This window comes from Heterocephalus glaber, unplaced genomic scaffold, assembly GCF_053883595.1.
Source record: "Heterocephalus glaber isolate CG9 unplaced genomic scaffold, H.glaber_assembly_v1.0 deba00001547, whole genome shotgun sequence".
NCBI classification, from domain to species: domain Eukaryota; kingdom Metazoa; phylum Chordata; class Mammalia; order Rodentia; family Bathyergidae; genus Heterocephalus; species Heterocephalus glaber.
Genome location: NW_028258340.1, coordinates 11927364 through 13080796, shown reverse-complemented (window position 1 = coordinate 13080796; position 1153433 = coordinate 11927364). Strand labels below are relative to the sequence as shown.

At 34.9% G+C, this 1153433-nt stretch overlaps 4 protein-coding genes and 6 pseudogenes across 20 annotated transcripts; 6 read left to right on the top strand and 4 right to left on the bottom strand.

Moving 5' to 3' along the window:
• Positions 1–99700: 99700 nt before the first annotated feature.
• Positions 99701–100006, bottom strand: Mageb16 (MAGE family member B16). Its single transcript, XM_087189915.1, has one exon. The coding sequence runs from the start codon at positions 100004–100006 to the stop codon at positions 99701–99703; it is 306 nt and encodes a 101-aa protein (XP_087046041.1).
• A 93852-nt stretch (positions 100007–193858) lies between these two features.
• Cfap47 (cilia and flagella associated protein 47) lies at positions 193859–706068 on the top strand. 17 transcript variants are annotated; one of them, XR_015442441.1, is made up of 65 exons: positions 193859–194139; positions 196774–196925; positions 206184–206299; positions 208248–208386; positions 209778–210006; positions 210453–210613; positions 212345–212472; positions 215426–215661; positions 228166–228355; positions 229057–229270; positions 232542–232694; positions 234816–235005; positions 235104–235200; positions 243971–244187; positions 244491–244732; positions 254638–254768; positions 257864–257986; positions 259364–259495; positions 263108–263185; positions 266037–266181; positions 275900–275994; positions 286351–286492; positions 288996–289090; positions 296448–296607; positions 299050–299245; positions 303390–303602; positions 321997–322097; positions 328076–328307; positions 341607–341819; positions 345877–345958; positions 346750–346878; positions 350834–351026; positions 365301–365398; positions 365653–365769; positions 368015–368149; positions 371859–371974; positions 385058–385208; positions 386700–386788; positions 395495–395572; positions 401738–401808; positions 403408–403553; positions 408726–408837; positions 409453–409679; positions 412670–412844; positions 432811–433007; positions 434488–434631; positions 435384–435557; positions 451399–451510; positions 489135–489266; positions 492481–492578; positions 516169–516344; positions 525197–525304; positions 532565–532676; positions 536010–536114; positions 540404–540560; positions 553069–553167; positions 584018–584177; positions 585690–585784; positions 594320–594475; positions 612663–612834; positions 627121–627282; positions 676200–676368; positions 682502–682595; positions 685717–685759; positions 688506–706068. XR_015442441.1 is itself a non-coding variant. In XM_087189875.1 (65 exons), exons 1-64 carry the CDS (start codon positions 193954–193956, stop codon positions 685727–685729), a joined length of 9264 nt encoding a protein of 3087 aa, XP_087046001.1. In that variant the 5' UTR covers positions 193859–193953; the 3' UTR covers positions 685730–685759; positions 688506–706068. The 17 variants fall into 17 exon arrangements, 14 of the variants coding, with proteins under 14 accessions (XP_087046001.1, XP_087046007.1, XP_087046006.1 ...); XM_087189875.1 differs by having other exon boundaries at positions 682498–682595; XM_087189881.1 differs by lacking the exon at positions 685717–685759.
• Positions 446895–451392, top strand: LOC147824349 (nucleoporin p54 pseudogene; annotated as a pseudogene).
• On the top strand, positions 621550–623533 carry LOC106009836 (aspartate--tRNA ligase, cytoplasmic pseudogene; annotated as a pseudogene).
• LOC106009824 (omega-amidase NIT2 pseudogene) lies at positions 648480–649212 on the bottom strand (annotated as a pseudogene).
• Positions 667434–669819, bottom strand: LOC101710932 (ras-specific guanine nucleotide-releasing factor RalGPS2 pseudogene; annotated as a pseudogene).
• A 256456-nt stretch (positions 706069–962524) lies between the features above and the next one.
• Positions 962525–962990, top strand: LOC101714862 (histone H2A-Bbd type 1). Its single transcript, XM_004850086.3, has one exon. It carries the CDS (start codon positions 962579–962581, stop codon positions 962930–962932), a length of 354 nt encoding a protein of 117 aa, XP_004850143.1. The 5' UTR covers positions 962525–962578; the 3' UTR covers positions 962933–962990.
• A 2692-nt stretch (positions 962991–965682) lies between these two features.
• Positions 965683–966292, top strand: LOC101714509 (histone H2A-Bbd type 1-like). The gene has a single exon (XM_004850085.3). It carries the CDS (start codon positions 965855–965857, stop codon positions 966284–966286), a length of 432 nt encoding a protein of 143 aa, XP_004850142.1. The 5' UTR covers positions 965683–965854; the 3' UTR covers positions 966287–966292.
• A 28419-nt stretch (positions 966293–994711) lies between these two features.
• On the bottom strand, positions 994712–994957 carry LOC147824348 (cytochrome c oxidase subunit 7B2, mitochondrial-like; annotated as a pseudogene).
• Positions 994958–1104171: 109214 nt separating this feature from the next.
• Positions 1104172–1107717, top strand: LOC101713825 (cofilin-2 pseudogene; annotated as a pseudogene).
• Positions 1107718–1153433: the final 45716 nt, after the last annotated feature.

The window sequence follows — 1153433 nt, the reverse complement described above, 5'->3', positions numbered from 1 at the left end:
ACTCATAATGACATTTGTAGTATCCAGAAACATCTTTTACATAAAAGAAAATAGATGTAATTTTGAAATAACATTACAGAGATATTAAAATACAATTGAGGAAGAGTTACACTGTTTTCAAGAAATTTTTAACTATGCTTGATTCATTAAAAATAAACACAGATTGGAAGACTGAGACAAGAGGATTATAAGTTAGAGCCCAGCTTTGGCAAGCGACTTAGCAAGATCCTTTGTCCAAAAAGTTTTAGAAGGATTGGGGATATAGCTCAGTACAAAAGTCCTGGGTTGAATCCCCCATAAAGCAAAAATTAATAAATAAAAATATAAATAAATATATACATGAATACCTACATATTTCAAAAATTTGAGAATTTTATTCTTGGATAAAAAATGAACCATTTGTCATCACTAGATACTGAGAGATGCTTAAGTGTGATACCATCCAAAAATATTTATCCAGGATTAAACTGATAAACTCATTGAAAGAAAATTCTAGTAATTTTAACTAAGTAGTTTTAACACAGTAGTTTTAATTAAAATTCACAAAGATATTAGAAAATATATTGAATAATTGAAATTAGTTCAAAATGGCGTAAATAGATTCTCATTTTCATAATAGAAGTTTAAAATGATTTACTAAATTTATATTGCTCTGAAATATTGTTCAGAAACTGTGTTAACTAAGTGATCTGAAAATATAATCCAGATGCAAGAATAATCTAAGGCATGAGAATTTTAAAATAGAGTCCCATAATACTAACTTTCTTTATTTAATAGGAGATTGAAGTCATCCATGCTGTGGAAGTATAGATGTTACAAAAGTACATTTTTAAAATGCAGATATTAGAACTATATCTCACCTGTGGAGCAGTGCCATTTATTGAATACTAATTTGTGTTAGAAATCAACGGATTCTTGTCATAGAACCCTTAGTAGAAGTTATCTGGGGATGTAGCTCAGTGGTGCACTGCCTGCCTCACAAGCACAAGGTCCTGAGTTCAATCCCCGGTACCAAAAAAAAAAATGTTAGCCAAATGATGTTGTCTTGCTAACTCAAATACTAAAAAATCTGGACTAATAAAAGATTAATACAGTATATTTGGAAATTAAGTTGTACAGAAAGGAAATTAAAACTGTTAGCATAAGAATAATTTATTTGCATTGAATTATAACAACTATATCCATGATTATTATTTTTATGTGGCTACAAAAGACATTATTCTTAGACAATCTCTTGAAGGATGTAGTGTTACAGTTTTCAAACAGAATCAAATGCTTGGCATGAAGGTGACAATTTCTGAGTGTGCTGCTTGAAAAAAGATGTGCTGACCCTGTGAATTTATATTTACAGGAGATAAAGCAAATGTGTACAGTCAATCCCTCATGAAGCTACAAAATGCAACATATTGCTATTTCATCTTCTGATTCTGCTGCCCCACCTTGTACTTTTCAGTTTGGGGCACTGGTTCAATACTTCTTAGCCCTATGAACTGATGACTATCTTAGCTACTTGGAAAGGACATCCCAGAAGACCTCAAATAACACCCTCCTCGCAAAAAACAAAAAACAAAAAACAAAAAACAGTGTGCACTTTACCTGATGGGCAATTGAAGAAAACAGTCATAAGGAATGACATGCTAAGATGTCTTAGTTTCATCTCTGTCATTTACTAATTACCAAGACAAATTTTAACATGAAAATATCTAGTGGACACCACCATAACCAAATGACCAAACTCACCTTTACTAATAAGTAGACACTCTGCCCTGCCATACTTTCAGTAAGATTGAATAAGAATTATACAGCAGCCCATATGAATTGTTCCTGAAAGAAATGTTGAAACATGATCCAGTTACGGGAGGACAATTAGAGAAATCTGACAACTTAGCCTCAGCTTTTAAAAATGATCAATGCTGTGAAGGATCAAACAGGGCTGGAAGGCTATCCTCGAATAAAGGAGACTAAATTTGGTCCCAATTCAAACACTGAAATTTTAGGACTTTATAATGTCTCATCATTGTTACCTTTACTTTTTCTGACGATAGAATTGTTATATTGGGTAATATATGATTTTTATTAGAAAATACAGGCTGAATATTTATGGGTACATGTTTATGTGTGTGTCTGTGTGTGTGTGTGTGTGTAAATTAAGAAATAAATCAGAAATACAAATGAGAAGAAGGAAAGAGAGGAAAGGAGAAAATAAATGTGGTAAAATGTTAATTGTTCCAAGTATGTGTGTGGGTGTTTATTATACTTGTCTTTCAACTAACTATTCAGTGTACTTGGAATATTTTAAAGTGTAGATTTGGATAGAGGGTGAAGAAATATAAATAAAGATTATTTGGAGGGCTGGAGCAGGAAAAGGGAAAAAATAAACAGTGTGTCTTCCTATGTATTATGGCATTTAATGTTTTATTTGTTACAGATATATATATATATACATATATATCAAAGGTTTTTATAAAAATATCATATCTAACGTAGCATGAAATAGAAATTGGCCATAATTTCTTCTCTGCTAGCACATTTTACAGTCATACATAGGATTCAAAAATATCTTTTTTCTGGACCAAACTTCAAACTTGCCAACTTTGTAGGAATTTATCACGTTTCATGGAAGTACTTTGCAAAATCAATCTTCTAAGTGTTGGTTATTCTTTTCTTTGGGAAGTATGGAAATCAAATGTGTTTATTCTTGGGAACAAACAGATAAATATAGCTTTTAGAAAATTTTAATATTTAAATTATTTCCCCTATGAACATATGCAGTTGCACATCTTAGAAAATCCAGAAATGGTAAAAATGTTATTTGATGACATCATTGAAAAGAAAAATGCAAAAGAGTTAGTCTTACATTCATCATTGTCTATATGACTTTGTATGTATTTCCTAAATGTGAGTGTTTGTACAGAAGAACCATTTCCATACAGTGGGTAATAACAGGAGTTTTTTTTTCAAGCAGGTTGAACTTGAACCTGGACCCATTATTTGATAATTGTATGACTAAACAATTATTGACTTACTGGACCACTTGTAACATAAGCAAAATCTGAGAAAGATGATAATATATACCTTCTCTAAGCATGGTAATACATATCTGTAATCCCAGGCCTCAGGTGACTGAGTCAGGAGGATCACAAGTTTGGGCTGAGCCTGGGCTATATAGTGTGTTCAGGAATGATTTGGACTACATAGCAAGATCCTCTCTCAAAACAATAGTAAATAACAATAATAATAATAATAATAATAACCCTTTAAGACTGTTCAGAGATTTTACAGAAGGGAGATAATGCATGCCAGGTACTCAATACAGGTACTGCACAGGCATAAACAATATGACTCATTATCATCACTTCCAACATCTACAACACATAATTCTTCCTATTTTCACCAGGATTTTCTTTCCTGATTTATGCCTGAGGGATTCTTTCCAAATCATAAAGCCCAGAAGACAGTTATTTAAAGCCAAGAATGGAACTTTAAGGTATAGTGTTAGAGTGCCTTTTCATTTCATTGTCACTCTAGCAATGAATACATTTAGATCAATTATTTATAACTACCTGTTTCTGTCCTATGAAAATCCATAAATATTATCATTGTTTTTCAACAAAGTACCATAAATTACAATATTTTTCAGGAAATATTTTTATTAAAATAACTTAGACACTTCAGACTTTAATGTTCACTACAATTAATAATATAGATTTAATATATAAAATATGTAATTATAACATAACATATAAAATAAGTATATATTACTTTTTATATAAATTGATTTTATTTTAAATTAAAATAGTTTTATCATTACCACCTGCAAAATCTTTTTATGTTTAAATGCATTTTAATATTACCAATATATAAAGTACCCATAATGCTGTGTTGTATGTCTTGTGAAATTTCTGTTTCTTGTGTTCCATAGAAGATTGTGATCAAGTAAATTTTGTATATGTTGGCTATTCTTCACATTGAGGGACCTCTGACATTAAATGCTATCTTTATTAACAAATGGTTTTGTGAAAATAATGTTAGCACATATTTATTCTTATTTGACACAGGGAATAAGTGTTTTTAATAAGAGGGGGGATTTGTAGACTTTTGCTATGTTACAAACTTTTGATAGTGCTTCATTCATTTGGTAGCTGTCATGGGTAGTTGCTTGTGGGTTGTCTGTAAGCTGACCTATGCATGAGGACTCATGGATATATGTTTTATTTAAATGTTCCTAGATTGAAAAGGCGGAAGTGAGGGAAGTTGGGGAGAAACTTCATTACTTGAAATAAAGATGACATTTCAGTCAGTGTCTTAGCCTGAGCCTGGCCATATGGGATTCTTTTTTTTTTTTTTTTTGGTACCGGGGATCGAACTCAGGTCCTTGCGCTTGCAAGGCAGGTGACGGAACCACTGGGCTAAATCCCCAGCCCTAATATGGGATTCTTTATAGCTGAAATTTTACTGGAGTTTGTATTCTGTTTTGGACAAGGAGGCTTGGATTTCAAACTTCCACACCACCGGGCATTGGCTGTGGGCCTGCCCAAGAGGACTTAAACTGTCAGGCACTTCAGGCTCGAGCAGCTACAATAGTACAATTGAAGTTTTTTGAAGAAGGTTAGAAGTACCCACTTAGAACTAAGCACATAGAAAGAAGGTGAGGAATGGCAGCTGAATCCAAGTGCTAGAATTGTTTTCTTTCTTTCTTTCTTTCTTTCTTCAATTTTCTCCTGGAATCATTATATTTTTTTCACTCTCTAATAATAATGGTGATTATGTTATGAATCAAATATTTATTTAATGTAAAAATAGTTAATAGAATTTTTGATTGAATATTACATTTAGCATAAATATAAAATAATCAGAAATCATCTCCAATGTCAATGAATTTTCAATTTCATTTATAATGAGAATAGCTCATAAAATAATCACATGTGCTAGTTCTCTATTGGTACCATACCAAATTGGCATTAACTCAGTGACTCAAGATGACACTAGTTCATTTTGTGACAGTCTTATAAGTCAAAAATCCAGCATGTGATTGTTCACATTTCTTCTCAGGTCAAATAATCAGCCTAAAATTCCTATTTGAGACATAGATCCTTTCCCAAATATAATGACTGTTTGCTGAATTTGCACCCTTGTAGTTGTAGAACTGAAACTTCATTTTCTTGCTGTCTCTTAGGCAGGGATGGCACTTATCTCTGAAAGATATCATACTCAAAGTCTACCTTAAGAGATAGTATTTTATTCTTTCTTACTTGAGATAAACAGAGTTATTTCTGAATTGTGCACATCCAAAAAAACTCTTACCTGCATGTATCAAGTCTACTCAGATAATTTACATATTCTAAGGTAAACCAATTTGAAACTTTAATGATACCTGTAAATTTCTTCCAGGTAGGACATAGCTGCAAAGTGCCAAAATTTTAAAGGAGCATCTTTTGAAATTTTCCTGTCAAAGCACACAGATACCAGTCAAAACTGAACAATAGAAAAAGATGTATTTGTTTAAAATAAAGAGTATAGAAGGATTTTTTTGAATAGAATCAATTAAAATTTTTCAGTATGTAGATTTTGCACCAAATTTCAAAAATTTTCAAATATTAAAAATAAACAAATGATGTATTTTACAAAGAATAAATATTTGTAGGTCCATTAAAGAAATAACAATTCAGTGTTATGGGATATAAGTGTAAGTTTGATATCTCTGATAACTCCTTATATTTGAGCTAGGACATTTTTGTAATTCTGTTATAGGTTAGTTAATTTATTTAAGAAATTGGTGAGATTCCTTTAGTCTTCTAAGTGATAAAATGAGTTTACATCACTTTCTTTTTGTAATAGGTCTGCTGACTTTTCTCCTCTTTTTTCTTGCAAACATATACCAATGTGTGCACATAAATATAGGCCCATGTTTATCCATCTGCTCACACACACTTACACTATCTGGAAGACAAAAGATATTTTTAGCCTATCAATTATGCAGCCTTAGCAAGTCATACAGTTGCAGAATAACTCAGCGAACCAATTTAATAAACCTTGCCACTTTAATAAACACTACAGCTCTGCTCAGATACAACACCTGCAAACTAGTGGTCGGTAATCTAGAATTAGGAAGATAGATTGTGTTTCTGTAAAGAAAAAGAGGAAAGATAGGCAACAAAGGAGTGTTTCAGAGGAGTAATGTGAACACAATATGAAATGATTCATAATGCAGTATCAATGTCTGAAATATTTGAAAGTTGAGTCATGTCCATTCAGTCATGCAGAATATATAAGCTATTGTTCATATTAGTGTGAGGAATGGAAAAGAATCTGCCTCCAAATTAAGGATAAACAAATGACAGCAGAACCAACCATCAATTAATTACAGAAGGATAATGAGATTGATAAAACCTCAGTAGATTGTTTCATTCAAATAATTATGATGGAGAGAAATCTGACTAATACATTCTGTTTCCTTGTGTAAATTAGTTAATAGACTAATTATTGTAAAATTCAATAGAATGGCAATAGTTAGAGAAGATTAGAGAATTGTAGTGAATAACACATCTAAAACAATGCTGCTAGAATTCTCTAAAGACAGAAGAAAGACTTGGCATTGGTTTGCTAGAAAGATCCTAGGGAATAAGTGACTGAAAGAAAAAATGATTTACATTAACTTTCGGTTTCTGTGATCAATGAAATTAATTATACTTTTTTAACCAGATATTATTATCATTACAGTATTCTGACAAATAGTCTCAGGCCAGCCTCAGACTTGGGATTCTCCTGCCTTAGCCTCTTGGGTGCTGAGATTACCACACCTGGCTTACACACAATTATATTTACTGAAATATAATTTAAGTTCTTATATACTATAGCTTCCTAAAAAATCTAATGTAAAGGTAAAGTAAGGTTGAGGAAATTTTTTGACATTGAAAGTAAGCATATGTGTGTGTGTGTGTGTGTGTGTGTGCATGTGTGTGTGGTGTATTAGATAGATAGGCAATACATAGACAAAAAGACAGATGGATACAGAGACAGATAGTCACACATGAAAAAGAGAACAGGGAGCTAGGAGCTAGGTTCATAGCATGTTTCTCACTGGTAGAGCACTTGCTTAGCATGCACAAATCCCTAGGTTTAGTTCCCAGCTGGAGAGAGAGAGAGAGAGAGAGAGAGAGAGAGAGAGAGAGAAATTTGTGATATGCATGTGTCTGTGTATAGGTGTGCATTAACAATAGTTATGAGTCTACTGTCTTTTTGAACCTCTGTTCCAGTACTTAATGACTTAATAGCTATGATACATATAGGACAATTTTTAGTGTTTCTGTATTTCTATATATAAAAATGATTCATGTAATTGTATAATGGGATTAAATATGACAAATCTACATAAAATGGATGTTCTTTGTATTTGATATCTAGAAGATATTAAATAATAGGTAATATGTACATGTAATGTGTTGTGTTTATTATGTGTATATCCACAGACAAATAAATGGACAAAAAATAAAATTTACAGTAGGTCATATTTTATCTTTTAAAATGATTTCAATATGCTTAAATATTTACAAATCAATTGAAATTTTACACTCAGCTTATTATGCCTCAGGCATACAACGTACACACAGATATTCATATATAAACCTGTAAGGTTTTATTCAGGAAGTTAACACTATAAACATCCTTAAATTTGGGAAGAATTAATAGATTCACAATATTGAATCATGTATTCATAAATATGTATTTTTCCAGTTAGGTCTTCATTGATTTCTCTAAATAATAGCTATGTGTATTTTCTTTTTTTTCATTAAGTTTATTGGTGCATTTTAGGTATACAATACAGTTACATTCATCATTGGGATCTTGTACCTTTCCATGATGTATCTTGGTTCTTATTTTCTCCCCATTCCCCTGTGCTCCCTTCACCCCCTCCACCCTTCCCTATTTACAAAGACTTTGTTTCTATTTTTTTTCCTTTTCTCATATTTTTTCTTTTCCCTTCTTTTCTTTCCCCTACCCCTCCCACTTCCCCTATTCCTTTAGAAGTTTGATTCCTACTTCACAATATCAATTATACATTTTGATCCTTATTCATGCTTTTAGTTTTTCACAACAGAGAAACTATTCAGTATTTACACATGTATGTCCTATTTATTTCACTTAAGAGTATGGCCTTAATGTGCATCCACTTAGCTATAAATGTCTCTAGTTTCTCATTCTTTATGGATAAGTAGTACTCCATTTTATTAAAAAAAATCACTTCTTCTTTATCCAGTCTCCAGTTGATGGGCAATTGGGCTGTTTCCAAGTTTTAGCTATTACAAACTCTGCCACTGTAAATATGGGTAAGCATGTATCACCATGGTATGATTCTTTTAATTCTTTGGGAAGACACACAGCAGAGGAATAGCTGAGTCAAATGAGACTTCTAATCCTAGTTCTTTGAGGTATCTCCATATTGATTTCCACAGTGGTTGCACCAGTCTGCACTTCCACCAAAAAAGAAGAAGGGTTCCCTTTTCCTCACAATCCTGCCTGCATTTGTCATTGCTTGATTTCTTGATAGCAGCCATTCTTTCTGGGATGAGGTGGAATCTCAGAGTTGTTTTCATCTGCATCTCTCGAATGACCAGTGATGTTGAACATTTTTTCTTAAGTTTATTTGCTGCTTTACTTCCTTGTCTGAGAAATGTCTGTTCATTTCAGATGCCCATTTTTGAATTAGGTCTTTATAGTTGGGAGTCTGATTTTTTGAGTTCTTTATAAATTCCGGATAGAAGACCTTTGTCTGAGGAACAGCTGGTAAAAAATGTTTCCCACATTGTAGGTTGTCTATTATCTGTGTTGACGGTTTCTCTTGCAGTGCAGAAGCTTTTTAAAAAGAAGGGATCCCAATTGCCGATTCTTTGTGCTAGTTCCCATACTACTGAATATTTGTTCATGAAGTCTTTTCCTATGCCAAAGTCTTTGAGAGTTCTACCTAAATTATCTTCCAGCAAGTTTAGTGTTTCTGCTTTAATATTTAGATTTTTATTCCATTTGGATTTCATTTTAGTGCATGGTGAAAGATAGGGGTCGGGTTTTAATCTTTGGAAAGTTGAAATCCAGTTTTTCCAACACCATTTATTAAAGAGGCTATCTTTCCTCCTGTGAGGATGGTTGGCTCCTTTGTCAAAGAAGAACTAGCTGAGTATGTCTGGAGTTGTTTCTGCATCTTAAAATCTATTCTACTGATCCTTGGATCTCTTTCTTTGCCAGTACCATGCTGTTTTTATCACAGTGGTTTTGTGGTATAGTTTCAAGTCGGGGATTGTGTTATCCTCTGCCATGTCTCTGTTGCCTAGAATTTCTTTTGCTATTCTAGGTCTCTTCTGGTTCCAAATGAATTTTTGGATTCTTTTCTCTAGTTCTGTGAAATATACTATTGGGATTTCAATTGGGATTGCATTGAATCTGTATGGCAGTTTTGGAAATATGGCCATTTTCACTATATTGATTCTCCCTAATCAGGAACAAGTGAAGTCTTTCCATTTTCTGATATCCTCTTTGGCCTCTTTTTTCAGAGTTTTGTAGTTCTCAATCTAGAGGTTTTTGCTTCCTTCATTACATTGATTCCGAATATTTCATTTCTTGGTGTGCTATTGTGAAAGGGATTGTTTCCTTAATTTTTCTCTCAATGAGTCTGTTATTTCTGTACAAGAAGGCTACTGATTTTTGGGTGTTGACCTTGTATCCAGCTACTCTACTGAATCTGTCAATTAACTCTAGAAGTCTTTTGGCACAGCTTTTTTCGGTTCCCATGTAGAGTAACATATCATCAGCAAATAATGACAGTTTAACTTCTTCCTTTCCTCTCTTTTTTTTATTTCCTTCTCTTGTCTAACTGCCATGGCTAATGTTTCCAAATCTATATGGAACAGCAAGGGTGATATTGGACATCCTTGTCTTGTTCCTGATTTTATATTGAAGGTTTTCAGTTTTTGACCATTTAGGATGACTTTGGCTGTTGGTTTTTCATAGATAGGCTTTATCAAGTTGAGATAAAGACCGTCTAGTCCAATTTTCTGTAAGGTTTTTTTATCATGAATGGATGTTGAATTTCATTGAGTGCTTTTTCTGCATCTAGTGAGAAGATCATGTGGTTTTTGTCCTTGACTCTGTTAGTATAGTGTATTACATTTATTGATTTATGTATGTTAAACAATCCTTGCATTCCTGGGATAAATCCAGCTTGGTCAGGGTGTATGATCTTCTTGATGACCCTCTGTATTCTGTTTGCCAACATCTTATTGAGGATTTTTGCATCTGTGTTCATTAGGCAGATTGGCCTGTAATTCTCTTTTTTAGTTGGGTCTTTTCCTGGTTTTGGAATCAAAGTAACACTTGCTTCCAGGAATGAATTTGGAAATATTGCTTTCCTTCCAATTTCGTTGAAGAGTTTAAAGAGTAATGGAAATAGTTCTTCTCCAAATGTCTTGTAGAATTCAGCAGTGAACCCATCAGGACCTTGACTTTTCTTTGTTGGTAAATTTTTAATTATGGTTTTAATTTCACTGATTGTAATTGGGGTGTTTAGAATTTTTATATCTTCTTCATTTAACTTTGGTAATTTGTATGTATCTAGAAATCTGTCCATTCTTCTGCATTTTCCATTTTATTAGAATACAGGTTCTCGAAGTAGGTATTGATGATCCTCTGGATTTCTTCTGGATCTGTTGTGACTTCACCTTCTTCATTACTAATTGCATTGATCTGAGCCTTTTCTTGGTTAAGTATTTACCAATTTTACTTAATCTTTTGAAAACCAACTCTTTGATTCATTGATTTTTTTGTGTCATTCTCTTAGTCTCCATTGCATTGATTTCTTCTCTGACCTTTGTAATTTCCCCCTTTGTATGAGCTTTGGGTTTGTCATGCTCTTCTTTTTCTAGGATCATAAGATTCAGCATTAGGTTGTTTATTTGAGCTCCCTCTGTTTTCCTAGTGTGGGCATTCACTGCTATGAATTTCTGTCATAGAATTGCTTTCATTGTGTCCCATCGATTCCTGTATTTTCTACTGGCATTACCATTTAATAGTAAAACCTGTCTAATTTCTTCTTTAATTTCCTCTGTGACCCATTGGTTTTTGTATTTTCTTCAAAGTTGTTGTCTTACTCATTTTCCTGTCACTGGGAAAAAATACCAGACACTTCCAAATTGAAGAAGGAGAGGTTTATTTTGGCACACTCTTTCAGTCCATGGTCCGCTGGCTTAAGGGTAGAAAGAGAGTGGCAGAGAAAAAGTGTGAAGGAAAAGGCACTCAAACTATGGCAGCCGAGAAGCATAGAGAGAAGGGAAGAGCCATGGAGCTAGCTACAGCCTTCCAAGGTGTGCACCCAGTGAACTGCCTCTAACCAGGCCCCCTTTCCTATGAGCAAGTCAACTATGAACTCATCAGTGGTCTGATCCACTGATGAACATAGCATCCTCATGAGTCAAGCACCTTCCAAACGTGGGAGGCTTTGGGGAGTTATTTCAGATCTACACCATTGCAAATGTTTTTCTTCAAAAATTAAATTTACCGTTTTTTAGGTTTCATGGGTCAAACCCATTGCCATTCACATGCTAGGAAAGTGCATTACCACTATTCTCTGTGCCCATCCCTAAATAATATTTACTTTCAAGTACCGAAGTTTTGTTTTAGTAATTTACATGTTACATTTGATTTAATTTCATTGTCATACTGATTGTTGCCACAGAAGCATAGCACATTTTTGCATATTAATCTTACATCCAACATTCTTTATAAATACTTCTAGAGATTTAATAGTTTAGTATTAGCAGATTTTATTCATATAAATTTCCAATCATCTATAAATGATGTTTTATTTTCTATTTTTCTCTCTTTTCCCTTAGATTCTTTTATTGGTACATTTTAGGTATACTATAAATTTACATTTATCTTTGGGTACTTGTACCTTTACATGATATATCTTGATTCTTATTTTTGCCCATTTCCTGTTCTCCCTTCACTCCCTCCACCTTTCCTTATTTACAAAGACTTTGTTTCCATATTTTCCTTTTCTCATAATTTTTCCATTCCCTTCTTTATTTTCCCCCACCCCTCCCACTTCCCCTACCCCTTTGGACATTTTTTCCCTACTTCTCATTATCATTTATTCATTTTAATCATTATTTACACTTTCAGTTTCTCACACCAGAGAAACTATTTGGTATTTACATATGAGTATCCTATTTATTTCATTTAAGAGTATGTCCTCAATATGCATCCATTTAGCTATACATGTCTCTAGTTTCTCATTCTTTATGGGTGAGTAGTACTCCATTTTATGAAAAAACCCACATCTTCTTTGTCCAGTTTCCAGTTTATGGGCACTTGAGCTGTTTCCAAACTTTTGCTATTACAAACTGAGCCACTATAAATATGGGTCCACATATATTGCTGTGGTATGATTCTTTTGGGAAGGTACCCAGCAGGGGAATAGCTGGGTCAAATAGGACCTATAGTCCTAGTTGTCTGAGGTCCAAACTGGTTTCCACAGTGGTTGCACCAGGCTGCACCCCCACCAACAATGGAGAAGGATTCCTTGCTCCCCCAAACCACATTTTTTTCATATGTTTATTTGCTGCTTTTACTTATTTGTCTGAGAAATGTCTGTTCATTTCAGATGCCCATTTTTGAATTGAGTCTTTAAATTTGGGGGAGTCGGACTTTTTAAGTTCTCTGTGTATTATAGATAGTATTCCTTTGTCTGAGGAACTGCTGGTAAAAATTCTTTCCCACATTGTAGGCTGTCTCTTAGCTCTGTTGGCATTTTCTCTTGGAGTCCAGAAGATTTTTAATAAGATGAGATTCCACTTGTTGATTCTTTGTGCTAGTTCCCATTCAACTGATGATTTGTTCGTAAAGTATTTTCTTATGCCAGTGTCTTCAAGAATTCTACCTAACTTATCTTCCAGCAATTTAGTATTTCTGTTTTAATATTTAGATATTCAATCCACTTTGATCTTAGTTTAGTACATAGTGATAGATATGGGTCTAGTTTTAATCTTTGGCAAGTTGAAATCCAGTTTTTCCAACACCATTTATTAAAGAGTTTATCTTTCCTCCAGTGAGGATGGTTACCTCCTTTGTCAAAGATGAGCTAGATGAGTATGTCTGGAGTTGTTTCTGCATCTTCTAATCTATTCTACTGATCCTCAGATCTCTTTCTTTGGCAGTACCATACTGTTTTCATCACAGTGGATTGTGGTATAGTGATACTCCCTGTCATGTCTCTGTGGCCTAGAATTGCTTTTGCAATTCTAGATGTCTTCTGGTTCCAAATGAAGTTTTGGATTTTTTTTCTCTAGTTCTGTGAAATGTATTGGTGGAAATTCAATTGGCATTGCATTAAATATATATAGCAGTTTTGGAAGTATGTCCATTTTCACTAAATTGGTTCTTGCTACTTAGGAGGGAGAGATGTCTTTCCATTTTCTGATATCCTCTTTGATCTCTTTTTTCAGAGTGCTGTAGTTTTCAGTGTAGAGGTCTTTTGCTTCCTTCATTAGTTTGATTCCTAGATATTTTGTTTTTTTGGATGCTATTGTGAAAGGAATTTGTTCCCTAATTTCTCTCTCAGTGAGTCTGTTGTTTGTATACAAGAAGGCTATTGTTTTTTGAGTGTTGCCCTTGTAGCCAGCTACTTGACTGAATCTGTCAATTAAGTCTAGAAGTCTTTTGGCAGAGTTTTTTGTGTTTTCTATGTAGAGTATCATATCGTCAGCAAATAATGACAGTTTAACTTCTTCTTTTCTTATCTTTTCTCCTTTTATTTCCTTCTCTTGTCTAACTGCTGTAGCTAATGTTTCCAGAACTATATTGAATAGGAGTGGTGACAGTGGACATCCTTGTCTTGTTTCTGATTTTAGCATGAAGGTTTTCAGTTTTTGACCATTTAGTATGATGTTGGCTATTGGTTTTTCATATATAGCCTTAATCAGGTTGAGATAAAGACCTTCTATTCCAATTTTCTGTAGGGTTTTTATCAAGAGTGGGTTTTGAATTTTGTTGAATGCTTTTGCTGCCTCTATTGAGATGATCATATGGTTTTTGTCCTTGACTCTGTTAATATGGTGTATTACATTGATTGATTTTTTTATGTTCAAACATCCTTGCATCCCTGGGATAAATCTGACTTGGTCAGGTGTATGATCTTCTTGATGACCCTTTGTATTCTGTTTCCCAGAATCTTGTTGAGGATATTTCCATCTATGTTCATTTGGGAGATTGGCCTGTAGTTCTCTTTTTGGTTGGGACTTTCCCTGGTTTTGGAATCAAAGTAACACTTTCTTCCAGGAATGAATTTGGAAGTATAACTTTCCTTTCAATTTCATTGAAGAGTTTAAAGAGTAATGGCAATAGTTCTTCTCTAAATGTCTTGTAGAATTCAGCAATGAAGTCATCAGGACCTTGGCTTTTCTTTGTTGGTAAATTTTTAATTACGTCTTCAATTTCACTTATTGTAATTAGGGTGTTTAGAATTTTTATATCTTCTTCATTTAACTTTGGCAATTTGTGTGTATCTAGGAATCTGTCCATTTCTTCTGTGTTTTCCATTTTATTAGAGTACAGTTTCTCGAAGTAGGTACTGATGATCCTCTGGATTTCTGCTGGATCTATTGTGACTTTACCTTTTTCATTCTTAATTGCAAGTATTTGTGCCTTTTCTTTCATTTTTTTTGATAAGGTTGGCAAAGGGTTTATTAATCTTATTTATTTTTTGAAAAACCAACTCTTTGATTCATTGATCTTTTGGATTTGTTCTCTTAGTCTCCATTGCAATGATTTCTTCTTTTAAAATTAATTTTATTGGTACGTTTTATTGGTACATTTTAGGTATACAATTCGTTTACATTTATCATTGGGTGTTTGTATTTGTACATGATGTATCTTGGTTCTTATTTTTTTTCCCCAGTACCTGTGCGCCCTTCACCACCTCCGTCCTTACCTATTTACATAGATTTCATTTCCATTTTTTTTTCTTTTCTCATAGTTTTTCCTTTCTCTCTTTTCCTTTCCCCTTCCCCTCCCTTCACTCCTTCGTCTTTGGACCTTTTTTCCTATTTCAAATTATCAATTATTCATTTTAACCCTTGTTTTCACTATCAGTTTCTCACACTAGTGAAACTATTGAGTATTTACACATGTGTCCTATTTATTTCACATAAGAGTATAGCCTCAATATGCATCAACTTACGTATAAATGACTCTAGTTTTTCATTCTTTACGGCTGAGCAGTACTCCATTTTATTAAAAAACCACATTTTCTTTATCCAGTTAACAGTTGATGGGCACTTGGGCTGCTTCCAAGATTTAGCTATTACAAACTGTGCTGCTATAAACATAGGTGCACACATATCACTGTGGTATGATTCTTTTAATTCTTTTGGGAAGATACTCAGCAGGGGAATAGCTAGGTCATATGGGACCTCTAGTCCTACTACTTTGAGGTATCTCTATACTGACTTCCACAGTGATTGCACCAGTCTGCACTCCCACCAGCAAGGGAGAAGGGTTCCTTTCTCCTCACAACCCCACCAGCATTTGTTATTTGTTGATTTCTTGCTAGCAGCCATTCTTTCTGGGGTGAGGTGGAATCTCAGAGTTTTTTTCATCTGCATCTCTCGAATGATGAGTGATGTTGAACATTTTTTCATATATTTGTTTGCTGCTTTTACTTCTTTGTCTTAGGAATGTTGGTTCATTTCAGATGCCCATTTCTGAATTGGGTCTTTGAATTTGGGGGGTCTGATTTTTTTCAATTCTTTATATATTCTAGATAGTAGTCCTTTGTCTGAGGTACAGCTGCTAAAAATTTTTTCCTATATTGTAGGTTGTCTGTTAGCTCTATTGGTGGTTTCTTTTTCAGTGCAGAAGCTTTTAATAAGATGAGATCCCAGTTGCTGATTCTTTCTGCTAGTTCCCATGCTGCTGAGGTTTTGTTCATGAAGTCTTTTCCTATGCCAATATCTTCAAGAGTTCTACCTAACTTATCTTCCAGCAAGTTTAGTGTTTCTGTCTTAATATTTATGTCTTTAATCCACTTTGATCTTAGCTTAGTGCATGGTGATAGGTATGGGTCTAGTTTTAATCTTTAACATGCTGAGATCCAGTTTTTCCAAAACCATTTATTAAATAAGCTATCTTTCCTCCAATGATTGTGGTTGGCTCCTTTGTCAAAGATGAGGTGGCTGAGCATGTCTGGAGTTGTTTCTGGATCTTCTAATTGATTCCACTGATCCTCAGGTCTGTTCCTTTGCCAGTACCATGCTGATTTTATCACGGTAGCTTTGTAGTATAGTTTCAAGTTGGGGACTGTGATACCCCCAGCCATGTCTCTGTTGCTTAGAACTGCTTTGGCTATTCTAGGTCTCTTATGGTTCCAAATGAATTTTTGGATTGTTTTCTCTAGTTCTGTGAAGTATATTATTGGAATTTCAATTGGCATTGCATTGAATCTATATAGTAGTTTTGGAAGTATGGCCATTTTCACTATATTGGTTCTTCCTACCCAGGAGCAAGGGATGTCTTTCCATTTTCTTGTATCCTCTTCAATCTCTTTTTTCAGAGTGCTGTAGTTTTCAGTGTAGAGATCTTTTGCTTCCTTTGTCAGATTGATTCTGAGATATTTCATTTTTGGGGGTGCTATTGTAAAAGGAATTGTTTCCTTAATTTCTCTCTCAGTGTGTCCGTTATTTGTGTACAAGAAGGCTATTGTTTTTTGAGTGTTGACCTTGTATCCAGATACTCTACTGAATCTGTCAATTAAGTCTAGAAGTCTTCTGACGGAGATTTTTGGGTCTTCTAGCAGAGTTTTTTGGGTCTTCTATGTAAAGTATCATATCGTCAGCAAATAATGACACTTTAACTTCTTCCTTTCCTACCTTTATTCCCTTTATTCCTTTCTCTTTTCTAATTGCTGTGGCTAATGTTTCCAAAACTATATTGAACAGGAGTGGTGATAGTGGGCATCCTTGTCTTTTTCCTTATTTTAGCATGAAAGTTTTCAGTTTTTGACCAATTAGTATGATGTTGGCTGTTGCTTTTTCATAGATAGCCCTAATCAGGTTAAGATAAAGACCTTCTGTTCCAATTTTCTGTAGGGTTTTTATCATGAATAGGTGCTGGATTTTGTCAGATGCTTTTGCTGCATCTATTGAGATGATCATATGGTTTTTGTCCTTGACTCTGTTAATATGGTGTATTACATTGATTGATTTACGAATGTTGAACCATCCTTGCATCCCTGAGATAAATTTGACTTGGTCAGGGAGTATGATCTTATTGATGACCCTCTGTATTCTATTTGCCAGTATCTTGTTGAGGATTTTTGCATCTATGTTCATTAGGGAGATTGACCTGTAGTTCTCTTTTTGGGGTGGGTCTTTCCCTGGTTTTGGAATCAAAGTAACACTTGCTTCCAAGAATGAATTTGGAAGTATTGCTTCCCTTTCAATTTCCTTGATGAGTTTAAAAGAGTAATGGTGTTAGTTCTTCTTTAAATGTCTTGTAAAATTCAGCAGTGTAGCCATCCAGACCTTGGCTTTTCTTTGTTGGTAAATATTTTATTACATTTTCAATTTCACTCATTGTCATTCAGGTGTTTAGAATTTCTATATCTTCTTCATTTAACTTTGGCAATTTGTATGTATCTAGGAATCTGCCCATTTCTTCTGTGTTTTCCATTTTATTGGAGTATAGGTTCTCGAAGTAGGTATTGATGATCCTTTGGATTTCTGTTGGATCTGTTGTGACTTCACCTTTTTCATTCTTAATTGCATGTATTTTGTCTTTTCTTTCCTTTTTTAATAAGGTTGGCTAAAGGTTTATCGATTTTATTTATTCTTTCAAAAAACCACCTCTTTGATTCATTGATTTTTTTGTATTGCTCTCTTAGTCTCCATTGCATTGATTTCTGCCCTTATCTTTATAATTTCCTCTCTTGTAAGAGCTTTGGATTCGTTGTGCTCTTCTTTTTCTAGGAGCTTGAGGTTCTGCATTAGGTTATTTATCTGAGTTTTCTCTGCTTTCCTAATATGGGCATTCACTGCTATGAATTTCCCACATAGAACTGCTTTCATTGTTTCCCATAGATTCCTATATGTTGTACTGGCATTTTCATTTACTTGTAGAAACTGTTTAATTTCTTCTTTATTTACCTCTATGACCCCTTGGTTGTTCAAGAGGGTGTTATTCAGTTTGCATGTGTTTGTTGGGGTTTTGTGGTTTCTTATGTTATTGATCTCCAATTTTATTGCACTATGGTCTGATAATATACAGGGGGTAACTTCTATTCTTTTAATTTACTTAGACATGTCCTATGAGCTAGCATAAGGTCTATTCTGGAGAATAACCCATGTGCAGCTGAAAAGAATGTGCATTCCGATTTTGTGGTGTGGAACACTCTGTAAACATCTATTAAGTTAATTTGTTCAATACCTTGGTTCAATCCTAGAATTTCCTTGTTAACTTTTTGTCTAGATGATCTGTCTATTTGTGATAGGGGGTTATTGAGGTCCTCCACTACAATTGTGTTAGTGTTTATTTGGTTTTTCATGTCTATTAATATATGTTTTGTAGAGTTGGGGGCATTTGTATTTGGTGCATATATATTTAGGATTGTCATCTCTTCCTCTTGGATTGTTTCCTTCACAAGGATGTAGTGACCAACTTTGTCTCTCTTAATTAGTTTTGGTTTGAAATCTACTTTGTCTGCAAATAAGATTGCTACCCCTGCTTTCTTCTGGGTCACTGTGGCATGGAGAACTGTTTTCCATCCTTTTACATGCACTCTATGAGTTTCTTTTTGAGTTAGGTGTGTTTCTTGTATACAGCATATTGTTGCGTTTTCCTTTTTAATCTATTCTGCCAGTCTATTTCTTCTCATTGGTGAATTGAGGCCATTAACTTTGAGGGCTATAATTGACAGATATTGATTTATCCTTGTCATGCTGTTTTACTTTTGTTGGCTCTTTTATTTCTTTTTTTTCCCTCCTTTCCCATTAGTGTCTTACCTTGCCTGGTGGCTTCCCTCTGTTGGGCCTCATGGAGTTGTGGCCTTCATTGTTTTTTTCTAGGATATTGTTTAGAATTGCTTGTAGTGCTGGTTTGGTGTTCATGAAATTTCTCAGGTGTTGTTTGTCGTGGAAGTATCCAATTTCCCCATTGATTTTGAAAGATAATTTTGCAGGATACAACAGTCTAGGTTGAAATTATTTTCTTTTAGGGCTTGAAATACTTCACTCCAGTCTCTCCTTGATTTGAGGGTTTGTGTTGAGAAGTCTGCTGTGATTCTGATGGACTTTTCTTTGTAGGTGATTTGTTTCTTTTCTCTAACTGCTTGTAGGATTTTGTTTTTCTGTTGGGTTTCTGGGATCTTGACTATTATATGTCTAGATGTAGATTTTTTTTTGATCATGGCTAGTTGGAGTTCTACATGCCTCAATTATCTGTATGTCCAATTCTCTACCTCTGTCTGGGAAGTTTTCCACTATTACTTCTGTGAACAGTTTTTTTTTTATGTCAATTGTGCTTTCTCCTGTTTTTTCATGGACTCCTATCAGTCTTATGTTATTCTTCTTTGCATCGTCTAGCAGTTTTTGGATTGATTTCTCGTGGTCCCTTACTATTTTTAAGAAATCTCTATTTTCATGGTCTCTAACCACGATTCTGTCTTCTATATCTGATATTCAATCTTCAGATTCCCTTAGTCGGCTGCAGATACTTTCAGTGGAGTTTTTGATCTCCTGAATATCTGTTTGAATCTGTTTCATGGATTCCATTTCTTTCTTATGCTGGGTATTCATGGCTTCCAGCATGTTTCTGTGCTCATCTATTTTTTATCTCTTTCTGTTCTAGATCCTCTAATCATGTCTTTCACTCTGCTCACCATCTCTGTGGATATCTGGGAGATTATTTCTGCTTTGAATTTTTCTAGAGCCTCATGTATCTACTTTGTTACTTCCTGTGCTATCAGCTCAGGGTATCCAGGTGGTTGGTTATGGGACTTTTCCATCTCATTTCCCCCAGGATTTAGCCTTGGTGGGGTACATGTCTGAGTTTGTGCCTTGCTTAAATGTCTTCTCATTTTTGTTTTTGGTACTGTCCTTGGTTTAACTCCTGGGTTGATAGTTTAAAATTGCTTATTGTAGGTATCTTTGTTGCTTGTAATTAGAACCCTTATGGAATGATTGCTTCTCAGAGGCGTCTTCCAGATATAGCTGGTCTTTCAGTTTTGAATCTCTAATGACTCTAAGGCTATCTCATTTTCCTTATATTAAGAAGGTTCATTGACTAGATCAATAACAACACCTTAGCCCAAGTGATACAATCAACAACACCACTGCATCAAGTACATCTTTGAAAAATGACATTTTGTGGTAGTTATTAATCTATCACCTTTAGCTGTGTGAATTAAATCAAGATTGAGGGCCAACCCAACATATAGTGAATAAACTCTTCAATAAAACAACTTTACCCTTTGGGATGGAGAGTTAGAAGGGGTTGGGGATGGAGGGACAGATGGGAAGAAGGATAGGGGAAGGCTAGCATTGTGGCCAGAGGACACAAGTGAGAAGGAAAAAGAGAATAATATGAAAATAAATAAGAACTACAAATGAGGACCAAAACAGGGGCAAAAAAGGAAGATGAGCAATGTGGGAGAGCAAGAGAGTGAGTGTAAGAGAGAAAGGAAAGAGAAAAGAAAGAAGAAAAGAAAAGAAAAAAGGAGAGAAAACAAATATTTGCAAAGAGTAGGAAAAAAATTAAAGATAAGAGGAGCAAAAGAAAAGAAAAGAGGAAAAAAACAAAATAATACTGATTTTGGGATTAAAAAAAAATGAAGATGTAGGGCGTCTTTCAGGGTATGTCTCTTCTGTCACAATAGACAACGTGGGTAGCAGTGTGCAGATATATGTCAATGAGTCTCAGCAGACTAGTCACAGACCCATGAGATTCAGGATGTCCCAAGTTGAGCTCGCTGTCCTCTTGTAGGGTTGAACTCTGCAGAGTCGTATTGGAGCTTCCAGCTGCACTTCCCCTGAAGATAGACCTGGTCCTGATGGGAGATGAAGATGACTCCAACTTGCCTAGTACCGTGGTCTGGTGGTCTGGTGTCCTCTGCGTCTTTGTAGTGTGGCACCAGGTGGCTGTACAGAGAAGAGGCCAGAGGAGTATGGTGGGGGCTTCCAGTGGATTGCTGCCAGGGCACAGGCTGATTCGGCATGTTCTGCGCAACTCACAACCTCGGTAGTATGTCCCCAGACCTGCCTGTCTGTAGTGGGCTGATTCAGCATGTTCCATGCAACTTGCGACCTTGTAGGGTGTCCGCAGACCTGCCTGTCTGCAGCGGGCTGATTTGGCGTGTTCTGCGAGACTCCTAGCTGTTGGTTTTTCATAGATGGCTTTTATCAGTTTGAGGTAGAGATTGTCTATTACAATTTTTGTGGGGGTTTTATCATAAATGCATGTTGGATTTTACCAAAAGCTTTTTCTGCATCTATTGAGATAATCATATGGTTTTTGTCCTTGGCTCAATTGATATAGTATATTACTTTGATTGATCTGTGTATGTTGAACCATCCCTGCATTCCTGGGAGAATCCAACTGGGTCAAGTTGTATGAACTTCTTGATGATTTTCTGCATTCTATTTGCCAGTATCTTATTAAGAATTTTTGCATCTATGTTCATTAGTGAGATTGGCCTATAGTTCTCTTTTCTGGTTGTATCTTTCTATACTTTGAGGATCAAGGTGATGCTTCCTTCCAGGAATGAATTTGAGAGTATTGCTTCTCTTTCAATTTCACTGAAGAATTTAAACAGTAGTGGCAGTAGTTCCTCGCTAATTGTCTTGTAGAATTCAGCAGTGAAGCCATCAGGACCTGTGGTTGTCTTAGTTGGAAATTTGTAAATTCCTTTTTCAATTTCCTTGATTGATATTGGGTCATTTAGAATTTTTAGGTCATCTTCATTCAACTTTGGAAATTCACACTTACCTGGGAATCAGTCCATTTCTTCTGTGTTTTCCATCTTATTGGCATATAGCTTCTCAAAGTAGGTATTGATAATCCACTGGATTTCTCCTGGGTCCATTGTAATTTCACCTTTTTTATTACTAATTGTATGGATTTGACCCTTTTCATTCCTTTTTTTGATAATGTTGACTAAAGGTTTGTCAATTTTGTTGATTCTTTTGAAGAACCAACTCTTGGCTTCATTGATTTTTTTGTATCATTCTCTTAGCCTCCGTTGCACTGATTTCTGCCCTGATCTTTATAATTTCCTCCCTTGCATGAGCTTTGGGTTTGTCCTGGTCTTCTTTTTCTAGAAGCTTGTGGTTAAGCATCAGGTTGTGTAATTGAGCTCACTCTATTTCCTAATATGTGTATTCAGTGCTATGAATTTCCCTCGTAAGACTGCTTTCATTGTGTCCCATAAATTCCAATATGTTGTATTGTCATTGTCATTTAATTGAAGGAACTGTCAGATTTCTTCTTTAATTTCCTCTCTGTGACCCATTGGTTATTCAGAAGTGTGTTGTTCAGTTTCTATGTGTTTATGAAGTTCTTGCGGTTTCTTTTGCTATTGATCTCCAATTTTATCACTCTATGTTCTGATAATATACAGGGGATAACTTCAATTCCTTTGCACTCACTCAAACATGTTCTATGAGCAAGTATGTGGTCTATTTTGAAGAACGACCTGTGTGAAGCTAAAAAGAATGTGTATTCTGATTTTGTGGAGAGGAATGCTCTTTAAACATCTGTTGAGTTCATTTCTTCAAGAGTTTGATTGTGTTCTAATATTTCATTTTTCATTTTTTGTCTAGTTGATCTATTTGTGGCAATGAGGTATTGAAGTTGCCCACTACTATTGTATTAGTGCTTTTTTCATTTTTCAAGTCTGTTATTATGTGTTTTATATAGTTGCATGCACTAGTGTTTGGTGCTTATCTATTAATGATTGCCATCTCTTCCTCCTGGATTGTTCCCTTTATAATGATGTAGTGTCTTTTTTTGTCTCTCTTAATCTGTGTTGGTTTGAAATCCACTTGATTTGCAAAGAGGATAGCTACTTCTGCTTTTTTTTGGAGGTTCATTTTGCATACAGTATTGTGTTTCACCCTTTAACTTTCAGTCTATGAGTTTCTTTTTGAATAAAGTGTGTTTCTTGTATGCAGCGTATTGTTGGATCTTGCTTTTTGACCCATTCTGCCAGTCTATTTATTTTGATTGGTGAATTGAGACCATTAACTTTGATGGTTCTAACTGATACATATTGACTTATCATTGTCATGACTTTTTCTTTTTGTTGGATTCTCCCCCTTTGCATTTAATTTCTTGTCGCACTCTCCAGATTCATTCTGCTCTGCTTCCTGGGGTTGTGATCCTCATTATCTTTTCCTAGGATATTTTCTAAAAATTTTTTGAGTGCTGGTTTGGTATTCACAAAGAGTAAAATTCTAACCACCAGAGAGAACTGCAAAACCGTTAATGATATTGCATCAGCACTTCTTAATAGTGAAAATGAAAGAAGAGAAGAGGAGAAGGAAAGTCAAGCTGAGCAAATGTCATCAGGTGACTTGTCCTTAATCCAGACGAATAGAATGACTCTTTTTTTTTTTTAGAATGACTCTTTCAATGATTGACAAGTGTCCTTACTGTCATGAATAAACTTTTAAAGGTCAATGTAATTAATAAACAGGAGCATGATATTTTAAAACAAAAACACACAAATAACTTTACAATCAATAGAGCTGATTGATACCATTTTAGTTAAAGGAAATGCTTCAGCCAACATCTTCAAAAAGTGCCTAAAAGAAATTGACTCTACATTATATGAGAACTTATTTGTGTAAAAGAATATGAAGTATATTCCAACAGAAGATATTGCAGGTCTGTCACTGAAAGAACAATTGAGAAGGTTCTAAGAAGAAAGAACGTGTAAAGTGCACATGGGCAAAGAAGTTTCTATTGTATTCATTCCTTTTGGTCATGTGTTAGTATGCCAGGAATGCTCCCCTTCTTTCAGAAAGTGTCCAATTTGCAGGGATATAATCAAGGGTACAGCTCATACATTTCTTTCATAAAACAAAATATGTTAATACTGGCCTGTATAGAAAAGTCTTTAAACTACTGTTGAAAATTAGAAAGTAACTGAAACAGAAAGGAGTTATTGGTTCTTCACCTATTAACATTCATGTTCTATTCTGCTTTGGTATTAATAATCTTTTTTCAAATAAGATAGTATCATATATTTAACTTAATGTTTAGTTGCAAGGGAAGTTTTGTTTAATGAGCTAAATTATTATGTATACGTGAATATAGGATGAGTTCAACATAGTGTGCTCGTAAACTAAAATCACAGTGGATTAAAGATCTAAATATTAAAACAGAAACACTAAACTTGCTGGAAGATACATTAGGTAGAACTCTCAAAGACACTGAGATAGGAAAAGACTTTATGAACAAATCCTCAGTAGCAAAGGAACTAGCACAAAGAATCAACAACTGGGATCACATCTTATTAAAAAGCTTCTGCACTGCAAGTGAAACCACCAACAGAGCTAAGAGATAACTTACAATGTGGGAAAAAATTTTCACCAGCTGTTCCTCAGACAAAGGTCTACTATCTGGAATATATAAAGAACTCAAAAAAATCAGACCTTCCAAATATAAAGACCCAATTAAAAAATGGGCATCTGAAATGAACAGACATTTCTCAAAGAAGTAAAAGCAGCAAATAAATATATGAAAAAATGTTCAATGTCATTGGTCTTTGGAGAGATGCAAATGAAAACAACACTGAGATTCCCCCTCACCTGCAAAAGAATGGCTGTTATCATGAAATCAACCAATAACAAATTCTGGCTGGGTTGTGGGGAAATAGGAACCCTAAATCAATATGGAGATAGCTCAAAAAACTAAGATTGGAGGTCCCATTTGACCCAGCTATTCCTCTGTTGGGTATCTTTCCAAAAGAATTAAAAGAATCATACCCCAGTGATATATACCATGTTTATGGTGGCATAGTTTGTAATAGCTAAAACTTGGAAAGAGCCCAATTGCCCATCAACTGGAGACTGGATAAAGAAGATGTGGTTTTTGTATAAAATGGAGTTCTACTAAGTCATAAAGAATGAGAAACTAGGGCTGGGGATTTAGCTCAGTGGTTTCGCTGCCTGCGGCACAAGCGCAAGGACCCGAGTTTGATCCCCAGTACCAAAAAAAAAAAAAAAAGAATGAGAAACTAGAGACACTTATAGATGCACATTGAGGCCATACTCTTAAGTGAAATAAGTAGGACACACATGTGTAAATACTGAATAGTTTCTCTGGTTTGAAAAACTGAAAGTGTAAATAAGGTTCAAAATATATAATTGATAATATGAAATAGGAAGAAAACGTCTAAAAGAGCAGAGGATGTTGGAAGGGTAGGGGAAAGGAAAGAAGGGAAAAGAAAAAATATGAGAAAAGGAAAAAATGAAAACAGTCTTTGTAAATAGGGAAGGTTGGAGAGGTTGAAGGAAGGGCAGGGGAATGGGGAAAAAATAAGAACCAAGATACACCATGTAAAGGTACAAGAACCCAATGATGAATGTAACCATATTGTATACCTAAAATGTATCAATAAACTTAATGAAAGAAACATAGTGTGCTTGTTTGGATCATTTCAGAAATTATTAGATTTCATATTCTTTTATTTTTTTGGCTTGTTTGTTTTCTATTTTTTGAGGCAGGGTCTCCCTTTGTTGTCCAGGCTGACCCTGAACTCACTATGTAGCCCAGGCTGGCCTTGAACTTGCAACAATTCTCCTCCTTCGGCCTCCTGAGTGCTGGGATTATAGGCTGGCGTCACCATGCCCAGTTTAGATTTGGTATTCTTAATGAAAGCTGTGAGTACTAAATAACAGTGTAGTTTAAAGTACAGTACTAGAAACCAGTAAGTAGCTCTGGAATTTGTCAGAGTTGCGGTGCCAAATTTTTTTTTTGGTCCTTTTATTGGGTTTTTTTTGGTTTTTCTTTTCTTTTCTTTTTTTTTTTTTTTTGGTACCGGGGATCGAACTCGGGTCCTTGTGCTTGGAAGGCAGGCGGCGAAACCACTGACCTAAATCCCCCGCCCTTTTTGGTCCTTTTAACTTATGTTGTAAAGTAAGTACTTATCCTGTTACTGGTAAACAAGATTTCCCCTAATTTGTGAGAAATTTCATAATGAAGTGTGTTAAAAGGGAAAAAATAAATGAGAGAGAGAAAGAGAGATGATGTTGAGAAAGCAACATAGAAAACTTATGTGTCAATGTTAATAGGTGAGCAGTGCAGGACGTATGGTTATTGCTCTAATTTTTAAAAATTCTTAAGTTAAAAAACTTTAAAGTATAGAATTGGTTGGGGCTAAAACAAATATCTTAATACCAAGTATTGGATGTGCCTGAATGGCAAAGAGTAAAAGTTGGTACAGTTGATAGAGATCTTGTTTTTACACGCTATAACTTGTTTAAATTTACCCTTAAATATTATTACCTTTCCTGTGATAATTGTATCTGAAGCACTGTCACACAGGAATTGGCCAAGATTTCTTCTGTACCATCACATTTTATAGTGTTCCTTGAAGTTCAAGGGTAACATTTTATTGTGCAAAACAATAAACATTCCAGCTCTATAGCATTTATTATATGCTCCATATAAATGTTTGGTCAAGACAATTTTGTATATGTCAGATATTATTTACTCTAGGGACCATCTGAAATCAAATATGTATCTTGCTGAGAACCTAGGAGAATAAAAACCAAGATTTTTATTTAAATAATTTTCTAATAAAAATAAAAATTGCACGCTATGGAACAACTAGAAATTATCAAATTTATTTTAATACTATAATTAAGATTGTAGTGAAAAGGGGTATGTGTTTAAATTCATTACTGTAAACATGGATTTATTGTTTCTTTTTTTTTTGGTATTAAATTCTTTTATTGTTACATTGTAGGTATACAACACAATTACATTTCTCATTGGGAATTGTACCTTTATATAACGCATCTTGCTTCTTATTTTTTCCCCATTCCTAGCCCTCCTTTCACGCCCTCCACCCTTCCCTATTTACAAAGACTTTATTTCCATTTTTTCCATTTCTCATCATTTTTTCCTTTCCCTTCTTTCCTTTCCCCTGTGCCTCCCACTACCCCTACCCCTTTGGACCTTTTATTCCTATTTTACATTATAGATTATTCATTCTAATCATTGGTACATTTTAGGTATACAATATAATGACATTCATCATTGGAAATTTGCACCTTTACACAGTCTCTCTTGGTTCTTGTTTTTCACCCTTGCCCAGCCCTCCCTTCAACCCCTCCAGCCCTCCCTATTTACAAAAATTTTGTTCCTATTTTTCCATTTTCTCATATTAATCCCATTCCCTTCTATCCTTTCCCTTAGCCCTCCCACTTCCTTCCCCTTTGCCCCTTTTCTTCCTATTTCACATGACCTATTATACATTTAGTCCTTATTTACACTTTCAGTTTCTCACACCAGAGATAAATTTGAGCAAGAGTTAAATGTCTGAAATCTAACCATTCACATGAAGTGATCTAAGAGTGTATTGTGGTTTCAGTCAATGTGAACTTGACCTTACCTAGTCCCTCCAGTTGTTTGTGTGGATGCTTTTTCCTAATCATGTGGCTAATTTTTTCAGGACTTGATATTACAATACAGCCCAAAAACAATGGCCACATATAATGTCTAAGACTATTGGGATGATTTAGGGAAGTAAAATCATGCATGTTAGATGCTCAGCACAGGCCTGGCATGAATACTACAAGCCCATTGAGATCACTTTCATCAACATCTGCACAAATCATCCCTCTTTTTGCAAGAATGTTCATCCTGATTTATGTCCAATGAAAGTATTCTCAAGCATTATTGCCTGAAGGTTGGTAATTAAATTCCAGAACAAAATTGAAATCGAACGTGTCAGAGTGATTTTCATTTCACTTTCACTTTAATATTGAGTATTTTTATAATAATGCCGTACCACTAAATATTCTTTCAGTTTAGATTGGGATAGGGAAGCTAGTAATATTATCATTGCTTCTTGAGCAAGGTGCAAACAAGGTATCATAATTTTTCTAGAAAATATTTTATTAAAATATATAGAATATTGCTATTTCTAATTGTAAGCACTTTTACTCTTTTAACATATCTCAATATTGATTCTGATATATGTATTGCCTGTATATGTTATATTATGTTATAAAACTAATAAGATTTCTGTATTATGTGCTCCAGAAAAAAACATAGAACTATCAGTTTTGCATGTCAATCATTCTTTTCTTAGAGGCATATAAAATTAAATATGTTCACCTTCAAGGAGATGATTTTGTAAAGATAGTGTATTATGTTTATTCCTTTCTGAATCTTTGAATATAATAAAATTTTATTTTTCACTGTTATTTTCATTAATTTCTTAACCTTTTATAAATGACTGAATTGATAGTGCATGTTTTGTTTGTTTATTTTTTATTTGTCTTGAGTAGAATTTCCACAAGCCAACCTTCAAGTGAAGATTGATAGATATGTGACATATAATGAAAATGCTGGCACAAAAAAAAAATACAAGTAAAGGAGTAGGGGAATGTGTTGGTCTGTTTTGTCCTGCCACAAGAAATACTCAAGACTGGTCATTTATAAAAAACAGATGTTCATTTCTCAGTTCTGAAGTCTGGGAAGTTGAAGATCAAGACACTGACATCAAGTAAAGGCTTCTCTCTGCTTTGAAATGGAGAAATAGGAAGAAAGGGGGCAAAGGGGAAGGAAGTGGGAGGGGTAGGGGAAAGGAAAGAAGGGAATGGAATTAATATGAGAAAATGGAAAAATAGGAACAAAATCTTTGTAAATAGGGAGGAATGGAGGGGTTGAAGGGAGGGCTGGGCAAGGGTGAAAAATAAGAACCAAGAGAGATTATGTAAAGGTGCAAATTTCCAATGATGAATGTCATTATATTGTATACCTAAAATGTACCAATGATTAGAATGAATAATCGATAATGCAAAATAGGAAGAAAAGGTCCAAAGGGGTAGGGGTAGTGGGAAGGCCAGGGGAAAGGAAAGAAGGGAAAGGAAAAATGATGAGAAATGGAAAAAATGGAAATGAAGTCTTTGTAAATAGGGAAGGGTGAAGGGGGTGAAGGGAGGGCTAGGAATGGGGAAAAAATAAGAACCAAGATGCATCATGTAAAGGTACAAGTTCCCAATGAGAAATGTAATTGTGTTGTATACTTAAAATGTACCGATAAAAGAATTTAAGAAAAATAAAAAAAGAAATGGTACCTTGAACAGAGTATCCTCCAGAAACGAGAAACACTTCTTCACATGGAAGAAGGGGAAGGACAAACAAAATGGGGCAAATTCACTCTTTTAAGTACTTTTAAGAACCTAAACCCATTCACAAATGTGGAGCTCTCATGGTAAATCACCTCTGCTTTGTTTGTTGTTTGTTGTCTTGGTTGTACTAGGGTTTAAACTCAGGGCCTTCTCATTGAACTATATTCACAGCCCTTTTTTAATATTTGGAGACAGTGTGTTATGGCCTATGTCTAGATATCCCCCAGAGCCTCACAGGGTCATAGGTGGGGCTTTTCAGGAGTCGCTGGATCTAGGGTGTCTGAGGCTCAGATTAAGGGTGCCCCAAGTAGGTGTGGGTGGCACCAGTCAATAGGATTACAGCCTGGATAGAATATAAAGGGAAAAGGACACTGCTCCTGCTTCTGCTGCTGCTTTGGCTGCTACTGCTTGCTGCCTTCTGCCTGCCATGCCATGAACTATTTCTCCTCTGTGATGCCCCTCTGCCATGCCTCCCTGACTTAGAGCCAGCCGTCTGTGGACTCAAAACTGTATAAACTATGAGCCAAAAGAAACCTTTCCTTCTTTAACTATGGGTGTTGAGTATTTTGTCTCAGCAACTAGAAAAAAGTAGCCAAGACACAGGCTCTCACTATGTTGCTAAATAAACCAGGCTGGATTTGAACTTGTGATCCTCCTGCCTTAGCCTCCCAGAGTGCTGGGATTGCAGACATGTGTCACTACTCCTAGCCTAATCACTTTTTAATACTATCACATAGATAATATCTGGATTTTAGAGCAAACGTATTCAAACTATAGCAAGGAAATAGATTCAATTATTCCAGATAAGTGTGAGTTTTAAGTCAAAATTTCAGCATTAGCCTGATCCTTCCTGTGATATTTGCTGGAACTGAAGAGATTTTCTTTTTCTTCCCCCCGCCCCTTTCTTTTTTGAAGCAGGAGAGCTGGGATTTGAAATTCCCACAGGTATTGGTTATGGGCTTGCCTCGGGAACATAAACTCCAGGTTTCTCTGATTTTAAATAGCTTCAGTAGCCCAAGGGTAATTCTCCAAGGAAGTTTATAGGCTTTCTACTATGTCTACCCAGAGGATGGGAGCACAGTGCAAGTACATAGTATCACAAGGAAGAAGGCGGATAAGGGAAGAGCATTCACAGGATTTGCTAGAGCTATCTTTCTTTTTGTTTTTTTCTTTCTTTCTGCCTCATACTCGAATCACTGCTAAAATGAAAGTAATAATTTTGATTCTAGGATATCAATGATGGCGATGTCTATGAATAAAACATTGCATATAAAAGAGACAATTAGTAGTTAAATGTAGGTTGTAAGCTAGAATTTTTGATCAATCATTGTTTTTCATAAATATAGGATTGGTGAAATGATAATTTTTGTTTAGATGTTTTCAGTTTCATTTGTAAATAAAAAGCATATAAAATAATCACATATATGTACTAATTTTATATTGTTTCCATAGCAATTGAAGGCAAACTAAATTATTTTCAAGAATATCCACTTATAATTTTATAGTTCCTATGTCAAAGTCTCTTTATAAAGCATGACTGAGACCTCTGCTCAGGTTCCACAGGCTGGAGTTAGATGCCAGAAGGGCTTTAATGGTCTTCTGAATCTTGTGTTCTTTTCTAAACTTAATGCACTGGAACTCAAAAGAAGTTTCTTAGTCCATCATTAAACAGCTACTACAAGGCATCAGATTGCAGAATCATTTAAAGTACCTTTAATAAATGTATCATTCCTCTGATCAATTAAAGGGGTCTCTCAATTAGTGAATGATATAATTCAGAACTGACAAAAGAGGGAAAAGAGGCCACAAAGGAATCAAAGGCATACTAAAAAAGGTTATATGAATAGAATCAGGATAATTTTGTCATAGAAACATCAATATCTCCTAAAAAAATGTGAAAGTTGAATGATGCTTCAGTCAACAGAGAAAATGAGGAATATAATAAACTCCAAAGAAGTATGAGGAATATAATAGAACATATCCCCAAATAATGGCAAGGATAAAATCACCAATTAATTTGAGAAGGGCAACAAAACTACTAACACCTCAGAGAATTGTTTCCTCCAAATAATTATGGTGAGAAGTCAAATATGGATTTATATGTCCTAATATAAATTAGTTAATACAATAATTCTTATAAAATTTAGTGGACTGATGGTAGCTGGAGTGGACATGAGGGAAATAATGAATCAGGAGCTAAGATGAAGTATTAAAATCAAATATTTGGTTGTTAAAAAGGAGAAAAAGGTCCCCCAAAATAATTGGCTATTTTGTTCTGTTACAATAAGTTCCTGTTACTGTGATCCATCAGTTTAATTACATTATTATAACAAAGTCATATATCTTAAAATGCAAATTTAAATGTTCTTGGATTGTGGTTCCCTGAAAAAATATTTGAAGGAAAGTTAAAGCCAGAGTGATTTAATTTTGTTGACACTAAAAGAAAAATTATAATTGGATGTTATACATGAAAAGGAGAGTAGGATTTTTGTGATGAAATAGAAAACTGCTATCATCCAGATACTGCGATAACCAAGGACAGGAATAACAAGTTTTCAATTTCAGAGTTAATTCTGCAGTAAGTTATGTTCATTACCACTCAGTACTTTGAGGACACTTAATTACAATGTGTAGAATGAGTTTGATGAGTACATTTCATTATGTACAAATCGTCCCCATCTCCATCCTGATGATCCTCAAGAATGAAAATGTTTTTATAAAGCACAGTGGACTGACCGGTCATGTTTATTGTTTGAAGGATGGCTTAGCATACTTAAATCATCAAGGACTAGGGAATGGGGAGTAGGCGATGGAAAAACAAACTAGGTCAAACATGCAAGTAGTTTGAATTATTTTATAAGTACAAAGTGTAATATGTTCCCTGAGCAATGTACTAGCACATATTATTATAGGCAGCTAAGTTAGATAGCAATTAATACACAGTCAGAGAGTGATTGGGCCTCAAAGAAGGTAGTAGAAAAGACAGAGACATCAGAATTGTGGCTAGAGGCAAATTTGAAGAGAGGCAGGCCTCAGGATGCAGATGCAATAGCGAGGCCTACAAGATAAACAACAATTTGAGATTATACTGTAATCAGCACCACCTGGTCCTGTGGGGCCAGCTAGGCATCAGGCGCAAAGGTGAGTGACCAGAATATCCAGACCCATACTCCTTTCCCTTCCCCAAAATCCCCTTGTTCTTTCCTTGTACCCTTGCTATGTGACTTGTTTGCCTCTAGCATTGATATTAGCTAAGTGATATACTTATAACCCTGCAAGTTCATTGTAGTTTGATCCATGTTGTACCCACGTTGTATATACACATTGCTGTATGAATTACCCATGACAAAAGGCCTTGGTGGCCATCCATTTGGGACCCCTCCTGCAGATCCAGGAGCCATTCACCTTGTCCTTATTTCCAATAAAGCTCTCTTAACTTCTTCTTTTGGTTCATGACTTCAGTCCCCGATGTTGTGATACCACAAATCCAGCACATTTGACATGGAACAGGTTAGGAGTTGTATTTTTTTATCAAAATATTGATATAGACTTATTCTATTTGGATGATATTTATAATATACCCCACATAGTTTATATCCAAATCAAGTACATCTAATTTAGCTAGAATAAAGTTCATGTTGTCACTATGGTCATTCTAAAGTTTAAAAAATCCTGGCGTTAATTTTCTGGTTTAAATATAGTATATACTTCTTCCCTCTGACTCAAAACACATGTACTGTCATTCTCATATTAGGAAATTATCATTTTGCCTATCCTCCATTCTATATACTCCCTCGATTCCAACTTCATTATTTGCTAAGTTCATTCAATTATCAATCAATTTACCGTCTCTCTCTACAACTGAGATCCACTGTTTCATAGTATTGCTTTATAATTTCTGGCCAAACTCCACCCAGGGATCCACAGAAATGTAGACCTAATCACAGCTGTCAAGTGTGAGTTAAAATATTACCTCAGGCAGATTGTCAAAATCTTTGTTTTAAGGGTTGATTAGATTGTCTTTGCACTTTTAACCAGTTTTCTGTAATTGTCACTCATGGTTTTTTAACCTTTACTGGTGTTATAAAACTTATTTTATTTTGTTCTGCCTTAATCTCAAAGGATGACTTATTCTCAAATTTTAAGAAGAAATAGAGCAGATGAGGCAGGAATACCCTGAACTTCCAAAAGTCAAATCAGAGTTGGAACCAATGATTTTTCCTTGGGCTTTTGTCACAAAGAAGGGAATTAAATTCTCTCTTGCTTTAAGGCCATTACTTCCCCACAATGGAATGAATCCCATTACCAAGGAGCCTTACTTCAAATATCTTTGCTTACTCTTATCACAAATTTGGCACCTGTCTTAGCTGCTATGGAGAAGTGTCCAGGTATGATAGCAGGGAGGAAAGGGAGACTATCCTTCTAGGGAAAACGTTCATTCCCCTAAATGGAAAAGGATGGATGTAAGCCATTCGTGTCAGGTTTAGTTTTCTCACATTTATAGGTCAGACAAATCGCTCCACTTCCTGAGAAACAGGAGAGCAACAAAGAAAACTAAGCAGAGGTAGAGCATTTTAGTTCCTTTCAACATAAAGTTAATGTCAAGCAAGGAAGAAACACGTCTCTATTATACTTATTAAAACAGTTCATGAAGCAGTTAATTTTGTTATCTCTGAGTTCTTTGTCTTCCAAAATTGAAGAATAAATTTGAGTACAAAGGAGGAATTAGGAGAGTGTATATTAAAAATAAGAAGAAGAAAAAAGCTCTTGGTGAGTACCTCACCAAAGGTCTTTTGAATAGAAGTCCAACATGCTTCATTTGTCTCACTTTATATAGACAGGTAGAGCACAGGGGCTTGTTTCAAAGAGATGAATTAAAAAATGTTTACAAATCTATGTCAGATCTATGTCAGAAAGTAATGAGTTGTTAAACCTGTTAGCACATCATGGATAAAAGTATTCTTAATGGAGGGAAATTTTCTTATCTGTCTAGTCTCCTCTCAAATTTTTATCATTTGTTCTTGTGTTTACCTTCATATCTCTAGTCTTCGCTTAGCTAATTGAATTAGTTCTTAACCTAGGTGGGATATTTTATACATTGTTAAAGATAACTAACTGTTTACTTAACTGGTTGCTGGCTTAACTCTTTCTTCTGACATTATCTTAGACTTCTCTAAATGCCTACTTATGATAACTAAACTGAGTTACTACAAAACAGCGTAACAGTAACTTGGTTTCTGAGTAGCATTTCACACTGTGGTTATTCTCTCTCTCTTCAAACTCACTTAGGGCTTCCACATATTATATTCTACTGGGTCTCCTCTAACATTTTGGACTGTTCATTCTAGGCAACCTTGGGATCCATTTCTTCCATCTACCCTTCCAAATTATTTTTGTCAATTTGATTTGTACTTGGCACCGCTTTTCTTCTCCTTTCTGTAGCTTCAATATAATTTATGGCTCATATTCCAGAGCAGAAATTTCTCTAGACTCAGTACTCTATACTCAATGGTTTTCTGGATATCTTTCACTAGATTCCCATTGGTACCACCTTCACCATGACCTTCCACCATGATTTTTCTATCTTAGAGTTGGCCTACCATTGACTGAAATTTCTGAAGCCATGAGTCAAAATAAACCCTTTCTTCTTTAAGTTCTGTATGTCAGGTATTTTGTCCCAGCAGTGGGAAAGTAGACTAATACAAATGCATAGACTGAATTATGCATTACCAGGGAAACATATATTGTCAATATAGTTTCATAGGAGAGAGGATTTTAAGTAGAATAGTGTATTATGAGTGCAAAGATATTGGTTCTAAAATAATTATAGACTAACCCTGTTGATCAGACAAGAAATATATACAACCCATAGAATAAAGGACAAATTTATAAATTATGTGTTGATTAATAGCCTAGTATCCAGAATATATTGAGAACACTTACAATTCATCAAAAACAACCAAAAATACAAATTAAAAAGGACAAAAGACCTTAACGGACATTTCACCCTAAAAGATATACAAATTGCCAAATAGCATATGAAAAGATGATCAGTAATATCTGTCAACGGGAATGAGCAGATAATCAAACCACAAAGTGATGCCACTTCACACATTAGAATGGCTATAATTATTTTTTAGATCACAAATATTGGTGAGGCTGTAGAGAGAATGTAACTTTCATACATTGATAAAGGAAATATAAAATAATACAATGCTCTATAAATTTTGCCATTTCCTCAAAAGGAAAACCATAGAATTACCACATGACTGAACAATTCTACTGATAGCTATACACCCAAGAGAACTGAAAAAAGGAGTTGAAAGGATTCAATTGATTAGTAGATAAACTATACTCATACAGTGGAATATTATTTGATCATAAAAATGAATGGAATACAGAAGCATGAATCAGTCTTGAAAATATACTAAGTAAAAGAGTGCAGAACACAAAGGGGCACACACTTTATGATTTTATTTATATGAAATTTTCATAAAAGGCAAATCCATGAGTACAGAATATAGATTACTCATTACCAGTAGCTGGGGGAGAGGAAATGGGAAATGAATGTTTAATGAGTGTGGGTTGTCTTTTTTTTTATACCAGGAATTGAACTCAAGCCCTTGCACTTTCCAGGCAGGTGCTGCATCAGGCCCGGTTGTCTTTTTTGAGTGACGGAAATATCCTTGAATATGACAGAAATGATAGTTGTACAACACTTTTAGTGTGCTGAAAGCTACTGAATTGTACACTTTGAAATGATTGAAATGGTGAGTCTTATGCAAATTTTATCTCAGTAAAATATCAAAAAGATCAAAGAACAATATCATACCTCTTATGCATATTCTTTATTTGGAAATACCATAAAGATAAGTGTCAAATAAGTTGACATTACTTGACAAGATATTGGATCAGCAAAGTATTTGTAATGAAGAAGTTTTGGATTACAATTTGACATTTTCTATGCTTTACTAAGCCTTAGGACCTTCCAGGAATTCAGACAGAAAAATTTGAAAGGTGGCATCACTATATTGAACTTATGATTTGTCATTCTGAAAATATATAGACAGGGTAGATGATACAGAATAATATTAAGAGAGATTAGCTGTTAAAATGACTGATGTTTAAAATGTAGATTTTATATGAAAGAACTAACAGGTATAAAATTAGAAAGACTATTACTTTTACTAGAGCCATTGACAGTATGCACGTACACATAAAATCTGACTCTGCTTACAAATTTTGATTCACTATAGATATTTTATAATAACCACATATAATGAGAGAGATTTCCTGGTCACTTTCTCATTGCTGAGACACAATACCTGACACTTATAACTTAAAGGAGGAGAAACTTATTTTGACTCATAGTTACTGCCCAAGGTTGGCTGGCTACCAGGTAGAAAATGGCAAGACAGATTGGCATAACAGAGGAAAAGCTGCTCACGTCATGGTAGTCAGGAAGCAGAATGAGAACGGACAAACCAGAAAGGGAGATACACCCTCTAAGTCACGCCTTTAGTGACCTTCCCCCTCACACCAGACCCTACCTCAGACCAGACCAAGTCAGGTATATCACTCTCATGATTCAATCATCTTCCAAAAATCCCACCTATTAGTGCACCACATCTTTAGGGCATAGTCTCCATTCAAGTCATAACAAGATACATTTGTAGTTTCCTAGCTATAGATTGAGACCACAAAATTTTCTGACTAATGATTTATATTGTAGGAAACCTCAGTCTCTTCCTCTCTTCTCTCCTCTCCTCTCCTCTCCTCTCCTCTCCTCTTCTCTCACTCTATCTCTCATTCACTAAATGCTTTATTTTGACAGGGATCATAAGGTATATGTTGTGTAAAATATAGCCAGAATGGTTGCAACTACATTTTATAACCTCAATATATGGGATATTAAAATAAGTTTAGCAGGGCGTGGTGGTGCACATTTGTAATTACAGCACTCGAGAGACTGAGGCATGAGATTTGCAATGAGTTTGAGGTCAGCATGGATTACATAGTGAGTTCAAAACCAGCCTGGACCACGCAGTGAAACCTTGTCTTAAAATGAATGAATGAGTGAATGAATGAATAAGTTGTATGTTCATGTGCTTTTGAAATATTTCAGGTATGTTGCCCAATTGTGAGTAGGAGACACCATGAATTGCACAGTAACATTACAAAATGAAATAATGACATAGTTCAGAAGTTGTGATAATCATTGGACATTTCAAAGCATTATGGAATGGTATTAAAATTCATTCTGCATGAACACTTTTCTTTGACCAAAATCAAAATACAATTCCAATGACATAAGTAAAAATCTCAAAATCATATCTGTGGTCAACATCAACTAATTCTATTTTTCATTCTACAATACAACCAAAGAGAAGTTTTAGAAAACTAATTGATGGCTATTTAGTGTGCAAATGAATGAACATTTTAAAATGTGATATCAGTGTATTCCCTGCAGTCCAGCTTCAAAAATTAAAATTATGACATACCTTCATAAAAATAGAATGGCTTCTGCTATATGTCTGTTTTACTTAGTACTTACTGATATGAAAATGATTGCATTTTACCTAATATATACTCCATATATCTCAGGCATATGGAGTGCTGATTAAACTGCATTCCTAGGATCTATCCAGGATGGCTTAATTCAAACCTTCTGGTATTATTATGAGTTAATATCTTTTTAAACAAATTTACAACTGGATTCTTGGAAACATCAAAGCTTGAGAACCACTTCCTGCCCCCAGATTTAGAAACTTTATTTCTCTCTTCAAATACCTGCTCCTCCAGTACCCTGTCAGCAACTAATATTCCTCGTATCTTTGCTGCTGATAATCTCCTTTAGTTTCAGCTCATATTCCAAATTTCATGATAGCAGGAGAAATTGTGATATTTTTCTTAGAATAATTGTGGGAGAAGAGGATTAAATTTTTCTTTGAAGTAAATGTGCTTATTAGTCTCATTATTTAATGAACTAAGGTCACACTGTGCTATAAAATAAAAGTGGATGCATGAAGGCACTACTTGAATTCTCTAAAGGTTGAAGGAGACAAAAGACTAAAAAGGAGGTATCATTTTCAGCTGTTTTGAAAGCTGGAAAATTATTTTTACTGGAAGCTTCTGGGGTTAGATCTGTATGCCAAGATACAATTGATTAGAAGGTCACAAGTGTGTGTTAAGAAATATCCATCTAAACAAACCTACTGCTGCTACTATACTATTTTCTCATCAGCTCTCATTTGCCTTATATACAGGTAGAGCGGTTTTAGCTGTGCTTCGGGTTTGGTGGGCTAAATTATGCTCTCAAACCTTGTGTCCCCATGTCATCTAATTTTCCTTTCCTTCTTCTCTTTCTCTTTCGAAGCCTTTCATTTTCCTTTTTTGAAGTAAAAGTGTTTATTATCCATCCTTCAAGCATGTTTTAGTTAGTCTTCTATTTAAATATAACAAAATGTTTTCTGTGAGGAATTAAAGTAGGCCTCCCAAGATTTACAAAAATGAGTAAGCATGTTCAAGTTCCCAAACGTTTCCAAAGGAAAAATTTGTCCATTGGATGAAATGTCTTAGTCATAAGACTTCTTTGGACTTTACTAAGAGGACAAGTTATGAAACAATCACTGTTGGGGAAATTTCCTTTCCTAGGTACAGATGATTTCTGGGAGTCAGGAGTGACTTATTTAGAGGGGGGGTTGCTTTTTTCTGAGTGTGGTGAAAATTGAAGAAACATTTTCTTTTTTCTTTTCTTTTTTTCTTTTTTCTTTCTTTTTTTTTTTTTTTTTTGGTACCGGGGATCGAACTCTGGTCCTTGCACTTGCGAGGCAGGCGGAGGCACCACTGAGCTAAGTCCCTAGCCCTCATTTTCTTTTTGGGTTTTTTTTTTTTTTTTTTGTACCGGGGATCGAACTCTGGTCCTTGTGCTTGCGGGGCGGGCAGCGGCACCACTGAGCTAAATCCCCAGCCCCCTGATTTTCTTTTGATATGTACTCAAATGGATAAGTTTTAAAAAAATGCTTGCCAATACTTGTTGTTATACACTCATCCATCTGTTGTCATTAGCTCATTGCATTGCATATGCTTAAAACCTTTTTAGCATTAATCCTATGGTTAGCAGTTTTTACCCCTTGGTATCATCTGTAGTAGATTTTGCTTATGATGAAGTGTTTTCTGTGAGATTCCTTTGGACTTTTTGCTTCAATTGCTACATTAGATTGCTAATGAAAGTCATCCTGCAATCACCTGGTAGTACTGAAAGCAACAAACTGAACATTTTGTAATGATAAGTGGAATTTCTGATAGGAGTAAGTGCTTTCATTTTTACTACACTGTTAGCAAAATCTGGCAATTGGGGCATTGTGAACTTTCTGTTTAAAGAATTGCTTTTCTACAAAATAAAGCGTTAACATTTACCTTATGCTGTTTTAACACTTCAGAAGATATAATTGTAATTCTTATGAATGAAAACTATTATAGTTATGAAATTTTCTTCAATGGAGTGGAGACTTAAGTGTATCTGGTAAGATTTATGTTTTATTTTTATGTACCTGAATCTCTGAATGAAATTTAAAGTGTGTATTTTATAGTAGTTAACATAACAATATTCACTAAATGTTTGGGACATTGTAACAGCCTTTTAATAATTTTACGTATTTTAAAAACTAATTTGGTGTTGAAGTTTTAAATTTGGAGACTAGCATCATCCAAAAGTGTCTACTTTTCAATTTCATTGAAGCAGAAAGTAATGACTACAAAGAAGCTTGCAATCCTTTTAGAGGTGATTAATTTTTCCTTTAAAGTTCAGTGTTAAATATTTATCTTTGATGTTGTAAGATAGGAAAGCACATGGACAATAGAAATAGGGTACATTATATTTACACTATTTTATTTCAGGAATGTGACTGTCATTAAAAAGATGGATGGTGTGATTAGTGTGAATCTCAGCAGTAAATTCACCAAAGTGCCAAAAAGACAAAGTGAATGTGACAACAGAAAGGGAAACAGTCTCCAGTTGTGTAGAGGCATTGTAATCAGACTTGATGAACAAGACAATAACAATTTGTCCCAGAAGATGAAAGCTATAGAAATAGACCAAATTCTAGACCTAGTCTCTCGCCTACATTGATACTTACTTGCAATTATGAAGTAGAATATATTGAAGATTCTATTCGAACTGATTCTATCTGCTTGAATCATTAATATGTGTGAACAATAGCAAGTAATTGCATTCATACTAACACTTTAATGTGAATGTTATAAAAATTATCTGCATTACTTACTGAGATAATTGGTTAACATTATTATATATTGACAAAAATTATAATTTGCATTTTAACTACTTTTCTGTGAACATAATTTGGGAAGGAATAATAGCGTAATTTTATTTATTCATTTTATCAGTCCACGTTTGTGATACATAATGAATACATTCATTGTGGGGACTTAAGGAGTGTGCATATCACATCTTAATTCTTTTTGCTTCCCCTTTCACTACTTTCCCTCCATTTCTAGATGCCCTTTTCATCTGCAATATGACTGCCTTCCTGTTTCCTATTATCTATCTTATATTTTGCTCTTTAAATTGTTTCTATTTTGCATTTTGCATATAAGGGAATCCATTTGATATTTAAGTTTGTGTGTCTGATTTGTTTCTCTTAACATTATGGTCTCAAGGTATATCCATTGTTCTATAAATGACTCAAATTTATCTTTTTTTATGGCAGAGTCGCACTTCATTGTGTATATGTACCTCATTTTTTAAATCTATTTATCTGTTACTGGACTTATAGACTGATTCTGAGACTTGGTTATTATGAGTTGTGCCACAAAGAACATGGGGGTATGTATGTATCACTGCAATATGATGTCTTTCACACTTTTGAAAAGATATCTAAAGGCAAATACCTAGGTCAAGTGGAATTTCTAGTTTTAATTTTTTTGAAGAATCTCCATACTGATTTCCATAGTGGTTGTAATAATTTACATTCCTACCATCTATGGAGAAAGGTTCCTATTTTCCTTGCAGTCTCACCAGTATTTATTTTATTTCATTTTGTTGTTGTTTGTTTGTGAGTTCTTGAGGATGGCCAATCTTTCTGGAGTAAGATGGAAACTCAGTGTTCTTTTAATTTGCATTTCTCTGATGGCCAAATATGTTGAACAATTTTCATGTACTTTTTGGTCATTTTTATTTATTCTTCTGAAGAGTGTTCATTTCAATTGCTAATTTTGATTTGTTCTTTTTTGGTCTATATCAGTGGTGGCAAACCTATAGCAAGCATATTTTTGTGTTTTTCTTTCAACAGAAAAGTATGTGGTTTTTTTCTAAACTAAAACCTCAGTATTCAGGTTTAATTGCAGTGTTGGCACTTTGCGATACATAAGTGGGTTTTTAGTTGCAGTTTGGGGATTCGGTCTCCAAAAAGTTCACCATCACTGGTTTAGATATTAGTCCTCTGTCTGAGGAGTAACTGGAAACACCTGCTCATCCTGTAGGTTGTCTCTTCACTCCATAATAATATAATTTTAATATACTCAGATTTTGAAGGAGAATGCTTTATAACTTTGTTTGAGGTCTCAAAGGCTCAAAACCAAACAAATGTGCCATATACTTTACACAATGTTGGAACTTGTGAGTGGGGGGAGACTGTTTCTTTAGAAAGTGTTATTAGTATACTAGTGCTTGTATTCAATACCCAGAGGGAGGCCATATGGTGCATCTACCTCACCTTAAACCAAGAGAGAAGGGTTTGAAGGGAGAGAGAAGGGAACTCTACATTTGACATCCTTCAGGTCTGGGAACCATTTAAGCAATGGCTAGAATATCGAAGAGACTATAGGAAATGGAGATAAGGAGGGCTATTTTGTGAGTCAATAGCATTCCACCATTGGTACAGAAAGCAATCTGAGTATTTTTCAGGTACAGGAAGGAAGCGGAGAAGCTAGTATGGTTCTGATTTGTACCACTCTTAAGGGAATTAATTGAAAAAGCTATGGATGCCTAACAGAAAGTCTATACAGGGCAGGCTGTGAAAAGTTAATGGCCCATGGATTGAAGTTCTAAGATAGCAATGGGACAGCATTGGTCGCATATTGAAAATTATACTGGAACTATTTAGTGGGTATATCTGAGGAATCTACAAAACCTCCATCTGAAAACAGATTTAGGTCCTAAAAGTAGACATTCTGGATAATCTGGTGATTATCTCTTGATCATTCAAGCAAAAGGTTTTTCCTTTGTTCTTGTAATTTTTTCCTTGTTCTTGTGATACTGGAGAGCCAGAGGCACTCTAGTAAGGGAGGGGTAAGGTGTAAGTTGGAATAAAAGTGTAGTGAAATATAAAGGGCACTTTCAGGTAAATTGAGGATTTAGGGTTCAGGGAAGACCTAGCTGAAGGAGGAAAAATATCTTCATTGATTAAATGTTGATACTGGAGTGGATATTTAATTATTGAATTATTGAACTGTGATTTTTCAAGAAGTGAAAGTGTTGAAGGACATTTCAGAATTTATGACTCACCAAAATCTTTGGGGAATTTCTGAGGTTTCATCCAAGTACAGAGAAAGAACTGCTATCCAGATTTAGGTTTGAAGAGATAATGAGGGAGAAATGTTTTTTATTGTATTCTAATGACTACAGCCCATGAAACATGTTGATGAGACTAGGAAGATGAAGAAAGACTAGTAATGACATCACTGACAAATGTTGCCTACATCATTTTAGCCTGTGATAAGTTCTGATCATTTCTTTATTTTCTACTTTTTTAATTATAAAGGAATAATTATATGTAATAAAACATTATTGCAAATAGCAGCACTGGTCATTATGTTGTAAGCAACTCTCCTAGATATTAATAGGGGGTTAAGAGGGCATAATTTTTACTTTGGAAATAATAGTGATATAATTCAATTTCATCAATTTTATTTAGGATCTGTTGTGTGCCCAGTATATAGATACTCAATATAGAAGATGTATATAGAAATGTATAGATTTTAGGTTTGATCAGTAATTTTTAAAAGAATGATGTCAAAATCAAATTTATACATGTGGCTACATGAATGTATATATATATATGTGGCTGTATGTCCTCAAAGTGATAATGATAAAATATTTTTTAAAACTTATTTAAAAGTTAATATATTTAAAATAGTTTAAACGTTAATAACTAAGCCATAAATAATTGAAAGTAGAAATAAAATGATAATTATGCACAAATTATATGCATATCCATCTGTAAAACACAGAAAAATTAAGCGACAACCCACTGAAACTCAGACAACTAAGTTGTCTTGCCATTTATTAAAAAACTAGTGAAAAATCCATAGGTCTTCTATATAACAGCAATAAATGGACAGCTTAGTAAAAATTACCACCTCAGGAGCATAAATGTATAAAAATGACAAGATAAAGCTTAATAAGAAATGGAAAAATGGCATATGAATAACAAACAAAAATTACTTTTATTTTTTCCACATTTATTTTATGTTTAAAGAAAATTTTAGTACATATGCGCAATACATGATGTTTATATTCATCTTAGGGAGTGGGTATATGTAACTAACATATCTTGACTCTTTTCATTTCCCTTCTCCACCCTCCTCTAGAACTCCTTTCCTCATTTATATTATTATTCTTTATTATTATTGTTATTATATATTGTTGCTATTATTTATATTATTATTGTTCATGTTTGTGACACATAATGATTATATTCATTGTGGGCAGTTGGTGCATATGTATGATACATATTAAATCTTTTTATGTCCCTTCCTCTCCTTATCCCCTCACTCTCGGTCTCATGTTTCCCCTTCCCGTTTGCAAAAGATCTAGCACTCTGTTTCTTTTTGTCAGTGTCTTATTTTGATTTTTTTTTATATTTTCCCCCATTAAGTTTATTGGTACATTTTAGGTAAAAAAAATACAGTTACATTCATTATTGGGATCCTGTACCTTTACATGAGCATCTTGGTTCTTTTTTTTTCCCCTTCCCCTGTCCTCCCTTCACCCCCTCCACCCTTCCCTATTTGCAAAGACTTTGTTTCCATTTTTTTCCTTTTCTCATATTTTTTCTTTTCCCTTTTTTCCTTTACCCTACACCTCCCACTTCCCCTGCACCTTTAGACCTTTTCTTCCTGTCACACAATATCAAGTATACATTTTTTAAATTACAATATCAAGATCTAGGAGACATTGTCACAGATTTTACAGAATTTAAAAGGATATAGAAAGCATATTTCAAAAATCTGTTTTGAAATAAATTTGACAACTTCTAAGAAGTACCTTGGAAGACAAATTAATGAAACTAACTCTGGAGGAAATATAAAATTTGAATAGCACCTATTAAAGAAAGTATATTCCTAGCTTGAAAACCTACCTATATGACAACAGCAGGCTCATATACATTTTAACTGATAAATTATATCAAACAATTAAAGCAGAAAAAAGAAGGAACACTTCTCCCCTCATTTTAGGAAATCAACATTGTGCTAATCCTAAAACTGAATAAAGATAATAGAAGAAAAAAGTATGAATATAGATAGAAATTTGTTTAACCAAACAAACTATTAGAAGTCAGATCTGGCAGTACGTAGAAAGTGGTTTTGTTATAGGGATGGCAGTGTTGGTTCAGCATTGGAAGATCCACCCCCAAAAGTCATCATTTTAACAGAGGAAAGGAAAAAGCCATATGATCCTGTCACTAGTTGGAGAAAAAGTATTGGACTAAATTCTACAGCTGTTCATGGTAAAAGCTATCAGGAGACTAGAAGTAGAACAGAACCTTCTCAACAGATTAAAGACATGTACTCCATACTTGCAGCGAGAATGCCTTATATGAATGGAGAAGATACAATGCTTTCTCCCTAAGGTGGGGAACAAGGGCAGATATGGTTACTCTTTATCTGTCCATTAAACTTTGAAACATAGGCCCCATCAAAATAGTCTGGCAATAAAATGACACAATTAGGATAGGATTGGCAAGGTAGAAGCAAAATCTTTATATGTAGATGAAATGATCATCTCCAGAGAAAATACTAAGAAATCTCTAGGAGCCCCTAGAACTTGTACTTGAATTTAGCAGGATTAGAAAACACAAGGTATATATAAAAATTCAGGTCTGTGTATACTTGCTATAAATGAAGAATTGGATATTGAAATTTAAAAGTTATGTAGGAGTACAAAGGACCTAGAAAAGTTAAAAAAAGAAAACAGTGTTGGAAGACATTTAGTATCTAATTTTAAGACTTCTTCTAAAGTTACAGTAATCAAGGCAGTGTTGGTGTAAGGAAAGACATATAGATCATTTGAATAAAGCAGAGAATCTAGAATTAGAACCACACATATATGGTCCACTGAATTTTGAAAGATTATTTAACATCAGCATTTTATAGAATATAAACTCAATTCAAGAGCTGAGGAAGAGACAGTGTTTTCAGAAAACGCCACTAGAACACCTGGTATCCATATATAAAAAATTAACCTCAACCATTTATTTCCATACATGAAAATAACTTGAAGGGAATCTATGAACATAAATATGAAAGCCTAAAAGTATAAAACTTTAAGAAGAAATTATAAGGGAAAATGTTTATGGATTCAGGGTAGGCAAGAACTACCTAGGATACAAAAGACATGATGTATAAAAGAAAAAAATTGATAAATGAGATTCCATCAAAATTTAGAACTTTAAATGACATCATTAAAATGAAAAGTAGTCCTTAAACAGACCATATTTACAATGCATATAACCTATGACCAGAATATATAAAGAACTCTTACAGCTCATTAATAGACAACCCAATTAAAAAGTAGACATAAGATGATAAATAGCCAGTAAAGCACAAGGAAAGGTGTGCAACTCTAGAATCAGAAAAATACTAATCAGTACAATAACAAGATTGAATTATACACTCATTAGGGAGATGAAGTTAAAAGTTTTAAAAGCCTTGTCATGACTTTTTCTTTTTGTTGGATTCTCCCCCTTTGCATTTAATTTGTCACTCCCAGTGGATTCATTCTGCTGGGTTTACTGGGGTTGTGATCTTCATTGTCTTTTCCTGGGGTATTGTCTAAAATTTTTTGGAGTGCCAGTTTGATATTCATGAAGTTCCTGAGGTGCTCTTTATCATGAAAGTATCTTATTTCTCCATCAATTTTGAAAGATAGTTTTGCAGGGTACATCAATCTGGGTTGGAGGCTGTTTTCCTTTAGGGCTTGAAATACATCACTCCAAGCTCTTCTTGCCTTGACGGTTTGTGTTGAGAAGTCTGCTGTGATTCTGACGGGCTTTCCTTTGTACGTGATTTGTTTCTTTTCTCTCACTGCTTGTAGAACTTTGTTCTTCTGTTGGGTTTCTGTAATCATAACTATTATATGCCTGTGTGCAGATTTTTTTTGATCAAGGCTATTTGGAGTCCTATATGCCTCACTTATCTGTATGTCAAGTTCTTTTCCTCTCCTTGGGAAGTTTTCTGCCATCACTTTTGTGAACAGTTTTTTATGTCATCTGCACTCTCTCCTCTTTCTTCCTTGACTCCAATCAGTCTTACGTTATTCTTCTTTGCATTGTCTAGCAGCTGCTAGATTGATTTCTCATGTTCCTTTACAATTTTAAAGTAACTTTTCTTTTCCTGATCACTAATTGCAATCTTTTTTTCTATATCTGAAATTCTATCCTCACATTGGTTCATTTTGCTGTGCAGACTTTCTATGGAGTTTTTAGTCTCCTGGAAATCTGTTTGCATCTGTTTTATGGATTCCATTTGTTTCCTATTTGGGGATTCTATCATGTTCCTCAGATCCTCTATTTTTTTATCTGTGTCTTCTCTAGATTTATTAATCATGTCTTGCACCATGAGCAAAATTTTTGCTGTTATCTGAGTAATTATTTCTGATTTCATTTTTCTCAGATCCTCTTTTGTTGCCAGTTCAGAGAGTCCAGGTAGTTGAGTATCAGATTGTTCCATCTTGTTTCCCTTTGGGGTTTCTGTAGGTGATCCAGAAGTCTGGTTTTGAGGCTTGTTTACATGTCTTCCCATTTCCATGGGGCAGGGGTGCTTCCGGCGCCCTTGTAGCTCACCTTCTCTGCCCTAGGAACTTGGGATGGTGGCGGGGGAGCTTCCTTCCGGGTTCTGGGCAAAAGGGCATAGTTTCAATCCAACTGCTTCAAGCTGAGAAGGGTCAATGTAGGGAAGACTGCAGTTAGGGGCTCTCTACAGGGAGCTCATTTAATATGCCTTAAATAAAAATCATGTTGTAATTTTGCAATTATAAACTCTCATAAAGTCAATCTAGTGGATTTTGGTAAAAAATATCTAGCACATTTGTTGTTGATTTTATCTATATGATCACTTGGAGTTTGGCAGGCAAAGTTGTAGGATCTTGTAGCAAAGGTTCTCTCATGTCCTGGGTTGTTTGTAGGCCTTGAAGGGCCAGGGCCAGAATATGGGCTGTCTTCTTAGCCCAGTGACCTTCCTAGATCTGGTCTCTAAATTTCTCTTTTCAGTTCTTTCCAATCTGAATGCAAGCCCTCTTTTATTTATATTTTTAATAACTCAAATGGGGAGACTATATGATATTTAAGCTTGTGTGTCCGATTTATTTCACTTAACATTGCTTTCTAGGTATATCCATTTACCTACTAATGTCTCAAATTTATTTTTCTTTATAGCCGAGTAGTATTCCATAGTGTAGAGATTCCACATTTTCTTTACTGATTCATCTGTTTATGGACATATAGGCTGCTTCCATGTGTTAGCTATTATGAATTTTGCTGCTATAAATATTGGTATGCATGTATCACTGTAAAATGATGTTTTTAGCTCTTTGGGGAAGATACATAGAAGGGGGGTAGCTTGGTCAAATGAAATTTCTAATTTTACTTTTTTGATAAATTTCCATACTGATTTTCCTAATCATTGTACTAGTTTACATTCCCACCAACAATGTAGAAGAGTTCTTTATTCAGCACAGCAATCCCAGAGTTTGTTATTTGACTTCTTGTTGGTTGCGGTTCTTTCTGTAGTAAGATGACATCGTAGTGCTTTTTAATTTGCATTGCTGTAATGGCTGGAAATGTTGAACATTTTTTCACACTTTTAATTGACTTGTTTTTTCTCTAGAGAAATGTCTGTTCATTTCCCTTGACCATTTTTAATTGGCTGTTTTATTATGGGGGGTTAATTTTGAGGGGAATCTTAATATATTCTAGATATGAGCTCTGTGTGAGAAATAGATGGCAAAATTTTTTCCTGTTCTGTAGGTTGTCTCTTCACTCTGTTATTGCTTCCTTTGCTGTCCAGAAGCTTTTTAATTTGATATAAGCCCATTTGTTTAGTCTTGCTATTATTTTTTGTGCAATTAGAATTTGGTTCAGAATATCCTTGCCTAGACTCGTGACTTCAAGAGTTCACCTATTTTATCTTTCAGTAGGAAAATGATAGTTAACTCTGAATAATGTCATTATATATAATACAACTTAAACTCATAATGCTCCAGCCTTTTATTAGTCACTTTCATGTTGCTGGGGCAAAATTCCTGGCCATCATAGTTTAAGAAGGAGAGATTTGTTGTGGTTCATATTTTCAGTGGGTTCATTCTATTGTCACTGACTCCAAGGCATGGAGGGGCATGGCAGAGGAAAGCTGCTCAATCCATGGCAGCTGGGAAACAGACAGAGAGGAAAGAGCTGGGAAGAACTCCCTCTAAGCAGGCCCTAACTGCTGACAGCACATTCATCTATGAGCTCTTCAGTGGGTTAATCCACTGTTGAGTATAATTCCCCCATAATCTAATCACCTTCCAAAATCCCCACCTTGAAAACATGAAACTTTTGGGAGGACATTTCAGATCTAAATTCTAACAACCCTGAAATAACAAATTTTCTAAAAATAAGAGCAGTTTCCTAATGGTAAAGTCTCATTGCTTCTAACATCTATTGCAAACAGGAAAAGTGAGAATGTGGCAGAGAGTCTACCACTATATTCCATAATTTTATAAAATTTATCTTTCAATTCTTATGTATTCTTGTATCTATGGTAAATGAGTTTGTGAAATTGTGGATTCCTTAAGTCAAAGACAGGCATGAGGCACCCCCTACATATTTTCACAATTTTTACTTTTGTCAGATTGCTTAGAAAAGTCCTTTAGTTCTTTGATGGAAAGGAAAAGCAGAAGTATTTCCAAAGGACAAGTAACAGTTATTCTATAGCTCTATAGAAAGAAAGCATGTCTACATAAGACAGAAACATCATTAGATTAAACAAAACACATTCAATTATGTTTCATCATTTAATATAGTTGGATCTAATTCTGATCGAGCATTCTACAATCCATGATTAATAACAATAATAACCAGCATTTATTTCTATCAGTAAAGAACTAAACATTTTACCTACATTTTAAAAAATTAAATTAAATTTATTGGTACATTTCAGGTGTACATTATGATCACATTCATCATTGGGAATTTGTACCTGTAAAGAACGATAAACTAGAGACATTTTAGCTAAAATTGTAGCTAAATCAATGCATATTGAGGCCATACTCTTAAGTAAAATAAATGGGACACACATGTGTAAATACCGAATTGTCTCTCTGGTGTGAGAAACTGAAAGTGTGTAAATGAGGAACTATATTTGTTTCACACAATAAAAAGCATGATTAAATGTCATCATGATTATTATTAAACCGATGAAGAAACTGAAGCATGTAAAATTTAAGTTACTTTCTTAGAAATATATATTTAATAAAAGGTAAATCTAGGATTTAAATTCAGTCACTTTGACTCTAAAGCCCATAATATCTGCTACTGTAGGTTGGTTTGTAGTGATACTAGAGTTTTTAACTTATATCTCTGAAGCCATCACAATCTCCCTTTCTAATAATCTGAGAGATATCTCATTTTCTCCATTATTTTATGCCATTAAAATTAGTTATGAAGAATGAAGATCAATTTGATATTTCATTGCTTACATCTAGTTTGCTTTTTATTGTCCAGGACTCTTTCATAGTTTTAAATTAGCTGAGGGAGTCAATATTCAAATACTCAAATATTTGTATAAATTTAGTATAGAATTGTTTTTGGAATCCATACGGCATTGGTGGTTGAAACTAAAAAAGAGAGTCTGTAAAATTCTAAAATCATGCCTCTTAGATAGTTTGAACTTTCCAATCTCATCGTTTCCTTGTCAATCTCTGTTGCATTCACGTTCTTATTAAGTTTGTGGAAATATCGTTTCATTTTTTGGATTACATTTTTTTCCATATCAAGTAATCTGTATGTCATTTTTATGGCATGTAATTTATTTCTATATTTGAGTACCTTTATAATTACTGTCTACTCACTTCTGGCTCTTGCTCTTCATCTTCTACCTGTGTTCATTCTTTTGTGTCTTTTTGTTTTAAAATGTATGGATAACAGTTGTAGGACTTCTTTTTCTCTTGTTCATGATTGTATATTTCTGTTTAGAACTTTTGTGCATATGGTATGGTTGTCCTTCCCTTGACTTCTGCTCCATTGGATTTGCCTGGTAAGTATTTGTTTTAAAATCTATGATGCAGTTTTATGGTTGATATATGTGACCTTGTTCACTTTTTTAGTGTAAAGACTTTCAACTCATCTGCATTTTATTTATTATGTGGACAAGGATTTATTTCCTTTAAATGCGATATTCCAATTCCATAGGGTTTCTTGAAGTCTCAGGAATTACATCCCATTAATTGGGCGAGCTCTGTAGCTTTTGCTTGCAAGGGAAGTAATCTTTGTCATTTACTTCTTTCATTTCATCAGTTTGCTGGCATCCATTTCTACTATTCAGTCTGTTATAAAGGGAAAGCCAAGGTTATTTTCTTCTTCACAGATTTGGAGAATACTAATTAGAATTTCTAAGAAACTTAAAAATCTGTAAGTTGTCTTGAATGAATTTTTAGATGGTAAAGAGTAAGGAACCCTACCATACATTTTTCTTCACCCCTCTCCTTCCCTCCCTTCCCCTCTCCTCCCCTCCCTCTGCTCTGTTCTCACCTACTCCCCCTCACTGTCTTTGCCAAAATCTTTTGTTGGTTTGCTTTAATTTCTTGTTTCTGATTTTATAATTTTTCTTGTTTGATTGGTAATGTTGAATATTTTTGGGTTTTGTCAAGACATTATTCAATTACTTTTTTGTTTGCTTGCATGTTTATTTGTACATCTCATTAGGTATGGAGGAAGGTGAGTTTGCAACATTACTGCATATTACAAACTGCTGCTCAGAACATCCTTCACTATTGGATTATTGAAGCTTTCATTTATCACTTCTTCTAGATTGTAGTCTAGCAGGAGTAGAAAATTTAGCTATAAACACCTTAAAATGAAAATCTAGTTTCTGAAAAGTAACTTCCTAAGGTGAGATAGAGAGTATTCAGGTTTGAGTTCTCTAATTACAAAAATGTCTTCAATCTGATCTCCAGGATAGGACATAGTTTGGGAATCCTTAATAGTCTCATAGTCATTGTAGATTTTGACAGCTCTACCTGCGCACTTGGTATTGCTTTACATCATCTTTACCAAAATTTCCTATAATGCTACATGCTTTCAGGTCATGACACCACTGCTGCTCTTTCTTGCTTTATGATAAATTGTTTTATTATTCTGTTCCATTTGTTTTTTTGCATCCTGCATTTTAGGACCATGATGTATCTTTATTGTGGAACATACTTTCTACTTTAATTTCTTATTCTTTTCTATTTGTTCTCACTGCAATCATTTGAGTTTCATTTCAGAAATTTTATTTATAAACTTACTTATTTGGCTATTTCTTCCCTCAAAATATTGCTTATTAACTTCATAATGATACTTTTTAGTCATATATTGTTTCCTTAAGCTTATATTCTTCATTTTTAACTGCACTGTGGTTATATTTCTCATATTTTATCTAGCACTAAATTGAATGTGTATTTTTACTCAGCTGTTAGGTATTCCAACATACTGGTAGGAATTTTTTTTCATTGGATTATGTTTACCATCAGGCTAGAATTTTTTTTTCCTTTTCAAACAATTATTTACTTAAGAGTTGCGTTGAAAACACTGAATCAGCCCATGCCCTGGCAGCAATCCACTGGACCCCCCCACACTCCTTTGGCCTCTTCTCTGTACAGTCACCTGGTTCCACACTACAAATACACAGAGGACACCGGACCACCAGACCGCTGTACTGGAGTTAATCAAGTTATCAGCATTTAAAGAATTCCTGCCCAGAGGTAGGGGCTTCTGAACTGCAATCCCACTGATCCTGGTCCAGAGGAAGGGGCTTCCGGCCCACCAACCATCCCACTGCTCCTGGCCCAGAGAAAGGGGCTTTCAGGCCACCATCCCTACTGCTGCTCCCAGCCCCTGACCCACCTCTCCCAGCTCAGAGGAGGTGAGCCATGCAGGTGCCACCAGCACCCCTCAGCCCCCACAGTTGAAATGAGAAAACACGTAAATAAGTCTCAAAACCAGACTTCCAGATCACCTACAGCAAGCACAAAGGGAAATGAGATGGAACACTCTGATACTCAACCACCTGGACCCACTGAACGGGTAACAAAAGGGGATCTGGAAAAAATGAAATCAGAAATAATTTCTCAGATAACAGGAGAAATTGTGCTCCTAGTGCAAGACATGATTAATAAATCTAGAGAGGAGCTGAGGAACATGACGGAATCCCAACATAGGAAACAAATGGAATCCATAAAACAGATGCAAATAGATTTCCAGGAGATGAAAAACTCCATTGAAAGTCTACACAGCAGAATGAGCAAATCTGAGGACAGAATTTCAGATATAGAAGATATGATAGCAATTAATGACCAGGAAAAGAAAAATTGTTTCAAAATTATGAGGGAACATGAGAAATCAATCCGGCAGCTGCTAAGATGATGCAAAGAAGAATAACATAAGACTGATTGGAGTCAGTGAAGAAACAGGAGAGAGTGGAGATGACATAAAAAAAATCTTCACAGAAGTAATGGCAGAAAACTTCCCAAGCAGAGGAAAAGAGGTTGACATACAGATAAGTGAGGCATATAGGACTCCAAATAGACTTGATCAAAGAAATCTACACATAGGCAGATAATTGTTAAGATTCCAGAAACTCAACAGAAGAACAAAGTTTTCCAAGCAGTTAGAGAAAAGAAACAAATTACATACAAAGGAAAGCCCATCAGAATCACAGCAGACTTCTCAACACAAACCATCAAGGCAAGAAGAGCATGGAGTGACATATTCCAAGCCCTAAAAGAGAACAGCCTCCAACCCAGATTGATGTACCCTGAAAAACTCTCTTTCAAACTTGATGGAGAAATAAGATACTTTCATGACAAAGAGCACCTTAGGAACTTCCTGAATACCAAACCACCACTCCAAAGAATTTTACACAATGTCCTAGGAACAGACATTGAGGATCACAACCCCAGGAAGCAAAGCAGAATGAACCCATCTGACATGACAAGAAATTAAATGTAGAGGGGGAGAAATCAACAAAAAGAAAAAGTCATGGCAATGACAAGTCAATACGTTTCAGTTATAACCATCAATGTTAATGGTCTCAATTCACCAATGAAAAGAAACAGACTGGCAGAATGGGTCAAGAAGCAAAATACAACAATATGCTGTATACAAGAAACACACTTAATTCAAAATGAAACTCATAGACTAAAAGCTAACGGGTGGAAAACAATACTCCATGCCACAGGAACCCCCCAAAAAGCAGGACTAGCTATCCTCTTTGCAGATCAAGTAGACTTTGAACCAACACTGATTAAGAGAGACAAAGGACACTACATCCTTGTAAAGGGAACAATCCAAGAGGAAGAGATGACAATCATAAATATTCATGCACCAAACACTAATGTGCCCAACTATATAAAACAAATTCTAACAGACATGAAAAGTCATATATGCACTAGTACAATTGTAGTGGGGACCTCAACACTGCACTGTCACAAATAGATAGATTAACTAGACAAAATATAGGTAATGAAATACTAGAACTCAATAGAAATCTTGAACAAATGAACTTAACAGATGTTTACAGAGTCTTCCACACCACAAAATCAGAATACACATTCTTCTCAGCTGCACATGGGTCATTCTCAAAAATAGACCACATACTCACACATAGAACACATTTAAGTAAGTGTAAAGGAATTGAAGTTATCCCCTGTATATTATCAGACCATAGTGCAATGAAATTGGAGATCCATAGCAAAAGAAACTCAAAAAATTTCATAAACACGTGGAAATTGAACAACACACTTCTGAATAACCAATGGGTCACAGAGGAAAATAAAGAAGAAATCAGACAGTTCCTTCAATTCAATGACAATGACAATGACAATACAACATATCGGAATCTATGGGACACAATGAAAACAGTTTTACAAGGGAAATTCATAGCAGTGAATACACATATTAGGAAAACAGAACAAGCCCAATTCAACAACCTGATGCTGAACCTCAAGCTTCTAGAAAAAGAAGAGCAGGACAAACCCAGTGCTCATATAAGGGAGGAAAATATTAAGATCAGGGCAGAAATCAATGCAATGGAGACTAAGAGAATGATACAAAAAATCAATGAAGCCAAGAGTTAGTCCTTCGAAAGAATCAACAAAATTGACAAACCTTTAGCCAACCTTATCAGAAAAAGGAAAGAAAAGGCCCAAATCCATGCAATTAGGAATGAAGAGGATGAAATTACAGCAGACCCAGCAGAAATCCAGAGGATCATCAATACCTACTTCCAGAACCTATATGCCAATAAGATGGACAACACAGAAGAAATGGACAGATTCCTAGATACATATGAATTACCAAAGTTGAATGAAGAAGACCAAAATATTCTGAACAACCCAACATCAAGCAATGAAATTGAAAATGTAATTAAAAACTTATCAACTAAGAAAAGCCCGGACCCTGATGGCTTCACTGCTGAAATCTACAAGATATTTAGAGAGGAACTACTGCCACTACAGTTTAAACTCTTCAATGACATTGAAAGGGAAGCAATACTCCCAAATTCATTCCTGGAAGCAAGCATCATCTTGATCCTCAAAGCAGAGAAAAACCCAACCAAAAAGAAGAACTATTGGCCAATCTCACTAATGAGCATAGATGCAAAAATCCTTAATAAGATACTGGCAAATAGAATGCAGAAGATCATCAAGAAGATCATACACCCTGATCAAGTGGCATTCATCCCAGGGATGCAGGGATGGTTCAATATATGCAAATCAATCAAAGTAATACACTGTATCAATAGAGCCAAGGAAAAAAACCATATGATTATCTCCATAGATGCAGAAAAAGCATTTGACAAAATCCAACATGCATTTATGATAAAAACCCTACAAAAATTTGGAATAGATGGTCTCTACCTCAAACTGATAAGAGCCATCTATGAAAAACCAACAGCCAATATCATACTAAATGGTCAAAAACTGAAATCCTTCACACTAACATCAGGAACAAGACAAGGATGTCCACTATCACCACTCTTCTTCAATATAGTTTTGGAAACATTAGCCATGGCAATTAGACAAGAGAAAGAAATAAAAGGATTAAAGATAGGAAATGAAGAAGTCAAATTGTCATTATTTACAGATGACATGATACTCTATATAGAAGACCCCAAGAACTCCACCAAAAGTCTTCTAGACTTAATATCCAAATTCAGTCAAGTAGCTGGTTACAAGGTCAACACACAAAAATCAATAGCTTTCCTCTACACCAATGACAGACTCACTGAGACAGAAATAGGGCAAATAATTCCTTCCACAATAGCATCCAAAAAACTGAAATACCTAGGAATCATCCTAAAGAAAGAAATCAAAGACCTCTTCTCTGAAAACTATAGCACACTGAAAAGAGAGATTGAAGATGATATCAGAAAACTGACAGAGATCCCTTGCTTCTGGGTAAGAAGGATTAATATAGTGAAACTGGCCATCCTTCCAAAACTGCTATATAGATTGAATGCAATTCCAATTGAGATCCCAGCAGCATACTTCATGGACCTTGAGAAAATTGTTCAAAAAATCATTTGGAACAAGAAGAGACCCAGAACAGCAAAAGCAATTCTAGGTGACAGAGACATGGCAGGGGATATCACAATCCCGAACCTGCAACTCTACTACAAAGCTACTGTGATAAAAACAGCATGGTACTGGCAAAGAAACAGACCTGAGGACCAGTGGAACAGATTAGAAGATGCAGAAACAATGCCAGACACACTCAGCCATCGTATCTTCACTAAAGGAGCCAAACACCCTCACTGGAGGAAAGATAGCCTCTTTAATAAATGGTGCTGGAAAAATTGGGTTTCAACTTGCCAAAGATTAAAACTAGAACTATATCTCTCACCATGAGCTAAACTAAAATTGAAATGGATTAAAGATCTAAATATTAAAAATAAAAACGCTGAACCAGTTGGAACAGAGGTTAGGTAGAACCCTTGAAGACATCGGTGTAGGAAAAGATTTTATGAACAAAACCTCAGTTGCCGGTGAACTAGCACAAACAAGCAACAAGTGGGATCTCTTCTTATTAAAAGGCTTCTGCACAGCAAGAGAAAACATCAGCAGTGTGAAGAGACAACCCACAGTGTGGGAAAAAATCTTCACCTGCTCTTCCTCAGACAAAGGTCTACTATCTTGAATCTATAAAGAACTTAAAAAGAGCAGACCTCCCAAATTTAAAGACCCAATCCAAAAATGGGCATCTGAAATGAACAGACATTTCTCAGACAAAGAAGTAGAAATAGTAAATAAATACATGAAAAAATGTTCAACATCACTCATCATTCAAGAGATGCAGATGAAAAAAACCCTGAGATTCCACCTCACCCCAGAAAGAATGGCTTCTATCATGAAATCAACCAATAACAAATGCTGGCGGGGCTGTGGGGAAAGGGGAACCCTGCTCCACTGCTGGTGGGAGTGTAGACTGGTACAATCACTGTGAAAATCAGTATGGAGATACCTCAAAGAACAAGGACTGGAAGTCCCATTTGACCCTGCTATTCCACTGCTAGGGATCTTCCCCAAAGAATTAAAAGAATCATACCACAGTGATATATGTGCACCCATGTTCATAGCAGCACAGTTTGTAATAGCTGAAACTTGGAAACAGCCCAAATGCCCATCAACTGGAGACTGGATAAAGAAAATGTTTTTTTTTAATAAAATGGAGTACTACTCAGCCATAAAAAATGAGAAATTAGAAATATTTATAGCTAAGTGGATGCACATTGTGGCAATACTCCTAAGTGAAATAAATAGGACGCACGTATAAATACCAAATAGTTTTCTGGTGTGAGAAACTGAAAGTGTAAATAAGGACTAAAACGTTTAATAAGTAATGTGAAATAGGAAGAAAAGGGGCAAAGGGAAAGGAAGTGGGAGGGGGAGGGGAAAGGAAAGAAGGGAATGGAATTAATATGAGAAAATGGAAAAAAAGGACCAAAATCTTTGTAAATAGGGTGGAATGGAGGGGCTGAAGTGAGGGCTGCTCAAGGGTGAAAAATAAGAACCAAGAGAGATTATGTAAAGGTGCAAATTTCCAATGATGAATGTCATTATATTTTATACCTAAAATGTATCAATGATTAGAATGAATAATCGAAAATGCAAAATAAGAAGAAAAGGTCCAAAGGGTAGTGGTAGTGGGAGGGGCAGGGGAAAGGAAAGAAGGGAAAGGAAAAATGATGAGAAATGGAAAAAAATGGAAATAAAGCCTTTGTAAATAGGGAAGGGTGGAGGGGGTGAAGGGAGGGCTAGGAATGGGCAAAAAAAAGAACCAAGATGCATCATGTAAAGGTACAAGTTCCCAAAGAGAAATGTAAATGTGTTGTATACCTAAAATGTACCAATAAAGAATTTAAGAAAAAAAAGAAAAGGAACTTAAAAAGATCAGACCTCCCAAATTTAAAGACTGAATCCAAAAATGGGCATCTGAAATGAACAGACATTTCTCAGACAAGGGAGTAGAAATAGCAAATAAATACATGAAAAAATGTTCAACATCACTCATCATTCAAGAGATGCAGATGAAAAACACCCTGAGATTCCACCTCACCCCAGAAAGAATGGCTTCTATCATGAAATCAACCAATAACAAATGCTGGCAGGGCTGTGGGGAAAGAGGAACCCTGCTCCACTGCTGGTGGGAATGTAGACTGGTACAATCACTGTGAAAATCAGTATGGAGATACCTCAAAGAATGAGGACTGGAATTCCCATTTGACCCTGCTATTCCACTGCTGGGGATCTTCCCCAAAGAATTAAAAGAGTCATACCACAGTGATATATGTGCACCCATGTTCATAGCAGCACAGTTTGTGATAGCTAAAACTTGGAAACAGCCCAGATGCCCATCAACTGGAGACTGGATAAAGAAAATGTGGTTTTTTTATAAAATGGAGTACTACTCAGCCATAAAAATGAGAAATTGGAGACATTTATAGCTAAGTGGATGCACATTGAGGCGATACTCTTAAGTGAAATAAATAGGACGCACATGTATAAATACTGAATAGTTTCTCTGGTGTGAGAAACTGAAAGTGTAAATGGGGACTAAAATGTATGATAGGTCATGTGAAATAGGAAGAAAAGGGGCAAAGGGGAAGGAGGTGGGAGGGGTAGGGGAAAGGAAAGAAGGGAATGGGATTAATATGAGAAAATGGAAAAATAGGAACAAAATCTTTGTAAATGGGGAGGAGTGGAGGTGTTTAAGGGAGGGCTGGGCAAGGATGGAAGATGGGAACCAAGAGAGACTATGTAAAGTTGCAAATTTCCAATGATGAAAGTCATCATATTGTATACCTAAAATGTACCAGTGATTAGAATCAATAATCGATAATGTAAAATAGGAAGAAAAGGTCCAAAGGGGTAGGCTTAGTGAGAGGGGCAGGGGAAAGGAAAGAAGGGAAAGGAAAAATGATGAGAAATAGAAAAAATGGAAATAAAGTCTTTGTAAATAGGGAAGGGTGGAGGGCGTGAAGGGAGGGCTAGGAATGAGGAAAAAATAAGAACCAAGATGCATTATGTAAAGGTACAAGTTCCCAATGAGAAATGTAAATGTGTTCTATACCTACAATGTACCAATAAAAGAATTTATGAAAAAAAATTATTTACTTAATTGACCAGCTCATTATAGACGGTTATAGATATATAGTATGAATAATTTTTATTCTGCTTATGCTTAGATAGTAATACAGATGTATTAATTAATTTTGATCCTACACATAATGCATTTGTGATGTGTTTTCTTTTTCATGCTACTATAAAATTCTCTAGTAGCAAGGTGAAATGAGAGGGATAGTTCAGCTAAAATTGCATACAGTTCCTATTATAGCATTAGGACAATGTTTTTACTTCTGGAATTTGTATAATTGTCACAATTAGGATACTCTCCACCAAATTAGAAGTGTTCCTCACTACCATGAAGGAATAAAAAGAACATGATACCAAATTGTGAATCATTCCTTGAATTTATTTCATGACTTTGCAACTTTCCTTTTAGTCAGCGAGCTTCAATCTTATTTTAATTTCCTGTTGGATTGTGCATTTACTCTGTTTCTCTTGTTTTCCTCTGGCAGTATTTCTTCACTATTCTCAATGGAAACAGTAAAGATTAAGATACATACTCATTGACTTCATTTATGATTTGGAGTTTTTTTGTTATTTTTATTGAGGGGCAAGATCTCGCTATATACTCTAAGCTAGCCTCTAACTAACTGTGTAGGCCAGGCTCTTCTTGAACTTGTGATTATCCTGCCTCAGCCTCCCAAATGCTGAGATTACAGGTATGTAACACCAACCCTTGCTTGATTTGGAGATATTTTAAATTACTTATATGACTACTGGAGATGATGATGGGTTGAAAAAAGTTTAGGAGCTTGACAATAAAGAATGTTTCTACTCACACTCCATAACCCATATCTTTGGCTAATATTCTTTCTTTAATTTTTTCTCCTTTTCTCCTCATTTCCTAGTTTTTCTTAAGCTGCTATACTCTTTTTAAAATTTTCTTTTGATATTTAAAGAAGATTCAGTGATTTTGAGTTCCAGAATGTCTTATGTATAAGAGCTTCTATTAATGTTTTAAATATAAATACATTTTGTGTAATTGTAATATTAATTTTAATTATCTGAATGCTTTAGTGTAAAATTTCTGTGTGGCAAAAATTATAATTATTTCATGATTTATCTAAGAGTCTTCCTATAAAGACAATGAATGTAGCCTTTGGCACATAGGGAGAACAGAGGCTGTCAAGCAGGTTGAGGTTAATAGTGCAGTGAGAGAGGAATAAAGGGCAGAGAGCAAAGGTGAAATATTTTACCTGATTATTATTTCTGTGATTAGGCAATTCAAAATATTGACAAAATCCTTAAAAGTGGTTGACTGAAGTGGTCAAAGACCTTATGATTAAAAGTATAATCAGTGAATACATAACCTGTGTTACAGAACATCATTCTTGTAGATATTTTAATCACACACAATAATAGCAAGATAGGATAGAAAGACTATGACCCATGTGCCAAAGTCTTTTAAAAATTGTAGAGATTTCAAAAAGTATAAAGAAGTGATAAGATTGAGAACAAATAAAGGGGTGATATCAATTGTTCTAAAAATTGGTTGTCTATAGAATTACGTGCAATATTTTTAAAAGCAAAGATAGTCATGGCGATATTCAGGTTTTGGTTCAAATGGGTATTTACAAATTTTCAACAGTAATATAGATTATTCTGGTGTAAAATGTACTCTGACCACTTGATTTGAATTCTAAAGAAGAAGAAGGGAAATTAGTACTGGAAAGTGAAAAGAATGCTGAATCTACCTCCTGTCTTGACTAGTCTGTTCTCAAGTGAATTATAAGGGAAATCATGTCTTTGGCAGAGATCTGGGTTGCAGTTAAATCTAGTTGTTTAAGACATTTTCATTGGTTTCAATATAATGTGCCTCCTAGAAACATGACTTGTTGTAATTCAGAATCTTACCTTCAAAGTTTTCATTTCATTGTGTGTTTTTTGTTTCTCACCCTCCCTTAAGTAAGCACAATCATATCCGGAATGGAAGTAAGGTTGGATTGACCATTCTGAAAATATTATCTCAGGGTCAAACGTGAGAGCTCACTGAATTATGTTAAGGATTCATCATGACTCAGTGGGACCCCAGAAACACTGGGTGTGGCTTACTGTAATATTTTCATGTCTTTTTAAAGCCATATCATTTTCATGAATTGAAAATTTTATGCTATACAATCTTTTCATAAGGGCTTACCTTGCCTTCAGGCAGGTGTATTTATATTCCAAAAGGTGGGAATAAGAATCCATGAAATTTTCCATCTCTATATCCATAGAGCAAATATTTTCCTCCTCTTTTCAGAAAAGAAGACAACTGCCTCCTGCTCCTGTATAGAAGCAGAGAAAATAATTTTTTCTCCATTCTTTGTTTATTGCAATGATTATAAAATTTGTAAATATAAAACATTTGATCTGGCTTTTGTCATTACCCCCAAAATAAGAATCAGAGTGTGACAAGAAATCTGATCATTATTTGCTTTTTAAATAAAGGAAGATTGTGAGAATTTGAGTATTAAGGATGTATAACTTAATCATTTGAGTATTAAGGATAAAATTAATAAAAATTATTAAAAGTGCAACAGTGGATTTGACTCTCATTTTATAGATATGTACATACGACAAAACTATCCTAAATAGTATGTGCACCATTGACTGATTATGACAAAAACCTTTGCGAAATTGAATTATGTATGGGCATACAAGTGAATGCCTTTATAACATTCATTCTATAAACATTTTATGAGTATTCTTTATCACTTTATCGCTTTGAATTATTTCTGTGTTCATAAGTTTATAACATCTGAGTTGAAAATCAATCTTCTTGGAATATTGTTACAACATGGAAAGTGAAATATGACTACATATAAATCTACTACAAATCTCTGTAGAAGTTTCTATGTCCCACTGTTAATAATAAGAAAGTAGTAGTAGTGATAGGTCCAGATGTCATAAACCATAACCATGAAACTTGATTGCATTCTTAACATTACCCTTGCTCTATGAATGAGTTAAAGAAATAGAACACTGTTCATATGGATGTTTTATTGTTTTCTAATTCGGTAGAAAAATATTTTTTCTTTTAAGTTAAGTGTATTATGAAAATTTCAATAAAAGTAGCATATTTCATAACATTCTGGACTCCTAGTTATGATTCCATTTGTCCTTTCTCATCAAGTCACACATAGCATTCATTAAAAATATTTTGTATGTTTATGATTTTTGAGCTCTTTTTAACTTTTGGGGGAAATTAGTGATACAAAAATAGTTGCAGCCTTTGAAGTGTATTCAAACTATTTGGTAGACTTACAGAAGACAGTAGTATGGTGTAGGCCAAAAGAAAAAAGTAAAAAAAAAAAAAAACAACAAATGAAAATCCACTAGGTAAAAATGTAGAGAAAATATACAAGATTTGATAAATGTAGAAATTGGCAGTTACCTTAGCAGAGAGTTAATAAACTATCAGCCACATAAACCACCTTAATTTTGTATTAGCACAAAATTTCCAAGAATATAAAATGGTAGAGTTTTAAGAGGTCACTCTAAAATTTATTTCCCATGACAAATTAGTGATGTTTAACACTTGTCCACATCTCTACATTGTACAAGTCAGAAGTGCACTTGTTTAATAGATTTTTCTCCTTTATGTCGACCTTTGAAAGTGAAGAACTGGGCCGGGGATTTAGCTCAGTGGTTCTGCTGCCTGCCTTGCAAGTGCAAGGACCTGTGTTCAATCCCCGGTACCAAAAAGAAAATAAGTGAAGAACCACATGAATGAGTTGCTAGACCAATGTTACATCCTAGTGTTGAATCTTGCCAGCGAGAATACACAGCTATAACATATTCACAATTTCATGGAATGGCTTTAATTTTTAAAAATCATGGATTATTTTTTGTTTTTGACTCAGTATATGAAGTACATTTTATTCCTTTTTGTAAAAAGATGGAAACTAGGTAAACAAAGTTAATAAATATTCACAGAATTTGTACTATACACAGTATTTTGTATTGTACGGGGAGCTAAGGTAATATAATTTTGTGCTTTAAAAATGGGGAAATTTTTCTGTCATTCAGGGTACTTCATAAACATTTGGATGAGCAAAAGTCATTTTAAAAATAAGAACATTCAATTTATATAGCATATAAATTCATGCGACATATAAATTCAATTTATATGACATGAAATTAGGTGGTATAAAGTTATTTGGGTAATAACCACTTTTTCAACAAAATTTTCATTCAGCCAGTTTCAGTCTGCTAGGTTTGTTTTGGCCATGTGCATTGATAACTCCACAATGGCCCCTGAAGTCTTCATTTATAAAACTATTCATGGGACAGAATAAAAAGCATTTCTTCTTGTGCTTCTCCATTTCCCGAAGTCAAAGTGCTTCTATCAGGCCCATAACCGTTCCCCGTAGGTCCCATCTACCGTAATTGCATTGTGTATTTGTGACGGTCTCTGTGTTCGATAAAAATATTGGAACATTACAAAAAGTGGGATTCTTAGTAAAAAGATAGGGCTTGAGAAAGTAGTCAAGATAGTTTCTTCTAATATTACTATATGCCACTGAGTACTGCTAGTTACAACTGGAGTCACTGAAAGCTGTTGATAACATGCAGTCTTCATGTCAAATGTCTTCTTGTTACTGGTGAGGAAGCAGTCTAGTTCATCAAGCTGACTTAGAGAAGAGCATGTCACAAAACAACAGGATGTGAATATATGTTAATAGTTTCCTACTCCAGCATTTTTAATTATGAGGTTTTTTTCTGTATTTTTAAAATTCCACCCTCTGTATTTTGCTAGTCCATTAGCAAACATTATCTTTAGGAGAAAAATATCTATAAAATTAAATTCTTTATTAAATTTATGTATGGAGAGAAACGACTATGTTTTGAAATATATTTCACATTAAATTATTTAAACCATATATTTTGATATGTAGTTTTTATCTTTAAGAACTATGAAATTGTCATTATTTATTTTCTTTGAATTACATCATAAAGTTATAAGTAATCTTTTATTTGAAAAGTTTCATCTGATTGCATGCTGCATTTTCTTAGCTTTCAATTATATTTTCCTTTTAGATAAATGTATTTTCCCAATTACATAATATTTTCTTGTCGTCTTTTAAAATAAATTTAGTACAGTTACCTGTTTTATTTTAAGTTGTATTCACTTAGATGGAGTTCAAAATACTTTTAATATCACCAGACTTAAACCTCGTTTGTTCTCCCTTAATACTATCTCATTGGTTCATACTTGTAGGCTGCTCCACTAAAGGAGGACCAGCAAGACCATATTTTTCACTGTGAAGTTGAACTTCTTCTCTTATGGTTTAAAAGTAAATCTGAGATTCACACTGTGTAATATATTTATATATTTTCTTCTTGCCTCAAATAATCTCCCTATTTCTATTGTCCAATATTACCTCTTTTGGGTAAATGTGAGATAAAAGAATATTGAGGAGATTCTTTAGATTGGTTCTGTCCCTCCCAGTTTTCCTTGAATCATAGTCAGTTTTTTACTTATTAAATAGGTCACTTACTCCCTGCCCTCTCCCGCCTTTTGGTTAGTAATTCTTTCTTCCACTCCAGGTCCCTTCACTGGTATGATTTACTGGCTGTTAACAAAACAAGAGTGAATGTACCTGTAATTTATTCCAAAGAGCAGTTTATAAGGAAGTACCAATTAGTGGATTGTCAAAGAGGAAAATGTTACTCACCAGTAAATTCTGCCAAGTATTGGAGTCCAGTGTAATATTTCCACATGACACTTCTTTAGATCTGCTTAATTCACACCATTTATATCTCCAAGGCCAATCTTAGATTATTTTCAGTTGGTAGCTTGCCTATGTCATTAAGACATAATGGATATTTATTTCATAGACATGCAGAGAACTCTGTATATTGTCAATGAACTAGTTGGTGGTTTAACTGATGGTGATGTATATATCTTTGTATCCTTGCCTCACACTAATCCTAGTATTTATTTTCTATTAATAATTTACTCCACTCTCCCTACTCTTTCCATGGAGATCCTAGGTATGGTATAAGTGAATAGAAAGAAAGCTTCCTTTTTCTGATCCTGGGCATGTTTTTGGCTTGAATTTATATTGTGGCTATTTGTTGTCTCTACTATTTTTCCTTAGCAGTATTAGATTTTATCTCAAATGCATTTCAATTCCCATTTCTAATTTATCTTGCTTATTAGTGTTATTATTTTATATTGATTATTATAATATAGGTTTCCTGGGAAAAGTACTTGCTCCCCAAACACTACCTTCTGCTCTTTCTGAACTTTTATTCTTGTCATGGTAATCTTTCAATGGAGACAAATCCTGCATCCTGGCATCCAATTCTTCCACAATGTGGCGTCAGCACTCATTAGTCTTGTCCCACACTACTTATCTCCCTTTTCTTATTTATGACCCAAATTGTACTTCTTTTTAGTTTTGAATAAACGTATTCACTCATTTCCTTGCTTTACCCTACTTTCTTTTACTGATAGAATACAGTAATATCTCGGTTCATGAATGTCTCTGTTTGTGAACAATTCAGTTTATAAACAGAAGTGTTCAGCAAAATTTTGCTTCTGTTCATGAACTTTACATGGGGTTACAAACATGACCATGGCCATCTTCCCTGCACACAAACGAGGCCATCTTCCCCAGAATCATGGAATGAATTAAGTTTCTGAACCAAGCTACTACTGTATCAGTTTTCTACTGCCCCAGACACAAGACATTTAAAATTTTAACATTCTTCAAGGCCTGCTTCAAATTCCATTTCCTCCCTTGAATTTTTGTTTTAATACCTTGCCACATTTTACTTAATAACACAGTGAGTTTTCTACTTGTCATTGTTCTTTTACTGAATTACATGATTCTTTAAATCAGAGAACCTTTCTTAGTCACCTTTTTCATTATTTATAGTGTATAGTACTCTGACATTTGACTTTTATGGGGTCTTTGAGACTGTGAAGTCAGTGTTATTCTTAAAATACTCCAATTCATTTTTTTTTTTTTGGTACCGGGGATTGAATTCATATTTTAAGTTTTATAATTCTAGGTCTGTCAACACCTAGGCAAAGATTCTCTGATTTACCTCAATATATTATTTCTGTGTCAACATTTCTGTACCATTGACAATTAGTGTCATTTAAAAAAATAATACAATAATTATTGTACTATATTTTACAATTTTAATATAATTAGATTACTCTGTATATATGTCTTGTTTATATTTATTATTTTTAAAACCAGGTCGATGACATTTGTGACCCAAATCCAGTCTTGACGTTCATGCATTTTTCTGTATGTCTGAATGTTTCCATACAAACTTCACCGAGGGTAGTCCCATTTCATTGTGCTTTTGTACCACTGCACTGGCATAAATATTGATACTTTCTATCCCAAATATACAGGAAGTTGAACACATAAGAAGCATTAAGATAATTTTTCACTAGTCCAAATTCACTGAAAGTACCTATGTGTTACTATAGATGAAAGATCTAAAATTGAAAGAAACATTTTTCTCTTAAAAATGACTGCCACTTGCAACAAAATGACACTTCCTTCATTGTCATTCAAGAAATAAATGGATTTGGGGAAATAAAAAACTAAAATTAAGTACTTTTGAAAGTCCCATTCTTTGAGGCCACTGGGATCCATTTCATGTATGAGAGGCCTGAAACTGTAAATGGAAGCATGTGACCTGAATATTTTCAGCTTTCCTTTAGGGAACAATTTGCACATCTAGAGGAATTTTATTCCAATGGAGATATAGTAAGTGCAATAATGGAAATAGTTGTAACCAGGAACAACACTAACTTTTTTTATATATTCAAACTGCTAAATATATAGATATATACTATACAATTTATAATTCATGGAAGAAATTAAAAATATAATTTGAGTCTGGTAATAATTCCCTTTCTATATAAATATACCCATATTTTCAACTGTTCTTGAAATATCTTCTCAACGTACATTGACTTCAATTTTTTCCTAACCATTTGTTTCTTATCAATGCTTACATTTCTAACATAAATTTTAAATTGTTTATATAAGGCTATATCTTTTATCTTTAATGAAATTGTCAACTAGGTTACTAGATCTCTTCATGTTTCTTTCTCAAGACACTGTGGGTGGAAATAATCTCATTCTGCATAGTAGTTAATTCACCACTTTGATCAAATTCATGTGTATTATTTTTCCACAGGCTCTTTTGTGCACTCTTGCTCATATTTTGGGAGGAGCAAACAGTGCTACACTTTTGTTACAAGACTTATGAATATTTGTTTTGGACATTTTTGACTTATAGTTGTCACCTTCTTGGAAAATAATTGTGTAGCCTCCGTGAGGGTGTAAGTGATAGTTTATGTATTATAAATTATAAGTTGGAGAAAAATATTTTTGTCTCTAAAGTTAAGGGCTTAGATTAGGAGAAAGAGTTTGTGTTTTTTCACTGGCAAATATTGAGACATATATTTGTATTGATTTTTTAATTTTACTTAGAATAGATGTAATATTTTGTAGACAATTGTCTCATTGCAAAAGAGGAACACAGCTGCCATCATTTTCTGTTGAATATTTCTTCTCTCCTCATCCATTTCTCATTCTACTCTATGATTTAAACTGAAGTTTGATACAGCAGATGTGTTCATTGTCTTTGTGTCATAGATGTAATAAAAACAAGTGGTTTCATGAAGGTCTCACTTAGTTGGTTATGAGCGTTCCAGAAATATCAAACAACAGTTCAGGTTGAGGCTACTATGATTTCCAAAATTTCCTCCTTAAAAATGGAAGATAGCAACTTAAATAATGCTGCAGATAAACAGGAAAATTAAAATTCTCTTGTATTTTAAGGTATTCCAGACATAAAGAACTAATAAAAATTTCCCCAAATATAAATTATAAGTATTTTAATAGATTGAGATGCTCAAATCCATAGGAAACTAAAATCAGAAATGTTTTGGCATCAACATAGTAGGTTTTTGGATAATTACTAGAGTATTAATTGAATGTTGAAAGTAATTTTTCTCTTCTTTCTATACATCCTCATCATATGGCCCATTATGCACCCACCACATATGTTCAGCATTGTTTGCTGGTTGTATGAATAAAGGAAGGCATAAAGAAATTAAAATACCAGAAGACTACTTTCACAGTCTCAAAATTTGGAGCTTACCAGTTTGTAGCGTGTTCAGAATCCAAGGTAGGAACTCAATATTTTATAGCTGCTGCCTAAATTAGAGAATTCCCTTGACATTCTCTAATATTCTGTGATATGAAGAATATCATTATGGATCTCTCTTCCCCAGGGCCAAACACTGTCTTGGAGGTGGGGAAAGTCTGCAACATAACTCACTGTTATGTGTTCAGTACCAAACAAGAAATCCCATTCATTTGTACTGCAAAAGTTAGAATAGTTTGAAAATCTCGTCTCTTGAGGATATAGCTCCAAAACTAGAAGATTTTTTAAAATCACATCAGATTATACTAGCCTGAATTTGGAAATAATTTTGAGAATATATTTGATGCACCTAACAGTGATAAATCAAGATAAATTTCATTGTCAAAATGACCTTTTGCATGGGACACAATATTGTTATCAATAGGGTTCTAAAGTGAGGAATGGGCCTACCTGGATGTTGGAATACTACTTGCCAGGGGCACTCCAGGTAATTCTGGGCTGTCTGTTCCACTGGAAGTAGGGTACAGTCATTGGAAGAGGAATAAGTAAACAGTGGGCCAGCAGGTTAGACTACATTGTGGATAAGAGGTTACATTGGAGAAATAAAACAGGAGAGGGGTATGTAATGGATGAAATAGATGAAGCTGTACAAAAATATCAATTTCTGTGCAAAGTCAGTACTCAAGGAAACTATATTAAGAAAACAGGTAAATGAAAGCCATAATCCTCATATTATATTATATTTGATTCTCATTCACAACTTCTTTTCTTTACACCCAGTGTGTGGCATACCTAAGGTCTTTAAGGATTAGTAGTTATTACTGCAATTATTTTGTACTCTAATCTACCAGGCTCATCTATATGATTATTTCATCTGATGTGTCTCAGAAAATATGAAGTGTTATAGGACATGAAATACCAGATAAGCCAAAATATTGCTAAGTAAACTTTAGTAAATTTTTCTTCTCAGTGGTTATGTTTTGTACTAACATGGGTGGGAGTTTTCCATCAATGAAGGAAATAAAAAATTCTTAGAATTTCTGATAAGGAACAACTCTATGCCTCCATCAAAAATCACCCTTATTTTCATTAATTTTGTCTGGTCAAAAACATTAGCTTTTCTTACAGTATGTAATTCAAATTACACTGAAGATCATCTACTTAAAATATCCCTTAAAGGGACTGGCTTCTGTCTTTCCCAGCCCAGGATAATGCATACCAACCAAATGACTTCTAATTATCTGACCTCAAGAAAATACTACTGCTAAACCAACCATGTTGCTGTACTGTAATCCCAGCACTCTAGGAGGCTGAGGCAGGAGTATCTCAAGTTCTAGCATAGCCTGGGCAACTTAATGACTTAGCAAGACCTTGTCTCACAAGGCCCTGAGTTCGATCCCAGGTACCAAAAAAAAAAAAAAAGTACACAGCAGTGTGGACAGGGTGATGTAATGAGGTGTCACCTCTAACTGAAACCCTTCCCCATACATTTTCTTCAGCGAAAATAGTTTAGGGACTGAATCTGTGATTTTTTAGCTTGTGGAGTAAGTGGTCCTTCAGTTATCATTGATGATCTTTGCCTTGACTAACGGTGGGGCCTCAGGCCTTACACTATGATAATTTTACACCCTGTCTATAGGACGGTCACCTTTCTGTCTCTCCTTTGAATGAAATGTGAAAGGACAATGTCGATTCATCACCACTGGAGGTTCCCAGGACTAATTGCCAGAGTTAGATATTAGGGAGTTTCTTTTTTCTGCAGTGATCCTTGGTCCTCATTCATGGTCCTTACCAGGACTCTTGACAAGATCTAGACTATTTATCTGTTGAACTCATGTAACATAGGCACAAAAATCAAGAACAATTCTCATTGACTTTCTCTCCTAAGAAAGACTGTGGGCAACTAGTGCAGATGATTCCTGTCTAGGACTCCCTGCATTGTTACAGTTGTCATGGCTCTTTTGTCACTCATTGTCCTGGGGTGCATTTGTTTCAGTGCTGACTCTATACCAGTGATGGTGAACCTTTTAGAGATCAAGTGCCAAACTGCAACCCAAAACCCACTTATTTATTGCAAAGTACCAACACTGCAAATTAAATCTGAATACTGAGGTTTTAGTTTAGAAAAAACAACTGTACATTAACATATTTTGTCTTAAATAAAACATAATAACACGCATGCCATAGGTTCACCAGGACTTCTCTAGACCTTCATATGGACTCCTGGTACTTGGACACTGTAACCACTGCTTATCTCAACATGCTCTATTTGTAACAAGATCACTACCTCCCTAAGACTCCAACCATGAAGTACAGTGGCACCAAAATTCATGAACGCATTTATTTACAATTTGGTCTACAAACAGAGGTGTTTGGCAAAATTTTGTTTTTGTTTGCAAACTCTGCATTGGTTGACAAACATGACTGTGGCCATCTTTCCCACACAAACAAAAATGTGGCTGGCTATCTTTTCCAAAATTGTAGAACAAATTAAGTTCATGAACTGAGGTACCACTGTAGGTTGATGAGAATACTAACCATCCTTATCTTGAGCCTCTGAAGGAATGATTATGAGATTGGGGTTGATATGTGCTTTCATCCCATCAATACTCGGGAGAGTGGCCAATACTTTGGTCTGTCTAGGTCTGCACCCCAGGTCTTGACAAGGTGTGAGATGCTTTCTTTCAGCTGACCTGATATCCCCCCTCATACTAAATAATTGTGTGTCATTCTGATCATTCATGAGGATTTGAGTGGAATCACATGTAACTATTATTGTCTCAGTCTTCTCAAGTGTGATAGGAAGACAGCTCTGTTGAAATTCCTCCATTCTGGAGTGTGCATTCTTCTCATCTTTATTCAGGTCCTTTCCTTGAGTTATGAAATTTGAGACATTATATAATTTCTTCAAACCAAAACCTTTATTACCATACATTTATTGAGCAGGAAATGAGCAGATACCATGGGCTGACTGTCCTGCCCAAGGCTTCCCCAGCTGACTACAGGAGTAAATGTACAAGGAGTGCTAGAAAGCTAGGTGAGGACAAAGACTGAAGATATTACCCACCCAGGGGATAGGGGACCCAATCAAGTCCACTCTTGCCACTAGTCCATGGTATCTCAGGTAGAGATTCTCCTTTACCTTCCTGGGCTTTCCAGGAGGGGAGTGTTTTCCTATGCACCTCCCACATCTAATTTAGAGAGACAAAGGAGGAAGTAGCATTACTGGATCCTAGATTTTGGAGTCAAGACGACCTGGAACATGATAGTCTAATTTGATGGATGATGGAGTCAACAAGAAATGTAACTATTGAAGCAGAAGTCACTTGATGCTGAGAAGGGGGAAAATTCTAGGCATTCCTAACTCCCCACGATCTCTTCTCCTACTGGGTCTTCTTATTGGATTGAAGAATTTGACGTCAAAAATTGGAAAATCAAAGAAGAAAGAACAACACTCTGTGTAATAATAGACACAGAAGAGCAAGTTTAAAAATGGATCTGAGGAAAAGTTGGTCCAAGGCTGGCATATCACAATGACAAATTATGTGAGAAAAATAATTCACAAGTTGAAAGAACTTACTCATACAAATAGCCATATTTTATCAAACTATATCAGGTATACCTAGAAAAGACTCTCATCAAATCACATTTAATATGAAAACCCTTAAACATTTTCATTAACATTAACAAATAAAGAGGCAAGCTATCACCAGAGCTGCTCTGCATCTTAAATAGGTGTTAAGAGATATGGTCAAAAGATACAGTGATTGCTTAAATTTTTTTAAAAAATTATTACAGTAAAAGACACATTGCTATCAATCCCCCTCCAAATAATTCCCCTTATTTCAAACATACTTTTGATTTTTTCCTTTGATTCTTTCCTTTCTTTTTCATTCTTTTCCTTTGATTCTTTCCTTCCTCTTTCCGGAAGTCCTCTTTCATGAGTGTGTTTTGTTGCCCTATCTTGGGTGACAGGATCTCCTGAATGAATTCAATAAATTTATCTTTCATGCTCATTTTGGATTTGGGGAACAGCCAGATTTTGCATGGTGACAGATCTGGTGAGTAAGATGGATGAGGTCACATAGTAATGTTTTCACAAGTTTGTGTTTCCTTTGGATGGCACCCAGCAGAAGTATTTACCAGTGTTTTGATCATACCTGCTAAAGACACTGTGATGTCATTTTTCGATTTCTTACCATTTATGCAATGAATTATATTAGTTATACTCAGAATATTTACAATATATGTAAATGCTACTGAGTATACAAAGTTATCTTGAAACAGCCATGAAGAGGAAGAGAAAGTTAGATTTTTTTAGAAGAAATTCCAGGATACAGGAGCATTTTCGAGTGTTTGATTTAGGGTTTCATGAAAGAAAGATAGATACATTGAACTGCAGTGATACTGTTGAAATTTCTTTAGGACTTTGGGGAGGATATAACATTATAAAACCAATTAATGTAATTGGTCAACTGTAACAGCCATGGATTAGCCAATGTGTCTAAATATATAATTCAGAGTTCACTTAATTCAGCACATTGCCTAGAAAAGTGATGCAGAAAAGTGGAAAAAGTCAGGAAAACCAGTACTTAACAACTTATGAAAGTTTCTACCTCAACTAATCTAGAGTGATAAGTGAGGAAGTAGTATTACTGAATCCTAGAAGTTTGGGTTAACAGGCTCTAGAACACAGTAGTGTAATCCGATAGGAGCTAGAGTAAAGAGAAGATGAAGGAAAATGTTTCTTGGCACTTCTGTCCTCCTGAGAACTTCTTGGGTAGACTGTTTTGGCATCCAGAAGTTGGAAAATCAGGGAACTGAAAGTCAAGAACTACACAACAATGGAGAAGAACAAGGGTAAAAATGGATCTGAGGAAAAATAAGTCCACAGCTGTCATACCACAATGATTAAATGACAAAAATAATTCACACTTTGATAGGAGAATGTGGTTCATAGATAATCATCATTTATTTATAATAAAAATAAATTTTTGCATATTATCATAGATTCAGAATAGCTACAAAAATATGGTGTAAAATTATGTATCATATGGAAACCTTGAAATCTTTCACATTAAGATTGAGAAGTAAAGATGCAAGCTATAACCAATGTGAGTCTACATTTCAAAAAGATACTACATAACTTACTAAGGAGAAAAGGAAGCAATGAAAGAGATATGACCCAGAAAATAAGAAACAATAATAGTAAAATTAAGCATGAATAAGAAGACTGTAAATAAATAAATCTAAAGGAAAATTTTAGTGCAATAAAAGCAATTTTCAGGTTAAAAGTACAGTTTTTCACCAGCAACATACAGTATATGGAAAATATTAAAGAAAAGAGTAACTAAATAATTATTGTAGTAGAAAATTTAGACCTAATAATAAGTGTGAAAAATTATATGAAATCTATGGAAGAATGAAACAACTAATATGAGGAGAAATTACTAAGTATCTAACTAATTGGAGAAATATTATACATCTGTTGATAGAAGATACAATATTATAAACTTGATAGTTATCCCCAAATTAAGCCAATCAATGATTCTACTCTCTATAAGTAAATCCTCAAAGTTTGTGTGCAAATGTCTGCATACATGTTTATGTGTGGGAGACAAGCTGATTCTAAAATTTGAATTGACTTTCAAATGGGCATCAATAGCAAAGAAATACTTAGGGGCAAAAAGAAGGTATGTTATCCAGTGTTACTTAAGCTTTGTAACAGATAAAAGTTGTTCTGAAATTATAGGCATAGGCAAGTAGACAAAAAAAAGTGAACAGAGTGGTTCAAAAGAGATTGAATAAACAAGGTTTATTGATTGGTTAAAAATATGGCACTGCAAAGAGGGGGCAGTTGCCTTTTTTTAAATTAAGACATGGCACTAGAAATATTTAATGATCTTATTAGAATCAAACAAATTTTCCATCATAAGCAACATTGAAATCAATTACACATGGAATAAATCCTACTTTTAAATTGTTTATTCCAAAAAAGTTCACCCTTACATAACAGAAGAACTACAAAAATCATATATAGGTATCTGCGTACTGATTTCCACAGTGGCTAGAGGTCCCATTTGACCCAGCTATTCCCCTGCTGGGTATCTTCCCAAAAGAATTAAAAGAATCATACCACAGTGATATATGTGCACCCATGTTTATAGCGGCACAGTTTGTAATAGCTAAAGCTTGGAAACAGCCCAAGTGCCCATCAACTGGAAACTGGATAAAGAAGATGTGGTTTTTTGTTTTTTTTTTAACAAAATGGAGTACTACTCAGCCCTAAAGAATGAGAAACTAGAGACATATCTAGCTAAATGGGTGCATATTGAAGCCATACTCTTAATTGAAATAAATAGGACACACATGTGTAAATACTGAACCGTTTCTCTAGTGTGAGAAACTGAAAGTGTAAATAAGGATTAAAATGATTGAAATGAATAACTAATAATTTGAAATAGGAAAAGGTCCAAAGGTGTAGGGGTGCTGGGAGGGGAAGGGGAGAGGAAAGAAGGGAAATCAAAAATTATGAGAAAAGAAAAAAAATGGAAATGAAATCTATGTAAATAGGGGAAGGGTGGAGGGGGTGAAGGACACACAGGTAATGAGGAAAAAAATAAGGACCGAGATACATCATGTACAGGTACAAGCATCCAATGATAAATGTAAATGTATTGTATACCTGAAATGTAACAATAAAAGAATTTAAGGGGAAAAAATCATATATATCTCAATATCAATCAGCCAGAGAGCCAGCAACAGTGGCCCCCAAGGGAGCAATAGATTTGGAGGAGAATTATGAGTCTGGGGACAGCTATCAGGCCTGTAGCAGAAAAACTGGAGATGCTATGAGCAGGGATGAAGAAAACATGGCAGTTCCTTAACCCCCATTTTCAATGGATAGTTAGGCTCAATAACTTCTTGTACCTTCATGGTCAGAGTGTTATAACCAGGACTTAATATTAGCTTGGAAAAGTGCTATCTGGGCCAGTGATCTGATCATTCTGTCCCTCTCTCCATCATCCCACATGTCGACTTGTGTAGCTCTGTATCTTTACTAAATATAACCTTAATTTTTGGGTTCCAGAAAAGTGTAGCCATTGTATATTGTGCTATCTGCAGACACCCTAAGGAGAACCAAGAGGACATTGTTGACTTAGATGCAATATCACGCAAGGTTGACCCAATTAGGGAGAAAGTCCTATTTCCCTAACAAAATGAGTTTTTCTCTGGAGGCCGGAACTCTTTCCACTTTTATTCCCTAATTGAGGTGTCTTTCAGATTCTGTAGTTTAGCAGACAGCCTCTTTTGTAGAAGTTTGGATCATGGTGACTGCATGATACTCTGACCTCCACAATGTGTTCTCTGAATATAGTTATTTATGTCTCTTTCTGACAAAGAAAAAAACATCCATCCTATGCCAAGACCCTCAAAGTCTTAATCCACTAAAACACCAACTGTGAGTCTAATAATCAACATCAGATTAATGAGCATATGAAGCTTTTGAGAGTATATCGAGCAGAACAGAAACTGGCATGGAATATTTTTGGATATGTTACATGAAAGAGACAAATCATCTGCCTCAACACAATCAATATATAGGAGTGTAATAGGCACAGAAAAACAGCTATAGTCATTATTCTCTAAAAGAGAGAAAAATGGAATGTATAAAACAATGCTAGCCCACAGCTGTTGTGAAATTCTATTGAGTAAAGGTTGAGTTCCTGGATTAGATTTTAATTCGTTTGAATAATTTCACTGGGTATCAACTATGCTTTTTGTGTTCTTGGCTCTTTCACAGTCATCCTTTTTTCATTTTTAATGGAAGATAGTATGTGTTCAACAAATATACAAAAAAGTTATTTGGAAACTGTGATCAAACAAACTCAAAGGAAGAGCCCAAAAATCTACATTAAGTTAGCTAGTCAAAAGTTCCTCTTTATTTTAACCAGGATATTCATGAGTAAATGACAAACCCCATTTTGAATTTCTCACTTTAGTCTCTCTACAAGGGGCATCATCTAAGGGGTATGTTATATGATGAATACTCCAACAGATTTATTTTACCTTGTTCAAAAACAAACTTAATTCTCACTGAAGAGCATGCAGTTTCACCAATAACCAAATGACCCATGACATTTATAGACGACTATTGTCATCTAAGCACTCGCTTCCACACTACTTCTTTTGAATTGTCCCTCTAGTTTACCAGGACATTTAATCATCCACTTTCAATTACTCCTAGGCACAAATATCAGAGCCCCTCAAGCAATAACACAGTGTCTTCCATGGTGTAAATAATCAGTGCTTGGGAATAAAAGAATTAATGTGTATATGATGTAATTTATTTAGATTTAATTTTTCCTACATTGTTTCAAAGCCAGGAAATCTCAACTACATTTTTTTAATTTTACCAAAACATAATTAAATTTATTAGAAAACTAAGCATTAACTATATTTTAATTTATTCATGTCAATTTCCTCAGGCAAAAATTTTGCTGCCCTTTTTTATTATTCTGAAGAAACATGGATGGAAATACTACATTATCCTGTTACAGACTGAAAAGTATTATAGAATTTCCAATTTGTTACACAGACTAGTGACCTCCTATTATTAAGCGTGATACAGAGTAATAAACATATAGCCAAATCATTCATAAGCTCATATTTTGAAGCTATTAGAAGGAAAATAGGGCATACACCTATAATCAGAGCTCTATGATAGGCTGAGACAGAAGGATTACAAGTTTGAGTCTAATTTTGCCTAGTTAGTGATTTAGCAAGACCCTGTCTCAAAATAATAATAATAATAATAATAATAATAATAATAAATGATTGGGGATGTTTCTGAGTGAGAAGGCCTTGGGTTCAACCCTGAGTAGAGAAAAAAAAGAGAGAAAGAGAAGAGAGGAAGAAGGAAGAAAAATTGACTATATGAAGGGTAAAAGAAAGAGGAAAGAGAAAGAAAGGAAGAAAATCAGAGGGAAGAAAACCAGTAGAAGATATTCCAAATAAATCTCTTCTTTAGAAGCTCAATGCACAAGAACTCATAGTCAAGGTGGGTTTGAGGTGTGCTTAGAGTTTTCTGTCTTTTGCTATCCCATATAGGTGAACCAGTTGTGAAGGTGGATTGGGTCTCCAATGGTCTTGGAGAGTGTGAGGTGTCCTCAATGTCAGTAAGTCTGAGGAACACCTTAGAAAGGAGGAGAAAGAACGGGGTTCTTCTTTATTTCCAGTAGTACCCTGACAACCTTCCAGACCTTGTGTCTCACTTCTCCCAACTAGCCATAGTAGCCCATAGCGTCCAGAGGCAGACAGTGAGGTCACATCTATCCTTCATTTATGACTTTTCGAGTGTGATGTCCTCCTCAGATTTTGTTCATGACACTCTATATTTGAGATTATTTCTGAATAAAATCTATCTGTATAATAATTTCTGACTTAAGAATCTGAGAATTTGTGTAACCTTTATAAGAAATGAATCTGTTTTTCCAGCACAATGCTGAAGCTGCAGGATATGGCAGGGGCTCTAGAACAGGGGGTTGGATGTTGGGGACAAAACATGCTCATCAATTCCTTTCCTGTACCTGTAAAAATTAACCTCTGAAGATGATCTATCCCTAAAATTTTACTTACTGCATAAAAATCTTTTTTGTGACCACCTGACCTTTTGATATTGTCTGCTATGACAGTAGTCAGTGCGTTGAATTTTCTTTTTAGCACCACTCATAGAATGAATATTATGTGTACATATATGTATGTAATACCCACCAAGAATATTTAGGTGTATGTACATATGTACATGTATAAGTTTAAAGTTCTTGAACATATGTGTAGCTTTTGAATATGTAATTCACTCTGGTATTCTCTCTATGTATATCACTCTTAGTATTCTATTAAAATAATAACGAAATGTCAGTTTTTACTCATTAAGAGGCTTCAGGTAGATACTATATCTTCTATTCACACTGCTACTAGAAACCAAATTTTCATGTGCTTTCTTGGTATGGTTTCATTCATGCTGACTGGAACATACGGTTTGTGGTTTTTGCAATGAGACAACACAATTACCATTGAACTTAGGCTTTTTTGGAATTAGTACTAGGACTTCAAAAGGTTCTTTCAAACATATCTAGTCACTATGTTCAACTGTAGACTTTCTGTGTCTTATTTGTGTTACTGAGAAATAGAAAATAACATAAGACTTGAATACACGCTTACTAAATATAACCTCTGGATACCAAACGAGTAGATGAAAATGGTAAACAATACTATTGAATGTTTTGGTGGTGTATGCCTGCAATACACACTAAGGATGTTTGTTTTGGGGAATTATGATATGTATATAACATGATAATATCCCATACCTTCACCTGCCTACATTTACCTACCTACCTAGCCTCCCCACTCCCTCTGATCTCTTTCACAATTTCATAAAAGTCAATTATTTTGTTTCCTGCTTTTTTATTTTACTCTTTTATTAATATTTTAGGTTTATCATATAAGCAAAACCATGGGATATTTAACTTTCTGTGTTTTATTTTTGTTACTTAACATTATGTTCTCAAATCCATCAATTTTCCAGCAAAAGACATGGTCTCATTCTTCTTTATGAATAAATAATATTTTATTATGTATATATACAACATTTTTTTCATCCATTTTTCTGTTGATGGGTATCTAGTCTATTTCTTGAGCTTAGTGATTGTGAAGTGCATTGCGATAAAATAAATATGTATATATATATATCAGTATAGAATAATGTCTTTAACTCTTGGAAATATAACTAGAGGAAGTATAGCTGAGTCAAATACAATTTCTTTCATTAGATATTTGAGAACTTTCCATACTATTTTCTATAGTTTACAATACCACCAGCAGTTTAGAAACATTCCATTAAGAAAATGTGAATTAAACTATTATGGGTTGGCATTACATACTTATCAGAGTGGCTTCAAAAATTACTAGAAATACCATGTTCTAGTGAGTGTATGGAACAGATGGATCTGTCCTATATTGACTGTGTAAATAGCAAATGACCTGGGCCCTGTCTAAAAACACTTTGAAAGGTTTTAAGAGAATGAATCTATTTTTATTTTTCTTGGGTCCTTATTGAATGTTTTCCATGAAAAAAGAAAACTTCATGTTCACATCCACAATACTCCGTATGGCTATCCATAACAGCTTTATTTGTTAAGATCAAGTTCTGAAAGAAAACCAAATGTCCTTTTCTGAGTGAATGGTACACAAAATATTAGTTGTGAGTTGTGGTGCATATATGTAATTTTTGCTAGTCAAGAGGCTGGTGTAGGTGTATAATAAGTTCTAGGCCAGTCTTGGATACTTAGGAAGACTCTGTCAAAACAAAAAATAAAAGGGCTAGGTAGCAGCTTAGTGGTAGAACATCAGTGGGTTTGATCTTCAATACTACAAAGAAAAAAAAGTAGAAAAATGAAAAAAGAAAAATTCTGTAATCCATGGAACATAACTTATCATAATAGAAAGAACATACAAGTGGTACAGATGGCAATTTCAGCAAATCTCTAGTTCACTATGCTGAATGAAAATAAGGAAATCCTAAAATGTGAACTTTGACCTATTGTATTATTCCTGCTATGTAAAATTCTCTAAAAACAAAATTACATAAATATTTGAATATTTCCCACATTCTCCCTATTTTAATTTTAATGCATCTGAAACATTTTTTCCGTTGAGATATTTACATGCTTTAACAATTTACATTTAATTCTCAGTTCTACACTTTGTACTTCTGATGAAGATAGACTGATTTACCCAGCGGACTGAGAAAGCTAAATATCCTACATGTGGATTGGCAGACAATCTATACTAACTGATACAAAGGAGTACAGATTGCTTTCTTCTGCAGTTCCACCTTATAAACCCATGATTCCTATATTTGTATTGAATGGAAGAAAAACATGGTGAACTGGATATCCAAAACTTGGCCCTGAAATGGGAGCTATAACTTTGAGCCATGTATCAATGGCTAGGGCTAGTCATGTGGTTGTTTTTAACTACAAGAGCACTTCATATTTTAGTCTTCCCACAAGACTAGGAAAGAGAGGAATATGAAATGCAGAGGAGTGCTCCCAGTCTCCCTTGCAGTTACATACTAGGTGATCAAAAGATAAACTCTTAGAATTTTTATAGTACATTCATTCTCTCTCTTCATTTCTTGACTGAGTTTCAGAGGAGTGTAAATTTCTTTGAATTTCTCTAAACTTTTTAATGATCCTGCCATGTTGTGTGCATCTATTTTTTGATACTCGACTCCAAACATATGTCCATAATAGTTTTCTAAAGTTTGTACTATATTTTTAATATATATATCAATGTGTATATAAAATATGTAATAATATATTATATAATATATTGTATATTATATACACATTGATATATATTATATATGTGTGTGTGTATTTGATTGTGATGGGTATTGAACCCACTTAGCTATCTCTAGGCCCTTTTAATTTTAGTTTTTTAGATACAGGTTCTCACTAAGTCATATCACCCTGGGCTCAAACTTTGATCCTTCTACCTTAGACTCCCTGATTCCTGGAATCACAGACATGTGGCTACCATACCTTGCTGAGATTCAACCTCCTTGATTCAGTGCCGGGGTTAGTCTGGTTTTGGTTTCTACAACTGAATTCCTGAAAAAAATCAACTTGGAAGGGAAAAGTTTTATTTTGCTTCATGGTTTCAGAGATTTCAGTCCCTGATCAGCTGGCTCTACTTTTTTCAGGTCAAAACACTTTCCACTATCCCAGCAAGCAGCTTTGGGGGATTATTTTAAATCCAAAACACAACAATACCTCTCTGCAATTATCTATGCAATAATTTCTAAAATCTTAGAAGCATGAGAATTTTTTTCCTTCTTATTGATAAATGGTCAAAATCTGAATTTCTATTATCTTCCAATAGACTGAACATATCTGGGTACCTGCTATGCACATAGAAATGAGGAAAAAGAAACAGAATTTTTCTCTTAGGGCAGGTAGTGAGATAAGAGATGGTGGAAGGATGTTCAATTATTTCTATCTTTTGGAAACAAAGGATAGCAGGATTTCTCCTCATAGAAAGACTCCAGGAAATGTATAAAAACATTCTCATGATATTTGTTACACAGTTATTTCAGTGATCTTTGGCCCTATGTTCTTTGTCACTGATAAAACTGGCTTAATGAATTACTGCAGATTCATTAAACTCACCTTTTGACATTCATTTCATATCCGCCAAATTTTATACCTTGCAAATTGTATGATGAATTATAATGAAGATAAACTATTTAAATTTTTCTGTGAATGAAATGAGCACTGCCTCTCCAAGGCCATGTCAGATTGTGCTCACCTCCATGGATTTTAGATAACCAATCTCAAGAAATAGCCTTATTACCTGGAACCTCCTTGGCCATAACATGTATAAAATATTCAGGATATTAATTGTATTAAACTGCATAGGTAACTTCATTCACAGACCTGTGAAATCACTGGGTAATTTCCAACATAACATCTTATGAAAAATTCAATGCAGGTATCACTGTGACTTCAACATACTCTCTCCAAATCCAGCCCTAGATTTCACAAAGGATGTTATGGCAAATGAGACTATATTCACCAGCTTTCTGGAAAAATATTTTTAGGATGTGTTATAAACTTAACAATAGGATGGAGAAATCTAAAATAGACTGTAAACTTTAACTTCTACTAGGGACAGGATGTGTTGTCAGAGGAGCACCAGTATGAGGAATGAGACTGAGAGCGGGATGCAGCATTCACAGGTTATACGTATTGCAGGTCTGCAGGTCGGGATCCAGTATGGACAAGAGGGCTCAGTGGAAAAGGCCTAGGGGAGGGTGCTGTAATGCAGGGAGAACTGGGAGTAGACAAAATGCCACTTTGGAGGCACAGTCACTTCCCAGGAACCCTTGGGAAAGAAGAAAGCAGTACTCTAACTAAGTGAAGCCCAGATAAACCTGAAGTTGTGTCTGAATCACATTTCAATCTTCTTTCTTTAAACCTGCTTTAAGTTCACTGGTAAGAGCATGCTTCTTTTTATATACTTAGAGGGATTAAGGAGTAGTAAGAATAAAAATATGCCAAAGATTGAGATTGGATTCCATGTGGGAAGAGTGAAACAGTAATTTCTAAATGAACTCAATAAAGAGGTCTGGTTCCAGTTTTCATGTGTGAGATATGTGAAAGAGGAAACAATCAGAAGCTCTCTGAAACTTTGTATTCATTTGCTTTGATAAGTCTTATCTTCTTGGGCAATACCAGAGTGTGTGCAACATATAAAAAGCATGGGAAATTGCCTGGGATATACAGTATTATGTCTGTAATGAAGAGCAGTTATTACTTTGATTACTTGAATGCCATATCTTTACACTCATATCTGTGTAAATATAGGTTTTCTCAGAAAACAAAGTATTATAGGGCATGGACTCTCAAATCACATGAAATTGTTCCCTGTCAACTATAATTATATGTTTTCTCCTAGAGTTCAGTAATTCCAGCAATCGGGGCTGCTGAGAGGCAGATGGTAAGTTCCAGACTTGCCTGGGCATTGTTGACATTTAAGAAGACCCTGTGTCAAAAATAAAATTTTTCCATTAAGTTTATCGGTATATTTTAGGTATACAATACAGTTACATTCATCATTGGGATCTTGTACCTTTACATGATGTATCTTGGTTCTTATTTTTTCCCCATTCCCTGCCCTCCCTTCACCCCCTCCACCCTTCCCTATTTACAAAGACTTTGTTTCCATTTTTTCCTTTTTTCATATTCTTTTCCCTTCTTTCCTTTTCCCTACCCCTCCCACTTTCCACAAAAATAAAAATTTTAAAAGGTCTGGGAATGTTGCTGAATGTGAAGACCCTGGGTTCCACCCTCAGTACCAGAAAAAAAGTTCCCTTTCAATGAAATGAGGATTGCCTCTCACAGGACATGGCAATGTGTCCCCAAACCTGCTGAATTTTTAGTAACTAATCTTGAAGGAGTATGATCCTAATCCTCAAAACACTCCTTGGAGATAACATGCATAAGATATTCAGTTTGTACACTGTTCGACTGCATTCTAAAGGAGTGGGAAATGTTCCCCATTATTGTCATAGGCGAGAATCTGTCTTGCTTACAATCAAAAGTAGTATTAAAATTTGTCACATGATTTGCATTTAAAATTAGAGAAGCACATTTGGAGGGGCTAGTCCCTGTAACTATTACTTCAGCCTCATCTGACCCATTATCTAGCATAAACTAAAACTATCATCCACAGAAGAAGTGGATGTTTTCAGAATTTCTAAATGCTATGCTGGGACAAAAACACTTACCTGAGAAACTCATGTGGACTTCTCACTTCCTCCTACACCTATGTTATTTTTACTTCTCATTTGGTTATTAGAAGATCCTATCATTTTCCCCATAAGACTACTGCTCTCATGTTAAAATACTATAGCAAGCACCTGAGGGCAATTGAACCTGTCATCCCCAGGGCTAGTGCAGTGCTTTCTAATGATCAAGTGTCAAATTAAGATTCTGAGAATAAATGAACCAGTGAGGATGGAATCCAGCTTATTAAGATTTATTTCTCATACACTCTGGAAATAAGGAAATCCATGTGTGTGTGTGTATATATATATATATATATATATATATATATATATAATTTTACAGAACAAGAGACATAAAGCCATAACAAAGCCAACAACTAAGTATCTTTTAGATAATTTCTACTTCTCTCCACTGATGCTAAGTATATTAAGGCTGAGTCATTTCATATTTGCAAAGAAATGTCTTCAGAAATGTCAAGATACATTACTCAACACATAAAATAAAATTGATGATATTACATTTTGTTTTACAATACAGCAAAGGTTGTACTACTTAAAATTATAAATGGCATCATGTCTGAACATCTGAACACCATCGTTCGAATATTGAAAATATTGAAACCTATTAAACCTCTTTTAAATAAAGCAATATTTGAATAATAAAACTATCAAAAGTAAAAAATAAGTTTTCATGGTTACACATAAAGATCAGGAACTCAGGGATTGTATATTCTGATTTCCCTCCTGACACATTACAAGACCAGCATTGTTTGAACACAAAATTCTCTTGGGAAAGACTAAATACTCTCTTGGAACAATCAGTGAACAACTTACCTCTGACTTGACTATGTGTGGGAGAAACCACTGCCCATGTCACTGGAACATGCAGTGGGCCTGGACCTGGAAGCCTCCCTGAATGAAATTCTGGCTAGTACACTTCTCCTTCTAGCACAGCCTCTGTATACTTAGATAGGAAAGCAGTCAGATCAGTTCCATGAACCCTGGTCAAAGACTTCATGTTCATCTTGCTGTTTTCAGCATGGGCTCTTGGACCTGACAGGAATTCATATTGCACAGGACTACTGTTGGCCACCTGCCAGTACTGCAGGTACTTTTCCTTCACAAAGTCTTTCGTGATGAGCTCCCTGGAGTCCACAAAGAGGAAATTGTCTTCCTGGAACAGATCTTGACCACATTTAGTGCTTCCCAGACCCTCTCCTAAGTGGCATAGTTGCCCTTCATGAAGATCACATGCAGTACTGGTTAAATATATGAAGTTTCTCCTTCATCTAATCTAGAGGGATAAATGAGGAAGTATTGCTATGGAAGCATGGAAGTTGGAGTCAAGTGGACCCAGAACATCATAGTCTAATCTTACAGGAGCTAGAGACAAGCCAAGATATAGAAATTGAAGCAGAAGCCACTTGATGGAGAAAGAGAAAAATTCTAGGCAATCCCTTTCCTCTAGGAACTTATTTTCTACTGGTGCCTCTTGTTGTGTGGAATATGGGTCACCCAAAAGATGGAGAATCAGAGAACTATGAGTCAGAATTTGTATAGTAATGGAAAGAGAAGAGTAAGGGTGAACAGTATATCAGAGGATAAATAGGTCTGGGACTGTCATATCACAATGACAGATTGTAATAAAAATAATTCATAAAATTACAGAACAGTGTTCATGAAGATTATAATCACTTACTTGTGATAAGATATTTTCTCATACTAGGTTAAGTATATCAACAAAATCTCTGGAATAAAATAATACATCTTGTGTAAATCTTGATATCTCTTACATTAAGATCGAGAAATAAAGGTGCAAGCTCTTATCATAGACTACACTTTGAAAAGATACTACATAGCATGATAATAAAAAAGGAACTGATGTATAGATATAAATCAGAAAATAAACAATCCTATTAACTTTAAATAAGAACAGCTTGGAAATGTGCAAACTCTAAAGGGGCACTATTAATATGATAAGAGCAGTTTTAAAAGTTGTGAGGTTATTCCCAAATTGAAAAACCCAATCCAAAAATGGGCATCTGAAATGAACAGACATTTGTCAAAGAAGTACAAATAGCAAATAAACATATGAAAAATCGTTCAACATCACTGGTCATTCAAGAGATGCAAATGAAAACAAAGCTGAGAGTCCACCTCACCCCAGAAAGAATTTCTCCTATCATATCCAATAACAAATGGTGCCAGGGCTATGGGGAAAGAGGAACGCTGCTCCACTGCTGGTGGGAGTATAGACTGGTGGAACCACTGTGGAAATCAGTATGGAGATACTACAAAGAACTAGGACTGGAAGTCCCATTTTGCCCAGCTATTCCCCTCCTGGGTATCTTCCCCAAAGAATTAAAAGAATCATACCACAGTGATATATGTGCACCCATGTTCATAACAGCACAATTCGTGATAGCTAAAACTTGGAAACAATCCAATTACTCATCAACTGGAGACTGGATAAAGGAAATATGGTGTTTTAATAAAATGGAGTACTACTCAGCCATAAAGAATGAGAAACTAGAGACATTTATAGCTAAATGGATGCACATTGAGGCGATATTCTTAAGTGAAATAAATAGGACACACGTGTAAATACCTAATAGTTTCTCTAGTGTGAGAAACTGAAAGTGTAAATAAGGACTAAAAGGTATAATAGATAATGTGAAATAGGAAGGAAAGGTGCAAAGGGGAAGGGGAAGCGGGAGGGGTAGGGAAAAGGAAAGAAGGGAATGGAATTAATATGAGAAAATGGAAAAATGGAAACAAAGTCTTTGTAAATAGGGAGGGATGGAGAGGTTGAAGGGAGGGCAGGGAAAGGGGGAAAAATAAGAACCAAGAGAGATTATGTAAAGTTGCAAATTTCCAATGATGAATGTCATTATATTGTATACTTAAAATGTACCAATAAAATTAATTTAAAAAGTAAAAGTTGTGAGATCATGTATTAGTTCGATATATTAAACTAAACTTTATATTTTGTACATTAACAGGCAATATACAAATAAAAAATGAAAGTTATACCTTATAAATTATTATAATAGGAACCTTATGAGGAAAATAAACATTGTACATAATTATAAGAAATTTTGGAAGAACGAAATCACTAATATAAATTGAATTTACAGAATATTTAACAAATTAGTTTGTACATAGAGGAAACAACTATGAACATGCTAATTCTCCCCAAATTGAATCTATAAATGATTTTAGTTATGATTCCATCAGTGAATTTTCAAAGATATCTGTGAGGAGGCATTACGAGCTGATTCTTAAATTTGAATCGACTTGCAAGTGGCTGCCAGCAGAAAAAAACCCCATAAGAATAAAAGATAGATTTTCTATTCAGGATTACTAAAAAATTAGAGTAAATAAGAAATTGTGATTAAATTACAAAAACAGGCAATTAGACCAAAAAAATTGAACAGTGTTTCAAAACAGACCTAAGACACATGGCTTCCTATTTGCTATCCATATGCCTCTGCAGAAAATCAGGGTAATAGTGTTTTTACTAAGACATGGCAGAAGAATCATTCAATTGCCTTATTAAAACAAACTGTGACTGAACCTCTCTCCCACATTTAACACAGAGACCAATTCTAGGTGAATTAGAAACTTATTTTAAGTTGTTTACTCTGAAATTGTCTATACTTACATCACAAATTAGTATAGCACAAAAAAGTATTTTTTTAATCTATCAGTTTTTGAAAGCCAACAGCAGTTAGAAGAGTAATAGCTTTGGAGATAAAAATACTGAGAGAATCTGAACACATTTTTGAGGTCAGTAGCAGAAGGAATGGAGATGCAATGAGAAAGAGAAGAAAGACATGGCGATTCCTTAACCCTCACTTTCTCTGTATATCCAGCCTTAATAACTTCGTGGACCTTCACGGTCAGAGAGTGAGATCTGCACTGCCTTGGAAGAATGCTGTCTGAACCAGTGATCTGATCATCCCATCCTTCTTGACATACTTCCTTGTGTAGCTCTGCACCTCCAAGATACATAACCTGAACCGTGCTTTTCCAGAGAAGTGTCATCAGTGAATATTGGGCTAACTGAAGACACACTGAGGAGAACCTGTGACATTTTCAGATTGAAAGTAGGAGCTACTAACTCTGTGTAACCCCTTCAATTTTGCAGTGTGGTTTCCTCAGTCACCATTCACAGTGATCCTCATCTTTACTACATTCTTTTTGACTCAGGGCTTCCTAAAATTGCCCTCTCCACATTCCAGATCCCATCTTTTTACTCAATTATATCTGCAAGTTTTGCAGAGCTTGGTTTGATTCTCTTCCCCAGAGAAGCATAGGAATAGGTCTTGGAATATGAGAAAAAATACATGGTGATCTATTCCTTCTCTTCACCTTCGAGACTTAGCCTCTTATTGAATTTCTTTTTAAAAAAAAAAGTCTTCCTGTAAGGGAGATATCAAGTGTAATGACTTTGTGATACTCTCCTTGTTGGGGGGGTGGATATCTGACAGTGTATGTAGATGATTACATTTTCACTGAGTACTGTCTCTTTTAGTTTTCATATATATAACTTATTTGGCTAATCTCATCACTTGATAACATTTTACAGTCCAGTTTTGAAGAAGCAGGTTTGGCCTAGGTCCTTTTTTTTTGAAGCCTCTTCTTTTGTATATGTATTAGAGGAAGTTTCTTGTTAACTCAAGTAATAGCAAATATTTTTATTTACTTTGGATGAATTTAATTAAGATGCTGGGTTGATTTGCCCAATCATGAGTCTAACTGACCTCAAAATTAAATTGATCCACAGATATTTAGAGCATTATTATGGGATAGGTTTTCAGTTTATATTTGGCAGTTAAATGTTTTTAATTCTAATAAGGTATTTAGTCATTTATATTTGGTTTAACATTCTTCCAATTCACTTAGGTATTCAAATAAGTAGGTATGGTATTTATTCTAAAGCCATTTTATAGGCATTATCAGACATAAAGTAATGTAAACAACAGTAAAGTAAACCACACATACTTCATACTCTCCATACAGATCATTAGTAGTTACTAGTAAATTTGATCAGATTAGTATTTTCTTATGAACATGTTTATTCTTCAGCAAAACCATTCCAGAGGTGATACTTCAATACTTTATTAAGAGACTTGTAACATTTTCGTGGTAGTCAGTTTTTTGTTGTTGTGACAAAATACCTGAGATCAACAACTAAAAAGAAGGCATGTTTTATTTTGGCTCAGTGTTTCAGAGCTTTCAGTCCATGATCACTTTTTCCTATTGCTTTTGGCCTGTAGTGAGGCAGGAGATTAAGGCAAACTCATGCAGTAAAGGAAATTTGGTCACCTCAAGGCAGCTTGGAATTAAGAGAAGAGAAAAGGGAAACATGGTCCCAACAGCCACTTCAAAGGCACCCTTCCAAATACCCTAACTTCTTCCTCCAAGCTCCACCTCCTATGGAGTCCACTGCTCCTCGTTAACACATGAGCCTTTGGGACACTTGTGAAACATAGCATTTGGGTATCATCCTGTTTGGTGGTCTTGATAGTCTGACATTAATGACCACTAACTATTCTCCTTTGTGGGATGCAAAAATGTAATTTTCTTATTTTTCTCATTTTATTACCTGAAATTCTGCCATATGAAGAAAATTTTCCTTGTTTGTCATTTGTTTATCATGAGGTAATGTGATAACATAATTATAATGTTTTCCAATAATATGTCAAACACCTACAATCTGCATTTTATACAATGTTATTTAATATTAATTACATGGATTCTTTCATAATTGATAGTATATAAAATTATCTGTTACATATAGATTTTTTGAGAATTGGCTTTTGTGGGTTGATTCCACTGTCTTCTAACTCATATATTTTGAATTTACCTTATTCAATACTTTCCAATTTTTAGGCTTTCTTTTTGATTTTTTCTTTAGACCTTTGAAATATTTGGATATTTTAAATACATTCTTTTTTGTGCCACAAATATATCTCTGGTTTCTCTTGGTCGATTTCCCCAACATACACCTTGGAGGATGCTCTACACACCCTTAGAGTATTTACAATGCATTTAAATGCATCTGAATGTGCAAAATAATCTTGAAAAAACTATGATGCAGAAGAGAAAGATTTTTGTTGAGAAGTTTCAGTATCTAGGGATATTTTAGTATTTTTTATTTAAGTTTTCATAATGAAGGAGAGATACATATATTTAACTGTTGTGATATAATTGAATTTTCTTTAGTACTTCAGTAAGGATTTAGTATAAAAAATGCAGTTAGCATAATTGGCCAACAGTAACTGTTATGGATTTTCTAATGTGTCTAAATATATAATTCAGAGAGGACTTAGAGCAGTATATTAAGTAGACAAGTCATGCAGAAACCAACATGCAGGGAGTCAAGAGGACCATTATATAACAGGTTATGGAATTCCCTTTCCTATCTAATCTATAGTGAGAAACATGAAAATAGTGGTTTTAGATCCTAGAAATTGGGCTCTACCGCAACCAGAACATAGTCTTACCAAGTGGGAGCTAGAGTCAAGAGATGATGTAGAATTTGGAGCAGAAGCCACCTGATGCTTGGAGACAAATTCTAACCATTCTTACCCACCAAGGAACTTATTTTCATACCGATGCCTCTTGTTGATGGACTATTAGATATCTAGAAGTTATAGAACTAGGGAACTGAGAGTCAGACCAGTGTAGTTGTAGTGGCTTCTATCCAGATGTTGTTCCAAACAGCTGGGGGTTTTGAAAGATGATTGGGTCATGGGGGTGCTATAGAAAAATGTGGTGTTAGGAGGTAAGGCCTGGTCAGAAGAGGTGGGTTACTGGGAGTATGACTTGGAAGGAGCTATCTTCCTCCTCTGTTCCTAGCTTTGCTCTCTGTTTCCTGGCTATCAGGACATTCCAGCTACTTTCCATTATTGTTAAGAACAAAACATCAGAGTGTCCCAAGCAATAACACACTATCTTCCATAGAGCACGTCAGGTAATTTATTTTGATTTAATTTTTTTCTATATTCTCTCAAAGCTCGACCAATTCAAGTAGGTGTTTTTATTTTTCATACACATAGGTAAATTTATTATGGAATCTGAGAATTGACTATCTTTTCATATATCCTTGTCAATTTCCTGAACCAAAAATGTTTGGCACCGAGATTTGTCATTATTGGGAATAAAAAGATTTCAATGCCACATTATCCTGATACAGACTACCAAGAAATATAGAATTTTGTATTTGTTATACAAAATAAAAAACTCTTCCTATTAAGCATGACATAAAGAATTAAACCAATAACCAAATTAATCATAAATTGATATTATGAATCTATCAGAAGGAAAAATGTCTACATCTGTAATTCTAGCATTCTGGTAGCATGTGGCAAGAGGATTGCAAGTCTGAGCCCAGTCCCAGCTGTTAGCAACTCAATGAGAAACCCTGCCTCGCCGTACTAGGGATCGAACTCAGGACCTTGCACTTGCAAGGCCGGTGTGGTGCCACTGAGCTAAATCCTTGGCCCAGTGAGACCTTGTTTTCAAATTAAATAAATAAATAAATAAATAAATAAATGGAGTGGAGATGTAGCTCTGTACTGAGGCCCTGACTTCATTCCCAGCACAAGAAGAGAGAGAGAGAGAGAGAGAGAGAGAGAGAGAGAGAGAGAGAGAGAGAAGGAAGGGTAAGGGAGAATCTAAGAGCAATGAAAATATCTTTCTTAGAATCTGTTTGAACAAGTTTTCATTGCAAGCTGGGCCTGGGAAATGCTTGAAGTTTCCGCCCCTTTGGTCTGCTGACCCCTTCATTGGTTCTTGTGGATGAAACATACACCTGAAGCTGTAGAGATGGTGGAAGTGGCTCTCCAATGGCCAAGAAAAATGCTAGGTGTCTCCAAAGTAGCAAGTCTCAGGAATAACTTTGAAAAAAGGGAAAGAAGTAAGGATAGACCTCTCATTATTCTGAAAAATTAATCTGACAACCTTTCAGACTCTGAATCTTACTTCCCACATCTAGCCATAAGAGTCCATGCCTGCAAGGGCTGGCAGCAGGGGCATATCTATCCTCTTCACTTTGCTTACTTTTGGGGAAAAGGGTGTGAGATTCTTTCAGATTTCTTTTATGGCAATTTATATTTCGGATTCTATCTCTCTGATTACAGTCTGAGTGGGCAATAACGTCTCTTTTAATGTTTTGACATCTTTGCCTAATGTTTATAAAAAATAAATCAGAGTCGCAGCACAATGAGGAAGCTGCAACACAAGGAAGGGGGCCTAGGATAGGAGATGGGATGTTAGAGACAAAATTTGCTGATCAATTCCTTTCCATTACCTGCTAAAATTGACCTCCTGAAGATAATTTTTTTCTAAAGGTTTACTTACTGCAAGGAAAATCTGATAAATAAGACTGTGATCCCCGAGTTTTTGATATTATTTAGTGGCCAGTGTGGTGAGTTTTCTTTGTTTAAAAGTCATTTACATTATGAATATTATATGTATATGAATATATGTAATAAATACTAAATGCCTTAGTATAAATGATTCATTCTGGTATTGTTCTCATACAAATCTTATTACTCTACAAAAATAATAACAAAATGTCAGTATTCACCCAGTAAGAACCTTCATGTGGATCCCATAGTCTCTAGATTCAGGCTACCCCAAGCAATTGAATACTCATATACTTTCATATGTTTTCATTCATCAGCCATGATAACAGTGAAATTACCACTCATCCTAGATATTTTTAGAATTACTAAGAAAAATTTGAAAGGTTCTGTCTAAGATATCCTGCCACTGTGTTCAAATGTAGATCATTGACTTTCTCCACTCCCATGGCGTGACCCTGTGCTCTTCAATGAACAATGCTTAAAATCGGCTTTAGAAGTATGAAGGACACATCTCTATATGAGTACTAATCACAGTTAAAAATAAGACACTGATAAGACAAGAAAATTGCTATCAAGAAACTAAGAGAATCTATTTACAAATGACATATTAACACAGGGGATGTTTCTAACTAAAAAGGAACCCTAAAATTATCAATAAGAAGCAAAGAGGAAAGAGAAAACACCATAAGTCTTGGACCATACTTTCCAAATATGACATATGCATGCAAAAAAAAACAGATGAAAAAGTTAAACATCATTTTCTTTTAGTAGTATATTTTTGCAGTACATACTAGTTACATTCATTTTGCAGAATTAGCACATGTATGTAACATAATTTTCTGTTCTTTTCCCTGCTTACTTGCCCTCATCTATTCCCTTGACCTTTTCTGCAGCTCAGAAGAGCATGTCTTTTTGTCTCCTACCATCTCTCCTTTACTTTACTCTTTAATTTATTCATATTTTAGGTTTCTCCTATAAGTGATATCATGGGATATCTAACTTTTTGTGTCTGATTTGTTACTTAACATTAAATTCTCAAAATCTGTCCACTTTTTCTGTAGATAACATGATTTAATTGTTCTTTATGAAAGAATAGTATTCATGTATATCACATTTTGTTTATCAATTTTTCTATTGATGGGTATCTGGTCTGTTTATTGAGCTTAGTTATTAAACTGCTATAAAAATAAGCATGCATGTATCACAATAGATTGATGTCACTCTTTGGGGAATATAACCAGGAGAGATATAACTGGCACAAATGGAATTATCCTTGTTAGATTTTTTTCTTTTGTTGAGAACTCTCCTTACTTCTTTTCATGTTCTTTTAGTAATTTATAGTCCCACCAACAGTGTAAATGCATTCCTTTAAGAAAATGCAAATTAAGCCACTATGTGTGGACAATATACACCTTATTAAAATGGCTTCAACAATTACTAAATATACTAAGTTGAGTGCATAGAGCAGATGGATGGCTCATACATTAATTGTATAATTGCAAAATAATCCAAGCTCTGTCAAAAATAGTTTGAGAATTTTTAAGACAGTGAATGTACATGTTTTCTCACAGGTCTCTATTGGATATCTTCCAAAATAAGGGAAATATCGTGCTCAAACTTACACAAAACTGAGTATAGACGTTCATATCAGCTTTACGGGTAAAGGCTGAATCTTGGAAGGAAAACAAATGCCCTCATCTGAGTATACAGATAAAATAGCATTACTTAGATGTTTGTGGTGCATATCTGTCATCCCTGCTACTCAGGAGGCTGAAGTACGAGGATGGCAAGTTAAAGGCCAGACTGGGCAAATTGGAGAGACCCTGCATAAAAATAAACAATAAAATTAAAAATAAAATGGGCCACTAGTATCTCATTGGTAGAGCATTACTAAGTTTGATCCCCAGTACCACTAAGAGAAAAAAAGAGATAAAAAAGTTCTGTTTTTCATAAGACATACCAAGCCACAATAGAAAAGATCATGAAAGTGGTACAGGCAATAATTTCAGTCAATTTCCAGGTAAATTACACTAAGTGAAAAAAAAGTAAATCATAAAACTCAACTGTACCTAGTATCATATAACAAATGTGTAAAATTGTCTAAAGGAAAAATTATGTAAGTATTTGCTTGTTTTCTGGTGTCTTCTTATTTTAATTTTACTGCATCTGAAATGTTGACTTATTCTTTTGGAATGTTTAAAAGTTTTAATAATTTATACTTAAGTATGAGTCATACAACTTCTACTTCTAATGAAGATAGTCTGAACTTCCACTCCTGACTGAGGATATTAAATGTTACATGTGGATGGGCAGACATTCTCTGCTGACAGGCAACAAAACAGCCTGAATTACTTTCTTCTTGCAGGTCTAACTTATAAACACATGATCTCTATGAAAAGCACGGAAGGTGGTAAAGAGACTGTCGAGCACTTGGACTGGAAATGGGAGCTATTACTTTGAGTCACGTATCAATGACAGGGCTACTCATGTGTTTATTTATAACTACAGAGGCACTTTGTATTGTACTCTCTCCATAGACTCAGGAAGGAGAGGAAGACCAGCTATAAAAGACTATTTGCAATTTCCTTTGCACTTACATAGTAGGTATTCAATAGACAGAAACTATTTGATTTTTTTATAATAATCATCATCTTTATTTCCTGGCTGAGTTTCTAAGGAGGTCATATTTCCTTGAAATTTTCCAAACTTTTAAAAAAGATCCTAGCAATGCGTGTGTGTGTGTGTGTGTGTGTTTTATTTTGGACATTCTCTCCAAATATAGGCTCACATTAATTTTTGCAAAGGACCTTATATAGTCAGTATAAGGAATGAGATTTTGCCTTTTTCCCCCTTGGGATTGAATTCAGGGCCATTGCATTGAACTACCTATGGAAATTTTTTTTTCATTTTTATGTTCAGACAGGGTCTGCCTAAGTCACTACTTTGCCATGGGCTTGAACTTAGATCCTTCAACAGTAGCCTAATTGATTCTTCAGATTACAGGTATGTAGCACCACATTGGTTGACATTTTTACCTTTTTGATCCAATGATGTCTGTTTTAATAAAGTTTCTGTTTCTGTGACTAAATTCATGAAAAAATAAATATAAAGGAACATAGAGGAGGAGAGATTTATTTTGGCTCATATTTTCAGATTTTAGTGCATAGTCATCTGGCTCCATTGCTTTAGGGCTTGAGCAATTCTCACAATCAAATCAGTAGGACTTTGTGGGATATTTTAGTTGCAAAATATTACAGTACCTTTTTGCAATTGTCTATGCATTAATATCTGAAATCTTAATAGAATCCAAACTTTCTCCCTACTGCTATATGCTCAAAATCTGAATTTCTACTGTCTTCAAGATGAGAGAACATAGTTGAATACTTAGTGTGCCCCCAGGAATGAGGAAAAGCAAAAAATATGATTTTTCTCCTGTGCCAGGCAGTCAGATAAAGGCAGTGGAAAGATGATGAATTATTTCTATCTTTGCTAACCAAAAATAACATGTCTACCAATAAAACAGGTTTCACCTTCTAGGCGACTAGAGATTTTATTAAAATAATCATGATGTTTGTTGCACAAAGATTTCCAAGATTTTAGCCTTTCCTCCTTTATTGCTGTAAAGCAGCCTTAATTAATTTCCACAGAGATTCTTCCAATTCCCGTTTTGTTATTCTTTAAACCCCTCCAAATAATTTTTACTCTTACTTGTTTGCCAAACTACACAGAGGGTAAATTATTTAAATTTTTCTTTGAATTAAATGAGCACTGCATATCCAAGACTATGGCATATTACACTTATCCCAGTGGATTTTAGGTAACCAATTTCAGGAGATATTACTCCTTGAAACTCCTGGGAGATGACATGCATAAAATTCTGTTTATTCACCATGTTCAATTGCACCGGTAGGCTCATTTATAGATCTGTGTGATCAGTGACCAGTTTCTAATATAACATGTTAGTAAAATTCCACTGCAGATGTCATTGTGACTTCCAAATGGCGTCTCCAACTACAGGTTTAGCTCTCCCAATGGGTGTTATAGAAAATGCGACTAGATTTACCAGCTTCCTGGAAAAATATTTTAAAGACAAGGTAGAGGTTCCCAGGAAGGTGGTCAGGCCTTAGTTTCACTGGCAAATGTATCTTCTACTTGGAACAGGATGTGTTATCAGAGGAGTACCAGTCTGAGGAATGGGACTGACAAGGACTTGGAATGCTCTGTGCCAGGGCAAGGACAGGTGATTCTGCCTTGTTTGTTCCCATGAGAGCAGGGTGCAGCCCTCACAGGAGGACATACTGAAGGTCAGCAGGTCTGGATCCAGTATGGAGAAGAGGGCATCCTGGAGAAGACCAAGAGAAGGGTGCTGAAATACAGAGAGAAATGGGAGTAGACAAAATGCCAGCCCCTGAGGCATAGTCACTTCTCAAGTAACCGCAGGGTAAGGGGAAGCAGTACAGTGTCTAAATGAGGAAAGCAGATAAATCTGAGGTTGTATTCAGACTTGCTTTTAAAATCCTGTTTAAGTCCATTTCTATCAGGATTTTTATTTTCATGTCCTGAGAATGATTATCAACGTGTGAGAGTAGGAATAAGAAGAGAGACACAGGTTTAATTTGAGGTAGAAAGAATGAAACAGATTGAGCTCTAGATGAACCCATTAAAAACTGTAGTCCCAGTCTTCTTGTACCAGATATGTGAAAGAGGACACAATCTCAAGCTCTCTCATCTTGGCTATTTCCTTTAGTAATTGCTATCTTATAGGACAATTATAAGGTGTGCCAAGCATATGAAAAGCAAAGCAAAATTATTGGCATCGTTTTGGACTTTATGAGGAGTAGTTATTGGTTTATGTTGATCTCATATCTTTATTTTCTTATCTGTGTGCATTCTAACTATAGGCTCTCAGAAAACAAAGTGCTATGTGACATAGATTATCAGATCAGACAAAAATTTTCATTGGCAATTAAAACTATAATGTTTTTGCTCTCCGTGGTTAGTATTTACTGTAGGTGTTAGGTGCGTTTCTCAGTTGTATGATTCAAATGTAGAAATTCAAGCTCCTTTCTTCATTCATAGCTACCTTTCAATGTAAATCCTACATTCATTCATTTTATCCCAACAAAAATTTTAACCCGTATTTATTACTTATAAAATTACACTCAAGATAACGTGCTTAATTTTCCTTTGGATTTGGGGGTGGTGGTACAACCTTTTAATCTCATCTTTCTGGGAGGAGTTCTGGGTAACGTAGTAATTTAGTGAGATCCTGTGTCAAAAATAAAAAAATAAAAATAAAAAAGGGTTTATGATGAAGCTCAATGTGAAGGCCCTGAGTTCAAAGCCAAGTAGCATGGGGAAAATGTTGCTTTGATTGAAGTGAGCACTCCCTCTGCTAGGTCATGAGAAGGCATCTCGCTCTTCATTTGATTTTCAGTAATTACACTCAAGGGAGTTTCATCCACATTCCACAGAAACTCCTGGGATATGATATGCAGAAACATATTCAGTTTGTTTACTGTTCACCTACATTGAAGAAGAAAGGAGAATGCCTACAACTTCAGTCATAGTTGAAAATTTCTCTCTGGATTACTCATGGTCAACAGGTAATATTGAACAACAATTTTCCACTACAGGGTTTTGGGTTTAAAATAAGAGAAACACATTTTGAGAATCTAAGGCCTGCTCCCCATTCCTACAGCCCCATCTGACCCACTTCTGGCTTAAAATAATATTAACTTCCCCTGAGAACTTGGAGTTTTAAGAAGCTCCAAACACTATGCTTTAAGGAATATATTTTTCTGACAAACTGTTGTGGACTTCTACTCATACCTTCTTTTTACTTGTCCTTTGGATATCAGATCTATTATTACCTCTTTAAGGCTATTGCTCCCAACTTAAAACTCTACAGGCTGCTCTTCATTCCCACTGACCCTATAATCCCCAGTACTAGTGCACAGCTTTCCTTAGAACAGGTATGCAACTCAGGTTTGGAGAATGCTGATCCAAGCATTAAATGTAATTAATTAATATTTATGTCTCATAAACTCTAAAAAATAGCTACACAAAGCAGTGTATAAGTCATTTTGTTTTACAGAAAAAGAGACTAAAAGGCATAAAAGAGCTAACAACTGAATATATTTTACATAATTTCTACTGCATTCCATTGATGCCAGGTATAGTCAGGCTGAATTCTTTTGTATTCCAAAGAAATTTCTCTAGAAATTCAATGTTGTGTTGCTCCACATAAAAAAATATAACTAGTGGTTTTTAATTTGTTTCCATACAGCAAAGGTCACATTACTTAACCTCATATATGGTACTACCTGTGTGAACAGCATAGCTTGAATATTGGAGATATTGAACCTAATTACACTTTTTTCCCTTAAATACTTTTATTGGTACATTTTAGGTATACAATATGTTTACATTTATCATTGGGTGCTTGTACCTGTACATGATGTATCTTGGTTCTTATTTTTTTTCCCATTACCTGTGCGCCCTTCACCCCCTCCACCCTACCCTATTTACATAGGTTTCATTTCCATTTTTTTCTTTTCTCATAATTTTTCCTTTCCCTTCTTTCATGTCCCCTTCCCCTCCCACCACCCCTCCACCTTTGGACCTTTTCCTATTTCAAATTATCATTTATTCATTTTAATCATTTTAATCCTTATTTGCACTTTCAGTTTCTCAAACTAGAGAAACTATTCGGTATTTACACGTGTGTCCTATTTATTTCACTTAAGAGGATGGCCTCACTATGCATCCATTTAGCTATAAATGTCTCTAGTTTCTCATTCTATTTACACTTTTTAAAAATGAAAAAATATTTTTTTGAATAATACAACCTTTAAAACTAAAAGAATAAGTTGTCAGGTTACACATTAAAAACAGGAACACATCGATGATATATTCTGGTTTCCCTGCAGACCCACTGAGATACAAATTCTTTCAATACTAGCATTCTCTTGGAACAAAATGTGTACAGTCCACCTCTGACTTGTCTAGGTGTGGGAGAAACTGCTGCTTGTAGCACTGGAGCTTGCAATGGTCCTGGAACTGGAAGCCACTCTCAATGAAATTCTGGCATGTGCTGTCTTTTATTTCTCTAGTGGAATCTCCTTATATGGAGATGGGAAAAAACTCAGATTTCTCCTCTGAAACTTGAACTGAAGTTCTCCTCCAGAACATTCATCTTTCTGGGTTCAGCATGTGCTCTTAGGCCTCACAGTTCACATTGGATAGGATCACTGTTGGCCACCTACTGGTAGTCAAGGTACTTTTCCTTAAATTCTTCGGTGATGAGCTCCCTAGGTGCACCAAAGAGGAAGTAATCCTTTGCAGAATAAATCCCTATCAGATTCACTGCTTCCTGGACTTCCTCTTCAGTGGCACAGTTGCCTTTCATGAAGATCAGACCCAGGACAAGTATCAACATGCTGGTTTTGGGCATACTCTCTTCATCACTCCCAATCCCATCATAGGTGGGGCCCAGTTTGATGAAGACACCATAGCAGTGGCTTTTGGGATCGACTTCCTTCACATCAAAGCAAAAGAACATTTCCATGCACTCCGAGGCTCACAGAAGGTTCTCAGGCTTCATTCTCTTCTTTGGTAACTTTCAATATACCTGCCTTTCTTATTGGCTCTTTAATTTGATACTTGAACAGAATGAAACTCACCAAAAAAAAGCCTCTCTCTCCTCCAGAGCATTGATGAGCATATTCCCAAGGAATATTGCTGCAGTTTGTGAGGTACTTGAGATATCCTCATTTTCTTACCTACTGGAGTTCTCCCTAGATTTGTTTGAAGAACAACAGCAATTCTAAAGAGAGCCAGAAGCATTGAGTGCTCATAGACACAGGAGCCTACTTCAGGGTGTCATGCAGTAGAGGATGGCAAGAAGAGAGAAATTTCTTCACAGCCTCAGAGACATGTAAAATATCTAGGCCTTGGGTCTCATTGCACATCTGATGTTCTTCATCCTGTGTTTGTTCTGGATTTGCCAGTATTGAGATATAATGACTCCAGTGAATGGCAGTAGATAGGAGCATGTTTGGAGCATGGGCAATGAAGAATCACAGTCTAAGGGAGAAAGGAAGGATGTCATTATTCTCAGCATTTATATTCAACTATAGTGCCTCTGATGGAAGCTACAACTAGTAGAATTCACCTGAAAATAATGTTATAATGCCTCACAAGACTTCTATGATTCTGGTTTTTGTGCACCCCAGGACCAGAAGAAGGAAGTAACATTCCTCTTGAGTAGACTGCCAGCCACTCAACATGAGAATCCTCAGATATCATAAGAGATAGTTGTGGTTGAACTCTGTATAACCTACTTGTTCATTTGTGAGTAACACTATCTCATCACTGCACGATAAGAGATTTCATTAACTTGGCATCTGATAAGGTCGGAGCTACCTCCTCTGCTGTAATATCAAGCTGGTAACCTAAATCAAACCCACATATCCTCAGAAAGTAAAGAGGAAGTATGTTAGTGTTATCTACATCTTCTCTACCTGGAATTTCAGAGAGGTCACAACATATGATAAACTATGTAGCTGCCTTTACATGGTATGATGATCCCCTCAGTTCTTACTAAGGAGACCCAATTTGAATCCTGCCAAGAGCAAGGATTCTCCATTTTGTGAACCTACTTTTGTCCCCCTCTGACCATTGTGTGTACCTCCCCAAGACATTAGATGTACTGATGTGTCATCTCTAACTCAAAGCCTTTCCTTTATACTCTCATGGCTGACAATAGTGCAGGGATTGATTCTTTGCAGTTCCTACTCTTTAGGAATAGGTGGCCCTTCAGTTTTCATTTATACTTCCTTAGTTACTGGTGGGGTCTCAGGCCCTAACACTACATTAAGAAATTTCACATCTTCTATCTAGTAAAACAGGTCCTCTTTCTGTCTTGCCAGTGAATAAAAGAAAGACATTTAACACCTCCACTGGAACTTCCCTGGTATATTTACAAGGGGTATCTAGTACAGATCCCTTTGTTCTTGTATAGACCTTCCACTTCACTCAAGCTCCTTACCAGGACCATTGACAGGATCTAGACCAGTGATGGCAAATCTTTTAGAGACTGAATGCCCAAACTACAATCCAAAACCCATTTTTTTATCACAACGTGTCAATACTGCAAGTAAACCTGAATACTGAGGTTTCAATTTAGAAGAAACAGCTCTACATTAACCTCTTTGGTCTTAAAAGAAAAAAAACACAATAACACTCATGCCATAGGTTCACCACCACTGGTCTAGATCTTTTCATCTGCTAAGCTGCTGTGACATAGACACACAGACCAAGAAAAGTCCTGACTGAAACCTCCCCAGAAATAAAACTATGGGCAACTGTCCAGGTGACACCTGACTACACCTCTTTGGGTCGATGAAGTTGTCAGGGTATTTTAGTCCCCCTGTGTCTTGGGTTGGATTCTTTTTAGTCTTCAGTTCATGTTTTTTTGTACATTCTTGGCACTTCCAGGGCATGATATACACTGCATTCTCAACATGTAACATTCATACCAAGACCTCCTTAATTCTCTATTGCATGTAGTGAGTAGATGAAATTACAGACATCTGTGTCTGGAGCCTCCAAGGAAAGGAATATGGTTTCGGGGCTATTATATCAATTTAACGGGTGCTTAATATGTTTTTGTCTGTATTTACCCAAGTATGATAGCAAGACAAAGCTCTGTTGAGATTACTCTGCTCTGTGATGTGTGTTCCATCATTTTCACTCAGGGTTCTTACCTTGATCAAAGAAAATGTATAGAATATAATTCACTTCTTCAGATCAAAACTTGTATCAATCTACATTTACAGAGCAGGAAATGTGGAGATACCTCAGGCTGACAGCCTTGTTCAATGCTTCCTGCAGTTCAAAATACAACAAACCAGGGCAATGTTCAGACCACATTTTCTATAATGGCTCCTTGCCTGAACCCTCAGCCAATGTTTTTGCCTTGACTGCTGATTGACATAGTTATCACCTTCTGATAACTGCCCCCAGAACTAGGTGGGGGGTTCTATATTGTGATGTTTCTTACTTCTGTGGAGCTTGGTCCCCTCAGTGCTCATTTAATCTGACCTTAACACTTGGCAAGACCAGGGTCAATTTCTTGCAGCCTCTAAATTGGACCCACTTGCTTCTCATTTTGTATAGGATTAAGTCCCCCAAAATCTCCACACCCTAAGAGGAGGAAGTCAGGAAACATTCCATCCCCATCACCCTGCTTCTTAACTCCCACTGCTGGAGCAGGGCTTTGCTTATGGCTTTGCTCCTGGGTTCCTTACTGAGGATGTTGCTGGCTCTCAGAGTCCTCAAGATAACTTGTGGTGGGGCCTATGCTTTCTCCTCCTGCTGATTTGTGGTCGTGCCCCTCATACCAATGTCCTTATATCAGGATCCTGTAGAGTAACTGAGTAGATGCTTGAGCTGGAGAGCAGGATAAGAGCAAGAAATGATAGCTCTGTGTAACCCCTTTAATTTTACAGTTTCGGTTCTCAGTCCTCATGTATAGTGATCATCATCTCTGTTCCTTTCTCTTTGATTCGGGGTTTCTTAGAAAATGTCCCCTCTACCTGCTAGGTGCCACCTCTTGACTCATTTACTTACTACAAGCTTTGTAGAGCTTGGATTGATTCTCTTCCACAGGGTGGATATGAGATGTCAAATTACCCTGATTAGGCAGGCAAGGACCAAAGAAGGCTATGGAATACCAAGAAAACACATGTTGATCTCTTCTCTGATTTCACCAGCCAGACTTAGCCTTTATTGAACTTCTTTTTAAAAAATATTGTTTCCAATAATATACAGCTGCAATGCAATAATTTTGTGATACTCTGTTTATTTGTTTGGTTTTGGATATATGGCATAGAATATACAGATGATTACATTTTTACTGGATATTATTTCTTTTATTTTTCATATCTCTAATGTATTTGGCTATTCTCATTACTCCCTAATGTTTCTAGTCCAGTTTTGAAGAGTGAAGTTATCTCAATTTAGCTCTTCTTTTCATGAGGTCACTCATCTGTGTTTGCATCCAGGGAAAGTTACTTGTTACTTACAGTGGAATAATGATAAATTGTTTTGTTTGGTTTGGATGAGGTTAGCGAAGATGCTGATTTGATTCACCTAATTACTAGTGCAACTGACCAGTTTATTTACTTGATCCATGGATATTTGGAGAATTGAGATGGAGTAGGATTTCAGGGTGCATTTGCCAATTTAAATTTTTCTAAGTCTAATGGTCTGTTTAGTCATTTACATTTGGCTAAACATTGGTCTTATTCACTTGGGTGAACAACATTTAGGTATGATGTTTATGCTAAAATAATTTCTATATGAGATATCAGACATATAGTTATGTACAAAACAATACAATAAGCCCTGTCTACTTAACATTCAGTGTATCAGTCTTTAGTAGTTACTAGTAGACGCTTGATAAGATTAGTGTTTTCTTAGTAAAACATTTCTTCTTAGGCAAAACATTTCTAAGGTGATGGTTCAAACTTCTGTTAGAAGATGTGTAACATCTGTTGTGGTAGTCAGCTTTTGTGGCAAAATACCTGAGATCAACAACTTTGAAAAGACAATTAAGTGTTAGGCTTGGTCCTATTGCTTTTAGGCCTGCAGTAAGTCAATACATCAAGGTAAAAGCAAGTAGTAGAGGAAAGGTTTTCACCTCATAGACCTGGGAAATAAGAATAGAGAGAAAGGGAATGTGGTCCCTATATCCCCTTCAAAGGTACCTCTCTCAGTGACCTACCATTCCTCCACCAGACTCTAGCTCCTAAAAATTCCACTGCCCCTCAATAATACCAAAGGCTTTGATATATGAGCATTGCAGGGAGAATTCTATGTCATAGCATTTGGGTATCATTCCATTAGGTGATCTTTCTTTATGATAAAAAGTACTTTTTTTAATTGCAGTGCTGGGGATTGAAACCAGGGATTGCCTCACACATCTTAGCAAGTGCGCTACCTCCCCAGCCCCTAAAAAACTGCAGATGGACATAAAAGAACCGACTAGATGAAAAAACATGTTGATGAGAGGAATGTCAGAAAGATGGTAGTTGCTACCAACTCAACAGATATTACCAAAGTATAAATACAATAGTAGAAGAACATTAGGATGTTTTTTGTTTTTTTGGAAAAGGGAGACAACTTGACAAGATGTTATTTGAAATAGCAAATGGTTATGAGCTATGAACACCTTGAAAAAAAAAAAGGTAGGATAGCAATATTTGCTCTACCAGTAGCTAAAACATACTAGAAAAACACAGCAATTAAGTCAGCATAATATTGGTACAATGACACCAAGAAACAAATTCTAATTACTGCAAGTATATATGATGTACCCATGAGCAGTGATATTAGTTAATACACACATAACTGGTACTGTTGCTTCCTAGTATAGTTCTCAGAATTTATAGACTGTATTAAGTAATAAAACTACTTTTGGCTGCTTGGACCATGCTTGCTTGAATATAATTTCACCAGCATGTACCTCGTGTATAGATCCAAGAGTCACAAATGTTAGCCACATACATCCAGGGTTAACATGGTGACGGGGGAGAAAAATTTCACAGTGGTCACAGATAAGGGGGTCAGAAATTACTGGGATTTAAAAAAAAACTCTTTGATACATTTATAATAAAATATTTTTATAATCTACCAACACGTGTAAAATTATAAAATAATGAGAGGTGGTAATGTAGTCATTAGCTCACTGGTATAGCAGTTACTTAGCATGCACAACGTTCTGGGTTTGACTGCTTGCATTAGGTGATCTTGATAGTCAGATATTAATGCCCGTTAACTATTATTCATTGTGGGATGCAAAATAGTAATTCTCTCATTCTGTCATTTCTTCTTATTTTAAAAATTGAAACTGTACTCTAAGTAGAAAGCTATCCTTGCTGTCATTTGTTTATACTGAGGTACTGTAATAAAATAATTTTAGTGCTTTCCTATATTATAAATCCCTGTCCACCTGTATTTTATACAAGGTTATTTAACTAATGCTATTTTTGTTTCTTTCTTTCATTGATGATAATATATAAAAATATCTGTTACATAAACCTTTTCTGAGAATTGGGTTTTGTGAGTTGGTGCTACTGTCTTTTAACTCATTATTATTATTTTTTTTGGGGGGGTGCTAGGGATCGAACTTGGGTCCTTGCGCTTGCACAGCAATCAGCTAAACCACTGAGCTAAATCCCCAGCCCCTCATTACTTTTTAAAAATTTATATATTAATTGGTACATTTTAGGTATACAATACATTTACATTTATCATTGGGTGTTTGTACCTAAACATGATGTATCTTAGTTCTTATTTTTTTCCCCATTACCAGTGTGCCCTTCACCCCCACCACCCTTCCATATTTACATAGACTTTGTTTACATTTTTTTCTTTTCTCATAATTTTTCCTTTCCCTTCTTTCCTTTCCCCTTCCCCTCCCACCACCCCTCCACCTTTGGACCTTTTCCTATTTCAGATTATCAATTATTCGTTTTAATCATTTTCATCCTTATTTACACTTTCAGTTGCTCACACTAGAGATACTATTCGGTATTTATACAAGGCCATACTCTTAAGTGAAATAAATAACTCATCACTTTTGAATTTATCTTATTTGAAACTTTTCAGGTTTTTTTTTTTTTTTTTTGTACCAGGGATCGTACTCAGGACCTTGCACATGTGAGGCCAACATGGTGCCACTGAGCTAAATCCCCGGAGAAACTTTTCAATTTTTAACCTTAATGTTCCATTCTTTCTCTAGATATTTAAATCTTTGGATATTTCATATATGTTTCTTCTTAGAATAAACTCTTTAGGACATTAAATATATCTCTGTTGTCACTGTGTCTGTTTCTCACAACCCCTGTCCTTGAATATGTTCCACATACCCTTAGAATATTTACTATGTATGAAAATGCCACTCAGTGTCCAAAATTATCTTGAATAAAGCTATCAAGATAAAGAAAAAGGTGGATTTTTGTTTAAAAGAAGTTTCAGGATCCAGATGCATTTTAAAATTTTTGTTTTAGATATTTTTAGTGAAAGTGAGATGAATTATCTTCAGGAATTCAAGGAAGATTTACTATACAAAATCAGTTAATGCAACTGGTCAGTTATTAACAGTTGTAACAGCCACGGATTATACCATGTGTCTAAATATATAATCAGGAAGGTGTTTAGTAAGGCATATTGGCTAGACAAGTGATACAAAAACAAAAGAGTAGGAGTCAAGAGAATCAATATTTAGCAAGTTATTGAAATCTCCCCCATTTCTAAACTAGAGGACAGAAGAGGAAGTAGTATCACTTCAGCTTATATGCTGAGCTCCTTACAAACTAGAACATGGCAGTCTTATGATGGGAACTAGGGTCAAGAAAAAATTGTAGCCATTGAAGCAGATGTCACTTGATTCTGGGAAGGAAAAAAAAAATGTAGGCATTCCCATCCTCCTAGGATCTAACTCCTGTGGGTGCCTGTTGGTGGGTGGACCAATTTGCCTTTCAGAATATGGAGAGGCAGGGACCTAAAAACCAGGCCCTATATAGTAATCACAGAGAAGAGCAAGGCACAGTGCATCTGAGGACTAATAGGTCCAGAGCTGGCATACCACCATGTCAGATTAAGTGACAAAAATTACTCAAAAGTTGACAGAGGAACATAGCTCATTAAAATAATCATCACTCATTTATGATAAAAATGTATTTTCTCAAACTGTGTAAAACATAGCCACAAAAACTCTACAGTAAAACAATGTTATACAGAAAAATAAAAATATTTGTTCTTTTTTATTTTTTAATTAGTATAGTATGTGTTTGGAGTGCATGATTTTCACATTCATTTTAGGACGTGGGTACATGAAGTTATTGTTATGTCAGAAAAGAACTGTGGTGAAAGCAACAAAATAGCTAGCTGCAAGAAAAATTTAAAGTGGAAGTTTATTGTCTCCGGTGACTGTACACTTGGGTCATGAGTCCAGGAGTCAGCCCTGAATGGAGGAAGAAGCAGACTTTCATTAGAGAGGAGGAGCCATAGGGGGTGTCAATTAGCAGGGTATGGGTCCAGAGAGGGTGCCTGGGGGCCAGGGGTCTCCTTCCCAACAGACCCTTACTGGGAGGTACTGTTGCTTGGGCTATGTAGGTTGCTGGGGTCTGTGACTGGAGCTGTTGCTATGTCTTTAGGCAAGAAAGAAAAATGTGTAATTAGGCCTGGAGTGTAGACAGCATACAAAGCCCTTGGTGCAGTTTATTTAGAAGGAGCTTTTTGTCTCTTAGGGGAAGTAATGGTGAGTTTAGGCCTCAGACTTAACATATCTTGATACTTTTTTTTCCCTTTCCCCTCCCCACACACCTCCTTCCCTCTATCTTTAGATCCCCTTTCCTCTTTATCATTACCATTATTATTGTTTGTGTTGTTGTTTAATTAGTGTTTGCTACCAGGTTTGAAAAGATGTGTACTAATATTGAGGAACTAAGATGGAAGCAATCAATATAACTGGTTAACATTTTAAAAAGATAATATGTGGTCTTATTAAAAAGAAGGTGACTGGATAATTTTTAAATATTCAATATAGTAAAAGACACATTGCTGTTAATTCCCTTCAAAATACTTCCCCTAATCTTGAATTCACTTTTTGAAAAACTTTTGGAAGTCCTCTCAGTTGAGAGTGTGTATAGTTGCTCTGCCCTGGCTGCCTCAATGCCCTGGATTGATTCAAAAGTTTTACCTTTCATTGTTATTTTGACTTAGGGAAGAGCCAGAATTTGCATAATTCCTCACCTGATAAATAAGGAGGATAAGGACACAGAGTAATATGTTTATGAGTCTGTTTCCTTTGGATGGCATCAAAAGCAGAATTTATAGGATTTTTGATCACACCTTATGAAGACACTGTAGTGTCTTTTTGTCTGTTTCCCACAACTGATGGCATGGAGCATATTACGCATACTTATAGAATAGAAAGACAGATACATTTAATTGCTGTGATTCAATTTAATTTTCTTTAGGAATTTTCCAAGAATTTAACGTAGATATATTCAGTCAATATAATGGCTGATAATAGCAATCATGGATCATCTAATATGTTTAAATTTGTAATTTAGAGGGCATTTAATGAAGCACATTGCCTAGACAAGCGATGCAGAACCCAAAATGGAGGGAGTCAGAAGAACCAGTACATAACAAGCTATGGAGGTCTCTCTCATGTGGAACCTAAAATAACAAATTATGAATTAGCATTACTTGAGCCAGGAAGCTGGGGTCGACAGAATGCAGAAGACACTTATCAAATGAGAGTGGGAGTCAAGAGAAGATGTTGAAATTGAAGAAGGAGCTACTTGATGCTGAGGAGAAAAAAGTCTAGGCATCAGCATCCTCCAAGTCACTTATTTCCTACTGGTGCTTCTTGTTTGGTGGACTATTGGTACACAGAAGTTGGAGGACCAGAGAATTAAGAGAAAGATTGTATATAAATAATTTGGACAGAGAAGAGCAAGTACAAACAACAGAGGTGAGGAGAGATAGTTCCTGGGCTGCCATAACACAATGACTCAATAAGTGACAAAAATAATTCACTACAATTTAAAACAACACTACATAGTAATAAGAAAAAGAATTAATAAGAGATATAAATCAGAAAATGAGAAACAATACTAATAACATTAAACATGAATAGAGTGGAAATTAATAAAGGAAAACTGTTAAAGTAATAAAATCAATTTTAAATGTTGTGAAGTCGCATGTTCAACATATTGAAAGATGTTTTTGTATAGAAATAGAAAGTATACAGATAAAGATAAAGTAAACAAATAACTTATAAATTGCTGTAGCAGAAATCTTATGTCTAAAAATAAATAATATAAAAAGTGTAAGAAATTTCAAAAGAATTAAGTGACTAATATAAGAAGAAGCAAGATAAATCATAAACAGGTACAAATTCCCTATGATGCATGTTATCATTATGCACATCTAAAATGTACCAACAAATGTTTTGTTTCAAATAATATTGAGAGAAATTACAAATTAATTGGAGATTTATCATACTTTTGTGGACAGACAATATAAGCTTATAAACATGGGAATTTTCCCCAAATTGGAACCATAAATGATGTAATTCTTCCCCATGAGTAAATCCTCAAAAGTTTGTGTCTGAATGTCTGTGTACATTTCAATGTGAAGGAGAAACTTGACAAACTGATTCTTAAAATTGAACTGACTTGCAAAAAAACACATAGGAATAAAAAGAAGATGTGATATCCAGAATTACAAAGACTTTATAGTAAAAAAGAAGTTGTGCTGAAAGTATTGGCAATAAAATGAAATAAAATGAACTAAATTTTTCAGAACAGACTTAATACATATGGTTTCCTGATTCATTAAAAATATACTGCTGTAGAAAATTAGGGTGAGAACAGAGTTTTTACTGAGACATGACTCTAGGATCATTCTATGCCCTTATTAAATCAAAATGTGACTGAGCATAATGAAATAGAATAACATAAAAAGGCTTTTTATATTTATCAGTTCAGAGCGCCAATAACAGGGGCCAATTAAGGAGTAGTAGATTTGGAGGTAAATACTGAAAGAGTCTAGGGACAGTTATCAGGTCAGTAACAGGACTGAAGAGGCTATGAGTAGAGAAGAAGGAGGAGACAGGGCAGTTCCTTAACCCTATTTGATTGTGTAACTAGCCTCAATAATTTTTTGGACCTCAATTGTCAGAGAGTAGGATCTTGCAATTAGCACTGGTTTGGAAGAATGGTGTTTGGACTAATGATCTGATCATTCCATCCCTCTCTACACCAGGGCACATGCTGCCTTGTATAGCTCTGCCCCTCCAAGATACATAACCTGAACTGTGCTTTTCCAGAGAAGTGTAATCAATGACTATTGCACTAACTGCAAATATACTGAAGAGAACCAAGAAGACATTACATGCTTAAATGCAATGTCATGAAAGGTTATCAAGGTATGATAGAAAGTCCTTTGTATTACCTCAACAATATGAGTATTCCTTTGATAGTTAGGGAATTTGAAGGCTGTCCTCTCCATTTATGCACCCAAATTGAGGTGTCCTTCAGATTCTGCAGTTTAACAGCATTCCCCTTTTCTATGGTTTTGGATCATGGTGATTGCATGAAAGTTTCCACCACAATGTATTCTGAATATGGGGATCCATGTCTCCATCTTATTCCCCCTCAAAATTTTTTCTTTGACTAAGATCCTCAAAAGTCTTAATCCACTACAACACCAATAAAATTATAACAATCTACATCAGATTAATATGCAGAAGAGGTTTAGGGGAATATATTGGAAATTAAATCACTTGGGATGCAGTATCTTTTGATTTTATTTGAGGATATGTGAAATGAAGGAGAAAAACCATCTTACCCAACAACTCTATATATGAGAGTGTAATAGGCCCATGAATACAGTTATAATCATTCTTGTTTTAAAAAAAGGGAAGTATAACACAATTGCAGGTCCATAGAAGTTGTGAAATTCTGTGGTTGTTAAGTTTCTGGATTAGATTTTAATTCCTTTGAATGATTTCCTTTGGTATCAATTAAATTCTGTTTTGTTCGTTCTTCAGAGTCATAGTTATCCTTTATTTATGGAAGGTACCATGTCTTTAGAACTGTATATGAAAAAAGTCATTTCTGTATAAACTGTATCAAGTAAACTCAGACAAGGAAAGGCCCAAAACCACTAGTTGTAGTTGGCCTGTCAAAAGTTCCTCTTTATTTTATCCAGGATATTTAAATGTAAATGCTGAAACCCACTTTGTATTCTGTTTTAGTCTTCTAAAACGGAGATACCATTTAAGAGATCTGTCATTTGATGAATAGAATACTCCAAGAGCTTTCTCTCAAGTTCTTCATAAATAAACTTCAGTCGTACAGAGGAAAATGCAGTTTCCCAAATACCCAAATATGGTTGGAGATTTACAGCTGACTGTGCTTATCTGGACTCTTGCCTCCAAACTACTTTTCAACTGTCTCTCTAGTTCACCAGAACATCTCATCCACTTCCATTTTCTCCAAAGCACAAAAACCAGAGTGCTCCAATCAATAGCATAGTGTCTTCCACATGCAGATATCCAATATGTGAAGATAAATGAGCCCACATGTACGTCAGGTAATTTATTTAGATTTTTATTTTTCCTATATTTTTTCAAAGCTAGGCTTATTCAAATATAAAAATTTATTATACAAAACATTATTAAAATTATTAGGGAACCCCAAAATTGACTATCTTTTAATTTATTCATTTAAATTACTTGAGCCAAAATATTTGGGTGCTGATGTTTGTCATTATTCTGAAGAAACATGGATTCCAGTACCACAGCATCCTGTTATGAACTGCAGCACAACACAGAATTTTACATTTGTTATACACACCAGCAAATCTCCTACTTTTAAGTATGACACAAAGTAGTAAATATATAGCCAAATCATTCATAAACTTATTTTTTGAAGCATTCACAAGAAAAAACATAATGTACACCTGTAATTCCAACATTCTCATAGGATTCAATAAGAGGCTTTCAAGGCAGAGCCCAGTTCAGACAGGACAGCAGTTTAGCAAGGCCCTGTCTCAAACTAAAAAAATAATAAAAGGATACTGGGGATATTGCTCAGTGAAAAAGCAACAGGTTCACCTTTGTACTGCAAATAAAAGGAAGGGAGGAGGGAGGGATGAAGGGATGGAAGAAGGGAGAAAGTAAGGAAAGAAAAAAGATAGGAAGATTAAAAGTATCTGAAAGGAGAAAAAAAGGAGAAAAAAAGAGAATAAGAGGGGAATCAAACTGATAACAAACAAATGTCTTTCTGATTTCCACTATCACCACTCCTGTTCAATATAGTTTTGGAAACATTAGGCACAGCAATTAGACAAGAGAAAGAAATAAAAGGAATAAAGATAGGAAAGGAAGAAGTTAAACAGTAAATTTTTTCTGATGGCATGATACTCTACATAGGAGACCCAAACAACTCTGCTAAAAATCTTTTAGACTTAATTGACAGACTCAGTAGAGTAGATGGATACAAGGTCAACACTCAAAAATCAACAGCCTTCTTGTACACACGTAACAGACTCACTGAGAGTGAAACTGGGGAAATAATTCCTTTCACAATAGCATCCAAAAAAACGAAATATCTAGGAATCAATCTAACAAAGGAGATAAAAGGCATCTACACTGAAAACTACAGCACTTTGGAAAAAACTGTTCACAGAAGTAATAGTGGAAAACTTCCCAGACAGAGGTAGAGAATTGGACATACAGATAAGTGAGGCATATAGAACTCCAACTAGCCATGATAAAAAAAAATCTACATCTAGACATATAATACTCAAGAGCCCAGAAACCCAACAGTAAAACAAACTCCTACAAGCAGTTAGAGAAAAGAAACAAATCACCTACAAAGGAAAGCCCATCAAAATCACAGCCGACTTCTTAACACAAACCCTCAAATCAAGGAGAGCCTGGAATGAAGTATTTCAAGCCCTAAAAGAAAATAACTTCCAACCTAGACTGTTGTATCCTGCAAAATTGTCTTTCAAAAGTGAATGGAGAAATTAGATACTTCCGTGACAATTAACACCTGAGAAATTTCATGAACACCAAACCAGCACTACAAACAATTCTAAACAATATCCTAGAAAAAAACAATGAAGGTCACAACTCCATGACACCCAACAGAGGGAAGCAACCAGGAAAGGTAAGATACTAAAGGGAAAGGGGAAAAAATAAGAAATAAAAGAGCCAACAAAAGTAAAACATCATGACAAGGATGAATCAGTATCTATCAATCATAACTATCAATGTAAATAGCCTCAATTCACCAATCAAAAGAAGTAGACAGACAGAACAGATTAAGATGGAAAATCCAGCAATATTCTGTATACAAGAAACACACCTGACTCAAAAAGAAACTCATAGACTGAAAGTAAAAGGATGGAAAACAGTTCTCCATGCCACAGGAACCCAGAAGAAAGCAGGGGTAGCAATCTTATTTGTAGACAAAGTAGATTTCAAACCAAAACTAATTATGAGAGACAAAGATGGTCACTACATTCTTGTGAAGGGCACAAGCTAAGAGGAAGAGATGACAATCCTAAATATATATGCACCAAATATGAATGCCCCCAACTATAAAAAACAAATATTAATGGACATGAAAAAGCAAATAACCTAACTAATGCAATTGTAGTGGGGGACCTCACTACTCCACTATCACAAATAGACAGATCATCTAGACAAAAAGTTAACAATGAAATTCTAGAACTGAACCAAGTTATTGAACAAATGAACTTAATAGATGTTTACAGAATGTTCCACCCCACGAAATCAGAATACACATTCTTTTCAGCTGCACACAAGTCATTCCCCAAAATAGATCACATGCTAGCTCATAGGACATGTCTCAGTAAATGTAAAAGAATTGAAGTTACCCCCTGTATATTCTCAGACCATAGTGCAATAAAATTGGAGATCAATAACATAAGAAACTGCAAGACCCCCACAAACACATGGAAACTGAATAATACCCTCCTGAACAACCATTGGGTCAAAGAAGAAATTAAAGAAGAAATTAAACAGTTTCTACAAGTAAATGATAATGCCAGTACATCATACAGGAATCTATGGAACACAATGAGAGCAGTTCTCCATGGGAAATTCATAGCAGTGAATGCCTATATTAGGAAAACAGAGAAACTCAGATAAATAAGCTAATGCACAACCTCAAGCTCCTAGAAAAAGAAGAGCATAACAAATCCAAAGGTCATACAAGAGAGGAAATTATAAAGATCAGAGCAGAAATCAACGCAATAAAGACTAAGAGAACAATACAAAAGAAAATCAATGAATCAAAGAGTTGTTTTTTTGAAGGAATAAATAAAATCGGCAAACCTTTAGCCAACCTTATCAAAAAAAGAAAAGAAAAGAAAAGGCGCAAATCCATGCAATTAAGAATGAAAAAGTTTGGGGCCAGGGATTTAGCTCAGTGGTTTCGCCGCCTGCTGTGCAAGCGCAAGGACCCGAGTTTGATCCCTAGCACCAAAAATTAAAAAAAGAATGGAAAAGGTTAAGTCACAACAGATCCAACAGAAATCCAGAGGCTCATCATTACCTACTTCAAGAATCTGTACTCTAATATAATGGAAAACATATAAGAAATGGGCATATTCCCAGATGCATAGAAATGGCCAAAGTTAAATTAAGAAGATATAGAAATACTAAACACCCATTACAATGAGTAAAATTGAAAATGTAGTAAAAAATTTACCAACAAAGAACAGCCCAGATCCTGATGACTTCACTGCTGAATTCTACAAGACATTTAAAGAAGTATTGCCTTTACTCTTTTTTTTTTTCTTAAATTCTTTTATTGGTACATTTTAGGTATACAACACAATTACATTTCTCATTGGGAATTGTACCTTTACATGATGCATCTTGGTTCTTATTTTTTCCCCATTCCTAGCCCACCCTTCCCTATTTACAAAGACTTTATTTCCATTTTTTCCATTTCTCATCATTTTTCCTTTCCCTTCTGTCCTTTCCCCTGCCCCTCTCACTACCCCTACCCCTTTGGACCTTTTCTTCCTATTTTGCATTATCGATTATTCATTCTAATCATTGGTACATTTTAGATATACAATATAATGACATTCATCGTTGGAAATTTACACCTTTACATAATCTCTCTTGGTTCTTATTTTTCACCCTTGCCCAGGCCTCCCTTCAACCCCTCCATTCCTCCCTATTTAGAAAGATTTTGTTCCTATTTTTCCATTTTCTCCTATTAATTCCATTCCCTTAAGTGAATTAAATAGGACACACATGTATAAATACCGAATAGTTTCTCTGGTGTGAGAAACTGAAAGTGTAAATAAGCACTAAAATGTATAATAGGTAATGTGAAATAGGAAGAAAAGGGGCAAAGGGCAAGGAAGTGGGAGGGCTAGGGAAAGGATAGAAGGGAATGGGATTAATATGAGAAAATGGAAAAATAGGAACAAAATCTTTGTAAATAGGAAGGAATGGAGGGGTTGAAGGGAGGGCTGGGCAAGGGTGAAAAATAGGAACCAAGAGAGACTATGTAAAGGTGCAAATTTCCAATGATGAATGTCATTATATTGTATATCTAAAATGTACCAATGATTAGAATGAATAATAGATAATGTAAAATAGGAAGAAAAGGTGCAAAGGGTTAGTGGTAGTGGGAGGGGCAGGGGAAAGGACAGAAGGGAAAGGAAATATGATGAGAAATGGAAAAAATGGAAATAAAGTCTTTGTAAATAGGGAAGGGTGGAGGGGGTGAAGGGAGGGCTAGGAATGGGGAAAAAATAAGAACCAAGATGCATCATATAAAGGTACAATTCCCAATGAGAAATGTGATTGTGTTGTATACCTACAATGTACCAATAAAAGAATTTAACAAAAAAAAGAGTATCGCCTCAATGTGCATCCACTTAGGTATAAATGTCTCTAATTTCTCATTTTTTATGGCTGAGTAGTACTCCATTTTATTTTTTAAAAACCACATTTTCTTTATCCAGTCTCCAGTTGATGGGCATCTGGGCTTTTTCCAAGGTTTAGCTACCACAAACTGTGCTGCTATGAACATGGGTGCACATATATCACTGTGGTATGATTCTTTTAATTCTTTGGGGAAGATCCCCAGCAGTGGAATAGCGTGGTCAAATGAGACTTCCAGTCCTAGTTCTTTGAGGTATCTCCAAGCCTTTACTCTTTAAACTCATCAAGGAAATTGAAAGGGAAGCAAGGCTTCCAGATTCATTCCTGTAAGCAAGTGTTACTTTGATTCCAAAACCAGGGAAAGACCCAACCCAAAAAGAGAACTACAGGCCAATCTCCCTAATGAACATAGATGCAAAAATCCTGAACAAGATACTCACAAACAGAATACAGGGGATCATCAAGAAGATCATACACCCTGACCAAGTCAGATTTATCCCAGGGATGCAAGGATGGTTCAACATTAGCAAATCAATAAATGTAATACACTATATTAACAGAGTCAAGGACAAAAACCATATGATCATCTCAATAGATGCAGAAAAGGCATTCAATAAAATCCAACACCCATTCATGATGAAAACCCTACAGAAAATTGGAATAAAATGTCTTTATCTCAACCTGATTAAGGCTATCTATGAAAAACCAACAGCCAACATCATACTAAATGGTCAAAACCTGAAAACTTTCATGCTAAAATCAGGAACAAGACAAGGAATGTCAGCTATCACTACTGTTCAACATAGCTCTGGAAACATTAGCCACAGCAATTAGAAAAGAGGAAGAAATAAAAGGAATAAAGATAGGAAAGGAAGAAGTTAAACTGTCACTATCTGCTGACCATATGATACTTTACATAGAAGACCCGAAAAACTCTGCCAGAAGACATCTAGACTTAATTGACAGATTCAGTAGAGTAGCTGGATAAAAGGTCAAGCCTCAAAACACAATAGCCTTCTTGTACACAAATATCAGAGTCACTGAAAGAGAAATTAGGGAAACAATTCCTTTTACAGTAGCATCCAAAAAAATGAAATATCTAGGAATCATTCTAACAAAGGAAGCAAAAGACCTCTACACTGAAAACTACAGCACTCTGAAAAAAGAGATCGAAGAGGACACAAGAAAATGGAAAGACATCCCTGGATCCTGGGTAGGAAGAACCAATATAGTGAAAATGGCCGTACTTCCAAAACTACTATATAGATTCAATGCAATGCTGGTTGAAATTCCAACAATATACTTCAGGGAACTAGAGAAAACAATCCAAAAATTCATTTGGAACCAGAAGGGACCTAAAATAGCTAAAGCAATTCTAAGCAACAGAGACATGGCTGGAGGTATCACAATCCCCAACTTGAATCAATACTACAAACCTACTGTGTTAAAAACAGCATCATACTGGCAAAAGAACAGACCTGAGGATCAGTGGAATAGATTAGAAGATGCAGAAGAAACTCCAGACATACTCAGCCACCTCATCTTTGACAATGGAGTCAACTACCATCATTGGAGGAAAGATAGCCTATTTAATAAATGGTGTTGGAAAAACTGGATTTCAACCTGCCAAAGATTAAAACTAGACCCATACCTACCACCATGCACTGAACTAAGATCAAAGTGGATTAAAGATCTAAATATTAAAAGAGAAAAACTAGACTTGCTGGAAGATAAGTTAGGTAGAACTCTTGAAGTCATTGGCATAGGAAAAGACTTCATGAACAAAACTTCAGTAGCATGGGAACTAGCTCAAAGAATCAACAACTGGGATCTCATCTTATTAAAAAGCTTCTGTGCTGTAAAAGAAACCACCAACATAACTAACAACCTACAATATGGGAAAAAAAATTTAGCAGCTTTACCTCAGACAAAGGACTACGATCTAGAATATATAAAGAACTCAAAAAAATCAGACCCCCCAAATTCAAAGACCCAATTCAAAAACGGGCATCTGAAATGAACAGACATTTCTCAGAACAAGAAGTAAAGGCAGCAAATAAATATATGAAAAAATGTTCAACATCACTGGTCATTTGAGAGATGCAGATGAAAACAACACTAAGTTTCCACCTCACCCCAGAAAGAATGGCTGGAATCAAGAAATCAACAAATAACAAATGCTGGTGGAGTTGTGGGGAGAAAGGAACCCTTCTCCATTGCTGGTGGGAGTGCAGGCTGGTGCAACCACTGTGGAAATCAGTATGGAGATACCTCAAAGAACTAGGACTAGAGGTCCCATTTGACCCAGCTATTCTCCTGCTGGCTATCTTCCCAAAAGAATTATAAGAATCACATCACAGCGATATATGTGCACCTATGTTTATAGCAGCACAGTTTGTAATAGCTAAAGCTTGGAAGCTGACCAAGTGCCCATCAACTGGAAACGGATAAAAAAGATGTGGTTTTTTTTTTTATAAAATGGAGTACTACTCAACCATAAAGAATGAGAAACTAGAGTCATTTATAGCTAAATGGATGCATATCGAGGCCGTACTCTTCAATGAAATAAATAGGACACACATGTGTAAATACCGAATAGTTTGTCTAGTGTGAGAAAATGATAGTGTAAATAAGGGTTAAAATGATTAAAATGAATAATTGATAATTTGAAATAGGAAAAAAAGGTCCAACGATGAAGGGGTGAAGGGAAGGGAAGGGGAAAGGAAAGAAGGGAAAGGAAAAATTATGAGAAAAGAAAAAAAATGGAAGTGATGTCTATGTAAATAGGGAAGGGTGGAGGGGGTGAAGTGCGCACAGGTAATGGGGAAAAAATAAGAATCAAGATATATCATGTACAGGTACAAGCACCCAATGATAAATGTAAATGTATTGTATACCTAAAATGTACCAATAAAAGAACTTAAGAAAAAGAAATTAACCTGACAACCTTCCACACCCTTCTCACGTCTAGTCATAGAAGGCCCTGGAATCATAGGCCTGACAGCAGGAGCAAATCTATCCTCTTGATCCCCCTATCCTTTTGTGAGAGGGCATGAAATCCTTTCAAATTTCCTATATGGCAGTCTATATTTGGGATTCTTTCTCTCTAATTACAGTCTGGTTGGGCAAAAATATCTCTCTTATACTTTAACATCTTTGTCTAATGCTTATAAAAAAATGAGTCAGTCACAGCACAATGGGGATGCTACAACATGAGGCAGGGGCCCTTGGATAAGAGATGGGATGTTAGAGACAAAACTTGCTGATCAATTCCTTTCCTTTACATGCTAAAATTAACTTTTTGAAGATAATCTTTTTCTGAAGTTTTACTTATTTGATGGAAAATGCATTAAACAAGATTAGATGAGCCCCTGAATTTTTGATACTGTATTATCTAATATGGTAGTAGCTAGTGTGATGAGTTTTATTTCTGAGGGGAAGTAAGTAGAATTAACATATGCCATGTACAAGATTCTAATAATCTCAATGAATATAAGAATTGCATGTCATGGAAAGGAGCTAAGATTAATAACATCAACAGGAATGAAAATGGGGAAAGGGGATTGAAAGGAGGAGGGAGGGAGGTGGATGGGAATGGGAAAGAGATTAAAAAAGAAGAAAATAACTGTATTATGTACATGTACCTACTCCTTAAGATGAATGTGAACTTCATGTACTACAAAATACACTAAGGAAAATAAATATAAATAAATAATTCACAGTGTGAGTTTTACATGAACATATATGTATGCAATAAAATCAAGAATGTTATAGGGCCAGGGATTTAGCTCTGGCAAGTGCAAGGTCCTGAGTTTGATCCCTGCTACCAGAAAAAGAAAAATAAATAAAGTTACATGTTTCATATTTTCTTAAATTTTAAAGAAAAAATGTTTAGCCTTAGTATGTGTTATACACTCTGGTATTCTCTATTTCCAGACCTTTTTAAATATTCTATTAAAATAATACTGAAATGTCAGTTTTCACCCACTAAGATATTTAAGGTAGATCCTATAGCCTCTGTATTCATACTGTCTCAAGCAATCAAATTTTCCTGTGCTTTCTTGGTACCGCTTCACTTGTACTGGCTGATGCACATGGTTTGAAGTTTCTTCCATAAAACAACACTGTTCCCATAGAACCTACCCATTCTTGAAATTACTATGAAAACTTTAAAAGGTTTCTTCTATCATATCCTGTCATTGTGTTCAGCTGTAATCTACAGACTTTCTCTACCTGCTTGGCATGACACTGCTCCTTTGTGAGTAGTGCTAACATCTGATTTTAGAAACACAAAATGAAGCTTCCCTATATTAGAATTAATCACAATTAATAACCTTTGCTATGGGAAAGGCATTGATAAAAGAAGAAAATTGCAATCTGTGGACTGAGAGAAAATATTTGGAAATTGTAGATCTGAGGAGCAATTACTTTATGAATAAAAAGCACTCTAAATTCAACAGTAAGAAACAAAAAAGATACATACAAATTGGCATAAGACTTAAATGTATACTTTCCAAACATAACAACTGGGTGCTAAAAACACAGATGAATTTGTTAAACATTATTATTTTTTACTAGTGTATGTTTGCCTATACAGAATAACTATATTGGGGGGATTAGCACATTTATAAAGCACAGCATGGTGATTTTCTATCCCTTTACTTACCTACCTTCTCCCATCCTCTGGTCCCTTTCCCCATGTCAAAGCATTTTGCCTTTTTTTCCCCTGCCATCCCTCCTTTATTTTTTATTTATGTTTTAGATTTCTCATGTAAGAGTTTAACACTCTGTGTGTAATTTCTTTCACTTAATATTATGGTCCCAAGGCCTATCCATTGTTTTTTGTAACCGACATGATTTCATTCTTCTTTATGAATGAATAATATTCCATTGTGTATATATGACACACTTTCTTTACCCATTTTTTATTTGAGGGGTATCCAGTCTGTTTCCTGAGCTCAGCTTTTGTGAATTCACTGCCAAAAATTAAAGTATACATGTATCACTGTAGTATGATGCCTTTAAAACAGTTGGGAATATAATCAGGAGAGGGATACATGAGTTAAATGGAATTTTTCTTGTTAGTGTTTTGAGAGCACTGCATACTGTTTGAACTGGTTTACAATTCCACCAACAATGTAGAAAATTTTCCATTAGAGAGTGAAACTTAAAACACTATGAGTTTCCATTACATATCTACTAGAGCAGGTTCAAAAATTATTAGAAATACCAAGCCCTAGAATAAATATGGAAAAGATGGATCTCTCATATATTGACTATGTAAATGAAAAATGACCTGAGTCTTATCAAAAAGCATCTTAAAATTTTAAGAAAGTGAATATGTACTTATTTCTCATAGGTCTCTATTGTGTATTTTGCAAGAAAAAAGGAAATCTTATGCACACACACATACATGCACACTATATATACATATATATATGTATTTATTCACAGCAGCTTTATTTGTTAAGTTCAAATGCTGAAAGAAAATCAAATGTCCTTATCTGAATGAATGGATGAAAAATTATTAGTTGGAAGCTGTAGTACATACGTGTAATCCCTGCAACTCAGGAGGCTGAAATAAGAGGATGGCAAGTTCCAGACCAGTGTGAGCACAATAATAAATAAATACAGCCAAGTAGCAACTTACTGATAGAGCATCACTTGTTTTGATCTTCATTACCATTAAGAAAAAAAAGAAGAAAAGAAAATGTATGATCCAAAGTACATATAATACCATAACTGAAAAGAGCACACACGTGGTACAGGCAACAATTTTAGTCAGTCTCTATGTCATCATGCTGAGTTAAAAAAAAAGGAAATCATAAAAGTCAACTTGCCTACCATATTACTCTATGTATGTAAATTTTTTCTAAAAGATAAAATTTTTATGTAATTACTCACATATTTTCCACAGACTTTGTATGAACTGCAATGCCTAGTGTTCCACTTTTGGAACACGCATAACAATGGAATATAATGAATTTTTTTCTCTTCAAATTCTTTTTCCTTGAATTTTTCTAGGTAACACATTCAAAAAATTGCAATCTTTGGCATAAATGGGTTGATTTTAATGCATCTGAAGTATTCCTGTTTGTTTTCAGTTATTTACATTCTCTCATAATTTGGATTTATTTACCAGTTATAAAATTCTCCCTCTGATGAAGATGCACTTACTTAACTTAACTAGGAAACCAAATATCCTACATTTATATTTGCAGGCATTCTGTGGTAATAGGTATCAAAGGAGTCCAGACTGCTTTGTTCCTGCAGTTCTACCTCACAAAAACACACTCTCTATACAGTTATTTGAAATTGAATAAAAGAAAACCATGGAGGTTGGGAAACTGTATATAGAATCTTTGCCTAGATATGAGAGCTATTATTTTGAATCATATGTCAATTTCAAGGGCTAGTAATGTGATTATTTGTACCTACATGAACACTTTGCATTGCAGTTTCCCCATGAGACCAGGATGGACAATCAGACCAACACAGAGAATTATTTGCAGTCTCCATTGCAGTTTACACAGTCAGAACTCAATAGATAGAAATTATCACATTTTTCCCCTAACAGTCACCTTATTCATTTTGTGGTAGTTTCCAAGAACATTAAATTACTTTAATGTTTTCCTAACTTTTAAAAGATCCTACCATGCTATGTTCTTTTATTTGGACACTTGACTCCAAACACAAGCTCCTATCATTTAGTTAAAAGGATCCTGACCGTTTAACCCCTGAGATTTTGCCCATTTTATTTCAGTTTAAATTAATTTTAGGTATACAATATAACAACATACATCACTGAAAATTTTCACCTTTAGATAAGCTCTCTTGGTTCTTATTTTTTCCCCATTCCCTTGCCCTCCCTTCAACCCCTCCACCCCCCCCCATTTACAGAGACTTTGTTTGCATTTTTTCATTTTCTCATATTAATTCCATTCCCTTCTTTCCTTTCCCCTACCCCTCCCACTTCCCCTTCCCCTTTGCCCCTTTTCTTCCTATTTCACATTATCTATTGTACCTTTTAGTCCTAGTTTACACTTTCAGTTTCTCACACTAGAGAAACTATTTGGTATTTGCACGTGTGTCCTGTTTATTTCACTTAAGAGTATCACCTCAATGTGACAGCAATAAATGTCTCTAATTTCTCATGTTTTATGGCTGAGTACTACTCCATTTTATTAAAAAACCACATTTCCTTTATCCAGTCTCCAGTTGATGGGTAATTGGGTTGTTTCCAAGTTTTAACTATCATGAATTGTGCTGCTATGAACATGGGTGCACATATACCACTGTGGTATGATTCTTTTACTTCTTTGGGGAAGATACCCAGCAGTGGAATAGCCGGCTCAAATGGGACTTCGAGCCCTAATTCTTTGAGGTATCACCATACTGATTTCCAGAGTGGTTCCACCAGTCTACACTCCCACCAGCAGTGGAGCGGTGTTCCTCTTTCCACACAGCCCTGCCAGCATTTCTTATTGGTTGATTTCATGATAGCAGCCATTCTTTCTGGGGTGAGGTGAAATCTCAGCAGCGTTGTTTTCATTTGCATCTCTCGAATGACTAGTGATGTTGAATATTTTTTCATATCTTTATTTGCTATTTCTACTTCTTTGTCTGAGAAATGTCTGTTCATTTCAGATGCCAATTTTTAGATTGGGTCTTTAAATTTGGGAGGTCTGATTTTTTTTCAGTTCTTTATCAATTCTAGATAGTACACCTTTGTCTGAGGAATAGCAGGCGAAAATTTTTTCCCACATGATGGGTTGTCTCTTCACACTGTTGGTGGTTTCTCTTGCTATGCAGAAGCTTTTTAATAAGAAGAGATCCCACTTGTTGATTGTTTGTGCTTGTTCACGGGCAACTGAGGTTTTGTTAATAAAATCTTTTCCTACACCAATGTCTTCAAGAGTTCTACCTAACCTCTCTTCCAGCTGGTTCAGCATTTCTGCTTTAATATTTAGATCTTTAATCCATTTAGATTTTAGTTTAGTGCCTGGTGAGAGATATAGGTCTAGTTTTAATCTTTGGCAAGTTGAAACCCAATTTACCCCATACCATTTATTAAAGAGGCTGTCTTTCCTCCAGTGAGGGTGTTTGGCTCCTTTGTCAAAGATAAGGTGGCTGAGTGTATCTGGAGTTGTTTCTGCATCTTCTAATGTGTTCCACTGGTCCTCAGGTCTGTTTCTTTGCCAGTACCATGCTGTTTTTATCACAGTAGCTTTGCAGTATAGTTTCAAGTTGGGGGTTGTGATAGACCCTGCCATGTCTGTGTTGCCTAGAATTGCTTCTGATATTTTAGGTCTCTTGTTGTTCCGATGAATTTTTGGATTGTTTTCTCAAGGTCCGTGAAGTATGCTGCTGGGATTTCAATTGGGATTGCATTGAATCTATATAGCAGTTTTGGAAGTACGGCCATTTCCACTATGTTGATTCTTCCTACCCAGGAGCAAGGGATGTCTGTCCATTTTCTAATATCATCTTCAATCTCTCTTTTCAGAGTGCTATAGCTTTCAGAGAAGAGGTCTTTGATTTCTTTGGTTAGGTTGATTCCTAGGTATTTCAGTTTTTTGGATGCTATTGTGAAAGGAATTGTTTGCCCTATTTCTCTCTCAGTGAGTCTGTTGTTCGTGTAGGGAAAACCTATTGATTTTTGAGTGTTTACCTTTTATCCAGCTACTCTACTGAATCTGTCAATTAAGTTGAGAAGTCTTTTGGTAGATTTTTTTGTGTCTTCTATGTAGAGCATCCTATCGTCAGCAAATAATGATGGTTTAATTTCTTCCTTTTATATCTTTATTCCTTTTATTACTTTCTCTAGTCTAATTGCAGTGGTAAATGTTTCCAAAACTATACTGAACAGGAGTGGTAATAGTGGACATCCTTGTCTTGTTCCTGATTTTAATGTGAAGGATTTCACTTTTGACCATTTAGTATGATATTGGCTGTTGGTGTTTCATACATGGCTTTTATGAGATTTAGGTATATACAATCTATTATAATTTTTGTAAGGTTTTAATCATAAATGCATGTTGGATTTCATCGAATGCTTTTTCTGCATCTATTGAGAGGATCATATGTTTTTTGTCCTTGGCTCTATTAATATACTGTATTACACTGATTGATTTGCAAATGTTAAACCATCCCTGCATCCCTGGGATGAATCCCACTTGATCAGGGTGTATGATCTTCTTGATGATCTTCTGCATTCTATTTGCCAGTATCTTATTAAGAATTTTTGCATCTATGTTCATTAGTGAGATTTGCCTAAAGTTCTCCTTTTCGGTTGGGTCTTTCTCTGCTTTGGGGATCAAGGTGATGCTTGCTTCCAGGAATGAATTTGGGAGTAATGCTTCCCTTTCCATTTCATTGAAGAGTTTAAACAGTAGTGGCAGTAGTTCCTCTCTAAATGTCTTGTAGAATTCAGCAGTGAAGCCATCAGGTCCTGGGCTTTTCTTAGTTGGTAAGTTTTTAATTATGTTTTCAATTTCATTGATTGATTTTGGGTTGTTCAGAATTTTTAGGTCTTCTTCGTTCAACTTTGGTAATTCATATGTATCGAGGAATCTGTCCATCTCTTCTGTGTTTTCCAACTTATTGCCATATAGGTTCTCAAAGTGGGTATTGATGATACTCTGGATTTCTGCTGGGTCCACTGTAATTATATCCTTTTCATTCCTAATTGCAAGGATTTGGGCTTTTTCTTTCTTTTTTATGATAAGGTTGGCTAAGGGTTTGTCAATTTTGTTGATTCTTTTGAAGAACCAACTCTTGGCTTCATTGATTTTTTGTATCATTCTCTTAGTCTCCATTGCATTGATGTTTGCTCTGATCTTTATAATTTCCTCCCTTGTATGAGCTTTGGGTTTGTCCTGCTCTTGTTTTTCTAGAAGCTTGAGGTTCAGCATCGTGTTGTTTAATTGGGCTTGTTCTGTTTTCCTAATATGCATCTTCACTCCTATGAATTTCCCTAGTAAGACTGCTTTCATTGTGACCCATAGATTCTGATATGTTGTATTGGCATTGGCATTTAATTGAAGGAACTGTCTGATTTCTTCTTTAATTTCTTCTGTGACCCATTGGTTATTCAGAAGTCTGTTGTTCAATTTCCACGTGTTTATGAAATTTTTTGAATTTCTTTTGCTATGGATCTCCAAATTCATTGCACTATGGTTTGATAATATACAGGGGATAACTTCAATTCCTTTGCACTTACTTAAACATGTTGTATGAGCAATTATGTGGTCTATTTTGGAGAATGACCCATGTACAGCTGAAAAGAATGTGTATTCCGATTTTGTGGGGTGGAAGACTCTGTAAACATCTGTTAAGTTCATTTCTTCGAGTTTGATTGAGTTCTAGTATTTCGTTGCTCATTTTTTGTTTAATTGATCTATCTAATTGTGACAGTGGGGTATTGAGGTCCCCCACTACTATTGTTTTAGTGCTTATTTGATTTTTCATGTCTGTTAGTATTTGTTTCATATAATTGAGCGCACTAGTGTTTGGTGCCTATATGTTTATGATTATCATCTCTCCCTCTTAGACTGTTCCCTTTACAAGGATGTAGTGTCCTTCTTTGTCTCTCTTAAATAGTGTTGGTTTGATATCCACTTGATCTGCAAAGAGGATAGCTACTCCCGCTTTTTTTCAGGTTCTTTTTGCATGGAGTATAGTTTTCCACCCTTTATCTTTCAGTCTATGATTTTCATTTTGAATTAAGTGTGTTTTTTGTATGGAGCATATTGTTGGATCTTACTTCTTGACCCATTCTGCCAGTCTATTTCTTTTTACTGGTGAATTGAGGCCATTAACATTGATAGTTCTAACCAATATGCATTGACTTATCATTGTCATCACTTTTTCTTTTTGTTGGATTCTATCCCTTAATATTTAATTTCTTGTAGTGGCAGATGGATTCATTCTGAGGGTCTTCCTGGGGTTGTGATCTTAGTTGTCTTTTCCTAAGATATTGTCTAAATTTTTTTGGAGTGCTGCTCAGGTATTCATGAAGTTCCTAAGGTGCTCTTTGTCCTGAAAGTATCTTATTTCTCCATCAATTTTAAAAGATAGTATTGCAGGGTATATCAATATAGGTTGGAGTTTGTTTTCCTTTAGGGCTTGAAATATGTCACTCTAAGCCCTTCTTCCCTTGAGGGTTTGCTTTGAGAAGTCTGCTGTGATTCTGATGGGCTTTCCTTTGTATGTGATTTGTTTCTTTTCTCTAACTGCTTGTACAATTTTGTTCTTCTGCCAGATTTTTGGAATCTTAACTATTATATGCCTATGTGTAGATTTTTTTTGTTCAAGGCTATTTGGAGTTCTATATGCCTCACTTATCTGTATGTCAAGCTCTTTTCCCTTGCTTGGGAAGTTTTATGCCATCACTTCTGTATACATTTTTCAAATGTCTTCTGCACTCTCTCTTGTTTCTTCATTGACTCCAATTAGTCTTATATTATTCTTCTTTTCATCATCTAGCAGCTGCTGGATTGATTTCTCATGGACACTTACTATTTTAAAGAAATTTTTCTTTTCCTGGTCACTAGTTGCAATCTTATCTTCTATATCTGAAATTCTGTCCTCACATTGGCTCATTCTGCTGCATAAAATTTTAGTGGAGTTTTTAATCTCCTGGTAATCTGTTTGCATGTGTTTTATGGATTCCATTTGTTTCCTATGTTGGGATTCCATCAAGTTCCTCAGCTCCTCTATTTTTTTTTAATCTGTGTCCTCTCTAGATTTGTCAATCACATCTTGCACTATGAGGACAATCTCTGCTGTTATGTGAGAAATTATTTCTGATTTCATTTTTTCCAGATCCTCTTTCATCACCAGGTCAGGGAGTCCAGGTGATTGAGTATCAGAGTGTTCAATCTTGTTTCCCTTTGGGGTTGTTTTAGGTGATCTGGGATTCTGGTTTTGAGAGTTGTTTATGTGTCTTCTCATTTCAATGGGGGTGGGTTGGGGTGTGTGCTGCTGGTGCCTGTGAGGCTCGCCTGCTTGGTTCTGAGGCTGGCTCTGCTCCTCATTGAGGGGGAGGGCTGCCCTTTGTTTTTTTGCCAAGGGATACCATACCCACTTACCTCTGGGAATCATTTTTAAATTTTTAAATGTATATCTTGATTTAAGTTCTCAATAAGTCCATACATTGATCTGGGGTTGAAATTAGGTTCTCTTGTCTCAGCCTCCCTGATTTTAGGGTTTTAGGTGCCATGTCTTATTTATGTTTTGCCTTTTTGATCCAATAATACCTATATTAGTAAAGTTCATATTACTGTGACCAAATTCTTGAGAAAATCATGGAAGAGCAGAAAAGATTTATTTTCTCACATGGTTTCAGAGATTTCAGTACATGTTAATCTGGCTCCATTGCTTTCAGGGAAAATCAACATCATTTCCCACAATCCTATCATCTGGCCTTTGGGGAAAATTTAGATTTAAAATACTGCAATAGCTTTCTCTATTTATCTATGCAATTCTTTCTAAAATCTTTGTAGAGGGAAGACTTTCTCCTTCCTACTGATACATCCAACAAGATCTGAATTTCTACTCTCTTCCAAATGACTGGACATACCTGAGTTCTTGCTGTGCTCACAAGAAAAAGAAAAAAATAGAATTTTTCTCCAGAAGTAGACAGAAAGGAGGCAGTGGAAAGATGTTGAATTATTTCTATCTTTGCTAACCAAAGATATCATGTCTGCCAATCCATCAGTTTTCACCTCTTTGAAGGACACCAGTAATGTTATGAAAATAGCCTCATGATATTTTTTGCAGAGTGATATCCATGATCATTGGCCTTTCCTCTTCTCCCAATGATGAAGGAGTTTAATTACCACACAGGTTAATCCAACTCCATTTCTGTCATTCTTTAAAGCCTTATACAAATTTTTGCCCTTTATTACTGTTTGCTGAATTATAAAGAAGATAATCTATTTAAATTTTTCTTTGAATGAAGTGAGCACTGCATCTCTTAAACCATGGAAAATTACTTCTATCGAGGTGAATTTAAGTAATCAATCTCAAGAGACATTCTTATTTCTTGATAACTCCTTGGAGACAACATGGATAAAATATTCACTTCTTCACTATGCTGAATTGCAATTCAATGATTCTTGGATCAGTGAGATCAGTGACTACTTTTCAATACAACATGCTAGGATAATTCTACTGAAAATTATACCGTGATTTCAAAATGCTTTCTCCAACTTCAGTATTTGAATCCCTGATGGATGTTATACTAAATGAGACTGTATTCACCAACTTTCTGGGAAAACACTTTCAGGTTGTGGTAGAGACTCCTAAGAGGGTGGCCAGGCCTTAGTTTCACTGGCAAATGTGTCTTCTACTTGGAACAGGATGTGTTATCAGAGGAATACCAGTCTGAGGAATGGGACTGACAAGGACTTGGAATGCTCTGTGCCAGGGCGAGGACAGGTGATTCTGCCTTGTTTGTTCCCATGAGAGCAGGGTACAGCCCTCACAGGAGGACATACTGAAGGTCAGCAGGTCTGGATCCAGTATGGAGAAGAGGGCATCCTGGAGAAGACCAAGAGAAGGGTGCTGAAATACAGAGAGAAATGGGAGTAGACAAAATGCCAGCCCCTGAGGCATAGTCACTTCTCAAGTAACCGCAGGGTAAGGGGAAGCAGTACAGTGTCTAAATGTGGCCAGCAGATGAAACAGAAATTGTATTTGAATATTATTTTAATGTTCCATCTTTAAACTTGCTTTAAGGTCATTGGAAACAGCATGCATCATTTTATATCCTGGGAGACATTAAGGAGAAGAGAGAATAAATACGTCAAGGAGATATTTAATTTGAGTTGGGAAGAGTGAAACACAGTAAGCTCCAGGTGAACTAATAAAGAGGTCTAGTCCCAATATTCTTTTACCAGATATGTGAAAGAGGAAAGAATCACAAGCACTCTAAACTAGTGTATCTACTTTCTTTGATAAGTCTTCTAAGACAATTGTAATGTGTGTAAAGTATGTGAAGAACATGGCAAAGTGCCTGACATATGTTTGTAATGAAGAACACTTATTGGTTTGATTCTGTTGATCCCATCCCCTTATACCCATATTTGGGTATGTTCTAAAAATAGGCTTTCTCAGAAAACAAAGTGCTATTTACTATCATATCAGACAAAAATGTTCCTTGACAAGTAAAACTATATTCTCCTCTTGGATTTCAGTATTTAATATAAGTATAAGGGTGCTTTACTCAGTTGTATGTGACTGAAATTTTGTAGAATTTCAAGCTCTCTCCTCACCCGTAGCTGCTCTTCAGTCTACCTCCTACTTTTATTCATTTCACCACCACAAAAATTTTTGCCCTTAGAAATTGCATGCCAATTACACTCAAGATAAATTTTTAAAAATTTTCTTTGAAAGTAGGTGTGTGATGAAAGCTTATTTTCCCAGCATTAAGGAGACTAAGGCAAAAGGATAGTAAGTTTAAGTCTTTCCTGGACAAAGTAGTGATTTAATGCTTCCCTGTCTCAAAAATAAAACATAAAAGGCCAAGGATGTAGCAGTGTTAAGGTCCTGGGATCAACCCCCAGTATTAAAGGGAAACATCCATTTAAATAAAGCAATCATTGCCTCTCTAAGGTCATGGCAATGTATCCTCATACCTATTGGATTTTTAGTAACTAATTTCAAGGGAATAAGATCCTTGTTTCTCAAAAACTCCATGAAGATGACATAAATAAAATATTCAGTTTGGGCACTGTTCAATTGCATTGAAGAACAGAGGTGAATGTCTACAATTTTGGTGATACAGAAAGGAAAAAATGGAGCTGTGATGTGAGTTTCTCTCTGGATTACCCACGATCGACAGCGTTTAACAACACCTTTCCAAAATGGGCATTTGGTTCTAAAATCTGAGAAACACACTTTGAGGGGATAGCCCTTATTCACAATTTTTTCAGCCTCATCTGACCTACCTACCATCTGTATTGAACTAAAACTAACTTCCCTCAAAGAACTTGAAGTTTTTAGAATTTCCAAATGCCATGCTTGAAGGAAAACACTTATCTGAGAATTTCATGTAGAATTTTCACTTAATCCTACACATACCTTCTTTTTACTTCTCCTTGGTTATTAGATGATCCTATCATTGTTCCTATAAGAATATTCTTCCTTCCTTAAAGTTCTATATGCAGTTAAACCTATGATCCCCAGTGTTAATACAGTGCTTTCCAAAAAGCAGGTGCTCAATTCAGGTTTAGAGAATAAATGAAAGAGTGAGCATGAAATCTACCCAACTAAGATTTATTTCTGAAACTCTCTAGAAATAACAGACATGTATAAGTCATTAAAGTTTAATGAACTCAAAAATAAAAAGCACAAGAAAGCCAACAACCATATCTTTCGGATAATTTTTATTTCTTTCTTTAGCTGCCAAGTATATTAAACCTGAGTTTTTCATATTTCCAAAGAAATACCTGTACAAATGCTATATTTCCTTGCTCCACATCAAAAAATAAAACTCATGGCTTTGCAATTTCTTTCATAACACAGGAAAGGTCATGCAACTTAACCTCAAAAATGCATTATTTCTATAAACAGCATCATTTTTTGTTCACCTTAGTCCCTCACAATGTTTAAAATTTTATTCTTAGTACATGTTTTTCAGAATATAGTGTTTATATTCCTTGTGGGAATTGCTACATATACATAATGTATCTTAATTCCTGTTTAAGTTCCTTTTTCTTCCCTTCAATCCCCCTCCATCTCTTCATCCCCTTCTCATTTGAGAATGATCTATCTCCATGTTTCCTATTACCTATCTTTTATTTTGCTCTTTTTTTATACTTTGGGTTTCTCATATAAGGGAAATCATGTAATATTTAAGCTTCTGTGATTAATTTCACTTAATATTATAGTTTCCAAGTGTGTCCATTTTCCTACGAATGACTCAAGTTTATACTTTATGGTGGAGTAATAATACATTGTGTGTAAATACTGCATTTGCATTATCCATTCATCTGTTGATGGACATATAGGTGGCTTCCAAGAATTAGCTATTAGAAATTGTGGTGCTATAAGCATGGGTGTGCAGGTGTCACTGTAATGCAATGCCTTTAACACTTTGCGGAAGATATCTAGAAAGGAAATATCTGGATAAAATGAATTTTTTAGTTTTTGTTTTTTGAGAACTCTCCATACTGATTTCCATGATGGTTTACTAGTTTAAATTTCTACCAACAATGTAGAAAGGTACCTTTTCCCCCACAGCCTTGTCAGCATTTGCTATTATTTGATATCTTGTTGATGGCCATTCTTTCTAGGGTAAGATGGAATCTCAGTATTGTTTAAATTTGGAGTTCTCTAATGGCCAGCAAGGTTGAGCATTTCTTTGTGTGTTTATTGGATAGTTGTACTTCTGTGAAGTGTCTATTTATTTCACTTGCCTATTTTTTATTGTGTGTTTTATTTTGGTTGGTCTTGTTTTCAAGAGTTCTTCATGTATTCTAGATATTATCCCTTTGTCTGTGGAATAACTGGCAAAAATATTTTCCATCTGTAGGTTGTTTCTTCACTCTGTTGCTTGTTTTCTTTGCTGTGCAAAAGCTTTTTAGTTTGATATGATCCCATTTGCTAATTCTTGGTACTATTTCCTGTGCAACCATGGTTCAGTACAGAAAATCCATCCTAATGCTTATAGCTTCTAGAGTTTTTACCTGTTTTATCTTCCAACTTGTTAAGTGTTTGTGCTTTAGCATTTAGTTCTTTGATCCATTTTGATTTTAGTTTAAAACATAGAGAAAGATATGGTTCTGAAGGCAGATTGCCAGCATCATTTGAATATTAGAGATTTTGAAGCTAATTATACATTTAAAAATTATATTTAAATAATACAACTTTAGAAAAGTAAAAGAATACATTTGTTTGTTTTACACAGGAAAAACAGGAACACATAGATGATATACTCTAGTTTCCCTCGAAACCCATCCTAGGACCTATACCCTTTCAAAACTAAATATCTCTTAGAAAAATACATGAGCTATCTACTTCTGATTTGACTAGGTATCAGAGAATATGGTGCCCACCAAACAGGAACTATTAGTGATCTTGGAGCTGTAAGAAACCCTCAGTGAAATTCTTACTAGTTCTGTCTCTTCTTCCTCTATCACTGCCTCCTCATACTGAGATGAGAAAACATTTGGGTCAGTACCCTGAACCTTGACTTTGTTCTTATTGGTTTCAATGTGGGCTCTTGGGCCACATAGAAATTCATATTGCACAATATCATTATTGGCCACCTGCTGGTATTCCAGGTACTTTTCCTTCACAAAATCTTTTATGGTGAACTTCCATAGCTATTCAAAGAGGAATGGGTTCTTCCCAGAATAGATCCCTGTTACACTTGATACTTCCAAGACCTCAACTTCAGTGGCATGGTTACCCTTCACGAACATCACATACATGATAAATAGCAAGACACTGGTATTGGGCATGCTCTCTCATCACTGCCCATCACATAGTTGCTGAGGCCTGGTTTAATGAAGACATCATAGCAGTGGTTGATGGGATTCACTTCCTTCCCACTGAGGCCAAAGACCAACTCCATCTGCTCAGAAGCTCACAAGGAGATCTCAGAAATAAGACTCATTCTCTTCCATGATAATTTTTGACATATCTGCCTTTCTTTTTGGCTATTTCATTTGATAACTGAGCATCACGAAGCTCAATAAGAAAGCTACTTTATCATCCAGAGCATTCATGGGCATATTGTTGTTCACTCCTGCCTGTGAGGTGTTTGAGATATCCTCATTTTATTGGCAACTGGAGCTCTCATCAAATTTGCAAGAATATATATGGAAATTCTGGATACCATCAGGAATATTGGTTATCTTAGTGACAGTAGCTTCCTTTAGGATACCTGAGACCAGAGGACAACTGAAAGAGGGATACTTCCCCATCATAGCCTTGGAGACTTGTGCAACCTCTTGGCCCTGGCTCTCAATGCATATCTGAGGGTCTTAACCCTCTATGATTTGTCCATTAGTATGATAATGAAACATAGTCTAGTGATTATGAGGAGGCAGGAGTGCATAGGGTGAGCAGGTAAAGAATCACTGCCTGAGAGAGAAAAGGAGGATGTCAGTGTCTTCAGCTGTTGTACTCAACTACAGTGGCTCTGACAGAAACTGCTGGCAATAGAGTTCACCTAAAAATAGTGTTAAAGTGCTCACAAGTCTCCAATGATCAAGGTTTCTGTTTCTTCAAAGGGCATTAAGGAGCAAGTAAGAATCCTACTGAGGGAACCACTAGTCATGAACCATGAGAATCCTTAGAGATCACAGAAGATAGTTGTTGTTGGGCTCTGTGTCACCTGTCCCTTCATTTCTGAGGAAGGCATTGCCATAACTTCAAGATCAGTAGTCCTGGAAACATTAGCCAGAGCAATTAGACATGAAAATGAAATATAAGGAATATGAATAGGAAAGGAAGAAGTTAAAAGTTATTTGTGGTTGACATAATACTCTACATAGAAGACCCCAAAAATGCCATCAAAGGAGACCTAGAATTAATAACCAAATTTGGTAGTGTAGCAGGACACAAAAGCAACATTGAAAAAAATTAATAACATTCCTGTACACGAATAACAAACTCACTGAAAGAAATTAGAGAAGCAGCATCTTTCACAATAGCACCAAGAAAAGTCCTTAGGAATCAGTCTAGCCAAGAAAGTGAAAGACCTCTACATTTAAAACTACAGTACTCTGAAAAAGGAGATCAAAGAGGATATCAGAAAATTGAAAGATATCCCCTGTTCTTGAATAAATAGAATCAATATATTGGAAATGGCCATACTTCCAAAACTATTATACAGATTAAGTGCAATACCAGTGAAAATACCAATGGCATTCCTCACAGAGCTAGAGAAAACAATCCTAAAGTTCATATGGAAACAGAAGAGACCTAGAATATCAAAAGCAGTTCTAGACAACAAGGGCAAGTCAGGGGGATCACAATCCCTAATCTGAAATTATACTACAAAATTACAGTGATAAAAACAGCATAGTATTAGCCAAAAAGTAGATTTGAGGATCAATGGAACAGAAGAGAAGATGCAGAAACAACTCCAAGCACACTCATTTAACTTATCTATGACAAAGGAGCCAAATATCTTTTCTGGAGCAAAGATAGCCTCTTTAACAAATGGTGCTGGGAAAACTGGCTTTCCACATGCCAAAGATACAACTTAAATCCATATCTCCCATCATGCAATAAACTAAAATCAAGATGGATCAAAACAGAAACAATCCATTGGAAGATAGAATAGGTGAAACTCTTGAAAACATTGGTATTAGTATAGACTTTATGAACAAAACCCCAATTGCACAGAAAATATTACAAAGGACCAACAACTAGGATTATATCACATTTTAAAGCTTTTGCATAACAAAAGAAACCACCAACAGAATGAAGAGACAACCTACAGAATGGGCAGAATTTTTACCAGCAACTCCTCAGCATAGAAATATTTACACAAATATATAAAAAACACACACAAAATATTAGGCCCCTCAATTTAAAAACTTAGTCCAAAATGGGCATCAGAAATGAATAAGACACTTGTCAGATGAAGAAGTACAAACTAAATAAATATATGAAAAGTGTTCAACATCACTGGTCATCCAAGAAATGCAAATTAAAACAACACTGAGATTACATCTCACTCCAGAAAGAGTGGTTATCATCAAGAAATCAACCAATAACAAATGCTGGCAAGGTTATGAGGAAAAAGGAACCCTTTTCCATTTTTGGTGGGAGTGTAATTTACATTATGAAAATCAGTATGAAGATTCCTCAAAAACTAAAACAAGAGGTTCCACTTGACTCAGCTATTCCCCTTTAAGGTGTCGTCCCACAGTGATATATGCATGCCTGTGTTTATAGCAGCAGAATTTTAAATAGCTAAATCTTGGAAACAGCCCACTTGCCTATAAATAGATGAATACACAAAGAAACTGTGGTGTTTATATACAATGGAGTATTACACTGCCATAGAGAAAGATAAACGAGATATTTTTAGGTAAATGGATGGATCTCAAGACTATAATCTTAGGTAAAACAAATCAGTCACATAAGTTTAAATTTCACAGTGTTTCTCTTGTGTGAGAAACATAAAGGATAAATGAGTAAAATGGAGGATAAATATTGGGAGTAGGAAGAATATGTTCAAATAGGAAGGGCAAGCAGGGAGAGGGAGGCAGAAGGGAAAGGGCATTTTAAAAGAAGATAATGGAAGGAAAAATGGAAACAAAGCTTTTGTAAGTGGGGAGGAGAAAAGGGTTGAAGGGAGAGGATGGAAATGAGAAAAAGGAATTAAAATAGATTATGTACAGGTACAAATTGCCCATGGTGGATGTGATCATTATGTATGGCAAATATATACTAATAAAAAAGTAAAAGTTTCATTAATGTAGTATCTGATAAGGCCAATGTCACTTTGTCTGCTGTAAAATGAAGCTTCCAACCTAAGACCAAACTCTAATCTCCTTATAAACTAAAGAGGATGTATGTATGTATCACCTCCATCTTCCGTACTGGGGGTTTCCCAGGTGTGACAGGATAACTTCAATTATGTAGGGGCCTTTGTACGGGATCAGAATCCCCTCAGTTCTCACTCAGCAAACATACTTTGAATTGAAGGTGAAGTAGGAAACTCATTTTTTGAACTTAATTCTACCCCTTCTGGCCATTGTGTCTACATCCTCAGGACTCCAGATTATGTAGTGCGATGTCGCCTTTAACTGAAACCCTTTACCATACCCTCTCATGCCTGATAGTCATGCAGATTTGACTCTGTGGTTCTAACTCTTTTGGAGTAGCTGGCCATTCACTTATCATTTATAATCCTTGCCTTGGGTACTGAAGCCTGCCTGTGGCCCTACTACTATGTTAAGCAATTCCATATCCTCTTTCTACAAAACAAGTAGTCTTTCTGTTTTGGGTGTGAATAAAGTTAGAAAGACACAGTGTACCCATGATCACTGGAATATCCCAGGGCTACTTGCAAGGGTTAGACACAGTGCAGATCTCTCTGTTCTGAGCTAACCTTTTAAACTCACTCAGAACCCTTACCAGAACCATGGACAGGATCTAGACATTTTCCTGCTAATTTGATGTTGAACAGGCACACAGATCAAAAAAAAAAACCTAGGGGAAAAATAAAAGACTGTGGGAAAATTGTTCAGGTGATCTCTACCAAGATTCCACGAGTTAAAAATTTGTTAGGGTATTTTAATCACCCTAAGTTCTCAGATGGATTCTTTTCAGTCATTAACTCTCTCTTCATATAGACTCTTGGTATACCCTGCGGACTTTATCTACTGCTTAGTTGAATCTGTTACATTCATGCCAAGACCGCAACTTCCCTAAACCTAAAGTGCATAAAGTGAGTGGGTAAGACTACTGGCAATCCTTGTGTGGAGCCTCTAAACTAGGAATGAATATGGGATTCAGGCCAATATATTGTGTCTTGTATATACTCAGGATAGTGAATAATTTCCTCTGTCATGGTCAGTATCACAGATCTTCATAATGTGTGAGACTCTTTCTCTCTGGTGAATTAATGTTGCTGCCTTATACTAAATAACTCTATCGCTGTGACCACTCAGGAAGAATTGAGCAGAATTAAATGCAACCATTTTTATTTCAATTTTCCACAATGTGATAGCATGAGAGAGTTCTGTAAAGATTATCCTGTTCTGAGAAGTTTGTTTCTATCATCTTCACTGTGTTTCCAAGCCTTGAGCAACAAAATGTTTGGGATATAATATCACTTCCCCAGAACAAATCCTTTATCAACCTACATTTACTGAGCAGGAAATGAAGAAATATCGCAGCTTGACAGGCTTGCCCAAGGCTTTCCACAGCTCACAGCAGAACAAAAAAATGGGCATGTCCAGACATTACCTTCTTACATGGTAATTTATTTGAGCCATCCCTCAAAATTTTTGCCTATGCTACTGAGTGAGCTTCAGTCCCCACCGTTTGATAGCTATTACCATCCTGTCCGCACATGGCCTCATCTCCCTGAGACAGTTGAGAAGGAAGATATACAACCTCTCATTCATCCACAAAAACTGGCTTCTGAGGGCTAACACAGATGGGCAAACCCCTAGGAGACCTCTGCAGATATTTTTAAGGTCTTAATTTTGAACTTTGTAGGCAATAGGACCACCTATTCCAAAAGACATAGAATCACAAAGAGTCAATCCTGCGTGACTATCAGTCATGAGAGTATATGGCAAAAGATTTTATTCTTTGGCTGACCTGATGTGATACAAGGCTTGCACAGTGAAACTCTTCCCTGACCAAAAACACAAGAAGAAAAAATGGAATAACTCTTCATGTGATACTTGCTAGACAAACACTGGACTAAAAGCAGTAGTTGAGTTTTATTGTATTTCTATGTTCTTGGATGGGTGATACATTCAGACTTTGTCTTCACCTAGTGTCCTAGCACCCTATATGCACTGATTCCTATGTTGACCAGAGGGTGCCATTCAAGTAAGGACATTCAGTTTCCTGAGACCATGAAAATGAAAGGACAGTGTAGAAATATTGACCACTCCTGCCTTGATGTCCCAATGAATTAATTCAAAACACAATGGAGCATATGATGGTTCAAACTGTATTGGAGTAGGTAACCCTTTAGTCTTCACACAGCATAAACATACTAGTTTCTGGTACTGTCCTTCTCTTTTCTGGCCTGATATCCTATCCATGCACTAAAGACTCACTTCCTAGTGACCAACAAGGAAGAACTGTGGTGATAGTACAAATGTATATCCAGATATCTCTGAAATGACCACGTAGGTGGACAATGTCAGGCTATGTATATTCTGAGACGGAGGGTTCTTCCATTCATAAATTCGAGTCCTTACTTTGGGTCCTTTTTATCATCTGGGAATATTCTGTCTTTTGACCTAGAATTTACTTCCTCAGACCAAAGCCTATGCTTCTATGAAAAGAGAAAAGATGTTTTGAAGGTATCTAATCTGTGGGTACCTGTCCCAAGTGTTTCCCTGGTTTGATGAAAGGGTTTATGTAGAGCCCCATGATGAACCTTTATTCCAAAGTATCTCATACAGATGGTCTTCTGTTATGGTTCTTGAATTCTCAAATGGTCTGGAATTTATCCTGCTGATCTGAGTTTCCTTGGTCTCTATTAAATATCCTTTCCAATAAATTCCGTGTTATAGTGAATGAGTGTCTTTTCTGGATTTCTCTACTTAAGTCCTCCTAAACCTGTCATGTGATTTAAGACCATACATGTGTATGTGATTTCTTTTCCCTTCATGTATATTTACTGACATCTGTCAAAACTAGGGATTGCTTCTCCTTATCTGATAATCTTCTAATCTGATAAAATCCACTCATCTATTTTGAATAAAACCTTTACTTCCCTGAGAAATCAGAAGAAAATGAGAGATCTCTTCAGCCCACCATCCCTACTGTTGACCTTTCAGAGCTGACAACAAGGGATGGGCCTTTTGTATCTACCCATGACATGTACTGTTTAGTCCTGCAGCCAACATATTCAGTATTCTTATGGTTAAGTGGTTGATGATGTGCTACTTGTCATCTATTATTTAAAGCTCCAATCTCAATCAAGTTCTCATCTCTCTAGGACAGCCCAGAATGATGTTTGGAGACACCTCAGGATGTGGATACCCAAAAGAGACAACAAGTTGAAGGCTGAAGATACTGAGGTACAACCTCTTTCAATTTTATGGAGGAGTTTGAGGAGTACTGGTGTTATAACCTCCATAAAGTTCTTGTAGAATACAACACAATGCATCAGGTCCTGGGCATTTCTTAATTGGTAGGGGGTTTTTTTGTACTGCCTTAATTTCATTGCTTTTTGTTGGATTTTTCAGATTTTTATGTCTTCTTGGTTCAGCTTTGGGAATTCACATGAGTCTAGAAATATAGACTAGTCGATTTCTTCAATACTTTTTAATTTCTTGAAATATAATTTTTGATAGTAGTTACTATCTTCTGGATTTCAGTGATTTCTGTTGTGAATTAACCTTTTACATTTTTAATTGCATTGATGTGAGTCTTTTCTCTCTTTCTTTTGGTAAGTTTGCCTAATGGTTTATCTATTTTGTTAATTCTTACAAAGAACCAGATCTTTAATCCATTGATTCTTTGTATTGTTTTGTAAAATCCCAATTTCATTAATTTCTACTCTAATCTTTATGATTTCCTTCCATGGTTATTTAATGCTACCTCAACACTTGGCAGCGCCTATGACATCTCCTTTCATGCTCCCTTGTCTAGGCCCCACCAGCTACTTGCACCAGAGCAAGTTCCTCAGAATTCGCACACTCTGCAAGAAGGCAATCAAGGAACATCATATTGGGATCATCTTGATCCAGAACTCTCAGGATCTACTGCAAGGCCGGGGCTTTGGCCGTGCTTCTGGGTTCAGCTGCAGTTGCTGTTGCTCCTTCCTCAGAATCCTCATGATTATTTTGTCTGAGTCCTGTGTTTTCTCTTTCTGCTGAGTTCCTGCTTCTCATGTAAGTGTCTTCAATCCCTGTGTGCCCTGTAGAATACCTGAGCACATAGTTGTGCTGGAGAACCCTGTCTGGCATTTTCTGGCCCGAGAAGAGACTAAGAGCAGAGACTGGCACCTCTGTGTAACTTCACTCCTCATTCATACTGATCTTCATCCTACCTACTCTTTTCCCATTGATTTAGGGCTTCCTAGAAAAGATCACTTCTATCTCCCAGGTGCTACCTCTTGACTAATTTATTTACTGCCACCACTGCAGAACTTGGATTGGTTTTCTTCCCCAGGATATATGTGAGATAGGCAAGTATCAAGACTAGATGTGCAGGGACTAGACTAGGTCATGAGCTGTCAGAGAAAATACACACTGATACATTATTTCTTTTCACCAGCCAGACTTAGCCTCTTACTGAACTTTCAAAAAAAAAATGTGTACGGGGGTGAAAGATAACATGTAATGATTTTGTAATTCTGATTTTTTAGCTTGTCTAATAGCATATGTAGATGATTACATTTTCACTGAATACGATTTTATTTTTCAAATATGTAACTTATTCTGCTATTCTCATTACTCTGTTATATTTTCCAATTCATTTTGAAGAGTGGAGCAGGCTTGGCTTACATTTTCTTTTCATAGGGTTTCTTCATCTGTTTCTGTATCTAGGGAAACTAGCTTGCTAAGATGAATGGAGTAATGATAAATCTTTTTTTTGGGGGGGGGGTTGAAGAAGTTTAGATATGATGGTTATTTATTTACCCAATTATGAGTGCAGCTGACCTCCAAACTTAGTCAACCTAGTGACATTTGGAGAATGGCTAAGAAGTAGAGCTTCAGTTTACATTTGTCAATTAAAATTTCTAGTTCTAATGGTCTTTTTTAGTAATTTAATTGTTTAGTGATTTTATTAAACATTGGTCCAGTTCACTTAGGCATTTAAATATACAGGTATTATATTTATAATAAAATGTTTTTTTGGAATTCCATATAATAATGTACAAAACAATACAATAACTCAGCCTATCAGTCTTCAGTAATTAAAGGTAGAAATTTGATCAGATTAGTGTTTTCTTTTCAACATACCTTTTTTTGGCAAAACCACTCCAGAGGTGATGCTTCATACTTCTGTTAGGAGATTTGTAACATTTGTATTGGTGGTCAGCTTTTTGTGGAAGTGATAACAAACCTCTGATCAACAACTGAAAGGGGGAAAGTTTTATTTTGTCTCTCTGTTTCCAAACTTTCAGTCCACAGTTGGTCCTATTGCCTTTGACCCTGTGGTGAGGCCATATATTGAGGCAAAAGCGAATGGTAGAGCAAATTTGTTTACCTCTCAGCAGTTGGGATATAAGGAAAGAGAGAAAACAGCTGTAATCCCAAAAGCCTCTTCGAAGGCACATCTCCCAGTGACCTAACTTTCTTCAGTGCCATATGTTCTGAAGATTCCCCGCCACTCAGTAACACCACAGGCTTCAATACACAGGCCTTTCGGGGACACTTCTAAAGAGACTATTTGAGTATAATTCTGTTTGATGATCTTGATAGTCTGATATTAGTGATCATTTGGGGATTCAAAATAGTAATTTTCTCAGTCTTTACTTCTTTATTATCTGAAATTCTTCTGTAGGTACAAACATTGTCTTGTTTGTGATTTGCTTATCCCGAGGTAATATAATAACATAGGTGTAGTATTTTCCTAAAATATATGCCCTCTACTGGAATTTTATAAAGTGTTATTTAACTAATATTATTTGTTTCTTTCTTTTGTAATTAATAAAATATAAAATTATATGTTACATAGAAATTTTCTAAGAATTGGCTTCGATTTTGTGGATAAATTCTCCTGTCTTCTAACTCATCAAATTTAAATCTATCTTATTTCATACCTTCCCTTCTTTGGACATTATGATTCTTTTCTCTAGATTTCTGAAAATTTTGAATATTTTCAATATTCTTTGCGATTTTCTAGATTTTTGAAAGCTTTGAATATTTCACTAAGGTTCTTTCTTACAATATACTGTTTAGAGAAGTAAATATATCTCTGATGTCACTGACGGTCTGTTTCCCATAACCTATGCCAGTGGACATATTACACAAACTCCTATAATATTTATTAATCAGTGTACAAAATTGTATTGAAAAAGCTATGAAGGAGAGAGAAAGATAAATTTTTGCTTGGGAGAAATTTCAGGGTCCCGAGGCATTTATATGTGTTTGTTTTATATGTTAATAATGAAAGAGTAATTGGTACATGTAACTGCCATGATACAGTTAAACTCTCTTTAGAAATTCAGAGATTTAACATAAAATCTCAGTTAATATAATTGGTCAACTACAACAGTGATTGATTAACCAATGTGTCTAAATATATAATTCAGAGGTCATTTGATACAGCACATTAGCTAGACAAGTGATTCAGAAAGCAAACTGGTGAGACTCAGGAGAACCAGTATTTAACAACTTATGGAAGTCCCTCACACATCTAATATAGAGGGATAAATGAAGAAGAAATGTTACTGGAGTCTAGAAGTTGGAGTGTACAGGACCTGGAACATGGTAGTTTAATGTGATGGAAGTTGGTGTAAAGAGGAGATGTAGCAGTTGAAAGCAGAAGCCACCTGATGCTGAGATGTGAAATATACTAAATACCTGTACTCTCATCCTCCTAGGTTCTTATCTCCTACATCTCCTTATTTTTGGGAGGACCTATTTGGCATACAGAAGTTGGAGAGTCAGATATTGTACAGAAATAGACTAAGAACAAGTGTGAATAATGGATCTAAGGAAAAAGAGGTTCGAGGCTGACACACAACAATGACAGATAAAGTGAGAAAAATCATTCGTAGGTTGCCAAAAGAATGTGGATCATAAAAATTAGCATCATTCATTTATGATAAAAAGATACTTTTCAGATTAGGTCAAGCATTGCTACAAAAGTCTTGAGTAAAATCATAAATCCTGTGTGGAAACCTTGAAATCATTTACAATAATTTTGAGAAATAAACATGAGAGCTATCACTAGGTAGTCTACACTTTAAAATGATAGTGTACAGCATAGTAATGACAAATGGAAATAATGAAAAAGATATGAATCCCAAAATAAGAAACTATGCCACTATCATAAAACATGAATTCACTGTAAAGCAAGAAAACAAAAATCTATTATTATAAAAGCAACTAGAAATTTGTGAGGTCATATATCAGTTTAAAATATTAAAAAGTGCCTATATCTATTTCATATAGATGAAAATAATAAAAAATTTTGAAAATCACTATGACAGAAATCTTATGCCTAATAACAAATACTATGAAAATTATATGAACTAGACGGAAGAATGAAACAACTAATATAGAGATAAAGTACTGAACATCCAATGAATCTGAGAAATATATTTTTTCCAACAGAAAATATATTATAAACATATTAATTCTCCCAAATTTAATAAATTTATGACTATAATTCTTCCCCTACAACTATATCCTCACATTTTTATAGAGGTGACTGTACAATTATTTGTGTGTATGAAAAACTTGTCAAGGTGATTCTAAAATTTGAATTGACTTGCACATGGCTATCAATAGCCAAGGAACACAAACAAAAAGAAGACTTGATATCAAGGATTACTAATACTTTATAGTAAATAAGCTAGATCTATTGCAAAGGGAAGGGGACCAAGAGATGGAGGGATGGGGATTCAGGAGGGGAAGAAAATGAAAAGAAGATGATTATGTACTGCAAACATGTACTAATTTAACAAATATAAAAAGTTGTGGTAAAAGTGCAAGCATATGCAAATAGGCCAAAAAATCCCCCACTGAACACAGTGTTTCAAAACAGGCCTCTTACAAATTGTTTCCTGATTGGTTAAAAATCTGTCACTGCAGAGAAGTAGGGATAGAACAATTTTTTTACTAAGACAAGGCACTAGACCATTTAAGCCCTTATTAACATCAAAATGTAACTGAATGTCTCCCTCACAGTTTACATGGAAACCTACTTTTAAATTGTTCGCTCTGAAAAGGTGCATGCTTACATAACAAACTAGAATACCATAAAAAGCCTTTTTATATCTATCAGGTTGGAGAGCCAGCAACAATAATCAATTAGGGGAGTAACAGATTTGGTAGTGAATACTAAAAATGTCTGGGAACAGCTATTGGGTTAGTAGCAGAAGGATTGGAGATATTATGAGTAGGGAAGAAAAATACAAGGCAATTCCTTAATCCCCACACTCCCTGGATGGCCAGCCTCAATAATATCTTGGACCTTCATTGTCAGAGAGTGGGATCTGGGGCTTAGCACAGGCTTGGAAGAATACTATTTGGGTCAGTGATCTGATCTGTTCATTTCATCCCTTTCTTCACCAGGTCACATGGTGACTTGTGTACCTCTGAGTTTCCAAAAAACAGAAGCTGAGTTGTACAGTTCCACAGGAGAGTGGCCAGTGCTAAGTGCTAAGTGCCAGTGCTATTTTGCTAAGTGCCGACATCGAGGAGAACCAAGAAGGCATTACTGACTTAGATGCAATACTATGTAAAGTTGTCAATATATGATAGGAAGACAGCCCTGCCTATTTCCCCAACAGGTGAGCTTCCTTTAGAAATAAGGTAATTGGGAGGCTGGACTATTGTATATTTTTATGCACAAATTGAGATGTCTCTCAGGTGCTATAGTTTCACAGACAACATCTCTTGTAGAAGTTGGCATCATTGTGGCTACGTGAGACTCTGTTTACCACAATATGTTCTCAGAATAAAGTAGTCCATATATACTCCTCTTGGGAAAAATGTTCATCCTATGCCAAAAACTTCAAAACACTTAATCCACTACAACAGCAAATAAAATTTGAATCTACATCAGATTCATGTGTACACGAGCCTCTTGACAGTATATTACAAAGTACAGGAAATGGGACACAATGTATTTTTTATTTTTGGAAATGTGAGATGAAAAAGACAAATCATCTGTCTACACACTCTCAGTCCACAAGACTATAACAGACACAGCAAAACAGCTATAGTCATTCTTATTTTAAAAAGCAAAAAATGAAAGGAGTAAAACGTTTGTTGGTCCACAGCAATTGTGAAATCTTATAGAGCAAATGTTGAGTTTCTGGATTAAATTTTAATCCCTTGAATAAATTCTGTGGGTATCAACTACACATGCTATGTTCTTGGTTTGTCTTTCAGGGTCATCTTTTCTTTTTTATGGAAGGTAGCATGTGTTTACAAGTAAATATGCAAAAAAAAGTATTTTGTAGACTGTGATTGAATAAACTCAGGAAAGGAAGGGCCCAAAACATCTATGTTAACTTATCCAGTCAAAAGTTCCTCTTTAGTTTATCAATAATACTCAGACATAAATGCCAAGCCTATTTTATATTCCCCACTGTAGTTTCTGAACATGGTGATACTATCTATGGGAACTGTCATTTGATGAGTGCTCCAACAGCTTTTTAAAAAAATGGTATTCACAAATCAATTTCATTGTCCTTTTAGAACATGCAATTTTCCAAATACTCAATGGCTCTGGGACATTTACAGGTGACTGTATTCATCTGGACACTTGCCTTCACAATACTTCATTTAACTGTCTCTGTCTTACCAGGACACTTTGTAGGGAAAGTTTGGTGACAGGAGGCATGGAAAGTTAAAGGGCCTCAGTGGGGTTTCTGGCAAATAAAAATTTAAACCCCTGCTAGAGAGATAGTAGCTAAGAAAAACAGAGATAGAGAGAGAGAGAGCGGTGATAAGGCTGGCCTGGCTCACTTCATTCCAAGGCTCAATTCCCTCCTCCTTTCACCTCCAATTAAGCACAAAAGAAACAACGAGGGGGCTATATTATAAAAACTCACTTAGTATATAGAGTATAGTAAAGTACATACATCTAAACACTGACACACCCATATGCATAAGTACATACATATTTTGTTATTCTCACCATATAAATACACCAAAATGCACTTATATCCTTTTTCCTAACTCAGCTTCTAAAACTCACAAGATGAGCACATGAATAGCACAAAGAGACAAAAGAAGTGCTTATCCAATAATGTACACATAGGCAATGGCCAAATCAGGGTCTTTAGACCCCAAAATAGCCAATCAAGTTATAACAACTCTCAAGGTGAATAGTGCCTTTCTCACCATGTAATAAAAGAGGCTTAGACCAAAGACTCCCAAGTGCCAGCTCTGGGCTTCCTTTCTCTGACAAAGGAGTATTTAATTATTTTCTATTTAATTATTTTCTCTCCTTTTCCCAATAAAGTGATTTTGCATCCTCATTTCTCTTCCCTTTCCAATAAAGTGATTTTGTTTTGCCTTTTAAACATATTTCTAATTCTTTCATGGATGTAGGTTTTTTTTATGAACCCTATATAAAAATCTACCCTCACAAGAGGTAACAATTTCATCTACTTCACATTTATTCTAACCACAAAAACCCTAGTTAGCCAAACCAAAACCACAATGCCTTCCATAGCGCAAATAGCCAGTGTTCGGGAATAAATGAACCAATCTGAATGCCATGTAATTTATTTAGATTTAATTTTTGAAATATTTTTTCCATTAAGTTTATTGGTAAATTTTAGGTATACAATACAATTACATTCATCATTGGGCTCTTGTACCTTTCCATGATGTATCTTGGTTCTAATTTTTTCCCCATACCCCTGCCCTCCCTTCACGCCCTCTACCCATATTTACAAAGACTTTGTTTCCATTTTTCCTTTTCCCATATTTTTTCTTTTCCCTTCTTTTCTTTTCCCTACCCCTCCCACTTCCCCTACTCCTTTAGATCATTTCTTCCTATTTCACAATATCAATTACATTTTGATCCTTACTTACACTTTTAGTTTTCCACACTACAGAAACTATTCAGTATTTACACACATGTGTCCTATTTATTTAACATAAGAGTATGGCCTCAATGTGCATCCACTTAGCTATAAAAATCTCTAGTTTCTTCTTCTTTATGGCTGAGTAGTACTCCATTTTACAGAAAAAACACATCTTCTTTATCCAATCCCCACTTGATGGGAATTTGTGCTGTTACCAAGTTTTAGCTATTACAGACTCTGCCACAATAAACATGGATGAGCATATTTCACTGTGGTATGATTCTTTTAATGCTTTTGGGAATTAAAGCAGAGGAATAACTGGGTCAAATGGGACATCTAATTCTAGTTTTTTGAGGTATCTCCATATTTATTTCAACACTAGTTGCACCAGTTTGCACTCCCACCAACAAAAAAGAAAGGTTCCTTTCTCCCCACAACCCTGCCAACATTTGTTATTGGTTGATTTCTTGATAGCAGGCATTCTTGATAGCAGCCATTCTTCCACTGAGGTGGAATCCCAGTGTTGTTTTCATCTGCATCTCTCAAATGACTAGTGATGTTGAACATTTTTTCATGTTTATTTTCTACTTTTACTTCTTTCTCTGAGAAATATCTGTTCATTTCAAATTCCCATTTTTGTATTAGGTCGTTATATTTCAGGAGTGTGATTTTTTTTAGTTCTTTATGTATTCCAGATAGTAGATCTTTGTCTGAGGAACAGCTGGTAAAAATTTTTTCCCACATTGTAAGTTGTCTCTTAGCTCTGTTGGTGGTTTCTCTTGAAATGCAGATGCTTTTCAATAAGATAAGATCTCAATTGTTGATTCTTTGTGCGAGTTCCCATTCTACTGATGATTTGTTCATAGTTTTTTCTTAAGCCAATGTCTTCAAAAGTTCTACCTAACTTATCTTCCAGCAAGTTTAGTGTTTATATTTTAATATTTAGGTCTTTAATCCACTTGGATTTTAGTTTAGTGCATGGTGAAAGATAGGGATCTAATTTTAATCTTTGGCAAGTTGAAATCCAGTTTATCCAACACCATTTATTAAAGACGCTATCTTTCCTCTGGTGAGAATGATTGGCTTCTTTGTCAAGGATGAGGTAGATGAGTATGACTAGAGCTGTTTCTGCATCTTCTAATCTATTCCACTGATCCTCAAATCTGTTTCTTTGGCAGTACCATGCTGTTTTTACCACAGTGCCTTTGTAGTATAGTTTCAAGTTTGGGATTGTAATACCCCCTGCTGCATCTCTGTTGCCTCAAATTGCTTTTGCTCTTCTAGGTCTCTTCTGGTTCCAAATGAATTTTTGGATTGTTTTCTCTAGATCTGTGAAACATACTGTTGGGATTTCTACTGGGACTTCATTGAATCTGTGTAGCAGCTTTGGAAGTATGGTCATTTTCACTATATTGGTTCTTCATACCCAGGAACAAGGGATGTGTTTCCATTTTCTTATATCCTCTTCAATTTCTATTTTCTGAGTGTTGTAGTTCTCAATGTAGAAGTCTTTTGCTTCCTTCATTAGATTGATTCCTAGATTTTTCATTTTTTTGGATGCTATTGTGAAAGTGATTGTTTCCCTAATTTCTCTCTCAGTGAGTCTGTTGTGTACAAGAAGGCTACTGATTTTTGAGTGTTTATCTTGTATCCAGCTACTCTACTGAATCTATCAACTAACTCTAGAAGTCTTTTAGCAGAGGTTTTTTGGTTTTCAATATAGAGTACCATATCATCAGCAAATAATGACAGTTTAAATTCTTCCTTTCCTATCTTACTCCTTTTATTTCTTTCTCTTGTCTAATTGTTGTAGTTGATGTTTCCAAAACTATAGTGAACAGGAGTGGTGATAGTGGACACCCTTGTCTTCTTTGAGATTTTAGTGTGAAGGTTTTCAGTTTTTGAACGTTTAGCATGATGCAGGCTGTTTGTCTCACAGATAGCCTTTATCAAGTTGAGATAAAGACTATCTATTGCAATTTTCTGCAGGGGTTTTTTTTTTTATCATGAATGGGTATAGAAATTTATCAGAAGCTTTTTCTGAATCTATTGAGATGATCATATAGTTTTTGCCCATGGCTTTATTCATATAGTGTATTACATTTATTGATTTACATAAGTTGAATCATCCTTGCATCTCTGGGATAAATCTGACTTGGTCAGGGTGTATGATCTTCTTGATGACCCTCTGTATTCTGTTTGCCAGTATCTTATTCTGTTTGCATTTATGTTCATTAGGCAGATTGTCCTGTAGTTCTCTTTTTTGGTTGAGTCTTTCACTGATTTTGGAATCAAAGTAACACTTGCTTCCAGGAATTAATTTGGAAGTATTGCTTCCCTTTCAATTTCATTGATGAGTTTAAAGAGTAATGGCAATAGTTCTTCTCTAAATGTCTTGTAGAATTCAGCAGTGAAGCCATCAGGACCTAACCTTTTCTTTGTTGGTAAATTTTTAATTATGTTTTCAATTTCACTGATTGTAATTGGGGTGTTTAGAATTTTTATATCTTCTTTCAACTTTGGTAATTTGTATGTATCTAGAAATCTGTTCATTTCTTCTGTGATTTCCATTTTATTAGAGTACAGATTATTGAAGTAGGTATTGATGATCCTTCGAGTTCTGCTCAATCTGTTGTGACTTTACATTCTTCATTTCTAATTGCATGGATTTGAGCCTTTTCTTTCCTTTTTTTGATAAGGCTGGCTAAGTGTTTATCAATTTTATTTATTTTTTAAAAAAACAACCTCTTTGATTTGTTGATTTTTTGTACCATTCTACCAGTCTCCATTGCATTGATTTCTGCTCTGACATTTATAATTTCCTACCTTGTATGAGCTTTGGGTTTGTCTTGCACTTTTTTTTCTAGGTGCTTGAGATTCAGCATTAGGTTGTTTATTTGAGCTCTGTCTGTTTTCCTAGTGTGGGGATTCACTGCTATGAATTTCCCTCATAGAACTGCTTTCATTGTGTCCCATTGATTTCTGTATTTTGTACTGGCATTTTCATTTACTTGTAGAAACTAATTTCTTCTTTAATTTCCTCTGTGACCCATTGATTGTTCATGAGAGTGTTATTCAATTTCTATGTGTTTGTACAGTTCTTGTGGTTTCTTATGCTACTGATCTCCAGTGTAATTGCACTATGGTCTGATAATATACATGGGATAACTTCAATTCCTTTGCATTTATTTAAGCATGTTCTATGAACTAGTATGTGGCTTATTTTAGAGAATTACCTGTGTGCAGCTGAAAAGAATGTATATTCTGATTTTGTGAGGTGGAACACTCTGTAGACTTCTATTAAGTGCATTTCTTCCAAAGTTTGGTTCAGTAATAGTATTTTGTTGTTGAGTTTTTGTCTAGATGATCTGTCTGTTTGTGACAGTAGGTTATTGAAGTCCCCCACTGCAACTGTATTAGTGCTTATTTGGTTTTTCATGCCCCTTAGTATTTGTTTTTTATCCTTGGGGGCATCAGTATTTGGTGCATATATATTTATGATGGTTATCTCTTCCTCTTGGATTGTTCCTTTTACTAGGATGTAGTGGCCTTCTTTGTCTCTCTTAATTAGTTTTGGTTTGAAATTTACTTTGTCTGTAATTAAGATAGCTACCCCTGCTTTTTTCCAGGTTCTTGTCACCCGGAAAACTATTTTCCATCCTTTTACTTTCAGTCTATGAGTTTCTTTTTGAACTAGGTGCATTTCTTGTATGCAGCATATTGTTGGATTTTGCTTTTTAATCCATTGTGCCCATCTGCTTCTTTTGATTATTGAGTTTAGGCCATTAACATTGATGGTTATAACTGATATGTATTGAATTATCATTGTCATGTTATTTTCCTGTTCTTGGGTCTTTTTTATTTTTTCTCCCTCTCCTTTTAATTTCTTGCCTTGCCTGATGTATTTGCTCTGTTGGGCCTCATGGAGTTGTGACCTCGATTGTCTTTTTCTAGGATATTTTTTAGAATTGTTTGGAGTGCTGGTTTGGTATTCATAGTTTCTCAGGTGTTCTTTGTCATGGAAGTGTTTTGCAGGATACATCAGTCTAGGTTGGAGGTTGTTGTCTTTTAGGGCTTGAAATACCTCACCCAGGCTCTCCTTGATTTGAGGGTTTGTGTTGAAAAGTCTGCTGTTATTCTGATGGGCTTTCTTTGCATGTGATTTGTTTCTTTTCTCTAAGTGCTTGTAGTATTTTGTTCTTTTGTTTGGTTTCTGGGATCTTGATTATTATATGTCTAGGTGTAGATTTTTTGTGATCATGGCTACTTGGAGTCCTATATGCTTCACTTATCTGTCAAATTCTTTTGCTTTGTTTGGGAAGTTTTCTGTCATTAATTCTGTGAACAATTTTTTTATGTCATTTGTAATTTCTCCCGCTTTTTCATAGACTCCTATCAGTCTTATATTATTCTTCTGTGCATCATCTACGAGCTGTTGGATTGATTTCTCATGGTCCCTTACTAGTTTTAAGAGATCTCTTTTTTCATGGTCACTTACTGCCATCCTGTCTTCTATATCTGATATTCTGTCTTCAGATTTGCTCAGTCTGCTGTGTATACTTTCAATAGAGTTTTTAACCTGGATATCTGAATCTGTTTCATTGTTTCCATTTCTTTCCTATGGTGGGCATTCATGTCTTCCATCATGGTCCTGAACTCATATATTTTTTTTATCTGTTTCTGCTCTAGAGTCTCTAATCATGTCTTTCATTCTGCTCACCATCTCTGTAGTTATCTACCAAATTATTTCTGTTTTGAATTTTTCTAGAGTCTCATTCATCTCTTTTGTTACTTCCTGTGCTATCATGTCAGGGTGTCCAAGTGGTTGATTATCAGACTTTTCCTCTTCATTTCCCCCAGTGTTTGCCCTTGGTGAGCTGGAAGTCTGCAATTGTGCCTTGCTTAAATATCTTCTCTGTGGGGGGCCTTGCCCCCCCGCTAGAACTCTTGAGTGCCTTTTACGGACATATCCGGGCCTGCTGCAAATCTACCCGGCAACAAGGAAGTAGCCCCAGTACCCTCCTCTTGCTCCTCCCCTCTAGCCCTACGGTATATATGTTGTAACAGCTTCTGCAATAAACGAGACTTGATCAGAAACCTGTCTTGTCTCCATCTCTCGTGTCCCCTGTCCCCTCTCATCCTCGCTCCCCCTCTAGGGTCTCCGTTGACTTACCCGCGGGCCGGGACACTTCTCATTTCTATTTTTGTTGTTGGTGCTATCCTTGGTTTAGTTCCTGCATCAGTACTTTGATATTGCTTATTGTAGGTATCTTTGTTTCTCTTATTTAGAACCCTTATGGAATAATTGGTTCTCAGAGGTGTCTTCCAGATATAGCTGGTCTTAAGGTTTTGAGTCTCTAATGTCTCTGGGGCAATCTCATTTTCATTATACCAGAACAATAACTGATTAGATTAATCACAACACCTTAGCCCAAGTGATACAATCAGCAATAACAATAGTATAAAGTACAGCTTAGAAAATGACAATTTGTGGTAGTTATTAATCTATCACTTTTAACTGTGTGAATTAAATCAAAATGGAGGACTAGCTCAAAATATGTTTATAGTAAATAAACTCTTCAATATAGCAACTTTACCCTTCTGGATGGGGACTTAGAAGAATTTGGCAAGGGAGGGATAGATAGGTAGAAGGACAGGGTAAGGTTAGAAGTGAGGCCAGAGGACACAGGAAGATCACACCAACTCTAGGGAACTGTTAAAGACTAGAGGAAAAGGTAGAATGAAAGAACAAAGACAAGAACAGAACAATCTATCAGCAATAAGGAAGCTAGAAACTGTATTCACTTTCCTTTGAAACTAATGACAATTGGGAGAAAAATGAGAGAAGAAAACAAAAAGAAAGAAGAAATCTGAATTAGGGCAGGAACAGGAACAAAAAGGGAGATAAAGAACAATGTGGGAGAACAAGAGAGTGAGAGAAAGAGAGAAAGAAAAGAAAAAAGAAAAAGAAGAAAGAAAAAATTTTGAAAAGAATAGAAAAAATAATTAAAAATTAAAAGAAGAGAAAAAATAATTTTGAAAATAAAAAATAAAAATCAAGGGCTTCCTTTAAGGTATGCCTCTGCTGTCACAACAGAAAACATGGGCAGTAGTGTGCAGATCTAAGCAATTAGTATCAGCAAGCCAGCAGCAGACCCTAATATTCAGGCTGATTTCTGGCTGCAAGGCTCAAGTTGAGCTCCCTGAACTCCTGCAGGTTTGAACTCTGCAAGGTTCTACTGCAGGTTCCAGGTACCCTTCCTCTTAAGATAGGCCAGGTTCCGATGGGAGATGGTGATCCCTCCAACTTACCAACTACAGTGGTCTGGTGTGCCCTTATTTCAGAGATTCTCTTCACTTTTCCAGTGGGCTTCAATTTTCATCAAGGAGACTGAGAGAGGCCCTCTTTCTGTTGTTCACTTTTGCTGTATCTTCTGGAGCTCAGGACAATGCCCTTTATGAGCCCCTGTGCCTCTGCAGTGTGGATCCAGATACAAGCACAACCAGGAGGCCAGAGGCGAGGAGAGGGGTTAGGGGGGTGGGAGGGCTGTGTTGGTCCTGCAGGCCCCCACATGGCTGCACTCCTCACTGGTGCACCTCTGGCTGGGAAGCCTGCAAGGGGGTGGTGCAGCCAGAGGGCTCAAGGTAGCTCTGCTCCTCTCTGGTGGCCGCTGGCTGGGAGGCCCACAAGGGGGTCTAATTTTTCAAATATTATTTTGAATGTAGTCATAGCAGCCCATAGCCTCCAGGGTCAGGCAGCAGGGGAATGTTTATCCAAGTATACATATTTCATTATACATAAACACTGTTAAATTTATTAGGAAACTCAAGAATTTTCTGTATTTTTAATTAATTTTATTGGTACAATTTCTGTATACAATATAATGACATTCATCATTGGAAATTTGTACCTATGTAAAAATCCATCTTGGTTCTTATTTTTTCCCCATTCTGCCCTGCCCGCCCTTCACCCACTCCACACCTCCCTATTTACAGAGACTTTGTTTCTATTTTTTCATTTTCTCATATTAAATCCATTCCCTTCTTTCCTTTCCCCAATCCTTCCCACTTTCCTTTCCCCTTCCCCTTTGGACCGTTACTTCCTGTTTCACAATATCTGTTATGCTTTTTGATCCTTATTTACACTTTCAGTTTCTTACACCAGAGAAACTAAGAATTTTCAATATATGTGCGCCCATGTTCATAGCAGCACAGTTTGTAATAGCTAAAACTTGGAAACAGCCCAAATGCCCATCAACTGGAGACTGGATAAAGAAAGTGTGTTTTTTTTATAAAATGGAGTACTACTCAGCCATAAAAAATGAGAAATTGGAGACATTTATAGCTAAGTGGATGCACATTGAGGCAATACTCTTAAGTGAAATAAATAGGACACACATGAATAAATACCGAATAGTTTCTCTGGTGTGAGAAACTAAACGTGTAAATAAGGACTAAATGTATAATAGGTAATGTGAAATAGGAAGAAAAGGGGCAAAGGGGAAGGAAGTGGGAGGGCTAGGGGAAAGGATAGAAGGGAATGGGATTAATATGAGAAAATGGAAAAATAAGAACAAAATCTTTGTAAATAGGGAGGAATGGAGGGGTTGAAGGGAGGGCTGGGCAAGGGTGAAAAATAAGAACCAAGAGAAACTATGTAAAGGTGCAAATTTCCAATGATGAATGTCATTATATTGTGTACCTAAAATGTACCAGTGATTAGAATGAATAATTGGTAATGTAAAATAGGAAGAAATGGTGCAAAGGGGTAGGGGTAGTGGGAGGGGCAGGGGAAAGGAAAGAAGGGAAAGGAAAAATGATGAGAAATGGAAAAAATGGAAATAAAGTCTTTGTAAATAGGGAAGGGTGGAGGGCGTGAAGGGAGGGCTAGGAATGGGGAAAAAATAAGAACCAAGATGCATTATGTAAAGGTACAATTCCCAATGAGAAATGTAATTGTGTTGTATACCTACAATGTACCATTAAAAGAATTTAATTTAAAAAAAACCTCTAGAGTAAAAGTCATACTTTATATGGAAACACGGAAAACTTTTACATTAAAATAGGGAAGTACACAAAGATGTCTACGATTATCATTTTTATTCTACATTTTAAAAATTAAGTTTATTAGTACATGATAAGAGAAAGAAATAAAAGGAATAAAGATAGGAAATGAAGAAGTTAAACTGTCATTGTTTGAAGATGACACGATACTCTACATAGAAGAACGCAAGGACTCCACCAAAAGTCTTCTAGACTTAATAACCAAATTCAGTAGATTAGCTGGATACAAGGTCAACACACAAAAATCAATAGCTTTCCTGTATATGAACAACAGACTCATTGAGAAGGGAACTGGAAAAACAACTCCATTCATAATAGCATCAAAAAAAATGAAATACCTAGGAATCAACCTAACAAAAGAAATAAATGACCTCTACTCTGAAATCTACATTTTAATTAAGATAGCAAAGGAGTAGGAGACAGAGGTAATTAAAGAGATAGGAATTAGAAAATTAAAAAGTGGTATTATCATTAAACAAGAATAGAATGTTTATGAAGAAATCTATTAAAGAAAACCTGTTAAAGTGATGAAAACATTTTAAACCATCGTGTGTAAGGTCAATATACAAAAAATGCACTTTGTATTATATCAATATGTAGTGTGAAGGTGAAATTAAATAAAAATAACACATAAATTAGGATATTATATATTATGCCTAAACACAAGTAAACTAGAAAAATATAAGAACTTTATAAAACAATTATACAGGAATAATTTAAAGAAATTTATGAAGACCTAAATAATTGGAGAAGCATTATATGTTCTTAGATAGATAAATATTGTAAGCATAGTAATTCACTCATATTTAAATCTACTGATAACTGTAATCCTTTCCCTGAAATGAAGTCACATAGGCTTTGTTTGTGAATATGTTTGTATATGTGTACTTATGAAAACTGATAAAGTAAATTTAAAATATAAGTGTAATTACAAATAGCTAGAAATAGTCAATATACTTCCAAGAAAAATAAAGAAGATATATTGAGGATTATTAAAACAGTGTAGTAGGCAAGTGTTAACAGGTATAAAAACAATCAAAATATGTTATATGCATGTACCAATATACCAAAAATATCTCATTGTTCTGTATTACTAACATATACCTATAAAAACATTTCTTATACAATTTTGGGAAAAAAGTGTTTATGGTAAAAAATGAAGGCATAGTCAAATAGATTAACAATGAATTGAATATTCCAATACAGACCCACTATATGTAGCATGGTGAATTGCAAAGATATCACTGCAGACAAATTGAGGAAAGGATAATACTTTTTTCGATGGGTTACTAGGGATTAAATACAAGACCTGCACACTGAACTACACCCTCAATTCTATTTATTTTGTTTCATTTTATTTTATTTTAAGGGTCTTGCTAATTCACTGAGTTTCCCAGGCTTGGCTTAAACCTGTGATCCTCCTGCCTCAGCCTCCAAGAGTTTTGGGATTACTTTTGTACACCACCATGCCTGATCTGAAGAGTGTGTTTTTCCTGAGAAGTAACAGTGTAATGTTTTCATATCTATATTAAAAACAAAATGTGACTAAAATCTTTCTCATGTGTAGAATAAAAATAAATTCCAATTGGATTAGAAACTTATTTTTAAGTTGTTTACTCTGAAAATGTTCACACTTACATAACAGAAGAGAGTACCATATTAACAGAAAAAAATGAAAAAAATCATATGCACATATGCTTCTTTATGATAAAAAGATATGTTATCAAGGTAAATGAAGTTTGTCTATAAAATTATATTTAATATGGAAAGATTGATAGTTGTTCAACATTGAGATGCCTATTATCACTATTTCTATTCAATATTTTAATAATATTACATAGGGAAGTAGTGGGAAGCAGAAGAAATCAAAGGGATTACACTTGAAAAATAGAAAAGAGATCCCCGGTCATGGGGACAGCAGCAGCCCACGCATCACACAGGAGACCACACGGCTTGGACACCGCGCACTATGCAGCATCTGAATCCACACAGGAGAGGGGCCAGAGGAAACATAAAGACCAGAGTTACGAACCCCAAAAGATAGAGCAGAAGTGAACAACAGAGAGGACCTTTCTGATGCTCCACAATGAAAATTGAAGCCCACTGGGAAAGTGAAGAAAAACTCTTTAATAAAAGCACACTGGACTATTGTGGTTGGTAGGTTGGTGGGATCAGTACCTCCCATAGAAACCTGGACTTGCATAGGAGGGATGACAGCTGGAACTTGCAGTAGAACCTTGCAGAGTTTAATCCTGCAGGAGGTCAGGGACTTCAACTTGGACCTTGGAGCCAGAAATCAGTCTGAATCTCAGTAGACTACAACTGGCTTGCTGAGATGAATCAACTTAGACCTGCAAACTGCTGCCCACATTACCTATCAGGACAGCAGAGACATCCTGAGGGAGACCTTCTCTGTTTGTTTGCTTTGTGTTATATATATATATATGTGTGTGTGTGTGTGTGTGTGTGTGTATTTCTTTCCTTTTTCTCTCTTTCTCTACCTTCTGGCTCTATAGTTCTCTCCTTCTTTGTTCCTGTTCCTGTCCCATTCTGAACTTTTTCTCTCTCTCTGTCCTCTCTACTGTTATTTTTATAGGAAGGTGAATACAATTTCTGGCTTCCCGATTGTTGTCAGTTTGTTCTGTACTTGTCTCTGTTCTTTCACTCTGTCTTCTCCTCCTGTCTTCAACAGATCCCCACAATTTGTGTGATCTTCCCATGTCCTCTAGCCTCACCTCTAACCTTTCCCTCCCCCTCTATCTCTCTACCCCTCCCTCCTCAACCCCTGCTAAATCCTTATCCAGAAGGGTAAATTTGCCATAGTGAAGGGTTTACTTCTACAAACATATTTTGGGCTGGACCTAGATTTTGATCTAGCTCTTGCTTTTAAAGGTGACACATTAACTGTTACCACAAATTGTCATTTTCTAAGCTGTGTTTGATGCTGATTCTGTCAATTAGGCTAAGGTGTTGTGATCGATCTAATCAGTTGTCCTCCCTGGTATACTGAAAATGAGATTGCCTAAGAGTCATTAGAGACTCAAATCCTAAAACGTCCAGCTATACCTGGAAGATATCTCTTAGAAGCAATCACTCCATAGGGGCTCTAAACACCAGTAATAAAGATACTCAAAATAAGAAATATTGGAGTATCAGCCCAGGAATTAAAGCAAAAAACAGCATCAACAACAGAATTAAAAATGAGAAGATACCTTGGCAGGACACAAACACAGACTTCCAACTCACCAAAGGCAAATTCTAGGGGAAACGAGGTGGAAAAGTCTGATAATTAACCACCTGGACACCCTGAACTGATAGCACAGAAAGTAACAAAACAGATCAATGAGGCTCTAGAAAAATTCAAAACAGAAATAATTTCTCAGATAAATACAGAGATGTTGAGCAGAGTGAAAGGCATAATTAGAGGCTTTAGAACAGAAACAGATTAAAAAAAAGTAGATGAGCTCAGAACCATGCTGGAATCCATGAATGCACAGCATAAGAAAGAAATGGAAACCATGATCACCCAACATAGGAAAGAAATGGAATCCATGAAACAGATTCAAACAGATATACAGGAGATTAAAAACTCCATTAGAAGTATTCACAGCAGAGTGAGCGAGTGTGAAGATAGACTATCATATAGAGAAGACAGGATTGCAGTTAGTGACCAAGAAAACAGAGACTTCTTCAAAATAGTAAGGGACCATGAGAAATCAATCCAGCAGCTGCTAGATGATGCAAAGATGAATAACACAAGACTGAAAGGTGGCCACGAAAAAGGAGGAGAAAGTACAAATAGCATAAAAAATCTGTTCACAGAAGTAATAGTAGAAAACTTTACAGACAGAGGTAGACAATTTGACATACAGATAAGTGGGGCATATAGTACTTCAACTAGCCATGATCAAAAAAGCTACACATAGACATAAAATAGTCAAGATCCCAGAAATGCAACAGAAGAACAAAATCCTACAAACAGCTAGAGAAAAGAAACAAATCACATAAAAGGAAAACCCATCAGAATCACACCAGACTTCTCAAAACAAATCCTCAAGTTAAGGAGAGCCTGGGGTGAACTATTTCAAACCCTAAAAGAAAATAACTTCCAACCTAGATGGTTGTATCCTGAAAAATTATCTTTCAAAAGTGAATGGGGAAATTAGATTCCTCCGTGACAAAGAACACCTGAGAAAATTCATGAACAATAAACCAACACTTTAAACAATTCTAAACAATATCCTAGAAAAACAAAATGAAGGTCAGAACTACATGAAGCCCAACAGAGTGAAGACTCCAGGAAAGGCAAGAAACTAAAGGGAAGGGGGGGGGAATAAAAAATAAAAGAGCCAACAACAGTAAAACATCATGACAAGGATGAATCAATATTTATCAATTATAACCATCAATGTTAATGGCCTCAATTCACCAATCAAAAGAAATAGTCTAGCAGAATGGATTAAGAATCAAAATCCAAAAATATGCTGTAAACAAGAAACACACCTAATTAAAAAAACATTCATAGACTGAAAGCAAAAAAAAAAAAAAAAAAAGGAAAAGAAATCTCAATGTGACAGGAACCTGGAAAAAAACAAGCATAGCAATCTTGTTTGCAGACTAAATAGATTTTAAACCAAAACTAATTAAGAGAGACAAAGATAGTCACTACATCCTTGTGAAGGGAACAATCCAAGAGGAAGAGATGACAATCATAAATATATATGCACCAAATACGAATGCCCCCAACTATACAAAACAAATATTAACGGACATGAAAAACCAAATAAACACTAACACAATTGTAGTGGGGGACCTCAACACCCCACTATCACAAATAGACAGATCATCTAGACAAAAAGTTAACAATGAAATCCTAGAACTGAACCAAGCTATTGAACAAATGGACTTAATAGATGTTTACAGAGTGTTCCACCCCACAAAATCGGAATACACATTCTTTTCGACTGCACACGGGTCATTCTCCAAAATAGACCACATGCTAGCTCATAGGACATGTCTAAGCAAATGTAAAAGAACTGAAGTTACCCCCTGTATATTATCAGACCATAGTGCAATAAAATTGGTGATCAATAACATAAGAAACCGCAAAACCCCAACAAACACATGGAAACTGAATAACACCCTCTTGAACAACCAATGAGTCACAGAATTAATTAAAGAAGAAATTAAACAGTTTCTACAAGTAAATGAAAATGTCAGTACAATATACAGGAATCTATGGGACAAAATGAAAGCAGTTCTATGTGGGAAATTCATAGCAGTGAATGCCCATATTAGGAAAGCAGAGAAAACTCAGATAAATAACCTAATGCAGAACCTCGCACTCCTAGAAAAAGAAGAGCATAACGAATCCAAAGCTCGTACAAGAGAGGAAATTATAAAGATCAGGGCAGAAATCCATGCAATGAAGACTAAGAGAACGATACAAAAAAATCAATGAATCAAAGAGTTGGTTTTTTAAAAGAATAAGGAAAATCAATAAACCTTTAGGCAACCTTATCAAAAAAAGGAAAGAAAAGGCACAAATACATGCAGTTAAGATCTGTTGTGACTTCACTTTATTTTCCCTTTCATGCAAGGGTGTGGAAATACAGATGAGTAAAAATTATATTATTATAGAAAAATGTGAGTTTCTTTGGTTCACAAAAAATAAATAATTTGAAATACCACACGTTTGCCACAACTAACAAAACAATGTTTACTGATACATAAAAATATGATAGATACATAAAAATATGAATGCTGTTTTTAAAAAATCTGTATATTTTTGAGATATATATTAAATACCTTCATCGTAGGGAATTTGTACTTATACACACTGAATCTTGATCTTTTTTACTTCCCCTTCCACTCTTCTACCTCCCATCACTTCATCCCCAGATCTCCTTCCCATTTTCACAAATTCTATCTCCCTGTGAATTCTCTTAAAGCCATGGAACCTAAGTATTGTAAAAGTGGGAGGTGAATAGGTGAAATAGAAAATTTTTAGGGCAATGAAACTCACTATTGATATTATACTGATGGGTGCATGCCATTACATATTTTGCCAAACCCATAGATTTATCTACTGTAGGAAATGTACTCTGATGGGGGATGTTGAGAATGAGGCTCACTACCCATCTTTTTGGGCAATAATTATAGAGGACTTTGTACTTTCTGCTCATTTTGCTGTAAACCTAAAGCCTTAAAAAGCAACTTTTTATAAATCTACCCTTCTTTCTATGCTCACCTCCATCAAGGAATGCATGATTGCTTATCAAAAATCTTTAGCAGAGCATAAAAAATTGCCTGCAGTAAGTATCAATCAATGTATTAATAACAGTTAATGATACCTGGGAGAGTCTTGGAACCAATCTCAATGGATACTGAGAGATGACTGTTTTAGTTTGGCAATTAGCTACCCTTTACTTTATGTAAATGACTTTATATACACATGGCAACAGAAAATAAGTCAATTTAAGAGTGAAAAGTTTGAACCTCACATAAAATTTTACTAATTTTTTCAATAATAATCATGATTTATAAAATTTTATTGCTTTAATATGTACATATAATGGGGTGGAAGGGTTGAAGGGAGGGCAGGGGAATGGGGAAAAATAAGAACCAAGATATATTATGTTTTCTTTTTTTTTTTTTTTTTTTTGGTACCGGGGATCGAACTCGGGACCTTGTGCTTGTGAGGCAGGTGATGGAACCACTGAGCTAAATCCTGGGTCCCTCCAAGATATATTATGTAAAGGTACAAATTCCCAATAATAAATATTATCATATTGTATACCTAAAATGTATCAATAACCTTAATGAAAAATAAAATGAAATACAAAAAATATGTGCATATACACAAAATAATACATGAATGTATATGTGAAAATAAATATTCATGAGCCTACTAGACTACTGAATTATATAATATTCCAGGAAATTTCTCATTTATTACATGATCTTGCTCAATCCCATTCCCTTTTTCTCCTTAACATTCCATTTTAAATTGCTGTGTAATCACTAGTTTTTAAAATATTTACTTCTTTATATATTTAAGTATATATGCCTAAATATAAATATACTTGGGTTTGTACCTTTCTGTTTTATAAAATGTTATATCATAAAATATCCACCCTTCTATGACTCATTTTAATTGAGTATTTATTATGTTGCTGAGTCATTTTCCGAGGTTCATAAACTTTCACCTTTCACTTCTATATAATATCCAAATGTATATAAACATCATAAATTGTCCCTTCGCCTGTCAAAGAACATTCATGTACTTCCAGATTTGCTATACTGAATAATGGCACCATGAATAAAATTAAACATGCCTTCTAGTACAAATGTATAAGAACAGTTATTTCAGATATGCTTGGTAAAAAGTGAGAGATTTATACTATCTGAAAAGAAATCAGAGTATTCAGATATTATTTAAAGAAGAATTTATGGAATGTACAAATTACAAATATTACACATTGTGTAATATTACAAGTGAAGTTATATCCAGTGACAATATGATGAGTATTTGCTGACATTTGGTATTATTAGAGTTAATTTTTACCTGTCTACAACAGGCAAAATAACATCACTACTCTTAATTTTTATTTCCAAGTACAATGAATATTAATTATATTTTCATAGGTTTATTTCATATCAGTGTTAAATATTTGCTTATAGTTTGTCAACTTTTCTATAGAAGTGCTTGATTTGCTTCTGATTACTTCTAACTAGCTATTTTTTAATTAGCATTTTCTAATGGCTAGTTTAAGAAATTCCTCCATCCCATTTAATCCATCAGTAGTGGAATTTTGTGCATAATGCGATGCAAAGATATTAAGGTAGTGGTGGTGGCAGGGTTCACCCCACAGGCATCTCTGTGAGAGGTATCTTACTTCAGCCAAGGGGTAGTCCCTCTGGAGAAGAAAACTGACATTCCTTGTTAGGACTCAATACCTACAAATGAGAGACAGATAGAAAAGCCCAGAAATGGGAATCTAGATGGGTCCAAAGAGCCAGGAAGTTATGATCCTATTGTCACTTTATAAGCAAGTCTAATAGTGAAGAATAAAAAAAAGTTATTATAGTGCACTTTTGAATGTAAAAAGAATAGTCTGAAAATAGCATCCAATATGCTTATACCAATATGAGTTATGAAGTTTTAAGGGACAGCAGAAGACGTTTTAAATCAAAGACAAATACCAGTATAGGTTTCCTCAAAAAAAGGAAAAACATCTTCCTAGATGTTTTTTCCTAGCTCCTTCCTGCTGTTTCTTTGCTCCAGCCTTTGCTTAAAGAAGATACTTTTCAGAACATCAGTCCAGCCCTCTCCTGACTGAGTCACGTCAGCCGCCTAAGAAGATACACTGCAATACCCTCACTCTCAGACATTCATTACAAGAAAAATTCTATATCTTTACATAGCAGGGGCTCCCAGCTTGAGAATTTTCTGAGCTATGTGCACCATGGGTTAGTATACCCAGCACTAAGATTGTTTATATGAGAATGAAGAAGCTTCCGAAAACCACTCCTAAAGGAGTCAAAATCTAGTCATACAATTGTGAAGGGAATTGTTTCCTTAATTTCTCTCTCAGTGAGTCTGTTATTTGTGTACAAGAAGGCTATTGATTTTTGAGTATTTACCTTGTATCCAGCTACTCTACTGAATCTTTCAATTAACTCTAGAAGTATTTTGGCAGAATTTCTATGTAGAGTATCATATCGTCAACAAATAATGACAGTTTGACTTCTTCCTTTCCTATTTTTATTCTTTTTATTTCTTTCTCTTGTCTAATAGCTGTGACTAATGTTTCCAGAACTATATTGAACAGGAATGGTGATAGTGGACATTCTTGTCTTGTTCCTGATTTTAGCATGAAGGTTTTCAGTTTTTGACCATTTATTATATTATGTTGGCTCTTGGTTTTTCATAGATAGCCTTTATTAGCTTGAGATAAAGACTATCTATTCCAATTTTCTGTAGGGTTTTTATCATGAATGGGTGTTGGATTTTGTTGAATGCTTTTTCTGCATCTATTGAGATGATCATATTATTTTTGTCCTTGACTCTGTTAACATAGTGTATTACATTTATATCTAGAAATCAATTTAACAAAGGAGATAAAAGACATCTACAATGAAAACTGCAGCACTTTGGAAAAAGAGATCAAAGAGGATATAAGAAAATGGAAAGATATCCCTTGTTCCTGGGTAGGAAGAAACAATATAGTAAAAATGGCCATACTTCCAAAGCTGCTATACAGATTCAATGCAATCCCGATTGAAATCCCAACAGTATATTTCACAGAACTAGAGAAAACAATCCAAAAATTCATTTAGAACCAGAAGAGACCTAGAATAGCAAAAGCAATTCTGGGCAACAGAGACATGGCTGGGAGTATCACAATCCCCAACTTGAAACTATACTACAAAGCTACTGTGATTAAAAACAGCATGGTACTGGCAAAGAAACAGAAACAAGGATCAGTGGAATAGATTAGAAGATGCAGAAACAACTCCAGACATACTCAGCTAGCTCATTTTTGACAAAGTAGCCAACCATCCTCACTGGAGGAAAGATAGCCTCTTTAATAACTGGTGTTGGAAAAACTGGATTTCAACCTGCCAAAGGTTAAAACTAGACCTCATCTTTCACCATGCACTAAACTAAAATCAAAGTGGATTAAAGACCTAAATATTGAAACAGAAACACTAAACTTACTGGAAAATAAGTTATGTAGAACTCTCGAAGACATTGGTATAGGAAAAGATTTTATGAACAAATCCTAAATAGCACAGGAACTTGCACAAAGAATCAACAACTGGGATCTCATCTTATTAAAAAGCTTCTTCCCTGCAAGAGAAACCACGAACAGAGCTAAAAGACAACCTACAATGTGGGAAAAATTTTTACCAACTATTCCTCAGACAAAGGTCTACTATCTCAAATATATAAGGAACTCAAAAAATCAGACCCCCCAAATATAAAGACCTAATTCAAAAATGGGCATCTGAAATGAACAGACATTTCTCAAACAAAGAAGTAAAGCAGCAAATAAATATATAAAAAATGTTCAGCATCACTGGTCATTTGAGAGATCCAGATGAAAACAACACTGAGATTCCACCTCACCCCGGAAAAAATGGCTGCTCTCAAGAAATCAACCAATTAGAAATGTTGGCAGGGCTGTGGGGAGAAAGGAACTCTTCTTCACTGTTGGTCAGAGTGCAAACTGGTGCAACCACTGTGGAAATCAATATGGAGATACCTCAAACAACTAGGATTAGAGGTCCCATTTGACCCAGCTATCCCTCTGCTGGGTATCTTTCCAAAAGAATTAAAAGAATCATACCACAGTGATACATACTCACCCATGTGTATAGCAGCACAGTTTGTAATAGCTAAAACTTTGGAAAAGCCCAAATACCCATCAACTGGAGACTGGATAAAGAAGATATGCTTTTTCTATTAAACGGAGTACTACTCAGCCATAAAGAATGGGAAACTAGAGACATTTATAGCTAAATGGATGCACGTTGAGGCCATACTCTTTAAGTGAAATAAATAGGACACAGATGTGTAAATACCAAATAGTTTCTCTGGTGTGAAATACTAAAAATGTACATAAGGTTAAAATGATATAATTGATAATGTGAAATGGGAAGAAAAGGTCTAAAGGAGTTGGGGAAGTGGGAAGAGTAAGGGAAAGAAAAAAAGGGAAAAGAAAAAAATATGAGAAAAAGAAAAAATGGAAACAAAGTCTTCATAAATAGGGAAGGGTTTAGGGGGTAATAGGAGGGCAGGGAAATGGGGAAAAAATAAGAACTAAGATAAATCATGTTAAGGTACAAGATCCCAACAATGAATGTAACTGTATTTTATACCTAAAAGGTACCAATAAACTTAATGAAAAAAAAAAAGTCTAATCATACAAATTAGATTCAGGAACAGCTGAAATTTGAAAGGAGTTACAGATGTGGATGGAGATCAATGTGGGAACATATAGTATCCAACCCCAGCCTCTAGTCACTGCACCAGTCCAATCAAGGAACACAAAAGGGGGAGGAAAAAGTAAAAACTACCTCATTAAAACCCCTTCACAAATTTGAGAGTAGTAGACAGCCCTGCTTTCTGGCCAGTAAAACAAGCCAGTCAAAGTGGAGAGAAAGTAAATTGACCTTCATTTCAGGTAATATTGATGGAAAGGGTTGCCTCTACAAAGCAAAAGAAACACAAAGCACGGACTGATTACAGTAGGTCAAAATGGCAGAGGAAATGTGTGATGAATCAAAAAGCCACATGCTATGGAATAATCCAAACAACAAGGGTGAGACCCTCACCAGGTGTTATTAGAAGTGATTTTAAGTCAACTATAGATCCACATTCCTCAATTCCAAGAGGAAAAGAGAAAATACACAAGCTTTTTTCTGTGCTATGCACTGTTTTTAACTGTTTTCACATTTAGGCTCCTGTCATTTGTGGTTGAAAAGGCAAACTTTATTTATAATATTTGTAAAATCATGGTTTTAGCATAAGTGGGAGTTACGTTTTGTCTCTAGATGTCCCCTCAAAGCCTCATGTGGTCATAGGTAGGCCTTGCTTTTCAGAGGTGGCTGGATCTATAGTGTCTGATGCTGGGATTAAGTGTGTGATGCCGGAATCAAGGGTGCGTGATTAATACATTGGTCCATTGATTTGTTTGGCATAATTCTGGATGTGAATAAGGGGAAGACCCACCTTGGGTATGAGTGCTACCCACCCTAAGTGCATGAAGCCTGGATAGATTATAAGGAACAGAAAGAGGGCTGCTGTCACTCACTGCTTCTTCACTACTTTACTGCTTTGCTGCCTTCTGCCCACCATAGGCTGTTTCTCCTCTGTGATGACCTTGTGCCATGGTACCCAGCCTTGAAGCCAGCCAACTATGAACTGAAACCTCTACAAACTGTGAGCTGAAGTAAACCTTTCCTCTTTTCAATTTGGGTGCTGGGTATTTTATTTTCAGCAACGAGAAAAATGTAACCAAGATACAGAGATATCATAGAAGTGACAGGAAATAGATTAATTTAAGGCAAATCTTATAGGGGGCCAGAAAATCAGATATTAATTCAAAAAAGCAAAATTTTACTCTTGAGAGTTGCTGACTAGAGAACTGTTCTAGTCTGCTTTCCCTGCCAGCTTGTTTCCCAGTCACCTATTTCTCTACTTCACTGTCACACAGATTTTCTGAAAGTATGTTGTAAATCTTTCAAATCCCTTGCTCAAGAACTTGAAATGGCTCCCTTGTTTTTACTAATAAATTATAGTGAATAAATGGCTTGATGACCCCTACCTTCACTATTTCAATTTCCCCATCACTAATTTTTATAATCACAAAGACCATTGTCAAGTTGCCTGTATCTATCCCATTTTTAGAAGTGGTTAAATATTTGTTTAACCTTCTATGTCCTTTCCAAATTCACCTTTTTTAGTAGGTCATCTCTAATAAACTAAAATCTTTCTTCTCTATACTCCTGCTGCTGTTGTAAGAAAATACCGTAAAACACAGCAATGAAGTACTCTGAGAATTTCAAGTTTATACTAGTTATGTATTAATTAATTTAAAGACGCCAGGCAGGGTATCACATGCCCATAATACCAGCACTAGGGAGGCTGAGGCAGAAGGACTGCCTGGAGTTTGAGGCCATCCTGGGCTACACAGTGAGTTCAAGACAAGCCTGAACTACACAGTGAGACCCTAGACAACTGAAGGGCAAAAACAAGAGCCATATCTTAGATTAGACATTTGTGATAACCTGTATAAAACTGAACACTATATAAGTTTTTTAGAAATAGTTATTTTTCTAGACTTTCAGTGCTGATTGATAACCTGACACTGAATACAGTATCAGCTTCCTTCCTGTCTTCTAGTAGTATTCAAACCCCAAGGTGCATTTTCCTCAAAATTAAAATTAGTACAAAATTCTTGTCTAAGGTATAATGAGATACTATATGCCTGACAAATAGTGAGTGGTCAATAAATACATTATTATTAATCTGTAAAGGCATAAATGAAATCATTTTCAAAACCTGGTCTGCAATAGGTAAAAAGACATGCATACAACATCCTCATCGAGAGCATGTGGTATAAAGATTCTGTATTGCTCAGGGATGCTATGAGGGTGAAATCTGATAGGAGTGAGAAGAATGGAGGTAGGTATACTGGTACAATCTAAGTCAACTTTCTGCCCTGAAAAATTATGATATTAACAACTGACCTAAACCTATCCCTTTATCTTCTTGAGATTCACTATATTTAGAAACCAGAAAAAGATTAGAAAGTAATTGTCATAATTTGGGACAAAGCTATTAAAAACTTGGGTTAAAATAGGAGGCAATATTAAGAATAGACATAAGGTATTTAAAAAATTAATAAGGACAAAAAAAGATATGGTATTCCAGAAATATTGTTAATATAACTGGGAGATTAGCACAAAGCTAAAGAAAGTGTTTCTTCCCTTGATTACAAAACTTGAAATATTTCCTGGAATATGATGACATTCAAGTCTTGCAGTATATCCTAGAAATAAAGGACAGCTTTTATAATAGTAGTAATAAAATAATAATATATAATATTATAATATAAAATATATATTATATAATTTATTTTATTATGTTATAAAATAAATTATAATATAAAAGAATAATAATATAATATAGTAGTAATAAAATAAAATATCACTGCTGAACTACTACTAGTTTCCAAGTCTTTTCAATATCTTTTTGCATCCTTGAAACAACTTTGTGATGCAGTCATTACTATTATTCTTGTTACAAATGATGAAAAAGACTTAGGGTTAGTACTTTTCCTAAAATCAGATAGCTGGTAAATGTCAATCAGGATGTGATTCTGGATCAGGCATACTGTAAAGTCCAGGTATTAAACTACACCTCCCAAATCACATCAGATTATTGGTCAAAATGAAAATGGTGATGACCCATATCTCATGGTTTCTTTAATTTTCTCAACTTTATCTGTATATGACTTTATTTTCATGCAAATTTTCAAGTAAAAACAACTATTTCAACAACAACCATTAATTGAGAGCTTTTAGTGTTACAAAGTTTTGTTGTTGTTGTTGTTGTTGTTTGTTTTTGAGACAGAATCTCACTACATAGTTCAGGCTGTCCTTGAGCTCACTATGTATACCTCAAACTTGCAGCAATCCTCCTGCCTTAGCCTCCCAAGTGCTAGTATTACAGGCATGTGCTACCATGTCCAGCTGTTACAAAGTTCTTTCTAGGTGCTTTTACTGTACTTTTGTTTAATCCTCCCAGTTGTCTCCTAGATAGGCATCATCAAACATCATCATCATCAAAAACATTATCACATCATTATCATCATCATTTACACCTAGCAAATGAGGAAGTTGATGCACAATGTAGTTAATGTCATTGCTAAGGATTCATTATCAGTTAGTAGTGGCACCAGGATTTCAACACTTTCAGATTGAGCACTAAATTTGTACTGTACCACGCAAGAATAAATATTATCCTGCCAAGATATCTTCTCTGTTATTCTCTGTTTTAATATTTAAATGTAATTTTGGAATGTTGGTTTTAGTCAGTTTTCCCAACCTATCAAGAAGTTTTGAACCTTCTTTATTGCATTGATCTATTGTGTTAGGTAGCCTGCCCAAGTTGCTACCATCTATTATATATTTATATATTTGGCTTGAATTGCACTTTCTTTACCTTATAAAATGATTAAATTATAAACATCCTTAAAGCCAAAACATGAAATTTATTTTCCCTCCCCTCGCACGCATCCAACATACATAGACACCAGTGCAAAATGCCTTACATGATTTGTTTCTTAAAATAATTGTATGTTAAATTTATTTTATATTTCTTATATGATAAAATTCTGTATTTAGCATCCACAAATTGACTGACTTGCTAATAGGATCCAACATTATTCAGGTATGAACTTACCATGATGTTGTATTTTCCAAAGCTAAAATCTCATACTGTATTTTACAGAATTAAAATGCCTTCACTACAGACACACACACACACACACACACACACATTATTTATAATATGCCTGTGATTTTTACATTTGCTAGAGCGTCTTAAGACAGATGGATCAAAATTGATAGTGTTGAGTTTTTTGCACATGATATTCTAGCAGAAACTTTTATGATTCAAATAGATGAATACACAATATGCTTTTAGTTTTGTAATTTTTATTTTGACATAATGATAGGCATACAAGAATTTGCAGAAATAGCAAAGAGATATCTATGTACTTCTAGCTTCCTGTTATGGTGCTGTCTTACATAATCTTATTACAATATCAAAACCAAGAAATTGACAGTCATAGTATGATTACTTATGCTATAGATTTTTTCAGACTTTAGCAGTGATTTTTGTGTGTATGAATTTTTATGTAGTTTTTTATGTAGTTGTATGAATTTTTTAAAAGCCATAGATTCACCTATAACTACTATAGCAAAAGATACAAAACAGCTCTGTCACTAGAAAGAAATTCCCTTGTTCTGCCCCATTATAGCTATATCTTTGCCTCTGTATGTAACCACTGGCAACTATTAATTAGCTCTTCATCTTTATAATTCTGTCATTTCAAGGATGCTGTATAAATATAATTATAAAGTATGTAACATTTTGAAATTGGTGTTTTTATTTTTCACCCAACATGCTGCCTTGGGAACTAGACAAGTTTTCTGTGTATCAGTAGTTCATTCATTCTTTTGCTAAACAAACAACTTTACTCATTTTTTGAAAAAAATCTTGACTTTTACAAGTTTTTACTATTACAAATAAAAATTATAAATAAACAGAATAAGTTTTGTTTATGCACATTTATGCACATTTTTTTAGTGTGGACAAATGCTCTGAAGTGTGATCATTGTTTCATACAAGTGGTAGAGTGTTTCAAATAATAAGAATATTCCAAACTGTTTTGTAGAATGACTGCACTATTTGACATTTCCACCAGCAGTGTATGAATGACCTAAATACTCAATATTCCTGCTAGTAGTGTTGCCACTATTTTTAATTATAGTTATTTCAATAGGAATGTAGTAAAAACTCAGAGTAGTATTTTGCTTGTATTTCTATAATGGCTAATGATGTTGATCAACTTTTCATTTGCTTATCAGCCATCTGTATACTCTTCTGTAAAATGTCTGTGTCTTTTCCCCATATTTTTATTAGGTTTTCTACTTGTTTTTTAAAGTTCTTTATATAAATATTCTGCATACAATTTCTTCTATTATGTAGTTTGCATATATTTTTCCAAGCATTCTGCTGTTGTTAGTAGAGTGTTGTGTTAATTAGGCATGTTGATTAAGGATATTGTTCAGTTATTCCATGTATATGCTGATTAATTGTCTGCTAGTTTATCAGATGGGTGTATTGAAGCCTCCACCTCTAATTGCTGATTTAGTTCCAGCAGAAAGGCTTTAATATATTTTCTAGCTCTGTTGTTTGGTACATATATTTAGGAATTCTATGTTTTCTAAGTATATGTATCTTTTTACCATTAAATATTGTCCTGTGTCTTTGTCACTTATAATTTTCATAGCAATGGTTACTATATTATATATTTATATATTTCATATATTTTAAAATAAAAATATGCATATATACATGTACCTATTTGCATACATCTATGTTTGTTTACCTAAATCTGTGTATCTACAAATGTGTACATATGGGTAGCGCTACCTCGATTCACAAACACTTTTGTTCATGAACGATTTGGTTCACAAACAGAAGGGTTTGGCAAAATTTGGTTTTTGTTTGCTAATCCTGCATCAGGTGACTGACACAACCATGGCCATCCCACACAAACATGAATATGACCATTTTTCCAGAATCATGGAATGAATTAAGTTTGTGAACCAAGGTACTATTGTATATTTAAATTCAATAGTAAAAAATTATCTTGTGATTTTTAAATAAGTTAAAAGTAGAAAAATTATACTTAGAAAAATCACTATGAATTTTTGTAATAAATGTTTTGTAATACATTCTTGTAATAAATGGCATTGCCTTATGCATTATTATCAAAATAATATAGCTATCTTACCTAACTTACACAATGAATTTTAAATTTTAATTACAAAGCAACTAAATGAAATTTAATTACATTTAGGAAATGTTTTTATAATAACATGATTTTGAGTGAAAAATGGACAATTATTTATAGTTGTTACATAAACTCAATGCTAATTCTAATAATAATAAAGTTTATTGTTAAAAAATCATAATCAGCACTGTATAGTAAGCCATTACTATGTGCCAAGCCCTCCAGTAATTGTTTCATGTTAAAATCTGTATAATCCTTATAGAAATTCTATTAGGTAAGTATTATTATTCTCCTCCTGTTACAAATGAGAAAATTGAAACTTCAAGAATTTAAGTAGTTCACAGAGATTAAATCTAACACATAAGCATTGTAACAATTAGCAGTATAACAAATATCAAAATATACATAAAGGAAATTTAGACAATAAATTTGTAAATTTCAGGTAAGTGAAATCATTTTTGAACACTAAAACTGTCCATAAAATATTAAGTCAAACATGGATGTACTTTGGATCTCAGCTTTGGGAAGGAAGAGAGGTTTTTCCTAGTTTGCACTGTCTTAGGACAAGCACAATGACAACTCCTTACACATCCTATTTCTATGTTCTTTATAGTCATCCTGCTTTCCTACTATACAATCCTTCATGATGCCAATAATATAGTTCTAGTTACATTATAGTTAATAATTCTTTATATTAAGCTTTCCCCATTCAAACAATGTAGTTTCTGTCATTTCAGTCCAAACTTACAAACATATGGTACAGGAAATAGGCTATCAAAGGCAAGATTTTAGTTTGGTTGTATTTTTGTTCTTGGGCACATTGGTGAGCTCCCTTCCAATGGGAAAATCAATTCTTGTAAAACGTAACATGTAGTGGCCTCAAAAGTCATCAAGCTATCACTTGTGGTTGATTGTGATGAAATGGCAACTGAAATTCGTGCCTTAGGAGACTAAGTGACTTCTTCACTTGATTATTATGACAGTAATGATGACTGAAAGGGCCGTGGTGTGGGATAGATTCTTTTGAGTTCACTTGAGTGCTTATGAAGAGAAAATAACAAGCTCAAGATTGTTAAATCTCAGCTCAACTTAGAGTCTAGGAATCTAAAAGCTTCATGGCAATCCTAAAAGAACATTTTAGTTTTTTAGTCTCATGGCTGATCACACATGGAATTTAAGTACCTAGGATGTTGAATTATAATGATAGTTAAATTCACAGACATGCCTAGTTTCTCAATTGATATTTAGGGTAATAAATGGAATCCCGAAATGTGAAATGGAGAAAATTACTTGCATTCAGAAGAAAGTGGAAATCTTGAGTCTCACTCTTGAAGTTTCTAAGGCATTTCATCACAAAAGCTGTGGGCAACAGCTAACATGGCAGCCTTGTAGGTACACATGACATAGGAGACTCACAAGATAGTTTTTGTTTTTATTTGTTTGTTTGGTTGGTTGTTTTAACTTAGAGTGCTCTTGGTCAAAACTATCACCTTATATCATTAGTTCTAGAAACCTGTCAGTGGATACTAAAATGTTAAGAGGATTATCTTAGGAAGAGAAAAGACTTTGTTTCTTTATAGGTCCTCGAGAAGGTCAGAGAGAAATACAAGGAAATAGAACACAAAGATATTAGGAAACAGTCAATGATGTAAAATATTGCAGTAAATTCTATTACCAGAAAGACTGAAAACCGTTCAATGGCTTTGACTATGGTAACTTATGCAAGAGTGATGGGATTATAGTGAAACAGAGGAAAGAACAGTAGATCAGGAATACGTATACAGATTGTATTAAAACAACTCCTCTTTGTGTTTCCTTAATGCTTTCTTAACTGACAAGGTAATACTTACAGTATTTCTTTATAGGCAGAGATAATGTCAAGATTCTGAGCATCAACATAACAATTCAAAATAATTTTGAATATTCTGACCAATATAATATAACCATTACATAGAGCTTGATGATGATGATGATGATGATGGACATGTATAAATTCTTGACTTGAAGTTAAACATTTAGCCACTGTGACTGTATGAGATTGATAAACTATTCATTTTAAAGGCCTTGAAGAAAAAATGATAGTATACTATAACTAATAGGAGAAGTTCAATAAGGGAAATACATCAGATCAAATGGAAATAAAGTTTTCTTTTACATCAACAATAACTAATTAAAAAGAATGTTAAATTATTCCCACTCACAACACTTGCACATATAAATATAATATTAAATAAATGGTAAAACATTCTGTTTCTGTTTTTGTTTTTTTGCTGAAATTCTTTTGTTGATACATTTTAGGTATACAATACATTTACATTTATCTTTGGGTGCTTGTACCTGTGCATGATGTATCTTTGTTCTTATTTCTTCCCCATTACCTGTGCACCCTTCACCCCCTCCACCCTTCCCTATTTGCATAGACTTTGTTTCCATTTTTTTCTTTTCTCATAATTTTTCCTTACCCTTCTTCCCTTTTCCCTTCCCCTTCCACTTCCCCTACCCCTTTGGACCTTTTCTTCCTATTTCAAATTATCAATTATTTGTTTTAATCATTTTAATCCTTACATGCACTTTCCGTTTTTCACACTAGAGATACTATTCGGTATTTACACATGTATGTTCTATTTATTTCACTTAAGAGTATGGCCTCAATATGCATCCATTTAGCTATAAATGTGTCTAGTTTCTCATTCTTTATGGCTGAGTAGTACTTCATTTTATTTAAAAAAACACATCTTCTTTATCCAGTTTCCAGTTGATGGGCACTTGGGCTGTGTCCAAGCTTTAGCTGTTACGAACTGTGCCCCTATAAACATGGGTGCACATATATGGCTGTTTTTGTTTCTTGAGTGGAAAGACTCATGTCAAAAATATTAGTTTAGCCAAAATTAAATATTTAAGGCCATCCCAAATCAATATCATAAAGATATTTTTATTTTTTAAAATAGAAAAATAATCATTCTATAATTTAGGTAAATCAGTGTATGAAAACAATAAAAAATTGTGATGACTCTGAGTTAAAAGTTTGTGTAAAGAAATGACATAATAAAGCCATTGTAATTTAAAAACGGAAAATTGAAACCCCAGGAATTAAATCCACTGAGATATCAAAAGCACAAAATTAATTCACTTTCTACAAATATACTTAAATGTATAAGGGAATTTGGTATATCATAAAGAATCATTTAAAATCACTGCACATAGTGACTTATTCAGTAAAAGTAATGCCAGGGATATTCAATAATTAACACAAAAATTTAGAGAACAAATATTAGATCTCTACACTGCACCCTCCATAAGAATAAATTTAAATGTGTCTTATTATTATAAATAGATGGACATAAGCTTTTGTCCCAAGCTCCAAAACAAAATCATGAGTAAAACACAGATAAGTATAAAACAAATGACAATGAAAAGGTATTGACTGTAGCAATGATATAACACTAAATGAATGGGGAAGACCAAAATATCTAAAGAGGAAATTGGTGAAATAAATAGCATATATTCATACAAGTGAATTACATAGACCCATCAAAAATAATGTTTTATATATGTGTGTACAGTGTAGTACAATTATCTCTATGCATTGTTGAGTAAAAATTCAAAAAGTATTAGAATATGTGAATATTTTTGTAAAAAATATATAAAATATATGTTCAGAAAAATGTCAGGCTCGTAATATGTTACATTCCAGTATAATATATGCTTATTTTGTTTGCATTCTTATATCTTTTCTATGTTTTCTGGAATAATTTTACATTCTGAAGGAAGACTCAATTTGTTTCATAAATGATAGTAATACATAGAAACCGCTTTTTGTTCATTAACAACAGCTGTTTTATGTTATCTGTAACTAAAAATGAAAATATTTCTATTAGTTTGGTATTGCCGCATAACAGGTTAGCCTAAAACTTAGTGTCTTAAAATAGCAATCAAGTGCTATCTCCTACATACAGTTGTTCTGGGTCAGAAATTTGAGAGTGGCTTGGACTGTTGCTTCTGGCTTTGGGTTTCCTATGTGGTTTCAGTCCAATGTCAGGCAGAACTGTAGTGAATGGAAGGCTTCTGGAAGATCAGATTTAAATGTGGCTCCCTTATACAGATGAGAAGATGGTGCTGACTCCTGTAAAAAGACCCCACTTCCTCTCCTTACTAGAAGAGCAGCCTCAGGGCTGCTTGCACGTCTTCAATATATGTTACCAACTTCTAGATTAGTAACTCAAGAGCACAAAAAAGAACGCATAATATTTTCAAAGTCATATATCATTAAATTCACAGTACCCCATAGATCACAGGTTTGTCCTATTTAATATTAGAGGATGATACATAAGTCCATGAATAAATTGGGAGAGGGATAAGGAGGCTATCTTGGAGGCTAATGTAATTATGTGCAGGAGAAATAAAAATCAAATAGTAAAGATATAGAAATCATAACATGCAATAGAATATTTTGCACTGTAATTGCATAGCAAATTGATGAGTGCTATGCATGAACTCAAATGATTAAAAGTGCTAATTGTAGAAAAATACTTTAATATTAAGATGAACTACTATTTAAATTGAATAATGACTGAAGACTGACTTAAAGTACTATCGTTTAAATGGGTATATTTATTAAAGGGTATGATTATGGGCAGATAAAAATTTTTCTTTAATTATTTCCTTAATGTTGGCCACAATTTGAGAAAGAATCACACTTAAACCAGTGAAAATTAATCAGCATTACAGAATATTTAAGTGAATTATAGTCACTCTATAATTGAAATAATGAATTATTCATTCAAAACAAAAGAAAAAAATTTAAATGACACAAAAGCCTAGAAACCAATGCATCTAATTTACACAAGAAACCCTTACAAATGTCAAATAATAGACATAACCCAATGTTAAATATAGTAAAAACAATACTGCATATGCTTCTATAAAATTTAAAAGATTTTAAATTTGCTCATGACCAATTTGGTCTTTTTTTCAGCAAAGACTTTCTAAATGTTCATATGGCAAAAAAAAAAAATGTTATGAAGATACCCAAATTAATACAGATCCTTTTTCTTCCTGTGAGAAGCTCATATTCTAGTAAAGGCGACTTAAAAAAATAAAAACAGTACGGTACAATAAGTGACACAATAGGGGTAGGTTGTAATTACAGTGTGACACAAGAGAAAACTAGATTCTCCTCGAATGGAGAGAGAGACTTTTCACAGACAAGATGTTAATGCAGAGACTGCAAAGATGCATACAATTTACCAGATGGAATGATGACTATGGAAGTTGATGGAAAGAATTTCGCATCCACCAAAGTGTGGAGACCCAGCCTTTTGTGGCAGTTTGAAACACTGTAAATCTGTTTTATCAGATCACTGGGTGGGAAAGATATGAAAGAATTTTGTACAGCAAGCAAAGGACTTTGACTTTTTTCTAAAGTTCATAAAGTTACTGAAAGGCATTAAGAACAGAGCAAGATTGTGCTTCTAAAGTGTCTAACCTGGCAACATTGTGGAGCAACAAAGAAGAGATAGGAAACAGGTTCGTATAGTCCTTCAGGTAATAGCAATGAAAATGGAAAGGGAATGAAGTATCAAAAATGGAAGTAAAATCAGTAGAACTTAGATGCTAATAGGAAAAGGCTAAGGAAAAGAATGAGCTGAGAAAATTTAGAGGATAGTGGTCTTAAAATTAACCAAAGTTAGGAACATAGGTATACAAGTATGTTTAGGTGAAATAATTGTTTGAAGACATACTCGTAACTGTGGGACAACCATATAAAGTACAGTAAGCAGATGGATTAAGAAGTTTGGGCTAAAAATAAGGATCTAGCAGTCACTGACATGGAATCATACAAGCGTGAGAAGTGAGTAACACAGCAAGAATTTAAAAGTCTGAGAAATTATTTGAGGAACAAATAAAGAAGTCAGGGCAGGGGATATAGTTCAATGGTTCCACCACCTCCCTTGCAAGTGCAAGGTCCTGAGTACGATCCCCAGTACCAACAAACAAACAAACAAACAAAGAAGTCAAAGAGAAGGGGTCTAGGAGCAAGCAAACTGTAAGAAACCAAAGGAATAGAGGATTTTTTTTTTGTACCAGGGATCGAACTCAGGTCCTTTCACTTGCGCAGCAGGAGGCAAAACCACTAAGCTAAATCCCCAGCCCAGGAATAAAGGATTTTTAAATGAAGAAGTTCTCAGTGGTGTCAGAAGAAAATAAAGTGAAATATGAAATGGCTTATGAAGCTGAGCTTGGTGAATGTATGATTCTAATAGCAGCACTCTGGGAGCCTGAAACAGAAGGACTGCAGTTTGGAATCCAGTCTAGGCAATATCAATTTAGCAAACCCCATTTCAAAAAAAATTAAAAAGATCTAGGGATGCATCTCTGTAGGATGGTTCAATCCCTCATAAAGCAAGAGAAAAAAGAAGAAGAAAAAGAAATGGCTAGAGAATTGAACTGTAGATTTTCAATTAAGATTTTAGATTTCACAAGAAAGGACTGATAAGAACATAGGGCCAAATGTCAGCTTTTAGTTAAAAATCAAATGGAAGGTAAAAAAGTTAAGATAGGAATATTCTTTTAGAGACATTGGCTGTTAAAAAGCGAGGAGGGTCATAAAATGAAATTCCACAAAATTACTATTTAAACCCATCTACCTTATTCTCAGAGTACTACAAATGTCTTTAAACTTTTATACTCAGCAGCTACTTAGTCCTTTTAGTCTCCAAGAGGACTGATTTAAATAGTGAGTTATTGTCTTTCTTTTCCTCTCCTGTCCAGAGAAAATGACAGGGAAAAGAAAATGTGACACATATTATTAAAATTAGTTCTGTGAGTATTCATTTAAAATTTACTGACACATAGCCTTAACACGCATTCAACAAAGTTTATTGGACAATATGTGTGTGGCACTGTACCTGGCTGTAGCAACACAGAGAAGAAAAAGTATATAGCATTGTGAAGTGACATTTTCTAATTCACTATATACATAAAACTTGCTTTATTAATAATGTGACACCTCAACATGTTAATTTTTGAGATATGCAGTTTCGTTCCCTCTACAATTACCATATACTATTAATTCCTAAACCTTTTCAAATATTTTTGTCATTGAAAAGCTTCCACTGAATAAAACCTTCCCAAATCACAGTTCAGTTTTAGAAAGGCAAAGAAATTAATTTCATATATCAAAAATACAAATTGTGTGCCTTATGACTATACATGTCAAGCATTAAAAGGGCAACAGAACTGCCAGGAATTTCTCAATTATCTATGATTTGACCATCTCAGGGTGCAAAAGAAAGAAAAAACTTAAAGATTTGAAAAATGACTGAGACTCTCAGAATTGGGTAATAGATAAATATAAAGCTTCAGGGGAATATTTTGTATGTTAAGATGAAACTACAAACTTTTCTTACTAATATTATTCCATTTTTCAGAAGAATTAATCTCTCACAGTTTTTTTTTTTGAAATATGATTTGGTCTAAACACACCAATTCTTGAATTTTCCTCACCTGCTCCAACCTCCTCAAAGAACAACTAGTAATTGGAGAATTGGCCAGTTTGAGTAAGTGTAATTATTTTGTCTTATGGGAAAAAAATGAAGCTGACCATCATTTTCTGTTATGTGCCTTCTGATAAAACTAGGAGGAAAGTTTCTCAACTTTGGAATTTAAATATAATTCAGTTCACTCTCTTTTCTAATGACTAAATTTTCTTGTGTATGTGATCTTAAAAAAATAAACAATAGTGTTGAGGTAAAATAAAAGAAATAAAAATGAGGCAGAAAGTGATATTGGAAAAATATAAATCTCAAATTGTTAGATGTCAAATGTGCCGCATTTGTGGTCTCACAACATCAAGGGACGAAGTCACAAGCCAAAGGAAGAAGTTAGGAGACTTTAATTGGAAATACTATAAGGAGAAACAGAATAGCTCCCAAATTTCCAGGAGGGGTCCCAAATGGGTGGTCACCTAGGGCCTTTGTCAGGGGAATTTATACAGCAAAGTCACAAAAAAGGATACAGTGTGAGTCAAACTACATGGTTGTAGTTTGTACAAGTATAGCTGCTTAGCTAATATTGATCCAACAGGGGAACAATTCACATAGCAAGGATACATGGGAAGAACAAAGGCATTTTTGGAAAGGGATGGGTCCAGATGTTCTAGTCACTAACATGAGCATCTGACTCCTACCTGAATTTACTGAACCAGGTGGTGCTAACTACAATATAATCTCAAGTTACTATTTATCCCTTAGGGAAGCATGCAGGTCTGGCCATTTCATCTCCATTTTGAAGCTTGGCCTTCTTCGGATTTGCTTCCAGCTACAATTCTGATGTCTTTATTATCGTGTGTGTGTGTGTGTGTGTGTGTGTGTGTGTGTGTGTGTGTGCTGGCATCCTTGAGGGCCCAGTCCCCCTCTGACTTTGTATTAACTTCTATCTAACAGCAATGTTCTCCCCTCTGAAGAGGAATACATAACTGCAATTAGGGGAGAATGGATAAAGTTTGAATGTAACTTCTTCAAGCTAAGAAAGGTCGGTGTAGGGGAGACTGAAGTCAGGGGCCTTCTCCAGAGAGCTTATCTAAGGGGTCTTAGATAGAAGTCATGTTGGGTTTTAGCAGTTACAGACTCCTTTAGAAGGTCCATCTAGTGGACTCTAATAAAAGGAATCCATTACATTTATTATCGGGTCTATTTGCACGATCACTTGAAGTTTGACAGCCTCTAGATGAGAATAAACAAATTTTACCAATAGATTAAACATGTATGGCCAAAGTATAAGCACCAGAATGGAAACATGGACTGGGGAAGGATCCAAGTCCAGACAATGTTCTTAAGGAATTGGGATAGTTACAGAGTATGTCAAAAAATATGTACACACCTCAGAACTTCACTGTCCTAATAAATGTCTGGAAACTAATAGTCATCACTTTAATCATGTCTTGTAATTATAGAATCCAAAGGTAACTTTTATTAATTTCATAGCTCCATAAATTTAGTATTAAAATATTTATACAAGTTTTTGTTTTCCTGATGTATACAATTTTTTGGGCAGACTCTGTATTGTAACTAACTGGGTCCTAAATCTGGCTGCTCACAGATGTTATGTATAAGTCTGATTGATTTCGTTTTTTGTTTTGAGTTCTTTTTCCACATGTGAATTATTTAAAGACAACAAGAGGTATTTATTAGTGCACAAGTATCTCTAGTTTTAGCTGTAGGGAGACGGAGAGTTCTGTGGTTGAAGTACAATTTTATCTAAGAAATTTAAATACTCTTGCTGAACTTCTGTAACTGCTGTTGTAGCTTTTTAGCCTCATTGAACTGTAATAGTGGTCAACTACAGGTATACATGGAAACTGTTAGCAGTTTCTATGTCTAGCCTATATTGCTATTATCCTCTTATATATCTTTTTGGTTATATATATCTGTTGGGTGTTTAAGAACAAGTTAAAGTAAGGCCTGTGCTAATAAAAATTAATGTTTTGCTGTATATATCAAGGTCAGTGAAGGTTCTTCAGGGGTTAATTTTGGGACCACATACAAAGCCTCTAAGCTCTTCTGTCAGTGTCAGCTTCCAGGATAGGTCAGTCTTGCTTGACCATGTGGCTTCCCATAGAAGCATGGGAGACACTTCTCTCTTTAGTGACCCTCCTTTTTAGCACAATATATATTGCTTGACTCCTGTTGTCTGGGGTCCAACAAGCTCCCTGCTCCAGAGATTGGGTGACTCATCAGAGTTGTATGATCCTGTAGAGAGGTTCTCTTATGTCCGGTGGTGTCCTTGTTGAACTTGGACGGGCAGAGCCAAAATATTAGCTGTCCTCTTAGTCTAGTTATCTTTCTTAGGTATGGTCCCCAACCCTCAGTTGTTGAACACCCAGGAGATTAGTTACACCAGTATTGCAGATAATAAGCACCTTAAAATATATGAATAGAAAACTATAATGGTTGTCTTAGACATTGACTCCCTGTAGAAAGTTAAAAATAACAACTATAAATTTTACAGAAAAAATTGGAGACCAAGGGAAACATAGCATTTTAACATGACATTCATTATGACAGTACAGTGGTTCTTCAGTTCACAAATTTAATTCTTTGCATGATTCTGGTCACAGACTAAATTGAACAAAAACTGAATCAAATTCCATGGTTAGGTTCAATATTGATCTTAGGGGGAAATTTGATTCAGTTCTTGTCCTATTTTATTTGCATAGACTCATGGAAAGAATTAAGCACATGAACCGAGATAATAGTGTATTATATTAAAACAATTAGATTTTATTATTATTTTGAAACACATTTAAATTTCCATTTTAGTATAAAATAACTTTTTAGTCAGTTGTTTTTATCTAGATTCAACATATTATATGACATAAAGAAACTCTGACCTAGAGTGTCATTTAAGAAGAATGTACTTGTTAATAGATGTACTTTATAGGTTATTTATTTCCAATCTTTAATTTTGGAGTTGCATTGCCTGGACTGCTCAGTGTTTAGGTACCTCTAACTGTTATAACACAATTACATAACAATCACATAAGCATAAGCTTGAAAAGAATATCTATATCATTTGGCTGGCTGTGTCATCCTAGATTGGCATACACATTTCATCACAAATAGCTGGAACACAAGTAAGGGAAAGCCAGGTGCTTGAGCCTAAAAAAGTTTATGACGATAGACAACTTTAGCTGGAAGTCACCAGTGTGATAAGGTTTCTTTTAAGTTTTGCATCTTTGAAGGCCTCTACATTTGAGAAATATAAATGCATAATTTAATATACTATGAGGTTAGCAATAATTTGTATCACAACTGTATGGAAATCTTAACATATATTTACTCTCAAGGGAAATTTTAGGCCATTTTTACAGGTTTTTCAGGGTGTAACCATACTGACAAGAATTAAGGACATCTCTAGAGTTCTTATAAATTTAGGAAACAGTGTTAATTACTACGAACAGACTTATTACTCAATATACACACAGATCTCAATTATATAATAATAAATGTTTGCTTAATCAAATCCAATAAATGGATATTAAACAAACATCTTTAAATGGCAGGGCCAGGTTTAAAGATATGCTGAATTTTGAGCATTTTGCATATCTAAGGTCTAAATGTACACTGTATAAAAGATAGCACCTATTAGTTACTTTGTATATATTAAACTTATGTAGTCTTAAATCTATAAATTAATTTAAAGCTTAGACTCACAGTATAACTTGTTTTTAGATGTATGCATATGTATATGCCCAAATACTTGTTATGCCATAAATTAAGATAATTGTTATTGATTTAACCAATCATAAACTGATTATTGAAAACATCCCACAAGATAATATTTAAATACTCTAACTCTTAAAGCTCACTTTTTGTAACCAAAAGCCTAACAATGGAAAACACAAGAAACCATTTTAGTAAAATATCAGAACTTTTGCTTTTTAATCTAGTTTTAAAAGTGAAACCAAGAGCATCTTACTATCTTAAGAAAATCTCATTATTTTAGACATAGAAAACTTAATCTTTTGATTAAAGCTAAAACAATACTTTAGATGACTCGTCATAATATTTAACACTTTTAAAGCTACATATATTATCTTTGACCAAGATAAAACACTTTATGTTACTGTATGCAGGCAAAAATAGACACTGCATTTATAAAACTAATTTTTGATATTATCTCAATTGCCAAATACCTGGATAGATACACTTACTTTAAAATTAACTTTACTCTTACTAGTTGATTTAAATCAGTCTACTGTTAAGCTATGTGAACCACAAGCATTTGAGCTAATATCTTGAGTGTCTATTTATCTATAACACAGAGAAACATACATATTAACTAAAATCATATACAATCTTTATATTTTCAAACCTCAAAACTTTTATTTGTAAATTCTATGCAAGCCTTGAGCCTGTGAGTCCTCATCTGGTAATGTTTTAACTGAATTTGGCTACCTCGAAAACCTATACACATTATTTTCCATGGAAATCTCAATAACAGCCAGAAAAAAAAAAAGGAATTGTTGAGCTTAAAAAAATATTTTCTTAAATTAAGCAGCTGCAGGTGTTTTAACTGGTTATCGACACAGATTAAATGGGAAGATGGACAAACAAGCACAAAACAATTAATTTAAATCAGTGTGCATTCTCAGGTATGTTGACCAAGTTGAACTACAATAACCCTTTTATAGTCTTTAGGTTTGTAACTATAAATAGACTAGTCAGAACTTTTCCTGTAGGTCATCAACTGGTAGAGATCACTTGTAATAAGAATCAAAAGGATATACACCCTTTTACACTTGTGAAAGCAAGAACTGATTTTTAAGAAGGGATCAAGTTGACAGTTTATCTTAATCTTGGAATAACTGTACGGGCTTCTCAGGGCCCTCTGTTATTTTGGTAGCCACAGTTGTTTCATAGCCACAGCTAATAGCCAAAACTGCTTTGTGATAGCAACATGTAACTATTTCCTCTAAGGGGACAGATTGTTAATGGTAACTATAACTATTTTATTTTCAGGGGGTGTTCAGGCTAACTTTGAGTGTAGAAAGAGATTGGGTAAATCTTTTTCAAGCTAAGTGCATATTTTAACAGGTGGAGGAAGAAGAAAGCCTGCCAAGGCTCCAATCTGCCCTGGTGCAGATGTCTACCTATGACAGTTTCTTCCCCCTTTTGAAAAGCAACTAGGGGAAGGCGTTGCTATCTATCCCTGCTTATTCTGTACCCATTTACCTAAGGTGTCCCTTAGATTTAACCATGTCCAGTGCCAACAGCAGTAAACTGGAGGTGCAGGAAAAGTGGCCACCAGATTTATCTGTTCTTACTGTGCACCTGTGCTCAATTCCTCGTGATCCTGTGACCTCTTGGATCATACTTAGTTATAGGCTTTCCTTTTTCAGCTCTCTAAATCTGTTGCTGGCCTGGTGACACGTTCTGGAGAGAAATCATGGTAAGAGAAAGACAGATCTCTGGAGATTGGGCCTGTGATTATTGGCTCCCTTAAAACTGTGTCTGTTTAAAACTGTTATGAAACTTATAACGGCCACTCGGGATGATTTTTGCTTTATCACTGAAATCATCAGTGCTGTAAAAACCAGTCAGTCCTCCTGTGGAGCAACATTTCTGAGGGCGGGGCAAGGTGGAAGAGAGTAGAAATATTCCTTAGTTTCCAGTTCTGTCCTAAGAGGAGAAAGGTACACAAGTTTTTTTTTAATTAACTTTACTGGTACAATTTATATACACATAACGATCACATTCATCAAAGGGAACTTATACCTGTTCTCAATATCTTGAATCCTCTTTTTCTCCCAATCTCCCCCTCCCCCCCCCTTATTTACAAAAGATCTGTTTCCATTTTTTCCTCTCTTTTCTCATTTTTTCCCTTCCTAGTCCTCCTCCTCCATAAAATGTTTTTATTCACTTTTGAGAGCTTGAGGATTAAATCAAGACCAATTTCTAAGAATACGGCCCAGGGAGAATTCAGAGGGAATAGTGAAGGCTAGCTTCACTCTGGAGCCAGACACTGAAGAGTTGCCGGAAGGGGGAAATTTATCATCCTGAAAGGATAAAAACCTGGTCACTCAAGAGTCCTAGAGTCTGACAGCCACATGGAAGTGACTCACCCTGGAAAAACTGAACTGTGTCATTTCTCAGAGAAGGGGAAGTGGAGAAGGGACAGAAGAGTGACTCTGCACAAGGCACAAGAACTTTGTTTATGAGAGTCATCTCTCTTTTCTAAATCACCACTACAGGGCAGAAAAACAAGACAAAAAGCTTTCCCAGGATGGGTTTCCAGTCTTTGGGAAAGCATGCTTCCAAAGACAGAAGCCACAATTGACTCCCAATATAATAATATTGTCAAAGAGAAGATTAAAGCAATGACCAAGGTACTTGAACAGACTCTTTTCTAACTTTTTAGAAAGAGAGAGAGGGAAAGATGAGCAAGGGACAGATTGAAGATGCTTCTTTAAACTGTATTGTTTTGGACTTATAAATATGCATGATTTTCGAGCTACCTTTCCCTGATGTCCCCCAGATATCAGTTCTCTCTTCTGTGTTTCAAGATGAAGATCTCTCTTGCCAGGCACAAAAGGAACCCTTGCTCAAACACTGGGCAGACCAAAACCTTTATGTGTGTCTTCCTGGATGTGCATGATTTCCAATTCCCTTCTAACCCAGTCATGAGGGTCATGTAGTCTATAAAGCAGCCTATCTTCAATAGATGTGCACTCAATTTCTAGGGCTTTAGGAGCTTCCAATTGGAAAGGAAAATGATTTCCAGGAGAAAACCATTTCCTGATACTGATAACAACATTTCTACAGATGTGCACTGCCAAAATTTGTCCCATAACCTCCAGGTGAATTTTCAGACACACTGGTGCAAACTGTCAGCCAAAACCAATACCAAAAGTTGTCTGTAATAGGAGATTCATCTTGTAGTTGCCAAACAAGTTGAGCAAGGAATACAAAGGCAAGTTTGTAAAATAAAAGATATTCCATCAGAGAACACCCAAGTACAAAGGCATCACAATCTTCCATACTGCCAGCTTAAACATTTTATCATTTTGACAAGGTGCAAACAACCAACAAACAAGGGATGGTGATTCTCGATTAACTAAACAAGTCACAATCCAGAATCCAGTGAAAATATTTTAGGGGTACCATGAAACAAAAGCAAATTCTTATTTCCTTCTAATTATCTTGCTGGGACCTCCAAAATGATACAGGAAAAATATAACTCCTGACCTGTTACATGGCAAAAGTGCTGAGTTCGTGGTCTCATACATCAAGGATGAAGTTACAATCCAAAGGAGGAAATTAGGAGAGTTTTATTGGAAATAAGGATGAGGCGAATAGCTTTTGTATTCCCAGGAGGGGTCCTGAATGGGTGGCCACCACCGAGGGCTTTTGTGGAGGGTAATTTATACAGCAAAGCCACAATGTGGGTCAAACTACAATTAACATATAGGATTATAAGTATAGTCGTCTAGCTAATATTGATCCAATAAGGAAATGAATCATGTAGCAAGGATATAATATGAAAAGAACAAAGGCCTTTTGGGAAAGGGATGGGTCCAGATGTTCTTGTCGCCCACCTGGGTGTCTGATGCCTTTCTGGATTTTCTGGACCAAATGGTGCTAATTACAATATAATCTCAAGTTACTATTTATCCCCTTAGGGAAGCATGCAGGCCTGGATATTGCACTTATCTCCATCTTGAAGCCTGGCCTTCTTTGGATTTGCCTCCAACCACAATTCCGTTGTCTTTATTTCTTGTGCTGATGTCCTTGAGGGTCTAGTCCCTCTTTGACTCTATATTAACTATATATTGACTACCTAACTTAGCTATCTATAATAAAAGGGGACAAGAGAATAAAGATTTTAAAATTGTACTTTTAAGAAAAACTGCAGTTTCAACACAAAAAGTTTCTCATGCCTTTTTCCCTTCCAGGAAACTCACTAAAAAAAATTCATAAATGTCTTTTTACAATATGCCTATAAACCAGGATTCTTAGCCTGTCATTTTTACCTGTAAATTATGCTTTCTCCATTCTCAGGAAGCAGTGATATTGATTGGAATATCTCAACTTTAAGCCTATGGAAATGAGTTGCATTGATGTAGATAACAAAATACACATTCTAGACCACCTGTCTTGAAGACATCCTCTTAAATACACCCAACTCAGGTTCATAATGTATTTCATTCTCTCTGAGCACCAGTGCTCCACTCTTGAATGAGTTCTAATAATAAACCCTTCATATATCTTTTTTACTGATGCATCCTGGATTCTTTTTCCATGATGGTAGTCAGCAAACCTGCAAACTTATTTCAAGAGGATGAGATATTTTACTTATTTCAGACTCAGAGACCCCTCAGACTCAACCCGGTGACAGTATTAGATTATTTACCTTAAATTAAGTTTTAAAAATCAACTTTGTAACTCTTCATCCATGGTTCTTTGGTCAGAATCTGAAAACAGATGACAGAAAATAAAGAAGAATGACAAATATTTCAATAGAAAGAGAAGGAAAGATAATAGTACAGATACCTACCTAGGCCTCCAATGTCATGACAAGCATTGATGGTTTCAGATATGCATATACCTAGCACACTGCTATACACTTAAAGTTTCTAAATGAAATAAAGAACTAAACAATATAAAAGGTATCCTTTCAGCTCCAGACATGTATACTATCCTGAGCAAAATGCTTGAGTTTTTATTACTTACTGATTTCGGTAATATTATTGCTAATTCTTTCTTTTGTCATATAATCTTTTGAAAATAATTTAGTGTTATAACACAATTACAGAAGCATAAAATATTAAAGTATTTATTATTGATAATTGAATACTGAAATTCAAGTTATTGTGATAAAGGAGCTACATTTCAAAATTTCATTAAATTTCAGTCAATGTAAACTTTAATTTAAATAGCCACATGTGGCTAGTGGCAACTATGTACAGAAGCACAACTCCATACTTTAGCCAGGAACACATATAAGTGACCCACCCTTGAATAACTTACAATAAACAAACTAGTCTGGTCAAGGATATCAAATACAGTTGAAATTATCTACTAGCAGATTTGATTATACCAAAACCTGAAATAGCATAAGAAAGGACAAGTTATAACTAAAAATAGATCAAGGCTATTATTCCTGATTTCACACTTTCCTGCTATATAGGCAAACCAAGATAGCAGCCGCTGTCTATTTACATTTCCACCCGAAAACAATAGACATCTTAGGAGTACCTATAAATATAGTGGAGGGCATTTGAAATGACTAGGAACCAGAAAAATCTGCCTGCCTGGCACAAATTTATTGAACGAATTCTCTCAGGGTGTGCTGTCTCTGCAGGATTTTATATGTTCTTCTCAAAGTTTGGCTGAATTGCACTAGGCATAATGCATGATGTCTCTTAAAATCCACAACAAGACCCAGGGATTGAGCTCAGTGGTGCTGTGGCCTGCCTCGCAAGCGCAAGGTTCTGAGTTCGATCCCTGGTACCAAAAAAATAAATAAAATGAAATAAAATAAAATGCACAACAAAAGTAGAATGTTTCAGAATTTTGAGCACAATTCTACACTTTCCATCAAGAGTACTGTGAAAACCACAATGAGGTTTTTAAATTTCATTTTGGTTTCAGACCTCATGTATGATTTCCTCAAATATCCCAAGAGTATCTAAGAGTTTTAGGAATAAAGAATAGCATAGAAGTCTTAAGTATCTGAATTTTATTTACTTAAACTTTATTTTGATTAAAATTTTTTATCAATATGATTATAGATTCACATGTAAGAAAATTTCCAATTTTAAATCCCTAGGGCCATAAAACACCAGTAATTCCAAGTTTCTCTTAATGGTCATATTTCACAAAACTACAATATAATATTGTAACAGGATTTTGACATTGAAATAAAATCCATACATTATTGAGATTGTCAGTTTTACTAGTACTCATTTGTGTGTGTCTATATTTGTACATGTGTGTATTTAGTGCTATACCATTTTATCACCTTTGTAGGTTGACGTATCCATAGCACCCTCTTCAAAAAGAGAACCTTTTATCTTTCACTTTCATAAATGACACCCAATTCTCTACTACCTCATTTCTGCGTAGTATTTTATGCATCATCGTATCATACATTATTTACTCATTTGTTGAAGGGTACTGGACTTTTTCTAGGTTTTGGATATTACAAATAAAGGTGCTGTTGGTAACATTCAAGTTTTGCGTGCAAATTAGTTTGGGTTTCTCTAATATAAATGTCCATGACCACAACTGATGAGTTGTATGGTAATTAAATGTTTAGTTTAATAAGAAAACACAAAACTGTCTTTCAGAGTGATTGTAAAATTATACATTATCATCAGAGATTTATGTCTCACCTATTTGCTGTATATCTTCATGATCATTTGATGCTATCATTACTTTTTACTTTAGAAGAGGACAATTTAGTATTCTTTCACCATGTATCTCACCATCACAAATACACACCTTCCACCTCACCAACTTCCGAATATAGTTATAACTTAATTGTGTTTGGAATGACATTCTGCTTGTACATTAATATATCTGAGAAATGATATTAATTTTTATTTGTATGTTTATTAGTACATGTTTGCATTACATAATGTTTATATTCATTGTGGGGACTTGGTACACGTATATAACACATCTTAATTGTTTTTTTGTCCCCTAACTTTCCCCTCCCTACCTGCTCCCTCCATCCTTTGGTCCCATTCCCATTTGTAAAAGCTCTATCTCTGTTTCCTATTATGTATCTTTTATTTTGTTCTTTAATTTATTTTTTCTTTGGCTTTCTCATATAAGAAAAACCACATAATATTTAAACTTGTCTGTCTGATTTATTTCACTTAGTATTATGGTCTCAAAGTGCATCCATTTTCCTAAAATGACTAAAATTTTTCTTTCTTTGTGGCAGAATAATACTTCATTGTGCATAAATACCGCCTTTTCTTTATCCATTCATCCTCAATAGGCATTCAGGCCACTTCCAAGATTTAGCTATTGTGAGTTTTGTGATATTCATTTTTAAACCAAGCAAAAGTTTACTTTGCTTTTTTTGTGGGGGCGGCAATAGTTTTCCGTTTCCCAAGTAATTAACATTTTTGTTTTTAGTTTGCTTCCATGTGTTTAACACTTATTTCTATACCTTCCTTTTTATTCCAAGAGTCCTAATTGTGTAAATTACTTCGGAACACATTGAAACTCATAAAGCATGCTATTGATTCAGTATTCCTGGGATCTTCTCTCCTATAGCCACCATATATATGGCAACATATCTCTGCTTAATGCCGGGACAAGACTAGAGGTTCCATCAGTGAGCTTTGGTTTCTGTCTGGTGGTGGATCTTAATTGCAATGAGCTCAATACTGAGCTCCCCAGTAAAGTTCTGTAGTAGCTTTCATGCCCTGTACCCCAGAGGTGGAATGTATTGGTCCCTACTCTGATGCTCAAGTTTCTGAGATGGGTAGTGGAGGCAGTCACCGAGCTGCCTGGCCACTATAGTCCCAGCAGCTTAGTTCACAGGTACTGGCGTGGGGGCAGAGGTTTTGGAACTGGACTCTACTGGGTTTCTCCCCAGTGGACCTGCTTCAGGGTTTCAAGTCTAAGATGTGGACTTAATTCTTTCTTCCTCTCCAAAATGAGAGGCATCTCTCTCCACGCTTCTTGGATTTGGAAGAGGGGTCACCAGGCAACTGTTTCCTTCCTGCCATCTTCAGTGCATCTTACCTTATTATTATAATACTAAACCTGGGCTCTATAATATCTCACTTGGCTTCTTTAGTTGCCATGATGCTGGTTCAGTGTGTGAATAGTTGTTCAAATTGGTGTGTTCTTAGTCACCATTTTGCTCTGCCCCCATTTCTGTTTTGCATTACTATGATATAAAATTTCTTGCCAATATATGTTGTTTACCCAATCTTAAAGTAATTGCATTATCAGACATGGTTAAAAAATTTAGCTAAAAGTGTCATATCCTTTAATAAAAAGCCTTTTTATATCCATTAATAAAAAGCCTTTCTATAGCCACTATTTGATAATAGAAATTAGACAAGAGAATTTGGAGATAAGTATTTAATACAGATATTAGAATACTTCATTTAAAATTTGTGTTAGTAAAAGAGTAGATAAAAATCAAGATTTAACTAAGGGCAATAGATTAAACTTTAGGATTTTTAAATTTGGAGATCTATGTGACATCCTTCCTTAGCTAATGAGAACACCAACAAAATAGAAAACAAAACTGCTTTAGCTTTTACACAGAAGTCAAGACTTGGGGCCATATACCCTAAGAGTGGGCCAAAGAGAATTTTGAGACTTCTTTGGAGTTTCCAATTTTTTTTCAGAGAGTAATTAGCGAGCTGTGTAAGGACTGTGGTCATGATTTGGTCAGATTCTGTGAACCATTGTTATCTTTTTAATACTATAAATTGTCCTGCTTTGAGACTTGGGGGTAAAGTCAGGGTTTGAATTGTTGTATGACACAAATCCAGCAGTGATTCTCATATCCCACTTGTTAAACTGAGACACTATTTTGAAAGATGATACGGATCTTTTTAATCTATCATTTCATATGAATTTGCAAGTTATGATCCTCACTGCAACTTCTAATGATATTTTCAAATATCGACAACAACAATCCCAACAAATTTTATCACTTGCCTTTATACCATATTTAGAGCTGCTTACTAATCTCCTTCTCCTTATGGAAAGTGAAGTCATGGCTTATTTATTATCTGGGTACCAGGAGAATCTTGTGACACTGTTATGAGCAAGGTTTTAAGAAGATATTTAGGTCTTGGAGGATAACTCTTTGGCTGGCAGATGAAGAGGACATTCCTTTCAGAGTGAACATCACACATAGTAGGAAAGAGAATGAAAGCACCTGGTATGGTTTGAAATTCTGAGATCATAGTAAAGGAAGGATCAGGAGAGAGAAGAAACTGGGCAGTGTGAAGTTCAGCTATTGGAAAAGTCTTCATCTAGCAACGAAGATGTTTGATCCTGAGAAGCATGTTTATTTCCTAAATGAAGAAGCGTACACCTCGGGTAGTTAACAAAGTTCCTAAAGTCTTTATACTCAGTGTATGGTCCCTGGCCAAGAACATTAGAATCACCTGGGAACTTACTATAAGTACAGATTCTTAGGCTCTGCTCTAGAATATACTGAAACAGAATCTGCATTTTAACAAAAGACCAGAGTATAACCTTTATATTGTTTTTATGTGTGTTTGAAAAGAAATGGACATCACAATATGCATAACTTTTGGCCACTTTTTAAAATTTAATATTGTGTAATGGGGATCTTTCTGTGTTAATACACATAGATACACATTATTATCCATTATAGATAGTAAGTTACTTTATCTACCCTGTTGATAGGTTTTCATTTTAATTTAATATTTTAGTATTGTAAACGACACTATTGAGAAATTCTTTGCCAGTGGTCACTGATTAGGACCTTTGGTGATCCTGTTTCCTCTCAAATGCTCTGTTTCTTTCAAATCTTGCTGCCTTAATGGACCCTGTAGGCACATCACTTTCACTGATCTTTAAGCTTAGTCTGAAGAGAGGAAACTGCCCACCACATCAAATACTATCTGAAAGCCCTGTGAGACTATGGCAAAGTAAACTGCTTCTGGGTTTGGGCCTGCTATAACATGTTTTCCTGTTACTCTGGTGATAATCTGCGAGCCCAAGGTTCTACCGGTAGGCACTCGCTGCTTCTGTACTAGTTGCCAATTCGCGCCGCTAGAGGCAGGGCAGCGCGCCTGCGCAGCGAGCGCAGAAGCGCGGCGTCGGACCGTTGCCTAGCAATAGTCGACCGGCAAAACTAGTCAGAACTGGTCCTGGCTGAGTTAAATCTGCAACAATTTGCTGGCTATAAGGAGCGCGGCCATGGGCACCCCGAGGGGTTCCTTCGTCGCAGAGAGCCCCAAGACGGAAGTTCAGCTACGAGTGACCCCGTCAGAGATGAAATTCTTTGACGCACTGGCGGGGAAAGTATACCGCCTCCCGATTACTGTACACAATCTTGGTCGACGGAACAAGAAAATTCGGTTTGTGGAGCCGACCAAGCCACAGGTGACAAACAAGGGGTGCTGGAAACAGGACTCAGGAGAGTGGGGCTCCGAAAACACTTCCTCCCCTGGACACCTCCCGTTGCCTCAGGAAATAGATTTTGGGTTCCTGAGGAGGTGTGTGTGTGGGGGTGGGGTGGGCTTCCTGGGCTTTGGTGACTTAGGGATGTGTGTAAGTTTTATTTTATTTTCGCTTTTGCTTTAAATTGGGATGTGGGGAGAGTAGGGTGAGGGAAAGTTATCTAGAACCTCTTCCTGTTTACATCCTGATTTGGAAAGTAGGGAAGGTTTTCCGGGACTTTCACTTTTAACAATCCCAAATCTCTGTGCCTTGGCTTCATGATTAATTCTGTGGTTGCCTTAAGCACCATGAAACTACCCTTTGAATCATGGGGTGCCTGATATATTCAAGAATTGCGAAGCTGTGGAAAGTTTTATTATTTCATATTTTAACGAATATTTGTTGAGCACCTACTATATAATAGGCAGTAGGTGTAAGGAATACTGGTTGGATAATGCGTTGCTCTCATAGGATTTAGAAACTAGTGCAGGAATTTTTGTACAGGTCTAAACATCATCAAAATTAATGTTCTTAGAGAATTTCCCTACTTTCTAATTTCAAAGTGGATGGAATTTCATCTGTCTCGCATTTTAGATCATGGGTGTGAATGTATGGCTACTAGTTCACAAGACTTTTGATCTAGAAAATGTGATGTTTTGATATGTAAATGATAAATAGCTGAAAAATTTCAGAAGATATTTCCATGGTAAATCACAATGAATACACACAGATTAATATATATATGGGGGGGGAGAGGTCAATAAAAAAAGATGAAACAACTGTCTTGGGGCAAATAAGGAAATTAAAAACAAGGTGCTATATAAAGGGCATTTGCATCATAACTATTGTATTTACTTAGAAAATGATTCTTTTAAGATACATCACAACAGTCGTACATTGCTTGAGAATGAAGATACATTCATCATAGAATATCTTTCTGTAAAATAACATGGCTACATTATTAAGCAATATAATCATATGGGATCATCCTCATATATGTGAACTATCATTCACTAAAACCTCATTGTGTGGCACATGACTGTGGTTATTTTCTACCATAGCATTGACCATATGTATTGTGTACCCATTATGTACCATATACAGTGACATTTATCATCTATTTGGGGTTGCTGGTAGAAAAATAAAAAGATGTAGTTCTTAGCTTCAAGGAGCATAAATTTGATAGTTCTGTGCTTAATTTTAAATATCATACTTCAAACTTACTGACATTATCCATCTAATTGTGTTTTGCTGATTTGTGTGGCTTCCCGTATGGTCAAGCCAGACTTATATGAGTTATATTGCCCTCACTCAGATTTTACTTTTGACTCACATTTTTAATGCACCTATCTGTAGGAATCACCTCGTCCCCAAATCTCATTTGCCTCTTAAGACTAATGAGAGGTCCTTTTTTTCCTAAGAAATCTTATCATATAACAAGCAATTATTTCTACGTTATTCTATACCTATTGTGTTTACTGACCTTCCTTGTATTTTAGACTTGTGTCTCAAGGATTATTGCTAAATATTAATTTTGCCTAAATGGTCAACTCATAACATGCTAAAAGTAGCATGCAAAGCAGTTGGCATTAGGATCCTTGAATAATTAACTTCAATATGAACTCTAACTGATCATAGGCCAAGATTGTTACTGATCCAGGATGAAGGAGAAAGACTAAGCTTTACAGTGAAATAAATACATATTTTTTGAATCCTCATCACCTGAGTGGGTTTATCTGTTATTCTCTACAGATCCCAGTTTCTTCGTGTACATGCTGAAAGTCTTAGTATCAACCTCACAAAACATTAGAAGTGCATTAAATTAAATAATAGATGAAGAATGCTTGATACATTGTAAATCTTCAGCAGAGATCAGTTTTCTTCTTTCTACTTTCACATTTTTCTGGAGTTAGCAAACGTTTTTCTAGAACAAAATTGCTTTTCTTCTTTGATCTATTCCTTGTTTATAGTCCCTCCAAGTTATGAATCGCACATACCCATGCAGAAAATATATAAACTACTACATGCTACGTACTGTATATATACACACACACATCCATGCACACGTTCAGGAACAAATTCTAGTAATCTGTTGTACAACTAGATGATTATAGTTAATAATAATGTAGCGTATACTCTAAAAGTATTAAAGAATTAAACATGTACCTACTACAAAAATTATATGTGAGGTGATGTATATGTCAATTAGCTTTACTTGCTTATTCCACAATGTATGCATGTATTAGAATATTACATTGTACCTGCCCATAAATATATACAATTTTTTTGTCAATTAAACATAAAATTTAAATTTAAGAAATGGTTTGCTTTTAAAGCATGAATAAGAAACAGAGGAACCACTAAGCTAAATCCCTGGCCCTAAGAAATATATTTTGATAATAGTGTATACTCCTGGATATGGTTGCTCACATTACTTTCTTATAAGTAGTTAAGATGTATAATTTTCAGGCTGGGGATACAGCTCAGTGGCAGAGTATTTGCCTAGCATGTCTGGGGTTCATTTCCCAGTACACCCCCCATATGCATAATTTGATTCTTTTTTTTTCTCCATTGAAGTTCAAATTGATGTTGACCAATCTGTATAAAGAACTTACTTGTGGCCTTCAGACAACAGCTATGGTGGAATATCATCCTGATAAAGATGAAGATACTTTTGACCAACTACTTATTGTAGTAGGAAATAAAACAATAGTAGTTCCTCTAATTGGGTATGTAACCTTCATGTTTCATACTGACATCTTTAACAGTTCAAATAAAATAAAGGTCAAAGTAATCTATACTTTCTCTGACTTGTATCTGTAGTTTCCTTATGGCTGAACTTAAATTAATATTTTTTAAAACAACTATAGTGTTTGTAACAAATGGAAGCCTCATTCTCTTTTTATTTAAATATCTTTAAACACACTGGCCAATGGAATATATTATTAATTGGATTTTTGAAAGTACAGAGTCACATTTAATTTTAAAATACAGTATCATCATATTCACTTAAATAAATTTTAATTAAAACATATTTGGCTTAAAAATAAAACTTCTGTTTTGAGATTGGTTGAAAAATGTGGACAGTTATAATGAGTATTAAACAGATGAACTCAGATGAACTGAGACACTAATTTGCAATTAAGTTTAATACAAATTCATTTGACAAGATGAATGTTTCATTTTTTCTTTTTGTACTGGAAAAGTATATTTCTGTTTATTGTAAAAGTTGCCTATTAAAGTTAAAGTGTTTTATATGTACATTCATAATCCTCTTTTTTTCCCTCAGCAAAATGTGATTTTTATAGAGGTTATTCTTTTGTCTGTATTTATCCACTGGCTACAGAGTTAATATTGGAATATTTTCTGCTTATTATATAGTATTTGACACATGCCTTTTTATAATTTCCCCATTTTTTCTTTATATAAACTAAATTTAGATCTGCAGATATTTTGGTTCTTCATATTGCTGAATTCTGATTTATTACACCATCATATTCTGCATAGGAATCAAGAGTTTACACATGATAAGAAAGCTATTAACCTATTACAAATATTTAATTTACATTTTAAAATTTAAGTAGAGGATTTTTTAGTCCCTTGTACACGTTGACATGGGTATGACTGTAGCACTCAGATTTTCTTGCTTCTGCTGAATATCCAGAGAAGGTTTGAATATGCTTTTGCTCTTGAAAATAGAGATTTTTGTCTCGTTTCTGTAATGTATGCCTTCTCTCATCAGAGGTGCATTTCTTAGCAGAGTTGCAGTATAATATAGCACTTCACCCTTTATGTGTGGTTGGCAAAGCAGAAGGAAGGTGTGTGTGTGTGTGTGTGTGTGTGTGTGTATGTAATTGTTTATATACCATTTCAATTTTAATTGATATAACTGAAAATTCACGTGCAGATATATGAACTAAAGCAGATAGTTTCCTTGTGCATTATTCCCACTTTGCCCCAATAATATTTTGCAAAACTCTTGGATAATACCATAACTAGGAAGTGGAGTTTGGTACAATCTACCTATCTTATTAAAACTGCCACAACTTCACCTGATGTCTCCCTCTCCCTCTCCCTCTCTCTCTCACTCTCCCCCCTCCTCCCCCCGCCCCCCTGCTCTCTCCCCCTCTCCCTCTCCCTCCCTCTTGTCTTTGTGTGTGTGTGTGTGTGTGGCTGTCTATCACTAAGTTCTCCAAGTTCTATACAGTTGTATCACCTATGTAGGTTTGTGTACCCAGTATCACAGTCAAAATACTGAATGGATTCCTATGCCAAAAGAATCTAGCCTGCTGCTTTATTATAACTGCATTTCCTTTCTGCTTCTCAGGCACCATCTCCAATCTGTCTTCTATAACTTGTCACTCCAAATATATTATATAAATTAAATCACATGGGCATATAACTATTAAGAGTTGGATGTTTTTCCCACTCAGAAAACTCCCTGGAGAGTCAACCATGTTGTTGAATATACTAATATTTTGTTCTTTTGTATTGCTTAGCAGTATTATATGTGTATACCATAGTTTAACCATTGATCTATTAGAGAGCAAAGGGGCAGATTTCAGCTTTTAGCTGTTGCAAATAAGCTGCCTTCATATCCTCATACAAGTTTTATATGAACATAAAGTTTTATTTCTCTTGGAGAAATACCCATGAGTACAATTGCTGGGTCATATGGTAATTGCATGTTTCGTAGAAAATTCCAAGTTGTTTCTTAGAACAGCTGTACCATTTTTGTACTCCAGTGGACAGTGTATGAGTAATCCACCTTTTTTACATTCTTGCCAGTATTTGTTGCAGTCACTATTTTAAAATTTTAGCCATTTTGACATATATAATGCAATCTCATTGCGGTTTTAACTTGCATTTCCCTGGTAACTAATAATGTTGCATATTTTTATGTACTTCTCTGCCATCTGAATAGTCTCTTTGCTGAAGCATTTGCTAATGTGTTTTGCTTGTTTTTAATTTTTTATATTAAATTTGCAACTTCTTCGATTCTAGATACCAGTCTTCTGGTAGATATATATTTGGAAATCTTTTAGCCTAGACTATGATTTGACTTTTGATTTACAGCATATTTTATAAAGAAAAAGTTTTTTTCTTTTTAAAATTTTATTGATTCCAATTTGTCAATTTTTCTTTAATAGTTTATACTTCTAGTGTCAGTTCTAAGAACTATGCCCAAGCCTCTATCCTGAAGATTTTCTATTTTTTATTTTTAAGTTTTATATTTGGATAGATGATATATTTTTACTATGTTTTATGAAATGTGAATTTTATGTCAAGGTTATTTTTATCCCCTATAGATTTTCAATTGCTTCAGTCTCATTTGTTGAATAGGCTAACTTTCTCTATTGAATTGATTGTAAAACTTTGGAAAGACTATCAGTTAATGGCCTGGGAGTGTCATTCAGTGGTAGAGCCCTTGCTTAATATATAGGAGGCCTTGGAATCCATCCCTAGCAGCACTACACACACACACACACACACACACACACACACACACTCACACACACATGGAGTTGAGCATGTTTGTGATTTATTTTTGAGTTTTGTACTTTGTTCCATTGTTCTATGATTCATTACTTCTCACAAACATCATGCCACTTTAATTACTGTCACTGTAATACATAGTGTTTCTTAAAATCCAGTAGAATAATTCTTCACACTTTATTTTTTCAAGATTATATTAGTTAGCTTAATTTCTCCATATAAGTTTTAGAACCAGCTTTCTGAGTCCACATAAAATATGCTGGGATTTGTTTAGCTTACAGATCAGTTTGAGAATTTTGACATTTTTACTATAGTAAATTTCTAATTATTGCACAGTTTTAATAGATTTTCAAGTACCATTATCAGTTGATTGTGACACTTTCTTCTGGACTACATGGTTTCAGATGGGATGCATATTTTCACTTAATGTAATATTTCCTTATATCAAATGTGTGTTTTCTCTCTGGCTGATTTAATTATTTTTATCTTTGTCAACATTTAATTATGGTGTGTTTATGTTATTTTCTTGGAATTTATAAGGTTTGGGTTCATTCACCTTCTTGAACCTGTATGTCTGTGTCTTTTGTCAAGTTTTAGAAGTTGTAGCCGTTATATAAACACTCGTTTAACCCCATTCTCCTCTCCTGAGACTTGAGTTACAAATACAAAATTTTGTAAATTGTTACGCAGATCTCTGAGGATTTGTTTATGCTTTCTTCAGTCTGTATCTCTCTCTGCTGTTAGACTCGGTAAATTGTACTGATTTTTCTTTTAATTTCACTGATTTTTGTCTTCTGTCATCTCTATTTTAGTATATTGTCCATCATGAAGTTTTTAATTTTGGGTGAGTGTGTGTGTGTGTGTGTGTGTGTGTGAGAGAGAGAGAGAGAGAGAGAGAGAGAGAGAGAAAGATTTCTTTGTAACTCGTATTTCTTTGCTAATATTTACTATTTATTCATTAGCTTCAAGAAAATTTGAAATTATTTATTTATTTTTAAATGTATAACTATTATCATTCACTAAACACACACATATACAAAAATTAAAATTATTCAAAGAAAAACAATGCAAGGGAAAAAAACTATAATAATATTCAAATATAATAGAACTCAACCAAAGCAAAACTGAAATGTGCTTAAACATTTTTCCATATAATTTAAAAAAACATCTCAAGCATTAACAAAACATCAAAGGATGTGATTTGTTTCAGAAAGATTTTCAAAACTAATATTGAACAAATAGTGGTCTGGAAAAAAATTCTAATTAGCTAGTAGACTCCGCATTGGCCAAATTTTTTTAAAATTTAAATTTCAATACTGTCATGTGACAAGGGATGGAAATATAACCTGAGAAATATGTTATTAGGAATTTCATCCATGTGTATCGCGAAGTACCACACAGAGTGCCAACTTCTAAGTGCAAACTGAGAAGGTATACATCAATCATCTGTGGTTGCCCCTTGATATTATCCAAATACGCAGTTAAACACGAGATACATGAGGCTACCACTGGCATAGCAACACACTGTTCCACAGTAAACTTTTATAAAAGTAGGATTATGCTCTAAAAGATGAAAAGCACAGCATGTTATGATAGATATCTAAAACAATAACAGTCATTGATCACACTATCGAGTACTGTGTACTATACATAGTTGTATGTGTTTCTTCTGAAAACACACCCTTCTCTCCTTTGATCTCAGTGACTCTTCCTCCCCAACCCACTGATGTGCTCCAGCGTAGTCTCTACCTACATCTCTTCCTATAGTTTTAAACACAATCTATATATGGATTCTTTCTAGATTCCAGCCTGTAACTCTGATCTCTCCCCTTCCCCTCCTGCTGCCCCTACCCCTTTGAACCTTTTCTTCCTATTTCAAATTATTCATTATTCTTTTTAATCATTTTAATCCTTAATCACACTCAGTTTCTCACACTAGAGAAAGTATTTGGTATTTACACGTGTGTCCTATTTATTTCACTTAAGAGGATGGCCTCAATATGCATCTATTTAGCTATAAATGTCTCTAGTTTCTCATTCTTTATGGCTGAGTAGTACTCCACTTTATAAAAAAAAATAGTCTCACAGTCTCCTGGTTGCAAGCGGGCGGAGCGAGCCCGAGGGAGCAGGGCGCAGACACCTGCGACAGCTCTGACCTCACCGCCAAGCTGGCCGCTGGTGGGCGTGCCCCCGGAGGGGGGGATTCTCCTAGAATTGTAGGTTGCTTAGTTCTTAGTATGCCAGGTAGTTGTTCATTGTATATTGAATATTTTTCTCCTTTTTTATATTGTGCTTTCAGTGACAGTTTAATTTTCAATATCTTTGTGGTATTATTTTGATTCATTTGATTTGTATGTTATTACTAGTGTTCCCACCGTTCCCTAATAGTGCTGCCTGAAAAACTGCAGGTATTGTTTTCTAGGCGTGGTTACTGATGTCTTTTGGTGGGGATGTATGATGAGATCCCTATACAAGTTCTCCCTGGTTGAGTAGGTCCTCTAGGAAGAGAGAGATAAAGTCTGAATTGTGGGGCAGTGAGGTTTGCCTTGCTATTCCAGTTGCTGTATCTAGATCTCTTTTATTGGTTCTGCTTCCCTTTCCAGGTTTCTTTCCATGAGGAAGAAGAGGCTTGTGTTAGCAGAGACAAAAAGAACTTCCATATGTAGTTGCTTGCTGCTAGTGGTTCTTTTGGTTATTTTCCCCAACTACTATGATCCCTCTTGGAAGAAAAGGAGGTTACCAACAGTTAGGGAAGGAGAGTCGTTCTGTTTATCATTTATGATTGTTAGACTTCCTAGCTGATCCCCATGGTGGGTGCCGTCAGGCTCACATAATATTTTCAGAGACATTCTCATTTTATCCAGGAGAAATGAGCCTAACTGGGCTGCTTTTGACTTTGAGGTCAACAGTCAGAAAATACTGGGTCTGAATGGCCTTCCTCTGTTGGAGGATTATAAAGCACCCTATTCCTACTGTCCAAGCAGTCCTGGAGTCCTAAACCAGCAAGCTTTCCTTTCAACAGTTTAATGATTCTCCTTTGCTCGACTTTTGTACCATTTTCAGGGTATATAGTTGTGTTTAGTGGGGAGTAACATGGAAAAATGGTTTCATGAAATCTTATCCAGACCAGAATTTGTATTTGTTTCTGTACATTATATTATAAAAACTTTGAAGTCTAATGAGGGTTATTTTCCACTATTGTTTAAATGATATATATTGGTAAATATTTTCAAAATTGAATAATCCAACTGGTTCCACAATGTTTATGAATGGAATGTGTTAAGAAAAGACAGTTTCTTGGAGTGAATATCATTTTTTTTTTCTGGTACTGGAGATCGAACTGAGGATGTTGCACTTGCTAGGGAGACACAGTGCCACTGAGCTAAACCCCTGGCAAATGTCATTTTTATTTCAGATTTTATGTATAAAGATCAAACATGAAATACCTCTTGTATTTATTATGGAGTCAGTCCTCAGAAGGCAACTCATAGATAAATTAATTTTTTAATTTCTATCTTTCTATAAATCATTCTGGAATTCCAAAGATGCTCTTGTAGATACATGATATAATTAGTGATTTTTAACATTTTTTTCCTTGTACTGCTAAAAACTATGCTCCTCTTGCACACTTAAGATAGCTAAGCTTTTCATCATTAATTTGAATAGTTGCAAAGTTGTGATTACTTATATGTATATTACTTATATGTAGTAAATGTTGTTTTAAAAAATAGGTGTATACCTCCTTAAAATATATCTAGCAGAATGGCAATAACATAGTAATTTGTAAACAGTTGAAAAATTTGCCCCATTTCTTTCTGCCCTTAAATTTGTAGTATTCCATTCTTTTTTTTTTTTGGCAGTACTAGTGATTGAATCTAGGGCCTCACACATGCCAAGCAAGGGCTCAACCACGAAGCTATATCCTCAATCCCTAATTTTATATCTACAGCATCATATTGTCAACCTTTTTTGGTTTGAATTTTTTTCATAATCGCCAGGGATAAAATGCATATGCAGATTTTTATATAATTCATGCACTGTGTCTGTGTAGATGTACATATGAATATATGTATATATTATGCATATAAATATGTTTATTAACAGATTTCTTCTAGTCAAATATATACGTTTTTAACATTTTTATGAGTGACACTAATATAGAGTTTAACCTCTGTCAAATTGATACTTAACATAAAAGTAATATCATTTAGGTAGCATGTTCATGGCTGTTTACTTATTGCTTAAATGGATTCTACATGACTTTTATTGCCATTTTAAAATTTTTGATGTAAATATTGAAAAATTATCTCCGTAATGAGTAGATTGAAGCAGACGGATTTTATTGGAGTAGTGGTTTCCAGTTTTTTGAACTCTTTAAATTTACCATATATGGCAAAATTAAGCAGATATTTATCAAGTATTTTTAACAGTTTGTCAACAAACTCAACTGTATACGCCTATCTCAATATTGGTAGAAGAAAACTGGAAATCATCTTCATGCACATAGATTTCTTAGACATTTTGGTCATTTACTTTCTCAATATTAATACCAGCATTTCTAAGTTCCCTATAGTGTACTGTCTCAGAAATGTTTCTACTTCAAAACAATAAATAAGAGTTAAAATAAGGAAAGATGTGATCCAGCTGCCCTTTTGTATGAAACATTGGAAGAGGAATTGTGAAGAAGGGAATAAGAAAAAATTGGGAATATTAATTTGCTATTAAGATGCCATATCTTATGAATGAGTCAAAACTGGAAGATGCTTTTCTACCAGAAGATAGTCATGTACCTTTCTGAGCATTCCTGAGTTTGAAGACTGCTTCCATTTACCAAAAATGTCATTGTCATTCTCCTCTTCAGAGATTACTTCAACTGTAGCCATTAGATTGGCACTTCCTCTGATGGCTAGCTAGATAGTCTGCTGTACTTAGATTTCAGCTGTCTTTATATGTTTTTATGTGTATGGAATCAGAACAGTTTTCAAGATTTTTATACAAGAGTAAAGTAAATCAATAGGAGAAGCAGATAAATTGTAGTGTATAACTAAATCCTCAATATGGAGATAGATTCTCTTTCTCTATGTTGACTTTGTTGTCCCTGCCCTCCCCTTCCCCTCTCACCTCTATCTCCCATTTGTTTGTACGAGAGAGAAGTGTGCAGATTGCTAAGAAATGAATCCTAAGACCATTTTCTATCTCTAGTGAGATAGTTTTAAAACAAATTTTTGCCTTTACTTTTCATATTATGTGTCTAATGGGCTCCTCTTTCAGATCCAGTATTCTCACGGTTGATGCAATTATGTATACTGAAGTACTTTATTTCCTTTTCCTGGCACAAAGTTATAATCTCTCTTAGATAAGAAAATTGGTATTTCTTAGACAGTCTTGACTGATCCTTGGATTACTGTATCTATAACTATCCAATGTTATACAGACACTCACATATAAACACATATCTCAGCAAGAAGGCCAGAAAATATTATTTGTTCGCCACTGCATAAAGCAATATTTGAAATTGTTTTGTTCAGATATCCTTATTTATCCATTTCTTTCGGTATGCCTTTATGTATGTATGTATGCATGTAATTGTATTTTGGAGATTGTGTATTGTGAGGAGTAAATGACTTAATGCATATTTCTTGCACTCAAACTAGGAACTAAATAATGATCTCCTTTTATGTTTATTACTGGTGTTATTGTTATGTTTGAAGCCTAACAAAATGAATTCTAAGCTTTGCAATCAATATCCAGACCGCTGCTTAGATAAATCATGTAAAATTTTTGAGTCTTTGGCTTCTTTTTAAAAACAGAAGTGATAATAATTCCCTAACTTTTGGAAATTTTGTAGTACCAAACAGGTTAATACTCTTGTATTAACTTTGTAAACTATAAATGACTATTCAAATATAAAGTGAATGTATCCTTATGAAATATGCATATGACAATTTTTGAAAAAACATGTATGAATTATAGTGAACACTTTAGGTTAGAGACACATGTGAAGACTCCAATTGTATAATTTTGTACTTAGATTTTGTTTTATACCCCAAATTATTTATATGTTACAGAATTACTCCTTTTATTTTATCACATTTTAAATCATTCAAACTGTTTTACTTTATTAAGGTCAGTTCCACCTTTTCTGAGGAAGGTCAAATAACATATTGTAGACTTAAGTGGACCAAAAATTTCAAATATTTTTTGAGTAACCTAAATACTGAAATAAGTATGTAGCCTCTCAAGGCTAAATATTTAAGAGAGAATAAATACTATGCACTTAAGTGCATAAATTCTGATTTCTTTGTTAAAAATAAATCTCATTATCTTGTTTCCATATCTTTATTTTATTGCAACTATATTATCAGTAAATGTGCAAGGAAACTAAAATGTGTTTCAACGAGTTAAAAGTGTCTATATATGTCCCTCTGGAATTAACTAAGTAGTTATTATGATTATTACAATTAATTACGTGGCCCTTTTTCTCCTCTCAGGTTGATTCCATCTTGTGATTTGGAAATTGAGTCAGTAGTTGATTTTGGCACATTAGTTTCAAATAGTAAATTACATTCGAAAGAGATTACTATTAGTAACCATGGCACAGTTCCAGGTAAGTGCTTGCAATTGTATAAATTCGTTTACATTTTTAGATGAAATTATGTCTTTTTAAATGTATATCTTGTGTTATTAGTAGATAGATTCTCTGATTCAATAATACATCTATTATTTGAAATAGCTCAAAACCAAAGACCTTTAAGTAGTATGACTAAAAAGAACAGAAAATACAGTAACTCAGGAAAAAATAAATCTGTCTACTTACAATTCTTTTTTTTTTTTGGTACCGGGGATCGAACTCAGGACCTTGCTCTTGCAAGGCAGGCACTGGAACCATTGAGCTAAATCCCTGGCTCTGTCTACTTACAATTCTGATTAACATAGCTGACTCTCAGATGACTGGTGATGTTCGTATGGGTAGGAGCCAGGAAGGTGTCATAGAAGTGATATTGTTCTGTTCTTATAGCCACCTAGAGACAGAATTAGGGCATGATGCCTTCCTAGCTGTGTGATATGGGACAAATTTCTTTAAGGATGTTGAAATTGAGATTCTTTATAATCTAGAAGTAATAAAATGTATGATGGTTAATTATGTACACACTTAGAGTTGTGCATGGTATCTGGCTTATCAGAGGCTCTCAATAAATATTTGTCCTCTTTCTCTGTCACAGTCAACTTTGAATTCACATCACAGTCTCTAGAAGATGTTTAGGAATTCTTTTGTTGAAAGGATAAATGCTTCTTTCTTCTTGAAATTCTCTTCTCCAGGCTGGGATTCAGTGATGCTTATTGTGACCTAAGAGGTTCCATGAAATTGTGTGTGTGTGTGTGTGTGTGTGTGTGTGTACATGTGTATGCATTCATACACACTTATTCATTGATGGAATAAAGTAGGCATAAAATCACTTATATTTTCAGTCTTTTGATTACATGGTCAGGATCACAGTATGCAAGATTGTTATTTCTCCAAATGTAGTATGAGGACAACCTCTAGACAAGAGAGTGCTCCCCCACCCCGATTGCTTGTTGAATATATAAACCAGATCTTAAATCTAAACTTCTTTCCCACTAACTGAGGTTTGTTGACTGGGACTGCCTGATTGAGCACTGGCAAGTATTAAGACAAAATCAATCCATCACATTACTGATTTCTTCCTAGGGTATAATAGAATAAAACTGATAATTATTCCACATTGAATGTTGGTCATTTTGCTTTCAGTGCTTTGTTTTCTTCTTTCTTATTAGTATATATTTGTGATGCATAATAATTTCATTAATCTTGAGGAATTTGTGCATATACGTATCTCATCTTTAGAAAATAAACTAATACAAATAAAAGTCTCTCAATCATGTATCATTGTGATATATCTATAATCCCTAATAATATATGCTTTTTATTCTAAAATCTCACAAAATTTTACAATTTTATTACATGTGAAAGCTCTGAGTAAAAAAGAAATATTAATTAAATTTTAATTGAATATATAATATTACTTAATGAGATAAAGGAAATAAAATTAAGCTACATATCTGGGTCCACGTATTTAAAGAAAAATAATCTACATTGTCTTTAAGTATTATAGGATTATTTTGTGACCATGCAGTGTTGGTACTAACTGGGTTAGGTGTATTTTAATTGAATACTGTGAAATGTGAATTGCTCTTACCTTACAAACAAACTGAAACAAATTAATCTTCCTCAACAGCTGTTTGACTTTTGAGAAGTAATGTTTTCCAGCATATGTTTTTTTGTTTGTAAAATGGAGACAAATTACTGAACCTGTATCGTATGGTCTTCATGAAGATTCAATTGTATTAATATGCAGAGTTCTTAGTGTAATTGTCTGAACATAGCAAATGGGTAGTATCTTTTACTTGTTGATAAGAGTTAAATTCTAAAACTAAGCTCCCATTTGTAGGGTGACCCAAGTATCTACCTACTGAAACTGTAAATGTAACATTGTAAGGGTTGAGATGTAAACTATCTCTCTTACTCTACTTAGGTATGTTTAACGTGGAATACCGCGGTCACTTACCTATCCTCATTTTTCCAACCTGTGGTGCTGTGAAGCCTGAGTCTTCTATGACTATCAAAGTAGATTTCTGTGCAGACCAACCCAGAGTTGTAAATGAAGTGGCAAAGTAAGTGTGTGCTATGCTTCTGTAATTATAATATGGTTCTCTTTCCTCTTTCACCCTTCAAATGTACCTTTGTTTATATATTACTTTCTTTTTCTTTTATTTAGTATTCATTCTTAGAGATGCTACTATTTTCCAAGCACTGGAATTTCAGTAGTGGGAAGAACTAGTGGGTGGGGCATAGATATATAAAATAGGAGCCTTTAGTTTGGATTTTGTGTAGTTAAGGGAAGAGTCCAGGAGAGCGCTCCACTAGTAAGGGAATAATTGAGTTATACATTTATCAGCGAGGAGAAGTTAGCCAGCAAATAAGTGACGTGATTAAGTATGTGTGTATGTGTCTGTGCAGAGCAAGTAGCAGACTTGAAATACTAGTGGTGAAAGACAGTATTATATATTGAGGGATCTGAGGCAATACAGAATCAGAGATGTGCGGAGTGATGCAAAATGGGAAGAGGATCTGGGGAAAGGGGGAGGGAAGGGCAAGAGGGAGAGGGGGAATGAAAATGTACCCGTTTCCCAAGATGAATATAATTATAATGTATTGAAAACACATACTAAAAAAGATGAGATCAGAAAAATAGAACGACATGAGATTCAGTAAAGGACTGTAGGCCAAGATTTTTATGAGGTATATCTAATTTCATTAATCGTATGTGCAATTAGTACAATTAGTCATCACCTGTATTTAACAGAATGAAATAGAAAATACCAGAATGCATGTCCCATCGCAAGGGAAATGCTGTTTTGTAAATCATCTTTCTGTTTTTTAAAATTTGTGTGTGCTACTACATTGCAAAGGAAAATATATCTCTTACTGGAAAGTTACAATCATAAATGTATGAGAAATAGTTGTGAGCCCTGATAGGAGCTTAGCTTTCACTGTGAAGTCTCAGGAAGATTTTAAGAAGAAAATGCCTTGATTGGCTTACATTGGAAAAGTCATCCTAGTAGAATTGTGCAAAAGAGATTAAGGTGTACAAATGGGGAAGGTGCAGCCTGACTAGAAATTATAACAGAACAGCAAGAGGAAAGTTATAAAGGCCAGAGAAAAGGCACAGATTGGGAAGACTGAGAGAAGTGTGCAGACTGAAGATATGTTGTGGAGGTAGATTTGTTGAGTTCTTTATAGGGTCAATTCATAAGTGAGTTTTCCATCTTTGTTTTTTCCTATAATGAATTAGGTCACATACGTGTTATTCTACTACATAGATTCGGACAGACAGAAGGATCTGATAGCCACTGGCATATATGTGAAAGGAACTGCTCTTAGGTTATTGACTTTAATTATAATGTGATTTTATAAATTTTTTTCCATATATTTAGAAGAAAAATAAAATATATAGAATTTTAATTAAGATATTTATGCATATGTATATTTCATTATCTTGTAGTGTGAGATTGCAAGGTCGTCCTGACAAACACTTGAATATTAAAGCTCATGTGGTCCAACAGATTATTGAATTGTTAAACCTGAGTGATGAGAAAAAATTGGAATGCATACACTTTGGCTCTGTTTTCTTTGGAACATCAAAAATTGAACATGGACTTCTATATAATAATAGCCCAGAACCTATAAATTGGGTAGCAGTAATGCAAAATGATTGTGTTGGAGAAGAATTGGTAAGTAAACGGTGCAACATTGATATAGAAGGTATTAGGCCTTGAAAGAAATTGTTTTGAATCTACTGATAACCAACAAATACTTTAATTATTCTAAATGTATTTTAACATGGGCATGTAAAGGTGATTTCATGTGTATCCAAGGGTAACCTTAAATATCCAGTAAATTAAGTTAGGATCTGTAGTAATGTATATCTGAAGTAAACCAAATAAGCGCTTCTTACGGATCAGTGATTAATTGTGGAGATTCCTATTTCCATTAATTTTTCAACAGTTCTTTAAATTTTATCATGCGCCTTAGTCAAGTCTTAGGTTTGTGTTACCTTAAAGACAGATATTTTCTGTTATCTAGATTTTGACATTTCAATAACTGTTTTGTCACCTTTGTTAAAATATTTTTGTTTGTCTTGACTTAATTTGCTTTTATTTCTGATTTTATATTACAGGGTGGAAATATTCAACAAAGAACAGATTTTGCTTTAAATAATCTCACCTATCTAAACAAAATAAAAGCTATAGATACTACCACTATTGTCTACTGTGTTCCTAACGAAGGGATTTTACTACCTCATCAAAAGATTGTAGTTGCATTTTGTTTCAGGCCAAAGTAAGCAAAAACTGATATTATTTTCATGTCTAGTATTAATGGAAATTGTATTAACCACACTTAAACTACATTGATTTTAATAACATCATAGTAATATTTGCCAGAAGGCACAAATTGGTTTTTTCCTTGTTACGTTTCTAAATGTTTTCACCATAGTTAATATTACTTTCAATATTTGTTAATATGATACTACATGCTTGAGGTTAAGTTAAAAATCATTCCAGACTTTATGGAACTGGAATGTTGGAAGTACAAGTTTGTGGCTACCTTGGGTGGTAGTCCCAGGCCAGTTTGTGCAGCTATGAACTTCTTGTTCCTGCAGGGATAGTCAGGTGATTGCAGTATGTTATAGGTGCCACCCCATAGAATTCATTGCTCCTGGCAGGGCAAAATTCTTCACTGAGTGTCATGAGTATTAAGCATACAATCCCTGGTGGGATCAACTATTTTGTTTGCTGAAATCCATAAAGATTTTTTATACGTGCATATATGTATTTACAGTTCTGTGTACTTGATTTTGTTATTTAGTTTAAAAATATTTTTGGAAATGCTGTTTTAAATAAAATAGTAACAACTGCAATGACACCTTGGTACGTTGCAATTTATGTCAGGAAGTGATCCAATTGCAAGCTATGTATACCTTTACTTGTGAGAAGGTTATGTTCAGTGCACTCCTGTTTTTGTAGCAACAAAGTTACTTGGTCATATCACTTGCCTGTTGAAGACTGAATTGTATTTTAATTTAAGAAGGCCAGTATATCAAGCACTAGTCCTACATGTACAAGAAAAAATTTCCTTATTATTAATGATACCTTCATGCAGGAAATTTCTCTGATGAATTTATAAAATTTTAACACACAATCTTTTCAATTTCAAATATTTTTTTCTACGCCAGCTTGTTAACTTCATTTGAGAGTCTAGCATGCATGAGTATGATTTGAAGTCTTGGTTAAATATGTTTTGGTAATGCCATTTATATTTCTGTTTAATATTACATTATTCTGTGTATTTGAGTATTTGTTGCTGGAAGAGTGGACTTCCAATCCAATGAGCATATTTATGATGTAACTCATGTCTATCTTTGTTTCCTACTTTCTTCTTCCCATCCACCCTTTCCTGTTCATTAATAAAATTTTAACTTTTAAACGAATCTTATAAATTATTTGTTGTCCACAAACAAAAATTTGGCTGGCAAAATGCATTTACTCCACCAAGGAAGATAAACATTAACAGACATGTTCAATTACTCCCAGGGGTAAAATAAAATATGATTACTATAGAGAATTGATCAGATTTCTTAGTCTGCAATGAATTTTGCCTGGAGAGAAAATCCTTTACAAAGAAAGTAGCATTTCAGCCAGATCTTGACAACTTCCTCTGCTGAAGTTACTTTTCTTGTGGAAAGGTTTGCATGAAATCTTTTCTTTTCTTTTTTTTTTTTGAGCTTTATATTCAGTGATCTTCTGTCAAGTTTCTATATCAGTTCAGTAATTCTGGAAAATGGATAATGGTTGTATTTTTATTTCTTAACTTTCATTTGCTTGCATAGATTTAAGGATTGGCTTGATAATTTATTTTGAGAGGCAATAGACTGTTGTTTTTGCTTTAAAAGTGGAAGTAAAAATGATTAAAATGCTATATGTATATATACAAGTTCCCCAAGATGAATGTAATTATGTATAGAAAAAATATACTGCTAATAAAAGAAAACCTGACTGTGATTTTTTACAGGCTAATAGCTGATTGTAAAATGGATGTTGACCCTTTACATAGGCAAGATTATGCTCTCTTTTTGAGATTTGAGACTGTGGGAAGTAAAGATGGATTTTTGGGAGATGATGACTCTAAAACTATCAGAAGTAAGTGCAAAATTAATAAAGTAAAGTAAAATTGTTTAAGATTTTGAACATTCATATTTGTAGAGGCAACTTATTAAAAGTATGTAATTATTAGTTTGAACAGAAATGCAAACATATGTTATTTGTAGCATGTTAAAAACGAAGTCAACCTTGGACTCACCTACATAATAATTTTCCATTTATATGACTTTATAATTTTAAAATGGCATTAAATAAACAGAATTTAGAGTTTAGGGAATTAAAAATGGCTTTATTTTATTGGTATGCCTATGTTTGTTCTTAGGGCTTGGTATGGAAACAAATGACCCATTTCATCTCTACCATACTTTTAGTTCTCTTAAAATCTCTCTATATAATAACAAAGAACAAGACCCAGAGATGTAGTAAATAGAGTGTATCACCCTGTCATGAGATATTGATAAATGCATATGTTTTTCAGGTCACATGTCAAAATGTATTATGATTTTTACATTCTTGGCTAATATTGGTTGGTTGAAGTAAAGAAAAAAGTGGAACAGAACTTGACATCAGTTTAGCAAGACAAGTCAAGGTTAAAACAAAGAAATAGGCAATTTAGAAATCAAATCCAGAAAAATGAACCATTCCATGGAGGGGTAGGTTCATTTTAGGTACATAGGTGTGTGGAGTCTAGAAAGTTTGCAAATCAGTATGAGTGATATCTAGTAAAATTTGACTGTTACTAAGGCAGAAATTTATTGCTGTTACCATTTATGTCATGGTTTATGACATTGACCTATGTCTTCAGAGAAGATTTTTATGAAGCACACAGGTAAATGTAGCTTTGAATAGCTAGAGATGGAAATCCTAGATTTGCCTTAAAGGTACCTTAGAGTCTAGAATTGGATGAGAAAAACACCAATGAAGAAATGTGAATTTTTTTCAGTTCTAGTTACATCACTTTTTGCATAACTTATTTCATCCAACTACTGTCTATAATCCTTAGTTCTCATCTTGTTTTACTGTCTGAAAATTTTTGTTTATATTTGCTCCTAGTTTATATTCCATTGTCCATTTTTTTGCTTAAATTCTTTTATTGGTACATTTTAGGTATACAATATGTTTGCATTTATTGGGTGGTTGTACCTGTACATGATGTATCTTGGTTCTTATTTTTCCCCATTACCTGTGCGCCCTTCACTCCCTCCACCCTTCCCTATTTACATAGACTTTGTTTCCATTTTTTTATTTTCTCATAATTTTTTCTTTCCATTGTCCATTATTTTAATCACTTTTTCATGTACATTTAATTTTTTGTCCCATATTACATACCGATTAAGTGGAAAAAACTGTAATTGTATTTCATTTAACTTTCACCCTACCCTGGATATGCATATGAGACCATGGATTTAAAAAACACACCAAAGAAAACATGCTTTATGTCTATAACCACTGACTCATGATAGTTTCTCTAAAGTGTTTGACATCCCTATTACATTCCCCCACTTATTCACTTTCTCATAATCTCAGGTGAATATCACACACCTTTATTCTTTCCTTACTCCTCCAGTCCTTCTTCTTTTGTCTTCATTCTAAGGTTGCAAACACATTGTGGTACTTCATATTGCCAATAGGATATCTACTAGACCTGTCAACCTTAACATGTTCAAATGGAATTCTTGTTTTCCCTCAACCTATTTCTATGTTTCCTGACTTAAGAAATTATATTTGCAACATTTCATTTATTCAAGCCAAAACACTTAGTAAAATTGTTTATTACCTATTCATGTTTCTATCCTCCATAAAATCTTTCAGAAAATATTATTTACTGCACCCTCAAAAGTGTATCCATAGCGGCACAGTTTTTAATAGCTAAAACTTGGAAACAGCCCAATTGCCCATCAACTGGAGACGGGATAAAGAAGATGTGGGTTTTTTTTTTTTATAAAATAGAGTACTACTCAGCCATAAAGAATGAGAACTAGAGACATTTATAGCTAAATGGATGCATATTGAGGCCATACTCTTAAGTGAAATAAATAGGACACACATGTATAAATACCGAATAGTTTCTCTGGTGTGAGAAACTGAAAGTGTAAATAAGGATCAAAATGTATAATAGATAATGTGAAATAGGAAGAAAAGGTCCAAAGGGGAAGGGGAAGTGGGAAGCGTAGAGGAAAGGAAAGAAGGGAAAGGAATAAATATGAGAAAAGGAGAAAATGGAAGCAAAGTGTTTGTAAATAGGGAGGGGTGGAGGGGTTGAAGGGAGGGCAGGGGAATGGGGAAAAAATAAGAACCAAGATATATCATGCAAAGGTACAAATTCCCAATGATGAATGTCATCATATTGTATACCTAAAATGTACCAATAAACTTAATGAAAAAAAAGTGTATCCAAAATCTGACCATTTCTCATTAGTCATTTACTACTCTCCCCTAGTCATGTTGGGTTCCGCAGGGTTTTTTGAACATGTTAAGCAAGTTCCTATCTTAGATTGTTTGTCCTTGCTGTTCTCTCTGCTTAAAATATACTTTTCCTGGATGTTCACATGAATTTCTTCCAGATTCCCTGTATACCTTTTCTCAAATGTCTCCCTAGAAGAGAGGACATTTTGGCCATCTCCACATAAACCAACATCCTGAAGACCTTGTATTTTCTTTGTCTCATGTGATTTTACCTTTACCAATAGCGACCATTTTCTATGAAATGCTATGAATTTACACATATAGTTTTTTTTTTTATTATTATCGATACTGCTTGCTGGAAGGTAAAGTCAATGAGATCAAAGTCTCCTTTCTTCTCTGCTATATCCCCATGGCCTAGCAGGGTACCTGGCACAGAGAAGGTTCTCAATAACTTTGTTGAATGAAAAGATTGAATGGGCTACCAATTTCTCTTCAGGTCTTTCAAATGACACTGTGTGGATTAAACAAATATATTTTGGATTCCTCAAACACCTTTTATGTTCAATAGCTATTATTGCTTTTCCAGGTGATCAATTTCAGAAGGTGGAATTAGCACTGACAGGCTCAGGAGTTCCTGTCTTGTTACATTTCCATTCCGGCAAATTCTTTAAATTTCAACCTTGTTTCATGGGTGAACGTTCAGATGTTGTGTGCATTGTACAAAATCAATCTGAATTTCTTCCTGTGACATACCATTTTCCAAAAACTGCACATTTTAAAATTGATCCTAATAGGGGAAAGATCAATGAAGGCTGTATCCAGGTAAGACAAGTTTTCTTTGCTCTTTTTCCACATTGCTTCAGACATTTTAAGGTCTGCTAAATTGCTGTGTAGAGGATTAAAAAATACATTTGTTCTACTGATGCTTATAAATGTACCTCTCATATGGCCTAGGATTAGTTATGAATACTTTTGTACATATAGTCATAAATAATCTGTGCTTATTTAAGTACCTGTCAAGTGCCAGGAAAGTACTTGAAATTCTAGGGAAATTAAAGAAGTGCAAAACATGGTTATTGCTCCTAAGATGTTTTAATGTAATACAGAATTTCCAGACATACACAAACAGATATTACTTAAGAAGAATGTAGAACATGGTAAAAGAGAACTGTAATACTGTGATATAGAAAGCCACAGAGAGAACAGTGTGTGTTTATGTACAGCTAGATAGAAAGGTCTTAATGGGACAATAGCATGTTCATGACCTTGAACGTTGAGTAGAATTTTGAAAAGTGAAACTGATGATACTTACCTGGTCTAGGTCTTGTTCTGCTGGTGCAAAGCAGTAAAAGAAAACACCAAGGCATTCCTGTGGGCACCAGGCCAACTTCTACATATCAAGGGTTATTTTACTTATAATTGCTACTTGACCAACTCTTTTCCATATCCTCCAAATCAGGCATTGGAAGGACATGGTCTGCAGACCAAATCCGGCCTGTTGCCTCTTTTTGGTCAATACTGTTTTGGGAACATAGCTTATTTGTTCACCTGTTTTCTAAAGCTGTTTTCATGGTATAATGACAGAGTTGAGTAGATGTGAAAAGACTGCATGGTCCATAAAGTCTGTTTTTTCCCTTTTGTGCTAGAGATTGACCCCAGGTCTGTGCATAGACAAGTGCTCTACCAATGGGCTGCATTTCCAGCCAACCCCATCAAAAAAAAACAAAAAAAACTAAAATATTTTCTGTCTTGTAATTTATAGGAAAAAATTCTGACGAACCTTGCTCTAAATGTAGCAAGCACTAGTGCTTTCAATTTCACTTCAGTTTGTTATGTTATCATCTTTTTTTCCTACTAGGTAATGACGTAGCTCATAAAGTTATTGATGGATATTTTCTTTTAATTGCAATCAAGAACTATTGTATCCATGTAGCTCCTATTTATATTTCTTGCTGCTTAATTAGTATGACCCACTCTCAATTATGATAGATTTAAAGTCTTCATAGAACAACAACAGATGTTAACCACATTATATGAAAAGTCTTCTTTTTCACTGCTTCCTAGATTTTCTTCAGTCCAAGTCTCTTAAATATATCAACTTGATTTTCTTTTCCCCAGCAACATGCATATTTTTAAGCATATCTGATAGCTGAGTCCTTAATATTGTTTTTACCTCTCTTTGTTCCTGGATTTATTCAGCATTAATAATTTTTGAATCAAGAAAATGTAAATATAGAAAGTATGGTGGTTACTGGAGAACTATGACGTCCAGAAACTATTTAGATATGTGATGAGATTATTCTTTCTTTAAATAAAATCTTTATTGAAATATTTAAATGCCATATAATTCACACATTTGATGTGTACAATTCAGCAATATGAATATATTTACAGTCATTCAACCAGGAGCACTAATTTGACAATGTTCACATTAATCCAAAAAGAAAACCCAATGTTCATTAGAAGTCATTCCCTCTTCTCATTCACGAGTTCCTGGAAATCAGGAATCTGTTTTCAATTCCTATAGATTCCCCTCTTCTGGACATTTACTATAAATATTATATTTTTACATGGCCTTTTATGTCTAGTTTATTTCCTTTATCATTTCAAAGTTCTACATTGTAGTGTGTAACTATTTTATTTTTTTTACGATCACGTTATAATCCACTGTATGGATATAACACCTTTTCTTTGCCCATTCATCATTTGAAGGGCATTAGGGGTATTTTCATGTTTTAGCAATTCTGAATAATGTTGCTGATGTTTAACTTTTTGAGAAACTCTCACACTCTGCCAAAGTGATTATATTATTTTTATATTATCACTGAAAATAATTGATCATTCAAATTTTTCCATGCCCTTGACCATATTTATTAGTATACTTTTTTTTATTAATGCTCATACTAGTGGGCACAAAGTGGCATGTTATTGTGATTTTCATTCCCATCTCTCCAATAACAGATGATGAAGAATGTCTTTCTATATGCTATTCTCCATTTGTATAATTTCTCATATTTGTGATAGGCAGATTCATGACTTATCCAAATTTCTCACATTTGTGTGTGATGTTTCATGGCAAAGAGAATTCTGGTTTCAGTTGGAGTTAGGACAGGAAATAAGCTGATCTTAAAATAGAGAAATTACCTTCTATTGTTAGGTGGGCCCAGTAGAATCATAAGAGCCCTTAGAATCATAAGGATCCTTGTTCTTGGGGTTAGAATAAACATCAACATTAAAATATTGTGATATCAGAAATATTTTAGTGTCTTTTGCTTGCTTTGAAAATGGAAATGGGGGGCCATAACCCAAGGAACCAGATGTCTTCTAGAAAGAAATACAGTTCAGAAGACACCTAGAATTTAGTCCATTCACATTTGTGTGAGACTTCTGACATACACCAAAGTTGAAAAGCAATTTGAAGTGTTTTAGCTCAAAAATTTTTTAAATAATTTGTTGGAGCAAAACAGGAAACTAATGCAATATCTTTTGCTAATTATTTTTGTTTTTAAATTTTTATTTGTATTAGTACATGTTTGCACTATGTAATGATTACATTCATCTTGGGGAGTTTAGTACGTGCATATAACATCTTAGTTCCTTCCTTCATCCCCTTCCTCTCCCCTTATTCCCATGTCCCTCAATCTTGGTCTCCTCCCTTTTTGCAAAAGATCTACCTCCTTGTTTCCTATTATCTATCTTTTATTTTTCTCTTTAATTTACTATACTTTGGGTTTTACGTATAATGGAAACTGTGATATTTAAGCTTATATGTCTGATTTGTTTCACTTAACACTATGGTATCAAGGCGCATCCACTTTTTCACAAGTGACATGACCTCTTTATCGCAAAGTAATACCCCATTGTGTATATATACCTCATTTTGTTTATCCATTCATCTGTTGATGGACATATAGGCTGCTTTCAAGATTTAGCTATTATGAATTGTGCTGCTATTAAACATGGGTAGGCGTGGATCACTGTAATACAATATTTTTAACTCATTTGCGAGGATACCTAGTAAGGAAAGAGATGATTTGAATGGAATTTCTAATTTTTGGTTTTTGAGGAATCTTCACACTGACTTCCATGGGGGTTGTACATTCCTATCAGCTCTGTGGAAGGCCCCCCACCCTTCAACCTTACTAGCATTTGTTATTATTTGATTTCTTGATGATAGTCTTTTTTTCTGAAGTAAGATGGAATTTCAGTGATATTTTCATTTGTATTTCTCTGATGACTAAAAATGTAGAACATTTTTTTCATGCATTTATTGGCCATTCTTCTTCTGAGAAGTGTCTGGTTATTTCTGTAGTGCAGTTTGATTTGGTCTTTTATTTTGGGGGGCCTAAATTTTTTCTTTATATATTCTAGATATTAGTCCTCTGTCTGAGGTGTACCTGGCAAAATTTTTTCCCATCTCATTGGTTATTTCTTCAATCTGTTGGTTGTTCGATTTGCCATGCAGAAGCTTTTCAATTTGATGTAATCCCATTTGTTGATTCTTTATGTTATTTCTTGTGCAATTCACATTCTATTTAGAAAGCCCTTCCATATGCCAATGACTTCAAGAGTTTTACATACTTTATCTCCAAGTAGATTGTTTTAATATATAGATATTTCATCAGTTTCGATTATAGTTTGTATATAGTGAGGGATAGGGGTCTTCTGCATGTGTAAGGGCAATCTTCCCAGCACCCTTTGCTAAAGAGTCTATCTTTTCTCCAGTGTATGTTTCTGCCCCCTTTTTCAAAGAACAGGGAATATATCTATTTTGTGTGTGTACGGGTACATCGTATATTCTGTTTCATTGATCGACAAATCTGTTTTTGTGATAGTACTTTGCTGTTTTTATCACTGTAGCTTTGTAATGTAACTTGAAATCCAAGATCGTGATGCCTCCTGCTTTGTTCTCATAACCCAGGGTAGCTTTTGGTATTCTGAGTCTCTTCTGGTTCCATATGAAGTTTTTGTTTGTTTTTTGAGACATTGTCTGGCTATGTAGTTCAAGCTGGCCTTTAACTTGCTAAATACCCCAGGCTGGCCTCACATTTGCAGCAGTTCCTGCCTCAGCCTCCTGAATCTGGGATTATAAGCCTGCTCCACCATGCCTGGCTCCATAAGAATTTTTTGATTGTTTTTTCTAGTTCTGTGAGGAATGTTGTTGGCATTTTGATTGGAATTGCATTAAACTCTATATCAGTTTTAGAAGTATGGCCTTTTTCACAGTATTGGCTCCAGGAGCAGGGATTATCTTTTCATTTTTCAGGGTTCTCTTTGATCTCCTTTTTCAGTGTGCTCTAGTTTTCATTGTAGAGATCTTTCACTTCCTTGGGTAATTCCTAAGTATTCAATTTTTCATGATGCTATGAATGGTATTGTTTTACTGATTTCATTGCTGGTGAGTTCATTATTGGTGTACAGTATCCTTTAATAATTTTTAACTGGATGTTTTTGTTAGCAAAATTATAAAAATTCTTTCCATATTCTAGATGCAATGAATGAATGAATATATGAATTATAAAGATTTTCTACTTTTCTATGGGTGTCTCTTCTCTTTCTTCAGTGTGTGCTTTTCATACATTTCTATAGGTGTAAGTTTGTGATACACAGCAATTACATTCATCTTGGGAAATTGGAATATATACAAATTGCCTCTTGATCACTTTTATTCACCTCTCCTCCTTCCATCCACCTCCTTTCCCCTCTGTCTCCTTTAGATCCCCCTCCCATCTCCAAAGAGTCTTTATTCTTTTAGTTCAGGTCTTTCATATTTGTTTGGTTTATGTGATTGTGTCTTTTGAAGGACAGAAAATTGCTTTTAATTTCACTTTAGTCCCCTTTATCTGTTTTTTAATGCTTCTTAGTATCATATCTAAGTAGTCACAACCTACCTAAATTCATTAAATTTTGTTCCTATGTTTTCCTCTAAAATTCTTAGTTCAAATATTTAAATCTGTTATCCATTTTGAGTTATTTTTGTATATGGTGTCATTTAGAGATATAAAATAATTTTCTTACATATGGGTGGCCAGTTTTCTCCGAATGTAGCCACACTTATGAAAAATCAATTTTCCATTGATATAAAGTTTGGCCTCACAATTTTATTTTATATTTTTATCCTGAAGCCAGTACCATGATGTATTACTTATTATACCTTTGTGATAAGTTTTGAAATTAGGATATATGAGCCCTCAAATTTGCTAAAGAAAATTTTTGGATAATTCAAGATCCTTGAAAATCCATGTGATGTTAAAATTTAACTTGCCAATTTCTGCAAAAAATGACAATTGAGATGTGATAGGAATTGTGTGAATTTGTAATCTGGCAAATATTGCCATTTTCATAATATCAAATATTATGACATAAATGTTGGACATCTTACTATTTATCTACATGTGCTTTAGATTCTTTCATTGTTATTTATAGTTTTCAGTACATAAGTCTTACATTTCTTTTTTCAGTTTGTTTACAAGTACTTTATTTGATGCCATCTAAATGAAATTGAATTTTTAATTTCATTTTGGGGTGGATCATGGCTAGTACATATAAATTCAGCTGTTTGTTGTGTATTGACTTTACATAATACAAACTTGCTGAACTCATTCATTAATTTTGGTGGTTTCTAATGGATTTTTTGGGATACAAAGTCATGCCATCTGTGAATGGAGGTCATTTTACATTTTTCTTTTGAATCAGGATTCATTCTATTCATTTTTCTTACCTGATTGGTCTACCTTGGACCTCCAGTGCAATGTTAAATAAAAGTGGCAAAAGAGGATATTTTGTCCTGTTCTTGATCTAAAAGAGAAGTATTTAACTTTCAGCAATCAATATAATGTTAGATGTAGGTTTTTTATTTATTAACTTTATATTCTTGAGGAAGTTCAATTTTCTCCCTAGTTTGTACCATTTGTTTTACCATGAAAGTGTGTTGTGTTTTGTCAAATACCTTATAGCTTTTAAAATGATAATATAATCTTTGTCCCATATTCTAAGATTGTTCATTACATTGGTGGATATTTAGATGTTAAATGTGGGATAAATCAGTTATACATACTATATTATCTTTTCTGTATGTTATTGGAATTTCTTTGATAGTATTTTATTGTGGATTTTTATATATAAGTTCATAAGGGACATTGAACTATAATTTTTTCCCCTTGGAATGCTTTTGTTTCTGGCTTCAGAATAAAACTGTTGTCACACAATGAATTGGAACATTCTCTCACCTCTTCAAATTTTTGAATAATTTGTGAAGAATTGTTGCTAGTTCTTTTTTTCAATGTTGGTAGCATTCACCAATTAGTTCATTTGGTTGTGGGATTTTCTTTTTTAGAAATCTTTTGATTATTAATTAAATCTCTTTACTTGCCATAAGGTATTTTTTTCTCTTTCTTCTTGGGTCTATTTCAGTTATTTTGTCCTTTCTAAGAGTTTGCCTAAGCAATCTCCTGTAGCAGTCACCTTCCAGTCACTGGGACAAAATTCCTTTCACTCACAACTATGCACTATTTAAAACAGATAAATAAGAAGATATTAAACTATACAGTTATAATGTCTTTTTGTTTACCTATGTAGATAATTACACTTACCTATAGTATTTATTTCTTTGTGTAAATGTCAGTTGTTCTTTTATTGTACCCTAAAAGATTCCCCTTAGTATTGTTCTAATTTTACTAGTGATTCATTCTATTTATGTTTATCAAGAAATATCTTCATTCATACTTCAGTGTTGACTGAGAGTTTTGCATTGTAGAATTTTTGGTTCAAATTTTTTTTTTTTCATTCATACATATTTGAATATGTCTTTCCCATTGCCTTCTAGACTCCAGTGTTTCTAATGAGAAGTTAGATATTCATCTTTTCAGGATCTCTTATAAGTGATGAATTGCATTTTTGTTGATGTTTTCAAGATTCTTTGTCATTGGTTTTAGGTAGTTTGACTCTGATGTGTGTGGGTGTAATCTATTTTCTTTAAACCAGTGGAATGTTGAGCTCCTTAGGCATGCAGATTAATGTTTTTCATCAAGCTTCTGAACTTTTCAGTCCTTATTTCTTTGAATATTCTTTCTACTCTTTTATTTCTTCTTCTTTGGAGACGTGTATCATTCATATGGCACTATTCTTAATGGTTTCCCAAAAATCTCCGAGTCTCTCTTTTGTTCATTTTTTGTTTCTCTTTCTCAGTCTGGGTAATCTCAAATATCTTGTCTTCCAGTTCAGTGATTATTTCTTGTGTTAATTCAAATCTGATATTAAGTCCCATTGGTGAACTTCTACATTTCATTTACTGAACTTTGAAGAACATTTTTCTTTTTATAATTTCTACATTTTATCAATATTGTCTATTTTATGACATATTGTTCTCACATTTCTTTTAATTCTTTAGACCGATTTTCCTTTAGTTCCATGAGTGTATTTATAATAGTTGACTTACCATCTCTGTCTAATATGTTCAACATTTGAATTTCCTCAGGGGCATTAATCTATTATTTTACTGTAACTGTGGATTGGCCATACTTCCCTGTTTATTTGGTTGCATCATAATTTTTTGGTTGAAAACTGGGCATTTTAAATGATGTAATTTTTAAAGTCTGAAAATCATATCATGCCAAGGTTTACTGTTGCTTTTTGTAGTAGTTGTTTAGTTTATTTAGTGACATTTGAGGCTAATTCTGTGTTAGTTGTATTCTTTATTATGTGCAGCCAATGGAATCTCTACTCAGCTAATTAAGTGATTAGATTATGATTGCACAGAGGCTCCCTTAAATTTGTTGACTAATAATATTATATATCAATAATATATAATATATATAATATATAATATATCAATAGTATTATAGCCTATTTCAAGGTCCCCTGTGTAAGTCTATCAAGGGATCTCTTCAATGTTTTGGCAAGTAATATACATTTCTTTATAGCTTTCAATTCCTTATAAGGAACCTCACAGTCAGCCAGAGGTGAGAGATTAGAATTTTCTCAATTAGTTCCTGGGTATGTCCACAGTCTTACACATGTGTATGGCAAACTAGATTCTTAGGAATATATCAGGATTTTAGAAATACCATATAATTATCTTATTCTCAAGTGCTTTCTTATTTACTTAATCATTAATTTTCTGTTAGCCTCTTTTTATGCTACTTCATATTGCTGTGATATTCAAAAATTCATACTGAGTGAGCTCCAAATCCCATAAAACTATATCCCTTAAAATGGACTTTTCAGCCAGCTAAGAGAACAAATAGGTACAATTCTTTGGAGATGGGGATTTTAGAAATCTCCAAACTATTTTTCTTCCTCTATTGGTTGCTAAGCTAATGATTTGTCTCAGCTACCATAGTTGCAATGCTTTTTGTTTGTTTTGTTTTTTATAAATAAAAGAGTAAGAAACTTAGTTAAAGAGAATGGGATTATAGCAAATGAAAATGCCACAATACCTTCTCTTCTTTCAGAGATTCAGTAACTTTTAAAAATTACTCCTTGGATTTTGGTAAACTTTTAGATAATTTTGAAATACCTGATAAAGTTTTTTTTGGGCAAATTTTTGCCAGTGTTTTCCATTATTTTTGGAGAAGTAGTTTTTTTGGAGATCCATAATCTACCATTTTTGAAGTCTTTTGGTGCTATATTCTTAATTTCTGTTAAATAAATTTCCAACAATATCTTAAATGTTTGTCAATGCTGAATATTCATAAGTTATATTCATATTATCATGGTGAATGGGTATTCCTTAAAATTAAAAAAAATATTTTTTGGATTAGGTTTTATTGTTTCCTAACAATACAATATTAAGCAGGCTCCTAGGGCAGAGAAGCTCAGCCAGTCCCAGCACCTGGAAGGAAGCTCTCTGCCTCCATCCCAGGCTCCTAGGGCAGAGAAGGTGAGCCAGTCCCAGCACCCAGAAGGAAGCTCCCGGCCTTCATCCCCGGCTCCTAGGGCAGAGAAGGTGAGCTGGTCCCAGCACCCGGAAGGAAGCTCCCCGCCTCCATCCCAGGCTCCTAGGGCAGAGAAGCTCAGCCAGTCCCAGCACCCAGAAGAAAGCTCCCCTGCTGCCATCCCAAGCTCCTAGGGCAGAGAAGGTGAGCCTAGTGGGCGCCAGAAGCACTGCCCCCCCATGGAAATGAGAAAACACATAAACAAGCCTCAAAAACAGACTTCCAGATCACCTACAGCAACTCCAAAGGGAAACGAGATGGAACACTCTGATACTCAACCACCTAGACTCTCCGAACTGGCAACAAAAGAGGATCTGGGAAAAATGAAATCAGAAATAATTACTCAGATAACAGCAAAGATTTTGCTCATGGCATAAGACATGATTAATAAATCTAGAGAGGACATAGATAAAAAAATAGAGGATCTGAGGAACATGATGGAATCCCAACATAGGAAACAAATGGAATCCATAAAACAGATACAAACAGATTTCCAAGAGATTAAAAACGCCATCGAAAGTCTGCGCAGCAGAATGAACTAATATGAGGATAGAATTTCACATATAGAACATAAGATTGCAATTAGTGAGGAGGAAAAGAAAAATTGCTTTAAAATTGTAAGGGAACATGAGAAATCAATCCAGCATCTGCTAGATGATGCAAAGAAGAATAACATAAGACTGATTGGAGTCAATGAAGAAAGAGGAGAGAGTGCAGATGACATAAATAAACTCTTCACAGAAGTGATGGCAGAAAACTTCCCAAGGAGGGGAAAAGAACTTGACATACAGATAAGTGAGGCATATAAGACTCCAGCTAGCCTTAATCAAAAAAAAATCTACACATAGGCATATAATAGTTAGGATTCCAGAAATCCAACAGAAGAACAAAATTCTACAAGCAGTGAGAGAAAAGAAACAAATCACATACAAAGGAAAGCCCATCAGAATCACAGCAGACTTCTCAAGGCAAATCCTCAAGGCAAGAAGAGCTTGGAGTGATGTATTTCAAGCCCTAAAGGAAAACAGCCTCCAACCCAGATTGATGTACCCTGCAAAACTATCTTTCAAAATTGATGGAGAAATAAGATACTTTCGTGATAAAGAGCACCTCAGGAACTTCATGAATACCAAACCTGCACTCCACAAAATTTTAGACAATACCCTAGGAAAAGACAATGAAGATCACAACCCCAGGAAACCCAGCAGAATGAATCCATTGGGCGTGACAAATTAAACACAAAGGGGGAGAATCCAACAAAAAGAAAAAGTCATGACAAGGCTTTCAAAACTTTGAACTTCATCTCCCTAATGAGTGTATAATTCAGTCTTATTATTGTACTGATTAGTATTTTTCTGATTCTAGAGTTGCACACCTTTCCTTGTGCTATACTGGCTATTTATCATCTTCTTCTGTCTACTTTTTAATTGGGTTGTCTATTAATGAGCTGTAAGAGTTCTTTATATATTCTGGTCATAGGTTATATGCATTGTAAATATGGTCTTTTTAAGGACTACTTTTCATTTTAATGATGTCATTTAAAGTTCTAAATTTTGATGGAATCTCATTTATCAATTTTTTTTTATACATCATGTCTTTTGTATCCTAGGTAGTTCTTGCCTATTCTGAATTCATAAATATTTTGCCTTATAATTTCTTCTTAAAGTTTCATATTTTAGGCTTTCTTATTTAGGTTCATAGATCCCTTTAAGTTATTTTCGTGTATGGAAATAAAAGGTTGAAGTTAATTTTTTATATACAGATACCAGGTGTTCTTGTGCCATTTGCTGAAAACACTATCTCTTCCTCGGCTCTTGAATTGAGTTTATATTCTATAAAATGCTAATGTTAAATAATCTTTCAAAACTCAGTAGACCATATATGTGTGGTTCTATTTCTAGATTCTCTGTTTTATTCCAATGATCTATATGTCTTTCCTTACACCAACACTGCCTTGATTACTGTAGCTTTAGAAGAAGTCTTAAAATTAGGTACTAAACGTCTTCCAACACTGTTTTTGTTTTTGTTTTTGTTTTTAACTTTTCTAGGTCCTTTGTACTCCTACATAACTTTTAAATTTCAATATCCAATTCTTCATTTATAGCAAGTATACAGACCTGAATTTTTATATATATCTTGTGTTTTCTAATCCTGCTAAATTCAAGTACAAGTTCTAGGGGCTCCTAGAGATTTCTTAGTATTTTCTGTGTAGATGATCATTTCATCTACATATAAAGATTTTGCTTCTGCCATGCCAATCCTGTCCTAGTTGTGTCATTTTATTGCCAGACTATTTTGGTGGGGCCTATGTTTCAAAGTTTAATGGACAGATAAAGAGTAAGCATATCTGCCCTTGTTCCCCACCTTAAGGAGAAAGCATTGTGTCTTCTCCATTCATATAAGTTGTACTCGCTGGAAATATGGAGTACATGTTTTTAATCTGTTGAGAAGTTTCTGTTCTACTTCTGGTCTCCTCATAGCTTTTACCATGAACAGCTGTAGAATTTAGTCCAATACTTTTTCTCCAACTGTTGATAGGATCATATGGCTTTTTCCTTTCCTCTGTTAAAATGATGACTTTTGGGGGTGGATCTTCCAATGCTGAACCAACACTGCCAACCCTATAACAAAACTACTTTCTACATCCTGCCAGATCTGACTTCTAATAGTTTGTTTTTTTAAACAAATTTCTATCTATGTTCATACTTTTTTCTTCTATTATCTTTATGCAGTTTTAGGATTAGCACAATGTTGATTTCCTAAACTGAGGGGAGAAGTGTTCCTTCTTTTTTCTGCTTTAATTGTTTGATAATAATTTATCAGTTAAAATGTTTATGAGCCTGCTGTTGTCATATAGGTAGGTTTTCAAGCTAGGAATATACTTTCTTTAATAGGTGCTATTCAAATTTTATATTTCTTCCAGAGTTAGTTTCATTAATTTGTCTTCCAAGATACTTCTTAGAAGTTGTCAAATTTATTTCAAAAAAGATTTTTGTAATATGCTTCCTATATCCTTTTAAATTCTGTGAAATCTGTGGTAATGTCTCCTAGATCTTAATATTGTAATTTAAAAAATGTATAACTGATAGTGTGCAACAGGAAGCAAAGGTCTAAAAGAGCAGGGCAATTGGAAGGGGTAGGGGAAGGGAAAAAAGGGAACGGAAAAAATATGAGAAGAGAAAAAAAATGGAAACAAGGTCTTTGCAAATAGAGAAGGGTGGAGGGGGTGAAGGGAGGGCAAGGGAAGGGGAAAAAAATAAGAACCAAGATACTCATGTAATGGTACAAGATCTCAATGATGAATGTAACTATATTTTATACCTAAAACGTACCAATAAAGTTAATGGGGAAAAAAAAAGAATATTGATTGTTTTTCCTCTTCTTTTTTTAGAGTGTGATATGCTCATTTATTCCACATCAAATTGGAACCTTTAAACTGAAACAGGTGCTAGAGATTGTTGGCCCAGTGGCAGATGAAAATTTGCAGACTACATCAATGAAACCATTTTATTACATAAATTTAAATTTCAAAAGCATCTGTAAGCCTTTCACTAAGAAAATTGTGATGAAAGTTAATCCTGGTATAGTAATATGACTTTTACCATATATGTGTGTGTGTATAAATATATATATATATATATATATATATATAGCCTAATTCAGTAGTTCTTACCTTTTAGCATGAATTAAAATCATGTAAAGGCCTTTCCAAATATGTATTTTTATTTACTATTAAGCTTTATTTAGTACATAATATCGGGGCCCAAAGATTTATGTTTTTACCATATTCCCAATAGATATACTTACAGTTCTGAGGGTCATACATTTGGTTTAGCAACCTATACAGCTCCTGAAATATTTTATGCTTTTTAAATATTTATTTCTTCTGTTTTGCTTGAGGCTATCCTATAAATTAATTTTGACCATTGCATAGATTTTCTTGTTGCTGCTATTTTATGCAGCCCGCTGTAATCTTTTATATATTGAACCATGTTAAATAACTGATATACAGTTTTTTCAACCTTTCACTTTTAAATCGATCATCCTAAATCTTTGAAATTATCATATTTTATTTTTATTCATTTTATTATTTATTTTATTATTAATTGCTAAATATCTTTGTATAGATCCACATATTAATTTGTATTTTCTGAATGTGTTTGTTTTGGGCTTAATATTTAAATTAAAACCAATTATCTTGCATTGATTAATAAATGGCTATCTTTTTGAAAGCTGGAATTCCAAGTACCATATGTAATTTTACCATTCAATTTTACAAAAGGTATATCCCCTTTGATCAGTAATCCCACGGGACAATTTGTGGCCAAAGACTTGTTAAAATATAAGGACTGTGGATCTGTAGCAATGCTTCAATCAACGAGGACACACCTTCATGATCATCAGTCAAATGAAAAGTCAATGAAAGGTGCACTGATAGCCCTTCCCAATGACCGAGCTGCAAGTCTCAGGCCAGGAGAATATCATAAACAGTTCAGGTAACATGTGATATTAAATTTTTGAAAGATATATACAAAATGATATGCAGAGGTCTGACTAGTTCCTGATGTCCAAAAATTAATGATGACAACAATATTTTATCTTCTCATTTTGTTATATGTGGAGTGAGATAGTTGTTGAATACCAGTGCATTTTTTAAAAATTTAACTTCGCATTTCTTTTGTATATTTGCTGGGAAGTGATTGGTATACAAAATAATTCTTAGAATGTACCAATGACAAGTATACAAGAAAGATAGAAATAATCACCTTTGGAATATAACAAGTTCTCAGAATAGTTGTGTTTATTAAGTATGGTTGACACCTTCAGTTTACTTATGTAATAAAAATTAAAATTGTGAATAACCAATTATTGTCATTGTCAGTATCTTTGTTTTGCCCCTTAGAGACACATGAGAAATTACCTTGCCTAAACTGAACTAAAACTTCCTGGGTTTGGATACTAAGAGTTTATAAAACTTAATTTAAATTTATCCAAACTTCAAGGAAATTACTATTTTACCAATGGTTAATCAGAAATCACTAAGGTATATTGAGATCTTTATCTGGGGCCCAATCCCAGAAATGCTTTTTATGCATTTGAATCTGAAGTAGGTTTCTTCTCTGCCTACTCATATGCTATTTGTTGACTATGTAAATTTGATATAGGTCTGGGGTTTCTCTACTTGTCTATTTACCTTAAGGATATCATTAAGCTTGCTTAATTTTGCAGCCATTTAAAAAATTATACTATTTGATTTCTAGGACTTTTTAATTTAGCTACAGTGGGAAAATTTTAGGTTTTTAGGTAGATTATCTTAGTATTTTTATTTTACAAATTCTATCCACATCTGCCTTTTAAAAAAAATTGACAAGTGCAATGAAATACGGGAACGTAAACATAGCTCAGGCTCCATTTAAAATAATTATATTATATATATATATATATATATATATATATATATATATAAAATGTGTTTCCTTCTGGATTATTGTATTCCTTCTGCCCTGCAGTGGATGCTTTTGAAAATATTTATGTATCCTTTTCAACTCGTTCTTAAGGTTATATAAATATGTATATAGAGAGATATGTCTTAATTTAATATTAACAGTTTGTTTCTAACTCCATATTGAGTTTTTTTGCAAAACATTTATTGGTACATTTTAGATATACATAATCACATTCATCATTTGAACCTGTACATGATATATCTTGCTTCTTCTCTGCGCCCCCCTCCAATGGTCCAAAAGTGCCAGAAGTTTTCAAAAACAAAGCTTAGCAGTTGCTTTACATTCTATGGTCACATTTACTTTTACTAGTGAACTGTTTTTCACATTAGTAAAAAAAAATTAACTGTATTATTTTCTGTCTAGTATTTAGTAATTTTAAGTAATGAAAGATATTTTATTATGCTCTATTTGCATGTTGGTAATTGTAAATGCTATTTAATTTCTCCCAGCCAAATACTAACCAGCGCCAACCCTGCTTAGCTTCTGAGATCAGACAAGATCGGGTGCATTCAGGTGGTATGACCATAGACAAATGTTATTTAATTTCTTTTTTTTTTTTGGTACTGGGAATTGAACTCAGGACCTTGTGCTTGCGAAGCAGGTGAAGGCACTCCTGAGCTAAATCCCCAGCCTAATGTTATTTAATTTCTAATCAAAGGTAGGAATTTTTGTCAAATTTGGTTTATTGCAGTATGTCCTGTGCTTAGAACAATCAGGCATATATTTATCATTTCATGAATTTTTGAGTAAATAAATGAGGGAGACATTTTATTCACATGTAAAGTTTGTTCCTGTTGCATTGTAGTTTTTAAAATCATCTATTTCAAGCTGTGAGTATATTTCCTATTGTTTATTCTGTGAGGAACTGATAAAGATTTAGGATTTAGTTACGTTCATTGCTCCTTGTCACTTAAAGTATTTAATCTACTGCAGTTTTCAGTGTCTCTTTCTTTCTCCCTTTTTAAAATGTCAAGACTTTAGATATAGGAATTATTTCTAGGAATTATAGGATTGTAAAGAGTCTTAGCGCCTGAATGGAAATTTAAATATTAGAGACTATCTTTGAATAACTAAACATTTTCCCCTCTTTTTGTCTTAGTCTGTTAAAACCTTTAACTCAGTTAAAGCTGTCTTCATGTAAACTTTGAAGAATTGTGGAAAATGAGGACAAAAATTAGATTAATTTGTAATTAATTTTTATTTGAGAAATAAAGTATGAGTATGACTAATACTTGCTGTGAGTCATATTTTTATTCGACTTCAGTATGTACCTGCAGAAACAAGGAAAGTGGTAGAGTTCAATTCCTCAAGTAATGTGCAACAATTCATAAGGCCCACACATCCCGAATTATTTCTTTACATTTTTTAAATTAAATATTACTTTGACTTATAGACTTGAATATACTTTGAAAATTTGATACACATATACAGTGTATAAAAATCATGTCAGAGTAATTAGCATTTCTAGCTCCTTGAACATTTTTAAATTTTTTTGATTAACATAATATGCAAATATATTTATAAAGTACAGTTGGATATTTCAGTACATGTATATAATGGTTCATACTTAGGAGTTAACTGTTGAGGGTGATACTCTTAATGAGTGACAAAATTTGCTGAGTATTGAGGTAAACAAAGGATGAAAGGTGGGAATAATTGTACTTTTTGTTTTTACTGAAAATATATGCTGAATAAAAAGGAAGAACACAAAGCCAGTTAATATGAGATGTAATTTGAAGTTCTTTTATGCATTGTTTCTATTCTATAGATTTATTATTGACAGTTATTTCATAAACTTTGGTGTTTCAAAAAAGTAACATGTTTAACAAAATGATTCATTGTTCTTTTTTTCTAATTTTAATCATTATGATCTAAAAGCGATAAATTAAAAAAAAACACACCAAACAGGGTCAGTTCTTGTTTCATAAAGTCCGATCTCTATGTAGAACTGTTCACATTGCCTACTCAAGGATAGCTTTACAGTGACCTCAAAAGAAGAGATTTTCTCCAATTAGATTAAGGAATTAATTAGGTCTCACTCTAAAGAAGAGATTTTCTCCAATTAGAATAAGGAATTAATTAGGTCTCACTCTAGTTCTTTATGCTTTCATATAGAATAGGCTATAAGGGAAAATACTGGAGTCTGTTCTGCTCAAAATACTATGCCCAACACCTGAGATAAATATTTACTGGTAAATACTCTATAGTGATTGAACAAATGTATATGTATAGATTTTAACATGACTTACTCATATTGTAGGACGATTTTCACAAAGATTCCAAGGTCTGACTATATAGATCCTGATTTTGAATATACTGAATTTGAAAAAATAGAGAGGAGACTCCATCGAAGCTACTATTCAAATCATATTAAATATTTAAGACATATGCGCCTGGAGAAAGAAGCAGCAAGGTGAAGATCAATTCCACAGTCATGGTGCCCACAGAGTCAGAATATTTTTCTTTTTTAAAATTTATTATTATTTTCATTGTACAAGTTTGGTATACACACACACACACACACACACACACACACACACACATTAAGGATAAAATCAGAATAGTTAACATTTCTGTCTCCTTAAACAATTTTATAACTTTTTAACATCAATATTGTACAGATTTACTGGGTACAGTGGGATATTTCAGAACAAGTATATAATATGTACTAATTAAATAAGGGTAATTGACATATACATCTCATTATTACTTTGTGTTTGGAGATTTCAAGCTCCTCTCTTCTATTTCATCATGAAATTTATAGATTATTGTAAACTATATTCAACCCACTGTTTTTTATTACTTTCTAACTGTGCTTTGGTACCCATCATCCCATCTTTCTGTATTCTACCTTAGTTCCACCCTTCCTAACCTCTAGTAATCACTGTTCTTTATTTAGGTTGATTTTTCTAGCATCTACGTATGAGAGATAATGTGTGATTATTTTTTCTCTGTGTGTGTCTTATTTAATTTAATATTATATCCTCCAGTTTCTGCAAGTGATAGCATTCTATTCTTTTCATGGCTAAATAATATTACATATAATTATATATATCCTTTATATATATATCTTTTATGTATATCCTTTATATATACATATATATATCCATCCATTTGTTAATAGGCACTTAGTCTGCTTCTGTTTAATACCTATCATGAATAGTGCCCCAATAAACATGAGTATGCAGTTGTGGTAATTGGTATGCTACTTTGGTATGCTAATTTCATTTCCTATGGATATATACTCAGAAGTGGGATTGTTCATAGTAATAGTTCTCTTATAAATTTTTTGAAGAGATTCCATGTTTTTTTTTATAGTGGCTATACTACTTTACATTCCCATCAACAGTGTATTTGAATTCTTTTTGTTCACATCCTTACCAGCATCTGTCATTTTTTGTCTTTTCGATAATTGCCAGTATAACTTATGTGAAATGATAGCCCATTGTAGTTTTAATTCGCATTTTCCTGATGGCTAATGATATTGAGCATTTTATAAATCAGATTGGCCTTTTGAATTTCATCCTTGAAGTATCATTAACCCATTTTAAGGTTATATTTGTTGTTTTGTTATAAAATTAAGTATTTTATGTATTCTATTTATGTATTCTTTGTCAAATGCACAGTTTGAAATTTTTCCCCATTCTGTTGGTTGTCTACTCTCTTGTTTCCTTTGGTGTGCAGAAGCTTCTCAGTTTGATATACTTTCCTTCATTTCTTTTTGCTTTTGTTGCCTGTGCTTTTGAGTTCTCATTTAAAAAAAAACATTGTTTATATCAATATATTAGAGTCTTTCCCTTTCTTTTCTTCTAGTAGTTTAATGTTTTATATTTAGGTCTTTTTTCAATCTCGTATTGATTTTTTATTGGGTGATAGGAGTCAAATTTCAGTCCTTTCCATGTGAATATGAGATTTTTTGCTATTTCTTAGTCTTAGTTTCTTTTTCACTTTTAATGTTTTGAATGACATTTTATTGTACAGGAGAAGTAAAATATTGAACTACTTTAATTATAGTAATTTTCTTTGTTACTGTTTTATTTGGAAATATCATCTGTATGTTTCCCCAGAAGTAGATCTTGAGACAGGGATTTCAGTGCCTGGGATTTATGCAGAGTATGCTTAGAAACTTGTATGCCATGAAGGAAGCCGAATAGGGAAAGAAAAAGAGCTGAGTAAGAATATGTTGCAAATAAGGTATACATTCAGCCTGATGCCCAGAATTTCTGGAGCATAAATTATACCACATTGCTGTCCCTGCCTTGAGCCAAAGGGGCTTGTCTCTTGTGTTCTGTGCTAGTTATTTACTGTGGGCTCCCTCTGAATGTGACAGTGGATTGGAAGTAGAGCACATAACGTACTCTATTAAGTGTTTGAGAAAGGAGTCTCCTTAGCAAAGGAAGATTTCTACAGATTAGTGTACCAGTCTATTTAAGTAGATATGAATGTTGCAGCCATAGCTTACATTGGGGAATATTTGGATTCATAGATTTATTTTCTAAAAGACCACCTCACCTGCTTATTATTATTATTTCAGTAGGAAATGCATGTATTCAGATGATCCTGTAGACATGGACATGCTGCCGGCATCAGGTCTAAAGTCACCCTTACTCTCTCAAGTGGAAATACAAAAGGAATGGTCTTCATTAGAGAGTCTGATCAAAACTCATCGATTGTTATGTACCAGGGAATTAGCTTCCAAGGAGAGAGTGTCCCTGGAGAGAAAGGTATGTGCAGTATTTTATATATTATTTTACTATGAGTATTCTTGAACGATTTTTTGTTAATATTGAATGATGAATTTTGGAAAAATTATTTTTCTCAGATTCTCAAAAGACCTAAATCAAACCCAGCCACTCCCAAGGAAAAACTTGATTGCAGCATAATTTTGACACCAAAGCAAATTCATCAAGTAATTGTTGGTAAGAATATACAAAGGTCTACTATGATCTTTATTTTTAAATAAATATCTGTTAAAGTATAATTCATATTCCATATAACTCATCAGTTTAAAATGTGTAAAAAATACATTTTAGTAAATTTATAGTTAGGCAACACTATCACAATTCAGTTTTAGAATGCTGCCATCATCCTCATGCCTGTATGCACTTACTCTGTATTTCTATCCCACAGCCAAGATGACCGTTAGTAAACTTTCTGTCTCTATAGATTTGTATGTCCTGAACATTTCATATAAATGGAGTCACACAATATGTGATCTCTCATATATTGATTTATTCTCTTAGCATACTGTTTTTAGGCTCTTCCATGTGATAGTACTTATCAGTATGTTGCTCCATTTTATATCTATATAGCATCCTATTTAGTGAGAATACCACATTTGGTTTGTTCATTCACCAATTATTGGAAATTGAGCTATTTCTAGTTTGTATAATAATGCTATAACTATGCATGTAAAACTATTTGAGTGAACATGCATTTTCATTTCTTTTGGTTAGATTTGTAGGTCTAGAATTGCTGGGTTGTGTGTCAAATTTATATCTGACTGGTTGAGAAATTTCTAAAATGTTTTCCAAAGTGACTGCACAAAATTACAATGCCATTAGCAGTGTAGGAAGGTTATAATTTCTCCACATTCTCACCAGTACTTGTTATTTCCTGTCTGTTTGAGTATAGCCATTTTAGTGAGTGTGAAATGCTATCTCACTGTATGTTTGAATTGCATTTCTTTAATGGCTAAGGTGATGAATACATTTTTATGTAATTAATTCAAGAAATGTCTATTTAAATCATATATCTTGTTTGGAGATGTCTCTTAAATCCATTCTATAATTTTTAATTTGAATACTTTCTTAATACAGTATTTTTGGTTTATAGTGGCTTTAGTATTTTGTTGTTGCTATTGTTGCATTCTTAAGTGTCTTATTTTACATTGTAATAGACAAATAAACATTATGTATTATTTTATTTATATTAGTACATATTTGTGTTATATAATGATTACATTTTTGTGAGACGTTAGTACATATATCTGACACATCCTAACTCTTTTACAACAGTTTTCCAAGCTCCTAATCTCCATCTCTGTTCCCCTTCCCATTTGTAAAAGATCTCTCCTACTATTTTCTTTTTTTTTTTTTTGGTACTGGGGATCAAACTCAGGACCTTGCGCTTGCGAGCCAGGCGACGGAACCACTGAGCTAAATCCCCAGCCCCCTATTTTCTATTCTGTATCTTTTATTTTGCCCTTTATTTATAATTTGGGTTTTTTATATAAGAAAAATCATGTAGTTTTTAAGCTATGTGTCTATTTTGTTTCACTTAACATTATGATCTCAAGGTACACCCATTTTCCTACAAACGACTCAAATTTGTCCTTCTTTATGGCAAAGTAGTACTCTATTGTGTATAAATGTCACATTTTCTTAATCCATTCATCTGCTGATGTACATATAGGCCACTTCCAAGATTTAAGTATTATGAATTGTGCTGCTATAAACATGAGTATACATGTATCACTGTAATATGATATCTTTAACCCTTTTGAAAAGAGCTGAATTGAATGGAATTTCTATTTTTAACTTTTTGAGGGCTCTCCATACTGATTTCCATAATGCTTATACTAGTTCACATTCCCATCAACAATATAGAATTCTTTTTTGTTTTTTTAATTAAGTTTATTAGCATATATACATATATATCACATTGGTTGTAGATAATTTTTACCTGTACATAATATATCTTGATTCTTCTATTTTCACATTCCCCTACCCTCCCTTCAACCCGTCTTCCCCTCCATATTTACAAAAGCTTTGTTTCCATTTTTTCCTGTTTTTTTTTCTTTTCCCTTTCTTCCTTTCCTCTTGTCCCCTCCCTAGTTCCTTTTCCTATTTGAACATTTGCTTCCTATTTCACAATATCTATTATACATTTTTGGATATTTACATTTTTGATTTCTCACACTAGAGAAACAGTGTGATATTTACACACGTGTGTCCCATTTATTTCACTTAAGTGTATGTTCTCAAGGTGCATCCATTTACCAAGAAAGTCTAAGGTTTATCCTTTTATGGCTGACTAGTACTCCACTGTATTAAAAAAAAAACACATCTTCTTTATCCATTCATCGGTTGATGGGCATTTAGGCTGTTTCCAAGATTTAGCTATTACAAACTGTGCTGCTATAAACATGGGTGTGCAAATATCACTGTGGGATGATGCTTTTAATTCTTTTGGAAAGATACCAAGAAAGGGAATAGCTGGGTCAAATGGAGTCTCTAGTGTTAGTTTTTTGAGGAATCTCCACACTGATTTCCACAGTGGTTCCAGCAGTCTACACTCTCACCAACAGTGGAGAAGGGTTCTTTTTTCCCCTACAGCCCTGTTAGCATTTGTTATTGGCTGATTTCTTGATAATAACCATTCTTTACGGAGTTGAAATCTCAGCGTTCTTTTAATTTTCATCTCTCGAATGACCAGTGATGTTGAACATTTTTTTCATATATTTATTTGTCATTTGTACTTCTTTGTCTGAGAAATGTCTATTCATTTCAGATGCCCATTTTTGGATTGGGTCTTTAAATTTGAAGAGTCTGATTTTTTTTTTCTTTACTTTGTTATATATTCTAGATATTGGTCCTTTGAGGAACAGCTAGCAAAACTTTTTTCCTACTCTATGGGTTGTCTCTTCACTCTGTTGATGATTTCTTTTGCTGTGCAAAAGCTTTTTAATAAGATAACAGTTGTGATTCTTTGTAATATTTCCTGTGCAACCGAGGTTTTGTTCATAAAATCTTTACCTACACCTATGTCTTTAAGAGTTCTATCATTCTCTCTTCCAGCACATAAGTTGTCTTTAGGTTTTAGAAGTTCTTACAAGTCTAGAGAATGATTTTGGGGATTGAATTTCATTAAGCTTCTTGAATCTGTAGGTTTACATCTTTAGATAATTTTCTTTTACCGTTTCACTTCATTTTTTTCATTAAGTTTATTGGTACATTTTAGGTATACAATATGATGACATTCATCATTGGGAATTTGTAACTTTACATGATATGTCTTGGTTCTTATTTTTTTCCCTATTCCCCTGCCCTCCCTTCAACCCCTCAAGCCCTTCCTATTTACAAAGACTTTGTTTCTGTTTTTTCCTTATATCATATTTATTCCTTTCCCTTCTTTCCTTTCCCCTACGTCTCCCACTTTCCCTTCCTCTTTGGACCTTTTCTACCTTTTTTACATTATCTAGTATACATTTTGATCCTTATTTACACTTTCAGTTTCTCACATCAGAGAAACTATTCAGTATGTATATATGTGTGTCCTATTTATTTCACTTAACAGTATGCCCTCAATGTGCATGCATTTAGCTATATTTTAACATTCTTTAGTGATTATTTCTTCACATACTTTTTATCCTCAACCCCCTTCACTTTGTTTTTTCATTTTAGGACTTCAGTGACATTATTCTCAATGTCTTTGTGTCCTCCTGTTTTCTCTAATCCATTCTATTTTTTCTTTTTTTTTTTTTTTTTCAAATTGGATGATTTCTATTGCTATTTCTTCAAATTCACCATCTTTTAGTCCTCCCGCTCTATTTTGTTATTGAGCCTATCCATTAGTTTTCTATTTAACTGATTATATTTTTCAATATATTTTAGTTTTTTAGTTTTTAGTTTTAGTTTTAGTTTTTAGTTTTGTATATGTTGTATGTCTTTGCTGAAATGCTTTTTCCATTTGTTGTCCATGTTCATGATTGCTTATCCTACCATTTTTGCACTAATATCTTTCAAATACTTGTCAAATAATTCCACCAGCTGGGTCATCTTCATCTTGGTATTTTTTGAGATTTTTGTGATTCTTGGTACAAATAATTTTAGTTTGTACCCTGGTCACATTAAGTCTTCTATTTTGACAAACAATATATTTGGTATCAGAGCACATATTCTAGCCCACATTTGTGTGATATGGTAAAAAGATCAATGTAGTTCACAAGAGTTTTGCCGTGTTATTTTGATTGTCTCTCTTTGTGTACTACTCAGAGGATAATGTGAAACTTGGACATTATTTCACACTGTAATTCTTGTATCAAGACATTTACAACATTTATTTTCTTGATTTTGGTAGGTATTTTTGTGATTGAATTCTAGTTGCAGTGTGCTCTGATCTGATAGTATACATAGGGTAATTCCCATTAGTTTATATTTATTTAAATGGGCTGTATGGACTATTATGTGATACTTTTGGAGAAATTTCCTTGTGTTGCTGAGAAGAATGTGTATACTATTTTAGTAGGGTAGAACACTGTAATATCTACTAAGTCCATTTGTTGGTTCAGTTGTGATATTGCTTTGTTGATTTTTTAATCTCGTTTATCTATTTGTGAAATTAGAGTATTGCAATCACTCACTATTATGTTGGTGTTTATTTGATCTTTTTTTTTTGTCCAGTAGTGTTTATGAAGTTAGGTGCACCAATATTCATTGTGTATATATTTACAATTTGTTATCTCTTCCTGTTGAAATGTTCCCTTAACTAATATGTAGTACTTTTTTTGCTTGTTCTGATAGGTTTTAGCTTGAAATCTACATTGAGAGTAAGATTGATACCCTTGCTTTCCTTTTTCAGGTCCTGATGCATGGAATATTTTTCTATCCTTTGATTTTTAGTCTATAAATTTCTTTGTGAATTAGATATATTTCTTGTATGTAGAAACCCGTTGAGTTTTGTTTTTTGATCCAGCCTGCCAATCTGTCATTTAATTGGGGAGGGCCTTTTACATTGAGAATTATTAGTGAAAAGTACTACCCTTTTTCTCTCATCACATTATTTTTTTATGATTGATTTCTTTTCCCTTTTTGTTTAATTGCCCACCCTGCTTGATGTATTTATTCCACTAGAATTTTGGCATTGTTGTATATATTGACTCCAAGATTCCTTGAGAACTTTTTAGAGTGACAGTTTGGTTTTATGGATTTCTGAAGTTGTTGTTTGTCATGATTTTTTTTTCTATATAAATTTTGGGAGATAGTTTTGCAGGCTATATTAGTCTAGGTTGGAAGTTGTTTTCTTTTAGGGCTTGACGCACTTCACTCCAAGGTCTTCTTCCCTTTAAAATTTGTATTGAAATGTCTGTAGTAATCTAGTGAGTTTAACTTTATAAGTGATTTTTTTTATTTGCTTTTTTCATTGTGTTGGACTTCTGTGATTTGGATTGTGATGTGGCATGGGGAGCTTTTTTCATTGTTATTTGTCATTCAATAAGTCTTCCTTACGTGTGTATTGGGTTTTATTTTCTATACTTGGAAAAGTTTCTGCTATAATTTCTATAAATAGATTTTTTTATTCCATGTGTGCTGCCCTCTAATTTTCCTCTAACTCCGATTGGACTTATGGTAGTGTTAGTGTCATCTAGTAGCGGTTGGATCAATTTTTTTGCTCTCTAGTTATTTGTAAGGTATCTTTTAATCATCTGTGCTTCTGATATGACACTTCTCACATTGGTCACTTGTGTTGTTCATATATTCAGTAGAATTCTTTATCTCTGGTATTTTTGTTTGGCACCTTTTTTTTTGGTACCGGGGATCAAACTCGGGTCCTTGTGCTTGGCACCTTTTTATAGACTCTTTTTAAAATAAATTTGTCCTTATATTTTGAACCATTTGAGTCAGCTCTTCTAATTTTTTATTTGACTTGTTTAATTGCATTGATATATTTGTTAATTCCACTATCTGTTTATATCATGTTTGACCTTGCTGAGTAAACTTCCTCTTGAATCATTCTATAAAGTTCAGCTGTTTAGTGCTTGATTTCCTTTCTGTTGGTATCCCTTGAATCAGGTTTGGGAGAGTATAAATTTTTGTAGGCATTTTGATGTCTTGTTTTTTCATGTTCCTCTGTGTGTGTGTGTGTGTGTGTGTGTGTGTGTGTGTGTGTGTACACACTGAGGTTTGAGGGAAAATGGAGATTTTGGTGTTGGTATGAAGATCTCTTTAGGTTGGTTATGTTTTCCAGTGATGTGACTGTGGCTTTATTTTTTCAAGAGGTTTTATCTACCACTTAAACCTATTCATTTTAATTGCATTGGAGCCAGTCACTGTGTAGTAAGGAGAGAATTCCTACTGGTTATGACACCATCCACAGATTCTACCATACACATCAGTTATAAACACTAAAACTTGTTCTGACAGTTTTGCTCATTATTTAATGTTAGCTTACAGACTATAGTACACTGCTAATAGTGTTTAGTCTGGGATGTGGCAGGAGAAAAGGAAGGGAGTATGTCAGTAACAGGAATAGATAAGAGAAATTTCTCTAGGTGAAAAACAGGTAGGAGTTCAGACTCTGTCCTATGGAGGTGAAAGGAATGATGCAGAGGGAGGGAAGTATAATTACATATTGAAAGAAGCTCTGTGGTTGTCGATACCTGTTAATATATTTGTATTTTGTTTTGTTTGTATCCTCTATGGACAATTCTGATAAGGGTTACCCCAGTATGGCCATGAATGGTACCATGGAAATTAAAGCACTAGTCAGTTTGTATTTTTAATACATACAAAAGCACCTGATAACCTGATATATATAAGTGATATATATATCTCATATGTATCATAAGAAGTTATATATATATATCATAAGAAGTGAAGAGGAAGAAGTGTATACACAAGGGGATTGGAAAAACAAAAAGAGCAAAGGAAGAAAGAAAAAAAGATAAATAAGCAGACATAGTAAAGGAAAAAATGAAAAAATATATTGATAAAGAAGCAAGAAATGAAGAAAAGAAAGAAAAAAGAAAAAAATTAATACAAAAATAACCCAGACCAGATAATCAAGGAAAGAAGCACCCCCATACATCCACTATACCATATAATCAGAATGTCCACACAGTTCCCTTCATACTTTAGTCCTTATTTGATTGCAGGCAGCCAAGGTGATTTTCTCCCTGCAGGCTACATATCCGCCTGACTTTAATTGGTGAGGGCTGTCAGCTTGGCAGGACCTGCCTCCCGACTGGAAGCTGTGTTTTGGCCATGGCCGACTCTAGACCTTTGTCTCTGTTCCTACATCTGACCACCTCAATTATTTTAGGAAAGAGAGGATGTGATGTGATTTGCCTAACCCATGGTTCTCTGTCATCTTTCACCATGACCTCCCACTCCTGCTCCCCTCCCTGCAGGGTAGATCTCATGCTCACACCTATGTCTTGTTGTGTGCTCCTAAAGCCTCATGAATTCTTAGGTGGGGCTTTTGGGAGGTGACTGGATTATGGGGCATCTTGTTGTTTGGAGGGGGGTTCTGATCAAACAGCCGTGTCCCTGTGGGCATTGCCCAAAAGGATCTATTTCCCTTTCCTCCTCCTCCCCCTCCTCCCCCTCCTCCCCCCTCCCCCTCTCCCCCTCCCCCTCCCCTTCTTCTTTTTCCTCCTCTTCTTCTGCTTCTGCTTCTCTTGGAGCTATGTACTGAAACTTCTATAAACTCTAAGCCAAAATAAATCTTTCCTCTTTTCAGTCATGGATGTCAGCTATTGTGTCTCAGTGATGAGGAAGTAATTGGGACAGGTCTTCTGCCTAGTATATCACCAGAAGCCCTCTTCCCCAGGGGACCCTCTATTCCTTCCACCCTAGTCTCTGTCTCAAGAGCTCCATTTTCCAACCTGAGGAACTTAGTGTAGTGCTTAGGCTTAGCAGAGTGCCTCCTTTGCCTGTGAGGGATGGTAGGCAGTGGGCGTATTTCTGGTGATTGGAGAAATGATAGGAAAGCACTCACTCTGGTCCAACTCCATTGACTCTCTCCCTCTCTCTCCTGTCTCCTGCGATACCATTTGTGGCTCCCTGCCAGCAAGCACGGTGCTTTCCACACTTCTTGGTGTTCAGCCTTTCTCTGGGTTCCCTTGTTGATGCTGAGCAGTGAGTAGGATGACACAGGGACACAGTGTTCCCTGGTGTTTGGGAGAATGAAAGGGACCAGATTGCCTTTGTGTTGCTAGCTTTCCTCTCTCTGGTTGCATTCCCATGCTGTGTTTTCTCTTTCAAGTATCAGGGAAAGTATGTAAGGACTCTGTTGGCTTTTACAGTGCTGTCTCCTTCTCTTAGGTTGTTAAAATTGCTCCAAGATGATGTGTTCCCTAGGTAAGGTGTGTGTGTGTGTGTGTGTGTGTGTGTGTGTGTGTAGGGGGGCAGCAGACCAGCAATGGTTCTGCTTCTCTTTTTTAACTACTCAAATATTTGGTTCAATCTACAGAATTCACTTTTCAGGTTAATTTTCCATTTCTGGGTGTATTTGCCTTCCCCTACTTCAGAATACTTTATCCTGTGTCTGTCATCTCAGCTTCTCCAATGTAGCTCCTTCTCTACTTGATCATGTGGAAGTCTCTTTAGCACTTAAAGGGAAATTTTAGGTAACGATTGATAGGCAAATTACCCATTTTTGTAAATTACAAATAAGTTAATAAAATAATTTTATTGGGAGTAGAGATTGGTGGAGTGTTACAAATTAGTATGCTTTTATTATGCTTATTATTTTGTCATACAATTTTTCATATAATTAGAATATATTCATTTTGAATTTTAGGCAAAAATCTCCAAATACTAAGTTATAGTAATTAGATAAAAATGAATCTAATAGTGAATATTTATCATTTGTATACAACTTGATGAAAATAAATTTTGAAAACATGCAAAATAAATGAACACATTTGCCAACATTAAACTCAATAACTTCCTCTTCGTATTTTAGGGCCCTCTGTCCTTAACTTTGGTAATATTTGTGTGAACTCGACAAATACTCATCCACTGCATCTTATTAATATGCTATCTATACATATATTGATTAAGTTAGATATCAATTTTGAAGAACTTCAGAAAACTAAAATATTTTCATATGTGATCCCACCTACATCCAGTACTCATATTCCAATAATATTTGAAACTTCTACCATTGGAAAATTTTGGAGGTAAGATTTTATTTTTCAAATTTCTGTATTTTTAGAATCATGATGGAGTATATATTTACCCAAATAATTATAGTGAATACTATATTTGATTCCAAAATATAGAAACTATGTGTATAAATTTGTAGACTCATAGGTTTATATTTTAGTAGTCATCTACTTCTCTTTCATAATCATTTCAAATTATTACACTATGAATTCAATATGTATATTAATCTATAGTATATGCATTTGTATGTGTAATTGAATTCTGTAACTACAAAGCACTATTACTAGTTAAATCTGTATTATCTTGCTGTGTTGCAGATCTTTCTCCTTTACAGTGAACAACATACCCAGTGGACACATCTTAGTGACGGCAGAAGTCCTGCCAGTAAAACTTGAGCTATCTTCAGATGAGATAGTGTTGAGACCACGAGGCTTCTTAGTGAAAACATGCTTCTGGGGGACAGTTAGGTTGTATAATCATCAGAACAAGTCTGCCCAGTTTGGATGGCAACCAGTAAACTCAGTAAATGGGATTGCTTTTTCCATTCGTCCAGCTAAAGGTAATGGTTGATTCTATTCATTTGATTTATACATGCACTTATTCATTCATCCATGTATTTGAGTATTAATCATTTTCTGTCTACTCAGTATTTCTGCCTATAGCATAGAAATCACCTAGATAATTGTCACTAAGGGAACTTATTTTTGCATACATAAATAGGATTTGAAAGTGTGGATCTTGTACTATTAGGATTCTCCAGAGAAACAAAACCAACAGGAGACAGAGATGAAGATGGAGGTGGAGATGGAGGTGATAAAGAAAGATATTTTAAGGAACTGGCTAGGCTTACACAGTTGGGTGGCCTGGCAAGTGTGAACTTTTCAGTGCAGTTTGGTTACCCAGAAAAAAGTTGATGGTGTAGTCTTTAGTCCAAGGGCATTTTGGAGGCAGAGTTAATATTTCCTCAGGGGTTTCTCATCTCTTAAGGCTTTCAGCTTATTGTGTAAGACTCACCAAAATTCTGAAAATTAATCTGAATATTAATTAATTTGCTGGTGATAACCATCACACAATATATACATAACTCATCACAATATGCAATTTTAAATATATATGATCTTTGCCAATGCTTTCAAGAGTCTACTGACTTAAATATTAATCACATCTAAATAACATCTTCACAGCAACAGCGAGTTAGCGTTGACCAAATAATGGAGTGTCACAGTCTGGCTATGTTGACAAATAAACTTAACACCACAGATATTAGTGGACACGGTGATTTTTTTTTTTAGTTTTGTATGATAATTGTGATGAGATATGACTCTGAATGACTTAAATTTTTCGTGATTGAGGATTTTTGAAAGGTCAAATTATAATATTTAATACATCTAATAAAATTCAGTTAATAAAATTAAAACCCCAAATTGTAATTTAATAAGAAAATTAATAGAGAAAAATCTCAGACTTACTGTTTTTGATGGTCATTTATATTTTTCTGTGCATATGTGGTACAGGGAACTGAGCCCAGGGCTTCACACTAAACTGTGTCTTGAGCTCTGTTTTAATTTTAATTTTATTTTTTTGAGACAGTCTTCTTAAGTCACTAAATTGCCCAGGCTGGCCGTGCTCAATTTTGCAGTCTTCCTTTCTCAGCCTCCCAAAGTGCTATTATTACAGGTGTGCACCACTGTGCCCAGCAGTCCTCTGCTAAGCATACTCTTAACTTTGCTCCTGCCTTTTTTTGAAATCTGCAATTTCATATAACAAGCCTGTTAAAAAAGGAACTCTGGTAACTGCTAAACTCTGACTTTAACCAAGTAGCCTGTCAGATTTTTGAAACATCATTGTGATGTTCTATGAGGACCTTTTGAAAACACAAGGTATCATTTAAGGAAATGAAATGGCGAGTTACAGGTGAATATCAATATGACATCTTCAGTTTTTGTACCTGTTATGGCTTTTCAGGTATATGGAAAGATGTGAATCTTTGTACCTTCAGTGGTTCATATAGTGCTTTATAGGAGGCTGAAGTCCAATTCTGTGTGAGTGGAAAGTTAAATAAACTTTGGAGTCAGGTGGACTTGATCTCAAAACTAACCTTAGTTTCTCACTAGTTTTTCTTTTTTTAATCTAGATCAGTATTCTATGAGTTGCCTTGTCTGTAAACTGGAGTGACAATATAAATCATAAAGATTAAACATATGGAAAACTTCTGTAATAGAAAGTATATAAATCAGTGCTAAATAAATGGATAGCTATGTGATGGCGAAAATTTTATAATTCTCTTTGTCCTTTTTCTCCCTGAAAGTGTCCCCAGAATAATAGCCTATTGTGCATCTTACCATCAATCTGTATTATGAGTTCCTAACTTCCTGTTTCCTTCCTTCTGTCTTTATTTCCCTTTCCCTTCTCCCTTTCTCTATTTCTAATTTAGAAATAGTCATTGTTTAGAATCTAAAAGTACTTCACATCACAGAAGAATTTTGGTTTGTAGAAATATTGCTTTCACTTTATTGTCTGGTGAATATGAGAATGTTCAAACCAAGATTTTTGTATACTTCTATAAGTGTTTGTAATGGGAAGTGCTATAAGAATAGCCATGAATATTAAATTAAATTCACTCACTTTTAATGTGAAGGTATTGGTGGAGGTGTTGATTAAATTTAGCAAGTGAAGAGCAGGTCTGTTCGCCCATTAGATTTGGAGATCATTGATATGCCTGTATTAACCTGGATTGATTTAACACAATCTCAGGTCATAATTTATGAAGCATGTGAGGTACACTTTTATCACTATTTTGCAGATTCATTTAACTAACTCTTTACAATACTGATAATACTGGCTTCTATTGAAATAATTAGTAAAGATATATTTCCATACATTTAATATAGTCTAGATATACTTTAATTTGTTTGAACAGTTATAAGTTTTAAAGCTATAGGTTCTGGCCAACAACCTGATATTTCTCTAAAGGTATCTAAAAAGCCCAGAACACTAATGATTTTTCCTGTATTTCTCCATCCTAATGAGAATTGAGTGGACTGGGATAGCCCTTGTGGTTGCCATGGAAATTCAATGATCATGGACAAATATAAATTTTTTACAAAATATAAGTAGCTTACCATATTTATTATAAACTGTAGCACCGGCTATGCTTCTTTTGGTCTTTAGAACTATTATTTTATAGGCGAGATTTCAGTTTTTACTTTTTTCCTTTGAGTTGCCAATGCCTTGTCGTATTTCTTTTTTTTGGTACCAGGGATCAAACTCGGGTCCTTGAACTTGCGCAGCAGGCGGTGAAACCACTGAGCTAATCCCCGACCTCATGTTGTATTTCTTTTAACCAAACAACCACCAAGTCATAAACTCATGAAGTTATTTAATTCCAAATAAAATGTTTATATGAGTAATATTAGTATTTAAGATCATTTTCTATTCTACGAATACAAATGATACAACACTTGAATCTAGTTTGTGTAATGTTGAAAAAGGTGTGTATTACATTAATTTGCATGTATACATAAATTTGTTTTATTCAGAAAGTCAGATAATATTTAATTTTATATTGTTTTTTGCCTCTTGCTATGAAGAGAAAGTGATTTTTATGACTATTTTCCTTAGGCTATATTGATTTTACATCCTGGACAATACATTTAATCATATACCTTTCTGCCTTTTTTGTGAAATAACATAATTCAAAAATCTTATTTTGTGTCTGTTCTTTCTCCTTGAGACATGATATGTTTTGGATTTGTGTTTAGACTGCATACCTTGTAAGGGAAGAAAGTAAGAGTGGATTCATGTTTTCTGAGATATAATTAACTTCTAAGTGATTTTTATATAGTTATTATCCATGCATCTATTTTATTTTCTGAGATATAATTCACTTCTAGTTTGATTTTTTCTATAGGTATTATTTATGCTTCTGTTTCTTTTTCTTCTTGTTGTCTCTATCCTTACTAAAACACTGACTCAGTCCTTGAACTTGTCTTCAACCATTTCATTCTCATCATATTTCTGTCATCTCATTCCTTAACAATATGCAGCACCTATCCTACCAGTCATAACCGTGCTCAATTCAGCCATCCATTTTCTTTCCTTTGTTCTCTGATAAGCATAAGAATCCTGAAGGAAAAAATTAGATAACCATGCTGCCTGGAAGGAAAAAATTTCTCCTCAAATAGACTGGTCAGCATGGATGTATAATCCTTGTACTAATCTCCCCTCTTGTCATGGCAATCAAATGGCTCTATTTCTAGCATTGAATCTTCTTTGTTAAAGTTAATTCCCACCACAATCTTCCCCACACCTAACTCTCTTCCTGTACTCTAATGTGGTGATGATTACATTTTCCTCAAGCTTTGTTCTCCTGTAAAGGTCCAACTCATCTTTCATGTCACAGCTCATATGCTACCTCCTCTACTTCTTTGGTTAATTAAGATTTCCCCCATCATTTTTGCCTCATTATGAATTTGTTTTGTTATTTTCAGTATTTATTTATATATGACTTATTGTTTTGAACCTTGCTCATATATGATATCCATTTCCCTTCCTAACAAAGACTTCATTTTTTTTGAAGCAAGAACGTTCTTACAGAGAAAGCTCTTTTCCCAGCTTCTCTTGCCAAAGCCATATGGATACCTATGTCTTCAAGTGTTTTACCTATATTATCTCCAAGTAGGTTTAATGTTTCCATTTTAATGTTTAGATCTCTAGTCCATTTTGATTTTAATTTAGTATAAGGTGAGAGATAACGGTCCAGTTTCAATCTTTGGCAGATAACTTGTTTTCCCAGCACCACTTCTTGAATAGACTACCTTTCCTCTGACATATGTTTTTGGCCACTTTGTCGAAGATCAAATCGTTGAATTGTGTCTGGGAATGTTTCTGTATCCTCTATTCTGTTCCATTGATCCATGTATCTGTTTTTGTTCCAGTATTATACCATTTTTATCACTAAAGCTTTGTAGTATACCTTGAAGTCAGATATTGCTATGCCTGCTGCTTTGCTCTTGTTGCCCAAAATTGCTTTTGTATTGTGGGTCTCTGAATTTTAGGACTATTTTTTCTAGTTCTGTAAAGTACTGCAGTGAATCTAGGACTACACTAAATCTGTATAACACTTTTGGAAGTATGGCCATTTTGACATTATTGGTTCTGCCTATAAAGAATTAGGGAGTACCTTTCCATTTTCTTATGTCCTCTTCATTCTCCTTTATCAAAGTACTGTAGTTTTCTTTGTAGAGATATTTCACTTCCTTGGCTAGGTAAATTCCTAGGTATTAGGAAGCAACTGATAATGGTATTGTTTTTATGACTTCCTTCTCATTGAGTTAATTATTGGTGTACACAAATGGTAATGATTTTTGCATGTTGATCAGGTATCCTGCTACATTGTTGCAGTTGGTTATTAATTCTAAGAGGTTTTTGGTAGCGTTCTTTGGGTCTTCTATGTAGGGTACCATGTCATCTGCAAATAATGATAATTTGAGTTCTTCCTTTCCTATATGTATTTCTTTCTCTTGCCTGGTTGGTGTGGCTAATATTTCAAGTACTATGTTGAATAGAAGTAGTAATGGAAATCCTTGTCTTGGTTCTGATTTTAGGGGGGAATGCTTTCGGTTTTTTCGCATTTGGCAGTTGGTTTGTCATAAATAGTTTTTATCATATTCACATATGTTCCTTCTATACCTGTTTTCTTCAGGGTTTTTATTATGAAGAGGTGTTGGATTTTGTTGAAGGCATTTTCTGCATCTATTGATGTGATCATATGGTTATTGACCTTGTTGATATTTATGTGATGTATTACATTTATTGGCTTACTTATGTTGAATCATCCTTGCATCTCTGGGACGAAACCTACTAGATCGTGATGTATGATCATTTTGATGATGTGCTGCATTCTAGTTGCTAATATCTTATTGAGAATTTTGAGATCTATGACAATTAAGGTGATTGGCCTATAGTTTTCTTTTTCAGTTGGGTCTTTGTCTGGTTTGGGGATCAGGGTGATACTGGCTTCCATAAATAAATTTGGGAGCACTACATCCCTTTCAATGTCCTTGAAGAGCTTGAGGAGCATTGGTGATATAACATCCTGAAAAGTTTTGTAGAATTCAGCAGTGAATCTATCAGGTCCTGGACTTTTTTTAGTTGGTCGATACTTTATATAACTGTTTCAATTTCATTGCATATTTTGGGTTATTAAGCATATTTATATCTTCTTGGGTTAGTTTTGGTAATTTGTATGTGTTTAGGGATCCATTTCTTTAAAATTTGCTAATTTTTGAAATGTAATTTTTCAAAGTACTTAATATCTTCTGTATTTTGACAATGTCTGTTGTGATTTCATCTTTTTCATTTCTAATTGAATTGATGTGAGTCTTCTCTCTTTCTCTTGGTAAGTCTGGCTAAAGGCTTATCTATTTTATTTATATTCTTTTAAGAACCAGCTCTTTGATTCTTTTTTTTTAACTGTTTTTTGGTCTCAATTTCATTGATTTCTGCTCCCATATTTATAATTTTCCTACTTAATTTTGGTTTGGGACTGATTTGTGTTTTCTCAAGTATGTTAAGATTTTGCATAAGGGTATTTTTTGGGGGTTAGTCTGTTTTCCTAATCTGAGCATTGATTGCAGTGAATTTTCCTCTTAGAACTGCTTTCATGGTGCCCCTAAGGTTTTGGTAAGTTGTACAGTTATTGTAATTAACTTCCAGAAATTTAAAAAAAAATTTTTCTTTGATTTATTCTGTGGTCCATTGATTGTTTAGGAGTATATTGTTAATTTTTCAGGAGCTTTTGCCTTTTCCAAAATTTCTTCTGTCATTGATTTCTGTTTTCATAGCACAGTGGTCTGATAGTATGCATGGGGTGATTTCAATTATTTTATATTTACTTAAGCAGACTTTGTGGACTAGTATGTTATCTATCTTAGAAAAAGTACCATGTGCTGTAGAAAAGAATGAATACTCTGTTGTAGAGGGGTGGGATACTCTACAAATATCTATTAGCTACATATATTCAAAGAAGTGGTATAGGTCTGATATTTCTTTATTGATTTCTTAAAATTAATTAAGTTTATTGGTATATTTTAGATATACATAATGACCACATTTATCATAGGGAATTTGTACCTGTACATGATACATCTTGATTTATTTTTTCCCATTCCCCTCCTCTCCCTTCAACTCCTCTTTCCTTCCTTATTTACAAATGCTTTGTATCCATTCTTTCCTTCTTTTCTTGTTTTTTGCTTTTTCCCTTCCTTCCTTTCCCCTTCCCTCTTTATCAGTTTTTTGTTTAGGTGCTCTATCTCTTTGCAAAAGGGTGTTTAAAATCCCCTACAGTGATTGTGTTAATGTTTATTTAATTATTTTTTTCAGTAATTTTAGTTTTATGACTATAGGTGCTGTGGTATTTGGTGCATATATGTTTATCAATGTTATCTCTTCTTGTTGGATTGTTCCCTTAACTAGTATGTAGTGACCTTCTTTGTCTCTTCTAATCAGTTTTATCTTGAAGTTTACCATGAAGACATAGGTGTAGGAAAGGATTTTATTTCTTTTTTTGATACTGGGGATCAAACTCAGGACCTTGCTCTTGCGAGGCAGAGAGCAGCAACACTGAGATAAATCCCTGGCCCAGGAAAGGATTTTCTAAACAGAACCTCAATTGCACAAGAAATAACAGAGAAATCAACAAAGAGGATTATATAAGACTAAAACACTTCTATACAGCAAAAGAATCAATTAGTAGAATGAAGAGACAACCTACAGAGTGGGAAAGAAATTTTGACAGTTACTCTTTAGAAGACTAATATTTGGGATATGTGAAGAAATCAAAAAAATTGAACCACCTAAAACTAAAGACTCAGTCAAGAAATGGGCAACAGAATTGAACAGACACTTCACAGAGGAAGAAATACAAATGGTCAACATATATATGTAAACGGTGTTCAACGTTTAGCAAATTAAAACAACACTAAGATTCCACCTTATTCTGGAAAGAATGGCAATCTTTAAGAATTCATACAGTAACAAACGCTGGCATGGCTGTGGTGAAAAAAGGAACCTTCTTTTATTGTTGGTGGGAATGTAAACTGGTACAATCATTATGGAAATCAGTACGGAGATTTCTCAAAGAACTGAAATTAAAAATTCCATATGACTCAGCCATCCCCTGCTAGATATTTTCCCCAAAAATCTTAAGACATTATACTACAGTGATACTTGCATACCAATGTTTATAGCAGCACAATTAATAATACCTACATCCTGACAGCAACCAGTATACCCATCAAAAGACTATTGGATAAAAAGAATGGTGTATCTATATATAGTAGAATACTACTTGGTTATAATAAATGACAAATTTGAGACATTTATAGGAAAATGGATGCACCTGGAAAATATAATGTTGAGTGAAATAAACCAGACACACAAGCTTAAATACCATATGGTATCTCTCATTTGAGTGAAGCAAAATACAAAGAGAATATTAAAGGATAGATAGAAAGGATCAAGTAGGGGGATCTCTTGCAATAGCAAAGTGATCCAAGGGAACAAGGGTGAGGGGTGAGGAAAAGAGGAAGGAGAAATAGAATAAAGATATGCCATGTAGAGGAACTTAATAACCTCACTGAATGTAAACATTATATGCCATAAGATGTGTTAAGATTAATAATATAAACAAGAATTAAATCAAGATAGGAGAATTAGAGGAGGAGGGAGGAAGAAGGGAGGGAAAGAGGTTAAAAAAGAAACAAGCTGTAGTTCAGACATGTATCCACTCCCCCAAGATAATTGTAAACTGCATGTACTGCAAACATACTAATAAAATTTTTAAAGTTAAAAAAAGCCATACAGACAGAAGTTTTATTTTAGTTCCATCCTCTTCCTATGTGCTGACACTGTTTCAAATATATATATATACACACACACATATGTATATATGTGTGTATATATGCATATATATGTATATTTATTTTTATGTTATATATACATTTATATAATACATAGAATCTAAATTTATTTTTATAACTGATATTGTACTTTTAATATATATATATATTTAGTACTAAGAATGATTCTTTGAATTAGGTACACTTGTTTTCCATATTTTAAGTATCTTTGACCTGAATTACAGAGAATTAATTAAATTTCCCAGTATTTGAGCTAGCAAGTGGCAGATTTTAAACTTGAACCAGGAAGACTGGCACTAGAATTTCTGCTCTTTTAATCACTATGACATATAATGCCTTTCCATACTTAGGAAGGCCACATACTAAGGAAGAGTAGTATGAGTAGCTAGAAGGTATATTGGTTCTTGCAGCCTTTGTCAATCTGTTCAGATACCCCTAGAGTATCTATCCTTGGACTTCTTATCATATAAGATACATCCCTATTTGGGCCAAGGATTTAGCTCAGTGGTTCCGCTGCCTGCCTAGTAAGCACAAGGTCCTGAGTTCGATCCCCGGTACAAAAAAAAAAAAAAAAAGATACATCCCTATCTATTTAACCCCCTGTAATACAACATTTTGTTACAGTTAAATTAATCTGGATGGACCTTAACCAGTCTGTTAGTACTTCCATAATTGGCTCTCTCCCTTTTATAAGTTACTGTGCCTAAAGTAGTGTTGCCATACAAAAGAGTTAACATCTGAAACTATGTGCTTTCTGAGCATCATACACTGTTAATATGTTTACATGTATTGTTATTTTCCTTTAACAACCAAACTGACCCAAGCTAAAGTTCATGATAATCACTCATCTCTCTCATTCATTATCCAGTGCCCCTGAATTTCAGAGCCTCCTCTTTTATGAAAGGAAGAACTTCTGAGTCATTTTTCCTTAAAATATGCTTTTCCTTGCTCCAAAGGTTTTAATAAATATAAATAAGTGGACTATCTCACACCAAATATGCCTGATACCATGTGGATTCTCAATGCACTTTAATTATAGAAGTATGTTAATTATTATTAGCTATATGAGAATTTACATCTCTAGGGATATATACATTTCAAAAAATAATTTGGAGTAATGGTAAGTCTTTCCTTTGAATGGTGATTGAGTGTCTGATATTGATAAGTATTAAAGAAAGTTGGGAAATGGAACACTTTGATGAAGGATAACAAATAATTTTCTGTATTTTGTACTTAAAGCCCTCTCTAATCTTAGAGTGTTTGCTTCATGACATATTTTGTATTGTTCTACAAACATTGACATATTTTCATTTCTCTTTTAAAGTTGAGAAATATGGTGTGCATATTAGATTTTAATCAAATCCTATAAGTCTGCTCATTTGATAATATCTCACTTATCATTTTCCTATTGCAGAATTTAACTTTAATAATTTATTGTATAATGCCATTGCATTTTTAGGCTATCTGTGATTTTCAGTAGTAACAAAAATCAATTTAATAAAAATGTAATATAGATCTTCTTTTCTCTATATATTATCTGTAGGCATTATTGAAGCATATTCATCATTGGAATGTGAAATAACATGGCAGCCAGGTTTCACTTCTCCAGAAAGAGGGAAATTTATTCTTCATGTTATTGATGGAAACACCTTAACACTACAATGTATTGCGAATGTAATTATTTCCCTTGAACATAATTTTTATTTTGATGCTTGTAACTGTTGAGTATTTGCACATGTATACTTGAATATGTAGCATATATATGTATAATTATATAATGTATGAAAAACTGACTATTCATGCAATATTTAAGTAACTAAATTGTCTTAGGTCTTTCATGAATCCTCTTGTTTACCATGAATGAAGGCTTTAGTAAAAAATGTTATGTTATTTAAAATTAACTCAGAAATCTAAGACATTTTTTAAGAGAATACTAGACTGTCAGAGACTCTATAAATGCATAACAACATCATGTAAGCCAGTTGAAATAAAATTATTTCATTAATAGATAGCAAAGAAAAATAGAGTTATATTTGGCTCTACTGTATTGGACTATTAATATTCTAGTTGCAGCAGTTAATAATTCAATATAAAATGGATATGTAATTTACATTTCAAAGAAAGACATATTTTTATAGAATATACTTCTTATGATAAAAATATGGGTAAAGTTAAAGCTGCAATAGATAATTTTATAGTTTCTTTTTTTTTTTGGTTAAGAGTACACTTTATTTTATTCCCTCACAATGTTCTTAGAAATTTAAAACAAGACAAATGGCAATTTTACAGAATTCCATTGCTATCTATCTCCACGATATGATAGCGCTCTTACATGTTTTAGCTGGGAAAGAACTTGGAGTCTAAAGTTATGAGAGATTTACCAACTCTAGTGATGGAAAATGACAGTCAGAACACAGTATTCTTTCTTCTACCACAAATTTAAAACAAGCTGACTCCTACTGGTTTTCATTATGTGTAAATTACTTAATATTTTTTGTAAAACTATGTATTGACAGATACATACAGAAAGAAGCACACTCAGTCTTTACAAACTTATAACACTTTTGTAAACCACTACAAGTTCAGCTAGATCAAAAAACAGAACATGGTTAGTATTACAAAAGAATCATCACTATCCCTACTTCACATTTCTCTCAGGGTTTCTCCCATGGTCATCAATATCCACTTCTACAAGTATATATTAATTTTGATTCTGAACTTTACATACATGTAATCAAGTCAAATATGCTCTTTAATGTGTGGCTTTATTTGATCTTGAAGTTTATGGGATTAATTTATGTTGATGCATATGGCTGCAGATTATTCATTCTCATTCCTGAATAGTATCCAACTGTATGACTTTACTATCACTTACCCTTTATACTGCTAGTAGGGATTTGGGTTATTTCAAATGTTTACCTACTATAGTCAGGCACAGTGACACATGCCCATAATCCCAGCTACCCAGGAGGCTGATAGAGGAGGATCACAAAATCAAGGCCAGCCTGTACAATTTAGCAAGATCTTATTATGTGATTTAAAAAAAAAGAGCTGGGGATATAACTTACTCCCCAGGTTCAGTCCCCATCATCACAATAGAAAATTTAGTCAATATGATAATTTTCCATTACCATTCTTATGACTATCTTTTGATGAATATATTACAGTTTTTAAAACTGTTATTTATGTAATTATGTTCATCGAGTTTACTATTATAGATTTGTTGATGTACTCTGCACGTTTTTTTCTAATAGATAAAAGATGAAGAATTAACTAATTTAGAGTTAACATCAATAATAGATACCATTTATTGAATAATTATTGTGTATCACATACCATGCTGTTCGTGTATTAGATAATTTAATCCTTAAAAAACAACCCTATGACAAGTTTACTAGTGATTCAATTGATGAGTGAAGAAAAAGTGTTCTACAATTTACTGGTTTGTGAAGTTATTTGTGTGGAATGAGGAAAGGGAGAGCTGTGTTTGCATAATTCTTTGAATCACAGTGAACTATGTCCTCATTCTTAAATAAGCAAAATGTTTATTATCAGCATTTTGAGCTCTATGAGAAAACGTCTGGTAGAAACATGCCTGGACAATTTCACTTGGCAACATGTTTCCCATATTTATGTGACCGTTGAACCCTCTTCTTTTATATAGCACATAGTAACATTCTGTACATAGTTAAGGAGATTCTTTCTAAGAGTCTTTCTGTGATTGATAAATATGTTTCTCATTCCTGGATTCACTTTTGCCATAGAATTATCTTACTTACCATGCCTTCCTCAGTTTGGAAGTATATTTTAAATATTCCATTTTCTTTTCTTTTCTCTTAAAAACACCACAATATCTGAAAACACTTTATGTTTTAAAAATCAGCATGAAGATAAAAACTTGAGTTATAGGAATGCAAATATATTTTACCACTGGTGTCATTACTTTGTCCTTTTTGTCACATGCAGTACTGACTTTTATTACAATAAGGGTTTTATTTTCAGCTGTACTGATACAACACTAGATTGATGCATCAAAAATTATGAAATAGGTTTATATGTATTTTGAAGTGTTGGTAAATGTTATTTAACCATTGTATGATTTCCATAATCACCTTAAATTTGATTTCTTCAGCTGTGAAAAATGACAGTACCATCATCGATTTATCTAATAGTTAATTACTTAGCCCACTCTCTGTATCAGGCCATATGTGGACTCGGTATTTAAAGATAAGTAATATAGTTTAGCTGCCCCCTAGGTATTTTCTGGTCTGCTGGATCCTAGTGAAAATGTAAATGAAGAACTAATATGTCTGGTTCATACTGGGAACACAAATTTATTATTGTCATTATCATCATGATTATTACCACCAAAATATCTAGATAAATTTGTCAAAAATACTTAAATAGCTAAGCCCTAAATATCTAATTATGAGTGGTACAACCAAGTTACCTAAATAAAATTTCTCCTATTACAATTTCATTGTATTTTAACTGGATTGTTACAGATTCATTTTAAATTTAGGAAAATGTTATAATATCTTGAATACTTCTTAATCAAAATGGGAATGTAATAATGTCATGTGAGATTTATTTTGTATGCTAAAACATATTAAATAAATGATACAGAAATATTATTCATCTTTCAGTAATAATATCTTTAGTTAATGCATTCACAATTAAAATACTTCATTTTTATGAAAAAAGTGATTAAGCTATTTTATTTATTATTATTTCATTTGGATTTTTCCTTTTCTTCCCCTCATTACAAGGTTGGTAACACCACAGTCACATTTTTGGAACCAAGGATATTATTCAATAATAGTCCTCAAGGTTTAACAACTTGGAAGAAAGCCATTCTTCATAATATAGGACAAAATCATGCATTTTTCAAGGTAATATTGAATTTTGGTTATTTCTTATTTGAATCAGATCATATGATTTGAATCAGGTTGTTGGTGTTATGAATATATAAAGATAATACTTTATTCCCAAGACATAGATTTGTGCTAACTTTTAAGTTTTTTAATAAATTCTTTCTCAATACTATTCATCTGGTTTGTCCTTTTAATTTCTCATAAGCCTTGTTTCTCCTCCCTTCCTCCCTTAGGTATTTCCTTTCTTCTCCTCTTCCCCATTTTTCTCCTTTGGTCTGCTATTTAGTTTTATGTTTTAAAAGTGTTTGAAAAATGTTTTAAATATATAGTATTAATGCTTCATTCCATATTTAATTAAATGTTTTTCCTTTTCCCTTTATTTCCACTCTATAGTCAGGGCTGTTATGGTATCAAATGACACTTACATGGATGCCATTCTGAAGATAGTCTATTTATAGTTGTTGCTCCTTATTTAAATGGAGTGAAGGACTAAGTGGTGTTAAGAGATTTTTTAATGAAAAAATATGTCAAGACTATAACATGTGAAATCTTTCATTCAGGCTTTACATTAGCATATCTTTTTCTGCTCAGATCAACTCTAGCCAAAATAACTGAAAATATCCTCTTCTACTTTACTGCTTCAGAATTAGTTCTTGCCTAAATAGTCTATTTGTCTGCTTGCTCCTAAAATATTATGACCAGTTGCCTTTTAAATTATTCTGAATTAGCTGGATGCGGTGGCATACATCTGTAATCCCAGCATTTGGGAGGCTGAGGCAGGAGATTGCTGCAAGTTCAAGGCCAGCCTGGGCTACATAGTGAATTCAAGGCCAGCCTGAACTACATTATACACCCTATCTCAGAAAACATTATTCTGTATTTAAGGATGGTAAATATGTTTAAATTGACCTTTAGCAAATTACACATAAAGCCTTGGTAAATTACTTATAATATTTTTAAAAATCAAAATGATATCTTAGACGTTAGGCTTTCTATAAGGGACATAAGAAAGAAAAGGTCTTCCCACTAACTGTGCTTTAGCATCTGGGAAAGGCAAGATATTAACGTTGTATCTAGAATGTTCTCACCATCTCTAAGAGATATGTCTCATTTGTTTAAGCTTTGCAGTCTTGAGAGCACCCTAGGAAATAAACTTCATCATCCTATTTGAATCAGAAAATGCTCCTACTATAGATTCCTTTTACAAATGAGAGTTGAAGTTCCTCGTGGTAGGTTCACATTGTGTGTCTGATATTTTCAACCAATATTACAAAATCACCTCATGTCCTGTGCTCAAGTATTCAGTCTAAGTAGTGGTGTGGATGCTTTCCTATGAAAGCTATGAAGCAGTAATTTTAAACATTATGTAGCATTTCTACAAATTTTCAATTACAGGTTTGTGATGAGAGTCTTTTGTCTACCATTAATATTATTCCACCACAAGGAATAATCCCATTTGGGGGAATAACTGTTCTTCATATCTCCTGTACACCCACTGTTGCAGAAAAATTTGATACAAAAGCAAAGGTATGTCTATACATAGATGTTTTACACTGTATAACTATATCAGTTTGATTGGTTCTTTAAAATATTTAACTTAGTAGGTATAAAATGCTGTGCACTTTCATTCTTACAAAAATTGTTTTGATTATTCTATTGGTAAAGAATTTTGAACTTATGACACTAAAGGGCAATTTTAAAATTTTCTATTAATTTTCTAGAAACTGAGTTCTACAGATGTATAAATTTTAGAAATCTAAAAAATAAATGATCTTCTCTAAATCATATAAATTAAAATTAAGTACAGCAGAACTTGAGGAGTATTTGCAGAAAATGTGTTTGTGTTGGAAGTTGGTAATGGACATTTCTACTAAGTTGAAATATAGACATTCCATGAATATGGGGCATTTTCACATAAGAATATAGTGATATTTGGCAACTCTGAGTCTTGACAAAACTTCACTGATCATAGAAAGGAGTATGGCTTTTTCATAACATTAGGTAGCTTAGGAAAAATGATCAGTTGTGGTAAGTAATTCTAAATAATTTTGATAACTATATGAATTGTATGCAATTTGTATGTACTATTAAGATCCACATGTGGTAACACAAAAATTTTCCGGCTTTGTTTTCTAGGAATTATGTAACTGCAAAGATATTACCTTGATTTTAGGCATTTCCCTAAGCCCTCTTTACACAGAACAAATAAAACATGAAAGACTACTCTGTGCAAAATTTCATTCAATTATAAAACTGAGGGAGTGTAATACACTTAATCTTCAATCTGGTGATCAGTTGTATGCATTTTCTCGCATTAAAAATTGTATATGCAACTGTCACTTGGAAAAATGAATAGCTTTAGTTATATTCTCCATTTTATTCTTTAAATTACCATAACAATAAGTGATTAAGTAATATGTAGCTTAATTTAATGTTAAATATCACACGTTGATTTTCATGACCCCAAAATGAATAACCTAAGAATGGTAACTTATTTTTATAAATAACTATATGTTGAAAGAAATCTATAAATTATATACTGTTTAATATTATTTTAGGCTTGGTCAAAATTTTTTACACAATATTCTGGAGAAAATAAAAATAAGATTTTACTAAAATTAATTTTCACTGCTTTTTAGACAATTATATTTTTACCACTCTTACTTTTTGTGACATTATAAAATAATGAACTTTATTTATTCATGCATTTAACATTCACAACATACACCAATCTCTGTTGTAGATGCTAGGGATACAAAGTAAGTAATTAGGTTTCTTAATCTCAAAGAATTTATTATCTATTGGGATGCACACAAAAATCAATCACCCATCAAACTACAGTGTAATAAGTACTACAGTGGAGAAAACAGAAGGCTAAGGGCTTCAGGAAAGCTACAAAACCCAGGCTTAAAATATTACAGAGTTGCTCATAATGGCTAAATCATGGAAGCAGCCTATATGATGCCCATCAAAAGATGAATGGATAAAGAAAATGCAATGTATAAAATATAATATATATATATATATATATAGCTCAGCCATAAATAAGGATACATTTGAGTCATTTTAGGAAAACAGACGTACCTGAAGTACATAATACTAAGTGAAATAAATCAGACAGCATGTTTAATGTCACATGGTGCATCTTATATGATAAACCCAAAGTATAAATAATTTAAAGATCAAAATAAAAGATATATGTTAGGAAACATGGAGATAGACTTTGTGGTGATGGGAGTGGAATTTAGGGATGGGGAAGATGGGAGGGAGGGGAGGTGAAGGGGAAGAAAACAGGATCAAGATGTGATATGTGTAAGTACCAATTCCCACGATGAATATATTTATTATGTGTCACAGATATACTAATAAATTAATTTAAAAGAAAAGTAAAACCAGACACCTCAAGTTAAGAATCAGATAAATATTTTTAAGATTAGAATACACAGTGTATTAACTATTTTTATTCTTTTATTATTTTGTTATAAAATTTTATTTTTCATAAAATAAAAAATAAAAATAAAGAGAATCAGGCTGTTTTAAGGAAAATAATGAGAGAAGAGAGGAAGAAAGAATATTCAAGGGAGGATAAAAAGCATGTATTTAGGCTTAAGGGAGAGAGACAGCTGCAAGATGTATATGAGAAGCAGTTTAGCATGACTAGATTTATAGACTGCATAAATGATAGTGGGGAAAGATGTACTTAGAGACTTGTGGAAGTTTTAGGTAACACAAGGTCTTACTGACAACACTAAGAAATGCAACCTTCATCTTACAAGCTAGGGGTTTTCACTATGAGGATTTCACAATAATATTTGCATTTTTCAGAGATCATTTTGGTTATAGAGCTGTAAACTAGGTCCAAGAAAATTAATTACAGAGTTCTAAGGCTGATGAAGATGTCCATGCAAGAAAAAAATGATGTTTTCTTCAAGAAGTCATATTCTGGGCATTTTCTAGTCAAATTTAGGAGATGACTCTTAAGGGTTGGTTGTTGAAAAGGGGTCACATATATGTGAGATGGGCAAATCAATGGTGAGACAGATGGTGGCAAATCAGTGTGGAAAGATCAAAAGATGAATGGAAGATTCTAAATGGAAATGCTTGTTTGAGTTGGAAACATCTTTTGGATCTCCACATAGAGATGTCTGATATAAGAATAGTCACATATACTCTACATACTACTGTGAAGACTAACGATTAATCTTAGAGGTGAGAAGGAATTTTTCTAATGTCCCTAGAAGGACCTAGAGGAATGGAAATGGATCAAATGTATTATTAAGTAAAAAGTTGCAATGATATATTTTGGAAAAATTTGAATGGAGGGAAAAATAGAGAGTTTGAATTGGAGCTGTTCAGGGACTCATTGTATATCAAAACGTAACAGCATCGTGACATGTAATATTCTGGAACTCCTGTCTTTGCATTGAGTGAAAAAGAAGGGATAAATAAATGAATGTATGGATTTAGATATTATGTATTTATGATTGGTCATATTGTCCGGGGGTGTTTTAAGTCTCTAGAGATGAAAAGGTCGAGGAAACAATAGGCTAGGATGGTGAGTAAGTTAAGGCAGCTAGAAGTCTTCTCTAAATAAAGAATGATGAGGCAATGAGTAAAAGTAAGCCATGGAGGTTGAGATTTACATGGAGTTAATGAAGAGCATGTCAATATGTAATTTCTTCTGAATCTCTGTTCTCCTTGTGATTTTAGTTAAATATTTTGTGCTTATATACTTTTAAATAAATGTGAGAATAATATATTAAGAACATAGAAATTTTAATTAATACCATTGAGTTGGCATATTGATTTCCCAAATGATTCTGGAAAGTGGTATTTTGTGATTGATTTACCTATGAGTAGTGTCAGTGATTCTAGGGAAGAGTGAATTAGTCACCTTGATTTCTTAAGTGGTTTCTCATTTGTGGTGGTTTTTATTGGCTGGACACTCACTCTTCACAGAAGTGTCAATTCTACAGCACAAGAAATGTGAATACAACTGTCATAACAATTTTTGTACATTTATATTATGATACTGTTATTTAAATTATGAACTGTTTTATAAATACCAGATAATATTTAGCAATATACGATTATATTTTAATGTGGTGTTTACAAAGTTTTATATTTCTTCTAAATAAGGTTGCTATTCACTGTGCAAATACTATAGACCTTCGAATTGGTGGATCTGGTGAGATGGCTGATGTTGAAATCAAGCCGGTGAGTATATTACCTATGTGTATGGTCAATTTATGAGTGTGCTGAATTTTATTTCTTATATATCCCAAGTTATATTTTAAACACATTTTACTATGAAGTAATTTGACATATAAATATTAATGTGTATAATGTATAAATGATGTAACAGTATAATGAACCATTTCTTTACAAATTTACCACTTAGTGTAGATATCAGAACACTGCCAATATCATTAAAATCATTTGTAGGCTTCATTACAGTCCAATCCATCATAGAGATAATCACTTGTGAATGATATCATACACTGTAAGTGTAAGTGCCTAACCATGCATTAATTTGTTCCTTTTTGAGCTGTATAATAAAGACGTACTGTATATAGCCTTTGGGGAGTCACTATTCAATATTGTGGTTCCCATGTTCTAAGTTATATGTAACTATGTTATTCATTGTCACTACTATATAATTATTTTGTGTAAACATACTATAATTTATGTACTCAATCCATTGTCCCTCCACTTAGGCATTCCTGGTTTTTGTTAATATAAAATATAGCTGTGACTACTTATATTCCAGTGCCTTTATAGGAGTAGAATTCCTGAGATATTGAGTATGTCCATGTTTGACTTTATAAAATAATTCGTACAGTTCCTTTTTGTGTTCCCTTTGCTCCGCATTCCATTGCTCTTCACGTTGTATTGTCTTCAATCAAGTATGATACATCATTGTGATCTTGATTTGCATTTTCTGGACTATAGTCACATTTAGTTTGTGATTTATTATCTGTAAACAAAAATTTTGTTCTAAAATTGATAGAGTACATACACACATGCACACACACCCACATACATATAGAAATAAATCCTAATTTTTCCTGGCCAGCCTTTCGATAAAAGATTTAGTCTCATCTATCCACAGAAACTTCCTTTGATTCCTCAAAGCAAAGCTACATGCTCCCTATTATGACATAGATATTATAGACATATTCTACTCTGGGAACATCTCCATCATAGCATTTGTTCCATTACTTTTAGATTACTTGCATTCTGGTTTTGTCTTCCACTCATTCTTCATCACCTAGCACCATTTTAGTGCTGCACTAAATGGAGCAGAATTTTAGGAATGAAGAGGTCAGCTGGCTGCTTCAGGTAGATCTCAGGGCTATTGTGTCCTATAATGGCATCACAAAATTTCTAGGGTCTAGCTTAAATGTATAATTTTCTAACTTGCCTATTACTCAGTGATGAGGGCCTATCAGGCCCAGACAGACTGACAGATAGTAAGCTAGCTTCTCCAAGGCTATAGTGATTCCTGGAGACTAAATCTTATAGAATCCAGAGTTTTTTATTCCGCTGCAATAGTATGCCATCTTGGAAAATATTAGACAGTACTGAGACTTTTATTACTTTATGTCCTTAGTGTAAAGTCATTTGAGGCATGCTTTGCATGTTATAGTTCAATTGAATAATTTATAGAACTTTTTATGTTAGTATATTTAGTAATATATCCTTATTTTGGATTTTAGATGAAGCTGCCTTTTAAAACTAATACTCTAACACCAAAATATACTTTCCACAATGCATTTAGCTTATAACAACCTAGTAAAGGCTTTGCTTTTGAATATATATCTTAATCACAATTAGGATATTTTGGCCAAGTGAGAACATAAGCAAGACAACAATGGGATAAGGGCAGTGAATATTTTTACATTTACAAAGCACCAGACTTTCATTATCTATTTAGGAGTTTGCAAATTTCATATAAAATTGGGTTGATACTTTAAATGAAACAAATAATAGCTAATTGAACCTAATACGGTATTTTCCTGTAACTATACTGTTAACTAATCTCCATTTAATGTTCTAATGTTTTCTTAAGGAACTAATGTGTTTTCTTAATGTTTAATGTTTTCTTTTTTTGTTTGTTCTTTTGTTTGTTGTTTTTTGGTACCAGGGATCGAACTCGGTTCCTAGCACTTGTGCAGCAGGTGGCGAAACCACTGAGCGCAAGAGCAAGGACCCGAGTTCGATCCCTGGTACCAAAAAAAAAAAAAAAAAAAGAAACTATAGGGTATCTATAGTATCTGTCATAAGATGGAACCTTAAGAATTTTGTGGCATATGCTTAATATATGAGCGAGAGTGCATATACATTCAATAACTATTTCTTTCGTTAGATCGGTACCAAATAGGTACGAAAAATACAAAAATGAACTGGACTCTTGAATAGGAGATTCATATGTAAACAGACTATATGGCGTCACAATGTTAGTCAATAGAAGGAACAGAGTAGTCCTGAGAACTGTGCGATTAGGCGATTGCTAGTCAGGGAATGGGCTTCCTGACAGAAGCCATGAAGGGTGAAGTATCACTTGTTGGCTAGAAATGACAAGTCATGCAGCTTGATGAAATATTAAGTGCTAGGGTGAGAGTGGAGCTAATTGAAGCTGGAACACAATGCAGGAAAGATCGCAAGGAGCTTTATGAGCCCTGCCAATGAGCTTGGGCATTATCCTGTAGATGTGGAGAAACCATCAAATTTTAAGGCAAGGAGTAAAGTGATCAGACACTCAATTAGTTTAATAGTGGCTTAGTTATCGGAGAAGGCTTAGGAAACTCAAAATCTAGAAACTAAATGAAAATTGATAGTTTACTAATTAACAGTTAAAACAAGGGTAAGAGGTGAAGCGGGGGCAACATTAATGGAATTTGTTATTGATTACATGTAGAGGATGAGAGAGAGGAAGAAAATTGTGACTCTTACAGAGTTCTGCTTTTCAGTTAATAAATTCCTCGATAAATATGAAGTACTATTTTGAGTATATATTTTTAATAAACCGTTATTTATACTTATTTTTTTTCTTTTTAAATTTTAGACTGTATTTAATTTCAGTGGCACCTTCGTTGGCGCTACCCATATTATTCCATTTGTAATAACAAACAGAGGTGCAACACGTGCCACAGTGGAGTTTGACCTTAAAGACTTTTCAGAGTTTTCAATGAATTTTAAGGACAAATCAGGTACATATTTTATGCTATATTGTATTATTGTAAAGAAAAACAGTTTTAAATGCTCTGAGATATAACTGTCAGAAATTTAAATCAAGGACACTTATTCTTAAGTATTTTCAGTGACTCAATGCTTAATATTCTTTTTTTTTGTATTAAATTCTTTTATTGGTACATTGTAGGTATACAACACAATTATATTTCTCATTGGGAATTGTACCTTTATATAATGCATCTTGGTTCTTATTTTTCCCCATTCCTAGCCCTCTCTTCACGCCCTCCACCCTTCCCTATTTACAAAGACTTTATTTCCATTTTTTCCATTTCTCATCATTTTTTCCTTTCCCTTCTTTCCTTTCCCCTGTGCCTCCCACTACCCCTACCCCTTTGGACCTTTTCTTCCTATTTGGCATTATTGATTATTCATTCTACTCATTGGTACATTTTAGGTATACAATATAATGACATTCATCATTGGAAATTTGCACCTTTACACAGTCTCTCTTGGTTCTTGTTTTTCACCCTTGCCCAGCCCTCTCTTCAACCCCTCCAGCCCTCCCTATTTACAAAAATTTTGTTCCTATTTTTCCATTTTCTCATATTAATCCCATTCCCTTCTATCCTTTCCCGTAGCCCTCTCACTTCCTTCCCCTTTGCCCCTTTTCTTCCTATTTCACATTACCTATTATACATTTAGTCCTTATTTACACTTTCAGTTTCTCACACCAGAGAAACTATTTGGTATTTACACATGTGTGTCCTATTTATTTCACTTAAGAGTATAGCCACAATGTGCATCCACTTAGCTATAAATGTCTCTAATTTCTCATTTTTTATGGCTGAGTAGTACTCCATTTTATAAAAAAAAACACATTTTCTTTATCCAGTCTCCAGTTGATGGGCATTTGGGCTGTTTCCAAGTTTTAGCTATTACAAACTGTGCTGCTATGAACATGGGTGCACATATATCACTGTGGTATGATTCTTTTAATTCTTTGGGGAAGATACCCAGCAGTGGAATAGCGGGGTAAAATGGGATTTCCAGTCCTAGTTCTTTGAGGTATCTCCATACTGATTTCCACAGTGCCTGCACCAGTTTACACTCCCAAGAGCAGTGGAGCAGGGTTCCTCTTTCCCCACAGCCTCGCCAGCATTTGTTATTGGTTGATTTCATGATAGCAGCCATTCTTTCTGGAGTGAAGTGGAATCTCAGCGTTGTTTTCATTTGCATCTCTCGAATGACCAGTGATGTTGAACATTTTTTCATGTATTTATTTGCGATTTCTACTTCTTTGTCTGAGAAATGTCTGTTCATTTCAGATGCCCATTTTCGGATTGGGTCTTTAAATTTGGGAGGTCTGATCTTTTGAAGTTCTTTATAGATTCGAGATAGTAGACCTTTGTCTGAGGAAGAGCAGGTGAAGATTTTTTCCCACACTGTGGGTTGTCTCTTCACACTGCTGGTGGTTTCTCTTGCTGTGCAGAAGCTTTTTAATAAGAAGAGATCCCATTTGTTGATTGTTTGTGCTAGTTCATGGACAACTGAGGTTTTGTTCATAAAATCTTTTCCTACACTGATGTCTTCAAGGGTTCTACCTAACCTCTGTTTCAACTGGTTCAGAGTTTCTATTTTAATATTTAGATGTTTAATCCATTTTGATTTTAGTTTAGTGCATGGTGAGAGATACAGGTCTAGTTTTAATCTTTGGCAAGTTGAAGCCCAATTTTTCCAGCACCATTTATTAAAGAGGCTATCTTTCCTCCAGTGAGGGTGTTTGGCTCCTTTGTCGAAGATGAGATGGTTGAGTGTGTCTGGCATTGTTTCTGCATCTTCTAATCTGTTCCACTGGTCCTCAAGCCTGTTTCTTTGCCAGTACCATGCTGTCTTTATCACAGTAGCTTAGTAGTATAGTTGCAGGTTGGGGATTGTGATATCCCTTGCCATGTCTCTGTTACGTAGAATTGCTTTTGCTATTCTGGGTCTCTTCTTGCTCCAAATGAATTTTGGGATTTTTTTCTCGAGGTCTATGAAGTATGCTGCTGGGATCTCAATTGGAATTGCATTAAATCTGTATAGCAGTTTTGGAAGTATGGCCATTTTCACTATATTAATCCTTCCTACCCAGGAGCAGGGGATGTCTGTCCATTTTCTGATATCATCTTCAATCTCTCTTTTCAGAGTGCCATAGTTTTCAGAGAAGAGTTCTTTGATTTCTTTCATTAGGATGATTCCTAGGTATTTCAGTTTTTTGGATGCTATTGTGAAAGGAATTATTTGCCCTATTTCTCTCTCAGTGAGTCTGTCATTTGTGTAGAGGAAAGCTATTGATTTTTGTGTGTTGACCTTGTAACCAGCTACTTGACTGAATTTGGTTATTAAGTCTAGAAGACTTTTGGTGGAGTTCTTGGTGTCTTCTGTATAGAGTATCATGTCATCTGCAAATAATGACAATTTGACTTCTTCATTTCCTATCTTTATTCCTTTTATTTCTTTCTCTTGTCTAATTGCCGTGGCTAATGTTTCCAGAACTTTATTGAACACGAGTGGTGATAGTGGACATCCTTGTCTTGTTCCTGATTTTAGTGTGAAGGATTTCAGTTTTTGACCATTTAGTATGATATTGGCTGTTGGTTTTTCATAGACGGCTTCTATCAGTTTGAGACCATCTATTCCAATTTTTTGTAGGGTTTTTTTTATCATAAATGCATGTTGGATTTTGTCAAATGCTTTTTCTGCATCTAGGGAGATAATCATATGGTTTTTGTCCTTGGCTCTATTGATATAGTGTATTACATTAATTGATTTTCATATATTGAACCATCCCTGCATCCCTGGGATGAATCCCACTTGATCAGGGTGTATGATCTTCTTGATGATCTTCTGCATTCTGTTTGCCAGTATCTTATTAAGGATTTTTGCATCTGTGTTCATTAGTGAGATTGGCCTATAGTTCTCTTTTTCAGTTGGGTCTTTCTCTGCTTTGGGGATCAAGGTGATGCTTGCTTCCAGGAATGAATTTGGGAGTATTGCTTCCCTTTCAATTTCATTGAAGTGTTTAAACAGTAGCAGCAGCAGTTCCTCTCTAAATGTCTTGTAGAATTTAGCAGTGAAGCCCTCAGGGCCTGGGCTTTTCTTAGGTGATAAGTTTTTAATTTCATTTTCAATTTCATTGGTTGATATTGGGTTGTTCATAATTTTTAGGTCTTCTTCATTCAACTTTGGTAATTCATATGTATCTAGGAATCTGTCCATTTCTTCTGTGTTGTCCATCTTATTGGCATATAGGTTCTGGAAGTAGGTATTGATGATCATCTGGATTTCTGCTGGGTCTGTTGTAGTTTCACCCTTTTCATTCCTAATTGCATGGATTTGGGCCTTTTCTTTCCTTTTTCTGACAAGGTTGACTAAAGGTTTATCAATTTTGTTGATTCTTTCAAAGAACCAACTGTTGGCTTCATTGATTTTTTTGTATCATTCTCTTAGTCTCCATTGAATTGATTTCTCCTCTGATCTTTATAATTTCTTCCCTTTTATGAGCTTTGGGGTTGTCCTGCTCTTCTTTTTCTAGAAGCTTGAGGTTCAGCATCAGGTTGTTTAATTGGGCTCGTTCTGTTTTCCTAATATGCATATTCACTGCTATGAATTTCCCTCATAAGACTGCTTTCATTGTGTCCCATAGATTCTGATATGTTGTATTGTCATTGTCATTTAATTGAAGGAACTGTCTGATTTCTTCTTTAATTTCCTCTGTGACCCATTGGTTATTCAGAAGTGTGTTGTTCATTTTCCACGTGTTTATGAAATTTTTTGAGTTTCTTTTGCTATGGATCTCCAATTTCATCACACTATTGTCTGATAATATACAGGGGATAACTTCAATTCCTTTGCACCTACTTAAACATGTTCTATGTGAGAGTATGTGGTCTATTTTGGAGAATGACCCATGTGCAGCTGAGAAGAATGTGTATTTTGATTTTGTGGGGTAGAAGACTCTGTAAACATCTGTTAAGTTCATTTGTTCAAGAGTTCGGGTGAGTTCTAGTATTTCATTACTTATTTTTAGTCTAGTTGATCTATCTATTTGTGACAGTGGATTGTTGAGGTCCCCCCCTACAATTGTATTAGTGCATATATGGCTTTTCATGTCCATTAGTATTTGTTTTATGTAGTTGGGTGCACTAGTGTTTGGTCCATAGATATTTATGATTGTCATCTCTTCCTCTTGGATTCTTCCCTTTACAAGGATGTAGTGTCCTTCTTCATCTCTCTTAATTAGTGTTGGTTTGAAATCTACTTGATCTGCAAAGAGGATAGCGACTCCTGCTTTTTTTCGGGTTCCTGTTGCATGAAGTATTGTTTTCCACCCTTTAACTTTCAGTCTATGAGTTTCCTCTTGAATTAAGTGTGTTTCTTGTATGCAGCATATTGTTGGATTTTGCTTCTTGACCCATTCTGCCAGTCTATTTCTTTTGATTGGTGAATTGAGACCATTAACGTTGATGGTTATAACTGAAACGTATTGACTTGTCATTGCCATGACTTTTTCTTTTTGTTGGCTTCTCCCCCTTTACATTTAATTTCTTGTCATGCCAGATGGGTTCATTCTGCTTTGCTTCCTGGGGTCGTGATCCTCAATGTCTATTCCTAGGCTATTGTGTAAAATTCTTTGGAGTGGTGGTTTGGTATTCACGAAGTTCCTAAGGTGCTCTTTGTCATGAAAGTATCTTATTTCTCCATCCATTTTGAAAGATAGTTTTGCAGGGTACATCAATCTGGGTTGGAGGCTGTTTTCTTTTAGGGCTGGAATATGTCACTCCAAGCTCTTCTTGCTTTGATGGTTTGTGTTGAGAAGTCTGCTGTGATTCTGATGGGCTTTCCTTTGTATGTGATTTGTTTCTTTTCTCTGACTGCTTGCAGAACTTTGTTCTTTTGTTGTGTTTCTGGAATCTTAACAATTATATGCCTATGTGTAGATTTTTTTTGATCAAGGCTATTTGGAGTCCTATATGCCTCACTTATCTGTATGTCAAGCTCTTTTCCCCTGCTTGGGAAGTTTGCTGCCATTATTTCTGTGAAGAGATTTTTTATGTCATCTGCACTCTCTCCTGTTTCTTCATTGAGCCCTATCAGTCTTATGTTATTCTTCTTTGCATCATCTAGCAGCTGCTGGATTGATTTCTCATGTTCCCTTATAATTTTGAAGCAATTTTTCTTTTCCTGGTCACTAATTGCAATCTTATCTTCTATATCTGAAATTCTGTCCTCACACTGTCTCATTCTGCTGTGTAGACTTTCAATGGAGTTTTTCATGTCCTGGAAATCTGTTTGCATCTGTTTTATGGATTCCATTTGTTTCTTATGTTGTGATTCCATCATGTTCCTTAGCTCCTCTCTAGATTTCTTAATCATGTCTTGCACTAAGGGCACAATTTCTCCTGTTATCTGAGAAATTATTTCTGATTTCATTTTTTCCAAATCCCCTTTTGTTGCCAGTTCAGTGGGTCCAGGTGGTTGAGTATCACAGTGTTCCATCTCATTTCCCTTTGGGGTTGCTGTAGGTGATTCGGAAGTCTGGTTTTGAGACTTATTTATGTGTTTTCTCATTTTGACTGGGGCGGGGGGCTGTTAGCACCTGCACGGATTACCTCCTCTGGGCTGGGTGAGGTGGGACAGGGGCGGGGAGCAGAGGTAGGGATGGTGACCCCAAAGCCCTTTCCTGTGGTCTGGGAGCAGCTGGAGGGATGGTGGCCGGGAAACCCTTTCCTCTGGACCAGGAGCCGTGGGATGGTGGCTCAGAAGCCCCTCCCTCTGGGCTGGGAGTGGTGGGAGGGATGGCGGCCCGGAAGCCCCTTCCTCTGGGCCAGGAGCAGCGGGACAGAAGGTGGCCCAAAGCCCTTTCCTCTGGGCTGGGAGCAGCGGGAGGGATGGTGACCGGGAAGCCCCTTCCTCTGGACCAGGAGCAGTGGGACGATGGCTCAGAAGCCCCTACCTCTGGGTGGGGAACAGTGGGACTCAGTACCTTGGTCTGGTGGTCTGGTGTCCTCTGTGCCTTCCTAATGTGGAATCAGGTGGCTGCCTGTCTGCAGCGGGCTGGTTCGGCGTGTTTCGCGGGACTGGGGACCTCGGTAGGGCGTGCACAGACCTGCCTGTCTGCAGCGGGCTGATTCGGTGTGTGTTCCATGTGACTGGGGACCTTGGCAGGGTGTGGGCAGACCTGCCTGTCTGCAGTGGGCTGATTCGGTGTCTTCCACGTGACTCAGGACCAATGCTTAATATTCTTATATTCTGTAAATCGTCATTATTTTATTTCTAGAAATATATCAATTTGAATGTTAGAACACTTTGGTAATACATAATATATTACTATATCTACTATTATACTTAAAAGAATGAGAGTGAAGCTCTAGACATTAGTATGGTAAATAGTTCAAGAATCCTAGAGAACAGAAGAACTAGACTAAAAGGGCAGGTAGAATCCAGGTTACCAAGTGCCTTTTGTGGATTTTTATCCATGAAATGAAGTACTGTAGTACCATTAACGGAGTTACATCCAGGAAATAGTATTATTAGTCTCATGGTTTAGTAATTTCCCTTTTAGAGCAGAGGTGTGAATGTTCTGGGGGAAAGACAGGATGGGGAATTCAAGACCATAGATACAGAGATCCGTTAGATGTTATGGACCTATGGCTGAGAAATGATGAGATCTTGGAATCAGGCAACAATGCTGGGAATAGAAAGGAAGACAGTACAAAGATACATACGTACTGTGAAATTGGACATACTGTGACTCTGTGACTCTGGCTATGAGCATTAGGAAAGAGGAAGATACTACCAGTTACTTCTAGTGTTTTACTTTAAGAGGTAGGATGGCTGGCAGTGAAATTTGTAGTTAGCAGAATGCAAGAGTAGGGTTAGGGTTAGGCAGGCATGCTATGTATTAGGAGTCTGTGGAATTGCCCAGGAAAGATTACCGTACATAGCTAGAAATACATGTAGTAAATGAACTCATGTTTTAAAAACAATCTGGACATTGAAACATTTTTAGCTTTGACACTTTATTCTAAATGCCTAAATACTCTCATGCGTCTTGTGCTATAGATGACTGACTTTTGGCAATTCTTCAGAGCTACTTTGTGAAGAACCTTTCTTTCTGTCCTGCCTTCACACTCATGCAAGCCACCCCTCCAGGACGCTCCAGTATCGCTTCAGATACTTTTGCTGCCTCCAGATCTTCCTGCTCGTACTTATTTCAGAAAATAGTCTTGTTGCATCAAAAATCCAGTCACCTTTCTCCTCCACTTAAAAAGCTTTGGAGGAGAGGTATGATACGATCATTCTATATACTCATACATATATGAAAATGGAAAGCTCAAACCCATTACTCTGTGTAAGTAATATGCACTAATAAAAACATATGTAGTAAAGAAAAAACGTAATGCAAACAAAACAAATATAAATAATCTAGTTTTTAAAAAGGCTTTGCTGGTTTCATAATACCAATAACAGTTTTTCTCAGCAGTAGATTGCTGAAAACAGGCAATGCATAGATTGATTATATAACTTTGAACAGTTTGCAATAAAATTTATTCTTAAAATGCCTTCAATTTTTAGTATTAAAATATTTTAGCAAATGTTCTTTCTTGACAATGATTTTAGCATGATCACTTCAGGATTATTTGATAGATTGTCTTGTGGAAAAGGAAATGTGATACACTTGGGCATCACCTCAAGTTGTCTTTCCAGTCACTTGCCCATTAGAGTAACCATAGATTGTGTTTTATTATGTGTTTCCTTCCAATGGCAATAAGATTCCATTTTTCTAACATGATTATTTATCCTCTTGTCTCTGGTCTCTGAAATCTTACCCTGTTTTATAAATTAGCTTCAACATCCTGAATCCTGTGAATCATTAGTTCTATCTGTGCCTTTATCCAGCTGGTTGAAATAAGTTGTTTCTTTTTATCTTTGACACATTAGGATATTCTGTAGTTTTTATTATAGCACTAAATTCTGCTTAGCATCAAGAGGAACTGTGCACATGTTTACATCCTACTAGAATGTAAGCTACATATGGTCAGGAACACATTTGCAATTTTTTATTAATACTAAAGCAGTCTAGTATGGTGCTATGAACACAATAAATAATCTGGAAATATATATTGAATCTAGCTTGGTTATATATATATACATATCTTTTTAAATGTATAAATCTATTTATGAATATTGATTTAACTTATCTATTTCATTATATCATATTTTTGTATTTTATATATATCTATTCTAGATGATATTTTTTACTGTATGATATTTGTATATCATGTGTGTGTATGTGTGTATTCTGGTGAATATCTTTATTATATAATATTTGGTTTTTTCTCAACCAATAAACTCCAAGTATTTGTACATAGTGAATGGATTTTTGTTGTTGTTTAAAGGTTTGCCTTTTTACCACGGATGAGTGAAATTGAATAAATTATTGAAGTTTATTTCCAGACAAGGACAAATGAAATTAGTAGCATTCCTTGGATTAATGAGAATATTTTAGGAAGAAAAATAGGATTTTTCTAATTGTTTAGACGAGAACAGAGATTCTGGTACAACATTCAGGAATTTATTGAAGTGGTTATAGCTTATTACCATGCAATTTGCATTACTGTGGGGCAATTGTTTCAGTATCTGTACCTCATGCCTTTGTTCCTGAAGTGATTCCATTTTTGTCAAGAAATTTTATTGGATAAAATTTTATTATTTTCATTATTAATATTACTCTTAATTGACAAATGTTTTTGAGATTTATTTTGTAGCAAGATGACCATAGTTAATAATAATGTATTACATATTTCAAAATTGTTGGGAGTAAATTTCAAATGTCTCACCACATACAACAGTGAATAAATGAGGTGATTGATACATGTTTCTTTTTGACAACTTGGAGCATCAGAGGAGATCTGGATCTTCCATGGTCCATCTTTACTGTAAAAGTAGTCCCCAGCTCTTCTGGGACCAGAGATTCGATTGCTTAACCTTGTCTTATTCCTTTCCACATTCATCTCCATATGACAATATGTCTATTGAAGTTTGGATGGTTTTAAAAATAAATTTGTCTTAGATTTGCTGGGTGAATTTATGTTGCACAATTGAGTATTAGTTTTGTTGTTTCAAATCTTGGTGTTAAGAGTGATTGGTCATTGAGGTGATACTCTTAAGTGAAATAAATAAGACGCACATGTGTAAACACTGAATAGTTTCCCTGGTATGAGAAACTGAAAGTGTAAATAAGTATCAAAATATATAATAGATAATGTGAAATAGGAAGAAAAGGGGCAAATGGGAAGGGGAAGTGAGAGGGGTAGGGGAAAGGAAAGAAGGGAGTGAAATTAATTTGAGAAAATGAAAAATGGAAACAAAGTCTTTGTAATAGAGAGGGGTGGACGGGTTGAAGGGAGGGCAGGGGAATGGGGAAAAATAAGAATCAAGATATATTATGTAAAGGTACACATCTCCAATGATTAATGTCCTTATATTGTATACCTAAAATATACCTATAAAATAAAAAAAGAGCAATTGGTTATTTAGTAACCTTATGCAATCCTATCCAGATTTTTCAGTAATTCCGTCTTATTGTTTGAATACAATATTGAGATTAGTAGAGTTACATTTTTATGTTAATAATGATGTTTTAGTTATGCAACTGACTGTATTGTATGTGTATATTTTCCTGTCTTGTAGGACGGTTCACAAACCCTGATGATCCTCGTATGTATTTTTTGGAGTTAGAAAAAAAGTCATTGCTAGAATGTGGCATAGCATTTTCTCCCAAAGAAGTAAGTTCAGCTTTTTGTTACTAATGTTATTGGAGAGTAGTAGAATTACAGATAATCCTAACCAAGAAACTATCAAAGATCACCTAAATTTGTTTGTAGTGGATCTTTTTCTAACTAGTAGGCATGCTTAGCTATACTCTTTAATTCAACAAAATAATTGTTAAGGGTGTCTGGTTCATCATTTCAGAATGCCTCGAGAGGAGCAGAGGCCAGTGATTGTGCAGCCTTGGTGTATCCTCTAAAAAATTCAAGACATTGCATACTGTCTTGGAGAAGAAAGTATAAGCTTGCCAAAAGCATCACTTATACTCAATCCAGCATATGTTTGTACTTATATTTGAGTGGTGTATGCTTAATGCTCTTGAAATCACTACTTAAATTACCAAAGACATACTGCAAATATTTAATATGAGTTGCTATGATACTGACTTATTTTACATTGTCCCTTGATGTGTAGTGATTTTAAAGCAAACTAACAAAATCAAAGAAAATCTCTTTCCTGGAAAATGCTCAGAAGGAACAGGCACCACTGGGTGTGTTTTGGGAGTGAACTCTTTTACGCTTTTGCTTCAGAGCTTTTGAAATGAAAGTGCCAAGGAGAGAGCTTTTTTCTACCCATGATATGGATGAGTATGTTGCTGCATCGTCCTTCCAAACAATGCTGTTAGGGTACAAGATTCTGATATGAAATATTTAGAAAAAATATTTTCACATAGCTGGGTTGATGCTTTGTACGCAATAATACTCTACTGTCTTTAATAATGCACTTTTTAGGAATTCTGCTTTTACTGAAATGTAAATGTTACTTTAGGAAAAATGATAGCTGCTATTTAGCTTTTGGGAGGAAAAAAGTAAAGTTCAGTTGTGAGGGGATAGAGAAAAATGTTGTCATTCTTAAAAGTGATACATCCTTTGGGGTAGGTTTTGTGGGTTTTGTGCACCTATCATTCACAGAGGGTGTTGTTGTCTACAACATTCATCCTCATCTCTGTTCTAATTTTAGAGTGACACACTGAAGTAAGTAGTAAAGACAGCTTTTCTCAGATCCCAACAAATAAAAATCCTTTTTGTTTTGTATACAATATGAAGTATACTCAGATATATGCTAAGCTATTCAGTTTCCATGAGTTTTGTGGAAAGCGATTTATTTGTCCACATTCAAATACAGTTTAGCAGGATTACCATGAAAAGATGGAATATCTTGGACTTTTGAAAATCAACTTAAGGATTTTTTTCCTTTGGACTAATTTAGGCTATAAAATGTTATCAGTATACATAGTTTTTAGATTTCCCTTTTTTAATTTCAGTGAAGTATTTTTGATACAAGAAATATGATCAAAGTATTGCAATATTTTGTAAATAAGACAATCTATTTTTTGTCCTCTTAATTCAGACGAAAGTTAAGTAAAAAGGTAATTTGGAAAGTTTCAGAAATTGCTCACTTTTTATTTTTACAGTATTCTAATGTCTTATGAAAGCTACTATCTCAATTATTTGTAACTCTTGTCAATATGAACTTTTATTTAATCCTATATAGCAGTAATGTTCTCTTTTCAAATATTAAACTTCATTTACGGTTTTAATGGGAATTAGAAGAGCAGAAGGAAAAGATAAACAATATCCTAAATCCTAATATTTAATAATGAGTACTGGCAATATTTTGCTTTATATATATATATATATTTTTTTTCTTTTATCTCTCCTGTCCATCTCTATACCTAAATTTCTAATTTATAATTTTAATTATTGTTTGTTGTTTTTTTTTTGGTACCGGGGATCAAACTCAGGTCCTTGCACTTGCGCAGCAGGCGGCGCAACCACTGAGCTAAATCCCCAGCCCTATAATTTTAATTAAATAATACTTCATCAGCTCTTTTCAAGGCAGTTTTAACTGATTATATCAGTTAAAAATTGTACATGAATTTTTGTTTCAAAAGTATCCCAAATACTTTTTTAAGGGAAAATATATATAATTTATCATTTGATGACTGTATTACGTCATTTTCATTTAACTAATTCTTCTCTCTGTGCACTTAAGATTTTTTTCTCATTTTGGTTTTAGCAATGATACTGGAAAAATGTTCTTACAGAAAATGTTTGCTTTCACACTATATGTTTTATTATATCTTCTTACAAATGGAAGAGATGGGACACACTCATAGCAAATTGTTCTCCAAAAGTGTTTTATCAGTTATATAATTGCCAATTTCTTTGTTAAATTTATTTCTAAATAATTATTTTTAATGCTACCATAATTTTTTTCTGAATTGTCTTATAGATTTGCCATCCCATGTGTACCGAAAACTATTGATTTTCAGCATAGATATTGAATTTTGCAGCGATGTAGAGGACATTTATTCATTTAAATGGATTATTAGTGGTTTCTTTACAAGACTATGTAATGTGGCTGGGTGTGGTGGCCCACAGCACACCTGTAATCCCAGCACATTGAAAGGCCAGAACAGAACCACAAATTGGAGCCCAGCTTGGGGAACTTTAGCCACGTAGCAAAACCCTGTATCAAAATAAAAGGACTAGAACGTAGTTCCAGTGTGCAGGCCTTGGGTTCAATCCCCAGTACCAAAAAAATAATAATAATAATCTGCAACAAGAGAAAATTGTAATTCCTTTTGATTGTGGTTGCTTTTTCCTTTTTTAAGTGTATAATTTCTAGAACCTCTAGTATTATATTGACTACAAGTGAAAAGAGCACACATATTTGTCTTATTTTGATCTTAAGAGGAAATCATGTACAGTATCTTTCCTTTTGAAAACAGCATTATCAGTTTTATTTTTATGTATTACCTTTATGAGTTTAAGGATGTTGCGCTTATGTTTTGTTGAGTATTGTGATGGAAGGATGTTGGATTTTGTTAATGCTTTTTAAAATCCACTTTGTGATCATATGCGTGCCTGTAATACCAGCATTCTGGGAGGTTCAAGCAGGAAGATTACAAGTTCCAGTGCAGCATGGGCATCTTAGCCATTTGGCAAAAGCCTGCATAAACATAATATGTATCTATAGGTATAGATAGATATTTATATACAGATACAGATACAGATACAGAAAAAAGGGTGGGGATGCATATCAGTGCAGAGGCCCTGGCTTAAATTTCTATTAGCACCAGAAAGAAAAAAGAAGGTCTTGTTATTTTTTCAATCTTGTTATTTTTTTCCTTTATTAATATGATCTATCATATCGGTTGATTTTTGTATGTTAAATCCACTTGCACTCATAGGGTAAATCCTACTTGGTCATGGTATATAGTCATTTATATACTGTATGTCAGAGGCTTTCTTTCTAGTATTTTGGTGGCAAATTTTACAAGTATATTTATAAGAGGTATCCATCTATAGCTTTTTGTTGGTTTTCCTTCTGATGCCTTTGTCCAATTTTTATGTATGTATTTATTTATTTTTGATACCGGGGATTGAACTTGGGACCTTGCACTTGCACCACTGAGCTATATCAGGACAATATAGGCTTCTTGGAATAAATTAGAAAATGGTTGCTGTTTTCTCACTTTTGGCATCATTTGTAAGAGATTGTATAAATTCTTTACATTAGCAATGTATTTCATCATTGGACCATCTTTATCCTGGACTTTTCAGACTTTAAAAAATTAACTCAATCTATTTACCTATTGTATATATATTCAAATTTTTATTTGTTGTTTTAATTTTATGAAAAAAACTAAATTTCATAAAATATAATAAAAGTATAACAATAGTTGATACACTACGTATTGTAATGTTAAAAGAAGTTGCTCTGAGTACAAAACATAGACTAAAAGATTCTCTTACAAAGAAGAAACAGATAATAACACAAAACTTTCTTTTCAGTGAACTAAAAATAAGTAGTAGTATAAATGAAGCAAATTAGCATATCTATTAAGATATTTTTGAAACAACAGAGTAGGTAATTTTGGAATGATTTGAACTTCTCCATATTTCCTATTTATCTATCTTCTATTTTGGTCTTTATTTGTATCTCTCTCTCTCTCTCTCTCTCTCTGTCTTTCTCTCTCTCTGTCTTTCTCTCTCTCTCTCTATATATATATATGTATATTGATCATATAAGAGAAGCCATGGGATGCTTAAGGTTATGTGTCTGTGTGTCTGACTTATTTAACTAAACAGTATGTACTCAAGTTGCATCCATTTACCTATGAATACCTTGTTTATCTTTATTTATGGCAGAGTGGTACTCCACTGTGTATAAATACCACATTTTCCTTATCTAGTCATCTTTTAATGCACATATACACAAGATTAAGCTATTAAAAATTGTGCTGCCATAAACAGAGGTATGCATATTTATTTCTACCGTATATGTTGTTATTCATGTTTCTATTTGCTTTGGGTTTAATTTGCTCTTCTGGGTTTTTTTAAGTGTGAAAAGTTAAGGATTGAATTGAGATCCTTAGCATAATAGGCTTTTCAGCTATATATTTCCCTGTAAGCACTGTGCTACCTTATGTCAAAAATTTTAATATGTTGTATCTTCATATTTATTCATCAAAATGTTTTAAAATTTCTCTTGTAATTTCTTTTTAACTCATTGATTATTTAGGTGTGCTTATTTTGTACATATCTAGAACTTACCCAATTTCATTCTGTTTCTGATTTCTAATGTAATGTTGTTGTAATCAGGTAATATATTTTGATTTAAATTAATTTATTGTGGCTTATTTTGTTGCACTTTATGTAGATTATTTAGTTATTTTGAGGACATTCTAAAACAGTTGGGAATTGAAAATGAGTGTATTGGATGTGTGCATATAGTTATTTTTTTGGTACCAGAGATCGAACTCGTGACCTTGTGCTTGCAAGCAGGCACTGGAACCACTGAAGTAAATCCCCAGGCCCTGTGTGCATATAGTTTTATACAACGGTGGAAAGAAGCAAATGCCAATTATCTTAAAAATAAAGTTTATGTGATTATATTTTCAAACATACTCTTAGAATTTTGATTTTTAAAAATCTCTAAATGAAATAAAGTAATAATTTTGTGACTAGTTCATATTCTGAAGAATTAAGGTATATCATTCTGCACATCCTTACATGTGCATAGAAGTATGCACAAGCACAGACACACACACACACACACTTTTCATTAAGGAAGAAAAACTAAGTTTTGTACAGTAATTTAATCTATAATTTTTAAGTATGTTTTTTCATTAAGTTTATTTTTAAATATGTTAAGAGTAAGTTGTATGTTTTCTTAATAAGTTCATACTGTGATTTTATATTTTCATTCCAGAGAAATGTATATGAAAACATTTTCCTAAAGGATAATAAGAAAATTAGAAAAATCTGTAATACAATTTAAATCTCTCAAATGATTCGAGTTAACATATATGCACTATGATACTTTGACTCACATTGTTTTTATCACTGTCAACAAAAATTTTAAACCTATTTATTAATGTTTAGATTGTACCTTTTTTAGGATTCTAGAAATTGATTATAAAACTATATTACATATATTTATAGTTCTGTGAAATGCTATTACTTTTCTAAAAATTCTGAATCATTCTATATTGAGCAGATTTTTTTAAAGGGCAGTTTACTCCGTGTATTGGAGTATAATTCAGTCCAACTATAAGAACATATAAAATCCTACAGAGACAGCATACCCTGTGAGAATTTGCTTCATAAATTTGTGCCAGCAATACAAGAAGGCAAGATTGATTATCTGAGTTCCAATCATTTCACATGCCCTCCACTATAGTGAGCTATAAGTTATCTGTCTTTGTGTGTATGTGTGTAAATATAAAAAGCCAGTGGGTGCTCTCTTGGCTGACTTATGGAGTAGTAAAATGTGAAATCATCAGTAAACATTTGATTTATTTCTAGCTGTAACCCTTCCTGTTTTACAGTGTAACATGTTTAAAGACAGTTCGTCAAAAGTGTTGTTGGGCAATTACAGTTGTATTTTATATTCTTACCTGAACTTTAATTCACTCACGTTCCCCTTTCCTTAAGAACCACTCATGTCTTCCTGTCCAGTATATATAGTTGTCCTTCCCTATATGGTAGACATTAACTAGATGTGGTTAAATAAATTAAAGCTTAAGCTAATTAGAATTAACTGACATCAAAAAAGTAGTCCCCTCTCTCACAGTTCTCACACTTCAAGTTCTTAATATCCATACATGAGTAGTGTATAGTGTAAAACATTTCCCTCACTTCAGAAAGTCTCACTGGATAGCATTGGTATAGCTATTTTCCAATGAGTCACTTTGCTTTTCCCCTATTATATGCAAGATTCTGCCCTGTGCCATAGGCTGATTAATTTTCAGTGGTTCCGTTGCTCTGAAGTTCTCTGTAACTTTCATTTGGGCTGCTTTCTATTTTCCTTGTAGTTCTTGAATATAGGGGAGTTTTACCTTTTTTTTTTTTTCCACTGAGCCTTGCTTGCCCTTTAAGGATGTGCAAGCCTTTGGGTAATCTTAATAGTTATTCTGGATTTACAACCGTTCTTGCAATAAGACAAAAATAGTGCCCTAAGGATTAAAAGAAAGGTATTTGAATGATAGCTGCTCTGTTTTGATTCATAAGCATTTTTTTCCACCAATGGTGGCCTGAGGACTGAAATTCTTAGTTCATTAGATTGTCTGCTTTAAATTTGAGGTATTTCTTTCTGAATAACATCATCTGGGAAAGTATTTAGAAGGTCACATATAAGAATAATTTCCATGTTTCTGTTCTTATTTGGATACCTCAGTAGTTTCATAATAAGACCGATGTTTTTTCTCTATAGGTTAGTTGGTTTCTGTGTAAGAGATGAGTCTTATATTGTTACAGTTTTGTTGAAGGAATAAAACTTTCTTAAGTGAAGAAATAACTAAACCTCCTAATTTTTCATTATGTGAGATTATAGGGCTGGCCTAATGGGGGAACAACTTTTATACAAATTGTGTGTGAAGATGTGGACTAAGAAATGGCAAGTCCAGTGTGAGTTCCACAAACACACAATTGGTAATTAAACCTCAACCTTGTAGCTAGCTGTGGTGACACATGCCTATTGTCATAGCACTCTAACAGGCTGAGACAGGGGGCTAGCAAATTCTATCCCAGCTTAAGCAACTTAGCAACTGAGAACTTGTCTCAAATTTTTTTTTAAATACTATAATTTTAAAAGGCAGAGCATGTGTAGTTCAATGTGAAGGTCCTGGGTTCAATCCCCATTACTACAAAACAAAGTTTCATCCTTGTGAATTCAGCACATAACATTTTAGAAAATGTGCATTTGTCAGAAGGGAAAAGCCTTCATAAATGAGTGGCAGTTAAGGGCTGACACGAATATGTTGATACCACCATTGTCATCAACATTCCACAAGATTAGACATTCTTAAATGAAACTTAAAGTCTTATCCTATATTAAATCATTCTCATAACTGTAACTTTCCACTCCTGTCTATGACTTTGGGTTCTAGCACTAGACCCAACAACAATCAAGACTCAATATCCAATAACTGTCAGGACTCAACACATCATGACTGAGATAATTTTTTACTTCAGTCATCTTCCAAACGTGGAACATCTCTGTGAATAGATTATCATTCCTATCAGCTCGGATTCCACTCACATCTGGCTTTCTTTTTCTCTCCTTGTGCTCTCTGGTGTCCCTACAGTTGCATAATTCCTCTATGGCTTTTCTTTGGATGCTTCATGGTATCTTCTTAGAAGAAACATGCCTATCTCAAGTGTAGTTTTTAATAGCCTTTTGTATAAATCTTGGTGTGTGTGTAGAAGTGATGATTTCTGGAGGCTTTCTTCCTGGATTTACTTTTCTAGATAGTCATTGCTAAAAATACTACTTTGAGCTTTCTTTTGTGTGAGTTTACTATTCTCAGTACTGAAAAATCATCTTCTAAAATGTGCACTCTACTCTCCATTTCTGAATGATTTCTGTATGTCTGTGTAGAAGATCATGATTAAAAGTGTACGAGAAGATGTGCGCAGGTTGTGTATAAATACTATATTATTTTTATAAGGGAATTGAGCATCCATCTGAGTTTATACCTATGGCAGGGGAAGGGGTTCGAGATGTGTCCTGTACCATTGCCACATAGATGCTGAGGGACAACTATATGTAATGTTAAACATGTATAATAAAAAACGTTGATTTATATCAATTAAATTGTAAGAAGAAAACATGAACGACAAGAAAAAATATAGAAATGAGATACAAAATTTAATTAGTTACTGAAGACATTAATAATAAATTAAAATGAAATTCCAGAAAAAGTAAGAGCAAGCAAAATTGGTGTTGTGTCTTTCTTTATATATGAAATATCAAAGCAAGTTGTATTTGTACATGAAATAGTATGTCTTTATACAATTTTCTCTGTAATGTTTGTTGGTGCCAGTGCAGAAATAGATTATCATGGGAATGAGTTGCGTGCTCTGTTTGTCAAAGAAATGAAAAGACCATTAAAATAACACATACTGTAATATTTTATAATTCTGTAATTCTGTTATGAGAACAGGCTGTTTGCATAACATTCTATGACAAGAGATGGAATTGGCAGTAGTATGGCCATCTAATCTTAAATAAAAATAAGATGAAAACCTAAGTATTTTGCATAACAGGGCAATGCAAATAACTAGAGCTGAAAATATACCTTTTATATTATTTAGCTCTTTGTTTTATTTAAAGCTTTTCTGATTGTCAACATGGGTTTTATGAGTAGAGCACAGCACTATATATATATGTACCTCTGAAACCATCATTGTTGTCATGACCTTGGAGGCTTTTGGTATGTTAGAATATTATTTTTCTTAACTTTCCACATTTAAAATATTTACATTTTTGCCTGTGTTTGCATTTGCACATGTGTACATGGAGTATTTAGCATTCTCGACATACAGGATCATGTCCTCTGAAAGCATACACAATTTAACTTTTTACATTCTGATTTAGGTGCCTTTTATATTTTTTGTTAATTAATTGTTCTGGCTCAGAACAAATACAAAGTACTATTATGAGAAGAAGTGGTAAGTCACAAAAACCCTGAAGAAGCCACACACACAAAAAAACATTAGAAATATTAAATACAATCAGTGAAGTTGCAGGATACAAAGCCAGTATTTAAAAATCACTTATATTTCTGTTTACTAACAAAGTACAATCTAAAATGAAATTGAGAAATAATCTCACACAGTGAAAGAATAAAATCCTTGGGAATAACTGTAACCAAGGAAAGGAAATACTTATACATTGAAAACTATGAAACATTGATGAAAGAATCCAAAGGAGAAATAAATAAGTGGAAAAACATCCTGTGACCATGGGAATACTGGGAAGATGCTTTCTCAAGTTACTGTAAATTTTTTTTATTCCCACCAGCAATGTATGAATGTCTTAGATGCTCACATCTTTACCAGCATTTAGTATTGTTACTTGTTTTTAAGCAACTATGATAGGTATGAGTGGCTCTTCTTTTGATTTCGGTTCACATTTTCCGAATATGTAATGGTGTTAAAGATCTTTGCATGTGCTAATGTCTCATTATGTACATATCTTCTTTTATGAAGTGTCTTTTCAAGTCTTTCTCCCATATTTTTATTAGCTAGTTCATTTTTATTTATTGATAACTAAATCTCTATCATTTTGGACATAAGTTGGATTTTTTTTGTTGGAAAAGTTTTGGGCTTATATTTTATTTTTTTAAATGATGTCTTTAACAGAATAGACCTTTTGAATTTTATAATGTATGAATTAATAATTTTTATGGATGATCCTTTCAGTTTTGCATTTAAGAAATCTTTTGCAGGGGTTGGTGGTGTAGCACAGTGGTAGAATATGTGACTGGTATGTGTGTAGTTCCAGTTTCAGTCTTTAGTACCCTAAAAAAAGATTTTTGCATAACCACACAAAGAATTAAAAATATATTTCTCCTACCTTTTCTTTCTAATACTTTATATCTCTAGTTTTTATACTTAGATAGTTGGTGCACTGTTTGTTTTGTTTAGTTTTGTTTTTTTGAGACAGGGTCTCACTATGTAGTTCAGGCTAGCTTTGAACTCACTATGAAACCCAGGCTTTAGAGATCTTCCTGCCTCAGCCTCCTGATTGCTGGATAAAAGGCATGCTCCACTTCTCCTGGTGGATGTTTCATTTTATATAAGTAGGAATTATTTGCAAAATGTCTGTACTTTTTTTTTTTTAGAATTGCGTTTGAACTCATTAAAATAAATCATCTTATTTTTTTAAATGGATTTTCAGTGTCACAAGATAATTTTATATTGAAAACTTTCTATAAATTGTTTTTTGCTAAATCAATAATATCACCGTTTTTCAAAGCAAAAATAAAATCTCAAATACAATGTGTTTCTGTCTCTCAGATGCGAACATATGAATTCAGCATAGAAGTTCATATTAATTCATTCAGGTCTTCAGAACTCTACACTGAGTATTTATCAATGAAAAAGCCTTTGATGCCAAAGACAATTCCACTTATCCAACCTTGTTATGTTCAAGCTACTGGTATGTAATATAAAAGTCAACTGATGCAGATCAGCCAATGATTTACATTCAAGCATTTCAATTTTAAGAAAATAAGCATGTGACATTTATTTTTCAATATTAGAAATCTTAGAAAGTGAAATTTTAATATGATTTCTTTATGTGTCACTTAAATTGTGAGTCTATGAGATTGAATGTTGATTAATAATACAGATATATTTGCAGGTGAAAAAATATGAAAGAATAAAAACAGGTCAATTCAGCACTTTATTTTGTTACTTGTTTTTAAATCATTTAGACAAAATACAATTTTTTAAAATAAAACAGGTCAAAAATAAAATGAATCAATTACAGTTTTTAAGAAAATATTTTTATCCCACAGGGATGTACTACTAAAGGCCTAAGTACATATAAAGAAGATTAATTATATTAAAATTTCCATTACTTATTGAATATTTATCTACTTTCTCCAGATATTCAGTATAAAATTGACGTGCTCTGTAAACCATATTTTTGACAAGCTTTGCTTTTGCCTTTTGTCATAGATGTTTAAGTATTTTTCTTTGGGAAATCAAGACTGTGTTTTACATTTGTATTTCTGATACCCAGTTTTCATCAATTATAAAAGGGATGAATGTCATACAAGTCAGGTATTGTGCATGACAGCTAGTATGAGAAGTCTTCCTTAAATAGCATAAAATTATAGAACTTTATTTCACTCTCATTTAAAATCCTGAATTAAGAATGGTATAATTGGTGTGTAGTGTCCTTGAAGTTCAATTTTTAAAATTTTAGTTAAGATATCACCAGGCACGCCTGTAATCCTAGCCGAGTGGGGGGCTGAGGCAGGAAGTTTGCAATGTCAAGCTCAGCCTGGGCAGCTTAGCAAGACCCTGTCTCAGAATGTTTAAAATGAAACAAAAAGGGAATGTTGATGTACCTTAGTGGCCCCCAAATGACATAACGAGAAAATAATCGCTGTCTGGTTTTGTTTTCTGAATTATTCATTTTTTAAAAGGACCATTTTATTCATTTTATGATGAAATCTATCTTTCCATCTGTGAGTTCTAGCATTGCTTTGAAAAAGTAATGTCTTCCTACGATTTTAATAAATGTGAAATTCTAGTTCCCTCTTTCATTTAAAAAATTTTTCAGTTTAGACTTGTAAGAGTTCTGAATAGGTTTTTAATATTCCTTTATTTTTTGGCCTTATGCTTTTATGAAAGCAATACCTTCTCTAATTATATTATAATGATTTCTTTGACATTATCTTCTGTTGACAACATTGTTTCTATTTTTGACTGAATTATTTTTCTTTTATAACACCTTGTCATGTTGAGGCATTTCTTCAGTTTCTTTTATCCCTTTTCTGTTCACTGATATTTATTAGTGACTCTCAAAAACTAGCTTCAGTATCAAACATTATATTATCTCCTGGCCATCAGGATACCAATGAATATTTCAATATGGAGGAGTGGAGTAATATGAAATATTAGTCGGAAAGTCTTTAATATCTGTTGGTTCAGTTCCTCCATAAAATGATCTCTAATAATCTGTTAAAGAGAATATCTTTTCCTTGTTTAAATAAAATTCTCTAAATGGAGAAATAATATTCCAAAACAATGCTATAATTTTAAAAAGGCAGAACCAGTGCATTATCTTTTTCTGCTTATGTCTTATTGCTAATTTCCAAATAAGAAGGACATATTACAGGTCCTATTTTCTGTATATCTTTCATAACATTTTCTTTTTCAAGATTTCTTATGACAGGTTTTGGGTGTAACATAATGATATCGATAAATTTCTCATATCTCATAGATCCTAACCTTGTGGCAAAGTGTCCATTAATTCAAGTAATATAATAAAAATATATGTAAAATACATGCATTTTTAGAATCATAAATTGGTTTGGTTCAAATATATTTTCCTAAGAGCTTGTAAAACATTTTAATTTCCATTAAAAATTGAGATGTATCAGAAACGTTTAAAAAAAAGTATGTTTGTCCAGAAAGTATTGAGAACCTCACTAATAGATTAAGTATTTTTACAGACATACCTATTCCTATATTTCCATTGAATAGCCATTTTCTCCCAAAACTTCCCTGTGTCATCTAGGAAATATTATATGATATTCCATCTATATAGTTTCCCTGCTTTGCAGTAATTTTCCTTCTTCATTTCTGTCTGTTTTTGTATTGCTTAAACTTTAGAATGCAAGTTAAATTTAATGCCATTTACTTTTTTCTTAGCTTGCTATTAAGTATTTTTATATTTTATTATCTCAATGACAACTCTTATTTTATTGTAATTTATTACTATTAAAATCACAAAATGAAGTTTTGTTTTTTATGAAAACCAAAATATTTTAGAAATATTTAAAAATGTAATTTTATTTTTGGGCTGGAAACACAAAAACAGAATAAAAAACTTATTTTCTTATCATTTTATTCTGAAAAGTATAATAAATATCTGTGAGCTTATATCTATTAATGTTTCATCAATATAATTACTTTATCTTTCAAAGCATTGAAAGCGCCATTGAAACTGTCCAGGACCGAATTTGTATTTAATGTCCCTTTATATGAAATGGAACATAATAATAAAGTCACAAAAACTCAGGTATGTATAGAAATTTGATAGAATTTTAAATTCCTTTTGTAATTATGATTTTTAGTTTAACAAACTGATTATTACAAAACATGAATGATTTGAAATATTGCCTATAACTTATTATTCTCCAAACATTTATATTATTTGGAGCAAGAATGCTGGCAATTTTAGAGAACATTAATGTGTGTGTATATAATGTGTGTGTATATATATAAATATATAGTATATGAGAAATTTCTCAGTTTTCAAACTCAACAAATACATAATGGTATTTATCTTATATATGCATATATTCAGATATATAAGAATATTCAAATATTTTAATATAATTAAATTATCTCTTTATACAAGTGAATGCTAAGATTTAAATTAATGTGAGATATATGTAAGAAAATGTAACAAGAAGCAATAATAAAAAGTTTAAAAATTCAGGTATATAATAACTTCTGTATTATTCTACTCTTTTTATCAAACTGGATGTCTCCGTCTCTCCTCCATTTTGGGGTCTATCTAGAAGGCAAAGAAGAGGTATGCATAAGAAAGAAGATCAGTGTACATTGTAGGAATTTGTATTTGCACTGCCTTTTAGATGTTTGATATATTGCTATTTCTGCTAATTTTGAACTTCTGCAGTGCTAAAGAGAAATTATGTGGAAAAATGTATCATATTGCATCTACAAAAAGTATAATGCCACTTGAATTTACAGTTATAGGTCAATAAAATATCTCTTTTAAAATTAAAAGTAGATTGTTTAGAGCATAAGAAGTCAGTAAGAATTCCAATAGAACTTTAAAGATATAAAAGACCTTGTATGTGGGGCTGGAAAGAAAACTTCAGTGAACTGAATTTCACATTTTAAAAATACCTTTAAAAATGTGAGATGATTTACATAATTGATATTTTATTCAATTTATGTTAGGAAAATCCTAGGCATCGGTAGCCTTTTTTGGGGGAAGAGAAGCATCCATGAAGATGAAAATGTGACTTCAGTGCATTTTTTTTGTTTCCTATGATATCTACACAGTCATAAGACATATAATACAGAGAAGACTTACTATGTTTATGGAGTAGAGTTAAAAGTCATATATAGCTTGGCATATGTAAAATGACATATATATGATATGTACAATATATATTTGAAGGTTAAGTGGACAGAAGAGTTGGAAATGGTGAAAGAAAAAGAATTGAAACTTACATAGTGGATAAAGTAGTTGTCTACAATTGACAGAAAAAAAAAACTAGAGGTATATATTGCTTAAACTTACCAGATACCTAATGAAAGAGTTAATATAAACATCTAAAAATAGGAGGTGAGGAGTGGAGGTATGCCAAAAGGGTTAAATCCTCATCTTTCCTAATGAGCAGTCATATCTGAACCATGAAATAACCTTGTAGCAGACATAATAATGGCTCCTAGTGAGTTTTTAAATACATTAACTTGTAGTGCAAAAGATAGTTTTGGTATGTGATTACCAATAAGGGCCTTGAGAATGGGGATACTACCCTGGATTTTCCAGATGATCTGAATGTAATCATGAGAGATTAAAAGCAGAAAACTTTTCCTGACTTTGGTTTAGTGCATGGAGAGAGACTTTGGTCAGAGGGAGATGTGACAACAGAATGGTGAGAGTGTTTGCGGGCCTTGAAGACAGAGGAAGAGTAACAACCAATGAATGCAGCTTCCCTCTAACTACTTAGAAACTAACTACTTCGAAAGTGTATTTACACATGTGTGTTCTATTTATTTCACTTAAGAGTATGGCCTCGATGTCCATCTATTTAGCTATATATGGCTCTAGTTTCTTATTCTTTATGCCTGAGTAGTACTCCATGTTATAAAAAAAAAGCACATCTTCTTTATCCAGTCTCCAGTTGATTGGAAATTGGGCTGTTTCCAAATTTTAGCTATTACAAACTGTGCCGCTATAAACATGGGTGCACATATATTGCTGTGGTATGATTCTTTTAATTCTTTGGGGAAGATACCCAGCAGGGGAATAGCTGGGTCAATCTAATCCTAGTTTTTTGAGGTATCTCCATATTGATCACCACAGTAGTTGCACCAGTCTGCACTCCTACCAACAATGGAGAAGGGTTCCTCTCTCCCCAAAACCCCGCCAGCATTTGTTATTGGTTGATTTCTTGATAGCAGCTAGTCTTTCTGGAATGAGATGGAAAGGGAGTTAAAACTAACTACTTAGAAAGGGAGTTAAAGGGACTCTTCTCTAGAGCCTTCAGAAAGGAACATAGCTCCTACCAACACCTTCATCTTAGTCAAGTGATTCTGTTAAACTTTTAACCTACAGGACTGTAATATAATAATTTTTGTTTCTTTAAGCCACTGAGTTTGTGACAATATAATATGGCACCAATAAAACAACACAAATTATATCAGAATAACATTTAAATGAAGATAAAAATCCAAATCTAAATTGGATAAAATCAGTTTCTTCTGAGAAGCAAATCTGTTAATAAGAAGGTGTTGAGGCTAGCATTTTTATAAGTATTTTTTAACTTTTGTGTAAGATATGTGTATGTATCATTTTGGTAAAGAATTTTTAAATTACAATACTAAACAATTTTATATTTCTCTGTGTAACTATAAAGAATGTTCACAGTATTACAGGATATAAATGTACTTTTCATTTGTTTGCAGTGCTTGGCATCAAATTCAGGGTAAGAGCTATTATAACTTGTTTTAGAATGACATAAATGAGGCATTTAAATACTGGTATGATTTTGTGCTCAACTTCTGTATTAAAAGATTTTGTTTACTTTAACATATGTAAATTAACTTTGTATAGTTAAGGTATACAAATAGAATTAGATTCTTAAGAACTTAAAGGCATTAGGAGTAACATTTGTTCATTATTTTATCTTAAGTATTTTGAATCAATTATGCTTTAGGCAGAAACGAAGTATGTTATCTTGTAGTGAGAATTGTATGTTATTTTTCTTTACTCTTCAAGTCCTTAAAGAATAAAATTAATTTAAGAACCTAGTCAACAGTATTACTCTAATAAATTGTTCCATTGAAAAGATGGGTCTACATTTGAGTCATGCTCATAACTCCCAGATTTATTAAAATATTACTTCAGTGGAATAGAATAGAGGAAGAAGAAACAACACCGAGCACATTCAGCTATTTTGTCTTTGACAGGGGGGCAAAATACATGCCTTGGAGGGAAAAATAGCCTCTTTAATAAAAGGTACTGGGAAAACTGGATATCTACGTGCAGAAGATTGAGTCTAGACCCATCTATCTCACCATGTACTAAACTTAAATCAAAATGGATCAAAGATATAAATGTCAAATAGAAATACTTAATCTACTGGAAGATGAAATTAATAAAACACTTGAAAACATAGGCACAGGTAAAAACTTCGCCAAGAGAACCCCAATGTTACAAGAGATAACACCGAGAATCAACAAATGGGATCATATCAAATTAAAAAGCTTCTGCACAGCAAAGGAAACAACCAACAGAGTGAAGAGACAACTTACAGAATGGGAACAAAAAATTGTCAGTGTAGCTATTCATTGGATAGAGAAAAATTGGTCAAAAATTGGTAAAATAGTCTCCACAAAATAAAACACCCAATCAATAAGTGGGCCACTGCAATGAAGACACACATCTCAGAAGGAGCAAATGGCCTATAAACACATGAAAAAAATGTTCAGTATTCCTGTTCATTAGAGAAATGCAACTTAAAACTACACTGAGATACCATCTAATGCCCAAAAGAATGGCTATCATAAAAAAAATCAAATAATAACAGTAAAGATGTAGGGAAAAAGGAACTCTTCTACATTGTTGGTGGGAATGTAAATTAGTACAACACTATGGAAATCAGTGTGGAGATTCCTCAAAAACTCAAAAATAGGAATTCCATTTGATCCATTCTGAATATCTTCCTAAAAGGGTTAAAATCATTATATTACAGGAATATGTGTGTACCCATGTTTATAGCAGCACAATTTATGATAGCTAGATCTTGGAAACAGCGTATACATTCATCAACAGATTAATGGGTAAAGAAAATGTGGTATTTGTTCACTATGGAATACTACCTTGCCATAAAGATAAACTTGAACCATTAGTAGGCAAATGGATGCAACTTGAGAACATACTGTTCAGTGTAATATGTCAGACACACAGTGTAAACATCACATGGTTTCTCTTATATGAAAAGCTAAATATATGTATATATTTTATATGACATATTTGAAGCATACATGTAATACATGTATATGTGTGTATATATATTCAAAACAAAATAGAAGATTTATAAGTAAGAAGTAGGGAGAAATTAATTAAATTCCCCAAATTATCTCTTCTGTTCTTTCAAAAATATTTTAACATAAATCCTATTTTATGTTAAATGCTAATTTATAAATGCTAATTTGTTTCATTTATACTACTAATTTCTTTTGTTCATTTAAAAGAAAGCTTTTTTTCTGAGTAATATTTTGGCCATTTTTTAGGATCATGATACACAGTATATTAGCCATTTTTATTCTCCAGTTATTGTTATTAAATTTTGTTTTTTTCATAGAAATAAGTGTTTTTATATTTTATTTATTAATATCTGCTTATATTAAAATAATATATGTAAAAATAATAAAACTTTACAAAGACAGTATAGTGAGTTTCTATACACTTTTCCCTTAAATTTCTCTGTTAACACTATATGCAACGATAGAACCATTTTCAAACTTATAAATTAATATTGGCACAATAGTATTAGCTAAACAGTAAGCTTTATATGTTTTTCACTAGTGTTCTTTCAATTTCTTTCTTTTTTTTTTTTTTGGTACTGGGGATTGAACTCTGGACCCTGTGCTGGTGAGGCAAACGGTTGCACCACTGAGCTAAATCCCGGCCCTGTTCTTTCAAATTCTCAGGGTCCAATACAGGACACCAAATTCCATTTATTTAGTCTTCTCTGATAAATGACAGACTCTAAATCTTCTTAATACTTTATGACCTTGACAGTTTTAAAGTTTCTTTCTGGCATTTTTTTCCAGAACATTCCATGAGTTGTTTTTCATACTTTCCACCCGAGTACAGTAAGTTCTTATTTTCCTTGTATTTTGGGGGAAAATGTCGCAAAGGTGAAATGTCCTTTTTATTACATCACATGAAGAAAGTAAATGATAGCAAAATGACTCATCAATTAGATCTGCTGGGTTTCTTCCCTGTAAAGTTACTATTTTTCCCTTTCTGTACTCTGCACTTTGAAAATGAGTGATCAATTTTTATGCACACTCAAGGAATGGAGGCTTATAGAAGTGATATTTACTAGCATATATTACTTGGAATTTTTCTGTAAGAAAGATTATTCCTTTTCCCTGTTTATTTTATTGCCTAAGATTTCAATGTGAACTCACATATAAAATTTATTTTATACATTGTTATAGTCTAATATTACGTTATTTTTTGTTACTAAATTATTTTAGCTTTGACAATTTAGGGGCATTTTAGATTCCCTTTTTATATGCTCCCACATTGTAATTTCTACATTCTTATTTACAACACTATCAAATTTTCATTTTATAAGATTATAATTTAATGTTATATTTTAGTGGCTCTGATTCTGGAAACATGAGTTTCCCTAAGAAATTGCAGTTTCTTTTATAATAGAGTGATATTTAGAAATCAAGATATGATTTGCTAGTTGCTTTTGGGATGTCAAGGAGACTAGACTCTTTCAGCAAATAGAGCCAGGAAAAATTTATATGTATACTAAGCCATGTATGCACATTCTCCCCGCCCCCTCTCTCCCCCACCCTGTCTCGTTTTCTGTGTTTAAGTAAATGTCAGTTCAAACTGACATCTGATTCAGCACTGAAAGGTTCATTCCTTTCTCCCTTGTTGATTTTTTAATTCCTCTCTTTCATAATCAGAAATCTGCCTCTGACTATAATATGATTACTTATATTTTATTCTGGTGTAAAAATAAAGAAGTGTCAGAATTGGTAACCTGTAACACATTAGAATTACTAACACATTTACTATAGAGTACTGTGTTTATATTTGTAGTTCTTTTTTATTTTAGCTTTATAATTTTCAGTTAAAAGACAATTTTCCAAGCCAGGAGTTGTGGCACACGCCTGTAATCCTAGCACTTGAGAGACTGAAGCAGGAGTATTGCCTTGAGTTTGAGGCCAGCCCGAGCGACATAGTGAAATCAAGGCCAGCCTGACCTACATAGTGAGACCCTGCCTCAAAAAACCAAAAAAAAAAAAGAAATTTTTTTTCCAAAATTTCTTAGGTCAGTTCTTCCCCCACATCCCTGTAAATTATACATTCGTGATGCAGTGTGTTACAGTCTGCAATCTATCTTAGGATCTGCAACATCTTCATTGATTGCATTTGATTCACATAAATTAAAGATCAGTTTTGCAGGATATAGATCTCTGAGTTTTGAAAACTACATAGAATAATGTATCTGTCACTTTGGCGCATGCAGAACAGTTTTATCATACTAAAAAAAATCCCTCTGTGACCCTTTTGTGGTCAAACATGTTGCATTAATTCGAGGCAACTGCTATTTTTTCAACCTTAAAATTTTTGCATTTCTACAAACACAGGTAAATTTAATTCTGTAGTTATTTGTATCTGAAATCTTTTAATTTTATAATATACCCAATTATATATTAATACTTGACTTATTTTATTAGTAAATTTTATTCCATTACAGTTCACGTATCCATCAGTAGCTGAAGGAAAACTTATTCTGTGTTTCTCCCAGTATTTAATGATTGTAAATAAAACAATTATGAAGATTCCCATAAAGGTTTTTGTGTAAACATAAGTTTTTTACTGTTAATTAAATATTTAAGATCAATTAAGTAAATATTTAAGTAAGATATTATTATTACACTTATTAAATATTTAAGTAAATAAGTAGATATTTAAGTAAATATTTAAGATTAAATATTTAAGATTAGATTGCAGAATTATATGATAGATATATGATTAACACATGTTACGATGTATGTGTGTATAATGATGTTATATTATGTATGATATTTAATTAAGAAAATGCTCAGCTTTCTTCTAAACTGACTGTATCATTTTGTATTCTTACCAATAATGAATGAGAATTTTTTGCATTCTTGTTAGCTACCATAGCTATATTTTTAATTTATTCAGTCTTTACCTTTTGTGTATTTCTCATTTGTGTATTTCTCATAGTTGCTAATATTTTCTGAACATAGTTTCATACCCTTTTGTCTAACATCACTTTGAAAACTCTGTATCTATAATTACATTTTTAATCATTTGAGTTTTGCATAGGCCAATTACAATGGTATGGTAATACATACTGCATATTATTTTCTTTTTTTGTTTTAAACAGGATCTTGTAATACATAATATTACAGAACAAGAGATTCAATGGATTTTTGATCTTAGTAACACTGGTAAACTTTTTAAAAATGGCATATTCAAGTTTAGTGCACTGACTGGAATTTTGTGCTCACGTGAAAAGTGTACTGTTTCCATAAATTTCTGTCCACGTAAGTATTTTCCTATATTTGTAGTTATAATTTCAATTTATTCATAAAGTGAATTATTTCATCATGTATACAAAAATTTACATGATTTTTATTTGAATAACTATAAATAATGTAATCTTGTTGATGTCATTTTTTTATATGCAAGGTGTACATGATTTAATACATATATGTTATCATTATTACCATAATCAGATTAATTAGTATTTCCATCATCACTCATGCTTTTTTTTTTTTTTTTGCTATAGGGATCAAACTCAGGACCTTGCACTTGCAAGGCTGGCGTGGTGCCACTGAGCTAAATTCCCAGCCCTATCACTCATCCTATACATTAGCTCCCCAGAATATTTTATGTAGCAGAAAATTTGTGTACATTATTTGATCAAAATCTCTTCATTTCATCTACTCACCTGTTCCTGACACATCATGCCTTCCTTTCTGCTTCTAAGAGTTCGACTTTTTAGCTCCTAATTCTGTTACATATGCACTGTTTGTCTTTTTGTGGCTGACTTATTTAATTAGAACAAAGTTATGAAGGTTCAAACATTTTGTTCCAACTGACAAGATTTCCTTAAGACTGAATAATATTCCATCATGTACACATGTACCGTATTTTCATTATTCATTTGTCTGTTGATAGACACTTATGTTATTTCCATAATGTAACAATTGCACATAGTACTGTAGTGAATATGAGTGCATATTTCTCTTCAAAATATTCATTTCCTTTGGATACATACACAGAAGTAGAATTACTGATCTTATGATGGTTTTATTTTTGATTTGGAGATGAACCTCCATAATGTCTGCTATAGTCACTCTATCAATTTCCATTCCCCCGAAGAGTATGCATAGGGTCTCTTTTCTCCACCTTTTGTACTTGTTATCTCTCAACTCTTTGATAAGATTCATCCTAACCAGTATGAAATATTATCTCATTTTAGTTTTCATTTACATGGGTTTTTTTCTAGTGAATAGTGATGTTGAGAGCATTTTTATCCCTGTTGGCCATTTGTATGTGTTTTGGGGGAAACTTTCTCTTCTTCAGGTCCTTTGCCTATTTTTAAATCAAGGTTGTGTTTTTTGTTGGTTTGTTTTGTTGTTTTTTGTTTTGTTATTGAGTTTGTTATTGATGTTTACATTTTGGATATGAACTCCTTATGAGATATACCATTTGCAATATTTTATTTCAATTCATGGGTTTCCTTATCAATTTTCTGATTGCTTTCTTGCTATGTACAAACTTTTCGATGCAGTCCTACTTTTTTTATATTTACTTATGTTGTCTGTGCTTTTGTTGTTATATCCCAAAATTATTGCCATGGCAATGTCAAAGATGTTTTCTTCTACATCTTCTTCTGTAAGTTTTAAGAGCTAAGACCTTATATTAACATCTTGCCCATTCAAAGTAATTTCTTGTATATTGTATAAGAAAGGGGTTAAATTTAATTATTTTGTATATGGATATTCAGTTTTGCTCATCACTATTCTTGAGGAGCATTTCCTTTCCCCCACTGCATATTCTTGGTTTCCTAGTCAAGAATTAGTTGACTAATTGTATGGGTGTATTTTTGTACCATTGCTTTAACTGCTGTTTTTATAATAGAATACTATTTTGACTATAATAATTTTCTAATACAGTTTGAAATTGGGAAGTATGATTCCTCCAACTTTGTCCTTTGCAAATATGGATGTGGCTGTTTGAGGTCTTTTTTGGTTCCCTATGAACGTCAGGATTTTTTTCTATTTCTTTGAAAAATGCCATTGGAAATTTGATAGAAATTGCAATGAATCTGTAGATCGTTTCAAATGGTATAGATATTTTTGATGTTAATGCCACTTTCTGTGACAGGATCTGTTCTTAGGAACTAACCTGCAGCTTTCTGCGTTGAACTCTGCTCTCTAACACAATATGCCTTTCTTCATATTAAACTACTAATGAATTGCTTTTCTTTTCTAAACAAATGAAATTGGTCAGTCATCCCTGGCAGCCTTTCCTAATCTAAAACTCTGGAAGAAGTCACATTCCTTTCATGTCAGCACATCTCTTTCTCAGTAGAATCTTTATGGCAATTGTATGATGTCATCTTCATGCTGCATATACTAAAGGAATGAGCAGCCTTTATTAAAGCACATAAAACAGTTTTTTAAAAGAAGCCCTTTTGTACTATTCCCTTAATGCGTATGTATTTCCCCCAGTTAGTAAAAATCTACTTAAACGATACATGCTCCATTTTCAGATAAGGTATATTTTAAAATATTTTTCTTTCAATGAAACCTCCTTAGGTCTTAAATTCTGCAGCAGAATAAAATCCAGACTCTGAGTAATCTATTCTGTTCTACTGAGGTGCAACATCATAGTACATTTAAATTTTTTAATAAGGCTTAGCTTATATGAATGTGTTTGTGTGTTTAAACTAATAATTTTAAAAACATTTTCATTAGGTAAGCCTATAAAATACACAGTTGATGTTCCCATGTATTTAAAGGATAATTCAGCTTGCTATAGAATGTTATGTCTGACTGGAGAGATAAAATCACCAAAGATAATGTTTGATCCACCATTTATATTTTTCACTCCTGTCCCTTTGGATGTAACAACTGGGATGGATATCAAACTTTTACCCCAAAATTATTTCAGGTAAATATTAAATGTGACTTTGCCACATCTTCTTTATGTGCTATTTTGTTTGTGTTTGTGTTATATGAGATTTATATGTAGTGGCTGGGTTGTTTCTATCATATTAAAGACTGCAGAAGTATATAATTATACCCTGAAATTTTAAAAATATATGAAAAGCTCTCTTAGTTATCTATAGTTAGTCCTTATATTTTTAAAAAGAAAATGTTGGTGTGTTTCTCTGTGGAATAAGAAACAAGCTTAAATTTATAAAGTGTATTAGTTTTCAATTGTCATATGACAAATTATCACCGATTTATTGCCTTAAAATATACATTTGATATCTCACATAGTATGAATTTATTATCTTGAAGTTTCTGTAAGTTCAGAGTCCCAGTTATCTTAGCTTCACCTTTTGTTCAGTGTCTCTACAGGCAGAAATCAAGGTGGTGGCTCCAGCATCAGTCTAATCTAAGTCATAATCATCCTTCCACATCTTGGGTTGTTGAAATAATTAATTTCCTTTTCTTTATATGACTGAGACATCACTTTTGGCTAGGGACGATCTCAGCTCACTCTGAAGTCCTACCTATGTAGTTATATCCTCACAACATAGTATTTTATATCATTCAGGGTTCAAAGTATATCATCTACAAGTGTTCTCTGTCCCTGACCTCTAAAATTTCTTTAAGATCTCACTTGAGTAAGTCAGACACACCCATAATAGTCTCCTTTTTGCTATACCCAAAGTCAATTTTATTAGGAAACTTAATTACATCTAGAATGTACCTTTACCATTGCCATAATGAAACTTAATTACAAAAGTGATATCCCATCCTATTTAAAGGTTCCGATCTTATTCCGTCTGTTTTCAGCTCTTTAGATTTATAAAATGCCCAAATTCCCAGTATTAAAGAAACCATAACTAAGAGTCAGGAGAAACAGCTATCATGAAATTTAGACTCTTATAAATAATTTAGATATTATAAATATATAACACAGAGTGTAAATAAATTTATTTTTACATAAAATATAAAAATACAAAAATTGGTAACTAATGTGGAATTATGAAATAATATATTTGCGAGAAGTCAAATATAACTTTTAGAAATTTTAAAATAGCTCATATGGTAAAATTTTACAAGCACCATAAATATTAAGAGTATACCACACTACCCAAATAGTATAGCAATGAACAAAACCTCAAATAACTTTAAAAACATTTTCAAGAAATATATTTGAATATTTTATTAAAACTTCAGTAAGTATCAAATAAAGCTTTTCATTTAAATTGACAGGCAAAGTACAAAATTTTATTTGGAAGAGTTGAGTCTTGAATAGCCACACTGTGTCTGAGGAAGAAAAATAAACCTTAGCAAATACCAGGATTGAACCATTGTGATAGTAGTGCAAAAATAGATGTTATGACCAAAGGAATAGAATACGGAGTCATGAAAAAGCCCCATACGTGAATGAATACTAGATCTGTAATCCAGGTGGTATTGCATATCTTTAGAGAAAATAGGTTACTGTTCAGTAAAAAATGTAGGTCAATGGACTATTTTACTGGAATACAGTATTTCAAAATTGATCACTATTTCACAGAATCCATTACAAGTGATATGAAGGGATAAATATATATATATATATATATATAGCAAAATGTAAAATGAAATACAAAAACTGTTTCAAATTTCAATGGGTAGAAAAGGATTTATTGGGATACAAAGTCATGGTCACAAAAAATGCATGACTAAAAAGTACAAATGACTGATTAAAATTAATCAGAAATCTAAGAAATAAAGCAATGGAAATATTAAGAAAAAAATCATGAATAGATATTCCATCAAAGAGGATTCATAGATGGAAGATAAACAGTAAAACATGAAATAGCCAGACATGATGACACATACCTGTAATCCCAGCACTGGGGAAGCTGAGGCAGGAGGATCACCATGAGTTCAAGACCATCCCCAGCCACAGAGTGAATTCCAAAAATATATGTATATTTGATTTTTTGTAAATTTTGAAATAACATATAATTATGCCTATCCTAGGTAGGAAAAATTAAAAAGCCTCATAAATTAATCACAGTGTGAATGAGTATGGTCACACCAGATAATACTTTGTGAAGTGTAACGTTCGCTCTTTCATAGACCAACTATTCCACTTCATAATATAGCTGGAAAAAATTCTTTCTCATCTCTACCCCAAGCTATGTTTAGGATTACTCGTTGTAGTATTTTTCATAATAGTAACATCTGGGAGCTGGACCTAATTTCTGTGACAGGTGAACAGATAATTTGCTATATGTGAGTACATATATATTCTACAGTTATGGTGTAGATAAATTTCAACTGGTAAGACAATGGTGTTAGCAATCTTAGAAACAAAATATTGAGATAAAAATTGTATAAGGGCAAGAATGCCGATACATCCAGATTATCCTTTATATAGACCAAAAACTTTTAAGCATTTTTGTTCAGAAATATACAACTATCTATAAATATAACGAAAAGCTAGCTGACCTGTTAAAATTGTATAGGTTATGGGCTGGGGATTTAGCTCATTGGTGCTGCCGCCTGCCTCTCAAGTGCAAGGTCCTGAGTTCGATCCCTGGTACCAGAAAACAAAAAAAAATAGTATAGATTGTGAGGATTTAGATATTGATATTATTTGCCTATAAGCATTAATCATTAATCTTGTAGTCTGTTAGACTGTATACCCACTTCAAAACGTTAGCTCAGTCTTCACTTTATAGTTAAGACTCAGATCCGGACAGCAAGTCCTGATGGTGATGTAATGGTCAGAGATAAATTAAGTTGTACAGGTTGAAGAGCATAGTGCATACTTAACTTTCTAACACTTGGGACATAATATACAATATAAGATGGATGATTGCTTATGCCATGGGGCTTGCTTGAGCTGCAGTTCATTTTGTGAGGGACCATAATTCTTCAACATTAATATAACTTTGGAATTTGTATTCTTTTAAGATCTGATCTTATAAGCAGACAATAACCAGTGTTCCTTAGGATATAACAGTGGCTTGAATTATATTACATGAGAAAGTATGTTTAAAATTAAGAAACATTGTCGAGTATATGAACCTTTCAACTTTTTAGTAAATGCATAAATATACTAATTTTAAAACTACTTTAACTCAAAAATCTGTCTTGAATAATGTGGTATGATAAAATGAAGTTATGAAAGGAGTTGAAGAGTTTATGTAGCTCAGTCTGTTGATATATATATATATATATATATATATATATATATATATGTTAACTTATCCAGGGACACTTAGATCATTAGCAACTGAATTGCATACAAACTGGATTTACAAATGACTTTTCCATGTGGGTAACAGTGTACTGTATAGGTTTAACTAATCCAAGTTTACATCTTTCCTTCCTCTTTTTTCATTAATTAGCTGAATATTATTCATTCTGACTAAAATAATAGGAGAGTATGATTCCCATTTGATTCTTATTTTTTACAGGTTCTTACACATATAATGAAAGAAAATGAAGTGATATGGTCCAATATTTTTTGATCAATAAAATTATAAGTAATAATTTGATTAAAAGAATTACTACATTGTAATATGTAATATAAAAAAATCACAAGCATTATAGAGTGGCTAAATAAATTCTAGATATATAGTGAAATATGTGAACATTAAGTGGCTTTTTGATTAGTAATGGTTAAAAATAATGTGTGATAAAAGCTTAATAGTATCCAAATTAAAAAATTTTGTGCATGTACCGTATGTACATTAATATCATTTAGTGTATATACACTAAATGTGTAACTATTAAAGTGATAATTTTTAGTAAATTCTTGTCAGAATATATTTTAAGAACAATGTTTATGTCTTAGTCATGACTAAAAACACATTATATTTATTCAGATGTTTTAATCCTTACAGAATAAAAGAAATGTTAAATCAACTCAACTGTTTTTGGGTAAATTAATATATTATCAGTGTTATACTGTGAAGAGAAAATAAGGTGATACAAAGATATGTTTAATAATTGAGCATTTCTTGGAAATATTTGTTTTTAAATCTATAAATGATTTAAAAATTAAAAAGTATACATTAAATTCCATTACTTTCTGGTATTTTAAGCTAAAACCTTTTTTGTTTGTTTGTTTTAAACAGAAATTCAACTATAAATTTCCAGATTCCCACAGCAAGACTTCTCAATGATGATAAAGAAATTCACCCACTTTCTGTGACCTTCTCAAAAGGCCAAATCATCATAGGCTCTAAGAATGGAATTAATAAAGAACTCACTTTCCACCTCAGTTTCAAATCACCTAAACCTGTGTCATTTTTCAACAATCTTCGTTTCTCTGATGACAGTGATAACTGGTAAGATATTTAAATGTAGATTCTTTTGTGCTTGAAAGTGGAGAATGATAAGTTTACATTCTACTAAAAGATATAATAGATAATGTGAAATAGGAAGAAAAGGGGCAAAGGGGAAGGGGAAGTGGAAGGGGTAGGAGAAAGGAAAGAAGGGAATGGAATTAATATGAGAAAATGAAAAAATGGAAACAAAGTCTTTGTAGATAGGGAGGGATGGAGGGGTTGAAGGGAGGACAGGGGAAGGGGGAAAAAATAAGAACCAAGAGAGATTATGTAAAGGTGCAAATTTCCAATGATGAATGTCATTATATTGTATACCTAAAGTGTTCCAATAAAATAAAAATTTAAAAAAGGAGAGACATCAAATATAATTACTTTGAACATAACAATATTGTTTTAAGTTCTAGCTACCAGTTGCTGTCATAAGAAACAGCATAAATAGTGGACTGGTATTTAGAACTGGGCTACTTAGCATCAAATTCTGGCTTTGTTAACTTTACTTCCGAGCCTCTGAATTTTCTTATCTGTAAAATGGTATGGTGTTATGGGCAAGATTATTACAAGCAGTAAAACAAAGTATGAGGTATGCAGACTGAAGCAGCCTCCTGGTTTGGTGATATTTTTGGTGCTTTGGTTTAATGGATTCTGATGGGACACAGCTGGGAGATGAAGCTGAATGACAACAGTAGAATTGTGGAAATTTTTGATATGAGCATACTTTTTTGAGAATCCTATCATGTCATAAATTGACTTTCCAAAGAATAAGAAAAGATGTTCTAATTTCTTTCTTTCCTGCTTTGCATGTGTTTCTTGCTCTTTCCTCTCTCTCTCTCTCTCTCTCACACACACACACACACACACACACACACACACATACAATTCCATGCTTGACACAAGATATCAAGTAATTATAATTGGAGCCTACTCAATGAAAAATAGGAATATTATTCATTTGCATTTATTAGTAAAGCAATTTATTTAAATGATGGAAAACTAAAGAATTATTTCCATGGTTATAGAACAAATCAAGTCAATTTTTTTTGGTTTTTTTTTGCTACCGGGGATCAAACTCAGGACCTTGCGCTTGTGAGGCAGGCATGGTGCCACTGAGCTAAATCCCTGGCCCTCAAGTAAATGTTAGTGATTTTGTTGTAAAAGCTGAGTTTACAGCTTCAATCAGCAACTCTCTAAGTAATTGTTACTTAAAATAAGTTTGGTATATATGGATACTTATAAAATATATAACTCTGATATTTTAAATTAATAATGTTTGTAAAGGACAGAAAATAAATGTATTACATTGAAATTCACTAAGAAAACAACTTGTTAAGTGCTCTCCTAAAATTATACACTTCATATCAGTAAAATTTCCAAATGAAACAATGCATTTGTTATAAAAATTAAAACATTTTACAAATATACTCAAGCGTATATTCACTACTGAAAAGTATACATTGTTTGATAAATTAAGAACAGTTTTATGTGGAATTTTGTATCTATTTATAAAATATTTTAGTGCTATTAGGAATGTTTTTTGAGCAATCCAAAGAATGAATGCAGCAATAAAATGTAATTCCTCTCATTGCTGTTCTATGTATGAGCCTCTCTCCTAGGTTTTTTTTACATTGGTATATATTCAGGATTTTTTCTCCTTGACTTTCCTTTTAGCATATGAGGTAATACTGTAGAAGAGAGGAGACAGGGAGAGAAGAGAGGGAGATTAAGGAGGAATAGACCCAACTGTTAATTACCTGAGTAAAATGGCTTGAGTATCTTAGAATATATGTTTTCTGTATTCTTTTACTTGGAATTGAAATTTTAGTTTGTGTTTTGTCTTCATGCACCAAAGAACTTAGTTTATAATTAACTTAAATACATTTGGAGCTACAGGTTTTCAATAGGCTATCCTTTTAAAATTAGGAAGTGACTTTTGAAATAACCACCTGAATAAGATAGCAGGAATCACCATGCATAGATAAGATTTTTTAGGGGCCATTCAAAGAAATATTCTGCATTGAAGTAGGAGCTTTTAACTGCTGATAAGGAGAGTGGATATGGTAATATTGTCAGGTTGGCCATAGATTCTTCCTAAAAATGAAGTTATCAATATAAAATAACTAAGAACAAAAAAATAAAATAACTAAGGAGACAGTATAGTTTTGGAAATTATAATATGCCTATAAGTGCAGGTGCTTTGACAAAGTACTTTGATAAAACAATAAAATTTAAATTGGAGCTGGATAATAAAAATGTGCTAATATTTAATTTAGCACAGGTCAAAGTCAAAGATGATCATGAATCATTGAAAACAAGTTTTCTCTTTGGCACTTCTAATCTCTTTAACACTGTTCTCAAATAGCTATTTGACATTCTGAGTAAAAATCGAAGCATTCATTTACTCATTCTATAAACATATATTAAATTTCTATCATGTAACAGACACTATTCTAAGCGCTGGAGGTTATATGAGGAATCAAAACATGAGTCTTGCCCATGGAACTTAGAATATGAGGGAACCAGACAATAAAGATGATAAGAATAGACTTCTGGGAAAGGAGGAGAGGAGTAAACAACAACAACTGAGCCTCTCTGAGATTGGAATCGAGACACTGGAAAATAGCAGCTTGGGGAAGAAAAGAAAGAGAAGTACATCCCCAGGAACCAGAAATTAGCTAATAGGAAAATTAAAACTTACAGAGAAATTGAAGAGACAGGTCACAGCGTGGAGAATGGAAAAGACAATCTACACTTTCTCCCTGGCTCCAAGTTCAAGGCTCATGGGAAAGGGAGACCAAATCTACACTGACACAATGAAAGCTGAGAACCCCAGGGGGCTTCAGGGAGAAGTGGTAGTGGAATGGACAGTGGACAGGCAAGTGCTGTGAGCTGCAGGGTACAGTGCGGGTTTCTGCTCACATGTGAGTCCAACAGACAACATCTAGTCAGTGTCTCCAGTCCAAGCACTTGCTATATCCCTGGAGAGAGTGCTTGGTTGGACACCTTTTCAGGAAAGGGTTGGTTATTTGAACTTGGGACACAGAGCAGAGGTGGAATGGCTTCACTTCAGGGCCCCCAGTGTTACGTTCCAAGGAAACTGGTGAAGAGACAGCCACTGTAGACAGTTGTGCTCATGGAGCTGAGGTCGGGCTGGAAAGGGAACTTCTGAGGGGTTGAGCTAAAGGATCCCAGGCCCTGCCCCCATTAGAAGAGGCCATACTTAGCCTGAATTGCTCTGGGTTTGAAAGTCATGGTATTAGCACCCTTACCCCAGTCCTACTGCATGCTAGTGTCTGCATCCACCCTGGGTCTGCAGTCTGATTGCTTTCTTTACCAGCACAAGTAGGGACACATCTTGACTTGGACATTGCTTCAAAATTATAGATCCCAGAAGAAAAGCACACATTGGGAATCACAGAGAAATTTTGTTTTGTTTTTATTTTTCTTTCTTTGTTTTTGTTTTGGGGGGTGATATGTTTCTTTGCTTTTTTTTTTGTTAGTGTGTGTGCTGTTTTTAGTTTTATTTGTTTTGTTTTTGTTTTTGTTTCTTCTTTTTTATTTCTTTTTCTCCTTTCCTTACCAGTTTATTGGGGATTGCAGAATATTCATTTGTGCTTTTTAATCTCTTTATCTTCTTTTTATATTTTTACCTCTTCCGCCTTTTAATTTTTCTCCCTCTATTTTTTTCTTATATTTACTCCCAATATAATTTTTTATTACCTTCTTTTTCTTTTATTTTGTATTTCTTGTCAGATTTTTTTCTTTTCTTTACCTATTTCTATAAAGATTCTTCTATTCCCCAATAAGATCCTTTTTACCACTACTGTATCCTCCTCATATAAAGTTTTAATTTTTTCCTCTTGCATTCCCCCTTCCAAAACACTACATATTTAATAATACAACCATGAAGCTTTATTAATATTTTCAGTTAACTGTAGAACTACTTTTGAATCTTTTTCTACCATTAGCAGAGATATAGCCATTGCATTCCGTACATATTAGGTTTAAGTCAATGCTTATATTATCTTAATGTTTACACCACAATTGTGGATTTCTTCTCTAGGGTTAAGGGTTGCATATAGTTGGCTCTTATGGTATGTTAATATCCAATTTGACTTGGATAATACTGCTGTAGCTTATTTGCTTGATATTACCAGAGTCACATACAGTTTTACCTCAGTTGTCAATGGCTGCAAGTGCAATCCGCTCACTACTCGAACAGCAAAATTTGAAAAAAAAAGTCTGCTCAGTGTTCATAACTTTGCTTGATAGTCAAACCAAAAAGGCCTATATGGGCCAAGAGTCACATGCCTTGTCTCACCGTGGAAACAAAGGGGCAGTGCTTCAGCCTGAGTGCGTCTCTCACCCAGACAATATATGATGCTTGTTAGTGCATTAAAATATTCATCATTGTTCTTTTCTTCACACTTAATTTGTGTAAAATATCATAACCATGGCTCTAAAGATACTTAGTGATACTAGCAGTAAACCTAAGAGGAAAACTGTGAGAATCATGATAAAGTTAAAGAAAGAAATCAGTGCCAAATTTGTTAAAGTTCTAGACAAAATGAATTTATAAGTGTAATTTTTGGGCCCCAGAACCAATTATTTGGTTTTCCATTATTTCTTATAGGAAAAAATCTTCAGTTATCGAACTTTTCAGTGTTCAAATACAAATTTGGAATGCATTCGGTTTAACAACAGAGATTTCACTGCAGTTGTTGCTGTTTCTCTGTAAGCCAACACTCAGATTACATTTGTGACATTAATAATACTAGACTACATTCAAGAGAACTTGATTGTCTGGCTAATTACACTGCATCCTCCCCTCCCAAATTAAAAAATGTGGTCGGATCTTGGGTCTAAGGCAAAGAACTACAGTTAGCCATGCCCAAATTATAGCACTGAAAAGCAACTAAAGAGATCTTTATATTAGCAAAATTTTTACACTATAAACATAGACAAAACTCAGCACATAACAAGCAAACAACCAAATAGAAACATGAGAAGACAAGGCAAGAAAATGTCTCGCTAAATTCCCAATTTCCCTGTAGCCAATCCAGGAGTCACCAAGGAGCAGGATACCAAAAGCCACAAGCACAAATTACTTGAAAGGATAACAGAGGAAATTAGGAAACCGATCAAAAGTTTACTCAGCAGAATCACAGAAGATATAGCTACACAAATAATGGAAGAAATAATCAAAATGATCCAGGTACTTTCAGAAGACACTAATAAAAAACTAGGTGAGCTAAACAAAATGATGCAAAACATATGTGACCAGTTTAGCAAAGAATTAGAGTCCACGAAGAGGTTTCAGTCAAATCCAGGAGATTAAAATTATATTGCAAGTATGGGCAGCAGTAAAGACCAATGTGTGAACAGAATTTCAGAACCAGAAGATGATGATGGCTACAAAGACCAACTACACAAAGACAATTTAAAATTGACAAGAGAACATGAAAAATGGGTTCAACAGCTGCTAGATGACACAGAGAAGATGTTGTAGTCAGGGTTTGCAAGGGAAATAGATTTAATACAGCACACATAATTTATAGGATTATTTTATAAGAGTCACCCAATGGGCCGGGCATTTAGCTCAGTGGTTTCGCCGCCTGCTGCGCAAGCACCAGGACCCGAGTTTGATCCCCAGTACCAAAAAAAAAAAAAAAAAGTCACCCAAAAAGTCAAATGCAGAGGAGTGCAAAAGATTAGCCTCATACTAGAGACCCAGTGAATCCAGCAACGGCCCTGGATCCCACAGAAATGTCCCACACAAGTCCAGCTAAAGTCCTAGAGCCCACGGCAATGTCTCAATGTCTCGTGCTTGTCTGCATGGAGGATCTGCACACGGAAGGGCCAAGGGTTAGTGGTGGAAGCCAGAAAACCTGCGCTGGTGGGGTGAAGGATTTGTGCCACCAGGCTAAGGGATCTATCTTGGAGCCAGGGAGTGGTGCTCAAGGTGAAGATCAGAGCTCCTTGATGAGAACAGCAGCCATTCCCAGTGACAGCGAGGCCCTGAGCTCCTGCTCCGATGAGAATAGCCAAGTTTGCATCAGGAAAACCAAATGCAGCAAGCTTCTCCTAGAAAATCAACAGCCCCAGATCTTCCCCTCCAGTTCTCTCTTTATGCTGTTTGCAACAGTCCTCAGGTGGGTCTTGCACACCCAGCCATGCTGATTCAGTTCAGCTGGGCATTCCAAGTTGACCATTAGTTAATCCACCACAGGAGGTGAATCTAAGAGTAATTGGAATAAGTGAAAAATTAGAAGATAACATAAATAGCATAAAATGTCTGTTCACATAAATAATGGCAGAAAATCTAAAATGTAACAATAAATGTTTTGCTTAAAAAAAGTCATGGCAGAAAACCTCCCAGATATATGGAAAGAGATAAACATACAGATAAGTGAGGCATATCAAACCCCAAATAGCCACAAGCAAAAGAAAATCTCTCTATGCCATATTATGCTCAAAGTACCAGAAATCCATCATGGAGATAAAATCTTAAAAGCTGTTAGTGAAAGGCACTGAATCATTTACAAAGGTAAACCCATCAGAATTCCTAAGAGATTTGTTCAGATACTACTGTAACCATATTACTATGAAAATGATGGCACATCATTATCTAACTTCTCAAGGTAATATCATCATTTCAACATGTCCTAGAACATCTCTAAGAACTGTGCCCTTGTTTAGCTCTTAATATGTCATCTCTAAGCTACTAATTTATAATCAGAAGATAACCTCTGGATTGCACTGCTCTAACTAGTAAGAATACATATCTCATTATGGGATTTCAGGCCTTTGACCAGATTGTTGAGGAAATAATTTTTAAAATCAGGAATTCTATTAGAGGAAGTTCAACAATGACAGAGTTGATGTCTGCCACCTTGTAAGGCCAGCTCAGACCTTAGTCTATTACTGTTTATATATAAATAAATAAAGTTTAAAAACTTTATTAGACTATATTAATCCCACTATCACTTCATTTTTGTGTTCATTAAAAAAAACTCCACATCTTAAAGATAAAAGGAAAATAGCCTGTTAAAAGTCCTGAGTGGATCTTTGACTAAGTCAAAGCTGTCTTAGGTAATAAAATGCAGCACAATATTCTAGGCGTAATGTAATTTAAATGACCTTATTGTTTTTTAAGTGTTCATATCATCACAATGGAAATTTAAATATTTGTTTCTCTCAGGTTGCAAATGTTTTTTTTTTCTTTTAGTTCTTTTATTGGTACATTTTAGGTATACAGTTCGTTTACATTTATCATTGGGTGTTTGTACCTGTACATGATATATCTTGGTTCTTGTTTTTTTCCCCCATTACCTGTGCGCCCTTCACCCCCTCCACCCTCCCTATTTACATAGATTTCATTTACATTTTTTTTTCTATTCTCATAGTTTTTCCTTTCCCTCTTTCCTTTCCCCTTCCCCTCCATCCATTCCTTCGTCTTTGGGCCTTTTTTCCTATTTCAAATTTTCAATTTTTCATTTTGATCATTTTAACCCTTATTTACATTATCAGTTTTTCACACTACTGAAACTACTCGGTATTTACACATGTGTGTCCTATTTATTTCACTTAAGAGTATGGCCTCAATATGCATCCATTTAGGTATAAATGAGTCTAGTTTTTCATTCTTTAAGGATGAGTAGTACTCCATTTTATAAAATAACCACATTTTGTTTATCCAATTTCCAGTTGATGGGCACTTGGGCTGCTTCCAAGCTTTAGCTGTTGCAAACTGTGCCGCTATTAACTTGGGCACACATATATCACTGTGGTATGATTCTTTTAATTCTTTTGGGAAGATACCCAGCAGGGGAATAGGTGGGTCAAATGGGACCTCTAGTCCTAGTTCTTTGAGGTATCTCCATACTGACTTCCACAGTGGTTGCACCAGTCTGCACTCCTGCTAGCAATGGAGAAGGGTTCCTTTCTCCCCACAACCCCACCAGCATTTGTTATTTGTTGATTTCTTGATAGCAGCCATTCTTTCTGGGGTGAGGTGGAATCTCAGTGTTGTTTTCATCTGCATCTCTTGAATGATGAGTGATGTTGAACATTTTTTCATATATTTGTTTGCTGCTTTTACTTCCTTGTCTGAGAAATATCTGTTCATTTCAGATGCCCATTTTTGAATTGGGTCTTTGAATTTGGGGGTCTGATTTTTTTCAATTCTTTATATATTCTAGATCGTAGTCCTTTATCTGAGGTACAGCTGCTAAAATTTTTTTCCCATATTGTAGATTGTCTGTTAGCTCTGTTGGTGGTTTCTTTTGCAGTGAAGAAGCTTTTTAATAAGATGAGATCCTAGCTGTTGATTCTTTCTGCTAGTTCCCGTGCTGCTGAGGTTTTGTTCATGAAGTCTTTTCCTATGCCAATGTCTTCAAGAGTTCTACCTAACTTATCTTCCAGCAAGTTTAATGTTTCTGTCTTAATATTTATATCTTTAATCCACTTCGATCTTAGCTTAGTGCATGGTGATAGGTATGGGTCAAGTTTCAATCTTTGGCAGGTTGAAATCCAGTTTTTCCAACACCATTTATTAAATAGGCTACCTTTCCCCCAATGATGGTGGTTGGCTCCTTTGTCAAAGATGAGGTGGCTGAGCATGTCTGGAGTTGTTTCTGCATCTTCTAATCTATTCCACTGATCCTCTGGTCTGTTCCTTTGCCAGTACCATGCTGATTTTATCACAGTAGCTTTGTAGTATAGTTTCAAGTTGGGGATTGTGATACTCCCAGCCATGTCTCTGTTGCTTAGAATTGCTTTAGCTATTCTAGGTCTCTTATGGTTCCAAATGAATTTTTGGATTGTTTTCTCTAGTTCCCTGAAGTATATTGTTGGAATTTCAATTGGCATCTATATAGTAGTTTTGGAAGTATGGCCACTTTCACTATATTGGTTCTTCCTACCCAGGAGCAAGGGAAGTCTTTCCATTTTCTTGTGTCCTCTTCGATCTCTTTTTTCAGAGTGCTGTAGTTTTCAGTGCAGAGGTCTTTTGCTTCCTTTGTTAGATTGATTCCTAGATATTTCTTTTTTTTGGATGCTATTGTAAAAGGAATTGTTTCCCTAATTTCTCACTCAGTGAGTCTGTTATTTTTGTACAAGAAGGCCCTTGTTTTTTGAGTGTTGACCTTGTATCCGGCTACTCTACTGAATCTGTCAATTAAGTCTAGAAGTCTTTTGGCAGAGTTTTTTGGGTCTTCTGTGTAAAGTATCATATCGTTAGCAAATAATGACAGTTTAACTTCTTCTTTTCCTATCTTTATTCCTTTTGTTTCTTTCTGTTTTCTAATTGCTGTGGCTAATGTTTCTAGAACTATATTGAACAGGAGTGGTGATAGTGTGCATCCTTGTCTTGTTCCTGATTTTAGCATGAAAGTTTTCAGTTTGTGACCATTTAGCCTGATGTTGGCTGTTGGTTTTTCATAGATAGCCTTAATCAGGTTAAGATAAAGACCTTCTATTCCAATTTTCTGTAGGGTTTTTAGCATGAATAGGTGCTGGATTTTGTCGAATGCTTTTTCTGCATCTATTGAGATGATCGTATGTTTTTTGTCCTTGACTCTGTTAATATGGTGTATTACATTTATTGATTCATGCACGTTGAACCATCCTTGCATCCCTGGGATGAATCCCACTTGGTCAGGGTGTATGATCTTCTTGATGACCATCTGTATTCTGTTTTCCAGTATCTTCTTGAGGATTTTTGCATCTATGTTCATTAGGGAGATTGGCCTGTAGTTCTCATTTTTAGTTGGGTCTTTCCCTGGTTTTGGAATCAAAGTAACACTTGCTTCCAAGAATGAATTTGGAAGTATTGCTTCCCTTTCAAATTCCTTGATGAGTTTAAAGAGTAATGGCGTTAGTTCTTCTTTTAATGTCTTGTAAAATTCAGCAGTGAAACCATGTGCACCTGGGCTTTCTTTGTTGGTAACTATTTTATTACACTTTCAATTTCCCTCATTGTAATTGGGTTGTTTAGAATTTCTATATCTTCATTTAACTTTGGCAATTCGCATGTATCTAGGAATGTGCCCATTTCTTCTCTGTTTTCCATTTTATTGGAGTGGAGGTTTTTGAAGTAGGTATTGATGATCCTCTGGATTTCTGTTGGATCTCTTGTTACTTTACCTTTTTCATTCTTAATTGCATGTATTTGTGCCTTTTCTTTCCTTTTTTTTTGATTAGGTTGGCTAAAGGTTTATCGATTTTATTTATTCGTTCAAAGAACCAATTCTTTGATTCATTGATTTTTTTGTATTGTTCTCTTAATCTCCATTGCATTGATTTCTGCCTAATCTTTATAATTTCCTTTCTTGTATGAGCTTTGAATTCCTTATGCTCTTCTTTTTCTAGGAGCTTGAGGTTCTGCATTAGGTTATTTATCTGAGTTTTGTCTTGTTTTCCCAATATGGGCATTCACTGCTATGAATTTCCCCCGTAGAACTGCTTTTGTTGTTTCCCATAGATTCCTGTATGTTGTATTGGCATTTTCATTTACTTGTAGAAACTGTTTAATTTCTTCTTTAATTACTTCTGTGATCCATTGGTTGTTCAAGAGGGTGTTATTCAGTTTCCATGTGTTTGTTGGGGTTTTGCGGTTTCTTATGTTATTGATCTCCAATTTTATTGCACTATGGTCTGATAATATACAGGGGGTAATTTCAATTCTTTTACATTTACTTAGATATGTCCTATGAGCTAGCATGTGGTCTATTCTGGAGAATGACCTGTGTGCAGCCGAAAAGAACGTGTATTCAGATTTTGTGGTGTGGAACACTCTGTAAACATCTGTTAAGTCCATTTGTTCAATAACTTGGTTCAGTTCTAGAATTTCCTTGTTAACTTTTTGTCTAGATGATCTGTCTATTTGTGATAGTGGGGTATTGAGGTCCCCTACTACAATTGTGTTAGTGTTTATTTGGTTTTTCATGTCTATTAATATTTGTTTTGTATAGTTGGGGGCATTTTATTTGGTGCATATATATTTAGGACTATCATCTCTTCCTGTTGGATTGTTCCCTTCACAAGGATGTAGTGACCATCTTTGTCTCTCTTAATTAGTTTTGGTTTGAAACCTACTTTGTCTGCAAATAAGATTGCTACCCCTGCTTTCTTCTGGGTTCCTGTGGTGTGGAGAACTTTTTTCCATTCTCTTACTTTCAGTCTATGAGTTTCTTTTTGAGTTAGGTGTGTTTCTTGTATACAGGATATTGTTGCATTTTCCTTTTTAATCCATTCTGCCAGTTTTTTTTTTTTTTTTTTTTTTTTTTTTTTGGTACCAAGGATCGAACTTGGGTCCTTGAGCTTGCGGAGCATGCTGCGGAACCACTGAGCTAAATCCCCGGCCCAAGTCTATTTCTTTTGATTGGTGAATTGAGGCCATTAACATTGATGATTATAATTTATAGATATTGATTTATCCTTGTCATGATGTTTTACTTTTGTTGGCTCTTTTATTTCTTACTTTTTCCCCCTTTCCCTTTAGTGTCTTACCTTGCCTGGTGGCTTCCCTCTGTTCGGACTCATGGAGTTGTGGCCTTTATTGCTTTTTTCTAGGATATTGTTTAGAATTGTTTGGAGTGCTGGTTTGGTGTTCATGAAATTTCTCAGTTGTTGTTTGTTGTGGAAGTATCTAATTTCCCCATTGATTTTGAAAGATAATTTTGCAGGATACAACAGTCTAGGTTGGAAGTTATTTTCTTTTAGGGCTTGAAATACTTCACTCCAGTCTCTCCTTGATTTGAGGGTTTGTGTTGAGAAGTCTGCTGTGATCCTGATGGGCTTTCCTTTGTAGGTGATTTGTTTCTTTTCTCTAACTGCTTGTAGGATTTTGTTTTTCTGTTGGGTTTCTGGGATCTTGACTATTATATGTCTAGATGTAGATTTTTTTGATCATGGCTAGTTGGAGTTCTATATGCCTCACTTATCTGTATGTCCAATTCCCTACCTCTGTCTGGGAAGTTTTCCACTATTACTTCTGTGAACAGATTTTTTTATGTCAATTGTGCTTTCTCCTCTTTTTTCATGGACCCCTATCAGTCTTACGTGATTCTTCTTTGCATCGTCCAGCGGTTGTTGGATTGATTTCTTGTGGTCCCTTACTACTTTGAAGAAATCTCTATTTTCATGGTCTCAAACTGTGATCCTGTCTTCTATATCTGATATTCTATCTTCAGATTCCCTTAATCTGCTGTGGATACTTTCAATGGAGTTTTTTATCTCCTATATATCCGTTTGAATCTGTTTCATGGATTCCATTTCTTTCTTATGTTGAGTGATCATGGTTTCCATTTCTTTCTTATGCTGGGTATTCATGGCTTCCATCATGTTTCTGAGCTCATCTATTTTTTTAAATGTTTCTGTTCTAGATCCTCTAATCATGTCTTTCACTCTGCTCACCATCTCTGCAGATACTTGGGAGATTATTTCTGTTTTGAATTTTTCTAGAGCCTCATTCATCTGTTTTGTTACTTCCTGAGCTATCAGTTCAGGGTGTCCAGGTGGTTGATTATCAGACTTTTGCACCTCATTTCCCCCAGAAATTGCCTTTTGTGGGGTGGAAGTCTGGGTTTGTGACTTGCTTAAATGCCTTCTCCTTTTTATTTTTGGTACTGTCCCTGGTTCAGTTCCTGGGTTGATATTATGAAGTTGTTTCTTGTAATCATCTTTGTTGATCTATTTAAAACCCTTATGGAATGATTGCTTCTAGGAGGTGTCTACTGGATATCGCTGGTCTTTAGGTTTTGAGTCTATAATGACTCTGAGGCTATCTTATTTTCGTTATACCAGGAAGGAAAACTGCTTCGGTCAATCACGACACCTTAGCCCAAGTCATACAATCAGGAACACCATTTCATCAAATACCTCTTAAAGAATGACAATTTGTGGTAGTTATTAATCTATCACCTTTAGCTGTGTGACTTAAATCAAGATCGAAGACCAACCCAACATATAGTGAATAAACTCTTCAATATAACAACTTTACCCTTTGGGATGGGGAGTTAGAAGGGGTTGGGGAGGGAGGGACAGATGGGAAGAAGGATAGGGGAAGGTTAGCAGTGTGGCCAGAGGACACAGGTGAGAAGGAAAAAGAGAATAATACGAAAATAAAGAAGAACTCTGAATAAGGACCAAAACAGGGACAAAAAGGGAAGATGAACAATGTGGGAGAGCAAGAGAGTGAGTGTAAGAGAGAAAGGAAAGAGAAAAGAAAGAGGAAAGAAAAGAGAATAAAGGAGAGAAAAACAAATATTTGCAAAGAGTAGGGAAAAAAATTAAAGATAAGAGAAGCAAAAGAAAAGAAAAGAGAAAAATCCCAAAATAATAAAACTAATTTTGGGAATAAAAAGTAACTATGAAGATGAAGGGCCTCTTTCAGGGTATGTCTCTACTGTCACAATAGACAACGTGGTTTGCAGTGTGCAGATATAAGTCAAGGAGTCTCAGCAAGCCAGTCGCAGACCCATGAGATTCAGGCAGATTTCTGGCTGCAAGTCCCAAGTTGAGCTCCCTGTCCTCCTGTAGGGTTGAACTCTGCAGAGTTGTATTGCAGGTTCCAGCTGCCCTTCCCCTGAAGCTAGACCCGGTCGTCCTGATGGGAGGTGAAGATGACTCCAACTTATGCAGTACAGTGGTCTGGTGGTCCGGTGTCCTCTGCGTATTTGTAGTGTGGAACCAGGTGGCTGTACAGAGGAGCGGGGTGGGGGGTGTCCAGTGGATTGCTGCCAGGGTTCGGGCTGATTCGGTGCGTTCCGCGCAACTGGCGACTTTGTTACTGCGTCCGCAGACCTGCCTGTCTGCAGAGGCCTGATTCGGTACGTTCTGCAAGACTCTCAGGTTGCAAATATTAACCCATATAATTATGCAATAGCTAGTGTCTTTGCTTTAAATTTTTACGAATTAGTGATCAAGTATGTAAATACACAGGCATCAGAATTGACAATTAGACATCTGACACAGAAATAATTATTCAACTGAAATTTATTAACCATTATTGCCTTGATTGCCTGGCAGGACAGGTTTCATAATTCATAGTTCTACTCCTTAGGGTGAAGGGCAATACCACTTAACATGTTAAAGTAGTCTATTTCTTTCTGATTAGTCTTGAAGTTCTTCTTGTGTATTTTTTAAATAAAATAAATTTATATATCTTCTTCAGGAAAGCAAACTCAAGATTTGCTTATTAATAGTATACATATATATATATACATACACACAGTATATATAATTGTGTCAAATATAAACATATTTCAGATGTGATAAATTTTACTTTTATTACAGTTTGTTCCTGACAGCCTCATAAAACTGCATTAACGAGTATAGTATTTTTCCTGTAGGAACACTGAATTAAAAATAAAACACATTGATATGTTAATCAAATGTGACACCTTAATATTGTGAAAATAGGCCACAAGGACAGTTTTTGAGATGTCAGACATGATATAAATATAGGATAATTTCCAAGTTATTAGAATACTACAAATGAGATGATTCACTTGAAGAAAAGTTGATGTGTGCAAATGTGAAGTGTTGCTAAGTGGACACATATTTTTATCCTTGATGTATATCTATCACTTGAGCTGAAGAATTCTCTACCTTTACCCTACTCTGCTATGATAGGAACCTATGGAAGACATATGTGTAACACAGTCATGGACCTAGACACGTTTAGATCAAATTTAGAATCTATTTTAAGGTACTAAATCAGTTAATAATGCCTATTTTTTTAATTATTAATGTTCAGAAATAGAAGTACCTTGATGGGCAGATGACATTAGTTATTGCAATGCCCAGAGGAGCAGCTAGAGCTTTACTTGTCTCCTACACCCCACTTTCACCAAAAAAGGATAGTGAAGACCAAATAAATGAGAATGACATTATAATCAGATACATTTGCATTCTCTTTCAATCTGTTAGCAATAAATAAATAAATCCAATGTCTGTAGCCTTATTTCTTAACAAATTGACACAATGCCATTATTCACTTATGCTTTTCTTGTCTGTAGCAACATTTTGAATGAGCTCTCTTGTTATAAACTTGCCCTATTGATTGACCTATTTAACATAAAGGTCCTAGGTATAGTAAGTACTAAACATTTAAATAAATATATCAGTGAACATTTTTGTCTACAAGTAAGCTTACACATCACATATTTTGCTAGCAGTTACTGAACTGAGAAAACTGAATAAGTACGGATAATCCACTTTAGAAAGGTTACTCAAGGAAGTTGGTTTTCTACAATAAATGAAGCAAACATAGTCATCCATAATTGCTCTACAGATTATCTTATTTTAAACACCTAAGGCATATTGAAAGCACTTGTTTTGATGGTGATATTGATAGTAATAGCTTTCAAGATGAAACACATTTTTAAAGGGCTGACATAGTATCCTTTCTTCTCTTATGTTTTTCAGACCTATGTAACAGAAATATATATCATTTATTCTGAAGCAGCCTTAGCAGTAAACTTTTCATTTATTCATTTACAGCCAGTTCTGACTTTGAAAACATGTATTTTTTTTCTAGCTACATTGTAGCAAAAATTTTGGACATACAACTATGTTAAGACTGGAGACACAAATTTCCAAAAACCTTCTTTCTTTCTGTGGCTTTGTCCCTGAGAATTAAAACCATGTTCATTCGGCCTTCTTTCAGAATGAATATAATATCTGCCTTATATCAGTATAGATAGGGGTAGAAAGTAGTAAAGATGATAAATATAAAATAATAACTTAATATTTCTCATGATACTTGATATGTTTTTGACTGATCATTGCTGTATTATATATGGTATTAGAAAATGATGAAATATTGTAACTACCATGCCATTTATTTCATAGACATACCATGAAGTTTCAGCACTTCATCTCTAAAATTTTGGGGCATGCATTCATAAGAGTCTGTTGTCTTCACGAATGATAAAGGAATAATTAGAGCTATGTGAGTAGAGTATTAATTATTCACCAGCTAATGACTAGGGAGATCGATAATGAGACTTTCCACATCTTACAATAAATTATATGTAGTCATCATGAATTCAGTGTCAAAGCTTGAAAAGTTGGGGGAAATAATGTCCATACAGTCTCAAATTATCATACAATGACTTTTTAAAATTTCCAATAGGGACATTTCTAAAATAGGCAAATTCATAGAGACAGAAAACATACTAACAGTTTCCTGTGGCTGGGGAAGGAGGTGTGACTTTTAACGGGTAAGGGTTTTGATTTAAGGGTGATGACAATGTGCTAAAATTAAATGGTCATGGCTGTCCAATTCTGTGAATATGTTTTAAAAAGAAGACTTAGTTGCACACCTTAAAAGATGGATTTTATGATGACCCATTCCTGTAATCCTACCACTCTGGAAGATTAAGGCAAGAGGATTGGAAGTTGGAGCCCAGCCTGGGCAACTGAGCTACACAGGCAGACCCTATCTCAAAATGAAAAAAAAGGGGATGTTGCTCAGTGTGAAAGCCCTATGTTAAATCCCAAGTATGACACACACACACACACACACACACACACACACACACACACACAGGGAGGGAGGAAGGGAGAGAGAGAGCGAGCGCGAGAGAAAAATGATGGATTATGTGGTATGTAAATTATATTTTTGGTATATTTTTGAAATTCTGCTATAGAAAGAAGACACTGAACATCTGATGGCCACTACCGCAACCAAATGATTAAACTCAGCATCACTGATAGTAAGGAACACTGTTACAAGTAGTGCAACCCCATTTTCATCAGTTTTATCACAGCCACATCATATCATTAGCCACATCAAATCATTTTGGCCTAGTGGAACCATTTAAAATCATTTATGTTTGAAGCTTGCCACTTAAATCCCAGAATGGAATTAAAACTCGTAATGTCAAAATGCCTTTTCATTTTACTTTCACTGTAATACTTTTTTCAAGGTAAATCCTGTACCCTTAATAGTTCCTGTTTATTTGCCTTGGCACAGAGAATAAATAAACATTAGCATTGTTCCCTAATGAGGTTCCAAATATTTCTCTATTTTTCAAGAAATATTTTTCTTAAGATACATAATATTAGTATTATCAACTTTTAGCTTATTTTTGTTTTAATGTATTTTAATAGTATCAGTGAATAAAATGTATATATTTCCATGCTGTATAACTTGTACATTGTATGTATTCTGAATTCCCTGAAATAAAAAATATGGTTAAGTGAATTTCATATATATATATTGGTTATTCATGAGTTTTAAAATTTTTCTTACATGTTGGTTTATCTTTACTCTGACAAACTTCTAAAATCAAATGTTATAGTCTTCAGCAAACTAATTTAAAAAGAGGAAAAATTAAACAATAAAAATCGACTTAAAATATATTATAATCATCATACCACAGCAATATATGCACACTCATGTTTATAGCAGCACAACTTTTAATAGCTAAATCTTGGGACTGGTTCAGATATCCATCAATACATGACTGGTTAAAGAAAATGTATTTATGTACAGTGAAGTACTACTCTGCCATAAAGAAGGATAAACTTGTGACATTTTTAGGTAAATGGATGCACCTTGAGACCATACTTTTAAGTGAAATGAATCAGACATGCATGTTTAAATATTGTATTGTTTCACTTGTGTGAGAAACTAAAAGCACAAATAAGACCAAACTGGGTGATAGATATTGGGAAGTAAGAAGAAAATATTCAGATGAGAATGGGAACAAGGGAGGAGGGAAGGTAAAGGGAAGAAAGGGGAAAGGAAAAAAAACAAGAAAAAGAAAAAATGGAAAACTTTTGTGAATAAGGAGGGGAAGAGGGATTGAAGGGAGGGGAAGGAAATGGGGAGCAAAAAAATCAAGATATATTTTGTACAGGTACAAATTCCATACAGTGATTGTGATCATTATGTATCTCAAAAATGTACCAATAAAATAAATTTTAAAAAGTGAAGTGAGAAAAATATTTTATTCCATTCTTTCTTCTTACCTTCTGTAATCTCTGTTCAAACAAAACTTACAATTTTGTTTTCATAATGAGATGATGACAGTATCTTTGTGTAAAATGTTACTTAATAAAAAAATACTGGAGTAAGTAAATTAACTCTTAAAGGACACTTATAGTCAGAAATTTCTTGAATCTTTGTGTACCTGCATAGTTACAGTTTATATTCTAGGGCACTTTTGACAAGTGGAATTTATTATCTCTGTTTAAAAATAAATATCTTAAAACCTATGAGATAGATATAATAGGTACTTAACAAAAACATATTATATGGAAAGAAAACATGATGAATAATTTGTATCTTCATCATTTAAGGGATTTGGGATACTTAGAAATATATTATTGTATTTATTACATCTGAAAATTTTATTTTATTGAAATACAATATTTTTCCTTTTAGGTTTTCACTCCCAGTTACTGCAACAGCAGAAAACTGTATTCTTACTATTTATCCATATTTGGCAACTTATCTCGATAAGCACAATATTGTCTTAAAAGATGGTAAGTTACATATGACAAATTTCTTTCTAAGTCTCATTGTATAGGTTCTTGTAGTCCAAGACTAACATCTATAATTAGGGGGAGTATAAAATTAACACATGTTTATTAAATATTTTCCATTTATAAGACCTAACTTATCATTAAGAGTAGAATATGGTGAATATGACAGTGTCTCTTAATTCCCAAAGTTGACAGTCTAGTGGAAGATACATTAAGTAGTATGAAGAAGATTGAATGGAGAGCTGTGAATCAGTTGAAGTGGCGGAACTGTGGTTGTGGTACCGAGGTTATTGCTGATGATGGGTATCTGGAATGGCTGTATAGAAGAGATGACATTTGTGTAGAGCCTGACAAATGATGATCATGAACGGGATGGTTTCGGAAAATAACAGTACGGCAAAAGCATAGAAGTATGATGGCAGATATAAGGCATGCGATAAAGGGGTAGGGCTATATTGCCGAACCCTTTATTTTATAATACTAGGAACCTTCTGTGGTTTCAGAGTATCAGTGATTCATAAAGGGAGCAGTTATTGAGATATGAGATGAATTAAGATGGGACAGAAAATAGTCTGCAGACCAACTAGGAATTGCTGCAGAGGAAATTGTGGAGAAATTAAGATCAAAGGATAAACAGTTACAGTCAGGAGTAATAATTTCAAGAGATCTATTGTGAGTAGATCATAGTAATGTGAGTAGAGTTTATAATGACATATTATAACCTTGTTTTAGGATTTTATGTGCTCTCACCTCAAAATTGACAGTTACGTGATGCAATACATTTGTTAATTAGATAGGTTTAACCATTCCACAATGTATATAAAATTTAAAACAACATGTCATACACAATAAAACATATAAAGTTTTCTGTCAATTAAAACTTGAATTATGCCTGAGGATATATCTCAGTGGTAAAGCACTTACATAGCAAGAGCAAGGCCTTGGGTTCCATCCCTAGCCCTGCAAAAATGCAAAAACTGACAAAAAATAATGGGCTAGTGTAGAAAGGCAGACAATAAGTAGAAGAAAGAAGCAAAGAAAAATAGAAAACCCAGTGAAGAAGGCAAACTAGAAATGCAATACACGGGGGAGGAATATTGATGGAGTAAGTCCCAAAGAAGTGAAAAGATAGATTGGAGAAAAGTTTTACCTGTATAGATTGTCAAGTCTGAAATTTCATTGCTGTGTTGGAGACTTTCTGTGTTTCAACCAGTTTGCTCATATTCTTTTTTGCTCTTTCAAGTATTTATCACTCTTATGAAACCTATACAAACCTGTTCTCTCTTAATCTCAGGAAAGGAGGTTTTTTGTTTTTTTTTTTAATTTTCAAAAGAAACAGGAAACGTCAGGCAATAATACTCTAAAGTTCCAAATACCAGCATATATTGAAATTTTCATTTCTCCTTTTACTCCATTCACTAGACCAGAATTTACTACTTTCTTCAGCCTTAGGCCATCCCTTTATCTGAATCACATTACCTAGGGACCCTAACAAAGCAGATAAACTTGCTCACCCTTGCTTGTCAATTTCTGTCTCCTTAGCTGCTTTGAGTGAGTTTTCAAGAAGACAGCAGGGAGAAGAATGGAAACTGTATCTTCTTAGGATAATTTCAAACAGAGAAAAGAGAAAACTCAGGCCACACATTCTTATCTATTTTTCCCAAACTTACCATTAGATAAGTCATATCCCAGAGATGGGGAGAAAAGTAGGAGAGGAAAGTAAGCCAGTAGAATAACTCAGCTTCCTTTAACAGGAAAATAGTTTCAGGGGTATACAAGAAGCCTTATTTGGCTACTGTGCACAGCTCAAACTGTTGGATACCCGCCCCCCACACACACCTGTTCAAACCCTCTTAGGGCTTCCACATACCATATTTCTATAAGTTTCCTCTAACTTCTCTGACTATACCTTCTAGGCATCTTTCATTCATTTCTCCTCCTCCTTCTGTAGTCTTGCCTCAGCTGGAGTTTGGACCCTGTTCCGTTCTCCCTTTCATGACTTCAGTTGAAATTAATGGGCTATATATCCAACCCACATCTCTCTAAGAGATTCAAGAATTCAGAATTTGACTACGTCTGGACATCTTTCACTGAATTCATATCTACACCCTGAAAGCAACATGACCCAAACTAAACTGCCCTATCTGAAATTCTTTCATCCTTCCGTACACCCCATCTCTGTAGATGATGTACCTATAATCCAATCCAGAAAACTGACTGTCATCCTTGATGATATCTTTTTTCTCATGCTGCACTTCCAGGTCACTGACTCCCTTCACTTTGCCTTCGAAATACCTCTCAAATCCTTTTTATTTCTTTTTCTCTCTACTGCTATTACACACATTCAAGCCACCATAATCTTCCCAGTATCATTACAGATTTCTAAACTGTTCTTCTGTCTCCTCTGATATTTCCCCATTTCACAAACCATTCTTCACACTCTAGCCCAGGGATATTTATAAATTGGAAATTAAATCTTATAGTTTCTAAGCATGAATTGCTTTTTGGGCTATCATTGCTAGTAGGATGAAGCATATAGAACCCCATCTGGCATGACCCCATCCAATAGCCCCATTCTCATTTCTGGACATCTATTCTGAAGCCCCATTAAGCCTGTATGAATTATTCTAGCATCAAGAACCTTTTTGGTGATCTTTCTCATGCCTAGAGCATTCTCCCTACCAAACTGTACATTTCCACACACCTAAGAAGATTCATATTTCTGCATGAAAGATATTTGCTTGTCTCTGTTGTAGCCTCATAGCTCTGTGCAATTCCCCCATTATGGCCTTTACCACATTTTGATGTAACATGCCTGTCTATATTCCTTTCTATATATTGGCATCTTTAAGTTCTGTAAAAGCAGGAATCAATTTTCTCCTTTTCAATTTGCTGTCTACAATGCCTTATGTAGTATCTGGTAGATAAAGAGTATTTAATATTGTGGACTAGGTTGTCTAAATTTTCAAATAGTAGTAGGAAGGCATCTCTTAGCTACATATTTTCATAAGAAAATGGGTTATGGATGTTCTAGCACATTCTGAACATTAAAATATTCTTTTAAAACAATTTATGGTATAGTTTATTTGGCGAAATGAAGAGAGAGATCTCAAAATTTTAACATATATGGTCAAAATTTAAAAGGTCTTTCTGACTAATCCTAAATAATAATGTTACATTTTGCAGTGTACCAATATTCCAAGGTGAGTGAGAATTTCAAATAATAATATAAATGAATAACAATGGCTCAAGTGTCACAAACCTGGATGGAAATTCTCTTTTGTGTTCCAACCCTATTATTTTGTCATAGGATTTTATTTTAAACTCTAAGATAATCAAATTTATTATCTCTTATAACACAACATGCATATTGCAAGAGAGTAGCTGGATACTAATATCCATTTTATCTATTTCAAAGAGCTTTTGTGAAGACTTATTGACTATAAATACCTAGAATATATTATTATTACTAGGATTTCATTATGATTGCTCTTATAACAGGTTGGTTGCTTTATCACTTATATTTTTGCATAATACCCTTTCAAAAAACAATTTAATGCTCCCATATTTAATGCTCCCAATTATATAGAGTTCAACTAAGTGCTTTACTTTTATTATTTCATTTAGTCATTCCAACAATTCTGAATTAGATACCCTTATAGATCTCATTTTACAGATTAATAATATGATTAATGGAAAGTTAGAGCAGCTTTTTTCTAGGAAATACTAACCAAATTTTTGAGACCTCAAAATCTACATATTTAGCTACTCTTCTGTAGACGACAGTATTTTTAACTAGGTGTAAATGGTTCTATCATTGGATTCTCTAAGATTCATTTCTAAGAAGTATAGTGGCATAGAATTCTGGACATATGCATACTTGTTGGATAAGTGTCCTATGGCAAATTCTGAATGGCTTTGTATTGAAAGAGTGGAAGAAATTTCACTTGTACTGATTTATTCACATTTGATGTTGCCTATAAAGTAATCCTCACAACAAACTCATGACCTCAGGACCTTTGATTTCCTCTTACGGTTAAAAATACATGTCCTAGAGAATTTGTATAACATGCCCACAGTTAAACTGCTCAGGTAAACTGTTGCCAAATTTTCAAATAAGATTTTCTAACTGTACAGGCCAAACAAAATTAGACTATGAATATATACATAAACTTCTCTGTGTTTATGTGTATAAATTTAGTATACATTTCCATGGCAAGCCTTAGGTCACATCTACTGGATTTTCTTGTCCACCACTGCCTTTGGTGGTATTTAGATTTCCACTTTTTCAAATCCTAATGTTTTTGCACAGTTCTAATTGAAATACATATTAACATCTGTTCAAAATGCTCTCAGCTCTTGAACAAGCGTTGAATTCCTTTCAGACAGTTAACTAGGAAAAATTTACTTTTGTTCTTGACCCTTTTCTTATATTTTACTTTGAACAACATGTGTAGAAGAAACACTTAAAATGTTTTACATATTCTTGATTATTGTAAAGTTGAACACTTCATTCTGTAATAAGTTTTATATACTATAATGTAGGCTTTATCAAATAAATTTTACTTAATTTGGAAAACCATATCATCCTTTATTTTGGTGTGTAATGGATTGTTAGACTTTATTATGAAATTCTAGTTAAATAATTTGGTAATGAGTTCCAAATTTTTTTTTTTTACTTACTGTGGTCCAATGTGTCATTTCTAGATAAAAGTGGAAGTCCTATGAAGAATCGAGGCAGTTTTTTGCTTCCCAATTGGTACTCTACATTACTCTCTCCTGCTTTCAGTAAAACCGACACACATTAATACTAAATTAAACCATGTGGAATTTAAAAGAGAAAGCTTATTTGTTGATATGTGGCAAATATTTACTGTACTTCTCCAATCCAGTCCATGATGTCATCTACTTATTTTCTTTTTATTTAAAAGATAAGCTTTTTCAAGAAAGAAATTCATGACAAAAACCATGAATTTGTTGTTAGTCTTAAGTGGATCATCTGCTTTGGGAGTTTTCTCTAATGATCAAAAATGCAAGTTCTCACAACACCCTAATGGCCCAGTACTTTTCTCTAGGCCAAAATGTGTATCAAATAGTTACATTTATTAAGTGGCTTTGTACAAAAACTCAGAAGTAGTAGCTTATGTGCTCTCCAGCAGATGTGACAGTTATATCTAACTAAAGTGAAATATCTTCCAGCACCCTTATAAATTTGTTGTAACATTATAGGCAGCCTCTGTGCACAGTTGGGATCAATAGAACTAGGGGATTATCATTGCATTATCTAGGTAAATTCAAGGTTATATGTCTTTGAAAGTAGTGAGCACATATAAATATATGAATTTGGTATTATTTGAAATTAAATGCTCATATACTCCTTTCCTTAGATAGGAGTAATATGAAAATTTTCCTTTTTTATTGACTAGACTAAACCAACATAGTGTGAGGTTTCTAATGAGCCTGCTTTTATGAAATTTTTGACAAAAATACGATGAAATCATTCTAGATATTTGAAAATTTCCCTATCCAGAAAAATAATATCGTTTTAATGAAATGCTTGATTTGCAGAACAAATAGTTCTGAATTTGAAGCCAATATTTTGTTTCCATAATTCTTTGACCTGAGGTTTAGTTTTGTCTAATATGGAAAACCAAAGAGTTGTCGAGACATTTTTCTTAAGGAATTATAAGTGAAAAGTTCCACTCTGGGGAATGTTTTCATATACCATTATGGGAAAAAGTAAATGGAACTGCTTTTAATATTAAAAATTATAATTGTAAAAAACATTTTGAGTAATTGAAATAAGCATATTTTGTTATGTATTTTAAAATATAGTAATTTGGGTCAATTTTTTTAAGATCATAGAATACTCTATAAAATGGATTTTAATTTGTCTACATACAAATAGAAATAATTGGCAATATTTTACTCTATAGTCAAGTAGTCATTTTTATAAACAAGTGTGATTTGATTCTTAGGAATGGAAAAATTAACTGAACATTTGAACATGGAGGAAAGTGAAACACCAAATAAAGCAGATGATGGATCTTTGGGCAATGAGGAAAAAATTGAACAGTTCTTTTCTGCTAAAGAAGGATCTGTGACACATAACTTCTATCAGAAGGTTGTAAATGCAGCTCAGACGTGGTTCAGTCTCTTTGGCTGGCCTGAAGGGCCCCATTTACTTTCCATTCCAGAGACTATAAGAAGGTGACAGTTACATGTTTTTTTTTTTCTTTCTAAATTCCTTCCTACGCATCTTATTTTAAAATATAATCTATATATTTGGGATCATTTTAAGTGAAACACAATGTTAAATAATTTATTATAAATTGATTATAAGACTATTAAGAAGAGTAAAAAGATACAAATATCAGGTTTTTAGTTAACGTGCGCTTTTAAATTTCTTCTAAACCTCTTATAATATTAGGGAAGCACTGAAAATTTCTGGCCCTCAGTTTCTGAATCTGTGAAATGAGAAAGGGTTAACCATGAGTAGAAAAAATGCTTTTAAATTTGAAAAGTTTAAATCTACACATTGCAATATAAATAAGCTATCAGTTCCAGATCCAGTGTATAGTCAGTTAGAAAGATGGTGTTAATAGTAAACACAGGGGACTCACTTTTCTTTGATCCTTTCTCCTCCTTGGCAATGTACATTCCTCCCTTCTTTCAAATCTTCTTTTATTACTCAATTTATTGAAACCAAGTAAACTGTATTGGTTGTATCACATCACTTCTTTTTGTCATTAAAAGAGAAATTTAGGCACTCGCCTTATTCTAATGTTGCTGGTGTAGTGGGTGGGATCTCAGAGCTTTGCCCTCTCCTTTGTCAGCATTACATTATCTTGTAGGCACCACGGGGGAGTACAGTTAGAATTTTTGAGTCTGCTTCTATGAAGTTATTTTTGACAAAAAATACGATGAAGTAATTCTATATGTTCGAAAATTTCCCTAACTAAAAAAAGAGTATTGTTTTATTGTAATGCTTGATTTGGAGAAAAAACCCTTCTCAATTTGAAGCCAATATTTTGTTTTTATAATTCTTTGAGCAGAAGTTTAATTTTGTCTTATATGCAAATTCATATGGACTAAAGTTAAAATTTTTCTCTTTATTTGAGGACAAGCTATGTTAAAGGAAGTCCGTAGTTTTCTGATATGTTATCTGTTTTAGGTTCTTAATAGCACAATTTCAACTTAATTGATTGAGTTAACTAAGTTATTCTGTGTCCATGATATGAGAAAATTAATTCAACAGAACTATTGAAAATTTCCAAGTTTGACCATAACATCATCTGGCTCCAGGGAATTTTTTAGAGGAGTTAGTGTATTATATAACTTTTCAGTTTCCTGCTTTGGTATTTGTTGTAGTGAACATTTTATGTACTTCGAGTTAAAATTAAATTCATTAACACTTAATGATTTATATTCATTTTGAGAGAAGTCATTAGGTGAGCATTTGAAACTTATGATTCAATAGTTGTGACTAATCTTCCTTTTTAATTGCCCTGAAAGGAATTATAGTCTCCTTATTTATAATTGTAATTATATATATTTTAAGTATCAGTCATTTACTTTTTTCATATTGAAAATAAATTATTGCTTCAATTATATGCTACTATGTTTCCTAGGTCATATAATGCTGTAATTCATTTTATAAAAATTTAATTATATGCCTAATTATTTTTAAATGTAAAACTTCATCTCTTTCTTACCCCTTAATGACATCCCAGAATTTTTGCTACTAAATATCCTCATTTGTGTTGCTTTTGCAGGTCTCTGAATTTTAGTTTTGATTTTTTTATGTTATTTTCTCTTATATTGATTGATAATTTGTTGTTATTATTTATATGAACTATTATTTACTTGTCAGTTCACATTAATTGTAGGTCATTTACTTATGTTATTTTGTTATTTGTCATAAATAACACAGAGATGAATGCAGGTGCTCAGAAATGGTAGCAGACACTTATGGATATTAAACAAAAAGTTTCTCAGAAGTGGGATCATGGGACCAAATAACACAAATCTTTCCAAACCTCTTTAAGTGGTGGTTTTCTATTAAATCTATATGTTAACCCCACTAATAAGGCACACTGGCAGTCTGTTTTTTTTCTCTTTTTTCTGATAAAGTCGAGTGCTGGTACAGTTGTAAAATCTTTACTATTTTGATAAACAAGAAACAGCCCACATTATTAGGTACTGCCCGGAAAAGACACCTGTGGATGAGCAGGAATTCCTATCAAGCCCTGAGAGGGAAAGATGCCCACAACCAAAAAATGAAACTGAGTGGGCTACTGAGAAGTATCACTATAAGTGGGCTTCTCTGGGATATGTGTCCTTACATATCGTCCACATCTGGTTGGAGCTCCCGAGAAGTTCCGCATATGGAATCATGGGAATTATTTGGTGCTGTCTTGGGATCTTGTAATTAACAAGACCCATTTATTTCCCTAGCCAGCTTTGCCACACCCTACCTCCTATCTCACTCCCTCAACATCACCTGTACTACTCTTATCATCTGAAATCATCATGTTTCTGATGATATGTCTAATGGCATATTTGGGAATAAAATGTTCATTCTTTCTATCCTCTAGATTTTTTGCTATTGTATTTTTGCAATTTTTTGAATTAAATTCTGAACATAGGGATCTTTTTCATCATTCAGTGGGGCCTGTCATATTGAAAACTAATCATGTAATAATTATTCTCTTTCTACTAATTGTCTCTCTATTTTTGCTTTTATCTCTTTCTCAATCTATTAGAAGTGTATTAGAACTTTTGAGTTCGTGGCTGGGGATTTAGCTCAGTGGTTCTGGTGCTTGCTGCGCATGCACAAGGTCCCAAGTTCAATCCCCGGTACCAAAAAAAAAAAAACTTATTAGAACTGCTGAATTAATACTTTGTATCCCTCTCAATTATGTTTTATACTTTTCACCTTTTTGTCTTTTACTGTCTTATTGTTCTCCTTCATTTCCTTTTCTATCTTTCTATTAAATTTTACTTAGCATTTATAATTTTATTTTTCAAGAATTCTTTAATTTCCTTTCTTTCTACTTTATCTCTTATATAGTCTTTCCCCTTCCCACTCTCTCCTGTCTTTCTGCTTTCCATTTTCTTTAATAATACTATTCTGTTTTTGTGTTACAGATGCATGTTTTCTCAAATATCTCTTATATTACAAGATTTTTAATAATTTTTATCTCTCCTTGAATTATTTCATCACTTCTAAATTCTTTTTATTTTTAATTTGATTATTTTTTCTAGGTAATTATTTCCTTAAATACTGCTTATCTTTAGTTATCATTTATTCATATATGTGAAAGAAAGCCTTAATTTTATATATAAAAAGATGGGAAAACAAACTTTATATTTCCGGCATCAGAGAAAACATACTAAACATTATAATCTTCTCACTTCAATTTTGGTGAATTATGGGATTCAATATTTTCTCCAAATACAACTGAGACTATCTGTATACAGTGGAGCACAGAATCATTTAAATTATACTGGGAATCACACTTTAACTGAGAAGATAATTGTAGTATATATTCGTATTATCTCAAGATTTTACTATAAAATGTATGTACCTCCCTGCAGCTGCCATGCATCAATACTACATCCTAGAATGCCTTTCAGGAAGCTTATGGGGCAGAGTTCAAATTGTTTCAAAGCTAACTATTCCATCCGATTATCTTTCATTCAGTATTGTGTAGAGAATCTCATAAAAATCAAATTCACCATTCAAATTTTTGTTTTTCACAATGAGTGAACCCAACATGAGTGAAATATGTTCTCTATGCATTCCATTTTCTCCTCTGCAAAATGAAGATACTAATACATAACTTGTAATATTTAAAGGGTGTAATACCTTTAGGTAATATTGGAACAGAACTTAAAATCCAGGATTTGTTCGGTAAATTTTAGATGTTGTTAACAAATCTGATTAGAATTATTTTAACAGTATTATATGTTTTTTATTTCATTAATCATTTTACCTAACACTTTTTTATTTTTTGGTACCAGGGATCGAACTCAGGACCTTGTGCTTGTGAGGCAGGTGGTAGAACCACTGAGCTAAATCCCAGGCCCCCAACACTTTCTTTTGAAGTAGAGAATCAGTTTAGTCAGTTTAGTCACCATCGAGTACTTATTCAAATTATACTTTATTAATATTTTCATCTTTCATTGAAGGGTTCCCCCAAGCTTGATATAACAATTTACTAATTCTAATCATTTTGTCAAGATATATATATATATATATATATATATATGAGGAAGGGAGGGGAGGGGAGGGAAGGGATAGGAAGGGTAAGGTAAGGTAGGGGAGGGGAGTGGAGAGGAGGGATGGGGAGAAGACTTGCATGATATATTTCTTTGCAGCATTGAGTTCCTGGCAAGCTCATTGCCAAATTTAATAATATAAAAATAAAATATCACCTTCATTTCTGGGCATTCTGCCCATTCATACTGCCAACAGTGTCCAACAAATTCACAGAAACTTGCCTTTAGATTCAAAATAAGTCTTAAAATGAAAGTGATTGTATATTTGATTAAGTATTGAGTTTTGAGTTCTTTTCACTTCCGCATGTAAAAGTAATAAAATATTTTTATTTTCAAAATAGTTTCCTTTCTTAAACATTTTACTGTTAGATTACTAGTGATAGTGGTAAATGATGTGTGACTTATTCACCAAGAAAGATAGATAATAATTACTCTGAGCTTTTTTTGTTTGCTTGTTTTTGAGACAGGATCTCACTGTTAATTCAAGCTGGCCTTGAGCTCACTATCCAGCCCAGGCTGGCCTGGAACTCACAGCAATCCTCCTGCCTCAACCTTCCGAGTGCTGGGATTACAGGCATGTGCCACCACACCCAGCTTACTCTGAAGTTTTTGCATCATTACATTTTCAATTTCCAAAGCTGGTGAATTCTTTTAATGGGCAAAAAGGCTAATATCATTTAATATCTTAAATAAAAGGAGAAACCAATTATCAAGGTTTTACTTATTAAAATCTACATTTATGGGATATACATATAAATAAACATTAAAATGAAGAAAACGTTTTACATCATAATTGGTTTCTCAATGGGGAAATAAGTTATATGACTAATATTATTGCCTTTTACATTAACAAATCTTTGGGCACTAATTTTAACTTGTGCATTTCAGTTAATATCTACATGCTAAAGCATCTTTTAAGGCTCAGGCTATTTCCTCTTAGGTTTTAAAATCATGAAATAAAACACACATGGACAGAAGCTCACATGCCAAATATAGCACCTGAATTTATTCGTAGAGAAAGTCCCTGTGTGAGCATCACATTGTCAACACCCTAATAAACCCCTTGTGACCCTTGCAACACTACCAAATCTATCTTGGTTTTAGGATTTGTTTGACTTTTTAAAATGTTATTGCCATGTGACATATAGACAGTATTGTCATTATGTTAATACACTTATGTAGCCACCATTTAGGTTAAGAAATAAAACAAAAAATAGTATCCCTGAAACACACCCACCTCCTGTGTAACTTTCCATCTTCCAAAAGGACAATCATTTACAACCTCATAGATTAGTTTGGGCTGGTTTTGAACTGTATATAGAAAGAATCAAAAGAGTTTGCATTTCTCTGTGTCTGGATCTTTTTGATCAATATGATGTTCATGTTACTAATAGACATATGTTCCTGTAGATGATTATTTTTAATGTTGTACACTAGCTTTTTGTGTGAGCATACTACAATTTTTTTCCATTCTCCTGCTGAAAGATTTGTATGGTTCCCAAATTTTTCTAAGATGAATAATGGTGCTATTAAAATTTTAGGATTTGTTTTGATGTGTATCCCTAATATACATATGTGTAAGAATAAAACTGCTGAATCATAAGATATAAATATGATCAGCATTAGGAGCTATTTCCAAACATTTTTCAAAGTATGTTGTTAATTTTCAGTTACACAAGCAGAATGCAAACTTTCCAGTTCTCTACATCCTCAGAAGTATATAATATTGTCAGTCTTTTCAATTACAGTTCTTCTAGTGAGTTACCTTCAAAATGGCATTTTGGTGTTTTTGATTTTAAGAGAAGTTTTACAAGTTCTTGTTCATTTGGATATGCTGCATCATAAAGTGTTCATGTGATTTTCCTCATTTAAAAAAATCACATTCTCTTTGTGCCTTTTTTGTTAGAAGTAGTGTGCTTTGGGCTCTGTTAGTTTTAATTATTACAAATATATTCTTAATTTTAGTATAATCTAACTTATGAATATTTATCTTTTTATCTTCTTACCCTTGGACATGAAAATACACTCTCTTGTTATTTCTAAAAACTGTGTTGTTTGTAGTTTACATTTGATATTGGATCCTCTTGGAATCTACTTTAGTGTATGATGTGAGAAAAAAGTCAAGATGGATTTTATTTTTTCAATACCAATTGACTCAATACCTCTTATGGTATTTATCCAGATAGCTCAATACCATGGTGTTTATCCAATTGACTCAATACCGTTTATGGGAAAGATCATTCTTCTGATTCCCTCTGCATTCCACAATGACTCTTTTCACAAAAATCAAATATTCATGTATTTGAGAATCTATGTGATTTAATGCTTTGTTGAATTTGTATACTCTTGCATCAACCCCTAATGTCTTAAGTTCTATTGTCTTATAGTTGTTGATATTTACTATTGTAAGAGCTCAGAGTTCATTGTTTTTCTTGAGAATTATTTATCCATTTGTTAGTATCACTTATAAATTTCCACTGGGGAAAATTATAAAAACAAAATTCTGGTACTTTGTGATTGAACTTTGACTTTGATCAATTTAGGAAAAAATGACATCTTTACAATATTATTGTAGTTAAAAAACAGCATTTATTTAGATATAAGTTTACCTTAGTAATGATTAATAGTTTTCTGTGTAGAATTCTTGTATATAATTTTCTCAGAATTGTGCCTGAGTGATATTTTTGAAGTTATCATACTGGTATTTAAAATTTTTATTTTTTATACTTTTCTATATGGTATAATTAAATAAAATTAATTAACTTATGTTAATATTTATGGAACTATTTTGTTAAGGAAGTTTAATAATTCTAATATTTTATTTGTAGTTTATTTTGTATTTTCAAAAATACATAATCTGTAAATAATGACTTTTCCCCCTTTCCAATCCTTAATGTCTTCGTTTTTTTTTTCCTAATTACACTTGCTAAGATTTCTAGATCAATATTGAATAGTATGCATCTTGTTAATCCCATTTTTATCGAAAAATCCTATCAACATTTTACCTTTAGGTAATAGTTTCGCTTTATGCTTCTTATAGAAACCTTTACCACGCTAGGAAGTTTATTTGTATTATCTCTAGCAGTGTTGTGCTTTTATAATGAACAGATATTTAATTTTTAACAATAACTTTTCTTCGAACTTTGACTTTATCTACAATGCATATGTATGCCATATATTGTTTTTATTCTATCCATGACATTTTTTGTTTTTCAATATGATTTGTTTTATAGAAATTATTTACAAGTTTTGCATGAGGTGATTTGGCTGTTGGCATTAAATACAATTTCATTAATGTTAAAGACTATACTCTTGGAAAAATTTTTTACATTGGTTTATGTCTAGCACTTAATTAGTTTTTGTAAGGATTCTGGTTTGCAAATAATGTGTATTATACTTATTGAGTGTTATTTTCTATGTAATATTAAAGCAATTTCACCTATTTTCCTCTTCAAGTAGGAAGAATTAAAGTCATTTTTAAAAATTGTTTACCAATTACTATTGATACCAATTACTGTGGTGAAATCTCTACTTACATTTGTATATTTAGCTACTTTTTAGAAATTTAATTTTACTTTATAGAATTTTGAAGTTGTTACCAAATACCTTCAGATGTGCAATTTTACAATCTTTTTGATATCATGAAAACGTTTTTGCCCATGAAACTTTTTTTTATGCTTTGTGACCTAAATGCTCCTATGGCCATATGAATAATGGTATATTATTTATCTTCAAGTTATTATTTATGTAGCATTTTTGTAAGTATTATATCAATCTTTTTGTTTTGTTTTAGATTGTCTCTTTTTATACCTACTTAGCCTTGAGCTTCTTTCATTCTTATTTTAGAGTCTTTTTTCTTAATGTGAGCTTATGCTTCCTGTAAATATAATTGTTATAAATTTAGGTTCCAATTTGCAATGTATTTTAAGTGCCTTTACGTTTATCTCTACTTTTTGTTCTTTTTCTCTTCTTTTTCACCTTCTCTTGAATTGGATAAATATATCTTTTCTTATTTTATGATTTATTCTCTACTAGTTTGGTAGTTAAGAGTGTTTCTTATTCTTTTAATGATTATGTTAGACATCATGGCATACACTTTTGATTTGTAGTCATATAATAATTAATAATATTATTTTTTCTTCGGCTTGGAAGGACCTCTTATATTTAATTTTCTTCCCTCCTGATATGTGCTACTACTTTTGTATGTTGTAAACACACAAAAAATAAGGCACTCAAACAGATATCTGTGTATATATGTATAAATATACAGACAAATGTTGACATATTTACCAATTTGATGGCTCACTGTTCTACATTCTTTCTGCATCACCATTCTTCCTTGTAGGATGATTTTTTTCCTTCTCCTTAAAAAATTTGCTTTAGACATTTGAATTAACACATTATCATCTTTTGGAGTACTTTCAAGGTATCCACTTTGTATTTTTATTTTAGCAACTTCTCTATAATTTGCCTAGATGTTTTATAGTTATTTTTATTAAAATTCATAGTGATTCTTTTATATATGATTTGATTTTTTTATTGACAACTTTGGAAAGTCCTCAGCCAATAAACCTTCAAATCATGTAACTATTCTTTCTGGCTTCTCTCGCTCTTTGCTCACTGTTCTATAGTTCACATCCTATAGCTCACATCCGATGTTCCAGCATGGATATTTTCTTATGATTTGCATTCCATTGTGTTAACTCTCTCTATTTGATTCAATTTGTTGTTAAATTCATAAATTAATTTCTCAACTTTATTCATTTGTTAATTTTTAAATTTTGTTTTCTAAATTTTTACATAATTTGCAGCTCAGTGATAAAATTACAAATCTTTTTTTTTTGCACCCCCCCCCCCCGTTAAGTTTATTGGTACATTTTAGGTATAAAATACATTTACATACATCACTGGGATCTTGTACCATTGCATGAGTATCTTGGTTCTTATATTTTTCCCCTTCCCCTGCCCTCCCTTCACCCCCTCCACCCTTCCCTATTGGCAAAATTTTGTTTCCATTCTTTTCCTTTTCTCATTTTTTCTTTTCCCTTCTTTCCTTTCCCCTACCCCTTCCACTTCCCCTGCTTCTTTAGAACTTAACTTCCTATTACACAATATCACTTATACATTTTTAAAATTAAAATATCAAGACCTAGGAGACATTACCACAGATTTTACAGAATTTAAAAGGATATAGAAAGCATATTTCAAAAATCTGTTTTGAAATAAATTTGACAACTTCTAAGAAGTACCTTGGAAGACAAATTAATGAAACTAACTCTGGAGGAAATATAAAATTTGAATAGCACCTATTAAAGAAAGTATATTCCTAGCTTGAAAACCTACCTATATGACAACAATAGGCTCAAATACATTTTAACTGATAAATTATATCAAGCATTTAAAGCAGAAAAAAAAAGGAACGCTTCTCCCTTCATTTTAGGAACTCAACATTGTGCTAATCCTAAAACTGGATAAACATAATAGAAGAAAAAAGTATGACCATAGATAGAAATTTGTTTAACCAAACAAACTATTAGAAGTCAGATCTGGCAGTACGTAGAAAGTGGTTTTATTAAAGGGATGGCAGTGTTGGTTCAGCATTGGAAGATCCACCCCCAAAAGTCATCATTTTAACAGAGGAAAGAGAAAAGCCATATGATCCTGTCACTAGTTGGAGGAAAAGGTATTAAGACTAAATTCCACAGCTGTTCATGGTAAAAGCTATGAGGAGACTAGAAGGAGAACAGAACCTTCTCAACAGATTAAAGACATATACTCCATATTTCCAGCGAGAACGCCTTATATGAATGGAGAAGATAGAATGCATTCTCCTTAAGGTGAGGAACAAGGGCAGATATGCTTACTCTTCATCTATCCACTAAAATTTGAAACCTAGGCCCAAACCAAAATAGTCTGGCAATAAAATGACACAACTAGGATAGGATTGGCAAGGTAGAAGCAAAATCTTTATATGTAGATGTAATGATCATCGACAGAGAAAATACTAAGAAACCTCTAGGACCCCCAAGAACTTGTATTTGAATTTAGCAGGATTAGAAAACACAAGGTATATATAAAAATTCAGGTCTGTGTATACTTGCTATAAATGAAGAATTGGATATTGAAATTTAAAAGTTATGTAGGAGTACAAATGACCTAGAAAAGTAAAAAGAAAAAACAACAGTGTTGGAAGACATTTAGTACCTAATTTTAAGACTGCTTCTAAAGCTACAGTAATCAAGGCAGTGCTGGTGTAAGGAAAGACATATAGGTCATTGGAACAAAACAGAGAATCTAGAAATAGAACCACACATATATAGTCCACTGAATTTTGAAAGATTATTTAACATTACCATTTTGTAGACTATAATCTCAATTCAAGAGCCAAGGAAAAGATAGTGTTTTCAGCAAATGGCACTAGAACACCTGGTATCCTTATATAAAAAATTAACATCAACCCTTTATTTCCATACATAAAAATAACTTGAAAGGACCTGTGAACCTAAATATGACAGACTAAAACTATAAAACTTTAAGAACAAATTATAAGGGAAAATGTTTATGAATTTAGGGTAGGCAAGAACTACTTAGGATACAAAAAACATGATCTATAAAAGAAAAAAATTGATAAATGAGATTCCATCAAAATTTAGAACTTTAAATGACATAATTAAAATGAAAAGTAGTCCTTAAACAGACCATATTTACTGTCTATATAACCTATGACCAGAATATATAAAGAACCCTGCCAGCTCATTAATAGAAAACCCAATTAAAAAGTAGACACAAAGAGATGATAAATAGCCAGTACAGCACAAGGAAAGGTGTGCAACTCTAGATTCAGAAAAATACTAACCAGTACGATAACAAGATTGAATTATACACTCATTAGGGAGATGAAGTTAAAAGTTTTAAAAGCCTGGTCATGACTTTTGCTTTTTGTTGGATTCTTCCCCCTTTGAGTTTAATTTGTCACACCCAATGGATTCATTCTGCTGGGTTTCTTGGGGTTGTAATCCTCATTGTCTTTTCCTAGGATATTGTCTAAAATTTTTTGGAGTGCTGGTTTGGTATTCATGAAGTTCCTAAGGTGCTCTTTATCATGAGAGTATCTTATTTCTCCATCAATTTTGAAAGATAGTTGCGCAGGGTACATCAGTCTGGGTTGGAGGCTGTTTTCCTTTAGGGCTTGAAATACATCACTCCAAGCTCTTCTTGCCTTGAGGGTTTGCGTTGAGAAGTCTGCTGTGATTCTGATGGGCTTTCCTTTGTATGTGATTTGTTTCTTTTCTCTCACTGCTTGTAGAATTTTGTTCTTCTGTTGGATTTCTGGAATCCTAACTATTATATGCCTGTGTGTAGATTTTTTTTTGATCATGGCTATTTGGAGTCCTATATGCCTCACTTATCTGTATGTCAAGTTCTTTTCCCCTCCTTGGGAAATTTTCTGCCATCACTTCTGTGAACAGTTTTTATATGTCATCTGCACTCTCTCCTGTTTCTTCATTGATTCCAATCAGTCTTATGTTATTCTTCTTTGCATTGTCTAGCAGCTGCTGGATTGATTTCTTGTGTTCCCTTACAATTTTAAAGCAATTTTTCTTTTCCTGGTCACTAATTGCAATCTTATCTTGTATATCTGCAATTCTGTCCTCACATTGCTTCATTCTGCTGTGCAGACTTTCGATGGAGTTTTTAATCTGGAAATCTGTTTGCATCTGTTTTATCAATTCCATTTGTTGTGTATGTTGGGATTCCATCATGTTCCTCAGTTCCTCTATTTTTTTATCTGTGTCCTCTCTAGATTTATTAATCATGTCTTGCACTATGAGCATAATCTTTGCTGTTATCTGATAAATTATTTCTGATTTCATTTTACCCAGATCCTCTTTTTTTGCCAGTTCAGGGAATCCAGTTAGTTGAGTATCAGATTGTTCCATCTTGTTTCCCTTTGGGGTTCCTGTAGGTGATCTGGAAGTCTGTTTTTGAGGCTTTTTTATGTGTCTTCTCATTTCCACAGGGAGGGGGGTCTTGATCCTGGCACCCGTGGGGCTCACCTTCTCTGCCCTAGGAGCATGGAATGGCGGCAGGGGAGCCTCCTCTCGGGTGCTGGGACTGGCTCAAATTCTCTTAAAGTTTCAATTCTTGAATATTGTACGTACAGTTAATTTAAAATATATGTCTTCCATCTATCATACCTGGTGACCCTGTGAGTCTGTTTTTATTTTCTGTTATTTTTTTTGTTTGCCTTTATCTCAGCCTATAATCGTGTTAATTTTCTCCACAAAATGTTTTTTTCTTTATTGATAATTCCAGGACATATTAGTTGTATTATGTCCAGTACTTTTGAGGAAGATGAAGAAACAAAGGTTCAAGTATATTTTGTAGGATCAGTCAGTAAATTGTAGAGCCAAGTTTTGACCAATGTTAGTCTAGCTCTTACCTAATTCAATGTACTTTCTCCTGTATTGTGCTGTAAAGACTTCCTTTCTACCACACTAAGAGAACTACTATTTGAAATTGCCCATTGGGTGCTCTTTATTTTTCAGTATAAGCTTCTGATACATTGATCCTGATTGCTAACAATTTCTTATTTCGTTCAAATATTAGCAAGCATCACAACTTGGTGCAAAGTACTAGTGAATAGAGATTGCAGTTTCTTATTGAAAGAATAGAGAGATATATAGGAATAGTATGTTTGTAAAATTTATAATTCAGGTGAGTATCCCTACTCATTAAGCCAATATATAGGCTGTGCCTTTCTAAGCATTAAAATACAAATATCAAGACAATGTTTATAAATTTATTTTTGTATATACTTATGTGCTAAATGTTTGAAGTCTAACTCATAAACTATTGTAGACATTAGCTCTAATTTATAGTATACAAAATTTATAGCTCAATAAATTTAACTTACTTGCCATATTTATTCAGCAAGTAGGTGATGAGCCCAGGAGCCAATCTCTGTTCTCCTGTTCCAGTGTAATAAATTCTGAATCCAATTCTTCTGGCTTTACAATTGCAGCATGAAACAACAATGTGTGTTCAAACTAGATGCCCGAAATTTGAGAATATTTTAAAATTGAGCTAGAATAACAAATGACATCTGAGTGAAGTGCATTTTGGAATTCTTTAGTTGCATTTAACAGGACTTTAGTCATCAAACTTTTTTCATACTTTGTAATATTTCAAGACTGATTTTAACTTAAAGTCTCTTTCTCATAGAGATGTGCAAAAAATACAGTTTTACTCATCACCCAAGAAATTTTCCAGACAGAATGATTTTTCCAAATACAATAAGACGATTTATGATGTGTTGCTCCACTTGAGTGGAGTACTGCCACCTGGAATTAGTTCAAGTCAGTCTTTACCTGTGGATGACACTAAAAGGGTGATTCAGCTTCATTTTCAATATTCTTCACTTCTGGATTTTCTCAAGTAAGTGCATGAATATACTAATTTCAGCATGTGATTATAACTTGGATAAATAAGTGAATGTGTGGATGGATAGGTGAATGGATAGATGGGTAGGTAGATGATAGATAATAGATAATCTGAAATATTTTTACCAAATATATTTTGTCAAATATTTATACACAGTATTGTATACAACATAGAAAAATATATACTCCCTCATAGAAAATAAGCATTCTACGATCATTTAGACTCATCCCCTAAGGCTGTCATTTTCAAATTTTTCATGCATCTAAATCACTAGGAGGGCTTGTTGAATCAATTTTGCTCACCCTTAGCAGTAGAATTCATTATTTAATTTGCATTTGTAATAAGTTGCAAGGTAATACAGGTAGCTCTGGTCCGTGACTTTATTTTGAAAATTCTGATCTAAGTCATATATGTCATATAATTTTTACTGAACAAAAAAGGGATGAAACCAATAAACGTTATTCCTCAAAATACTGTTAATATAGTCTCATATTATGGATACTGTGAGTTTTGATTTTTATAACTGAAGTCTTCAATATTAAAATAACAAGCACATGAAAAGTTCCATATATGGTTGATATAAACTATAAGAAAAATTCTTGTTATTATAATATCTGTCTTCCTCTGCAGAGATTAAAATGCAAGGGGCTAAGAAATAGAAAAGCAGTGTTCATTAAAGTTCTGAAGGGAATGTTGCTGAATTTTTATTGCTTCTTTGGTCTGCATTTATACCATCCTTGTTCACGGAAATAGCCCATATACATAGGAAGTACTCTTACCCTATCGTCATGCTCCTGAACCACTGAAATATAATTTCTTACTTATAATTATTTATGTAATAGGGCTAATATGTTTTGAAATATAATAATATGCTTTTCTCCTTTGCTTCCTTGTCTATGGAATCTGCCTCACGTTTGACCATGGATATTTATTTATCTGCCTTAACAGGCATGGAAATGAAGGACAAGAGGACTCCTAGAGCAGCAATGCTAATCAAAGATTTGACATTCAGTTTTTTATTTGCAAATCAGGATTTTTGAGTCCCTAGAAGTGCTATTTATTAAAAGTTGGACACAGTGTTAATTTTTTTTCATTTATTTGACCTCACAATTATAGCAATATTCAAACTGGCTAAAGTTTCTTATACCTTAGAATGCAGCTAGAATTTTCTAAGTCCCTAAAGGAGACTGATTCAAAACCCAGGCAGCCAGTCATGGATATTGCTACCTTGAAACATTAGCAGGGCCCCATTGAAGAGGAAGAAGAGTAGCAGATGGTTGGCCCTGAAGCTACAATATGAATGACAGATACTTAAAGACTGAGTCGTGGCTGAATCAGTTATGGGGTGCTTACCAATCGTTAGTGAGGCTAAAAGACAAAAGATCCCTATTTCAAGTGTCAGCACCATATGATTACATGACAAATAGGTATAAATAGAGAGGACACTGTCAAAAAGACCGAGGGTACAGAAAAGCAATTAAAAATAATCGAAGAGCCAGTGTTTACCAATTATGTCCTCTTATTTATTAGATAGAATGAGAATTTTACGAAAATTTTTATGTTGAAAACAGAAAGCCTATGATTTTTTTTTAATTTACCACTTCCTACTTTTGATCCTTAAAGATTAATTTAATATGGTAAACCCACTAACTCAATAAGGCAAAAATTGAGATACATTTGTTTAAGGAAGCTATTTGTATGCTTAAAATCTAATGGAACCTTAACCAGAACCCAAAATGTTTGAATACTTATATAAATCCTTACTGTATGTGCTGTAGAAGTTAAACAATTTCATTGGAAAATCATTAAACTCTATAGTACTTACGACTGTTGTGTTATGCTTGTAGCATTCTTGTTGGCACAGCTCCCAGTAGTGTTGACATTAACATGGGTTGTTTCTGTTTTGACATTTTATGATATGAGAATGAAAGTAAGGAAGAATGATTTTGGCATTAAAGCCAAGCCATTCAGATTTATTTGCTCTTTATCAGCAAATACATGCCCATCGGGATATGTTGGCTATGATAAAATTACTTAGCATTTAGAAAGTGGCAGCATGGTTAATAAAATTGGATCATTAATCCAAGATATGTGCATGTGTTTCATCATGGAAATAAATATATTAAATTTAAAATAGTCATAAATACTATTATCCTCCCCACTTAAATTTGATCCCAAGGTAAATGAGAGCTGTTTTACAAGTGAAATATATACTTTATGCAATGAGAAATTCACTTTTAAATACTGTTGGATTTTTAAAAATTTTTTGAAGATTAAGTTTAAAATTTAATAACTCATTGCATCTAATTGTGTTTTGAACTACTCACTGTCAACTTTGAAGAAATGTTCAAGTAGGACAAGTAAGAAACAGTTTAATCAAATCAGTTGTTAAGGACAGTTTTCTATAAAAGTACTGACCATGCAAAAGATCTGTTGAAAAGGCATAAATGTGAATACTGTATTATGGATTGATAAAATTAGACCTTAATATAGATTAAGAATACATATTGATTACAGCATCAGCATTTAAAATTCAAAAGTATGTTTTTCATCCTTAAGTTTTACCCAGGTTTACTCTGTTACACACTATAGAATACTCCAATAAATGTGTTCTCCCTTCTCCAGAAACTCTCATTTTAGTTATTCTTTTATAGTTTTCTTTAGGCTTTCTCTTGCATTTGATAGAAATGATCACTTCTTCCTGAAATACTGTCTCTGCTTTGATTACAAGAAAATATTCCAGTTTCTTCATATGTTTGTGTTGTCCTTGTTTCACTTTATAGAATTTCAACTTTATAGGGACATCATCTTAATGCATTCTTACATAAGCTTTAGGGTGGTTATTCCTGCTGAAGGGTAGCGTTACGTTAAAATAAATTTTATGTAACACTAAAGCAATTCAAATATAATGAGGATTCATGAGGATAGAAGTTGCCAGAGAATAAAGAGAAAAGATGATGTTTGATTTCCAAACAAATTTTATTCATGTAGTATTTCTTCCTTTGGTTAGACTGGCCCAGGCTCACATCAGACTTAACAGCTCTACAAATATGCTCAATACTTCCACTCCTATAGGAGTTTACTTCCTCGATTCTCTCTGCTCATTTATCTGTGATCTCTTCAGGATTTGAGTTTTGAGTATCATCTTTACCCTCTTTTCTGCTTTTTCTTTTTTTCTTTTCTCAGTAATTACAGAACTGTAAACTGCTGAAAGTGCCTACTGAGTTGAGCACTTCATGCAGCATTCTTTTCTGTTAAATGCTCTATTGGTGAACAGTATTCTATCTTCATTAAATTAGTTATACCTAACATTCAAATCTTTATTAGGAAACCCTTGGGACAAAATAATCTAGATTTCTGTGCAGTGCCTCTGTTGGTGATTGACATTAAAATGAAAAGTTTGGATAAAATTCAAAAAATTTTGACAATTAAATAATATATATATTAAGTGTAGTAAACTATATACCTAAAATATATTGTAAATATATTGTATAATATAAATAGATATGGACTGCTTCATGTGTACTACTACAAGTTTACATAATAAAAGACTCCTCAATTTTTTGGATATTTCTTTTGGAAAAAATATTTAATAGATTACTTTATATTTGTTTTTTTTTTCATTTTCAGGCATGTGTGGTGATAGGAATTTAGTAAACATTAGATGACTATTGAGCTATTAGATGCTTTGTTATATTTGAACTTTTTCAGATTTTCTTCAATTTTGTAATGTTATAATAGCAATAAAGTGGTTACTACATTGACAAAAAGGACCAAGTCATATCACTGTATATTCAATTAGCATACAAGGGTGGATAATTATGATTATAGGCACTTAGTAAATTTATTATCATTTATCCAGTTGTCTAAAGGAAACATTATATGGACATTTCATTATTAAGGGGTTTTTTAATTAATCATATAAATTTTAAACTTAAAAATTAAGATTCTTCAAATATAAAAGAAATAATATTTTTAAATAATTTCACTGAAGGTCAGTGCAGATGTGTATTATATTATTATAACTTGGGCTTTTCTTTTTTAATTTTAGTACTCAAGGAGGATGTATTTCCCATATAATGCCAGAATTTCTGCTTGAACCACGTGATTATAAGAAGTGGCTTGAAATTTCAGTAAGAGAATATAATTTCTAGGAACAAATTTACACATTTATTATTGAATTTAATGATATTAGTCTTAGAAGATTCCATCTAGAACCCTTCAATTTTATATGTGAAATATACTAGGGCTTTATCTTCTTTGGAAAGTCTATATTTTCTTTGTGTTTATATAAGATTCCAATGCAAAAATAATTACATGACTCTCTAAGAATTGCTTTTAAGGAGAATTTACGTATGAATAATGGTGTGGGATTATGTTAATTTTGTCCTTAAAATGAGAGAGAAATAGTGAGAAATTAAGGAAGAAATGCATAGGTTTCTCAGAGTATGCATTGATTTTTTCAGAAGATAATTTTTTAGAAGAGCTTGAAGGGCTTGAGGTAAATATGCCATAGTTGTGATACTGTCACTATGTTTACCATGTGATATGAGAAGAGAGAGCCCAGTGTCTATTTTTGTCACTATGTTGAATTCCTGAAGCCTAATTCAAAGGGAGTGTTTTCATCTGGGGTCATGGTTCAGGAGAACTTTTAATCTTGTTCCATCACTTCTACTACAGAGTGACATAATAGATGTATTGAATGAATAAATCTATGACCTAAATAATGGACTGTGTGCTCCAGAAAGTTACCTATGATGATAATTTCTACTTATTGGCACATAGGGAAATACAGCTCATGATGAATATCTATAAAGGGCATGCACGTGTTTCATATTAAAAAATCATATGCTAAACAGTTAAAATTTTAGACTTACATTTGCCTTGAAGTTTAATTTTTATTGTAATACTTTATTTCTTAAAGTCCTCCACTAATACTGCTTCCATGGATTCATATACACCTAAGGGAAAATGTCCTTATATTATTGATATGAACAAATTTGAAGCCTGGAGCAAATGGGCATGGACAGATATATTCCTTCAGATTTACAAGGTAATACTTCCACTCTAGTTCATTACACTTTTTTATTATTTACATGTATAGTGTACTATTTAAAATATAGGCAGTGCTGTTATAAAAGATTTTAAGATACAATACCTTAAATAAGAGAGATTTTTTGTTCCATATGGAAATATTGAAAATGATTGTTTCAGAGATAGGGCATGCCTCTTACATTCTCATACTAAGCTTTTCTCTATGAGTTCAGTTTCTCAGAATGAAGAGCAGGTAAAGGAGTAGTATAGGGCTAGAAGATATCTTTCACTGATATCACCTGGAAAATGCCTGACTACCATTTCACATTCCACTGAGCAGTGTTTATTTGAGAAATATACTTTCTAGAATTGATAGCTAAAATTATATTCTATTTCTAAATGGAGAAACTAAATAATGGATACTAATGAAAGTTATATTCTCCACTTCTTTTGTACAGTAGGCTTTCTTTAAAGTTATGTTGGAATGTTATTCACCAAGGACTATGGCCTAGACTATGGTCTTGAACTATGTATTTTCTGTCTTGCCTCCCTGAAGTTTTGTCCACATAGTCGAGATTTGGATAGATGTTTCCACAAGTGCTGTAATTTTCTTCTCTATTTTAGCAAAATAAGAGTCCATATTCATATGATATTCTAAAATCTATTCTACACAGCCATAATTGAAAATACCAACAACTCTTTGCCTATTGGCAAACATATGCTGAGAATATTACATTTTCCATTACCAATTACATAGTATATGCTCTGCTTTATTAGCTGCATGATCTTGGGTTTGATTTGATAACCAAAACTATGAAATACAGTAGACTTCATAGTGTACCATGTTAACTTAGCTTAAATGAATATACAAGATAGATAATAGTACAGTATGTATAAACAACAACAAAGCAGGGGGCTTGTGATTCAGGGCATAGCTTCCAGCTAGAGCTCACTCCAACTATGTATATATATAGCTCATTCCAGCCATAACTCACTCCAAACTGAAGTCAAAAATGGTCACAACAGATGAAGTTTAGTGGGTATGGACAATTTCCATGCAGGGATGCCTGGAAGTCTGAGTACTGCCCGGTTTTCAGTCACATAATGCACTCAGGATAATAAGTTATCACTTATTACTCAATACAACATCTTGACAATGAGTCTTTGCTCCAATACACAGTCAACTTGGATCTCCCATAAATGTGCTTTTGTAAATCCCTTGGGTTAATGATGTAAAGAAACTCTGAACAAGTGTTAAAACAGCTATTCCTACGTCTAAATAAAGTCATAAAATGGCTGTTTATTTTTTCCTTCTAGTCAACCTAGTCTAGCCTATTTAAGATGATTCTTCAGAAGAAATTCAACTATTTAAATTGTCTAGAAAATCTAGAGTTTTAAAGACAATTTAATAATGAAAATTATCATCTGTTTTCTATGCTGAATAAAACAACATATAATTAAATTGTCATTAAGAAACAAACCAAATATAACACTACAGTTTACATGAACATCAAAGTGCATACAGCAGAGGTGGGGTTGCACTCAATATATATATATATATATATATATATATATATATATATACACTTAAATATATATACACTGATATATAAACTTATATATATCAGTATATATATATATAGAAGTATATATTACTAATAATAATTTTATCATGGTACTTTTAAGCCTTCAATATATTGTATTGTGATATAGCCAAAGACTGTTCTTTTACATGGCCAGTCTTTTGGGCATTGTATTTCTTAAGTCACACCTTTAACAAAATAATACAGATCATTAAAACTTAAATTTCCTCAATTACCTGAGAGAAGTAAAAAGGTGTTTTGTTCTCTATAATTATCACTGCATTCTTTCAACTCATGCTTTGTTTGGTTTTAATGTTAAACAACAAGTAATAACACTCATCCAGGTTATATTTGATTTGCATGTGAGGGGATCTTGTACTGTATATATGTTTTGTTATTGATTTCATTTTTCTAGCGATTAATTTTAAGTATTTTACAGAATTGTGATCCTGTGACAAGATGAAAACTAAAACTTCTTTTAACACTAATAGTTTCAAAAGCATTTCTGTAGAATAAAGTACTCAGGATGGTGCCTCTTTTTGTATTAAAGGTTACATCCACATTCCGAGGGTCAGTCATTAAATTTGAATTTTTAGTCATTTGTAGATCTTATGTTCTTTGCAGAGGAGAGGTGACAGATGACCGAAATTCTGAGCCAACTCAGACTGTTAGCCTCAAACACTTATCTCATCAGATCTATTCAGATGAATCATCATTGGGTATTCTTCAGAAAAGGATCAGAGTCCTTTTCAAAGGCTTTCAGTTGCATTGTTATAGTATATGACATTTGAAACTTAGAAGTTCTAGATCACAAAACTTCCAGAATTAAAGAAGAAAAAAAGCAGTGATATTTTAAATCTATCAAAATGTCAAAATGATGCAATTCACAATTGTGGATGGCTAGTCTCACTACACATATGCCAGATAAATATTCAACACTCAGCAATAGAGTTTTTAAATAAAACTTTAAAAATAGTTCTTATAGCAGGAAAAAAAGAATAGTTTTGAGACCCTCATAAGTATCTTAATAATTTTTAAACTGCAGATATTTGAGACACTACATATAGTAGATACCTACTACATAAAGAAATAACCACTTTTTTCCCAAAGTTACAATAAACATATATGACTATGAATGTAATTATGTTAGATTGAATTCTTCTAGAAGCAGACTCTGAGACAAGTATCAGGTACATTATTTCAAAGGTGATCCCAAGAAACAAGAGTACCAGAGGAGGGAATTTAAACAATGTACAATGAGGCTAACAGCAGGTGCTTCCAAGTAGGTTTTGTGTTGGGCAACTGAGGCTCAATCCTACCAGATTTTTTGGATGGTATTGTAGAACATATCTGATGTGTACTGCAAGTAAATGATGGGAAGAAGATAGAACATTTAGCTACCAATCACCCTATCATTGAAAGGAGGTTGCTTCTGGTGGCCTAACTGTATTCCCGCATGCCGGAAAAAATATCCAAGCAACAAAAATTGGTGCATGTTCACAATAAGCAGCCTTCATAATATGAAGGTGAATGATGGGTAGATATGATTAGGATAACTGCAGTATTTCTATAGCATGTATCAGTCAAATTGTGGTCTCCATACCAATGCCATTGGATTACTGTCCATTAAAGGTTTGGGATGAGCCAAGGAGCTGACTTGTACTGTCATATAAAGCAGTGATCTAACTCCTGACTCTTTCATTTAGGATTCTGTGAACAAGAAGAAAAAATATATATGTAGAGAGAGAGAAGTAGTATTATTGTAGTAGTAGTAGAACACAAGCTGTTCATCTCATCTAGAACCCATGCCAAATGGCTAGCAGTGAATAATTTTGAATAGCTCTTTTCTACAGTACTTTACTGATTAGACACAGAAACCTTTTCTTAATATCACTTTTAAATCCAGATATGTTTTTGTGAAAATACATGTATTAATACATGTAGTATACATGGTGATATGATTTCAGTATGTCACGTTACAGAATTGTATATATTTTTGTTATCTTAACAACACACTTCTTCAGTGAGTATCAATGTCAAAATCAGTTTTGACTAGTTAATATTACTTTGACTTTCAAAATTTTAATTTTTTTAAGTTGCATGAGCTGGTAAAGAAATGAGGAAAGCATTTCAAATACATTTGTTTTAAATGAATTAGCAGTCTAACCTAATTGCATGATGTGATGCCCTATAGAAGCAAAAATCTGTGCATTGAAAATGAGTATTAGTGGGATGAATCTCATCTCTTCTTTTACTCCTGAGTGAATACACTTAAAGAGAAAATACTGGTACCTTTTTTTACCTTCCTATCATATTTTTATATACTCTCCAAATATTAATTTGTTACTTTCTTCACTTAAATCTAGTAAAAGCTAACTTTCACAATTTCAGGTTCTGGTTTTATCCAGGGTTGCACCACGGTTCTCCAATGCTGTCCCTCCAATAAAGGTGCAAAACACACAAAAAATCAGCCCTTGTTTTGTATCCAGCAACATATATTCAGATTCAGAAAGGATTCTACTTAGTTGGTTGAATACAAATTATGAAAATACTCGGCAAATTATATGGGGAAACTGTCAGAAAGGTGAGAAGTTATTTTTTTTCTTTAAATAAATCACTGGAAATTGTAGTATAACAATGTAAAAGGAACTGTGAAACCATACTTAGACCATGGGTTTTAGACCTAACTCCATCATTTATTCTCTCTTCTGCAAAAAAAAATCCTTTCAACAACTGCAAGATGAAATATTAATAGATGATTCTTTAGTTTTGAAGAATAAATGATGAAATATGTAGAGAGATGCTCTAGAAATAAAACTGCCCCTAATATTGGTGCTAGGATTTTCAACTTAATAAAGTATTAGATTTATTTGACATTGATTAACTCTTGTATTTAATTAGTTTAGATCAAGTGAAGTTTGGTGAAAAGTCATGTTACGTATCATATCAGGGTATGTTGAATATCAATAATTGCAGTAATGCTTCATGAATTCTTTTGGTGAGTGTGTCATGTAAGGTTCATGCAATGAGATGTATGAGTGTTCACAGACCAATGTGAGTGAATATTCCTTAATTCTGTCCTTGCAGGATGATAGTCTATCAATTTCTAATCTAAAAGCTTTAATCTCATTTTTACAAGTTCTAGATGCTAATATAGTTGTGCTTTTTTCTTAGTCATAAACATTGATCATAGTGACATTAGTATACAGTCATTGTTGCTTCAATTCAGCTCTGTTTCCAAGTACTTACAAGCATTTTGTTTTTAGAGTAGGTTTTATTTTAACATATAATAACTTAGTTTTGATAGTCAATGCTCAGAGCTTAATCCAAACTTTAGAACTAATGGAAACATTAAGAGTTTGATTTCGTTGAGACTGAATTTTAATTGCCCTTACCTTAAAGTTATTACTTTAGGGCCAGGGATTTACCTCAGTGGTTCTGCTGCCTGCCTTGCAAGTGCAAGGTCCTGAGTTCGATCCCAGGTACTGCTAAATAAATAAATAAATAAATAAATAAATAAATAAATAAATAAAGTTATTGCTTTGGAACATATCGTGACATCAAGATTGAAAGATATATATTGATATAATATATTGGTATTTAAGATCTGTAACTTCTTTCCTACTAGTAGATATGAAGAAACTATCAAGATCTGTATCTTATAAAGCATATTTTTAAATTTAAAAATATAAACAATAAAGTACAAACAGGGACTGGGTATGTACTTTAATGGTGCAGCACTTGTCTGCAAATACAAGGCCCTTTGTTTGATTGCAGCAAGAAAAAGAAGAAGGAGGAGAAGAGGAGGGCAAACAAATAGTAATAAGCTGGTCTACACCTATGCACATAAAATTATTTTGATTATTGTGGAGTAACACTTTCACCATAGTGTAATAAAATATATATATACATTAAATTATAAGTTAGTTATAAAATTATTATGCTTTCATTTTTACCAAGAGAATATTCCATACTAATTAATTTCAAAGAGCTTGCTGCATTTATGAATAATGCAGTATAAGCATTTACCCGTTTCCTGTTTTCTTTTTTGTTCCTAAAGTTGGAACTGAAAGCCTTCCCATTGAGCTACATTTCCAGCCCTTTTTTAATTTTTGAAATAGAGTCGCACTAAATTTCCCAGTCTGGGCTTGAACTTGAGATCCTCACCCTTCTGCCTCCTCCCAGAGTACTAGGATTAAGGTAGTGAGACACAATGCCTAGCTCACTTTCTCATTTTTTTTTTATCACACTGAGTCTTATGCCTTTGCATAACCTTTGCACTTACTATTCACCATACCTCAAGCAATATTTTCCCATTTGTCTTTATTATTCCCTTGTTAATTTCATTCACGTTCCTACTCAAAAGCCACCTCATCTGAGACATTTTTTTCAATATCTTCTTTAAAACAGCATATAATTCAATCTTTCTCTTCTGTGTTGTTATTTTTTTTTTCAATAGCATTTTCCCAGCCTAACATATGTATTTGTTTATACTCTCTTCCGGTAGAATGGGGGTTTCTTTGTAGGTTCACATTTACCTATTTGGTTCATTGTTATATTCCCAGAGCCTAAAACTGTGGCTAGAAAATAATAGACACCCATTGTTTTAGTTTTATGCTTCTATAACCAAGTACCTGAGATTAAATAAATAGTTGTTAAATGAATGAATAAATAAATAATGGGACACAGGCTGATTTTATAAATTTTACCTTATTTTATGTAGTTGAATATGTATTATCTTAGTAGGTTATACTTTTTGATGCCAATGTGGAAGTCAGGTTGCACAGCTGAGAAAAACAATAAACAAGCACAAAAAAACACTTTCCATATTTGGCACTAGACACGACTACAGGGTTGCATGCTTAGTAAGTGAGGAGGTCTGTGAGGAGAAGCTCCTTCTGAAGGGCAGGTTATTTATCCTTCGTTTTCCAAACACTTATAGCATTTTTCACTTCAACATATTAAACCTTCCATATTTAAGAAAATATATAAGCCCCCGAGAGTGTAGGGAAATGAGTAAGTTCATTTCTGTGCCCTACACTAACTGTCTAAAAAGAATTTTAAACTACATGAAATATTTCCCTGGAAAATATATGATACAAAAATAAGTGAATTGTTCTAAGGGTAAAAAAAAGACTGTAAGATTAAAGAAGAGATGTGTTGAGGTGGAAATATGAGAGATTAGTGAGATTCATTTGAGGTATAAAAATCAATATAAATACAGAGCCAGAGGTGAGTATGCTTGGGTCCTGTGGAAATGGCAGCCCAAAATTCAAAATTGTTCAGTCAATTCACAGATATGGAAAGTATATAATACTTGAAGGTTGTTTAGACCACATGATGCAGATTGCAGAAGAATTTCTACATAATTCAATAGGAAAGAAAACAAATTAGAGTCATGGAGGGACAATTCTAGCTCCACTAAGAAATTGATGTGGTTTGCAGTGACAAGTTAAGCAACAATTGAATACAAGAGCATATACAGTATTAATGTGGGACTCATGCAGGTTCTAAGCATAGAGGAAAAATAGAAAACCAATGTAGACAAAATTATAAGGCAAGGTCTGTAGGCCTTTGCCATTTATTGGATGCAGAATATGAGAGTCTAAAATTTAGTTAAAATACCTGGTCTGAGCCACTTAATTCAGTGAAAAAAAAGAGATGATTTGAGAAGAAGATGATGAGGTCCATTTTGACCATGTGGAATTGGAGATGCCCATGGGAGACAGAGCCATGCACCAATATTTAGAAGTTACCACACTACTTACCCAATGAGTTTGAAGTTACTGAGGTGGGATTGGGACTTGTTTAACAATGGCCAAGAAAAAATTATAGGCTCAATACAAAGAATGAAGTTTTGAGAGTTGGAAAGGATAAGGCTATGAAGGAGCAAAACTAAAATAGAGTAGTAGAAGTAGGAAGGGAACAGAAGAGAGGTTTCATAGAAGGCAAGTCAAGAGAGAATGTGTCAAAAACAGTTCAAGGCATGGATTGTGTTAAAAAAAACCCATAACAATTAAAATAAAATTCCTGTTCTACAGTTTTTAAAAGTGATATTATATTAACTGTTGAGAGGTAACCAAAGGAATTTATGATATAATCTCTGGTGTTTGTAATCCAGCAAGAGACTTGATTGTATATGTGAAACAGATAAATTGTCATTCAGGGATATATATTTGGTAAGTCACCAAAATAAATGGTAGAGAATCTAGAGATTCAGGAAAGAAATATAGAGAAAGGAGATAGTTGCTGTCATAGTTACTTTCTTATCACTGGGACACAATACCCAACACTTGAAACTTAAAGGAAAAGGCTCACAGTTTGTAGAGGTTTGGTCCATAGTTATTTGGCTGCAAGGCAAGGCAGCATGGCAGAGGGTCATGTCAGAGGAGAGTTGCTTATGGGATGGTAGTAAAGGAGAAAGAGATCAAGAGAGGAGGAGGGAGCTAAACCTTCTAGGCCATGCCCTCAGTAACCCACCTTGGACCAGGTTTCACTTTCCAACATCACACTTATTTATAAAATCATTAATGGACTAATCCACTGATTAGTATTAGACCTCATGGTCCAATCACTTTCCCATAGCCCCACCTTTGAGCTCATGAGACTTTGGGGGAACATCGTGATATAAATAATAACAGTTGCTATGGATGCAAATGTGTGGAGTGCAGTATATTTCTTGAAGAGGAAAGATAGGTGATAAAACTTAAAATTAAAGTGATGTAGACTGTCAAAGACTCAACACACTATTTGTATAAAAGAAAACCAAAAAGTAGATTGACTTCTTCAAACATAGGTAGAAAAGGGAATTATATAAGACAGGGCAGAGATGAGAAAGAAAACATGGAGGAAAAAAATACAGTGGGTCTTCCTCACAAATTTTATTGGACTAAACTGTTTAGTTGGCACAAAGTCATTCTTATGAGTATTCTGTCCTTATTCAGTCCCATGAAGCAACAAATAATAAATTTTTAGTTGTTTGTAGATTTTCTAGAAATTCTTGAGAGTTTAGCAAGGGATACAATACAACAGGCTGTTCCTTTTTTTTCTTTTTCTTTTTTTTTTTTTTGGTATCGGGGATTGAACTCGGGACCTTGTACTTATGAGGCAGGTGACAGAACCACTGAGCTAAATCCCCAGCCCCAGGCTGTTTCTTTTTAACCGGTTTGGCAAGGTCCTTTTTCAGCACCTCTCCCTCATTTGGGACAGATATACTACATTTTCCTCATTTATGATTACCGTGGTTTCTTTGCAGTGATAGACTCAGTAAGGAGATGGTGAGGAAGTAGAACACATGTTAGACAATATTGACTAGTAAAAGTTAGAAACAGTTGGTTTAATGGTTATGCTTGACTGTCTTGGAAGCTGCTCAGGGGATTGGTGGAGCATACTTCTGATTGTGTCTGGGCAGATAATAGAGATGTGACCTTGGGGTCTATATATGGTCCCTCATCTTTTCTTCTCTAGCACTATTCCCCTGTTCTGCTTCCCTGCCTCCATGATCTAAGCAGCTTTGCTCCACTATGCCCTTCAACCATGATGTTTCTGACTTGGAGTTTGCTGACCATAGACTGAATTCCCATAAAACATGAACCAAATCAAACATCTCTTCCATCAAGTTGTGGGAGTCAGGTACTGTGTCCAGCAATGGGAAAATTGACTATACAGTTGGTATGGAAGTGCAGTCATCCAGGGCTTTGAATACAAGCCAGTGTTTTAGGACTTCACTCTGTTGGCTACAGCGAGTCTCAGGAGATGGCTAAGCTGGTGACTACTATGATAAAATCAGTTTGACTGCAACAAGTCCATAGATTGAAGTGACTGGAGGTTGGACATTTTTCAGACAACACACATGGATTTGGCACTGAAAGTAGAGTAAGATATCTTAACCTGGGGCTTGTGTGGACTTGATCAGTATTGCCAAGTGTCAGGCAGTCAACCAATTAGAGTTTGGAGAAATTTCCTTTCGTAACTACAGACTGTGGCCAGGAACCACTTTAGCTACTATAAGACAGAGAGAGAGAGAGAGAGAGAGAGAGAGAGAGAGAGAGAGAGAGAGAGAGAGAGAGAGAGGGAGAGGGAGAGAGAATGAATGGGGAAGAGCACCATCTCTTTTTGAAACTCCCTGGCATGTGATGATTTGTGCTAAATTTTGTGAAAATCAAAACACTTTCCATTATAACATATAGATGCCTGTTTTATGTAAATAGGGTACAGTGCTTGCCATTAGGTGAATTTTCTGTTATGGACTGGTCCTTCTGTTTCCAGTAGCTCTTTGTACTGTGTATACTTGACCTCTTATCATTAACAGTATGGTAGAATTAACTGTTTTCACCAATGAACAGTTTTTTACGCCTAGTGAATTTGTAGTGTAAAAAATATTCCCTGACAAGATTAAGAACTTTCATTTAACTATACTCTTAAAATCCTAAAATTGGAGCTTTGTTAGCTGTCTATTCAAAGGAGCTCGGCCATACTAGTTGTTACATTTATTTTGAAATTTTTTATTAACCAATAATTATAGTTATTATAAATAAAAATATTGTTTTGTGCATTTATATGTATGTGGTAATTTTTTCATGTATTATTTAAAGTTACCTTTGATTTATGAGTAAAATTTTAAAAGTTTCTTTTATAATAGTTTGTTAAGGCAAACAATGTTCAGCACGTGTTTGGGAACTTGAGATGACAAGTAATAGTGTCTACAGGTATTCTTAAAAGTAATGGGACACACGTGTCAATATCACATTGTTTCTCTGGTGTGAGAAACTGATAGTGTAAATAAGGACCAAAATGTATAATAGATATTGTGAAATGGGAAGAAAATGTTCAAATGGGAAGGGGAACTAGGGAGGGGAGAGGGGGAAAGGAAGGAAGAGAAAATTTTTTTTTAAATGAGAAAAGAAGGAAAAAATGGAAACAAAGCTTTTGTAAATATTGAGGGGAAAAGGGGTTGAAGGGATGGGAGAGAAATGAGAAAAAATAAGAATCAAGATATATCATATACAGGTACAAATTCCCTATGATGATTGTGATCATTATGCATGTCTGAAATGCAACAATAAACTCAATTAATGTTTTAAAAGTAATTGGATTTTAAGATCTTAAATTTGAAGTCATTGGATTGTTTCAAGTATTTCCAATTTCATTAAACCAAAACTAGTAATTATTTACAAAAAATCTACATTTTTTAGAAGCTCCAAGTTATTCCCATAATATTCAGTATATTTATTACTGACATTACAAGATTGAAATGCACATACACAATAGAAATTATGTAATACCACATTCTAATGTTATATTTGGTCTGTTTTATTTCTGGAAAGTGACCACTAGTTAGTATACAGATGTCACAATTAGTGCAAAGTTAAGCACTAAATTCAGAGTAATGTCAAGCAGGCAAAACAAATGTGAGAACAGAAAAAGTCTTTCCAGTGTATTAGCAGGTTGAGTCAGGGAATCAGGATGAAATAAGGCAATAATCATATGTCCTTGAAAATGCAAGATGTAAGTATTCACCAACAGTCAGATCTCGATCTCTAAAACAGAACCCCCCCTTCCCTCCCCCCTCCCCCCCATTCCTCTGCCTCTTTCTTTCTGTCTCCCTATCCTTCCCTTCCTCTCTTTTTTGCTTGCTCTGTCTCTCATTCATACCTACTCAGAGCTAAATGGCCTTCAGACAAAGACCATTGCAATTGTAGTTGAACAAATTTGGTTTAATGATCATTGTAACAAGGGAGACATGCTAGTATGTCTAAAAGTATACTGTGAGAGATTTATAAGATTTGTTCAGTAAGTATGTAAATTGAAGAAGATGTTCAAAGAAGCCAAAATTTACCATGATTAAATGCTCTTAGGAACAGTGATAATTGCATGATTAACTTAACAAATTTTATCTAAAGAGAAGAAGAATAAAGTAAGATAATTCTATAATTGGTAAAGAAGTAGTAGTCACTCCTTAAATTATCAGGAAATGAAAGTGAGCCAAAAGAGGAGGATGCTTGATGTTTCATGGTTTCTACAATCAGTTTTTCTACCTATGCTTAGACGTGATTGTTAAATATTCTTGTTTTGTGGCACTTCATCATAATGACAGAATGATCATGTATGATGTTGGAGTTCTATGAGACCATTTACATCCAGTTACAGAATAACATAGCCTAGCTGTGAGAATTGTATCAGGTCATACAGATGTCAAAGCCTAGTTAGTAGTACCAAGAAGGCTCTCAGGTGTGAGGATTTGTTTTTCTCTGTTTTCATCAAAATCACCAAAAAAATTAAGAATGTTTCTTAAAATATGATTTTATCCAAATGAGCCATTAGGATCTGTAAGAAATCACAATTTATTGCATTAATTACCACTACCATTTAAAAATAAATTATTACAACTACAGATGTGTTTCCAGTGCCCTTTGTCTGAAGGCCATTTAGGTCTGAGTAGGTATGAATGAGGGACAGAGCAAGCAAAAGCAAGAGAGGGAGGGCATGAGAGGGAGAGGGAAAGGAACAGGCAGAGGAATGAGAGAGAGAGAGAAAATTTTAAAGGCAACAATTAACGATCACTATTCCATAATATTTACTAAGATAAAATGATTAGTAGTAATATTTGCTGCTAACACATTATAGTTTAACTCTTTCTCCATTGTAAAGAGTAGACTTTGATCTGTAACTGAATATAAACTAGCCTAACAGTGTTGAGTCAGTATTGACTGACTCATTATTGACTGAAATCTTAAAGATCAGGAACCAGAAAATCAGTGTCAAGTTCCTGAAGAAAGCAAAAGTATTCTGAATTAAGGTTAAAGACAGAAAGAGAACTCTTTTTGTTTCCTTTTTAGAGAAAAGACAGTTGTTGGTCTTCAATTTGGTGATTTTGTTGAATGTTCCTGAATTTATGATATACATTCTACAATTTGTATTTTCCTTACATCACAGACATTTGAGTTGCTTGCATTTTGTTGCTATTAAAAATAAAGACATAAGGACAACGTCCTGAATTCGACCCTGGGTACTTAAAAAAAAAGAAAAAGAATAAAGATTTTTTAATGTATGAATCAAAAAAGGATCATGAAAGTTAATCAGTTCTTTGAAGGTAGAAAACCCAAGAGTATTATGTAAGAATCAGTAAGGGTTTGTCCCCGTTATGGATGGAAGACATGTCTACAATAGGACCAAATGAAAAATGAATTCAGTTATTTTCTTCACTTCATATAGTAGATTATGATTCTAATTAGACGTTTTCCAAAACCATGATTAAAAACCATGATAGCCAGCATTTTGGTTTGTCTATTAAAGATTAAGAATTTTACATATACTTGTTCATTTAATATTCAAAATACGCAGCATCAGGTAGTTAAATGTGAATATTATTTACAAAAAAACTAAAGAAGAACAGTTTATTTTCCCAGAAAACAGTGCGGCTGGAACTTGAATCTAAGTAGTTTACTTGAAACCTCATGTTAAATATCATTGTATGAGACTGCTCCTTCAAACTATTAATCATAGTCTTCTTTATCATTGATCTCAATAATTGTTACATATTCTTTCCTGGTAGCTGTCTCATTTTTTTTCTTCCATGTCGGTGATTTTTAAGTCTCATTTCAGGCACCTTGGGAATAAAAACACACATATGACTTCCATACCCCCGGTCAATTAGAAAAGAATCTTTGGGGTTTTTCCTGTACATGTGAAGCATTCAGAATTTTTAAAGGTGATCTTGATGATCAGTAAAGTTTAGAAATGCTAATATGTACAAATTTAGAAGTAGAAAATATAGAGACATTGTGTAAGATAAATATTTGTACTACAAGAAAAACTATTTCCTGAGATATGTCTTTGATTTGAAAGAAAAAATTATGAACAGCATGAATTCTGACATTTTTAATTGTTTTTACATGTTTTGATCTTATGCTGTATTGATACTCAAAGCTTTCACAGGTGAGATAAACTATTCTCATTTCCTCTCAACTTCTTCAGTGTCATCATTTCTCCTGTTTATTATACTTACATTTTCAACATTTATATTTATATTCTATTGTCAATATTCAATCATGTATGCTACCTGAAATTTTTACTTTTTATTCAATTATTAAGTGGCTGAATTTCAAAATTATTTTGTGTTTGGAACTATCACATCAAGGATCTTTAGTCTCTTTTTAAATATTTTAGCTTTACTTATATGTGAATGATATCTTAAGCAATTATAAAGTTTGATTATTATTCTTTATTTTTTTCTGAACACAGAACAGTGCTCCACTGTCTTACATCTGTTAAATAGCTGTGAAATCTTAGATCAGCCTGATTCTTCCTCTTCTTTACATGAATTGCTTTGATTGGCTCTAAACTTTTTTTTATTTTACCAAAGTGTATGTGATACTGAGAAGTTTGAAATCTGTTCTATATTATTTTCTTTGTAACTGTGCCATAATTTAGCATACTTTTATAAGTCAAAGATACTTGTTGAAACTGAGATATTAAGAAACATTTTCTAACTTTCTATTAATATATATGATCTTATTTTACATTTGATTTTTCATACACAAAGAGTACATTGAACATTTGGGATTATTTTGCAACTTATTTTCATTATGCTACGAATGTTATTTTTTTTAGGAATTTCATAATGAATGAGATTAAATATGTATGTATCTTAATTTGTTAAAGTAAAAATGATTTTTAAATATGAATTAACTTTGTTAACTGAATTTCCATGATAAACAACATTTATACCTTGCTGATACCTTACTGATACTTTAATTTTTTTTCTTTGCTTAACCTAAGTTATAATTAGTATATTTTTGTTTGCATGTTAACATTTTTTACAAAGTTTAGGCAAACCTCAAATATTTGGAGAACACTGCCTATTTTGTGGACTTTGAAAGAGATTCTATAAGAGTGACACTGAATGTTTATATATATATGACATGACATTTTTTCATCCTTTCATCATTTTATGGACCTAAGTTGTTTCTATTTTTTGCTTATTAGGAATAATGCTGCTATATAACTAAATATATGCATATTCTTTGCATGTACACATGTGAATATATATGTGTATGTATGTATGAATCTATATATAGTGCATGAGAGTGAAAGAGAGTGAAATATATAGTTGAATATTATTTAGCTGTAAGGAAGAATGTGCTACTGATAGATGCTACAACACTGATGAACCTTGAAAACATGCTAAACATGAAAGACACCATAAAAGAAGATATCACATGTTTTATGACTCTTTGTTTCTTGGAACGTGGTCTCTATACTGCCCAGACTGACCTCAAATTTGAGACCCTTCTCTTTTCTCCTTCCAAATACTTGAAATTATAGACATGTTTCACAGTTTCCAACTTTATGATTCCATTTTTGTGACATGTCCAAAATAAGCAAATCCATAGTGATATGAAGCAGATCCACCCACCCAGAAGAGAGAAAAGGGAAGTAACTATGAATAAGTAATGTATTTCTTTATGTGTTGTTAGCATAGAGTGATTATAGCCAACAATAATTTACTATATATTTCAAAATAGCTAGAAGTGAAGATTTTTAATGTTTCCAGTGCAAAGAAATGATAAATGTTTGAGTTGATGGCTATATCTGATTCAGTTATCATACATTGTATTCATGTGTTGCAATATCGCACTGTAACCCATACATACGTCAACAATTACTGTCAATTAAAATATAAAAATATTCTAAATATAGATATTATACAACTCTAAATATAATACAAAGCAATGAATTGAACAATTGGGTGAAATTTATGTTATGTGAACTATTTTTAATAGAATGCTCATAAAATATACTGTTATAATCACTTAAAATAGAATTGATTTAGCAATTATGATCTTAAAAATAAGTGAATCTGCATATTCTTTCACTTTGATTATGTTCAACAGCTATATCTCTAATTCATAATTCTACCTAGGACCAGCATTTTATTATTGTAATATGTCTGTATATTTGATGTTATAAAATTTTTAAATGGGTAAAAACATAACTTCTAAGTTAAATTTTTTTAAACTGTGTCAGTCTAGCTATGTTAGTGCACCCCTGTAACCTCAACACTCTGGGAGACTGAGTCAAGAGGATTGCAAATTTGTCCCCAGCCTGGGCAATTTTGTGACTTAGTGAGACCCTGTCTCAAAATAAAAAATTAAAAAGAGTTGGAAATGTAGCTCAGTGTGAAGGCTCTTCAATTCTTGATAGTATACTGAAAGAAAATGTATCAAAATCATTTGGATTCTTTGGTTCCTGACAAATGATGACTAGATTAGACTGTTGGTTTTCTTTCAATAAATAGGCCTAGACTGACATTTCTAGAGACTTTGTTAAGCTGTTTTATATTTCATAAATATTGGAATTCTACACTTTCAACAAGCTTCCATTTGATGCTGGGTAGCAAAACCTTACAGGGACTATACAAGAAAGAATAGCCTATGTCAAAAGAGCTATCAGAAAACCAGAAAAATCTTTTACACACCTGAGGCCGTAGTAAACTGTAGTGAGGGCTTGACAGCAGCCTTGGATATAAGACAAAATACAAGCATGGGATGAGAGATTAGAGAAGAGCTTTAAAGTTTTGTTTTTACCTCTTCTCAACATTGCCCTGGAAGACCACTGCCATCCTGTTCTTATACAGAGCTGTGTTTGAGGAGGAACAGCCCATGACTAGTGGTATTTGACAAATAATGTCAAAGCAGTTTCAAAGTTATGATGGGTTAAACAAAAAATAGATGCCACTGGTTTCTTCTCTGGGAAGTAGAGAATAATTTTGCTCCTACCCTTGCAACAGTAGCAAAAGCCAGACAATTAGAAAACCCTATTTTTCTTAAACTATCCAGAAAGCTGGGATAGCAGGGCAACAGAGTGACCCAAAATACAATGAAGAAAAAATGTTACAAGAAGAAATATGATAGCAATGTTCTACATAGAGCAGTTACAACCAGTCATCAATAAGAAGAGTTGTGTTTGGGTGGTCACTGAATTGGTAGAGGCCAAGTATTGGTAGAGGCTGGAGAATGTATGCTTCATAGTGCAGAACAAGGGACAGTAACCCAGATTCCTATACACAGTACCAAATTTGGACTGCACTCCATACCTTTGGGGACTTGGGAGCCTGAAAATAAAAATAAAAAGTTAAGAAAAAAACAGATGCCAAAGGTTAAACTTCTTCAAGAAAATGCCTAACATTTCTCTAATGTCTATGGAAGATGAGGTGGATACTATTTATATCCACTGCAGGCCTAACAAATTGCAGCTAACAAATTGCCTTTTAATGTCAAAATATATCAGTGCTTTCAGTTATTAAAATATAAATACTAGTTGCAGAAGTGAAATTGTTTGATTTTATTGAAAGTCAGGTGGCAAATTAAAAGAAGCGCATTTAGATTTGCTAAGAGTATATATTAAGTGTTCTCACCACACATATATACACACACACACACACAATGGTAACTGAACTGATGGATATGGTAATTAGCTTTATTGTGGGAATCTTGTGCAAGGTATACTTGTATCGAAACTACACCTTAAATATACACAATTTTTTATTTGTCAAATATATCTCAAATCTGGGAAAGAAAAAGAAGTACATTTAGGATATCATTATTCAGTCAAATAGCAATGTACATTTAAATCATTACTTTGAGAGGATTTCATCCTATATCAAAAATAGAATTATTTATAAATTACTAGAACAAAAAATACTTTGAAAAATGTTATGTGAAATGTTTCTTGCTCTGTTTTAGTTGAAAATTCTTTGCAATCTTGGCGTGCTAGAACAATTTTGTGAAATGATATGCTACAGAAATTCTATCGAGATATTTAATATTAAAGCATCTCAGATAAAAAAAGTACTAAAAACTTTCAGAACATCTGTTGTTCAAGAGAAAACAAAATCTTCCTCTCCAACATGTAAACCAGTCCTCTTTTGTGAAGTTGGTACACATATCATGAACATATCCTGTCAGTTTTTCTTCATAGAAAATAGGAGTCAAGGATTTTAGGGTATTTATGAGGATCAACATTTACCCCTTATTTCAGAAAAGAAAATTATTTCAATCCATGAAGAATCTAGGCCCTTTGGGGTACTATGAAAAAGAAAATATCATATTCAACATAGCGATTATTTTCACCCTTACACCTACCCCAGGGTAATTTCTCAGATATTTAATTAATATTCAGATTTTTCCACTTTTTGTCCTGTGTCAGTGCAGTAATTATTTCTGTACTTGAGAATACATAATTCCTCCTTCGTGTGTGTGTGTGTGTGTGTGTGTGTGTTTGTGTGTGTTGCTAAGGATAGATCCAGGGCTTCATGCATATTAGGCAACTATTCTACCATTAAACTACCTCTTCAACCCCATGCATTCTACTGTCTTTTATAGGTCAATTCTTATTTCTTTAATCCATAAATTTCTATCCTGTTCCTCATTTCCTATATGTGGAGGAATTTCTGCAACAATTAAAGAAACTGGCAGAAATTCTAGTGTTACTATGGTTTTGAGCCTCCTTACTCATGCATGTTGATGATCATTGATGAAAGAGTTGAACTTCAGGGTATTCAAAAGAATGAGTAATTCTGAAATAACTCCATTTATCTTTCATTAGTACATGACAGCATGTTTTTCAAAGAGGTTCATGTAGAAATAAATCACTTTCAAGTTTTTAAGCCTTAGAGATATATCTCATAATACTACATTTATAAAGATTAACATTTATTTTTCTTTCCAATTTAATGTACTTATTGTTTTCTAAGCCAAAGTAAATTTTTCTTTCATTATTACTCAAATGTCCATAAGATATCTTTTAACAAAGTAAAAATATTGCTATGTTTATATATTTCTCTTTTTTCAAATAGGTGCTATTCCCTCTGAGAGATGGATAGTAAATTTTGACAAAGACCTTTTAGATGGCCTTGTTTTTGCAACGCAGTTAGCAACCTATTGCCCATTTTTGGTAAGAACCACTTGAGAGAATTTAGTGGTTTAACTTTGAAATATTTTTTCTGTAAACTGATTATTTTAAATGTCTTAATTTTAAAGACATGTATGCAAACTACTAGCATTGCCTTTTTGTTTATTCTTATATTTGGAATGCAATAATCTACTACTTGCAAAGTTAATATTTAAGTAATTTTTTACTCAACTACAGAGAACACTTTAAGTATAGCAATAATTATTCCATTAATGAAAGTGGTTTTTCTTTCCTAGATTGAGTCTCATTTTGTAAATATGTATACACAACCAAAACGTCCTGAACAATATCTGCACAACTGCTTGATTATTATAAATAGTTTTTATGAAATTGGTCTTGACATGGGCATACAGGTAGGTTCCTTAATATCATAAAACTATACACATTTAATGAGTTTCTTTATAATATTATTTGTTCATAAATTTTAATTCTGAATTGAAATAGACTTCTCATGGAATAAAGTATGGAAATTGAAACATGACTCAAATATATTGGATATTAAAATAATAATATGTAATTATTTGATGGCATGTATAATATAATAATCACATTATAATAATTGCGTACATGCAATTTTGCATAATAAAAAGGAATTTTATTGTTGTTGTTGTTGTTGTTTTTGGTACCGGGGATCAAATTTGGGACCTTGCACTTGCGAGGCAGGCAGTGGAACCACTGAGCTAAATCCCCGGCCCATGGAATTTTAGTTTGAGTTTCTGAAACCACAAGAATGAAGGTTGAGTGCATAATTAAATTACTCATAGTCTAAGAATGAATTCAAAGGAGAATTATGGAATATTGATATTGATTTATCTTCTAATTTATTATCAAAAAGTAAAATAAATATTTGAAATATGTGCTTACTTTTGTAGGAGCTCTTTGTTAGGAGTAATGAAATGATATAATAAATGATTCCTCACTTTGAAAAATACATAAATTCATTGCATTATCAAAATGTATACCTATTAAAAGATAAAGTTCTACTCATTTAATAAAGCGTCAATAGGGATACATACAAAAAATAGAATCCAGAATTCAGATGGAGGTAGAGATCAATGTGATGTACTCTATCCAGAGTTGTGGAGGAAGGAAGACTTATTTGGGATCTTAGATGGTGGATTGGATTTGAACTGGTAATGGTGAGAAAAGAAGTTGTTTGCTCAAAGATAATGGCATGAACAGACTGGGAGTATGGGGAAATATCATACATTAAAGATATTGTGGGCAGTGGGGTCTCCAGAGCTGAGGATATAACTCAGTGGTAGAGTGGTTTTCTAGCATGCTGAAGGCTCTGAATTTCAATCCCCAGCACTCCAAAAACAAAATAGGAAATCAGTTTTCCCTAGTTGAAGTTTGATATTAGTAACTTAAACATAGGCATATGCTACGGTTTAGATCTAAATTGTCCCCCAGAAGTCTCATGTGTTCAGAGGTGGGGCTTTTGGGAGGTGACTGTATCATGGAGGCACTGTATTCATTAGTGGATTCATCCACTGATGAGTTCATAGGTGAATGTGCTATTAGGGAGGCTGGCCTGGTCAGAAGAGGTGGGTCACTGGGGGGATGACCTGGGAGAGTATATTCTGTTTCTCTGCTTCTTGGATGTTGTGTATTGAAGAGCTTCCACTGCCTTGCCTTGGAGCCAGCCAACCACTAACTAAATGCTCTGAAACCGTGAGCCAAAATTAGCCACTCCTCTTTTAAATTCTGGATGCCAGGTATTTTTTTCCCCAGTGACAGGAAAGAGACAAAAACAGCATATATTATATACCAGCATAAAAAGTCAGGAGTTTACCATGTGGGTATTATGAGACAAAAGGCTTTTACTCTTACAACAATGGTCAGGATGGAATGAGAGGAGAGGAACTAGAGACAAGAAAAGCAAACTAATAAGAATACAATTTCATTTGGTGAAAGAGAATAGTAAATACTTTCTCTACTTGTATCAATTATTTTGAGTACTGGTATTTATCCCAGGACCATTGCTACTTCCCTAGCCATTTTTAATTTTTTTTTAAATTTTGAATCAAGTTCTCACTAAATCACTAGGTTGCCCAGGCTGGGCATGAACTCATGATCCTCCTGCCTCAACTCCCTAGAGTGCTAGGATTATAGGTATAGACCACCACATACAAATAATCTACTCATATTCCTTCAATGGGAAGTGAAAATGATAACCTCCCATTGGGGTTTACCTTGAGAATCTCTTCCCATATTTTACTTCAGTAGTTTGTCTACATGTCATTTTTCTTTTACTGCACTATATGGTACTTTAAATCAAGGAAGGCATCTAAAGTCACTTCAATTATTATTTCTAAGGTGTATTATTTTTTGAGTTCTGACCTGTTTTTATGGATTTTGAGGCTGAGGTCAATTTTTTTTTCTGATTAGAATGTGCCTAATTCATCTTTTAACACATAGATCAAGTTCATATGATTTGGATAATATTTTGTTTCCTGTATCTATTTCAATATCATTGCACATAGGAAAATTTTTTAATATTTTAAGATAATTCAGTAATTCACATATTATGCTTTCTTTCTCTTTATATATTTTATCTGTATATCCTCTCGTTTATATTTTTCTTCTGTGAACTAGGCCATTGATATCTGTGATCCAAATCCAATCCTAATGCTCATGCTGTGCACCTACATGTATGAAAGGCTCCCTACATTCCTCCCCAAGAAGGTGGTGCCATTTTATTGTACTCTGTATGACTCTGTGCTAAGACAGGTAAGGGTATATTTGGGGCCAAAATACATATGGCTAAATACTTAAAGGGTATTTTAGATATTTCTTATCCAACCTAAAGTTAAGAAAAAATGCCTATGGAGTATGATATTGTTTGAATTGAATAGGCCATGCCAATTATTACTCTTTCTAAGCAAATGGTCTAGAGTAGTGAAAGGGATAATTTTTCTTAATAATAATCACTACCTGCAAAAAAATGATGACTCAATCTTTCTCATTCCTGTTTTGTAAAGAATAATTTATTCTGCATACAAGTTAGTTTACCACTTTGATAAAATTTGTATTTTCTTTCCCTTATCCTGTTTTATATTCTCCTCTCCATATTTCATTGAAAAAGAAGAAAATTATATATTTTTGGTACAAAACTTGTCCATGTTTGCCCTTTAAAATATATGTCTTGGTGATCTTTAGAATTATGTGTTTTAAAAAATAACTGTGTGACCTCATGATAATTTGAATGTTGGTTGGTAAGGATTTAGTTAAAAGTGGAAAAATTTGGGCTCTTAAAGTGTAGATGCCTCAATTTAGGGGAAGATAAGCTTCCTCTTCTAAGTTTTTGTTTTAATAAAATAAGATATGACCTCTTTGTTTTACTTTTATTTTTTTCAGTTTTTGTTAGAAAAAAAAGAGAGGTATAACTGGAGATTTTCCTCAACAGTATTTACCATGGTAATCTCTGACAGCAATAATATTCAAGGACTTTTAGTACTAACTAGCTCTGAAACTTTAATTATATTGGAGAGGACTTGGGCTTCAAAATAAAATTTAAAATAATTGGAAGTACTTTGCTTAAGCTTTCAGGAGGTTAAGAGTTTTGATTAAGCAGCAATTTATTACATTTGACTATTTTAAAAATTACTAATTCTCTTTGCATTTCTTCATATCATTTTTACATTCATACAAAATGTGTTTTCATTTTTTCTGTGTTTTCATTTTTTGAAAATAATTAATATTGGGCTGAGGATATTGCTGCTTAGTGGTGGAGTTTGTAGGTGGCATGCATGATACCTTTTTTCACGGAGGGCAGGGGAATGGGAAAAAAAATAAGAACCAAGAAATATGTAAAGGTACAAACTCCTAATAATGAATGTCAACATAATGTATACCTGAAATGTCCGAATAAAATTAATGAATAAAAATGTTTTATAATAAAATATGAAAAAATTAATATTAACATTAGTTAATGTTTATAAATAAACATTATTATATTAAAGCATATCTAATTAATAAGATGATTTATGCCCTCATTTATCTTTTTACTAGAAATAATCTTCATATTTTCAGATTGTATATAAAGATGAAATATTTATTTTCACAAATATAAGTTTTTGAAGATATAAAAATTGAGTAATAATTGCACTTTTTAAAATTATAAAACAAATTAGAAGTTTTGATTTTGTCTTTTATTGGAGAAAAACAGTAACTTGGAAATTGCTAAGAATCTCTGATGTATTTTGTCTCTATGAATCAACACATAAATGACAGTGCCTAAATCATAGAATGTCAATCTTTCCAACCCTGTCAACACTCTATAATATAGAAGAATCTTCAGAAATTGCTTGTAGATTTGAAAAAAATTCTACTTGTCAGTAATAAAAACAGAATGCTGAAACTAGTAAAAAAAATGCAGTGATCATTGAAAAAATGTAGTGCAGTGTCTTTTAAGAATTTTTGAAAACATTGGGGCTGTTTTCTTTTCCTTTTTGAAATAAAATTTACTTAAAGTTGAGTGGGGCCATCTGACTACAGATGAAACCAAATACCTTTGTGCTATGTATCTGACATGACAAAATGAGAATGAGTTGTTTCCTTAACACATTTAGGCTGGCAATGGAAATTCCAGGACTATAAACTAGTAGCAATACACAGTGAATTTAGTATGATTTTCCAAATTTTCCTCCAAAAAGAAAAGAATAGCTTTCTAGGACTTAAAATAATTTTATCTGTTGATGAATACTTAAATATCCTAAAAAGCATAAGCCAAGTATGATAGTGCTTACCTGTAATCTCAGCACTGTGAAAGGATAAGGCAAGAGGATTGCAAATTCAAGCCTAGCCCAGGCAACTTAGCAAACTGTCTCAAATAAAAGGAAAAAAAGAAAGCTAGGATATAGCTCACTGTAAAGGTCCAAGTTATATCCCCTGTAAACAAATAAATTCATACATACATATATAAATATATGTAATGATATATAATGATATAATATATAATGATATATATAATGATATCATATATAATGATATCTCTAAGTTGTTGAGCCGTATGAATTTCCTAACTCCTTGAGCCACAACAAAGAAAAATTCTACAGTCACAACACAGTTGTTCCAGTAGTTACCAAATTTCTCACTGAACTGAGAAAGTAGCTGGTTTAATCTTTCAACAAATCTTTGCAACATTCTGTGTTATTCATTATAACCATACATACTACCACTTTTTCACAGTTCAAATATCTGTGACTATAGGTCCTGGATTTCTTATGTTGCAGACACCTTTTCTTCGCTGTAATTTGGCCAGTCAGTCTTTTGCCAAATCCCCTCCTTCTAGGTCAGTGCTTTCCACAATGACATCCCTGAATCTTGTTACAGAAAAACTACTTTTGACTCTTTTTAAAATGGTAAGGCAGACTGTCTGTTTAGATACAGTGACTACTACAATGCAATTTTGGAAGAGAGAGATTGAGCTCAAGTCTGAATATAACAAGGAAAAGTAACAATTCATTGCCAAAGAAGGGGATGGGTGGTGAATAGAAACATACTAAGAGGAAAATTATGGGTATAGGATTCTGGCTAACTCACTGTAACAGGATTTTTGCTGCAGGAGGACAAAATCATCAGATATCCCCTGTTGTATGATGAAAGAGGAAGGATTTGATTCCTTATGAAGGATGACTAAATACTGAAGATGGAGGATTTTGGCTAGATTGACATAGCATTATTCTTGATAAAATTAGGCCTATAAGGACATGCCCAAATATAGGGCCTAGTTGAAACTGAGCTGAAGGTATCATGACTAGAGTTTGGTCATTGATTTTGGTTTCCTAATATGTTTGTTTGTTGGTTTGAGTTCTCATTATATTCTACATAAAATCTTTATATACTTACATTTTTTCTAGACATATTCTGTTCAATAGTAAAATAAATGATTGTCTAACATCCTCTATATCTCTGGTTCATGAAGAAAAGTAGAGCCAATGCCTAATTAAACTACTGCTTCTAGTGTAAGCCACGTCATCTCAAGCCTGGATTGGAGATGTTTGTAAATCTATACTCTTTATAAGAGTATACACTGAGCAGCCAAATTATTCTTTTCATAAACTGGATTATTCACATTCTGTGTTTAAAATATTCCAATGATTTACTTTTGCAACAAAAATTAAGTCCACATTGCTCATTTTGGTCCAATCTGTGTTGATCAGTTGATGTTTCATTTTGTAATTTCCTCATTGAAATCTCATTTTTCCTTCCTATTTCACATAAATGACACAGGTAGGTAGATAGTAGATAGATAGATAGATAGATTGATAGATAGATAGATAGTCACTATTGTAGAATACAAAATCTGACTTTTTCCAGATAGTATATATTAACTATTTTCAGGGTTACAATGCCTAACTCTCTTTGATAAAAGTAACAATTATATAGTTATATGGTTTCAAAATTAATAACGTTATTTACACTCTTTTCAACAAAGATTCTACTGAAAAATACAAGCTTGCAAAACATAGTGTATCATGCTACAATTGTTGGAAGAGATGCTGCTGATTTCTCTCTGGCTCAGAAAGGAAATGTTGTGACAATTCCTCCACAGTAAGTGTTTTTCATAAAATACTGCTTTATTGCTATTCTAAGCAACAGAGACATGGCTGGGAGTATCACAATCCCCAACTTGAAACTATACTACAAAGCTACTGTGATAAAATCAGCATGGTACTGGCAAAGGAACAGACCTGAGGATCAGTGGAATAGATTAGAAGATGCAGACAACTCCAGACATGCTCAGCCACCTCATCTTTGACAAAGGAGCCAACCACCATCATTGGAGGAAAGATAGCCTATTTAATAAATGGTGTTGGAAAAACTAGATTTCAACGTGCCAAAGATTGAAACTAGACCCATACCTATCACTATGCACTAAACTAAGATCGAAATAGATTAAAGATCTAAATATTAAGACAGAAACACGAAACTTGCTGGAAGGTAAGTTAGGTAGAACTCTTGAAGACATTGGCATAGGAAAAGACTTCATGAACAAAACCTCAGCAGCACGGGAACTAGCAGAAAGAATCAACAGCTGGGATCTCATCTTCTTAAAAAGCTTCTGCACTGCAAAAGAAACCACCAACAGAGCTAACAGACAACCTACAATATGGGAAAAAATTTTTAGCAGCTGTACCTCAGACAAAGGACTACTATCTAGAATATATAAAGAATTGAAAAAAATCAGACCCCCCAAATTCAAAGACCCAATTCAAAAATGAGCATCTGAAATAAACAGACATTTCTCAGACAAGGAAGTAAAAGCAGCAAACAAATATATGAAAAAATGTTCAACATCACTGCTCATTTGAGAGATGCAGATGAAAACAACACTGAGATTCCACCTCACCCCAGAAAGAATGGCTGCTATCAAGAAATCAACAAATAACAAATGCTGGCGGGGTTGTGGGGAGAAAGAAACCCTTCTCCATTGCTGGTTGGAGTGCATACTGGTGCAACCACTGTGGAAGTCAGTATAGAGATACCTCAAAGAACTAGGACTAGAGGTCCCATTTGACCCAGCTATTCCCCTGCTGGGTATCTTCCCAAAAGAATTAATAGAATCATACCACAGTGATATATGTGCACCTATGTTTATAGTAGCACAGTTTGTAATAGCTAAAGCTTGGAAGCAGCCCAAGTGCCCATCAACTATTAACTGGATAAAGAAAATGTGGGTTTTTTAATAAAATGGAGTACTACTCAGCCATAAAGAACGAAAAACTAGAGTCATTTATAGCTAAATGGATGCATATCGAGGCCATACTCTTAAGTGAAATAAATAGGACACATGTGTAAATACCAAATAGTTTCACTAGTGTGAGAAACTCATAGTGTAAACAAGGGTTAAAATGATTAAAATGAATAATTGATAATTTGAAATAGGAAAAAAGGTTCAAAGACGAAGGAGTGAAGGGAGGAGATGGGGAAAGGAAAAGAGGGAAAGGAAAAACTATGAGAAAAGAAAAAAAAATGGAAATGAAATCTATGTAAATAGGGAAGGGTGGAGGGGGTGAAGGGTGCACAGGTAATGGGGAAAAAAAATAAGAACCCAAGATATATCATTTACAGGTAAAAACACCCAGTGATAAATGTATACCTAAAATGTACCAAAAAAAGAACTAAAAAAAAAAATACTGCTTTATTGAACATATCAACCATAGAATTTTATATTCATTATAATTATACGTAAGTGACTTGAATGTATTAAATACATATAACTATATATGCTATATAATGACTATATATAAACATATAAGGAAAGACTCACAATAGATAAAATATTTTTGAATTTTCTTTATTAGCATAAGTTTACAGTATATAATAATTATGTTTGCTTTGGAGAAATGGAACATATACATATTGCATCTTGATCATTTTAATCCCCTACCAGCCATCCCATTTGCTCCCTTCCTCAGATCTCCTTTTCCATCTCCAAAAAGTCTACCTTTGTTTCCTATCATTTCTCCTTTATTGTGCTATTTTGAGTATCTCATATAAGAGAAAACATGTTATATTTGACTTTCCACATCTGCTTTATTTCACATAGAGTTATGATCTCAAGATTCCATCATTTTCCTACAAATGACTCAAATTTATCCTTCTTTATGGCTGAGTAGTACTTGATTCATTTTCCTTATCTATTCAACCATTAGTGGGCATATAAGCCACTTCTGTAATTTAGCTATTGTGAATTATGCTGCTATAAACATGGGTATGCATGTATCACTAAAATATGATGCCATCAACTCTTTTGGGAAGATATCCAGAGGAGAAATAGCTGGGTCAAATGGAATTTTTATTTTTATTTTTCTGAGAATTCTGATTGTACTAGTTTACATTCTTACTAACAATGTAGAAGGGTTTCTTTTTCCTCCTTGGCATTTGTGGTATTTTTGAGTTCTTGAATACAGCAATTTTTCCTGGGGTAAGGTGGAATCTCAGTGCTTTTTATTTCTCTAATGGCCAAAGCTTCTGAACATTTTTTATGTACTTATCACCCGTGTATACTTCTTCCTTTGAGAAGTACCTGTTCATCTCATTTGCCCATATTTTATGATTGGGTCTTTTGGGGGTAGTTTTTTGAGTTCATTATATACTCTAGATGTCAGTCCTCTGTCTGAGGAGCAGCTGACAGAACTTTTTTTCCCATTCTATAAATTGTATTTCCCTCTGTTGATTGTTTCCTTTGCTGTACAGAAGCTCTCAAATTTGATATAATCCCATTTGTTGATTCATGGTATTATTTTTTTGTGTCATTGGGGTTTTATTCAGAAAGTTCTTGCCTATGCCTAACATAGATAAAATTTTTATTTTCTGAGATTCCTCACTAGTTTTGTTAAAACAATTCTGACAACATAAACAGCTGTATTTTAGTGTACGCATGATTTTTATTTTCATGTATATGAGCCATAGATATAAAATATAAGTTATTTGATTACGTACTACAGTTCTATCCACTGCTTTCTGTATTATAAATACAATACCAGAATGAAACTCTGAAAAGAACTTTCCATTTTCTAAGAATCTAAATAGATTTTTTTACATGTATATAACTGTGCAGATTCAAATTCATTTGGACATTGTCATAGAACCATATGTGTTGCCAGAGATGTGAAAACTTGAGGTCTGTTCTCCACTTTTCAAGAAGTAAAATATAAGAGGAATGATTATATTTCCCCTACCTTACTTTACTCATAAATCTAATAGATTATCCCATTGTTTCAAAGTTCACATTATGTGGATATTCTTTTATAATCATACTACTTTTCTGATATTTTAGTTTAAGAATATTTTTCCTGTTAAATAAAATTAACTTTTATCATTTTTATTATAAATGTAAACCTGCATATTGTAAAAAATTTGAGTTACAGAAAAATGTGAGGAAAAAAGAATCAACTAGGATCATATGAACACAGTCTGTTAGTTCATGTTCTTCCAGTCATTGATGTGCATTCTAACATGTATAATTATATTTTCATAACAAATTAATTATACATGAAATTATATATTGAATTTAATTAATACTTGCTATATATAAAAATCTATATACCATACATTTTATCTATATTTTTATAATCTTCCTAACACCCCACTATTGTTACAAATGAAGATATCACAAAAGAAGATGAGCCCCAAAAGGATTAAGTTAAGGATTAGTTGCTGAATTTTTCCTGGTATTAAATGATGAAGTAGAGATTCAAAATAAATAAATATAAATACAGAGTTGAAACTTTTTTTAAACTGACACCTACATATACAGTGTATATGTGTGTATGTGTTTGTGTATGTGAGTATATGAATGTTTGTCTGTATTACGTTTAATAAATACCTTCTGATTCAATGTTATGGAACTTTGCTTAGTTGTAAGCAATCCTTAAGTACCCTTAGATGGAATTGTGTCTTAGTCTGTTTGGGCTGCTATAAAATACTATAGACTGGGAAGATTATAAACAACAGAATGTTATTTCCCGCATTTCTTAATAGTGAGAAGGTTAAGATCAAGCCCAGCCAGATTTTGTGTCTTGTAAATACCTATTTTCTGGTTTTTAGAGCCCTCTTGGTGTGTTCTTGCATAGTAGAAAAGTTGAGACAGTTTACTGGATCCTCTTTTTATAAAGACGCTAATCCTATTCGTGAAAACTCTGCTCTTAGGTACTAGTTACCCAAAAGCCTCATCTGCTAATATCATCATGCTGATGATTATTTTTTCCTTTTCCAACTTTATTGAAGTAAATTTGCAAATAAACATCATACACATTGGACAGTATATTTTAATATTCATTGTGAAACGATTACTACAATAAAGCTAATGGGCATATCCGTCACTTCGCATAGTTACTGTGTGTGTGTGACAGTGTAGAATACATCTACTTTCTTTGCAAATGTCAAATATAAAATACATTATTGTTAACTGTAGTCAGCATACTGAACAGTAGATCTTCCAGCGTATTCAACTTTCACCTGAAGGTTTGTGTACTTTGACTAACAACTCCCTATTTCCCAACTATCTGACTCAAAGTGGCTCCTTTTTGGTTGGAGTCAGGGTACAAAAATGTCTCCTTTTTTCAGGAGCGCATGACATGGATGAGTAATGGTCAACTTAGTGACAAAATGTACCAGTGTATTCTGTGGAGCAGGCCCCTAGGGACTTCAGTGGTACCCAATGTGTAGCGAATACTGATTACCCTTGCCTTCTTTGTTCCTACCTATCTCAGGACATTTTCGATATACTTATCTCTCCAGCAGTTATTCTGTGAAGTTATTCTAAGGTTTTGGCTCTATCTGCAGATTCTTAACTGGACCCTTGAGCCTTCTCTGGGCTATCCCATTTTCTTGATCACTGTGTATTTATTGATTATTGTGGAGAGAATGGAAGTTGGTATTTCATACTTTGCTGATTACATTCCTCTAGTGATTAGATTTTTAACACATTAATTTTGAGGGGACACAAACATTCACACTTATTTTTTTTTTTTTTGGTTACCAGGTATCGAACTCAGGATCTTGTGCTTGCGAGGCAGGCGTGGTGCCACTGAGTTAAATCTCTGGCCCTTATTTTTATTAGTACATGTGTGTAGGGAATAATGATTACATTTATCTTGGGGAGTTGGTACATGTACATAACACCTCTTAATTCTTTTTTTCATTCTCCACCCCTCTATTGCTTCCTGCTCCTTTCATCTCTTAGTCCCCTTTTCATTTGCAAAAGCTCAATTTCCATTTTTTCCTTTCAATTCTTTTTTTTCATCCCCTGTCCCTCCTTTCCCTTATCCCTCCCTCCATCTTTTGTTCCTCTTCTCATTTGAAAAAACATCACTATTTCCATAATAATCATTTTACAGTTGCTTGCCCACATGGTTGTTCTCACTTAAAATACATTTTCTCATTTCTTTAAATGTTGATAGGTGGAAATTTTTTCCAAATTTTAGAATTCTGCTTGCTCTTTGATTAAATTTTTTAAATAATTTCTCTCTCCTTGAACTTTGCTATAAAAATTCACGAGAAGCTGTCATATTTTGACATTTTTTCTGAGAAAATTCTTTTTTCAAAATCCTCTGTCATTACTCATAAGTTCTTTCACATAACAATAGGATACAAAAAATTAAGCCACTTCTTTGTCAGCAAAGATCACCCTTCCTCCAATGTTCAATAAGATGTTCCTTATTTTTATCTGAGAAGTTGTTAAAATGGCCTTCTCTGCCCATGTTTCTACCATCATTCGGTCCATATCCTCTCAGGTAATCTCTAAAAAATTTAAACCTTTCTGTATAGCTTTCTTCCTATGAGACTTTATCCAAATTATCCTTTTTTAATATGTACCTCCAAATTTTCAGAGCCCCTACTATCCAGTTTCAAAGTCACCTCTATACTTTTAGATATTGTTTGAACAACATCCTTACTTCTCAGCATCTGTTTTCTGCCTGGTACCATTTGGAAAATTTTAACAAAATACTATAAACCAGTTGGATGACAAAAAACCACATTTATTTATAAACAGTTCTGGAGGCTGAAAAGTCAGAGGTAAAAGTATCAGCAGATTCAGTATCCATGAACAGCCCTGAGTTCTGTTTCATACACAGTATATCCTCACAGTGTTCTTACATGGTGAATTTAACAAGGTAGCTTGCTGGGGCATCTTTTCTGAAGGTTGTAATTCATTTAAAAGGGCTCTTCCTTCATGTTCTAATCACCTCCTAAAAGCTACTCTTCCTAATATCACAATGGTAATTAAGCTTTTGATACATGAATTCTGAGGGGAACAAAAACATTCAGCTCATAAAAAATTACTCCAAGAGGTGGTTTATGAAAATTAAATTACTTGGATGAACCTAGTGGGTCATTTCCAATTAACGTTTCATCAATGCTTTCCTTCCTTCACTTTTTCCACTATTACAGTTTTTATGATGCTTCTTGAAGCTTTCAGTTTGTTTGTTTGTTTATTTTAAGATGCGGTCCCAGTATGTAGTTTAGGCTGGGCTTGAACTCACTTTGTACCCCGGGCTGGCCTTGAACTTGCTGAAGTCCACTTGCCTATGGCTCCCAAGTTAACCAATATGTAATGTCTTCTTTGCCTGTTTTGAATAGCTTTGGCTTAAATTCCACTTTGTGTGAAAATAGGATAGCTATTCCTGCTTGTTTGGGGGTTATTATTGTGTGGAATATTGTTTTCTATCCTTTGATTTTTTTGTCTATGAGTTTCTTTTGGGGTTAAATGTATTTTTTGTATACAGTATGCCTTGGATTTTGTTTCTTGATCTACTCTGCTAATGTGAATTTTGATTGGAAAATTGAATCCAATTTCGTTGATAGTTATATGACAGTTATTGACTTATTCCTGTCCTTGTGTTATTTTCCTGTTAGTATTTTGGTTTCTTTGAATTCTACTTATTTGCTAGCCTTACTTGATGCATTCATTCTATTTGGACCTTTTATCTTCATTGTCTCTTTCTCGGATGGCCTTGAGAATTTTGGGGGATTTGGATGGGTCTTTATCAATTTCTTTAGGTTCTCTTTATAATGGAAATATTTTATTTCTCCATCAATCTCAGCTGGAGGTTGTTTACTTTTAGGGTCTGAAACACTTGATTCCAAATTCTCCTTGTCTTTAAAAGTTTTGCTGAAAAGTCTGCTGTAATTCTGATGGGTTTTCTTCTACAGATGATACATTGGTTTTCTCTGACAGCTTTTGAGATTCTGTTCTTGGGTTGGATTTCTGGTGTTTTAATTATGTGGTGTACAGTGTTTTTTTTTTCTGATCATGGTTGTTTGGGGTCCCATGAGACTCACTTGTCTGTATGTTAAATTCTTTTTCCATGTCAGGAAAATTTCCTGCTATTTCTTCTGTAAGCAGTTTTTTTTTTTAATGTTCTTGGTGGTGTCTTCTAATTTTTTATTATTCCAGTTACTCTTATGTTAGTCTTCTCTGAGTCATCTAGCAGTTGCTGGATCCATTTTTTTAGGTTTTCTTGTTGTTTTTAAATCTATTATTATATGATCATTGACCACAGCCCTGTCCTCTAGATTTGACACTGTTTTCACATTGGCTACTTCTGCTGCCCATACTTTCAATTGTATTTTTAGTCTTCTGGATTTCTGTTTGGAACTTTTTTATGGATTCTCATTCTTTTCTACGCTGGATGTTCGTGTTTTGCAAGTCTTTCTTTAGCTCCACTGGATTTTAATTAGTGACTTCTCTAGATGATTTATTTCTTTGGGGTCATTATCTGTTTAGATATATCTTCTTTGAAGTTGCCAGACATCTTATTGAACTGTTTTGTTACCTTTGTTGATATCTCTTCAGACATTTCTGCTGTGTAGTTTATGATCTCCACCCCCTCTATTCCCCCTGGATTGGCTTTGGGGAAATTGCAAGTATTTTAGGAGGCACTTTATTGCTTTACTTTTTCTCATGTTTCTATTTTTCTGTTATTGTTTTGTTTTGTTTTCTGTGCTGAGGTTTGCAACTTCTTTAGCCCAGTGCCTAGTTCTTCAGGAATGAGTCACAGTGGTGTTTATAATACAGAGGCCATCCAGATATTGACAGAGAAAACAAATTGACAGCACCGACTATCTCACCTTGGCTATTGTAGTAAACTCAGTGACAACAATGGCATCGAATATAAATTAGATACTAACATACTCTAAGAACCACTCATGACCTACCCTTAACCAGAGCAAAGAGGTCTATGATTTTAGTGTAGACACTTAGGCAACCCAGATAATGACCTATAGTAAATCAGACCAGAACTTTCTGCTGGATGTAGGCAATGGTGTAAATGCTCAAGCAGACCACTGGACTAAATGCCATCTCTTTCTGATCCGACCCCTCTAAAGGTTATGCCCACCAGCCCTGGCTTCCCACCACAGAATACAGGCCCTGTGATCTTCTTGGCCCAAGCTTGAGTTTGTCAGGGGAACTCAGGAAATCTCTGTCTAGCTGTCACTTTCTCCAAGCCTATCTCCAAAGGCTGTCTCTCAACCAGTCTCTATGAAGTAGAGTAACACATACATTGTGGAGTGAAACTCCCCTCCTGGATGTTGGTCTCATCCTCAATCAGGCCAATCTTGTGGTTGTCACCTCTAGCACTCTGTGCTGAGGAGAACCAAAGTGCAGAGCAAGCTAGGATTTGGTAGTTTAGCCACTCTTCACCTCTCCCACACAGGGCATGCCAGGTGGGCAGTGTCTGTAGCGGGGGCAAGGCAGGGGTGAGGTGGGGGCAAAGCAGGGTCTTTCTTCTCTCCCACAGGGCACAAGAAGTAGTTCATGGTGGGGTGGGGGTGTGGCCTTTCTGTCATAATTCTTGAACAGTTTCCTTTTCATAAACTTCCATTCCAATACCAGGTTCTATTGACTTCATAAATTCTTTCTTTTTTCCTTCCTTTCTTCCTTTCTCTCTTCTTTTCTGACTTTCTCCATTTCCTCTTTCTCTTCTCCACCCTCCTTTCCTGTCCTTTCTCTGGATTGAACAGAGGGCCTTTGCTCTGAGCTCCAAGCCCATTTTTAATTTTGTGACCAGGTCTTTCTACATTGTTTTGGCTGGGCTAAATCTTGCGGTCCTTTTGCTTCAGACTCCTATACTGCTGGAATTAGAGGACCGTGCCATCATGCCCAGCTTGTACTTTAAAATTGGATGTGTTATGTACCAACTTTCCCACGATGAATGTAATCATTAAAATTTTTAAATTTTAAAAAATAAAATAAAATTGGCAGTGTTTTCTCTTCCCCTTCTCTTTCACCCTTATTTAATGCAAAAATCATCTTTACTCTAGATTACCACAATAGACTCCAAAGATGTTTCTCTGCATTTCATTCACTATATTATTTTTTATGGAGGTTTCAACATGTGACTTTTCTGCTTAAAATATTCCTGTAGCTTCCCATTAAGATTAGTATATAGACTAATGTCTCAACAGTGTCTAAAATATGCTTCCACTTTTGACAGTTATTTTATGACTTGCCCTTGAGTATATCTTGCATTGCTGACCTTTTTGCTCCCTATGCTTCAGAGTAGGCCTTTGATTAGTTCTTCAAACACATTATAGTTCCACATAAAAGAGCACAAATGCCTTCTTTCCTCCTATCCTCAGTATAGCTAATTTATTCTTATACTTTGAACCCCATTTTATATATCAGTTAATTGATGTGGCAGACTATATCTTACTCCCCATCATGTGCTCTCATACTACATTGTAATACATATATAATTTGTAAATATTCAAATTTATTTTGGGATGTAATGCTAAATTTGTGCTATGGAATGTGTGATCCAGGATATCAAAAATAGTATTTTTTTCTAATTGTTGTATTCCCAAAACATTATAAATTACAAGTATCAATAGAATGAGTGAATTAGTGCATACATGGCTTTATCTAGAATATCTTGAAAAATTATGAAATCACTTATAAGAACTGTAACAGAGTTTGAGCCTGTACACCCCCAAAGACTTCAATATCAAGTGGTCTTCATTTTGAAATTAAAGCCCGAGCCTTGTATAATTCTTTCACACAAAATTTATGAGATTGGTGAAAACACATATCCAATTAAAAATTTCCCCTACTGCTGCCTAGATGTGACCTGTAATTTTGCCTAAAGTACAATTTTAGAACTTTTCTATTGATTTTGAAAGCTCTTCACTCATCTTTGTCTTTGCTGCTTTCTAGACTCACTCATTCAACAGCAATTGCAGTAAGGGTCTGTGCAAGTTTGTCCAAGGTTTGATATCAAGGGACTCTATCCCTGTCTTCATTCTCAAATATGTGTGCAGTAAGAGAACCAAAAGGTGGTAGTTTGTATGAAAGAAAAAATTGTCACATGATGTATAATGCTAAAAGACAGAGTAAAATCAATGATAAAATTTTCCTAAGATTTATCACCCCAGCTGTGTCAGGGCCAACCAATGCTGAAAGATTAAATTAGATAATAAAATAGCAAGCTCATTCTAGATTCATGGATGTCATTACTGACATAAACAGTGTAAGCAAGAGTAGGCAATGGTACCAGATATTTCCATGTCCATTGTGCAGAGTAAGATCAAAGCAAAAGGAATCAGAAGGCTGCATCATGGATGATAAAACACCCTGTTGTTGAGAAGCCAGTTCAGTCTGCCAGTTTTATAGTTTGTAATTCTACCATAAAGAAAATGAGGTAGCAAGTCTTACACCTCCTCAGAATCCAAGAGGCAATGAGAAACTGTCTTCCTATCTCAGGTGAGACAGGAAGGAAAAGTGAGAAATGTTTTGGCAGTAGTTCATCATGAGCCTCCATGCGCTCATGTTGTGAGAAGAACATGGGCCTTTCTGCCATGATTTGTATCAAGTGCAATTAAACCATGCATATGTGGCCCTATGTGGAATCAAGCAAGGTAGCCAAGGTGCCATGGCATAGTCATTTTCCTACAAATTGGTAAATGGAATCCTCTCTAAATCCATAGACTTTTTGCCATTGTACTATGTTTTATGCTAGAAAGTTAAAAATTAAGAGAAATGGATATGTGTTGTTTATTTCTTCTTTTAATGGAAGATTTTTCTCAGATAACAAGAATATTAGTATTTATCTAGTGTTATTTGGATTAGACCTTCAAATTTTATTTCAATAATGGATTTAAGTAATTTTTGAATTTCATAGTTTCTATTTTTTCCATCATGTGACCCAAAATCAAGTGATTATTAATGTAGGGGGGAACAGATGTAACTCCCAAACCTGCTAGATATCCAAAACTCGAGTTCATGTTCTTTAAAATCAAAGAATGAATTCTAGGAACAACGGAGGTTAAGAATAGAAAAAATTTATTGAAAGAAAGCTTCTGTCTAAGAGAGACAGAAAGGGGACCAGAAAGGGGGTTGCAGGGGACCCTATTTCCCAGGGGTTTTTATGGAACAAAGCCACGAGACGAGGTGGGGTCAAGGTGGGACAAAACTATAAGACCAAGACCCAGTGGAAAATTACAAGGTGAGCATGATGTTGGGCAAAACCATTACCAACCAATAAGATTACAAGTACAATCACCCAGGTAATGGGATCAAATGAGAAAACAAGTCACATACAAGGAATTTCCCATTTAGAATATCAGTAACCTCTTTTCCTTTTTTATAATGCTAACCAGTGACTGTGCCTTAATTTTCCTTACTGTGTTGGCTCCTTGAGGGCTGGTGCCATGAGGCAGCCCTGTCTAACTGCCTACAAGATAATCTAATTAAGTTACCTACCTACAATAATGTGACTCAGAATTTGCCTAAATATTAGCAAAACATGTATTATGAATTTCATACAAAAAATACATATACAAATTCCTGTGACTCACTACAAGAAAATCCAGTATTTTAAAAAATATCTATATATCTAAGAGTTTGATTTAGAGTTTACAGACTGGATTAAGATTTAAACAGTATTTTTTCTTTTTCAGTAATTTTTTTTTTTTTTTGGTAGCGGGGGTCAAACTTGGGTCCTTGAGCTTGTACAGCAGGCGGCAAAACCACTGAGCTAAATCACCAGCCCATTAATTTTTTTATTAGTACATGTTTGCAGTATATACAGTTTACATTTATCTTGTGGGTAGGCATATGTACTTAACATATTTTAATTCTTTTCATTCCCATTCCCCTCCCCCGTCTTGCCCATTCCTTGATCCCTTCATCTCCTTCCCATTTAGAAAATATCTACCTCATTTCCTTTTATCTTTTATTTTATTTTATTTGTTCATTTATTTTCTTTTTGGTACCAGGGGTCAAACTCGGGTCCTTGTGCCTGCGGAGCAGGGGGCAGAACCACTGAGCTAAATCCCTGGGCCCCTTATCTTTTATTTTTAAAATTATTAATTCTTTGTGTTTCTCATGTAAGAGAAGTTATAAGATTTAGCATGACGGTCTTGGGATGCATTGGCTGGGCTTGAAGGTGGTAAGCTCTGGCTTCAGACTCTAACAATGCTGGGTATACAGATGGGCACCACCAAACTGGTTGCAATTTCTTTAAACTATATGGGGATGCCATTAATTGACTTACCTCCTTAGAATATAATGTGGAATTACACATTGGATACAATTGTACATATGTGAAAAATTCTTGAATGTATTCAATTTTAACATATATTTTGGTTATGTGAAGATTGCAACTCGACAGAAGGGCAATAAAAGTATTAGGAAAAGCTCAAACCAGGTCATTTCACATGTAATGTTTACAAAGTTACCAGTATGCATAGTATTTTAAAGGTTTTAAATATGCTATTTTTCTCCATGAATCATTTCACTTCTTTTTGTTTGACAGTTAAAATGTGGCAAAAAAGTGAAAGGATGTTGGGCATATGCCTGTAATTCCAGCAGCTTGAGAGGCTGAGGTAGGAGTGCAAGCTTAAATCCTACATTGGAAATTTAGTCAGAGCCTGTCTCAAAAAATAAAAAAGCACGAAAGATGTAGCTCAGAGAAGGTGCTGTATTCAATGCTTATTACCAAAAAAAAAGAAAAAAAAGAAGAAGAATGTTATCATGGTTTTGTGAACAGTTTTCTTTTTTCGTAGAAGTAAGTACATTTCAGGATGGATGTACCAAGGACATTGCCTACAAACGCTATTGTGAATAAATGATTGTGAGTAGTCTTTTTCAGTAAAATGTTTCCACTTTTGTCTTTTATTAAATAGAAATGAAACCACTATCACTGTAAAATTCACCACTCGCTTCCTTCGTCCTGCTGAAGCTTCATTACTGTTAATTTCAAAGCCTAGGCATGGAGTGGGAGGCATCACCATGACTTTTGCTCTGAAGGGTGAAGTCCTCAATATTAAAGCAATTGTGAGTAAATTTTACTTATTGTGCCTTTGCTTCTGTTCTCAAAACTTGGAATGGCACACATAGCTGTTCACCCACATTTAATCTCTAAGCAGCTCTTGATCCTTGAGGTCATCCTTTTGCCATGGAGACTTGTGATTTACGTTAAAGTGGTCTTGGGGTTGTGTATGTGTTTTTGTTTGGGCTAAAGGTTGACAGTTTGTTCAGCAAAGAAGAATTTTCTCTTTTCTGACAGGAATGTTCAGCAATTTACCTAGAATATCATGTGAAGCAAATCCACTGTAAAACTAATGCTAGTGCTGTCCTTTACTGAAAGTTGATGTTTCAGACAGAATCCTAAGCATATCTCAAAGAATGGAAAAGGATTTTTAAATCTTTATAAAATGATTGACATTATGACTGACTTTTTGTGACCATTAACTTGTGTAAATATTATTGCCATTATGGCTGTATGGGTAAAGAACAAGTGAAATTGTTATTGCCAGATTTCTGTAAAGATTATAACAAATTTTGCATCAGTGAGACAAGAATAGAAAGTACAGAGAATGACTCTGCAATGCTCGAGTGGTGGCTACATGTGTGAGGAAAGCAGCAAGATATTCACAAGTACAAACTGGATTATTATACACTATTGTCCAGAGCAGAAGTGGGTATTTGTCACTGAGATATATGTTGTATTCTGATTTAATCCTGAATAATGAGCATATAACACTTCCCAACTCTTTCACATAAATTCTCTGAAGCAATAGAGTTCTTTACCACATGTAGTTGAAAGACATGGCTAGATTTAACCTGTCATTAACATGACTTCTTGACAGAAAAACTGACACTAAATGTCCTGCAACTCTTATTTACTTCCCCACCTGTCCACTTATGCTCTCAGGTCACCAGGAAATAAATTAGAAAATAATGGACAAATAAAATGAAGCAAGAATACGATCAGTTTAAAATGTAGAATTTCTAGAAACATTTCCTCCATGAAAACCCTCTGGATGAGTGGAAGTTTTTATTTTATTTTATATCTATTATGCCCTTATTATATTACAAATATGTCAGCATGGCAAGTGCATTACAGAGGCATACATGCCATGCTCAGGCACAATTTTACACAAAAATATTCATGCGTGTACACATACATGGAAACACCTGCCCTTGCCTTACATCAGACATATTAAGTATCATATATATAACTAATTATTTGTGAATATAAATTATATCATCATTAATAAAATTTAGGATACCAGTTTGAGAGACACTGCTTGACAAGTAATTATTAGCAAAGTGCTATAGATCAATAATGAGATAAAATATATTTTTATCCTTTCCTGTCATGATTTTCGCAGTTCAATGTTTGTGGGGAAAAGATAATTACATAAATTATTGTCAGTGTAATATTTAAATGAATAATTTATAGAGTTTTAATTTTGTATTTTATAGTTATGGATATTTGGTTTTTTGTTATCACCACATAGTATGATTTATTTTTTACTTCAGGACATTATTAAATGTGAAACTCCATGTTATCAATGGAAGCAAGTCATTGTACCTTTGAAAAACCCCTTCTCAACTGGTGGAAACTTTAAGTAAGTTATTGGGTTTTTTAAATTTTTAATTTTATTTGGTACAGTTTAGACATATATAATGATCACATTCATCATAGGAAATTTGGAAAACAACCCAAATGCCTAACAGCTGATAAATGGATAAAAAATGTGTTTTTTTATACAGTGGCATATTATTCAGCCATAAAGAAGGATAAACTTGAGACATTTATTGCTAAACAGATGCACCTGAAGCTATACTCTTAAGTGAAACAAATTGATCACACATGTAAATATATTGCTTTGTCTCTCTGGTGTAAGAAACTGAAAGTGTAAATAGGAACCAAAATGTATAATAGACAATGTGAAATAAGAAAAAGCTATTGTTTTGATTTAAATGTGTTATAATTAGATATTCCCACTCTAAAGAGAAATATATATATTTCTTCAACTGTTCAACAGGAAACATTTTGAAAAGAAACTACATGTGTTTACATTCCTGGAAATGTATAAGCATCATCAGATAAAATAGGACACATGATAATAGTAAATCAGTTTTTAAAAATTTATAGTTGAGCATGACAAATTTATGAGCTTTATATATGAGCTTTCTTTTCCTTGAGATTCAAGGTTCTTGCGATTTTTAAAATTTATAATTAATTGACACCTTACTTCTCATTTTATTCTGTCTGTTAATATCCAAAACTGAAAGTTTATCTGAATACAAGTGGCTTTGTATATAGAGCATCATGATTAGTTAATACTGGTACATTCAATATGCATGTATCCATTTTAAGATTTAAGAACAATAACAATACAAACTTGTATTGAAAAGAAAACATTTATATTATTTAAAGACAATAAAAAGTTACTTCTTAAAAATTTTCATGTTGAAAGAGAAAATGGAAGATGAATCTTTGTGCAATGATTAAATTAGGAACACTTTTTCCTCTAGTTATAGAAATCATAACTTCACAATAATTTTATTTAATCTTAAAGTTACATATATGTATAAATGCTTATTTGATATTTGATAACTTTCAATTATTTTAATCACTATATGTAAAGGCTCATGTTAATTATGTAATTTGCTGTCATGGAGGTTTTCATAATAGTCCCTTATATGTTTCTTTTAAATTTTTGGAATGTAAACAGTAATGACCCTTCTTTCATCCTTCACTTTAATAATTTAATCATTCTATCTTCTATTCTTAATCAACTTGGTAAAAATTTATTATCTTACTGATCTTTTCAAATAACACCTATTCCCTTGCTGTTGCCTATTGTTTTTTAAATTTTGTGTCTACAGTAACATTCTTTTTTGTCATAACTTATTTCCTTCTTCTTGTTTTGTGTTTAGCCTTCTTTTCTTTTCTTTAAAAAACATAAAAATTATATTTATCTTGGGGTATTGGGACATATACAAAGCACATTTTGATTGTTTTTACTTATGCTTTCCCTTTCCCCTCACCCTCTTCTCTTCCCCTTTACCCAGAATGCCTTCCCATTTCCACAAATTCTGCTTTCTTATTTCCTACCATCTCTCTTTTATTTGGGTCTTTTAATTATTCATATTTTGAGTTTTAAACAAAAGAGAAATTGCATGATGTTTATTTCTCTCTGTCTAGTTTATTTTACTTAGGTTTAGGATATCAAGAACTATCTATTTTCCTACGAATGACCCAAATTTATCTTCCTATGTGCCTGAAGTAGTACTTGATTGTATATATCACATTTTCCTTATCCATTTATCTGTTGATGGACATATAGCCTGCTTGTATAATTTAGCTCTTGTGAATCATGGTGCTATAAAATGAATGTGCATGTATCACTGAAGTATGATGTCTTTAAATCTTTTGAGAAGATACCCAGAGGAAGAATATCGGGGTCAAATGGAATTTCTAATTTTAGTTTCCTAAAGCATCTGATTTCTGCAGTGATTTTACTAGTTTACATTCCTATCAACAATGTAGAAGTTTTTCTTTTTCCTTATAACCTCCCCAGAATTTGTAGTTTTCAGAGTTCTTGAAGACGTCTATTCTTACTGGGGTTAGAAGGAACCTTGTTGTTGTGTTTTGCATTTCTCTAATAGTCAAAGCTGCTGAGCATTTTTCATGTAGTTATTACCATTTTTACTTCTTCTTTTCAGAAGTGTCTATTCATTTCAATTGCTCATTTTTTCCATTGGGTTTTTTTATTTTGGGGGATCTTTTGAGTTCTTTATATGTTATAGATATTAGTCCTCTCTTCCACGATAAGCTGGCAGAAATTTTTTACCGTTCTTTAGGTTACCTCTTCATTTTATTGTTTGTTTCCTTTGGTGTGGAGAAGCTTTTAATTTGATATAATCCCATTTGTTGATTCTTGGTATTACTTACTGTGCACTTGAGGTTCTGTTCAGAAAGTCTTGTTAATGTTTATGTCTTCAAGAATTTTACCTATTTTATTTTCCAGAAGATTAAATATTTGTGATTTTATATCTAGGTTTTTGATCCATTTTGATTTTATTACAAGGTAAGACATACGAACCTAGATTCATTTTTCACATGGATGACTAGATTTCTCAGCACCATTTGTTAAAGAGGCTGTCTTTTCTCCAGCATAATGTTTTTGGCTCCTTTGTCAAAAATAAGATGACTGAAGATGCATGGAGTTGTTTTCTCCAGTTCCATTCCATTGTTTAAGATGTCTGTTTGTGTGTTACTACTATGTTGTTATTATTACTGTAGCTTTGTAGTATAACTTGAAATCCAGGATAGTAATGCCTCCTGCTTCGCTCTTTTTGTTCAAGATTCCTTTGACTATTCTGTGTATCTTCTGGTTACATATAAATTTGAGAATTTTTTTCTAATTCTGTAAAAAATGCAGTTAGTATTTTGCTTGGAGTTGCATTAAATCTGTATATCATTGTTTTTAATATCACCATTTTGATAATACTAATCTACCTATCCAGGAACAAGGGACATGCTTCCATTTTCTAGCATCCTCTTCAATCTCTTTTTTATAGAGCACTATAATTTTTACTAGAGGTCTTTAACTTCCTTAGTTACTTTAATTTCTAGACAATTAAATTTTTCAAGGCAACCACAAATGGAGTTGTTTTCCTGACTTCTTTTTCGGTAGCTTCATTGATCCCCCAGCACCACCATACTGGGAATTGAACTCAGGACCTTGTGCTTGCTAGCCAAGCATGGCACCACTGAGATAAATCCCAGGTTCATTGATTTTGTACAGGAATGTTATTGATTTTTATGTACTTATTTTGTATCCTGCCACTGTGCTGATTTTGTTTATTAGTTCTACATCTTCCTGGTGGAATTTTTGGGCTCATGTAATGAACAGGTCATGTGTGAATAAGGATAGTTTTACTTCTTGTTTACCTATTCATATCCCTTTTCTTTCTCTTTCTTGATTGCTTTGGCTAAAGTTTCGAGTACTATATTGAACAAGAGTGTTGATAGTGTATATCCTTCTCTTGTTCCACATTTTATAAGGAGTGGCTTTGTTTTTCTACATTTAGTATGAGGTTGGCAGTGTGATTGACATAAATAACTTATCAGTTTGAGGTATGATAGCTCAGTACTCATTTTCCTCAAGGATTTTATTATAAATGGATGTTAGAACAAATCAGAGAGTTGTTCTGCATCTGTTAAAATCATCGTGTGAATTTTATACTTACTTCTGTTTATGTGGTATATTTCAGTTATTTTTTACCTATATTGAACTACCTTTGAATCCCTGGGATGAAGCTAACTTGTTCATGATATATGATCTTCTCAGTGATTTATTACATTGTCTTTACAAGTATCTTCCTGAGGCCTTTTGCATCTGTGTTCATTAAAGAAATTAGCCTATAGTTTTCTTTATATATTGAGTCCTTGTCTGGTTTTGGTGTCAGAATAATGCTAGTTTCAAGCAATACATTTTGCAGTATTCCCTCTCTTATAATTTCGTAAAGACTTTGAGGAGTATTTGAGATAGTATTTGGGAAGTTCTGGTAAAATTCAGTGGTGAGTCTGTTTCTGGGCTTTTCTGAGTTGATAGGGTTTTTATTACTGCCTGAATTTCATTGACTCTTGTTGGTCTATTAAGACTTTTTATATCTTCTTGGTTGTGTTTTGCTAATTTGTATGTCTCTAAGACTTTATCCATTTCTTGTAGACTATATAAATTATTGACATATTAGTTTAGAAATAGGTTTTTAACCATCCTGTGGATTTAGGTGGTATGCATTGTGATTTCAACTTTTTCATTTCTAATTGAATTTGAGTTCATTTTTTTCTCCTTCTTTTGGTAAGTTTGGCTAAAAGTTTTTCAAAGAACTGGGTCATTGATCCATTGATCCTTTCTATTTTTTTAGTCTCAATTTCATTAATTTCTGGTCTGACTTTTATGTTTTTTTCTTATACAAGTTTTAGATCTAAATTGCCCTTCTTTTTCTAAGACCCTGAGAAAGATTATTGGGTTATTTATTTGAGATTGTGGTGTCCTAGTTTCTTGTTGCTGGGACAAAACACCCAGTACCCACAATTTAAAGGAGGAGAAGTTTATTTTGAATCACATTTTCAGTATGTGGTCAGCTGGCTCCAAGGCATCAACAGTATAGTGGAAAGGCCTGGGTAGAAGATAGCTGCTCATCTTATGGCAGCCTGAAAGCAGAGATTGAAGAGAGGGGCTGAGGAGGTAGATATATTCTTCCTTGTTACATCCACAGTGACCCACCTCTACCCAGCCCCCACCTCCTAATACAGCAACTAACTTGTACTGCTGCTGTGATCCAATCAACTTCTAAGAGTCCAACATTTGAGTATGTGAGCCTTTTGCGGGACATTCTAGCTCTAAACAATAATATCCTGTCAAAGATTCATATTCATCTCTTTATGAAAAATACATTTAGTCCATATCGAAGATGTACCATAATCTTAAGAATTCCACCATTGCTGAAAATCCAAAGTTTCCTCTGAGACTTAAGCCAAACTCCTACCTGTGAGCCCCTGTAAAACTCAGAAAGAAAGTTAAACACTACCAACATACAAGGGAACAGGGTAAACTTCTCCATTCCCAAAGAGAGAAATACTTGAATGGAAAGGAATGAGACCAAAGTAATATTGAAAACAGGCAGGGAAAACGTTAAACTCTGTAGTTCCCCATGCAGCACCTGGGCAATTTGTAATGAAATATGAGCTCCAAAAGGCTTGTGTGGCCCAACTCTATGGTATTGCCCTCATAGCCTCTCTTTTGGGGGTAAATCCATTCACTGCCTGGTGGTTTTCTTAGCAGTTTCTGTCATCTCTAAATTCCTAGGGTCTCAGCTTTGCTTTTAGCTTCATGCACTGCCCTCTCAGGGGTACACTGCCTTGCTTCTGAGGCCTTCTTCTAAAATCTGGGTGGAAGCCTTCCTCATCCCACAACTCTTGCATTCTGCATGCCCATAAAACCAATACTACATGTATGGTAGTAAGGTCTGCTGACAACTTGAGTAGTAACAGGGATTATGCTTAAAGTGGTCACTGAATGCCCAAAAGGTTGAGCACTGTGAAACAAATCCTGGGGGACCAATTTCCTAGGTAGCCCTTTCTGAAAAGGGGGCCCTGGGGCTGCTTCTCAAATTAAAGCTTTACAATTTCGTAAAGCTTTGAGCCTGCAGAGAGTGGATTGTTGCTGATTCCTGGGATGACCATATGCCATCTTTCCTACTTTCCTGATGGGAAGTCATTGGCTGCTTTTTTTTTTTGAGACAGGGCCTTGCTATGTAGTTCAGCCTGACCTTGAACTCACTATGTAGCCCAGGCTGGCCTCAAACTTGTGGAAATCCTCCTGCCTCTGTCTCCCAAATGCTGAGATTACAGGCATGTGCCACCATGCCTGGCCATTGGCTTCTTTTTCATGCTAAACTATTCAATAACCATGCTATCCTTTGTCCCAGTTTTGCAGGCACTTTCTTTGTAAATGAAACTGCAAATTTTACACATCTGATGCTGCTGATTATTCCTAATTTTCACTATAAATCTAGCTAAATGTGGAATGTAGTACCCATGCCACAACCAGAATATTGGGCTGCCTTGAAATTTCCTCTACCACATAGTCTATCATTTTTTTTTTTTTTGGTGGCAGGGATCAAACTCAGGACCTTTTGCTTGTAAGGCAGGCAGTGGCACCACTGAGCTAAATCTCCAGCCCTAGTCTATCATTTTTAATATCATTCTCCCACAAAGTCTAAGAACATGGGTAAAGTATAGACAAATTTTCTGCCAGAGCTAATACATATGACATTTTCTTTTACAAAATTTAGTGTGCCAACACTTGGTGTAAATATGTTGATAATTTTCATCTCTTCTTATTGAATCGTTCATTTTTTCAGGATGTAGTGACCATCTTTGTCTCTTATCAGTTTAGCTTGAAGTCTGCATTGTCTAAAAATAGTATAGCTGGTCCTACTTCTTTTTAAGCTTAAATTGCATGAAGTATGATTTCAATCTTTTCACTTTTAAACTATATGTTATTTTTTGGATGAGGTATATGCCTCTTTCAGGTAACATATGTTGAGTTTTGATTTTGATTTAATCTGCTAGTCATTCTTTTGATTGTAGAGTTAAGACCATTTATATTGAGTATTATTATCAAAAGCTATTTACTGAATCCTGTCATTGCATTATTTTACAGTGCATACAATTTTTTTTTCTGTTTGTTTAACTACTTTTCCAGTTTGATATGTTCTTTTCTTTGGATGGTTTGATGATGTTGGGATTAGTCTCTCCATGTAGGATTCCTTAAAAGTATTTTCTGCAATGGTGATTTGCTCATGCATTTCTTCAGGTTCTCTTTGTTGTAAATAGTCTTGATCCATCTATTTTGAGGGATCATCTGGTAGGAAATAATGATCTCGGTTGTCAGTTGTTTTCTTTTGGGACTTTATATACTTCACTCCAAGTTCTCCTGGTTTTTAAGGTTTGTGTTAAGAAATCTACTGTTATTCTGATACACTTGCCTTCATAAGTTACTAGATATTTTTCCCTAACAGCTTTTAATATTCTCTCTGTGTGCTGAATTTCTGGGATTTTGACTCTGATATGTCTCATAGCTATTTAGGGTGCTAAATTTACCTGGATATTGAATTATTTCTTTAGACTTGGAAAATTTGAAAATTTTCTGCTATGATTTTGGTGAATACATTTTATACCTTATATCCTCTTCTAGTCTTTCCTCAACTCATATAATTCATTGTTTTTCTTTTTTTTATTCAACTAGCACATGTTGGATCCAGCTACCATCGTTTATTTGGTTTTTGTTGTTTGGGATATTACTGAGTACATGATCTACTACATCAAGTTAGTCTTCAAGTCCTTACAGTCTCCTCTCAGATTGGTCGTTCTCAATGCCTGTACTTTTAGTTGAATTTTTCATACCCTGGTTTTCTGCTTGATTCTTTTTTGTAATCTCTAATTTTTTATAAAAGTAGCCATTCATATCTTGTATTCTTGAATTTTATTAATTAGATTCATTGCGTTTATTTATATTTTCTATAAGCTCAGTGAACATCTTAAGGATTTGCTTATTAATTTCTTTTACAGTCTCTTCAAATATTTTAATCATTTGGTTTTGAGTTCTTTGCCTCAAACTTCATCTCCTTCAGTGCTTGTAAGATCAGTATTTGGGGGATTAAGAGTTTTTGGAGGTATCTTGTTGCCTCATTTTCTCATTTTTCAATTTGTGCTGAGCAATGAAGATCAGGAGTAGGAAAACCTCTGTTGCTACTGTGGAGATTTCTTTAGTTAGTGTATGTCTCCCTGTATAATGTGACCTTGGATTTGGTTATGTTTTGGTGATTACGCATCTATTCAGCATACTCAGTATATAATAGGATGAGTCCTGTTCATTGCGTTACAAGTAGAGAGCAAGTAGAGGTTATATCAGCATATATAGAATCAACCTTACATCAGTGATGTAATTTAAAACTTGTTTTAACAATTTCACATTTTTTTCAGTAACGTAGAAAATGGCAAAATAATAATGATAATAAGTAGGCTGGGATGTAGAGGATGAGGGAAGGAGAAAGGAAGAGGAAAAGGAAGAAAACAGTTTAGAAAGAAGGGAAGAAGGAAAAAGATAAAACAGCAAATGAAAGAAAGGTATTTTAGTTGGTGATATTATTTTTATTTCTGGAATAGACAGAGGGGTGAGTGGGGTTAAGAAGTAATTTCCAGTAGTGAGGATAACAGGAAGAGAGGGCTAAGTATAATTAGATATTGGCGTACACTTTAAAAGGTCATAGCCAATTAATATTCTGCTAGAAAGTTGTGTTTGAATCTTCCATACATAATTTTTAGTGATTAACCTGACATGACCATGAAATATAATATCTAAACTAAAGAACTCATTAATTCATATTCCTAATTTTGCATATAAGAACATTATATATATATTTACATTCTGTAGGTTGTTTTTTCACTGTATGTTTTGTTTCTTTTGCAATGCAGAAGCTTTTTAATTTGGTATAATCCTATGTGTTGATTGTTGGTGTTACTTCTTATGCAATTGAATTTCTTTTCAGAAAGTCCTTGCTTATGTCTATGGCTTCAAGAGTTTTACCTTTTTTATCTGGATGTTTTTAAATGAAACTACAGTTAAAACTATTGTGATTCTAATTATATTTGATGAATTATGTAAAAAGTAAAAGAAGGATATTTCGTGGGCATTAAGTTTTGTTGCAGTACAATTGAAAATAATTATTTAAAAATTTTATTTCAGTGTCATTTTGGTGGAATCTACAACATTTATCCACTTGCCATCACAAGTAACTGGATTCAGTCAACATTTGTCTGATGAGTAAATATCTATATGTTTTATACTTATAAGCTTCTGAGGAAAAGTTCTAAGAAATTAGTATTCAGGAAACTTCTCATATATAATTGCTCAGTAGTTTCCATTCATTCACAAATTTTAATTTATATTATTTATGCTTATTTAAATATATGTTTAGGTATTCTCCAGCTTTGTGTGCATGAAAAATACATAAATACATAAAATACATTTACACTCAATTAAATGCAATATATCATCATTATTAGTGGTAAGTATGCAGTATAATAATACCAGAACCATTCAATATGAATACTGAAATGTTGATCCTAAGAGATACCTATAGATAAATAGATAAGTAATCAGAAATCCTAAAAAAAATCCTATCTTGGTGGATGCTACTTTTTTGTATTTTATAAAAAGAAAATGAAAATCAGAAATGTCAAATACTACACTGAGGTCTGCCCAGTAATTGGTTCCAAAAAAGGAATTCAGACTCTCTTCACCTGGTCACAGTTTGATGTCAGCTGTGAACTGGAGCAGTCAGTGCCAAGAATTTGCCGTCATTTGAACACTGTCACTGTATCATGAGTACATATTGGTTTTAGGGGTACAAAAATATTATAGTGATTTTGGAAACAGAATTCATGGACAGTGAGGATCATCTATGCTTAACCTTATTCCATCCACTTTATGAGCTATATACTTAATTTAGAAAGGTACTTTGATTTCTAAAGAAGCATAATTTTAACAATTTATATTCTTTTATATTTATATGATTGCTATTTAAAGTTATCTATAAATAAAAATAATGTTAACGGGTTGGCTGTGGTAGTTCACAGAAGGCTGAGGCAGGAAGGTTAGAGGTTCAAGGCTAGCATGAGTTCCACGCCAGCCTGAACTGCATAGTTAGATCCCATGTAAGAAAAAAAAAAGTAAAGTAAACAAAAACAATGTTTAAAAAAGGTAAAGGCAGAGAGAAAATAATATAGGTCACTCTTACTGAAATGCATGCATATGTTAACTGTAGCTATTATGTTTTTAGTATATTTTATTCTTGTTTTAAAATCTTAGTTATATTTGACAGTATCAATCTCATCTTTTGGATGCAAAAATGTCAAGAGACAAGAATTTGGCAATTTTGATAATATAGGAATTCCCAAGATTAAACTCATCTTAAACCACTAAGTTTAAATAAGCATATTTTATTAAATAAATATATATTCATAAGTATATTTTAAGTAAATCTATTCTATCTCAACACTAATAAGATTTAAATGAGTGTAAGATTTAATTTAAATAAAATAATAAGTCTAGGGCTGGGGATTTAGCTCAGTGGTTTCTCCGCCTGCCTCAAAAGCGCAAGGACCCGAGTTCGATCCCCGGTACCAAAAAAAAAAAAGTCTATTTTCCCCAGAGCAAATTATATTTAAGTCAATAACTATGGAAGATTACAAGAGTTGAGTTATACAAATGATACATAATATGTATTTTTTATATATATATATTTGATTAATTCAGTAGTTTTTCTGTGAGAAAAGTGGTTTAAAAGAAACCGTTTTTTTCTCATAGCTTTTGTCTTATTGAATACTAATTTCACACTTAACTAGGACATTCAAAGTTTTGCATGTATATTTTTTACTTTGGCAGACAATAAAACATGAAATTAATGCGTTGAGCTCTAAGGCAGCATTATTTAGCACTTTAGATTCTTGCTTCTTCTTTATGCCATGGGCAGAGACAGGTGGAGAGTCCTGGCAGTCCCGAGCCTGACTGTCCCAAGGATGCAGAAGGGGGGCTCAAGATGCTGGTTTTATAGTAGTTGGGGCCTATGTTGCCTCTAGGCTGAGGGTGCCCCTACTTGATTAGTTAATGATTAACTTAGCTGATTACTAGGGACAAAAGGGAAGGGTCTTTTTAAGGGCCTTTTACAACTTAGGGCCAAGGTTCTTTTTCCTTTTGATCTTAGCAAACCAAGCTTTGGAGGATATAGCATGAAAAGGAGATGCAACCGCAGAGTGTCAGGTTTCACTGGGTGGTTAAGCATGTTCTGCCAGCTATCTGAACTCCTTCAGTAGCAGGTGGGGTGGGGGGATGGGGGTGTCCCTCATCTCTCCCTGCCTATGGGTCTCTATCCCTACACATAGATTTTGTGTAAATGTCCTGGAAACAATTTCTTTATATTAATTGTAAAGAACTTATAGTATATATTAAACTAGAGTCAGATCTCAAATCAATATAGGTATATATGGCCATACATAGATCAAATTAGTTTAATAAATAGAGAAATTGAATCTCTTTTATCTACAATATGAGAATTTTGTATCTCAAATGTTAGCAAGTTTTCCTTTATATAATATTCTGTAATGAATTTGATTGAATCCAAAGTTCTAGAATTATTGAAGCATCATTTAGTATAGAAAGACATTTTAACTAGATAACCAAATCCAACTAGAAGGAAGACTGAAATATTTATCATTCATGTATGCAAAATTAGAATTTAATTTTTCAAGAATAGAATTCCTGAAAGTACTCATCTAAAGTAATTACCAACACAACGAAAGTACAGCTTAATAAACGTATCTGCCATATTTGCAAACACTGTTAATCATTCTTTTTCACATAGTCTCTTCCCTTTTATTTATTTATTTATTTCTTCTCTCAAACCTTTCTGTGGGAAATAGAAACAACAAAAACCCAACGAGGACAAAGAAAAACTTTTTGAGTCAGGGAAAACATGAGCCAATACAGAATAAGTAGCCAGGCTCCTGCAGATTAGCTCAAAGAATAATTCAGAGCTTTTCCTTTAAAAGATTGAGGATTTTCTCCCATATTCTTCTCTAAGGTTATCTCTTAATTCAAAAGCAAGAGCAGTCTATATAAAAGCACAAACCACAAATATTCTCAGTGAAAAGGATTGGTCAGTTTATATACATTCTTGATTTGTCTTTCGGGGCCTGCCATGGACTGATTGCTCAGCCTCAAATCCATATGTTGAGATAAAATAGTCTTAAATATACCAAAAAGACTATTTTCCTGAGAGATTTGCCAAGATTTATTAGAAGTAGTTAACTGTCATGCCAATGAGATTTATTAGAAGCAGTTGACTATGGCTTCTTCATCTGGGATCCTGACTATTTGCTGCATGATATTGCCGTGCTGCAGACCACCTAGTAGGCAAGTCTCTGTACATTTCCTCAAGGGTCAACTAAAATATGCAGAACTCCAAACATTAAATTCACTTTCTGGGCATTAAAAAAGAAGAAAGGCAAGGATAAGACTGTGTCCTGTCTCTATAGGGAAGTTTCCCCAAAATACCACAGAGCATCCCTACTTGTAGCTCATTAGCCAAATCTTAATTAAATGACGAAATCTAGCTGAAAGACAGAAAGTTCCTTTCTCTACATATACATCTAAATAAATGTAAGATTTTGTAGTGATGAAGGAAGAGCCAATAGTTACTGGGGAGGGCAACTAAGTCTCTACCACAAGGAAACACAAAGAGATTTTTATGACCACATAGCATAAAGTAATTTATTATTTCATCAATCTGGATTCATCAGCATAATGAGACCTTTTCACATTGAATTATGCCTTAATAAAATAATTCTTAATGATGTCACAAATCACATTTTCTTAAAGCTCTCCTTAATGTTTTTCTTGAACAGATTTCTATGCATAAATAAAACTTAAGAAAACACATTTTGGAGCTGGGGAATTTAGCTCACTGGCACTGTGCCTGACTGACAAGCTCAAGGTCCTGAGTTCAATTCCCAGTACCAAAAAGAAGCACATTTTAATCATGACGAGAATGAAAGTTGTCTAGTACTTAACGATTTTTAAAAAATACAATGTACCATAAAACCCTACTCTGATCTCTAAATTTAATCTGAATAATAATAGAAGAGAGCAAGAAATGGTTTAACAAATCTCCATAAACTAAATATTTAAGAGGTGTTTTACAAATGTTCCCATTTCTTCTTTTCAGGAAGAGGGTGACATTACACTTTTCCTCCAGTGTTGATGTTTGTGAGAATATGCAATTTATTTGGTAGTGGCATGTGAAGAGAAGTGTTGCATGTTGTTTACAAGAATCAATGAAACATTTTCCATGTTATCTTTTCCTACCACAGTTATAATAGAAATATGTATAGAAACAGAGCATTCTGCACCAAAGATCTCTTGAGTACACACCTCGTCTAAAATAAACATGTAGTGTGAGCAAGAAATAAACTGTTGTGCTAATTCACTAAAGATAGGGGGCCGTTAATTACTTCAATATGACCTAGTCTATACCAATTAATACTTATCCTTAGAATCCCTTCAACTAGTATCTCCACAAATAGTAATGCTTTTCTTTGTAAGTGATTGGTCAAGTGCTACAATTATTTTTCAATTGGCCTAAAAAATGATGATCTTCCCTATTAAAATAAAAATGCTTTTCTATAAGCCACTACTCTCTCTCTTTCTCTCTCTCTCTCTCTCTATATATATAATAATATGTATCACCTCCTTTGAAATCACATTGATTACAAAATATTACATGTATCACACATTTCACTCTGAGAACATGATCCAGAAAGAAACGAGCAGTTAAGAAGTTCTTGTTCTAGTTGAGACAGTGGAAATGAGGCAACTCTGATTTTTTCAAAACGTACTACTTGTTTCCAACAAAATAAACAAAGAAAACAAAAAGGATATGAAACCTAGATTTGTGTGCTTCTCTATGATACACTATGATAGAAGTGATGGCAGGGCTAGAGATTGCCAAGTACTGTTCAAAATGCAGTTTGTAGATTTTAATCAGGCTTTTTTTCCCAGAACTCCATTATCAAAGATGTGGAAATGATGATATAAATTGAGAAATAATAAACGCACTTTGTTATTCTGTCCACTTTGTGTATGGTCTCCATTATAAATGTTAAAATGTCTACCTATTGTGTCTATGGAAGCCTTAAAGTGTCTATCAAATGTTCAAAATTACACAAAATATTAAATGCTTTAAAAAAGATAATATAGTACTTTAACTGATAACCAGAAGGAGTGTGAAGAATAGAGAATAATTACAAGTGGCAAATACTATCGTTATGAATGTTTTGTAGGGGCCGGGGATTTACCTCAGTGGTTCTGCCACCTGCCTCACAAGCACAAGGCCCAAATTTGATCTTGATCCCTGGTCCCAAAAATAAATAAAGAAATAAAATAATGTTATGTAAAATAAAAATGGTCTAAACCATAAAAATCAGGAAATAGAGATATTTAAAATAGTTTTACTTGGAAAGTCAACATATTTTTACAGCATCAATTTCAAGTATAAATAAATGGCCAAGTGAGTAGTACAAAACTTTAACATCCTTAGAAAAAATTATGTGATAATTATGAACTCAAGTATTAAGTGATTGCTTGTTGAGCAAAGTACTCATGAATACTAAAGAAGACCATTAAGTGGGGATAATCAATGGGCAGTGGGAGACCTGGAACCTGCCAGGGGAAGCAGCAGCTTGGGAAATGAAAACAGAGATTAAACAACTGTCCAAGGCTCTTTCTGCCTTTATAAGACAAAGCAAATGTAGAAATAAGAAATTTAGACAAAAGGATATTTTTAAGAAGCCAAGTTCTAGAACCACATTTGGATATAGTGTTTATTTATTGTTAAACTGAGACCATTTACATTTTAGTTCTCTGTAATAAGATTATTTTTTATCAAATATATACTTCTCGGGCCAGGGATTTAGCTCAATTGTACCATGTCTACCTGGCAAGCATGAAGTTCTGAGCTCAATCCCCTGTGCAAAAAAAAAAAAAAAAAAAAAAAATATATATATATATATATATATATATATATACACACATACTTCTCTACAATATTTTAAAGTAAAAAGGAATCATTGTAACAATTTTAAAGAGTGGTAGAGATGTAGATAACTAGTATTTTTATTTCTGTATTTTTAATCCCTAAAACAATGTAAACCTCAAATGATATTTGCATGTCATATTGTAGGAGGTCATGATTTGATTTTTAAGATCTATAAGATTTAATTTAGATGTTTGTTTGTTTGTTTGTACTGGGGATTGAACTCGGGACCTCGCACTTGCAAGGCAGGCAGCAGCACCACTGAGCTAAATCCCAGGCCAAGATAATTGTTTTTCATTTTATGTATCTGATGTGGTTATTTTCTTTTCTTGTTACAGTAATGATGTAAGTAGCAGTGCATGTGATACTTCCCAAGGCTGTTCCCATATTCGAGATAGCATAACAACCTGTGAGTACCTCAAATCAATGATTTATTTGCTTTCCCATCAGATTTTTAGAAGCAAGACGTAAGAATGTAGTATTTAGCAGGGGTAGTTATGATGTCAGAAGGAATGGCAAGCCTTGGGGACTGCTGGCCAGTTGGGTGGCTAAAGTGTTGTTCCTTTGCCTTTTATTTTGTGGCCATTTGGAGGACTCAGTCCGCATCTCTCCTTCCACTGCTTACTCTCAGTTCCCTCCAGCATACAAGGGATATGCTTGGTTATATAGCCTTTATGTTCTTTTTGGCTTATTCTAAACTATTTAAACCTATTCATGTAACATATCACTAAGATTAGAAATGTAATAAGATCACAGATTTGCTTTGCTTTAGGAAATAACTGTAGGTATAGAAGAGATGGATGGATTGAATGATGGATAGGAAAATGAATGTAAGAATTTTTTGGTTATCCATAAATGTAAAACAACCCTGAATGTAGAGACATAAAACCACAAGAATCAATTGTGGTTATTAGCTCCTATTTTAGGGATGACTACACTCACTCATCGAGGTGAATCCTTAGGTGACTCTTACCTCAATGTCTTTCATGCCATTCTTCTCAGAGCCTGGGGCTTGAGTCATCTCAAAGGCTTTCTCCCTCACATATCTGATGGCTACTGCTGTTTTTTGCCTGGGACTTCAACTGTGGCTGCTGGCCTGGGTACATATAAATGGCTACTCCATATGGCCCAGGCTTCTTCACAAGATGGAAGCTAAGGTTTCAATGCAGTGATCTATGGGAGAGATAATTAGGCAGAAAAGATGTTGTATTTTTTGATCGTGTGTCAGAAATCAACTTGCTTCACTTCTGAGGCATTCTAGCATACTGTTTGTTAGGATAAGGTCACTAAGGCTAACCTACAATATCACCACATTCAAAGCAGTATCAAAGAATTTGTGGACACGTATTAAAACTACTAAAAAGAGATGCATACATTTGAATATATCAAGCATTCCTTCATTTCAAGTTTAAATTGTTTCATTAATTTTTAATATGAATTATTAAAAATCCCACAAAAATTTAACATTATTGAATGACTCTTTAACTATATAAAATATATACAAGTTAATTTTAAATAGTAGTGAAGTTTTCATCATAGTGAAATTCCTTGTTAAAGAAACTTTTTTTTCTCATGTTACTGAGTATTGAACCCAGCGATTTCACATTGAGCTATATCCCCAACCTTGTTTTCTATTCTTTTGTTTGAGACAGGGTCCCAAAAGTCTCTAATTCTCTAAGTTGCCCAGGCTGAGCTTGATCTTGCAATCATCCTGGCTCAGCCTTGCAAAGTGCTGAGACTGCATGCCTTTGCTACCATATCCAGATGTTATTAAGGAATCTTTAATAGAGGGTCATAATTATTCATTTTGTTATACTAAGCTTGAGCTGGAGTCACTTGTTTCATTTTATATATATTTATCAAATTATAATCTTGTGTTCTATTGCTTTGAACATTTGTATAAATCCCAAAGTGTCAATTATTAATCAAAAGCTCTTTTATTTGAATAGCATTAAGATTATTATATAACAGTATTACATACCAACTACTTTGTGTTGTATTTTGTTAGCAATTAAAGGCAGTTGCATTAGAGAGTTCTCCTGCTCCACATATACTCTTTCCCTGAAAGGGAATGAATCTGCAAGCCTAGAGATCTACCATCTTCCCTTTGGGGTCCACACACGCTACTGTGCCATCATTTTAAGCAACCAAGAGGTGAGAACAGAATCATAGTCTGTGCTTCCATCGTGGGCTTTCACCTTAATGAAGTCACCAGTACAGGCTCTAGATAATTTTGAACCTTAAGTTGCTAGGCAGAGAGCTTAACCTCAAGAATATCCAAAGACTTCCATTAGTTGAAGGTAAATATTATGAGGGCATAGGGATGTACCATGGGAACAGAGTAGAGGCTTGCTTAACTTTGTTGTGGCTCTATCTGTATTGGTTAGCTATAGCTGTGCAAGACATCATCACATACTAATGACTTAAAATAACTCATGTTTATTATCTCACAGTTTCTATGGACGAGAGGTCTGAAAGATGTAGACAGTTCATCTGCTTAGGGTCTATCAAGTATTTAATCAAGGATTTAACCAGGGCTGGTTTCTTTTCAGAAGTTCCAACTGAGGAGGGATCTGCTTATAGACTCTCTCAAGTTGTTACCACAAGTTATTTACTTGTGGTTCTGGGATTTTTACAGCTGACTTCTTCAAAATTAACAAGGAAAAGACACAACAGGAAGTAGAGGGAGAAAGATGGACAAGAACAAATTTTATACCACTGCCATCTTCCAGAAAGATATTGCTACATGCTGACCTGAGGGGGATTTATAATTGCTAGGACATATGTCTAATTGTATCAATTGTATGTCCACTATATTTAGTACATATGCAGTACAATAATGGTAATTGCAAAGAGATGTTCTACTCACTTGGTTTCAATAGAATCATTTACACATGAAAAATAATATAGTTTAATTGAATATTTAAAATGTAATTTAATTTTGCACATAAAATTGCCGCTTAGAATGAAAATACCTTTTTATTATAATGTGGAATATAGTTATTTCTTTTTAAAAAGTTCAAGTGCTGAGAGTGTAGTTCAGTGGTAAAGAACTTGCCTAGAATGCACTAGGCCCTGAGTTTCATTCTCAGCACTTAAAAAAAAAAGTTTAGGATTTAACTACACTCTTCTCTATATAAAATTTGAGAAAAAGTATCAATACTGATGTGACCAGTAGCTTGATCAAATTCTTCAAAATATCATTTTATTAAATTTTAATGCAGCCTTAGAAAATACCAGAATTAATTATTGGTGATGCAGTAACAAGATTAATTTTATTCTTTGACATTATCAGAATATTAATATTTATTTACACATATTTAATCTAAATTAATCTAGATATAATTATACTTCATTTGGCACTTCAGTTTATTAAAGAATACCTCTGATTACTTATATTCTATCATTTTTACAAAACTGTCTTGGAATTATATTGACATATATTGAGAAATAATGCTCCAGTTTAAAGGATTGCTTTGAATTATAATTACATATGTGGGGAAATACATCTATTAATTTATACATTTAATTATATTGCTAATTATATTGAAAATTACAATTACATGGTTAACTAATCAAACATCCAAGTCTCCCTAGTTAGTTTGTGTTCTTATTAAATATGTTATAGCCCCTTTGTCGTTATGACCCACATGTTGAAAAATGATAAAGTAATTAGAATTATGTGCTCACTGTCCATGAATAAAATAAAAACATTTTTACAAACAATGCTATCAAGGAAAGGCCTCTTAACTTTGTTGTCATTTGGGCTGTTACATTTGAACTTTTAAATAAGAAGCAAAGTAATTTATATAACAACTGTTTGAAAGTAGAAATAGTTTTACAGAACTTCTATCAGTGTTCATAAAAATTCTTAATTTAGGCAGAAACCTATAAAAGCTTTAAAAAAATCTATGCTACAAAATGCCAGAAATGCAAAGAAATGTCTGCTCTAATATGGATTAGATCAAGACTCATGTCTCAGTTCCTGTGGATTTATGTCTTCTAGGAGGATAGGTTTACAAAGATGCTTTATGAAGCAAACAAACACAGTAAAGCAGACAGCACTATGTTGGTACATTGTTCTGTTTTCACTGTGGTGTCCAGCATATGAATACTACTCGCTCTGTGTAGTCCAGGCTTCCCATTGTAGGACACCACCTGGGATTGCTGAATTTATCTGTACCAAGGAGGTGAGTGCATCAGGCATTATCTTTCATTTGGGAGCTGGATTAAGAAGGACATCATGGTGGAGCCACTTGCTATGGTAATATCAGCTTTCTCCCACTACCATTCCTTGAGCTTTTTCATTGAGCCAACATAGTACCTGCTTTCCCTCTGGTAAATTTACTTTCCAGACCTTTATTGTCCTCTTTTGTCTACAAACTGATTAGAGTTCAGGTGCACGCACACACACACACACACACACACACACACACACACACACACACACACACACAGTTTTCCAAAACATGTATACACATTTCACAAAAAGAAAAACTTGTATATATATTTTAGTACTAAATTTATTGAGACATAATGAGATTAGTACAAGTTACTTTTGATCTCTACAATTACAACAGGTACTCAAAGTGGTGGCCATTAGCTTCCAGACATTTAATAGTATAGCAAATTACTGCTTGGGTAGCACTAGTCTTTGAGATTGCTGCACATGCATTTTCAATTTCTTCTCTAAGGGCCAGCAGTGCAGTGGGTTTTCTGTGATATAAGACATCCCATAGGGTTCCCCATATAAGGGTAACACCATTTATTGAAAAAACTTCATACTATTTTTCTTATCCTGAAGTGTGTATACATTTTTTTATTTTTTATCTTTTGTTTTCAATTTTAATAGTACATATTTGTAATTCATGCAGTTTATAGAAAGTGTGTAAACATTTTTGGTGGAATAGTTCCTTGACATAGGATCTCAATATGTAGTCCAGGCTGCCCTTGAACTCTCTTGCCTCAGCCTCCTGAGTGGTGGAATTACAGCCGTGTGCCACCATGCCCACCTAAATAATTATATTTTGAACATGTATCTGTAATTTAATAAACTTTTCTGTCATTTACAGAGATATTCCCTACTTAAAGATATATTGAGAATAGTCTCTTAGTCATGCAGATAATACTGTTTTAAGATTGTGGAACACTTCAAAATAGTTACAATGCCAGCTTCCAGACCAGGTTTCCTCCATTTTAATTTTCAGGTTGTTACATGTTTGTCGCAAGCCCACTATGATTTAAGATATTCCCCATTGTATCTAAATTTTACAGCCTTCATTTTCATTTATCCTCTCAAGTCCTGGCTCCACCTTAAGTCTCTGGAGTAATGTCTGCCTTTTTAACATATCTTTAGGTGATTTATATGCTTGTCAAGGGATGGGAAGCCCCGCTGTCAAAGCAATGCATGCACTCTGTTTAAATAGATCCCTTAAGTGCCTGGTAAATGACAAAGAGCTCTGTGTTGCCTCCTGTAATCCTCTCTGAATCCTTTCACTTCTTGAGATATAAAGATTTTAAAAACCTTTTTATTATGGAAAATGTAAAATACATAAAAGGGAAGGAAAAATAATTTTCTTTCTACCCTTCATAGTTCTTAACTAGGACAGATTCTTACAAAGGACAGATTAACAAGAAAAAAACAAAAATGTACTAACATGTATATTTCATAAATACACAGGAGATACCCAGGAAATGATTAAATCTCATATAACATTTTCAAATAATAGTTTTCAGAGAAGTGAAAAGACAAAGGAAAAAGAATTTGTGTGTGTGAGGGAGGCAGATTCTGTGAAGTCAAATGAATGGGAATTTGTTATGTGGATTGATTTAATGTCATTTCCAGGCAGATAAGGGTCTAAAATTGTCTTCCTCATTTACCTTTGCCTTGCTGATAGAGAAGGAAGGAGAATACTTTTGTAAATTTATATCCTATTTTTAGGCAAATGGTAGAGGGCAGAGTACTTGTATTTGCTTTTCAGTTGCCTTCAGTTCAAAATCATTATTATGCAAATGAATCACAATTTAGGGTGTCCTGTCCTGGGTTCCTACACTTACAACTGTAGAGATAGAGCTATAATAAATCTCCCCTCTACCCTTCACCTAGTTTCAACAATATGTGGCCAAACAAATTTAATGAGTATAATGAAACAAATCTCAATCACCATATAATTTTATTTCTAAGCAATTCAGTGTCTCTACAACAAAGGTTCCCCTTCGTTTACATGGCCTTTGATCACACTACTATTACTAAAAATATTGTAAAATTTTTCTTAATACCATCAAGCATCAAAGCATGCCCTATCTCATAATTGTTTATGATTCTTCTCTCCCTTTCAAGTTTCTTTGTTTGAATCATAAACTAAGATTCATCCATGTAGTCTGTATGTCTTTCAAAATCCTTTTCTTTTAAACTCTAGATGCCTAAATTAAAGGTATTATTCATCCCATTTTACCAAGGGGGAAACTGGAACTCCAGAGATTTTGTAAGCTTGTCTGAGTTTTTTTGGGTTTTGGTTTGTTGTTTCTCTGTTTTGGTTTTTTTTCAGACAGGATCTTGCTATGTAGCCCAAGCTGGCCTAGACTTTATGGTGATCCTCCTGCCTCAGCCCCCTGAGTGCTGGGATTACAGGTGTGCACCATCATGCCTGGCTTATTTGAGGTTGTTTTTTTTCGAGGGGGCCGGTACCAGGGATGGGACTCAGGATCTTGTGCTTGTGAGGCAGGCTGGACACTACTGAGCTAAAGCCCCGGCCCAACTTGAGTTTTAATAGCTAATAAGTGGCAGTGCCAATTAAACTCAGGGATGCCTATTTCTATTGATTTTTCTCTATATTATATTGATACCCTTACATTTTTCTGACTTTTATTTTTACCTTTTCTATTTAGTCCTTCATAATTCTTCCCTAATTATTGGTTTTAAAATATTTTAAGGACCTTAGATGGTCACTTTGAAATGCCATATTTTAAAATACAGACTCTTTGGAACTCACACCCTGAAAAAATTTCAATTACCCCCTGCAAAAATAAGTTACAGAATGAACGAAACCTACTTCTTTATTGCTTGCTTGATCATTTAAAGTTAGTGGCTTCCCAAGGATAGTTGTAGCTACAATGATAATGTGGGACCTTCTTAATCTATCCCCCTGTCTTATTGATGCAATTTCCCCCAGACTGTGGTAAGAATGTATTTAAACCTTGCTAATGTCCAACCATTAAGAAGCTATGTTGCTTAGAAAAAGATGCATGAAAATTCTATTATACAGATTTTCTTTGTTGCATAAAGATTTATAGTACTTTTATGAGCTCTCAAAATTTTGTTTTTAGATTGGAGAATTAATATACATTGTGCAAGGAAATGGTTTGGTCCCCTTGCCTTCCAGTTTCCTTTCAACAGAGCCTTCAAATCCAGTTGACTTCTACAGTTCACTAGAAGAAGGTATAGTATATACAGGTTTCACAGTATTTCATTTTTCATAGTAGTTAAAAGATGGGACTATTCCTTTTATAGTCACTCCTGTAAACATCTTCATTTCTCTAATATGTAATTAGATTTTGGCAGACTGCAACTTTTGTGTCAGCATGCATGAAATAGACTATCATTTTATCAGTTGAAAACATCAGTGGTCATTCTTTTTTAGTCTTCCGATAAGTACTCAAATATGGCAGAAGAAATATTGTTTAGCAGATGGACACTGTGTATTAGCCTGTAATCCCAGCACTTTGGGACACCCAGGCTGGGAGATCACAATTCCATGCCCAGCCTTGGCAACAGAGGGAGACCCAGTCCAGTCAGAAAAAGAGGGGGCAGGGTTGGTGATATGAGGATTTAGCTCAGTGGTAGAGTGCTTTCTTGCTTAGCAATAAAAGAGGCCCTAGGTTTGATTCCAATACAAAAAAAGCTCACAAAAAACAAAAATGGGGAAATACTAATTCTTTTCACTCTGTTTAATGAAGACTGTAACTGCAGTTTTCTACTTCAAATCTCCCAACTTCATCCTGGATTGAGGGCATAAATGTTCAGTGCATTAACAAATGCTTTTGTTTTCCCTAGAGAATAATAAGGAACATCCAGTTTTGTATTTGAAATGCGAACTCCATCAAACCCTAGATGTGAGCCTTAAGGTTCCACTGACTAATAAAGCCAAGGAAAATGCTTTGGCTTTTGCAGCACAACAGGAAATGTCTACAATTGAGTATGAGCGAAGGCGGATCACAGGCACTCTGGAGAGCAGTAGCATCCGTGTGGCTGTTGCCCTCCTGGGGCTAACCAAGATTGAGGTAGGAATGGAAAACAGATGATACATTTCCATTACTAACTCTTACACATATACAGAGCTGTTCCTACTTAATCATAGCAATATTTTTACAAAGAAAATGATGACTACTCTTTTCCCCCAGGAAGACAGCTGAGTAGTGATTTGTTTTAAACATCACTTAAAAATAAATCTGAAACAATACACCCTACTATATAATTTTACACATTACAATGTGGTTCTTAATTTACAGTAATCAATTCTGACTGCACATTGGTATGCTCTGGAAAACATATACTAGTACCCAGGCACCACTCCAAATAATTAATACAAATCTCTGCAAGGGGATGATTAGGAACATGATCTGCAAGTTGCCTAAGATATTCTGCTGTGCATCTAGGAAGAATTATCTCTGGTGACATATTACCTGGCTGAGAATTCACTCTTCACAGTGTCCAGCAGTATGACTACGTGCTTGTTACCTAAACCTCCTCACCTCTCTGTCTTTATATTTTCAATATAGAAATATCGATAGTTAATGAAAACTGAGATAATTATGTAAAATGCTTAGCACATTATCTGGTACAAAATAAAGGTTCTCTTTTTTCATTTTTTATTTTATGAAAACATAAATCAAAATTTCATGATAAAATAACAAAAATTAATACATTGTGTATAATTATCTTTAAAGTTATTAGAGTACAAGACATTGATAAAGATTCTTACAAAGAAGAGCAAAAAGATAATAGCACAAAACTGTGATTGTTGTGGTCATTATTATCACTTTTGCTATACTATATACTACTATAGTGGCTATACTTCTGTTATTATAGCTTGAAATTAAATATGTTCTGTATTTATGGTTGAAAAAAATCTACTATCAATGAGAAGCCAAAGTGATTTTTCTAAATGCAAACCTAAGTTGGGAGTGGTGGAACACACTTGTGATCCCAGCACTAGGGAGGCTGGGGCAGGAGAATCTCTAATTCAACCAGTATGGGCTACATAGCAAGTTCAAGGCCAGCCTTGATCTTGTCTCAAAAAACCAAAAAAAAATGAATTCAAACCTTCTCATGTTATTCCTCTTTGCACATTTCCCTACTGGGATTCCAGTTCATACCTGATGAAAGTCTTAGAATGATTCCATGATACTCTTGGTCATTCCTGCCTTCTCCCCTGATCTCAATTCCACCATAGGAATATATCCACTGGTGACAATACCTCAGCACAGGCACTTGGTGTTCTTAAAATAAGCCAGACATTCTCCCCATGGCCTTTCAGCTTTCTCTATTTGTTTCCCCTAGACTTTAGAGGGCTGCATCCCTCAGGTACTTTGTGTCCATTAAAATGCTCTGAGTGAGTTTCTGCTTTACCACCTCATAGTACATTTTTATGCATTTGTATACTCCTTTAAGGTTTAACTTCATTTATATATATTACAACACAACTCTTGGCATTGGCATTGTGTGAATGACTTAGTGTTGTAATGCTACACTCAAAGCATTCTGACTGTATATTTCTAACAATTAATCATAATTTTTTTTTTTTTTTTGCAGTACCGGGGATCAAACTCAGGACCCTGTGCTTGCAAGGGAGGTGCGGTGCCACTGAGCTAAATCCCTGGCCCTTAATGATAATATTTTAAAGATGACCTGGAGTTTAAAATTCTGATTGGATCAAAAGTAATAAAGCCTAGGGCCGGGGATTTAGCTCAGTGGCACCACGCCTCCCTTGAAAGAGCAAGGTCCTGAGTTCGATCCCCAGTACTGGAAAAAAACAAACAAAGAACAAAGAGTATTAAAGCCTAAAAGTTTGAAATTCTCTGATTTAAACTATTTCTACTGTGTTTTCAAGAAGCTGATAAATCTCTTCAGCTTTAACTTAAATACTTACTTCTACATGGTAGTGCATTTGGGAAGGCTTATGTTTAGCAGTCAGTACACTAGTGCAGTAAAAATTTTCAGTGAGTTGCCTTTTCAAACATTTAGCCTATCATAGTGCTCTCTCTCCCTCCTTCTACTTTAACTTTCAAAATTTATTTTTAATTATTATCTCTTCTGAAAATAGTTACTTAAAAATCGGAAAGGAGGTGGATTTTCTTATGGCATGTTTTTCATATATATATATATATATATATATATATATATATATATTTCTATCTTTTTCCTTTTTCCTATAACTTTCTCCCTAGAACCCAGCACATTTTTTGCATTTATTATTGTACTTAATAAATTATGCATTGTATTAGATTTACTTCGTGTTTACTTTTTCTCCTGTCAGATTGTGAATTCTTAAAAATCAAAAAGCTTTTTTATGTGTTTTTGCCTGTCTTTTGACATCCATTGCATGCTATGTATCCTGTCATTTTTTTCACTGAATTAAAAGTGTCACTCATAACCTGCTTCATTTATACTGTGACAGCTCAGTTTATCTACACTGTCCTATTTTAAGAAGCACAATATTGTGTGTAAAAGATCATTTGCATGGGAGTTGTTTTGTAAGCCACATTATATGTCTAATGGTTGAAGGAACTAAAAACATCAAACCTAGATATGAAGGATTTTTTTGACATCTGCAGAAAGGTGATACTTAGTTGATTTTTATATTCACAAAATTGTCATTGGTGAAAGAAAAGCTCAGTCTCTACTGCTAATAAGAACTATATTTTATGGGTAAATATGAAGAAGCACAGTTTTCAACACAGGGAGGGAAGTACTTTTTCAATGTTATTCACTACTAGAATGGTTCCTTCTCTAGGCAAATTATTCCTCAACACTAAAAATATTAGAGCAACAAACATTAACCCATCTCTCAATAAAGAGTGTCTACAAAGGTTCTACAAATTGTGTTAGTGCTGCCTTCCGTCAACTATGTAATAATGTCTCTCAAAAAATTAATAAATTCAATTCTTTGAGTATTTTTCCCAAATATAGTGTCTAGTAGTTAATGATGTCTTTTATATTATGGAAATAAAAGTGATGAAAATTACATTCCAACCTTATCGTTTTTTTTCAGACTTTTATGCTCTTTCATATGTCAAAGTTGAGGAAGCCTAAGTCTATTTTATTTACAACAGAACTGAGCCTTCCAGAACATTTTATTATCCCTGAAAACATCTACATGCCTCAAATTCCAAAAACTCGTGCTAAATTACTTGCATCTGAAGGAATTAGTGCTGCAGATTCAACAGGTAATCAGCAATATGTTGAGTAGTGTATCTAGCACTGTTCTAGAAAGGTTGATGGCAGAAGCATGTGAAAGAGAATAATGTGTCATTTATGAGGAATTTATTTTTTACCTGAAACACAGTCTTAGTTAAATATTTACTGTTAGTCTTCTGGTGCCTCTGTATTCTGTTGCTGTCATCATGAAAGTATAAACTACATTTTAATATGAATAGTGATACACTGACATTAAATACAAGTGGTTAGATGTAAAAATGTGGCTGAATATCTTTCACCATTTAAAATTCTCTTTTTAAAATTTTACTTTCTTTCAAGTTGCTGTGTCAGTATAGGAATGTCATTTCTTCCCTAGGACTGTTCCTGGAATGTACTATTAACTGTAGTATTATAGACTGCAAGTTATAATTTTGTTAAATTTGGTCTTTTTAAAGTGTTATTTGTTATACTCCTATGGGTTAGTGTTAACTAGAGAATGGTGTGAAATGTTACCAGATTCTGGGGTGCCATTATAGGGATAATTTCCAAGTTCTTGGTGTACTGAACAAAGAACTGGACAAGGCACCTGAAAAAGGTAGCAATGTTTTACATTTATTAAAGATATTAAAGAAATACACTTGGCAGAAAGATAGGGAAAGAAGCACACTTGGCAGAATGTGAATCTGTCTGCTGAATCCACCATCATACCCAGGGAGAGGGCCGCAAGAGTTCCTAACCCAAGAACTCAGATTGGATCAGACTCTGCAAGAATGCCTGCAACCTAGGGTAAAGAAATCCTGAGTCTGAGTTAACTACAGTGTTGCAGTAGAAGGATCAGAGGAGTTATATAGAAAACTACCCAGCAGCTATTAGGTGACAACTAGAAAACCAATCTAAGCCTAATCAGAGTTATAGAAAAACTAGAATATAGCACAGATGGATTCACTAATTTGTTTACAGAAACTATACAAGCAAATTATGCAAATATAAGAAAAAAGTTTAAAATACAAATAAACAACACTTATAGACACTAAAAGTGATGAAAAAGGAAGACATATACTTATTACATTACCAGAGATTCGGCAAAATAATAATAATTTTAAAAGAAGTCAGAGAAAAACAAAAAAATCACATACTAAGGTAAATCAATCAGAATCACAGCAGACTTCTCAACACGAATCCTAAAGGCCAGAAGAACATGAAGTGAAGCATTTCAAGCCCTAAGAACAAATAACTTCCAACCCAGATTAAATAATCCAGCAAAGCTATTCTTTAAAACAGGTGGAGAAATAAGGCATTTCCGTGAACAAGACCAGCTCAGAAGACATATTAGTGCTAAACCAGCTCTAGAGAAAATACACGAGAATATTCTCAGCAGAAACAATGAATCAAACACAGGTAAAAACACAGAGAAAACTAGTGAGGTCAATGGAAAAACAGCAACAAAAACATCAGGAAAAAAATAAAAGATACACCAACAGATAAAGAAGGCAATGATAGTAAATAACCAACACATCTCAATGATATATGTTAATATCAACGTCCTCACCTCTCCTATTAAAAGACAAAGATTGGGAGACTGGATCAAAAAAACAAAATCCAACAGTCTATGACATTCAAGAAACTCATTCAAATCCAAAAAGATATTCATAGGCTAAAAAGTAAAGGATGGAAAAAATATTTCATGCACTAGGACCTCAAAAACAAGCAGAGTTAGCTATTTTATCAGACATAGTAAACTTCAAGCTAAAACTGATTAGAAGAGACAAAGAACGTCCCTATATACTAGTTAATGGAACAATCCAACAAGAAGAGATAACATTGACAAACATATATGCCTCAAATCGTGGAGTACCTGTCTTCATAATACAAAAACTCCTGAAATTAGATGAGATCAAGTGCATTCAGGGTGGTGATATGGCTGTAGACTAAAAACTCCTGTAATTAAATGATCAAATAAGCACTAGCACAATCATAGTAGGGAATTTTAACACCCCACTTTCACAAAGAGATAGATCAGCTAATCAAAAAATAATGAAATTTCAGAGCTGCACCATACCATTGAACATATGAACTTAATGGATATATACAGAGTATTCCACCCCTCTACAACAGAGTATACATTTTTGTCAACAGCACATGGCACATTTTACAAAATAGTTCATTGACTAGTCCGTAAAGCTTGCTTAAATTAATATAAAAGAATAGAAATTGGGGCCAGGGATTTAGTTCAGTGGTTCCACCACCTGCCCGGAAAGTGCAAGGTCCCGAGTTCAATCCCCAGTACCAAAAAAAAAAAAAAAAAGAAAAAAATTACACCATACCTACTAACAGACCACTGTGCAATGAAAATAAAAGTCAATGACAAAAGAAATTACAGAAAAGTTAACAGCTCCTGGAAGATTAACAATATACTCCTGCACAATCAATGGGTCACAGAAGAAATCAAAGAAGAAATTTTAAATTTCTGAAAGTTAATAACAATGATAGCACAACTCACTGAAACCTCTGGAATACCATGAAAGCAGTTTTAAGAAGAACATCTATTGCTATAAACGCTCACTTTAGGAAAACAGAACAAGCTCAAATAGACAACCTTATGAGAAATCTTAAGATACATGAGAACAACAAAACATCCAAATCAAAATTAAGCAGGTAAATTTTAAAGATGAAATCAATGAAATTGAGACTAAAATAAAAGCTAAAAAATCAACAAATCAAACAGCTGGTTCTTTGAAAGAATAAATAAAATAGATAAGCCCATATCCAGACTTAGAGTAAAAGACTCACATCAGTGCAATTAGAAATGGAAAATATGAAATCACAACAGATACTGTGGAAATCAAGAAGACAGTGACTACTTCAAAAAATTATATTCTAACAAATTAGCAAATTTTGAAGAAGTGTGCAGATTCCTAGACAGATACAACCTACCAAAACTAACCCAAGAAGACATAAATATACTTAACCCAGTAAGCAATGAAATTGACACAATAATATAGAATTTAACAAGTAAAAAAAGACCATGACGTTATGGATTCACTGCTGAATTCTACAAAACATTTAAGGATGTTATATCACCAATACTCTTGAAGCTCATCCAAAAAATTGAAATGAATGGAGTGCTCCCAAACTCATTTTTGGAAGCCAGTATCACCTTGATCCCAAAACTGGACAAAGATTCAAGTAAAAAAGAATAGGCCAGTCTTCTTAATGAATATAGGTACAAATATCTTCAAGAAGATATTAGCAAATAGAAAGCAACACATTAACAAAAATATCATAAGTTATACCTTGGTTCATGAACTGAATTTGTTCTATGATCTTGGAAAAGATGACCCTGTTTGTGTTCGTGTGGGGAAGATAGCCACAGTCATGTTTGTTATCCGATGCAGAGTTTGAAAACAAAAACAAAATTTTGCCAAACACTTCTGTTTGTGAAACAAATTGTTTGCAAACAAAAATGTTAACGAACTGAGACTACTGTGCATCATGACCAAGTAGATTTCATCCCAGAGATGCAAGGGTGGTTGAACATATTTAAGTCAACAAATGTAATAACTCACATAAACAGAAGAAAGGTAAAAAACTATATGATCATTTCAATACATGCAGAAAAGTCTTTCAACAAAACCCAACTTCTCTTCATATTAAAAACCATGAAGAAAATAGAAGGACTATACCTGAATATGAAAAAAGCTACATATGACAAACCGATAGCCAGCATCATACTAAATGGGCAAAATCTAAAAGCATTCCCCCTAAAATCAGGAATAAGACAAGGATGTCCACTATCTCTGCTTCTATTCAATGTAGTACTTGAAGCATTAGCCAGAGCAATTAGGTATGAGAAAGAAAATTTTTAAAATGATACATACAGGAAAGGAAGAACTCAAATTATCTTTCTTTGCAGATGACGTGATAGTCTACTTAGAAAACCCATAGAACTCCACCAAAAAATATCTTAGAATTAGTAATGAACTTCAGTGATCTAACAGGATACAAGATCAACACAGAAAAATTATTAGCATTTTGATACACCAACAATGAATGGGATGAGAAGGAAATTATGAAAATAATAGCATTCACAGTAGCTTCAAGAAAAATTAAACACCTAGGAATTAAACTAACCAAGGAAGTGAAAGACCTCTACAAAGAAAACTATAATACTCTGAAAAGGGAGATTGAAGAGGACATCAAAAAATGGAAAGATGTCTCCTGCTCCTGGATAGACAGATTAATACTGTCAAAATGGCCATACTCCCAAAACTGTTATATTCATATTTAATACACTTCCTATCAAAATACCAAGAACACACTTTGCAGATCTAGAAAAAGCAATCCTAAAATTTATGTGGAACCAGAAGAGATCCACAATAGCAAATGCAATTTTGGCAAAAAGAGCAAAGCAGGAGGCATAGCAATGCCTGATTTCAAGCTGTACTATAAAGCATTGGTTATAAAAATGGCATGGTACAAAAACAGATACATGAATCAATGGAACAGAATTGAGGATACAGAAAGTTCCTCAGACACATCCAGCTATTTGATTTTTGACAAAGTGGGCCAAAAGCATAAATTGGAGGAAAGATAGCCCATACAACAAATCGTACTGGGAAAATGTGTGTCTGTGTGCGAAAGATTGAAACTTGCCTCTTATTTTTCACCATATACTAAATTGAAGTCAAAATGGATTGAAGATATAAACATAGAACCAGAAACATTGAACCCATTGGAAGACAAAATAGGTAAAACAGTGACCTGTTTTGAAATGACAACTGCATAACTTGCTTTTCTATGTCCTTCTTGCACAAAGCTACCTGTACAGTGAAGCACATCTCCTTGGGGCCTTGGAAGGGCATGTCACTAATGTCGTGCCTGCTGGCATAGATCTTGGAAATCATCTGTTCAAAAGAGTGGCTACCCTCTCTGCCAGTAGGAATCAGTGAGACAAGACTAAGTGTACTGCAAGTTTTATAATATCCTCAGGGTTGTCTAAAGACATGGCCTGGTATTTGGTAAGCCATTCTCCTGTTAAGCACAACTTACCTTTTGTCTCAAGAACAGCACTGAACTGATGGGGAGTTGGGACTCCGAATTTTTGCCCTAAAGTTAGTGTTGTAGCTTCTTCTGTTAGCATAGGTGTAGCTGTTATTGTTTTAAGGTGGGGTGGCCAACCAGCAGCCACTCTTTCTAATATTTTTGAAAATTAAGCCACACTGAGTGTGGTTTCTGTTCCAGCCTTTGGGTCAAGAGATTCAGAACAATTCTTTTCTTTTCTGATATGTAAAGAAAGATTTTTCTTAAGTCAGGTATTCCTAATACTGGAGCCTGAGTGACGGAGGGCATGTTTTATTTCTCAAAAGGCACTGTCAGTCACTTTTATTCATTCTAAGAGCAGAGACTCAGGACCTTTGATAGCATCATATAAAGCCTTTGCCTTTGGTCTCAAATTTTGGTATACAGATCAGGCAGAAGCCAGCATTCTCAGGAAAGGATGAAGCTGTTGCATGGTGGCAGGGGACTCAAAATCACAGATATCTTGGATTCAGTTCCTAGACAACTGTTATTCCCTGGATGTAAGAATGTATCCCAAGTATTGGACTTTCTGAAAGGATATCTGAGTCCTTTAAGATTTTATATCTCTTCTTAGCTACAAAATTGAAAGTTTGGTTGACATTAGAGTTGGATAGCTCCCAAGTTGGGCTACACCTTAGAATATCATCCATATGCTGCTGGATATTTCCCTGTCTAAGCTCTAGCTTCCTTAAGTCTTTTCCCAGGGCCCAAGCAAAAAATGGGAGGGCTATCTCTAAGGCCCTGTGGGAGAACTGAGTATATTGTTTTTTCATTTAAAGTGGAATTTCCCATTCAAAGGTAAATAGAAACTGGGAATCTGGATTTTTTTTGGGGGGTACTGAGGATCGAACTCAGGACCTTGTGCTTGCGAGGCAGGCAGCGGCACCACTGAGCCAAATCCCCAGCCCTAGCAACTGGGAATCTGGATGGAGGGGAATAAAAAATAAAGTGTCTTTAAGATGTAAGACCCAGAACCAATTTGTGACTTCTGGAAATTGAGAGACATCATTGTATATAGGTATCCTACCAGATGGTGGATTGAGATTATAGCATCATTAATAAGGTGGAAGCCTTGTACCATCCTATATTCTCCTGATGGTTTTGTTATAGGGAGAATGGAAATATTGCAAAGGGACAGGTAAGGCTGCAGAAGGCTATGTTTCAGAAACCTGTGTATGAGAGGCTGGAGGACTTTACAGGCCTCTTCTTTAATTGGATGTTAATTTTGGTTGGGATTGACTAGGATCTTTTAATTTTATAGCTAGGATCTTTTAATTTTATGACTAGGATCTTTTAATTTTATAACTACCAACATTGCTGAATTTTCTCTCCCAGGTATTCCATTATACCATGCAAAATGATACACCTTTTGGCTGATTAGGTCAGGGAGGCTAGGTGTATTCTCAACAGGTAAAATTTGCTTTGGCCTTTTTAGACTTGAATAATTGCTCCCAATTTTGCTAGTAAATCTCTGCCTAGTTAAGGAGTAGGACACCGTGAGACAATTAACTCATGGTTAAACATTTGACTTTTGAATTGACATGTCAGACCAAGGTTAAAGAAGATCTGATTAGAGGTCCCCTCAACCCTAATTATAGTTATAGATTCAGACCAGGATTTTCCAGAGAAGAGTGTTAAAGCACAGTAAGCTTCCCCTGTAGCAAGGAGCAGTTGAATTTGCTTACCCATAATGTACAGTGTCACCCAAATTTTCTCACAGGAAATGGAAATATTCACGGACAGGGGCATTGCGCATTCCCCCAGACCCCTCCAGTTCTCATTGTCAGAGTGGGAGGTGAGGATTTCAACTGGCCTACCTCCTCTCTGTATTGTAGCAAATATAACTCACAGTGTTGTAACTCTAGGAAATATAACAGAGTCAGGCTGAGAAGAATCGAGCACACACCTTGGAAGTTGGAGGCAGGTTTATTTCCCTAGCAGACTGATCGGGGAATTCTCCACAAAGCGATCAGCCCCATCTGGATGGTGAACAGGGTTTATATAGATTTGGAGAAAAGGTGGGTAAGGATAAGTAATGTAAGTTGTAAGACACAACATTGTTTCATTGGGTGAGGTAGATACCTTCAGTTTATACAATTGAATAGAAAGGTACACTAGGATTCACTTCATTTACATATGGCAGGAAGCAGAGGCCACAGAAACCCTGCTGAGAACAAAGGATAATGGAGGAAAACATGTAACATGTCCAGCAAGTCTGAGCGAGATCTGGACATGTTTTTGGTGCAGGAGGGGGTCAGAGCTAGGAGGAGCCTTTGCTTGCTACCTGGTTAGCTACATCATGGCCTTCTTCTGTTCAGAAATCATTTCTCTTCATCTGAACACAGTGACAGACAGTATGATACACATTGTGATACGTCTGTGTACCTGATACACAGATCAAGGCCTGGGTGGTGGCTTAGCACATTTCCATGTTCAGTGTCCAGTTTCCTTCCATTTAAAGAAGGAAGTCTTCCTCTTATTAGCCTTGGCTTTTCCCTTGAACCACTTGGGTGTGCTTAAAGCATTGCTAATTGTGACAGCCATAATTCTGGTCTGCCTTTTTTCTTGGCCCTTCTTCTTTTCATCCTCATCTAGATCCAGATTTTTGAACACAGAAAAGCCTATGTCTAGCAGTTGAGCTATCTGCAGTTTTTGTAGCTTGAGCCAAATATCTGAGTCTGACTGACTTATGAAATGTTGTCACATTCGTGCCTCTCCCTCCTTGGAAGATGGATCTATGTATATTTAAAGAAAGCTTCTACTAATTGGCAATGAAAGCTGGATTTTCCTCTGCCCTGTGTAACTCTCATCCTTTCATGATTAACAGGTTTCTCAATGGATCTTCTTATTCCCATAAGAGCAGTTATCATTTTAGACCTCATGTTCAACCCATCTCTAGAATTACAGTCCTTTTGGTTCTGATAGAGGGACAGTAAACGTCTCTGAGGTGAATCCTTTCTCTTCTCTTACTGCAGCATATTGTTCATCAGCATATCTCTTGGTCTTCTGTAGGGTCCTTTGTTTTTCATCTCGGGTACAAGTGGTCAAGACAAATTGAACATCTCACCACGAGAGATCAAAGGCAAGGGTTAAATTTTGGAATCCATCTTGAAACCTTCCAGGGTCTTCTGAAAATTGGCCTAAATATTCTTTGTGTTGTTGGGTATCTGCCACTGAAAAGGAACTTGGATTTGAGTAGTCCCATCTACCTCTTGAGACTTCTCTTAAGGGCAGGATGATTTGTGATTTGGAAAAATAAGAAACTCCACTCCATGTGTGTCCTTCAGAGCTTAAGGCTGTGTGAGGAGTATGAGTATGAGAAGGGGATTGTGAATAGTGGGTCTCTCTGGGAGCTAGCCTCTGATGGAATTTGTGAGTCATTTGAAGATGATGAGACTAATTTACTGACCTGTGGATTGTACGGAGGAAGTTGAGGAGACCCTCCCAGTGTGGTTGCTTTCATTATACAGGTTGTGCAAATCCATATCCTCTTAAAAGACAGGTGGGCACCTGAGGATGGTGTCGTCATTGATATCATTTTCCTCTCTGGAGGCCTCTTTAAGTACCATATTTCTTGGCCCGTTATAGAGAGTTGGTTTCTGATAAAGAGCCATAAAAGCCAGAACATAAGGATTTCACGTGCGTTTCCTTTCATTTTACTGAAAAGATCTAATTGAAGAATAATACTGTAATTTAGACTGCCATTTTGTACCCATCTCTGGCCATTTTCTAGTTCATAATGGATTCGAACAGTATTAAAATAGAAGAAAAGCTTTTTCTCAAATTTTCAAATTCAAATTGTTTCCAGTTTTTAAGGATACAGCGTAATTGTGTGGTAGATGGGAACTGCAGGGTATTTCTCGTGGCGCTCAAGGGGCCTCCTGGATGGGCTCACCAAGAAAATATGCTATTGCCTCCTGGTGTTTTGTACACTCCTTTCAAGGGTTCTTTCCAGGCTCTTAGTGTCCTGAAGAAAGATATGGACAAGACACATGAAAAAGGTACTGAAGTTTTACATTTACTAAAGGTAGGAAAAGAAGTATGCTCTTCAGAGTGAGAGCAGGGGACTGAGAGAAGCTCACAGTGGCCAGGAGGTTAATGGCAGGGGATTTTGTACACCTGATCCCTCACACTGATGTCAGATCTAGGCCATCCCATCAAAAACCTGCTTGCTTTTGTGCCAGAATTTTAGATAGTACTTACTGATTAGTCCCAGTTGCAGGGCTTTGAAACTGTGTTCTGTGCATGTGTCCTGGTTCTCCATCACTGGCAGGTCACACACACTTACCCAGCCAGCTTCCCCCACCCTAATGTCTTACCTCAAAACTGTGGCTACAAATTTTATATTACAAAGAAAAAAAATTTATAAAAAGAGCCAGAGATTTAGCTCGGTGGTGCAGTGCCTGCTTGGCAAGCACAAGGTCCTGAGTTTGATCCCTGGTACTGGGAAAAAAATTGTAAATTACAGGGTAGTCTTTTCTTTTCTTTTTTTTAATACTGGGGATCGAATATGGGACCTTGGGCTTGTGAGGCAGGTGCAATGCCACTGAGCTAAATCCCTGACCCTATAGTCTTTTCATTTTACCTTCCTAGGAGGACTGGAATTCCTGATGCAAAAGCCAGGTGACCAAGGAGGTAAAAAGAATTTAAAAGTTAATTCTGCTCTAAAGCAACAACAGTGACAGATCCTATGGCAAAAAAAAAAGAAAGAAAAATAAAATAATATTTTAAGCTAGCCAAACAACTATGAGGGCAAATTTGACTTCTCAGCAGTTAGTTTGAGATCCCCTGTCGTCGTAAGTTAACATTTTTAAAAAAATCTTCATTAACTGCAGGTTTTCAACTATTAAAATATTAAATGAGTAACTTACTTGTAGCCCCCTTTGAGATAACTATATATATCTGAGATTATTTGAAAGCACAGCTAAAATTAGCAGTCCAGTCTATTTATTTATTTGCCCATTCATTGAATAACTATTGAGCATCAATTCCCCTGGGCAAATTCAAGAAAATTGCTGTATTCTTCCTTTTGATGGACCCACAGATAAAAAAAACTCTTGTTAGCAATTTACAAAAAAAGGAAAATTAGGACAATAAAATTGAATGCAGAGCTTGGCATGGTGCAGGCCCCTGTAATCACAGCTCTCTTGTAGGCTGAGATAGGAGGATCACAAGTTTAAGCCCAGTCTAGCAACTTGGTGCCTTGTGGAGATCTTGTCTCAAAATCAGAAGCAAAAAGAACTGGGGATATGGCTGCTCAAAAGCCCTAAGTTCACATACAATTACCATAAAAAGAAAAAGAAAAAAAGAAAATGCAATGAAACTTGGTGTCTTTATATGCCCTTCTATACTTAGGTAATGGTAAAGAAAAAGTTTCCCTTTGTCTTCTTAAGGTTCACTAGAATAAACTAACAAAAATAAACAGCGCTACAGGCAAACTAATATATTATTATGCAATAAGGGAAGATTATAGGAGTGTGATTATCCACTCCCTTCACTTTATTCACAAATTTATATAATTTTTTTAAATGAGGAGGAGATTGGGGAATAAATGGGCCCAGAGAAGAGATTAGTTTGTACAAGATTATCCTTTGAAGTTTGAATGAGCCTAAGGGACAGATATTACCTACTAATGGAAGTTCATCCAGCTATGGTTGCAATACTCAATTTTCTTTTCTGAAGTATATAATGGGATTCCAAGGTGGACTGGAAGGCAATTGTGTTCTCTTTTGAGTCTCCTTTTAATGCAGATGAGAATTCCAGAGGGAACCTCTCTCTGCCCTTGGAGTAGAAGAAACAAGATTGCTTTTTAAGGTCTTTTTAGATCAAACTGCTCAACATGGTAAAAAATCATATTTTTGGAGTATTGTTCTTTGAGCCCTAGCATTTGTCCTTCTAAAGTTGGAGTCTATAGCTTGTTCAAATGCCAAGAAATGTCATGTCCTATCATCTGGATTTTCTGCCCACTCTAGGCTTTTTCATCCTACTTTGTACTGTGCAAGAATGAGACACTTTTGGATCCAATATTATTTAAAAAATTTATTTTAAGTCTAATAATTTCAAATAGCCAAGCCAACATAAACATAGTATCCAAGACAGTATATCCTTACAGATATTTTCAGTTTGATAAATAATTCATTTTGACTTTTATTATTTTATATCTATGCATATTGAGTCAATAATTTATAAAATGTGAACTTTAAAAATGTCTCTTACACTTTCTATTAGGTACTCAATGGTGAACATGTGCTCTGCAGTAATACAATTTGAGAGGCATTTAATGAGAAATTTTATAAGCCTTTTCCCTTAGTTTAAGTCCTAGACAACATGCTGTTTATTGGCTTGCTAGCAGCTCGTTCAAACCAATTAGTAAATCAATCTGAAAGAACTTAAAAATCAACTTTGTTCAATTCACAGTTTATTTTTAATACAAAATAATTAGAGAAAGTTTATGGTATTCAAAAAATGAAAATGCTAAACGCAAAGTTAATTCACTGTCAGCAATCCCTTGCTTCCTTCCCTAAAGAGGGGTTAATTAGTGAAATGTTATTTCAGTTCTTTTCTTTGGGAAATTTTGTTGTCTTAGAAGATTATATAGGAAAAGAAGACAACTTTGTTGTTAAAATGTTGGCAAGCTAGGACTCCTTCATAGGCCCTCTCTTAATTTTCCATTAAATGATCCATGAAGACAGAGACATTCAAAAATTAAACAGCAATGGAAAGGAAAGATAACAGCTAGCCATTTACATAAATCCTATGAGAAATTCCCACTAATTACTGAGCTCATATGGTCAGATTGAAAACCACATTTAGAGGCCTCTGCAGGCTTGAGCTCAATTATAATATAATTTAGGTATAAAGATAAAACAGTTTAGTCCTATGATTCTCTTTTCCTCAGAAACTTAGTATTTGAACCTATCAGAAAACCAGTAATCTGCTACCTCATTGCAACTCTCCTGACACTTGGCCTTTAAGAATATGATTCTAATGAATGGATTTAGGAGAAATGCTTTTGAAGGTGGTCATCCCTCCCTCCCTTCCTTCCTTCCTCTTTCTCTCTCTCTTTCTTTTTCTTCTTTCTCGCGTTTTGTTTTCTTTTGCCTTGTTTTGTCTGTGATTCTTTGTTAACGTTTTTCTTTTTCATCCCCCGGACGAACAAATTCTTGAACATAAAATGACTGAAACTGTAGGGAAAATGCAGAGGAACATCATTCCTCAAGAATGGCCAAGATGTTGGGCTGGGGATTTAGCTCAGTGGTTTCACTGCCTGCTGCGCAAGCGCAAGGACCTGAGTTCGATCCCCGGTACCAAAAAAAAAAAAAAAGAAAGAAAAAGAAAAAAACAACAAGAATGTCCAAGATGTGCTGGCTATGGTGGTATTGGCAGATGGGACCCATCTGAGTGAGTTACAGGGGGTGTTATTGGTGGGACTAGAGTTTAGCAGTTAACTAGAAGATAAAGAGATTTTTAATGATATAAGTTTTTCCCTTGGATTACTGGAAAATTGCCAGTGTATACTGAGCAGAAAAGAGGGAGCAGAATGCAAACTCAACAGTCCAAGTAGGTTTATTGCTAAATCTGAGAGAGACTTCTCTGTGAGCAGAATAAAGAAGGTATTTTCTACAGGCTAAGAGGCTTTTTTATAGGATTTTTTTGGAAGGCTTTTGAGGGAGTGAGTCAAAACAGCAGGCTGATGTGTCCTTCTATGTCCTCTGTAACCTGCCAACATGTGCTCAGGGGACCGCTGGTAACCTGCTGGATGTATCCTCTGTGAACTACTGACATATCCACAGGGGACTGCTTGTGGCCTGTAGACAGATCCTCTGTGAACTAAGTTTTTCTGAGATGGTGGGTGGGCTCATTCGAACTGGCAGAATCCCTGTCCATGCTCTGTCAGGCACAAAACTATCCTACCTGATGCAGGAAATTGGCAGAAAGAGTATATATTGAGCTACAGTTAAGATGAAGAGGTCACTGCAGAATGAAAGAGGAATGAGACCCTGTTCAAGTGAACACTGGGAAGGAGAAATAATTTGTATTTCCAGCAGCAAAGGAAGAAAGAAAAGGCAGAAATATTTTTTGCAATTCCGGAAGATAATCGTGACACCTAAATTCAGACATGTAGGGGCTACAGTAAAGCAACTGAATAGTGACAACAAAAGAGGTTTTGAAAAGCAGAAAATGAAAACAACAAATTATTTACAAAGAAACAAAAATTTTACCCAAGGCAGAATTGTCAATAATATTAGAAACCAAAAGACTCAGGACCTATGGTGCTCATGCAAATTGACCGTCAGTGTATAATATATCCTAGTAAACTATTGTTAGTGGTCACTTAGGTCCATAAACTCAGGTCCCTTTTCTTGCTGCTAAACAAAACAAAGTGGAATAGGAGAAATATACCTCCCGGCCTACTAGATATCAGATGGGCTGAATTCATGTCCCCTGAAATCAAAGAATGAATTCCAAAGGACAACAGAGGTTAAGAGTAGGAAAGGTTTATTGAGAGCTCCTGAAAGACAGGAGGGGTCCAGACTGGGTTACCACAGAGGTAATTTATACATGGAAGTTACAATGTAGGTAAAATGGGGGTCAAACTATAATCAACCAATAAGATTACAAGTATAGTCATTTAGGTAATACTGATCCAATAGGGAGAGTATATGGCTGACATCATTAACCTTGGCTTATCTATGACTTCTAAAACAGGAACATCTTGGGGAGGGATGGGTCCAGGTATTCTGGTCACCCACCAGGGTGTCTGAAGCATATCTGGACTTAATGGACTAGGTGGTACTAATTATAGTTTTGCTTATCCTTTAAGGAAGTATGCAAGTTTGTCATTGTGACTGTATCTTGAGGCCTTGCCTTGTTCAGATACACCTCCAGCCACAATCCTGATGGCTTCAATTTTCATTGACTTTCTTGAGCGCAGTCCCTCTCTGACTATTAATTTATGTCTTACTTAGCCACCTATAATAAATAAAGGCCATTTATGTTGATGGAAAAGAAAAAAATACTTTATAGAAAGCTAGCTCCATGGAGATGGAGGGGTCTATTTGACTGAAATCATCATCTCACTTTGTGTAGGTGCCTTAGGGTTGTTTCTAGCAAGGAAAGCACTCAAGCACTGAGAAGGGAATACACTGAGATAATAGGCATGTCCAGGCTTGTCTCTTTGCTTCTTGCACTGGACCTCTCTCTTTCTTGCCTGTGAAAATGAAACTGGATTTTGACCTTCTGGTGCCGGCATCTGCGTATTCTGTCCATTCATCTAGTCCAATGATGGCAATCCTTTTAGAAACTGAGTGCCAAAACCGCAACCCCAAAACCAGTGATTATCACAAAGGGCCAACACTGCAATTAAGCCTGAATATATAGTGCTCAGCTGCTGGACCAATACTGGCTTGGCTTGCTTGCAGACTGAGGGCTCTGTGTACCTGCTGCAGCATGCGTGCCATAGATTCGCCACCACTGATCTAGCCGGAGGACAGGTAGGAATGGTGATTTGTGCACTAGGTCTGAGGAATTTTGGAGAAGGCACTTGCCTCTAAAATAAAAATAAAAAAAATCTCTGTTTTAATATTCCATCTAACCATGCTACTTACACTATAATTCAAACATAAGAGTAAAATAAAAACATTTTCAATGTAACAAGGATATTGAGACAACTCAATAGTCACACTTATTTACAAACAGAAAAAATGAAAGATCTACTTATAGATGAAGGAAATTAAGTTCCAAAATAAAGAATTTAGCATTCAAACATAAGTAGTTAAAAAAATCAGTAAATGTTTGTAAATCCCATGATCATTGGCTGTAGAAGAAGAAAAATTCACATGTTATAAAAATAAACTCAATTACTAGACAACTTTATAAGGAAGGTGTGGTTGTCATTATAGGCATGAAAGATTCTTGTATTTTGGGAGACCAGAGTTAAGTTATTTTAGGATATTTTACGTGAAATATGAATGTTGAAAATTTGGGGCAACCAAAAACTATAGAGATAGAATACATAATTTCTAAGCCAGATTAAAGCAAAATTGTAAAAAAATCTTGAGGAATCTAATAAAACACAAAAACAGAAAAACTCCGGAAAGGATGAGGTGAACAAAAACAAAAAAAATGAAATGTTAAAATAAGCAGTTAGGTTGTTAAAGTACAAAAGCCTCAGTCTGACCTCTGCACTTCAGAAATCAACTAGTTAAGAGGCAAGAGAGAGTTAGAGAAAGAAATTTATTATGAAGATCAGGCTGTTGTTCTAAGTCCTTTCAGAGCTAATAACCAAGTGCAGAGTTTATATAAATATATTTTGGAAAAAGGAAGGGATCAAGAGATGGAGGGAGGGGGAAGGGGGGGCAAAGGGAGAATCCCAGCTCCGCAGGATGGATGTAATAATTATGTGCTGCAAACATATATTAATAAAAATAAAAAAGATGTTAATAATCATTTAATATCACCAAATAGAATCAATTAAAATTTCCAATTGCCTCCTTAAAAAATACTGTTTTAAATGGTGTTTAAATTGTTTTTGCATGCTGTAAGGGTCATAACAAAGCCATCCATTTAATGTTTTACAAAAGGAAATTTAAGGAAGTGTATTTTTAGCCACTGTAGGTGAGTGCTAGAGCAATCATTAAACCTGCAGTGGTCCATTTCTTTGACCCACAGTCAGATGTTATCTTAAGGTCCCCAGATATTCTGGTTTCTGTAAATTTAAAGAAAGATTACTAACCATGAGTTCTTATGACAAATGTTTCTCTTGTTCCTTTTTTTCTGGAATAGCTCAGTAGCAGTTAACATCTTAATCATTTAGGTGTGAATTTTCTTCAGAATTTTGAATGCTAGGCGAAAGTAAAGAAGAAAAAGCAAGTCTGCAAAGGACAGTTTGTAAAGGACAACTTAACCCCATTAGGCTGCTTCGCTGTTTTTAATTATAAAAAATAAAGAATAAACTATAAAATTAGATATTTTAACAATGGAAAATAAAATGCAGCTTTAAGCTATTTATAAAACTACCAGGTAAAATATTCAAATGCCCATGGTGTGTGTTTATTAATTAAAGAATAGCTAGATTATGTAATATTAGAATAAATAGAATTTAAGAAAAGTCCATTTTTTCTGGCCACGTATTCTCAAACCATATAAGGCAAAAATTAACAAACAAAACAAATCTCAATTATAGTAAGAGATCTTATTATAACTGTCTCAATCATTGTTCGGGTGGGAGGAAAATTATTACGGCCCTACTAAACTTAAACAACTAATTTAGTAAGGTTAGGCTTTTCTGTGCCTACTAAGCTTAGTTTGGCTGTGCTGGAATTTTCTGTGCCTACTAAGCTTAGTTTGGCTGTGCTGGAATTCCTATTTTCTCAGCCACACTTGGGCTTTGTCCCTTATAAAGAGTCACATGCATGCCATTCTCTTTGCAACCCAGATATTTCTGTTGTCATGGTTGATAGGGCCCCAGAGTGGTTTCTAAGTTCCTGTGTGGAATGAGGAAAGATCTGGACATGGCACTTAATGTTAAGGAAAAATCAGCAAAGTTTAATGAAGTTTACTTAGGCTCAGAGTGAGCAGGCTTGGGCCAGCGGAAAGAAAAATGGCAAGAGCACTGAATGTCTTGGGTTTAAGAATTTAAAATTTGGGGCTGGATTTAGGGTGTCTCCCATTGGTTCTTCCAGTTGTGATTGACAATTGCATTGCAAGGGTTCTGAGTCACGTCAGCTGTGTCTGTTGTGCCTGTACTTTTCCATAATTCATTCTACTATAATTGGATGTATGAGATGCAGTCCATATACATGAACCTTTAAAGATCTCAAGGTGAACAAAGGTTACTATAGGTCAGTGATGGTGAAAGTTTGAGAGCAGTGGTGGCAAACCTATGGCACATGTGCTGAGGCTGGCACACAGAGCCCTCTCAGTAAGCATGCTTAGCCAAGTTGCCAAGCATCAGATAACAGATATTTTTTTGCTAAACTGAAACCTTAGTATTCAGGTTTAAAGGCAGTGGTGGCACTTTGCAATGAAAAAGTGGGTTCTGGCTTGTAGTTTGTGTACTCAGTCTCTAATAGGTTTGCTATCACTGTCTTAGAGCTTTCAGTGATACAGACAGCCTGCTGTGGCATGTGTGCCATAGTTTGCCACCATGTCTGGGTCATGCTAGAGGATCAGGTACACATGTGTCTTACTTTGAGATTTCAGAATTTTCTGCCTCCAGGTAGGAGGCCTTGGGATGAAGATTAGGGGGTTGTCCGTGGAGTATTGCTCAGGTTCAGGTGAGTGGAGGAGAGTAGTTCCATAGCCCCATTTGTACTATGCATATTACTTCATTTCACTTCCCAGATTCCAATTTCCAGCTTTTCTTTATTTTTATCACCTTTCCTTCTTCCTTTCTTCCTTTTTACTTTTTGTCTTCCCTCCTTTCTCTAATTTCTTTCTTTTCACCCTTAAATATTATTATATATTTTTCTGATGATAGCAAAGGAAAATTAATTCGCTCTTTTCAACTACTAAAATCCACATTAACTAAATATTTTTAAATATCTGTCAATAATCAGTATAGGTTTTTATTGTTTTTAAATTATTGCTCTTTTATTATTATAATAAATTCAGTGTTAAGTCTTCAGATTTATTACAATCAGTCCACTTCTGAAAATGCTTATGCCTAAGTGGGTGATACTTAACTACATATGGATTAGTGAATATTTTTAACAGAATAAATCAAGTTTATTTTAATATTTGTAATTGCTGGATTCTTTTATTTTTTACATAAGGTCTGTGGTCATATTCATGCTTTTGTTATTAATTGAAGAAACAGTAATGAACCCTTTTTAGGACACAATGGATCTATCACTTGTTTTACAGGAGTATTTTTAAGGCATATGCTCACATACCTATAAGAATATAAAGTACTAAAGTAGGCAAAATTATAATTAGTAGGCTATTGGCCTTTTGACTTACATGATAGACAAAAAGCTTTCCAATAGTAGATAGAATTATAATTTAAAAGTTAACCAAAAAATTCTCTGAAAATACAGTTTTCTTTACAATAAATAAATATATAATAAATAAATGCAATCATTCGTGGTAGCTCATTTTCTAAAATAGTTTGTGACTACTTGTTAATAATGTACCTAAACATTATAGATGATAATGCCCTGTTTCCTATATTACTTAATCTCTTCCACATTTTTGAAGTTTTTTTTTATGACCTTTGTGATTTGAGACAAGAAAAAGCTATCAAATTATATTCTATAATTAATTTAGAATTTTAGAAATCCTGGAATTCTCAAGTACTGTCAATTGTCTATTGGGATATTACAGAACTGAATGGATGTTCTAACTTTCCATCCTATTTCAACCAGATTAACCCTAGGCTTATTTGTTTTATATATTGAAATAACTCTGTCTTACACATAGTATCTCAAAGTCAAAAAATAAAGTATTAGAAAGTAATTGGCCAAATCTTATTAATTTAAAGAGATTAAAAACTTGAGTTCTAGCCAGGCTTAGTGGAACAGGCCTGTAATCTGAGCATTAAGGAAGCTGAGGCAGGAAGATTGCTGCAAGTTTGAGGCCATCCTAGGCTACATAGTGAATTCAAAGCCAGCTTGAATCACAGAGCAAGACTCTGTCTCAAAACAAAACAACAATTAAAAGAAAACAGTAGGGGCTGGGGATTTAGCTCAGTGGTTTCGCTGCTTGCTGTGCAAGCGCAAGCGCAAGGACCCGAGTTTGATCCCCAGCACCAAAAAAAAAAAAAAAAAAAAAAAGAAAACAACAATCAAAAAAGCCTTCAGTTCAAAAAAATGGTTTAAGAGATAATCTTAGAAAGCATATATAGAAAAGTGGGAGAATACAAAGAAAGGAAACCAATTAAATTAACCAATTCAGATGTTCTCAGTACATGAATGGCATTGGTTACATTACAGAATTAGGACTGAGAAAACTTGTGCCTATGAGAAGATGAAACTGATCGCACTATGTAGCCAGTGAAATTTCCAAATTTCTGCAGATCAAAATCATTTGTATATAAGGGAGTGCAGATTTTGCAGATAAGTGTCTTTGTCCAGAAGTGGCCTTTTATTTATAATATATAATATTCTTACATATGTTCCGTGCATGATTGAATTATTTTTTATATCGAAGACAAAGAAACATCATATTATTAATAAATCTTCAAAAGTAGAACTATCATTTTTATGAATTCTACTGCTATGATAGGTTCCTTTTAAAAACATGTAAAGGAGAGAGGCTAGATGGCATTTATGGTTCTTGCATTTCATGAATTTGAAAATGTATACTTAAGAATGTCCTTGGCTTTCACTTTTGGACTCAGGGATCATTAGGAAATGAGCATTTTTATCTGCTGGTTAAGTGAAAAAATCTTTTGATTGTTATATGGTATTACACTTCTCACTCATAGAAATGTGATAGATAGTAATGCTCATCAAATTGTCCAAACATCTACTTCCTTTATTAACTCCTTTTTAGTTATTGTCATGTATCTGTGTCTGCCAATTAAGTGTAATGTATATTAATTTTGGACTGAACATTGAAAAGCACTGAAACAACCTTCCAGCCATTCCTCTTACTCTGGTTTGTTGACCAATATGCAGAGGTATTCCTGATAAAACAGAAGCAAGATAGTGATATCCATGAGCGCTTGAGGCTGGAGTGTTTTTATCAAGCAAACCTTTCTCCAGCCTATGCAAGTTATAGTCTCTCATAAATAAACTTGCATAATAAGCCCTGGAGATTTTGATGTGGTGTGTTACTTCAGTGAAACCTAGTCTATTCTGAATTATAAGATATAATTTAACACAATAATATTAAATATTGCTTTCCACAGTGAATTTTAGGATTTATGACATTTAAAATGACTAAAATATTTGTTTTTAATTATTTTAATAGATGGAGAAGAATTTATTTCAATTCCTTTACAATTTTTTCCTCTTGGCCCTGGACGTTACCCTTGTAAAATTTTGTTGACATCAAGCTATGATGTGCGTGTCTACGATGTTGAAGGTGTGGTAAATGCAAACCAACCAGATGCAACATTTGAGTTTGAGACACCAGCATTTGAACCTCTTACCCAGAACATTCCAATAGTAAGTACAAACTGTTTTTGTACATTTATTTCTATGTAAAGAATTTTTAAATTAACTATTTTTTCTTGGAATTTTTGACATTTTAAGTCTATAAAATAACCTAACATTACACAGGTTAGCAGGGAAAAAATAACATTTAACAAATAACATGAAGAAACATGGGAGCCGTACACACAATAAAAGACTGGAAGGCAGGGCAAGATAGTTGAAGCTTATTTAGGAGTTAAACAAAGTATTGGAATTTGGGCTTCTGGGTGGGAGGGAGGTGGTTGCTGGCTGTGGTTGGTTGAGGGGAGGTGGTATACAGTGAGCATGGATAGTCTTGTTATGTAGATAAAGTCTCCCATGTAACAGCCACCTGCCTTAGTCTTTGCTTGGGCCACTTGTATGACCTCCAACCTCTTGCTCCTGTAAATAGATCTTTCCTAGACAGAAAGAGGTATGTCAGATAGAAAAGCCTCTGCTTGCATCCACCTTTTACTAATGTAGATCTTCTTTATAGGTGTAATTTTATTTTACAAAAGAGCAGCCTTTCAGAGTTGCTTTATCTGCAGTTTCTCAGAATAACCATCTTGAAATTTTTTAAAGAAATATATTCCAGGGTAGTTTATTTTGAGTTTCCATACCAGTACTGCTGTCTGAATTAGAGACTGCAAACTTTTCATCCTGAATTACTATAGACTGACAATTGGATCATCTGCTGCCAATTACTTCTCCTCCTTGATGCCAAAGTTTCTTCCTGAATATAAATTACTATCATGTTAAGCACATGATCATTTACTTTGATGGATCTCTTTACTTTAAAAATTAACTCTAGTATCCTTAACCTATCCTCAAATTCCTAACAATAAGTTTTGACCTCCTGGCTTCACCAGAGTTATGAATTCCTTCCCACACATTCTGCTCCGAAGTCTGTTGTGATCTTTTGACTAAGGTGGATTCAAAGACACTGAGAACAATGATTGACAGTAGCTTGACTCCCTATTAGAGTGATAATACAGCATAGAAGACAATGTAATTGTGAGTAACTGTGGGTTTTCGAACAGATAAATGGTTTTTGTTTGTTTAATATTAAAGATATAACAAAAGTCAAACTGAAGGGCAAAAGTCTGTTCTGATAAAATATATCATCTTTATTATCTGAGAAGCCTAAAGATTAGAACACTTTGTTTCTCTTAGGCATCATCATAACAGTAGTTAGTATGTCAAATGAAGGAATATTTCTCTAGTTATTACATAATCCTTAACAGACCCATCAGGTAATATCGCTGTATGACATAAAAAGAACATGTAGTCATTCTTTGGCCTTTTGTTCACATTTTTAATAGTCATTCTTTAAATATATGATTTAATATTGGGATTTTAATATAAGAAAAATACAATATATATTTTCACTGAAAGTACCCAGAATTCATATGTAACTCAGCTTCATCAGCATCATCCTCTGATGATTTTGTACCTTTTTTCTTTTCATCTGTAGAATAATGAAACAAAGAAAGCGTGGAAATGTCAAGTTAAAATAGAAGGAAAATGGTTTTATGGACCTGCTATTTTACTTGTAAGACCAGGTGAAACTGTGGAATATCCTCTCACGTTCAAACCGATTTTGGAGTGTGAGGTTATGGTATGAACTCATTAATTCTTTCCCCAGTATTAATATGTAAATTACATATTTTATTTGATGATAACATTTTCGTGAAAATTTATATTTTTCATAAATTTAATAATTTTGCTTGAAATTTAAATATTTTTAATTTGAAGGATAAATATTTTGAAAGTCACATTACTGTTATACTTGGATTATTTTTACATAACATGCTGAATAACAAAACTGTTGCTCCTTATGTTCCTGTTCAGTACACAGATTAGTACATCCACAAGTATGTTCTTAAACCTATGACTTTGAGGGTGTATGCCAGGGTTTAAACCCAAGATCTTGGGTATATCTCCTTGAGTTATATCTGTAGCTCCTTTCATTTTAATTTTTGAGATAGAGTTTTGCTAAGTTGCTCAGGTTGGGCTGGAGCTTGTGATCCTTCTATCTCAGGCTCTCAAAGTGCTGGGATTGCAGGCATGCATTACCAGGCCTGGCCAAGATAATATTTTTTTTGATAAGGAAGTACATTCACATAATAATTGTTATATATGAGAATATATACATGTACTCTCTTATTTAGAGAAAGTAGAAAGCAATAGCAAAGTTTCACCAGTGTTTTATTTGTTGAGTAGAAACATTGATATGTGAACTGGAAAAGTCAATGGCTAACACCTGTTTACAAGCTCATTGCACTAGACTCATTATGAATATCATGGCAGACATTGTTTGACATTGAACTATGACTGCTATAGAGCTGACATTCGGCTGGTTTGTCATAGGGTAAACTTACTCTGCAAAATAAAGTGGATGGTATGGTGCATATCATTGACATAAAAGGGATTGGGAAAAAACCCCTGGCTTGTGGAACCATCATTATGGATTGCAAAGTGGGAGATGTGGCAAATAAATCCATAATAGTGCCTAATTATATGAGGACTATTTTAACATTTAAGGTAAGATGCTTTTTATTTTGAAAGTGCTTTGTTCTCCATATGTATTGAATTTTGTGATATGTAGCAATTATACAAAAATTTTAAAACATTTAATTTTACTTAACATTGTAAGACTGAGGGCCTTACCAAACGCTCCGAGGAGCTGACTAGTGAAGCACACCCAGGGATCCCAGCAGTGCCTTCAGAATGCAAGACCAAGAGCCTTACCAAACGCTCCAAGGAGCTGACTACAGCGAAGAACACCCGGGAAGGAACACACTGGACAAGTTGGAAAACAGACCTTTATTAGTCTGGCCAGACAGCACTCCCAAAGCAAAATAGCTTAGAGAGGCCACTGGCTCAGAATCCGAGGCTGTTTTTATAGGGGGTTGAGGGGGAAGTTAACATATAGAATTAAAGAAAAGGGGACAAAGGTTAGTGGTCGACTGTCACGTATTGATGGTCAGCAGACATTTGCAGCTTGTTCTAAAAATTGTGGTGCCCGGAACATCAGTTCCGGGCAAACAAGGAGTTGAGTAGTTTACTCTGGGACTTTAGGTCTGTTACAGATTTTTGTCTAGCGTCCCAAAACTAACAAGCATCTTTATCCATTAACTCACATTTAATCACAATGGGGCTGGAGAAAAGGAACAAAGGTTGTGCAGTCCCACAACGTGATGAAGCAATGACATGAAAAAAGATTTTTGTAATTTTACCTTTTAATCTAACAGCTATTAAATTTAATTTCAATTACCAAGTGGAATTAACAATAAATAAGTTTTGTATTTAAGTTCTAGTGTATAACCAAGAAACACATGAAAATCTGCTTACTCGAGTCATGAGTATTTTTGCTTGAAGAAATTGTACATAATAGTAAAATATGTTTTCAAAAAATCTAGAAAAAATTCTAATTTAATAAGAAATCTATAGGCACAATAAGATTTCAAAACTGTGTCCCATTACTATTGGTCACTCCATTCCATAGGCTTAGGTCTATTTTCTTGCTACTGACCAAACAAAAGAGGCCATTTACTTTGGTGAAAGGAAAAAGGCTTTATTCAAAACCAGCTCAGAGGAGATGGAGGGGCTCATTTGCCTCAAAGTACCATCTCAGTTTTTCGGATATGCAAAATCCTTTTATACTTAAGGAGCAGACTGGAGGAGGAATTCAATGAGATGATACACATCTCCAGGCTTGCTTTATCATTCTCAGCCATCTTCCTCTTGCTCTTTCCCTTTCTGGTAGAAAGGAAACTGGGCCCTGACCTCCTGGGGCCAGCATCAGCATATTCTCTTTATTTTCTTTGTGTATGCTGAGAAGAAATGGAATTGATGATTATGCCATTCTACACAAGGAAGTTTAGGGAAGCTCCTTATCTATAAAAGAAACTACTTTTCTCTAAAAGAAAAAATAATCTAACTTTTAAAGTTGCACATTGCCATGCTGGGAACAGTATCATTCACCAATGTGGATAGTAGCGGAAATGTGAAAAAATGCATAATTATTTATATCCTTTATTTTTTATGAAGTATTGTACTTTTATCTCCTGGCTTGATTTGTTTAAGCCATTCTCTAGTAAAATTTTTTGGGACCGGACTGAGGCATAGTGGTAGAGCACATGCTTACTTGCTGCAAGGCCCTGTATTCAAACACCAGCACCAAAAAGTCTCCTCTCACTTGCATCTTTATCTACAAATATTTATGTACCCAATACAGTCTTCAAAAGAAGTGTCAAGTATCCACCCATGTACCCAACATAGATGCCTGAATTCAACTTTAGACTATAGAAGTATGCAAGTTCTCTGTGCTTGTCCTCTCCTTTTGTTTTAACCTTAAAGTATATATAATTTGGTTCTCTTCTTTCTTAATTATATTACAAATGGAGTTAGTATTCTAAATGAAAACTTCCTCATGTCATTCCTAGCTAATAGCTTTCAATGTCATGTCTTGCCTTCAGAGTTAAGTCGTTTTCCCTAAAGTAGCTTTCACTGTCCTTCAGTAGCTTTTCCTTGCTTATCGGCTCAGTTTTATCTCTTGCCACCTGCAGCTCCAGCAACATTTAGATCTTTGTAGACAATCTGTTCTTTTTCTGCTTCCTGGAATTTTCTGCCAAATCCCATATTGTTATGGCTTCTATCTAGATGTCTCTCTAAGCCTCATACACTCCTACCTGGGGCTTTTGGGAAGTGAGTACATCATGGGTGTGATCTTGGATAAGAGGGTATGATAATTAGATGAGTCCAATAATTGGATTAGCATAGTTATGGGTGTGACTGGATAGATTTCTTGAAACTGGAGGCCCCACCCTGGATGTGTGTGGCACAAACCAATAGGCTTTGACATCCACAATGAATGTGAGCATACTGTTGTCTTCTGTCTTCTTCATAGCAGAATCAGTGGTCAGTGAGAACTTGATGATGACATGGTGGTCAATCTTGTCTCTTGAGGGTCCTCTTCCAACACTATCTTGACTGCCTCTGAAGCCATAGAGTTGGGGGTTGCCAGGAAATGGGTGATCTAAAGATTTTGTGTGTGTGTGGCTGCCAGTGACTTTTGGTAATTCTTTCTTAGCCTTTAAATCCTTTGCTTTGGCTTCAGCCTTAGGAGAACCAAGAATTTCCTTCTTGCTTTCAAAGATATTTTAGTGAAAAAGCATATAGAGCACTTTTTCTTCTTTTTTATTTTATTGATACATTTTAGATATACATAATGATAACATCCAACATAGGGAATTTGTACCTGCATATGATATTTCTTGCTTTTACTTTTTTTCCCCATTCCCCTTCCCTCCCTCAACCCCTCTTTATTTACAAGAGGTTTGTTTGTTCCTTCTTGTCTTTTTTTTCTTGTCACTTTTTTCCTTTCCCTCTCCCCTCTCCCTTGTTCCCGACTCTCATTTGGACATTTTCTTCCCATTTCCCAATATCTATAGTACATGTTGGTCCTTATTTACACTTTTGGTTTCACACATCAGAGAAAAAATGTGATATTTAACATGCGTGTCCAATTTATTTCACTTAAGAGTATGGTCTCGGGCCGGGGATTTAGCTCAGTGGTTTCACCGCGTGCTTCACAACAGCAAGGACCCGAGTTCAATCCCCAGCATCACTCCCCCCAAAAAAGAAAAAAAAATTTAGGGCCGGGGATTTAGCTCAGTGGTTTTGCTGCCTGCTGCGCAAGCGCAAAGACCCGAGTTTGATCCCCGGTACCAAAAAAAAAAAAAAAAAGAGTATGCTCTCAAAGTGCATCTATTTACCTAGGAATGTCTCAAGCTTACTCTTCTTTATGGCTGAGTAGTACTCCATTGTGTAAAAAAGCCACATCTTTATCCATTCATCAGTTGATGGGAATTTGGGTTGTTTCCAAGTTTCAGCTAGTACAAACTGTGCTGCTACAAACGTGGGTGTGCATGTATCGCCATGGTATTATGCCGTTGATTCTTTTGGGAAGATGTCAAGGGAGAGGAATAGCTGGGTCAAATGGAACCTCTAATATTAGTTTTTTGAGGAATCTCCACACTGATTTCCACAGTGGGTGCACCAGCCTACACTCCCACCAACAGTGGAGAAGTGTTCCTTTTCCCCCACAGCATTGCCAGCATTTGTAACTGGTTGTTTTCTTGATAATAGCGATTCTTTATGGAGTGAGATGGAATCTCAGCATTGTTTAATTTGCATTTCTCAAATGACCAAGGAAGTTGAAAATGTATTCATATATTTATTTTTCATTTCAACTTCTTCACCTGAGAAATGTCTATTCATTTCAGATGCCCATTTTTGAATTGGGTCTTTAAATTTGGATTGTCTAAGTTTTTTGAGTTCTTTATATATTTTAGACAGTAGTCCTTTGTCTGAAGAACAGCTGGCAAATTTTTTCACCTCACTGTGGGTTGTCTCTTAACTCTGTTGGTGATTTCTTTGGCTGTGCATACTTTTTAATAAGATGCGATCCCAGTTGTTGATTTGAAATTTCCTGTGCAATTGAGGTTTTGCTCATAAAGTCTTTGCCCAAAACCAGTGTCTTCAAGAGTTCTACCTATTTTATCTTCCAGCAGATTTAGTGTTTCTATTTTAATATTTAGATCTTTCGGGCCGGGGATTTAGCTCAGTGGTTCCACCACCTGCCTCACAAGCAGAAGGACCCGAGTTCGATCCCCGGTACCAAAAAAAAAAATTTAGATCTTTGATCCATTTTGATTTTAATTTAGTGCATGGTGAAAATATGGGTCTAATTTTAGTCTTCATCATGTGGAAAGCCAGTTATTCCAGCACCATTTATTAAAGAGACTATCTTCCTTCCAGTGAAGGTATTGTGCTCCTTCATCAAAGATACAGTGGCTGCGCTTGTATAGCATTGTTTCTGCATCTTCTAATCGGTTCTGTTGATCTTAGGGTCTATTTTTTGTTTGTTTGTTTGTTTGTTTTCTTGCCAGTACCATACCATGCTGTTGTTATCACAGTAGCTTTCAGGTATAATTTCAAGTCAGAGATTGTGATGCCTCTGGCCTTTCCTTTGTTACCCAGAATTGCTTTTGCTATTCTAGGTCTCTTGTAGTTCCTAGTGAATTTCAGGATTGTTTTTTCTAATTCTGTGAGGTATGCTATTAGTATTTTGATTGAGATTGCATTAAATCTGTATAGCAAGTTTGTAAGTATGGCTATTTTCACTGTATTGGTTTTTCCTACTCAAGTACAAGCGATATCTTTCTATATTCTGATATACTCTTCAATCTCCTTTTTCAGAGTATTATAGTTTTCAATGTAAGGGTCTTTTATGTCCTTCATTAGAATGATTCCTAGGTATCTTTTTTGGGGATGCTATTATGAAGGGTGTTGTTTCCCTAATTTCTCCCTCAGTGAGTTTGTTATTTGTTTACAGGTATGCTATTGATTTTTGAGTGTTGACTTCATATCCAGATATGCTACTCTACTTGTTTATTAAATCTAGAGGACTTTTGGTGGAGTTTTTGGGGTCTTCTATGTAAAATGTCATATCATCTGTCAATAATAATAGTTTAACTTCTTCCTTTCCTATCCTTATTCTTTCTCTTATCTAATTACTCTGAACAATGTTTCCAGAACTATTTGAATAAAAGGGGTGACAGTGGACATCCTTGTCTTGTTCCCAATTTTAGAGTGAAAGATTTCAGTATTATGTTGGCTTTTGATTTGTCATAGATATCTTTTATCAGATTGGGAAAAAGACCATCTATCCCAGTTGTCTGCAGGGTTTTTATCAGGAATGGATTTTGGACTTTGTCAAATGCTTTTACTGCATCTATTGAGATGATCATGTGGTTTTTGTCCTTGGCTCTCTTAATATGGTATATTGCATTTATTGATTTGCATATGCTGAACCATCCCTCCATCCCTGGGATGAATCCTACTTGGTCATGGTGTATAATTTTCTTGATGCTTTGCTGCATTCTATTTGTCAGTATTTCATTGAGAATTTTTGTTTCTATGTTCATTAGGGAGATTGGCCTGTAGTTCTTTTTTTTTTTTTTTTTTTTGGTTGGATTCTTTTCTGGTTTTAGTATCAGGGTAATGCTTGATTCCAGAAAAGAATTTGGGAGTATTTTTTCCCTTTCAATTTCATTAGAGTTTGAGGAACAGTGGCATTAGATCTTCTCTAAATTTCTTGGAAAATTCAGTAGTGAATCTGTCCTGGCTGCAATTTTCTTTATTGGTAGGTTTTTAATTACATCTGCAGTTTCACTGACTAAGAGTGGTTTATTTAGGTTTTTTATATCTTCTGGATTCAGCTTTAGTAATTCATATGTATCTAAGAATCTGTCCATTTCTTCTGGTTTTCTGTGTTATTAGAATACAGGTTCTTGAAAAAAGTATTGATCATTGTGGTAGATGAACTAATGGTCAACTTCAAATGCCCAGCTGAACTGAGTCAGCGTAGTTCTGGGTGTAGAACACCCACCTGAGAATTGTTGCCAGCAGCCTAAAAGGAGAACTGGAGGGGAAGATTGTATGCTGTTGATTTCCTTGGAGAAGCTTGACACATCTGGTTTTCCTGATATGAATTCTGCTGTTCTCATCATCAAAGAAGGTCAGGTCCTCTGCTACTGGCCGGGATGGCTGCTGTTCTAATCAGGGGAGCTCTGGTCTCTGCCTTGAGTATCGCTTCCTGGCTTTAGTGCAGATCCCTCAGCCTAGTGGCACAAATCCTTTGCCTACTTTCAGAGACTCTTTAGTTTCCACCACTGGCCTTTGAACCTTCTCAGTGCACATCCTTGATAAGTACCTGGATGAGACATTGCTTTAGGCTCTAGGCCTCTGGCTGGACTCATGGAAGACATTGCTTTGGACTCTAGGCCATTAGCTGGACTTGTGTGGAACATTGCCATAGGATCTAGGCCCTGAGCTGAATTCTTCAGGTCTCTAGCATGTGGGCAGATCTCTTGCACTTCTCTGCATTTGACTTTTAGGGTGAATATTATAAAATAATCCTATGTGTCCTGTATTAAATCTGTTCCCTTCTAAACCCTGACTACAACAATGATCTTATGGATCTGCAGAATCTGTTGTGATTTCACCCTTTTCATTGCTAATTGCATGGATTTGAGTCTTTTCTTTCCTTTTTTTCATCAGTTTGGCTTCAGGTTTGTCAATTTTATTTAATCTTTCAGAGAACCAACTCTTCAATTTACTGATTCTTTGTATTATTTTCTTAGTCTCCCTTGCATTAATTTCTGCTCTGATCTTTGTAATTTCCCCACTCATATGAGCTTTGGGCTTGACTTGCTCTTCTTTTTCTAAAAGCTTGAGATTCAACATTAAGTTGTTTGAGTTTGCTCTGTTTTTCTGATATGGGAATTCATCATTATAAATTTCCATCATAGGACTGCTTTCATTGTGTCCCACAAGTTCAAGTATGTTGTATTGACGTTATCATCTGATTATAGAAACTGTCTAATTTCTTCTTTAATTTCATCTGTGACTCATTGTTTATTCAGGAGGGTGTTATTTAATTTCCAGGTGTTTATGAAGTTATTGTGGTATTGTGGTTTCTTTTGTCATTGATTTCTAATTTCAGTGCACTATGGTCTGATAATATGCATGATATAATTTAAGTTCCCTTGTATTTACTTAAGTATGCTCTGTGAGCTACTATGTGGTCTGTTTTTGAGAGTGTTCCATGTGCAGCTGAGAAGAATGTGTATTCTGGTGTTGTGGGGTGGAACACTCTGTAAAAATCTACTAAGTCTATTTGTTCACAGGTTTGGTTCAGTTCTGATATTTCTTCATTGATTTTTTGTCTAGTTGATCTGTCTATTTGTTACAGTGGAGTACTGATTATGGTAATTACAGTTATTGGTGCTTATTTGATTTTTCATGCCCATTAATATTTGTTTTATATAGTTGTGTGCACAAGTTATTTGGTGCATATATATTTGATTGTTATTGCTTTCTCTTAGATTATTCTCTTTTTCTCTCTTCATCAGTCTTGGCTTGAACTCCACCTTGCTTTTTCCCGTGTTTCTGTGACATAAAGAATTGTTTTCCATCCTTTGACTTTCAGTCTATAAATTTATTTTGAATTAATTGTGTTTCTTGTATGCAACATATTGTTGGATCTTGCTTCTTGATCCATTCTGCCAGTCTGTTTCTTTTGATTGGTGAATTGAAAGCATTAACATTGATGGTTATAACTGATATGTATTGACTTATCCTTGTCATGTTATTTTCCTGTTCTTGGTTCTCTTTTTTCCCCTACATTAAATTGCTAGCCTTCCCTGGTGGATTCATTCTATTGGGGTTCATTGAGTTGTAGTCCTTGTTATCTCTTTCTGGAATGTCCTTCAGAACAGTGCTGGTTTGGTGGTCATGAATTTCCTTAATTGTTCTTTGTCATGGAAATATTTTATCTCTCCATCAATTTTCAAAAATAGTTTTGTGGAGTACATCAGTCTGAGTTGGAGGTTGTTTCCTTTAAGGGCTTGAAATACTTCACTCCAAGCTCTCCTTGACTTTAGGGCTTGTGTTGAGAAGTCTGCTGTGATTCTGAGGGTTTCTCCTTTGTAGATTATTTCTTTCTTTTTATAGCTTTTAATATTCTTGTCTTGTGTTGAATTTCTGAAATTTTGACTGTTATATGCCTTAGTGTAGATTTTTTTGATCATGGCTAATTGGAGTTCTGTATGCCTCACTTACCTATGTGTCAAATTCTTTTTCTCTGCTTGGGAAGTTTTCTGCAGTTATTTCTGTGGACAAGGTTTTTATATCCTTTCTGTTGTCTTCTGCTGTTTCATTCACTCTGATCCAACTATTTTCTTCTTTGCATCATCTAGCAGCTGTTGGATTGATTTTTTATGGTACCTTGCTATTTTTAAGAAATCTTTCTTTTCATGATCATCAACCACAATCCTTTCTTCTATCTCTTATATTCTGTCCTCACATTGGCTCCTTCTGCTTTTTAATATGCTGGATATCTTTTTTAATCTGTTTAATGGATTTCTTTTCTTCCTATGTTGGGTGTTCATGGGTTCCATCATTTTCCTAAGCTCTTTTTTTGTTTTTGTTAATCTGTATCTGCTCTAGAGTCACTGAGCATGCCTTTCACTATGGTCACTATTTCTGTAGTTATCTGAGATATTATTTCTGATTTGATATTTCCTAGAGCCCCAACATCTGCTTTGTTACTTCTGGTATTACCACTGTAGAGGGTCCAGGTATGGGATTTTCAACTTGTTCCACCTCATTGCCCTCTAGGTTTGTATTTAGTGAGATGGAAGTCTTGATTTGCATCTTTCTTAACTGTATTCTCTTTTTCAATTTAAAAAAAAAATTTAATCCTTGTGTTGATGCTTGTACATTGCTTTTGGCGAGTAGCTGTGTTGCTAATATTGAGAACCCTTAGAAAAAGACTACTTTTCAGAGATGTCTTCCAGGTGTAGCTGGCTTTTGGGTCGTGAGTCTTTTGCAAGATCCTACCTCTTCAATTTATCAGAGATAAGAAGTTGCTGCCTACTTTTTCATTTGTCCCATGTCTTCTTTGCAAAAACTTCTTTTCAGTTCCCTTGCCCATTTTTAAATTGAGTTATTTGGCTTTTTGTTATTCAATTTGTATGTCTTCCTCATTAAATATTTTAGATACTATGTTACATATGATTTGTAAATATTTTCTCATGGTTCATAGGTTGCCTTTTCATTTTATTTGTTCCCTTTGCTATACAGAAGCTTTCTAAATTTGATAGGGTCCCATTTGTTTATTTTTTCCTTTTGTTGCTCTGATTTTGGTACCAAATCCAATAACTCATTACCAAGACAAAGAACCTTCCCACCATGTTTTCTTCGAGGAGTTTTCTTATTTCTCAAGATTGCTTTGGCTATTTCAGGGGAAATAATTATCTTGAGATACCTTCACTTCCATATGTATTCATTGCAGCATCATTCACAACAGACAAGATATGATAGAAACCTAAGTGCTCATTAGTAGATGAATGGATGCACATACTATGTTGTTTCTGTGTGAGAGATGGAGTATTATACAGCCAAAAATATCCTGGCATTTGCCACAGCATGAATCACCTGGATGACCTTCCGCTAAATGAACTATGTCAGGGGATGAGGGGAGGATGGGGAAATGTTGGTCAAATGGTAGACACTTTCAGCTGTAAATCAGTAAACTTTGGTGCTCTAATGTACATCTGGATGACTATAGTTAATAGTATTGTATATTATACTTAAAACGTGTTAAAACAGTAGATCTCAAGTGTTCTCATCACATACATAAAATATAGTAATTATGAGAGCTGATGGATGTGTTAATTAACTTGGTTATGGCAACCATTTTATAATGCTATGTGCATATCAAATGATAAAATTATATAGTCTAAATATATACAAGTTTTATTTATCAATTGTAAGTTAGAAGTTAAAAAAAATAAACAAGAAAAAACTCTTTTACTCAGTCTGCCATAGGCAATAAAACCCCTCCACTTAATGGGCATAGTACGTTCCCTTCTTCCTTTGTCGAAAAGAATACACAGATACTGTCCAGAGAAAATGGTCAGGAAATGAAACATGGAAGGACTTCCCTTATCTCTTCTCTCATTGTATTCTTCCCCATCTTACTTACCATGAAAGCTCTGCACACCTGAGCACAGTGAGACAGAAATTTGAGGCAAAGGCCTTCTTGTCATTTTGGAGGTAGCTTGAGAAAACTTTTTTCTTTTCATCAAAATAAATTCTCTCCTGTGTGTTTTGGGGAATGATGGACAGTATAGACCTCAGGTTCTGGTTACAGTTTTGTTACCAGTAGGGCTTAGTCAGGCCTGGATATGGGCCCTGGATCTCTAGATTTCTGCATTTCATTGCCCATCTCCAACTAAAACTATGATAAACATCCATAAAAATGGAAAAATAAGTTTATTTACAGTTTTGCCAAATTGAGGAGGCATTTAGCTTCCCTCCCAACACACAGAAGCACTCCAATTTAGAGAAAAGAGAACAAAACCAGGAAATACGCATATGCAAATTTACAAGCTTGGGCCCAGAAAGATGAAAGTGCTGAATCCTCTTTATTTTCAAGGCAAGGGGTGCCACTCTATTCTCTCAGCTAGAAGAAGCTTGGACAAACAGCTTACCTTTAACAAAAGTCTTAATCTTTAAACTTCCATTTAAACCTGTAAGGTACACTAACAGTAATGAAAAATTGAAAAAGGGAACGATCTGAGATGAATGTACTGAACTTAAATTGGTAGCATATTATCAAAGTGGAAGAATAGGGAAAACAGTTGAAAAATCTGCATATCTAAAGTCAAAGAGATACACACTTAGACATGTTATAGTGAAATATTGGAAAGGCAAAGAAAAATACAGAACTGTCAGTAAAGAATAAAATGTGTTTAAAAACATAAAAGAGATTTTCAGTGAGTTTAACAACACTTTTTTTCATAAGAAAATATGGAGACTGGAAGACATGAGATGGTATTTTTTAAATGCTGAAAGAAAAAGCCTGTCTACCACGAATTTTATGTATGACAAAACTATGCTTCAATAGTAAAAGAGGAATTCAAATATTCCAAGAAAAACCAAAACTGAGTGGATTTGTCTCTAGAAGATCTTCTCTGCAAAGAATACTAGAGGAGTCCATCAATAAAGTAAATGTACATTTAGAGAACTCAAATACATTAGAAGGAAAAGAACACTAATAAAGATGACTACGTAGCTAAATAGAATATACAACATAAGTATATGCTCTTTGTAATTGTTTCTCTACTATTTAATTTAAAAGAAAACCAAAAAATCAATAATTCTATGTTGATAGGTTTAAAATGTATAAAAATATATTAGATATGAAAATAGTAACATTGCCAAGTGTGGTGGAGCACCCCTATAATGTCAGCATTCGGGAGGCTAAGGCAGGAGAATTGCCTGGAGTTTGAGGTAAGCATGAAATACATAGTGAGTTCAAGGCCCGTTTGAACTACATACTGAGACCCTGTCTCAAAAAAAAAAGAAAAAGAAAAAGAAAAAAAAAAACTAACACAAGAGAATGAATGGAGAATAGTAAAGCAAATTTTTATACAATCAAAATTTAATTAGAATTAATCCAAAGTATATTATTTTATATTATTTTAAAATTATCATTATAATCCCCAGAACACCAATATAGAAAATAACTTAAAAGTAGTGTAAAGCAATTATAAAAATAATTAAAATGGCACAGTAGATAATACATAACTCAAAATTTAGCAGAAATAGAAGATTATAGGAACGAAAGTGACATAAGATATAATCAAATACTCAAGTTTTAATATCATATGGTTTCTCTCATGATAAAACCTTAAGGCATAAAAAGTAAAGAAAAAAGTAAAGAAAAAAAAAGGTGGTATGTATATAAAATGGAATTTCAGAAAAATTGGTTAAAAAATGGAAGATTTGGGCCGGAGACCCAGCTCAGTGGTTCCGGCGCCTGCTTCACAAGCACAAGGTCCCGAGTTCGATCCCTGGTACCAAAAAAAAAAAAAAAATTGAAGATTTAAATTTTCTTATCATAAATTGATGAAACACTCAAATCAAGAAGTATCAGGTTGGGGCCGGGGATTTAGCTCAGTGGTTTCACCGCCTACTGTGCAAGCGCAAGGACCAGAGTTCGATCCCCGGTACCAAAAAAAAAGAAAAGAAGTATCAGGTCGCGTTGCAGGAGCAGTGCTTTGGTCCTCTGCTCCTGTGACCTGGCCTTCAATTTTGAGACTCCCTCAGGTACCTCAGGCACTGCTGCAGCCACTGCAGCACCTGCGGGTGGGTTTGGAGGATTTGGGACAACATCTACAACTGCAAGTTCTGTATTCAGGTTTTCTGCCCCCACTAACACAAACACTACTGCATTAGGTGGTCTCTTCAGTCAGCCTACACAAGCTCCTACCCAGTCTAACCAGCTGATAACTACTGCGAGTGCTCTTTCTGCTCCAACACTGTGGGAGATGAGAGAGATGCTATTTTAGCAACATGGAATCAACTGCAGGCTTTCTGGGGAACAGGCAAAGGATATTTCAACAATAATATTCCACCAGTGGAATTCACACAAGAAATTCCCTTTTGCTGGTTTAAGGACAGAAGTTGTTATTTATATTGTTGAGCATTCTCCAAATGGTACCTCAAGAAGAGTTCCAGCTACAACACTATATGCCCATTTTGAACAAGCCAATATAAAAACACAGCTACAGCAACTTGGTGTAACCCTTTCTATGACTAGACCAGAACTTTCTCCTGCGCAGATCAAGCAGCTTTCACAGAATCCTCCTGCTGGTGTTGATCCTATTATTTGGGAACAACCCAAGGTGGATAACCCTGATTCTGAAAAGTTAATTCCTGTACCCATGGTGGGCTTTGAAGAACTTCTCTGAAGACTGAAAGTTCAAGATCAGATGACTAAGAAGCATCAGATCAGATTAGATATCATATCTGAAGATATTATGACCTACAAAACAATCAAATTACAAGCATGACCAAAATTGCACAATACAAGAGAAACTCATGGATCTTTCCCATAGAACCTTACAGGTCCTAATCAAACAGGAAATTCAAAGGAAGAGTGGTTATGCCATCCAAGCTGACGGAGAGCAGTTGCGAGTTCAGCTAGATACAATTCAGTGTGAATTAAATGCACCTACTCAGTTCAAAGGCCGACTAAATGAACTGATATCCCAAATCAGGATGCAGAACCATTTTGGAGCAGTCAAATCTGAAGAAAGATATTACATGGATGCAGATCTGTTACATGAGATCAAACAGCATTTGAAACAACAACAGGAAGGCCTTAGCCACTTGATTAGCATTATAAAAGATGATCTAGAAGTTATAAAGTTGGTAGAACATGGATTGAATGAAACCATCCACATCAGAGGTGGTGTCTTTAGTTGACAGTTCACAAACCTGTGTTAGAAGTTTGTGAAACGTATCCTTCAGAAGAAAATGAGCACGTGGAGAAAAAAGAAAGAAAATGATCCTCTCCTGGCTTGGATTTTTGAGATTACTGACAAATTACTCTTCACTAAATCTGAAATAAACTAGTCACTTCACATCCCTTCTAAAATAACCTTCAAAAGATTTAACATCTGAAAAGGTATATATACTTTAAAAAGAAGTACCTAATTAACATTTTTAAAACAGCATTTTCTTAAACATCACAGTATTATTCTCCATTCTGCTTTCTATGGCAAGTAAATATGAAATATATAGTTTACATATAACTGTATAATTACTTGACTGTTGAAGATTTGAAATTCAGAATGTAAAGGACATCAGTTTTTATATACGTGAATTCAACTTAGGAGGAGTAAAGCAAATCCAAAAGTATTTAATGATTAATGCAATTTTCTTTTTGTTCTGTAAGATTGGAAATTTTTTTTATTATTTGACTCATTTGGAGTTTATAGAACAATTCTAAGCGATTAGGATATAACAGAATTACTGGTTTTGGAAACTCTTGTTTTCTAAACCTTTATTTCTAAAAATGAAAACTTCTTAAATAAATTCTTAATTTGTAATTAAAAAAAAAAAAGAAGTATCAGAGATTCAAAATGTTTCAACTCTAAGCTGCCTAGAGGTGGCATACTTCCCAACACTAAAAAGGAGAAAACACTTTCTGACCCTCACTATGTGACCAATATTATTATGTTGATAGCAAATTCAGACAAAGGTAACCTGGGAAAAGGAAACTACAGACCAGTTTTGCCTAGGATTATAGATAGACTTAAGCTCAACTATATGCTAACAAATTTAGTCCATCAACATATGAAAAAGGATTATCTATCAGGGTAGAATACATTACTGAAGCTTATGGTGATCTGTGAACTTCCTGCATTATCGGAATACCTAAAGATAATTATAAAAAGAAATTTCCAAACAAGTATTGGCAGTAATGAAGAAAAGGGGACTTATATACACTGTTTGTAGGAATATAAGTAGGTATAGTCATGGCTCCTGTAAAAATTAAGAAATAGAGTTACCATATAATTCAATAATTCTACTTCTGAATATGTTAAAAGGAAAATTAATCAGTATATAACAGAGATATCTGCACTTGTGTATTCCTTGTAACTTTATTCATAATAACTAAGATATAAAATCAACCTAAGTATCCATCATCAGATGAATTTACAAAGGAATTTACACACTCTAATTCTATTCTGCCTTAAGAGAAGAAGGCACTGTCATTTATGACAACATGAATGAGTCTGAAACATGTTATGTTGGATGAAAAGGCAGACATGGAAAGCAGATACCATGATGATCTCATTGATAGGTGGCATCTAAAAAGGTTGAACTTAATGAAGTTAATATCAGAATCATGGTTATCAAAGTCTGTGGTGGTGGTAAGAAGAGCAGGAATGTGTTGGTCAAAGCATACAAAATTTCAATTAAATAGGATGAACAATTTAAAGAGATCTATTTTAGCTGGGTGGCACATGTCTGGAATCACGGTAGTCAGGATGCTGAGGCAGGAGGATCTCTGCAAGCTCAAGGCCAGCCTGGGTTACATAGTGAGTTCAAGGACATCCGGAACTACATAGTGAGACCCTGTCTCCAAACAAACAAACAAAAAGAGATCGACTTTACAACATCATAACTATAGTTAATAACAATGGATTATATTATTGAAAAATGCTAAGTGTAGATGTTAAATATTCTCACCATAAAATGATAACTATGTGAAGTAAAACATTAATTAGCTCAATTTAGCTATCTCACAACATAAATTTTTCAAAAATAAATTTTAAAAAGTAGGTTAAGTTTCAAAAGCTCGTGATAAAATACTACATACTATATGATTTCATTTCAAAGAATTGTCCATAATAGGACAATTTATAGACACACAAAGTGTAACAGGGTTTGACAGTATAGTGTGACTGATGTGATATATATATATACACCAAGAAAACAAAGTTTTATTTAACCAGGGTTGTGGTCACATGCTGCTTAAATACTCTTTATATACTGTGCTGAAACTGATGTACAAATTCATTGAAATTGAATCAAATTGCATAAAGAAAATTGAACATGACCTGGAAAGATATTCATATTTCCTTAATATCACTGATCTTGATTCAAGTAGTGATAGAAAACAGACATTGCTTTTCTGTAAGAATAATCTCTTTTGCTTTATTTTATTTTATTTATTTTTTTGGTACCGGGGATCACTCAGAATTTGATTTGTGTAACATTCTCGTGGCTTGCTTTTCATTTAAAAGTGAATAATTTTAATGGAAGTATGCAAATTAAATGTCAGTATATGTGAATTGGTAGCATTAATTTCATGTAGTATAACATCTTAAAAACATAGGAAACCATTCGATATGACATTATATAATTCTTGTTTTCCAATTCTATTTTCTAGGTATCTTCAGACCTTCCAATAGTGTGGGGTAATCCACATCTCACCATAGAGCCACATAATTCAGTTCCATATGTTATACATGTGTGCCCTTGGAAACGTGGAGTACTCAAAGGTATCATATCCACTGAGAAAATATTAACTACCAAACTGTGATAGAAATATGAGAAGAAACAGAAATGTTATTCATAGATCTTTGTAATAAACGACCCAGAGGAAAATTTAGGCTTCCATTTCAGTCACTGGCTTTCTAAATCCTGTAACCAGAGGTTTGGGGCATATATTTTATGCACCATGTTATATTATCTTAACTGTTTATTCAAATGTATTTGTAGAACAACTTCCTAAAAGTACTTACTCAAGATACTTAAGAGTATTTACATCTAAAATTTGATAAATATTTTCAAATAGTTATACCAGTTTATGAATCCAGCAGCAATCTGTTAGAAGATATTATAAAAACAGCTGCATGCATTTAACTGATATATGAAAATAGGTTAACATTTAGTATGTGTTAAGTATTTTCCCTTTATCTCTAAAAGAATTTACTTGTACAAATGTTTCCTAAGGTCCCTGAACCGAGTTACTTGCTTGAGAATGGGGGTGGGATGTATTTCTACAAGCACTAGAAAAGAGGAAGATGAGAAGTGATAGAAGATAATAGTTAGACCTAAGGGCTATGATTCACCAAGGGAACAAGCTATCCTAAGTGTAAGAGAATTAAATGCTTCATTGGTGAATAAATCCTAATAAAGTAATAATCATAATGTAAGTAAGTGGACACAATTTTAGAAGTACAGGAGGCATATACTTGATAGCCACTCTGTTCTCCATAGAAGCTAGCTTCTCATTCTGTGTGCCTCATTAACAAATCTTCAAGAAAAGTGTATATACTCACCATAGAAGGCATAGAGGATAGAGACCTGTTGCAGAGCATAAAGTCCAGAGAGTAAACTAGATGCTCATTTTGTTCGCAAGCAGAAGGAAAATTTCAGAATGCCCAACACAATGATCTATTCATTAACACTATAATAGACTGTACTGTGTGGGAAGAACCCTGCACCCATTGTTACTTCCAAAGTCTTTTATCTCACATGTCACCATAGGAAGGATTTGTTAACATGTTCACATTACTTTTCAAACATTTGGCTTTATAAAATCCATTAGTAATGTGATAGGTACATTTGAAATATAGTAACCCTATTCCAAGCATGTCAGTAAAGTAACATATTTTATGATTTTATAGTAATGTAGAAGCTGTGCTTTGTTTTAGAGAATTTTCAATTTCAGCCAAGTGTGGTGATGCATACCTGTAGTCCCAGAACTCTTCAGAGCTGAGATAAGAGGACTGCAAATTTGAACTCAGCCTAGGCAAATTGGGGAGACCAATTAAAAATTAAAAATATATAAAAATAAAATAAATATATAAATAATATAAATATAATTTATGTAAATATAAGTAATAAATAAATTGCAGAGACCAATAAAAATAAAAATAAAAAATAAACCCATAGCCTCTTGGTTCAATCTCCAGTAGTACAAAAATTTAATTTTCATTTTGATTATCAGTGGTAATAGTTGGTGGATTTTTCCTTTGTTTTCAATTTTTAACTATTTTTTGTAAACAGAAACAACCCACTCAGAGTTTTCATGAATATTTTTCATAAAATATAATAAATCTGTTTCCCATTATGTAAAAAGCAATGCATTATGCTACTTATAAGAAATGTAAAAAGAAACCACAAATTGTGGGCCATCTCTGAACTGAGAATGTTTGTGGACACCTTAATAAAACCTCCAAGTCTGTGAAAGACTCTTGAAGTCATTTAAATGGACCCAAGAAAAATTAAATAATTACATTTTACCTGTCTTACCCTTTTAGTATCATTTTATGTTCCTTTCATCAGGATTTTTGAGAACATGAACTGTTAAAGCATATTTTCAGTAATCAGATAGGGCCTCTTTAAAACATGAGGTATCAAAAGTGCCCCAGGACCTTGATCAGGTGTCTCGGGTTGAACAGAGCTGGAACACAGGTTTGGTGATTATTTTGAATATTGCCAATGTGATATGTTTCCTGCCTCCAAGAAATTTATGACTCAATGTGGGAATAAGTATCTATAAATCATCTCAATAAAGGTATACTGTGATAAATTGAAAGTGTAATGGTGGTGCCAGGGAACATGGTAGAGGGAGATATTAATTTCTGCAGTGAGAGTCTTAGAGGGCTTTATAGGTGATAATGGGCTTGAACAGGACCTTGAAAGATGAGGTAGAATTTGTCAGCTAATGTGAGTGGAGAGGACATTCCAGCAGAAGAAACAGCTGTATTGAAATATAAAGACAGACATTGAAAATAAAAAAATAATGATACCTGGATGTGATTGTGCGTGTGTGTGTGTGTGTGTGTATTTGATAATACAGAATAGCGTAGAGTTAGAAATATAGACCTTATTTCTGCGGAAGACTTCTGTTTTACAGTACTTCTATTTTTGTTAGTACATATTTGCAATACATAATATTTAAATACATTGTGTGAAATTGATACATGTACATAACACATCCTAATTAGTTTTACTTCCCCTTCCCCTTCCCTCACTTCCTTGTCCCTCCATCTCTTGGAATTCTTCCCATTGGCCAAAGATCTGTCTCCTTGTTTCCTGTTATCTTTTGTTTTTCTTTTTATTTATACTTTGGGTTTCTCATATAAGAATAAGCATGTGATATTTAAGCTTGTATGTTGGATATATTTCCCTTAATTTTATTTTCTCAAGGTGTGTCCATTTTCCTACAACTGACTCAAGTTTATTCTTCATTATGGTGGAGTAGTACTGCATTATGTAAAACTATGTACCAGATTTTCTTTATCCATTCATCTGTTGATTGACATATGGGCTGTTTCCAAGATTTAGCTATTACAGGTTGTGCTGCTGTAAGCATGGGTATGCATACAGCACTGTAATATGTTGTCTTTATCTCTTTCAAAAAGATACCAAGAAGGTGATTAGCTGGGTCAAATGGAATTTATATTTTTAGGCTTTTGAGAAATCACCACACTGATTGCAATAGTAGTTGTACTAGTTTACGTTCCCACCATCAATGTAGAAATGCTCCCTTTTCCAATGCAGCCTCACCAGCATATGTTATTTGATGGCTCGATGATAGTCATTCTTTCTAGAATAACACAGAACCTCGGTGATATTTTCATTTGTGTTTCTGTAATGGGTAGAGAAGGTGAATGTTTTTTTAAATGCATTTATTGACCATTTGTACTTCTTATTCTGAGAAGCACAGTATCTCTTCACTGCAGTTGCCCTTATCTTGATTGTGCTTTTGTTTCATTTTGGAGAGATGTTATTTTTCTGAATTCTTCATATAGTCTGAATATTAGTCCTCTTAGTAGCTGGGAAAATTTAGTAGCTTAGTCATAATAGTAGCTGGGAAATTTTTTCCCTTCTGTAGGTAGTCTCTCTTCTCTGTTGGTTATTTCCTTTCCTGGGCTGAAGCTTTTTAATTTACTATAATCCCCTTTGTTGATTCTTGATTTTTCTCTTGTGCAATTAAAGTTCTGTTCAGAAGATCCTTGCCTATGCCTATGCATTCAAGACTTTTACTTATTTTATTTTTCAGGAAATTAAGTGTTTGTGTTTTAATATTGAGATATTTGATCCATTTAGTACATAGTGAAAGATATGGGACTACCTTCAATCTTCTGCATATGGATAGCCTGTTTTTCCAGCACCATTTGCTAAAGAGTCTATCTTTCCTCCAGTGTATATTTTTGGCCCCTTTGTCAGAGATCAGATGGCTGAATGTGCTTAGGTTTGTTTCTCAATCAGCTATTCTTTTTCATTGATCAACACATCTCTTTTTGTGCCAATATTATGCTGGTTTTATTATTATAGCTTTATAATGTAACTTGAAATTTGGGATTGTGATGCCTCCTGCTTTGCTCTTGTTGCAAGGATTATGTTTGCTATCCTGGGCATCTTCTGATTGCATATGAATTTTAGAATTATTTTTCATAGATCTATGGAAAATGGTGTTGATATTTTGATTGGAATTGTATTAAATCTATATATCAGTTTTGACAATATTAGTTATGCCTGTTCAGGAAAAGTGGATATCTTTCCATTTTATTTGAATTTTTTATTTTTTAAAAGTAAAACAAAATTTCATAACAAAATAATAAGATAACAACAGTTAATACACTGTATCATTTTTTAAAGTAGAGTACAAGACAGACAAAAAAATTCTTACAAAAAAAGAAGTAAACATGATAGCACAAAACTTTTTTTACAATGAACTGAGAAACTTAATTGTATAAATGAAACAAATTAGCTTATATATTAAAATATTTTTGAAACAATAAAATAAGTAATTTTGTCAATTATTTTAAATTCTCCCTACTTCCTATTTATCAGATATATCCATTAACTGATGAATGGATAAAGATATTGCCGTATTTAAACATAAATGAGTACTACTCTGCCATAAATAAAGAAAAACTTGCAGCATTTGTAGTAAATGGATGCAACTTGAGAACATAACGTGAAGTGAAATGTGAGACACACAAGATTAAATATCACATGGTTTTCTCTTCTATGAGAAACTTAAAATCTTCAATTTTCTGTTGTCCTCTTTCATCTTCATTTTCATAGTATTATAATTTTCATTACAAATATCTTTCACTGCCTTTGTTTAGTCGATTTCTGAGTATTCTGTTTTTCTTGCAACTATTGTGAGTGATATTGTTTTTCTGTTTCTTTCTCAGTGGGTATATATTATTGGTATACAGGAATGCTATTGATTTTTATGTTTTGAGTTTTTATCCTGGTATGCTGTGGAATTTGTTTAATAATACTAGGAGTCTTTTATGGAATTTTTTGGGTCTTCTTTGTAGACAATCATGTCATCGCAAATAATGATAATTTGATTTCTTCCTTTTTGTACATATCCTTTTTCTTTCTCTTGCCTAGTTACTACAGTTCTAATGGACATCTTTGTCTTTTTCCTGATTTAGAAAAAAAAATAATTTTTTTCCCATTTAATAGAATGTTAGCAATAGATTTGTCAGAAATATCTTGTATCAGATTGAGATTAGGTCCTTACATACCTTTTTTTTAGAGTTTTTATTATGAAATGATATTTGATTATGTCAAAGACTTTTTTCATCTATTGAAACAATTATGTGATTTTTTTATCCCTGCTTCTTTTTATATGATGTATTACCTTTATTGATTTGGATATGTTAAACCATCCTTGTCTCTCGGGCATGAAGGTGACTTGTTTATAATGTATGATTTTTTTTTGATGATTTGTTGTATTCTGTTTGCCATTAACTGGTTGAGTATTTTTGCATCTATGTTTATTAAAGAGATTGCCCTGGTTTTTTTTTTGTTTTGTTTTGGTTCCAGGGATCAAACTCAGGACCTCATGCTTGCCAGGCAGGCGCATTCAACATTGTATTGATTAATCTCCAAATGTTTGCATAATTTCTGTGGTTTCTTTCCCATTAATTTCTAGTTTCATTGCACTAAGATCTGATAGTATGCATGAGATACTTTCAATTTTTTATTCATCTATGCATGCTTTATTGGTTAGTATGTGGTCTATTTTTGAGAAAATTCTGTGTGCTGCCGAGAAGAATGTGTATTTTGTTGGGTGGAACAATTTACAGATATCTATTAATTCTACTTTTTCTAATCTGTGGATCAACTTTGTTCACTTTTTCTGTCTATTTGGGCTATCTTTTCATTATAGTGAGTTATTGAGTTCCCCAACTATAACAATATTGATGTTAATCTGTTTTTTTCTGTCCAGTGGTTTTTTTTTTTATAGCTGGGTGCACTAGTGTTCAGTGCATATAGATTTATAATTGCCACCTCTTTCTATTGAATTATTCCTTTAAATAATATGTACTGACCTTCTTTGCCTCTTTATATCAGTTTTAGCTTGAAATCCCTGATTGCTAGCCTTGCTTGCTTTTGGGGTCATGGCAAATGAAATACTGTTTACTTTACTTTGATTTTTAGCTTATGAAATTCTTTTGGGGTTAGATGTGTTTCTTGTGCACAGTATACTCCTGGGTTTTGTCTTTTGATCCAATCTGCCAATCTCTGTCTTTTTATTAGGGAGTTGAGACCATTCACATTGAGAGTTATTACTGAGATATATTAATTTATTCCTGTCATTACATTATTTTCTTGTTCATACTTCTTTGTTTCTCTTCTGTTTAATAGCTCGCCCTATCTGATGTATTTATTCTATTAGCATTTTTGGCTTTATTCTTTCTAGGATATCTTTCAGAATTTTTTGGAGTGTTAGTTTATTGGTGATGAATTCTTAAGGTGCTCTTTTGTCATACAAAGGCCTTATTTATCCATTAAGTTCAAAAGATAGTTTTCCAGGAGATATTATTCTAGGTGGGAAGTTTGTTGCTTTTAATTTCTTTTTTACTGCTTGAAACATTTCACTCCAAGCTCTCCTGGCCTTTAAGGTTTGGGTTAAGAAGTGTCTTGTAATACTAACGAGTTTGTCATTATAAGTGATTTGTTGGTATTTCTGAACAGCTTTTAAAATTCTGTCCTTGTGTTGGACTTCTGCGATGTGTACTAGGATGTGTCATTGTCGCTGGCGGGGGCAGAGAGTCCGCATGATCCCGGGCCTGACTCTCCCAAAGACGCAGAAGGTTGTGGAAGAATCAGATAAAGATCAAAAGCTTAGAAGCAACATTTGTATTTTAATTCAGCAAGCATGCAAGAGTACAGCTGCCTTCTCTCAGAGAGACAGGCAGGGGTGCCCGAAACAGAGCCACAGTTAAATGTAGGCTTAAGGTGTTGAGCTTATAGTAGTCTGGGCCCCTCCTGTCTTTGGGTGAGGGCGCCCCTACTTGATTGGTCGATTGGTTCATTATAGAAAGGATGGGGAAGGGTCTTTTAGGGGCTTTTCGTTTTCTAGGGTCAGGGTTCCTTCTTTTTCTTTTAACTTTTGCAGACTAAACTTTGCAGGGTACAGCGTAAAGAGGAAGTATGACATGACGGCAGGGTGTCAGCTCTTCACAGGTGGTTAAGCCTATTTAACTGTCTGTCTAAACTCCCTGGAGGGGGGGGGGTCCCTCGTTTTTCCCTACCTATGGGTTTCCCTACATCTTGGAGAAGATCTTTTCTGATTGTGGCTATTTGGGGTTCTATTTGCCTCACTTATCTGCATATTAAGTTCTTTTCTGATACTTGGAAAGTTGTCTGCTATTATTCCTGTAAAAAAGTTTTTTTATGCCATTCTAATTCTCATTAATATTAGATTATTCTTCTGTGCATCATCTCGCAACTGTTGGATCATTTTCTATGAACACTTGCTGCTTTATCTCTGAGTGTATGGCCACTTGCATCAGCTTTATCTTCTAGTTCTAACACCTACTGCTTACAATGATTTTTTTCTGCTGCCCATACATTCAATAGAATTTTTATCTCGTGAATATCTGTATGGTACCTTTTCATGATTATGATTCTTTGCTAAATGGGTCATTCATTGTCTTAGTTACTTTTTTCATTGTTGAGACAAAACACCTGACACCTAAAGTTAAGGGAGGAAAGGTATATTTCGCTCACAGTTTGTAGAGGTTTTAGTCAGTAGTTGGCTAGCTTGAAGGCAGGGTGGCACAACAAAGCAGCATCACAGAGGAGAAACTTTATGGCAAAGCAGGGCAGGCAGATGACAGCAAGTAGCAGCAAGTGACATGCAACTAGTGCAAAGAGCAATAGCAGCTTCTTTCTGTCCTTTGTATTTTATCCAGGCTACTCAGCCTTAGGCAGTAGCACTCACAGCCTGAGTGAGGCACTTTTAACCCCACCTAGAACTATGCCAAACTAATCAGTGGACTGATTTAGTATTCACATACCACTGATCTCAGAATCATGCACTCCAGTTCCACCCACCTCTGAAAAGCTCTACCTATGACCATATGACCACATGGAGGACATCTAACCACAGACCGTAACATGCATGTTTTGTATGTTGTGTTTAGCTCATATAGCTTTTCATTACTATCTCCTATAAGCTTATTAATAATTTTATTTATTCAGTCTATTATCTGTTTGGTTATATCATTTGTGAGATCACTGAGTACCTCATTGATCTGGGTTAGTTTTTGTCTCCTTTTAATTTAATTTATTTTGTTATTGTTCTTTATGTTGTGCCAAGCGAGCCGATAAATCACCAAACACTAGGACCAATGACAAAATTAAACTGAAAGTTTATTCACGCGTGTGAGCTCCACTCCCTAAGCGAAGTGAAGCCCCGAAGCAGGGGACAGTACAGGTTTATAGGTAACTCAAACAAAGAAGTTCAGGGAGAGGCCAATATGTCCTTCAGCCAGCTGCAAAATATCTTTCACAACCCAGTTCTTTTTCATCCTACCTATCTTGCCAAGATAGGGCCTTATGTGGCTACAGGGTTCGGTGGTTACAGGGAGGCACCGGGCACCATCTGTTCCCGGGGAGCGATAAAGCATGTTTACAGGAGCAGAACAAGCGGCTATCTTGTGGGGAATTCCAGCACTCTATAAGGGGAGGAGTATGAGGGGAGTTTATTTACAGGCCAAGATGGCCTTTCTTAGGTTCACTTTGGTCTCACACTTTAGACAGGATCTCACAGTATAGTACAGGCTAGACTTGAACTCATGGTGATACTCCTGGCTCTGTCTCCCGCGTGCTAGTATTACAGGCATGTGCCACCATGCCTGTAGTTTCCTCTTTTACCACTTCACATAGTTCAGCTATTTGGCTGGTGCTATATGGATCTCCTTTGCACCAACTGGGAGATTTTGTAGGCATTTTCTCGCCTTGTTTTCTCGTGTTTCTATTGTTTGTTTTTTCTGAGGATTGAAAGTCAGTTACTATGTAAAGACTTTATTGCTAGCATGGAGTTCAAAGTTTATCTCAAAGAGTTACCAAAGTCCTAGCAGTTTCAGCACTGCTGAAAAGTCCAAGTTCAAAGCTTCCTCTGAGATTTAAAGCAAACTCTTAGCTGGAAGCATATTTACAAATGAAACGAAAGTTAAACACTTCCAACATACAATGGCACAAGATAAGCATCACCATTCCAAAAGATAAAATAGGGAAATAGAAAGGAACAGAACCAAAGCAAGTCCAAAATCCAGAAGGGGAAACGTTAAGTCCTGTAATTCCATGTCCATCATTCCAGGCAATCTGTGGCAAAATGTGAACACCGAAGGGCTCAGTGGCTCTGCCCCTACAGTACTTGTAGTGGTTGTAGATCCCATAGTTTCTCTCTTGGGCCATCTTTGCTCACTCCTTGCAGCTTTCTTCAGATGATCCATGCTCCTGGCTTCTTCAACCTTCTGTGGTCTCCACTGAACCTTTGGCTTCACACTTACAGCTTCACACACTGCCCTCTCAAGGGCAATCTCTCTGGCCACCCAGGCCTTCTTCTGAAATCTGAGTGGAAGCCTTCCTGACCCCACAACTCTTGTATTCTACATGCACTTAAAATCGAGCACTATGTGGATGATGACATGGTCTGTTGCCAGCTGGAACAGTAGCCAGGTCTTCTTCTCTCTTGGCTGTTGGAGTCCAATGCCTGGGTCACTGAGCTCCTTTTCCTGCTGGGCGAGTTCAATCAAAGATGTCTTTCCTAGGGCTGCATTCCCTCCAGTTACTCCCAGTTTCCATGTCCCCCTGTAGGTCACTCTGTGTCCCCTTTGTACATCACTGCTTTCTCTGTCTAGATTTATGGCCTGTGGGTTTGTGAAGTGCCCCTCTGCTGCAAACCACCCTCTGTCTGTACAAATCAGGCTGTAGTAACTCCCCAAGATGAAGTGTATCCCTGATCAAATTGATAGATGAATAAAACAAACAGACCATGTGCTGGGTATAGGTAACAGGGCAGAGGGTCAACCAGTCCACTGGTCTCTATATGAGCAATTTCAGACCTAGCCTTCTCAAAAAACCCCACACAACTGGCCTGGCTTCTCACCAAAAAGGGCAGGACCTCCATACCCTTCACAGCCTAAACTTAAACTTTTCAATGGGTCTGTATGTAGCTTGCACCCTCTCTGTGACTGTCTCTTGTGGCCATCTCTTACTTAGTCACTGTGGTATGGTGACTTCAGGAACCCAGAAGTGTAATTTTCTGCGGTTCCTTCTTAAACAATTAACCTCTTCCCAGAATGGCTCCTGATTAAATCTTCTCAAATATTGCAGGCAAGGCACAGCATTTCTGCTCCAACTGTAGACTTCCAAGTAGAAGTTGTTACTTTCAGAGTAAAACCCCATGCTGGTTTTTGTAATTTATAATAACTAGACTCTCTTTGAGGCTAACATTGCTACCCTGGTCTTTTGTTTGTGCCTGGAGCTTCCAACCCTCTCTGAGCTTAGTGGAGACAGGCCCTCCTCCTCAGGAGCTGGGGTTTGTGTTCTACACTGTGGTGTTAATGTTCTTTTCTCTGCATTGTATTCATTTTCCCCAGATTCTCTGTAGTTTCCAGTTTTCCAGTTGGTTCCTCCTTAATTCCTGGAGATCTACTTATTTTTTTCTTGAATAAGTATTTTTCCAGGTGTCTCAATTCCAGCTTCTGGAGCATCTATATTTTGTTGCACGTCTTTACTCTACCATTTTTAATCTCCTTACTTTATTTCTTATTACGGTCAGAGCTCCTGAAGACATTTTATGAAAAAACTGAGTCTTTATGAAGCAGATCTAGAGCTAATATATAAAACAGACATGAGGAGAGAGAGCAGTTAGATCTAGGAGATCAATTGCAGGTCTTTGGGAATATGCCAGATAATCATTTCTTACAGTTTTTAGTTAAAATGGGGCTTGTGTCCCCACTTTCAAAAATAGACCATAAGATAAGCATTTAATTGAAAGTACTGTATCTGAAAGATGACCACAGGATGCACTTTATGAGAATGAAAAAATAAAATGCTAATGGAAGAAAGCCAATAACAAGTGAGTATCAGGTTACTTTTTAAAACTGGGGCCTTGCTAGAGGTCTTCAGAGAAAATTATCACACTGAAGGTCAAGGAAGTTAGAGTAATTTAATGACTGAAGTTTTCTCTTAGGGCAAACTCCCATGGCAGTAAATCCTCCTAGGCACAGAGTTTCAGGAAAGCACTGGTATGTATGTGACCTCTCTGCTGAGGGGATTTTAATGGGGACATTGGCAACATGTACTAATATTGATGTCATGGCACATTAATTGGTAGGAAAAAAATTTTAGAAATGGATAGATTTGAAATTTGAACAGTAGCTAGCCATGAGCTAAAACCATGTTGCAAGTATGCCTGTGTGGAGGTTTATATTTCCATACCTATTTGGCCATGAAACAAATAGTAAAGATTGACCATTCTAAAAGATATTTAAAGGCAATCCAAACTAAGCCAATAAAGGAGGGTTAAAAAACTGGGAAAACTTCAAGATAACTAAAAAAAGTGAAAATGATGATGCTATTGCATGTTGGCTTTCTATGAGAATCAGATTCTGAGATGGGAAATTAGCATGGAGATAATTTACTAGGGACTGTTTTGTGTTATATTCATTACTTTTGAAAGGAAAAGTAAGAGTATACTGGCCGGAAGGAGAAGATGAATTTCAATACATGCACAGTGATGAGTTCAGCCAATTCATGAAGGTGTTTGAAGCTGGAAAGCCTCTTTGGCATTGTCCTATGTTGGCAGAAGGAGATGCACTGTATAGTGCTGGGGTGATTTCTCATGGGAAGTGGCCTACATGTGGAAGGTGGCTGTACTTTGAGTTAGACTTTTTTTTGTCATACTGGCAATATTGAATGCTGAGCCACACACATATTGGGAGAACACTGCCACTGAGAGACCTCTACAGGTTCCTTTTTCTTTAAATTTTATTTTGAGACAGGCTCTGACTAAGTTGACCAGGCTGGCCTCAAACTTTTAATCATCGTGACTTAGCTTCCTGAGTAGCTAGTATTACAGGCATGTGCCAGCAGGCCAAGCTAGGCACTGAGGCTTCTGTTTGAAAGTAAAATAATAACAAAAGAGGGTTGAGCTGATGCTTCAGTTTCATCATAATTTTGAGTAACTAAAAAAGTAAGTCCTTCATTCCTGAAAAGTGTATGGGTTGTATTGTCATACAGCCACTATATCTGCATTTGGAGAAAATTGAATATGAAAAGATAAAGGAGAAAAGAGGCCTGAATGTATTTCTGATACTAAGCAACTCTAAAGAAAGTGATACCATTAAATTTGAAAGGGAAACAATCAGAGACAGGTATACTGGTGAGGATGGAGAAGCCTAGTTCTTTCTTGACTTGAGAATTACTATGCCAGTAAATTTCAAAAACATGGAAAATGTAGAATAAGTAAACCTATATATTGAAACATGGAACTTTAAATGAAAACAAACAAAACTAAGTAAAAATCACCATGTTTGTACTAATGGAAATAATATGTTCATGATTAAATGCATCAAAACATGATGACTTCTCTATTTATTAACCTTAAAATGACCTTTCTGGTTGGGTAGATATTAGAATGCAAAAAGCTAATATTACTGTCCATTATTACAAGATTAGTGTATAACACATTTTAGAAACACAGTAATGGCCTGTAGTTTATTTGTAGTAGTAATATATTTAAATAAATTTCCATTATTTTAGAAACTTTTTTTGGACAAGACTAATATTTAGGTGAAGATGGATAGGCATTAATCCTTAGAATGTACTTTCGTTGGGTTTTTTTTTTTTTGGTACCGGGGATCGAACTCGGGTCTTTGTGCTTGCAAGGCAGGCAGCAGAACCACTGAGCTAAATTCCCAGCAGAGAATGTACTTTTTTTTTTTTGGTACCAGGGATTGACCTTGGAACTGTGTGCTTGCGAGGCTGGCACCAGAACCACTGAGCTAAATCCCCAGCCCGAGAATGTACTTTTGTAACAGTAATCCTATATTAACTTTTATTGCAATGACATATATGGTTCACAAGTATGATGTTCAGATGGTTACAGACATTCATGTTTGCAATAATGCAATTCATTATTTTATATAGTATGCTTTATTAGTGCCTATTGATTATACAAAATATTGGATTTGATGTGGTATTTTATACATGCACGTATCAATTTCATCATACACATCTCCCTTATAATCTTCTTTTACAACCTCCCCTCCCCTACATTTTTTGCCTACATAGATCCCATGTCCCTAGCATGAGTGTTCTGGAAACTTTATGAGGATGTTATACTCATCAAGTCAGTTTCCATAAGCTTGTGAATGAAATTTTAAAAAGCAAATTTTAACAACAAACTGGTAACTGTATAAACTTATGATGATACCCCTAAAGCCCCCTTCTATGTTTAGAGCTATGAAGCTAAATAATTAATTTGGGGTTTGGACTCCAAAAATATGGTGTAGAATCTGAGCCCCAAGCCATACAACTATCAGCTATTTTGTTGCTGATTTTGTTCTCTGATTTCCAGTTATGGCACTTAAAGCCAAGACTCTTGGGCACATCCCAGAACAAATGTCAGATGCACTGTTTATTTGCTGTAGTGAGTGCATGCTTTCTCAGTGTCTATGTGTGAAAAACTCAAGGTTTGCAGTTGGTGGCGGGGTGGGGGGGGGCGATTTAGCTAAGTGGTTCCACTGCCTGCCTTGCAAGCTCAAGGTCCTGAGTTCGATCTGTGGTACCAAAAAAAAAAAAAAATTCATTTGGAAAACGATTCGCCAAACATATTTTCAAGCACATTATAGAAATAGCAATCTTTAAAGTATTTTAAAACAACTTTTACTTCATTGTTAACATGCAGTGGCTTTTTTTAAGACTAAGAGTAGGACTTCATAATTATCTTATGAATTATGAATTTTGAGCAACAAATGTACTTTCATCTCCAAGAAAAAGGATTTTAGAAATATTTAGTCACTAATGATATTTTATTTCTGACCAAGTGAAGAGAAACAGACAGACACAGACACAGGGACAGAGACAGAGACAAAGACACACACACACACACACACACACACACACACACACACGGGGGAGGGGGAGGGGGAGAGAGAGAGAGAGAGAGAGAGAGAGAACAATGGTAATTGAGTATCATGTTTAATTCACGCTCATGTTTATCCACAAAGTTGGTGGCAGTGCATCTAAGAAAGTCTATTACAGAATCATTTATTGTTTTGTGAGTCATTTAAATATGTGAATAAAAATCAGGCTGTGAGAATTTAATATGTTTATCGTGGCCTCATGGCCTAAAACTATCTTTAATTATTATACAACAAGAATATTTTCACATAACATATATTCCATGTCCTTAAAGTGGCAAGTCTGTGGATGTTATAGAACACTGTATAGATCCAGTGTTTACATGTAGTCTCCAAGCTTCTTTAAATCTTTTTATTCCACAATAGGAAACTAAATACAAATGACTAACATTTAAGGTAGTTTCTCATTGTGCTTGTAAATTTAGATACTAATCTGAACATTCTTGATATAGTTTCGTGAAATTCTCTTTTATCCATTATCCTTTAAAAAAAATTATCCATGGGGCCAGGGATTTAGCTCAGTGGTTCCACTGCCTGCCCTGCAAGCTCAAGGACCCAAGTTCGATCCCCAGTACCGAAAAAAACAACAACAAAAAACCCAACAAATTCTCCATGATTCTTAGTAATCTGTCAGCAGCAGAAAATAGGTAACAGAGTTCTATTTTGCCAATGTCAACAATCACTTTAGTGAGCCACTTTTTCAGTCCTATAATCCTAGCACCCTAGGAGGCTAAGGCAGGAGAATCAAAGATTTGCATCCAGCCCGGGGAAACTTTGGAAGACTTTGTCTCAAAATGAAAAATAAAAATGGCTAGAGATTAGCTCAGTGTGAAGCTCCTGGGTTCAATCCCCAGTAAAGTGACCCAAATTACCTTGTATCTTGTTCAGTAACATCTAAAAGTGCATTTAAACTCGTTGAAATTTGATTATACATTTAGTTCAACACAAAACTAATATATAAAAATACAAAATATAGGGCTGGGGATTTAGCTCAGTGGTTCCGCCACCCTACATGGCAAGCGCAAGGTCCAGAGTTCAATCCCCAGTACCAAAAAAAAAATACAAAATACAAAATATAATCAAGATTTGTTTATAAAAATTTGGAATTAGATGTTGCCATATTGAAGTTAGATCTACTATTGTGCTCACACAAGAAAGCTTCATCCAAACAACTGTAAACAAGATTTTAGTCAGCTTTGGTAAAGCCTTCTTTAAAATTTCTGTTCTTTAAACTTCTGCTTAATGTCTAATAGTACAAAATATTTAATGTGTAATAATATAGGTGTTCTTGTATTAAGCCTACATTTAAACAAGATAGAAATAGATTTTAGTTGACATTGTGCTCCTCTCTGAAATGATACACTTTCTTAAAAGATAATTTTTTACCAAGAGCCAGCTTTAAGATGACAAATTCAGTTCAAAATATAATTTCCAATGTTATGTGTGATAAAAACCACGACTTGTCACTTATATTTTCAGAATGTGATGCTGAGCAGAATTAGTGCCATTTAAATTTGCATTTTTCATTTAAAGCTTGGACAGTTTATTCATGTTATTCACCACAGTACAATGGCAAAATTACACATCTTATATTTTGCTATTTCCAGGGCCAAGGATTTAGCTCAGTGGTTTCGCCGCCTGCTGCTCAAGTGCAATGACCTGAGCTCTGTCCCCGGTACCAAAAAGAAAAAGAAAAAAAGTCATATTTTGCTATTTCCTATTTAAGTGTTATTGTGTTGCAAAAGAGCACATTCAGAAGTCAAAATTTGATTTTTAATGCTTTCTTAATGTATCCCACTGAAAACATTTCAAGTAAAATTTAAGAGAAAGTGTGTGTGTGTGTGTGTGTGTGTGTATTTAGCTTTGTTTTTAAGGAAAAATCTCAAAAACAATAGAATTAGCTTGAGAAAGCAGAGGATTTTAAAATATAAATATATATCCATAATAGGATGATTTCATTTTTACTATTAAGAGATTAATATTAAGTATTAATTAAAAAATATTAATAAATAATTCTCTTTATAATGAGAAGTCTTTGAGATTTGTCTTTTTCAACAATATAAACTAAGATACTTTTTTAAAATCCTAAGTGAACCATCCTTTGATTTTTTTTTTTTTTTGTACCGGGGATCGAACTCAGGTCCTTGCGCTTTCGCAGCAGGCGGCAAAACCACTGAGCTAAATCCCAGGCCCCCATCCTTTGATTTTTGCAATTTAAATAAAGTGCAAGTATTTCAGGACTTCAAACAATACCAGTATAATAATTAAGGATTGCTTTACATAAAATCTACCTTCATATTTAAGTTTAAGTATTTAAGATTTAAGTTTGAGTAGAGTTTAAGTATTTTAGGATTATCTAATATCTTCTCAAGTCAGACAACATTTTACAAACCAAAGTCCACCATCAACATGTGATTCTTTTAATTTTATAATTTAGTGTTATTTCAAAGTAGACTCACAATCATTCCCTTTTTACCATCACTTTCAGTTTATCATTTTATTCGATAACACCTCTCCCCAGCAAAGCCTCAATTTCTCTATCCATGGAATGACAACAGGAATACTCCCTGCATTTCTTGTTGGTTCCTATCAGTGGATGACAGTACAGTGAACCCCTAAATCATGATTCACAGAAGGCACTAAATAAATATTAGCCCTTGTCATTACTTTATTCAACTTGACAAACACCACTTCTCTCTTCATTATATCCTTTTCAAATTGTTATTTTAGTTAACTAATTAACCTCACCATATGCCAGCTTTCTTATTTGTAAGTTATAAGTAATATTCACATTTTCTAAGTGGTTATGAACATTAAATTGAATACAAGAAAAGAGCTCATGGAGTAGGTGCTCAATTATATATTGCTTATATTTAGTTTACTAACTCCCTTGTCTGACTATCTTCCCTTCCCATTTAGAAAAAGAAGTCTTTTCTAACATTTTAAAATCATACAGAAGCATCATTTGCATTGTTTCCAAAATATTATGAAGCATATTCAGTCATACAATAATAGGAATACAATAAAATAGAACAACATCATCAAGAAAGATTTAGAAATTTGAAGAAAAGCATAAATTTTGAAAATGGATATACTCTGTCAGGCAGAAGAAAGATATTCCTGCAACTCCATTGTTAACCGTGAGGCCCATATCAAATTGACACAGCATTCATGTAATTCTCAATTATATATTAGAGACTCAGTTCTCCCTTGGAGTGCAAGGCAAGTGGTAGATGCCCTAATCTAGTGAATAAAAATTCAAATATCTTTATGAAGAAGTATCTAGCAGCTGCTGAAACCAATGACCCATGATATTATAGTCTTAATATACATATGAATTTTGAACTAGCAACATGTTTTAACATTTTTATTAAAGTATTTTTTGTGTTTAAAAAACTTTGAAATGGTTTACAAATACTGGTAAACCTTTGTTTCTGAACACTGCACTTTTATGAAAAGTGATCCCCTCTTTGTTATTGTATGGAGAGGGACCTAAAGATGCTTTGTAATATTAAACTTCTTCAGGTAAAACTCAGGTAAAAATAAGCCATAAATAAGTTTACACTAAAAGGAAACATAGATAAATGAAGGTTTTATGTGGAGGCTTAGGTAACCAACTTCATAATGTGGTGAATCCAAATAAATAACCAAATAATTTCATTTAATACTAATGAATCATACTTGATAAATCTAAGAGCATATAGTAATTTAATAGAAGTTTGAAGGGATGGCAAGGAATAGAGATAATACAAGCATGGATTGAAGTTCTTCCAGGTAAATGGATAAGATGACATCTGTAATTATGCTTCATTAATTATCTTGCACCTGATATTGCCTAGTGCCAGAACGAACTTCTATAAGTGACTGAATTTCACTTACCATCTTATTTACACCAAACTTCTGACTTGGGATATTGTCTCACAATTTCTGTTATGTTTATGAGCAGTGCTTCCTAGGGAGTGGTATGTATAATCTCTGAAGCATTCAGTATGCTTTTTAATAGGTTTATTGAAGTATAATTAACTATAAATTACACATCCTTAAAATTTATACTTTGAGAAATTATATATATAAATATATAGGTTTATATATTTATATATTATAAATTTATAAATATATATTATATAGGATGTATTATATATATGGAACTTTTGACACACTTGAGATAATGGATATATCTACCACTCCAAAAACTTACATTATGTCCATTTTTATATGAGTACCACACAGTAATGGATTGCCCCACTGGAGCTCCAACTTTGTGTCCATTTTTGAGCCCTTTACCCTTTCCATTCTTCACACCTCAAACAAATCTTGCCATAGGCAACCAGTGATGTATTTTCTATCAGTTAACGTTTTATAACATTGTATATAAATGAAATAATAAGATGTGTACCCTTATATGGCTGTTTTCTTTTATACAAGATGATTATCTTGAGTTATATCCATATGGTACATGTATCAATAATGTATTCTTTTTAATGTTGAGTAGTATTCTTTTTTAAAAATTAATTTTATTGGTACATTTTAGGTATACAGTATAATGAAATTCATCATTGAAGATTTGTACCTTTACATAATATATCTTGATTCTTATTTTTCCCCATTCCCTTGCCCTCCTTTCAACCCCTCCACTCCTCTCTATTTACAGACTTTGTTTCCATTTTTCCATTTGATTATATTAATTCCATTCCCTTCTTTCCTTTCCCCTACCCCTCCCACTTCGCCTTCCCCTTTGCCCCTTTTCTTCCTGTTTCACATTACCTAGTATACATTTTGATCCTTATTTACTCTTTCAGTTTCTCACGCCAGAGAAACTATTCAGTATTTACACGTGTGTCCTGTTTATTTCACTTAAGAGTATCACCTCAATGTACATCCATTTAGCTATAAATGTCTCTAATTTCTTATTCTTTATGGCTGAGTAGTACTCCATTTTATTAAAACAAGCACACACATTTTCTTTATCCAGTCTCCAGTTGATGGGCAATTGGTCTGTTACAAACTGTGCCACTATGAATATGGATGCATCAGGGTGGTTTCTCTTGCTGTTCAGAAGCTTTTTAATAAGAAGAGATCCCACTTGTTGATTCTTTGTGCTTGTTCACGGGCAACTGAGGTTATGTTCATGAAATCTTTTCCTAAGCAGGTGGCTTCAAGAGTTCTACGTAAACTCTCTTCCAGCTGCTTTAGTGTTTTTGTTTTAATATTTAGATCTTTAATCCATTTTGATTTTAATTTAGTGCATGGTGAGAGATATAGGTCTAGTTTTAATCTTTGGCAAGTTGAAGCCCAATTTTTCCAGCACCATTTATTAAAGAGGCTGTCTTTCCTCCAGTGAGGGTGTTTGGCTCCTTTGTCAAAGATGAGGTGGCTGAGTGTGTCTGGAGTTATTTCTGCATCTTCTTATCTGTTCCACTGGTCCTCAGGTTGTTGAGTAGTATACTATGAAGGATAAATCACAATTTGTTCATCCATTGATGGACATTAATTTTTTTACCACCTATTTTATCAATTAAAAATAAAGTTGCTGTGCATATTTATGTTCAAGTCTTTTATATGGCCATATGCTTTCACTCCTCTAGTGTAAATCACTTATGAATGGAACAGTTAGATAGTATCATAACTGAATTCGTAATGCTAACTGCCAGACAATTCCCAAAGAAATTGCTTAATTTTCCATTCTTGCCAGAAATGTGTGGAAATCTCAGTTCCTCTATATGCTTGCCCTTGCTTAGTAGGGTTAGTCATTTTAATTTTAGTCTTTAGTATAACAATATTACAGTGAACTTTAAATTTGTATTTTAGTAATGAATTATGATGTTAGACTTCTTTCAGTGTCTCCCATCATAAATTATCTACTGAAATGTCTTATCAAATCTTTTGACCATCTACCCCCCCACACATGTTGGGTTGTTTACTTTCTAATTGTTAAATTGGGATAGTTTTAAAACACGGGAATAATTTAGATTCAGTTCTAGACAACTGCACTAAAACAATTCTGCAATAAAGCTAATCACATAAATTTTTATTTCTACACATGTATAAAAGTTATATTTCCACTATACTGTAGTTATTAATTGTGAAATCACATTACATCTGAAAGAAATGTAAAGACCTTAATTTAAAAATGCTTCATTGGAAAAATGATAAAGGTCAAATGAGCTGTTGGAAAAATGGCACTGAAAGACTTGCTCTAAGCCAGGTTGGCCCAAACCTTAATGTGTAAGAAATGTAATATATGTAAAGGAAGTGCAATAAAATGAAGTACATCTGTATGTATATGAGTATTCTGAACACAAATACTTTATCAGATACGTGTTTTCAAAAACCTTCTTCTAGTTTATGACTTTCCTTTCACAGTGTCTACTGAAGAACAGAATTTTTTGTTGTTGTTATTGGTTTTTTGAGACACTTTCTTTTTGTGTAGCCCAGCCTGACCTTGAACTGCCAATCCTCCAGTTTTGACCTTCTAAGTTCTGGGATTACAGGGGTGTGCCACCATTCCTGGCAGGCAGAAGTTTTTAATATTGCTGAAATAAAATTAATCTTTTAATCTCATGTAGATCAGGAAGAACTGTGGAGTTTAAGTAGTCATTGGGGGCATCCCTGCTTTAATGTGTGGCTGCAGGCTTTGTTATTTATCAGCCCCATAGTTTTTTCTGTTCTGTTTTTTTGGTGCTCTAGTGAATGTGATATAGAGCAAGGGGAAAAGAGCTTAAAATAAACTTAAAGGAAGAAAATAGAAAGGGGGATATGGATGCAGTGACACATGCTTGTACTCCAAGCTCGTAGGTAGATGGAGGCAGGAAAAATACTGGAGCCTAAATGTTGATGTGAGCCAGAGAAACATAGCAAGATCCATCTCAAAAAGAAAGAGGAGGGCTGGGGATTTAGCTCAGTGGTGCTGCCACCTGCCTTGCAAGCACAAGGTCCTGAGTTCAATCCCCAGTACCCCCCCAAAAAAGAGGAAAATAAGGAGAAGGGGGATTATGAAAGGATTCTTCAGGCTTAGTCTTCCTACTCAGATTTTATTAGCATGGATTAGAGAAACAAAATTTTATTAAAATGTACTTGACCATGTGTACAGAGCATTAATATGCACAGAGCAAACACTTATGTAAAAGATTTCTTGCCTAAACTCATGACTTGATAAAACCTAGCCATACATAATTTTCCTTAAGAGCCTTTCGCCTTTCTGGTAGGAAGCGGTGAAGCATGAAGCCAGTGGATACAGCAGGATAGTTGTGCAAGGATTAAAGACAAAAACAGCAAAGACTTTATTAGACTTACTGTTGCCGTGGAAACTGGCTTTTGAAAGTTTTCTAAGGGATGAAATAGTTTAAGTGCCTAATGAGCAGTATCTAAAACCTATTGCTTTAGGACAAAGTAAGTTTGTGAGTATGCAAATGACTTTGTTTTTTTTCCAACCAAAAGCCTATATATTCTGTGGCATATGTAGTAATATTTAAATATGCCAATCTGCCATTACTCACTCCATCACCAAGGAAATATATATATATCTTTCCATTTACAAACTGTGTGACCTGGGTAAGTTACCCATCCTCTAAGCCCCAGGGCCTTACACATCCTAGGCAGAGCTACCACTAAGCTACACTCCCACTCCCATCATTATGATTTACTGCATTTGGCTTAAAAGTTCATTGTTATCAATCAGGTTGTTGAGTCAGCTTTATGCTTTATAATATATAAAAATGAGATTTCTTATCTCTTTCATGGTAGCTGATTAATAACCAAAAATAAGGATTAAATGTCAAAAAATACTTGTTTAGAATAAATGCTCAAATGGGAAGGGGAACTAGGGAGGAGAAAAGAAAGGAAGGCAAAAGGGAAAAAAGAGAAAGGAAAGAAAAAATGGAACCAAAGCTTTTGTAAATAAGGAGAGGAAGCAAGGTTGAAGGGAGGGTAGGAGAATGGGAAAAAAAGGGGAATTAAGATGTATCATGTACACGTACATATTCCCAATAATAATGTGATCATTATATGTATATTTAAAATGTACCAATAAATTTAATTGATTAAAAAATTTAAAAAGTTAAAAAACTGATAGAATTAAAAATAATTCAAGACATGAATGACTGCTTCAGTAAAGAATTAGATTATGCAAAGAAATGAAATAAAATAAGGAATATTAAAAAAAAGTCATGTTTCTAAGAAAAAGGTTTTCTGTTTGAAAATAGTGTAGGTTAATGACATAATTCTGCTATAGGTTTGAAATATTGATCAGGCTTTTTGTACTGTTCCATACAGGCATATTGTGTGACATGTGTAAGTTTATCCAAATATTGACTTTATCTAACTGATTTTATTGTTGTTGTTTTTGTAAGAAACAGGGTCTCACTATATATTTCAGGCTGGTCTTTAACTCACAATATAGCCCAGGCTGTCCTTGAAGTCACACCAAATCTCTTGCCTCAGCCTTCAGAGAGCTGAGATTATAGGTGTGCATCATGACATCTGGCTCTGAATTGTTTACTTTTTTACATATTTTTAAAATTATATTAGTACATGTTTAGAATTCATTCAGGTTTCTTAATTTGTTTTTCAAATTGCTGATGTCTAGAGTATAGAAATGCAACTGATTTTACATGTATATAGTTTTTATGCATTGAGTTTATTAGAATAATTTAGGTGAACATTAAAATCACATTCATTTTAAGGAATTTGTACCTGTACATGGTATATCTTGGTTCTTATTTTTTTCTCATTCCCCTTACCTCCCTTCAGCCCCTCCATCCCTCCTTATTTACAGAAGCTTTGTTTTTATGATTTCCTTCTTCTTTTCTCATTTTTTCTTTCCCTTTTTTCCTTTCCCCTACACCTCCTCCTCAGTTCCTCTTCTCCTTTGAACATTGTTTTCCTATTTCATGATATCTGTTACATTTTAGTCCTCGTTTACACTTTGGTTTTTTTTGTTTTGTTTTTGGTACCAGGGATCGAACTCTGGACCTTGCGCCTGCAAGGCGGCGGAACCACTGAGCCAAATCCCCAGCCCTTACACTTTGTGTCTTACACTAGAGAAACAATTTGGTGTTAGAATAACTGGCTTTCCGCCTGACAAAGACTAACATTAGACCTATGTCTCTCACCATGTACTAAACTAAAATCAACATGGATCAAAGATCTAAATATTAAAACAAAAACACTAAATCCAATGTAAGAAATAATACGTGGAACTCTTCAAAACATGGGTGTAGGCAAAGACTTCATGAACAAAACTGATCACGTGGGAAATATTACAAAGAATCAACAACTGGGGTCTCATCTTATTACAAAGCTTTTGCACAGCAAAAGAAATCACCAACAGAGTGAGGAGAAAATCAGCAGAGTGGGAAAGAATTTTTGCCAGCTGTCCCTCAGAAAAAAGACTGATATCTAGAATATATAAAGAACTGAAAAAATAAAACCTCCAAATTTAAAGATCCAATCCTAAAATGGGAATGTGAGATGAATGCACACTTCTCAGATGAAGAAGTATAAACAGCAAATAAATATATATAAAAAATGTTCAACATCATTGGTCATTTGAGAGATGCTAATTAAAATAACGCTGAGATTACATCTCACTCCAGAATGAATGGCTGTGCAGAAAAAAAGAACCCTTTTCTGCTACTGGTGGCAGTGTAGATTTATAGCAAACGGAAAGGGAATGTTATCAGAACCCCTGCAGTGGGTCCTGGTCTCCTGTGAGCCAAGATGCACAAGGCTAATTAAAGAATAAAAACAGGAAACGAAACTTAGAGAAAAGCTGGGTCTTGGGACTGATTAGTGCTGCTCTAGACCACCACGAAGACAAAGGCTCCCAAGCACAGCCAGTATTTATTGAATACAACTGTGGGAATGAATAGGGAGCTGAAAATGCTTTGAAGCCATCCAGCGAAATACAGCCAAACACCTGGCATGATGGCTCCAGGCAGGGCTGTTAGGGAGTAAGCACTGTTTATCTTGCTGGATAGAACAAACTGGTACTAGGACCAGGTGCAATTAGCAAGCACCCCATCGGGTCAATGAGAAGCCATAATTCAGGGGAAAAGATTTTATTTTGGGTCACGCTGACCTCAGCTGCTTGTAGCTCATCAGAGCCCTGCCACTTCACAGACCAGGACTTAGGGCTCAGTGACAGCCATTAGCAAGGGAGTAATACTAGACCAACTCTGCTACCTGACATGCCCATTTGAATCAAGTAGGGCTTTGGTCTGACTCCTAAAATAAAACAAAGTAACTGAATTAGGTAAAGCAAGAAGCATGTGCCATTCATAGCCCACTTGTCCTGGGCAGGAATCCCTGCCACATAGACTGGTGCAACCACTGCGAAAATTACTGTGGAGATTCCTCAAAAAACTAGGAGTAGAGGGCCTGGGATTTAGCTCAGTGGTTCCAGCGCCTGCCTCGCAAGCACAAGGTCCTGAGTTCGATCCCTGGTACCAAAACAAAACAAACAAACAAAAAAACTAGGAGTAGAGATTCCATTTGACCCAGATTCCCTTTCTTGGTATCTTTCTGAAAGAATTAAAAGCAGCATACCACAGTGACACACACACTCATGTTCATAGCAGCACAGTTTGCACTAGCTAAATCTTGGAAACAACCCAAATGCCCATCAACCGATGAATGAATAAAGATGTTTTCTTTTTTCTACAATGGAATATGACTCTGCAATAAAGAAGGATAAACAAGACATTTATAGCTAAATGGATGCATCTAGAGACCATACTCTTAAGTGAAATAAATCATACACGTGTAAATATTGCATTGTTTCTGGTGGGAGAAACTGAAAAAGTGTAAATAAGGACCAAAATGTATAATATATATTATAAAATAGGAAGAAAATGCTGAATTTTCTAACAGGTTTTTTTTGTGAAATCCTTAAATTTTTTTATGTATATCATCATGTCATGTGCAAAATGAGAAAACTGTACTTCTTTCTTTCCCACTTGGATGCCTATATTATTTTTTTTCTCCATAAATAAGTCTCATTAGAAGTTGCAGTACTACAGTGAACAGACATGAGAAAAGCAATCATTCGTGTTTCGATCCTGACCTTAGAAGAAAAGCTTCCATCTTTTACTATTTACTGGTGCTATCCGTGAGTTTTAATAGTTCAGTTATCATGTTGAAGTTCCCTTCTATCCTTTATTTATTGAATTTTTTAATCACACAAAGGTGTTGAATTTATAAAATGTTTTTACTATTGAGATTATTAGATTTTATTATTTATTTTACTAATGTGTTTTATATTCATTTTTCTTTATTGAAGTAAATTTTATTCATTTATTCTGGGAATAAATCACACTTGGTTATGTTGTACAATGATTTTAATATGCTGGTGAATTCAGTTTGCCTGTGTTTTGTTGAGGGATTTTCATCAGTGTTCATAAGACATATTGGATTTTAGTTTTCTTTTCCTGTAGTGTGTTTATTTAGCTTTGATGTCAGGTCAGTGCTGGCTTCTTAGAATGAGATAGGAAGTATTCCTTCCACTTCAGTTTTTGTAAGTGCTTGAGGAAGATTACTGTTAATTCTTCTTTAAATGTTAGCAGAATTCAACAGTACAGACCTCTAGTTTAGAGCTTTTCATTTTTAGTTTTTGATTACTGATTCATTTTTAGTTTTTGATTACTGATTCAAATTCCCTATGATTTTTATATCTATTTATGTTTTCTATTTTTACATGAGCCAATTTTAATCATGTGTTTCTAAGAAATTGTCCTTTTCATCTAAGTTACCCATTTTTTAGTACAAAGTTGTTCATAGTACTCTCATATAATTTTTTTCATCGGGTAAAGTGCTGGGTATCAAACCCAAGACCTCATGCATGCCAGTACTTTGCTACTAAGCCACATCCTCATCCCTCTTACAAAACTTTTAGTTTTGATAAAATTGACACCAATAAGCTCATTTTAATTCTGTCTTAATGTCAGTCTTTTCTCCTTCTTCTTACTCAAGCTAAAGTTTTGTCAATTTTGTTGATTTTTTCAAAGAACTAACTTTTGTGTCTATTGGTTTTCTCTAGTTTTTCTATTCCCTATTTCATTTACCTCCATTCTAATTTTTCTTATTTTTTTCCTTGTGCTATTTTGAGTTTTTGTTGTATCTATTTCTAGTGTCTTAGAATATACAGTTAGATTAAGTTCTGTGTACTTTTTTAATTGTATGCATCCATTGCTATAAAGTGGCTCCTTAATACTGTTTTTACTACATGCTACAAGTTTAGTATACCACGTTTTGTTTTTCAGTTATCTCAAGAAAATCTCTCATTTCCCTTGAAATTTCTATTTTGAGATATTGGTTAAATGTATGCTGCTTACCACATTTATGAAAATTTCCCATCTCCCTTCCATTGTGATGAGAAAACATGTTTTGCACAATTTCACTCTTTTGTATATGTACCAGTGCCCCATGATGAATATGACTATTACATACTGAAAACATGTACTAATTATAAAAAAAGACTTGCTTTTTAGAGTAATATATGATCTGTCCTGGAGAGTTTTCCATGTTCATTTGAGAATAATGTGAGTAAACTTTTCTCTCTAAGGTGAGTACAACTAGTTGATATAGTGCTGCTCACATCCTCTCTTTCCTTATTGATTTTATGTCTATTTTTTATATTCATTATTGAAACTTATGTTTTGAAGTCTTCATTAATTATTTTAGAATGCTCTAATTCTTTCAATTTTTGCTTCCTATATTTTAGGGCTTTGTATTTAGTTTTGTATATGTTTATGTTTTCTGGGCATATTGAATCTTTCATTAATATGTAATGTCCTCTTTTGTCCCTTGTATACTTTTTTGATATGTAAAAATAGAATGTTGTCTAAAATATTCAAAAGATTTTAAAAACTCAACAACAACAAAAAAAAACCCATTTTTAAAATTTGACACAAGATTTGTATAGGTACTCACCAAAGAAGATAAACTGATAGAAAATAAGCATTTGAAAAGATGTTCAGTGATAATAACATATTATACTGTGTAATATTATCTTAATATTTAGGTCCATCACAAATCATATGGTTAAATCTTAACCACCAAAGTGGGTCGTGAAGCTGGAGCCCTATTGGAAGTAGTGCCTTTATAAAAGAGCCCCAAGAGAGACCACTTGCTCTTTCTGCTATGTAAGAAGACAATAAGAAAATACTGTCTATGAACCAGAAAGCAAGACATTGCCAGACTCTAAATTTGCTGGTGCCTTTTCTTGGACTTCTAGGCCTTCAGAAACATAAGAATAAATTTCTGTTGTTTATAAATTACCCATTTTATGGCACTTTGTTATAGCAGCCTGAATAAAGTAAGACAACATATTATTAGAGAATTTCAAATTGAAAAAATAACAATTAGATACCACTACACACTTTTTGAAATAGCCAGATACTTGAAGGGAGGCTGGGATGAATAAGTACATACAGGCAATTTTTAAGATAGTGAAACTATTTTGTGTGACACTATAATGGCGGATACACGATGTCATATATTTGCCAAATCCATAGACGATACAAAGAAAAGAGTGAAATGTAATGTAAATCATAGAGTTTTATTAACCATGATGTGTGTATTTATCAATACTGGCTCACCAGTTTTAAAAATGTACCAAGCTGTTGCATGATCCTTATAATAGGAGAAACTTGTGGAGGTCAGAGGCAGTATATAGAAAATTTGCTCACTCTTTTGTAAACCTAAAATGCCTCAAACATTAACTATATTAATTACAAAAATGGAGTGAATTTTGAAACCAGAATGCTCATTTTAAAATTGCAGGTATATTATTGCTAGTTGATTAACCTTGGGCAAAATACTGAATTTGTATTTGTCACGATTTGTGTTCTTTAAAATAAGGATAATAACACCACTTTCCTCATAGGTTAGTTTTCTAAAAAAATTCCTATCAATCTAACTCTTAAGTGACTGTGATATTTCAAAGTTAGGAAATCAAAAATGATAAAATTGTTTGATTTCTATATTAAAATATTTCAAGAGTGATGTACCTATAAAAGAATTTAAGGAGGAAAAAAAAAGAGTGATGGTGGAGATGCAGAGGAGAAATAAAATGGCTTATCTAATATTTATATAAAGATCTATAATATGTAAATTACCCATACTAGTTTTAATCAGTTAAATGGTGATTAATCATCTCATATAATGATGATAAATATTAATGGTTATATAATTAAATATAAAACACTTAAGAATTGAGTATTTTAAAGAGATTGAGAGAATAATGGTTAGAGATGTAACACAATTGAAATCAAATGAGAAAATATATGTTGAACTTATGATAAATCATTTACAAATTTAAAATTAATAACAATTTTTATATATTGTCACGGCTTGAATTGTATTTGATAGTGGTCAACATAGGCATATCCATTTCCTAAGGAAAACAAGGTTTTATATTTAATTTTGTAAAATTGCCTTTTCACAATTTATCTGTATAGTGTTAGTGTATCTCACTTCTTTCAATGGGAAGAATTACAACAATAGTTTTTCCAGTACTAAACTGTATGTGTGGTGAGGAGGAGAAAAGGGGAAAAAGGATCAAAAAAGGTAAAAATGTGATATGTATTTGTACCAATACCCCTAAACAAATGTAAATATTAGGTATTGCAAACATACATCAATAAAAAAGCCTTATGTGATTAATGGGTATTAGCCTTTCTTAAAATACATATTTTAAATGCAAGATTAATTCATGCTCACTGTAGAAATTTGAATATAATAAGAGATACAAAGTGAAAAGTAAAAGACTTGGATGTGCCAACAACTATAATCTCAGAGAAAATTATTACTTGGAATTTCTCATATATTCTTCCAAACATCAATACATAATCATATATATCTATTAGAAACATGCAGACGAGATTATATAAGATATAAAACTACCAATGCCTGCTGTCACTCAAAAGATCATGGACACAATTTTAATACAATTCTCATATATTTTGGTTATTTTGACTAGATGAACAGTATTCCAAAACTGTATATCTTAATTCATGTCACCAGTCATGAATAGTTTGAAACCAAATCCCTCTTTCCTACTTTTGCAGCTACAAATAATACTATAACAACATCTTTGTAAATAATTCTTTACCCACTGTGCTATTTTAGCTATAGGGATAAGATTTAAGATAGAAGTTTTAGGACAACAAACAACTGATGTATTGAAGGGATATGTATTTAAGTTTGTGCATGCAGCAAAATTTCTCTCCAAAAAGATGTAGTGCAAATTTTTATTCTTAATACTGTATGTGATGGTAGCTGTTACTCATCACTATCAAAAGTGTTAATAATTGCCAATTTGAAAGAGTAGTATGATTTTTGTTTTACTTTTAGTGGTTTTTTTTCCAAGTGGTGCATACGTGTTTTAAATCTGTATTTCTTTGTAATATCTTTATTAAATTTGGTCTAACTGTTATTTTAGATTTTAATGTTGAATTGAAACTTTTTCTTTTTCTCTCTGTCTTTAATGCATTCTAAAAATTTATTTATTTACTCATTTATTCGGATTTTTAAGTCAGGGTTTTGCTATGTAGTTCAGGATGGCTTTGAACTTACTATGTAGTCCAGACCGGCATTCTCCCAAGTGCTGGGATTTCAAGCATACATCACAGCTCCTGGTTTAAAAAATGTAAATAGTATGACAATATTTTGTTCTTCACAGATTTGTATAGTTCAATGACTGACATGTCTTTAGTCACTTTTGATAATTTATGTTATTCATTTTATCCAGATTGTAGATCCTAGAATAGTATAAGCACACGTGGATGAATGTGTGCATGTAAACATAAAAAACTTTTAAGTACATATATATGCAGCCATTAGTTGGAATACGGTTTGGAAGATTTATATGAAAGTTAAACATCTAGATTAATGTTCGAAGTAACTGAGAAGAAAATATCAATAAGACACCTGCAAAATTATGAAATTAATTATAGTATGGTCATCTTGAGTCTAGCAGATGACTATATTACTTTGAGGATGATAGCAGGCAGTGTGGTTTAATGTCATACTCTTCAAAGCAACATGGAATTTTAAGGAACATTCCAGGAGAAATGCTTTGGAAGCAGCAATGGGGAAAAAATATTTCCATGTTTCCATGTTATGAGATAACTGAGAGCCCTACAGGGAAAACATCCCCTTTATATTCTTTGGATACAGTTTCTTATAGCATATTGTTAATCTGGTTTCATTTGTTTTGCTAAGATAGAAGTGACAATTTAAAACCATAGGTAAATGCAATGAATCTCTGGCATTCATTTTAATAATAGCAGTTATTTTCATAAAAACAAAATGACTCAATAGTGGAAGATGGGAAGTGGTGGATATGCGTTATCTCATTTTCTTCTCAAGTCTCAGTCTTTTGTTTTGTAAAATGGAAGAAACATTAACCGTTCTATTGATGATATTAAAATGTTATATGTAAAATGTATCCAAAACCCATAAAAGATATAACCTCTGTCCAGCGATATTCTTGGCCTGTCCCTGTTGTTGTTGAATTTCAAACATTTTTGTCTAGAACCTAGAGTTAAAAAAATTTTCCATTTAACATTGTGATCCAGTATACAAACATGTTCATACTCTTTTACGCATAGCTGCAAAAAATTGAAACAAAATTTTATGAAACAATATTTATCTATTATGAGATGTGCATTAAAAATGTAATACTCATGCTGTCCAATATTATAGATAGTCATCACAAATGGCTATTTAAATATAAACTATTGAGAATCAAAAAAGATTCCAGTGGTCACATGTTTCTAGTTTTAACCATATTGGATAGCATAAATATAAAACTTTTCCTTATTTGCAGAAGTTATAATTAAATAGCCCTAGCTCTATTCTGTTCTATTCTATCTTGGTTTTTTTCTGTTCTTTTCTAAAATAATTTCATGGGCCATGTATTGAGTTGAAAATTGAAGTTTGCAATATCAATAAAAAAGCATCTTTGGAAATGTAGAATTAAATATATTCACACAATAAAATACTGTTTGAGATTATTACTTTTCAGGTGATTTGTAATAAAATATTTCTGTGGTTACAACATACAAATACTAAAACTGATTTTTTCTATAGCACCACTGTGCAATATATACAAAATGTAATCCATTTATGCATTTTAAATAGTCTAAATCAAAATAAAATAAAGGAAAGTGGGTGAAGTTAGTTTTAAAATATTATTTTATCCAAATTATATATATAATTTAATATATAATGAATGTAAAATTGTTAATATATTTTACATTGTGTTGCCTGTAAATAAAACTGTTATATTTCTCATCCAACTGAACAAGTGAAATACTAATTTTCAACATTAGTATTTTCCTAGATATCTGTCCTCTCCTATGGTATGGTGGCCAATAATAATCTTTTTGGGGGAACTGTCCCCTAAACAGGAAACAAAAAGAATATGAATAAAAATGCTATTTACTGACTGCATTCCAGGTGCATTAAATTTGTTTTATATACATATATTATTATATATTATTACAAGATAGTTCCATTTCAAAGTCTCTCTAGAAAGAGGCCACACTAAAAAAATGTATAATTCTTTCAAAACTTTTTTTCCAAAAGATGTTCATTGTCACATTAGAAGTAAGAAAATTTGATATTTAATTTCAGTTCCATTGTCTTTATAACTAGTATTATGAAGACAACCATAACTCAGTTACACACTATTAGTTGGTATTAATATAAACTATTTGATTAGGATGCATGGTTAGAAATACATGGTTTTATGTGCAAATCCTTGTTTTTATGAGCTGATAATGAGAGATCAAGGCCAATTTCTGAATTATTTCCATAAGTGGATGGTATTAACCTCAACCTAAAAAAATTAGTACGAATCTTATGTAAGTGAAATTTAGTATAGCAGAAATGTCAGTGACAATTTTTGTCACTAGTATCTTTTATAAAACAATGTTTAACATTTTATGTATTAAATATTTCCAAAAAAGTTCAAGGTTTGGTTATTATGAGATTATACAAAACAGATATTTTTAAATGAGATAATGTGGTTTAGGAATAGTCATTCAAGATAATTAAATTTTCTGAAAGTTGAAGTAGTTCTCTTTTTTGACACTTATTCTTAATCATTGCAAGGAAATTTATTGAAAATTACAATTTTAAGTGAGATTTTGAAAATATTTCCTGGAATTTTCAATTAACTACTTCTATACCTCTGTCAGATTGAATTCTGATACTACCACCTAGAATTTGAGTTCATATTTATAAGTTTCAAGCCAGAGAAACTATAATACCTGAGAGTAAGCTTTTTTGTTGTTGTTGTTCTTGTTAAATTCTTTTATTGGTACATTTTAGGTATACAACACATTTACATTTCTCATTGGGAATTGTACCTTTACATAATGCATCTTGGTTCTCATTTTTTCCCCATTCCTATCCCTCCCTTCACTCCCTCCACCCTTCCCTATTTACAAAGACTTTATTTCAATTTTTTCCATTTCTCATCATTTTTCCTTTCCCTCCTTTCCTTTCCCCTGCCCCTCGCACTACCCCTACCCCTTTGGACCTTCCTATTTTGCATTATCCATTATTCATTCTACTCATTGGTACATTTTAGGTATACAATATAATGACATTCATCTTTGGAAATTTGCACTTTTAAATAATCTCTCTTGGTTCTTATTTTTTACCCTTGCCCAGCCCTCCCTTCAACCCCTCCATTCCTCCCTATTTGCAAAGGTTTTGTTCCTATTTTTCCATTTTCTCATATTAATCCCATTCCCTTCTATCCTTTCCCCTAGCCCCGCCACTTCCCCTTTGCCCCTTTTCTTCCTATTTCACATTACATATTACACATTTAGACCTTATTTACACTTTCAGTTTCTCACATGAGAGAAACTATTCGGTATTTATGCATGTGTGTCCTATTTATTTCACTTAAGAGTATTGCCTCAATGTGCATCCACTTAGCTATAAATGTCTCTAATTTCTCATTTTTTATGGCTGAGTGGTACTCCATTTTATTAAAAACCCCACATTTTCTTTATCCAGTCTCCAGTTGATGGGCATTTGGGCTGTTTCCAAGTTTTAGCTATTACAAACTGTGCTGCCATGAACATGGGTGCACATATATCACTGTGGTATGATTCTTTTAATTCTTTGGGGAAGATCCCCAGCAGTGGAATAGCGGGGTCAAATGGTACTTCCAGTCCTAGTTCTTTGAGATATCTCCATACTGATTTCCACAGTGCTTGCACCAGTCTACACTCCCACCAGCAGTGGAGCAGGGTTCCTCTTTCCCCACAACCCCCCAGCATTTGTTATTGGTTGATTTCATGATAGCAGCCATTCTTTCTGGAGTGAAGTGGAATCTCAGCATTGTTTTCATTTGCATCTCTTATAATGACCGGTGATGTTGAACATTTTTTCATGTATTTATTTGCTATTTCTACTTCTTTGTGTGAGAAATGTCTGTTCATTTCAGATGCCCATTTTCGGATTGGTTCTTTAAATTTGGGAGGTCTGATCTCTTTAAGTTCTTTATAGATTCGAGATAGTAGATCTTTGTCTTAAGAAGAGCAGGTGAAGATTTTTTCCCACATTGTGGGTTGTCTCTTCACACTGCTGGTGGTTTCGCTTGCTGTGGAGAAGCCTTTTCATAAGAAGAGATCCCACTTGTTGATTGTTTGTACCAGTTCACGGGCAACTGAGGTTTTGTTCATAAAATCTTTTCCTACACCGATGTCTTCAAGGGTTCTACCTAACCTCTGTTCCAACTGGTTCAGAGTTTCTATTTTAATATTTAGATCTTTAATCCATTTTGATTTTAGTTTAGTGCATTGTGAGAGATATAGGTCTAGTTTTAAACTTTGGCAAGTTGAAGCCCAATTTTTCCAGCACCTATCTTTCCTCGAGTGAGGGTGTTTGGCTCCTTTATCGAAAATGAGATGGCTGAGTGTGTCTGGTGTTGTTTCTGCATCTTCTCATCTGTTCCACTGGTCCTCAGGTCTATTTCTTTACCAGTACCATGCTGTTTTTATCACAGTAGCTTTGTAGTATAGTTGCAGGTTGGGGATTGTGTTACCCACTGCCATGTCTCTGTTGCCTAGAACTGCTTTTGCTATTCTGAGTCTCTTCTTGTTCCAAATGAATTTTTGGATAGTTTTCTCAAGGTGCATGAAGCATGCTGCTGGGATCTCAATTGGAATTGCATTAAATCTGTATAGCAGTTTTGGAAATATGGCCATTTTCACTATATTAATCCTTCCTACCCAGGAGCAGGAGATGTCTGTCCATTTTCTGATATCATCTTCAGTCTCTCTTTTCAGAGTGCCATAGTTTTCAGAGAAGAGGTCTTTGATTTCTTTCATTAGGTTGATTCCGAGGTATTTCAGTTTTTTGGATGCTATTGTGAAAGGAATTGTTTGCCCTATTTCTCTCTCAGTGAGTCTGTTGTTCGTGTAGAGGAAACCTATTGATATTTTTGTGAGTTGACCTTGTAACCAGCTACTTGACTGAATTTGGTTATTAAGTCTAGAAGACTTCTGGTGGAGTTCTTGTGGTCTTCTGTGTAGAGTATCATGTCACCTGCAAATAATGACCAATTTGACTTCTTCATTTCCTATCTTTATTCCTTTTATTTCTTTCTCTTGTCTAATTGCTGTGGCTAGTGTTTCCAGAACTCTATTGAACAAGAGTGGTGATAGTGAACATCCTTGTCTTATTCCTGATTTTAGTGTGAAGGCTTTCAGTTTTTGACCATTTAGTATGATATTGGCTGTTGGTTTTTCATAGATGGCTTTTATCAGTTTGAGGTAGAGACCATCTATTCCAATTTTTTGTAGGTTTTTTATCATAAATGCATGTTGGATTTTGTCAAATGCTTTTTCTGCATCTATGCAGATAATCATATGGTTTTTGTCCTTGGCTCTATTGATATAGTGTATTACATGGGTAGATTTGCATATATTGGACCATCCCTGCATCCCTGGGATGAATCCCCCTTAATCAGGGTTTATGATCTTCTTGATGATCTTCTGCATTCTGTTTGCCAGTATCTTATTAAGGATTTTTGCATCTATGTTCATTAGTGAGATTGACCTATAGTTCTCCTTTTCGGTTGGGTCTTTCTGTGCTTTGGGCATCAAGGTGATGCTTGCTTCCAGGAATGAATTTGGGAGTATTGCTTCCCTTTCAATTTCACTGAAGAGTTTAAACAGTAGTGGCAGCAGTTCCTCTCTAAATGTCTTGTAGAATTCAGCAGTGAAGCCATCAGGGCCTGGGCTTTTCTTAGTTGATGTTTTTAATTACATTTTCAATTTCATTGGTTGATATTGGGTTGTTCAGAATTTTTAGGTCTTCTTCATTCAACTTTGGTAATTCATATGTATCTAGGAATCTGTCCATTCTGTGTTGTCCATCTTATTGGCATATAGGTTCTGGAAGTAGGTATTGATGATCCTCTGGATTTCTGCTGGGTCTGTTGTAATTTCACCCTTTTCATTCCTAATTACATGGATTTGGGCCTTTTCTTTCCTTTTTCTGACAAGGTTGGCTAAGGGTTTGTCAATTTTGTTGATTCTTTCAAAGAACCAACTCTTGGCTTCATTGATTTTTTGTATCGTTCTCCTAGTCTCCATTGCATTGAATTCTTCTCTGATCTTTATAATTTCCTCCCTTGTATGAGCTCTGGGGTTGTCCTGTTCTTCTTTTTCTGGAAGCTTGAGGTTCAGGATCAGGTTGTTTAATTGGGCTCTTTCTGTTTTCCTAATATGCATATTCACTGCTATGAATTTCCCTCATAAGACTGCTTTCATTGTGTCCCATAGATTCCGATATGTTGTATTGTCATTGTCATTGTCATTTAATTGAAGGAACTGTCTGATTTCTTCTTTAATTTCCTCTGTGACCCATTGGTTATTCAAAAGTTGTTCAATTTTCAAGTGTTTATGAGATGTTTTGAGTTTCTTTTGCTATGGATCTCCAATTTCATTGCACTATGGTCTGATAATATACAGGGGATAACTTCAATTCCTTTGCACTTACTTAAACGTGTTTTATGTGTGAGAATGTGGTCTATTTTTGAGAATGACCCATGTGCAGCTGAGAAGAATGTGTATTCTGATTTTGTGGGGTCGAAGACTCTGTAAACATCTGTTAAGTTCATTTGTTCAAGAGTTTGATTGAGTTCTAGTATTTCATTACTTATATTTTGTCTAGTTGATCTATCTCTTTGTGACAGTGGGGTGTTGAGGTCCCCCACTACCATTATATTAGTGCATATATGACTTTTCATGTCCGTTAGTATTTTTTTTATATATTTGGTTGCACTAGTGTTTGGTACATAGATATTTATGATTGTCATCTCATCCTCTTGGATTGTTTTGCAGGGTACATCAATCTGGGTTGGAGACTGTTTTCTTTTAGGGCTTGGAATATGTCACTCCAAGCTATTCTTGCCTTGATGGTTTGTGTTGAGAAGTCTGTTTTAATTGTGATGGGCTTTCCTTTGTATGTGATTTGTTTCTTTTCTCTCACTGCTTGTAGAACTTGGTTCTTCTGTTGAGTTTCTGGAATCTTAACAATTATATGCCTATGTGTAGATTTTTTTTGATCAAGGCTATTTGGAGTCCTATATGCCTCACTTATCTGTATGTCAAGCTCTTTTCCCCTGCTTGGGAAGTTTTCTGCCATTATTTCTGTGAAGAGTCTTTTTATGTCATCTGCACTCTCTCCTGTTTCTTCATTGACTCCAATCAGTCTTATGTTATTCTTCTGTTCATCATCTAGCAGCTGCTGGATTGATTTCTCATATTCCCTTATAATTTTGAAGCAATTTTTCTTCTTCTGGTCATTAATTGCAATCTTATCTTCTATATCTGCCATTCTGTCCTCATGTTGGCTCATTCTGCTGTGTAGACTTTCAATGGAGTTTTTCATGTCCTGGAAATCTATTTGCATCTGTTTTATGGATTCCATTTGTTTCCTATGTTGGAATTCCATCATGTTCCTCAGCTCCTCTCTAGCTTTATTAATCATGTCTTGCACTAGGAGCACAATTTCTCCTGTTATCTGAGAAATTATTTCTGATTTCCTTTTTTCCAGATCCCCTTTTGTTGCCAGTTCAGTGGTTCCAAGTGGTTGAGTGTCAGAGTGTTCCATCTCATTTCCCTTTGGGGTTGCTGTAGGTGATCTGGAAGTCTGGTTTTGAGACTTATTTACTTGTTTTCTCATTTCGACTTGGGGGGGGCCTGTTGGCACCTGCAGGGATTACCTCCTCTGAGCTGGGAGACGTGGGACAGGGGCTGGGAGCAGCAGTAGGGATGGTGGCCCAAAAGCCCTTTCCTGTGGGCTGGGGACAGTGGGAGGGATGGTGGCCAGGAAGCCCCTTCCTCTGGACCAGGAGCAGTGGGATGGCGGTTCAGAAGCCCCTACCTCTGGGCCGGGTGCAGCGGGACTCAGTACCGTGTTCTGGTGGTCCGGTTTCCTCTGCGTCTTTGTAGTGTGGAACCAGGTAGCTGTACAGAGGAGCGGAGGGGGGTGTCCAGTGGATTGTTGCTGGGGTCTGGGCTGATTCAGCATGTTCTGCGCGACTGATGACCTCGTTATGGCGTGCGCAGACATGCCTGTTTGCAGCGGGCTGATTCGGCCACCTGAGAGTATGCTTTCATTTCCAAAACTACTCCTTGGTTAATTGACATTTTATTTTTATTTATTGTAGGTACAGTTTTATTTTCCATTATAAATGGAAATGATGATAATTCTCAGAAAGAGACAAATCAAAATAAAGGATTCTTTCACAAACTATCAGAACTATCAGAACTATCCCCCATGTCTATTAAGGAAGACTCAGGTAAATTTATTATACAGTTTCATGATTAGCATACATGAGCCCTTGTCATCATTAACTTTTAAATAAAAACATATTTGCATGCCTAATACATCTGTGAATTTGTGCTGCATATGTCTGTAAGCATTCTATTGCATTACTTCTAAATTAATTTTATGTAGTTTATTTTCCGGATTTCTATTGTTATTAATATCAATGGACTATAATACTTCAGCTTTAAGGCTGTCTACCCCCCTGTAAGTGAAAAGTTTTACTTATTTTTCTATTGTTAAAAAATACAGCAAGTGTCTGATAAAATGCTAATGAATGTATTATTTTAACAATGTAATATGCTTTTCCTATTTCAGTATAGGATATCAATCTTTATATATGCCAAATAAAGTAAGCGCTATTGTTTTCCCTCCCTATATTTTATAGCTTTCTTTGAATGTTATTAAATATCATATATTTGTGATATAAATCTAAAGGAAAATGTGATGATAGAGAATTGGAATAGTCATGGAAATTTTCCTGGAGAAGTCATTCTTTTATGACTCGGTAGCAAAGATCTAAGTATTTAATAGAGAAGAGAAGTTCAACAGGAGTAAAGTTGTAGAGACAAGGATGTATACCAAAAAAGAATATTTTTATTGAATGAATTTGTATTAGTAAGGGTTCTCTAGAGAAATAGAATTAGTGGTGGAATCTCTTTCTGTTTCTGTCTTTCTCTTTCTAACACACACATGTGCACACACACATGCAGATCTGTTTGATTCTATCACTTTGGATAACCTTGAGTAATATAGTCAGGTGGTAAGACTGTTTAGTTATTTTGCCAAAGAACATATATGATGGTTTTCAAGTAGGGATAAAAATTAGAATCTTTTTCTTACCTGTTCTCCAGTAATTCTACTATACTTTGTGTTTATAGCAACAAAAGCAACCCTTGTGGTCATAGATACCTCTTCTCTCGACAATCCTTTCTCTGAGAGTTCACTGTAGGGTAAAGCATTGCCAAGACCCATGAAAAGTAGCTGTGAGATACCTAGAAGGGAACCATATTTTATTTAAAGAGCTTTAGTTTATTTTTTGAGAAGTCACATTAAAATGTCATAAAGTCCTTTAAAGTGCTTTCATAAAATTGAAGAAGCAGCCCATACAAATTGAAAAGAGATTTCCTCAATATTCTTCCATTGTTGTATATTTGATAAACTTATTTGCACATTAGTAGTTTCATGGGAGTGAACTGGTGCCTGCAAAATGAATAACCACAGAAGACAATTCAAAATGAGGAAATAAATTTGTCATCAAGAACTCTTTAAGGTATTTAGAGTAAGAACTCCATATTGAGGACCTCTATTTCTCCCTCTCACTGATTGTTTTGAATGTCTCTCAGATTTGCCAACTTTATAAGTGTCTTTTGTAGTTAAAATATTAGACTAGAATGGCATGTCATATTGTAGCAAATACAACTCAGTGTTGTAGCTCTAGGTAGTATAACAGAGTCAGGCTGAGAAGAATGGAGCACACACCCCGGAAGTTGGAAGCAGGTTTATTTCGCTAGCAGACTGATCAGGGAATTCTCCACAAAGCGATCAGACCCGTCTGAGTGGTGAACAAGGTTTATATAGATTTGGAAAAAAGGGGGGTGAGGATAAGTAATGTAAGTGACAAGACACTTAGCTTTAGTTCATTGGGTGAAGTAGATACCTTCAGTTTATACAATTGGATAGAAAGGTACACTAGGATTCACTTTATTTACATATGGCAGGAAGCAGGGGTCACAGGAACTCCACTGAGAACAAAGGATAATAGAGGAAAACATGTAACATGTCCAGCAAGTCTGAGTGAGATCTGGATATGTTTTAGGTATGGGAGGGGTCAGAGCTAGGAGGAGGCTTTGCTTCCTACCCAGTTAGCTACAGCACAGGCTCCTTCTGGTCGGAAATCATTTCCCTATTCAGTAGGACAATGTAATACAGTACAAGATGGTTCAGAAATGTGCAGTGCAGTAAGATAATGCCATGCAATGCAACTCAGTAGGTCCTTCAATGTCATGTAATGTCACACAATGACATACGATACAGTACAGTGCAATGCAATGTAAAATAATGCACACATGGAGAAGACTTTCAGAAGACACACTGAGACTGCTACTACTCCAGCCCCTTTAAGTAAATTATTGTAGCACAACAGTTCTTGAAATCTTCTAAATAATATTAATGCAAATATACATACAATTTACTGAAACCAGAGAACATCTTAAACCATGAAATAGTTTAATACTATAATACAAAATAATAGCAAATTGAGAAGCTGAAAAGATGAGGAAAAATAGAGAGAAAGGACATGAATTTGATGCAAGTAAAAGGGTTCCAGTTTCAGGGATAGAGTATAGCTTTGGACATCACTGGTAACAGAACTGTCTACTTTCAAAAAATTTGAGAATCCAGGTAAAAACTTCATTTTCTTACTACATAGTCCAAACTTCTTTCTGGCTTTCTTTCTTTTATTTATTTATTTAATTTTTTTTTTTTTGCTTTCTGGCTAAATTACTGAAATTCTTTTTCACACTTCCAAGAAACCTGAAATGTCATATTGATGCATTTTTCCTTAGTCTAAATATTTATGGTGCTAGTATGTAGAATTATCAATTGTAATGTGTTATTTTGACAATTTATATACAAATGTGTCAATGTTTTGGCAGTTAGAAAAAAATTGAGTATTTCTTTATAACATTAATTGTTGACCTAAAAGTAAAATATCTTATCTTTATTTTAGTGACGAATATGATGAGTCACTGGAACAGTATAAGACCAGGAGCTTGGACAGGATATTCTCATGGCATATACAGAATGGGCTTCTCTTATTGATCACAAACTATGATGAAAGCAGTTTCTTATCTTCCCTCTTCTTTCCAGTCCTCTCCTCTTCCTCTCTCCAGTTTTCAGATACAGGTTCTGGCCATGTAGTTCAGGCTGACCTTGAAGTTACTATGCAGCCCAGGCTGGCCTGCACCTCATAGCAGTCTTCCTGCTTAAGGTTCCTGAGTGCTTGACATTTCAGGCATGCACCACCAAGCCCAGCATTCCCCTCAGATCTCTTCACAAATCAGTGCATTTTACAAATTCTGCTCATGATGTTCAATTTGTATGTTAAGTATGGGATTCTGAAACCTATATTAAGTACTGTGTTTTTGTTTTACTTTTCTTAGTCTTTGTTTTGTTTTGTATTTCAGAAGATGATCTTAGCAATTTAAGAATCTGGTATCATCTTGAGATCCACTCCTCTCCTGGACCACCCCTAAATATTATTGAAATGAAATGTATTGCTCTGGTAAGACCACATTAAATGTCCATAGATTCTTTCATTTGTCAAACAGAACTTTTGTCATACATTAAATTTCAATCCATAAAAACAATCTATATCAAATAAGTATATTGAAATAAATCAATCATAGCAATTTTATTTTAAAATCTGTTACTAGGGACCTAAAATGATTTGTAAAATCTTTTAGTTATATGGCATTTTATAGTGACTGACATTCTACCTGTGTGTTTCAAGATTATTAGAGTAAAGTTGACTTTAGCCTACATGCTTTTTCTCATGTATTATATAGTAAAAGCAAAACTGTGCATTGTAGAATTCTCCAGTATTAATTATTCCTGTTATTTATAGCAAAACTTTCACTTTGAAACATATTTGGAGCAAGTTGCATAGATTTGGCGTTTTAAATAAGTGACTAAGAATGGAATTTTCCTACATGAGTTATTGAAGTTTTACTAAATTTGTGTCCAAAATTATCTCATAAAGTCAGATGTTGAGAATCTTGGTTTAAATGAAACACACAAAAAATATTTTTTTTATTAAATTCTTTTATTGGTACATTGTAGGTATACAACACAATTACATTTCTCATTGGGAATTGTACCTTTACATAATGCATCTTGATTCTTATTTTTTCCCCATTCCTAGCCCTCCCTTCACCCCCTCAACCCTTCCCTATTGACAAAGACTTTATTTCCATTTTTTCCATTTCTCATCATATTTCCTTTCCCTTCTTTCCGTTCCCCTGCCCCTCCCACTAACCCTACCCCTTTGGACCTTTTCTTCCTATTTTACATTATCCATTATTCATTCTAAACATTGGTACATTTTAGGTATACAATATAATGACATTCATCATTGGAAATTTGCACCTTTACATAGTCTCTCTTGGTTCTTGTTTTTCACCCTTGCCCAGCCCTCCCTTCAACCCTTCCATTGCTCCCTATTTACAAAGATTTTGTTCCCATTTTTCTATTTTCTCATATTAATCCCATTCCCTTCTATCCTTTCCCCTAGCCCTCCCACTTCCTTCCCCTTTGCCCCTTTTCTTCCTATTTCACATTACCTAATATACATTTAGTCCTTATTTACACTTTCAGTTTCTCACACTAGAGAAACTATTCGGTATTTATGCAAGTGTGTCCTGTTTATTTCACTTAAGAGTATGGCCTCAATGTGCATCCACTTAGCTATAAATGTCTCTAATTTCTCATTTTTTATGGCTGAGTGGTACTCCATTTTATAAAAAAACCCACATTTTCTTTATCCAGTCTCCAGTTGATGGGCATTTGGGCTGTTTCCAAGTTTTAGCTATTACAAACTGTGCTGCCATGAACATGGGTGCACATATATCACTGTGGTATGATTCTTTTAATTCTTTGGGGAAGATCCCCAGCAGTGGAATAGCGGGGTCAAATGGGACTTCCAGTCCTAGTTCTTTGAGATATCTCCATACTGATTTCCACAGTGGTTGCACCAGTCTACACTCCCACCAGCAGTGGAGCAGGGTTCCTCTTTCCCCACAGCCCCGCCAGCATTTGTTATTGGTTGATTTCATGATAGCAGCCATTCTTTCTGGAGTGAAGTGGAATCTCAGTGTTGTTTTCATTTGCATCTCTCGAATGACCAGTGATGTTGAACTTTTTTCATGTATTGATTTGCTATTTCTACTTCTTTGTGTGAGAAATGTCTGTCCATTTCAGATGCCCATTTTTGGATTGGGTCTTTAAATTTGGGAGGTCTGATCTCTTTAAGTTCTTTATAGATTCGAGATAGTAGATCTTTGTCTTAGGAAGAGCAGGTGAAGATTTTTTCCCACATTGTGGGTTGTCTCTTCACAATGCTGGTGGTTTTTCTTGCTGTGCAGAAGCTATTTAATAAGAAGAGACCCCACTTCTTGATTGTTTGTGCTAGTTCACAGGCAACTGAGGTTTTGTTCATAAAATCTTTTCCTACACCGATGTCTTCAAGGGTTCTACCTAACCTCTGTTCCAACTGGTTCAGAGTTTCTATTTTAATATTTAGATCTTTAATCCATTTTGATTTTAGTTTAGTGCATTGTGAGAGATATAGGTCTAGTTTTAATCTTTGGCAAGTTGAAACCCAGTTTTTCTGGCACCATTTATTAAAGAGGCTATCTTTCCTCCAATGAGGGTGTTTGCTCCTTTATCAAAGATGAGATGGCTGAGTGTGTCTGGCGTTGTTTCTGCAACTTCCACTCTTCCACTGGTCCTCAGGTCTGTTTCTTTGCCAGTACCATGCTGTTTTTATCACAGTAGCTTTGTAGTATAGTTGCAGGTTGGGAATTGTGTTACCCACTGCCATGTCTCTGTTGCCTAGAATTGCTTTTGCTATTCTGGGTCTCTTCTTGTTCCAAATGAATTTTTGTATAGTTTTTTCAAGGTGCATGAAGTATGCTGCTGGGATCTCAATTGGAATTGCATTCAATCTATATAGCAGTTTTGGAAGTATGGCCATTTTCACTATATTAATCCTTCCTACTCAGGAACAGGAGATGTCTGTCCATTTTCTGATATCATCTTCAATCTATCTTTTCAGAGTGCTATAGTTTGCAGAGAAGAGGTCTTTGATTTGTTTCGTTAGGTTGATTCCTAGGTATTTCAGTTTTTTGGATGCTATTGTGAAAGGAATTGTTTGCCCTATTTCTCTCTCAGTGAGTCTGTCATTCGTGTAGAGGAAAGCTATTGATTTTTGTGTGTAGACCTTGTAACCAGCTACTTGACTGAATTTGGTTATTAAGTCTAGAAGACTTCTGGTGGAGTTCTTGGGGTCTTCTATAGAGAGTATCATGTCATCTGCAAATAATGATAGTTTGACTTCTTCATTTCCTACCTTTATTCCTTTTATTCCTTTCTCTTGTCTAATTGCTATGGCTATTGTTTCCAAGACTCTATTGAACAAGAGTAGGGATAGTGGACGTCCTTGTCTTGTTCCTGATTTTAGTGTGAAAGATGTCAGTTTTTGACCATTTAGTATGATATTGGCTGTTGGTTTTTCATAGATGGCTTCTATCAGTTTGAGGTAGAGACCATCTATTCCAATTTTTTGTAGCATTTTTTATCATAAATGCATGTTGGATTTTGTCAAATGCTTTTTCTGCGTCTATGGAGATAATCATGTTGTTTTTGTCCTTCACTCTATTGATATAGTGTATTACATTGATTAATTTGCGTATATTGAACCATCCCTGCATCCCTGGGATGAATCCCCCTTGATCAGGGTGTATGATCTTCTTGATGATCTTCTGCATTCTATTTGTCAGTATCTTATTAAGGATTTTTGCATCTATGTTCATTAGTGAGATTGGCCTATAGTTCTCTTTTTCAGTTGGGTCTTTCTCCGCTTTGGGGATCAAGGTGATGCTTGCTTCCAGGAATGAATTTGGGAGTATTACTTCCCTTTCAATTTCACTGAAGAGTTTAAACAGTAGTGGCAGCAGTTCATCTCTAAATGTCTTGTAGAATTCAGCAGTGAAGCCATCAGGGCCTGGGCTTTTCTTAGTTGGTAAGTTTTTAATTACATTTTCAATTTCATTGGTTGATATTGGGTTGTTCAGAATTTTTAGGTTTTCTTTGTTCAACTTTGGTAATTCATATGTATCTAGGAATCTGTCCATTTCTTCTGTGTTGTCCATCTTATTGGTGTATAGGTTCTGGAAGTAGGTATTGATGATCCTCTGGATTTCTGCTGGGTCTGTTGTAATTTCACCCTTTTCATTCCCAATTGCACTGATTTGGGCCTTTTCTTTCCTTTTTCTGACAAGGTTGGCTAAAGGTTTGTCAATTTTGTTGATTCTTTTGTAGAACCATCTCTTGGCTTCATTGATTTTTTTGTATCGTTCTCTTAGTCTAAATTGCATTGCTTTCTCCTCTGATCTTTATAATTTCCTCCCTTGTATGAGCTTTGGGGTTGTCCTGCTCTTCTTTTTCTAGAAGCTGGAGGTTCAGCATCAAGTTGTTTAATTGGGCTCTTTCTGTTTTCCTAATATGCATATTCACTGCTATGAATTTCCCTCATAAGACTGCTTTCATTGTGTCCCATAGATTCCAATATGTTGTATTGTCATTGTCATTTAATTGAAGGAACTGTCTGATTTCTTGTTTAATTTCCTCTGTGACTCATTGGTTATTCAGAAGTGTGTTGTTCAATTGCCACGTGTTTATGAAAGTTTTTGAGTTTCTTTTGCTATGGATCTCCAATTATATCGCACTATACAATTTCATCGCACTATACATCGCAATATACAGAGGATAACTTCAATTCCTTTGCACCTACTTAAACGTGTTCTATGTGTGAGTATGTGGTCTATTTTGGAGAATGACCCATGTGCAGCTGAGAAGAATGTGTATTCTGATTTTGTGGGGTGGAAGACTCTGTAAACATCTGTTAAGTTCATTTGTTCAAGAGTTCGATTGAGTTCTAGTATTTCATTACTTATTTTTAGTCTAGTTGATCTATTTGTGACAGTGGGGTGTTGAGGTCCCCCACTACAATTGTATTAGTGCATATATGACTTTTCACGTCCGTTAGTATTTGTTTTATATAGTTGGGTGCCCTAGTGTTTGGTGCATAGATATTTATGATTGTCATCTCTTCCTCTTGGATTGTTGCCTTTACAAGGATGTAGTGTCCTTCTTCGTCTCTCTTAATCAGTGTTGGTTTGAAATCTACTTGATCTGCCAAGAGGATAGCTACTCCTGCTTTTTTTCGGGTTCCTGTTGCATGGAGTATTGTTTTCCACCCTTTAACTTTCAGTCTATGAGTTTCCTTTTGAATTAAATGTGTTTCTTGTATGCAGAATATTGTTGGATTTTGCTTCTTGACCCATTCTGCCAGTCTATTTCTTTTGATTGGTGAATTGAGACCATTAACATTGATGGTTATAACTGAAACATATTGACTTGTCATTGCCATGACTTTTTCTTTTTGTTGGGTTCTCCCCCTTTACATTTAATTTCTTGTCATGCCAGATGGGTTCACTCTGCTTTGCTTCCTGGGGTTGTGATCCTCAATGTCTGTTCCTAGGCTATTGTGTAAAATTTTTTGGAGTGCTGGTTTGGTATTCACGAAGTTCCTAAGGTGCTCTTTGTTATGAAAGTATCTTATTTCTCCATCCATTTTGAAAGATAGTTTTGCAGGGTACATCAATCTGGGTTGGAGACTGTTTTCTTTTAGGGCTTGGAATATGTCACTCCAAGCTCTTCTTGCCTTGATGGTTTGTGTTGAGAAGTCTGCTGTGATTCTGATGGGCTTTCCTTTGTATGTGATTTGTTTCTTTTCTCTCACTGCTTGTAGAACTTTGTTCTTCTGTTGAGTTTCTGGAATCTTAACAATTATATGCCTATGTGTAGATTTTTTTTTTGATCAAGGCTATTTGGAGTCCTATATGCCTCACTTATCTGTATGTCAAGCTCTTTTCCCCTGCTTGGGAAGTTTTCTGCCATTATTTCTGTGAAGAGATTTTTTATGTCATCTCCACTCTCTCCTCTTTCTTCATTGACTCCAATCAGTCTTATGTTATTCTTCTTTGCATCATCTAGCAGCTGCTGGATTGATTTCTCATGTTCCCTTATAATTTTGAAGCAATTTTTCTTTTCCTGGTCATTAATTGCAATCTTATCTTCTATATCTGAAATTCTGTCCTCACATTGGCTCACTCTGCTATGTAGACTTTTAATGGAGTTTTTCGTGTCCTGGAAATCTATTTGCATATGTTTTATGGATTCCATTTGTTTCTTATGTTGGGATTCCATCATGTTCCTCAGTTCCTCTCCAGCTTTATTAATCATGTCTTGCACTAGGGGCACAATTTCTCCTGTTATCTGAGAAATTATTTCTGATTTCATTTTTTCCAGATCCCCTTCTGTTGCCAGTTCATCGGGTCCAGGTGGTTGAGTATCAGAGTGTTCCATCTCATTTCCCTTTGGGGTTGCTGTAGGTGATCTGGAAGTCTGGTTTTTAGACTTATTTACGTGTTTTTCTCATTTCGACTTGGGGGGGTCTGTTGGCACCTGCAGGGATTACTTCCTCTGAGCTGGGAGAGGTGGGACAGGGGCTGGGAGCAGCAGTAGGAATGGTGGCCCAAAAGCCCTTTCCTGTGGGCTGGGAGCAGCAGAAGGGATGGTGGCAGGGAAACCCCTTCCTCTGGACGAGGAACAGTGGGATGTTGGCTCAGAAGCCCCTACCTCTGGGCCAGGAGCGGTGGGAGGTATGGTGGCCCAGAAGCCCCTTCCTCTGAGCCAGGAGTAGCGGGACAGAAGGTGGCCCAAAAGCCCTTTCCTCTGGGTTGGGAGCAGCGGGAGGTATGGTGGCCAGGAAGCCCCTTCCTCTGGACCAGGAGCAGTGGGATGGTGGCTCAGAAGCCCCTACTTCTGGGCCAGTAGCTGTAGGACTAAGTACCATGGTCTGGTGGTCCGGTGTCCTCTGCGTCTTTGTAGTGTGGAACCAGGTGACTGTACAGAGGAGCGCGGGGGGTGGGGGTGGGGTCCAGTGGATTGTTTCCGGGATGTGGGCTGATTCGGCATATTCAGCTCGACTGGGGACCTCAGTAGGGCGTGGGCAGACCTGCCTGTCTGCAGCAGGGTGATTTGGCATCTTCTGCCCAACTGGGGACCTTGATAGGGCGTGCACAGACCTGCCTGTCTGTAGCAGGCTGATTCGGAGTCTTCCACGTGACTCGGGACCTTGGTAGGGCGTGCCTAAAAATATTAATTACCATTACTAATGTTTTAATTAGATATAATCGCCTTAATGCTAGTACTTGGATATTTAAATTAATTATAATCCAATATATATTTTAATTTTAAATGTACATATAAATTTCTTCATAAAATTCATTAATTAAATCTTAAACTTTGGCTCCAATAAATATAAAGTAAGAAAAGATTTAAAATATGTTAAGTCAACAAATTATTTGGTCATGTGGTTTCTGGTAAATCTCCAGTGAGGCATAGGAAATGGATGGCTAAAATATTGAAATGCACTCAAGTATAGCTTGTAAAAGCTTCATCTTCTAAGTGGAAGATCATTTTATATGACAATGTGGGGTCATTTCACTCAGTGAAAGTATCCTATTTCTGAGACCTGGTTATTGTTATCGTATAAAATCTTTCTTAAAAGTTATTTTTACATGACACAACTTTAATTATACAACCCGTTGCCACAGAAAGTGATCACTGAATTAAAAGTTTATCTCTTTATAAGAAAATTGGAGAAGAATTTTTAAAAACAGGTCCTAAAGAAATTGGAAATGTGAGATATTACCTCAGAATAGAGAACTTTGCTTACTTACTGTTTATATGCTTTAAATGGGGATAGATATAAATTGAAATTTGGAATACAAACTAGCAAACATATTTTCAGTTCTAAGATCACTTATAAACATCTGTTGCATCTTCTTTTTAAATGCTATGCAAAGTGTCTTTTTTCTTGCAACAGTTATTATCTATTTGAGAAAATACTAATACAGATTGAGATTTTTATAACTCTCTGAATGATGAATATCGTCATATAGGTTAAGAAACAAATCAGGATACTTTATCTGGTTATGTAAAAAGATTGATCAAGAAAGTGAAAAGCCACCACCTGTCTCTTTCAATGAGACATTTCCAATATGCTTTCATTTTTGAAATTAAAACTTATAATACCTTTTCATGAATATATTACTTTTATAAATAACGTAGCTGCTAGTTTGCTCCTTTGTGACTATATGCAGGTTTGCAGTTTTAATTAAATGTTTATATTCTACTGAGGTTGGTGGAAAAGGAAGTCTTTTTCAACTAATTCTATCCATGAAGGACACCAGTGATAAGGATGTTATTGTTCAGTCATTAACTTCCTACACCTTGGTGAAAACTCATTCCCTCTTTAACTTTCTGACACAAAAATTTATTGGATAGAGACTGTAAGGTCAGACTGGGGCACGATTGATACCACCGAGGCTGTCAAAGTTCAAGCAACCAGTGAAGAGTTTATTTTATTGGCATCTGGGTGCAGATGGGCCAAAGCTGGAAAGGCCATTGGCACTAAGAGAAGGGGGCACGCAGTTGATATGAGGGAGTTTAGGTAGGGGAGAGGGTACTGGTCGAAAGGGTGGAAAATTTTAGAGTCTCATGGGTGATGGGCCTGTGGCTGGCTGATAAACAGGGCAGTGGTAGGAGCAGGAGGACGGAGGTAAGAGCAGTAAGTCTCTTGTGGTTTCCATATAATCAGCTTTCTTGTAGGTATAGCTAAGTGGAGTGGCTGTTGGCTTCCTGTTATCACTGTACTCCTGTGGATGTGAGTAGCGGGTCTGCCTGGGCCTGAGTCTGACTTGGGGGACCTGTCAGAGATGATGTAGCGTTTTTAGATAATCCCATCAAATGAAACCTTTGTCCATTCCTTGAAGATGTTTTCTTTGTGCTTTTAGAAATATACTAAAATTTTTGTCCTCACCTATATATTATTTTACAATGTTTTTGAATGAATTTGCTGCTTTTCCAAATCTTTTGAGAAATAATTTACTAAAACCTTAGATCTTCAGATATGGCAATGGAACATTAAACAGAATAAGCCACTTCTGATTTCCATTTGCATCTCAGATTTTATTACATTCAACACAATTTCCACAATTTCCTCAAATAAAAATAAGTGACCAGAATCTTTATAAAATGGAGTTCACATCATAAATATTTACATTCTCAAGACACTTATTTACTTTTTTTGCAGGTTCTAGAAAACAGATTATATTCTAAGAAAACGAATGTTAGTAGTTATTATATTTGGGATATAATATATTAATATAGGGCATATGATGTAGGACCTCCAAATAACCCAAGTAATGTAAGAGAAATATTATAATTCCCAACCTGCTAGATGTCTGGATACGCTGAGTTCATGTTGTCTGTAATTTTTGGGTACCAGGGATCAAAATGTTGTCTATAATTGAAGAATGAATTCTAGGAACAATGGAGGTTTAGAGTATGAATAATTTATTGAGAGAAAATTATCTTCTGTCTAAGAGAGACAGAAGAGGAACCAGAAAGTGGATTGCCCACTCACTTTGCTTCTCAAGGTGTTTTATTGAGCAAAGCCAGGAGGTGAGGCAGGTACAAGGTGGGTCAAAACTACAGTCAACTAATAAGACTACAAGTATAGTCACTTAGGTAATATTGATCCAATAGGAAATCATGAGGTGGGACAAAACTATGATCAACCAATAATATTACAATAAGTACAGTCACTTAGGTAATATTGATTAAATGGGAACCAAATAGGGAAGCTAGTCACTCAGCAAGCTTACATGGAAGAAACAAGGATTTCCCTGAAGGAACAGCTTAGAGAAGTTTTGGTCCCCACTCAAGGTGATTCATACCTATTTAGAATATCAATCACTATTGTTTCTCCCTAGGGAAAGTATGTGGATATAGTTGCTCCTCTTTTGCTAGAAGCCTGGCCTTCAGTGAATGAGCCTCAGGCCACAATTTGTCTTCTGTGCTGAAGGGCCCACCTCACCTAACTGCCTTGTAATATTTTCTAACTAGCTTAGCTGTCTACAGTAACATCCCCCTAGAAATGTTCATTGTGTTGAAGGTATGGTTGCTGATGAGGTATTAGGAAGCAATTAGATCATAAGCTTCAGATGTCTAGTGTAATTTAATGGTATCATTTGTAGGTGATGGAAGCAGGTAGTTGGACCTCTGTGCAGGCAATATGCCAGGGGTTTGATCTTGTGGACTATATTGGCTTCTCAGCCACTTCCTCTCAGGCTTTTTCTCTCTGCTTCTTAGCCTCCATGGGGTGAGCAGATTTCCTCTGCCACAATCATCTGCTATGATTTTTTTTTTTTTTTTTTTTTTTGCCACAGATCTGGAGCGGTGGAGCCAGCTCACTGTGGTCTGAAATCTCAAATAGTGAGGCATAATAAATATTTCTTCTTCTAAGTTTTTCTCACATACTTGGTCACAGTGATGAAAAGGTGAATAACACAGCAGTTCAATTTTTATTAGTGTAAATTATTTAGAATTTCTTTTGAAAATTTTAACATGTAATATCTTTTGTTTCATTTTACTTAACTGCAAAAGTCTCCTGCATGCCATATGTTTTGGCAGTGAGAGAATGGGAATAACTCACTGTGTTTCCTCTGACATTGGATAACTTCAATAAATATATTCTGAAAATAAAACTTAAGGGTATGAACAAAGCCTCATTTGCCTTAAGTTTCAAGTTAGTTCTAAATTGAGTATAAGTGATAGTTGCATGACCATATTCTGCACTTCAGTTTTTTATTCTATCATGAACCTGCAGTTAAATGCACTATATTGGCAGTGATGAGACAAAAATTTTGTCAGACAGAAGCATAGTTAAAAGCACTTTTAATCCACCTAATGTAAAGCTCATTATTTCCAACCATTTTAAACAAGTTTTCAAAATTTTAGCTTCCAAGAACTCAAAAATGTACAAATTCTTCTTTTTTTAAAATGAAGTTGTATCCTCATACACCCATAGGTGGAAAATACCTCAAGGCCAAAATACATTGAAATATATTACATATGAAACATTACAGCTTAACAGCACAATACATTGTAGAATATTAGTTTTGAACATAAGGTCACATGGCTGACTGGGAGAGAGCTGTAGTTCACTGCTACTGTCCAGCAACCCTAGACATTGTCCTACCAAATATTGCTAGGCCAGGAAAATATTAAAATTTAAAATTCCACCCATGATTTATACTAAATATATGTCACTTTCTCCTCATTGTAAAATCAAAATATTTTAAAGAATGGACCATCTGTATTTTGAGATGACAAATTTTAAATGTTTTCCCATTTCCTTCATACTTTTTAAACTTTTTATTTTTCTTTGTGAAAGAACATATATCTTGAATGTTGTGCATAATGTTGACAATTTTTTCATGAAATGTTGAGGTAGCAAAATTAACATTGTGATTTTAATTTGTCCTGAGAAGTTATGAAAAATTCTCAAATAGGATTTTTTTATCTTGAAAATATGTTACCTTATTTGAATTAAATATAAAAAAATAGGTAGAGATGTATAGTATTATTTTGATTAATGTTGTAAGCATACTGATACTATATTAATCACTTTCCTGTTGTTGAGAAACACCTGACAACTGCAACTAAAGGAGGATAGGTTTGTTTTGGCTAACAGTTTTAAGAGTTCTAGTCCATGATTGGGTGTCTCCAAGGCACAAACGTCATGGTGGAAGGGCCTGATAAATAAAAGCTACTCATCTTATGGTGGTCAGGAAGTAGAGAGTAAAGGGAGGAGCTAGGAAAAAGAATATATTCTTTCTAGTAATGTCCCTAGTGATCTCTGTCTTTAACCAGGCTCTGCATCCTACCAGCACATTTAGCTATGAGTGCATCAGTGGATTAATTCACCGATGATTTTACCACCTGTGTGATGTAGTCATCTTCCAAATGTCCCCCTCTGAACATATAAGACTTTGAGAGGTATTTTAGATTTAAACCATAACCACTCCTGATACCCAAAAGACTTGGGTCCATCTCATGGTGTAAAATGTACTCAGTTCATGATTCAGAGTCACCAGAGTCTTAACAGTTTTAGCATTGTTCAAAAGCCTAAGTTTAAAGTCTCTTCTTTGACTCAGGGCAAACTCTTTGCTGTGAGTCTCTGTAAAAATAAAAAAGTAAGTTAAATACTTTTAACATACAACAACATAGGGTAAACATGTTCATTCCAAAAGAAAAGATAAAAAGTATTCAGACCAAAACAAGAGTAAAAATCACCAGAGCAAACATAAATCTCATAGCTCCAAGTCCAGGACCCAGGACATGTGGTGATAAGATGAAAGCCCTGGAGAGCTTGTGCAACCCTGCCCCTATGTGGTTTGCAGCTCACCTGGCTTGTCTCTTGGGGTGGCTCTATTTGTGGCCTATGGCTTTCCTCAGCAGACCTTTCACAATGTTGGCATATCCAACTTCTTGAGGTTTTCACTGTGGCTTTGATTTCACTCTCACAACTTCAAAAATCACCCTCTCAGGAGCACACAGCCTGACCTCCCAGGATTCTCTCTTAAATTTAGGTGGAAGCCCCTCACTCTTAGTATCAATTTTCTGTACTAGTCAGATATGACCTAATTTGAGTTCAATACAAAAATATACAGATACAGGTATAGAATATTATTTTGATTAATATAAGCATTCATATACCAAATTCTATAAAGATTAGAATTTTGATAACAGCTCACTTATATTAATCTATTTATAGTCTTGTTTATCAATATTACAGCATGTGTTACCTCCAAAAGTATATAATATAATAATTTATAATATAATAATTTATTATATTAATATATAATAAAAAATATAAAATAATCTTCCTACACTTATAAAGCTAATATTTGGCTTTAATACCTAGGTAAACTGCAAAAGTATTTCTTAATTATTACTTCACAGTAAATTCTTAATTGATTTTGCCTTATGTCTACAGATTTAAAAATTAGCAGTGATAATACACTTTTACTTAAAATGACAGCGGAATCAAAGCCATTATCTAAAGTGAAACTATCTGCACATTATTGCAGTTTCCAAAACAAGAGCAAAGTAGTCTCTACTCTCCAAATCAAGCCCTGCCAGGAGGAAAGATTCTTTAAATTCTCTCTTTCTCCCTCTGTCTCTTATCTCTATTGCTTCTTCTATCATTCCTTTTTCCCTTCCTATCTAGCCCTAGATAGGAAGACAACTGAAGTTGTCTAAGTGCTAAGTGCTGTGCTCTGAAATGTGATTCCTGTACTAACTTGTACACAATAACATTTAGGCCTGCAGTGACTCTGAAAAGCATTACAACAAGCAAAGCTCTTCAAGAGATTTTCACTTAAAGTTATAGCAAGAATGTTGTCTTGTATTTACAGAATATCTAGGTAGTTATAATGAATCATTTTGATACTCCTTGTTCATAATTACTGATATTATTGTTCTTACTAAATACAATGTTATCCAATGTGATTGCATATGAAATGACAATGCGGATTCAGCTGCTTATTCTTCCTAAGCAACAGTGAGGTTCAAGTGCAGTTTTGTCTCTACTTGACGGTAAATTCAGTCAAATTCAGTTCCACCTCCGTCAAGCTAGGTTGTTCTCCTTCAATCTCATTGAAATTACAGTGAAGTCAATTGGGAAGTAGAGGCAGAGTACAAGATGATTGATGGAGGCCATTTGGTCCTTATCACATCTTTTTTATTAGTACATGTACACAACTATACACTCATCATGGGGAGATGGTACATGTACATAACACATTTTAATTCTTTCTACTTCCAGTTGCTTTCCCCCCTCCCTCTATCTCTTGCCTCACCTTCTATTTCTGTGTCTTCATATCAGCGGTATTAAAGTTTTATTAGCTAGTCATCGAAAATTTATTAGCTAGTCATTAAAAATTTATTCCCATCAGCATTTTTCATGGTCCTAAACAGGGTCAGGGGAACATCCCCAAAGATTTCTAAACGCAGCTAAAAAAATTCTTGAAATAGCTGAGATGGAATGTCTTCAGAAAGAAGTTTAAGTCTTGATTAAAGTGTCTTCTCACACTCATTTCTCCCATCTGAGAAAAACATAATTTCTTCTTTATTGATGATAGAAATTGGCTAGGCAAGTGTCCTTCCAAAACTTTGGTAAAGTTCACAACATTATAATAAATATAAAATGCAATTCAAAATATAAAAGCAGAAGCTTGTTTAGTATCAAATAAGAGGTTAATTTTCTTTCTTTCTATTTAGCATAGAGTAGGTTTAGAAAGCTTTAGAACCAAGCATTGCGTATGAAAAGAGTGGGAGGTTGCTGGTGGCCTTGATCAAAATAACAAAAATTTTTTTCTGCTACAATTATGGTTTCTATGTAAAATGACCTTCACAAACCTTGTGGTTGGAGGTGGGGCCTAGTCAGCAGAGGAAGGTCACTGAGGGGTCATGACTTGGAAAAATGTGTTATTGTCAATAACTCCTCCCTTGACTTGGCTTTCCAGATGCCATGGAGTGAGTACTCTTTCTCCACCATGCCTTTCCCCTGTGCTGTTTTTGCCTTGGATCCTGCCAACCATGGACTATATTATAACTGTGAGCCAAATAATCCTCTCTTTTTTTTTTTTTTTGGAACCGGGGATCGAACTCGGATCCTTGTGCTTGCGCAGCAGGCAGCGAAACCACTGAGCTAAATCCCCAGCCCTATCCCAGCCCTATCCTCTCTTCTTTTAAATTATGGGCCTTGAATATTTTGACTCAGTGATGGCTAAGTGACTAACACACAAAAAAAATTGATACCAAGGGTGGGATCATTGTTGTACCTCTACCTAAACATGTAGTTTGGAGCCTTTAGAATGGATTTGCAGGAGTGTGGAAAGGTTTTGGAGATACCAGCTAGAGAAGCCTTAGAAATCTATAAGCAGGTTGATGGGAGATGCTGGTGGAAGGTCAGAAGTCCATAATGTTGATAGGAATATAGACAGTAAAGGCCAGGCTCATGGGGTTTGTAGATGGAATGAGGAATCTTAGAAATTAGACTAGATGTCATGCATGTTCCATTCTGGTGAAATATTTGTCTACATTTTGTCGATGTCCAAAAACTGTGAGGCTGAATTTAAAGGTGGCAGACTAACTAAGCTGGTGGAGGAAATCTTAAGGCAGCCAGAATTAAGGCTGTGGCATGGTTACTGCCAGCCATTTACATCCAGATATACAATGAGAATCAGGAGAAAAAAATAGAGACCAGAGTTGCATAAGTTGTGCAGCTTTACCAAAAAGGAAATGCCTGTACAGTTGAGGACAAGGAGAACTTGGTGGCTGAAAAGGTTAGCATTAAAAATAAGCCAAGTTCTCTATATCAGGATAATCAGAAAAGTGCCTTGAAGACATCTTAGGAAGTGGCAAGATATCGTCCTTCATAGCATCAAATGTTCTTCTTTGTAAGACTTAGCTTTAAGAAGAGAATCCAGGGGTGCCCTATTCATTCGGGGTAACCTAGAAAAATGTTTCCCTGAGTTCATTCATCCAGCCACTCAGAGGTGATTGCAGTTATAGTGTAAGAGAGCCAGTCTACTGCTTGAGCTGATGGAAGACATTGTTGTCATCCACGTGATGCTAGTTTTTCAGGCATACAGAATACAAGATCCATAGGATCGTGGTACAATAGAGATCCCAGAAGGTTAGAGATTCCAGAAATGTGGAAGATCTGCTGAGGAAAATAACCAGCAGCAAGTGGAGCCAGCCAAAGAAAAAGGACATGTGTGCTGCAGCCCTCAAGGTGTTAGAGGTAGGACTGCTTAAGCTTTTTGGTATTCACATCTCAACACAACATGCTCCAGGTACTGGGAATGGAGCTATAGGGTTTAATGTTTGCCTTGATCGATTTTTGTTTAGCTATTGTCTTGTTACTTTCCATACCTTTATTCCTCCGTTTTGTAATGGGAATGTTTACTCTGTGCCATTAAATATTGGAAATGTTTCACTTTCTTTTTTATTTTTTTCCAGGGCTCACAGCTTGAGCCTTGAGTTTGCTTTCAGTCTCAGGGGAGACTTTAGACTTGGACTTATCTGCAATGCTGGAATTGTTAAGACTTTGAAAACACTTTAAGATAGAGTAAACATATTTTTTTATGATAAGATGGACATCAGCCTTTGGGGGCCAGGGGCAAAATGTTTTGGTTTAGATATATTCCCTAAAATGTCCCTTAAAAGTGTCATTTTTTTGGAAGTGGGGCATGGGTGGAAGACGCAGATCACAGGGGCTATGATCTGAAAGTGTGTATCTTCCCTTTTCTCCCTGTTTCCTGGCTACCATGGTGAGAGCAGCTGGCCTTCACCATGCACATCCACTATACTATTTCTGCCTTGGAGCCATCCAACATGGACTGAACCCACTGAAACTGTAAACCAGATAAGCCTCCCCTCCTTAAGTGTTGGGTGTTGTGTTCTTTATCCCAGTGACAAGAAAGTGACTAATACAAAAAATTGATACTGAGGGCAGGTCATTGCTGTGACTCTAACTGATGTGGTTCAGAAGCTTGCAGAACTGGTTTGCTAAAGGAAATATTTGGAGATGCCAGATAGAGAAGCCTTAGAATGCTATAGTGACTAACAAAATGTAGAAGCTATTGAATTGGTGGTTTTGTGGGGAAGCTCATGTATTAAATAATGAATAATGAAGGCTTTTTATGCAAGTCCGCAAGTCAAGAGTACATTAATTAGTCAAAATCAACATCATAATTACCTGAAATACCATTATTTCAATGGAAGATCAATATGCCAAAGTAAAAGTTGAATAATATTTGATAATCTATCACTACAAATTATTCCTGACTCTTCCTTCTGTTAATGCAGCTGAAAAGTTGAGTGAATGTGATATTCCATTCATTGATGCAAATCCATGTATCAGCCTTGGAAAAAAAGCAAAAAATGCAAATAATACCCACTAACTATATTAAAAATTACTACATATTGGTTCATATATTAATTTAGAGTGCGCATTGTAATGGGGGGGATAAGCAGGAAGACACTTTTAAGTATCTTCTCCTAAAATTAAATATTACATATATTTCTATTTTTCACAGTTTTTCATATTTTTCTCTCAAAGTTATATGATACATCTGAATAAAAATGAATAAACTATAGGCTCCCTTGGTGTTTTCTGGCTTTTTAAAAACTCACAGGTGCTTATTAAGGCATCCTCAAACTGCATCTCCCTCAACTGGGCATAGGCAATTAGCCTTACAGCACTTTTGCATTCTGGGTTTCTGGTCTGAAGGTGAATTGAGGGTAAGGGATAAAATAAGAGACATGACTTCAGTGAATATGGTGATCTTTAGAGGAGGAAAGCAGGAGTGGCAGTGACATTTCTTTTTCCATTTTTTTTGGAGACAGAATCACTTTTTGTAGTTCAGGATGGCCTTGAACTCACTATGTAGGCCAGGCTGGCCTCAAACTCATGGCAACCCTCCTGCTTCATTCTCCAGAGTACTGGGATTGCAGGTGTGCAACAACATGCCCAGTGGAAAGTATCATTTATGACTTACTGATGCCTCTGAATTCTCTGAGTTCTGAACTACTAGAACTGGCTTTCAGTTTAACAAAATGATTGAGACAGATTTAGCTTTTACTTCTGAATCTCATGATATTTTCAAAATGCCCTTTAGTTCAATTGGTTTTTTGACTTGATAATGTTTTAAAATCGAATAAAATTAAAATTGAAGATTTCCTCAATAATATACTTTACTTAAATTAATATTATGTGATTTATACCTGAGAAATAATCCTTTTATAATGAACTTATATGAGAGAGGATATAGTGAAAAATATTTCCTGCCAGTGCATATTGAATTGTCACTGATGCAATTAAATTTTATGGGGATAAAACTAATCTTTATTTACTTGCACCCAGCAGGAAGTGATGAAGTTTTCCGTGCAAACACTCAGTGAGTTAATTTTTTTCCTCCTGCAGAAGATGTGAACTAGTAAGCAAGTGACAAAATTAATGAAGTGATAAAATAATATGATGCATATGATTTTCTCTCATCTGAAGATGTTGCTGTCACTCTATAGCTTTGAAACAAGAAGACAGCCTAGGTTAACTTGAGATTGTCAAACTCAGGCTGAGTCACGGCTTCACATGGATGCTTAACTATTTAGATAAATGTTGTGACTATCCAGAATATCAAACATATTAATAAATATAGTAATATACAAACAAAAACTCCATTTTATATATTCCAAGTTTTATTCTTTAATGGGTATTTATTTAGTGTCTCTGATATCCTTGCACTATTCAAGATACTGAAGAATAGTGATGAACAATACAATTTAGAACCCAATTGATAGGGAGGTAAGATTCCAATGGAGTTAGAAAATAGACAAAATAATTGAAATGATATATTTCGTAAGAAATGTTTCTGTTGTATTGAAGTTTCAAATAAAGCCATAAACCTGAGAACATAGATAATTTCATTTCCATGTTATTAAAAATATTGCTGTACCATTTATTTAAGTGTCTCTCTGTGTATTAGCAAACATTAGGTATTTCCAGCTGATTTAACAAGTACTCTCCAAATTTTCAACCATTTTATATAACAAGAGATTTATGTGTACATGCTCCTGGTGGGTGAGTTGTATCTTTCATGTTGTGATTCAGGGAGCCACGTTTTTTCCATCTTATGGTTACTTCATCTTTTATGAACTCAGAAGTTCTTCTGCATTCTTGGAGAAAGAGCAAACCAAGAGGAGATATACTTCTTCTAGTTTCTCAGTTGCCTTTGAATATAGGTGATATTTCACTTTCACTCACACAATATTAGAGATAATTAGTTATACAGCTATATCAGAGTACAAGAGGATCTGGGAAGTGTAATATCTTGTTGGACAGTTGTTAATCTTCATACTGTGAATGTGAAGCAAACAAATAGTGGGTGAAACTCATCAAATTGTACTCCACCAACTTTAGTCCCTCTACTGTACCTATTAGTAGAGATGATTTTTATTGTATATCAAGGGAAGTGAGAAATTATTTGCCTGTCATCCATTTCCAACCAATATATGTTATTGTGAGAGCACAAGAGAGGGGCAGTGAAACAGATACTGACAGTTAATATACTCTGGGTTTTGGTGAGTTTCAACCAATGGAATGGACCACATAGTAAATAAAACTGGCTAGATTGAAAGCCAGAAGCACTTTCACTATCATAAGATAAGACCTTATAGGTCAAAGTGAATTTGAATTATGGAAGGACACTCAGCCCAGGCTATTTTGCAAGGTGCTAGCTCAAGATATGTTCTTCTTTTTTTTTTTGTATTAAATTCTTTTATTGGTACATTGTAGGTATACAGCACAATTACATTTCTCATTGGGAATTGTACTTTTACATAATGCATCTTGGTTCTTATTTTTTCCCCATTCCTAGCCCTCCCTTCATGCCCTCCACCCTTCCCTATTTACAAAGACTTTATTTCCATTTTTTCCATTTCTCATCATTTTTCCTTTCCCTTCTTTCCTTTCCCCTGCCCCTCCCACTACCCCTACCCCTTTGGACCTTTTCTTCCTATTTTACATTATTGATTATTCATTCTAATCATTGGTACATTTTAGCAAGAAGAAACCCAGAATAGCAAAAGCAATTCTAGGTAACAGAGACATGGCAGCGGGTATCCCAATCCCCAACCTACAACTATACTACAAAGCTACTGTGATAAAAACAGCATGGTACTGGCAAAGAAACAGACTTGAGGACCAGTGGAACAGATTAGAAGATGCAGAAACAACACCAGACACACTCAGCCATCTCATCTTCAACAAAGGAGCCAAACACCCTCACTGGAGGAAAGATAGCCTCTTTAATAAATGGTGCTGGAAAAATTGGGCTTCAACTTGCCAAAGATTAAAACTAGACCTATATCTCTCACCATGCACTAAACTAAAATCAAAATGGATTAAAGATCTAAATATTAAAATAGAAACTCTGAACCAGTTGGAACAGAGGTTAGGTAGAACCCTTGAAGACATCGGTGTAGGAAAAGATTTTATGAACAAAACCTCAGTTGCCCATGAACTAGCACAAACAATCAACAAATGGGATCTCTTCTTATTAAAAAGCTTCTGCACAGCAAGAGAAAACATCAGCAGTGTGAAGAGACAACCCACAATGTGGGGGAAAAAATCTTCACCTGCTCTTCCTCAGACAAAGGTCTACTATCTCGAATCTCTAAAGAACTTAAAAAGATCAGACCTCCCAAATTTAAAGACCCAATCCAAAAATGGGCATCTGAAATGGACAGACATTTCTCACACAAAGAAGTAGAAATAGCAAATAAATACATGAAAAAATGTTCAACATCACTGGTCATTCGAGAGATGCAAATGAAAACAGCACTGAGATTCCACCTCACTCCAGAAAGAATGGCTGCTATCATGAAATCAACCAATAACAAATGCTGGCAGGGCTGTGGGGAAAGAGGAACCCTGCTCCACTGCTGGTGGGAGTGTAGACTGGTGCAAGCACTGTGGAAATCAGTATGGAGATATCTCAAAGAACTAGGACTGGAAGTCCCATTTGACCCCACTATTCCCCTGCTGGGGATCTTCCCCAAAGAATTAAAAGAATCATACCACAGTGATATATGTGCACCTATGTTCATAGCAGCACAATTTGTAACAGCTAAAACTTGGAAACAGCCCAAATGCCCATCAACTGGAGACTGGATAAAGAAAATGTGGGCTTTTTAATAAAATGGAGTACTACTCAGCCATAAAAAATGAGAAATTATTGACATTTATAGCTAAGTGGATGCACATTGAGGTGATACTCTTAAGTGAAATAAATAGGACACACATGAATAAATACCGAATAGTTTCTCTGGTGTGAGAAACTGAAAGTGTAAATAAGGACTAAATGTATATTAGGTAATGTGAAATAGGAAGAAAAGGGGCAAAGGGGAAGGAAGTGGGAGGGCTAGGGGAAAGGATAGAAGGGAATGGGATTAATATGAGAAAATGGAAAAATAGGAACAAAATCTTTGTAAATCGGGAGGACTGGAGGGGTTGAAGGGAGGGCTGGGCAAGGGTGAAAAATAAGAACCAAGAGAGAATACGTAAAGGCACAAATTTCCAATGATGAATGTCATTATATTGTACACCTAAAAAGATACATTCTTTTAATGTGCAAAAACACCAGGTGAAAGAATCTACGACTAATGCAAAATAGAGGAAGAAAAATGGAACCTCAGAAGTCAACTGGAGATCAACCCCCCAAAAGGAATGGCTTGTAGTCTCTTACCTTCCATCTCTTCTGTGTCTTGTAACCAAAGGAGTTATTTTAGAAAAAATTATTGCAAGAGAAGAGCAAGTTAAAGCCGGGGACATAATGGGATTTTAAAAAGCAGGTCATGTATACTTCTTCCCCAAAGGTGGCCTGAGAAATTACTAAATAGTCCTAAAGGTGAGAGTGAGATGCCAATCAGAGGAGACCAGGAAAAGCATTTAATTGGGTAGGAAATCAAAGTATTGATTAAATTTGGATTAGGTGAAATATCTCAAAATGAAACTCTTCCACACCATGAACCATCCTGAGATACCAAAGGAAGGTAGAGAAAAGGCATATCCTTCGCTGATTTGGAGAGCAGTAGTGAGTGAAACTCTTCAGATTGCACTCCACCAAGTTTAGTCCATCTAGGGTACACATTACAATAAAATGAATGAACAAGGTAAGTTTAGACAGTGATAATTTTATGAACAAAAATAGCTTTGGATGATACTGGATACCTTCTAAAGCATGGATTTCTATTTTTGAATGTAAAAGAAACCATGTGAAGATGAAACACAGCTTTAGAAGTTCCCATGTGCAGTTGTCATTGTTTTGTGTTTCAAAAAACTCAAATTATATATTACATTTCATTCTAAATGCAAAGTAACCTTAAAAGCCTACTCATCAAAATAGAGGAATATGCCATTGGTAAAGCATATAATAGCCAAGTATTTCAAACTTTTATATAAAATATTCACATAAATAGAACTGACTCTTCCTTTCATCAAGTAAAAGTTATTTTTCAAGAAATTGGGGATATGGCAGGATACCTTAAACAAAACAGTCATTTTGTGTATGTAATTCACTTTGTGTGTTTTAATTTTTGTTATTTGTTCCAGATGATTATAATTTCTAGAGTTATATAGATCAAACAAAAGAGATATTTCAAGAATAAATTCATAAATTTTGATCAGCTCATAAAATGATGACTAAAAAAACTTTTTTCTCCTTCCTGAACATATTAGCTCTTGTAAATTATCGAATTTTATAGCCTTAAAATATTGATAATTAGAACATTAATTTTGTCTAAGTTATTTTAACAATATTTTGGCAAATAGATATCTAAAATAAAAATTGTCTATGTAACATAATATTTTAGAAGTGATACTTATGGGATTTATTTGTTGTTTTATCAATACATATCTGTGGTACAGAGTGAATATATTCACTGTTGGGAGTTGGTAAATGTTTAGCATACTGTTGACATCTAGAAGAAAATAGTATTCAAACCATTACTTTTATAATATGGTTGCATTTGAAATATTTTCTATAAATATTCAAAATATAGGACATTAATAGGAAACTTTTGACTATAATGAAACATTTGTTTCTGTTGATTCTATTGCTATTTTGAAAACTCCAGAGAATTAGATTCTGGAGATTTTCAAGATATCATAGTGCCAGTAACTCCAAGTGTTCAAAGATTGCTGTCTGAAGGCTGCTCTGCGCAGCATTTTGAGGATGTGTCTAGACCTTCTGGAAAACAGCAAAGCAGTCAATTAGTGTTACTTGCCAGAGATATAGTAAGGATGCCAAGGAGGAATTGCAATATAAGTGCCTCATACCTGATATCTCCATTACCTACTCTTAAAATCCAACCAAGCGTAGAATATTGTAACTTCTTTGTAACATTAAGACTGTTTTGTGTTAGGTTGATTATGCTTCACAGAGGAAATAGTAGGTTTCACATAAGTTTTCTTTGTGTTAAAAGCTTACATGTGATAATAAGACCTATAAAAGTCTAATATTCCAGTATTTTATTCCTCTGTGGACTAAGATCTAAATGATTAATGCTAAAGTCTCAAAATGTGAGTGGAGGGCTGGGGATGTATTCACTGTATTCAGTGTATTCAGTAACCACTGTATTCAGTGGCGCAGCATCTGCCTGTCAAGCCTGAGTCCTGATGTTTGATTCCTGGTACCAAAAAAGAAAAAAAAATGTGATTGTATCAAAACTAGCACTACCTTTAATAAATACAATAGAAATGAAGATAATAAAGTGTCAGAGAATATCACACATAGTAAGAACAGAGATTGTTCTGTAAAACCTTTGTTATATGTATATGTTGATTGAAATCTAGGGTCAATGGAATTATTCTGGATTGTGATTAAAACAGGTTGGAAAATCAGTGGTTTAGACTCTTTTAATTTTGCTCCTCTGAAGAATCTGTAGCATTTTCTTGAGCTGACTATGATCTTTTCTGAAAAATATCTGAGTAGTATACCAGGATAAATGTTTAGGCCAAAATTTTTTATTTCAATTTTCTATCTTAAACCTTAGGCAAAATTTCTAGGCCATAATTGATGGTATCCTGTTATCCTGACACATTCCTTCCCTTAAGTGCTTGATTTTTTTGACCCTAATAAACAGCCTAGAAAGCTAAATCTTAGTGTTTTATAAAATATGTCAAGTTATCTAGCAAAATCAGTAAACTTCATGACATGATGCTATCATCAAATTACTGCCAAAGGAAATACTGAAAAATGTACCTCATAGTAATAATAGAGGAAAAAATATTTTAAATATAATTTTACAAATAGTATTCTTACTATTTAGTTTCTTGGATCTCTGTATAGTATGTGTTGCTGAAAATAGTGTTACTGTTTACCAAGACTAATAAGGAAAACATATAAGGAGATTAAATTTAGGTGAAATATATTCAGTGGATAAAGAAAAATGACATATTTTATAATAATTTTCTGTACATTTTCTTCCACAGAACAATGACCTTGCTTTCACTAAAGGCTGATTATGTGTTTGTTTTATAAATCTAGGAGACCAGTTGCATTGAAATACCTATCTCTAATCCAAAAGACAAAATTATTCACATAGATGTGATATTAACAAATCCTGCCCTGAGTGGACTCCAGAAACTTGTACTGAATCCACTGGAAACTACTAAGTACATTGTGTGGTATTCTCCGGCAACTACAGGCTATAATGAAGAAAGGTATGGTTTCAGTGTGACATTGTACAGTATATTATTGCAGATCTTTTGAAACTATGCTTTTGAAATTATTTCTTTGCATGCTTTAATATAATTATTTATGATAAAATGTACTAATTTAGAGTTAGCTTTTGTTTGCTTCAGTACAAAATTATTATTTGTTGAGCTCAGTGGTTCTGCCACCTGCCTTGCAAGCACAAGGTCCCGAGTTTGATCCCGGGTACAAAAAGAGAGAGAGAGAGAGAGGGAGAAGGAAGGATGGTTCTGTGTCTTTGGATCTTCACCTTCACCTTGGACATCATCTCCTGGCTTCTAGACTCTTCAGCCTTCCATCGTAGACTCTCGGGCCTCGTGATAAGGATGCACACAGGACACTACACTGAGCTGCTGGCATTCAACTGGGTCTTTTGGATCTCCAGTGCAAATGGACCTTTGCACTCTTCCAGCTCTGACTCTGTGGACAGACACTCTCCTAGAAAGGTAACAGCATCTTTGCTAGGGGACAGGCTGGGCCAAGGTGAGGGTGTCTGGTGACAACTATATGCTGACACCTTCAGACAGGTCAGGTAGGCATGGACAATGTGAAATGGCATGCCAGCCAAAATGGAGTGAAGTTTGAGATCCCTCCTGTGTTTTGTTGGCAGCAGAGAGCTGCCCCCAGCACAGAGTAGGTGAACTTTCCAGGGCACCATAACACTGCCCCCAGTGCCAAGGAGCAGAGCTGCACCCAGTGCAGAGTAGGTGAACTATCTGGGCCATCATACCACCTCCCTCAGTGTCAAGGAACAGAGCTGCCTCCAACATAGAGGGGGTGAACATTCCAGGGTACCATACCACCGCCCCCAGTGCAGAGGAGCAGAGCTGGCCCCAGCGCAGAGTGGGTGAACTGTCTGGGCCACTGCACCATTGCCCTCAATGCTGAGGAACAGAGCTGCCCCCAATGCAGAAGAGGTGAACCTTCTGGGTGACTGTACTGCTGGCTCCAGCAACCAGGAGCAGAGCTGCCCCCAGCCCAGAGAAGGTGAACTATCTGGGCAGCCGTACCACCACCCCCAGTGCCTAGGAGCACAGTTACCTCCAATGCAGAGGAGGTGAAATCTCTGGGCTCCTGTACCACCACCCCCAGTTCCGAGGACCAGAACTGCCCCCAGCACAGAGGAGGTGAATTATCTGGGCCACCCTACCACAACCCCAGCAACGAGGAGGTGAGCCACAAGGGTGCCAGAGGCAAATATCCACCCCCCGACCCCGTTAAAATGACAAGACATGTAAACAAATCTCAAAATCAGAATCCAAGATCACCTAAAACAACCCCAAAAGGAAACAAGATGGAACAATCTGATACTCAACAACCTGGACTCTCTGAAGCGACAATAAAAGGATCTGGAAAAAATGAAATTAGAAATAATTTCTCAGATAATGCCACAGATTGTGCCCATACTGAAAGACATGATTAATAAATCTACAGAGGATGAAGGTAAAAAATAGAGGACCTGAGGAAGATGATGGAATCCCAACATAGGAAACAAACGGAATCCATAAATCAGATGCAAACAGATTTCCAGGAGATTAAAAACTCCATTGAAAGTTTATGCAGGTGCAGAATGAGCCAATGTGAGGACAGAATTTCAGATATAGAAGATAAGATTGCAATTAGTGACCAGCAGCCACTAGACCATGCACAGAGGAATAACATAAGACTGATTGGAGTCAATAAAGAAACAGGAGAGAGGGCAGATGACATAAAACAACTATTCACACAAGTGATGGCAGAAAACTTCCCAAGCAGGGGAAAAGAACTTGACGTACAGATAAGTGAATCATACATGACTCCAACTAGCATTGATCAAAATAATCTACATATGGCCATATAACTGTTAAGATTCCAGAAATCCAACAGAAGAACCAAATTCTACAAGCAGTTAGAGAAAAGAAACAGTTCACATACAAAGGAAAGCCCATCAGAATGACAGCAGACTTCTCAACACAAACCCTCAAGACAACAAGAGCTTGGTGTGACATATTTCAAGACCTAAAGGAAAACAGCCTCCAAAACAGATTGATATACCCTGCAAAATTATCTTTCAAAATTGATGGAGAAACAAGATACTTTTATGACAAAGAGCACCTTAGGAACTTCATGAATACCAAACCAGCACTCCAAAAAATTTTAGACAATATCCTAGGAAAGGATGAGAATCACAACCCCAGGAAGACCAGCAGAATGAATACGTTGGGCGGGACAAGAAATTAAATGCAAAGGGGGAGAATCCAATGAAAAGAAAAATTCATGACAAGATAAGTCAATACATATCAGTTAAAAGCATCAATATTAATGGTTTCAGTTCACCAATCAAAAGAAATACACTGGCAAAACGGTTATTGAAGCAAGATCCAATAATATGCTGCATGCAAGCAACATAATTTAAAAAGAAACTCATAGACTGAAAATTAAAGGATGGAAAACAATACTCCATGCAACAGGAACCTGAAAAAAAGCAGGACTAGCAATCCTCTTTGCAGATCGAGTGGATTTCAAACCAACACTGATTAAGAGAGACAAAGAAGGACACTACATCCTTGTAAAGGCAATAATTCAACAGGAAGAGATGACAGTCATAAACATGTATGCACCAAACACTAGTGTGCACAACTACATAAAATAAATACTAATGGACACGAAAAATCAAATAGGCACTAATACAATTGTAGTGGGGGACCTCAATACCCCACTGTCACAATTACATAGATAAACTAGACAAAAAATAAGGAATGAAATACTAGAACTCAATCAAACTCTTGAACAAATGAACTTAACAGATGTTTACAGAGTATTCCACACCACAAAATCAGAATACACTTTCTTTTCAGCTGCACGTGGGTCATTCTCCAAAATAGACCACATACTCACTCATAGAACATGTTTAAGTAAGTGAAAGTAATTGAAGTTATCCCCTGTATATTATCAGACAATAGTGTAATGAAATTGGAGATCAATAGCAAAAGAAACCACAAGAATTTCATAAATATGTGGAAACTGAACAGCACACTTCTGAATAACCAATGGGGCACAGAGGAAATTGAAGAAATCAGACAGGTCTTACAATTAAATGACAGTGATAGTACAACATGCTAGAATATATGGGACACAATGAAAGCAGTCTTATGAGGGAAATTCATAGCAGTGAATACTCATATTAGGAAAACAGAGCGAGCCAAATTAAACAACCTGATGCTGAACCTCAAGCTTCTAGAGAAAGAAGACCAGGACAAACCCAAAGCTCATACAAGAGAAGAAATTATAAAGATCAGGGCAGAAATCAATGCATGGAGACTAAGAGAATGATACAAAAAATCAATGAAGCCAAGAGTTGGTTCTTTGAACGAATAAACAAAATTGACAAACCCTTAGCCAACCTTATCAAAAAAAGGAAAGAAAAGGCCCAAATCCATGCACGTAGGAATGAAAAGGATGAAATTATAAGGGACCCAGCAGAAATCCAGAGGATCATCAATACGTACTTTGAGAAACTATGTGCCAATAAGATGGAAAACACAGAAGAAATGGACAGATTCCTAGATACGTTTGAATTACCAAAGTTGAAAAAGACCTAAAAATTCTCAAAAACCCAATATCAATCAATGAAATTGAAAACATAATTAAAAACTTACCAACTTAGAAAAGCCCGGATCCTTATGGCTTCAATGCTGAATTCTACAAGACGTTTAGAGAGGAACTACTGCCACCACTTTTTAAACTCTTCAATGAACCTGAAAGGGAAGCAATACTCCTGAATTCATTCCTGGAAGCAAGCATCACCTTGATCCCCAAAGCAGAGAATGACCCAACCGAAAAAGAGAACTAAAGACCAATCTCATTAATAAACATAGATGCAAAAATCCTTCATACAATACTGACAAATAGAATGCAGAAGTTCATCAAGAAGATCATACACCCTGACCAAGTGGGATTCATCCCATGGATGCAAGGATGGTTCAACATATGCAACTCAATCAATGTAATACACAATATCAATAGAGCCAAGGACAAAAACCATATGATCATCTCAATAGATGCAGAAAAAGTATTTTGCAAAATCCAACACTCATTTATGATAAAAATCCTATAAAAATTGGAATTAGGGGCTGGGGATTTATCAGTGGTTCTGCCACCTGCCTTGCAAGCGCAACGTCCCGAGTTTGATCCCTGGTACCAAAAAAGACAAAAGAAAAAAAAATTGGAATAGATGGTCTCTACCTCAATCTGATAAAAGCCATCTATATAAAACCAACAGCAAAAATCATAGTAAATGTTGAAAAACTGAAATCCTAAACACTAAAATCAGGAACAAGACAAGGATGTCCACTGTCACCACTCCAGCTCAATATAGTCTTGGAAACATTAGCCACGGCAATTAGACAAGAGAAAGAAATAAAAGGAATAAAGATAGGAAATGAAGAAGTCAAATTGTCATTATTTGCAGATAACATGATATCTATATAGAAGACCCCAAGAACTCCACCAAAAGTCTTCTAGACTTAATAACCAAATTCAGTATAGTAGCTGGATACAAGGGCAACACACAAAAATCAATAGCTTTCTTCTACATGAACAATAGACTCACTGAGACAGAAAGGGCAAACAATTCCTTCACAGTAGCATCCAAAAACTGAAATACCTAGGAATCAACCTAACAAAAGAAATCAAAGACCTCTTCTCTGAAAACTATAACACTCTGAAAAGAGAGATTGAAAATGATATCAGAAATTGGAAAGACATCCCTTGCTCCTGGGTAGGAAGAATCAACATAGTTAAAATGGCCATACTTTCAAAACTGCTATATAGATTCAATGCAATCCCAATTGAAATCCCAGCAGCATACTTCACAGACCTTGACAAAACAATCCAAAAATTTATTTGGAACAAGAAGCGAGCTACAGTAGCAAAAGCAATTCTAGGCAACAGAGACATTGCAGGGGGTATCACAAGCCCCAGTTTGAAAGTACACTACAAAGCTACTGTGATAAAAACAGCGTGGTACTGACAAAGAAACAGACCTGAGGATCAGTGGAACAGATTGCAAGTTGCAGAAACAACTCCACACACACTCAGCCACCTCATCTTTGACAAAGGAGCCAAACACCCTTACTGGAGGAAAGATAACTTTTTAAATAAATGGTGCTGAAAAAATTGGATTTCAACTTGCCAAAGATTAAAACTAGATCTATGTCTCTCACCTTGCACTAAACTAAAATCTAAATGGATTAAATATCTAAATATTAAAACAGAAATGGTGAACTGGCTAGAAGAGTAATTAGGTAGAGCTCTTGAAGACATTGGTGTAGGAAAAGATTTTATGAACAAAACCTCAGTTGTCCGTGATCTAACACATACAATCAACAAATGGGATTTCTTCTTATTGAAAAGCTTCTGGATGGCAAGAGAAACCACCAACAGTGTGAAGAGACAACCCACAATGTGGGCAGTAATTTTCACCTGCTTTTCCTCAGACAAAAGTCTACAATCTCAAATCTACAAAGAACTTAAAAAAATCAGACCTTCCAAATTTAAAGACCCAATCCAAAAATGGGGATCTGAAGTGAACAAACATTTCTCTGACAAGGAAGTAGAAATAGCAAATAAGCATATGAAAAAATGTTCAACATCACTGGTTATTCAAGAGATGCAAATGAAAATAATGCTGAGTTTCCACATCACCCCAGATAGAATGGTTTCTATCATGAAATCAACAAATAACAAATGCTGGCGGGGCTGTGCGGAAAGAAGAACGCTGCTCCTCTGCTGGTGGGAGTGTAGACTGGAGCAACCACTGTGTTTTGGGGTTTTTTTTTTGGTACCAGGGATCGAACTCAGGACCTTGTGCTTGTGAGGCAGGCGGCAGAACCACTGAGCTAAATCCCCGGCCCAGCAACCACTGTGGAAATCAGTATGGAGATATTTCAAAGGACTAGGACTGGAAGTCCCATTTGACCCAGCTATTCCCCTGCTGGGTATCTTCCCCAAAGAATTAAAAGAATCATACCAAAGTAATAAATGTGCACCCATGTTCATAGCAGCAGAATTCGTGATAGCTAAAACTTGAAAACAACCCAATTGCCCACCAACTGGAGACTGGCTGAAGAAAATATGTTTTTTTTAATGAAATGGAGTATTACTGAGCCATAAAGAACAAGAAACTAGAGACATTTATAGCTAAATGGATGCATATTGAAGCCATACTCTTAAGTGAAATAAATAGGACAAGTGTAAATACCAATAGTTTCTCTACTGTGAGAATCTGAAAGTGTAAATAAGGACTAAAAGGTATAATAGATAATGTGAAATAGGAAGAAAAGGCACAAAAGGGAATGGGAAGTGGGAGGGGAAGGGGAAAGGAAAGAAGGGAATGGAATTAATATGAGAAAATGGAAACATGGAAACAAAGTCTTTGTAAATAGGGAGGGATGGAGGGATTGAAGGGAGAGCAGGGGAATGGGAAAAAAATGAGAACCAAGAGAGATTATGTAAAGGTGCAAATTTCTAATGATGAATGTCATTATATTGTATACCTAAAAAATATCAGTAAAATTAATTTTAGAAATTATTATTTGTTAGCATATGAAATTAATTCCTAAATTTCTCTTTTGACTTCCTGTTTCACTTCACTTTTCATTAAATAAATATTTCTGAGTGCAATAACTGAAAAAAGTGAAAATGATTCCAAGAGGACTAGGAAATAGACTCTTATTTCCTTGATAAAAATTATTTCGTATATATTTTTCTGAAGTAAATATAAATCATTCATTTAGAAGAAATGGAGAAAACTAAATTACAAATGTTGTGCCATACTGAAAATATACATATGCATACAAATTTACACATGTGCAAATATTGGGACAAATATTAATGATGCAGTGTGCTTATAGCATGATGTTTTTGAAAATCTTTCTTTGCAGTATATGTTCATATACATATACACATAAAAACATGGCTCATATGGTAATGGTTAACTCAAAAATTTATTAAAACAAATTTATTTGTTTCAATGTTAATATCCAAATTATGTGAGTGTCTTTGCAAGGAGCAATCAAATAGATGGTAAATACTACTGCTGGGTGCCATCCAAGGGAAAGGCAGGCATGCCAATACTTTTAAGGTGCATCCTAAACCACCTTATTCACCAGATTTGGCACTGTATGACTTCTGGATCCTCCCCAAAGTCAAAATAACCATAAAAGTAAACATTTTTAATTGATTTGGGATGAGGCCATCATGACAGCTCAACTAAAGACTCTCATGAAAGAAGAAATCCAGAACTGCTTAAGAAAGTGGCAAAAACATAGGATAAATGTATTAAAACCAACAGAGAGCATTCTGACGGGGATTAAGGCCAATAATTCATTTACTGTAATAATTTTTTAAAATTTTTCTTTCTTTTAAAAAATTCATTGTTTATTGGTACATTTTAGGTATACAATATGATATTATTCATCATCGGGAATTTGCACCTTTACATGATATATCTTGGTTCTTATTTTTCCCCCATTCCCCTGCTCTCTCTTAAACCCCTCCACCCCTCCCTATTTGTGTTTGTTTCTGTTTATTTTCTTTTTTCTTATTTATTTCCTTCCCTTCTTTCCTTTCCCCTACTACTCCCACTTCCCATTCCCCTTTGGACCTTTTCTAATTTTTATTTTCATTTTTATTAGTACATGTTTGCAATACATAATTATTACATTCATTTTATGGAGTTTGTCTATGTATATAACACAGATTATTTCTTTTTGTCTCCTCATCCTCTTCTCTCCCCAGCTCATCTTTCGGTACTCTTTCCATTTGCCAAAGTTCTATCTTCTTGTTTTTTTTCTTTTTAGTTCTGGGGATCAAACTTGGGACCTTGTGCTTGAGAGTCAGGTGGCAGAACCACTGAGCTAAATCTCCGGCCCTCTGTCTTTTATTTATTTATATTTTTAAAATTTTTTTGGCATTGGGGATTGAACTTGGGTCCTTGTGCTTGCGCAGCAGGCGGCGAAACCACTGAGCTAAATCCCCGGCCCAGTCTTTTATTTTTGATCACTGAATTATTTATACTTTGGGTTTCTCATGTAAGAAAAACCATGCAGTATTTAAATTTGTGTGTCTGATTTATTTCACTTAACATTATGTACTCAAGGTGCAAGCAATTTCCTACAAATGACCCAAATTTAGGTTCTTTATGAGAAAGTACTACTTCATTTGGTATAAATATCACATTTTCTTTATCCAAGCTTCTGTGGGTGGACATATAGGCCCTTTCTGAGGTTTAGCTATTTTGAGTTGTGGTATATTTTTATTAATTTTTAAATTAAAAGAAGATAGCAGAGCTGAGATGCTAGCCCAGTTATCCATTGAAATTACCATGGTCTCTGTGCTCTCAGAACTGAGCACATGCTGATTACACAGAAAGATCTCTAGAGCCATATGACATTTACTAGCCTTTACATGAAAACGCACATGCATTCATCCCAACGAACTAAATTTAGTCTAATGAAGGTTAAAAATCAGCACTATTTTCTGTTACTTCTTAAGACATTCATTTAAATTATTCATGTTTAAACATTTTCTCTTATTTTAACACACATTTATTAAACAGATATTAATGACATCCATGTTTTGTTGAATAATGAAGTGATTTTATCTTCAAAAAGTGAAAAATTTAAAATGACATCCACCATAAATATAGAATATGTCACAGTGTAGTTGTCAAATACTGTATTTCAAAGCAACTATTTCTACCAATTTGAGATTTTTTTCTTCAAAGTTTATTATACAAATTAAAACCACTAACAAGATTTTGCATATTTCTCTTCACCAGCATTATTTTTCAGCCTGAAATGGGTGAAGAGTTCTGGTGTTTACTGAAATTAACCACTGAACTTCCAAAAAGAAAGGAAATACCGGAAATATACTGTGACCTTGGAAAGTAAGTTCTGTTTAATAAAAAAATTACTTTATTTAAGAAAAAAGTCTAAGATATAACAATATTGGTATAATGTATTTAATGATTTAAAACAAGAAATAGATATATTTCTAGTGGAAATCTTGACAAGGCAAGCAAATCAGGGCTTAGTAAGTGAAGAATTGTATTTAAAAGGATTGTTGAAAGGGAGGAAAAAGGATTAATTGTAATAGGCAAATGCTTCCATTCCAGAAATCTGCAATGTTCCATCTCACAAAATGAAACAGAAAAATAATTTTTTATAAGGTAAAAGAGAGGAAAGCAGATATAAACAGAATCTTAACAGTGAAAGTTGGACAACTTGACAAATGATAAATTCTCACATCACAAATGGGCCTTATCAAACCATTCATGGTTTTCTTTTGATTTTTAATTTTTGGTACCTTGTGTTGAACCTATGACCTCATAAATTCTAGGAATAAACTCTATCAGTGAAGTATAACCACAGCCCTCCTATTCTTTTATGTGCCATACTTCATTTATTTTCATTCTTGTAAAAATTGTTCTTGTTATTGATGGACTTGTAGGTTGTTTCTGGATTTAGTATATTATGAAATGTGTTGTTTATAACATTTTATATATCTGTAGCACATGTGATCTCATTTTTGTCAGACATAAACAGGAGGATGCACTATATGTTGCTTGTGGCATGGATTTATTTAAATTTAGTAGATAAGAACAAAGTATTATAAACTGACTGTACCTATTTACATTCCCAATAGCCATGTCTGAATTGTTGCTTCATATCCTCAAGAATATAAGTATTGTGAGAATAATTTTAACTATTTTGATTTTTGCTAAGTGCTATCTCATTGTATTTGTAACTTACATTTCCTCATAGATATTGCAGTTGGGTACAGTTATATAATTTTTGAAGACCATTTTGACATAGTCTTTTGAAGTGATTATATCTTTTCACCATTTTTTCTGATTTGTCTGTATTTTCCTTTTTAACTTAAAGATTTTTCTATATTTTGGATATAAATTGTGTTAGTTATTTTTCTCTCATTGCTGAGACAAAATACCTGACACTCAGAGTTGGAGGGGAAGGGGTTTATTTGGCTTACAGTTTGCAGAGGTTTCAGTTCATAATCGCCTGGCTCCAAGGCAGGGATGACAGACAGGCATCACAGAGGAGAAACAACATGGCGCGCACACAGTAGCAAGGGCAACAAGAGGGCTTCAGTTCATGGTGGTGGAAGACAGCAAAAGCAACAAGAGAGAGAGCTTCACCTTCTCTTTCTGCCTCTTTTATCTTTTTCAGACTACTTAGGGTGGATAGCACTCAGGCCCTTAATCCTAGTGCCCTCAGGCCTAACCCCACCATGAGTCAATCACAGGATCTAGATTTAAGTACCTCTGGAAAAGCATGAGGCTTTGGGGAAACATCAAAATATCAAGCCATAATGTAAATCACTGTGAATTATATATGTTGTAAGTACATTTTCTTGTACTGTAGGTTACATTTTAAAATTTGTTAGAGAGGTCTTTTAAAAGAAAATAAATGCTTAGTTTTAGCAAATTTATCTGAACAATCTTTTTTGTTGCCAATTGTTTGTTTCTCTCAAGATCATTACCATCCACTATGTCATTTCCTGAACAATTTATTTTTTATACCTATCCTACCCAGATCCACTATCTAGCTAGCATTAATATCGGAGTGTGAGAATAACATGAGGTAGGAGATCAATACATTCATTAACTCAAGACCCTGGTCATAGCAGCTTGGGCCAGAGTATTGGCAATATTATGGTGAAAGTGTACTTTGCTATCTAATACCATGTGATATATAAGAGAAACAGAAATGCCTGGATAACACTAAGTTTATTGACCTGAAAAGCTAGAGCAAAAAGTTTACAATAACTGGGATAGAGAGAACTACACAAAGACCTAGTTTAAGGTTAGATATCTAGAATGCTAGCCCTGATATTTAAGGTAACTATCAGACATAAGAATAAGTAGAAAGTTGAGTAAAAAGCCTGGAATGCAGTAGAGACAATCAGTTTGGAGATACATATTTAGTTCTTCCTTGCTTTGTAGTGAGTAGAAACAGTAATGATTAAACAATAGAATTATGTACTTGCATTTCTAAGACAGAGACATCCTTAATTATGCTCCACAGTTGACCTTAGAGATTATTATTAATGAAATTTAGAAAGATAGGTAGGAGTCATTTAATAAATCCCTGGTAGAATGAAATTAAATCATGTCAGCTCCCCAGGATCTTTTGCATACTAGAGGAATATTTTGCTTCATAAATTTTATAATAAATGCATTTTTTCCAGTGGTTTGTGATTATTTTCTCATCACTTGGATTCTGTATGATCTGCTTATAATTTTTTTTTGTTTTGAAGGAGCATAAGAGTTGGAAGAAGTTGATAACAGTAGGACAGAGTGTCCATGTATGCTTTATTCTGTAATTAGTTTTAAACATGCTACATCTTGGTTCACATTAAAATTAACTTTTTTGTTTTTCATTGTTCATATTTTAAATTTTCTCATTCTATTCTATATTAACAACCTTGAGGCAGTTTTGATGAAACAATTTGTCATGACTGTGAAGAAATATGGAACTGTGCTCGCTTCAGCAGCACATATACTAAAATTGGAAGAAATATGGAACTCACAGGGAAAGTAATAAATTATTAAACTCTTAAGAATTTTAAATTTGTTCCTAAATTATGTATGTATCAACAATCCTCAATACATGCTTCTATGATCTACAGTCCTCATTGCTAATATATTGGAAAACTAGCACATAAGAAACTATTAGATTAAATTTAAAAACCTTTTTATTGGATTAACAGTGAACCAAGCACCTCTTCATATTTTTTTATGTGATTCACTGGCAATCAGTCTTTCTTGCTTTCTGCATCAATCCCATTTCAAATGTCATCAAGTTATATTAATCCTCTGCAATGAAATTGATTTTAATCTCTACAAAGCTAACACTGTTTTTCATGTGTTCATTAGTGAATATTTTGAAATAGAGTGTGCATCATTTCATAATTACAGCTTGCATTTGCAGAACATCAATTTTAATTTTATTTTGGAAATCAATTGTTTTATTTATAAAGAAAATATAAGTCAAGTTATAATTATGGGTATTTTTAGTGTACAATTTGTACCAAATACATTTTATTTGGAATTGAGCCTCTGTAGCTCAGCTGTAACCTTCTTGAACTTGGACTCATCCTTCTATCTGCATGGTAGATATTTAATTAAATGTACTACAGGCTTATTATCTCTCAGCAAAGCTCCCTGCTGTGTATTTATCTCATTTAGTGTCCTCACCTTGTAAACAGCCATCCAAGCCATGACTTTAAAATTCTTTTGACTGTCTCACACTAAGAAATCTATTTTGTTTTTCAACCTAGAAATCATAAACACACACACACACACACACACACACACACACACACACTTGAAATGGGAGCATCATGATCATTACCTACTCATATCAAGTGTGATAAACTGTGATGTTAGTTGCCATATTTATTCTCCTTATGTTTTTGTATTGTGAGCAAAAATACAAATAACATAAAATTAACTGTTTTAAAGTAGACAATTCAGAGGCATTTACTACCTTTGCACTGTTTTTGCAACCATCACTTCTATCAACTTCTAAAACCTTTTTATCACTCCAAAAGGAAACTATCTATTAAGCATTTGTTACAACTACCCCATCCCACCCCCTGCCTCAGACCCTAGAAATACTAATTTGCTTTCTGGCTATATCTATTTAGATATTACATAAAATAAGATCATACAAATATGACCTTTTTTGTTTGGCTTCCATTTTAGTATGTTATCGCACTGCTTTGCTACTTAAGGAATTAATCTGACAGTCCATTACTGGGCCATTTACATGCTCTATAGGCCCATATATAGACCATCCTTTTTCTTGTCCCTTCTTCCAAACACAGACATCAACCAATTTGCATTCTTTTTCCCAGTCCATATCTCTGGAAGCTCTTGTCTCTATATTTCTATTGCTCAGGTCCTCATGCCTTCAACTGGATTGTTATACCACAATGATTATAATTAGTGTCTGTGCCTCGCTTCTATTCTCACTACAGTTCATTTTCCAACTTGTATGTACTGTGTGTGTATTTGAGAATGTCATACTTCTACTTAAAATAACAAATAAATGCACAAATGAATAAGTGCTCCAGCTTCTTTTACTGCCTTCAAAATAAAATGAAAGTGTTTTAGCTTGGTGTGCGAGACTCTTCACATTCTTTTGTTGTTGTTTTTTTTTTTTTCGTCTTGTTATTCAACCCTAGTCTAGCCACCACTATTAGATCTGACAGTGGGCCATTTTTATCTTTGCTGTCCTCAGGGAGTAAGTAAACTTACTATGTAATGAGCTTTTGCCAGTCCTGATTCAAAACCATAGGTTTCTCCACACATTAAAAAGATTTTGTATTTTAATAAAATGAGACTAATGGATGCAGATCTTAGTTTTCACTTTAATTGATAAGAACAAGTATGAGACTCATTTTAACTGAATGTAGATCCTCTTTGGGAGAACATTAAAAGTTTTCTGCAAAGTATACTTGACAGTTGCAGATTTTTCTAATTCTTACATATGTTTCAACTTATTTATAAGATCTTATATCAAATACCTGATAGTGAAAGGTGATGTAAGTCAGAATATTAATAAGAACATTTAATATGTCTTGCTCAGAAGAAGGTTGCTTAAAAATCCTGTATTTGATTCCTTAGGGTTAAATATCCAAGAACCTCTCAAAATTAGATTTTAAAGCACTAAAGAAATGTTCTTAATTTTCTCAATTTTGTTTTGTTGCTACATGGAAACTTTTGATTTTGTCTTTTATGGGAATTGAGTTTTGTTGCATAATCAATAAAGAGAATGAGACACAGAGATTATTTTAAAAGCAATATGCCAAATTGCACAAATCAGCAAAATGTATTTGTTGAAAACAAATATAAATTGAGCTAGTGCCACACCACGTGAAGTAATAACCTGCTTCAGACTGAGGTTTAAATGCTGGTTATTTTTGAAATAAATTTCGGCAATGTACATATAGTTTTAAAGAGATGATAAATTGAATTTAGGAAATTAAGAGCTTTATTTACTATCATTAAAATTTTTATCTCTAGTATATGAGCAACTTGTGAAGCAAAATAAAATAGAAATAGCAGAAAGGATCATCTTCATTTAGTGTATTTTTTACATTATTTATTCATAACCAAACACAAGGCATGTACTTGCAACTTGATTGTTTAAACAAATGTAAGGGTGCCAAACATAAACACTTCAATTTCAATTAATCACCAGCTGTTCTTGAAACTAATCTAGTCATGAGAAAATGTTAAAATTATGGGGCTCTGAGCTGAAATATAAATCACTAAAATGAGTTAAAATCCATAGCATTGCATCATATATGTGCAACAAATTTGCCTCTCAATGATATTTGAACAACTTGTTTATTTTCTTGTAGTAGCACAGATAACTAGTTTGAGAACATTTTGTTTATAGTTTACTATGATATGCTTTATGAGAAAACTTGTTTCCTTTATAATATACAACTGCGTTGGCACATACCTGTAATCCTAGCACTTGAGAGATTGAGGCAGGAGAATTACTATGAATTTGAAGTCATATGGGCTACTCTGTGCGTTCAAAACTAGCCTGAAATACATAGTGAGATTCTACCTCAGAAAACCAAAGTAATAATGATAATAATATATGAAGTAGATACTAACCAAAAAAAGATGGTAAATCTGTCATGAATTTTAATTTACTTTACTTACTATAATTAATGAAAATGTGATTATTTTCATGAAATTATTTTTCATATGTATCTGGAGAAATAAATTCACTGTTTACAAAGTTTTCAATTTGTAACTGAGAATTATGAAACTAATATATAATATTCTCCTCATGGATCACTATATGCATATATATTGTGTAATAAGAAAATTGTTTATTTCAAACAGTTTGAATTAATGAATTGAATTCTACTCTACAAGTATTGCTATTCTTCTCTGTCCTAGGACCCTAATATGAAAATTAATAATATATATTTCCTAATGAGTCTCTTATTTGTATTAAAAATTTGACTTCTAAATATTTTAATCCTAATTATCTTGCATTATAAGCCAGAAATACTAGAGCAATAGATAAGGGAATCTGTAAATATCTAAAATTACTCTATTATGATTCCATCCTTCAATAGTACAGAATGATCAAAACCTATGAGAAATTATGATTGATTGAAAATTATGAGCCCTCTTTATTATTCTTTGCTTTTAGCATAAGTAGCAGTCGTATTTTTTAGCATTTGCTTATTATCAATTTGGATTTTGTTAATATTATGGATGGAAATTTTGTGTATATATTGTTATTATTGCTCTTAGACTATGTTAGATTTTTTGGCTGGGTTAGAAGTTACACAGTACTGAATAAACATTGCTCCTCAAACTGTAGTATATTCAAATATTCAATATGGAATAACATTTGGTCTCTATAATACAGAACCAGGGATGAATTTGTATAAATTGATTTATCTTTATTCACTACATAACTGTTCTTATTTTGAGATTCATAAAATTCATCACACTAGATTCCTAGGGCTACCTTAACAAGCACTATAAACTGAGTTGCTTAAGAAAGTATAAATGCATTGTCTTGGAATTGTGGTGGCTAGAATTTCAAAATCAAAGTGTCAGAGCTGAAGCCTGTAAGAGAGAATATTTCTTGTTTCTTTTATCTTTTTGTGATTGCCATTAACTTTGGGCTTTTCTGGACTTGTACATATATCACTCCAATGTCTACATCCATTGTCACTTGAATGTCTACTGGATTAAAAAGTCCACCCTACTCCAAAATGATTTCAGTTTAACTTAACTCAATAACAGATAATATCACATTCTGAGATGATGAAGGTACTGGGAGTTAGAATTTCAACATTTTTAATGTTACAGAACTTTATTGGTCATTATGACTAGTTGGCATGTATAGAAGATGTACACCATTTTATTTTTTAATCTGTTTTGAGTAAAATCTTTTTTATTTTGAATGATGTTTGTTACACAGTCAAAATACAACACTATACCTCATAAGGATGTACAATTATTGTATGTCAATTTATCTTTTGAGAGGCTATAATTCAACCTGTATTGGTCAAGCATATGGAATTATCACTGAACAACTTTGTAAATACCAGCAATTTTACTCTTTGTTTTTCCCCCCAGGCATGTCATTCAGACCATTCCCTTATATAATCCTACACATGAAACTTTGGAATTGCAAGTAACAAACAGTAATCCTGGAAATTTTGTCCTGGAAATTAACAGAACATTACCAGTAAGTACATTTAGAAAGTGATGAAACCTACTGGTACTACAGCATTTTCTAATTATTACTTTAGAACATATGCAGAGTATTATTTGAATTATTAGTAAGGATTTAAATATTGAAAATTTAAAAAATATACTTTTCTATTATATAATTTCTCCATGAGTTTCAAACTATCATGAAAACAATATTATGCTAATTTGTAACCTTTGAGAGTATGTATGCTAAAATGATGCTCATTATCCTAAATTTTAAATAAACTGGTTGTATTTTTATTTTTCATGATTTTAGTAATCACTTTCTTACAATAGTTGCCCAGTAATATGACTTTAACTCAGGAGTCATTACATATTTCCAGTGTCCCAAGAGATCAGGTCATCTCTACCCCTTCTACATTCCCTGCTGCCTATATACATTTCTAGGCAGTGCTAACAGCTCTGCCCCATCACCTCCATTCTTGCCTCTACCTCAGTTTCTCATATTTGTGCCCTGGGAAAGACTAGAGTCAAAGCAAAGGATGAACCTAAATTAGATTTTTTCTTCCTTCAAGTTACAAAACAAGGTAACTATAGTTTAACATATCTTTCTGTTTCCAAAATATAGGACTCAATTATTTGTGATGAATGGGAAACAACATACGTTCAGATAAACATCAAAATGATATTTCCAGGCTGGGCAAGGTACCACATGCCTGTGGTTCACCACTCTGGAAGCTGAAGCAGGGGGATCACCTGAGCCCACAAGTTCAAGGCCAGCCAGGGCTACAAAGCAAGGCCTTTTATGTAAAAAAAAAAAAAAAAAAAAAAGTCATGGAAAAGTTATTTCCCACAGTTTATTTTCATCACACGACCTTACAATGAATCATAGAGGTCTGCTAGCAGATATGATATTTAAATTAAGGCTTTACTGTTTGGTGTTAATAGACTTTGACAAATTTACACTTGTATTTCTTTGTCTCTTGACACCTATTTCTTGGCAATAACTGATTGCAGAATATAACATCATGATATGAAATTACTTAATTTTCATTTTTGTTTGTTTTGAGACAGAGTCTCACTATGCAGTTAGTTCAGGCTGGCCTTGAACTAACACTGTAGCCTAGGCTGGCCTCTAGCTTTTGGTGATCCTTCTGACTCAGCCTCCTTAGTGCTGGAATTATAGGCGCGTGCCCCCATGCTCAGCTCTGAAATTACTTCTTAATGGTAATAATGTGGCAAATTAGAAATAATTAATTATTTTATCCCTAAAATTGGTGTATACACCTCAAAAACAAGTAGTTTAAAAATTATTAAAATGTACATACATGATTTTTATTCAACACCATATTTTCCTAAATTATATGGAACATGGGATTCAGGATATAGTTTATATATAACATGAGTAAGTTGTGTTTTCATATTTTTTATATTTCTGCTTTTAGAGAAGAGTCTAATGTATGGTCTAAAGGAAAATAAATGCAATATAGCTCCTGCAATTTAAATAACAAGATGGATTCTCTTTTATCCATATAAGTGTGCACTACCATGCCTGGCTCCAAACTGTATCTCTCTCTCTTTTTTTTTTTTTTGGTACTGGGGATTGAACTCAGGACCCTGCACTTGCAAGGCAGGCGGCAGAACCACTGAGCCAAACCCCCGGCCCCAAATTGTATCTTTTAAGATCGTGTTATTCTCTTTTTGTCTCATATTCATGTGAATTCTGGTCCACTCAACTGTCACAAGAATATCTTTCCTTCATGAACTATGATTCAGTGTAAATCCTACATTAGAATTAGTTATATAATGAGGCTTGCAATAAAATGTTTTAAAGTTTCAAAGTAGTTCTCCATTTAACATATTCATTATACCCCATTACGCAAACAAGTAAAGTTACTGCAAATTAAATTCTTAAAAATGATGTTTATCTTTCTAGGACATATATTCTTCATGAATTTCAGTGAGATTTAGGTATAAATAAAATTTTGAATTGAAATGCTGCTTGATTGTATACACTTGCTCAATTTTTCCCACATGCCTATACCATATGTTTATAGAAGTGGAATTTGAGAATACAGAGGCCAAAGCATTAAACTAAATCATTTTAATTAACTGAATTAAACTCCAAGTTAATGTAGTATCTTGTTTCCTTCTTTCTCCCTCCTTCCCTCACTTTCTCACTTTGTCTTTCTATAGAAACAGATGTATATATACACAGAGATATAGCTACATACTTACCTATCTATAGCTGTAGAGAGAATAAACAATTTTTCATATATGCTAAGTTAAAAGGATATGTAAAATTCATTTTTTGCTAAGCCTAATGATGAAACTAATTTACACATCTAAAGCATTTATTTATTAACTGATAAACCCAAAATATTGGATGGATTAAAGAGAAGGCCAGTCTAAGATAAAATTATTTGCTGCAATAAACTATACATATTTAATTAGGAAAGTGACTTTGTTGTAACTATTAAAGTAAATTTTCACTTGCAGTTCGTGGTCATAATTGCATTTGATTGAGCATCAAATGCTGTATTTTACAAGGATTGAATGATGCTACTAGCAATTTTGCTTTTTCAAAGTTTATTTTTGCAAATATATTAGTATAAAACAATTGACTTACTTTTCAGACATGTGCCACTTATTATATTGTTCTGTAAGTGTCGATATTAGATACTGTATTATTTCCATTGTAATATACACTGGGAATGATGCATACTGCTTGCTGTAGTTTCCATTTGTTATTTTGATTTCATAAGACACCCAAGTCTTCATTATATTGTGATAGAGTCATTGGTTTCTTGCACTATGTGTAAAGAACTAATTCAAACTCTTAATGTACATAACAGCAGGTCATACCTTGAGTGTGTAGAGAAAGTTTTCCACTAAAGAGGAAAACTTTAGTGCACATTAAAAAATCATGTCTTCCATCTATACTTTAAACAGTTCGTTGTTTTTGACATTGCCAGGGCTACAAGTTAAGTTCCTAGGAGCTTGACATGTACCATGGAATGGTAAATAAGACATGGGCTTAAATAAAATCCACATTTCTGTGGATTTAAAAGGATATAATCCATCTTTTAACCCTGATTTAAGAGGATATAATCCACTTTTTAATCCTGACTTCCTTTTATGCTGTGATTAAGTTCACATTGTTTGAGGGAAGAACATGCCATAAGAACCACTTCTGGGCTCTTTTATCAGTATTCCAAGAGAAGGTTTACTGAGAAAAAATAATGTATGTAAGACCACACATTTATCACACAAACATCAACTTTGCATATACCTAGCAACAGAGATGCCATCTGAAAGAAAAATGTTGACTTTTGTTTCTCTTTTGCTTCTTTCTAAATTTACGTAGCTGATTATACTTCCTCACTCCACCAAAGAGGTAACAGTTTACTTTTATCCTTCTGCACTTGGAAGAGCTGGTCATGAAACTTGTATCAACTTCTTCTGTGCTCAGGTATGATAAAGACTATTCTAGGACTAAGTCAAGCTAATGAAATTTCAAAATACATACATAAGTAATTCCAATTTATTCATTTCACATCTTTTCAAGAAAAAGAAATTCATTGTAAATCATTACATAAATATACATTTGAAAATACAATATACATTATCTACTCACAAGAACCTAAATAAGGTAATTTTATATCTTTGGATCTCTTAAATGAAGGAGAGTATATGCGCAGATTTAAAAGATCAATATTTTAGTGTAAATATCAAATCATTTCTATATATGTTAATTTTCAGACTTCAGTTTTATTATTTAAATTTACATGAAAAGAATGAAATGTAGATTGAAGTCTTGCAAATACTGTTACTTCTGCAATTTCATTTTATTTGTACAGTGTCTAATTAATTTTTAAAAACCATTGAGCATTACTAAATGTGCGCTTTCTCTCTCTCTCTCTCTCTGTAAGAAATGTCTCAACTCATTCACACCACAGCCCAATAAAACAAGTAATGTTAACAGTACTTTTTATGGATCAGAAATCTAAGACACAGAGAAATTAAGATCAGGAGCCTAGTAAAAGGTTGAGCGGAGAACTAAATCCAGTGTAGCCACTATTACATAAGATAATAAAACCTTCATTATATGGTAATGGAGTAATTGGCTTCTTTCATAATCTCAAAAGAGATAATACGAACTCCTAGTGTACAGAACATCAGGTCACACTTTGAGTGTGGATATATTAGGGTAAAGGGAAAAATTTTAGTGCACATTTTACAAAAATGTGTCTTCTGTCTATGCTTGGAAATAGTTAATTTCTTTTGACATTGCCAAGGCTACCTGGTAGGTACCATAGGATTGTGCAATAAACTATGAGCTCCTAAATAAAATGCATATTTTTACTGTCATCTTCATGGCTTTCACAGCTACTTACAGTTTTTCAAACCTAATGTAACTGTAACTTATATCCTCATAAGTAAGTATAAGTCTATTACTGCTAATTAAAAAATATATATTTTAAATTTATTATAATTTTTCCTCCCTCAAATGTGAATGGGAAGGAAAATAAATAGGGAAATATACTTCATATTCTAGAGGATATTGAAGAAGTCACAAAAGCCTTACTTACCTCTCAGTGTCAGTGGAAATAAATATAATGCAGGGATCCACATGTCTGTGCAGGGTCTGTGGAAGACAAGTATCCTCTTCTCAAAAATGTATTGTAGTTTATTTTTAGAAAAAAAAAACTGTTTTGAGGCTGTTAAATTTCTTAAATGATAACATGACCTGAAACAAAATTATGAATTTATGTTTGATTCTCAAAACTGTTTAAAAAATTTAACAGTAATTCTCATGCAGAGAGAAAAATTTAGTGGGTATTATTTTCTTTGAAGTAAATAATTTTAACAAGGTCTATCTTTTAAAGAACTGCTTCAGAGCAGGCTTACAACTTCCAAATTTTAATTATTGAGGCCACTTTAGTTGCTTACATTTCTGATGGAAATTGTATCTATATAAGGATAGTCTTGCATATCAACAGGATTACTGTCAGTTTGGCATACTAATTGCTTTAGAATACTCTACAGTAATGATGAACCTTTTAGAGCTTTCAGTGATACAAACAGCCTGCTGTAGCATGCGTGCCATAGTTTCACCACCCCACGAAGTTGAAAGTTAAATTCTGTATCAAACACATGAGAACTCAAAGAAGTAAGCAATCACCTTAAATCTTTTTTGAATCAGCTTATCTCAGTCACTCTGAGTATCTCCTCCCAAGCTGTAGCAGATCTCTAAGGATTCATTTATAGTTAGACTTGAATCAATAATTCATCTGTTTAACTACTGGATCAAGACCTCTTCAACCTTTTCAATACACCTTTCCCACCTTTGTGATTTTTCTTGCCCTTTTTACCTCTAAATGACTCAGATCTTCCTTTTTATTTAATTTATCCAGTTGATGTCTTTTGCAAGCAAAACCTGTTCATCATAAAGTATTAATTGAGTGAACTTTTTAAAAAACAGTATATATTATGTATGAGCAAACATATAAAGAATACATTTTTAAAATAAAGCTTTAGAGTCTATTTTTCCAAGTCTGAGAATTCGGGCTAACATTTTACCATTAGAAGGAAACCCACATAGATTTATATACCCCTCTTTCCATTTAAATGTTTAAATCTACTTGAACTGACATGCACAGCTGAGTAGCTGATTAATCTAAAATCAACTAATGACAGTGCTTATAGGATAAACTTAATTTCCAATTGTGTCTCTTGGCTAGACTGAGGGAAATAGCTGTGGTGAATAATCTACTTTGTTTCTGGCTTATATCCATGTGATGAGCCCTGTGTCTAAAATCTGACTTTGAACTCAAGTTGTGTCGATTTTGAATCTTGAAGTTAAATTGACTGAGACATCACATTGAATATTATGAATTCATTATATATCAGACGTAATGATATTACATTACTGCATAACAGAAGAGAAACAGTTGTAAGCAGCATATGTGGCAATTGAAACTTTTTAGTCTCAAATATTATGTTCTTAGATTTTTTCTTAGATGTTTTATTATTTAATAGGTGCCTTTGTTTCCTTCATACTTGATTATCATTTCCTCTCAATATTAGAATAGCAAAAATGAAAGATGAAAAATCAAAACAGTTTTATAACTCAGCATGAGTCTGTGACCTTTGCAGGCTGCATCTATGGAATCTGCATCTCTTGAGTCTGCGTTCCGTTAATTCTGTGGAGCCCAGCTCAGTATGCAAGCCAGATTTACAATCTTTGATCTCCATTTACTTTCTCTTTTAGGATTCTCAGATTTGAATCTTTAAAAGTTGTACTATTGGTCATTTAGAACAAGGTTTAGATAAATATAAGCTAAAAGTGATGCTCTTTTTAATGTACATGTTTGCTGGGTTATTTTTAAATTTTCCTCTCTGAACCCAAGTGGATAATTTAATCAATGTTATGACAACTGTAACTAGCACAAAATGACAGTACTACTGGATTATCTAGTTCAGTGAAAAGAAAGTTTGTGATATTATCTGTTTGTTTCTCCTGGGTAGACCTCTTGTCAGTCCGTATCTTGTACTCTGTGTAACTACTTTGAAGATGATACACAGTGTGTTAACTTTGGTTACTCCTATTTTGATGTAAATTTTGTTTTATTTTCTCATAAAATAAAAAAAATGGCGGGGTTCAGCTTAACATAAAGACTCCAGTATTTCAATCCAATTGAAGAAATATGGAACATTACTTTTTTGTAGTTTGGGTCATTTCAAAGGTTTAAAGTAAAGGGGTTTCATTTGTCAGTTATGTAAAATCAAGTTAGTATGTACTGATTAGAAGTGTAGCAAATTTATATTATGCTATTGCATTCTAACAATAATATAGCATTTGAAAACAACATGCAGATACAATTTTCCTTTAATCCCTCCTACTAATAAACAGCATTTTATGGATTTCCTCTGATTGCTTATCCTAATTTTAAGCATTCCTAAGCAAGTTTCCTTCTGTTATTGGTATTTAAGCTTAGGAATATCTATGTAGTGAAGTTAAAAGATTAAAAACTAGAACGATTCATCCATAACATCAACAAAGTAGTGCAGAAGTAGAAGATATCTAGAACTGAATATAAACCTGCTGTACATTCAAGTCATTTTTATTATAAACAAATACATATAGAACATTTGCAGGCAGAGTTTTGCAGGCTTGTGGAACCTGAGTCAAAACAATAACCACATGCAATCTTGTTCACATAACTCTGAGCCATTTTTCTATTTCATATGATAACAGAAAATGTATTATATTTGATGATGAGGATACATATATGGCATACAGTTTTGCACACTTCATTTTAATAGAACTTTAGTCTGTGCTTCACCTTCTTTGTCTTCATTTGAAATTCACCCTGAAATTTTGGAAACTCCATGTAGTGTTCAGTACTCAGCTTATTAGACAAATTGGTTTCAAAGAATTTTGAACAAAAATGGAAAGTTTTACATTAAAGATTATCTTTTACATTATTATAATAACTTTATATGCATTGCAATATGTGGCAATTTGCATGTTGGTTTTATTGCCCTCATCTTATTCAGTGTAATAACACTGATAATGATTTTTCAGTAAAATCAAAAAGAATTTGGAAATGAAAAGAAAGGTAAAAAATACATATTAAATGTCAACAACAGAACTTTTCATACCTGCCAAAAATTTTATATGTTACACTTATTAATGTTGCAAATGAAATGTATGCAGTTAGGATAATTATGTTATAAATATTTACCTTCAAACAGTTTGAAGAATGGAAATTCTACCTCCTTGGAGTAGGACTATTTCCCCAGCCTATAGAAATAGCAGAAATGACCACATGCATTGGTCATCAGTCATCCATCATTATACCTTTCAAAAATCCCACCAAGGAAGATGTGTCTATCAACATCATTCTAACAAGTGAGTTGTTTTTCTCACATTTTTAATATTATTTTGTAGATATTAATCAAACTTGGCTTTAAATAGAATCAAAACATCTTGTTATAAAAGAGAAAAATATGGAGGGATAGATGAAATATCTTCATGATGGTGGAGAATTAGGTAGTTATGTCCTCAATTAGTCTCTTCCAATTTTATCTGTAAGCCCAAATACTGTATATAAGTTAGTCAATCCGTAAGATTCTTTTTTATTTTTTAATTTTTTGTGGTACTGGGGATCGAACTCAGGACCTTGTGCTTGCAAGGCAGGCACAGTGCCACTGAGGTAAATCCTGGGCCCATGTAAGATTCTTATTGGTATTAAATATAGCAATGCTTATTCTTCAAAAGTTTATAGAAATTCTAGTGTTAGAATTTTGTTTTCTCCCTCTCTTTTCTTAGTAAACATATTGGGATTAAATTTTGGTTCCCACAACTCTTGTCTCTTTTTTGTCATATTCAAGATGCAGGCTTTTAAATTAAAGTGTGTGGAGTTTTTAATCACTTCATATTTGGCGCCTAAATATTGTGAGTCCAAACAAAAAATGAACTAATTATGAGTTTTCTGAAATGTATTTTAAGTATACTTGTAGATATTACCAATTTGCCTTTTCAACTATTATTACTACTACTAAAATTACTAGCAGTATAATTTTTGGGTTATAGAATATATATATATATGTATATGTAGATTATATATATCAAATGCTATATGTAACCAACTTGCTCTCCATAATGGCTATACCACTGCAATTCATACTGCTATTAAGAGTATATTATAGATATTATCTGTTTTCCTGAGTCTTATTAGTCTTGGGTAGTAACATTCTCCTCAATCCCCATCAATCTGAATGGGAAAAATTATATTTTATTATCAATGGAAATTTATTATTTTTAAATTAATGTTGACACTGAATATCATTCACCTGTTGGAATTTTGGTCTTTCCTGATCATCTCATTATACACTTGGCTTGAAATAATTTTTAAAACTAAAACAGTAATGTCATATCATGTAAAATTTATTTATTAATATGAGGAGAAGTATGCAGTATTTAGTAAAAGTTGACTTTAGGATCAAGGAAATCTGCAGTTTAACACAGAAATGTAAGAATATGTATAAGCAGAAGGAAGAAGCCAGAGTAAAGCAGGAGTTAAAAGTATAAAGGAGATAAGGTTTCACTGCGGACCTTAGGCTCTGTGTACACTGGAATCAAAGCCAAGGTAAAAGGAATAACTGTGAACAGGAGGAATATTTGTTTCTTTGATGAGGTGCTGGTAACATACGACAAATGTAAATATAGATAGATAGGTAGGCAGTACAGGATCTTTAGAAGTATGAGCAATCAGGTTTACATTTTCATTTGCTGAAGAAAGGAGATATAGTAAGAAATTCAAAGAGTGGAGCAGTGATTTGAAATAACTGCTAAAGGGAAAAGGAGATGATGCTGATAAAATTCAAACATAAAATGTCTTGTTTTGGGCTGGGATTGGAGACTGTACATTTAGATAAACACCAAAAAATGTATTTGTGTGGTTTGTATCACTTCTAAGGGTTAGAATTCTTGATGTAGGAAAATAAATGGTAGCAAATGGGCTTTTCAAGGTAAGTACCCGCAAAAAAAACCCTTAAGAATTGAGTATGTTATAAAACCAAGATTGTCAAGATTGTGATATTTAAAATAAGTTATAAAATAATTTATGGGTTCTTAATTTTTCTAAAAGTCTGCCTAAAATTCCTGCTGCTATGTAACACAAACATATAGTAATCTTAACAATAGAAAATTGATCACTCTTTCGCAATTCAGACTAGTGTCTTTTTTTCTTTTTTTGTACCAGGGATTGAACTCAGGACCTTGCACTTGCAAGGCCAGACTAGTGTCTTTTAAATCAACTTACTTTCTTTTGGGGAAATTTTGTCAGTTTCACCCAATCCTTCCTTCAACTTCAAGTAATGGGCATGAGGAAAAACACTGACCTCTGATATTTTAGCTATCTTTGTCTTCTACTCTTGTGAAAAGGATTCACTTCCCCTTTTCTTAGCCACAATGTCTCCTGTTCTGTCATGTCACCTTCTTTTTCCCTTCCATGGATGCTGTGTTTTTCTAGCTATCATCTACATATCTTCTTGTGTTCATATTCCTTTACAATTCCATCTCAATTTGGCCTGAAATAATGAATTTCTAGAGGGAAACAGGCCTGATGAAAAGAATAAAATTTTTAGCATATTTGATAAATATACTCATTAGGTAAGGTACTAAGTTGATAGTCTCATTTAAATATTTTTAAATGTTTTAAAGTAATTTCATTATAGTATTGTGCAATCTTACTATCTATCTCTCTAAAGAAGATGATGTAAATATTTCTGGATATTTTACAGAATTCATAGAATTCCCTTAGGGAAGTTGATATCAAGATTTATAACATCTCACTGAGAAGTTGGTTGCTGTGAGGAATCTCACAGCATTGCAGATATTTCTTACTTTAAACTCTCTTCTCTCTGTCACTCTCTGCCTATCTCTCTCTCTGGCTTGTACCTGTCTCCCTTTTTTTTCAGTACTGGACATTGAACCCAGGGCCTCACATAGGCTAGGCAAGTGCTCTACTACTGAGCTACATCTTCAGACTTTTTAAAATTTTATTTTGAGACAGAGTCTGTCTATATTACTTAAGCTGGCCTTAAACTCACAATCCTCCTGCCTCTATCTCCAGAGTGGCTGGGATTACAAGTATATTCCACAAGCCCTGCCTATTTGTCACATTTATTATAGTTACATTTGTGGGCTCTTTGTGAGCAGAATCTGTGAATTAGTCACTTATATAGCAAATAAGACAGAGTAGACTACAAATAAAATATTAATATTCCTGTAGCCAAAGACAACATGCAGTAGAAATAAATTGTCAAAGATCCTTAGGCTATGAAAGGATATTATTTCTAGGAGAAGTAGTAAGATAGAAATAGTCAAGATATTAGTAGGAAATAAAAGATGGTAGAGAATTCAGCTATCTAGAAGTTTGATAGTGAGTTTGAAATTCTAAAATTCTACTTTCTTAGAAAAATAGTGAATTTATAAACATACTCCTATTTGAGAAAGACTGAGACGGGGAAGGGGAGAAGAGGAGAGGGAAGGTGAAGGGGAAGAGAAGAGAGGAGAAAGAGTAGAGGAGAGGTGAGGGGAGGAGAGGAGGGAGGAGAGGGAGAGGAAGAGGAGAGGAGAGATATGTTAAAATATTGAGACACTTAAATACTGTAATGAGAGGGTCAGGGATTTAGTTCAGTTCTGTCACTTGCCTCACAAGTGCAAGGACCCAAGTTTGATCCTTGGTACCAGAAAAAAAAATTCTGTAATGAGAAATCCAGGTTTTATCATGGAAGTAGTGAGAGTTTCAGAAGTCTTCTTGTACCTTATACATTTATAAAATATATTTTATAACATTTAAAAGATAACACTATAAATATTTGTTGTCAGTGAATATGGATTTGGGGAGTAGACTGGAGTTGAGAAGCAAAGCTCAGAAAGTTAAACCACTAACAGTGGAAAAGTCCTGTGACCACAAGCAACAAGTACACAGTGTATTCCTATAATTTTCCCAGAAGTCTCTGAGAATGTTTCTTTAGCAAATATATTTAATAATTCATGTACCAATGCTGCCTTTTTTCCTCAAGTAATTCTATTATACTACCTAAACAAATGTTTCTAAAGATATCTATATTCCTAATACTTTAATGTCCTAGATGAGCATTTAGCCATATCTGCTTTACAATAGTTCCATGCTAAAAATCATTGTTCTATTTGGAGCAGAAATTAAAGAACTTGGTCACACACTTTTCTGTGCACTGCAACAAACTTATAAATATTTCCTAAGAAAAACTTTGGTCCCATTCACAAGGAGTTACTATATGTATACATTGCCTTGAATTTATGCATTAAACCTTGTTATTTTCTCTAATGCTACATGAGGATGTGAACCTAACTTTAACTCATTTGGGTTAGGTGTAATTCAATGGATGATACGCAGTTATGATTGGATCAGGTGATACATAACAGTTACCAAGTGTGAGACATAATTTTTGGCAGATATTGCACTAAATACTTCATTTGTACTTTCTTTAAGTTATCTCTGGACAACAAATATTTAACTGTTATTCTTCTGAGCCATCTTTCCACTGCCAACAGCTGACTCTGAGTATTTCTTCTGGCTATCAGAGCCTGTTATGTGCACCCAGGGCAGACTGGAGATACTAGTGACTTAGTTTTCCTTCATCCTGTGGATGGCAGAGGGTGGTGGATAAATGTCACAGTTCCTGTGCCCCTGAGCATTATACTTCTAAGATGTATGTTCTTAAGGTTGTAGAGTTCCCCAACTTTCCTGAGTCTCATTTACCTACAGTAGTAACTAGGTTGATAATGTGTCACTTGTTGGATTCCTTTATAGTTTTTTACTTCACTTGTGCACTCCCCAGTCATATTTCCTGAGGTAATTTCCCAAATAAAGGCTTCTGAAGAAGCACCAACTAAGACAATGATTCTCTGTAATAGGAATTATCTTCATTTTTAAAGATGAGAAAATTGTGAAACAGGAAGGCTTGGCAACTTGTCCATGATCATGAAGCTATGGGGAGCTATTAAGTGAAGCAGCTGAGATAAAAACTTGTCTCCAAAGACAAATCTCTGGATAACTGTGCACATGATTTTTCAGTCTGTAGGAATTTCTAAATTTCTTTCAGTTATTATGATTGGGAAAAACTATTGGCTTTATGAACCATTAGTTGGGTTTTAATCCTTGTGGCCTGACTTTTTCACTTCTTTTTTCCTCTATCCATGTTCGTCCAGAAAAACATTTTCATTTATCCAGAGCTTGTTTTCCTTGCTATAACTCATCCCTCCATGATCCTGGATTATGTCCTTAATCTCATTTTATTTTTAAAAAAACTTGCTTCTCATTCACCTTTTCTCGTACCTTAAATTTTTGTTACACCTTTATACATTTTTTCAACGAAGGTGTAAATAAACATGTGCCCTAAAGGACAGGAGTTTGGAGAAGTTGATTTCCTTCCTTCTTTCTTTCCTTTCTTTCCTCTTTCTGTTGGGGAATGAACTCAAGGTCTTCACAATGAACTACATCCTCAATTCTTTTTAATTTTTTTTTAATTTTGAGACTGTGTCTTGCTAAGTCACTAAACTTGTGATCCCCCTGCTTCAGCCTCCCATAGTACTGGCATATTTAAAAACTTTGATTGCTGCAGAAATATCCTTCCCATGACATGATACACTCATAAGCTTAGACTGTAGCTCTCAACCTACCCAGTTTAGGAACATACATCTCTTAGCAAGAAAATGTGCAAACAGTAACAACAGAAATGGTGTGCCTTTGAAACAGCATTTAGTTGACCATTATTTAAGACACTATACAAAGCAAATCATGTTCCAGGGGTCCATTATCTATCTTAATGAGTGCCAACTTGAAAAGATAAATTAGATATGGTGGCTAGATAAGAGATGGCTTAAACACCCTGAGAATCACAAAAATGTCTTCAAATGAGACCATTAATGTGTATCAAGAGGAGCAGGGTGTTACGGAAATACTTCTAAATAGCCTGGGGAGGTAGGATTTGCTATGAACTCAGTATGTATATGACTACTGCTTTATAAACATGTCTGTACTCAATCTTCTAAACACCTCTTAGATATCAGTATTCCTGCTTTTCACATGTGGAACCTCAGATTCAGACATCTTCTGAAACCATAAAATGAATAAATGGAACAGGGTCTGGAATTGATTATGTCTGGCTATCTTCTTCAGGACCACCTGTCATTCTAAGTTATCTGCTCCCAGGTGGTACTTTTTTTTGTGCAGGGTACTAGGGATTGAACTCAGGATATTTACACTGAGATATATCCTCAGCCCTCTTTTTAAATACTTTTAAAAAATTTGAGACAGGGTCTTGCTCTGTCGCTGAGTTGTTCAGACTGGGCTCAAACTGGAATCCTCCTGCTTCTGCCTCCCAGAGTTCTGAGATTACAAGCATGTGTCACCATGCCTGGATACAGGTGGTACATTTAAAGTTCAGTGGTATGACTCTGAAGAATGACACTTTCTAAACTCTGCTTCCTCTCTTGGATGGCAGAGGAAAGGGATTACTTCCATCCTCTTCAAGGTCCTCAGGAATTGCCCCTTACAGACACTGCTTTGTCATTTTCTTACCTCTTTTGATCTCTTTCTTTTTCACTCTGCCATTGGAATCTAGCTCCAACTAATCCACACGTACATTTTTATCCTGTCTTGAACATTTTTGGCTTGGTTATGTGCCATTGCTCAGTGATTGGTGTCCCTGGATTCAATTCTCATAATATGTTCTCATCAAGTAATGATGAGAAAGCACTTCTCTCAAATTTCGACCTTGCTCAGCTGGAAATAAAGGTGGGGAAATGGAGGGCAGCCATGAGTAGGGTGCAAGGATCTGAGTTGAAACATTAGAATCCAGGCTTCATGTATACATATTACAAATTTAAGGACATATCTGTATTAGCTGTTGGTCCTTTTGTTCATATAACTGTATTCCAAAATTATTCATTGTGACCTTGTTAATGACAGAGTTATTTTAATTCGTGGCTTTATTTCTTACTAAATGAGTATTTCCATTTTAACATATGTGTTTATAAAGTAAGTGTTAAATACTTAGTCACTATTGAGCATCTATTTTGAACTGAAAACTGTTGTTGTACACTTCAAAACCAACCACTTTGGATGATGTATACACAAATACATTGTTTTTCATTTTTTATTGTATTCTATATATGAAATTGCAATATGGATTGCACACCTAAATTGTTGCTTAAAGGAACTAAGCAGTGATTAATGCATCAAATTAGCTCTCTTGATTATTTTTCCATTGGCATGGCTATAGTTTGGAGATTATTCACTCTTCCTGTTACCTAAATTTAAATGCAATATTAGTGATTTGATTCAAATGTTTAAATAACAGTGCATTCTGTTTCAGGTATCAGTAGTTTATTGAAGAGCAAAACAAAACAACACTAGAGATTAGGATATGCGTACTAATTAAGATAATACATTAGTTTTACAAGTATCAACTCCAGTTTTATGATTGATCAAGTTAAACAAACTACTAAGATGAATACTTATTGACTCAGAATTAATTATGACTGTGGTGTTGACCAGCAGTCAAGTAATAAAGCACACAATATAACATAATTATGACAAGTGAATCACACTTATGAGACATGGAAAGGAAATACTCAGTGCATTTCATTTCATTCTGTAGAATGAGTTTGTGAAAAATCTGGTCCCTGGAGGCCCTATGAATCTTATTTGAAGCACATTCAGAATTGGATAAATATTTATGTTGAATAGGTAGTAATCATTGCAAATTGCCAATCAGGATGAGCATGGCTTTATACATATGACAGAGATAAATAGATGTAAGAAAAAAATCTCACATGCTCAATCTCTGCCAAATTCAGACTTCCAAATATTTTATGTATTCAATTTAATAAATAGTACCGATAGATTTGAGATTTATTAGCAAAGAAGTTTTAGCCCTAATGTCAAATATCTTAACAAGCTCTTGATAACTTACTTTAATTGGATTAGTTTTCTTCCACCCCCCATTAAGTTTATTGGTACATTTTAGGTATAAAATACATTTACCTACATCACTGGGATCTTGTACCATTGCATGAGTATCTTGGTTTGTATTTTTTTCCCATTCCCCTGTTCTCCCTTCACCCCCTCCACCCTTCCCTATTTGCAAAGATTTTGTTTCCATTTTTTTCCTTTTCTCGTATTTTTTCTTTTCCTTTCTTTCCTTTCCCCTACCCCTCCCACTTCCCCTGCTCCTTTAGACCTTTACATCCTATTACACAATATCAATTATACATTTTTAAAATTACAATATCAAGATCTAGGAGACATTACTACAGATTTTACAGAATTGAAAAGGATATAGGAAGCATATTTCAAAACTCTGTTTTGAAATAAATTTGACAACTTCTAAGAAGTACCTTGGAAGACAAATTAATGAAACTAACTCTGGAGGAAATATAAAATTTGAATAGCACCTACTAAAGAAAGTATATTCCTAGCTTGAAAACCTACCTATATGACAACAACAGGCTCGTATACATTTTAACTAATAAATTATATCAAACATTTAAAGCAGAAAAAAAAGGAACACTTCTACCCTCATTTTAGGAACTCAACATTGTGCTAATCCTAAAACTGGATAAACATAATAGAAGAAAAACTTATGAACATAGATAGAAATTTGTTTAACAAAACAAACTATTAGAAGTCAGATCTGGCAGTATATAGAAAGTGGTTTTATTATACGGGTGGCAGTGTTGGTTTGGCATTGGAAGATCCACTCCAAAAAGTCATCATTTTAACAGAGGAAAGGAAAAAGCCATATGATCCTGTCACTAGTTGGAGAAAAACTATCAGACTAAATTCCACAACTGTTCACGGGAAAAGCTATCAGAAGACTAGAAGTAGAAGTAGAACAGAACCTTCTCAACAGATTAAAGACATGTACTCCATACTTCCAGCGAAAATGCCTTACATGAATGGAGAAGATACAATGTTTCCTCCTTAAGGTGGGGAACAAGGGCAGATATGCTTACTCTTCATCTGTCCATTAAACTTTGAAACCTAGGCCCAAACCAAAATAGTCTGGCAATAAAATGACACAATTAGGATAGGATTGGCAAGGTAGAAGCAAAATCTTTATATGTAGATGAAATGATCATCTCCAGAGAAAATACTAAGAAATCTCTAGGAGCCCCTAGAACTTGTATTTGAATTTAGCAGGATTAGAAAACACAAGGTATATATAAAAATTCAGGTCTATATATACTTGCTGTAAATGAAGAATTGGATATTGAAATTTATAAGTTATGTAGGAGTACGAGGGACCTAGAAAAGTTAAAAAAAAAAACAGTGTTGGAAGATGTTTAGTACCTAATTTTAAGACTTCCTCAAAAGTTACAGTAATCCAGGCAGTGTTGGTGTAAGGAAAGACATATAGATCATTGGAATAAAACAGAGAATCTAGAAATAGAACCACACATACATGGTCCACTGAGTTTTGAAAGATTATTTAACATTAGCATTTTATAGAATATAAACTCAATTCAAGAGCCAAGGAAAAGATAGTGTTTTCAGCAAATGGCACTAGAACACCTGGTATCCGTATATAAAAAATTAACCTCAATCCTTTATTTCCATACATAAAAATAACTTGAAAGGACCTGTGAACCTAAATATGACAGACTAAAACTATAAAACTTTAAGAACAAATTATAAGGGAAAATGTTTATGAATTCAGGGTAGGCAAGAACTTCCTAGGATACAAAAAACATGATGTATAAAAGAAAAAAATTGAGAAATGAGATTCCATCAAAATTTAGAACTTTAAATGACATCGTTAAAATGAAAAGTCCTTAAACAGACCATATTTACAATGCATATAACCTATGACCAGAATATATAAAGAACTCTCACAGCTCATTAATAGACAACCCAATTAAAAAGTAGACACAAGAAGATGATAAATAGCCAGTATAGCACAAGGAAAAGTGTGTAACACTAGAATCAGAAAAATACTAATCATGAACAATAACAAGATTGAATTATAAACTCATTAGGGAGATGAAGTTAAAAGTTTTAAAAGCCTTGTCATGACTTTTTCTTTTTGTTGAATTCTCCCCCTTTGCGTTTAATTTGTCACACCCAACAGATTCATCCTGCTGGGCTTCCTGGGGTTGTGATCCTCATTGTCTTTTCCCAGGATATTGTCTAAAAATTTTTGGAGTGCTGGTTTGGTATTCATGAAGTTCCTGAGGTGCTCTTTCTTGTTTCTCCATCAATTTTGAAAGATAGTTTTGCAGGGCACATCAATCTGGGTTGGAGGCTGTTTTCCTTTAGGGCTTGAAATACATCACTCCAAGCTCTTCTTGCCTTGAGGGTTTGCGTTGAGAAGTCTGCTGTGATTCTGATGGGCTTTCCTTTGTATGTGATTTTTTTTTTTCTCTCACTGCTTGTAGAACTTTGTTCTTCTGTTGGGTTTCTAGAACCCTAACTATTATATGCCTATGTGTAGACTTCTTTTGACCAAGGCTATTTGGAGTCCTATATGCCTCACTTATCTGTATGTCAAGTTCTTTTCCCCTCCTTGGGAAGTTTTCTGTCATCACTTCTGTGAGCAGCTTTTTTATGTCATCTGCACTCTCTCCTGTTTCTTCATTGACTCCAGTCTTATGTTATTCTTCTTCCCATTGTCTACCAGCTGCTGGATTGATTTCTCGTGGTCCCTTACAATTTTCAAGTGATTTTTCTATTCCTGGTCACTAATTGAAATCTTATCTTCTATATCTGAAATTCTGTCCTCACATTGGTTCATTCTGCTGCACAGACTTTTGATGGAGTTTTTAATCTCCTGGAAATCTGTTTGCATCTGTTTTATGGATTCCATTTGTTTCTTATGTTGGGATTCCATCATGTTCCTCAGCTCCTCTATTTTTTTATCTGTGTCCTCTCTAGATTTATTAATCATGTCTTGCACTATGGCCACAATCTTTGTTATTATCTGAGAAATTATTGCTGATTTCATTTTTTCCAGATCCTCTTTTGTTGCCAGTTCAGGGAGTCCAGTTGGTTGAGTATCAGATTGTTCCATCTTGTTTCCCTTTGGGGTTGCTGTACGTGATCTGGAAGTCTTTTTTTGAGGCTTGTTTATGTGCCTTCTCATTTTCACAGAGGGGGGATGCTTCTGGTGCCCGCGCAGCTCACCTTCTCTGCCCTAGGAGCGTGGAATGGTGGCAGGGGAGCTTCTTCCTGGCCGCTGGGATTGGCTTACCTTCTCTGCCCTAGGAGCATGGAATGGCGGCGGGGGAGCCTCTTCCTGACCACTGGGATTGGCTCACCTTCTCCCTTGGATTATTTTTCTTAGTTTCCTTTGCTTATAAAATTTTGGTGTGAAGAAAAAATAGATGTAAAATAATTATTATAGCTAATTTTCAGATGAATAATTTAAGATTTACTTTTATATAATTACTTTGTTTTTAGTGCCCCTACCCAATTCTTGACTAATAGCTTCCAAAAGTCAGTGAGCATTAACTGGTAAATTATCAAAATTCAGATACTTGTGTCCATACTCATTCATTCTGATTCATTAGGTCTAAAGTAAAGTACTAATATCGAAAGCTATTCCAATGCAAGTTGTCAGAAGGCTATACTTTTCAAAACACTGATCTTTACAAAATGACCTCAAAATATAATTTTAAATTGTATACCTCTGTCAATACTTTCCAGCATTTCTTTCAACACACACATGTACTTTTGAAATATATACATGTTCCATGATCAACTTATTTATTTAATGTCAACTGAGCTTATGTCATTCTCATAGAGCATTAAGATATTTACATTTGTATATATTAGTTTAAACTTTTCACTACTGTTGCATAACTGTTGTATATTTACACCTATGTATATATTGAGCACTACAATTCATTTTTAGCTTGCGTGTTCAAATATATATTTTTATTTATTTATTTATTAGTAGTATATGCAGTATATAATGTTTACATTGCTTGTGTGGAGCTGATATATCTACATACTATATCTTAATTCCTATTTTCTTCTTCTTATCCTCCCTTCCTTACTCCCTCCCTCAATGAAACAGATTTTTATTTTTTATTTTATTTTTATTTTTTTAAATTAATTTTATTGGTACATTTTAGGTATACAATTTGTTTACATTTATCATTGGGTATTTGTACCTGTACTTGATACATCTTGGTTCTTATATTTTTCCCCATTACCTGTGCGGCCTTCACCCCCTCCACCCTTCCCTATTTATACAGATTTCATTTCCATTTTTTTTCTTTTTCGATAGGTTTTCCTTTCCCTCTTTTCCTTTCCCCTTCCCTTCCCTTCACTCCTTCATCTTTGGACCTTTTTTCCTATTTCAAATTATCAATTATACATTTTAATCATTTTAACTCTTGTTTACACTATCAGTTTCTCGCACTAGAGAAACTATTCGGTGTTTACACATGTGTGTCCTATTTATTTCACTTAAGAGTCTGCCCTCGATATGCATCCATTTAGCTATAAATGACTGTAGTTTTCCGTTCTTTATGGCTGAGTAGGACTCCATTTTATTAAAAAAAAAACCCCACATTTTCTTTATCAGTGAAACAGATTTTTAGTGATAGATTTTATTCGAATAGTTAAAATTTCAAAGTTTATGAGTCAATTTTACAACATTTTAATGTTATAGAGAAAATCTTTTATAATGTTGTATATGTTTTTCAATAATTTTATTTAAATTTCATGTCAAAATATACTTTGAAAAATACTAATCTGAGAAATTTCTCATTAGAGGATAATTTTTATTTTATTTCCATCTCCATTGTTATTTTCTATTTCACTGTGACTTTCTTTATCTCTTTATTTTTTAATTAGATGAAGAACAGCCTAGACACCTTGTCAGTGACAACTGCTGGGATAGCTTCATAAATGAGAATTCTGCCTTCCAACTTTGTTCTCTGTGTCATAGACAAGGTACCTTATATTCTCTCATTCTACGTGCTGCTGCATTTAAGAGATGATATATGTGTCTGTTCTCTTAATACATATTTAACATAAATTAAAATATACTTTTCATAATTTGAAACAAATTTTGATAAATTAGTAAGAAAATATGGTTAGTATAACTTTTATGTACATTTATTACACTTACATTATTTTTTAATTCCTTAGTAAACCAGTGAGATTTGCCAAAATAGCTATTTTTTTCTTTTTTCATTTTTGTGTTTTGTTTTTTGTTTTTTTTGGTACTGGGGATTGAACTTGGGTCCTTATGCTTGTGGGGCAGGCAGCAGAACCACTGACCTAAATCCCTGACCGTATTTTCTTTTTCTTTTTTTAAATGAGATTAAATCTTGCTGTGTTGCCTAGACTAGTCCCACCCTCCTGGGTTCAAATGATCCTCCTGCCTCAGCATCTTGTTTTTACAATTTTGAATGTCTGAATATCATATCACTAAACACACATGAGTATTTGAATCAAGAAAAATTTTGAGAAAACTATAAATAACCAGTGTACTAAACCTACACATAATCATGAAAAATAATTTCATTTTCCTTAGGCTAATGATTTTTTGCAAATTTAACAAGATGTACATGTATTTCTTCTGTATATTCATGTACATATATTTCTTCTATATATTTATTCCAACAACATATTACTAAGTGGAAAACACAGAGGACATAATGAGATTACTTAACAATCTAAAGCTTGAAAAGTAAGAATTGTTCATAAAATCTTTTCCTACACCGATGTCTTCAAGAGTTCTACTTAACCTGTGTTCCAACTGGTTCAGTGTTTCTATTTTAATATTTAGATCTTTAATCCATTTAGATTTTAGTTTAGTGCATGGCGAGAGATATAGGTTTAGTTTTAATCTTTGGCAAGTTGAAACCCTGTTTTTCTAGCACCATTTATTAAAGAGGCTATCTTTCCTCCAGTGAGGGTGTTTGGCTCCTTTATCGAAGATGAGATGGCTGAGTGTCTCTGGCATTGTTTTTGCATCTTCTGATCTGTTCCACTGGTCCTCAGGTCTGTTTCTTTGCCAGTACCAGGCTGTTTTTATCACAGTGCTTTGTAGTATAGTTGCAGGTTGGGGATTGGGATAGCCCCTGCCATGTAAATCTCAGTTGGCCGTGAACTAGCACAAACAATCAACAAGTGGGATCTCTTCTTATTAAAAAGCTTCTGCACAGCAAGAGAAACCACCAGCAGTGTGAAGAGACAACCCACAATGTGGGAAAAAATCTTCACCTGCTTTTCCTCAGACATAGGACTACTATCTCAAATCTATAAAGAACTTCAAAAGATCAGACCTCCCAAATTTAAAGACCCAATCCGAAAATGGGCATCTGAAATGAACAGACATTTCTCAGACAAAGAAGTAGAAATAGCAAATAAATACATGAAAAAATGTTCAACATCACTGGTCATTCAAGAGATGCAAATGAAAACAATGCTGAGATTCCACCTCACACCAGAAAGAATGGCTGCTATCATGAGATCAACCAATAACAAATGCTGGCGGGGCTGTGGGGAAAGAGGAACCCTGCTCCACTGCTGGTGGGAGTGTCGACTGGTGCAACCACTGTGGAAATCAGTATAGAGATACCTCAAAGAACTAGGACTGGAAGTCCCATTTGACCCCACTATTCCACTGCTGGGTATCTTGCCCAAAGAATTAAAAGAATCATACCACAGTAATATATGTGCACCTATGTTCATAGCAGCACAGTTTGTGATAGCTGAAACTTGGAAACAGCCCAAATGCCTATCAACTGGAGACTGGATAAAGAAAATGTGTTTTTTAATAAAATAGAGTACTACTCAGCCCTAAAAAAATGAGAAATTAGAGACATTTATAGCTAAGTGGATGCACATTGAGGCAACACTCTTAAGTGAAATAAATAGGACACACATGAATAAATACCAAATAGTTTCTCTTGTGTGAGAAACTGAAAGTGTAAATAAGGACTAAAATGTATAATAGGTAATGTGAAATAGGAAGAAAAGGGGCAAAGGGGAAGGAAGTGGGAGGGCTAGGGGAAAGGAAAGAAGGGAATGGGATTAATATGAGAAAATGGAAAAATAGAAACATCTTTGTAAATAGGGAGGACTGGAGGGGTTGAAGGGAGGGCTGGGCAAGGTGAAAAGTAAGAACCAAGAGAGATTATGTAAAGGTGCAAATTTCCAATGATGAATGTCATTATATTGTATACCTAAAATGTACCAATGAGTAGAATGAATAATGGATAATGCAAAATAGGAAGAAAAGGTCCAAAGGGGTAAGGGTAGTGGGAGGGGCATTGGAAAGGAAAGAAGGGAGAGCAAAAATGATGAGAAATGGAAAAAATGGAAATAAAGTCTTTGTAATTAGGGAAGGGTGGAGCAGGTGAATGGAAGGCTAGCAATGGGGAAAAAATAAGAACCAAGATGCATCGTGTAAAGGTACAAATTCCCAATGAGAAATGTGATTGTGTTTGTATACCTAAAATGTACCAATAAAAGAATTTAAGAAAAAAAAAAGAACAGAAACACCTAATCTGCTGGAAGATAAAATATGTACAACTTTTGAAGACAAGTATAAGTAAGCACTTTCTGAACAGAACCCCAGTGGCACAAGAATGAATAATGAGAATCTATAAATGAGATTATATCAAACTGAAAAGCTTCTGCATGTCAAAAGGAACAACCAACAGAATGCAGAAGCAGCCTACAGAATGAGAAAAATAATTGTGAGCTATTCCTTGGATAGAACACTAACATCTAGAAAATATAAAAACTCAAAAAAATTACCCACAAAAAAATAACTAATCAAAAATGGGCAACTGAAATGAATAGAAACTTCTCAGAAAAAAAAAAGTACAGACGGCCAATAAATACATTTAAAAAAAGTTCAACATCACTGGTTATTGCAGAAATGCAAAGTAAAATAACACTGATATTTCCTCTCTCTAGAAAAAATGGCTATCTTCAAGAAATCAAGTAAGATCAACTGCTGGTGAGGCTTCAGGGAAAAAATAACCCTTCAAAAGTGTTGGTGGGAATGTAAATTAGTATAACCACTACAGAAATCAGTATGGAGATTCTGCAAAAATCAAAAATAGAAATACCATTTGACTTCATTCTTTTTCTAGCTGTCTTCCCCAAAGAATTCAAGACATCACATAATGATGATACATGCACAACCATGTTTATAGCAGCACAAATATAGTAGTTAAATCTTGGAAACAACCTATATGGCCATCAATACATGAATGGGTTAAAAATGTAGTATTTATACACAATGGGGTGCTAGTCTGCCATAAAGAAGAATAAACTTGAAGCATTTTTAGGTAAATAGATGTGCACCAATGACATAATATTAAGGAAAATAAATGAGACACTCTAAAAAAATCAAAATATAAAAATAAATTCTGAGGTTTTATTGATAAAAAGTAGCCCATCATCTGCATAGGATATTTGATAAATAAAAACAAAATTCTGTCAGTGACTCTTTCATCTGAATACTATAATTATTACAGTTTTACATGTGCTTCTTGATAATCATTTAAATTTTCTTGTACTTACACTATATGCCTGTAATATTTAGATGGTGACATCTGTTTCCTTAACTTAATCTTCACAAAGTGATTTAAAAATCTCTGAAAAGATTTCTTTTGTTACAATTAATGCAGTCGATGAAAGCCAAAATCCTTCTCCAGAATAAAACGATATAATTTTTCCATATCCGTGTTATCATATTTTGAAATCAAATTTTGTTCATAACTTAACACGGGAAGATATATTTTCAGGCAATATGAGTTAAGCTACTGATGATATCACAAAACGATAACCTAATTCCACATTAATCTAGACAAATAACCTAGTGACAAAATACTGAATCTCAAAGCATTTTATACATGTTTATAGATATGCAAATTTTTGTGTGCTAGGAGTTGCAGTATATGCTCTACCACTGACCTATACCCTCAGTCTTGGATATATTTATATTTATATGATAATTTTACTTTTATTGTCAGCTGATGCTTTCATTATTAATATTGATGTTATTCTAATTTTATGATTACGGATATTATCAATATAAATCACTCAATGCTTCTTTTAGAATTCAGTAGCTTTAAAGGCAACAAACACGTTATCTCAATTATTACCCTCTTGCTATTTAATAATGTGTAAAACACTAGCAATTGAAAAGAATATACTAATAGTTTCTTGCCAGTGAAAATCAAGTTCATCCAGAAGTAAAAGCTAGTATATTTACAAAAGATCATTACTAATACATAAAATGAAGTAAATATATCTCTATAACAAAAACAGACTAAAATATATTAAAAATTAGGTATCACTATATAAACAAAAAATGTGTTTTAGAGAAGGTTTCTTTGCAATGCTATATTTTCATGAGCCAATAACTAGTTCACAGAAGCAATGCTTTGCTGACAAGTTTACAGTAAACTCTATTTTGTCACCAATTAGTATATCTGCAGGCAAGAAACTTACCTTTCATTTCAAAAATGTCACTCGGCACTTTCAGTTTCTATTTATCAATGTTTAAATGTTTAGCAATGTAAAAGGCATGAAAAATAGAAACAACCATGATTTAAAAGAAAACTCACAAAGTTGAAGTCACAAGGAAATCAGTTGGCCCAAAATCTAAGCCAAGACTAGTGCTTCCTGAAAAATACTAAATCTAAGTTTTATCTGGTTATAATACCATAGTGGCACACTGGTAAGAAGTAGAAATATTGAAGAATTGAGACACAGTGTACAATAATGACAGTAGAATGTCCCTGTAGGCTAGAAATATAGGGAAGGTGTAGCACTCTCTTAAACCTCCCACAACCAATCCCACTGATATTCAGATAAAAGAGTTGGGTGGACCTTTGCAAAATTATCCCTTAGGTTACAGACTTGGAGGGGTGGCTTGCAGCTTCTCGGGGAAAAACGGGAAAATCTTTTTTATTTCCTGTATTTCCTACAAGACATAATCTGTGGAGATAACAACAACAAAAATTGTAGCTCTTAGGGCACTGGTAAAAATCTACTTCATCCAGAGGAATGACAGAGAAATAAAACCTTTTTTTGTGGTAGGGCAGGAACGCATGAATGATTCAGAATTATGGCTAGGAAAAGATGATAAAACTGAGGACACATCCCAAAGAACATAGTGCCTGAATAAGAATGAGTCTTAACCAAAACACCAAAAAACACTGTCCTGACCAATTCCACTGTAAGGTTAACAAGCATTAAGTGCCCGATTGAAACTTCGAGGTCCTATATGAGGTACAATACAATGAGAAAACTTAAAGCTAAGGATAAATTCTACATTGACAAAAATCCTTTGGCAAGGCAGCCCCCACAATAAATACAGTTGTATCACTCTCAACCAAAGAATATGAGACATGTAAAAGGCAAAGAAAAAAGTGCCCTCTAAATAGTAGTATTGAGAATCAAAAGAGAACGTATTGGAACCAAACTGCAACACAGCTCAGATGTTAGAACTATGTGACAGGATATTCAAAGTAACTATGACTAATATACTCAAGCACTGGTTCGAATAGATGGATACAGTGGTAGATTAGATGGGTAATTTTAGAAATAAAGAGAAAGTTATTTTAAAAGCCAAATGGAAATACTAGAAATGAAAATAGGAACAAATAATGCTTCCATGAACACAACAGTAGATTTGACACAGTCAAGGAATTGACGATCTTCAAAATTAGTGAACAGAAATTACAATAAGTTGTAGTAAAGAGAGAGTGACACAGAAAAAAAATAGAGCATTGAAGGGTAATGAGACAATATCAGGCTAATCATAGATGAATTGTAATTACAATTCCAAAAGGCGAAGAGATAGTAGGAACAGTGGACATGAAAAGAAATATTTGAAAAAAATATAATAGATCAATATTAAAAATCTAAGTAAGTCATATTTAAATTGGTAAAAGCAAACATAAAATCTTGAAAGCTGCCAGACTTTAAAAATAGTTATGACATAGAGAAAAGACTACAAATAAAAAAGCTAGGTAATAACGTAATGACATCTATAGTGATTAAAGAAAAATTCTATCAATCTAGAGCTCTGTGTTCAGGAAAAGTACCTTTCAAAGTACATAATTCAAAGCTTTAAGTCAGTATAAAAGCCCAATTACATTTCTATATATTAAAAATAGGCCATTAGAATTTGATATTAAAATGTCATTTGCAATAACAACAAAGAGCCTTGCAATCTTTGTATACAATCTAACAAGATATGTGAAAGGTTTGTATGATAACTATAAAATAATAATGAAGAAAATCTAATAAGTCTAAATAAATAGATATATTGTGTTAATTGATTAGAGCATTCAATACTATCTAAAATGTTCTCCAATTTGATATACAGATTAAATGAATTTCTGATCTATTTCACATTAAACTTTTTATGGATATTGACTAATTTATTCTAAAATGTATGCAAAAAATAGAAGAGCTAGAATGTAAAAATAAAAATTTTTAAGAAGGAATAACAAAATTAAAACACTCACAATAATAGCGTTCATGTTAACCTACACTAGTTGGAATGGGTTAAACATTGACAGAAAAATTGTATTGAATAAAAGATAGACACAAAGGTCAAATGCACACAATAGAATTCCCAGATTTAAACACACAAAAATACAATTAACTAAATGTTTTGATTTTAAAGAACTACTAAATATATAATTGAAACAACCAAGATCCTCTGATGATCAAATTAGCTTGTGAAATTTCAAAGACAAAGAATATATCAGACTATCTCTACATAGTAATTATTAAACGCAAAAGGAATATATTAAATTTACTTGGCTAAAACCACATTAACCTTGCAGATGTCACTTTTAGCCATGTAATGGAAATTAACAACACCAGTAATAAAAATAAACTATATTAACACAAAGGAAAATAATTTTTCTAGTATTATTCCCCAAAATATATAATCCTCAATCTTATGAAAAGTATATCAAATAAATTCGAATTGAGGGACACTCTATAAAACGATTGACCCATACTCTTCAAAAGAGTCAAAGCCATGAAAAACGAGGACAATCTGTGGAACTGTAACAAAGAAAGCTTAGGAGAGAAAAGCATCTACATATAATGTTGAATTTTAGATTGGGTCTTCTAATATAAATGAATATTGGTGGAACAACCAATGGTATCTGTATAAAGTGTATAGTTTAGTCATATGTACCAATGTCACTTTCTTAATTCTGATAATTGTGTATTCCAAATAATGAGTTTTAAAGAATGTCAGTTGGCAATATAATCTCTGGCATTATTCTAAATACTATGTTATATTTTAATTATTACAAATCTGTCATATTACTCACAATTTCTGTTAGAACATATTAGTCATGTACATCTTAGGTAAATTTGGCAGACTAAGGTGATAATACATTGAAGGGTTTTTTTTGTCCATTTAATTTATTGGTACATTTTATGTATACAGTACAATTACATTCACCATTGGGATCTTGTACAACATCTTGGTTCTTATTTTTTTCCCCATTCCCCTCCCCTCCCTTCACCCCCTCCACCTTTCCCTATTTACAAAGACTTTGTTTCCATGTTTTTCCTTTTCTCATATTTTTTCTTTTCTCTTCTTTTCTTTTCCCTACCCCTCCCACTTTCCCTGCTCCTTTAGACATTTTCTTCCTATTTCACAATATTAATTATACATTTTGATTCTAATTTACACTTTTAGTTTTTCACACCAGAGAAACTATTTGGTTTTTACACATGTGTGTCCTGTTTATTTCACTTAGCAGTATACCCTCAATGTGCATCCAGTTAGCTACAAAAGATAGGAAGATATCATGACTGGACAGTTAGCTTATTTTAATTCCTAGATAAATAATCGATACATCATTAAAATCATATAGCACACTTATAAACAAACATGAATAGTATGAATAACATGGATAAACTGTGAGCAGGTTCTGACATTAATTTTATTTTATTACTTTCTCATATATTTAAAATTCTGTAATTACTATGTTCTTTATCTTCTAGGAGGCATTATGCAAATCCTTATCTATCCCTGTGATATAAGTATATGGATTTTAGTAGATTGAACACTTAGAGCCTATGCTTCTGATAGTTATTACAATTTATATATCAACAGAATCATTTTTTCTTATATTTTCAATTAACATATCCATCTTTATGCTGCCTTTCACTAAGCAAATCCACAACCATAGCGAAATGCTCAATGACTGCTGTAATAATGCATTAATATTTTATAGCAACACCCCATTATCTCAGTGTATTAAAACAAGAAACATTTATTTTTCTAGCTCATGGATCTTTTGATTGGCCAGGTAACTCTTCTTTAGATATTGCATCCCGTTTGCTCTATGTGCAGTACTGATTATTCTGCCACATACCTAGAACACGCTTTTCTTGTGGCTGGGAGAACCACAAGAGAGCAAGTGGAAATAAAATTGACTTCACAAGTTCTCAACTCTATGTTATCAACTAAAGCCATGTTTCATTGGCCAAATTAAATCACACATGGTCATGTTTAGTATAAGTGGAGATAGAAAATATACTCTGCCTAATTCAACATGTGATGCAACAAAGTCAAATCAACTTCAAAGGAAATTTTAGTTATAATAGAAATAAGTCAAATATCAGAAACAGTGATCCAGTCTACTACATCAAGCAAAAACCAACTTTCTTCCCTTGCTCCACTTGCTTACAAAGTGATGATCATGGCTGGATGACAAACAACAGAAAAGGAAAGCTTTGACTTTTCTTCTATTACTAGGGTGAAAGTGTGCTCCTCTTGGGATCCAGATCCTACTTCTAATTTTTCAATAATCTTAATCTCTCACTTATGTTTCTAATCTCACCTATATCTGCAGTATTTCCCAGTTCTGGATGATTTCCACAGTATATACCAGTATCTTGTACTATCAGTATATAAGAATAAACACTGATTCCATGAGTCCTACAGTCACTTTGCTTTATTTGAATCAAAATTTCTAGAAACAGTTGTCTGTATTCACTGTCTCTACTGCTTTACCACCAATTATCTAAATTGAAACAAGTGTATTTGATCCTGACAACAAGACTAAAATAACTTTTGTTATGAAAGTCATAGGTTCCATGTTGCAAATTCCAAGCTCAAGTCTATGTCCTCATCTTTAACTATCTATAGCAATTGACATATTTGACTTTCCTCCCTGAAATGTTGTATTCATTTGGCTTTTGATTTTCTTCCTTCAAATTGTTCACTTTTTCTGGGTCTTCTCTTCTTTTTAATCTCCTATTATAATTCTGTTTATATATCTTACTGGTCATCTATGTGAGACGTGGGTACATCATGACCTCCTAATTTTTATCTCCAAGTCTAAATTTTCTCCTGAGAACTGTGCCATTTCTTCTTTGCATGAATATTCCATTAATTTCTCAAATTAAACATTGCTTTTTATGGGGACTTTCTGTGTTTCCCAGGCTGGTTTCAAATTCCTGGACTCAAGTGATCCTCTTGCCTCAACCTTCAAAGAAGCTGGCACAACAGGCATGTACCAGCATGCCCAGCTATAATTATTGTTTTAGATATAGTTGTCCCCATCATCTTCAAGCTAATTTATTCCCAAGAAATTGCTCCATTTCAGTTAAAGACACCATTATACATTAGTTTTATTTTGCTGAAAACCAAGAAGTCAGATTTGATTTATTTTTCCTTAGTGCAAAACTTCCAGCACATCAATAAAGACTGATGGTAAAACCACCAAGATATATCCCATTTCAGGACCCTTCTTACCACTACCACCATTTTCACTCTAGGCTATGTCACCAGAACTCCTGTAATAGCTTCCTTTTTTTCAATCTTATTGCCTGCAATCTAATCTCTACATGAAACCAGAGTAATATTATATAAAAATAAAAAAATAATGTCGGGGATTTAGCTCAGTGGTTCCACTGCCTGCCTTGCAAGCTCAAGGTCCTGAGTTCGATGGATCCCCAATATCAAAAAAAAAAAAAGAATTTCAATTCTATTACCATGCTATTGAAAATCTTCTTGTGTTGTCTAAGTCAACAAGGAGTCTCAGTCAGAATGGCCTCACATGATCTATTCATGCTTATTTTTCTGGCCTCACCTTATCTAATTGCCTTCATCCTTACTGTGCTGCTGCATAAACGTTTTGAGCTAATTTCTATTTAAGCCTTAAAATTGATCATCTTTCTACTTGGAACACTCTTACACCAACTTCTTTAAATTTCTTCAAATCTTTTAGACTTCCATGGAATGTTATTTTCTTTAGATAAATCACTCCTACACTAGTTATATAACCTTCTCCATAATAGCCTCCACTAATTATCTCTCCTTAAATGATTAACTTAAAACCTGTTAACTGGTTTTCCATTTATTTGTTCTTTTATCATTTCTTCTCCACTAGAAGTTAACGTTCATGAGGTAAGGATATTTTTGTATCTTTCCTAAAGTATCCCAAGCAACCAGAATACTTCACTGTTCATTTATTCATTAATATTTATTAAAAATTATTTCATGCTAAGACCCTGTTCTAAGTTCTATGGATATATCAGGGAGCCAAATAGACAAAAATTTCTACCTCTCTGGAGTTTGCATGCTAATGGGAAGAGGTAGGTAAGAATCAAGTAAGATGGGTAAAAAGGGTAGATATAGAAAGAGGATGAGGCATGTCATATTGTGAGGGATGCAGTTTTGCATAGAGAAGCTAGAGAAATCCTTAACGAATGTGTATTTTAAGTGAATGAGTTAGCCTATAGACATGGCTATAACCAGTTTCAGAGATACTCCTAGTCTATGGCATCTACATGTTGTGTAAAATCATAGATCACTTAGCTAACTTCCACATCTTAGAAAAAACAAGAAAAACAAATCCACTATACATCAAAGTAGATATATAGTCAGTGTCCTGTAATGTTTAATTGAAGCTTTCATGACAAAATATTAAGGAAATAATGGGATTCTTGCATACGCATTTGAAGCACCAATGAAATAAGATTAATATGATGGCTCGAGGGCACTTTTTGAGCTTTCTTGATTTCATTTATACTTTTATAATAATCATCTAAAATCATAAATTTGAGCCGTAATAGTAGGAAAATTACTATTCTTGGATGCAAGAATATAAGTAATTGCTACAAACTACTTTGCACCCACTTGATAACTAGATAACCTGGGTCAATTGAACATACTATATATTAAAATACATGTTTTAAAATTTTTTATCAATGTATGTTATCAGTATAGTAAGTGTGTCGATTGTGGGAAATTGGCACATACACAAATCACATCTTTATCCTTTGTCCCCCCATATCTTAACCCCATTCCCAGATCCCTTTCTTCATTCCACAGAGTCTGTCTTCTTCATTATCATCAATCTTTTATTTTGCTATTTAATTATTTATCCTTTAGGTTTCTCATATAAGAGAAATCACTGCTTATGGGTTTTAAATGATGACAGGTCTCTCATATTGTGGTATTTCAGGAAATGATTAGTAAATACCTAAATAGGTAGACAAATCTATGATGAACTAAAACTTGCATCTAGACCTATGTATTGGGTTTCCCCTGGTGCTATAGAAACTAGACATAGAGTTGTTAGGAAAGGTCAAAATCAGAAACTAAGGCGTAGGAAACATGTTAAAATCAAGATATGGAAGGCAGTGTCCCAATGGTCATAGAGTTCATGGAGATAGGAACTCAAGGACAACATTTGAAGGTCCAAATAATTACACATAATAGATGAAATATTACAGGTAACTGACTACTGTTTGGGGTTAACTACTGAAAGAACTAACAGAAAAGACAGTCAGGGTCTTAAATTAATACTTTGAAGTCCATATAACTAGCACAACATTGGTGAAAATATACCACTAAAGCTTGAGAGAATGAATTATGCTGAGCCTAGAAAATGGCTCCTCCAGTGTGGAATTTAATTATCTCTATTGATTCTTAGAGAAGAATTTCAATTAGAGACTGGTGTGTCGAGGCAATAAAACTAGAGACTAAAGTAAGGAAGAACTTTCTAATTTTGCTTCATGGAGGGACTGGGTGCCTTAAAAAATAGGGAGTCACAAAGATGATGGGTCCTGATAGTTTCCCAGAGGCTATCTACCACAGACTTTTAGAACACGCTTCTACATACACTAGGAGTTTAAACATGAGAGCCTTTAACTTAAAACTCCAAGATTATGTCATTATCTGATTTGATTAATGACATTAATAATAGCAGTTCTTATCATTTTTTTGACTTTTGAAACAATTTTTCTAACTTGAGGTTATATTTAGAGTATATTTCCCTTCTTTAAAAATGGTTCTGCTGAGCATGGTGAAATATACCTGTAATCCCAGCACTCCAGGAGGTTGAGTCAAGAGGGTCACAAATTTGAAACTAGCTTGAGCAATTTAGCTATCTCTAAATGAATGAATGAAGGAAGGAAGGAAGGAAGGAAGGAAGGAAGGAATAAAAAAATAAAAAATTAATTAATAATTAAATGGGCTGAGAATGTAGCTTAGTGCAAAGGCCCTGGGTTCCATCCCAGTACAGAGAGAGAGAGAGAGAGAGTCCAATTTTTAAGTGCTAGCAATGACATAAGAAAAATTTAGAATTAAAGTAAACAGATAGTGGAATACAATGAAAATTATAATTTTCTACTAGTATTTGAACCAAACAAGATCCTAGAGATTCCATTTTGTAAACTCTCATTGTTATTTCTTTGTCATAATGTCTTTAATGTGTTGGGATCAAATATTAAATGCTTGTTTTGAGAGAACCAATAAAACATGCTCAGAAGACAGCACTTATCCACATTAATAGATAGAAATTGGGTAAAAACACTGAAGATCACTGGAATAGAATCCACTGGTGTGGAAAGACATAGAATGGATTAGTTTCTACGCAAGGACCTCAAGATATGGAGACTGAAAAGAAAGTTTGTAGACAGAGTAAAGATAGTGACAGCTTTAAGCACTTTTGTGTTATTTTTGAGAAATTTAATGTGATTTTGTAGACTTAGCATTTGCAACTTAATTCTTAGAGTCTGATAAGCAGAAATATGTTCTAAGCCATGTGTTATTCTCTGTCTCATACATACTAAAAATAAAACTCCTGTTTTATGGTATACAAATATTAAGTTCTCATGCTTACCTTTGCTTTCAAAAATGTAATCTGGGGCTCCAATTCCAGGGTAGAAATTATATTCCACCAATGAGGTTAATGAAAATACTCTATCACATTAAACTTTTGTTTGGTTATATGTAAAAAGCTCTAGAATACACAAATAAGAGGACTTTAAAATGAAAATCAATTTGGATTTGTCAAATATAATTTGAGGTCTATCTGATATGTCAAAAATTCAATTACAACTAAACTGAAATTTTTACCTTTTTAAAAGTTCACATCCCTATGTATATTTAGGTCTAAAAGTAAGATCAAATGGATATAAGTTGTCATATCCCCTTGTGTAGGTAGGAGATCAGTCCACAAATGAAACTTTTTACTGTTACTATTTCTGTAGGCAAGTTAAAAATGTAATCTTACAGAAAGGATTAGACATTTTTTTTTAGTTATAGAAGGGAAATTATGAATACATTTTTAAAAAGCATTTGCTCTAGGATTTTTCTTTTCTTTCTGAGCACAACCATTCACTACTTTTTGTTTATTTTATTCTTCTTGAATTCTGGTATGAAGAGTATTTGGATGTCTTTTCCTTTAGTATCTTGGCGTGTACTAGAATCTCTGTCTCCTATCCAGAAATAGAAGAAGCTATTACGGAGCATTGCTCATCCTATTATATTATATAAATGGTGCTGAAATTCTTTATCACAGTTTCTGTCATTAAGAAAACAAGTAAGAGTAAAGAGGTAAATTGTGAGATATTTAGATTGCAGTCAGGCACCCCATTTCTGGATACATAAAGCAAATTCTCCACATTTGAATTTAGTTCATTTTGGTGAAGGTGAGTTTTGAGAATGTCAGTTTCATACTTAAGACATATTTCTAGTGCTGAACAGTTAGTGAGTTGTTTTGACATCATGAGAAATTTCCTATATGTAAGGTAGATTTGCAAGGCTATCCATTCTTTCTCACTTCCAAAGTCTCATTTCTGAAGATCATGGGAGCACAACATCTTACTACTGCCATCTATAATTCTTTTATGTTTCTTTATTATACATTTATCCCCTTTTGAACCTGTTACCACATAAACAACAGTTTTTCTGGATAATCCCTTGTCCACTGCACTTGTTTCTGCCAAGTATAGTGTGCTGCCACTTTGTTTGACCACAACTCTCACTACTTTTCCAATCTAAAACCCTACCACACCACTTCTGAACTTCTGAAGTTTCATCAGCAAAATACCCTCTATCTTCTATATCAACTTTTCTGAATGTTCTTTATACCTTCTTGAAACCTGACTCTCTCCTAATAGGCAGTCACTTTCCCTACATCCTTTTCAAGTGGTGGATCTTTTTCTCCTACCCTCTAATAACCTTGATCTTGCAATTAGGGAAGATCTCCAGAAAAATTCCCCTTTCTTCTAAAAAAAATTCTAACTTTAATTCTTAAGCCATAAAGTTAAGCTCCATCTCCAACAAGTACTTAAAAAAATTTTGTTGACTCTGACATCCACATAGCTGATCTTTTCTATAACCTACTTTCCTGTGACTACTTTGTTCTTCACTCAACCTTAATGATGTTTATATTCATGCTCTAGATTAAGTTATTCCTAATAACTAGTCTCTCCAGAATTCTGACTTAGTGAAGAAGGCATAACCTCATTTCTCTCTAATTCTCCCACTTACAACTAAAAACCTGGACATAACACAGTAAACAACCATAGGAAGGTAGAAGGATGGACAAGAAAATGTGATATGCTCATGAATTTCAGAACTTGGGGAATGATACAACAGTAAGTTCCTTGAATTTCTTATAACCTCTCATGTATCTCACACGGGGTGTTCCAGAAGCTACCCATCTGAAACTACCAACAGGAAAAAATTAAAATTCTCTCCAAAATCTGTTCACCCTAGCCAAAGGACATGGACAGTGGTGATATAACAACAGAAAGCCATTCTGGCAACACCAACCCTACTCCAGACAAAAATCAATGGGAAATGATATAGCCCCCACTCTTAGTGTTTCAGGGGGGCCAAGTAGGTAGCTGATTTCCATCCCACCGCCTCATACCACAGTGCCTCAGAAACAACACATTCTGGTTTCCTACCCCCTTCTATGGAATTGATAGGGCCAAACATAAATCTACCACCTTCCCATCAGAAGCAGGAGTGTTCTAATTGCCCTACAGAATAGTGTTGGTGGTGCTATGAAAGGAGCTGATTTTTTTCTTCTTTCCAGGCAGAAATAGGAGGTTTCCAAATACACCAACAGGGTAATACCAACAGGGTTAAATTGAAAGCTGAGATTCTATCCTCACCTAGTAGCAATGAAAATGAAAGAGCTGGTACTGGTAGGACTAGCCATCTCTCTCTGTATGTGGTGTCATTGAGACTGAGCAAATTTGTACAAGTTGAGCTAATAAGCAATCTGTTTTTCTTCCAATCCTGTGTCAGCAAGATCCACTAAGGTACAAAAGAAGTCCAATAGGCTCTCCTGCTCTATCCTAACCCCTGGAGTCAGTGATGAGCAGTAGGGACCACGGCCTATAGCCCATCAAAGATCAACAAGAAAGAATGAAGCTCTGTGAGGCAGGGTAGTTGGGATTACGCTTCCTGTCCCCTCACATGTAAACAGGAACCGTGGGAACTGAGCCTGAAATCCCAGCTGGCATCAATGAAGTAGGAAAATGTGAGCTGGTTGGTGTTCTACTTTTTTCCATTTCTTCTCTTGATGTCAGTGAGCCCCAGCAGGGAGCAAAACTTATACACCACCAATCTTCAATGATGTAGTATGGATCAGTGCTCCACATTCTGCTTCAAAAAACAGTTTTGAATTCTCATGAAACAAATGGGACTATAGAGATTTTCAAGAGAAATATAAGTCTAGTAAAAAACCAAATAGAAATTGTAGAAATGATTAAATGGATTACCTTCTGGATGCTAAAGAATAGAATGGAGAAAACTGAGAATTGAATTAATGAAAGTGAGGATAGGTCACTCGATTTTCACAACCTGAACAACAGGAATAATGTAGACTTAAACATATGAACAGAGTTGCAAAGACATATGAAGAAATAAAAGAGCTAACATTAGAGTTCCTAAAGGAGAGAAAAGAGTAGGATTAAAAGATTATTTAAAAAAATAATATCTGAAAACTTGGTGTATTTGATGAAATACATAACCCTACAAATTCAAGAGGCTAAGTAATTGCCAAGCATTTTAAACCAAAAGAAATACATGGCAAGGTATGTCATCATTAACTTCTGAAAAGTAAACACAAACCTTGAAAGCAGCTAGAGAGAAACAGTACATTACTTATAGTACATTACTTTGTAGCACCAATTCAAATGACAAGAAATTTCTCATCTGAAATTGTAGAGGCCAAAAGGAAGTGGTATACATTTTTGAAGCACTGAAAAGAAGCAACTGTAAACTGTGCATTCTATATCCAGATAATATATCCTTTGACTAAAAAGAAAATGTATAGATTCTTAGATCAAGGAAAAGGAAGCAAATTTATTACGAAATAGGCCTTAAAGAGTGACTAAATTTTTTAAAGATATAGGAAAAATGAAAGATTAGAACTTCAGAAATGGAAAAAATAATGTAATGGATAAAAATATCTTTAATATAATAGTCTGCACTTGCTTTGGCAGCACATATACTAAAATCTCTAATATAATAGACTATGTGAGAAGATATCATGGTAGACTATAAGCAGCAGCCCTCATTTTTAGAATATACTCACCAAGATCTGCAGTTTATCAGAAACAGAGGGCAAACAAAAAGCCCAAATATCGAAAAGCAACTCAAAGTAGAAGTCCACCAGATCATAGTTACAGAAAGAAATAGGGCCAACTGTGAATCCCAGCACTACTTAGAGCCCAGGTCCAGTGAACGTGCCATCTTGGGAAAGGATCTAACCCCCTAAGGGAGAATCTTAGTACAGCAGTGGCTGGGATTGACACCCAGCCCAGCAGTCACTGACCAGAGTGTCCTGTCCTACCTCTCTTTCCACCTGAAGGCAGAGATCAGTGAATTATTCACAGGTATTCTTATTAAAGTACTGTGGAAAGCACAGGCTAAAGAATTATTCAAGAGGGCAATGAATGAGTCAGGACCAGTGAGCCTTAGAGAAGATAAAGATAGAGGCATAGTCCTCGTTAGGGACCTGGAAAGAGACAGGCATTAAGCAATTGCAATATTGCAGAAAGTATTCAATGGTAATCCTCTACAGAGACAGTGGGACCAGCATCAGCAAAGATCCTAAAGGAAAGAATGCATCTAAGAAGACAGGTTAAAGAAAAGGAAAAAAAGTTACAGAAACATTACTAGGAAAATAATGCACTGACGGGATTCAGTAAATACCTTTCAGTAATAACACTCAATGTAAATGGTTTTAACTTCTCAATAAAAAGGTAAAGATTGGGGCCGGGGATTTACCTCAGTAGTTCCACCACCTGCCTAACAAGCGCAAGGACCCTAGTTTGATCCCTGGTACCAAAAAAAAAAAAAAAAAAAAAAAAAAGGCACAGATTGGCAAATTCGATCAGAAAATGAACCCAACTGTAAGTTTCCTGCAAGAGACAGAACTCATCAAGAAGGAACCACACAGACTGAAAGTGAGATGATGGATGCTCCATACAACCATTGCCTATAAGCAAACAAGAATAACTGTCCATATAGCGGCACAGCCTGTGATAGCTAAAGCTTGGAAACAGCCCAGTTGCCCATCAACTGGATACTGGATGAAGATGTGTTTTTCTTATAAAATGGAGTAGTACTCAGCCATAAAGAATGAGAAACTAGAGACATTTACAGCTAAATGGATGCACATTGAGGACATACTCTTTTTTTTCTCAAAGCTAGCCTGAGCTACACAATAAAACCCTGTCACAAACCACAACAAAATACCCCCCCTATCTTCCCCTTCTTTATCTATCTATCTATCTATCTATCTGTCTGTCTATCTATATATCTATCTATCTATCTTGAGCCCTTGAGGGTGGATCTTCTGGCAGCCATCCATGTGTGGTCTGGCTCAAATATCCCAGGCCAACCTCACCTATTAAATTTTAATTTTGTGGTACTAATCCCCCTCTTTCTCCAATTTTACCTTTATTTTATCTATAAGTTAATGTATGACATGAGACAGAAAATGATTAATATGCCTTGGAGTGGTGATTCATAGACTGTGGTACAAGGATACGCTCGGGATCGTTGAACAGAGCTCATTATTTCGACCGACCATGGCGCTTCTCGGTTGTTTGCCCTCTCCTTAGACCTCCCCCCACCAATGTTTCTCTGAATTCATGATGAGTCTCTCAAGAAGTTTTTTTTTTCTTCAATTCTTTTATTGGTACATTTTAGGTATACAACACAATAACATTTCTCATTGGGAACTTGTACCTTTACATGATGCATCTTGGTTCCTATTTTTTCCCCATTCCTAGACCTCCCTTCACCCCCTCCACCCTTCCCTACTTACAAAGACTTTATTTCCATTTTTTCCATTTCTCATCATTTTTCCTTTCCCTTCTTTCCTTTCCCCTGCCCCTCCCACTACCCCTACCCCTTTGGACATTTTCTTCCTATTTTGCATTATCGATTATTCATTCTATGAGGCCATACTCTTAAGAGAAATAAAAAGTCACACGTGTAAATACTGAATACTTTCTCTGGTATGAGAAACTAAAAGTGTAAATAAGGATCAAAACGTATAATTGACAATGTGAAATAAGAAGAAAAGATGCAAAGGGGTAGGGGAAGTGGGAGGAGTAGGGGAAAAGAAGGAAGGGAAAGGAAAAAGTATGAGAACAGGAAAAAATGGAAACAATGTCTTTGTAAATAGGGAGGGGTGGAGAGGTTGAAGGGAGGGCAGGGGAATGAGGGAAAAAATAAGAACCAAGATATATTATGTAAAGGTACAAGTTTCCAATGATGAATGTAACTGTATTGTATACCTAAAATACCAATAGACTTAATGGGAAAAAAAAGAATAACTGTCCTATTTTCAGACAAAGTAGATATGCAACAAAAATAGAGCAAAAGACACAAAGAAGTTCACAATGTACTGGTAGAGGGAACACTTCAATAGAAGGAGATAATAATGATAAATATAGATGTACTGGATGTTGGTGCACACAATTTCCTAATACAAAAAGTACTGGACATGAATAATCAGACAGACACGAATACAATCATAGTGAGGGACATGATTTCCACACTTACACAATAAGGCAGATCAACTGGACAAAAAAAAATCAACAAAAAATATCAATTTGAAACACACCACTAAAGAAATAGATATAACAAATATTTACAGAGTATTTATTCCAACAATATTAAAACACACATTTTTCTCAGCACCACATGGAACTTTCTCCAAAAGAAACAGTATCTTAGATTTTACAGCATGTTTAAACAGATGCAAAAGAATTGAAATAATTTCCTGCATGCTATTGGATTATATTGAACTGAAACTAGAAATCAACAGCAAAAGAAACCAGAAAGTATTCAAACTTTGGCAATTAAGTAATACACTGTTAAATATCCAATGGATAACAGAATATATCAAGTAAGAAAATAAAAAGCTCCTATAATCTGACAGTGGTAGTAAACATAGAGAAACCTATGGGCCAAAATGAAAGCACTTCAAAGAGGGATGTTTATAGCCTTGAATGTCTACATTAAAAAATTAGAATGATACCACGTAAATAACCTGAAGATGCATCCAAAGTTCCTAGGAAAATAAGAACTATGAAAATCCAAATTTGTATATGGAAAGAAATAATAAATATCAAGTGGAAATTAATGAAACTGAAACTAAAAAAATTAAAAGGTCAGTGAATCGGAGAATTAGTTGGTTCTTTGTAAGAAAAAGATGATTAATAAATCCATCATACTTTCCAATAGGAGAATAAAAAAGACTCATCAGTGCCATTAGAAATGAGAATGGCAAAATTGCAATGGAAACTGCCAAAATCCAGAGGAGTATAAGAAGCTATTTTGAAAAATTACACTTCAATAAAATGGAGAATCTTGAAGCAATGGATAAATTCTTAGAAACACATGAACTGCCAAATCCTAAACAAGAATTTAGAAACCCTGAATAGACTGATAATGACAGTCAGTGACATAGAGGCAGTAATAAAAACTCTACCAACCAAGATAACCCCAAAGCTGACAGATTCATCACTGAATTTTGCTACAACTTTAGGGAAGAACTAACACCAATACTTCTCAAAGCCTTCCATGAAAGGGGAGAAACACTGTAAACTCATTCCTTGAAGCTGTCATTACCCTCACACCAGAAACAGAAAAAGACTAAAAAAAATATACAACTACACTCCAATTTCCATTACGAACATAGAAGCAAAAATCTTCAACAAGATACTTGTGAATAGATTGCAGCAAAGCATTGAATAGATCATACGTCATGAAGTCAGCTTCATCCCACAGATCCAAGAATGATTTGACATACATAAATCAATAAATATAATGCAATGCATAAACATAAGTTAGGATTAAAATCACATGATCATCTCAATAGATGCAGAAAAAGCCTTTGAAAAAAATCTCACATCCATTCATTCTAAAAACTCTGAAGAAAATAGGTATAGAAAGACCTTACCTGAAACCGATAAAAAACATTTATGACAAGCCTGCAGCCCACATCATACTAAATAGGGAAAAACTGAAAGAATTTACTCTAAAATAAACAAATGAGACAAGGGTATCTGTTCTCACCACCCCTATTCAATATAGCACTAGAAACTTTAGCTTTTAGAAAAAGGATATGAATAGGAAAAGATGTCAAACTAACCTTAACCACAGATGACATAATCCTTTACACAGAAGAGCCAAAAAAGTACACCAGAAGACACTTAGAATTCATAAAGAAATTCAGCAAAATGACATTACAAGATTAACATGCAACAGTTAATAGTGTTCCTAACCCCATCAAAAAAGAAATTGGGAAAACAATGGTTTTGCTGTTGCTTCAAAAAAAAAATTACATACCTAGGAATTAACCTAACCACTGAAGTGAAAGATCTCTATAATGATAACAATGGTACTCCGAAAAAAGTTTAGAGAAGTGATTGCAAATGCAAAGATCTCCCCTGTTCCTAGAAAGACAGAATAGAATATTGTCAAAGTGGCCATATTACCAAAAGCGATATGTAAATTTAATGCAATTTCAATCAAAATACCAAGAGTAATCTTCACAGAACTAGAAAACACAATCCCACAATTTATATGGAACTGTAAGGGACCCAGGAAAGACAAGGCAATCCTGAGTAAGAAGAGTAAAGCAGCAGTCATTAAAATTCTGGATTTCTAGTTATACTTCAAAGCTACAATAATGAAATGAATGGCACTAACACAAAAACAGACATGTTGATCAATGTAATAGCACAGAAGGTGCAGAAAAACTCCATTCACCTTTGACCCTCTGATGTTTGAGAAAGGGGCCAGAAGTTTACAGTGGAGATAAAATAACCTCTTTAACAATGTTGCTGAGAAAACTGATTATACATGTACAGAAGAATGAATCTAGTCCTGTATTTCTCAACCTCTACTAAAGTCAAATCAAAATGGACCAAAGACTTAGATATAAAATCAAAAACACTGAATCTGCTGAAAGATAAAATTGGTAAAACTCTTGGAGATATATACATAGTTGAGGACTTCAGGAACAAAACATCTACTGGACAAGAAATAATTCCAAGAATTACCAAATAGGATTATGTCAAATTAAACACCTTCTGCAAAGGAAACAAACAACAAAGTGAACAGACAACTTACCAAATGGGAAAAGATTTTGACAGCTTCTTCTCAGACAGAAGACTAATATGTAGAATATATAAAGAATTCAAAAAAATAGACCCCCCCAAATAAAAAACAATAAACATGGACATTTGAAAAAAATAGACACATTTCAGAAAGTACAAATGGTCATTAAGTACACGATAATACATGTTCAATATCCTTGGCAGTTAGAGGAATGCAAATTTAAAAAAACACTGAGATTCTGTCTTACACTCAGAAAGAATGGTTATCATCAACAACTCTAAAACCAATAAGTGCTGACAAGGATGTGGGAAAAGAAGAACCTTCTAAATTGTAAAGAACCATAACTACCAAAATGACATCCAATTTTAAAAGTAAATATGTATCATTTATTTTTATATGATTGCTAATAACTAGTACTAGATTATCAGAGTTCTAGCACCATTATTTAGAAAAGAAATATTTATGTGTTTTTATTCCTTAAAGGAGATTATTGCTATGACTCATAATATTGATTTTAGTTAACTGGCTTCATTTAGTTTGACCATCAAGAAGATAAATATTATTTGGAAAAGTAATATATTTTTTAATACAAATGTAGCTATTTATGAATTGCAGAATGTGTTCAAGAACTCAGTGTTTGGCTGGGGATAGGGAAATGAGTCCTAGGTTGAGTCCACAGAACACGAGGAAAATGAATTCAGCATTTAGAGACATTCAATGACGTGTGCTGATCTATGATGTAAAGTATGCCTGGACCTCCTGATAGTTTTCCTGAAAATTTATTGAATTATTTTAGCAGCTGATCATGTTCATATATTTTCAATAAAAATTTCTTTCCTTTTATGTCCAATGACCAACTTTATATTCATCTGAGCTCAAGTTCCAATCACATAGATTTGTAATTACAATTTACATCATAAATAAGATCAATTTTTTAGCTATTCAGTGAAACTGTCAATTTTATTGTAAGATTAAAGGGTACAGATCTTGCTATACAAAGATGCTTGGATGCCTGCCACTCAAAAAAAATCTATAACTTGAAATGTACACCTATTTATACTGCCAAAATATTTCTATAAAGAGAACTGATACTAAAACCATTTGTTAACCTTTTGGGTTTATGAAATAGAATACAAGAAACAGTGTCATTTCACTCTTTCTGCATTGTTTGCAACACACTTAGATTCAGAGATCTGTATATACAAAATGAAATATTACTCTGTCATAAAAGGATAAATTTTAGTCATCTGTAAGAAAACATATGCACCTTGAGACCATAATGTTAAGCAAAATAAATCAGTTCCAGAAGCTTAAATATTGTATGTTTTTTCTTATATGAGAAACTCAAAATATAATAATTTAGAGAACAAAAGATAGACAACAGGGAGACAGACGTTTTGCAAATGGGATATGGACCAAGAGATGGAGGGAGAAGGAGGGAGGTTGGAAGGGGAATTCAAAAGAACTAAGTTGTGTTATGCACATATACCAACTCCACAGCATGAATGTAATTATTATCTGCTGCAAATATGTGCTAATAATTTTTAAAAATATAGGTGAATATTGTAATAAGAGAGGACTAATACCTGCTTGGGAGGCTGAAGCATAGTAGTCCGTGACAAGGGTAGATTATGAAATACATGTATATAGATTGTTGATACAGAGAAAGGGACACAGAAAAAGAAATAGCAAATAGTGATTGTGTGAAGAACTTTGGATGGGACATTTTTGTCTTTTAATAGAATTTCTTGGAGTAAAATTTCCCAAAATAAATTAAAACCAGATGACTATTTGTGACATTTGATATGTCCTTCCCTTCTCTCATCTGATATTCTTCCTATTTCTTTAAGAATAGAGAGGCATTGTTTGGTTCTTCCATTATATCAACCAGCCTAATTTTATTTGCATCCATGTGCCTTGCCTTCCTTTCTATATTAAAAACATGCCTTGTTCTTACTGCCAGAATTGCTGAATCCCACACCTACACAACTATATGGAGCTCTCCAGTTCTCCCTCATGCCTTCTATAATAAAATTTAATGGATTACTTCTATCAGTATATACATGCTATAATAGCTCTCAATGTTAAAATACATGTTTTTCTTTATCCCTTATTCCTCCCAGCCTGTTTCTCTGATTTCTCTGTATACCAAAACACCTGGAAAGGCTGACACACATGTCCCCCTGCTGTTTTATATCAGTATCCTAATCTAGCTTTATTTCCCAACACGCCTACTGATACTGCTATTTCAGTTCACCAGTAACTGAACATTTCCAGTTCTAATCATCCGTACACAATCTTCTTGGTTGACACATGAGCTCTATTTGACAGCCAAACTCTCACTGTTTTGGAAACAGTTGACTTCCAGGAACCAATTCTCTCTTAATTCTTCCTCTTATTCTCTAGTAAGCCTTACTCATTCTTGTTTGATATTCCTGTCCTTCTCACTTCCTAAAGGCCCAGGGCTGAGTCTTCTCTGCTCCTTATTTATATCCACATTGATTCTTGCTGGGATCTTGTTTAGTCACAGGACTTCTAAATTGAGACGCATTTGTGGACTTCTCCAATTCCAGACTCATGTTCATCTGCTTTCTCAGTATCCGCCATACAGACGTCTAAGAGGCTTCTCTAATTCTTCAGGTACTCTGCTCAAACAACACGTTATCAGAGACATGTCCTGGAAGATCCACATCAATCTCTAACACTTCATTATTTTTCTTAACACTATACAGAGTATACATTTTATTTAATCATTAGACTTCTACTCTCATCCCTCACCTCCAACACATTCTGGATGTGCGTGATTTGGGAAAAGCAGGATAATTGCCATGGCTATTGTTTCCAAAACTATATTGAACAACAGTGGTGATACTGGACATCCTTGTCTTGTTCCTGATCTTAGTGTGAAAGATGTCAGTTTTTGACCATTTAGTATGATATTGGCTGTTGGTTTTTCATAGATGGCTTCTATCAGTTTGAGGTAGAGACCATCTATTCCAATTTTGTGTAGGGTTTTTATCATAAATGCATGTTGATTTTTGTCAAATGCTTTTTCTGCATCTATGGAGATAATCATATGGTTTTTGTCCTTGGCTCTATCAATAAGGTGTATTACATTGATTGATTTGTGTACATTAAACCATCCCTGCATCCCTGGGAAGAATCCCCCTTGGTCAGGGTATATGATCTTCTTAATGATCTTCTGCATTCTATTTGCCAGTATCTTATTAAGGATTTTTGCATGTATGTTCATTAGTGAGATTGACCTATAGTTCTCTTTTTCAGTTGGGTCTTTCTCTGCTTTGGGGATCAAGGTGATGCTTGCAGGAATGAATTCAGGAGTATTGCTTCCCTTTCAATTTCATTGAAGAGCTTAAACAGTAGTGGCAGTAGTTCTTCTCTAAATGTCTTGTAGAATTCAGCAGTGAAGCCATCAGGACCTAGGCTTTTATAAGTTGGTATGTTTTTAATTACATTTTCAATTTCATTGATTGATATTGGGTTGTTTAGAATTTTTAGGTCTTCTTCATTCAACTTTAGTAATTCTTACATATCTAGGAATCTGTCCATTTCTTCTGTGTTTTCTATTTTATTGGCATATAGGTTCTGGAAGTAGGTATTGATGGTCCTCTGGATTTCTGCTGGGTCTGTTGTAATTTCACCCTTTTTCATTCCTAATTGCATGGATTTGGGCCTTTTCTTTCCTTTTTCTGATAAGGTTGGCTAAAAACCTTCTTTTGAAGAACCAAATCTTGGCTTCATTAATTTTTTGTATCGTTCTCTTAGTCTTCGTTCAATTGATTTCGGTTCTGATCTTTATAATTTCCTCCCTTGTTTGAGCTTTGGGTTTTTCTTTTTCTAGAAGCTTGATGTTCAGCATCAGCCTGTTTAATTGGGCTCGCTCTGTTTTCTTAATATGTGTATTCACTGTGATGAATTTCTCTCGTAAGACTGCTTCCATTGTGTCCCATAGATTCTGATATGTTGTATTGCCATTGTCATATAATTGAAGGAAATGTCTGATTTCTTCTATAATTTCCTCTGTGACCCATTGGTTACTCAGAAGTATGTTGTTCAATTTCCATGTGTTTACATAATTTTTTGGGTGTTTTTACTATTGATCTCCAATTTCATCACACTATGGTCTGATAATATACAGGGGATAACTTCATTTCCTTTGCACTTACTTAAATATGTTCTATGAGCAAGTATGTTGTCTATTTTGGAGAATGACCCATGTGCAGCTGAAAAGAATGTGTATTCTGATTTTGTCAGGTAGAACACTCTGTAAACAACTGTTAAGTTCATTTGTTCAAGAGTTTGATTGAGTTCTAGTATTTCATTACTTACTTTTTGTCTACTTGTTCTATCTATTTGTGACAATGTGGTATTGAGGTCCCCCTCTACAATAGTATTAGTGCATATATGACTTTTCATGTCCGTTAGTATTTGTTTTATATAGTCGAGCACACGAGTGTTTGGTGTACAGATATTTATGATTGTCATCCCCTCCTTTTGGATTGTTCCCTTTACAAGGATGTAGTGTCCTTCTTTGTCTCTCTTAATCAGTGTTGGTTTGAAATCCACTTAATCTGCAAAAGATAGGTAGTCCTGTTTTTTTTCAGGTTCCCGTTGCATGGAGTATTGTTTTCCACCCTTTAACTTTCAATCTATGAGTTTCTTTTTGAATTAAGTGTGTTTCTTGTATGCAGCATATTGTTGGATTTTGCTTCTTGACCCATTCTGCCAGTTTCTTTTTATTAAATTTAATTTAATTTTATTTCATTTTTTTATTCTTTTATTGGTACATTTTAGATATACAATACATTTACATTTATCATTGGGTGCTTGTACCTGTACATGATGTATCTTAATTCTTATTTTTTCCCCATTACCTGTGTGCCCTTCACCCCCTCCACCCTTCCCTATTTACATAGATTTGGTTTCTATTTTTTTTGCTTTTCTCATAATTTTTCCTTGTCTATTTCTTTTGATTGGTGAATTGAGACCATTAACATTTATGGTTACAACTGATATGTATTGACATATCTTTGTCATAACTTTTTCCTTTTGTTGGATCCTCCCCCTGTACATTTAATTTCTTGTCGTGCCCAATGGATTCATTTTGCTGTGCTTCCGGGGGTTGTGATCCTCATTGTCTGTTCCTAGGATATAATCTAAAATTTTTTCGAGTGCTGGTTTGGTATTCATGCAGTTCCTAAGATGCTTTTTATCATGAATGTATCTTGTTTCTCCATCAATTTTGAAAGATAGTTTTGCAGGTACATCAATCTGGGTTGGAGGCTGTTTTCCTTTAGGGCTTGGAATATAACACTCCAAGTTCTTCTTGCCTTGAGGGTTTGCATTGAGAAGTCTGCTGTGATTCTGATGGGCTTTCTTTGTATGTGCTTTGTTTCTTTTCTCTAACTGCTTGTAGAACTTTGTTCTTCTGTTGGGTTTCTGGAATCCTAACAATTATATGCCTATGTGTAGATTTTTTTTTATCAAGGCTCTTTGGAGTCTTATATGCCTCACTTATCTGTATGTCAAGTTCTTTTCCCCTGCTTTGAAAGTTTTCTTCCATTACTTCTGTGAACAGTTTTTTTTTATGTTATCTGCACTCTCTCCTGTTTCTTCATTGACTCCAATCAGTCTTATGTTATTCTTCTTCCCATTGTCTAGCAGCTGTTGGATTGCTTTCTCGTGGTCCCTTACAATTTTGAAGCAATTTTTCTTTTCCTGGTCACTAATTGCAATCTTATCTTATATCTGAAATTCTGTCCTCACATTGGCTCTTTCTGCTGTGTAGACTTTCAGCGGAGTTTTTAGTCTCCTGGAAATCTGTTTGCATCTGTTTTATGGATTCCATTTGTTTCCTATGTTGGGATTCCATCATGTTTCTCAGCTCCCATGTTTCTTTATCTGTGTCCTCTCTAGATTTATTAATCGTGTCTTGCACTATGGGCCCAATCTCTGCTCTTATCTTAGAAATTATTTCTGATTTCATTTTTTCCAGATCATCTTTTGTTGCCAGTTTAGGTAGTTCAGGTGGTTGCATATCAGAGTGTTCCATCTCCTTTCCCTTTGGGGTTGCTAGAAGTGATCTGGAAATCTGGTTTTGAGACTTGTTTACATATCCTCTCATTTTGATGGTGTGGGGGTTCTCTTGGCACCCACGTGGCTCACCTCCTCTGCACTGGGAGTGGTGGAACAGCAGCCCAGAAGCCCCTTCCTCTGGGCTAAATGTGAAGATTCTTAATAAGCTGTAAGGACAGCCTTCTTGACATAGTGAAATTATTGCAAAAAACAATGGGACAACCAGAGAAAAAAAGTGAAGCTCATTTGTGATAGACAAAATTAACTTGATAAATTCTGAAGATTCTTTTTAATATTAAATTTCAATGATTTTTTTGAAAATTGATAGCATTACATTGGTTTTTCCTGTTTAAAGCTGTAATAACCCAAGAATCTTATGGTGAATTCAGTTTTCCATTACTGGTCTATTTATAGGCTTGGTTACAACTGCAAATATGCTACTAGATTTTCAATTAAATTGACTGATTTGCCATAGCATTATCTTTTTATAGTTTCAATTTAAATGTTATAAAAATTATGATAGTGTAAGTAATGAATAATTGTCTTTTATCTGTCTTTACTCCTTACACTATGTAATAGTCTAAGTTTATATATAGAGGTAACAGTATATTTTAGTGATAATATAATCTTTGTATAGGAAAATAATAATTCCTAAATTTGATTTCCTTGGGGACACATGCATGGCTTATTTGGTTCAGCTCTTTCTGTTTTATCTGAGCACATTCTAAGAATAAGTTAATGTGTTCCTTCATTTTAATTAACAAAAGACTGAAATTTCCGTAACCTACAGACTTGATAGGATTGGTGGTTATGATCTTTGAAGTATACATTCACCTAGCTTACTGTTTTATTAGCTGGAAAAAGGTTTATAGATTTAAAATAGTGATAGAAAAAAAAAAGAAAAAAAATAGTGATAGAAAATTTCTTTTACATACCAAGGATGGCTGAGATTCACAATAAAAACACTACAAATAAGAGTAGGTCCAGAGTTTAGACATATGTTACAAGTTTTTACCAACTCCTCTGTGTATGTAAACTGTGATATATTCATAGTGTATAAGATTGATATTAGGAAAGATACTCATTCTAAGTAAGTACTTAACACATTAATAATCTATTAAAAATATAGAGCTCGTGAAAACAAACCTGAAATTAATAAACATTATTTAGATATATATTCTTAAAAAATTTGGGCAAATTGTTACCCAAATTATCTCAGTTTCTCCATCTCTAGAATAAGAAACATAGTAGTCTTTAATTTTCTGAGAATTTATTAAGATTGCATAAATAATACTTAGCACAGAACCTGGAATATAGTCAATATCCAATAAATATTAACTATTAACAGCATTAATAATTAGTTGATATTAATATTATGATATTAAGCCTAAGATTTATTATATTTCTTCAGTGAAGGAAATTAAAAATTTGTAGGAATTTTATGTTGGGATATTTTGCAATGGAATCATTTTCAATTTTCATTCTTAACATTCTTAATAGTTTAGTTTTTATATTTGAGTCAAAATAACTTTGCTTATCCTCAGTTTTACAATAATTTTTTTCTACAAAAGAAGTGCAATTGATGATCCCTTGTTATGTTTCAAAGAAGGAGTGCTATTCTTCAGAATTAAGGTATACACTTGTCATATGGACACCCTCACTGTTAAAGATCGCCTGAAGCTCACCACTCTTCCAATCTTCCCAAACTTGTCCAAAGTTAGCATTCTTTCCCTTTGTTATCAAAGTATGGTCTTATAATCTTCTGCTACTGGATTCCATAGGTGATGTTTAAGTGTACAGCTTCCTGGGCACCAACACAAACCAAATATATTAGAATCTCTGGAGTTGGGGCTCAGTAGGTACCATGTTTAACACATTTCTTAGATGGTTCTTAGCCATACTAAAGTTTGAAAAATTCTAATCTATCAAAACACAAGAAAATCCTTTAAGTTTTTCTGCCTTCTCTTTTTCATGACTAGTACCAGATGCCACTTTTTATTTTACAGATGACCAGTGTTTTTCCTCACAGATCAGTTAAATAAATGGACAGATTTTTCTGGCAGCAATTTTAGGGCTTCAAGCAAAGATCTGAGCATGATATAGTAGAGAAAAAATCATAAGAAATTAAGGGGACCAGAAATAAACTTTGTGGAAATGGGAAGGGGATCCAGAGAAAGAGGGAAAGGAAAAGGTAGGTTGGGGAAAGGGGTAATAAAAATAATAAAGATGACATATTATATATACCAATTCCCCAAGATGAATATAATTATTATGTATCACAAACAAATTACTGTGTTCCTCTGTAAAATATAGTAAGACTTTCTTGAAAAGTCTAATGGGTCTCCTTTCCCTCTCCCCTCCCTATTTCAAATTATCAATTATTTATTTTAATCATTTTCACCTTTATTTACAGTTTCAGTTTCTCACACTAGAGAAACTATTTGGTATTTAAACATGTGTGTCCTATTTATTTCACTTAAGAGTTTGACCTCGATATTCATCCATTTATGGCTCTTTTATCACTCTGGAAAACCCCAGGCATCACTTGGAATACTTCTTCAGTTAGTCTAGCCTCTTCAGCAGAAACTTCTCCCCTAAGGATAAAATGTGGGGGTTTTTTCATATTAACAGTGACATTTGAGGGAAAATAGTGAAGTATACTTGTATTTTAGCAGAATGTAGTGTTTTGTTCAGAGGGAATTTTTAAAAATTGATAGTAAAAGAACTGGTTACTTTTTGTCATTTAAACAACTATTTATCACATTTAAAATTATTTTTTTGTGTGTGTTACAGGAATCATGTTGCCTCCTGAAGGAAATGTAGATATCCCAGTGTTATTTGTACCCCGAAATATGACATTGTGCAAAACATTGGTCATTGTTCAAGTGATGAGAGCAAATGGGGAAAATTGGACTGTTGACAATTTTGATGAATTAGATACAGAATTTAAAAGGTAAAGTTTAAAGACACTGAAAAAAAGTGTTTTTTGTTTTTTTTACTAGCAGGCTTCTTTTACATATAACATATATACAATATAAAGCTCATGATTTTATACTCTGAGCTGCTGAAATTCATGTGTTTAGAGGAAGAATGTTATATAGAGATTTATATATATAATTATTAAATTGAGATTCAGAGTATTGAATAAGATTAATCTTAGGTGTCATTATCACTTAATCAGTCAAAGATATGCAAAGGAACTATTTTTTTGAGCAGTGTCTCATTATATAGCTTAGGTTGGCCTGAAACTCACTATGTCACTATGTAGTTCAGGCTGGCCTCAAACTTGTTGCGATCCTCTTGCCTCAACCTCCCAAGTGTGGGCATTACAGGCATATGCCACCACACCTGGCAGGGCATGCCTTTAAACACATAAAATAATGACGAATAAGACAATAAGTAATCGATATCCTAAACATAACCAGAAGTTTATTTCGAGAAAAAATATGGGCCTTGTAATGTCAGAATTCACTAAGGGATGACAGTGGCATTGTGCCAAGAGAATATGACATTTTGATGAAATATTGCCATGACCAGGGAATGTTATGTTATTGTCAGAATGCAGGTAGGTTTTACTGTCCTTACTTAGCTGAAATTTAAAGAAACTCTAACAATGGAGCAAAATTTACATGCTTTTTCTTATCTTAATTAAATCTTAATTAAAATAAATTATTATTTTATCTTACATTTGCAGATTTATTACCTACATTTGATTTTTTACTACGTTGTATCCATTCTGTCAGGCATTTCACCACTCTTATCATGGCTGGCTACATAATTTGTGGATCCTAGTAAAACATGGGAATGAAGAGGCTCTTCCTAAATAATTATCAATAATTTCAGGACAGTTGTGGTATCGCTTTAAGCAAGCATCTAGCCTTTCTATGTGTGGGGTCTTAGAGTTGCATAAGTCATGTGCATAACTGGTCCTTACTGCAGTGTCTTACATTTTATTTTAACACGAAAATTCCATCTTCAACAACGATCATTAACATTTTCTAGTATTGCTATCCTCCTGATGGTGTATGATGAAGCCAGAATAATTAAACACTCTCTTTATTTTAATTGGTTTATCCCTAAAGTAAATTCCTCATCACTTTCTGAAGCCCTATACTTCATGAGATACTTTGTTTTGTGCTTTAACTTTCCACTTTAAAATATAATCCATAAGAAATATATTACCTCTCATCAGTCATAATTTAGTAAGATTGATAAATCCAAGTTCATCCTTTAAAGTTAGAGAACAAAAGCTCCTTAATTTTATCTTACATCTCCTGATGTTTTTCTTTGTCAAAAATTTCCAGAATGTGCTTTAAAATTTTTATAAAATCAATATTTACAACAAATGTTTTCTTCTAATTCAAAAACATTACCAAAATACCAATAAATTAATAAAGAATAAATTTTTCATGCTAATATTGAAAGTGTTTCTCTTTTTTGTTCACTCTTAATAATTTTTAATTAGAATTATGGGAATAGACAAAGATGAAATCCGAGGAATACACTGGATATATCCTATTATTGGACTCCCACAGGCACCACTCCCTAAAATTCCTCCAAGTAAGTATATTTTAGAGGAAAAACAAATCGGGATTCTATGAAACCTTAGACATTCTGTAATTGTATTCCTTCTTTATACTGAGAAGAAATGTGAGGTCCAGAGAAAATAAGTAGAAAAAGATTAGCCCTATTAGTAGGAATGCTGGAACCTGAGCCTCTCTCTCTCTCAGTGAGTCTGCTGACTTTTGCAGAAAACTATATTTACTTTTGCCATTCTGTAGTGAAACACAGATATCAGCTCAAATTGAAATAAAATGACTTCATTCCCATCTATTCCACAGAGCCAAGCAACTAGAAATGTAAGATTGCCATGTACTTTTATTCCTGGGTCACTTTTCATCATCATATTACAGTTCCTGTGTAACTCTCAGTCTCCTCTAAGAACTATTCTGTGAGGACACTAATTCATTTTTCTGAGTTGTCTAACACACAGAACAAACCTTTATGACATGCCCCCAAACCAGTCAGAATAAAACAAACTATTCGGAGAGGTTTACTTTTCCAAAATGTACAAAACATAGTATCCCACCCTTGAATGCCTTTGTTTTCCGCAGTGACCCTTTTCTGTCTCTTCGCACCACAGGCTTTCCTCAAGTTTCTATGTGTTTGCTTTTCTCAATACTCTTCCCACTTCTTTTATATTCCTTGACTCTCCTATTTTCTTCAAAGGATCAACCTAGAAATGAAATTGCACTTAGGTAATTATATAGATATATTTAACATCCCAAATATCTAGTCATAGTTCTTCATTACTAACATGGACTGCATTGCTCTGAAAATCAAAGGGCTGTTTCAGATCTCTGCCTTGAGAAACACAGATGAGTTTTTAAGTTTTGAAATTTTGCTTTTTCTTTCTCCCTGCAATACTAATCACAGCGTAGGAAAAGAATTAGAGTTCCAGGCTAGGGATGTGGCTCAGTGGTAGAATGCTTGCTAGTGTGCTTGAGGGCCTGGGTTTCATCCCTAGCAACTATACACATAAAGACATTAGATGTCCATTGACATACATTACATCACTATACTTAGAAAATGGAGAAAGCAGTAAGTTTTGCTTGTAAATAAAACATTTCTCAATATACAGCGGTTATAAAGAAAGGCCAAGATGACATATTTCTTTATGGGTGTTAATTTTAACTTTAGTAAAAATCCACATAGTACTACCTTTGAGACAAAATGTCATTTGTTTTACCTGAATTAATTTTACTCTTTTTTTTTTTTTTTTTTTTTTTTTTTTGGTACCAGGGATCAAACTCTGGACCTTGCACTTGTGAGGCAGGTGGCAGAACCACTGAGCTAAATCCCTGGCAGTAATTTTACTCTTGAGTTGAAAAATTATCAACACATACATAAATATTTCAAGTATACTAACTTCAGAATATTTCATAGGCATATCAAAATGTTTCTTTTTATTTCAGCCTAGAAAATAGTTGATTGCATATTTTTGAAAGAATTGAGCTGTTTAAATTTCATAATACACAGCCAGCTGATCAAACTGATGCAATAAAACTTAGACATCACTGTTGGAATTCTAATAGTAGTTTCATTTGTACCTAGTACAGACACAGTATTTTTTTTTTTGGCCATATTAATGACTTAAAATAGAATTTCTCAGGCTAACCAAGGCCTATAAGAATATAAAAATAAATATCTCACATATTTTTCTTCAAAGAAATTTAAACATGCTCCAGAGCATTTCATTTGAGTCACTTTTCTAGACAATTACTTGATTTTTAAATTAGATGTGAATTCTTTAAATAACTTATGTTTCATTAGTACAACCAAGTAGCATTGTCAGTTCTGAGGTAATGTGCATATTTCTTATTAAACAATTTTACCAAGAGTGTAAAATCTGTTGGAAATCACTTTACAAATGCCTCTTGCAGACAAATAAGTGAACTTTTTACATACATATTATTTTTCTGTACAGTTCATTTTTCTTTCTATATGTAGTCTCTGATTAGAAAAATCTACTATTTTTCTTGTTCAAGTTTATCTCTGACAATCTTATTTCTTTTATTTTTCTGCATCTATCACTCACATTATTTGCAAACCCAGGATCTTTTGTTGTTGTTTGTTGTTGTTGTTATTGTTTTGGGAGTCACGTTTTCTCTTTGTGCATTTTTATTTAATATTGTCCATTGGGGCAGATAATTGGAAAAAGACTCTACTCCTTGTCACACTGTGAAGACAATGAAAAGTAAATCTGTTGCATTTTAGAGAGACTTGCACTGCCAGGGCACTAATTTCCTAAGGACTTTTCCATAGAACAGGACCAGTGACAAGATACCAATTTTACTTTCTTTTTCATTAAGTTTATTGGTACATTTTAGGTATACAGTACAGTTACATTCATCGTTGGGATCTTGTACCTTTACATGATGTATATTGGTTCTTATTTTTCCCCCACTTCCCTGCCCTCCCTTCACCCCCTCCACCCTTCCCTATTTAAAGAGACTCTGTTTCCATATTTTCCTTTTCTTGTATTTTTTCTTTTAGCTTCTTTCCTTTCCACTACCCTTCCCACTTCCCCTACTCCTTTAGACCTTTTCTTCCCATTTCACATTATCAATTATACCATTTGAACCTTATTTACACTTTTAATTTTTCACACCAGAGAAACTATTCAGTATTTACACATGTATTTCCTATTTATTTCACTTAAGAGCATGGCCTCAATGTGCATCCACTTAGCTATAAACATCTCTAGTTTCTTGTTCTTTATGGCTGAGTAGTACTCCATTTTATTTAAAAAAAAAAAAAACACATCTTTTTCCACTCTCCAGTTGGTGGGCAACTGGGCTGTTTCCAAGTTTTAGCTATTACAAACTGTGCCGCTATAAACATGAGTGATCATATATCATTGTGGTATGATTCTTTTAATTCTTTTGGGAAGATACCCAGCAGAGGGACAGCTCGGTCAAATGGGACCTCTAGTCCTAGTTGTTTGAGGTATCTCCATATTGATTTCCACAGTGCTTGCACCAGTCTGCACTCCCACCAACAACGGAGAAGGGTTCCTTTCTCCCCAGAACCCCACCAGCATTTGTTATTGGTTGATTTCTTGCTAGCAGCCATTCTTTCTGGGGTGAGGTGGAATCTCGGCATTGTTTTCATCTGCATAACTCCAATGACCAGTGATGATAAACATTTTTATTTGCTGTTTTTACTTCTTTGTCTGAGAAATATCTGTTCATTTCAGATGCCCATTTTTGAATTGGGTCTTTATAATTGAGGGGTCTGATTTTTAAAAATTTCTTTATGTATTCTAGATAGTAGACCTTTGTCTGAGGAACAGCTGTTAAAAATTTTTTCCCACATTGTAGGTTGTCTCTTAGAAAACCACATCCAGGATGGTGGTTTCTCTGGCCATGCAGGAGCTTTTTTAATGAAATGAGATCCCAGTTGTTGATTCTTTGTGCTAGTTCCTGTGCTACTGAGGATTAGTTCATGAAGTCTTTACCTATGCCAATGTATTTGAGAGTTCTACCTACCTCATCTTCCAGCAAGTTTAGTGTTTCTTTTTTAATATTTAGGTCTTTAGTCCACTTCCATTTTAGTTTAGTAGTTGATGAAAGATAGGGCTCTAATTTTAATCTTCGGCAGGTTGAAATCCAGTTTTTCCAACACCGTTTATTGAAGAGGCTATCTTTGTTCCAGTAAGGATGGTTGGCTCCTTTGTCAAAGATAAGGTAGCTGAATATGTCTGGGGTTGTTTTTGTATGTTCTAATCTATTCCACTGATCCTCAGGTCAGTTTCTTTGCCAGTACCATGCTCTTTTTGTCACAGTAGCTTTGTATTATAGTTTGAAGTTGGGGATTGTGATATCCCCTGCCATGTGTCTGTTGCCTAGGATTGCTTTTGCTATTCTAGGTCTCTTCTGGTTCCAAATGAATTTTTGGAATGTTTTCTCTAGTTCTGTGAAATACACTGTTGATATTTCAATCGGGATTGCATTGAATCGGTACAGCAATTTTGGAAGTATGGCCATTTTCACTATGTTAGTTCTTCCTACCCAGGAGCAAGGGATGTCTTTTCATTTTCTTATATCTTCTTCGAACTCTTTTTCCAAAGTGCTTTGCACAGTGTAGAGGTCATTTGTCTCCTTCGTTAGATTGATTCCTAGATACTTCATTTTTTTGGATGCTATTGTTGGAAGAATTGTTTCCCTAATTTCTCTCTTAGTGAGTCTGTTATTTATGTACAAGAAGGCTATTGATTTTTGTGTGTTGACCTTGTATCCGGCTACTCTACTCAGTCTGTCAATTAAGTCTATAGAAGTCTTTTGGCAGAGTTTTTTGGGTCTTCTTTATACAGTATCATATCATCAGCAAATAATGATGCTTTAACTGTTTTTTTTTTATTTTCCTATCTTTATTCCTTTTATTTCTTTCTCTTGTCTAATTGCTGTGGCTAATGTTTCCAGAACTATATCGAACAGGAGTGGTAATAGTGGACATCCTTGTCTTGTTCCTGATTTTACCATGAATATTTTCAATTTTTGACCATTTAGTATGATGTTGGCTGTTGGTTTTTTATAGATAGCCTTTATCAGATTGAGGTAAAGACCTTCTATTACAATTTTCTGTAGGGTTTTTACCATCAATGGGTGTTGGATTTTTTCGAATCCTTTTTATGCCTCTAATGAGATGACCATAAGGCTTTTTTCCTTGACTCTGTTAATGTAGTGCATTACATTTATTGATTTATGTATGTTGAACCATCCTTGGATCCCTGGGATAAATCTCACTTGGTCAATGTGTATGATGTTCTTGATGACATTCTGTATTCTGTTCGACAGTATCTTGTTGAGGATTTTTGCATCTATGTTCATTAGGGAGATTGGCCTATAGTTCTCTTTTTTGGTTGGGTCTTTGCTTTTGGAATCAAAGTAACACTTTCTTCTAGGAATGAATTTGGAAGTATTGCTTCCCTTTCAATTTCATTGAAGAGTTTAAAGAGTAGTGGCAATAGATCTTCTCCAAATGTCTTGTAGAATTCAGCAGTGAAGCCATCAGGACCTGGGCTTTTCTTTGTTGGTAAAGTTTTAATTACATTTTCAATTTCACTCATTGTAATTGGGGTGTTTAGACTTTTTATATCTTCTTTGTTCAACTTCAGTAATTCATATGTATCTAAGATTCTGTCCATTTCTTCTGTGTTTTCCATTTAATTAGAATACAGGTTCTCCAAGTTGGTATTGATGATCCTATGGATTTCTGCTGGATCTGTTCTGACTTTACGTTTTCTGTTCCTAATTGCATGAATTAGAGACTTTCCTTTCCTTTTTTTGATGAGGTTGGCTAAGGGTTTATTGATTTTATTTATTCTTTTGAACAACCAACTCTTTGATTTGTTGATTTTTTTTGTATCATTCTCTTAGTTTCCATTGGATTGATTTCTCCTCTGATCTTTATAATTTTCTTCCTTGTATGACCTTTGGGTTTGTCTTGCTCTTCTTTTTCTAGAAGCTTGAGAATCAGCATTAGGTTGTTTATTTGAGCTCTCTCTGTTTTCCTAGTATGGGCATTTACTGCTATGAACTTCCCTCATAGAACTGCTTTCACTGTGTCCCATTGGATTCCTGCATGTAGTACTGTGATTATCATTTAATTGTAGAAACTGTCTAATTTCTTCTTTAATTTTCTCTGTGTCCCATTGGTTGTTCAGGAGGGTGTTATTCAATTTCCATATTTGGGAAGTTCTTGCAGTTTCTTATGCTATTGATCTCCAGTTTAATTGCACTACGGTCCGGTAATATACAGGGGATAACTTCAATTCCTTTGCATTTACTTAAACATGTTCTATGAGCTAGCATGTGGTCTATTCTAGAGAACGACCCATGTGCAGCTGAAAAGAATGTGTATTCTGATATTGTGTGGTGGAACACTCTGTAGACATCCATTAAGTCCATTTCTTCAAAAGCTTGTTTCAGATCTATTGTTTTGTTGTTGATTTTTTGTCTAGATGATCTGTCTATTTGTGACAGTGAGGTATTGATGGCCCCCACTGCAATTGTATTAATGCTTATTTGTTTTTTCCTGTCAATTATTATTTGTTTTGTATAGTTGGGGGCATTAGTATTTGGCGCATATATATTTATGATTGTCATCTCTTCCTCTTGGATTTCTCCCTTTAAAAGGATGTAGTGGCCTTCTTTGTCTCTCTTAATTAGTTTTGATTTGAAATCTACTTTGTCTGCAAATAAGATAGCTACCCCCACTTTTTCCCGGGCTCTTGCCACATGGAGAACTGATTTTCATCCTTTTACTTTCAGTCTATGAATTTCTTTGTGAACTAAGTAGGTTTCTTCTATACAGCATTTTGTTGGAGTTTGCTTCTTTATTCATTCTGCCAGTCTATTTCTTTTCATTGGTGAATTGAGACCATTAACATTGATGGTTATAACTGATATGTATTGACCTATCCTTGTCATGTTATTTTCCTGTTGTTGCCTCTTTCATTTTTTAATTTTTGACCTCTCCCTTTAATTTCTTCCCTTGACTGGTGGATTTGATCTGTTGGGCCTTACGGAGTTGTGACCTTCATTGTCTTTTTCCAGGATATTGTTTAGAATTGTTTGCAGTGCTGGTTTGGTATGCATGAAATTTCTCAGGTGTTCTTTTTTTTGGAAGTGTCTTATTTCCCCATCAACTTTGAAAGATAGTTTTGCAGGATACATCAGTCTGGGTTGGAAGTTGTTTTCTTTTAAGGTTTGAAATACCTCACCCCAGTCTCTCCTTGATTTGAGGGTTTGTGTTGAAAAGTGTGCTGTGATTCTCATGGGCTTTCCTTTCCATGTGATTTGCTTCTTTTCTCTGAATGCTTGTAGTATTTTGTTCTTCTATTGGGTTTCTGGGATCTTGATTATTATATGTCTAGGTGTAGAATTTTTTTTTTATCATGGCTAGTTGGAGTTCTATATGCCTCACTCATCTGTATGTCAAATTCTTTTGCTCTGTTTGGGAAGTTTTCTGTCATTAATTCTGTGAACAGTTTTTTTATGTCATTTGTACTATCTTCTGATTTTTCATGGATTCCTAGAAGTCTTATATTATTCTTCTTTGCATCATCTAGGAGTTGCTGAATTGATTTCTCATGGTCCCTTGCTATTTTTAAGAGATCTCTCTTTTCATGGTCACTGACTGCCATCCTGTCTTCTATATCTGTTATTCTATCTTCACATTTGCTCACTCTGCGCTGCTCTGCACCTGTACTCCTCTGAGCCAAAGGGGCGCCACTGCTCCTCTGCACCCACAATTTTACTTTTGATCATACTAATTTCTAATCTAATGCTTTAAGACAGAAGCTAATTATTACCAGAAAAGCTTATATATTTTCCCCCATCATTTCAACTCAAATCTAAATGTGTACCCTTATTGTGCATTCCTCTTAATTATGCATAAAGAAGCAAACTCCAACATTATCTAAGGACATCAACTAATTTGGTAATTTATGTGATAATATTAATGTCAAAAAAGAGTATAATGCATTTGAAACGTTTTTATATGGATTCCCTTTTTTGTTGTATTCAATTTATATTCTATCTTTGTTTGACCTGATAAAAGTTAAACATAATATATTTGGGAGAGATAATATTCTGGTTTATGTGGACTCCAGTACACATGGCCATATAGTACTACAGAACTAACGCAAAGAATGTATTAATACTCCTTTATCTAATTAGTAATTGTACATATAAAAATAATATTTTTATTTCTAATAACTTTATTCAGAACTCCTGCACTTTATATATGAAAATAGTAGAATTTAATATATATGTACATATATCAGTAGTTAATGTTGTACATTAATATGTAATCACATTTTAACTTTGAAATCATTACTTTTTTTTGTTTGTTTGGTACTGGGAATTGAACTCAGGACCTTGCACTTGCCAGGCGGCCACTGTGCCACTGAGCTAAATCCCCAGCCCTTACAATTTTATTTTTGACTGCTAAAAAGGTTCAAAGTTGCATTTTATACATTTCAAAATAATTTAAAATAAAAATTTAAACTTTATACTTAAATAATTTAAATGTAAATTTTAAGATGCATATAATTAATAAAATATTTATATATGTATAAAAGTAAGTGTTACTGAACTTATTTTTAAATTATTTGATAACATTTGTTATAGTATTATTACAAAATTAATGCTTGATACTGCCATGCTGAACCTACAGACTTTAAAAATACATAGATTCACATATTCCCAATTGCAACTTGAATTATTGATGTGACTATATCAGTTCCTAAAACCAATTTCTGCATCATAACATTGTCTTTTATGATCTTTAATAATCTTAAAGTTATCCTTTGTCATACTGTACTTACATATTCTTTAATGTTCTTATATTTGGCAATATATTAATATATGTAGGTATTGCGTGAGAGTGCCTGTGTTTGTGTGCATACATGTGTGTTAAAGTCATATGCAAGGGAAGTTTTATTTTTTATGACATAGTTTAATTTATCTCAAGAATGAAGATTATAGTCTAATAGTTAAATTAATAGAAAATATTTCTCTCCTGTAGCTGTCATACAATGTAAGTCTAAGAAGAAGGTAGAAATGACGCTGGAAATCAAATTGATTGGTCATTTTTTTGGACAAGATTCTACACCGGAATCAACACAATTTTTAGTGATTCCAAAAAGAAGTTCATATTGTAATGTTTCTGAAGATTACACTGGTAAGAGAACTACAATCATCGATATAAAAATAATGGTAATAAATAAAACAGTTATCTTGAATTGTAGGTTGATGTTAGCTCAATTATGAAGATCCATGCCAATTTACTTCTCATTTCCAATAAAATATTCAAATTAGAATATAAGGAATGCTTTGTTATAATTGTTTCCTTCATATACTTGTTACCTCAAAGATGACAATAGTTAGGTTATACCTGGACTAATATGATATGGATTGTAATTCTGTGAGCAACAAGAAGAGAAAAAGCTATAAAATCTATAATTTTCACTCTTCTCAACTTTAATTTCTTCTTTTACTTTCCTTTCCTTATTTAAGAGATCTGATTGAAACCATGACTTACACCTTTAAGTTTAGAAGCAAAATTTTATATGAATGTCTCTTATTTATAGGAATAGATTTTTTTTCATTCTAACATTTTCATATTTTATTGGTACATTTTAGGTATACAATATAATGACATTAATCACTGGATATTTGCACCTTTACATAATCTCTCTTGGTTCTTATTTTCCCCCCTTCCTCTGCCCTCCCTTCAACCCCTCCATCCCTTCCTATTTACAAAGACTTTGTTTCAATTTTTTCATTTTCTCATATTAATTCAATTCCCTTCTTTCCATTCCCCTACCCCTTCCACTTACCCTTCTGCTTTGCTCCTTTACTACCTATTTCAAATTATCTATTATACCTTTTAGTCCTTATTTACACATTCAGTTTCTCACACTAGAGAAATGATTTCGTATTTACACATGTGTGTCCTATTTATTTCACTTGAGTATCACCTCAATGTGCATCCATTTAGCTATAAATGTTTCTAATTTTAATTTTTTATGGCTGAGTAGTACTCTATGTTATGAAAAAAACACATTTTCTTTATCCAGTCTCCAGTTGATGGGCATTTGGGCTGCTTCCAAGTTTTAGATATTACAAACTGTACTGCTATGAAAATAGGTGTACATATATCACTTTGGTATGATTCTTCTAATTCTTTGGGGAAGATGCCCAGCAGGGGAATAGCAGGGTCATATGGGATTTCCAGTCCTAGTTCTTTGAGGAATCTCCATAGTGAATTCCACAGTGCATGCAGAAGTCTGCACTTCCACCAACAGTGGAGCAGTGTTCCTCTTTCCCCATGGCCACACCAGCATTTGTTATTGGTTGAATTCATGATGGCAGCCATTCTTTCTGGGGTGAGGTGGAATCTCAGCATTGTTTTCATTGGCAGCTCTCAAATAACCAGTGATGTTCAACATTTTTTCATATGTTTATTTGCTATTTTTACTTCTTTGTCTGAGAAATGGCTGTTTATTTCAGATGCCCATTTTTGGATTGGGTCTTTAAATTTGGGAGGTCTAATTTTTCTTAAGTTCTTTATAGTTTCTAGATAGTAGACCTTTGTCTGAGGAACAGCAGGTGAAAATTTTTTCCCACATTGTGGGTTGCCTCTTCACTCTGTTGGTGGTTTCTCTTGCTATGCAGAAGCTTTTTAGTTAGAAGAGATCCCACTTGTGGATTGTTTGTGCTAGTTCACGGGCAACTGAGGTTTTGTTCATAAAATTTTTTCCTACACCAATGTCTTCAAGAGTTCTACCTAACCTATGTTCCAGCCAGTTCAGCATTTCTGTTTTAATATTTATATCTTTAATCCATTTTGATTTTATTTTAGTGCATGGTGATTGATATAGGACTAGTTTTAATCTTTGGCAAGTTCAAACCCAGTTTTTCCAACACCAATTATTAAAGAGGCTATCTTTCCTCCAGTGAGGGTGTTTGGCTCCTTTATCGAAGATGAGATGACTGAGTCTGTCTGGAGTTATTTCTGCATCTTCTAATCTGTTCCACTGGTCCTCAGGTCTGTTTCTTTGCCAGTACCTTGCTGCTTTTATCACAGTAGCTTTGTAGTATAGTTGCAAGTTGGGGATTATGATACCCCCTGCCATCTCTCTGTTACCTACAATTGCTTTTGCTATTCTGGGTCTCTTCTTGTTCCAAATGAATTTTTGGATTGTTTTCTCAAGGTCTGTGAAATATGATGCTGGGATTTCAATTGGGATTTCCTTGAATCTATATAGCAATTTTGGAAGTATCGCCTTTTTTGCTATGTTGATCCTTCCTCTCCAGGAGCAGGGGATGCCTTTCCATTTTCTGACATCATCTTCAGTCTCTCTTTTCAGAGCACTATAATTTTCAGAGAAGAGGTCTTTGATTTCTTTTGTTAGGGTGATTCTAGGTAGTTCAGTTTTTTGGATGCTATTGTAAAAGGAATTGTTTGCCCTATTTCTCTTTTGGTAAGTCTGTTGTTCGTACAGAGAAAACCTATTGATTTTTGTGTGTTGACTTGTATCCAGCTACTTTACTGAATTTGGTTATTAAGTCTAGAAAACTTTTGGTGGAGTTCTTGGGGTCTTCCATATAGAGTATCATGTCATCTGCAAATAATGGCAATTTGACATCATCCTTTCCTATCTTTATTCCTTTTATTTCTTTCTGTTGTCTAATTCCTGTGGCTAATGTTTCCAAAAATATATGGATCAGATATATTGTTCCTGATTTTAGTGTGAAGGTTTTCAGTTTTTGACCATTTAGTATGATATTGGCTGTTGGTTTTTCATAGATGGCTTTTATCAGATTAAGGTACAGACCATCTATTCCAATTTTTGTAAGGTTTTTATCATAAATGTGTGTTGGATTTTGTCAAATGCTTTTTCTGAATATATTTAGATGATCATATGGTTTTTGTCCTTGGCTGTATTGATATAGTGTGTTACATTCACTGATTTGTGTATGTTGAACTATCCCTGCATCGCTGGGATGAATCCCATTTGGTCAGGGTGTATCATCTTCTTCATTCTACTTGCCAGTATCTTATTAAGGATTTTTGCATTTATGTTAATTAGTGAGAATGGCCTACAGTTCTCTTTTTTGGTTGGGTCTTTCTTTGCTTTGGGGATCAAGGTGATGCTTGTTTTAGGAATGAATTTGGGAGTATTGCTTCCCTTTCAGTTTCATTGAGGAGTTTAAATAGTAGTGGAAGTAGTTCCTCTCTAAATGTCTTGTAGAATTCAGCAGTGAAGCCATCAGGACCCGGGCTTTTCTTGGTTGGTAAGTTTTTAATTACATTTTCAATTTCATTGATTGATATTGTTCATAATTTTTTGGTCTTCTTCATTCAACTTTGGTAATTCATACAAATCTAGTAATCTGTCCATTTCTTCTCTGTTTTCCATCTTATTGGCGTATAGGTTCTGGAAGTAGGTATTGATGATCCTCTGGATTTCTGCTGGGTCCATTGTAATTTCATCCTTTTCATTCTTAATTCCATATATTTGGGCTGTTCCTGTTTCTGATATGGTTGGTTAAGGCTTTGTCAATATTATTTATTCTTTCAAAGAACCAACTCTTGGCTTCATTGATTTTTTTGTATCATTGTCTTTGTCTCCATTGCATTGATTTTTGCCCTGATCTTTATAATCTCCTCCCTTGCATAAACTTTGGGTTTCTCCTGCTCTTCTTTTTCTAGAAGCTTGAGGTTCAGCATCAGTTTGTTTAATTGGGCTTGCTCTGTTTTCCTAATATGCGTATTCACTGCTATGAATTTCCCCCCGTATAACTGCTTTGATTGTGTCCCATAGATTCTGATATGTTATATTGGCATTGTCATTTAATTGAAGGAAATGTCTGATTTCTTCTTTAGTTTCCTCTGTGACCCATTGGTTACTCAGAAGTATGTTGTTCACTTTCCATGTGTTTACATAATTTTTTAGGTTTTTTTGCTATTAATCTCCAATTTCATCGCACTATGGTGTGATAATATACAGAGGATAAATTCATTTCCTTTGCACTTACTTAAATATGTTCTTTGAGCGAGTATGTTGTCTATTTTGGAGACGACCCATGTGCAGCTGAAAAGTATGTGTATTCTGATTTTGTCGGGTAGAACACTCTGTAAACATCTGTTAAGTTCATTTGTTGAAGAATTTGATTGAGTTCTAGTATTTCATTACTTATTTTTTGTCTTGTTGATCTATGTATTTGAGACAGTGTGGTATTGATGTTGCCTACTACTTTTATATTAGTGCCTATATGATTTTTCATGTTCATTAGTATTTGTTTTATATAGTTGGGTGCACTAGTGTTTGGTGCATATATGTTTATGATTGTTATCTCTTCCTCTTGGATTGTTCCCTTTACAAGGATGTAGTGTCCTTCTTTATCTATTAATGTTGGTTTGAAATACACTTGATCTACAAAGAAGATAGCTACTCCTGCTTTTTGGGGGGTTCCTTTGGCATGGAGCATTGTTTTCCACCCTTTAACTTTCAGCCTATGAGTTTATTTTTGTATTAAGTGTGTTTCTTGTATGCAGCATATTGTTGGATCTTGCTTCTTGACCCATTCTGCCCATCTATTTCATTTGATTGATGAATTGAGACCACTGATGGTTACAACTGATACTTATTGACTTATCATTGTCATGACTTTTTCTTTTTGCTGGATCATCCCCCTTTACATTTAATTTCTTGCCACACTCGATGGATTCATTCTACTGTACTTCCTCGGGTTGTGATCCTCATTGTCTGTTCCTAGGATATTATCTAAAATTTTTTGGAGTGCTAGTTTGGTATTCATGAAGTTCCTAAGGTGCTCTTTGTCATGAAAGTATCTTATTTCTCCATCAATTTTGAAAGATAATTTTGCAGGATACATCAATCTAGGCTGAGGGCTGTTTCCCTTTAGAGCTTGGAATACATCACTACAAGTTCTTCTTGCCTTGAAGATTTGCATTAAGAAGTCTGCTGTGATTCTGATGTGCTTTCCTTTGTTCATGATTTGTTTCTTTTCTCTAACTGCTTGTAGAACTTTGTACTTCTCTTGGGTTTCTGGAATCTTAACAATTATATGCCTATGTGTAGATTCTTTTTTGATCAAATCTAGTTGGAGTCCTGTATAACTCACTTATCTGTATGTCAAGTTCTTTTCCCCTGCTTTGAAAGTTTTCTGCTATTACTTCTGTGAACAGTTTTTTTTTAATGTCATCTGCACTCTGTCCTATTTCTTCATTGACACTGATCAGTCTTATGTTATTCTTTTTTGCATTGTCTAGTAGCTGCTGGATTGATTTCTCATGGTCCCTCACAATTTTAAAGCAATTTTTCTTTTCCTGGTCACTAATTGCAGTCTTATCTTCTATATCTGAAATTCTGTCCTCACTTTGGCTCATTCTGCTGTGTAAACTTTCAATGGAGTTTTTATTCTCCTTTAAATCTGTTTGCATCTGTTTTATGGATTCCTTTTGTTTCTTATGTAGGGATTTCATCATGTTCCTCATCTCCTCTCTAGATTTATTAATCATGTCTTTTTCTATGGACACAATCTCTGCTGTTATCTGAGAAATTACTTCTGATTTCATTTTTTCCAGATCCCCTTTTGTTGCCAGTTCAGGGAGTCCAGGTGGTTGTATATCAGAGTTTTCCTTCTCATTTCCCTTTGAGGTTGCTGTAGGTGATCTGGAAGTCTGGTTTTGAGACTTGTTTATGTGTCTTCTCATTTCAACATGGTGGGGGCAAGGATGTTCTGCTGGCACCTTCTCGGCTCACCTCCTCTGTGCTGGGAGCAATGGTATGTTAGCCCAGAAGCCTCCTCCTCTGCTCTGGTAGTGGTGGCACATCAACCTGGAAGCCTTCTTCTCTATGCTGGGAGTGGTGGTACATTGGACCGGAAGCCTCCTCCTCTACACTGGGAGTGCTGGCACTTCGACCCAGAAGCCTCCTCCTCTATGCTTAGAAGGAATAGAAAATTTGATATAAGTTAGATATAGTACCCAAATAATTTTTGTCATTATGGGGATGTTAATTGGATGCATTTACTTTGTCTTCTAAATTTTTTTTAAAAAATTTCCATTTAATGTTTTAAGAAACCCAAATAATTTACAATATATTACAAGTAGAATATTCCTGATCTGAAAATCCAAAATCCCCAAATTCTCCAAAATCTGAATTTTTTAAGCATCAGTATTATATCACAAATGGGATATTCTATACCTAACTTCATGAGACAGGTCTCAGTCAAAACACAAGTGCAATGAAAATATATAAAATTATTTGTAGACTGTGTACAAGTTATATATGAATCATAAATGAATTTTGTGTTGAAAATTAAGTTCTCTCTCTCTTTCTCTCTCAAAATCTGAGAAAATTCTGGAATTGGAAACCCTTCTAGTCCTAAACATTCTGGATAAGAAATATTCAACCTGTCCCTAATTCTCTAAATATGTAATATATCCATTGAAACAAATAATATTGAACTAAATGATGTCGGCCACATGGTGATTTAGGAAGACTTGATCCCTTCTCTCCGTAAACACCAATTAAGCAATAATTCATGAGCAAATTCCCTTTGTGAGACAACAGAATCTAATTCAACGTTTCTTGTACCTTAGTAGAATGTAAAACCAGATTCACCAAAGCCTGTAGGGAGATTTGAGATACTCACTTGCCTGAGACTCTTTCCATGGCAACACTTTTCAAGATATTTGTCTTGAAAATGATTTTATAGATAGTATACCAAAAGCACAGACAACAACAATGAACATAAATAAATGGGACTAAGTCAAACTGAAAAGCTTCCTCACAGCAAAAGAAGTAAGCAACAAGGCGCTGCCCATAAAATGGATGAAATATTTCTAACCCATATGTTTCATAAGGGATTGAACTCCCAAATACATAAGGAACTCCTACAACTCAATAATTAAAAAGCTTAATAATCTGATTTAGAAATAGATTGAAGGACTTAAACATTTTCCAAAGAAGACATTCAAACAGCTAATCTCTCTCTAAAAAAAATTTACTCAACTTCACTAATCACCACAAGAATACAAGTCAAAACCCGAATGACATACCACCACACACTTATCAGCATGGCTATTATTAAAAGATTCCTCCACAAAAAGAATCCCCAGAAAACAAGCATTGGCAAGGATGCGAAGTTCTCACACTGTTGTTAAGAATGCAAAATGATGCAGCTTCTATGAAAAATGATATGAAAGCTCCTAAAGTGATAAAAAACAGAACTATGGTATGATCCAGCAATTCTACCTCTGTACACTTATTCAAACCAACTGAAATAAAAATTTCAGAGATATCTCTATTCCCATGTCCATTTCTACATTATTCAATATAGCTACAATAAACATACAACCTAAGTGTGTACTGACAGATGAATGGATAAATAAAATGTGGTATAAACATACAATGGAATACTATTTAGCCTTTAAAAGTTAGGAAATTATATAATATGGAACAACATGAATGATCTTGGAGGACATTATGCTTAGTGAAGTAATCTAGACATAGAAAGACATAATACTACACACATGATAAATTTAAAATAGTCAAACACACAGAAACCAGAGTCAAACAGTAGTTTTCAGGATCTGCTGGAAAGAGGAAATAGAAAGTCATTATCAAATGGGTGTACAATTTCAGTTCTGCAAGGTGATTAAATTCTAATAAGAATTGTTGTACACCATAGTATCTATAATTAACAATATTGTCTTGGACACTCAAAAATTTAATGAATAGGGTTAAATTTCATGTTTCAGTAAGTGTAAGGAAGGTAAAGTAGTACTTCTGTATAGCATCCTTTTCCAAATGTCTCTATACTTTAAATTGCTTAAATTGTATTGTTGTCATGATGTACATGAAATAAATTATAATTCTGATAATATAAACTAATTAAAATTTACTACTTGGAAAAAACCTACTTCCTCGTAGATAATCAAAGTCTGAAAAGAAGCTGCCAATATCATTTTGGGAACTGTGAAAGTCATATTAAGAAAACAATGTATCTCACATAGCCCTTGAAAGTACACATTTTGATGTGGCTCTAGTTTTACTATTTCATTACTTTCCATGATTAAAAGAAATAATTAATATTGAAATATAAGGAAGACTTGAAGGCTTATCCATATTTATTATTCTATCTAAAACATCTTTTTTTTCTGTGCTTAATACCACCAAATTTAACAAGCTTATCTATTTTTGTCTACATTTTAATATATGAATCTTCTTTTTGTTCTCCTGAACAAATGATGCTCTGCTGAACAGACATGGAATTAATCAGAACTCTCTCATGTTAAATATTTTCTCTCTCTTTATGGTATGTAAATATTTGATAAAGCTAATTGACCCTCATCCTTTTTTAAAGGCATATGGCAATTACTGTGTTTCTTTCCTTGCCCTTATTCCACTACAATCAACTTGCCTGCAGTTTCTATAAATCTTTCATAATCCTATATTCCTATTTATTTTTTAATTTTAATTTTTATTAGTTCATGTTTGAAGTACATAATGATTACATTTATTGTGGGGAATTGGTACATAAGCATAACATATCTTACTTCTTTTTATGTTCCCTCCCACTCACTCTTTCATTTCTTGTTCCCCTTCCGATTTGCAAAAGATTTAGCCCTATTTCCTATTACTTATCTTTTATTTTGCTCTTTATTACCTATTTACTTAGGAAGGAACAAGCCTGACAACAAAGTCTGAAGACAATTTTAGTCCTTTAGTATATATATGTAAAATCAAATAATCTCCTTTCCTTCTCATGTTTAATTTTAGGTTTCACAGCACGTTAATGTCCAAAAGAGTTATGTTGTCCATGCTATTCTGTATTCTGTTGTCTATTATATCCCTTCTGTTGGAAGTTAAAGCACTGCAGCCTGTGTCTTGGACTCTGGTAGGGTTTTGGGAGTGAAAGCTAATCACCTCCTTTCTTCCCTCTTCTGAGTTTATAGTAAACTGAGAAACAGATGAAGAAATGAGGCAGATGGAGATCGAAGTGTTAGTTTTATTAATTATGAAGATTAATTGGAAAGTGACTTGGCTCTATAGACTCATTTGGGTTTATTAGTTCCTTCCATAATAATTGAGAACATTATTGGCCAACTGGCTAATTGTAGACTCCCTGCAGGGACAAAAAAATCTACACATGAGGAAAGCAGAACACATGACCCCTGGTTTCCTCTACATCACATTTAATACATTCAGTATGGCATCCCTGTGATGCAATCACTGTCCAAGCACATGAGGCTTTGGGGGAACATTTTTTATGTAAACTGTGACTATCCTCTTCCGACCCCACATTGACCTTCCAGCCTTTGACCTTTTTCTATGTTTCTCTTCATTTTGTAGTCTCTATCAAGGCTCTGTCCTACCCACTCTAGTAAGGTCACCCTTGAGAAGACTGTCATCCTTGCCCAGTATGACCAGTTCAACAGTCAGATTTGTGTTCTGTGATTACTCTACTAATCAGGAACACTTACCAGTTGACCAAGTTGATGGAGTTTGTGCTTTTAGCTTTTCGTGACTAATATTTAATTTGTTATCGCACTAGATCTCCATTCTCTATCTCTGTTGTTTTTCCCCTTCCTCTGACCAGAATCTTAATATCTGAGTTTATTTCTGTTCTGCTATGAGGGACACTGCATTCCTATAAACAAGAATGCCTAGCACATTTTCAGACAGCGAGGCTAATGGTGCTTCTTCAGCACTTGTGCCATAGGACAAGCCTGCTATTGAAAGCTGTGAAGTCTAAAGTCACACTGCTTGGTTTCTTTCATTTTGTAAAGTTTTGAGAAAATTATTTTATCTCACTGTAAAATTAATTTCTTTAGTTGTAATATGGATAGCCTTTCATGGGATATTTTTGAAGATTCAGTGTGTAAATGCCTGTGGAATACTTTAAAATTACCTGGTTCTTAATGTGCTTCCCATAAGTTTGAGATATTACAGAATTATCATTTAAAGCTATAAGTTGGGTGTTATGTGATAGTGATGTACTGGAAGGCTGATCTTCAGTCACTGACAAGTGACATTTTGAAGGTAAAATATGCTGGTAATTCTCTCAGTTGCATTCAGTCAAATTTCTTCGGATTACACAAAAGGATCATCTGTGAAAAAAGTGCAGTGTTACAGAAACCAAATGTTGAATAGATGCTAATCACTAATTCACTGTCCTTAGTCTAAGAAGTCACAAATCCTCCTCATATCCTGCATGGCCTAGCTCTTGCTTCTTTTGCTGACTTCATTTTTAACAAGCTCCTCCCATTCCCTATACTCTGTCCACATAATTCTTTCCTCTAATGGACTTAGTGGTTTCTAGCATAAACAGTTCTCACAGTCTGCTCCAATGAGTAGAAACCATTTTCTCCCTCTTTCCTTCCACTTAACCTTCACTTATCCTTCAGTTTTGGTACATTGATATCTTCAACAGGAATCCTTAGCAACCAGATTTCCAGGACTGTGCTTGCATAGTCTTCTTAACTTCTCTGTGGTAAAAGTTGCCACAGAAATATATATTTTATTGTTATATGTTTGCAATACATGATAATTATATTTGTTTTGGGGAATTGGTACATATATAGATCATATCTTGATCATTTTATCCCCTTTCCATAGGTTATCACAGAAGTATATATATCTTAATTATTTTTTTTATTTCCTCCCTGTTCCTCTCTTCCCCTCCTCTCTTCCCACTTCTTTCCCCAGAATTCCCTTCCCCAGTATTTTCTTCCCCATCTCCAAAAAATCTTCCCCCTGTTTTCTACCATCTGTTCTTTATTTTACTCTTTGATTATTTACATTTTGGATTTCTCATATAAGACAAACCATGCAGTGTCTGCACTTAACATTATGGTCTCAAGATCCATTCACTTTCATTCAAATGACACAGATTTACCTTTCTTTATGACCAATACTGCATTACGTATATATACCATATTTTCCTTTCCCACATGTCTGTTGGACATCTAAGTTGTACCCATAATGTAGATATTTGAATTGCGCATGAGTATGCATAATTGAATTAAACATGAGTATGAATGTATCACTATAATATGATGTCTTTTAATTTAGGGAAAGATACTCAGGGAAGAAATAGGTGGGTCAAGTGGAATTTCTACTTTTAGTTTTTAGAGGACTCTCCTACTCATTTCCATAGTGGTTGTACTAATTTACATTCTCATCAACAGTATAGAGGGATCCTTTTCCTCTATTTCCTTCCTAGCATTTGTTTGTGTCCTTGATAATAGCCATTTACTGGTGTACAATGGAATCTCAGTGCTATTTTGATTTGCATTTCTCTAATGGCCAAGGATGTTAAACAATTTTTCATGTATTTTATGGGACATTTGTACTTCTTCCTTTGAGAAATCTCCATTCACTTTATTTGCTGGGATTTTTTGTTTGTTTGTTTGTTTTTGTGCATGCTTTATGGGGGGGGTCTATTTTTTTCAAATTCTTAAGTATTCTAGTTATTAACTTTATTGGAGGAGTAGCTGGAAAAATTATTTTCCATTCTGTGGATTGTTTCTTCACTCCGTTGATTGATTGTTTTGCTATGTGAAATCATTTTAATTTAATATAATTCCATTTGTTGATTGGTGGTATTATTTTTTGCACAATTGGAATTCTGCTCAGGAAATCCTTGCCTATGCCTACTTCCTCAAGTGTTTTCCCTATTTAATCTTCCAGAAGATTTCAGTGTTTTTGCATTTATATACAGGTCTTTGATACATTTTGATTTTATTTTAGTACAAGGTGAGAGATATGGATCTAGAATTATTATTCTGCACATTGATAACCAGTTTTGCTAACAGAACTTGTTAAAATGGCTATCTTTTTTCTATTATTTGTTTTTAACACCTTGGTCAAAAACCTCAAAAATATTTTTAAAATGTGGTATTGACAATGACTGTGGGGTCTCTTCTTTTTATTATAAGATCCATGAAGATAAAAAATGGACCATTCATTTCAATGGTTTCTAATGGCTTCACCTTTGGCCCCCTGGACAATAATCATGGATATTTTCTACACCAGTGAACCTTCTTATGTATGAAATTATGACAGCTGTAGTCACAGATCTGTACAAGGGCCTCAAAGCTTCTGAAACAAAAATTATGTTCTCATTTTCCAGTTTTATTCTGATACCACCTTTTCTGTAAAGACTTCAACAATTAAGCAGAAACACATCTCAACTATATACAGGATATTCTTTAAAAAATATCTTTCGCATTCATCATAGGGAATTTGTACCTGCACATGATAAATATTGATTCATCTTTTTTGCCCCATTCCCTTCCTCTCCCTTCAACCCTTCTTCCATTAGTTATATATAAAAGCTGTGTTTCCATTTTTTCCCTTCCTTTCTTCCTCCTCCTTTCCTAGGTCTCCTTCCCATTTAAACATTTTCTTCCTGTTTCACAATATCTATTATACATTTTGGTCCTTATTTTAACTTTCAATTTCTCGCACCAGAGAAATAATGTAATATTTACACGTGTGTCTTATTTATTTCAAGAGTATGTTTTCAAGTTCCATCCATTTACCTAGAAATGTCTCAAGTTTATCCTTTATGGCTGAGTGGTACTCCATTATATATAAAAACTATCTTCTCTATCCATACATCAGTTGATGGGCATTTGTCCTGTTTCCAAGATTTTTGTATTACAACTGTGCTGCTATAAACATGAGTGTGTATATATCACTGTGATATGATGCTTTTAATTCTTTTGGGAAGGTACCCAGAAGGGAAATAACTGGGTCAAATGTAACAGCTAGTTTTAATATTTTGAGAAATCTCCACACTGATTTTGATAGTGGTTGCAATGGTCTACATTGCCACCAACAGTGGAGAAGGGTTCCTTTTTCCCCACTGCCCCACCAGCATTTGTTTGGTTGATTTCCTGATAATAGCCATTCTTTCTGGAGGGAGGTGGAATCTCAGCATTGTTTTATGTTGCAACTCCCAAATGAACAGTGATGTTGAACATGTTTTCATACATTTATTTGCCATTTCTAATCTTCATCTAAGAAGCGTGTATTCATTTCAGATGGCCATTTTTGGATTGGGTCTTTAAATTCAAGGGCATGTTTTTTTTAGTTCATTATATATTCTAGATATTAGTCCTTTGTCTGAGGAGTACCTGGCAAAAATTTTTCCCTCTCAGTGGGTTGTCTCTTCACTCTGCTGGTGATTTCTTTTGCTGTGCAAAAGCTTTTTAATGACATGAGATCTCAGTATTTGATTCTTTGTAATACTTCCCTTGTGATTGGGGTTTTGTTTATAGAGTCTTTTTCTATTCCTGTATCTTCAAGAGTTCTACTTATTCTCTCTTCCACCAGATTTAGTGTTTCTGTTTTAATATTTAGATCTTTGATCCAATTTGATTTTAGTTCAGTGCATGGTGAGAGACATGGGTCTAGTTTTATTCAGCTTGTGGAAAGCCAATTTTCCCAACACAATTTTTTAAAAAGGCTGTCTTTTTTCCAGTGGAGGTATTTGGCCCCTTTGTCTAAGATAAGGTGGCAGAGTTTTTTTGGAATATTTTTCTGCTCTTCTAATCAGTTCCATTGATCCTCAAATCTGTTTTGTTGTTGTTGTTGTTGTTTTTGTTGTTTTTGCCAGTACTATGCTGTTTTATCACAGTAACTTTCAGATATAATTTTAAGTCAGGGATTGTGGTGCTCCCTGCTTTGTCCTTGTTGCCTGGAAATGTTTTGGATATTCTAGGTCTTTTCTGGTTCCGAATGCATTTTAGGATTTTTTTCTCTAATTCTGTGAAGTATGCTATTGGTATTTTGATTGGGATTGCATTAAATCTGTATAACAATTTTTGGGAGTATGGCTATTTTTACTATGGTGTTTCTTCCTACCCAAAATCAAGGGATATTTTCCATTTTCTGATATTCTCTTTGATCTCCCTTTTCAGAATACTATAGTTTTCAAAGTAAAGATTTTTTACTTCCTTTATTAGGTAGATTGCTAATTATTTCATTTTTTCAATGCTATTGTGAAAGGTATGGTTACGTAAATTTTTCTCTCTCTTTGTTATTTGTGTACAGGAATGATATTAATTTTTGGGTATTGATTTTGTATCCAGCTGTGCTACTGAATTTGATTATTAAATCTAGATGTCTCTTGGTGGAGTTTATGGGGTCTTCTATGTAGAGTATCATATCATCTGCAAGTAATGGTAATTTAACTTCTTCCTTTCCTATCTTTATTCCTTCTATTTCTTGGTCTTGTCTAATTGCTCTGGCTAATGTTTCTAGAAGTATATTGAATAGGAGTGGTGATAGTGCACATCCTTGTCTTTTTCCTGATTTTAGAGTAAAAACTTTCAGTTTTTGACCACTTAGCATCATGTTGATTGTTGCTTTTTCCTAGATGGCTTTTATCAGATTGAGATAAAGTCCCTCTATTCCAATTTTCTGTAGGATTTTTTTCATGATTGGGTGTAGGACTTTTGCAATTTTGTCTTCTAGACCTGATATTCTTTTCTCATCTTTGTTCATTTGGCTGAGTATACTTTCTATGGAGTTTTTAATCTCTTGGATAGCTGTTTGAATCTGTTCCATGGATTCCATTTCTTTTCTATGTTGAACATTCATGGTTTCCATCATTTTCCTAAGTTCCACTATTTTTTATCTGTGTCTACGCTAGATTCACTGAGCAAATCCTTCATTATGATCATCATTTCTTTTTTTACATGAAAGATTATTTCTGATCTGATTTTCACTACTTTTTTCTACTTTTTTTTCTTTTACAGCTCTCATTTTAGGAAATTCTGGTGGGTGGGTTATGATTTCCTCTGTCTCATCACCTTGACTTGTCCTGGGTGGCCTGGAGGTCTGGGGTTGCATTTTGCTTCTGTGTCTTGTCATTCTCTATTTTTTAAATTTTAATTTGTTTTCTGTGTTGATGCTCATAAATTGCTTATGGTAGGTAGCTTTATCACTACTGTCAAAAATTACCTAGGAAATGTCTATTCCTCAGAGATGGCCTTTGCATCTGTCCCAAGTTCCTACCTTCCCAATTAATTAGAGATGAGAAGTGGCTATTTTGCTCATCACCCAGTCTTTTGGTACTGGACTATGGTGTTGATTAGGCAATCACAATGTTATCATATAAGGGGAGAACAACTGATTACAACAGATATGACACCTTGGCTAAAGTAGTACAGAGAGCAATAACAATAGCATCATGCACAGCCTAGAAACTGACAAACTGTGGTGACTATTAATTTGGTATCTTTAACCATAGGAGCAAGATCTACTATTATATAACAAAATCCAACATAAACCAGGAACTTGTACGCAGTGACTTTCCCTTTAGTGGAGTGATTTTGCCCTATGTGTGTGGGGGGGCGTGAGTTAAGAGGGATAGGGAAAAAAATAAATGAATGAGAAGTGTAGTAGAAGCAAGGTTGAAGGACAAAAGATAATAACCCAGCCTTTTAGAAACTGAATAAGAAGATAGGAGAGAAAGAATGAAGGAGAAAGCAAAAGAATATTGAAGAGACTAGAGATAATGTTCACTTTCATGAAAATATCATAAAATCAAGAAATATATTTCAAAATTGCAGTTAGCAATCATGAAAAGAAAGACTTGCTAAAGATAGCAAGGGATAATAGACAATCAATGCAAAAGCTGTAAGATGATGCAAAGAAGAACAACATAAGAATGATTGGAGTCAATGTAAAATAAGAAGACAATGCAAATGACATAAAAAACCTGTTTACGGAAGATATGGCAGAAAATTTCCCAAGCATGGAGAGAAAAAAGATGAATAAAACAAAACAAACAATAAAAGTAAAAACTTAAACAACCAAACAAGAAAGAAAGAAAGAAAGAAAGAAAGAAAGAAAGAAAGAAAGAAAGAAAGAAAGAAAGGAAAACAATAAAATTACTCTGGTTTCCTCAGTTCTGTAGTAGTTAGTGTCCAAGTCAGAGCCCAAATCTGTGCTGGGTAGTACAGATTTAATGGGTAGTACAGGATTAATGCTGGGTGTGGGGCTGATATTGGCCTCCTGATGTTGGGGCTGGAGCCATAGTCTTTAGCCAGCAACTTTCTGGATGTCCCTCAGTGGCCTGCCCACACCTCCTTACTGTTTGTCTCTGTGTTGCTCTTGTAGTTGCTGTGATACCCTCAGATAGAGACAGCCCAAGGATGCTCCCAGTCTCATGTACAGTTGACCCCTTGCAGCCCTTGTACAGCCTCCTCTGTTCCACTCTGTTGACATGTCTCTCTAGTCTCTCATGCCACTGGGAACAGGACAAGGGGAGTGCTGTTGGCTGACTCACCGGCCCTGCTGCTGCTGCTGCAGAGATAGCAGAAGCTGCTTGGGTCTCACTTCTCTCTTCTCTTTTATGCAGTTGGGAGCAGAGTGGAAGTAATGCTGACTTCCTACTACTTGTCCAGCTGCAGCCCAAGGCTGCGTATGTCCTATGTCCCTCTCTCTCACACCACTGGGAGCAGTGCAGGAGGGGTGGTGCTGTTCCACTCACTACCTTCAATGCCCTCGGTGCTGTTGCTAAACTTGTTGTCACTAGAGGTTCCAGTTAGCTGTTATGCTAAAAGACAAAAACAAAACAAAACTTCCTGGTCACGTGCCATTGTGTGTGTGCCAGTGAAATTTGCTGCCAGGCTGCAGAAATCCTGTGGAGGAAGGCAAAAGAGAGAAGGCCCCTTATATCTCAAATCTATCCTATGTGCCTTGAGTTTGACATGCTACTGCAGTCCACCAGTTTTTTTGAAACTTCCCATAATGGCAGTTTCTGCTCTGCATGCAGGCAGAGGTCCCTCAGGGCACCCTATAGGCTGCTTTGCCATTGTAAAAAGTCCTTTGCCTATGTTTTGTCTGATCTACAAGTCTCTTATTTCAGATTGATTTTGGCATCAGGATGTATGTCCCTCACTTTCTCCCAAATACCCTTGTTTTTAGTTGATTTTCTCTAAGTAACTACAACATGGCTCCTCCTCTATTCAGTCATTTGAATCCTTAACTGGAATTATCTTTAGATCAGTGATAAAATTCTTGCCTAGCATGCATGTGGTCCTGTTTTAGATCACCAGTACTGAAAGAACAAATCTTTATTATCATACTTCAATAAAATGGAAATCTTATAACCTCATAAAGGACTCTAATATTCTTAAATGTCATGCTCCCTCTATGGATTATTTCTTCTTATGAAACATTGCCATGTTCCATTCTCAAAACAAACACATTTTATGCAGATACAGATTTTGTCAAATCATAGAATGGTTATTGATAGGAACAGAAATTTCTGATTTTGTACAAAGGATGAAAATCAGCAATTTAGGAGGTCAGAGATTTATTTTTATGTGTGGAAAAAGAAAAAAGAGATCTTGTGAGCATGTGGCTTGCTGTATTATATTTTATTTTATTAAACTTCTATGAATAATAATTAAGTGCAAATTGAACTTGTTATACCCAACCTGTTTATCAGTAGCACAAGTTAATATTATGTACTTGTAAAAAGTGATCCAGTATATCTTAAGATTGCTTCAAAGTAGTTATCAGTTCCAAATTCAAATTACATAATCTAAGGCTAGCTTTTACTTTTATACACCAGAAGGAGAGTTTAGAAATTAGATCAACTGTGGACTAGGTCAACTCATGGTATTTTGACCTTTCTTCCATGATCTTCATACAGTGAACTACTCTATTTGCAGTTTTGTATCCTTATATGTAAATAAAGAGCAAATTTAGTATTTATTAGTACTGTTGTCTACATGATAGTCATGGATTTAAGAATTTTTCATGCTCATTATACAAAACTCTAATGTTAATTTTCTGAAAATCTGAGAAAATATTGTTTACCATATTGTCTATAATATTTCAAAAACAAAACATAAAGTAAAGCCTCTTATCAAAATATACCAGAAGTCAAATAGTTTGAGATGCACTTTCAGTATTGTTTAAACTTTATTAAAATTAATATTTAAACCTTATTCTTTGTGTATTTTACCAATAGAACTTTAATGCATATACAGAGCACATGTGATAGTATTTGTTTCATAATTTATATATTCATAATTTGTTTCACTTTAGTTTTTGCGTGCTTGAATTGTAATGACTTAATGATAGTGAGAATTATCTTCTTTATTTATGTTTTATATTCACTCATTTACTTTTAACAAAACTTTACAATAATATTATATACCTATTAATGTACATGTACTAGTAAAATACATATACTGTCTCTCTAAATATCTATGCATGATTAATATTAACATACAAGTTGATGTTAAATCTATACATATTTAAATAAATTGAAATATATTTTAATCTTGATTTTTGTAGTAGTTCCCAAAATACGTGTATTCAAGTATGAAATAGAATTTGAATCTGAAATCATGAAGTCTAACTTGGAATCCACTGTGGATTTATATTTGAGCACACAATGTTATGATATCCAAAATGAGATGATATCATTGGTCTTCAAGCTAGTATTTACACCACAGAGACCATTCAGGTAAACCTGCTTTCTTTCCCCTTTTTTCAAAAAAAATTATTAAATTAAACTAAATAATATTGATTTTCTTTCGATATTTCATTATTTGGAAAATTGTATTTCTTTGATATTATTAAGAGAAATATTCTGGGCTTGATTATTTATAGCTAATAAGCTATGTAAAATAATCCAAATGGTTGGAATTATAAGGTATATTTCAAGAACTATGGTCTTCCTAAGGTCTCTAGGGTATCATATTAACAAAAAAAGAGCAGTCCTCTTTATAAAATCTTTATTTTAAAAAACTGACCACATACTGTACATTAGCAGTGTGATATTTCTTGATGCTACATCTCAGAACAGAACCAGTTCAAATGATGAATATGCCTAGCTTTGTTGAACATTGCAACTGCTTTCACTACAATTTAATGGATAACATTGTACATCCCATTGGTCTGTAAGAAAAATGGGCTTTTGCTGGGACCCAAAATGGGAGAATAGTGATAAATAGCAAAATATACCCTGTATGGGACATGGAATATAGACATCTGGAAAATAACAACTTAGCATAAAGAGGAAAAAAAGAGAAGTGTATTTCTGGGAATTGGGGAAGAACTGACAGGAAAGTTAGAATCTACAGAGATGTTGAAATAACAGACACAAAGGGAAAAAATAATGAAGCTGTCTGAAAGCTTACCGCAGCTCCCAAGGAGGGGAAACCATCTCCCCAAACACAAAGTAAGCTCCCAGGGTTAGGGACTCCAAGGAGAAACAATAGATTGAGCCAGCAGTGCTACCCTAAGAAAACTCCACAGCTATTGTAAACAGCAAAAGCAGTGTAGGGTATTACTCTGAAAGTGATTTCTTCTACATGGAGGCAAGTTTAATAAGGAACCCAATGCAGTGCCTGCAACATTGCCAGAGAGTCATTAATTGAGGTACCATTTCAGGAAAAGGGTGATTATTTAAGACTGAGCCTCAGAACAACTAAAAAACAACTTGACTTCAGGGTTTCAAGTGCTACACAATTGGGTGATAAAGCTATGGGAAACAGTCCTGGAGAGTGCAGGCTAGAAATAGACCCACTGAGCAGTGTGACCTCAGGCCAGGGAGGAAACAGGATCCTGCCCTCCAGGATGAAAAGCAAAACCTATTATATAGCTTTCAGAAACTGCTGGGTTTGAAAATGTTGGCACTGAGTACAACAGTCTGCTTGAACCCTTTCCCTCCTGCCTACATCCAGCACAGATCAGAGGTTTGATTGCTTTTCCCCATCTACCATTATGATCAAGTACAAGCCTGGTCTGGGATGGTTGCTATACCCTTGAGTTAGTGGTTAAAGGGGCATCTGCAATAGCAAGATACCTCACAAACCCACAGCAGTAAGGCTAGGGAGGGAAAACCATGACTATCTGTATTTCAAACTGTGGATCCTGGTAAAAAATCACTTGTTCAAATTACAGAGAAAAAAATTTTTGAACTCTTTTTTTTCTTTATTTTCACTTCCTTCTTCACTGGAATTTTGCAGGTTGAATATTTTCCTTTTTTTGGTCTTATTTTTTTCTCCCTTTTTCTTCTTTTTCTCATTTGTTCTATTCTGCCTCACTTTTCTAAGTTTACCTCATTTCCTTTTACTCCTTAATAGGATCCTTTTTCTCTTTTTCTCTCCTTCTTATCTTCCATTGCTTAATTTTTCAATTTTTTTCTTTCGTTCTCTCATGCTTCCTTTCTTTCCTAGTATAACCATTACACTTTATAAATTTTTTGATACTTAGATAACTCTATGGTATTACTGTTGAATTCTTTTCTATTGTTAGTGGAGATTTTGTTGTCCCATTTAGTAGATACTGTGTTAGTAGTACTTACTGTGTTAATACTTACTGTTTTAGTGTTTATGCTATATTTATAGACCTCTTCTCCATGCTTAAGGGTGGTAAGTTATTGGTTCTTTTGTGATGTCAGTATCTACTTTGTCTTTAATGATATTATTGTTGCTGATATTTTTGCTATTGGCAGTTTGGCATATTGATTTTTAATAACAGATTTTCTCTCTATGCCAATATCCAGATTGCTTTTGTGTTACTAATAATACTAAAATCCATTCCCAGAGAACTGGATGCTGGGTTAGTTACACTGCATCTTCCCATCTCGAATTAATGGAGGTGGTCAGACCTTGGGGCAGAGGCAATTGCCTATAGTTAGCCATGCCAAGATTATGTCACTGAAAAGCAGACACTAGCTAAAGAGATCTTCATACTATCAACCAAGTCCTTCCACTATAAGCTCCCCAAAATATCAGCCCCAAAATAAAAAAAAAAACCCTCAGAAACATAAGAAGACAAGGCAGCAAAATGCCTCCAAAAACTGCAAACTCCCCTAAAGGTGATCCATGAAGAACTGAGAGAAAGGAAATCAACAGCCACATGGCCAAATATTTTGATAGGATAACAGAACATTAGAAAAAACAAATCAATTAGGTACTAGCTGCCTTCAAAGAAAAAATAACTAAACAGATAATGGACTTAACATATAAAATGATCAACAAGGTTTTAGAAGGCACTAATAAAATACTGGAAGAGCTAAACAAAATAATACAAAAACACAAAAGACCAGTTTAGCAAACAATTATAGTTCATGAAAAGAAACCGAACAGAAATCCAGGGGATTAAAAATGTTAGTAAATTATGGACAGCATTGTGAGGACAGAATGTCAGAACTAGAAGGCTGAAGTCGAAGACCAGTTATTCAGAGACACCTGGAAAGTGAGAAGAGAACATGAAGAATGGATACAACACCTTCTGGATGACTCAAAGACTAATCTAAGATTAATTACAACTAGTGAAAAATTAGAGGACAGCATAAATGGCATAATTAACCTGTTTAGAAAGAATAGAAAACTTTCCAAATATAAAGAAAAAATTAAACATGCAAATAGGTGAAGCATGTAGAATCCCAAATAGTCAAGATAAAAAAAGAACATCTCCACGACACATAATAGTCATAATTCCAGAAGTACAACAGAGGAATAGAATTTTAAAAGCTATTAGGAATAAACAATGAATCACTTAAAAAGGTAAACCAAATAGAATTACCACAGACTTCTCAACACAAACTTTATAGGCTAAGACAGCTTGGAGTGAAGTGTTGCAAGCTCTAAAAGAAAAGAAATTCCAAATCAGACTTATATGTCCTGAAAAAAATATCTTTCAAAATTGCTGGAGGCAAAAGGTATTTCCATAAAGAAAATACTACAGGAAAAGGGAAAGGGGACATTACCAGAGACCCCTGCAATGGTCCTGGCCTCCTGCAAGCCAGTACCACATCCGCTAGATAGGAAAGTGGGAAATAAAGACACAGAAACAGAGACTTAAGAGAAACTTAGTCTTCGGCTGATCTAAGCTGCTCTGGGCAGCAAAGACAAAGACTTCCCAGGACATCCAGTGTCTATTCATTACCAGTGTGGGAAGGGAGGAAGCAGGGAGGCCTTGGGACACCTGCTGATAACAAGTATCATGCAGGCAGGACTGTAGAATGAGGGCACTAGCATATCATTGCTGAAGAAAACAAAAGGTTAATTCAGAAAGGAAGAATTTAGTTGAAGTCAGTTGACCTTGGATGGAAATGAACTCAGACTATTGGACTATGTCCAATGTAACACAGCCAAATTATGGAGGGGCAAGAAGCTTGTGCTGCTATAGCCTGCTACTACTGGGCAGAAGTGTCTGATGCAGAGTACCTCATGAAATTCATGACAACCAGACTAGCACTACAAACAATTCTCAAGGATATCTGAGAAATTGACAATGAAACTAACAATGCCAAAAGCTCTAGTAGCATGAATACACTAAGAAGGATGACCAATTTAGCAGAAGGGGGAAAAAAAAAGAAATCAGCAACATGAAAATGACTCAATGACAGGAATAAGTCAATAATTTTTAGTAATAACTCTTAATGTCAATGTTCTCAATTCTCCAACCAAAAGACACAGATTGGCATAATGTATGAAGAAACAAACTCAACAAAATGAGATATACAAGAAACATGTTTAATCAAAAAAGAATTCACAGACTAAAAATCAAAAGATAAAAAACATATTCCATACAATGGAAATCCCCCAAAAATCAGGTGTAACTATCCTATTTTTAGACAAAGTGAACTCCAAGCCAAAACTGATCAGAAGAGGCAAAGAAGGTCCCTACATATTAGTTAAGAGAAAATGCAACAATTATAATAATATACAATCCAAACAATGGCATGCCTAACTTCATAAAACAAACACCCTTGGGGATAAAATACCAGATAAACACAACACAATTATGATGGGAGACTTCAACACCCCACTGTCACAAATAGATCAACTAAAAAAAAATCAGCAAAGAATGTCACAATTGAAACAAAACCCTGAACAAATGGACTTAATAGATATCTAGAGTGTTGCACCCAACAAAAGGAGAATACATATTCTTCCCAGCAGCACATGGCATGTTCTTCAAAATGGGTCACATATTAGCCAATAAAACATTAAGTAAATGCAAAAGAATCAAAATTATCCTATACACATTATAGATAATCTTGCATGAAACTAGAAATCAATGGAAAAAGAAACCATTGAAATCATGCAAATGAATGAAAATTAAACAACACACTCAAACAACAAGCCCCCAAGGGGGCTGGGGATTTAGCTCAGTGGTTTTGCAGCCTGCTGCACAGGCGCAAGGACCCAAGTTCGATCCCCAGTACTAAAAAAAAAAAAAATACACTCCTCAATAGTCAGTTACAGAATAAATCAAGGAAAAAATAAGACAGTTCCTAGAATCAAATTATACTGCCAATACAACATACCAGAACTCATGGGACACAATGAAAGCAGTCCTAAGAGGTAATTTTGTAGCTGTGAATGCCCCAATCTGAAAAACAGATAAAATACAAATAAATAACCTAATCATGCACCTGAAGCTTCTAGGAAAATAAGAACAACTCAAACCCAAAGCTAGTACAAGGAAGGAAATTATAAAGATCAGAGCAGAAACTAGTGAAATTAAGACTAAAAAATAAAAATACAAAGAACCAATGAATTGAAAAACTGCTTCTTCAAAAGTATAAACAAAATAGACAAACCCTTAGCTAATATTACTATAAAAGGAAAGAAAAGGCACAAATAAAACAAATTAAAAATGAGAAAGGTGAAATCACAATACCACTGAAAATCAGATTACTAGTAACTACTCTGAGAACCTGTAGTCCACTAAATTAAAGAATCCATGTAAAATAGATAGATTCCTAGATACATTTGAATTACCAAAGCAGTATCAAGAAGATATAGATTCTGAATAGTCCAATAACAGGCAATGAAATTGAAGGAGTAATTTCTAAAAACTACCACCTAAGGAAAACCAAAATCTGATGGATTCATCAGTGAATTCTACAAGAACTTTAGGGAAGATCTAATGCCAATACTCCTCAAGCCCTAAAATGAAACTGAAGGTAAAGGAGTAGTCTCAATGTCATTTCAGAAATCTAGTATTAGCCTGATTCCCAAACAAGAGAAGGACTCAACCAAAAAGAGAACTACAGGTCAGTTTCTTTAATGTAATAGATGCAAACATTCTCAACAAAATACTGGCAAACACAAAGCAGTAAATCATCAAGAAGATCATACATCACGACCAAATATGCTTCATCCAAAGGTTGGAGGGATGGTTCAGCATGTGCCAATCAATAAATCTAATACATCACATGAATAGAAGGAAGAACAAAAAAAATCACATGATCATCTTAATAAAATCACAAAAAGCCTGGGAAAAAATCTGACATGCATTCATGATAAAAACCCTGGAGAAAATAGTTATAGAAGAAACTTATCTCAACCTGATAAAAGCCATTTAGGACAAACTAATGGCCAACATCATATTAAATGTTGAAAACCTGAAAGCTTTCCCTTTATAATCAGGAACATGATAAGGATGTCCACTATTACTACTCCTGTTCAATATAGATCTCGAAATGTTAGCCAGATAAATCAGTCAAGAGAAGAAATAAAATGGATATGTGTAGGAAAAGAAGAAATCCAATTATCGTTACGTGTTTCTCTACATAGAAGACCAAAAATAAATGCACCAAAAGGCTCCTAGAATTATTAACCAAGTTCCATAGCAGAGAGGGATTCAAAGTCAACACACAAGAATCAAAGCATCCCTGTAGACCAATAATGTACTCACAGAGAAAGAAATAGGAGAACAGTACTATTCACAATAGCATGAAGAAAATTGAATACATAAGAATTAATTTACCAAGGAATTAAAAAAACTTATATAATGAAATCTACAGTACTCTGAAAAAGGAGCTTGAAGAAGACATTAGAAAATGGAAAAATATCCCCTATTCCTGGATAGGTAGAACACATATTGTCAAAAATGGCCACATTTGCAAAACTGACATATAGATCCTAATCAAAATGCCAATAATATTCCTCACAGATCTAGAGAAAACAATCATAAAATTCATATGGTATAAGAAGTGACCCAGAATAACAAAAGCAATCTTGAGCAACAAGAGCAAAGCAGTCAACATCACAATTCTGGACTTCAAGATACAAAGCTACAGTGATTACAAAAAAAAATAAAAATAAAACAGGGACCGGGGATTTAGGCTCAGTGGTTCTGCCGCCTGCCTCACAAGCACAAGGTCCCGAGTTCAATCCCTTTACCAAAAAAAAAAACAAAAATAAGACACGGTTTTGACACAATGACAGACATGTGGATCAATGAAACAAAATAGAGGAATCAGAAACAACACCAGCTATCTGATGTTTGACAAAGGGGCCAAAAACATATGCTAGAGAAAAGATAGCCTCTTTAGCAAGTGGTGCTGGAAAACTAGCTATCCACAATCCACACAAAGAAGATTAAAGCTAGACCCATAGTTCTCATCATGTACTTAACTTAAATGAAAATGGATCCAAAAATCTAAATTTTAAAACAGAAATAATTAATGTGCTGGATAAAACAAGTAAAACTTTCGAACACATAGACATAGGAAAAGATTTCTTGAATAGAAGAATCCCAGTTGCACATGAAATAGTACCAAGAGTCAACAGGTAGGATTATATCAAATTAAAAATTTCTGCACAGCAAAAGAAACAACCACAGAGTGAGAGACAAACTAAAGAATGTAAAGAATGAGAAAAAAATTACCAGCTATTCCTCGAATGCAGGACTATTATCTAGAATATACAGAGAACTAAAAAACAAAAACTTAGACCTTTCAAAATAAGTGACTCAATCAAAATGGGCAGCTGAAATGAATAGACCCTTCTCAGAAGAAATACAGAACAAAAAATAAATACGTGAAAAAATGTTCAACATGTTTGTCCATTAGAAAAATGAAAATTATAACAATGCTCTGATTCCACCTTACTTCAGAAAGAATGGCCATCTACAAGAAATCAAATAATAGCAAATGTTCCCCAAGGCTTTGGGGAAAAAGGAATTCTTCTGGCAAACTAGTATAACCATTATGGAAATCAGTATGAAGATTCCTCAAAAAATTAAAACTAGAAATTCCAGTAGACCCAGCTATTCCCCTTCTAGGTATCTTTCTGAAAGAGTTAAAGATATTATATTATAGTGGTACATGCAAACCAGTGTTTATAACAGCACAACTCATAATAGCTAAATCTTGGGAGCATCCTATATGTCCATCAGCAGGCAAATGGATAAAAAAAAATTTGCAGGGCTGGGGATATAGCTCAGTGGTGCCATGTCTGCCTGCCAAGCACAAGGTCCTGAGTTTGATCCCCGGTACCAGTACCAAAAAAAGGGGTTTTTTTTTGCATTTATACACGATACAATCCTACTGTTCCATAAAAAAGGATAAACTAGAGTTATTTGTAGCAAAATGGATGCACTTTGAGACCATGAAATTAAGTGAAATAAATCATACGTGAGCCTAAATAGCACGATTTCTCTTATATGAGAAAATAAAAATATAAATAAAGAATAGAAAGATAAAATTGTTTTTGCAAAAGTAAAGGGACCAGGGCCAGGGATTTAGCTCAATGGCGCCGTGCCTGCCTTGCAAGAAGAAGGTCCTGACCGGGCCTGCAGTGCTATGGCTCCAGCAGCGTGGCAGACCAGCTCTGGCCCTATTTTCTCGCAGGATCGCCTGGTCTGCGAGAACTGTCCCGGGGGTAGGGTGGACTTGAGGCACCTGCTGCCCCGAAAGTAGCAGCTAGGGGTCAGACTTAAAGCCTTGGTTTGGCACGTTCTGCACGTAATGCACACCCGCCACATCCCCCACCCCCACCCACGCCTGCTTTGGGAAAATTTTGTTAACTTGTAGTAAATGATCTCTTCTCAGCCCCCGTGTTCCTAGTGCTTTTGGCAAGTAATCGCAGTACTTTACAAAGCCATCTGCCAATATGTTTAATGACCATTTTTTATGTAACAGCTTTAAAGAACACATGACATTTTTATTTTCATTCTGCTCAGTGCTCCAGTGAAGTTAATAGCAAAGGTTACCGAGAATGCATTTGAGATGAACACCCAGTGATCCTTAGGCGCTTTGAAGAAGCCAGGGTTTGAACTATTCCACAAGTTATGTATGCTGTAGCAATATTGAGCCTTAGCTCCTAGTTTTTCTATTGAGGAATTTTTCTGAATTTGTGCTAAGCTATATAATCAATAAGCCATCTCAGCATTAAATGGAATAAGGGTTGCTGAAATATGAATAGTAATAATTAGAAGGGATGGCATCTTTTTTGTCTTCACACATTTTCATCTTTTTTTTTTACATTTTCATCTTTTCACCCTTCATTATGTAGCTTTAGTCCTAAAAGTGTATTTTTTTAATACTTGAAAAAAGTTTTTCAGTAAGCACCTTACCAGGTGTAGCTTATTTTGACATAGACACAAAATCCAAGATTCTCCAGATCCAAAAGAGGATTCAAACAGGACTATGCTAAAGAGAGATATGGAATATCTTCAATGATACAGTCACAAGAAAAACCAGATCAAGTTTTGGCTTTGGTTAAAGACTTGACAGTACAAAAAGCCGATGAAGTTGTTTGGGTGCGTGCAAGAGTTCATACAAGCAGACCTAAAGGGAAGCAGTGTTTCTTAGTCCTACGTCAGCAGCAGCTTAATGTCCAGGCTCTTGTTGCAGTGGGAGACCATGCAAGCAAGCAGATGGTTAAGTTTGCTGCCAACATCAACAAAGAAAGCATCATAGATGTAGAAGGTGTTGTGAGAAAAGTGAATCAGAAAATTGGACGCTGTACACAGCAAGATGTTGAATTACATGTTCAGAAGATTTATGTCATTAGTTTGGCTGAACCCCGCCTGCCCCTACAGGTGGATGATGCTGTTTGGCCTGAGGTGGAAGGAGAAGAGGAAGGAAGAGCTACAGTTAACCAAGATACAAGATTAGACAACAGAGTCATTGATCTTAGGACATCAACTAGTCAGGCAATCTTCCGTCTTCAGTCTGGCATCTGCTATCTCTTCCGAGAAACTTTTAATTAACAAAAGTTTTGTGGAAATCCAAACTCCTAAAATTATTTCAGCTGCCAGTGAAAGAGGTGCCAATGTATTTACTGTGTCATATTTTAAGAATAATGCATACCTAGCTCAGTCCCCACAGCTGTATAAGCAAATGTGCATTCGTGCTGATTTTGAGAAGGTTTTCTGTATTGGACCAGTCTTCAGAGCTGAAGACTCCAATACTCACAGACATCTAACTGAATTTGTTGGTTTGGACATTGAAATGGCATTTAATTATCACTACCATGAAATTTTGGAAGAAATTGCTGACACCTTGGTACAAATATTCAAAGGACTTCAAGAAAGATTTCAGACTGAAATTCAAACAGTGAATAAACAATTTCCATGTGAACCATTCAAGTTTTTGGTGCCAACTTTAAGACTAGAATATTGTGAAGCATTGGCTATGCTTAGAGAAGCTGGAGTTGAAATGGGAGATGAAGAAGATTTGAGTACACCAAATGAAAACCTGTTGGGTAGTTTGGTAAAGGAAAAGTATGATACACATTTTTATATTCTTGATAAATATCTGTTGGCTATAAGACCTTTCTATACTATGCCTGACCCAAGAAATCCTAAACAGTCTAACTCTTATGTTATGTTCATGAGAGGAGAAGAAATATTATCAGGATCTCAAAGAATACATGATCCTCAGTTGCTAACGGAAAGAGCCTTACATCATAGAATTGATTTGGAGAAAATTAAGGCTTATATCGTTTCCTTCCGCTTTGGAGCCCCTCCGCGTGCTGGTGGAGGCATTGGGTTGGAACGAGTGACTATGCTGTTTTGGGGATTGCATAATGTGCGTCAGACCTCGATGTTTCCTCGTGACCCCAAAAGACTCACTCCTTAAAGCTGTGCTTTTTACTTTTTCCAGTAATCTATTGATCAGGCTGTTTTCCTTAGATACTTAAAATATGCAACAGAATAAATGTCTTATCTAAAGTTCCACTATTATTTTTGAATTCAATCAGTATAGGTTAATTTACAAGAATTTTTTATAACTTCAAGGATGCTTCAGAAAGAAATGCTTGACCATTTTAATGAGAAGTTCATATGGTTACAGGGCCAGAGATTTAGCTCAGTGGCACCGGGCCTCAAGCACAAGGTCCTGAGTTTGATCTCTGGTAACCGAAAAAAAAAAAAAGTTGTTCATATGCTTACATTAAAAATTTATATTACATTACTACCATAAATGTTAACAAGAGTTTTAAACAGTTAAAATTATGCAGATTTTTTCTATGTTATGGTTACCACAGAATTAACATCTTAAATTTTCAATATTTGAACTGACTTTTTAAACTTTTAACATTGAAATAAGAACAATTGAAGGGTCGGGGATTTAGCTCAGTGGTTTCGCCGCTTGCTGCACAAGCGCTAGGACCAGAGTTTGATCCCCGATACCAAAAAAAAAAAACAATTGGAGAAGTACCCAAGCTTTTAACAAATATGTAATTGGCAACTTGTGGAAAATTAAACGAATAGTATCAGTTCTTTAAACTTATACCAAGAAATCATGTAAAGCAAGTGAAAATACTTAAGAGAAAATATTCAAAATAATATTGTATTAAATTGTTACATTCTAAACTTGAATTTCAATAAAATTTTAAAACAAAAAAAAAAGAAAAGAAGAAGGTCCTGAGTTTGATCCCCAGTACTGCAAAAAAAAAAAAAAAAAAAAAAAAAAAAAAAAAGTAAAGGGACCAAGAGATGGAAGGAGGAGAGGGGAAGAGAGGATTACTAAAAGAATTAAGATTTGTTATATTATATACCAGCTCCCCAGAAAGATTGCACTTGATCTTAGCCAAAAGGCCGAGAAGCGATCCCCAGAAAGATTGTAATCATTATATATTGCAACTTTTACCAATAAAAAACAGTGTGCTTTCGATGATTGTCCTCTAGGAAACATCATCCAGTGTCTCCAAATATACTTTTTAGGCAACTAATAGCAACTATAAATATTATATGATATTTCACATCTGAAATAACAATTTATTTGTGTCTGAATGTAGAGATAATGGTAAGAACCGCAGTATACATAAGGTATAATATACACATTGACAATGAAAAATAAATTGAAAATATTATTGTGCTTTAAATCATTTTTAAACTTTGCAGCTATATATTTGATGTAACTATTCATTGGAATGAATATGTTTCCAATAACTAAAACATAACAGGGTAATCTTCAAGAAACAATAATAAAATGAAGCTAGGAAAAATGAAATATATAAATGTTGCCATTACACTTTTTCGATTTTCTTTCATTTTCATAATTTTCTGTTTATTTGTTAGTATTTTTACATAAGCTTTGTATTATGTTAATTTAACGATAGGGATAACTCAGCATAAACTAGAAGGGGAATGATGTTATTGAGGTAAAATATTTAATACAAGTGTGAACTTCTTTTTAATGCAGAGAAATGATAAATTAATTTGTCTTATTCTATCTTTAGAAATACTAATTACCTTAGCTTGACTTCTACCTGGAAAATTTTATCTGCTGAAGAGTTGAGCATGTGAGAGCCAAAAGTTCTATTCCAGAGTCTGAGAAGACAATTTATAATAGATCATATCACATATTTATAGATCCAAAATATTGACCACAATGTGGTTCCCTCTGCTATCCCTGAAAATGAGTGTGGTCTGGCTCACTACAGGCCAAAATTGTTGACACAATACTCTCCCACTAACTCAAAAAATTGGGGTGTCAACTGAAACTGTTCACCAACAGTCATTTGTATATGTTCATTAATTTACTAAAAATCTTTTAATTCATACAAGAGACAAAATTCTAATATTTTGGAGGTATGTAGTTTAGTGAGTTTTTAATAGAGAAATAAGTGTATAAGCAAATCTGAGATTGTCCTAGGAGGAAATAAATAGGGGTAAATAGAACTCCAAAAAGTGTACATCAAAGTGGTAGGTCTTTTGGCTTCCCAGGAACTATGTCTGTATTGAGATTGTGTCAATGAAAACAGCTGGGAAGAGCATTTGTGGCAGAGGAGAAAACAAATGCAGAGACTATGGGACATGAACTGTTTGGTATGAGTAATGAATGGTAACAAGGCCAATCTTCTCTAATGCAATGAGTAAAGGACCAAATAAGGTTGGAAAATTTCATTGGGTTCTTATCACATAGGTTCTTGATGCTATAAGTTGGTCATTAATGCTAGAAACAATAAGAACCTATTGAAAGATAAATATTTGGAGGACCGATTTAGGAAAAACTTCTATACATGATTCATAAAATTCTGTAAGTTGTGCATGATAATCTGATATGTTATCAATTCTGTTTTATGCATATATGTGAATATTTATTTACTTATGCCATTCCCTGTTCCAAATGTATTTGGGATGGTTCTCTGGAAGAGAACAAACAAGCCAAATAAATAGATGGATAGATAAATAAATAAATAAATAAATCCAAACTAAAAAATAGCTCTAAATACTTGAAGTTTTGTTTTCCTTGGAAGATAGCAAGAGTAAAAGAGGAAAATTAGTTCCTGAAATACTGCAAAGAGAGAAAAATGGTTTATTTTCAAAGACAAGAGAATTAGAGGTATAGTTTTAGGGTTTATATTTTGAATGTTTTAACTATAGGTTGGTATACCAGTCATAATTGGCTAAGCTATATTGCATAGTATTCCATTGTTTCTATATAATATACTTTACCAGCACTCTGTTGACATAGAATTTTTTAAATTTCCTTTCCATTTTTAATAGTATAAAAAATACAGCAGTAAACATCCTTATACACATCAATTCTTGAAATCTTAGGAGCATATCTCTGGAGAAATTACTAAGAGTGGAATTGCTGGTTTATTTTGTGTTGTGTTCAGATTTGTGAAGATGTTGTCCAGTTGCTTCCCAAATGGTTGAATAAATTTACAGAATTACCTATAGAAGTAAAGAGTTCACAGAGTTGTTCTTGGTGACACTTGTAGAGAAATTGTTTTTGATTTTGTTTCCCAATCCTGAATTATTGCAACCAATTTATATATTTGAAGCACTTCCACTTAGGCAGGCAAACAGAAAATTGCTTTCAACTGCAGCCACTTTTCTTACTCTCCACTGTGCATTATAACCAAATGCTTTGAAAGTCTATCTTAATTAACTTTTTTCCTTAACTCAGTTGGCACTGAATCGTGGTACTCTGCAAGGTGTACAGTCTTTAGAAATATTAACTTAATTTTAAAAAGCTTCAATTTGTAGGTGTTCAGGGACCATATAATCTTTCCACATTAAGCAATATTTGAAAAGACTTTCTCACAGTGCTTCATTTTCACAGAAATACCTCAAGTGTGGAGTATTTATTATCATAAAACTTAAATGCATTTGCCAAATTTACTCTGGTTAGAATCTGTGCTGGTTACAGAAAATTTCCAGCGTCTATTCTACATAAATCACTGGTTTATTTAGAATAATTAGAGATCAGATAAAATGCTCTGCAAAATGATTACCTCACAGGGATATCATAATAATATAAATTATCTATAAATTTTTCTTAATGTAACTCACAGTTTTCTACATTGGGGGGGGGGGTAACAGGGATTGAACTCGGGACCTTGTGCTTGCGAGGCAGGCACCGGAACCACTAAGCTAAATCCCCGGCCCGGTTTTCTACATTATTTAAGAATTAAATGTTCCAATTCTTTTGCTGAAACCTAACAGTTTGCTTACATTGACTTTAGATATTTATTTGCTATATTTGTTCTCTTTGCTTGTTTTCCTATAATAGCTTCTAAAATCTCTTTTTATATTCAAGGACTAATGCTGCATTGAAAATAGAGAGCATAAAAGATGGAATCTGGAAGTTTCCCTTGATCTTGATGGCTACAGATCCTGATATGGAGGAAATTATTAACATACGAGGAGTTGGTTTACAAAAGGAATCTACTATGAACTTTAGGCTGACAAGTCCCACAAGGTACTTTATCAAACAAAAGTATATAACTAGCTTTATGAGTGTGATTTATGCTGAATTCAAACATTTAAAATAGAAAACTCTGCAGGTCATCTTTTATTAGTTAAGTCAAAATTGTATTGCTTCCATGACTCAGTTTTATAGACTTCATAAATTTCTATTTGAAAATTGAAAAATAAAGTGTACAAAATCAGAATCAAAAGGAGAAGCAAAAGCAAATAAGTAGATATTGAAATTTAAGATAATATTGTTATTTGTTTTACACAGAATGTTTCAACGTATTTTTTCAGAGATACATAAGTTATTTCCTATCTAAATTTTTTTTCTTAAATTCTTTTATTGGTACATTTTAGATATACAACACAATTACATTTCTCATTGGGAATTTGTACCTTTATATGATGCAAATTGGTTCTTATTTATTCCCCATTCCTAGCCCTCCCTTCACCAACACCACCCTTCCCTATTTACAAAGACTTTATTTCCATTTTTTCCATTTCTCATCATTTTTCCTTTCCCTTCTTTCCTTTCCCCTGCCCCTCCCACTACCCCTGCCCCTTTGGACCTTTTCTTCCTATTTTACATTATGAATTATTCATTCTAATCATTGGTACATTTTAGGTATACAATAGAATGACATTCATCATTGGAAATTTGCACCTTTACATAACCTCTCTTGGTTCTTATTTTTCACCCTTGCCCAGCCCACCCTTCAACCCCTCCATTCTTCCCTATTTACAAAGATTTTGTTCCTATTTTTCCATTTTCTCATATTAATCCCATTCACTTCTATCCTTTCCCCTACCCCTCCCACCCCTTCCCCTTTGCCCTTTTCTTCCTATTTCACATTACCTATTATGCATTTAGTCCTTATTTACACTTTCAGTTTCTCACACCAGAGAAACTATTCGGTATTTATACATGTGTGTCCTATTCATTTCACTTAAGAGTATTGCCTCAATGTGCATCCACTTAGCTATAAATGTCTCTAATTTCTCATTTTTTATGGCTGAGTAGTACTCCATTTTATAAAAAAAAACACATATTCTTTATCCAGTCTCCAGATGATGGGCATTTGGGCTGTTTCCAAGTTTTAGCTATCACAAACTGTGCTGCTGTGAACATGGGCTTACATATATCACTGTGGTATGATACTTTTCATTCTTTGGGGAAGATCCCCAGCAGTGGAATAGTGGGGTCAAATGGGACTTCCAGTCCTAGTTCTTTGAGGTATCTCCATACTGATTTCCACAGTGGTTGCACCAGTCTACACTCCCACCAGCAGTGGAGCAGGGTTCCTCTTTCCCCACAGCCCCGCCAGCACTTGTTATTCGTTGATTTCATGATAGCAGCCATTCTTTCTTTAGTGAGGTGGAATCTCAGCATTGTTTTCATTTGCATCTCTCCAATGATCAGTGATGTTGAACATTTTTTCATGTATTTATTTGCTATTTCTACTTCCTTGTCTGAGAAATATCTGTTCATTTCAGATGCCTATTTTTGGATTGGGCCTTTAAATTTGGGAGGTCTGATCTTTTTAAATTCTTTATAGAGTCAAGATAGTAGACCTTTGTCTGAGGAAAAGCAGGTGAAGATTTTTTCCCACACTGGCACACTGCTGGTCTTTTCTCTTGCTGTGCAGAAGCTTTTTAATAAGAAGAGATCCCACTTGTTGATTGTTTGTGCTAGTTCATGGCCAACGGAGGTTTTGTTCATAAAATCTTTTCCTACACCGATGTCTTCAAGAGTTCTACCTAACCTCTGTTCCAACTCGTTCAGTTTCTATTTTAATATTTAGATCTTTAATCCATTTCGATTTTAGTTTAGTGCATGGTGAGAGATATAGGTCTAGTTTTAATCTTTGGCAAGTTGAAGCCCAATTTTTCCAGCACCGTGTATTAAAGAGGCTATCTTTCCGCGAGTGAGGGTGTTTGGCTCCTTTATCGAAGATGAGGTGGCTTAGTGTGTCTGGCGTTGTTTCTGCATCTTCTGATCTGTTCCATTGGTCCTCAGGTCTGTTTCTTTGCCAGTACCATACTGTTTTATGACAGTAGCTTTGTAGTATAGTTGCAGGATGGGGATTGTGATACCCCCTGCCATGTCTCTGTTACCTACAATTGCTTTTGCTATTCTGGGTCTCTTCTTGTTCCAAATGAATTTTTGGATTGTTTTCTCAAGGTCCGTGAAGTGTGCTGCTGGGATCTCAATTGGAATTGCACTGAATCTATATAGCAGTTTTGGAAGTATGGCCATTTTCACTATATTAATCCTTCCTACCCAGGAGCAGGGGATGTCTGTCCATTTTCTGGTATCATCTTCAATCTCTCTTTTCAGAGTGCTATAGTTTTCAGAGAAGAGGTCTTTGATTTCTTTCATTAGGTTGATTCCTAGGTATTTCAGTTTTTTGGATGCTATTGTGAAAGGAATTGTTTGCCCTATTTCTCTCTCAGTGAGTCTGTCATTCGTGTAGAGGAAAGCTATTGATTTTTGTGTGCTGACCTTGTAACCAGCTACTTGACTGAATTTGGCTATTAAGTCCAGAAGACTTTTGGTGGAGTTCTTGGGGTCTTCTATATAGAGTATCATGTCATCTGCAAATAATGACAATTTGACTTCTTCATTTCCTATCTTTATTCCTTTTATTTCTTTCTCTTGTCTAATTGCCGTGGCTAATGTTTCCAGAACTATATTGAACAAGAGTGGTGATAGTGGACATCCTTGTCTTGTTCCTGATTTTAGTGTGAAGGCTTTCAGTTTTTGACCATTTAGTATGATATTGGCTGCTGGTTTTTCATAGATGGCTTCTATCAGTTTGAGGTAGAAACCATCTATTCCAATTTTTTGTAGGGTTTTAATCTTAAAGGCATGTTGGATTGTGTCAAATGTTTTTTCTGCATCTATGGAGATAATCATATGGTTTTTGTCCTTTGCTTTATTGGTGTAGTGTATTACATTGATTGATTCACGTATGTTGAACCATCCCTGCATCCCTGGGATGAATCCCACTTGATCAGGGTGTATGATCTTCTTGATGATCTTCTGCATTTTGTTTGCCAGTATCTTATTAAGGATTTTTGCATCTATGTTCATTAGTGAGATTGGCCTATAATTCTCCTTTTCAATTGGGTCTTTCTCTGCTTTGAGGATCAAGGTGATGCTTGCTTCCAGGAAGAATTTGGGAGTATTGCTTCCCTTTCAATTTCATTGAAGAGTTTAAACCTTAATGGCAGTAGTTTTTCTCTAAATGTCTTGTAGAATTCAGCAGTGAAGCCATCAGGGCCTGGGCTTTTCTTTGTTAATAAGTATTTAATTACATTTTTCATTTCATTGCTTGATATTGGGTTGTTTAGAATTTTTAGGTCTTCTTCATTCAACTTTGCTAATTCATATGTATCTAGGAATTTGTCCATTTCTTCTGTGTTGTCCATCTTATTGGTGTATAGTTTCTGGAAGTAGGTATTGATGATCCTCTGGATTTCTGCTGGGTCTGTGGTAATTTCACCCTTTTCGTTCCTAATTGCATGGATTTGGACCTTTCCTTTCCTTTTTCTGATAAGGTTGGCTAAGGGTTTGTCAATTTTGTTGATTCTTTCGAAGAAAGAACTCGACTTCATCGATATTTTTGTATCATTCTCTTAGTCTCCATTGCATTGATTTCTCTTCTGACCTTTATAATTTCCTCCCTTGTATGAGCTTTGGGGTTGTCCTGCTCTTCTTTTTCTAGAAGCTGGAGGTTCAGCATCAGGTTGTTTAATTGGGCTCGTTCTGTTTTCCTAATATGCATATTGACTGCTATAAATTTCCCTCATAATACTGCTTTCATTGTGGCCCATAGATTCCGATATGTTGTATTGTCATTGTCATTTAATTGAAGGAACTGTCTGATTTCTTCTTTAATTTCCTCTGTGACCCATTGGTTATTCAGAAGTGTGTTGTTCAATTTCCACATCTTTATGAAATGTTTTGAGTTTCTTTTGCTATGGATCTCTAATTTCATCGCACTATGGTCTGATAATATACAGGGGATTACTTCAGTTCCTTTGAACTTACTTAAACATGTTCTATGTGTGAGTATGTGGTCTGTTTTGGAGAATGACCCATGTGCAGCTGAGAAGAATGTGTATTCTGATTTTGTGGGGTGGAAGACTCTGTAAACATCTGTTAAGTTCATTTGTTCAAGAGTTCGATTGAGTTCTAGTATTTCATTATTTATTTATTGTCTAGTTGATCTATCTATTTATGACAGTGTGGTGTTGAGGTCCCCCACTACAATTGTATTAGTGCATATATGACTTTTCATGTCCATTAGTATTTGTTTTATATAGTTGGGCACACTAGTGTTTGGTGCATAGATATTTATGATTGTCATCTCTTCCTCTTGGATTGTTCCCTTTACAAGGATGTAGTGTCTTTCTTCATCTCTCTTAATCAGTGTTGGTTTGAAATCTACTTGATCTGCAAAGAGGATATCTACTCCTCCTTTTTTGGGGGTTCCCATCACATGGAGTATTGTTTTCCACCCTTTAACTTTCAATCTATGAATTTCTTTTTGAATTAAGTGTGTTTCTTGCATGCAGCATATTGTTGGATTTTGCTTCTTGACCCATTCTGCCAATCTATTTCTTTTGATTGGTGAATTGAGACCATTAACATGGATGGTTATAACGGAAACATATTGACTTGTCATTGCCATGACTTTTTCTTTTTGTTGGGTTCTCCCCCTTTACATTTAATTTCTTGTCATGACAGATGGGCTCATTCTGCTTTGCTTCCTGTGGTTGTGATCCTCAATGTCTGTCCCTAGAATACTGTGTAAAATTCTTTGGAGTGCTGGTTTGGTATTCATGAAGTTCCTAAGGTGCTCTTTGTTCTGAAAGTATCTTATTTCTCCATCCATTTTGAAAGATAGTTTTGCAGGGTACATCAATCTGGGTTGGAGGCTGTTTTCTTTTAGGGCTTGGAATATGTCACTCCAAGCTCTTCTTGCCTTGATGGTTTGTGTTGAGAAGTCTGCTGTGATTCTGATGGGCTTTCCTTTGTATGTAATTTGTTTCTTTTCTCTAACTGCTTGTAAAACTTTGTTCTTTTGTTGAGTTTCTGGAATCTTAACAATTATATGCCTATGTGTAGATTTTTTTTGATCAAGGCTATTTGGAGTCCTATATGCCTCACTTATCTGTATATCAAGCTCTTTTCCCCTGCTTGGGAAGTTTTCTGCCATTACTTCTGTGAAGAGTTTTTTAATGTCATCTGCACTCTCTCCTGTTTCTTCACTGACTCCAATCAGTCTTATGTTATTCTTCTTTGCATCATCTAGCAGCTGCTGGATTGATTTCTTGTGTTATCTTATAATTTTGAAACAGTTTTTCTTTTCCTGGTCATTAATTGCAATCTTATCTTCTATATCTGAAATTCTGTCCTTACTTTGACTCATTCTGCTGTGTAGACTCTCAGTGGAGTTTTTCATGTTCTGGAAATCTATTTGGATTTGTTTTATGGATTCCATTTGTTTCTTATGTTGGGATTCCATCATGTTCATCAGCTCCTCTCTAGCTTTTTTAATCATGTCTTGCACTAGGAGCACAATTTGTCCTGTTATCTGAGAAATTATTTTTGATTTCATTTTTCCCAGATCCCCTTTTGTTGCCAGTTCAGTGGGTCCAGGTGGTTGAGTATCAGAGTGTTCCATCTCATTTCCCTTTGGGGTTGCTGTAGGTGATCTGGAAGTCTGGTTTTGAGACTTAATTTACATGTTGTCTCATTTCGACTGGGGGAGCAGGGAGGTTCTGTTGGCGCCTGGGTGGCTCAACTCCTCTCAGCTGGGAGAGGTGGGCCTGGGACCGGGAGTGGCGGTACGGTTGGTGGCCTGGAAGCCCCTTCCTCTGGACCAGGAGCAGTGGAAAGATGGCTCAGAAGCCCCTACCTCTGGGAAGGAATTCTTTAAATGCTGAGAACTTGATTAGCTCCAGTACCATGTTCTGGTGGTCTCGTGTCCTCTGTGTCTTTGTAGTGTGGAACCAGGTGGCTGTACAGAGAAGAGGCCAAAGGAGCAGGGGGGAGGTCCAGTGGATTGCTTCCGGGGCGCTTGCTGATTCAGTGTTTTCAGCGTGCCTGGCGACCTCGGAACTGGGTCCACAGACCTGCCTGTCTGCTGCGGGCTGATTCTGTGTTTTCAGCGTGACTCTATCTAAATTTTAATGGTGTTGGGTTGTTGAATTGTTTACCTATGTGGAGATGATTGGGTAGCCTGTACTGATTTATTCTGCAGTCAACTCTTGTTCCCATCCCCAGTCTCATACAATCACTATTTTACTTTCTATCTCTAAAGCTTTGCCTTTTCTGGATATTTCATAGAGTGAAATCACATAATGTGCTGTCATTTGCACATTACTTTTTGCAATATCCTTTTCTAAAGTTCAACAGTTTTGCTGAAAAATCACTGCTCAGTCTATTGTATGCATTTTGTTTATTTCTGGAAACTTGAAATTGTTGATTTTTAACATCTGTCCAATTTTATAGATACTTTGTGGGGAGTGGATTTGCTTGCCTCATCTAGTCAAATGGAAGAGAATTCTGTAATATTTTAATTATAGTATAGTTGCATATAAAGACTCCCTGAGATTGTATGTTTCAAATGCTAAGATCTTATTATAAGTACCTTAATATTCTTAGCTACAGAATTTGTTTTGGTCAGATCCATTCTTAATAGGGGTTAAGACTGTCTACTAAACACACAGAGCTAAGCTTTGAGACCAGACAATGAAGGGTTTCATGTTATTGGGTCACAGTGATTCCACATTTATTCTGCACAAAACCTGAGAAGTAGGAATATGTGAGGGAAGTGCTTAACTAACTGGTTCTCTATTTCTAAAACTGATACTTTGACTGTCTGTGATTCATGATGGCTAAGGCTGTGCACTATATTTGTCATAGAAATTACCTTTCCAAAGATACTGGGTGTGCATGAATACATTCTGCAAAAAATGAATGATGAATAGTTACATGTATAATCACTTGTTCTATTGGGAGTCAAATGATGCAAGACTTTGCAGGTAGGGTGACTACAGAATTCACTTTCTCAACCTGAACTTTCTTGAGAATGAAAGAAGGCTCAATTAAAAATTAGACTAAACTTATGCATATCTAAACAAAACTGGTGCTTCCTGTCGGTTATAGACCATAGCATGATACTTGTGGTTTATGTAAACAGTAAGATCAAGTCATCAAACCATTTTTCATGTACTTACCATAGGTAATTGCTCCTTGGCAAAGTATCTATTTAGTTCTTTGGAGTATTTTGTAATTGGACGTGTTTTATTTTACTGTTCAGTTTTGAAAATTCTTTGTACATTCTCGTCATCAAACTCTTAACTGTATTTGTATGGCACAAGAGTTTGTAATCTTTATAAAGTCAACTTTATCATTTTTTTTCATGCTTCTCTTGTCATGTCCAAGAACTCTTCATCTAGAATTAAATCTCAAATATGCTCTTCCATGTTTGCTTTAACATTTTTAGAGTTTTACATTTCAAGTGTAAAACAATGATATATTTTACCATATACTATGTATGGTGTGGTTTAGGTCAAGGTTTAGTTTTTGCTTCAATTTTTAGTTTTTATTGGTACATGTTTCCAATACATAATGATTACATTCCTTATGTGGACTTGTAGAATTAAATCTTTTTTGGCGAGCCCTTCTCCCTTTCATCTCTTAATTCCCTTCACATGTGAGAAAGATCTATCTCCTTACTTATTATCTATCTTTTATTTTGCTCTTTGCTTATCTGTTGAGTTTTTCATATAAGGGAAACTATGTGATATTTAATCTTGTGTTTCTGGTTTATTTCATTTAACAATAGTGCTTTTCAAGGAATTTACACATGTGTGTCCTATTTATTTCACTTAAGAGTATGGCCTCAATATGCATCCATTTAGCTATAAATGTCTCTAGTTTCTCATTCTTTATGGCTGAGTAGTACTCCATTTTATAAAAAAAAAACCCACATCTTATTTATCCAGTTTCCAGTTGATGGGCACTTGGGCTGTTTCCAAGCTTTAGCTATTACAAACTGTGCCGCTATAAACATGGATGCACATATATCACTGTGGTATGATTCTTTTAATTCTTTGGGGAAGATACCCAGCAAGGGAATAGCTGGGTCAAATGGGACCTTAAAATGAATAATTGCTAATTTGAAATAGGAAAAGGTCCAAAGGTGTAGAGGTGGTGGGAGGGGAAGTGGAAAGGGAAGAAGGGAAAGGAAAAATTATGAGAAAAGAAAAAAAATGTAAACAAAATCTATGTAAATAAGGAAGGGTGGAGGAGGTGAAGGGTGCACAGGTAATGTGGAAAAAAATAAGAACCAAGATTCATCATGTGCAGGTACAAGCACCCAATGATAAATGTAAATGTATTATATACCTAAAATGTACCAATAAAATTATTAAAAAGAAAAAATAATAATACTTTCAAGGAGCTCTGCTGTAAAGAAGGATAAACTTAAGTAATTTGTAGATTTACTGTTTTCATTGTGAATATCCAGCAACATTTGTTAAAAAGACTATATTTCCCCTATTAAGTTGATTTTGCTACTTTGTCAGAAATCAAGTGGATACATTTATGTGGTTCCAATTTTTAACTTTGTATTCTGTTCCATTTATCCTCAGCTTATAGTCATGTACAATGATTTCTCTCACTTGATTATTCTGTTGAAAATTGTTTTAGCTATTCTAGTTCAACTAACTTTCCATATACATTTTAAAATAAGCTTGTTTAGTTCTACAAATTATCTAGTTTTATTTTGAATGGAATGTATTAAATCCATACAAATCGCTGGTATTTGTAATCTGTGCTATGCTATTTCCTAAACTATATATTTCACGGTGTTTATTACACTAAGACACATCCCTCTATTTATTTAGATCTTACTTGATTTCTTCCATCAGTATTTTATGATTTTCAACTTTTTGATCCTGCACAAGTTTTAGTACATTTATATAAATATTTCATTTTTGAAGTAAGTGTAATTGGTTTTGTGCTTTTAACTTGTTTCCAGATATTTATTGCTATTATAGAGAGATACAGTTTAACTATTTGTGTTTACCTTATATCTTCTGATTTTGTTGAGCAGTTATTTGTTCTATGAGCATTGTTTTTAGATTTCTGGGCACTTTCTACATAGGCACTCATGCCTCCATAAATAGGGTTAGTTGTATTTCTTTATTTCCAATCTATATGCCTTATTTCCTTTTATGCCTGTTAATTTGCTAGGACTTTCAGTGAATAAGAGTGATGAGAGTGGACAGTCATGTCTTATTTTTGACACTAAAGGAAATATTTTCACTTTTCCCCTCTTCAATATTATGTTTTTCCAAATTTAGGTGGAAGGCATTCAGCTTTTCACCATTATATGTGATACTAGATTTAGGACTTTTAAAGGTGATTTTAATAATGTCAAGGAAGTTGTTCCTGTCTATATTAGGTCTGCAGGGCTGCAATAAAAAATTACTAGACAGTTAGTAGCTTGAAGGTTATTGTTTCGTACTTCTGAAGAACAGATGTCAGAAATCCATGTTGGCAAAGCCATACTTTCTCTCAGGCTTTAAGGGAGAGTCTAGTCGGTCCCATTGCCTTAAGTTTTAGTGTTGTTGGAAATCCTAGGGATCTGGCTGCTTGTGCATAGCCTTGCTCCAATTTCCGCCTCTATCATCACATGCCCTTCTCCTTGAGTGTTCCTGTGTCTCTTCTTATAAAGACACCACTTGTATTTATATGGCTTTTCCTAATTCAGAAGTACTTCATCTTGGTTCTACTTCATCTGAAATGACACTATTCAAATAAGTTCATCTTCATAGGCACTGTGGATTAGGATTTCAGCATAACTTTTGGAAAACACAATTTATAAGATTCCTTTCTGAGAGTGTTTATTAAGAATGATTGTTTAATTTTGTCAAATGCCTATATTATCTGATGCTATCATGGCATTTTTCTTAGCCTGTTAATGTGGTAGATTATATTGATTGAAATTGCATATTGAAACAGAGTTGCATTCCTAGAATACACCCCACATGGTCTTGTTTCTTTTAAAATGTTCCTACATTTGATTTGTGACAATTCGGTCATGGTTTTTGTGGTTAGGCTCATGAGAGATTTTTAACCTGTAATTTTGGGGTTTTTTCATTTTTAGTTTATTATTATTTTACTCTGTATGCCTGGTTTTACTATATGGGCAATGCTATCCTCAAAACTTATTTAAAAAAGAAGAATGGATAAAGCAAATGCCATATATATCCATAAAGAAAATGGGCTATATAATGCACAACGGAACACCACTCAGCCATAAAGAAGGATAAAATTGCGTCATTTGTGGAAAAATGGATTCTCCTTGAGACCACAATACTAAGTGCAATAAATCATGTACAGAAGGGTAACTATTATCCAGTTTTTCTAACAGGAGTAATCCAAAATATAAATAAGCTGAAGAGCAAAATAAAAGGGAGATGGTAGGAAACAGAGTAGTATTTGTGGAGATGGGAAAGGGATCTGTGGAAGGAGGGAGAGGAAGTGAAGGGAGGGGGAATAAACATGACCACGAGGTCATAATATATGTACCAGTTCTCCATGATGAATGCATTTACAATTTATCACAAACATATACTAATAAAAATTAGCTTGGAAAATTAGCTAGGAAATAATCCTTGTTTTTATATTTTTTGGAAGATAATATTTTGAATTAGTTATGAGTCAACTTTAATTATTTGTTAAAATTATTTAGTGAAATCATTTGGATCTGAAAAATTTCTTTGCAGAAGCCTTTTTAATTTGTGTACTTAAATACTTTAATAGTTGTATATCTACTCAGACTATGTATTTCATGTTAGGCAAGTTTAATAGTTTTTGCTTTTCAACTAATTCTTTCATTTATCCTAGGTTGTCAGACTTATGTATGTAGAATTTCTTGTAGTATTTCCTTGGATATCTTTTTATATCTGAAATTGGTCATTGGCAGCTTCTTTTATCACCACCAGTCCTGAGAGAGGTATTTCAATATATTGAATTTTTAAAAGAACTAGCTCTTTGTTTTACTGATTTTCTCGACTGTTTTTCTCTTTTGTATTTAATTGATTTCTGCTTTAACTGGATGATTTATTTTTATCTCAACTTCCTAGTTTCTTGAAATAGTAGTTTAGATTATTCATTTGAGGCCCTTTCTTTTGTCTATTTTAAGTATTTATCACTATATTATTCCCTTTAGGTACTGCCTTAGATGCATTTTATGGCTTTAAGTGTTGTATTTTCATATTTGTTCAATTCTAAATGCATTCTCTATTTTCTTTGAGATATTCACTTTGATGCATGGGTTATTTAGAATAGTACCCTTTAATTTATAAGTGAATCTATTGTCCTTCATTATTGATTTTTAATTTGATTTCATTGTGTTCAGAAGGTATATTCTACATAAATTTTATTATTCATGTTTTTAACTCACTTTTTCAACAGAAGGGTCCATAGATAAAAATAGAAATCAGTAAAATAAAAGATGTAGTGTCCTGTAAGAGTCTACTAGACACTGTTGGCTGGTGGTATTGCTGAGGTGTTGTGCTTCCTTTACGATTTTTTTTTCAGTAGTTCTATAAATTGATGAAAGAGGGGTGTTGATATCCCTGGATATAATTTCTTTTTTCAGTTCTGGTTATACTAAGTGTGTTTTGGAAGCTCTAATATTTTAGTATGTGAAAATATAAGATTGCAGCATCTTTCTTATGTATTTATTTTATCATTATGTCTCTTTTCCCCTGACACATAGAAGAGAAATCTAGTTTATTTAATGTTAATATACCCTCTTCTGATTTATAAAAGTAAATATTTGCACAATATGATTTATATTCTGCTTCAAATTTATCTGCTATTGGAGCTCCATTGGCATAATTGGTTACCGCATTACTTATATAATTTTTTTTTTAACTGGGGATCAAACTCAGGACCTTGTGCTTGTGAGGCAGGCGTGGTGCCACTGAGCAAAATCCCTGGCCCAGTACTTATATAAATTTACCTGCTATTAATTTGAAGTTTATTTTTTGTACATATAGTTGGATCATCTTTAAATCCACTTTTCTAATCTCTTAATTTTTATTTGTGTTCATTAACATTATTTACATTTAAAATAATTGTTGACATGTTAAGGATTATTTCCGTTATTTTATTTTTCATTTTCTGTTTGTTCATTGTGTTCCTCATCCCTGTGTTTTCTTTTTCTTTCCTTACTCTTGTTTACTTGTAGTCTTTGGAATCTATTTTATTCATCTATAGTGTTTTACATATATTATTGTATGATTTATTTTTAAATTTGTTGTCAGTGTTACATTAATGCAGTCCAAATCACTATAAACATCTTGCTACTTTAAGAGAAATGTGGAAATCTCACTTTCATCTGAGTCCTTCTACTCTACCACTTTTTAAATAGTGTTTAATTTCTTAAATATTTCCAATATGTACATTGTATTCCATGTCTCATAATGTTAATGTTCCCTTCAAATTTCAAATATGTTTTTTAAAACTTATCAGGAAAAGGATAGTCATTAAACTCACCCTAAATTTTTATCCTTCTTTCTAAACATTTAGTCACCTCCTATCTTCTTTTAATTTTTGTTCAAAGAATATCTCTTAGCTATTTTTTAATATTAGCTCTGCTTATAACACATTGTCCTAGCTTTTCTTAATATGAGGTTGTATTTATTTCCCTTCATTAATGGAGATTAGTTTTACTTGATATAATATTCATGAGTTCTAGTCCTTTTCTTTCAGCACTGACTTCTGACTTCTGTGTTTTGTGAGGAAAATTTGTTTTCCTTGAATTACTATTCTGCTATAAGGAATGTTTCATTTCTTTTCTATGTTTTCCTTTCATTTTGGTTTTCAGAAAGTTTATTATGATATGTTGTGCCATATAATATCTATTATAGTTCTTGGCACTCTAAGACTGAATTCTATGAGGAAAGGAACTAGAATTATCTTACTCAGTGCCAGGCATGCTAGGAATATTTAATGCCTATGCTGTGCAATAAGGGAGATCTCTAAGTACATTAGTTTCCATGATAATGAGTAAAAAATAAAAACAGCAATACTCATGATGACTATTGAATATAAATTTGCTTACAAGTACACAAGGACAAAAGAAAAGCTTCATGAATTAATTAAATTTCTGGAGAACACTGGCTTATAAAACTATTTGTTATTTTTAGTCAGAGATCTTGTAAAAATATTATTTATTTTCAAAAATCAGGGTTTTGTTTTTTTGTTTTTTTGTCCTGGGGATCGAACTCAGGTCCTTGGGCTTGCGGGGTAGGTGGCAGAACCACTGAGCTAAATCCCCAGCCCTTATCAGTTATTTTTTTAATATTTCCAGATCCTTTATTAATAATGGCCAAAGCGTAAAAGAATCTAAATGTCCATCCATAGTTAAATAGATAAAAACTGTGAGATGCATATATATGTGTATATGTGTATATATATGTATATAAGTATATATACACACATATTTTTTTTCCTACAATGGAATCCTACTCAGTAAGAAAAAGGGAATAAGTTGCCAATAACCCCACCAATAAATCTCCAAATAATGAATCAGAGAACACATACCAAAAAAGTACATATAGAAAGATTCCATTTTTATATAATTCTAGAAAATACAAACTAATCTACAGTGATATTACTAGTGATTGATGAGGAATAGAGAAGTAGGCAGAGGTATGGTACATGAGCACAAGCAAAATTTAGGGAGTGGTAGATATATTCACTATCTTGATTGAAATTGTTTTATCATTATGCATATATGGCAAATTATACCAAACCATACACTTTTTAACAAGTCAGTTCTTTTTCACTCTTGTTCTGAGGATACAGCACTGTTTTCCAGAGATTAAATGATATGTCCTTATTGTATATAGTTTTAATAGAATGTATGCACATATATATTTTTACATTTTATCAATATGGTATATACCTGTTATATTTAACCAGCAGTGGTGTGCTAGATCAGCCAGTACACCAGGTCACCAGAGTTGACTGCATATCTATTCCCAACTCTGTTAGAAGTGTCATGTTGATACCTTCAGTACCATGAAAATTGGCAAATATTACTACAAAATCAGGATTTTTTTTTCTCAGAAAGCTACCTGCTAAACAATTACTACCTCACCACTAGCTATAACATACGTAAGCAAAAACATGTTCAAGTCCTTAATTTTTATTTGTGCAAAAATATTTTGAGAAGACCATAAAATCTAAGAACCATTAGGTGCAATAGTTCTTTATCTATAGAATGAGAAAGTGTTAAAAAGCAAAAAGAAAAGCAGAAAGACATGAGACTTTCAGACACAACCCTACCAGAAAAAATCTTTTACCAATTCATGCTGAATTGATTTCACCAATATTTCCACTGCTATTCTTCCATGGAAGCTCACTGCTGAACCAGTCTTTTCCTTTAAGGACAGGAGGGTCTGGGCTTGAGTCACTGGCTCCTTCTTGAAAGTGAAGAGCCCAAAGGATGCTAGAAGGGGAGAGGCTACCACTTTTCATGGCATACAAAAAGGATCTATCACCTTGCTTCCCATAGATAGATACCAAAAAAAATTTAAGGTACTTCTTGGAAAAGACGAGCACCAGACTAAGTTATCCAAATAGGGGCTTGTGACACCAGCAAGTGGGATAAGAGCTTTGTTACATAAACATATTTGTATTAGGTGAATCAACCACCAGGATACCAAGATCTGCTGCTTCTGCCAACTGCTTTGAGGTGACGTAAGTATGACAGACACTTCAGACACACTCCTCCTTTTTCTGCTCTTTGACATTAGCCTGTGTCCTTTCTATTTTTTTTTTTTGCATTGATTTAAACTTTATTAAATTCTTTTCTTGGTACATTGTAGGTATACAACACAATTACATTTCTCATTGGGAATTGTACCTTTACATAATGCATCTTGATTCTTATTTTTTCCCCACTCCCAGCCCTCAATTCACCCCCTTCACCCTTCCCTATTTACAAAGACTTTATTTCCATTTTTTCCATTTCAGATCATTTTTCCTTTCCCTTCTTTTCCTTTCCCCTGCTCCTCCTACTACCCCTACCCCTTTGGACCTTTTCTTCCTATTTTGTATTATCGATTATTCATTCAAATCATTGGTACATTTTAGGTATACAATATAATGACATTCATCATTGGAAATTTGCGCCTTTACATAGTATCTCTTGGTTCTTATTTTTCACCCTCACCCAGCCCTCCCTTCAACCTCTCCATTCCTCCCTATTTACAAAGATTTTGTTCCTATTTTTCCATTTTCTCATATTAATCCCATTCCCTTCTATCCTCTCCCCTAGCCCTCCCACTTCCTTCCCCTTTGCCCCTTTTCTTCCTATTTCACATTACCTATTATACATTTAGTCCTTATTTACACTTTCAGTTTCTCACATGAGAGAAACTATTCGGTATTTATACATGTGTGTCCTATGTATTTCACTTAAGAGTATGGCCCCAATATGCATCCACTTAGCTATAAATGTCTCTAATTTCTCATTTTTTATGGCTGAGTAGTACTCCACTTTATTAAAAAGCCCACATTTTCTTTATCCAGTCTCCAGTTGATGGGCATTTGGGCTGTTTCCAAGTTTTACCCATCACAAACTGTGCTGCTATGAACATGGGCGCACATATATCACTGTGGTATGATTCTTTTAATTCTTTGGAGAAGATCCTCAGCAGTGGAATACTGGGGTCAAATGGGACTTCCAGTCCTAGTTCTTTGAGGTATCTCCACACTGATTTGCACAGTGGTTGCACCAGTCTACACTTCCACCAGCAGTGGAGCAGGGTTCCTCTTTCCCCACAGCCCCGCCAGCATTTGTTATTGGTTGCTTTATTAATAGCAGCCATTCTTTCTGGAGTGAAGTGGAATCTCAGGGTTGTTTTCATTTGCATCTCTCAAATGACCAGTGATGTTGAACATTTTTTCTTGTATTTATTTGCTATTTCTACTTCTTTGTCTGAGAAATGTCTGTTCATTTCAGATGCCCATTTTTGGATTGGGTCTTTAAATTTGGGAGGTCTGATCTTTTTAAGTTCTTTATAGATTCAAGATAGTAGACCTTCATCTGAGGAAGAGCAGGTGAAGATTTTTTCCCACATTGTGGGTTGTCTCTTCACACTGCTGGTGGTTTCTCTTGCTGTGCAGAAGCCTTTTAATAAGAAGAGATCCCATTTGTTGATTGTTTGTGCTAGTTCACAAGCAACTGAGGTTTTGCTCATAAAATCTTTTCCTACACTGATGTCTTCAAGGGTTCTACCTAACCTCTGTTCCAACTGGTTCAGTTTCTATTTTAATATTTGGATCTTTAATCCATTCAGATTTTAATTTAGTGCATGGTGAGAGATATAGGTCTAGTTTTAATCTTTGGCAAGTTGAAGCCCAATTTTTCCAGCACCATTTATTAAAGAGGCTATCTTTCCGCGAGTGAGGTTGTTTGGCTCCTTTATCGAAGATGAGATGGCTGAGTGTGTCTGGCGGTGTTTCTGCATCTTCTAATCTGTTCCACTGGTCCTCAGGTCTGTTTCTTTGCCAGTACCATGCTGTTTTATGACAGTAGCTTTGTAGTATAATTGCAGGTTGGGGACTGTGATATCCCCTGCCATGCCTCTGTTACCTACAATTGCTTTTGCTATTCTGGGTCTCTTCTTGTTCCAAATGAATTTTTGGATTGTTTTCTCAAGGTCCATGAAGTATGCTGCTGGTATCTCAATTGGATTTGCACTAAATCTATATAGCAGTTTTGGAAGTATGGCCATTTTCACTATATTAATCCTTCCTACCCAGGAGCAGGGGATGTCTGTCCATTTTCTGATATCATCTTCAATCTCTCTTTTCAGAGTGCCATAGTTTTCAGAGAAGAGGTCTTTGATTTCTTTCGTTAGGTTGATTCCTAGGTATTTCAGTTTTTTGGATGCTATTGTGAAAGGAATTATTTGCCCTATTTCTCTCTCAGTGAGTCTGTCATTCGTGTAGAGGAAAGCTATTGATTTTTGTGTGTTGACATTGTAACCAGCTACTTGACTGAATTTGGCTATTAAGTCCAGAAGACTTTTGGTGGAGTTCTTGGGGTCTTCTATATAGAGTATCATGTCATCTGCAAATAATGACAATTTGACTTCTTCATTTCCTATCTTTATTCCTTTTATTTCTTTCTCTTGTCTAATTGCCGTGGCTAATGTTTCCAGAACTGTATTGAACAAGAGTGGTGATAGTGGACATCCTTGTCTTGTTCCTGATTTTAGTGTAAAGGATTTCAGTTTTTGACCATTTAGTATGATATTGGCTATTGGTTTTTTATAGATGGTTTCTATCAGTTTGAGGTAGAGACCATCTATTCCATTTTTTTGTAGAGTTTTTATCCTAAATGCATGTTGGATTGTGTCAAATGCTTTTTCTGCATCTCTGGGGATAATTATATGGTTTTTGTCCTTTGCTCTATTGATATAGTGTATTACATTGATTGATTCACGTATGTTGAACCATCCCTGCATCCCTGGGATGAATCCCACTTGATCAGGGTGTATGATCTTCTTGATGATCTTCTGCATTTTGTTTGCCAGTATCTTATTAAGGATTTTTGCATCTATGTTCATTAGTGAGATTGGCCTATAGTTCTCCTTTTCAGTTGGGTCTTTCTCTGATTTGGGCATCAAGGTGATGCTTGCTTCCAGGAATGTATTTGGGAGTATTGCTTCCCTTTCAATTTCATTGAAGAGTTTAAACCTTAATGGCAGTAGTTTTTCTCTAAATGTCTTGTAGAATTCAGCAGTGAAGCCATCAGGGCCTGGGCTTTTCTTTGTTAATAAGTATTTAATTACATTTTTCATTTCATTGCTTGATATTGGGTTGTTTAGAATTTTTAGGTCTTCTTCATTCAACTTTGGTAATTCAGATGTATCTAGGAATTTGTCCATTTCTTCTGTGTTGTCCATCTTATTGGTGTATAGGTTCTGGAAGTAGGTATTGATGATCCTCTGGATTTCTGCTGGGTCTGTGGTAATTTCACCCTTTTCATTCCTAATTGCATGGATTTGTGCCTTTTCTTTCCTTTTTCTGACAAGGTTGGCTAAGGGTCTGTCAATTTTGTTGATTCTTTTGAAGAAACAACTCTTGGCTTCATTGATTTTTTGTATCATTCTCTTAGTCTCCATTGCATTGATTTTTGCCCTGATCTTAATAATTTCCTCCCTTGTATGAGCATTGGGATCGTCCTGCTCTTCTTTTTCTAGAAGCTTGAGGTTCAGCATCAGGTTGTTTAATTGGGTTCGTTCTGTTTTCCTAATATGCATATTCACTGCTATGAATTTCCCTCATAATACTGCTTTCATTGTGGCCCATAGATTCTGATATGTTGTATTGTCATTGTCATTTAATTGAAGGAACTGTCTGATTTCTTCTTTAATTTCCTCTGTGACCCATTGGTTATTCAGAAGTGTGTTGTTCAATTTCCACATCTTTATGAAACTTTTTGAGTTTCTTTTGCTATGGATCTCCAATTTCATTGCACTATGGTCTGATAATATACAGGGGATAATTTCAATTCCTTTGCACTTACTTAAACATGTTCTATGTGTGAGTATGTGGTCTATTTTGGAGAATGACCCATGTGTAGCTGAGAAGAATGTGTATTCTGATTTTGTGGGGTGGAAGACTCTGTAAACATCTGTTAAGTTCATTTGTTCAAGAGTTTGACTGAGTTCTAGTATTTCATTACTTATTTTTTGTCTAGTTGATCTATCTCTTTGTGACAGTGGGGTGTTGAGGTCCCCCACTACAATTGTATTAGTGCATATATGACTTTTCATGTCTGTTAGCATTTGTTTTATATAGTTGGGTGCACTAGTGTTTGGTGCATAGATATTTATGATTGTCATCTCTTCCTCTTGGATTGTTCCCTTTACAAGGATGTAGTGTCCTTCTTCGTCTCTCTTAATCAGTGTTGGTTTGAAATCTACTTGATCTGCAAAGAGGCTAGCTACTCCTGCTTTTTTTCAGCTTCCCGTTGCATGGAGTATTGTTTTCCACCCTTTAACTTTCAGTCTATGAGTTTCCTTTTGAATTAAGTGTGTTTGTTGTATGCAGCATATTGTTGGATTTTGCTTCTTGACCCATTCTGCCAGTCTGTTTCTTTTGATTGGTGAATTGAGACCAATAACGTTGATGGTTATAACTGAAACATATTGACTTGTCCTTGCCATGACTTTTTCTTTTTGTTGGGTTCTCCCCCTTTACATTTAATTTCTTGTTGTGCCAGATGGGTCCATTCTGCTTTGCTTCCTGGGGTTGTGATCCTCAATTTCTCTTCCTAGGATATTGTGTAAAATTCTTTGAAGTGGTCGTTTGGTATTCACAAAGTTCCTAAGGTGCTCTTTGACATGAAAGTATCTTATTTCTCCATCCATTTTGAAAGATAGTTTTGCAGGGTACATCAATCTGGGTTGGAGGCTGTTTTCTTTTAGGGCTTAGAATATGTCACTCCAAGCTCTTCTTGCCTTGAGGGTTTGTGTTGAGAAGTCTACTGTGATTCTGATGGGCTTTCCTTTGTATGTGATTTGTGTCTTTTCTCTGACTGCTTGTAGAACTTTATTCTTCTGTTGAGTTTCTGGAATCTTAATAATTATATGCCTAGGTGTAGTTTTTTTTGATCAAGGCTATTTGGAGTCCTATATGCCTCACTTATCTGTATGTCAAGCTCTTTTCCCCTGTTTGGGAAGTTTTCTGCCATTATTTCTGTGAAGAGATTTTTTATGTCATCTGCACTCTCTCCTGTTTCTTCATTGACTCTGATCAGTCTTATGTTATTCTTCTTTGCATCATCTAGCAGCTGCTGGATTGATTTCTCATGTTCCCTTAGAATTTTGAAGCAATTTTTCTTTTCCTGGTCATTAATTGCAATCTTATCTTCTATATCTGAAATTCTGTCCTCACATTGGCTCATTCTGCTAAGTAGACTTTCAGTGGAGTTTTTCATGTCCTGTGAATCTATTTGCATCTGTTTCATGGATTCCATTTGTTTCCTGTGTTTGGATTCCATCATGTTCCTGAGCTCCTCTCTAGATTTATTAATCATGTCTTGCACTAGAGGCACAATTTCTCCTGTTATCTGAGAAATTATTTCTGATTTCCTTTTTTCCAGATCCCCTTTTGTTGCCAGTTCAGTGGGTCCAGGTTGTTGAGTATCAGAGTGTTCCATCTCATTTCCCTTTGAGGTTATTGTATGTGATCTGGAAGTCTGGTTTTGAGACTTATTTACGTGTATTCTCATTTGGACTGGGGGTGGCTGTTGGTGCCTGCATGGATTACCTCCTCTGAGCTGGGAGAAGTGGGACAGGGGCGGTAGGGATGGTGGCCCAAAAGCCCCTTCCTCTGGACCAGGAGCAGTGGGACGGAGGTTCAGGAGCCCCTACCTCTGGGCCGGGAGCAGCGGGACTCAATACTGTGGTCTGGTGGTCCACTGTCCTCTGTGTCCTTGTAGTGTGGAACCAGGTGGCTGTACAGAGGAGGGGGAGGGTCCAGTGGATTGCTGCTGGGGCGTGGGCTGATTAGCCATGTTCTGGGCAACTCCGGACCTCAGTAGGGTGTCCGCAGACCTGCCTGTCTGCAGCGGGCTGATTCAGCATATTCTGCCTGACTGGTGACCTCAGTAGGTCATGCACAGACCTGCCTGTCTGCAGCAGGCTCTGTGTCCCTTCTATTTAATATGGTGTGGAGAAGGACAGCATTTTGAGGATCTGCCACCTCAATAGAGTTCTCTGGGCATGAAAAGGCTAAAATTTAGCCAGGCATGGTGGCACATGCCTATAATCCCAGAATTCAGGAGGCTGAGACAGGAGGATCTCTACAAGTTCAAGGCCACCCTGGGCTCCATAGTGAATTCAAGGTGGGCCTGGAGAACGTAGCCAGATCTGTGTCCAAAAAGAAGGCTAAAATTTAAAGAAAAGAAAAAAGGATATATTCAGTGGGCAATAGGGGTCTAACTCAGAGCCATGTGCTCAGCAGGTGTGAGGCCTGGGTTCACTCCCCAACACTCCTCCCCAGAAAACAGACTCAATAGGGAGTTTATTATGCTGCAGAATCATATCCTCCTGTTTCATGACATGGTGGAAACATAATGCTTAGGGCTTTTTGGCCTCCATTGCATAGTGATCTGATCCCTTTTTTCCTAAAATTGGGATTTGCTGATGTATTTCAGCTAACTTCTTCAGGTCTATGTCTGAATACAGGATCATTTCTTCAGTGCCAGCTTTGGCTAGGACTTTGCCCCAAGGATTCACAATGGTGCTGTGTTCCCAAGCAATATAAGAGGTTTGTCATCCCTGATTATTAACAGCCTAGCCTTATGAAGCAACTCCAGTCACCTGGTCCAGTGGTCAAACTGAAAGCCCCAGGATACACTAAGAGCTGGGATTCTCTCTGTGCATAGATTTGTGCAAGCTCTGCAAAGCACATATCGTAGCAGATGCCCAGGCCCACTCTGTAGTAAGGGGTATCAAATATGGAGAAATTGTCACTAGGACTCAATATTTTACATTCTTGAAATGTAATTTTCCCAGGAACATCAATGTCAAATAGACGGATTTTTCTGTGTTTTCCTAGTAAAGTTCCATCTTTTGCTACTGCAGAAAGGTTCAATGTGGATACACCGGGAATCTTCTCCACATATTCAGAAAAATATTTTGTGCCATATGGAGAATTAAAGCATTCAGGCAGAAAAACTATTTGTGCTCCTTGCTTTGCTGCCTCTCAAACAAGGCTACAAGCTCGAGTGACATCTAATCTGATGGAAGAAACTTGAAGGTGGATGAAAGCCAAGTGGAAAGAGGCTATGGCTCTCACTGGAAGGACCATCTGCAGGTCCCCAGAGCAAAGGCGCTGAGGCCACTGGGCTGACCTGTGAGGGGTAGGGCAAGCGCACAGGAGCCAAAAATCAGTTATTTTTAATGATGTGGCAATTTATGTCCTTATTTGTTGCATAAAAGCATTACATTAATATATTTATAATCTTTCATAGTAAATTGTTAATTATAACCCACAGAAATATTTGATGGGCTAACCAACATGGTAAACATAGTTATGGACACAGTTAGACCTCTGCTCTTTTAGTAAGTTAAACATTCTTTGCTCTTGACCAGTGTAACTATCCCAGTTTGGTCATGTAACATATTATACCTGTGTAATCAGGAATAAAAAACAAAGAGTTTTTACTTCTTTAGTAGGTGGTATAATTTAATATCATACTTGTTAATCAAAGAAAGCCATCTCTTGTGTCAAATCAGTTTTCCTTCATCTACTTCTTTATGTGAATCTAGTCTACACAACACTTAGGATTTGTCCATGGTCCTTGACAGGAAGGGTATGTTTTAATGTTCAGCAGCACAAGTTTCACATACAGGAGAAAATTATCTAAAGAGATAATATGTTGGTTTCCATCTAAAACATGAGAATGTGAGCTTGTTTCATAACCTGTATGGACCTTTAGTAAGTAAAATTGCTTTCTTTCATGGTTGTAGAAAATAGAGTTCATAGTAGTTGAGGTATTACATTGTCTTTTTGTTAAGTAATCACTCTATAATATTATTCTGCAGTTATCTTAATGAAAAAATAGAATAAACTTAATCATTTGAATTGAAAATAACACAAATTCCGTCCTTTATCACTTATTTTGTAATTGCTCTTGACAAACACAATTAAATAATTCAGTCATCAGTTATGAGAGATTACAATTGAAAGAAGTCTCAAATTTTAGATATGCAAAAAACAAACTCTTCATAAAGATCTTATCATGATTACTTCTGTCTAACTTGAAAAGTATATTATGTTCATTAGTCTACTTTGTCTCTAAATCTAATTGGAAACTGCTTTCATTTAATTAATTGGGGACAGAGACCAAGGACCATGTTTACTATCAGACAGAGTGAAGAACAGGAGCATGTTGATCCTACTAGATATCCAATTTAATTTAAATGGCATTATGATTTGTTTTCTGATGTTTCAGTAACATCATCATAATTTGGTAGGCACAGATAAAATAATACTAATATTAACATTTTAAAGATTTGCTGATCCATTTTCTATTATTTATGATAAAAAGTCAAAACTTCATTTATGTCTCAGTCTTCTCAGAGAACTAAATTAGTTCAGTTCTCATTTTCTTGATTCCCTTTGGAGTTTACTTTTATACTTTCACTAGGCCTTTTGAGAAGAATGAGAATTACAAAGTCAATATCTTAAAATTGCTATTCAATTTTATTTTTATATTTACTGTGGGTATCTTGATTCATTTTTTTTGTCAATACTGGGGATTGAACCGAGGGCTTTCACACTGAGCTACATGCCCAGCCTGCTTTATTTATTTATTTTTTATGCTTAAGTTTTTTTATTGGTACATTTTAGGTATACAATACATTTACATTTATTATTGGGTGCTTGTACCTGTACATGATGTATCTTGGTTCTTATTTTTTCCCCATTACCTGTGCGCCCTAAACCCCTTCCACCCTTCCCTCTTTACATAGACATCATTTCCATTTTTTTCTTTTCTCATAATTTTTCCTTTCTCTTTTTTCCTTTCCCCTTCCCCTCCCTTCACCCTTACCAGGCTGCTTTATTTTGAGATAGGGTCTCTCTATGTAGCCTAGGCAGGCCTCAAACTCATGATCCTCCTGCCTCAGTCTCCAGAGTGCTGGGTTTACAGGCAGGTACCTCCATGCCTACTTGGATAGCTTGATTTTTTTTAAAATGCCTTGAGGGGTTTTCTTTTAATGGCTACTACCAGAAAATACATATGATTCAGTCTTAAACCAATAAAGTCTACTTCTTTATACCTTTGTAGTTCTAAAAACTTATATTAAAAAGTTAGATAGAAAAGAAAATGTAGAAATACAAATTTATAGAAGAACCAAAAGGGAAACAATCAATCTGCTTAGTTGCAACCAATCAGAGTTTATTTTAATTAATATTCTTACATTCTTGAAGTGTTCTGTTTAAAATTAGAGGTAGCTTGCATCTTTAATTCTGATGAATTACTTCAAGCATAAATTCAAGAAAAATCTCAGCTGAAATATGAAATAGACCTACTCAATTGGATTTCAATAAACATTTTCCAAGGGGATGAATGTGTTTGTCAGAAATTCTACTATGTAAGACATATATGATGTTTATTTAATATGAAAAAGAAATTGACTCTTTTGTTTTGAACAAACTGTTTAGAAATACTGAAAATCCAAAAATCCCATCAGAATATTTTCTAGATTTTGGTTTTTTAATTTTGTTTCTGATTGTGCAATAACATGCTCCTTATAATATTGGTATTGAAAGTTTTTGTTTAAAAAGAATTCAACATCAAATAGAATTATCCTCAATAAGGCTATTTAGTGCACAGACTTGGGGACTACTTTGATATATTCTAATGACATAGGGCCTTCATGCAGTGGCAGTCATATTTTGGCCATGTCCACAGTCGTTTGAAGTCTTGCCAGAACTGGATGATCAAAATAGATTACTCTCCTAACTGAAAGCTTATACTACTAGCTGTTGTCTGAAACCTAAACAACTGAGACCATAAACAGAAGTGCCTACATGTAGTCTTTCCGTTGTGTATGTCCCAGGGAGGTGGATGTGGTACTGGTGGATGGTGTCCCACAAAATGTGCATTCCAGTAAAACCAGGTGAAAGATGTGTGGCATTTGCTGACATAGACCTCAAAAGTTCCATTGTGTCACTTTAGTTGAATTTTATTTTATGAGAGAGTCCTGTGTATTATAAGAGTCACTTGAATATTGAAACAAAGGGAACAATGACCCGATTTTTTTCAATAAGAAAATTGTCAAAGAATGTGCAGACATCCACAGAAAAATATGCCTACTTGATTATTTTATGCTTCCATTGAGTCAATACTTGATTTTTAGATTCTTTCTGTATATTTTAACAAGCAGGTAGCCTTTGAGTGCCAAGTTTCAGATCACAGTGGGTAGCAAAATCAAACTACAGAAAGGAGAGAATTTAGTTTTTCTTTATAGGCCAATTTCCCAAATGCAATTGAAAACTACCCACTAGCCTATGCCAAGTCTGTTTTAAAATTTATTTTAAATGGCCCAGTAATGTATATAAGCTACAGAATATACCCAGTTTACTTTTTAGTCCTGGGTAGGCTATTCCTATGTAGTTAATAGAAATCTCATCAATCTGAAGATCTAGAAAAGTAGTGGGGAGTATAGAAGAAAGAAACAAGATGTAATAAAAAATGACCTTATCATTTTAAAGATCTGACTACTTTCAGATAAACCCACTCGACTTCTCCCTATTCCTTAGGGATTTCAAGTACAATAAGTTATGAAGAGAAATGAGTTCCATTCTCTGGTAACTATACATCTTTCTTATTTGCCTGAGGTATAGGAAGGGAACAGGAAGAGGAAAAGTGCATTGTGAGCCATATGGTGATGGCTTCTCTGTATTGTAAATTAAATATGTGAACACAGTGCCACTAGGAAAGGAGAAAAGAGAAGCAGCCAGGAAAGGCTACTTTAAAGAATACATTTCACTTTATATGTTTTCATTATTAAAAGATCTGGGTCTTTTTTCACAAAATAATTTCAAGCATGAAGATTCAAAACTGCAAAGTGTTCTGAAGAATTAGGGTAAAAAAAAACATTACAGAGCTCAAAGTATCAAAAAGCTTACCCATCATGTGTGGTGTCATTTGCTTGTAATCCCAGCACTCAGGAGGGAAGATGAAAAAGGTGGATGATGGGTACAAGGCCAGCGTGGGATGCATGGAAAGTTCAAGACTAGTCTGGACTAGATAGTGTGATTCTATCTCAAAAAAAGAGAGCATACTTATTATTCTTATTTTAAAAATTTTATTTATACATGATTAGTAATAAATAAAAACTGAAAAATCTGATTTTCTTTTTTTTCCAAATGGCTTACTTTTCACTCATGTCTGCCATTTGTGATAGCATGTTTACCTTTGTTTTTAAATTTTTTATTAGTACATGTTTACAATACATAATGAACACATATATCATGGGGGATTTGTATATGTATATACCATATCTATTTTTTTATCTCTTTCCCCTCCTCTCTCCCCAAATCCTTCCCCCAATTTACAAAAGCTCTATTTCCATTTTTTCTTCAGTTCTCTTTTCTCTTTTAAATATCTTTTCCCTTTCTTCCCTCCCCCCTCCTCCCGTATCTTATTCCCATTTGAATAAGTTCTTCCTCCTTCCCAGTATCTATCCTCTATTTTGCTCCTTATTTATACTTTGAGTTTGTCACTCAAGAAAACAATGCAATATTTAAACTTCTGTGTTTGGTTTATTTCACTTAGGATTATGCATCCATTTACCTAAAAATGTTTCAAATTTATCTTTCTTTATGCAGAGTAGAATTTCATTGTATATAAAAACTACATTTTCTTTATAAATTCATCTGTTGTTGGGCCTATGGGTTGCTTCCAAGATTTAGCTATGATAAATTGCACTGCTATAAACATGGGTATGCATGTATCCCTGTGGATTGATAACTTTAACACTTTAGCAAAGATACCTAAACGGGGAATATCTGGATCAAATGGAACCTCTAGTTTTAATTTTCTGAGGAATCTCTGTACTGTTTTTCCATTGTAATTGTATTAATTTACACTCTTACTAACAATGCAGAAGGGTTCCCTTTTTCCTGCAGCTTTGCCAGCATTTGTTATTGGTTGATTTCTTGGTGATTGCCATTCTTTCTGGAATGAGATGGGATCTCAGTGTTCTTTTAATTTGCATTTTTAGTATGTCCAACAATGTTGAGCTTTTTTTCCCCCTATTTATTTATTTATTTATTTATTTTTGCTTAAGTTCTTTTATTGGTACATTTTAGGTATACAATACGTTTACATTTATCATTGGGTGCTTGTAACTGTACATGATGTATCTTGGTTCTTATTTTTTCCCCATTACCTGTGCACCCTTCACCCCTAAACCCTTCCCTATTTACATAGACTTCATTTCCATTTTTTTTTTCTTTTCTCATAATTTTTCCTTTCCCATCTTTCCTTTCCCCATCTCCTCCCATCACCCCTACCCCTTTGGACCTTTTCCTATTTCAAAGTAATCAATTATTAGTTATTAATCCTTTTAATCCTTATTTACACTTTCAGTTTCTCACACTAGAGAAACTATTCGGTATTAACACATGTGTGTCCTATTTATTTCATTTAATTTTTCCCCATTTTTTGATTGGCTATTTGTAATTCTTCATCTGAGAAGTGTCTATTCATTTCAGATGCCCATTTTTATTGGGTCTTTATATTTGGGGGCTCTAATTCTTTTGAGACTTTTATTGTAGATATTAGTCCACTGTCTGAGGAGCTGACAAAAAAATTTTTTTCCCGTTCTATAAATTGTCTCTTTACTCTGTTGATGGTTTTCATTGCTGTGTAGCAGCATTTTAATTGGATGTGATCCCAATTGTTGATTCTTTGTAATAATTCTTGTGGAGTTGGTGTTTATTCATAAAGTCTTTGCCTACACCTATGTCTTCAAGAGTTTTACCTATTCTGTCTTTCAGCATATTAAAGTGTTTCTGTTTTAATATTTAGATCTTTTATCCATTTCAATTTTAGTTTAGTGCATGGGGAGAGATATGGGTTCTAGGTTGAATGTTTGGCACATGGAAAGCCAATTTTCCCAGCACCATTTGTTAAAGAGTCTTTCTTCCAGTGAAGGTGTTTGGTCCCCTTGTCAAAGATAAGGCAGCTGCATGTGCTTTGAGTTGTTTCTGCATCTTCTATTCTGTTCCATTGATCCTTGAGTCTGTTTTTTAATTTTGTTTTTGTTTTTGCCAATACCGTGCTGTTTTTACCATTGTAGCTTTGTAGTATAACTTGAAGCCTGGGATTGTGATATTCCCTGCCTTGCCCTTATTGCCCAGAATTGCTTGCCCTATTCTAGCTCTCTTCTTGTCTCATATGAATGTTGGGATTGTTTTCTCTAATTCTGTGAGGAATACTATTGATATTTTGATTGTGTAACAGTTTGGGGAGTATGGCCATTTTTACTATATTGGCTCTGCCTATCCAGTAACAGGCTATATCTTTCCATTTTCTGATATCCTCTTTGATTGCCTTTTTTTTGGAGTACTATAGTTTTCAATATAGAGGTCTTTCACCTCCTTCATTAAGTTAATTACCAAGTATTTCATTTTTCTTGATTCTACTATAAAAGGTGTTTTTCCTCTAATTACTCTCTCAGTGAGTTTTTTATCAGTGTATAGGAATGCTAGTAAATAAACTATGAATTACACACAGACCTATGGTGTAAATCTTAGGAAATAACAGTGTGCCATTTTCTGGGCACAATCTGTAATAGCAGCTTACTTGTGATGGGGTATAGGAATTAGAAATAAATGGAGTCCTAATAGTATAAAGTAACCAGTTTAAAAATAGTCATTTTGGGTCATACTACATAGATATTAATTTTCAAAAGACTGTTATGTGTCCTTATATGTAAACATATAAGGACATACATATAATTTTAAAATATCTTTAGGGAATCATACTTCTTACATTGTTTAATCCATCTCTAATTCATCAACTTTCTTATTCCACAGCTGGTTCTGCATTTCTAACAATATCAATAAAGCTACCATCCCTAAAAGAATGATAACATATAAAGAAAACTTGTTGAAATTGTTTTGTAAGCAGTTTTCTCAAGGACTTTCTGCTGCCTGAAATAAATAACTTTCAAATGCTCCAGATGGGGAGCAAGAAGTGTTTTTAAAATCTCTAAAAAACATATAAAATTTAATGGCAATTTTTCCCTTTTTGAAATTTTATATCTCTCCCCTATACATTAGCATCATCTCCCTACAGTCAATATTTATCTGAGCAACTATTTCAACTTCGTGATTAGAATTATTACCTTTGAGAATGGCTGCCATATTCTTGTCACCAATACATGGAAGGGAGTATTTCTCCAGATGCAGTTATCTATTGTGCTTAATGATATCATTATCAAGATCAAGAACTGAAAATAATGTTTCCACTAAAGATCAGAGCTGTGTCATATGTAAGACAATATGAGCATACTTAAATGTTACTCATGATCAGTACTGTTTCTTTAGTCCCTCGTCTGCCTATATAATTGCAACACAATAATAATAGTAATTGTTGCATGTCTACTAAGTAGTTAAAATATATAAAAGTACTTAATTTGATTTTTACAATACAAAGTTGATTATCATTGTCTCCAATTTACTTAAATGCACATATACACATGTTTACAAAATCATAGTGAAGAATAAAGTAAGTTAACAGACTTGGCTGTGCTTACTGGGTAGATTGCCCATTTAAGAAAGATGCTTCATTACCTGCCTTATCTCCTTCTGATCCCATCCTAACCAAGAAACCCCTGTTCACATCCCTACTTCAACCAGGTGTCTTGTGAACCTCAGATTCAGGCAATTCTTCACTGTGCTAGTTTATTGAATGTGGTGGACTTGCCCATATATATTGATACTATCAGCCTTGAAAAAATTACTAAACATGCCTTTTTCTTTAGAGAATTATACCCAATATTAGGGTTTGGCAGCTGAAAGCAAATTAGTATTCTATTTGGCAGAATAAATGAAGGAATGCTATACGCAGGAAGAGATAATTTCTATAGAAATTTCTGTCATCATCTCAAGTAGGATTCTGGTCAAGACCTTTTGCAGATAGATACATAGACAGGTAGGTAGATAGATAGACAGATAGATAGATAGATAGATAGATAGATAGATAGATAGATAGATAGACAGACAGACCAAGAGAGATAGATAGTTTGGGATCGAGCCCAGTGCTTTGCACATGCTGACCATGTACTCTAACACTGAGCTATACTCCCAAAGCATACAGTGGTCATTTTTCAACAGTGCTTCATTATCGCCAACCTCAACTATCTTCCCTACCATCCTCCCCACACAAAGTCTTACTACTGAAACAATGAAGCTTGATTTTCATCTTGTTTTTTCACTTGTGTTTCTCTTGCATAAAGGAATGCAGAGATACAAATAAGTGTATAATACAAAAATCTTTTAAACCATGAGTTGAAAAAATGACCTCCTGTGCCACTTTTAAGTGAGATTTTAGAGCTATGGAGCAATAATCTTTAATCTTTATAATTTTAAAAGTTTGAAATTGTCACATACTTAAGGCAATGCCAAGAAAAGAACAAAAAATGAGCTTTGAAACTAAATTCAGTAGTTCTTAACTGGGGACAATAACATACCCTCAGGTGGTATTTTCAAATGCGTAGAAGACTGTTTGTTGAGTGCTGGAGACATTTAAAGTCATAGAAAAAGGATTCTAAAGCCCCTGCCATCCTGAAGACTTTGCAGACCACTAGACCATTATCTATTGTCCAGGCACCTCCTCCCAGTACTACACTGTGTCATTCATTTTCCTCCTCCCATAAATACTTGCACTGGAGATCATGCCCTCAGAATGTTCCGCACTTACTCTTTTTGACACAATCACTAAATATACTGTAGCAACAATTCATCAGCACCTAGTCTAATGTCACTCTATCTTGTACCACTCTTTGCATTTTTCTTGATGATTTCAGTATCCACTCAGATGAAGCATCCAGTACCATCACCACTGGGTTATTGAACTTCCTCCACATATTTCTAAATCCAAAAATGATTTTTTCCTTCTTATCTCACTTGACCTGTGTCCATCTTGAATTACTGTCCTTACATTACCCTGACAGCACCAGTCATTCTTAGAGTCACTCCTCTGTCACTAGCCATTCTTTCTCACATTCCCCCTCAAAGCCTCATGTGTCATATATGGGAGTTTTTGGAGGTGGCTGGATCTATGATGTGTGAATATGGATTAAGGGTGTATGATAACTAAATTAGTCCACTAACTTATTTAGCATAGTTCTTGGTGTGGATAATGGGAAGGCCCAACCTGGGTATGGGTGGCACCAACCAATGGGCTTGTAGACTGAATAGAATAAAAGGGAAAAGGAGGCTCACTCCTTCCTGCCTACCGCCTACTCTGTCATGGACTGTTTTGTCTCTGCCATGCCTCTCTGCCATGCCACCCCTGTCTTGGAACCATCCTACTATGGACTGAAACCTATAAAACTGTGAGCTAAAATAAGCCTTTCCTCCTTTAACTTGTGGATATTGGGTATTTTGTCCCAGCAATGAGGAAGTAACTAAGACAGTAGTTCTATTCTTGCAATTACTCAGTCATAGGATCTTAAAACAAACTTTGATTCCTGTTTCTGTTGCACGTTCTATCTGATCCTTAGCAAAGCTGTCAATATAATCTACAACATATGAGCAAACTCTAGTTACTTGTTACCATTACTAATGCTGATCTCTTGCTCTAAACCACTGGTATTTTTAACCTGGATTATTGTAAAGATTTGCTAATCCCCTTCTCCTGACTTTTCTTTGTGCAGTCTGTTCCCAGCCCAGGCAGGACAATCATTTAAAATATGTTTCACCATTTCCTTGGCCAATCCATTAAACAGATTCCATTATTTTGTGAATTCCCCCTACCCTTATTTTCCATAGCACTCAGTCAGTGGTCCATATGTGTTTGCTGTATTTTAAATTTTTAATCAGTTTTGTTTTCAGTTGTCTAATGTGGCTTATTTTTTTGAACAGAGGAACCATTTATTATATTTCCTGTGGTACCTATGGCATCTAGGAATATATAACAAATAATGAATCAGAAAAAAATGCTGAAGACAGAATATGGCCTTGATGTTCAAATGATAACATGTTAAATTGTAGAATTCCTAAGTTCGCGAACACAATATTAGCATATCACCTCCACTGTAAAGATACTAACATGCCAGAAAAATTAAAATGAATTTCTTCAACCTCCATTGAGTCAAAAAATATAGGATATCTTTTATGAAGCTAGTAAATATATTTTTAATCTACTATATCCAACCTTAAAATCTTTTGTAACTAGTATAGTTAAACATGAACATTTATTCTCATAAAATAGAAATGATGATAATAATCAAATACCTGGTATCTCTTTAATTGTATTCCTCTTGAAATCTTTTTTTTCTGAGCTACAAGTAAAATGAACCTTCATTTTTAATTAATAACTTTTTTTCTCCAATGAATGAATGTATTTTACATAGATCAGAGCACCTGTAAACAGAAAGTTGAGGTCACCCTGAGCTATGTGCTGCTTTGTATTATGTAGTGGACTTGGCTCTTGGATGATCCCCAAGAAGATTTGGAGGAGTTCCCACAGACAGGACTCAGAGGCAAAAAATAAAAAGTTTTAAAGCATTTTACCGAGCAACAAGCAATGTAGTCTTTTGAGAAGAGAGTACACTGGAAGCGTTCCAAGACGAGAGGGCCTAGAAGCATGTGCCTTGAGGTCAAGGTTAGGTTTTTGTTGAGGGCCTAGAATTTGAGGAGGAGTTAGGAGTCTATGACTGACAGGACTCTTTCCAATCAATGGAGAGTCTCCACCCTCACATCTGGAGGGAGAGTTTTTGAACTTACATGGGCCTAACTGGAACCAGCATGGCAACCAAAGCCTATGGGGAGGGAGGCATCAAAACACAACACAAATGTATGTAATTGAGGCCTCATTGGGTTGAAAAGATCATTGCAGTTTAACCTGGGACTTTGTGTCCCAAGATGTAACTCTGTGGGACCGAAAGGGGCAAGACTGCATGAGGTGGGTGGTAATGGAGCAGGGAGTGCTCTTCTCAGGAAGTGTAGGGACTCCAAACTCAGTAAATGTAGAACTGGCCTTAGAATCTTCTCTTAGGGGCTTGCTGCCAGTTTCCCAGCTCCAGCTCATTTCTAGCTAACTACCTACTCTACAAGTCTCACATGAAGTAATTTCAGCACACCTTTTGTCTTATTTCATCATATAACCTACAAGAGGGCCATTTACAACATAAACAAGTTGAAGCTATAACTTCAACAATGTATTCTCTAATATGACTGATATTTTTTCTTCTGAATATCATTTTTACAAATTGCTTCAATTTTTAACCTGTCACTTTCTCAGCAAAAGCAGATATCTTTAATTTTTATCTTCTCTTGAGAATGAAAATATTGTGTTTGTCATTGTGTATAGGATGACTAAGACAAAAAACTTCATGAGGAAGATCAATAGTGGGCAAGGTGCAGTGACTTGTAACTGCACCTTCAGTTTGTGTAATTTCATTGGTTACGTCTGTGAAATTACAATCACTCTAGCAATGCAGTGTCAGGGATTCTCATGAATACTTGAGACTATGCAAGTCCCATGTGTTGATAACAGGGCTCAAAGCTGTGCAATTTAAAAGTCAGCCTATAAGCTAGCATTTAAAATGATTTATATAACAAAAGAAACCTAGCTCATCATATTATTAGGCAATCAGGTCTGAATATCACAATGGCAAAACTGAAATACAGTTATACACGGGTGGTCATCTGTGTGACAAGCATTTGACCAGAGCCTACTAGAGATTATAGCCCCAATATACATTTATGACACATATTTTTCTCTGCTATGGGCACATCACATTTCCCTACACTGCTTCTATTAGGAAGGGTATTTCTGAGGCGTGACACATTTGCCATTCTTCTCCCCTTCTCAAGTTGCCTTCCCTGACCCACAGGGCTCCACCGCAGGTCTCATGGCCTCCTGAAGAAGTCCTTGGGCTACTCATGTTTCCAACTTCTTCAAGGCCAGTGCCATCTCTTCTCAGCTTTCCTCTTGATTGGACAGGGACCCAGACTTCCAACACAGCTTGGAGCAGCTAGCACACATGTATCACCTTCACAGAGGACATAAGAGTGAAACACTGTGTTGCTTCAGGTACTTAGTGACTTCCCCATAAGTATTGATGACTACATTCATAAACCAGCAGGTGCTGCTGTATGTCAAGGGCAGACAACCATCAGGTCAGGTTTGTTACTAAATCTCCAAGTCCATCAGTCCATCTCTTCCACATGAAGAAAGTAGGCCTTGCGGCTTCTCCCAGAAAGGATCTCTCTTCCTCACTCCCTTATTGGATGCAGGTTTAAATCCCAAGATGCTATCTACCCTGTATTCTCTGGGATCCTGTCTAAATCTTTTCATTTTGATTAAAATCTCTTCTTGAGTTTATTTAAGACATTTGATTGAAATTTTATATGACAAGTTTAATTAATGATAGGTATTATCATTATCCATGCATAGAGCAATGCAGCCATATTTTTCTCATTTCAAAGACAAGCTTTATGGTTTCATTTAAATTTTGTCTTAGAAAATATAGCAGAACATATCAAAGCAGGATAAATTGCATAGCTCACCTCTAGCCACAGACATTTCTTCCAAAGATCCCAGACTTCATTTCTGTGCATAAACTTTAGAAGTACAGAAGAGTGGGTCATTGTTTTCTACAAGCAGTTGCTCTTTAGAATTATGCTACATTCAAAACTTCTGCTATAAATAAACAATGTATTTACCAACAAGTTAATTTTTAAAACTTTTCATAAAAGAGCTATATTACTTCATGAACAGATTATGGATTAGTACTACACTAATCACCAACTGTCAACCTTATGAGTACTGCAATAAAGTTCCAAAAGCTGTAATTATTATGTCACTAATAATTATGCTGTAGACATATAGGATTTCACAACTCCTAAATCTTTTAGTTATGGTTTAATTTTTTGTTTAGGCTTTTGGATAGTTTGCATACATTTTTAGTTGTGTGAAAGAGGTTGGAACATAAATATAATGAACACAGTTCAGACTCGCAGAACTCCCTACACTGTGATTTATAAAAACATTCTAGCAAAATTCTTGGAAGCACTGAGTTGCCTAAGACCACAAGCTCAATGCTTTTGTTTTTGTTTTTTTGGTGCCGGCAATCGAACTTGGGACTTTGCGCTTGTGAGGCAGGCGTCAGAACCACTGAGCTAAATCCCCAGCCCTCAAGCTCAATGCTTAATGACCAAATAATTTAGAAATTAGAGAATAAATATTAGACAGCACAATATATCCTGGTTGGTTCTTCATTCCAAGTTCAATCACAGCAATTCATTTATATTTTATGTATCTTATATTTATATTTTAAATTTTGAAATATATGTAAGAAATTTTTTTAATTTTTAGTGATTTATTTCAATAGAAATATTTCAGAAAGCTTAAATTCATTTTAAATTAGCTTATGCAAACACACTGAAGACCACACACTCACATTTGCATATTAAAAAGAAACAAAAAGTGAGAGAGGAACCAAGCTGCACATCACTTAAGAAGGTCATAGTGCAATTGAATGCTTCATCATTAGACTATCTCAAGTTGATTGGGATAAAGAAGAATAAAAATGGCTTGTGTTTTCCTGTGTATTATTGTCATTGGGTAGCTATCCCTACAGATGTCTGATTTCCTTTAGATTGTGTTGTGAACCAGATCACCAGCCTCTCCACACACATATATTTCAGTAGTTTGTCAAACAATGTCAATAAGGTACAGAAACACTTGAGAATTTGGTGATTTATCAGCTATTTTACAGTCACATGTAAAAATAATTATTGGACTATATTTGTTAGTAGTTCTAGTTGGTATATTCAGGGAAAACAGTATTTGTCACCTGGTTCTAAAGCACAGCTAGTATTTACAGTTTTTTTAAGGAAAGAAGTTCCACCCTAAAACACTCTAATTACATTTTTAAAAATCCCACCACTGCTTTGCGGTCCAAATGACTAGAATAAAAATTTAAATTCTGCTAATAACCCTCAAGGACCAGTTAACCCTTTCATTTGGGTTTAAAGATTATAGATCTACTGGCCTACTCTGGAACATAGTAGCCCTTTTAAAAATGTGAAAACAGCATCTTGACACAGATAAAAAACAGCAGCACTAGGCCTTCTAATATCTCAGAAAAGCAAATTATTTCTAAGCTTTTCTTTCACTGAGAAATTGAGTCTAGTGTCTTAAATTCCCTTTAATTTGTGTACTGGAGTTGAATTACTTTCTTGTATACTATTTTCAGGCAAATAATAACTGGTAGGCTTGTTCAATCTGGGTCTTCTTTAAGTATAAGACTGAACAGAAATACATCTCATTTCTGCCCAAAGGGACTGTCATTACAAGATTTCAATACTTTAATGAAACCCAAACAAATATTTCTGGATGCACCTTATTTTTTAGGGGTTTTCCAAAAAGCCCTTATCATTAAACCTATGCTCAAGACAGTAAAATAAAGAATGAACTCAGCTGAATGGATGTTCTTCCAAGTTGTTTTTTGGTTTTTTTTTTTTTTTGTACCAGGGATCGAACTCCGGTCCTTGCGCTTGCGAGGCAGGCAGTGGAACTACTGAACTAAATCCCTGGCCCTCTTCCAAGTTGTTTTTAAGGGTTTCAGTGGATTTATTTTTAATCTCCTATCTGGAAAGAGAAGCAGGGACAAAACTTGTGTAAAAAAGACCCAAAAACCAAGGAGGACTGCAACAAGTATCTGGCAGTATCTGTACAGACTTCCTTAGTCCTGCTGTAAGATTAAGCTGGTGGAGAGAGGGATAGCACACTCCTGAAGTAAGAGGGCAAATGATTATTGTCATACTCAATGCCCTAAAATTGGTCTTCATTGGTAAGGAGCTGACCAAACTTTCCCCTCATTACAACTTGAGATATAGATGTAATGAAATTCCTTTCAAAACATTTAATACAAGTTTGTATGCATAACTCTCTTTCATTAGGACCCTTTAAAGAGAAAAGAGTCATTTTAGACACAAGCCATTTTTAGGGAGCAAACCCAAAAGGTATTTAAATCATTTTGAAAAGGTTCACATGGAAAGTAATTTATCATCAGTATGATTTAATAGCAATTTTTGTCTATTAAAGGCTTAGAGAAAACAATACCACTCTGGCTGGAAAAGAATGAATTTACTAAGTTTGAAAGAATAGAAAACAAGAGGGGGAAAAAAAGCAAACCCTAAAATGTCACTAAAAGAAGTCAGACAAACCTCATCACCTGCTTTGTATGATTGATTCATGCAACAGTAGCATTATTGCTCCACTGTGACACAGTTGAATTGGATTTATCTCCATTTTCAAAAAGGGATCCAATTATGTCAAAAGCCTTTGAAGCAGAGGATTTCTTTAGATTATCTTCTATTAAGCAACCCTGGCACCCATTGTTTACAGAGGATAATATGGTGGCTTAAAAACTGGTTGTAAAGAAATGTGGCTCAAAAAAAAAAAAAAGATGAATAAATTCTTTTAAAAAGCCAATGGACTAAATCTTTCAGTATTGATATCTAGTTAACGATGCTCTATAGTTTTGTTTTCAGTAATAAAATGTGTAGACTTTACAGATTTAACCTTAGAAAAAAAGAATTATGCTAAAGGCATTTAGCCAGGTAAATTCTAATAATCCAGAAAGAGAGGCTACTCTTTGAGGGCCCTATTTCAACTAACAGATATCCTAGAGACTGTAAACATTTTTCCATTTTTTTCTTCTATGATGATAATGCTTCTTGGGCTCCTTTATAAATCTTCCTCAAGAGGAAAAGAACCATTTATAAAAGCTTTGTAACAATAAATACCCTGACTCTTGACATACAGAAAGACCCAATACCAATGTAGTCCATAGAGACAGTAGTGCAATAGTTATATGGCATATTCCACACAGGAAAAATATTTACCATTGGAGCACATGTCTGGGAAAGAGAAAAAACAACAACAACAACAACAACAACAAAACCACATTCAAACTCATTGTTTGAATCCCTTTTTGTAGTATTTACACAGTGAAGACAACAAAATGGGAAGGTGAGTTTGATCAGTTCTATTTCAATTTTTACAGTTTAGAGGTTACAGTAAAAATAATACTCCGAACCAAGGGGAAAGATTTGTAACCAAATCAGTGCTCAAGAAGGTCATTATGTAGTTAATTTTACAGTTTTAAATAAATTGTTAAATAGGATTGCCTCAAATTGTATTTGGGCTAGTATATATACTACTATAGCAGGCATAAAAGATGCCAATCATTGTGGTTATAAACCAGCTTAATTTAATATTTAAATGAATTTCTAATGAGTTTTTGACTAGGGTAGAAACAAATGAGCTTAACATTGATGGAAATTTTTAGCTTTTGACAATTGAGGGTAATAAACTATCTAAATATTTAATATAGTTTGCTGACATATTTTGCTTGAATTATAATATTTTCTGAATTATAGGTTAAAACTCACCTATATTGATTCAAAATTTGCTTCAAAAGAGAAAATAATCCTAAAAATCAGAGTCTGATCTTTTGAATGGATCAAGGGAGATAGAAAAATAATAATGATTTCTACTGCACTGTGGGGTTGATCTTCCATCAGTTGAAGACACTATGCCTATTCTATCTGTGAACTGTTAATTCAGTTTGAATACTATGCTTACTCTATACAAGCACTCGTTGTTTAGAGCTGAAAATATCAAACATACCTTCCATCTTAGCTCTGTCTCTCTTTGGCAAAACCATGATGTCAGCCTCTGACTTCCAGTTGCATATTTCCACAGGTATGGTTAACCTAAAACATATCTACTTTAGCTTATTTATGACAAACAAAATAATAATAAAATTCACAGGGTTCTTACTCACAATTTCTTTTAAAAAAGCAATACACTTAAAAGTTATTTCTAAAGAGAAATAAAGTAAGGAAATTTTAAAAATGCAAAACAAAAGTAAAATGTGCAAGATCTCTATAGTAATACTGCTGGCTATGCAGACGATGTCTTTCTATGTACCCAACATGGGTTAAGCTTAGATCGTTAACTGAAAAAAATCATTCAGCACAGGCAATATTTTGCCCTCTTCAGCCTGTCACCAAAACCCAGAAACAACGTATTTCTATCATATGACAAATGTATTTGAACTCTTAATATCTTCCTAAACAAAAAAACAAAATTTATAAACACTCAGAAAAAGCTCTTGCTTTCCTTTTGATAAATTTTTAGCCAATTATTATACATGTAGTATTTTCTTTAAGTGGACTTGAGGGCAAAATATGATACACCATACATTTCTCTAAGACTATGTATGTGAGAAATTTTATGTGAGGCCCAAAATAATAGAGGTCTATAAGCAGGCATCAATCAAGAAACACTTCTCTCCTTAGGTCACTACTAAAATTTGTGCCTCACAAGGATATAATATTCAATGTGGAATCTTTTTTCAAATGCTATTTTTTTGTTATAAAATCTAAGGTACCTCACCCCTTTTTATTAATTTTAAATTTAACATTTATTTTAGAAATTGAATGCATTATTGCATAGAAGAATTCTGTCAAAACTGCTTAGTCAACTACTGCCAAAATATGGTTTCATGTAAGGGAACTATTAGTAGGTTTTCAGAAAAAATGTTTTGGTAAGCTCATGGTGAGTCATGTAAGGAGGAAACGTTTGATACTTAAAACTTCCAGAACCTCCAACTTTCACCTTTATCCCTCTTAAAATTATTGTCTTATGATAAAACATAAACAAGCAATCTTTTAAACAAATACAATCTTGAATCTCATATTAAACAAAAACAAGTGAATAATTGTAACAATGACAACAAAAACACTGGCCTTATGCACATTAAACATTGTAAAACAAAATACCCTGGCAAAATATCAGTTTTATCACCCTCACTGATAAAAACCATCTGTGACTGGGAGAAGGAATATAATTCAATCAACTCAGGGAAAAGGCTAGTTATTGTAAAATCTTCTCAGGAAAGTTTAGCTTGGGATTGCAGTTCTCTATTAGGCAGATCTGTGGTCCAACAAAAAATTCATGTAAAGCTAAGCTTTAACCCCAGTTAGAAACAACCATGTTTTCTGGAGCCTACTTTAAGAAACTGCCTGGCATATGAACACTTAGCTTTTGTGCCTCCTGCAGGAAATAATGTTTCCCACACTGCACTAAATTCAAAAGTTTAAAAAGATGTCCCCTTATCCAAAAGAAAACAAACACCTCCCATCCAAAACAAACCCCTACAACTTACATAATTAACATTTCTAATTCCTACATTCTTGCTGTTAGAAAACAAGTGAGAACGAACTACTGGAGGGAGAACAAACCTGGGCGGGGCCTGCTGGTATAATCTCTAAGTATCTGTTCACTGCAGTTCAAAGCCAGATCCTGATGTAATCCATAAGAAATGTTTTTCCTTTTTTAAACTGTATCTAAAAAAGATAATTCCCCCTCTGAAATTAGTACAAAGATAAAAGAAATGCAAATTAGCTACGATCTATTTCAAGCACAGCACCGCCAGAAGATTCACACACACTATTTGGTGTTTCATGTTGGTTTTCCTTTCATTCTTTTAAGGCAGTGGTTTCCACAGGTCAGTTCAGAGATAAGAAGCATGGTTCATGGCAGTTTATTTTGTAACTCCAATTTGTTCTCTGGGAATATCTCACTTCATTCCCTGAAATTAGTGCTTTTTGGTTCAGAACTCCAAGGCTGAGATGGTGCCTCGGGCTCTTCCTGGCACAGATGGCCTCTGCAGCTGGCACTCTTTCTGCAGGTCCCACTCTCACTCAGGAGCAGGGTTCACCCCGTCTTCCCCAGGTTTCTACTCAAAAGTCATCAAGTTTGTAGGAACCTGTTGTTCGTTGCTTTGGCAGGCAGCACTCAAATGCTTAAACCACAGCATTGCATTCATCCTACTGCCAGCTTGAAACTTGTATGAATTTTCCTTTTCAGAATCGGTCAGCAGGAAGAGGTCTGCATGTTCTGGATCATCAGCCATCATCACCATCCATCCTACTACTGACACATTCTTATTTGATGTCAATTTGAAATGTTTGCATTCTGTAGCCTTCAGAGACTTGGCAGCATAGTAAAAAAGTTGTGTTCCACACAAGGCTGCCCAATATTTTGTCCAAGATGCCACTGTTGGCTTTTTACCTTCTTTTAACAAAGTTTTCCTCCTGAGAACACCTTGAATAGTAACTGCTCCTGGATACAAATGTACTGCCAAATCTTCTGACTCTGCAGAACTGCTGGCCTTCATGTGGCTTCGACAGCCATTTCGTCCCACTCTTGTCACCGGGCCGAGAGAATGGTATAATCTGTTCCTTTCAAAAGCAGGCCGTGAGGTTTCCTCACTTAGTTCAGAACCATCACTGCTACCAATTGATATTCCACTAGAAAGAGTGGAACTTTCAGCTTGGCCTTGAGATGGTGCATGAGGCTCCATGACGCTATCATCTAACAGATGTCTTGGCCCTGCATTTGGGAACATTGCACTCTTAAACTCTGCTGTGTTCATTTTATGAATGAAATTATAACCCAAGCTGTGACACTTTCTGTGTCCATGTGGAATCAGGTTCCCAGGGGACGGAGGTGTCTGTGGCAGCAAGGCTCCTTCAGCTGCTATACTTTTTCTTCCACTTGGTGGTAATGCGCCTACTTCAGGACCTACTAAGTCTTCCCTGGAAGCAACAGACCGTGGTGTGCTTGTCCCTGGTTCTATCTTTAACGACAGCTTGTAATTATCATCTTCCACAAATTTTTGTAGTTCTTCTATATACTGAACAGAGTTCAGATACTTTTGGACATGAGGCAACATGGGAATATCATATTCACAGGACTGCTGTAAATCAGAAATTATCTGTAGGATGTTATTCATTAAATTTGTTCTTTGCTCATTTTCTAGAATGCTGCCAGTTGATGGATATGCTGAATCAATGTATGTTAAATCTGACAAATAGATACCTAAATAGGGAATGCAAGATGTCATCTTTAAGCTACTTATATAGTCTCTGAGTCTTTTGTAGTTATCTTCTTTACTCATTACATACTGTAATTTTTCAAAGGTAGTTTTGTCTTTTTGACTTAATAACGCCCATGTTTTAGTTAACCTGAAAATTGGGGCACTCTGTAAGCCAGATACCACTGCCATAAGTCCATGAAGATTATTCAGCTCATACAGTTTCTTAGCAGTTTTAATATAATGGCTCAGAACTTCTGCTCTAATTTTTAATGTTTGAGCATGAAGAATCTCTCTAACAACCCAAAAGCTCACATGATTAAATCTTCTTGTGAAGGCAACTGCATTTGGTGCAGAACTATATTTTTCTTTTTTACTCCATCCACAACTTGAGAGCTCATCTGGTTGAATAGCTTTAAATACTGGGATGTCCAATAGTGTCATCTGACCCGCATATTCTTCTGGTGTAACCTTAAGAACATCAAATAGCACCGCATCAAAGCTTTTCTTCAGTTCAGAACCTTTGTCACTTAATGCTTCAGAGCTGCTACTTTTCTCAGAAGCGGTAGCTGGAATATTAACATTGCTTGCTTGTCCGTTCTTTAAGTCCATGCTTCCCTCATCAGTCCCTGACCCTATGTCAGCAGCAACAGAGGACTGATTACTTCATGTCCAGGGCCACAGATACATTATTTCTGGCAGCCGGTGCGGTCGCCTCGGAGGATGGAAGGGGGACGCCGGCCTCCTGCTCCGCCGCTGCCGCAGCCGCCAGGGGTAGCACAAGCCCGCCCGAGCCTCCGGCGTCTCTCATTCAGCGCCCGCCGCCGGCGCTTGGGGGAGGGGAGTGTGCGAGATCCACCCCGTCCGCGCCTGGGGTGGAAGGGGAGTGCGGACCTGGCGGGGGCGCTGTAAGAAATTTTTATCAGTTCTCTTTAAATCAATAAGTTAAAAACACTACCTTGGATTTATTTTCTTGAGAATGGGGACATACTGTCTCATTTTTTTTCTATTGGGGCAAGAAACATAGAGCAGGAGATCTATTCTTTCAACAAATATTTAAGGATAGAGTATAGTACTAAATATAAGTACAACATTGTACAGCAAATCTCTTAGAAATTTTCATCTTGCATGATTAAAATGTCATACCCATTGAATTGTAGTTTCTTGTTTTAATTTGCACCTTGGCAAACACCATTCTTTTCTGTTTTATGACTTACTCTTTCATAAACCTCATATATATCATAGTTTTCAATGACCAAGTTTTTCATCGGCTGGGTTAAATTTATTTAAAAGTATTTTACTATTTTAATGCTAATATAAATGGATTTTTTCTCACTTTTGTTTTCAATTTGTCCATTGTGTAGAGAAGTGCAGCTGATTTTTATTAGATGTATTTAACTGATCCATAAAACATAAAAATTGTACATATTTATGGGATATCATGTGATGTTTTGATACACCTATGAGTATGCACCGTGTAATGTTTAAATCAAGTTAAACACATGTATTATCTCAAACATTTGTCATTTCTTTATGGTAGAAACATTCAAAATCCTTTTGCAACTGAATTTTGTGTCTTGATTTTGTATTCTGAAACTTCACTGAATTTATGACATAACAATTTTTGTGTAGACTCACAGGATTTCTGTATATAAGATTACATTATCTGTAACCAGGAAAAAGTTTTATTTATTACTTTATTACTTGAAGGCCTTATATTTATTTGTTTCTTGCCTATTTGCTGTGGCTAATACTTCTTGTAAAATGTTGACTAGAAATAACAAGACTGGGCATCCTTGTCTTGTTTCTGATCTTTGTAGAAAAACTTTCAGTTTTTCACTATTGAGTATTATACCTGTGGGCTTTCCATACATGAGCTGAGTTATGAGATAATTTCCTTACATTCCTAGTTTGTTGAATGTTATACTCATAAAAAGATTTTGCATTCGTCCAGTGAATTTTTCTGTATCTGTTTTGATGAGCATTCAATTTTCTACTTCATTCTGTTAACGTGGTTTATCATATTGATTGATTTTCACATATTAAACAATTACGGCCTCTCAGAGACAATACTTTTGCATCACAATTTATGCTTTTGAATTCATTTTGTTATTTTTTTGTTGAATATTTTTATCTATGTTCATTAGGAATATTAACTTGTAGTTTTATTCTCTTGTAGTGTCATTGCTTTTGCTATCAGGCCTCATAAAATGAATTTGCAAGTGTTGACTTCTCCACACTTTTTGGAAGAGTTTGAGAATGATCAATGTTAGAGAATGGTAGAATTTGTTGGTGAAGTCATTTGGCCCTGCACTTTTCTTTCATGGGAGTTCTACTGATTTAATCTCCTTACTAGCTATAGATCTGGTCACATTTATCTTTTTTTATGAGTTAGTCTTTGTAATTTATATCTTTCTAAGTGTTCATTCCTCCTAGGTTATCCCTTAGCTTTGGCTTATAATTGTTCATAGTGTCTCTTATAACCATTTTTACTTCTGTAACATCAGTTATAAAGTATCTTTCATTCCCATTTTATTTATCTGAGCATTTTTCTTTTGAAGTTAGTCCAACTAGAGCTTTATTAACTTTTCTGTTGTTTTCAATAACACAACTCATACTTTCATTGATTTTTATCTACTGTATTTATATTCTCTTATTTTATTTATTATGGCTCTAATTTCTATCTTCTTCCTTCTGCTAAACATCAGTTTCATTTGCTCCTCTTCAGGTTTGTCTAGGTTTAATGTTAAGTAGTTTTATTTTTTAAAAGAATTTAATAGCTATTGATATTAATTCCCCTTTGAATGCTTTGTAGAATTCATCTGTGAAGCCATCTGGTGCTGGAATTTTCTTTGTTGGAAAATTTCTAATTACTACTACAGTCTTTTTTAGTGACCTCTATAGCCAGTCTATTTCTTCTTGATTCAATCTTGGTAGGTAGTATGTTTCCAGGAAATTATGAATTTCTTTGAATCTTGCATTCTGCCTGCATACAATTGTTCATCATAGTCCTCTACATTCTTTTTAATTTCTGAAAGCTCCACTGTAATATACTTTTGTTTCTGATTTTATTTGAGATTGTCAATTATTTTTTCAAAATTACTCAGCCTTATTTTTCCTATGGATTTATATACACTCATTTGATTTATTTCTACTTTGATCTTTATTATTCTTTACTATTTCCTTTAACCCATTCACTTTTACTCTAGGCTATTCTTTTTATAGTTCATTGATGTACAATATTGTTTATTTGAAACCTCTTTATTTGAGCATTTCTCTATAAAGGTCCCTCTTAGAACTCTTTTTGCAGTATCCATTAAGATTCTGTACACTGTGTTTTCATTTTCATTTGTCTCAAGATACTTTTAAATTTCCATTTAGATTTTTTAGTTTCCACAGATTTGTGAATTTTCATAGATTTCTCCTATTTTTCATTTCCAATTTCATATCACCGTGACTGGAAAAAGATACTTGATATGATTTCAGTATTCTTAAATTTGTTGATGTATTTTCTATCCTAACATATTACCTACCCTTTAGAGTACTCCATATGCTATTAGATAAAATGTTCAGTATATGAGGTGAAATAAAAATATATGATAAAGATTCAAATTTTTAAAATTATTACAGTAAGACACATTGTCATTAATATCCCTCACTTTGAACACACTTAAACCATCATTCTTGCCACTTTCTTTGCTTAGTTTTTTATTTTTTAACTTTTTAAACAGGGTAAATGGATCTTATTTCCTTCAATTTGCTCTCTTCTCTTTCCATGATCTTTTTCCTGCTTCTTTTAAAATTTTTTATTAGTGAATGTTTGTGATACATAATAATTACATTCATCTGAGGAACTGGTATATATATATATATATGTAGAATATATAGAACAGAGTCCACCCAGCTGCATGTATGAGCAGCCATAGGCCCAAGCTAGAGGTATGCAGGCTTGTGCAGCTACAGGGACCTGCTGTGTGTTTAACCAAAGGAGTGGAAGTAGCCTTAGAGGACAAAACCAGTTGCTAATGCACAGGTAACTGTAGGGGCTGGGGCTGGCAGTATGCATTGTCCTAGCTGCAAGAGTCAGGTGCTGGTGCACTAGAGTGGAAGCTGGTGTCTTCAGCAGGGAACTTGGGGCTATTTGTAAGTCCAGATTTGGTGGTTGTATTGGATACTAAGCCAGAGCATCCACAGCAGAAACAGCTGGAATGGCTTTAGATTGGGAAGATGAAGTGGCTCAAGCACCTTGTAGCCAAAAATTTGCAGAACCTTTAGTAGTGAAAGCTAAAGGAAGTCTGTGATGGATGTACTGGGTCTTTGCTTTCTCAGCAGTGAAAGCTGCCAGGTTTCTCTGTAGAGCAAGACATGAGTTCTCAAAGTCAAATACTGTAGGGTGCGTGGCCGTGAAAGTGTTTTGGGATGCATGATGGCTAAGAAGCCTTCTGACATTCTCAGTGAAGAGGTGTAATGGAGTCCTGTGGGGAGCAGGATGCTAGGGAACATGGTGACTTCTGCTACATGATTGCTGTTGAAAGCCTCCATCTTCGTTGTTTCCAGCTGACCTTAGACATATCAACTATACTAGTCTCTCTGGTGATCAAAGTAGTATAAAACTGAAGCTACTCTCGAAGATAGTGCTCCCAAAATGTTGGGGAAAGTAGCTGTTTAACCCATTCCCCTTTTCTGTGCTAGGGAGACTTGCAAGCCAAAGAGCTCTCTTTCTGTGCTTAGTGTTTTCCTGGAGAATGGGGTGATACCCATTTGTGCAGTTATTCTTGTTTTTTCCCATTACTGTAGCATTGCTGTAGGGCTCCTGAGCTTTTCCAGATTTATTTTCTTTCATGGATAACTGCCAGATTGTTCTTTTTAAATAGTGTCTATCTGTTTTGAACTTTTAGTTTTGTTTATGTATTACTTTTCTGATTTTGCTGAGTGGTTTGTCTGTTCTCTTAGTTTGCTGAGCTCCTTTAAAAAACTTATTTTCAATTTTTTGATCAGATGTCTCAATCAACTTTTGCTGCTATAACACAACACCACACACTGGGTATTTATAGAGAAATAAGTTTAATTTTGCTCATGGTTATGGAGACTGGGAATTATAAGAACATGGCACCAACATCTGAAAGAGATCTTTTCTATATCTTAATATGGCTAAAGGTGAAAGTGTAAGATCCAGTAAAAAATTAATAAATAAATAGAGCATGCCACTTGTAGAACAACTTGCTCTTCTGATAGCTAAGCCACTCCTATGACAATGACATTAATCCATTCTTGAGACATTAATCCATCCCATGATCTAATCATTTCCCATTAGTTCTTACCAACAACACTGTTGCATTGGTGACTAAATTTCAACATGAATTTTGAAAGAGACAAACCATAGCATCAGACAAATCATAGTTCTCACAAATTGTTGCTCTTTGTGGAAGAAAAGAAGGCTTGGATCTCCCACTATATTATCTTACTAATGTCACCTTCCCACATGTTAGCTCTTTTAACAATATCCTGCCAGTCGCACATACTTTATTCAACCCTTTTTGTCCTTTTCTCCTCTTCTGACTAGATATTTTTAAATGATCTGTCTTGAAGTTTAGGGATTCTTTCTTTGATTTGATTCCTCTACTGTTGTTTGTGTTGCATTTTTCAAAGCATTTAATGTGTTTCAGCTCCCAACTTTGTGTTTGATTTTTAGTAGCCCCCAAAATCTAGAGGATGCTCAGTTCCATTAGCAATCTGATAGAAGCAAGTCATAAAGCAGTTTCCATGGGAAACTACCCACCGTGTGAGATCACTTCTGTTTTCTTCCTCAGACACAAGCCAAGAGGGGGCTATTTTTCCCAATCATGTGACACTTTTTCCAGGGAAGAAACAATAGCAGAAATGTGCCAAGAATTTTCCTACTGAATTATGTGTAGCTTATTTCTTGCTGAACTGTGATACAGACACTGTTAGCTAGTTTCTGAATTTCTCGCAAAGAGAATTTTTCCATATATTTTTTCTGAAGTGGTATCTCCACTGGGAAGAAGAGGACCTATGAGTTCTTATTCTGTAATCTTGCTGATGTAATCCTCCTAGACACTCTGTCTTATTCATGTCTCATTTATTGGATCATTCATCAGTTCTTACCACTGGTTATAAAATATTTTAAAACACCAATAATGATAATCATGACTAAAGAAATATTGGCTAATACAGGGCACTTGCCATGTGTCAGGAATTGATATAATGACTTTACTATGGTTAATAACTTAATTTAACACATAATAAAACTGAAGCCTGGAAAGATTAAGTATATTTCTTGAATGTATCCACCAAGAGTTGATTCCAATTCAAGCCATCCATATCTATAAACTGTCTTTTCATATTTTCTGTCATGATACTCAATACATATTTGTTGATTGGTTCAGTGAGTTCTAATGTGAATCGCCTGCATCGTCTTCTTCATTACACTCTTGAGTCTGTTTTCAGAAGCCATATTTGACCTTTTATATGCATCTTCACTGTCAAATTTGATTTTTAACACACCTTACTTATAGCTTCTCATGCATTGACTTCTATCTATCTTTATTCTACCAAAAATTTCCTCAACTTCTTTCACAGTCTTCATCTCAAATCTAGTCAATCTTGATATGAAGACAGTCACTGGAATCTTAAATGTCATTCAGTTTACTTCATATCATAGTAACCTATCTTCAGACCCAATAATCTTTTCGGAGAATGAAAAATGTTTTAATTTCATTTAGCAAGTGGAAAACTAAAGGAGAATGCAAATATATCATAATAAAATGTAGAAACAAAAGATGTTTTAATAGAATTAGTGGTCATTTGCATATGATTTATTTATAAATGTTTAATTTTCATTCATGACATTGAATTCTGCCAATTTTTATAAGAACATACATTTTTTTCTTGGTACTCTATGAATATAAGATGTGCTTGAAAAAAAGTCTCTAGGATTTTATCATTCTGTTAAGAATGTCATTTCAGTAATTTTTAAAATGTCTAATTTTATTCTATAAGCATGCAGCATTAATGTTTAGCTGTCAGCCAACTGCAGTGGGATTCAAATTCTATTCATCAAGCTCTCACAAAGTAAATGAAATAATGATCAGATTTAACTGGCTGATATTCACACTTCTGTTCCAGATATCCTCAGCAATTCACCGCCTCCTTCCTACCTGGAAGTGATCCAGAGTTTTTTGTAAAACCTGAGTCTGGAGAACTCCCTCCTTCTCATAGTAAAGGAATACTCATCATTGTAGGATTTAAACCAAAAATGTACAGTAAAAAATACAAAGCAACATTAGGAATACAGGTGAGTTCTGTAAGGGCAATAATCAGGGATCCTTGATGTCACTAAAAGTGCTAAATTATTGAAGAAGAAATGTTTCACCTGTTATCACAGATAAAAATAACAATATTGCCTTTCAAAAGTCAACTCATTTCTACTCCTCTATTTTGTTTTCTTTCTTTTCATCTAGTAAAATAATTTAAATATGGAATATAACAATAAGTTTGTCCACACCAAGGGAAAATAAGGAATTACTCTCCTTTCATACTAAGGAATTATAGAAAAGACATATAATGACCATGGAGTGATTTGTGTGGTCACATATCACTTTAAGTAATATATCCATTCAAGGCTTTGGCATTAGTTTATTTGACATAGAGATTTTGGAACCTTTGATTAGCCATAGAATATTGTAAAAATTGTGAAATCCAAAATGAAGAAAATTAAATAGAAGGTAAATAGGTTCAACTGAAAAAATTTCACATAAAGTGGATCATTTATACAGAAGATTGTTAAGTTGATCATTTTATTAACACTTATGGTAAATGGCAAGTACAATCTTGAAAACTTATCCAAAAAGGAAAATTCCTCTTTAAAAATTTACATATATTTATAGTAAGACATTTTTTGGCTAAAAAACAACCTTCCAATTACTTTGGAAGATATACCTCTTATTACTGTTCATTTTCAATGGCACAGGCACAAAGGGCATGTTGTCTTGTAACACACAACTCCTGATGCCAGTGTGATTTCTAGACCTTTATATCAAATGTAATTAAGTAGTGCCATAGGCATAAAGTTTTGTTAGTTTAATAAGGCAAAAAAATAAAGTTTTGAATATTGTTTGAGAAAATTATTTCTAGTTTTCATCTTTGTAAGAATCTATATAACCTAAGTAATAAGATAATGCCCCTGCCTTGCTGCACGTACCTCATTGCCTGCATTGATCATATGTTTGCTTGCTTACTGAAAGGGGATTAAACGACTTCTTTAAAAAGATTTGGAAATTAAAATGATGTATATTTTATTAGTATATACTGGACATTTCTGAAATTAACTGTTTAGCTAGCTTTAACAACAGAATATGTGCCTAGTTTCTCTGCATTGATTGAACAGTTAGTGAAGGTATATAGTATCAACAAAAAATATAACATTTTCAGTTAGTCTGATGTGATACAATTTGATAAACGTATATAGGTACCAAACTGAGATTGAAATGCATTTAATAGACTGTTTTGTTGATTTAATTTGATTATGGAAAATTCCAAATATGTGCCAAAAAAGGATAATTAATCTACATGCACTTATCATCTAGTATGGATAGTTATCACGTCATGGCCAATCCTGCTTTGTCTATATACCACCCCTTTCCCCACCTTCCATTTTAAAGAAAGCCCCAGGCATTGTATTATTTGCAAATATTTCCTGTTAATCACTAAATGATAAAAATCATAATCATGACACCATTATCCAATCTTACAATTAAGAATAATTCCATAATATAAAAACATATCAAATATTCATTTACTGTACAAATTTCTGGCTGACTCTTTCATCTCATATTTTAGTTATTTTTATTAGTACATGTTTGCAGTACATGTTTACATTCTTTGTGTGGACTTAGTAAATGTTCAGAGCACAACTTAATTCCCTTTTTCAGCCTCTTCACCTCTCCTCCATCCCCTTCCCTCCATCTCTTGATTCCCTTCCCATTTGAGAAAGATTTATCTCCCTATTTCCTCTTGTCTATCTTTTATTTTGTTGCTCTTTATTTATATTTTGGGTTTCTCATATAAGAGAAACCATGCAATATTTAAGCTTTTGTGTCTTATTTATTTCACTTAACATTGTCTCAAGGTGCATCCATTTTCCTAAAAACGACTCAATTTTATCTTTCTTTATGGTAGAGTGGTACTCCATTGTATGTAAATATCACATATTTTTCATCTCTTCATCTGTTGATGGACATATAGGCTGCTTCCAAGATTTAGAAAGTATAAATTGTGCTGCTATATACATGGTTATTCATGTATCACTGTAGGAAGCTGGAAAATTAATATTTAGGAGTCCTGTAAAGTCTTTCCTCAATTTTCCCCAATGATGACATGTTATATATCTATAATAAAATATCAAAACAAGGAACTTGATATTGATAAAATATTGTTAACTAGAGACCTTACGCCATCTTTAATATTTTTATATTTGTGTATTTGCTTGTTCTTCTAAGCAATGTGAACCCATGTATAAGAGGTATGTAACTAAAAGCAAAACCAAAATACAGAACTTTTCCATCACTGCAGAGTTACCTTATGCTTATTCTTTGTAGACATGCCTAACATTGTAATTTCTGCCCTTCCCAAGAAACACTAATCTTTTCTCCATCTTTTTATAGTTCTTTGATTTATAGAATATTATATAAATCCAATCATGCACAGTGTAACCTTTTGAAATTAAGTTTTATGCTAAGTATTATACCCTTGAGATTCATAAGAGCTACTGCATATATGAAACAAAATGATCTGAAAATCATGGCTCAATCAATCTAACTCTAAATCCCAGTTCTTAATTTCTACATCATGCTGACTCTCATGATATATGGGAAGACAATTTTAAAACTTAAATTATTATCTAAATGAAGATTATTATTTACATCATTTTGTTGATTTTTTAGAAAAGCATTAAGTGTATATTGGCAACATATGATCTTCATTGTGCTTCACTTTGAAATAAAAATGGCAATTTGTAAGATCATTGTAATTAAATATTAGCTCAAATAAGCCACAGCCATCATGTTAGCAAGCTTCATACTTTTTCATTCAATTAAATCACATTTACAGTGATTAAAAACTCTTTCCCCATTAGTAAACAAGGCAAATAGCACCAGCTTTGAGTGCTTAAAGTTTACTTGTTCAGATTGGTTTTTTTTTCATTATTCTTAAGTTCTTTTATTGGTACATTTTAGGTATACAATAAAAAGCAGTGCTACTCAGAGTAGTAAATCTGCTCAATTTTCCATAGTGAACGTTGTAACTTGTTAGTTTTTAAAAATGTGAGAACTATCACAATTATCTAAGATGAAACCTGTGAGGCTTTATTTTTATAGTTATACAAAATCATTACTATATACTTATATATAATTACATATAATTTACACTATATTTATATTTAAATGCCCTTTTTATAGCTAGAAGCATAAACAGATGATATATGTACAACTATATTGTATTTAAAAGAATCTATTATTAGCATGAAACAATGGGAAATTGTATTGTAAATATGTGTCTTAGTTTGTATTTCCTTACAAACAGATCCTCAAATACATATATTCAAATCCAAATAGCGTATTTGTTACATGATCTCAAGAAATAGTGATAGGGAAGCAGGATATAAGATACATAACAAAAGGAAACCAATAAAGGGTGCTTTGCCAAGGCATCTGCCACAGTGAACAGCTGAAAATTAATTCCTTGGGAGAAATCTGGGAAATAGCATCAACTGCACACCTCAGAATTTTCACACCCTAGGGGACCGGGAAGTTGGGCATTTTATATATGACTTGACATCATTCCAATCATTGACTGAAGAATTCTCCCAGAGACTGGTAATACTCTAATCAGCAAAAGCCTTCTGGGGTTTCTGAAAAATCCTGAGTCGAAGAGGTGCAGGTACTGCAATTAAAGTTGGATCAGGCATTGAAATGGAAATACCTGAGGTGAGTGGTCACAGACCACTGCTAATTGATAATTATCAATTGTTTCCATTCATAGAAATGCATCCTTAAAAATGTAGCTTTGGTCATTTGTTCCATGAGTACACTGGCTTTGGCTGATCTCTTCAGAACATAGAGACACTACTGTACTTAAATATGGGAATCTCTCCCATTTAAAAATTAGATTTCTTTAAATAAATAGTTAAGGAACATAATGATAAATTGGCATTCTTTTGTAAAAATCAACATCGATTCTATGAGGTATTAGTGATATGGGGGTATTATTATTCTTATATTATTTGAATATGACTTTATATTTTCAAAGGGAGATTGAGTGTAGAAGAAATAGAACTCTTACCTTTAAGATGTTTTTGAAAATATAAATGGATAATTATTTGTATTCACTACTGAATTGAAGAAATTTAACCTTTGATAAAAATTTTAATCTTTAATATTTATTTTATAAAAAAGCTTATCATTAAAATAGCATGTTGAGAAAAAGGGCATGAATTGTTTCCTTAAAATATGTATACACATGCACATATACTTGGAGCCACATAACTGTAAAATTAAAATCTTAACCTGCGTACATAAAATATAATTGAGACTATAAAAATGATGTCTTTTTTGTCAATCATCTTCAAAGGAGTCAGTTATAAGTGTCATGTGAAGATACGAGTCCCTACCTACTTGGGTGCTGAGTATAGGTACAAACCCTGTCATGTAGTTTATTCATGTGAATGCTCTAAGTGTCAGGCATAAGTGCAGGTCCCTTCATGTAGCTCACATATCGGTAACAAGCACCAGGTATGGTGCAAGTCTCTTCATTTATTTCACTCATCTGTAACCATGAAGATGGTCACCTGTATTGGAAAAAATTTACAATGACATATGCACAGTCCCCAAACTTTAAGTTTATTTTTCAAATGGAACATCCTTATATGAAGTAAAACGTTATTTAACTAAGTTGTAGTATGCTTTCTGGTTTGGTTCATTTTTTAATTCTTGGCCCTGAATACAAAAATAACTTCAAACAATTGATAAAAGGGCCACATATGTTTAAAATAAGGCCATGCTTGAGTACAAGAAATTGCTGACTTAATATTTGCTGGTAGATATCACATAATACACATTAAGCCTGGTATAGTGCAATATGCAGTTGGTCTGGGACTCAACATGAATAGATTTCTGAGCATATGTGGTATCATAAAAGATACAGCACATGTTTAAATTTTTAAAATGTATTGTAGAAGAAGACACAATGTCATTAATTTCCCTCAAAATGTTCTTCCTCCTTGCTTCAAACACATGTATCCCATTGTTCTTGTCACTTTCTGAAGCAGTTCTGGAAGTTCTCTTTTTTATCTTTAGTTGCACTGTTATGGCTGCTTTCATTTGCTGAATCAATTCAAAACATTTATCTTTCATTGCTATTTTGACTTTGGGGAAGAGCCAAAAGTCCCATGGTGTCAGATACAGTGAATAAGGTGGATTATCTAATGTTTTTTATAATCCTGTCTTTCTGTTGGATGGCGATTGGAAGCAGCATTAGTTTTTTTCACACTTAGTAAAGACACTCATGGAAGAGGACTTCCAGAACTGCTTTAGAAAGCGGCAAGAATGACAAATGTGTTTGAAAAAGGGAGAACATTTTGAGGGAAATTAGTGGCAATGTCTCTTTTACTGTAATAATTTTTTTTAAATTTAAACATTCACTTTATATTTTGATCACCCTTTGTGCATGATACAATTCTTAGTGTGAAAAGCAAGCCTACATAAAACCAGGTGGCTTTAGGAGATTCTGTAGAAGAAATGGGACTTAACATAATTAAGTTATGGTATAAACATAAAATAGTACACTGCCTAGTTGAATATAGCTTAGGAATTATGCTTAATTCATATATATATATATGAAATACAGGATTTAAAAATAAATCTATATGTAAATTGTACTGACTTAGATATAGATTATGATTGTCATCAGTGATCTTATGCCTCTCTTGGTATATTCAAATGGTTATATTACGTACTTTCATAATCTAAACATCAGCGCAACATATTTTACCAAACATCTCTATGGCTACACTTAAATATCCTTGACTTTGTCAGAAAGATTCTTTCCCTTCATTGTAGTTCATTCTGGGCATTATCTCATGTCTATCAAATAGATTGTTTTCTCTTACATCAGATGGATTCACCTGCAGGGCAGATCTTTGGCTGAATGACAGATTTCTTTCTTAATGAATAGTCTTTAATTCATAATGCCAAAAGCTTTCCTTAATTTATTTTCACCTTAAGTATTTATCATTTATAGACGCAGTTTTAGTTATATAAGTATACCATACTCTATAAGGCAAAGAGAAGGGTTTAACTGTGATAAACTTTTCCCTACATTTTCCTAAGTCTCTGGATTTTATACAGTCTCTTTCTCTCTTTATTCAAAGACAGATGATACGTGCTGGATGTATGAAATCAACGGGTTACCACCAGAAACCACACCTCTGATGAATGTAAAACCTAAAGTTAATACTACAAACCAAAGGTATGATGACATGCCCATTCGTCAACGCAATTTTATCCGTGAAAATGCTGAACTCATAAGGACAGGGGTGTCTTCTACCATTAAGGGTGCTCCTTTGGTGATGAAGAGAAAATAAAAAAAAATCAAAATCATTTCTTGGATTCAACTAGAATTGAATTTTTTCATTATTACTATTTTATGTTTTGTAATATTCCTGAGGAATAATAATTTAACAATAACAGGTCTTCTGTATTTTCTTGTATTTTAAAATGCTGACCTAACTAGTCTCTAAACATGTCATACCTCATTTCTGAATTGTGTCTGTTTTTTAATGGATTTTCGTTCTAAATACTGGAAAAATTTGACGTTTAGAATGTGGGAATACATTTTTAGTAAAACTGACACAGAATTTTAATGACAATATTTCAAACATCAAACAACAGTGTTGCTATCAAAACTAAATTTATCATGTGGATTTTGCTTGCAAGTTTTTTTTTCTAAGTTTTTTTATTGGTACATTTTAGGTATACAGTTCGTTTGCATTTATCATTGGGTGTTTGTACCTGTACATGATGTATCTTGGTTCTTATTTTTTCCCCATTACCTGTGTGCCCTTTACCCCCTCTACCCTTCCTTATTTACAGACATCATTTCCATTTTTTTTTCTTTTCTTGTGGTTTTTACTTTCCCTCCTTTCCTTTCCCCTTCCCCTCCCTTCACCCCTTCATCTTTGGACCTTTTTTCTAATTTTGAATTATCAATTATACATTTTAACCATTTGAACCCTTGTTTACACTATCAGCTTCTCATACTAGTGAAACTATTCGTTTTTACACATGTGTGTCCTATTTATTTCACTTGAGTATGGCCTCTATATGCATCCATTTAGCTATAAATAACTCTAGTTTTTTGTTCTTTATGGCTGAGTAGAAATCCATTTATTAAAAAAACCCCACATCTTCTTTATCCAGTTTCCAGTTGATGGGCACTTGGGCTACTTCCAAGCTTTAGCTATTACAAACTGTGCCGCTATGAACGTGGGTGCACATATATCGCTGTGGTATGATTCTTTTAATTCTTTGGGAAGATACAGCAGAGGAATAGCTGGGTCAAATGGGACCTCTAGTCCTAGTCTTTGAGGTGTCTCCATACTGATTTCCACAGTGGTCGCACCAGTCTACACCCCCGCCAGCATTTGTTATTGGTTGATTTCTTAATAGCAGCTATTCTTTCTGGGGTGAGGTGGAATCTCAGTGTTGTTTTCATCTGCATCTCTCGAATGACCAGTGATGTTGAACATTTTTTCATATATTTATTTGCTGCTTTTACTTCTTGTTCTGAGAAATGTCTGTTCATTTCAGATGCCCATTTTTGAATTCGGTCTTTGAATTTGGGGGGTCTGATTTTTTTCAGTTCTTTGTATATTCTAGATAGTAGTCCTTTGTATGAGGTACAGCTGCTAAAAATGTTTTCCCACATTGTAGGTTGTCTGTTAGCTCTGTTGGTGGTTGCTTTTGCAGTGCAGAAGCTTTTCAATAAGATGAGATACCAGTTGTTGATTCTTTCTGCTAGTTCCCGTGCTACTGAGGTTTTGTCCATGAAGTTTTTTCCTATGCCAGTGTGTTCAAGAGGTCTACCTAACTTATCTTCCAGCAAGTTTAGTGTTTCTGTCTTAATATTTAGATCTTTAATCCACTTCGATCTTAGTTTAGTGCATGGTGATAGGTATGGGTCTAGTTTTAATCTTTGGCAGGTTGAAATCCAGTTTTTCCAACACCGTTTATTAAATAGGCTATCTTTCCTCCATTGATGGTGGTTGGCTCCTTTGTCAAAGATGAGGTGGCTGAGTATGTCTGGAGTTGCTTCTGTATCTTCAAATCTATTCCACTGATCTTTGGGTCTGTTCCTTTGCCAGTATCATGCTGATTTTATCACAGTAGCTTTGTAGTATAGTTTCAAGTTGGGGATTGTGATGCCCCCAGCCATGTCTCTGTTGCTTAGAATTGCTTTAGCTATTCTAGGTCTCTTCTGGCTCCAAATGAATTTTTGGATTGTTTTCTCTAGTTCTGTGAAGTATATTGTTGGAATTTCATTTGGCATTGCATTGAATCTATATAGTAGTTTTGGAAGTATGGCCATTTTCACTGTATTGGTTCTTCCTACCCAGGAAGAAGGGATGTCTTTCCATTTTCTTGTATCTTCTTTGAACTCTTTTTTCAGAGTGCTATAGTAATCAGTGTAGAGGTCTTTTGCTTCCTTTGTTAGATTGATTCCTAGATATTTCATTTTTTTGAATACTACTGAAAAAGGAATTGTTTCCCTAATTTCTCACTCAGTGAGTCTGTTATTTTTGTACAAGAAGGCAATTGTTTTTTTGAGTGTTGAGCTTGTATCCAGCTACTCTACTGAATCTGTCAATTAAGTCTAGAAGTCTTTTGGCCAAGTTTTTTGGGTCATCTATGTAAAGTATCATATCATCAGCAAATAATGACAGTTTAACTTCTTCCTTTCCTATCTTTATTCCTTTTATTTCTTCCTCTTTTCTAATTGCTGTGGCTAATGTTTCCAGAACTATATTGAACAGGAGTGGTGATAGTGGGCATCCTTGTCTTGTTCCTGATTTTAGCATGAAAGTTTTCAGTTTTTGACCATTTAGCCTGATGTTGGCTGTTGGTTTTTCATAGATAGCCTTAATCAGGTTGAGATAAAGACCTTGTATTCCAATTTTCTATAGGGTTTTATCATGAATGGGTGCTGGATTTTGTTGAATGCCTTTTCTGCATCTATTGATATGATCATATTATTTTTGTCCTTGACTCTGTTAAAATAGTGTATTACATTTCTTGATTTACGAATGCTGAAAAATCCTTGCATCCCTGGGATAAATCCAACTTGGTCAGGGTGTATGATTTTCTTGATAACCCTCTGAATTCTGTTTGCCAGTATCTTGTTGAGGAGTTTTGCATCTATGTTCATTGGGGAGATTGGCCTTTAGTTCTCTTTTGGGGTTGGGTCTTTCCCTGGTTTTGGAATCAAAGTAACACTTGCTTACAGGAATGAATCTGGAAGCCTTGCTTCCCTTTCAATTTCCTTGATGAGTTTAAAGAATAATGGCAATAGTTCTTCTTTAAATGTCTTGTAGAATTCAGCAGTGAAGCCATCAGAACCTGGGCTTTTCTTCGTTGGTAAGTTTTTTATTACATTTTCAATTTCCCTCATTGTAATTCGGGTGTTTAGAATTTCTACATCTTCTTCATTCAACTTTGGCAATTCGTATGTATCTAGGAATCTGCCCATTTCTTCTGTGTTTTACATTTTATTGGAGTACAGGTTCTCGAAGTAGGTATGGATGATCCTCTGGATTTGCATTGGATCTGTTGTGACTTCACTTTTTTCATTCTTATTTGCATGTATTTGTGCCTTGTCTTTCCTTTTTTTGATAAGGTTGGCTAAAGGTTTATCGATTTTATTTATTCTTTAAAAAAACCCAACTATTTGATTCATTGATTTTTTTTGTATTGTTCTCTTAGCCTCCATTGCATTGATTTCTGCTCTGATCTTTATAATTTCCTCTCTTGTATGAGCTTTGGATTTGTTATACTGTTCTTTTTCTAGGAGCTTGAGGTTCTGCATTAGTTTATTTATCTGAGTTTTCTCTGTTTTCCTAATACGGGCATTCACTGCTATGAATTTCCCATGTAGAACTTTCATTGTGTCCCATAGATTCCTGTATGTTGTAGTGGCATTTTCATTTATTTGTAGAAATTGTTTAATTTCTTCTTTAATTTCTTCTATGACCCATTCATTTTGCAAGAGGGTGTTATTCAGTTTCTGTGTGTTTGTGGGGGTTTTGTGATTTCTTATGTTATTGATATCCAATTTTATTGCACTATGGTCTGATAAAATACACGAGTTAACTTCAATTATTTTACATTTACCTAGACACGTCCTTTGAGCTAGCATGTGGTCTATTCTGGAGAATGAACCATGTGCAGCCAAAAAGAATGTGTATTCTGATTTTGTGGGGTGTAACACTTTGTAAATATCTCTTAAGTCCATTTGTTCAATAGCTTGGTTCAGTTCTAGAATTTCCTTCTTAACTTTTTGTCTAGATGATCTGTCTGTTTGTGATAGTGGGGTATTGAGGTCCTCCACTACAATTGCATTACTATTTATTTGGTTTTTCATGTCCACTAATATTTGTTTTGTATAGTTGGGGGCATTCGTATTTGGTGCATATATATTTAGGACAGTCATCTCTTCTTCTTGGATTGTTCCCTTCACAAGGATGTAGTGATCATCTTTGTCTCAATTAGTTTTGGTTTGAAATCTACTTTGTCTGCAAATAATATTGCTACCTCTGCTTTTTTCTGGGTTCCTGTGGCATGGAGAAATGTTTTCCATCCTTTTACTTTCAGTCTATGAGTTTATTTTTGAGTTAGGTGTGTTTCTTCTTTACAGCATATTGTTGCATTTTGCTTCTTAATCCATTCTGCCAGTCCATTTCTTTTGATTGGTGAATTGGGTCCATTAACATTGATGGTTATAATTGATAGATATTGATTCATCCTTGTCATGATGTTTTACTTTTGTTGGCACTTTTATATATTTTTTCCCCTTTCCCTTTAGTGTCTTACCTTGCCTGGTGGTTTCCCTCTGTTGGGCCTCATGGAGTTGTGGCCTGCATTGTTTTTTTCTAGGATATTGTTTAGAATTACTTGTAGTGCTGGTTTGGTGTTCATGAAATTTCTCAGGTGTTCTTTGTCGTGAAAGTATCTAATTTCTCCATCAATTTTGAAAGATAATTTTGCAGGATACAACAGGCTAGGTTGGAAGTTATTTTCTTTTAGGGCTTGAAATACTTCACTCCAGGCTTTCCTTGATTTGAGGGTTTGTGTTGAGAAGTCTGCTGTGATTCTGATGGACTTTCCTTTGTAGGTGATTTATTTCTTTTCTCTAACTGCTTGTAGGATTTTGTTTTTCTGTTGGGTTTCTGGGATCTTGACTATTATGGCTAGATGTAGATTTTTTTTTGATCTTGGCTAGTTGGAGTTCTATATGCCTCACTTATTTGTATGTCCAATTCTCTACCTCTGTCTGGGAAGTTTTCCACTATTACTTTTGTGAACAGATTTTTTATGTCAATTGTGCTTTCTCCTGTTTTTTCATGGACTCCTATCAGTCTTATGTTATTCTTCTTTGCATCGTCTAACAGTTGTTGGATTGATTTCTCATGGTCCCTTACTATTTTTAAGAAATTTCTGTTTTCATGGTCTTCAACCATGATCCTGTCTTCTATATCTGATATTCTATCTTCAGATTCCTTTAATCTGCTGTGGATACTTTCAATGGAGTTTTTTAATCTCCTGAATATCTGTTTGAATCTGTTTCATGGATTCCATTTCTTTCTTAGGTTGGGCTATCATTGTTTCCATTTCTTTCTTATGCTGGGTATTCATGGCTTCCAGCATGTTTCTGAGCTCATCTATTTTTTTTATCTGTTTCTGCTCTATAGCTTCTAATCATGTCTTTCACTCTGCTCACCATCTCTGCAGATATCTGGAGATTATTTCTGCTTTGAATTTTTCTAGAGCCTCATTCATCTGTTTTGTTACTTCCTGTGCTATCAGTTCAGGGTGACCAGGTGGTTGGTTATTGGACTTTTCCACCTCATTTTCCCCAGGGACCCTTGGTGGCACAGAAGTCTGAGTTTGTGCCTTGCTTAAGTGTCTTCTCATTTTTGTTTTTCTTACTGCCCTTGGTTTAACTCCTGGGTTGATAGTTTGGAATTGCTTATTGTAAGTATCTTTGTTGCTTTTAATTAGAACCCTTATGGAATGATTACTTCTCAGAGTTGACTTCCAGATATAACTGGTCTTTAAGTTTTGAGTCTCTAATGACTCTGTGGCTATCTCATTATCCTTATACTAGGAAGGATCACTGACTATATCAATAACAACACCTTAGCCCAAGTGATAACCATCAGCAATTGGACTGCATCAAGTACATCTTAGAAAATGACATTTTGTGGTAGGTATTAATCTATCACCTTTATCTGCACGAATTAAATCAAGTTTGAGGACCAACCCAACATATGATTATAGTGAGTAAATTCTTCAATATAACACTTTACCCTTCCGGATGGGGAGTTAGAAGGAGTTGGCAAGGGAGGAACAGATAGGTAGAAGGATAAGGGAAGGTTTGCAGTGAGGCCAGAGGACACACGTGAGAAGGAAAAAGAGAATAATAGAAAAATAAAGAACTCCAAATGAGGGCCAGATCAGGGACAAAAAGTGAGATGAACAATAAGGGACATCAAGAGAGTGAGCGTAAGAGAGAAAGGAAAGAGAAAAGAAAGAAGAAAAAAAGGAGAGAAAAACAACAATTTGCAAAGAGTAGGAGAAAAGAAAAAAATAAAGATAAGAGGAAAAAAACAGAAAAGAAAAGAGGAAAAAGAAACAAACCAATAATACTAATTTTGGAAATAAAAAATAAAAATAAAAATGAAGGGCCTCTTTCAGGATATGTCTCTGTTGTCACAATAGACAACGTGGGTAGCAGTGTGCAGATATAAGTCAATGAGTCTCAGTAAGCCAGTCGCAGACCCATGAGATTCGGGCAGATTTCTGGCTGCAAGTCCCAAGTTGAGCTCCATGCCCTCCTGTAGGGTTGAACTCTGCAGGGTTGTACTGCAGGTTCCCCTTCCCCTGAAGATAATCCCGATTCTGATGGGAGGTGATGATCGCTCCAACTTACCCAGTACAGTGGTCTGGTGGTTTGGTGTCCTCTGTGTCTTTGTAGTGTAGAACCAGATGTCAGTACAGCCAAGAGGCCAGAGGAGTGGGGCGGGGGGATCCAGTGGATTGCTGCCGGGTAGTGGGATGGATCGGCAAGTTCGCTTGCAAGTTTTTTTAGTTGACTAATAAAAATTATATGTGCTTATAGTTTGTAAAATTATATTTTGAAATACATATATACATTTTAAATTAGCTAATTAACATATGCTTTACCCACATATCTTTCTTGTGGTGGGAACCTTTAAAATGCATGTTTTTCATGATTTTCAATATGCAATACATTCCTATTAACTACTGTCACCATGTTGTACAATTGATGCCTAGAATTTATTCCTTCTAACTGATATTTTATATTTTATATCCTTTGACCAATATTTCCCAAATCTTTCCTGCCCTATGTATCTGGTAACCAGTATTTTATTCTCTGCTTCTCTCAGTTTACCTTTTTTGTGTTCTACATATAAGTGAGATAATGTGGTATTTGTCTTTCTGTGCTTGGCTGATTTAATTTTACATAACATCCTTAAAGTTCATCCACGTTGTCACAAATAACAGGATTTCCTCATCTTTAAAGGCTGGATAGCATTCTATTATGCATGTATTTCAAATACTAGTGTTGTTATTAAAGCTTAATTTCTAGGTAAATGTTCTTGTGAGTCCTTAAAATATTAATGATAAAATTAGCATATAAAACAGAAGGATTCACCATTTGTTATATCTGCTATTTGGAATATTATGTGGTATTTAATAGATAGTTAACTTAAAAGTCTATGCATGTATGTATGTATCACTCATATGTTCTGATATTTCAGTTTTAAATAATAAAGGTATATCTCAAAATGATCTAGGAGAAAGTTAGATGAACATCTGATCCTTAAGAATGTGTAATTAATCAAAGTTAAAAAGAGTATGTTGTTTGGGACCTATCTTTGAGGAGAAATACCATAATAAATAGCCAGTGTGACCAGCTTTTAAGACATTCTGACACAAAATGGCTGGCTCTGCTACAAACCATTTTTAGTATCATAAGTAAGAGTATGTCACTTATTCTTTTTCTACCCAATTTCACTGTGCGCAAAATGAAGGAAATGTATAACGACAGTGGTTGGCAAGCTATAGCTGTGGATAAAATCTAACCGGTCACATATTTTTTATACAGCCCACTACCTGGAAATGATTTTTATATTTTTAAATGGTTAAAAAATCAATATAAGAATATTGTGTAAGATAAGACAGTAAAGTTAAAATTTTAATGTTTATAAATAAAAATTTTTGAAACAGCACAATCACTTGTTGTCTATGGCTACCTTTACACTTTAACAGAAAAGTTGAGTAAACATATGGCTGCAAAACTTTTTTATTGTCTAGCTTTTTCTAGAAAAAAGTTTGGCAAGCAATATATTAGGCCAAAAAAGGCCTTTAGGAAACATTATAGAGCTATTAATTGTAATTTCCTCACACGGTGGTAAGCAGAATTCTGGGAATACATCTGTGGGTTTAATTAATTAATATTGTCCGTAGCCATTTAGGTAGCATGGAATCTGTATTCACTACAGAAATGTGCAGAAGCCTGGGATTTTTGTGAATTTCCAAAAATCTTTCTGATTCCTTGGCCCCCCAAAATTATTTTTTGAGAATGGAGTCATTGATCATTTGTCTGTTCTTTTCATTGGTGTAATGTTAAGTGAGGAGTGCTATACTGTGAAGATAGAGACATGGTCAGACTCCGAGTGTAGTTCTCACAAAACCTTCATAAAATCTCTCAAATACCTTCAGAGAGTAAAGTGACCTTTCCTGTGAATTTACTGAGAGATCTCATTATTTTATGTTTCTGCTTTTGTTTTTGTTTTTATGGTAATGCATACTATTTCAATAATCTTAAACCTTTTATATTGAGTGTTCTGAGAACCACAATTGCTCTGCTAACTGAAAAGCTCCAATAATTTAAACCAAATGCTCAGGATGGACTGTATTTGGATTGAATTTTTCTCAGTGGCAGGAGGAAGGGAGTTTGAGATAATAGCTGACATTTCATGTTGTGAATATTTCGAAATACTTAAAATTGTTATGCTAGACTGTCATATTTCAAATACTATCCTGTATGATTCCTTCTCTGGAAGCAGTGTCTATTTATATGTAAAATGTGCAAACTCTTGTCAAATGGAGAGTGAGATGGGTCACCTCAAGTAGACAAAACTGAATAGTGCATAAAATTCTAAGACCCATCAGAAAATGTACTTTTCTCAAATATGTTTTAAAGCCACAAAGAAGATTCAAGGAGGTGCCATATCCATATTCCCAAGGCAGCCACTGTATCCAGATAGACCAAAACCTTTCTATTTCAAGGACCTGTGACTGTTTCTGTGATATCTCTGGCCATGTGTGCATGCGTCATCTGAAATGGTAGTATTAAGCTAGAAGTTACAGAGTTAATGACCCTGAGACCAGCCCTTGGTGAATTATGAATCAAGAGAAAAGAGGAATGGTTAATAAAAATTTAAATATGTTAATATAAGTCGCTACAATCACTTAAGTTATACACCATGTCCATGGCAATTAGAGTAGAGTGTCACATGATTGGCTTTGGGCTTTGTCTAGGGGATTGGTGGAGCACACTTTTGAGTTTGTCTAGGTGCATCATGAAGATGTGGCATTAGAGGTCTATGTCTGATGCCTGGGCCTTTGTTCTCTCATACTGCTCTCCTGCTCTACTTCTCATGAACTGAGCAGCAGTCCTTTGCCACACCCTTTTGCCCTGTTTCTGCCTTGAAACCAGCTGACTATGGACTGAATCCCCTTAAAAGGTGAACCAGTTGGGTATTAGTTCTCAGAGAAAGCTAACTAAAACAAAATTCCAAAAAAAAATTGGAGGAGGGTCATATGTGTGGATAGTATAAAACACCATAATTATCTTTTAAAATTGACCTGGGAAGTTTGAACCAGTGTCTCATTGTCCTTTATGTAAATTTCTCGAAGAAAACCTAAAGTACTCAATCATTTTATTCCTTCTTTAGTTGTACTCAAAGTACTAAATGCCCAATACATGTCTGATAATATTGATGATAATGTTTTTAAAAATTCATGACTTAACCCACATTTTCTAGTTCACAATGTCTTATCACTTCTGTTTATTCAGTGCAAAGTTTGATTGCTGCAGTATCAAATCCAATAAGACAAACATGATATAGCAAGTATAATTAACTGCTTTAAGGTTGCCACATCTTTAAGATATTTTGGGAAGAGCTGAGTGAAATATATTCTGCAATTTCCTACATAAATTATATAGAATTGATTTCTAGCATATTTGCATTTGAAGCATCCTTAAGGCTTATGGACTAAATTCTTAACTTTTAAAGATTTACAAAATTTGGTTTTCTTTGTATTTGGCAAAAGACTTGTATCAAAGAAACATGCACACCAAAACCCCAAAACATGCAGAATTAATCATAGATCATGAGCCTCTCTCCCAATTCAGCTTGATTCTTGAATTTGATGAAATCAAGCTTTCCACAGATCTACTAAGTGGTCTGCATAACTTCCATTTCTCTCTTCATATGACATTTTGCCAAACTTAGTAATTCAGTTTTATAGAGTGACATTCAACCATCTTTCCTTTCTATACCTACTGCACCTGCCTTGTTCAGACACAGCATGTTTAGATTGCTGTAGCCTGTCACCCTCCAATACTTTCATAGGTTAATTGTTTTTCATATCAGTTAAATTCACAAGTTTGCTAGTGGTTTCTTATTCCTTACAGAATAGGTTATCTTCCTTAGCTGAAAATTAAAGCATTCAACCTTCTGACTTCTTTCAATTTGCTATTTTATTCCTTTTGTGCCCTCATCTGTTTCGAAACTAAAACCAGGGCTTATGTCTCACTGAACTTTTGCCCATTGCCTTGGCTTGGACAGTTTTGTTTCCTTAATGTACACTTCTTTCTTATATCTCTCCAGCACAATAGCTCCCATCATTCAAAACTCTGCTTAAATTTTTCCAACAAAATTATTTATATATCAGATGTTTTCCATCTCAAATAATGTATTTCTTCCAATTCTTTCTCTGTGATTTCTTCTTATGTAGGTAGTGTCACTATGCTTCATTGTTACATGGGGATAAATGCTTCTCACACTTAAATTTTGAACTCTTGGAAAAGTTTTATTGTGATTATCTTTGCCTTCACCAAAATGACTAATTCTGTTTCTTTTGCATAGCTTTCATTACATGTCCTTATTCGAAGTGAGTTTAGCATATTCATCAAAAGCCCTAAGCTTTTGATGACAGTCTTGTGACCTAAGAGACAATCTTGTGACCCATCTCCCTTTTACTAGTTCATTGCTCTTTTTAGCTCCCACACATTTGGGGCAAGAAACAAGAATGTAATTTTAACAAATGCTCCAGGTAACTCCAAGGTTTGCTTGTTAAGACATATTGAGCAAGAGATGAGGGGAATGTATACAAGTCTGAAAAACAAACACTGAAATGGCAGCAAGCTGACAGAAGATAAGGTGGCATACACTAGGAAGAAACTGGTTAGAAAACCATCTAGACACTGGTCCTGATGTAGGAGAACACCAATCATGTGCACTGTCTCCAAGGACCAAGCACAGCAAGGCACAGGTCTTGGAGAACACACAGGAAAACATAGGAGCATTTCCCCTCCAGAGAAACCGTAAGACTAAAAAGAGCCTGATGGAAGTGGGGTTTGTCTTTGTTTTTGTTTTTGCAGTACTGGCGATTGAAACCATGGAGCCCTGAACTACATCCCCAGCCTTTTCTATTATATTTTCAAACAGGGTATCACTAAATTGCCCAGGCTGGCCTCAAGCTTCTGATCCTTCTGCCTCAGCTTCCCAAGTAGCTAGGATTACAGGTGTGTTCCACCACGCCCAGTCTGAGGAAAGTTTTGAGTTCAGTCCAATCTTGCTGTAAATATGTTATTGACATTTATTTGCAGGAAGAAAAAATGGCATTCATTTCAGATCTATCTGAAGTATTTTAAGGGTTTGTTTATGGCAACCTTTTTGAGTCTTGTGGTGGCACATGCCTTAATCCTAGCACTCCAGAGGCTGAGGCAGAAGGATAGCAACAAGTTTGGGGCCAGCCTGGGCTACAGAGTGTGCTCCACACTAACCAGAACTACATAGCCAGAACCTATCTGAAAACAAAGAAACAGACAAAAAAAAGTCTTCATTTTGTCCTTACTTTCAAATTACAATTTTCCTAAATATAAAATTCTGAATTAATAATTATTTTGACTCTCAGCATTTTGAAGCTATTATCCCATTTTTATGACTTATTGATAATGAAAAATCTGTTTTATGTCAAAATATTTTAGCTTTTGAATAAATAACTTTTGTAGCTTTTGGATATTTTTATTCTTGATTTTCTGAAATTTCTGTATTATATATCCAGCAATGGACCTAATTATATCATCATCATCCTCATCATGCTGCTTGGTACTAAAGTGTAGTACTAACTGAATACCTGCATCTCTCTTCAGTATCAGAAAATCATCAGCTAGTAGCTTACTAAATATTTCTTGCCTGCTATGTCTTGCTTCTATCTATTTTGGAACACAGGTCCCAAGAGATTAGTGCCTAAAGTTTAAGTGTAAATAGTCTCAATAGATCTTGTGACAATCTTAATTCCTTCTATATACATTTTCAAGCTTTTATCACTTTGCTGTATGGTGAATAAAGTGTTCAGTATTATCTACCAAGTCAATAATCTATTCAGCAGTATTCTGTATAGAGCTTATTGATTTTATTTTCTGTTTTAATATTTTATTTCATGCTACAATTTGATTCATTTTCATATTCATCTTTATATATAAATTCATGTTTAATATTTTCTTGCTCATTTCTTCATATTGCTTTACTCTCTTCAAGTATATCAATCATATTTCTTACAAAACACCTGTCAAATTATTCCATAAAATATACATTATCAAGAGGTAATTCTTGTTTTGCTGTATTTACTTTGTTGATTTTATTTATATTTTTATTAATTACTTAATTGACAAAAACTGTAGGTATTTATTCTGCACAACATGTTTTGAAATATGTACACATTGTGGAGTAGCCAATTATAGCTAATGGACATAGGCATTTATTTATATACTTACCATTTTTTGTGGTGAAAGTGCTTAAAATGTTGATTGTGTTTGTTAGCCTTAGATTTCATTATGCATTTTAGAATTGAGGATCAAAAGCTTACTTAAGGAGGCATAGTTTTTGTTCTGCAATGTTTTATCTTCCTTTAATTCTCATGACTCCTTCCTCCCTTTTAAGTCGCTATGAGGCTACTGCATAGTCAAGGCTTAAGCCTCCTTACTGGAACAGATGTGGAGGATTTACAAGAGTGACCAGTGAGCCTCAGGCAGCCCAATCCCTTCTTTTTTTTTTCTTTTTTTTAAGGGGGTACTGGGGATCAAACTCAGGACCTTGCACTTTCGAGGCAGGCAGTGGAACCACTGAGCTAAATCCCCGGCCCAAGCCCAATCCCTTTGTCAATATCCTCAGGCTTCCTTTGGCTACTCTGGTGGTAAACCTATGGCATGTGTGTTATTTGTTTTTCTTTTAAAACAAAAGATGTTAATGTATGAGTTGATTTTCTAAACTAAAGCCTCAGTATTTGGGTTTACTTACAGAGTTAGGACTTTGCAATAAATAAGTGGGTTTTGGGTTGCAGTTTGGCACCGGTCTCTAAAAGGTTCGCCAGTGCTGGCCTAGAAATTCCATGTAAATTGTAGCCTCAAGCAGTTCTCAGTACTTTTTCACCCTACTTTTAAAAATCATAGTTCTTGAATTTCAACAATGAAGCAAACTTCACTTCCTCATTTAAAAAGAGGATCTCTAGTCTTTCTTACCCCATAGGAGATGAAGCTGCACTTCCCACTGCTTGCTTTGTAATATACAATTTCAGCTCCATGGTAACCACTGCCTCTTTTTGTTTTGTTTCTGGTCTATGAAGTTGTTTTTCTTGTCTAACTCTCTTTCATTTTTAATTTTTATATTGTTTCCATCTTCCCTAAATTTGTAGAGCACAAGGATGTACATCAAAGAAGAATCACGCTTGTCTTTGAGTTAGTTTTTAACTATGCATTCCATTACAGATTTTGCCACTGTAATTAATAAAAAATAAAAAAGGGAGGGTAAAGGGGATGGATATGCTCAAATGAAAAAAAAATATATGTATGAAAATGTCACAATGAAACCCAATATTCTGTATAATTAATATACAGTAATAATAGAAAAGATATCCAGCCGTTTTCAGGTGGAAGTAGCTATGGAGTTTCCAGAGATTTAAATGCATAAGTTATAAGGAGTTACTAAAGTCCTTTCAGCTCCATTTCTGGAAGTGTATAGAATTTAAGGAGTTATATGAAACTTTTCAATTCAATCATCCAGTCAAGAATATTGGAACTGGTTTCTTCTCATCAGCTATGGCTGAGAGGAATTGCTAAGTAATTTTTATGTCCTTTTCTGCCAATGTAAGCACATTCTCATTAAATTGAACATTATTGGATCTTTATATCCTTTTTAAAAATTAATATATGTGGAGTGAAAGTCTGAAGTACCCCCCCCCCCTTTTTTGGTACCGGGGATCAAACTTGGGTCCTTCCACTTGCGAGGCAGGCAGCAGAACCACTGAGCTAAATCCCCAACCCTGATGTACCCTTTTTTTATTAATAATTATTTGCAATACAGTAAGTCCCTAACTTACAAACCAGTTTCATTTCAAAACATTCATAAGGCCGACTCATTCATAAGTCTAACAAAGTGACTTCATTGGCACAGCAGACTTCACATATTCCATGATCTTGTCCTTGTTCTTTAGAATTGTGCCAGTGGTTGAAAAATTCATGTTATAAGAAAAAGCAACATCTACCATCTTTTTGTCTTGGTCTAATCTCTCAGTTATTTTCACTTTTTTTCCCATGGTTATTGCTTTGTACTTCCTAGCATTCCCCTCCACATCATCACTGTTTTTCCTCCTGCTTCCAGACATCCTGGACTCTGATTGAGCACTGTACTACTATACACTGTCACACTGTACAGTAAACACACAGCAGCACAACTGTGACAGTGTCCAGCAGACACGTGAGCTACTTCTTTGATTTATTCCATCTACAAATGTTTGTAATTCGAGGTCCATTTGTATCTGTGAAAGTTCACAACTCAAATGTTCATAAGTTAGGGACTTAGTCTAGTTTTAATCCAGAAAGTACTCTCTTTTATAAGACTCTAAATGAAAGGCCTTATTTAAAAGAATCTATCTATATCTACCTATCTACCTCTACAAGGAAACAATTCTTTCCTCATATAAGAAGCATATCCTTAAATCCAAAGTAAGATGTAAGCCAATCATTTTTATGCAAGTAAGGCTGCAACCACATTCATAGACAGGTTAGCAAGTATTTTAATAAATTAAGTATATGGATATACTCAATCACTCCCCTCAACTTTAACTAAGAAATGTTTCTATTATGCTTCAAGTCAGTGACCAAAATGGAATATCCTATGTCTTCAGGCAAGGAGTAGGAAAGATTTCCCCATTCTGAATTTAAAAGGCAGTTAGCTAGTTAGCTTATAAAGAGGCATGCTGAAAGGGACAGAACCTAAGATAGAGTTGGCTTGTTATATCAGAATAGCACATATACTGAATTAGGATCTAATTCAATATATACAGCTAGTTAAGAATAGAAATGTAAAAGATAATACAGGAAAAGGATAAAGAGTTAAGATAAGAACCCTAACTCTCAGGAAAGAAACTTACATATGCTAATGTAGTTAACTTCTCCTTATCTCTAGACTGGACTTAGATGAACTTAAAAATGCAGAGTAACTGGTTTCCTTTGAACTCAGTTTCCTTTAAACTTGGCCAGGTGAGTAACTGATTTTTTAAAAAATTCTACATTGCAAAGCCTAGACCTCAGTTGGTTACTGTAAACCCACAGAGCCACCTATTATTGATGATCTCTGGATAACTAAATGTGTCCTGCATGTACCAAGATGAAGAAAACACTCCAGAATCCATTTTCTGAGACAGTTCCCATATACACACCAGGAGATAATTTTCTTCTTACATATTTAATAATCACTCTCCTAAATTTCTCCTTTTTGTTCACAATTTCATTCTATGGCTTTGTGACATGAGCTTGGTTTATAGCTTGGTGATAGCTGTTTCAGATTTGGAGGTCCCACTGAAATTGATAGTTAAGACCTCCATTGGGGAGTGTTTGCTTTTTTCCCCTTTTTTTCATTTGCAATATGCTTTTGTTAACTGTGATTAGATTTAGGATATAAGCAATGTCTGCAACCTCTGTTTCTACTGGATAACCTAGCATTCTACCTCTTCTGTCATTCCTCTTGTGTTAGAGAATATGTGGAAAACAATATGCCTCATACAAAAATTCAGGACCCTATGAGCCAATTATGAAAGCAGTTAATGTGACTGCTACTCTTAAAGCCACAGGAAAGAGGTTTTGTTGGGGCAATCTGTCCAGAACCCCCTCTCACATATCTGGGAGGGAATATCAAGCCTCCTCTGCCTCAGTTTTCCTTTCCAACTTGATCCTTCACTGGTGAGGGAGGAATTAGAGCTCTTGATGCTCTCAGTATCCCAAGACTGATAGCTCTGGGGTGGATTATTCCATTAACTCACTACAGGCATTAATGAGGACAAATCTCCTTCATTACAATGGCCTCTCAAATCCACCTTTCTCCTACTGCTCCTTTTCTTTCTCATTTTTCGTTACATAATTATAAAAGAACAGAGACTGACCATGAGAAAGCCTTTTAGTCCAAATTGTCTTTCTGCCCTCAGTATAGTAAAGTTTGGGAGATAGTTCTGGGCCCCATAGATAAAGTTCCTTTGTCTTACATAGAGAGCTACTGTTGGATTAGGCTGTTCATGCCAAAGTGAAAGGTATTTCCCTATCCCTCTTCCACTGCCCTCCCCAAAGGAATAATGCCTGGAGAGATATCACCAAATATCTGCTTTTCTTAGTAAAAATATGGAGGACTATTAATCTTCTGAGGAGAGGTCATTACAGTACAGATGATTTCACTGATAGAATAAAAAGCAGTTTTAAGGAGGGTTATGGGTTTGATTGCAACTTTAGATAAAACCAATGTTAAGGGAGCTAATAGCCACAACCTCTGGTCTCTAAAGGACTGCCTCTCTCTTGTCACATTTTCTCTCTAGAGCACATTGCTAGGATAGCAACTGAGTTCTGTTCTCAAAGATATGTTAACCGGGGTATGAAAAAGGAAAAACAATAGTGATCTAAGCCAAGGGATGGCAGGATTGTGAGGAAAGGGGTAAACAGGTACCAGTAAGGGAGGATGGTCTGGTCCCTCACCCACTTCCTCGAGCAGCTCCAGCTCACTGCCTCTGACAGTGGATGGATCAAGGCTAAAGAACACCTTAGTTAAAAGAGGCAGGATAAGCAAAGATGGACAGGGATGCATTCTCTCTCCCTTGTTGTTTTTTTTAAAACAGGAAACTCACTGTGGAACTTGACTTCCCTCCATCATTGGAATGGATACTTAGAAACCAGGACTTCAGAGAAGTGTTGCCTGGTCTTTACCTATACAATGCCTAGGAACTTCCTGGGAAATGGGAAAAAGTGGTTGCCAGAGAAAGTATAAATTTCAACATTGTACTTATAATGGATCTGTCCCTTTGGAAATATTTACATAAAATAACATCTGTGGTTATCAAAAGAACAGTTTCCTAATAGTAACTCTAATAGAGGGCCATGAAAAATTAACAGCAAGTGGAGAGGGCCTATATTTTGTCTAACATCCATTCCAAAAATTAAGGTACTAAATCCAGAGGTCAACCCAGGATCCTTCTTAAAATAGTCCTTGCTTTTAAGGGGGAAAAGAGACAAAGTCTCAAGCTTAATTTTATAGTAATGAGTGATATCAAACAAAGATTACATCTAGCAATTTAGAGCTTTTCTCTCTTTCCTCATTCTGACTCATTGGTTATAAGTCTATAGTGTCAACTAGCAGGAATAACACTCAGGGTAGTTTAGAGTATAAAGAAAATACTGTTATAACTTACATTGAAAAAAGGATCACAAATCACTAGTAGCTAGGAAAAGTTTTAACTAGTCTATTTATAATTATGAATCTAAAGCTATAAAAGATTATTATAATTCAGCATGGCCAAGGCCAATATATCAAAGTGTACTGTAGGAACCAGCCTATGAGCTTGAACCTGACCAAGGGGTGATGAGGATGAAAAGTAAGGAGACATAGAATCAGGTTAAAATATGGAGGGCCAGGGGGCTCTTGTCTGCTTTTGATATAGAGATCAAAATGACTGGCGAATCTTGGCTTTATTCCCTCAGACATGGGCACAAGCAATTAGAGCTACACAGGATTCATCTGTCTCCCACCCTCCGTGGTACTTGTTTAAGTAAACAACAAGATCTCAGGTGATTTTATTTTTCCTTGCAGCATGTCAGCATACTTGCATGCCCACTTTCTTAGTTCTCACTGCGGAGGTCAATTAGGCCTCAATCATCTGATCTCCCACAGTGTACACTCCAGTTAAACATAATTATTTTATATATTCTATGTTTTCTTTATTCATCTGCCTGTTACTTTGTTTTAATAAGTGGCTACAGTACCTGCAACTGCTTCATTAAATATATTTTTGAGATCATATCAATGTTATTTTTTATTTTCATTTTTGCTCTTAACAACTTTTGGCTCCGTTGGGGCTTTCTGTGGAAAACTGGTTGTACAAGTTTGCTGAAGTGTCCAAACTCACTTAAAGTATTACAGAATGGAGGCTAGTAGGCTGAGGCATACATGGATCTCACAGTGCAAATCTTAAGTTTTGGTAACCTAAAGTTTATCTATGGTTAGGTTAATATGCGTGTTTCTATGTGTTAACTTTCAGATATATATTCTATTTAAATTGGCTTATAGATAAAAGGACACTCATGATATTAGCCCAAGTACTTTCCTTCACATAGATTATCAATGAGCTAATTTAAATTGGTCAATGAGATAAAAATACTGATGTCCTTCAGGTTGATGTTATGTTTTCCTCTATGTCGTTAGCCAAGCAAGATAGTATTTATCTAAAAGTTGATTTAATTCATGCAATGCCCATTGTTTTCTGTGTACAATAATTTAAGAATTTTTCTGCTGGATGTGGTGGCACACACCTACAATTCCAGCATTCAAGAGGCTGAGGCAGGAGGACTGCCATGAGTTCAAGTCCAGCCTCAACTACATGATGAATTCAAGGCCAGCCTAAACTACACAGCAACACCATATCTCAAAACAAAATTTTTTTTTTCCTTTGGTTAAAGTGAGAACCCTTGGGTCTGGGAACTGCTGGGCAAAACTCTGAAAAAGCAACTGCCTGAACCAATTTGCTTCAGTTTTCTCCATGAATGGATGACTTCTCTAGTTTTTCCCAGAGTCTTATAGTAACACATCTCAACATATGTTATAAAATTATTTCATAATTATGTTGTCTATAATTAAAATGTTAAAAGTTTTCTATGTCTAAAGCCACAAGGTGTTCTTAAAATATTAAAATGCTTTGGTTAAGCTTATGAAAATTCAATTAAAATCAAAGGCTTTGTATTTTACTAAGATAATCTCTTGTGTTTTCCATTGTTAGTGTTTTGGTCACTAAAGAAACTGAGTTTTAAGAGCTAAAGAGTCTAAATGTTAACATGTAAAATGTTTTTGATAATCGGTTTATGTGGACAAATGAACAACTATTATCTTAGACTATGACACTCTGCATATCTCAGACTGCATATACATCTAAAAAACTCATAATGTGCTGTGACTCTGTGTTTTAATGCAAAGTCTATGGAATCAAGACTACATAAGGCCAAGGGCCGGGAATTTAGCTCAGTGGTGCCACCCCTGCCTGGCAAGACAAGGTCCTAAGTTTGATTCTAGGTATCAAAAAAAAAAAAAAAACTACATAAATTTAATGTGTACAAAGTAATGTGTTCTCTTTTATACAACATGCATTACATCTAAACATTAGACATATAAAATGATCAAAATTTTAACATCTCTTTAAATTTAATCTTTTCATTTAAACTTGATCTACATCTAGTGGATTTGATTTAGCAAATATTTTGTTATTGTATAAATGAGGTACACCTTCATATTGGGTAATAATTCTGTTTATGGTCAGTAACACTGTTTCCTAAACTTGTAAGAAATCTAAAGAAATTTTTTAATCTTGTCACGTAGTTCCATCATGTAAAACTGTTAAAGGCTATATAGCTGTGAAGATAATTAGTGTAAACCTCATGGTATATTAAGTGCATTTGTGTTTTCCAAGTGTACAGGACTTAGAGGACGCAGAACTTAAAAATACATATTATACTGATGATTTCCAGAGGAAAGCTGTTTATAATGGTGAACTTTTTTAGGTTTGTGTTTGTGTGACTATGTACTTATAACAGTTTTATGTACTTAAACACTATATAATACAGGCAGTATAACTCTTAATGATTAGGTTGGACATTAGTAACTTATAAATTACATCTATAAACAAGTACATTCTATTTAAAAAGTACTTTATGAAAAGGTAACATTTAAATAAGGGTTTATTTATGATATTTAATATAATTAGACAAAGGTAACCAATTGATAAAATAGACATTTTAATATATTTCACAGATAATAACAAGCACCTAATCATTCTAATAAAATGTGTCATGATACATTAAGATGCTGTGTTGCCTCTTGATTTAAATTTTCCATGTAAAACTTTATAACATATATTTTAACATTCGAAAGGAATTTGACTTTTAAAAGACAGCTATGATTGTTAAAATAAATAATGGGTTTCTGACCATACATTATATTTCAAAGTGCTCAATATAAGATAGGATTATAATAGTTAAATCTACAGCTTTCACTTCAGTACTGGCATAACTGACCTTTTGAGTGTTGAACAACTCGGGCTTGGAGAACAGAGCTAAAAAGGATAACTGGGCTATGAGAGCAGCCAATATTTTGGCTTTTGCTCTGCAAGGTCAACCAGGACCCAGGACATGATGAGATCCCTCTAAAAGGATCCTGCACCTCCAGTGAGTCACCCAGTCTCCTAAGGAGGGAGATTATTGGACCCCAGAGGACAGGAGTCGATCAGTGTACATTGTGCTAAAAGGAGGGTCACAAAAGAGGAAAATGTCTACTATGCTTCCAAGGGAAGCCACGTGGTCAAGGAAGACTGTGACTCATCCTGGCAGATGACACTGCTAAAGCAAAAACTATATAGCAGCTAAGAGACTCCCCACATAGCCCCGAAAGTAATCCCTGAGGAGCCTTAACTGACCTTGACAAATATATATGGAGATTAATTTTGATTAACATAGGTTTCACTTTAACTCGGTCTTAAACACAAGGCAGAGAATTATAATAAAAAAGATATATAAAAGAATAATAATATTAAACAAAAAGCTAGGCTAGATATAAAAATGGGCCTCCAAACACTGCATTAGCCCCTGATGGCAGCCTATAGCTACACATGCAATTTATCACCATTATGGTTCTACAAGTCTGGAAAGCTACACTGCAGCTATAGAGGCACAAGGGTCTTTAAATTCCTTAAATTAGATAATCCTTCAAAACCACAGAGCCCTGGATTTCCTTATGGCCAAATCAGGAAAAAACTTGCACACTCATAAGGAACATTTATTATCTTTAGATAAATGATTCACATCAAATGAAAGAAACCCTAAGGACTGTGTAAAATATCAGACTCACAGATAACCTCGATAAACAGGCAGGTCTAGGACCTTTGATTTGGGTCCTTCCCTCAATCACCCCAATCTGTCTTTTCATTCCAGTTCTTATGTTTGGGCCATGCATTCTTAATCTCTTGGTGAAATCTCTTGCTTCTCACCTATAGGCTGTCAAACTCCAAATAGTCATATAGTTGGAGCCAGTGATGAATGTGCTTGACTCCTTTTACCAGAGTTCACTAGACTGACCCTCTGAAGAGTCCATAACTGTCCACCCCACAACATGACTTCTATCAAAGGCCCCTGAGGTTAGCTCTCTAGAGAAAAATCCATAACTGCTATGCCCCTACACAAATCCCTTTCAACAAGAAGAGACTAGATTTGGTCTTCACCTACCTTCCCTAATGGTAGTTAAGGACTTCTTCAGAGGGGGAAATATAAAAGGCAGTTTAGCTAGTTAGCTTATATTTAGGAAGCCAATAAAAGACAAAGCCTAAGATAAATTCAGCTGGTTACAAAGAAAATAGCACATATACCAAGTTAGGAGCTAATTCAAGCCACATAGCTGGTTAAGCTTAGAAATATAAAAGCAAACACCAGAAAAGTGTTAAAGAGTTAAGAATCTTACCTCTCAAGAAAGAAACTTCTTAGGGAAAATACACTGTTCACTATCAGGTCCTCCCACCTCCAGGATGGACTTCAGGAAATTAAAAATCCAATGTAACCAATTTCTTTTGAACTCACTTTCTTTTAATTTCAGCCATCTGAGTAATTGTGCGTTCTTTATTACAAAGCCTAAACTCCAATTAGTTACTTTTAACCCACAAAACCACCCATGATAGGCAGTCACTGGATAGTTGAACAAGGTCCAAGACTCTGCTTATCCATATAAGACCAAGACAGAGGCAGTGCTCCAGCACCCCATTTTCCAGGACCCCTCCTGAAAACCCAAAAGGAGTTATCTTTTATATTTCTAAGGAGCATTCTCCTAACGTCCTCCTTTTGTCTGCAATGTCATTCTTTGACTTCATGAGGTAACAAGCTTGGTTTATATGGTGAAAGCTGTTTCACTAAGGTATTAAGGTGATGAGTCTTGATTGACTTGTCTTTTGCTGATTTTGCTCTGTGATCGAGCTGAAAACTTTGACCTCTTTTCTCTGAATATGCTTTTCTCCAAAGATTCTTCTCTCTTACTATGCACAGATCAGATTATGTATCTTTTAACAGTATAATTATAATGCTTTATTAATCTTTAGATAGTTAACTAAAAATTTGCTGTTGAATTCTTGTTTACTATTAGTGGAGATATAGCTGTCATATTTAGCACACATTAGATGCAGGTCAATACTTGGGTTGTCTTAAAGTTTACAATATAATTGTGGATTTCTTCTCTACAGTTAAGGGTGGTACATATTTAGTTCTTTAGGTATGTTGAAATCTAATTTGTCATGAACAATACTGCTGTAGCTGATTTACTTGATATTATCAGGGTAATGTAATTCTTGGTATTAATGGTTTTTCTCTGAAAGCCAACACCCAGGTTACCTTTGTGACATTAACAATACTAGGGTACATGACCAGAGAACTCAGTTTAGGCCAATTGCAGGACATCCTCTCCTCACAAATTGACCATGGTGATTGTATCTTGAAGAAGAGACAAAGGACCATATCTCCCCACATCCAAAGTACATCACTGAAAAGCGATTAACTTGAGTTCTCTGTACTAGCAACAAAATATTTACACTGTAATTGTCCAGAAGTCTCAGAAAAACAAAACAAAACAAAATAAAAACCAATAGAAACAAAAAAAAATAAGGCAACAAAATTCCTCTTCAAACTCACAACTCCCCTAAAGCCAATCTAGTCCAAGGTGCATCGCGAGGGAGAATAGCATAAGCCCCACACCGACATTACTTAAAAGGGGATAACAGAGGATGTTAGAAAACAGATGAATAAAATGCTACTCATTGTGATCACAGAAGATATTACCAAATAGATAATGGAAATAATAACTAAAAAGATGCAGGAGCTCTCAGAAGACACTAATTAAAAGCTAGCTTATCCATGGCTGGATAGAGGAGGAGTCACATCTGAGAGACTCAGAAAAGATCACCTAAAAACGCAGGTAATTGTAAGAAGGGAAGCACATATCCTTGATACAAAAGATCAATTTGAATGAAAAGACTTGTAGATTAAACAAAATGTCTCCATAGGAGTTTAAAAGAGGGGAAGCAGTCAGGTAGGACTGGCCAGCAGGGCATCCACTCTCACCCATAACAGGAACAGCATTTTAAGAAGTTCCCAAATAGCTGGAGGGTCCCAAGCCGTGTGGCTGAGTCTAGCCTCACAAGATAGATGTGAGATATACAGGCCCTTGTTCTCATCATCCCTCTTTAAACACGGAGAAGGCTGCAGCCTGGCAGCAGTTTTGCCAGAACATACCAGGGGAGAGTGATCAAGGAGGGGAGCAGTTCTCTCCCCCATCCACCCAATCTCAGACTCTTGGGAATCTTCAGTATTGGACTCCAGGCACACCCAAATCACTGCTGAAAGCCTATAGTATATCCATGCCAACTGGAACATTCATCCAGCACACAGAGCTACCATTGGTCTGGTTTGAGTCTATACTTGGCTCCCTGAGCTCATTTCAGCCTACACGAGCTCTCACTACCCTGCTGTAATCCTAGACCTGCCATAGACTTGGTTTGACATCTAGCACCACTCCCTGGGAAATCTGGGTTTACATAGGGTATTCCAATCTTGTATAAATCTCTGCCTGGTATACTGGGATTGTGACTGTCCATTCAGCCCAAGGCATACTGCCTCCACGATGGACACATTGAAATCTTCACCTTGCCTTCTGCAAGAGTCCCAGGCACAGTGCTTGCCTAACACAATAGGCCATTCCACTGTCTGGTTAAGCAGCAAGGGTTAAAGGTCTGCTTATTTTCCGTAGTACTCCAGACAGTGAAAAACACTATCCAGTCCCCTGTGACCTCACTGGGCCTTGAGGAATCGCGCCACATTAGTATTGGGAATACCTGGATCTCCTCTGGGTTTCCTAACTTGACAGGAGCGTCCACTTGGTGTCTAGAGCTGGTCCCATGGACACCAGAGTATATATTAGGTAACCAGTGTTGGTCGCCAACCAGTAGGAATCCATGACAGGAGCTTCAGAACCAAGGCCCCATACCTTCTGTTGTTCAATACCACAGCTTGAACAGTTACCACAAACGAAATTATAGAAAGAAGTCCCTTTGAACTGAGTAACCTCCACACAAACTCACAGACTTTATTTTAAAGAGGGGCAGAGAAATGTGACTTTCGAGATTAAAGACTACTGGTCCTGGAAGAAAACACTTCTGGAAATACATATGAATCTCCTCTCTCTCTCTCTCTCTCTCTCTCTCTCTCTCTCTGTCTCTCTCTCTCTCTCTCTCTGTCTGTCTCTGTCTCTGTCTCTCTCTCTCTCATTCTTCTCCATTCATTTAACCCAATATGTTTGGTTCCTCTATCGCTAAGATTTTGATTTTGTACTATTTTTTGAAATTTTGCTGGAGGTTGGAATTTTACCACCCATTTTATTGTCCCTCACTTTTTTAAAATTAATTTTTGGTACATTTTAGGTGTACAATATAATGACATTCATCACTGGAAATTTGTACCTTTACATAATCTCTCTTGGTTCTTTTTTTTTCCCACTCCCCTGCCCTCCCTTCAACCCCTCAATCCCTCCCTATTTACAAAGACTTTGTTTTCATTTCTTCATTTTCTCACATTAATTCTATTCCCTTCTTTTTAAATATTACTTTGTTTTATTTTTAATAGGCCCTTTAAAATTAACTCTCACTTCTTTTCTCACTTTCTGTCTTTTAATTTTTTCCCTTAGTAATATTTTTCTTATTTTCTTTCCTCTGGTTTAATCTCAACTCCGTATTGTTTATGGTTTGCTTAGGTGATCTTCTCTCTTACTGTTATCTAATACAACTAATTTCCCTTTACTCCTTAACAGGATCTTTTACATCAGTCTTACCACATTCTTCATATCTTCTATTGCTTTTTCATAATCTATTGTTTCTTTTTCTTCATGCTGATACCCGTACCATTTACTCTTATGAATCCATAGGTGTTTTTCATACTGCAGCTGAATATTGCTCTACAGTGACAGGAACTACAATTCCAGTATTGAGTGGATATTTACTGTATATAATATTCTGATTTTTCTTAGATTTTGTTATAGGACTATAAATCATGTACCTATGGTTAAAAGTGGCAAAGCATTAGTTATTACAGTTTTTCATTTTCCAGTTTGTGTTTGATGCTCTTGCTATTACCGGTTGTGCTACTTTAGTGAAGGTGACATATTTCTTGTGATCAACTGATCTTCTTTGTATACCAATATCTACATTGTCTTGGGGTCATAAACCATATTACAGTCCAGTACCAAAGAACTGGATATTAGACCAAACAGACTGCAAACTTTCATGCCTAATAAACAGAAGAGGTAGGATCCTGGGACAGATTACAAGGCCAAAAGCCAGATACACCTAGAAGACATCTCTGAAAAGTACTCATTACCTAAAGAAGTCTCGATACTAGTAAAAAAGCTACCATATGCAATTTACAAACCTCAATGCAGAAAACAAATAAACAAAAAATAGAAAATGAGAAAATGCAAAAGTAAGATGCACTCTCAAAGGCCCAATTTCACCAAAGCAAACCCAGGGGGCACTGAGGTAGACAAAATCAAAAGCCATGCAGCCGAATTTTCTGAAATGAAAGAATCAGAAACAACAAACCAGATGAATAAGACTCTTGACAAATTCAAAGCAGAAATAATTACACAGATAATTAAAGAGATGATGACCATGATGAAGGAAATGGTTAATGAATCTAGAGTAGATACAGATGAAAACATAAGGGATCTGAGGAAAGAAATGGAAACCATGAATGCTCAACCAAAAATAACTGGATGCCATAAAACAAAATCAAACAAAAACCCAGGAGACTGAAAATTCTATTGAAATTATGTCCAGCAGAGTTAACCAATGTGAAGATAAAAATATCACATCTGGAAGACAGGGCTGTGGTTGGGGATTGATAAATGAAATGTTTCTTAGAAACAGGAAAGGACTATGAAAAATCAATCCAACAGCTGCTAGATGACGCAAAGAAGACAAATATAAGATTAACTGGAATCAATGAAAAATCAGAAAGCACAGAGGGCATAAATATCTTGTTCACAGAAGTAATAACAGAACTTTCCAACCATGGGGAAAGAATTTGACATACAAATAAGTAAGGCATACAGAACTCCAAATAGCTATGATCAGAAAAAAACAAAAAAAAATACCAGAATAAGAAACATAGAGTCAAGATTTCAAAAATTCAACACAAGAACAGAATATTAAAAGCTGTTAAAGAAAAGAAAAGTTACTACCTATAAAGGAAAACCCATAAGAATCACATAAGACTTCTCAACACAAACTCTAAAGTGAAGGAGAGCTTGGAGTGAAGTATTTCATGCTCTGAAAGAAAACAATCTTCAACCCAGATAAACTCTGAAAAATTGTATTCAATATTGATCAATAAATAATATACTTTTATGATAAAGAACACCTGAAGAAATTTATGACCACCAAACCAACATCCCCAAAAGTTCTGAATGGTATTCTAGAAAAAGATAAGGAGGACAGCAATGCCAAGAATCCCAACAGAATGAATTCACCAGCAAGGAAAACTATTAAATAGAAGGGAAAGGGAACCAACAACAGGAAAATAACATAATGAAAAGGATAAGCCAATACCTATGAGTAATAACTATCAATGTGAATGGTTTCAATTCACCAATCAAAAGAAACAAATTGGCAGAATGGATCAAGAAATAGGATCCAACAATATACTGAATATGAGAAACACATTCATCTCCAAGAGAAATTCATAGACTGAAAGTGCAAGGTTGGAAAACAATACTCCATACAACAAGAACCTAGAAAACAGCAGGAGTAGCTATTCTAATTGCAGACAAAATGGAATCCAAGCCAAGACTGATCAGAAAAGACAAAGGTCATTACATACTTGCTAAGTGAACAATCCAAGAGGAAGAAATAATAATCATGAAATATTTGCACCAAGTACTAGAGCACTCAACTAAATTAAAAAAAACAATGAATATGAAAATCAGATAAGCACTAATAAAATTATGATGAGGGACCTGTCACAAATAGATTAACTAGACAAAGAAAAAACCAACAAAGAAATATCAGAGTTGAACTAAACTTTTAAACAAATGATCTTAATGAATATATAGTGTTCCACCCAACAGCAAAAGGACACACATTCTCCTCATTAGTAATGGGACATTCTCCAAAATAGGCCACATACTAGCTCATAGAACATGCTTAAGTCAGTGCAAACTAATTGAATTTATCCCATGCATGTTACCAGACTATAGTGCAGTGAAATTGGAGATCAATGGAAAATGAAACCATAAAAACTACATAAATACATTGAAATTAAATAATAACCTTTTGAACAACCAATTGATCACAGAAGAAATTAAAAAAGAATATAGGAACTTTCTACAATTGAACAGTAATGCCAATGCAACATACTGGAAATTATGGGATGCAATGAGAGCAATCCTAAAAGGGAACTTTATAGCATGAATTCCCACATCAGAAAAACAGAGCGAGCTCAAATAAATAACCTAAAGTTGAACCTTAAACTTCTAAAAAAAGAAGAGCAAGTCTAACCCAAAGCTCATATGAGGATGGAAATTATAAAGATTAGAGCAGAAATTAATGTAATTGAGACTAAGAAAAGAATACAAAGAATCAATCAACTGAAAGGTTGATTCTTTGAAAGATAAAATAGACATACCTTTAAACAACCTTATCAAAACAAGGATAGAAAAGACCCAAATTTATCCAATGAAGAATGAAAAGGGTGCAATCACAATGGATCCAGAAGGTCATCAGTACCTACCTTTACTCTGATAAATCTTTATTCTGATAAGAACATTCAAAAGAAATTGATGGATTCCTAGATATATATGAATTACCAAAGCTGAATCAAGGAAATAGAAAAATTATAAGTAACCCAATAACAGTCAATGAAATTAAAGAAGTAAAAAAGAAAAACTATCAACAAAGAAAAGCCTAGGACCTGACAAATTTACTGTTGTATTCTACAAGAACTTCAGAGAAGATGTAATGCCACTACTCCTCAAATTCTTTATTGAAATTGAAAGGGAAGCAATATTCCCAAACACGTTCTTGAATTCAAGGATCACCCTGTTACAAAAACCAGAGAAGGACCCAACCTAAAAAGAGAACAACAGACCAATCTCTGTAATAAATGTAGATGCAAAAATCCTCAGTAAAACACTGGCAAACAGAATGCAAGAAATCATCAAAAAGATTATACAGCATGACCAAGTAGGATTCATCCCAGGGATAGAGTTGCTTCAACATACACAAATCAATAAATGTAATACACCATATAACAAAGACAAAGACAAAAATCACATGATCATCTCAATAGATGAAGAAAAAGCATTTGACAAAGTCCAACACTCATTCATGATAAAAATCCTACAGAAAATTGGAATAGATAGTCTTTTTCTCAATCTGATAAAAGCTATGTGTAATAAACCAAAATCCAACATCATACTAAGTGGATAAAAACTGAAAGTGTTAACTCTAAAATCAGGAAAAAGACAAGAATGCCTATTATCTCCACTCCTGTTCTATATAATTCCGGAAAGATTAGTCAGAGAAATTAGACAAGAGAAAGAAATAAAAGAAATATGAAAAGGAAAGGAAAAAGTTAAATTATCATTATTTGCTAATGACATGATATCCTAAGTAGGAGACCCACAAAACTCTTCCAAAAACTCCTAGAATGAATTATCAAATTGAGTTGTGTAGCAAGACAAAAAGTCAACACTCAAAAATAATTAGCATTCCTATACACAAATAAAAACTGAGACAGAATCTTTCACAATAGCAGCAAGAAAAATGAAATATATAGGAATCAATCTAATGAAGGAAGTGAAAGACCTTTACATTAAAAATTACAGTACTCAAAGAAGGAGATTGAAGAAGATATCAGAAAATGGAAATATATTACTTGTTCTTGGATAGGCAGAACCAATACAGTGAAAATGACCATTCTTCCAAAACTGTTCCACAGATTTAATGCAATTCCAATCAAAATACCAACAGCATTCCTCACAGAACTAAAGAAAACACTCCTAAAATTTGTATGGAACAAGAAGAGACCTATAATAGCAAAAGCAATTTTAGGCAGCAAGGGCAAGGAAAGAGGGATCACAATCCCTGATTTGAAGTTATACTATACAGCTATAGTGATAAAAAACTGCATCATACTCAGAAAAAACAATAACAACACACAAAACAGACTCAAGGATCAATGAAACAGAACAGAAGATGCAGAAACAACTCCAAGCACACTCAGCTACCTTATCTTTGACAAAGAGACCAAACATTTTCAGTGGAAGAATTATAGCCTCTTTAACAAGCGGTGCTAGAAAAACTGGCTTTCCACATGCAGAAGATTAAACCTAGCCCCATATCTCTCATCATGCATTAAATTAAAATTAAAATGGATCAAAAATCTAAATATTAAAACAGAAACACTTAATCTAATGGAAAATAGAATAAGTAAAATCTTGAAGACATAGATATAGGCAAAAACTTCATGAACAAAATGTTGACTGCACAGGTAATATTACAAAGAACCAACAACAGGGATCACGTCAATTTAAAAAGCTTTTGTACAGCAAAAGAAACCACCAACAGAGTGAAGAAATGACCAACAGAATGGGAAAAAAATTGTAACCAGTTACTCCTCAGACAAATAACTAATATCTAGAATACATAAAGAACTAAAATATCAGACCCCCCTAAATTTAAAGACCCAATCCAAAAATGTGCATCTGAAATAAGTTGACACCTCTCCACTGAAGAAGTGAAAACACCCAATAAATATATAGAAAAAATGTTTCACATCACTGTTTATTCAAGAAATACTAATTAAAACAACATCGTGATTCTATCTCACTCCAGAAAGAATGGCTATCATCAACAAATCAATAACAAATGCTGGTGAGTCTGTTGGAAAAAGGAACCCTTCTTCATTGTTGGTGAGAGTGTAAATTGGTACAACCACTATAGAAATGAATATGGAGAATTCTTCATAAATTAGAACTAGAGGTTCCACTTGATTCAGCTATTCCTCTCCTAGGTATCTTTCAAAAAAAGGTAAAAGCATAATACCACAGTGATATATGCATACCCATGTTTATAGCAGCACAATTTATAATAATTAAATCATAGAAACAGCCCATATGCCCGTCAACCAATGAATGGATGATGAAAATGTAATTTTCATATACAATGGAGTACTACTACGCCATAAGAATAATAAGCTTGAGACATTTTAAAGTAATTGGATGCATTCCAATACCATAATCATAAGTGGAGTAAATCAGACAGGCAGGTTTAAATATCACATTGTTTCTCTTGTATGAGAAACCCAAAAGGTAAATAAGGAGCAAAATCAGGGATAGATTTTGGGGAAGTCGGAAGAACTTATTCAAATGGGAAGCAGTACAAGGGAGAGAGGAACTAGAAGGGAAAGAAGGGAAAAGGGATAAAAATAGAGAATGGACGGGACAAATGGAAACAAAGCTACTGTCAATGGTGAGTGGGAGAGGAGAAGAATGGAAAAAATGAAGAATTAAGATACATACACACAAAAAAAGATACATACACATTCAATTTCCTCACGATGAATGTGATCATTAGGTATGGCAGATATGTACTAATATAATTTATAGAATGCTAGCTAAGCTAAACCAAACAATACAAAATCTAAATGACCAGTTTAGTGAAGAAATAGAATCTATTAAAGTGTTTCAATCCAAAAACAAGGTGATTAAAAATTATATTTGAATATATTAGGCAGCAGCTGTGCCCAAAGTGAGGACAGAATTTCAGATGTAGAATACAATGATGACTTCAAAGACCAACTACAGAATGATAACTTTAAAGCGACAAGAGAACATGGCAAATAGATTCAACAACTGATAGAAGACACAAAGAAGGCTAATCTAAGAGTAAATGGAGTAAATGAAAAATCAGAAGACAGAACAAATGGTGTAAAAAACCTGTTCGCAGAAATGACGTCAGAAAATTTCCGAAGTATAGGAGGAAAAAAACATACAGAGATAAGAACCTGAAATGGCCATGACCAAAAGAGAACCTCTCCACAGCTCATTATACTCAAAGTACCAGAAGTCCACTTCAGGGACAAAATTTTATAAGTTGTTAGAGAAAGCAGTGAATCACATATAAATGTAAACCTATTAGAATTACAGGAGACTTCTCAACACAAATCTTTAAGGCCAGGAGCGCTTGGAGTGAAACATTTCAAGCTGTAATAAATAACATCTTCAAACTGAAAATGATATATCCTGCAAAACTTTCCTTCAACATTGATGGAGAAATCAGGTGTTTCCACATGTGCAGCACTTCAAGAAATCTGCGATCGCCAAACTAGCATTACAAAAAATTTTCAAGGATATCATAGAAAGAGAAAATGAAATTTAAAAATGGCAATAACTTAAAAATGGGTATAATTGGCAATATGAGCAGCTAAGCAAAAGGGAAAAATTATAAAAAGTCAGCAACAGAAAAATTAATCCAATGACAGGAATATATCGATACCTTTCAATAATAACTCTCAATGAGAAAAGTCTCAATTCCCAAATCAAAAGACACAGATTGTCAGAATAGATCAAGAAACAAAACCCCCAAATATCCAGTATAGAAGAAACACATTTAATTAAAAATAAATTCACAGACTAAAAATCAAAGGATGGAAAACAATATTCCATGCAATGCGAACCCAGAAAAATGCAAAAGGTATTTTAATTTCAGACAAAGTGAATTTCAAGCCAAACACTAACCAGAAGAGACAAAAACATCAAAACATATTGGTTACTGGAACAATTCAACAAGAAGAGATAGTAATATATATGCAACAAACACCAGCACATATAACTTCATAAAGCAAACAAGAATGAGCATGAAAAAAATAGATAAACACCATACGATTATCATGGAGAACCTCAATACCCTACTGTCACAAATACATCAACTAGAAAAATAAATAAATAAATAAATAAATAAATAAATAAATAAATACATCAACTAGATAAATGTTAACAGAGGAACATCAGAGTTGAAGCAAACTCTGAACAAATGGGCTTAATATATATCTACGGAGTGTTCCACCTAACAACAGAATACATATTCTTCTCAGTAGGACATTGGACTTTCTGCAAAATAAACCATATACCACCCCATAAAGCATCCTTAAGTAAAAGTAAAATAATCACAATTATCCTCTCCATATTATCAGGTCATAGTGCACTGAAACTAGAAATCAATGGTAGAAGAAACCACAGACACTATGCAAATACATGGAAATTAGTCTCTTGAGTAATCAAAGAGTCACAGAAGAAATTAAGGAAGAAATTAGACACTTTCTAAAACAAAAAGATAATGTCAGTATAACATACTGGAACTGATGGGATGCAATGAAAGTATTCCTAAGAGGAAAGTTTACAACAGTGAATGCCCACATCAGAAAAACACAGTGAGCTCAAATAAATAACCTAATGCTCCACTTCTAGGTAAAAAAAAAAACAAAAAAAACCACAAACAAACCCAAGGACAATGCAAATTCAAAGCTAGTATGAGGAAGGAAATTATGAAAATCAGAGCAGAAATTAATGATATTGAAACTAAAATAAAAATATATGAAATCAGTGAATCAAAGAGTTGGTTCTTTGAAAGAATAAATTAAATAGACAAACTCTTAGCCAAGTTTACCAAAATAACAAAAGAACAAAGCCACATTTATGTAGTTAGAAATGAAAAAGCAAAATCACAAAGGGTTCTGCCAAATCCAGAAAATCATTGGTAACTACTTTGAGAACCTGTACTCTAATAAAGTGGCAAAGTCAGAAATGGATAAGTACTGTACCTACATACATATGAACTACCAAAGCTGAACCAAGAAAATATGAAAATCCTGAATAATCCAAGTAGTCAATGAAATTGAAGAAGTAAAAATCCTACCAAATAAGAAAAGTCTAGATCCTTACAGATTCACTACCAAATTCTACAAGATCTTTAGAAAAGATCTAACATAAATATTCCTCAAGCTCTTTAATGAAATCAAAAGAGAAACAGTTCTCTCAATCATTCCTGAAAGCAAGCATTACATCAATTCCAATACCACAAAAGGACTCAGCAAAAAAGGAGAACTATAGACTAATCACTTTAATGAACATAGATACAAAAATCCTCAATGAAATACTGTCAAGCAGAGTGCAACAAGTTATCAAAAAGATCATACATCATGACCAAGTACAATTTATTTTAGGGATGTGGCAATGATTGAGCATATGCAAATCAATAAATGTAATACACCACATGATCAGAAACAAGGGCAAAATTCACATGATCAGCCCAATAGAGTCAAAAAAGTTCTTTGACAAAATCCACCATCCATTCACGTTTAAAAAAAAATTCTGATGAAAATAGGTACATAAAGTCTTTATCTCAAACTAATGGCCAACATCATATTAAATGGACAGAAGATGAAATTTTCCTTCCAAAATCAAGAACAAGACAAGGATATCCACTATCACCATTCCTGTTCAGTGCAGTTTTCTCAATGTTGGAGCAATCAGACTAGGGAAAGAAATATATGATAGATATATATATATATATATATATATAGGAAAGGAAGAAGTTAAATTATTATTTGTAGATGAGATGATTATCTTCACTGAGGAATCCAAACTTTACCAAAAGACTAATATAATTATTAACCTAGTTCAATAGTGTAGCATGATACAAACTCAACATTCAAAAGTCAGTGGCATTCCTGTACACCAATAATAAACTCACTGAGAGAGAAATTAGCAAAACAATATCTTTCATAATATCATTAAGAAAAATGAAATACTTCAGTATTGACCTAATCACAAAAGTGAAAGTTATCTCCAATGATGTTTTAGAGTACTGCAGTACTCTAAAAAAGGAGATTGAGAAGGATATCAGAAAATGAAAAGACATCCCCTGTTCCTGGATAGTAAGAACTAATATAGCCAAAAATGGCCATACTTCCAAAACTGTTCTACACATTTAATGTAATTCCAAGAAATATATCAACAGCATTCCTCACAAGACTAGAAAAATAATCTTAAAATTTATATGGAACCAGAAGAGAACTCGAAGAGTAAAAGCAATTCTGCACAACAAAGTCAAGGCTGAAAGTATCACAATCCTGGACTTTAAGTTATACTACATACCTAACCTACTTTGATTTTTGTCAAAAGCATGGAGTTGGCAAAACAAAAAAAAATAGATTTGTGGATAAATGGAATAGAATAGAGGATGCAGATCCATCTACAGGTAGGTACAATTAGCTACCTTACATTTGACAGAGGTGTCAAATAGTTTTACTGGCTATCCAAATGCTGAAGATTGAACCTAGACCTATATGTCTCACCATGCACTAAACTGAAATCAAAATGGGCCACATACCTAAATATTAAAACAGAAACATTTAATTGGCTGGAAGACAAAATAGATAAAACTCTTGAAGACATAGGCATAGGCAAATAATTTGAGTAGAACCCAATTTTCACAAGAAATAATACCAAGAATCTCATTGAATTACATCAAATTAAAGAGGTTCTGCTTCTCAAAGAAATCACCAACAAAGTAGAAACAAACTAAAGAGTGTGAAAAATGCTATTTACTTCTCAAAGGACTAATATCTAGACTATGTAAAGAACTCAAAACAATTAGGCCCTCAAAAAAGTAGGTCCCACAAATGTAATGACCCAAATAAAAATGGGAATATGTCATGAATAGATTTTTTTCAGAAGAAAAATTGCAAATGTCCCATATATACAAAAATGATCAAAGTCCCTGGCCTTTCAAGAAATGCAAGTTAAAACATCATGGAAATTCTACCTCACTCAAGAAACAATGTCTATCTTCAAAAAATCAAATAATAACAAATGCTGGAGAGAAGGTAGGAAAAAAGGAACACTTCTTCATTGTTAGTTGAAATATAAAGTGTACAACCACTATGGAAATCAGTATGGAGATTTCTCAAAAAAGTACAAGGATAAATTCTATTTGAGCTAGCTATTCCCTTTGTAGGAAAGAGTTAAAGTCATCATATTACAGTTATATGTGCATACTGTGTTTTATAGCAGCACAATGCAAAATAGCTAAATATTGGAAGCAGCCAATTTGTCCATCAACAGATAGATGTATAAAGAAAATGTATTCATATATAATGGAGTAATACTCTGCCCAAAAAAGGGTATAGTTGTCGTTTGTAGGAAAATGGATGCACTTTGAGACTATAGTATTAAGTGAAGTAAATCAGACACACAAGCTTAAATTTTGCATGGTTGGTCTTATATAGGAAACTCAATATACAAATAAAATGCCAAATAAAAGACAGAAAGTATTAAGTAGTGAAATAGATCTTTGGCGTATAGAAAGGGCACTGAGAAATGGAAAGAGAGGGGAGGAAAAGAAGGGAAATGAGATTTAAAAAATCATGGGAGAACTGCTGTGTACATCCGTCAAGTCTTTATGAGAAATGTAATCTTCATGAGTACAGTCTTCATGGAGAGATCCAAAAGATGTAAGGAGAGAGAGGTAAGGGAGGGGTAAAAAAGAATTGAGCAATTTCATGTACACATACCAACTCCCCTCAATGAATGTAATCATAACATACTGCAAAAGTGTACCAATAAAAAAGAAAGAAAAACTCCATTGACATTCCATCTCACCCCAGTCAGAATGGCTAACATAAGGAATACAAAAAAAGTAAATATTGGTGAGGATATGGCAAAAGAGAAACATAAAATATTGGCAGGAATATAAATTAGTGTAACTACTATGGAAATTAGTACAGTTATGTCAAAAAAAACCAAAAAAATAGAAAAAACTATATGATCCAGCTATACCACTCCATGGTAAAGTCAGCATACTATAGAGATACTTACATACACATGTTTATCATGGAGCAATTCACAATAGTCAAGTTATGAAATCAGCCAAGAGGAAGGTGAAAGGATAGGGAAATATATATATACAATAATATATATTGGAATATATATATATTATATATTGTGTATGTATATGTATATACATGTGTATACATATATACATATGTATGTATTATATATATTGTGTATACATATAACATATATATATATAGTGTATGTATATGTATATATCTTAAGCCATAAAAGTATAACACAATCTTGTCATTTGCAGGAAAATGTAGATGAAACTGGAAATCATAATATGAATCAAAATGAACCAGACATGGAAAGTCAAATATTACATGTTTTCTTTCATAGACAAACAGTCAAAAAAAATGAAAAAAAGAAAAGATAGTAGATTAACTAAAAGTAGAACTGTTAAGGAAGGTGAAGTAGTTGTGGGAGGGGAAGCAGAGTGGAAGCTAAGAGAGGGTAAAAGTGATCAAAGCACAGTATATGCATGTAGAGAAAATTCACAGTGAAACCCATCCATTTGTACTATTAATATACATTAATAATTATAATAAAAGAGGGAAAATAACTTGACAAATTATTCCCAAAGTAGCTTTACACTTTTCCATTACCAACAGCAATATATGTAGGATTCTATTTCTCTACATTTCTAACCAGCTTTTAATGCTATCATTATTTTTATATTAAATTTATTTTAACCAATATATGAAGACATAAAATTGTACAAATTAATGCGGTAATCATTATTTTTTATCTGAGCTATCCTAATAGGTGCATAGTGATAATTCACTGTAATTTACTTTCCATTTCTAAAATGGCTAATAGTGTTGAATATCTTTTCATAGTTTTGATTGGCTTCTTTATTTTCCCTTCCATGAAATTTATCATCATTTTTTATTAACCAGTCTATGTCATTCTATGGAAATTTAATTTTCAGCATGACTCAGAGACACATTTGCTAATTTACTGCTATCTTCTCTCATTCTTTAATACCCAAGTGAAATCCCAAACTATGAAGACCTCAGGTTAAAGCCAATCCCAACAAGGTGAATGACACTTTGAAGAAACCAGCTTCTGAGTGTTTCCCCTCAAACATTGCATACAGTTTCAAGCCAGGCTATTCTTCATGTCTGAGAGTCCTTCAATCCCATACACAGATTTGAAAATCCCCCAAAAGAATTTTCTATTTTCTTTGTATGATAGCTCCAAGCAATCCTAAATTAAATCATTGCTGTGAAATTTGTAAAAATGTTTTAGATTTAGAGTTTCTTTGAAAAGTCATCTTATCTTTCCTGATCATAAAATTACTAATCAAAATAAAGCAGCCATATGCTTTGATTAAATGAAGTAAAAAAAAAATCAAACATAATGCCTATAAGTCTATAAAAAAGTTCCCAGGTTTGTCTTAGCATTTATTTATCTCTTGTATACTCAATAATTTCATTTATTCGGCCAGGATTTCTGACACTAAAATAAATGACTAAAGAATGTCTTATATTGCTGACACAGATCATAGTTTGTTGCTAATGGAATACTAACTGCTTTTTAAGTAACTTGAAATAAATCTGCTGATCCATGAGACATTCATCTTGAAGGAATTCAATTTATTCTCTGGCTCCACTACTTCTACTGACATAAAAAAAATCTTCCATATTCTACTTTTTTTCTACCATAGGAATGCTGATAGTGGCACTTGGCTGTAACAGGATCTTTTAATTGGGAGAGTTGACACATTAAATAATATGTCGAGGTCACCATTTAAGAGACAGTCTTCAAAATGAAAGCCTCTGTTACAAAATTCATGCCCAGGGAATAAGGGTTTGCTTCATTTCAAAGATCACAAAGGCAGTGCTGAAGAAACATTCTGAATTTTCCAAGCAAAACTACAATGTGACTTCAGCCTTATCCTTGGGAATCTAATTCCCTGTGCTATTTTGTATCTAGGACAATCACTCACAGAGGACCGGGCAAAACTTTAGCAAAAGCAAAATGTACCACCGTTGCAAATCTGTTAGTGCTTCCTTTGAGTTCACATTCTTGTCCTGTGTGCTTTTGTAGGAAAATACAACCCAAATAGGAAATAGTTCCACCCAGAGCAGGGTTTGGAAATGGGGCTATAATATTCGTCCAGGTATGCATATAATTTATCATTAATTGAAAGAGGGGAAATTGTATATTTGAAAATAAAAATGTGTAAAAAATAATGTGAAATAAGATATTGACTGATATTAAGAAACTCAAAAAAGATAAATGTTATATTGAGTAACAGACTTGTAAACTCCTAATAAAATTAAAGAATAGGTGGGTCAAATGGGACCTCTAATCCTAGTTCTTTGAGGTATCTCCATACTGATTTCCACAGTGGTTGCACCCAGTCTACACTCCCACCAGCCGTGGAGAAGTATTCCTCTTTCCCCACAGCCCCGCCAGCATTTGTTATTGGTTGATTTCTTGATAGCAGCCATTCTTTCTGCAATGAAGTGTAATCTCAGCATTGTTTTATTTGCATCTCTCAAATGACCAGTGCTGTTGAACATTTTTTCCTATGTTTGTTTTCTGTTTCTTTGCTGTTTCTACTTATTTGTCTGAGAAATGTCTGTTCATTTCAGATGCCCTTTTTTGGATTGGGTCTTTAAATTTGGGAGGTCTGACTTTTTAAAGTTCTTTATATATTCTAGATAGTAGACCTTTGTTGGAGGAACAGCTGGTAAAATTTTTTTCCCACACTGTGATTGTCTCTTCACTCTATTGGTGGTTTCTCTTCCCCTTCTGGGTGTCTTCCCAAAAGAATTAAAAGAATAATACCACAGTGATATATGTGCACCCATGTTTATAGTGGCATAGTTTGTAATAGCTAAGCTTGGAAACAGCCCAATTGCCCATCAACTGGTGACTGGGTAAAGAAGATGTGGTTTTTTAATAAATGGAGTACTACTCAGCCATGAAGAATGAGAAACTAGAGACATCTATAGCTAAATGGATGATGCACATTGAGGCAATACTCTTAAGTGAAATAAATAGGACACACATGTAAATACTGAATAGTTTTTTGGGTGTGAGAAACTAAAAGTGTAAATAAGGATCGAAATGCATAATAGATAATATGAAATAGGAAGATAAGGCCCAAAGGGGAAAGAGAAGTGAGAAGGGTAGGGGAAGGTAAAGGAATTAATATGAGAAAAGGAGAAAAATGGAAACAAAGTTTTCGTAAATAGGGAGGGGTGGAGGAGTTGAAGGGAGGGCAGGGGAAGGGGGGGAAAAAGAAGAACCAAGAGAGACTATGTAAAGGTGCAAATTTCCAATGATGAATATCATTATATTGTATACCTAAAATGTACCAATAAACTTAATAAATTAAAAAAGAATAGTGCTTTGAAGTAAAAAAAAAAAGAATAAATACATCTTACTTAAAGCTTATAGGGACTTGTAGGAATGGTGCTGGCTACATAGCTATTGCAGGCTGTGAATTATTCTTTAAATTGTTAATGTTTGCATTTCAGAATAGAAAATTTTGAGTTGTATGACTAAGTGGAATTTGTATTAAAAAGATACTATACTAAATCTATATATCAGAATCATTTTCTCCAGAACATTATTGCTGCCCATATAAAACCTCTATAAATGACTTTCTGACTTAGAAAGGTCACTTGGAAATCGGCCAATCCAGAAATGTCAATTCGACAGGGCATTTCTGCTACAACAGGTACATAATTTTATATCTATTAAATATTTTAGTAAGCAAGAAAATCTCAGGTGCAAAACTCAATGAATTTTTACATATGTATATATTCATGAAAATAGATCTTGGCTTAAGATACCAAATATATGAAGATATCTAGAAAATTCTCTTGTCCCCTTTTCTAGTTAATACTCCCAGAAATGCAGCTATAATTTTAAATTATATTACTATGGAATAGTTTTGGCTGTTTTGAAATTCATATAAATAGATTCCCCTTACAATATTGTCTTTTTGGTTTTTTATTTGGCTTTCATTTACACGATATAGCTATCTCTCTACATACATAAGTGATTAATTCTAAGACCTTGCTGAGAATGCAAAGATCCTCAGCTGCTCAAGACCCTTATATAAAATGTTACAGTACTTGCATATAAACTATGCTTATCCTCCTATATACTTTAAATCACTTCCGGATTACTTGTAATATCAAGTACAGTATATAGTCTATGTAAATAGTTGTTTCACTTCATTGTTTAGTAAGTCATGGTTGGTTGAATGCATAGGTGTTGAATCCATGCATTGGGAGCCATTCTACATAATTTTTGGGAAAAGTCATGTCACAATTAAATTATGATTAGGGCTGTATGAGGTTTAGTCTTTTTTGCCTGCAGGGAAGCTATGGCATGCTGAAACATAACTCCGTTTTGCCTCCAGTCACAGCTGAGGCCTCAATGGTCCCACGATGCTGTGACTCTCAAGGGCAAGATTAAATCAGCTGAAGACATCCTGTTTCTTTGAAAACTGAGTAGTAATACAAAAAGAGAAAAAATTTGTCCCCACCTGGGGAGGGACAAATTCCTTGTCATCTTAACTCATCCTACCTACTGTAAGAAAATTTTTGCTCATCTCAACATCCTAATTAACATAATCTTTTCATGGACCTAAGATCCTCATTGTTATAGGATTACCACCCCCCTCCAAGTCATCTGATACTTACTCAAATTATAAGATCCTCATCAATTTAGAATTATTTCTGCCCTCTGAGTCATCTGATAATCCCTATGAACCCAATAAATAGTGGCAAGCTCAGAAAGCCTTTGCCTTTGCTGCCTAGAGCAGCACTGATCAGGCCCAAGACCCAGCCATTTCTCTGAGTCTCATTTCCTGTCTTTATTCTCTAATTAGCTTTATGCTGTCCCGGCTCACAGGAGACCAACACCCACTGCAAAGGTTCTGGTAATGTCCCTGTATGCCATTCCCTGTAGGGACATAAGGGCCAACTGCATTTTGTTTGGTATATTCATTAATGCTTTTGCATATAATATCAGTTAATTCAGTTTTATTGCTGAATCATGTCTCACTGTATGGAGACATTTACATATATTTATTCTTTCACTTATGGATGTATATTTGTGTTGTTATCAGCTGGTGGTCATTATGTAGAAAGCTGCCTGAACATTTATGTTTTTTGGTGTAAACCTAGACACATTACTGTTATATAGAGAGCTAAAACTGGTAACGATAGATCCCAGAGCAATGTTTTAGATTAGTTAATTGCTACCCAAGTGTTTTCCAAAGTAGTTCCCTCTAATCATCAAGGTACAAAAGCTTTAGTAACTCTACACCATTGCCAACATGTTGTATTGACAGTTCTTTTAATTCTAACTACTCTGGTAGTAGTTTAGTGATAACACAGTGAGGTTTGAGTTTGCATTTTCTGATGACTCCATGTATTATTTTCTTTTCTATATTGATTATCAATCTAATTGGAAGCAAACTATTAAGTTAAAAGTATCATGAATTAATGTTTTCATTTTTCTTCATAATCTTAGAAACAGCTGTCATTTAAAAATTTACTACAACTATTCATTATTATTCAAAAGTAATAAACTCAAAGATAACTAACAACCTAACAAGACTAAATTGTGAAGAAATAGAAAAATGTGAATAGAACTATAATGAATGAGGAGCTTGAATCAGTAATAAAAAAATCTCTAATTAAAGAATGACTAAGAACTGAATGATTTCACCCTTGAATTCTGCCAAATATTTAAGAACTGTTCTCATATGCTTCCAAAAGTCAAAATGGAGGGAATATAGTACTTCCAAACTCATTTTATAAGGATAGCTTATACCAAAGCTAGACTAAGATACTATAAGAAAAGAAAATTATAGCCCCATATTCCTGATGCACAAAATATGCAAAAGTCCTTAAAAGATTAGTGAACTTAATTCAAGAACACACATTAAGGGTTGTAGGTGAAGCTCTATGGCAGAATATTTGACTAGCACTCATGAAGGCCTAGGTTCCAAACTTAGTACTATAGGGCCGGGGATTTAGCTCAGCGGCATAGCGCCTGCCTGGCAGGCACGAGGTCCTGAGCTCGATCCTCAGTACCAAAAAACAAAAAAAACCAAAAAACAACCAAACTTAGCACTATAAAAATAAAATTAAAACAATCATTCACCATGATTATTTAACGTACACAATTCAAAAACATGATATAATGCATTCATAAAATTAAAAATCATATGATCACCTCAAAAAATACAAAAAAAGCATTTGATAACATTCAGCATCCTTTTATGATAAAAACTACAAGTTTGGTATAGATGGAATGTATGTTTTGACATGGATAATGCTAATGTAGTTTGATTTACTGTATATTATGTGCCTACTTCTAAGTTAAGTACTTTACATGTATAATTGCATTTGATCCTTACAATAAACTAATGAGAGAGATATCATGATCCAATTTAATCTATAAGCAATCTAAGGCTTAGAATTTCCTCACATTTCAAATACCAATAATAATAATTCATGTCAAATTGAGACTATGTGTATAAAAACACTTGGACAGATTAGGTCATAGAACACTGAGTAAAGTTTTCATAGTTTAAATTTTTTGTTAGGACATATTTGCAGCGCATAATAATTATCTTTTGGTGGGGAGTTGGTGCATGTGCATATCATATCTTAATTCTTTGTACATCCCCTACCACTACCATCCCTCCTTGCTCCTTCCATCTCTTGGTCCTCTTCCAATTTGTAAACATTCAATTTTCATTTTTTTCCCTTTCAATTCTTTTTTGCATCCCCTGTCCCTCCTCTTACTGACCACCCCTCTGTGGTAGAGTAACACTCTGTCCTGGAGACTACAGTATGGTACTATGTGCCTCATTCCCACACAATCAATCCTTTCCTAAAATGGCACCTGATTAAACTCTGTCTAGCACCATGGCAAATGCTGTACTTAATTTCTTCTCCAACTCTATCGTGCCATCAAGAAATATTCTCAGTGCAGTCTCACGGAGTTTTTGCAGTTTACACCAGCCATGGGCTTTTCTTGTGGTTAGTGCTGCTAGCCCATCCATTATTTCTCCCTGAAGCAGCTGAGTCCTCTGGGCTTACCTCTTCCCCAGGGTGTTTGGCTTGTCTTCATCCTTCATCAGGCTGATTGTTTGGTATTCACCTTTGCGGTCCTGTGCTGAGAGGAACCAGGTCTTCTATCCGGCAAGTACCTAAACACAATATCAACAAGACTGGGGAAAAGTTAGAAGTTTTCCCAACAAAATTAGGGACAGGATGGGGATACCTACTCCTGCCACCTATTTTCAGCATGTTACTGAAAGTTCTAAACATAATAATTAGGCAAGACAAAGAAGTAAAAGGCATACTAACGAGGAAGGAGCAAAATTGTTTCTATATACTGACAACATAGAAAAAAATCACAAGGAGTTGAAAAATAAAACTGGTAAATGAATTCAGTAAATTTACAGGTTACAAAATCAACAGACACAAACACACATAATAGAATAGGGTTTTTCTACACTAATAAAAAATTTCCTTTTTTTTTTTTGGTACTGGGGATCAAACTCAGGTCCTTGTGAGGCAGGCACAGTGCCACTGCGCTAAATCCCCAGCCCAAAAAATCTTTCTGAAAAATAAATGAAAACAACAATCCCATTTAGGGTAGCTTTAAAAATTTTAAAACTTAGAAAGAAATTTAACCAAAGAGGTAGAATGCTTGTCCATTTAAACTACAAACATCAGTGAAAAAATTGAAGAAGACACAAAGAAATAAAAATCTCATGTTTATGGATTGGAAGAATTAATATTTGAAGATGTCTATATTATCAAAAATGATCTACAAATTTAACATAATCACTGTCAAAATTCCAATGCTGTTTCTCATACTTATAGAAAAGAAACAATCTTTATATTTGTATATAATATTTGTATAATTCCTTAAATAGCCAAATAAATTTTCTCAAAAACACAAAGCTAGCCACATCACTCTCCCTGATTTTAAAATATATTGTAAGAGTCAAAACAGTACATTACTGGCATGAAAAACAGATACATCGATCAATAGAACAGGATAGAAAATCCAGCAGTAAACCCATGCACTCGCAGTCAATTAATTTTGGATATAAACCACAAGTGGAAAAAATGATCTCTTCAGCATGTGGTATTGGGAAGACTAAATAACTACATCCAAAAGAATGAAATTAGACCCTTTTTTCATACCATATATACAAATCAACTCAGAATTAGCAAAATATTTAAACATCAGTCTTAAAACCATAAAATTACTGGAAAAAAACCATAGGGGAAATGGTTAATGATATTGGACAGCAATTTTTGGATATGAGTTCAATACACTGGCAACAAAAGCAAAAATAAATAAATGGGATTGCAATAAAATAAAACAACAAAAACAATTAACAAAATGAATAGCCTAAATAATGGGAGAATATACTTGGAAGCCATATATCTGATAATGTGTGTTTATCCAAAATATATAAGGGGTAAGAGCAAGGATCAAATAACAACAAAATAGATAACTCAATTACAAAAGCTCCAAGGACCTCAACAAATATTTCCCAAAAGAAGACTTGCAAATGGCCAATAAACACATGAAAATTGCTCATTACTACTAATCATTAAGGAAGTGTACATTAAAACTACAAGATATTTATTACTTCACACTTATTAGAATAATGTTTATCAAAAAGATGAAAGATAACAAATGTTTGAGAGAATGTGGAGAAAAGGAAACTTTTATACATTGTTAATTAGAATATAAATTACTACAGCTCTTATGGAATGTTGTATTGAGGAACCTCAAAAAAAGAAAAAAAAGAACTACAATATAATTCAGTATTCCACTTCTGGGTAAAATTCAAAGGAACCGAAGTGAATATGTTGAAGATATATGTGTACTTTCCTGGTTATTTTAGCATTGTTCACAAAAGACATGATATGAAATTAAGCTGTGTCCATATGTGAATAAATGAGTACTATGTGGTATGTATACACAATGAAATATGACTCAACTTTTTAAAAAGATGGAATTTCTATTATTTATGACAAAATGGATGAATCTGAAGGGCATTATGGGAAGTAAAATGATACAAGCACATTAGAAACAAATACTACTTCATGATCTACTTATATTTGAAATCTTATAAAATTGAATTTATTGAAGTAGAGAGTAGAATGATGGTAATGAGATGATGAACAGGGTGAAGAGGGATGCTATGAGGAGATTTTCATCCAAGGTTATAAAGTTTCAGATAAACAAGAGGAATGGGTTTTGAGATCTGTTGTACAGTAGAGTGATTATAGTTAATACGTATTTCAAAATAACTAAGAGAGTAGATTTCAAAGTAGTAAGGAAGATTAGACAATAGATTTCACAATAGTAAGGAATGTAATGAATATGTTAGCTTAATTTAATCATTACACATTGAATACATATAGTAAAACATCACATTGTGTCCCATAAACATATATGGTTACTATTTGTCAATCAAAAATAATATTAATGATATTTTTAAAAATTTAAATAAACCAGTATTGTGGAAAATGTCACTGCTGGTGGCAAAAAAGTACTGTAACTTTCAAGTTTTATTATAGACAGAACTCTTCTGACTTTTTACTTTTTCTTCTCTGCTAACCATAAAAAGTCCTGACCATCATGTTTGTCACAATCAGAGTCACATAGTAGTGCTGATTATGTCAGTTATGTTTCAAAAGTGATAAATATTAGAACTGTTCACAGGTTAGGGATTTAGAATAAGATTTCATAATAGAAGTTCAGTAATATTTTATTTGATACACATTAATGTTTCATATTTTTCTGAATATTAAATCATAATTGCATGGATTACTCATAATGTATATGAATATATATATATGTGTATTACAGGACTCTTTAGAGACACAAGATACCATAAATATTTATCCAAAAGAACTCTTGATAGTTCATCAATTCTCCCAATTGATTGGAGTCATATAAATAACAAAGCCTATACACATTTTTGAAAGAAGACAGGTTTCAGGGAAGCTCAGCCCTAAAAGAAGGAAAAACTTATATTCTGGCATGAAGATTGAACTGACTGATGCTTTCTACATCCCGAAACCAACTAAATACTCTGAGAGTTTGACTACAAATTTGGTCACCTCTATTTTACCAGGAGATCTGAATATGTCCACAACACCAACCAATTAACACTCGGCTGTAAGTGCTATGGTTGTGTCACCATTACTATTGACATGTGTGGAAATCAGTGAGGCTAATCTTTTGCTTTAGAACTGGATAAATTTGACTTCAACTGACGGAGGATAATAGTACCTGTCAAGATAAGTTCTGGAGTAAAACTTCTCTTTGAGCTCTAGGTAAGTTACCTATTAAATATCTGAGTCTGCATTTCCCTCATTTAATATGAAAGAGGCTGTAAACCACTATTCCCACCTTTTCATAGAGTTGTAAAGGCAACGTATATTAAAGTGCCAAGTAAAAATGACTAGAATAATATTACAAAGCATTATTTTCATTAGATATTTAGAACTTATGAGAGTGCTGGTTCCTCTAAAGTACACACAAAAAAGTAGTGTTTCAAAGCTTTTTAAATAGTCATTGTTAGATGGTTGTTTGTATTTCATAGATTTGTAAGGTTTCTCCTTGTATACTTTTGTCTGCCTCTGTGTATTTTCAAACTTCTCTAAAATATAAAATTCAAAACTAAGCCATTTGAAAGTAAAATAACATAGAAATATGAGACCAAAATTATGCAATGCAGTGGTTCCTAAAGAGTGGTCCCCAAGACCAAGAGCATCATCAGCTGTATGGAAACTGGCATAAAACAAATTTGGGGACTTCAGCCCAGGTCAATTGAATCAGAAATTTTGAGAATAGGACACAGCAAATCCTGTATAACACCCCCACAACTGATTGGAGTGTGTACTGATGAAATATAAGAACTATTGATGTCATAAAAAATAATATTTGTCTTGCGGTTAAGAGATCCTGAATTTTAGTTCAGGATCATTTGGTTTTGCAAACTTGCAAGAGTTACTTACCTTCTCTAGTCATCAATATGCTTGACTCTAAAAGAGATTCGAGTTATATCACCTCCTTGGTCCTTTCTGCTTCAGCCTTCTAGGATGATGGTGATAGGAAAAAGAAAATGAAAAAAAATTCTCTCCAGAGCTTGTTAAATTACTTGGATATGGCTTGCTTGACTCTCCAAATTGCTAACAATCAAGCCAGTTGTGTCTTTAATTAAATTCTTTGTGCATAGCTGGAAGAGTCCAGTTTCATCTCTAATTATAGCTAAAATGCAAATATTGTTTTACAGACCGAAATATTTCAGATCTCCAATTAGAATAGGCATCGGTGTTTGGATTTTACCATTAAATATACATGACTTGGGGTGATTTATTGTATTTTTAAAATTCTTTATTTGACATTATGCAGAATAGGAACTGAATTTTCTAGTCACTGAAATAATGCACATATATTGCAAAGAAAGAAATTTTACAAGTGCCATACTACTTTTCATTCTTTCAAACCTTCATGACTTAATACACAGCAATGATTTTTCAGTTGCCATGCCTAGTTTCATAAGTGTCTTTTACCCTTGTTTTCCTACTGAGCTAAAACTTTTATGCTGAACACAAACCTATCTACTCTGTGGAAAGTTTTTTTTTTTATTTGCTATATTTTTTAAATTTTTTTTTATTTTTTATTTTTTTGAGACAGTGTCTTGCTCTGTACTCCAGGCTCATCTTGAACTTGTCATGTAGCCTAGGATGTCTCCTGCTTCAGCTTCCCTAGTGCTGCGATTGCAGCATGCCACACCATGCCTGGTGAAAACTGTTTTTTAATTGTCTTTCCCCATAAGAGTTAGCCTCCTCTCCTGTTCTACATCTTAAGATCCCTGGACTGAGACTTAACATCTCACTCATCCATATTTACTGAGTATTATAATTCTCAATGCTCAAATGATGTATATTTAAAATAATTTCCATTGATTAAATTAATCCCTATCCTTGAAATTCAAATATATCTGATTAGATGACCAAAAATCTTGAAACAGATACTTACAATAGAGAAAGTATAGAATGTATGAAGAATACAAAGAGTTTACAACTGAATGGTTGGGGTCAAGAGAGGTAAAATAATCAGAATATTGTTGTATGCAATATAGTTGAAATAAAGGGAGAAGGTGAATATATGACTTGGAATTAAAATAATAGCACTTTGCAGCCACTGTTTAGTCCTTTGAAAAAGCTATGAGAGAAGTACTATTTTCATCTCCATTGTTTAGATAAAGGAACTGAAAACCTAAGTCACACTGCAAGCAAATCTTAAAACCGAGATTTTAATCAAGATATCCCTGACTCTCGAATAATATGTCAAAATAATATGCTAATTTATAGAGGAACTGTTGCCAAAATTTTTAAAGTATCATTATGTGAAATTTTTACAGAAGCCAAGTTCAGTTATTGATAGTTATTCTGCTGAGAATTTGTTAAAAAAAACTCTATTCTTATTAAGGAGACAAGTCTAAACATAACATTATGATTCAATGGTAATTTTCCTCATTCCTATTCCGAACTTTGCTGAAACAAATATAAGCAGTGCTCTGCCCTAGAAATTGTTAAGTTTTAAGAGTTGTTCTTCCCACCATGAGTTCCTCTGTCAGGATCTGGACTGAACTATGAACCCAAGGGGGTCTTCCCTCTCTCTGAGAGGTGTGCCTCTCATAATTTCAACTCTGGTGCAACCCTGCAATTAGACCTTAAGCAATTAAGGGTGTCTTACTCTTGTCAACAGTGACAAATGGAACCCCTATTCCCTAAAATTACACACCTGAAAATAGAAACTGTCTTGAAAACTCTATTTAAGTCCTATTTCATAGTTAGCTATGTTGCCAGGAACTTGCTAAAGACATTTTCTATAATGTCCAGTGTCCAGGCCCGCGGGTAAGTCAACGGAGACCCTAGAGGGGGAGTGAGAATGACAAGGGACAAGAGACACGAGAGATGGAGACAAGACAGGTTTTTGATCAAGTCTCATTTATTACGGAAGCTGCTACAGCATATATACCGTAGGGCTAGAGGGGAGGAGCAAGGGGAGGGTACTGGGGCTATTTCCTTGTTGCCAGGTAGACTTGCAGCAGGCCCAGACATGCCCGTAAAAGGCACTCAAGAGTTCTAGCGGGGGGGGGGGGGGGGCAAGCCCCCCCACAGTCCAGTCCTTTCACAGCTTTAAGCCATATATCTAATGTGTTTAATGTTATAGTTTAGACCAGGAAATGTAACAACCAACATATAAGCTCAGAAATATTCCCACTTGCTTGAAGTCACACTCTCCAAGTTGTTCAGCCTTGAATCTTTTACATAGAGCTCTTATGAACCTCAGCAGCTAGTGTATTAATGGAAAAGCTCAACAAATTCCTAATGTTCACTTACCATATGAGTTGTATATCGCTCTTTGATCTTTTGGGTCTGAGCCTAGAGCTCACATTAGCCAAGAAACATAATTCTGTTCTTTTTTTTACAATGGCATGACACAAAAATATGAAATCCTCTTTCCCTGTGATAGCTAGGTATTATAGAAGAAACTAAGTAAAAATGTGCAAATAACATGATTCCAGAGTTTTTCTAGTCATGCCCTTGTCATTTTGGAATGATAGTAAGTCATTTTTTCTTGGACATAATAGGTGTTTTTGCAGAAAATTTGTTTCTAAACCAACATAAAAGACAAGCAAGAGTACTCTTACAAACCCTTGAGCCAATAATAGAACTATCTACATTTCTGGAAAAGACATACTCAGAACAGAAGGCTAATTTACTTACTTCACTATAGTATTTACTCAAAAGTTTAAGGAAATTCCTTAATCACCTCATTGTAACTTCTTCAGAAAAATATTGTCCTGACAATTTACTATTACTTACAAGAAATGCTTCAAATATAATAAATATGTGTAGTAGATTTTAGAAACAATTCCTTGATTAGATACACTTTAACATATCAAAGATGATGATGTTTGGTATTTATATGATGCAGCTGTTTTCAAGATACACTTTACATATATATTTTGCACAGAACATATGAAATACTATTTTACTGTATTAAATTTCATGCATGTATAACTTCTCACACTACAGTAGTCCTTTGTCTCATCCTGCTACTTAAAAGTTGATGAACCCTCACTGTTATTAGTATCTAAGATTTGTCTTCTGAGTTCCAATAAGCATATCCAGGATTCTACTTCTACCTCTGTCTAGCAGTATGCATAGAAATATAAAATTCTTCATATCCAATAATAGGTACACACAAACTCACACACACAGAAAAAATATGCTAAAATTTTGATACCATGCATGTAAGAAAATATCTCAAATGCATTAAAGAAAGAAGACTATAGAGTAGAAAAAATAGGAATATTCAAAGATGGGTAGTACCAGTGAATTTTAAGCCTAGGAGTTTGAAGGACTATGCATATCCACATCTAAAATTTAGACTAATGAAAATAGAATTGGTAAATAATTTCACTAAAATAGATATCTGACATTATTCAACATATATATATATATATATATATATATATATCTACGAAGCTATATTATGAAGCCATAACAAATATTGAAACTAAACTTACAACCTCACACATTATGTATATAAGAAAGTTTCAGCCTGGCAGACAGGCAGCCACCTGATTCCACACTACAAAGACGCAGAGAACACCAGACCACCAGACCAAGGTACTGAGTCCCACTGTTCCCGGCCCAGAGGTATGGGCTTCTGAGCCGTCGTCCCACTGCTCCTGGTCCAGAGGAAGGGGATTCCCAGTCACCATCCCTCCTGCTGCTCCCAGCCCAGAGGGAGGGGCTTCTGAGCCAGCATCCCACTGCTCCTGGTCCAGAGGAAGGGGTTTCCCGGCCACCATCGCTCTGGCTGCTCCCAGCCCACAGGAAAGGGCTTTTGGGTCACCATCCCTACTGTTGCTCCCGGCCCCTGTCCCACCTCACCCAGCTCGGAGGAGGTAAGCCGTGCAAATGCCAACAGCCCCCTGCCCCAGTCGAAATGAGAAAACACATAAATAAGTCTCAAAACTAGACTTCCAGATCACCTACAGCAACCCCAAAGGGAAATGAGATGGAACACGCTGATACTCAACCACCTGGACCCACTGAACTGGCAACAAAAGGGGATCTGGAAAAAAGGAAATCAGAAATAATTTCTCAGATAACAGGAGAAATTGTGCCCCTAGTGCAAGACATGATTAATAAATCTAGAGAGGAGCTCAGGAACATGATGGAATCCCAACATAAGAAACAAATGGAATCCAAAAAGCAGATGCAAATAGATTTCCAGGACATGAAAAACTCCACTGAGAGTCTACACAGCAGAATGAGTCAAAGTAAGGACAGAATTTCAGATATAGAAGATAAGATTGCAATTAATGACCAGGAAAAGAAAAACTGTTTCAAAATTATAAGATAACACAAGAAATCAATCCAGCAGCTGCTAGATGATGCAAAGAAGAATAACATAAGACTGATTGGAGTCAGTGAAGAAACAGGAGAGAGTGCAGATGACATTAAAAAACTCTTCACAGAAGTAATGGCAGAAAACTTCCCAAGCAGGGGAAAAGAGCTTGATATACAGATAAGTGAGGCATATAGGACTCCAAATAGCCTTGATCAAAAAAAATCTACACATAGGCATATAATTGTTAAGATTCCAGAAACTCAACAAAAGAACAAAGTTTTACAAGCAGTTAGAGAAAAGAAACAAATTACATACAAAGGAAAGCCCATCAGAATCACAGCAGACTTCTCAACACAAACCATCAAGGCAAGAAGAGCTTGGAGTGACATATTCCAAGCCCTAAAAGAAAACAGCCTCCAACCCAGATTGATGTACCCTGCAAAACTATCTTTCAAAATGGATGGAGAAATAAGATACTTTCAGAACAAAGAGCACCTTAGGAACTTCATGAATACCAAACCAGCACTCCAAAGAATTTTACACAGTATTCTAGGGACAGACATTGAGGATCACAACCACAGGAAGCAAAGCAGAATGAGCCCATCTGTCATGACAAGAAATTAAATGTAAAGGGGGAGAACCCAACAAAAAGAAAAAGTCATGGCAATGACAAGTCAATATGTTTCCGTTATAACCATCCATGTTAATGGTCTCAATTCACCAATCAAAAGAAATAGATTGGCAGAATGGGTCAAGAAGCAAAATCCAACAATATGCTGCATGCAAGAAACACACTTAATTCAAAAAGAAATTCATAGATTGAAAGTTAAAGGGTGGAAAACAATACTCCATGTGATGGGAACCCCCAAAAAAGGAGGAGTAGATATCCTCTTTGCAGATCAAGTAGATTTCAAACCAACACTGATTAAGAGAGATGAAGAAAGACACTACATCCTTGTAAAGGGAACAATCCAAGAGGAAGAGATGACAATCATAAATATCTATGCACCAAACACTAGTGTGCCCAACTATATAAAACAAATACTAATGGACATGAAAAGTCATATATGCACTAATACAATTGTAGTGGGGGACCTCAACACCACACTGTCATAAATAGATAGATCAACTAGACAAAAAATAAATAATGAAATACTAGAACTCAATCGAACTCTTGAACAAATGAACTTAACAGATGTTTACAGAGTCTTCCACCCCACAAAATCAGAATACACATTCTTCTCAGCTGCACATGGGTCATTCTCCAAAATAGACCACATACTCACACATAGAACATGTTTAAGTAAGTGCAAAGGAATTGAAGTTATCCCTGTATATTATCAGACCATAGTGCAATGAAATTGGAGATCCATAGCAAAAGAAACTCAAAAAGTTTCATAAAGATGTGGAAATTGAACAACACACTTCTGAATAACCAATGGGTCACAGAGGAAATTAAAGAAGAAATCAGACAGTTCCTTCAATTAAATGACAATGACAATACAACATATTGGAATCTATGGGACATAATGAAAGCAGTCTTACAAGGGAAATTCATGGCAGTGAATACGCATATTAGGAAAACAGAAAGAGCCCAATTAAACAACTTGATGCTGAACCTCAAGCTTCTAGAAAAAGAAGAGCAAGACAACCCCAAAGCTCATACAAGGGAGGAAATTATAAAGATCAGAGGAGAAAGCAATGCAATGGAGACTAAGAGAATGATACAAAAAATCAATGAAGCCAAGAGTTGGTTCTTCAAAAGAATCAACAAAATTGACAAACCTTTAGCCAGCCTTATCAGAAAAAGGAAAGAAAAGGCCCAAATCAGCAATTAGGAGTGAAAAGTGTGAAATTACAACAGACCCAGCAGAAATCCAGAGGATCATCAATACCTACTTCCAGAACCTATACGCCAATAAGATGGACAACACAGAAGAAATGGACAGATTCCTAGATACATATGAATTACCAAAGTTGAATGAAGAAGACCTAAAAATTCTGAACAACCCAATATCAACCAATGAAATTGAAAATGTAATTAAAAACTTATCAACTAAGAAAAGCCCGGGCCCTCATGGCTTCACTGCTGAATTCTACAAGACATTTAGAGAGGAACTGCTGCCACTACTGTTGAAACTCTTCAACGAAATTGAAAGGGGAGCAATACTCCCAAATTCATTCCTGGAAGCGAGCATCACCTTGATCCCAAAAGCAGAGAAAGACCCAACTGAAAAAGAGAACTATAGGCCAATCTCACTAATGAACATAGATGCAAAAATCCTTAATAAGATACTGGCAAACAGAATTCAGATCATCAATAAGATCATACACCCTGATCAAGTGGGATTCATCTCAGGGATGCAGGGATGGTTCAATATATGAAAATCAATTAATGTAATACACTATATCAATAGAGCCAAGGACAAAAACCATATGATTATCTCCATAGATGCAGAAAAAGCATTTGACAAAATCCAACATGCATTTATGATGAAAACCCTACAAAAAATTGGAATAGATGGTCTCTACCTCAAACTGATAGAAGCCATCTATGAAAAATCAACAGCCAATATCATACTAAATGGTCAAAAACTGAAATCCTTCACACTAAAATCAGGAACAAGACAAGGATGTCCACTATCACCACTCTTGTTCAATGTAGTTCTGGAAACATTAGCCACGGCATTTAGACAAGAGAAAGAAATAAAAGGAATAAAGATAGGTAATGAAGAAGTCAAATTGTCATTATTTGCAGATGACATGATACTCTATATAGAAGACCCCAAGAACTCCACCAAAAGTCTTCTAGACTTAATAACCAAATTCAGTCAAGTAGCTGGTTACAAGGTCAACACACAAAAATCAATAGCTTTCCTCTACACCAATGACAGACTCACTGAGAGAGAAATAGGGAAAATAATTCTTTTCACAATAGCATCCAAAAAACTGAAATACCTAGGAATCAACCTAACGAAAGAAATCAAAGACCTCTTCTCTGAAAACTATGGCACTCTGAAAAGAGAGATTGAAGATGATATCAGAAAATGGACAGACATCCCCTGCTCCTGGGTAGGAAGGATTAATATAATGAAAATGGCCATACTTCCAAAACTGCTATATAGATTTAATGCAATTCCAATTGAGATCCCAGCAGCATGCTTCATAGACCTCGAGAAAACAATCCAAAAATTCATTTGGAACAAGAAGAGACCCAGAATAGCAAAAGCAATTGTAGGTAACAGAGACATGGCAGGGGGTATCACAATCCCCAACCTGCAACTATACTACAAAGCTACTGTGATAAAAACAGCATGGTACTGGCAAAGAAACAGACCTGAGGACCAGTGGAACAGATTAGAAGATGCAGAAACAACGCCAGACACACTCAGCCATCTCATCTTCGATAAAGGAGCCAAACACCCTCACTGGAGGAAAGATAGCCTCTTTAATAAATGGTGCTGGAAAAATTGGGCTTCAACTTGCCAAAGATTAAAACTAGACCTGTATCTCTCACCATGCACTAAACTAAAATCAAAATGGATTAAACATCTAAATATTAAAATAGAAACTCTGAACCAGTTGGAACAGAGGTTAGGTAGAACCCTTGAAGACGTCAGTGTAGGAAAAGATTTTATGAACAAAACCTCAGTTGGCCGTGAACTAGCATAAACAATCAACAAATGGGATCTCTTCTTATTGAAAAGCTTCTGCACAGGAAGAGAAACCACCAGCACTGTGAAGAGACAACCCACAATGTGGGAAAATATCTTCACCTGCTCTTCCTCAGACAAAGGTCTACTATCTCCAATCTATAAAGAACTTAAAAAGATCAGACCTCCCAAATTTAAAGACCCAATCCAAAAATTGGCATCTGAAATGAACAGACATTTCTCAGACAAAGAAGTAGAAATAGCAAATAAATACATGAAAAAATGTGCAACATCACTGGTCATTCGAGAGATGCAAATGAAAACAATGCTGAGATTCCACTTCAGTCCAGAAAGAATGGCTGCTATCATGAAATCAACCAATAACAAATGCTGGCGGGGCTGTGGGGAAAGAGGAACCCTTGTCCATTGCTCGTGGGAGTGTAGACTGGGGCAAGCACTGTGGAAATCAGTATGGAGATACCTCAAAGAACTAGGACTGGAAGACCCATTTGACCCCACTATTCCACTGCTGGGGATCTTCCCCAAAGAATTAAAAGAATCACAGCACAGTGATATATGTGCACCCATGTTCATAGCAGCACAGTTTGTAATAGCTAAAACTTGGAAACAGCCCAAATGCCCATCAACTGGAGACTGGATAAAGAAAATGTTGGTTTTTTATAAAATGGAGTACTACTCAGCCATAAAAAATGAGAAATTAGAGACATTTATAGCTAAGTGGATGCACATTGAGGCGAATCTCTTAAGTGAAATAAATAGGACACACATGTGTAAATACCGAATAGTTTCTCTGGTGTAAGAAACTGAAAGTGTAAATAAGGACTAAATGTATAATAGGTAATATGAAATAGGAAGAAAAGGGGCAAAGGGGAAGGAAGTGGGAGGGCTAGGGGAAAGGATAGAAGGGAATGGGATTAATATGAGAAAATGGAAAAATAGGAACAAAATCTTTGTAAATAGGGAGTACTGGAGGTGTTGAAGGGAAGGCTGGGCAAGGGTGAAAAATAAGAACCAAGAGAGACTATGTAAAGGTGCAAATTTCCAATGATGAATGTCATTATATTGTATACCTACAATGTACCATTGATTAGAATGAATAATCGATAATGTAAAATAGGAAGAAAAGGTCCAAAGGGGTAGGGGTAGTGGGAGGGGCAGGGGAAAGGAAAGAATGGAAAGGAAAAAATGATGAGAAATGGAAAAAATGGAAATAAAGTCTTTGTAAATAGGGAAGGGTGGAGGGGGTGAAGGAAGGGCTAGGAATGGGGAAAAATAGGAACCAAGATGCATTATATAAAGGTATAATTCCCAATTAGAAATGTAATTGTGTTGTATACCTACAATGTACCAATAAAGAATTTTAATACAAAAAAAAAGAAAGTTTCAGCCTTTTCTGTGTTCTGAATGTTTCTTTCTCCCCAAATTTGTATGTTGAAATCCTACCCCTGAGGTTATGGTTTCAGGATGCAGGACTTTTACAAAGTGATTTTCTCATGGAGCCAAAGCTCTCATGAATGGGATTAGTTCCCTTATAAAAGAAACCCCAATAGAGATCTCTCAGTTCTTCAATCATGTGTGGGCACATAGAAAGTGCTGCCTCTGAGCCAGAAAGTGGGCACTCACCAGATACCAGATGGCTAGTACCTTTATCTTGGAATTTCCAGTATCTTCAGGTGTGAGAAATATGTTGTTTATGAGTCAACTAGTGTATAATATTATATTAATCTAAATTGACTAAGCAAGTCTCTTAATTAGTAACTAGGGGTTCACACCAATTCTTGTGGTCTCTCATTCAAACTCAGAGACACACACACAAATTATGTAGAAACATCTTGGTGTTTGAATAAGATAATGGCTATATATTTTTGTATTATTACAGTATACATTTTTGCAGAGAAACTGTGGATGTAATTTTGATGTAAATTGAAATAATCCACAGCTATCAAAGAGATCTGCGGATGGGGGAGCTGGAAGGAAGGATTTACTTCTGTAAAATGAGTCAAGATGCAATATGTATATCTATGATTACCACATGATGAACATGTTCATTATGTATCACAAATTTAAACTGATAAAAATTTAAAGAAAAAAATTACTGAGTATGTTATTCACAGTGAATAGGGGTGTAGGGGCTGGAGCTGTATGTCATAGTTTGGTGCACATAGTATAACTGTTATCTGCCCTCTTTCAATCCAGAAAGTACAAAAATAAATTGTGAACTTTCAGTAATCTTTCTCTTAATTTTTTCCTCTTCTCGGTTTGCGACTAACTGAGCCACCTTATTTCATATCTTCCACTAAAATACACTTAGAGATCTTTAAATGTTAGAAGAAAAATATTTTATCTAATTGTACCTCAGTGTTTCCTTTCCCTTATTTTTTTTACCATACTTCAAAATGTGAACACAGAACATCTAAAATACATTTAGGATCAAATTATTGGTATTATCATACACAAAGCGTCATATTTTTAAAAAATGTTTTCTGTCCCAGCTGCTGTTTTTCTGTCAAGTATGGATAATCTTTGCTCTATGTGGAAATAATATTATGAAAAAAATAGTCTAAATTGATTTTGGGGGAATAAGATTACTCTTTTATGAGATCTGAATTTTTAGACTCTGTGAAATAATCATGCAGACTTCTATCAATTGAAGTGCAATGTCTAAAATCAAATATTTCTATTGTACTGAAAACATTTATAGACATTTATAGAACCTTCTTTCAAGCAGTAGTACAATAGACCTATTGTAGAGTTAATTTCCACAGGATGGAAGAGCTTCCAGCTGTCACTTAAAGAATTCAGTTATTGTTATTCTATGTGAAGGTGTATGAAAATGAATGTCTCAGCAAGATAAATCCATTCATATGGTACAGTTAACTTATTATTCAAAAGTTCATCATTGTTACCATAAAATAAGAAATAATATTGTGATGCTGATTATATATAAGGAATTCTGCCTACAAATGATCATGTACATTCATATATATATTTAAGAATCTTTATTTATGTATTGTGATCATTAATTATGATGTCAATGTTATTTGAGTAAGGATTGCCTAGCAAATTAGTAAAGTTCTGGGTATGTCTGGATGATTGACTGAGAGGCAGCAAAATGAGGAGGGAAGACTCAGCTTTGATATGGGTGGTTACAACCAATAGACTTGTAACCTTGAGAGACTACCAATAGGCTTATAGCCTGAATGGAATAAAAAGGGAAAGAAGAAGAAAGTCACCTTTTCTTCCTCAGAGGAGCTCTAGCCTTTGCCACTGCCTTTGAACATTCATCTCTAGTTTCTTCAGGCTTTAAATGCAGACTTTTCAGCCTTCTAATGCAGACAGACCCTTCAGCTTTCCAACATCAACTTGTACTGGACTCTATAATAAGTGTTATACCTTCAACCTCTAACTTGATCTTCTCGCCCTCCAGTGTCCTAATGGCTATTTTGCATTCTTCCACCACTGGTTCTTCAGGTGACCATTGAAAGCTTTCCTAATAAATATTTTATATGATCATATATGTTTTATATTACCTCTGTTCCTGTAGTGAACAGTAACAGATACAGATTTTGGTACTGAGAGTGGGGTTGTTGCCATGACTATACCTGACAATGTAGTACAGATGCTTTTGGATCCAGTTCATTGGAAGTATTGGAAAAGGTTTGGAGAAGGTGGCTGGAGAAGTAGCCCTAGAATGCTGTAAGTTGAATATGTTGGGAGATTCTAGTCAGAGCTCAGAAGGCCAGAATGATGATAGGAATGCAGACAGTAAAGATAAGAATGCTGATAGAAATGTGTTATGGCTTGTGTCTAGATGTCTTCCCAAATCCTCATGCAGTAGGAATTGAGGTTTTTTTTCTGAGGTGGATGAATCTAGAGTGTGTGATTGATTAATAGTGCAATGCTAGGCTCAAGGGCACTAGGATTAAGGGTGTGTTACCTTCCATAAGTAGTCGGGATAAGATATAAGGGATAGAAAGAGCTGTGATTGTCCCTCCTTGCCTTTGCTGTGTTCTGCTGCCATGAACTGTTATTTCTCTCCCATGTGCCACTCTGCCTTGGAGCCAGCTGATTATGGATGGAAACTTCTACAAACTGTGAGCTAAATAAACCTTTCCTCCTTTAACTTTGAGTGTTGGATATTTTGTCTCAGCAATGAAAGAAAAGTAACTAAGAGAAAATGTGACAGTAAAGGCCAGGCTCAGAAGTTTCAGTTGGAAACAAGGACTCTATTGACAGTTAAACTCCAGGCATGTATGTTATTGTCCAGAGGAAAATTTGTTTACATTTTTTCCCTGTCCTGAGCCTTTGTGGGAGACTGAGAGTAAAATCAGTAGATTAATTAATCTAGAAGAGAAAATTTTAAGGCAGACCATCATTCAAGCTGTGGCATAGGCACAGTTGGGAGGTTTTAGTCAGCTCTACATTGAAAATCAAGAGCAAATGGCACAGCTGCAAGAATTTTCAAGTTTCAGTTTCACTGGAAAGAAAGGCCCTGTAAAATTTGGGCCTGTAAAAGTTAGAGCAGAGGAGAGCTTGGTCACTGAAAACATTAGTACTAAAAAGAAGCCAAGTTAATTGTATCAGATCAATAAGAAGGATGTGTTCAGGGCATCCTGGGAATAGTAAGACCTCACCATTCATTCTACAAAAGTGAAAGAATTCTTTTTAAAAAGAGAGGGCCAGGCCACCCTGCTTGAGGAAGAGTGCCTAGAAAAGTTGTTTGCTGTGATTTGTTTCACATTAGTCTGTCATCCTGGCACTTGAAGGCCTGGATAGCCATGCTAAAAAGGATTCACCTACCGATAGAGTGGGAGGTGGGCCTTGGTGTCTGTCATCCATATGGTGCTGGTTTTATTGGCCTACAGAATGCAAGAGTTGTAGGGTCAGGAAAGCTTCCGCCCAGATTTCAGAAAAAGGCCTGGGAGTCCAGGCATTGTGCTCTCAAGAGGGAAGTGTATGTCTGTGTGAGAATATAGCTGAAAGTACAGTGGAGAGCCCAGGAAATTGGAGAAACTAGGAACATGGAACATATGTGGAAAGTCACAAGTGGCGAGCAAAGCCAGCCCAAGAGAGAAACCATGAGGGATACAATGATCAGCAATGTCTTAGGGGCAAGACCATCCAAATCACTTGAAGTTCTTATCTTACAACAGCTTTCCCCAGGTGCTGAACATGGAGATATAGGATTTAATATTTGTCCTGCTGGGTTTCAGTTTAGCTTTTGCTCCATTCCTTCCTATCCTGCTATTCCTCCTTTTTGTAATGGGACTGTTTATCCTGTGCCATTCTGTGTCTGCAGTATTTAACTTTTTATTTTTATAAGAGGTCACAGGAAAACATTTGCCTTAAGTCTCAGAGAAGAGAGCAAGCCAGACTTTGGACTTGGACTTTTCAGCAATGCTAGAACTGTTAAGATTTTGGTGAATGTTAGAAGTGGACTAAATGCATTTTCCCCCCTTTTTTTATATATCCTTTTATTGGTACATTTTAGGTATACAATATAATGGCATTCATCATTGGAGATATGCACCTTTACCTACTCTCTCTTGGTTCTTATGTTTTCCCCTTCCCCTACCCTCACTTCAACCCCTCCATCCCTCCCTATTTACAAAGACTTTGTTTCCATTTTTTCATTTTCTCATATTAATTCCATTCCTTTCTTTCCTTTCCCCTTCCCCTCCCACTTCCCCTTCCCCTTTGCCCCTTTTCTTCCTATAAACATATGAAAAAATGTTCAACATCACTGGTCATTCCAGAGATCCAAATGAAAACAATGCTGAGATCCCACCTCACTCCAGAAAGAATGGCTGCTGTCATGAAATCAACCAGCAACAAATGCTGGCGGGGCTGTGGGGAAAGAGGAACCCCGCTCCACTGCTGGTGGGAGTGTAGACTGTGCGACCACTGTGGAAATCAGTATGGAGATACCACAAAGAACTAGGACTGGAAGTCCCATTTGACCCTGCTATTCCACTGCAGGGTATCTTTCCAAAAGAATGAAAAGAATCATACCACAGTGATATATGTGCGCCCATGTTCACAGCAGCACAGTTTGTAATAGGTAAAACTTGGAAATAGCCCAAGTGCCCATCACCTGGGGACTGGATCAAGAAAATGTGGTTTTTTAAATAAAATGGAGCACTACTCAGCCATCAAAAATGAGAAATTAGAGACATTTATAGCTAAATGGATGCACATTGAGGCGATACTCTTAAGTGAAGTAAACAGGACACACATGTGTAAATGCCGAATAGTTTCTCTGGTGTGAGAAACTGAAAGTGTAAATAAGGACTTAAAGGTATAATAGATAATGTGAAATCTAAATGCATTTTGTATAAAAAGATATGCACAAACTTTTTGAAAGTAGAATGTTAAAAGACCCCCCAAAGCGTCATGTGTTTGGAAGGTGACTGGGTTTTGGGTATGGTTTAGCTGGTTTGCTGTTGGGAGTAGGGTCTGGTCAGATGGAGATAAGTCTCTGTACAGGAAGATTTTATCTCTCTCGAGCTCCTACCTTTTCTTTCTGTTTCCTGATTGACAAGACAGGAGTAGCTATTCCTCTACCATGCCCCTGTGTCCTGTCTTGAAATCAGCCAGACTATGAACTGAAACATGAGCCAAAATAAACCTCTTCTTTTAGTTGTGGGTGTATTTTGTCCCAATGATGAGAAAAGTGACTATGGCATATAATCACACATATGTATGTGTATATGTATTAATCTGATTTTACTCAAAAACGTAACTTGGTATTATATACCATCCTTATTTACAATTGTGAATATAATTTATAAAATCTTCTGACTTTGACTTATAGATGCACCATAATTTTAAATATAGCATAAATTGAATTGCATCTTCCAAAAAGAATTCATATGTCGATATCTTATTCTCAGGGTTTCAGGTTGTGACTTTATTTGAAAATAGGGCTTAGTACCTATAACTAGAAGGATACAATCATATTGGGGCAGTTCTATAATTGAATATGACTGGTTTGCTTATAAAAAAAAAAGTCAGATAAAAAGACAGAAATGCATGTATCCAACAAGAACACCATAACAGAATTTGAAGGGATTTTTGAAAGCTTGGAGAGAAAGTTTGAACAGACAGTTTCCTAGCACTTTCAAAAGGAGCATGGCCCGGTTGACAGCTTGATCTCAGATTTCTTGCCTCTAGAATTGTGTGACAATATATTCCTATTATTTACGTCACTCCATGATACTTGTTTACTGCAGCTCTAGAGAAAAAATAAAGAAACACATCTCTATTTTCTTTTTCCACATTTTTGGTTTGAAGTAATATTAACATGAATGTTATATTTAAGTAGCTATTCACCTCTCCAAGTATTTATTGTCTAAAATAAATTCATTACAATATTATTTATATTCACTATGTGCACTAATTTTATGGATACAACTGAAGGAGTTTGGGGAAGGATACAAATACCAGTTTGGCTAACACTCTCATCAAAATACAAAACTTTTCCACTATCCCAAAAAGTTTACTCATGCTCCATGCAATCAATCCTTACTCTTGAACCAGCTAACATCTTCTGTGATTTCTATGCAAGTGCTACAGATTATTTTTCCCTTTATAAATACACACATAACTAAAATCAGCTAGGTGTGTCTGTGTGTGTGTGTGTGTGTGTGTGTGTGTGTGTGTTGGGTTAAAGAACATATTCTTCAAATGCATTCATGCTGTCATATATATCAGAAATTCTCTTTTTTTGCTAAATAGCTATAAATATTCTGTTTACTCATTTATCTGTTGATTAAGGATTTTTTTCAGATTTTTTTCCCTCTATCCTCCTATTGCATTCTTAGCATCCCCCTGTCCCTCCTATTGCATTCTTAGCTTGAACTCTCTATAACAAAAGATAGGTTAAAGAGAAAATACAAATAAATTCACTAACACCACCTATATACATGAGAAAACCCATGGAAATGAGGAAATCTCAGGATTATATCTCATTCAGTTCTTTTAGACTTCAGGCTTAAACAATGTGCTTTTGGAAACATAGAGAAGGATGTGAGAAAAGTTGCAGTTAAGAGGATATGTACAGGTAAAGTGCCATAAAGCAAAGGCAAGATTTATTATGTAGATTTAAGTCTATGCATTCTCTACTGATTAGGTGATTTAATTATCCTACTCGTCTTGGTACAAAGAGAGAAAAACACAAATAGAAATTTCCTTTATAAAGGTAAATGTCTCTTGCAACCTCCATCTTTGTTTTCAGAGCTCCTCCTGTGACGGCAGTTTCTCAAAATAACCAGCTCAAAATAATCCTTACTCTACAAAGAAAAGAATTTCAGAATACTTCAGTGAAGAGAAATGGAAATATTTTATTAAGCAGAATTAAAGAAATACACACTCAGAGAAAATAGAATGCACCTTCAAGAGAGAGGAACTTTATGGTCTAGAGCCAAGAATATTTATGTGTTTTGAGTGGAAATCTGTGACATTTGTCAATGTATAGAAAGCATGGGTTCAATTTACAAATGAAAGGTCCATTGTGAAGGAGAAGAGCATGGGTCCAGTCTATTGTATTTTTTAAAATGGTGATCCAAGTTGTTTTGCCTAAAAACCTTCTTTGAACACTTTGAATCTGTTTCTCTGTCTTTATGTCAAGTTTCTGCCCTTTATCAACTAAGCTAATTTATTTTCTTATGTTATCTTTAAATGATTTAAATATGAGGGGCTTGAAAGAAAAACAAACAAGTCTGAGGAGCATACATAAGACTAAGAAGTACAAACAAGACTATGAAGTATGAATAAAATCAAGGATTAAAAATATGAAATACAGATACGCATTATCATGGGTATGTTTGTCTGTGTCCCTAAATTTTCAGTCTTGTGAAAAGTATAATTTCAAAATTATGATTTTCCTTGTCTCCTTTCTATCTATATTTTTTCCTAAATCAGTCCCAACTACTGAGAAGGCTGAATCAAAAGGGTCACAAGTCCAAGGCTAGCCTGGGCAGTTTGAGTAGACCCTGTCTCAAATATCACACTTATAACCTGTTTAATTACTAAATAATAGTATAAAGTAAGAGTAGATAAAAATATCAAGAGATGAGATAAAATTAGAGCTGTGATAGCATAAATTATAGTGAATCAAAGAATTTCTTTTTGAGTGATGGCTACATTGAATCAGATAAACTCTGTATAAATTTGTTTTTGAAATCATTTACCAGCAGATTGGAAGAATAAAGTGAGGAAAGAGAAAAATTTAAGAGATGTTGTATTCCATTTCCAGAGCTGCCATAACAAAAGACCACGAGGCATTTTTGGCTTAAAACAACAAAAAATTAGATTCTCACATTTTTGCAGTCTAAAAATCTAAGCAAGCATTTGACAGGCCTTTGAAAACTTTGAAAGCCCTAGGGAAAAATTCTTCCTTGCCTCTTGCTTTTGGTGGTTGTCAGCAGTCCTTGCCATTTTTTGGATTGTAAGTGCACACGACTCTAATTTTTGCCTCTTTTACCATATGTCCTTCTTCCCCTTATGTCTCTGCGTCACTTCTTGCTAACGTTAGGTTGACTTATAGAGTGGAAAGAAGAAATGAGAAAATAAATAGAAAAATGAACTGCATTTTATTTCATGTAAATCAAAGAAGCACCTCAGATTAAATAAAGAACTCAGGTGAACATCTCACATGAAGTAGCTAGAAGGTCTTGCTGGCTCACCTGCCTATGTCATCTATCTTGTAAAGGCTCTTTCTGAATGTGGAAAGGGCTTTTTTTTTTTTACACATCAACCATATTTTCCTTAATAATGATATTGTTCAAATTGTCTTTGTCACATATGAGTATCTCCATGAGTAAATGACAACACTCTTCCTTTGAATAGTAAATGTTTGCAGGTGTCTTGTTTGCTGTGATCATTTATTCTGTTACAGCTCTTTATGCTAATTGTACTGGTATTTAAAGAGCTAGGACAGCTGTTTTGTTCACCAAAGAAGTACAATTCCTTGCTTACCTTTGAGACAGGAAGGCTTGATCTGTTCTCATTAATTTCTCAAAGCACCTCAGGGTAATTTAATTCCATACCTTATTTAAATATCATTTAGATTTTGTTCTTAAAATGTGGATCCATTTATACTGCCCATATCATTTTTCTTCAGAACATCCATAGAAATAGGGTACCAAATACAATTTTAGACTGATAGTTTCTACTAATATTGCTGGTATGATATTTACATTGTGAACATCTACAGGAAGGGATTGAATATACTGATAAAACTGAAGATCTATTTCTCATGTTTTTCTTAATCAATCTCTCAATTCCCATGTATTAAATGGAAAGATTAAATGACTCCAAACTAGCAATCAGAAAACTGTACCATATATTGGCATATATTGATCTGTTCCTATTTTATCAATTGTTCCTCCATTTAAATGAACCAAGTTCAATCAGTGCTTGGACCAGTATACATATGAAGCATTCATGTGATCAGTGATGTTGCAGTACTTGTATTCCATTTTTATCAATTTAGTTCTCTCAAACTTATTTAGAAGCTGTGAAACCTTCAAGATACCATAAAACAGAACTATTTTTAAGTGAAGGAGAAATGAACATAGGATAATTTATAGATGGATTGAAAGGCGTTGGACATACAGTATTTGAGACAATATCTGATGAAACAATTGGTAAGAAGTTTAAATATTACCAAAATGAAAATCTTTTTTCTTTTTTTCTTTTTTTCTCTTTCTTTCTTTCTTTCTTTCTTTCTTTCTTTCTTTCTTTCTTTCTTTCTCTCTTTGTTTCAAAGCTCTAGTGATGATCAAAATGACTGGATACCAATGCCTAAAATAAACAACTTGATATTATAATTTAGATTAAGATAAATATTTAAAATATGGATTAATACATTTATTAAACATTGACGCTTTTAGATTACATACTAATTTTTTCCTAGATTTTTCCAAAGATTCCAAAGTAAAGTAGGAGGCAAATTATGACAAATGTTCAAAATGAAATTACCAAGAAACAACAGTGTTGGATTAGTGTGAGAGATATAGTTAAGATAGAAGCATGTACTCTGAAAACAAAAAGCATACATTTAATACCCACTCACTAGACTGTAGCTCTGTGACCTTTGATAAGTGACTTATCCACACTTTCATGTCTGTTTCACATCTGTAAAGTGGATCTTATCTAATATCTACCTCCTCGTATGTTATGAGATTTAAATGGTTCATTATATGTAAAATGTATATCAATTGTTATTTTTCCAAAAATTATTTTGGCAATATCAGTATTGTACCCAGTAAAACTAAAAACAATTTTGAGCCAAATTTCAAATTTCTCATTTTGAGACACTTTTTTTGCTTTAAATATATATAAAAACCTGAGAGAAAACCAAATGGCTGGCCATTTGAACTGGAATAGAATAATCTGGCTATATTATCTCAAGGAGAATTTTGTCTAACAATTTTCTTGAGATTTGATGAGAAATGAATGGAGACAAACTTATTCATATGTTTTTGTATCTAATTGGGACATAACTTCATATAAATAAGTTGAGAAATCATAACTTTTAGAAGTCCTAAGTATGAAAAAGGGATTATCTCGATTTTTCACCTTATGTAAGTCACCATTTCTTAGTTTTTTACTGATTCTCTACTTCCACTGTTGGGTTCACAACTTGCCAACAGCAAAGACAAATACTGAAAAACCAGTATAGCATCCTTGTGAGGAAGAGGGCAATCACCCACCTGGCAAGTTGATTATGATTAATCTCTTACATTACTGAGGGAGCAGTGGGTTGTCTTCATAAAGGTGAACACTTTGGATATGAATTTCTTGTTCAAACTGCTTCAATGAGTACTATCATCCACAAACTTAGAGAATCCCTTATTTATCATCACAGTATCCACACATACACATTTCAAAAACATACCTTGCAGTAAACAAAGTGAGAGAAATTCATCCTGCCCATGAGATTTTCTGTTCTTAATATGTATTTCAGCACCCAGAAATAGGCTACTTAAACTGAAGATTAATTTTAGGGTACTACTGGGTGAAAATGTATTGTGAATCTAGGGATATAATCTAAGGGGTATCCTTAAAACCAATGATCAGCATATGGTGCCATCTGTTTTATACATACGTCACACACACACACACACACACACACTAGAATTACACTCATAACAAATAGTTATTTACTTTAAGTGACATATACCTCATTTGGGACTATATACCAATGTACAGCACATTCACATGTCTCATTTTTCCCTCCTGGATTTTCATCCACTGGAATGGTAGACTGAGTTGTCTTCAGTTTATTTCCTAATTTTCAACCATTGCTCCTTGCTTACTCTGTCTCTAAAACATAAAAATATATTTTCTTAAATATGCACCAAATTTTCTCCTATTAATTTTTCCTCTATTAGTCCCCTTGAACTCTTTACTTCTAGATGACAGTATGAGCACAATATAACCTAGATCTCAAGTCATTTAAGTCTTCTCAGGAAATTTGTTGTAACCTACCACTTATTTTTTATTCTCAGCTTCATGATTTCTTTCAGGTAAGAAACAATTCAATATTTGTCATAAGTAAATCTGTAATAGAATTATATGTCATTTGTAGCTCTTGAGTACTTGATGAGTAATCAATTTTTATACTACAAAGAAAGGATGCTAAAGTGAAAACTCTAGGGTACTAATATATTTAAATTTGCACTTGGAACTCAAATTCTTGCATAGACTGTGTCCAGAAATGTGAAAGGTTCAGAATTTCCTCTACTTGTAAACTGAGATGGCCTGTTTCAAAGATACTCTCAGAAAACATGAGCTTCATGTGTCAGAAATAAATGGAAATATTACTCAGCAGAGCAAGCAGCATGATCATCAAATACTTACATCTATTGGTCCTACCACAAGTTCCATAGGGATAACAAAATTGGCATATATGAATGATTTCACAGTGGATTGCATTTCAGAAGAGCAGCCCCAAGCTTAGAAAACTTCAATCATTATATAAGGTACAGTAAACTTTCCTGACATTCTGTTCAGAGAGAGAAATTCTGAATATTATATTGTATAGTAACTGAACCTGCTCTTTGTTTGAAGAGCAATATTACCTCTATCTTCCAAGGCTATTCATAATGTAAACATCCTTACAAAGAAAACCTAGAACAAAAGCATTCAGAGTCTGTGCTCATAAACTGTGCAGAAACATGAGAGGCCTATGGAAAATTGTGTCCCAATAGACTTCCCTCAGAGCCTATGGTTTGATCTATTCATTGTGACTTGTTTTCCACACCCCTGGGGAAGTGTATGATGAATACAGTACCTCCTGGAATATTTTCTTTTTTTCATGGAGTTTTTAATGTTTAATCAAAAGTCTAGAAGAAAAAGCAACCCTTTTTTAAAAAAAATAATAATGAGAACTTTCATATATCAATAATTAGTAGCTCTGGCATTCGGTGCAGTGATGCAAAATTGAAGTGGAGTAATGTAGTAAGATTCATTTTTTCCATGAGACAAAATTCTATTCAACAACTAGACACACAAAAAGTATTTCTCCTTGGAATAAAAATACAAATTATAGCCTGTACAGCAGCTCAATCTTAGGGAAAAGCTCTGTTTCTTGATAAAGTTAGATCAAAGAAGGAAAATACTTCCTCACTTCCTTCTTTATATAAAAATAAATTAGAAGATGTGTAGTCTTATTTTTCCCAGAACTGTAAGAGAAATAGAATCATCCATCTTTGCCTATGAGCTGAGCCCAACATTCCAGACATTCACAAGGAGCCAGACCGGTGTGTGAAACATGAGTTCCCAGCTACCATGACACTCTAACAGCATGAAATGTCTCAAATGAAACCGGTAAAAGAACTAAGCCCCAGTCAGCTCTCAAAACTGGGAAAAATATTAAAATAATTGTTTGATTAAACCTTTTAGCTTTCAAGTAGTTTGGTATGCAAAACCTGTTGTCCATCTGGCCCTAGTATTTTTCTGTAGTAAGAAATAAATTTTAAGAACTTGATAGGCCTATCTATAATATTATTCTCACAAATAAATGATATGTTAGCATCCATAATTTCTGCCATTAAGGAGCTGTGATTAACATTTTATCTCAACCATGCTTCAGTGTATTTATAACTTCCATCTGTGTAACTTTTGAAAGAAAATATCTAAAATTTGGGGAGGGGTTACTATGTATGTCTACAATTACGCTAATTTCCTTCTTACAACTTTTTGAAGAAAAAATTTTAAATTCCAAGAAATTATTCTATTTTTGCCTTTTAAGTCAACTTTCTCCAAAGAAAAACACAAAGAGAGTGATTAAAAATGCAAAATAATATATCTATATTTCACTAAAATATCTCCTAATAAATGTGCCCAAATTTTTGTAAATTTCTTATTGATCTCTTAAATGCTCATAAATAATTTCTATGAGGAAAGATAGTTTGCCTAATCTTTGACAAACATAGCAATTTATTATTTAGCAGGTTGCTATTGGTTTCATCTAAAATGGGTAAGTCTTAAGATACATATATTTAATCAGCTGTCTCATTAAATTATCTATCTATCCATCCAGAGAGAGAGAGAGAGCGAAAATGGAAGGGAGAAGAATAGAGATGTATTTATTATAAAGCATTAAATATCGATTTGTGTGATTATGGAAACTGAGAAGTCCCATGACTTGCTGTCTGTGTGCTAGAACGCCTGGAGGGCCAATTGTGCTGGAGCTTCAGAACCAGTGTACATGTGAAGACCTAAGAACCAGGAACACTAATGGCAGAGGACTTATGTTCTGGCTCAGCAGTCAGGCAGAATGAGTGTAGTTCAAACTTCTTCTGCCCTTGTTCAGTGGATTGGCTCATGCACACCCTCATTGAGGAGGGCCATCTGCTGTATTCAGTCCATGCATTCAGATGCTAATCTCATCCTTTGCAGACACAGGGGAAAATAATGTTTAACCAGCTCTCTGTACATTCTGTGGCCAAGTCAAACTGACACATAAAATTAACTATCACATGTCATATTCCAAGGATATAGGTTTTTATTCTGTGTTTTGTTTTACTCTTTTTAAAAACTTCCATAAATATATGGCTGGAAATTGGACAGACCAGGGTATAATGAGAGAGGAAAAGATGAAAAAAAATGAGGATAACAAGAGCGGTTGAAATGCCTTGAGCCTAACTGGAATGACATGAGGTGAGATGTGAGGACTTAACTCAGTGTGAGACAGACAGAAATGAAAGCTGGAACTTCTGTGGTCCAGATGCACATGTAAACCAAAGAAGAGGACAGTAAAGGCTAGAAGTCTGGCAATAGTCCAGCAGTGAGTGCATATGCAGGGTTGTTATAGTTTACATCACAGTGTTACCCCAAAGACTCATGTACTCATAGTTGGGGCTTTAGAGAGGTGATTGGAGCACCGGGCTAAGATATTCATTGGTGCATTATTCCACTAATGAGTTTATAGTTGAATGTGACATTGGGATTTAAAGCCTGTTGGGAGGAGAGGGTCACTGGAGGTGCGGCCTATAAGCATATATGTCCCTCCCTCTCTTCACCCTTGATCTCTCCCTCTGCTTCCTGTCTGTCATGCCATGAGCAATTCTCTGCTATGCCCCTCTGCCAGGAAACACTTCCTTGGAGCCAGCCTACTATGGACTGAAACATCCAGAAACTGAGAGCTAAAGTAAACCTTTCTTACTTTAAATTCTGGGTGTCAGGTATTGTGTCTCAGTGTTGAGAAAGTAACTAAGACAGGGTTCAAGGAAGAAGGGAAGCATCAAGTCAAACACTAAATTTATGTGTTCAAGTATCTATCATTGAGCAGTTGAATCAAATAATAAAAAAATGACTGATGGTGAAAGATGGGGGCAATCATGAGATTAGTGAGAAACAAAAGAAACAATGCAATCCTGTTAGCTGCTAGCAGGTACTGTTAGGGACAATCACCCTTACTTGTTGGGGGAGGGAGATAGAAGCCATTGTGCCTTTTATATCACTGTTAAGATTTTTTAAGGTTGTTTTCTTTGTGTGTGTTTGTATATTTCAGATTGGGCCCTGCAGGAAAATTAACAAAGAGCTAGTCAAAATTGTCAAGTCATTCTGGTTCAGTCTTTTTAGGTAAAGTGAAGTAAAATTTGCTCATTATAATGCTAAATTCTCTACCCTGTCTGTCATTTTTGAACATACAAACATGGTCAGGAATGTGCCTGCCTCTACAGGTGATAAATCTTTCTTAGGTAAACATGTGAGAGTTTCTTCTATAGAAGCCCCTTTCTTCCTTTCTCTCTCTCTCTCTCTCTCTCTCTCTCTCTCTCTCTCTCTCTCTCTCTCTCGGTAGGCACTATTTAGAGAATTATCTCCAGTGTGCTCCTTACTTGTTCCAAATAACAAACCCTTCTTCATTCTTTATCTCCTGCTTGTGCTTATTGGCTTTGCACTCACCAAGGGGGGGAATCCATTATATTTGGTTACAAAATCATTAACTAGGGATGATCAAGCAACAAGGAGACAGCTCCTCTCCTAAACTTTTTGACCATTTTGTTATTTCTGGGATTTAGAACAATTCCCACTGTCAGTTGACTCATTTTATAAAGGAAGTTACCTGTGACTTGTATCTCTCATATCATGCTCAACTTTCATTGTAACAGAACTAAGAATTGGAATGCCTTGTCAAATACGTGTTTAAAGGTAATAGAGAGCACTACTAGTGGACACAACAGTGTCATGGAGTCACTTGCTCTCTGTTCAGTCTCAGCCCAGAAAAATATCTTTTGTTCCTTCTGAAATAATGAGAAATGATGTTTTATAGTGAATATAGTAAAAAAGAAATCATGCTTTATATTCTATCCAAGTGGAAATTAAATCACAACAGAAAGGTATTGCACCATCAGCCAGAGGTGCAATTTAAAATCATGTCTCAAGATTTGTTCCTTTTAATAAGTGAGAAAAACTACATTTTCACCAGCTGCTACAGTCTCAGTGACCCAACTGTAATAAATGTTAGGAGAACCTTTCTTAGTTTTTATCACAGAGCTTGGCCGAAAGGCTGGACTCAATCACTCAATCCAAGGAGCAGTATATGGAAAAGAAGAAGGGAAATATGTCATGTGTTGAAGTGTGCTTGGAATGAATTCAAATGGTTACCATAACAACTGTTAGTCAAAGGAACATCCGATGTTTGGTGATGACATGGGCACAGAAATCATTAAACAACACAAGAATGGGGTCATGTTAGTCATATGGCCAAACGGACATAGACAGCTTGAGTCCATTTGTTCCAATTGTGAAGCTCATTTAACTCAGTATTCCAGTAATGTCAAAAACAACCCAGTGACATTTACTATACAAGTGTCTATGGAGGCAATTTTATTACATTCTTTCCCCAGTTCCAGACAAACATGTCAAGTGTGGTTTTATGGAAGGAAGTAAGAATAATTAAGACAAAATATATAGGAGTAACTTACTAATGTAAAACCATCTTTCACTTCTTTCTGAAAAGTGTTTGCTCATCATTTTATTGTTTTCTTAAAGGAGGTGTTATGAGTTATGCTTCAGTGATGTTGACTTAATAAAATTAAATGGCAAAAGTTTATTCAGATATTAGTCTGACTGAAAGAGGAGAGAGAGAGAGAGAGAGAGAGAGAGAGAGAGAGAGAGAGCGTGAGCACAGCAGTATGGAGTATGGGTGAGGATTCCCAGGCGAACTTTGTTAAAAGCCCTTGAGTCCCATTTCAAAAGAAAGAACACATAAATAAAATGTATTTCATGCTAATGAATTCTGAATCCTATATAGAAAATTATGAATCATTAATAATCTATTGCCATTTTCCTATAAGAATGCTACTGCCATTAAGCTATCAGCTATCTAAATGCCTTTTTATTATATGTATACTTCAGATTTTTAAGACTCTCAAGTCATTTTCAGATAGTGGCGTTCTCTCTCTCTCTCTCCCCTCCCCTCCCCCTTCAAATATGTGTGGTGTGGGAGGGTACAATCTTTCAATAAAGTGTCTTTGTTTTAATACTGGGGATTGAACCCAGGGATGCTGTACCACTGAGCTATATCCACAGCACATTTTAGTTTTTATTTTAAGACAGTGTCTCACTAAATTGGCCAGGATGGGCTCAAAATTATGCTTCTTCTGACTCAGCTTCCTGAAACTGGGTATTACAGTGGGGGGTTACAGCCATGAGTCATCTGTCCAGCTCAATAAAGTGTCTTTTATATCCTCTTTTGAGTCAACAGTCTCAGCTGGGTGGAAGAGTAACAAGGCATGCTGTTCGAAAGATGAGTACTGTATAAACAATAACAATCTCCATCTCCTCTACCACATATACTTCCTCCCTCTACTTCACCGTGGAATACTACAGTATTACACTCTGACACATATGTGGTAACACTATTACTGTCTTATGTTTGTAACAAAGAACCTTAGTTCCCAAAGATATTGAAGGAGGAATAGAAATCATCATTCTTTTAATATCATGATACACAGTATATTAACCATTGTTATCTCTATTTTGTTATGAAATTTTGTTTTATTTGTTTCAAGGAATAACACTATTTTTATATTTTCTTTATACTATCTACTTGTATTACATTAAAATAATAATAAAAAAGAATCAGAGTGATTTTCCAGATGGGCTGTTGAGAATTTCTCATTAGGAGACTAGATGGGAGGGTAGAGATAAAACTTAGTATAGAGGGTGACACGAAACTGGAATAGAGGTCAAGGTGGAGCTTTTATGAATTTGTAATCAGGTCGCTAGAAGCAAAGTGATGAGCTTAGTCAGGAGGATATTTGGGCACAGAGACAAAGGCTGACTGCACCAATACATGCTCAGGCAGAGGAGAGGATAGTTTAGAGGTCTAAGGACCAAGTCAGATAGATAGAATCCTTTTAAGCAAAAGTCAAATGGTTGAGATCCTATTGGAAAGAATCTTCATTTTCCAGGGGCTGAAAAGGCTGAAACACTTCCATTTTGGATTGAGGGTACTAATTATGGCAGGACCTTTATCTTCAAAGGAATGGATTACTGACAAGTTGTTATCCTTTCAGATGAGAGAGCCCAGAAAGACAGGGTAATCTCTTAAAATAGTTATTTGAATGATATGAGAGCTACAGTTATGTACCCATTCTGTGAGTTGCACAACTTTTATTATTCTTTTCTATCATGGATTATACATTTTATACGGCTTTCTGTGATGAACTCAGTGGAAATTATGGGGAGTAAGATCCATTGAGGAATGATTTTGAAAACACAAGGCCCCGCAATGTTGCTTGAGAATTATCTACATTTTTGTTTTGAGATAGGGTCTCTCTGTAATTCAGGCTGCCTTGAACTCATTATGTAGCTCAGGCTGGCCCTGAACTCATGACCATCCTCATGCTTCAGCTTGCAGAGTGTAATCCCTCCCCTCCCCAGGGATTACAAGTGTGCACCACCACACCCAGCATTGAGAATTATCTATATTACAACAGTGGTTCTTGTGAAGTAACAATACTCATAGGACTCATTGGCCCTGATTCCATTTCTCTGATATATCATTGTTTGCTCAAGGTATTATCTTCTCCTGGACTGGAAATGTCAGAGGGACTTTAAATATTTTATCTCCATTATCTGCACATTATATCTGAATAAAAATATTTTAGTCTGACCTCCCAGGCACCTCATGATCTTTCCTCAGCCTCCCCTCACAGTAATCACCCCCTTCATTATCATCATCTCATAATCCTCCTCATCATCAGTGCTAACATTTATTTAACATTTGTAATTCATCATCTCCTTTACATCCATTATCTCTTTAATTATCATAAGAACCCGATAAGGCAGGCTACATTACTGTCTTCGTTTTTCCAATAGGAACTTAATAACATTCAAATTAAAAATTTTCCCAAATCCCACACTGTGTAGAGAAGCTGAGACCCAAACCCAAGTCTGTCAGCTTTGAAACCTAGTAGTCTTACTGGAAATACAATAAAAACACACTGATAAGCTTTATAACATGAATATAGATTTAATTTTCAAAGTTACAGGAACTTAAAAAGATCATAAGATATCAATCTTAAACATGTGAACAAAGACTTATATAAACCTGAATATTTTCATATAGAGTAATCCTGCATAAACATAGCAAAAGATGGAAAACAGAAGGGACTTGTTGTTAAGGACAGTGTTATAAAATGTTATTTTTTTGCTGTATATAATTGTAATTAAAATCCTCAGAATCTTAATGGTTTCTGGTGAGCAAACTAGCTTTTTAAAAAAAGAAATTTATTTTGGACTTCATCTCTCTATACAGCATTAAAATAAATTATCTTCACCAGTTGAAAGCAAATGCGTCTGAAAGCCACTACTCTCAAGTTCTCTCCCCTATTCTTTCATCTTAGATTTCCCTGTCATTTGAACTCTTGGAGGTGATTTCCTGAGTACACACATACAGAACATTTTCCATCCCTACTTTTTAAGAATCCAGGTTATAACTCAGATTGACTTTCCTTGGGCTTTTATTCCCAGAGAACACTCATGCAAGCCCTTCCTGCCCTTTTCATTTAGACATTCTGTGTAGAACTCCCTTACATTTGGCTTTCTTTTAAGGCTGGTTCGATGAGTATACAAATGCAAGGCCCTTTTTGCCCTGTCTTTGAAATTCATCATTGGGCTCCATTTGCTTGGCTTGCTCTCTGGGCTTCCGGAGTGCAAATATTCAGGGCCCTTACTACCCTTTCTTCTCTGGAATCAAGTTTTGACTTCAATTTCAGTTGATTTTGTCTTGGGCTGATTCTCTGCATAAGAACTGTACACCTCCCATCCTCACTATTTAGGAACCCAAGTTAGGACCATTTTCATTTGGTCTTTTTTTCAGGGTCTTTCTGACAGCACACATGTTAGTGCCTTCCCCAATTTCCTCTTAGTAAGCCAACATAAAATTACTTTCACTTGTTTGCTTTTTCTTGACTCTGATGTCAGAGGGTAAACATACAGGTCTCTTCCTGCCTTAATTGTAGGAATCCTGCAATGGATGCCCTTTCCCCATGCCTTCTTTAGTCCAGGATACTTTGAATGCACACAAGCTGGCCATTTCCTGCGTGCTTTTCTTAGGAATCCAAGAAAAGATTCCTTTTCACTGGACCTTCCCTAGGGCCTAATTCCTTGCCTAAACATATGTGGGCCCACTCAGGCACTTTTCTCTTGTGACTCCTGCTTATAATTTCCTATAATTGCTATAGAAAAATACAAGTAGATAAAAAAGAAAGAAAAATACAAGTAGGAAATTCAAGGGAATAAAGGCAATATACAAATGAAAACTGACATTACCTGGAGATTTTCCCAGGAGAACATTGGATCTCCACTGTTATATCATTTTGCCCTGGCAGCCTTGTGAGATGACAAAAAAGAAGGAGTGGCCTGAAATAATGCCTACAATGTGTAAGGCACACGCTATGTTATTGTAAACTCAAGTATTATCGGTTTTGAGCATTTTTTACTTTGGTTTTTTTTTGTTTTTTGATTCTACAACAGACATTTTGTACCAAATAAATAGATTGTCTCAAAAGGAAATGTGATCATTAGCTTCCCAGCTGATGGCAATGTTCAAGGTCAGTTTGTCTCTGATTAAAGGAAAGTCAGCTCCTACAGACATCTGCGTGCTGCTTCAGAGGACTCACATGTTATGGGAGAGTCACAGCTTTGTCAAGCAGACATGCAAACTGTGCAGATGCACAACTACATTTCTCTGGCAAAAACATTGTGGTATACTTCCTGATGATCAATTTTTGTTTTCTTTCTATAAGAGGAAGGGGTATAAATTTCCTAATTCTAATTATAACAAAAAATTACTTTTCATACATGAGGATTGTGAATAAAATCACAATAGTTTTAATAATCAGTTCAGCATTTTTATGAGTTTCACTATAAGCAACAGAAAACTACCCACCCTTTCCTCCATAAATAAATCATCAAGATTATCTCACTCCTGACTTACGGGAGGGAGAATACTTAGTGCAATATTATATTTTTTGGGAACTTCTTCATGTCTTCCATTGAATCATAACAAGAATTTGACCAATGCTGCAACTGTCACTGAAAGCAGGTACTAAGTAGCTCACAGTAAAGCCAGAGAATTATGTATGTGCACAAAATTTTAGGAAGAGTGTTCATAAGCATCTATTCCTTGGCCATGCGGATTTACCATAAGCAGCACATAAAGGGCAATAGTTCTGTCTCCATACAGACTACACAAAAATAGATAGAAGTGACGGTTTTCCAGTTTCAATCCCAGGTCTTAAGAGGCATTGCATGTTCCTACCTGTCTCTCAGGGTTAGATTTATGTCATGAGAAGAATATGCCCTAGGTAGACAAGGCCTCTTCAACCTGTGCTCCAGAATGAGACAAATTGAAGGCCAGGGATTTAGCTCAGTGGTTTCACTGCCTGCTGCACAAGCGCAAGGATCCGAGAGTTCGATCCTCAGTACCAAAAAAAAAAACCACACACACACACACACACACAAACATTTACAGAATGAGACAAATTGAAACCATGTTGCTGGGCGTGGTGATGAATGCCTGTAATCCCAGCACTCAAGAGGCAGAGGCAGGAGGATTGACAGGAGATTAAGGTCAGCCTACATAGTGAGTTCACTATGGACTATATAGTGAGTTCAAGGCCAGCCTAGTCAATACTGTCAGACTCTGTTTCCAAAGGGAAAAAAAATGAAGACATGGATTTGACCCAGTCTGAAGCACAACTTTCTCTAATCACTCAAAGACATTTACTGACTAATGATTTTATTGTTTCCTCCATCATTCTTCAAATGTTTTATATGATCTATATTATACAATCTGTATAATTATCTGTGTACAGGTGTGTGTGTGTGGGTGTGTGTATGTAATGAATGATGATGGTGGTGGTGGAGACAAAAGGAAATATCATGATTTTTTCAATATCTAAGCTATTAATATTTCTTCATTCATGCATCAGGGTCAACAGCTATGTAACCAAAATGAGTGGAGAGAAATATGCTATTTCTGTGGGCTAGTCTTCATCGAGGAAAGGATCAAAATGACTATAGTTATGCTGCACAATCTCTGGGTTTGGGAATAAGAATTTCCCACCCCATAGATGGGAATATTTTAGCTAGCTGTGATTTTAGAGTGTGGGGCTCAAATACAATGCTGATAAAGGGATTTACAGCATGCATGGATCACTGTTTTGAGGTGAGAAATATAAACATATTCCCAATGCTTGTTTAATATACACAGAATGTGTAAATACAGGAGGGTGTTTAAGTATATCTGAATGTAATCTGGATGTTTGTTGTACCTGACTAGGTTACTGAAATATGGGTGAAAATGCCCATACATCCATCCTTTAAATGGTTTCAGCTGAATCTGTTTAGAAACTGAAGAATCAGAGTCACTGTTTGAAAATAAATATTCTCCTGGAATATTTTCAAGAAAAGAAAGAAATGTGATGAATCCTTTTAGCCTACATTGCATTGCTTGGTCATGGCACTTCTCCAAAAGGACAAGCCACCAAAACCTAATTATTCGGTACAGTCTACACTGGAGATCATTGAATGGGTGGTTCCTCTTTCTTCTCATAATTCCTTTACTTCAACCTAGTGAAGATTACTTTCCTCTAACCAGTGTTGGTTTTCTTTTTTTAAAATTAATTTTGTTGGTACATTTAAGGTATACAATATAATGACATTCATCATTGGAAATTTGTACCTTTACATAATCCATCTTGGTTATTTTTTCCCCATTCCCCTGCCTTCCTTTCAACCCCTCCACCCCGCCCTATCTACAAAGACTTTGTTTCCATTTTTTCCTTTTCTCATATTAATTCCATTTCCTTCTTTCTTTTTTAAATTAATTTTGTTGGTACATTTTAGGTATACAATATAATGACATTCATCATTGGAAATTTGCACCTTTACATAATCTCTCTTGGTTCTTATTTTTTACCCCTTTCCCCTACCCTCCCTTCAACCGCTCTATCCCTCCTTATTTGCAAAGACTTTGTTTCTATTTTTTATTTTCTCATATTAATTCCATTCCCTTCTTTCCTTTTCCCTACCCCTCCCACTTCCCCTACCCCTTTGCACCTTTTCTTCCTATTTCACATTATCTATTATACCTTTTAGTCCTTATTTACACTTTCAGTTTCTCACACCAGAAAAATTAATAGGTATTTACACATAGGTGTCCTATTTATTTCACTTAAGAGTATCACCTCAATGTGCATCCATTTAGCTATAAATGTCTGTAATTTCTCATTTTTTATGGCTGAGTAGTACTCCATTTTATTTAAAAAAAGAACACCACATTTTTTTATCCAGTCTCCAGTTGATGGGCAATTGGGGTGCTTAAAAGTTTTAGCTATCACAAATTGTGCAGCTATGAACATGGGTGCACATATACCACTGTGGTATGATACTTTAAATTCTTTTGAGAAGATACCCAGCAGGGGAATAGCTGGGTCAAATGCGACTTCCAATCCTAGTTCTTTGAGGTAGCTCCATACTGATTTCCACAGTAGTTGCACCAGTCTACACTTCCACCAGCAGTGGAGCAGGGTTCCTCTTTCTCCACAGCCAGGCCAGAATTTATTAGTTGACTTCATGATAGCAGACATTCTTTGTGGGGTGAGGTGGACTCTCAGCGTTGTTTAAATTTGCATCTTTCAAATGACCAATGATGTTGAACATTTTTTTCATACATTTATTTCCTTTATCTGAGGAACAGCAGGTGAAATGTTTTTCCCATATTGTGGATTGTCTCTTCACACTGCTGTTCGTTTCTCTTGCTGTGCAGAAGGTATTTAGGAAGAAGAGATCCCATTTGTTGATTGTTTGTGCTAGATCATGGGCAACTGACGTTTTGTTCATAAAATCTTTTCTTACACCAATGTCTTCAAGAGTTCTACCTAACCTCTGTTCCAGCCGGTTGAGTGTTTCTGTTTTAATATTTAGATCTTTAATCCATTTTGATTTTAGTCTAGTGCATGGTGAGAGATATAGGTCTAGTTGAAACCCAATTTTTCCAGCACCATTTATTAAAGAGCCTCTTTTGTCCAGTGAGGGTGTTTGGCTTCTTTGTCAAAGATGAGGTGGCTGAGTGTTTCTGGAGCTGTTTCTGCATCTTCTAATCTATTGCACTGGTCCTGAGGTCTGTTTCGTTGCCAGTACCATGCTGTTTTTATCACAGTAGCTTTGTAGTGTAGTTTGAAGTTGGGGGTTGTGATATCCCTTTCCATGTCTCTGTTGCCTAGGATTACTTTTGCTATTCTAGGTCTCTTCTTGTTCCAAATGAATTTTTGGATTGTTTTCTCTAGGTCCATGAAGTATGCTGCTGGGATTTCAAGTGACATTTCATTGAATCTATATAGCAGTTTTGGAAGTATGGACATTTTCACTATGTTGATTCTTCCTACCCAGAAGCAAGGGATGTCTTACCATTTTGTGATATCATCTTCAATCTCTCTTTTCAGAGTCCTATAGTTTTCAGATTAGAGGTCTTTGATTTCTTTTGTTAGGTTGATTCCTAGTTATTTCAGTTTTTTGGATGTTATTTTGAAAGGAATTGTTTGCCCTATTTCTCTCTCAGTGAGTCTGTTGTAGAGGAAAGGTATTGATGTTTATGTGTTGACCTTGTATCAAGCTACTTTACTGAATTTGGTTATTAAGTCCAGAAGACTTTTAGTGGAGTTCCTGGGGTCTTCTATATAGAGTAACATGACATCTGCAAATAATGAAAATTTGACTTCTTCATTTCTTATCTTTATTAATTTTATTTGTTTCTCTTGTCTAATTGCCGTGGCTAATGTTTCCAAAACTATATTGAACAGGAGTGGTGATAGTGGACATCCTTGTCTTGTTCCTGATTTTAGTGTGAAGAGTTTCAGTTTTTGACCATTTAGTATGATACTGGCTGTTGGTTTTTCATAGATGGCTTTTATCAGTTTGAGGTAGAAATCATGTATTCCAATTTTTTGTAGGGTTTTCATCATAAATGCATGTTGGATTTTGTCAAAGCTTTTATGCCTCCATGGAGATAGTCATATGGTTTTTGTCTTTCTATTGATTTGGTGTTGATTGATTTGCATATGTTGAACCATCCCTGCATCCCTGGGATGAATCCCACTTGATCAGGGTGTATGACCTTCTTGATGATCTTCTGCATTCTATTTGCAGTATCTTAGTAAGGTTTTTTGCATCTATGTTCATTACTGATATTGGCCTAGAGTTCCTTTTCAGTTGGATCATTCTCTGCTTTGGGGATCAAGATGATGCTTGCTTCCAGGAATGAATTTGGAAGTATTGTTTTCCTTTCAGTTTCATTGAAGAATTTAAACAGTAGTGGCAGTATTTCCTCTCTAAAAGTCTTGTAGAATTCAACAGTGAAGCCATCAGGACCCAGCTTTTTTCTAGTTGGTAAGATTTTAATTGTTTTCAATTCCATGTGTTGATATTGGGTTGTTTAGAATTTTTAGGTCTTCTTCATTCAACTTTCGTAATTCATATGTATCTAGGAATCTGTCCATTTCTTCTGTGTTTTCCATCTATATTGGTATATAGGTTCTCGAAGTAGATCCTCTGGATTTCTGCTGGGTCCATTGTAATTTCACCCTTTTCATTCCTAATTGCATGGATTTGGGCATTTTCTTTCCTTTTTCTGATAAATATGGCTAAGGGTTTGTCAATTTCATTTATTCTTTTGAAGAACCAACTCTTGGCTTCATTGATTTTTTTGTATCATTCTCTTAGTCTCCATTGCATTGATTCCTGCTCTGATCTTTATAATTTCTTCCCTTATATGAGCTTTGGGTTTGTCCCGCTCTTCTTTTTCTAGAAGCTTGAGGTTCAGCTTCAGGATGTTCAATTGGGCTCACTCTGTTTTCCTAATATGAGTACTCACTGCTATGAATTTCCCTCGTAAGACAGCTTTCATTGTGTCCCATAGATTCCAATATGTTGTATTGTTATTGTCATTTAATTGAGGGAACTGTCTGATTTCTTCTTTAATTTCCTCTGTGACCCATTGGTTATTCAGAAGAGTGTTGTTCAATGTCCATGTGTTTATGTAATTTTTGCAGTTTCTTTTGCTATGGATCTCCAATTTCATCACACTATGGTCTGATAATATACAGGGGATAACTTCAATTCCTTTGCACTTACCTAAATATGTTCTATGAGTGAGTATGTGGTCTATTTTGGAGAACCACCCGTGTGCAGCTGAGAAGAATGTGTATTCTGATTTTGTGGGGTGGAAGACTCTCTAAACATCTGTTAAGTTCATTTGTTCAAGAGTTCGATTGAGTTCTAGTATTTCATTACTTATTTTTTGTCTAGTTGATCTATCTATTTGTGACAGTGGGGTATTGAGGTCCCCCACTACTATTGTGTTAGTGCATATATGACTTTTCATGTTCATTAGTATTTGTTTTATGTAGTTGGGCACACTAGTGTTTGGTGCAGGTATATTGGTTCTCATCTGTTACTCTTGGATTGTTCCCTTTACAAGGATGCAATGGTCTTTGTCTCTCTTAATCAGTGTTGGTTTGAAATGCACTTGGTCTGCAAAGAGTACATTTACTCCTGCTTTTGGGGGGGTTCCTGTGGCATGGAGTATTGTTTTCCACCCTTTAACTTTCAGTCTATGAGTTTCTTTTTGAATTAAGTGTTTTTTGTATGCAGCATATTGTTAGATTTTGCTTTTTGACCTATTCTGCCAGTCTATTTCTTTTGATTGGTGAATTGATACTATTAACCTTAATGGTTATAACTGATATGTATTGACTTATCCTTGTCATGACTTTTTCTTTTTGTTGGATCCTCCCCCATTACATTTAATTTTTTGTCACGCCCAATGGATTCATTCTGCTGGGCTTCCTGGGGTTGTGATCCTCATTGTCTGTTCCTAGGATATTATCTAAAATTTTTTGGAGTGCTGGTTTGGTATTCATGAAGTTCCTAAGGTGGTCTTTGTCATGGAAGTATCTTATTTCTCCATCAATTTTAAAAGTTAGTTTTGCAAGATAAATCAATCTGGGTTGGAGGCTGTTTTCCTTTATTTCTTGGAATATGTCACTCCAATTGCTTCTTGCCTTGAGGGTTTGCATTGAGAAGTCTGCTGTGATTCTGATGGGCTTTCCTTTGTATGTGATTTGTTTCTTTTCTCTCACTGCTTGTAAAACTTTGTTCTTCTGTTGGAGTTCCGGAATCTTAACAATTATGTGCCTATGTGAGATTTTTTTTGATCAAGGCTATTTGGAGTCCTATATGACTCATTTATCTGTATGTCAAGTTCTCTTCCCCTGCTTGGGAAGTTTTCTGCCATTAGTTCTGTGAAGAGATTTTTTATGTCATCTGCACTCTCCTTTTTCTTCATTGACACCAATCAGTCTTTTTTAAAAATTCTTTTACTGGTACATTTTAGGTATACAACACATTTACATTTCTCATGGGGCACTTGTACCTTTACATGATGAATCTTGGTTCTTATTTTTTCCCCATTCCTAGCCCTTCCTTCACCCCCTTCACCCTTCCCTATGTACAAAGACTTTATTTCCATTTTTTCCATTTCTCATCATTTTTTCCTTTTCTTTCTTTCCTTTTCCCTGCCCCTCCCACTAGCCCAACCCCTTTGGAACTTTTTCTCCTATTTTGCATTATTGATTATTCATTCATATCATTGGTACATTTTAGGTATATAATATAATGATATTCATCATTGGAAATTTGCACCTTTACATAATCTCTCTTGGTTCCCATCTTTCACGCTTGCCCAGCCCTCCCTTCAACCCCTCCATTCCTCCCTATTTACAAAGATTTTGTTTCTATTTTTCCATTTTCTCATATTAATTCCATTCCTTTCTTTCCTTTCCCCTATCCCTCCCACCTCCTTCCACTTTGCCCCTTTTCTTCCTATTTCACATTACCTATCATAATTTTTAGTCCTTATTTACACTTTCAGTTTCTCACACCAGAGAAACTATTTGGTATTTATCGATGTATGTCCTATGTATTTCACTTAAGAGTATTGCCTCAATGTCCATCCATTTGGCTATAAATGTCTCCAATTTCTCATTTTTTAGGGCTGAGTAGTACTCCATTTTATTAAAAAAATGCATTTTCTTTATCCAGTCTCCAGTTGATGGGCATTTGGGCTGTTTCCAAGTTTTAACTATCACAAACTGTGCTGCTATGAACACAGGTGCACATATATCACTGTGGTATGATTCTTTTAATTCTTTGGGGGAGATCCCCAGTGGTGGAATAGCAGGGTCAAATGGGATTTCCAATCCTCATTCACTGAGGTATTTCCATACTGATTTCCACAGTGGTTGCACCAGTCGACACTCCTACCAGTAGTGGAGCAGGGTTCCTCTTTCCCCACAGCCCCACCAGCATTTGTTATTGGTTGATTTCATGATAGCAGCCATTCTTTCTGGAGTGAGGTGGAATCTCAGCATTGTTATCATTTGCATCTCTCAAATGACCAGCAACGTTGAACATTTTTTCAAGTATTTATTTGCTATTTCAACTTCCTTGTCTGAGAAATGTCTGTTCATTTCAGATGCCCATTTTTGAATTGGGTCTTTCAATTTGGGAGGTCTGATCTTTGGAAGTTCTTTATAGATTGGAGATAGTAGACCTTTGTCTGAGGAACAACGGGTGAAGATTTTTTCCCACATTGTGGGTTGTCTCTTCACACTGCTGGTGGTTTCTCTTGCTGTGCAGAAGCTTTTTAATAAGAAGAGATCCCATTTGTTGATTGTTTGTGCTAGTTCATGGCCAACTGAGGTTTTGTTCATAAACGCTTTTCCTACACTGATGTCTTCAAGAGTTCTACCTAACCTCTGTTCCAACTGGTTCAGCATTTCTATTTTAATATTTAGATCTTTATATTATATTCTTTATATTATATTATATCTTTATATAATATAATATATTATATTATGTAACCCATTTAGATTTTAGTTTAGTGCATGGTGAGATATATAGGTCTAGTTTTAGTCTTTGGCAAGTTGAACTCCAATTTTTCCAGCACCATTTATTAAAGAGGCTATCTTTTCTCCAGTGAGGGTGTTTGGCTCCTTTATCGAAGATGAGATGGCTGAGTGTGTCTGGCATTGTTTCTGCATCTTGTAATCTGTTCCACTGGTCCTCAGGTCTGTTTCTTTGCCAGTGCCATACTGTTTTTATCACAGTAGCTTTGTAGTATAGTTGCAAGTTGGGGATTGTGGTATCCCCTGCCATGTCTCTGTTACCTAGAATTGCTTTTGCTTTTCTGGTTCTCTTCTTGTTCCAAATGCATTTTTGGATTATTTTCTCAAGGCCCATGAATTATGCTGCTGGGATCTCAATTGGAATTGCATTGAATCTATATGGCAGTTTTGGAAGTGTGGCCATTTTCACTATATTAATCCTTCCTACTCAGGAGCAGGGGATGTCTGTCCATTTTCTGATATCATCTTCAATCTCTTTTTGCAGAGTGCCATCGTTTTCAGAGAAGAGATCTTTGATTTCTTTCTTTAGATTGCTTCCTAGGTATTTCAGGTTTTTTGGATGCTATTGTGAAAGGATTTGTTTGCCCTATTTCTCTCTCAGTGAGTGTGTCATTCGTGTAGAGGAAAGCTATTGATTTTTGTGAGTTGACCTTGTAACCAGCTACTTGACTGAATTTGGTTATTAAGTCTAGAAGACTTTTGGTGGAGTTCTTGGGGTCTTCTATATAGAGTATCATGTCGTCGGCAAATAATGACATTTTGACTTCTTCATTTCCTATCTTTATTCCTTTTATTTTTTTCTCTTGTCTAATTGCCATGGCTAGTGTTCCCAAAACTATACTGAACAAGAGTGGTGATACTGGACATCCTTGTCTTGTTCCTGATTTTAGTGTGAAGGCTTTCAGTTTTTGACCATTTAGTATGATATTGGTTGTTGGGTTTTCATGGATGGCTTTTATCTGTTTGAGGTAGAGACCATCTATTCCAATTTTTTGTAGGGTTTTTATCATAAATGCATGTTGGAGTTTGTCAAATGCTTTCTCTGCATCTAAGGAGATAATCAAGTGGTTTTTGTCCTTGGCTCTATTGATATAGTGTATTACATTGATTGATTTTCATATATTGAACCATCCCTGCATCCCTGGGATGAATCCCACTTGATCAGGGTGTATGATATTCTTGCTGATCTTCTGCATTCTATTTGCCAGTGTCTTATTAACAATTTTTGCATCTATGTTTATTAGTGACATTGGCCTATAGTTCTCCTTTTCGGTTGGGTCTTTCTCTGCTTTGGGGATCAAGGTGATGCTTGCTTCCAGGAATGAATTTGGGAGTTTTGTTTCCCTTTCAATTTTACTGAGGAGTTTAAACAGTAGTGGCAGCAGTTCCTCTCTAAATGTCTTGTAGAATTCAGCAGTGAAGCCATCAGGGCCCAGGCTTTTCTTAGTTGATAAGATTTTAATTACATTTTCAATTCCATGTGTTGATATTGGGTTGTTTAGAATTTTTAGGTCTTCTTCATTCAACTTTGGTAATTCATATGTATCTAGGAATCTGTCCATTTCTTCTGTGTTGTCCATCTTATTGGTGTATAGGTTCTGGAAGTAGGTATTGATGATCATCTGGATTTCTGCTGGGACTGTTGTAATTTCACCCTTTTCATTCCTATTTGCATGAATTTGGCCCTTTTCTTTCCTTTTACTGATAAGGTTAGCTAAGGGTTTGTCAATTTTGTTGATTCTTTTGAAGAACCAACTCTTGGCTTCATTGATTTTTTTGTATCGTTCTCTTAGTCTAAATTGCCTTGCTTTCTCCTCTGATCTTTATGATTTCTTCCCTTGTATGAGCTTTGGGTTTGTCCTGCTCTTCTTTTTCTAGAAGCTGGAGGTTCAGCATCAAGTTGTTTAATTGGGCTCTTTCTGTTTTCCTAATATGCATATTCACTGCTATGAATTTCCCTCATAAGACTGCTTTCATTGTGTCCCATAGATTCTGATATGTTGTATTGTCATTGTCATTTAATTGAAGGAACTGTCTGATTTCTTCTTTAATTTCCTCTGTGACCCATTGGTGTTTTCTGCATGACTAGCTACCTCGGGACCCCTTCGGCAGACCTGCCTGTCTGCAGCGGGCTGATTCAGTGTTTTCAGCGTGACTCTCCAATCAGTCTTATGTTATTCTTCTTTGCATTGTCTAGCAGCTGCTGTATTGATCTCTCGTGGTCCCTTACAATTTTGAAACAATTTTTGTTTTCCTGGTCACTAATTGCAATCTTATTTTGTATATCTGAAATTCTGTCCTCACATTGGCTCATTCTGCTGTGTAGACTTTCAATGGAGTTTTTAATCTCCTGTAAATCTTTTTGTACCTCTTTTATGGAATCCATTTGTTTCCTAGGTTTGAGTTCCATCATGTTCCTCAGCTCCCCTATTTTTTTTTATTTGTGTCCTCTCTAGATTTATTAATCATGTCTTACACTATGGGCACAGTCTCTGCTGTTATCTGCGAATTATTTCTGATTTCATTTTTTCCAGATCCTCTTTTGTTGCCAGTTCAGGATGTCTGGGTGGTAGAGTATCAGAGGGTTCCATCTCGTTTCCCTTTGGGGTTGCTGTAGGTGATCTGGAATCTGTTTTTGAGACTTGTTTACATGTCTTCTCATTTCTATGCTGGGGGGGGCAGGGTTGCTGTTGGCACCAAGATGGCTCACCTCCTCTGGGATGGGAGTGGTGGAACCTTGCCAGGTCCCTCCCTGGTGGAGCAGTGCTAAGCCGTGGCTGTGCTGGGTGCCGGGGTCCTTCTGTCGCTTGGCTTCTTGGGGCCAGACAGGACCAGGGCCGGGTGGAGACAGGGACCCATGCCCATCACCATCTGGAATGAGGCACAAGTGTTGGGCATGCTCCCTGCCAACACATCTTAATTATTTTTCCCTTCCTCTTTCCTTCCTCTCCCTCCCTCCAGCTTTTGGTCTCCTTCCCTTTTGGAAAAGACATATTGTTTCTCAATATCATATTATCTTTTATTTTGCTCTTCATTTATATTTTTGAGTTTCTCATAGAAGAGCAATCATGCTATATTTAAGCTTTTGTGTCTGATTTATTTTACTTAATATTATGGTCAAGGTGCATCTATTTTCCTACAAATTGCTTGTTTATCCTTCTTTGTGACAAGGTAGTACTCCACTGCTTATAAATGCCACATTTATTTTATCCATTTATATGCCAGTTGGCACAGAGGCTGTTTCCAAGACTTAATTATTGTACATTGTGGCGCTATAAACATGGGTCAAAACAAACTTTGGAGAAAAGACAGCCTCTTTAACAAATGGTGCTGGGAAAACTGGACTTGTATATATAGAAAATTAAAACTATATCCCTATCACACACCCTGTAGGAAAATCAATTCCAAATGCATCACAAATCTAGGTATAAGACCTGAAACTTTGAGAAGAAAACATAGGAGAAATACTTGAAACCATAGACACAGGCAATGTCTTCCTAAATAGCCCTCTAAAAATACCAAGAATCACCAAATGGAATACCCAAATTAAAAAGTTTCTGCACAGCAAGGGAAACAACCAACAAAGTGAGGAGACCACCTACAAATTGGGAAAATATCTTCACCAGTTACTTTTCTGACAGAGGATTAATATATAGAACATATAAAAAACTCACAAAACTTAACACCAAAAAATCAAATAGCCTAATCAATAAATGGCAAATGAATCAAACATAGACTTCTCAAAAGGAGAAGTATAAATGGCCAATAAACACACAAAAATTTTTAACATCTTTAGTCATTAGAGAAATGCAAATCAAAGCTATGTTGCGATTTCCTCTTACCCGAGTCAGAATGGCTATCATCAAAAATAAAAAATTGATAAATGCTTATGAAGAAATAGGGAAAAGAAAATTGTTTTACACTGGTGGTGAGAATGTAAATTAATACAACCACTAAGGGAATCAGCACAGAGATTACTAAAACACTAAAAATAGAACCCCAGTATGATCCAGCTGTATCACTTCTTGATATATACCCAAAGGAATCAAAGCCAGCGTATGGACACATGCATACTCATGTTTATTGCAGCACAATTAGCAATAGACAAGATATGGAACCAGCCTAGGTGCCCGTCAGCAGAAAATAGATAAAGAAATATGATATCCATATCTATCTACATCTACATACAAAGGAGTATAATTCAGTCATAAAGAACAAGATTATGTCATTTGTAGGAAAAGGACTGGACCTGGAGATAAACATGTTAAGCAAAATAAGGCAAAGGAAGAAAAACTAGTATCACATATTTTCATTAATTGTTTTTTAATTTTAAAAATATTTTTAATTTTTATTATTAGTTCATGTTGGTAGCACAGAATAATGAGGTTAATTTTGGTAAAGTGGTACATCCATTTAATATACCTGATCTTTTTCCATTCCATTATCCTTCTCTTCCTTTTTTTCCCCTCCCTTAATCCCCTTCCCCAACTTCAGTAGTTTACCACCTATGCTTTGTCATTTCAAAGATTACAAAATATTTTGTTTATTTTGTTTATTTATTTCTATATTAGATTTCTTATGTAAGAGAAAACATTCAGAATTTAACTTTCTGAGTCTGGTTTTTTCGCTTATGTGGAATTTTAAAAAGATGACACGAAAGGAGAAAGGATCCAAAGGACTGAATCTACACCCATATCTATCACTATGTATTAAAATAAAATCAAAATGGCTCAAGGTCCTGAATATTAAAACAGAAACAATCTGTTGGAAGATAAAGAAGTAAAACCCTTGAAGACATAGTCATAAGTAAAGACTTTTTTGAACAGAAAGTCAAGGATCAACATCAAGAATCACCAAATGAGACTATATCAAATTAAAAACTTTCTTTATAGAAAAGAAAAAAAATCAGTACAGTGAAGAGATGAATTACAGAATGGAAAAATAATTTTTCCAGCTACTCCATAGACAGAGAACTAAAATCTAATATATATAAAGAACTCAACAAAATTAGACCACCCCCAAAAAATAAAAGATCCAATCAAACAATGGGCAATTGAAATCAATAAACACTTCTCAGAAAGAAGTGCAAATGGCCAATAAATATATGAAAAGTGTTCCACATCTCTGGCCATTACAGAAAGTTAAATTAAAATAACACTGAGATTCCACTTGACTCCAGAAAGAATGGCTATTGTCGATAAATCAAATAATAACAAATGTTGGTGAAGATGAAGGGGAAAAAGAAACACTTTTACATTGTTAGTGGGAATGTAAACTAGTAGACTAGAATGAAAATCAGTATGAATATTCCTTAAAAAAGTAAAAATACAAATTTAATTTGACCCAGCTATCCCCTTCTAGGTATCTTCCCAAAAGAGTTAAAGTCCTATTGTAGTGATATATGTATACTTACATTTATAGCAGCACAATTCATAATAGCTAAACCTTGAAAGAGATCTCTATGGCCATCAACATATTGTGGAATGAAGAAAATGTGGTATTTATATACAGTGGAGTAATAGTCTGCCATAAATAAGGATAAATGTTGGTCATTTGTAGGAAAATGGTTGCACTTTGAGGCCATTATTTTAGGTGAAATAGATCAGAAACACAAACTTCAATATAACATAGTTTCTCTTATTTGAGAAGCCCAAACTATAAATAATTTAAAGAGCAAAATAAATTATGGATAATAGGAATCAGTGGGACAGATCATTTGCAAATGAGACAGGGATCCAGAGATGGAGGGAGCAAAGAGGAAAGGAAATTGAAAGGAATTTAGATGTGTTATACATAGGCACCAACTCCCCACGATGAATGTAATCACTATGTACTGCCAACATGTACTAATAAAAAAATTCTAAAAGAGAGTAGAAGGGAGACTTAAACAAGAGAAAGGAAATAAATGTGAGGGAGGAAGAAAGTGTAAGGGAGGTAGTGGGGAATACATATGATCAAGACATATACATGTATGAAAATACTACATTGAAACCCCAATTTTTTATAATTGAAAAGCATTATAAAAAGCATTAAAATTTTTTTAAAAGTTTGAAAGTGTTAAGTCATTCATTCCTGATATCCTCAAGGTTCATGGAGAGAGCTGCAGATGGGGAAGCTGAAAATAAAGCCACAAGGGGCTTCCTGGAAGGCTTTTTGATACAAATGATTGTGGCACTCTGCTGGATAATTTACTTGCTTCAATTACATGACTAATGGAATGATTATTCATAATTAGGAAATGACCAGAAAACAAAAACATAAAACAATGTTCTGACTGGCTATCAGTAATTGTGAGCTTCACATTAATAATGCCCAGGAAATGAAAATGTTCTGGTATTTTTCTTTAATTTTATTTAGAAATGTTGTTTCCTAACAGCATCTCAGTACTGTGGGCAGTCTATATTCTGTGCATTATGTCACCTCGAAGTGTCATTCCTCATGACATCGCCTGCGGAGTACTCAGAAGAGGTTAGTCAGATGCCATCACTTAATTAACTGGAACCTTTCTAGTAGGAGTCTTCATAAATGATGCCTTTCTCTTCTTTTCTTCTTTTCCATATCTACCTGAAATTACTATGCTGCAGTACAGGGGTGCCCTTCTTGCCTCACAGTAAAATTTTTCAGCCTGCTATGTAAGGAATAGATCACCATGAGAGTCAAACATTGTCAGAGGATACTGGATGGCAGAGTCCTTGTCTGGTAGGAGTAATTTCATAGGGGAGAAAAAAATATAGAAATAGAAAAGAGTGGCATTAATGGTGTGAAGAATCACACTTGAGATTTCTTAAAGTCTTTTGAGAGGAGATCTACTTAGTTTCAAATTCTGTGAGAAGTCAAAAAACCTAAAGCAGCAATGGAAAGCTAATACATCAGGGGTTAAATACGACAAGGAAAAGAAAAAGGCAAAAAGAGTCCATTGATAAAATAGCCATTACAGTGAATAATTAGAACTCAGTCCCACTAAGGACTTAGGGCCTTCTTGTCATTGGTGAAGAGCTGCTTCTTGCGGTACTAACTCTCTTAAGCATTTTTTCTTGTCCACCTCGGAGACTGAGCTAGCTCCAAAGCACTAAGTAAAACACTGAGAGTAGTGAGTGTGTGTAATAAGCTCAATTTAGCACATTGAAGTGAATGAGAAAGATAAAGGGGTGGGGTACCAACAGCATCAGTTAAAGGACTCAAACAAATATTAGTTGAGAGCACAACAGTTTCCATTTCCTACTGAGAACAATTTAGACATCTTTGTCAGAAATCTTTGACAGCCTCTCTTCTCCAAGGCCACTCAGCATGCCAGTAGGGTTTCCCTGGGGCAAACACTACATGGAAAGGAGAAGGAAGCCAGGTAAAATTTTTACAAAATGTGCTGACATTTCTATACCATATGACAGACACATGCCTATTTAGGAAACTTGTTCATTGTTTCCCGTTGATATCCCTTGGGCTCACTGGAAATTTCCAGTGCATGGTAATTTCTGAACTGTGTGGTTACTGCAAAGTAGAAGGTTATTGTTCTGTATCACGGTCCACTGCTTAACAAAATCTGCCAACAGCCAGAGGGATGGTTTCTTCCCCACTGAGTCTCTCAGATGAGATACTTTTACAATGTCATCCTTATTGTCCCTATAAGTTGTTTTTCTATCAGAGTTAGAACTTTAGAGAAAATAGGTTTTAGTTTTTTCTTAAGAAATGAATCTCAGTGGTGATATTAACAAGTTGAAGTCAGATAAAATATGTTATTTTTATTGCTGCAAATGTGGATCATTTGCAGTTTCTGTAAATTTATTTTTCTCTGTAGTTGAAGACTTCCATTTGGAACCGCACACATTTTGTAGTGGGTTTACTAATATTTCAATTACCAAAAACATTAACTTTAGTATTGTTTTATAAATGGAAAACTGTTAATTATGTCACAACACGAACATTAATCTTTCTCTCCCATTTGTAGATCATATAAAGGCTAATATCTGCTGAGGATTTTGTGGATTTGTGATAATTTTGAAACTTGAACTGTGACAGTACAACCCCTGAAAGTGAAATATCTTCCACTGTTCACTTCTAGGTTGGATTTTCTGAGAATAAAGACATTTCATTGCTTAATTGTTACATTGTTTCAATTTTGGATAAGAAATGTAAAGCATAAAAACATTACCTAAGTTGTTCAAGGTCATAAAATTTTATTATTTGCTCTCTATTCATATTAGACACAAAAAGAACCTAGCAAACTTTCCACAAAAAGGTTGTAGAAGTTAAAGGGTGTTCTTTTTTATACAAGTTGTATGCTTTGGTTAGAATTTGGAGTTACTGTATTAGTTCTGTGTTATATTGAACTGTGAATACTGTCCTTATATAATAGCTGGTTTTGTAAACTGGGGCTGGAAGCTTTAATTGATCGATTTTCATTACCTTTAAATAAAGCTCAGGATTTTAATGGAAGGAAGCCTGGAAGATGACATTTGATTAGGCCCACTTGGTCATTAGTTGGCTTTGAAATATCAAGAAGTACTTCTTACTCTCTATTTATGTAAATCTTGAAGAGCTCTGTACATACCTAATAAAAGCAAGCTCACATAGATCCCTTTTTTGTCTAATAGTTCGTGTTTTTTGTACCTGTGTTTTTTTTTGTTTTATTTTGTTTTGGTCTCTGTATTAGTCACCTCAGGTTAGCATAACAATATAGACTTAAACAACATAAGTTTATTTTTCACAGTTGTAGAAGCTAGAAACATCTAAGATCAGGGTGCTGACAAGGTGGGTTTCATTTTGTGGTCTCATCTCCTGGCTTGTGCTCCTATGACCTCTTCTTGTGCTCCCAGAGAGAGAGCAAGCTCTCTGGCGTCTTTTCTTATAAGAGCACAAATCCTATCATGACACTCCCTCGTGATCTCATTTAAGTCTAATTACCTTTCCAAAGACCCCACCTCAACATACATTAGGAATAAAAGCTTCAACATACACTTTTAGTGGGACACAAGTGTTCAGTTAACAGTCTCTTATATGATTTATTATAGACCTCACTGACAGACCCTTCCTCCCTTCTTTTTACTCAGCTCAATTTTGCAATTAAAAGGATTTGGTAATACCCAGTTTATGATGTACATCTCTGGTTTCCTAGCCACCTGATATCCAGGTAGCCCTTGCAAAGGCTCAGTAGCGTACCAAAACTTGTTTTTTTTAAACATCTGTATTTTTTTTTTAAATAGCAGAATAACTCTTTGTTTTGTAGAGTAGTTTATTTTCAGAGCTTTAGAGACCTGATCTTCAACTCTCTTGTTGAGGCTTGCCAGAGAATCCCCAAAGAATTAGACACATTGGATTACCTCTAGCATCATTAAATCTATGTTATATGTTTCATGTGTTAAAATACCCTGTGATATCAGCTAAATTTGCTGAAGAGTCTTCTATCAAGACAGGGGTCACTTCAAAACACATATATAAGTCATCAGAGACATGGATAGCAGCAATGTACCCAGGTACATAATACCCATTGAAATAACAGGTTAAAACAGTCCTTTGTCTTTTATATCTAGAAAATACAGAATGTAGAAATAGCCCGTTTAACTGACTTATTTGTGAAGACTTTACTTCTTACAGATTAAATGTCATAGTTCCCAAAGGGACAATAACCTTACAGGTAAGTTCTGCTGAATTAGAAGACCATTAATCCATTCCATGGATTCCTTATATCAATAAAAAAAGCAAGCAAACAGTTACTGAATGAGATGATGAAAAATACTATGATTATTATGAAGAGGGAGGATTTTATTGTACAAATGGTGTCATAGAGGATTGTATTTTATAGCCAAGTGTTTCGTGGGGAATCTCTTGAGGCTTCTTTCCTAAGACAGTACAAATGGGTGATATTTATAACAGGTCAATAATAACAAGGCTGGAAAGTGTTTAGATCACTTGGGAATAAAGTTCTGGTTCACCCCAAGCATGCAAACAAGAGATTAAGTTCTTGTTCGTGAAATCTAGATTTCTAGTGAAAGAAGGTATAGCTAATATAGATTTCAATTTCAAGACCAGGTAAAGTAACAATCATAGAAAGTATTAAGAAATTTATAGGGGATTACAGCTATTAAAGATTTGATTGTCACTTTCAATCAGTGTGCAAGGAGACTGCAAGTATATAATTGGTTAACCCACTTTCTGTACTTCTCCAGACTTTCTGGACCTATATGCCCCTACCACTGTCACCTAAAGACTTGGCCAACTTAATAAGAAGCCTCATCTATACCTTTTATAGAAATACCTTCCAATGTTACCTGCTCTTTCAGTCTTCCAGAGTGAAAGGAGACCTCCAAGTAGTCTTAAAGAATAAGCTACCACAGCCCAGGTGTCCAAGTCCTATGACCTATGGAGGAAATTGTTACTTCCACCTCTTCCTGGTTTAGAGGTTGCACTGTGTTATAAATGAGGGGAACCCAACTTTCCTAGTGTATGTATGTATGACCTCAGTAAACAACATAGAGATTTCAGCAGTTGATATTCTGTGGGGCAAGGTTAGATCAGAATGATGCAATAGCAAGAAGTTTTTGTTAGATAAATCCGACTCATTTTCTTATTTCCACGTACTCTTTTGAGTTCCATTGGCTCTATATAGCTCTCGGAGGATGGCCCATGTAATCAATCCAACAGCTATCTTTTCTTATGAAGCTGTGACCAGCCTGACAGTATTGTATTGGACTTATTTTTCTTTGGTTTTTGTGTAAGTTGTCTCTTTTTGCCTCAGTTCCTCCCTTGTTTCACCACTTGCTTCACTGGGATTTCCTAATCCTCTCTACAGCACCCTAAATAAAACACTAGACTTTATTTATGAGAAGAAGTCCTGCAAAGATGAGGAAATCTTCTTGTTCTGAAAAGAAATAGATGAATTATAAGGAAAATCACAAAGAAAGGAGTCGATGTGAGATGCATGAAAGAGAAGACCAAGAAAATAAAAAGGTGAACAGCATGAGGCAAGGAAATTACCAGATTTAAACATTCAGCTTCCCTTGAGATATTTCTTAGGAACAAAGCAAGGTAATAAATTTGGAATATAAAAAGGAGAGTATTGAAGTCATAAAAACATATAAACTCCAAGAAGAGGGAAAGGACACGTTCCCAAGAATCTGTCTTCCATTTTGTCATTGTGTGTGTGTGTGTGTGTGTGTGTGTTTTGAGAATTCTATGGAGATGTTTATACCAAAACCAGCACAAGTATAAATTGAGAAAAATAAAAACATAAGTATGACCTTGAAGTGAAAGAATTTTCAAAGTATGCAATTGCCTTATGGTCTTAGTCCCTTTAAGACTTTTCAAGTTTATTTGAGTTATGGTTTGGACACAATAGCAAGACTAATTTCCAAAGTTTGTTTTAAGGCTGAATCAAGTTTAAAATTTCTCTATAGTCAGAGCACATGTTTCATTATCTGTATCTTCTGTATCATTGGTTCTCAATCAGGATCACAACCCCAGGAAGCAAAGCAGAATGAACCCATCTGGCATGACAAGAAATTAAATGTAAAGGGGGAGGATCCAACAAAAAGAAAAAGTCATGCCAATGACAAGTCAATACGTTTCAGTTATAACCATCAATGTTAATGGTCTCAATTCACCAATCAAAAGAAATAGACTGGCAGAATGGGTCAAGAAGCAAAATCCAACAATATGCTGCATACAAGAAATGCACTTAATTCAAAAGGAAACTCATAGACTGAAAGTTAAAGGGTGGAAAACAATACTCCATGCAACGGGAAGCTGAAAAAAAGCAGGAGTAGCTATCCTCTTTGCAGATCAAGTAGATTTCAAACCAACACTGATTAAGAGAGACGAAGAAGGACACTACATCCTTGTAAAGGGAACAATCCAAGAGGAAGAGATGACAATCATAAATATCTATGCACCAAACACTAGTGCACCCAACTATATAAAACAAATGCTAACAGACATGAAAAGTCATATAAGTACTAATACAATTGTAGTGGGGGACCTCAACACCCCACTGTCACAAAGAGATAGATCAACTAGACAAAAAATAAGTAATGAAATACTAGAACTCAATCAAACTCTTGAACAAATGAACTTAACAGATGTTTACAGAATCTTCCACCCCACAAAATCAGAATACACATTCTTCTCAGCTGCACATGGGTCATTCTCCAAAATAGACCACATACTCACACATAGAACATGTTTAAGTAACTGCAAAGGGATTGAAGTTATCCCCTGTATATTATCAGACCATAGTGCGATGAAATTGGAGATCCATAGCAAAAGAAACTCAAAAAGTTTCATAAAGATGTGGAAATTGAACAACATACTTCTGAATAACCAATGGATTACAAAATCTTGGTCTCAGTCCAAGTCAATTAAATAAATCTGAGATGACTCAGGTATCAGTGTTTTAAATTTCTCCAGGTGATACCCATGAATAAACAGATTGGGAGTCAGTAGTCTAAATAGGAAATGAGACATTTTTCCCACAAAAAGCATTATAAAGTCTGTTTCTAGCATCACCAGACTGCTATACTGCATGACTCTTTCTACAAATAAGTTTTTGAGACAGTGTCTCACTATGTAACTCAGGCTGGCTTCAAACTCGTGGTCACCTTCCTGCCTCAGCCTTCTGAGTGCTGGGATTACAGGTTCACACCAACATGACCAGCACGAGCTTTTCTTGAGATATTGTCACTAAATTTATTGAGACAGTTGAAAAATATTTAAAATGGCACTGCTGACAGAATATAATCAAAGACAATAGAGCATTTATCTATTAATTCACAAAATAAAGAAATTCAAATATAGGCTTTTGAATTTTAAAAGCTGGTACCTATACAGAGTGGAAAGGTATAATTGAGAAGTTTGAATTTGGAAATGGTGGGAGGCTCATATTCAGAATTGTAGAACAATAAGAGAAGTATTGGAACAAACATCATGCAAAAGGACAGATTAGTCCAGACTTGGAACTCTAGAAAGGATCTTGAACAGACTTTCTAGTTAGGAGTGAATGGCAGTGCAGCAAATAGCCACAATATTTGAACACTGTTCAATTACACAGAAACCACATTGAAATTGAGTCATCAATAGCCACTGCCCAACCTCTACTTCCAGGCACCTTACATTGTCTGGATCCCTGGAACTGAGCAAACAATTGAGGAAGGGTCCCTTTCACAGTGGTCATGACTTCTCCCGAAGACCCTAAAACTAATGTGATGTATGTTCATATGTTTAGTCATCTTGTGGATCACAGCCCAGATTCCTCGCTGTGGATACTCCCATACTCCCATTGAAACCATTCAGAAATCTATTCATCTAGAAAGACAAAATGGCCCTTTCACTTTTCTGAGAAGTTGTAGTAATGAAAAACAGCCTTCAACACCTGCACTTCACACCACTTATGATATATATGAAGACAACCTGAGAATCTTCTGAAAAAAGATGAAAGTGCTCTTACTTTTTTATCATTTGAAAGCCCTCCACTCTCTAAAGTTCTCAGATTGAGCCCACTGCAGATAGGCAGGTCTATGGATGCCATAGCAATGCCCCGAGTCATGCAGAACATGCTGAATCAGCCCGTGCCCTGGCAGCAACCCACTGGACAAAGATGGTCACTACATCTTTGTGAAGGGAACAATCCAAGAGGAAGAGATAACAATCCTAAATATATATGCACCAAATACAAATGCCCCCAACTATATAAAACAAATATTAATAGACATGAAAAACCAAATAAACACTAACACAATTGTAGTGGGGGACCTCAATACCCCACTATCACAAATAGACAGATCATCTAGACAAAAAGCTAACAATGAAATCCTAGAACTGAACCAAGCTGTTGAACAAATGGACTTAATAGATGTTTAGAGAGCGTTCCACCCCACAAAATCAGAATATACATTCTTTTTGGCTGCACACGGGTCTCCAGAATAGACCACATGCTAGCTCATAGGACATGTCTAAGTAAATGTAAAAGAATTGAAGTTACCCCCTGTATATCATCAGACCATAGTGCAATAAAATTGGGAATCAATAACATAAGAAACCACAAAACCCCAACAAACACATGGAAACTGAATCACACCCTCTTGAACAACCAATGGGTCACAAAAGTAATTAAAGAAGAAATTAAACAGTTTCTACAAGTAAATGAAAATGCCAGTACAACATTCAGGAATCTATGGGACACAATGAAAGCAGTTCTATGTGGGAAATTCATAGCAGTGAATGCCCATATTAGGAAAACAGAGAAAACTCAGATAAATAACCTAATGCAGAACCTCAAGCTCCTAGAAAAAGAAGAGCATAACGAATCCAAAGCTCGCACAAGAGAGGAAATTATAAAGATTAGGGCAGAAATTAATGCAATGGAGACTAAGAGAACAATACAAAAAAATCAATGAATCAAAGAGTTGGTTTTTTGAAAGAATAAATAAAATCAATAAACCTTTAGCCAACCTTATCAAAAAAAGGAAAGGAAAGGCAAATTACATGCAATAAGAATGAAAAAGGTGAAGTCACAACAGATCCAACAGAAATCCAGAGGGTTATCAATACCTACTTTGAGAACCTCTACTCCAATAAAATGGAAAACACAGAAGAAATGGGCAGATTCCTAGATACATATGAATTGCCAAAGTTAAATGAAGAAGACATAGAAATTCTAAACACCTGAATTACAATGAGTGAAATTGAAAATGTAGTAAAATATTTACCAACGAAGAAAAGCCCAGGTCTGGATGGATTCACTGCTGAATTTTACAAGACATTTAAAGAAGAACTATTGCCATTATTCTTTAAACTCATCAAGGAAATTGAAAGGGAAGCAATATCTCCAAATTCATTCCTGGAAGCAAGTGTTACTTTGATTCCCAAACCAGGGAAAGATCTAACTCAAAAAGAGAACTACAGGCCAATCTCCCTAGTGAACATAGGTGCAAAAATCCTCAACAAAATACTGAAAAACAGAATACAGAGGGTCCTCAAGGAGATCATACACCCTGACCAAGTCGGATTTATACCAGGGATGCAAGGATGGTTCAACATTCGTAAATCAATCAATGTAATACACCATATTAACAGAGTCAAGGACAAAAACCATATGATCATCTCAATAGATGCAGAAAAAGCATTCGACAAAATCCAACACCCATTCATGATAATAACCCTACAGAAAATTGGAATAGAAGGTCTTTATCTTAACCTGATTAAGGCTATCTATGAAAAACCAACAGCCAACATCATACTACATGTTCAAAAACTTAAAACTTTCACGCTAAAATCAGGAACAAGACAAGGATGCCCACTATCACCACTCCTGTTCCATATAGTTCTGGAAATATTAGCCACAGCAATTAGAAAAGAGAAAGAAATAAAAGGAATAAAGATAGGAAAAGAAGAAGTTAAACTGTCATTATTTGCTGATGATATGATACTTTACATAGAAGACCCAAAAAACTCTGCCAAAAGACTTCTAGACTTAATTGACAGATTCAGTAGAGTAGCTGGATACAAGGTCAACACTGAAGAAACAATAGCCTTCTTGTACACAAATAAGAGACTCACAGAGAGAGAAATTAGGGAAACAATTCCTTTCACAATAGCATCGAAAAATATAAAATACCTAGGAATCGGTCTAACAAAGGAAGCAAAAGACCTCTGCACTGAAAACTACAGCACTCTGAAAAAAGAGATGGAAGAAGATGCGAGAAAATGGAAAGATATCCCTTGTTCCTGGGTAGGAAGAACCAATATAGTGAAAATGGCCATACTTCCAAAACTACTATATAGATTCAATGCAATGCCAACTGAAATTCCAACAATAGAATTCACAAAACTAGAGAAAACAATCCAAAAATTCATTTGGAACCGTAAGAGACTGAGAATTGCTAAAGCAATTCTAAGCAACAGAGACATGGCTGGGGGTATCACAATCTCCAACTTGAAACTATACTACAAAGCTACTGTGATAAAATCAGCATGGTACTGGCAAAGGAACAGACCTGAGGATCAGTGGAACACATTAGAAGATGCAGAAACAACTCCAGACATGCTCAGCCACCTCATCTTTGACAAAGGAGCCAATCACCATCATTGGAGGAAAGATAGCCTATTTAATAAATGGTGTTGGGAAAACTGGATTTCAACCTGCCAAAGATTGAAACTAGACCCATACCTATCACCATGAACTAAACTAAGATCGAAGTGGATTAAAGATCTAAATATTAAGACAGAAACATTAAACTTGCTGGAAGATAAGTTAGGTAGAACTCTTGAAGACATTGGCATAGGGAAAGACTTCATGAACAAAACCTCAGTAGCAGGAGAGCCAGCAGAAAGAATCAACAACTGGGATCTCATCTTATTAAAAAGCTTCTGCACTGCAAAAGAAACCACCAACAGAGCTAACAGACAACCTACAATGTGGGAAAAAAATTTTAGCATCTGTACCTCAGACAAAGGGCTACTATCTAGAATATATAAAGAATTGAAAAAAATCAGACCCCCCAAATTCAAAGACCCAATTCAAAAAATGGGCATCTGAAATGAACAGACATTTCTTAGATAAAGAAGTAAAAGCAGCAAACAAATATATGAAAAAATGTTCTACATCACTCATCATTCGAGAGATGCAGATGAAAACAACACTGAGATTCCACCTCACCCCAGAAAGAGTGGCTGCTATCAAGAAATCAACAAATAACAAATGCTGGCGGGGGTGGGGGAAGGAACCCTTCTCCATTGCTGGTGGGAGTGCAGACTGATGCAGCCACTGTGGAAGTCAGTATGGAGATACCTCAAAAAACTAGGACTAAAGGTCCCATTTGACCCAGCTATTCCCCTGCTGGTTGTCTTCCCAAAAGAATTAAAAGAATCATACCACAGTGATATATGTGCACCCATGTTCATAGTGGCACAGTTTGTAATAGCTAAAGCTTGGAAGCAGCCCAAGTGCCCATCAACTGGAAACTGGATAAAGAAAATGTTTTTTTTTTTTTTATAAAATGCAGGACTACTCAGCCTTAAAGAATGAGAAACTAGAGTCATTTATAGCTAAATGGATGCATATCGAGGCCATACTCTTAAGTGAAATAAATAGGACACACATAAATATAAATATAAATACCAAAGTTTCACTAGTGTGAGAAACTGATAGTGTAAACAAGGGTTAAAATGATTAAAATGAATTATTGATAATTTGAAATAGGTAAAAACGTCCATAGACGAAGAAGTGAAGGGAGGGGAAGGGGAAAGGAAAAGAGGGAAAGGAAAAACTATGAGAAAAGAAAATAAATGGAAATGAAATCTATGTAAATAGGGAAGGGCAGAGGGGGTGAAGGGTGCACAAGTAATGGGGGAAAAAAAAGAACCAAGATATATCATGTACAGGTACAAACACCCAATGCTAAATGTAAACGAATTGTATACCTAAAATGTACCAATAAAAGAACTAAAAAATAAAAAATAAAGTTCTCAGATCAATACAGATGATTAGGTGATATACAGAACATTTCCTAAGTGGAAGGATACAGGTTAGAGATTCTTAATTTAAGCAGAAATTAAGACTCTCTCCAGAAATGGTGGTAGCTAGCTGCAACGGAATATCAGTGGTTGGGACATGACTGGAGCCAGTATAGCTGAAAAGGGTGCATAGGGAAAATCTGGTGCCTTAGAATTGGTGACCTTGTTAGGGTTAGGCACATAGGCTCAGGTTCATCTGCCTGGCACTGACCAAAGCAAAGGATATATTCAAAGCTAGCTCCAAGGAGGTAGAGGGGCCTATTTGCCTCAAATCCCATCTCACTGTTTACAGGTTGACAAAGGTCTTTTATAATAAGGAACAGGGGGGAGGAACCCAGAGGCAAAATATCCTGCTAAGCCCTTTCAGAGAGTTTGTATCAATAATGAGCAATTGAGAAATTTTGTCATCTAGCTCCATCATCACCCCCCCATGGAGGAACAAAATATTGGATGATTTTATAAGCAAAAATGATCTAAGATGAGTGTGGTGATGTGCACCTGTAGCCCAACTACCCTGGAGGCTGAGGTGGAAGTCTCACTTGAGCCCACAGGTCGGGGACCAGCCTGTCAGCCTTGGAAAAACTGAGATCCTGTCTCAAAAAATTGAATTATTGCATATAGTTGTGTACCATTATCTATCCATTACAATAAAATAATATCTAATTGTTTTATTATTCTTCAGTGCTTTGTAACTAAGATTGAACTAATACTCATATAGTAATTTACGGGCATTTGCATTTACTCTGTTCAAAAATTGCCTATAATTTTTTTTCTTTATTGTAGCAAAAGTCATATTACAATCTTAACTATTTTAGAGTGTACAGATCAGTATTGTTAAATACATTACTGTGCAACAAATCTTCACAACAAATTCTTCTTGCAAAAATGAAACTCTATATGCACTAAACAGAAATTCCACTTCACTCTCCACTCATTCCTTGGTAGATATACTTCTACTTTTCATTATTATTATTATTAATTATTATTATTTGTGTTTGTTTTGAGACAAGGTCTCACTCTGTAGTTCAGGCTGGTCTTGAATTCACTATGTAGCCCAGACTGGCTTCAAACTTGAGGCAATCCTAGTGCCTCAGTCTCACAAGTGCTGGGATTACAAGTGTGCACCACCACGACTGACTTTCTGTTACTTTTACATATATATGTATATATAAATTATCATATGAGTGGAATCATTCAGATTGTCCTTTTGTGACCAGATTATTTTATTTAACACAGTGTTCTTAATGTTCATCTATACTGTAGCTTGGGACAAGATTTCCTTCTTTTTAACATTATTATTTTAATTGTACATACTTATGAGATAATCAGGGCAATTATTATATTTATCACCTTTGAACATTTATAATTTCATGATGGTAAGATGATTTAAAATCTTCTATTCTAGTTATTTGTACTACAAAATGGATTATTAGCTCTAGTCACCCTACGGTGCAATAGAACACCAGAAACCATTCTGCCCAGCTGTAACATTTCACCTATTTATGAATCTCTCCTTATCTCCCTCTCATCTCTATCTTCTCTAGCTTCAGTAGCCACGGTGGCACTCTCAACTTCGACGAAATTAACGTTTTAGACTTCACATACACTGAGATCATATGATATTCATCATAATATATCTGGCTTATTTCACTTAAAATTGTAGCAAAATAGCCTATTTTAAGACTTTTTAACCGTGCAATAATGGCATTAATTACTTTTATATTGTTATACAATCTTCATCACTATTTCCTGGGTGATTTCATTACCCTTTATAGAAATGTATGTAATCTTTAAAAAATAATTTCATATTTTCCCTTCCCCTAGCCCTCAGTGACCAATAATCTAAATTTTGGTCTATGGATTTGTGTGTTCTACATATCTCATGCAAACAGCATCATGCAATATTTGTCCTTTGTGTGTCTGGCTCATATCAGGTAGGTCACAGTCTTTGAGACTTATACATGTTGCAGCATGTATCAGAACTTCATTATTTTTTATGGTTAGATAATAGTCCATCTTATGTATATACCACTTTTTTTTTTTTTTTTTTTTGGTACCAGGGATCGATCTCATGTCCTTGCGCTTGCGCAGCAGGCGGCGAAACCACTGAGCTAAATATCTGGCCCAATACCACATTTTTAATTCATTCATCTATTGATAGACATCTGGGTTATTTCTACATTTTGCCTACTGTGATAATGACACAATGAACATAAGCTTGCAAATATCTAATGATATTCTTGCTTTAAATTCTTTGGATTATATCCTTAAGACTGGAATTAGTGAATAATGTAGTAATTTTATGTTTAGGTTAGAGAAATTGTAAAATTATTTTCTATAGTGACAAAATTTTTCCATTCCCACTAGCATGCACAAACATTCCAATTTTTCAATGTATTTGTCAACATTACTATTTTCCATTCATTTGATAATAGTTATCCTAATATGTATGGAATTTATGGTTTTCATTTACATTTGCACCAATGCCTGGTGACAGTGAGTATCCTTCATGTGCTTATTGGCCATTTATACATTTTCTTTGAGGACATGTCTATTTAAAGCCTTTGCTCATGTCTTAATTGGGTTGTTTGTTACTATTATTATTATTATTATTATTATTGGTACCAGGGAACAAACTCGGGTCCTTGCTCTTGCGAGGCAGGCGGTGGAACCACTGAGCTAAATCCTCGGCCCTATTTGTTTATTATTGTTGAGTTGTAGGAGCTCTTTTTAATTTTTTTTTTTTTCAATCCTGGGAATTGCATGTGGGGCCTTTTATATACTACGAAAGTGTTCTACCTGTAAGCTATATTCCTAACCTTTCGAGTTCGTCATATATTTTGGATCTTAATGTTTGATCAAATATATTTTATCTTATTCTGTGTTTTTTCACTCTCTAGATAGTACTGCTTTCTGAATGTTTCTAATTTAACTCTTTATTTCTGTTCTTACCTCCTATCATTGTCACAGCCAAGAAATCTTTGCCAAGCCCCAAATCATGAAGATTTCCCCCTGTTTTCTTCTAACAGTTTTAAGTTTTAAAATTCTCATATTTAGGTCCCTCATCCATTTTGAGTTAATTTTTTATGCAGTGTAACATAAGGGCCCAATTTCATTTCTTTTCATGTTAATATCCAATTTTCCCAGGATAGTTTTATTCAAGACCTGTCTGTTCTCCTTTTACTGATGTTGGAACCATTGTCAAAGTTCATTTGGCCATATATGCATGTTTAGTTCTGATTCTCTATTCTATTTCATTGATCTATATGTCTGTCTTTATGCCAATAGTATACCATTTTGATTGCTGTAGCTTTGCAGTAAGTTTTAAAGTTAGAAATTTTGAGTCCTTCAACATTGCCCTTTTTCATGATTTTTTGGCTATGCAGGCTCCTTTGAGATTCCATATAAATTTTAGGATATATTTTTCTGTATTTGGAAAAAGTTATTAAGTTGTTTTTATCTAAGAATAATGTTTAGTCTGTTGATATCATTGGGTAGTATTGTAATTTAAAAAACACTAAACTTTCAAATTTCATGAATATACTCAATTTCTTTCAATAATATTTTGCAGTTTTCAGAATGTAAGTCTTTTGCCTACTTGATTGTTTATTTTAGAGTTCATTCATCCTTATGCTATTGTAAATGGAATTGTTTTTTAAATTTCCTTTTAGATTGGTCATTGTATAAAAATGCAACTGTTTTTGTCTATTGATTTTGTATTCTTCAACTTTTTTATATTTCCCAGCTGTGATTTTTGTGCAATATTTTAAGTTTTCTACATAAAATATCATATCATACATTAAGAGACATAATCTTACTTCTTAATTTCCAATTTATATGACTTTTTATTTTTTCTTTAATTTGTAATTTCATGTTGAATACAAGTGGCCAAGTGAGCATCTTTGTCTTGTTTCCAGTAAGGGTTATATTTCAGTCATTTACCATTGGATATATTTAATTAAAGATTAATTAATATGAAGTTTATTTAACATAAAATTTTATATATGGCCATTATCATGTTATGGAACTTTGTCTTCTACTTTGTTGAATTATTTTGTCATTAGATAATCATGTGAATTTCCCTTAATTTTACATTGATTTTTAAATGTTGAAATATCTGTCCATTCTAGAAATAAATACCAACGGATATTGGTGCATAATTGCTTTAATATGTTACTGAATTCTGCTTTCTAGTATTCTTTTAAATAATTTTTAATGAATATTCAGATGAGACATTCATTTGTAGTGTTACTTTCTTATAGAATATTTGTCTGTCTTTGTTATTGGAGTGTTGGTACTCTCAGAATAAATTAAAAAGTGTATACTACTATTTAATTTTTGGAAGAATTTTTAAAGGATTTCTAATTCTTTAAGTATTTGATAGAATTCACCAGTAAAGCCTTCTGTTCCTATAGCTTTTCTTTGTCTGGAGGGTTTGATTACTGCTTTAATCTCCTTACAAATTTATATGAATTTTCCTATTTCTTCATGATTCTTCCTTGGTAGCTTGTGTGTTTCTTGGAATATCTCTATTTCATCTATGTTATACAATTTGCCAGCATAAAATTGTTCTTAATGTTCTTTTATAATCCTTCTTACATTGTAAAATTGATAGTAGTCTCCCCATTCTAATTTATGATTTTAGTAATTTGAGCCTTCTCTACTTGGTACTTAATCTAAATAAATTTTTAAACTTTCTTGATATTTGCAAAGAATCAGCTTTTAATATTTTAGTTTTCTGTACTACTTTTGTATTCTCAATGTTATTTTTTATTGGAAATTTTATTATTTCTTTCCTTATACTAGTTTTTAGTTTAGTTTTCTCTGCTTTTTCTAATTCCTTATAGTATAAAGTTAATTATTTATTTGCTATCTTCCTTCTCTTATGATATGCTTATAGTTTCAATTTTTTCTTTGAGGACTGCTTTCATTGATTCCTATTTTTTGGTATTGTGTACCTTAGTCACTTATCTCTTCATTGAGACACAATACCCAACACCCAGAAATTAAAGGAGGAGTGGTTTATTTTGGCTCACAGTGTGTAGAGGGTCCAGTACGTAGTCTGCTGGCTCCAAGGCAGAATGACATGGCAGAGGTTCATGGCAGAGGAAAAGTTGCTCACACAGGGAATGGCTTCAGGGAAGCAGAGAGGGAGTGAAGGGAGGAGTGGGGAAGAGATAAGCCCTTCCAGGCCATGCCCTCAGTGACTCACCCATTCGGACCAGATCCCAGTGGACAAATACACTGATAATGAACACACATGCATGATCCAATCACCTCCCAAAAGCCACGTCTATGTATGTATGAGACTTTGGGGGGACTTCTAGGTATATATCATACCACTGTGTTTTCATTTTTCTCACAGTAGTTTCTAATTTCCTTTGTTATAGGTTTTTTAATCCACAGGTTAAGAGAATATTTTTCAGGGCCAGGGATTTAGATCAGTGGCACTACGCCTGCCTCGCAAGTGCATGGTACTGAGTTTAATCCCAGGTACCAAGAGAAAAAAGAAGAAAAAAAGAAAGTACTTTTTCAAAGTTCCTGTATTTATAAATTTCCAGTTTTACTCTGGTTACTTCTAGTTTCACTTCATTGTGATCAGAAAATATGCATTATTGCATCATTATATTATTTTAGTCTTTTAAAATTTATTAGTTTGTTCTATGGTCCAACATATGGAATAAATAATGTTCCATATGTACTTGGTAAAATTGTGTTTTTGTTTTGTTTTGTTTTGTTTTTGGTACTGGGGATCCAACTCGGGTCCTTGCGCTGGGGCAGTAGGTGGCAAAACCACTGAGCTAAATCCCTGGCCCTGTGTATTCTTTTATTTAGAGGCAGAATGGCCTATATGTGTCAGTAGTAGTGATATTTTAAACCTTCAGTATTGAAACTTTCAACTCTGATGACTATTTTTCTCTTCAGGACCGTCCCCTGTATACTAAATAGCTATATCATGGCTCTTCTGAGCTATTTTAAACATTCAGGAAATATCTTAATCCAATTCAGTGTTAGATTACAGTTTGGGTTGTAAATGTAATGATATTCAGTGGAATTACTTCACAGCTAATAAATTTTCCCTGAGGGTTTTCATCTCTGCTGAATCATTTCTGTCTGCTCTATTGCTTATTCATCAGTATGCTGGATGCTAAGAGTTGTGCCCTGCAGCCGATGAGTGCCATCAATGAAAACAGGCCTTCAGAGAAGTTGAAAAAAAATAAATCCTTCCCATTATTATTTTCAAGATCCTGAGGGAAAATTTAACCTACAATTGAGGTCTCATTCATAAAACAGAGCAAAATATTTCTAGCTCAGTAGCTAAAGCAGAAGGCTTGTTGTTCCCAGAGCAGGGGCTGGGATCTGAGGAAAGGAAGGACTCAGTGACAAAATGCGAATATTCTTATTCTCTGACTTACAGGAATAGCTGTTTCTTAAACGTTGCTTATGCACTGGAGCCCACTAAATTACATATCATTAACTCCGGGTCCAGGTTATTTCAGCTTTTATAAAAAGAGGAACTAAAATCTTTCCAACATCAACAGGTACATAACCTAAAAAAAATTACAAGATGGAGAAGGGATTCTCCTAATGGCTCTTTTCATGTTCTTTTGGATGATATTTTTTTCTTTTTCTTTTCTATATGACTTTCTACTGTGGTGGTTTTCAGCCATATGTAGAATTGTCAACCATATTTATTTTACCAGAATGTAGCTGTTTCTTTCACATAACCCGTATTTTTCTCATCCTCAATAAAAATCAAGCTGCTGTAACTCTATTTGAAATGATTTGTAAAATCTACATGAAAGACAAAAACAAATAGAGGCAAAAGGAATTTGAAATATGAAGGACGAATCACATGTTTGGGGACCATTATGCATTTTGGACCTCTTATTTTAGCAAATTCTTCAGTCTTATTGAATTTTAAATCCTCTTGTTTAACATACTCATTATAAAATTAACCACACAGGATTGCAGTAAGTTTCATATTAGTAAAGGCTGTAAAAAGTATGCAGTATGATCTCAAAAAACTATGCATTTTGTGTTTGCTTCAGAAATTTTTAATGGCAATTACTTGTCACCATCTTAATGATGTCTTAGTTATTTTCTCATTGCTGGGACAGAACACCTGACACCCACAAGATAAAGGAGGAAAGGTTTATTTTATCTCACAGTTTATAGAGGTTTCAGTTCATAGTTAACCTGGCTCCAAGGCAGAGCAGCGTGGAGGAGGATAAACAGTCCATGGCATAGCAGGCAGGAAGAAGCAAGCCTGCATTCTTATTTGCCTATATATTCCATGGAGGCTACAGCCTGTAGTTTGGTGCCACCCACACCCAGTGGGGTTTCCTTCTTTAGTAATTCCATTACCCACAACTATGATAAACCAATCAATGTATAAATCCATTTACCACAAACCCATGATCCAGTATTACACACTCATGATCCAGCCACCTGCTAAAAGCACCACCTATAAGCACATGAGGCTTTAGAGGGACATCTAGATAAGTAGTGAAATGGTTGTAAATAAGCATAAATTAGAATGGGCTTTCTTACACCTTCTATTTATAACAGACATCCTTTACAAAAATGCACACACTGTGCATTTCTAGAAGCAGATCTGTCTTCAGATGCTCTTTAAAAATGTAGTGTTTAGGGTGAACCATATAAAATCATCCATAGTTGAATAATTTTGACCTTCACAAATGGCAATGTCTTATGGTGTGATCTTATATCATTTCATCTATTTTCAAATTAGTTTAACTTTTTCCAGCTGTACTTCTTAAAATGTTCCTTTCTATACTATTTTTTAATTTTAATTTTTATTAGTACATATTTGCAGTACTAATGGTTGTATTCTTAATGTGTAATAAAATTTACTATGCTAGAGTTCTGAGATCGATAGCTGTAAAATAATTAGTTACAGTTTTATAGGCTTATGAATGTTGGGAGTGTGGATCATTCAATAATATGTCTTAAAATTATATTTCCAAAATTCCACTTAGACAATCTTATGGTACTTTGAATCATGTGTTGTTCTAGCAATATATTTTTTTATTGGTATGTTTACAGTACATAATGATTACCTTCCTCATGGGGAGTTGTAATATGTATATAAATACATCTTTATTTTTTCATAACCTTCCCCTCCCCTGCCTCCTTGATCCCATCAGTTCTTGGTCCCTTTTCTTTGCACAAAAGATGTATCTTTTATTTCCTGTTATCTATCTTTTATATTGCTTTTTAGTCATTTATGCTTTGAATTTCTCATATAACAGAAACCATGTGATATTTAAGCTTATGTATCTGAGTTATTTCACTTAACATTATGATCTCAAAGTGTATCCATTTTCCTACAATGACTCAAGTTTATCCTTCTTTATGGCAGAATAATACTCCATTGTATATAAATGCCATATTTTCTTTATCCAGTCATCTGTTCATGGACATAGACTGCTTCCAAGATTTAACTACTATGAATTTGTGCTGCTATAAACATGGCTATGCATGTGTCACTGTAATATGATGATTTTAACTGATTCTGGAAGATACCTAGAAGGGGAATAGCTGAGTTGGATGGAATTTCTCATGTTGTGAGAAATCTCTATAATGATTTTCATAGTGGTCGTACTCATTAAAAAAATGTAGAAATGTTCCCCCCCCCCCCAAGTCCTCACCAGCATTTTCAAACATTATTTAAACATATACATTTTACCAGTTAGAAAGCTATCAACTTTAAATATATAACATCTTAATCAACCAAATGGCAGTTTTTAAATTGGAGAATGATTATAATTAGACATGAAATTCCTTCTAAGTCAGGAAATATGACATAATTTTGACCATTTCTTTTCTCACACAAAAGTGGATTCATTAAATAGTTTTTTCTCCATAAGTGCATGTGTACAAGCAATTCTCCTATACATGAGGAGTACCAGTGATGTTTACTGTGAACTGCTTTTCAGATACACACTGTTTTCATGTGATCTCAGGTAGAAAAAGCTTCTTTTCAAGAGGTAAGAGCCCCTCCTCTCTATATACCATCTTGTTCCACAGATAGTTGTTCCCTTGTGACATAGCTTTAAAAATCCCGACCTTGATGTCAGATATTGGTGCATTTCTGGCCCACTTCCAGTAGTGATATGGTGGTTTGAATTCACCCTCTCCTCTCCACACTCAGCATAGACCTTTTTATCCATTTTTCAAACATTCCCTAAATAATTAAAAATATTGACCTCTCTCTCCTCCCTAACTAGAATAGTCATTTTCTATAGCACTTAGGTCAGACAATTTTAAGCTTGCAATCGTGAGAAAAGATTTGACTTACTGAGGAGAAAGACTAGAAACTATAAAGTGGTAGATCCAGTGACAACTTGGCTATTTATTAATACTAATTTAATACAACGTGTGAGTAAGTATCTATCACAAACCCCTCTATTACTACATATTTCTATCTATATTTTATTAACTTTAATTATGATGGTGCTCTAGTCATACCAGTTTTGCAAAGTACAATCTGAGGCTTAGCATGATATGCAACAAAAGGGTATATGGAGACATTTTTGAGGATATTGATGTGTTTATTACCTGAATTGTGAGGCAAAATATATCAAACTGTGGATTTTAAACAAATACTGTTTATCTTATTTTAATTGTATTTTATTAAAACTATAGCACCAGAAAGAAGATTATGCAACTTGACAAAGATAGCATGGACAGAAAACAGTGCTTCTATTTTCTCATCTCTGAAAGTTAAGGATTTCCCAGAAAGTCTTGAAGCAGAAAACTGGGAAAAGAAGTCATAACCTAGCTGTAATGAAAGGAAATGGAAAGAAAAAGAAGATATGCATGCAGTTTTGTTTGCCTTAGTATGTCTGTGATGCCTCCTCATGTATAAATGAACATAGGGAAAAGTAAAGCCCAAAGTCAATCAAGAAAATGTGATTCAGGTAGCTCAGGTTGATTTGCTATGTGACACATTCTTGACAATGGAAACATTGACAACATTGGCACGTTCACATATTCCCAAAGAAAATTCTGTGCCATAGCCACAAAACACTTCTCTGTTTAGAAGGCAGCTATTAGCCAACAGAGACTGGGATGGCTATTGGCCTTTGGAGAATAAACTACAAATGGAAAACCAATAAAATGTAATTTCTATCAGAGCTCAGACTGTGGATGGCTTATCATTCATACTCCTACCTCCATAGCACAAGGGGCATGTAGTTGATACTGAAAAAATATTTCTATCAATAAATGATTAAATTATTTTTATTCTCAAAACTAAATTCAACTAGCTTTTGTATCATTGAATTTACATTAAAATTAGAACACTACAGAAATGATATAATATTCAGACCATAAAAATGAATATGTAAAATAAGGTATGGGGATTATCTGAAAATTTATTTCTATTCCCTCTATGCACTAATACCACATCGATTATATGATAAACAACTCTTTGCAATTATATTCATCAATAAACCTCTGGATTTTATCAAGGGCATACTTATCTATGTTAACTAATAAGATAATATCACAAAGCTCTAGTGTGGTCTGCTCATTTGCCCATAACAATCAGCTCACCATAATTTATAACAGGAAAAATGGCACTTCCATTTCTGTAAAGTTCTTTATATATTTATTGAGAGATGATCAAATTTTTAGGGTCCATAATTACATAGTAAAGGACACAAATCAGATAAATTATGGGATATGCCAGTATCATTTTAGAAAATGTGACAAAATGGAATTTTCTATTGTTCTACTTAAAATTACTGTCTTGAATGAAAATAATTTTATTACTTAATGATGAAGGATATTTAGATAAATTGAATCCTCTTTTTTTCATACAACTGGCCTAATTTTTTTGTCAATTCTTCAGACTGCATCCTGTTTGTTTGATAAATAATACAAAATTATTGGATTTGGAGCTTTGAGGCTGTTAACTTTCAAAACCGCTTCCTTAGCAGGCAAGTTCAAGCAGTATGAAAGGCACAATGAGGCATGAAATTGTTATGCTGCATTATGTAGCAATATAATTTATTCCTTGAAACACCTAAAAATGAAGAAATACATTTCAGAGCGCAAGAACATGTTTTCTACACTGTAGGCTAAGATTAATTTAGCATGACTAATAAAGTTTCAAAACCATACTGGATAAGTAAGTGTGTTCAGATGGCTTGGGTGTAAAGTTATGACATTTTGAGATAATAGAGGATACCATGCAGAAAGTAGTAAAAATAGACAGAATTTAAGGAGGAAAGTGATGAGAATTAAAATGTCACTTTAAATACCATGAAAATTGGGGAAATGATGTTGCATCTAAGACAAAAATTAAACTTCATACTGGGAATGGAGTAAACATCTCTCATATTTTCATGATTAAAAATATGCTGTCCAATTATTAAGCTTTTTTCTTTTCTGTCTGTACCACGAAGAATTTGCCATGCTGTGAGCTTTTGTTTTAAACATATAATTACAGTACAGTTTAGACTGTTGATTTTAAAAAATGGATTGTAGAAATCCATCAAGTTATATCTAGGCTTCTTCTAGAGAAAGTCTCAGACTATGTTTTCTTTATTAGGTGAAGGGGCCAAATAATAGTAATATTAGTCTTCTTTATTTTTTTCTTTGCAATTTCAGTACAGTGGGATTTTTCCACACTATTATAATCTCATTTCTACTCTGTGGTGATTAATGACATTTTTATTTCATTTCCCCCTCAATATCTTCCAAAAACAGAACAATGTAATTAGCATTTGGTGTTTAATAATCCATGTTTTTAAAATGGAGAGTGTGAAAGAATTTGGTTTATTTTTCTTCCTTGTTTCACTAGGATAGTCCCTCATGTCCTTACGAAAGGATGAAAAGCAAGGCAAATATAATTCACTTTTGGTACTCACAAAACTGGAATGAGAACAATGGAATGCAGTTGTGGGCTTTAAATGGGCCATATAATTTAAACTTACCTACCTGGGAAGGAGGGAGAGAAATGGCCCTGAAGGAGTGCCCATTTCACATAGCTCTGACAGTGCCCTCTAGTGGTCTGAATATGCTTATTACCGCACAGTGGATATGGGTGTCACCAAGAAGCAGATGTGCAGTAGGAAGTAGATTTACACTGTGATTCCAGAAGAAACCAGGAAAATGTAACTAGAGCTGAGCAGGACAGGGTCGACAACCACGATTGAGAATGTGAAAATGCAAAGGCAGCATGCCAAGTTAGCCTCTCCACAGGACATGATGCAGAGACTCAGGGGACTCATGCTAATGCCATCCTTTCAAGTCATTCTTTCAAGCCTAATCTTAGATCCAAACAAGTTGCTACATTTCCATCTTTCCCTCTGGAATTTCTCCCACTGCATAAAACACAAGCACACTTGATACTGGGCTGAAATTAAGCCAGAACACTAGCTGCTTGCTGGACAGCTTGTTTTATTTCTCACACACTTATTTGAGTTGGCAGGTACAACAAGCAACTGAGTTAAAGAAGCCTGTCTGTGAAATTCATGAGGGAGCTTTCTGGAGTTTGCCCCTTCACTTTTCAATATCAAAGCAAATCATGCCTGTCTAGACTGAAGAGTGCCACATAAAACTGCAAAAGAGATTGTGTCTGCCACCATGTGAAAGAATTATGAGGAATTTTCAAGTTCTGGGGAAATAAACTATATTTAGAACACAAAAAAATCTAAAAGGAGGGATTTGAATTCTGCCTCAGGAGGAATTGTCAGTAATATCATCTCACCTTATGTTTTATCATCCTTATTTCACTCTACTCCCCTAAGAAGGAGGTATTTTTTGCAAACAATAGTTCTTTATTTTTCTTTCACCAAGTATTTTTGCAACATTTTAACAGAGACATTTTTACTCATGTGTTTAGTCAATACGTAGCTTAAGAATTCATAGAACCATCAATGCTTAAAAGATTAACATGGGTCTCTTTAAAATTCTAAATGGCTTCTTTGTGCATATATTCTTATATTTATAGTATACACATGTAGGCACATACAGTTCATATATATGAAAGCTCTATTATATAAAAACTCATTTGCTCTGTGTCTTATATAAAATTAAGACATATGATAAAGGCTGCCTCTTTTTAGAGAAGTTTGAAATTTCTCTCAAAATGTACACTGACAATTAAATTGAGAGTTTTGTTACTGGACAGTAGAATGATAATCATTCTGATTAGAATAGTGCACATTTTTCTTTATAAAATGTCTTTGCTCATTCATACAGTCATGGAATTATTGGTAACAGACTACTCCTTTCTTTTTTCTTTTTTTTCTTTTGGTACTGGGGATTGAACTCAGGACCTTGCGCTTCTGAGGCAGACGGTGGCACCACTGAGCCAAATCCCCAGCCCCAGACTACTCATTTCTTAGAGGAGTGCAATGGCATTAAATATCTCATGTGTAATTTCTCATCTTATTTAATAAGAATAAAAAACAGAGTGAAATAAAAGCATCCTTTATTTCCCTCCAAAGTGATGTCAAACATCTTCAAAAAGCCCTCATTTGAATGTTAGAATACACAAAAGCCCCTATAATAAGACAGCCTTACATTTTGTGGAATTGTTTACATGGAGATTCCCATAAACTCCTATAAGAAGATGGCATGTATGACTAAAGAAAGTAAATGTTCTTCAATGTAGTATGTTGATTTTAAGAAAAGCAAATAGTTAAAATGATTGAGGACATAGGCTTAGAAAAAGTAGCCATCAGTGGAAGAACAAGTCTTATTAATATTGTTCTTTTTACAAGTGGCTAGGAGATTGTGCATCCACCTTGGCAATGGGGAGGGTGGGGATTTGTTCACTAATTGGAATTGTAATTTATGGTGGTGTTGTGAGGCATCATAAATACAGTATCAAGAGGTATTTTTTACCACCCTTCTTTTGCCTCATCTTCACAAAGAGCATATAAAATCTCTCAAAGGGAAAGTTGGTATCATTATAGAAGGAGTGAAAGAAAGAAGAAAATAAAAGGGAATGATACTCCTCGATGTATGTATAATGCACAACATGTGGTTGGCCACTTTTCCCCCTAAATCAAAAGTTATTCTAACAGCCATCTAACTTATGAAATCTATATGTCCAAAATTTTTTGCAGAGGAAAACCTAGTTTTCATTTCACTATAACAGAATATATTACTGGTAAATAGGGATACACACGTAAACCGGGAGGCAATTCAGAGAAAGCAGACCAAATTGACAGTGTCCTGAATCAATTCACTATGTGAGTGGCCATGGACTAGGGAGAGGAAAATGAAGTTGTCCGGTGGTTATTACTCTTTGTATAACTTGATCTGCCATGAAGAAAGAACAGTCAGAAGCAATCATAAGAAGGACATATTTAAGAGGGATTTAACATGGGCCTAAATCCAGTAGAATTGGCCTTCATATAAAAGGGAAAATTTAAGATAGATATGCATGTAGGAAGAAAGTCATGTTAAGTAAATGCAGGGATCGAGACAATGCATCTGCAAGGTGAGGGATGGCAAGTACTGACAATCAATCACCAGAATCTAGAGGAAAAGCATGAAGCAGAGTTTCCTTCATATCCCTCAGAAGAAGCCAATTGTGTCAATACTCTAATCTTGAACTCCAGTCTCCACACCTGTGTGTAAATAAATGTTTTCTGTTTGAAACATCTAGTTCAGAGTATTTTGCTATGCCCCAGAAAACTAATAGATGGCTAGACTCCTTCTATCTTTGGATCCTCACATTTAAAATGACTTGGCCAAGCAGAATACATAATCATTGAACTCAAAGAGATATTACTTGAAAAAATCCAGTCAGAGGAGCACTAAGAAAAACAAGAATTTAAAGAATGAAGAAAACCTAATGGACTTACAGAACATCAAGCTAACCAACATATGCACTATGGGAGTTCCAGAGAAAGATATAGATAAAGAGTAGAAAGCTTATAAAAATAAATAATTCCTCAAAATTCACAAATCTTAAGAGAAAAATGAAAATCCAGATTCATAAAACTCAAATAATTCACAAAGGAAACAACATAAATTAGTCTGAACTGAGAAACTTTATAATATCAAATTGTCAAAAATAAAAGAAAATGAGACAATTTTGGAAGCAGCAAGAGGTTACTCATTACATATAAGGAAACTATATCAGATCATCAGACCCTCACAAACCATAAGCAATTGGGATGATATATTCAAAGAGCTGAAAGAAAGAATGGCAAAACAAGAAAATTATATTCTGAAAAAGTGTCCTTCCAGAAGGCAGGAGAAATAAATACCTTCCCCGGCAAACAGGTGGAGGATTCATGGTTATAAGTGCCTTCCAAGAAATACTAAATGTAGTCCTTCACATGGGAAAGAATAAATGAAAAAACCAAAATGAAAGTACATGAAAACATAAATCTCACTAGTAAAGGTAAATATGTAGAAAAATATAGAATGCTACAATACTATAATAGCTGAGTGTGGATCACTTTTAATTCTACTACCAAATTTTAAAGAAAGTGTCAAGAATACTTCTAAGTATAAAATTTGTTAATGAATATGTAATATACAAAGATGTAAATTGTGACGTCAATTACAAAGTTATGGTAGGGACAAAAAGTGTAAAGTTTTTGCATCTGAACGAAGTGTTTTATTAAATTAAAGAGACTATTCTAAGTAGAGGGTATGTTATCTAACTGCATGTTAATCACAAAATAGTTACAGAAAACAAAAAAGGCATAAATCAAAACAATGTCAGTACAAAAACAATCACAAAATAAAAGCACGAAACAAAAAATACAGAGAAATTATAAGAGACAGGGAATAATGAACAAAATAGTAATAAGAAGTCTTTACCTAATAGTGGACACTTAAAAAGAAACAGATTAAATAAACCCTCTAATCGAGATGTGGAGTGGCTGAAGACTCTTTTAAACTCTAACTTTATATTCCTTGCAAGAGACATTCCTTTTAAGGACAAACATAGCCAGAAAGTGAAGAGATGTAAAAAATATTCCATTCCATGACTGTCTAGAGGAAGAGTTGCATTGGAGAAGTTCAGAAGGGATCCCCTGAGAAAGAAGGTATTGGGAAGGAGGGAGAGGTTCTCACACTGAAACAGAACATTATTAAGAAAGATGGTATAGATAGATAAAGTCAAACAAAGGGACAATAGAAAAAGGGTAGCAGCTATTTTGATAGTGAAGCAAAAAGTCTGAAGGTTCAAACTAGCACTGCAGAAACCACATTCCTGGGATAGTTTGCCACCCTGCTTGCCGCCCTGCCCCCCAAAACCCAAAAAATAAAAAACTGAGGAAAGCTGCATTTCTGTGTTCTCTGCTCCAGCACAGACTGCAGGCAACTGAGCTCCTCCCTCCTTTGTTTAGACTCAGGCTAAACAGAGTCTACACAGGAAAGGGCATTCTAGCTGAGTCAGTGCCCCCAGCACTCCCCTAAATAGCTGAATCACAGGCAAACACATGGTCCACAGGTCAGCTGAGTTATAGGCAGTGCATTGGAACCTCCTAGGATAAGTCCTGAATGTCTGCTGGACTGCTGGGTCACAGCAACCAGCCCAGACCACAGGCTGCATCAGCTCTGTTCCTGCCTTGCATGTCACAAGAGCATAGGCCCAGCTGCAGAAAACACATGTGGTCACCTGCAACCAAACTACAACTGAGACAAGAAGGGGAGTGTACATACTCAGGGGCTCTTTAGTATAGCAGTTAAGAAGGAATTGTAGCTATAGCAGTCCCTTGCAGAACACCTATCAGTGCTCAGTGAGGGCTCACAAACACCATACATTCCCTGCTCAGAGTGGCAGGGACTACAGACTTCAGTAGGTGGGTACACATGCCCCAAGGAATCTGCAGACTTCTGTGAGTGAGGAGCCATGCCGTTTCATGCCAGTCACTGTCATCTCCTGAGGAATTTCCAGCCAGTCTACTGAGGACGCCCACCAGACAGCATGCACAGGAGCACCCTCAACTCAGTGGACTCTTCCTTACCAGTGAATCTGCCTGCCTATTATACCTTCACATCTGGGGAGGAGAACAGGAAGAGTTCCTAACCCAAGATCTGGGTCAGCATCAGACTTCGCCTGCATGAATGAAGTCCTGAGACTTGGTTAGCTTCAGTTTTGCTGTGGAAGGGTCAAAGGTGATACTGGTGTGACTGGATGTAATCATGATGCAATTAAGGCAAGGAGGAAAGGACATGAATAGCAAGGCTTTCTGGGAAAAAAGATTATATGAGAACCACATATATATTCTCTTGTTGGAGCATTTAAATTGAGTTCCCATCAGATAGCTTCTGGTTTTTGGTTGTTTTGTTTGGTTTGGTTTTATTTTTTTCATGGTTTTTATATGGTTTCAGTCATTTTAATTTTTTCTTTTACTGTATTTGCTTTGATTTAGTTGGTGTCTACGTTACCTCCCTCTTATCTCTCGCTCTAGTTTCTTCACCTCAAGCCCCGGTAGCAATGCTATTATCTTATTTCTCAGTTCTTTTTTGCACTATATGAACTCCTCCTCCCAAGTTTTTAATTTTCTATGACCCTCCTCATCACTCTTCTGTATTAAACTGTTACCTCCCTGATCCTATTCCTTTGGCTCTTCCATATCTTACCTAACCCTCATCCTACCATGTCTATTTCCCACATTACAAGTACACAAACTTATCAACAGGTTCTGAGAGTCACATAGTTTTCCTCAATCACAAACTACACCTCCGTCTTCCTATATCTTACCCTTGCCTCCACAAATATCTTCTTAAAACTCTCAACACTAAGCCTTCAACCCAACTAAAAGTACTCCAACAGATTCTGACCCTATATCAGAGTTTCCTTTTCTATCACTATTGTCCCTGCCAACCTCGTTCCTTACTGTTTTGCAGTCCTCTTTCACCCACATTTCAATCTCTTCTCGCCACTTCTCCAACCACACTGCAAAACAACTGCTAAGAATAAATGAATATATTCTGCATAAAGTATTGATAAAGGGTGAAAGTATAAATTCAAGGTCTAACTCAAATAAGTAATGTATGATCAGATCTGCTGATGGTGTTATAACTACAAGTAATTCTTTCTGCAAAACAAAAGGACAGAGTCCAAATCACTTAAAATAATAACTGAAGTGGTAAATACTATCAGTGGACATATAAATCTGAAAATATACCACAGGGAGTCAGTATCCTGCTAACAATTTTCATGTAAACTGCAATCTTTTCCCATCCTATGAGATGGTACCAAGAAAAGGGAAAAATAAAAAGCAGACACACACACACACACACACACACACACACACACACACAGGACAATGGTAAAACAAGGCAACAGATGTAACCAACTCTGCTAAGGTCTCCCAACTCTGCTAAAATGGAACAAAAGGGAGAAAATGGAGAGAAAAAGAAAATACCAACAGGTAACAGGGCTTTACAAATGTTTAAAGAACAGGTGAAGAAACTTGGTGATTTCAAAGTGGATATGACCCAAAAGCTTATGAAATTTTCATATAAAATCCTCAATGTCCATTTGGAGGCAACAAATAAAAAATTGGAAGAGCAGATCAAAATGGTTCAAAACATGAATGACAAGTTTACCCAAGATACAGAATCCACAAAAAGATTTCAGACAAATACCTGAAATAAAAAAACTATAGTTTATAAATTGCAGAAATGACCAATGTGAAGACAGAGTGTTGGAAATTGAGGGCAAAATAGAAAATTATAATGAAACATTCAATTAAGTCACAAACATAAAAAGAGAGAACAAGAAATAATCATCCAGTAGCCACTAGACAACACAAAGAAGACTAACATAAGGCTAATTGGAGCTAGAGAACCGCTACAGCTAGGAGATAACACTATCAGAATTATTAATATGTTTACAGCAATCATAATAGAAACTTTCCCAAATATGACAAGATTTCAACATACAAGTAAGTGAAGTTTCCAGAACTTACAACAACTATGATGCAAAATGAAGCCTACCATCACATGTCAACATATCATCATTAAATTTCTAGATGTCCAAAAAAATCACAAAATTTTAAAAGTCATCAGATAAAAACAAAAAAATCACATAAAGGTAAACTCATTAGAATTACATCAGACTTTTCAACTCAAATGTTAAATTCCACAAGAGCTTGGAGTGGAATATTTTAAGTCTCAATAACAAATAACTTCCAACCCAGTTAACATACCCAGCAAAATTTTTCTTCAAATTAGATGGGGAAATGAGGACATCTCATGAAAAAGAACAACTCATGAGATATATGAACAGTAAACCAGCACTCTAGAAAATGTTCAAGAATATGCTAGACAGAAATGATAAAACTAATAAAGCTAAAAACCCAGATGAAATGAAAACCACCATAGAGGTCAATGGATAAACAAAAAAGAATAGCAAGAAAAGAAAACCTTAAAAGTCACCTACAGAGAAAGAGAGTAATGATAATAATTAATCCACACCTCTTGGTAATATCTCCTAATGTGAATGGCCTCAACTTTACAATTAAAAGACAAAAATCAGCAGGCCAAATTAAAAAAAAAGAATCCAAACATCTGTTTTATTCAAGAAACTCATTTAATTAAAAAAGATATCCACAGAGTAAAAAATCAAAGGATGGAAAAATATTTTATGTAACAGGACACTGCAAACAAGCAAGAGTAGCAATTTTATTCTCAGACCATGTAAACTTCAAGCTAAAACTAATCAGAAGAGACAAAGAAGGTCATTACATACTAGTTAAGGGAACAATTAGACGAAAAGACATAATGACTATAAATATTTGTGCACCTGATACTGGAGCACCTATATTCATAAAGCAAATACTACTGAACATAAAAGATCAAGTGAATACTAATGCAATCATAGTAGGGGATTTTAATATCCAACTTTTGTCAAGAGATAGATGAATTAAACAAAATTTAAGTAAAGAAATATCAGAGCTGAAGAACATATGGATTTAATAGATACATACAGAGTATTGCAACCTACTACAAAAGAGAATATGCATTCTGTTCTGAAGCACTTGGTACTTTCTCCAAAACAGATCACATATTAGTCCACAAAGCCTGTTCAAATACATATAAAATAATCAAAATCACCCCATTTTTATTGTCAGACCACTGTGCAATGGAAATAGAAATCAATCACAGAAGAAATCAAAGAAAAAAGCATCTGGAAAATTGATACCACATTCCTGAACAACAAGTAGGACACAAAAGAAATTTTAAAATTTCTGCATGTTAATGACAATGCCTCTATGCCATACCAGAACAGCAGGTACACAATGAAACAGTCCTAAGAGGAAAGTTCTTCATAATCAACACTCCCATTAGAAAAACAGAGTAAGCTCAAATAAAGAACCTTATGAGAAACCTCAAGATACTTGAGAAAAAACAACAATACAGATCCAAACCAAAATTAAGGAGAGTAATCATAAAGATTAAAGTGGAAATCAAGGTAATGGAGATTACAAGTACAAAGAATTGACAAATAGAAGCACTTCTTCTTTGAAAGAATACACAAAACAAATAACATTTAGCCAAAATTACCAAGAGAAAGAGAGAAAAGACTCACATAAAAGCAATCAGAAATGAAAACTGCAAAATCAGAGCAGTAATGTTTGAAGTCTGAAAGATAATAACTATTATGAACATTTGTACTCCAACAAATTGGAAAATCTTGAAGAAATAGACACAGTCCTAGGCTCAGACAAGTTAACGAAGTTAACCCAAGAAGACACAAAAATACTAAACAACTCACTAACTATAATAAAATTGAGATATGAATTTAAAATGTACCAACTAATAAAAGCCCAGAACCTGACTGACTCACTACTGAATTCTACAAAACCTTTAAGAGTTTTATATCATAAAATCTCCTCAAGATCTTCAAAGAAATTGAAAGAGACAAAGTGCTTCCAAAGTCATTTATGGAAGCCAGCATCTCTCTGATTCCAAAACCAGATAAAAAACCAAGTTTAAAAAAACCTACAGGCCAATCTCCTTAATGAACATAGATACAAAAATCCTCAACAAGATATTAGTGAATAGAATGCAACACATCATTAAAAAGGTCATACTTCATGACCATGTAGGTTTCATTCCAGAGATGCAAGGATAGTTCCACATACTCAAATCAATAAATTTAAAGCACTACACAAACAAAAGCAAGGATGAAAATCACATGATCATATCAATAAGTACAGAAAAGTCCTTTGACAAAATTGAACATCCTTACATAATAAGAACCCTGAAGAAAATAGGTGGCTTTGATGCAAGCTATTTATTACAAACCAATGGCTAACTTCGTATTAAGTGGGGAAAAACTGAAAGCATTTTATTTAATATAAGGAATACAACAGAGATGCACACTAGCACCATTTCTGTTCAATGTAGTACTTGAAACGTTAGGCAGAGTAATCAGGCAAGAGAAAGAAATAAAAAGGGTACGTATAGGAAAGGAAGAACTCAAATTATCTTTATTTGCAAACAGTGTAATGATCTACATGGAAGATCAAAGAACTCCATTAAAAACTCTTAAAATTAATAACTATTTTCAGCAATGTATGAAATCAACACACAAAAACCAATAGCATTTGTGTACACCAATAATGAACTCAATGCAAAGGAAAGTATGACAACAATATTATTCTTGGTAGCATTAAGAAAAGTGAAATATCTAGGAATTAATCAAACCAAGGAAGTGAAAGACGTCTACAAAGAAAACAAATGTACTCTGAAAAAAAGGAGATTAAAGATAATATCAGAAAATGGAAAGTTGTCCCTTGCTTATGGATAAGCAAAACCAATATTGTCAAATCACCATAGTCCCAAAACTGTTACACAGATTCAAAGCAATCCCAATTAAATACCGACAGCATTCTTCAGAGAACCAGAGAAAACAATCCCAAAATATGGAACATATGGAACAAGAAGATATCCAGGATAGCAAAAGCAATCTTGAGCAATAAATGCAAAGCAAGAAGCCTCACAATACCTGACTTTAAGCTATACTACAAATCAATAGTGATAAAAATGATATGGCATTGAAAAAAATAACAGCAGATGGATGGATCAATGGAACAGAATAGAGAATAAGAAACACCCTTAGAGAGAAAGAATAAACAAATGGAATTATAACAAACTAAAAAGCTTCTGTACAGCAAAAGAATCAATTAGTAGAGTGAAGAGACAACTTACAGAATGGGAAAAAATTTTGCCAGTTATTCCTTAGAGGACTAACATCTAGAGTATATAAAGTACTAAAAAATTAGACCACCTAAAATAAAAGATTCAGTCAAGTGAATTGGGCAAGTGAAATGAGCAGACACTTCTCAAAAGAATAAGTGCAAATGGCCAACAGACATGAAAATATGTTTAACATCTGTGATCATTAGAGAAATGTAAATTAAAACAGCACTAAGATATCATCTTGCATCCAAAAGAATGGCAATGATCAAGAAGTCAAAGAACAACAAATACTGGCATGCCTACGGTGAAAAAAGAACACTTGTACATTGTTGGTGGGTATGTAAACCAGTTCAATCCTTATGGAAATCAGTATGGAGTTTTTTCAAAAAACAAAAATTAGAAATTCCATATGACCTAGCTATTCCCTTCTTACGTATTTTCCCCAAAGTGCTAAAGACATCATTTTACAGTGATACATTCATATCAGTATTTTTAGCAGCACAATTCATAATAGCTAAATCCTTAAAGCAGCCAGTATATTCATCAATAGATAAATGGGTAAAGAAAATGTGGTATCTACACACAATGAAATACTATTTAGCTCTAAAGAAGAGTAAATTTGAGATATTTGTAGGAAAATGGATGCATCTAGAAAAAATAATGTTGTGTGAAATAAATCAGACACATGCTTAAATACTATATGGTACCTCTCATATGAGGAAGGCAAAGTACAAAAAAAAGAGCAAAATAAAGGATGGATGGAAGGAAACAAGGGGTCAGATCTCTTGTAAATGGAAAGGGTTCCAGGAGACTGAGGGAAAGGGGAAAGGGAGAGGGGAAGGGGAAATATGTAGAATTAAGATATTGCCATGTACAGGAACCTAATTACCTCAATGTATGTAAACATTATATGCCATAAACATGAGCTAAGAATAATAGTAACAACAAGAATGAAAATGGGGAAAGAGGACTTAGAGGAAGAACAAGGAACTCTGGCCAGAAGGGGATTAAAAAAAGAAACAAGGTGTACTATATACATGTACCCAGTCCCTAAGATGAATGTAAGCTATATTTATGGCAAACAAATACTAATAAAATAAAATATTCCATTCCAGTGTTAACTAAAAGAGAGACAAAATGACAACTCTTATAAGAGACAAGGTAGACTTTATGTCAAAAACTGTAAGACACTACAAATGACACAAGAGTAAATTCATGAAAATATTTAAATGAAATAAATGTATATGCATCCAATATCAGAGCATCTAAATATATGAAGCACATTGAAAGCCTGAAAAGAGAAACATTCATCAATGCAGTAACTGCAATTTTACTGGATGCTGGGTCCCAGAGCTTCTTTCAGGTCCCTTGATTTCCTGCACAAAGAATTGGACAAGACCCACAGAAAAGGAAGCCATGGTGTACATTTTCTGAAGACAGAAAGAGCTATGCTCAGCAGCAGCAGCAGAGTGAGGGTAGGCCAGTGAAAAGTCTCATTCCTGCCCTGGGGATAAATTGAATGGGGTCCTTTGTATTCAAAACACTTGGATGGACACTCAAGTCATTTAAATAAGGCATTAGGATATTTGTCCTATTGAAAACTCACTTAGCCTCATACCAGATGTAAACATCCTATTGAAAATTTCACTTGGCTTCTTGCCAGGTGTAAATGAGATATCAGAAACAGTATCTTTTTATTGGTTGTGTCCACATGTAAATAAAAGATTGAGAATATCATATTCTAATTGATCCTGAGAATAGCACCAGATTCAAATGGAGGATTGAAAATAGAGCTTTTCTGATTGATCCACAGTGCTCATGACTCATAAGCATGATACAATTTTGGGCCCTCTGTTCTACATGTTGCATATCCTCATTTTTTAGGAAACTTGTCGTTCAGCTTGTTAGTTGTATTTGACACATTTCAGCCAGTCTGTTGTCCAGTTTGCTCCATCCCTAATGTTCTCCCTCAGTATATTTCAACACTGAAGTTTAAATAAGAAAAGAACATACAGACAGAAACTGTGGCATATCAGGAAAACCCTTCCACTCTGTTCACTAATGTATTGTCGTCCTTACTCTTTCTCTAAGTGTCCATTATTTCCCTTTTAAGATGACTGAAAATAGGTCCAAGTGTTCTTAGTCCTAGTCCTAGTAACCTATGGCTCATACAGCAGAATTCAATAACAGCTGCAGACTTGATAGTCTAATATGCTCTTTTGCTTCTGCCATAGTTTTGCATCTTGTACCCACTTCTGTCTATTCTGATGTAGTAAAAAACACACATGAAACTTTCAACTAGAGAAACTCATCTTCATTTTCAATGACTGATACAATTTTGGATTCTTACTCTTTTGCTCTAGCCTGATTTTATAATATTCTGACCTACCCAAGCAGATCACCATTCAGATCAATAGATGTTTTCATAAACAAAAAATCAATAGTGAGTAAATAAATGCAGAGATAATATTGAGCGTATATTATTTTTTCTAAATATTATGTTTTTAAATTTTGGATATTTTTCATGTCCTCCTGCACTCTTGCAATTTTTATTATTTGTGATTTTCAAAAATTTAACCTGCATATTGGTAATAGAGTGTATTAGATAAAAACATGGTATTATTGCTTTTCTACTTAAAACTACTTACCTTCTTGTAATTATTAATAAGTTGTCTATATAAAGCATAAAGAATGAATTCTAGAGTCTGGCTTTTTGTGATTCTCAATGCCAGATTTCTATCTAAGTCTCCTTTCCTTACAATATTCCTTGTATGTTAAATTATTCACAATGGGATAGTACCTTTCATACCTCTGTCTTTTCATTTTTCCTTTTATACTCCCCTTTTTCTTTCTCATTTCCGTAGTCATTGAAATTCTATTCAAGGTTAATTGCAACTAGCTTTGTAAGGGCTTTCTATTGATAGCACAGCATTACTTCCTCTGATATGGTTCCAGGATTCTTTCTCTATATAGTCATTGTATCACTGATCACATCATTTTATATTTAGATCAGAAGATGTCTACATTTTTCTCAGGCATGACCTCCTTTAAGATAAGACCATATTCTTTTCATTTTTGTATTCAAATTCATGGATGATTCTGGGCACATTGGAGCATCTATTTTATAAGTAATGTTAAAATAAATAAGATGAAGATTAAGAATTGTAAACAGCCTGAAATCCACAGATGCATTATCATTTGGAAATTTTTCAGAAACCAGTCTCTGGCAAACATTCATTAGTAATGGAGTGAATATTGAGGTTAATTTTCTGGAATGCAATTTTGTAATATGTATCAAGATCATTGAAATATAGCTATTCTTTGATCTGTAAATTCTACATCTAAAGAAGCAGCTCTCAAAAGGAAAGCACAGATGCCAACCTTTTAAAAATTAGTTTTTAAATTGTAAGTGATTCATACTCAAATTGAAATAATTTAAATAAAAAGTAGAAATGCAACTGCTACTAAAACTGAAAGAAAACAATGGAGGCTCAAAAAATTGAGAGAAAAGTTGAAGTACTCAGGGTTCAAGGTCAAAGGGTAGGGGCCAGTATATGCCAGCTCTCTCTTAAACTTAATCATTTTTCTGTGTTTTTTTGACTTACTTCATTCTTCAGGTAAGTTTTCTCTCAAAAAGAAAATATGATCTCAGGTATGTACAGAATCTTATTCTCTCTGCTTAGGAACACCAGAGGTATGATGTCTTTATCTTCTATTCTTCTAGCATTCATTTATTACTTCTATTCTTCTCCCATCACTTTATCAGTCCAGAGAAGATCTTGGATTGATCTTTCTTAGGGCAAATGATTACTCCTTGATCTGTCATCATTTCCAAGACAGTGGCATGGGTAATGTTGGTTAGTCAAGGCAACGATTGTAGAAGATTAAAAATATATATAAACATATAAATGAAATCAACATCAGCTGTGAGTCAGAGGATTGTGTCAAATATTAAGTGCAGATGCCTGCTTAAAGATTTGTGGTTAAATAAACTACGTATTGTATTATCTACATATGATGTAATATTATACAACAACTAAAATCATTTTTGACCATAGGCATGGTGGCAGACAGCTATAGTTCCAGTTACTCTGGAAGCTAAGACAGGAAGATCACAAATTTCGGGTCAGCCTGTGCAACTTAGTGAGAGTTTATCTCAAAAAAATTGTTTTTTTACAGAATGTTTAAGGTTTTGAAAATATGGTCATGATATTAGAGCAAAAAATAAACTAAAATATTCTAAACCTTGGAAGGAATATAAAAAATTGAAGTTATTTTTAGAGTATGGAACAATAGCTTTTCTTTTTACCTTTTCTTTCTGGACTTCTGAATTTTCTACACTAATTATTAGTTCTATAACAAAAATCCTTTTAAATATCTGATGAGTACCTGGAAAATAAAGTATAGTACTTATTCTTAATGGTGGTAAATGAGAGGTTGCATGTCTGGCAGACAAGCTATATGCAATCACAATTGTATTTTCTTCATTATCATACTTCCTTGCAGATCCAAAATAGTGCTTGACATTTGTGGTTATAGGAGGAATATGTTTGAGTTTCTCATTAGAATCTTGCATTCATAAGTGGAGATTGCCAAATTTATTTGAGAATTCACCTTTGAATTCCACGATCCAAGAACTAATATTCTGGTGTGATAACATGTTCATAAACAAAACAAACTTATCTATTTTTATTGACAGTGAGAGTTAAAGTAAATTTGAAAAATCCAATAAATATCTTAGCTAGTGAGAGTGCAGTCCTACATCTTTTTACCAGATGGGAAACTTCCTACACAATGAATCTTTCAATTGCCAAGACCTCATTTATGAAGGCATTTTATATTTTTCTTTGGGAAAAATAATGTCAAAGCCCACAGGATGACACCCTAAGGTGAAAAGTGTGACAGTAGGTCAAAGAAGTGAAGTTGCTCTTTTGGCAAGCCAAAGGGAACTATAGGTGTTCTTAACAGATTTTCTAACTAGAAAGTACTGATTGTAACTCTAGCATCCACAAAACTTCAAATTACTTGACATTGATACCTCCATCAATTACAGCAACTTTAGGAAAGAAAGATAATGTCAAGTTTCTCAAGTATTTAGTAAAAAGTTTTGTGAAACAGTGAATATAAGTCTTGGTCATGAACATGTTTGATTTCACTATATGTTAGGCAGAAATCCCAGATATAAGTGAGTGAATGGATGCCTTAAAGATTGAAGAACATTTAGTGAACAGCAGTGCCTAAATGTTTATGTTCAAACTAAGGACTTTTTTTTGTGGCCATTTAAGTAAATTTTACAGCTTTTAAAGATTCTTCTTACTTAATGATAAGAAGAAATTGTTGTAAACCAGACATAATAGGCTGGTTTTTTTCCATTAACTTATCGGTACATTTTAGGTATACAGTACAATTAGTTTCATCAATGGGATCTTGTATCTTTACATGATGTATCTTGGTTCTTATTTTTTCCCCATTCCCCTGCCCTCCCTTCACCCTCTCCACTCTTCCCTATTGCAAAGACTTTGTTTCCATTTTTTTTCCTTTTCTCATATTTTTTCTTTTCCCTTCTTTTCTTTCCCTTACCCCTCCCACTTCCGCTACTCCTTTAGACCTTTTCTTCCTATTTCACAATATCAATGAAACATTTTGATCCTTATTTACACTTTCAGTTTTTCACACCAGAGAAACTATTTGGTATTTACATATGTGTGTCCTGTTTATTTCAATTAAGAGTATGGCCTTAATGTGCATCCACATAGGTGTAAATGTCTCTAATTTCTCATTCTTTATGGCTGAGTAGTACTTCATTTTATATATAAAAAAATACCCATCTTCATTATCCAGTCTCCAGTTGATGGGCAATTGGGCTGTTTCCAAGTTTTAGGAATGACAAACTGTGCCGCTATAAACATTGGTGAGCATGTATCACTGTGGTATGATTCTGTTAATTCTTTGGGGAAGATACCCAGCAGAGGGATAGCTGGATCAAATGGGACTTTCAATCCTAGTTGTTTGAGGTATTTCCTTATTGATTTCCACAGTGGTTGCATCAGTTTGCACTCCCATCAACAAAGAAGGGTCCCTTTCTCCCCACAACCCTGCCAGCACTGTTACTGGTTGATTTCTTGATAGCAGCCATTCTTTCTGGGGTGAGGTGGAATCTCAGTGTTGTTTTCATCTGCATCTCTCGAATGACCAGTGATATTGAACTTTTTCTCATGTTTATTTGCTGCTTTTTCTTCTTTGTCTGAGAAATGTCTGTTCATTTCAGATGCCTATTTTTAAATTGGGCCTTTGTATTTGGGGGCTCTGATTTTTTTGAGTTCTTTATGTATTCCAGATAGTAGACCATTGTCTGAGGAACAGCTGGTAAAAATTTTTTCCCACATTGTAGGTTGTCTCTTAGCTCTGTTGGTGGTTTCTCTTGCAGGACAGAAGCTTTTTAATAAGATGAGATCCCAGTTGTTGATTGTTTGTGCTAGATCCTGTGCTACTGAGGTTTTGTTCATAAAATCTTTTCCTATGCCAATGTGTTCAACAGTTCTAACTAACTTATCTTCCAGCAAGTTTAGTGTTTCTGTTTTAATATTTAGATTTTTAATCCACTTTGATTTTTGTTTAGTACATGGTGAAATACAGGGGTCTAGTTTTAATCTTTGGCAAGTTGAAATCCAGTTTTTACAACACCATTTATTAAAGAGGCTATCTTTCCTCCAGTGAGGATGGTTGGCTACTTTGTCAAAGATGAGGTAGCTGAGCATGTCTGAAGTTGTTTCTGTACCTTCTAGTCTATTCCCCTGATCCTCAGGTCTGTTTCTTTGCCAGTACCATGCTGTTTTTATCACGGTGGCTTTGTAGTATAGTTTCAAGTTGGGGATTGTGATACCCCCTGCCATGTCTCTGTTGCCTATAATTGCTTTTGCTATTCTAGGTCTCTTCTGGTTCCAAATGAATTTTTGGATTCTTTTCTCTAGATATGTGAAATGTACTGTTGGGATTTCAATCAGGATTGCATTGAATCTGTATAGCAGTTTTGGAAGTATGACCATTTTCACTATATTGGTTCTTCCTAACCCAGGAACAAGGGATGTCTTTCCATTTTCTTATATCTTCTTCAATCTGTTTTTTCAAAGTGCTGTAGTTTTCAGTGTAGAGGTCTTTTGTCTCCTTTGTTTGATTCCTAGATATTTCATTTTTTGGATGCTATTGTGAAAGGAATTGTTTCCCTAATTTCTCTCTCAGTGAGTCTGTTATTTGTGTACAAGAAGGCTATTGATTTTTGAGTGTTGACCTTTTATCCTGCTACTCTACTGTATCTGTCAATTAAGTCTATTTCACTCAACAAGATGTTCTCCAAGTCTCTGATTTTGCTGCAAGTGACAGCTCTTAATTCTTATTTATAAATAGCATTACACTTAAATGACACATAATTAAATAAAAATTTATTTATCTGTTTATCTGTTGCTAAGCACCAAGGCTGACTGCATATCTTAGATAAACACAGGAATGAAAGTATCTTTTTTGTATACTAACCTTATTTCCTTTGGATATATATCCAGAATTGGGTTAGCTGGATCATATTTTAATTCTTTTTTTAGTTTTGTGAGGAAATTCCATACTGTTTCCGTAGTAGCTCTATTAATTTATATCCTCACTAACAGAACGTAAAAGTATTCTACTTTTCCACATTTTTGCATGAGCTTTTAAAAAATCTTTTGATAAATAATCATTCTGGTAGAATGAGGTAGTATTACACTGTAGTTTTGATTTTTATTTCCCTGGTGGCTAATTATATTGATTATTTTTTCATATATTTATTGGCCCTTTGTATTTCTTGATTTGAGAAGTGCCTGTTCAGATCATTTTCCCATTTATATATTAGAATATTTGCATTTTCATTGTTAAATTTTTAGACTTTTTTTGTATATTCTGGGTATTAATCCTTGTCAGATGAAAAGCTAGCACATATCTTCTCTCAATCTAAAGACTGTCTCTTCACCTTGTTGATTTTTCCCTTTGTTGTACAGAAGCTATTTTAGTTTGATATAATACTGCTTGTCAATATTTGCTTTTGTTTCCTGTGCCTTTGGACTCCTTTCCAGAATATCACTGCCTGTACCAATCTTGAAGAGTTTCCCTTCTGATTTCCTCTAGTAGTTTCAAAGTTTCAGGTCTCACATGAATCTTTTGGGGGTCAATTCAAAGTTGATTTTCGTACAGGGTGAGAGGTGGGGGTCAAGTTTCAGTCTTTGTGTAGGAATTTCCCATTTTCCCATTTTCATTTACTGGAGAGATTATCTTTTGGCCACTGTATGTTTTTGGCACCTTTTCAAAAATCATTCGGCTGTAGATGTGTGGATTTAATTCTGTCCCATTAATCTATATGTCGATTTTACTATAGGAGTAATAAAACTCCTAACCTGCTAGATGTCAGATGTGTCAAGTTCTGCCTGCTGAAATTGAAAAATGAATTCCAAGGAACAATGGAAGTTTAAGAGTAGGAAAGATTTATAGAAAGATAGCTCCTGAGAGACAGTAGGGATCCTTAGTGGGTTGTCACAGAGGTCATTTCTAAACTAGAGCAAAATCGTAAGGTTGGTACAAAGTCAGGAGGTGTGTACAACATGGGTCAAACTATAATCAACCAATAAGATTATAAATACAGCCACTAAGATAATATTAATCTAATAGAGAAGTGGCTTGCGTAGCATGTGGAGGTGAAAGAAAGCAAGGGAGGGATGGGTCTGAATGCTCTGGTCATCCACCTGGTGACTGATGCCTCTCTGTACTTTATTGGACTAGAGGATAACAATTACAATATAATCTCAAGTTATAGTTTATTCTTCATGGAGGCATGTAGGCCTAGTCATTATCTTGAGGCCTGGCCTTCTTCAGATGCACCACCAGCCACAGTTTTGATGTGTTCTCCTCTTCTGTGCTGACTCGCTCTAGGGCCCTTCCCTATCTGACTGCTTATTCATTTCTGTCTAACTTAGCTGCCCATAACAATGGGATGCCTCCCACATTCCTCTTTCTGCTCAAAATTCCTCTGAATATTCAGCATCTTCAGTGCTTCCATATGAATTTTAGGACATTTTTTCTAATTCTGTGAAAATATATCATTGATATTTAGTATGGATTTCACTGAATCTGAAAAACACTTTGGGTTGTATGGACATTTAAAAATATTAATTCCTCCATTCCATGAACATCGGACGTTTTTCTACTTTTAATTTTTTTCATTATTTTGTAATTTTCTTTATAGAGGTGTTTTACTTCCTTAATGAAGTTTTTCCTAGGCTTTGTGTGTGTGTGTGTGTGTGTGTGTGTGTGCGTGTGTGTATTTGTGTTTGTGCGTGTAGGTAGAGGGCTATTATGAATGAGATTTCTGCCTCAGAAAATTTATTATTGGTATAGAGAAGCTACTGATTGTCATATGTTTATTTTGTATCCTGATACATTATTGAATTTATCAGTCCTAATGATCTTTTGGTGGAAATTTATGTTATTCTACATAAATTATCATATCTTCAAACAGGAATAATATGAATTCCTATTTCCCTATTTCTGTTTCTTTTATTTCTTTCTTTTTATCTAATTGCTCTAGTTAAAATTTATGGTGGTACATTAAATAAGCATAATGAGAGGGAACACCCTTGTCTTGTTCTTCAACTTAGAGGAAATGCTTTTAGTTTTTCTGGTTCAGCATTGTATTGATTTTGAGTTGTAATCTATTTCCATGCATTATTTCTTCAGGGTTTTTGTTAGGAAGGAATATTGAATTTTATCAAATGCTTTTCCTGCACTTACTGAGATGATCACATGATTTAATCCTTCATTCTATTTGTTCTAGGTATTTGCACATGTTAAACCATTCTTGCATCCCTGTAATTAAACCAACTTGATCATGGTGTATGATCTTTATGATGTGCTGTTTAATTCAATTTGCTAATATTTTTTGAGGACTTTTGCATCTATGCTTGTCAGAGATACTGATTTACACATTTCTTTTTTGTTGTGTGCTTGTCAGGTATTTGTAACAGGGTAATATCGGCCTTATAGAATGCGTTTGAAAGGGTTCCCTTGCTTTCAACTGTATGGAATAGTCTTACAATAATTGTGGTTAGTTCTTTAAAAGTTTCATAAAATTCAGAACTGAAGCCATCTGTTCCTGGCCTTTTCTTTGTTGGGAGACATTTTTATTGTTGATTCAATCTTATTGTTTCTTATTGATCTATTCAGATTTTTTACATCCTCTTGGTTCAACTTTGATGTTTTTTAATTTTAATTTTTTATCAGTACATATTGTCAGTGCATAATCATTACATTCCTCATGCTGAGCATGTACATGTATGTAACACATCTTAATTCATTTTTTACCCTCTTCCTCTTCTTGATTTTGGTATGAATGCTTTTACATTTTCCTTATTTAATATCATAATGTTGTCAGTAGGTTTCTCATAAATGACTTTTATCAGATTGAGATAAGGTCCTTCTAAACCTATTTTCCTCAAGGTTTTTATTATGAATGGATGTTGGATTTTGTCAAAAGCGTTTTCTGAAATCTATTGAGATGATCATGTGATTTTTGTCTTTGCTTCAGTTTATGTGCTTATTACATTTATTTATTTTAATTCATTATGTTTATTGATACATTTTAGATATACATTATGATCATATTCATCATTGGAATTTTGTACCTGTACATGATATATCTAACTTTTGTTTTTTTCCCATTCTCTTTCCCTCTTTTCCACCCCTCCACCCCTCCCTATTTACAAAAGCTTTGTTTCTGTTTTTTCCTTCTTTTTTCATTTTTTCTTTCCCTTCTTTCCTTTCCCCCACTCCCCCTGCCTAATTCCCCCTCTCCTTTGAACTTTTTTGTTCCTATTTCACAATATCAAACTATCTTTGCATCCTTGGGTTGAAGACTAGTTCGCTGTAATATATGATCTTTTTGATGATTTGTTGTATTGTTTGCCAGTGTCATCTTGAGAATTTTTGAGTCAATGTTCACTAAAGAAATTGGTGTGTTTTTGGTCCAACTTTGGTAGGTCATGTGCCCAGAAATCTGTCCATTTTCTAATTTGTTAGCATATAATTGTTTTTTTATTTTGGTACCGGGGATCGAACTTGGGTCCTTGTGCTTGCGCAGCAGGCGGCGAAACCATTGAGCCAAATCCCCGGCCCTAGCGTATAATTTTTCAAAATAATTCCAAATGATACTTTCAACTTTTGTGTTATAACTTTTAAACTTCTCTGTTTCATCTCTAATTTTATTTACTTGAGCATTTTCTCATTTTTCATTAATCTAGTTTTGTCAATTTATCTTTTCAGAGAAAAAACTGTTCATATCATTGATCCTATGAATTATTCTTTTAGGGTTGATTGTATTTATTTATTTTTATTGTGATACTCATTATTTCTTTTCTTCTCCTAATTTTGAGTTTGGTTTGTTCTTGCATTTCCAAGATTTTAAGATGCTATTCTAATGACTTTGACCTTGAGATATATATATATATATATATATGATATATATATATATGTTATATATATATATATGATATATATATATATGTTATATATATATGTTTTATGTATATATGTTATATATATATGTTTTTTATATATATATGTTTTAATTGCTATAAACTTCCATCTTAGTAATGTTTTTGTTTTAGCAAATACGTATAGGTTTTGGTATGTTGCATCAAAATTTTTACTCATTTCAAAGAATTTTTTTAATATTTCCCCTCTGATATTTTCAATAAAATTAAATTTTAAAAGTGTTTAGGTATAGTAATTTTGCTTGGCAGATATTATTTTTTCAGGACTTGAAATATATCATTCAGTGTGCTCTTATTCTATTACTATTTCTGTTGAAAAATCAACTGCTAGTCTAATGGTGTTGCCTTTCAATGTGACTTAGTGCTTTATAGATTTTAAAATTATTTATTTCCCTTGTACCTTGGATAATTTGACCATTATATGTTATGGTGAAGATATTTTCTGGTCATGAATATTTTGGGTTCTGTATAACTGTACCAAAATCTCTATGTCTTTTTCAAGATTAGGGAAGTTTTCTGCTATTATTACATTCAGTAAGTTTTCTATGGCTGTAGCCTTTATTTTCTCCCTTTAGGGTATGCCAAAAAAGTAAATGTTTGATGTTTTAATGGGGTCCTAAAGATCTTGTATGTGCTTGTCATTCTTATTATTTTTACCTGAATGCAAAATTTTGAAAAAAAAAAGGTCTTTAAAATTCCTTCCTCTTAATGTAACCTGTTGCTAAAACTTTCAACTGAATATTTATCTTTTTGAGCTTTTTGTTTCCAAGGTCTCTGTTTCTCTCCTTTTCAAAAATTGTTTATCTTTGCCAAATTTCTCATTAATATCCTGAATGTTCTTCATTTCATTTAATAGTTTATTTGTGTTTTCTTGGATTTTATTGAGCTTTTTAAAAATAATGCTTTTGTATTCAGGCATTTTACGTACTTTGACATCTTATATTCTTTTACTAGAAAGTTATGATCTTTCAGAAGTGCCATGTGTTGTTTTTCATTTTTCTTTTGTTTCTAAATTGAGATTTGCACATCTGATTAGTGAATTGGTATAGAGTTTATACTGTATCAAAGTCAGAGATATTCACTGACTTTGAGGGTCCATAGAGAATAGGGATACTCTAGCCCTCAGACAGGTGTGATGTAGACAAAAGGGTGTATATGGTACACCTGTGTAATCTGTGTAGTTATTACTACAAAGGGAGTGGTGTCCCCCATAAAGTACTGAGGGTTTCTTCAGGCACTGTTGACATTTGTTCTGTTATTTGATTGCTCTCTGGTATTGCCTAGTTTGTTAGTAGTGAGGAGCCAAAGTGTGTGTTCTCTTACCAGACCTTTGGTGTGGGTTCAAGAGGTTAATAGGCAAATGTAGTCACAAGAACCATAGCACCACCTCTGTGGCACTCAAAATCTTGTCAGAGGTACTTAATCAGTTAAGGTGTAGGTGCAACCGCTTCAGGAGACTTGTACAGGTGCTGTGGCAGCAAATGTTTTGTTATTCATCTATGCTGCTACTCTGGATGTGCCCATCCAGAAGCAGAAAGCAAGATTCCACTTGCCTGGGGATAGGCCAATGACCTAGACTTTTCTTCTGCTTCTTCCAATTATTTAGTTGCAATGCTTTCCAGGAATTGAGCAAAAGTTAGTCATGGCTAGAGCTTGGAAAAATTCTTCTAAGCTGGGGTGTTCAGAGGAGTGAGAGATAATGTAATACAACCAGCATCAGGAAAAGTTTCTCTCTGTATCTTATTAAAGGCACATGGGTATACCTGTAGCCACAGCAGCATTTCTCCAGACTGGTCCAGCATACCTCTGTAGAGAGGGTCTACCTCAGCATTATTTCTCTGCCTTGTAAACTACAGGCACAGATGCAAAGCACCTGGAAAGGGGTGGTGACAACTAAAAAGGCAACTGTCCTAAATCCTGTCACCTGCATAAAACCACACATAACTAGTCATGCTCCAAGTCTCAGAAGCCAAGATCCCCAATTTCCCTGTCTTGAGGGAGGTGCCCTTCATGTCATTTCAAGAGGTGCCCCCTTGTTCCCCTCAGCACAGCACTCTCAGCAAGCTTGTGTCAGAGTTACTCCACCCAGCCATGTTTCCCTTATGAGACAGCTACCTGCTGAGCCATTACAGCAGAATGACTATGCAGTCCCAGAAATGGACCTCTAGAGCAGTCCATATTCAGGTAATAGGTCCCTTCTCAAGGTGGCTCCTGGCTACAATATCCTGGAGTTTCACTTGCAGATGAAGTGGATTCCTTTACCAAAGCCTAACTATTGCGTAGTTTTCAAGCCTCATATATTTAGGGTGTAAGCCTGCAAGGACTATCAAACTTCCCAATACCTAGGATTGCCAGTATCTATGGTGATAGGGTTTTCTAGTACCCTTTCTTTTCACCTTTACACCCGTAGAGGAAAGACCCCCTCCTTTATCTGTGGAGCTAGAGTGACAACTGTTGAAATGTTATTTTATCTTTTTATATTGCTGTCCCAAGTTTCTAAATTTTACAGTTTTTTCTTTGTGGAAGAATATGTGAGCACTGGGTGACTCTATTCAGCCATCTTGGCAATCTTAGTATCATTTTTTTAAATGTTTCTCTTTATCCTGCTCAGTAAACCAAAAGTCAGGCTGATCTTTAGTGTCTTCTAGCAATCACCTACTCCTTCTGAAACTTTCAGTTAAGCCTGAGTTCAATCTTCTTGTAAAGAAAAAGAGCCTTACTGACTCCTCCACCATTTGTACTCCCTCTGCCAAACCATCTTCAATAACGTGGTTCAAATCAACAATTCTAGCTCTTCTGAGTTCTACCAATCACAGTAGAAGCAATATCATGGAAGATATGCTTTGGGGTAAAGATATTTCTCTCATATTTGAGTTGGGTCCATTTATGCAAAGTAAGATGTAAGCAGAAAGAAAGTGTATGAATAATTCAATCAAAATCCATAACCTCTATTTGTTAGATATTGCAAATAAACAGTCTTTGAATGAGACATATGTAGAATTGTCTAAAATCTGCATCTGTATGCCACTTGTGGGAACAAAGTAAGCCTTTAATTCCCCTGATGCCTATGTTTTTTTTTTAATTGAGTGCTTATCGAACCTGGATCCATTACATATTTTTCTTCATATTTGGAAAACATAAATTGAAGAATGAGAAATGAGGTGGAGAATAGCTAAATATCTAATTCATAAGATAAAAAGTATTTGAAATAAAATAACCCGAGAGTTAACTTGCATATAAACTGTCACTTGCAAATTAATATGACATATATATATATATGCCAGTTTCTTGTTGACTATTTGCTTCTTAATCAGATGATATAACAGAAACTTTAATAAAATACTTGTTTTTGTAGCTATTAATGTATTGTGTAATAAGTTTTGGATATCAATGAGTGTCAAACGAAATAAAAGTGTAAATCATTGTGAACTTTTAGTTTTTATTTTTATTTTATTTTGTGCCCCCCTCAAGCACTAAAAACATTTTGAAACAACATATATACCAATGATTGATGAATTCATTAATTTATTCTCACAGGAAAATATTAGAACAACTCAGTAAATAGCTGATAGATCTGGCTTCTGCTTTTTTCATGTTTTCTCTTCCAAAAAGTTTTATTAGCATAAAATCCCACATATTCTCAGGCTTTAGGCTAATATTGGTTCCTGAGCATTCTTTAAATCTACACTAAATGTATATTGTAGATCTTGCGAAAAGATGTAGACACAATTAGTGCCATTTTGATTTCCACAAAGCAGGGAAAAGTTCATGCAAAATTCTCAGGCCATTCCTAACTCTACCATAGGCAATAAAGAAAGGCATTTGCCAGTGTATTCTGACTGTCTGGGAGACCTGCATTCATTTCTCAATGGAAAATACATCATATGGTTATCTTGTTATATATATGAGATAAGGGGCAAGGCATAAAGAAGTAGAACTACAGGATTGTGTCATTTTTGTGGTTCCTATCCAAATCCTTTTAATAGAGGAAGAAAGGTGCCTCTATGAAACAGGACAAGGGACTTATTTTATAATCTTTTAATGGGCCCAATGTGTTTATAAAGAGGTTGAGCTTAGGTGTGACTTCCTTAACCATTCCATGTCACAAGACTCTTACTTATCTGGCCCTGCTATAACTATATTGTTTGGCTGACCGGGACTACCACAATTGAATTCCAAGGAGTAGAGTTGGGGGGCATTGATGATTCATGTTGCAGCATTTAGAAAGGGGAAGCCAAAAGTACAGAGTCATTTTAAAGAACATTTAAGATTGTGAATATGTAGGGAGCATGACAACCTCTGCTGAGAATTACGAGAGCTTTTGGTACTTTTACATTTACGAAAGTCTTCCTGAGAATGTAGCAAGAAGTTTGCGAAGGAACAATGCTTATTTGGCAGCAGGCTTTGGTATGAAAGCTGAGTCAGGAACACCATTTCTATTCTATGCACTGGACTCTGACAAGTTACCCACTTAGGGACATATCTCTCTGTCCTATTTCCATAGTCCAGCAAAAAGTAACAAATTATATTCCTGTAAAGAGTAAAAATAAAATGTGTGACTCTATATTGTAGGAGCACTTTAGTCTTTTAAGTTCTAGTCTTCCATAGTCTTGAAAACCATATAAAAACCAAGAAACATATCCTTTAAATTAACAAGAACAGTGAGTAAGCCCGCATGTAGTTTATAAATGAGGCACATATTGTTTGAAGATGTGAAAGTGAAGGTGAGAAAGAGGAATTTTAAATAATGGAAGCATGAAAATACTGACAATTTTATTAAATGGCCTAAGAGATAGCTCAGAGTGGATTCTATCCTTTGTCCATGTGTAAGGGAGACTCATGTGTCAAATTATGCCATATCAAAAGACCAATATAAAAACAAAGAGAAATAACTGAATGCATACTAGGAAGCTAAAAATATTAATAAATATTTTAATTAATAGTACAAAGATGTCATTTTGCTTTGCCATCCTGCAGCCTGCTGACTTATTTAACACAAATCACAGGACCCTGTTAGGCAGTGTATTTCCTAGTGCTAGTTAGGTGACTCTTCCCCGAACTTTGTCATTCTCTGCTTTCAGAGACTATGGATTGCACTTTGTTTTTCAGAAATGTATAATACTGCTTTTGAGAAAAACTATTTAAGATTGTGATATCTCAAATCTATCTACATTCTTTTATAACTAAACATATCCTTCCTGTTGAAAATGGGCTGTATGGTTTTTAGGAAAGCGAATAAGATAAAGAGTTGCAAATATTGGAGATGGTTTTCAGTAAGCAGATTAGGGAAATGAGGATTAATACGGAGGCTAATGCAATTCACATGCTGCACTGTTACTGGGCTTTGGGGTGCTGAAGTCTCCTTCTAGAGGTGATTTCTAGATTTTTTCTGTCCGGAGTAAAGAATTGGTCAAGACAAGTACAGACGTTAGCAAAGTTTTAGTAACCACTTACCAGTCCAATTATTTAAATACAGGATGACCAAAAAATGCATATTTTTGTTAATTTTAATAAGATAATATAACAGGAAATGTTAAAAATGACAATTGTATAAAATTTATTCAATACAAGAATTGACTGTTTGAAATGACACCTGGTTGGGAGACCCTTGGGATAGTTGCTACATAAACATGTTGCCTCAGTGAAGCTCAGGGTAAACTTTTAAGTAGTTAAAGGTAGAAAAAGAAACAGGTTCTGGGGAGTGAGTGTGGGCCACGTAAAAGTAGGAAAAGCAGTACATCCTACAGTGTGAGGGTGGGCCACCATGCAAGAGTGGCAAAATCTCAATGTGAACCCTCCGTTTTGTATCACCAAGTCTTTAGACTGATGCCAGATCTAGGCCATCCTATGGAAAACTTGCTCAAGTTCTCATGAGAAGTCCATGTGCAAGGCTTTGGGAACTGTTTCTGTGCATGTGTTCTAGGATGTTGCCACGCCTCCTTCCCCAGCCAGTTTTAGCCACACTGTACCATCTGGTATCAGCACCACTTCTAATATTTATCCCCAGCACTCTCTAATATCAACTCATCTTGAGATGACAAACTCCACTGTTCATTGCATTTCAAAGTGCTTAGAACACAAATCTAAATAAATATATGGAAAATATATGAAAAACTAACTCTGAAATGGAGCATTCATATTGAGGATCACCTCATTCTTCTCAGAATCCATGGTCATGTTTTTCTTTTCTTTATGTCATAATACATATTATTTATTCACTCTTGTATTCCAACTGAACATCAGTTCACTAAATTTGTGATTTCTTTCTTCTGCATCTGTACATTATTGGCGCAGAATGTCAAGATTTACACACACAATGGGGTATATAAATACTTAGTGGGAATGGTATTCATATCGATGGAGTTAGACTAGTAAAAATTTAGTACAATCTTAGTTTTACATCAGCTTTGCAATGTATTTTTTATCAGATGCAAAGCTTTTATCCTAAAATATTTTAATTTTTAGTATGAGTTTTGTAAATATTAGAATAAATTATGTACTTTATATTTGATCTTCATGGGTATAAGTAACCTGATGTATGCACAAAAATGTTTACCCTTAAACACACAAAAAGTGTATATGTCATCATTCCTGTCCTTAACAGAAAACACTAAACAGACTGAACATTAATGACTTTTCTTTGACTCCTCAGAGAACTGAAGTCATAGTAGTAGGTCAGAAGAAATAAAAATAGAAAAGAGGCAAAGAAAATTGTAATTTAAAAATTGTACTTTTAAGAAAACTTCAGTTTCAGGACACAAAGATATCAAAGTTTAGAATGCCTGGGCTTTTCACCTCTAAGCCCGTTTTTTCCTTCCAGGTTACTCATTGCTATGTTCCTAAGAGTCTGTAAAGATACAATAAGTCTGTAAATTGGGCCCATGCCTTTATCCTGTAAGGTGAGCCTGTGCTTTTTTTCAGATACTATAGATTTACAAATTCCACAGATTTCCTCCCTCACAGAAACAACACTATTAATTGGTTGTCATATTTCTAAATTTTAAAACTATCCAAAGGTTTTGCATTCTAACATTGTTCACTAATGTGTAACCTGGTGTAAGGAATCATGTTTATTTTATCATTGTTTTTTAAAGGCCACATTGTGGCTGAGTGATGAGTCTGTAGCAGAACATTAACTTCCCCTTTGTAAACTACCCCCAAAACTATGCACATATCACTAGATGATCTGACTGCTTTTCATGTCTTAAAGAATACCATTTCTTCCATCCCAATGTAAGGTCAAAAGTCTCCTTCAAGTACAACCATATGTATTTTATTCTGATCCCCTTGACCATTAACATTAGTCAGTCTTTACATATTTCTTATTTAACTTGACTCAGAAGGACTGTTTTTAGCAATGCCAAGGGTACCGGACCCTTTCAAACAAAAATATTACATCAGTCTTCAAACAACACCTGGATATTCTGAGAATTGACTTGGATGGACAATAGAACCACCATGACATGATGAAAGCATTCCTGGAATGACATTTCTAGAACCCATTCTTAAGTTAAAATCAAATAGAAGAGTCTCAGCTTTTCACCCTGATGGCATGGGCCTCCTTTGGACTTGTCTGCTGCTCTCTTCCAGTTTATTGATGAACCCTTAACTTTTCTATATTACTAGAATATTGGTAAATTCTTTTTACTACCCACAGCCCTGGCATCATACACTGAGCCTCACAGGGCACCTGACAGACACTAGGAATAGGCATCCTAGATCACACTTTTGATTATACCACGAAGACCACATAACTACTTCCATTCCTAGACAGTAATGTACCTCATTCTTAAACATTCACACTCCCTTCTGAGTGTTCACTTCTTTGATTCTGCTTAATAAGCCTTCCTATCCCTCTTACTGATGAGTCATGCAATGCTTTTCTGTGGTGAGAGTTGAATGAACCTCTTTCTTTGTGGGGAGAATAAGATAAGGTCCTCATCTCTTTGAGGGGACCTCCTTGGATCCAGTCTGGTGACAATAGGACAAATTGATAGCCCCAAATCTGAAGACACAGACAAATCTAGAGATATAGCCAACATCTATTTGCCTAGAGAAGAAGACGTCATGTACCTGGAACATGTACCTGGTAACTTTGATGTATAGCTAGAGGTTAGGTATGGATTAGCATGACAGTGAGAACCTCCTGGGGAATGTCACAAGGAAGAGAGGGAAAAATTGGTAATATGCTGACACCTGAACTACCCAAGAAACAAGGTAGTGTTATTTAAAAGTAGACATAGAATAGTAAAAATGAATATGGTGTACTCCAGAACAACCACTAATTTTTTAAAAGGAAGTACAATTCATGTACTAAGAAAGTAAATAAACAAGAGTCTTAAAAAGTGGTCAATTAAAAACAAAAAAGATGGAAAATTAATGGGTGAGAAAAACAAAAGGAAGAACATGCTATTGTTACTCTTGTGTGAGAAACCCAAAGTAAAAATAAAGAGTAAAATGGAGGATAGATATTAAGAAGTAGGAAGAAATTTTTCAAATGGGAAGGAGAACAAGAAATGGGGGAGGGGAAGGGACAGAAAGGAAAAGAGATTAAAGAAAAAATAAGTGAATAAGAAATGAAAATAGAGCTTTTGTTAATGGCGAGGGGAAGAAGGGTTGGAAGGTGGGGAGAGGAAGGAGACAAGAAAATAATTAAGATGTGTTATGAATATGTACACATCCCCCATGATGAATGTGATCATTATGTACTGCAAATATGTACTAATAAAAATAAATAAATTTAAAAATATAAAAGAAAGAACATGCTAGATATTAATGTAACTATATCAATAGAGGTTATCTATTATCGGAAATGCTTGGGAACAGAAATGTAGCAGATTATTGTTTGTTCAAAGTTTGTAATATCTGCCTAGAGTTTTCTGGTTGAGCATCCTTAGTTCAAAAATGTGAGATCTTAAATGCTCCAAAATCTGTTGACCTGAATAGATTCTGGCTGATTAAAATATCATAAGCAAAATGTATTCATCTATTGTAAGGAAGATGGGAGCATGAGAAAGCTGTATCATCCAAGCAGTAATTTTAAAACAAAGATACACAGATGAATGACCTTTCAAAGAAAATGATTAAGTCCAGAAAGAAAATCAGATATTTTCACCAGGCAAGACTGTGTTAGTCTTTCTCTTGGAAGTTCAATATCTTAGTGGAAAATAATTTTGAGAAATACCTCATGAGAGAACATTTTTTAAAATAGTAAAACATTTATCGGTATATTTTATGCATACATAATGATAACACTCATCATAGGGGATTTGCACCTGTACATGATATATCCAGCCTCTTTCTCCCCTCCCCTCCCAATCACTCTCTCCTCCCTACGTGCAAAAACTTTGTTTCCATTTTTCTTTCTAATTTTCCTTTTTTGTGTCCCTTCCTTCCTTTCTCTCTCCCTCCTCCCTTGTTCCCCTTCTCATTTGAACATTGTCTTCCCATCTCCCAGTATCTATTATACATTTCAGTGCTTATTCCCGTTTTCAGTTTCCCATACCAGAGAAACAATGCAATATTTAAACATGTGTGCCCAATTTATTTCACTTAAGAGTGTGGTCTCAAGGCCCATCCATTTAGCTATAAATGTCTGAAGCTAATCCTGCTTTATGGCAGAGTAGTACTCCATTGTATAAAAAAGCAAATCTTCCTTATCCATTAATTGATTGATGGGCATTTGGGCTGTTTCTAAGATTTAGCTATTACAAATGATGCTGCTATAAACATGGGTATGCATATATCACTGTGGTTTGATGCTTTTAAGTCTTTCAGGAAGATATCAAGAAGGGAAATAGCTGCCTCAAATGAAACCTCTAGTTTTTTAGTTTTTTGAGGAATCTCCACACTGATTTCCACAGTGGTTGCACCAGTCTACATTCCCACTAAAAGTGGAGAAGTGTTCCTTTTTCCCCCACAGCCCCTTCAGCATTTGTTATTGGTTGATTTTTTGGTAGCAGCCATTCTTTCTGGAGTGAGATGGAATCTCGCCATTGTTTTAATTTGCAGTTCTTGAATGACCAGTGATGTTGAACATTTTTTGCATATTTATTTGCTATTTCTACTTCTCAAATACTGAATCCCTTTTCTTAAATGTATTAATGGTAAAATGCTATTCTGAGAAGTGTCTATTCATTTCAGATGCCCATTTTTGGATTTGGCCTTTAAATTTTGGGGGATCTGATTTTTTGATTTCTTTATGTATTCTAGATAGTAGTCCTTTGCCTGATGAATAGCTGGTAAAAAAGTTTTCCCACTGTGTGGGTTGCCTCTTCACTCTGTTAGTGATTTCTCTTACTGCGCGGAAGCTTTTTAATAAGATGAGATCCCAGCTGCTCATTCTTTGTAGTATTTCCCATGTGGTCTTGATTTTGTTCATGAAGTCTTTGCCTACTCCCATGTCCTCAAGCTTTCTACCTATTCTCTCTTCCTGAAGATTTAGTGTTTCTATTTTAACATTTAGAACTTTGATCATTTCGATTTTAGGTTAGTGCATGGTGAAAGATATGGGTCTAGTTTCAATCTGTGGCATACAGAAAGCCAGTTTTTTCAGCACAATTTATTAAAGAGGTTATCTTTCCTCCCGTGAAGGTCTTTGGCTCCTTTGTCAAAGATAATGTGGCTGAGTATGTCTGGAGTTGTTTCTGCATCTTCTAGTCAGTTCCATTGATCCTCAGGTCTGTTCTTCTGCTAGTACCATGCTGGGTTTTTTTTTTTTAATCACAGTAGCTTTGTATAATTTCAGTTCAAGGATTGTGATACCCCCTGCCTTGCCTTTTTGCCTAACCACATCTTTTCGTTTTGCTGAAGTAAAAGGTCTGGTGGTGAGGATCTGGCACATCCAGATTGAGGAAAGGGTAAAGGAAGTTGGTTAACAGAAGATGTTAATTATTCATTCATTGTCATTCATTTCACTGTATATAACCACAAAGAAACAGAGCCTGGAAAAGCCCCACACTATCTGAGGTAGGCCTGAACAATTGTTTGCTATTCATTTGAATGCTACAGTCAATATGGTCCCATTTTCGCCTAAATTTATTAAGTTAAATTTCTAGTATAATCCCTAAATAGGATCTTAAAGGCAAATATAGGGAATTTATTTTTGTCTTGTTTTGTTTTCTCTGTTGCTAATCCAGTGTTTGGAATGGAAAATAGGAAATCAAAATCAAAATTAAAATATAGAAAGTAATAAAATAGAAAGTGGCCTCAAATTCTGAACTCAGTTTTCTTTTTCTTGAATGCGTTCATGGTAACATGGTATTCTGTAAATACTAGTAATCTGAGTAATACAATTTATTCTAAATGGAAATGGGAAATTCAACTTTGTGAAGAATCATCAAACTTACATCTTGTGTCAGAATGTTTTCACACATACTAAGAAAAATCTATGATATATTTTTCAAACAGGCCGGGAAGGCAATTGGTAAAAGATGAAAATAAGTTGAGATAGAAAACAGGTACCAGGATGTGGACACTGCACGCATGTGTTATTTTTATCCTGTTTAATATTTTTCCACTATTAACTTTGGAAATGTATTTAACTATATGTTCTCTAGTTTGGATTGGCTCATAGATTACTACTAGAAGAGCTATTCATAGCTACAGCCAGCTATAGATGGGTGTAGTTTGGAATAATAGTTGTGGTTTAGACCAAATTCAGTTGATTAAATGAATGTCTAGGGTTCTGAAAATTCTCTTACAAGGATATATAAAATAAATTTGACAACTATTATTCTCAAGCAGTTGGTACTGTAGGACAAATCCAAAAATCAAAGGAAATGATCATAGGGTTAAATTCAGGAAGAATGTGAGAAATAGAAATATAGTGATAAAATATTAATATTGAAATAGAAGGGAAATGATGTCAGTAAAATACTTTTTAAGAACTTGCATTTTATCTTTTTATTGTAGCAAAAGGACACAACATAAAATGTAAATTCTAATTATAGTAGGTATACAGTACAGTAATGGTAACTGTATACACATTGTTATGCGAGGGATCTGTAGAACATTTTCATTCTGCAAAGCTGAAACTCTCCACCCATTAAGCAACAAGTATTTTCCTTATCCCCAAGTCGCTGACAAGTAGTATTCTATTTTCTGTTTATAAAAGTATGACCATTTTACATACTTCATTTAAGTGGAACCATACAGTGTTTTGTGGCTGTTTTTGTGTTGTTTCAGTTTTATAATACTCTTATATTTCATCCATGTTGTAGTGCATGACAATATTTCTTCCTTCTTTTCTATAATTGAAAAAAAATTGTACATATTTATGAGGCACAATATTATTTTTGGTAAGTATAAACATTGTGCAATATTCAAACTAAGGGATGCATATCTATGCCATCAAACATAAATCACTGACCTAAGGTGAAAATTTCCACTATCCTTTTTATAGCTTTTGGAAATATTTAGTACATTATTGCTTTCTATAGTCACCCTACTGTACAATATACTATGAGAATTTATTTCTCTTATCAAACAATAAAAACTTGGTGACCACAGATCAACCTTTCCCCGTAGCCCCCACTCTCCCTGCCTCTGGTAACCATGAATCTACTCTCAATTTCTGAGAGAATTCTTTTTAGATTCCACATATCAGTGAGATGATAGGCTTTTTGTCTATCTGCACTTAGCTTATTTTGCTTAACATAATGACCTCCAATTACATTCCTTTTGTCACATATTAGAGATTTTTATTTTTTCATAGCTTAATAATATTTAATTATATAAGCATATACATACATATATCACTTTTTTTAAAATTCATTCATTGGTTGGCACACATTTAGGTTGCTTCCACTTCTTGGTTATTGTCAATCGTGTTATAATACATAATCTACCACAAATGTCTTTTCAACACTCTGACTTAATTTCCTTTGGATATACCCCTTGCAACGGGGTTGCTGGATCATATGACATTTTTGTTTTTAATTTTTGAGGAATTTCTATATTGTATTTCTTAATGACTTCTTTCCTATTTGCAATATATGAAGATTCTCTCCTCTCCAAGTTTTGTCAAAATGACTTATCTTTTTGATAATAGCCATTCTAACTGGAGTAGGGTGGTATTTCATTATTTTTTTTGCATTCTTCTGGTTTGGGTTAAGAATACTGAGCATTTTATCATATACATGTTGGACATTTTTAAGTCTTCTTTTGAGAAATATCTATTTAATTCTATTGCCCATTTTAAACCCAGATTATTTATTTATTTTCTTGTTGAGCTATTTGTATCCCATATATATACGTAAATATATATGTATCTAGAGAGATGGGAAATTTGCAACTTATAAATAGATAAATAAATAGATATTATAGATAGAGGGATGTACAGTATGTAGATATTTTCTCCCATTCGATGAGCTGTCTTTACACTCTATCAATCATTTCTTTCCTTGTACAGAAGCTTTTGTTTCATACAATCCTATTTGTCTGCTTTCACTTTTGTTTCCTGTGCTATTGAGTTCTTAGTCAAAAAAATTCTTGCTCAGGCAGAGGAGGCTTCTGGGTCAGCATGCCATAGTTCCCAGCCCTGAGGAAGCTTCCAGGTCAGCGTGTCACAGCTCCCAGCCCGGAGGAGGCCTCTGGGTATGATACCACAGCTTCCAGCACAGAGGAGGTGAGTCATGCAGGCACTAGCAGCACACACCCTCATACCTCCCCCCCAGCCACCCCTCACACCTTCCCCCCCAGACCCCCCCCCCATGGAAATGAGAAGACACGTAAACAAGCCTCAGAAACAGACTTCCAGATCACCTACAGCAACTCCAAAGGGAAATGAGATGGAAGACTCTGATACTAAAACACCTGGACTCCCGGAACTAGCAATGAAAGAGGATCTGGAAAAAATGAAATCAGAAATAATTTCTCACCTAACAGCAGAGATTGTGCCCATAGTGCAAGACATGATTAATAAATCTAGATAGGACACAGATAAAAAAAATAGAGGAGCTGAGGAACATGATGGAATCCCAACATAGGAAACAAATGGAATCCATAAAACACATGCAAACAGATTTCCAGGACATTAAAAACTCCATTGAAAGTATACACAGCAGAATGAGGCAATTTGAAGACAGAATTTCAGATATAGAAGATAAAATTGCAATTAGTGACCAGGAAAAGAAAAATTGCTTTAAAATTGTAAGGGACCAGGATAAATCAATCCAGCAGCTGCTAGACCATGCCAAGAAAAATAACACAAGACTGATTGGAGTCAATGAAGAAACAGGAGAGAGTGCAGATGACATAAAGAACTGTTCACAGAAGTGATGGCAGAAAACTTGCCAAGCAGGGGAAAAGAACTTGACATACAGATAAGCGAGGCATATAGGACTCCAACTAGCCTTGATCAAGCAAAATCTACACATAGGCATATAATTGTTAAGATTCCAGAAACTGAACAGAAGAACAAAATTGTACAAGCACTTACAGAAAAGAAACAAATCAACTACAAAGGAAAGCCCATCAGAATCACAGCAGACTTCTCAACACAAACCATCAAGGCAAGAATAACTTAGAGTGATGTATTTCAAGCCCTAAAGGAAAACAACCTTCAACCCAGATTGATGTACCCTGCAAAATTATCTTTCAAAAGTGATGGTGAAATAAGATACTTTCATGACAAAGAGCACCTCAGAAACTTCATGAATACCAAGCCAGCACTCCAAAAAATTTTAGACAAAATCTTAGGAAAAGACAGTGAGGATCACAACCCCAGAAAGCCCAGAAGAATGAATCTACCAGGCACAACAAGCAAGTAAAAGCAAAGGGGGAGAATCAAACAAAAAGAAAAACTCATGACAATGATAACTCAATATGCATCAGTTATAACCATCAATGTTAATGGTCTCAGTTCACCAATCAAAAGAAATGGACTGGCAGAATAGGTCAAGACACAACATCCAACAATAGGCTGCATACAAGAAACATTTAATTCAAAAAGAAACTCAGAGACTGAAAGTTAAAAGGTGGAAAACAATACTCCATGCAATGAGAACCCCCCAAAAAGCAGGAGTAGCTATCCTCTTTGCAGACCAGGTGGATTTCAAACCCACACTGATTAAGAGAGACAAAGAAGGACACTATATCCTTGTAAAGGGAAGAATCCAAGAGGAAGAGATGACAACCACAAATATCTATGCACCAAACACTAGGGCACCCAACTATATAAAACAAATACTAATGGACATGAAAAATCATATAAGCACTAATACAATAGTAGTGGGAGACCTCAATACCCCATTGTCACACATAAACAGATGAACTAGACAAAAAACAAGCAATGAAATACTAGAACTCAATCAAACTCTTGAACAAATGAACTTAACAGGTGTTTACAGAGTGTTTCATCCCACAAAATCAGAATACACATTCTTCTCAGCTGCACAGAGGTTGTTCTCAAAAATAAAGCACATACTCACTCATAGAACATATTTAAGTAAGTGCAAAGGAATTGAAGTTATCCCCTGTATATGATCAGACAACAGTGCAATGAAATTGGAGATCAGTAGCAAAAGAAATCACAAAAATTTCATAAACACACGGAAATTGTACAACACACTTCTAAATAACCAATGAGTTACAGAGGAAATTAAAGAAGAAATGAGACAGTTCCTTCAATTAAATGAAAATGACAATACAACAAATTGGAATCTATGGGACACAATGAAAGTAGTCTTACTAGGGAAATTCATAGCAGTGAAAACTCATATTAGGAAAACATAGCAAGCCCAATTAAACAACTGATGCTGAACCTCAAGCTTCTAGAAAAAGAAGAGCACTACAAACCCAAAGCTCATACAAGGAAGGATATTATAAAGATCAGAGCAGAAATCAATTCAGTGGAGACTAAGAGAATGATACAAAAAATTAATGAAGCCAAGAGTTGGTTCTTCGAAGGAATAAAAACAAATTGACAAACTCTTAGCCAACCTTATCAGAAAAAGGAAAGAAAAGGCCCAAATCCATGCAATTAGGAATGAAAAGGGTGAAATTACAACAGACCCAGCAGAAATCCAGAGGATCATCAATACCTACTTCCAGAACCTATACACCAGTAAGATGGAAAACACAGAAGAAATGGACAGATTCCTAAACATGTATGAATTACTAAGGTTGAATGAAGAACTAAAAATTCTAAACAACTCTATATCAATCAATGAAATTGAAAATGTAATTAAAAGCTTGCCAACCAAGAAAAGCCCAGGTCCTGATGGCTTCCCTGCTGAATTCTACAAGACATTAGAGAGGAACTACTGCCACTACTGTTTAAACTCTTCAATGAAATTGAAAGGGAGGCAATACTCCCGAATTCAGTCCTGGAAGCAAGCATCACCTTGATCTCCAAAGCAGAGAAAGACCCAACTGAAAAGGAGAACTATAGGCCAATCTCACTAATGAACATAGATGCAAAAATCCTTACTAAAATAATGCCAAAAAGAATGCAGAAGATCATCAAGAAGATCATACACCCTGACAAAGTGGGATTCATCCCAGGGATGCAGGGAAGTTTCAACATACACAAATCAATCAGTGTAATACACAATGTAATATCAATGGAGCCAAGGAGAAAAACCATATGATCATCTCAATAGATGCAGGAAAAGCATTTGACAAAATCCAACATGCATTTATGATAAAAACCCTACAAAAAATCAGAATAGACAGTTTCTACCTCAATCTGATAAAAGCCATCTATGAAACACCAAGAGCCAGTATCATACTGAATGGTCAAAAACTGAAATCCTTCACACTAATATCAGGAACAAGACAAGGATATGCACTACCACCACTCTTGTTCAATATAGTTTTGGAAACATTAGCCACAGCAATTAGACAAGGGAAACAAAACGAATAAAGATAGGAAATGAAGAAGTCAAATTGTCATTATTTGCAGATGACAGGATTCTCTACATCAAAGACACCAAGAACTCCACCAAAAGTCTTCTAGAATTACTAATCAAATTCAGTAAAGAAGCTGGATACGAGGTCAACTACAAAAATCAATAGCTTTCCTCTACACAAACAACAGACTCAGTGGGAGAAACAGGGCAAATAATTATTTTCAAAATAGCATCCAAAAAACGGAAATACCTAGGAATCAACCTAACAAAAGAAATCAAAGACCTCGTCCTTGAAAACTGTAGCACTTTGAAAAAAGTGCTTGAAGAGGGTATCAGAAAATGGAAAGACATCCCTTGCTTCTTGGTAGGAAGGATCAATCTAGTGAGCATGGCCATACTTCCAAAAGTGCTATATAGATTCAATGCAATCCCAATTGAAATCCCAGCAGCATACTTCATGGACCTTGAGAAAACAATCCCAAAATTCGTTTGGAACAAGAAGAGACCCAGAATAGCAAAAGCAATTCTAGGTAACAGAGACATGGCAGGGGGTATCACAATCCCCAACCTGCAACTATACTACAAAGCTACTGTGATAAAAAACAGCATGGTACTGGCAAAGCAACAGACCTGAGGACCAGCGGAACAGATTAGAAGATGCAGAAACAACTCCAGACACACCCAGCCACCTCATCTTTGACAAAGGAACCAAACACCCTCACTGGAGGAAAGATAGCCTCTTTATTAAATGGTTCTGGAAAAATTGGGTTTCAACTTGCCAAAGATGAAAACTAGACCTATATCTCTCACCATGCACTAAACCAAAATCGAAATGGATTAAAGATGTAAATATTAATACAGAGACACTGAACTGGCTGGAACAGAGGTTGGGTAGAACTCTTGAAGATATTGGTGTAGGGAAAGACTTTATAAACAAAACCTCAGTTGCCCGTGAACTAGCATAAACAATCAATAAGTGAGATCTCTTCTTATAAAAAGCTTCCGCACAGCAAGAGAAACCACCAGCATTGTGAAGAGACAACCCACGATGTGGGAAAAAAATCTTCACCTGCTGTTCCTCAGACAAAGATCTACTATCTCGAATCTATAAAGAACTTAAAAAGATCAGACCTCCCAAATTTAAAGACCCAATCCAAAAATGGGCATCTGAAATGAACAGACATTTCTCACACAAAGAAGTAGAAATAGCTAATAAACATATGAAAAAATGTTCAACATCACTGGTCATTTGAGAGATGCAAATGAAAACAAGGCTGAGATTCCACCTCACTCCAAAAAGAATGGCTGCTATCATGAAATCAACCAATAACAAATGCTGGCGGGGCTGTGGGGAAAGAGGAACCCTGCTCCACTGCTGGTGGGAGTGTAGACTGGTGCAACCACTGTGGAAATCAGTATGGAGATACCTCAAAGAACTAGGACTGGAAGTCTCATTTGACCCTGCTATTCCCCTGCTGGGTATCTTCCCCAAAATATTAAAAGAATCATACCGCAGTGATATATGTGCACCCATGTTCACAGCAGCACAATTTGTAATAGCTAAAACTTGGAAACAGCCCAAATGCCCATCAACTGGAGACTGGATAAAGAAAATGTGGGTTTTTTTTTTCATAAAATGGAGTACCACTCAGCCATCAAAAATGAGAAATTGGAGACATTTATTGCTAGATGGATGCATATTGAGGCGATCCTCTTAAGTGAAATAAATAGGACACACATGTATTAATACCGAATAGTTTCTCTAGTGTGAGAAACTGAAAGTGTAAATGAGGGCTAAAAGGTATAATAGATAATGTGAAATAGGAAGGAAAGGGACAAAGGGGAAGGGGAAGTGGGAGGGGTGGGGAAAGGGAGAAGGGAATGGAATTAATATGAGAAAATGAAAAAAAGGAAACAAAGTCTGTAAATAGGGAGGGATTGAGGGGTTGAAGGGAGAGCAGGGGAAGGGGGAAAAATAAGAACCAAGAGAGTATGTAAAGGTACATATTTCCAATGATGAATGTCATTATATTGTACACCTAAAATGCACCAATAAAAGGATATACAAAAAAAAATTCTTGCTCATTCCTATGTCCTTAAGTATATTGTCTTACATTTTCAACTAGCACTTTTTAGTTTCAGATTTCACATTTAGGTTGTTAATTTATTTAAAGTTGAATATTGTATATGTTAAGAAATGGAAGTCTAGTTTCACTTCTCTACATGTGTATATCAAATTTTCCCAGTGCCAATTATCAAAGAGCTGGTCTTTCTCAATGTATATTCTTTGCACTTTTGTTGAAGCTCAGTTGGCTATAGATGCATGGATTCATTTTTAAGTTCTCTGTTCTGTTCCATTTTTTATGTGCCTGCTTATATGCCAATACCATGCTGTTTGGATCACTGCAGCCAGGGAATGAAATACCTCATGCTTTGTTCTTTTTGTTCAAGATTGCCTTGGGAATCTTTTTTTTGTGTGTACTTTCATGCAAATTTTAGGATTGCATTTTCTAAGTCTGAGAAGAATCTCAGTGATATTTTGGGGGAGATTGCATGGAATCTGTAGATCCCTTTGGGTAGCATGTGAGTTTAACAATATTAATTCTTATAATTTATACTCATGACGTATCTTCCTGTTTTCTCATATCCTCTTTACTTTCTTTCATTAATGTTTTATAATTTTCATTGGAGAGATATTTCACCTCTTTGGTTAAATTCTTTCTGGGTATTTTTATAGCTAATATAAATAGTGTCACTTTATTGCTTTCTTTTTCAGATAATTCAGCATTGGCATATAGAAACAGTATTAAATATTGTTGAATTTGCAAATTTCTGAATTCATGCATTACTTAAAATATGGCAGAGTCTTTAGTGTTTTCTAAATATCACTTCATGTTATTTGCAAATGGTGATGGTTTGATTTCTTCCTTTCTAATTTGTATGATCTCTATTTTTCTAGCCTGACTACTTTATCTAGAAATTTCAATACTATTTTGAATAAACATGGTTAAAATAAGCAACTTTTACTTGTTCCACATCTTAGAAAACTTTCAGCTTTTTCCCATTCACTTTGATATTGGTGGTGGGCTTGTTGTGTGTGACCTTTGTAATGTTTAGGCATATCTCTTTTATACCTAATTTGTACAGAATTTTTATGATGAAGTGATTCTATATTTTATCAAATGATCTTTTCTCTTCTATTTAGAAAATGTATTTTGCTCTTCATTCAGTTATGTAGTTTACCATGTTGATTTGTGTATGGTGGAACATTCTTGCAAACCTGGGGTGGATCGCCCATGCTCATGGTGAAAAATCTTTTTAATGTAATATTAGATTTGGTTTGCTAGTATTTTGTTGAGCATTTAAAAAATCTATATTAATTGATAATGTTGGTCTGTAACATTCTTTTCTTCTTATGTCCACTTCTGTTTTTAATATCAGGATGATTCTGGCCTTGTAGACTGAGATTGGAAAAATTCCATCTTCAACTTTTTGTAATGATTTGAGAAGAATGAACATAGTCTGCTTTTAGTGTTTGGTAGAATTCAGCATTAAGTCCATCTGATTCTGGGATTTTCTTTGATGAGAGAGGTTTTGTTAATCATTTTGTTAATCATTTCATTATTTTTGGTCTGATTAGGTTTTCTATTTTTGTAAGATATATGTGTCTAAGAATTTTTCTATTTATTCTGTCATCACATTTTTTCATATGGTTGTTCTTAAAAGTTTTTAATGATCCTTTTGCATTTCTGTGGTGTCAATTTTATGATCTACTTTTCATCTATTATTACATATTTGAATTTTCCTTCTATTCATCTTAGTCTAAAGCTTTGTCTCTATTATTTATCTTTTCCAAAACCAACTCTGAGCTGAGTGACATGGTGTAAACCTGTAATCCCAGCACCTTGGGAGGCTGAAGCAGAAGGATCACTAGTTCAAGCCAGGGCTAGGCAACTTACAATTTAAGGAGAACTTGTCTCAAGATAAATAAAAAAATTAAAAGGGACAGGATTATAGGTCAATGTGATGGAGCTGGTTTCAATCTCCACCACCCCCTAAGAAAAGAAAGAGAGGGGAGGGGCAAGGAAACCAAGGAAAGAAAGACATATTCTGTCTCATTGATTCTTTGTATTCTGTCTTTGTTTATTTTAGATGTGGTCTTACCTTTATTACTTTTTCCCCTCCATTAATTTTGGGTTTGTTTTATTCTTATTTATGTAGTTCTTTGACATGGAGTAATAGCTTGGTTATTGGAGATCTGTTGATTTTTCTTGGATATGGGCATCAATTGCAATAAACTTCCCTCATAGTATTGCTTTTGCTCTATCCTATGTATTTGGCATTTTGTGTGTCTTTCCACATTTATTTCAAGAAAATTTTGTTTCTTCCTACATTCTCCTTGATTCAGTAGCTGTTCAAGAGTGTTTGATTACCATGTATTAGTGTACTTTTCAAATATTTTCCTTTTGTAAACTGATTTCTAGCTTTATTGCTGTGTGGTCAGAAAAGATATTAAATATAATTTTAATTTTTAAAGACATGATAAACACTCAGGAGGCAGCTGAGTTGAAGACTGGGAGATACCTGAGGACCCTGCAGAGCCACAGCTTGGACTTCTCTGTCCTGCCCTCCATCATCTCCTCCTCAGAGTGAGCCCGCATGACATGCCTGGCCTGAAGCTCCTAGCACAGCAGCTGTGGGTCTCCCCATGGAGCCTGGATAGTCTTGAAGTCTGTAGTAATGCTGTCCTTGAACTCCTGATTATTCTACCTCAGCCTCCCAAGTGCTGGGATTTCAGTCTAAAGAAATGGTTCTCAAACCCACAGAACTAAGTGATGAGATGTCTCTGAAGATGAAGACTACAGAGAAGGAATAACAGCTGACTGAAAATTGCAATGGCTTCTTCCAAAATCTCCTTGTGACTAAAGGTGCATTGAATTCCTTATTCTTGTAGGAGAAAACCAGAGACTATTACCATGCTATACAAGTTGAGGTCCTAGGAGAGATTAGGACAAAATGACAGAGTAGTTCATTCCAGCAACTCTGCTTCTCCATGACAAAGTGTTTAGAGTCTGGAAAACAATACCTTGGAGGGGAACCAAAGTGAGTGGAGGGTACACAGGAACCACAATGGAATGGCCAGATGAGAAAAAATAGGATTAAGTGATACAGAAGAAACAGAAGATGTTGTAGAGGAGAGACTGTGCACTAGACTGCCAACAGTGGATGGGTAGCTGCCAGTCAGGAGACAAAATGAAGCTAACAACTTTTCTGCTCACAGGGAATGAGAAAGCTGCACCAAGATCAGGACATCTTATGCAGTTGGAGATACCAGGAAGAACATGAGACACTGCATCCCAAGTAGCCCTCCAGAGTCAACAGTTGATGAGTAAAAGTATTACAAACCTCTGAGGACAGAGTCATGAACAACAGGAGCTGGAGGGGATGTCATAATAAGGAAGGGTTGGGAATTCTGCTGAGAGGCCGAGAGGGGTGATCACAGACTCAGTCCCTGTGGTCAGAGGCCAGGTTTAGCATGAGTTATATAGGATTGGAAGCTCACATTGGTTCTATGTTCCCACTGTAAGCAGATCTCTGTACCCAGCACCATTTGGGGATCAAACTGCCACCTGAGACTTCCAATATGTAGAAAGACACATCCTGCCTTGAGATTTGTATGCTTTGTTTTTCTTTTCGTGATGTTTTTGTTGCTATTTATCCATTGACCTCCCTAGTTTCCTCAGTGATTAAGCTATGTTTAATTCATTGTTTCTGCTGAGAATATTCTTGAACATTTTCACTAGAGCTGGTTTAGCACTTGGATATCTGAGCTGGTCTTTTTCATGGAAATAACTTATTTCTCCATCTATTTTGAAGGATAGATTTGCTGGGTAAGTTATTCTGGGTTGGAAAAATACATCAACAGATAAAGAAGGCAATGACAGTAAATAACCAACACATCCCAGTAATATCTGTCAATGTTAATGGCCTCGACTCTCCCATCAAAAAGTACAGAGTGGCAGACTGGATGAAAAAACAGAACTCAACAATCTATTGCATTCAACAAACCCATCTAATCCAAAAAGATATTCATAGACTAAAACTTAAAGGATGGAAAAATACATTTCGTGCACCAAGACTCCAAAAACGGAGCAGGGATAGCAATTCTAATATCTGACATATTAAAATTCAAGTTAAGCATTAAAGAATAATAAACTAGAGTCATTTATAGCTAAATGAATGCATATTGAGGCCATACTCTTTTTTTATTAAATTCTTTTATTGGTACATTGTAGGTATACAACACAATTACATTTCTCATTGGGAATTGTACCTGTACATAATGCATCTTGGTTCTTATTTTTTCCCCACCTCCCTTCACACCCTCCACCCTTCCCTATTTACAAAGACTTTATTTCCATTTTTTCCGGTTCTCATCATTTTTCTTTTCCCCTGCCCCTTCCACTACCCCTACCCCTTTGGACATTTTCTTCCTATTTTGCATTATCAATTATTCATTCTAATCATTGGTACATTTTAGGTATACAATATAATGACATTCATCATTGGAAATTTTCACTTTTACATAGTCTCTCTTGGTTCTTATTTTTCACCCTTGCCCAGCCCTCCCTTCAACCACTCCATTGTTCATTGTTTGTGCTAGTTCATGGGCAACTGAGGTTTTGTTCATAAAATCTTTTCCTACACCGATGTCTTCAAGAGTTCTACCTAAACTCTGTTCCAACTGGTTCAGAGTTTCTATTTTAATATTTAGATCTTTAATCCATTTTGATTTTAGTTTAGTGCATGGTGAGAAATACAGGTCTAGTTTTAATCTTTGGCAAGTTGAAGCCCAATTTTTCCAGCACCATTTATTAAAGAGGCTACCTTTCCTCCAGTGAGGGTGTTTGGCTCCTTTATCGAAGATGAGATGGCTGAGTGTGTCTGGCGTTGTTTCTGCATCTTCTAATCTGTTCCACTGGTTGAGGCCATACTCTTAAGAGAAATAAATAGGACACATATGTGTATATACTGAATTGTTTCTCTGGTGTTAGAAACTGAAAGTATAAATGAAGACCAACATGTATAACAGATAATGTGAAATAGGAAGAAAAGGCCTAAAGGGGAAGGGAAAGTAGGAAGGGGGTGGAGGAAAGGAAAGCAGGGAAAGTAAAAATATGAGAAAAGAAGAAAAAAATAGAAACAAAGTTTTTTTAAATAAGGAGCGGTGGAGGGGTGTAAGGGAGGGAAGAGGAATGGGAAAAAAATAAGAACCATGATATATCATGTACAGGTACAAATTCCCAGTGATGAATGTGATCATAATGTATACCTAAAATGTACCAATAAACTTAATGAATAAAAAAAACTGATCAGAAGAGATGAAGAAGGTCATTACACTGTAATTAATGGAACAATCCAACAAGAAGAGATAACATTGCTAAACATATATACACTGAAACTGGAGCACCAATCTTCATAAAAAAAACTGCTTAAATCAAAAGATTAAATAAACATTAACATAATCATAGTAGAGGATTTTAACACTCCGTTTTTGTAAAGTGATAGATCAAACAGAAAAACAATAAGAAATTTCAGAGCTGAACCACACCCTTGAACATATGAACTTAATGAATATATACATGTATTTCACCCCTCTATAACAGAGTACACATTCTTTTCAACAGCACATGGTACTTTTTCTAAAACAGATTCATACTAGTCCTGCTTACGTTAATATAAAAGAATTAAAATCACCTCATGCATACCATCAGACAACTGTGCAATGAAAATAAAAGTCAACAACAGAAGAAACTTCAGAAAAGGCAAAAGCTCCTGGAAAATTAACAACATACTCCTAAACAAGCAGTGGATCACAGAAGAAATCAAATAAGAAATTAAAGAATTTCTGGAAATTATTGATAATGATTGTAGAACTCAATGAAATATCTGGGAGACTCTGAAAGCAATCCTAAGAGGAAAATTTGTCACAATCATTGCTCACATTAGGAAAACAGAATGAGCCCAAATAAATAACCTTATGAGAAATCTTAAGTTACTCGAGAAACAACAAACCCACCTTAAACCAAAATTAAAGGAGGAAATTATAAAGATGAGAGTGAAAGTTAATGAAATTGAGACTTAAAAAGAAAAACCTGTGTAATATTTATGCATAGAAGATCCGGCTCTTTGAAAGAACAAATAAAATAGATAAACTCTTACCAAAACTCACCAAGAGAGAGAAAAGACTCACATCAATTCATGTAGAAATCCAAACGGTGAACTCACAACAGACACTGTCAAAATCCAGAAGATAGTAACTATTTTGAAAAATTATATTCCAACAAATTAGCAAATTTTGAAGAAATGGACAGATTCCTAGACACATGAAAACTATACAAAATGACCTAACAAGACATAAATATGTTTATTAACCCAATCACAAGCAATGAAATTGACTCAGTAATTAAAAAAAATCTACTAGTGGAAAAAACTCCCAGGACTTGATGGATTCACTGTTGAATACCATAAAATCTTTAAGGATGTTATATCTCCAATACTTCTCAAAGTCTTCAAAGAAATTAAAAGGGATGAAGTGTTCCTAAATTCATTTATTGAAACCAGTATCGCTCTGATCCCCAAACCAGAAAAAGACCCAACTGAAACAGAGAACTATAGGCCAATCTCATTGATGAACATGGATGCAAAAATCCACAACAAGATATTAGCAAATAGAATGCAGCATATAGTCAAAAAAATCACACATCATGATAGGTTTCATCCCAGAGATGCAAAAATGGTTCAACATATGTAAGTCAAAAATTGTAATAAATCACATAGACAGGAGCAAGGTCAAAAACCAAAGGATAATATCAATAGATGCAGAAAAAGCTTTCGACAAAATGCAACACTCCTTCGTGATAAAAAGCCCTAAAGAAAACAGGTAAAGAAGACCATACCTGAATATGGAAGAGGCTATTTGTGACAAACCAATAGCTAGAATGATATTAAATGGGGAAAAACTAAAATCATACCCCCTAAAATCAGGAACAAGACAAAAATCCCCTTTCTTATTCAACATAGTACTTGAAACATTAGCATGAGCAATGTAGGAGAGAGTAATAAAAGGTACACATATAGGAAGGGAATATCCCAAATTACCAATTTGCAAATGGCATGATACTCTACATATAATATCCAAAGAACTCCACCAAAAACTGTTAGAATTAATAATCAACTGCAGCAAAGTAGCAGAATACAAGAACACACAAAATCATTACCACTTGTGTACAATAACAATGAACAAGGTGAAAAAGAAATTATGAATACAATACCATTCATAGTAGATTTAAGAAAAATGGAATTTCTAGGAATTATCCTAACCGGGTAAGTGAAAGAGTTCTGCAAAGAAAACTACAGTACCAGAAAGAAGGAGTTTGAAGAGGATATTAGAAAATGGAAATATATCCCCTGCTTCTGGATAGACAGAACTAATATTGTCAAAATGGCTATACTTCCAAAACTGTTACACAGATTCAATGCAGTTCCAATAAAATACCATGAGAATACTTTACTGATCTAGAGAAAATAATTCTAAAATTCACTTGAAGCCAGAAGTGACCCAGAATAGCAAAAGTAATTTTGGGCAATTAGTAAAACCACTGGCATAGCAATACCTGACTTCAAACTATACTACAAAGCAATAGTGATAAAAATGTCATGGTACTGGGACAAAAGCAGACACATGGGCCCCTTCTATGCAGAGGAACACTGGTCCTGAGCAGCACTTGGGAGGTCCATTGGCCCCACCTCTTCAGTGCAGAGGAGCAGAGCCAAATGGGCACCAACATCCTCACACTGCCTCTGGCCACTGGGCCAAGCCAGCAATTGGATCCACACCACAGAGGGGCAGTGGGTCAGAAAAAACATTGATCTGAGCTCCAGAACATAGAACAGAAGTGAGCAACAGAAAGAGGGCCTCTCTGAGGTTCCTAGATTAAAATTGAAGCCCACTGGAAAAGTGAAGAAAATCTCTACAATAAAGGCACACCAGACAACAGTAGTTGGTAAGTTGCAGGGAAGACCTCCCATTGGAACCTGGACTATCTTCAGGGGAAGGGCAGCTGGAACCTGCAGTAGAACCTAGTAGAGCCTTGCAGAGTTCAACCCAGCAGGAGGCCAGAGTTTTCAACTTGGGCCTTGCAGGCAGAAATCAGCCTGAACCTCGGGATAGCTGCTGGCTTGCTGAGACTAATTGACTTAGATCTGCACATTCCTGCCCATGCTATCTATAGTGACAGCAGAGACATACCCTGAAGGAGACCCTTTATTTTTTTTACTTTCAAAGTAATTTTTTCTCTTATTTTTAATATTTTTCTAATTTTCATCTATCTTTTCTCTTTTCAAATTTTTCCCTTATTTTCTCTTCTTTCCTTTCTCTTTCTTGCTCTCTCTCTCCCACTTTGTTCGTTTCTCTCCCTTTTTATTCCTGTTCCTGTCCTAATTTGAATTTTTTTCTTACTTTTTCTTTTCTTTTTTCTCCTCTTGATTGTCATTAGTTTTAAAGGAAAGTGAATACACTTTCTAGCTTCCTATTGCTGTTTGGTTGTTCTGTTTTTGTGTTTTTTCTTTCATTCTGTCTTCTCCTCTTCTCTTCAACAGCTTCCTAGAGTTTGTGTGATCTTCCTCTGCCCTCTGGCCTCCCTTCTAACCTTTCCCTATCATACCTGTCCATCCCTCCTCTCCAACTCCTTCTAAGTCCCCATCCCAAAGGGTAAAATTGCTGTATTGAAGAGTTTATTCACTATAGACATATTTTGGGCTGGTCCTTAAGTTTGATTTAATTAACATGTTTAACAGTAATAGATTAATAACTACCACAAATTGTCATTTTCTAAACTGTGCTTGATGCTATTGTTGTTGCTGATTGTATCACGTGGGCTAATATGTTGTGATTGATCAAATCAGTTTACCTTCCTTGTATACTGAAAATGTGATAGCCTAAGAGTCATTAGAGACTCAAAACCTAAAGGCCAGATATATCTGGAAGACACTTCTGAGAAACAGTCATTCCATAAACGTTCTAAATACAAGCAACAAAGATACTTACAATAAGTGATATTGAAGTATCAACCCAGGAATTGAACCAAAAACAGTACCAACAACAAAAATAAAAATGAGAAGACACCTAAGCAAGACACAAAATCAGGCTACCAGCTCACAAAAGGCAAATTCTGGGGAAAATAAGGTGGAAAAGTCTGATAATCAAACACCTGGATACCCTACACTGATGGCACAGGAAGTAACAAAACAGGTGAATGAAACTCTAGAAAAATTCAAAACAGAAATAATTTCCCAGATAACCACAGAGATGGTGAGCAGAATGAAAAACATGATTAGAGACTCTAGAACAGAAACAGATTTAAAAAAGTACATGAGCTCAGGACCTTGATGGAAAACATGAATGCCCACAATAGGAAAGAAAAGGAAACCATGAATGCCCAACATAGGAAAAAAATGGAATCCATGAAACAGATTGAAACAGATATCCAGGAGATTAAAAGCTCTATTGAAAGGATTTTCATCAGAATGAGGAAATGTGAAGACAATATCAGGTATAGAAGACAAGATTGCTGTCAGTGACCATGAAAAGAGAGATCTATCAAAAATAGTAAGAGACCATGAGAAATCGATCCAGCAGCTCCCAGATGATCCAAAGAAGAAAAATATAAGACTGATAGGAATCCATAAAAAATCAGGAGAAAGTATAAATAACATAAAGAAACTGTTCACAGAATGACAGAAAACTTTCCAAACAGAGTGAAATAATTTGACACACAAGGAGGTGAGGCATATAGGACTCCAAGTAGCCATGATCAAAAATAATCTACACCTGGACATATAATAATCAAGATCCCTGAAACCCAACAGAAGAACAAAATACTACAAGCAGTTAGAGCAAAGAAACAAATCACATACAAAGGAAAGCCCATCAGAATCACAGCAGACTTTTCAACACAAACCCTCAAGTCCAGGAGAGTCAAGACTGAGGTATTTAGAGCCCTAAAAGAAAACAAGCCTCCAATCTAGACTGATCTATCCTGTAAAATTATCTTTCAAAATTGAAGGGGAAATAAGATACTTCCATGACAAAGAACACCTGAGAATTTTTATAAATACCAAACCAGCACTCCAAACAATTCTAAGCAAAATCCTAGAAAAAGACAATGAAGGTCACTACTCCATAAGGCCCAACAAAGCAAATCCACTAGGCAAGGCAAGAAATTAAAGGGAGAGGGGGTAAAATAAAAATAAAACAGTCAACAGCAGGAAAATAACATGACAAGGATAAGCCAATGCGTATCAGTTATAACCATCAATGTTAATGGCCTCAACTCACCAGTCAAAAGAAATAGACTGGCAGAATGGATTATGAAGCAAAATCCAACAATATGCTGTATACGAGAAACCCACTTAAGTCACAAAGAAATTCAAAAACTGAAAGTAAAAGGATGGAAAACAGTTCTCTACACAATAGGAGCCTGGAAAAAAGTAGGGGTAGCTATCTTATTTGCAGACAAAATAGATTTCAAACCAAAACTAATTAAGAGAGACAAAGATGGTCACTACATCCTTGTGAAGGGAACAATCCAAGAGGAAGAGATGACAATACTAAATATATATGCACCAAATACTAATGCCCCCAACTATACAAAACAAATATTAATGGACATGAAAAGCCAACTACGCACTAATACAATAGTAGTGGGGGACATCAATACTGCACTATCACAGATAGACGATCATCTAGACAAAAAATCAACAACTAAATAATAGAACTGAAACAAGCTTTTGAAGAAATGGACTTAATAGATGTCTACAGAGTGTTCCACCCCACAAAATCATAATATACAGTCTTTTCAGCTGCACATGAGTGATTCTCCAAAAAAGACCACATGCTAGCTCATAGAACAGGTTTAAGTAAATGCAAAGGAATTGAAGTTATCCTCTGTATATTATCAGATCATAGTGTAATTAAACTGGAGATCAGTAGCATAAGAAACCGCAAGAACTGCAAAAATACATGAAAATTGAATAACACCCTCCGGAATAACAAATGGGTTACAGAGGAAATTAAAGAAGAAATTAGACAGTTTCTACAATTAAATGATAATGCCAATACAACATACAGGTATCTATGGGACACAAAGAAAGCAGTTCTATGAGGGAAATTCACAGCAGTAAATGTCCATATTAGGAAAACAGAGTGAACTCAAATAACAACCTAATGCTGAAACTTAAGCACCTACAAAAAGAAGAGTGAGACAAACCCAAATCTCATACAAGGGAAGAAATTATACAGATAGGAGCAGAAATCAATGCAATGGAGACTAAGAGAATGATACAAAAAAATTCAATGAATCAAGATGTTTTTTTGAAAGAATAAATAATATTAATAAACCCATAGCTAACCTTATCAAAAAAGGAAAGAAAAGGCTCAAGTTCATGCAATTAAGAATGAAAAAGGTGAAGTCACAACAGATCCAGCAGAAATCCAGAGAATCATCAATACCTACTTCGAGAGCCTGTACTCTAATTAAATGAAGAAATGGATACATATGAATTACCAAAGTTGAATGAAGAAGATATAAAAAATCTATACACCCCAATTACAATCAGTGAAATTGAAAATGTAATTAAAACTTTACCAACAAAGAAAAGCCCAGGTACTGATGGCTTCACTGCTGAATTCTACAAGGTATTTAGAGAAGATCTATTGCCAATACTCTTTAAACTCTTCAAAGAAATCGAAAGGGAAGCAAGACTTCTGAATTCATTCCTGGAAGCAACTGTTACTTTGATTCCAAAACCAGGGAAAGACCCTATCAAAAAAGAGAACTACAGGCCAATCTTCCTAATGAACATTGATGCAAAAACACTCAATAAGATACTGGCAAACAGAATACAGAGTATCATTAAGAAGATCATACACCCTGACCAAGTTGGATGTATCGAAGGGATGCAAGGATGGTTCAACATATGTGAATCAATAAATTTAATACACTATATTAACAGAACCAAGGAAAAAAACCATGAGATCATCTCATTAGAGGCAGAATAAGCATTCGACAAAATCCAACACCCATTCAGGATAAAAACCTACAGAAAATTGGAATAGATGGTCTATATCTCAAGCTAATAAAGGCTATCTATGAAAAACCAACAGCCAACATCATACTAAATGGTCAAAAACTGAAATCCTTCACGGTAAAATCAGGAACAAAACAAGGATGTCCACTATCACCTCTCCTGTTCCATATAGCTCTAGAAACATTAGCCACAGCTATTAGACAAAAGAAAGAAATAAAAGGAATAAAAATAGGAGAGGAAGAAGTTAAACTGTCCTTATTTGCTGATGATATGACACTCTACATAGAAGACCCTCAAAATTCTGCCAAAATACTTCTAGACTTAATTGACAGATTCAGTAGAGTAGCTGGACACAAGGTAAACAGTCAAAAAATAATAGCCTTCTTCTACACAAATAACAGACTCACTGAGAGAGAAATTAAGGAAACAATTCCTTTCACAATGGCATCCAAAAAAATGAAATATCTAGGAATCAATCCAACAAAGGAGACAAAAGACCTCTATACTGAAAACCAGAGCACTTTGAAAAAAGAGATCAAAGACAATATAAGAAAATGGAAAAATATCCCTTGTTCCTGGGTAGGAAGGACCAATATAGTGAAAATGGCCATACTTCCAAAACTGCTGTACAGATTCAATGCAATTCCAATTGAAATCCCAACAGTGTATTTCACAGATCTAGAGAAAATAATCCAAAACTTCATTTGGAAGCAGAAGAGACCTAGAATAGCAAAAGCAATTATAGGCAACAGAGACATGACAGGGGGTGTCACAATCCCCAACTTGAAACTATACTACAAAGCCACTGTGATAAAAACGGCATGATATTGACAAAGAAACAGATCTGAGGATGAGTGCAATAGATTAGAAGATGCAGAAACAACTCAAGGCATACTCAGCTACCTCATCTTTGACAAAGGAGCCAACCATCCTCACTGGAGGAAAGATGGCCTCTTTAATAAATGATGTTGGAAAAACTGTATTTCTACCTGCCAAACATTAAAACTAAACCCCTATCTTTCACCATGAACTGAACTAAAATCAAAATGGATTAAAGATCTAAACATTAAAATAGAAACTCTAACCTTACTGGGAGGTAGATTAGGTAGAACTCTTGAAGACACTGGCATAGGAAAAGGTTTTATGAACAAATCCTTAGTAGTATGGGAACTTGCATAAAGAATCAACAACTGGGATCTCATCTTATTAAAAAACTTCTGCACTGAAAGAGAAAGAACCAACATAGCTAAGAGACAACCTACAATGTGGGGAAAAATTTTACTAGCTGTTCCTCAGAAAAAGGTCTACTGTCTAGAATATATAAAGAACTCAATAAAATCAGACCCCCCAAATATAAAGACCCAATCCAAAAATGGGCATCTGAAATGAACAGACATTTCTCAGACAAAGAAGTAAAAGCAGTAAATAAATACATAAAAAAAATGTTCAACATCACTGGTCATTGCAGAGATGCAGATGAAAACAACACTGAAGTTCCACCTCACTCCAGAAAGAATGGCTGCTATCAAGATATCAACCAATAACAAATGTTGGTGGGGTTATGGGGAGAAAGGAACCCTTCTTCATTATTGGTGGGAGTGCAGAATGGTGCAACCACTGGGGAAATCATTATGGAGATACCTCAAACAACTAGGATTAGAGGTCACTTTTGACCCAGCTATTCCTCTTCTGGGTATCCTTCCAAAAGAATTAAAAGAATCATACCACAGTGATATATGCACACCCATTTTTTTTTTATTAAATTCTTTTACTGGTACATTGTAGATATACAACACAATTACATTTCTCAATGGGAATTGTACCTTCACATAAGGCATCTTGGTTCTTATTTTTTCCCCATTCCTAGTCCTCCCTTCACCCCCTCCACCATTCCCTATTTACAAAGACTTTATTTCCATTTTTTCCGATTCTCATCATTTTTCTTTTCCCTTCTTTCTTTTCCCCTGCCCCTTCCACTACCCCTACCCCTTTGGACCTTTTCTTCCTATTTTCCATTATCGATTATTCATTCTAATCATTGGTACATTTTAGGTATACAATATAATGACATTCATCATTGGAAATTTGCACCTTTACATAGGCTCTCTTGGATTTTATTTGTCACCCTTTCCCAGCCCTCCCTTCAACCCCTCCATTCCTCTCTATTTACAAAGATTTTTTTCCTATTTTTCCATTTTCTCATATTAATCCCATTCCCTTCTATCCTTTCCCCTAGCCCTCCCACTTCAGTCCCCCTTGCCCTTTTTCTTCCTATTTCACATTACCTATTATACATTTTAGTCCTTATTTACACTTTCAGTTTCTCACACCAGAGAAACTATTCAGTATTTATACATGTGTGTCCTATTTATGTCACTTAAGAGTATTGCCTCAATGTGCATCCACTTAGCTATAAATGTCTCTAATTTCTCATTTTTTATGGCTGAATAGTATTCCATTTTATTAAAAAAAAAACACATTTACTTTATCCAGTCTCCAGTTGATGGGCACTTGGGCTGTTTCCAAGTTTTAGCTGTCACAAACTGTGCTGCTAAGAACATGGGTGCACATATATCACTGTGGTATGATTCTTTTAATTCTTTGGGGAAAAACCCCAGCAGTGGAATAGAGGGGTCAAATGAGACTTCCAGTCCTAGTTCTTTGAGGTATCTCCATATTGATTTCCACAGTGTTTGCCCCAGTCTACCCTCCCACCAGAAGTGGAGCAGGGTTCCTCTTTCCCCACAGCCCCGCCAGCATTTGTTATTGGTTGATTTCATGATAACAGCCATTCTTTTTGGAGTGAGGTGGAATCTCAGTGTTGTTTTCATTTGCATCTCTCAAATGACCAGTGATGTTGAACATTTTTTCATGTATTTATTTGCTGTTTCTACTTCTTTGTCTGAGAAATGTCTGTTCATTTCAGATGCCCATTTTTGGATTGGGTCTTTAAATTTGGGAGGTCTGATCTTTTTAAGTTCTTTATAGATTCAAGATAGTAGACCTTTGTCTGAGGAAGAGCAGGTGAAGATTTTTTCCCACATTGTGGGTTTTCTCTTCACACTGCTGGTGGTTTCTCTTGCTGTGCAGAAGCCTTTTAATAAGAAGAGATCCCACTTGTTGATTTTTTGTGCTAGTTCATGGGCAACTGAGGTTTTGTTCATAAAATCTTTTCCTACACTGATGTCTTCAAGGGTTCTACCTAACCTCTGTTCCAACTGGTTCAGAGTTTCTATTTTAATATTTAGATCTTTAATCCATTTTGATTTTAGTTTAGTGCATGGTGAGAGATATAGGTCTAGTTTTAATCTTTGGCAAGTTGAAGCCTAATTTTTCCAGCACAATTCAGTAAAGAGGTTACCTTTCCTCCAGTGAGGGTGTTTGGCTCCTTTATCGAAGATGAGATGGCTGAGTGTGTCTGGCGTTGTTTCTGCATCTTCTAATCTGTTCCACTGGTCCTTAGGTCTGATTCTTTGCCAGTACCCTGGTGTTGTTATCACAGTAGCTTTGTAGTATAGTTGCAGGTTGGGGATTGTGATACCCCGTGCCATGTCTCTGTTACCTAGAATTGCTTTTTGCTATTCTGGGTCTCTTCTTGTTCCAAATGAATTTTTGGATTGTTTTCTCTAGGTCCATGAAGTATGCTGCTGGGATCTCAATTGGAATTGCATTAAATCTATATAGCAGTTTTGGAGTATGGCCATTTTCACTATATTAATCCTTTCTACCCAGGAGCAGGGGATGTCTGTCCATTTTCTGATATCATCTTCAACCTCTCTTTTCAGAGTGCCATAGTTTTCAGAGAAGAGTTCTTTGATTTCTTTTGTTAGATTGATTCCTAAGTATTTCAGTTTTTTGGATGCTATTGTGAAAGGAATTATCTGCCCTATTTCTCTCTCAGTGAGTCTGTTATTTGTGTAGAGGAAAGCTATTGATTTTTGTGTGTTGACCTTGTAACCAGCTACTTGGCTGAATTTGGATATTAAGTCTAGAAAACTTTTGGTGGAGTTCTTGGTGTCTTCTGTATAGAGTATCATGTCATCTGCAAATAATGTCAATTTGACTTCTTCATTTCCTATCTTTATTCCTTTTATTTCTTTCTCTTGTCTAATTGCCATGGCTAATGTTTCCAGAACTATATTGAACAAGAGTGGTGATAGTGGACATCCTTGTCTTGTTCTTGATTTTAGTGTGAAGGATTTCAGCTTTTGACCATTTAGTATGATATTGGCTGTTGATTTTTCATAGATGGCTTCTATCAGTTTGAGGTAGAGACCATCTATTCCAATTTTTTGTAGGGTTTTCATCATAAATACATGTTGAATTTTGTCAAATGCTTTTTCTGTGTCTATGGAGATAATCATGGTTTTTGTCCTTGGCTCTATTGATACAGTGTCTTACATTGATTGATTTGCATATATTTAACCATCCCTGCATCCCCGGGATGAATCCCCCTTGATCAGGGTGTATGATCTTCTTGATGATCTTCTGCATTCTGTTTGCCATTATCTTATTAAGGATTTTTGCATCTATGTTCATTAGTGAGATTGGCCTATAGATGTCCTTTTTGGTTGGGTCTTTCTCTGCTTTGGGCATCAAGGTGATGCTTGCTTCCAGGAATGAATATGGGAGTATTGCTTTCCTTTCAATTTCATTGAAGAGTTTAAACAGTAGTGGCAGTAGTTTTTCTCTAAATGTCTTGTAGAATTCAGCAGTGAAGCCATCAGGGTGCAGGGTTTTCTTAGTTGATAAGTTTTTAATTACATTTTTGATTTCATTGGTTGATATTGGGTTGTTTAGAGTTTTTAGGTCTTCTTCATTCAACTTTGGTAATTCATATGTATCTAGGAATCTGTCCATTTCTTCTGTGTTGTCCATCTTATTGGTGTATGGGTTCTGGAAGTAGGTATTGATGATCCTCTGGATTTCTGCTGGGTCTGTTGTCATTTCACCCTTTTCATTCCTAATTGCATGGATTTGGGCCTTTTCTTTCCCTTTTCTGACAAGGTTGGCTAAGGGTTTGTTAATTTTGTTGATTCTTTCAAAGAATCAACTCTTGGCTTCATTGATTTTTTTGTATCTGTTAGTCTCCATTGCATTGATTTTTCCTTTGATCTTTATAATTTCCTCCCTTGCATAAGCTCTGGGGTTGTCCTGTTCTTCTTTTTCTAGAAGCTTGAGGTGCAGCATCAGGTTGTTTAATTGGGCTCATTCTCTTTTCCTAATATGTGTATTCAAGGCTATGAATTTCCCTCTTAAGACTGCTTTCATTGTGTCCCATAGATTCTGATATGTTGTATTGTCATGGTCATTTAATTGAAGGAACTGTCTGATTTCTTCTTTAATTTCCTCTGTGACCCACTGGTTACTCAGAAGTGTGTTGTTCAATTTCCATGTGTTTATGAAATTTTTTGAGTTTCTTTTGCTATGGATCTTCAATTTCATCGCACTATGGTAGGATAATATACAGGGGATAACTTCAATTCCTTTGGACTTACTTAAACATGTTCTATGTGTGAGTATGTGGTCTATTTTGGAGAATGACCCATGTGCAGCTGAGAAGAATGTGTATTCTGATTTTGTGGGCTGGAAGACTCTGTAAACATCTGTTAAGTTCATTTGCTCAAGAGTTCAATTGAGTTCTAGTATTTCATTGTTTATTTTTTGTCTAGTTAATCTATTTTTGACAGTGGGGTGTTGAGGTCTGCCACTACAATTGTATTAGTGCATATAAGACTTTTCATGCCTGTTAGTGTTTGTTTTACATAGTTGGGCACATTAGTGTTTGGTGCATAGATATTTATGATTGTCATCTCTTCCTCTTGGATTCTTCCCTTTACAAGGATGTAGTGTCCTTCTTTGTCTCTCTTAATCAGTGTTGGTTTGAAATCTACTTGATCTGCAAAGAGGATAGCTACTCCTGCTTTTTTTCAGCTTCCTGTTGCATGGGGTATTGTTTTTCACCCTTTAACTTTCAGCCTATGAGTTTCCTCTTAAATTAAGTGTGTTTCTTGTATGCAGCATATTGTTGGATTTTGCTTCTTGACCCATTCTGCCAGTCTATTGTTTTTGATTGGTGAATTGCGACTATTAACGTTGATGGTCATAACTGAAACATATTGACTTGTCATTGCCATGACTTTTTCTTTTTGTTGGTTTCTCCCCCTTTACATTTAATTTCTTGTCATGCCAGATGGGTTCATTCTGCTTTGCTTCCTGGGGTTGTGATCCTCAATGTCTGTTCCTAGGATGTTGTGTAAAATTCTTTGGAGTGCTGGTTTGGTATTCATGAAGTTCCTAAGGTGCTCTTTGTTATGAAAGTATCTTATTTCTCCATCCATTTTGAAAGATAGTTTTGCAGGGTACATCAGTCTGGGTTGGAGGCTGTTTTCTTTTAGGGCTTGGAATATGTCACTCAAAGTTCTTCTTGCCTTGATGGTTTGTGTTGAGAAGTCTGCTGTGATTCTGATGGGCTTTCCTTTGTATGTGATTTGTTTCTTTTCTCTCACTGCTTGTAGAACTTTGTTTTTCTGTTGAGTTTCTGCAATCTTAACAATTATATGCCTAGGTGTAGGTTTTTGTTGATCATGGCTATTTGTAGTCCTATATGCCTCACTTATCTGTAAGTCAAGCTCTTTTCCCCTGCTTGGGAAGTTTTCTGCCATTATTTCTGTGAAGAGATTTTTTATGTCATCTGCACTCTCTCCTCTTTCTTCATTGACTCCAATCAGTCTTATGTTATTCTTCTTTGCATCATCTAGCAGCTGCTGGATTGATTTCTCATGTTCTCTTATAATTTTGAAGCAATTTTTCTTTTCCTGGTCGTTAATTGCAATCTCATCTTCTCTCTCTGAAATTCTGTCCTCACATTGGCTCATTCTGCTGTGTAGACTTTCAGTGGAGTTTTTCATGTCCTGGAAATCTATTTGCATCTGTTTTATGGATTCCATTTGTTTCTTATGTTGAGATTCCATCATGTTCCTCAGCTCCTCTCTAGATTTCTTAATCATGTCTTGCACTAGGGGCCCAATTTCTCCTGTTTTCTGATAAATTATTTCTGATTTCCTTTTTTCCAGATCCCCTTTTGTTGCCAGTTCAGTGGGTCCAGGTGTTTGAGTGTCAGAGTGTTCCATCTCATTTCCCTTTGGGGTTGCTGTAGGTGATCTGGAATTCTGGTTTTAAGACTTATTTATGTGTTTTTTCATTTCAACTGGCAGGGGGCTGTTGGCGCCTGCATGGATTACCTCCTCTGAGCTGGGAGAGGTGGGACAGGGGCCGGGAGCAGCAGTAGGGATGTTGACCTAAAAGCCCTTTCCTGTGGGGTGGGAGCAGCAGGAGGGGTCGTGGCCGGGAAGCCCCTTCCTCTGGACCAGGAGTAGTGGGCGGGATGATGGCCTGGAAGCCCCTTCCTCTGGGCCCGGAGCGGTGGGACAGAAGGTGGCTCAAAATCCCTTTCCTTTGTTCTGGGAGCAGCGGGAGGGATGGTGGCTGGGAAGCCCTTTCCTTTGGACCAGTAGCAGTGGGACGGCAGCTCAGAAGCCCCTACCTCTGGGCCGGGAGTACCGGGACTCAGTACCATGGTCTGGTGGTCCAGTGTCCTCTGCGTCTTTGTAGTGTGGAACAAGGTGGCTGTACAGAGGAGCGGCGCGGGGGGGGCAGTGGATTGTTGCCGGGACCTGACTCGTTACCTCGGTAGGGCATGAGCAGACCTGCCTGTCTGCAGCCGCACACCCATGTTTTAGTGGCACATTTTGTAATAAATAAAACATGGAAACAGCTCAAATGCCCATCAAGTGGGGACTGGATAAGGAAGATATGTTTTTTTTAATAAAATGGAGCATTACTCAGCCATAAAGAATGAGAAACTAGAGACATTTATAGCTAAATGGATGCACATTGTGGCCATACTCTTAAGTGAAATAAATAGGGCACATATGTGTAAATACAGAATAGTTTCTGTTGTGTGAAATACTAAAAGTGTAAATAAGGTTCAAATGATATAATTGATAATGTGAAATATGAAGAAAATATCTAAAGGAGTTGGGGAATTGGGAAGAGTAGGGGAAAGGAAAGAAGGGAAAAGAAAAAAATATGAGAAAAGGAGAAAATGAAAACAAAGTCTCTGTCAATAGGGAAGAGTGGAGGGGGTGAAAGGAGGGTAGGGAAATGAGGAAAAAATAAGAACTAAGATACATCGTGTAAAGGTACAAGATACTAACGATGAATGTAACTGTATTCTGTACCTAAAATGTACCGATAATCTTAATGAAAAAAAAAAAAGGCACGTGGATCAATGCAACAAAATTGAGGATACAAAAACCTCACCAGGCATATTCAACTATTTGATGTTTGACAAAGGGGCCAAGTGCATATGTTGGAAGAAAGACAGCCTATTTAATAAGCGGTCTTGGGAAAACTGGTTATCTGTTTGTAGAATGAAACTGGAACCTTATCTTTCAACTTATACTAAATTAAAATCAAAATGAATTAAAATTCTAAACATTGAAACAGAAATATGAAACCTTCTCCAAGATAAAATAGGCAAAACACTTGAAGACATAGGTGTAGTAAAGAATTTTCTAAACAAAACTTCAATTGCACAAAAAATGTCAGCAAGAATCAACAAATGATATTATGAGATCAAAAAGCTTCTGTATGGCAAAAGAATCAATCACTAGAGTGAAGTGCCAACCTACAGAATGGGAAACAATTCAGCTACTCCTCAGACAGAAGACTAATATTTAGAATATATAAAATATTCAAAATCTAAACCACCTAAAATTAAAGTTAGGAAATGAGCAACAGAAATGAACAGACACTTCACAGAGGAAGAAACACAAATGGTCAACAGGCACATGAAAAAATTTTCAACATCTCTGTCCATTAAAAATGCAAATTAAAACAATGCTAGGGTTCCATCGTACTCTGGAAAGAATGGCAATCATTAAGAAATCAAATAATAACAAATGTTGGCATGGTTGTGGTGAAACAGGTATCCTCTTGCATTGTTGGTGGAATGTAAACTAGTACAACTATTATGGAAATCAGCATGGAGATTTCTCAAAGAACTGAGTTTTGAAATTCCATATAAGCCAGCTATCCCCCTTCTAGATATCTTCCCCAAAGAGTTTAAGTCATCATACTACAGTGATACATTGATACCAATGTTTATAGCAGCACAGTTTGGAATAGCCAAATCCTAGAAGCAGCCTATATACCCATCAACAGACAATTGGATAAAGAAAACGTGATATACACATTCCCTTCAATAATGGAATAAAGCTAGAATAGCTAAGAGAATGCTGGAAAATTTAAAAATGTGTGGAAATTAAACAATAAACTACTGCAAAACATATAAACTAAGGAATAAATCAAAAGAAAAATTATAAATTATCTTAGGCAAAAGAAAACAAAGACACAGCACACCAAAATCTTAGAGATCTACATTAAAAAAGATAATGAATCAATGACAGACCTTTACATTTTGAGGAAATAGAAAATGGCCAAAGTCAACCCAAAGATATAAGAAAAGTGAAAATAATAAATATTAGAGTAGTACTAAAGGTAATACAGAATAGAAAACCAATAGAAAAATATAAACACTTGGAGTTAGTGATGTGAAAAAGGTGAACAAAACTGAAAAACTTCAGTGAAAATAGCTAAGATAAAACTAGAAAAGACTCAATTAAAAACAAAAATCTGCCTACATATACACTGAAAATAAAGGGATGGAAAATCATATTCCATGAAAATGGAATCTAAAAGTAAGCAAGGGTATTCATATAAAATAGACTTCAACTGGAAAGCCATAGAAAGAGACAAGGAAGGTCATTATGTAAAGATACAGGGGTCAATTCAGCAAGAGAAAAAAAAGTGGTTGTGAGTATAATGAACCAAATATTGGAGCACATGAATATATAAAGTAAATATTAATAACCATAAAGAAAGAGAACGACTTTAATGCAATAATAATGGGAAACATTAACACCCATTTTCAGCAGTGGACAGATCATCCAGGTAGAAAATCAGTACAGAAATATCAGAATGAAATTACACCACAGACCATAGACCAAATAGACCAAATGGACCTAACATGTCTAGAGAACATTGTAACCAACAGCTGGAAAATACTAATTTTTCTCAGCATAGAATGAAACATAATACAGGGGAGAACATATGGTAGGTCACAGAGCAAATACATACATTTTTAGAGTAATTTTTATTTTATTGTTACATGTTTGCAATTCATGCAGTTTACAGTCATCTTGGGAGTGGTTACATATACATTACAGCTTGATTCTTTTTTTTTAATCCTCTTCCCCGTACATCCCCCTCCCCCCTCTTTTTCCAGTTTCCCTATCTCCTTTTTAATACTTGTTGATATTATTTCTTTTTGCTCATGTTATGGCATATACTGTTTATAGTAATTAGGGATATTAGGTTCCTGTGCATGGCACATCTTTATACATAATTCAACACTACTCAGCTATAAAGAATCAGAAATTTGAGACGTTTTCAGGAAAACGGATGCACCTAAAAATATAATATTGAGTGAAATAAACCAGACAAGTTTAAATACCATACGGTATCTCTCACAAGTGAGGCAAAAACAAACAAAAAAATGGATAAAGGATGGATAGAAAGGGATGGGGGAGAGATCACTTGCAGTAGTGAAGTGGTCCAAGGGAACAAGGGTGAGGCATGAGGAGGAAGGGATGGGGAAATGAGAGGAATAAAGATGTTACAATGCTGGATTTGTGTTTCATTCTTGTTTCTCAAAAGAAAAGCTGTGAGTTGAACATTTTCTCTCCTTTGTGCTGAGCTATTCTGGCTCGGGGAAAGGGCTATCACAGCTGAAATGCTCTTATCAAATTCAATGTGAATTCTTTTTTTTCTTTTTTACTTTTTCTAGAAAACTAAATTTAAAGTAGTTTCTGGAGTTCTCATAAAGGCTTTCTGGACAGTATCTTGTTGAGTGATGATTATCTCTTTAGGGAAATGAGGCCCGGGGCTGCATGTTCTGTTACCTTTATGGACTCATTCCTAAATCTTCATTTATGTTTTATAAGACTCAAGTCTTTGAAAGAGAGGAAAGTTGTTTATATTCTTAATAATTATTTTAATAACTAACATTTTAAAATGTTTTCTATGAGCCTGATACTTGGTATATTATGAAATTCTCACAACCTTATCAAAGATTCAAAATGCCACTGTACATTCCCAATTTAGCAAATAACACAAGTGAAAATGCAAGTTTATCAAAGTGGTCAAAGGACACCCTTATAGTAAATGGTGAAAATAGGATTTTCAATAAGGAATTTTAATTCAGGTCCAACAGTTTTAACAAAGTTTTTAGTACTGTAAAACCTTGGATTGCAAGTAACTTATTCTGTGAGTGTTCCGCAAGATCAGCAAATAGTTCTATTAAATTTTTAACTTGATAAACAAGAAATGTATTGCAAAACAAGTAGTAGTATATTATGGTGAAAGTCACACAATCAGAACTGAGCCAAGGATTCCTCTCTCTCTCTTTCTGTCTCTTTCTCTCTCTCTCTCTCTCTCTCTCTCTCTCTCTCTCTCTCTCTCTCTCTCTCAGGGTTTGTAGGTAATTGTCTCCCAACAGCAAGAGTTTAAGGAGGGGTTTTCATCTGCACAGAAGGAGGAGAAAAAAGTGGAGGAATCCTTGGCATCTAATGAAATTTGAGAGATGTATAAAATGTGGGAAACAGTACAAAATTGTGTAGAAAATATCACCAGAATAAGGTTGAAGCAGTGTGAATGATGAATCTGCTTACTGACAATGCAAGGTCATCTTTCTGCAAAATCCTCAATAGGATGCAAAAAGTAAGTCTGATTGTATAGGTTCCTTGTTAAAGTTGCACAAAAAGAAAAAAGATTCCATTGAGTGATTGGATAGCACTGACTCCATTAGTGATAGTGAAAGTCATCCTACATATTAAACCTTCTCTCTCTTCTCTCCCTCACACCAGCCATGAGGGTTTCGATAGGTTAATTTGTGTTTTTTTTCTTTACTTTTTGTATTTTGTATTATATTACATTATTGAAATCATTTCTATGTGAATAGTTTTGGATTTTGGAATGAATCATCTGAGTTTCCATTATTTCTTAAGAGGAAATTTGCTTCAACTATGTTGATAATTTCTCTACTTATCTGTGTTTTTCTTTTCTGTTTATTGTTCTTGTTGCAGGTTTAGCACTTTGTGCAACAAAGAGAAGACTGAGGGACATTGGGTAGATATTTTCATTAGATACAACTTTTATTCTAAGTGCACTATATATAATTTCAATACTTAGAAAATATTAATTTCACTTCTTACATATCAGAAAACTGTAAAAAAAACTAACAGGTAACTCTGGGTGAGGATTTTTAAATATCAGCACTATGCTACTTGTTTGTAATGTACAACATTCTTACCACATACGAAAGATCTAACTGAGATGAGCTAGAGGCCTCCAAGTCAGCCTCCTTTTCTGCAACTAATTCTCTTCCAATTCTTTTAATTAAATTGCCTCAATAATATTCATTGCTAAAAGGAAGAGTTCAAAAGATTCAAACAGGTTTCTTAAAGCATAGTTTCCAACAAGGCAAGTAAATATGAAAACAAATTCCAAATGGAAGGAGCAATTGTCAGAGGAAAAATTCAACAGTGGAATAAAATTTGAGCAGAATTTCAGATGAGATTATTCACTATTGCTGAGCAGAATTGGGGCTCATTAATTTTGGTGAAAATGAGAATAGGTATGAAGGAAAATAGTCAATTCTGCTTACAGCTTCTTATTCACTCAGTAAATATCATTTCATTTCATTTAAAAATAAAACGGCAGGGGATTTAGCTCAGTGGTTGCGTCGCCTGCCTTGCAAGCGCAAAGTCCCGAGTTCGATCCCTGGTACCAAAAAAATAAAAAGAAAAGAAAAGTAAAATGAATGAGTGAGTCACATTGTTTTTTAGAAAGCTTTCTCTGTGCCTTGAATGTCATTTAGGTTCCTTTCATAATCTTCTGAAATACCCTAAAGGTATTTATTTTTATCTTTAATATAACCGAATAGGAGTATGTCTAAATAACTTGTCTTCATAATACAGAAGTGATGTGAATGACTTAACAGTACTCAAGTCTTCTGCCTTTCAAAATATTCACTTGACAAAAAAGTAAAGTTATAGTTGGGGACACGTGTATATGATTGCAAAAGTAGCAGATTAATTCATCATCTGTGAAAACTACAATGTACATATATAAAATTATTTATTCAAACAAATATGAACTGACAGGTATTTTAAAAAATATTTTCATTTCAATTTGAGTGCTGTGATGATACAGATTAAGTATGGCAAAGCCCAAGATAGTACTTTAAATACAAAGCCAAAAATTTTAGAAAAATTTTATTTCCTTGATATTCTATGTATACTATAGTTTTGGGAACACACTTTTTAAGAAAGACTGTTTCCAATCACTTGTGTCTGTCCTTATAAGGCCAATCATGGTCAAACATTTGCTATGCTTGAGATAGAACACAGTGTGAAGTATCCCTAGTTTCTTTAGATGTTAATAATTTTGAAGTAATGCATATAGTAAACTGAGGAACTTCATGTAATGTGATGGTGACAGTTTTCCTTTTTAAAAATTGTACATAAGTGTAAACTAAAGAAAGCATGCAGGGTCTAGTGAGAAGAGAACCGATTTGGTGAGAAATGAAATGGCTCTTGTTTCAGTTTTTCATTATCATTATAATAATATACCCTAATAAAAGTTATGTGAATGTTCTCTCCTTCCTCCCCTCCCTCTCTCTTTGGCCCTCACTCTCTCCAAACATGCATTATTTTTACTGTACTCATTCTTCTTGTAATGATATAAAATGATATAATGCCTATGTGATGAGAGGAAGTGTGACAAACGACAAAAGCATTATGACATAGTGTTAGACTGATTTTCTTATGATAGCAGCAGGAAAATCATTTATTTTGAGTAATCCTGGATCATCAAGACATGATAGTGTCAATGGCTGGATATCAGAAGCAGATGATGTAGATGGTCACATCAATCCTTATAATTGATGGTGTTTTTACTGAAAACTTTTTAAAGAACACTATAATTGGAAGTTGTTGTCTCTTGCTTTTTAATGGATCAACATTTTCCTGCAGAAGTTGTAAATCTTTAATGATCATACAGATGATTTGTATTTTGGGGCCATTATAAATTAAAATAAGGGATACTTGAGCCAAACACTATAACACCACTAATGTTGATCTGATAACCGAAGAAAACTTCTAAATGACCAACAGGAAAGTAGCCTATAGAATATGAATACACTGCACAAAAGGATTATTTATATCCCAGGTGGGATGAAGTAGGATGATTTGAAATTTCATTATACTACCTGGAATGACATGCAATTTAAAATTTATTAATTTTTTTCTGGAATTTTCCAGTTAACATTTTCAGACCATTGTTGACGATAATGAAGCAATAGAAAGCAAAACAATGAATAAAGGGGGATTTCTGGAACTGCTTTTAGCTTCAGTTCCTTCAATTTCAGAAGAGTAGAGAAAAGTTGGGAAGGAGGGAGGCAGGAAGGGAGGGAAGGACAGATGGAAGGCGAGAGGGAAGGATGTGGGAAGGAAGGAAGGAAAGAGAAGGAAGGAAAGAAGGAATTAAGTAATGGGAAGACAAGAGAAGGGAAAGATAGAAAGAAAGGAGGAAACAAAATAGGAAACAAAGTGTAAAAGAAGAAGGGATACACTTTTTAAAATATGAATATTATTATTACATATGCCTAAAGAGTTCATATCTTATAGTCCTCACTCAAATATGCATTTAAACATGAAGATTTCCAATATGCCCATTCATTTAAAAGTGTATTAAATATATAACATTGCTAAATATTATGCTATCAAGCTTAATTGTCAACCTGATGGCTAGGGAGCAACCTAGTAGATTAATAAAACACACTTCTGGGTGTGTCTGGGTAGGCCATAGAGGCATGACTTTGTGGTATATATTTGATCCCTTGCACTCTCTTGTACTGTTCCCCTGCTCTATTTTCTGGCCACCATAAACTAATCATCTTTGCTCTGCCACACCCATCTGCCCTGACTTTTCTGCCTTAGATCCAGCCAACCATGGACTGAATCCTTGGAAACCATGAGATGAATAAGCCTCTTCTTTAAGTTATGAATGTTGGATATTTGGTGACAGAAATGAGAAAACTGACTAATACACATGCCTATGCTGGGAATATTACAATAAAAATTACATTATGCCAACACTGAAGTTTTCAGACTGCACTTAGGGTAACATGTAAAGCATACACAATAACATGTAAAGTAAACACAATCACAAACTGGAAGATATTTTATTTTATAAGGAAGTTTTCTTTTTAAAAACATTTTTTTTTCTTTTCAGTACTGTTCGGGTGCTACTTCATTATATTTTGTGACTTCACTATTTTTAGGCTTCTATGGATCTGAAGCAGATAGCAATGCAAATTCAGAGCTAAGCCATTTTTTAGTGTGATAAGGTTTACTTACTATCTTCCAAAGTCATCTTTAATTTTGGAAATCCATTTTTGAGCTCTTCCTTTGCTTTGATTTTCTTAACATTTTCCATTCACATCTTCCTATTGGAAACTGCCCTATTTAATTATCTTACAGATGTGTTTATCCTAATTATTCTCAATTGTCTTCTTTGGCAATATAGTCAGAGGATTTTATCACACAGACTTTTGGAATCACAAAGAGCCAAGAAGTGCTAGTTTCATTCAACACCTATGTTTGCTCTGATGCTAGACATGGTACATCTGTTACATGAATCACCTGCAAAATAATTAACTACAAAAACATCTTCTGGGTTGACAGAGCTTTTCTGGCCTAAACTTTCTTGCCATTCATGTCCCCTAAGAATTATCAAGAGGCAGATTATGGTTGGTACACATTTTCTCTCCAAACAAGTATTTATTTATTTATCAGCAAACTTGGTACTTTCAAACTCTCCACTGAACAGACATAACAGCTCATTCGGCAAGTTCAGAAGTTGTTTCCAGGAGCAAGCTAGGAAACAATTTGGGAAAATTGTTTTTACAAACCATCTTGACAAATCTCCCAGATGAGTATGTTTACTTCCTCCTCAATGACAGACTATGTCCTAAAGAGGCAACCAGGTGGCAGAAGGAAGTAAAGTTCAAATACAATAGACAAATACTTGGAAAAGCAAGTACTATGACCTAAAACAACTTGGTTCATCTATTAAGTTATTTTTGGTAGATATACAACAAGAACAGTCAAAAGGTTTAAGGTAAATATGTGTTTTCAGCAAGGTTTTGTTTTTTTGTGTGTTTTTTTTGGTACTGGGGATCGAACTTGGGTCCACTGAGCTAAATCCCCTGCCATAAGGTAAATATGTGTTTACTAAGGCCAAAAGTTGCTAAGTTCTGATAAAAGCAAGCTTTGGATTAAATTCTAGCATATATGTACCAACTTATTAATTATACATTATTAAGTATGCATAAATCAGTTCATGTAGCTTAGGAGTGGCATCTAATAATTACATTTTAATAAGTATTCCAGATGATCCTCAAGCACACAAAAATATTAAAACCACTGCCATATGTCTTACCCGAATTACAGCAAACACTTCCCTTTGCTGCTTCCAAGCCAGCATTAGTAGCTCAAGAAAGCTGATAAAGGGTACCCTATATGGAAACATTTGAGGTAAATCAGATGTCCATTACATGTACTCTTCAGGTTTGTTTATTTTATAAACATAGAAATTAGGTTAAAGGTCATTCTTAAAGAGGCATAGAACCTACTCTAGGTCTGCTGAATCTTCATGTTTGCTGTCAAATGTCTTGAAAGTTACATGTATTTTGCAAAAGCTCTATGGCTGATAGTAATGCACAGAAATATTTTGGGGTTATTTATATTGAACTAGCTGGAAGCCACTTTTCTTTTCTCCCATCTAAGCTGCACAGCTTTGAGACACATGAAAAACACTGTACTTTTCTGTATTCAAAGTTTCTATTAATTAGCATAGTGATCTCAGACAACTTAACATATCAGAACTCCTGCTTTCTTAGAAAAAAAGTAGTTATACATAAGCTAATACAGACACATTGATAAAATATCATACTGAATCTAACTATTGAAGTAGCCACAAGTCTGTTACAGGGGTGGCAGAAGACAATATTTTGATAACAACCAAACTGTTAGATTTATCTTTTAATTTTTGACAATCTCGGAGAGACTATCCATTGCCTAAGTGGTATTCTTTGGACAGGGAAGTGCTATATTCAATTAAGACTAAAGAAATCAAGTGAGTTTTAGGGGATATTTTTTGAACTGATAGAACACACATGAATTATGAAATTATGGCACATCAATAAACATAGCATTTTTGAAGAGAAGCTAATTTAGAGTTCATGACATGTGAATTTAATTAAAAAAATTCCATGAGGATTTTGAAGACAGTTTCCGGTCTCTGACAACATGAAGAACCTATGCATTTAGAGAAGGTTTAAAGTTGATCAAAAGAGATAAATTTCCTAGGGCCATGTCTTTTGGTTTTGGATGTGACAGAAATCTAGACAAGTTTGGTAGAGCCCAGACATAAAGAAGGGTTAATAAAAGGCTTCTGAAAATGTCACAAAACCACTTGCTTGCTTGAAATTGAAAGTAGTAAGTTGTGAGTACATACGCTCCTTCAGAGAGACATAAAAATAGCTAAGAGTTATTTAGAAACTAAAAGTGCCCTGAAAATAACAGAGAAATGAAGGCATAAATACTCTTCAACAACAAACTGGCATGGCAGAACACAGAGGACATAGACATTTGGGCTACAAAAGCAATGAATAGATATGAACTAGTAAGTTCAATTATGATTATATATCTCAGCCAAAGTCACCATGAGTTCTTGCTGGTTCCATTGTTAAGTTAAATATAGTGCATTGTCTATCTGTCTTCCTATAACAGAGATCACCTCAAGACAAATAGAAGGAAAGAGAGAGCAAACAACTCCCAAATTAACAGAGTGCTAAAAGAGACTGAGTTTCAAATCAGAATTGATCAAATTCAACTTTTAATTTGAAAAATTAAAATGTTCATCAATAAGCTGAAACTTTTTTCTATCTAAAGCTTTCTATCTAAATTTAGTTCAGTTACAGAGACAAAAGAATAGGGACATAATTGCCCTCCTGTGGTTGGTGACTATACCCAATAAACATTTCTCTACTTAGATTAAATTGCTGTCCTAATAAAAATAAATTAAATACTTATCTAATATTTCTACTCATATCATTTCTTGGGCTTTGGGTAAGATTACATGCAATATATTTACCTTTTGAAGAATATGGTAATTAAATCTCTGCCAAGAATTTAGTACTCTAAAATAGTGACTGTTTTATAAAACAATGCATGTCTGAGTAACAGATTATACCCAGCTCCCACTAACATCTGAATTAGGCCGATATGGATTTACAAAAACTTTTATTTACTTTTGACAAACAATACTTCCCTAAAGTTGGAGATGGATAAGATAGTTGCCAAACTTTTCTGGCCGAGTAAATTGAGTCTTACAATAAATGCCGCCACATAAACAGACATAGATTAATCAAATACTGATTATCAAGCAGGCATGAAGTAATTAATGCAAATTATACTGTTGACTCTAACAAGTTCAATTCTGTTCCTTAAAATGGGCTTATGTCCTTGCATGAAAGGGTCCCTCTAAGCAAATCTTAAACCATTATAAAAGCCAGAATCTACAACCCTTATCATAACGTGTGTGGCACATCTTCTGAATCAGTGGTTCTCACACTTTGTTGCAAATTAGAATCATCTAGGAAATTTTAAAAATCACTAATTCCTGGAATCCTCTCTGAGGATTGTGATTTAATTGTTTAGAAGTATGATGTGTTTGTTCACAGCATTTAAAAGCATTCTAAGTACCTCTAATGTACAGACAGATTTAAGGCCCACATTCCTTAATTTCAATTCCCTTGCCTCCTCTCCCTTTCTTGCCCCTCTTATTTAGTAAATGTATGTACCAATTTTCCCAAAAAATCCATCATCATATAATATTAACATACACTAATACAATTTTTAAAAATTGGAGAAAAGGAACCACATTCCTATATAAGTAGCTGAACACATGTTTGTTTAGGAATCAAGCCTTGAGCTCCATTCCAAAGCTTAAAATCTACAAACTTTATTAGATTTTTTAAAAATCCTGGCTCAATTTTTTATTTCTTTAGTAGTACATGTTTGGGGTACATAAAGATTACATTCCCTGTGGGGAGTTGATATCTGTACAAGAATACCTTATCTGTGGTCATGTTGGATATTGCGTCATTGGAGATTCAGATGGGATCTGGAAGCAAATCAAATCTGTGCTTCCACTAGCAGCATCTCCCATATCTAAATTAGCAACTCTCTCTTCTACTTCTCTATTTTCTTCTACTGAGATCGATTCCTAGAACCAGGAAAGACCACTTCTTTCATCTTTATGGGTTGTTTCAACCTGTTTGGAGACTTACCTCTTGGTGTTCAAAACAGATATTTTGGAATCTAGGAACATATTTTCCTCTGATATATAAGAGTAAATATAAATGAAAATAAGGAAAAATTTTTCTAGGATGTAAAAAAGAAATTTTTCTTTTTCTTAGGACATTTCTTTCAGAAAACAAATAATTACATATTTCTTCTCTTCCATGATATATAATATATATATATACATACATATATACATGCATATATAATGTATATTATATATATATATATGTATGGAATTTTTAACAGGCAAAATAAACCTCTTGCCAGTTTTACAATTCTGGCATATTTTTTTCTAAGAGTTTGGGTCACCTCTTTAAAATGTGAACATCAAGAAAGTTAATACCCCTAGTCTACCCAAGAATTTGACTTAGGAATCTGACTGTAAATTTTAACTACCTATCAGTTACATAGATAAGGCAAATTATACTATTCTTTTAGATAAAAACAATTAGCAAATACAGATATCCACCTTGATTATGGGGTAAATTTTGGATAAATTTTACCTGTCATATATATTTTATGGAGGATTAGTTATGATTTATCTTAACATTTATACATTGGATCATGTCTTCTTGACTATATAAAATGGTGAGATTTCCATATTTTCAACCTTTTAGTTGGTTCTTCTGATCAGTATTGGTGTCTTATTTAAGAGTTATTTAATAAACTTTTCTGTTCACTAGTTTTGTGAAAAATTTTGTGCTGGAAATTTTTTTTCTAATTATTTTCCTCTGAGAGAAGCATAGGATATCAAGAGTATTATGTCAGTGTTTTAGGAATTCCATGGAAAAAGAGTTAAATTTTTTTGTTCCATTTGAAAATACTAGTTCTGCTGAATTTTTATTTCTGAAGATATTAGCCTAAGTTATTTAGAAGAATCTTGTCACAAAAAACAACAGATAACTTTGAATAAAAAATGTAAAACTTTAGTTTGGAAGCATCCAAGTGCAAATATTACTATGAGAAAATTCCAGGTCATAGCTGTACTGTAATGTGGCAATCCAGGATGCTCAGCAGAGCACAGAATAATGAATTTCATCTTCTCTCTCTTCCCCAAAGATTTTGAGCTTCTTTCATTTTAGTGGTTAGAATCTCTGGTTTGAATAGAAATGAAGGAATGAGGGACACAAGGGTACAGATGTCAAAACTCAATGCCAGCCTAAGCAAGAAAATCGGGACTCCAAAATGGCTAAATCCTTAATATTAGTGTTGCACAATTTAAGAGATTAGAGAGACCAACAGGTTAAACAGGATTTATTTAGGTGTGCACTGGGTCAGTGGATTCAAATCCAAAGTTTGAGCCCAGGACAAAGGAAGAGCTCTAGTTTTATACATGGCCCCAAAGCGAGGTTGGCCTACCTAATGGCATGAAACTTATAGGTGGGAAAGCAAGCTTACAGAAGCAGAATGAAGGAGTTACACAAACAATGACAGTTTTCAACATCTTCATGGCCTTGGCTGGGTGAAGAGAAACAGGCTCTTATAAAAATAGGATGTTGTGAAACATTACTTACAGAAACGAAGTTGGCAGAACAAAGAACAGAAGTCTCAGGGAGGGGGAAGACTAAAGAGGAATTGCTTAGGTTGGAGAAACATTTGTGCCTTCATTTTAAAAATTTTGCTTCTTTGGGAAAAATTGAGCTAAATGTATCCCCAGTGGATGAAAGAGAAAAACATGTTAGTGTAGAGTGGGAGAAAAAAGGAAAGCCAAAACACCAAGCACACATGGGCATGAATCAGCCCTACTACAAATGAGTTAAGCTAGAAAAGTCTCACAAGGGATAAAGACAATCAGTTGATGAATATGAAAGGCATTTCAGCAGAAAGATAAGAAAATAATATATACAAATACTAGCATATCTATACATCTACATATATAACAGCATACATTTACTAGTGCATATATATACTACCATATATATAATAGATATGAATATATACATATCATATACATATGGTAAAAAATGTAAATTACTGTGCGGAATGGATATGCCCCAGAATCATGGTAGGAGATATTAGCATATGCCACTATAGTCATCAGACAAAAATTCATTAAAATATAGAAGATTTGAACACTATTAACAAATATGGTGTAATTAATTGAAATGATTTGTTTCTTTTTCACAGCCTATTTATATAATTGCTTAAAAGTTGCCTTTTCTGAGTTTCAGCTTCCTTATATAAAAGTGGAAAATGTATGACTGATCCCTCATATGCTACCAAGATCAAATAAGGTGTTATATCTAAGATCCCTGGTCTACTAGTGCACTATCAGTGTTGGTCTCTAAAATGCAAATCCAGAAGAAAGGATAAGAAAAAAAATATGATTATGATATTAATTGAAAATTGTCTGTTCCAATATAATTGTTCCTTGGATATAAGAAGCAAGTGAAAAGACCAAAGTCCAAAATAATGCAACTGTAAATTCTAGAAGTCAATAGGGTGATTTCTTAGCTGTTCTTTGGGAGCACGTGTGACATTTGCTGAAATGTGCTTGATCAGCAAATTCCATTTCCTGCCTCTTCCTCTGTTTCCTCTTGAATTAACAGGAAATATTACTATCCAAGTATTCATCCTAGAAAAGATTTACATATGAGCCTCAAAGTGGAGAAGAATAAGGAGAGGTTGTGTCCCGGGCAGCCTCTTCTTCCAGGGAGATGTTCCCCCATAGTAACTAATCTGTGTAGAGAACCCAATTTGGGACTAAGAAATTGAGTCTTCTTTTTTTTTTTTTTTTTTTTTTTTTGGTACTGGGGATCGAACTTGGGACCTTGCGTGTGTGAGGTGAAGCAGACGGCAGAACCACTGAGCTAAATCCCCAGCCCTAGTCTGCTTTGACATCACAGTTTTCTATCCTACCCTGTTGTATTTCTACCTCTCATTTTCATATACAGAATATTATCTATGAAGCACACACATACATACAATTTGGCAATTTCCTTCACTGCTGTCTGTCTTCTGTTAGCTTTCCAACCATTCCACTAGACTCCCTTCCAAAACACAAGCCAATAAATTTTCAAATTAAAAAGCAAATCTAAACTAAGGAGAGATTTTATTCACAAAGGTTATTGCAAGAGAGAGGAAAGGAATTATTACAACAAGGAGAAAGCTGTGACCAGGAGATCTGCAAGGATCTTAAGGGTTAGACAAAAAGGATTTTTCTCTTATAGGAAGGACTAAAGAATGCTAAAAAAGATTGGGTGTGGGAAAATGAAATAAAAGTGGTGGTAGGATATTAAATACAAGACATTTTATTTTACCTTGAGACTGGCCTGTTTTCAAGAGAGGTTATATACTGGCTCAATTGCAGAGTGGGTCAAAATTTCAGGCTATAGAGAAAGGAGAGAATGAGTGACATTTATGTGCAGTTAACAAACCCAACTCTAGTGTACTTGGGAGTTATCTGGTGAGTGTCTGGTGGTATAGGCAAAATTTTTCCTGGTGTTTATAAGCTAACTTACAAATTGTAAGGGAAGAGCTAATATTAGTTCTTTAAATAGTTTTGAATTTTCACAGTGAAAATCCTGGATAGGAAAAGTTTTTCATATGTGGCTTAAAGGAGTCCTTGATAATTGAATCCAATATAAGCATCCTTTAAAGACATTGTTCTTTCAAAAATGGCAGTAAGGATTTTTTCTTTAGGATCAATATAAAGTTGACAAAGTCTATCTCATTTTCTATTGAATTTTGCTATAGCATATTGAATTATTGTTTGTGCCAAGATATGATAATATCCTATTTAAGAATGAAACTCATATTCATTTATTTAAAAAGAAAGATGGTAATTTGGGGATGACATTTTAATAATAATATAACTGATCAGATGTCATTGTTTTTAAAAATTAATAGATTACAGTCCTCATAGATGCGAAATTTTTATCAACTCAATGAGCATGGGTATTAAATAATCTCTGAAGGTGTACTCAAATATTTAATTTGATTATTATATGTAGAGTAAATATAGTCATTCAGGGTATCCGCAATAGAGCAGGGGAAAGAACACAGTCCTGAAGAGTCAAAGATGGATATTCTAATTCTAGGATTTTTATAATCGAAGAATCAGAGATACATCATAACCTCATTTGACATAAGTCTCCAGTGTACAGTGTAGAAGACTGAAGTTAATCATTTCTTTTTTGAAATTTTAACTTTTATTAGTACATGTTTGCAGTGCATAATGATTATATTTATTGTGGGGAGTTGCTACATGTATACAACACATCTTAATTCTCTTTTCATACCCTACTCCTTACCCCTCTTATCACTGTTTCTTCCATCTCTTGAACTCCTTCTCTTTTGCAAATGCTGCATCTCCCAATTCTTTTTCTCATCCCCTTTCCCTCCTTTCCCTCCCCCTCTCCTTCTCTTGATCCCTTTCCCATTTGAAAAAGATCTCCCTACTTCCTATCATCTATTATTTTGCTCTTTATATGTTTGGTTTCTCATATAAGAGAAAACATGTGATAATTAAACTTGAGTGTCTGATTCATTTCTATGATGAAATTTGCCTACAAAATTCTACACTGTTAGTAAATTTCAATCTTCCCTGGCATGGTAGCTCATTCCTGTAGTCTCTCTGCTTGAGAGAATGAGGCAGGAAAACCACAGATATGAGTCTATCCTTCAAGAAACCAGCCTGGATTCTAGAACAAGACGCTGTTCCAGAAAACAAAACAAAACAAACAAACAAAACCCCAAAACAAAACAAAACAGAAGAAAAACCTAAATAAATAAATAAATTTAAATTTCATTGCATTAAGGTTATTTTGGATCATTTTGCTCCTGCCTTTTTAGTTTTTAAATTTCAGATCAATAATGTGAAGAAAATGCAGATATAAATTAACAGATAATTTTATTTATCCATACATCTTTTCCGTTGTTGAGATTCCAGTCTGATTTATAGAAATATATGCTGGGCTAACCAACAGGATATAAAAATTCATTTACACAAATAATAAATGGATAAAACATGTAACCTGGGAATTACATTTAGGTAAAGTTGGCTGGAAAAATAAAGATGTCTGATATAAATACAAAGATGATACTTTCCTTGAGCTTAAAAGAAAACACCACACACAGTTAAGAGTTTTCATCAATATTTTTGGATGTGCCAAGAAAAATTGAATACTTCAAATTGTCTATACAAGGCATTCAATTTCATAACATAAAATATGCAGTTTGATATTTCTGAGAAATCTCACAAGTTATGATCCATACATTTTTATCCATGCCAATTTTCAGGACATTTTCCAACATTTCTCACCATGAATGATCATCATTTCTAGGGTTTTCTTGATCACCTTGAGGACAATCTCACACACCTCTCAACATGATATCTGTATGTTACTTAACTTCAGTAGGGACTAAGTTGGATTACAGTATGGCTATATAAATATATATTTAAAAGCAATAGCTCACAAAATATTTATACCATCAACTAATCTGTTATCATTGGGTGGATTAATCACATTTCCCCACCTGCATTCTGTATTTCTGGAAAATTCCTCTTCACTATTAAATGCAAGATGAAATATTGTCTCCTAACAAGTTTCCCCACAACCACCAGGGAGAATCATTTACCGCTTTTCCCATAGTTGCATACCACATTCACATAGTTTGTTTAGATCACATGTATGTTGCATTAGAATTAGTTGTTTGTGTATCTGCTTCTTACCCCTCAGAATCTGATTGAGGAATGGCCCATCAACATACATTCCTGGAGGCTGTGATAGTATGAGGGAATGATCATAGATGTGAATAGATGGGAGTTGACTTGTCAGTAATTTAGGCTTGACAGAACTTCTTGTACAAATTTAAGGTGTGTGAACCACTACAGACTGTATCTCAGGTAAGAGATTTCAAACAGAAGGAAAAGAAAAAGTAAAGGAAGGAAGAATAAAAGAATGGAGGGGGAAAGAATAACAAATGGAAAAAGGGGAGGGGGAGGAATAAGGGAAGAGAGGAATCTTTTGTTAATTTTTAATTCTTATGTTTGGTATAATTTATATGTGATTTCATGCTGTAGCTGCATGCCATTTAGCCTACCCTGTTTGGTGAGCTAGTACTTGCAGTAGCAAACAGCTTATTTTCACTAAGGATGAAATTATCATTGATAGATATAGTTACAAAAAACTTTGTCCTGGTTTCCCAATTAGCAATATTTTTCTGAGTCTATCATAAATTTTCTAATTTCTATTTTATTTTCAATCATTCAGGGTTTTTTTGTAAATTAGACATCTTATATACACATAAGAATTTAAATTGGGTAATAAAGTAATTCACTCATTTTCAGAAAAGTGACTTTAATTTGTATTATATCATAATTTCTGATTTCAAATTTATTGTTAACAGCCATTCTTTTGCAGAAAGCTCAATATTACATAGATTCAGTGGAATATGAGATTAATATATTAATTAATAATAACCCTAAATGTTATAATGATAAAATCAAGGAATAGTGGTATATTGCAATTTATTCAGGAAAAGTAAAATACTTCATGAAATGGTGTTAATTTGTATTTAAAATAGATATGTCATATTTTCAGAGTAATCCTGTCATCAGCCTTCCTTCATGATGCTAGTACTTTCTGTTTAATTGTCATATGAGTCATTTTTCTTTCATTCCATTCATAGTATGGGTCTCCCCTACAATGACTTTTAAGCTAACTTTCACATTTCCTTTCTTTTTTTTATTTTTAAGTTCTTTTATTGGTACATTTTAGGAATACAATACGTTTACATTTATCATTGGGTGCTTGTACCTGTACATGATGTATCTTGGTTCTTATTTTTTCCCCATTACCTGTGCGCCCTTCACCCCCTCCACCCTTCCCTATTTATGTAGACTTCATTTCCATTTTTTTTTCTTTTCTCATAATTTTTCCTTTCCCTTCTTTCCTTTCTCCTTCAGGGATTTAGCTCAGTGGTGCCACCGCCTGCCTCACATTTCCTTTCTTGATGCTATATCCTACACAGATTCAGACAATATTCATGCCACAATTTTATCAGTATTTTCTCTATGTGTATTTCTCTGCTAAAACTGATAATGAAGATTTGGGAAGGTAATCTGATAACTCTTTTGATTAATCATGACTATGTTGTTTAGATTCATTTATATTATATTACATTAATCTTTGATGAGAATATTGTCATGTACATCAAACTACTTTACCTTATTTTCCTGAATTGACCTGCTCTCTTTCTGCAAATAAACTTTCAGATGGTGGCTTCATTGCTATCACTGACTTTGATGCTGATGTTCACATCAACCTTAATCATTGGCAACATCTGCAAGATTTATTTTAATTAATGAGTCATAATACCAAAATCCAGGGAAAACAAAGTACCCATTAGAAAACAAAGGAGACTTTCTTATTTATATGGTAAACATACATTTTAATATCATTCAATACAATAAATATGGTTTGTATTATTAGTTTATGAAGTTGTAGTAAATCTATTTTATCACATCAAATTTAAAGTATTAGAATTTGCTTAATATTATAGCTGTTGACTTTAAGGCAGTATTTAAGAATGCAGCTATGTCTATAAGGATTCATTCCTTCACAGCTAGAATGTTTTAAACAAATTGCTCTAGCCTCTCAGGTGACTGAATGTGATGGGAAGTATCTTAACAGCAAGAAGTACAAAAATTTTTGCCATTTTGTATCTAAAGTAAGGTAGAAACCAAAGCACTAACCCACACAGATCAAGGAGTCAGGAGAGCACTTCTGTCCCTACTGCTGCTTATGATGGATGTCATTACTGGTGTTCTGTGCCCATTGAAGTGGAAATGGCATGGCTGTGGAGTCTGAGCAAAATTTTAGTTGTATCACTTTTAGAACACTGATTTAACTTCCTAGTACCTCAAATTTATCATCTGCGTAATACGACCTAAAAGCCCTACATTTTTATAAGAGTATTGTGAAAAGGAGATGAAATAATTTTGCAAGCACAGGATGGAAGTACTGAAATGTTATAAGAATATATTTTATTATATATTTATTCATTTCTTTCTCCATTCAGTATTTGTTGGGCATTTACCATGTGCTTTTGGATCATCTGTTTCAGGGTAATTGATGTTCCCTTCTCCCTTCTTAGTTCTGCCCAAAACTTCCACTTCTATATCCTGATTATCTGTAACATATCCTTCAAAAGTATTTATGTAAGATATTTGCTTCTCCCATCCAATGCTTTTACCTCTTTCCAAACAACTGATTATTCCCTTTGATGCTGATGCTCTCCAGTGTGTGTACCTATGATTTTATGTTTTATTAAATTTGTTTCAGGTACTCTTCTCTATTTGTATGTTGTTTGCTCTCAAAAAGTGCGCCATGCCCCGTTTTTCCATTTTTAATGACAAATAGAGCTTACTGGGAGACTGGAGATATTTGATAGAGGAATTTTAAGAGAAGAGGCTGATAGCTATGGTCTAGATTTCTTTAGTTTCAATGCACATATGTGAAGATGACAAGGCAGAAATAAACTTATTTATGATTTGTGCACAGGAGGATATAGACTATCCCAGCAGATTAAATAATTATACCTATGAGCCACAAAAGTCTTGTTTACAAGGATTTAAGACATTTATTGGAGAGGCAGGAGTAAAGAGGAATCAAGCACCCTGCCCAGGCACCTGATGCTTCTGAGTCTAGGCCAGTGTAACCAGAGTGGGAGGCAGGAACAGAGAGGAGCCAAGTGCCCTGCACCCCCTGCCACGGATGCGAGACCAGGCTTCATGCAATCTGTGTAGGAGGTAAGAGGAAAAAGGCTGAACTATGAAGACCCGGTCAGCACTGCTTCTGTGTTTTCCACACCACAGGGTAGCTGAAGTGACAACCAAAAGTCTGACCTGATTAAAGATGAGACCACCACCTACAAGGAGTTTCACTCCAGCACTGAAGTGTCATGTTACAGAGACCAGCTTAGAGACAGGCTTGGAGAGGTTGAAAGCTAAACAAAGGTCGCCTGGGACCCCTTGGGAGACTTGGACTCAGAGCAGAGTACCATAGGACCTGTATACTGTGGTGGGAGGGCAGGTTTGGTGAGTAAAATCTTCAAAAGGGATAAACTGAAGGAGATGACATTTGGACCAGTGAGATGTTTGCACTCTTGCACCAATGCATACATTCAGCAGAAATTAGTGGACTGAATCACTATAAGTCAATATCTAGGTGACATAAGTGTCTTCACTAAAAGCAAAAACATCACTGCTCTGGTTAAGGGTAGTTCATGAGTGGTTTTTAGAGTTTGTCAGTATCCAGTTGATATTTGATGCCATTGTTGTGGACTATAACACTGTGTCAAAGATGACAATGGGGATCCGGGGATTTAGCTCAGTGGTGCTGCTGCCTGCTTCGCAAGTGCAAGGTCCTGAGTTCGATCCCCAGTAGCAAAAAAAATAAATAAACAAATAATAAAAAGATGACATATATCACTGTGGTATGATTCTTTTAATTCTTTGGGGAAGATACCCAGCAGAGCAATAGCTGGGTCAAATGGGACCTCTAGTCCTAGTTCTTTGAGGTATCTCCATGCTGACTTCCACAGTGGTTGCACCAGTCTGCACTCCCACCAGCAATGGAGAAGGGTTCCTTTCTCCCCACACCCCCACCAGCATTTGTTATTTGTTGATTTCTTGCTAGCAGCCATTCTTTCTGGGGTGAGGTAGAATCTCAGTGTTGTTTTCATCTGCATCTCTCCAATGACCAGTGATGTTGAACATTTTTTCATATATTTGTTTGCTGCTTTTACTTCTTTGTCTGAGAAATGTCTGTTCATTTCAGATGCCCATTTTTTGAATTGGGTCTTTGAATTTGGGGAGTCTGATTTTTTTCAGTTCTTTATATATTCTAGATAGTAATCCTTTGTCTGAGGTACAGCTGCTAAAAATTTTTTCCTACATTGTAGGTTGTCTGTTAGCTCTGTTGGTGGTTTCTCTTGCAGTGCAGAAGCTTTTTAATAAGATGAGATCCCAGTTGTTGATTCTTCTGTTAGTTCCCATGCTGCTGAGGTTTTGTTCATGAAGTCTTTTCCTATGCCAATGTCTTCAAGAGTTCTACCTATCTTCCAGCAAGTTTAGTGTTTCTGTCTTAATATTTAGATCTTTAATCCACTTCGATCTTAGTTTAGTTCATGGTGATAGGTATGGGTCTAGTTTCAATCTTTGGCAGGTTGAAATCCAGTTTTCCCAACACCATTTATTGAATAGGCTACCTTTCCTCCAATGATGGTGGTTGGCTCCTTCGTCAAAGATGAGGTGGCAGAGCATGTCTGGAGTTGTTTCTGCATCTTCTAATGTATTCCACTGATCCTCAGGTCTGTTCCTTTGCCAGTACCATGCTGATTTTATCACAGTAGCTTTGTAGTATAGTTTCGAGTTGGGGATTGTGATGCTCCCAGCCAGGTCTCTGTTGCTTAGAATTGCTTAGCTATTTAAGGTCTCTTCTGTTTCCAAATGAATTTTTGGATTGTTTTCTCTAGTTCTGTGAAGTATATTGCTGGAATTTCAATTGGCATTGCATTGAATCTATATAATAGTTTTGGAAGTATGGCCATTTTCACTATATTGGTTTTTCCTATCCAGGAGCAAGGGATGTCTTTCCATTTTCTTGTATCCTCTTCCATCTCTTTTTTCAGAGTGCTGTAGTTTTCAGTGTAGTGGTCTTTTGCTTCCTTTGTTAGGTTGATTCCTATATATTTCATTTTTGTGGATGCTATTGTAAAAGGAATTTTTTCCCTAATTTCTCTCTCTGTGAGTCTGTTATTTGTGTACAAGAAGGCTATTGCTTTTTGAGTGTTGACCTTATATCCAGCTACTCTACTGAATCAGCCAATTAAGTCTAGAAGTCTTTTGGCAGAGTTTTTTGGGTCTTCTATGTAAAGTATCATATTGTCAGCAAATAATGACAGTTTAACTTCTTCCTTTCCTATCTTTATTCTTTTTATTTCTTTCTCTTTTCTAATTTCTGTGGCTAATGTTTCCAGAACTATATTGAACAGGAGTGGTGATAGTGGGCATCCTTGTCTTGTTCCTGATTTTAGCATGAAAGCTACGTATCTTCCCAAAAGAATTCAAAGAATCATACCACAGTGATATATGTGCACCCATGTTCATAGTGGCACAGTTTGTAATAGTTAAAGCTTGGAAGCAGCCCAAGTGCCCATCAACTGGAAACTGGATAAAGAAAATGTGGGTTTTTTTTTTTTTTTATAAAATAGAGTACTACTCAGCCATAAAGAACAAAAAGCTAGAGTCATTTATAGCTAAATGGATGCATATCAAGGCCATACTCTTAAGTGAAATAAATAGGACACACATGTGTAAATACTGAATAGTTTCTCTAGTGTGAGAAACTGATAGTGTAAACAAGAGTTAAAATGATTAAAATGAATAATTGATAATTTGAAATAGGAAAAATGGTCCAAAGATGAAGAGGTGAAGGGAGGGGAAGGAGAAAGGAAAAGAAGGAAAGGAAAAAGTATGAGAAAAGAAAAAAAATGGAAATGATGTCTATATAAATAGAGAAGGGTGGAGGGGGTGAAGGGGGCACAGGTAATGGGGAAAAAATAAGAACCAAGATATATCATGTACAAGTACAGACACCCAATGATAAATGTAAGCGAATTGTATACCTAAAATGTACCAATAAAAGAACTAAAAAAAAGGGTGACAATGGGGAAAAATAAGAACCAAGATATATTATATAAAGGTACAAATTTCCAGTGATGAATGTCCTTATATTGTATAACTAAAATGTAACCATAAAATTAATTTCAAATGATAACATAGCTGTTGCTATCAATTGGTTTTCCCTGTATTCTAGTATCTGGATTTCCTGGGGAGTCATGAGCAATACTTCAGCTTACTCCTGAAGAACTAGGCACAGGGGCAGTGAACCTACATACACCAGAACAAAAACCAAACAAACAAACATAAAAAGATAAGGCAACAAAATGCCTCCTAAAACTTCCCACTTCCAACAAAGTGGTTCAGTGGGTGTCAAGGGGGAGGAAATCATAATTAACATAGAAGAAAGTTCTGAAAAAGTATCAGTAGATATAAAAGAAATCAATACTGACTTGGTGAATTTAAAAAAGATATAACTAATCAGATAATGACCCCAATGAAACAAATGATCAGTGAGTCTAGAAAATACACTAATAAAAATCTAGTGGAGCTAAAGAAAGAGATGCAAAACATTGAGTGCCTAGCAGAGAAAACAACGGGAGTCTATAAGAAAGTTCCAAACAGAAATCTAGGAGATTAAAAATACAATTGAAAATATGGACAGCAGAAAAGACCAATGTGAAGATAGAGTGTCAGATTTAGAGGACAGAGCTATAGTCAATAAGTGATTAATAAGAAATACCTTAAAAACAAGAGATTATGAAAAAATGGATATAGCATTTGCTAGATGATGCAAAGAAGATTAATATAAGAATAATTGAATTTAATGAAAAATTAGAAGACAGCAGAAAGGGCATAAAAAACCAGTTTACAGAAGTAATAGTAGAAAGCTTAGATGTGGAAAAAGAATTTACATACATATGTATAAAGCATATAGAACCTTGAATATCCATGATGAGAAAAAAAGTATTCTACACTATTATATTTTAATATAATAATTAATATACCAAAAATCAAAAACCAAAACAGAATCTTAAAGACTGCTATACAGAATAATGAATGACCTTTAAAGAAAAACTCATCAGTATTACAACAGTCTTCTCAACCAAACCCTAAAGGCAAGGAGACCTCAGAGTGTAATGTTTGAAACTCTAAAAGCAAACAACTTCCAATGCATAATGGTATATCCTGCAATATTATCTTTCCAAATTGATGGAGAAATAAAATATTTTCATGATAAAGAGAACCTAAAAAATTCAAGACCATCACATCAATACTCCAGAAATTTCTCAAGGATATCCTAGAAGGTGACAATAAAGCTAACAATGCCAAAATGTCCAGTGCAATGAATATGTTGGGTAGGACTAGCAATTAAGTGGAAGAGAAAGAAACCAAAACCAGAACAGGAAGATAATATAATGACAGGAATAAGTCCATACTTACCATTATAACTTGTGGGAAATGGTAGAATTCAGCTATCTAGTTGTAAGAATAGATCACAACAAGTTTGTTAACTAAGAGAATTAAGTCGTTTCTGGGAAATTCCACAAGTCTGTTTGTTAAAAGAATGTCCGAAAACTTTGAGACCTTGTAAAAGTCTCACAGGACAAAAACAGGTTTTCCTAGTTTTCTTATTTGCCATTTTCCAGGATCAGAGGACCGCGACCCAATGACTCTATGGGTGGTAAGAGAGATACGACTCACTATGCACATCTGTGATGTTTATGGTGGTGGTCCGGTGGGCTTGATTTTTGGCTAAAGTGGTCCTGCTCTCTTGATACTATCTGATAAGAAGAGGGCTGCAGTGTGCTCTTTGATGTACGGGATTGGTGAATGGAAACAGGGGACTTGTGAATTCTCCTGTAGCTTTTATGAGTCACTTAAAGTCACTGGGTATCATCAGAGGTGAAAATCAGAAAGACAATAGCCAGAATAACTAAGCTGTTTTCCTACATAAAAGCCTTGCTTCTTTCCTTTGTGATTGTCGAATAGTGCCAGAGGAATTAAACTGCTGTTAGTTCCCCAGGCTGTCTCCTTTTCTTTCTTTAAAAGTCGGTGCTTTCCAGAGTTCCAGGTCTCCCTCAAGAGAGACCTTTATTAAAAATAAAAATGAACAATAACTATCAAAGTAAATAGACTCAATTCACTAATCAAAAGACACAGATGAGCAGAGTATACATATTCTGTATGGTTAATTTATAATGTCAACACAGCTAGTTGAAAGATGAAAACAAAATTCAGGAGAATGAACTTTAATGAAAAATGACCTCTAAGAACTCACTCTGGTAGATACTGTTCCTCACCAAACCAACTGGATGAATCAAAGATGATGTTAACTTTCTGGTTAAAGTAGCTCAAAAGTTTTTGTAGAATCTAAAACATTTACTTGATCAAAATAAAAATAAAATAAATAAATAAATATAAAAAGTTGACACTTCTTAGTTTTAGTAATTCAATACTTTAGTTCCTGAGATTATTTTTATAAAATATTTATTCTCATATACAATAAATATATTCAGATTTATTTTGAAGTGTGGTGTCCTCTGCCTTAAGCAATTTCAATTTGAATCCCTTATGTTGGCAAACTTCAAAAATTTCAAAAATAATTTGAATCATGAATTTAATTGTTCCTTAGAGCTGTTGTTATATTTTTAACATTTAAATACCATTCTGATAAGAGTAACGAACAAGAGAGATAAGAGTATCAAGTTTGAAAAAAAAAATCCATATATGAAGCCCTGGTAATACCAGAGGTGGTAATAATGGATGCCCAGTTTCAGAACTGTCATTATTACCCTTGGAATTTTAAGATTACTACTCTTTTGATGTAATTTTGATTATTTCTAATCAATTCATGACTTCTGAGACTGGTTCTTTACCTTTTATGCTGACTCTGTGCTAGCTCTCCTAAAAAAAATTTCTTACCTAAATGAGGGATAGCTACCTTTTTTTCCCCAAATCTAATCTTGAATGAAACCAATATTAAACAGGAATATATTAAATTACAAATTTAAAATTGTTTTGTCAAATGATGAAAGACTTATAAGCGCATATTGAGCGTCAAAATGTTGTAAATGAAAAACATTACAGGTGATAAATTATAGATTAAAACAGGGACGCTAATGATTAGAACTTGTATTTATACTGAAATGAAAGTATATAAAATTATCATTTTATTAAGTGTCACTTTATTGTAGTGTCATTTTAGCTGATCCACTCATTTGCTAACTACTTACATACCAATCAATGCAAAGACACTTAAACTTCCAAACTTCACACTTCAGTCTGAAATTGAAATATACATATATAACTTCTGAGCAATTTCAGAAATGTGAAAAGGAGAATTTCAAGAGTTTTCACATCTTTCAGTACTTTTACATTATAGTTGTGTCTCATTCTGAGTAATTATTTATTTCCCACCCATTCATTCAAGTATTCTCAAGATAAAAGAACTAAAGGAGAAGAAAAACAAAAACGTACTCATCATTTAAATATTTGTGAGTATCACAGGTAGTATTTCTTTCAAATACTTATAATTTCCTATTTGAAAGAAAATGTTATTTTTTATAATTTACATTATATACATTAACCTGCCTTTTCTTCCAACTGGAGAAACTAAAACAGAAATAAACAAGTGGCAGCATATCTTTATAGTTTGGAATTTTCAGGGATTTCTCCTTCATAACCTAAAGCTTATGAACATTATTACAGATTGCTGAATTCCCTGAGGAAGGTTTTATTGGCAATGATATTTCAGGAGAATTCTAGGATATATAATAATACAACTGTCTTAAAAGAAAACCTTAAACAGTGTCTTACACAGTATTGCATTTGTACCACTTGACTTATTGGTAGGTAGTCTATGCAGTAGGATGTTCTCAGGGAATCATGCCTCCTTCCATCTTTCCGCTTTATTATCCTGAATTTGAATTTTAGGTGTGAAGAAAGAGAAAAAGCCAAAAGCATACTTCTTCCAAAGTTTTTAAAATTAATTTTATTAGTACATTTTAGGTATATAATATAGTGACATTCATCATTGGAAATTTGCACCTTTACATAATCCATCTTGGTCCTTATTTTTTTTCCCATTTCCCCGCCCTCCCTTCAACCCCTCCACCCCTCCCTATTTATGAAGACATTATTTCCATTTTTTAATTTTCTCATATTAATTCCGTTCCCTTCTTTCCTCTCCCCTACCCCTCCCACTTCCTTCCCCTTTGCCCCTTTTCTTCCTATTTCACATTATCCATTATACCTTTTAGTCCTTATTTACACTTTCGGTTTCTCACATCAGAGAAACTATTCGGTATTTACACATATCTGCTCTATTTATTTCACTTAAGAGTATCACCTCAATGCGCATCCATTTAGCTATAAATGTCTCTAATTTCTCATTCTTTATGACTGAGTAGTACTCCATTTTATTAAAAAATTTTCTTTATCCAGTCTCCACTTGATGGGCAATTGGGCTGTTTCCAAGTTTTAATTATTACAAACTATGTTTCCTCTTGTTATATTTAAAGATTTGTGCATACATCTCACTTCATTACTGTTCTTCTGGCCAACTGATGGTAAGAGAAGATGAGCCCAAGCTAATTTAGCTGTCCAGTTTCTTAAGCAGAGAAATTCAAAGGAGAAAGGGTTTTAAAGAGCTCTTGAGAATTCAATTCATAATACCTGTCTCTGTACGTTTACCTTTTAGAGTAACTTTAAAGTGCTTTGAATGAAATATAACAACTAATCAAACTTGCTGCATTTTAAGAAATGTTTAATGGTGACAAAATCAAAATTTATTATCTGTTTTCACACCAAGGGAAATGTCTTGAGAACAACTAATGCCTTCAGGAAAACTACACAATAGCAAAATCTTTTGAATGTATGGGGCCAAGCAGATTCTCACATGATTTGCTGCCTATTATGAGGCAGAAATGTGAGAAAATTCTCTGGCTAAGAGCACATTTTCTGTTAGACTTTATATGAAGGCTATTAATAAGAAAGTATGGATTCTTATTTCTTAACTAACCGAGGGGTGTAAATCCTTTTCAAAGTCACTCTTTTCAAAGAAGCAAATATAGTGAATTTGAAATTTGGATCTCATTTAAGAATTTCTGCCCTAAACAATTAGAGTATGATTTTGTGAAGTGAATTCACACTTTTGGAATATAGTTGTAATTGAGAGAAATGCCCAGATTAAATGTCATTTCTTACTTTAGAGAATAAATAAAAATGAACAGTTTTATGAAGATCTATAATTTAATTTATTCTATTTTTTATTTTTAAAAATCTATTCCCTCTTTAGTTTTGATTTGGCATGTCTTTTGTGGGGTAATATGCTGGTTTGTCTCTCTCATGTTATATGATGTCATCCAGTATAGATCCACATTGCTAAATTGTAATTCCTCTTGGATATATCAGCTCGTGGTGCTGATTTCTTCTTTTTCAGTAAAGATTTCAAGAACAAATGGATCTACATACCCAAGACACATATATACACTGCCACTGATATATACTGATATGAAAAAACCCAAGTGAGTATTACAAAGCATTTGATATACCATTTTTTGCAAACTAGCATTTGTAACATGTTGGATGCATTGTACTATCTCATCTTTTAAAAAATCATACATAATAGGTGAGATGAGACAACTATTCTTCCTTATAGTATAACTGCAGCTAATAAATGGGAAAAGAATGATGGAAATTTAAAGTTTTTATTAATGAAACATCAGAGAATCATTATGAGATATTAAGATACAGGCAAATTATGATGAGAAATAGGATGCATTTGCCTAGTTTCTAAGCATCTTCTCATGAAACACATATTATTCTCATTAAACACAATAAAGAGGGAGGAATGGTAAATTTATATCAAAAGAATCTGATAGACAGAAACTCCTCCATTTGATCAAAGTTAGCATTACTACTAAGGCACCCTCACATAAGAACTTTTAAAACACAAGACACCATGAACAAAAAGGGAGAAAGTAGAATCTTGATATGCTTGTTTACACCTCTGTTAGATTCTCATTCTGATATAGTACCAAATGTTCTCCTCCTTCTATTTCTCTTCAAACATTTTTTAGCTCAAAGTGTCGTTCTGTGATCTTTATCCACTTTTTAAAAGCATCTATTTAATTAGCCTGTTTTCAACCAAAAAATTATAATGTTTTCATAGGAAAAGTATTATCTACATAGCTTTATATTTTACAGATAACTTAAATATGAAAATTATAATTTTCTGATTGTTATAATTTTAATCACTGAAAGATTTACATATATATGTGTAACATGTATAATATAGTTATAGATCTATAATATAATAGTTAAGTTACCACCTGTGTTTGGAATTCATTTAAGCATTTTAAGTGTCTACTGACTTTGCAGCATCTTCCCTTTCAAGATATGTTGGTAAAGCATCACATTGCCCCTACCCAACTGCAGTGAACACTAGTGTCAAGTATAATTGATCAATAAGATGTTTCTTGAGATTCTGTGCAGCAATTATGTTGTGCAGACAACATAGTATATGAAAGTCAAGGACTCCAAAAATCCACTCAGATGCTGAAATGATTAGTTACAGAAGTTAGGGTAGCATTTCTCCTGTGGTTGTTGAAATAATTTTAAAAGGGTGAGATAAAGAATTAGCAAAAAGAATGAATATAGTACAAAAACAAAACTCATCAATTTTCCTTGGAGGGAAAGAGATGTTGAAACAGTTAGAAAAGGTACACTATTATTGTCTAAAATAATTCTTTCATTTTTTTTTTCTGGGAGGCTTAGTTTTGTCTCTTGCTTTATAATAGATGTTATGTTATGAGTCTAATGCTGGAAAAATAAAATGTAGGTGGAGGGAAAGGGAAAAACAATTGAAATGTGTTATGTACATGTACAAATTCCCTACAATAAATGTAATCATTATGTACTGCAAAAATGTACTAATAAAAGTTTAAAAAATAAAAGCTTTATCCTGTCTTATTCCAAATTTTAAAATAAATGTAATGGGTTTTTGTTGGTGCTTTACCTAATATAAATGACTTTCACACTTATTCATGTAATTTTCATAATATATCTGTGAAGTAAATATTAACCCTTAAGAGAAACTGAGGCACAAATTGACTAAGAAATATAGTTTATTTGAACTGATCAAGGTTGGAACTTGGTAAACAGACTTTTCTCCCAGTGTTTTGAGTATGTGTTCCTAGGGTCTTAAAGATTTCAAACAAACGTTAATGGAAAACATTACAAGTGAGAAGGGGAATTACATTAGTTTGTTTCAAAATTGCAGATTCCTGCAGGCAAGGTACCAAACTGCCTTATAAGAAAGGATCTAAGGGGCTGGGAATGCAGCTCAGTGGTAGAGCACTTGCTTAGCATGCACAAGGAAGGGCCTAGAATTGATTTCCAGTACTGCAAAAAAGGCAGTGGGGGCTGAGTGACTTGAACCATATATTTAAAGAGGCTCTCAGAGACGGAAGAAGTAAAGAGAAGAACAAAGAAATTTTTAGGAAAGGAAGAGAATTAGCAGTGAAATGACCTTTGTGACTATCTATGAGATGGAAATGTTTAGCTTTAATGAAAACCATAGATTCAATATGTAAATTACAGGTTGTAGAAAGATTTGCCCTGGTGAAATTTCAATATATGTTGGGGAAAGTATGTGCATCTGCACAGGTTAAAAAAAAAAGAGTTGAAGGAAAAATGGAAATAGAGCTTTTGTAAATGGGGAGGAGAAGAAGGATTGGAAGGAGGGGAGAGGAGGGGAAGGAGAACAAAAAAGAACTAAGATGGGTTATGTACATGTACAAATCCCCCATGATGAATGTGATTATTATGTACTGCAAACATGTACAAAGAAAAAAAGAAAAAATGTTCTCTGAACTAGGCATGACTAAAGCCTGTTCTCTCATGGCTTCTTGACCTAATGTTTTGAGGATACCTCATCTTCTTTCTGCCTTTATTTTTATTTCTTCCACATAAGTATGGAAAATATTTTCACTTTACTTCTAAGAGAGTTGAGTTTCATCAAGGATCAATGTTTAGTCCAAGTTAACTAGATAAAGCACTCAGGGAGTGGTGGTCTCAGTCTTATACCTGCTGCTCCAAGGATTATGCTCTTCCTGCTAAGGAAACAAGCTATCAGTAGTTGTCTGGTAAGTTTTTTATGTAGCTGCTCCATTTAAATTCTCTGACTCTCAGTCAAGTAAAAAGTGAATAATAGAGATTTTCTAGTATAACTTAAGAAATACACCCTTGAAGGGGCTCCAGTAGAATCAATTTACAATCTTTTGTGTCAATGTTTTCTCAAGCCAAAATCCTCTTTTCTGTCATGACAGCAGTCACCTCTCTCTTCTATTCTTGTCTTTCTGCTCAAACCAATTCCGGATGTCATTGCCATCCTGGGGAATGAAGGAGAGTCTGACAAATGTGTTATTATCTCCCCAAGCTGCTTATTCTTTTTTCAAACTTTTAATTTATATATTGAGTGTGTCTTATAGGAAAGTTCTTAGATATATTCTTTTTCTGATACCCTTCATGAAAGACTGGATACAATTCAGAAAGTTCAATAGACTATTCTCATAAAGCTACCATTTCTTCAAAGGATGACTAAAATGTGCTGTATCTGGGAGAGATAGGAGAGAGCAATACAAAACAGTGACAAAAGGAGCCATACAAATGTCTTTTCAGAGGCTTTCAGCCATCAGTCAATACCCACCTCCAGATTCAATTTAACTCATAGCACTAAATTGTGTAATTATCCTGTGCAGTATATTGGTGAAAACATTCTCAAAGCTTTTGGGAACTTTTTCAGTTTCAGTACTGTTATACATACCTTCTTCATTTGAGGAAAGCAGTAATGTGAAATTATTTCTTTTAAACCAGGGTGATGGTACTAAGTGGAAGCTCATACATATTCTCTGCTATAATCATTCACAATCTCATATTGTGACTGACACATCTATTTTTTATTACTTGAATTCTTTTACTGGTACTTTTTAGGTATACAATACATTTACATTTCTCATTGGGAATTGTACTTTACATGATGCACCTTGGTTCTTATTTTCTCCCCATTCCTAGCCCTCGCTTCACCCCCTCCACCCTTCCCTATTTACAAAGACTTTATTTCCATTTTTTCCATTTCTCATCATTTTTTCCTTTCCCTTCTTTCCTTTCCCCTGCCCCTCTGACTACCCCTACCTCTTTGGACCTTTTCTTCCTATTTTGTATTATTGATTATTCATTCTAATCATTGGCACATTTTAGGTATACAATATAATGACTTTCATCATTGGAAATTTGCACCTTTATATAATCTCTCTTGATTCTTATTTTTCACCCTTGCCCAGCCTGCCCTTCAACCCCTCCATCCATCCCTATTTACAAAGATTTTGTTTCCATTTTTCCATTTTCTCATATTAATTCCATTCCTTTCTTTCCTTTCTCCTACCCCTTCCACTTCCCCTTCCCCTTTGCCCCTTTTGATCCTATTTCACATTATCTATTATATGTTTTAGTCCTTATTTACACTTTCAGTTTCTCACACCAGAGAAACTATACGGTATTTATACATGTGTGTCCTATTTATTTCACTTAAGATTATCGCCTCAATGTGCATCCATTTAGCTATAAATGTCTAATTTCACAATTTTTATGGCTGAGTAATACTCCATTTCATAAAAAAACCACATTTTCTTTATCCAGTCTCCAGTTGATGGGCATTTGGGCTGTTTTCAAGTTCTAGCTATTACAAATTGTGCTGCTGTGAACATGGGTGCACATATATCTCTGTGGTATGATATTTTCAATTCATTGGGGAAGATACCCAGCAGGGGAATAGCAGGCTCTAATGGGACTTCCAGTCCTAGTACTTTGAGGTATCTCCATACTGATTTCCACAGTGGTTGCACCAGTCTGCACTCCCACCAGCAGTGGAGCAGGGCTCCTCTTTCCCCACAACCCCACCAGCATTTGTTATTGGTTGATTTCATGATAGCAGCTAATCTTTCTGGAGTGAGGTGGAATCTCAGTGTTGTTTTCATTTGCATCTCTCCAATGACCAGTGATGTTGAACATTTTTTCATATGCTTATTTGCTATTTCTACTTCTTTGTCTGAGAAGTGTCTGTTCATTTCAGATGCCCATTTTTGGATTGGGTCTTTAAGTTTGAGAGGTCTGCTCTTTTTAACTTCTTTATAGATTTGAGATAGTAGACCTTTGTATGAGGAAAAGCAGGTGAAGATTTTTTCCCACCTTGTGTGTTGTCTCTTTACATGGCTGGTGGTTTCTCTTGCTGTGCAGAAGCTTTTTAATAAGAAGAGATACTATTTTTTGATTGTTTGTGCTAGTTCATGGGCAACTGTGGTTTTGTTCATAAAGTCTTTTCTTACACCAATGTCTTCAAGACTTCTACCTAACCTCTGTTCCAACTGGTTCAGAGTTTCTGTTTTAATATTTAGATCTTTAATCCATTTTGATTTTAGTTTAGTGCATGGTGAGAAATATAGGTCTAGTTTTAATCTTTGCCAAGTTGAAACCCAATTTTTCCAGAACCATTTATTAAAGAGGCTATCTTTCCTCCAGGGAGGGTGTTTGGTTCCTTTATCGAAGATGAGATGGCTGAGTGTGTCTGGCATTGTTTCTGCATCTTCTAATCTGTTCCACTGGTCCTCAGGTTTGTTTCTTTGCCAGTACGATGCTGTTTTTGTTACAGTAGCTCTGTAGTATAGTTGCAGGTTGGGGATTGTGATACCCCCTGCCATGTCTCTGTTACCTAGAATTGCTTTTGCTATTCTGGGTCTCTTCTTGTTCCAAATGAATTTTTGGATTGTTTTCTCAAGGTCTGTGAAGTATGCTGCTGGGATCTCAATTGGAATTGCATTAGATCTATATCGCAGTTTTGGAAATATGGCCATGTTCACTATATTAATCCTTCCTACCCAGGAGCAGGGGATGTCTGTCCATTTTCTGATATCGTCTTCAATCTCTTTTTTCAGAGTGCTATAGCTTTCAGAGAAGAGTTCTTTGATTTCTTTCGTTAGCTTGATTCCTAGGCATTTCAGTTTTTTGGATGCTATTGTGAAAGGAATTGTTTGCCCTATTTCTCTCTCAGTAAGTCTGTCATTTGTGTAGAGGAAAGCTATTGATTTTTGTGTGTTGACCTTGTAACTAGCTACTTGACTGAATTTAGTTATTAAGTCTAGAAGACTTTTGGTGGAGTTCTTGGGGTCTTCTATATAGAGTATCATGTCATCTGCAAATAATGTCAATTTGACTTCTTCACTTCCTATCTTTATTCCTTTTATTTCTTTCTCTTGTCTAATTGCTGTGGCTAGTGTTTCCAGAACTCTATTGAACAAGAGTGGTGATAGTGGACATCCTGGACATCCTTGTCTTATTCCTGATTTTAGTGTGAAGGATTTCAATTTTTGACCATTTAGTATGATATTGGCTGTTGGTTTTTCATAGATGGCTTTTATCAGTTTGAGGTAGAGACCATCTATTCCAATTTTCTGTAGAGTTTTTATTATAAATGCATGTTGGATTTTGTTAAATGCTTTTTCTGCGTCTATGGAGATAATCATGGTTTTTGTCCTTGGCTCTATTGATATAGTGTCTTACATTGATTGATTTGCATATATTTAACCATCCCTGCATCCCCGGGATGAATCCCCCTTGATCAGGGTGTATGATCTTCTTGATGATCTTCTGCATTCTGTTTGCCATTATCTTATTAAGGATTTTTGCATCTATGTTCATTAGTGAGATTGGCCTATAGTTCTCCTTTTCAGTTGGGTCTTTCTCTGCTTTGGGGATCAAGGTGATGCTTGCTTCCAGCAATAAATTTGGGAGTATTGCTTCCCATTCAGTTTCACTGAAGAGTGTAAACAGTAGTGGTAGCAGTTCCTTTCTAAATGTCTTGTAGAATTCAGTAGTGAAGCCATCAGGGCCCAGGCTTTTCTTAGTTGATATGTTTTTAATTACATTTTCAATTTCATTGGTTGATATTGGGTTGTTTAGAGTTTTTAGGTCTTCTTCATTCAACTTTGGTAATTCATATGTATCTAGGATTCTGTCTATTTCTTCTGTGTTGTCCATCTTATTGGTGTATAGGTTCTGGAAGTAGGTATTGATGATCCTCTGGATTTCTGCTGGGTCTGTTGTCATTTCACCCTTTTCATTCCTATTTGCATGGATTTGGGTCTTTTCTTTCCTTTTTCTGATAAGGTTGGCTAAGGGTTTGTCAATTTTGGTTATTCTTTCAAAGAACCAACTCTTGGTTTTATTGATCTTTTTGTATCATTCTCTTAGTCTCCATTGCATTGATCTCTCCTCTGATCTTTATAATTTCCTCTCTTGTATAAGCTGTGGGTTTGTCCTGCTCTTCTTTTTCTAGAAGCTTGAGGTGCAGCATCAGGTTGTTTAATTGGGCTCGTTCTGTTTTCCTAGTATGTATATTCACTGCTATGTATTTCCCTCATGAGACTGCTTTCACTGTGTCCCATAGATTCTGATATGTTGGATTGTCATTGTCATTTAATTGAAGGAACTGTCTGATTTCTTCTTTAATTTCCTCTGTGACCCACTGGTTATTCAGAAGTGTGTTGTTCAATTTCCATGTGTTTATGAAATTTTTCCAGTTTCTTTTGCTATGGATCTCCAATTTTATCACACTATGGTCTGATAATATACAGGGGATAACTTTAATTCCTTTGCACTTACTTAAACATGTTCTATGTGTGAGTATGTGGTCTATTTTGGAGAATGACCCATGTGCAGCTGAGAAGAATGTGTATGCTGATTTTGTGGGGTGGAAGACTCTGAAAGCATCTGTTAAGTTCATTTGTTCAAGAGTTTGATTGAGTTCTAGTATTTCATTACTTATTTTTTGTCTAGTTGATCTATTTATTTGTGACCATGGGGTATTGATGTCCCCCACTACTATTGTATTAGTGCATATATGACTTTTCATGTCCATTAGTATTTGTTTTATATAGTTGGGCACACTAGTCTTTGCTGCATAGATATTTATGATTGTCATCTCTTCCTCTTGGATTCTTTCCTTTACAAGGATGTAGTGTCCTTCTTCATCTCTCTTAATCAGTGTTGGTTTGAAATCTACTTGATCTGCAAAGAGGATAGCTACTCCTGCTTTTTTTCGGGTTCCTGTTGCAAGGAGAATTGTTTTCCACCCTTTATCTTTCAGTCTATGAGTTTCATTTTGAATTAAGTGTGTTTCTTATATGCAACATATTGTTGGGTTTTGCTTCTTGACCCATTCTACCAGTCTGTTTCTTTTGATTGGTGAATTGAGACCATTAACGTTGATGGTTATAACTGAAACATATTGACTTGTCATTGGCATGACTTTTTCTTTTTGTTGGGTTCTCCTCCTTTACATTTAATTTCTTGTCCTGCCAGAAGGGTTCCTTCTGCTTTCCTTCCTGTGGTTGTGATCCTCAATGTCTGTTCCTAGGATAGTGTGTAAAATTTTTTGGAGTGCACCTTTGGTATTCATGAAGTTCCTAAGGTGCTCTTTGTCATGAAAGTATCTTATTTCTCCATCCATTTTGAAAGATAGTTTTGCAGTGTACATCAATCTGGGTTGGAGGCTGTTTTCTTTTAGGGCTTGGAATATGTCACTCCAAGCTCTTCTTGCCTTGATGGTTTGTGTTGAGAAGTCTGCTGTGATTTTGATGGGCTCTCCTTTGTATGTAATTTGTTTCTTTTCTCTCACTGCTTGTAGAACTTTGTTCTTCTGTTGAGTTTCTGGAATCTTAACAATTATATGCCTATGTGTAGATTTTTTTTGATCAAGGCTATTTGGTCCTGTATGCCCCACTTATCTGTATGTCAAGTTCTTTTCCCCTGCTTAGGAAGTTTTCTACCATTACTTCTGCGGAGAGTTTTTTTTATGTCATCTGCACTCTCTCCTCTTTCTTCATTGACTCCAATCAGTCTTATGTCATTCTTCTTTGCATTGTCTAGCAGCTACTGGATTGATTTCTCATGTTCCCTTATAATTTTGAAGCAATTTTCCTTTTCCTGGTCACTAATTGCAATCTTATCTTCTATATCTGCAATTTTGTCCTCACATTGGCTCATTCTGCTGTGTAGACATTCAGTGGAGTTTTCATGTCCTGAAAATCTATTTGCATCTGTTTTATGGATTCCATTTGTTTCCTATGTTGGGATTCCATCATATTCCTGAGCTCCTCTCTAGATTTATTAATCATGTCTTGCACTATGAGCACAATATCTGCTGTTATCTGAGAAATTATTTCTGATTTCATTTTTTCCAGATCCCCTTTTGTTGCCAGTTGAGTGGGTCCAGGTGGTTGAGTATCAGAGTGTTCCATCTCATTTCCCTTTGAGGTTGCTGTAGGTGATCTGGAAGTCTGGTTTTGAGACTTATTTATGTGTCTTCTCATTTTGATTTGGTGGATGGGGGGCGGTGCTGTTGGCACCTGTGTGGCTCACCTCCTCTGAGCTGGGAGAGGTGGGACAGATGCTCAGACACCCCTTCCTCTGGGCCAGGAGTGGCGGGATAGGTGGTGGCCCAAAAGCCCTTTCCTCTGGGCTGGGAGTGACGGGATGGATGATGGCCCAGCAGCCCCTTCCTCTGGGCTGGGAGCAGTGGGACAGTGGCTCAGAAGCCCCTGCCTCTGGGCCAGGAGCAGTGGGAGTCTGACTGACACATCTTGAAGACCCCTGGAGTATTACTGAACCAATAGCAACTTATGTGGAACTTTCAAAAAACTGTTTATGAACTGTGCCTAAGAGGAGCCACTGAATCAAGCAGATTTTCTTTGATGTTATTTTTTTCAGTTTTCATGAGGTATACAAATTGCATGTATTTCGGTGGTATATGTTATTATATACAATGCAGACTGTTTGCCACAATAAAATTAATTTAACACATCTATACCCCCCAAAGTTACCATTTTGCATGCTTGTTTGTGATAAAGACACTTAAAATCTGATTTCTTAGCAAATTTCAGGTGAACAAAATAATTTTCAACTACAGTGACTGTACCATACATTATATTGGCAGTACTTACTTCACCTTGTAGCTGAAAACCTGTATTTTTTGATAACATCTCCTCATTTCCCACAAACCCCAACCCTTGACAATTACCATTTTACTCTGCTTCCATAAGCTTTATTGTTTTTAGATTCTACATATAAACTAGATAATATTCAGTATTTGCTTCACAGTGTCTTGTTTATTTCATTTGGAATAGTGTCTTGTAAGTTCATCTATGTTGTTGCAAACAATAAGATTTCCTTCTTTTAAAGCTTAATAGTATCTCATTTTGTTTATCCATTCATCTTTCAACTGACACTTCCAGGTCTAAATTCAAAGAAAGTTAAACCATTATTGCTAGCAGATATCTGTATCCTCATGGTCATTGCATCATTATAGCTGCAATAAACATAGGGTACAGACATCTCTTTGAGATACTGCACTCATTTCTAATGCTTGTGTACTCTGATGTGTGTTTGCTGGGTCAAATGGTATTTGTAGTTTTAATTTGTTGGGGAAACTCGGTGTAATTTTTCATAATAACTATACTAATTTACATTTTTACCAACAACATAAGAGGGTTCTATTTTCTTCATCTCTCATCCTCACTTGCTAACTCTTATCTGTTTGATCATAGCTATCTTATCAGGGGAAAGATCATATCTTATTGTGGTTTTGATTCACATTTCCCTGATATTTAGTGATGTTGAAGATCTTTTTATATGCTTGTTGGCTTCATGTACATCTTGCTTGGAAAAATGTCCATTCAGTTCCTTTGTCCATTTTCAACTTAAATTATTTATTTATTTATTTTTGAGATGTATGAATTGCTTATGTATTTTTATATTAACCCTTTATTAGAGGTATGATTTGTAAGTATTTTATCCCATTTCACAGGTGATCTTTCATTTTGCTGATTATTTCCTTGGCTGTGAAGAAGCTTTTTAGGTTGTTGTAGTCCCATTTGTTTATTTTTTTACTTCTGTTGCCCATGCTTTTGATGTCATGTCCAAAAAAATCATTGTCTAGACCATTGGCAAAAACATTTTCTCTCCAAAATTTTACTATTTCATATTTAAATTTAAGTCTTTAATCCATTTTTATTTAACTTTTGCATGTGATGTAAGAGAAGGATCCAATTTTATTGTTTTGCATATGGATATTCAATTTTCCCAACATCATTTATTGAGCACACTATCCTTTCTCCATTGTGTACTCTGAGCACTCTTGTCCAAGATTAGTTGACCATATATGTGTAGAGCGCATTTCTTGGATCTCTGTTCTGTTTCATTGGTCTATGCTTCTGTTTTAATACTGTTATCATGTTCTTTTGATTACAATAGCTTTATAGTACAGTTTAAAAGCAAGAAATGTGATGCCTCCACCTTCGTTCTTTTGCAAGAAAAATACCACTAAAACTTTGATAGGAAATACACTGATTCTGTAATTGCTTTAGGTAGTATGGACATCTTAACAAATATTATTTCTTTTAATCTACAAACATGAGATATCCTTGCATTTATTTGTGTCTGCACTTCATTTCACTAATTTTCTATAGTTTTCAAGGTAGAGATCTTTAAAGCTAGAAAGTATCTAAAGGTTGTGTAACCATAGTAGCAAGCATGAGACAAAGTAGAAAATAAAGCGCTAACGTTCTATCTACTCATGTTAATTCCTTCTTGATCTACTTTTCAAGCTGGTCTTTTCCATATTCTTAAATTCCAATTACTTTGTGTATACATTCACTTATGTTATTTTGGAATTTCAGACTCCCATGTCTCTCCATTTAATCTCATCCTTCTCACTACCATTCCCAGGAACCACATGTAAACTAAGTGGGGCTAAGTTATTTTAACTGCTTTTTAAAATTTAAACTGCTTTTTTCAAATTCCTGTGGAATTTCTTTCATCGTTGTTTAGTAAAGTAGACATCCTTACTGCAGGTATTCCATCACATTTTAATGTGGGGACAATTATTTTTGAAGGAGAATGAGTTGCAGAAGCTGGTGAAGCAGTTCGGAGTACAAGGAAGGAATACTTTTGTTTTTCTTATATAATATATAAATATATTGGCACTAGTTTTCCTAGAACCAAGTTTATTTTCCCCCAAGAATGCACTCTCTAGAGCTCTAGTGTAGTCAATTTATAAGTTAATCCATATGGCATTAGTTACAAACTCCAGGAAAGATAGAGCACTAATTGTAGTATTGTAAGAAAAGGCATGTCATAATTATGTTTTCATTTTTTCTTTCATTTACTGAGGGCTTCAGGGAGAGTAGCTATATCATTCTTTCCATTCACTTTCCTCATCATCTTTTTCGAAATTGTTTAGTAATAATTTTATTTTAAATTAATTTTTACTTTCATTTTGAAACACAAAACATTGTGTTTGATATTGTCATTATAGAGGAAGGTGGGAGACAGGCAGGAAAAGTTAAAGGGCTTCAATAAGGTTTCTGACAAATAAAGAGTTAAACCTTTGCTAAAGAGAGAAGCTTTAAAAAACAGAGTTGATGAGAAGTCCTGGCTTACTTCATGCAAATGCTCAATTCCCTCCTCTCTCCACCTCCAATTAAACACAAAAAGAAACAAAGTAGGGAAGGGGATATAATATTTTTAAAAACTCAATATATAAAATATATATTAAAATATATTATATAAAATATACATGAACACCTAAACACTCACACACTTATGTATAAGTACATATGTATTTTGCTATTTTCTCACCATATTGATACACTAAAATGTACATGTATCTTTTTTGCTAACTCCTCCTTGAATGTGGGTCTCTGCTCTAAGTTTCACAAGATAAGACCTTGGACAAGACAGAGATGACAGAAATGCTTATCCAATGCTCAAGTTTCTCAGAGCTCAAGTCTCAGATTTATTCATTTCCCTGTTTATATTTACTTTCTGTGCAATCTAATTTCCAAGTTTCTAACCTGAAATACTCATCTATATCTGAAAATCTCTAGTAATGTATATCTACAATAACTTCAGAGGTAAATTCCTGCTATTATGGTGGAATTTAAAATGCTCTTACTTTTCCATTGTTATTTTCTCCATATAGATATAACATTTTGGTAAATATACAGATGCAGTCTTCATTGGGAGAAATTTTAAGTAAACAATATATTTTCCTCATGTAAAATAGATCTTGATAGCACACCTCAGGAAAAGTAGGATAAGTTAATTCATGGCTTTTAATATTGAAATTTTGAAGTTTTAAATAACCGAATTGAAATTATTCTTCACTGTGCTTGTGCCTTATTTCTTCTCTGAAGCCTTGGGAAATGGTGCTCCTTTGTTTGCCTTTTCCCCAGATCCATTTTTTGACCTTTTCCACCCTGTCCTTTGCCACAGTAGGCTGATAGCTATAGACTATCAGGTAAGATCCCTTGATCTTATTGTATGGCTTCTAGTTGGATTCAGTCAATGGGAGTCATCATCCAGAGGCAAGAAAATAAAAATAAAAGTATTTATACCTCCTGTGCCTCCAAGCTTTCTTGGAGTTCTGGCAGAGGCTGTTCCCTGCAGTGTCGATATTCTCAGCCCCCCCCCCCATTATGATTCCAGGTCCCAACAATGTTGCTCTAACACTATTTCTTTCGCCTCTCTTTCTTTTGGCCTAATATAGGTATAGCTTCCTCCTTTACTAGTCCTTAGGTACCTCAGTGCCCTTTTTGGAAACACCCATGACAGCCATCTCTACTCTAATTCCTGAAGTATACAGGCAAAGGGAAACTTCTGAAGGCTTATATATTGATCTGTTTCCTGGAAAGAAAACAATAGCATCCTCAGGAAATATAAAAAAGGGACTACTTACATGGAAATGGACAAATTTTTAAAAATACCAAGGTGAATTCTATGTTAAATATATTCATAGTGATCTGAATGGATGCTTTGGTTCCAGGAGAATCATCCACTGCCACCACCACCACCACCACCACCATCATCATCATCATCATCATCATTATCGCCTGGCATAAAAATATCATGATCTCTGCTCTGCCTCTTCCTTAATTTTTTTTGTAAGATTTATGTACATACAGGCTCAGAATTTTACTGCTTAATTTCCCCCTTCCATTATTATAAGCTATGGGGAGAATTAGATGGAAATAAGTGTTCAATGAATAGATGAATATAATTTATAAACTTTTATGCTGAACAAAAAAGGCTCTACTTTTACAAACATTTAAAAATGACAGACATATTTAAAGATGTATTTGACACAACTAAATAGAATTCTGGAACAGTGAGTTCTGTGTGCACAAATATATTGAAAACAAACAAGCAAAGATTCAGCAGAAAGAAATAAAAGAATATAGAGTGTAGAATTAGATTTTATGTCACTTTAATTTATTTCAATTCTGCAGCTAGCAATATTCAGTGGATGAAGGGAGGGATGAAAAAAAATTAGAATTTCTAAAAGAAAATATCCTCTAGCAAAAGATAATAAAATCAATTTTACCAAGTAAATAAGACCATTAAAACTCATGTTTCTTTTGCAACTTAATTAGAAAGGAAGAGATTGCATTGATACTTGCTTTAGCAGTACAAAATACCAGTCAGAATATGGGAGAAAATGTATCTATGTTTTTCAGCGATTAAGGTGATATTTCTAATAAGATAAGACAAGAAATCAAAAGTCTTATATAGGTAAATGTAAAAAAAACTTATATAAATTGATACATTTAGAAGTAAGTATAGATTTGTTAGAGAATTGTAAGAGAAAGGAAAGGTATACTTTATAGTAGAAAATCCACTAATAAATATAGAGAGAATAATTTAATTATACAAATTATTTAATAGTCATTGTGATAAAAATTATTTCAGAGTAAAAATATCAATGTATACTAAAACTGGTGGGTGAAACTCTATAGAGCAATAAGATACTAACATAATTTCAAAGAATTTTCCCCAGAGACATAAAGATACCAACTTTATAATGGAGATCCCTGACAGATATTGCCTTAACTAAAGAATCAAATATTATATTACCAGTAATGATACCAATAGCTATATCATGTGCTTCCTGATGTGATGCACTGAAAGAATACCTCATTACAGTGAAATTTCTGCAAAGAAAAATGTGTATCATGATCTAAAGATGATGAAAGAACAGAAAACCCCAGAGTAGTAAAAATTCTACAAAATAGCTGGTCTGTATTCACCAAAAATATCAATGTCATAAAGTCAGAAACTTTTTTTCAAATGTGTTTATTTCTCTGCTACAATTAGAATGGTCTTACCAGTACCATAAGCATATATGTTATGAGTCTTCCTTTGTGGCTTGTGGCTTGTCATAAACTTTACATGATGTCTAATCTCTTCTACTATCTGTAATAATATAAGGCTGTCAGATCATATTGGCCAACCAATAGGACCATTTGCCTTGGAGTCTGCTCCTGATGCATAGTCCTTTCCTATTCTGGGCTTCCTTCAATGCTGAGGCCATTTTATGTCACTTAATAGATAGACTAGAATGGTCCTGGGGATATGGATTATGATATGTCTATAACTCAAAAGGACTTAATGGGAATTCGGTTTCCTTTTTAATGGAAGAACATGTGAGATACAATAACATGTTTTTTACTTTGCAGATGACATGCAAAGTAGAGGACTGGACAGGTAAAACATTTGCAGTGTAGTGGGCCCATCTCTTCGGAGTGCAAGGTCATTATCAGGAGTTTCCACATACTTGCTGCTTCTTACTGGTCTTCTAAGGGAAATACAACCAATAGACTGTAAAACTGTGGTGTTATGCAGAATGTCCAGACAGTACCAGTGTCTTTAGAATACATTACATCAGAAGCCAAAAGAATTAATGTAGACTGAGATAAGATTGCAAACACAAGTTGTTATCTGTGCCCAGTAAATGCTGTTTATGATCTGATAGAAACAGAAAAGTACAGAATTGCCAGATCAATAACTGCTTATCATGTCCTTATATCTGTGTTAAACTGTTCCTGCTAAAGCACAATTTTTAGCTAAGTAGTTGTGATTTGAGCTATCTAATGTTTAAATATGAAGAAGACCACTAATTCAAAATGTGTTTGGATTTTGTAAGAACCAGAGTACCAAATTAAATGAAGATATGATAGGGATCAACAATCTTACATTCTTTAGTTACTGCTACCCTTCAAACTTAACCCAATTTTCACTTACAGTCTTGGTTGTGCATTGGAACAGTTTTAAAAGTGTTCGTTTATTCTTCTCTATTATGATAGCTCTGAATCCTACAGACCAACAAACAAATGTAGGGATCTGCCAATTAGCAACATTATCTATTCTAATCACATATTTCACACTATGTATTCCCATTGTGAGATGCACTTTGGATAAAACTTAATTTATCATTAAATGATCAAGCTTAATTTGATGATCATTGCAAGGGAGGCTCATTCTGGCTCACACCAGAACTAATCCCAGGGGAGGACTTTATACACTTGCCTATTGCAGTTTGGGCTGTGCCAATTTCTGTCACTTGTATCAGTCTAGTGAAACTGAAAATAAACATACAAGTTACAAGATACAACTTATTACTTACAGATAGAAAGGAACAACAGAAGCCTATGATTCATGGTGACCTGGACTCCCAAAGTTTAAGAAAGCTACAAAATGTGGGTGAAATTTCATACCTATAGGCTTCATTTACATTGCAGCTGAGGCACCTCAAAAACCAGCTCACCCAGTGCTTTTTATCATGAAGGAAACATAAATTGATAGGGTAAAGCGCTATGCGAGAGCCTATTGAAGGAGAGATTTGATAAGTATCTGGATTACTCTTTGCAGCTCCTCCTTATCTTAGGAAGTTACATTTTCAGCAGATTTTATAGTCATTTGTGAAAATCACAAGTGAGTAAGGGAGAACTCGGTCAACTCAAAACCACCAGAAGAACTTTCCAGAAGTCATTTTCTGTAGTAAATCCATCAGTGATGCATGTTGAGTTATACTTTGTTTATAACACATTTAGAAAAATGGAAGGATGAGATGGGTGGGAAGGGGAAGGAGATTGAAAAAGAGTTAAATTGGATTATGTACATGCACTTACTCCCTGAGATAAATGTGAATGCACACATATACTAATAAAAAAGCACTATATAAAATGATAATAATATATGGCTTAATCCATAGCTCACAAATCTTTTAAATTCTCTAAGTACTTATACATACACAAAAGCAATAGTATAATAGTAAATATCTGTTATAAAGCCAAAAATCCTGTTTGAACTCCAACCAAATTCCTTAACAGCAACATTAATGTGGACAAGTTAACCTAATTCAATTTCAGTTTTCCTGTTCACAAAAATAGAAATACAACATATTCCTATTAGAATTATTGAAAGAATTAAATGAGAAAATATAATTAAAACTCAACTCTTTCTACATTCTTTTAAGGTATTGGTTTCTTTCAATGATTTCTTGTTTTCCTTTGTAAATATGGAAATAAACATTTATAGTTCCTACAAAGTAATATATGTCATTAATTAAGTGAAGCTGGTATTTATATTTCTTAATTCATTGAGAAGCTAAGATTTTCACACTGGAAAACTGTTTATGAAAGAAGAAAAAAGATTTAGTCATATTTTTCCCTGAAGTTATTACATATAGGACAGCCTCCACCTTTAAATAATTTTTATAAAACTCATATTCTTTTTTCCTATTTACATATCATTTTTCCATGAATTTTTCTCTTCACGTTGCAATGACCTTTTAAAACATTTATTTTTTGATTTCTTCTATCAAATTAAAAGTTGTGATGATCCATACCATTTAGCAAAACTCAGCTGCTCTGTAAAAAAAAAAGTTGCAATCTTCTTTGGGAAAATTAAATTTTCAATTTTCCACATCAGTATGCCCTTCTTTTGTCTGCTGGACATTGTTTTAGAAATGAATCATTTTGATCCAAAAATAACCTAGATAGGGCCCTGAGGAGCCTGCCACCACTGGGTCCAGACCTTGAGACCTCAGGTGACAGATCAGAAAGACCATCCTTCCCATGTTGTCCACAGATGACAGCAGAGACACATCCTGAAGGGCACATTTTTCTCTTCTTTTCCTTTTTTTTCTTCTTTATTTCCCACCTTTGTTGTTCCTGCTTTTCTCCTGTTTTGTGTTTTCTCAATTGTTCTTATTTTTATAAGAATGTGAATATGGTTTCTAGCTTTCCTGTTGTTAGTTTGCTCTATTCTTGCTTTTGTTCCTTCTCTCTTTTCCTCCTGTCTTCACCAGTTTCCCAAAGGTTGCATGATCTACCTATGTCCTCTAGCCTTACTTCTAGCCTTTCTCTCTCCTTCTATTTCTCTATCCACCCCCCAAATCCTTCTAAGTCTTCTCTGCAAAGGGCAAATTCTCTATATTGAAGGATTTAGTTACTTCAAACATTTCTGATTGGTTCTAGATTTTGACATATAACAAGTCTAGTTCATGGGATCAAAGGTGGCAGATCAATAGTTACCACAGTGTGTCATTTTCTAGGCTGTGTTTGATGTTATTGTTGATGCTGATTGTATTACTTTGGTGAAGGTGATGTGATTATTCTAATTAGTTGTCCTTCCTGATATACCAAGACTGAAATTGCCTAAGGGTCATTACAGACTTAAAATCCAAAGGCCAGCTATAGTTGGAAGACAATGTGAGAAGTAGGCATTCCCTAATTGTTCTAAATACTAGTAATAATAGTAACAACAGAGAAGAAACCTGTGTATATGCCTAATAAGTTGTTCTTTTACATTAAAGTTTAGATTAAGCCCCAAGTAAAACAATGGAAATGTATATAGAACTATTAGTTCTTACATGATTTAATTATACCAAGATACATGAGTTTAACTTTAACTTTTCTTTTATGTAGTCAAAATGTTCATTTTTGTCCATTTTACTGTTTGTTAAAATAACATCCCTCCCCTACATACTCTTTTCTTGACCCAAATAAAATACTAATGTAAGGTCAAGATGAGGGAAGAAACGACTGAGATGAATGTCTTTACTAAAATAACCAACAAATTTTGTCAAACTCAATAGTGTTCTGATTCTCTATTCCACTTAATTATTGCTTACTCTTTCATTTTGTTTTTTTAAACAGAGCAGGTGAGACAAATAAAGTGTTGCTGCTCTTGCCCAGATTGTTGGCTAAAGTAAAGGGAATTAAAAATTCTTAGAGTTATTAGAGTCCACATAACTTGCACATATAGTTCATATAATTGGAATAGCTTTAATCCAGATCCTTTTCCACTGCCAAAGGATTGTCTGTCCTGTGCTTTGGAAATCCTGCCAAAGCATACCCTTGAAAATCCTTAAAGGTTAAAAAGTATTCTTTTATTGGTGTCTTCTGTCATCCTATATATAAAATTAAGACCATAAATAAATAAAAAACAAATCCGGGAAAAAAATAAATACTAGTAATAAGGACTCTCACAATAAGCAATATAAAAGCATCAATCCAGGAAATGAACCAAAAAACATCAACAACAACAAATAATAGAAATGAGAAGACACCTAAACAAGACACAAACCCAGACTTCCAGATCAACAAAGGCAAATCTAGGGGGCAAAGAGCTGGAACTATCCAAAAGTTAACCACCTGGTCTCCATGACTGGTAACAAGGAAGGTAACAAAACAGGTGAAGGAGGCTCCAGAAAAGATGAAATCAGAAATAATTTCTCAGATAACAACAGAGATGGTGACCATAATGAAAGATATTATTAATGACTGAAGCAGATACAGATAAAAAATAGAGAGGCTGAGGAAAAAGATGGAAACTGTGAATACCCAGTGTAGGAAAGAATTAGAAAACATAAAACACATCCAAGCAGATATCCAAGAAATTAATAAAATCCATTGAAATTTTCTGTAGCAGAATAAATGATTGTGAGGACAGAATTTCAGATATGGAAGACAAAATAGCAGTTAGTGAACAAGCAAAGAAAGATTTCTTAAAAATAGCAAGGAATCATGAGAAATTCAAAAGCTACTAGAAGATGCAAAAAAGAATAACTTAAAATTGATTGGAGTCAATGAAGGTATATGAGATAGCACAAAAGACACAAACTTTTCACAGAAGTAATCACATAAAACTTGTGAAACAGGGAAAAAGAATTTGACATAAAGATAAATGAGGCATATATAATTCCAGTTAGCCATGATAAAAAAATCTACACCTAGGCATACAATGTCAAGATCTCAGAAATCCAACACAAAAACAAAATATTAAAAGCAGTTAGACAAAGGAAACAAATCACATACAAAGGAAAACCCATTAGAATCACAGCAGACTCTTCAAAACAAATCCTCAAGTCAAGGAGAGGTTGGAGAGAAGTATTTCAAGCCCTAAAAGAAGAAACTTCCAACCCAGATTGATGTACCTGCAGAACTATCTTTCAAATTTGATGGAAAAATAAGGCACTTTTATAAAAAAAGAGTATATGAGGAACTTCATGAATATCAAACCAATGCTCCCCAAAATTCTAAACAATATCCTAGGAAAAGAAAATGAGGGTCACAACTCCAGGAAGCCCAACAGAATGAATCCATCAGGCAAGGCAAGAAATTAAATGCGAAGGGGGAAAAAAGTCCCCAAATAGGAAAAGATCATGACAAGGATAAGTCCATACATATGAACTGAACCAAACTCTTGCACAAATAGAGTTAATACAGGTGTACAGAGTCCTCTACCTCACAAAATCAGAATACACATTTTTCTCAGCTGCACATAGGTTGTTCTCCAAAAAGACCACACGCTACCTCATAGAAAATGTTTAAGTAAATGCAGTGGAACTGAACTTATTCCCAATATTTTATCAGATCATAATGCAATGAAATTGGAGGTCAATAGCAAAAGAAACCACAAGAACTTCAAAAATACATGGAAATTGAATAGCACCCTTGTGGACAACTAATGGGTCACAGAGGAAGTTAAAGAAGAAATTAGACAGTTTCTATAACTAAATGACAATGCCAATACAACATATCAAAATTTATGGAACACAATGAAAGCAGTCCTATGAGGGAAATTCATAGCACTGAATACCCATATTAGGAAAAAAGAGAGAGCTCAAATAAATAACCTAATGCTGAAACTCAACCTTCTAGACAAAGAAGAGCAAGAGAACCCCAAAGCTCATACAAAGGAGGAAATTATAAAGATCAGAGCAGAAATCAATGCAATGGAGACTAAGAATGATACAAAAAAAAAATCAATGAATCAAAGAGTTGGTTCTTCAAAAAAATAGACAAAATAGGGCCAGGGATTCAGTTCAGTGGTGCCACCTCCTGCCTCACAAATGCAAGGGCCTGAGTTCTATCACCGGTACAAAAAAAAAATTGACAAACCGTTAGACAACCTTGTCAAAAAAAGGAAAAGAAAAGGCTCAAATCCATGCAAATAGAAAGGAAAAGGTTGAAATAACAACAGATCCAGCAGAAATCGAGAGGATTATCAATACCTACTTTGAGAACCTGTACGCCAATAAGATGGAGAGAACAGAATAGACATCTTTAAACACATATGAATTACCAACGTTATAAAAATTCTGAACAACCTAATATCAAAAATGAAATTAAAATGTAAAATTAAAATAAAAAAGTAATTACAAACCTATCAACAAAGAAAAACCTGAGTCCTGATGGCTGCACTGATGAATTGTACAAGAAATTTAGAGAAAAGCTATTGCCACTACCGCTTAAACTCGTCAATGAAATTGAAAGGAAAGCAGTACTCCCAAATTCATTCCTGGAAGTGAGCATAACCTTGATCCCAAAAGAAGAGAAAGACCCAACCAAAAAAGAAAACTACAAGCAGTCACAAAAATCCTCAATAAAATACTAGCAAACAGATGCAGAAGAACATCAAGAAGATCACACACCCTGACCAAGTAGGATTCATCCTAGGTATGCAGGGATGGTTCAACATATGCAAATCAATAAATGTAATACACTATATTAACAGAGTCAAGGACAGAAATCACATGATCATATCAATAGATGCAGAAAAAGTATTTGACAAAATCCAACACCCATTCATGATAAAAAACCCTACAGAAAATTGGAGTAGATGGTCTTTATCTCAACCTGATAAAAGCCATCTATGAAAAATCAATAGCCAACATCATATTAAATAGTTAAAAATCGAAATCTTTCATGCTAAAATCAGGAGCAAGACAAAGATGTCCACTATCACCACTCCTGTTCATTGTAGTTCTGCAAACATTAGGAACACCAATTAGATAAGAGAAAGAAACAAAAGGAATAAGATAGTAAAGGAAGAAATTAAACTGTTATTATTTGTGGATGACATGATACTCTATATAGAAGACCATCCAAAAATCCGCCAAAAGTCTGCTTTACTTAATAACCAAATTCAGTAGAGTATCTGAATACAAAGTCAAAATTAAAAAATCAATACCCTTCCTATATAAGAACAACAGACTTATTGAGAGAGGAACTGGAAAAACAACTCCTTTCACAATAGCATCCAAAAAAGGAAATACCTAGGAATTGATCTAATGAAGGAATTAAAAGACTTCTACTCTGAAAACTACAGCAGTCTTAAAAAAGAGATTGAAGAAGATATTATAAAATGGAAAGGCATCTCTTGTTCATGGGTGGAAAGAACCAATATACTGAAAATGGCCATATTTCCAAAATAGCTATGTAGATTCAATGCAATCTCAATTGAAATTCCAACAGCATATTTCACAGAACTAGAGAAAATGATCCAAGCTTTATTTGGAACCAGAAGAGACTTAGAATAGCAAAAGCAATTCTAGGAAAGAAAGACAAGACAGGTAGTATCACAATCCCTAACTTGAAACTATACTACAAAAGTAGTGTGATAAAAACAGCATAGTACTGGAAAAGAAACAGACCAAAGGAACAATGGAACAGATTAGAAGATATAGAAACAACTCCAGACATACTCTCACCTCATCTTTGACAAGGAAGCCAAATACTGTCACTGGAGCAATGATAGCCTCTTTAATAAATGGTGCTGGAAAAACTGGGTTTCAACTTGCCAAAGACTAAAAGTAGACCCATATCTCTCACCATGCACTGAACTAAAATTAAAATGGATCAAAGATCTAAATATTAAAACAGAAACATTAAACCTGTGGGAAGATAGAGTAGATAGAACTACTGAAGACATTGGTCTAGGAAATTACTTCATGAACAGTAGCATGTGAACTAGCACAAAGAATCAACAACTGGGATCTCATCTTATTAAAAAAGCTTCTGTACAACAAGAGGAAATCACCAACAGAGTGAAGAGACAAGCCACAAGGCGGGAAAAAAATTTTACCAGCTGTTCCTCACAAAATGGTCTACTATCTAGAAAATATAAAGAGCTCAAAAAAATCATACCCTCAAATTGAAAGACTCAATTCAAAAATGGGCATCTGAAATCAACAGACATTTCTGAAATGAAGAAATAGTATCAGCAAACAAAAACATGAAAAAATGTTCACCATCACTGGTCATTGTAGAGATGCAAATTAAAACAACACTGAGAATCTATCTTACTCCAGGAAGAGTGTCTACTATCAAGAAATCAACCAATAACAAATGCTGGCAGGGCTGTGAGGAGAAAGAAACCCTCCACTGTTGGTGGGAGTGTAGACTGGTGCAACCACTGTGGAAATCAGTATGGAGATACCTCAAAGAACTAGGACTGGAAGTTGTATTTGACCCAGCTATTCACCTCATGGATATCTTTCCAAAAGAATTAAAAGCATTATACCACAGTGATATATGCTCACCCATGTTTATAGCAGCAAAGTTTGTAATAGCTAAATCTTGGAAACACCCCAAATGCCCATCAACTGGTGAGTGGATAAAGAAGAAATAAGGAAGTATCCAACCTATATTCTGATTTCTGGATCAAGGGCTATAATTTGTAACTCTTTGCTGTTTGCATAAGCAGAAATTAGCATATTTGAGAGTGTGTCATTTTCCTGCTTACTTATAGAGAACTTACATGCAAAAAAAGTTCATTTAATCTTTGACTGTAATATAGTTGTGAAAAAGTCTATCATTATTATGTATTAACAAACAACATCATTAAGGATTTAGCTGAAGTTTCCCTGTGTTCTTTCACTTGTTGTTACCCTTAACAAGAATATGCTTAAAAAATTCCTTTTAATATTCAGGATAGATGTTAAGATTGCTTCATCGTTAGATTAAAAATGAAACCTAGGAAATGCAAAACTTCTGTGCCAAATGATATAATTCTACTATTTAAATTAGTTCTGATGTTTAGGACACAAGCGAGGTAATTTCTTATTTGACTAATTTCTGGAAAATTTTAGTTTAAATGAGAAGCAGGACTTTTCATGAATTTGTTTTCTATACAGATACATGACTTAATTTCATATTTGTATATAAAGTATTCCATAATGACCTGTTTCAAAAGACGAATATTCTTCCATAATGAATCACTTAATCTTGCATATAATCTGTTTTATACATAAAGATGGAAAATATAACATAGTTACAGAGGAAGAATAGAGCTAAGCATTGTCTGATTCCAGTTATGAACTCTCTGGATTTTTGTCATTTTGGGCCTCAAAAAATGATGCCCCAAAGTATGGCACCTTCACATGCTGAGTGCTTTGAATGAAAGATTAGAAGATTTTAGAAGTAGCCTGAGATGCAAAGTTTCTTTCTGTTCTCCTGTGTCCTGCCCACCTTTTCTTCCCCAAAGCGAATTATAGAAAGCAGGATTTCTCTTTTTCAAGACAGGTCCTAAAAGATAAAACCAGTTCCCCAAAAGAAAGTCATAAAAACCTGGAAATGTCACTCTTCTCTTCCTTGAAGACTGTCATTCCAGAGTGATCTTACCCCATATCCAGAGGGATGGAATGTTGCACAGATAAGTCAAGGAGAATCTGAGCAGATAGGCCTTGCTGGGTTTTATTACTTATTCAATCACATTTCTACATGGCTGTGCATTTTTCATCAAATTGAAGCATAAAAATAGTTTTCCTTGGATCTTTTTAGGTCTTCATTTCTGAAGGTTCAGGTATCATATAAAACTTCGATTAGACAAACTTGTTATGCTTTTCTCTCATCAACTTATCTGTTGTTATAATAGTGTCTAGCCATGATTCTAATGATGGATGAGGAAAAGGATCACACATTTTCACCACTGCAGTACCAATTCATTTGTAGTAATTCATCTTTGGAAGTAAACACTTACTCCTGTCCATGTATTGTAACACCAATGTGCTGAGTAATACAGAAGGGGAGAAAGTTGATTGGAACCATGTAATAAGATAGTTGTGAAATGATGATATATTCAGGAATAGTTTAAATAACTGAAGCAAAATTTTCAGTGTGGTTCTGAGCAATTCCTTTTTCTATTTATTGCCCCTACCTACCACCATACACTACATTATCAAATTGGATTCAGACATTGGCTTAGAATTTCCAATGCTTTGTTGCCAATCCTAGATATAAATATGTTGTATACATGGTTACATCGATGACTTTTTTCTGTATGGAAAAGACAGAAATTTCAACTCAAGAGGACTAAGTCCTTTATGGTAGTGATTAATGAGCTCATCAAATTCTGCATAAGAAATCTTGCTTTGTAGATAGTCACAGTTTAGTGAAATGTCAACCAATTTTCCAAAAAGCATAATCATGAGATAAAATGGAAATTCCAAAATGCAATTACAAATAATTTATTTAGAAATTTCTTGTGTGATAAACAGAATTTTCATTTGTTTTACTTGATTCTTTGCTTAGCAGAAATCAATGTTGATGACTGAAATTAATTGTTTTCTCTGTGCCCATAGACGAGTTTACAACTTATGACATCTGTCCTATATAATTTCTTTTTTGAATATTCATTTGATATCACTTAAATTAAAAAGGAGGAAGAATGAGTTGCCATTTATGGAAACAAATGTTTCCTAAAGAATACTGGTAGCTTGCCAAAGGTTTCTATGTAAGGCTTCCCATGCAAGAACCTGGATTGTCTCCTTAGTCTGGGTGCATCTAAAGTCTGTACACTGTCTGGTGTCCCCATCTACCAAAATTTCCCACAGTATTATTTGAACTTCTTTTTCACTTACTTTCTTCAGCCATGGTTTCTGCTCAGAAAGTAGTCACAGAAATTTTCATAAAGGTTATCTTCAAGATGCACTGCTTATGCATTATTTTTAGTTTTTATTAGTACAGGTTTGCAGTACATTGTGATTACATTTATTTAGGGAGTCTGTACATGTACATAACACATTTTAAATCTTTCATATTCCCTTCTCCTCCCACCTCTTTCTTTTCCCTCCAACTCTTGTTTGCCTTTCCATTTGCAAAAGCTCTATTTCCATTATTTTGTTTGTTTGTTTTTGGTACCAGGGATTGAAATCAGGTCCTTGTGCTTGCAGGGCCAGCGGCAAAACCACTGAGCTAAATCCCTGGCCCTATTTCCATTATTTTGGAAAAGATGTAAAAAAGAGAGATCATTGCTTATGTATCATTTAAAAACTTGCTTAACATATTTCAGGGAGTCTTTCATATAATGCATTATTCTCAAGTTTACCTAGGATATAAAATTTCAAACCTCAGTGTGCCCAGCTAATAAAAATGAAAGAAGATGTTTATTGGATTTCTTAAAATGTCAAATAATCAAAATATATGCTTTTGCTTCAAACTGTGTACTTTTACTTAATACTAACATGCTGCACCATAAGTGCAACAATGTACTTTATGTCAGGAGCCCAAAGAATTAAAAGGTACAAGATCTTTCAGGTACACCTCTGATTGCCATTCGTCAGTTCACCTTGCTCTACTTTGTGCTTGTCTGTTCAAATTGGAGGAGCCGAAAATACATTAAGGTGGTACTAGGTGTTGCACAAAGCACCAGTTGTTTCATTTATGGCAAAATGGAAAATAGATGGCAGAGCTAGATGAGAATTGCAAAATGTGGGCTAGATTTGATCCAAGCACCTTCTAACCCCCTGTGAAACTATCAGCTAGGCTACTGTTGAGTAAACATTTATTTAGCTATTTCTGGAGAGAGGCACTGGGAGGGTAGTGCGTTGACAACTCATTTCCACCACTGAAGATCTAATGAACTAGTGAGGTACTAGCCCGAGTAATAGATATAAACACTGGTGAATCTTGTTACCAAAGAATCTTCCTTTGTGGACAGGCTTCACACAACTGAGCCTTGAAGATGTACTCATCAGAGGAGAAACAGGAGTAACAAGCAGAACAAATCCACATTAGAAAAAAAGTCACTAAATTGGGGGGAACATAGAGTAATGAATGTAATCTTATAGTTTTCTAAGCATGGCACTGGTTTCATGCCTGTCACTTTTGTCTTAAAGCCCTGTTTTTACTAAATTTTATTGCTAACTCAAGAGTCACCTTGGCCCCATTCCAGACCCACTGTATCAGAATCTGTGTGAAATGGATGTGGAAATCTCCATTATTAACAGGTGCCATTGGTGATTTTGTTAGATAATTTAGGAAATACTGCTATATCTAATGTCCAAAGTCCACCATTTAAGCTTATCTCTCTGGCTGAGAAGCACGGGTCGTAATTTTGCTTGCACAGTATTACCTGACTCTCCACTATTTCACTAGATTAAAAGGAATAAAGGGGGAAACTCTGAAACACAGAATTTTGAAGAAGAAGAGATTAATAAAAAGAGACCAGGAGGGGAAGAGTCTCTTCTCTAACTTCACAGGACTATCTAGGGTGAGTAGTTTTGGGCATTGATGACATTGGGCAGAAAGTGCTGGATTGCTACCTCTAAAAAGAGATTTTTTTAGAGCCCCAGCATAAGAATCCAAGAGAGGTTATATTCTGGGTTTTCCACATGCCTGTGTGTTTGTATAATCTCATATTTTTCTATTAATAGGAAGGAGGGATGCTAGCATCAAACGTCTTGGGTTCACTGTCTAACCTCAGTTATTTTCAACTTTGTGGGGTATTTTGTATTTTGTGTCCCTTCATTCAGGCCCTGAATGAAGGATATTTTTCCCCCAATTACTAAGAGTCATATAAGAGATGAAGGGGAAAAGTGGAATGAGATATATTCAATCAATCATGTTCATGCAGCTCTATTATATTTTCTGAGTGCCTTGGCTCTAAAGAAGATTGGACAAATATTCTTGGAGATTTTCCATGACAGAGACTAGAGCTACTTTAAGAATGTGTAGAATGTCAAAGAGGGTTTTCCTTTGTAGATGAGATCTAGGTGGTGTGAGATTTTCCAGGGCATAAAGAGCCTTATGTGAATGCCCAGTATAATACTTTTACTTCTATGAAAGAGTTTTGGAGAAACTAGTTTTGTGGGTAACACAAGGAGCACAGAAAACTGTAGCTTTCAGAAAATAAGCCTTGGTCTTTAGTCATTTTAGTTTCGGTAGGTATCCTGGAACAACTACTTACTTTAAAACAATTATTAAATCTGTAGAGCCTTTGATAGTTCATCAACTATATTCACACATTTTGTATTTTGAGTCATATATTAAACAAGAAACTAGATTTATTTCCTACTTTTTATGTACAAACAGAAATTCAAAGACTTTAAAGAAAATTTCCAAGACAACTCTGCTAGTGAGTGGCAGAGGAGATATAATACCAAATACATCTCATTCCAAATCTTATACTTTCCTAACAATAGAATCATATGATTCTCAAAGTGAAGGAAAATAAAGTTAGCATTGACAATCAGCAGTCTCAAAACTTGGAATTGTGAAAAAAGGCACATTAGCAATTATGTGAAGGAGCAATCATGATTCTGAGCTTCTTGATACTTAAAGCTCCTTTCTAAGCAAGAGCTGGTGGTAGTGAAAGCTCAGTCATTATGAAGCTCACTGCTGTTTCCAAAATTCAATCATTTCTTTTGAATATGTTTTTTTTTGATTGTTCTAACATTTGTGTAATTTCTAAATTCTGAAAAAAATTGATTTTGGCTGTATTAGTCAGTGCTTAAAAGAGAAACAGATTTAATGCAAGATATACAATATATAAGAATTTAAAATATTGGCTTACAATGGTTGCTCACAGAGTCAGGTGTAGAAGAATGTGAAAGGTCTGTCTACACGATAGGGGTCCAAAGGATTCAGTTGAAGACCTAGAGCTCACTGTAGTGTCCCGTGCGAGTCCCTATCAGCCAGCTGAAGGGTCTGTGATAGAAGCCAGAAGGGTCTGCACTGGAGGCTGAAGAGTTGATGTCCAAGGTGAATGTGAAGATTAGAGCTCTTCTGAAGAAACAGAAGTGAGTCTTCCTTCTTGTTTCCCCTTTACACCATTCAGGCAACAAGCCATCCTAGGAGTAGGTATTCTGTCTTTAGTAAATCCCTCAACCATACTCAGAACTTTGCTGATCCAATTTAGGTGGATGTTTCTTACCAAGTTGACACAATCAGTCACACTTTTTTCAACTATCACACTTTTTATTCAAATTTTTGGTCATACTTCTTCCATCATTCCAGAATTTCAAAAGCATCACCTGCCTTTTGGTCTCATGGTGGTATCACTTATTGGCCAAATAAATGATCAAGAGACAAACAGCCAAGTAATGGAGGTAATGCAGTCCAGGAACTCAGTCCTCTGACACAATGACAAGACTAGAAGATCCTTTGCTGTATGTGTGTGTGGACAGAGCATTTGAAATTTGTGTGTAAGCCAAAACACCAATTTCTGACTTCATAATCAGAAATAGTTTTATATGCATTTATATACACTTGCAATTGAAATGAATAGAGCATAGTGAGTCTGTACACAATAAGCAAAATTATAATCAATAATTTTCTTGGATCGCTTCTTGGCCTTTTGGTTGAGATCGAGTGTAGCAATTTTCTTGGTTGGCATGAAATCCAACAAGATCAGTAAATTATAATGCCAAGTCAATTTGGTGTACTTTTAATTTCCATGCTTGCAATAGGAACATGCCTGGCATTACATCCATATTCTCTTTACAAAATTTTTGGATATATATGGCCAACATCTTTATCATCTTCCTGTTCCTACCTCCTGGACTGATTAAACGCAATTATGTTCTCATATTTTAGATACACATTTATTCACATAAATGGAAGTTTTACCAACTGGAGACATCTCTATTTTCTTAAGTCTATTTTCTTTTTCTTTAAATCATTTTTTATTCATTTATTTTTATAGCAAATCTTTCTGAGGACTATCTCAAGTACTTTATTTCAAAGTTATTATGGTAAAGTAATTGCATATTTTCTTCATATACTAAATATATTAGACGAATAATATGAGTACTTTTATACTCAGAAAGATGAAGAAATTTGCAATGAAGATGAGAATTTAATTAAGTTAATTAATTAAATTAATTTAATTAAGTTGAAGAATGTTTTCTGGATGACAGAAATAAGGATTTTCACACACCACAATTGAGTCTGGCAATACAGAAAACAATACAAGTGAAAAATTTAAAAAGCATCCTTCTATCTTAATGTTATCTATAGATTTGCCATTTTAAAACTACAAACTGTTAACATATAAAAACTAATTGCTTGGTTAAAGCAGAGAAGTTATACAATAGTTCTTATCAGCCAGTTTAGGCTATATTTTGTTATTGTAACTTTAAACTCAAAAAATCACAAATGGCTTACCACAGCAAAGATATATTTATCACTCACTTCCTATATCTGCCATGGGTCAGGTGTAACTTTATTCTAGAAACCAGGCAACCCTAGGCCTACCTGAATTATTGTTACTCTCACGGCTGAAAAAGCATGCAAGTAAACAAACAAGCCAACAAATGCACAACATAAATAACAAAGTATATTCTGAATATGATCTTTTCTCCTAAATAATCCAACACACTTCTACTTACAAGCCATATTGCCAAGCCTATGTCCAAGACACAGAGAAGTATATTACTGCACAGAGAGAAGACAGCAAAGTAAAGAAAAATGTGGTGAATTTGATAAACAGTCATTTAATATAGTATACTCTTCTTGTCACCTACCTTGGAAATCAAAATTACTTATCTCTTTCAAGACATCTATTGCACTTAGTTTCTTTTTTGTAACAGGCTTTATTATTATGATTTAGTGATATAGTGAATTAACTGAATGCTTTATAAAATTCTGGGGACAATTAAGAAACTTGTGAGCTAGCTTAGAGAACAAGAGAGTTGACATAACCTGAAGTGAATTGATAAAAAACTATTCTTGTTCATACAAAATTAAAGCATGCTATTTTTATCCTTGCTCTTTTAACCAAAAGAAAACAAAACATTTGCTAGACTATGAAGTATATACCGAGCTTCTATTGATTTGCTCAAGCAAAGGAAGGATATAAATAATTAAATTTACCGTAACTCACTATTATTATACACAAAATGTTTATCTTATGCTTATTTAAAAAGACCACATTGCATGGGGATGTAACAGAACAAAATTGTCTCTGCAGAATTATCTCACTTTGGACAACTTAAGTAAACACAATTTAGTGAAAGATACTCGGTAGCTCATAGAGTTTTGTGAGGCTTAGAGAAAGTGTCTAGAGGCTACCATACTATACTAAGAAACACAATTGTCTTAAATAGGAAAGATTGTTGAAGCTATAAGAGCCACTGCTGTCAGCATTAGAGACTAGGAACTGGACTTTACTGCCACTATTACTATCTCCAGCACCAATAATATTCCTGTGTCAGCAAGTTGTCCCTACTTTCAATGAAACTAGATGCCTCTTTTATCAACAAACCAGACAGAATGGAAGCTTCTTACATGTTCAATTTTCTCACACTGTTAAGTTTTGAATGAATATGCCCATACTGTTACTTGTTGATAGATGAGATATATAAACTTTACAATATTTCACCAAATATAGGAAAATATTATTAACTTAAAATAATGAACAATCACGTATATGATTTATGTTTCTATAGAAGGAAATAACTAGTCACATAGGAAAGAGAAAGCTGAAAGCTAAACCTACAAGAGGGAAGCTAGCATCAAACAAAATGTTTCTAACAAGAAAAACTTGTTATGCATTGGAAATAAGAAAAATCAAAAGTAAATGGAAGAGAGGAGCCTGCCCAGAGAGGAGCTACATGGGCACTAGGGCTCCTGCCAAAGGCTCGCCATTCTATCCCTAAGTGCGGGCAGATCCCGGGGAGCAGCTCTGTGGCCCAGACCAGCTCGGCTGCAGGAGGATCCCAGCCGGGGCTCTGCCCCGACCCCAGAGGCTCAGGGACACCCTCCCAAGCCAAAGGCCAGCCAAGAAAGGGGCTCCACAGGCACATGGGCTTCAGCCAGAGGCTCGCCATACCATCGGACACAGCCAAGGACCTGCCTGGAAAAGAGCTGTACAGGCACACAAGCAATACCCAGAGGTTCCCCCCTAATACCATTGATAAGTGCAAGGAGACCCTAGCCAAAGCCTGTGCAGACAACAGAAACTGGGGTGCACAGACCCCAATGAAAAGCCCTCCTAGACAATAGCTACATAGGGGCCACAGCGAGAGGAATGCTTACATACCATCCGAAGTGTGCTCAGGCCCCAGCCAGAAGCCTGCCCAGACACCAGGTCAGCTCAGGGATCTAGAAGGCTACCACTCTAAACCCAGGATTTAGTATACTGGTGAACAGCAGAGTAAAGGATGCTCAGTGGCTTGCTGAGAATTGAAGACCACTGGGTGAGCAAAAAGTCTCCTCAAAAAACATAGCAGGCTGAATCTGTTGAAATTAGAAGACATATAAATAAGTTCCAAAACCAGACTTCAGATCACCTAAGGAACTGCAAAGAGAAATGAGATGGAACAATCTGATACTCAACCACCTGGACTCCTGAACTGGCAATGAAAGGGGACCTGAAAAACATGAAATCAGAAATAATTTCTCAGATGACAGCAGATTGTGCTCATAGTAAAATATATGATTAATAAACCTAGAATGGACACAGATAAAAAATTAGAGGAGCTGAGGTATATGATGGAATTCCAACATAGGAAACAAATGGAATCCATAAAATAGATGCAAAAAGATTTCCAGGAGATTAAAAACTCCACTGAAAGTTTACATGGCAGAATGAGCCAATGTGAGGATAGAATTTCAGATATAGAAGATAGGATTGCAATTAGTTACCAGGAAAAGAAAAATTGCTTTAAAATTGTAAGGGACCATGAGAAATCAATCCAGCAGCTGCTAGATGATGCAAAGAAGAATAACATCAGAGTGACTGGAGTCAAAGAAACAGGAGAGAGTGCAGATGACATAAAAAAAAAAACAACTATTAACAGAAGTAATGGCAGAAAACTTTCCAAGCAGGGGAAAACAACTTGACCTACAGATAAGTGAGCCATATAGGAGTTCAACTAAGCGTGATTAAAAAAAACTACACATAGGCATATAATTCTTAAGACTACACAAACCCAGCCAAGAACAAATTTCTACAAGCAGTGAGAGAAAAGAAACAAATAACATACAAAGGAAAGCCCATCAGAATCACAGTAGACTTCTCAACACAAACCCACAAGGCAAGAAGAGTGCGGAGTGACATATTTCAACCCCTAAAGGAAAAGAACCTCCAACCCAGATTGATGTACCCTGCAAAACTATCTTTCAAAATTGATTCAGAAACAAGATACTTTCATGACAAAGAGTACCTTCATGGATAGGAACTTCATGAATACCAAACCAGCACTACAAAGAATTTTATACAATATCCTAGGAAATGACAATGAGGACCACAACCCCAGGAAGCCCAGCAGAATGAATCCACTGGGCATGACAAGAAATTAAATGCAAAGGGGGAGAATGCAACAAAAAGAAAAAGACATGACAAGTATAAGTCAATACATATCAATTATAATCATAAATGTTCATGGTCTCAATTCACCAATCAAAAGAAATAGACTGGCAGAATGGGTCAAAAAGCAAGATCCAACAATATTCTGCATACAAGAAAAACACTTAATTTAAAAAGAAACTCATAGACAGAAAGTTAAAGGGTGGAAAACAATACTCCGTGTGACAGGAACTTAAAAAAAAAGCAGGAGTAGCTATCCTCTTTGCAGACCAAGTGGATTTCAAACCCACACTGATTAAGAGAGACAAAGAAGGACACTACATCCTTGTAAAGGGAACAATCCAACAGGAAGAGATGACAATCAAATATCTATGCACCAAACACTAGTGGGCCCAACGATATAAAACAAATACTAATGGACATGAAAAGTCATATAAGCACTAATACAGTAGTGGTGGGGGACCTCAATACCCCACTGTCACAAATAGATAGATCAACTAGACAAAAAATAAGCAACTAAATACTAGAACTCAATCAAACTCTTGAACAAATTAACTTAACAAATGTTTATAGAGTGTTCCACCCCACAAAATCAGAATACACATTCTTTTCAGCTGCACATGGGTTGTTCTCTAAAATAGACCACATACTTGCTCATAGAACATGTTTGAGTAAGTGCAAAGGAACTGAAGTTATCCTCTGTTTAATGTCAGAACATAGTGTGATGAAATTGGAGACCAATAGCAAAAGAAACCGCAATAATTTCATAAACACATGGAAACTATACAACACACTTTTAAATAACCAATGGGTCACAGAGGAAATTAAAGAAAAAATCAGACACTTCCTAAAACTAATGACAAAGCCAATACAACACATCAGAATCTATGGGATGCAATGATAGCAATCTTACAAGGGAAATTCATAGCAGGGAATACTCACATTAGGAAAACAGAGTGAGCTCAATTACACAACCTGATACTGAACTTCAAACTTCTAGAAAAAGAAGAGGAACAATACAAAAAGTCAATGAAGCCAAGAGGTGGTTCTTTGAAAGAATAAACAAAATTGACAAACACTTGGCCAACCTTATCAAAAATAAAAAAGAAAGAAAAGGCCCAAAGTCATTCAATTAGGAATGAAAAGGGTGAAATTACAACAGACCCAGCAGAAATCCAGAGGATCATCAATACCTACTTCCAGAACCTATACGTCAATAAGATGGAAAATACAGAAGAAATGGACAGATTTCTAGATACCTGTAAATTACTAAAGTTGAACAAAGAAGACCTAAAAATTCTAAACAACCCACTATCAATCAATGAAATTGAAAATGTAATTAAAAACTTACCAACTAAGAAAAGCCCAGGTCTAGATGGCTTCACTGCTGAATTTTACAAGATATTTAGAGAGGAACTACTACTACTACTGTTTAAAATTCTCAGTGAAATTGAAAGGGAAGCAATACTCCCAAATTCATTCCTGGAAGCAAGCATCACCTTGATCCCCAAAGCAGAGAAAGACCCAATTGAAAAAGAGAACTATAGGCCAATTTCACTAATGAACATAGATGCAAAAATCCTTAATAAGATAATGGCAAATAGAAGGCAGAAGATCATCAAGAAGATCATCCACCCTGACCAAGTGGGATTTCTCCCAGGGATGCAGGAGTGGTTTAACATATGCAAATCAATAAATGTAAATCACTGTATTAATGGAACCAAGAACAAAAACCATATGATCATTTCATTAGATGCAAAAAAAGCATTTGACAAAATCCAACATGCATTTATGATAAAAATGCTATAAAAATTGGAATAGATGGACTCTACCTCAAACTGATAAAAGCCTTCTATGAAAAACCAAGAGACTATATCATACTAAATGGCCAAAAACTGAAATCCTTCACATTAAATGCAGGAACAAGACAAGGATGTCCACTATCACCACTTCTGTTCAATATAGTTTTGAAAACATTAGCCACGGCAATTAGACAAGAGAAAGAAATAAAAGGAATAAAGATAAGAAATGAAGAAGTCAAATTGGCATTATTTGAAGATGACATGATACTCTATATAGAAGACCCCAAGAATTCCAACAGAAGTCTTCTAGACTTAATAACCAAATTCAGTAAAGTATCTGGATGCAAGGTTAACGCAAAAAAATCAATAAGTTTTCTGTACACAAAAAACTGACTCACTGAGAGAGAAGTAGAGCAATCAATTCCTTTCACAATAGCATCCAAAAAATTGAAATACCTAGGAATCAACCTAACAAAAGAAATCAAAGACCTCTAATCTGAAAACTACAGCACTATGAAAAAAGTGATTGAAGAGGATATCAGAAAATGGAAAGACATCCCTTGCTCCTGGGTAAGAAGAATCAACATAGTGAAAATGGCCATAGTTCCAAAACTGCTATATAGATTCAATGCAATCACAATTGAAATCCCAAGAGTACATTTCACAGATCTAGAGAAAACAATCCAAAAATTTATTTGGAACAAGAAGAGACCTGGTGTAGCAAAAGCAATTTTAGGCAACAGAGACATGGCAGGGGCAATCACAACCCCAAATTTGAAACTATACTACAAAGCTACTGTGATAAAAACAGCACGGCACTGGCAAAGAAAAGGACTGGTGGACCAGGGGAACAGATTAGAAGATGCAGAAACAACTACAGACACACTCAGCCACCTCATCTTCGACAAAGGAGCCAAATACCCTCACTGGAGGAAAGATAGCCTCTTTAATAAATGGTGCTGGAAAAATTGGATTTCAACTTGCCAAAGATTAAAACTAGACCTATATCTCCCACCATGCACTAAACTAAAATTGAAATAAATTAAATATCTAAATATTAGAAGAGAAATACTAACCCGGCTGGAACAGAGGTTAGGTAGAACTCTTGAAGAATTCAGTGTAGGAAAAGATTTTATGAACAAAACCTCAGGTGCCCGTGAACTAGCACAAACTATCAACAAGTGGGATCTCTTCTTACTAAAAAGCTCCTGCACAGCAAGAGAAACCACTAACAGTGTGAAGAGATACCTTACAAAGTGGGAAAAATTCTTCCCCCTCTTTTCCTCAGACAAAGGCCTACTATCTCAAATCTATAAAAAACTTAAAAAGATCAGACCTCCCAAATTTAAAGACCCAATCCAAAAATGGGCATCTGAAATGAACAGACATTTCTCAGACAAAGAAGTAGAAATAGTAAATAAACATATGAAAAAATGTTCAACATCACTGGTCATTTGAGAGATACAAATGAAAACAGCACTGACATTCCAGCTCACCGCAGAAAGAATGGCTGCTATCATCAAATCAACCAATAACAAATGCTGGTGGTGCTGTGGGGAAAAATGAACCCTTCTCCACTGTTGATAGGAATGTAGACTGGTGCAGCCACTGTGGAAATCAGTATGGAGATACCTCAAAGAACTAGGGCTAGAGGTGCCATTTGACCCAGCTGTTCCCCTGCTTTGTATCTTCCCCAAAGAATTAAAAGAATCATACCACAGTGTTATATGTGCACCCATGTTCATAGCAGCACAATTCGTGATAGCTAAAACTTGGAAACAATCCAATTGCCCATCAACTGGAGACTGGATAAAGAAGATGTGTTTTTTTAACATAAAAAATGAAGTACTACTCAGCCATAAAGAATGAGAAATTAGAGACATTTACAGCTAAATGGATGCACACTGAGGCCACACTCTCAAGTGAAATAAATAGGACATACATGTGTAAATACCAAATAGTTTCTCTGGTTTGAGAAAGTGAAAGTGTAAATAAGGACTAAAATGTATAACAGATAATGTGAAATAGGAAGAAAAGGTGCAAAGGGGAAGGGGAAATGGGAGGAATAGGGGAAAAGAAAGAAGGGAATGAAATTAATATGAGAAAAAGAAAAAGTGGAAAAAGTCTTTGTTGATAGGGAGAGATGGAGGAGGAGGGCAGGGGAATGAGGAAAAAATAAGAACCAAATTGGATTATGTAAAGGTGCAAATTTCCAGTGATCAATGTCATTATATTGTATGCCTTAAATGTACCAATATAATTAATAAAAAAAGACTAAATTGAAGAAAAGGTTTAAAAGGGAAGGGGAAGTGGGAGGGTTGGGGAAAGAAAAAAAGGGAAAGGAATAAATATGAAAAATGAAAAAAATGAAAACAAAGTCTTTGTAAATAGGGAGGAGTGGAGAGGTTGAAGGGAGGGCAGGGGAAGGGGAAAAATAAGAACCAAGATATATCATGTAAAGGTATAAGATCCCAATGGTGAATGTCATCATACTGTATACCTGAAATGTACCAATAAAATTAATGAGTTAAAAAAAACTCAATGGAAGCTGAATAAGATCTTCCAGTGATCATCTCTTCACAAATACAATTTAAAAAGCTATTCATGCAGCAAACTACCTTCACAAAGCCTAAGGGAGCCAGGTGGGTGACCATAGTGCCTATTTTTTGTATAATTATAAGAAAGAATACATTGAAAAAGCAGAAGGAAAAGAGATGCAAATATCACCCTTCCCTTAACTTTAACCAGCATAAAAAGAGAGGCCTTTTAACTGCAGGAATGAGAGATAATTAACTCCAGGGCTTAGGCTTGAAACTTAGTACCAGGCTTGCCACAGTGAAATCCTATTCCAAGCACATTCCCATAGCCCCTCCACCCAGGGCAGTACCTGTAGACTGATCCTCTGAAATTTCATTAGCCAGGCTGTGGAGAACTGCTTCTGGCCCCCTTCCTCCATCCTATGTCAGCCGGATGAGGAGTAAAATGAGCACAGTGCAGGGCCTACTGTGGTGGTAAGAAGCAGCACCAAGCAGAAACTAAAGGCCCTTATGCCCAAGGCAGAACCCATATACAGAGCCTCTAAACCTTCCCAAGCATCATGCAAATTCCTGTGTGCCAATAGGACAAAATAAGGTTGGTGCCTACATCATTGTCAGCCTTGGAGTGGGTTTGGGACACCACTTTCTGAAGATTGTGCTAGTTCTTGCTTCTGTGAGGGTCAGGTGTGACCCAGTCTAGCATTAGCCTTGACAGCCAAAGGAATGTGTCCATCCCCTACCCACTCCACTGTTGGGCCAGACAGCTATCACCTGGTCAGTGCTTGCAGATGGAATCTCAAGATCTGCCCCGACACAACACAGCGATTTGCACACCAGTGGGCCAGAAATGTGTTTCACATTACCAGCTGCACCATGAACCTTGGTATAACTCCAGAAACTATGCACATCCTTGTGATTGTGAGTCTCAGGCACTATCCAGCTTACTGTTAGCCTAGGTCAGTGATGGCGCGCCTTTTAGAGCTTTCAATAATAACAAACAGCTGGCTGCAGCACATGTGCCATTGGTTTGCCACCACTGGCTTAGGTGGTGAAGAGACTCAGGCAGCATAGTGTGGGTTAAAACTCCATTAACTGGGGGTAAGACAGAGTAGTTAGCCCAGGACTTTGCTCTGAAACTCAATGCCAGAGTTGGTAGAATTTAACACTAGGCAGATCTGAATGATCCCCATCCCCAGGCCTGCCTGTGGACAGGTTTCTATTCTGGTCAGCATCTCCTGGAGCTGGTTCCAATGGTCTTGAGCAACAGGTTCACCTCAGCAGTAAGCATTCCATAGAAGTATGGGCTTTGGTCCTATCCCAGTGTTGTACTTGTCTCAGCTGGCTGTGAATTCAGGATATGAGAGAGCATACCAGCATTAGTGCCTGAGTCATTCCACCAGTAGCTGAGAAGAATCCAACAGTACCTCACCACAGGCCAGTCACCAAATGAGGCATCTGAACCTATCTTTCCCCCTGTGAAAAAAAATACAGTGACAAAGTCCCCTTTTAATATACTCTCACAATTCATGCTAAACAATACACCTACAGCAGATGCCATGACCTTACCTAATGGTCAAAATAAAGTGATAGAAACAGATCACATAGTAACTTGTATGGATCAATTCTCAGATGGAGAATTTAACCAACTATAGAAATGATCCCTGAATGTATAGTCTTATCAGATGGATAATTTAAGACACAACTTTCCCCCCCCCCTCCTTTATTGAAGTATGATTAAGACATAACATTTTTCCTCCAGTTTTATTGAGCTATGGTTGACAAATAATCTTGGAACATTTGCATACTGGGTGAGTTTAATATTAGAGAATTGCTTATAAATTTTCCAAAGTATGATCATGACCTTAAATTCCTTGACCCAATCAAGGGACCTTGCCATTATTGCCCTCTTGGCCTTGAGATTTATGCTCTGTAAAGGATCAGCCAGAGAGGATATAGACATGAGGGCACCAGGCACTACTGAAGACAGGGGTAGAATGTCATAGTAAAAACTGGGAATAAAATGAGCTCTATTAATAGACCTGCGAGAAACCCTAAACTCAGCTCTATGACTCATGCAGTCTCAGAAAGTATAAAACACATTCTAACTGACCCATGAGCAAAAGCCTACAAATATTTCTATTTATAGTGCTCCTGATGTAATGACTGGAATCTTTACTACCAATTTGCAAAGACCAACATTTGATAAGCTTCATACATGAACAAAATGCATGCAATTATCATATTAGTATCTCAGTCCTAAATATAAATAAACACATGGGTCCTGACATGTAAAATCCCTGATGAGAAAAACAGAGTAGAAAGAATGAGAAATGAGTAAGAGAAGGGTACAAGAATTTATTAACAGGTAGGGAGAAGAAAATTACAATAATGATAATGATAACACAAAAACAATATTTTCAAAAATATGAGAAGCATATTACATCCATTAAAGAAGCATTAAATAACATTTAATTTAAAAAGTTAAAGACTAAGAATGATATATTGGAAATGGAATTAAAGTGTCAATAAAAAGTTAGAAAATACTTTCAAGGAAATATTTCAGAAAGTAGAAGAAAAAAGCTGAAAAATAGGATAAAGAAACTTCTGAAAAATAGAGGAAAAATATAAATAGAAAATTAATTTAGAATTTAATTATGAATATTTAAAAATAAAAGACAATCTGAATAAAAAGTTTCAGAAGGAAAACAGAAAAATGATGGCAAAAAATTATTCTAAAAATCTTCCAAGAAAATTTTCCAGAAGTAATGAACATGAATTCCCTGGGTTGAAAGAACCCTCTTACTGATAACAACACTAAAAACTAAATACACAATTGTAGCAAAACTTACTACTAATAAACAGAACATCTGAAAGTATTTCTGGGAAATGGCATACCCTAAATCAAGGATCAGACTGTCATTGGATTCTTCATTGGCAATAATGGGAACTGGAATATACTGAAGACATTTCTTTTAAAATGTAAGGACAGGGCTGGGGATTTAGCTCAGTGGTTCCGCCGCCTGCCTCACAAGTGGAAGGACTCGAGTTTGATCCCTGGTACCAATAAAAAAATAAATAAATAAAATAAATAAAATAAAATGTAAGGACATATTATTTACAAACTACTATATGGCACTCAACCTTAATATAAAAAATGAAGATACAACAAAGGTATTTTAGGATGGGAATAGGGAAGGCTCCACCAAAAGTCACACTGTAAATGATTAAAGAGGAAAACATGGAATGTAAGAAATAAGGATACAACACAGGTGAGTATTGAGTGAAATTCCCAGGTTGATACCAAAAGAAAAGGGAGTGAAACATTCAAAGAGACAAATCCAAGAAAAAAATACTGCAACCAATAGGATATCTGATGCATTTGAATACTTGATTAGAGGTTTTGAATTCTATTAGAAAGACTGAAAATGAATTAGTATGGAAATATTTAAATCAACATTTTATAACAATGTTATAATGAGGTAGATTTTATAATCAAGTTTTACATTAAAGCTTTATGCTTCATAAGGAGGAATGATTCTTCCTGGGAAATGATTCTTCCTGGGAAAAGTTTTTCATTGCTGTGACCATTCTTCCATTCAAGGCTAATCAAGATGTTTTATGCAACAGGCGTTGCTCTAGGTGTTGGAGTTTCAATAAGGGAAAAGGCCAGACAAAAATCCATGTCCTGATAAAGGTGACATCTCACTGGGGAGGAAAGAAAATTTAAAGAATGAATGAGCAAAGTCAAGATAAATGGTGTTAAATGCTAAAACAAAAATAAAACTTTTTTGACGGTTAGGGTATGGCAAAAGTGTGGTCATTGATGGATAAAGGAGACTGCTAGGCTAAAAAGGAGAGTCATTATTCCACACAAAAATATATGTCTATTGCAGAATCATCACCTCTGCTGTCCTAAGGATGATTCAAATTACTCATTCCAAGGTCAGGTAAAAAAATTTGTTAGTCCCTGCAACTAATTGTATGACAGTCTTTTCAGCACCACAGCTAATCAATGAGCATCAACTGCAGACATCTATTTGATTGTTTCTTAGAAATAAACCTTTGAATAGCTCTTCTCAACACAGTTAGCTTGAATAATTTTATTTAGAGCATTACTTTGAATTAGCCTTAGTTTGGTACCATGATTTTTCCAAGTTGGCATTGGAGTGAGAGACAGGAATTCAAAATCCTAGCTCTGTCACAAACTCAGTGATTTGAGACAAGTATTTTAGACTAGGTTCTCAAGGTTACAAAAATCTGACATGAAGTTTGGTGGCAGGATATTTAGTAAAGAGATCCCTGGGGGATCAATAGGTGGATGAAAGAAAATTGATTAAAAGGAAAAGTGGACCTTCAGTGTAGGCGGAGGGAAAGCCCCAGCTATTATTATGGGGAGCTGGGAAGCTGGCTGGGACAATCTTCTAAAGTTTCCCTAAATTGAGCCAAGATAAGAATCTTAGTAATCAATTGTCTTAGTTACTTTTCTCACTGCTGAGACAAAATACCCAATATCCAAAGTAAAAACAGAAAAGGTTTATTGTAGCTCACAGTTTGTACAGGTTTCAATTCATAGTATGCTGCTTCCAAGGCAGGGTGGCATGGCAGAGGGGGACCGCAGAGGAGATACAGTTCATGGCAGGTAGAAGGCAAAAATGCAGTGAAGTATTGAAGAAGCAGCAAGCAACCACAGCAGCCCTCTTTGTCCCTTATATTTTTTGCAGGCTACCAGCCTTTAGGGTAAAACTGGGTAAAACTCACCCAGGGAGGGCTTTCCCATTATCAACTTCCAGTACTGTACCAAAGCAATCAGTGACTAATTTAGCAATCACATATTTTTAATTCCAGCATCACACAATTAATCTCAGCATCACACACTCTAGATACAGCCACCTCTGAAAAGCTCCATCAATGACAGCATGAAGCATTGGGGGGACATCTAGATACAAGCCATAACATCAATGAAAATTTATCCAGTACAGAAAATTCTATTTCATTGTTTAATGAAACAAGGATTATGGTAACATACAGATACAATTACTGGCATAAGTAGAGTTAATTTGAAACATTCTGAATAATACGAAGTTAGCAAAATAAGGAAATGACTTTTTACAGAGGAGGAGATTTCCCAACTGAGAGTTCTACAGCAGGATGAGAAACTAGCCATGGTTAGCATTTAACAGCTTCTCTTAGTGCATTCAGATATTTGAAACTATGTTAAATCCCTATTGTCTTTTCTATTTTGAGGTCATATAAAATTTGGAATCGTCTTCTACAGAGGTTAATTTTACCTTACATTTGTAAAATAACCATTTCCAGATGATACGTGGCTTGTGAAACCAGCATGGAGTTTAGAAATTTAGATTTTTAGGGCTAGGGCTGTAGATCAGGTGTAGAGCACTTACCTACTATGCAAGAAGCCCTAGGTTCATTCCCTAGCACACATCACACAAACAAACACACACTCACACACACACACACACACAGATGAGGGGGCTTTGAAGGACTGATTAAATTCTACCTATTTGTGTTTTATGTGCTATACTGAGTTTTATGTGGTGACTGTTGAAGAGAGCTGCCATCTTTCCCCCTCCCTTTCTTTACTTCATAATACTGATTTAAAGAAATCAGAAATAAAGAAAAAATGAAATTAAAAACAAAGAGCAATGAGAAATTATTCTGCTAAAGTCAACACCTGGGGTAATACAGTATAAGTTTGGGAAATAGAGGGGTTTTTTTTAAACAAGAAAAGTATCCAGGTTCTTATGGAGTAAAACTAAACTCTTGCTTAATAGGGCAGTAACTGCTGGCCTATGTCGCCACACCAGAATTTGCAAATATAAAATGACTAAGACTAGTTACAACACAAAATATGTCAAAGGTATGAAAAACTCAGCAGTAGGTTTACCAGAGCTTAAAGGACAGCTGTGCTTCCTCCAACTCCACTTCTACAGAATGCAAGTCAATAGATAATAACATTTCAACTTTGCACACCAGTGAATATTCAATACAAAATTATTTTCCAATGGTGGAAGTAAGTGAACTGCATTGATTTTTGACCCCTTTAGTCCACTGGCATCCTGCTAATGAAGCCTGTATGTGTGGATTTGTGTATGCTTAATGTGCATTGAGAAGAAAGCATCACATCCAAGACCCTCGGTCCACGAGAATATTTTCTGGATAAAGAATATGTGCTTTAGCAGTTTCAGGGATCCTAGAACCATAGCCCAAATTAAACACTTCACTTAGAAATGTTTACCTTCCATAAATGTACACAAGGACTAATAAAAATCTATGGAATGTGTTTACATTTTTAAAATTTATTACAGTAAAAGACACCTTAAAATTAATACTCCCCAAAATACTCCTCTGTTACTTCAAACACACTTATCTCATTGTTTCTGCTTCTTTCTGAAGCAGTTCTGGAAGTCCTCCTTTGGAGTATCTTTAAGAGACATGATCAAAAATACATTAAATGAAAAAAAATATGTTAAATGCTGCTGTCTAGTGTCATTCAATGGAAAGGCAGGCTTGTAAAAACATTATAATGTGTCATCATCCACCTTCACCAGATCTGGCACAGTGTGATTTCTGGCTCTTTTGCAAAGTCAAAATGACCATGAAAGGTAAATTTCTCTTATATCCAAGACATTGAGCCATCCACAACAGTGCAGCTAAAGACACAAAAGAGAACTTTCAGAACTCTGTCAGAAAGAGAAAAGAATAATGGGACAAGTGTGGTCCAAGTTAGGGGGAACATTTTGAGAGGAATTCTGGGTAACTTGTCTTTTACTATAATAAAGTTTTTTTTTTTTAATTCAAACACTCACTGTAGTTTTTGGTCACAGTTTCTATCTTATCAAACTGAATTTGCATTGTAAAAGGTCTGTAGGATATTAGACAGAATAAAGGTTTTTTTTTATCCTCATTCATTGTTAGGTTCATGGCTGAGGCCCCTGTAAAAAAAGACAGAGTAACAAGGGGAAAATATACACATCCATTTTATATAACTTTTTTGTGACATAAGAGCATTCAGAAATAAGGACTCAAAGAAACAGGGAAACGGTGTATTTTATGCTCAATTTTTAAGACAGGACAGTCATAGAGATTCATGATTGGAAAAAGCAGGGAAGTTATCTGATGGTAATAAACTAGGAGGAACATAATAAGGTCTCTTTGTTCAGATTCTTCTCTGTGTCCATTGCCTTCAGAAATGAGGATGTTCCTTTCCTTGGTGTATAGGGATGCAGCTCGGGAAATGGTTTTAAGACACACTTCAAAGGGGAGCAGGAGAAAGTCAGAATGATGTTAATTTACGCTGCTTTCTAAAATGCCAAAGTGCTATATTTTGGTATAATGTCATGAACCCCATCAATGTCAGATCCATAACCGTTACAGGAATATGCATTACTTCAATATAAGATTCTGAAGCGATGTATTTAACAACTATTTCTCAGTTGCAAATTTTTGTGTGAAGCGGTGATTTCTAAATTTGACTGCACACTGGAATCATCTGAGGATTTTGCTAAATTATAGCTGACTAAATCCGGTGCCTAAGCATTTGGATTTAATGGAAAGGACTACAGCCTTTAGCGGAAAAAATCCTTAAGTGCTTTCCAAATGCTTCTGAGACATAGCCAAGGTTGGATATTACTAATGCAAAGAATATGTGCTTTAGTTAAAGTTTACAGAAGTCATTCTTCCATCGAAATAGTCATTGATTATGATTATGTTTCCATATATAGCAGTTCATTCACACTCTGATTCACATATTTGACATTATCACTCAGCATTTATTATTGAAAGTGTGAGCAGGGGTATACTACTAGAGTATGGGCAGTAATTGATCACTAGAGTATTTGGCTTTCTTTCTACCTAATTTGCTGATATTTTCCTGGAAAATTAAAATGAACATTTGAAAAGTTGGCTATAAATGATCATCATTTCAATTATTTATTGGAATAAAAGTAAGATTTACTATCAGGTTGAATAGTAAGTTCACTATTTAAAATATAGTTTACATTAGAATGAAGAGCTTGATGAAGCAGTTTTCTTCCTTGTATTTTTTTATGGAACTTCAAATGATTGCAGTGAGAAAGTTGGTATGGAAGGGAAGAGAGAGCTTCCCAACCTATTTTAGATCTCTTCTAAAGTATATGTTTATATAAATGAAGCAACAAAATGTCACCACTAAATTAATAAATCAGATAACTGTTCCAAAATGAAATAGACTGAGGTAGAGTAATTGTGGGGATTAAATGAAGTAGTCTATCAGCATTCCTTGCACTGTACACAAAGATGTGCCATACTGCCTAGATCATCCTAAGCTGTCGTGAGGATGAGAGGGAAGATATAATGGTCTTTGGAATGTTCTTGAGGTCTCTTTGAGCAACAAGATCTTTCCTGATGCTCTTAAGTTGCTCATTTTCTCTCCTTTCCCCAGTCTCCTCTCATTCAACAATTGGTTTTCTATTTACTTACCTCAATCTCCTAGGGCGTTATCTCTGCCTAAAGGATTTAACTGGACTCCTCAAGTCTTACAAATGTGTCACTTTGGTTATAACAAATGTAAATGCATTTTTAATCTGTCCAGTTATTGCTGGTTCTTCCCAGAGGGTAGTGGTGAAAGATTTGGGTTAGTGAAAAGTTTCCAATTTCTTTTTTTCCTTCTAAAATATGTCTGAAATTATTCATATCTCATCTTGAGGGAGATATTTTCAACTGTACCACAAAAAAAGTCTCATGTTTGTCTATTTTGGTTTTGACCTTATTTCTAACTAAATAATACATTCTTTTTTTTTCTTGGTACCTGGGATTGAACTCGGGACCTTGCGCTTTGGAGGCAGGCACTGGAACCACTGAGCTAAATCCCCAGCCCAATAGTATGTCCTTATACGAGGAGATCCCCCCCCTTTCCCTGCCCTAGTGAAATTATAACCTATCCCATATTAACTATTAATTAAGGGCATCATGCCCAGATTACTTCACTCTGATACCTAAATGAACGTTCTAAGTGAAGTCGAAATTTTTCAGTTCACTCCACACTACATTATCAGCATAGTCAACTATTTCTTATTTCTGAGGTTTATTTCAAGGTATGGAGTTCAAGCAGAAAATTACAGAAGATAATGATATACAACTGCCTATTACTTAAAATGAATATTATCTATAAAATCAAATTAAATGCAAATGTACAAAGACTCACTTGGAATTTTAACAGGAGAAATACTTTCTGCAAATATTTCACTATCTGTGCTTTTATAGCTAATAATGGCTACAAATATTTGGTACTTTTTATACAAAATTAAAAAGCTAATGACCAATTGCATCATCACATATACACAGAATGAGGGGATTATCACTTAATACAGAGTACTATGAATAGTATGTACTCAAGAAATATTTGTTGAATGCATTAGGAATTGGCTCACTTGTTAGGAAGTTTGAAAAATTCTGTGATTAGCAGTTAGCAAGTTGGAGACCCAGAGGAGTCAGTAGTATATTTCAAGTCTGAATCTGAAGGTTTGATAGCCAGGAGACCTGATGGTCCAAGTTCCAGTGTGAGAGTCTGGGTCTGGAGAAAAGAGATTGAGGGCCTCTCTGAAAGACAGTTGTTCAGAAAGGGTACATTTTTTTCTTAGCCTTTTGTGTTCAGGCTTCCAGTGGATTGGCTAAGGCCCACCAACACTAAATAGAAAAATCTGCTTTGCTCAATCTACCAATTCAAATGTTAATGATTGAAAAATACGCTCAAAGACATACTCAGAATAATGTTTAAGTTTAATCACATATCTGGATACCTAGTGGCCTGGTTAAGTTGACATATAAAATTAATCACCAGAAAATTAAAAATAAAATTATGATATGATCCAGCAAATCAAGTTTTGGACATACGTGCAAAAGAGCTGAAAGCAGAATCTAAAAATTATTTTACACACCCAGCAACACTATTCACAATAACCAAGAAATGGGACAATTTGAGTGTCCACCAATGCATGATTGCATGAAAATGTAGAAGGTACATAACTTGAATATTTTAACATTAGAATTAAGGAAATTATGGCATATGCCACAACACTGATGAGCACTGAGTACATATACCAAATGAATTAAACCAGTAAAAAGGAAAAACCCCATATGATTTAACTTACAGCTATCTAAAGTAGACATGTTCTTGGGAAGTAAAATGATGGCTGTAAAGGGCTGGAGGAATGGAAAAATGGAAAGTTATTTTTTAAAAGAGATAATTTCAGTTTTGCCAGATGAAAACTTTTAGACCTTGGTTACACATAAATATGAAAGTTTTTAACATTAATGAATTATAAACTTGGAAGTGGTTAAAATGGTAAATGTTATGTTATGACTTTTACCACAATTTTAAATTAAAATAAAAAAGAGTAAACTGGAGTAAGCTTAATAAGGAGACAATTTTCATAGGCTCGGAGAGACTTAATGAACCAATAGGCAATCTTGAAGTCCTTAATGACTAGTTTCATTTGAGATACATTACCATCTGTGTCTGAGAGAACTCAGAGAAGAAATTGCATTAATGTCGGCAGAGCCCAGTGAGACCTAGGCACATGCACTGGGAATTGTCAGAAATGAACTATAGCCTTAGAGGGATGATGGTGTTGCCAAAATGCTGGTAAAGTGAAAGAGGAGCTGGAGGTGAGAAGGAAATAAACACTCTTCCTTCCCTTCTTCTAATCTACTGCTGGTGCTTGCCCATTGGTCAAAAACCGTATAGGAGAAGGGTACTCCAGAAACAAGGGCTGTAGTGATCAGCCTCCCACAGCACAGGACAAGGTCAAAAGGTAGAAGAATTGGAGACTATGCATTGTTTACCATTCTATACATTTCTCAAAGCATTTACACTGGTGCTCTCAGAGTTCAATAGATATTTGTTATTGTTTCGAATATATGTTTTGATTTTTTCTACTCTCATTGCTTTTTCTCAAACTCAAGTCCTTATTATTTCTTCTTTAGAACTATTACTCAATACATTCATTTCATTACATGCCTATAACATAGTTATAATCATGATACTCCCTTGTTGTGATCATAACCCAACTGCTTAATCTCTAATGATCTAATTTTGCAAATTTTCCATAACCCATATATTAGGCCCTTATATTAAGAGGTCATGTATCTACAAACTATGTTTTATTGACTCCAACCATTTATACATATCATATTCCCTTAGTGATAGCAATATTTTCTGTAGTAAAGAGGTTTCTATTAAAGAATTCTCACAATGTTTTACAGCAGTGCAAATCATCTGGACCACTTATGCTTACATGTTCATATCTTTCTGATTCATTAAGAACTATATTGTGGTTAAACCACTCTTTCACTCATTCATCTATTTGTATATTCATGCAATAAAAAGTCAAAAAAATCATATCACAAGATGCTCAAATGAAGAAAAAATACAAAATAGAAATTCAACTCATCATACTAATAAAAACATTTGATGCTTTGTAAAATTGAAAGTTGAATAAGGAAGTATACAAAACATGATCTTGACTCAAGCAAAAGGTAGGTGATAGAGTTAGGGCTACATGATGAGGGATTTCATAGGAGGGAAGAAACAAGTATCAGTAAATATATCACAATGTTCATCAAGTGGCAACAGAAGATTGCCCTACTTACACTCTGGACTGAGTTTAAAAACATTTGTAAATTATAAGCCTTAAATTATGCATTGATCATTCCCATAAGTCATAGTCATGAACACCCCTTTCTGTCTCTCTGTCTGTCTGTCTCTCTCTCTCTCTCTCTCTTTCTCTCTGTTTCTGTCTCTGTCTCTGTCCCTCTCTCTCTTTCTCTTTCACACACACACACACACACACACACACACACACACACACACACAGAGCAATTTAGAGTGATTAAAAACTCATGCTCTAAAACCATGTCTCCTGGGCCAAAATCCTGGCTGTATCTTTATTTGTGTGACCTTAAGCCTCTTACCTAATCTTTCAACCCTTTCATTTCTGCAATCGTAAAATGGAAATACTGCTATATACACATGTAGGGTTAAAAGATGGGCAAATTCGTTAATGCATTTAATGCTTAAAACTTGCCTGTGAAGAAACCACTCAGCCATTATTACTGCTTCTATTATTGCTTATATTTATTAAGAAATTAGAAATCTAAAATACATAAAATAATAACATTGATTAACTTTGGAAAATGAAGGGTATTTGGTATCTTTTAATTCTGGTTTTGCTCATCTAGCTCTTCTAAGTTCCTAATAAAATTGTTTGTACAATGACAAAAAGCCAGAGAGCTTTTTTTAAAGTACTAACAATTCTTGGGAGGAACTCATGTAAAAATGAGCCTCTTTTACATCTACAATAATACCTAAAAGAATAGGAATAATCATTCCTAAAGTATTTTTATATGACTCATTTCCACATTGTAGAAAATGTAGATCAAAGATACTAGTGAAAAATCACAATAGTCAAAGTCAGTCACTATTAATGCTAGCAGGCTTCTGTGAACCATATCACACTGGACAAGTATCCTGGTGGCTAGAAGCAGGCAGGGCTACAATTGCAGAACTTTTCCAGCCTTATCTGACATTGCCAGGAATTTCTCAGGCATGGCTTTATCTGGAAATATTGACAGACTCTTCGGACTAACAGGGGAAGTCTTTTCAAGGCTGCACTCTCCTAGTGTGATGGTTAATCTTCACTGTTCACTTGATTGGGCTGAGAGATGTCTAGGAAATTAGAAAGCGCACTTCAGGGTATGCCTGGTTAGGTCCTGAGGATGTGACCTTGGGGATTATATCTGCTCTTTGGCTTCTTCCTCTGGGGATCTTCCTCTACTCTGCTTCACGAATACCTTGAATTGAGCAGCTTTTTACTGCCATACCTTTCTGCCATGACATTTCTGCTTTGGAGCCAGTAAACCCTGGATTGAAATCTCTGAAACAATAAGTCAAATAAAACCCCCTCCTTTATTTTTAATTAATTTTATTGGTACAATTTAAATATACATAATGATCACATTCATCAAAGAGAATTTGTACCTATACATGGTATATTTTGATTCCTCTTCTTCTCCCAATCATCTCCCCTTCCTTCAACCTCCTCCTTTCCTTATTTACAAAAGTTTTGGTTCCATTTTTTCCTTCTTTTCTCATTTTTTTACCTCCTACTTTAAGTTAGGAATGTCAGATGCTTTGTCCCAGAAACAAGAAAGCTGACCAATACAATTAGACTTCTCTTCTCCACATCAACTTATATTAATTTCTCTCCATTTCTCTGTTAATCACTTTGTGTCACATGTTTGCTCTTTCTTTCTTATTTCTTATCATTTCTCCTTTTCAAGTGCAAATAAAGACTAACCTGTTCCAAAACAATTGAACCTTTTCTTTGGGTCAATATTTAAACTTGAAAAGTAACAATGACAGCATATACAATACTATAACATAGAATATAGAAGTGTGTGTGTGACTGTGTTGATGCATGTGCATATCTATGTGCTTATTCATGTAAGGGAAGTTTAGGAAAACTACTGTTTATTGGTTGGAAAAACTGGGAAAGGATTCAGGAGACTGATGCTGCTCAAATACAGATTTTCCACTTCAGTTACTTTGGAAAGAAACATCCTCTGTTGCAGTAAATTAAAATTCTTCCCTAAAAGTGTTAGGTTTGAAAAACTCAGATTATTGTGGGAGGGGGCTTAATTGTTCAGAAGGGACAGAACCCTCCAATATCTCCAATCAATAGCAGAGAGTGTCTTGCTCACACTGGAGCTAGGATCTAGTTTTTTTCTCTATGGTGAATAAAACATGTGTAATAAAAATTCACAGTTGTAAAGAGGAAGAAGTAAAAGTGCATTACCACTGCACTGTTTCAAATGGCAGAAAGAATATTAGATTATGTGATTTATTTTCATCTGCCATAAAAAGCTTTCTTTAAAAGAAAAAAGGAATCTAACTATGTTTCTAATGGAAAAATGGCCAATTCTCATTCCCTGCCTAATGAATTATTTACATACTTCACTGAAGGCGATTTATAATCAATCTACATTTTGGCAATGCTCCAGAAGGTGGCACCATAATTTATAATAGTGATTCTTCTGAATTCAATGTATTTTCTTATTTACTGTGTGAAAATGTTGATGGTCTCCATCTTAGAGGTGAATGGAGACCCACATCACCACACAGGGACTCTTCTATATTCACAGATAAATGGACAGAGTGATTAAGCAAAGATGTCATTACTTTAGCAATGGAAATAGACAAAATAGGTCATGTAGAACTGAGAAAGAGTCACTGTGACACTTAAAGCATGGTCTAACACCTTACCCTGTCTGCCTTGGTGTCCTATTACCATCTGCTGACTCTACCATTCTTTCTTCCCCCCCGACCCATCTCTTCCAGGCATAGGTGGTCCCTGATAGAGCATACATCCAGGGAAATGTAGAACACATGGCACTTCTTAAATAGAAAAAGGTGCTTATAATACCTTGGGGTCCCCACCCAAAGTCATGCATTTACCCTAACTAGTTCATTCATAGAAAAGGAATTGTTTTTTCCCTCACAGAAAAGCTCTGCTCTTGCTCCATATGTTCTGCAGGCAGAAAGATGCACCTGAGCATTCTACAAACTCCTCAATGCTCTGACCTTCATTATCAACATAGGCTGGGAGCCTTGAAATAACCACAACAGCAACAGGCTAATTCCCAGACTAAAGGGTAAAATGTAAGTGAAGTGGAGATCGGCTGACCTTCAGGTTACTCAAAATGCAATGTATTTTTTGTTTCATGTTGCTGGCAGAATTAATTTCTCCAATAGTGCATCAGATGTGTAACTGTTTGTGAGGACTTTCCTGAGTTTAGAGCAATTTATCACTTCCAGTTTTTAATTTAACATTAGCTTTGAAATAAAATTCATCTTTGTGAATGTAATAGTCATTTCCCTGTTACTGGGACAAAATACCCAACACCAGCAACTTAAAGGAGAAAATGTTTATTTGACTTGCAGATATCAGAAAATTCAGTTCATGTTTGGTAATTCCTAGGAAGAAATAGCATGGTAGAGGGGTATGGCAGAGGAAACATGGCAGTCAAGAAGCAGCCCAAGAGAAGAATGTATCCTACTAGATCACGTCTCTGGTGATTCACTTCAATCAAGTCCCACACTCTAGGAACAGATCCAGATAATAGAGTCATCAATGGATGAATCCACCAATGAGTATAATGTCCGCAATGATTCAATTACCTCCAAACACATGAGACTTTGGGGGAATATTTTAGATCTAAACCATAACATTTTGCTTCTGGTCCCCAAAAGACTCATGTCTATCTTATTATGCAAAATGCATTTAGTCCTTCTCTAAGAATCGCATAAGTCTTAACATTTCCAGCATTGCTGAAAAGTCCAAAGTCTTCTTTGAGACTCATCGAAAACTCTAGTTGTGAGCCTCTGTAAAAATATAAATGAAAGTTAAATGCTTCCAATTATTATATGCACAGGGTAAACATGTCCATTCCAAAAGACAGGAATAGCAGAATAGAAAAGAATCAGACTAAAGCAAGACCAAAAAACCAGCAGTGCAAACATTAAATCCTACCACTCCATGTGTAGCCTCCAGGGTAGGTCATGGCAGGATGTTAACTCTAAAGGGCTTGTGCAGCATCAATTGTAATGGCCTTGGCAGTTGCAGTCCACGTGGCCTTTGTCTTGGGCTGGTTCCACTTGCTGCCTCAGCAGACATTCCACATTATGGGCAAATATGACTTCCAGGACTCTCCACTACATTATTGGCATCACACTCACATCTTTGTGCACTGTTCTCTCAGAGGCACACTGCCTGGACTCCCAGGCCTACTTTTGAAGCCTGGGTTGAAGCCTCCATGACACCATAACGTTTGCATTCTTTAGCAAAATAACATGTTGTTTCTCTGACATGAATTATAAATATCTAAATTAGATACCTCTTTTAGTCGCATTTTCTTAATGATTTTTCTCTCTTGAATAATTTCTTGTTTTGCAGAATTTCCTATGAAATTTCTTGTAGTTACAACGAACTTAACATAGCTACATGTAGCTTTCAACTTATTTAATTCTTTTGTCTACTGTGAGGTCATTAATGAGAACATTAAAGAGAGCATTAGAATTATGAACCAGTATACTGAACGTGTACTAGCAGAAAATTAACAACTCCAAGAATGTCTTTTAAATTGTGATTTGTTAAGCATAGGTTAACTTGCTTTTCCATTCTTCTAGATTGGGTGGCATCTATTGATTGTCATTTTTTCATTGTTTCCCAATGACAAAAAAGAATCATGATTTTTTAAATCTCTCTTTGCTTTAGCACTACTACACATGATTATTTAACTTTCTGTGCTGGAAGGATATATTGTAGTATAATTGTGAAACAATCAAGTTCTTCAACAATGAAATCCATTTGAAAAGATAGTCACAACAAGTCCATGGTAATTATTCACTTCATGTCAGAATCTCTTAGCTGTTAATAAGTAATGTCCCTTTTGAGAAAAGCCTTAACACTTAAAAGTATGAATAATTCATCAATTATTTTGTTAACATGTCCAACAGATTCTTTTAAATAATAACTATCATTATTTCACTTTACAAAATCTTATTGCAAAAGAGATATTGAAAATTCTAATCAAGAAATAAGGATTCTCAATGAATAATTTAAAAGTCAAAAAGAATTTTGAGAGGCTTTTCTTCAGAACTGAAGAATGTTTTCAGTGCTTTAAAAAATCCTAAATATTCATTAAACTATATTTGTTAAACAGAACCAACAGTTTTTTGAAGGAAAGAGATGTCATGAATACAAAAATGCTAGCTGAGGAGAAAAATTATTTCAATTGTTGAGTAAAACAGTACAGATGTTGAAGAGAACAAGGTTTTAGTAGTTACTTCAATGTTAATAGGACTAGGCTATCAGATACTATATGAGCAAAATATACAAAATATGGGAAGTACAACTAACATTCTTTGTTGCTATATACAAATATTTACCAACATTTGTACTTGTGTTAGCTCTGTTAAAAGAAAGTATATTTTTTGCATTTGCTCTTAAAAATAGAGCTTGCACACATCAAGACACACGTGCACGAACACACATGCACAATTTTCCATTTCTGAAGTTTCATTTGGAGGGATTTTCCCTATAGTAGCCTTATAAGTAAACTTTTTAAATGAGAAAACTTTGTACAGACAAAAAAGGTTTTCCTGCACTGTCCTGCCTTGCATCTTGTGACTATCCACTAAAAAGTTTTAGATCTTTAAGCATGGATAATTTAAACTTAGCATTTAGCTCTTTGGTGAGCTGTTGCACTTATTATTGCAGAACACTTCACCCTGGCACATTGAGAATTGCCTGTAATTTTACAATTAGAAAATATTTCCTGTAGTAATACATTACAAACATTCATTTGAACTGAAAGAGTAATGATGGCCTATAGTGTAGTAGGCCATTACAACTTCTTCTCTTAATATTTTATGTTTTTTGTATGATTTTCCCTTAATAAAAAAGTGTTGTTTTACCACTATCTTTGTACTAGCCATAGTTGAGGAAATCATAATCTATCTCTCACAATTGTTAATAAATGCTTGTTTGTATTCGATTTTCACCATTTTTATATCAAATGAACAACTGCATAGTGCACAAAAAATTTTGAATGGATATTCTTTAACAAATGTTTCCTGTTGACAAAATTCACCACATTACACTTGTCTCTTGGCATATCAAGGTTCAAATATTCACAAAAATAATAAGAACCACTGTGACAACTGAAAATTTGAATTTGAAAAATCTCACTGCCACATAATTGTGCCTGTCCCTCACAAGCCCAAAGAAGTCTATAAAATGACTGAGTGGTTGAAAGGTGGTGAGTTTTCAAATAGACAATAAATTGAACTTGATATTTGCAGAAAAATGGTTAACTTCCAGTTTGCCAGAAGGAAGAACTGCATTTCTAGGCGTAGTCTTCCTGACTAAACCACAATTGAGCCTATATAAAATTTTGGTTAGTCTGAGGGGAACAGAGATTGGCAGACATCCTGATGTGAGAGCATTTGAGACTGATGGATTTACAGCTACGCCCTCTGCTCGCTAGAGTAAGGACTCTGTGAACTCACTGACTTTCAGAAGCAAAGCTACTGGAAGAAAAGACTTGATGATTGGCTACTGTCTAGAAACATGAGGCTGTCAATAATTAGCTGACATTTAATACCTGGGTTTTATGGGTGATTGGCTCATTTTCAGAACCCTGGATATCTAATTAAGGAGGGCTACTTGTTTACTGCTTGAGACGACTTTGACAAATAGCAGACTTTTCCTTTCTTAACTACTTATTTTCTTAAATTCAAAGTCCCCTCTGTGAAAGTTGAATATGAAAGTTACTGATACCATGATAAAGACACTCTTGTTAGATTCAGAAAAAGTAGATCTGGGAAGTCAGTAAAGAGAGTGGATCATGCTTATATCTGAGAGTAAACCAATCACAAGAAGTTTCTAGAGCCCGCAAGAAATCCTTCAGTTCTTTCACACCTTATTTGCTTTACACCTCTGATACATTCTGCATAGCCATTAATATTTCAGTGTCAAGGCTCAGGGTGAGGAATTTTTCAACATTGAAGAAGTTCAATTAAGACACTTTTGTCTAATGACTATCCTCATCAATGGGCTAATGGCATTTACTACAATGAGCTTCTGTAATCTTGGATCTTGCTTCAAAGCAGTGTGCTTAGACTTTATTTGCTTTTAAAAGCTTATTCTTTATTTTGCACCTTATTGATGCTTTGTGTTTGTCACACAAAAGAAATAATGTGATATTTAAACTTGTGTGTCTGATCCATTTCCCTTAAGATTATGGTCTGAAGATGCATCCATTTATCTAAAAATGTCTCAAGTTTATCTTTCCTTATGGCAGAGCACTCAGTCGTAAAATAAATACCACATTCTCATTATCCATTCTCCTGTTGATGGAAATATAGGCTTTTTCCAAGATTTAGCTATTATGCATTTGCTGTATAAACATGGGTATGCATATAGCACTGTGGTATGATGCTCTTCTATGTTTTAAGAATGAAGGATAGATACAGGAAGTAGGAAGAACTTGCTCAAGTGGGAAGGGGAACAAGGGAGGGGGCAGGAGGAAAGGAAGGAAGGGAAAAGAAATTTAAAAAAATAATGGAGGGCAAAGTGAAAATAGAGCTTTTGTAAATGGGTAGGAAAAGAAGGGTGCAAGGGAGAGGAATGGGAAATAAATTAAGATATATTACATACAGGCACAAATCCCCTATGATGAATGTGATCATTATGTATGGCAAGCATGTACTAATAAAAATAAAATTAAATAGACAGATAAAAATTTGAAAAGCTTATCCTTACCCTTACCTCACCTTCTCCAGATAAGCCTGTGGATCTTAGATTGCAATGTTTTGTCATTCATTTCAAATTAATTTCAGTTTTCCCAAGAACCACTCTCTTTGTTGTTATTTAGATTGACACCTCTTTTGATCTTCTTTCAATCAAATCTTCAGAGCAGAGCAAATCTTTATTTGTGCAGCCATAATTTCAGCAGTGTTACCTTAAGTAATTTATTTGCCAATTACCAAGGTCAAAAAGGGTTCTAATGCTGAATTTTTGAAACTTATTTGAAAAAGCTAAACATAGGGCATTTAGGGAGTAGAAAAGTCAATAATTGGTGCAGGAGAAAAATGACAGAGACTACATGTCTTATATACTCAGGACCACGGGCAATCCTGGATGAAATCCATGCCTAAGGAAGGATATTCCAGCACTGCCAAGCATTTCCAGCAGAGCTCAGCAGGCATCCCAGAGTTCTGTGTATATCAGGGCCCCTTAACCCATCGGGGAAGAATGAGTACTAAGTGGGCAGGACTCTGAACTTGTTCCCACTTTACTCAAACTTCTTTCTGCTCAAGGGTTAGATTTCTGGAGAAGGCTTCATATGGGAACACAAGTCCCACATCTAACATTTTCATGACCGCTGCCTCCTAGATAGACACAAGCTACATAATAAAGTCCTAGCCTCCGAGAGATTGCCTCCAGTTCCTTGCTCTGTGTGTCACAAGAAATGAGTCACTGTGTAGTTACTCTGAGACAACACATTAGAATAGATAAGTATCTGGCTAATATGGCTGTAAACTCAGACTGCAGGACGCTATAATACTGAGTATGCCCAAAGCAGGCTATAAAAAGTTAACAATTTGCTTGTTTATGGAAGGGAGTCTGGCCAAAGCCCATGTGCCAAGGTCAGAGTAACTCGCATCCAAATTCTGTTCCCACAAATAAAACCTCCTTATTTGAAGGACAATGTTTTAATTATAACCATAGATTTTCTCTATTTTGTTTCTAATTCAAGAATGCTTTGTCTTGGCCTTTGTGAGCCTTGTTTACATTACTTTCCACAGAAACTGCATATATCTTGACTTTACCCCAACTGATTGCCAATAAGTCAGTTCCTGGGACTGGCCAGTGCCTTTGTCGGTTGCACCAGCATTGGTCATCCTGGCACTCCACTTTCTCTCTCCTAGTTCTGTCTTTTAGTTTTATTTCTCAGGCCTGCATCATATACTGAGCAGGCTACTGAAACCTAACTGCAGGGGTCTCCAATATTAGACAAGGGTTAGCAAGAGTAGAGTCCTAAAAGGGACACAGATTGAAGGTGAGAGACTGAAATATCAGGAAATGTAACTTTATATTTAATATGAGTCACAGATAGGCATAGACAAAGGAACAAATATGTGCATAGGAAAAAACTTAAAGAAATGCAGGAAAATTTTCTGTGAATGGTGGATATCTGGATACTTGCTTTCCCACTTTTAGCTCTTCACTGCACTTTTTTCAGTTTTGTGTAAGTTTTGTTTTCAAATGTGTTTTCAGTAGAGGAGATATCATTCTACAGGATGTGGATCCCTAACCATACAATACTTGATTTTACCTAAATTTAAGGCCTCAAAGTCCCAGCACAGAGGAGGAGGCCTCTGGGTCGACATGCCACTGCTCCCAGAAGAGAGGAGAAGGCTTCTGGGTCACCATAGCACCACTCTCAGCACAGAGGAGGCGAGCCATGTGGGTGCCAGCAGCACTCCCCACCAAGTCGAAATGAGAAGACGTGTAAACAAGCCTCAAAAACAGACTTCCAGATCACCTATAGCAACCCGAAGGGAAAGGAGATGGAACACTCTGTTACTCAACTACCTGAACTCCCTGAACTGGCAACAAAATAGCATCTGGAAAAAATGAAATCAGAAATAATTTCTTAGATAAGAGCAGAGATTATGCCCATAGTGCAAGACATGATTAATAAATCTAGAGAGGAGCTGAGGAACATGATGGAATCCCAACATAGGAAACAAATGGAATCTATAAAACAGATGCAAACAGATTTCCAGATTAAAAACTCCACTGAAAGTCTACACAGCAGAATGAGCCAATGTGAGGACAGAATTTCAGACATAGAAGGTAAGATTACAATTAGTGACCAGGAAAAGAAAAATTGCTTTAAAATTGTAAGGGACCATGAGAAATCAATCCAGCAGCTGCTAGATGATGCAAAGAAGAATAACATAAAACTGATTGGAGTCAATGAAGAAACAGGAGAGAGTGCAGAATATATTAAAAAAAACTATAAAAAGACATAAAAAAGGAAGTAATGGCAGAAAACATCCCAAGCAGGGGAAAAGGATTTGACATACAGATAAGTGAGTCATATAGGACTCCAAATAGGCTTTCTCAAAAAAAAATCTACACATATGCATATAATTGTTAAGATTCCAGAAACCCAACAGAAGAACAAAGTTCTACAAGCAGTTAGAGAAAAGAAATGAATCACATAGAAAGGAAAGCCCAATAGAATCACAGCAGACATCTGAATGCAAACCCTCAAGGCAAGAAGAGCTTGGAGTGACATATTCCAAGCCCTAAAGGAAAACAGCCTCCAACCCAGATTGATGTCCCTTGCAAAACTATCCTTCAAAATTGATTCAAAAATGAGATACTTTCATGACAAAGAGCACCTTAGGAACTTCATGAATACCAAACCAGCACTCCAAAAAATTTTAGACAATATCCTAGGAAAAGACAATGAGGATCACAACCCCAGGAAGCACAGCAGAATGAATCCATTGAGCATGACAAGAAAATAAATGCAAAGGAGGAGAATCCAACAAAAAGAAAAGTCATTACAAGGGTAAGTCAATACGTACCAGTTATAACCATCAAAGTTAATGGTCTCAATTCACCAGTCAAAAGAAATAGACCGGCAGAATGGGTCAAGAAGGAAGATCCAACAATATGCTACATACAAGAAACACACTTAATTCAAAATGAAACTCATAGACTGAAAGTTAGAGGGTGGAAAACAATACTCTATGTGACAGGAACCTGAAAAAAGCAGGGGTAGCTATCCTCTTTGCAGACGAAGTGAATTTCAAACCCACACTGATTAAGAGAAACAAAGAAGGACACTACATCCTTGTAAAGGGAACTAATCCAAGAGGAGGAGATGACAATCATAAATATCTATGCACCAAATACTAGTGTGCCCAACTATATAAAACAAATACTAACAGACATGAAAAATCATATATGCACTAATATAATAGTAGTGGAGTAGCTCAATACCCCACTATCTCAAATAGATAGATCAACTAGACAAAAAATAAGCAATGAAATTCTAGAACTCAGTTAAACTCTTGAACAAATGAACTTAACAGATGTTTACAGAGTGTTCCACTCCACAAAATCAGAGTACACATTATTTTCAGCTGCACACGGGTCATTCTCCAAACTAGACCACATACTCACTTATAGAACATATTTAAGTAAGTGCAAAGGAATTGAAATTATCCCCTGCATATTATCAGACCATAGTGTAATGAAGTTGGAGATCAATAGCAAAAGAAACTGCAAAAATTTCATAAACACATGGACATTGAACAACACTCTTCTGAATAACCAATGGATCACAGAGGAAATTAAAGAAGAACTCAAACAGTTCTTTCAGTTAAATGACAATGACAATACAACATATCGGAATCAATGGGACAAAATGAAAGAGGTCTTATGAGGGAAATTCATAGCAGTGAATACTCATATTAGGAAAACAGAGCGAGTCCAATTAAACAACCAGATACTGGATCTCAAGCTTCAAGAAAAAGAAGAGCAGGACAACCCCAAAGCTCATACAAAGGAGGAAATTATAAAGATCAGATCAGAAATCAATGCAATGGAGACTAAGAGAATGATACAAAAAATCAATGAAGCCAAGACTTGGCTCTTCAAAAGAATAAACACAATTGTCAAACCTTAGCCAACCTTATCAGAAAAAGGCAAGAAAAGGCCCAAATCCATGCAATTAGGAATGAAAAGGGTGAAATTACAACGGACCCAGCTGACATCCAGAGGATCATCAATACCTACTTTGCGAATCTATATGCCAGTAAGATAAATTTAAGGCCTTGAATCATCTCTCTTGATGAAGCCAGACCAAATCATGTGCCCAGGGCCTTCTGATAGTCAGGATTATGTATTTTACTTCCCACTGGCAATCTCCACCTGCATATCCTTACACCAGCAGAACCTTACATGAACCACACTGAGTTCATTTTCTCTACCTCGAATTCAAAAACCACAGAAACTTCTTCCTTTTATAGACTTAGTATCAGCAAGAATAGCTATTATCTAGTTGGTCACCCTACTCTTATAGACACACACACAATTTCCAATAGTCACCAACTTCCTAAAACCCAAATCTATTACCCTTTCTCTATCTTCCCATTCATAACTGGAATTACTTTTTTAGGTTTGTTTTCTCAGTTGTTTTCCTTAGTGCATCTGTCAGCGAGTCAGGATTCAGCCACAGAAGCAGAATCAGTAAATTATAGATGTATATTCTTATTTACTTGTTCAAGAAATAGGAGTACATGAAAGTGAGGCCTTTGTAAGCATGTCTAAAATATGTCAGGCTGGCAGTCAAGACGGGAAAATTACAGACAGGCTGAAATTCTTGGTCACAGGCTAACACTGTTATGCAAAACTAGTCAGGAAAGCAATATCATGAATAAATATTGAATTCCATGAGTGTGAGCCAAAGCTGCTATTTATAGGCTAAATCTCTTCTCTTCTCTCTTTTTCAGGCAACCATCATGCCTTATATTTGATACTAAATTTATTTTGAAATAATGTGAATTCACACGAAAATATATAATACAAAGAGAAGCCATCTACCTTTGACGTGGTTCTTAATAGCAATATTTTTTCCACAGTGACACAATCAGGATATTGACATTGATACAGTAAAGTACAAACATTTTAACCATCGCATCGCTATAATTAAGTAGAAACATTTTAAGACTCCTTCGTGTTGTCCTTTCATAGACTCAATCTTCTTCTACCCTGACTCTCTCCTTAATGCCTGACAACCACTAATCAATTCTCTTTTGCTATAACTTAATGTTTGAAAAATTATAGGTGAATGGTATCATACTATGTGTAATTTTTTGGAATTGGCTTTTCAATAAATGTAGCTCTCTGAATATCCATTCAGGCTGCTGCATCTATCAGTTGTTAATTCCTGTTTACTATTTATTAGTATTTTTTATGGGCATACCACAGTTGATTTAAGCATTCATCCATTGAATAACATCTGAGTTATCTGCAATGTTTGGCTATTATGAATAAGGTTCCCATAATTATGCACAGGGCTTTGTATAAATGTATGCTTCCATGTAAATTTGCAAGAGTCAAATTTCTAAGTAGTATAGTGTTTGCATATTTAGCTTTGTAAAGAACTACAAAATTGTTTCCTAGATTATGTGTGAGCAAACTAGTTTCTCTGCTCTTTTGCCAGCGTTTGTTGTCAATATTTTTTATTTTAGTCATTCTGATAAGTGAGTAGTGATATCCCATTGTGGTTCTATTTTGCATTTCTTTGATCATTAATGATTTTTAATATCTTTTAATGTACTCACCGTCTGTGTATCCTCTTTAGTGAAATGTTTGTTCATGTTTTTCACCCATTTTGTAATTTGATTTTTTCTATTGTTGAGTTTTGAGGATTTTAAAAAAAAATCTAGATATTAGTACTTTTTCAGATGTGTGCTTTTCAAATCTTTTCTCATGGACTGTACCTTGAGATTTTTACAGCACATTAGTAAATGGTGGATTCATGTCATCACATCTTTTTCAAAACACATAGAATGTACAACACCAAGAGTGAACCCTAATGTAAACTATGGAGAGTGAAATAACTGGGAAGAAATACAAATGAAGAAAACAGAAGGAAGAATGCATCACTAATTCAGTGGTTCACCTGGTAAGGGCAAGTGAAGGGTGAAAAGAGGAAAACCATATCACTACCAGTGCAGTGGTATAAATTCGCAAAGAATGTGAGGAGAGGAAAGGGTAGTATGTTTGAACCATCAGTACAGGGGCGTAAATGAACAAACATGAGAATGAGACAAGAAAGATAAAAATTCACATCAGTAATATTGGGTGTAACTGAGTAGGGTATGTGTGTGACTTAAGTGCAAGAGGCTTATTTCATTAGTGCTGCTGAATAACTGGGAGGTAAGTTTCAACTGAGTAAAAATAATGACTAAAATACAAACTATTTTTAAAAATATAGACACCAATGTTGGCAAAGATGCAGAGAAACTGGTTCATTCACACACACTCTGAAAAACAATTTTATGGTTCTTTATAAAGCTAAATATATGACCACTATACTACTTAGAAATTTGGCTTGGCCATTTACATGGAAACATACATTTATACAAAACCCTGTGTATAATTATCTAAACAGCTCTGTGGTATCATGGCAGTGATATGACGGGACAGGTGATTCGGTGGGTGGGCAAAGGAGAGGTGCTCTGCAACATCAACTCATTGGGGTTATTGTGTGGGGGATGTGAATGTCCACAGAATGAGAAGATGTGAGAATGGAGAAATCAGTCCATTGGCCCACTAAAAAAAAAGGGGTCATATGTACCTGAATAAAATGATTTCCTTAGTTACGAGTATCTGTGGAAACAATGGACTTGATCTTTCAGAGATACATCATTGCAGGAAAGATGTAGTATTTTGTTTCTGCATTCACTTTAAGGCTAGACAACCCTTGGTCTAATAATCGCTTTCCTAAAAATATTTTCAAATATCTTTGTAAACAGCAGTTTTCAGAAAACAATTTGATCAAATATATTAAATTCTTTTTTTCTAATTTTTAACTTGATGATCCATGAGCTTATGATGCACTGATTTTTTCAATCTTGGCATACTCATGATAGTGGGCAAGAAAATGAATCTCTGAGAAGGGATCTATATGCTAGTATATGTTATGATTTCCCTGTCAGTGATTTAGTCTATTAAAAATGGTGATTCAAGTTATAACTATATGGTAAATGAAAACAGACCTGAAAGAGTCCTTCCAATTATTGTTTCATCTGTGCTACAGTTGGAAACAGATTTCTCTCACTGCTGCCTGCATTATTGTATTTATGATAAATCAAATTTGGAAGTGAAAGCCAAATGGATAGAATCAAGGTTGTCATCAATTTTCTTGGCTTTGTGAAAAGCATTCAGGCTATTTTGATTAATCTGAATGTTCTCATTTATAAGGACCCATTTAGCCTTTTCAGACCAAAGGCCAGCATCTCCTGGAACCACAAGGAAGTTGTCAAGTCATAAAAGCTTTACTGAATAAACTCCAAGGAATAGTCTGAAGTAGGTGGAAAATTATTCTCAAGTTTCTCAGGGATTCTGAAAATATTTAACAATGGAAAAAAGTTCAAAAGAAGATCAGAACTAGAAAATTACAAAGTTAGTTACTCTTTGACTCCTTGAATTTTGGAAAGCCTCTGACAAGAGGAAAAGAGCCTAATACTTACATGACTATAGACGAAACATATTGGGAAGGCAAACGTTTGGCAAGAGAGGAGGAGGTAGGAGTATTGAAGGAGGACAGAATAAAAGATGAAAGGGAGCTAAAATTTAGATCAAAGATGCTTAATAAAAAGAGAGTGAAAGTGGGAGATATGATGAAAAGGAGAGATCTTGGGTTTTGGATAGGGGAGCTGGTCTTTGAAAGAAGTCATCGTCTCTTAAAGGGTTTTGTGAGAGATGAGTTTTTCCACTTGTTCATATCAGACAAAATAAGCATTGAATTAGCACTTAGATAGGTAGGACCTAGAAATCTCTGCAAGAGAACCAATTTGGAGATATCCCAAGATCTTTAGAAACTGTTAAAGTTCTGTGTTGCTGTTTTTCAAAGTTTTGGTATTTGGTGAGAAATTGAATGGAATTAGAATTTTAGTGACAGATCATGTACCCATGTGTGGAAGAGGCCTGGGGGTACATTAGTTAGTTTGAAGGTTTCCGATGATAATAAAAGGAAAACATGTCAGTGATAAAAGGATTGAATTGAAAGTCTGATTCCTCTGGAGATCTCAGGACCATTAATGCCACTCAAATAATTATATAAACCAATAAGATATAAATCAAAGGGATTATTTTTCAATAAATCTTCAGGATCATTAACCCAATTCAGAAACATGGAAGACAAAGATGTAAGTAAATAAAGGGGGAAATAAGGTCAAATTCTTACTATGGTGAAAAAGGCAAATCTCTGGCACATAGGATAAGGAGTTGTGACTACCATCATGGATCCTGATTTTTCTAGCCAGGAAAGAACAAAACAGGTTCTGAAAGCCAATGTTAATACCTATACGAGGACAGTGAGGTCTGCAGGTCACCCAGCACTCAATCTAAATCATGCCAACATACTGTCAGGGTTTAACAAAAAACTTCCACATATAAGTAAGGAAAGATTTTATTTTGATGGGTCTACTTTAATGAAGAGATGCTCAGAATCTATGGCAGCAATGTCTCAGAGAAGGATGAACAAGCATAACTATTGTATGCAGAGACCATGGGATAGGCGGCTACAGAAAAAGAAAAAGAAAAAGAAGGCTAAAATCTTCCTCAGTAATCTTAATAAACTGTATTAAACATTGCAATAACAGAAAAGTTCAGACAGGGAACATTACTTCTTAGGCATATGAGGTGTGGTCTAGGCCTGAGATGGAGCAAATTAGTGTGGTAAATTAATAGAAATTTTAAGGCCTATTTCAGTCAAATACATCTAAACTGTGCCAATCCCAAAGTTTGATTCTCTCTGTCAGGAAGGACCTTGAATAAAGTGCTTAGTTTAAGGAAAGGCCAGCTTTGAGGGTGACCTGTCAATAAATACATGGAGGGCAGGAGATTTACCTCAGTGGTGCTGCAAGGTCCCGAGTTTAATTCCTGGTACCAAAAAGAAAACATATATATATATGTGTGTGTGTGTGTGTGTGTGTGTGTGTGTGTGTGTGTGTGTGTGTGTGTGTGTGTTTGTGTGTGTCTGTAACAGAACTTTCAATCTAAGGGAAATCTAGGAGGATTTGCATTAATAGAAGTTTCAGTCACCCCAGAGGAGATTCCAACAGGAAGTGAATATGTGTAAGTAGCTCCCATCTTAGAGGAAGATTTTGTAGCAGGTTTATGGACAGAGGGCACAGTCAAATGTTCTGGCTTTTGTCTAGATGTCCCTCCAGAGCCTCATGCCATCATAGGTGATTGTTTTCAGAGGTGGCTGGATCTAGAGTGTATGATTCTGCGATTAAGGGCGTGTGATTTCTAAACCAGTACACTGATTGGTTTCGTACCGCCCTAATCTCAGTAGTCTGGATAAGGTAAAAAGGGCAGAAAGATGCTATTAAGTTTCCCTTGTTGCTTTTGCTACTGTGTGGGTGCCATAAACTGTTTCTCCTCTGCGATACCCCTCTACCATGTGCCACTCTGCCTTGGAGCCAGCCGATTATAGGCTGAAACCTCTACAGACTGTGAGCTAAATAAACCCTTTTCCCTTTAACTTTGGGCATTGGGTATTTTGTCTGGGCAATGAAAGAAAAGTAACACGTCAAAGTAGGGGAGAAAACAAGAGTTTTACATTGAAAGACATGCCATCCTGCCTCTATAGGATGCCCAGAAGGAGGAACATGGGGAACATGGATGCAGAGTACATGTATACTAGGGGACAAGCTGGGGAGCAGTGCAAGCAGGAGGGTTCTACCATAGGGCCTGGGGCTATAGGAGTAAGTACATTAGTGAAAATGTGGGCAATATAAGGATAAACTGCAAGATGTGCATAGATGGAAGATGCAGCCAATCCAGTGTATGTTTGAGGAAGACTGAGTGAGTGGAGGAAGCATTCTGCCTACAGGAGGCCTCAGCTAGAAATGCATAAGTGAACTGTGCCATCAGCCTAATGGAGTTCCAAGGAGTACATTGGAGAAGGGTGCACCTGTCTTAGATTAGGTCCATAGCAGATATTTGTATAGAAAGTAAATCTTGCCTGAAGGATGTGAAAGGAGTTGCCCAGGTAGGAGTATCCAAGCTAGAAGTATATTCTGCATGATGTGCAGGTCATAGATATAAGTTAAAAAGGGAAGAACATTGCAAGGGTTGTTTAGGCACAAGGATGAAACTACCTCAGTTAAGGACATCAGAATATTTTCTTGGGTGCCATTTAAATCAAGGCTAGTGGATAACCAGGCAGGATTTATTTCTCTGTAGGGAGCTTTCAACCCAGGGAAGAACAGGAAAAACATTCATAAAGGGAGTCCAGCCTAAGGGAGGATTTAAAAGAAGATGCATTAATGAACTGTGCAACCGTACCAACATATGACATGATAGAATGTGCCTGGGTGACAGATACAGATAGCCTACAGGAAGATTAGAAAGAATAGTGGAAAGTTAATTAAACACATGGAAAGATATGGCAACAGTTCATGGTAGCTAAACGCAGCCAATCTAGGGGAGTACCAGGAGGGGATGCATGAGTACATTTTCAGACAGCATTGGGAAGATTATGCCAGGAGATACAAGGATTGAATGCACAACCAGGATATGGTAGAACTTGGTAGGATGTGCATCACTGGAGGTTTCAGCCAGCTTGTGTCTGAAACCAGCAAGAGGGGCATGCGATGAATGAACATTCAGGCTAGGTGAGATCTTGTAAATAACAGCAAAGGAGGAGGGAATGTTCAGCCTATGGTATGAAGAAGTAGGTGATTAAATGGTGAAAGGATCATCCAGTCAAATAGTAGATCAAAATGCAGCTCATGGGTGGAGGGAGAAACTAACCTAGCAGAAGACTTCACAGCAGGTATAGTAGTGGAGGTTATATCCAGCACAGGGAAGGCCACAGGAAATGCACAAGTAAAGTATGAATGAACACAGCCTCGGGAAGGACAGGGAGGAAAGGGAATGGGTGGAGAAAGAATTCAAGTTAGAAGAGTATTTTGATGAAGGCACTTGGTCCAATTATGCAACCAGAAAATGTAGGACAGGGTACACGACTTACGGTTGCAGCAACTTTGGGACAATCTGGCAGGAGGTGATATGTAAAGATATCCCAGAGGCAGAAAATACATGAGTGTTAAGATCTTCATGCCCAGGGAAGAACTACGATGACATTCACACACGAAGGGAGAAGCATCCAAAGGAAATTGTGGCAATACGCCCATAAGTGAGGAGCATTTAGCTTAGGGAAGGGTCTGGGAGTAGGTTAATTAAAAGAAGTTGCAACAACTTCAAAGGAGGACACGGCAAGATATGCATAAGTAGAGAACATATTGACCCTATGTTAGGAAGTAGGAGGAGGTGCATGATTAGACAGCGAAGCCAGCCTATGACACATACAGGATTTGTATACATGCAAAGTACGGCAAGCTTAGGGAAGGATAATCTAGAAGTGAATGGTGGAAAGACAATCCAACATACAAAGGGATATGGGTGCAGAATGTAGCCAACTTAAAGAAGTACTGGCAGAGAATACATTGGTGAAGTTTCAGCCAGAATAGGGAAAGTTATGGCAGGAATTGCATAGATGTATGGTATAGTCAGACTATCAAAAGACCATGTGTGATGTGGGTAGTTAGAAAGTGCAGTGAGCCTGTGTAGAAATCCACCTTGCATTATATGTCAATCAAATTTTTTTTTAAATTTAAAAATCCACCAGGAGTTGTATGGAAAGAGCAGACATGCAGACTAAATGAGGTCTGACTCAGTGAGGTCTTCACAAGAGGTGCAAAGGAAGAGGGAGCAGCCCATGGGACTGAGTGATGAGAAAATTAGTACATGGAACATACAGACAAAAGAAAGACTGGACATTCATGAAAAGAGAGTACAACCAGCCGAGGCTAGAATATATCAGGGTGTGCAGATGTGTGAGCTGCAGCCATCTTAAGGGAGGTACTGGAAGATGATCCACAGGTGGAGAGTTCTGTCATTCTATGGGATGACATAGTTGGAAGTTCATGGAAGAGAAAATGTCTAATAGAAGAGGGGAAGTTGTGAAAATGCAAGGGTGGAAAAATCATGCAATAGTAGGATCAGGTTGACAATGCATTGGTAAATGGAGAACCCAGAAAACTGGAGAAAATGAATGGAGTTACAGCATAGGAAGATAATAATAGCTTAGGGAAAAACCTACGAGAAGTGTATAAATGAAACATGTACTGGGCCTATGTGAAGGCCAGCAAAAATGCATAAGTACATATGGAATAATAATCATTAAGTATATGATTGGAGGATTTAGAAAGGCTGAAAATACTGAGCAGGAGATGCATGAGCAAAGGAAGCATGAAATGCAAGTGTGGATATAGCAAGGAGTGGAAGGCTTGAGGGAACATACTCATTTCTAAAGAACAGAAGTATATGAAGTACAGAAGGGGGTAAGGAGTGCATGGAAAGAAGCAGAATTTAGGTTAAGGTAAAATTAGTAGATGTTTTATGTGCGTAGGAAGCAGCTATTCTATGCAAGGTCTTAAAAGGTTATACATGTATGAAGGATGCAGCTAGATCATGAGAAGAACAAAAAGTCTCTGCAAACATTAAGTATACAAGAGAGGAACTGGCTGGAAGTGCATTGCTAGAGGCATCCAACCAATAGGAGGAATCTGCAGATTTATAGATGCAGGGTGACGCAAGAACACTCATGGGTACTGGGAGTGGCCAGTGTAGGGAAGAACTCAACAAGAAATGCATGAGTAAAGGTTGCAGCTAAGTTTGATGAGGATGGGGCAGAAGGTGCATATGTAAAAGGAACATATAGCCTAGCAGTGACACAAAAGGAAATGCATATGTATTACTTAGGTTTTTTAAGAGGAACTGATTCAATATGAAACATATATGCTTATACAAAGGATTTATTAGGTAAACTTACAGGATCAGAGATGGAAGAGTCCCAGTGGCAGTCTTCTGGATCACAGACAGAAGATAAAATGTCTGTCTGTGTACTGCAGAGCTGGTGTATCTAGTAGCAGCTGAAAGCTGACAGAAAGATCACTGCAGAGTCACTAGTGTCAGTATGGCTGGAAAGCCAAAGACTTGTTAGAAAACTGAAGGAACTGGACACCAAAATCCAAAGGCAATGGTGAAGATTGGAAAGCCTCCAAAAGGGGAGTGTGGCATTTCCTTCTTCTTTCCCTTTTTATTCTGTCCAAGTTACAAGCTTATTGATTGGTGCCACCCACATCCAGAGTGGGTATTTCCTCCTCAGTTTACTGGCCTACATGTCAATCATCAACAGACACACCCAGAATTTACAAATCTGCTGGACAGTTCTTACTCAAGCCAAGAAGACATATCATAATGGAAACAGTCAACTAAAACTACATGTATCAACAGAACATCTAATCTGCAGTTGGACATAGAGGTACATAGATTTAGCCAGCTTAGGAAACACATGGCAGAAAATGCAGAGGAAGTATAGCCAATCTAAGAGAGAACCTAGCTAGAAGCACATTATGGAGGGTTCATCCAGCCTGGAAAAAACTAGGTCTGAAATACTTGAGTGGGGTGAGCCAAAAGCAGAGGTAGGAATAAGGCAAGAAATAAATGAATGACAAAAGCATACCGTTTAGGGCAGTATATTGGGGGAATTCATCCTAGGGGAGAACTTAATGGATTCATGGCTGAAAGCTGTCATCAACTTAAGACAGAGCACAGCAGAAGGTACAGATTTTTAAGAACTTTCTGTCCTAGAGGAAGAATAGCAGATATATGAATGGATGAAAGTGCACACATCCTAAGGTAGAAACTAGCAAGAGATGTATGAGTGGAGGGAACATACAGTTGAGAGGAGGACATTGCAGGTGTGCATATTGAGGGTACACAGAAAGTTGTGAATGGAGCAGGATAAAGCCAGCCCATCAGGTAGTATATGGTGGAAGAAAGATTCAATTCTGGACTAGGAACTAGCAGGAGATGTGTAAAGAGGAGGAGTATCCAGGTTAGGGGTAGACTTCACTGGGCATTATTAAGTGATTGTGCCAGTCTAAGAGAATAAATAAATGACAAGTTGAAGAGTGCAGTCAAGCTAGCTGAAAGAAATAAGAGATATGTGGGTAGAGAGATCATCTATCCAAGAAGTCTCTGCAGGAGATGCGTGTCATAGATCATTCTACTATGGCATATACCGACAAAATGTGCATGGGTAGAATTTGCATCTAGACTGCGGGAGAAATAAGGAGTGACACTAGTACAGAAAGCAACTGTGGTAAGAGTGGACCCAGAAGGAAGTGTATGAGTTGAATGCAATTATCCTGGAGAAAGATTCTGAAAGGAATGCAAAGGAATATAATAAGGCCAATCTGGGTAGGATATCTTAGCAGTCTACAAAGACAGCATCCTGTCTAGAGGAGTTCTGAGCAGGAAGTTCTTGGAATGGAGAGTGCCATTTAGAACCTGGTCAGTGGTGCATAAATTGATGGTGTAGTCGACCTATTAGGTGATGTATCAGTGGAAATTATTGTCAGGGGTAAGAACTACTCAAAGCAGAATAGGGAACTGAACATCCACTTAGGAGGATACCCAGCTGGAAGGGCATGGCCAGAGGTTGCAGCAATATGGAGGAGGACTCAACACTAATTTGATTGTTGTGGGACACTCGGTCTAGGGAGGATCCAATAGATATCCCATTTGTCAAGAAAGCAGTTACCTACGAGAAGGATAAGTACAGGAGCTGTGTGTGCTTCTAGCCTATCACACATCATTGAAGGAAGCGCAAGGTGGAGCATGCAGTAAATGCAAGCATAGAAGGTGCAGCCTAAGGGAAGACATGGCACTAAGCAAATGAATGTAAGGTCAGTAGCCTAGGAAAGAATCATTCAGGAATTGCAAGGCTGCAGGGAGTTTCCCACCTAAGGATGGATTCAACAGAAATATCAGAGATGGGGGGAGAAGCCAGCCTTGAGGGTTCACCAGTAGGCACATGGGTGAACACGGACAGTTGTAGTAAGGTTATTAGTTAAGAAAGAGGGCAATATGATATTTAATAAAACATGTTTAAATAAACACAAATCCTTAACATTTACACAAATGTAGAACATTTGTTTTTTTTTAAGAAGAATAACCAATGGCAAGATAAACTGAAAAGTAAAGTGTATAATTTCACTGTGATGAGATATGAAATCTCTGCTATTTGAGGAGATTACCACTACAGGTGAAGAGTGAACTTTTATAACTTTTTATTAGAAGCAGAAGAACAACCCAAGGAATCTTTGTCATTTTCACAGACAGAAAAGTGATTTCTACGTTTTTGTCACTGTAATTTTGATTCTAGATGAATTCCAAGCTCTGCTGTAATAATCTTATGTATAAGCCCATCAAAACTGAGTCAGATGTTGTAAAGTTCTAAGATTTTTATTCCTTTTCTGATTTTTTAGTCTACAAAATAAAAATTCTTTTTACCTTGACAAAATAAGATGGTCAGAAAAATTTTGTTGCACTTATGCAAGATAAAGAAATTCTAGAGATCTGCTGCACAATATTTGCCTATGGTTAACAGTTCATACTGCATAATTGAAATGTAGTAAGTCAGATTTCATGTTTTTATAAAAGAAAAATTGTATTTTATATGGCTAATCAATAACTGGAATACTACATTAAGTGATCAATAAATTTGTGTCACTTTAGGAAAAAAGCCCATCCAAATAAAAAATACTATGCCATACTTTAACACTGATAAATGAGAGAAGATATAGTTACTTTCATTAAACATTAAAGATTACAACTTTCGTCGGGTACTTACATTATACAAATTTGGATTCTTAAAATTGATTAGAGTTAGGTTCTCAGAGAATATATATTTTTGATTGACTTAAAGAATCAAATATTCAATTTTCTTATTTTCAGGGAGTTTTAGAAGTATTCCATTATTGTAAGCGATTGCTTATCTATGTGTGTCAATCAGAAGAGAACGTCTTTCATTTTTAAAATAGATTAATACCATACTGAGATTTTTAAAAAACCCTTATTTACTCCTTCTATTAGTCAGCTTTCCTGTCACTGGGACACATTACTTGACACTAACAATTTAAAGTATGAGACGTTTAATTTGGTGGACAGTTTCAGAGAATTCAGTCCATGGGCAGCTGGCTCCAAGGCAAAAACATGGTAGAAGCATGTGGTAGAGAAAAGATGCTCAGTTCCTGGTGGCCAGAAAGCACAGCAGGGAAACAGTACCAGAGGGGGAAGGGCCAGGCACTATATTTAGTATCCTAAGTCTCACCTCCTAACTCACTTAGACACATCCAAAATTATGTTCCATCAATCCCATGGGCAGTTCCCAAGCCAATCAAGTAGTCTCAATCAAACTTAGTTGTCACACTTATGTAATCAGGAGTGAAGGTTAACTATAGTCTAGTAGATATACTGGGACAGAAACACAGTACTTTTTACTCAATTTTACAAATTTCAGCCATGGATCAAGAGTAACACGAAAAGAGTAAAACTCTTTGATACAAGAATCTAATAACTGTTCTCCTTCTAGACAGTATGAAATTCTTTTTATATTGATCCAAAAAATAGACAAGCAAAAAACTGATAAACTAGATTTTGTGTTTTCTCTCAAACAGCAGAAAACAGATTTTGACAAAGAATCAACTATTTAGAGAGATATCCAAAAGGTCAGGTCATAAAACAAATTCTCAGCATATAACCAAGCAATTGTACTATTTATTATATAAGCAAGGGAACTGAAGAAATATGTTCGCATAACAACTTGCACATGAATGCTCACGGCAGTATTACTTATAATAACCAAAAAGGAGAATTAACACAAATGTCCATCAACTCATAATGGATAAGCAGAATATAATGTAATGTATATAATGGAATATTTTATAACCACAAAATAATGAAGTCCTGATATACACTGTGATGTGGGTGAATCTTGAAAACATTATTCTAAGTGAAAAATAAAATTAAAATTCCTAACCATGATTTTCAACAACAAGGAACAATTGATCAGCTGTAAAAGAACCCCCCCCCAAAACAACAGGAACACTAATGTCTAAGGCAAGAAAACAAAATTTGTAAAAACAGAGTCAACAAAGTTCTATGGGTGCATTTGATTCACGTAAAAAAGATAAGGGATTTAAACATGCTTGTGATATACTTCTGCCACTGAAGTTACATAGCTCTAGTTAGGTGACGTGTCAGATTATGTCCTCAAAAATAGGTAAAGATAATTATCAAAATATATAAAATTATGACACTCATGTAAATATCACTCCATATTAAAACACTTATCCATAAATATATGACAAGTATTAAATAAACTGGAGGATATTATATCCACTTCAAAGGAGAGAATCAAAGAACATAAATAGGAATATTGACCGGGAACACTGAGATAAATATACAAGTGCAGGCAAAACTGGTTTGATTACTTGTGAGAGAGAAGGACAACTGAACCTCTACGCAGGTTTATGTCTATCAGTGACTAACACTTACAAAGAGACGCAAAATACTTCAGAGACAAAGTAAGGCTAGAAACAGATAGACAAACTAAAATTGTGTTCTACAGGTAAGGAACAGATTTCCCTTGATCAAGGTTTTTTTTTTTTTGCCAGAATTCTAAAGTCTAAAAGCAAGTTAGAGTTCCCTCAAAATAGTGAATAGAATCAGTTTAACTCATGAGAGAGAATTTACCTATGTTATAAGCATGAAAAAAAGACAAAAGAACAGAGATAAAAAATATTTACTGTGAATATTTAAGTAATGGTATAAATGGAAGCAAAATTGTTTTCATTACACTATGATAAGTGAGACAAATGGACCTCTACTGGACATGAGATTCAATATGCCTAAAAGCAACCAAAGGTTTACAAAGGAATGTAAAACAGCACAAAGACAAACCAAGGCTGTGACCAGAGAACCTGGATGGTGTGCTAACCACCAGGTAATACCTTCATTGAAACATAAATATTTCTATAATGTTATACTTTAGTAGAAGCTTAGAGTTCCCTCAAAAAGTGTATCTAGTTATTAGGACGACCAGGTTCCTATATGGACATACATAGAAAGAGGCCTAATCAGAGCCCAGTGGACACCAATAATATTGCAAAGCCCAGGCTGTCATAAAGGCAGCTCCTGACCAGTGAGAAGCACAGAGAGACAAGCAGGTGGGCACAAGCAGGTGGGCACAAGCACTGCTGTTTTGAGAGGCTCAGGCCAGAAGAGAAATCAAGCTAGGACAACTGAAGCCAAACACAGCAAGCATCATGGCTGGGAAGAAAAGAAGGCAGAACTCCTCTAAGCCTAGGAAGCAGGCAGTGTCCCGGTCCACAAGAGCAGAGCTGCAGTTTCCCGTCAGCCGTGTGGAGCATTACCTGAGAGAGGGTGGCTATGCCCATCGCCTGGCCTCGTCCACACCAGTGTTCCTTGCTGGCGTTCTCGAGTACCTGAGAGCCAACATCCTGGACCTGGCTGGCAAGGAGGCCCAGGGCAAGCGCAAGAAGTGCATCACCCCACAGCACCTGGAGACAGCGATGGAGAACAACCAGCATCTCCGTCCCCTTTTCCAGGATGGCCCTAAGTCTCTGCTTGATGAGACGTCCCAACCCAAGAAGAAGTGATGAGGCCTGGGTCCCAGAGCATGGCAAGACCTTTTCCACCTCCTCATCCAGCCCTCAAAACACCCATAGATGAGGGAGCCCTTGCTCCCAGCCTTGCCAATAAAGTGATTCAACCAATGCCAGTTGTTTGTTCTACTCTTTTTAGTTTCTGTCATTTTGAGTTAGAGGTGTTGATGGGCATCCAGCAGGAGCTGCCCATTGAAGTCGGGAGGGGTGGAAGCAGTGGTCAGTGTGGGGCCTTTGAGTCGGTGCTTTCAGGGGAGGAGTTTCAGTGGTTATATGATGTGGATAGTGGCCTCATGGCTGGAGGTGGCTTGGTTAAAGGGAAGGGAAGACATTCTCAGGGAAAGAAGACACTGGTTGACTGGGGGCCTTCCAGGCTTGTTGGATTCCTAGCATGGTGCTGGCAACTGAAGAGGATCTGAAGACCATCACTTAGCTGGGGAAGGGTTTATTCATAGTAGGGAAGGTCTAAGGTCAAAAAGTGATGGCAATGGATGTGGAGTGGGGAGTAAGTGTGGCACACTGGTGGCAAGAAATGAAAGGTACAGGAGGATTTACATTAAAACAGGAAATGAGAAAAAAAGTGCTAAACAGGAATTGTGCTCATGTTGATTTCTTTTGTTATTTATCTATGCACTGCCTCATTCTAAAAGATGAGTGAACTATGGAGTATTTGTTTGCATAGTTAATATAATTTTCTGTTCTCTATTGTGGACAATGCTAAATTGCAATAATCTAAAACAAGTGAGCTGACCCAAGGCTGCCAAAGCAAGCGTAATGAGTGGTTATTAATTATTAAGGAACAGGTGTATTTATAACTGTATTTCACTTAAAATATAATCATAATTTTCATATTTGGATACCATCATTTATTGAGCAGATATTTGAAAGAACAGTGAAAAAATACTGGTGCCTGAATACATCCTTTGAGAGAATTAACAAGAACATAGATAACTCTGTCCCAAATAATGAACTCACAGTACATGCAGTTTCTATAAACATGGTCCTGTGCAGTTTGAAATAAGTTATAGGATTCATATCAAGTGTTGCAGGAATTGTCTCCTTACCCCTGGGCATCCCCATTTGAGGAGTTCACCATCTCTTGGGTCCACCCTCTGTTGCTTGTTGTCCTTTCACATAGAGCTTCTAACAGCTGCCCACTCAGCTTCCACAACAGAATCAGAGGACCCAGGTCTCAGATTTGAGTGCACCACTGTATGACCATGTGATCTTCGACATTCCTCTGCTCCCTCTAAGCACTATCCAGTTTTTCCTCCTGTGTAAGGTGAGGGATAAGTCCCTCGTCTGGGAGTTTTCCCAAATATAAGTCCATATGTACCCGTAAACCTGCCACTTCACCCATCTTGTGGCACAGAGCAACCTTTAATAACAAGCTGTGTCTGTTTCCTCCTCTAACTCATGTGCAAAGACATGCTTATCCACAGTGCAGCGGGGCATGGTACCCAGAAAATTGCTGGGTTCTGGACCACTGGCTGTGAAAACCACCACATGTCACCTCTTGGGAAGAAACAGGCGATTGCCATGCCAAGGAGGAAAGCAGGGGGAGGTGGCTGCACCAGGCGGTTCACACTATATGCCAATTAGAACAGAACTCATTAATTTAATTAATCCTATAATCTATCAATAACTTCCAGAGATAGGAAAACTTTACATCCAGAATGAGAAGTAAAAATATTTCTGGACTACAGAGACATATGTACAGAGAAATTGACCTTATTTTTGCTTCAACTCTACAATTTAATCATGCATCAGTTATAAACAGAAAAGAGTAAAATCCCTTGTATGGTATCTCAGAAAGCTGTTCTCTATCCAGTGTGTATGACATTTATGATTGATTTGATGAAAAATGACAAACAGAAAAATAAAAGACCAGAAAACTAGATTCTTTCTTGTCTTTCACTCAACAGAGACTAGATTTCTATAAATCATTTGGAGAATTCTCCAGATGGTCAGATCCTGAAACCAAATTTCCAACCATTTTGTCAATAATGATAATAACAGGAAGAGAGCAATGGAATAAATACAAAGCAAATATAAAAACTAGTAGAGTGGAAAATTGAATTACAAAACTAAACATTGAAATAACACTCAGAAAAAAACAGAATCCATAAAGTCCTATTGTGCTTTGCATACACCTAGAAGAGGCAAGAAAAGGCAATCTCGGGCTTTAACTGAGCATTAAGGAAACAGCTCAGTTATGAAAATTTACAGGTAAATTAACTGGGAATATAAATGTGGACTCCAAAATAGATGTATGATATTTATGAACAGTAAAATCATGACATTTACCTAAATATACCGTGGAAATATTTTGAAAGAATCTGTTTAACTTATGAGAAAATGCACAGAGATTATAAGCAGCTTAAAAGAAAATCCAAAGAGCAGACTTAGAAATATTTATCATGAATATTGAAGTAACCTTATAAATGGAAGGAAAATTGTTTTCATTACACCATGATAAGTGAGACAAATGGACCTCTACTGGACAAGGATTCTGCATTTCTTTCCACCACCAATGGCTTATAAAGGAATGCAAAGAACTCAAAGATGATGCAAGGCTGGGGTTGGAGAACCTGAATCGGTGTACTAAAGAGACAGTGTTATCACTGAAGTAGAACTGTTTGCTCTAATGTTAACATTTAGAAGAAAGAGTTCCCTCAAAAACTGTATCCAGTTACTAAGGTGATGAGGTTCATATATAGACATTCATAAACAGAGGCCTAACCAGAGCCCAGTGGACATCAATGGTTCACAAAGCTCAGGCTGTCACAAAGGCAGCTCCTGACCAGTGAGAAGCACAGAGAGACAACCAGGTGGCCACAAGCACTGCTGTTTTGAGAGGCTCAGGCCAGAAGAGAAATCAAGCTAGGACAACTGAAGCCAAACACAGCAAGCATCATGGCTGGGAAGAAAAGAAGGCAGAACTCCTCTAAGCCTAGGAAGCAGGCAGTGTCCCGGTCCACAAGAGCAGAGCTGCAGTTTCCCGTCAGCCGTGTGGAGCATTACCTGAGAGAGGGTGGCTATGCCCATCGCCTGGCCTCGTCCACACCAGTGTTCCTTGCTGGCGTTCTCGAGTACCTGAGAGCCAACATCCTGGACCTGGCTGGCAAGGAGGCCCAGGGCAAGCGCAAGAAGTGCATCACCCCACAGCACCTGGAGACAGCGATGGAGAACAACCAGCATCTCCGTCCCCTTTTCCAGGATGACCCTAAGTCTCTGCTTGATGAGACGTCCCAACCCAACCCAAGAAGAAGTGATGAGGCCTGGGTCCCAGAGCATGGCAAGACCTTTTCCACCTCCTCATCCAGCCCTCAAAACACCCATAGATGAGGGAGCCCTTGCTCCCAGCCTTGCCAATAAAGTGATTCAACCAATGCCAGTTGTTTGTTCTACTCTTTTTAGTTTCTGTCATTTTGAGTTAGAGGTGTTGATGGGCATCCAGCAGGAGCTGCCCATTGAAGTCAGGAGGGGTGGAAGCAGTGGTCAGTGTGGGGCCTTTGAGTCGGTGCTTTCAGGGGGGGAGTTTCGGTGGGTATATGGTGTGGATAGTGGCCTCATGGCTGGAGCTGGCTTGGTTAGAGGGCAGAGAAGACCTCGATAGGGGCCCTGAGGAAGAAAGATCCTGGGAGGCAAGAAAGTTGAATTCTCAGCATGATGTTGGTAGTTGGGGAGGAGCTGAGGGCCAACACTGAGGGGCAGGTCTAAAGTCAGAAGGTGACAGTTGGGAGGATTGTTGTGAAGGGTGGCAAACTGTTGGCAGGAACTTAGTGTGACAGGAGCATTGGCATGAAGATTGAGAAATGATGAGGGGGGCAAGAATGAAATGTAGTAAGCAGGAAATATCATAGTGATTTAATTCATCATTCCTGTATCCTTTTATACTCTGCTTCATTTTAAAAGAGAATTTAAACAAAGAATAGCAACTAATGCTGCAATGATTGATGTGGAATACACTCTCTTTTATGGACACATAAGAGTCCCTCCATCTGGGAGTTTGCCCAAATATAAGTCCATGTAGGCCTATAAACTAGACACTTCACCCAGCTGGTGACACAGCCTACCCCTTAATGGCTGTGTCTGTCTCTGCCCCTAACTTATTTGCACAGGCCTGCTAGGTCCTGGGGCCATTGGCTGTGACAATTGCCTCATAAGGCTCCTTGTCCAAGACAGGATTGTTCCCTGAAGAGTAGAGAGGCAGGAGGGAATGAACACACTAGTCCACATTTTGGTTTCCTCTCTGCTCCTTCTGCCTGGTGATTTACCCTTTCTCTGCCTGTGTCTAAGCAGAAGGACTTGCCTTGGCTGTTGTCTAATTCAGAGGAGTGTCTGTAAATAAAAGGAATAGTGTCAAGGCTGTGCCTAGAGAATTTGGGTGCTATGCCTTGTGCCACATTATATTCAGCATACCTGGTATCTACAGAAAACTCACTTTTAAAATGCCTACCCCATCACTTGGGATTTGTTTGAGAGTGATGAAATCTTCTTAGCCTTAGCCAAGCTCACTTCTTCATTCTTGTTCACTGTGGTAGTAAGGAGGCCTCTCTTCTCAGAGATCACAGGTAGAGGGTCTCCTTCAGCTGCTCATGTGATAAGGACACCTTCACTCACCCCTGTTTCTGCAAAACATGTGACAGGACCTGATATCACCTAGTCCATTGCCCTTCAGTGAAATGTGATGGCTTCTAGAATGGGCAATGCCAGAGAGTTAATCACACTCAGATCTTGACACTTTGGTTCAATAGCTAGCTGATATTTAAAAGCTATTTATTTCACTTTCAGATATGGCTTATTGTAGAACTGAACACAACTTCTTGGACATGTCACAGGATAGCATCAAGAGAAATTCATTCCAGGCAAGAGAAGCCATAGTAGGTGGGGGTAACTATGTCAGATGAGCATTTCTCTGGGGCCAAGTAGTCCCCTTCCAGTCCACATCACAGATGACACCAATTGTCACTGTGACTCCTGTAAGTAGCCGGCTCCTTGGAGTTTTTCAGGCTCTGTTTGGTGTCTGAGGTGGAGTTTGGAAGTTGCGTTTTACTGAACCTCTGCTGGCAAGAACTCTAAAGAGTCCAGGTCTTAGTAGGATGAGCAGAGACACTGCCATCCTTTCACGAATTGTGTTTGTGAATTTCATATGAAACATGGAGGCTACGCCAACCAACATAGCATCAGCCTAATTCAGTACTCTGCCAAACATCCCTTTTACACATGAAAAGAACCTACACTCAAGGGAGGAGGGTGGAGTGAGAGCCATTTCTTCTTGAGAAGGCATGAGCCCAGTTTAGAACTTTTGTGAGTTTCTGACAGGTGAGAGGAGAGATGTTGAGAAAGGATTCCCTCTAGCTCGAGCTCTATGAATAGAACACTATTGGTGACCAGTGCCAAGTTGAGAGAATGAGTTAAAATCCAAGTGATCCAGGAGAAACTGCCAACTTTGGTCTGTAATCATATCAATATCAGGGTCCAACACAGGTCCACAGGGCAGAAAACATCACCTGTGAGAGTATATGTGCTCACAAGGCAAGATGTGGGAAGTTTGAAGGGTAACATTGGCTTGGTGTTAGCATGAACTCAAGGCCTGGGAATAAGAGTGGCCTTACACTAAGAACATCCTTTGGGCTAGAACACATATGTGTAAATACCCAATGCTTTCTCTGGTGTGAGAAACTTAAAGTGTAAACAAGGACTAAAAGGTAAAATAGATAATATGAAATAGTAAGAAAAGGGGCAAAGGGAAAGTGGGAGGAGTAGGGGAAAGAAAAGAAGGGAATGGAATTAATATGAGAAAATGAAAAAATGGATACAAAGTCTTTGTAAATAGGGAGGGGAGTAGGGGTTAAAGGGAGGGCAGGGGAATGGGGAAAAAATAAGAACCAAGATAGAGTATGTAAGGGTGCAAATTCCCAATGATGAATGTCATTATATTGTTTACCTAAAATGTACCAATCAAATTAATAATATAAAAAAAAAGAACATCCTTTAGGAACTGGATGATTCTGAAGGCCCAGATCCCCTAGTTCCAGTATGTGACAGATCCTGTAAGATGTGGCCAAAGACAGATGTTCTGATTCCTGAGAAATGGCCTTTGTTACTTCCCAATTAGAGTTCTAGAAAGAGGTCATTCTATTAAACTCAAAAACATTATTTAGTAATGAACAAATTACAAAATGGCAGTTCACATACCTAATCTAGACAGCAGATAAATTAGCCTGCATTACACAGATATTTTTTAAGAAAATTAATTGGCTGTTGAAATTTTAAAATCAGGAAGTTTTTACCTAACTATCTGGATTTCTTTCTACTCTTGAGAAATTAAAATATTGAGGTATATATACAGTTGCAGTAAGTTGAAGATGACAAGGTGCTGTCCTTTCAGGAATAACATCCTTGGTTTGCCACAGTCCACCTTCTTTCCCATTGAATTTCACGTGTGATTCACGCCACTCATTTATAGTAACTATCAACCTTATAGCTAGTTGAGTATCTTACTCACACAACAAAGTGATTCCAAAACCACAACTTTCCGGTAACCAGTTTTCTCATTTAATAAAATAGTACTGTACATCTCAATTTATCTTTGTCCTATTGTCAACACAGTGTTTGGCATTATTGTGCATTTGTCTGAGAAATGACAGATGATCCTACTGCACATGACTAGTATGAAGTTCGCATTGGACTTCCCATTTGAACTCAACAACACTCAAGCTAGAATATATCTTGTTAAACAAGATGAGCCCACTCACTTGCTATCCAGTAACAAAAAGCTCATGGGGGCTGGGGATTTAGCTCAGTGGTTCTGTCACCTGCCTCACAAGCACAAGGTACCAAGTTCGAACCCTGATACAAAAAAAAAAAAGGTCATGGACCACTACTACTATTAATATATTATATATTAATATATTTATTATATATTCAGTCTTAATAGAACAAATCAGTCTTAATAGAACTGCAGTGATGAATTTTCTTTATTACTTTAAGAATGTAGTTTAGGGCCGGGGATTTAGCTCAGTGGTTCTGCCACCTGCCTCGCAAGCACAAGGACCCGAGTTCAATCCCTGGTATCAAAAAAAAAAAAAAAAATGAATGTAGTTTAAAATCTAAGGAAATGCAGTGAATAGGACCTTCATTATATATTTAGTGTTTCTCCTTCAGAGTCCTTCAAAAATGTAAAGATTATTTGCTTTACACATTATAGATTTTATAATAACATTGGGAGAAAGTGGCTCTAAATTTCTGTTAGAACAAAATCTACTAAGGAAAACAGGTTTGATACCATGAGTATGAGAAGTTTATGGTTCAAAATGTAGGATGAAAGGAATTCACCAACTCAACTGCAGAAGTCCTCCACTGGTATAAAATAGTGAAAGAAGAGGGAGAAAAACTGGCTTCTGATCTCCCAGTAGTGTTGTTTACTTGGAGGTCCATAAGAGTCCATAGCTATAATATTAGAAAGTTAGAAAAATTATTTTAAATGTGGGCAATTTAGAGACATGAGCACTCCTCATGGAAAAATAATAAAACTTAATTTTAAAATTGATTTTAATATTGTTGTTTGATAATAATATATAATATATTAAATATAAATATTTAAATAAAATATATATTAATTAAAGCCTGATAGACAACTTTGGAACTCTTGTGGGGTGCGGAAAGTTTCCCTTCTCTTTCCCTCAATGTAATATAGAATTTTGGATAGGGTAGGTCACACTAGGTCAGAAGAAAGGATATTCAGTTACTAGTATAGAGATTCCTAATACCCCAAGGCTTCATCCTGAATAACAAACTACTTAACTTTACCACATATGGACAGGCATCTTCCCACTAATCTATATTGTTTGGTTTTGTTCATAGCCTAATAGGCATATGATACCTGGTACCTCGTGTCTCAGGCTACTTACTTAAGACAAAAAAGGAAAGGGTAAAGCTGTGAAAAATCAAATTTGTCCTAATTAGCTAGGTGTGATATGTGTACCCTTACCCAACACTGATCTTTAACATTTGTAGGCACAGTTCCTCAGGGCATAAGGCTATATATGTAATGACAATTTGATTATATTGGGTCTCTGTCATTTTCAGCTTGGACCACCCTCCACGAGGGCCACCCAGCATTCTTCATCACAACGGACACATATACAGGTCTGCTGCTAGCCTTCCCCTCCAGGCATGATAATTCTGAGTCTACTAAGTAATTCAAGAGCTTACTAGATTAGTCCTCCTCATCATCAAATCTCCTGATACTGACTCTAAGTTTCCCATGTCATTTTGCAAACAATCCAAGAGTAAGAATTACAACAGGGCATTCAGTGGAACTTTCATTTGCTCTATAGCTACAAGGCAACTGCCTTAATTGAAAGACATAATGTTCTTCTCAATTATTCCTAAAGTTACAATCTGGCAAATGGACCTCCAAATTGACCTCTTTTTCTTCTCAAGTTTTATTATGTTAAATTTTCAGCCTAGGGTTCTGCTGTCCTTGTACAAAAAAATATCACCCTCTCCACAATTCACACTGATCATCCAGGAAAATGATTCTTTTGAAATTCAGAGGAAAGATTATTTTTATATTGTATGTTTGTTGGCTTTCTGTCACTGTAACAAAATACCTAAGGCAATTAACATAATGAGAAAAGGTTCATTCTGGGTCATGGTTTTGGAGGTTCTAGTCCTTCATCAAGTGTTCTCATGGCTTTGGGCCTTTAGCAAAATAGCACATCCATGCAGGAGTACATGAAAGAGTAAACCACTGACCTTATCAGCCAGAAGGCAAAAAGGAATAGGATGGGCCAGGACACCAAAATCCCTTTTGAGGATATTCCCCTAAAGATCTAAGGACTCCACAAGGTTCACAGTATAAAAATTTCCACCACCTCCCAACAGTGCCACCCTTAGGACCATGCTTTTCACACATGGTCCTTTGGAGGACATTCAACATCCAAATTTTAGCCAAATTCTCCCCAAACCTTGTGGAAATAGAATTTTTCTCTTAAGCCATATTCTCAGAAAAGATAGAAACTGAATCAGGAATGCATAATATCATATGATTCTTAGATAGCTGAAAGTAATTCCTAGCTGAAGAATTTGATATGAGACCAATGGAGGAATAAAGTTCAGGCCTTTATGCTATCAGCTACTATTGACCTTGAAAGTTGTAAGAGATTGTTAAGCAGGTAGTTAGATATTAGCAGGCATAAGGCACAAAGAGGAGATGCAAAATGGAATGCTTTGTCAGTTATAGATAGATAAAGGAACAAAGACTTTAATGTATAATACATTTCTAATCATTTGTTAGGTCTCAGACCCAATACAATCCAAACAATACAATGAAATTTTAATGTTATATATTGTGCACCTATTGTGTCTGACCACTTGGTTATCTAACTCTAGAATAAGGCATACTGCATTCCCAAATCCCATAACCAAAAGCTCAATGATATCAGAAAAGGAAACATTATTTGAAGACTAGTTTGCCTTGGGCAAGGAACTGGTTTAAATTAGGAATTTAAGCTTTTCTTAAATTTCTTATGTAAGTTCCTTACATAATTAAAGCTCCTGAGGAAATAGTGACCATCTAAAAAGGACAGAAGGACATTTTACAATTACAAAGAAACTTCTAAGTAAAAATGTTGATAAATATCATAGTTATCCTAGTTCTTGAACCTCAGGAGTAACTTTTGTGTGCATAAAAAGATATCCAAACTCCACTTGGGGAAGATACCTTTATGACACTGATTAAATTCTTTCATCAAGGGCACAAAGATCAAAGCACAAAGGAAGTTAGAAGCTGGTTCCTCCCTTGCAAAACCCCAGCTTTCTGGTGACAAGATGACTCATTAACTTTGCAGTACTTATTAGTCCCTTATGTGAAGAAGAGGTTATTGCCCCAGAACCAAGCACAGCATGGATTACCAAAAGCTGCAAGGATAACCCACATTTGGGGAATTAAAACACATTAGAAAGTGACAAGCCACATAAATCTCTTTCTGCCAGTGAGTTTTATGAAGTCTCTCCTGTTATCCAACAGCCTACGTCATAACGGATTACTTTTATTACTGAAATTTTCATAGGGGATCCATGCATGGGCTTGTTAGGTGCCTTTTCTCACCCTGTCTGTTTAGAATTGTGTCTGGTCTTGCACTGGATGATGGGATTTGTTCTTGATCTCCTGACTCCCATCCAAATGATACAACATTTCTAACCACTAGTCAATCAGATTGTGTTTCTCAGATTCATGGATTCCATTTGTTTCCTATGCTGGGATTCCATCATGTTCCTCAGCTCTATTTTTTTTTATCTGTGTCTGCTTTAGAGTTATTAATCATGTCTTGTTCTATGGACACAATCTTTGTTGTTATCTGAGAAATTATTTCTGATTTCATTTTTTGCAGATCCTCTTTTGTTGCCAGTTCAGGGAGTCCCGTGATTATCACATTGTTCCATGTCGTTTCCCTTTGGGGTTGCCTTAAGTGATCTGGAAGCCTAATTTTGAGACTTGTTTCCATGTCTTCTCATTTTTAACAGATGTAGCCTGCTGCACCTTTTTTGAGGAGAATTTTTGATCACCCAGTGGTCTTCAATTCTCAGAAAGCCACTGAGAGACCTTTTTCTTCTGCTTACCACTGCATCAATTCCTGGGTTCAAAATGATGGCCTTCTGGATCCCTGTGCTGCCTTGTTGTCCAAGTAGTGTTCTGGATGGGGACTGTGCACACTTGGGATGGTATCTGGGCATGGGTCTGGCTGGGGTCTTCCCCCCACCACCACAAAGCTGTTGTCTGGTAGGGCCTTTGGCTGGGGGCCATGCACCAGAGTCGCTTGTATCTGAGCAAGCTTCAGGCTGGGGTCTGCATGCACTAAACAAAGGTATCTGTGGAGGCCTCCAGCTGTTGCTTGCCCAACTTGTAGCTCTTTTCCAGGTAGACCTTTGGCTGGGGCCTGTGGGCTCAAGCTGCTGGGGTCTGGGTGGGACCCTGGCTGGGACCTGTGTGCACCTCTGCAGCTCTGGTCCAGGCTGCACATGAAAAGTCATACAGGGGTCATGACTCAGGGCAATGCTAAAATGTCTGAGAGCTACTTGCCACTAAATGGGTATTCTTCAATGGCTCAACAACTCAGAAACTGCATCTCATTTTGAACAAAGCTACACTTATAAAGATATCTCTTGAAGAGCTACCTAGAAATCTCACATCAATCAGTCACCAGAGCCACTGACATCATTAAAATGAGGGCATTTTCCATGTTATTAACTACATTCACTCAAGCAGAATGATTTTACATTAATACATAGCTATGCCCCAATATTATATACTCTGGGCTTAGATTTTGTTGGTATTTTGCAAAAATTCAAAATTTATGTGGTCAATAATTGTGGCAACAGTAGCTACACTCTGAAGATTTAGGGAGGAATAAGGACATAGCCCAGGAACCATGCTCCATTTCTGAGAGCTGGGAAAGTCTCCTTGCAAGCCAAGAAAATTAAATAATTCTCTATGAAGAGTCCTAGCAAAAGTGCTCTTAACTCTCATGTCATGTCCTTGAAGAAATCAACCTTCTGTGGTTAAAAAAAAAAGTAGTGGCCACAGCATACCCAGACTTTATGAGTCATCTGTGGTGTGAGGATGAAGTACTGTACTTATCCTCCAGGCACAAACTGTGGTTGGTGCTGTACTTGTTGGGACAATATAAAACCTGTCAGTCTCTGCTGGTTCTGGGCATGCTTGGTTGTTTGCTTGGTACCTGACTTCCTTCCTTCTCTCCATTCCCTAATTGAACTATAATTAATACGACATAAAATCCACCTATTGTATCAATTCAGTTATTTTTAGTAAATTTATAAAGTTGTACAACCATCATTATAATCCAGTTTTAGCACTTCTATCACCTCCAAAATATTCCTCAGGTCTGCATGTGGTCACTCTTTACTCCACAATGGAAAAAAAATCACTGACCTTTCTATTTGTGCAGATTTACCTTTACTATAGACTTCATATAATACAATATGTGATCTTGCCCACATGTTAAAGAGGAAGAACCCTGAATTAGGAGTAGAATGTCAAGATACACAAAGGATGTGAAGTGGAAAAAGATGCTTCGTGTATCCAGTCTGGTGAATAAACCATGAAGAATATGCGACCAGGAAAAACAGGAGTACTCCCAAGTCATCAATGAAGTAATGTCAGAATTTGAATAGGGCAAAAAGATTGCAATTGTATATTTGAATGGGAGATATTAACAAAATAATGAAGACTACGCCCATATTATCATTGCAGTGGTGAACTTGGTGAAAGACTATCAAAAAGGCAAAGGAAAATGGTCTTACACCATCAGTCCACTACAGTAAGGGGAGAGGATGTGAATCCATCAGATAATAAAAGAACTGCCCCATTAGTGTAGGCAGTGTGGACATTGAAAAGAGTAAAAGCTCTACCCTAAGTGCAAACATGTAAATGTACAGGTAATGTGAAGATGCAAAGAAATAAAGTTCCTCAAACTTTTACAGAGTTAGTATAACTGGGCAGGAGGAGAAATTGCCACACAAATAGGTAGGAGCTTCACACAAACAGTGCAGTGGAATAACTGGTGAGGGAATGTAGACAAAGAAAGAGAAAGACGCTACACCATCAGGCAGTGGAGTTAATGGGAAGATACAGTGATTGGGAATACAGGATGATTCTTAACCTATTTGTGCATTAGTATAATTAAGAAATAGTTAGAAATAGGGACAAGACATGATGGCACACCATCAAGGCAATGGTACAGATGGACAAGGGACATAAACAGGGCCAAAAAGAGAAGTTCTACCCATTAAAACTATCATATCTTTCTGAAAGGGCAATTATGAGGAGCCTTGAACCTTATGAGTGCAACAAGGAGCAATCTTCACCATCAGTTCCAGAATGAAAGATGTGTACAGAAATGAGGCACACCATCATTATAGTGGCAACTCTGGACAGGAAATGTCCAAATAGCAAAGAAAAGGGGCCAAGCATATCAACATGATAGTGTAATTGGGAGGGGTATGAATGGTACATGATGAATGAACCTCTTCCCCAATCATTGCATGGTACAGTGAAAAGCACATTAACAGGGCCAAGATGAAAGCTTTTAACCAACAGTGTTGTGGTATAGCTGTATAGGGTATATATTTGGAACAAACAGACTAACATCTACAGCTATCAGCCTGTCATTGTAGTGATACAAGTGGACTCATACTGTGAATTAACCAAAGAGAAGGGTGCAGTGTCATCTCTCAGCAGAGAGTGGGGAAGGGGCTCAGGATACAGAGGTGTAAACAGAGAATAGAGGAAGATTCTTGATAAATAACTTCATGGGTGTAACTTGCCCAAGGATGTTAGCAGGGCACAGAAGAGCAACTCCATACAACCAATGGAGAGATATAATTAAACTGGGAATGTGAACACCTCAAAAAAATAGCATTTCCACAATCAGTGTAGTGGGCTCATTGAATGGGAAATTTTGGTGGGACAAAGAGAAGGAATCCCGCCCTATCAATGTAGTAATAGCACTAACATAATTGGAGAGAGGATACTACCTATGCAAGGAACAGCAGTACTATGCCATAATTATGATAGTATAGCTGCACAGAGGATGCAAACAGGACAAATACTATGAAGTGTCATGCATGAATTCATGAGGTCAGTGAGCTGGAATGTAAACATGACAAATAGAAAGACCCACACACATTTAGTGCACCAAACTGCATTGAAAATTAAACAGGGGAAAGACACTGATCCCTAACTTATCAGTACAAACATGGATCTGGATGCAGGATGTGGGAAGGATAAAGAAGAGTCCTACCTCAAGAGTTTTCAGATAAAATGCCACAAGAGATATAAACAAAGAAAATAGAAGAATCCTCATACCATTGGTACTGAGGACAGGGCACATGAACAGGACAAAGATATAAAGCCTCAAAACATCACTCCAATGACGTATCCCAGCACTATTTTGTGAATGAGGCAGAGGGGGGATGGTGCACCATCAAGTATACCATAGCTTCACTGCAAGGGGTGAGGATGGGACCAGAAGTAGCATGTCCAAAGCATCTTTGCAAAGCTGTGGGCCAGTCTGGGGAACAAGGTAAAGGAAAACACCATCAGCACAAAGGTGTAAGTGCACAGGGTAACTGAATGAGCAAGGGGAGATCCTCATATCATCTTCACTGTGGTGTGCACAGACAGGCAGATGAGAGGAGCAAAGAGGAGGGTCACTGTACCTTTAGTGTAGTTGAATAAGAATGTGAACAGGGAAAAGAGGAGCAGCTTGACACCATCAGGGACTAATCTAGTGAAAAGAAAAATGGACATTTTGAGAAGTAGCAGCCCCACATCTTTGTAAATGAAGAGAAATTACAAACAGAGCAAACAGAGAGTTCTTTATATCCTGGTGTGTCCTGCACTCAGCATCACACAAAGAAGAGATGAGCACATCCATGCTATCAGTCCAATGATGTAACCAGGCCTGATGTGAGCAGGACAAGACGGTGATACCTGATTCATTAATATGATGTTAAAACTACCTGAGGAGTACCTTCTGTGGAGGAACTGCACAGGAGCTATGCATGAAACAAATAGAAGGATAGAAGATCCATGCCTTGCTGTGACTTATGAAAGAAGGTGACAATACAGGGAGAAAGAGCCTTGAAACATCACTGCACGGGTATAATTTGATGGGGGGTATTCACAGGTCAAATAGTAGGATCCCCAGCCCATAAGTTTAGTGGGATATCTGGGCAGGTGATGAGAAAGGGGGAAAGAAGAAGAGACAGATTCCATAAAGTCAGTGGTGTAATTGAACAAGAAATGTGAAAAGGGAAAATAACTCTACACCATTGTTAGATTTTTATACCTGGAAAAAGGTGTAAACAGGGTAAAGAGGATGAACTTTGCCCTGCAATTGCAGTGGTAGATCCACACCTAGGTAAAAATGGAGCAAAAAGAGTAAGTTTCACTAACCTAACTTGCAATGTTGTAACTGGAGGCAGAGGCAGAGTGAGAACAGCTCTGCACTGTCAGTAGAGTGGAGCATGGGGACAGGGGACGTGAATAATAAAAAGAAAACACCTATGTAGTAGTGTAACTATAACCTGATATGGACAAAGGAGAAGCCACAAACCATCAAGATAGTGTTATAACTGGAAAGAAAATGTGAGCAGGGCCACCAAACACCATCAGTGCAGTGGAGGTGCAACTGTACATTAGGTGTGAATGAGACAGTGAAAAGGAACTCGCACCACTAGAACAGTGATTACTGGGACAGTGAATCTGAATGCAGCCAACAGGGAGATGGGCACTTTCAGTGCAGTTATGCAACTGCACAGGGGATGTGGGTAGATAAGGGGAAGAGGGAAACATTACATCACTACAGTGTTTGCCTGGGTAGGGGAGGTGAACAGGATGAATTGGAAGAGACCAGCACCATCAGTGTAGTTCTGTAAACAGAAAAGGTAAAGAACATGCCAAAGCAAAGTATACTGACCTATCAGTGTACTGGTGTAGGTAGGCAGATTATGTGAATGAGGAATAGAAAAGGAGCCCTACTCAATTAGTATAGTCAGTACGTAACTGGGCTCAAGATGTAAAGAAAGAAAGGGAGCATTTATAAATGACAGTGTGAAGCTATAGTTAAAATTCGGATGTGAATAGGACACAAAATCTCCTCCTCACATGATGAGCATGGTGGTCTGTGTGAAGTGTGGATAAGAATGGTGCAAAGAAGTGAAAGTGGGCAATTTAAGTAAAAAGGGTAAACTATAATTGTAGAGGTAAACTAAAAGGAAGATGTAAACTGTAAAAAAATTAGCAGCTTTGCATCATAAATACAGTAGTATAAAGGTATAGTGCGAGTGAAAGCTACAAGCAAAAAGAGGTCTACAGCATCAATGTAGGGGTTAATTGAACAAGGATGTAAATAGGGGAAAGAGGGGGAACCCTGCACCTTCATTATAGTGGTGTATCTGAAAATGGCTATGAACTGAATATGGGTATAGCCCCACATGATTATCACAGTGTTGTAAAGGAAAGCCTAGGTTAAAGCAGCAAGCCAAATGAACCCTGCCTCATTCGTGCAGTGCTGGATCTATGTAAACAGAGTAAAGAGCAGGCTCCCCTAACATCAGTCCAGTGATATAACAAGACAGACGCTGGAACAAGGCACAAAGATGAAGCCTCATGCAATCAAGGCAGTGGAAAGTCTGCTGGAAGATAGAATAGGTTGAAATCTTGAAGACATAGGCATAAGCAAAGACTTTATGAACAAAATCTTGATTATGCAGGTAATATTACACAGAATCACAACTGGGATCTCATCTTATTAAAAAGCCTTGCATAGCAAAAGAAACCACCAATAGTGTGAAGACAACCCACCGAGTGGGAAAATTATTTTTGCCAGCTGTTCCTCTGACAAAGGACTAACATTTAGAATATATAAAAGACTCCAGAAAATTAGACCCACCAAAATTTAAAGATCCAATCCAAAAATGAGCATCTGAAAATGAATACACACTTCTCAGATGAAGAAGTATAGACAGCAAATAAACATATGAAAAAAATGTTCAAGGTCCTTGGTCATTCAAGAGATGCAAATTAAAACAACACTGATATTCTATCTCACTTCAAAAAATGGTTATTATAAAAATAATAATCAATAACAAATGCTGGTGAGGCTGTGGGGAAAAGGAACCCTTCTCCACTGTTGGTGTGAGTGTAAATTGGTGCAACCACTGTGAAAATCAGTGTGGAGATTCTGCAAAAAACAAAAGCTAGAGGTTTCATTGGACCCAGCTATTTCCTTACTTGGAATCTTCCCAAAAGAATTAAAAGTGTGATAACACAGTGATACATGGACACCCATGTTTAGAGCAGCATCATTTGTAATAGCTTAATCTTGGAATATCCCAAATGCTAATCAAGCAATGAATGGGTAAAGAAGATGTGGAGTTTTTTTAATATACAATGGAGTGCTACTTCACCAGAAAGAAAGATAAATTTGAGACAATTCTAGGTAAATGGATGAACCTTGAGACCATACTCTTAATGAAGTAAATCAGAAATACATGTTTAAATATTGTATTGTTTCTCTGATGTGAGAAACTGAAAGTGTAAATAAGGATCAAAATGTATAATAGATATCAGGAAATGGGAAGAAAATGTTCATATGAGCAGGGGAACAAGGGAGGGGTGAAGAGGAAAGTAAGAAAAAGGAAAAGAAAATAAACAATAGAAGGAAAAATGGAAACAAAGGTTTTGTAAATAAGAAGGGAAAGAGGGGTTGAAGGGAGGGTGGTGATTGGTGAAAAAAGAAGAATCAAGATATATCATGTACAGGTTCAAATTCCTTATGATGAATGTGATCTCTCTCTCTCTCTCTCTCTGTACACACACACACACACACACACACACACACACACATATATAAAATGCACCAATAAAATTAATTTTAAAAAATCAAGGCAGTGGAGTTCTTGAGAGGGTACATGAATGGCAACAAAGGTGAAACCTTCAAAAGTTCAGTGGTGTATCTGGTAGAGGATATGAAGCAGGAAATAAAAAAGGGTTATGCACCATCAGTGAGGAGCTGGGCATATGTGAATGAAGCATAGAGGAGGGGCTGTCCACAATTAGTAACAGTGGAACTGGGGTGAAAATTGTGATAACTAGGCAAAAAGGAGCCCTTTACCATCACCGTGGGGTATAACTGAGCAATTCATATGAGTGGAGCTAATACAAGACCCTCAAAACATTAGTGCAGTTCAACATCAGACTTGAACAATACAAGTAGGAAGTTCCCACAACTATCAATGCTGTGTTTTACTTGAGTAGGGGAACTGAACAGGGTAAAGAAAAGCTTTTCTACACCATTAGTACAGTGCTGACTGGAAAGGAGACATGAATGGCACAAGGACTAGTGGCCCACATCACTATTATAAGTGGGGTAAGTGGATGGGAAGTATGAAAAATTATAAAAAAGAAAAGCCCCACACCATCAGTATAATTGTGTCATTGTTCACAGAGGTGATCACAATACATAAGGCTTTCCTATCCTCAGAGTAGTGGAGTCAGAAACGGGAAGGTCAAGGTGCAAAAGGAGGTAAAATCCTAACTCATCTGTGTTGTGGTACAATTTTATAGAGATTGTGAATAGACAAAGAGGAGGCCCCCATGCCATGATTTCAGTGTTGTAATGACATAAGATTTGCAAATGTCAAAGAGGAGATCCCCACATTATTTTTGCAGTGGTATAGCTTGACCGGTGATAAGAGTGGGCCAAGAGCATGACAGTGTACCACCAAAGCTACTGAACATGGACAAGGAGAGCAGAAGAGAGCATGTTCACATCATCAGGAAAGTAAATGTGTGGGGAAGAGCAACTCTATGCTTTCACTGTGTTAGGGTATGTGGAGACTGGGGATCCGAGCAGGGCAAAAAGGAGGAACTCCTCACTCTCAGTGTAGCTACTATCAAGGCAGAGAGTGATGCAGCCAAAATGGAGGAGACTTTTACCATTAATCAGTGGTGTAACTTAGTGTGGTATTTTCATTGTGCAAGAATATCCCTGCACTGTTAATGAGATGGTTTAAATAGAAAGATGATGTGAACAGCATGGTGAGAGGAGTAGTTTCTGTGGCACAACAAGTGTGTAAGGCTAAGGAAAGCTCCTCTAAACTATAAATTCAGCCCTACATTACCAATGGTGTAAACTAAAAAGTAATATGAATGATATAGAGAAGAGTGGCCCCCCGCATCATCAATGTAGTGGTGAAAATCAGCAAGGGATATGAAAGAAGCAACCCGAAGTATCTACTCACATCACCACCATGGTGTAACTGGGCATGTATATGACTGAGACAATGAACAGGGGCACCTCACATCAGTATAGTGGTTATCTAGGCAGGAGTTGAAAATGGAGGAACCACAAAACTTTAGGGCACTGATGTAATTGCACATGGCATGTCAAGAGCTCAAAGGTGGTCATCCTCAGATCAGCAGGGTGGTATGACAATTGGAACGGAAAATAAATTACATAACAAGGAACAGCTACACAGCCTCAGATCAGTTGGAAGGGATGTAAAAAAAGGAAAAACAAACTTTGCACATCAGCCAATGGGAATAATTATAAAGAGGAGTTGGACAAGTCCTAGGGTTGGACCCCTTCCTGGTCAGTGCACTGGTGAATCCCATGACATCTATGCAGTGGATTAACTGGATGACTCAAGTGAAATTGGCAAATATTAGGAATCCTCAAATACTCTTGCATGAGAGTAACAAGGCACCAGATGATTGGGGGACATTTAGGAGCATCTTCAGCTCAGTTTAATATTGTAACAGGAATGGAATATGAAGTGCACAATAGAAGTCCCCATGTTATCTGTGTGGTTGTGTAATTAAGTGGAAAGGGGATGTGAAAGTAGTAAAGAGGAGAATATTGCATTATCAGTGAACCATACAGCTGGAAATACAATGTGAATTGGACAAACAATAAGATTTTGTAAGACCGGTGCAATGGTAGAAATGGAAAGTAGATTAGAAGGGGGCAAAGATCCACCTCATTCCACTGGTGAAGTTGTATAAGTGAAGAGAAAGTGCAAATAGAGCAAAAAGAAGCATCTCTCTGTCTGCATCTCAATGGCATAACTAGTCAGGAGATTCATCATGGCCAAGAGAATATATGCACGCTATCAGTGCAAGGTTCTCATTGACCTGAGTGTGCAAATGAGGCAAAGAACAGAAGCACTTCTCCATCACTGGAATAGAGTGACTGGCCAGTAATGTGGACACAGAAAAAAAGAGGGTGGCAGAATACTCGGTATAGTAGTGCAATTGAGCTGAGGGAGTAAATTGAAAGGAGAAAGCCCCTCATTGTAAAGGTGTACCTGTTCAGGGACATCAGAAGTACTATAAGATCATCAGTGCATTGCTATTTATGGATAGAGTATGTGAATGGGACAAATAGAAGGAGCCCTGCTCCACCAATGTAGTTGAGTGACAGGGCAGGGGTGTAAGCAGGACAAATAATAGGAATTCCATCACTTTATGATATGGAGTAGCTGAGAAGACACCTATCTATGCACCACTCTGACTGGCTCAGTTTTCCTATTTTTATACTAGTTGGATGATTTTTATGCAGGCCATGCAGGCCCTCCCAAATATGTAAGAATTATAGTGTTCCTCTACAGCGCCCCAGGATAATTATGAGTCTGCCTTCAAGATGGTGTGATTTACAGGCACAGTGTCATAAAACATTTCACCTGCAAGACACTGATCTGCTTTCCAGGGTGTGAGGTGACCTGCTGGACAGTGGCAAGGTACTTAGTTGAAAACCAATTCTCTTCCCATCCTGCTCAGAGCCTATCATGTGCTTGACTCATAATATATATTTCTGAAACCTCTCAAAGCAGAAGTCCTAAATCTTCAGACACTGAAATTGTACAAAATATATAGTCTGGTATAAATATGCACAATGTTTATTACACTGGAACATTAGATGACTCACATGGAAATCAAGTCAATGACCCAAAACCAGCCCAGATTATAGCGAGTAAAAATTGCCATACACTACTTGGAGCCTTGACAGATTGAGGTGCAGCAGGAAAAGGAATGGGTCACAAAATGACCCTGGCCACAACTGGCACCTTATAGACAGCTTCTGCTGCCATGGCCAGGAAATCAATGGGCTGTGAACACTGAATCATCCTCTTGCCTCTGGAAGTGATCCCACAGGCTGATCTGTACAATGTTAGCAGAATGACTCCAGGAGCACACACCATTCCTGGCTGCCTCTCTTTCTGCTCTGGGAATGGGGGGACCACCTTTAGTTCAAGGTTGGAGACCTGACATTTGAAAGAAGCACCCTGATCTCCACAGAGCCATCCATTTAGCCAGATGTCTTTCTCACTACTTCTCTAGGCTGTGTTAAATGTACCAAAAGTAAAATAAACTTAAAAATATAAGACAGATTAGTTTTTATGCAGTTAAAGTCTAAAATTTTAACATAGTCAATGGGGTGGAAGCATGATGCTCATGAGGAAAGGAAAGGAAATAAGTTTAGGGGACATAGTAGGGTGATCTTGAGAAGTAGAGCCAGGATTTAGCAAGGTCGATGATTTGTGCACTGCACAAAGTGCTCGCTCACAGGAGTATGGGGAAGCAGCAATGTAACCCATATGCTCCCCTCTAACACACAAGCTCCCATGCTGTATAGGCCAGCGGGGTGAAGGGGCACCTCTTTTAGAGACCTGTTCTCACAAAGAGGAAGCACTTTTCTCTGGGTAGGGTAGGGACTTTTACAGTTCATTCTCATAAAGACAGCACAGTTCCATTCAGGAGGAGATCCTTTCATCAAATTCATTTCTCCAGAGCAAGGCCTTTCATTTCTTAAAAGTCTTCCTGCTGAGAGCCATCTTTTCCCACAAGGAACCCAGCAACCTGCTCTCTCAGACCCAAAGCAGAGGCCTCTTTTCCCTAATCAAAATAAAGATGCTCTATAATTTGCTGGTGAACTCTTTGCAGTACTGTGGGAAACTGCTGATGCAGGGCAGCTAGATCACACTGCATGTGCCAGACAAATCAACAAACGGAGGCTGTTGTGGATTATCTAAACATTATGAAGGTGCCCTCTGTTGCCCTGACCACCTTTGCCCCTTCCCCAGGATCCAGCAACTATGACAGTGCTTCACACAGCTGGGTGCTAAAACACCCTTCTCCAGCTGTGCTGGTTGATCAGTGCTTGCACCATATTGATTCTGAAAGATTTCTAATCACATCCTTGATGTCAGGCTTCAGGATCTCCTTCAGTTTCCAAGACTCATGAGTTTCTCAGAATATTTTGTTGACTGGCTAACACTGGTTTAGCTCAGACTTAGAATGCACAACTACCTGAAGGTAAACAATTGCTTTCTCTTGCTCCTCCACCCTTTGATTCTTAAGCCAGAGTTGAGAATTATGCAGAAGAGGCACAATAAGGTGATGAACAAACATTGGTGAAGAACTTGGCTCTTTCCTGAAAGGCTGTGCTGTCCGTTAGGAATGAAAGGGAAAAGTAAGTCCCCCATGCAAACAAAGGTGTCTAAAGTTAACCTGAACAGACTGTCACTGTGTTCAAATGTCTACTGCCAGCATCCTTTACCTTGCCATGCATTGCTGCTTTCTGGGTCTCACTGAGGTATTCCTCTGCTAGCTGGCTACCTGGTTAGTGCACTGTACTGATGACTACAAGGCAATTCTTGGATGGGATCTTTGGTTTTAGGATCATTTACTATGGTTTGGATATGTGAAGATTTTGATGCCCTGTGGTCACCTAGGTACTGGCTTCTGAGCATTCATCTTCTCTCTTGCAGCAACACAGTTCTTTATTAATATACCTAATTTAAAATCCTGGTCATGTGGTCTTATTTTTTTTTACAACAAAATTAGTCCAAAATCTAAAAAAAAAAACAAAACAACAAAACACTCCTAAACTGTCATTTATTAGCCAATTAACTTCTTGTGGTGAAAAGAAGAGGCAGAGAAATTCTCAACTTTGGGTAAAGATTCTTAGCCACAAAGACAGAGGCTGACACATCTCCTCATCCTTCCACTCTAAGCTGTCCTCACCAAGGTCTTGTTGTCTTTGGCCACCTCACAGTGCTGCTTTAGTGAGAATAGCTACTGATCCATCCACTTCCAGGCCCTCTGAAATACTATCATTCAGACTTCTGCTTAAACCTGTCCTTGTTGTGCATAGTAAACTTAGTCTGTGCCCACTCCCCATTCCCTGCTGCTTCACCACTGCAGTAAAAGCTCTGACACTTCTAACTGCTTGGAGACCTTCCTTGGCAACTAAAGCCCACTCTGCCTAAGCAGACCAGTGGTGAGAACCAGAGCACTCATGTCTGTAATGTAGCCCTCAACCAATTACTAACAAGATTGATGTGTAAATAGTTCCACCCACTTGTCTCAGAAAAGAGATAATTCTGAGTTATGATGCAGACTCTCTCTGATCAATCTTTGGCCAGCCTCCTGTGAGCTTTCCTTACTGGGGATAGAACTCAGGACCTCAGGCTTGCCAGGCCAGGCACTGTGCCTCTGAGCTACATCCCCAGCTCAAGCTTTCCTTTTTACCTAGATCACATACTTAGGCTCTATATGCTTCTTTGTTGATTCTAGTTTTAGCAAGAATCTTGCTAAGTCAGTTAAGCAAGAATACTAGAGTTCTCTATCTGAAAATCCTTGATATCTGATCAAATTTCTCATTCCCCGTCCTTGGTATCTGATCATACTAACCTGTCTTCAGTAAGAATTCTGTTATGTCCATTAAAGCACACTCTGACATTTGCTTTTAGCAATTTTCCTTCCACTGGATTCCATTCTATCCCTTGGTTATAAATTCTTACCTGTCCATAGTGTATTAAAAAATGTGATCAGCTGTGTACTGAGGTCTCTTTCCTATTATTTGAAATAGTTTATAAAGTAAAAGTATCTTTGCTGTTTTAATTTTTATAGAGCTCTAGTTTTAATAGGTGCATGCACTACACTGACTCCTGGAGTTCCCATGGGGATTCAACTCTAGTCAATGCTAACTTGACTTATACTTTACTTTTATTGGATGCCTTCTCTTCTATCTCTCCCTGACGCCTGTGTTTCCTGGCCAAAGATAACTACTGTACTTCAATTTCATCTCCGATCTATTTCTTAGGAATTCAATGTAAAACACTGCTTCAGCATCCTCATTCATTATTAGATGATTAGCCCCACTGTTGATCAGCATCAGTTTCTTACAGGCTTGACATTAGGAAAGTTTCTTGGAACAAGACTTGAATCACACATCTGCAAGTCTTTTTCAAATGATAGGATGGTGCTTTTCAAGGATTATTTCTGCTCTTGGATGTCCAGTACAGATAACATTTATATGTTTACTAGGCCCATCATCAAGTCAACACAGTATTACAGACATTTATTTTCTTTACCTTTTTGACTGAATAACATAGTGAAGGGCCAAGCTCCTTAAAAAGTGGCAACAATTCTAATAACACCAATCTAAGAGAAGGTCACATTCAATGATCCTATCAAAACTAAGGTCTGCTGGCCCAGAAGTACTTCATGTTTCTCCAGATCAGATCACACCGCCTTGACTTTCTTTCACAGCCCGCATGTGTCCATGAACATGTTGGTGGTGACCATAGAGAGGCTTCTATTTCAGCGGTGCGGTGCTTTCTGGAATCATTGTGTGTGTGTGTGTGTGTGTGTGTGTGTGTCTGTGTATGTTTTACTGGAGATTGAACCTAGGGCCTTCAAACTGAGCTATGTACCAAATCCTCCATCTTTTTGTTTTTCATTAAGTATATTGGTATATTTTAGTTATACAATATGGATGACATTCATCACTTGGAATTGGTACCTTTACATAATATATCTTGTTTCTTATTTTTCCTCCATTCCCCCCTCCTGCCTTCAACCCCTTCACCCCTCCCTATTTACAAAGAGTTTGTTTCCTTTTTTTCTTATCTCATATTTATTCCTTTCCCTTCTTTCTGTTTCCCTACCTCTCCCACTTCCCCTTCCCCTTTGGACCTTTTCTTCCTATTTCACATTATCTATTATATATTTTAATCCTTATTTACACTTTCAGTTTCTCACACCAGAGAAACTATTTGGTATTTACACATGTGTGTCCTATTTATTTCATTTAAGAGTATGAACCTTTAAAATTTTCTTTGGTTTCAATGAAATTGAAAGGGAAGCAATACTCCCAAATTCATTCCCTGGAAGCAAGCATCACCTTGATGCCCAAAGCAGAGAAAGACAAAACTGAAAAAGAGAACTATAGGCCAATCTCACTAATCAACATAGATGCAAAAATCCTTAATAAGATACTGGCAAACAGAATTCAGAAGATCATCAAGAAGATCATACACCCTGACCATGTGGGATTCATCCCAGGGATCCAGGGATGGTTCAATATATGCAAATCAATCAATATAATACACGATATCAATAGAGCCAAGGACAAAAACCATATGATTATCTCCATAGACACAGAAAAGGCATTTGACAAAATCCAGCATGCATTTATGATAAAAACCCTACAAAAAATTGGAATAGATGGTCTCTACCTCAAACTGATAGAAGCCATCTATGAAAAACCAACAGCCAATATCATACTAAATGGTCAAAAACTGAAATCCTTCACACTCAAATCAGGAACAAGACAAGGATGTCCACTATCACCACTCTTGTTCAATATAGTTCTGGAAACATTAGCCACAGCAATTAGACAAGAGAAAGAAGTAAAAGGAATAAAGATAGGAAATGAAGAAGTCAAATTGTCATTATTTGCAGATGACATGATACTCTATATAGAAGACCCCAAGAACTCCATCAAAAGTCTTCTAGACTTAATAACCAAATTCAGTCAAGTAGTTAGTTACAAGGTCAACACACAAAAATCAATAGCTTTCCTCTACACCAATGACAGACTCACTGAGAGAGAAACAGGGCAGATAATTCCTTTCACAATAGCATCCAAAAAACTGAAATACCTAGGAATCATCCTAACAAAAAAATCAAAGACCTCTTCTCTGAAAACTTGGCACTCTGAAAAGAGAGATTGAAGATGATATCAGAAAATGGACAGACATCCCCTGCTCCTGGGTAGGAAGGATTAATGTAGTGAAAATGGCCATTCTTCCAAAACTGCTATGTAGATTTAATGCAATTCCAATTGAGATCCCAGCAGCATACTTCACAGACTTTGAGAAAACAATCTAAAAATTCATTTGGAACAAGAAGAGACCCAGAATAGCAAAAGCAATTCTAGGTAACAGAGACATGGCAGGGGGTATCACAATCCCCAACTTGCAACTATACTACAAAGCTACTGTGATAAAAACAGCATGGTACTGGCAAAGCAACAGACTTGAGGACCAGTGAAACAGATTAGAAGATGCAGAAACATCACCAGACACACTCAGCCATCTCATTTTCGATAAAGGAGCCGAACACCCTCACTGGAGGAAAGATAGCCTCTTTAATAAATGGTGCTGGAAAAATTGGGCTTCAACTTGTCAAAGATTAAAACTAGACCTGTATCTCTCACCATGCACTAAACTAAAATCAAAATGGATTAAAGATCTAAATATTAAAATAGAAACTCTGAACCAGTTGGAACAGAGGTTAGGTAGAACCCTTGAAGACATCGGTGTAGGAAAAGATTTTATGAACAAAACCTCAGTTGCCCATGAACTAGCACAAACAATGAACAAGTGGCATCTCTTCTTATTAAAAAGCTTCTGCACAGCAAGAGAAACCACCAGCAGTGTGAGGAGAAAACCCATAATGTGGGAAAAAATCTTCACCTGCTCTTCCTCAAAGGTCTACTATCTTGAATCTATAAAGAATTTAAAATGATCAAACCTCCCAAATTTAAAGACCCAATCCAAAAATGGGCATCTGAAATGAACAGACATTTCTCAGACAAAGAAGTAGAAATAGCAAATAAATACATGAAAAAATGTTCAACATCACTGGTCATTCGAGAGATGCAAATGAAAACAATGCTGAGATTCCACTTCAGTCCAGAAAGAATGGCTGCTATCATGAAATCAACCAATAACAAATGCTGGCGGGGCTGTGGGGGAAAGAGGAACCCTGCTCCACTGCTGGTGGGAGTGTAGACTGGTGCAAGCACTGTGTAAATCAGTATGGAGATACCTCAAAGAACTAGGACTGGAAGTCCCATTTGACCCTGCTATTCTACTGCTGGGGATCTTCCCCAAAGAATTAAAAGAATCATACCACAGTGATATATGTGCACCTATGTTCATAGCAGCACAGTTTGTGATAGCTAAAACTTGGAAACAGCCCAAATGCCCATCAACTGGAGACTGGATAAAGAAAATGTGGGGTTTTTTTTATAAAATGGAGTACTACTCAGTCATAAAAAATGAGAAATTAGAGACATTTATAGCTAAGTGGATGCACATTGAGGCAATACTCTTAAGTGAAATAAATAGGACACACATAAATAAATACCAAATAGTTTATCTGGTGTGAGAAACTGAAAGTGTAAATAAGGACTAAATGTATAATAGGTAATGTGAAACAGGAAGAAAAGGGGCAAAGGGGAAGGAAGTGGGAGGGCTAGGGGAAAGGATAGAAGGGAATGGGATTAATATGAGAAAATGGAAAAATAGGAACAAAATCTTTGTAAATAGGGAGGACTGGAGGGGTTGAAGGGAGGGCTGGGCAAGGGTGAAAAATAAGAACCAAGAGAGACTATGTAAAGTTTCAAATTTCCAATGATGAATGTCATTATATTGTATACCTAAAATGTACCAATCATTAGAATGAATAATTGATAATTTAAAATAGGAAGAAAAGGTCCAAAGGGGTAGGGGTAGTGGGAGGGGCAGGGGAAAGGAAAGAAGGGAAAGGGAAAATGATGAGAAATGGAAAAAATGTAAATAAAGTCTTTGTAAATAGGGACGGGTGGAGGGCGTGAAGGGAGGGCTAGGAATGGGGAAAAAATAAGAACCAAGATGTATTATGTAAAGGTACAATTCCCAATGAGAAATGTAATTGTGTTGCATACCTACAATGTACCAATAAAAGAATTTAATAAAAAAATTTTCTTTTGAAACAGTGGCTAAGTTACTCAGGCTGAACTGAAAATTACAATCCTTCTGCCTTAATCACCTAGAATGCTGGGATGAGAGGTGTGCCTTACCACAGTGGCTTCTGGCAAAATATTTGGGTTCAACAAACTTGAAGATTTTTGTAAGTCAGACCATGAAATAGTATTAATCAGACTTTTATACTGATGTATATTGTTTAATGATTTTTCTTTCATTCTTGTCCTTTATGCAACTTGTGGTGCTTTTTCCCTCAACAGTCCCAGCATATCATTGTTTTATTGTACCTGTCTAATTACAGATACAACTAATTTGTACTACAGAAAGATTTTCAGATTTTAGATTCTTCAAAAAGGGAACAACTCAATAGAGTGGCTTTTTCATAGCCCCAGGGAAATATCAAATATTGAGAATATATTAGGAAATCTAGAATTTCTAAGTAAAGTTCATTCAGTTACACAGTCATTCTACAAATATTTCTTAAGTACCAGGTGTGATAGAAAAATGCAATGAATGTTTAAATAAAAATGTTTACAATAAAAGACACATTGCCATGAATTCCCCTCACTTTGAACACACTTATTTCATCTTTCTTGTCACTTCTGAAGCAGTTCTGGAAATTCTGTTTAATGAGTATCTTTAGTTGCACTGTTGCGATCGCCTTGATGCTCTGTATCAATTGAAATATTTATATTTTATGGTCATTTTGATTTGGGGAAAGAGGGAGAATTTGCATAGTGTCAGATTCAGATTTGGGGAATAGCATGGATGAGGACACACTCTACTGTTTTTACAAGACTGCCTTCCCACTAGTTGGCACTTAGCAGCAGCATTCTTCATATTTTTGATCACATGTTGTAAAGACACCCATGAAAGAGGACTTTGAGAGCTGCTCCAGAAACTGGCAAGAAGTATGATATAAGTGTGTTCAAAGCAAGGGGTAGTATTTTGAGGTAATGGCAATATGTCATTTACTACAATACATTTTTAAAATTTAAAAATTTGCCCTAGCTTTTGATAATATTTTCTATTTACACTGCACCAGGCAGTGTTTGAAGTCCTGGCAATTTACCAGAGACTGAATCTTTTTGGGGACTTTACATTTTAAATAGGGAGTTAGATATTTATTTAAAAAACCAAAACAAAAGTTAACACTTCCATTCTAATGTATTTTAGTAACTGGAGAAACAAAACCTCAGCAAAGTAAAGACCTTGGTAGTTTACTAGACAAGCACCATGATCTCTTTCAAATTTATATTATTCACATTTGTTTTAGAGGGGATTTTTAAACCAAATTGGTTTTTTTAAGCAGGTTAAAATTGATCTAGTTTACACATTTGCAGTGCTTTTTAATCTTACAATAATTATTCAGACTTCTTATATGTAAATAATATCTACAGTTACTTTCAGGATTTCTATTAGGCAGTTTTACTTCAAATATTTTAAAAAATATTTTGAATTTTCCTGAAATTTTTCAGAGACGGTGTAATCTTCAGAGCCCACATATAAGCAAACTTATTGCTGTGGTATCTACAAATGACTCAATATAGAATTACTGAGTCATCCACAACCTTCTTTTCTCAACCTATTGCATATGTGTTCCCTTTTTATCCTGTTACTCTGTGGCACTCAGGAGAATACAGGCTTTGTATTGTCTTGAAAATGTTTTCTTTTTCTTCCTAAAAATTTGTACTATACCTTACTTCTAAAATTCATAATTCTACCCATTCACATTCAAATATTGGACAATTTTTGCTAATTTTGCTTAAGCATGACAAGACCTTTTCATGTAAAGTTTAATGTTGTTCTTCAGGTCAGAAATATGTATTCTTTCTAAATATCACTTCTTTTCCATTTGTTCTGTGATTTTCATTCAGATAGGCCAATTATCCACATATTGGATATTCATCCTATGTTTTTAATATCCATATTTTTCTTAGCTTGCTGCTGCATCAATTTTATTATAAATGTCTTTATATTTTCAATGAAGAATCACGTGCATGCAATAATAACAATGGTGCACCACTACCAAGTGAAATTCCTTGCCTTCACGATTTCTTTAGTGTGCTTTAGTTATGTAAGTGATACTTCCCAAAAAGTGTGAGTCTCTTACAGTTTATTTTCTGGTAAAAACTGAAACACCTATCATCAGCTAATAGAACTGTCAACCACCTTTCTTTCAAGGGTAATGTACACTCCCAGAAAAATTTTTGCAAGTCAAAGAAGGAAATTTTTCAATACTTCTCATTTCATAGAACTGCAGAAGCACCAAGCAAATTTCTTTCAGTATGAAACTGTAATTTGCTTCTCATGGAAGTGACCATGAGGCTCATAAAGCTACTATAGGGGTTAAAAGAGTTAATACATGTAAAATTCTTAGGACAGAATGTGACCTCTGATCAGAGCTCTGAATAGCCAAAAACTGTGATCTCCATTTTCTTCGGCTGGTGGAGCTCAGTAAGAAAACAGGATGGAGTCTTTGATGACTAGGAAGCCAGAGAAACCAGAGTGCTCTGCAGACATCACAAGGCTCACAATGTTGGCCAGTGGGGTGAGGGTCAGACAGCCTGGTTTCATCTTCACTAAGTCACTTACTGGCTACATGGCCCTGGGAAAGTTAATTAGAGTCTCCATAATTATTAAAGTTTAGAGTCCCCACTAAGTCACTTACTGGCTATATGGCCCTGGCTTCCTCAAGTCCCCATGTTCCAGATTGACTTCTACCATAGCTGCAGTCCTCATCTTCAAGTTCCTGGGGTTCCATACTCTTCACCATGAATACTTCCTATCTTCCAGTCTACTATCTCAATCAAAACAATGGTTCTAGAAAATAGCACAGGAAGAAGGCCTTGTGCTCCAACCATTTGAGTGTAAAACTGCATGAGCAAAGCATGGTAGGCGTGCCATGCCCAGATACAAGCCACGTGGTCAAGATAAAGATGGAGGCATTGGAGTGGCACAGGTTGTGTCAGAGGTACAGGAAGTGGGCCTTCAGGCCTCGTGGTACCATAGAAACATGCCTGGGTTCTGTCCTTGGGATGCTGGCCTGGAGTTCATCTTACTATTGTAAGAGGACAGCAGCAACCTACCTATTAAAAAAGAGGAACAGGCCTCATTCTTTTGAACAGATTTAAGTTTACATAAAATTGATCAGTAAATAAAGTTCCCATAAATGCACATCTCCCTCAGTTTCCCTTATTGTTATCATTCAATTCTGTGGTACACTGTTAAAATTGATGAGCCAGTATTGATACATTAGTATTATTTTTTTTGGCAGGGGTACCAGGGATCAAACTCTGGTCCTTGCACTTGCAAAGCATGTGGCGGACCACTGAGCTAAATCCCCGGCCAGATACATTATTATTAATTAAATCCACAGTTAAAGTTAGTTTCACTCTTACTTTATAAATTCTATGAAATTTGACAATTTGAACAATTTTTAGTGATGTGTTTTCACTATTATGGTATCATGCAAAGTTGTTTACTGGCCCCTTAAATATCACCTGTGCTCTATTCGTTCATCCCCTCTACTCATCCCAACCCTGATGTTATAGTTTAGATCTAAAATTTTTCCCAAATAGCTCATGTGTGTGGAAGATGACTGGATCATGGTGCATGATACTTATCAGTGAATTAATCCATTAATAATTTTAAGAGTTAAATGTGCTGTTAGGATGTGGGGTCTGGTGGAAAGGGACTGGTCTCTTGGGCCATGACATGGAAAGGTATATCTTCTTTTCCAGCTCCTCCCATCTGTCTGTTTCTTAGCTACCATGACATGATTAGCTTTCTTTTTCTTAAATTTCAAATATATTTTATTTCTTCAGTTGTGCTATTTTTTTTTTTTTTGTACCGAGGATCGAACTCGGGTCCTTGCGCTTGAGCAGCAGGCAGAGAAACCACTGAGCTAAATCCCCGGCCCAAAATTTATGTATGTATGTATGTATGTATGTATGTATTTATTTATTTTTGGTACTGGGGATCGAACTCGGGTCCTTGAACTTGCACAGCAGGCGGCGAAACCACTGAGCTAAATCCCCGGCCCAAGTTGTGCTAGTTTTAAATGAGCAGTAGAGTGTGTACATAACAAGTTGGGTTTGAAACAATTCTGTACTATAGCAATAGTGATAATTACTTACTTTTCCACTTTTTGGGGGCGACTCAGCCTACAAGAGATGGGTTCCATACTATCCCCATCTGTGTAGTTAAAAACCCTCATGTAACAACACAGAAAATGGCTCGACTGGCTAACACAGTGTTGCCATATTTGTCGTGAAAATTTGGTGAGTGTTTCATATAGTTTTGTCTTGCTTCAATAGGTTGAATGGTTTGCCTTTTGCCACCATTAAGCAGGGCCCATTTGGCCAATGGAAACATCATGAAGGCTTGATAGGATTGGAGTTGATTGTAGCTACTGTTCTATTTCATTGCTCTCAGGTCAGTGGAGAACGTCCTGAGCGTGTTCAAGGTCTTGGTTTTGATTCCTAGCTCAACGTTGTCACTGGCAGCGGCAGAAAGAAAATGGCGCTGGGAAAAAATTGTTGTCCACCAATTTTATGAGTAGCTTTCTTTCACCAGGCCCTACCATCTGTTTCTCCTTGGAGTCTGTCAACCATGATCTAAACACACTGAAACTGTGGGCCAAAACAAACCTTTCCTCCTTTAAGTTGTGATTATCGGGTATTTTTCCCCATTGATGAAAAAGTAATTAAAACATCTGGCAGCCATCGATCCTTTTGCTATATGCATAGTTTTGTATTTCTCAGAATGTAATATAGTTAAAATTGTCCAATATGTGTCTTTTTCAGATTGGCCTATTTCATTTAGCAATAGACATTTAGGGTTCCTTCAGGTCTTCTCTTGACTTGGTAGTTAATTTTTTTGATGAATGTACCATTGTGTAGCTATACTAGGGATTGTTCATCTATTCACGTACCAAAGGATCTGTTAATTACTCATGAGTTTTGGCAATTATGTATATAGCTGCTATAAACATTCATATGTAATTTTTAAAAATCATTTGAGAAAATAGAAAGAAACAGAATTGCTGAATCATATGACAAGAATAAATTTTATATTGTGAGAAAATTCCAAGTTGCCTTCCAAAGCTTGGCTGTATTATTTTGCATTCCATAAGAAATGAATCAGAGTTTAGGCTGGCCCACATTCTCATGAGCATTTGGTGTTGTCAGTGTTTTGCAATTTAGCCATTTTGATAGATGTATATCTCATTATAATTTTAATTGGCATCCTTTTAATGACTAATGATGATGAACATATTAACATGTACTTATTTAACAGCAGTGTAATTTCTTTGATTAGGTGTTTATTTAGATCTTTTGGCAATTTTTTAGTGAAATTTTTTGTTTACTTATTGATTTTTAACAATTCATGTGATATTTTGGATACAAGTCCTTTATTAAATATGTGTTATGCAAAGGTTTTTCTACATGAATGTGGCTTGTTTTTCATTCTCTTAGTGCCTTTTGCAAAACAAAAGTTTTAAAATTTGTTTTGCTCTTAAAGTCTTTATTTCCAAACTATAGTCAGTGGGCACTAGGGCATGACTAAAATGTCAAAAAGCAAACTGTATACAGGAACTAGAAAATTAAAAGGAAATACCTTAATTACAAATTAAATTTTGGTATCTTACATTTTCTTTTTCTTCTGACTTTAATATTATCTTTCTTTGGAGATTCTCAGATTGACCCATCAACTATAATAGTTATGTAATAGTTTAAAATATAGAGAAAATGATTTTTTCCATTCTAGTAAAATATCCATAACACAATTTACTATTTTAGGTGTACAGTTCAGTGATATCATATGCATTCACATTGTTGTACCACTATGGATCATTTCATACTTAATGAGGTTTAATTTGTCAAATTTTTCTTTCATGAGCCATATTTTTGTATTATATCTGAAAAAATAATTGCTAAACCCAAAGTCACTTGGATTTTCTCCTATGTTATTTTCTAGCAGTTTTATAGTTTTCTATTTCATATTTTGTTCCATGATCCATGTTGAGTTGGTTTTTGTTAGAGGTATAATGTCTTTGTTTAGATCCGTTTCTTTCTGCATATTCATGTATTATTTGTTGAAAATACTATGCATTTTCTATTGAATTGCCTTTGCAACTTTGTCAAATTTAAATTAACTAGATTTTTATGGGTCTTTGTTTGCGCTCTCTATTCTGTTCAACTGAACTATTTATCCATTTTTTGGATAATACCATAATTTCTTGATTACTCTGGTAATCGGTATTCTAAGTTGAGTTTCCAGGTTAATGATGTTAATCTTTGTTCACCGCCTTCACTATTGTGTTGGATATTCTGGGTCTTCTGCCTTTCTATATAAACTTTAAAATGAAGTTCTTGAAAAAATAGAACTACTATATTATCCTGTAATTCCACTACTTGGTATGTATGTGAAGAAAATAAAACCAAAAGCCAGGGATTTAGCTCAGTGGCACTGTGCCTACCTTGCAAGAGCAAGGTCCTGAGTTCGATCCCAGGTACCCCACCCCCCCAAAAGGTAAGAAAACCAATGTATCAAAGATACTTCTACAGTCTTATTTATTGCAGCAGTGTGCACAAAATCAGAGAATGGAAACAACCTAAGTATCAACTGATTGAATAATACAGAAAATACAGTACATGTACACAATGGAATCGAGTTTAGCCATAATAGCATAAAATTATTTCATTTGCCATGAGATTGATGAACCTGGAGGTCATTGTGTCAAATAAAATAAGGCAAGAACAGAAAGACAAGTACTGCCTGCACATTAAAACACTGGATCCAAAAGAATTGGTGCCATAGGAATTGAGAGTAGGGTAGTGGTTACCAGAGGCTGGGGAGATAGTGAAAGAAAAATGTAGAAAGGGTAGGTAAGAATACTAAATTATTGTTATATAGGAAAAATAAGTTTTGGTCTGTTATTACCCAGGAGATGACAGATAACAACAATTTACTGTATATGTCAAGAAAAAACTCCAAGAGAGAATTTTGAATGTTTTACCCACAAAGAAAAGATAAGTGTTTGAAGAGATAGGCATGATTAGTCTGATTTGAACATTATACAATGTATACATATATCAAAACATTATAAGATACCACATAGGTTTGTACAGTTTTTCTGTAACTACTTTTTTTTTTAAAAAAAGAAAGTCCTTGATAATTACAAAATAACTTGGTGGAATATACAAAACATGGAAGTGATCAAAATATCCATTGAGGGCTGGGGATTTAGCTCAGTGGTTCCACCGCCTGCCTTGCAAGTGCAAGGTCCCAAGTTCAATCCTCAGTACCAAAAAATAAAAATAAAAATTCATTGATAGATGAATAAAAAGCAAAAATGTGGCATATATATATATATATATTATGCAACCTTAAAAAGAAGGAAAAGAATAAAAGGAAACCTGATTACATTCTATGACATAAATGAGCTTTGATGACATTGTGCTAAGTGAAATAAATCAACCACAAAAAGATAAGTACTATCTGATTATAATTCTATGAAGTATGCAAAATATTCCAATTTATTAATAGAGAAAGTCAAATGGTGATTATCAGAGAATGGAGGAGGCAAAGGGGGTCATTGTATAATAGGTATGTGATTCAGTTTAGTAAGATGAAAAGGTTCTGAAGATCTGTTTAACAATAACATTGATATATTTGATACTACTGATCTCTACACTTATATGAGAAATCCAAATTATAAATAAAGGACAAAATAAAAAGTAGATAACAAGGAGTAGGGAGATAGATCTTTCTCAGATGGGAAAGAGGTCAAGAAATGGAAGGGGGGGAAGAGAGGAGCAAAAGGTATTAAAAAAGGAATTAAGATATCTTATGTATATCAATTCCACACAAAGAATGTTAACATTATGTACTGCAAAATATACTAATAAAAATAAAAAATAATTGAGATTGTAAATTTTGTGATTTTTTGCCATAATAAAAATTTAAATCACATGCTGTGATTATGATTCGGACCACATTGAATCTATAGATCAAATTGGGAAGAACTGACATCTTGGCACTATTAACTCTTCTTACACAGAATATCTCTGCATTACATTTCCTTTGATTTCTTTCACCAGACATTTATCAGTTTTCCTCATAAAAATCATAAACATTGTTGGATTTATATGTAAGCATTTTTCCTATTTTGGTACTGTAAGTGGAACTGTGTTTATAAATTTTAAATGTCACCTGATTTGATGTTTAAACAAGCATTAATTTTATAAATTAACCTTATATCTTAATATCTTGATATAATTGGGTAATCATTTTAAGCAATAGTGGACACACTAATGATAGTGGACATACCAGCATTGTTCTTAATTTTACTGATAAAGAATCTATTTTTTCACCATTAACTATCATGTTAATCATAATTTTTTGCAAATGATCTTTATCATTGATAAAAAATAATTTCTGTCTTAAGTTGTCTGAGTTTTTTATTATAAACAGTGATGGATTTTGTCAAACACTTTAGGCATCTATTGATATGATTGATGTGATATTTATTTACTTTTTAATATGATGGATTACATTGATTTTCAAATATTGATCCAACTTTGCACACCAAAACTAATTCTCACATCCTTATGCTGTATAATTCATTTTAAACCCCTTGGATTTGACTTGCTAATATTTTGCTGAGGAATTTTACACGTAAACTCATGTAAGATCAATTTATAGATTTTTTATTCTAATAATTTCACTTTGATATTAGGGTAATCATAAATTCATAAAACAAGAAAGTATTTCCTCTCTATTTTCAGGAAAAATCTTTAAGAAATTAACATGATTTTTTCCTTTTAATTTTTGGTATAATTTACAAATGAAATCATCTGGGTCACCTGTTTTCTGTTGTGGAGGATTTTAAATTATTGGTTCAATATTTATAATACATATCAGCCTATTTTGATTGCATATTTCTTTTGTGAGACTTTGATGAATTATACCTTTCAAAGAATAGGTTCATTTATGGGTATCAAATTTATGGGTGCAGAATTGTTCAGAATGTTCTTAATTATGCCCATACAATTCTGTAGTGATAGTCCCTATTCACTTTTGATATTAGAAATTCTCAGCTTCTCTCTTTTTTTTTCGCTAACCTGACTAGAGATTTATCAATTTTATAGATATCTTTTTAGTAAGCCTTTGATTTCATTTTTATTTATCTACTATTTTCTTTATTTGGGGTGTGAATTGTTATTCTTTGTCTAGTTTACTAAGAAGGAAGTTTACATTAATTATTTTAGATCTTTCTTATTTTCTAACATGAGCATTCAATGCCATAAATTTCTTGCTAAGCACTGCCTTCACTGTATCCCAGAGTTTCATAAGTTGTATTTTTTAACATAGTTGCAAATATTTTAGTATCTCTTGAGACTAACCCATTTGTCAGTTGGAACTGGTCTGTTTATTTTACAACTGTGTGTGGGATTTCTACCTATTTTTTATTATTTATTTATTCATTCATTTATTTATATTTTAATCCCATTGTCGTCAGAAAGTAGACATTATATGAGCTCTATTATTTTAAATTTGTTAAGGTATGTTTAATAAATGTTCAGTTTATACTTCAGAAGCATGTTTTTTGCATGAAATGTTCCAAAGATATCAATTAAATGTGATACATGGATCATTCTAGTCAAACCAACTACGTTATTCCTATTTTTTGTCTATTGAATCTGTCACTGATAAAGGGGTGTTGAAGTTTCCAGCTATAATAGTAGCTTTATCAGTTTCTCCTTAGAATTCTTTCAGTTTAAACTCAGAATTTTTCACACTATGTTGTTGGACACATACACACTATATTTAGTTATTTGCGTTGGGGAATTGACCCTTTTATCACTATGTAATTTCCTATTTTATCACAGATAATGCTCCCTGCTTTAAAGGCAGCTCTGCCTGAAATTAATACAACTAACCCAACTTTTTTTACTTTTATTAGTACATGATTACAGCTTTTTAAATTAGTATTAGTTTAATACATATTTCTTCAATTCTTTACTTTAAATCTACCTGTGTCTTTATATGTGAAATGTTTGTACATACACAGCATGTGGTTATGTCCTCTCTATTCACTTTGACAGTCTCCTCCAATTAGCACATTATATTATTGATATTTAAGATGATTACTAACATAGCTGAGAGAATAACTGTCATATATTTCACTATTTCTGCTTGCTGCCATTATTCTTTGTTGCATCCTTAACTTCTACTCTTTTTCTTGCCTTCTCTGGTTTTAATTGAGCATTTTTTTCCTTCACTTTTAAAGAATAATTTTTGCTGGATACACAATACTAGCTTGGTGAGTATTTTATCAACTCTGTAAGTATTTTATTCTACTCTCTTTTAACTTGCATGGCTTTTGAAGAAAAGTTTGATATAGTTCTCACCTTTTCTCTTCTGTATAGGTAAGGCATTCCTTTTCTCTGGTTTCTTTAAATATTTTTAAATTTTTTATTTCATTCAGTTCAAATATATTCTTTGTAGATTTTTTTATATTTATCCAGATCATGATGTTCTCTAAGATTCCAGGATCTGTGGTTTGGAATCTGTTATGACTTGTGTCTAGATGTCCACCCAAATCCTCATGCAGTCATGGAGGAGCTTTTCAGAAGTGGCTGGATCTAGAGTGTGTGGAGCTGGGATCAAGGATGTGTGATTACTTTTTCAGTCCACTGATTGATTTGGCATAGTTTGGATAGGATTAAGGATGTGAGCTACACTCTCCCTAGGGCAGGTAGCCTGCATAAAATATAAGGGACAGAAAGAGGGCTGATGTGTGCTTTCACTTATCTGCTTGCTGTGGACTATTTCTCCTCTGCAATGCCCCTCTACCTTGCCACCCTACCTTGGAGCCAGCAGACAATGGACTGAAACCTCTACAAACTGTGAGCCAAATAAACCTTTCCTTCTTTAACTTTGGGTGTCAGGTATTTTGTCTCAGCAATGAGAAAAGTAACTAAAACAATAAAATTAGCTAAGACAGTATCTGTGACAAATTTGAGGAAAATTAACGAAGAGATACCGGGGTAAATCATACCACTGAACAAATGGACTTAATAGTTATCTAAATAGTGTTTTAACCACCAACAATGGAATATACATTTTCCTAAGCAACACACAAAGCTTTTTTCAAAACAGATCATATATTAGTTCTAGACCATAAAGTATGACTAAATAAATGACAAAGAATTGAAATAATCTCCTGCATTTTATCAAATCAAAGTGGAATGAAGGTGGAAAACAACAGCAAAAAACCCACATAAATGTTTCATAAAACATGGGAAATAAATAATACATTACTGAATAATCAAGGGATCGCACAAGAAATCAGGGAGGAAAAATGTTCTGAAAATCAAACAAATGGAAGCACAATGATCCAAACTTATGGAACATAATGAAAGCCCCACAGTGTCCAGGGATATAGCAGATGCCTGTGCTGTGATCTTTCTTCAGCTTCAGTGACAGTGTTCCTGCAAATCCCAACACCTATCTGCCCAGTCCACCACCATTTCTCCCCGAAACCCCCTGAAACCCCCAGTGCTCTCCTTGCTTTAGCAGAGTCAGGTTGGGGGAAAAGTCCAGGCTGTCATAGTCCCTTTTCTGCATTGTGGTCTGCCTCCTCAACTTCTCTGAACCTTTTAATTTGCCTGTCAGTTCCTTCCTGATTTCTTGGGACCTACTTCTCTCTCTCTTTTATCCTCAAGTTGTTATTTTCCAGTATCTGGATTCTGAATCTCACATGGGCTGAATAGCTGCTACTCAGCCCTACACCATTTTGAATTTTTATAATAATATTTTTTTCAGAAAAAGAAAGGAAATTTTTCACAAAGAGGTGGAAACTTTGAGAACATCATACACTGTTGATGGGAATATAAAATGCTGCAGCCACTATGGAAAACTAGTTTCTTGATTCCTCAAAATGTTAAACAGAATTAGCCCATGACCCAGCAATATTACTCCTGAGTGTATATAACCTACAGAGTGAAAAATAAGTGTTACAATAAAAATCTGTTCAAGAATGTTCATAATGGGCCAGGGATTTAGCTCAGTGGCACCGTGCCTGCCTGGCAAGCACATGGTCCTGAGTTTGATTCCCAGTACAAAAAAAAATGTTCATAACAACAACTATTCACAATAGCTTATAGGTAGAAATAGATAATCGAAATGTAGTGTATACATAGAATGGAATATTACATAGCCATAAAAGTGAATGTGAATGTAGTACTGATATATGCTATAACATCGATGAAAATATTAAGCTAGGTGAGAGAAGCCTGAAAAATGAGGCTACATATTGTACAATTCCATTTATGTCAAATATCCAGTATAGGTAAATCTGTAAAGACAGAAAACAGATTATTGGTTTCTAGTGGTTGCATTAAGGTGGCAATAAAAATGATTTCTTAATTTATTTGGACTTTCTTTATGGTCAGTAAACATATTCTGGAACTAATAGCGATATTTTTGACATTTTCATACCATTGTGAATGTACTAAATTACACTGAGTTGTGCACTTCAAAATGGCTAAAGTGGTAAATTTCACATTATACTATGGTTTTAATGTATGTGTCACTTCCAAATATACATATTTTCAGAAAGGAATTAAGTCATGACTCCTCCACTCTTAGAAATGGGATTAGAGTGCACTCGAGTACATTTTGCTGTTTGGTCTTTTACCATGTGAGGACACAGCAAAAAGACATCAATTTATGAACCAGGAAGCAGGCCATCACTAGACCCCAAATCTGCTGGCATTGTGATCTTGGGATTCCCAGTCTCTAGAGTAGTGAGAAATATTCATCATTGATAAATCACTCAGTTTGTTATAGTAGCAGGAACAAATTAAGATATGTGTCTTACTATAAGTAAGAAAAAAAAGAAATAAGACCTACCTCTTAAATTCTCCTGATTCCTTGTAGGGCAAACATTCATCTTCTCATTCTGACAGAAGATAAGTCATTTACTTTTCCTTTTTTTTTTTTTTTTTTTTGGTACCATGGATCGAGGTTATTTACTTTTCCAATGAGATGTAATTTGAGAAAAATCACAGCTTGGGCAAGCAAACAAATTAATCTCATTATGAGCTCCTTCATATAAACACGTATATGAGGGGAATGTTTATCTAGAATGATGGTGTTTCAAGTATCTATCCCTTCATGATCCTACTGACTCTCCCAAATTTGAAAGTCTGTTTTATCTAGGAGAATTTAATTTTAGAGAATTTTATGCACCACCAAGAAACAAATTATATAGCTGTTGACAATAATGGGTCCATCAAAGATGTCATTATTTTTGTTACTTATTTAGCTACGGTAAGACCCAAAGGTCTAAAAGTCCTAGCAGAACATATAGTTTATAATACATCTTTTGAGATATCAGTCTAAAATCAGTAGCAAAAATTCATGAAGAATTTGAGATAAGCTGAAAGAAAAGGATCAAAGTCAACAAAAATGAGGGCTAAAACCGAAATAATGGAGATGACAGAAGAAAATTTGCATAATTATTATCCTTGAAATAGGAGGAAGTTATATCTACTACACAAAGCTAAATAGAAAATTAAGAAGACAGCAACATTTAGGAAACAAGAAATAATGCAGTCATACCTTGATACTTGATAATGTGAAATTTGTTTAATTTGACACTCAGTAAATTTTGAGGCAAAAATGTTTTCTTGGAACCAGTTGTTTGTTTAGTACTAGATATACAAATTAGAATTTGTCAGTCGCGATTGCCCTGTGACTTGCTACCCTTTCTAGCCAAAACAGTTTCTAATCATTTTTGGTAATCATTGTGCCTCTTGGACTAATTAACTATGAGTTCTGAGGTATCACTGTATTTGGAATTTTATAAGAAATAAAATTTGAAGCACTGGAAGATAAATTTGAAGGTAAGCCACAGAAGATTGAAAAAGAATGATGCTAAATAAGGAGATTAGAGTGGTTTTATAATACATCTCAATAGGAGAGAGAAACAGACAGACCCAGAGACAAGGGCGGAAAAGAAAATGGATAAGAAATACTTAAATATAATATAAGAAAATTTCATGAAATAACAATAACTTTGTGGAATGAAAGAGCCTATTGAATGTCAAACCTATTGGGTGAGGTAAAATCAAATCAATCAACACCCCAACTAATCACCATGATTTGGGCTGCTTATCCATTTGCTCTTTTAGCATTTGACTTCCAGAATACATTCGCCCTATTTGTGTGGACCCAGTCAACAGGGACCTCAGAATAGGTGAATGGTAATTGGTAGTTCCGTAAAAGAGGACACCAGTAATGAAGATGTCAGCAAAGAGATATTTTAAAATTATAAGGTATTTCTTTCAGTGGACCACTGCCTACTTCACTATTCATGCAATGGAACCAGTTGGGTGCTTTACTACCCTTTTAGAGTGTTTCCTTAATGTACTTCAATAGCAATAAAACTACTATAGTATCCCTGATAGATGAGGAAGTAAAAGTAGATTTTTTTTTACCATCTTTAGTTCTACTGTTAGCATGACTAATCATTTGTAGTTCTGGTACAATAACTGAATAAACCTTCTAAACATTCTATTCAAGGGAGTGAAAGAGAAAGCAATGTGCACCTTTGCCACATATTTTAACAAATAAATAATGGATTGAGTATGACCTAAAATCTATGTATGATGATTAATTTTATGGCTCAAGTTGACTGAAATACAGGATACCCAGAAAGCAAATAAGAAACTAATTCTTTGCGTTTAATAAAGTGTTTCAGGAAGATATGAACATTTGAGTAAATATAATGAGTAAAGAAGATGGCCCTCACATATGTGAGTGGACATCATCCAATCTTTGATGATCCAAATGAAACAGAAAGGAAAATGAATGACACACTGGCTCTCTTTGCTTGGATTGAAATATCCATCATCTTCTGGCCTAAGGCACCTGAACTCCTGGCTCTCCAGGCCTCAGGCTGTATTAGTCATTTTTCCAATCACTGGACACAATATATATCACTCACAAATTACAGGAGGAAAGATTTAATATAGCTCACAGTGTGGGGAGATTCATTTGATAATCAGCTATCTCCAAGGCAGAAACATCATAATAGAAGGAATGGTGCAGCAATACTGCTTAGTTCATTGTGCCTGGGGAGCAGAGCATGGGAACAAAACTAGAGAGAAAAGTCATGCTTCTATGACCCACCTGGACACACTCAGGAACATGCTTTACTAATATGCTGGGAAATTCTTAATCCAATGAAGTTGACATGTCAAGTTAATTAATGGTCACAGACTCTGACCAACGCACTATTGGCTTTCTGGTTCTCAGACCTTCAGCTTTGGGCTGGAACTATGCCACTGACTCACAGGCCTCCATTTCAGTCACCCCATTGTGGGACTTCTCAGACTCCATAATCATGTTAGCCAATTTCTCATGACAAATATTTTTTGTGTATCTATATTAAACCTATTTCCTGTCTCTCTAGAAAATCTTGATTAATACATTGTGTGACATGTCCCCATCTTTCCCTGATCCAACATAGTTCCCATTTTATACATTCCATATTTCTCTATTTTCTAAGGCAAAGCAAATTGATAGAGAGTAATAGACTAGTAATATGTGAAATTTTTGAAACCCTAAAATGTTAATATTTATGTAGATAACAAAACTACTGAAATTTGCATAAAATTGAGACAAGTTCCAAAACTTTTTTCCTCTTTCACTTATCAGAGCCATTTTCCTAATTAAAAAGAAAATTATATCTACAGGACCAGTGGTGCTTGCTCAGAACTCATCCAAAAAGAATGTGTTTCACTCGTATTGCCTTTATTCTGTGACAATTTGAGTGAAGTATACTGTTGTTCTATTATCTTGGGTGCCTTTTGCAATGTTCCTTCAGCTTCACCCGATCAACTGTGGAAAAAACATAGTGTTATTCAGGGAATTTGGCCAAGAACTGAAGATATCAAACAAGGCAGAAACATGGCATTGAAATATTGCATTACTTGTTCAGAATTTTTAAATGGAAATTCTGGAAGCAAAATTAAACTCAAAACTACACCATGCTACTTGCAGGGTGTTTTGAGCCAGTGATCATTTGATTTGGAATCATTTTATGAGTCTAACAGGCTTGACCTTGCTATGCTGTAGCTATTATAAACCACAGAAAACCTTTTATTTCTTTCCTTTATAATTGTAGCTACATAATGTCCAGGACGTGGAGTGGAAGTATTTAAGAAATAATTTTATATAGAGGGGTGTTCTCATTTTATTCTGTTATTATTATACATTCTTATTCTGTTATTCTAGAGCTTTTTTCCTTCCTCTATGGCATAGCTGACTTACTACAATTTGCTTTTAATTATTTTACAAAGTTTGTAATTTGTTTGGTTTATTTGCAGTTTATATAAATTTGTACTCATATCGTGTACCCCATGTATAGGCCACAGTGGTATACAAACCAGTAGAAATGCCTGTAATTCATTCCTCCTGTTATGGTGCTCATAGCCTACCTGGTCATGTTTGTAGTCCTTTGTCATCAACATAAATCACCTATCCTGTCAGCACAAGTCCTCTAATGTTTTCTAATTGATATTCTATCAGCCCCAAGGGCAGGCAAAATTCTGCATTCTAGTTTAGTTGAAGGCCTCTTCCCAAAACAATCTGCTAAAAAGTCAAATCAATAAGGTTGAAGATTGAGACACATGTTATTAATAAATAAACTAACCTGGCAGAGAAATTTCTATTGATCCCAAGAACATAAGTAAGCAATTCTTACCGAAATGGGACTGTAAGACATAGAATAAATGTGAGTTCTATTAGTTTCTGAAATTTTCTATTGAAACATTCATTGGAATTGTTAGGCAGGTATCAGTTAACTAGTCTATTCATTAACTGGCATGATGAATAAGTGCAAATGTAGGTAGTTGTATTGCTTTGGGATAATTAAATTGAATAATTTGTCAAATCAACTTCCTCAAAGGTAATTTTGAGCTCCAATTTAGACTTGAGAATATTTTCTCGCTGTTTATGTTGATTAAATCGGGCGCTCAATTTCCCCATTGCTGTCTCTTGCCCAATTCTAGATTACATTTGAACCATCTCTCATTCTCTTAGTCCTAAGTGACCCACTGTTACATTTAAAGTACGAGTACTTTTCTATAATTAGCATTTTGTATTGGACTTTATATATTTACTTCCTCTCCCTCCTTATTCCTTCCATGTAGGGCTGCAAGGCAGTGACAAATGTGTTTGAACACAGTAATTCAGAAGTCCTGAAAACACAGCACAGTTGTGCGGAGTTCTGGGTAAATGTGAATATGATTACAAAGTCTAAACTACTTGATGTGAAAAGCACATGCTGTGGCTTTGTTGACCAGCTAATTAGTCTAATTCTAAAGGCCAATCTAACAGTATAACTTCCACCTATATTTAAATCTCTCAAGAATTGAGCACTGCGGTGTGGGTCAATTTCTATTTTATTTTAATAGATGTCAACACCAAATAAATATTTGATATTATCTTTTACCACAAACATATTGTCTCTCCACAAACACAGCTGAAAATTTGGTTATTGTTTCCCTATTTAGGCAGAAAATTCATTGACACCTTCAAGACAGGGATAGAAAATTCACTAGATCACTGAGGGGAGCTGTCCATCTTCAATTCATACCTGAGTCATGACCATGGAAGGGATTCAGGAAAACCACACAGAGCCAAAATATATAGGCAGGTTGTTCTCCATTTGGAATGATTCTTGGATTTTGTAATTTTGCTGTCATTTATTACCACTCAAGAGATCTGATTTAACTCAAATCCTATCAGATATAAAATATATTTTAATAACTGTGAATCAAACTAAGCCATTAACATAAAATGACCCCCCAAAAGACTGGCAGGTGAGATTTTCTAAGAATGGATTTATTCCTAAAGTAGCTCTTGAGGGATTTCCCATCAATTCAGGCAGTAACACTAAAGCTCTTGCTTGATTATAAAAATGCAGATACCATCATTGTTACTTCCTCCCTATTTGACAAGTTTTCCTTTGCCATAATGCCTGTACTTGTTACATTTGCCTGTGACTTCTGATTAAGGCTGCCTGGCACCTGTGTATTTGCTCTGCTATTTGGCCATTGTGTATCTTTAGAACTGTTCCGCATTTGCTCTTCATCTGGTTGGTGGCCCACTTATAATGAAAAGAAATGTCCCTGGTTTTCTATGGAAGTGTGAATTTAAAAGGGATGGAAGTGATTTGAAGAAGCAGGGAGGAGTGGGATGAAGTATCTTTCAGGAAAAGAAAAGTTGGGTGTGTTTGCCTCCCTGAAGTCCTGTGGCAGTAAATGCTGACCTTGAGCTTCCTAAAGCAAATTTACAGAATATAATCAAGTGTGATTTCTCCTGATTACCCCAAAACTAATCAGAACGGACCCACCCACCTAAGATCTGTATCTAATTAGAAGTGTCCGGTAAGATGTTATTTGCATATCTTCAAGTCATATTATGTCATGACGGCATTTGAGCTGATGAAAATTGACATTTACTATAAAATTAAAATGTATCATGTTGAAATTAAGAATCATCAGAAACTCAGAGCTTCAGATTTAAGAACTTGTTTTAATTGATGAGATACTGTTGTTTTGTTTCATGAAGCAAATCAAAGCATGAACACAAGGAATATAAATATGCAGAATCAGAATATCACAGGGAGAAGCGGAGCTGCAGACACTACGATTGGTGCAGTTTCTAACTCTCCTCTTTCCTTGACATTTATATATAGTTTCAGAATTTAGAAGGAAAGCTTCTCTCTCTCACCCGCTTGCTCTCACTCTTGTTCTCTTGCTCTGTTTCATCTTTTCTGTGCCACTTCTACTTATGAGAGATTTATCATCAAGTACTTAACAATAATAATAATAAGTACTTTGGGACAACAGAGAGACTCAGAGAAAGAAGCAAATTTGCAATAGATTCTCAGGATCGTGTCATCATTATATATAATTCTATTAGTTTTTGAGTGATTACAAAGAGTAGCCACTAAAAGTATAGTGGCAGTTGCTGCTTTCTTTATGCCACTCATTGTCCTATTTTCTTCCAATAAGTTAATTCCTTTAGTCAACACAAAAATCTTCTGAAGTAGATGTGCTTATTATCTTCACATTTGTGTTGAGGAAAATGGGCCAAGGAGTGATGGAATAATTTACTTAAGATCACCCAGCTTGTTAACTGAATTCAGGATTTTAACTTAGCAAACTCGACTGCAGGGTTGAGTTCTAAGCACCTGTACTTTTTTGGTTTTGGTAGATGCTAATTCTCCAATAGGTTATTCACAAAACACAAATACACAGACACTGTGATTGGGTTAGGATTGTGCAAGTGACCCAGCCAAATCAATTACATTCCTCTACAAGGTTCTTAATATATCTATTGGGAAAGAGACACTCTTTTTCTGTCCAGAATAACTAGCTCTAATTGCTAGCACTGTGTTTAGAATAGCACTTTTATTCCACATGGAAAAAGTTAGTCTACCAATAAGTGTAACAAAGAGAAAATCAAATCTGTAATATGGAGAATAGAAGATATAATGATGTAATTCAAGGCCCTGGATCAGAGAGGAATTCAGCCATATTTTAAGACAGTGTGCATTGTCCTTTTCATGTCATGTCCCATATCCATGTCTTTGATTTAATTAGTGTGAGGGCATTCACTGTCAGAGATCCTGAAAAATACACTGTGATAATGAAAAGATGGACAGGGACCACACACCATATGTATTGTGCCTTGGAATAAAGAATGATCTTGAAAAATTGGTTACATCAAGGTCTTCAAAGAAGACCTTGAAGAATTTTCTCATTTCTCTCTCCACTAATATTAACAAAGGACTTCATGTTTGCATCGCATTTAAAAACTACTACAGATTAAGTTCCTCTGCATTTTTGAGGACACATGAAGAATCAAGAAATCATTACAAGAAGGCTATGTTTTTTCTATTTCTTCACAATTGATGAAGTACACTTACCCTATGCATTTTCCTCAAACCACCCATTTGAGATCCTTGTTTTATTATTTCCATTTTACAAATTAGAATACTAGGGCACAAGGAGACTGCGTGGCTTGCCAAAAGCCATAAAAATAATATGATACTGGGGTAGGATTTAAAACCAAGGCTACTGATTTTAGGTTTACTGTTTATTTCTCCAGATAACTCCTTCATCTTAGGGAAAGCCTCATTTCCTGGAGAAAGTTCTTATACAAACAATACATCCTAAACATCTCTTTATTATAATCCTTAGTTTTCATCAAATTGTGCATCAAATAAGAAATTAAGTTCAAATTCTTTTATATTTAGAGTTATCTTCATTGTAAAGGCTAAGGACTAAATTTAGAAAAGAGAGAAGAGAGTTAAATATTAATTTTATTAAAATATCTAGTATTATGCATACTATTTAGTATAGCAATTAGAGTAAAGAATAAATTAAACTTTGGGAGATGAGATAGAGCTATAAAACAAGAACTACTCATGACTAAGTAATTGTTGAAGTAAAAAGATTGTTCCTCCATTATATATATATATATATATGTATTACGAATGACAGTTATTGGTAGTATTTATCAGAATTAGAAATGTGAAGTTTATAGACTATCACTGTATATCATCCCTCATTTGATATTCAGAACTACTATGCATACTAATTTTTTTGAAGTTACAGATTAAGTTAGGTAACTAAACAATGAATTTAAATCTGAGATTATATGCATCACGCCTTTTTCATAATTTGGAAAAGGCTTGGCCTAGAGAACTATTTTTCAACACTTATAGGCTGATATACAACTTTCTTTCTTTTTTTTTTTTTTTGATACTCGGGATCAAACTCAGGATCTTGCCCTTACAAGGCAAGCACAGTGCCACTGAGCTAAATCCCTGGCCAGATATCCAACTTTCTTTCAGGGCATGTTTTAATACAATAGAATTGAGTGTTCACAATCCAAATTAATATACACAATATTTTAAAAATAATCAGAGTGAATGTAACCACAAATATACCAGCTAACTTGACGTATTAGTTTCCTATTGCTATGGTAACAAATGGCAACAAATTGAGTGACATAAAACAATGCGAAGTGATTATCTTTCAGTGCTGGAGGTCAGAAGTATGAAATCGATTTCACTGGGGTAATGTCAAGATGTTGGCAGGTTTGCATTTGTTCTGGAAATTCTAAAGAAGAATCTGTTTCCTTGCCTTTTTCAGCTTCTAAAAGCTCCCTTCATTCTATGGCTCATGATCACTTTCCTCTATCTTCAAAGATAGGTCAAGTCCTTTGCATGCTGCTATCTTTCTTGTTCTCCTCTCTTCTTGTTTCTTCCCATTACAAGGACTCTTTGGATTGCATTAGGTCCATTCAGCTAATCCAAGGTTGTCTTACTATCTCAAGGTCATCCATTAGCAAACTTAATTCTATCTTCAACCTTAGTTCTCTTCTGGCATGCCTGCCATCTAGCATATTCACAAGATCAGAGATGAATAGATAGAACAATTCTTCTTGCTTATTTCACTGATATAATTGTAATTTTTCTCATCAGTAAATCACATCTGACTTTAGCAGAAAACATCCAGAAAATTTCCCCACAACACTGTATTTTTACTTTTTGCCACTACCTGGATGTGTGATCTCTCCATACTTTGAAAATCTAATTGTGTTTCCTTAGCTTAAAATGCATGAGTGTGCCTTTTGCTACCCTGCTAGCTAGGTACTTTAAATATTTTTGCATGTATTCAACAAATATTTATTGAATAGTTGATATGCCCAAAATAAAGATAAAACCTATGTTGTTAATTCCCTCATAACATTTTTTTCCCATAGCATTTTAAGTCAAATGAGATTGTATTTTTAAAGCAAGATGTATTTCTCTGATTTATTTCACTTAATTGGGCACACTCAATATTTGTGTAATGAACAAATATACGAAAAGCTACGCTGATCACAGAAAGCATCCTAATTTTTCCTAACTTCATGTAATCCTTTTTCCTTCATAAATCAAAGAGGCCTTTTTAAATTTAAAGACTGAATTCTCACTGAACTTAGAAAATAAGTTATAAATAAAAATGACAGATGTTCCTTAGAACTGAGATACCTGGAGAAGTAAACTCATCCCTATGCTGAACAGTCGGCAAAATAAAGTAGCCTTACGTCATATTAAATATGTTTATCCCATCCTGTTCAGTATGCAAATGTTATGTATTTCCTTTTGTCAGACTGTCTGCTATTTGCAATGTGGTGGGTTCTAAGCACTGATTGATTAGTGTGGGAGAGAGTTAAAAGAGTGAACTTAGTTCAGCACTTGGGCCCAATTCCTTTTGCTAAGGGTCTCAGGAAGGGATTCAATGGCCCCGTAGCATCGGCAAGCTATGTCTGTAATAAGCAAGAACTGTAAGCAGAGGAATTGCCAGGCTCCTTATCATTTATTATTCTGGACAAAACAAAAATTGCTAGTAGAGTGTTTTGCTTGCTTTCAAGAGGCATGTATTAATATTTGTAATGAGATATTCAGGCCCTTTGGTGAGGAAAAAAACACAATAAACTTTGCTTTAAACTAAACCTACTTCCAAATAGTACTAGATCCAAGTAGAGTTGTGCCCCTTGAGAAAATCGTAATCTTAAAGCAAAAAGTTTATTAAAGAAAACATTGTCCTAAAAGAAATTGATGTTGAGTAGAAAAAAACTGAGCTGCTTCAAGAAAAATATGTAAAGCCTAAACTGCTGTTCAAACTACACATCTAATAGCTTGCATTAAGGACCTCCAGCTCACCTGTGATTTATATGTCTTTGTTCAAATTAAATATCCCCTACCACACAAAAAATCCCTATAAATCAAAAGCTATCACAGTAGCTATTCCAGGAACAATGACAGTGGAACTTGATCTCTCCAATTTGAAGTGTGTGCACTTTCAGATATGAGGGCTGTTTGGAGAAAGGTATTTTAAACTAGATTAGTTTAAACTACCCATGCCTTATACAAGCCATTAAAGCTGAATTTCACAGGCCTTCAGTCATTTGACAACTGAGTTCTGAATGAAGAAATGGCCAATGTCAAAAGAAAAGTGACAGGGACAGTTTTTACAACATCTTTTAGGAGAAGAACTGTGGATCATATGAGTCTACGGGAAGACTTCCTCTGACAAAGAGCAAATGGCATCAAATTGGAGTAAAAACACTACACATGCAGTAACAAAGGAAAGCAAATGGAAAATTATAGCTTTTGGCACTTAACTGTATTCAAAAGAAACCACCAATCTTTTCAGAGAGAGCTATTTAGGCTGGCAGTTCTTAAGGCTGTAATTTTCTTCTTGCTTTATTTGTTACCTTAGTGTAGGAGCCTCTGAAAAATAAACTGAAGAGTTTTTTTTTTGAGAGAAAGAACTTCTTTCTCTACATTCTCTGTAAGCATAATAAAATAAAGAATGTACCTCTTCATTTGATCTAAATGATACTCGATTTCGATATTTTCTACTGTTATTATTTAAACTGTAGTATTTTTCATTGCTGTGTAAGTTTGAATATGTGAGGTTCATAACTTTGGAAATGGTTTATTTGCTTCCAGACAACAGAGGCTTCAATTCAAAGAGCTGAGTAGAAATTACACCTCAATTAATAATCTAAGTTTTCCCTGGATGTCTATAAAATAAGCATCAATTATAAAACAATGAAATTGTTATGGCTTCTGTCTAAAAGTACCTTCCAAAGCTTCATACAGTTGTAGTGGGGAGCTTTTCAGAGGCGCCTGGATCTAGAGTGTGTAGTGCTGAGATCAAGGGGGTGTGATTGCTATTTCAGTCCACTGATTGGTTTGGCATAGTTCTGGCTAGGATTAAGAGTGTGAGTGCTACACCCATCCTGGAGGGAGTAGTCTGCATAAAATATAAGGGACAGAAAGAGGGAAAATGGGCACTCATCTGCCTACTTGCTGTGGAATATTTCTCTTCTGGGATGCCCCTCTGCCATGCCACCTTGCCTTGGAGCCAGACAACTACGAACTGAAACCCCTAAGAACTGTGAATCAAATAAACCTTTCCTCTTTTAACTTTGGCTGTCAGATATTTTGTCTCAGCAACGAAAAAGTAAGGAAGACATAAATCAATTGTTTTTCCTCTGAACTAATTAATTTATTAAATTATCAAATGGACAATATTAATGTGTCCTTGGCTACATAGGCTCTTCTAATCGATTCTTCCTCTTTTCTAGTATTTTTAAGGTTAAAATTCTGAAGTTTATATTGAATCATGGTATTCCACTGCCTACATCCATCCAGTAGTTTCTGACTTACACAGTATTACTATATTAGTTTTCACATTCCTGAAACCCAGTAACCAAAACTTGTAACTTAAAGAAGAACAGCACCTGACAAGAATGGGTGAAATTACATATAGTAATCAAGGCTATGCTTCCATGACTCATGGGGACACACCCAGGTGCCTGTTTTGATAATCTGCTAAGCATTTCTTAATCCAGTGAAGTTGATGTATCAGGATTGAAGACCATGAGCCAACCTTTGTCAACTTCACACCCAAACTTGTCTCCTTAAACCATAATTAACCTTCAAATAGAGACACTAGCAAGTTCATAATTCTGCCTCACAACTACCCCATGTACAACAACAAATCCAATAATTCCTTCCCCAAAGTCTCAAAAGTATCACCATTTGTCAAAAGTCTAAGCTTAAATCTCTCCTGTGACTCAAGGCAATCTCTTACCTGTCAACCTCTGTAAAAAACAAAATCAAGTTATATAATCTCAAGGTACCATGGCACAGGGTAAACATTCCCCTTCCAAAAGGAAGGAATAAGGGGATAGTAAAGAATTGTACCAAAGCAAGACTAAAGCCCTGTGGGGAAAACATTAAGTCTTGTTATTTCATATCTGGCCTTCAGGGCACAGGTTGGGTTCCAGAGGGCTTGGGCAGCCTCATCCCAATGGTCTTGCCAGTTGTAGCCCATGTGGCCTCTCTCTTATGCTAGCTCCACTCATGGCCTGTAGCTTTTCTTGCTAGACAACCCATGCTCCTGGCATCACCAAATTTCTGGGTTCTCCCCTGAACCTTTGGCTTCATTCCTACATCTTCACACACTGTTCTTTTGGGTTCTTCCCTGTCTCCCAGCCTTCTTTTGAGATCTGGTTGGAAGCCTTCCTTACCTCACAGCTCTTGCATTCTGCATGCCAGTAAAACCAGCCATTATGTGGATGACACCAAGGTTAGCTGCCAGCTTGAGAGGCAGCCAGCTCCCTTGGACCAGGGCTGCAGCAGCCTTAGAGCCTAGATTGCTGAGCACAGAGAAATGAATTCCGCAAACCAATTCCCTAAGAAGCCCTTCTCAACCAGGCCTCCCAGGGACTCTTCTCAAAAGAAGTTTACACTTTTGAATTCCTGAGGTTGCAGTAAACGGGATCTTCCTGATTCCTGAGATGTCCTCAAGATATCGTTTTTGTTTTTTTTTTTACCCCTGTGTGAATGACTTGCTTTCTTTTTAATGACAGTAATCTCTTTAGAAGCCAAACTTCCTTTGACTCCAAAATTACACATAGTTCTTTCTGGGCCAAATTTGAGTCTTTAATTTTTTTCTGCTTTGGTTTTTGTTCCAAATGCTCACAATATATCTGGCTAAAAACGGACAGAAGTATCCATGCCACTGCCTGAATATTAAGCTTTTTGAAATTTTTTCTTCTAGATTAGTTCACCACCCTTAATCTCAGTCTCCTGCAAAGTTTAAGGACATGAGTAATATATAGACACATCTTTTTGCCTGAGTGTATTACACATGGTCTCTAGACCAAATGCCAATGCAGTCCTTGTTCCCAAGTAAAACCTCCTGAACCTGTCCTTTACAGTTGGCATTCCTATAAGCATCTTGGTTTTCTGAGATCTGAGTAGAATGACCCACTAGTGTCTACCTACATTATTCTAAACTTTCTCTAGCTCATATCTCCAAACATTTCCAAATGTCTCCCACAAGTCATTTCCAAATTCTTCTTAACCACATTGTCAAGTAAAGTAACAAGAGTGACCCCACTTCTCTGGTACAAATTTTCTGTATGAATCAGCATTCCTGTTCCTGAGACACAATACCAGACACTCACAATTTAAAGGGGAACAGCACAAGAGACAAATGGGTGAGGAACCATATATAGTAGCCAGGGATACCATACACTCATGGTCCACACAGACAGGCCAAGTAGTATGCTTACTAATCTTCTAGGCATTTCTTAATCTAATGAGGTTGACATATCAGGTTTAATAGTTGCAATTACAATAAAGACCCAAGTCTTACACAGTGATGAACTTTACAGAAAGAAAGGAAAAGTTGTACCTTCTCATAGCAATATACATGCAGGCAACCTATGTACTCCCAATTAGCCTAAAATCCTTTTCCAATAAAGAGTTTTTCTTTTCATAAATCTTTGTTAATTTTAAGTGGTTCTTGTTCCTCTATCTACCTGCCATTTTACTCCTTGTTATATCTTTGTACTGTAGAATTGATTAGAGTTGTTTATCATTTATAAAGTGACTATATTTCTGACAATGAAAAAATATTAAAACCCAGTTGAACAAAATATCATCAATTATAAACAAATTCAAAGCTTATTTTCTTTCATATAAACTCAGTTAAGTATTCAGTAAGTGAGATTTTCCCCTTCTTGTAAAATAAGTGGCTTCCATTTCTCCCATTCTTTGTTCTAAGCACTACTAAAGTCCCTGAACATTATATATGACATATAAGAAGATTCTGAAGATTAAGAGAAGGCATACCAGCAGTGGCAGTAGGAACAATATAAAGGCAGACTTCCACTCTGACCCAGTGTTCATGAAGTCCCCTTCCTCTTTGTTACTGACATAATGTTAAGTTAACCTAGTGGAGAGTTAGGTCTGTTGCTAACACTCACCTGTGACAAGGCTGGCACAGTGTCAGTGAAGGTGATGCAGGGAGCAATAAAGAGGTAGCTCTCATTTTCTCATTCACCATGGTATCAGAAGAGGCACAGCAGGGAGTTTGAAATCCCACAATTACTCAATGAGAATAAGAAGCCTTTAACCAATTGGATATCATTGTATTCCTGGATTCAGTGTAGAGGACCAGCATTTTTATCCCCACATGGCAGTAACAATAAAACTGACACCCCCCATTTCTACTAGAGAAGTGTAAAAACAAGCATGATGTAACACAAGATTTAAATAATATCCAAGGTAGTCTAGCAGAACATTCAAAATGTCCAGGTATCAAGTGAAAAACCACTCATATTAATATACAGAAAGATCTCAAATTGAATAGGAAAACATCAAGATACACCAACACTGACATGATGAAAATGTTAAACCACCCATCATAAAATGCCTCAATAAGGAATTACAAACGTGTTAGCAACAAATAATAAATAATCTGTACAATAAATAGAAGGTTATTCTTTATATAACAACTAAATGAAGACTTTGGAACTACAATATACAATAAGCAAAACAAAAAAAAATTCAGTAGATAGACTCAACAGAAGACTAGTGAGAGCAGCTTAAAGAGTCAATGATCTTGAAGACAGAAAAATAGGGATTTCCTAATCAAAACAGCAGAAAGAAAGATAGACTTGAAAAAATGTTGCCAGTTCTTCAGAGAACAGTGTTATTATTTTAAAATATAATTCATTTGTGTTTCAAGAGAAGAAAAAATTATGCTGCTTAAAATATATTCAAAGACACAACAACCGAACATTTCCAAATTTGGGGAAACACAGCATGTTGGCACATGCCTGTAATCTTAGAAATTGGGAGACTGAGGCAGGAGGATCACTGTGAGTTGGAGGCTAGCCTAAACTACATAGAGAGAAACCCTGCCTCAAAATAAACAAACAAAAAAGTTAAAGAAACAAAAGTTGTTCATGGTGGACAGAATGAGGCAAAGCAGTGAAGCAGTGATGCAGCAGTTGGAAGCAACAAGCAATGACAGCAGTCCTCTTTCTGTCTCTTATATTCTATCCAAATTATACACCCTTAGGGCAGGTAGCACTCACACATAGGGTGAGCCTTCTCATTATACACACCCACAACTATGCCAAACCAGTCAGTGGACTAATTTAATAATCACACACCCTTAATCCCATCATCACACACTTAATCCAAGCATCACACATTCTAGATCCAGCCACCACTGAAAAGTCCCACCTATAACAGCATGAAGCTTTGAGAGGACATCTAGACACAAGCCATAACAGAAACCCAGGCAATATCGCCTTACATTAAAATGATTATTCTGCCCTCCATTTGTCTCTGAGGGCATTTTCAGTAGCGATTGGCATGTGAATGAGTGGACTAAGTGGGAAAACTCTTCTCCAATGCTGGCAGGCACAATCCAAAAGCAGGGAGCCCGTATGAAAAAAAAGGTAAAGGAAGGGCAAATTCTCACCCTTTTTACTCTAGAGCCAGGCTGACTTGCCTTTGGACATCAGAATTCCATGCCTCATGATCTTTGGGCTTACATGCACTCTCCCAACTCTTAGATCTTCAGCCCCTGAATGAGAGTTACACCATTGGCTTCATTGGTTTTGAGCCCCTCCAGGTTAGACTCAGCAATGTTACTGGCTTCCTTCATTCTGCTGCTTGCACTTGTCTTACTGTGGGAGTTCTCTCCCCTCATAATCTAGTGAGATGATTTCCCTCATTAATAAATTCCTTTTCTTTTATCTTTCTATATACCCTATTAGTTCTATCTCTCTTGGTAACCCTGATTAAAACATTCATAAAACAAGTCTTAACAAATAGACAAAAGAAGATAAAAATCATCTTATATATCTTTTCCAACAACAAATGCAATGAAACTAGAAATCAATAAGAAAATGAGACATTTCACAAATATGTGGGAACTAAACAACAGACTCTTGAACAACCACTCAAGCTAAGAGAAAATAAAAAAGGAATTAAAAAATATCTCAACACAAATGAAAATGAAAACGCAACATAACAATATGTGTGGGATGTATAAAAATCAGTGAAAGCCAAAGACCTTCATTTGGGTCACAGATTTTGCTGGAGATAGGCTTCTACACATGCAGAAAATATCATGAATGTCACATAAGAAAAAAATAGTTTTCACAGATCTCGTTTTGAATTCTGACTTAATAAACTCTTTCAAATCTTGTCCTAGTTCAATTCATAATTGACTCATGAGTTTGTAGATATGCTTGATCATAATTGTTGGCTATTCAACAGTATATTATCCCCTAGTTTGAATAAACTTTCGTTCATTTCATGATTTGTTTATAACTCTAGATTATGTATGGCGGTATAAAATCTCTCTTTTCAATCAAGACACAAACATTTAAGAAAAAATACGTATATTAATACTGTATCTATGTAATTCTTTTGTTTATCTTTTTGTTATAAGCGTAGTTGTGTACACTTCAACTCTTTAGAATAAAAATGTTATTAAAATGATGTTGAAAGTTTATGCAGTATGCGAGAACTGACTGAAAACACAGATGAGATAATTATTTTAGTTAGAGAACATCTCAGTTGTCAAACAATCAAATACATGATGACATAATTGATCCTAATTACTTGTTAAGATGAAAGCATCAACTAGCAGGATGACACCTTGATTCAGATCAGTCATTTTAATGACTAAGGCAGACTCCTGCAGGTTTCATATTTAAGTAATTAACTGCTACTGAGGTTTTAAAAAATCAGTGATATATATCTGTTTTACATAACTGTCAGAAATCACAGTGGGAAATAGTCAAGACAAATTGCGTTACTGTTATTATATAACCACTGCACGACACATTGACATTTACAAAGTGCTTTTACATGTGGCCCAATCTAGTCTTGAAAAAATAATATTAAATATTACTATCCTCCTATCCTTACTATATGTTGATAAATAGTTTTTCAAATAATCTGGTGTAAATGACTTACATAAAGTCATAAATCTTGTGAATGGTGTAGTTCAAACTCAACCTAAGGTCAGGATCTAGTGATTTTCCCATACTTTTTCTCATACTACTCATAGATATAAAATCATAACTGGTCCAAAAAATTTATATTATTTCTGAAATGAACTCATTAAATTAATTTGCATTTTGAATCCTAAGTCATAGTTTCATAGTTATCATTAGAAAACACGACCAGTTTTCTGTCACAATAAAGTAGTTATGACTTATAACAAAATTCCAGCTTTACTGGCCATTTTAGTGAGAAGTCTCCCAAACTATATTTTATGACATTTTGAATCAATTTTTAAAAGATGTGAGTATGCCTTTATGCCAAAGGATTTTGTCTTATGATTTGATATCACAGTAGAGACACTGTTATTCTTTAATGTATCAGGGGCCTATACATGCTTTTAACAGACTGATTCTAGTTGTTAGTTGTCTTGCTAACTTTTCTGCACCTATATTTGTTTTAATTTCGAAAGATAATCTGTTTCTTAACAATTTACATGGGACCATTTATTTTGTCATGGCTTAATTGATCCAGTTTCACCTAGGATTATAGTCATTAATTTGCTTGTTTGTACAACTGAGCTACTCACAAAACATTCTCCTATATATTTCAAATATTCAAGATCATTTCATATGTTCATTGTATGTACTTGATTAACAATAGCTTCTTCAGAGAATGAAACATCAATTTCCCTGAAAAGGTACATGTAGCATATATAAAATAGGCAATTATATTGCCAAGGTGGTAAAAAAAAAGTCTTGAGAAAAGAATGCTTGGGGAGTAAAAGTATTGCCTTCATGAAAAGGGGTTTTGAGGGGGGGATGTTTAGGAAATTTAAGTACTGCATTTAGGTCCTAGAATCACAGGCTCCTGGTTTAACCTGTCTGACAGGACTTCCAGTAGGATGACTAGTAGCACCTTGCATCTAGCAGACAATCTGGGATTGTCTTCTTAAATGGCCTTTAGTCTATTTACAGAGTTTGGGGAACTTCCTTCTTGGCCAATCATGCTGAGTGCAGACTCGCCTCAGATGTGTATACCCCAAGGTCCAAGGGGTGATTAAGTGATTGTGGCTATTGGAGCCTTGATGAATTCACTTTTGATTTAAATGGCTTCCTAGCTTTCCTCTAGTACATATGCTAAAATTAAAATACCATACTTGGAAACCATCATTCAAAGCAATGAAACAGTTACTAAGTTCAATATGGCCATATTCACGAAGTGAAAATTTAAGATGACTGAATCTAATATTGTTCATTAATTCAACAAATACTTACAAATCATATATCATGTATGTGGAAGCTATATATTATGATCTCTTCAGAATAAAAAGATAAATGAAGGAAGCTGAGCTATAATTTTCCTTTCTAATAATAAAGACAATAAAAATATGTTAATGGCTATAATTTTGGGCAACCAGTAGTATGTCCATAAAAAGTACAGATGTGATTCTGTGGAGTTCTAACACAGACAAATTTATATGCAGTACCTTAATTGTCTCTCAAGTAGGACTGCATTCATTAGAACACAATCTAATCTACTTTTCATGGACAAATGCAAAATAAATCTTCTATTTTTTCCTTTGCTACATACAATGTCTGGGATATGGAAGGAATGGCATGGAATGGCTGAGGACTGGAGAAGCACCAATTTTATTGTTGTATATGTAAAGATGGGGCCCAAAGATATTAAAAAGGAGAAAATGAAGAAACATCATGGGCAAAGCACAGATGAGTCTCATACAAAAATGAAAGCAATGAATATATCTGAGCTTTATTTTAGGTTTTCTAAAGCAGTGGCTTGGGAAATATATGAATACTCATGCACATTGAGAAGGCTTTTGAATATCAGTGTTCAGGAGTTGTAGCTCATTTTTCAAGCATTACAACATCAATGAATATGCTTGACAATTACAGTGTGATGAATGAAAATCTTTAAAGAAGTTTAACACTGTAGTTTGGCTGATGATGTATAGGAGGGGAGTCTAGAGGCAGCAGATGAATTGGAAAACTCTTCATTGAGTAGCCATTTACTGAGAACTTACTAGTTAACAGGTCCTGCCTAGGATCTGGAGGCACTGAGATATATAAGTGATAACTCTGGCTTTGAAATCTCACATCCCTCAGGAGAGACTGATCTTAAAGAAATTGCTACAGAACAATGTGGTCTGTGTTCCTGGAGAAAGGTGTTTCAAGGAGAAAATAAGTATTGAGTAATGATCTAGTAAATGTCATAAATGAAGACGTGAACTTGAAGGAAGTGATAGTGGAAATAGAGTAAGAGAAGTTATACTGGGAGATATTCAGTGAAGGGGGTTCTGTGTCGTGAATGGAAGGGAACAGACTGTTTGATGTTGGCTATGGCTAGAGTCTGGCTTTTAACTGAAGAATCAAGTTCCACTATCTACCTCAGCAAATGAAAAGGGAGGAATTGGTTTGGGAGGCAATACAGAAATACCTCGGTTCACCAGTACTTCTGTTCGCAAACTGAATAGTTTGGGAACAGAAGCATAGGGCAAAATTTTTCTTCCTTTCACAAAGTCCATATTGAGTGATGAACACGACCATGGCTGTCTTCCCCACATGAACACGAATGTGGCCATCTTCTGCAGAATCAAGGAATGAATGAGGTTTGTGAACTCATATTGAGACAAGTGTCAGTTAATCTGAAGTGTCAAATTCACTGGATTAAGAAGTTCCTGGAGAGGTGATTAGATCATGGGGCACTGTAGCTATCAGTGAAGTAATCAATTCACTGATATCCATTCTATTAGGAGGTGGGGCCCAGCTGGAGGAGGTAGGTGTAAGTAACTAGAGACATAGGTTTCCATATCTTTCAAGTGTATATCTCTCCCAGGTACTATTTTCCTGTGTTCTGCTTCCTAATCACCATGAAGTAAATAGCCTTGTTCCACCACACACTTCCACCATGATGCTCTGCCTCACTTCAGACCTACAGCAATGGAACCAGTTGGCCATGGAGTAAAACCTCTGAAACTTTGATCCAACTTAACCATTTTCACCTTTAATTTGCAGGTGTTGGGTATTTTATCCGAGCAACAAGAAAGATGAGCGATACAAAACTGTTGTTCCTTTGGGACCCAGGCAAAAATAACAGCACAATTTTATTAAATAAATTGTGTCTCATGAATCTTCTAACTTATTTTCAACAATTACCCCATCCTTCAATTATGGAATCATTAAAGATAAGCTTACAGAAAGAAATTTCTCTTTCATTTTCAGATGCCAGGAGTATATATTTTGTTAGACAAAAAAGTGATGTAACCATCGATAATGTACAAAACTAACAGTAGTCACACAGGACCAGAAAGCAAGGTAGACCAGAAGTTGACAAACAAATGTCTATGTGATTGCCCAGAGTGGATCCACAGTGTCTTAGTTACTTTTCTCATTACTGGGACAAAATACTCGACATCTAAAGTTAAAGGAGGAAAGGTTTATCTTAGCTCACAGTTCATACAGGTTTCAGGTCCATGTTCAGCTGGATCTGAGGTAGAGTAGCATGGCAGAGGGACATTACAGAGGAGAAACAGTCCACGGACAGGTAGGAGGCAGGAGACGGCAAGCAGCAAGCATGGGCCTTCTCATTATCCATACCCAGAACTATGATATACGAATTAGTGAACTAATCCATTACCACACATCCTTAATCCCAGTATCACACACCCTAGATCCAGGAAGCTCCCAAAAGCTCCACTTATGAGCACATGAGGCTTTGGAAGAACATCTAGATACAAGCCATAACACACATTAACACTGTACTAAAATGATTCTCCCTGCAAAAGCTTTCATCTTATTTGCTGAATTTCCAGAAAGCTACTAGAAAAAGCACTCTGATATTTCCTAAAAGAAAGCAAGTTTTTACTTCTCATTAATATACAATGAGTTTCCAGAAAGAATTTCAGATGGGGAAAAGATTGGACAGGAATCCTTTCCTTTCCAGCAGGTAAGTGCATCTGTCACACCATTCTGCTCACAGTCAAGTAAAAAGTAAAATCACTGAGTTTTGTGCTTCTAGTTCTGACCTCTGTTTCCAGCTGCAAACAAGTCTACCAAGCAGAGTCACGTTTTTGTTACATGAATGCCTGGCATGAGTTCAGTGATTACATTCTCATAGACTACTGAGAAGCAGCTGGAGAAATAACACTATAGGAGTCATCATGGAGATGTGCAGTGTGCTTGAGTCACAGAGAGAGGGACATAAAATATTATGTTAGTAATCTGTCAGAACTTCTCATTCCTTTTGCAGATTCTGTTTCATTAGCACTTGTGTTGAACATGCAAAAAATCTGAAGGCTAGGTCCTAAGTGATTCCTAATGTCACTGAATTATTGTTTATTTTCCTATCAGGTGTTCTTTTTCTATTAATAGTTTCAGCATAAGGAAAGAAAGAAAAGGCTATTTTTGTTGACAAATGTTAAATATTATTATTAAACCATGTTAATTATATATATATTAATGGGATTCATTGTGGTATTTCCTTTATATATGTATTGTACATTGATCATCCAGCCTTCTTATAGCCCCACACAGATCCTTCCCAGTCCTTAGTAATCACTCTTCTACTTTTATGTAGAGATTTTTGTTCATGTTGTATGTTTTGGTTTGGATTTTAGTTTCCATATATGAGAGACAACATGTGACATTTTTTCTGTATCTGGCTTCTTTTACTTAAATAATATTCCTGTTTCATCTATTTTGCTGGAAATGACAGGATTTCATTCTTTGTATAGCTGAAAAACACTCTTCTGTGTGTATATATATATATTCTTTATCTATTCATCTGTTGATGAGCACCTAAACTGATTTCATATCTTAGCATTTGTGAATGATGACACACTGAACATGGGCATACAGGTATCAGTTTGTAGGTTGACTTTATTTTCTTTGGATAGATACCCAGAATTAGGATTGCTGGATCATATAATAACTCTCTTTTTAGTGTTTGAGGAATCTCCTCACCGTTTTCCATAGTGACTGTACTAATTTATATTCTCACATTTGAACAATGGAAAGTCTAAAGGGTAATTTAAAATTTCCTTGAAACAAATGAAAATGGAAACATGATATGCCAAAATGTGTGAAATACAGTAAAAGTGTTATTAAAAGGGAATAGCAAAGGATGCTTACATCAAAAATAGAAAGAATTCAAATAAACAACCTAAAGAGGAATTTCAATATCTTAGAAAATTAAGAACAAAACAAACCCAGAATAGCAGAAGAAAAGAAGCAATAATGATCAGAACAAAAAATAATATGGAGGGCCAGAGGTTTAGCTCAGTGGTTCCGGTGCCCGCCTCACAAGCACAAGGTCCCGAGTTCAATCCCCGGTACCAAAAAAAAAAAAAAAAAAAGAATGCAAAAAAATAATATGGAGTCTAAAAGAACAATACAGATTATGAAACAAAGTGTTAGTTTTTTAAAAAGATGAAAATTAACAAATTAGTGATACTAAGGAAAGAGAATCAAAGTAAAAATAGAGATTAAAAAGGGGACATTACAACTGATATGACAGAAAGTTAGAGAATCTTTAGAAATCATGTTAAAAATTATATATTAAAAATTAGTAAACACAGAAAAAATAGACAGGTTTATGGACACATACAGCATACAAACATTGAAACAAAAAGATATAAAAAACTTGAATAGACCAATGATAACTAATGAAATTGAATTAGTAACAAAACTCCCAACAAAAAGCCCAGTACCATATGGCTTCAGTGTTGAATTTTGTGAGTCTTTTAAAGAAAGAACTAATGCTATGCTTCCAACTATGCTATAGAATTTAAAGGAAAGGAGGATTTCCAAACTCAACCTGAAGTCTCCAGTTTAAAATACTACAGGGCCTATGTTATTAAACAAAACTATATATAATCAAATACAGTGTAATGGTTTAGATCTGAGGTGTCCCCTAAAGGCGTCATGTGTTTGGAAGGTGATTGGATCATGCGGGTGTTATAGCTCTCTTGCTATTATGGGGTAGGACCTCTTTAGAGGCAGGTCAGTGGGCTTGTGACCAGAAGAGCATATCACTCTCCCTTTTCTTTGCCCACTGGCCCCATGACCTGAGCAACTGTCCTCCCTTAGACCCTTCTTATATGCCCTGACTGCCTTGGAGCCAGCCAACTATGGACTGAATCTTCTAAAACCTATGAACCAAAGTGAACATCTCATCCTTTAAATTATGAGTGTCAGTATTGTGTACTGGTAATGAGAAAGTGACTCAGACATATAGTATTTTAAATGAAAATTACAGTGGTCTGCTGTTATGTCCCATATTTGGAGATGGAACCTGGTCAGAGCGGGCAGGACACTGGGTGAGTGACTTGGAAGGGCATATTCTTGTCCTTGGCTGCTCCTTTTTTCCCTGTTTCCTGGATGCCCTGATGTGAGCAGCTTTTTCCTCCACTAGCCCCTTCCACCATGCCATTTCTGCCTTGAAGCTGGCTCACTATAGACTGAACCCATTTAAACTTTCAGCTAAAATAAGCCTCTCCTTTAAATTGTGGATGTCAGCTCCTTCATTGCAGCAACAGGGAAGCTAATGAATGCATCTGCTAAGAAGCCAAAAATAAATAGTAGTTTAAATATATGTTTATTTAGGAAAAAGTTGGTTCAATTTTATACATTTTTTACTATGTTAAATTTGAGAAAACACTAAAAAATATTGGGCCCAATAGTTGGGCATTGTGGTATATGCCTCAAATACCAGCTACTTAGGTGGCTAAGACAGGAGGATGACAAGTTCAAATGAGCCTAAGTCAAGAAGAACCTGTCTCAAAAAAATGGACCTTATAAGATAGCTGAAAAATTGACATAGCTTTAAAGAGTAAACCAGTGACATTTGAAATCACGTCTAGTATATGTTGAAAAGAGAAAGAATATAATTGAGCTATAAGTTTATCAATAGCTAACACATAGTCTTTGAACTCTCTTGTAGCTTAGTATTACCCAAACCCCTCTGGTTACTTTTCCTAGGCTCACATCACATGTTGGAGGGATACAATGAGCAAGGATTACAGATAGTCACTAGAGAAGCCATGAATGGCTTCTGATCTGTTGTCACAGATTTTAAACCCTTGTATGGGAGCCTCATGCCATTATCATTTTAGTCTCAGTCATTTGATAGTGTAAGATTTCCACAAAATGACATGTTTTTGTTAAATTTCCTTATTTTATTACTAAAAGTATTTTTTTTTTTTGCCTTCCATTGTGCTCCAAAGAATCTGAGGAACTCTGCAGTTGTGATTCTACAAGGACAAACTTGTTTCTCTGTTTTTGCTTTTCTTCTACATATTTCTACTTACAGCAATTCTTTGTGATTAAAATTACCACATTCATTTAGTTTGGAGCACAAAAGGTTCCTTTATTGTGAGAAATAAAAACAAAATGAAGAACATGCTAGGCTTTAGGATTCTTTCTATTGTGTGCTGATGCTGTCTCCTTTCCAGACCTCCCTCCTCCTCCCTGCTAAAGGAACTGTTGCTTCCCCTCAGTACTTCACTGTACTCCTCAATATTCACTCTGAAGCTTCCTCACTCCAACATATACATAGGCCATCTTGCCCTAGACAGTATGTTGCTGAGGTCAAGGCCAGTGACTGCTTATTCACATTCACCCATATTAGTGCACTGAAGAAATTAAGAATGAAATAATTCACTGAAAACACAACCAGTCAACTTTGGGCTAGTTATATTCTTGCTCTACCTTTGTTCCAATTTCCTTACTTGTGAGAACACAAGGAAGTGTTTCACTTCCCTAGTTGTTGGTCCTCATAATAACCAGTCTGCAGAATTAGAGGAATACTCATTCCTAGGTTTCTTTAGCCCTAATGAATCTATTCCTAAGAACTGAGTCTGTGTTCTCATACCTATAAGAGCTTTTCCACAGGTTTGTGTTTTCCTACCAGTTTTTGTTGACAACTTAGTTCTGACATCCAGTCTTCTGCTGACATTCACTGGCATGCAATTTTTCAAGTATTTGACTATTGTCTTGTTTATTTGATGAAAACAGGTAACCATGCAATATTGCATTTCAAGCCATCTGACATACAAAATGGAAATAAACAATGAAAAATTATTTCCCTTTGGAGGAAATGTTTTATACTAAATAGTGCTTCCCAAGAATATGTGTTGTAGAGAAATGCAAATCGAGATTCAGAGCAGACAATCCTCTACAAATGGTAAAATCAAAAATTGAAAACAGAGCATGAAAATTTGTTATTAATTTCAGTGTATTTTAGTTAATAATACATATTTGAACACCTTTATTAATCCATTGTGTGTTCATACATTGAAGTGCTTTGAACCTTCCTGATCAAAGCTGGCATGAAAATTGCTCATAAACCCCTTGGTCCATTATGAAAATGTGATTTGTTATAAATTACTCACAAGAACAAATTGCCTTATTCTCTTTAAAATTAGAAGGTATCATACAATTTTTACGTCCATTACAATCTGCTATTGAAAGGACTATTTTTGAGGAGTGACCAGAGGTTCGATTACAAGGCTATGTGCTGAGTGCTAGGGACACCCAAATGAATTAGACATGGTTCTTATCACAATGACAAATAATAATGACAAATAAGTGTGGATTCTCACAGGCTTACTCATTTCTTCATGAAAACTATTCAGTAATATGTCAGTGAATGCACTAGGAGAACCAGGAGAATTACTGGCATTTTCTCATCCATATGCAAGAATACAATCTCCATGGTTTGTAGTTTCTTTTTCCCTCCTGTTGTGGCTGTACCTTTTGTGAGGAGAGGAGTGCCTGGCACAGCACAATCATAATATATGTCAGTTGAAAGGCTGATTCACTTACTAAATACTTGAACTTGTTTTAGAAACCTGTGACAGATTCTATGACAGTTTGCAAAATGAACACACATGGTCACAGTGCACTGGAGACAGCATGCATGAGGTTGAATGCACAGCCTCTGGAGTCCTATCACTTGGGCATGAATTATATCCCCAGATTCACCAGTTGTGTGACCTTGAATAAGTTTCATAACATCACTGACCTTCAGCTTGTATATCTCTCATTTGAGAGTAATCATAATTTACTTCTCACAGTGTTGTGTGAAGTTAAATGATCTAATCCATGTCCCATGCTTCCCACATGCAGCGGCATTATAAATAACTGCCCTTGTTTGTGGTACTACTTCCATCATTTAATAACATTCAACTCATCTGGATTAACTAATGTCTCCAAAACTGTGTGACATCAAGGCAAAAACTTCAAATTCTGTGATATCTAGAGCATAGCAAAGTGTCTAGGGCACATTAAGTTGCAGTGCAGATCACTGTAACAATAATAAAAAAATACCCTCAGGAAATGCGATTTCCAATGGTTATAGCTCTACAGCAGGGAACTCCCTTTTTATTTTATGTGCTCTGTTTTCCAAGCAAACATCTTACAATCAGAGAGCCAGCATCTAGTTAGTATCTCTTCCCAAGAAGTGAAAATGAAAACAAGGATTCAATGAAGGGTGGAAAGAGTGGAAAAGAAATGAGTGAATGATGTTCATAGAGGCCCTATAAAAGAGAAAAAACAGCAGAGCCGTACAATGAGAACCTCATGATAGTCTTATGGATGTTTGCATTTATCAACATTTCCTGATCTCATTGAGAGGTTCTGGGACATTGGCTACCCTTTGTAAGTACTCCCCCAGCTCACTCTACACAACAAACCGAGAATGGATTGGAAACAAATTTAGCGTTGTATCACCCTTTAGTGGTGAAACGGTGACAATATACCAACAGCTGACTCCCAACAAACATGGACACGGGGTACCATGTGCTGACTTGGCAGAAGTGACTAAGTGAATAAATGCTCAAAGACTATAAGGAGCTAGCTTAGAATTTTTACAAATATAGGCACAGACAAAGCCAAATTACAAAGACTGGACGTTTACCAGAGATAGAATTCTTTGTAAACAGTTTTTTTTTTCTTTTAGCATTTTAAATATGTCATCCCATTTCCCTCTGGTCTTCATGTTTTCTGATGAAAAAATGGTTGTTAATCATTATGAAGATCACTTATACATGGTTAACTGCTTCTCTTTTTCTATTTTCAATATTCTTGTTTTACTTTTACCAGTTTGATTATGCTGTCTTAGTGTGAAGTTCTTTGTCATTAATCCACTTACAGTTCATTCAGTTTCTTGGGTATATAAATTCATATATTCCATTAAATTTGGAAGGTGCTTAGCCTTCTTCAAAGCATTCATTCTGATTTGATTCATGTGTATTTGTTGCACTTGATGGTACTCCACAAGTGCTTTAAACTCTATTCATTTTCTTTGTTCTTTGTTCTTTCCTCTCCAAACAGATCCTTTTAATTGAGCTATCATGTTTGCTGATTCTTTCTTTTCTATCTGTTCAAGTCTACTTCTGAACTGTTGTGAATTTTTTATTTCACTTGTTTATGTTGCTTTCAGCTTTCATATTCTATTTGTTTCCTATTTATAATGCCTATTTCTCTATTAATATTATCTATTTGAGAATGAGCCTTCATTACCCTGATTTAATTATTTGTCCATGCTTTCCATTACCTTTTTGACCATATTTAAGACTGTTCATGTAAAAGTTCTGTCTAAAAGTCCAGTATCTGTGACTTCTCACAGAAATTTCCTACTCTTTTGATTTTGCTTTATTTTTTTTCTTTTCAAGACTCATAATTTCGGTTTGAAATTTGAGGATTTTGAATAAAATAATATGGTGGCTCTGGATATCCGAATCTCCATCCTTCATCTGAGTTTGGTGCTGTGGGTGGGTATGGGTCATACTTGTCATTTATTTAGTGAATTTTAAAGACCATATTCATTGCTGTGGTCAGCTAGTGGTTTGACAAATATTTTCTTAACATCCTGGATCCATGATAAAAGAGAGAAAAGGAAAGAAGAAAACTGAGGAAACAAAAAGTATTGGTGCTCTCCTTCAACACTTATCCAAAACATTTACAATTGTTCCTTAATCTGAACTTCTTGCTTTCATTAAGCCTTAAAGTTTATCTAGAGGTGAAAGCTTCAGGTTTCCTTAAGTATTTTCTGGGAACACATGCATATGTGTCTTTCTACACTCCACTTTATACACAGGAGCTTTTCAGACCCCTTATTCACAAATGTATCACTCTCTTCAACTTTCCTTCCTATGCTTCTTACCTATTTTTTGCCTCACACAGTAAGAGTTTGATATTTCAATGTTTTTTGAGGAGCAACAACTTCTGGCTACTTTTCTATCCTGAAAGAATTCTGAGTTGGGTAAAACAAAGAAAAGTGGCTTATTTCTGTCTTTCAGGAAACCTCCAGACAGCCAATGTGCAAATAAAATTCTTTAGGAGCAAGAACTACTCTGTTCTTTCCAAAACCAATTACTCATACTGAGAAAAAGGTTGTGATCTTTAAGACTGTGCCACATCAGAGAGGAGATGAGGCAAGACTAATTTAAAACTTTATAAAATATGTCATGTCTCTTACTTGCTTAAGTTGACATTTTTTGTTTTGTTTTGTTGATTCAGCATTCACTGTGGTTGCTGTAACCAGTGACTATTGTCTAGAATTCCAACAAAGTTTATTTTGATAGTCTTAGTTGTTACTTCTCTGTCTTTTATTAGTGTTTCAGTGGAGGTATGGGCTCTTGTAGTTTCCTACTCCATTGTTACTGACTTCTCCACACTCCTAGCTGTTCTTGAAGTAGAGCCTTTCAGTTTAACTCAGCCTAGATCAGTAAAGCCACAAATGCTATGTGGAAGAGAGAGTGAGAACTATTTGGCTATGACTTTAAATCACTGGTTTTGGGGTAGCATTTTATACATATCATTGAAGAATCAGCTGGCTTATAATACATTTTTCACTGTGCTATGGTAAGACTAAGCATAAGGTACAGTAATGGGTATAAATGACAACGATTATCCAAATAATTGCAAATTATGGGATATTTCAAAAATTGTATCATTTTTCATTTGAATACTTCATTATTTTTATCATATAATAAAAACATACAGGTTAAGGAAGATGAGAGAAACATACTAATATATGGAGTTGAAAATTCTTAATCTATGATGTTTCTGAAAATAAGTCTATGACTCCTAAAATGTAAACTTAATGATGCAAAACTGCTGACAGTAACTTTAGTAAGACTTGAAAGGAAAATTTAATTAAACTTTATAAAACTCCAAATCATATAGAAAGTCATAAGAAAAGAGATCCTACTTCATTAAGCAAGATAATTTCTTCATGATATTCTATGAAGACAGTAATAGGTACAATTGAAAATATACTTCTATCTTTTGTCAAAATATCCATAATCAGACAAAAAGTGTTATATTTTGGAAATTTAAGCATAATTCTGAATTATACAGGAAAAATACCCTCTTAGTAGAACTTATTTGGAATATCTATTATTTGTTACAAATTATTTTTGGCTAATTATGAAATTTGTTGCCTCCAGTTTGCCAATTGTTGATAAGATTATGTGAATAACTTCCAGGCAAAAGAAGATGTGAAGCAATTATGGTTCTTAAGTAGATCTTCTAAATGAAAACTTCTTTCACCAGTAGTTTTTAAAGTTCAGTGTAAATTTTTTCTTTAATATTTCCAAAAGTGTTTAGATCTACCATAGCTACATACACACATGATGAACATAGAATTGGCTTACACTCCATGTCAGATGAGAGTAACAACTTAGGGAATTTCAACAATGTTTTCATTTAAAAAAACCTTCACAAGCTCTTGAAGGACATGGTAAATCTGCTCCCAGTCCTGAGCAATTTCTGAATGACAGTTTAGTTTACTGAAGAGAAATTATTTGAGGGCTTAAGTAAAAACATATCCATCAAGAAGTGCTCATTAAACAACTGCGGAACCCAATATTGCAGGGGATTAAAAAACATACTGGTACTGTCTTAGATCCTCACCTCTTTCTTTCTATATCTGAATAAATGAGAACCAAAGTCTATAAATGATTTATTTTAAAATTGTTAAATTTTCTGGCAAGTTTGTGAAGGCAATTTCCTTACTGTTAGTCCTTAAATCTTTCCTTTACATTGATTCTTTCAACAAACTTGTTGATTGCTCATTGCCCATAAACATACGGGCATGATGTTGCTTAAATTGCAGACACATCTTATGGAAATGAAACTCAGTGTGAAGCACCTTGTACTGGATGGTGGTTCAAGTTTAGGTTGCTTGCTTAGCCCAGGAAAAGTCCTCATTTTTAAGGATGTAGCTATCTCAATCAGTTACCTCAATGATTTTTAATCCCCTCTCCCATTCTGCATCTCTTGAATGCCTTCATATATATACACATATACTATATATTTTGTGCATGTTTACAGCGCATCATGATTATAATCCTCACAGTAACTAGATGTGTGTGCACAACAGTTCACAATTCCCCCTTTTTATCTCATTTCCCTCCTCCATTCTCCCCCTTCTCATTCCCTCTATTTTTTGGTTCCCTTCCCATATGCTAAAGATCTATTTTGCAATTCACCATTATCTATCTTTCATTTTGTACTTTATTTATATTTTGGGTTTCTCATATAAGAGAAACCATGTGATTTGTAAGCTTATGTGTCTGAATTATTTTACTTAGTATTATGGTCTCAAAGTGCATTCATTTTCCTACAAATGACTCAGGTTCATCCTTCATGGCATAGTAGTACTCCATTGTGTGTGAATAACACATTTTCTTTAACCATTCATCTGTTTATTGACACATAGGTTGCTTCCAAGATTTCGTTGTTGTGACTGTTCAGAGGAGTAAGGGGCATTGAAGTTTTTAAAAAGGAGATATATATATATATATATATATATATATATATGTATATTCTTTATCCATTGATCTATTGATATGCATCCAAGCTGTTTTTATAAATTAGCTGTTGTGCCCTGATAGTAACATAGATATGCATGTAGCACTGTAGTATGCTGACTTTAAATCTTTCAGGAAGATACCAAGAGATGATATAGCTGGGTCAAATGCAAGTTCTATTTTTATTTTTTTGAGAAATTTCCATACTTACTTCCATAGTGGCTCTACTAGTTTACATTCCTACCAACAATGTAGAAGAGTTAATTTTTCCAACGATTTCTTCACCAATAATTGCTGTTTTTGAGTCCTTAATAATAGCCATTCTTTCTGAACTAAAAAGAATCTCAGTGTAGTTTTATTTGCTTTTCCCTAATGGCAAAAGATATTGAACATTGTTTCATGTACTTATTGGCCATTTGCACTTCTTCTTTTGAGATGTATCTATTCATTGTAATTGCTCATTTTTTATTGGATCTTTTGTTTTTTGGGTCACATTTTTTGAGTTTTTAAAAATATATTTTAGATATTATTTCTCTATCAGAGGTGGCAAAATCTTTCAAGTTGTGTAGTTTGTCTTTTTACTCTGTTGATTGTTTCCTTTGGTGTGTAGAATCTTTTCAGTTTGACATAAAACCATTTACTAGATTCTTGAAATGATTTCTTGTGCAAATGCATTCTGTAAAGGAAGTCTTTGCTTATGCTTATGTCTTCTACCTATTTTATCTTCCAGCATATTCAGTGTTTCTGTATTTATATTTAGGCCTTTGATCTGCTTTTATTTTATTTTAGTACAGGGTGAGAGGTATTAATCTAGAAATTCATTCTTTTGTATACGGATAGCTAGTTTTCCCAGGACATTTGTTACATAGGTTACCTTTTCTCCAGCATTTGTGTTTAGCCCTTTTGTCAAAAACCGGATGTCTTATGGTATTCAAGGCTGTTGCTGTATCCTCTAATTTATTCAAATGGTTAACATGACTATTTTTGTGTCAGAACAATGCTGTTTTTATTACTATAGCTTTGTGGTATAACTTGAAATCTAGAATTGTAATGCTTCATGTTTGTGCTCTGTTCAAAGTTATTTTACTTTGTTATTGGTACATGTTTGTAGTATGTAATGATTACATCAGACATGGGAAATTGGTACATGTACATGACACAAGTTAATTCATTGTACAATTCTCTCTTTTCTCTCCCCCTCCCTCCTGCATCTTTTGGATTTTGGATCCCTCCATTATTCATATATATATATATATATGTTATTCTTGGTTTTAGTACATGATGATCAAATTCATCATAATGACATAGTGACTTAGTACATGTATACAACACTTCATAATTCCCCTTTTTGCATCTCATTTCCCTCCCCTCCTTCATCCCTCATTCCATCTCTTTGCTTACTGCCCATATGCTAAAGATCTATCTCCCTATTTCCCATTGTATATTTTTTTCCGTTGTCTATATTTTACTTTGCTCTTTATTTATATTTTGGATTTCTCATATAAGTGAAGCCGTATGCTATGTAAGCTGTATGTCTGATTTATTTCACTTAATATTGTGATCTCAAGATGCATCTATTTTACTACAAATGACACAAATTTATCCTTCTGTATGGCAGAGTAGTACTTCATTAGGTGTAAACACAAATTTTTCTTTATTCATCATCTGTTGATGAACATATGGATACTTCCAACATTTAGCTATTACAAATTTTACTGCTATAAACATGGACATGCATGAGTTACTGTGATACAATGTTTTTACTTCTTCCAGGAAGATGCCTAGAGGAATAAATGAGTCTAACGAAATTTGTTGATTGTTTTTTGATGAATCTCCATAATAATTTGCAGAGTGATTGTACCAGTTTATAATCTCACAAACAATAAGGAAGGGTTCCTTTTCCCTCACATCTTTGCCAACCTTTCATAATTATTTGACTTATTGAAGATAGCCATTCATTCTGGAGTGAAATGGAATCTCAGTGTTTGAATTTGCATTTCTCAAATTCCTAGTGATGTTTAACATTTTTTCATGTATTTACTGGCCATTTGTAATTCTTCATCTGAGAAGTGTCTATTCTTTTCAGATGCCCTATTTTGATTGAATCACTTAATCTTGAAGCCCTAATTGATTTTAGTCACTTATATATTCTAGATATAAGTCCTTTGTCTGAGGAGTAGCTGGGAAAATTTTGTTTCCGTTTTGTACATTGTGTCTTCATGCTGTTTGTTGCTTCATTTGCTGTACAGAAGATTTTTTAATTTTTTTTTGGTACTGGGGATCGAACTCAGGTCCTTGTGCTTGTGGAGCAGGTGGCGGAAACTCTGAGCTAAATCCCTGGCCCTGTACAGAAGATTTTTAATTTGATATGATATGATTTGTTGATTTTTGTGCAACTGGGGCTCTGTTCAGAAAGTCCTTGCCTGTGACTATATATTCAGGGACTTTATGTATTTTATTTTCCAGCAGATTTAGTGTTTCTGTTTTAATATTTAGGTCTTTGATCCGTATTTATTTAGTTTACTGCAATGTTAGACATGGGTCTAGGTTCAGTCTTCAGCATATGGATAGCCAATTTTCTCACCATTAGTTGTTAAAGGTGCTACCTTTCCTCCAGTGAAAATATTTGATGCCCTTGTCAAAGATAAGGTAGCAGAGTGTGCCTGGAGTTTTTCTTGCATGCCCCTTTCTGTTCTATTGATCCAGAAATCTGTTTTTTGGGGTTTTGTTTTTCTTTTGCCAATACCATACTGGTTTTATCACTGTAGCTTTGTAATGTAAATTGAAGTCTGAGATTATGATGCTCACTCCCTTGATGTTGTTGCCCAAGATTGCTTTTGATATTCTACATCTCTTCTGGTTTCATATTAATTTTAGGTTTTCTCTAGTTCTGTGAGGTATCCTATTGGTTTTTGATTGAAATTGTGTTGAATTTGTAAAACAGTATTGGAAGTATACATTTTGTCTACCTATCCAGGAATATGAGTTATCTTTCCATTTCCTAATATCTTCCTTGATCTCCTTCATCAGAAGGATGATGGGGTTTTTATTATAGAGGCTGTTCACTTGCTTGGTTCAGTTAATTCCTAAGTGTTCAATTTTTCTTGATGCTATTGTGAAAGATATTGTTTCCCTAATTTCTTTCTTGGTGAGTTTATTACTGGTGTACAAAACACTAGTGATTTTTCTGTGTTGTCTTTGTAACCTACTTTGCTACTGAGTTTGGTTATTAATTCTAGGAGCCATTGGAGGTTTGGAGGCCACCTATGTAGAAGATCATGTCATCTGCAAATCATGATAATTTAACTTCTTCATTTCTTATACATATTTCTTTTATTTCTTTATCTGACCTGATTGCTTTGGGTAATATTTCAAGAACTATGTTGATAGGAGTGGTGATAACAGATATTTGTGTCTTGCTCTCGATTTCAAAAAGAAAGTGTTCAGCTTCTCCCCATTTAATATGGTATTGACCATTGGTTTGTCATAGATGGCATCTATCAGATTGAGATAAGGTACTTCTATAATTATTTTCTTTATTACTTTTTATCATGAATGAATATTGGATGTTGTCAAATGCTTTTTCTCTGTCTATTTTGATTTCCATGTGATTTTTGTCCTTGATTCTGTTTATTTGATACATTGTATTTTTTGATTTGCATATGTAGATGATCTTTGCATCCCTGGAATGAATACTTGTTCATAATGGATTATGTTTTTCATGATTTGTTGCATTCTGTTTGCCATTATCTTATTGAGAATTTTTTGCATCTATATTCATTAAAGAGATTGGCCTATATTTCTATTTTTTGCTTAGATTCTTTTTTGATTTTGGATCAAGTAAATCTTGCTTTCAGGAATGACTTTGGAAATATTGCTTCTCTTTCAATTTCATTAAAGAGTTGGAGGAGTATTGGCTTAGATCTTCTCTAAAGTTCTTGTACAATCTGAAAGTGAATCCATCAGGACCTGTGCCTTTTTTTGGTAGAGTTCTTTTATAACTTCTTCAATTTCATTGACTGATCTTGGATTATTCAGAATTTTATATCTTCTTGGTTCAGCTTTGATAATTCATATATATCTAGGAATGTATCCATTACTTCTGAATTGTCCTTTTTATTAGAGTGTACATTCTCAAAGTAGTTACCTATGATCTTCTGAATTTTGGGAAAACCCATTGTGATATCAACTTTTTCATTTGTAATTGCATAGATTTGGGTGATTCCTTTCCTTCTTTAGTAATATTGACTAAGAGTTTGTCAGTTTTGTTTGGTTCATTCAAAGAACCAACTATGATTCTGTGTTTCTCGGTATTGATTTTTTTAGTCTCTATTTCATTAATTTATTCTCTGATCTTTATAATTTCCTTCTATGCACTAGTTTCAAATTCGGATATTTCTTATTTTCCTTGGAACTTATAGTGCATGATTAGTTTATTCATTTGAGCTTGCTCTGTTTTTCTGATGTGAGCATTAATCACTACAAAATTTCCTCTTAAGATTGATTTTGTTGTGTCCCATAGATTCCAACATATTATACTGGACTTATCATTTAAATATAGATACTGTCTTATTTCTTCCTTGATTTCTTCTGTGACCCATTGATTATTCAGGAGGGTATTCTTAAATTCCATATGCTTGCCTAGTTTCTGTGGTTTCTTTTGGCATTGATTTCTAGTTTAGCTGCACTATGAACAGATAATATGCATACAAAATTTTTAATTAATTTTAATTTACTTAAGCATGCTTTCTGGGCTAGAATGTTGTTTATTTTGGAGAAAGTCCCATAGGCTACTGAGAAGAATGTGTATTCTGTTTTTGGTGGGTAGAACATGATGTAGATATTTAGTAAGTCCACTTGTTCAAAGGTTTGGTTCAACTCTGTTTGTTTATTTTTTGTCTATTTTTTATTTAATTAAATTCATTGGTGCATTTTACACTTGATCTTAGTCAAAAGGCTGAGAAGCGATCACTGGTACATTTTAAATATACAAAATGATCACTTTCATCACAGAGAATTTGTACCTCTACATGATATACCTTAATTCTTTTTTCCCATTCCCCTCCCCTCCCTTCAACCCCTTTCCCCCTCCATATTTACAAAAGCTTTGTTTCTATTTTCCCGTATTTTCTCATTCTTTTCTTTTCCCTTCCTTCCTTTCCCCTTGCCCCTCCCTTGTTCTCCTTACCATGTGAACATTTTCTTCCTATTTCACAATATCTCTTATATATTTCTGTCCTTATTTACACTTCAAGTTTCTCACACATGAGAAACGAAGTGATATTTACACACATGTGTTGAATTTACTTCACTTAAGAGTATGGTCTCAAGGTGCATCCATTTGCCTAGAAATATCTCCAGTTTATTATTCTTTGTGGCTGAGTAGTACTTCATTGTACATAAAAACAACATCTTGTTTATCTATTCGTCAATTGATGGAAATTCGTATTGTTTCTAAGATTTAGCTATTACAAATTGTGCTGCTATAAACATGGGTATGCATACATCATTGTAGTATGATTTTTAAAAGTTCTTTCAGGATGACACCAAGGAGGGCAATAGCTGGGTCAAATGGAAACTAGTTATAGTTTTCTGAGGTATCTCCACACAGATTTCCACAGTGGTTGCACCAGTCTATACTCCCACCAACAGTGGAGAAGGGTTCCTTTTTCCCCACAGCCCTGCTTGCATTTTTTTATTGGTTGATTTCTTGATAATAAAAATTATTTCTAGAGTGAGATGAAATCTAAATGTTGTTTTAATTTGCACCTCTTGAATGATCAGTGACGTTGAGCAATTTTCATATTTTTATATCACATTTTTCATATTCATATTTTCAATTTTTAATATTGTATTTGCTTTTATTTGCTTTTATTTTTATTTGCTTTTCTTCATCCGAGAAGTGTGTATTCATTTCAGAGGGTCATTTTTGGATTGAAATTTTAAATTTGGGGGTACAGTTTTTTTGAGTTCTTTACATATTCTAGATATTAGTCCTGTGTCTAACAAAATTTTTTCCAACTCTGTGGGTTGTCTTTTTCAGTAGGTTGGTGATTTATTTTGCCATGTAAAACCTTTTTAATAAGATGAGATCCCAGTTGTTGATTCTTTGTAACATTTCCTGTGTGACTGGAGTTTTGTTCATAAAGTCTTTGCCTACACTTATGTCTTCAAGAGCTCTACTTATTCTCTCTTCTAGGAGATTTAGTGTTTCTGTTTTAAAATTTAGATCTTTCTGGGCCGTAAATTTAACTCAGTGGTTCTGCCGCCTGCTTTGCAAGCTCAAGGACCCGAGTTAGATCCCTGGTACGAAAATAATTAAAAATAAATAAATAAATAAAATTTAGACATTTGATCCATTTCGATTTTAGTTTAGTGCGTGGTGAGAGATAGGTGTCTAGTTTTAATCTTCGGCATGTGGAAAGTCAGTTTTTCCAGCACCATTTATTTAAGAGGCTTTCTTTCTTCCAGTGGATGTGTTTGTCCCCTTTATTGAAGATAAGGTGGCTGAGTGTGTTTAAGATTGGTTCTGCATCTTCTAATCTGTTGCATTGATCCTCAAGTCTGTTTTTTTGCCACTACCATGCTGGTTTTATCACAGTACTTTGTAGAATAATTTCAAGTCAGGAATGGTGATGTCCCCTGCCTTACCTTCATTGCCCAGAAATATTTTTGCTATTCAGGGTCTGTTCTGTTTTGAAATGAATTATAGGATTGTTTTCTCTAATTCTGTCAGGTATATTGACATTTTGATTGGGATTGCATGAAATCTATATAAAAATTTTGGGAGTATGGCGACTTTCACTATGTTGGTTCTTATTAAGAACAAGGAATATCTCTCCATTTTCTGACATCCTCTTCAATCTCCTTTTTCAGAGTATTGTAGATTTCAATATAAAGATCTTTTACTTCCTTTGCTAGATTAATTCCTAAGTATTTCAATTTTTCAATTGCATTGTGAAAGGTGTTGATTCCCTAATTTCTTTCTCAGTGAATTTGTTATTTAGGTACAGGAATCGTATTGATTTTTGAATGTTGACTTTGTATCCAGCTATGCTAATGAATTTGCTTCTTAAATCTAGAAGTCTTTTGGTGAAGTTTTTGGGGTCTTCTATGTAGAGTATCATGTCAGCTGTAAATAATGATATTTTAAACTCTTCCTTTCCCATCTTTATTGCTTTTATTTATTTCTCTTGTCTAATTGCTCTGGCTAATGTTTCCAGAACTATATTGAACGGGAGTGGTGATAGTGGACATCCTTCTCATGCTCCTAATTTTAGAGTGAAAGTTTTCATATTTTTGACCATTTAGTATGATGTATGCTGTTGGTGTGTCATAGATGACTTTTTATCAGTTTAAAATAAAGTCTGTCTATTCAAATTTTCTGTATCTTTTTATCATAAATAGGTGTTAAATTTTGTCATATATTTTTTCTGCATCTAGTGAGATGGTCATGTGATTTTTTTCCTTGGCTCTGTTGATAGGGTGTAATACTTTTATTTATTTGTGTATGTTGAACCATTCCTGCATCCATGAGATAAATTTTAGTTGGTTGTGGTCATTCTATTTACCAGAATCTTATTGAGGATTTTTGTGCTTATATTCATTAAGATGATTGCTCTATAGTTCTCTTTTTTGATTGGATCTTTCTCTGGTTTTGGTGTCAGGGTAATACTTTCTTCCAGGAATAAATCTGGGAGTATTGCTTCCCTTTCAATTTCATTAAGGATTTTGAGGAGTAGTGTCATTAGGTCTTCCCTAAATTTCTCTTGTAGACTTAAGCAACGAATCCATCCAGACCTGGGCTTTTCTTCAGTGGTAGGTTTTAATTACATTTTAGATTTCATTGACTGATAGTAGATTATTTAGAAATTTTATATTTTTTAATTCTGCTTTGGTAATTAACATGTATCTAGGAATCTGTCCATTTCTTCTGTGTCTTTCATCTTATTTAAATATAAGTTCTCAAAGTAGATAATGATGATCTTCTAGATTTTTGCAGGATATGGTTTAGTTTGACCCTTTTCATTCTTAATTTCATGGATTTGAGTATTTTCTTCCTTCTTTTGATAAGATTGGCTAGGGATTTGTCAATTTTATTTAATCTTTCAAAGAACCAACTCTTTAATTCATCGATGTTGTGTAGTGTTTTTGTAGTCACAGTTACATTAATTTCTGCTCAGATCTTTATAATTTCCTCCCTTGTATGAGATTTTGGGTTGACTTGATCTTCTTTTTCAAGATGTTTGAGGCCATATCACCACCCTAGGGCGCCAAAGAGCAGAACTCCCCCTAGCACGGAGGAAGTGAGCCTCTTGGGCCACCGTGCCACCACCATAGAGCACTGAGGAGCAGAGCCCCCCCACCAGCGCTGAGGAGGTGAACCACATGGGCACCAGCACCCCTCCCCCATGGCTGTGCTGAGCTATTACCAGGATACACACTGCAGAGTTGCAAGGGTAATAAAGGATATTGTTCTGAGCTCCAGAACATAGAGCAGAAATGAACAACAGAAAGAAGGCCTCTCTGAGGCTCCTTGATGAAAATTAAAGCCCACCAGAAAAGTGAAGAAAATCTGTGCAATAAAGTCACACCAGACCACCTTAGTGGGGCATGCAGTGTTGAGGACCAGAGTGGCATGGCTACAAGCAGATTCCAGCCAGGGCTCAGCCCCAACCCCAGAGGCTGGGGCACACTGGCCCAAGCCAAGGGCCTGCCTGGAAAGAGCTGCACAGGCACACAAGCAACAGCCAGAGGTTTGCCTGAATACCATCAGTAAGTGTGTGAGACCCTAGACAGAAGCTTGCTCACACAATGGGAACTGGGAAGCACAGCCCCCAGCCAAAGGCCCTCCCAGACAAAAGCTACATGGAGGTCCTAGCCAGAGGCATGCCTAGATACCATCCCAAGTGTGCACAGGCCCCAGCCAGAAGCCCACCCAGACAACAGGTCAGCTCAGGGATACAGAAGACTACCTTTCTGTACCCAGGAATTAGTGTACTGATGAGCAGCAGAGAGAAGGCTGGTCAGTGGCTTGCTGAGAATTGAACACCACTGGGTGAGCAAAAAGTTGCCTCAACAAAGACACAGAAGGGTGCAACTGTTGAAATGAGAATAGAGGTAAACAAGTCTCAAAACCAGACTTTCAGATCACCTAAGGGAACCCCAAAGGGAAATGAGATGAAATAATCTGATACTCAACCACCTGGAATCCCTGAACTAGTAACAAAAGAGGATCTGGGAAAAATAAAATCAGAAATAATTTCTCGGATATCAGCAGAGATTGTGCCCATAGTGCAAGACATGATTAATAAATCTAGAGAGGAACTGAGGAACATGATGGAATCCAAACATAGGAAACAAGTGGAATCCATAAAACAGATGAAAACAGATTTCCAAGAGATCAAAAACTCCATTGAAAGTTTATGCAGCAGAATGAGCCAATGTGAGGACAAAATTTCAGATGCAGAAGGTAAGATAGCAATTAGTGACCAGGAAAAGAAATATTTCTTTAAAACAGTAAGGGACCATGAGAAATCAATCCAGCAACTGCTAGATGATGCAAAGAAGAATAACATGAGACTGATTAGAGTCAATGAAGAAACAGGAGAGAATGCAGATGAAATAAAAACCTGTTCACAGAAGTGTTGGCAGAAAACTCCCAAGCAGGGGAAAAGAACTTGACATTCTGATAAGTGAGGCATATAGGACTCCAATTAGCCTTGATAAAAAACATCTACACATAGGCATATAATAGTTAATATTCCAGAAACCGAACAGAAGAACAAATTTCTACAAGCAGTTAGAGAAAAGAAACAAATCACATACAAAGGAAAGCCCATCAGAATCACAGCAGACTTCTCAACGCAAACCCTCAAGGCAAGAAGAACTTGGAGTGATGTATTTCAAGCCCCAAAGGAAAACAGCCTCTAACCCAGATTGGTGTACCTTGCAAAACTATCTTTCAAAATAGATTCAGAAATAAGATACTTTCACTACAAAGAGCACCTTAGGAACTTCATGAATACCAAACCAGCACTCCAAAAAATTTTAGACAATATCCTAGGAAAAGACGATGAGGATCACAACCTCAGGAAGCCCCGCAGAATGAATCCATTGGACATGACAAGAAATTAAATGCAAATGGGGACAATCCAACAAAAAGAAAAAGTCTTCGAATAGTTTGTTTCGTTAAAAAATTTTTTATCTATGTTCATATATTTTTCTTCAATTTATTTTCTTCTATTTATCCAGTTTTAGTAGTAGCACAATGTTGATTTCCTAAAATGAGGGGAGAAGTGTTCCTTCTTTTTTCTGCTTTAAATGCTTGATATAATTCATCCATTAAAATGTATATGAGCCTGTTGTTGACATATAGGTAGGTTTTCAAGCTAGGAATATATTTTCTTTAATAGGTGCTATTCAAATTTTGTATTTCTTCCAGAGTCAGTTTCATTAATTTGTATTTCAAGGTACTTCATAGAAGTTGTCAAATTTATTTCAAAAAAGATTTTTGTAATATGCTTTCTATATGCTTTTAAATTCTGTAAAATCTGTGGTAATGTCCTCTAAATCTTGATATTGTAATTTTTTTAAAAAAATGTATTATTGATATTGTGTAATAGGAAGAAAAGGTCTAAAGGAGTAGGGAAAATGGGCGGGGTAGGGGAAAGGAAAGAAGGGAAAAGAAAAAATATGAGAAAAGAAAAAATTAAAACAAAATTTTTGTAAATAGGAAAGGGTGGAGGGGGTGAAGGGAGGGCAGGGGAATGGGGAAAAAATAAGAACCAAGATATATCATGTAAAAGGTACATGGTCCCAATGATGAATGTAACTGTATTTTATACTTAAAATGTACCAATAAACTTAATGGGAAAAAATGATATTTGAGGTTCAACATTCTGTTGTTTATTTGAGCTCACTTTGTTTTCCTGATGTCTGAATTCACTGCTATAAATTTCCCTCATAGGACTGCTTTCATTGCATCCCGTACATTCTGCTATGTTGTATGGGTATTAACATTTAATTGTAGAAACTAATTTCTTCTTTAATTTCATCTGTGATCCATTGGTTTTTCAGGAGGCTGTTATTTAATTTCCGTGTGTTTATGTATTTTTTGTGATTTCTTTTGCCAGTAATTTCCAATTTTATTGCACTATGGTCTGATAGTAATATGCATGGGATAATTTCAATTCCATTGGATTTACTTAAGCATGTTCTATGAACTAATATGTGTTCTATTTTAGAGAATGTCCCATGCACAGCTGAGAAAAATGTGTATTCTAATGTGTGGTGGAACATTCTATAGCCTTCTACTAGGTCTATTTGTTCACTGGTTTGGTTCACTGCTGATATTTCTTTGTTGATTTTTGTCTAGTTGATCTATTTGTGATAGTAAAGTACTGAGGTCCCCCATTACAATTGTATTACTGGTTATTTGATTTTGCATGTCCATTAAATATGTTTTATATAGTTGGCTGTGCCAGTATTTGGTGCATATATATTTATGATTGTTATCACTTCCTCTTGGAATTTTCCCTTAACATGTATGTAGTGACCTTTTTTTGTCTCTCTTGATCAGTTTTGACTTGAAGTTCACTTTGCAAATAGAATAGCTACCCCCAATTTTTTCCAGGTTCCTGACACATGAATTATTGTTTTCTATCCTTTAACTTTCAGTCCATGAATTTCTTTTTTATTTAAATGTGTTTCTTGCATGCACCTTAATGTTGGATCTGGTTTCTTGATCCATTTAGCCAGCCTGTTTCTTTTGATTGGTGAATTGAGACCATTTACATTGATGGTTATAACTGATAAGTATTGGTTTATTCTTGTCATCTTATTTTCTTGTTGTTGGTTCCCTGTCTTACCCTTCTGTTTAATTCTGTGCCTTGCCATTGTTTCTATGAGTGTTCTTGGAATTGTAGTATTCATTATCTCTTTTAAAAATATCCTTCAGAACATTTTGTAAGAGCTGGATTTTTTTCATTATATAGTAATATTGGTTTTTTATTGGTACATTTTAGGTATACAATGCAGTTACATTCATCATTGGGAACTTGTATATTTACATGATGTATCTTGGTTCTTATTTTTCCCCATTCCTCTGTCATCCCTTCAACCCCTCCACCCCTCCCTATTTACAAAGGCTTTGTTTCCATTTTTTTCCTTTTCTCATATTTTTTCCTTTCCCTTCTTTCCTTTCCCCTACCGCTCCCACTTCCCCTACTCCTTTCAAGCAGGTTTTGTGGTTTTGAATTTCTTCATTTGTTCTTTGTCATGGAAGTATCTTATTTCTCCTTTGATTTTGAAAGTTAATTTTATGGGATACATCAATCTGGGTGGAAGTTTGTTTTCTTGCAAGACTTGAAATTCTTCATTCCAAGCTCTCCTTGACTTAAGGGTTTACGGTAAGTCTGCTGTGATTCTGGTGGGCTTTCCTTTATAGATGATTTTTTTTTTGTTTTCCCTAACAGCTTTTAATATTCTGTTTTTGTGCTGAATTTCTGGAACATTGATTATTATAAGCCTTGGTGTAGTTTTATTTTTGGTCATGACTAGTTGGAGTTCTATATGCCTCACTTTTATGTATGTCAAATTCTTCTTCCATGCTCAGGAAGTTTTCTGCCATTACTTCTGTGAACAAGATTTTTGTGTGATTTGTGCTGTCTCCTGCTTTTTCATTGACTCTGATTGATCTTATATGTCTCTTCTTTATATCATCTTACAGCTGTTGGATTGATTTTTCATTATCCTTTGCTATTTTTTTAAAAAATCTTTCTTTTTGTGATTGGTAACTCCAATCTTGTCTTTTATATCTTATATTCTGTCCTCACTTTGATTCATTTGGCTGCATATATGTTCAATGGAATTTTCAATCTCCATCCTGGATATCTGTTTTAATCTGTTTCATGGATTCCATTTCTTTCCTGTATTGGGAATTCATAGCTTCCATCATTTTCTGAGCTCCTTTTTAAAAATCTCTGTCTACTCTAGATTCATTGACCAATTCCTTCCTTATGGTTTTCATCTCTCTTTTTTTTTTTACCTGAGAGATTATTACCAATATGATTTTCTCTATAGCCTCATCCATCTGTTTATTTTTTTAAACTTCTAATTCGACTATTTGATGAGCAAGTTGAGGTGGGTGGCTTCTGATTTCTTTTATCTCGTCCTCTGGACTTGTCCTGGGTGAGGTGGGGGTCTGGGGTTGCATTTTGTTTCTACACCTTGTCATTTTCTTTTTTTAAATTTTAATTTGCTTTCTGTGTTGATTCTTGTAAATTGCTTATGGTAAGTAGATTTATCACTGCTATTGAAGCTTCCTTATGAAATACCTATTCCTCAGAGATGTCTTCTAGGTGTAGCTAGCTCTTGGCCTTATGTCTGTCCTAAGATCCTACCTTTCCAATTTATTAGGAATGAGTAGTTTCTGTCTATTTGGCCCAGCAGCCAGTCTTTCAGTGCTGGACTATGGTGATGATTATGACCCTAGAAAATCACAGTGTTGTCATACAAGGGAGTACAACTGATTACAACAGGTATGACACCCTGACTAAAGTAGTACAATTCACAGTAACAATAGCATCAAGAAAACTGGCAAACTGAGGTAACTATTAATTTGATACATTTAACCATAGAACCAATATCTACAATTTTATAACAAAATCCAACATAAACCAGGAACTTGTATGCAGTCAATTTTCACTTAGTAGAGTGACTTTACCCATCCACGGGGGGGGGGGGGGGATTGAGACAGACAGAGGGAAAAATAGAGAAATAAATGAAAAGAAATATAGTAGAAGCAAGGCTGAAAGACAAAGGATGATCATCCAAGCTTTGGGAAACTGGAGAAGAGTACAGAAGAGAAAGAATGAAGGAAAAAGCAAAAGAATATTGAAGCAAACCAGAAAGATTAGAGACAATGCTCACTCACATGAAAATATCAAAAAATAAAGACAGTTGAGAAAAGAGATTAAAAAGATGAACAAAACTGCCGGAGTCCAGCTCCAGCAGGTTCAGGTCCTAAGAGGAGGTGTGGAGTTGGCGATGAGAGAATAAAATAGACACAGAGTGGAGGGTCGGCAGCTCAGCTTGTCTGTCTGAGTTATACTGAAATCACTTTACTTATATATGTTTTGATTGCACAAGGCTTTGGTAAGCACGTGGGTCCATACACAGTGTGTTTTCATACAGAGTTAAAGAAAAGCTGATATCATCTAAAAAACTATTGTAGATCACCCAGTTCTAAATACTCCTCTGGGTGCTACGTGAACTCTTGCTAACTTATCAGATTTACATTTGAGGAACAAGAAGCATTTTAGAAAGGTCAGGCTACCTCATTAGGCCAAGTTTCATCAGATCTCATTGTGTGCCCTGTGGGTGTTGGCCAAGGGTGACCAGGTGCCAGACAGTGGGGCGCCTTATTTTTTCCTTTCTTTTGTTCATCTTTCTTTAACTCCTCTAGTAAGCAATATGTATCATATGGCAGGGGTAAATCTAATCTGGGTAAATGTTGTATGGAATTTGTTCATTTTGGTGGGTATCATAATGTTCCACCTATAAGCTACATTGGGAGGGGGCTCAGCTGTTGGGACAGGCCCATACTTTCCTTTATTTTCTATGGGCCGAGATCCCTATTTTGCTGCAAATATTTGTGGGCTTAAAGTAGTCAGGGCCTCACCATTTGTCCGAGTCTTGGAAGTACCCAGCATTTCCAAGAGCCATAAATGCGTCATGAATTTGTTGATGTCCCAATTTCCCATTGTACAGTCAGGGCATACTACTCATGGAGGTATGAGTGAGGGGCTTTTCTGTAAATGGATTTACAATGTCTTCCTGTAATCCTGGCCTAGTAACCATTTCCGAAGTAATGACTTTTATCCTTTCGGTGATTTCCCGGGGAGTACAGCACCGAGGTAATCACTACCTCGGAAAGCAAAAGCAAAAGACGGAGTCGTGGTTTCAGCCATAGTCTCGGTTTCACTTGAGCTGTGTCAAGCAGTGAGATTGTGACCATGGCCTGCTCCACAAAACAAGATAAACAATAGAAGTAAAAACCCAAACAACCAAAAAAAAAGATAGAAAAAGGAAAACAAAACAAAAAACAATAAAATTCCTCTGGCATCCATAGTTTTTTGATACTATCCAGTTTAGAGCCCAAATCTGTGCTGAGTAACCCTGCCAAGTCTCCAGTAGGATTAGTGCTGAGTGGAGGGCTAATCTTGGCTTCTAGATGTGGGGCCTAAGGCCAGAATCTTCATCCACAACTTTCTGGATGTCCCATGGCAGCCTGGCCACGTCTCCTTAACCTGTTGGTCTCTAAGTCACTCTCCCAGTTGCTGTGGCACTCTCAGACAGAGACAGCCTGAGGCTACTCCCAGTCCTGTGTACAGTTGGCTTCTCCTAGCCCTTGCACAGCCTCCTCTGCTCCATTTCATTGGCCCAGCTCTGTTCTCCCTCACTCTGGTGAGAGCAGGGAAGTGGGAGTGTTGACTTTCCACTCATTGCCCCACTGTAGCTCAAGGCTGCTTAAGTCCCATGTCGCTCTCTTCTCTTATGCTGCTGGGAGCAGGGAAAGAATAGTGATTGGTGCTGTTCTACTCACTACCTTAAAAGGCACCATTACGGTCCCTAACTTTCTTGTCAGTAGAGGTTCCAGTTAGCCACTATGGTGCAGACAGAAAAAAACCCCCAAAACTGGCAGCAAAGCAAGGAGCGAGCAGCTTCCAGGTCACTCAGCCCTGTGTATGCTGCTAAAATTTGCTTCCTGGCTGCAAGGTACTCTGTTTGGGGGAAGGCAAAAGAGGCAAGGGGCCATACATCTGAAATCTATCCTGTGTGGCTTGAGTTTGCCACACTCTTGCAGTCCATCATTTTTTTAAAAAATCCATTAAGTTTATTGGTAAATTTTAGGTATACAATATGATGGTATTCATCATTGGGAATTTGTACCTGTACATAATATATCTTGGTTCTTATTTTTTCCCATTCCCCTGCCTGCCCTTCAACTCCTCCATCCGTACATATTTGCAAAGACTTTGTTTCCATTTTTCCCCTTCCTATATTTATTCTTTTCCCTTCTTTCCTTTCCCCTGCCCTTCCCACTTCCCCTTTGGACCTTTTCTTCCTACTTCATATTATCTATTTTACTTTTTGATCCTTATTTACACTTTCAGTTTCTCAGAGCAGAGAAACTATTAGGTATTTACATGTGTGTCCTTTTTATTTCACTAAAGAGTATCGCTTCACTGTGCATTCATTTGGCTATAAATGTCTCTAGTTTCTGATTCTTTATGGCTGAGTAGTACTCTACTTCATTAAAGAAATCTTCTTTATCCAGTCTCCAGTTGATGGGCAATTGGGCTGTTTTCAATTTTTAGCTATTACAAACTGTGCTACTATAAACATGGGTGCACATATACTGCTGTGGTATGATTCTTCTAGTTCTTTTGGGAAGATACTCAACAGGGGAATAGCTGGGTCAAATGGGACTTGCAGTCCTAGTTCTTTGAGGGATCTCCATACTGATTTCCACAGTGGTTGCACCAGCCTACAATCCCACCAACAGAGGAGAAGCGTTCCTCTTTCCCCACAGCCCCGCCAGCATTTGTTATTGGTTGATTTCTTGATAGCAGCCATTCTTTCTGGAGTGAGGTGGAATCTCAGCATTGTTTTCATTTGCATCTCTCAAATGACCAATGATGTAGAACATTTTTTCATATGTTTATTTGCTGTTTCTACTTCTTTGTCTGAGAAATGTCTGTTCATTTCAAGATGCCCATTTTTGGATTGGGTCTTTAAATTTGATAAGTCTGATTTTCTAAGTTTTTATACATTCTTTATAGTGGACATTTGTCTGAGGAACAGCTGGTAAAATTTTTTTTCCCACATTGTGGGTTGTCTCTTCACGTTGTTGGTGGCTTCTCTTGCTGTGCAGAAGCTTTTTAATAAGATGAGATCCCAGTTGTTGATTCTTTGTTCATGTGCGACTGAAGTTTTGCTCATGAAATCTTTTCCTACACCAAAGTCTTCAAGAGTTCTACCTAAACTCTCTTCCAGGCAGTTTAGTGTTTGTTTGTTAATATTTAGATCTTTGATTGAAGAGGATATCAGAAAATGGAAAGACATCCCTTCCTCCTGGGTAGGAAGAACCAATATAGTGAAAATGACCATATTTCCAAAACTGCTATATAGATTCAATGCAATCCCGATTGAAATTCCAACAGCATAATTCATGGACCTTGAGAAAACAATCCGAAAATTCACTTGGAACAAGAAGAGACCTAGAATAGACAAAGCAATTCTAGGCAACAAAGACAAGGTAGCAAGTATCACAATCCCCAACTTGAAACTATACTACAAAGCTACTGTGATAAAAAACAGGATGGTAATCACAAAGAAACAGACTTGAGGATCAGTGGAACAGATCAGAAGATGCAGAAACAAATCCAGACATGCTCAGCCACCTCATCTTTGACAAAGGAACCAAACACCCTTATTGGAGCAAAGATAGCCATTTGAGGCTGGAAAAATTGGGTTTCAACTTTCCAAAGATTAAAACTAGACCCATATCTTTCACCAGCACATCAGATTTTTAGAAACTTCCCAAAATCATGGTTCCTGCTCTGGGTGCAGACAGAGTTCCCGCAGGCAACCCTATGGGCTGCTTCACCATTTTGTGCAGTTCTATGTCTATGTTTTGTTTTGATTTGTTGATCTACATGTCTCTTATTTCAGATTGATTTTGACATCGGTATGTATCCCCACCCCTTTCTTCCCATTGACTTGTTTTTAGTTGATTTGTCTGAGTAACTCCAACATGGCTCCTCCTCTATTCAGCCATGTTGAATCCTAGAATCTGATTTTTTTTTAATCTACTGATCTATCTTTTTGCAACAGTGAGGTATTGAGATACCCTATTATAATTGCCTTGGTGGTTATCTGATTTTTTAAATGTCCATTAGTGTTTGTTTTATGAAGTTGGTTACACTAGTGATTGATGCTAATTCTCTTCCTGTTGAATTGTTCCCTTAACCAATAAGTTGTGACCTTTCTCTTATGATTAGTTTTGGCATAAAATCCACTTTATCTGAAATTAAGATAGCTATTCCTGCTTTTTCCAACTTTCATGTTTTATTTCTTCATTCATTCTGCCAATCTGTGTCTTTTGATTAGGGAATTGAGGACATTCATACTGAAAATTATTTGTAAAGTTATTGACTAATTCCTATCATTACATTATTTTCTACTTACCAATTTCTTTATCTCTGCTGTCTGGTTAGCTGCTCATCCTGCTAGGTATGTCCATTTTATTTGGATTGTTTCCTTTATTTTCTCTTTCCAGGGTACACTTGAGAATTTTTTGTAATGCTGGTTTGGTGTTCATGTATCTTTTTTTTAACTTCTTTTATTGGTACATTTTAGATATACAACACATTTACATTTCTCATTGGGAACTTGTACCTTTACGTAATGCATCTTTGTTCTTATTTTTTCCCCATTCCTAGCCCTCCCTTCACCCCCTCCCCACTTCCCTATATACAAAGACTTTGTTTCCATTTCTCATAATATTTCCTTTCCCTTCTTTCCTTTCCCCTGCCCCTCCCACTACCCCTACCCCTTTGGACCTTTTCTTCCTCTTTCACATTATCAATTATGCATTCTAATCATTGGTACATTTTAGGTATACAATATAATGACATTCATCATTTGAAATCTGCACCTTTACATAATTTCTCTTGGTTCTTATTTTTCACCCTTCCCCTGGTCTCCCTTCATGTATTTCTTGAGGTGTTCCTTGTCATGAGAGTACCTTATTCCTCAATTAACTTTTTTTTTATACCGGGGATCAAACTTGGGAACTTGTGCTTCTGAGGCAGGTGGCAGAAACACTGAGCTTCATCCCCGGCCCCTTCCTCAATTAATTTTGAAGAAAAGTTTTGTAGTATGTATAATTCAGTGTAGGAAATTGTTATCTTTTAGGGCTTGAAACACTTCACTCCAAGTTCTCCTAGCCTTTAAGTTTTGACTAGAGTTGTTCGTAGTAATTCTAATGAGTTCACCTTTTAATTGATTCAATGTGTCTCTCTAACAGCTTTTAAGATTTTGTGCCTATGTTGGACTTCTGATATTTTGACAATAATGTGACATGGAGATGTTCTCTTTTGAGATTCTATTTGCCTCATTTATCTATATGTTTCCCTATAGTGTATTTTAGAAGTTCTCTGCTATTGTATCTGTAAATCTGTTTTATGGAATTTATGCTGTGCTCTGATTTTGCACTTATTTCAAATTAACCTTAGATTAGTCCTTTGTGTGGTCTAGAAACTGTTCGATTTTTTTTTTCATTTTCTATTCTTGATTTTAAAGTGTCTTTGTGTAGTTGGTCTTTCACAGTACCTCTATTTGTGAAATTCTATCCTAACCATTGGTCTTTTCTTTTGTCCATTTTTCAGTGTAATTTTAATCTCCTATATTTCTGATTGAAACATTTTCATGGACTCTAATTCTTTGACAAACTGGTCATTTCTGTTTTGTCTCATTTTTTTTAGTTTGGCTAGCTTTTCTTAAGTGTCTTGATCATTTTGGTTATTATTTCCGTTATCTATTTAGTTATATATTCTATAAACCTCCAAACACCTCTTTGATTTGTTTTCTAACCTCCTGTTGTCCATTTGAATCAAACAGGTGGGTGTCTCATGATATTCTCCCCCCTAATTTCCCCTTGATCAACATGGGGGACTTGGAAATTTTGGAGGGCACTATATTGTCTTACCTTCTCATGTTTCTATAGTTTTACTTTGCTTATTTCTTTCCCTATTCCCAGCCTTCCCTCCACCCCCTCCACCCTTCCCTATTTGCAAAGACTTTGTTTCCATTTTTCCATTTCTCATAACTTTTCCTTTCCCTTCTTTCCTTTCCCCTACCCCTCACACTTCCCCTACCCCTTTGGATGTTTTCTTCCTCCTTCACATTATCAATTATTCATTTGAATCATTGGCATATTTTAGGTATACAATACAATGACATTCATTATTGGAAATTTGCACCTTTAAATAATCGCTCTTGGTTCTTATTTTTCCCCCTTCCCCTGCCCTCCCTTCAAACCCTCTATACCTCCCTATTTACAAAGACTTTGTTTCCATTTTTCCATTTTCTTATATTAATTCCATTCCCTTCTTTCCTTTCCCCTATCCCTCCAAATTCCCCTTTCCTTTTGGCCCTTTTCTGCCTATTTCACATTATCTATTATACATTTTAGTCCTTATTTACACTTTCAGTTTTTCACACTAGAGAAATTATTTGGTATTTACACATATGTGTCCTATTTATTTCACTTAAGAATATCACCTCAATGTGCATCCATTTAGCTATAATTGTCTCTAATTTCTCATTTTTTATAGATGAGTAGTACTCCATTTTATTTTTAAAAACCACATTTTCTATATCCATTTTCCACTTGATAGGCATTTTGTTTGCTTCCAAGTTTTAGCTATCACAAATTGTGCTGCTATGAACATGGGTGCACATATATCACTGTGGTATGATTCTTTTAATTCTTTGGGGAAGACACCCAGCAGGGGAATAGCCGGGTCAAATGGGACTTCCAGTCCTAGTTCTTTGAGGTATCTCCATACTGACTTCCACAGTGGTTGCACCAGTCTACACTCCCACCAGCAGTGGACAAGGGTTCCTCTTTCCCCACAGCCCTGCCAGCATTTGTTATTGGTTGATTTCATGATAGCAGACATTCTTTGGAGGGTGAGGTGTAATTTCAGCATTGTTTTCTTCTGCATCTCTTGAATGACCAGTGATGTTGAACCTTTTTTCATATGTTTATCTGTTATTTCTACTTCTTTGTCTGAGAAATGTCTGTTCATTTCAGGTACCCATTTTCAGATTGGGTCTTTAAATTTGGGAGGTCTGATCTTTTTAAATTCTTTATAGATTCGAGATAGTAGGCCTTTATCTGAGGAAGAGCAAGTGAAGATCTTTTCCACAATTGTTTCTTAACACTGTTTGTGGTTTCTTTGCTGTGTAGAAGCTTTTCAATAAGAAGAGATCCTACTTGTTGATTGTTCGTGCTAGTTCATGGGCAACTGAGGTTTTGTTCATAAAGTCTTTTCCTACACCAATATCTTCAAGAGTTCTACCCAACCTCTATTCCAGCGGTTGAGTGTTTTCATTTTAATATTTAGATCTTTAATCCATTTTGATTTTCGCTTAGTGCACAGTGAGAGATATAGGTCTAGTTTTAATTATTTGCAAGTTTAAACCCAATTTTTCTAGCACCATTTATTAAAGAGGCTATCTTTCCTCCAGTGAGGGTATTTGGCACCTTTATCAAAGTTGAGATGGCTGTGTCTGGAGTTGTTTCTGCATCTTCTAATTTGTTCCACTGGTCCTCAGGTCTGTTTCTTTGCCAGTACCATGCTGTTTTTATCACAGTAGTTTGTTGCATAGTTTCACGTTGGGGATTGTGATACCCCCTGCCATGTCTCTGTTACCTAGAATTGCTTTTCCTATTCTGAGTCTCTTCCTGTTCCAAATGAATTTTTGGATGGTTTGCTCAAGGTCCGTGAAGTTTGCTGCTGGGATTTTAATTGGGATTGCACTGAATCTATACAGTAGTTTTGCAAGTATGGCCATTTTCACTGTATTGGTTCTTCCTACCCAGGAGGAAGGAATGTCTTTCCATTTTCTGATATTCTCTTCAATCTCTCTTTTCAGAGTGCTATAGTTTTCAGAGAAGAGGTCTTTGATTTCTTTTGTTAGGTTGATTCCTAGGTATTTCAGTTATTTGGGAGCTATTGTGAAAGGAATTATTTGCCCTCTTTCTGTCTCAGTGAGTCTGCTGTTGGTGTAGAGGAAAGCTATTGATTTTTGAGTGTTTACCTTGTATCCAGCTACTTGACTAAATTTGGTTATTAAGTCTAGAAGACTCTTGGTAGCATTCTTGGAGTCTTCTATATAGAGTATCATGTCATCTGCAAATAATGACAATTTGACTTCTTCATTTCCTATCCTTATTCCATTTATTTCTTTTTCTTTTCTAATTGCCATGGCTAATGTTTCCAAAAGTATACTGAACAAGAGTGATGATAGTGAACATCCTTGTCTTGTTCCTGATTTTAGTGTGAAGGATTTCAGTTTTTGACCATTTAGTATGATGTTGGCTCTTCGTTTTTCATAGATGGCTTTTATCAGGTTGAAGTAGAGACCATCTATTCCAATTTTTTGTAGGGTTTTCATCATAAATGCATCTGGGATTTTGTCAAATGCTTTTTTTGCGTCTATGGAGATAATCATATGGCTTTTGTCCTTGGCTCTATTGATATAGTGTATTATGTTGATTGATTTGCATATGTTGAGCCATCCCTGCATCCCTGGGATGAATCCCACTTGGTCAGGGTGTATAATCTTCTTGATGATCTTCTGCATTCTAATTGCCAGTATCTTATTAAGGATTTTTGCATCTATGCTCAATAGTGAGATTGGCCTATAGTTCTCTTTTTCAGTTGGGTCTTTCTCTGCTTTGGGGATCAAGGTGATGCTTGCTTCCAGGAATGAATTTGGGAGTATTGCTTCCCTTTCAATTTCATTGAAGATTTAAAATAACAGTGGCAGTAGTTCCTCTCTAAATGTCTTGTAGAATTCAATCGTGAGGCCATCAGGACCTGGGTTTTTCCTAGTTGGTAAGTTTTTAATTATGTTTTCAATTTCATTGGTTGATATTGGGTTGTTTAGAATTTTTAGGTCTTCTTTGTTCAACTTTGGTAATTGATATGTATCTAGGAATCTGTCCATTTCTTCTGTGTTTTCCATCTCATTGGCACATAGGTTCTGGAAGTAGGTATTGATGATCCTCTGGATTTCTGCTGGGTCTGTTGTGATTTCACCCTTTTCATTCCTAATTGCATGGATTTGGGCCTTTTCTTACCTTTTTCTCACAAGGTTGGCTAAAGGTTTGTCAATTTTGTTGATTCTTTCAAAAAACCAACTCTTGGCTTCATTGATTTTTTGTATTGTTTTCTTAGTCTCCATTGCATTGATTTCTCCTCTGATCTTCATAATTTCCTCCCTTGTATGAGTTTTGGGTTTGTCCTGCTCTTCTTTTTCTAGAATCTTGAGGTTCAGCATCAGGTTGTTTAATTGGGCTCACTGTGTTTTTCTAATATGTGTATTCACTGCTATGAATTTCCCTTACAAGACTGCTTTCTTTGGGTCCCATAGATTCCAATATGTTGTATTGTCATTGTCATTTAATTAAAGGAACTGTCTGATTTCTTCTTTAATTTCCTCTTTAATTTCCTCTGTGACCCATTGGTTATTCAAAAGTATGTTGTTCAATTTCCATGTGTTTGTGAAATTTTTGCGGGTTTTTTTGCTATCGATCTCCAATTTCATCACACTATGGTCTGATAATATACAGGGGATAATGTCAATTCCTTTGCACTTACTTAAAAATGTTCTATGAATGATTATGTGGTCTATTTTGGAGAACAACCCGTGTGCAGCTGAAAAGAATGTGTATTCTGATTTTGTGGGGTGGAACACTCTGTAAACATCTGTTAAGTTCATTTGTTCAAGAGTTTGATTGAGTTCTAGTACTTCATTGCTTATGTTTTGTCTAGTTGATCTATCTATTTGTGACAGTGGGGTATTGAGGTCCCCCACTACAATTGTATTAGTGCATATATGACTTTTCATGTCTGTTAGTATTTGTTTTATATAGTTGGGTGCACTAGTGTTTGGTGCATAGATATATATGATTGTCATCTCTTCCTGTTGGATTGTTCCATTTACAAGGATATAGTGTCCTTTGTCTCTCTTAATCAGTATTGGTTTGAAATCTACTTGATCTGTCAAGAGCATAGCTACTGCTTTTTGGGGGGTTCCCATTGCATGGAGTGTTGTTTTCCACCATTCAACTTTCAGTCTATGAGTTTCATTTTGAATTAAGTGTGTTTATAGTATTCAGCATATTGTTGGATTTTGCTTCTTGACCCATTCTGCCAGTCTGTTTCTTTTGATTGGTGAATTGAGACCATTAACATTGATAGTTCTATCTGATATGTATTGACTTATCATTGTCATGACTTTTACTTTTGTTGGATTCTCCCCCTTTTCTTTTAATTTCTTGTTATGCCCAATGGAGTCAATCTTCTCTCCTTCCTAGGGTTGTGATCCTCATTGTCTGTTCCTAGGATATTGTCTAAAATTTTTTGGAGTGCTGGTTTGGTACTCATGAATTTCTTAAGGTACTCTTTGTCATGAAAGTATCTTATTTCTCCATCAATTTTGAAAGATAGTTTTGCAGGGTACATCAATCTGGGTTGGAGGCTGTTTTCCTTTAGGACTTGTAATAATACATCACTCCAAGCTCTTCTTGCCTTGAGGGTTTGCGTTGAGAAGTCTGCTGTGATTCTGATGGGCTTTCCTTTGTATGTGATTTGTTTCTTTTCTCTGACTGCTTGTAGAACTTTGTTCTTCTGTTGTGTTTCTGGAATCTTAACAATTATATTCCTATGTGTACATTTTTTTTCAAAGCTACTTGGAGTCCTGTATGCCTCACTTATCTGTATGTCAAGTTCTTTCCCCCTGCTTGGGAAGTTTTCTGTCATCACTTCTGTGAACAGTTTGTTTATGTCATCCGAACTCTCCCCTGTTTCTTCTTTGACTCCAGTCAGTCTTATGCTATTCTTCTTTGCCTCGTCTAGCAGCTGCTGGATTGATATCTCGTGTTCCCTTACAATTTTGAAGCAATTTTTCTTTTCCTGGTCACTAATTGCAATCTTATCTTCTATATCTGAAATTTTGTCCTCACATTGGCTCATTCTGCTGTGTCGACTTTCAATGGAACTTTTTTGTCCTGGAAATCTGTTTGCATCTGCTTTATGGATTTCGTTTATTTCCTATGTTGGGATTCCATCATGTTCCTGAGCTCCTCTCTAGATTTGTTAATCATGTCTTGCACTAGGGGCACAATTTCTCCTGTTATCTGAGAAATTATTTCTGATTTCACTTTTTCCAGATCCTCTTTTGTTGCCCTTTTAGGGAATCCAGGTGGTTGAGTATCAGAGTGTTCCATCACATTTCCCTTTGGGGTTGCTGTAGGTTATCTGGTAGTTTGATTTTGAGACTTGTTTATGTGTCTTCTCATTTCAACTGGGCAGGGGGGTGCTGTTGGCACCCGTGCGGCTCACCTTCTCTGAGCTAGGAGAGGTAGAACAGCAGCCCAGAAACCCCTACCTCTGGGCTGGTAGTGGTGGAATGGTGGCCCAGAAGCCCCTTCCTCTGGGCTGGAGGCAGTGGAGCAGCAGCCTGGAAGACGCTGCCTCTGGGCTGGGAGTGGTGGAATGGTGTGGTTTCCTTTTTATTTGTTTGTTTGGTTGGTTTTGTTGTGTTTTGTGCTGAGGTTTGTGATGTATAGTAGAATGACTTCATTGCTAATATAGAGATGTTTAGTTTGTCTGTTTGTGTGTTTGCTTTGCTTTATGAGTTTCTAACTGTTGTCTTTACCTCTGTCTCATGGTCCAACTACCAATGGTGAGTCAGGAGGGGATGATGCAGTGCAATTGGCCCAACCTGGAGTTCTTCATAAAAGGCCCCAGTATTGGTAATGCACAAAGTCTAGGTATTGTCACACAGAGAAAACCAATTAATAGCAACAACTATGTGACCCTGGCAATATCAAGCAAATAAGCTATGGTGGCATTATCCAAGACAAATTGGATATTAGCTTATCATAATAACAAATTTTGTGGTACCCCTAACCATAGGTAATAAATTCACAATAAAAATATAAACACTGGGCTGGGTATTTAGCTTAGTGTTTCTGGTGCCTGCCTCGCAAGTGCAAGGTCCCAAGTTTGATCCCCGGTTCAAAAAAAAAAAAAAAAAAAAAAAAAATATATATATATATATATATATATAAACACTAAGACAATCCAGACACTGACCTACAGCTAATATGTACAAAATGAAACAAATATATCTCCACTAATGGTAGAAAAGAATTCAACAATAATTTTATTGAGTTAAATATCTAAAGATCAATAAAGCTTAATGATTTTACTATTAAAGGTTTAGGGGACTGGAAAAGGTGGAATGCAAGATGAAAAATTTGAAAACTTAATATATAAGATATAAGGAGGAGGAGAGAGATTTGGGACAACAGATTGTATTAGGGATTTGAATGATGCTTATAAAAATTAAAGGTAATAGAAAAATGATGAGATATAAGAAATAGAAGATAAAAGAAAAAGGAGGAAAGAAAAATTATATGGAGAATAAAAAGTAAGAAAAATTAAAAAAAAATAAAATGAAGACTAAGGGTAAAAGAAAAAAACAGAAATAAGAAAGAAGAAAATATGTCTCTGATTTTGGGTCAGTTATACATTTCCCTGGGATCCTCAATTTTGGAGTCTACTAAGTCGAGCTGTGTCCCTGCTCATATTAGTAGATTAAAAAGACAGCCAGACCCCAAATCTGTGTTAGATGCAGGCAGAAAGGTGAAGGATCAAAAACTCAATGCTGAGACTTTCAAACCCAGAGCAACTCAGGCTAGTCTGGTCTCTGGCTGCAGGGCACATGGTCTTTAACCTTCCAGGCAGAGCTCAAACCTCTCAGAATTTCTCCTTCCTACCCCTCTCTGCTTACAACTGCTTCCAATGGCTGTCTGTCACCCAGTCATTGTGAAAGGATAACATTTGGGACCCTAAAGTAAAGCTGTCACATGGTTGTTCAGATTTCCAGGTTCAAACACTTAGTGGTTATGCAGAATGGCTCTTCCCAGAGCTATGGCAAGTGCCTTACACTGGGACTACTTACTCACTGTGACTTGTGGAAGGGCTCCATGGGATCAGAACTCTGTATTATCCAGGCAGAGCACAGCAACTATCAGTCTTCTTTATCACTGCTATTTCACCCTGGGATGTCCTTGCATGCCAAGCTTTCATGTTCTTTCTGCAGACTTAGTCTCCTTTTCCCAGGTGCCACGAGAAAGTCCAGCTCATGTTTTGCTCTCTTTTTAAAGGATTGCTTTGCCTATTCTGGTTCCATATAAATTTTAGGATTGCTTTTTCCAGTTCTGTGAAGAATGCTGTTGGTATTTTGTTTGGATTAGTATTAAATTGATACATTATTTTTGGTAGTATGGCCATTTAGACAAGTGGTTCTGCCTATCCGTGAAAAGGGTAATGTCTAGATTTTCTAACATCCTCTTCAATATCTTTCTTTGGAGCACTGTAGTGTTCATTATAAAGATATTTCACCTCCTTAGTTTGATTGATTCCCAGGTATTTAATATTTTTGGTGATATGTGTGGGATTGTTTTCCTGATTTCTTTCTCAGTATGTTCACTGTTGAGGTACAGGAATGCTATTTATTTTTTTGTGTTAATTTTGTATCCTGCCATTTCACTGAAAGTGCTTATTAGAGCTAAATATCTTCCATTGGAATTTTTTGGGACTTCTACATGAAGGAACACATTATCGACAAGTAAACACAGTTTGTTTTCTTCCTTTCCTATTTGTACCTGTTTCATTTCTTTCTCTTGTATGATTGTTCTGGCTAGGACTTTCAGAACAATATTGAACAAGTTTGGTGAGAGTGGAAGTCTCTGTCTTGTTACTGATTTTAGAGAGAATGCTTTCAGTTTTACCCTATTTATTTTACCCTATGATATTGGATGTGGATTTGTCATAAATGGCTTTTATAAGTTTGAGTTAAAGTCCTTCTATATCTACTTTATCGGGGGTTTTATCATGAATAGGATTTTCATGTCATCAAAGGGATTTTCTGCATCTATTGATAAGACAATGATTTTTTATTTCTGTTTGTGTGGTGTATTACATTTATTTATTCATTTACGAATGTTGTAGTTTTCTTTCTATCTATCTTTCTTTGAGTCCTTCTCTGGTTTTGGTGTTAGGGTAATGCAGACTTCAAAGGAATGAGTTTGGTGGTATCCTTCATCTTACAAGGGTAATGCAGACTTCAAAGGAATGAGTTTGGTGGTGTTCCTCATCTTTCAGTTTCATGGAAGAGTTTGAGATGTATTGACATTAGTTCTTTTCTGAAGTCCTGGTAAGATTCAGTGGTGAATCCATTGGGTCATGGCCTTTTCTGAATAGGTAGGGTTTTTATTACTGCTTCATTTGCATTACTTGCTATTGGTCTATTCAGAGTTTTTATATCTTCTTGGTTCAACTTTGGTGAGTTGTATGTGTCCAGGAATTAAACCATTTGTTCTAGATTCTACAATTTATTAGACTACATGATTTCAAATATCTTATATATTTGCTTGCTTGTTTCTTCTTTGATCTCTTTAACATTTTAAAGGTTTATGTTTTTTAAAATTTTTTGCTTGAAACCTTCTCCCTTTCCAGGACTGTGAGATCAGCTTTTGGGGAGTCATGAATTTTTTGAGGCATCTTATTGCTTTGTTTTCTCATGATTCCTGTGTGTTTGTGTTCAGTGTTATAGATTAGTTATCATATAAATCTCTGCCATTTTTAGCAGGGCTTTAGCACTGAATTGCAAGGAGAGAATAAGTACTGGTAATATCAACATCCAAAGAACCAATCATATGTTGATATATAATTTGGAGTTTGTTCAGCAAATTTTCTGTTCTTCCAACAACTGAACAACAAAAAAAGAAAAGAATAATAAAAATAAGAAAGAAAATATGTAATGGCAGAGCCAAGAGATAGATCAATGTATGCAAAGAAAATAACCAAGGGAAGAAAAGTTTGAGATTGAAGATGTGAGAAGAGAGATAGATTGTATCCAACTAATCAACAAGCAATGTTAGATAACATCCAGGAACAACCATTGAAGTGAACATTTGTGACTTAACTACCTGAAATGTTTTACAAGCAACAGTAGAAAATGTACACACATAGCTATAACTATGTATACATATATACAATGATCTGACACTCAAAAAAATAAAACCGGACAAAGAAAGAAGAAAACACACACACACACACACACACACACACAAACCCACAAAAGATGCACCATGCTCATGAGGGGTCTGGTTTTCTCAAAATATTGGTGTGTCACCAGTATGCCTTTTAGTGACAGGTAGTAATTTCAAGTTCATGGTTGAGATTCTGCCACAGGGCCTGCTGTTTCCTCCAACCAGTTCACCTCTTTCAGCTTCCTAAGCTCTCTGTTTGCAGTGTGTCTCAGTTCTGTACAACCTTTCTCTGGCTAGCAACTTCAGTTCTCCCCATGGTCAAGCAGAAGGTGGTAAACCCACATCTGTAAACCATTATAATAGCTTTTCTATGCATCTTTTATTCCTAGTTCAAAGCAATACTTATGCTTGCCCAGTTTTTGTATGTCCCAGGGTTTTCATGGTTTCTGGAGGCTGACAGGAAATAGCCTCCTTAGGGACTAACTAATTTGGTTCATTTTTTCTATCCCCAGTGAACCTATATTGCAGTTATTCAGCTACACAGAGGGATCATTTTCTACTTTGTAAATGCAGTGGCAGTTAGTGCTTCTTCATGGAATTCAATAGCATTTGGAAAGTGATGCAAGGGACCTCACTAAGGCACAGAGTTCAAGGTCATTTGAGGGATGGTGGGAGAATGCTTGCTCTGGTATTACTCCAGTGTCTTTTCTCCATCACAACCCTACCAGTCACAACCAATGCAAGCTCTTGTTATTCTTACTCTCTTATAGACTTCCCAATGTCTGTCCCTGAATCCCTAACCAGGACCATGTCTTTTATTCCTGTTTTTCCCTAGGACTCACTGATCCTAACTCAGTCACTGCCTTCTGAATGATACTCTGACTTGAGCCATTCTTAGTCCCGTGGTCTGAGGAGGTCCTGTCTTGTGGGTATCTTACTCATTGGGCTGTCTTCCAGTGAGAGGACAGTTAGGGTTAGGACAGTTGGACACTGGGTAGTGGCTGCTGTTCTGGGTACCTATCCCCCAGCAGCCATTCCTGCACTCAGCTTCTTCACTTGGGGAGACTGGAATTTTTCCCAAGATGGCATGTTCACTGGACCTGAGCTGTAATTAGTGCTAGGATCAAGAAGAGGACCTGCTTCTTATTCTAAACATCCTTTTTATTGGACTTCTGATAGGCTTCCCCTTTACCTTGCCTTCCCATGGTTGAGTTTTGTGTACTCTTGCTCGCCCGTGCCTTGGGATGTTGGTGAGCAGCACTGGAGTGTCTCCTGAGTGCAGTAGCCCCTAGCCTGCAAGGATGCTGTTCCAACTTTAGTTTTCAAAGTATTCTGTCCACAATCAATTAAAATTTACATATACATATACACAAACACACACATGCATGCACCTAGCTATATATTTTTCTATGTAATTTCTATTTTTGTTGATACAATAAGGATGACTTTTTATTACATGATGGCATTATTATTGATATATATGAAAAGAATTAGAGAAATCTATGTTAATATGTATTTCACTGCAATTAAAAATACAAATTAATAGTTTTAAACCCATGTTAAACAATAAAACCATACATAAAAATGCAATACTACTGCTACCAAAATTACAATGGAATTTCCATTTGTCCCAGCTATTCCACATCTAGATATCTTTCCAAAAGAGTTAAAGATATCTTATTACAGTGATACATGAATACTCATGTGTGTAACAGATTGATTCACAATAACTATATCCTAGAACTATCCTATATGTTCATTAACAAATGAATGTATAAAGAAAATGTGGCATTTACACATAAAGGAGTACTACTCTGCCATAAAGAAGGATAAACATTATTTATAGAAATGTGGATGCACACTGAGATCATAATATTAAGTGAAATAAGTAAAACACAGAAGCTTATATAGCACATGATTTCACTCATGTGAGAAAAACAAAATGTAAATAAAGACCAAAATGAAGGACAGATAATAGAAAATAGGGAGATAAGTCTTCTGTAAAAGGGAAAGGGACCAAGAGATGGAAAGATGAAAAAAGAATTAAGATGTGTTATGTACATTTACCAATTCTGCTGGGCTCAGGCCAGCAAACCCTGTTAGAGAGACAAATGAAGATATGAGAGACAGAGAATATCTTTGTTGGGGGGCCATGGGTCTTCACCAGAATGGAATGAAGTGCCAAACTGACTCAAACCCAAATTTATTGAGGAACAACAAAAGCATAGAGCTATGCTTACCACAGATATTTGTGTTAGGTAGCAAGGCAGGCAAACAAGGCATGGTGACAGTTTGGCTGAATAATTAACTTTTATCTGATTGTCCTCTAGGAAGCTTCCTTATTTTCCCCTGTAAGGTCCATCTTGGCTTGAACTGTCAAAATATCCCATCTACAAGATATTTTGGCTCCTCTGGGTCACCAATCTTCTGCCTCTGGAGTCAACTTGAGCAGACATTGACTTTTGGGTATCACAAGGAACTCCACACAATTCCCCATGGGGAATATAATCAATATTTACTGCAAACATATACCAATAAAAATAAAGCTTATATGGAAATTTACCATTGCAGAACAGGGAGAGACAGGATAATGATTGGGACAAGGGCTGAGGGAATTTGTTGGTGTTGTCGATATATATTGGATACCAGTTTGTGTTAAACTGCGGAACTGTTTATTTATGCTTTCTGTACTATGTTGCATGAATGTAATGTGTTCAATGATAAAAATAAGTTAAATTTCACTGTATAGAAATGTGTATCTTCTGAAAATTAAAAGATAAATACAGCACCAAAAATATTTCCCACATGCAATGGACAGAGGATTTATAAATCACCCAAATTGCATCTTTTTCTTTTATTTGGGTTTCTCTGACTTTCTGGACTCTTCAACACCTTAGAGCTTCAAGATACATTTCTGGCAGTGTTGAGAACATGAAAGTTTTGAGGTTTCTCATTGTAATAAATGAAGTGCAGTTAAACGTACAGAAAATCTAACAGTATGCTCTTGTCATAGTTAAGGGAGTTATGTACTCCTATATTTTCCACTACAGTTTATTTCCCAAGAGACAGTTTAAGGAGGGAACATGCATGAATTAAATGGATATAGCGTTATGAAAATCACTGAGTTAAACATATCCAGTTTAAAGGAATACACTAGACAAGGAAGGCTGTGGCAGTTACAATGGACTTATGGTGCACAAAAAATGATGATCAGAGGAAGACTTCTACAGGATCACTTTCATTTTCTCCATCATTATCACCCCTGTATGCATTGCTCTGGCCAATGCACATAACCCCAAACTACTGGAGTTGTTTGGAAAGGAACAGAAATCAAGACACAATGCAGCTATGAGTGGTAAATCTGAAATATTTCCAATACAGAAGGAGGGAAGGAATCCTGGCATTAGTTAGGAAGCTGAAAATCATGGATAAGAAATATAGCAGGCCTAGACACAAACATCGGGGAAGGTCTGTGATCAAACAACCCCCCAAACTCAAAAATGAGTATAACATTATTGGAAAGTAGATTTGAACACCATGGATTCAAATATAATGTAAATGTCATATAGTGTCTGCTGAGAGATGCACAAAGAACTGATTGAATAATCTTAGCTCAAATGAATCTGTGGAGAATATCAAGAATCTCACACTGAAATTAATAATATTGGATAAGACAGAGAAAAGCAATAATATTGTAGAATTGTAATCAAATAGCTTTTAATCCTTATTTAATTTCTAAATAAAGTGAAAGTTTAAGGCTTAGAAAATTTTCATTGAATGAATGGTTCACATTTTATAGATATTTAATTATTTTCAGAATCCATTGCTATCTTTTTCTGGTTGAGATATCTGGGATTATAGCTTATATCATTGCCAGAAATGTTATTCTCATGCAAAGAAGAACACTAAAGGAAATTCTTCCATAAATTAATTAAGATTATAAATTTAACTTTGAACATTCCAACCACTTATCTGGAACAGAAAGATGAATATTTGGAGCTATCTCCACCAGGGACATTCCTTTTTAGCATGATCCAAACTGAGAAAAAGTGGGCTTCACTTAGGTAATAATTGTGTTCACTGATAAAAACATTTTTACTGTGTAATTTCTTTTATTAATTATCATTTTATTTGTACATACTTATACAGTGAGATACTTTGAAACATGTATATGTGTAATGATCAAATCAAAATAGTTAGCAGTTACTGTATTTGTCATTAACACATTTTCTCAGAAGTATCTATTCATTTCGGTTGTCCACTTTTTGATTGGGTTGTTTATTTTGAGGAATTTAATTTTATTGAGTTCTTTATATATTCTTGATGTTTGTCATCTGTCCATGGAATGGCTGGAATTTTTTTTTCATTCTGCAGATTGCCTCTTCATTCTGTTGGTTGTTTGCTTTGTTTTACAGAAGCATTTGAGTTTGATATGATTCCATTTGTTCATTTTCAGTATCATTTCTTGCGCCATTGGGGTTCTGTTCAGAAAGTCGTTGCCTACACCTGTGACTTTGAGCGTACTTGTTTTATCTTCTAGAAGACTGTTTCTTTTTTAACATTTAAATATTTGGTCCATTTTGATAGTAGTCTATGGTGAGATATATGGACTAGATTCAATCATCTGCATGTGGATATATATACACACATGCACCCACACCGAGTCACATGCCACACAAAGACACTTTGATCAACAGTGGGCTGCATATACAACATCAGTTTCATAGAATTATGTCACCTAGAAGTAGTACTCCATCATAATTTGTATAAATACATTCTATGTTCTTTGCACAATGAGAACATAGCCCGATGACATGTTTCTCAGAACTTAACCTATTTTTAAATAACACATGGCTATGCCGTTTGCTTCCTTTTCTGAGGTATAGCCTTTCTGTATCACCCATGTGTTCTCATTTCCCTCATATCCTTGGCCTCTTTTCTTCTTTCATCATCTCTTGGTTAACTTCTTTCATTACACAGAAACACTAGTGAAAATGTTAGTCCGAGTTTATATTTGCTTAAGAGCTTGGGAATTATGAGAACATCTTTATACTTCTTTTTATTTAAATAGACAAAATGTTTGAGAATATATCCTAGAAGATGAGGACACAAAGTTTAGGGATGATGAAAGTACTGATCAAGCTGTCACTGCTGGTTTATTGTGAAGTCTGAGCCCAAGCTCAGTTTTTTGAAGAATTACCTAATTTATATTGTCCTTAATCATAGTGCTTCAGCAGAAAAGTCCCACAGTCCCTGCTAACTTTAAGGCAGGGGACAACTTGAGCTTTTTCCATCTTTTCTTCCAGCTATGATTCCAACACCTCATTTCTGATTGACCCAGTCACAGAGATAAATAAGTTCCATACCCCATGGATCACTTGGACAAATTCCTCACAATACAGGCACAATAGAAGAAACAGAAACAACTCCAGGGGCACTCAGGTATGTTGTCTTTGACAAAGGGGCTAATTCCCTTCACTGGAAGAAAGAGTCTCTTTAACAAATGGTGCAGGGAGTACTGACTATTTATATGCTTAAGGTTGAACCTAGAACCACAGCACTAACCATGTACTAAGCTAAAATAAAAACGGATCAAAGATCTAAACACCAGAAGAGAAACATTTAATCTGCTGGAAGACAAAGTAGGTAAAACTCTTGAAAACATGGGTATAGGCAGACTTTCTGAACAAAACACTGTTTGTACAAGAAATAATACTGAAAATCAACAAATGGGATCACATTGAATTAAAAAGTTTCTGCATAGCAAAGGAAACCACCAACAGAGTGATGAGACACAGAGTGAAGAGACAAAGAATAGAAGAAAAAAAAATGTTGTCAGCTACTACTCAGACAAAGGACTAATATCTAGAATGTATAAGGAATTCAAACAAATTAGAGATCCTCAAATTTAAAGATTTAATTAAAAAATGAGCATCTGAAATGAATAGACACTTCTCAGATTGAGCAATACAAACTTCCAATTAGTACATTGAAAAATGTTTAACAGTTCTGGCTATTCAAGAAATGAAAATTAAAACAATATTGAGGTACCATCTCACTCCAAAAAGAATGGCTACTATCAAGAAATCAACTGATAATAAAAACTGTTGAAGCTCTGGGGAGAAAGGAACATTTCTCCATTGTTGGTGGGATGTTAAACTGATACAACCACTATGGAAATTATGACTGAGATTCCTCAAAGAACTGTAAGTAGAAATTCCATTTCACCCAGCTGTTTTCCTTCTAGGTATCTTCCCTGAAAATTTAAAGACATCATACCACAGTGATGTGAGCACACTCATGTTTATATCAGTGCAATTCATAATATCTAAATGGTGGAAACATTACATATGCTCATCAACAGATGAATGGATGAAGAAAATGTGGTATTTATACACAATGGAGTACTACTCTGTCATAAAGAAGGATAACCTTGAGTTGTGTTGTTTGCAGGGAAATAGTTGTACCTTGATATCATAATGTTAATTAAAACATCTCAGACACACAAGCTTAAATATTGCATGGTTATATATATATATATATATATATATATATATATATATCGCAGATAGTAGGAAAAAAGAGAGAAAATCTAGCATGGACAATGTACCTAAAAGTTTACCTTGACTTAGTACAATTGTCTTACATATTTTAAATATTCTTTGGCCTATTAGTCTGATTTTTAACCTGTATGTATGATAATTAGCTTTATAATACCTTATAAATAAATGAGTTTGATGCTGGAAAAATGAAATAGGGGTGGAAAGAAGGTGAAAAAAGTATGTGTTATGTACATGTACCAAGTCCTTTCAGTGAATATAATCATTATGTACAGCAAACATGTACTAATAAAAGTCAAAAATAAAATATAATAAATTTGAGCTAGAATATAATGTATTTTCTGCAAAAATTTTTCTAGTAATTACAGCAAAAATATCCAACCCCAACAGTTTGTTCTGGATGGAGGCTAATCACATGACATGAAGGGCTACTTGACTCTACTTGGCATCACCATTCTTGTTCCAGCTAACAGTGATCTACCATACTATATTAAGAGTGAAGAAGGGTTTCAGTACTTCTCCACAACACAATAGTGACCAATCTATATCACCTCCACCGTCATCTCATTCATTACAAATGTTTGCTGAACTAAAAACATGGCCAGAAACTTCTTAGTGTTCTGTGCACTCATTATCTCAGTGAACACTTCATAACTTTGAGGGGCAGGAATTACCTCTAAACTGGGAGTAAACTGCAAGTCAGGGAGACTAAGAAACTGACAAATCACAGAGATCATCAATTGCAGAGCTAGGATTTGAAGCTAGTTGTGAATAATGCACCTAGCATCCAGCACAGTACCTTTCACAGGTACACAACACATATAAAAACAAGAAAGTGTCTGTCCTCAGGACCTTCCTCTGATTATTCTATAATAGACTACTGTTTGAGATGAAATACTGAACCAAATGGTCTCTTGTTTTTTTCAACCTTTAGGTCTTATGAATTAAATCATGAGCTTGCCTTGTATCAGCCCTTGTGCCAGCCCTTGTAGTAGAAAATGTTGGTAAATATATGAAGAATAAGTCAGAAGCCACACTGACAGTGATAAGAAACATTCCAGAATTGTAGCCTACAGGGTCTTTCTTTTATTTTGAAAGAAATTTTATGCCCTACAATAAATTAATGGAAACATTCCATGATAGTTTTGGCCAATATGTCTCAGCAAATTTTAGCAGAATTCAATTGTTATGATCAAAAGGTAATTGGAAAAAGGTCAAGTGTTACCATTCCCCTGTGTATCAACTCAGTGCTCCAGGCTTTGGATGATTTGCTATAAATTCATTTTCCCCCACCATTGTTTTTCTGATCTTTGGATTCTTTGCTGTTGTATGGCTTATAATTGAAGGCACAAAAAACAAAGACTGTAAGTTGTGAGGCCCTGTTTCCTAGGGTAAAAGCTTGGGATACTCTATTTTCAGTTTTAGACGGTAAGATATCGATCCTACCATATCTCAAACCAGTAATCCAACACAGTGTGGCAGCAAGAGTACCTACAATGACTCTACACCTCTTCGTGGTATGTAGAGATAAGAGCATTGTTGACTTCTATATACAACATCCATTTTAATCTTCAGAAACTTTAACACCCTTGTCTTCATCAGATTTTTAAAGAGAGATACGGTAAGATCACTTATACAGAATTGTAGCTATAAACACAATACAGACTAATACAGTTTTTAGTTTGTATACAAGGTCTGAAGAGGAAGTACTCTTGACATATTTGTCTTTCATATCTTCTGGAACAGGTCAGGCTCACGGTAAGCATTTAATATGGATTCTTGCTGACTTCTTTCACTGTCTTGACTCCAGGAAAGCACAATGGCACAGAAATAGTAGTATCTAAGGTCATAACTACTATATATGCTGAGGTTGGCTTCTGTTTGCTAGAAATACCTGGAGAGAACACAGAATGAAGGTAAAGTATACATTTATCTGGGGGGTGGGGAAGAGAGAGAGAGAGACGGGAATCAGGTCTGTGTTTCAGAAACTCATACAGGTATCTTTTACTGGTGAGAATGCATTAGAAATGAAATTAAAAGCATTTAAAACATTTCATTTACCAATTCCCATTTAAATTCTCCTCATCTTGGGGTAAGCCAAACTTCTACACCAGAAAACACAATATTTCATAGTAAATGTGTTAAACTTGAACACAAAATGAATGAAAATTTGATTAGATATCTAGTTATTATTATATTTTGGATAGAAAAAGAAACCTCAAAAATTATTTGCGCCAATTTCTCCTACATTTCAAATCAACTCAAAATGGATCAAGAATTTCAACCTAAAACTTGAACCTAAGAAACTATGAAAAGAAAATATGAGGAAAATACGGAAGGTGATAAAATATTGACCGACTGTTTAAATTTTAAAAATTTATTACAGTAAAGACACATTGCCATTAATCCTCCTTAAAATTCTCCATCTGGTTTCAAACACACTTATCCCATCATTCTTGACACTTTCTGAAACAGTTCTGGAATTCTTTTTTACAACGTGTAATAAAAAATCTATGGCGATTGTTGGTTCCAAGTGACATCCAATGAAAAGGCAGATTTGCAAAAACATTACAGAGTGTCCTTGTCCACCTTTTTCATGGGATCTGGCACACTGCAACTTCTGGCTCTTCCCCAAAGTCAAAACGGCCATGAAATGTAAACATCTTGAATTGATTCAAAACATTGAGGCAGCCACAACAGCACAACTAAAGACACTCACACAAGATGACTTTCAGAAATCCTTCAGAAAGTGGCAAGAAAGATGGCAGACACATTTTCAAAGTGAGGTGAAGTACGTTGAAGGGGATGTCTTTTACTGTAATAAAAGCTTTTAAAAATTAAATATTCACAGTATTTTTTCTATCACACCTAGCATATCAAGACATTGTGATAGGTGAAGATTTTTTTAGATCAAACCTCAAAAGCATAGAACAAAGCAAAAATGCACAAGTAGGATCATATCAAACTAAAAAGCTTCTGAACTCCAAAGAAAACAATCAACAAAGTTAAGAGCTGACCTACTTAATGGGAGAAAGTTTGCATAATCTATTCATCTGCTGTGAAATTCATATCTAAATATATTGCAAACTCAAACAGAAAAAAAGAAAACAATCAAATTTTTAAAAGAATGGACAAGCAATCTAATTATATATCTTTCAAAAGAAATCATACAAATGGATAACAAATACTTGAAAAGAAAGCTCATCATCACTAATCATCAGGTAAATCCTAGTCAAGCTACAATGAAATATCATCTCACCACAGTTAAACAGTCTATTATCAGCAAAGCAAAAAATAAGAAATGCTAGTGAAGATGTGAACAATGATGAACTCTTACATACTGTGAAAAGGAATGTAAATTAGTGTAGCCATTATGGAAAACAGTAGGGAAATTCCTCAAAAAACTTAAACCTACTATGTAAGCCAGCAATCAAATTACTGGATATGTACCCAAAGGAAGGAAAATCATTATATTAAAGAAACATCTTCACCACCATCTTCATTTTAGCATTATTAACAATAGCCAAGAAACAGCACCAACTTAAGAGACTGCCAATAAAGTAATTCATAGAATATGTGCATATACACATTTGAATTTTATTCTACTTTTAAAAAGAAGGAAATTCTGTCATTTGCATCAGCATGTATAAAACTGGAGAACATTATGCTAAGTGAAATAATCCATCCATCGAAATAAAAAGACCTCAAGTTCTCATTTGTGAAATCTAAAAGTGTTGATCAGATAGAAGTAGAGAGAATAGGTCCATGGGGCAGGACGGGGAAGGAGAACAGGAATACAAAGAGGATGAATGGTGGGTATCAAAGACAGTTACAAGAAGGAAGTAGTTCTAATGTTCTATAGCACAATAGGGCAACTTTAGTCTAAAACAATTATCCATCTCAAAATAACTGAAGGAGAAGAGTTTAAAAACTCCCTACATATAGAAATGATAATATTTGAGGTGATGAAAGTGCTAATTACCTTGATTTGATCATTCCACACAGTATACATCTATAGAATTATGATATTGCACCATATAAATAACCAAAATATTACAAGTCAATGGTTTTGCTGTTTCATGACTGTTGTGAATCCATGTGAATTTTAGGATTTGTTTCCATTCCTGTAACTAAATGCCTTTGTCATTTTGATAGGGATTGCATTGCATCTGTAGATTACTCAGATAGTATAGACATTTTAAACTAATTCTTTTTTATTTATGTATTTATTGGTACATTTTAGGTATACAATACATTTACATTTATCATTGGGTGTTTGTACCTGAACATGATGTATCTTAGTTCTTATTTTTTCTCCCATTACCTGTGCACCCTTCACCCCCTCCACCCTTCCCTATTTACACGGACTTTGATTCTATTTTTTTAAAATTTAAACTAATTCTTATAATCCATGAACACAAGACAGTTTTCACTTATTTGAGTTAGCTCCAATTTTTCATGAATATTATATGATTTTCAGTGTAGAAGTCTTTCATGTCCTTGATTAAGTTATATCTAAATATTTTATTTTGATGTCATTTGAATGGTATACTCTTTCTAATTTCCTTTTTGTATAATTCATAATGTGCATAAATACAACTCATTTATTTTTTATCTCATTAATTGTATTTTTGGCAGAACCATAAGGTTTTCTATATAGATAATGATGATGATATCATCTGCAAAAAGGGACAATTCCACTTTATCTTTCCTATTTGAACATCTTTTTTTTTACCCTTCCTTAAATGCTCTGCCTAGTATTTCTGACACCATGTTGAACAAAAGGGCCTAGAGTAGATATCCTAGTCTTAGATAAAAACCTTTAGATTTTTACTATTAAGTATGAAGTTAGCTGTAAGCTCTCCACATATGATTTTCATTGTAGTAAGTCCTGTCTATACATAATTTGTTGAGACCATATTATGATATTCACTCCCATGCTTATTATAGCATTAGTCACAACAGTTAAGATAAGGGAAGACAAAGCTAAATGTTGATTGATGAATGAATTAAAATAATGTGATATATACACTGTGAATGCAGAGTAGAATATTGTTCATCTTTTTAAAAGAAGGAAAGAAAGAAATTAATTCTACACTATAAAATAACACGGATGGACCTTGAAGACATTATGCTAAGTGAAATAAAGCAATTACAGAAAAGCATTATGTGAATTCACTTATATGAGGCATCTAAAATCAAGGGCTGGAATGTGATTATTAGAGGCTGGGGAATGGGAGATAAGGGGAGTTATTATTCAATAGGCATAAAATTTCAAGCAAACAAGATTAAAAGCTCTAGAGATTTGGTGTACATTATTCCTATAAGAAACAATCATGTATTCACTCTTAAAATTTGATAGGAGGTTAGATTTCATATTAAGTGTTCTTATTACAATAAGATAAAAATTTTCAAACTGAATTTAATTCATTGCAACAGTCTAATGTAGGCTGTTTTATTGTACATAGAAATCACTAGAACCTTATTAAAATGCATATTTTTATTCAATGGTTTGGGACTGAAATTTGACATTTTAGCAGTTTATTGCTAGGATTCTGCTACTGTTGGTGTACTCCTAGACCATACTCTTGGTAGTCAGAAATTCAGACTTTCAGGCCGCAATCCATGCATTGAGATAAATATATTTTAACAAGATTCTACAGGTGATAATTATGAACATTAAAGAACCTCACAAATCTAGAAGTCTTTTTAACCTTGGCAATAGTTCTATGCCAAATACACAGTCTAGCCAATCAGCTCTGTTACAGAGGCTTTGTAATTGAAGACAGGTGAGAGGGAAAGCACAAATCAAAGATGAATGATTGACCCTATTGCCTTTCAAAGAAGTTCCAAAGTATACCCACTACCGAGAGCAAATTCAAAAGTATATTTTGAAGGAAGTATTAATAGCAAAACGAGAATCTATTATTATTATTGCTAGTTTATGCAATATTTGACTTTTTCTTCTGGCTATTTGCTGTACATGCATGCTCTACAATTCTACACTTGCATATTAGTGTTTCTCGACTGGGGGAGATTTTGCTCCCCAGAGAACAAGTGACAATTTAGCTGCTGCATTTGGATAGTTGCAAAGGGGCATCTAGTGGGTAAAGGCCAGAAATAACACTATGTGGGATATATCTTATAATGCATAGTTCAGCCACCCACAATAAGAAATTATCTAGCTCTGGATATAAATAGTGTTACTGCAGTTGACGTACTCTGTTTTACAGCACATCCATTTAGGGAGATATATTTATAATTTCTTGAAGAGGCAAAATATTACTTGCAAAAGCAGAAAAAAACAGTTAAAGATTTCCACCAAAATCCTCCATTATATGAAGCTGAATGATTAAGATAATAAAATATCAGTCATCTCAAGTTGTGCAACCTGGTAAGAACGTATATATGTCTCTGAGGTGTAGAGTTCCATTTTTGTAGTGGGTGCATGAAACATTTATGATTGGTACTCTTAAAGCAGTCTGGTAACAGTCCATTGTCTAATTTTTGGTTTTCATTGTGTTAAAAAATGTCAACATTCAAAAACTTCTTAGTGTGGACACAGGAAATGATCAGCCAGTCTTGGGCACTGATGGCTTTCCTTGTGTAGCGACAGGGTCAATAACTGCCACAACCAGGATTCGATAGTGAGGTGCACAAGGAACAATGGTAGAGATAGTTCCTGGAAATATAAAAGCTGGAGAAAGGTAAAGGCAAGCAACCAAAGATCTGGCACCTTAATGGTGTTGGCTTCCTTAAGTTCTCTGCCCACATTTAGGCATACTCAAAGTTCTGAACAGATGTTTTAGGACCATGGCAGGTGACCTTATGGAGTTCAGGAAGAAAGTATTCTACCTTTCAGTAACAATGTTCTTCCTAAAAATAGAAAGCAATAAGGTTTGCTAATGATTGATTCTTGACTGTCCCTCTTGATTTGTCTGCTGGAGGTTCAAGAGCTACATTGTGTCATGAGGAAAGCTTGGTCTGACCACAGCAGTAACTTTATTAGTTCATTTGCTTTTGACATATTGTAACAGATTGTGGCTTTATAGTCACATAAGTGCTTTTATACTCACCTATGTGCTTTGACCATCTTAAATGATATGATCTTCACAATATCATATATTAGGATGAGGGGAGGAGGCAATATATTTTGTTCCCCACCACGATTCACAGAACAACCCCTGACAAACCACAAAAGAGTAGTTGATATTACACATATAAACTTTGTTTTTTATAAAGTGATTGGTTTTAATTTGCTGACCTTTTGGGGATTACGGTGACTGTAAGTAGTTACCATATCAAGGATACTTAAAAGCAAATACACACAAAAGAAAAAAAAAACACGTGTAATCTGTGGATGTCAATAGATTTTTACAAAGTAGTTGTTGAAAATAACTTCTGCTATGTAAAGAGTATTATAAAATGTTTTAAAAGTTCTTTATCCATTTCTGAATGATTTTGTTGCTGAGAATGATATTTATCACATATAAAAACTCTGAGATCTAGTCATTTTTAAAAAACAGGATTTTCTAATATTTAAAAATATCCCAAAAGAAGAGTTTCAGACCTCCAGATCGGCGCACCACAGCTCACAGGCAGAAGGAGGCTTCTGGGTAGGCGTGCTGTGGCTCCCAGTGTAGAGGAAGCTTCTGGGTAGGTGTGCCACTGCTCCTAGCCCAGAGGAGACCTCCAGATCTGTGCACCATGGCTCCTAGGCAGCACAAGGATTCCGGGTAGGCATGCCATGACTCCGAGCCCAGAGGAGGAGAGCCGCGTGGGCGCCAGGAACACAGACCCACCCTACACACACACACACCCTGTGCATCAAAATGAGAGGACAGGTAAACAAGCCACAGAACCAGACTGCCAGATCACCTACAGCAACCCCAAAGGGAAATGAAATGGAACAATCTGATACTCAACCACCTGGACTCCCTGAACTAGCAACGAAAGAGGATCTAGAAAAAATGAAATCAAAAATAACTTCTCACATAACAGCAAAGATCATGCCCATAGTGCAAGACATGATTTATAAATCTAGAGAGGATACAGATAAAAAAATAGAGGAGCTGAAGAACATGATGGAATGCCAGCATAGGAAACAAATAGAATCCATAAAACAGATGCAAACAGATTTCTAGGAGACTTAAAACTCCATTGAAAGTCTATGCAGCAGAATGAGCCAATGTGAAGATAGAATTTCAGATATAGAAGATAAAATTGTAATTAGTGACCAGGAAAAGAAAAAAAATTCTTTAAAATTTTAAGGAACCACAAGAAAGCAATCCAGCAGCTGCTAGATGACGCAAAGAAAAATAACATAAGACTGATTGGAATCAATGAAGAAACAGGAGAGAGTGCAGATGACATAAAAAAAACTGTTTACAGAAGTGATGGCAGAAAACTTCCCAAACAGAGGAAAAGAATTTGACATACAGATAAGTGAGGCATATAGGACTCCAACTAGCCTTGATCAAACAAAATCTACACATAGGCATATAATTGTTAAGATTCCAGAAACAGAACAGAAGAAGAAAATTGTACAAGCAGTTAGAGAAAAGAAACAAATCACATACAAAGGAAAGCCCATCAGAATCACAGCAGACTTCTCAACACAAACCCTCAAGACAAGAAGAGCTTGGAGTGATGTATTTCAAGCCCTAAAGGAAAACAACCTCCAACCCAGATTGATGTACCCTGCAAAACTATCTTTCAAAATTGATGGAGAAATAAGATACTTTCATGACAAAGAGCACCTTAGGAACTTCATGAATACCAAAAGAGCACTCCAAATATTTTAGACAAAATCCTAGGAAAAGACAATGAGGATCACAACCCAAGGAAGCCCAGCAGAATGAATCTGCAGGGGAAGACAAGAAATTAAATGCTAAGGGGGAGGATCAAACAAAAAGAAAAAGTCATGACAATGATAACTTAATACATGTCAGTTATAACCATCAATGTTAATGGTTTCAACTCATCAATCAAAAGAAATAGACTGGCAGAATGGGTCAAGAAGCAAGATCCAACAATATGTTACATACAAGAAACACATTTAATTCAAAAGGAAACTCATAGACTGAAAGTTAAAGGGTGGAAAACAATACTCCATGGGATGGGAACAACCCCCCCCCCCAAAAAAAACAGGAATAGCTATGCTCTTTGCAGACCAAGTGGATTTCAAACCCACACTGATTAACAGAGACAAAGATGGACACTATATCCTTGCAAAGGGAACAATCCAAGAGGAAGAGATGACAATCATAAATATCTATGCACCAAACACTAGTGCACCCAACTATATAAAACAAATATTAATGGACATGAAAAACCATATAAGCACTAATACAATAGTTGTGGGGGACTTCAATACCCCATTGTAACAAATAGATAGATCAACTAGACAAAAAACAAGCAATGAAATACTAGAATTCAATCAAACTATTGAAGATGTGAACCTAACAGATGTTTACAGAGACTTCCACCCCACAAAATCAGAATACACATTCTTTTCAGCTGCACACGGGTCATTCTCCAACATCGACCACATACTTGCTCAGAGAACATATTTAGGTAAGTGCAAAGGAATTGAAGTTATCCTCCTTATATTATCAGACCACAGTGAGATGAAATTGGAGATCAACAGCAAAAGAAACTGCAAAAACTTCATAAACACATGGAAACTGAACAACACACTTCTGAATAACCAATAGGTCACAGAGGAAATTAAAGAAGAAATCAGACAGTTCCTTCAAATAAATCACAATAACAATACAACATATTGGAATCTATGGGACACAATGAAAGCAGTCGTATGAGGGAAATTCGTAGCAGTGAATATGCATATTAGGAAAACAGAACGAGCCCAATTAAACAACCTGATGCTGAACCTCAAGCTTCTAGAAAGAGAAGAGCAGGACAAACCCAAAGCTCATACAAGGGAGGAAATTATAAAGATCAGAGGAGAAATCAATGCAATGGAGACTAAGAAAACAATACAAAAAAAAATCAATGAAGCCAAGAGTTGGTTCTTTGAAACAGTAAAAGAAATTGACAAACCCTTAGCCAACCTTATCAGAAAAAGGAAAAAAAAGGCCCAAATCCATGTAATTAAGAATGAAAAGGATGAAATTACAACACAACCAGCAGAAATCCAGAGAATCATCAATACCTACTTCCAGAACCTATACGCCAATAAGATGGAAAACACAGAAGACATGGACAGATGCCTAGATACATATGAATTACCAAAGTTGAATGAAGAAGACCTCAAAATTCTAAGCAACCCAATATCAAACAATGAAATTGAAAATGTAATTAAAAACTTATCAACTAAGAAAAGTCCAGACCCTGATGGCTACACTGCTGAATTCTACAAGACACTTAGAGAGGAACTACTGCCACTACTATTTAAACTCTTCAATGAAATTGAAAGGGAAGCATTACTCCCAAATTCATTCCTGGAAGCAAGCATCACCGTGATCCCCAAAGCAGAGAAAGACCCAACCGAAAAAGAGAACTGTAGGCCAATCTCACTAATGAACATAGATGCAAAAATCCTCAATAAGATACTGGCAAACAGAATGCAGAAGATCATCAAGAAGATCATACACCCCGACCAAGTGGGATTCATCCCAGGGATGCAGGAATGGTTCAATATAAGCAAATCAATTAATGTAATACACTATATCGATAGAGCCAGGGACAAAAACCATATGATCATCTCCATAGATGCAGAAAAAGCATTTGACAAAATCCAACATGCATTTATGATAACAATCCTACAAAAAATCGGAATAGATGCTCTCTACCTCAATCTGATAAAAAGCCATCTATGTAAGACCAACAGCCAGTGTCATACTAAATTGTCAAAAACTGAAATCCTTCACACTAAAATCAGGAACAAGACAAGGATGTCAACTATCACCACTCCTGTTCAATATAGTTTTGGAAACATTACCCACAGCAATTAGACAAGAGAAAGAAATAAAAGGAATAAAGATAGGAAATGAAGAAGTCAAATTGTCATTATTTGAAGATGACAGGATTCTCTACATCAAAGACCCCAAGAATTCCACCAAAAGTCTTCTAGAATTACTAACCAAATTTGGTAAAGTAGCTGGATACAAGGTCAACACACAAAAATCAATAGCTTTCCTCTGCACAAACAACAGAGTCACTGAGAGGGAAGTAGGGCAAACGATTACTTTCACAATAGCATCCAAAAAACTGAAATACTTAGGAATCTACCTAATGAAAGAAATCAAAGACCTCTTCTCTGAAAATTATAGCACTTTGGAAAAAGGGATTGAAGGGGATATCAGAAAATGGAAAGACATCCCTTGCTCATGGGTAGGAAGAATCAACATAGTGAAAATGGCCATACTTCCAAAATTTCTATACACATTCAATCCAATCCCCATTGAATTTCCAGAAGCATTCTTCATAGACCTTGAGAAAACAATCCAAAAATTCTTTTGGAACAAGAAGAGATCCAGAATAGCAAAAGCAATTCTAGGTAACGGAGACATGGCAGGGGGTATTACAACCCACAACTTGAAACCATACTACAAACCTACTGTGATAAAAACAGCATGTTATGGGCAAAGAAACAGACCTGAAGAGCAGCGGAACAGATTAGAAGATGCAGAAACAACTCCAGACACACTCAGCCACCTCATCTTTGATAAAGGAGCCAAATACCCTGGCTGGAAGAAAGATAGCCTCTTTAATAAATGGTGCTGGAAAAATTGGGTTTCAACTTGCCAAACACTAAAACTAGACCTATATCTCTCATCATGCACTAAACTAAAATTGAAATGGATTAAAGATCTAAATACAAAAACAGAAACACTTAACCAGCTGGAACAGAAGTTAGGTAGAACTCTTCAAGACATTGGGGTAGGAAAAGATTTTATGAACAAAGCCTCAGTTGCCCGTGAACTAGCACAAACAATAGCTTCTGCACAGCAAGAGAAACCACCAGCAGTGTGAAGAGACAACACACAATGTGGGAATAAATTTTCACCAGCGGTCCCTCAGACAAAGGTCTACTATCTCGAATCTATAAAGAACTTAAAAAAAATCAGACCTCCCAAATTGAAAGACTCAATCCAAAAATGGGCATCTGAAATGAACAGACATTTCTCACACAAAGAAGTAGACATGGCAAATAAACATATGAAAAAATGTTCAACATCACTGGTCATTTGAGAGATGCAAATGAAAACAATGCTGAGATTCCACCTCAATCCAGAAAGAATGGCTGCTGTCATGAAATCACCCAACAACAAATGCTGGCAGGGCTGTGGGGAAAGAGGAACCCTGCTCCACTGCTGGTGGAAGTGTAGACTGGTGCAACCACTGTGGACATCAGTATGGAGATACCTCAAAGAACTAGGGCTAGAGGTCTCATTTGACCCAGCTATTCTTCTGCTGGGTATCTTCTCCAAAGAATTAAAAGAATCATACTATAGTGATATATGTGCACCCATGTTCATAGCAGCACAATTTGTAATAGCTAAAACTTGGAAACAGCCCAAATGCCCATCAACTGGAGACTGGATAAAGAAAGTGTGGTTTTTTAATAAAATGGAGTACTACTCAGCCATAAAAAAGAGAAATTAGAGACATTTATTGCTAAATGGATGCACAATGAGATGATACACTTAAGTGAAATAAACAGGACACACATGTGTAAACACTGAATAGTTTCTCTAGTGTGAGAAAATGAAAGTGTAAATAAGGGCTAAAAGGTATAATAGATAATGTGAAATAGGAAGAAAAGGGGCAAAGGCGAGGGGGAAGTGGGAAGGGTAGGGGAAAGGGAAGAGGGGAATGGAATTAATATGAGAAAATGAAAAAATGGAAACAAAGTCTTTGTGAATAGGGAGGAATGGAGAAGTTGAAGGGAGGGCAGGGGAAGGGGGAAAACAAGAGCCAAGAGAGATTATGTAAAGGTGCAAATTTCCAATGATGAAGGTCATTATATTGTGTACCTAAAATGTACCAAGAAAATAATTTTAAAAAGGAGAAAATATTCACATAGACGCAATTAGAAATAAAAAATACATAATAATGATGGACACTGTTGAAATCCAGAGGTAGTAACTACCAGGAAAAACTATATTCCAAAAAATTGGAAAATCTTGAAGAAATTGATAGATTCCTGGAATTATATGAATTACTAAAACTAAATCAAGAAGACATAAGAATTTTGGGAAGGGGGAAAAATAAGAACCAAGAGAGTATGTAAAGGTGCATATCTCCAATAGTGAATGTCATTATGTTGTACACCCAAAATGTACCAATAAAAGGATATACAAAAAATAAATAAAGAAATAAAGAAAGAAAGAAAGAAAGAAGAGTTTCAATAAAATTTCAATGACTTTAATACTATCTTAAAATTTCAACACTCTTGGGTAAGTTTGAACTCATATATGATTATTCCCTTGTCAGAAGATAAAATTTTTCTTTCTACATTTTAATGCAATCTTTTCAATATTTAGTAGTTGTGATGACAAAATGAGCATCCTCGTTAAAGGCAGACAATGGTACTCTCCTTCCATAAGAGTCAGTTTGCCTTTTGAGCTATGATACTTACAAAATCAAGAGTCAAAATGAACTGAACATTGATTTTAAAAAGCATGATCAATCATGCTGCTCACAAAAGATTTTGCACTTTTAATACATAAAATATATGTTAAAGTATTGTTTATTTAAGCTGTGATATTTATACATTGTTCAGACATTTTATTGGTAATGTTCATATATAATTTTAAGTAAATAGAAGTCATTGAAAGTGACTAATTGAAAGTCATCAAAACATACCCTTACTTTTGTCACCAACTGTCCTTTCAAAATTAACTTTGTGGGAGAAATTTCTCTCTCTGTCTCCAGATAAAAATTCCAGTATACAGTACCCCTTTTCTGATCACTTTTACATAATAGGAAATTCTATGATGTCTCTCTCTCTCTTCCCCTTCCCCCTCACCTCCTCACTCCCTTCTTTCCTCCCTTCCATCCTCCCTGTAAGGTACTGAGGAATTAACCCAGGACTTTTACACTGACCTATATCCCTGGTCCTTTTAAAAAAGAAAATTAAGATAGGATTTTGTTAAGTAACTAAGTTGTCCACACTTGGCTTAAACTTGTGATGCTCCTATCTCAGCTTCCAAGAATACAGGGATTTACAGGCGTGTGAGCCACCACACCTGGCTCTATGATACCTTTAAATTACAAATATTTAATCTCAAAATGGTGGTTAGAAAATATGACTCATCAGTTTGTACCTCAAACCAGGACAGGACAGCCCATCTGCCTTTGAGAGGATGTTTGATCAGATTCTTCTGTTTCTCTAGGTCTCATTTACTTTCACTTTTTAGTGCGATTTCTAACCTTGTCATTATTTAGTGAAATTTAGAGATGAGAGGGTGGGAAATGCAATATTTTTATTTGGCTTGGACTGTAGGAGATAGTTTATTTTCTCCAGGCCTGGTAAATGTTTATAATTGACTATATCTCAAAGATATAGTCACATATATCTTGTGATATAACCCATATGTCATCCACATATATATCATATATAAACATATTTATACTTTTATACTTTTTAGAAATAAATATATTTATATGTATATACCACATATATACTATGAGTTCTTCTGAGTCTCTTCTACCGAATCCCTCCTCCTGCACTTGAGTTATGGATATGATACACGCTATTTTTCTAGCTGCTGCTACTTCTTTTGCTCCTATTTTTTATGGTTTGTCAACATAAAAAAAAACAAAATTATCTTTTGGAATGTAAGATCTGAAACCAATTTAATTTCATGGATCAGTGTTAAATAATACCTAGGCTGAAAATATTTTACTAACTCTATATTAAATAATATTGAGAAACAAGCAACAAACCAAGAATAAGCAAAAATAATTCGTCTGATTCTTCCACAAAATGTTTTCTATGACAAGATAAGACTGTGAACCAGTTAAAATAGCTGCTCTTCAAATCAGCTTGCTCATCAAAGTTCAGTTCAAGATCTTTGCCTTTCATATTCCCAATCCAAAGATTTTCTATCATAAACTCTGGCTAGTCCCCAGTAGCACCTTACTTCAGCAAGATCCATTTTCACATCATGATACTCAGGTCCTAAAATCCTGTGCATATTGTCCCTGACTTTCTCAGTTCTGAGAACTTGTTAAGGTCAAGTTCACCTCTATGATAGTAAGTATAAGTAACTCTGCTTTACTTAACCCACAGATGTTTTTCCTTATTGAAAGGAGTCTGAGTGAGTTCTGCTTGATCAACGGATGTTTTTGTAGTGCCTAATAGTTTAGGCAGTACCATTATATGCCAGAGTGCTTTGCTTGGATGAGAGTCCAGTTGGTTTCAGGTCACTATCTCTTCCTTTTGAATCATAGAAAACATATATCCTCTTCCCTTAACAAATTCTGAATGATTCTAATATAGCCATTTCTCCTTTACTTTTACACATAGCATTTAGACATTGTTTCTCGATTACATTTGAGTTTTCTAGTCAGTAGCAAAAGTCTAGTCCACTTTGACTCACAAACCCTAAAGAACACATATCATAATAGTAGTAGTTACATTAAAACCCTTCTCTTTGTGCTTGAGGTGGGATGCAACCATTGTCACTTCTCCTTCTTGATTGTCGGTGATGGCAAATAGGTAAGACCACACTGCATGGCAACAACTTCTTCCAAAGAAATCCCCTAATAAATCTACTCCTGCAAGTCTGCTCAACTGTTCAATGCTTTTAAATTTTTTAAGCATTTACAAATTTTTGTACCTCTTATTTTCCTTGAAAATTGGCATTTATGTCCTGAAAATGCACTTTGGAAATCATATTTCTCATATCCTAATACAATAAGCAAAATTTCCAATGTGACTTCTGGGCTTTTTATAGTTATCGTTATTCATTTTCACCTACATGCAGAAGAGAGGTGTTCTAGACAAGAGAGATATTTCTTACCCATAAGTGGTTCTTCTTCCCACCTTGACCCAGGCTTACTTCTGGAACTATGACAGTTTTCCCACACAAATAGCCACACAGGCCATAGAAAAAGGACAAGATGATTAAAAACAAGTTTGCTTTGTAAATATAAGAGAAAAAAGAATCTCTTCCCTGCCACTCTTGAAAGGCTGTCCTTAGGAACTTAAAGAATCTGAATTTTAATTCCAACTCAATGATATGCAATCAAAATCATTCCAGATTGTAGAAAATGTGCCTCATCTTTTAGGACTTAGAAATATCTGCAAGTTTTCCAGGATCATTTCTCTTTGAAATGTAAAAACTTGAGAGATAGCTACTGCAGTGTCTCTGGTACCTTACGAATTTAACAAAGGGAACTAGTGAGACTAGTAAACAGCCTTTTTGTGGAGATGAGAGATTTTATTCATTTTTCAGATCAGATCAATTAACTAGGCAAATGACTGCAGATATAATTCTCATGACATGGAAAGCATCTCTAGCAAAAAAAAAAGCTAACATCTCTGTCTTTATGTCTCATATATTCCTGCATCTTAGAAACCTAACACTTTTTGCAGTAACATTAAGAAATCCAGGGGTTTTATTTTTCTACAGATATTACACTACATTCATATTTTGGGATCACATGTACCCAGTGTTTATTTTATTGAAAAGCATGTGGTGTTAAAATAATTTTATGGACCAATGATCTAGCCCAGAGCTTCTGATAGAGTATAAACAGAACCACCTTTGGAATCGTGTTAAAGTGTATACAAGTAGATTCTAATTCAGAAAGTCTGGAATAATGCCTTAAATTCTGCATGTCCTAACAAGCTCCCAGGAGATACCACTATGGCTGGCCCTAAGCCACAAACACACTGGGCACAACAAGATTCCAACCAGTTTCACTGTCTCTGGAGTTGAATCAGAAATGTCAACTCTCTGAGCTGGAAAATTGAAAACTGAACAGCAAGCAGAATGCAATTGCTCATCTCTGTGTAATCTACTCAAGAAGATGAGGAGCAAGAATCTAGATCAGTTTTGGACAGAATAGGACTGCTAGTTAAAACTGAAAAGGAGTGGTCAAGAAGGGAAAAAAAGATTTCAAAGACATCTGAAGGTCTGAGATGCAATAGTCAGGAAATAAGAATGGATCAGAAGAACAAAAGAAAATAGTGAAAGGAAGAGCACAGAAAAGACTAACACAATCTGGTATTTATGATCCATGTTCATTGAATAAATACACAGCTTCCAGCTTTGTTGTGCTTGCTAGAACTGTTGAAGTTCTCATTTTCTTTCTTTTTTTTTTTTTTTTTTTTTGGTACTGGGGAACCACTGAGCTAAATCCTCGGCCTTCTCAGGGTTTTTTTTTTTTATGATTATTGTAAAAACTTAGAGTTGAGAGATAGTCTGATTGTTTGGAAGGCATGAACTCTGCCCAAGTAAAACACATTAATTCTTTTCTTTGCTCATTTCTATATCTACTGCTACTGTGTCGTATTTGGGGAATTTTCTCTGGGAGAATATCCAAGAGAATATTGCTGAAGTTGGAAAAACAGGACAATAAAAATTACAACCTGCCTAAAAATATATTTAATTTTTCTGTAAGTTTTCTGGAGCTGGAATAATTTCCAGTGCTTTTCCAGGGGCTATTTGACATTTTCCTTTTGTTTAGATAAATATGGAAATTTTGGAGAGGACATAGAGGTCAATCATTTTTCAGCAGTTGTTTCAGGGTAAAATTGAAGCCTCCATGATAAGGATTTTCCACTGCCAAGCCATTGTCCAGGAAGAACTGACTGATGCTCAGTCAAGATCTCTCACAAGCAACTGTGAAAGTTAGGGCATCTCACCTACATGCCATATCCCATGTTCACAAATAAATTTTTTGAGACAAGATGTGTGAAGCACCGCAATCAACAAGAAATAATGAATCTGGGTTTCTGGTCCAATGACATGAAGAAAAACACAAGAAAACAAATGAGAAAATAACTATATTTTTGGCCTACTTACTAAACTAGATGGAAAAATACTTTTAAACTTTAAAAATATTTTACAATAATTTTTATTTATAAGAAACTGAAGATGTGCTCGCTTTGGCAGCACATATACTAAGAAACTGCAGATTATTTCAGAGGTACTTATCATATTAAAAGTTGGGAGATGAATTTTTTATGCCAGTTAAGCAATATATGTAACTGCTGCCAAAACGAAAACCTTTACAAAAATATCAACAGAAGCCTGACATTTACAGTCTAAAATAAATGTCTAGCTTTACTTGAAACAATAACTTTACCAGTAGTGATATTTAAATTGTGGCATTATCACTGTTATCATTTAGGTCTCTTTTAGTGGGAACAGATTTTGAGTGGTTTCCTGGTAGCATAAAACAAATGTAAATGAATCATGAAGAGTCTTCCAATGAACCTTAACCCTTATTGAAACAGCTGAGCCTTTGTCTTTTCTTACTACACTAACAATAAAAATTTCATTTAGTCTAAATCATTTTTACTTTTCTGATCAGTTTCTGGATGGGTTAAACCTGAAAAAAAAAAACTTTAGTGTTATCCTCTAAAGACTGTGAAAACTCCTTGTCTCATTCTGTATGGGAAGGATGGATCTGACATTATCTTATGTGATGGTTTTAACCCCCTTCTACATAATGACACAAAAAGGGCCTGAGAGCAGAAAATCAATGATGAAGCCGTCAACAGAATGACCATCTCTATTAAAGCAGTTGAAACATAGAACTTCTATTTGTTTCTTCATTTGATAGTTATAAGATTGTTATTTCTCCTACCTGTCTGCACTTTCCCAGAAATGCCTCTTGTCAAAAAATGCTCAATTTATCATTAACTGAAGAGATTTTTAAAGGTATGTTATTTTGCAGCATTGTCAATAATGTTCAATCATATAGATTTAAGGTAGAACCAAGAAAATACTCTTTTAATATAGATTATGTCTTCAAGTCATTATAACCAAGACAACAAACATATTTCTGATCTGATAGTCCATATAATGATCTATATTATATTAATAGTACCTGCTTAGCACAGTTTTCAGAAAGATATTTATTTACTTAGAGGTATGTATGCTTTGAGTTTTTACTGATTCTTAAATAGATAATATATGTCTTTGGCTCCCATGGAACTGTTAATTCTTTTAATTAATGTTTCTAGTGACTAGGCAACAAGCCACATTTGAAGTTTGAAGATTTATTCTACTTTGTTAACATACTTTATCCATTTAAAGGACTGAGAACATAGATAAAGTTAAATTGGGAACTTACTAACATACTCCTGGGTTTGAAAGATGCATAGTAGTCTAAAACTGTCTTTTTGAATGCATTTGCGTGAAAGAAAGATATTTCCTTCTCATTTTCAAGACCAGTAATAGAAATAAACCAACATGAAGATAAAGGTATCCACAAAAAAACCATGTTTTCCTTGATGTGCATCTCCACCAGATCAGTAAATGATACTGTCAGCTTCCTAGAAGACAAGGCCTATAGTGTCCATGTGTAATGTGTAGGTAAGTTCAATTCTCCAAATATATACATTCTCAAACTGTTCTTTGATAAACAGATGGGTAAATCTCACAAACTTGGTTGGTTTTGTTTAATTTTAGCATGAATTTATCTATTTCAAAATGTTACCATGGATTTCACCCTCTCATTATTCAGTACAACAGACTTTGTATTCTAATCAATAAGGTAAGGGGTTTATATAGACAATAAAATAATAGGGTAGGGCAACATCCCTTAGATGACAAATAAACAATGCTGACTCAGGAATATGTATTTTAAAATGTTATTCTGACTCACATATTATGGTTCTATAAACTGGTAACTTTCTGTTACCTAAGAATGCTTTTTTTTATTAGTTTCTGGTGCTATAAATTATCGACTGTTCCTATATGCTATTTAGAGAAATAGTGTCAGTTTCTTCACAACATTCCGCTCTACTCTGTGAAGAACAAGTGCTGCTAATGATTTATCCTTAGTGCTATCCTTGATAGGTGGCTCAAATCCTTGAACTACTGAAAATTATTGGTTTTTCTGGGTCCATAAGTTACTCATACTTCCTGACTCATGACATACCTTCCCATTTGACATGCCCACTTTTTGATAATATTTGTTTCATTTTAAATATTTGATGAACACCTTCATTATACATATCCACAATATTTTGAAAAAATTATCTCTGATGCTAAACATTTGTAATAAAATTAAAATAATTCAAAAATGACAAGTAGTTTTCTGTCCAGCTTTAAGAGACATGGCCAATTTGGACATTGGAGTATATTTATGACAAATAATAAAAATTGAATATTTCTAGTAAAGAATTCTAAATAAAACCCACCATAAGATACATAAAAGTGTATGTAGGCTTAAATTTTTACTTTTGAACAGAAGGTGGGTAGGTGGAGACAGTGTGGGTACAGAGGATCACAAAGAACATACTTATTATTCATTATGGTTCTGAGGAGAAAAATAACTTAAAAAGCTGGGGAACAGCCAGCAGAATTAACAACATTTCTCTAAAATAAGGGCCATAGGAACTCATGCTTTGAACTATAATGTGAAATAAAGAATAAAATTTCAGTGGGCCGGAGATTTAGCTCAGTGGTTCCGCCGCCTGCCTCGCAAGCGCAAGGACCCGAGTTCGATCCCCGGTACCAAAAAAAAACAAAAAAAAAACAAGAATAAAATTTAAATAACATCAAATAAGATCATCACTTAGTATATATTTGGGTTTAAATAGCTATAAGGAACTTACTAATCTTTATTGATAACACATAACTTAGTTATTTAAGCACCCACTGCCCTTCTTGCAGTTATAATTACATAAACTCTTCACTACATCAAAGAGATAGTTCTTCCGAATCTAAAAGTATGGTTGCTAACTAAAGATGCCTAACCATCAGGAAAACATTTTGAATTTCTTGATCCTTAGCACTACACAAATATTGACAAATGTAAGATTCATTATACAAGTGAAGATCTAATCCTCCTAACATAAAAAAAATTTGAGACAAAGATTTAGCAATTGTGCTCATCCTATATGTAAGGCTTACTATGCTGCCGGTGTCTTACTTAATAAGAGAGCCATGTACCCAAAATACTGAGTTTTTAAAACTCAAAATACTGAGTTTTTTAATGAGTGTGGTATTATTCACAAATTTGATTCCCATTTAAGTGAGGAAATGGAAAACTAAATTTTTAGTGTAGTTATTATGAATGCTAACTGGGAGACTTATGGCAATGAAGACTTTAGCTCATTTTTATTGCCAAAATCAATTTCCTCCAAAAATATAATTAGAGAAAAAGAACAATTAAGCTGAAAAAATTGGGAAAAAATTCTGAGAGCAGTAAAACATATATATATATATATATATATATATATATATATATATATCACAAGAAGGAATGAAATATTAATACATGCTACAAGGTGGAAGAACCATCAAAATATTATGCCAAGTGAAAAAAGACAGATACAAAAGATCACATATTGTGTGGTTTTATATACAATAATCTACTCCTCCATCTATGGTTTTACTTCCCATGGTTTCAATTACTCATGGTGAACCATGGTCTGAAACTATTAAAGAAAGAGTGAGTATAATACTGTACAATAGGAAGAAAAGATCCAAAGGAGTAGGGGAAGTGGGAGGGGAAGGGGAAAGGAAAGGAAAAATTATGAAAAAAGAAAAAAATGGAAACAAAATCTATGCAAATATGGAAGGGTGCAGGAGGTGAAGGGCGCACAGGTAATGGGGAAAAAATAAGAACCAAGATACATCATGCACAGGTACAAGCACCCAGTGATGAATTGTATACCTAAAATGTACCAATAAAAGAATTTAAGCAAAAAAACTATTCTGAGAAAGAGAGAAACCAGAGTCATATAATATTTATTATGGTAAATTCTTTTAATTGTTATATTTCATTATTAGTTACTGGTGTTAATTACTCACTATACCTAATTTTTAGATTAAACTTTATCATAAGTACCTGTATATAAGGAAAATCTGAGTATGTGTAGAGTTTGGTGCTATTTGTGGTTTTAGGCATTGACTATCTTACAATGTATCTCATGAATAATGGAGGGCAAGTGTATATGAAATATTAAGAATAGATAAATCCTATTACACAGAATTAGAAAATCTGTTGGTGGTTGCCAAGGGGTAGAGGAAGAAGTAATGGAGGAAATTGCTTAGAGTCATGTTTTTCTTTGGAAGGGATAAAAAATATTTTGAAACTAAATACAGTGGTGGTCATACAACATTGTAAATGTACTAAATGTCATTGAATTATCCACTTTGGAATAGTTAATTTTGCCCTATATGAACACCATACAAGAATCATTTGTATAGAGGAGAGCTTGTAAGTCAATAAGAAAAATATTGGGATAGTTTTTTTGTGAAATATAAGGACTGAGTTTGGATAGTGACATTTTCCATAGAACACACAATGCCATTGTGAGAAATTCTGAGAATAAAAAGTCATAGGAATTGAAGAACTTGTATAGGAGAGAAGAACATAAAAGGCAAGAAAAAAATGTCAAGCTTTAGTAACTTGGGAATCAAAGTAATTATTAAGAGAAAATAAAAAATCCAGAGAATAATTTAGATGCTTCATACGACATATTATCTTAGCCAGAGTAATACTGTGTCTATAACGCAACAAAGTATTAATTCTGGTAGTATTAAATACATTCTTTAAGTACTTCTCGATACTTGGGCAGCTAAAACAGGGAAATGATTTGAGCCCAGGAATTTAAGGCCAGCATGGGCAACACAGAGAAATTCTGTCTCAAATTGAAGAGAGAGGGAGAGGGGCAAGGGGAGGAAGAAAAAGAAGTAAGTGAGGAAGAGGGAGAGAAGAGAGGAAAGTGGAAAGGGAGGAGACAAGAGAGGAAAGAGAAAGGGAGGGGAAAAGGAAGAGAAAGAAGGCGAGAAAAATGAAGTGATACATTTTTAACATAGAATATAAATACTTGTTAATTCTTGGTGGTAAAAAAAATAGTGTTTCAATTTTTACATAATTTCTATTTTTTTTTCTTTTTTAAAATAAAGAAAATAAGTAAAGGTAAAGAAAGTAAAAGAATGTTAAGAAATGAAAGCTCAAGGAAGAATAGGTTAGCTAATTTCCAGATGGGAGAAAGATTAGAAAATATGTGCATATTGGGAAAATTGGTATTTACTATTAGCTTGAACTTCCCTCACAAAGTGCTGAAACTCGGATGGTGCAAACAACAGAAACTTACTTTTTCCCATTTTTGGAGACTGGAAGTGTGAGATAAGGGGGGCAGCATGATTGGGTTTCTGTGAGGCTCTCTTCCTGACTTACAGATAGCTTCTTTCTTACTGTGCCCTCACATACTGCTCTTTAGTTTTTCCTACTCTTATGTGGACACCAAGCCCATTGGAACAGGGTACTAAAAATCTGTGCTCATTTACCCATACTTCTGTAAAGGCACTATCTCCACATACAGTCACATAGGACGTAAGCCTTCACTATATAGGCTTGGAAGGGATTTGAACATTAAGTCCATAAAAGTATGCAAATTTTTAAAAAGAGATATTAAATAGAGAGAAATGGCTGATTAGACAATGTCACACAGGTGAGTGGATGACATGGCATCAAATGTGCCAGTATATCAGAAAGGATAGTGAGAATTCTTCTCCTCTGGTATCGAGGAGAAATAAAATTCCCATAGACCTTTGGAGGTAATTAGAAATTGGACTTTCTTGTTACATGAGCTCAATCTTTCAACTGGTTTAAAAATGTATTCTTCTATTAAAGAGACACTGTAAATAAATTGTGTATTGAAGAATATATGAAGAGTTCAAGATGACTTCCATGGTCACTGCCATAAAATTCGACAAGAAGTATATGGTTTTAACTTGTTCAGGGCCAGTAAAGAAGCACTTGGGGTTAGAAAACAATTTGTAGTATATTTTCAAAGCAAATGATCATAATTTTCTCCAGAGCAACTCTTGGCAGCAAAACCTAAATAACTGGCATGGCAAGCCTGGTAGTTTAGAGCATGAAAATTTCTATGTGAGACAGATAATAAGAGCTCTGAGAGATGCCAGCTGGTGGTTGGTCTAGTTGCTGCTGGCTGGGCTATGTTATTCCTCTGCTGAAGACAAAGATCACAGAATATCTTCACCCAATAAGGATTCTGCACGACTGTGATTGAACAACATAAGAATAAACCTACTCCATAATCATGCAAACATGTGACCCATCTCCTATTTCAGCTAATATAATTACTGCTTCGTCTTATTGTCATTTGTGTACCCTGATTTTAGACTAATTTTTGTTTTATAAATGAAACTCAGAACAAAGTCTCTTATCTCAAGATGAGTAGATATTTACGCATCAACTCAGAATCACAAAGACTGTTAGAAACACAACATGCCATATTGTTTCCTATCTTTCTCATCAGCCTGATAGGGAAGAAAATGAGATGAACCCTAGACAAAGAGGAATAATTAGGTGTCGACTCTCTCTCCTCTCCTGACAAGGTAAAGTCATCCAAAATAAAATAGAATTTATTTTTTATTCAAAGACCATCCTTCTCTGCCAACCTGCCAGTGGAAAAAATTAAATATTTAATCTGGTTTAAACTTATTCTGATTGAGAAATATTGAGGAATATACTTCAGAGATGCAGATTATCATATTTGGAATAAAATATTTAATCGTTCAGGTAACATCCCCTGCCCCCTTATCTTCCCAGGTTGGTGTTAGAGTACATGGAAAGTTGGTGTTTGAGGATTCTCTTAACATGAAAAGGAGCCAAGTTCTCAGTTATGATGTCCAGTAGTTTTCTGGTCTCCGTTACAGTTACACTGTTTTTGTAAACATGAATCCAATTAACCTTGCTCACAGTCATGGCTGAAGTCTGTGATTCTTTCCATTAGAGATCTGGCCCCTTTTTACTTGAACAGTATGATTGTACTTCAACTCCGTCCCCAATGGGTAATGACTGCAACTGATCCCCTATCACATCTACTGACTCGACAGCTGTAGTAACCCCTTGGGCAGGCCAGTCAGACTTCAGCCCTGTCCTTGTGCTGTATGTGAATTGGGGTTGGCTCAGGAAAGAAAAATTTCAGAACTTCTCTATATCAGATCTCTTTATAGGGCCAAGTTCTGAGAGTCTTTTTCAAGGTTGATGGCAGAAAGCTTCCCAAGAAATAACTTTTTTAAGCTCTCTCAATGGAGATTGAAAGCAATAGCTTCCTTCTCCTCCTTTAATGTAATTATTGTTTATCAAAAGTACACCTCCTTTCTATATCATTCAGTAACAAGTGGGAAAATTGATATCTGTTCACTTCTATTCTCTTCTCCCTTCATTTCTTCCTTCTTCCCCAAGCAGGCAGTATTTACTTATATTTTCCCAATGCTGTTTTTCTTGTATCATCTAGAAGTAAGCTTAAGTAAGAGTCTGAAGTGCTTCACAGGTGGATTAGAAATAATTGTAAAAATAGAGTTCCACTTCATAGCCTGAGATTTGGAAAATACTTTCTAAATATAGCGAGTAGATTAAGAAAATGTGGTACACATAGCCATAAACAAGAATGAAATTCTTTCTTTTAAAGGAAAATATAAAATTGCAAGACATTATGTTAAGCAAAATAAGCCATACATTGAAAGGCAAGTCTGGCATATTTTCTCTCATATTCGTAAACTAAAATGAGAAATAAGAAAAAGATGATCGTTGCACAGGCATCGAGACCTTTGTTGTAATATGGTCCATTATTAACTAAAACATCATCATGTGGTGTATACAGTCATTCCTCAAGCAGCTACATACATAGGGAAAATTAATTGAAATTTACAGAGAAAGGCAGAAGGAGATTAGCCTCTTAGTTTAAAGATAATTGATAGGTAAAGAAATTGGGAATGAAGTATCATTTTATGATAGAAAAACACAACCTGGAAGAATACCAGCATTTCTGACATTGTGTATCCCAAGAGGATAGGATTATCTGATGATTGATTTCCTTTGGCATGGAAACATGTGACTGATAACTGAGAGGGACAGGACTATGGAAAAGATCTGTATCCCAAGAAACTTTACCCTTTGGGATCAAACAACATAATGATACTTTTTATGGTGATATATACATATTTTATATGTGTAATTTGGGATTTGTTAATATTCTTTTTTTTTTTGGTACCAGGGATCAAACTCGGGTCCTTGTGCTTGTGAGGCAGGCAGCAGAACCACTGAGCTAAATCCCTGGCCCTGCATTTGTTAATATTCTTAGGCCATAGTAATGTCAATGAATACTTCCTTTTTTCCAATGTTCGCTATGATTCATTTACTCTGTAAATTCTATTTTAATTAAAACTCTGAGGAAATACTAAGTATGAGATGTAAACATTCCCTTAGAACAGGGAACTGAAAATTTTAATAAGTCTATTTAAAAATGCCCTAAGGTCTTTAATAAAAATGTTAACACATATTATGATATCAAACATATTTGTACACTATCCCCTAATATTGTACAAGTAATAAAATTTACCAGCAAATGTTTTATATTCCATATTATTAATTTTCTCATTTTTCCCACTTCATAAATTATTTCACAGGCAATTTTCACAAGCATGTGAATGTAAAGTACAGATATTTTTTATCCTCTTTAAGTACATTTCAAGATTTAAAACAATAGGAACTTTTTTCTCTGCAGAAAATTATAGATAGCTATACTAAACAAAAGAATTGAATTGTCTTACAAATTGAACATTGTGCCAGTTAAGCTTAATTGACAACTTGATTGCCTTGAGAGCCATGTAGGGAACTAGTAAAGCACACTTCTGGATGTGTCATGGAGGTGTGACCTTAGGGTTTATATCTGATCCTTTCCTTTCTCTTTTCCCTTGCTGTGCTCCACCATACCCCCTCACGATGATGTTATTGTTCTACCATGCCTTTCTCCCATGATGTTTCTGCTTTGCACTCAACTGATTATGGACTGAATCCTCTGAAACCATAAGCCAAATTAAACCTTTTCTTCTAAGTTGTGGATATTGGTTATTATGTCCCAAAACTGAAAAGATGGCCAATTCAGAAATATTAATTTAATTAAATAAATTGAATTTTATACTGCATGAAGCTAATCTAATTTATAACTCACAATTTAGTAGTTAAAAGTTACTCTTGTTTCAAATAAAGCATTAAATTATAAGTTAACAAATAGGAACACTACCTCATATCAGTTGAGTGATCAAGCTACCTTCATTTGGACATGACTTCTTTATATATACAACCTATAGAATAATACTGACTTAGCAAATGTACACATTTCTGTCAATTTATTTAGATGCACATGCACATAAACAACTTACAAAATATTTGCTATATCCCATCATTAACATACATTTAATAAAATACTCTTAATTATTATCTTTTCTGTTATTCTGCAACTCCCTTGACTTCTCTAACTGTAGAAATATTTAGAAATTTTGCCCTTACTAGTGACGAATTTTTATTATTGAATATTTTCAACCTTTCAGTGACAGGTAATGCTATTTCAGACAGCAATTTCTTCCAAGCATTATCATAAAAGGGTAGGAGTTATAAAAGTCAATTTACTGACTCACCAGTTATCTCACGTGTCTATAGTCACCGTCATAAATTTTGATTTTTGTAACCATGTCATGAATGAATGTGTCTTTTGGAAGACCCTACTCAATCAGGCATATTGATATTTAAGTAGAATTTGAAATAAACTTAGCTCACTCAGCATAGTGGTCTCTCTCCAGACACCTGCCTCTGGAGCAAAGCTACCACAGAACAAGGAAAAACTACCCACACAGAAAGGCCATCTGTAGGGGTTTCTGTTGTTAGCCCGTGTTGCATTTCCAGCAGAAAACTGACATCAACCAGACATGTGAAAAAGAAAACTTTAAGAGCGTCCTAGATTCAGCTATTATCTGAGTCCAAAGTCATGAGAGAAAATCCACCAAGCTGAGCTCAGTCAAACCCTAGGGCTGTAGAAATAGTAATTAAGAATGATTGCTCTTATTTTACATGACTAAGTATGAACCAGATGGTTGTCTTGGAAATGATAATGTAAACAATGAAAATATGCAGGAATAGTACTTCTTAGAGGTGGTTTGTGAGAATATTTCTGACAGTAACAACATGTTCCCCTGGTGTAATTCAAAAATTAAGAAAAGTCTCAAGTCTTAAAAACAGAGACATTAAAATGTAATCCACGTCAAGCAGTAAAGAATTAAAAATAATGGTCACCTGCTTTGGGTATTGTTCTCATAACATGAAGTGAAAAGATTCACATAAAGTTTATGAAATAGAGAGCTAAACAATAAGACCTGTTCCCTTAGTGAGACTGTAACTTGTCATTTTGCCATGAATATTTCAGGCACTTTGGCAGGTATACTCTTCCAGGATAAATAGGGTACCTCCACATTTAATAGTATTATAGAGCTAACTACTTAATCACTTTTTGTTTCTTAATTTGTATATTTATAATACTTGTTGTTCAAAAAGTTTGAAAAACTTAAAAGAATGTATAAGCTTGAAAAATAAACCAGGTTTTAAAAAATTGTGGCAAGAGAAAACAGAAAATGAAGAGCAAAAATAAAACACATCCACAAGTTAAGCTAAAATACATTCAACTATGACATCTTATGGGTCATAAATATTGAATTTCTAACCTTCAATAAAAGATAATTAATGTATACAATTAAATAATTTAAAAAATACTAAATAAAACAATTTAATCATGCAAACACACATAACTGTCAAACTACTCAGAAGCATTCCCATTGTTAAGGGGAAGTGTCAAAAATAAGATGCTATGCACCATGATGAATGATATTTTTCAATTATTATATTGATGTGTTCCATAGTTATTATTTTCCTTTACTTTCTGTCTTTTGTTTCTTTCCTATGGTTTAAACTACACAAGTGATACACTTTTATTGAGAAACTATATCACTTCTCTAATAGCTTTTAAGATCCTGTTCTAGTGTTGAATTTATGAAATCTTGTTTATTATATTGCTTGGTATATTCCTTTTCTAATCAAGACTATTTGGAACTCTACATATCTCACTAATCTGTATGTCAAATCCTTTTTCCATGCTTGGAAATTTTTCTGCTATTACTCCTGCAAACAGGTTTTTTATGCCCCTTGTGCTATCTTCTGATTTTTCATTGATTTGAATTAAGGTAAAAAACTGTATAAATTAAAAGGGTAAAAATAGCCCATCTTTGCCACCATCACTCCTTAATTTGAAGTGTGCCTTTTATCAAACAAGAAATTTTTCACCAACTATTTACTTTTATTGGAAAACTGGCCAAAATTTTTCTGGCTTTGGTGAAAACTATAAATTCCCAAATCCAAGAAACTCAACAAAATGTAAGAGAAAAAAAATAAAACTACATCAAAATGTATTACAAACACATTTCTCAACACCTATCATAAAGAAATGGAGACAGTGGGGAGAGAGGGGGTACAGGGGATGAAAAAAGGAAGTGGGATGTGTTATGTACATGCACCAACACTACACCAATAATGTAAACATCAGGTACTGCAAACATTTACAAAGAAGGAAGGGGGTCAAGAGATGGTTCAATAGGGAAAAGATGGAAGGGAAAGAAGATGAAAAAAGGAATTAACATATGTTGTATATATGTACCAACTTCCAATAAGGAATGTGAACATTATGTACTACACATATATATTAATAAAATGAAATTTTTACAAAAGAAAGAAAATCTCAACTGCAAACAGAAGCGAGACATTGCACAAAAAGCAATAGACTAAGGGATAATACATTTCTTGTTGAAAACCTTATTGCACTAAGAAAAACGGTAAACCTAAAAGTCTACTACATGCAAAAAGTACCTTTCAAGAGTGTCCAGGAGGAGGCTCCCCAGCCACCATTCCATCACTTCCAGGGCAGAAGAAGTGAGCCACGAGGGCACCACCAGCACTCCCCCCACCATGGAAATGAGAAGACACATAAACAAGCCTCAAAAACAGACTTCCAGATCACCTACAGCAATCCCAAAGGGAAAAGATATGGAACAATCTGATCCTGAACCACCTGGACTCCCTGAACTGGAAACCAAAGAGGATCTGGAAAAAAGGAAATCAGAAATAATTTCTCAGATAACAGCAGAGATTGTGCCCATAGTGCAAGACATGATTAATAAATCTAGAGAGGACACAGATAAAAAAAATAGAGGAGCTGAGGAACACGATGGAATCACAACATAGGAAACAAATGGAATCCATAAAACAGATGCAAACAGATTTCCAGGAGATTAAAATCTCCATTGAAAGTCTGCACAGCAGAATGAACCAATGTGAGGACAGAATTTCAGATGTAGAAGATAAGATTGTAATTAATGACCAGGAAAAGAAAAATTGCTTTAAAATTGTAAGGGAACATGAGAAATCAATCCAGCAACTGCTAGACCATGCCAAGAAGAATAACATAAGACTGACTGGAGTCAATGAAGAAAGAGGAGAGAGTGCAGATGACATAAAAAAAAACGTTCACAGAAGTGATGGCAGAAAACTTCCCAAGGAGGGGAAAAGAACTTGACATACAGATAAGTGAGGCATATAGGACTCCAAATAGCCTTGATCAAACAAAACCTATACATAGGCATATAATAGTTAGGATTCCAGAAATCCAACAGAAGAACAAAATTCTACAAGCAGTGAGAGAAAAGAAACAAATCACATACAAAGAAAAGCCCATCACAATCACAGCAGACTTCTCAATGCAAACCCTCAAGGCAAAAAGAGCTTGGAGTGATGTATTTCAAGCCCTGAAGGAAAACAGCCTCCAACCCAGATGTACCTGGTGATGTACCCTGCAAAACTATCTTTCAAAATTGATGGAGAAATAAGATACTTTCATGACAAAGAGCACCTCAGGAACTTCATGAAAACCAAACCGGCACCCCAAAAAATTTTAGACAATATCCTAGGAAAAGACAATGAGGATCATAACCCCAGGAAGCCCAGAAGAATGAATCCGTTGGGCGTGACAAATTAAATGCAAAGGGGTAGAATCCAACAAAAAGAAAAAGTCATGACAAGGCTTTTAAATCTTTTAACTTCATCTACCTAATGAGTTTATAATTCAATCTTGTTATTGTACTGATTAGCATTTTTCTGATTCTAGTGTTGCACACCTTTCCTTGTGCTGTACTGGCTATTTATCATCTTCTTGTGTCTACTTTTTAATTGGGTTGTCTATTAATGAGCTGTAAGAGTTTTTTATATATTCTGGTCATAGGTTATATGCATTGTAAATATGCTCTCTTTAAGGACTAATTTTCACTTTAACAATGTCATTTAAAGTTCTAAATTTTGATGGAATCTCATTTATCAATTTTTTTCTTTTATACATCATGTTTTTCTGTATCCTAGAAAGTTCTTGCCTACCCTAAATTCATAAACATTTTCCCTTATAATTTGTTCATAAAATTTTATAGATTTAGTCCTTCATATTTAGGTTCATAGATCCTTTCAAGTTATTTTTATGTATCAAATAAAGGGTTGAGGTTAATTTTTTATATACGGATACCAGGTGTTCTAGTGCCGCTTGCTGACAACACTATCTTTTCCTCGGCTCTTGAATTGAGTTTATATTCTATAAAATGTTAATGTTAAATAATCTTTCAAAACTCAGTGGACCATGTATGTGTGGTTCTATTTCTAGATTCTCTGTTTTATTCCAATGATCTATATGTCTTTCCTTACACCAACACTGCCTTGATTACTGTGGCTTTAGAGAAAGTCTTAAAATAAACGTCTTCCAACGCTGTTTTCTTTTTTTCTTTTTCTTTTTACTTTTCTAGGTCCTTTGTACTCCTACATAACTTTTAAATTTCAATATCTAATTCTTCATTTATAGCAAGTATACATAGACCTGAACTTTTATATATATCTTGTGTTTTCTAATCCTGTTAAATTCAAATACAAGTTCTAGGGGCTCCTAGAGATTTCTTAGTATTTTCTCTGTCGATGATCATTTCATCTACATATAAAGATTTTGCTTCTGCAGTGCCAATCCTATCCTAGTTGTGTCATTTTATTGCCAGACTATTTTGGTGGGGGCTAGGTTTCAAAGTTTAATGGACAGATAAAGAGTAAGCATATCTGCCCTTGTTCCCTACCTTAAGGAGAAAGCATTGTATCTTCTCGATTCATACAAGGCATTCTCGCTGGAAGTATGGAGTACATGTCTTTAATCTGTTGAGAAGGTTCTGTTCTACTTCTAGTCTCCTGATACCTTTTACCAGGCACAGCTATAGAATTTGGTCCAATACTTTTTCTCTAACTAGTGACAGGATCATATGGCTTTTTCCTTTCCCTGTTAAAATTATGACTTTTGGGGGTGGATCTTCCAACCCTGAACCAACACTGCCATCCCTATAACAAAACCACTTTCTACATCCTGCCAAATCTGACTTCTAATAGTTTGTTTTGTTAAACAAATTTCTATCTATGTTCATACTTTTTCCTTCTATTATCTTTATCCAGTTTTAGGATTAGCACAATGTTGATTTCCTCAAATGAGGGGAGAAGTGTTCCTTCTTTTTTCTGCTTTAATTGTTTGATATAATTTATCAGTTAAAATGTATATTAGCCTGTCGTTTTCATACAGGTAGGTTTTCAAGCTAGGAATATACTTTCTTTAATAGGTGCTATTCAAATTTTATATTTCCTCCAGAGTTAGTTTCATTAATTTGTCTTCCAAGGTACTTCTTAGAAGTTGTCAAATTTATTCCAAAAAAGATTTTTGCAATATGCTTTCTATATCCTTTTAAATTCTGTAAAATCTGTGGTAATGTCTCCTAGATCTTGATATTGTAATTTTAAAAATGTATAATTGATATTGTGTAATAGGAAGAAAAGGTCTAAAGGAGCAGGGGAAGTGTGAGGGGTAGGGGAAAGGAAAGAAGGGAAAAGAAAAAATATGAGAAAAGGAAAAAAATGGAAATAAAGTCTTTGCAAATAGGGAAGGGTAGGGGGGTGAAGGGAGATCAGAGGAAGGGGAAAAAAATAAGGACCAAGATACTCGTGTAAAGGTACAAGATCCCAGTGATGAATGTAACTGTATTTTATACCTAAAATGTACCAATAAACTTAATGGGAAATATAATAAAATGTATCAATATAAAAGACAATGGGGGGGCTGGGGATTTAGCGCTTTGGTTCTGGAGCCTGCCTCACAAGCACAAGGTCACAAGTTCGATCCCTGGTAAAAAAAAAAAAAAAAGACAATGGGGAAAATTCAAGAATATTATATGCAAATAACATGGAAATAGCAACAAGAAGATAGAAAACCAAAAAATAAATTTTGGAGTTGAAAATTATATTAACAGAAATGAAAATGGAAGAATTCAGAGGCAGATTAGAGCAGCCAGAAGATAGGTCAGAGGAGATTATCAACCCTGAGGAACAGAAAGAAAAAACGTTTTTAAAAATGAAGAGTCTAAGAAGCCTGTGAGATACAATCTAGCAAATTAACATGTTCACAAGGAGTGTTTTGAAAAACAGAAGAGAGAGAAAGGGGCAGAGATAATATTTGAGGAAATATTGTTGGCTATAAACTTTCCAAATTTGATGAAAAACAGGAATGCAAGTGCCCAAGTAACTTAGTCAACTTCAAGAAAGATAAACTCTAAGAGACTCACCAAGGCACATTATAACCAAATCTTTCAAAGACAAGGAGAGAATATGGAAAACAGTAAGAGAGAAGCACTTGTCAGTTACAAGGGATCCTCATAATATTATCATCAGAAACTTCAGAGTCCAGAAGCCAGTGAGATTATATATTCAAATTCCAAAAAGAAAAATACAATATCCAGAATTCTATATCCAGAAAAATTGTCCTTCAAAAGTGGAATTGAAATGAAGATATTCCCAGATAAACAAAAGCTGAGGGAGATGACCTGCAAGGAGGTCCTGCAGGTGAAATGAAAAGTCATTAGATGGTAAATTGAGCCCATAAAAAAGTAAAGATCTCAATAAAGGTAAATAAATTCTAGCATTATTGGAAAAAAAGTACCTTTCAAAAATACAAGCAAAATAAAGAATTTATCAGATTTACAAAAGCTGAAATAATCACTAATAGAACTGTAAAATAAGAAATACATAGTGAAAGGGATATATTTGTGTGCCTGTTTGTGAGACTTTAGAATATTAGTTGAAACACAGTGGCTTACATATGCTGACTTAGGATTCATTGACATATAAGTGGATGGTATCATAGCCATGAGGGAAATTGTGGAAAGTAAGAAATAAACACAAAATTAGAAGTATCAGGAAGCACTCTAGAGCAACTGGAATTATTTTCCAAGTTCCTAATATACTCAGCACTACAAAAGGTATTTAACACACCTTATTTCATTTCCCTTACATTACCCCTATAAAATGAATATAATTATTCCTGCTTTAACGATAAGAAAATTGAAACTCTAAGAGTTTAAGTAAATTTCCTAACAATTCACTGCCAAAAATATGGTTATGATAGTATTAGAACACAAGATAGAATCTCCAATGCTGTCATATTAATGTACTGGACCTTGCTCCTTAAATATTACTTTCTCAAGAAAGAATTACTAGGTCCTTGCAATAAGCTGCTCCTCTACCTTCAAGGGTTGGGTCTTCCATTGTCATAATACTCTGTGTTTCTTTTGCATCATATTAGGGTTGCAACTAAATGGCCATTGATACAATTATTTGCACCTCTGCAAGATTTTACATTCCATGAGAATCTGGGCCATGGAACAAGAGTGTCTTCTTCATAGTGCCTGATGCAGAGCTTAACAAATATTATGTGTTGATACATAGTTTTTGAATAGACATTTATTCTATGCTATTACAAGCTAATTCCTTTTCAGGTTGTTTACAACAGTAGAGAGTAAGTTTGTCTTCAAAAGGACAAGTACCGGAACTGAAAAATGTTGTTGATTTTCTTTCCCAGTAGTACTTTAAAATTATGTGATCTCACATATCCTGCCTGGCTCATCACAAAATGGCTACCTAAAATAATGATTATATTACCAGTGTACAATATAAATATATCATAAGCCTCTCCTGCAATTTAAAATGCTCTTGTAACCGATTCAGAAAATAAAAAAGATGAAAGTAAACAATAAAATTTAATGGTATCATTTTTGTATTTAATTAATGTAAAACTATTTAAGAGACATTTTATATTCTTTTTTTCCACTATCTTCAAACTCGACTTTGTAATTCACATGTAGAGCAGATCTCAGTTTAGATTAGCCATCTTTGAAGTGCTCTATAGTCACATGTGGCTAATGGTTATGGTTTGGAAAAGTACAACTCTATACTTTTTTCAGCTGGATTGGGAAAATAGAAAACATGCACAAATGAATAAAAGACATAGATGATAGATCAATTATCCTTTAACATTGAAAATTCAAAGTTTGTTACAAAAAGTAAAGGAGTTAAGATATGGAATGGAATATTTATGATAACAATAATAAAATAGTAACAATCACTAAGAGTTAATGCTTTTAAAGGCTTTACATACATTAATGCATTTAATATAGCCCTACTAAGCAAATACTATTGTTATTTCCATTCTAAAAATAAAGAAACAGAAGTACAGAGAAATTATAGGTTTGCACAAGTTCACTAAGCTACATGCCTTTGAGCAATATTATTTAATTAGTTAAAGTATATATTTAACTTTATTAAATATTATGCAACTTACGGAATTTCACATGCAGTTTTTATTCAATCTTGATGTTAACTTTATGGCCTAATTTAACAAATCTGAAACTTAATAGTTTATGTGGTTTGTTCAATACCAGAGAGAACACAAGAGAAAGAATTCAATCCTTTGTGTAGTAAAAATAAAACCATGAAACAAGAAAAGTAATTGACAAAATTAGTTCATTTTAACCACTAAGGATATCCCAGTGAAGAACAAGTAATATCTTTTAAACATACTAAGTGATCCAGAGACTGTAACACCATAGGAGTTGTTTCCTTTTCACTCAGGAGTTGCCTGCTTGACCTCATGACTTCCTAACACAATAACATATCCTTAGAGGATACTTACTAAATTTAATTCAGTTCACTCTCTGATTTCAAGTAAATAAAGTTCCATGTTGATTTGTTTACATAATTCATTTATCTTTCATCACAGCATTTATAATGAAGATGCTACTATAAGTGCTTTCAAGTTTATATATGAATGTCCTCTTTCTAGTTCCACAACAAAGCCTGGGAATTTTTTTTTCATGAGTTTTGAACTACATAAAAAGCTTTCTAGTTAGAGGGGCTTGCAAAATGTACTCCCCAGCACAGTTCATTTAGAGATCATTTAGGTCCCTTACATCATTTCTTAAATAGTCCGCTTGATAAATTATATAAAAGTTCTAGAGGCTCACTTCTATTTCTACTCTGGTCAATATCCAGTCTGCATTCCACAAGAAAATGCTTATGAAATTAGTAGTGCTAGTAATATGAGATGCACAAATATGGATTGTAGAAATATTCCAAAGCTATAAGGAAAAATTCCTTTTCAATAGGGTTTTACTATTTGGGGAAATATTAAACCAAGAACAAAAGAGGGCAGAGAGAGGGTTAATATAAACATTCAAGGTAGAGTCAAAGAAAGTAAAAGAGGCAGAATGAATGACTAAAATTCTCTTAAAATCTCCTAGAGTCAGCCCTATTTTAATATTATTTCTCAAGAGTCACTGACCATCTGTCCATTGTGAAGCTAGAGCCCTTTCTATTTCCAATCTGTCTTTGGGTTACCCCCAGTTCTTCCACTGAGTCATGAGAATTCCTTTTATCTTCACAATTACCCTTATCCTGGCTGACACCATGTCTTTCTTTTGATAAATTACTCCAGGTTGAGATGGTCCAGCCATGCCTCTGGGAGGCAGCTGTTCCTTCCCACCTAACAGCCATGAGAAGTTTTCTTTGAGCCCTACATGCTCTTTTTGGTTACTTTGGCAGCTGGAGCATGAAGTCTTGGATTAAAAATCGGTTTTCACCCCAGTGCACCCTCCCTGTAGCAGTGGACAGAGAGAGAAAGCGCCAACACAAGCACCAAGGAAATAAAAAAAACATAACCAGAGAAACAATTAAAAAATAGCAGGAAGGGTGGCTTGCCAGCCCTGCCCCCCAGGACTGCAGGTCCTGGCGTGCTCCGCACTAGCAGCCGGCTGCCCCTCCTCTCCTCCTGCCAGTGCCATCAAGCCCAAGCCGGAGCCGCCGCTGCAGTCACAGCACGGGCACTATAGCATATGGAGTTACAGTGAATGATGAAGTCATCAAAGTTTTTAATGATTTGAAAGTAAGGAAATCTACACAAGAGGAGATGAAATCCGAAAGAAAGCAGTTCTCTTCTGTTTAAGAGATGACAAAAGACAAATAATTGTAGAGGAAGCAAAGCAAATCTTGGTGGGTGACATTGGTAATACTGTAGAGGACTCCTACACATCTTTTGTGAAGTTGCTACCTCTGAATGATTGCCGATATGCTTTTTAAGATGTCACATACGAAACAAAAGAGTCTAAGAAAGACCTAGTATTTATATTCTGGGCTTCTGAAAGTGCACTATTAAAAAGCAAGATGATTTATGCCAGCTCTAAAGATGCCATTAAAAAGAAATTTACAGGTATTAAACACGAGTGGCAAGTAAATGGATTGGATGATATTAAGGACCGTTCAACACTTGGAGAGAAACTGCGAGGCAATGTAGTAGTTTCACTTGAAGGAAAACCGTTATACAATGACAGTCAAGTGCCATCTGGATCATAAGAGGCTTTCATTTTTCCAGCTAAATCCATTGAAATAGCATTAGGTTTTGTTTTTTGTTTTTTCCCTTTCCACTGGACTCTTCCAACACAATGAATGAAGGAGATACCATTCATTTAAACAGCTTGTCAGTGATTGCCATTAGACTGTTTAACACCATTACTTTTTTTGTATTAATTCTTTTATTGGTACATTTTAGGTATACAGTATGTTTACATTCATCATTGGGTGCTTGTACCTGTACATGATGTATCTTGGTTCTTATTTTTTTTCCCCATTACCTGTGTGCCCTTTACCCCCTCCACCCTTCCCCATTTACATAGATTTCTTTTCCATTTTTTTCTTTTCTCATAATTTTTCCTTTCCTTTCTCACCTTTCCTCCTCCCCGCCCACCACCCCTACACCTTTGGACTTTTTTCTATTTCAAATTATCAATTATTCCTTTTAGTCATTTTAATCCTTATTTACACTTTCAGTTTCAACACCCTTACTTTTGTGGTTATTTTTATGTACAACTCAAGGAATGCCTTCCCATCTTATGTTAGCCAAAAGAACTGGTTATATGCCTCCTTTGCTGCAAGCACTACAGTGAATGTGATTGCCAATGTGACAAGTTTAGAATACTGCAGAGGTTAAGCTAATTGAATTCCTTGAAAGTATTAGCTACTGGTCAGATGGTAAGCTTTTCTTCAGTTTTATTTATAGTTGCACTTGATTGCAGTTCTGTGAGGCGCACAGCATTCGTATACCTCACCTGCCTTGGCAAGACTATTTTTGTGACATGGCAGCACAGATATAACACTATGCATTAAAAGAACTTTTTTTTTGTAATGAGTTTAATCCTCTGAAAGGAATGCCAATTAAGTTTCATTAACTGTGTCATCAGTTTATCGTAGTACCTCAGTGTTCATTCCTGTTAACCTGTGTATCTTTAAACAGCTGTTACAGTATTAATGCCTTTGTGTTTTCTTTTGAGTGTACACTACTGAATAAGTATAGAATTTTATGTTTGCCAAGTGAGTCTTGCAACAGTAAAAATAGTTTGAATATCAGTCAAGATGGCAATTTCTGTATAAAAGAGCCTTAAATGGAACATTGTTTTGAGATCAAACTCCCTACCCTCACAAAAATGGCCACGTTGCAATAAAAAGTGTGGCATGTTACAGAAAAAAAAGCAGGAAGCTTCTATCTCTACTGAGAAAATTCACATCAGATTTGATATTTATATGTTTTTATTATTTTGAAAATTTCAGTATGCCAAATTTTCTAGGAGATACTGACAAAGATAGAACCTTCACACTATTTTAAAATAATGTACATTAAAACCAAATCAACTGAAGTGTGTTCAGTATTCCTTCAGTAGAAGCTTTCCTAACAAGAGTGCAAATGACATAGCTGTGGTCTATACCTTCCCTGCATGGACAACTTGATTCTGTAAGAGAAGAAATGGCCTTCTACCTACCACATTTTTAACCTCTTTCCTTAGCCCTCAACTTCTTCTGAATGTTAACAGTTCTTTGGAACATAGGGTAGGAGGCTGAGTCATATTTCAGTCATACATCAAAATATTAAGAAAGAAGTCACACTGCAGATTCTTTTTCTTGTTATTGTTCTGCTTTTGATGAAGCCACTAACCAGCTTCTTTGTAGGTAGATCATACCAATTCATAAATATAAATTCTAGATTTTCAAATTTGGTTCATTAAATGCTAAGCTTATTTTCTGTCCATCAATTTACATGGGAAATTTATAACTTTTTGACAGATAACTTGAAATACAGAGTTAGCTAAAGATGTGTGAAAAATATCTAAGTAGCAGCACAGAGATCACCAGTATTTCTGAATATTGTTCATATTGTATAGTTTCTCTTCCACATTTTCCACAGGAAAAATCAGAAAAGGTGATTTCCTTGGTGGAAAAGCATGGCATTGTTGCCATAGAGAGAGTACATAAAAGTTATGACTCCTATGGTAAAACAGAGTTGAAACATGAATGACAGACGTGTGTGGAGGCTTCATGCATGGAAGGAAGAGGGGGTTTCCTGGATTAAGGCTCTACCATCACTTTCTTAATCCTATTAAAGAGAAGACCAGGCTTTGGTCTAAGGCTCTTCTGCATCAATGCTATAGGATATGTTTTTGAGGTAGTTCGAGTTTGAGGTACAATATCATTACAAATCCTAAATTTTTCAGACCTCTTTCTGCTTAAATTTTGCACAATACCCACTCTATCAAAAAGTTTAGCACAACGCTAGGGTTGTGAAAGGTGCAAAGCCTATTTCACAAATCAGCTATGTAATAAACTCTGCATTTTGTCAGAAATAAAACAAGAGAATCCTGCATTTTGAATAATCACATCGATATTAGGAATAAAAGTAATCAAAGCTCTTCATTTATAAGCCAAATGCATTTCCTGAGGGTTATATATATTGACTAATATTAAGCCTTAACAATTAAATAAATATGGATTCTATTTTTGAGCAAGTGGAAAATGAACAGCAGTGAAATAGTAGTAATTGGAAGCTACTAAAAAACTGGTGGCTGCAGTTTGGAGTGTTCTATGCTTGATAGTTGACATTTCTAAAAAATACATAATTTTGCAACAAATTCCATCTTCACCCTCATCTCTACTGTTCTGTGGGTTGGTGAAGATGATGCCTCATTGAGAGACCCACATTTTTCTTGGACTTACTGCTGCTTTATTCTGGATCTTTGGAAATAATGTTCTTCCTGCTGTAGTGATCTCAATAGGAGTCCTGGAATGTTGGTAATTTTAGTTTGTGTTCTTTCAAACTGGTCATTTATTTGCAGTCTTTTTCAGTTAATGCAGTAACAGAGGATTATGTTATCCAAACAGAGCAAAATAAAATCACAGCTGCACATTACCTCAGCAGCAGGCATCTTGTTGTGCACACTCCCATACTATCTGGTTGATTGCTCCCTAAACTGCCTGAAAGCCAAGAAACTTCTGTTAGCAGACATTACTGTGAATTGAGATGAGCAGACCCTTGAGATATTGACAGAGCCATCTCTGCGGTGCCCTAAAATCCCCCTTCTCTGGGCTCAGCCTTGCAGAGAGTTTGAGTGGGAAATGGTTCAATTTATTCTCTTCTGTTAGGAAAAAGTGACATTCTCCTCTCTTGCTACTGCAGAAACCCAGGTGTGCTGTGTTTTGATTATGTCAAACATAGATACCGAATAGCAGTATATAGGTGGGGAATTCTGTTTGTGCTGAAAGTAATTTAGTAACAGAACATCTTGAGCCTGACTTAGTACCTCAGCTTGCCACTTGCAGTGGAAATACTAGGGAAAATCATGAGAGAAAGAAGCGTAGATTCTTGCTAGGATGGAAAGCCCACTCAGATAACTGGTATTTTCTATTTTCATAATGTCACCTGCCCTCGCTGTGGCATATCTTGGTCTGTAATTGATGTTTCTGTTGAAAATGTGTGATGCACTTTCTCTTCTCCAGCAAGAGAATGTGTTTGCCATTTAGTCAGACTCAGTTACTCATAAGACTGAATTCATGGAGGGAAAATATCATGACTTTAACACTGCCACTTTTCTCATTCAAGTTATATTACCACATTTCAGTTATTAGGTTGAAATAGAATTCAGACATTACTCGGGTGAAGAAGAGTTTCCCTGTGCCTGTCTTCAATTGGTAAAATATTTTTATTTCATATTCAAATTATTGTTTGCAGAAGTTTCTGTCCACAGAGTGGTGGATTGTGAGGATTGGAAGAAGGCAGGATTTTGTGAAGAATTATAGATCAAAGAATACTCCCCACTACCTCTATTTATCCACCTTTCTCTATATTTCCAATTTTTCCACAACATCATTTATGCCTGAGACCCATGGTGAGGCAAAATACTTAAAAAATCACTTCTTTCCTATTCACTTGGACTCATTTGAAGGAGACTGTAGACCTTATGTTATTTGAAACTCATTATATCCTCTCTGACCTATAAGCGCTATGGTCCTTACACCAAAGGGAAGAAAAATACAACTCAACTCTCTCTTCTTCTCCCATACTTATAGTGACTGCCAATCAGTTATAGTATCAAGCTAAAATTTCCCAAGTTCTTTCTCCAAATCCTGAACATACTTGCTTAATTAACTCTCTCCTATTAGTCTTACATCCTGTCAAGTATTCAATTTTTGGCCATCAATATTTGTCTTAGTTACTTTTCTTCTTGCTGAAACAAAATACCCAACACCAAATTTAAAGGAGGAAAGGTTTATTTCAGCTCACAGTTTGCATAATCTTCAGTCCACACTCAGCTGGCTCCAAGGTAGGTTGGCATGGAAGAGGGGCATCATAGAGGAGAAATGATTCATGGCATGGTAGGTAGAAGGCAGCAAGCAGCAGCAAGCAGCAGCATCAAACCTGCCTTTCCTTTTTATTCCATCCAGGCTATAAGCCTTTTGAATGGTGCCACCCACATTCAGGGTGGGGCTTCTGTCTTCAGTAAATTCATTCAGCCATACCCAGAACTATGCAAATTACAGTCAGTAGACTAATTTAATACCACATACCTTTAATCCTAGTATCACATGTCCTAGATCCAGCCAGCTCTGAAAAGTCCCATCTATGAGCACATGAGACTTTAGGGTAATATCTAGATACAACCTATAACAATATTGTTCTCCACATTTTTCTCATAATTTTTTATTTACTAGGGACCAACATTTTCAGTCATTTGTATGACACTTCTTGCCAGAAACTCTTCTCTTAGCCAAATCTCTCAGGCATATCAAGGTGCAGTTGAACATTGACTTTTTATTTTCTTGATTACTTAATGACTACATGACTATTTTTGTTTCCAAGAAGCATTATTTCTATGATCTCTATACCACTGTTTAGCATTTTGTTTTAAATCAACTAATCTAATTCCTAAATATTATTCTCTCTCTTTCCCATCCCATACATATGATAGTCTCATTTTATTTATTATTTCCACAAACTCCAACTACTCTCATGGGTCAGAAACTAAGCTAAGAAATACAAATTATATGAAATGCAAAATAGATGGTTTCTGCTTTCAGCTAAGTCAGTAAACAATAGGCACATTAAAAAAATAAAAGGAAGAAGAAAGTACTTGTTGTGATGAATAGGTAAATAGTGGAGAAGCACATAAATGGGGATCTCAGAAACTCAAATTCATTTAATAATATTTATATCCCTAAAACTAATAAGACAAAAGTGCAAACAATAAGAAATCATTCCACTGCATGAATATTCTCAAATAGTATCAAATGTATATCTATCCTGATCTGTTGCTGTCTCACTTTGCTTTAATCCAACCAGAAACCACAACACAGAGGGATATCATTGAAAAGGTCCATCAAAGTAAGTCTCTTGAATACAGACCATGGTAGCACGATCAGTCAATCTTGTTCTATAGTAGTCTGCAGTCTTAATGTCTATTAGGTCTAGTAAGAAAGTTTAATGTTGAAGACAGAGAAGATTCTAAATAAATTCTTCAGAAAAATGGGAACAAAAACAAGATGACATTTATTTTGAGGTGTATTTTGTTATGGCTAATACTGAGAAAATGGGAAACCATCTCTCAGTTTGAACAGTGAGAAATATGTAGATTGATATTACTGAAATGCAGTCCACTCTGTCTCAGGCATTAGAAAACAATTTAAAAATTTATTAGTAAACAATGTCCCAAACTACAAATTTCTAATCAAAGCCCAGAGAATAAGAAAAAAGGTAACAAATGTCAATTAAAAATTATATATCTTTTGGGCATGAAAATAAGGTAATGAGAGATGACTATCATAATAGTGATGGGCCTTCTGTTTTCCTTTAAGATTTCTATGAGTAATCTCCAACTTGAGCTGTGTGCTATTTCCCCAGAAGACTACAGATTCCCTTTTCCTCATTTACAGTTCAGAAACTGCTTTAATCCACCTTGTGTTACAGTGTTAGATATTCCGCATTTTCCACACAAGATCTACTCCCCTCTTTTTATTCATTTGAGTGAAAAGGAAATAGTGAAATAGTGAAAAGGTTTCATTGCATCTCTCTATGTGTGGGAGTATGTGCCCTGTAGGAGGCACATAACAGTAGCCCATCAAGAGTTCTCCAAGCTCTGAGTAGTAAAGCTTACACAGGAGCAATGTTGGGGGTGGGGGGGCTCTACGCATTAGTCAGGAAGATTGGAGCCTGTTTTAAGGTATGCAGTCCCCTTTCTTTACTGACCAGACTGCAAGTTCTAAGGTGACTCAAAGAAATCATAAGCCAAACTATCATAATGAAAATCCTAAGAGTTAGCGTACACTGGACATTTGTTTTTTGTTTAGATTATGTGATTTCATTCTCAATACAGCAAATAAAGTACTATTACTAACAAATAAGGAAACCAAAGCACAGAATTTAAGTAGTTTCCCCCAAAATTATCTGTGCTATTGGGATGGTAATTCTCAAGACTACAAGAGTATGTGAAAATGGCCATCACTGTGATCATTAATTGAGCACTACCAGTTGCGACACCATGGTGTAAAGGGTTTTGTGTTGATCATGTTGTGGAAATGGATGCTGAAACAGGTTAAATCTATGAGCTATTTGTAAAAAGTTCTGATAAATATCAATATATGTATACTATAATTAAACAAGCTAATGGATAATGCATGGTAGGGGTGAGGATTTTTCACAAAGTGGGAGTTTAGTAATAAACAAAGCAAGGGGGGTGGAATGATCCTTGTAAAGGATGAGAATTGGAAATAATTTATAAACAAATGTTTAGCTCAACAGAGATACAGTTGATTACAAGAAACATTATTTGTCTGTATACACAAAGAGATTAGTATAAATACACACATTTCCTTTGCTCTAACAGGTGAGACAACCTAAAAGTAACTGCATCCCAATAGCAATGACCACATTTGGAGTCCAGATCTTGGTTTCTAATACCATGTTCCATGAAAAGCAACCAAGTTTTCTTAAATAAATGACAAGTTGTAGGACTAGTGTGGGTAATACACAGATGAGCCTGGAAAATCTCATAGTTTCAGGAAACAAGGAAGTGCTAAAAAAAGAACAGAAAAAAAACCCCACAGTGATAGTGGCATGTCAAAGGGAAATAGGAGCTAACTAAAAGTTCACAATGGCTAATGGAGGAATGATTTGACCAAAGTAGTACTGAATCATAATTTAAATTATAGAATAAATACCCATGTGACAAATCTGCCATGTAGAAAAATTCCACCTAATTTATATAGACATTCTGATCCCCAGAAAGTGGAGTATAACTTCCATTCATTAAATGTGTGCTGCACATAGTGGCTTACTACAAAAGAGTGTAATGAAAAGGAAAGAATAGAAAGTAATTATAAGGTGGATAACCCCAATAAATTCTATTTCCACCAGGCAATCAAGGTAAACATCAACAATGATGTCATGTTAATAGCGTGATATGATGTGATGACACTTGAGATCTGTGGTCTTCCATAGGCCCCATTCATTATCCTAGTCTACCTATAAGATAAAACAACAGATAAATCCTAATTGAGGAACACTGTACAAAATACTTGACCACTACCCCTAAAACTGTCAAGTTTATCAAAAACAAGGGAAGCCTGAGAAACTGTCACAGCCAAGAGGAGTAAAAAGGAGACATGATAAGTAAATGTTGTGTGGTACCCTGGATAGGATCCTAGAGAGGAAATGGACAGAAAGTAAAACAGTAAGGAAATCAGTAAAGTACATACTCTAGTTATAAATAATTTATCAATATTGGTCTGTTAATTGTGAATAATTATGCAACATTATTATGAGATGTTATTAATGAGGGAACTGAGTGCTATGTAAAGTGCTATGTTTGGCCAATTCAAGTTTTATTTTAAATCCTCAATATGAAATAGTGAAGCATACAGAAATGTAGCTATTAGTACTTAGGTGTACATTTAAGAATGGCATAAAGAAGAACTACACTAATGAAATAATTTAATAAGTTCCTGAAATTCCCCAAGTTGTTTGATATGTTTTATTTTTTAATTCCTAGAGCAGTATGCCAACATTTTATGCCAGTCAAAAATTATCAGTCACCTGAAAGTGACAGAAAACTCAAATTTTCCTATTATTTTGCTGCCCTCTCTAAGCATATTTACTTCTTTATCCACATTACTTGCTTTATGAATATGAGATGACTGTTCTATGCCATGTTCTTGTTCATTTGACAGACATGAAGAGAAAAGGGAAGACACCTATATGGGAAAAGTAACGTCTTACCCATTACACTACAATTCATATCTAATTGACCAGAACTGTGTCCAGGGACACCTTTCATTGCAAAGGACCCTGGTGAGGCAAATATATTAGCTTGATGCATTGTCCTGACAGCATCATGGTTCTATTAGTAAAAAAAAAAAACATGCATGGAGAAAAGATACTAAATGAGCAAATAGCTGGTGTTGTCCTTCATTCTCCTGTAACTATGAAAAATTAGGCTCAAAAATTTTTAAGCTACATTCCAAAGTTATTGACAATACATGAAAGAGATGATATTTTAACTGCAGGATGATTAGTTGAAAAGATTTGCTTTTTCCTCCATACCAGATTGTGAGAGCAACAAACCCATCTCTTCATTTGCCTAATGAATCACTTCTTCAAAGCCAAAGAATAGATCACTTATCTAAAATCACACAATTAAAGGAAATTCCATTTTAGCACATTGCCTTATCTCTGTCTGCAATTTTAATGTTAAAATCACTGCTTCTTTGCTGCATTTTTCAGAAACCAAATTGGTTAATGTGTGTATATAACATATTTTCAATATATTATTACCTGACAGATGATCTACAATTGAATTCCATGATTCTCCTGAGGTTACACATGCAATATATGTTTTGTTAAAATAGTGTTGTATCAACAAATCAACTAATAACAAATGCTGGTGTGCCTGTGGGGAAAGAGGAACACTGCTCCATTGTTGGTGGGAGTTTAGACTGGTGCAACCACTGTGGAAATCAGTATGGAGATACCGCAAAGAACTGGGACTGGAAGTCTCATTTGACCCAGTTATTCCCCTGCTGGGTATCTTCCCCAAAGAATTAAAAGAATCATACCACAGTGTTACCACATGTACACCCACATATACACCCGTGTTCATAGCAGCACAGTTTGTAATAGCTAAGACTTGGAAACAGCCCAAATGTCCAAAAAACTGGAGACTGGATAAAGAAAATGTGGGTTTTCTTATAAAGTGGAGTACTACTCAGCCATAAAAAAGAGAAATTAGAGACATTTATTGCTAAATGGATGCACATTGAGGCGATACTCTTAATTGAAATAAATAGGATACACATGTGTAAATACCGAATAGTTTCTCTAGTGTGAGAAACTGAAAGTGTAAATAAGGACTAAATGTATAATAGGTAATGTGAAATAGGAAGAAAAGGGGCAAAGGGGAAGGGGTAGGGGAAAGGAAAGAAGGGAATGGAATTAATATGAGAAAATGAAAAAAAGGAAACAAAGTCTCTGTAAATAGGGAGGGATGGAGGGGTTGAAGGGAGGGCAGAGGAAGGGGGAAAATATAAAACCCAAGAGAGTATGTAAAGGTGCAAATTTCCACTGATGAATGTCATTACATTGTATACCTAAAATGTACCAATAAAAGGATACACAGTTAAAAAAAAAAGATAGTGTTGTATCGCTTGATGAATGGGTCTTACAAATAATGTCATATGCAAGTGGATTCTACTTCCCACTTTCCCTCTCCTTTTTATCCCATTTTTATTAACTGTATTATATCTGATGTTAAAAAATGTAATATTTAAATATTATTTCAACATAGTTCTTCATATTGGTGTTTCAATTTTAGATTATAGTTACACATTCTTTTTTTTTCTTTTTTTGGTACCGAGAATCGAAGTTGGAACCTTCAGCTTGCAGGCAGAGGAATCACTGAGCTAAATCCCTGGCCCAATTACACATTCTTATCAACAGACTTTGCCAAAGTTTTCTTAATCATCACTACTTGGCTGAAGTTCATTCCACAGGTCATTCCTTAGGAAAGGTCTACAGAAATGATCTTACTTTGGTTCCTGAGTTTTAAGAATTCTTTACAATCTTTGTGTTTGAAGGAAACTGTTGGCTCAAACTTTCCTTTAGAAATGACTTGTAATCTTGCTTCAATGTCTTCTGCTATTTAATGATGCTGTGAAAAATAGCTGGCACCTATTACCTGCACGTCCTGAAAATTCTTTTTCCACAACAGGAGTCAGCAAAACTCCAAGCATTCTATGTTTGCTGTGGGTTAAATTCTTCGTCTTAGTTTCAGGAACCTCTCAAACCCAGCCTGGTAACATTTTTTCTTGCCAAGCCACTGGCAGGATTTAAAAAGAGATGTCAGGATCAGGACTTTGGTAGTTGAAGCCAAAGGATTTTTAGTTTTTTCTTCTCCACTTACCTCAATCCCTTGCCCTCTGAAGTGTTTCCCCCAAACTTTTCCTCTCTGAAGCATAGTTCATATATTTTTCCTCCATTTTCTCTCTCCCTGTCTACGAACTTCTGCAGCCATAGGGTTTTTCAGCAGCTGGAGACTCCCAAGTCCCTAAAAAGTAAGTGCTTGTATGTAAAATCACCAAAGAGACACTTGTGCCCTTTAACCAGAAAGAAAAAGTGTTGAGAGGTATACTCTGAGTATTAGGAACCTCATTAGGTATTCCCTCAAGTTCAACACATCCTGTTCCTGTGACAAATGGAGCTAAAATTTGCTCATCAGACATATATAAGGATAGGCCCGTCCAGTGTCTCAAGCAGTTTCTCATGCAACCAGCATGGGAAACCTAGTTCTATGACACCATGGAGAAGATCAGCCTTTGGGGTGACAACCAAGAGAAACAATCTCCCAAAATCATGCACATTTTTGAGTCCTAAACACTTTAGGTAAAAGGAAATTCTCTAAACTGCTCTTTTGATATCCTCCCATCTCCCTCTCCATCTCCTTCTCCCTCTCTCTCTCTCTCTCTCTCTCTCTCTCTCTCTCTCTCTCTCTCTCTCTCTCAACTGAAAGGCATAAGCTCAGTTAGCCTGATTCCATGGCTCCCCTTTTTTGGGTAGCCTGGAGCATTTCTTAAGCTGTGCAGATTCAAGTGGTCACTTGGGTGATAAATGATAACTTTAGGACCTGGTAAAGTCTATGGACTCAAACCAAAGAGCACACTGCTTTAGTTTTTTTTTTTCCTCCTCTACCCCCAAGAAATCCCCAGTTCCATTCTTATGCCTTCTCTCCCACTTAGGCTTTTATCTGTCAGAAAATTCAAATCCTTTAACTTTTTCTGATATTAGTTATCAGGGATCTTGAGGTTAAAGGAGATTAATGGGACCTGGAGAACTCAGGAAATTTTTTCATGGCTTTGGGGATAATTCCTATTATGTCCCACACATAGGAAGATGAAGGGGAATCACATGGCCTCTGTATTTTCCTAGCCAGTATGAGTGGCTCACAGGCCTCAGGGACAGGTGCCACTTCAGCATTTCCTAGCTGCCTTCCATGACCCTCTTGGGTCCTAAAGCCACCTATTAAGCCCTGCCTCTAGTTATATTTTTTTCTGGAAACTCTTGGGATTTCTTTTCCAATGCTAGCTTGATGCATCTGTCCATCTTATTTGTTTCTGGTATTCTTATGATAATTTTGGCCTCAAGTTTATTTCCATATCTAAAATGGTATGTGAATTGTAGTTGCTAAGTGACATCTCTGGACTTTTTAAACCCTCTATGAGTTCTTTGTATATGTTACAGGAATCTAGATATAAATATCTCTAGGGTAAATTTTTGAGTAATGCCTAGATGTTGTATACAATTCCTTTTCCAATGCCAATTCCAATGGGTGGAATAGTGATGTACCAGAAACAAGGATGCTTGTTATAGACATGAACAACATATCTCTGCATGACTAGCAGGGACACCTAGACTAACCAATAATTTTTAAAAAATAGCAGAGCTGCCTCTTTGGCAGTTCCAACTCTGGAGTAACAGGGTAGAGATGCTTCCCTGGGCAGTTCTGACTGAGGGAAATGGGACAGACCATGCACATGGCATGACCCTGATTGGAAGTCTACAACATGCATGATGTGTGCCCTGTTTGAGAAAGGCAGGAGATATGGTATAACCTGAGCGTGAGAATGGCTCAAGCAGCCTGACCTCAGGGACCTAAATAGGATCCTGTCTTTTTTCTTTTCTTTACTTTTCTTTTCTTTTCTTTCTCTCTTTCTAAAAGTACACAAGCGATATCTTAAAGGCATATTAGTTCATCTTATATGATTATGGGTAATTTAATATCTGTCCCCAAAACATCACCTTTAGGTTATATTTTATGAACTTAGGACTAATTTAAGATGGAAGGTTTTAAAATGCTGATTTTTCTCTAAATATAAGTTAAAGAGTAAAAAAAAAAAACCTCCAATTTGGTTTTATAACAAGGAGAGAAAATAAACAAAGATTCCCTCTAGCAATTTGTAGTTCTTTATTTCCCCTTCTGACTCATATGGTTATAACTCTATAGTGTTAGCTAAAAGAAAATTGTATGCAAAGTAACTTAAAGCATTGAGAAAACACTGTTATGACTCATAATGAAAAAAAGGAGAGCTAATTGATAAGCCCTAGGAAAAAATTCTATCTGATTAATATATTTATGATTATAAATCTAAAACTTAATAAAAGATTATTACAATTCAGCATAGCCAGTATAATTGAGGGTGCACTCATTTAATATTTTGTAATTAGACAAAAGTATCCAATTGATAAAATAGAGATTTAAATGTATTTTAGAGGTAATAACAAAAACTTAATGGTTCTAATATAATTATGTCATCATAATTGTTATGCTTAAATATGTTTGCTCCTGATTTCACATTTTCCCTTTAAAACTTTATGAAAGTTATCTGTTGACATTCTACTGAAATTTGACTTCTAAAACAACCATGATTTGTAAAATAAATAGCAGTTCCTTGGCCATAATTTGTATTTCAGAGTGCTTTATTTCCAAATAAGATTTTGAAAGTTAACTCTACTGTTCCCACTTTGATACTGGTGTAACTTACCCCCTGTTTGTTAAACAGCAGAAGGTTGGAGACAAAAGCTAAAAAGATAACTAGACTGAGAGGACAGCCCATATGTTAGCCCTTGACCTCCAAGATCAAACAAGACCCAGGGCATAATGAGACCCCTCTAAAAAGGATTCTAAAACTCCAGTGAGTCAACCAACATCCCAAACAGGAAGATTTTTGGGCTCCAGAGGACAAGAGTCAACCAATATATATTATGCTAAAAGGAGGGTCACTGTCATGGCTTATATCTAGATGTACCCCTAAAGCCTCATCTGCTCATAGGTGGTGCTGTCAGAAGATGACTGGACAACTGGATCAGGCTACTGATTGGATTAGCATAACCCTGGATGTGGCTGAATGGATTTACTGAAAATGGAAGCCCAATGTTGGGTATTGGTGGCACCAACCAACAGGCTTGTAAACTGAATGGAATATAAAAAGAAAGGAAGACTCTCTGCTTGCTGCTTCTTGCCTGCCATGTCATGAACTGTTTATCCTCTGCTATGTCCTTCTACCATGCCACCCTGCCTTGGAACCAGCCACCTACAGATTGAAACTTCTAGAAACTGAGCTAATATAAACCTTTCCTTATTTAACTTGTAGGTGTCAGGTATTTTGTTCCAGCAACAACAAAGTAACTAAGACAATCACAAAAGAGGAAAGTGTCTCCTATGCTTTCAAAGGAAGCCACATAGTTAAACAAGACTGTGATCCATCCTGGCTGATAATACTGCTAGAACAAAAAGACTGTAGAGGAGCTAAGAGGCTCTGTACATGGCCCTGATAGTAATGCCTGAGGAGCCTGAACTAACCTTGACAAATGTAGATGGATAGATGATAGATAGGTAGATAGATAGATACATACATATATTGTAATACAGGTCTTATTTTGACTTAGTCATAAACACACAGCAGAAAAATATAACCAAAAATTTATTTAGTATATTCATTCACCATTGTTTTAATTAAAATAAGATGTAATTAGATTTCTTGTTGAGAAAATAAGTAGGAGTCTGTATACTCTTAAACTTCCCCTGTATATATGGGTAAACATCTCAATAAATAGAGATCAATATTAAAGATAAATTATTATGCCAAATATTACTGACTGCCACCAGTTTTTAGAGTAACTATTCATAAATATTCTACTCTTACTTTCTGTCCCCAATCTATTTAACCAAGTTATGAAATGAAGCTTAAGGGTCAGTGCTTGCTAATGTCTTTATCTTTCATTCTAGACTACCGAAAGACACCCTTCATCAAACAATAAACCCCATCTTGTTGTAGCCATTTCAGTGAAAAGAATCACACCACGAAAATGTCCAAATTAAAAGTCCTTTATAGCTAGCGACCAAGGACGAGCTTGCACTCTCAATTTCCTTGGTACCGGTGAAGCAGTGAAGCCCAGTTTTTAAAGGGAAAAATCACACAACAGAATGTCATGAACTCATCTTCAAGCAAGCACAGGGGTACAGAAGCAAATTGGAAGTTAGATTAAAATCCAATTGGGATCCAGCAGGAAATTCCTATCTTTATGGTTAGGGCCGCAGTAAAACATGTCCTGTCCTTCGTTCTTAACCACAAGACAAGATATGTTCTGTCCTTTGTTCTTAACCACAAGGTAAGCTAGGTGCTGGTTAATTAATCACCCTAAACAATCAACTTGGGGAGGAAAAGGTTAAAGTTCAGGCACTAACTATGGGGATTGCTAGTTAACTCTCTGTGGGGGTTTCTAACTAACTCGCTTACTTCAATCTTATTTTGTCTCTTTTAGATTAGTCAGGGTGAGAGTTTTGATCCCTAGCTAGGCAGAATTAACACCTCCCCCATAGCCTGACACAGTTACTGTTAGACAAAATGGTCGCAGGGAGGTCTGTTAACTCAAAATGGTGCCCGCTTCTCATAAACAGGTCGTTTACTCTCTGGGAAGGCGAAACTAAACTTTCCACCCTGCCTGGCTACTCATCTGCCAATGAATTTAAACTCCATCACCTGCCCCAGTGATACAACCAATCTTCAACCCCAACGATGCTCTCCCACCATACAACCATTTATAAACCTCACCCAGTTAGTCTCTTAGTCTCTTGCGCTCTCTCTCTCTTTCTTTCTCTCTCTCTCTCTCTCTCTCTCTCTCTCTCTCTCTCTCTCTCTCTCTGTCTCTCTCTCTCTCACCATTTGTCGAGGCAGCCCATCAGCTCTTTCCCCCAATAAAGCCCTGCCTTGGGTACTCCTGTTTCAGCTTGGTTTCTTTCAGTTACAAGAAGATAGAATATCAGGCCTTCTTCAATTCTTAAGAATAAAGGAGGGAAGTCTGGGGTGGAGGGATGAGGTAGGATAGAATAAAGAAAAACAAGGCAGAAAGGAGACAGGAAAAATCAAAATTTTAAAAATGAAAACTTTGGAATCAGGATGTAAGCCCAGTTTAAATTTTTCTCTTCTCCCAGAACATTATAAGCCTGGGCATTCCTTTTCATCTGGAAAACGGTTTTGCCATCCCCTTTTCATTTGCAAATGGTCTTTTACCTGTGTGTCAGTCACCTTTTCACCTGTAAATTAGAATTTTCTCTATGAAAGAAGGATTATATTACTGTGAGTGAGCCATCCTCCCCAACCCAGAAAACCAAGACCACAGATTTCCATTAGACCATATTTTCCACTATAAATTAGGCTTTCACCTATGAGTTGCATGCTGTCTTACTATGAGTGGGCCATCCTCTCACATCCACCAAACTAAGACCAAAATAATAGATTATCAAATTCCACAGATTTATGCCACTAAAAACACAAAAATATTCCCAGTTCCAAACAGTAGTGCATCTTATTTTTCTGAGAACCTCCAAACCACTCTTGAGTGTATTTTAAAGTCTCTGTCTAATATTACCTCCCCATGCCTCGTAAATTTTTTAAAAAAATAAAAACAAGAATATCATTATCACTTGTAAACTCTAAGTATGTCTTAATATTATCTAATATCTAATTAGCATAAAATTTCCTCAGTTATTTGTATGTTTTGTTGTAATTTTTTGAATTATATTTCCAAAATGCTTGTGCATTGCATTAGATATGTGCATTGATTCTCTACTCATTAATATGATTCCTGTCTTAATTCTACTGCCCTTTATTTTTAAAAAATAAAACAAAACACTGAGTTATTTGCTCTGTACTGTTTATCACAATTTTAGTAATTGCACCATTATAGTTTACTTTAACATGCTCCTGCTGTTAGGTTCTAGAGTATCATGGCCTCCCTTCTAGAGATTCTTTGTTGTCCTGAACAAAGAAATGAACAGGACACACGTGCAAAGGTTAGGGAGGTTTTACATTCATGAAAGATAGGGAAAGAAGTTTGCTCTGCAGAGGAAATGCAAGCCAATTAAAGATAGGAAAAGAAGTATGCACTACAGAGTGAGAGTGAGCCACTGAAGAAAGAGAGAGCACAGTGGCAATAAGGTTAATAAGGTTAATGGTGAAGGTCTTTTGTATCCCCCATGCAACAGCTTGACATTAAATCTTAGGGCATCCTATCAAAAAATTGCTTGATCTCACTCTACAGTAATAGCATTTTCTAACTGGCCCCTGGTAGAAGGCTTTGGCACATGTGTCCTGGACTTTTGTGATTGACAGGTCACACTCATTTGCCCAGCTTACTGGTCATGTTCTAATCTCTTGCCTCATCCCCCCATCCACCCGAGAGACATAAATCCTTATAACCCTTTATGGGATGCTGAGGGTGTGGCAGTCTCTGTCTTCAAACAGCTACTTCCAGCTGGAAGGGGCTGGAAGCCCTACCTGCTGGGGATGTTCTCTCCGACTACCTTGTGATGTTGTGGCTCATCAGCTGGGTTAAAAAGAAAAGACTTGTCAGAAGACAATGAGAAAGTAGTCAGTGCCTATATGTGGAGAACCATTGAGCTGCCTATTCAATGAGAGAAATCTTTGTGAATTCATCAAAAGACTCATAGGCTGTAGTCTGGTTCACCATCTGAAGACTTGAATAGAGTAACTTTACAATTAGTTTGAGCATACAGAGCTCAAATATGAGAAGAAGCAGGTCAGAATATTTCTTAGTCTTTCCAAAAAGGTAGACCATAACAATTCCATAAATTGGAAACAGTAAGTGTTATTTCCACATTTCTTATTGAGGAAAAAGCCTGGTAAAAATGGATATTAGACAAACTACCAAGAGACTGAGAGCTGTAGCCCTAGCAAGATTATCCACATTATGGATCTAATTAAAAATAAGAGTCTCAATGCAGTACCCATTTAAGCTATGGTAGATTAGGGGCCATTAGTAACTCCACTTATCTGCACCAATAGCAGTACTAGAGTCTCATTTTCTGAAGAGAAGCCTGTATCCAGTATTCACCAGAATAGCTTTCTTCTTTTGGGTAGTCTTTTTACTCAAGCAATTCAAGTGGAGCTGGATTTATCCTAGAAAGATTTCTCCTAGAATGGCAGTGACCTGCCTGGGAAAACAGACTGCCTCTACAATTTCTTGTTTGTGCTTTATAGATAATTGGTTATTAGTTAGCAAGTCCTCTTTCGAGATTGCTGGATGGGCATGTAACACCAGAAAAGTATATTTGGAATCTGTGTAACTAACTAGATTTTTACTGTTTCCTAATATTAATGCCCAGGTAAGGGCTAAGAGCTTTGTTTTTTGAGCAGAAGTCCTGGGGGGGTGGGGGGGCTGTGGCTTCAAAGATCTGTTGAGAACTGACAACTGCATAACCTTCCTTTTAATGTCTTTCTTGGACAAAGCTAATTACATTAGTGAACCACACCTGTGTAGGGGCTTGGGGGGGCAGGAAATTGATGTCCTTTCCACTTGCATACATCTGAGAAATCAGCCATTCACAAGAGTGGCTAACCTCTGAGCCTGTAGGCATTAGTGAGGCAGGATGCAGAGCTGGGAAGTCTTATGGTCATTTTGGGGAATCTGCCACGAAAAAGAAACCTGGACTCAAGTATGTGTTTTATGGGCATGTCAGTAGTCTAGATATGACCACAATCAGTGAGCTTGATGGGAACACAATCAAAATTTTCCAAACGAAAGGTAAGAAAGAAAAGTAACTTAAAAAACAGAAAATGACATCTAATAACTGTTGGACAATTTCAAAACATGTGATAAATGCAAAATTAAAATACCAGAAGGAAGAAAAGAGCAGAGGCTGAAGTAGCAATGGTTGAGAATTTTATAAAATTAGTTACAGACATCAACTATGAAAAATAAGAAAAATAAGCAGGAAAATTATTTTCACTTGAACAGAGTCAATGACAATGACAATAGATTGTTTTAGAACTATGTTTTTCTGATTAGTTCTGTCAGCTTTTGCTTCATGTGTATGTAGGCTCTGCTGTTAGGTGAAAATGTTTGTAGATGTCATATCTTTCTGCTATTTTGACTCTTTATCGTTATGAAATAGTCCTCTTTATCTCTAGTAACATCTTGGTTCTAGTAAATATGCTTCGTTCATGATTGTTGTGTAGCATCACTTTTTTCATCCTTTTACTTTCATTTTATTTGTGTCTGAATTGAAAGTGTTTCATAGACAGCATACGAAGATGGAACTTCTTTTTCATACAGTCTATCTCTGGTTTTGATCAGATTATTAAGTTCATTCATAATTAGTATTATTATTCATATAGTTAGATTTACATCTGCTCTCTTAAAATGTAATTTTGCTGGTTATAAAAATATTGGCACAGAAGTGTATGCTTTTGTGCATTTTAACTTTTAACTCATTGAATGTGTCATCCTACTGCCTTTTAAACTTTATTATTTTGGATAAGATGTCATCCACTATATTTTTATTTTTCTCTCTCTACTTTCAAAATTATATCTGAGGTTTTCAACATTTTAAATATGATGTCTCGGGGTATCATTGTATTTGAACTACTTGGAATTTGCTGAGATTCTTGGATGCATAGATTATTATTTACATCTGATTGGTGGATTTTAAGCCATTTTATTTTAAATATTTTTTTTCACTACTTTCTTTTCTCACCTAGGACTCCTGTTACAGGTATTTTGGTGTGCTTAATATTGTCTCAGATTTTTCTGCTTTGTTCATTTTCCTTCACTCTTTCTTCTCTGGTTTTTGGGGTGTCTAATTTCTATCTGGGTATTTGAGTGCACTCATCAGTTCTTTATTGATTTATCTATTTTGATACAAGGTCTCACTCTATAATTCAGGTTGGCCTTGAATTCACTATGTAGCCCAGGCTGGCCTTTAACTCATGGCAATGAATCCTCCTGCCTCAGCCTCCCAAGTGCTGGGATTATAGGGGTACACCACCACACCTGGTTTTCATTCGTTCTTTTGCCAGCTGAAATTTACTGATTAGAATCTATTAAATTTCATTGTCAAATATACCTTTCAACTCCAAGTTTCCCATGTATTCTTTTTAATAACTTCTCTGTGTTATGTTCTTTATTGAATAAAACACTGTTGTCATGCCCTCTTTTTTTTTCCTTGTGAACTTTTCATTTATATTTTTGAAATATGGCTTTATTGAGATATGAGATTCCATGTATGAGTGAGACCATGCAATATTTGTCTTTCTTTACCTGGCTTACTTAATTTATCATAATGTTCTTCAGGTTCACCCATGTTGTTACAAATGACAGGATTTAGCTATTTTGTAGTTAAATAGTATTTACTTATGTTTATATACCACATTTTCTTTATCCATTCATCCATTAATGAACACCTAGACTGATTCCATAACTTGGCTATTGTAAGAAGTGCTGCCCTAAACATGGGAGTGCAGATGACTCTTGAACATACTAATGCCTCCAATTTCATTCTTTTCCTCAGGAAGCTATGAATATTTGGGAACTTTCTGGCTTCATACAAATTCTAGAAACATTTTTATATTTCTGTGAGGAATTTCATTGGCATTTTGATAGAGACTGTACCAAACCTGGAGATAGCTTTGAGTACTGTCTTAGTTACTTTTCTCATTGCTAAGACAAAATACCTGACATCTAAAGTTAAAGGGGAAGGTTTATTTAGCTCACAGTTTGCAGAGGTTTCAGTCCATAATCAGCTAGCTCCAAGGAAGGGTGGAGTGGCAGACAGGACTTGCAGAGGAGAAACAGTTCATAGTGGCCAGAAGGGAGCAAAAGCAACAAAGGACCTTAACAGCATCTTTCTGCCCCTTTTATCTTATCCAGACTACCAGGATTAGGGTGGTATCAAGTCAGTGTACAGGTTTAGTAATCACACACCCTTAATCCCAGTAACACACTCTAGATTCAGCCATCTCTGAAAAGGCCACCCATGACCACATGAGGCTTGGGGGGACATCTACACCCAAATCATAACATTCTGCCCCAGCCCCCTAAAGACTCATGTACATTCCTTTATGCAAAAGACATTTAGTCCATTTCTAAAAGTTGCCAAGGATCTAGCAGTTTCAGCATTGCTGAAAAGTCCAAGTCCAAAGTTTCCTCTGCGATTTAAGGCAAACTCTTAGCTGCAAGCCCCTGTGTAAATGAAGAGAAAGTTAAACACTTCCAACATTCAATGGCACAAGATAGACATTTCCATTTTAAAAGTTAAAAACAAGGGGGGCTGGGGATTTAGCTCAGTGGTTTCACCACCTGCTGCACAAGCACAAGGACCCGAGTTCGATCCCCAATACCAAAAAAAATAAAAAACAAAAAAAAGTTAAAAACAAGGGGATAGCAAGAAATGGGTACAAAGCAAATCTGAAATCCAGCAGGGCAAACATTAAATCCGAAAGTTCCACTTCTAGCATCACCAGCAATCTGTGGCCAGTTGTAAACTCCAAAGGGCTTGGGTGGCTCTGGCTCTACAACAATTATGGTGGTTATAGCTCCCAGATCTTCTCTCTTTGGCTCTACTCCCTCCTTGCAATTTTTCTCAGACAATACATATTTCTGGCTTCTCCAAACTTGTGAAATCTTCATTGCACCTTTGGCTTCACACTTATAGCTTCACACTCTGCACCCTCAGGGAAATATTGCCTGGCATCTCAGGCCATCTGAAATCTTGGTGGAAGTCTTCTTGACCTCACAACTCTTACATTCTGTATGCACCTAAAACCAGCACCACATGGATGATATACCAAGGTATGCTGCCAACTGGAGCAGTTGCCAAGCGCCCTTCTCAGTGCTTGTATCACTGAGCACTCTGAACACAATACTGAAGAACAAATTCTCTAGGCCACCATCATTCTGGAACGTGGTGCTCTGGGACTCTTGACTCTTGTCAAAGCAAATTCTTTCACCTTTGCAACTCTGAGGCTGTAAAAGATGGAGTCCTGCTGCTTGCTCTGATATCCTCAGGCCATTTTTCTATTCCCCTTTTCCTTCTCAGTAATCAAGATCTCCTCTGCTCTGCCTTTGCAGTGCACAGCTTTACTGGAGCTTCCTTTCTGGCCAAACTCAAAATGTTTTAAATCATTCTACTGGGCTTTTTGCTCTTGATTCTCAACATAAATCTGGCTAAAAGCTCCCTCAACAGTAGCCATGCTACTGACTCAACATTACACAGCCTTGAAATTTCTTTTGCCATATTAATTGGTCCGCTGCCCTTACTCTCAGTCTCAGGCAAAGTCTCTGGACACAAGGAAAATGCAGACAAACTTTCTGCCAAGCCATAACACACATCTCCTGGAATCCAACAGTCAATGCACTCCTTCCTAGCAGAGACCTCTTGAGCCTGTTCTTTACTATCTTTCTGATCTTTTTAATTCTGACCAGAATCACCCATACAAAATAGCCTAAGGCATTGTAGCTCCACTTTTTAAGCTGGAGTCTCCAAACCTTTCCAAACTCTTCCCACAAACCATTCCCAAAGGCTCCTGAACCACATGGCCAGGTATAGTCACAGCAATGACCCCAATTCTCTGGTACCAAATTCTGTCTTAGTTACTTTTCTCTCACTGCTTAGACAAAATACCCAACAATCAAAATTAGAAAGAAAGAGGTTTGTTTAGTCTACAGTTTGTAGATAATTCAGTCCATAATCAGCTGGCTCCATGGTAGGGTGGCACATGGCACAAGGGCAACAGTTCATGGCTGAAGAAGACAGCAAAAGCAACAAGGGCACCAACAAACAACATGGTATTTTGAAAGAGATTGTATTGAACCTGGAGATAGCTTTGGGTACTTTAAACATTTTTTGCAATATTTATTCTTTCAACCAACTAACAAAGTATATCCTTATATTATTTGTGTTTTCTATCATCACTGTTTTAATTTCACTTTCTGGGTTAAACTTATTCCTTAGTATTTTATTTATTTAGCTATTCTGAGTGAAATTGTTTTCGTGATCTTTTTTCAGACTTACTACTCGTAAGTAAACTTACTATTGGCATGTAGAAATGCTTCTGGGTTATGTTGATTTTGTAACCTGCAACTTATGTATTAAATATAAAGGTTTTTGGTGGGGATGCATTACTAGGGTTTGAATCTAGAGCCTTCACACTGAGCTACATCACTAACACTTTTTATTTTTTATTTTTATTTTGATATAGGCTATTGCTAAGTTTCTAAGTTCCCCAGGCTGGGCTCAAACTTGAGATCTTTCTGCATTAGCTTCCCAGAGTGCTGGAATTACAGGCATGCATGACTACATCTGGCTTAATAGACATTTTATGGAGCCTTTAGGCATTTTCTTTATATAAGACCTTGCCATCTGCAAATTAGAGACAATTTAACTTCTTTTCCTATTTTGGAACCTTTCTTTCTCTTGCCAAATTGCTCTAGTTAGGACTTCCAATACTATACTGAATGAAAGTGGTGAAAGTGGACATACTTGTTCTATTCCAGATCTTTTTTTTTTTTTTTGCTTTCTTTCAGTTTTTATTGAACACAAGTATTCTAACAGAATGCAAAGTCAAAATTCTGAGTTAGTACTCAGTATTTACAGCAGTGAGAATGGAAACAAAGGTGGTGTTGATGTTTCACTTGGTAAAAAGTTTTATAACAAGAGAGAAGGCCCCCAAAGTACAGAATGTTGAGTAGGGATGTTAATGGAGGTCTGAAAACCACCATTCAGACAGACAGCCTAGGGTGAAAAGCTGGTACATGGGAGGCTCCATAGAAGAGTGTGAAAATAGAGTTCCACTTCAAAGCTGCACTATATACACCATGACCCTTCAGGAGTGGGAGACCTTGCTTATGGCAACTGACTGCCCACCCGCAGAACTTGGCCATTCTATTCCAGATCTTAGATGAAACACTTTTAACCTTCTCCCATTCAGTATATTGTTAGCTGTGGGTTTTTCTTACATAGCCTTCATCGTATTAAGGTATATTATTTCTATACCTAATTTGCTTTGGGTTTTTATCAAGAAAGAATGTTGAATTTTGTCAAATTATTTTCTGCTTCTATTGAAACAATCATACAGCTTTATCTTTATTCTGCTAATATGATATATCTTGCTTATTGATTTGTGTATGTTGAACCATCCTTGCATACTTGGAATAAATCCCTCTGATCATAGAGAGTCTTTTTTTGTTTTTGGTACCAGGGATAGAACTTGGGACCTTGTGCTTGCGAGGCAGGTGCCAGAACCACTGAGCTAAATCCCTGGTCCCAGAATCTTTTTTTTTTTTGGTACCGCGGTTCGAACTTGGGTCCTTGAACTTGCGCAACAGGCAGCAAAACCACTGAGCCAAATCCCCGCCCCCCCCCACTCTTTTTGATATGGTGTTGAATTCAACTTGCTCCTATTTTAATGATTTTGATGAACATAGTAATTTTCTTTAGTTTTTTCGGGGAATGCCTTTGCTTGGTTTGTATAATAATAGTTTTTTATATATTACACATGATTACTTCTAGTATATATATTTCACACAGAGTTGTGAGACATTTTACTCTTAAAGCTTACTTTTACTCCTGGATAGAACTCTTCTGCCCCTGCGCTATATCTGGCAGTGGGACCTACTTCTCCAGAGTAACAAATTCATTCTAAGAATGGGAACTGGGGAGCTGGAATATCAGCTCTGGTCTTTTCAGCTTGCCTCCTGCCAGACATGGAACCTCCACTCCAATGAACTGAGGCTCAGACAATGAGTCAATACATAAGGAAGAATTTGGGCACTGAGTATAAGAAGGGAGACAAGTACTCTTTTCTGAAGACCTAAAATACCATTTCTCCACTTCAAATGTTAGAGAAGTGAGAAATACTAGCAGTCTACACATCCTGAGATAAAAGTACAAGACCCAGACTGGAAGATATGGTCAGAAGAATATACCACATTGTGTGCTTGCTTAGCACTGAGTAGGGTAATACTTTTGTAATCATCAACTGGGAATGGATGAATAATGGACCAGGTTATAGCTCAAATGTCACAGATTCTCACTGTTCTAGCCAAGATTTAGTACATTCTCTGTAGTAAATATTCTCCTAAGCATTATGGTTTTAGGAAAGTTTCCTTAATTTTCTTTTGTTTTTTAATTTTTATACATTAAGTTATTTTGCTGGAGAGATGTTCTAACATATTTCCTACCCTATTTTTGTGAAACTTCCACTTCTAGTAGCTATTAAATACTGAGACTTTTTAGCCCAGTGTCTTTCCGGTCAGTGTTCAATGTTTTACTCCTTTGTTGAGCACCCAAAATAAGTGAAGTTCCCCGAAGAATGGCTGGGCATCTATCTCTTCAGTAAGGTTCTCATATGTCCTACAGTGCTGCTTTTCCTCTGACCTGATTCTAATCTGGGAAAAGAGACTTATGTATTTAACTCTCCCTTACATCAATGGAAGCGCTGATTCTTTCTAGTTTATAGTAGATAGACTTTATGCATGTGTTTTCCTTTCTGCAACATTATATTTCCTGTGTCTAGGAAAGTTAAAAATTTCTTATACTTTCATTCGAAAAATCTAAAAACCAATCAAGCCTTAACTATCTACCATGCTTCCTCAAAGTTTTTGAGATATATATATATATATATATATATATATATATATATATAAATATTTATTATGGTGGTGCACCATACATCTAATGAGCTCAACTATTTATTATTTTGGTAAAATAAAACAAATTAAATTCTCCATAAGATCCCAAACATTTTTAGAAGAATGAACTGATATCTCCTGGAATTGTCTTTACTTTTATCTAAAAAAAAAAAAAAGAATAATGTTACCACTCTTTAAGCCATTGGGATGGGTTACTTACCTCCGTCTATACCTTGGATGAATATGGAGAAGTGGTTTCTGATAAGTACTATGTGACTTTTACCTTCTGTGCACTGCATTCTACTGCCTTTAATGTTGCTGAAGATTGTGATGGATAGGCTGCAGTATTAACCATTGCCAGGTGTTTCATGGCTTATGTTCTGAACATCATCATTGCAATGAATATATTTCTAAATAGAAATGCATCTATACATAGCTGCACTGAAGTTCTAATAAGTCATAGTTACCTTGAGCTTTGACAGCTCTCTATTTTTACACAAAGTCACTGCCAATCAGGGAAAGTGATGTCTAGTCTATGTCCGAGGTCTGAGAAAATAAATTTGCTTTTTCTTATGACTTTTCTTACCTTGTAACTTCGAAAACTTTCTCTTTCTTTTCTCCCTTCTACACAGGATTTCATTAAATTCTATTTTTATGTGATCATATGTGGTTATATATCTTACCTTTGTAGTCCCCTAACCCTTCCTTTGTCTGAACAGTTTCAAAGGACATATGACTTTGGAAAAAATAACTTGCTTGTTTTTAAAAAACAGTAATTCTCTCAGCTCTGTCTTAAGTTACAACATGTGCATAACTTATTAGATCCACAGGGTTGGAATTACATAAATGTCAATACTAGGAAACTGAGACAGGCAGCATGGCACTTTATTTAACTTGTAGTATCATTGGCCTTGAAATGAAATTCACATTTAAACTCAATAGACAAAATAATGAAACTCAATCATTATTTCAATCAATATTATTTCATCAATAGATGAAATAGATTATGATTATGAATAGCTTATAGGATGCCACAATGGAAAGTAAAATCACAAGAGCAATATGTGTATTTCCATGGAACCTTTACTTATTTGACCCTCAAAAGATTCATAACTACCATTGTTTTGTTATTTCTCACTTTGTTGACTTCCAAAATATTATTTTTGCTACTAATATCAAGGAGAACAGCTGTCATGTGCTAATAGTATTTTGCCTCACAGTCATGGATGACTTTTATAACTTTATGTCTGAGGTGGAAATAATATTTATAGTAAGCAATTTGACTATTAAATTATTAAGCATATGAGAAGGAATTGGAAAAACCAATTTCAATTTTTGTCTGCTACCAACATACTGTGAAAGATTTCCAATGTCCAAATAACTTAATGGCTTTAAATACAGATAGGATTGTAAAAGAGTATATTTTTAGCCTCTTGACATCTCTAATTACAAATTAAATGAGGGTTAAATATACATAAATTAATATATTTAAAAATACTTCTCCATTAAGTCTTACCATACAATCCAAGAAATGAGAAATAATATTTTCAAGCAAAACAGAAAATATAAACACTAAAATCATATTTCTCCTTTAAACTAAAACATAGATAAAATGCCTCTTTTTCTAATTAACAAAGGGGGCCTACAATGTTACTGTCTTAATTTGTACCATGTACACACGTTCATTGTAGCAGTATGGCCAGCACAACTGTCGAAAAGCCTGAAACATTAAGACCAAGAACTGCCATGTGAGATATCTTTGGTATCAACTCTCTTATACCCATTCTAAGCCAACAGTCACACTACACAGTTGTAAACCACATTTTAGTACCTAGAGATTAGACATCCATATACAAAAATGCAGAAAATACCTTCCCCGTTTATAAGTCAAACAGTAGTTGAAAGATGAATGATTCCTTCAAAAATTCAAACTTGGACAAAACAGAGTATGGAGATGTCAGTAGATAGTCAGGGTCTGAGTTTGAGAAATGCCTTAGATTGACAACATTTATGAAAGGATAAGTGCCTCTGAAAGGATAAGCACTTTCAGGGGAAAACAATCAATGATGACTGGAAGAATATCTAAGTTGAGTAAGACCATAGACCAGTAGAGAGATGGAGGGGAAACAATTTCTTTAACTCTTTTTAGAATCTGGACTAAGTAATGACTATACTTTTGCTAATGTTGTGCAGAATTTGGAGACAATTTCCATTGACTTAGAAAACTCTGCATGAAATTTTTCACTCTCATTTTGATCAAGTTAAATTTGGGAGCACCACAAGATGAAACTGAAGTGGCAAAAGGTTACACATGTTTTTCAGAAACCCTCAGTTCAAATAAATAAGAATAGAAGTAACCCACTACAAGCCTTAATGCAGGCATGATATATACACCAAGAATGAGATAAATAGAATTTATTTTTAAGCACTCAGATCATTATAAAAACATAAATAAAAACACAAATTGGGCTGGGAATAGAGCCCATTGGTAGAGTGCTTGCCTAGTGTGCACAAGACTGTGGGTTCAATTCATAACAAGACCCCAAATAATTGGTTTTATTTTCCATTTTTATTAATACAGTTTGTAGTACATAATGTTTACATTCCCTCTGTGCAGTTGGTACAGGTACGTAATATAACTTAATTCATTTTTCATCCTCTTTCTCTCCTTTTTCTCCTCCCTTCCTCCCTCCATCTCTTGATCCCCTTCCCATTTGAGGAAGATCTGTCTCTCTACTTCCTATTATATATCTTTGTTTTACTTTGCTCTTTATAATTTCAGTTTCTAATAGAAGAGAAACCATGTGATATTTAAGCTTGTGTGTCTGATTGATTTCATTTAACATTATGATTTCAAGGTGGAACCATTTTCCTACAAATGACTCAAGTCCATCTTTCTTTATGCCAGAGTAGTTAGTACTCCATGGTGTATAAGTGCCACATTTTCTTTATCCATTAATCTGTTAATGAACATAATGGCTGCTTCCAAGATTTATCTATTATTAATTGGTTCTGCTGTAAATATGGGTATGCAAGTATCACTGCAATATGATGTCTTTAACTTATTTGGGAGTATACTTGGAGTATAGCTGGTCAAATGGTATTTCTAATTTTACTTTTATGAGGAATCTCCATTCCGATTTCCATTGTAGTTGTACTAATTTACATTTCCACCAACAATGTATAAAGGTTCCCTTTTCCCTGCAGCCTTTCCAGGATTTGTTATTATTTGATTACTTGATGATGGTCATTCTTTCCGAGGTAGGAAGGAAACTCAGTGTTGTTTTAATTTGCAATTTTCTAATGGCCAGCAATGTTGAGGATTTCTCCATGTATTGGCCATTTGAACTTCTTTGTCTGTTCATTTCATTTGCTCAGTTTTTGATTGGCTCTATTATTTGGGGAGGATTTAAATTTTTTTACATATTTCACATATTTTAGATATTATTTCTTTGAGAAATAGCTGTCAAAAATGTTTCCCATTTTATAGTTTGTCTTTCCATTCTATTGATTGTTTCTTTTGCTCTGAAGAAGCTTTTGAATTTGATATGATCCCATTTGTTGATTCCTGGAACAATTTCCTGTGCAATCAGGGTTCTGTTCAGAAAGTCCTTGCCTATGTCTATGATTCCAAAATGTTTACCTATTTTATCTTCCAGTAGGTTAAGTGTTTCTGTTTTAACATTTAGCGCTTTGATTCATCTTGATTTCAGTTTAGTACATAGTGAGAGGTACAGGTTTAGATTCAATCTTCTGTATGTGAATAGCCAGTTTTTCCTAACACCATTTGTGAAAGAAGTATCTTTCCTCCAGTGCATATTTTTGGCCCCTTTGTCAAATATCAAATAGTTGAATGTGGTTGGGGTTGTTTCTGCATCCTCTATTCTGTTCCATTTTTTGAAATTATGCAGTAGTGAATCTATCTGGACCTGGGCTTTCTTAGTTGGTAGCTTCTTTTTTAAGTTACTATTTCATTTTTTTTTTTGGTACCGGGAATCGAACTCGGGTCCTTCTGCTTATGAGGCAGGTGGTGGAAACATTGAGCTAAATCCCCAGCCCCTTAAGTTACTACTTCAATTTCATTGTCTCTTATGGGATTATTCAGGATTTCCAAATTTTCGTGTTTCAGGTTTGCTAATTCATATATGTATGTATGTATATATATATATATATATATATATATATATATATATCCATTTCTTCTCTCCAATTTATTGGCATAAAGATTTATAAAGTAGCTGTCAGTAATCTTTTTTATTTGGGCAATATCCTTTGGGATTTCACCTTTTTCATTTCTAGTTGCATTGATTTGGATCTTTTCACTCCTTTTTATAGTTAGATTGGTTAAAGGTATGTCTATTTTGCTCATTCTTTTGAAGAACCAACTGTTCAGTTCCTTAATTCTTTGTATTTTGCCTCAGTTTTATTGATTTCTGTTCTGATATTTATAATTTCCTTCTTTACACTAGCTTTGAGTTCAGAATGTTCTTGTTTTTCTAGGTGCATCATGTTATTTATTTGGGCTTATTCTGTTTTTGTGATGTGGGCATTCACTCATATAAACTTTTTTTGTGTCCCATAAGTTCTGGTATATTGTACTGGCATTATTATTTAGTTTCAGAACCTTTTATTATTTCTTTCTTGATTCTTTTGTAAACCATTGGTTATTTAAGAACATACTGTTTAGTTTCCTTGCATTTGTATAATTTGTGCTTTGTTGTTGATATCTAGTTTGTGCTATGACTGATAATGAGGTGGTATGTTTATTAAGCTTTATTAGATGGTATGGGGTCTACTTTGGAGAAAATTTCATGTGCTGCTAAGAAGAATCAGTATTGTGTCATTGTTGGATGGAACACTCTATAGATATTTATTAACATGTTCATGACAGGCCTGTAATTCATATGTCTTGTTTCTCATGACTGATTTGAATTCTATCATCTGATGTTACATAGCTAACCACTGGTAGTTCAGACTGCCTGATGGGACAGTCATATATGTACAATTGGTGGATCAAACTGGTAGGAATGTGTTAGGTCCATTTGTTCAAAGGTTTTATTCAACTTTGAATTTCTTTGTTGATTTTTTGCCTAGGTGATCTATTTGTGATAATGGGGTACTGAAGTCCCCATGTTATAATTGTTTTTATGTTTATATGGTCTTTTATGTCCAATAGTGCCTGTTTTATGAAGATGGGTAGACCATTGTTTAATATATGTGTTAGTAATTATTACTTCTTCCAGTTGTATTTTTCCCTTAACCAATACGTAGTGTTCTTCTTTGCCTTTTTTTGCTCAGTTTGGTGCAAAGGCCACTTTGTCTAAATATAGGATAGCTACACCTGCTTTTTGGGGGGTTCCCATCATGTGGAATATTATTTTCCATTCTTTCATTTTTAGTTCATGAGTTGCTTTTATGATTAAATGCATTTCTTGTATGTACCATATGATTGGATTTTGTTTCTTGATCCATTCTGCCAGTCTGTATCTTTTAGTTGGGAAATAAATCCATTGAGAGTTACTACTGGCAGGTATTAACTTATTCCTGCCATTTCTTTATTTTCCAGTTGCTGATTCCTTATCTTTACCTTCCATTTAACTGCTCATCCTAACTGGCGTATTCAATCTATTAGACTTTATGTCATTGTTAGCTTCATTGTTTCTTCCTAATATATCCTTGATTTTTTTTTCAGAGGTGGTTTGGTGGTCATAATTTTCTTTAGCTGGTCTTTATCATAAAATATATTATTTCTCCATTGACTTTAAAGGCTATTTTTGCAGGATATATCAACTTGGGTTTGAAATTGTTTTGTTTTAGGGCTTGAAACATTTTACTTCAAGCTCTCCTCAATTTAAGGTTTCTGTTGATAAGTCTGCTATAATTCTAATGGATTTACCTTTATAGGTGATTTGTATAGGTTCTTTTCTGGTGATGCTGATTGGGGTTTTATATCCCTCACTTATGCGTATGTTCAATTCTTTTCCCTTATTTGGAATGTTTTGGGGTTTTATTTCAGTATACTGGTTTTTATGCATTTGTGATGTCTTCTGAATTTTCCCTAATATCAATAACTTGTACATTATTCTTCTTTGTGTCATCTAGAGCTGTTGAATCCATTTTTCATGTTTTTGAGCTATTTCTCATTAATTGGACACTGACAACAGCCCTTTCTTCTAGATCTGACACTCTGCCCTTCCAAAGGTCACTTGTGCTGCCCCTTAATTTCAATAGAACTTTTAATCCCATGAATTTCTATTTCGAGATCTTATAGCCCCTAATTCTTTTCTATGCTGGTCATTTAGGTTTTGCATCATTTCGTTTGGCTCTGGTAGTTTTTTACTAGTGTCTTCTGTGTACTTGCTGATCATTTTGTTTATTTGGCCCAACATCTGTTTACTTATATCTCCTGTGAGAGTGCCAAATGCCTTATTAATCTGTTTTCTTATACAATTTCAAATAACTCTAATGGGTGGCTTTTGGATTTCTCCCATTCAACAACCTTTAAATCAACTTTGGAGTAGCTGAGAGTTTGGGGAGCTTGTTTTCTCATGTTTCTATTTTTGTGTGTCTTCTCTTGTTTTTCCATTTTGTGGGCTTGTCTTCTCATGTTTCTACTTTTTGTTTGTTTGTTTTTGTCTTGAGGCTTGTGGGTTCATTGTCATGGAAAGCTTTGTTTCTAGTATGGAGATCTCTTTAGTTAATGTCTACTTTTCAGTGCTGTCCTTTGGAGTTGGTTAACTATTGGCCTTTACCTCTCTCCCAGGATCCAACCATTTCCATTTATTTGGGATGGGAGGTTGCAGCATATTTGGCCCCATATCAATTTCTCTAGAAATAGGTCATAGTGTTGTTAACGACTCCAAGACCATCCAGATATTGGCATCCCAAGAAAACCAATAAAAATAAGAACTATGTCACCTTGAGTATAGTAACAAAATCAGCATTAATGATAGCATCAAATACAAACTGAGTATTAACAAACTCTAAATACCAATAATGTACTACCCTTATCCATAGAAAAGAGTCTATAATTATAATACAGTAGGTCCCCAATGTACAAATGAGTTCCATTACAGGAGAACATTTATAAGTTGGATTTTTTTGGAAGTCCTAAAAGTGAGTCTTATACACATTTGTATCAAATGTGAAATGTAAAGCACAAAACCCAAACATACCTACAAAAATACAATAAGTCCCTGACTACCATACTACTGTACACTACCACACTGTACACTAAGCACATAGCAGCACCACTGTAACAATGTCCAGCGGAAACGTGAGCTACTTTCATGATTTGTTTGCATCTACAAATGTTTGTAATGTGAGTTCTGTTCATATCTATGAATACTTGCAACTCAAATAATCACAAGTCTAGGACTTACTAATATAAGCCCTAGAACAATCCAAATATGGGACCTACTATTGACCTAATTAGATACTAAATATATAATAAATGGAATAACTTTAAATCTACTAACAATAGGAGAGTATTCAAAAGCCATAGCATAAATTTAGTTAACTATCTAGATTTTCATAAATCTTAATAGTTATACTAGTAAAGGTAGAGGAGATGGGTAACTGGAGAATTGAAAAAAAGCAAAATTTTTAAAACTAAATAGGATATAAGAAGGAGGAGAGGAAAGTGAGACAAGGTTGCTATTGAGGAGTAAAAAGGAAATTAATAGAGAATGGGTGCAGGAAAGAGCAAACAATAAAAAGAATAAAAAAAGATAAACAAAGCAAGTACAGGAAACAAAAGAATGATATGAGGGGAAAAGTTGAAAGAGGAAAATAGAAAAGAAGAAAAAAAAACTAAAGGAGAAAAAAAGGAAGGAAGAAACTCAACCTCACAAATAACCTGGTAAAGGAAAAATAAAAATACTAAAAAATACAAAACTAAAAAATTCAGTCAAAGAAAACATTCCTATGTTTTTAAATAAGTGATTTATTTCCAAATTTGCAGTCTTGGGATCCAGCCAGCCATGATCTTCTCTGTCTAGCTTTATGGCCTGTTTGTTTGAGGTGTCCTCCCTACATCAGAAGGTCCTCTGTCCATTCACCTCAGAGTGCGGTTACCATGCAACCCAAGGAGTACCCTTACTCATGTTGGTAGTTGGTTATGCAATCAACAATCTGGTCTCTACCAAATATAGGTAAAGGGTTGAAGGTTCAAGTGGGCCATTGGATTTAAGGTTAACAGTCATGATGGACTGATTGCTCTCTTCTCTTCCAGGATGTTGTCTTCATCCAGTATCAGATCAGTTGGTTAGTCTTCATCTCTGCTGTTCCATGCCAAGCAGAAACAAATATCACCAATTTGGAGTTGTGGGATGGTCACACCATTGTGTTGGGGGTGTCCCATGTCCAGCTTGCTCACATCAGGGGAAAGTCATCATGCATCCAAAGTGGGCCTACTTGCCCATGTCAGGAGGGCACTGCATCTTCATCGTGGGGCTTCTTGGTCACCCAAAAATATTTTTAAAAAATACCACAAAGTTTCAAACTTCCTATAACTATCATGCAAGGAGTCACAAAACCCAACACTGCAATAAATAAATAAATAAATAAGTAAAATCAATTGCAAAATCATAATATACACAGAACACTAATCCAAATATCTAAAAACTTAGATGCACAATTCTGAATAATTCTAGATAAAAGTTGAAGTCAAAATTATAAACATTTTTAAAGAAAAAAATGAGACACTGTATTTCAAACTTTAATTTACCCTCAAATGCAATAATGAAAGAGAAATGCATAGATTTAAATGCATTTCACAAAAATGAGAAAGTTTAAAGATAGATCAATTACTATTGCAACTGAAGACAAAAGAATAAGATAATTTATTAAATTTATATAAAATAGAAAGAATGCACTGATAATTAACATAATTAGAGCTACGAAAGAAAATAGAGTACATCAATAAATTCAAGTTTTATGTGTTTTGTAAGAAAAATGAAACAATATTTTCTCAAGTATTCTTCTGTTTTGTTGTGAGGGGTGGTAGGAGTAAACATCAGTTAGAAAAAAAGGAAATACAACAAAAAATGTTTAAAGAAATGCAAGAAAAATGTAATGCTATAAAAGTGTTTCTAGAAATACATATAAAAATGAGGTGACATAAAAATTTCCTTATGAAAATATTAGTTAGCATGATGACCAAGAAAAAGAGGACTATACAACAAATGAAAGAGAAGGTAACTTTCTTCCCCTAGATATCAGGCCCATCTGTGTGGGTTTATAGGTGAGTTTTACTAAACCTTGGAACACAAATAATATCAGTTTCTACAAAAACTGTTCTGAAATTTTAAAAAATGTGAAACTATGTAAATGATTTTATAGGATTAGTATTCACTGTGACAGTCAAAACAAAAATCACAGGAAAATAATATTTTCAGTTAATTATACCTATGAACATAGAGTCAAGAATTCTAAATAGATGATAAGCAAACTACAATCAACATTTTATTATAAACTTGCAACACGAAAGGCTAATCGCAATTGCAAAAAAAAACTCCAAAGTAGGATTATCAACCTAATTAATTCACTAAAAAATAAATGAGAGAAATATTTCATCAATATGCATTAATATACCATTGAATAAAATACAGCAACTCTTCATGATTAAACATTGTTATGGCTTATATCTAGATGTCCCCCCCAAAGCCTCATGTAGCCATAGGTGGGGAGTTTCAAAGGTGGCTGAATTAGGGTGTGTGGTGCTGGGTTAAGGGTGCCCCACCTTGGGTGTGGGTGTCACCACCCAAGAGGCAGATAGCCTGGATGGAATATAAAAGGACAGAAAGAAGATGCTTGTTGCTATGCTGTCTCCCACCTCTTTTCCATGAACTATTTCTTATCTATGATGTCCCTATGCAATTCTACCCTGCCTTGAAGCATGCCGACTATGGACTAACAAACTGTGAGCTGAAATAAACCTTTCTTCCTTAAACTTTGAGTGTTGGCTATTTTGTCTCAGCAGAGAGAAAAGTAACTAAGACAAGCATTTGTAAAAGGTTAACCTTCACAAGTATATCCACCAGACACCTGTAATATATATTATATATAATGTATATATACACATATAATGTATATACATGCATATGTATGTATATATGTATTTATATAAGTATATATGTGATATATACAATATAATATGTATGTATGTAATATATAAGATATATATGGTATACATATATATATATATACGGCATACATATGGTATATGTGTAATATATAAGATGCAAAATTCCTGAATAACTTACATTAAATTTAGAAAAGAAAAAAATCAACTTTTATTATCATAATATTTTGATTAAAGTCCCAGGCACTGTGAAAAGACAAGAGAAAGAAAATTAGATGGGTGGTTATAGATGTTAGAGAAGTAGAATGAATACTCATTATTTGCAGATAATGTGATTGCTCATGAAAATAAGCCAAGGTAATCAACTCAAAATTAGAAAATAAAGAAAAAATTCACATTATAACATAAATGCATACTGACAACTATACTTTTGTTATTTGATTATAACTTTGCTTAGTAAATCAAATATTAGAATGAAGAGGTCCCCATGTTGAATTGATTTATATGGTTGGTTTGTCAGTTATCTATGGTGAAAAAAACATTTTGAAGATATTAGAGAGTTTTGCAAAATATCTCAGATAATCATAAAATGGTTCTAAGGTCAAATATTGGGAGAAAACAGAGAAAAAATCATATGTGGTTTCTAATTACAAGGAAATTTACTTCATGGAAAGAATGCTTTATAACAAACTCCTCTGTAGTAGAGAACACTTTTGTTAATATGATTAAATATTTTAATTTAATGTATATAGAGGTCCTAGTTAATAAAAAATCTTGACATGGTTATGGGTGTACAAAATGGAATGGAGCTTAAAGAAAATAAATTTGAGGAGGACAAGCAATTATACATGTAGTATATTTTCTACATCAACCACATAGGCATGGAACCCAGTTAAGATCATGGTCAGAAGGCATGAAGCATCAGGAAATGAGTTAGCAAAATCATGGTATCTGTCAGTTATGGTAAGAAAGAGTTGAACATTGTTTAAACAGATGTCATGATACTCAAAGTAAAGATCTTTCTTTACTTCAATAGAGGTATGTTTTAGAGAAAGAGTGATCATGTAATTTATCCTTCTAAGTGAAAAACATTTAACTATATTACTATAAAGACTTATACAGAGGCAATATGCATAAACCAAGATTGTCCCATATAGATACTACTCACCTCTTTGTTTAATAACTTCTAATAAAGATTACTGGTTAAAGAGCAATCTGTGACATTCAGATAGAGGCAGGACCTCTGCTAGATTCACAATAACTGTATGTAAATTAGAAAAAAGAGACCCTTCTCTCTACATGTAGTCTGATTTTGTCACCAGCTAGTGTAAATTCTCAACCAAACATAAGGTGAAAATTAGATGTGGGCTGGTTCTTGAGCTAACATCAGCATCATCATTATCCACCCACTTCTTCAGGGTGCCCTAAACGGTAGCATGCACATACTGGCTTCTAAGATGCTACCAGTCACTTGAAGGTTCTTCATCAGTTCAGAAAAAAATCACAAATTGGCATGCAACTCCCTTGATGTTAGCACCTCCAGTCTTTGAATGCCAATGACTCTCAGCCTTTAGTGTTACAATGCCAAGGATTGAAAAATAACTCCCTCTTAACTCTCGGTGTTATACCTCCTAGTGTTACATCTCTTGGGTGATTCCAGCTACCCAAATCAGCATTTACAGTTCATAGTCCACTTAGAAGTTTTCTGACATTCTTTCTGGTGCTTCTATGGGCTCTTCTGCAAGTCTATGTAGGTCTCCACAACTCCACAACTCTCTTCAGCAGCCCTCTACCTGCCAATCACATGCAGTGCTAATAGCCATTCATGTTACGAGCTCTTCCTTAATGCAAAACACTCAATTCACTCTACCCAAGGTAAAAATCATGAGAGGGTAGTAAAATCACATGAGCCAGGCTTCACTATAAACTGTGCATCAAGGAGAAAGTACAAAAATGGGAGAGCTCTTGTACTAACCTAAAAAGAGCGAGCGAATTCTGCTTATATAGAGAAGGGGCGATCTGATGCATGAAGTCTCCTGCATTTTTGGACCTATTTTTGGACTTTAATGTCATCACAGAAGAGGTAGGGTCATCTGGAGGTTTCATGGAAGTCATCTGGGATAGGTCCACATTCAAAGTTTGCTACAGACAAGGCAAATATCTCCCAGAGTAACCATGGGACATGTAGAAAAGCCTCAACTGTCACAGTGACAGGTCAGTCGAATTGAGTATGGAAGAGGCAGCTGCTTGACTGACATCTTCCACCAAGTCATGACTGCTAACCACTTTTAAGGAGTTTCTAGAAGTAGTGGCAGTGTTGATCATGGTCCATTATAATTTGTGGATATTAGCTATGATGCCAGTGGTTCCTGGGCTGATCCTGATCTTTACCTTATTAGTCACGGTCCTCTGCTTCTCAGACAGGCAGAAGAATAACCTGAACCTCCTGGAGTAAGGGAGAAAAGTTCCAGTTGTTTGCTGAGCCTCAGTTCCTGTCAGAGCTTCAGGGGCAGTGGAGGGCTAGCAAGAAGGAGTAAAGGCAACCACAGACTTGGCAGGAAGACTTGAAAGACACTGTGGCTATTCTTCCTGGGTCACCCTGTGGCTATAAAAGGGAGGGGTTGGATAGCTGTCAGTGAGATCATGTCCCCTCTGTCTGTCAGAAGGAAAAGGAAAGTATTAGGCTTCATTTTCCTGTTTCAAAACCAGGATATGCGGACTTGTTTGGTGACTTTATGGAGTAAGTGGGTTGTACAACTATGCAATAGCCATATTTAGACATTGGTTTCAATTAAATTAAGGCAGAGAACATATTTTGGAAGTTTAGATTGCATGTAAGAGAGGCTGAATTTGATTCACTGAAAAATGATGGGCAATACAAGAAGTATAGTTAAAATAGCTGATTGTAAATTTCTAAATGAATCGTTGGCACGGTGTTCAGATTTTTCTTCATTATCACCAGACACCAATACTTCTAATCCAGTAGTGTTCTACTACATTTTACTTTCCCCTTAACCTAGACAATCAACATCCCTTAGTAGCCCATATAGAGATTTCATCTTGATATAATCTAGATTCTTCCTAATCATAGGTTATTTTTTGGAACAAGAAAATTTAATGCACAAATTATAGAGATGTGTTTACTAATGTCATCATTGACTCTTCATTCTCTTTGATAAATCATTTGTGTGTGAAAATTTTAATAAGGAAATAATATCTTAGTCAAGACACTTGAAGATAAAATATCCTTAAGCAGTGAAATATTGATTCTTCCCTCCATTCAAAGAAAAAGAAAGACAATCCAAAGAATTTTTAAAACTTCCTTCATAAGATAAGGCCCTAAGAATATTAATACCCATTTAGATATGAATTTTACTTTTAAATTTTTCATTTAAACCTAAATCTACTAGATATTTTGTTCAACATTTTCAATTTTATATTATGCAGATGAAGTTTAAATGTGAATTTCCATTTGAGAAATACAAATATAATAAGAAAGTAAATTTTAAAATTCAGACATCTTTCCTTATTTTTGTTTTTACTATACTTCCATTCCCCCCACCCCTGCAAAAGAATCACTTGAAAATCTCTGAGAAAGGGCAGAAATAGTTTTCCTAGTGGAACAAAATGCCCCCACTAATCAAAATAATATGTTCAGATGACTTATTCAAAGGAATATAGTTAAAGAATGCCAAGATGTAGGGAAATTATGTTCCATATAAAACAAGGTGGCACCAGTAAAGATGCTCCTTCAAGAATAATATATAGCAACTTCATTTCTTTGTTAATAAATGGTTGTGACAAGTTGACTTCATTTTGAGTTCATAAAGGCATTGTGCGGTTCTAGAATATAGAAATTTTATCATATAATTTCTTGACTTAATGTATGAATGATTAAAAAAGAAATCAAAGCAAATTTTTCATATGATGATGGAAAAGAATGAAAAGACAGATAACTACATATGTTTTCTCCAACTCTGTTGCAATGGATTGCACAACACTAAAAACATTTTTATTAGATTTTTAAACTTGTTGATCAATGAATATTTTTAGTATTACTTCTCTTGGAAATGCACTGGGTGTATATACAGGCAATGCAATTCACTTATCACATACAGAAACACTTAAAATTGAATAAAAACAAGTAGCATTTTCATCTCATGATATTTGGAAAACAGCATGTGGGAAAGAAATTACAGTGTGGATTTGGCAGTAAAAGTAAAACAACAGAAGTGGATTTCTCATCTATTCTTCTTTTGCTGGAGTGAGATCTAAATTAAGACAGTGGTAAAGAAAGTAAAATGAGCCAATCCCGAAGCCAACTATCTCTAAAACATATCATTTTAAATATGCCAATAATTTATGTATATATTACAGTAACACTTTTATATAACTTGTAAATTTTGAAAGTTTTCCTGTGACAAGTAACTGACAACATACTAAATCTTTTTCAATTTAGAAACTCAGATCTCCTCAAAATAACAGAGTTTTGCGTTTTGGCTAGTATAGGAAATAAAATCTCATTTCTATAGTAATAGATTTAGAATCCTTCAATGCAATGGTGATAATGATAAGATTTTGAAAGCTATTATAACCCACAAAGTCAAGCAATGACCTGGAGGATTGATTTTACTTCACTGAGTGCATTTCTGCGTCATTTCTTAATTTCAGAAAAAAAAGATTTATTTTACTACATATATAAAAGCAATGAGGCTAACTGAGTTTCGAATTACAAAATTATCTCATGTGTATTTACTTTACAAAATATTTGTTAGAGTTAGATATTTGGGAATGATTGCATTGTGTCAGGGTAATTTTCTGTGGATCCTAACTACAGTTACAATGGGTAAGTTCCACTGGCATTGAAGCAAGTATTTAGTCTTATGACAAGAAGGACAGATTAATCATGTATTTCTCACTATGCAAAGAAAATAAATCATTTCTATATACAGAAAAATTAATTTCAAAAGTGAAAAAGCACACAACGTCAGTAGTTGGTGCCATCTAGTGCTGAACACGTGGCAATGACAAAACCCAGGTAAAATGCAGTTACAAACAGAGGAAACATGCAGAATATAGAGCCACCTAGTGATCATTTTAGCACTTTAATCTAGTCAAACTGTTAGGACATATGAATCACATTAAATATTACATGTTCCATAAATCTAAAATATTTTTAATTTTTAGAAGACATCAGATTTTATTTCATCTGTTTTGATCTTGATTCCCCTAAACAAACACCAGTAAATGATTGCTTGCAAGCCAAATTCAGTGTGCCACCTATTTTGGTATAGTGTGTGAGCTAACAATGTTTTTATATTCATACACAGTTTAAAAAATAAAAATAAAAATAATATCCTGTGATATATGAAAACTATGAAATTCTAATTTCATTGTCCAGAAATAAAACTTAATGATAACACAACTCTGATCATTTGTTTACATGTCATCTATGGTGGATTTGCAGCAACAGTGAAAGAATCAAGTAGTTGCAACACTGCATGCTTTGGAAAGTCTAAAATACTATATTCACCATCTGACCTTTTCTGGAAAAAATTTTCTGACCTCTCCTCTAAAATATGTTGCAATTTGAAGTATACTCAAAGAAAGAAAGTATTCATGATTATAATTAGTATAGTAATGCATGCTTATATATCTGAACATATCAATGACCCTATTTCTGGTTTCTTTAATGTATCTATTATTTATTTCATTTATTCCATTCCAATAAACCATCATATTCAATAAAAATAGGATATGCTTCTTCATAGAGCCTCACTGGAAGATCCTATGATACAGTTTTCAATTTGGGGCTTCATTCCTTTCCTTTTTATCCCTTTCTTCATTGATGGCTCATGTCTTCCCTTAAGTGTACAAAGACAAGACATTCCCCACTGTCATAGCCCTGCATTGCGCTGTTCAAGAGTGCATTAAACTATCTGTATGATTTCCTTACAAAGGCCCTGCAGGGGATCAGAGTTGTAAATCATTGCTTGGCATTTTCAGAGTGTTAACAAAAAGGATGGAGGATCTATTAGCATCATATGAAAAGGAGAGGCCAGCCCCGTCTTTCCTGTCTTGATTTTGATAGACTAATGTCTCTATAAAATTAAAACAGGCCCAAAAGGAAGATAAAGATGCCAATTCTAAAGGTTAGAAAATTCCAATAAAATTACTCTAAGAAACATGCAGGTATTATAGTTGCCTTTTATGTGTGAAAAGGGAAGGATGGAAAGTTGTGCAAGGGATACAAATTAATGTATTTTTATTACAATGGATATTAGGTTGCCATGACTGTGACAAATCATTTTGATATATTTTGAAACTTTACTGTACTACCTGAAGGTAATACAAGAAAGCATTTATTATATAAATGAAATACTTTATAGAAATTTCATACAAAGCTTATATTCTAATCTCTTGGAGCCATTAGAAGATATTCCTTGTAGGGGCAGGGATTCAGCTCAGTGGTACTGCCACCTGCCTCACAAGCACAAGGTCCTGAGTTTGATCTCCGGTACCAAAAAAAAAAAAAAGAAAAAGAAAACAAGAAGATATTCCTTGTTAGTATTTTTGTCAATATCTGTTGGTAAAGGGACATGACTGTGGTTCTTATTTCTGTGTTTTCTGGATGACACTTGTTTTTTATGTTGTTGTTAGTAATAGCCATCTTAACTAGTGTGATATGAAAGCTCATGGTGGTTTTGACTTTGATTTTTCCCTGTCCTTAAGGTTAAAATGTTGCATGTAATCTGAAAGCTACATATCTGAAAGATGAGAATTGATATAAACATTATTACATGAGGAGATGGAAATAAGAATGATTAAATTATCTATCCAACCTAAAACAGGTTGTACATGGTGAAGTTTTATTTGAATAAAGGTCATTCTTTTATGTTAATGAATATAGTGCTTAGTACCAGTGATGGTTTAATAATATATCTGTTATATTATTAATGCTGCCCTTTGTTTACAATGAAATTACAGTGACTATTGTAAAAACAAATGAAATGATTGCAGTTCTGTTAGAGGATGGTGTCACTATGATGCTGAATCAGAATTATCACAATTTTTCCTGACCCAGCAAAATATTCCCAGTTACCTTCCTTGGAAATGTGCCTATCAGGCACAGAAATTAAATACATCCTTTGTCATTCAATGAGACAGTGACCCTATGCACCATGTAGAGTACAACAAACAAGGCAATCTAGGACCACCTGGCAGGTTCCATAATTCTTTGGTCTAGAAGACAGAATACATGTAACCCAGAATCAAAGAAGCTTGAGTGGGCTTCTAGCTTTCATAGCCCCATATCCAAAAGTGTTTATTTACTGTTTCAGTAGGCAAAAGACTGACACTCAAGTTTTATCGTAAACCCTAGCCCTTAGGTTCCACTTCTGTGAACACACAAACAAAGAAAAATCATATATTGAATGAGGGAAAAAGTAGAACAGCCCAGATAAGGTCAAACCACATAGGTTGAAAGGAAAAAAGTGTGAGGAATGGAAAAAATAGATCATTTGAGCAGACTTTTTACACTTTTAAAATACTAAATACAAAGATTTACCTAGAAGACGAGGACCCTTGCTTTTTTGGGGGGGGTAGTGTCCCAGGGATTGAACTTGGGACCTTGTGGTTGAGAGGCAAGCAGCAGCACCACTGAGCTAAATCCCCGGCTACCCTTGCTTATCGAATACACACTTTTTCTCTAGATCACAACTCTGTATTGAAGAAGAATTAATGAGTAAAGGGGATACAGAGTACTTCATAAAGACAAATAGTCATTTGCTAATGAGTAAGTTGCTTATTCATTTATTTGAACAGTTGGACTTTTACTTTTATTGACTTAAATTCCCTATTTCCTTATAACTTTCTCTCAATAATTACTGCTAGCTCAGCTGTCTAGATGTGCCTGAGTAAAGCCAATCCAATCCAATTGTTCATGAGCTCTTGAATTATAAGATTTGCCCCTTATCATCTGTGATGAAAAATTTGATTGCTAGTCTCTTCCCACGCACTACACACACAAGCAGCAAAAGGTAACATTTGAATGCATGTAGAATTCTGACTTTATGCATAGGATCCCAAAAGTACAACCAACAAAAGTAATAATAAACAAATACTGTTACATCAAACTAAAAATGCTTCTGCATACCAAAACAAACCAACAACAAAAAGAAAACCAATGGTGAACAGAATCCTGAAAGAAGGGAGAAAATATTTGCAAACCATACATCTGATGAGGGTTTATTATCCAAAATATTTAAAGAATTCAAACAACCCAATGACAAGAACACAAATAACCCAGTTTTAAAAATGGGCAAAAGACACTCCAAAGCGATTTTTCAAATGAAGACATGCAAATGACCAAGACGCATATGAAAAAGTGTTCAACATTACCAGTAATAAGAAAATTGCAGAGCAAAAGTACAAAGGCTATCACCTCACACCTAATTAGAAAGGTTATTATCAAATAAGATACAAGGTAAGTATTCTATTGAGATAATGAAATGAAATGGAAAATCCTGTAAAATACTCTACTCACTGTTGGTAAGATAAAGTGAAACTAATACTGGCAAGATTCCAGCATTTGTGTAGAAGTAAATTTGCTACACAGCAAAATTGCATTTAAAAAAAATACTAGTAGAGCATTTATGGAATATATTTCATCTTCCAAGAACACATTTTCTAAAATTGAGCTTTATGGCAGTAGACTTCATGGATTCATACTAAGCTAGATGATTTATCTTTGATTTCTTATTTGTTTGTTTGTGTATTGTTTGTTTCTACTGCTGCTGCTTCTGTGATAGTTCTTACATAAACTACTACTTAGCTGGGTTTCTCTAAAGTTTGTGTGTGTACTTAGGTCTTTTAAAATCCTAAGTGAAAAAAATTCATATGTATCCTAACTGCATTCTTTTAGCTGTTATATCCAGCTTTTTAACACTCAATTCTGTCATCTATCATTTTAGCTGACTCTTCCCTTTTTCATCATCCATTAATTTAATAAACATGAATCATTTCCATGAATTAATTCAATTCAGCTATTAAAATATCATATAGGACATATCCAAACCCAAGCAAATGCCTGTGTCACCAGCATCTTACCTGAAATTGGACATCATTCTGTTTATAAGCATGTCTTGCTTTTAATCTGCAAAATCATGGCCCTGAATAAAAGTATGTCTGATGTGACTAGCTCAGGTATAGGGTGTATGAGATGACTGTGGCAGGGAGAGATGTTCATGGAAAAGAGAAAGCAGCTAATTCTCACACAGATCTGTAGTTATACTGACCCCATAGGAAAACTAATAGAGCAGGACAAAATATAAATTAAATTCTCAAAAATTAAGATGCCCTTAGGTTATATATTCATGAGCATCAGTATAACAAATAATATAAGCACCCATGATTTTCTCAGATTTGCAGAAAGCAATGAATTTTTCATATTTATATAGCAACTTTATTAGCTATTATTGTTCCTTTTCTTCTTTAAACAGGTTATTTGCATGCTGAATTGTACTTTTATAATTTTGGACATTCACTTTTAATGAAGATATAAATTCACATAACATGAAATTCCTTTTTCAGACCATTTTATAATGTATGATTCAGTTATTTTTTTAGTGTATTTACAATGTTGCACAACCAGCATCAATCTCTAATTCAAAAATATTTTCCTCATCCCAAAATAAAATCCTGTGCTCATTAAACTGTCATTATAAGTGGTATAGTGACTGTTATAGAATTATCGTGATAATTCTCCTCAACCCCTCACCACCACAAATCTGCTTTCTGCCTCCATTAGTTTTCCCGTTGTGGACATTTCACATGAAAGGATTCACATAATATTTATTTTTTATTTTTTAATATTTATTTATTTATTTATTTATTTGGTACCAGGGATCGAACTCAGGACCTTGAGCTTGCGAGGCAGGCGCGGTGCCACTGAGCTAAATCCCTGGCCAGGATTCACATAATATTAAGGACTTTTGAATCTAGTTTCTTCACTTGACATACTGTTTTCAAGGTTCATCTATGTTTATAACGTATCAATACTTCATTCCTTTTATGACTAACAATATTCCGTTATATGGATGTAACACATATTGTTACCCATTCATTTGGAATTAATGGACATTTGGATTGCTTTCCAATTTTAGCTAGTAATAGTGTTTTCAATAACACTTACAAAATAATTTTTGTGCTAACATGATTTTAATTCTCTTGGGCATAAACCCTAGGATTGGAGCTACTGTCATATAGCGAGTTTATTACTAAAAATTTTTGAGGAACTGAAGAATAATTTCCACATGGGTTTCCACTTTACATTTACACTGGCAATATAAAGGGATCCAGGTTATTCACATTCATACCAACACCTGATATATGAGATGTGATTAAAAAATACAGTGAATGTTTATACTACAAAGCTACTGTGATAAAAACAGCATGGTACTGGCAAAGCAACAGACTTGAGGACCAGTGGAACAGATTAGAAGATGCAGAAACAATGCCAGACACCCTCAGCCATCTCATCTTCGATAAAGGAGCCAAACACCCTCACTGGAGGAAAGATAGCCTCTTTAATAAATGGTGCTGGAAAAATTGGGCTTCAACTTGCCAAAGATTAAAACTAGA

What these genes read in the sequence shown, in the direction of transcription:
- Mageb16 (XM_087189915.1), bottom strand. Translation starts at nt 100,006, where the DNA reads ATGGAAATGTTCTTTTGCTTTGATGTGAAGGAAGTCGATCCCAAAAGC.
- Cfap47 (XM_087189871.1), top strand. Translation starts at nt 193,954, where the DNA reads ATGGGCACCCCGAGGGGTTCCTTCGTCGCAGAGAGCCCCAAGACGGAA. An exon ending in ATTGTGTTGGAGAAGAATTG is followed by an intron (nt 210,007 to 210,452) that starts GTAAGTAAACGG and finishes TTTATATTACAG; the next exon opens with GGTGGAAATATTCAACAAAG. An exon ending in GGACTATTTTAACATTTAAG is followed by an intron (nt 435,558 to 451,398) that starts GTAAGATGCTTT and finishes TCTATTTTCTAG; the next exon opens with GTATCTTCAGACCTTCCAAT.
- LOC101714862 (XM_004850086.3), top strand. Translation starts at nt 962,579, where the DNA reads ATGGCTGGGAAGAAAAGAAGGCAGAACTCCTCTAAGCCTAGGAAGCAG.
- LOC101714509 (XM_004850085.3), top strand. Translation starts at nt 965,855, where the DNA reads ATGGCTGGGAAGAAAAGAAGGCAGAACTCCTCTAAGCCTAGGAAGCAG.